Source organism: Dipodomys spectabilis, unplaced genomic scaffold (genome assembly GCF_019054845.1).
Source record: "Dipodomys spectabilis isolate Male_0828 unplaced genomic scaffold, ASM1905484v1 ptg000262l, whole genome shotgun sequence".
Classification (NCBI taxonomy): Eukaryota; Metazoa; Chordata; class Mammalia; order Rodentia; family Heteromyidae; genus Dipodomys; species Dipodomys spectabilis.
In genome coordinates this window covers 1,261,888-2,415,320 of record NW_024870939.1, presented here as the reverse complement: position 1 = coordinate 2,415,320, position 1,153,433 = coordinate 1,261,888, and the positions used below count along the sequence as shown (strand labels likewise).

General features: G+C 41.4%; 14 protein-coding genes, 1 non-coding gene and 1 pseudogene across 23 annotated transcripts; 9 read left to right on the top strand and 7 right to left on the bottom strand.

Annotated features, from left to right (window-relative positions):
- Positions 1–47,469: 47,469 nt before the first annotated feature.
- On the top strand, positions 47,470–49,630 carry Egr4 (early growth response 4). The gene is made up of 2 exons (XM_042699792.1): positions 47,470–47,913; positions 48,294–49,630. Exons 1-2 carry the CDS (start codon positions 47,778–47,780, stop codon positions 49,628–49,630), a joined length of 1,473 nt encoding a protein of 490 aa, XP_042555726.1. The 5' UTR covers positions 47,470–47,777.
- A 26,143-nt stretch (positions 49,631–75,773) lies between these two features.
- On the top strand, positions 75,774–87,763 carry Fbxo41 (F-box protein 41). Its single transcript, XM_042699776.1, has 12 exons — positions 75,774–76,813; positions 79,718–79,943; positions 80,448–80,521; positions 80,716–81,074; positions 81,939–82,183; positions 82,383–82,498; positions 82,618–82,770; positions 82,943–83,038; positions 85,490–85,608; positions 85,737–85,895; positions 87,466–87,581; positions 87,701–87,763. The coding sequence occupies exons 1-12, from the start codon at positions 75,909–75,911 to the stop codon at positions 87,761–87,763; spliced, it is 2,631 nt and encodes an 876-aa protein (XP_042555710.1). The 5' UTR covers positions 75,774–75,908.
- Positions 87,764–93,170: 5,407 nt separating this feature from the next.
- On the bottom strand, positions 93,171–112,786 carry Cct7 (chaperonin containing TCP1 subunit 7). The gene is made up of 12 exons (XM_042699739.1): positions 112,691–112,786; positions 107,147–107,300; positions 105,313–105,419; positions 103,384–103,509; positions 102,444–102,496; positions 101,681–101,852; positions 96,560–96,724; positions 95,923–96,111; positions 95,008–95,105; positions 94,510–94,642; positions 93,887–94,093; positions 93,171–93,529 (listed from the first exon to the last, which is right to left on the bottom strand). The coding sequence occupies exons 1-12, from the start codon at positions 112,694–112,696 to the stop codon at positions 93,314–93,316; spliced, it is 1,626 nt and encodes a 541-aa protein (XP_042555673.1). The 5' UTR covers positions 112,697–112,786; the 3' UTR covers positions 93,171–93,313.
- Positions 112,787–113,165: 379 nt separating this feature from the next.
- On the top strand, positions 113,166–119,681 carry Pradc1 (protease associated domain containing 1). Its single transcript, XM_042699728.1, has 5 exons — positions 113,166–113,903; positions 117,294–117,394; positions 117,902–118,011; positions 118,743–118,910; positions 119,126–119,681. Exons 1-5 carry the CDS (start codon positions 113,837–113,839, stop codon positions 119,244–119,246), a joined length of 567 nt encoding a protein of 188 aa, XP_042555662.1. The 5' UTR covers positions 113,166–113,836; the 3' UTR covers positions 119,247–119,681.
- Positions 119,682–119,765: 84 nt separating this feature from the next.
- Smyd5 (SMYD family member 5) lies at positions 119,766–132,903 on the bottom strand. 2 transcript variants are annotated; one of them, XR_006150730.1, is made up of 14 exons: positions 132,803–132,903; positions 127,686–127,794; positions 126,700–126,839; positions 126,111–126,232; positions 125,692–125,761; positions 125,117–125,221; positions 124,281–124,343; positions 124,033–124,103; positions 123,618–123,724; positions 123,172–123,228; positions 122,199–122,293; positions 121,517–121,587; positions 119,915–121,428; positions 119,851–119,867 (listed from the first exon to the last, which is right to left on the bottom strand). XR_006150730.1 is itself a non-coding variant. In XM_042699727.1 (13 exons), the coding sequence occupies exons 1-13, from the start codon at positions 132,896–132,898 to the stop codon at positions 121,281–121,283; spliced, it is 1,254 nt and encodes a 417-aa protein (XP_042555661.1). In that variant the 5' UTR covers positions 132,899–132,903; the 3' UTR covers positions 119,766–121,280. The 2 variants fall into 2 exon arrangements, 1 of the variants encoding a protein (XP_042555661.1); XM_042699727.1 differs by having other exon boundaries at positions 119,766–121,428.
- A 2,964-nt stretch (positions 132,904–135,867) lies between these two features.
- Noto (notochord homeobox) lies at positions 135,868–141,471 on the bottom strand. The gene is made up of 3 exons (XM_042699718.1): positions 141,057–141,471; positions 138,752–138,966; positions 135,868–136,026 (listed from the first exon to the last, which is right to left on the bottom strand). The coding sequence occupies exons 1-3, from the start codon at positions 141,469–141,471 to the stop codon at positions 135,868–135,870; spliced, it is 789 nt and encodes a 262-aa protein (XP_042555652.1).
- A 61,860-nt stretch (positions 141,472–203,331) lies between these two features.
- Positions 203,332–203,460, top strand: LOC122125237. The gene has a single exon (XR_006150739.1). It is a non-coding gene; the product is annotated as a small nucleolar RNA SNORA42/SNORA80 family (small nucleolar RNA).
- An 8,280-nt stretch (positions 203,461–211,740) lies between these two features.
- On the top strand, positions 211,741–252,677 carry Rab11fip5 (RAB11 family interacting protein 5). 4 transcript variants are annotated; one of them, XM_042699812.1, is made up of 7 exons: positions 211,741–212,310; positions 237,472–237,908; positions 238,046–238,736; positions 244,673–245,813; positions 245,850–246,664; positions 249,926–250,115; positions 250,371–252,677. In XM_042699812.1, exons 1-7 carry the CDS (start codon positions 211,877–211,879, stop codon positions 250,572–250,574), a joined length of 3,912 nt encoding a protein of 1,303 aa, XP_042555746.1. In that variant the 5' UTR covers positions 211,741–211,876; the 3' UTR covers positions 250,575–252,677. The 4 variants fall into 4 exon arrangements, with proteins under 4 accessions (XP_042555746.1, XP_042555747.1, XP_042555745.1 ...); XM_042699813.1 differs by having other exon boundaries at positions 244,985–246,664; XM_042699811.1 differs by having other exon boundaries at positions 244,673–246,664.
- Positions 252,678–254,717: 2,040 nt separating this feature from the next.
- Sfxn5 (sideroflexin 5) lies at positions 254,718–367,892 on the top strand. Of its 3 annotated transcripts, XM_042699815.1 has the most exons (14): positions 254,718–255,063; positions 269,304–269,372; positions 282,981–283,058; positions 298,910–298,936; positions 299,474–299,528; positions 301,609–301,634; positions 316,222–316,275; positions 317,551–317,607; positions 317,740–317,805; positions 327,168–327,258; positions 340,917–341,032; positions 343,609–343,694; positions 350,027–350,144; positions 364,934–367,892. In XM_042699815.1, exons 1-14 carry the CDS (start codon positions 254,962–254,964, stop codon positions 365,009–365,011), a joined length of 1,023 nt encoding a protein of 340 aa, XP_042555749.1. In that variant the 5' UTR covers positions 254,718–254,961; the 3' UTR covers positions 365,012–367,892. The 3 variants fall into 3 exon arrangements, with proteins under 3 accessions (XP_042555749.1, XP_042555750.1, XP_042555751.1); XM_042699816.1 differs by lacking the exon at positions 350,027–350,144; XM_042699817.1 differs by lacking the exons at positions 340,917–341,032; positions 350,027–350,144.
- Positions 367,893–375,832: 7,940 nt separating this feature from the next.
- On the bottom strand, positions 375,833–394,355 carry Emx1 (empty spiracles homeobox 1). The gene is made up of 3 exons (XM_042699750.1): positions 393,422–394,355; positions 387,632–387,816; positions 375,833–376,380 (listed from the first exon to the last, which is right to left on the bottom strand). The coding sequence occupies exons 1-3, from the start codon at positions 393,939–393,941 to the stop codon at positions 376,213–376,215; spliced, it is 873 nt and encodes a 290-aa protein (XP_042555684.1). The 5' UTR covers positions 393,942–394,355; the 3' UTR covers positions 375,833–376,212.
- A 28,710-nt stretch (positions 394,356–423,065) lies between these two features.
- Positions 423,066–425,618, bottom strand: Spr (sepiapterin reductase). The gene is made up of 3 exons (XM_042699685.1): positions 425,099–425,618; positions 424,301–424,591; positions 423,066–423,276 (listed from the first exon to the last, which is right to left on the bottom strand). Exons 1-3 carry the CDS (start codon positions 425,418–425,420, stop codon positions 423,086–423,088), a joined length of 804 nt encoding a protein of 267 aa, XP_042555619.1. The 5' UTR covers positions 425,421–425,618; the 3' UTR covers positions 423,066–423,085.
- Positions 424,555–989,328, top strand: Exoc6b (exocyst complex component 6B). Of its 3 annotated transcripts, none has more exons than XM_042699684.1 (23): positions 424,555–424,620; positions 514,503–514,509; positions 532,302–532,467; positions 537,628–537,675; positions 539,407–539,497; positions 539,600–539,645; positions 549,981–550,185; positions 645,346–645,522; positions 658,753–658,821; positions 698,850–698,933; positions 700,313–700,359; positions 701,686–701,806; positions 704,177–704,248; positions 704,906–705,003; positions 706,375–706,480; positions 707,192–707,301; positions 711,722–711,833; positions 719,646–719,780; positions 734,429–734,608; positions 795,262–795,403; positions 840,692–840,765; positions 973,284–973,396; positions 977,900–981,265. In XM_042699684.1, coding segments are annotated over exons 1-23 (2,331 nt in total). In that variant the 5' UTR covers positions 424,555–424,619; the 3' UTR covers positions 978,027–981,265. The 3 variants fall into 3 exon arrangements, 2 of the variants coding, with proteins under 2 accessions (XP_042555618.1, XP_042555617.1); XR_006150728.1 differs by lacking the exons at positions 424,555–424,620; positions 514,503–514,509 and adding exons at positions 459,638–459,850; positions 989,317–989,328 and having other exon boundaries at positions 977,900–979,677; XM_042699683.1 differs by lacking the exons at positions 424,555–424,620; positions 514,503–514,509 and adding an exon at positions 459,638–459,850.
- Positions 453,882–454,844, bottom strand: LOC122125147 (annotated as a pseudogene).
- On the top strand, positions 644,464–644,884 carry LOC122125128 (UPF0729 protein C18orf32 homolog). Its single transcript, XM_042699686.1, has one exon. It carries the CDS (start codon positions 644,535–644,537, stop codon positions 644,799–644,801), a length of 267 nt encoding a protein of 88 aa, XP_042555620.1. The 5' UTR covers positions 644,464–644,534; the 3' UTR covers positions 644,802–644,884.
- Positions 768,482–776,245, bottom strand: LOC122125129 (solute carrier family 35 member C2-like). Its single transcript, XM_042699688.1, is given in 7 exon segments — positions 768,482–768,557; positions 770,609–770,766; positions 774,132–774,145; positions 774,884–775,204; positions 775,390–775,446; positions 775,449–776,128; positions 776,130–776,245. Coding segments are annotated over 7 exon segments (1,407 nt in total). The 5' UTR covers positions 776,231–776,245.
- Positions 989,329–1,010,742: 21,414 nt separating the features above from the next.
- On the top strand, positions 1,010,743–1,027,957 carry LOC122125174 (cytochrome P450 26B1). Its single transcript, XM_042699743.1, has 6 exons — positions 1,010,743–1,011,022; positions 1,014,507–1,014,731; positions 1,022,937–1,023,212; positions 1,023,447–1,023,602; positions 1,025,049–1,025,333; positions 1,025,715–1,027,957. The coding sequence occupies exons 1-6, from the start codon at positions 1,010,819–1,010,821 to the stop codon at positions 1,026,105–1,026,107; spliced, it is 1,539 nt and encodes a 512-aa protein (XP_042555677.1). The 5' UTR covers positions 1,010,743–1,010,818; the 3' UTR covers positions 1,026,108–1,027,957.
- The last annotated feature ends 125,476 nt before the right edge of the window (positions 1,027,958–1,153,433 follow it).

The window sequence follows — 1,153,433 nt, the reverse complement described above, 5'->3', positions numbered from 1 at the left end:
CGCTTTGTACTGTGCCAATCATCCGCTAAAATTATGATTTAAATTTCCCGCATGGTGTATTGATTCGTTGCCAATACATACTGAGGCCTTACCCCTACCAAAGAACATATAAAAAGTGCTGTAACCTTGTGCTGGGGGGCCTCTCTTTGCACTCGGACATCAGTGCACAGAGGGGTCCGTGCTCGAGCTCGTCAATAAACGACTCATTGCCGCTTGCATTGATCTTTGGTCTCTGGTGGTCTTTTTAGGTGCTTCAAGTCTCTGGGCATTACAGTAACATTGTCCAAAATGAAATGTACTCCTTGCCTGACTTACCTAACTGTAACCCCTTGGTACATCACCTTTATAATAGCAAGAGGTTTAAAAATATCTGTTCAGGGGCTGGGAAGGTGGCTCAGTGGTAGAGTGCTTGCCTCGCATGCATGAGGGCCTGGGTTTGATTCCTCAGCACCTCATAAGCAGAAAAAGCCCAAAGTGGCGCTGTGGCCCAAGTGGCAGAGTGCTAGCCTTGAGATGAAGAGCTGAGGGACAGCGCTCAGGCCCAGAGTTCAGGCCCCACGACTGACCAAAAAATTAAAAAATCTGTTCAAAACTATGTCTCCTATCCATTAAATACTCTTATCAAAGTAACCTTTTGTTCTCCAATGGCATCTTAATTAGACAGATTGGCAAAATCAATCCACTGTGTAAAGCCTTAAGCAAAATTCAGCAATGGCTTCAATCCCTTGCTCTCCTGCTCTGTGGTCTTTTTTGTTACATCTGATTTCTCTACACCTAATATCCCATTCCTAGTGACTTTCTGGAGCTTGGATTTAAAATTACCCTGTTTTTCTTTGTTTTCCCAGATTTTTATTTTCTTTATTTTGCTTATAAAAAACATGCTCCAAAATCTCTTGACACAAACCAGGTAAATGGCTTACACTAAAAAAATAACAAATTGTAACAATATATTGTGTATATACACAAATACTTGCATTTATTAAAAATAATAACTAGACTTCTTGAAGTATTTACTGTTTGTTACACATGGGTTAAATGCTAGGTTCTGGGTGCTGATGGCTTACTCCTGTAATTCCAGCTACTCAGGAGGCTGAGATCTGAGGATTACAGTTTGAAGTTAGTCAGGGCATACAAATTCAAGAGACTCTTATGTCCAATTAACCATTTTTAAAAAAAGCCAGAAGTGGAATTTGTTAGGTTTTTAAAAAGAGGTAGCCGAGTTAAGAACAGCACCCTGCACGTGGTATTCAGGTAAGGGGTAGGTTTATTCATTGTTCTGGCTGGCACCAGGCCATGTTGGCCCTCCACACAGCTGGGAAAGGCCTCGGAAAGAGAGAGAGCTGGGAAAGAGAGAGAGAAAGAGAGAGAGCTGGGGAAAAGAGCTAAGAGAGAGCTAGAAAAGAGAGAAAATAGCTAGAAAATAGAAGAGCTAGAAAAGAGGAGAGAGAGAGCAGAGAGAGAGAGTCTGGGCCTGGGCTAGGCCTTATCTAGGGTATGGGCAGAGAAAGGTATGGCCCCATCAAATTCAGATGTGACCTCAGCGGATGCAGATGTGACCTTCCAGGTGTCCCAGTTGCCTAGGTAACGCAGGTACTGGGTGGAGATTTTGCTGCCAGGAGGGTGGAGTCTGCTCGCCATCCAGGAGAGGACCTTACAGAATTGTGGCTCAAGTAAGTAGTAGAGTACTTGCCTTGAACAAAAAAGATCAGGGAGGGCTGGGAAGATGGCTCAGTGGTAGAGCACTTGCCTTGCATGCCTGAGGCCCTGGGTTTGATTCCTCAGCACCACATAAGCAAAAAGAAAAAAGCCGGAGTGGCGCTGTGGCTCAAGTGATAGAGCTGAAGAGCTGAGGGACAGCGCCCAGGCCTAGAGTTCAGGCCCCACGACCGGACCCAAAAAAAAAAAGCTCAGGGACAGTGCCCAGGCCCTGATTTCAAGCCCTAGCCACCCACCCCCCTACACACACACACAAAGAAGAAAGGAAGAAAGAAAAGGAAGAAAGAGAAAGAAAGAAGAAAGAAAGAAAGAAAGAAGAGAGGGATGGAGAGAGGGAGGGAGGGAGGGAGGGAGGGAGGCAGTATGCCTGTATGGAAATGTCACAACAAAATCCTGCTTTTGTCATGAAAAAGGAAAAAAAAATACAGAGGGGAAAGGAGCTGGTAATGAATAAGTGCCAAGAAAGTAGGAAGGAGTCCTAGCTTAGATGGAGAAATTTCTTTCACTAAGTAGGAGGGAAGAAAAATGGCTGGGTTGAGAGAAAACTTAGTCTGTAAATGGTTGGGAGAGTTGTGGACTGATAACTTCAGTTCTCCTAGAGGCATAAGCAAGTCCTTAGCTAAAAAAGCAGAGGATTTGAGGAGAGAATGAAGAGATCAGATTACTGCTGGAGAGAGGGGAAATGGCCTAACTTCTGACTTCTAGAAAGATTAATGGGAAATTATAAGGGTCCAGATGACATTGAAAACTACAATGAGAAATTACTCTCACCCGATGCTGGTGGCTCACACCTGTAATCCTAGCCACTCAGGAGGCTGAAATCTGAGGATTGCTGTTCAAAGCCAGCCTGGGCAGGAAAGTCTGTGAGACTCTTATTTCCAATTAACCACCAGAAAACGGGAAGTGGCTCTGTGGCTCTGTGCTTACTTTGAGCTGAAGAGCTCAGAGACAGCACCCAAGTCCAGAGTTCAAGCGCCAGGACCAACAAAAGAAAAAAGAAAAAAAAAACACTCTCGTGTGAATTTCTCAGCTGAGTGAAAGAATGCTTGGATTAACTGAGATAGGACTCGATAGACAAGTAGTCTGATAGAATAAGCAGCAAGGAGGATAGAGAAATGAACAGGATAAAAGGATTCAGGATTCCAGATCTAGTAAGAAATAAATGATAAGCCAGGTGCCAGTGGCTCATACCTGTAATCCTAACTACTCAGGAGGCTGAGATCCAAAGATTGTGGTTTAAAGCCAGCCCAGGCAGAAAAATCCCCGTGAAGCTCTTATCTCCAATTAACCACTCAAACAACAAGTTCAAGTGGGAATGCTAGCCTTGAGCACAAAGAGGCACAGGGACAGTGCCTAGGTCCTGAGTTCAAGCCCTGTAACCTATGAGGAGGAGGAGGAGGTGGAGTGGGGAAGAGATACATGATGGTATAAGGATACTGATTTCATTTGGGAGAATGTGGAATGGGCCCAGGATCTGAGGGTGAGTGTGTAGTCAGGAGGAGAATATAATGGAAATGCATCACAAGAAATGCTAGATTCCAGAACCAGTCCTATGTTTTAAACCTCATTTACAATATTTACAATGACACCCCAATATAGTGGTGGGTATTTGTGGGAGGGTACTGGAGCTTGAACTTGTGGCCTGGGCATTGTCCCTTGAGTTATTTTGCTCGAAGCTGGTGCTCTACCGCTTGAAGCACACCTCTACTCCTAGCTTCTTGCTGATTAATGGGACATAAAAGTCAGTCACAGAATGTCCTCAAACTATGATCCTCAGATCTCAGCCTCTTGGGTATCTAGGATTACAGGGGCGATTCTGCAATGAACCTGCCATAGCATAGTCTTTTTCGGTTAAAACTACATGGCCAGCATTAGCCTAGAATACTGTTTTGTTTAGGCAGCACACGATGTAACTGGCGTGTGTTTAGAGACCAAATTGACAAACAAGAGAGAATGTGCTTTAGGTTCTAGAATCACAGTGAGGGCCTCGAGGTTCTTCCACAAGAAGTGCAAAGGAACTGAGGTCAACCCAGGAAACACAGATCCTTGGCTCCCACTGTGTTCTCACTCCCCGACTCATACTCTTCAACGGAAAGGCAGAGAGGCAACTGTGCTATTTAAACTGTTCCTTCTCTCCAGTTCTCATTTTCCCCCAGACTGTAGACCAAATTTAAATTAGTTAAAAACATGAATGATGTGATTCAACTATTTTAGGAATAAGAGAACGAGTGAGCTGAAATAATTGGAGGCTGTGGTCTGTGTGAATCATCAGAGACTAAGATTTCAAAGGTTCAGAAGGTTGACGGGGCCAAAGGACAAGTACCAAATAGCTGTCGTTACCAATTAATATGCTGCTTCCACAAAGCTCATCCTAGACAGGGAAGGAGAATAGAGAAGATGAGTGAGGGTGAATATGGTGGAAGTACTTTATATATTTGCATGTATGAACATCGGATAATGGAATCTATTGAAGTAGTTTTTAGAAGGAGGGTTGACAGAGGGGGTAAGGTTGATGGTGCACAGTGTTTACCTGCCTGGAAATTTTGTAATGAAATTCCTCTTGTATAACAAATACATACTAGGGGCTGGGAAGATGGCTCCGTGGTAGAGTGCTTGCCTTGCATGCCTGAACCCCTGGGTTCGATTCCCCAGCACCACATAAGCAAAAAGAAAAAAGCCAGAAGTTGCTCTGTGGCTCAAGTGGTAGAGTGCTAGCCTTGAGCTGAAGAGCTGAGGGACAGCACCCAGGCCCAGAGTTCAGGCCCCACAACCGGACCCCCCCCAAAAAATACATACTAATAAAAATCATTAAAAAAATATCTCCCTCCATAGCTGGGCATTGGTGGCTCACACCTGCAATCCTAGCTACTTGAGGGGCTGAGACCTGAGGCTCACAGCTAGCTGGGGAAAATCAGTAAGACTCTTTCCTCCAATTAACCATCAAAAGGAACTATAGCCTAAGTGGTAGAATGCCAGCCTTGAGAAAACAAAACCCTCAGAGACAGCACTGAGTTCAAGCCCTGAAACTGGTACACATACACATCCCCACACACAAATCTCCCCCCTATCCAGCTTGCCCTCACACTCTACACAATTTGTTACCTAGTTCTGGTCTTACTTGTATACCCAGTCACAGACCCATTTGCAAGTAACTTTAATTTTTTTCTCTCTTTTCTAAGACAGAGTCTCACTGTAGCACAAGTTGACCTTGACTTGTGGCCCTCCTGCACCAGATTCTCACATGCTCTGGTTGGTGTGTGTGTGTGTGTGTGTGTGTGTGTGTGTGTGTGTATACAATCTCAGTCTATCTTCTCCCTCTTCTTTCTTTGTCTCCCTCCCTTCCTCCCCTCCCTCCTTCCTTCCCTCCTCCCATCCCTCCTTCCCTCCCTCCCTTCCCTCTCTTCCTTCCTTCTTTCCCTCCCTCCCTCCCTTCCTTGCTTCCTTTCTTCCATCTTTCCTTCCTTTCTTCCTTCCTTTCTGCCCTCCCTCCCTTCCTCCCTCCCTCCCTCCCTTCCTTCCTTCCTTCCTTCCTTCCTTCCTTCCTTCCTTCCTTCCTTCCTTCCTTCCTTCCTTCCTTCCTTCCTGCTCTTTACCTTTTTCTGCCAGTTCTGGGGCTTGAACTCCAGTCCTTGTGCTCTCCTTTGGCTTTTTTGCACAAGTTTGGCTCACTTCTGCAATTTCATGACCCTTTCTTCTTCCAATATACCTGCCTAATCAGGCTCAACTATTTGACTATTAATGCACCTGAGCAATTGCAAATCATTGCTGAACCTGTTTCTTTCCAGCATTTCCTGCCTATTTGGACCAATTTCCCTTTAAATTCATGAGTGCAAATCTAAAGTGTGATTGTAAATCTGTTCCTGTCTGACAATCTCTATATCTCTTTAATTAGATGTAAAGACCTTTCTTAAAGAATTCTGTTTTAAAGTGTCTTCTGTCTCCTCAAGCCTCCAACATCCTTTCCACCCCCTTTTCTCAGCTGAAGACCTCAAGTCATATGTTACTAATCATTGTGACAGGAACATTCTCACCTTTCACCACAAGATCTGCCTCCTTCCATTCACATCCATACGCTGACTTCCTTCCTTTTACAGTGGATGAATCTTAACTCTAGGTTCAACTTTCATTTCCATCTCTTTTTACCTTAAGATCTTGTGGCTACAACTATTCTCTTGTTCTCTTCCATCATTAACTTTTCTCTCTCTACTAAGTTATTTTCATCACTTGAACACAGGTCTTTGGATCTACCGCCTTTGAAAATCCTACCTACATTCTTTCTCTAGCTATTGCTCCATTTATCCATTCTTCTTTAAAGCAAAACTTCCCAAACAACTTGCCTGTTCCCACCCTTATGAGCGCCTTACATGTCCTGGAGCTTGTACTCAATTCATGGGCACTGAAATTGAGCTTTGTGCTCAAAGCTAGTGCTCTGGATTTTGGCAGTTAATTGAAGATAAAAGTCTCAGACTTTCCTGCCTGTGGTGGCTTCAGACCATGATCCTTAGATCTCAGCTTTCTGAGTAGCTAGGCCTATAATTGTGAGTCACCAGTGACTGGTTCACATCTGCTCTTTATTTCATTCCTTCATTCCACTGAAATTGAATTTATCAGGGTCATCAGTTATCCCCCAAGTGGCCAAATCCACTGGCAATTTCTCTAACCTCATCTTATTCAGCCTCTTAGCAACTTTCAACTTAGGTAACTATTTTATCAGCCTTGCCTATCAAGGAACTACAATCTCTTAGTCTCCCTTCAACATCTTTGGCTAGTTCTCTCCTCTACTCCTTCTCTGACCAACTGTTAAATGTCAGTAGGCCCCTTGACTTAATCTAGACCCTCACCTTTTCTTCTCAATTTTTCTGGAGAAAACTTATCCAGTTTCATGACTTTAAATACCATCCTGTGATGATTCCCAAAATTATATTCTAGTTCTGTTTCTGCCTTAAGCTACAGGGTTACATATTTAATTGCCTGCTTGACATCTAAGATTTCTAACAGGAAGCTAAAATTTAACATGACTAAATCAGAATTTTTATTCCATACAATGTCTCCAAGTTAAAATTTAACATGACTAGATCAGAAATTTTATTCCGTACAATGTCTTTAGTGTGTTCTGTCTCCCCAAATTCTATGATCATCCAGGATGTATTGATTTTCTACATAACAAATAAACAAAGCCTTAGGAGTTTAAGCCAACACTCACTTATTAGTACCCAATTTCTAGAGCTTAGAAGTCAGACATGGCTTAATTGGGTTCTCTGCCTGAGGGCCTCACCAGGCTACAGTCCAAGCATCAGCTAAATCTGCAGTCTCCCTGGAGGCATGGCTGCAGAAGAATCCCCTGCCAGGCTCTCATTGGTTGTTTGAAGAATTCGTTTTTCTTGCAGCAGCAGAACTAAGAACTCTAGTTTCCTGTTGGAAGCTTTCCTTAGCTCCAAGAGGTTGCCCAGAGCTCTTTGCCTTCCAACCACTTATGTCATGGCAGCTTGCTTTTTCAGAGTCAGGGGAAATTCTATGTAACACAATGTACCCTGGATATCTATTTGTTAGAGACAAGTTAGAGGTCCCAACTATATACAAGAGAGGGTTACCAAAATTGTGGACACCAGAATGCAGAAATGATGGCATCCACCTTAGATTCTATTCATAGCATGAAGTGAGTTGTTGCTATTGTTTTTTGCCTTCCTGTTCAAAAAGTAACTATTGATCCAACATGTGGGTGAATGTACCGCCCCCCCCCACACACACACACTTTTGTTTTTTTGGTCGGTCATGGGTCTTGAACTCTGGGCCTGGACGTTGTTCCCCAGCTCTTCAGCCCAAGGCTGGTGCTCTACCACTTGAGCCATAGCTTTACTTTCGGTTTTCTGGTGGTTAATTGGAGATAAGAGCCTCTCGGACGTTCCTGCCCAGGCTGGCTTTGAACTGCAATCCTCAGATCTCGACCTCCTGAGTAGCTAGGATTACAGGCATGAGCCACTGACTCCCGGCCCACACACATTTTATTTTATTTTTTTGGGGTCCGGTTGTGAGGCCTGAACTCTGGGCCTGTGGGGCCTGAACTCTGGGCCTGGGCGCTGTCCCTCAGCTCTTCAGCTAAAGGCTAACGCTCGACCACTTGAGCCACAGCGCCACTTCTGGCTTTTTTCTTTTTGCTTATGTGGTGCTGAGGAATCGAACCCAGGGCCTCTGGCATGCAAGGCAAGTGCTCTTCCACTGAGCCACCTTCCCAGCTCCTAATACACACATATTTTTAATGATATGTTACTATTATCTTGGAGATAGTACAGTCTAAATTTGTATTGCCTAAGAAAAAAATTGTGAGTTGGAAACTGTGGCTCATGTCTGTAAACCTGGCTATTAGGAGGCTGAGATCTGAGGATGAAGGTTTGAAGCCAGGAAAGTCCATGAGACTCTGATCAATTAATTACCAAAAAGTTGGAAGTAGAGCTGTAGCTCTTAATTGGTAGAGCATTAGCTTTGAGCAAAAAACTGCAGGGACGGCACCCAGGCCCTGTTTTCAAGCCCCAGGACTGGCACACACACACAAAAAATGTGAATGTTTTGTTGAACACTTAGAGGTCGATTAGGAGTAGATTGGGTGGTACTAGGGTTTGAACTGTGACCTTGCACTTGTCGGTCAGGTGCTCTACCACTTGAATCACAACCTTAAGAAAAAAATTCTCCTTAACCCCACATAGGTTTTGTGTCACCTCTAGCCTCAAGGGAGAAAGGACAAAGTGAGTTCCTCCGGCCAATTTTACTCTCCCCCACCTACCATGTCTCTACTTGCCACTCAAGGCAGTAGTGTTCTAGCTTAAGGTCAGGGCCTGTTGCTAAACTACCTCTTTATAACCTCTGTTTAGCTACACAAATTGTTTCTGGAATTGCCCTTCCTCTTCACTCCTGGGGAATTAAACTAAAAACCAAAGCATACCTTCCCTCCAATGCCTGACAGTGAAAGAGGGTGAGAAAGGGCTGTTCCTCTTTGAATTATATAACCAATTCCCTCTTGATTGACATTTTAAGTAATCTTGATTTCCTTTTCTAAATCTGTGCTCTGCTCTGTCATGAGTGTTTTGCTATTTCAATCCATCTCAAACTGGTTTTGAAAGTAGGTGAACAGAAAGGAACCAACTAAAAATAAGTAAACATCTAGATTTGTTAATTTCCTGAGTTCTACTTAGATGCTCTGACTGGGTAAAAACTGAGGAGAGATCAAAAAGCAGCCAATCTACAGTATAAATGGTGTAAACCTTCAGTGTGCTGAAAGATTTACTAGAGTGTGTTACTAGAGCAAGTGTGATGGAAGGACTGGTATTCAAAGTAGGATGAACGGAGATACCAGAGGAATGTAGAAATCAATGGGGTCATACGTTTCGATACTATTTCTTTGGCCTGCTGCAAAGGAAATGGTCCAAAGCCTGTTCTGTTGTTATTTTAGTTCTTTTTTTTCTTTAAAATAATTTTTTTAATTTTAATTTTATTGTAAAGGGTTTTTTTGCAGAGGGGTTACAGTTATGTAAGTAAAGCAATGAGGACAGTTCTTGTCGAACATTGTTACCTCCTCTCTTGTTTTTCTCCCACTTTCCCTTCCCTCCCTCCTCCTCCCCTCTTTTAGTTTTTATTGATTATCTTCTTGTTGTTCTGGATACTTTGGTGCCCAAAGCAAACTTTCCCTGGCACATAGGTGCTTCAAAGGAAAATATTTAAAAGAAAATATTACAGGGTCTTCCCAGAAACACTTCTGAGAGGGCGGAAGTTGGATGCTAGCCTTATGGTCATACAGCCACTTTTCTCCTATAGCAGGTTTTAAATGGAGCTTTTCACAGCCCACATAGCCCCTCTATAGTATGCTGGTACTGAAAAGGGTTAGAACCATTATCATGGTGTTACAGGCACCTCTCATTGGGTCCTTTGAACAATTCAGGAGAAAGTGCCTAGAGGAAAATTAGACTTCTAATTATGGATTGGCCTGCTGAGATAATGTTTGCAGGCATATTTTTCCATGATTAAATCAGGAGCACACTATGCAAAGGAGATATTTCTGTTCTTGCCTCTTTGAAAGTGGCTTTTCTGTCACTAAATTATCTGTCCCAGCAGATCTTCTTTGAGTTCAGTAAAATTGCATCATGAGTTTTCTTTTTTATTTTAAGTTGAAAATTACTCAGCTTAGGAGAATATAAAAAAGAAGTTAGGTTACTAATTGCCATCATGCTAAAAGAGTTGTGTTTCTACAGCAAACATGAGCATAGTACCTAACTGCCACTGGAAACTAGATTTTTCCCTCAAAAATCCATTCTTGGGCTGGACACTTGGCTTAGCAGCAGAGTACCTGCCTAACAAGTGTACGGATCTGAGTTCAAAACCACAATAACCAGCCAGGAGCTGATGGCCCACCTGAGTTCAAAACCATAATAACCAGCCAGGAGCTGATGGCTCATGCCTATAATCCTAGCTACTCAGGAGGCTAAACTCTGAGGATTGAAGTTCAAAGCCAGCCTAAGCAGCAAAGTCTATGAGACTTTTCTCTCCAATTAACCACCAAAAAGCCAAAAGTAGACATGTTGTTCAAGTGTTCCAGCCTTAATCAAAAAATATAAGAGAAAGAGCCAGACTCTGAGTTCAAGCCCCAGTACTGGCACCAAAAAAAAAGATGACTTTGAAATAAAACTAATTTATGTTTCTTATATTAAAAGCAACATATCACCCCAAATTACACAACATTATTCTAGATATTTTTATACATATGTGCAAAATGTTAACAACAGCTTTATTGAGATATAATTCACAAGGCACACAATTCACCTGTTGAAATGTATGTGATTCACTTACTTACAATTTTTTTCACAGAACTATGCAACCATGTCATAATATTTTTAACACTCACGAAAGAAATCCTATTAGTAGTCATCCTTTCTTCTCTTTCCTAAGTTGAGAGATACCTTCTGTTATCATGAAATAGGGTTGCTATGAACATTTGGATACAGGCTTTTATGTAAACATGTTTATATTTATTTTTCTTGGGTGGATATCTACAAGTTATTTAATAATTTGATGCTTAATATTTTGTGTAAAATAGCATAAAATTAGCCATTTTTACCAATTTAAGTTTAAAAATCAACATCATTGAGTATAATCACACTGGTTTGCAGCCACCATCACCACCATCCAATCTCCAGAGTTTTTTCCTTATAAAACTGAAACTTGGGCCATTATGCCTGTAATCATAGCTACTCAGAAGGCTAATATCTGAGGATGAATGTCCAAAGCCATCCCCAGCAAGAAAGTCCATGAGACTCTTATCTCCAATTAACTACCAGGAAATAGGAAGTGTCACTGTGGTTCAAAGTGGTGAAATGCTAGCCTTGAGCAAAATAAAGCCCAGGAACAGTGCCCAGGCCCTGAGTTCAAGCCCCATAACTGACGAAAAACAAACAAAAAACCTTGAAACTTGGTACTCATTAAACAATCACACTGCATTCTATCCTCTGTCCAGCCCCTGTCAACCTCTATGGCACTATCTCCCATGAATTTAACTTTCTAAGAAACTTCTGAACTATTTCCTAAAGTATTTGCATCAATTTTTTTAACAATCCCAACAATATATGAAGATTGAAACAAGATCTTTCTATGTAGTCCTGGATGTCCTTGAACTCCTGATTGTACTGTAGCCTCCTGAGTACTGCAATTACAGGCATATATCACATGCCTGCAGGTTTATTCCTAGTTCTTCACAGGGCTGTGAAAATTGGGGCAATATTTTCTTTGCAGTATAAGATGAGAAGTCAAATCAATTAGGTGAATTGATTATATAATTCTAATTAGACATAAATCATGAGCAAGGAATGCTTTTACAATAAGTAGGCATATTTTTTAAACTATCAAGAGCTGGAAGCTCATGACTCACATCTATAATCCTAGTTACTTAGGAGACTGAGATCTGAGGATCATGGTTCAAAGCCTACATGGGCAGTAAAGTCTATGAGACTGTTGTCTCCAATTAACCACCAAAAAGCCAGAAGTAGAGCCATGATTCAATTGGTAGAGTGTTAGCCTTGAGCACAGGGACAGTGCCCAGCCCTGAATTTAAGCCTGAGGACTGGCACCAAAAAAAAAAAGTTAGGAGGTGAATTACATTATAATACTGTTACTGTTAAACTATATTTACAAGCCTATAGTTGCTAAATAACAGACAATGAAACATCAGTGTATCCAAGAGAAGTGACTTCATGCACCTGAACATAACTTTAAAACTGACCTGTCACATCCTGGACCTTAGATAAAGAGATAATCAATTCTTATCAGTTCATGGTTATTATCGCACTTGTTTTGGTCAAGGCTCTTGTCTAGTTTGTTTGATATTTTAATCACCATTCCCTATCATCTATTCATGTACCTTACTCCCACTCTGTATGTACACACTGAATTTAGAGTATAATCTTGGCTAGTGTAGAGCACTTTGCTTGCGCAAAACCCTGAGTTAGATCCCCAGCGAATAAATAACTTCATTAATAATATACTTTAATTTATAAGTCTCAGTATTGTTTAGATTTTATGTCTCTGCTTTTCATTTGCTGATCTATATTAGCTAAAGCTAACATCTAAACTATTAAAAACCTGTATCTCTCAGAGTTTGGTCAGTTGTTATTTTATATGTTTTTCTTTTTTGTTGTTGTTGTTGTTGGTAGTGGGGCTTGAACTCTGGGCCTGGGCACTGTCCCTTAGCTCTTCAGTTCAAGGCTAGTGCTCTACCACTTGAGCCACAGTGCCACTCTGGTTTTCTGGTAGTTTATTGGAGATCAGAGTCTCATGGACTTTCCTGCCCAGGCTGGCTTTGAGATCCTCAGATCTCAGCCTCCTGAGTAGCTAGGATTAGGGGTAAGCCACCAGTGCCCAGCTTCATTTTGTTAGGTCTTATGTGTCTGCATGTGTATGTCTATATGTGTGTGCTTCTGTCTTATTTGAGAGTTTCTTGATTTTAATCGATTGATTGTACCCATTTGTATTTATTGAGATTGTGAGGACTTATTTAACATTTGCTATGTAAGATAATTCACTTTTACTTTTCACTAGATAGATAAAAGTGAATGCTTTGCCAGGCATAGAGACACTCACCTGGAATTCCAGTTAATCTGGAGGCTAAAGGAGGAAGATCACAAGTTCAAGGCTGGTCTAGGTAAGTTAGTGAGACCTGTTTTAAAATAAAATATGATGTGACTGAGAATGTGGCTCAGTAGTAGAGGGATTGCCTCATATGTGTAAGCTGCTAGATTCAAACCCCAGTACTGAAAAATAATAATTGTAAAATAAACACTTTACCGCAAAATTGTAACTGATACAGAACTGTAAAGAACCATAAAATTGCCAGGCACTAGTAGCTTATAATCTTACTACTTATAATCCTGCTACTCCGGAGCCTGAGATCTGAGCATTGTGGTTCAAAGTCAGCCCTGGGGAAGGAAAGTCCATGAGAATCGTATCTTCAATTAACCACTAGAAAACTGGAAGTGTAACTGTACTCAAAGTGGTAGAGTGCTAGCCTTGAGCAGAAACATTCAGGGACAGTGCTTAGCCCTTGAGTTCAAGCCTCATGACTGACAAAAAAAAATCATAAAAGTTTCAGGTATCAGTGCTCATGCCTATAATCCTAGCTACTCTGGAGGCTGAAACCTGAACATCATGGTTAGAAGCCAGTTCAAGCCGAAAAGTCTGTGAGATTCCATCACCAATTAACTATGGAAAGCCAAAAGCAAGCAAGCCAAGAGAACAAGCAAAACTCTGCCATACTGGTGCAATAAATACATAAACAAACTCACAAAACCTTTCAAGAAAATTAGTATATTTTATTCTAAAGCAAGTTTCTTACAAGTGTATAGGCAACCTGTAAATGGCTTCACACATAAACACATTCTGAGAATTCTAATAAATCTGAATGGAGAAATCTATTGGAGGACGAACATAGGTCTGACAAGGGTTCAGTGGAAAAACTGCAACCAAAGAATGGCAGAGAGCACTGGAGGTCAAGACAAACACACGCAGTGGGTAAGATGGAAGTACCAAGTATAAATGACTTTGAAATATATAACTGACAAAATTTAAATAGGAAGGGAGAACAGGCAGGCTAAGTATAAACATGTTTTGATATGAATGTGTTGCTTCATCTTTAATAGTTTGAACTACATATCTGCCAAATCAAGTGAGAGACAGGAATATATTTAAAGACACAAAGTTTAGCACCAAGGCAATAAGACTATCTATTGAAATTAGGTGGAGGGAGGTAGGGGTAGAGGATAAGGAAAGAAAGTAGATATATTTAATCATAGGTTATAGTGGGGAATTTACACCCTATCTAAGGAAGCAGAAGCTTGAGCGACTCAAAATTTCCAGGTAAAATCTGGAATAAAAATACAACTCTTTCAAATTATTAGAAAAGCACACATTCAAAATCAATCACTGAGAAATCTGAAAAAGATTGGTATCTGTATTAATAACAATATTAATTGTGTTATAGTTTTGCAAAAACTTGCCATAGTGTGGAAAATGGGTAATGCAGTTCTTCTAAATGCATTTGAACCTATAATTATATCAATAAAAATTTAATGGAAATGAAAATAAATCAAATACAGAGCAAAAGAGTTTTAAAGCTAAAAAAAAGACTATCTATTTATAATATATTGCAAAAATAAAGCCAAACAAGTCATCCTAGCTGGTAATTCAGCAAAACCTAAGTATTCTGATACAAAGAGCTTTAGACTAATCAGAAAGCAGAGCCAACCTAGATGCTATCTTCTAGAGATACACCTAAAACAAATTAGCACGCCATTTCTTCCCATTGGCTGGCTTTTAGTATGTGTTATTTTTCATTGTTAAGATAACATTACATTTCATTCTATAACCTTGATTTCTTTAGTATTTATTTCCATCTGTAGTTTAAATTGGTTTTGCAAGCAACACTTCCAAAACATCATTATCAATTCTTGTTTTTATTCTACTTCTGTCATTACAATATATTTTTCAAGACAGGTTTAGGTGGGAACAGCAACAAGAAGAATGGTAACAGTACAAAACGTCTTAACTTTGGTTCAGCTCTTGCTATGTACTCACAGTCACTTTAAATTATCTCATTTAGCCCTCAAAACAACCTTATGTCTTGAAACTATTATTACTCCTATTTTATAGTTCCTTGTTCCTTAAACACAGTAATTTTACTTTCTTCTAACTTCGTATCTAAAATTGCATATTCCCTCTCTACACCAGCATTAAATTATATCCTCAAGAATGTACAGATTATTGTACTAAGGATTATGATTATTTAAACTTAGCAAACAAAAGACCCCACTACTCTTAGAGGGAAGAGGAGGCTTAAAAAAGTAATAGTAACATTTTGTTCTATTACATTTGGGAGTCCAACAGACTAAGCCCTGAACATTTGACTTCAAGAACCCTCCATTTACCCATGAAAGAAGAGATTGAGGAGGAAATGAAAAACTTAGGAGCAAGATATTTTCTTACATGGATAGGAAAGAAGTATAGCCAAAGGAACAGTTGTCCTATGATCTAAAAGTACTCAAGGCCATGTAATAAAATAAGAGGGACTGCTTTATCTTAAATTGCAATTAAAAAGGAAAAAAACAGAATAATTACTTTTCAAAATTATTGGTTGTTGGAATCATACAGAAATCCCAATTGTGGTAGTAATGGAGAAAACAATTACAAAATTCCTATGTGTGGACCCACGTAGCCAATCATTTATTTCTGTGTTGCTTCAAGAATTTTAATTACCTTCCTGTTTTTTTTCTCTCTTCTTTAAAATACTAGTTATGGTAAATTTCCTTTCCTCTCTGATTTCCACCTCTCACTATTGTAAGTGGGTATGTAGGTGGTAGTTAAATTTATCATTCATTCTATAGGTTGAATAATGCTGAAATTGTGATGGACTAGATAAAAAATGAGCATTATCTGGAAATTGCAAACTCCAAGATCAACTAATGGTTCTGAAAAATGAAAACAGCAAAACATGGACTTTGCTTCAAATGTTGGCTCTTCGAAGTTACCTGGGAGTCCTTATAGGGGATTAAATGAAGTCATGCACACACTGGACTGAAATTTTCTTGGAATATTTCACATGCTTTAGAAAAAATTATGTGGCTGGTGGCTCATTCCTGTAATCCTAGCTACTAATGAGGCTGAGGTCTGAAGATCAAGGTTCGAAGCCAGCCTGGACAGGAAAATCCTGGAGACTTTTTTTTTCAAATATATATTTTTTATTGTGAAGATACTGTGCAGAGGGGTTACAGTTACATGAGTAAGGTATTGCGTACATTTCCTATTGATCACTGTTACCCCCTCCTTTGTTATGGAGACTCCTATCTACAATTAACCATCAAGAACCTTAAAGTGGAACTGTGGCTTATGTGGTAGAGAGGGCACCAACCTTGCACTCTGGCCCTGAATCCCAGTACCATCACAGGAAAGGAAAAGAAAAGAAAGGAAAGGAAAGGAAGAAAAAGAGAGACAGGAAGGAAGGAAGGAAGGAAGGAAGGGAGGGAGGGAGGAAGGGAAGGAAGGAAGGAAGGAAGGAAGGAAGGAAGGAAGGAAGGAAGGAAGGAAGGAAGGAAGGAAGGAAAGAAGGAAGGTGAAAAACAATGGTCTTATTCTTCCATCCCAAACTGTTGAACATGTTGTGTTGGCTCCCAGAGAGCTGCTCATTATCTGATGAACAGAAAAAGGATTTAAAGCATACATGTGAATGTGTTGGAATTCAGTCTTCAATAGCCAAGGGTGTCCTTGCAGTAATGAAAGTAAAAAAAAAAAAAATGGGTCTTGAACTCAGCACCTTGTGCTCTCACTTGGCTTTTTCACTACCACTTGAGCCACACATCCACTTTTGACTTTTGTTCTGGGTAATTAGAGGTAAGGCTTTCATCGAATTTTCTGTCTAGGGTGGTTTGAACCAAGATCTCAGCCTCCTGAGTAACTAGGATTGAAGGTGTAAGCCCAGCTTGACTTTTTAATAATAAGATACAAACTGCAGAATCTTCCCTTGTGTTTGGGTGGGATATACAACAGATCCTCTATCCCAGATTCTCTCCTCACACTATTCACCCAAGAACTCAAGCTGAAGACTCCTGCACTTTCACAGAATTTTTCCCTTTCTTTGCACATTTTTTAAGATAGTTTTTCTATGTGGCCCAGGCTGATTTAAAATCTGCTATCCTCCTGCCCTACTATCCCAAGTGCTAGGATAACAGGCATGTACCACTAAACCCAGCTCTCATATAACACTTTAATGTCCTTATGACTTCATAAGTACAGAATCTTTGGGATGATTCCATCATTTTTCCAAAGAAGTATGCTGTACTTCAGGATGGAGATGGGATTAAGAGATGCTACAGAGTTCTAGAGCCTTGTGTATTTGCCGGGTGTCTACTCCCAATTCATTAGCCACCTGGCTCTCCTGCATCTGGTATAGTTTTTCTGTTTAAGAAATTGAGCAGGGGGGCTGAGAAGGTGGCTCAGTGGTAGAGCGCTTGCCTTGCATGCCTGAGGCCCTGGGTTCAATTCCTCAGCACCACATAAGCAAAAAGAAAAAAGCCAGAAGTGGCGCTCTGGCTCAAGTGGTAGAGTGCTAGCCTTTAGCTGAAGAGCTGAGGGACAGCGCCCAGGCCCAGAGTTCAGGCCCCACGACCGGACCAAAAAAAAAAAGAAAAGAAAAGAAATTGAGCAGGGTGGGATGAGGATAAAAGAGGGGAAAGGTCTGTAAGATATGGAGAGACAACATCAAATAGGATCTCCAGTGGTGACAAAGAATGACCAATACCTTGGATACCAGCCATAGCACAAACAGGGTCCATGCTGTACTTAAAAAAACTGGCATCCTTAGCAGATTGAATGTTTTCATTCTGTTTTTAAAAAGTGGCAGTGGTAAGGAACAACCAAACAGGCTAAAAAAGAAACTATTTTATTCCCTCTCTTGTGTAGCTTCTATAACCCACTCAAGTGGGCAAGACATCCTATTTCAAGGAAGAGCAATGCATTTCATTATTTGGCAATAAGAAGGATTGGATATATTTATTAACATCTTGTTCAACATCCCAGGCAACTCCTGAAATGACAGGAAAGGCTGTTCAACATTTGTAGAGAAACATTTAAGAACTTCCATAAATTTGTGTTTCCTGTGCTGAGCACTGGCAATCCGGAGATGTAATGACGATAATGAAATCTGGGTTTAGGAATTCCTTTGAAACGCGTCCAGGCTTGTCAGTGCCTTTGAGGAGCATATGGCTAAAAGAAGCAATGATGAAGGGGGAAAAAAGGAGGCACAGCTCAATCAATCAATTGTTTTCTTTTTCCTCTTGCTGCCTTTGCTATGTTTATTATATGCTCTCTGGGCTGTTGGCCCTAAGGCTGAAAAGGCCAATGAGAGGAATAATCTATCTGGTGTGTTATCATAGCAGGAAACATTATTGGTTATTCCCCCCTCTCTTTTTCACTCTCTCTCTCTTTAAAAAATATTTTGGCAAAATACCTGAGACTCTGAAATGGGCCGCCAAATCTCAGTCAGATTCCAGATGGTTGAGATTCCGGCTTCTCATGCCCTGATGTCTCCCCTCCCTCCTCTCAGATATTTTCATGTGTGTTCTCCTCAGAGATAAATATTTTTATGTGAAACAGCCTCATAGGGGTCATTATTGAAGGCTCTTGATTAATGCTGGGGTGAAGGAAGTCATTCATAGACCTGTGAATTTTCACATCATCCCTTCCCATACCCTACCTGCCCCTTTCAACATCCTTCTCTCTCCTGTTCCTGCTGAGGTGTCCTGTGCAGACCTGACCTACTAATGCTCCCTCTTTCTCTGCCATGTATCTGGCTGCTCCCTAAGAGGCATTCAAACAGTCAGAGAGACATGTGAGTGTCTCTATGATGTCCCCTACTGTGATCTGGGCACCTGACCTTCTCTCTGCTCTTAGTCCTCACATTGTCTTTGTGGACAGCGTGGAAGGCAATGTGGCAGTAACACACAGACCTTGTAGTTAGAATGCTTGGTTCAACTCCTGGTTCTGACTACTGCTATGTGACTTTCAACAAGCTACTTAACCTCTCTAAGCCTCAGTTTCCTCTTCTGAAAAGTGGTACTACTACTTGAGTGGCCTTAGTAGGATTATTGGATGAACTAAACAAGATAATTCATGTGATATGTTCAGTGTGATACATGTACATAATAAATGTTTCATGAACCTTGAGTTACTATTGATATTATTATAAGTTTATAATTCTGTTTCAACTGGTAAGTGGTGTGTGTCTCCTATTCTGGACTGGCAGCAACTTGAGAAGAAAGATGACATCTTTGCTACTTCATTCTCAACATCTAAAGTATCAACTAACTATATTTTGCCTAAAGTGGAACATGGATCTTTCAATGGGAGTTGTTGAAAGGTCTAAGCACTAAATAAAAGAGGTCACTTTAATACAGAATGTTCTGTTATATAGAAGATAGAGATATTTCTATTACTTTCCTCATAAGTTCATCTTTGCCTTTAAGGGGAAACAATGTCATGTTGTTCATCACCTCTGAGGGAGGAGGAGCTGCTCCAAGTTGAGTTCTTCCAGAGTTGTGTTTTGCTGGTAGACAGAGTGATCATGTTTCATAACTGACTCGAGTTGGGGCACTAGTCTCTTTCATTCCTGCCTACAAACATTGAACACAGAAGGCTTGGCCATCCTGATCAACCTCCCCTGATCCCATTACCATCCATAAGAGGGAGAGGCATAGGGACAGGTTCAAGCTCAGCTAGCCCCAGTTCATAACAGGTCACAGGGAGCTCTTCCCAGGCTTTTACATTAACCAGCCCTGCTGGTGGATTCAACTTCTGAACTATTAGAAGATACTGTGTTCCCCATTCCCATGCATATAGCTAAGGAACCCTGAGATGGAGAAAGGACACCAAGATCCCACTCAAATCCAAAAGCAGTCTGTGAGATAGGTATCACCACTCTCCTATGCTTTTCCAGAGCACTTCTTCTCTACCAGGAAGCAGGGGAATGATGGCAACATTCACCCAGATATTCAGGAGACACTTGGAGCCTGAGATGGCTAGAGAAGAGGAGACCTTCCTGTTACTCTCTCCCCTTCTGTTCTGATTAAATCATTCATGACGAGCGCAAATGTTTTCTACATTAAAAATAAAGTGATTAAAAGAGGGGAAAAGGCATTAATCTGGAGACATGCCCAGTGGCTGAAAAGCTGCCTAGCAAGTATGCAAGTGCAAGGTCCTGAGTTCAAACCCTTATAGCGACAAATTTTTTTAAATGAAGCAAAATCTCAAGGTATAAAAATAGAATGATGAAATCTGTTGGCATTGTTTTAACAACAGTTGATTGGATAATACAAAAGCCAATGCCAATCTGTGTCTGCTTTGCCTTCTGCAAAATAGAGGTTGGAAGCTTGTTACCTACTTTTCCAGCCTCCTTATAGACAAAGGTAATTAAATGGCCTATGAGCAAACAGACATGAGGAAATTGTGCAGGATGATTAGAGGTGAGAGGGCTGCTCTGCTTGCCATGTTAACAAGGTTAAGTGTGAAAGAAGGTTATCCTGGTTACTCCCTTTCCCCCTTCTTCCTGTTGTCTGAGGATACAGTGTCTGGAATGGTGGCAGCCACTTTTAAACAACAGGACATAAGGTAAAGAGTTGAGCCAACAGAATAATGCTGAGGAAACCCAGTTAAAAAAAAAAATTGTTCCTTTCCAGGTTTTGAGCCAATTAAGAAATAAAAAAGCTGAGTGCTGGAGGCTCGTGCCTGTAATCCTAGCTACTCAGGAGGTTGAGATCTGAGGATCTTGGTTCAAAGCCAGCCCGGGCAGGAAAGGCCATAAGACTATTATCGCCAATAAACTATTCAAATAAAGCCAGAAGTGGAGCTGTGGCTCAAGTGATAAGGCCTTGGCCTTGGTCAAGGAAGTTCAGGGACAGCATCTAAGCCCTGAGTTCAAGCTCCAGGACCAGCATAAAAAAAAGAATGAAAGAGAGAGGAAGGAAGGAAGGAAGGAAGGAACGAACGAACGAACGAACGAAGGAACAAAAGAAGGAAGGGAGGGAGGGAGGGAAAAGAAGTAAAACAACAGTCAGCAGTTAGAGTTTAACATGGCAGTCTATTGACCATCCTAAAAGAGAAGTCTGTCCCCTGCTCCCAACTTCATGCTCTTTTGAGAATCCTGCAGCACTGTAATGGGAGCAATAAAGATTCTGCTGCCAGAAGTCCCTGAAATGAATTAGACAGTGTGTTAATTAAATCCAAAACCAGACTACTGTCTCCAAGGCTGAGTGTTTTCTCTTTTATTTCCCAACCCAAATAATTGCTAGCTGTGTCTAACACAGCCTATCAAGATTTCTGCAACTAGACACCAGAAGAATATTGTGATTCTCCAGTAATGTTGAGTCAGTGGTTTCCCCAAACAAAATATAAATTGGCCCACCAGCAAATTTCCAAGGAAATCACATCCTATCCTTGTAGGTTAAAGTTCAAAGAAACTTGAAGTTCAAAGTCAAATTCTCTCATCCTCATATGTTAAAGTTCACACCACAGGGCCTTGGCTTCTTCTTCAGCCTCTCATTGCCCTTGGAATCAGCCCACAGCCTCGGCCATCTGGCTGGAGTTGTCCTTGGAGGCAGCAGCTTGGGATGCCTCCCTGGAGGAGATGTGGCCTCAGAAGTGTGCTATTTCCAAGTCAAGTCTCTGCTGCACCACACTTAGTTCAATACATTAATTTATCAATAAAATTATATGCATGTTATTTTGGAAAATGTGGACAAATGACAAAATTGAGCTAATTAGCACATGCTAACCCATATACTTTCAGTTTGGTCATGAGAAAAATTTGAACTGATATCTTAGCAGTTTTCAAGAGTACTCAGTTGGCCCTCTGCACAGCATCTTCACATTAAAATAAAACAAAATTTAAAAAAATACTCAGGTGGCATCCTATAGTTCAGTGGTGGAGCATATTTAAGGCCTAGGGGTTCCATTCCTATCACTGCAAAACAAATAAGCAAACAAATTTTTTAAATATTGATATCTGATATAGTCACCATGTTGTCTACTTGAAGTTTTGTGTCCTTTGACCAACATCTTTCAAACAAAATTCTATCCTTTAGTACTTGTAACCACTAATCTATTCTCTGCTTCACTGGGTTGGGCCATTTAAGATCTTTCATGTAAATAATGTATTTATTTTTCTGTACCCAGCTTATTTTGCTTAACATAAAGTCCTTCAAGTTTATTCATTATCACAAATAACAGGATTTCTTTCTTTTTTAAGGCTTGTGTATGTGTGTATGTGTGTGTGTGTCCATGGACACTGAGGTTGTTTCTGTATCTTGGCTCTTGTGACTATTGAAATGAACACGGGAAGACTGATACCTCTTGAAGATCTTATTTCATTTCCTTTGGATATATACCCACAAGTGAGATTACTGAATCATATGGTAGCTCTATTTTTACTTTTAGAGGAACATCCATACTGTTTCCATAATGGCTAAATTAATTTACATTCCTATCAACAGCATAGCACACTTTTTAAATAGTCCAAAGATTTAAAAAGCAGATATTTGAAGTAATTCACTGAGAGAGCTGGAGAGAATTTCCTTTATTCCAGTGTTATAGGGCACCAGACTATGAAGCTGTTCATAAACCACTCAAGTCTATAAGTCTTTTAACTTGGAATCAATCTCCTAGCACAAGATTTATTTCAGGACTAAGTGCGTAGGACTTGAACTCAGGGTCTCTGGCTGTCACTGAAACAGTACCCAGACCCAGGATTCAAGCCTAAGTACTGGTGCAAAATAATAACAAGAGGAGAAGTCCTTCAGGTAATTATATTCACACTTAAATTTGAAAAATACTGCATCACAGCTGGGCATCAGTGGCTCATGCTTTTAAGTCCAGCTATCAGGAGACTGAGGTCTGAGGATCATGGTTTGAAGTCAGCTGGGAAGGAAACTTCATGAGACTCTCCAACTAACCATCAAAAAGCCATAAGTGGAGGGGTAGCTCAAGTGGTAGAGTGCTAGCTTTGAGCAGAGAAGTTAAGGGACAGCACCCAGGCCCTGAGTTCAAGCCCTAGTACTCTTACAAAGAAAGAGAGAGAGGGGGGAAGGAGGGAGAGAAGGAGGGAGAAAAGAATAGAGAGGAGAGAGGAAGGAAGGAAGGAAGGAAGGAAGGAAAGAAGGAGAAGAGAGGGAGGGAGGGAGGCACTGTTTTATAGAAACAGCCATTTGCCTATGGAAAACATCTTTATAAGCCATGGTCTAATTAATTTTTTTTGCCAATCCTGGGGCTTGAACTCAGGGCCTGAGCACTATCCCTGAACTTCTTTTGCTCATGACTAGCACTCTACCACTTGAGCCACAGCACTACTTCTGGTTTTTTCTTTGTATGTGCTACTGAGGAATTGAACCCAGGGCTTCATGCATAATAGGCAATCACTCTACCACTGAGCCACCTTTCCAGCCCCATTAAATGTTAATTACCATGTAGGCAGCTGAAAGCTTGTCACCTGAGTCTTAAAATTATGATCCTACCGTCTCTGAGCACTAGCAGCTCCCTCCTATAATCCTAGCTACTTCTGTAATCCTAGCTACTCAGGAAGCTATATCTGAACAGACAAATCCATGAAACTCTTATCTCCAACTAATCAACAAAAAGCTGGAAGTGGAGATGTGGCTCAAGGGGTAGAGTGCCAAGCCATGAGCAAAAAGCCCAGTGAGCCAAGCTCTAGTGGCTTATGCTTATATTCCTAGCTACTCAGGAGGCTGAGATCTGAGGATCATGATTCAAAGCCAGCTAGGGCAGAAAAGTCCATGAGACTCTAATTTCTAGTTTAACTACCAGAAAACTGAAAGTGGAGCTGTGGCTCAAAGTGGTAGAGCACTAGTCTTGAGCAAAAGTGCTCAGCAACAGTGCCCAGGCCCTGAGTTCAAGCCCTGGCTGGGGGAAAAAAGAGATTCAACTGCAAAAATATTCCTTCTTAATAAATCACCACAACTGGTTACAAGGCTCCAAGGCACACATACTGACCCCACCCAAGGCTCTTCCATATGAATATTTTGTTTCTCCAGATCTCATTCTTAGGTTTTTATTTTTTGTTTGGGAATAAAATGTGCTAGATGTTTCTGAAATTGCACACTCCCAAACTGAAGACCTTTCTTGATATAAAGCTCATTAGTCATGAGAGACAGCATTGAAAATTATATGATAGAAGAGGAGGAGGAGGAAGAGGAGGAGGAGGAGGAGGAAGAGGAAGAAAGAAGAGGAGGAGGAAGAGGAGGAGGAGGAGGAGGAGAAGAAGAAGAAAGAAGAAGAAGAGGAGGAGGAAGAGGAGGAGGAAGAGGAGGAGGAGGAGGAGGGGGAGGAAAATTGCATGATCTTCACCCTAACCAGGGAGGGGAAACTTTTACCTGCCAGAGCCCATTTTGATATTTATAACATTACTCCAGAGCTATACAAAACTATCAATACAAGCTAATGAGTATAGGCAAACAATGAGAAACATCTATCTGTCCATCCCATCATGTACCAAATGATTTTATGGGCCTTATACGACCCCCAGGCCTAACATTCTCCACTAGGGCTTAAGGGAGTGAGTCTAGAACAGCACCACCATGATTGTTCTTGCACTCCTAATCTGTGGTCCTCTTGTTTTTTCCAAATCCTCTCAGAAAGTAGGATACTTGTCTTTGTCTGGGTCAATTACCTACCTACAAAACTTGAAGAGCTTTAGGATCACAGACCCGGCTACTGATGTACTTCTATGATTTGGAGGTGATTCTCAGACAAAGAGCCATTGTGAACTAAGCAACACCAGGCAGTTCCCAGCTATAGGTCTGTCATGAGCCAAATTTCTCAGCATCACCTCAGGAGACGTCTGGCCCAGAGGAGGCCAAACCAAACCTTATTCTCTCTTGTATATTACCCTATGCTTCTCTCGTATATTACCCTATGCTTCCTTCCTGAAACAGGTTGACTAGAAAGAAAACAACCTTTTCATTGGTTAGCCTTGATGATGCCCAGCTTTGAGGATGATATAAATCATGTTCTTATTTTTTGCCTCATAGAGTCCTTCAGGGCAGCCTTTTATGTGGGAATAGGCAAAACCCCTCTTCCTTGGCTGCTTCTCACTCCTCTGTTTTCCTCTTCTACCCTTACCCTACAGAATGTAGCTTCTGGGTTCCATTCTGACAAAGCCCCTTGTCAGTATCCTGACAACAATTCTCTCAAACACAGATGGTGTACAACACTTTCCAAGTGTGGTGGTGTGCACCTATAATCCCAGCTATTGAGGAAATGGAGGTGGTAGGATTGCAGTTTGAGGCCAGTCCAGGCAAACTAAGCAGGGGACCCTATTTGGAAAACAAACTAAAAGCAAAGGGACTGTTGGGTGGGGACTGTGGCTCAAGTGATAGAGTTTGACCAGAAAGTACAGGCTCTGAGTTCAATCCAAAGTCACACACACACACACACACACACACACACACACACACACACATGCACATACACACATACATGTACACAAACATCTACAAAATGTTACATCTTGCAGATTTTCCACAGTAAAATGTCTGTAGATCAAACTGACTTTTAGCTCACTAATTCAAATCACTTCCCATAATTCATCTTTGTTCTCAGACACCTGTACCCAACAAAGGTAAAGGTAAAGGAAGGGGCTCCTTGATACATGTATCATTTTTTCCATCTCCATTTTCAGTCTGGGTGTGGATCTTACAACTCCAAGTCATTGTCTATAAATGCTCAGACACAAACTCAGTGTTGGGAGGAGTGACAAATGGCAGCATGTGTCACCCACCCAGGAGCCACTCAGTCATGAAACTAGAAGGGAAAACTGTCATCCAGAAGCCATTGTGTTCCACAGCAGAAGCTGAGGGAAAAACATTAATCAATATTGGAGAGGAGGTAGGCAAGGGCTGTCAGGTACATAATCACTTAGCTGCCCTGTGCTATCCTGGAAGAGTTTCTAGAATATGGCAAAAGAAATTCTAGCCAACTTGGTGAGTGATAGCTTCAAGATGAATAATGTCTCACCTCTATTTGTGATCCTATTAAACATAAAAAACTATACTACAAGAAATATCATTTAATCTTAGTTTTATTCTCTGCCAAGTGAGGCTATGTAAGGATTGTTTAAAATGTTAAACCTGCTAATGTAGATTTTCCCTACTGGTCACAATCAGGGCAGAGGAGAAGGTGACATCACAGGGCAGGAGGCAACTACAACCTGATTTGAATATAGCATAGAAAGTCACCTTGGGAGAGGGAAGGCATGGACACTGGACAAGGGACCACAAAGTTACATTTGGGTTATTCCAAAATTCTAGTTTTGTTTTGATTGGTGAGTTTATGGATGTTGATTACATTATTAAAATTAAGAAAATAAAACCCAGGTGCTGGTGGCTCATGCCTGTAATCCTAACTACTTGGGAGGCTGAGATCTGATGATAGTGATTCAAAGCCAACTCCGGCAGGAAAATTCATAAGACTCTTATCTCCAATTAACCACCAAAAAGCCTGAAATGGAATTGTGACTCAAGTGGTAGAGTGGCCTTTGAACAAAAAGATCTTAGAGAAAGCACCTAGGTCCTGAGTTTAAGCCTCATAATTACTGCAAAAATAAAAAAGTTAAGAAATAACAAGTGATGGCAAGAATGTGAAGAAAGAGGGATACGTACACTGCTGAGGGGAATGCAAATGAACAAAGTCATTATGAAAAATTAAAAGCAGAGGCTCTCCCAAAAATTAAAAATAGAATTACTTCATAATCTAGCAGTTCCACAGCTGGATATGTATTTGAAAGAAATGAAATCAGTACCTCAAAGAGATGCCTGCACTGCTATGTTTGTTGCCGGATTCTACAATAACCAAAAACCAGAATCAACCTAAGTGTTGTAGACAAATGTATGAGGAACTGTGATTCACACACACACACACACACACACACACACACACACACACACACACACACACTTACTTTACTCAGCTCTGAAAAGGAAAAAAATACTACCATTTGAACAACAGGAATGTTTAGTGAAATAGATGAATGGATATACATGTTCAACATATATATTATTATTATTGGTTTTTTTTTTTGAGTCCGGTCGTGGGGCCTGAACTCTGGGCCTGGGCGCTGTCCCTCAGCTCTTCAGCTCAAGGCTAACGCTCTACCATTTGAGCCACAGCGCCACTTCCGGCTTTTTTCTTTTTGCTTATGTGGTGCTGAGGAATCGAACCCAGGGCCTCAGAGGCATGCAAGGCAAGCGCTTTACCATTAAGCCATCTTCCCAGCCCCAACATATATATTATTATGTGTAAATAGATAATATATAATAAATACATATATAAGCATATAATATATAACAATAAAAATAAGTATATGAAATATGCTTATAAATATATGATAAATATATACAAATAACCATATGTATGTGTGAATTATAACTATAATATATAAATATATATAATTTTTATAAAGAATTAAAGGAGAAAAGAGGGTTGTTTTAATTCAGTTCAAGCAAAACTAAGATAAAAGGCATTTAATGGGTGATGAATATATCATAGGCCAAGAATAATCTGTACCTCCCTGTCAAGACATCCCACAAAGCTAACACCCCAAAGATGAGTCTTGCCATGGCTGGTGCTCTGCTGCTCAGGCTCCGATGATCAAGGGACACAGGCTCTTGGCATCCAGTTACCAGACAGTCTAGAAGCAAAGGGAATGGCCATAGTCTATATATGCAGCTGCTGAGAAAGTAGCTGTTTCCAGGGTGAGCAGCAGAGTCCTGCAAGGAACAAATAGTCAATCACTCACATCAAGACAACAAAATATTTTCAAATACTACTGAGACAAGTCTAATAGGCAAACAAAATACCACTGTGTATGTGGTATATATATATGTATATATATATGTATGTATGTATATATGTACATATGGGTATGTGTATGTATATTTATATTTATATATACTTAGGACAGGGACCCACTAGTAACTCAGTCTACCTTTGAATTCATGGTCCTCTTGCCTCAGCCTTCCAAGTGTTATGATTGCAAGGGTAAGCTACTATGTTCACCAAATCAAATATATTTATATGTACATATGTGTGTGTATGTGTATTGTGTATGTGTGTGTTTATGTGTGCTGGTCCTGGGGCTTGAGCTCAGGGTCAGGGCCTGGGCAATGTCTCTGAGTTTTGTGCTCAAGGTCAGAGCTTTACCACTTAAGCAACAGCTCTGTTTCCAGTCCTTTTGTTTGTTTTTGGTGGTTAATTGTAGATAAGAGTCTCAAGTACTTTCCTGCATGGGCAGGCAAACCATGATCCTCAAATCTCAACTTCCTAAATAGTTAAGATTGTAGGTATGATCCACCAGAACCCAGCAATATTTTTGTTAATATATATATTTTTAAAGATGTGGAAAATGACCTATGTAACTTGTGGCCAGGGATAGGAGGAAGAAACTAGGGGAAAGCAAAGTAAGAGGTAACATTGTCCAAAAAAGAAAATGTACTCATTACCTGACTTAAGAAGTGATGACCTCTCTGTATAACACCTTATGAATAACAATACAATTATATTTTTAAAAAAGAAGAGTGTGATAGAATATTATGCAGCCATTAGAAAGGACAAAATAATGGCATATCCAGGGAAATGGATGGAACTAGAGCAAATTATTTTGAGTGAAGTAAGCCAAGAACAAAGAGACAAGCGGCACATGGTCTCCCTGATATATGGATGCTAAAGCCAAAATGTAAAAAGATATGACAAAGTAAACAGGACTCAAGAAACAAAGGACAACCACTCATTTTGTCATATCACTACTAAATGACTCCATGTTCTTGACCTTATATATGGTAGATATATGCACGCAATGGAGAGAAGACAGGAGGAAGACACAGAATAAGTGGGAAATGGAACAACATACAACAAAGGGACCTATAAGCTGCACTGGACATGGAAGAAAAAGAACTAAGCAACCCAAAGACAGCAATGGGAAGGGAGGAATGAGAGGAAAAGAGGGAACAGCCTACACTAAGCAAAAGGAAAGAAATGTAAACATTACCCGATGTGGAAGAAATAATTTGTATTATCAAAGCTCATAGCAGTCACTGTATAGATCATGATGATGACAATGTGCCTTGTGAAGGTTAAAATGTGTTTGTGACTTTAACTAAGTAGCACTGTTCCACAATACTGTGAAATTTATGTAATCACCTAATCTCAATTTTCAAAAAAAAGTGAGAGAAAGGATGGGTAAGGAGCGATGGGTGACAAGGTTGTCAGACACCTTGTATTCATATACCGTTTTGTAGAATGGGAACTTCTTTGTACAACTACTTAAAGATAATTTAAAAAATTAAAAAAAGAAGAGAGTGAGGCTGGGAAGATGGCTCAGTGGTAGAGTGCTTGCCTTGCATACATGAGACCCTGGTTTTAATTCCTCAGCACCACATAAGCAGTAAAAGCCAGAAGTGGCACTATGGCTCAAGTGGTAGAGCACTAGCCTTGAACTGAAGAGCTGAGCGACAGTGCCCAGAACCAGAGTTCAGGCCCCACAACTGAAAAAAAAGAAGAAGAAGAGAGTGACATCGTCAAAAAGAAATATACTCATTATCTGACATATAAGTGTATACCACCTTTATAATAACAATTCTTTAGAAAAAACGCTTTAAAATAAAAAGAGAGAAGGAAAATGGGGGACCAATTAGAAGGCAATTCTGGCTCTAGACAGGAGGAGTCCTCTTCAAAGGCCTTGTGCAGCCATAGTAGCCTTTAGGGCTGCTGCTGCTAACCCTGATATCACCCTGCTTTAGAGGTCCTGTCTTGACATGAGGTGTTAACCATTCCTTTCTGGGTTTCTTTTTGGTCCAAGACTCAGATTCAAAGCTGACACTTGTTTATTGACTAGCACTCTACCAGGTGAGTCATGCCTCCAAACCCAGCTGTTAACCATTCTTATTCAATCTTTGTGTGTGTGCATGCTTCTCTTTCTAATTTTCAGACTTCTAGTCCTACTTTCTTTCTTAGCTTTTTCCCTTTCCCTTCTATTCTATGTGTTACCTTTATCTTTTTATTTATATTGTAAAAGTAGTGTACAGAGGGGTTACAGCTATATAAGTCAGGTAGTGAGTACATTTCTTTTTGAACAGCCACCCCCTCATTTTTTCCCAGATTTTCCCTTCTCAATCCCTTCCCCCCAGTTTATATAGTTCATAGTTATATAGTGTCAAGTATCACTGCTGAATTGGTTCACCCTTTGTCCCACCTTTCCCTCCTCAAATCAGATAAACATATAAAGACAAAGAGTACGGAATCAAAGACAATGACACAATGGAAAAAAAAAACAATAAAAGAAAAGAAAGAAAAAAGAAACACAAACAATAGAACTTTTTTTTAAAAAAAACTCTTGTTTCCATTACTTGGAGTTCAATTCAAGAAGTATTTTATATGATCATATGTACATAATTATTGAGTCCTTGTGATTGTTTCCTAAAAACATCCTCCTTTGGTCTCAGTATGTGAATGTTTGGAGTCCTGTTTAATTAATCGTGTCCAAGTGTAATTTTTTTTCTTTTTCTTTTGTTGATTGTGGGGCTTGAACTCAGGGCCTAGGTGCTGTCCCTGAACCTCTTTGTGTTCCAGGCTAGCACTCTACCACTTGAGCCACAGCACCACTTCCAGTTTTTGAGTGGTTAATTGGAGATAAGCCCAGGCTGGCTTCGAACCACAATCATCAGATCTCAGCCTCCTGAGTAGCTAGGATTACAGGTGTGAGCTATCAGTGCCTGGCTCAGGTATAATTTTTTTTTGGTCTTTTACTATCCATTGGGTTTACTTGCAACCTTTATTCTTTTTAAAAAAGCTATTTGCTTCTATATATTGGATTTTTTTCAATAAAATAGCCTTTAAAACCTTTGACTTTGCCGGGCGCTGGTGGCTCACGCCTGTAATCCTAGCTACTCAGGAGGCTGAGATCTGAGGATCGCGGTTCAAAGCCAGCCCGGGCAGGAGAGACCTTGTGACTCCTATCTCCAATAAACCACCAGAAAAACCGGAAGTGGCGCTGTAGCTCAAGTGGTAGAGCGCTCGCCTTGAGCTGAAGAGCTGAGGGACAGCGCCCAGGCCCAGAGTTCAAGCCCCACGACCGACAAAAAAAAAAAAAACAAAACCTTTGACTTTGCCAGGTACCAGTGGCTCACGCCTGTAATCCTAGCTACTCAAGAGGCTGAGATCTGAAGAGCGCGGTTCGAAGCCAGCCCAGGTAGGAAAGTCCATGAGACTCTTATCTCCAATTAGCCACCAGAAAACCAGAAGTGGTGCTGTGGCTCAAGTGGTAGAGTGATTGCCTTGAGCTGAAGTGCTGAGGGATTGTGTGGGACTGTGCTGAGGGACTGTGCCCAGGCCTAGAGTTCAAGCCCCACAACTGACAAAAAAAAAAGTTTGACTTTGCTTTTATTTTCCAGTATACACCTTTAAAATATTGCTCGTTATTAATAGAGCACTAGCTTTGAACAAAAAATAGCTCTTAAACAACTCCTAGGCCCTGACTTCAAACCCCAGGACTGGCACTAAATAAACTATTACTTGTTTAGATATTTAAAGATTTTATACTTTCTATTTAGTTCTAACCTACTTTTCTTAAACTTAAGTTGTTTTTTAAAAATCTTTTTTATTTATTGTATTCATAATAGTTCAAGAAAGGAATGTGGCAGATTATGCTTCCTAAAATGGTTCCAGAATAAAAAAATTCTTCCAAAATTTTGCTACTCTTCTATCAACAAGTGGCATCCAAGCCTCCTCCTCCTCTTACAACTGGATGTAACTGCCTTGAAAATATGACAGAAGTGATGCTATAGAACTTCTGAAGCTAAATAACAATGGTGACCTTCTGAATCCTTTCTTTCCTCCCTCCATCTTTGGAATTCAGCCACTTTGCTGTGAAGAAGCCCATACTACAGGGACAAATCTGCTTAGATAGGAACTAAGTTGCTCCACTGACAGCCACCACCACTAGACCAGAGAGCCCTCTTGGGCTCTTTGGGCTTTTTCTACCTTCAGTAGGGCCTCTCTGTTTTCTATAGCATAGAGCAAAGATGAGCCTTGCCTGCCAAGCCCTTCAGAACTGCAAATTTATAAGCAAAATGGTATTTTAAGTTACACATTCTGAATATAATGTAACTGAAATAAAGAAATATAAATGTAGATGAGGAAGATGAGCTGGGCGCTGAGGGCTCATGCCTATATTCCTAGCTACTTGAGATCTAGGGATTTGGGTTCAAAGCCAGCCCAGGTGGGAAAATCTGTGAGACTCATCTCCAATTAATCACCAGAAAACTGTAAGTGGGGCTGTGGCTCAAAGTGGTAGAATGCTAGCCTTGAGGAAAAAAAAATAAAATAAAATAAAAAACTCAAGGACAGCGCCTAGGCCCTGACTTCAAGCCCCATAATCAACCTAAACAAGCAAGCAAGTAAATAAATAAATAAGACGTTTATTACAAGATATCAGGAACAAAATCTTTGGTGCAGTTGGGCTGAATCTCAGAGAATGAAGATTAAGTTCAGAAACATATTGTGGTAGATGCCCCTGCTGGCCAATGAAACTATATTTCAATCCCTAGGAAGCCAAGGAGTAGATGCTCAAAGATCACTGTGGGAAAATTTCATGTTCCTTGATGTGTCTGATGGCAGAAAAACAATAAAAAGTAGCAGAAAGATGACTTCTACTGTGTGTCACTTTCAAAATCACATGTAGCATTTTACTCACTATAACCTTATTTGCATTCAGAATTCTAGCTGCAAAGGATATTAAGGACCATAGCTTTCAGCTTTCCAGTCTCTGTAGGCAGACTTTGGAAGTAAGGTGAAAAGGAGAGTAAGAGGGCTGGGAAGGTGGCTCAGTGGTAGAGCGCTTGCCTTGCATGCTCGAGGCCCTGGGTTCGATTCCTCAGCACCACATAAGCAAAAAGAAAAAAGCCGGAAGTGGCGCTGTGGCTCAAGTGGTAGAGCACTAGCCTTGAGCTGAAGAGCTCAGGGACAGTGCCCAGGCCCAGAGTTCAGGCCCCACGACCGGACCCCCCCCCCAAAAAAAAAAAAAGGAGAGTAAGAAAGGCAAAATAATCATGTCTATCTTCTGTTCATTCCTTTATGAACTAAGTGATGAAAAAACAAGGACAGATGTATCATACTTCAGTATGATAAAGAGTATACATTATAAAACTTCCAGCCAAGGGCTGGGAAGGTGGCTCAGCGGTAGAGCACTTGCCTTGCATGCTCGAGGCCCTGGGTTCGATTCCTCAGCACCACATAAGAAAAAGCCGGAAGTGGCGCTGTGTGGCTCAAGTGGTAGAGTGCTAGCCTTGAGCTGAAGAGCTGAGGGACAGCGTCCAGGCTCAGAGTTCAGGCCCCACTACCAGACCAAAAAAAAAAAAAAAACTTCCAGCCAACACCCTACTAAATGGGGGAAAAGAAACCATTTCCCCTAAAGTCAGGAACATAATAAAGGTACCCATTCTTATCTAATATAGTGCATTAATTCTTAACTAGATCAGTAAAGTAAGAGAAGGAAATCAAAGGGATGCAAATTGGAAAAGAAGTCACATGATCCCCATTTGCAGATGATATGATTCTATAAACAAACTCTCAGCTCTGAAAAATACTTTCAGCAAACTGGCAAGATACAAAATCCACATACAAAATTCAGTAGCTTTTCTATATATCAATAATGAGATGACTGAGAATGTAATCAAGAAAACAATCCCATTCATCAAAGCTCTTTAAAAATACCTTGGAATAAACTGAGATGAAAATACCTTGACCAAAAAAAATACCTTGACAATGAGAGGGAAGAGAACTATTCTCTGAATGTGAAGAGGAGACTAGCAGGAGGGAGGTATGCTGGTACATAGGGTAAAGAAGGTTGAATAGTATAATTTGCATTTATTTTACTATTAATGAGGCTGAATATTTTTTAACTAAGTTACTGGGGTTTTTTTGTTTTTTTGTTTTTGGGTCGGTCGTGGGGCCTGATCTCTGGGCCTGGGCGCTGTCCCTCAGCTCTTCAGCTCAAGGCTAGCGCTCTACCACTTGAGCCACAGCGCCACTTCCGACTTTTTTGTTTTTGCTTATGTGGTGCTGAGGAATCGAACCCAGGGCCTCAGGCATACAAGGCAAGCACTCTACCACTGAGCCACCTTCCCAGCCCTAAGTTACTGTTTGTATTACTTCTTTAGATTGTTGTCTCTTATGGCTATTTTTCTATCAAGTTTACATTTCTAAACTTATTTATATGCACTCTTTTGATATTAAGCCATGTAAATTACAGATAGATATTTTTCTCGAAGACTGTTTTTGCCAAATATTAAAATTTTTTCACAGCCTTTCTTCTGGATTTTAAATAATGTTTACAAAGGTTTTTCTTACCCCAAGAAAATAAAAGTAATCTCATGTATTTCCTATATTATTATATTTTATTATTTAGACTATTTTTACACTTTTACACATCTGGAAATTTCTTTTGAGCATTATACAATGTAACATTCATTCTACTTTTCTCCACTGATATTCTCTCAATACTATTCAGTAACAAATATTTGCCACTGAGCTAGGTATGATGGCACAGTACTCATATCAAGATCATATCAAAAAAGAAAAGAGGGTTGGGAAGGTGGCTCAAAGGTAGAGTGCTTGCCTCACATGCATGAGGCCCTGGGTTTGATTCCTCAGCACCACATAAGCAGAAAAAGTTGGAAGTGGCACTGTGGCTCAAGTGGTAGAGCTCTAGCCTTGAGCTGAAGAGCTGAGGGACAGCGCCCAGGCCCAGGATTCAAGCCCCAAGACTGACAAAAAAAGAAAAAGAAAATTTACCCCTATATTAACTTTATCATTCCAAATTACATGTGTATGTGGGTTTGTTTGTCAACTCTGCTCCATTAGTGAATTTGATAGTCTAGCACCCTATTACCTTAATAAATTTTGATATTTCATGGGGCAAGTGTCAACATTTCCAAAATTCTCAGTTACTTATAAAGTTTTCCAAACATACTTTAGAATTAATTTGTCAAATTAGGCACCAGGTCCCTAAAACCCCATGTTATTGGCATTGTTCGTGATGCTACATGGAAGCTGCAGATGATTAGGGAAGAACTGACTGTGACATCTCTGGAGGTTGGTAGCTCAGCCTCTCTTCAAAAGCTCCCTGGACAGTTGCATGCAGTGTATTCACAGTCTCAGATGTCTAGTCAAGGCCAAGCTGTTTCCACAGAGGCCTCTACCACTGACTGGTTATGTCTTCCCAATGCAGGATTTTTCCAAAGGATAGGTTTGCTCTGAAATCACTACTGGCTGGGCCATTGCAGTCTGAAGCTTTCCTGCCCAATCTGGCTTTTATCTCTTGCATGCATTAGTCCCAAATAAACCCCTTGCATCTCTCACTCCATCTCAATGTCTGCATCTCAGAAAATCCACCAACATTTACATACTGACATAGTGGAAAGATGTTTTCTTAGATGGGAAGATTCAATACTCTGATTCTTTTTTTAAAGCTCTTTAGGAAAATGTTATACTTTTCTTCATAGTAATATTACAGATTCTGAAATTTATTTGTTGAAGAAAAAGACCTTTCTATTCACACTTTTTATTTATACGTTTTAAAGCTATATGTAAGTCATAAGTATAACTGTGATGTCGTCTTGTCATTCATTTCTTTTTTTTTTAATTTTATTTTATTTTATTTGAGAACATACTGTACAGAGGGGTTACAATTACATGGGCAGGATAATGCATACATTTCTTACCAAGCATTGCAGCCTCCTCCTTTGTTTACCCTTCACCTCCCTTCCCAGCCTCCCCCCTCCCCCCCGTCATTCATTTCTAAATCATCTTCCTTTGGCTTCCTCAAAACTAACAAATATGAATGCAAACAATAACCATAACACACACTTACTTTTATCAGAAGGAGAATAGACAAACTATTAGACAATAGAATATTAGTGACTTTAAAAAAAGAACATGGCTTAGTGGTAGAGTGCTTGCCTAGCATCCATGAAGCCCTGGGTTCGATTCCTCAGTACCACATAAACAGAAAAATCCAGAAGTGGCACTGTGGCTCAAGTGATAGAATGCTAGTCTTGAGCAAAAGAAGCTCAGGGACAGTGCCCAGGCCTGAGTTCAAGCCCCAGAAATGGCAAAAAAAAAAAAAAAAAGATAATCCGGGACTAGGGATTTGTCTCAAGTGCTGCCTAGACAGCACAAAGCTACCTGCCTAGCCAACTCATAGCCCTGATTCAAACTCAAGTTCCAAGTAAATAAATAAATAAGATAAACTACTGATACATGAAAATCATGGAGTGAGTAAATCTTACAGATTATGCTAGGCAAAAGCCAGGCACAAAAAGCAGTTATTTCATTTATAGATGGTTCAAGAATAGACAAAACTAGCCGGACGCTGGTGGTTCACACCTTTAATCCTAGCTACTCAGGAGGCTGGGACCTGAGGATCATGGTTCAAAGCCAGCCCAGGCAGGAAAGTCCATGAGACTCTTATTTCCAATAAACCTATAGAAAACCGGAAGTAGTGCTGTAGGTCAAATGGTAGAGCGCTAGCCTTGAACTTAAGAGCTGAGGGACAGCTCCCAGGCCCAGAGTTCAAACCCCACGACTGATGACAAAAAAAAAAAAAAAAAAAAGACAAAACTAACCTACCATAAAAGAACTAGAAAAATGGTTGCCTCATAAGGGTTATCTACTGACTAGAAAGGGGTGCAGGAAACTGGGGCTATTTATATCTCAATTTGGACAATGGTCCTCAAATCATGCATTTAAGATTTGCTCCTTTTACTCTATGTAAATTATAGTTCCATGAAAAAACTACAGTATGTGTGGGTAGAGCCTCTGCTTCTCCTGCCGATTATCCACCTAAATAAAGGCCTATCACACTGTCAAAATCAGAATCCAAGAGTTAGCCCTGATCCCTTCCTTTTCCCATCTATAGCAAATCACCCACATAAATCCGTTATAGAAAAGCTGGGGTGTAGCTCAGTGACAGAGAGCTTGCCTAGCATGTGTGAGGACCAGGGTTTGATTCCAGCACCAAAAAGCAGAAACAAAAGCAAAAGCAGAAGCAGGAGGCGAAGGAGAAGGTAAAGAAATAGTTCATACATGAAGGTGACACTAAAGCTTCTCCTAATATCACCATATGGTTCAGGGCTCGGGACCTTTCACCTGGACCTCTCACCTGAACTGCCACTTAGCCTCCTACCTGATCTCTCTTCAAAATACCTTTTTTTACTGTAAAGGTAAAACCTGTGTCACCTATAACTTAAACCTCTTCCATGGTATCTTATTATCCTAATGATGAAGTCCAAATGCCTAAACAAGCTGAAAAGGTCCTCCATGATCCTGAGCTTTGCCTAGCTCTCCAGCTTAACCCATTTCTCCTTTTGGGCCTTGTTCACTTATGATATTCAACTTCTCGTCTCCACTTATATGTCATTTCCTTGGGGAACCCTTCCATAAATATTCTGACTGTATAACCACCTCCTGCCTCATCTTAGGATCTCAAACCACTGTCCTAAGTATCACACTTTTCCTGTATTAAGTTGGTGGACTGGCTGAAATATTAAGTCCTCAATAAATATTTGAATGAATGAATGAATGAGAGCAAGGACTGGAAGCAGTGACCAATCCTACCCCTGTATGAGAATATTCCAGAAAGCACAGAACAAGTAGCAGAGTAGCAAGAGTTATTTCATTATTATGCATGCTTAATTAGGTAAATTGTTCTTCATATCACCTAGCTCTAGCAAGTACTTAAGCTTCAACTAGTTAATATGTTTGTGTTCACTTGTAATCCCCAAGAACAGATAACATACTCCCATTTCTTTTTTTGGGGGGGGGGGTCCGGTCGTGGGGCCTGAACTCTGGGCCTGGGTGCTGTCCCTCAGCTCTTCAGCTCAAGGCTAGCACTCTACCACTTGAGCCATAGCACCACTTCCGGCTTTTTTCTTATGTGGTGCTGAGGAATCGAACCCAGGGCCTCGAGCATGCAAGGCAAGTGCTCTACCACTGAGCCACCTTCCCAGCCCCACATACTCCCATTTCATAGGTGAGAAAATACAAGTACAGAAAAAGTGAGTCATTTGTTCAAGGTTACAGAACATGAAAATGGTGGCAGAACTGAAATAGAATCCATTTCCCTGACTCCTAGGCTTGAAGTCTTTATGCCATAGTTAGATTCCTTATATCTCCTATAGGTCATGTGTCCCTAACAAATGTAAAGGTCCCTGGGTTGGCTCTTGTGGGAACTAGTATTTAGAAGTCCTACTGAAGTTCTTTCCATTCTCTACCTATCCTGTTCCAGAAACCCGCTGCACATCATTGATAAACCCAGTTCTGTTCTGGGCCCCTGCTTGGTGCTGCCTAGGGAGGTGACCACCAAAGCCCTCCTTTTGTACCCTAACTGAATAAAGGTCTCTGCTGGAATCTACCAATGTCACACTGCATGAATGTGTGGGACCCACTGGTTGCCAAGCCAAATGTGGTTCCAGATTATTCTTGGAAACAAATAAATTGTTTTGCTCTGGATTGCAGGAATTTCTAATTAGGGATTTTTATTTCGGGCAGTGTTCCTTGGAGATGACAGACAGATGGAGTAGGCAACTTGCTCTAGGGGGCATTACTAAGTTTCAGGAATCATCATTTCTGCTCCTAGTTAAGAGTCTTTGCCAAAGCCCCTTGCTGCCCAGCTCTTGCCCTCAGGGACCAAGGTAAAGGCCTCTTGGGAGGCTTCCTGACTCACAGTGACTTTCTCTTCTCCCAACATGGTCCTCAAAATATAACCAAAGCCTCTGGTATTGTTAGCTGTGTATTACCCTGAACACTAGCCAGAAAATCTGCTTCTTAGGAAGAAGAGCAGAAGTTTTTCCTGGGATTTTCTGCCTGGAACCGAGAATAAGGCCTCCCATAGCACAACAGCAGATAGGTAGGGCACAGAGTCTACTAATAGCTACGTTTTCAGTTATCGGTGAGAGTGAAAAGGAAGAGTTAAGAACATTCTGAAAATACTCTGCCTCTGGTTCTACCAGCTTCTGACTCTCAGCTGAAGCCATGACCCCTTGAATGTTAGTTGAACTACCTTGGATCAATAAATTCCTTTGAGAGGAGAGTCTAAATAAATTCAGGGTTGCATTTCTGTCACTTGCAGCCAGAAGCAGTGGACCGGATTCAGAAATGTATAGAGGTACCCAGGTTCTGCCTCAATGGACCCAGCTGTGGATACAGCTTCTGGATATATTAGAGTTATGTTGTCAGATCCCAACATAAAGACCAATTTACTATAAACAGACCAATTTACTTTAAAGAAAAAAAAGCCTACCAAAAAAAAATAGAGAAAGTGAAAAGCCAGTGAGATGATCTCAGAAGAGAGGAGGCAGGAGGAGGCCAGGTAGGGGGAAACATCCCAGGAAGGCTAGCAGGCTTGGTTCCAATCCCAGTTATATGATACAGTTATAGACCTGTCTGCACTGTCAGCCTCCTTTTCATTTAGTCAGCACATGATTTGAAAGCCAATTTGAACACCATCATGTGATGATGATGATAATGATGATGATGATGGTGGTGGTGGTGGTGGTGGTCCTGGGGCTTGAACTCAGGGTCTAAGCATTGTCGCTAAACCTCTTTGTGCTCAAAGCTATTAGCTATCACTCTACTACTTGAGTCACAGGACCATGTCCAGCTTTTTTGAGTAGTTTATTGGAGATAAAAGTTTCATCAAGCAGGGTGCCGGTAGCTCACACCTATAATCCAAGCTACTCAGGAGGCTGAGATCTGAGGATTGCGGTTCAAAGCCAGCCAGGGCGGGAAAGTCCGTGAGACACTTATCTCCAATAAAAACCACTAGAAAACCGGAAGTGGTGCTGTGGCTCAAGTGGTAGAGTGATAGCTTTGAGCTGAAGAGCACAGGGACAGGGCCCAAGCCCAGAGTTCAAGGCCCACGATCGACCAAAAAAAAAAAGAGTCTCACCAAGACTTTTCTGCCTGGGCTAGCTTTGAACTGCAATCACGAATGCATGCACACATGCATGCAGAGAGAGAGAGAGAGAGTCTCAAAACTATTGTTGCACAAAAAGGAGGACCAAGTTTAAGTTTCAAGGGGTGGTAGGAAACTGGCTCCAAATATCAGAAGAGGAAGTAGTGGGGAAAAGTCATTGTGCCTGTTCCTCTAATCTTTCTCTGACCCATCTAGAATGCCTTCTAGTCATACCTCTTCCACAGTCATCCCCTCTCAATTCTATCTGACATTGACTTTGCCCAAGGAAGGATGCAGAATGGAAGATAGGAGAAAGAATAACCACCCTCTCTCCAATGGGAGAGAAGCTTAGGACCTCCTAATAAAAATTTGAGAAGGAGCTGGGAATGTGGCTTAGTGGCAGAGTGCTTGCCTAGTATCCATGAAACTCTGGGTTCAATTCCTCAGTACCACATAAACAGAAAAAGCCGGAAGTGACACTGTGGCTCAGGTGGTAGAGTGCTAGTCTTGAGAAAAAGAAGCTCAGGGACATTGCCCAGGCTGAGTCCAAGCCCCATGACTGACAAAAAATAATCTGAGAGGGATTTCCTAAATGGTTATAACTACTTTGTTCTCTCCACTTCAGTTACCATCCAAAATAGAAAGAACAAAAGTAAGGAGAGAGCCAGGAATGGTAGCAAAGGCTAACAATCCTCAGCAGTCAGTTGAAGCAAGAGGATGACAAGTTCTAGGCTAGCCTTGTCTACATAGTAAGATCCTGTCTATAACTTAATTAAATAATTTAAAAGGAGGGATGGGATGAGGTAAGTTGTGGTGGGAAATTTTTAAAAAAGGAAGGAAGCCTCTACAAACCTTATTATTACCCAATTCTTCTCTATCTTGTACCAGAAAACTTCACCCACAGAGTCAATTGTGGGAACATGAGGAAGATCCCCATTCAAATATCTGCTCAAGATAGTTGCCCCTGGTTGGTGAGAAAAAAAATAACAAGGCCCTGTGAAAATATTTCCATCTTTACTGATAATGTTCACAGTGCAAATTAAAACACTATTGGAATATCTCTTTCTGCTTAACATTTGACTGTTACATAACTCTGACCTCAAAATTGAAACCATCTTTTTAGAGGATGGTTTGCCAACACATAAAATGTTAAATATTTATATTTTTGACCTAAAACTTCTACTTCTTGGAATCTAGCCAATGGATGTACTATAGGTTTAAATGTTAGCACTTACTAATCTGGTATATTTGGGAAAAATCATTAACAATTCCATGCTTCAATATCCCCCAACTTTATCAAGATACTGTAAATAATAAATGATCGATGTATGTAAATCTACCAACACCTGACAAAGTGTCCAGGGTACATAGTATACCAATGTTAGCTAGCATACTGAAACTCAGACCATCAGTGCACAAAGTACACAGAAAATATCTACAGCTTGAGTCTATATGATAGTACAAACAAGGAAGTATAGTGTTAAAAACATGTAAGTTGAAAGCCAGGCACAGGTGGCTCATGCCTGTAATCCTACCTACTCAGGAGGCTGAGATCTGAGGATCACAGTTCAAAGCCAGCCCATGCAGGAAACTCTGTGAGACTCTTATCTCCAATAAACCACTAGAAAACCGGAAGTGGTTCTGTGGCTCAAGCAGTAGAGCATTTGCCTTGAGCTGAAGAGCGCAGGGACAGGGCCCAAGCCCAGAGTTCAAGCCCCACAACCAACAACAACAACAACAACAACAAAATGTAAGTTGATAAGCTGGAATACTCTAGAGAGATTGTTAACAAGAGATTGGTTTATACCAGGATGGGAAAAATAAACATAAAATGTACATTGTTAAATTATTTAACAAAGGATGAATGGTATGATATCCTTGGTATAAATAATGATGAAGAGGATGAGGATGAAATTATTGCATAAGCAAATGTTTAATTTTTATTTTTATAGTCTTATAAAGGTGATATACAGAAGAGTTACAATTACATAAGTCAGGTAATGAGTATATGGTTTTTTTAGACAATATCACCCTATCCCTTGTTCTCTCCCAAGAAGAAGTGAATTTTGAATGAATTAAAAAGCTCTAGGAAGCTGGGCGCTGGTGGCTCACGCCTGTAATCCTAGCTACTCAGGAGGCTGAGATCTGAGGATCGCGGTTCAAAGCCAGCCCGGGCAGGAAAGACCGTGAGACTCCTATCTCCAATAAACCACCAGAAAACCGGAAGTGGCGCTGTAGCTCAAGTGGTAGAGCGCTCGCCTTGAGCTGAAGAGCTGAGGGACAGCGCCCAGGCCCAGAGTTCAAGCCCCACGACCGACAAAAAAAAAAAAAAAAGCTCTAGGATTAATCTGAAACTATTTATGTGTCTAAGTATATGTGTATGTGCATGTGTGAGTGAGTCAGGATTTTAAAGTATTCTCATTTAAGAAAGGATTATTCTAATATACAATATATGCATGTAAATATGCATGTATGCAAAATAGCACAGTGAAACCCCTTGGAACAATTTAATATACAATAAAAAATGAATGACAGGATAGTAAAACAGGCTCTGTTGTGAAGTATGTGTTAGCATGAGTGAGGAGAGTGAATGGAGAAGGTAAATATGGTCAAAGTACCTTATATGCATTATAAAAATGAACAATGAAATCTGGTGAAATAATTTCAAGGGGGGAATAAGGAATATAATGAAAGGGGTAAGGCTGTATGTTGTATGTATATATGGAAATGTCACAATGACATCTCCCTTGTACAACTAATGTACGCTAATTATTTTGTCAGTCGTGGGGCTTGAATTCTGGGCCTGGGCGCTGTCCCTCAGCTCTTCAGCTCAAGGCAAGAGCTCTACCACTTGAGCCACAGTGCCACTTCCAGTTTTCTGGGGGTCAATTGTAGGTAAGAGTCTCATGGATTTTCCTGTTTGGGTTGGCTTTGAACTGTGATCCTCAGATCTCAGCCTTCTGAGTAGCTACGATTACAGGTATAAACCACAGGTTATGAGCCACTGACATGCAATTAGATCTAATTTTTAAAATATTTAACAAACAAACAAAACCAGGTATTGGTGACTCAACCCTATGATTCTCACAACTCAGGAGGTTGAAATATGAGGACAGAGTTCCAAAGCACACAGACAAATCCAAGAAACTCATCTCCAATTAATCAGTTAAAAAAAAGCCAGAAGTGGAAGCATGGTTCAAGTGGTAGAGCACCAGCCATGAATGAAAACAAGCTAAGTAAAAGTACAAAGCCCTGAGTTCCCCCCCCCCCCAAAAAAGGAGAGTGTTCTCATTTTCTGCATTGTACTTTTAAACATATTGGCCATCTTCAAGTAAGCCTGTTACTTTAATGAACATTAAAAATCATAATCAGGGCTGGGGATGTAATTTGGTTGTAGAATACTTGCCCAGCACATGTGGCATCCCTAACACAGAAAGAAGAGAAGGAAGGACGGAAGGAAGGAAGGAAGAGAGAGAGAGAGAGAGAGAGAGAGAGAGAGAGAGAGAGAAAGAAAGAAAAAGAAGGAACAAGCAAGGAAGGAGGTGAGGGGGGTAAGGAGAGAAAGAGAGAGAATCATAATGACCTAAATGGTAACCAATGACTGAGCATGCTCAGGGAAGAGGGAGGGAACAAAGAAGGACCCTGGTAGTGGGGTCCCTTGCCTCAGGGTCAGATAATCAGATTCCTTTCGCCCCAGTGGTCCCTGAAGCCTTGGGGCACTTGGGAGGCAAGCTGGGCAGTGCAGAGGCGAGCTGGAGGTGAGCTTCATCTCTGTGGCAGCTTTGTGAACCTCCTTCCTTGTGCTTCTGAAGGCCCCACCCTGCCCCTATCCCTGCTTTTAAATAAATCCTTCAGGAAGAAGAAAGGGAATGGAGGAGTGGGGAGGGGAAGAGAGAAGAAAAGAGAGGAAGAGGGGAGAGATAAAGAGAGAGAAAAAAAGAGGAGTGAGGAATGAATTGTCCCTACATCTCAGTGGCCCCAGGAAGTGGGATGCAGAACTGCTCTTCAGTTCTTGTCAGGAGTCGCCATGGTGACTGAACACTGGTCTCTTTTGATTAATACTCTCAGGCAGCTGTCTTCTTGGAGTCGTTTAAAATATATACACTATTATTTGAACACAATGATATTTAGAGCAGAAAGATCAAGGTGGAGTATGGAGGAGGAAACAGTAGCATTTGCCAGAGCTGAGGCAGTGGCTGGGTCCTTACCATCAGAGAAGGCAAGTGGCCATCCCTGCCCTCCCCTCCCAGACCATCCCCTGGATGCAGGGCTTCTAGTCTCAGACACCGCTGCATCCTTGCCCTCTGAAGAGCCTGCACAGGACTTAGCATAGTGCTGAGCTCAATGAATGCTTGGTGAATGAATGAATGAATGAATGAATGAAGCAAGTGTTCAGTACCTGTCTAGAAAATAAACTCTTCTTACCTTACCTGGCCTCATGGAAATAATGAGATTCCCTCCCACTCTCCTGAAGGCCATGCACAAACACACACACACACACACACACACACATCTAAAAATTACCAACAACAACAACTTCCACAACACCAAAAGACCCTGTATGGCTCCTTCTCAGCATGCATCTATGTGACCCACTGAGGTCCTGTCCATGATAGTCACTCCAAAGAGTCTTCCCAGATAGTTGTTGGCCAGATTTTGCTTGCATCTCACATCCTATTTGAAAAACTAGAGGATGCTCTTCCATCTAAAGACATCTGAGAATGAATCTTTTCATAAAATAATGATCTTTTCTTAAATTATCCACCACTCATCCCCACACTAGTAGAAACGGGCCTTGGCAGCTCATTTAACCTTTCTGAGTCTTTTTCCTCATTTGTAAAGTGAATTTGCAATTCCTTATTCCAAGGACTTTCATGATTTTTGAAATGATGTGATGTGTGAGTGTGTGTGTTAAGTGCTCAGCATATGTGATTCCTTTTTTTCCTTTTTGTAAATGTGTGCTTTTATATTTGAATTCTGATTTAAACTGGAGCTCAGAGATCTAAGCCCCTCTCTCTTCTATCCCATTCCAACCAAAGACCTTTATCCCATCTGGGCCCAGAATGTTTTTGAAGTTGTTAAATGCTGGGAGGAGGGGAGAGGTTAGAGGGGCTGAGCTGGAAAGGAAATGTTCAGGATCCTAACCCACCCCCATCCTCTTCCCTATATTCAGTTAAGAAACGAAATTCAAGTGGAGCACTTGTATTTCTAGCTACTCAGGAGACTGAGAGCTGAGGATCATGGTTTGAAGTCAGCCCAGGAAGGAAAAGATATGAGACCCTTAACTCCAACTAATCACCAAAAAGCCAGAAGTAGCTTTTTGTAGTTCAAGTGGTAGAGTGTCAGCCTTGAGCATAAAAGCTCGGGGACAGTACCCAGTCCCCCCTCAAAAGTGCATATGCAAATTACTCTCCAGAGGCTTCTGTTCTTGTGTGTGTATGTGTTTATCCACTGAAGTGTGGACATTGTGATGTGGGTATGTCAGCCACAGAGTGCAAATGATCTCCCCTACTTCTTTTCCTAAACATGCCTACTCCCTAGTCCTGCCTTCAGATCTGACCTCAACCAAGAGCAAATTAGGGTGACTTAGACCCTTGTGCTAGTTCAGACCTAGCCCAACAGTCCTTGGCAGAAAGCAGCAATGGCCTGGCACTTCACCACAGGACTAGAGGAATTATCCATGACTAAGGAGGAGGAGGAATGCTGTGGCAGAGGGAAGAACAGCAGAAGGATGAGCAACCTGGGGCTGCCCAATCTGGCCCGACGGGGTAACCTGGGGAGCCCTGGACACAGGCCCAGCCAAACTCCTCCCTCCCCCACCCTCCTAGGCAGCAAGATGCCAGAGTGGATTTGAGGCATGTGTGCCCCGCATGTCTGGTGTGGGCTCATCTGGCCTTGGCGATGCATTTGGATTAGAATCAAACCCCTAGGCTGAAATAAGAGTATTAAGAAAATAATGTTCTGTGTGTCTAATTCTTACAGACAAGTACTGGGTTTCTGGATTCCCACCAGCACATATATTGTTGCTAATACAGAACTATGTCTCTGGCCATTTACCAGGACATACTGCAGGTGGATTAGTAAAAAAAAAAAAAAAAAGAAAGAAAAAAAAACCCTTTGCATGCACAATTGCAGACTTGAGAAGATACATCTAAATGTGTCCACATGTATTTTTGAGGGTTTATGATTGTTGTGGTGGTGGTAGTGGGGATAATCTTGCTATAAAGCCCATACTGACTTCGAACTTAGAACACTTCTAGCTCAGCTTCCTGAGTGTTGGGATTATAGGCATGTGCTGAAGTGCCAGTTTACATTTTGCAGGTGACAGGACATGTGTGAACTCTTCCAGCATGGGGAAGTAAGAAGCTAAGGATAGAGGTGGACTTCTCCAGTATAGTAAAAATTAAAAGCTACTGGCAGGCCCAAGCCCTTATGAAATGAATACTGAATGAATACTGGGAAACTGAATGAATGGATAGGACTAAAAACTTGGTTGTGTTCAGGCATTCTTGAGCAGTCTCTTTTGAAAAGGAAAATGAGGTATGGTAGAAGAGGCTGGCAGATACATTTCCAATTACACCATAGCCCAACACCTGCACCTGGATTTGTTTCTATTCCAAAGACAGTAGAAAGTGATCCTTATACCTGCTCTCCTCACTTGCCATCACCCAGAGTCCCAAATGCAAAAAAGTGCAATTCCATGTACTACTCAATCCCCTCATTTGGTTGGCTCCAGAAAGGACTGCAATTAGCTAAGATAAAATAAAAATTTAATAAAAGAGAATATGAAATCGAGGTAAGTGTGGGGGGCAGGGGAACCATAGTAGAAGTAGGCAGGCAGATTGCTAGAATTGACTTTGATGCTTTTGCAGCCTTAGAAAAGAGCAACCGGGGGTTTCTATTCTGACACGATGAAGTCTCTCAGCTTTTTCAAAGGGGAAAATGTATTGCAGAAAAATGTGTATGCCGGCATATGCATCGTTTCTTTTTTCCTGGAAAAATGCCCAAGAAACTTACATGTGGCTACCTAGGAATAGAGACCTCCCCTCTTCCATTTAAAACGTACTCTTTTGTTGAGACTGAATCTTTCTCCTTCTCCTCCCATTATTATAAAGTGCTGGATTATGGTGCTTTTTAGTTAAGCATGTTATTTTGTAGAGGGCACACATGGATATGCTATAATAGAAAAAGTTATGAGCAAAAATCTTAAATTGATGCCAATACAGCTTATTGAGAGGGCCTAAAACTTTATGCTCTCGGTTTCTGTCCGCCAATAGATTGGTAGGTAAGGAAAAACTGGCATTAAGATGCATTAAATGTAGTAAGTGGCAAAGGGCGGGTTCGAACTTCACACTTTGTCATCTGGAGGTCCTCGCGATCCAACATCACTACCTCGCGGGCTAAGCCTCCAGGCGGGAAGCACGTGCACTGTGCTGCCCCACGCAGAACAACCCCAGTCGGGTGCTCCCCCCGGCCCCGACACTCCACTCCCGGGGCTCCTCGCTCGGGGAATGCGCGCGCACGCAGCGGCGCGGGCCCGGCGGCGGCGGCGGCGGCGGCGACGTCACCGCCCGAGTTTTCCTTTTCGGGAGTCCCCGGCACACATCCTGTGTCCATATTTGGGCATTTACGTCACGACGGCAGGGCCGGGGCCTCCCAAAATGGCAGTGGCCCGGGGAGTCGGAAGCCCGGAGCCAACGCCGCCGCAGCTATATAAGTGGGGGTCTGTGGGTTGGGGGAGCCCGGCTGTGCTTTGAAAAGGCGAAGAGCCGCCGCCCGAGGCCGGTGCGGGCGGGCAGGGAGCTGCGGCCCCCGAACCCATTTCCCTGAGGTGAACGCCGAGAGCCAGAAGCTCGGGCGCCGGGGGGGTCTGCGCGCCGCGGGGCGCCGCTACCGCCGGCCTCCCCACAACTGCGCGCCCCCAGCCCCGCGGGCGAGGCCTCGGGCGCCCCGCAGCCACCGCCGCGCCATGCTTCACCTGAGTGAGTTTTCCAGCCCCGACGCGCTCCTCGATAAGTCCACCGAAGGCTGTGGCGCCGAATCCGGCACCGAATCGTCCCGGCTGCCCGCCAGAGACGCACCCCCAGCCACCGGCTACACCGGAGGTAAGGAGTCCGGCCGCGCGTGCCGGGACGGGGACGCACGAAGCCCGAGAGCGAGCCGGGGCCGGGACGCTGGAACGGAGGGGCCGGGGGCGCTGGCAGGCGCGGGGGTCACGGGTGCGCACTCCCGTTCCCATCCCCCACTAGGCCGCCCGCGCCCCTGCCGGGGCCCGAGCGTGCGTTCGGGCGTCCCTGTGCCTGTGCACGTGTGTTTTGCGTGTGCATGTTGGTGCGCGCGCGGCTCCTCTGCCGGCCCCTGCTTTGGTTAGATTAAGCCATCGGCATCTGTCGGGGCGCGGCGGGGATTTCGTGGGTAGGGCTGCCGGTGTCGAGGCGCGCCCGGCGGGGTGCTCCGAGGCTGACTCCTGCTCCCTCCTCGGCAGGTGACTTCTTGAGCTGGGCTCTGAGCAGCTGCGGCGTCGCGGGGGACTCGGCCGACTCCTGCCTCCTGGAGGGTCCGGCGCCCACGCCCCCTCCGGGCCTCAGCTACAGCGGTAGCTTCTTCATCCAAGCAGTCCCGGAGCACCCCCACGACCCCGAGGCCCTCTTCAACCTCATGTCGGGCATTTTAGGCCTGGCACCCTTCCCCGGACCCGAGGCGGCAGCATCTCGGTCCCCCCTAGATACTTCTTTTCCCTCGGGCCCCGACGCCCTCCTTCCGGGTCCTTCGGACCTCTACTCCCCGGATCTGAGCGCGGCCGCCTTCTCGGAGGCGTTTTGGGAGGCCTCGCCTTCTGCGGGCGTCCCCTCGCAGTGCCTGTACGAGCCTCAGCTCTCCCCGCCCGACGTCAAGCCTGGCCTGCGGGCGCCTCCGGCCTCTCCGGCTCTGGACGCGGCGGCGGCGGCGGCGGCGGCCGCCTTCAAAAGTCCCTACGCTCCCTGGGAGCTGCTTTCTGTGGGGGCCCCAGGGCCCTGTGGGTCGCAGGGGAGCTACCCGGCCACCCCCGAGGCCCGTTTCCCTTCTCTAGGGACCAAGATTGAGGACTTGCTGTCCATCAGCTGCCCCGCAGAGCTGCCGACCGGCCCAGCCAACAGACTCTACCCTGCCGGGGCCTACGATGCTTTCGAGCTGGCCTCGGGTGAGCTGGGCGAGGGGGCCGAGGGCCTCCCAGCGCTCCTGACCCCTCCCGGCGGGGAGGGAGGGAGCGGCGGCGACGGCGGAGAGTTTCTGGCCCGTACGCAGCCTCAGCTTTCCCCGCTGAGCCTTCGCGGCACCGCCACGCCGGCGGACTTCCCCAAAGCCCTGGTGACCGACATCACCGCGAGCGGCGGCGTGGCGGCGCCCCCCGGGCCGCCGTCGGCCACCCCTTTCCCCCCGGCCAAGGCGCGGCGCAAAGGGCGCCGGGGCGGCAAGTGCAGCGCGCGGTGCTTCTGCCCGCGGCCGCACGCCAAAGCCTTTGCCTGTCCCGTGGAAAGCTGTGTGCGGAGCTTTGCGCGCTCCGACGAGCTCAACCGCCACCTGCGCATCCACACCGGCCACAAGCCCTTCCAGTGCCGCATCTGCCTCCGCAACTTCAGCCGCAGCGACCACCTCACCACGCACGTGCGCACCCACACGGGCGAGAAGCCCTTTGCCTGCGATGTGTGCGGCCGCCGCTTCGCCCGCAGCGACGAGAAGAAACGGCACAGCAAGGTGCACCTGAAGCAGAAGGCGCGCGCCGAGGAGCGGCTCAAGGGGCTCGGCTTTTACTCGCTGGGCCTCTCCTTTGCTGGACTGTGAGCGGGAGCTGGCTTGCGGATTGAGGCGCCGCCACTCGGCGCACACGAGATCTGGCCGGTTCCCGCTTCCCCGCTGTTCTTCCCGCCTCTCCCTCGCACGCCCTGGGACCGGCCTGCAGTCCTGCTTCCAGTTTTCCTTGAAGCGCCCGATGCGCAAGCCCTGTTCAGCACCAGCTTCGTGGATAGCTCCTGCTGACTAGGCGCTGGCTTCTCAGCCATGCTCCGGGGCAAGTCCTCTTGGGGCAGCCACAGTGTAGGCCCTTCCTTGGGACTGAAGACAGTCATTTGTAACTGGCGCACGCCCCACGCCCTCCTCTATATCCCCCAGAGACAGGCTGGGGCTGCGCTGAGCGGGTCTCGCGCAGAACTTTGTACAGCATTGTCTTTCCAGCAGCCATTGGATGTAACGGTTTGGTTTGGTTTTGGTTTTGATTTTTGCTTTGGGGTTATTTCCTTTTTGTTGTTGTTAATTTTTTGTAAAGCAGACGCTACTCTCAAGCAGTTGACAAAACTGTTTATTTTTGCAATTAAAATTATTGTGCTAAAAGCTTACTGAATCGGCCTTGTCAGCTCCTGACCATATCCTCCCTCCCCCCAACGCCTCCTCAGGATCATGTGTGCATGGAGGCAAAGGAGATGCATAGGTTCAAAGGGTACAGGACTAGAACACAGCACACGCCTACTGACAAACACAGCTTCCAGGTTCTATGACCCATAGTAGGCTTGCTGTAAATGTGTATTGAAGGAAATAATGGATTTGATTACGGTGGATCTAAAGACTGGAGATGTTTCTGGAACTGTAAAACATTTGAAAGGCATGGGTGCTAAACACCTTACATATGTTATTTTCCTTAATTCTCAGTCTCAAGAGAAGCAGGCATAAACCCCATCTTAAAGATGAGGACTGGCAAAATGGCTCAAATGGTAGGGCACTTACCTAACAAATGTCAAGTCCCTGAGTTCAAACCCTCACCACCTCCCAGACAACAACAAAAAATGATGAAGTAATGGCGATAACTTTCTGGGTGACTTGGCTGGAGACATGTTGTCCAAACAGATATAACTCTAAAGCCCAATGCTTAGTTTCCAACCCTGGAATGGAGGTGCCCAAGCTTGGAATAGTTCTAATCAGACAGTGAGAAACAAGTTGGGCACTAGATGGAGCCTTAAGCAATAGCAACAACAGTAAAAGGCTGCAGTAGTTCAAGTGCAGCTTTTGAATGCCAGTGTTTGCTGTCACAGAAGCCCCCTGGAGTTGCTTAATGGTCATATGCTTTCAGGACCAAAAGGGTTGTAGCATTCTTTTGGGCCAAACTTGTGAATGAGGAGCAGGCCTTGTGGTCACCTTAGTTCTTCCAAAGATCTACTTAACTATCTTTATACTTCCATAACCTGTTCCTTCTTGGGGGAACTGGTAAGGGGTTGTGGGGATAGCATGATCCTATAAGGGAGAAGATAGGTCTCCTACTTTACTTTCTGAATTCTACCCACCTTGGACATGCATTGTAATCTAGAACATGTCATGTACTCCATCTCCCTGTTAAAGCAAAGAGTGGCCCGTATAGGGGGACTTCCTTCTTTCCCTTCTGAGTTGAGCTGTTCTCAGCCTGGTAATGCCAAATCAACCCTGCTTCTGTTCCTCTGGCTTCTTCACCCCCTCTTCTCCCACAGTAGTCCATTGACTAGAAACAAAATATACTGTCAAAGAATTTTATCTTTTTCTCACCCCAGGTATTATTAAGTGCTTTCATAGAACCTGCAAATCTTTTATCTAATAAACTGATTTGTGGTAAATAACTTGATGTAGCCTCTTCTAGGGGAATTAACATTTTAGAAGACTAGCCTTCAGAGGGCAGTATTTAACCCTTTGGAGATGCTCAAGTGACGAATTACTAGGCACTGTGATAGGTACATTGTAGATTGCAGAGACCCTTACTACTTTAAGCTGGGTTCTATTAAGTCCTCTTAGCTCTATTGTTCCCCATCTTGTCTCCACACCCCAATACTAGGTCTAGTATTGCTAATGAGAAAAACTCCAAGGAAGTGACTTAGTAGTAGCCCTGGCAACACAGCCAAGACTAGTTCTAGAACTCCCTGCCAAGAAGTTCCTCCTATGACCTCAGTCACTGGTGCTTTCTCCTAGAGATTTTGAGGGAAGAGGATGTTAGGCTAGCAACAGAGAAAATTTAAATTTAAAAATCAAAAAATCAAAGCAAAGGAAGAGATGACATTGTCCAAAAAAAAATGTATTCATTGCCTGAGTTATGAAATGGTAACCCCTCTGTAAAATACCTAAATAGTAACAAATTATATTTAAAGAATGAAAAATCAGAAAATCAACCCAGGAGGGAATTAGCTCAGTAGTAGAATGTTTGGCTAACAAACTTGAAACCCTGGGTGTGTGTATTCAAGGACTGTCATACAGCTCATTTTCTTCCTTACTTGCTGTTCTTTTTCATCTGGCTCTCAAAATGTGAGCATCTCCCACAGACTCAATTTTTAGCCCTCCTTTCCTATTTCTACTCTCCTTGAAGAGCACATTTATTGCCAGTCTTTTCAAACATCCTCCTTATAAAAATACTTTCTAAACCAGCCAGCTCAGAGTTCTGACTTGTAACCATTTCCATATGGGTATCCTATTGCCATTTCAAGTATAATCCACCTAAAACCTAATCATCCTTCCAGATACCCAATCCCCATTAATAGTGACAAGCTGGGTTTCAGTGGCTCATGCCTGTAATCCTAGCTACTCAGGAGGCTAAGATCTGAGGATCTAGGAAAGTCCATGAAACTTTTATCTCCAATTAACTACCAAAACGCAAAAGCCTCCGGGGCTCAAAGTGGTAGAGCACAAAAGCACAGGGACAGTGTTTAGGCCTTGAGGCTCCAGGACTGGTGTGTGTGCACGCACATGAGTGTATGTACACACACTCACAGAGAAACACACAAAAATAGTGACAATCATTTCTTGGTTTCCTACAGTTCTGTGGAAGTCAGCTTTGCTCCCTTGTCTCCCCACACACCTGATGAAACTTGCATTCTTCAATGACTTATTTTTTCTTATTCATGGTACATTATTTTCTTTATGTATTATAATTTTTAGCTTGTGAGATAAAATTTGTGGTTTTATCTGCTACTGGCTCTTGAACTTAGAGCTTGAGTTCTGACCTTGTCCCTCAGCTTTTAACACTTAAGGCTAGTACTCTATCATTTGAGCCACACCTCTACTTGCAACTTTTAGGTGTTTAATTGGAGGTAAGAGTTCACAGACTCTTCTGCCTGAGCTGGCTTTGCACCATACCCTTAGATCACAGCCTCCTGAGTAGCTAGAATTACAGGTATAAGCTATGGCTTTGTGTTTTCATCTTTAGCAGCAATACTCTGTGGTTTAGGTTGAAAATATGTTTGTCCTTACAGGTTTGAGTTTGCAGGCTGGGAAGGTGGCTCAGTGGTAGAGCTCTTGCCTTGCATGCCTGAGGCCCTGGGTTGGATTCCTCAGCACCACATAAGCAAAAAGAAAAAAGCCAGAAGTGGCGCTGTGACTCAAGTGGTAGAGCGCTAGCCTTGAGCTGAAGAGCTGAGGGACAGCGCCCAGGCCCAGAGTTCAGGCCCCACAACTGGACCCCCCCCCAAAAAAACAAAAACAAACAAAACAAAAAAAAAAAAACAAGTTTGAGTTTGATTCTGTGAGACACTCCAAGAGTGTCATCTGATGGTAATTAATACTTTGCTCATTTCTTGGATTGGGAATACTGTATCATGCAAGTGTGTGAATTAAAACTGAAATCCAGGGGCTGGGAAGGTGGCTCAGTGGTAGAGCACTTGCCTTGCATGCATGAGGCCCTGGGTTCAATTCCTCAGCACCACATAAGCAAAAAAAAAAAAAAAAAAAAGCCAGAAGTGATACTGTGGCTCAAGTGGTAGAGCGCTAGCCGTGAGCTGAAGAGCTGAGGGACAGCGCCCAGGCAAGTTCAGGCCCCATGACCGGACCCCCCAAAAAAACTGAAATCCAGGTGGTTATGATTTTTCAAAGGCAGCTTTCCCTTTCCCTAGTCCAACCAGGTCCCTAGTCTGGACATAAAAGCAGTAGACTCCCCACCCATATCTTCTTTGGTTAGTTTTAACATATCTCATACTTAGGTTCTTGCTCTCAGTCTATTCTTTGTAGAGTTTGTAAAACAGTCCACATATTCTGTAGCAATAGAGTCTTTGGGTTATCTAGTTATCAATATTGTTGAAAACTGAATCCAAGTGATATGAATTCTTCTACTAAAGTATTTCCCACATCTAAAATCTCTGTGCCTATGGCCAGTATCTCACTCCATTTCACCCCTTCCACCTACATACGTACTTTGGCTATAACAGTCACACAGAATCACATCCTAATACAGTAGTTGGAAGGAGTTTATAAAGATATTCTACCCATGGGGCTGGGAATGTGACTTAGTGGTAGAGTGGTTGCCTTGCATGCATGAAGCCCTGGGTTTGGTTCCTCAGAACCACATACACAGAAAAAGCCCAAAGTGGCACTGTGGCTCAAGTGGTAGAGCACTAGCCTTGAGCAAAAAGAAGCTCAGTGCCCAGGCCCTGAGTTCAAGCCCCAGTACTGGCAAAAAAAAAAAAAAAGATATTCTGCCCCAAACCTTACTGTGTAGAAAGAACACTGAGGACCAAGAAGTTTGGGGATTTTCTCACATAGTAAGAGACTAAAGTAGGCCTGGACCTGAGCCTTCCAGTTTCAAGACCTGTGCATATCCATACAATGACTCAAATATTTATGGTAGGTTAATGGCTCTGACATGTTTACTTTCATTTTCGTGTGTGTGTGTGTGTGTGTGTGTGTGTGTGTGTCTGTGTGTGTGTGTGTGTGTGTGTGGATTCTAGGGCTTGAACTCAGGGTCTGGGAACTATCCCTGAGCTTTTTCACTCAAGGCAAGCATTGGACCACTTGAGCCACAGCTTCACTTCTAGCTTTTGGGATAGTTAATTGCAGATTAAGAGTCTCATAGCCTTTTCTGCACAGGCTGACTTCCAACCTTGATCCTCAGATCTCAGCTTCTTTTTTTTTTTTTTTGGGGGGGGGGGTCCAGTCGTGGGACCTGAACTCTGGGCCTGGGCACTGTCCCTCAGCTCTTCAGCTCAAGGCTAGCACTCTACCACTTGAGCCACAGTGCCACTTCCAGCTTTTTTTATCTGCTTATGTGGTGCTGAGGAATTGAACCCAGGGCCTCATGCATGCAAAGCAAGCGCTCTACCACTGAGCCACCTTCCCAGCCCCTGATGTCAGCTTCTTGAGTAGGTAGGATTACAGGTATGATGCAGCCCAACCTTTTTACTTTCTAAAGTACCTGAGGAACTCAGCACACAATTATCAGTCACAGAGACTTACTCAAGTCTGGATTCTCACGAGAGGGATGGGAAAGAAAAATAAGAACGTTAATGAGGGAAGATGTGGAGAAGTCTGAAAAAGCAACTCCGATGTCTCCCCTTTCCTTTCACTCTATCCCTGTGCACTGTATGAGACAAGCGATGTATATCCCAAATTGCTGCATCTTGTCCCTCTGTCTTATTGCCTTCTTTCCTACATTACACAACATTAATGATAAAGTTTTTGAAATACCATTCATGGCACAATAATTACTTATCCCAAACCAATCAAGGCTTGTAGTTTCCCACAAAAATATGTATACCATTGCAGTTAAAACATTCTATATCTGACCCTAATACATCTTCCAGCTGCCTCCATCATCTCTCCCTTAGTATTTGTCCTCTCCACCCAATTATCCTTCAAGGGCAGAAATGTTGTTTGTTCTATATTTACAAGCCCCATCTCACCAAATCTACTGCCCCGCACACTTAAGTACTTTATTTTTTGTTTTTTGTTGGTCATGGGACCTGAAGTCTGGGCCTGGATGCTGTCCCTCAGCTCTTCAGCTCAAGGATACTCTCTACCTCTTGAGCCACAGTGCCACTTCTGGCTTTTTTCTGCTCATGTGGTACTGAGGAATTGAACCCAGGTTCTCATGCATGCAAGGCAAGTATTCTACCACTGAGCCACCTTCCCAAACCTGAGTGCTTAATTTTTTTTAAAAAAGCCTCAAAGGAAAAGAATAAAAAGAAAAAGGGAAGCAGGAAATGAAGATGACTAAAGAACATGAAACGAAAAAAAAAAAAAGAAAGAAAAGGGAGAGAAAGGATCAGGAAATATAGGGGGATAAAGGCCCTAATCTATCTATGGGATCCCATGATTGGGACTATGCCTCTTGCTTAACCATGTTTTTCCTCAACTCTGGGACTCTAGATGTATCTGTCACTGAGCATTTCTCCCCCCCCCCTTCACCCCCCCTCTCCTGGTTTCTCAAGCCCACATGAAATGGAATTCAGTTTTAACATTTTTAGAACTGTGGTTCCCATAACAACCAAGCAGGAACTGTTTTCTGTGAAATATAGCATGGGCACATGCACACATGCACACATGCTTACACATATATCTATACAAATAAACACATATAAATACATGTGCTGGATTGGGAAAGTGGCTCAGTGGTAGAATGCTTGCCTTGCATGCGTGAGGCCCTGGGTTCAATTCCTCAGCAGAAAAAGCTGGAAGTGGCACTGTGGCTCAAGTGGTAGAGCGCTAGCCTTGAGCTGAAGAGCTGAGGGACAGTGCCCAGGCCCAGAATTCAGGCCCCACTACAGACAAAATAACAACAAAAACCATGTGCTTACACAACTATACACACCCTGAATACACACATGCACATACTCATGTATTCACATGTATATCCACTTGTGTTGCATGCATATTTACAGATGTCCATCTACATGCATAGGTGTTTGTGTATATATACACATGCACAGTGTGAACCAAATTGTTTCCATACATCCACTGGAAGCATAGAGTGAGGGCAAATGTCACAATAAAGATGGAACCAAAATGATATATTGATATTTTTGACATAAACAGGTACTTCAGGAGGCTTTACTATACCAAAGGGATGGCAGGAGAGTGCTTTAGTGGTTGAGTATATATTGAAATTGAGTAACTTGTATTCAAATCCTAGTCATGCTATTTGTGGAACTCTGAACTTTTAACTTCTCCATTTGCAAAGTGGGGACAATAATAGTGTCTACTCAACAGGCCTATTTGCAAGATAAAATGGTATGCATAAGCATAATGTTTGGCCCTTGATTAACTGGCACTGTTATTTAAATCTCAGAAGTAATTTCTCTTTTGCTCAACTTGAAACAGACTTCAGGAGGAGGAAAGACATTTAGTGGTTAGGGGAAGGAAAAGAAGAGAGGGAGCTTGACCTGATTGGCCACATGCAATCTCCAGTTCTTTTTTTTTTTTTAATATATTTTTTTTATTGTAAAGGTACTGTACAGAGGGGTTACAGTTACATGAGCAAGGTTTTGAGTCCATTTCCTATCGAGCATTGTTATACCCTCCTTTATTTTTCTCTTACCATCCCTTTTCTCCCCCAATCTCCAGTTCTTACATTTCCCTTTCCTCAAAAGCCACCGGACAAATCTGTAGATTAACCTTCACGACAGCGAATCCTTCAATACTTCTGCCTTCACTTTTGGAAATACGATGGAAGTCCACAACAGCCTTAGATTTACTGGTGTGTCCTGGAGCTAGGCTGGATTTCTCCTTAGGGACTATACCCCAAGGCCTTGTATGCAACCTGGCCCAGCACTACCCTCCAGAGAAATACTACCTTCCTTTTTCCTCATCCAAGGCTCTGTTCAGTATTGAGACCCCTCTCAAAATCGTCTTTTATCTCAGGCCCCACTACAGCCCTGCAGATTTCCTCCTAGCCCAAGGTGGCCAAATCGTGCCTGCCTTACCAGTTGAAAAGGCCTTAAGCAGAGGTGGAGTGCTCCAATCTCTGGAAACCTGGTCATTATTCCAGGTAAGTGGTGGTCTGGCATGAGAGAACCTGAGAGAGTTCCTAGGCCACACCCTAAGTGCTGGGTCGGGTTCAGAAATCAGACCGAACTGTCGCAGCCACGGTCCCCGGAGTCCTCCAGGAAAACTATCCTCTGACCCAAGGTTGTCGGGTGCATAGGCACACAGACCAAGAGGCTGTTTAAGGACCCTGGTGTGGAGCCCACGAGTAGCCCCCGCCTCCTTTCGGGTCCACCGAACCGCCCACCTGCCCCCGAGTGGTAGCAGGCCCGAGCCACAGGGGTAGGGTTCTAACGGACGAAAAGGCCCTGATTTCAGGTGGGTAGCCAGAGCCACAGCTGGAGGTGCCGGGAGAAAGGAGCGCACTGGGTGGCGCCGGGAGCCGGGAAGACCGCGCCTGGGAGCGGGTGCGGCGCGAGCCATCCAGCACCCCCAGGGCGGCGCCGCCGGCCCCTCCCCCACCCGGGCCACCGTCCGCGGAAAACGTGGGGTCCCGGCGCAGCCGCTTCGGGCCGCGTCTGCCGCTCCCCAGCTCGCGGGAGCGCCCGCCCCGGAGGAGGGGCTGGCTCTGCCCCACCCCCTCGCCGCCTCCCTCCCCCTTCCCTGGCTTTCCTCGGGCCGCGCGCCCCCTCCTCCCGCCCCTCTTCCCTCCCCTCCTCCTCCATCCTTTTCCCCCACCCAGTTTGGTGCGCCCCTCCCGCTGCGACTGGCTGGAAGGCTCGGCCGCCCCCGCCCCGAGAGGGAGGCGGGGGCGCTAGCCGCGGCGGCCACCGAGGCTGCCCGGGGGAACGGGATCCGAGGCCCCGCGGCGGCCCAGCGTCTGGACTCGGCACTCGGGGGGCTGCCTCTGCACCCCCAGCCCAGGGCCGCACTGCCTGGCCTCGCCGTGGGGTGGAGGAGGTAAGGGCGAGTCTCGGGCGCGCTGTGGGACTGTTCCTGGTGAGGCCCGGCTGGGAGGACCCCAGCCTCAGCCTCCTCCTCCCCTTCCGTCTCCCCCACTGCCCCCGGGAAGCCTGCGAGGCCGCCCTCCTGGGAGGGATCCAGAGCCCTCCAAGCTAAGGGCGGGGAAGGGGTTAATCTAAGGAATTAAAATCAGAACGAGTTGAGACCGGGCTTCCCCTCCCCCCACCTGCCTGTCTGTCTCCTAGCCTGGTTGGGGGCCAGGGGCGGGCTCCCAAACCCCACTGAGACTCAAAACCTTGCAGTACTGAGGCCAAAGGGAAGAGGAAGGGGAGCGCTTTCATACCCCAGCCCTCCCACCTGCTCCAGAGGACGTGGGGGAGGGGCTTGGTGCTAAGGCCTGGCTGGACACCTGTGCGGGTGTCCCTGCGTGCTGGTATGCACGTGTGGTAGTCTGGAGGTGTGCATGTGTGTACACACATGTTTCTGTCTCCTCACATCCCAGTGCTTGCGCGGGTGACTGTGTCCACAATGTCTCAAAATGTGTGGGCCCACTGCATTGCTTTGCATGAGTGTGTGTGACATGGTGTCTGTGTGCACTGGCCCACAGTCTGCCTTTGAGAAGGGGCCTGCTCTCTGCATTAGGTTGCGCCTGCATGGAGGGGCGCAGATGGTTTTCTGGGTGTGGGATCCAGGTGCTGGAGACTGTGTGTGACCTTGGGAGGTTGGATGCATGTTTGCAGGAAAAGGGATGCTTAGAACAGAAAGGCAGTGTCAGAGCTGCCAGGAAGCAGAGGACTGGCAGCATGATTCCTGTGGGTTTTCACCAGTCTGGAGTGACTGCTGCATGCAGGTACACATGTTGAGGCCACAGCTTGCAGGGCCAGTGCCCAGCCCTCCTGGAGAACAGAAGGAACTAGGCAGGGGGCATTCCTTTTCTATCCCATGGGTTTAATGCCAGCACCCTCAGCTGCCTCCCCATACTCAGAAGACATAGCTCTACTTGCTGGCAGATGCCTCCTGAAACCACCTAGTTTACATCTTCATTTCTTTAGCTTCTAAATGCGTCTAATAACATCCAAACCTTCTCTCTCATTTTTGTAATGATCTCATTCTCTATGTCTTTCTTGCATGTGGGCTTTATATGGAAAGAGGGCTGATGAGCTCTCAAAGCCAAGTGGGTAGCAGAGAAGATGTCATGTGCATGGCAGGGAGTTAGGAGCCTGGTACAGGGGGGAAAAGACCATAAACAAAAAGGTTCTGCTAACTTCTCTACTTTGCCTGATCCGAATTAAATAAGTGAAGGGAGAGTGGCAATGATGTCCACAGTATTGTTTCTAGATTGCAGAATGCCTAGCTTGTTTTTATTTGAGAATATTTTTGGAGAAGTGGTGATGGTTGTTGAAAGGTAATTGCTATTCTGCCTTTGAATTCCCTGGACCTTCCTACCATTTTGCTAGATTCATTCATTCAACAAATACTTATTGGGTGCTACTTTGAATCCTCTTATGAACATTTCAGAGTTGATATAGCATTCAGTTCCCAAGCATGATAATGATTTTAATCCCACATAAGGGATGGGATTTGGAGTTAAGTACCTAGTTAGTACCTAGTTTCAGTTCTTCACTGTTATGTAAGAAACTACCCCAGGGGGCTGGGAAGGTGGCTCAGTGGTAGAGTGCTTGCCTTGCATGCATGAAGCCCTGGGTTCAATTCCTCAGCACCACATAAACCAAAAAAGCCGGAAGTAGAGCTGTGGCTCAAGTGGTAGAGTACTAGCCTTGAGCTGAAGAGCTAAGGGACAGCACCCAGGCCCAGAGTTCAGGCCCCACAACTGACAAAAAGAAAGAAAGAAAGAAAAAGAAAGAAAGAAAGAAAGAAAGAAAGAAAGAAAGAAAGAAAGAAAGAAAGAAAGAAAGGAAGAAAGAACCTACCCCAGAATCTGTAGACTTTGAATAATTATCTATCTATCTATCTATCTATCTATCTATCTATCTATCTATCTATTTATCTATCTATCTATCTATCTATCTTACTAGAGATTGAACCTAGAGTCTCATGCATACTAGGCAGACATTAACTTTCCTAGCTAGTTCTTTTTTTGTTACTTTATTGTGAGTCATGTTCTCTCTAAGTTGCCCAAGTTGCCCTCAAACTTGTGATACTCCTGCACCAGCCTCTTGATTACTGGAATTACAGGCATACACCAGTACTCTTGGTTAATAGTGATTTATTCTTTCTTTCATTCTTTTTTTTTTGGTCGGTCATGGGGCCTGAACTCAGGGCCTGATCCCTCAGCTTTTTAACTCAAGGCTAGTGCTCTACTACTTGAGCCACAGTGCTACTTCCGGCTTTTTCTGCTATGTGGTGCTGAGGAATTGAACCCAGGGCTTTATGCATGAAAGCCAAGCACTCTACCACTGAGCCACCTTCCCAACCCCTGATTTATTATTTCGTATGGATCTGTTTGTCAGCCATGACTATGTCTATGGCTGTGCTGGTCTTACTTGGAATCTCTCACAGAGCCACATCAAGATGACCTCTTAGGAAGTGGCGCTGTAGCTCAAGTGGTAGAACGCTCGCCTTGAGTTGAAGAGCTGAGGGACAGCGCCCAGGCCCAGAGTTCAAGCCCCACGACCGACAAAAAAAAAAAAAAAAAATGACCTCTTATACTCTAAAGTGTCTTTGTGCATAGTCTCTAATCAGTAGTCTAGCCCAATTGTTCTTGACAGCTAGATTCCAAGAGATATTATTTCAGTAGTACAAATAGTAAGGTACAACTGCCTTAGTTGGCCTTGCTAATGTCCTCGGGGTCAAGGAAAGACATGACCAAGTTCAGAGTCAACATGGGGGTGGGAGGGAAACCACATAGAGCAAGAGTACTGAGAGGCATTGTACATTGGGGGTCAACATGCAATGATCTGTTATAATCCTTGCTGGCCTTGGCAAGTATTTGACCACTCAGCGCCTGTTTCCTTACCCTAGCATTATGACAGTCCCTCTACTTGGCAGAATTTTTGTGAGGACTAAATGAGTAGCATGGGTCTGACCAGAATAATTAATAAATGGTAGGTTTGTTGTTTTGACTACTGTAAGCACCCTAAGATTACAGCTGTCATTCTGTTTAGTATACCTAGTGCCTGGTATATTGTGTTGGACATCTTTTGCTTTGTGGGTAAGATAGAATGAAGCAGACAAACTCCAAACCTTGAAGTTTAGCTAAAGCCTGCAACAATATTAAGGAGATACGCTAAGTAAGTTTTGACCTCTCAGTAAATGACTAGCAGAGTCTGGTTCTTGCATTAATTTAATTGTACACATATTAATAAGTTTCATAAAGCAAAAATTGCTTTGACTACATGAAATCTATCAATTCACCTATTATTCAGTATTATTCCTAATATACTGATATCTACTTTGCATGAAGAAGGTGTGTGGATGATTCAATTGTATTGTATCTATCTCTGGTGTATGTGCAGATAGGTCCATGATCATGAGTCCAGTGTACATGTTACCCTTGAAGAGCTATGCTAAAGAGTGACTCATGGAGCTGGGTGCTGGTGGATCAAACCTGTAATCCTAGCTACTTAGGAGGCTGAGATCTAAGGATCACGGTTCAAAGCCAACCCAGGCAGGAAAATCCATGAGTTTCTTTTTATAGTTTTTTTTTGTTTTTTTTTTTTTTTTTGTCGGTCGTGGGGCTTGAACTCTGGGCCTTGGCGTTGTCCCTCAGCTCTTCAACTCAAGGCGAGCGCTCTACCACTTGAGCTACAGCGCCACTTTCCATGAGTTTCTTATCTCCAACAAACTACTCAGAAAAAGTGGGAAGTGGCACTGTGGCTCAAGTGGTAGAGTGCTAGCCTTGAGTAAAAGGAGCTCAAGGACAGGGCCCAGGCCCTCAGTTCAAGTCCCAGGACCAGCACACACACACACACACACACACACACACACACACACACACACACACACACACACAGAATGACTCATGCTTCATTTGGATTTGTGCTGGAAGAGGGGTCAGGGAAAGCTTCATGGAAAAGGGGGCATTTGAGCTGGGCCTGCAGAATTTACCAAATGGGAAAAGAGAAGAGGGACCAGCAGAAGCCTAAACTTGAGGGTGTGACAGCACCTAGTATTTTCCAGTGGAACAAAATCCCACAGAACTTACTGACAGTGTATGTGAGAGAGAAGAGAAAAGTTGAAGCTGGTAAAGCTGAGTGATAGATTAGAGCCAGCCTTGAAGGCAGGCATGGCAGATGTACTATACCTTTCAGGAGATAACCAACCTTCAAAGACTCTTTTAGAATAACAGTGACATGACTGAATTCATATTTGCAGAAAGCTTTGAAAGCCATGCGAATTACAGTCTCCAGTTTGAGACAGTATCAATGGTCCAGATAGGTGAGGATATAAGTCTCAGTTGGACAGTGGCTATAGGAAAAGAAAGACATAGAATCAAATATTTAGGAGTGTCATGGTGTGTGGCCTGTCCTCCCAGCTATGAGGAAGGCCAGGAGGCTATAGCTATGTAAAAATGTGGTCTGAGGCCTATCTTAGGCAAAAACATAAGACCTTTCCTAAAAAGAATTAAAGCAACAAAAGGTTAGGAATGTGGTTCAAGTGCTAGAAGCTGCCTAGCAAACACCAAAAAAAAAAAAAAAAGGGAGAATAAGAGTGTGGGAAGGGAGGACACTATATAAAAGGAAATGTACTCATAACCTGATTCATGTAACTGTAATTCACCTTTATAGTGGTATTTAAATAAATAGTTTTTTATCAGTCCATCGCCTTAGCCACTCAGCCACCTCGTCTACACCTAAATAAATAGTTTTTTAAAAAAGGAAACGAAAGAAGAAGACGGAGGAAGAGAAGGAGGAGGAAAGAAAGGGATCAAATATTTAGATGTGTAGTTAACAAACAGGGAGATGTGAGGACTTTTGAGAATTCAGAGATGATTTAGGAGGGTTGCTATCCAGGGTACTGAGTAGGTGATGAGGATGGGAAATGAGAAAGAAGCCAGTTAGATGGTGGTTTTCTGTGGTATTACAAGTTCAGAATTAACTATGTTAAGTTTTAGGCTGCCAATACAGAACTGGAAGTCTTCTTATCCCTCCCTCCCTACTAGATTCTTGTTGTTGTTGTTGGTTGTGGTGGTGGTCATGGGGCTTGAACGCTGGGCCTAGGCACTGTCCCTCAGCTCTTCAGCTCAAGGCTGGCACTCTACCACTTGAGCCACAGCACCACTTCCAGTTTTCTGGCGGTTTATTGGAGTTAAGAGTCTCATGGAGGGGCTGGGAAGGTGGCTCAGTGGTAGAGTGCTTGCCTTGCATGCATGAGGCCCTGGGTTCAATTCCTCAGCACCACATAAGCAGAAAAAGCCGGAAGTGGCACTGTGGCTCCAGTGGTAGACCGCTAGCCTTGACCTGAAGAGCTGAGGGACATCACCCAGACCCAGAGTTCAGGCCCCATGACTGGCAAAAACAACAACAACAAGAGTCTCATGGACTTTCCTGCCTGGTCTGGCTTTGAACCACAATCCTCAGATCCAGCCTCCTGAGCAGTTAGTATTACAAGCATGAGCCACTAGCACCCATCTCTACTGGATTCTTATAAAAACAATTTAAAAATTGCTAGGTGATGGTGGTTCTTGCCTGTAGTCCTAGCTATTAAGGAGGCTGAGATCTGCAGTTCAAAGCCAGAAGCCAGCCCAAGGAGGCAAGTCCCCGAGACTCTATCTCAAATTAGCCACCAAAAAGCCTGAAGTAGAGCTGTAGCTCAAGTGGTAGAATACTATCCTGAGCAAAGAACTCAGGGACAGCATCCAGGCCCTGAGTTCAAGCCCCAGGACCAGTACGCATGCACACAAAAATTCAGTTTCAGCTGGGTGCCAGTAGTTCACACCTGTAATCCTAACTATTTCAGAGGCTAAGATCTAAGGATCCTAATTCAAAGTCAGCCTGGACAGGAAAGTCCACGAGATGCTTATATTCAGTTAACCACTAGAAAACCAAAAGTGGTTCAAAGTAGTAGAGCTGAAGCCTTGAGTGAAAATGGTCAGGGACAGAGCCTAGGCACTGAGTTCAAGCCCCATGACTGACAAAAAACATGAGTTTAGAGACTGAAGTTGTAGCTCAAGTAGTAGACTGCTTACATACCAAGTGCAAGGTCCTAGGTCTAGCACCTCTGGCTACCTACAAAGAGAGAGAGGTGGGATGGTGGTGGTGGTGGTAAATAAACAAACAAATAAATAAAGAGCTTAGATGTTAAAACTTCTAGGGGCTTCCCAGTTCCCCAATTCCTCAAGTAAGGTCCAGTGTAGAGTCTTGTGCAAGCCTCATACATACTATTTGTCTTCTGACCATATCATCTGATGTTTCAGTCTCCCTCAGATGATCACAAGCTGGACCTTGTTTGTATATGGGTAAGAGCAGATGTTCAGTAAGTGTACATAGAATGAATTTATGTTTGAATAGAGCTCAGATGAAAAATCTACACTAGAAATATAGATGTGGAGAACCTTACTTAAGACTCCTTATTGTGACAGAAATCTTACCCAAACCATTTAAGCAAAAATGATCTTTTCCAATTTGTATAACTGCAAAGAAGGGAGATGAGTTTGTCTTGGGTTTATCTGAACCCAGGTTCTCAACAGCCCTGAGCACTGTCTCCAGCTCTAGGCTCAGCTCATTTTGTGAGTGTTTGTGTATTTTTCCTCCACCCTGCAGACTTTCTCTGTATGGTGGATGCAAGTTACTCAAGACCAGCAACAGCTTAATCATTCCAGCATGTGATCCCAGAAGAAAACGAGGTCCCCTGAATCTTTCATATAAGTTCTTTTTTTTTTTTTTTGTCGGTCGTCGGGCTTGAACTCTGGGCCTGGGTGCTGTCCCTCAGCTCTTCAGCTCAAGGAGAGCACTCTACCACTTGAGCTACAGCGCCACTTCCGGTTTTCTGGTGGTTTATTGGAGATAGGAGTCTCATGGTCTCTCCTGCCCGGGCTGGCTTTGAACCGCAATCCTCAGATCTCAGCTTCCTGAGTAGCTAGGATTGCAGGCGTGAGCTACCAGCGCCCGGCTTTCATATAAGTTCTTGTGAATGACTCTGATGAGTTTGCTTAAGGAAAGTGCCCATCCTTGGGTCAATTACTGGCCAAGAAGGTAGAATATGTTGATTGGCCAGGCATGGATTATGTGTCCACATAGGACTGAGAGGCCTACCAAAGCCACATGGAATAGACAGGCAACTCACCAAAGAAAGAATGAGTTGTTGCTATTATCAGAATGAAATGAAAATAATAATGTCCACTGTAGGAATTACCAGTGTCCATGCTTGTAGTGAAAGTCACAGACAGGCAAGATTATCTGTTTCTGGCAGTGTCAACATGTGATAAGGTGACAGAAGATTGGACACACATCCTGTGAGAATGGATTTGATTGAAGAAGTGAGAACATCCATCTGAAGCAGAGGGAGGGAGGGAAGAACAGATGGAAGGAGGAAGAAAAGAGAAAGAAAAAGGGGAAGGAGGGAAAGAAATTTTTGAAAGAGAGAAAAAGAAAGGAAGAGCCAGGAGCTGGTGGCTCATGCCTGCAATCCTAGCTATTCAGGAGGCTGAGATCCGAGGACCATGGTTTGAAATCAGCATAGACAGACAAACAGAGAGTTTTATCTTCAATTAACCACCAAAAATCCAGACGTGGAGCTGTGGCTTAAGTCGTAGAACACCAGTCTTGAACAAAAAACTAAGGAACAGCACCAAGACCCTGAGGTCAAACTCAAGTAGTGGCACACTACTTGAGGAAAGGAGGGTAGGCCTCTCTGGTTAGTTCAGCCTGTAGAATCATATCCAAAGAAAACCTTGAGCTGGACTTGAAATGAACTATGTAGAGTTGAGATAGGTGTTTCAAATGTGAGAAGGAACATAAAACAGCTGGGGATCACAAGGAGGCAAGCCAGTCTGTGAAAGGTGGCAAGTCTTAGTGCTGCAGAGGTTGCTGATTGGGGAAAGTAGAATGCAAAGGAAAACCACTGACTGTACTGCTATTACTGTGCTCAAAATAGAGAACCATGATGGAATTTGAGTAGACAATACTTCTGTTTTTCTTTTTCCCTATCTCTGTGCCACCCCCACCCTCTGTCTCTATCATCTTCTTACAACCAGGCAAAGCTTCATGCTTATACTTAAGGGGTGTGTAAGCTGATACAAAAATGAATAGAAAATGAGCGGGGCGCCAGTGACTCATGCCCGTAATCCTAGCTACTCAGAAGGCTGAGACCTGAGGATTGCAGTTTGAAGGAAGCCTAGGCAGCAAAGTCTGTGAGACTCTTAACTACAAAAAAGCTAGAAGTACACAAACTCAGAGGGAAACAGGAAAATAGAGCAGAAGGACCCATCAGCTGCACTGGACATTGATGAAAGTGAACTAAGCAACTGAAGGGCAGCAATGGGAAATGAGAGAAAAGGGGAACAGCTTACACTAAACAAAAGGAAAGAAATGTACATTCACCTAATGTGGAAAAAATAGTTGCAGTGTCATAGTTTGTAGAGTCCATAAGCCTTATAGACCATGATAATGACAATGCGCCTTGTGAAGGTTAAAAAGCGTTTGTGACTTTAAATATCACTGTGCCACAATATTATGAATTTTTGACATATGTATGTAATCACTTAATCTCAATAAAAAATAACTAGTTATATAATACAATAAAAGTAGAAAAAATCCAGAAGTAGCACTGTGGCTCAAGTGGTAGAGCGCTAGCCTACCACTTCCGTTCAAACATGTATGCCCTGACACCAGGTTAACCATACATTACAGAATAACCTTGTTCTTGAACTGTGTATGTGTGTGATAACTCTAATGTCTGTGGTCACATTCCCAACTTCTATTTAGGTTTCTATGTCTTCTTGGGCCAGTTTAATGATTTATATTTTTGAAGAAAAGCGTTCAGTCTATCCAGATTTTCAAGAAATTGGGCCAAGAGTTATATCTGGTAGCACTTTAGTAATTTTAAAAAATCTCTATGTCAGTGGCTGTATTCCTTTATTCATTTATAATATTATATATACCATTCTCCCTTCCTTCCTCCCTCCCTTTCCTCTTCTCTTGGTTTTCTAGAGGGCTGTTAATTTTGCTTCTTTTCTTTCAGAGAACCGTCTTTTAGATTTACTTCCACAGGTTACCTTTGGGATTTTAATTTACCTAAAGGAAGGCAACATTGAAGGAACAATTACCAAGGGTTTTTTTTGTTTGTTTTTGTTTTTTTCCTTCTGGTGCTGTGTGTTGAACCCAAGGCAAATACTAGGCAAATGCTCTACCATTGAGCTACATCCCCAGCCATTGCTTTTATTTTTTTTTCCACTTTTCATTTTGAAGTTACTTGTAGAGTTGCAAGATGTTGCAAAAATAGAATAAAATATTCAGCCATAAAGAATAATAAAAATTTGTGTCATTTACAGGAAAATGGAAATCATCATGTTAAGTGAAATAAACCAAACTCAGCAAAATATTGCATTGTCAAATATTGCTCATATGTACAGAGCCCTTGTTTTGTGTGTGTGTGTGTGTGTGTGTGTGTGCACGTGCATGTGTGCAATTGTGTGTTTTGTCAGTTGTGGGGCTTGAACTCTGGGCCTGGGTGCTGTCCCTGAGCTCTTCAGCTCAAGGTGAGTGCTCTACCACTTGAGCTACAACACCACTTCTGATTTTCTGGTGATTAATTGGAGAGAAGAGTCTCACAGACTTTCCTGCTCAGGCTGGCTTTGAACTTTGATCCTCAGATCTCAGCCTCCTGAGTAGCTAGGATTACAGGCATGAGCCACCAGCACCCAGTGCCTTGTTGTTGTTGTTGTTCGTTTGTTTTTAATAGGGTATCTCATGTGACTGGCCCAAAATTCAGCATCCTCCCTGCCATTCACTTCTAAGATTCATGCCTGGGATTACAGGCACGTGCTGCCAGCGCCACCTAAGTATATATTGTTTAAGACAAGCCAGTGGCTCACACCTGTAATCCTAGCTATTCAGAAAGCTGAGATCTGAGGATTGAGGTTCAAAGTCTGACTGAGCAGAAAAGTCTGTGAAACTCATCTCTAGTTAACTATCAAAAAGCTAGAAGTAAAGCTGTGGCTCACGTGGTAGAGTGTCAGCCTTAAAGGACAGCTCTCAGGCCCTGAGTTTAAGCCCAGTGAATACACTCTCTCCCTCTCCCCTACCTCTCCTTCTCTCTTTCTCTCTCTCTCTCTCTCTCTCACACACACATACACAAAGTTAAAAAAAAGTGCTTATAAATGAAATAATATAGGATTTGCTAAAATTTATCCAGTGTCAAGAATGGGGAAAGTGTGAAGCAGGGAGTAATGTTCAGATGAGTTTGACCACTTGTTGACAATTTTTTTAATATGGATACTGAATGAATAGGAGTTCACCATAACATTCTATTTTTAGAGCATGAATAGAAATGTCCATACTGAAAAGTTGTTCTTTTTAATGTATCTAAAAATGTAAACCAAAATTTCTAGATTTTGGAGGCATGGCTCAAAGTGGCAGAGCGCCAGTGGCTCACACTTGTAATCCTAGCTACTCAAGAGGCTGAGATCTGAGGATCATAGTTCAAAGCCAGTCTGAGCAGGAAAGTCTGAGAGACTCTTCTCTCCAGTAAACCACCAGAAAACTGGAAGTGGCTCTTTGACTCAAGTGGTAGAGCACTTGCCTTGAGCTGAAGAACTCAGAGACAGCATTCAGGCCCAGAGTTCAAGCCCCAAGACTAACAACAACAAAAAAAATGAACAAGAATGAGTCTCTTAATTTCAAGTCTTTGTACCAGCACACACATGCATGTGCACACGCGTGCACATGTGCACACACACACACACACACACACACATACTTCTAGATATTAAAAATCCTAATGTAAAAAAGGAACTCATACAGCCTGAAGTGTTTTCATACTTTTACAAGTCTGTGTCAGATTATTGTTATCATGGGTATTTGTTTAAAGTCTTAATTTTAAAAATATTCTGGGAAAAATATTCTGGAATTTAACAAAATCAAATCACAGATACTAAAAACATGTATGTAACTGTTTATAATGTTTGGGTGAGAAGAGACTTCCTAAGCATGACAACAAAAACAGGAGTAAAGATTTTATTGAAGTATACTTTAAAAATTTCAGTATATCAATAAAAATCATAAATACAAGTAAAAGCCAATCATCATAGTTGAGAAAACTATTTGCAGTTATTATAAATGACAAAGATCAATATTACTAAAAGCCTTTGCAAATCAATAAAGATACAAATATATAAAAATCAGCAAAATTGGGCTGGGAATGTGGCTTCGTGGCAGAGTGCTTGCCTAGCATTCATAAAACCCTAGATTTGATTCCTCAGTACCACATAAACAGAAAAGGCCAGAAGTGGCGCTGTGGCTCAAGTGGTAGTGTGAGCAAAGGAAACTCAGGGCCAATGCCTAGGCCCTAAGTTCAAGACCCAGGACTAGCAAAGAGAGAGAGAGAGAGAGAGAGCAAAGTTGTGTACAAGCAAGTCAACAAAGAGACAGAAAAGGCTGAAACAGGTCTAACCATGTTAATCAAATGACCAAGATTTCAGTGAGGCTGAGGCATTTAGCTGCAGTGAAGGAGCAATGAGCCTTGGAAGGAGTTGGCACAGAAGTCGTGGGCAGAAAGGATCTGGTGCCTTGTACAGAGTAGAAGAGAGGAAGCCTAGACACAGAACACAAAGCTTAAGCTGAAAGAAGCAGTTGTGGTTTTTTTTGTTTTTGTTTTTGGGTCCAGTTGTGGGGCCTGAACTCTGGGCCTGGGCGCTGTCCCTCAGCTCTTCACCTCAAGGCCAACGCTCTACCACTTGAGCCACAGCACCACTTCTGTTTTTTTTTTTCTTTTTGCTTATGTGGTGCTGAGGAATTGAACCCAGGGCCTCATGCATGCAAGGCAAGTGCTCTACCACTGAGCCACCTTCCCAGCCCAAGCAGTTGTGTTAATAAGACCATTGCAAAGAGAAACTCACCAAGTCCGGATGGTTAGCAGAGAGAAAAAACAATCAAGGTGGTCAGTGACTTAGCAAGGATGTGTTGAAGGAAACTGGGATCTTGGAAAATGGGTGAAGGAAAGTCCAGAATTTGTGAGGGTTACTGTGTTCATCTGGAGTCATTACTAGAAACTGGCTACCAACTCATTGGAATGATGTAATCTGCAAAAATATCTGCCATCTCTCATAAAGAACAAGTCCTGGATGAAGGCTTCAGGCACATCTGGAGGTAGCTGTTCAAGGGATATCCAGGAGTCTTTTTCTTCAAGGGTACCACAGAGAGATCAGAAATAGGCATCTGTGGGCTTATGTCTGTGCTGAGCACAGGTGCCAGGGTGCCTAGATTGGCTGGGATTGAGAAATGTGGGCATCACTGGGGCTCCTGCAGAACATACTGAGGTTACTTGGGCTTCCCTGGCCAGCTCTGTCCATTCAAAGTGGGGGAGACTGTGAGTCAGTCTACAAAGAGGGAGTCGAGCTGAGAAGCAAAATCAATACATGTTTGCTAATGAACACTATGTTCTACTACTTGGCTATTCAAGAGCTATACAGACTCCTCCCTTCCTAATTTTTAGAAACGTTTATCTTGTTTATCATAATGCACCTATCCCTCACAAATCCTAAAACAATGGTTGTCTAACCTTCATAAGGAGCCATGGTACATTCTCACCCTGTTCAAGATCTTGGCAGTGGTCTGTCTGGTTAGGACTGTCTGAAGCTAGCCCTCAGGGTCTTTCAATTTGCTGCCAGACTACAAAAATGGGGGGGGGGGGGCAGTGTTGAATGGTTGTGTGAACAATCCAATCCCTCCTCCTCTCCTGCCTGCCTAGTTGTAGAGAGGAGGGGCAGAGAAGCTCTGTGGGCCACACCCTTGATTGAGTGACACACAAGGAAGATTCCCTGACTCCAACCAGCTGCTGAGATTTTGCAATCTGTGTCCTTAGTGCTGTTAGGTCACATGTGACAGAAGTACTAGGGGAAAGAAAGGGGTGACAGCTTTGGGAGCTGAGTAGTCCTCACCTATATTTTCCAGATTTCCTATAGCTTTTTTTCTTTTCTTTTTTTTTGTTGGTCATGGGGCCGGAACTCTGGGCCTGGGTGCTGTCCCTCAGTTCTTCAGCTCAAAGTTAGCATTCTACCACTTGAGCCAGAGTGCTACTTCCAGCTTTTTCTGCTTATGTGGTGTTGAGGAATCAAACCTAGGGCCTCATGCATGAAAGGCAAGCACTCTTCCACTGAGCCACCTTCCCAGCCCTTTCTATAGCTTTTTAGCAACACAATTCCCTTAACTGATAGGAGGCCTTTTAGTTAGTTTGCATTTGTTCATCCCCAGCTAAAGCTAGAGACCTCATCCAAAGTTAGCATTGTTTTGGTTTGGTTTTGTCTTCATTTTTGTGGACCTATACTGGGGTTTGAATTCAGGGCTTTGTTCTCAATTGGCTTTCTTGGTCACTTGAGCTGGTGCGCTACCACTTGAGCTATATCTCCATTCTGGCATTTTACTGGTTAATTGGAGGTAGTGTCTCAAGGACTATTCTTCCAGGCTGTTTTTGGTTACATTTTTTTTTTGGGGGGGTCCGGTCGTGGGGTCTGAACTCTGGGCCTGGGCGTTGTCCCTCAGCTCTTCAGCTCAAGGCTAGCGCTCTACCACTTGAGCCATAGTGCCACTTCCGGCTTTTTTCTGTTTGCTTATGTGGTGCTGAGGAATCGAACCCAGGGCCTCAGGCATGCAAGGCAAGCGCTCTACCACTAAGCCACCTTCCCAGCCCTCTTCCAGGCTGTTTTTGAATCTCAGTCTTCTGTCAGCCTCCTGAGTGTCTGGGATTTTAAGTGTGAGCCACCAGTGCCCAGCCATGATTGTGTTTTTTGAGACAGGACCTCCCTGTGTAACCCAGCCTGGCTTGGAACTTGTGATCTTTTGTTTCAGCCTCCTGTGAACTGGAATTACAGGCCTGTGCCACACACCTGGCCTGAAAGTTATAATTCTTGAATAGAGTCTCTAGGGATGGGGTGGGGAGGAGAAAACAGTTGTCTCTTAGCAACAGGCCCCAGTCCTTTGCACATCCTAGGCTTCTGAGGCTTCTAGCTGGACCCCTGCCACAGGGCAGTGTAGACCCCTAGGCCTGGGGTGGGAGGCTGAGCTCCTTTACCCGCTTCCTACTCAAGCTGTATCTTAACAAAAGGCTGCTTATAATGGAAGAATCCTTAAAGCTGGGGGGACACAGCAGGGCCTGAGAAGTCAAGAGGCCTGTGAGGCCTCAGGCTGGTCTCCCATTGTTTCCAGCCTCTTCTCTGCTTGAGCTGACTTTAGCTTGAAGCAGAGAACTGGCTCTTAATTATTTGACTCTCAGGCATATTGGATTATCCACCCCAGGCAGAAAGGGTGCTCTAGGCAAGCCATTTTCTTCCCTTGCTGGCAGATGGGTCTTTTTAGCCAGAAAGTATCTCTTGTTAGATCTGACTGAAAGCACATGAAAAAACTTTTCAGGCTGGCAGTGGCTCACACCTGTAATCCTAGCTACTTAGGAGGCTGAGCTCTGAGGATCCAAGTTCAAAGCCAGCCCAGGCAGGAAAGTCCATGAGACTCTTATCTCCAGTAAACCACTAGAAAACCAGAAGTGGCGCTGTAGCTCAAGTGGTAGAGCACTTGTCTTGAGCTGAAGAGCTGAGGGACAGGGCCCAGGCCCAGAGTTCAAGCCCCATGACTGACAAAAAAAAAAAAAAAAAAAGACCTTTCATTAACATCCTGATGTTCTTCTACTGATGCCCTGAAGTTCTAGTTTTGGTAGGTACATGGCCTCAGTCTCTGGGGCACAAATGTTTGTGGCTGTGTGATAAGGTCTCCGGAGAATGGTACTCTCTTATGCCCTGCCCCCTACTTCAGATAAATTCCTTTTTAGGGTCTGTTACTTGAAGAAAAAAAAATCTACTTCTGGTTCTAATTTCTTTTTCTGGGGCAAAAAACACAGACTTAAGAAAAAAATTGATTGTTCATGAAATTGAGTAGGCCAGAACCATATAGCTCCTGTGAGGAATCTCCATCTCAGTTCCATTTTCTGGGTTAGCTTCATTCTCAGCCAGTTCTTCGCAAAAGGAGATAAAGGTGGCCCTAGCAGCTCTGGCAAGAATCCCAAAAAGCACTACTAGTAGTTTCAGAACAGTCTTGGGGTGTATTGACTTCCTTTGGCTCTCTGGGCCCATCTCAAGACTCAGATCAGCCAGGCCTATGTCTCATCCTCTAGGTGTTACTTATGGACTAAGAAAATGGTAGAGAAAGCCTGGTTCCCTCAGGTCAAAGCACAGTGCTGATACCAGAAGGACTGGGTTGCAAAGGGGGTATGTTTGTTATATAGAAATGACAAATGGAGCTCAGGAGTGGATTAGGAAGGAGAGGTAGAGCTGAGAGTCACAGCTGCAAGGTGGGAGTGAGTCAGCTTGCTTGGGTTATGATACCTTAGCTGAGGGAGGCAGCAAACACAATAAATCACAGAATGCCAACGTTGTGGCAGACTATGAAGTTAGACAGGTCAGGAGACCAGTTGGGTTAAGACCCTTAATGAGGGGCTGGGAAGGTGGCTCAGTGGTAGGGTGCTTGCCTTGCATGCATGAGGCCCTGGGTTCAATTCCTCAGCACCACATGCGCAGGGGGGAAAAAAGCCAGCAGTGGTGCTGTGGCTCAAGTGTAGAGCGCTAGCCTTGAGCTGAAGAGCTGAGAGACAGTGCCCAAGCCAAGAGTTCAGGCCCCACGACCAACAAAAAAACAAACCAAAACCAAAACAAAAAAGACCCTTAATGACAACTGGATTAGTGTGTGGTCTATGACCCTGAGGAGCAGTGGATGGCTGAGGGATGAGTACAGGCATTTAGGAAAAAGAGAAGGGGTAGAGGACTCCCAAAGCAGTGGATGAGTGACACATGGGGAGATGGACAGCAGGAGTTGAAGGTGAGGATGTCAAATGTGTGGAGCTTGTTCCACAAAAGATGTGAGGCAGACAAATAAGAGGGTCCTTGGAGAAAAGGGAAGTTGAAGGACACTTACTGAAGGAACAAACAGTGACACACACGGGTATCATTAGGTATCATTGTGGTCATCATGATGCCAGTGGTCCAGCCTGTATATTAGATACGATTTGCTTGAGATGAAACTTTGTTTTTTTGTATACCAGGTCTGGAGTTTGAACTCAGGGGCTTGTGCTCTTGCTTAGCTTTTTTACTTAAGGCTGGTGCTCTACTACTTAAGCCACATCTCCAGTCTGCAGCTTCTTTTTGAGGACTTTTTAGATGCAATGAATATACTAAGGTACATACAAAACACTGATTTTCAGTGTATATTGATGGTTGTTTACATAGTTGTATACCTGTATAAGCACCATACAGATCAAGGCACATAACATTTCAACCTTATATAAATAGGCTCCTTCCAATCCATAGAGCCCCCACGGACAGCCTCCATTTTGACTTCAGTCATCAGTTCCATCTGATCTTGAACTCCATCTCTGTAGAATCTTTCAGTATGCACTCTGGGCTGGCTTCTGTCCTGCAACATGGATTCATCTGTGTTGTACATCCTTTCCTGATTACTGAATAGTATGCCATTATAAATATAATAGACTTTCCCTTCTACTGTTGAGCACTTACGTTGTTTCCCGTTTGGAACTATTATGAATAAAACTAATTCCTTTAAAAAATTATTTTTTGGGGGGTCCGGTCGTGAGGCCTGAACTCTGGGCTTGGGCGCTGTCCCTCAGCTCTTCAGCTCAAGGCTAGCGCTCTACCACTTGAGCCACAGCGCCACTTCTGGCTTTTTTCTGCTTATGTGGTGCTGAGGAATCGAACCCAGGACCTCATGCATGCAAGGCAAGCGCTCCACCACTGAGCCACCTTCCCAGCCCTAAAAGGTTTAAAAATAGAGAATTCTCAAGTTGAGTGTGGTGGCGCACACCTCCAATCCCCAGCACTCAGAGGTAGGAGGATTTCTCACCAGTTCGGGCCCACCTGAGCTACATAGGGAAGCCCTGTTTCAAAGAGCCAAGAGGTGGGTGTATTATAGCTCCGTGGTCGATCCTTTGCCTCGGGCCCTAGGTTCCATCCTCCAGCCCTGCTCTGGAGATATTCTCACTGTCACACCTGTTTGGGCCCTGGGACGTGTACCATTGGCGTCCCCAGACACATTCTGGGAAAGCTGATTTCTTCTGTAATGTGGGCGTGTCGGGGCACAGGGCCTGGGAGGAGTGAGTGGGACCAGGAATACCGTCCTCCTGAGACTTATCCTCTCTCTTCTAGCTTCCTGGGCCCTGGCTGCGGGTGTTTAGAACCTTCCTCATCCCGCCAAAGGGGCTGCCCGCAGCCCCCCCCCATGAGCGCGCCCGGCTGACGGGCGAGGTGGCCGCGGTGGAGCCAGCGCGCTGCGGGGACAGCGGGGCCATGGCCTCGCTGGACCTGCCGTATCGCTGCCCGCGCTGCGGGGAGCACAAGCGTTTCCGGAGCCTGTCGTCGCTGCGCGCGCACCTAGAGTACAGCCACACGTACGAAACGCTGTACATCCTCTCCAAGACCAACAGCATCTGCGACGGTGCTGCCGCCGCCGCCGCCGCCGCGGCCGCCGCCTCCGGGTTCCCGCTGGCTCCTGAGCCCGCCGCCCTGTTGGCAGTGCCCGGCGCCCGGCGCGAGGTCTTTGAGAGCACGTCTTTTCAGGGCAAGGAGCAGGCGGCCGGACCATCGCCGGCCACGCCACACCTGCTGCACCACCACCACCACCACGCGCCCCTGGCCCATTTCCCCGGCGACCTGGTGCCAGCCAGCCTGTCCTGCGAGGAGCTGGGCGAGCCGGGCCTTGTGCCCGCCGCTGCCGCGCGCTACGCACTGCGCGAGATCGAGATCCCGCTGGGAGAACTGTTCGCCCGCAAGTCGGTGGCGTCCTCGGCGTGCTCCACGCCACCGCCGGGGTCCGGCCCTGGCCCTTGCTCAGGGCCCGCCTCCGCCTCGCCCGCCTCCCCTTCCCCGGCCGATGTGGCCTATGAGGAGGGGCTGGCACGCCTCAAGATCCGCGCGCTAGAGAAGCTGGAGGTGGACCGGAGGCTGGAGCGGCTGAGCGAGGAGGTGGAGCAGAAGATCGCCGGCCAGGTGGGCCGGCTGCAGGCAGAGCTGGAGCGCAAAGCTGCGGAGCTGGAGACGGCGCGCCAGGAGAGCGCGCGGCTGGGGCGGGAGAAGGAGGAGCTGGAGGAGCGCGCGTCCGAGCTCTCTCGCCAGGTGGACGTGAGCGTGGAGCTGCTGGCATCGCTCAAACAGGACCTGGTGCACAAGGAACAGGAGCTGAGCCGCAAGCAGCAGTGAGTGGGCCCTGGGGCCCTGGTGGGTAGGTGTCCACGGGTGTCTCGGTGTGCCACCTCCACCAGAGTGTACGTGGTCGTGATTTTCTACCATGAGATCTAAGGTGGTGAGCATTAATAGTGATTTATGTGGATCCAAGAATGTCATGACGGCTTGTGTTTGAGATCATGACTACAAGCCAACACATGCATTTGTCAGTAGATCCTCTTCCTTTTTGCCTACTCAAAGACATGCTCAATTCTCCCTTCTTCCTTTCCACCGTCAGATTTTCCCAGTTCATCATTCCTGACAGCATGCAGACATGATGCTGTTTCTCTGGTATGCCATACTGCACTACCCCTTTGCTACTACCTTCTCTTTTCTCTCTGCTTCTCACAGAAAAAAAAAATTACCTGAAAAATGTATTTATTTGCTTATATTTTGGACTGCTGTAACAATTCCATACTAATAATGTGATATTTCAACACATACATATAGCATGCACCAATCAAATCAAGGTGATTAGCATTCCCCTTTCCTTCACATTCATTTAGGATTGGAGGCCTCTAGTTCAGAAAAACCCTTAAAAGTGTTTCTTGTTTTGGTGCTGTCCTTTTCACTCAAGGCTGGTACTCTACTGCTTGAGCCACATTTCCACTTACAGGATTTTGCTAGTTAGTTGGAATAAGTCTCACTGACTTTCCTGGCTGGACTAGTTTTGAACTGGGACCCTCAGATCTCAGCCTCTTGAGTAGCTAAAATTAGAAGTGTGAACCACTAGTGAGTGCCCATACCACATTCTTTCTTGAACCCACTGTGATCAGTTTTCCATGACACCACAATCTTCCTGTCACTGGGAACATGTGGTCTTAACCTGTCAGAAGCAGCTAACACCACTGATGTTTGGAATACTTTCTCCACTTGGCTGCAGTCTTGGCTGCATTCATCTGGAATTTCCTTTATTTTTTTAGACAGGGGTTGTCTTGCTATGTTACTCAGTCTGGCCTCAGACTCCAGATACTCTTACCTTCGTTTCCTGCTAGTGCTAGGAGTACAGGTGTGTATCGCCACACTTGGCTTCCTTCTTTTTTTTTTTTTGGTCGGCCGTGGGGCCTGAACTCTGGGCCTGGGTGCTGTCCCTCAGCTCTTCAGCTCAAGGCTAGCACTCTTCCACTTGAGCCACAGCACCACTTTCAGCTTTTTCTGCTTATGTGGTGCTGAGGAATCGAACCCAGGGCCTCATGCATGCAAGGTAAGCACTCTACCACTGAGCCACCTTCCCAGCCCCTCCCTTTTTCCTTTTTTTTTTTTTTGGTCAGTCCTGGGGCCTGAACTCTGGGCCTGGGTACTGACCCTCAGCTCTTCAGCTCAAGGTTTACACTCTACCACTTGAGCCTCAGCGCCACTTCTGGTTTTCTGGGGGTTAATTGGAGATAAGAATCTCACGGGACTTTCCTGCCCGGGCTGGCTTTGAACTGGGATCCTCAGATCTCAGCCTCCTGAGTAGTAGGATTACAGGCGTGAGCCACTGGCGCCTGGCTTGCTTCCATCTTTTCATCTGTCCTTTCTCAGTCTTTGCTGGCTTCTCATTCCTGTGGTCTTTAAATATAGGATTATGATGCTATAGATGTTATGCATCTGTCCATACTGCCATATAAGATTCATGAAGGCAGGGTTTTTCTGTTTTCTGTTCACTATGTTTTCCTGATACCAAGAAAGCATCTGGCACTTAGAAAGTGCTCAGTAAATGTTAAATGGATAGTGAACAGTATTGTATGTTTGGAGCACATACTCAGTCAGCTCTGTAGGTATGCTGTGTGTTTGCTATATGTTTATGCACTCCTGGCATTTGTTGCAAACCGTAAACTTGCTTCTGCATCTGAATATATTTCTCTGTACATTGCTGTGACTTAATGTATTTGTATGTGTACGTGTGTGTGTGTGTGTGTGTGTGTGTGTGTGTGTCTGTGTGAGAGAGTGAGCTGGTATTGTGACATTAATTCAGGTCCTTGACACTGTTCCTTAGCTTTTTACTTTTTGCTCAAGGCTAGCTTTTGTATGCAAGGCTAGCACTCTACCACTTGAGACACAGCTCCACTTCTGGCTTTTTGGTGATTAATTGGAGATATGAGTCTCATGGACTTTCCTGCCTGGGCTGGTTTTGAATTGTGATCCTCAGATCTCAGCCTCCTGAGTAGCTGGTATTCAGATGTGAGCCTCTAGCACCCAGCTACCAATGTACTTTTTAAAATGTTTGTGCATGTTTCAGTGAGGGACTGTGCCTCCACAGAGTCTCAGACTCTACACTCATTCTTTTTTTTTGCCAGTCCTGGGCTTGAACTCAGGCCTGAGCACTGTCCCTGAGCTTCTTTTGCTCAAGACTAGCACTCTATCACTTGAACCACAGAGCCACTTCTGGCTTTTTCTGTGTATGTGATACTGAGGAATCGAACCCAGGGCCTCATGCATGCTAGGTGAACACTCTACCACTAAGCCACATTCCCACCCAGCCCTCTACACATGTTCTTAAGAATGAGTGTGAAAATAAATACAAGGGACTGTATATTAGGCTGAATGTGAGGTATATGTCCTTTGTAGAGAGGTAGTATATTAAGGCCACAGGTAGCTGGAAGAGTCTGTGTCTCTGTGTGAAGCTATGTCCAATTACAGGAATGGATGGCTGTGGCTGCAAATGGGTATATGCAGACCAGGTTTGTCTCTTCTGTAGCTTTTAGATGGAGTGTGTGAGACTTGGGTATATACCTTCATTTGTGTGTGTGTGTGTGTGTGTGTGTGTGTGCTTGCGTGCCATTAGTAAGACACTACAAGCAGCCATGCTTCATGCCACCTACTGGAAAGTTTACCCCCAGAGGGTGGTGGCAGCCAGGCTGAGGCCCTTGGGTAAGAGATTGCTCTGGGCCCAGGGAGGTGGTGCAGATCGACCAGTTCTTGAAGGAGACAGCAGCGCGGGAGGCCAGCGCCAAACTGCGGTTGCAGCAGTTCATTGAGGAGCTTCTGGAGCGGGCAGACCGTGCTGAGCGGCAGCTGCAGGTCATCAGCAGCAGCTGTGGCAGTACACCAAGCACCAGCCTGGGGCGTGGAGGTGGGGGCAGTGGTCCAGGGCCTGGGGCCCGGGGCCCAGGCAGAATGGTGAGTGTCCAGTTGCCCTACTTACTCCACTTGCTCATGTGGTCCCCACAGCCTTCCCTCACACATGGCCTTAGACCCTCTGGAACACTCTGGGCTTCCCTTCTTTGATTCTTAGACCATGAACTAACTCCAGGCCTGAAGGAGAGGTACAGAAATAGGGACGCTCTGACTGGGCAGGGATGACAGTCCCCAAGAATGTAGCTGTAGCATGTGTTTCAGTGGCCTATATCTGCCCATCTATACAAAAGAGAACCTTGGAACCATAAGCCTGGGTCCAGAATGCTGGAGGTGGGATGGGGAGGGGACTGGTGGGCCTGCCTGTCTGGACTGTCTGTCTGTCCATTCGTCCATCTTTCCCAACTTTTTTCCCTCTTTTTTTCTCCTTCCTCTTTTTTCTCCATCTTGTACCCACCCTCTCTCTCTTGCTTTTGCCTTCCCCTCCTCTTGCCTCCTCTTCCTTCCTCTTCCCACCCTTCCTTCCCTTCCTGCTCTGGGGGTCCACAGCGAGAACACCATGCGGGCCCGGCTGTGCCGAGTGCATATGCGGTGTCACGGCATGGCTCCTCTCCGAGCACAGGGTAAGCCTCGGAAGAGCCACTGGCTCATTGGGTGCTTGTCCCCTCCTGTGCCCTGCCTCCTGGGGTCATAATATTCAGAGGGCACTTTTGGGAAGTAGGGTGATGGTTTGCCCTGGCCTGAGGTGGGGACAGGGTGGGGAGTTTGCGTTATCTAGTGCCTCTTACCCCTCGTCATCTGATCCACCCTGCCCCAGGGCCTCCAGTCGCGTGCCAGCTGCATCCCAGAGCTCAGGCTGCTATGACAGTGACAGCCTGGAGCTGCCCCGGCCAGAGGATGGGGCCCCTGAGGACAGTGGCCCTGGGGGACTGGGCACACGGGCCCAAGCTGCCAACGGTGGCTCTGAGAGGTCCCAGCCCCCTCGCAGCTCAGGCCTGAGGCGCCAGGCTATCCAAAACTGGCAGCGCAGACCTCGCCGACACAGCACTGAGGGAGAAGAGGGGGATGTCTCAGATGTGGGCTCCCGAACCACTGAATCAGAGGCTGAAGGCCCCTCTGACACCCCTCGCTCTGGGCCAGCTATGGCTGGGCCACTCAACAGCTGCCGGCTCTCAGGTAAATCCTGGGGAGATGGGCAGAGGTGGGGACTCCCCTGGGTTCTTTTGTCTCCCTTCCTCTTGCCCCAGACTCTCTCATCCTCCTATACAGCACCCTTCAAGCCTAGATTAGGACTTAAATGGCAGAGCAGGGCTGCAGCGACAGAAGAGAATTCAGACGATTGTACAAGAATGCTAGATTTAAGGTGTGTGTGTGTGTGTGCGCGCGCGCACGTGTGTGCAGATGTGTATGCGTGCACAGGTGCATGCAGGTGGTGGGCTCAATCACAGGTATAGGAAAGTAGATGAATGCTGAGTCTGGACTCTGAAAGCTCTGGTACAGTGGGAGGAGCTTCTTGCATCTATCTGCCCGCTGGTCATGCACTTCTGTGGGAGGCTTAGGAGTGTTAGGCTCAGAGGTGACCCTTAAGAAAGTTTACGTGAGGGGGCTGGGAAGGTGGCTCAATGGTAGAGTGCTTGCCTTGCATGCATGAGGCCCTGGGTTCGATTCCTCAGCACCACATAAGCAAAAAGAAAAAAGCCAGAAGTGGCGCTGTGGCTCAAGTGGTAGAGCACTAGCCTTGAGCTGAAGAACTGAGGGACAGCGCCCAGGCCCAGAGTTCAGGCCCCACGACCGGACCCAAAAAAGAAAGAAAGAAAGAAAGTTTACGTGAGGAAGGGGGACTTTTTCTAATTTGTAAAGTTAGGGATGGAGATAGTTGTAGAGGAGGGGGAAGCAGGAGCCCCCTTGCCCTTCCTCCCAAGGCACTGTTCCCTAGCATCTCTCATCCTCATTCCTCCTGTCCATTCCCAGCTCCTCACCCACATTTTTCCACTGGTCTTTGACCCTCCACTGTCTCCTTTGACTCCTGCTATTCTACAGCCCGAACTGAAGGAGGAGGCAGTGGGCGAGTCCGGCGAGCTGAGAGAGGTAGCCCCTCACGCTCCAACGAGGTCATCAGCCCAGAGATCCTCAAGATGCGAGCTGCCCTGTTCTGCATCTTTACCTACCTGGACACACGCACCCTGCTGCATGCTGCTGAGGTCTGCCGGGACTGGCGCTTTGTGGCCCGCCACCCCGCTGTATGGACGAGGGTGCTCCTTGAGAATGCCCGGGTCTGTTCCAAGGTGCCTACTCATGCCTTGCTGGAAACCCACTTTCCCTCTGGCAGAATCTGGCCCCTCGTGGCTGGTCTTTGCAATCCTTATAATACCCCAGCTTTACTTTGGCTCCCCAAAGTGTTCTCATGGGATCTCTTGCTCTGGTCTTGGCCCACCTCAACCAAGTTGAGATCTGTCTTCTCCAAATCACCTACTTTTCCCATAGTTCCTGGCAATGCTGGCTCAGTGGTGCACGCAGGCCCACTCACTGACGCTGCAGAACCTGAAGCCTCGACAGCGGGGAAAGAAGGAGAGCAAGGAAGAATATGCCAGGAGTACCCGGTGAGGACTGCGGGGGTTGGAGGGGCTGCCCTTGGGTTATAGACATGGAATTAACTGGGGATGCTTCTCAGAGGAAGTGGTGACCACAAGCAGCTCCCTGACTTCTTGGTAATCCCCAGGGGCTGCCTTGAAGCAGGGCTGGAGTCCCTGCTGAAGGCGGCTGGGGGGAACCTGCTGATCCTGCGCATTTCCCACTGTCCCAACATCCTCACCGACCGCTCACTCTGGCTGGCCAGCTGCTACTGCCGTGCCCTGCAGGCTGTCACCTACAGGTGGGTTCCCCACCAGAAGCAAGGTCCTCTCAGCCTTAGGCCACAAGGATCCCTAGATATTGCCTTCCCTCAGGCTCTAGGGAGATGTCTCTCATGAGCTCTATTACCCAAAGGGAGCCTTGGTAGCAGAGGCTACCAGGGTGGACCACTCCAGCTTTTGTGTTTTCAACAGGAGTGCCACAGACCCCGTGGGCCATGAGGTCATTTGGGCCCTGGGTGCAGGCTGCAGAGAGATCGTCTCCCTCCAGGTGGCACCACTTCACCCCTGGTGAGTCTATGTAGGGGTGGGTGGAGAGGAGCCATTTTCGGCCTAATGTGGGGTCCAAGGACTGAGCAAATCTGAGTAATCCATAGCTACTGGGGAGACTACTCACATAGTAATTCATGTACTGAGGCATGAGGAGCAGGGCTTTAAAAATAGGGCCTGGAGTCTTGTCCTTCCTTGCTGGCAGTGCCATTTGGGGCAACCTTCCTCTCTTAGTTTCTCTACCTAACAAAGTGAAAGTGTTATTAGGAAAATCCATCAGCCTTATTAGGATTACTGTGGTGGCCAATGAGATCATATCCACAGGGCTTGCAAGGCCTGTAGTAAGGGTTCAGTAAACATTAGATTAAAATAACCAAACACTGGCATATGACAAGCAGATCAAAGATGTCAGTGTATATACTGTACAAAAGAAATGGGGTGTGTCCCCCCTTTCCTTTTCAACCATGCTTTTCCACCATGCATGGTGGGGGCAGCAGTTCAGTAAATAAATAAACTTCTTTTCCTGCCTGGAAAAAAAAAAAAAAGAAAGAAATGGGGTGTGGTGGCACATTCCCTGCTATCCTTGCACTAGGGAGTAAGAGAGCAGAAGGATTGCACGTCCAGAAGCCAGCCTGGAGCCGGGCGCCGGTGGCTCATGCCTGTAATCCTACCTACTCAGGAGGCTGAGATCTGAGGATCATAGTTCAAAGCCAGCCCATGCAGGAAACTCTGTGAGACTTTTTTTTTTTGGGGGGGGGGGCGGGGGTCCGGTCGTGGGGCCTGAACTCTGGGTCTGGGCGCTGTCCCTCAGCTCTTCAGCTCCAGGCTAGCGTTCTACCACTTGAGCCACAGCACCACTTCCGACTTTTTTCTTTTTGCTTTTGTGGTGCTGAGGAATCGAACCCAGGACCTCGAGCATGCAAGGCAAGCGCTCTACCACTGAGCCACCTTCCCAGCCCTCTGTGAGACTCTTATCTCCAATAAACCACTAGAAAACTGGAAATGGCGCTGTGGCTCAAGCGGTAGAGTGCTTGCCTTCAGCTGAAGAGCGCAGGGACAGTGCCCAAGCCCAGAGTTCAAGCCCCATGACCGACTAAAACAAAAACAAAAAACAAAAAATCTTTGCAAGACCCTGTCTCAACATAATAAGGCTGATTGGAGTATACAGGGTATGATGTCATCCCTCAGTCTAGTTGGAGTTCCTGAAACAACTAGAATGTTCCACTCCATGTCTTACTTCTCAGTCCCCTCCTTGTGCCAGCTCCGCCCAGGCTATCCAGTGTGCCTTCACCAACACCCTGGTGGGATCTGTCATTGTGTCCCTGCTCAACTGTCACTGCATCTCATCCTACTTCTGCTGTTGTCCATTCTGCAGTCATTTCTACCTCAGTCTCCTTCACTAGATTCTCAATTCTCAGAGCAAAGTCTGTGAATGTCCATTTCTGTATCCCTAGTAAGGGCATAGCAGATGGCAAAGAGATGACTGTTGTCTGGGCAAATGTGGAGGGATGAAGTGTTGAAAAATAGCAGTTTTGGTGTGAATGTGGCCAGATGAAGAAGGCGCCTGGACATACAGACAGACCAAAGAACACTCTTAGGGGAAGAACATAAAGGCTCAATGCCTTGTGCTTCTGATCATATAAAATAATATTTATTGAAATGAATTTCAGGAAGTAGAAATGAGCTTTTTTAAATAAAAAAAGAAGGGGCCTGGATAAGGGGCTTAGGTTTTTGCATCTTATCTAGAAAGTAATGGGCAGCTATTGGGATATTTTAGTTTTTAAGAAGGGGATTAAGATCAGGCACTGGGGGCTCATGCCTGTGATCCTAGATACTCAGGAGGCTGAGATTTGAGGATCGTGCCTTGAAGCCAGCCCAGGTAGGAAAGTCTGTGAGACTCATCTCCAATAAGTTACTCAGAAAAAGCTGGAAGTAGCACTGTGGCTCAAGTGGTAAACATTGCTAGCCTTGAGCAAAAAGAAGCTCAGAGATAGCACCCAAGCCTGGAGCTCAAGCCTCAGGACTAACATAAAAAAGTAGGGAGGGAGGGGGTATTAAAATCAGACTGCTAATGTTCTGTGCAGTACGAGAGCAAGGGACTTTGTATGTGCTATAACACTGCACCCTCAAGGCTTGGCACAGTTGTCTCAGCTGTAGCAGAGATAACTAACTTCTGAGTGACACCATGAGTAGCTGTAGGAATGGTGTCAGCAGTATGGAACAGGAGTTGGCAGGGGCTGGTAGTAATTTAGAATGCCAGCGGTGCTCTGACCTGTTAGTCATGAGCTACTCAGAAACTGCATGAGGTGAGGAGGAAAGAGCCAAGGGGTGATTCCAGTTTTGATCTCATCAGCTAAGTAGTTGGTAGGGTATTTCCCTGAAGTGGGTATGGATCCCCAAGGAGGCACATGCTTGTGGTGTCAGGCATCCAGGTTTCTCTGACAGCCTCCCTTCTTTTTTTTTTTAAACCAGCCAGCAGCCTACTCGCTTCAGTAACCGCTGCCTGCAGATGATTGGTCGATGTTGGCCTCACCTCCGGGCCCTGGGCGTTGGGGGTGCTGGCTGTGGGGTACAGGGCTTAGCATCACTTGGTAAGTGTTTCCTCGGGGCTGGGGTGGGAAGTAGTCTTGGATAATGCTATCCTGTGAATTTCCACAGGAGCAGGGGATCCAGGATGCTGAGTAGGGTTTGTCATCAGAGCCTTTCTTCTTTTTCCTAGCAAGAAATTGCATGCGGCTGCAAGTTCTGGAGCTGGACCACGTGTCAGAGATCACTCAGGAGGTGGCCGCTGAGGTCTGCCGAGAAGGCCTGAAGGGACTGGAGATGCTGGTGCTCACGGCCACCCCTGTCACCCCCAAGGCACTGCTGCATTTCAACAGTAAGCAGTGGGGTACTGCAGAATGGGATATGGCTGTTAACTGTCTGTATACCATCAGCATGTAGCAAAAATATTTCCTGTCTGTCCTAATTGGCAAGCACCAGTACTGGGGTAGACCAAGCAAGGTTCTAATTAATTCTAGCTTTGCCACCAGTGCTTCTGAGGTTAGTGTTGTATTCCAGGTCCACCAGCATCTGGTCCTAACAGCTCATTCCACAGACATGTGTTGCTCTGTAGAGCCAGGAGCTACATAGATCCATTGCAGAGGCACAGGCAGGCAGGTTCTGGAGCTGGACCTGGGGTGCAACTCTTGGATCTGTTAGGTGAATTTTTTTTCTGGTACCAGGACCTGAGCTCAGGACCTTATGCCTGCTAGGCTTTTTGCTGGTCTTTTGGGAGGTATCACATGGATTTTTCTACTCAGGCTAACTTTGAACTGCAATCCTTTGATTATCAGTCTGAGTAACTAGGATTACAGGGGTCACCATACCCACCTTTTTTGCCCTTTGTGACTTTGGACAAATTACCTGAATTCTGTACTACTATCTTCTGACTTTCTAACTTTTTTTGAGGGGGAGGAGGGGTCCAGTTGTGGGGCCTGAATTCTGGGCCTGGGCACTGTCCCTCAGCTCTTCAGCTCAAGGCTAGCGCTCTACCACTTGAGCCACAGCACCACTTCCGGCTTTTTTCTTTTTGCTTATGTGGTGCTGAGGACTCGAACCCAGGGCCTCATGCATGCAAGGCAAGCGCTCTACCACTGAGCCACCTTCCCAGCCCATCTTCTGACTTTCTAGAATGGGAGGGAGATTAAAGGAGATAACACATGTAGCCCTCAGAATATCTCTTGGAATAAGGCGTTTTCTCTCCTTAGACTCCAAATCATGGTTCCTCTGGCTCGCACCTCCCTCATGCCAGCTCTTAAGTCACTCCTCTGACTTCACTAAGAGATGCCTAGTCTGGGCTGTTCCTGCCCAAACAAGACCACCATCTGGGACCATGTGGCACCTAGGAGGAACTTTTACTTTAGGAACTTTACTTAAAGGTCTCGACCTTATCACTGCCAAGACCCTCTTCCCCCTCTTTTAGCCTCATGGCCATGCCCTGCATGCTACCCCCAGAATGTACTGCTCAGCCTCCAAAACCCATGCTCTCAGGGCCCCTCGCAGCCCAAGACCTTGCTCTGCTTCTCTTGGACTTCATGGCCCCAACTTAAACCCTCTGCTCCCACTTGGTTTGCTCCCTGTCTGTCCTGCTTTCATACTCCAGCCTCACCTCAACCACTTTGCTCCTTAAGTCACTTCCAGCTGCCAGGACATGATAAAAATCTGTTCCCTCTGTCAGGGAAATTGCTAGAGGCCCTGAGCAGTTGTCATCCACTCATCTCCCCAGAGTGCCTTTGTCCACTTTGTTCTATCCAGTTGAGTCTCCAGCCAGCCTGCATCTGCTCTCTTCACATTTTGAGGCTAATCTTGGAATATTCTCAAGGTAGAGGAGGTCTGACTTGATTAAGTAGTGAAGAAAAGAGGCAACCACTACCCAGGCCACTTTTTTTTTACCCACTTTTTACCAGGCATTTGTCGAAACCTCAAATCCATTGTGGTCCAGATTGGGATTGCAGATTACTTCAAGGAACCCAGCAGCCCTGAGGCCCAGAAGCTATTTGAAGATATGGTGACAAAACTACAGGTGAGAGGCTGGCTCTGAGGCCACCCAAGACCCCAAACAATATCACTAGGCTGGGGCTGCTGGCCCGGCGGCTGAGTATGGTAGGTGGAGTTCACCTGTCTGCCTGGCTCTGTCCACAGGCTCTACGGCGGCGGCCTGGCTTCTCCAAGATCCTGCACATCAAGGTGGAAGGCGGCTGCTAACCCGGGTAGGGGGGCGGCAGAGTCCCTGCCAGCCCCACACCAAGGCACTTTTTGGACCTCTGGGATCCTGGTTTGGTGAACTAGTCCTCTGGAGGCCAAGTGTTTATCCTCAGCTTCCAGGGAAGGGTTAAGTATCCTGCCCTCCTGGAACGGCGGGACAATGGGCCAGCCCAGGGCACTGTCTCCCCAAAGGCAGGGGTTTGGACAGAAGCTGCCCTCCAACCGTCATCCAACACCAAGCTGGAGCAGCCTTCTGGCACAGCCAGCAAGCAGTTGTCACTACCAGTACCTGGTACCATCACCTGGAGGATCTGCAATAACCACCCACCGGCCCCTCAGCTATTTCGGCAGGCTTCTCCTTCTCAAGGCCCTGCCTCCCAGTCAGGGGCCTGTCAGACCCCAGGCTAGAGCAGACTCCACATGGCAGCTCAGACTTAGCAGAGAGGGGCTCTTTGCCTCTCCTCTCCTGTCCCCGCTCTTTTTGGGGCAACCCCTTCAGATAGCTCACCTAGGTTCTAGGCCCACATAATCTGAGGCTACAGTCCCAGCAGGCCTAGGGACCTGGGCATGGTCAGCTGAAAGCTGTGGAGGTGGCTACAGTGAGTTGAAAAGAGAAGTCCCTTAGAATTTCTTCACAGGATGAGACCAGACCACCCTCCTAAGGTGGCAGCAGAGGGAGGATGCCAGGTGGAGGAAATTTTTTGCTGAGATTTCTCCTCCCAACCACCACACTCCCCACCACACTCCAAGAGCTAAATTGAGAGCTGTAAGGTGCATGTTTTTATATCTCCTTCAATCTCCAGGGAACCAAAGGAGGGTCAAGATCCTAGGCCTGGGAAGCCAGCTACAGTGAGAAGGAATTTCCTCTTAACCCAGGTGCTTGGGTACTCTGGCCTTTGGGACACCAAAATTGTTGGGGAGGAGTCACTGAGCTTCCCACTGTGCTGGAGCCTGGAGGAGGGTGGCTTACTTTGTTTCCTGATCTAATTAGCTTGTTGAAGCATGCAGCTTTAGGGAGCCAGCCCTGAGACCAAGGAAGAACATCTGAACAGACTCAACTCCCTCCTCTGTCACCAGGTTTCCATCAGTCATGAGCAGAGGCTACATTAGGGTCCTTCTCAGGACTCAGAAACCACAGAACGCTAGTAGAAGGTCTTCACCTTTTAGTTTCCAAAGGATGAGGTAGGTTCCAGCAAGCCTCTGAAGACTAAGATACCCCTAACTCTTCCTCTCAGAACTCCTGTGGGCTTGCAAAATCCACAGGCCTTGCAAAATCTTCATTTGGACAGCTCTTTCATGTACCTAACCTAGGTCCATCTTAGGGTTTCCTTTACTCCCAGTTTAGACATTTGGTTGCTGGCCTAGCTGGGCTTGGAATCCTCTTGTTTCCCAATCTTCTCTTGGGATCTGGCTGTGCCACAAGTTAGTCTGATATCAAAGATAGCCTTGGATAATCTTCCAACAGTTCCTCTCCTGAGTTTCACCCTGGGGCTCAGCAATGCACTCAGCTCCTGGAGCTCTTCTGGCTCTGTCATCGCTCTGATTTTTCCTCCTGTGGCTTGTAAAGACCTAAAATGCCAAGGGTATCTTGTTGGCTACTCCATGTCCAGCCTTGCATAAAGCCTTGGATGTGTGGCACACCTACCCTAACCCTCAGCAGCTGCCTCCATCTGCTTCCCACCTCCCCAGCCCTTTCCCCAGGAGTCACAAGAAACAGCAGCACACTTTTCTTGAGGGGTTAAGAAGAGGTGGAGGTCCACTTAGAGCCGGCTGCACTGTGTGAACTACCTTGCAAGCTGTACTCTTGTAGTCCTGCTCCCTGTGACCCTAGGACCAGAGGTGCTACCCTCCTTGACTCCTGGACAAAGCACAAAGGGATGCCTTGTTTGGCTTAAGCCTGCTAAACTGAGAAATGTTCTATATGCCCCAAGGAGCCCCCATCTCCAAACACAAGACTGAGCAGTTTCTCCCCAGTGATGTCCACTGGGACACTGGCTGTCAACCCAGGTGGGGCTCAAGGTGCATAGGCTGTGAACTGAGAGCTGAAAGGACTAACAGTTCATCAATCACTTTACAGCAGCCCTGTAGGGAATCAGACTCCTCCCTGGTGCATGACTGCCCTCAGACTGTTTCCAGGAAAGCCAGCAAGTTCTCACCTTGTATTTTCTAACTGTGAACAAAGGCTGTGTTCCCACTGCACAGGCCTGAGCTTTTGCCAACACAAGTAACAGGTCATAATGTGTCCCTTGTACACATACCCCTGGGCTGACAGCTCTGAATGCCCCGGCCTTTATGCATGCCCTGAGAACCAGCAGCTTTGCAGCCCCCACCCCCACCTTCATTCTGTTCATTTGCTTTTTCTCCCAAGGGGATGAGCCCTGATGTCTAATGGGGTGCTTTTGCTTGCTGGGGTACCCTATTTACTTTCTTGGCTGCCATACACATGGGTTGCAGACAGGGAACCAGGTCAGGGGGCCTGGCTTCCTTAGGAGCATTTCACTCCATCTCTACCCCCTCAAAGGAGAGTCCTTCCTCCTGTCTCATTCCCAATAAGATGTAAAACAAGAAGCAAACCAAGGCAGGCTGTGTTCCAAGGGACCTGAGATCTATGGAGAGGCTCCAGGCTGGTGTCTACTTGGCATTCCTATCACTCTTACTGCCATATAGCCTGGCTGAAATGCCTGAAGTTTCAGCACATTTGTCTTGATTACTTCATGCTTTATTTAGGCTTTCCCCATGGCACTGGCAGGAAAAAGGCTCACACACACATAGACACACGCGCACACAGACACACACGTGTGTGTGTGTGTGTGAGATGTATGTATTCACATATCTACTATCTCCAGCTTTCCACCAGCCAGGAGAGACCATCTTGAGACCAAGTCATTCATGTTTTCTTTGCCCTGAGACAGTAGAGGTTGAGCGGGTTCCTCAGGGATTGCTTAAAGGGGAAACGGGGGTGGGGGGGAGAAAAAGGCCTCTCTCCCAAGGCCTAGTGCACCAAGGTTTGGCTCTGCCCTTTGCTTTTGGGTCCTGTCTGTCTCCAAGGTCCCAATCCTTCTAAGGTGCAAAGTTGGGAAAAAACTTTCTGAGTGACAGTTGGTGCCAAAGACCTAGTTCCTGGCAAAATTGGAGTAGAAACAGTAGCAGTGAGTGGAGTATGGCTCAAGTGCCAGAGGAGTTAACCCACTGATGAGGTCAGCTTTAGGATACCAGTCACTGATGAATATAACTTCCCTCCCAGGGGCCTGGCACTTCTACTGATGGCTATGCTTTCTCCTCCAGCCTTGTTCCAGGCCACATCTTTGTATATATTACTGTGTATTGTGTGTATGTGTTTATCCCTGGACAAGTGATCTGTAGGCCTTGCCTGAGGACTGGGTGAAGAGTAGAATATCAGGGCCTCCCTCCCCAACTCCTCGGGACCTTTGTCAGTCCCAAGACTGCCCTGACAATCAGGCAGGCACCCCACCACAAGCCTACCCTCTGCCACTGCCAGCAGAGGCAGCTTTGCCCTGCAGGGGTCTTGTACCTAGAGGCAGAGGCCTGAAGTTTCCTAGACTTACTTCGTGGCTAGTGCCAGTGGGTTTAGCTCTAGAGGGTGCTCCTGGTGGGACCTCCACAAATGGCCCTTAGGCCGGCCTTCCTGCACAGTCAGGTTGCACTAGCCTGCACTGTGTGAGATGGTATTTTCCTCTACCCCAAGCATATCCGGCAGAGGGTAGAGAGCAACTTAGTTTTACTTTTGTTTCTAAAGTGGTGCCTGTACCTCCAGCCCCCAGGGGGCCTTCCTTGGCCCCACTTTTCTGCTCCACCCAGGCAATGCCACCCCAGCACTTTGCTCAACGTTACCCATAGATGCCCTTGCAGAATGTACCTTGAGTGTATGTATTTAAAAGGACCCATGGGCATCAGAGAATTTATGACTCTGTATCCAATAAAAGATGGTGAAACTGGTATATGTGCACCAGAGAAGTGGCATGTGGCCATATTTGTCAGTCTCTCATCACAGCCTTTCTGTACCTAATGTATACTGAAGCAGATTACCCAATCAGCATCAATGGGGTCAATGAAGAATTAGGAAGACTAGTTTTAGGACTACCAAAAATGCTGGAGGAAGGCCAACCATGTCTGTTCCTATCATAATCTAAATCCTGCTTCCAATGTCTGTATATAAACCCTGGGACAAGACGCTTCTTGACCCTTGGCTGGCAGAGGACATTTTCAAGGGCAAACTCAGCAAGTACAGTAAGAGCAGCAGACGTCCTACCCCTCAAGTCATCTCCTCAGGAGGCTCTGGCCAGCCAGTTGGGCTTGAACTGCAGATCAGTTGCCACCACAGATTTACTAATGTTACAAAATGGGCTTGTGGTACTAATTTGACTACTAGGGTCCTAAAATCACAAAAAAAAAAAAAAAAGAAGAACAGAAGCTTTGACTTAAACTTCACTTAGAATGAGCATTTAATCCCAGTAACTGTGAGCCAGGTATTCTTACCTTGCAGGTAAAACATTTGAGCTCAGAAAATAACCTAAAGACCACTATGTTACAGGAGGGGTGCTGGGTCTATGCACGGACTTGCGTACTACTTCATTCTACTTCCAGGTCTAAATAACCCCAAGCTGCAGATTTTTCCAAAATTGACTCAACAAATCAAGGCAACAATCATTTATCACCAGCTTCACAAATAACTACAGCTCTAGCTGCAGGCTAGTTAGCAAGGCTAGTTACCTAGACCAGTTTAATGAGGTAGCTGGTAGATCCTGCTGGATTTTTCAGCCATTCCAAACTTCCACTGGGTCATTTAAGAAAGCAGAAGAAATCCAGAAGACCACCCTCTGGCAGCTAAAAAGACAAACTAGGTAGGTATTCCTCTAGCTACCATCTCAATAGACTACAGAGGTCACCAGAGATCAAAGATTATATGAGCTTCCCAACACATCCCTCCTACTGTCAAATCCTGAGTAAGAAGGCTGAGCCAGAAATATATCTTCTCAAATCCATGAAGCCCTGGGCACAGAGCTCAGGCTACACAGAACCAAGTAAGATGTGACAGAACCACCATACATCTCCTAGCCACTTTCAGGACCAAAAAATATAATCACGGTGAAACTTCCAGACAGGCACCATTCCAGAGGAGCTCACCCAGACCAGAAGAGAATTTTCTCCTACCCACTTGGTGAGTACAAGCAAAGCCTAAATTCTAAGAGGCAGAAGGTTATTTATGAGTAAAACTACTGTCCCAATAGGGTGGTGGCTGGCTCAAGTGGTAGGTAGGGTGTCTGTCTACCAAGTGCAAAGGCCTGATTTCAAACCCCAATACCACCACCACCATCACCACCAATAATAATGACAGTAATAAAGCAACTAGGAAAACAAACTATTGGGCCAAAACAACTTACAAAAGTTAATTCTAAGCATTCAATTTTATTTAAATAACCTTCAATGAGTAGAATAGACACGTTACTATCACTTCCTTTTACACCAATACATCAAGCCAGGGAGGGTGAGTAGACCCACAGCAGCCTGCCAGCCAGGAAGCGGAGCCTCTTAATGGACTCGGCCCCTGCCCCGGCCAGCAGCTGGAGGAGTGTCCACAGTGGAGCGGGGATTCTTGATGGTCTCATCGACAGACACAATAAGGCATGCAGCTTCAGAGGCTGCTGTCAGGGCATTGATCCGCACCATAGCTGGCTCCCACACGAAGGCCTGGAAGTTGTCTGCAATGTCCTCATTGTTGACATCCACCCCATACCACATGCCCCCCTGAAAGAGGAGGAAAAGAAAGGAAGCAATATGGAAACAGTCTCAATTTTCTTCTGTGCTCTTCAAAAGAGTACAATTGCCAGGAATCTCCACTCTGAACATATAACATGGTGTCACAACAAAAACCTGTCTGCCAACTATTTCTCTCCAACCCTGACCAAACAAAAACTAGGCCTTCTCTCATAAGCTATTTCGAGGCATGGCATCACGGTGTTCCCTGTGACTGAAAAGGAGGCAGGTACTTTGCAGTATTTAGTTCTAGCCATCAGCCATGTTGAATGTACCTTAAGTAAGCACAGCACAACACTCAGAACCCAACCCCATACACCCAATCCCTGTACCCTGATAAGGACCTACCTGGGCATGCCGAGCCCGCAGCTTGTTGAGAATGTTTGTGGCATCAAAACCAGCATTGTCACACAACTGGCGTGGGATAATCTCCAAAGCCTTGGCATAGGCCCCAATCAACAGCTGCTGCTTTCCTGGAATAGTCCTTGAGTAATCTCGTAGGTACTTGGAGAGCTCCATCTCAATGGCCCCACCACCAGCCACCACTGAATCATTCTGTAGAAATCAGACCACTTTTTAATGCAAGCAGGCCTCTAGTCTAGTTCCAAGCTGGGTCATTCATTTCTTCCTCCACCCCTAGTCTCAGAAGCTCAGATATGGCTATCTAGCACATTCCAGCTTCTATCTGTAGAAGAACTTGAAGTTTACCATCAAGGGTCACTAGTTGGAGGACACTAGCATCATCACTAGGATAGTTGATACTAGGATAGTTGACTGCACGTTAATAACAGTAACAAACTAGCATTTAGGACAGTGTGGCCCACTTTTGGGATGGAGGCTCAGTTTCTCCATGATTTGCAGGGAAAATCATGGCCCACTATGCCACCAGAGAAGGGTACATCATATAGAAAAGAGATCAACACAAAAATCCAAGGTCTGGTCAGCCAAAAGGAGGCCAACTAGCCCAGTACCTTGATGGCTCTTCTGACGATCATGATGGCATCATGAAGGGATCGCTCTGTCTCCTCCATGAACTGTTCAGCACCCCCACGGAGGATGAAGGTGCAAGTTTTGGCCTTGGGGCAGCCAGTGAAGAAATTGTACCTACATTCAGGAAATCATACACACATGAACTCCTTCCTGTCATGTCTCTTCACTTGGCCAACCCCTCCCAACATTTTGCTCTTCTGTTCTTTACTCAGGGTACTCAATCCCAGTCCTAAAAGGCATTTCTTTGGGAAGTCCGAGACTGTACCCCTAAGGATCAAAGACCACAAAATCAGACATAAGGTCCAACTAGATCTTTTCCCTATCCTGTGTACTTGAGCTCTATATGGCCTCAAAAAGGTAGGACCCCCCCCCCCCCAAAAAAAAAGGAACAATGAAAGCTACATGCCACATCCAGAAGATAATGCAGAGTTCTTATCAGCTGAGCCTACAGGTAGTGCAGTGCAGATACACTTACTTACCTCTCCCCTCCAATCTGTGTCTCTTCAAACACCTGGCAATGACCCAACACATCTGGACTCAGAATATTCACACTGGTCTGGATTGAACCTCCACAGGCCTAAGCAAGGAAAGTATGATAACAGTGAAGACTCACAACAAGACTAGTTGGCTTCCTGCCACAGCAACATGGAGGCCTCTGATAAAGTACTTTTCCTTCTCTCTAGGCAACCCCTTCTCCCACCGCTACTCCCCCAGTAGAAAAAAGACATAACAAAACATGATAGAGAAGTACACCTGATTAAATAGGGACCAGGCACTGGTCACTCAGGCTAGCTACTCAGGAGACTGAGATCTAGAGAACGTGGACCCCTTTGCTTCAGTTTAAACTCCCCACCTGAAAGCAGGGTGCCTTAGGCCCAGCAAATGAACCCAGGGGTGATAATCTAGGCCTAAAAGCATCACATATAAGATACTTAAAGGGAAAACATCAGGCATCACTAGTTGAGTTTGTCTAGCTGTTAAGAACATTATTGCTTGGTTCCATCACAAACCAGATTTACTTCCTGACTTGATAAAGAGGTTTTTTTTTTGGCGGTTGTGGGGCTTGAACTCTGGGCCTGGGCGCTTGTCCCTCAGCTCTTCAGCTCAAGGCAAGCGCTCTACCACTTGAGCTACAGCACCACTTCCGGTTTTCTAGTGGTTTATTGGAGATAGGAGTCTCACGGTCTCTCCTGCCCGGGCTGGCTTTGAACCGCGATCCTCAGATCTCAGCCTCCTGAGTAGCTAGGATTACAGGCATGAGCCACCGGTGCCCGGCATTGATAAAGAGTTATTACTAGGCACACAAACAGCAGCAAGTGGGAAACTAACAAACTGAAACTACTCCATTATACCAGGGGTAAAACAACCCCTCATGTCTATGAAATTTTAGTTACCATCATTGTCCTCTTCAGATCCTCCTCAGGCACGCGGCCGGCACAGAACATGTCCCTATCAGCAAAGTACTGCGTGGCCACATCTCCAATGGGGAGTTTAGACAAAATAACTTTGGCTCCAGACTGGTAAATCTTCTCTAATTTGTCATAGAGAATGTTCCATTCGGCATCGACAATTGCTTGATAATCCTGAAGAGATTCAGAAAATGATGAGTACACTTTAGATGAAGGTTGGCATGTATGATAGGCTAAAATATATATTCCACCCCCTGGCAAAAAAGTGCTGGTTCATCTGATCTATTTAACGGGTAGATTGACAATGGCCCTTAAATTGACAGGAACCACTTAATACTTTCAAACAAAATAAAAAAGCAGGCAGGCTTTGAAGCTGGAGAGTGCCAGCCAACCCCATTCTCAGAGCCAAAGCATAGGAATTCAGTGGGTCTTCCATATCCAGATCATCTCAGGTTGAGTCACTCAGAGAGAAAGTAATGGACCCAGCTTCTAAACACAGAAAAGGAAAAAGACCCACAAGAAGCTCAGAAGTAGAGGTGATCTGAGCCAGCCAAAATACAAGGCCCTGGACCATAAATCTGCCTATTTCCACTAGCTCTGCAGGACTGGTGGAGATGCATACCTCTACTGTGTGGACTCTGATTTCAGCATTATCCTTCTCAGCTTTCAGCTCCAGCTCAACATTTAAAAGGGCAATCATGGGGTTTTTGTACTTCTTAGGTTGCATTTCAAACCCAGCATAAGAGAAAGTCTTCTTAAACGCAACACCAGCCACCAGCTGAGATTCCTGTTAAAGAAACAGCCCAACTGTTTGGTACCAACATTAAATCAAATCAAACTAGTATTTGTCCATTCCATGAACCTCAAAAGACCTAACCAATTTTTACTTCACTACTGTAACAAAGTCTTCCCATTACAATATTGGGGACAGATAATTTGTAAAAAAATTAATTAAATAAAATAAAAATCCCAAAATGTTTTATTGTCCCTTTAGTATGAGGGAAATTACTCAAATGTGCAAGCTTGTTTGCTGGCCTCTGAAGCACATGGCAATGGATCACACTATATTCAAATATGATGAAGAACCAGGCATTAAAAGGCAGAAGTGCAATGCTTTTGCCTTCTCCCTCCAACCACCCACTCTCAAAGTCTCCTCCTACACATGTGCAAGCATACACAAATGCACACACGTATGCACATATACATATACCCCAAGCCTTTGTTCTATGGTCTAGATGTTTCCTCTTTCCAGAAGGCAAAGGTCATACAAATCAAAACCTCTCTGCCATTGTCATTGTGGCTCTTCATGTACCAATTTCTCCAGCCAGGAGATTCTACTGCTGTTCCTTAACAGAACTTCTTCCTCAACAGAACTTCCTATAGATTGGCTGCAAGATGTAACAGAAAGCATGTTGGAAAGCATGTTGCACTTGGTTCTGACTTAGGTTCAAATCCCAGCCTCTCTTTCTTACAAAATGACTGACATCTCCCATTCCATGAAAAAGAAATTCAGCCGGGTGCCAGTGTCTCACACCTATAATCTTACTCAGGAGGCTGAGATCTGAAGACCACGAGTTCAAAGCCAGCCCAGGCAGGAAAGTCCATGAGACTCTTATCTCCAATAAACCACCAGGTAACTGGAAGTGGTACTGTGGCTCAAGTGGTAAAGCGCTAGCCTCGAGCTGAAGAGTTAAGGGACAGTACCCAGGCCCAGAGATCAAGCCCCACGACTGACCAAAAAAAACCAAACAAACAAAACAACTCAATGACCTTTAGGTTCTCTAACAGTGTAATTTTTAATACTAAAGCTTACTAGAGAATACTATCAACACCTAATTCCTGCATCTTTCAAATTCAGTCTCCTAAAGGAATGATGCCGATGCTGAATTATGATGGACAAGCAAAATTAGTCAAATAGGAAAAGGATACGCCTAAGAGATTGAGGCAGTGTTACAGAATCAGTAAAGTCTTTTGAAAGCCAGGCACAGGTGTCTCATGCCTGTAATCCTAGCCACTCAGGAGTCTGAGATCTAAGGATTGCAGTTCAAAGCCAGCCTGGGCAGGAATGTCCATGAAACTCTTATCTCTAATTAATCACAGAAAAAGCTGAAGTGGCACTGTGCCCAAGTGGTAGAGTGCTAGCCTTGAGCTAGGGAGTCCAGGGAAATCATTCAAGCCCAGAATGAGTTTAGGCACTAGGACTCCACACATACACCCTCCCTGCCCCAGCCAAAAAAAAGCCTTTTGAAGTTGAAATGTAAAATAGAGGGGGCAAGGACTGGGCAGTGAGAAGTATGGCAAGCAGAAGGGGCAAGGGACAGTGTAGACTAAAGAACTAACGCAAGATTAAAGAAATAATTTACTGGGCTGGGAATGTGGCTTAGTGGTAGAGTTGAAGCCCTGGGTTCAATTCTTCAGTATCACATAAACAGATAAAGTGGCGCTGTGACTTACATGGTAGAGTGCTAGCTCTGAGCAAAAAGAAGTTCAGAGACAGTGCCCAGGCCCTGAGTTCAAACCTAGGGCTGGCCAAGAAAAAATAATAAATTTACAAATTAGTAGGTAAACTAGCAACTGACAGGTTATGCCTAGTCTTCAAAGATGACCCTAATGTTCTAAGTGTCTAATATATCAACCATGAATGAACAAAGAATAGAGAAATGGTACTGGCTTGAAGGACCATGTGAGTTCATTAACAAGTAGAAACAGGAATTGAAGCTCAGGAAGGAGAGGGATGAGCTACAGATAGCAATTAGAAGGTCCTTAATTAACTCGGAGAATAATCACTTCCAGCATTTCCTGAATTCTTGGTCAGGTTTTAACTTTTTTACATAAAGTGAAGCATATTGTACACATCTATAACCTTAGCACTTCAGGTCAGCCTGTACTACAGAGTAAGACCCTATCTCAAAATAACTAAAGGTGGTCTTCACATGTATTTAATGAGTGGGAATTTTTGGGAAAATATGAGTGTGAGGCTGGGAAGGTGGCTCAGCGGTAGAGTGTTTGCCTTTCATGGCTGAGGCCCTGGGTTCGATTCCTCAGACCACATAAGCAGAAAAAGCTGGAAGTGGTGCTGTGGCTCCAGTGGTAGAGCGCTAGTCTTGAGCTGAAGAGCTAAGGGACAGCGCCCAGACCCAGAGTTCAGGCCCCATGACCGGCAAAAAAAAAGAAAAAGAAAGAAAGAAAAAGGAAAAAAAGAAAATATGAGTGTGGCTTAGTCTCTGGCTTCAAAGCTTATTCATTTTACAGATGGGCATGGTGGCAGTGGCACTTGGCGATAGTCCTAGCACTTGGGAGGCCAAGAAAGGATGATAGAGAACCTGTCCCAAAAAGTAAGAAAAAAAGATGAAATAGAAAAAGTCAAAAATAATATGGGGATTGGTATGTGGTTCACATCTGCAAGCCAAACAACTTGAAATAGGAGGAGTGAAATTTGAGGCCAGCTGGGGTTAAAAAATCAAGAACCGCGGGCTGGCTGGGCGCCGGTGGCTCACGCCTGTAATCCTAGCTACTCAGGAGGCTGAGATCTGAGGATCGTGGTTCAAAGCCAGCCTGGGCAGGATAGTCTGTGAGACTCTTATCGCCAATAAACCATAAGAAAACCAGAAGTGGCACTGTGGCAAGTGGTAGAACACTAGCCTTGAGCTGAAGAGCTTAGGGACAGCACCCAGGCCCAGAGTTCAAGCCCCACGACCGACCAAAAAAAAAATAGGAACCACAGGCTGGGAAGGTGGCTCCATGGTAGAGTGCTTGCCTTGCATGCATGAGGCCCTGGGTTCAATTCCTCAGCACTACATAAGTAGAAAAACCTGGAAGAGGTACTGTGGCTCAAAGTGGTAGAGCGCTAGCCTTGAGCTGAGAGCTGAGGGACAGCACACAGGCCCAGAGTTCAGGCCCCACAATTGACCGCCCCCCCCCCCCCAAAAAAAACGCAAGAACCCCTACTGGGTGTCAGTGGCTCAGTCTGTAATCCTAGCTACTCAGGAGGGTAAGATCTGAAGATCACGGTTCAAAGCCAGCCTGGGCAGGAAAGTCTGTTCCCACCAGAAGACCAGAAGTGGCACTGTGGCACAAGTGGTAGGGCACTAGCTTTGAGCTGAAGGGCTGAGGGACAGTGCCCAAGCCCAGAGTTCAAGCCCCACAACCAACAAAACAAAAAACAAACAAAAAACCCTGTCAAATCTGTAAGCTGGGCATAGTAGTGTGCCTCTCATCCTGGCTGTGCTGGAGGCTTGTAAGTAGGGTGGGCCCAAGGCAAAAAGCAAGATCTCACTGTAAAAAGCACTCTAAAGCAAAAAGGCCTGGATGTATGGCTCCAGTGGCACAGCCACTTAGCAAGAAAAAGGCCCTGCATTTTAGTATTAAACTTGTTTTTTTTAATTCTAGTATTGCTCAAACAAAGTAGCTCAGGCACTAGCATCAAAGAATGTTACATCAGGGGCTGGGACTGTGGCTTGGGGTAGAGTGCTTACCTAGCATGCATAAAGCCCTAGGTTTGATTCCTCAGCACCACATAAACGGAAAAAGCCAGAAGTGGTGCTGTGGCTCAAGTGGCAGTGATAGCCGTGAGCAAAAGAGGCTCAGGGACAATGCTTAGGCCCTGAGTTTAAGCCCCAGGACTGGCAACAAAAGAAAAAAAAAAAGACTGTTACATCATAGTAAGTTACTGTGTTTTAAAAGTAAGGATTAATGGAAGTGGTGCTGTGGCTCAAAGCGGTAGAGTGCTTGCCTTGAGCTGAGGAGTGCAGAGGCAGTGCCCAAGCCCAGGGTTCAAGCCCCACAACCGACCAAAATAAATAAATAAATAAAGGATTAAGGCTGTGCTATCCAAAAAGGTAGGATTCAGCCACATTGTTATTTAAAATGAACTAAAAATCCAGCTCCTTAGTTGCATTTACTAGGATTTCAGGTGCTCAGATGTCACTGATATAGTCACTATACTGGACAGCATAGTGCAGAGTTAAGAACTCCACAGGATGATATGGACCAACTGCTAACATATAGTGTTTAGTGGATAAAATTGGTATAGCATACTATCAGAAGCAACTATTGTTTAAAGAATATTTGCGGGACTGGGAAGGTGATATAGAGCTCAGTGATATAGAGCTCATGCCTGGCATGCAAGAGGCCCTGGGTTCAATTCCTCAGCACCACATAAGCAAAAAGAAAAAAGCCGGAAGTGGCGCTGTGGCTCAAATGGTAGAGCGCTAGCCTTGAGCTGAAGAGCTGAGGGACAGCGCCCAGGCCCAGAGTTCAGGCCCCACGACTGGACCCAAAACAAAAAACAAAGAATATTTGCTTATATACTGCAATTGCATATGGTACTTCTGAAGGGCTATTAACTGGAAATAGTGGCTGCATATAGGGCAGAGGTAGTATAAAGGACACTTTTTACTCTAGGCTCTTCTATAGACAGTTTCAAATATTTATTATCTACCCAAGATAAAGAAAAGGGAAAGCTTGATGGTATCACTTTGAAGAATGAAAAGTACCTTGAGTTGCTATCTCAGAGGGTCTCGGATAATGCACCTGCCCCTTACTGACATGTAGAAATAAAAATCTGCAAATCACCAGTTCCTGATGGTTTACAAATACTCAAAGTCACAGCCTGTACTGGCATCTGGAAAGCACAGCCCAAGTCTGACCTCCTGTCCAATATGCATTCTCCCTCCACCCATGTGAAGCTGTACAGAGGGTCAGTGTAAATAGAAGACAGTAAGGGAGACCACAGTCATCTTACCTCTAGCGCTCCACCCTGGACCTTCTTGATTCCAATCATTTTAAGCTGCAGCAATTCATCCAGCATCATTACAGCATCAACCACCATTTTGGCGAAGAAGGCTTTCTGCTGGGAAATGAGCTTGGAGCTCAGAGCTGTCATGGCACACTTCTCTAGCAGCTTCCTCTGTTCCCTAGAACCCAAGGTTGAACTTGCATCAGGTCTTGAAAACCAATCTCCCTTACCTGATTCTACTGTGATGTAGAAGTGATGATTTCTTTCCAGCCTCTCAGCTCTGCTCCCTTCAATTTCAACTTCTGTTGAATCAGTGCTAGACAGCAGCTGTAGTAAAAGCCCTCATGTGTGACAGTTTTTTATTTTAAATTTTATTTTATTTATTTATTTATTTTTGGGTCCCGTTGTGGGCCTGAACTCTGGGCCTGGGCCTGGGCGCTGTCCCTCAGCTCTTCAGCTCAAGGCTAGCACTCTACCACTTGAGCCACAGCGCCACTTCGAGCTTTTTTCTTTTTGCTTATGTGTTGCTGAAGAATCAAACCCAGGGCCTCAGGCATGCAAGGCAAATCTACCACTCAGCCACCTTCCCAGCCCGTGACAGCTTTTTTTAAACTACAGTCTAGAACCTCCTTTGCAGTGTGCAAGTGGAGCAAATCCCCAAGGGTCCATCAAGAGCCAAACAGCTGCAGGCCCATGTAGAAACTACAAATTGCTTCTCTATCCTTTGCCATGTAAGTCAAATCTCTAACAAGGCCCAGTGCCAACTTACACTTTATCTTCGTTCTTCACAGTCACAGCAATTTCTTTGATCTTGTTAACTGCCTGCCAAGAACAAAAGTTGAGTAAGCCTCTCATGCTAAAGACAAACTGGTAAAGTGGACCTAACCTTGCCAGTCCTAGCCTGTCTGCTCACAAACCTTAACTACTTCTACTCCACAGCTTAAACAAAATGTCTAGATCCTGGAGCTATCTAGGAAAATGAACACATCTACCACAACTTTTACCAATTTATATCTAAATTATATGCCAATATATATCAAGCTTTTTAAAAATATTCTCCAAAGCATTCCTAATACATGATTTCATTTTATGTTATCTCTCAAAAAGAGAGCAAAGAGAGAGTAAGTCCTTGGAGATTAAGTAGCTTACCTGAGGTCACAAAATAAAGATAAAAAGCTATGCAACAGCCAGTTCTCAAGGCATGCTTTGGGGCACTTGATAAAAATAAACCAGCTCCCTCTTAAGAGTCTATATCTAGCAAGGCGCTAGTGGCTCACACCTGTAATCCTAGTGACTCGGGAGGCTGAGATCTAAGGATCATGGTTCAATGCCAGCCTAGGCAGGAAAGTCCGTAAGCCTCTTATTTCCAATAAACCAGCAGAAAACCAGAAGTGGCATTATGACTCAAGTGGTAGATCACTCACCTTGAGCTGAAGAGCACAAGGACAGCACCCAATCCCAGAGTTCAAGCCCCACGACTGACAAAAAGAGTTTAGATCTAGCTCAGATTACCAGGCTGACTTGAACCAAGGCTTAATGTATCTCATCAAGTAGCTACTAAAATAGTAGACTTCAATTCCTAGGAAGAAGTTAAGAAATTCCCAAATAACTGTTCTGTAGTCTTTCCAAACCCCAGTGAAATTACTGTCCTCACTAAGAGAATCATAAGGTGTCTAGGCACAAGGCTAAATGTATCAGTACTGCCATACCAACTGTGTGGCTGTGCGGAAAGCTCGGATGATGATCTGAGGGTGCAGACCTTCCTCCACATATGGTTTCACCTGCTTCAGAAACTCTGCAGCCAGCAGGGTCACGGAGGTAGTGCCATCACCAACCTAAAGATGACAGCAAATACATATTTTCTGATGATCAGACATCTAAGCCCTGAAACTGCATCTGCAGCGTTCTATTCAATGTTCTCCTCATAAATACAAAATTTTTTCAAGATATAAAATATGAACTGAGACCTTATTTATTATGTACAAAGCATTGTGAAGACAGTTATGGTCTGCTTATATGATACCAATAATCATGTTACCCGGAAGCATGAGATAAATAAAGAGTAAGAAGTCACAAAAAGCTAATTCAACCAAATCTCACTCATAGAACCAAAGATCTTGGCACGTGTGCACGTGTGTATGCATGCACACACCAGTACCGCAGCTTGAACCCAGAACTTGGGGTCTTATGCTCTATCACTTAAACCACACTTATACTTCCAGCTCTCTGTTGATTAACTGGAGGTAACAGTCTCACAGACTTACTCGCTTGGCTAGTTCTGAACCAAAATCCTCAGATCTCAGCCTCCTGAGTAGCTAAAATTTTAGGTGTGGTAAGCCCCCAGGCTCAGCTCAGCCAAAAATTGTTATATTTCAAAACCTATTTGGAGGCCAGGTATGGTGGTTTACACCTGTAATCCTAGCACTTGGGGGACAGAAACAGGAGATTCATGAATTCAAGGCCAGCCTGGACTACATAGCAAATGTTATAACTAAGCTAAGAACCACTGGAGTTGTAAGAATAGACAGGAAAATAAAGAATTGTCTCAGCAAGGCAAATTTTACTTGTGCAGAAGAGTGCGCCATTAGCCAGAAATCTGGCAAGCAAGCACATAGAACAGGCAGGCTGCCCCTTATTTATCCCTAACACAGTAGGCCTTAACCCTCCTGCTCAGATTGGTTAAGCTTAGGTTCACAACCTGCTCTCAACTGGCTAGTTTCAACAGGGTAAAATGTATGCACACCTGTAATACTATAATTACTCAGGAAGCTGAGATCTGAGATTGTGGTTCAAAGCCACCAGGCCAGTAAAGTCCATGAGACTCTTCTCTCCAATTAACCACCAGAAAACCAGAAGTGGAACTGTGGCCCAAAGTAGTAGAGTACTAGCCTTGAGCAAAAGAGCCCAGGGACAGTGCTGAGGCCTTGAGTTCAAGCCCCACGACCAACAAAAAAAAATTCTGGGCTAGTTGGGTTATACCACAAGACTGTCTCAAAACAAACAAACAAAAAAACCAACCAACAAAAAAACAACACACACACAAAAATCTACCAAACAGATGACATTATTGGTCTGCTAATCTTTCTTACATGGTGCTTCTATGATAGGGATCCAAACCCTTTTTTCCCCCCCCAGGACTAGGGTTTGAACTCATTTATGTATGTATGTGTCTCTCTGTGTGGCAGTACTCCAAAATGCAAATCTGTCCCTCATCAAGACTCCAGTGTCAAAATTGAGTTTTTCTATTATCACACACTAAGACTGGAAACCTCAGAGTTTTAACCCTATTTTATAAAGAGAGTTAGTGATGAGATTAAATTATTTACTTAGCAATTCACACATACACAGGAGAAAAACAAATGAGGGGCTAACAATGCTTGACAACAAATGTACTTATTACCTTACTGTGCAGCATCTTTACAATAAACTTAAATTAAAAAAAAAAAGACCATTGCCACAATGTGTTAAGGGATAGGAAAAGCTATATACAATGGAATTATATAAATTTTTTAAAGATTCAGTTACATGTGCAATTATAATCACAGACATAAAATAAAAAATCTTAAGACAGAAGAGCAAGGTAGCAAACAGGCACACATTCCAACTACCAGGGAAATATCTATGACTAGTTCTCCTACCTCGGCATCTTGGGATTTGGCAATGTCCACTAAAGTTTTTGCTGCAGGATGGACAACATCAAGAAGTTTCAGAATTGTCGCACCGTCATTAGAAATTGTTGCTTTGCCTTAAGAGAAACAAACAAAAATTTAAAAGCCCCTTTCTTAAATTCTGTTGTATTTGGACCTACAATCAGAAGTACTTTTTTTGGTGGGTAAGAGAGGGAAGAGGACGGGGATTTGAATTCAGAGCCACACATTTGGTAGGCTATACCCTAGCCCTTTTTATGATAGTTTATTTTTTAGATAGGGTCTCACTTTTCTTCTTCTTTTTTTTTTTGGGGGGGGGGGGGGGTCCAGTTGTGGGGCCTGAACTCTGGGCCTGGGCGCTGTCCCTCAGCTCTTCAGCTCAAGGCTAGCACTCTACCATTTGAGCCACAGCGCCACTTCTGGCTTTTTTTCTTTTTGCTTATGTGGTGCTGAGGAATTGAACCCAGAGCCTCAGGCATGAAAGGCAAGCGCTCTACTACTGAGCCACCTTCCCAGCCCATTTTCTTTCCTCTTATATTCCTTTTGTCCACCACCTAGCTTTAGACCTCAATTCTCCTAACCCTGCCTCCTGTCTAGCTGGGATTAGCCTAGCTGAAATCACAAATGATGTAAACTTGGTAGTCTTGGTTTTGAGGTAAGGCCTGCCTAAATTTTTCCCAGCCTTCTTCTACCTCTGCTTCCCATAAAGCTGGGATAATAGGCATGTATCTCCATGCCTGACTGCATGTATATACTTTTTTTTTTTTTGGTCAGTTGTGGGGCTTGAACTCTGGGCCTGGGTGCTGTCCCTCAGCTCTTCAGCTCAAGGAGAGCGCTCTGGGGCTGGGAAGGTGGCTCAGTGGTAGAGTGCTTGCCTTGCATGCATGAGACCCTGGGTTCAATTCCTCAGTACCACATAAGCAGAAAAAGCCAGAAGTGGCACGATGGCTCAAGTGGTAGAGCACTAGTTTTGAGCTGAAGAGCTGAGGGACAGAGGCCAGATCCAACAACCAACCAAAAAAAAAAAAGAGAGAGCACTCTACCACTTGAGCCACAGCGCCACTTCCAGTTTTCTGGTAGTTTATTGGAGATAAAGAGTCTCACAGACTTTCCTGCCTGGACTGGCTTTGAACTGCGATCCTCAGATCTCAGCTTCCTGAGTAGCTAGGATTACAGGCGTAAGCCACCAGCCCCACTACATATATATACTTCTTATTGGTATGAGACAGAGGGGAACATGGTAGTAATGCAAAGGAAAGATGCCAATCGTATCCTTTCTGCATGGTGTTTGTACAAAGAGCTAAAGTCACAAACTCCAACTATTTAGAGAGAAAAAAATTAACTAGAACAAAAAAGGTTTAAATGAGCCAGGTATAGTACATGCCTGTAATGCCAGCACTAGGGGGGCAGATGAAATAGAATGTCAAGTCTGAGACAACCCTGGGCTACAGTGAAACCCTACCTCAATAAACAAATACATATATACATACATACATACACATACATACATAGACACTTACCTGGGCCATGTTTTCAACCCATTTTTAGTTTCTTTCCTTTTATGTGGGGGAACACTATAGGCCACATGACAGTTTTAACACAGCTAATACCCTAGTATTTCACATGTCAACTCATACATTTAAAGCACAAAGGGCAATTTTCTTCCATGTCTTGGCAGAGTGAGCACAGGAAACTCCCACTGTATCACATTTCACACTCACTAGAGATCTCACAAGCAGGGTGGCCTATGATGTCAACCTTTGCTAGTCCCAGCAGTCCTCAGATGCCTTCCCTTTACACAGAACCCAGGAACTCACATGCTTACCTCGGCCATCCACAATAAGCTTGTCCATGCCTCGGGGGCCCAAAGTGGTTCTTACAGCCTCAGCAATCACCTGGCAGGCACTGATGTTACTCACAAGCTGAGGGATGCCTTGGGAGCTATCGGTCCCCTCTTTTAGCAGGATAACTGGTGTGGGCTAGAGAAGAAAGAACAATGAATGTTTTTAATCATCAATTACATGGGACAGGATGAGGATAGGACAGAAAATACACTCCCCATTCCTTTGTAATGGAATCACCTAGGGGCTTTTAAAGTGCATTCCCATACTATCCATACCCATTCTGCAACTGCCTCTCTCCTGGGGGCGGTAGGGGGTGGGGAGGGTGAAGTCAGCTCTGAAGGTGAAGGTATACCAGATAGGGCAATGAGTTAAGAAGTCCTGATCCAGTTTAAGAAAACAAATCACATGTCATCCCTACTTAATGACCATGGCTTTTTCAACTTTTCACCTTATTCCCTATGCTGAAGAATCAAGTCATAGCATAGAAGGTAGAGCAGGTCCTGTTCAGGACTCAATCCTCAGCAAACACTCCCACTTGCCTGTGTTGCAGCTTAATCTTAGAGCAGCAGATGTGACTAACAGCTTGAGATGCTATCTTGAAGATATCCAAGCAGGCAGCTTTACAGGCTACCTCCAGCTGGAGTGTTGGAAAATAAGAATACAAAAAAGCATCTTGGTCCTGCCTCACTAAGTGACATGCCTACTTCATACAGTAACTTTTCCTTCTGTCATACTAGTTCCATAAAGCTTCCTTGTGACACCTCAGTGGAGATTCTCTTTCTCTACCACCAGAAGGGTCACTATCCAAGACAATGGCTTTCTTGTAGACTTGCTTTGGAAACTCTGGGAAGACAGGGATGTAGCTTATTTCAGAGGGTCTCAGGTAGAAGGACCACAAATTCTAGACCAGCGGAAGGCAAGTTTAAGGATAGCACAGGTTGCATGGTGAGACTCTGTCTAATTCACACACATACATGTAGGTATATACCTGATGAGATTTGGGTGTGTATAGCATAACTCAGCTTTAAGAGATGCTGGCTATTAAGAGGTACAAGTGGCTAGGCACAGGAACCAGTATACAAAGACACATGCACCTTCATATTGCAGCACTGTTCACAATAGCCAAGATTTGGAAACAACCCATAAGCCCCACTACTGATGAGTGGATAAAAAAATTGTGGTACCTATATACAATGGAATATTATAAAGCCATTAGAAAGGACAAAATAATGGTATTTGCAGGGAAATGGATGGAACTAGAGCAAATCATTTTGAGCAAGGTAAGCCAAGAACAAGGAGACAAACAGCACATGGTCTCCCTGATATGTGGATGCTAAAGCCAAAAAGCAAGATATGACAAAGTAAACAGGACTCAAGAAACAAAGGACAGCCACTCATTTTGTCATATCACTACTAAATGACTTCATGTGCTTGACCATATATATGGTAGATATATGCACGCAATGGAGAGAAGACAGGAAGAGGACACAGAATGAGTGGGAAATGGAACAACATACAACAAAGGGACCTATCAGCTGCACTGGACATGGAAGAAAAAGAACTAAGCAACCCAAAGACAGCGATGGGAAGGGAGGAATGAGAGGGAAAGAGGGAACAGCCTACACTAAGCAAAAGGAAATATAAACATCACCTGATGTGAAAAAAAAATTTGTATTGTCAAAGACCATATAATTCATAAACTATATAGACCATGATACTGACATGTGCCTTGTGAAGGTTAAAATGTGTTTGTGACTGTAAGTATCACTGTTCCACAATACTGTGAAATTTATGTAATCATCTAATCTCAATTTTTTAAAAAAAGTGAGAGAAGGGATGGGTTAGGAGTGATGGGTGACAAGGTTGTCAGACACCTTGTATTCATATACTGTTTTGTGGAATGGGATCTTCTTTCTACAACTACTTAAATATAATTATTTTTAAAAAAAATTTTTAAGAGAAAAGGTTAGCCAGGTGCCGGTGGCTCATACCTATAATTCAGGAGGCTAAAATCTGAAGGATAGCAGTTCAAAGCCAGCCTAGGCAGAAAAGTCTAAGGAACTAGTCTAGCTAAGCAGCAAAATGGCAGACTGGAGGTGTGGCTCAAGTCAGACCACCAGTCTTGAGCAACAAAGCAAAGAGCGAATGAGCAAGCAAGTGAGCACATAAGAGCAAGCATGTGTCCAGTGAATCAATTCTAGACTACAAAATAAGGCATCTTTTGTTTTGCTATGGGACAATAAAAGCATAAAGTCAAATTTTAAAAGAAAAAAAAAAAGCCACTTTTTCATTTTTTACCAAAACCACTTTCTTACCACCAGGTGGGCATTCCCTCAAGCCCAAATTCTTCTGAATAACTCTGTTCTACTTCCCGTTCAAAACTTTAACACACTACTTTAAAAGTATGAGCTTGTCAAAGGTTAAGACAACAGTAACCTTGTGTATCGAGTACCAAAGAGACACACAAAGACTATGCTGCAGCTTTTCGTGCTATAATTCAATTGTTACTTAAAAGTGCTGACATAAATCATGAAATAATGAGGCAGCACTGGCTTCTTGACTTAAAAAAAAAAAAAAAAAAACCGGGCGCTGGTGGCTCAGGCCTATAATCCTAGCTACTCAGGAGGCTGAGATCTGAGGATCGCAGTTCAAAGCTAGTCCAGGCAGGAAAGTCCATGAAACTCTTTTTTTTTTTTTTTTTAAAGGTGGGGGGAGTCTTTTTTTTTTTTTGGGGTCCGGTGGTGGGGCCTGAACTCTGGGCCTGGGTGCTGTCCCTCCGCTCTTCAGCTCAAAGCTAGCGCTCTACCACTTGAGCCACAGCGCCACTTCCGGCTTTTTTCTTTCTGCTTATGTGGTGCTGAGGAATCGAACCCAGGGCCTCGAGCATGCAAGGCAAGCGCTCTACTACTGAGCCACCTTCCCAGCCCCCATGAAACTCTTATCTCCAATAAACCACCAGAAAACCGGAAGTGGCACCATAGCTCAAGTGGTAGAACGCTCGCCTTGAGCTGAAGAGCTAAGGGATAGCACCCAGACCCAGAGTTCAAACCCCACAACCAACAAAACAGAAAAACCTACTGGCAATCAAGTAACAATGGTTTTGCTGAGAATTCTTTTTGTGTGTGTACATGCTGGTACTGGAGATTGAACTCAGGACCTTGTGCTCTTTCTCTCAGCTTTCTTGGAATCTTGAAGACTTTTCTTCCCCAGCCCTAGTGTGAACTGGGATCAGCCTCCTGAATAGCAAGGATTACAGGTGTGAGACACTGGTGCCCAGGTTACTGAAAATTTAGTACAATGCAAAGTATTTGGAAGCAACTAAGGATACATTCCCCAAGACCTGTGTTTTGCAGGCTCTAAAATGGCAGGCTGGCTGCCATCCAAAGCCCGGCCCTGCAAAGAAGTCTGTGAAACTCTTTTATCTCCAATTAACCACCAAAAAGCTGAAAATAGAGGTGTGGAAGAATGCTAGCCTTGATTGAAAAGGCAAGAGACAAAACCCAGGCCCAGGGTTCAAGCCCCAATACTGGAAAAAGGAGAGGGGAGAGAGGGGAGAGGGGGAAGAGGAAAAAAAGGAGAAAGGGAGAGACTAGGATAGAGGAAGAGAGAGGGGGAGGGGGAGGAGAGAGAGGGGGAGGGGGAGGAGAGAGAGGGAGAGGGAGAGCATGAAATGGCAGGCAGAACAGGAGATCCTATGTGGTGTGCAGAGTGCCAGCACTGGAATTACCTATACCAGCTCAAGCAGGGTGATTGTCTCCTCCCAGATTCCCAGGGAACAGGTACTGTAAGAGAAAGCTCAGTGTCTGTCCCTAAGTGACTTTCAATCTCACTTTTTTTTCTTCTTTATCTGCCAAGGAAATCACAAAAAGCTTAATTGGAGATTAACCAGCAGAAGTATGGCTCCATTGATCAGCCATGAGCAGAAAGGGGAAAAAGTTGAGCAAGACCATAATGCAGATAGGTGCTGGTGGCTCAAGACTGTAATCCTAGCTATTCTGGAGAATGAGATCTGAGGATTGAAGCCAGCCTAGACATGAAAATCCGTGAGACTCTTATCCCCAATTAACTACTGACAAGCCAGAAATGGAGGTGTGGCTCAAGTGCTAATCACTAGCTTTGGGCAGCAAAAGCTAAGAGACAGCTACCTAGGTCCTGAGTGATCCAGGGAATAGCACGAGGCCCCAGGTCAAGCCCCAGTACAAAACCCTCTGTTATTGCTTTTCCCTCTAAAACACTTAAGGATCAAAATTAAATAACACTAAAGTAATATTTGGCTCCACAGCCCTAAACCTTAACTGTTACATTATTCTGCTGCCTATGCACAAAGACAGTGGTGAATTCGAGAATAATTTGTCATTCTCACCCTAGAGATGACCCACTTTTAGTTTACTTAGTGTATTTCTTTCCTATAAAATTTACTATCACTACTTTTGCTTCTTGCCTAAATTCTCCTGCTGGACATCAGGATCAAGGCCGATTAGCTGGATTGACTTTCCGGTAACATTCTTGTTAAATGCAATGCTTGATTCATGAATTACTCTTTGTTAAAATAAACTGTTAAAGAAAAAAAAAAAAGGAAGGAGAGAAAAATAGGTACCTTTGGGAAGAAGAAAGGAGGGAAGTTTTGTTCTGAGATAAGGTCTTACTACGTAGCCCAGGAACTCATGATCCACCTGCCTCAGCTTTCCGAGTGCTGGGATTACAGGCACTCATTACCATGCCCAGCTAGGTACAGACAACGTTGAAGAACTGAAAAAGGGCCGTGCTACGGCTACGAAGAGGAGAGGGTGCACGTAAGTGAGGGGAGGGAAAGTAGTCGACTAGAGAACCCTTCCCGGGACTCCACCATCGGCGCGCACGTATATACATTAATGTCACCGCAATCTGAACCCATGTCTGAAACTGTGTCCCCATCAGCCTGACCCATTCTCCCGGCTGAGGCTGCATGTCCAGCACGAAGCTGGGCATGGTACATTCAGGAGATCCTAAAAGCGGATGGTGGCATTCAGATATAATTAAAGGAGCCTCTTTGGATGCACGCAGCAGCGACGGGGCAGGGGGAGACAAGTGACCATACTGGAAAACCTTGGGCTCGGCTTGGCTCTAAAATAAAGTCCCCACGCTGCCTCTGCGCGTTCTAGAAGCTCACGCCTTTACATCCGCACTTCCCGGAGCACCCAGTGTTCAGCTGCCTAGAGAGTACACGCGCCAGCCCACGGTTTCAGACAAATCTCCACAGTGCCGTGGCAGTGGGGACTCGAGAAAAGGGGTCCCCGACGTAGGTTCTCGGTCCGAAGCACCCTGGGACCTATAGTCTGAGGATCGACCTTCCTCCGGGCGCTCCAGAGGTCCGCGCCCCGGCCGAGCCAGGCCGAGGCGGGCTGGGCTGGCCCCGAGGCGGCGGGTGGCGACGAGTGCGGACACGGGAGGCCGGAGGGAAGTCTTTAGCGCGGTTCCCGGCCGAGCGGCGCCAGCCGCCCTCCAGATGGCAGCGGATGGCGACGGATGCGAGAGACTCCACTCACCATCATTTTGGAAGCTTATTCAGTGGCCCGCCACTCCTCCGCTGTCGGTGTCCGGGCCGCCCAGCAAGCCCACAATGCTCCTCGCCAAAGAGCTCCCCGGAAGCGTCTTCGGGCTGCTCTAGGAAGGGAACGGACCACTTCCGCAACTCTATGGTTAGCTGCCACCGAATCGGCGCGGCTAGAAGGGATAGAAGCTGGGCTGTGGGCCAGGGCGCTCTCGAAGTCGCTGGTTACGCAGAGGGCCCCGGGTTCTCCCTGTGCTTCTTGTTCTTGAAGCAAGTAAGGTCTTTATTCGATCCGTGTCACCTACTAACCTCGATCGTATCTCTCCCTGTGTCCCCGAAGGCTAGATTAAGGGATGCAGTAAATGCTTTCATTGAACGCCGACTGGAACGGCCTTGTGCTACGTAAGCACCTTACAAATGTGATCACCGGAAGGCTATTGTTTTACAGATAACGATGTTAGATCGGTTAAGAAAGATGTCCACGGTGACAAATGGACACAGCTAGTGGGAGGGAAGCGGGCGTGGCAAATCGCACCGGCCAGCGCCCCCTGGCGGGCGTGGTGCACCGAGCCACGGCCCCCGCACCCGCCGACTGTGAGCGCGCCGGCGGCGGTGGTGGAACGGAGCCGGGAACCCCCTGGGCGCTTGACAAATGCCTTTCCTTAAGAGGATTTGGAGAGGTGGGAAGCATCACCAGGAGAAGCCATGGCTGGTCTAGCCATTGCCAGAGCCAACGGCCAAACCTTTTGGCAGCTGAAGAGACCCCACCTAGCCGCCCACCGGCGTCCTAACCTCTCGGACCCGCCCACTACCAGTGAGGTCCCGGGGAGATAAATCTGTACTGGGAAACTCGGGGGCGGGGCTGCAATGGGGGCCAGCAGTTGCTGTTAGAGTTTGGACCAATCAGCCTTCGACTCCACTTCTCTTGGCCAGTAGGAAGTGGGTTAGGGCGCAGAGGCGGAAGGTGCGGCTACATGAGCAGGCGTCAAAGCCAATCAGCTGTGGATGTGGTTCCTGTCTGCCAACCAGCAGGGAGAGCGGGTCTGTGGGCGGGAGGCCGGAGCAGCTGTCAGGCTAAAGTCCGGCGAGCTAAGCGCGGCGGGACGGCGGAGGAGACGCGGCGCCCGGCCGGGCCCTGGAGATGGTCCCCGGCGCCGCGGGCTGGTGGTGTCTCGTGCTCTGGCTCCCCGCGTGCGTCGCAGTCCACGGTGAGCGGCAACGGGCGGGGCTTCGGGGCGGGGTTGGCGGTCCAGCTTGCGAGTGTCTCGGGCCAGGGGTCCACAGGTCACCTTGGGGACCCCGCGAGTTCGGAGTGAGGCGGAGGTCGGGACGGGCAACTGGAGAGAGTGGATGATGACTCCCAGGTCCATGAGCTGGGCGCAGTCTGCGGCTGGGTTCTGAGCCCTCAGCTCCCCATGTCGGAGCAGCTTCCCCCCAACCCCCTTCTTTCCTTTAAGGACGACACGGGTGACTTGAGGTGCGCACAGGAGGCACAAGGGATAGATGGAGGTACACACTTGAGAACTATGAGCATTCACATACATATTCAGGAACACACATTCTTACAGTGGACTCATGCACAAGCACTCATTATACAACCTGCTTGCACCTACACAAGCACATAAATGTATACATCTAGACGCCTATGTGAATATACACATACTCCCAATTTATATAGCTAGCTCATGCAAAGGCCAAGCAAGGGTGTGTGTATGAAGTTTTTTTGTTTTTTTTTAAGTGCATTTAGCAAGACTTGGTGGAGATGTAGCTGTATTTGATGGCCGGTCCCCACACTCAGTACAAAAGGCTCTGTGCCACCTCTGTGGGGTTCTATATGGTAGTTGTGATTTGGACAGTATACATGGACAACTAAAGGCATAACCAGCCCCAGCCTTGGCACACAAGGATAGTGGCTTGGTGGCTGGATGACAGACCTGTGGTAACAATTCATCCTTTAACATTCATCAATCCCCCTTGGGCTAAGGAGTGCACGGACTCAAGTCCCATAAAACACTAAACCTTTATGTTGAGAAGTTCCTATAACCCAGAAAAATCTGGTTGTTCCAGAAATTTTCTTGTTCAGAGCTTTGGAGGTGAACAGTTATTCATTCATTCATTTAATAACCTTTACTGAGTATTTACTATATCTTAGGCACCTGGGGTCCAGCACTGAATGAAGCTACAAACTTAGAATTCTCGCCCTAGTGCAAGAAGCAGACATTAGAAAATTATAAGTACCATATAATTGTAAATTATATTGAAAGTGTCCTTTTTAAAAAAAAAAAAAAAGGAAGTACATTCTGAGTAGGAAAGAAAAGGACAAATATGCAGGAGGCAGTTTTCTCAGAAAATGACAAGGAAGTTCTAATCTGAAAGATGACTAAGAGCAAGCCAAGTAAAGAAGTGGAAGTGGCTGCCAAGCACTCTTGGCTCTCGCCTGCAGTCCTACTCAGGATGCTGAGATCTGAGGATTGCAGTTTGAAGCCAGCTGGGGCAGGAAAGTCCATGAAACTTATATCTCATGTTAACTACCAAAAAGCTGGACGTGGAGCTATGTCTCAAGTGATAGAGCACTAGCTTTGACCACAAAAGCTCAGGGATTGTGCCCTGATTTCAAGCCCTAGGACTGGCATCAAAACAAAGCAAAGCAAAAACAAACAGAAGTGGAAGTGTATTAAGAGTAGGGAGCATTCTAGGGAGAGGGAACTAATTAATTACAGGAAGACTCAGAAAAATGAAGACATGGGGCTGGAAAGGTGGCTCAGTAGTAGAGCACTTGCCTTGCATGCATGAGGCCCTGGGTTCGATTCCTCAGCACCACATAAGCAAAAAAGAAAAAAACCGGAAGTGGCACTGTGGCTCAAGTGGTAGAGCGCTAGCCTTGAGGTGAAGAGGGACAGCGCCCAGGCCCAGAGTTCAGGCCCCACGACCGCCCCCCCCCCCAAAAAAAAGAAAAGAAAAATGAAGACATTAAAAGGAGGCCAGGAAACTTGAACATGGGAAGATACAGATCAAGAAGGCAGTGAAGAGAATTAGGAATAAAGGAGCTCACTGAAGCCTTGAAAGTGGCAAGATGATCATAATTACAAAGATCCCTGGTGATTGTTTGCCGTAATGACCCTTAAGGAGCAAGAAGGATGACAGAGGCCAGGCACCAGTGGCTCAAGCCTGTAATCCTAGCTACTCAGGAGGCTGAAATATGAGGATCGTGGTTCAAAGCCAGCCCAGGCAGGAAAGTCCATGAGACTCTTTATCTCTAATAAACCATCAGAAAAACGGAAATGGCACTGTGGGTCAAGTGGTAGAGTGCTAGCCTTGAGCTGAAGAGCTGAGGGACAGCGCCCAGGCCCAGAATTCAAGCCCCATGAATGACCAAAAAGAAATAAAGATGACAGACAGAAGGCTGAGGCAAAAGGACTGTATGAACCTGGGAGTTGAAAACCAGCTTGGGCCACATAGCAAGACCCTAGCTCTAAATAAATGCCTGCATACATGCATACATGCATACATACATACATACATACCTGGGTGGGTCTAAGTGGCACACACCTGGATACTCAGCAGGCTGAGATATGATCATGGCTTAAGGTTTGAAGCCAGCCCAGGCAGGCAAATTCCATGATACTCTGATTTCCAATTAACAACCAAAAGCCAGAAGTGGAACTGTGGCTTAAGTGGTAAAGTGCCAGTCTTGAGTGAAAAATCTCAAGGACAGTGCCCAGACCCAGAGTTCAAGTCTCAGTACGTGGGAGCCTGCATATGTGTGTGTGTGCATGCACACACAATAGAGGTAGATAGGGCTGGAAATGTAGCAGAGTGGTAGAGTGCTTGCCTAGCATCCATGCTAGGCCCAGAGTTCAGGCCGCACGACCGGACCCAAAAACAAACAAACAAACAAACCCAAAAACTCGAACACTAAGGACCAGAGATGATAGTACCAAACTCGATCTCACATTTCAGTAAGAAAATTTTTGTGTCAGGTCTACTTCATCTCAACTCTGAAACTCCCAGGTCCACTTTAGAACAAATGGGGACTAACCCAAGCATTCCAAGATTTTCTGGTCACCTGTGTAAGCAGTAGCAGACAAAAAAATCTCTATAGTGGGGCTGGGAAGGTGGCTTAGTGGTAGAGTGCTTGCCTTGCATGCATGCTAGGCCCAGAGTTCAGGCCCCACAACCAGACCCCCCTCCCCCCAAAAAAATCTCTATTCTGTCTGCATTAACTCTTTTTTTTTTGGTCTGGTTGTGGGGCCTGAACTCTGGGCCTAGGTGCTGTCCCTCAGCTCTTCAGCTCAAGGCTAGCACTCTACCACTTGAGCCACAGCGCCACTTCCGGCTTTTTTTTTCTGCTTATGTGCTGCTGAGGAATCAAACCCAGGGCCTCATGCATGCAAGGCAAGCACTCTACCACTGAGCCACCTTCCCAGCCCTGCATTAACTCTTCCCTCCTTAAGGTAAAAACCAACTTTCCCAACCTCCCTGGGAACCCAATTGGTTGAATTGGGCCTTTGGGCCCAGATTATAGCCAGCCTAGTTTAATGCATGGAGTCTGTGATGTAAACTTGGGTGATTTTTCATCTATACTCCCTTTTCCTTAGGCTTGCGAATCCATGATTATTTGTACTTCCAAGTGCTGAGTCCTGGGGACATTCGATACATCTTCACAGCCACACCTGCCAAGGATTTTGGTGGTATCTTTGTAAGTTCAAGTATGCATCTGATCTCTGACCTAAACTTGCCCCTTTCCTCATTGAACTGTGGTGACTTTTTCATCCTACCTGAGTGCTGAGCCAGAGAAGGGAACAATACAGAGCAATACAGGAGCCTCGATACAGAATTTTCTGCAGATGACTTCTCTGAGCATACCACAGACCTAGGCACCTGGGAGGCACAAGCTATCTTATTGTGGGCCATGAAATAATGATAAAATAAGGGTACAGCTTGGTCAGCTCTACCTTTGGGTACCTATGTCTCTCTTCCTGAATTTATAATTAGCTCCCCTACCAATCTCACAGAAAGGCAGAGTGAAGCTGAACAACCAAACAGGCCTTTGTGAGCATTGAAAATGCTCAACAGCAACTTCGAATGCCCTCTACATTTTCTTCACTGTTTATAATGAGGCACCAGTAGGTGGGATTGTCACTGAGTCCCAATACAGATGTGCTTTCCTAACACTCACCTGTCCTAATGTCTAAACATTTTTCAGCACACGAGGTATGAGCAGATTCATCTTGTTCCTGCTGAACCTCCAGAGGCCTGCGGGGAACTCAGCAACGGTTTCTTTATCCAGGACCAGATCGCCCTGGTGGAAAGGGGGTAAGGAGTGGGGTAGGCATGGCAGTAGTAGAGGGCAGTTCTAAGATCATGGCTGGTGGTAATGACATGAAATAGCTGGTTGTTTTTTAAATAATCCCCTTTTAGGGTCTTTTAAGAAATGTTTTAGGAAGCTGGGTGCTGAGAACTTGTGCCTGTAACCTTAACTACTCAGGCTGAGATAGGAAGATCCCTGTTCAAAGCCAGTCTAATCAGGAAAGTCTGTGAAACTCTTATCTCAACAACTAAGTAGCTAAAAGCTCAAAGTGGAGCAAAAAGTTCAAAGTGGAGAAAATTAAGCAGGAAAAGTTAGGGGTAGCACCCAGCCATGAGCTGAAGCCCCAGTTCTGACTGGCAAAAAAAAAAAAAGGAATGTCTTAAAGGCCAGGCATGACGGCAGACATCTGTAACCACAGCTACTTGGGAAGCAGAGAAAGATCAAGAATTGGAGGCCACCCCCTGGTGAAGTTAGGGAGCTCCTGTCTCAGAAACAAAATACAAAATGGCTGGGATGAGTTCAAGTGATATCAAGTACCTGTTTATTAGCATATGTGGGGGTCCTGGGTTCATTCTGCAGTACTAAAAAAAAATGTCTTAAGATTGTCCATGCTTTTAACTATTTACTTAAAGAGCCTTTATAAACAAGTTCTCCATGGTCCTTTCATCCTCAGATGGTATAGGAGAGGGGTAGCTAGCACCTGCTGTTCTCTTGATTTTATCACCACCTCTTCCAGGGGTTGTTCCTTCCTCTCCAAGACGCGAGTTGTACAAGAGCATGGTGGTAGAGCCGTGATCATCAGTGACAATGCAGTTGACAACGACAGTTTCTATGTGGAGATGATCCAGGACAGTACCCAGCGGACAGCTGACATCCCTGCCCTCTTCCTGCTTGGCCGAGATGGGTGAGAGTTCTTTGTCTCTGTGCTGCACCTAGCGGGGTGCCATAACTTTGGGAAATCAAGGGTAATCAACAATGTATTCCCACAGGTCTTATCTTGGGGTACCTCAATTGGAGAGCAGAGTTCTTGCACTCTGGAACTCCCAAAATGAAGGGGAAAGTTAAGGGAAGTTGCGGTGCTGAAAGTGACCATTTCTACTTCTTTTCATGCCCTCTCAGCTACATGATCCGCCGCTCCCTGGAACAGCATGGGCTGCCATGGGCCATCATCTCCATCCCAGTCAATGTCACCAGCATCCCCACCTTTGAGCTGCTGCAACCGCCCTGGACCTTCTGGTAGAAGAGTTACTCCTATATTCCAGCTTGAAGTGACCCTGTGCTGGCGAAAGGAAACCCAGGAATTTTGCTATTTGGAGTTTGGGGGTAGCATCTGAGGACAAGTGGAAGCCAGGCAGATGAAAGGAGACTTGATCACGCTGAGGAAGGAAGGAAGCCACACCACTCACTGGCTTTCCCTTCCCCAGGGCCTCCAAGGACATCTCATGCTAAAGAGACAGGCAAAAGCCAGGCCCCAAAGTCTTCTGGCTAGAATCAAGCAAAAGGAGCTAAAGGCAGCAGCCTGAATCAATCTGACACCTGTCATAACACCTGCTTCAGCCTCCCCAACCTAGGATCTCCTCACAGTGACCACAGCAACTGCTGGAGTTGTTTAAGGAACTGGTGTCTGGGGACTCAAACCCTCATTGACATTGTAGCAATAAAGTTTCTCAACAGGGTTGAGACTATGTCTAGAATAAGAACATATGGGAGGGTGAGGCCTCCAGACTGTCTTAAGGCAAGGCATGGAGGCTGAGAGACAATGACTTCCCAAGGTCCTTTGGTACTCAGACTTTTGTGGGGAGTCCCAACATAGTACCTTGTTCAAGAGCTCAGCAAGCCCCAGAGAGTGGTAGTCGAACCCCTGTGAAGATTTATCTTGTAACCTAGTGCTGGGGACTGAGGTGGGACCCCAAGAAACTAATCCTGGCTTTAGTAACATTTGCACAGCATAGTGTGACCAAGGCCAAACATGAGCCCAAGCTGGGAAGCCTGGAACACACATGTTGCTGCCAATGACCAATCTGTCCCTTTGCACTAACCTACATGACTACAGCATGCCGTGTGTGGCCTGACCAGCCATTCTCCACAAAGCATCGCTGCAGAGGCCTGACACCACTCATGTTTTATTGAGAACAGTGGGCAGGCAGGGTAGGAAGGGCTTGGCTGCTGTGCAGGAAGGAGTAAGAACCTGCTAGATGAGGGCACCAGGCAGGCAGGTCCCATCTGTCCTCCCTTGGGTTCCTCAGTAGGCAGGCCCCTCAGGGAAGGCAAGCAGGAAGAAACTGGAAGTGATGGTTTAATTCCCACAGCACCCAACCGGAATGGTTCACCTGTGGCTAATCTCTTAAGTAGCCCAGCTCCTTAGGCTTCTGGAAGACTTAAATATTCCCCAGTGGAGATTCTAAAGATGGACATTTGAAGCCAGACTCATTCTGGCCTCAGGGAAGAATAGAGCATCCTAAATTCAGGAGCAGACTCGTCCTCCAGATCTCAGCCATACTGCTGGAGTCCTCAGTGGGAAGATGGTTTGAGAAATGGTGATGAGCCTCTGCACACCCCTCTTCCATACCTCATGGGCCAGCCACTGTGCCAGGACCTGGGAAGCAAGGCACAGGTACAGGGATTCTGGAGTCTGGGGAGTTAAATATCCACTTCTCCCATGTACAAACAGTGGGAATGGTCCAGCATTCCCTGGTAGAGAGCCAGAAGTTCTGCTAGAGACCCAGACCCTCCTTCTGCTAGGCTAGCGGGCAGGTTACTGTCTTACAGCTACAGCTCCGAGGCAGAAGGTGAGATGGGAAGGAAGTAAGGAAGAAGGTGAAGTGCTACACCATTTTCCCTTTCTGCTTCAATGAAACCAATGTGTTCTTAGCTGTGCCACTTTGGTACCCCTGAAAATAAATCCACAGCTAGTTGATAGGGGACAAGCCTCAGGTAGATATGTGAGGGTGGGTCAAGGAACCAAGAAGAAACACTGATATGCCCACGCCTGGTTCCAGCCCCTAACATCTACATGGAGTAACCTCAGTGGGAGGAGGCCAGTTCTAGAAGGCTCAGTGATGGCGCAGGGCCTGAGGCAACTCAGCAGCAGTGCTCAGGGCATGAGGTCTGGTGGGGGATGGGGGAATCCAGCCTGTCCTGCCCTCTGGCAGAGAGTGCTTGAAGGAGGAAAGCAGGCAATGGGAGTAGGGTATTCCTTCCAAGCCTCTTCTCTAAGGGAAGGGCCCCTTTTCTGGCAGGGTCTGGAGCAGCGCCCCATCTGGGTGGGGCAACATCACACATCAGTCATCTCATCCCCTAGCTCTGCATCTTCTGGTTCTCCTTCCTCTTCTTCTTCTTCCTCTTCCTCCTCTGAGGTCACATTGGGTTCATCAGCCTCTGCTAGGCATTTGGGGCAGGAACAGACAAATAGATAGTTCTCCCTGCAGATATGGAAGAGTGAGAAGTCAGGCAGCCACTGGGCTGGTGATCCCTAGGACCCAGCTACCCCACCACAACCCCAGCTGGCACCTGAGGATCTTGTGGCGGCTGTGGCGGCTGCGTTCCCGCTGACAGCAATCTAAGTAGCTGATACAGACTTCCTGTGGAGCAGAGGAGAGTGGGTCTAATAGTCTGTGCCTCCGTTCAATAGGACTAAGACCTTCCCCAAGGACTGCCCTGTCTCCAACCAATGCCCCTGCCCCTTCCACAGGCTTTAGCAGGTGGGTATTACAAGGCTGCAACAATGTGTCTTAGATAGAGGAAACTTTTACCAGGCCATGGTAAAAGCCAGCCAGTGACCAACATCAGTAGGTGGGATCAAATGTTATCTTAATGTGATGCTTTTGCACTTGAAGAAAATTCAGCTATGTTCTAGGCATTGCACTAACCACCAGTACTCCCAAAGTATATTAGCCTACTCTGGCTCAAGCCACAAAGAGCTACCTACTGCTTTCTTAGAAGCTGCAGGTCTGTTGATCAAAAGCTGGCTGTAGACAAGAACCTGGGCACATAGTTGTCCCTCAAACATTGCTCTGAGGCAGTGTTAATTTTTGGACAATTGGGGTGGAGCTAGAACATACTCACAGGCCCTCAGGCATGGCAATCAGGTTTCAGGGCTTGTAAGGATCTGTCTAAAGGGATCTAAGCACTTGCGGCTCCCAATCTCTATGGAGAACCCACTGCCCACCCTCACAGCACTGGTCCCCCTCACCTCTCCTGGCTTAATATCCTCCAGGGCAGTGACATGCAAAAGGAAGTTGTTTTCTGGGAAGGAGGTCTCTGCATTGGGGACACAGCTGTGGTTGCCTGGGGCACAAGAGGTAGGTAATGAGAACTGTTGCCTTAATAAAAACAAAACAAAAAAACCCTGCAGAGCACTAGATCCCTTCCTTTATTGCTCTGGAACTTAGCAGGACTGAGGAGGTATGAGGCTCCCAAGTTTCTTGCCTCCTCGCTAAAACCCTTGAAGACCATACTGCACAGGCACAATGTACTCCCATTCTCTGCCTACTCCAGGCTCCTGAGACTGGCCAACTTCTCAGCTGTGTTCCATTGTCTCAATAAAAGAGGGACAGGACTCTGAAGGGATGTCCATACTAGACCGCTGAGCTCAGTTCTCTCTGCTATAGAAAACTCAGCCTGGAAAAGGGTTGTATAGTGAGGATATAGGGGTGGGAAGCTGAGATTTGGAAGTCATTTGTCAGAGCTGGCTCTGGTCCTCCCCAGCAAACCTGATGAGACTCCTAGCCTGGGCCTCCCAGGCTCTCCCATGGTCCCCTAACACATCTCCCAGGACAGTGATGGCACTCAGCTCATGCTTTCCTTTTCAGGCAGCATCACTCTGTGCTTTCCTTAGGTGGGGCCTATAAAGATCTTCGTAGATGTAAAATTTTACATATAAGCGGCTGTTAGCACAACAGGAATCTGGGGAGAATGGCTCAGTGGTATATTGCTCTGCCTATCATGTGAGGCACTGGTTTTGATGCCTAGCACTGAAAAACCAAAAACCACAAAGAGTTGGATGGAATGGGTGAAAAATGATGAAGTAAAAGGTCCAACTCTGCTTCTAGACTTGACCTTGCCAGCCTAGAAAGGGCCAACTAAGAAAGATGATCTATGGCTCTGAGGCTACCTAACAAGGACAGTAATGTGTGGGTCTAGCCCTCCCCAGTGCCGTGACTCACAGCAGCTCTGAAGCACGAAGAGGCCAGATCCTTCACAGTTAAGAAACTCACCAGTTGCTGTAAGATAGTAACATATAGACATTGTTATACCCATATTACAGGTGGATGAAGGAATCTAGGCTCTGCTGTCCCGCCACCCTACCACATTAATATACCCAAGTCCTACCATTTCACCTAAATTTGCTTCTCTAAGGCCAAGCCTTAATCTTCTGTCTGTAACATCACCCTATTTGTCTGGTATGCCCTTCTTCCCAGCATGGAGCCTCTGGATGGATTGCAGGGCCATTTCTCACCTGCATGTCTATAGACAGATCTGAAGGTCTCCACAGGCACAAAGGAATTACCTTTCCCCAACATTAATTTGGAGCTCCCACGGGGAATGATTGTGTCTGCCATATCACTGAGAATATCAAGGTTCTGTGAGGCCATAGACTCATCTCACCAACCTGCTTCGATGTCCTTGTACAGCTGGTCAATGAAGGCATCTAGCTGCTCGCGATCCTGAGGCTTCAGCTCCAGAGCATCACAAGCATGGACCCACTGACTCAGGGAGCTGGGGGTCCCAAGTAGTCCACAGTTGGAGAGAAGGCCAAAGTCATAGGCTCTCCACCTCCAGGCAAGTTAAGTCCAGGCAGAAGGGTCTCCTATTCCACCCTGATTCTTTCTCCAGACCCTATGCTACCCAACAGAGCAAAACTGCTAAGAACAGATCTCATTGCCTCTTTCTGACTCCCAACCACCCTAGACAGCTATTCCCAACCCCACCTGAGTCTTAAAGGAAGCTGTGGCTATCTTCCTCCATCCATCTCCCACCTGAATCTGAAGGGAAAACTTAACAGCTCTAGAGCATTCTCTCCTAACCTGGTCCCAATTCCTTGGCCATTGGTTCCAACAAGAGCAAAGAGAGACCGGAATCCATCTGGAGTGAACCACTATGGGGAAGAAACAGAGACGAGTGCTAAAGTTACAATCACCTGCTTCCCCTCCAACCCCTAACCTGACTCTGTTCATCAAGACTTATGACAGCAGGGTCCATTCCAATTCCAGAAAACCAAGTTGATGGATGCTGCTCCTGGAAATCTGGAGTGACCTGCCCTCTCCATACTCACCTGACTCAGTGCTTCCTCATAGAGGGCCTCGGTAAAGAGCCTCCGCAGAAGTTCCAGTTGGCCCTGGTGTAGGGGAAGCAGAAGAGACTGTCACCCCTGGGAATTTCTCCTAAGCACCTAGGCAGAGCCCAGATCAGGTAAGGAAAGAAAAGTAGTTAGCTCTGACTGAGGTTTTCCTGGAGGCAAAGAAAGGCCACAAAATCCTTTCCTCTAAACAGATTTGGCAGCCCACTGTGCTAGTCCCACACTGGGTGTAACTCCAAACTTTCTCCATATTCTAGAACTTGTACTGACCTGGCTTAGCCTTGTCCAGCACCTCCTTTATGGCTCTCCTGACCTGGTCCAGCTCAGCTCTCCCCTCCTTTACTCTGAATTCAATGCAGAAGGGACCATGTCTCTTGCTGTGTACATCCTATCCATACAGCTGCCTCCACCCTCAGGCAGCTTCAGTGCCTCCTCAGTGAGTACCTGTATTCTAGCTGGGAATGGGCACTTAGTATGCTGGCAGGTTCATACTACTCCCTGACTCTATGGACTCCTAGCTCTCCACTCTCCACCAAGCATGCTTTGCTCACTGCTTCCCTGAAAGTGTTCTTGCCTTCCCACACAATGTAAAGAGCACTGCAGGGCAGGCATCCAACCCTCTTTCCTGTCACCACCCCACTTTCCCACTTTGCAATTTTAGATCTGTATTATGCCATAAAGCAAGTCATCTGAACTGATTTTTGGACCCTTTCTGTAGCTGGGAAAAGACCAATATGGAGTTAGCTTCCCACAGGAAGCACAGACTACTTGGGAAGGTATGAGGCAAAGACAGATCATGGGAGAAGACTAACCTTGAATTTGTCTCCCAAGAGTTTGTGGACAATTTCCTCTTCCTCATTGGCTGTTTTGTTGCAGAACTGGGAAAACAGCCTGATCCACCGATCCTTATCTTTAGCCTGCAGTGAACAAATACACATCAGAGACATCCACTGCCTTACTGGCATTCTGGCCATGTGAGACAGAAAGCCCCCCACATTCCCATAAGCAAGTGTCTCTCCAGCCAGAGATGGGCTAGCCAACTCCAAACACTTGGAAAAGTGGAGGAAGGACAAAATAGACCAAAGGGGTTTGGAGTGTCTTCTCTTACTTTATGTGAGTGACAGGATCTTGAAAAAGTGGTGCTTATAAACCAAATTTATAAACTGCTGCTGTATAAGACATCTCAAATCACAGACTATAGGCAAAGTGAGTTCCCACTACCTGTGCCTGACTTCTGATTGGCTACATATCAGCTATCCTCCTCTGGGACACCAAAGACAAATGCATCTAAGCGAGGACTCTGATATGAGGAGGAGACTGGCACCAGGGCTGAACTAGGCCCATCAGCTCACCCTGGGAAGTCACCCTCGGACGTAGGTGGGCTCACCTGCTTCACTGTAGCCACCATCCGGGCCATCAGCATGATGCTTGCAGTCTCAGGGGGATAGTGAACACTCCTAGGGAAAGAGAAAAAAGTTTGGCCTAGAAATTCCTTTCCTAGTAGCTAAGTCCTGGGAAGCCCAGTTTGACCACTATAAAGAAACTTTTTTACCAATTTCATTAATTACCAAGGAGAGAGCAGGGCTGAGGCAAAGTCTGCATTCCTAAGGGCTTAGTGGGTTTTTTTCGGGGAATGAAAATGCTGACAACGGCAAGACAGGCTGCCCAGATTAAAGGCAGGCTTTTTCTCGCCTGAAAATGGAAGGAAAAAGTCTGGGGGGTAGTATGTTAAGGAAGCTGGCAACAGCTGATGAGCCCAAACAGGCAGAAAAGCAGAGAGAGAATAAAGAAGGGAAAGAGACCTACCTCCATGCCTCTTGCAACTTATTGAGAGGATGCAGGGGGTCATCCTGGGAGGGGCCTGGGCACAGGACACGGTGGTACTGCTCTGCAGCTGCCAGCCGACATTCTGCACTGCAGTACATCACCTGTTAGGTGGGGTGGAGGTCAGCACCCTAGGATCTGGCTATGGGGAAAAGGGGTAACAGGCACAGATATCCCATGGAGTGCTCACCTCCTCTAATTGCATTCTGTCAACCAAAAGGACCCCTGAGTAGAGCTCAGAAGTATTAGGAGATGAGAAAACATAGGGTGCTCTGGGGGCATGTGGGAAGCACCTAACCTAAGCCTGTAAAACCATATTAAAGGGAAAAGGGTGGAAGGGAGAGGCCCTATCAGGGTCCAGGGACTAAGGCACATTCACACTAAGCCTACTTTCTAAATCTAGGTGACATAACTGGAACATGGAAGATAAAACTGGAACAATTACCAAGTCCTTTTAATGTCTTAGCCTGCATTGACCCTTGAGAGCTAGGACCCGGATCTGATCTCTAGTCTCCCCGGTGAGGACTTTACCTAAGACTTCCCTTGCTCAGATCCTTTCAGGGATGCTCACCTGGCAGCTGGGACAGTTCTGGTGGAGGTCTTTGCGCACAGTGCACAGCTCTGGGTGAGGCAGTACATGGCCTGGCTTCCCAGTCAGCCTCTGGGCATTCTCCTCTGCCTTCTCCAGTGCCCGAAGGCAATGGTCACAGGCTGTAGATGAAGCCAGACATGATAAGTGTCTTAAGTGCAAAGACTGCATCTGTCCTTTTCACAGCACTGTTCCTGGGGCATGTGCCCTGGGCACAGGATAGCTGTTCCATGGAGGTTCAGGGAGTGAACGGGACCAGAATATTAATGGGATGAATGATTGGATTTCAGATGCATCCAAAGAGGGATAATCCCCTCTTACCTCTCAAAAACAGGCCCTCACCATTCCTGCTTCTGATTGGAGTCTGACTGATTCTGCAGCCAAATGACCCTCCTCTCATGATTTGCCTCTAGCATCCCACTTGTTCTGACCCCTAACTCAGGGTCTTGCATTATTTTTCAGTACAAGGGATCCATTTTGGCACAAAGCCCTTCAGCACGATGTCCAGATTCTGATATTACAGAAGACTGTGTAACAGTCCAGGGAGCACATTGAAAGAACCTCCTACTACAGATGTAGAGCCCAAACCTCAAGAGGGGACAGAGGTGTGGGTCTTCAACAGGGGGAGAACATTTCCTCCCAACATCCAGAATCCCAGAGTCATAAGCCAGAATACATGGCACTCTCTTCCAAGTACAAAACTGACCAGGCGAGGGTGGGGAAGTGGCTCAGTGGTAGAGTGCTTGCCTTGCATGCATGAGGCCCTGGGTTCCATTCCTCAGCACCACATAAGCAGAAAAAGCCAGAAGTGATGCTATGGCCCAAGGGGTAGAGTGCTGGCCTTGAGTTGAAAAGCTGAGGAACAGTACCCAGACCCAGAGTTCAGGCCCCATGACCGACAAAAGAAAAACAAAAAACAAAAAACTGACCAGGCCAGTAGCCATAAGAAGCAGGCAAGATGTACTCACCTCGGTAGCGATAAAGTGCATTCCAGAGAAACTGTGCAGCCACCAGAGGCCTTTCTACGAAGATAGTCTCTCCCTTCCGGATCAGCTGTGTGGCAAACAATCCCTTTCCCTAAGAGAGAGAAGAGACAGACCATAGCTCCAGAAGGTCATCCAGCTTCACTCTTAGCAGAGGCCTTTCCCCCTGAAGGCTAAAGAAGAGCCTCCAGAACTGCTTCCTTTGGAAAAGTATCTCTGACCTATTATCAGCTGCACCTCTTTCAGCCCATTTGGAGCAGAAAGCCTGGGCCAGAGGGAGTCAGTTACTCTGACTGTTCAGAGGAAAACCTTTAGTGTGCCCAGGGAAGGGTCAAACACTCCGGAGGATTGCAGGGAACCCTATACTCTGGGAGAGAGCAGCTTAGCTTGGGAAAGAACTGTCCTTTTTCTGGGTCAGCTGAGTACTCACAGAACCTAGCACAGAATCTAGCAAGTGCTCATTATATTTGGAAGTAATGAGCTTCAACCCTAATGTTAACGTCCTGTGAAGCTTTGGAGTCAATTGCTCTACTTCTTTGCATTTGTTTCCCATGTGAGAAGTGAGTATTATAATGCTTGCCAGGTAGTTTCCAGGATGCAATGATACAGCACAAATGAATGTACCTCATGAACTCTACACCCTTACTAGTACATGTGAGGTATATAGATGTCAAGAGGGGCATCACTTGGGACACTTTTAGAAATGCAGTATCTTGTGTGCTGAATGTTCAGTTGACTACAGAGCCTGGAGGTTGTTGCTGCTATTGATGGGTAACATATTGGTATTATTGGGGTGTGTGTGTATGAATTTTTGGAAACTTTAGCTAGATGGTCAACTTTATAACCCAATTTATTGTGTTGAGTTGGCATTGTACAGAAATAGTTTAGAAATGGTTTAGAAACATTAAACTTATTTTCCATTTGTACAGGAGGTAAATGCACCATATTAAATATGTAAGGTCTTGTCTGCATGGGTTTGACAACAGAAAGTAATAGAACAATCTCTAAATAATAATAATAAACAAAGAAATGCAGAATGCCAGACCCTCCCCCATAACTGCTGAATCAGAATCTGCAAGATTCTGCAAGATGCAAAGGTCATTCCTAGTTTATCAAAGTTTGAGAAGTGCCAGTCTAACTTACTACATGATGAATCATGATAAAGAGTCAGAACATGGAATTGGAGGCATGGCTCAAGTGGTAGAGAGCCAGCTGTGAGCAAAAAAAGCCAGTGAAGAGTGTGAGGCTCTGAATTCAAGTTCCAACACCAAGAAAAGAGTGAGAATACAATCTCTGAACTGCCAACTCTGCATTCCAACTCTGGAATACATAAAATGACTCAGGAGGTAGCTTCAGAGCCCAGGCAGTTGTGGACCTGCTGGCATTTACTGACCTCTCACTTAAGAGAAGGGTGGTACCCTTGCCAACACTGCACTGCCATAACAAAGGGAAAAAAATAAGGCTTGGCACTGCAGGAAAATGTTCTGTCACACTGTTTTCTGAGTAGCTTCCTGTTTCTTTTAGCACTGGCATTCTGGTCAGAGGCAGCTCCTGCCAAACTCAGAATAGCAAAAGATGTGTAGTCCAAGACAGGCTCTGGTCAATCTAAAAGCCACAAATCTCAACCTTGTGAACAAGTCTGAGAACTCTACCAGTAGGATAGGACAGGTGATACAAAAGCAGGGGCAGGGGCTGGGAAGGTGGCTCAGTGGTAGAGCTCTTGCCTTGCATGCATGAGGCCCTGGGTTCGATTCCTTAGCACCACATAAGCAAAAAGAAAAAAAAAAAAAGCAGGGGCAAAGCCATGTGTGCAACTCTGACTGTCTTCCTGGAAGCCTCATCCCCCTGCCTTGTACCCCTGGGACTCAGTTTAGCAAAATAAAAACTTAGCCTCATGTCGTCTATAGGACAAAATAACCCGAACAGGGACCCATTCTGATCATTTCAAATGCCAATATTGGATAAACAGAGATCTTCCTCTGCCTTTTTGGGAGGACCAAATACAGAAAATATATCAAAACTAAATTTGAGCCAAGTGTAGTTACTCAAACCTGTAACCTTAACAACTTGGGAGATGGAGATGGGGGAATCACACACTTAGAGGCTAGCCCAAGTGAAAAAATTGGAGATCTCATCTCAAACCAATGGCTGGGCTCAATGACATGCACTTGTTATCCCAGCTAGGGGGAAGCCCAGCAGTTGGATGCAGTGGCAAGTGCCTGTCATCCCCAGCAACATGAGAAAGGATCACAGCTCATGCTGTGAAAATAACCAAGGTAAAAAGGGGCTGGAGGTGTGGTTCAGATGGTAGAGCATTTGCCTAGCAAACGCAAGGCCCTGAATTTAATCTCTAGTACCACCACCCTCCCCCCAAATCCTAATTTGAATGAAATAGATCTCATTCCCATGACAGAATTATTTCAAGAAAAACAGCTCTAATCATAATATCATGTAGCACTGGATAGCCTGAAACCTGAAGAAAAGGGAGAGACCATATAACCATTTTGAAAAGGAAGTTTAGATTATACAGAATTCTAAGACCAGGACTGGGAAGGTGGCTCAGTGGTAGAGTGCTTGCCTTGCATGCATGAGGCCCTGGGTTCAATTCCTCCATACCATATAAGCAGAAAAAGCCAGAAGTGGTGCTGTAACTCAAGTGAGAGTTCGCCATGAGCTGAAGAGCTGAGTCCCAGTGCCCAGACCCAGAATTCAGGCCCCACGACCAAAGGGGAAAAAAAGCAAAAAACTGAAGCAGAATTCTAAGACCATGCAGCAAACTTTTGAAAGTCTTGATTAAATATTTTATTTTACCACACTACAATAAAGAAAAAAATTCAAAAAGAAGAAAGCTCAGTCAGTTTACTAAACCAACAGGCTAGTGTTCACCAGGATGGCATTCCAATTGGCATTGATTAGATCTTGTAAGGTTTCTATTCCAACCGGTTGTGTCACTGGTATAACAATTGGTAAATTTTTGAAAACCACTTCTGTCTCACGGTATTCAGTATACACTGTGGAAAATAAACTATGCAATTTGTAGGCAGGGACAGGAGGGGGACACTGGGGAAAGCAATGGTGACACTATCCAGAAAGAAATGTACTCGTTACCTGACCGACTTATGAAATGCCAACCCCTCTGCACAACACCTTAATAACAATACAATTAAATACAAAAGAACCAATCCTGCCAATATCCATAGAAGCAATAAAAAATAGTCAAAAACTACCCCCACATGAGTAGGCCCTTCATCTACTTTTTTTCATGAGACAGTTCTCTCAAGCTTTCAAATAAGTAATTCTCATTGTATCTTAAACCAGGCATAACCCTTATGTGGCAACCTGGGGAAAATGAAACAACAACAAAAAAAAAAAATCACAAAAATCCCAGGATGATAACCTGGTTATCTAACTGTCCAGCATCAGTGGATTAGTGACCACCTACGGCCTTGACAGAAGACTAAGACAGAACAACAGGGCAAGGAGAATGGCTGAAGTAGTAAAGGGAGGAAGAAGTGGAGAAAAGAGAAGAGTGGAGATGGTCATAAAAGTAAAGGTGATTCCCACTGCAAGCTACAAGTGATGAAACTGTGGGACATGGGGCTGGGAATGCGGCTCAGTGGTAGAGTGCTTACCTGGCATTCATGAAGCCCCACATTTGATTCTCCAGTACTACATAAACAGAAAAAGCCAGAAATGGCACTGTGGCTCAAGTGGTAGAGTGTTAGCCTTGAGCAAAAGAAGCTCAGGGCCAATGCCCAGGCCTTGAGTTGAAGTGGCAGGACTGACAAAAAATAACAAACAAATAAACAAAAACAACAAACTGTTGGCCATCTAGGATACTAGAGGCTCTGGGAAATGGAAGTGCGAGCAGCTAAAGACCAAGGATGTAGCCAAGGTACTTCCTATTGAGGGATAGGTGTACTCATAATGACTCTGGAGCAGAAAGAGGGAAAGGGAAACCTGGGCTGGGAAACTGAATCAATATGAAAATGCTGACAGCAAGACAGATGACTAGAGTGCTAACATTTGGGGCGAGGACCAACGATACACACAGCCACTACACATTATAAATTATTCAACCTATTACCCAAAGAAATGTAAATGAGAATAAAGCAATACAATTTTGGGCACGTCAACTGGCAAAGATATGAAGAAAGAAAACAGTGCTACTGAGAACAAAAGGCCGTTTGCACAAAAATTTAGCTCTAAAACCTCTGACCTCAGGGGTGATAAATAAAATAGAACATTAGGGGAAGGGTGTGGCTCACGTGGGAGAATGTATGTCTGATAAGCCCAAGGTCCTAAATCCAAACCCTAGAATTACCCAAAACACAAATGACAATACAAAGGGCCCATACATACTGGATTGTGTGAACTGTAACTCCCCTCTGAAACAACTATGGACTACTTTCAAAATCTACATGTGCAGTGATAGTCAAAGATGCTGCATCAAAAAAAATTAGTGCCTAAAAATGATATACATGCACAAGTATGAAATTATGGGTTTTATGTCTTTACTTTCCTCGCATGCATTTGTTGCTCTACAAGGAACTTCTAAAACACAACAGAAGCAAAATCATGTCACTCTCCAGCTTAAAACCTCTTAAATGGTCCCGAGGCATTTGGGTGGTCCAGATGCCCTCGTGAAGAACCCCGGCCTCTCTTCTCATCTTCCCAACAGTGTCACTCGGAAAGGCTCCTGAGGACCCATGCTGTTTCCGGCTTCAGCTCTCCCTGCCCCTGCCCAGCACGTCCCCATCCCCACCGGTCTCCGGGCCCAAAGCAGCAATGCTCAGAGTCTGGACCACGAGGCCCCGCGCCCCCCAGTTCCGCGCGTGGCCCGGGTTCTGCTGGGAGGGGACGCACACGCAGACCCCCGAGGCCGGGGTCCGCCGCGTAGCCACGAGAGGAGCGTGGGCCCGGGGACAAACACAGTCCAGGGACAAAAGGGGAGCCCAGGGCCGCGGGCTGGGGCCGGGCCGCAGCGGCCGGGCCGCAACGGAGCCTATAAGCATGGGGCCCCCAGGACTGTCTCCAAGGCGGGGAGGCGTCGGGACGCCCGGCGGCGTCCGAACGCCCGGCGGCGTCCGATCTGGCCTCACCTTGGCACTGCTTACGAAACGGACTTCCACGGCGGCCCGCGCTCGGCCCGCCACGCCCACGCAGAAGGAGAACACGTCGCACATGGAGGCCGCCATCTTGGGCGCGCCTCCGCCGTCTGACCCTTGACCCCAACCCGACCCGGGAGGCCCCGCCTCCTCAGAAGCCCCGCCTGCCCGAGGCCCCACCTCTCCATCTGACTGTGGACCAGCACGGCCCGCGGGCTGCTGCTATTTTACATCAGTGCAGGTTGTCTCTGTGACTTCTTGGCTACCGTCAGAGTCCCTGTCTGCGTACTGAAGTTTTAATGTTATCTGAGTCCGAGATCATGTTAATGTGTCTGTGGTTGCCTCTGTCCACACTTAACTCCCCGGCTGCCAGGCAGACTATCCTCTAAAAGAGCATTTGGACTCGGGCCCTTCTCTATTCTCCAGGGACCTTGGAGCAGCCTGGGGTGGTGGGAGCCGCCCACAGCAGGCAACCAGCCCGGACCCCTTACAGTGAATGCAGAAGTGGGTACAGATAGCTTGTTCTCAAAGTGGGAAAAGTGCCTCGTTTTGTTTCCTTGTCTCTCAGATGACTTGCTTTCCCTTGAAAAGGGTCCTGTGTATTTGGTATGGTCGCATGCTGACATTTGAAGATTGATACAGCCCAGTAATTACTTTGATAGGTAACTGGCATTAATTTTTATTTAAAAAGAGCCATTATTTCCTGAAAGATGCAGATGCAGCTGGATTTCTTTGATTACTAGAGTTGACTTTGGTACAGCCTTAGGAAGGATTTCTATGAAGATGGGAACAAGATTGGAACAAACAAGACTGAGTCTGGGCCCTGGTCACTTCTTGCCTACTGCTTTGTGCTTAAAAGTTCACGCTGTGGGGCTGGGAAGGTGGCTCAGTGGTAGACTGCTTTCCTCACATGCATGAGGCCCTGGGTTTGATTCCTCAGCACCACATAAGCAGAAAAAAAAAAGCCGGAAGTGGCGCTGTGGCTCAAGTGGTAGAGTGCTAGCTTTGAGCTGAAGAGCTGAGGGACAGTGCTCAAGCCCAGCGTTCAGGCCCCACGACCGACAAAAAATAATAATAATAAATCACCATGTGTTTTCCAAGACTGTCTTAGCTCCTGGCCTTTTTTCCCTCCTGTTAGAAGTGCACAACGACTCTCTGGTGTCAGGAATGAATAGACACAAGAGATACAGATTCTGTCAAGCAATTTACTTTTGCTCAAAAGGCTGCAATGCCTTAATCTACCCAGAACTAGGCAGACATACTGGGCAGAGCAGTGTGGTAGGCTTTTATCATAGTTCAAACTGTCCCTCCTCCTTGTCAAGGAGTTAGGCTCACATTCTAAGTATAATTGATTACTAAAGTTAGAAAAGAGGCGATTCTTTATTTTTGTCAAAGGCTTACAATTTTTTTCCATCACAGCTGGCTCAGTCGGACTGGAAACAGTGGCTGGCAGATACAGTTGGAGGAGGTTGATGAGGTAGGTCAGTGGAAAGCTCCCACTCAAATGAGGTCTGTGTGTCTTGTTACTTTTAATTCCATTGACAAGGATGTGTCTAACAAGCAGCATACTTAGTAGTTGAAGTTTCATTCTTTTAACTCCTTTGTTACCTCCCTAACTTGGCTAGCTGGTCACAAGTAGCACAGCTACTTGTGACTGGTAATTGCAGTTTTATTCTTTTAACTCCTTCCACACAAGATTCACATTCCTCACATGGCTGCTTGTCAGAAACAGCACAGATAATAATTACAATTGAGGGGCTGGGAATGTGGCTCACTGGTAGAGTGTTTGCCTTGTATGCATGAGGCCCTGGGTTCAATTCCTCAGCACCACATAAGCAGAAAAAGCCAGAAGTGTGGCGTTGTGGCTCTAGTGGTAGAGCTCTAGCCTTGAGCTGAAGAGCTGAAGGACAGCACTCAGGCCCAGAGTTCAAGCCCCATGACTGACAAAAAAAATAATTACAATTGAAATAAAAGTGAATAATTCCAGGAAAATACCAATACCAAAAAAATTAATATACAAGACAAGCATTTTAGTTTGACAGAAAAAGACTACTTTTCCCTTACACTCTCCACCCCCTCACCCTCAGAAAAGGATGAGAGCAGCTAAGGACCTTGTCTCTCACCACCAGGTGGCAGTGCTGATCTCCTTCTCATCTCAGCCTTTGAAGCCCCTAAATACCCTGACTTACAGAAACCAACTCTGAAAATGGGGGTGAGGGGCATTGCCTTCACAGGAGTAGGCAGTCAACAGGCTTCCTAGAGAGAAACCAAGCAGATTTTTGGGAGAAAAAAACCTGAATTAGGGTCATGCTGTTGGGGACTGAGGGTGGGACACCGATACATACCTGCCTTGTGAAAATATAGCAGAGTTTATGAAAAGTGAGGGTGAATGCTCTCTATTTAATAAAGAGGAGAAAAGGCAGATAGCTGGAAACAGATGCTGGTCAGGTACCTTTTTTGGTCCAAGAAGGCAACTAAGCCAGAGTTCTGAGAAAGGTAACAGAGCAAACAAAACTATGGGAAACGGTGAGAAGTGGGCTCTACCATTTACCTTTCCCTCCTCCTTGCTCTCAACTCTACATCTCTAGTACAGAAGAATATTCTACACCCAGACGCCAATTCAAGAAGATCCTTTTCCTCCACAGCCAGGCCAAGAAAGGACTAATTATTTCCTGAGAAGCCAGGGCAGGTCTAGATACCACTTTCCTGAGGTGAGAGGGGCTTATAAGCCTTAACATTTACAGACCCTTACTGCTGAGTCTGAACGTTGTAAGTGCTTTACAGTCATCTCACCTCTGGGAGGTGTACATTATTGAAATACCCATTGTACAGATGAAGCAACATTTCTCGGATGTTTATAGTGACTTAGCCAAGGATATAGCAGGAGTCTGGCCCTAAGGGGTTGATACAGAAAAGGGGGCCCTTGCTTGACAGTTCAGATTCATCTGGTGCTCTCTGATCCAGACAAGGCATTCATTGATACATAAGAGCAGCTAGGACAAGAGGGTGTCCCAGGCTCATGCTTGCAGACAGCATGGGTAGGGCTTCTATCTCCATCTTCAGCTGTCTGATCCTGACTCGGCATCTTCTCTCTGGATGCTGCTATCAGAGCTGCTGGTGGGTTCATCCAGGGAGGCAGCGATGGCAGATGTGGCTGGAAGTTTTAATTTTTGCTGCTTCTGATACTTGACCCTGCGGTTTTGGAACCAGATCCTCACCTATAATTGGGTGCAGTAGGCAGACATCAGACTTGACTAGTTGGGCCCGCTGTTCCCCCAATCCCAGAGCTGTCTAGTCAACATTTATTCTTCCTCCTAAGGGAAACACTTCCTTTAAAATACCCAGGCAAAGCCCCATGACTGACAAAAAGAAAGAAAGCTGGGAATGGAAGTATGGCTCAGGTGATAGATAGTATGCCAGCCCTGGATGAGAAAAAAAAGCTAGTGTGTGAAATCCTAAGTTCAAGGCCCCAAACCAGCAAAAATAAATGAATTAAAATACCCAGGCACTGTCCATCCATCTGAATCATCTCTAATGAACTCCTATAACTTTCTGGAACCATCCGAAGCTGTAGTGACATAGTGGTGAACAACAGAGATATGGTTTTTGCCCTCAGAGAGCTTGTGGTCTAGTAGAAAGAGAATCCAAACAAATGAGAAATGTGTAAACACAAATGGTAGTACAAATCAGATTTGGGACTAGAAGAATCTCTGAGAACCCCACACTAAAATTCAGAGGATAGGGGCTGGGAAGGTGGCTCAGTGGTAGAGCGCTTGCCTTGCATGCCTGAGGCCCTGGGTTCGATTCCTCAGCACCACATAAGCAAAAAGAAAAAAAGCCAGAAGTGGCGCTGTGGCTCAAGTGGTAGAGCGGTAGCCCTGGGCTGAAGAGCTGAGGGACAGTGCCCAGGCCCAGAGTTCAGGCCCCACGACCGGACCCAAAAAATAAATAAATAAATAAATAAAATTCAGAGGATAGGAGCTCAGCCTAGTGAGGACAGATAGGAGCAGGCTAGATAAAGACAGACTGTAAGAAGTCTCTGACTTAGAACCAAGCTAAGAATATATGAGGACCAGAAATGAGACAAGCTTAGCTACAAGTAAAAGGGGTGTGGGTAGGGGGACAGGGAGGGAACAAGGTAGAGGAAATAGAAGTTAATGGAGACCAGAACACTCAGCACCTTTGAGGCTTCTGGGTGGCACATGACACAGTCCTATTACATCGTAAGTGAACTGCACACCTGGAAATGAAGAATGGATGAAGAGGCAGAAGCAGGAAGAGAGCTGAGGGGCTGCTTCAGTGATCCAGTGAGAGCCGAGGGTATAAATAGGGGCAAGGGCAAGAAAAAACCAATTGCGTGTGCATCTTAGTGGAAAAGGTGTCATTGTGTGCTCTGGTTAGAAATGGGGATGGAGGAAGAAAAATCTAGAATGACATCCAGAGAGCTGCGAAGAAAACAAAAAGTGTCTGGAAGCCAAGGGAAGAATCTGTTTCAGTAAAGGAAGGTGTGTTCAACCATACAGACAGCTCTGCTGAGTGGTGGTGCTGAGTTGAGAAAAGTAAAGCATCTGTTGATTTGGGTGACATGGAAGTCAGATTTTCCTGGGAAGTTTTGATGGAATGGGAGGAAAAGTAGTGAAATCGGAATGAGTTAAAGATCTAGCATTCCATCTGGATGCTGGTGGCCCACTCCTGTAATCCTAGATATTCAGGAAGCTGAGATCTGAGGATTGTGATTCAAAGCCAGCCCGGGCAGGAAAGTCTCCAATAAACCACCAGAAAACTGAAGTGGCACTGTGGTTTAAGTGGTAGAGCGCTTGCCTTGAGTTGAAGAGCTGAAGGACAGCGCTCAGGCCCAGAGTTCAAGCCCCATTACTGACAAAAAAAAAAAAAAAAAAAAAACCCTAGCATTCCTCAGTATGACATCAACAGAAAAGGCTGTAAATGGCACTAGCCTAGAGCAAAAGAAGCTCAGGGACAGTGCCCAAGCTCTTAGTTCAAGCCCCAAGACTAGCCAAAAAAAAACAAGGGTGAATGGAGTGGGCACCAGTGTCTCAGGCATGAAATCCTAGCTACTCAGATCTGAGGACTGTGGTTCTGTGAGACTATTTTCAATAAGCTAAAAAAAACAAAAAACTGAAAGTGGAGCTGTAGCTCAAGTGAGCCCTAGCCTTGATTAAAAAGGAGCTCAGGGACAATGCAAGGCCCTGAGTTCAATTACCAGGTCTGCGCGTGGGCACATGCGCACGCATGCATACGCATGCATGCGCGCGTACACGCACACACAGGAGTGAATGGGATGTCAAGGCCTCCCAAGTTCTTGAGAAGTTTACCTGTGAACTGAGTAGAAAAATGGTACAATTGCTGAGGTGAAACTTGAAGTTCAAGGAGATATATATATATATATATATATATATATATATGTGTATAAAATATTTAATACCTTAACTGAGCATCAGTGGCTTTCACCTGTAATCCTAGCTACTCAGAGGCTGAGATCCAGAGGATCTAGCTTTGAGGCAGAAAAGTCCTTGATGCTCCACCTATGCTGGAGCTCCATCTCAGGTGGTAGAACACTAGCCTAGCAAGCAAGCTGAATTAGTGCAAGGCTGAGCACCACCATCACCATCAAAAATAAACAAATAAAAGTAGTCTCGATTATGATTAATTTTGCTGATAGCTCCTTAGTCAGTACAGAAATACTTTATCACAAAGCTCTAGATAAATATAGGTTGTTTCAATAATGTGACTCCAAACAGGACTACTTTCTCATTACATAGGTTATTACAAAAAGCTAGAGTGCCTATATCTCCCCAAGAGTCTCATACAGCGGAAGAAAGCCCATGTCCCTGCCCGCCCTCCCTCCTTATTGAGAGCCTTCCAGAGGTAGTATGAGTCCTGGTCCAGGCACAGCCCAGCCTCCACAGGTGTTCCTGCTCCCACCTGGTTCTCCGTGAGGTGGAGCTTAGCGGCCAGCTGGGCTCTCTTCTTCCCCACTAGATTGTGATGTTTGGAAAACACTCTCTCCAGCTCTTGCAGCTGCTCCAAGTTAAACATAGTTCGAGCCCTCTTTGGGTGTCTCTCAGTTTCTTGAGGATCCTTGGTAGGTACCAAGTCTAGGGGGCTCCAGAGACCAGGAGAGTGAGCCAGCTCCAAGCCTAAATAGAAGCCATCATTAGGGGAGGGAGGGAGAGTTAGCCAGCAGCCCTGGCTCACCTCTCCTTGGGTAGAAGAGATACTGTCTTCTCTAAGTGACACAGTAAGAAGGCAAAGTAAAAAGCAACTGTGCAGAAATAATGCATAACAAATAAATAAGAAGGGACAATGCCATGAGACTCCTATCTCCACTACTTTTCAGCTGAGTGGCTTGACTTCTGGCCCATAATAGGAGTTGTCAACCTTGACCCTCCTACTCCTGCTCTATTTCTTTGCTCCAGGAAACCCCATGAGATAGGCAGAGGAGAAACCTTCAGAGTTTTACACCCTTTTCATTCACTCAACAAATACTTTTTGAATGTCTGTCATGTATCAAGCATGGAGTCAAAAGAAAATAGAAAATCCTAGGCACGAGTGAGGTATAAAATTCTTCCCACCTTTTTCTTTTTTCTTGTGATGGCAGTGGGGCTTGAACTCTGGGCACCTATCCCTTAGTATTTATTTTTCTCAAAGCTGGCTCCCTACCACTTGAGTCATGCCTTTACTTCTAGCTTTTTGCTGGTTAATTAGAAATGAGAGTCTCACAGGCTTTCCTTCCTAGGCTGGCTTCAAACCATCATCTTTACACCTCAGCCTTGTGAGTAACTAGGATTCCAAGTATAAGCCACCAGCACCTGCCTTCTTCCCAGTTTTTTTTTTTTTTTGCCTGTTTTGGGACTTGAACTCAGGGTCAGAGCATTGTCCCTGAGCTTCTTTTTGCTCAAGGCTAGCACTCTACCATTTGAGCCACAGTGCCACTTCAGGCTTTTTCTATTTATGTGGTACTGAGGAATCAAACCCAGGGCTTCATGCATGCTAAGCAAGTACTCTACACTAAGCCACATTCCCAGCCCATTCTTCCCAGTTTCTGAAAGCCAAATCATGCCTCCTAACATGACTGGAAAGAAATACCCTCTCTCTTTTTTTGGCAGTACTAGGATTTGAACTTAGGGCTTTGTGCTAAGCAGGTGCTCTACCACTTAAGCTATGTCCCTAGCAAAATGCCCTTCTCTAAGGGACACAAATGCTCAACTCAGCTCACCATGCTGTGAGCCACTGGAGATCCATCAACTAGGGTATAGAGTAAGGGGATGAAGGGAATGGGATTAGAGAGTGAACTAGAATGTTCTAGACAAAGGAATGACAAGACAAGTATACAAAGGTACTCATCTTCAACTAGCCTTGGGGAGGCCCTAAGGGCTGGCAATTAGATTACCCAGTAAAGGGAGTGAGTGCCAGGATTCCAAACACTGAGCCACATATCTGGTGCCTGCCTAAGGGAGGATAAAAAGCCAAGAAAAAGCCCAGTAGGCACATAGTCTCAGCTACCTGGTCTCTCCTGCCTTATTTCAGATTTTGAAATAGTAGCTGGGTGCTCTGGTCACTCCCGCCTGTCATTTTAGCTACTCAGGAGGCTGAGATCTGTAAATTGCAGTTGGAAACCAACCCAGGCTAGAAGACTCTTATCTCCATCAGCAAAAAGCAAGAAGTAGGGGTGTGGCTCATCAGCTAAAGCAGGCTGATTGGAAAAATCTAATTGACAGCATGCAGGTCCTGAGTTCAAGCCCCAGTATAGGTCCAAAAAATAAAATAAAATAAAAATTTACATGCTGGGGAACAGTGGCTAATGCCTATAATCCTAGCTACTCAGGAAGTTGAGATCTGAGAATTATGGTTAGAAGCCAGCTGGGGTAGGAAAGTCCATGAGACTCTTACCTCCAATTAATCAAAAAGCCGCAAGTGGTGCTGTTACTCGAGTGGTAGAGGGCTAGCCTTGAGCAGAAGGAGCTCAGTGACAGCATCCAGACCCAAAGTTCAAGCCCCAGGACAGGAATTTAAGAAAAAGATATTCTATATGACAACAAAGTAATAATCCAAGTCAAAAGTCCGATGAATTGAGAAAAGTATTTGTGTCATTACAGACACAAAGGGCTAGTTTTCCCATTTAAAAAAAAAAAAAAAAAAGAGCTACAAATGGATCATTTCAAATGTCCAAAGAGAAAAAAGTCCCCGGCCCCCACTCTCTATCCCTCTGCCCAGTTACCCTTCGTACCTGGGTTGCCAAAGCCCTGGATACCGCAAAAGTGCGCCACGTGCAGCGGGGGCACCGAGAACTGGGGGTACAGCGGGTAGACACCCACGTTTAGGCAGGTGGGCAGCCAACTCGCTGGCGCGGGGCAGGTCCAACGCAGAGCCGGCGCTGCGCACCCGGGAAGAGCGCTCCAGGGGCTCCAAGCCATGCACCGGGTGACTGGCGGCGGGGAGATGGCGTGCGCAGAGGGATCGGGCCTCGCTAGGATGGCCTCGATGGAGAAGGAAGACTCCAGGCGACCAGGAGCGCGGGGCGTGCTTAAACCCGACGGGCAGCCAGGGAGCCCTGGCGACGGGGACTCTGCAGAGCGGCCTGAGCGCTGGGCTAGGACCTGAGCGTCCGCGGGATCGGACTGCTGGGGCGCTGGGCTGGGCATGATGTGACCCAAGGAGAGGAGCCCGGGGAGGGAGGGGGGTGTCCCCTACGCTGTGTAGGGAGGGTGCAAGGCGGGAGAGGAGACCCTAACCAGAGGACAAGCAAGACTTGTTCGCTGGGGCTATTTAAACCTGAAGGGGTGGGACAGGGTAAGGGCGAGGGCCCGCCCTTTCTTCCATGGACAGAGGTGGGTCTTCTGGGAACTTTGTTTGTTTGTTTGTTTGTTTGTACCGGTCCAGGAGTTTTCACTCAGGGCCTGGGCGCTGTCCCTGAGCTTTTTTTTTTTCCTCTCCAGGCCAGAACTCTACCACATGAGCCACAGCTCCACTTCAGCTTTTTGAATGATTAATTGGATATAAGTCTCAAGGACTTTCCTGCTATGGCTGTTTTTTTTTGGGGGGGGTGGGGAGGGGGGTCCGGTCGTGGGGCCTGAACTCTAGGCCTGGGCACTGTCCCTCAGCTCTTCAGCTCAAGGCTAGCACTCTACCACTTGAGCCACAGCGCCACTTCCGGCTTTTTTTCTTTTTGCTTATGTAGTGCTGAGGAATCGAACCCAGGGCCTCAGGCATGCAAAGCAAGCGCTCTACCACTGAGCCACCTTCCCAGCCCCTCTGGCTGGTTTTTTTGTTTTTTGTTTTTATTCCTTTTGGGTGGTCGTGGGGCTTGAACTCTGGGCCTGGGCGCTATCCCTGAGCTGCTCAGCTCTTCAGCTCAAGGCTAGGGCTCTATCACTTGAGACACAGCACCATTTTCAGTTTTCTGGTGGTTTATTGGAGATAAGAGTCTTGAAAGCCAGGCACCGGTGGCTCACGCCTGTAATCCTAGCTACTCAAGAGGCTGAGATCTGAGAATCACGGTGCAAAGCCAATCTGGGCAGAAAAGTCCATGAGACTCTGATCTCCAATAAAACCACTGGAAAACCAGAAGTGGCGTTGTGCCTCAAGTGATAGAGCCATATCCTTGAGCTGAAGAGTGCAGGGAAAGCGCCCAGGCCCAGAGTTCAAGCCCCACGACCGACAAAAAAAAAAGTCTCATGGACTTTACTTCCCCAGCTGGCTTTGAACCGAGATCCTCAGATCTCAGCCTCCTTAATAGCTAGGATTACAGGTATGAGCCACCGGCCTCTGGCCCTAGCTAGCTTTGAACAGTAATCCTAAAATAAAATCTCAACGTTATTATCTAGGATTACAGGCATGATGGCTTAATCATGATGTGTGTGTGTGTGTGTGTGTGTGTGTGTGTGTGTGTGTATTTATATTTTCTTTTTGCCCAGCAAGTGCTTTGCCACTGAGCTACTACCCAGCACTTAAATGTGCTTCTGGTTAAACATATTTGTGAATTTTGTTGAGTGTATACCTAGGAATAGAATTGTGGGATCATAGGATATTCCTGTGTTTGATTTAAGTAAAAAGTGCACTTCATTTGCTGTGAAATGGTTTGATCAGAATAATGCCGTGATAGCAAATGAGGTATTCTATAAGCTCACAGATGGTAATTTTGATGGGAGCTTTGTCAGTATGAAAGGCCAACTTAAATCACAGGGAACATATTTTCCAGTGAGATCAAAGCACTTTCCCCTTTCTATGTAACCATCAAGTGTTTGGTTGATTTCCATACTGTGTACTTAGTTTGTCTTTGCTTTTGGGGACTTACTGCCACTTTGTAGTCTGATTTTTTTTTTGGGGGGTTGTCTTCAAACTTGGAATCCTCCTGTCTCAGTCTCTTAAATGTTAAAATTATATATATATACATATATATATGTACTCAAATGTTAAGAATACACACTACTCAAATGTTAAGAATACACACACACACACACACACACACACACACACACACACACACACGCACGCATACACGCACACACACGAATATACCCAACCTAGCTTTTCATCAGTTCTTTTATCCATATGTTCTTGGAATGAGTAAATGCACCTACTTTGTTTTGGGTGATTAAGTTCTATCACTTGGTCATCCAATCCTGGCACCTCATCAGTCCTGAGGCTTGAACTCAGGGCCTGGGCCTTGTCCCTGAGCTTCTTTTTGCTCTAGGCTAGTACTCTACTTGAGCCACAGCTCCACTTCCAGATTTTTTTTGTTTATGTGATAATGAGAAATCAAACCCAGGACTTCAGGCATGCTAGACAAGCACTCTACTACTAAGCCACATTCCCAGCCCTTATAGAATTTTCTTAGTGGCTATGAAACACAGTCATCTGGGTCTCATCCTTTTGAGCAGGTAGGATTACAGGTCAGAGCCCTAGCTTCTGACTGGTCTTGAACTATCTAAGCAAATGTTTGATTAACCAAAGCTTTGACTCCTATAAATACTTGATTACTCTTGTTTATAGATGATGGTTTAAGGGTTTTTTCCCCCTCCATTACTTAGTATGAAATACCAGTTATCTCTTTACCTTTGGTAACCTCTGCTGAGCTCCTTTCATATATTTAATTCTAATTTGATCACCGAATCCTCAGATAACCAGACCAAATTCACAAACCCTTTACAGTTCCTCTTTTTATTATAAAAGACTCCTTATCAGTCATGATCTTGAAGAGCAGAAGAACTCTGAGTGACATAGATTAGGGATTTATTAGGAGAATGTGGCTTTACATAATCTTGAGAACTAGTTACATAGGTTTTTTGTTGTTGTTTGCCAGTCCCGGGGCTTGAACTGAGCCTCTTTGTGCTCAAGACTAGCATTCTACCACTTGAGCCAGAGCACACTTTTGGCTTTTTCTTAGTAGCTTATTGGAGTTAAGAGTCACAAGGGCTGGGAAAGTGGCTCAGTGGTAGAGTGCTTGCCTCGCATGCATGAGGCTCTGGGTTCAATTCCTTAGCACCATGTAAGCAGAAAAAAGCTGAAAGTGGCACTGTGGCTCAAATGGAAGAGTGTTAGCCTTGAGCTGAAGAGCTAAGGGACAGCACCCAGGCCCACAGTTCAGATCCCATGACAAACAAACAAAAACATACTCAGATTGAAAATATTTGAAAACAAAAGCCAGTCACAAATGAATATATGCAGACTTGGGGGGGGGGGAGTTGTGGAGGTGGGAGGGAAGGGATGGTAGGGGAAAAACAAAGGAGGCAACAATGCATGTACTCATTACCTTGCTCATGTAACTTTAACCCCTCTGTACAGTATTTTTTTTTTTTTTTTGGTCAGTCATGGGGCTTGAACTCTGGGCCTGGGCGCTGTCCCTCAGCTCTTCAGCTCAAGGCGAGTGCTCTACCACTTGAGCTACAGTGCCACTTCCGGTTTTCTGGCGGTTTATTGGAGATAGGAGTCTCACGGTGTCTCCTGCCCGGGCTGGCTTTGAACCGCGATCCTCAGATCTCAGCCTCCTGAGTAGCTAGGATTACAGGCGTGAGCCACCAGCGCCCGGTGGCATTACTTCTTTGGAGCTGGGACTGAAGGCTTCAGACAGGAGTTGGGATAGAAAGCTGGTTGTGAGGTAGGAAAGAGGAAGGATAAAGTGGAACCCAGAGGAAGAATAAGAATAAACTGGAGCCAAGTTCTGAAGGCTCGTGTCTGTTAAGTTTTTAAAAAGAGGTGACCGAGTAAGAACCATACCATGCACGTGGTATTCAGGTAAGGGGTAGGTTTATTCAGTAGACCTGCTAAGACCAGGCCAGGTTGGCACTCCACATGGCTGGGAAAGGCCTGGGAAAGACCTGGGAAAGAGAAAAGAAAGAGCTGAGAAAGAGCTAGAAAAGAGAAGAGAGAGCTGGGAGAGGGCATCAGGGCCTGGGCTAGCCTTATCTAGGGCATGGGTGGAGAAAGGTTTGGCCACATCAAATTCAGAAGTGACCTCAGTGGATGCAGATGTGACTGCCTAGGTAATGCAGGTACTGGGTGGAGACTTTGCTGCGAGGAGGGTGGAGTATGCTCGCCATCCAGGAGCAGACCTTACAATGTCTACTCAGGATACTGAGACAGGGAGGATCTTGATTTGAGGCCAGCCAGGATAGAAAAGTCGGCTGCAGGGCTGGGAAGGTGGCTCAGTGGTAGAGTGTTTGCCTTGCATGCATGAGGCCCTGGGTTCGATTCCTCAGCACCACATAAGCAAAAAGAAAAAAGCTGGAAGTGGTGCTGTGGCTCAAGTGGTAGAGTGCTAGCCTTGAGCTGAAGAGCTGAGGGACAGCGCCCAGGCCCAGAGTTCAGGCCCCACGACCAGACTCCCTCCCCCTCAAAAAAAGCCAGCTGCAGCCAGCTGGGTGCTGGTGGCTCACGCCTGTAATCATAGCTACTCAGGAGGCTGAGATCTGAGGATCACGGTTCAAAGCCAGCCTGGGCAGGAAAGTCCATGAGACTCTTCTCTCCAATTAGCCACCAGAAAACTGGAAGTGGCCTTGTGGCCACTAGCTTTGAGCTAAAGAGCTCAGGGACATTGCCCAAGGCCAGAGTCAAGCCCCATGACTGACAAAAAAAGTCAGCTGGACTCCATCTCAAAATAACCAGTAAAATGTAGGATTAGAGGCCTGGATCAAGTGGTAGAACACAAAACCATAAGTTCAAACCCCAGGTACCTCCTCCAAGTTCTCTATGTTGGTATAGGTGACCCCAGGACAATCAGAAGTCCTTCATGCTGGAACTAAGAACAAATACTTTTCTTAGGGAAATAAGAGAGGGTTGGGTGGAGCTGAAGAAGCTTTGAGCTCAGCAGTTTGCCAGGTTAAGCTACGAGAGCTTCCAATAGACTTCTTGGTGGCCACCCTTGCCCAGAGCCTTGCTGGGAATAAAATTTTGAGGAATGTAGCTAAGTTGACACAACATAGAACCAGCTCACCATAGATTAAAAGGTCAAATCAAGACAGAGATGAGTTCACTGGTGAGAGAGGTGATAGTTGTGTATTGTTTTATTTCTCTACAGAAAACAACTGCACTAAAATGTTTGATAAAGCGTTGGCGGTAGGATTATGGGTGCTATTTTTATTTTATTTTTTAATATTTATTTTGTACCAGTCCTGGGGCTTGATCTCAGGGCCTGGGTGCTATCCCTGGTCATTTTTTTTTGCTCAAGGCTAGTGCTCTACAAGGGCCGAAGCTCCCCTTAGGCTTTTTTAGTAGCTAATTGGAGATAAGAATCTCAGAGACTTTCCTGCCCTATCTGACAGATCTTGGTCTTCTGAGCAGCCAGGGTTATAGGCCTGACTCAGTGGCTCCTAGCTGAAAGTTTTATTTTTATTTATTTATTTTTTTGGTCCGGTCGTGGGGCCTGAACTCTGGGCCTGGGCACTGTCCCTCAGCTCTTCAGCTCAAGGCTAGCACTCTACCACTTGAGCCCTGGCACCACTTCCAGCTTTTTTTTTTCTGCTTATGTGGTGCTGAGGAATCGAACCCAGGGCCTCGAGCATTCAAGGCAAGCGCTCTACCACTAAGCCACCTTCCCAGCCCTAAAAGTTTTATTTTTTTAAAGGCAAAATACAACTTATCAAAGAAATACAATGTATATTAGTAATGTAACAGATGTTGAAGAAAAATAAGAACTGGTTCATAAACAAATTTCCCTAGTATAATGAAGTTTTTGCAAAGCCTGACATGGTGGCACATGCCTTTAATCTTAGCACTGGAGGAGCTAAAGTAAGTAGATCACATATTCAGTCTTCTTTTTTTCTTTTGGCAAGTCCTGGGGCTTGAATTCAGGGCCTGGGCACTGTCCTTGAGCTTTTTATTTTTTGGTCAAGGCTAGCACTCTACCACTTGAGCCACAGCATCACTTGTCCAGCCTTTTCTGTTTATGTGGTACTGAGGAATCGAGCCCAGGGCTTCATGCATGCTAGGCAACCGCTCTACCACCACTAAGCCACTTGCCCAGCTGCTCACCGTCTTACTTCTCAAGCAAGACCTTGCTTTAAAAAAAAAAAAAAAAAGAGTTCTTAGAAATCAATAAGGAAGGGGCTGGGAACGTGGCTCAGTGGTAGAGCGCTTGCCTTGCATGCATGAGGCCCTGGGTTCGATTCCTCAGCACCACATAAGCAAAAAGAAAAAAGCCGGAAGTGGTGCTGTGGCTCAAGTGGTAGAGTGCTAGCCTTGAGCTGAAGAGCTGAGGGACAGCGCCCAGGCCCAGAGTTCAGGCCCCACGACCAGACCCAAAAAAAATAAAAAAATAAAAAAGAAATCAATAAAGAGGAGCCATATTCACTGTAATCATACCTACTCAGGAGTCTGAAACTTGAGGATCACAGTTCAAAGCTATTGGGGATAGACAAATCTGAGAAACTCTTACTTCCAGTTATTCATCAAAAAGCCAGAAGTAGAGGTGTGACTCAAGTGGTAGAGCATCAGCCTTGAACAAAAAAGTTAAAGTGTGAGGCCCTGAGTTCAAGCCCCAAAACCCTCACAAAAAAGAAAGTGTCTATAAGGAAAAGGGAAATAACCCAAAGGAAAATGAGCAAAATGTCATAAAAGGAGAAATATAAATTGACTAATCATATTAAAAGATATTCAGTGAGGACTGGGAAGGTGGCTTAGTGATAGAGTGCTTGTCTAGCATGCACATGCAACAAAGCCCTGAGTTCGATTCCTCAGTACCACATAAACAGAAAAAGCCAGAAGTGGCAATGTGGCTCAAGGGGTAGAGTGCTACCCTGGAGCAAAAGAAGCTCAGGGACAGTGCCCAGGCCCTGAGTTCAAGCTCCAGAATTGGCCAAAAAAAAAAAAAAAGCTCAATGATAGTAGTAAATATAATTATGATAAATGGTATATTTTTCATTGTTAAAGGAATTTTTATTCAAGCAAGAATTTTATAATCCAAATTACATTTCCTTGTTTAGTTGTCAATTCTGTTACTTAGAACAGAAATGATGTTCTGAGCCATTTCAAAATTAAAGAAAAGAATGTACTTTGTTAAAACTTTTTTTCCTCAGGGACTACTCAACATTTATTTGCCAGAGGTATATAATTCAGTTGTAGAGCACTTGCCTAGCATGCACAAGGCCCTGAGTTCAATCCTTACCACTGCCAGAAAAAAATAATTTTTATATTTTACTTTGTGTTTTGTTTGGTTGAGGATGATGATGATTTTAAATCAAGTAATCTAAGACTAGCATTATGTTTGGTACGTAGGGTTCAAAAGTTTCTTTTTAATTTATTTAATATTTTGTGATTTTTTTCTATGATATTTGTGTTTTGCTGTTTAGGTGGTTTTCTCTGATGAAATATGTTTCTTTTTTTGTTGGTTGTGGGGCTTGAACTCTGGGCTTGGGTGCTGTCCCTCAGCTCTTCAGCTCAAGGCAAGTGCTCTACCACTTGAGCCACAGTGCCACTGCCAGTTTTCTGGTGGTTTATTGGAGTTCCATGGACTTTCCTGCCCGGGCTGACTTTGAACGGTGATCCTGAGATCTCAACTTCCTGAGTAGCTAGAATTACATGGGTGCCCAGCCTTCTTTTGTGGTCCTTGTTCTATTTTATTGTTTGTTTTAAAAATTAATTTATTCTTTAAAAAAAGCTATAAGATAGATAGATAGATAGATTTTTGGTACCTGGGATTGAACCCAGGATGTTGCACTTGCAACATTGAGCTACATCACAGCCCTAATTTATTCATTTTCATGAACATACATTAATTATACAGGGAGGAATGTTATTGTGAGATTTTTGTACATGTTTATAATGTATTCTACTTACTCTCTCTTCTATCCTTGATCCATTTGTTATTTCATTTTTATTTTTTGTGTGCCATTATTGGGGCCTGAAAGGGCCTTTTGCTCGTGCTTGGCTCTTTTTGCTTAAGGCTGGCACTCTACCACTTGAGCCACAGCTCCATTTCCATCTTTTTACTGGTTAATTGGAAATGAGAGTTTCATAGACTCTTCTGCTTTGGCTGGATTCAAATGAAGATTCTCAGATCTCAGCCTCCTGAGTAGCCAAGAATACAGACATGAGTTACCAGTGTCTAGCCCTGATTCATTTTTTAAACAGTTGGACAGCAGTGGCATTGTTAAAGCAGCCTGTCTAGCTTGGTAGGCTGTCAAGCTACAGCTACCACTTCATCCACCTTTCAGATTCAAGTGTATGAAGAACTTATGAATGATCAATGTGCAACAGCATCTAGCAAGTATACCAGCAAGAGGAGGTTGCAAAGCCTGACTAACATTTACTTTTGCTCTTAGGAGAGATGGATGCCAATAAGGAAGCCACCTTTACCTTGTACCTCAGACCTCAGGCCATTGCATGGTAACCTGCCATGAACTGGATACTGCTGAGGACTGTGAACTCCTCCAGCATGTTTATGCCATGGAATGGTGGGATCAGTAGACTTAGCTGCAACAGCAGCCTCTGCAGCACGTGAGCCATTGTCTGTGTTTGTGACTCAAGCAATTGGAATCTGGGCTCACAGCTAGACAGGGGTCTAGGAGTGGTTGGGCCCATAGCACAGGATATATTGGAATGCATGAGCTCTGGCATCCTGAGCAGTCTAGTAAGGACATGATAGTTTTTGAGCAGATTGGTGAAGGGGATAGTATGATGCCCAGTTCCAAGTCTGTGAACTGACCTGAAAGAGGGACTGGATGGTACGATGGATTATAGGGTTGGTCACAGCTGGTGCACTTGCCTTTCTCTGTATGGACTGGCTAGTAGAAGTGAGCCTCTTGGTGGTGAGCTAAAGCTTCATATGGTGGTCTGGTGGTCACAGTGCTGCCTACCATTCATTTCTCAAGACTAAAAGAATTGATAGACTGGGAATGTGGCTTAGTGGTACAGTGCTTGCCTAGCATGCATGAAGCCCTGGGTTTGATTCCTCAGTATACCACATAAACAGAAAAAGCCAGAAGTGGCGCTGTGGCTCAAGTGGTAGAGTGCTAACCTTAAGCACAGAGAGACTCAGGAACAGAGCCCAGGCCCTGTGTTCAAGCAAAAAAAAAAAAAAGAATTGATAGTATTCAGTTTTGGTGAAACATAGGGAAGCGGGCACTAATGAAATACAAGTGTGTGTGTGTGTGTGTGTGTGTGTGTGTGTGTGTGTGTTGTATGTATATCAATGTATACATGTGTACATAGGCATATACATTTATGTATATTTATCACACAGGTACATAGATACATTCATGTGTTTCTATTTATAATGAACTTATCCAGGAGCTCTCTTAGCTGTCCCTTAACCCAATTCCTCCCTTCTCCCCATTCTTCTCTCCCCTAAAGTCTCTTCCTCTGGTCTTAATCCATTAGCATGCAGATGAAGGGAGTAAAGAGGAAGAGGAAAGTATTGTAATAACAGTAAGAATGATAGCAGGCTCCATACTAGAGTATGTGACGGGAGTAAGGGACAAGTTTCTTCTTGGGATTGCAGAAAGGAACACAGATGCAGCCCGAGCTTTAGTCCTAGTGGAGCTCTCAGTGCATCCTTTGCTGCCTTTCTCCTCAATACCCTGAATCCGTGTCACCTCTATTTTTTATTTTTATTTTTGTATAAGGCTTGAACTCAGGGTCTGGGTGATATCTCTGAGCTCTTTTGCTCAAGGCTAGCACTCTACCACTGGATCCACAGCTCCATTTCTGGGTTTTGAGTGGCTAATTGGACAGAAGAGTCTTATGGACTTTTCTGCTCAGGCTGGTTTCAAACCATGATCCTCAGATCTCAGCCTCCTAAGTAGTTTGGATAACAGGCATGCGGCACCAGAGCCAGATAGTTTTTTTTTTTTCTTCTTTCCTTCCTTCCTTCCTTCCTTCCTTCTTTTCTTTCTCTCTCTCTCTTTCTTTCTTTCGTTCTTCTTCTTTTTATTTTCTTTCTGATCCTGGTGTTGAACTCAGGGCCTGGGTGCTGTCCCTGAGTTTTTTTGTGCTCAAGGCTAGCACTCTCCCACTTGAGCCACAGAGCCACTTCCAGCTTTTCTGAGTAGTTTGTTAGAGATAAGAGTCTCACTGGGTCTTTCCTGTCCAGGCTGGCTTCGAACTGCAATCCTCAGATCTCAGCCTCCTGAGTAACTAGGATTACAGGCATGAACCCAGATGCCCAGCTACCTTCTCCATATATATTTTTTTTACTGTCCCTTTTATAGCACCTCTTCTTCCCTCCTCTCTTCTTCCCTCTCCTCTCTCATCTTTCCAAGGGAAGCCTTTTCATCCCAAAGAGAGATGCTAGCTGTCTTAGGTGGTAGAGCTCCTGCCTGACTAGCAAAGGCAAAGCCCTGAGTTAAACACTCAGGACTACCAACACAACACAACACAACAAGACAGGCATTGGTGGCTTATATCTATGATCTTAGATACTGAGGAAGCTGAGATCTGAAGATCCAGGTTCAAAGCCAGTCAAAGCAGACAAATACAAACCAACATAAAGAAAAGCCAGAGGTAGAGATGTGGCCCAAGTGGTAGAGTCCCAGCCTTGAGAGCAAAACAGCCAAGTGGGAGAGCGTGGTGACTGGACTTCAAGCACTAGTATTGGCACAAGCAAAAACAAATAACAAAACCAAAACCAAAGAGATGCTAAATGGTGAAGTGCAGTTCTTTGGAGCTGAACTACAAGGTGACACTATCAGGTCTTAAGCAATGACTGCAAGGTAAGAGGGCCTAAGGCCCCATACTACTTATTGTGCTCAGCCTGTCTCAGTTTCAACCCCTACATGGCCTCCTTCTCTGCTTCTCCTGCGAACCCCTGCACCTGACAGGCCAAGAGCAAACAAGGTTGTTTGTTCCTTTCTCCTTGGAATGCACAGAGTCAGCTAGGGGTGATGTATGCTAACACACATGGCACTTTGCAGTTACTTAGTGTTTCCGACCTCTTTTTTTTTTTTTAATGTATGCTGCTTTGAAGACCCTCTCTGAAATCTATGCTCTCTAATTAGACTGAAGTTAACAAACACATATTTGTTTGAGAACTTTTCTGTGAGATGTGTTTTATGAGAGTTACAAAGAACAGTGGTGATTAGTTTCTACCCCAGGGTGCGTGGGTGGGGGTGGGGTGGGGAGGGAAGGGAGGGATTTCATCCACAACTAAAAGGCAAAAAATGAAGTCAAACCAAAGGGGCCCATTTCTCTGGGAATCTGGATGGAGAAGTTAATGAAAACTTTAGCAGTCCAGGCTCTCAGCAGGAGACTTTTCTCTGTAGAGATTTTCAAAGAGAGAAAAGCCTGCCAGTCAGGGTACAAGACCCAGTGAGATTCAGAAAGAAATAATGCTAGTCTGGTCCTTTAGTGGTTGCCTACCTTTGAGGATGAGCAAGCCAGGGAAAAAAAACTTGATCAGAGAGGAAGAGCGAGCAACAGGGTAGGCAACACTTGTGTAGTGAAGAACTTTGGGGCTGGTTGAGGTCTTAGCAGCCAACCTGTCAAAGCCCTGTATACTAAACCAGACATTCCCATGTCCCCTGTCACCTTTTTAGGGCCTACAAATGAGCTGCCATGATGGGAGCCTTTGCCATCTGCCCTAAGGTGGGAGGGTGAGTCCAGGAGGAGAGCAGGCTGCGAGAAGCCTTGCTGGTGGGGCCCTAGAAGTCCTGGGAGACCTCATTACCCAGGCCAGGTGCAGGGCCTGGCCACCTGCTGAGGGTCTCCAGGCTGGTGTTGAACCGAGCCCTCCCACTTGAAGTTCCTGTGAGGAAGTTTGTGTCCAGACTGAATTTGTTTGCTGTTCACACTTGCATGGAGAACTGCCCCTTAGAGTCCTCAAATGTGGGGGTGGTGTGGGAAGAGAGAGCATGGGCTGACCTCAGACCAATTCCCCCACCCCTGGCTTCCAGAGAATTTTCCAGGGAGGGTCACTGCTCCTGCAGAGAGCTTTGAACCCCACTGGAATAAGATATGGAGGGGCTCAGCCTGGCTCCCTCTTGTCCTGGGAGAAAAGCCAGTGAGGAGTGTAAGGGTTTGGAATTTAGCAGGGCTCCCCAGAGAGGAACAAATGATCAAAATGCTGGCATCCCATCTTTGAGATTTCAGCGTGTTTGGTTGAGTGTGTGGCCAGGGTGTTGGGAGTGGGAAAGGCTTCCTAGGTGATGCTACTGTGCAGCCAGCGCCAAGCATTGCACCTCTACAGCCCCAACCTCCACCTGTCTGTGAGCTGCCTGCACTCTGCTGTAGCTCCAGCAGCACCTCTGGCTTGGGGTCTGCATCTGACCTGCTCCCAGGGGAGGCTAGTGCTCTGTCTTGGAGTCCTTAGGTTAAGCAGCAAATAAACTCTGTCTCTGCTTTGGCCTCACCAGTTAAGTTGTCCTCACTGCTTACAGAGAATGTGACAAGGCCATGTCCCTAGGCTTCCTGTACCTGTTCACCTAGCCCACCTTTTCCCCATCACCCTACAATGATCCATAGACATCTCAGCCACTTTTGGCCAAGGCAAGTCCTTTAGGCTTCCTTGGAGTCCTGACCTGAAAAACAAACTAAATCAATGAAGGGTGGAGAGTGTGGTGGAGGGGCACAGGGCAGAGGGCGCTGTCACACTTCCTCTGATGAAGTCAGATCTGCTGGGCAGATAGGACATAGACATCACATGGTAGGGTGTGTTTCCTAAGATGACTTCCCACATGCTTTGTGGCACAGTGGCCCTGCCATTTCTCCAGCCCTTTTTTTTGGCTCTACCCCACAACTCATTGTGCTCAATGGGATGTGGACAAAGTAGTGCTCTGTAACTTCTGACCTTTGTGATCTGAGGTCCTGATCACTTCAGATCACTTTGTGATCTAGCTGATTGATCACTCTTGACTTTTGTGATCAGAGACCTGGCTTCACTGCATGGCATATTTGTTCTTGGGGTCCTGCTGCTCTGTCATGAAGCCCAATCTAGTCATGTGGAGAGAAATGATTGAGGTCCCAGCCAGACCCCTAGATTTGTGAATGAATTTTTTCTGGGTGTTCCAGCCCCAGTTATCATGTGATGGCAGCCAAGACCAGCTATATGATTTGTGAAGCCCTATGCTTGATATGAAGTTTGCTGTTCAAAAGCCATTCAGCAAAATGTGGAAACATGAGGATCACTGTTCAAAAGTCATTTAGAGCTGGGCACTGTAATCCTAGCTACTCAGGAGGCTGAGATATGAGGATCACGGTTCAAAGCCAGCCCAGGCAGGAAAGTCTGTGAGACTGTTATCTAGAAAACTGGAAATGGTGCTGTGGTCAAGTGGTAGAGCGCTCGCCTTGAGCTGAAGAGCTGAGGGATAGCGCCCAAGCCCAGAGTTAAAGCCCTACGACCGACCAAACAAAAACAAAAACAAAAAACAAAGCAAAAGTCATTTAGAATTTAAAGATGATGATATCAGTGCATCAAACTAACGTCAAGGCCTCTGTGTTTGGGACTTTGTGAGCCTGCACAGCTTCACACCCATGAAGCTAGGGCTTTCTTCAACCTTGTAAGATCTCCTGATTAGGGAATCTGAATCTAGGTCTGGAGTGCCCAGCCAGGTCACTGGGGTGAGGGGGTCTTGTCAGACAATGAGGGCAATGACTTTGGTGATGTAGAGGAGAATGAAGGGCTAGATGACTTAGAGAATGACAAAGAGAAAGTTCGGAAGAATGCCAAAGTCCTCCTCTTGCCCCTATTCCCCCCAGGAGTAACTACAGACCAACCAAAAACAAAGCACTACCCCTTATATGGCCAAACATGAATGATCTTGGGTGCTAGGCAGCCAGGCACTCCAGATCTCCACGGGTACCCTGGTGATGGTGGAGGAAACAGGTAAACACTCTACAGAAGCGCTTACTGGGTCTAGACACATATAGGGGGCCCTTGCTACCTCTCTCCTGTCCTATTTGTTGTAGGTAACTCACTCCAAGTTCCCTAGGGCACTGTTCCAACAGCTCTGTGGAGGCTGAGAAAATGGGATCCTGTCTTCCAGGAAACTCAACCCCCAAAGCAGACACAGACCTGATTGGAAATGCAGGGAGTCGAGTCTGTGTGCTCTTGTTTTTTGGGAGAGTAGCCTTGGTAGCCTTGGAAGCCTGGGCTCTAGTATTACTGAGATCTCACTTGAGAAGGGAGATGGCACTAAAGAAGCCTAGGAAAAGCCGGTGCTGGGGCTCACGCCTATAATCCTAGCTACTGAGGAGTCAGAGATCTGAGGATAAGGGTTCAAAGCCAGCCTGGGCAGGAAAGTCTTTGAGACTCTTATCTCCAATAAATCATCAGAAAACTGGAAGTGGTGCTGTAGCTCAAGTAGTAGAATGCTAGCCTTGAGCTGAAATGCTGAGGGACAGTGCTCAGGACCAGAGTTTAGGCCCTACAACTGAAAAAAAAAAAAAGGTGAGGAACAGTTACATAAGTCAGGTATTGTATACATTTCTTTTTTCTTTTTTTTTTTTTGTCTTCAGCTCAAGGCAAGCACTCTAACGCTTGAGCCACTTCCGGTTTTCTAGTGGTTTATTGGAGATAAGTGTCTCACAGACTTTCCTGCCCCGGCTGGCTTTGAACCCTGATGCTCAGATCTCAGCCTCCTGAGTAGTTAGGATTACAGGCATGAGCCACCAGTGCCCGGCATACATTTCTTTTTGAACAGTGTCACCCCCTCCCTAATTTTCTCTCAATTTTTCCTCTCTTGACCCTTGTGGTCCTCTCAGGACCACGGTCTTTAGGTCTCAACCTCCTGAGCAGCTAGGATTACAGGCATGAGCCACAGGTACTCAGCTTCACTGGGTTTTTGAGTATTCACTTTTCTCTCCATGGATGCTCCCATGCACATAATACATTGATGCATATTCTGTTAATCAGCCTACCTTCTGTTTATTTTATTTTTGGGTCCGGTTGTGGGGCCTGAACTCTGGGCCTGGGTGCTGTCCCTCAGCTCTTCAGCTCAAGGCTAGTGCTCTACCACTTGAGCCACAGCTCCACTTCCGGCTTTTTTCCTTTTGCTTATGTGGTGCTGAGGAATCGAGCCCAGGGCCTCAGGCATGCAAGGCAAGCGCTCTACCACTGAGCCACCTTCCCAGCCCCCTTCTGTTTATTTTATAGGCTCAGTAATTTTGAGGCCTTGGGAGAGGCAGAGGAAAAGTTTTCCTTTCCTTATGGTAGTAGCTTCAGGTGGTACTGAGCCCAATACTAGATACAGTGAGATTTATATTTATTTTTTATTTTTTTTAAGTGCTGTACCTCCTATGCTATCTATGCAGGGACTTGAGAGCAGGGGGAAATATTTTGCTGCTTAGAACAAGGGCAGGCACACGTACAGTGTCATTCCTCTTGGAGAGCAGTAGAGGGCGTGCGCAGACCGTATGATGCAGCGCCTGGCCGCCCCAGCAGAGATGGGCCCCTGGGTCTCAGCAAGTGAGGGAGAGCCAAGGGAGGGGGCTGTGCTGGGAGGGAAAGGCTCCTTTCACAGGAGCCTGGGGAGTGGGCTCCTCATGACCTACAGTTCACCTCCAAAGCTTTGGTAATTATGCTGACCTGGGAGACAAGGCGCAGGGTACTTTGTCTCAAGAGCGAGAGCAGGAGATGGACAGGGAAGGAGAAAATCTGCTGTGTGTGTGGGGGGGGGGGAGGGGGGAATAGAGGGGAGGAGGAGGAGGAACCACTGCTTTCCAAAGGCAGAGGAGAAACAAGTGCTCGCTGATCTCCTCCCAGGAGGAACATTATGCCTTTTCCAAGAGTTCTAGCAGCTCACTAAGGAATTTATAAAAGGATGGAGAGGACACAGAGGGAATTGTTTGGTCAGTTCAGAGGTGTCAATGGCTGAGGAAGGGACTTCTGAATCTCTCCAGGAAGAGTGATTACATGTGACTTTGTTTCTCAAGGGGAATGTCACAGGAGCCAAAGTGGAGAAGTCCCCATATAACTCCAGAGAGAGGAGTCACTGGGGCACAGGGGCCCTAGGCCCCACCCAACCTACCATCCAACACTGGGGGGTGAAGGGGGTGGCATTTGGAGAATACTATCCCCGGCCAACCCCCCAGCCCAAACAGAACATGCAGCCTGTCTGAAGAAAAGGGAAGTCTGCTAAGGACCCACACAGGGGCCCTGACTATGTGATCAGATGCTAAGCAAATTTGTTCACATCAGCTCTAGTAGAAGACATAGAGGGCTTCCTACAGGAAAAGGCTGGGAGCTAACTATTCCTTGAGAGATGGGCAGAATTTGGGAGCAGCTGGGGAAAAGCCCAGCCAAAGGCTGCATAGGAATGATGATGATGATGATGGTGGTGGTGGTGGTGGTGGTGGTGGTGTGTGTGTGTGTGCGCGCGTGTGCACACTCATGATTGAGGCTAGAGTATAGTAGTGCCCAGGCAGGGCAGGGGAAACTCTAGCCAGGAATGTGGCCCTGGAGAAGACATGAATGAGTCTAACAGAACTCAGGAGAGGAGGCTGGGACTGTCCTTTCCATCAATCTTAGGAGTTTTTTTCTAAGTCCAAGATGGGGACTCTAACCTGGCTGTTTTCACTCATTTGCTAGTGCTTTACCGACTGAGCCACACCCCCAATCCCATGATCTTGGGAGTTCGAGACAGACCTGTGCCTGGGGCTGCAGAAAACCTGCCAAAAGCTCAATGGTAAAAGAACCAAGGAATCAGACCTGCATCATGACCAGTGCAGTCCATCTAGGCTGCCCAGCACTGAGGTGGCTGTACTGGGACCCGGGTGCCACGTGGGTGCTGGGCAGCCCAATGCCAGTCCCCAAATGCACACACACCAGGAAGAAGGGGACCACAGTCCTTTGGGACCCTTGCCTTCCCCTGTCTGGCCAGATGCTCTCTCTGCCCTCACCTGGCAGATAGGGAACTAGGGGTGTGGGCAGGTGAAAGGCTAGAGTTAGAGCCAGGCCTGGGGACAGCGTGCCATGGAGTGTGGGAAGCTGGGATGAAAGGAAACCTCCTTCAAATGTCCTGTCGCCTGGCTTGTCCTTCTGACCTCTCTCCTTTCCTTTCTTCTCGCCCCTCTTCTGTGCTAACCCAGGTTTGAAGGATAGCAGGCCTTCCGATTGCACGATCTTTATAAGAAAGGTGTAACGCTGGGAAGAAAACCCATCGTGTCCCCTCCCCTCGGTGCCCCCCCTGTTTGGGGGCTCTCCCGGGGCGGGGTGCGCCCCTCCTCCCCGGCAGGTCGAGTCACGGCGGGGCGGGCGCCTCCGCGGGCGGAATCCAGGCCCGGGGATTGAGGCGGCCGGCGTGTTTGCCCCGCGGGTTCTAATCTGCGATACACTTGCGAGTTGGCTTGCTGCCCCCGGGCCCCGGCTCCGCGAGCAAACAGGCGGAGTGCGGCGCTGCATCTGAAATGAGGCATTTGGGGCCGCGCGGGCGGGCGCAGGAAAGCCGAGCGGCGACAGCCAGTAATTGCGGGTCCCGCTCCTAATCCCTGCACCGGGCCCCTCCCGCCGGCTGCGGCCCATTGATTAGCGCGGGGGCCCAGCTCCCCTCTCCCCTCGGGGAGCTGCACCCCTCCCCGCTGCGCCCTCGAGGCTGGAGACCCCCACCGCCTCTGATAGCCAAGGTCTTTCCGGACTCCAGGTCGCAGGTGTCCCCGGAAAGGCCATCGTGGCTGACAAGGAAAGATGGGGCTGGAGGAAGAGGGGAGCATCCACAACTCAGCCCACGCCCGGGGAGTGCTGGTGCTTAGTCCACGTTGCCCTTACCGTGATGAAGGACAGAGTGCAGAAGACCCTGGGGTGTGCCTGGGCTTGGCACCCTAGGACCTTAGCAAAGAACTGGGGAGGGGGTCCCCCAGAGATCCAAACCGAGTCCACCTCCAGACATGAGCTGATCCACAAGGGGTTCATGAGAGGTCACACAGACAAGGAGAGAGATGGGGTGCTATGGGTGCCATGGAGAGCAACCCACGATTACTGGTTCACATGGACCAGACCCCTTTCCATCCCGGCTGACTTTCGTTTCAGGCCTCTCACCTTTGGGCTCCCCATCCAGGCCCAGAACCACACGGGGCTGCACCTTCCAGATTTATTGCCTCAGGCCAGGTAAACAGAGTCACTTCTCTGCATCTAGAACCACAGGTTTATATATCTCTATCCATCTATCTATCTATCTATCTATCTATCTATCTATCTATCTATCTATCTATCTATCTATCTATCTATCTATCTATCTATCTATCTATCTATCTATCTATCTATCTATCTATCTATCTATCTATCTATCTACCAGTCTTGAGGCTTGACTCAGGGCCTGAGCACTGTCCCTGAGCTTCTTTTTGCTCAAAGCTAGTACTCTACCACTTGAGCCACAAGGCCACTTCCAGCTTTTTCTGTTTATGTGATACTGAGGAATCGAAACCAGGGCTTCATGCATGGGAGGCAAGCACTCTACCACTAGGCCATATTTTTTTTAAATTTTTAATACATTTTTTAATTGTAAAAACACTGTACAGAGGGGTGACAGTTACATGAGCAAGGTAATGAGTTCATTTCCTATAAAGCATTGTTACCTCCTCCTTTGTTTTTCTACTACCATCCTTTCCCTCCCACCTCCACAACTACATCCCCCACCCCTTAAATCGTAAAGTTCATTTTTCAGCATAGTATCATTGTTACAATGGGTCAACCTGTATCCCTATTTAAGCATTTGTTTTTTTCCCTTCCCCTCCCCAAGCTAGAGAAGTGTATATACAAGATGCAGGGCACCTACATCAAATCCAGTGAAAACGGGGGGGGAGGGGGAGTAGGAACATGCAAAGAAACAAAAAAATCACATGGTACATTATAAATACGTTAGGAACAATAGTAAGAAAAAAAACCACTTGTGTCCCTATCTTGGCATTCATTTCGCGTAACATCATCTTATCTGGTCATATGTACATAGTTTTTGACCTTTTCTGCTTATCCCAGACATATACTAGTTATTGCAAATAAGGGAAACTGGGGGAGAGTAAGAGACATGGAAGAGACATGGGAGAGAAACCAAGGTTTGGGCTAAGCAAATAGACTCTCATGCCTTCCCCATCATTCTGAACTGGCTAGGCTATGGACAGCAAAGTGCCATAGGCATTTTTAGGGGACATGCCATGTCACGATCGCTAAGTATGAGGTTAATACCAGAGAGCAGTGAACGTTTCCCTAAATCAGGTACCCTGGGCACCTCCTTTCCTCAACACAGTCCCAGGCCTGCCCCCAGACTCTCCAGAGAGGTAGCTCCCAACACTGCCTACTACCTGCAGATCTGATTCAGAGCCCCCACACCACCTTGCTCTCCACATGGGGCTGCAAAGCATCTCCCAGGTGGAACAACACAAGGCAGGGCCTCGCCTCACGCAGTCACTGTCCTCAGTCCTTGGTGGACAGTGAGAGCTGAATAAATTGCTGGTGAATGGATAACTCCCTTCCCACCTCCCTCTCCCCCAGACCTTCCTTCTAGAAGTGGCTGGCTGCATGGCCACCCCTGGGTTGCTTGCTTTGCATGATGACTGTGTGTTCTCCCATCCTCTCCTACCAATTCTTACTTTTCTCTCCAGCCAGACATGGAAAGGCAGGTCCCTAGAGGCAGAGACCTGAGAATCCTTATCTGTCCCCAGGGCACCCAGCAGAGGGTGGGCCCTGATACACGCTATGTGGTACATGCCTGGCATCCTTGCCCTTTCTGGGCTTTGGTTAGACAAGTGCCCCAAATGCATTGTTTCTGATTGAGGAGAGGATGACCGAGGTCACATGTCTGCGGTGACATATGAGACAGCATCTTATCTTCCAGAAGCCTCTCTTTGAATGGGCTGTAGGACCTCTGCTTCGTACTCAGTGATCATGTTAGGCAAACCAGGAAGATGTAACTTCTGGGCTGGTGGAGGTTTGTTCTCACAGCAATGAGTTCAGTGAATGTGAGCAGATAGGAGTATATACAATTGCTCCGTGTATGTGTGTGTGTGTGTGTGTGTGTGTGTGTGTGTGTGTGTGTGTTAGCGGAGGGTGTGCTATTGGATATGACTATAGACTTAGAGGGATTGACTGGGTATGGGTGGAGTATAGGCATATATGTAGTGTCTCCTGATATGTGCCTGTATCTGTGGTGCTTGCTAAGGGTGAGGGTAAAGTGGTACCTGCAGTGTCTGTTGTGTGCATGGTGCTGGCTGGGACGCATGCGTGTTGTTTGTTCTGTGTGAGTGAGCACAGGGGTGCCTGTGGGCTGCATTATGTTGCTGTAATGTGCCTGAGGAGATCTCCCTCACCACTGGCTCTTCTTCACCAGAGGCTGATGCCTCTTAAAGGGACTCAAGGAGTCTATTGTCTGAAAGGGACAGTAGTAACTACCATGACCAGGGTCTTGGGGACCTGGCCCATGACAGGTGCTAACTGCAATAGACAGAAAAAGACCAGTGTTGGGAGGCCTCAGATCTTGTTAAAACCAGATGATGCCAGGATCCATAGCACATGCCTATAATCCTAGCCCTGAGGAGCCTGAGGCAGGAGGATCAAATCTGAAGTCAGTCTGGGCGACATAAGAGACCCTGACCAAAACAAATAATGAAAAAACAATAAATAATAAAACAAACAAAAATACCATGTAAACAGGGCTGGGAAGGTGGCTTGTAAAGTGCTTGCTTTGCATGCATGAGGCCCAATTCCTCAACACCACCTAAGCAGAAAAAGCCAGAAGTGGCACTGTGGCTCACATGGTGGAGCGCTAGCCTTGAGCTGAAGAGCTGAGGGACAGTGCCCAGGCCCAGGGTTTAGGCCCCATGACTGAAGTCGGTACAAGTGGGAAAGAGAAGTAAGTGAGCTCTACAGTGCTAGGCTATTCCACATGACATCCTCTAGTTGGGGAAAATGCATCTTGAGGCCAGTAGGCAGTATTCAATGTAGAGAGCAAGAGCTCGAATCTCAGGTTATCCTCCCTGCCAGATGCTCCTGTGCAGTGTACATCCTGGCCAATCATACACAGTGACACTGGACCTTGGCCTAGGAATCTGTCCTCTTCTGCCTGAGCAGAACAAGGCATCTGCCTTACACTTTGGTTGAGCAGATGGCTGACTGGGAAGGTACTAGCTGTGGTAGGAAGATGGAGGTCTGTTGTCTGGGCATACTATCTCCTGAGTCCTTGGCTGACCAGTACACCAAAGACAGGGCAGGGATCTCAGCTAGCCAGGGCCTTTCTGTTTCACAGAGCATCAGCCACCCACTGACAACAGGAGAACTATGAGATGGAGAAAGCAAAACAGTGAGGGAGGTTGGACTAGAGAGGGCATTTGGAAGGAGTCTGAAAGGAAAGGACAAAATTCCCCAAATGACCAACTTTAACTGTGTAACTTCTAGCTACACACTGTCTTCCAGCTCTGGTTGAACAGTCTTGGAGAAAAGTGAATATATATAATATATATATATATATATATATATATATATATATATTCAGTCGTGGGGCTTGAACTCTGGGCCTGGGCACTGTCCCTCCCTCAGCTCTTCAGCGTAAGACTAGCACTCTACCACTTGAGCCACAGCACTATTTCCCTTTTTCTGAGTGGTTTGTTGGAAATAAGAGTCTCACGGACTTTCCTGCTCGGGATGGCTTTGAACCATGATCCTCAGATCTCAGCTTCCTTAGTAGCTAGGATTACAGGTGTGAGCCACCAGCTTAACCCCTACCCGCCCATTATCAATCAATCTCTCTCTCTCTCTCTCTCTCTCTCTCTCTCTCTCTCTATATATATATATATATATATATATATATATATATATATATTTGGTCAAGGGGCTTGAACACAGGATCTAGGCGCTGCTCCTGACCTTTTTCACTCAAGGCTAGTACTCTACCACAGTATCACTTCCGCAAAGTGAATTTAAGACTCTTTTCCCTTGGACTGTAGCCACAAGCAGAGCTAGACTGGACAAGGACTGTCCCAGGTTGCCCCCCCCCCCCAAGCCCTGTCCTCCTCACTCCCTAGGGAAGCTGGGCAGGAGTGGTGAGGAGCATGGATGGCTCGGTGTGGCCCATCCTCAGGCTGAACCCAACTTGCCATTCATAGCTTGTTGTCTGAAATACCATGCTCTTTTTGTTCCGCTATGGGGCTTTGACTCTGGGCTTGGGTGCTGTCCCTGAGCTTTTCTGCTCAAGCCTAGTACTCTACTAATTTGAGCCACAGCTCTATTTCCAGTTTTCTGGTGGTTAATTGGAGATAAGAGTCTCATGGGGCACTGGAAAGGTGGCTCAGTGGTAGAGTGTTTGCCTTGCATGCATGTAGCCCTGGGTTCCATTCCTCAGCACCACATAAGCAGAAAAAGCCGGAAGTGGGGCTTAGGCTCAAGTGATAGACCATTGGTCTACAGCTGAAGAACTGGGGGACAGCGCTCAGGCCCAGATTTCAGGCCCCACAATCAAAAAAAAAAAGTCTCATGGATTTTCCTTCCCCAGCTGGCTTTGAACTGTTATCCTCAGATTTCAGCCTCCTTAGCAGCTAGGATAACAAGTATGAGCCACCAGTGCCTGGCTATCATTGAGCTCTTTTGCTCAAAGCTGACACTCTACCACTTGAGTCATAGCTCTAATTCTGGCTTTTTTTTTTTTTTTGGTAGTTCATTGGAGATAAGGTCTTGCAGATTTTCCTGCCAGGGCTGGGGGTTTGCTTAAAACCTCTAACTGTGACTGACCCTCAGATCTCAGCCTCCTGAGTAGCTAGGCTTGTAGACTTGAGCCACCAGTGCCTGCTACTATGCTCTTCTGTGAACACAAATGCAGGGTCTTTGGTCACTTCCAGCTCCAAGGAGATCTGTGTCTTTCTCAATTCTCTAATCAAATTTGACCCAGCATGGTAAAACCATCTTATAATCTCAGCATTTGGGAGGCTAAAGAATGGAGAGTTCCAGGCCAGCCTGTGCTACATCATGAGAGTCTGTCCAAAAAAAAAAAAAAGGCAAATACAATCATACACATGTGTATACATACACATGCATATATACACATGCACACATACACATGCATATATACACATGCACACATACACATGCATATATACACATGCACACAACCCAGAGGAGAAGGAAGAAGAGGAAAAGGAAGACTTGAACTTGGATTCCACATCTGGTCTTCCAGGACTGAAACTGGGAAATCTCATCAGACTCCAGAACTGATTCAAAGTAGCCTGGGACAATTTTTTCGGTCACTGAAATCTGGAGGACAGAAAAGGGCAAGAGGCAAAGAATTCCAGGCTTTTGGAGGTCACAGAGAAAGTGGAAGAGGAGGGAGCTGGGGCCTCTGCACAGAGCAGGGAGGGGGATATGCAAGATTTTTCACCTTCAGTAAAACAACAAAAAATTATTTCTATTTCCTTTCTTGAGATTAATGATAAACTCTCTATCCCCTAAAAGAAAATGATAAAGACTAATTTTACTTGGAGGCTTAGAAATGCCATTTCTACACAAAACAGGGAGCCCATAATCAGACTTGAGCGGGGCATAGCTTTGATAGAAAATGTTTTCCTCTCTCCCTCTATTTCTTCCCCTCCTAAACCAAGATGCCCGACAGCTAAGAACAATGCTCAATAAAGTGAAATAATATTTTAGTCAAAATAGGCTGAGACTGCTCCCAGCCAACTGTAAATTAGCATTTTGAGGGCAAATATGCAGACAATTTGAGATAATGAAGCCTGATTATTCAATCCAATGAATGTTAACTAGGGAGCAGGGGCTCTACTGCCTTATCTCACTCCCTTCGATTTATTTTTTTAATCGTTTCACATTTGAACTCTCTATTTGTTTCTCTTGTTGGTCCTCCCTCTGACACACACACACACACACACACACACACACACAACCCTCTCCCCTCCTCCACTCCTGCCCAGGTTGCAGAAGATCAACCTGAGTCAGGCTCTCAGTGTGTCCACATTGCCTGGCTTCAGACTGGGGTCAGCAAGCTCTGTGGATCCTCACTGGGTGCACTGCATGAGGGAGGGGAGGGAGATAAATGCATACTAAGTAGATATATGACACAGACTCTGCATCTCAGGGCTTAGCATGGAGCTGGGCACAGGACCTGGAAACCTACCGCATGTTTATAAAGACATGTGCTGGGTGTCTGTAGGGCTCAGAGATCAATGGGTAGACGTGAATCTGAAGCAATGGGAGAGATGACTTGAAGTCCTTCAGTCTCCCCTTCTTCAAGGCCCACGAGGAGCGCCTCCTATCCCCAGAAGTCATAGACAATTTCCTTAAATTAATCTTAGGGTGGAGTTGGGAGAGATGGGGGAGAAGGATGAAAGGGGAGACATTGATCAAGATGCATTGTATTTGTAAGCTGGTTGGTTGAATGGTAACTCCTTTGCTTAACTACTTAAAGATAATAAAAAATAGGGTCTGGGAAGGTGGCCCAGTGGCAGAGTGTGTGCCTTGTATGCATGAGGCCCTGGGTTCCATTCCTCAATATCACATAAGCAGAAAAACCTGGAAGTGGGGCTATGACTCAAGTGGTAGAGTGCTCGCTTCGATTTGAAGAGCCGAGGGACAGCGCCCAGGCCCAGAGTTTAGGCCCCACAACTGACAATTAAAAAAAAGATAATAAAAATATAATAACAAAAGAATTATTCTTGGTTTTGGCCAGTGCCTGTAAATCCTAACTTCACAGAAGGATGAGATTTGAGGATCAAGGTTCAAAGCAGGAAAGTCTGTGAGACTCTTATTTCCAATTAACTACTAAAAAGGCAGAAGTGGAGCAATGGCTCAAGTGATAGAGCACAGGCAGCCTTAAACAAAAAAAGGGACAGGGCCTAGGCCCCGTGATCAAGCCATAGTGCTGGCACCAATAAATACATAAATAAACAAACCAAATAAATCTTGGTTCTAGGCAGGGCAGATTGCATACTTTGTGGGCTCTAGTACAAAATGAAAATATGGAGGAACTTATTTGAATTTCAAGAGAATCATGACAGAATATGATGACAACAGGCCGGAGGACCTGTGTGCTTGGAAATGAAGACCTCATTTCCCAGATTCCCTTGCAGCGGAAGTGAGTTGGATCCCACTGATGAGTTATATTCATGGAATTGAGAAGGCAGACTTGAGGCTGAGGGTCTCTAATGGCGAGCAAGACTAGAAATAAAGCTGGGTGCCAGTGGCTCATGTCTATAATCTTGGTTCCTCAGGAGGCTGAGATCTGAGGATCCTAGTCAGGAAAAGGCAGTGAGAGTCTTACCACCAAAAAAGCTGGAACTGGAGCTATAGCTCAAGTGGTAGAGTGTTAGCTTTGCACAGAAAAGCTGAAAGACATTGCTCAGACCCTGAGTTCAAGCCCCAATACCAGCACTCACAAAAAAGACTGTAGAAATACGGGGCTTGTGTGTTTTGTTTTGTTTTTATGCAGGAGATTCCTGTTGACTGTCCTCTGGTTTCTGGGTATCAAGAGGCAAAGGTGGGCTGACAGTGTTAGTAGTCACTTGATTCTGGATTCTTGATTTCTGTGTGATATCTGTATGACAGTGGTTTTGAATCCATGGCTCAAGGAATGCTCCCCTGCTGTTCAGGCTCAAATCCAAAATTGATCCTGTCCAACAATTTTGGAAGCATGTACTTCCCAGGGACAAAGGGTAAAAAAATGCAAAAGTGGTACTTACTAGACACTATGTTGTACATGAACTTTACAAGTTATGGGTAGGAATGGAAGGGAAAAACTGGGGGAGAGCAAGGGAAGGGGTGACATTGTCCAAAAAGAAATGTACTCATGACCAGACTTACATAACTGTAAACCCTCTCTGCGTATTACCTTTATAATAACAATAACATTTTTTGTGCCAGTCCTGAGGCTTGAACTCAGGGCCTGGGCACTGTCCCTGAGCTTCTTTTGCTCAAGGCTAGCACTCTACCACGTGAGCCACAGTGCCAGTTCCAGCTTTTTCTGTTTATGTGATACTGAGGGAATCAAACCCAGGGCTTCATGCATGCTAGGCAAGCACTCTACCACTAAGCCACATTCCCAGCCCCCAAAATAACAATTTTCTTAAAAAAATTTATTTCTCTATGAAATCTCTCCTTGCTTAAAATCTTCAGAGGTTTTCTTCCCCCTTCCCCCGACTATACCTAGATAAGTACAGGCGCAAACCAAGCCACATTTTCCTCCTGCACACATATGGCACAGCAGTGACTCTGGGTCTTCCTTTCTCAAAGCAAGCCACTTCATGACTGCAGACCAACTCCATGCCCAGAGATTGTCTGGACTTCCTTTTTTACCTGCACAGGACATCTGCCAGGCTGCCTTGACCACAGTTTCCTGTTGGTTTCAACCAATGGAAGGTGGGAGATGGGATGGAGGAGGAGAAGATGGATGCATTCTTGTTCTCTTCTCCGCTTCTAGAACCATCTATTCTTAGAGCCAGCTTTAGCACCCCAAATAGCTCCACTTTCCAGTTGCTAGCCCCTGTACATGTGGGCTCCTGAGCTCAGCTAAGCACAGTCTACCTCTCTAGGGGATGCGACTTCCTGAAGGTGTCCACCTTTGAGTGACCATGCCTAGCCCCATTTACAGAAACATCTGCAAGAATCCTTTGGGTCCTTTGCCCAACTGGGGGAGTGGGGGGTGGGGGAGGAGCCAGGGTGAGTGGCAGCTTTCGCCAACACCTCACTCTTCTTGACATGTTTACTCACAGGCTGTCTGGGAAGTGAGAATCCTCCCTAATGGATGTTTCACCCAATTAAATAATTAACTCAGAGTGTTGCTAAGCATCCTCAGCTAATGTCTTCCAGTCCTGGAGGCTCCCTCCTGCCAGGCTGTGGCTGCTGCCAGCCACGGCCTGGCCAATGCCAGGGGAGAGGCTGCTGGGAGGAGCCAGGAGGGTAGGAGGGTTCTTGTGCTCTTGGGAAGAATGAGGAGCTGGAAGGCATTAGGGAAAGAAGAGAAAGAGAAGAGTTTAGGGAATGGCTAGGGGGTGGAGAGTGGCTAAGAGTCAGGAAGGGCAGCAGAGCTTTTCCCTCCCATTTTTCCCAGATACCACTGCTGAGTTCTTATTCCTTCAGAGCAGGCAAAGGAAGAGAAGAAGGTATCTATCTAAAGCTTAGCCTATGGGAGAGAGCTGAGCTGCTCTGTTCACAAAGTCCATCAGCTGAGGAATTTGCTGGGGAGAGGCTACATGCATCTGGTTCATTTATATTGTAGAATATCACTTAGCCCTTAAAAAGAACGAGTTCCCCTTGCATGTATGGGCAGGAGAAGAACTCTAATAAGTGGTAAAATGGGAAGAAAAATGCACACATCAGTCCATATAGTTTAAGTGTAAATAGTGCACAAATGTAATTGTACACTTGTCCTTCTCTGGAAGGAAGCTGAGAAGTAGGCGCTTAGGCCTTTCTTGGAGTGGCTTCTGTGCTTGGGAATGGGGGGAGGGACAGAGCTCTGTTTATTCAGCATCCCTGAAATGCCTAGTGCTGACAAACATGTGTTCTCACATCACTGTTATAATTAAAACAAAAACACAAGGAAGAATAGTGTGTGTGTATGTGTGTATCTGTCAGAGAGAGGAGAGAAAGGGAGGGAGAGGGAGGGAGAGAGGAAAAAAGGAGGAAGAAAGGAAAGGAGAGAAGGAAAGATGGAAGGGAAAGGAAAAAAGGAAACGAGAAGAATGTAAGAAAATGACATGAAGAAAAAAATATAAATATTTGTGCCAGTCTTGGGGCTTGAACTTAGGTCCTGGGCACTGTCTCTGAGCTTCTTTGCCCAAAGCTAGACCTCTACCACTTGAATCACAGCTCTTCTTGGCTTTTTTGCTCAAGGCTGGAGCTCTACCACTTGAGCCACAGCTCTATTTAAAAAAAAATGGATTCTTAATCTGGGAGAGGTAAGGTTCTCGAATTAGTATTTTCATTCATTTTAGCTTCAATTCACAGTAAGTAGTTTGTTGTTAGATCCCACGGCACAAGTATGTGATATATTAATGTCATTCTAAGACACTCCACAAAAGGTTTGGATTTAGTACAGTATCACTACCCCAGGAGTTCCTTTTTCTTTCTTTCTTTCTCTTTCCCCTCTTTCCTTTTTTCTGTTTTCCTTTTCTTTCTTTCCTTTCTCTTTTTTCCTCCCTCAACTCCCTCCTCCCCCTCTCTCCTCCCTCCCTCCCCCTCTCCCCTCCCTTCCTCCCTCCCTCCCTCCCTCCCTCCCTCCCTTCCTTCCTTCCTTCCTTCCTTCCTTCTTTTTTCTAAGATAGGTCTCTCTATGTAGACCAGGCTGGCCTCCCACCTTAGCCTTCCAAGTGCTAGAATCATAGGTATAAACCACCACACCTAGCTCACCTTGTTATTTTTATTTTTTTGTCTGTTGTGGGGCTTGAATTCTGGGCCTGGGCACTGTCCCTCAGCTCTTCAGTTCAAGGCTAGCACTCTACCATTTGAGCCACAGTGCCACTTCTGGTTTTCTGGTGGTTTATTGAAGATAAGAGCCTCATAGACTTTCCTGCCTGGACTGCCTTTGAACTGTGATCCTCAGATCTCAGCCTCCTGAATAGCTAGGGTTACAGGCATAAACTACCAGCACCTGACTCACCTTGTTATTTAAAAAAAAAGTTAGGGCTGGGAAGGTAGCTTAGTGGTAGAGTGCTTGCTTCGCATGCATGAGGCCCTGGGTTTGATCCCTCAGCACCACATAAGCAGAAAAAGCCAGAAGTGGCATTGTGGCTCAAGTGGTAGAGCTCTAGCCTTGAGCTGAAGAGCTCAGGGACAGCGCCCAGGCCCAGAGTTCAAGCCCCACGACTGGGCAAAAAAAAAAAAGTAAGTTATTGTTATTAGTAAAGTATTGTACACAGGGGTTACTATTTGCTACTTCATAAATCAGGTAGTGGACATATTTCATATTTCTTTTTTTGACAGTCACTCTCACTCTGTTATTATTATTTTTTTGCCGGTTGTGGAGCTTGAACTCTGGGCCTGGGCGCTATCCCTCAGCTCTTTAGCTCAAGGCTATCCTTCTACCACTTTAGCCACAGTACCACTTCCCACTTTTTCTGCTTATGTGGTGCTGAGAAATCAAACCCAGGGCCTCATGTATGCAAGGTAAGCACTCTATTACTGAGCCAGCTTTCCAGCCCACTCTTATTTTTAACAGTTTCTAATTTTCCCTTTAAAAGTACTTGATAGGAATTTAAAAATGTATTTCCTGAGTGTTCACAGATTCCAGTTATCCCTTTAAAACTGCCTGAATGGATGGCTCTAGCTTCTTGGGAAAGCTTTGGCCATCAAGTCCTCTGGGACCACCCTGTCATCAGGAGAGAAACCCTGACTGGAGTGATACCATTTGAATCATACTTCAGCCCAGGTGAGAATCCATGTCCCTGAAGGATCAGGGAGTTGTCCTTCAGAACATGGCCGCTGGGTGGCAGCCATGGCTGCATTTGCTGCCAACACCGTAGTTTATCTTTTAAACCATCTAGGAACTAAAATTGAGCTTCTTGTGTATCTTCCAATCCCAGTTCAAGGAGCTCCTGAACTGAGAGGCAGAATCAGAAAAAGAACCCACAACATCCCAGAAGAGGGGCCCAGATTCTCCCTTCCCCCTCACCCCCAAACTGGTGCAGCTTGGTCGGGAATGGAATCAAATGCTACTCAGGCTCAATACTAAAATCTGCCCTAGCTGTGTGTCCTGAGACAAGTTCCTTAACTTTCCAGTGTTTGAGTCCCTCATCTATGAAATTGACACAAATATTATTATTATTATTATTATTATTCTAAGAGGCTTTTAAAGGGGAAAGTGAGTTTGTACAAACAGGCCAAGAACAGGGCAGGCAGGCAGTCTATTCATAAGCTGTTATAATGGCTTTCTTCTTCATTTCTTTCCTGGGGAGGTGCTGCGAAGTGTTTTATAGGCCAATTAACTGCAGAAATGAATGATAGCCTGGAGAGCCCATTTCCACCCTGTTCCCTAGGTCGGGCAGTGGGCTGGAGCAGCGGGTGGGGGAGGTGGAGTGTGAGCACTGATCAGAGTGATAAGCCATGACTCCAGTTCCCTGATGCCAGAGGCCTGCAGCCTGCCTCCATTTCCTGCACACCAGCTCCAACCGGGCCTATCTCCATCATCACAGGCCCCCAAGCCAGGCCCACCCTTCTCCTGACCCCATAGACTTCAGGAACATGCCCTGGGAAAGTGGGGTGGCTCACAAAGCTTCTCTTTTCTGTACCTTCTCCAAGGTCAGCCTCCTCTCCCAGGAGCACCCAGCCCCTCTCTTCCCTTCCTCTCCCTGCTATCCTTTCTCAATGAAAAGCATCCTTAATGTAATGTGCCTCTTCTCAATATCCTCTACCCTGTCCAGATCTCTTCTTATTACCCAGAGGCATCTTCCATCCTCCATTTGTGTCCCCAAGCAAGTGTCTTCCAATTCCTAGTCTCCTATTAGAACATGACATCATCTATCTAAACAAACCTCAATAAAACTTCCAAAATATTAACAGTAACCTTCAAAGTGACTAGTTTCAGGACATGGTAGAGTAGCTCAAATGGTAGAGCATCTGCTTAGCAAGCATGAAGCCCTGAATTCAAACTCCACTACTGCAGGGGTAAGAAAAAGCAGATTTCTACTTTTTTCTTGTGTGCTGGTCCTGAGGCTTGAACTCAGGGCTTGGGAACTATTCCTGAGCTTTTTGCTCAAGGCTAGCACTCTATCATGTGAGCCACATTCTGCTTTCAGCTTTCCAGTGGTTAATTGAAGATAAGAATCTCATGGACTTTCCTGCTCAGGCTGGCTTCACACCTCAATCCTCAGATCTCAGCCTCCTGAATACCTAGGATTATAGATGTGAGCGACTGACCCACCTCACAGTTTCTTCTGTTTGGAATTGACTCAAATGATACAATTACTTAACTGTGACTTCAGCATAAATTTACTTCTTTTTGTTTTTAAAATAAATATAGACAATGTTGTAATCGTCATTAAAACCAACATGTAGCCATGTACCAGTGGCTCAGGCTTGTAATCCTAGCTACATAGGAAGTTGAAACAGGAGGATCACAGTTCAAAGCCAGCTTGGGTAGGAAAGTGTGTGAGAATCTTTCTTCAATTAACTAGCAAAAACAAAACAAAACAAACCCCAAAAAACAAAACACAGAAATGGAGCTAGGCACTGGTGGTTCATGCTTGTAATCCTAGCTACTTAGGAGGCTGAGATCTGAGGATCGAAGTTCAAAGCTAGCCAGAGCAGGGAAGTCTGTGAGACTCTTTACCTCCAATTAACCACCAGAAAACCAGAAGTGCTGTGGCTCAAATGGTAGAGTGCTAGCCTTGAACTGAAGGGTTGAGGAGCAGTGCCTAGGCCCAGAGTTCAAGCTCCATGACTGACAAAAACAAACAAACAAAAAACAGAAATGGAGGTGTGGCTTAAATGGTAGAGTACTATCTTTGAATGAAAAAAGGTAAGGGACAGACCTCAGGCCCTGAATTCAATCCCCAGTAATTGCAAAAAAAAAAAAAAGTACTTTGAGTCTCAAACAAATCTTATCTAACACATATATATCACACTCGATACAGCGGTATTCCTCTCAGGCCCAGTGATGTCTGACCATCTTAGTTTATGTAAGTGTGTTCTGTGATGTTTACATGTTAAAATCACCCAGAGATGCATTTGTCAGACTATATCCCTGTGGTTCAGCAACTCAGGGCTGTAGTTTCTCTGTCAGGCAATATGAGCCTCTGTGTGCTTAGAACACCAGACAGCATGTTATCACTATACTTGGAGGCCATTCTCTACAGTGAAATCACCAACAAAAAGCACAAAAATGTGGGGAAAAAATACGTGGCACTAAAGAGACTGCAAAAAGTATGGAGTAAGAGCGCCCAGACAGGAAAGCAGAGTGCCACCTTGTTCCACCCCAGCTGCAAATGTGTGCAGTGAGCACCTAAAATTCTTACTATTCTGTGTGTTTGTGAAAGGTTGTGTGAGTGCTTGCTGTGAGCACCAGCTTGGGGTGTGTGTGTGATAAAATGTAGAGGGTAGGATGAGGAAGGAACTTGTAAATACAGACTATATTGTATAGTAAGGAGGAATTGTAAATATTTGCTGTGGTAGTCCACAAAAATTGGAATAATTTGCTATATCTTATGAGACAAATAATACACAGATACTAATATGCATACTGAGATTCCTCTCTTCCTTCTTATTTTTTGCAGAATAATGAATGGACATAGGGATTTGGAAGCCAGGAGCTGGTGGCTCACACTTGAAATCTTAGCTACTCAGGAAGCTGGGATCTGAGGACTGCAGTTTAAAACCAGCTGGGGCAGGAAAGTTCCTGAGACTCTTAACTCTAGTTACCCAGCAAAAGCTGGAAGTGGAGCTGTGGCTCAAGTGGTAGAGCACTAGCTTTGAGCAAAAAAGTTAAGAGACAGCACCCAGATCCTGAGTTCAAGTCCCAGTAACACTCCCCCATAACAAAAAAAAAATGTTAGAAGGCTATGAGTGGATGGAATTGTGATTTTGTTTGCTAATGTTTTCTGAATTTATAGAAATTCAGAAAATAGGCAAATGAAGTCAAAAAAATGAAAGAAAATATTTAGCCAGGCATGGTACTTGTAATTCTAGTTCTCAGAAGCCTGAGGTGATATCACAAGTTCAAGGACACCTGTGGAAAGAAAGAATAAGAGAAAAAAAGATTAGAAATTGTATTGTTAGAACTGCCATAATGGTGCATGCTTGTAATCCCAGTACTTGGGAGATTGAGACAGGAGGAATCTGAGTTCCAGGCCAGCCTGGGCTACATAGCAAGACTGTCTGAAAAAGCCAAATGGATACACAAATAATAATGATTTTAAAAAGCCAAGGGGGAGAAATTTTTATATAGTATGTATTTGTTTCCATTTTTGACAATTATTTTGCAGCATATTATTAGAGATTTATTTGACCAAACTTATCTCCCATTAGACCATCTCAAACCAAATTAATTTTGACCAAATTGTTTTGGGCCCCGGTGTTATACAATCTTCTCAACTGTCTCCCTTTTCATTCTCATCCTCCCTTCGAGGTTCTTCCCTATCTGCATCTTTCTAATATCAAAACAAACCACACCCACTCCAAGGATGCCCCTGCCTTACCCCTAAACATTCTATCCACCTTTCCTAAATGTTGTAGTCCACTGCTGGCTGCATCCATTGTGATCTCCTTGGAGCTCAGTTCAACAGACACTTCTCAAATCCCTTATCACTTCAGGACTTCAAGCTTTGTCCGTTTCTCTTTCTAGAAGCTCTGTGGGCTTTCACATCCACATACTTTTCCCCTGCCTGTCCCAGGGCTCCCCTGGGGATGCTTCACAGGCTTCTCTTCCCTGGTGTTCTTACAATAAGCCCAGGCCTGCACTCTCCTTGATCCCTCTCATCAGACCCTACTCCACATGGCCTCTAGGGGGCGCTCACTTACCCCTGTGGCTTCACTTACTTTCTGTATGTGTAACTCCTCAACAGGTCCTATCAGCTCCCCGCTGTTCCTCCTGAACACCAACCCTACACCAGCCATTTAATATGTTTCTTATTTGTCTCAAAGGCTCTGCACACACACACACACTCAGCTAACTCTAAGCAGGACTGGCAGCTCCCATTCCAGCCTCTCCAAGCTTCTTCCCATTCCAGCCCCTTACTCTCACGCCTCCCTGTTTCTCAGACTCCACACAGTGCCTGGAATTGAGGAGCATTCTGTACATATTTATCCGATGACTCTAGTCAACCATCCCATCCAGTTGATTCTCTCTTCTGAACGAAGTAAAACCTGTCAATCTCCCTCCACCATCCTCAGCCCTGCACAGTGGGACCCATCTCAGAGGTAGTAGGGCTTGGGTTCACAGCCAGGACATGCTAATCAGTTCTATGGGGGAATGGAATCCAGCCTGCTTCAGGGTGTTAAAATGGTGGGACCTAACTTTAGGTGGTCCCTACGTGTCCTTTCTCCAGTCCAGGAAGGGAGCCTCCTAATGGGCATGTCCTTGGGCTGCAAAGAGGGCCACAATAAACACTGAAAAGTTAGCCCTCACACTGGCCCTACAGGGGCCCCGCAGGAAGTCCCATCTGGTTGTGAATTGGGACAGGAAAGAGACACAAGGAAGGGAAGACTGGGGCTGGGAAGGTGGCTCAGTGGTAGAGCGCTTGCCTTGCATGCCTGAGGCCCTGGGTTCGATTCTTCAGCACCACATAAGCAAAAAAGAAAAAAGCCAGAAGTGGTGCTGTGGCTCAAGTGGTAGAGCGCTAGCCTTGAGCTGAAGAGCTGAAGGACAGCGCCCAGGTCCAGAGTTCAGGCCCCATGACCGGACCCCCCCCCCCCCAAAAAAAAAGGAAGGGAAGACTGGCCTTGTGCCTAGAGAGCAATAGAGACCATGCGGTTGGCTAGAAGCTGGGAAAGTAGAGATGGCCAGTTTTCTTACTTCTCATAGACCATCATAGGTGCACCTTCCTGGTGGAGACAAAGTGATTTTATTCTGTATAGAGCCTCAAGTCAAAACGCCATTCTTTGCTGGGCACAGTAGCTCATGCCTGTAAGCCTAGCTATTCAAGAGGCTGAGATCTGAGGATGATGGTTCAAAGCCAGCCTAGGCAGGAAAGTCCTGAGATTCATCTCTAATTAATCACCAAAAAGCTGGAAGGGGAGCTATAGCTCAAGTAGTAGACAAGTAGCCTTGATTGAAAAGGCTATGGGGCAATGTTCAAGCCTAAGTTCAAGCCCTAGTCCTAGCACCCTCCCGAAAGTCGCCCCACCCCCCACAAATCACAAGATAACAAAAACTATTCCTGCTGTCAAATTTAGAAGTATTCCCAAGAAAGAATTGGAGTGTTGCAAATTAGCAGCAGAGGGCGCCTTCAGTTCAGATAAGTCCAGAGCGTGCAAGACTCAAAACCAATCAAGAGGCTTTTGCCAAAGATCTGCAAAGAGGTAAGAAGTGCCACACAAAGGCCATGACCTTAGCAGTGGACCCAGGACTTAGGAGTCAAGATGTGATAGGCAGGTTCCCTAAAGTGACTGAGTGGGGAGCAGGCATGCGGGCTAGCTGAGTGACTTCCACAGGTTGTGCCCAGTGTCTTCCAAATCAGGCAGAAACATAGGTGTGGAACTCTGTGGTAGCAGTCAGGAAAGTGAGTGGGTTTTGAGCCTGTGGGATAAGATCCTAACAGACATCTATCTAGATGTATACTGTAGTCTCTATATGGTACTGGAGTCCATATACAACACCATAGTCTATATACTGTACTGTTTTGGAGCTCTGGAGAAAGGTCGAGATTAAACGTGCTGATTTGGGATCAGCCTTGTATACACATATATGTGAGACCTCAAGTAGCTGTGTTTGTCTAGGTGAGAAAGGCAGGCAAAGGCCTCTGGGTGTGAGACTGAGATGTTCATAGATAGCAGAGAGGTATGGAATAACCAAGAAAGGGTGTGGTGGATGCAGGATGAGAGAGTTTAAGATGGCCTGAGTATTTTTGTTAGTCCTCTAAAAACAAAACAAAACAAAGCACTTTGCTAGCCTAGTTGCAGGCTCTTTTGAAGTATTGTCCAGAGACTGGAGGGAATATACTTTGTCAGGTTGAGAAACAAAGTTTACCATTACAATCCAAGCAGGCAGTGGAAGTGAGGGCACAAGTCTGTGGTCCCAGCTACTCTGGAGGTGGAGGTATTAGGATCACTGTCAGCAGATACTAATGGCTAAGTTAACTTGAAATCCTATCTGAAAGATAAAAGGACTGGGACTGGGGATGTGGATGGATCAAGTGGTAAAGTGCATGGCACAGAGGTCCTGAGTTCGATCACAAGTACTGGGGAAAGGCATATTTGAGAAAGTAAATACATGGGTGCGGGAGTGACTGCATTGGGAACTAATCATGATTTGAAGGATAGGGTCTGCATTACAGTTCCTGGGAAAAAGAGAATTGAGGGGAAGGGAGAATGTGTCTTAGAAAAAAAATGTGTCTTTCTAGCAGAATATAAATCAAGACTTTAAAATTTCTATTAGAAAGCCAGATAATTTATCTAAGTGTATTTTTGTTAGCTTATATTAATTATACATCTCTACACTTTTGCACTGATTTCTAATAATCTTATTTCTTCATGGTTCTTCCTGATTCCGGGGGGGGGGGGCAAAAATACCCAAGAAATTTCATTGTTCCACCTGGGTACCAGTGGCTCATGGCTATAATCCTTGCTGCGCAGGAGGCTGAGATCTGCAGATTGAGGTTCAAAGCCAGCCAGGACAAGAAAGTTCAAGGCGAGCGCTCTACCACTTGAGCTACAGCACCACTTCCTGTTTTCTGGTGGTTTATTGGAGATAAGAGCCTCACGTTCTTTCCTGCCCGGGCTGGCTTTGAACCGCGATCCTCAGATCTCAGCCTCCTGAGTAGCTAGGAATACAGGCGTGAGCCACCAGCGCCCGGCTTCCAAGAGACTCTTATCTCCAATTAATCACCTGGAAGTGGTGCTGTGGCTCAAAGTGGTAGAGCACTAACCTTGAGCAGAAGAGCTCAGAGACAGCACTCAGGCCCTGAGTTCAAGCCCCATAACTGACAACAACAACAACAAAATTCATTGGGGATGGGAATGTGGCTCAGTGGTAGAGTGCTTGCCTTGCATGCATGAAGCCCTGGGTTCGATTCCTCAGCAACACATAAGCAGAAAAAGCCGGAAGTGGGGCTGAGGCTCAAGTGGTAGAGTGCTAGTCTATAGCTGAAGAGCTGAGGGACAGCGCCCAGGCCCAGAGTTCAGGCCCCACGACCGACAAAAAAAAAGAAAAGAAAAGAAAAGAAAATTCATTGTTCCATGTTCAAGTTGCAAACCATCTATGTCAATCTTCTCCATCTCCTTGTTGGCCCAACCCCTGCCCGCAGTCCTGACCCACCAACAGTCTGTTTCTGTTTCCCCACCTCCACCTTCCTTCTGATCAACTTTTATTGAGTTTCTCTATGCTGCCCTCCTGTATACTTGCACTGTGTTGCAATTATTCACCCTCTCCCCACCCCCCCTCCCTTTCTCCTAAGTAGTCTATTTGTTGGATTCATGTGTTCTGTTTAACCACAGATAACCTATCTTTGAATGAGACTGCAGTGGTATTGAGCTTTTGTTAGAATTCCTTAAACTTTATCAATCTAAAATTAGAAACTGCTTCCTCAGAACAATAAAAAGAAACTTCCGGAAGTCAGCAGCTTATTTAAAAATTAAAAGTATTACCATAAAATTTCAGACCAACATACACATCTACTGTCATTCTATCATTTCACCCTACCCTGAAGGTAAGATGACAAAAAAAAAGGAAAATAGACATTTTAGAGAGAAGAAATCAAAATTATTATTTGCAAACATTATTGTGTTCAATAACAAAAAAAGAGCTAATAAGCCGGGCGCTGGTGGCTCACGCCTGTAATCCTAGCTACTCAGGAGGCTGAGATCTGAGGATCTCGGTTCAAAGCCAGCCCGGGCAGGAGAGACTGTGAGACCCCTATCTCCAATAAACCACCAGAAAACTGGAAGTGGCGCTGTAGCTCAAGTGGTAGAGCGCTCGCCTTGAGCTGAAGAGCTGAGGGACAGCACCCAGGCCCAGAGTTCAAGCCCCACGACCGACCAAAAAACAAAACATAAAAAGAGCTAACTAGAAATCTCTTGCAGCTAACAAGAGAATGAAGTGCCCATGAGCAAAATCAACACATGAAAGTCAAAAGTTCTGTATACAAGTAATAAGTGACTAAAAAACGTGAAGGCCAAATGTTATAGGCTGTAGTACTGGAAACACTAGTTTGCCTATGTCTTTAGCAAAATTTTTTGCTTATCATTTCTTTTTGCCTCTTTTCTTTTCTTTCTTTTCCTTTTCTTTATTGTGAAAATACCGTACAGAGGATTTGCAATTACATGGGCAAGGTAATGAGTACATTTCTTTTTTTTTTTTAATTTAATTTTATTTTATTTGTGAACAGAGGGGTTACAATTACATGGGCAGGATAATGCGTACATTTCTTACCAAGCATTGCAGCCTCCTCCTTTGGTTTACCCTTCACATCCCTTCCCAGCCTCCCCACTTCCCCCCATGAGTACATTTCTTATCAAGCATTGTAGCCTCCTCCTTTGTTTCCCCTTCCCATCCCTTTCCATCTCCACCCCCCATCTCCCCTGCCCCCTCCTTTTCTTTTCCTTTCCTTTCCTTCCCTTCCCTTTTCTTCTCTTTTCTTTTCGGGTCCAGTCGTGGGGCCTGAACTCTGGGCCTGGGTGCTGTCCCTCAGCTCTTCAGCTCAAGGTTAGCCCTCTACCACTTGAGCCACAGCACCACTTCCAGCTTTTTCTGCTTATGTGGTGCTGAGGAATCGAACCCAGGGCCTCAGGCATGCAAGGCAAGCGCTCTACCACTGAGCCACCTTCCCAGCCCTCCTTTTCTTTTCTTTTCTCTTTGTGTGCCAGTCCTTGGGCTTGAAGTTAGGGCCTGGGTGCTGTCCCTGAGCTTTTTTTGCTCAAGGCTAGCACTCTACCACTTATGCCACAGCTTTACTTCCAGCTTTTTTGGTAGTTAATTAGAGTTATGAGTCTCACAGATTTTCCTGCCCAGTCTGGCTTTGAACCATGATCCTCATTATCTCAGCTGCTTGAATAGTTAGGATTAACAGGCATGAGTCATTGGTGTCTGGCTCTTTCTTTTTCTTTGTTCCGGTAATAGAGCCTTCGCCTTTTCATTCAAGGCTGATCTTCTACCACTTGAGCCATAGCTCCACTTCTAGATTTTTGCTGGTTAATTGGAGATCAGTGTCTCATGGACTGGACTTTCCTGCTCAGGCTGGCTTTAAACTTTGATCCTTAGATTTCAGCCTCCTAAGTAGCTAGGATTACAGATATGAGCCACTAGAGCCTGGCCTTTACCATTTCTTCTTGTACAATGAGTTGAAAAATCCCCAGGATATAGACCACCAACTCAAAATCAAATCTTGATTATAAGGAAATTTATTAGAAAAAGGAATTCATCAATAGCCAATTATAACCTTCAGTGACTATTCCTAAGTATTGGAAACCCAGAAGCAGACCCAAATAGCAACAAGCTGAGATGGGGGTGGGGAGTGGATGTCATGTAAATGGAATCCTTCCAACTCTCCTATGATTTGCAAGCCAGGCAAAATACAGAAGCAGAATACAGAAGTTAAATATCTGGTTGTCAGAAAAAAAAAGTAGGTGCCACGCCCACCACTCAGAATAGAATCAGCTGCCCACAAACTACCTCCTGTCCTAAGTTCTTTTTAGGGGCTTTTGTGAGTTTGTCTAGCAGTTTCTTGCCATGGTTTCCAAGCATCATCACAACAACTGACGTAGCTTTCCAGCACTATCATGGCTCCTCTTTTTTTCACACACATATATATATATATAGAGAGAGAGAGAGAGAGAGTATATATATAGTATATATACATATATATGTGTATATATTGTATATATTATATATATATAGTAAAAATACTGTACAGAGAGAAGGGTTACAGTTACATGAGTAAGGTAATGAGTACATTTCCTTTCGAGCATTGTTACCTCCTCCGTTGTTTTTCCCCTACTATCATGGCTCCTCTTATGCTGCTGAGTGCTTCATTTTATTTACCTTATTTCACTTGAATCTCTGATTTTACTCCCAGTATCATTTATTTATTTTCCCGAAGAACATTTCTTAGCAGGTTTTAGTACAAGTTTAGTGGATGCTAAGCTTAGTTTTTGTTTTCTGGATAAGTCCTTAATTCACCTGATTTTTCAAAGTTGTTTTGTTGTTGAATGTGTAATCCTAGCATGACAGTTGTTTTCTTTTTGTCCTTTGAGTGCATTATTCTTTAAATGCTGTTCATTCTTGCTATTGAGAAATCTATCAATTCAATCGTTATTTGAACAATTTGTTTTCCTTTCTAGTTGCTTTAAAAGACATCTTTTATTATGGAAAATGTCAAATATATTCCAAAGTAAAGGGAAACATAATGAACTTCTATATTCCCAAAACCCAGCTTCAATCTTTTCCAACTGTTCATTTGGGTCTTCTTACCACAGGCTATTTATTTATTATTTATTTTCTGGTCCTGGGGCTTGAACTCTGGGCTTGGTGCTGTCCCTGAGCTTCTTTGGCTCAAGGCTAGCTCTCTACCACTTGAGCCACAGCACCAATTATGGCTTTTTCAGTGATTAATTGGAGATTAGAGTCTCACAGACTTTCTTTCCTAGTCTGGCTTTGAATCTCGATCCTCAGATCTCAGCCTCCGGAGTAGCTAGGATTATATGGGTGAGCCACCAGTGTCCGGCTTCACAGGCATTTTTATTTTGCTGGAACATTTAAAGCAAATTCCAGATATATATGGGTCAGGTTGTACCTCATATATATAAGGACCTTTTGCTTTATTTATTTTTAATTTTTTATTCCTCTTCCTCCTCCTTCCCCCTCCTCCTTCCTCTCCTCTTCCCCCTCTTCCTTTCCCCCCTTCCCCCTCCTCCTTCTACTCCTCCTCCTCCTCCTTCTTTTCTTTTTCCTCTTCTTCTTCCCCAGTCCTGGGGCTTGAACTCAGGGCCTGGACACTGTCCTTAAACTTCTTTTACTCAAGGCTAGCGTTCTACCCTTCAGCCAAAGTGCCACTTCTGGCTTTTTCTGTTTATGTGGTACTGAGGAATTGGACCCAGACTTCATGCCTGTTAGGCAAGCACTCTACCACTAAGCCACATTCCCAGCCTTATTTTTATTTTTTGGAGTCCAGTCGTGGGGCCTGAACTCTGGGCCTGGGCGTTGTCCCTCAGCTCTTCAGCTCAAGGCGAGTGCTCTACTACTTGAGCCACAGCACCATTTCCAGCTTTTTTCTTTTTTGCTTATGTGGTGCTGAGGAGTTGAACCCAGGGCCTCAGGCATGCAAGGCAAGCGCTCTACCACTGAGCCACCTTCCTAGCCCCTCCCAGCCTTAGTTTTAATTTCTTAGTATCACTTAATTCCTTATACATACTCAATCTGATAGTTAAAAAAATTTCCTGTTTGTGTGTGTGTGTGTGTGTGTGTGTGTGTGTGTGTATACCTGTACTGGGGGCTTGAACTCAGGGACTCACACTTTTACTTGTTTTTTTTTCCTGCTTAAGGCTGGCACTCTAGCACTTGAATAATACCGGTATTTCTGGCGTTTATGTATGTGTGGGGGCAAGGGGAGGGGGTGTAAAAATACTAAGGGATAGTTTTCAGGACCTGAGTTCAAGCCCTAATACTGGCACACACATACAAAAAGAAAAGTTAGGTAAAATGTTTTACTATCCTTCATAAATAGGAAGTCAGCACAGGAGCTTTTCTTTTTTAAGATGGTGACAATATCTACTTTACAGTTATTGCAAGGATCTCAAAGGAATCACAGTTTGAGAATCTTACCATTTCCTATGGCACTAAATATAACAGTAAGAAATGAATAAGGGTGACAGCATAAAATTATTCAGATGAAATTTAGGCTTTCCCTAATGGTGACCTTGGGAGGTTTTGTAAATGCTAATAAGGTATAGTCTAGTAGAGATAATAGCTTTCTTTAGAAACTAAAACACATTTGATTATAGAAAAATTTCAAACATACCCAAAAAGTGAGAACAGCATGTTAGTCAGCTTTTCACTGCTGTGGCAAAACACCGGAGGAAATCAACATAAAGCAGATAAAGATTAATTTTGGCTAAAAGTGACCATGGACCATGGACCATGGTCACTGTCTCTGTTTCTGGCAGATGGTCATACTGGAGAGCAAGTCTGGAGCAAAGCTGCTCACTTAATGGTGGCCAGGAAGAAGAAAAAGAGGGAGGGGCTGGGGAGAACTTAAGTCCCCAAGGACACTTGCCATCTCACAAAGACTTCCTTCAACAAGGCTCCATCTCCTAAGTCTCCAGCACCTCCCAATAACCCAGTAAATTATGACCCCTCAATGGATTAAGCCATTGTTGAAGTTGGACACCTCATGATCCAATTACTTCACAATCAAACATTGCTGAACTGGAGCTGGAGCCTTCAATGCAGAGCCTATGGGGCATTTTAGTTCAAAGCCACAGCACTTTAATGAATTCCCATATATCCATTATCGAGACTCAACGGTTATCAAAATGTCACATTTCTCCATTTTTTTCCTTGTGTGTGTTTTCACATGTACACACACACACACACACACACACACACACACACACACACATTTTTGCCAGTCCTGGAGCTTGAACTCAGGGCCTGGGCACTGTCCCTGAGCTTCTTTTGCTCAAGGCTAGCACTCCACCACTTGAGTCATAACACCACTTCTGGCTTTTTCTTTTTCTTTTCTTTTCTTTTTTTGTTTTTGGTCAATAGTGGGTCTTGAACTCTAGGCCTGGGCTCTGTCCCTTAGCTCTTCAGCTCAAGGCCAGCACTCTACCACTTGAGCTACAGCGCCACTTCTGGTTTTTTTGGAGGTTAATTGGAGAGAATAGTCTCATGGACTTTCTCGCCCAGACTAGCTTTGAACTGTGATCCTCAGATCTTGGCCTCCTGAGTAGCTAGGATTATAGGCATGAGCCACCAGTGCCCGGCTGTCTTTTTCTTTTTATGTGGTACTGAGGAATTGAACCTAGGGTTTCATGCACACTAGGCAAGCACTCTACCACTAAGCCACCTTCCCAAACCCAATGTATATTGTTTGAGTTGTTGCTTTAAGTATTTTGAAACAAAGTTTAGACTTAGTGTATCTTTCAAATATGTGGACATTTTCTTACATGAATATAATGCTATTATTATATTTAACTAAATTAACAATAATTCCCTGGTATTCTCTAGTACTCAGCTATATTCACATTTTCCCAGTTGTTTCAAAAATGTGTGAATGTGAATGTGCATGCGCGCGCGCGCGCGCACACACACACACACACACACACACACACACACACACACTGGTGCTGGGGCTTTGGGGACTGGGCATTGTCATTGAATGTTTGCTTTCATTTTCTTGTTTTTGGTCAAGGTTAGTGCTTGAGCACACAGCTCCACTTCTGGCTTTTTTTTTTTTTTTTTTTTTTTTGCCAGTCCTGAGGTTTGAACTTAGGCCCTGGGGCACTGCCACTGAGCTTTTGTGCTCTAGTCTAGTGATCTACTACTTTCAGCCACAGCTCCATTTCTGGTTTTTTAGTAGTTAATTGAAGTTAAGAGTCTCAAGGGCTTTCGTGCCTAGGCTGGCTTTGAATCATGATTCCCTAGATCTCAGTAGCTAGGATTATAAACATGAGCCACCATTGCTTTTTTCTTTTCTTTTCTTTTTTTTTTGTGGATAATTGGAGACAAGCAGCTCAAGGACTTCCCTGCTGGAGCTGGCTTCCAATCATGATCCTCAGATCTCAGCCTCTGAGAAATAAGGATTATAGATGTGAGTCACCAGCCCCGTATCTCCATCCCCCCATCAAATATGTCCTTTTAATAGTTTGTATTAGGTTTTGCATATGTCACCTGGTTATTGTGTCTTTTAAGTCTCTCTTATTCTAAAGCAATATTCCATTTTTTCTAGTTTTCTTTTTCTTCTTTTCTCTTGTGACACTAACATGTTGAGAAACTGATTAACTGAGCACTGGAATGTCCCAGTTTCTGGTTTTGTTTCTTACCTTCCTCGTGGTACCATTTAACCTGCTTTCTCTTCCCTTACTGCTGTATCCTGGAACTCAGGTCTGAAGGCTTGATTAGATGTGCCACATAAGGCCGCTTTCCAGTTTATACTGTGTAATAGATAATAGTTATTTCCTGTCCACTGGTTTTTTTTTTTAACAATTCCATTTTTATAGAATATTTTACTAGGTAATTTTGTAATTCCCTGCCCTCTCCACCCCACTCTCTCTCTCCATTTCATACAAAGGGTTTTCTCCCTGTCTCTATCTGTCTCTCTCTGCCAGCACTGGGGCTTGAAATCAGGGCTTCAGGCTCTTGCACAGCTTTCTTGCTCCTGGTTGGCCCTCTACTACCTGAGTTAAGCCTCCACTTCCAATATTTGCTGGATAATTAGAAATAAGAGTCTCTCAGATTTGTCTGCCTGGGCTGGCTCTGAACTTGAATCCTCAGATCTCAGCCTCTGAATAGCTAGGATTAGAGTTAGGAGCTACAGACTGGTTCTTTTTGAGAGCATGTAAGATAGCATGTGTTGAGGTAAATAGGGGTACTGTCCAGAAAGAGTCTGCTTTTGCATCTGGAGGATACTGGACACAAAGGGTTCTTGCCTAAAGTAAGAGAAACAGGTCCAGGTCCAGGCAGGTTTGAGCCTCGGGGAGTGAAGGAAGTTTCTTGGTATTTGCTCCAGGATTACTCTGTCAATTTCTATCATAAACCATCCTGATTTCAGCTCAAGGTTTTTGTTTGTTTGTTTGTTTTTGTTTTTTATTGTTGTTGTTTTATTTTTGTTGCTTGTAAGGCTTGAACTCAGAGCCTGGGTGCTGTCCTTGAGCCTCTTTGTGCTCAAGGCTAGCACTCTACCTCTTGAGCCACAGTGCCACTTCCAATTTTTGAGTAGTTAATTGGAGATAAGAGGCTGCCCAGGCTGGCTTTGAACTGTGATCCTCAGCTCTCAGCCCTGAGTAGCTAGGATTACAGCTGTGAGCCACTGGTGCCCAGATCAGCTCAAGGTTTTTTCTTTTTTTAAAATCACTTTTTATGGAAGTGGTGTGTGGCTCAAGCGGTACAGTGCTCGCCTAGAGCTGAAGAGCACAGGGACAGCACCCAAGCCCAGAGTTCAAGCCCCACGACCGACCCAAAAAAAAAATCACTTTTTATTTTCTCTTTGAAGATTTTCTTGTTTCTAGCAAGTTCAGAAAAACATCATGTGTTGTTCAGGTTCTGATCCTTTTATAGTGGGATGTCTTTTATGAGTATCAAGTAGATCAGACTTCTGAAATAGGAGCCTATACTACAATATATAGGATGAAAATGTAGAAACAGCCTAAATGTCCATCAGTAGGTCAAAAATTAGTAAATAATAGTACATCAGCACCATAAACACTGTGACATAGTTTAAATCAAGAAAACATGGAGTGAGTAGTAGTCATGAACTCCTAGCTGTGTGAGGGGCTGATACAGGTAGATAACTTGCTTGAGCCTTGGAGTTTGGATCAATTTTGGCAGCATGCTAAGACTTCTCTCTTGAAATAAAAAAGAAAAAGAAAAAAGGATGAATAGATCTGTATTTTTGTGTGTACCAGCACTAGGGCTTGAAATTAAGACCTTGGACTCTCAATTGGCTTTTTTCTGCTCAAGGCTGGCACTGTATCACTTCAGCCACCAACACACATCCATATCTTTGCTGGTTTTAATTGGAGATAAGAATCTCATGGACTTGCCTTTCCTGCTCCAGCTGTTTTCTAACTGTGATCTGATCCTCATATCTCAGTCTCCTGAATAGCTAGCATAATAGTTATGAGCCACCAGTGTCCAGTGAGTTTGTTGTGGTTGTTGTTGTTTTTGCTAGTCCTGGAGCTTGAACTCAGGACCTGGGCACTGTCCTTGAGACTCTGTGCTCAAGGCTTACCACTCTACCACTTGATTCACAGTGCCACTTCAAGCTTTTTCTTTATGTGGTACTGAGGAATCAAACCTAGGACTTCATGCATGCCAGGCAAGCACTCTACTACTAAGCCCTATTCCCAGACCCTGTTTTTGTTTGTTTGTTTTGTTTTTGTTTGTTTGTTGTGCTGGGTGCTGTCCCTCGGCTCTTCAGCTCAAGGCTAACATCTACCACTTGAGCCACAGTGCCACTTCTGGCTTTTTTTTCTTATGTGGTGTTGAGGAATCAAACCCAGGGCCTCAGACATGCAAGGCAAGCACTCTATCACTGAGTCACCTTCCCAACCCCTGGGTTTTGTTTTTGATGACATGTGAAATCTGAAATGAAAAATCAAGCTAAGATCCTATGTGGCATGACAGATTTATATATCATTAAGAGCACAAATCAATACAGAGAGAGAGAGAGAGAGAGAGAGAGAGAGAGAGAGAGAGAGATGGAGGTAGTAAAGAAACTGAAAAAGGCTTTGAAGAGTCTATACAACAATCTGTAATAAATCTGTAATAGAAATAGTATTAGTAACTTCTGGAACAAGAGGATGCCAAAGTTGTTGAGGGTGGAGCTAGACTGTTATACTTTTTGCTTTCTATAGATTTATATGCCTTTCTTTCTTTTTTTTTTTGTTGTTGGTCGTGGGGCCTGAACTCTGGGCCTGGGCGCTGTCCCTCAGCTCTTCAGTTGTATACTAGCACTCTACCACTTGAGCCTCTTCTGACTTTTTCTGCTTATGTGGTGCTGAGGAATCGAACCGAGGGCCTCATTCATGCAAGGCAAGCACTCTACCACTGAGCCACCTTCCCAGCCCCCTTAATTTCTTTTTGTATCATGAAAATACACTAGCATTTATGTATGTATGTTTCTTTCTTTTCCACAAAGGAAATTATCTACAATGTCAATTGCCTCCCAGAAGCCAAAGGGACCACAAAAGCCCACTGGATGTGGGGCCGTGGAGGATGCTGATTGCTCCAGGAAGAGTTGCTAATGAGGTGGACGTCAAACTGCAAAGGTGAGGAAGACTCAGAGGAGATCTGGGGATAGGAAGTTGCTGGAGGATGGAGGAAGAAGGGCAGGATAGACCTCAGATAGGAGCATGAGGCAAGGTAAGCCAAGGTACTTATAGGATGGAGTTTCAGAGCACAAATGGCAGCTAGAGCCAGATTTGAAGGATAGGATGGGACTGTAAGAAGACTAGAAACCAGAAGTCAGAAGTCTAAAGAACAGGATCCCATTCATGGGAAGACGACCAGGATGATTTGTTCAGGAAGAAGGTGCTATTTCTCAAGGACACCTATGGATTGTTTCTTTGAGTATATGTGCTTGTGAGTTAGGTCAGGGGTGTTTTTGTTAGATGAAACTGAAGTCCAGAATCTTGCTTGAGGTAGAGGTTGAGAGGTTAGGTTGAGTGCTATGAGTGATAGTAAGGGGCACTCCTAGGAGTCCATTAGAATAAGGAAGGAAGTCAGGAAGGTGGCCAGTAGTGGAACTGACACATAGTAGATAATTAGTTGAATGTCTCAAGGCAAGTGTTGCAAGACCATGAGTGTAGAAGATGAAGATTTAGGGGTTGGTGCTAGAAAACAGAATGTTGAGAGGCTGAGACTTTTAGATATATGTTATGTGTGTTAGTACTGGGACTTGAACTCAAGGTCTTTTTTTAAATTAAGTTTTTTATTGTGAAAATACTGTTACAAAGGGGTTACAGTTACATGAGCAAGGTAATGAATACATTTCTTTTTTTGGGGGGGAGTCCGGTCATGGGGCCTGAACTCTGGGCCTGGGCGCTGTCCCTCAGCTCTTCAGCTCAAGGCTAGCGCTCTACCACTTGAGCCACAGCGCCACTTCTGGCTTTTTTCTTTTTGCTTATGTGGTGCTGAGGAATCGAACCCAGGGCCACAAGCATGCAAGGCAAGCAGTCTACCACTGAGCCACCTTCCCAGCCCATGAGTACATTTCTTATCCAGCATTGTTGCCTCCTCCTGAACTCAAGGTCTTATGCACTTGTTTGCCTTCTTCATCAAAGACTGACTCTCTAGCACTTGAGCTAAAATTCCACCTCAAGATTTTTTTTTTGCTGGCTAATTGGAGATAAGAGTCTCATAAACTTTTCTGCTCATGCTGGCTTTGAACTGAGATTCTGAGATCTCAACCTCCTGAGTAGCTAGGATTATAAGCATGAGCTACCAATGTCCAGCTTGAAGCTGAGATTTTAAACAGTGAGATGGTTTGATCACGACATATTCCTGGCTTTGGCTTAGTGAAGTAGGGTAGAAAATATCTTTCAGGGAAAATCATAGAACACTGAGAGTTTTACACAACTAGAGATCTTAACACTTAGGATGCCAAATTCTCAGTGGTTTTAACTTCTCCAGCCTTTGTTCGAGCCTTCCTATGCAGCTAAGAGTAGGTTTGGTTTTCAGAAAAATTATGTTTTTATTATTTTTAAGTAGTTGTACAAAGGGGTTACCATTCTACCAATTAGCTTATAAATATAATGAATCTTGCTCACTGTCACCCCTTTCATAGGTGATTTTGGAGACCCTTTGGCTAAGGTCTGAGCTTTTGATTTCTTGAATCAGATACTTGCATTTTGTGGGTTCCCCCAAGTGAGCAAGCACATCAGGACTGATTCATAGTGGCCAACTTGAGAAGAGATTAATGTATAAACTAGACCACCATTTTTTAATTTACAGTCTCCTCTCTGAGGTTGACTAAGAGGCAACCCTACACTGTTCTAGATCCTGGCAGGATGGGAAGTTGCCTGGGCTGCTGGCTCCTGCCCCATGTAGGAAACGACAGCAGAGAAAAAGTCAATGAAGAGCTGATAGTAGACTGAAACCAGAGTGTGTGTTTGGGAGTGGGGCTGGGGGCTGCAGCCCAAGGCACAGGTGTCTGGTAAGGATACAGGAAAAGTACCTGATTGCACTCTTGTCTATCTTGCATCTGCACATTGGCCAGCCATTCCTTGTCCTCACAGCAGAACTGCAAAGGCTGTGGCTCAGATGGACGTCATGGCAGTGCCTCAGGGTAGCACAAAAGCCAGGCTAGGGGAAGGAAGTGAACAGGGTAACAACTATTGTTTTTTGTGTTGGTGGTGGTGGTGGGGCTAGAACTCTGGGTGCAGTCCCTCAGCTCTTCAGCTCAAGGATAATGATCTACCACTTGAGCCATAGCACCACTTCTGTTTTTGTGTGTGTGTGTGTGTGTGTGTGTGGTTTATTGGAGATAAGAGTCTCACACTATGTCCAAAAATGAACTTGATAATTTAGGTGGGGGGGGGGAGTGTAGTGGAGCTGGGAGGCAAAGAATGGTAAGGGAAAAACAAAGGAGGAGGCAACAATGCTTGATAAGAAATGTACTCACTACCTTGCTCATGTAACTGTAACCCCTCTGTATAGTATTTTCACAATAAAAAACTTATTTTAAAAAAATGAATCTCAAAGACTTTCCTGCCCAGATTGGCTTTGAACTGTGACCCTCTCAGATCTCAGCCTCCTGAGTAGCTAAGATTATAGGTTTGCACCACCAGTGCCTGGCAACAACTGTTTTTGAGCAATCCCTCACTCTCCATTTTTTTGGGGGGGGTCCGGTCGTGGGGCCTGAACTCGAGGCCTGGGCATTGTCCCTCAGCTCTTTAGCTAAAGGCTAGCGCTCTACCACTTGAGCCACAGCGCCACTTCTGGCTTTTTTCTTTTTGCTTATGTGGTGCTGGGGAATCAAACCCAGGGCCTCATGCATGCAAGGCAAGCACTCTACCACTGAGCCACCTTCCCAGTCCCCTCACTCTTCATTTTTCCCCCCTCTAAATCCCTAGGCTGGCCCACAACATGAGTGGAGAGAGCTGGGCACCAGTGGCTCATGCCTGTAATCTTAGCTACTCAGGAGTCTGAGATCTCAGGATCGTGGTTCAGAGACAGACTAGCAAATAAATCTTTGAGACTCTTATTTCCAATTAACCAGCTAAAAAGCCAGAAGCAGAGGTGTGATTCAAGATGTAGAGAACTAGCTTTGTGAGAGCACAAAGCTCTGATTTTAATTCTCAGCACCAGCACACACACACACACACACACACACACACACACACACACACACACACACACACACACACAAATTGGTGGAGAGAGCTTTCCTCCAACTACATGTAGAATGAAGAGGAAGCCAAGGGTCCCTGAAGAGTTTCTGGGCCAGGTGAGGACAGGAGGGTACTGGCTATGACATTATGGAGACTGGAGTGCTCTGCTCCAGATGCAACTGCCCGGACTTTCTTTGAACTTAGCAGGTGGGCAGACACTAAGGGGTGTCCTTCTACTTTTTCCCAAAAGGTACTCACTACTCACTATGTAGCTCCGGCTACATAGCAAGTATCCCTAAACAATATGAACCAACAAACTAAAAAAATGATAAATTCAAAAGGCAAAATTAAACCTCAATAAGTAGATAAATATATAAAATAATACAATACAGGGTATATAACACCAGAAGCAGTGGGACAGAAATGGCTCCACATTACTACAGAAAAAGAGACACAAACAATAAGACATTATCAATGCAGAGCACATATAAGAAAATAGTTGAGGAAGTGGCGCTGTAGCTCAAGTGGTAGAGCGCTCGCCTTGAGCTGAAGAGCTGAGGGACAACGCCCAGGCCCAGAGTTCAAGCCCCACGACCGACCAGAAAAAAAAAAATCTATATAAAGAAAATAGTTGAAAGTACTCAATGAAATTATTAGGTATGAGGAGATAATAGTCAAAATAAATAAATAATGAGTGTAAAACGAAGAGAATGATGGAGGATGTGGACCTTTGGAAAGGGAGAAAAGGGAGAAGAGCCAATGATTTAATTAGTGGTTATACAATGGAACCTCCATCAAAGTCCTGAATGTTGAGGATTGAAGAGTTTCAGGGTTGATGCACCTATCAAGGTGTCAGGAAGGTGGTATGACTGGAAAGGACATGGAAGCCCTGCGTCCTTCATGCCATGGGCCACAGAAACTCTGTGTGCCTCTTTCCTTATACCTTTCCCTGTGATTTTTCTGTTTGGGTGTCCTGGAGTTGGAGCCTACCCTCTTTCTTTTTTTCTTCCCTGAACTTGCAATCCTCCCGCCTTAGCCCCCCAAGTGCTAGAATTAATAAGCTTATTTTAAAATTAACATGGAAATGTCCAGGGTCCAGAATGTCCAAAACAAACCTGGAGAAAAATGAAACCATAAGACTCAACTACGAAATAATATCAAGGAGGTCTGGGAACGTGTCTCAGTAGTAGAGTGCTTGCCCAGCATGCATGAAGCCCTGGGTTCGATTCCTCAGTACCACATAAGCAGAAAAAGCCAGAAGTGGTGTTGTGGCTCTAGTGGTAGAGTGTTAGCCTTGAGCAAAAGAAAGTCAGGGACAGTGCCCAGGCCCTGAGTTCAAGCCCCAGGACTGGCAAAAACAAAAAACAAAAAACCCAAAGTGACAGCAAGGAAAACAATGGTATAAAGGATGGCTATAGACGGCTATAGACCAAAGCAATAGAAATGAGAGTTCAGAAATAAACACTGATGTGTAAGGTTAATTTATTTTTGGCAAAGGTGCCAAAGCATTTCAGTGGGAAAAGATATTTAATACAATGTTGGCAAGAACATAGAGAAATCAGATCCTTGTACTTCCTGGGTGAAAAGTGAGATCCCCAACTGCAGCAACAAGCTGGGTATGGTGGTGTATCCCTGTTATCCCAGAAGTAGGGAGGAGGGCTGGGAAGGTGGCTCAGTGGTAGAGTGCTTGCCTTGCATGCATGAGGCCCTGGGTTCGATTCCTCAGCACCACATAAGCAAAAAGAAAAAAGCCGGAAGTGGTGGTATGGCCCAAGTGGTAGAGTGCTAGTCTTAAGCTGAAGAGCTGAGGGACAGCGCCCAGGCCCAGAGTTCAGGCCCCACGACCAGACCCCCCCCCCCCAAAAAAAAAAAGAAGTAGGGAGGAGAATCACCATCTAAGGTTTGCCTTGAGGCAAACACCCACCTCCCCAAAAGAATAACCCCACCAAAAAACAAAAACAACAAAAAATAGCTTGCCAAAAATTAATAAAAGCAAAAAAAGAGTTCTCCAATGGTACAGTACCTGTCTAGCAAGCTGGAGCTCAAACCATAGGACTGACACAAATAATAGCTCAGGCTTGGTGGTACATGCCTATAATCTACTATTCAGAAGGCAGAGGCAGGAGGAAGCTAGACCTTGAGTCTGGCTTGTGACAGGAGGACTTTGTCACAAAACAAAACACTAGGGTAGGGATAGATCCAAGAGCTAGAGTGCTTGCCTAATAAGCACCAAGTCCTGAATTCAGACTCCAGTTCCACCAAAAACAAAGAACAAAGAAAACCGAAACCCACCATTATGGAGGGGGTAACAACGCTTGATAGGAAATGTTCTCCTTACCTTACTCATGGAACTGTAACCCCTCTGTACAGTATCTTAACAGTAAAATATTTTTTTTTTTTTTATTAGAAGGGGGTGCCTATTTTTATTTTCAGGTTGAGCTTGTTGAAATATTACAAACATACGTTGAAGGTTTATCAGTATAAAGGATGTTTTTAAAGTTTCCTTTTAAAAAAACAACAACAACACATATATCTGGTCTGTGCCTATAATCCTAGATACTCAGGAAGCTGAGATCTGAGGATCACAGTTCAAAATCAGCCTGGGCAGGAAAAGTCCATGAGTCTCTTATCTCCTATTAATTACCAAAAAGCTAGGCATGGAGCTGTGGCTCAAAGCAGTGTTTGAGTGCCTTGAGTGGGAAAGCCCAGGGATGGCTCTCAGGCTCTGAGTTCACGCCCTAGGATCAGCACAAAACAAGAAGAAACAAAACCCCACACATCTCAACACACTAGTGACCATCAAATTACTGCAAGAGCTAATGGCTTCTCAAAACTTTTGTAGAATTCTAAAACTTAAGGGCTGGTGGAGAGGCTCAAGTGGTAGAGTGCTTTGCCTAGCGTGTATGTGTGAGACCATGGGTTCAATCCTCGGTCCCTCAAAAAAAATCACAAAAATACTCATGCACAGATTAATAAAAGGAATCATTGTTCTATGATATATGGAGCTAGATAGACCAAATCAAGGGAGAATGAAGATGTGCATGGCAACACTGCCTTGTTTGATGGCATTGTTGGGCTCATGGAATGTTAGTGACAGGCAACAGTAGAATATTTTTTAAAAAAACACCATTACAACACACATTGTTGTATGAGCCAATTTAGACAAAGTGGATAGGAATGTAAATCTTTACAGAGAGAAGGTACATCACTGATGTATGGGCTAGACCTGGGGTAGAAATTGCAAGGGAATCATTTGGGATGATGGAAATGTTCTAAATCTGGATTGCTGTACTGGTTGCACAAGTATATAAACTTAATAAAACACTCAAACTATAAACTTATAATGGATTCAATGGATGCCATCTATGTTAAATGTCAATAAAGCTTTTTAGTTTGAAAAGGACCACAGGCTCATGGCACAAAGTAGTAAGGATGCTTTGGGTTGATTTTGGTAGGAAAATTCCATGCTAGCTGGGCCCTTGTGGAGGCCTCTCAGGAGGCTGAGACTTGAGGATTACAGTTCAAAGCCAGCCCCCAGCTGTGAGGTAAGAGTCTCACAGACTCTTAAGTAAGCACCAGGAAACCGGAAGTGGAGCAGTGGCTCAAAGTGGTAGTGCCTTGAGCAAAAAAGTTCAGAGACAGCACCCAGGCCCCGAGCTCAAGCTTCATAACTGACCAAGAGAAAACAAAAGAGAAATATTTCATGCTGTTCGTAGTGTTCTGCTAGCAGAAACGTGTTGGTTGTTTTTGTTGTTGTTTTTGTTTTTCCTTTACTTGGGCTTTAACTTAGGGTCTGGACACTGTCCTTTGGCTTTTTCCCTCAAGGCTTGTGTTCTACCACTGTGCCACAGCTCCACTATCAGTTTTTAAATTGGAGATCAGAATCTTACTGACTTTCCTTCCTGGACTGGTTTTGAATCTTGATCCTCAGCCTCTTGAGTAGCTAGGATTATAGGTGTGAACTACCAGTGCCTGGCAGAGATGGTGGTTTCTTTCTTTGAAATATAGACCCTTCATTACCCGAGATATGAAATGGTAACTCCTCTGCATAACACCTTAATAATAGCAATAAAATTTAAAAAATAAAATGTAGACTCTTGCCATCACACCATTACCTTTAGCTATAGGCTCACATCTGAGGGCTGTGTTCATCTCTATACCTCTGGTGAGTTGGAGAATGGCCACCAGAGACACTCAGATTTCAAGATCTGAAACACTGAGTATAGTCTTATTTGGCAAAATAGATTCCACAGAATGTCTAAATGCAATGAGATTATTCTGTATTATCCCTAATGTAATCACAAGTGTCTTTGGAGAGGGTAGCTGATGGAAATTTGACTAGGAGAATAAGAAGTAGGAGGAGGAAATTGGGTGGAAGTGGGTGGGAGCATAAGAAGGAGTCATGAGCCAAGCAATGCAGGGGCTTCTGAAGCTAGGGAGGACAAGGAAACAGATTTTCCCCATCCTCCAAGAGGAACCAGCCCTGCTGCCACATTGACTTGAATGAAATTTAAGTGATTTCAGACTTCAGACCTCCAGAACAGGAAGAATAAACTTTGTGTTATTTTAAGCCACCAAGTGTGTGATGATTTATTATACTAATAATAGAAAATTAGTATAATATACAATGTTAAATATGTTTGATATACTTTATTTTTATGATGCAGGAGATCAAATCCAGGGCCTTGTGAACACTAGGCAAGTAGTCTACCACTGAGCTACATCCCCAGCCACATATATTTTATCATTTTCAAATTAGTTGAAAACATAAAAAATAAAAGTTTCACAGTTGAGTGTCAGTGTCTCACACCCATAATCTTAGCTACTCACAAGACTGAGGATGGAGATTCAAAGCCAGACTAGATAGGAAAGTTTGTTGAGATTATTATTATTTTTTTTTGGTGCCAATCCTGGGACTTGAACTCAGGGCCTGGGCACTGTCCTTGAGCTTCTTTTGCTCAAGGCTAATACCCTACCACTTGGACCACAGCTCCACTTCTGGCTTTTTCTCTTTATGAGGTACTGAGGAATTGAACCCAGGGCTTCATGCATGCCAGACAAGCACTCTACCACTAAGCCACATTCCCAGCACATGTTGAGATCTTTCTTTCTCTCTTTTTTCCTTTTCCTTCCTTCCTTCCTTCTTTCTTCCTTCCTTTCTTTCTTTCTCTTTCCTTCCTTCCTTCCTACCTTCCTTTCTTCTTTTCTTCCTTCCTTCCTTCCTTTCTTTCTTTCTCTCTTTCTTTCTTTCTTTCACCAGTCCTGGGGCTTGAACTCAGGGTCTGGGCATTGTCTCTGAGCTTCTTTTTGCCCAAGGCTAGCACTCTACCACTTGCGCCACAGTGCCACTTCTGGCTTTTTCTGTTTATGTGGTACTGAGGAATCAAATCTAGGGCTTCAGGCATGCTAGGCAAGCACTCTACTACTAAACCACATTCTCCACCCCCCACGTTGAGATTCTTTGGATCCGGTTGTGGGGCCTGAACTCTGGGCCTGGGCACTGTCCCTCAGCTCTTCAGCTCAAGGCTAGCACTCTACCACTTGAGCCACAGCACCACTTCTGGCTTTTTTTTATTTTTTATTTTTTCTGCTTATATGTGGTGCTGAGGAATCGAACCCAGGGCCTCATGCATGCAAGGCAAGCGCTCTACCACTGAGCCACCTTCCCAGCCCGATGTTGAGATTCTTATATCCAGTTAACCACCAAAAAGTTAGAAGTAGAAGTGTGGCTCAAGCCTTGAGTACAAAAGCTAAAGGACAGCACCCACGTCTTGAGTTCAAATCCCAGTACTGACAGACACACACACACACACACACACACACACACACACATTTGAGTAAAATCCAGATTTATAGTTTTGTTGTTTTTCTGACTGGAAAATGAGGCAGTACAAATAAAGCTCTCATACCAATGTAGCAGTGGCAATTGCCTGGGGCTGAACAATTATGACCATTCCATTTTGTTGAGTGTAGGGGCTGGCTTGCTCTTCTGATGGCTGTCTGGTCCTGGGTACGAGAGTTTTCTGCAGCCATGTTTGCATCTGCTTCTGAGGACATGACCTAGCCACTTTGTATGGATGTCCTCCTAGCCTGCACGGATTATATAATTGTCTGCTTTTCTAGAGATCCTAAAAGGGAGCAGGAGGATTGCTTCTGAGGCTGCCTAATTATTTCTTCCTGAGTCATTGATACATCTTCTGGCTAAGAAACCCCTGCCCCTGTTACCACAGGGACTCATTCCCCCTGTCCTGTTTCTGGTCTTTCTAGAATACTTGGAGGTTTGGAGTCCTTTGTGCACACTTTTCTGTGGTTTCCACTTTGCCAACATGCTGATGTATTACTTTCTGGAGCTCCAGCAAAGACAGGAGCATAAAAAGATGTGGTCTCATCTTGGTACTGGTGGCTCAAGCCTATAATCTTAGCTACACAGAAGGGTGAGCTGTAAGGATCAAAGCCAGCCATGACACACAAATCCAAAAGACTCCTGGAAGTGGTGCTGTGGCTCAAGTGGTAGAGCATTAGCCTTGATCTGAATACCTCAAGGACAGAGCCCACCCAGCCCAGAGTTCAAGGCCCACGACCTACAAAACAAACAAACAAAAAACCCCAAAAGACTCTTAACTCCAGTTAACCAGCAAAATGCCAGGTGTGGAAGGGTGGCTAAGTGGTAAAACAGCTAGCTTTGACTAAAAAGGAGAACACGACATCCTGAGTTCAAACCCCAGTAGCAGCACAAAGCGTTGTGTCTCGGGCATGAGCACACACCCATTAAAGTTCATTTTATCTCAGGTAGATCCATCTGGAGTGAATTACCATGCACAGAAAGGAAATCTTAAATGTCTACATGAGAATGTCCCAGCCTTCAAAGACCAAGTCCTACCCCTTGCATCCTTATTCTGTTCACTCCCACTCCTGTCTCTGGAAGAAATAATGCCTGTGCCTCAGCACCTCCCCCCACCCCTAGTCTTCTATCCCTTCCCAGAGGGGGCCTGGGTTTTTACAAAAACTACCAACTGACTGCATTTCTGTCCCCATCCAAGAATACAGGAAGCTCAGCAGTGCACCCCAGTGTGTGCACTCACCCTCCACATCAGCAGTTTGTGTTCTGCCCACAGAGCCCCTCTAGATCTCCCTTCCCAGAGGAGATTGGCCTGGAGTCCTGGGGCTTCTTCCTGTCTCTCTTCCTGTGGGTAACCGCTGGGGCAGGACATCCCACACTGCCTAAAGCACAGCCACAGAGACGACCAGGTCTGAATCAGAGGTTTAAAAGAAGCATTTTCCTAATCCTTAAATAATTTAGAGTCATTCTTAGAAAAATCCCAAATTCAGGATGGGAACTAGCTGGAGCAGGAAAGGCAAAAGGAGTGGGTAAGGAGGGGATGAATATGCTAGGCTTGGTAGCTCACACCTGTAGTCTTAAACTACTCAGGAGGCTGAGATATGAGGATTGGGCTTCAAAGCCAACCCAGACAAAAAAGTCCATGAGATTCTGATCTCCAATTAACCAACAAAAAACAAAAACAAAAACAAAAAAAATCCAACCAGGAGTGGAGCTGTGGCTCAAGCAGTAGAGTGCTAGCCTGGAGCATAAAAGCTCAGACCCTAAGTTCAAGCTCCAGCACTGGCACACATAACAGAAGGATGAATATGATTAAATTACTTTATACATGTGTATGAAAACAGCATAATAAGACCTGTTAAAAAAATTTTAGGGCTGGGAAGGTGGCTCAGTGGTAGAGTGCTTGCCTCCCATGCATGGGGCCCTGGGTTCGATTCCTCAGCACCACATAAGCAGAAAAAAATCCAGAAGTGGCGCTGTGGCTCAAGTGGTAGAGCGCTAGCCTTGAGCTGAAGAGCTGAGGGACAGTGCCCAGGCCCAGAGGTCAGGCCCCACAACCGACCAAAAAAAAAAAAAAAAGAATTTCAAAGGGAAGAGGAGGGAAATAAGAAAATAGAAAGGAAGAATTTAACCAAAGTACAGTATAGGTAGTAAATCACAATCAAAGCACTTTGTGCAGTTAATAGATGATAATGATGATGATTAAAAATCCCAACTCCTTAAAGTAGTCCCCAAGGACCTGGGGGTGGGTCTCCTGCCTCCATTGCTGTCCCCATCTCTGCTCAGGCCACAACAGCCTCTTTATCATGTGGTACACATTCCCAGCTTTACCCTGTCTCTGGCCTTTGAATAAGTCCTCCTTCTCCATGCAAACTCAGTCCAGAAAGATTCCTTTCAGTCTCTTATCATTCTCTGTATTTTTTAGGTGGGGGCAGGAGGTGGGATGAGGGATGGGGGACAGTTCTGGGCTTCAAGTTAGGCCCTGGGTTATTCTTTTAGCCTTTTTGTTCACTCTACTTCTTGGGTCACAGCTCTATTTCTGGATTTTTGGTGGTTAATTGAAGCTAAATGTTTCACTCACATGGGACTTTCCTGCCTGAGCTGGCTTCAAACCTTGATCCTCATATCTCAGCTTCTTGAGTAGCTAGGCCAGTAGAGAGGCCATTCTCTTTCTTACTTAATATTATTTTCTGGGGAAAACTTTTCCTACCTCCCAACTGAAAGCAAGTCCCTTATGTACCCCCTTCGCTGATCTTACTGACATTTGTAGTGTCTTTTTAAACACTAGTGTATTTCCATTTGTTTATTTATTTATAACAGTATTGGGATTGAACTCAAGACTTCAAACTAATAGTCTTCCACTAGAGTCATGCCCCAGTTTTATCTTGTTGTTGCTGTTTTGTTGGCCGTGGGGGCTTAAACTCTGGGCCTAGGCATTATGCCTGAGCTCTTCAGCTCAAGGTGAGCACTCTACCACTTGAGCCACAGTGTCACTTCTGGTTTTCTGGTTAATTGGAGATGAGAGTCTCATGGACTTTGCTACCCGAGCTGGCTTTAAGCCATGATTCTCAGTTCTAAGCCTCCTAAGTAGCTAGGATTACAGGTGTGAGCCACTGGTACTCAGCTCTGTTGGTTTTTCATTTAGGGTTCCATGCTAACTTTGTACTGATGTCTATGGATGTTGCTTCTTCTTCTACTTCTACTTTCTAACTAGCTGGGAACAGGGGTGTGTACAACCTAGATTGTGATATGTTGTTGAATTGATTCACAAAAAGATTGTGTTGTATTTATGCTCATATGGAGGGTGTCCTTCCCACCCCTCATTTTTGATGTAATAATTTGCAATTTTATACTAGTAGTGATGTGAAATATTTTTCTTTTTCTTTTTTGCCAGTCCTGGGGCTTGAACTCAGTGCTTGGGCACTGTCTCTGAACTTCTTTTGGTCAAGACTATATGCTTTACCACTTGACCCACAGTACCAGTTACGGCTTTTTCTGTTTATGTGCTACTGAGGAATTGAACCCAGGGCTTCATGCATGCTAGGCAAGCACTCTACCTCTAAGCCCCATTCCCAGCCCTGTGAAATATTTTTTATATGCTTGATTCTTCTTTGTATTTCATCTGTAACTCTTTATTCAAACTCAGTAAGCAGTTAAAAACAAATCCCAAATACAAAAAAATGAGACTTCAAAATTTGGTCCTATTACTTTAGTGGGGAATCTTTATTTTATCTGACATTTTTTTTGAGTTGGGACTTAATTTTTGCTATTTGTTATTGTCCTTTTTTGTAATCCTTTTTTTTTACAAGTTGAAAGTCATCTTTTTTCCTATGTATTTGAGGCATTATTATTATTATTGCTATTATTATTAATTTTGAGCTAGGTGGCTTCCTGCTTGAGCACTTGCTTGGATCTTGATTCAACTATTTTAGTCTTCCCTTCATAGCTAGGATGGCAGGCATGTCCTACCATAACAAGCTTCTTTCCACTGATATGGGGTCTTGTAAACTTTTCTGCCTGGGCTGGCCTGAAACTCTCCTCCTTTCCCTCATCTTAGCCTCCCACATAGCTAGAATGACAAGGGTGAGCCATTAGTACCCTTGATTAATGATCCTCTTTATTTCAGCCTCCAAAGTAGGTAGGCATTTGGCATGAAATGCTATCTTTATCTGATTAAATTTTATTTATGCAAATATAAGACTGTAGACTTTTTTTTTTTTGAGACAGGCTCTCATTATGTAGCACAGGTTAGCTTGGATCTCACTATGGAGCCTGGGCTGGACTCTAACTTTTGGTGTGTGTATGTGTGTGTAATGTATGTATGTGTGCATGTGTGTCCTGGGGCTTGAACTCAGGGCTTAGGCATTGTTCCTGAGTTATTTTGCTCAAGGATGGAACTTTACCACTTGAGTCACAGCTTCATGTCCATCTTTCTGGTGATTAATTGGAAATCTGAGTCTTCTGAGCTTTCCTGCCTGGGTTAACTTTGGACCACAATTCTCACATCTCAGCCTCCTGAGTAGCTAGGATTACAAATGTGAGTCACTGGTGCCTGGCTAGCTTCTAACTTTTTGGTCCTTCTTCCTTTACCCCTCCTGTGCTGTGTTGCTATGCCAGACTGTTATTTATAGATTTTTTAGTTTGTTTCTGCTGATTCTTCTTGTCTGTTTCTGGCTGTACTCCACACTGTTTTAATTTTTGCAGCTCTGTACCACAGCTGGTACCTATTAGGCATTTAACAAATATAAATGTACTCTCTGGAATATTTTTTTTTCGAGTTACTTTAAAACACATTGAGATTTTTAATTTCTTTAGTTTTCAAGTTTCTTGGGGAATTACATTTTAGATATATTTTTCTTGATAACATGGCAATTAGAAAAACAATATCTAAAAGTACTTTTTTTGGGGGGGGGGTCTCCGGTTGTGGGGCCTGAACTCTGGGCCTGGGTGCCGTCCCTCAGCTCTTCAGCTCAAGGCGAGTGCTCTACCACTTGAGCCACACCGCCACTTCCGGCTTTTTTTTCTTTTTGCTTATGTGGTGCTGGGGAATTGAACCCAGGGCCTCAGGCATGCAAGGCAAGCGCACTACCACTGAGCCACCTTCCCAGCCCCTAAAAGTACTTTTTTGGGTGAATTCCTCCTATTCAGTTATTATAGGGATAGATTTAGTCTTATCATTTTTGTTTGTGACTTCACATTGCTTTAGAATACTCCACGTATTCTTTCCTTATTTCCTAAATTTGCTTTCTGATCTGTTTCTTTTCTTTTCTTTTCTTTTGCTAGTCGTAGGGCCTGAACTCTGAGCCTGGGCACTGTCCCTCAGCTCTTCAGCTAAAGGCTGGCGCCTACCACTTGAGCCACAGCACCACTTCTGGCTTTTTCTGCTTATGTGGTGCTAAGGAACCAAACCCAGGGCCTCATGCATGCCAGGCAAGTACTGTACCACTGTACTATCTTCCCAGCCCATGATCTGTTTCTTTAGTGTTTCTTCCCTCTTCAAATAATTTGAAAACTATAAGCTTTAAAATAAATAAATCCTTTAAATTAATTCTGGGCATGGTGGCACATGGTTGTAATCCCAGGATTGAGAGTTGATAGCCACCTTGGGCTACATAATGAGACAAAAAAATAGCTTTTTTTTTTGGGGGGGGGGTCTGGTCATGGGGCCTGAACTCTGGGCCTGGGCGCTGTCCCTCAGCTCTTCAGATCAAGGCTTGTGCTCTACCACTTGAGCCACAGCGCCACTTCCGGCTTTTTTCTTTTTGCTTATGTGGTGCTGAGGAATGGAACCCAGGGCCTCATGCATGCAAGGCAAGCGCTCTACCACTGAGCCACCTTCCCAGCCCCAGAGAAATGTTTAAATTAGCCATAATAGGAGTTGCAATAAATTTCAAAGAATCAGTGTCATATAGATCACATCATCTGAGCAGAGTACACTAAAATCAGACATAGATAGATATATAAGTGAGGCTGAAAAGCACCTGCCTCGGGCAATTTTGCTGACTCCAAGTGCCCCCTGATTTGTCCTACCTGTTCCTCCCTTTCAATTGCTGGACAGCTCTGAGAAACTGGAAATTCTCACTCTACACAGCAATTCAGCTTCTCCAGCCACTTCTCCCAAACCCAACTGCAAACTCTCTCAGCTGGACCCTTCCAGGTACTGAGCAGAAACAAAATAGTTTTCTTTCTTCGTTGCCAGGATTGCCCTCCTAAGACAATTTTACACTTTCACATACATCTAGTATTTATTGGCTTTCTACCCACAACTCCATGAAAAATGAGTCAGTGGTATTTGTTCTTCTGCTTTCCCTTTCTCACTCTAGTTTTGGATACATTTCATGTGTCTGCTTCTTTCTTAATTCAGCGTATACTCATTGAGCACCTATGGCATCTCAGGCCTGTTGTGTCGCTGAATATCCAGAGGCCAATGGGTTGATATGGTTCCTGCTTCCATGGAGTTTAGGCTCTATCAGGACAAGAGACACAAAAATAATAGCCCAAGCCATGTATGGTGGCTCATGCCTGTAATTCCAGCACATGGGAAGCTGAGGAAGAAGGATCATGAGTTCCAGGAAGAACAAACAAACAAAAAAACAGCTGGGCCCTAGTAGCTCATGCCTGTAATTCTAGCTACTCAGGAGGATGAGGATCTGAGGAACAAGGTTTAAAGCCAACCAGGCAGCCAAATCTGTGAGACCAAGAAATAGCACCCATTTCATAGTGTCCCATGCCAGAGCAAACTGTGGTCCCAAACCATTGCCTGGCCTCGATCTGTGGGCTACAGGCACTGAAGGGGATTGTACAGAGGAAAAAAAAAAAGAAATAGCACCCATTGGGCTGGGAAGGTGGCTCAGTGGTAGAGCTGAGGGACAGCGCCCAGGCCCAGAGTTAAGGCCCCATGACTGGACCACCCCCCCAAAAATAAGAAATAGCACCCAGGCCCCGAGTTGAAGTACCAGTACTGGCAAAACACACACACACACACACACACACACACACACACACACCAAAAAACAAACAAAAAACCCCGGCAATAACCATGCACATGAGTGTTCACTCTGTACACCTGTGTACAGTCATGAGAGGTCGTGACAATAGATTCCACTGTGACAGAAAAAAATTATTTGATAATTTTTTATTTACCAGTCCTGGGGCTTGCACTCAGTGCCTGAACACTGCCCCTGAGCTTCTGATCTCTGGGCCTGAGTGCTGTCCCTCAGCTCTTCAACTCAAGGCTAGCACTCTACCACTTGAGCCACAGTGCCACTTCCAGCTTTTTCTGCTGATGTGGTGCTGAGGAATTGAACCCAGGGCCTCATGCATGCAAGGCAAGCACTCTACCACGGAGCCACCTTCCCAGCCCCACTGAGCTTCTTTTTGCTCAAAGCTAGCGCTCTACCACTTGAGCCACAGAGCTACTTCTGGCCTTTTCTGTTTATGTGGTACTGAGGATCGAACCCAGGGTTTCATGCATGCTTGGCAAGCACTGTACCAGTAAACCACGTTCCCAGCTTTCATTTGAAGATTTTTGCTAAAGCGTGGTAAGGAAAACTTATTCAGGACGATGCTAGGGGTGCAGGGACCAGTACAATGGGATTTTTGCAGTGGGGCAGAGACTGGGCTCAACTCCAAATACTGCACGGTTGAGTGGGAATTTAGAGCCGAGGAGAAGGATGGGTAGCAGTGATGGGAACATAGAGCAGAGGTCAGAGGTAGGGAGGATTCTGGCTAAACTAACCTTACGGGATTCCTGCTGAAGTCAGTGTAGGGTAATAAGACATTACTGGGGGGACTGTTGGAGAACGAGAAACCCAAACTAATATGAAAGGTGATCAGATATGTGTGGGAGGAAGAACTTGCTAAGCTGACTTGGCTACATTCTTGTTAAAACCAGATTTTACAAGGAAGTAAACAAATGGGCCTAGCAGAAAATACAGAAGCCTCACCAAAGTTTGGTCAGGCAAAGTATGGATGGACTGCTAGAAGGAGTCAGGAATAATATCAATAGAGATGTTATCTTAGCTAAATCAGGAAGGAAGAATGCATTAGGTGTAGGTACAAAGACCCAGTAGCAGGACCAATCAAGGGAAACATAAGAGACTGAAAGGAAACCAACTTGACTAGGCTCCTGTGAGGCAGGGAAAGGCTATAGGAATAGGCCAGCACCAGCTGGACAGGACCTTGCTGGCCAGGTTAAAAATGGCTGCCTTTTTTTCAAGAGCAGTGAGAAACCTTTTTGATCTTTCTGGTGTTTTTGTTTTTGAGATTGTTAAATATAACACAAATTGACTAAGCCATGTGAATCAAATACCTCATTTAATGAGTAACTATATAAGTATCACAGATATAAGGAAAGCAAGAACATGATAATTAAATTCAACATGGGATCCTGTTATATATGTATGTTTTTTGAGCATGGATTTATTTTAATATAACTGGATTAAGGTGTGGAGAAGCAGAGAAAAAGGAAGATTTCCTGCTTCTCATGCAGGAAATGGGAATTTAAAACTCTGAGATTCTGGTATTTGTTCTTGGAACAGAAAAATAGTAATGGAAAACATGATAATGGTATTAAACCACTGTTGCCTGCCTGCCTGTCTTCCTGCCTGCCTTCCTTCCTTCCTGCCTTCCTTCCTTCTTTCCTTCCTTCCTTCCTTCCTTTCTTCCTTCCTGCCTTCCTCCCCTCCTTTCTTCCCTCCATCCCTTTCTTCTTTTCTTCCTTTCTTTCTCTTCTTTTTTTTCTTTGGTGCCAGTATTAGGGCTTGAACTCTGGGCCTGGGTGTTGTCCCTTAGCTTTTTATGCTCAAGGCTGATGCTTTGCCTCTTGAGCCATTTCTGCACTTCTGGCTTTTTGGTGGTTAATTGGAGATAGGATTTTCTCAGATTTGTCTGCCTAGGGTTATTTTAAACCTTGTCCTCAGATCTCAGCATCCTGAGTAGCTAGAATTACAGGACTAGTCATCACTACCTGGTTTGTTGATTTCTTAATTTGGTTACAAAAAGAAAAAACAAAAACATAGAAAAAGACCATACCAGTCAAATGTTAACATGACAGAAGCTGTAGGATGTGGATAGGAACTCTTTGGATTATCCTTGCACCTTCTTGTAAATCTAAAATGTCTTGAATATTTTAAGCTGACAAATACCAAAAGCATCTTTAAATCCAGAAATAATATAATTTTATTTATTTTTTTGCCTGACTTGAGGTTTGAACTCAGGGCCTGGGTGCTGTCTCTGAGCCTCTTTGTACTCAAGGCTAGTACTCTACCACTCAAGCCATGGCACCATTTCTGGTTTTCTGGTGGTTGGTTGGAGATAAGAGTCTCACAGCCTTTCCTGTCCAGACTGGCTTCAAACCATAATCCTCAAATCTCAGCTTCCTTAGTAGCTAGGATTACAGGCATGAGCCACTGGCATCTGGCAAAATAATGTAATTGTAAAAATTAACTTCCTAATGCATTTCTGTAATACTTTATCCCTACCTTTTTGTTTCATTTGATCATGTCTTCATATATCAATGGTTTTGCAATCTTTTTTTTTTAGGGACTCAAACTCAGTGCCTAATGCCTTTGTTCATTGGCTGGCACTCTACCAACTGATCCAGGCCCCCAACCTCATTAAAGAAAAGGAACAGATATTGGGCACTGGTAGCTCACACTTGTAAACTCAGCTACTCAGGTGGCTGAGGTCTGAGGTTTGTGGTTCAAAGCCAGCCTGGGCAGGAAAGTCTCATGAAACTCTTCTTTTTTTTTTTTTTTGCCGGTCATGGGGCCTGAACTCTGGGTCTAGGCGCTGTCCCTCAGCTCTTCAGCTCAAGGCTAGCGCTCTACCACTGGAGCCACAGCGCCACTTCCGGCTTTTTCTGTTATGTGGTGCTGAAGAATTGAACCCAGGGCCTCATGCTTGCAAGACATGCACTCTACCGCTGAGCTACCTTCCCAGCCCCATGAAACTCTTCTTATATCCAATTAATTACAGAAAACAAAAGCGGGAAGTAAAGCTGTGGCTCAAGTGGTGGGGATCCAGCCTTGAGTGATAAAGCTAAGTGACAGCACCTAGGCCCTTAGTCTAAGTCTTAGTACTCAAGTGTGTGGAGTATGTGCACGCGCACGTGTGTGCATGTGCGCACACACACACACATGCCTACAGACAGAAAGAACAATGTATAGGAGCATGGTAGTGTACTCTTCTTGTAATCCCAGTACTTAGAACGTGGAGGCAGAAGGGTAGCAACTACGGGTCTAGCCAGGGCTACTTATTGAGACCCTGTCTAAAAAAAAAGGAAAGTAAAAAAAAAGAAAAGAAAAAAGTAGGAGAAATAAAGAAGGGGCCTCACCATAATAGCTCATGTCTCTAATCCCAGCTACTCAGGAAACTAAGACCAGGAAGAATGCAATTTGAAGCCAGACTGGGGAAAAAGTATTTGAGAGAACCCTATCTCAACTAATAAAAGCGGGTACAGTAGCACACCTGTCATCCCAACTATGAGGGAAGCATAAATAGAATCATGGTCCAGGCCAGCTCCTGCATAAATAACTAAGGCAAAAGGACCAGGGAATGACTCAGGCAGTACAACACCTGCCTAGCAAATGCAAGGCCCTGTATTCAAAGCTTAGTATGGGAGAGATAAGGGGGAGGTGGGGGGCGGGGGAAGGGGAGAGGAGGGCAGAGGAGGAGAGGAGAGGGGAGAGAAGAGGAGAGGAGAGAAGAGGAAAGGGAAGTGAGGGGGAGGGGTGGGGAGAGGAGGGGAAGAGAAGAGAGGGAGAAAAGAGAAAAGAAACGAATGAAGGAAGAAAGAAGGGAGGTAGGAAAGAGATTTTTTTAAAGAGAAAGAAAGAAAGAAGGAAGAAAAAGAAGAAAACTAAAAGGTAGCATTTAGGGGGTCACATTTGTTCGATGTGTTAGGAATCTAGTCATGTCTCCTTAGTGTCTTCCGGTCTGTGATGAGGATCTTAACCTTGACACTTTTGAAGAGTACAAATTGGGTGTCTTGAAGAATGGATTTGCTTCCAGTTTTCTCTTGATTAGGAAGCAGCTATAGGATTTGGGAAAGCACAGAGGGGAAGTACCCTTCTCACTATGGGCATGAGGTAGCGCAACTGATGTAACTCGGGATCAATTGACTAGGGTGCCCTCTACCACACTTTGCCATTGTCAAATTACTATTTCTCATTTTCTTTCTGTTCTTTGGAATTGAATCTGAGTCTATCCCACACATGAGGTGGGAGAATTAAACCATATGTCTGGGAGGGGACAGTTTCTACATATGCCACTAAAAATTCTGTAAGGAAAAATTTATTTTCTTCCTCATTTACTGTGTTCATTCATGCATTCATATTTTTTTTGGGGGGAGGGGTTAGTCAAGGTTTTTCTGTGTAGTCCAGACAAGCCCAAACTTACTATGTAGTCTAGGCTGGTCTTGAACTCTGTGTGTGTGTGTGTGTGTGTGTGTGCTAGTACTGAGGCTTGAATTTAGGGCCTTGTACTCTCACTAAGTTTGTTTGTTTTTTTTGCCAATGGCTGCTGCTCTATTACTTGAGCCACACCTCCAGTTCAGCACTTTGTTGTTCAATTGGAAATAGAATCTCACAAACTTTTCTGTCTAGGCTGGCTTCAAATCTTGATCCTCAGGTCTCATCCTTCTGGGTAGCTAGGATTATAGGTGTGAACTACTTATGCTTGGCTGGTTTTAAACTTAGCTTCCTGAATGCTTGAGGTTACAGGACACCATGCCAGGCTCCATTCAAACATTTATTGGTATCACTATAGACTCATGGAGTTTTATAGGTTATGACCCAATAATATTGTAGTTAATTCTGATTCAGTGAGACTCAGTTCTGGCCATTGGGAGCTCTTTCTGATTGGCTCCAGTCTCTTCTCCTCTCCTCTCCTCTCCTTCCCTTCCTCCCTCCCTCCTGCCTTTCCTCCCTCTCTTCTTCCCTCCTTCCCTCCTTCCCTCCTTCCCTCCCTCCCTTCTTCTCTCCTTCCCTCCCTCTCTTTCTTTCTTTCTTTCTTTCTTTCTTTCTTTCTTTCTTTCTTTCTTTCTTTCTTTCTTTCTTTCTTTCTTTCTTTCTTTCTTTCTGTTAAAGGGCTTGAACTCAGGGCCTGGGTACTGTCCTTGAGCCATAGTGCCACTTCTAGTTTTCTGGTGGTTAATTGGAGGTAATAGTCTCACAGATTTTTCCTGCCCAGGCTGGCTCTGAACTGCAATCCTCAGATCTCAGCCACCTGAGTAGCTAGGATTATAGGTGTGAGCCACCAGAGCACTGCTTCTTGTCTTCTTTTGCTGTACTGCAATCCCTAGCCTTTTGGTTCCCATAGGATTTTCCTTGCATTCAAGTACCATTAAAAAATTATCTAGGTTGGGCTGGGAAGGTGGCTCAGTGGTAGAGCGCTTGCCTTGCATGCATGAGGCCCTGGGTTCGATTCCTCAGCACCACATAAGCAAAAAGAAAAAAAGCCGGAAGTGGCGCTGTGGCTCAAGTGGTAGAGCGCTAGCCTTGAGCTGAAGAGCTGAGGGACAGTGCCCAGGCCCAGAGTTCAGGCCCCACGACCTAGGCTCATCTTACTTGTTCTGTGCTAGAATAGCTATTCTCTAGGGCTGCTATGGGTGGAGTGGGTGGTCTTGTCTTCCAGGGGAGGGACTGTGCCTCTGGGTGGCTGAGACCTTACTAACTAGAGTTTCTGCTCTTTCCTGAGCAGCTGGCAGACCCACCCTTTCCTTCTAAGGCCAAGTGGCCAAAAGGGGAGTTCTGCTTGGCTGCACTGCCCTACAGCCACAATCCTGAGCCAGCAGGAAGTTCAAACTTGCCAGACTGCGTGGGCCAGGGCAGGAGGAAGGAGGAGGAGGAGTAGCCCATTTGAGTTCTCTTTAGCCCTTTCCTGAAACCTTGCTACTGCATGGAGGAGGATGGCAGAGGGAGGTGGGAGGGGTCACAGAGGAGAGCAGGCAGACCCAAGGAAGTTTAAGAAGTGACACACTGATCTTAGTTGAAGTTTAGTAAAGATACTTTCATTTGCAATGGCACAGCAGGGAATCTACTCTTTTTCTCCTTCTCCCTCTCCCTCTCCCTCTCCCTCTCCCTCTCTCCCTCCCTCTCTCCCTCTCTCTCTCTCTCTCTCTCTCTCTGTACGTGTGCCTATACTGGGGCTTGAATTCAGGGATCAGTGCTGTCCCTAATCCTTTTTACTCAAGACTGGTGCTCTATTATGTGAGCCACATCTTCAATTCTGGCTTTCTGGTGGTGGTTAAATGAAGAGTCTCAGCCTAGGCTGGGATTGTGACTCTCAGATCTCAGCCTCCTGAATAGCTAGTGTTACAGGCGTAAGCTACCAGTGCTTGACACAGCTACTGTTTTTGCTCAGCAGCTGTGGTAGGAGTCATCATTCCCATTTTCTAGATGAAGAAATGAGAGGTTAGAGTTGGCTTCAATGCACATCTTGGGTGGCTGCAAACCTAGGTGCCACCTATAGGGATGTTAAATCATGCAGCATAGTACCCGAGACTCCCTATCCCAGAGTTCAGAGCATAAACTTGTGGTGGTTCTCCTCTGCCAGGTCTGTGGATTTCCCACATTCAAGTTCTTGGTAGAGAACTTGGCCTGGGAAGTGGAGAGTCAAGAAGTACTGTGGACACCTAGGAAGAATAAAGGCTTCTATTCAGGTTTCCAATAGAGGAACTAAAAGTAACATAATAGCTTAACTATACTAGATTGAGGGAAGTAGGTGTGAGCTAGCTGAAATCATATCTATCAGGGCAATAGATAATGGTCAGATAAATCCAGGTAACACTAGCAAAGCATTTTATGCAGCAATGTAAACTCACCCACTAGTCCTGGAAACACAAGTGGCTGAAGGGGTATCTCGTTTGAAGTTTTACTTTCCATCATAAAAGCTTCTGACCTCCTTGATATTCTTCTATTTGTGGATTACAATTTATTTAAAATTTATATTAAGGAAGTGGAGGTGTGGCTCAAGGGCCATCCTTGACCAAAAAAGCCAAGCAAGTACAGGAGTCTGTATGTTCAAGCCCTAGTACCAACACACACATACACACACAATTATATTAGTTGGGCAAAAAAAATCTTCTGAGCTGCAATGTCATCTTCTGGAAAACAGGAAATTAAAGACCATATTCACATACAGGGTGGCTCTGAGGATACAATGAGGTAATGTGTATAAAGCACACAGTGCTGGCTGAAGTACAGCACCGTGATGATGAACCATTATCTTTATCAATAATGAACGCTTATAGCCAAGGCTGGGCACACAGTAGGCACTTAATAGGTGTGTGTAATTATTTAAAACCCTCCAGTCGTGATGCATGACCCACAGCACTGAGTGAATGCTTAAATATTGATGTAGTTACCCATTTATTTATTCATCACCCTGCCCTCCGCTGCCGGGTCCTGTCCTGAGCCTGCTCTCTGGCATCCCAGGTCCCACCCCGCGTCGGGAGGACACGACAGCAGCTCTCTGGCCTCCAGGTCCCGGATGCGGGGCTGTCACAGGCGGAGCGGGAGTCACTCTGGCTTTTCCAAGGGCATTTCCCCGGGGCGGGGCGCGGCGGGTGGGAACGTGGGAAGGCGTGCCCCGAAATGCAGGCCGGACGCTCAAGCATCACCCCACGTGCACGACCCCGGGGAGGGTGGGACTTCCCAGGAGGGACGCGCCGGGACCATTTTAGGGCGAGGGCTTTCGGAGTCAGGGCATCTCGGAAGGGAGATTTGGGATTGGCTGGAAAGGGCCGAGCGGGTATTTCATACCAGGTGGAGGGCGACGTGCCCCGGACGGGCTCGGCGCGGCAGCTTCCGAGGCCCCCAGGCCGGGGCGGGGCCAGAGCGGAAGCCCCGCCCACCCCTCTGCAGAGGCCGCGCCCCGCCCGGCTCGCTCTAGGCGGGTTTGCTGCGGCCGGGGCCGGAGCTGGGAGGCCCCCCCCCCCCCACACCCCCAGCACTGCCGCACAGCCACGCGCGCCGGGGCGCGGGCCGCGAGGCGGGGCAGGGGGGCGGGGCGCTGACGTCGCAGCGCGGCCGGCTGCCCGGGAGGCGGGGAGGCGGCGGCCGGCTCGGCCCAGGCCAGCCCGCAGCTGCGGCGGCCGGGTGTGCGGGCCGAGGCTCTGGGAGCCGGCTCCTGACCGCCTGCCGCGCCTCCCGGTTTGTCACTAGGGCCGCGCGGCAGCGCCAGGCCCGGCCAGCCCTTGCCCTCCGCCGCTTCTCCCACCATGGCCCTGGTGCGGGAAGAGGAGCGGGCGGCGGGGCCCTCTCGCTGGCTACCCACGCACGTCCAGGTGACGGTGCTGAGGGCCCGCGGGCTGCGGGGCAAGAGCTCGGGCGCGGGCAGCACCAGCGACGCGTACACGGTGATCCAGGTGGGCCGCGAGAAGTACAGCACGTCGGTGGTGGAGAAGACTCAGGGCTGCCCTGAATGGCGCGAGGAATGCTCCTTCGAGCTGCCGCCCGGCGCCCTGGACAGCCTGCTGCGGGCTCAGGAAGCCGATGCGGGCCCCGCAGCCTGGGCCCCGGCCCCCGCCAGCGCCGCATGCGAGTTGGTGCTCACCACCATGCATCGCTCGCTCATCGGCGTCGACAAGTTCCTGGGCCAGGCCACCGTGGCGCTGGACGAGGTCTTCGGCGCAGGCCGCGCCCAGCACACGCAGTGAGTGGGGGTCGCGGGGTCGCAGAAACGGTTGGAGGCCTAACCGGGCGGGGCTGGCGGGGGATCCAGGACCCAGAACCTCGGCCCGTGAGCCCCTGGCCTCGCGCTCCAGGACGCAAACCGACAGACAAGTCGTGTGCATTTTGGGGTCTTTTTCTGGACTCCCATTCAGGAGCGCTGACGGGATTGGGTGTTAGTGAGCCCTGGGACATCTTGTGGAATTTGAGTAGTGGCCCAGGAAAGTTGGGAATGGGATCCTGAGGGTGTGGGAAATTAAGAAGGGCTTCTGGGGCTGTCTTCCTTTGCTCCAAGAAGATAATAAGGATGAAAACTGCAGACAAGGCTGGGTGCCCAGTCCATAGGGTAGTGCCTCACCCTTGTGTGTGTGTGTGTGAGTGAGTGTGAATTCCCCTAACTGGCTGAGATTGCAGGGAGGCACCCCAGCAAGCTTAGAGATCCCTCAGGGCATCTGTCTCTTGTGTATTGTGGAATGGCCATCATGGTCAGAGCATGCCCCCACTCTGTGTCCAGGGTCTCTGGGCTGTCGGCCAGACAACCTCCTAAGGAAGGAGAGCCTTGGACCAGTCAAGTTGCCTGCCTATCCTTCCTGCCCTGTCTTAGGTGGAGACAGCAGCAGTGGTTAATGTGCCCAAGTAGCTCTCCAAGACACTTCCCCCACAAGGACCAGTGGGTTTCATTCATTTATTTGGGTAGCATTTGGCCTCTCTTACATTAAGATTAAGGCTTCAGACTTTGAGCATCAGAGTCTGGGTGGGATCTAGATGCCAGTCCCAGAGTTGATCACCTGCTGTGGATCTTCAAATAGGTATTTTGTGAGTGACCTGTTTGAAGGGAGCCAGATGTGTGTCCTAGTTGGTGAGAGGCCTGGGGAAGATTTGCCTGAAGGAATGACAGTCTCAGGTTCCTTAGAGGAGTGGAATAAGTCTTGAGTTTGATGCAGACCCAGATGAAAGAAGGATTTGGATAGTGTAGCGCCTGACCATGAACATTTTTCAAAGTATAACTTGGGGAAGGGCTTTCCTGGCTGGCTGGCTGGCCGCTGTGGCCTGGGGCAGGTTCAAGGCTGGGCTGTGACCTGATTTCAGGTCTCCCTCACTAGGCCTTCTCCTTCCTCATGACTTGCTCTTTGGTTGCTGGGTGTGGAATCATGTGGTATAGTTTGGCCCTTGTTTTGTTTTTTTCCTCCTGCTTTCTGTCCTCCGGTTCCTTCCTGGCTCAGGGAGCTCCAGGGGGTGGGGGTGGGGTAGAATGCTCCTCTCCCCTATATCTCTTCTTAGCCTTTTCTTTTTCAGAAGAGGTGCTTGTCCTATCATCCTAGCCTTTCTGCCTTCACCCTTACCCTCACCTACTCTGACCTGGTATATGACAAATGTGGGGTGTGTGTGTGTGTGTGTGTGTGTGTGTGTGTGTGTGTGTTAGATGAGGATCTAGAAAAAAAATCTCTAACTTGCTTGAACGAGCTCCCCCCCCACCTCCTCAGTTCTTGCCTTTGCTTTCCTCTTGGTCACAGAATCTTTCTTAGTTGAGTTGGCCTAGCCTGCAGGTCCAGGTGTGTCTGTTTTCAGTCAAGAGCAGGGTGTCTGGGAGAATTTGACTTACCACCCCTTGTTCTGAATAGGAGCCTTAATTTACTTTTAGAAGTCATCTTTTCCACAAGCATCACTCCACACCCACCTGGCTGCCTTTCTTCTGATGCATTGACCTGGGTTATTTATAGAGCCTGGAGGGGGCAGGAGTGGGTGGGGCAATTAGAGGGCAGAGGAAAAGTCTATGAAATCTGCCTGCTCCTCTATCTCAGTGGGCCTTACAGCATGCCCACTGAGACTAGGGTGAAGCCTGCTGCCCTCCTCTAGTTCTTTCTCAGGCTGTAATGGTTGCTCCTGGTGGCATTTCCCGGAGCACCCTGGCATGGGTGGCTGAGGCAGTGAGTGAGCACATTGCTGGATAGGGAAAGGGCCTCCTCCTCAGCTTTGGATAGAAGCTTGGATAGCTTTTGGTGGAAAAATGGTATTCACATATAACTTCAGGAGCCGGCTGTGGTTGTTTCAGGGAGGGCAGCTGATGGCCCTCCTGTCATCTAGAGAATTTGACTCGGGGATGACAGGCTGTGGATAAGAGGAGGCTGTGGACTAGCATCAGACAGTCCTGATGTCTCTGTTTTCTCATCCTTAAAATGGGGATAACTGGGCTGTGGGGCCTAAAGCCCGAAATTCAAACCCCTACTAATACAGAAAAGTGGGGGGGATAACACTCCTTCCCAGAGATGATATGAGAGATAAAATGCAAATATAAATGGTTAGTAGAGTTTCTGGGAATGGTTGGGGGTAGTGAACTGCAGCCCTCACCTGGAAGATATCTGTTGACTTTGAGCTTCTCACATGATGGGAGAGGTAGATGAGAACCTTAGTGTCTGGGAAAGCCTTAGGGCCATGGGTGGTGACTGGAGTGTGAGAATTCCCAGGGAAATGAGTTGGCTCTTTGTGGCTTCTCTGCCATTTGCTCTGCTAGAAGCTGGAGAACCAGGGTTTCGCCTGACCTGCAGCCAGGTCATCCTATGGCTGTGCAGCGCTTCTCCTTGGTGGCCTGCTTAGAGCTACCCCTTCCCCGGGGCAAAGCAGGACAGCATATAGCTGGAAAACTTCCAGACTAGATGGGCTTTGGTTCCAGTACTAGCAATCAGGTTACTTAACCATTTTCCTGTTTCTGAAAGGGTCATGATGATAACCATCTGTTACACAGGTTGAATACTATACCATCTATACCATTGCTACAGGTTTAGACAGATAGAAGCTTTCACAGTGGTAATTATTGGGGTTGCTCTGGGACTGCCAGCTTCATGGGTTGGTGGTGACTAAGATTCTAGGTGTTCCAGGAGCATCTGAAAGTCCCTTGTCTGTGGGACACTTTTTTTTTTTTTGGTTGGTCGTGGGGCTTGAACCCTGGGCCTGGGCACTGTCCCTGAGCTCTTCAACTTAAGACTAGCACTCTGGATGTGAAGGCAATCTGGCTGCGACATCTGTCAACCCATTGATTGCCAGGGTAGATTCGGCTGATCTGGCTGGCTAGGCGGGTGTCCCCTTCCTCCCTCACCGCTCCATGTGCGTCCCTCCCGAAGCTGTGTGCTCGGTCGAAGAGGATGACCATCCCCGATAGAGGAGGACCGATCTTCGGTCAAGGATACGAGTAGCTGTGTTCCCCTGCTAGAACCTCCAAACAAGCTCTTAAGACTAGCACTCTGTGACTTGAGTCACAGTGCCACTTCCAGCTTTCTGGTGGTTTATTAGAGATAAGAGTCTTATCATCCCCCTGGCTGCTATTGGCTCAGGCCTGTAATCCTAGCTACTCAGGAGGCTGAGATTTGAGATCAAAGCCAGCCCTGGCAGGAAAGGCCATGAAACTCTTATCTCCAATAAATCACCAGAAAACTGGAAGCAGCGCTATGGCTCAAGTGGTAGAGGGCTAGCCTTGGGCTGAAGAGCTGAGGGACAGTGCCCAGGTCCAGAGCTCAAGCCCCATGCCTGACAAAAAAAAAAAAAAGTCTCCTGGTCTTTGGATCCTCAGATCTCAGCCTCCTGAGTAGCTAGGATTACAGGCATGGGCCACTGGCTCCCAGCTGTGGGACAGGCTTTGAGGTGAGGAATTGTACTGGAGGCTTCCAAATAGTTCTCAAAACAAAATTGAATGCAGCACACAATGGCACTTGATCAGAAACTTCCTCAGGATCAGAACCTTCTTCCCTCAGTGGAACCATGTCTGGTTCCTTATGGTTCCAGTGGGTCTGAAAATGCTCATTTGGTTTTCTGGAATTTATTTTCTGGTGTGTGTCTTAGTGTCCCCTCAGCAGTCCTCAGTGGGTGCTGGGTTTTCCTCTCTGGTTCCTAGGCAGAGCTGCTGCTGGTGATTTGTTAGTTCTCTTGTGCCCAGTGGGGTCAGGTGGGTCATTTGGACCCTTGGCCTTTTTACAGTTTATGTGGTTTCCACCCCTAGGAGAATGGCCCTGAGCACATGGGAATGTGGCAGGGGGAGGGGAGTGGTGAGAGCAGCAAGTTTGGGAGTGGGAAGTAGGAAATCTGCTATGAGACCATTTGGATTGGAGAGACCTGCTGTTGGTACTCTGGGAATGCATTTGGGGGAGGGTAGAGGAGAGAGGGTGCGGTCCTGCTGTGTGGAGCCCCTCATCTACCTTCTCCCTGAGGCCTAGAGTATGGAGGCCTATAGGATCAATGGTTGGAAGCTGGTCCATTGGAAATGCCAAGGCTGAGGGTCTGGTGAGTTGCCATTTTTATTTTTATTTTTTTTGGTGAGTTGTCTTTTTTTTTTTTAATCACAAAGAGGAAAACTGTTGTAACCACAGTCTTTCTACTAATTGTGAATCCTAAAGAGACTCAGCCCCTGCCCAGGCTCTGCCATTGGAGATTCTAGGGAGAAGGGAAGCTCAGGGGCCTGTGGCTGTGGAGGACACATAAGTCTAAGAGCTTCTGCTCAGCTGCTCAGGAGATTCAGAGTCCTCTTTAGCTAAGGTGGGGAGGGTCTCTGAGGGACCCTTTTCAACCCTGAGCCTTGGTGGGATGCATGACTCCAGCCTTTTCTCCTCTGCTTTCCAGGTGTGAGCTGCTCTTCAGGAAGCAGTCAAGACCTGTCAGGTCCCTAGCTCCGGCTCGAACTCCTAATCTAATCTGGGCCTGGGGTGTACGGAAGCCTGTGGGGCTGCTGGGTGTGGCTGGGCAGCAGTCATTTGGTGGAAAATTTCTCTTGGTTATGAGGCCATTTTTATTTGGGGTTGTGTGAGCAACAGCATCTAGGAGCCAGAGGAGTGGTAGGAAGTGTGACTCCTTCTTAATGGTATGGCAGCTTCCCCTCCCCTCTGCATCTGCACTGGCCGAGTGGGAACCAGGTCACTGGGGGCCTGTGGTCAGCTCCATCTCTGCCCTGCTTCCCTCTCCCTGTGGGCAGTTGGGGACAAGATGCAACTCAGCAGAGCCACCATCCTGTGCGACCTTGAGAGCTGTCCTTTTCTTCCAGTGGCAGCTGCCTGCTGCTCTTGTTACTGCTGCCATTACGATGCTAGTTCCCCCTCTTCTTACTGCTAAACTGCTGGTCTGGCTTTGTCCAGATGTTTCCCTGCCCTCCCCACCCTGTGCCTGGACAGATGATTAACACAGTGACAGGATCTGTCCTCGCCCTGTGGAAATCAGTTCCCTTTTCTTTTCCTCTGCAGAATGCTGAGCCCCTCCTCATGCTAAGAAGTAGAATGGCGTCCACAGCCTGAGTCCTCTGTGTACCTGTCAGTCCTGCCAGGAAAAGCAGTCCCTGGGTTCTTTCTGAGCTAGCTTCAGGCTGTTTCTTCCCTCAGGAAGGAGAGGGGCTGGGCAGATGACCAGAGGCCCTGTGTGGGGCCAGGTGCAGCCTCTCCTCCAGCTGGAGCAGGGCTCCCAGGGTGGAGGAGCTGCGGGGGAGGGGGCTGGCCAGGGCTGCCTAGACCTTGGACCTTTGCTTCAACTGGGACTCCAGAATAGGAAGCACAGCCCTTACTCAGGGAATTCCAGCCTCCAGCTAGAGGAGAGCTTGTTTGGACTCCTGGAAGCTGAGGCTGGGGGAGGAGAGGACTAGACAGGCAGTCAGTGAAGGGTATGGTTCTGTGTGCCTTCTGTAAATCTGGCAGTGAAGAAGAGATGGCATTTGGGGTCCTGTGTGTATTTCAGGATGTGTGTGAAATGCCTGCAGGGTTTTAGGGAGTCAGGAGGCTACTGCTGGGAAAGGAGAGGGGTCTGGCTTATCTGAGGCCTGGAGGGGTGGCCTCATCGGAGGCGTTTCTGGAGTATTGAGAAAGGCCAAGTGTGGGCCTCTAGTGTGGCAGGATGACATAGCACAGAGGTGTCCCCTGCTGTGGAGGGGACCTCAGCGAGGAGCTGAGTTTGGGGGTCTAGACAGGGAACGGATGGATGCACAGAGCAGACAGGTCCCCAGAGTTCTCTGGGTGAAGGTAGGCCTCTTTGAGGAGAGGAGAAGACCATTGGATCGCCACCAGTGAGCCCATCTGCTGCCCCAGCTTTTGGAATTCCCACTCCTAGAGCATGGTGCACTGTTCTGGTGAATGTTTGCTTTGTTGGTCTGGGTATCATTATCTAGCCTTTCTAGATTCTGGTATTGACCTGAGGTCAATACCTTGCTCCAAGCAAGGCCTTGAGGTGTAGATGCTAATGTTTTGGTGGTACTGGTGGTTGAACTTGGGGACTTGCTGTACCATTTGACTTAGATTCTCAGCCCTCCTTGCTTTTAGATTCTTATACTTTTTGGCCACGGACCCGCCTTAGAAGCTGATCTTCCTAATTAAACTTCCTATGTATCTGGGATTACAGGCTCCTACCACCACCACTCTCAGCTTTGTTGAGATTGGGGTCTTTATAACTTTTTGCTCAGATAGGCTTTGAACCATGATCTTTTCATCCCTGCCTCCTCAGTAGCTGGGATTAGAGGTATGTATCACTACGCCTGGCCTATAAAGTGTCATTTCTAAAAGGTATACAGCACATGGCTAAGTATGTAAACCCAGACAGTCTGGCCTCAGAGTTTGTGTTCTTGACTATGCCCCACCTCTGTCTTCCCCCAGTTATTCTTTTTTTTGGGTCCGGTTGTGGGGCCTGAACTCTGGGCCTGGGCACTGTCCCTCAGCTCTTCAGCTCAAGGCTAGCGCTCTACCACTTGAGCCACAACGCCACTTCCGGATTTTTTTTCTTTTTGCTTATGTGGTGCTGAGGAATTGAACCCAGGGCCTCATGCATGTAAGGCAAGCGCTCTACCACTGAGCCACCTTCCCAACCCTTCCCCCAGTTATTCTGCCGCAATTCTATGTTGCCAAGAGGCCTCCTTTCCTTCCCTGACACCAGTTTGGAGGTTAGCCTTGGGGCTGAATATGACCTGCTTGTTCAGGGTGAGCTCTGGGTTTATGGGGTAAGCACAGTTGCTCTGCATTCTGCCTGGCTGTGTCTGTCTGAGGGATGGGAATGTTGCCTGCCTACAGGTTCTTCCCATGGATGGTTGAGGCCTAGGAAACTGTCTGGTTCCTAATACTCCCCAGTTGGATCAGCCAATCAATACAAAGATGTCACGCACTTGCTTCACCTGACAATGCTGCTAGCCCTCATTTATTCCTCCATAGTAATGCGGCCGTTTACTCCTTGATTTTTGTTTTTGTTTTTTGCTTCACTTTCAAGAAGCCATTATGAAGAGGTTGGAGGTATGGCTCAGTTGATTGAGTACCAGCCAATGGGAGAAAGCATCAGGTACTAAGTTGGAGTCCTAGTCTCAGACAGAAAAAAAAAAAAAAAAAGCCATTATGGGCAACCACCATAATCACTGTGTCTAGCCCAGTACTGAGGAGATGAGGGAAAGAAAACGGAAAACCCCTTTCTTAGATGAAAATGTGTTTGAGGCAGGATTTACACAGGAAGGATAATGACTCCATAAAGCAGTGTATTAACAATCTGAAAAAAGGAGAGAGAGAGAGAAAGAGACAGACAGACAGACAGACAGACAGACAGACAGACAGACAGACGTGAGGGAAAGGGAAGCTCTCTAGGATTGGGATCAGGGTGGGCTTCCTGCAGGGAGTGGCCTTTAGTGGCAGGTGAGGCCTGATGGGACTGGTGACTTGGAGGCTGACAGACTTCCCTTCTAGAAGGGGAGGTGGTGTGGTAGGAGGTGGTAGGAATAAGAGTAGCAGTGAGGGAAGTACATGTTGACCCTCCTTGAGTCACCCAGCTCCTCTCTTGAGAGGATGCCCATGTTACCAGATCTGTGAAACCTCTCAGTCTCTGTGTCCACAAGCAAACACACAAGGTACTTGCTTCCCTCTCTCTCTGTTTGCTCACATGCAGCATCCTCAATACAGGCTTATGATGGACCACACTTTACTACAGAGACAGGTATCATTTGTCTCCGTTTGTCAAGGGTCTAAACTGGGGCCCTGGAAGAGGGACACTACCATTTAGGTCTGGTACCTGTTTAGGGTGAACACGAGGTTAGGAGCACATGGGAGTGGGGGCTACCGGGGAGGGAGAAGGGCAGTTATGAAGATCCCCTGGGAGAGGCCACCTTCTGGTTCTCTCTGTCCTCCTGGGCAGGATTGGCCATTGCTGTTTTGGTCCTGGCCATCTTGCTCCCACGGGCTGATGACAGCTTGTAAAAGGCACCAAGCCCAGATCTTGATGTGTGGCTGGCCTACTTTTCCTAGAATCACCTCATTTTATTCTTCCCTGAGGGCAGCAGGGTGACCCCCATTTTTACAGACATGGAAACTGAGGTCTCAGGAGGTGGCCTGAGCTGTCGATGGCCACGTGGCTTGTTACCAGCAGATTCCTGACCTCTAAGCCTAGTGCATTCTTCCCTGCATTGTGCTGTGGGCCCTACACCTTACTGTGCTGTCTGTGGTCGTCATATTTGCCTCCTGGCATTCTTCCAGTTTGTTCTATTGTAGATGAGCATGGGGTCCTTCCAAGGCAAGCTGACAAGGACAGACCTTTGGAGCCTATGACCAAGATAGACAGATGATGATGGGATGGAGATTAGAGGAATTACTTATGCCCAGGGAGTGGGGGTGGGGCTGGACCTGGCTGGAGTATGAGGTGAGCTGAGCCAGCTGAATCATGACAGCAGGAGTAATGAGTGAGTGAGTGACAGTCTGTAAGGTCTCCAAGGATGGTTAGTGCTAGGCCTTGTGGTCTTTGGACCTGGTAAGAGGCCGTGCCATGCCCTTGTGTCTGGCTTGCAGCTTAACTGTGGAGACTAAGTCAAAGGATGGTCAGGTTGTGGATGTTGGAAAACAGTGTAGGCCTGAGATCCATATACCTCCTGTCTGATGCTGTGTGAGACATACTTGGGATTGAGAAGAATGGAGGCCTAGAGTTGGAGGCCCAGGGAAAAGAGAAAAAAAGGCTTTCTAGTTGCCTCCCAAACTCTGAGGGTAATAGTTTTACTTGTGATTCTCTTTTTTATAACTTATTTTGCAGAGGCAGGATAACTGTGTGTGTGAGTGTGAGTATGTGTGTGTGTTACTGGAGTCTGAACTCCAGGCTTGCTTGTTAGGCAAGCAGTCTACCACTTTGCTTGTTAGGCAAGCAGTCTACCACTTGAACACCTCCCCCCCCCCACCCCCCATGGCTTTTAAAAATCCACTTGAGTCAGACATAGGACTAGAAGAAGGTAACCTGTTTTCCAGTCCATTGGAGTTTGCCCACAATGTGCTGAAAATCTCCCCCCCCCGCCCCCCCCCCCCCAAATCTGGGCATGTAATCTAGCTACTTAGGAGGCTGAGATCTAAGGATCACAGTTTGAAGACAGCTAGAGCAGAAAAGTTCATGGGACTCTTCAGTTTACCAGCAAAAAGCCAGGAATTGATCTGTGACTCAAGTGATAGAGTGCCAGCAATGAGTGCAAAAGCTGAGGGACAGTGTTCAAACCCAGAATTTAAGCCAGCATACATTAAAAAATCATTTTTTCCAACTTCTTTCTGAGATTGAAGCCAATGCTATCTCATTTATTCACTGGGTAGTAGAGGATGGTTTTGTTGTTGTTCATTTGCTTTGTTAAGTGGTGGTTTTATTGTGGTTTATTTGTTTTGGAAGAGTCTATGTTATCCAGTCTGGCCTGGAATTCATGGGCTAGTAGGATCCTTATGTCTCAGCCTCCTGAATAACTAGGATTATAGGCATGTCCTGCCATGCTCATGTATATATTCTCTATTTGGGATCCCATTGTAGTTAGCTTTTCCAGAAATCACAGTGACAAAATACTTGTGAGAAAATAACTTCATGGAGGAAGAGGTTTGAGAGACTTCAGTCCAAGGTTGGCTGGCTTCAGTACTTTGGGCCTGGGTGAGGTAGAATATCATGGTGGCAGGGGCTTGTGGCAGAGGAGCATGTTTGCCTCATGACAGCCAGGAAGCGGAGAGAGGGACAGGAAGGGGCCAGGGATGAAACACTTGATTGTCTGCAGAGACCTATTTTTTCCAACTAGGCCCCACCTCTTGCCACTTTCCTATAATGCTTTTGAATTTTAAATCAATCAGTGGATTAAGCATTTAATGAAGTCAGAGTCCTCATGATCCAGTCACGATCCAATCCCAGGGGGTCCATAAATCATTTTGAACCTTTCTGGGAACACTTAATGTCTATACTATGACATGTCCTGCCCTGGATTATGACAACTGAAAGGTGAGTATCTGTCCAAGCCTTGCTGTCAGTAGCAGGGAGAGAGGAATGGTCCAGGGTGGAGTGACTGTCACAGGGGCCCAAAAATGAGCCCCTGAGAGGACCCTTGGTGCTCCTACCTTCCCCACTGCTTCTGTCCTACTTCAGGTTATTATTGTTATTGTTATTATTATTATTATAAGCAGTAGTATTTAGATAGGATCTCACTGAACTAGAACTCTGAATCTCTAGAGTACTTGGATTTTTTTTGTCCCCGTCCCCCCTTCGTTAATACTAGGATTTGAACTCTGGCTCTACTGCTTGCTAGACAGGTGCTATCTTTATTTTACAGGTCCTGGGCTTGAACCCAGGGCCTGGGAACTGTCCTTGAGCTCCTTTTGCTGAAGGCCAGCATTCTACCACTTCAGCCACAGCACCATTTCTGGCTTTGGTATTGGAGAGATAAGAGTCTCACAGACTTTTCTGCCTGGGCTGACTTTGAACTGCGATCCACAGATCTTGGCCTCCTGAGTAGCTAGGATTATAGGCATGAGCCATCAGCACCCAACTTAGACGGGTATTCTTAAAAGCCCTGATTTTGCTTTTTATTTTTAAGTTTTTGGTTGTATGTCTGAACTTAGGGCCTCAGACTTGCTCGGCTGGCACAATACTACTTAGCCATGCTACTGGCCCTTGCTCATTATTTTTGAGATATGGTCTCATTACCTACCTTACATGCACCTGTGTTAGGCTTCCTGGTGGGGATAGCAGGCATATTGCAAAAGGGTCTTGTGGATATTTTTCTCTCAGACTACTCTTGAACCATGATCCCAACAATCTCAGCCTCCCAAATAGCTAGGATTACAGGCATAAGTCACTGGTACCTAGAAGGATTCTTTTTTTTTTTTTTTTGGTTGTGGGACTTGAACTCTGGGCCTGGGCGCTGTCCCTCAGTTCTTCAGCTCAAGGTGAATGCTCTACCACTTGAGCCACAGCACCACTTCCAGGATTTATTTTTTTTTTAAATAAATCCTCTGGACTATTTGTAACCACTAAACACCTGCTTTTCTAACAAATTAGATTATTTTCATTAGTTTATGACCAGAAATTGCTGCTAAGGTATATGGAGTTGTTCAGGCAGCTTTGCTTGGGACTGCCCTGGGTGTGCTGGCTCTGTGCTGTCCAGTCACTTCTCACTGCCCTGTCGATCTTCATTCTTCCTACAATGAAGTATCCATCAGACTCCATCCTTGTGCTGAACCCTGTATGCTTTTCATTGCAGGAGCCAGAACAACATCACAGCTCCTTAGCTTGATGTTGGATTTCTACCTGGAGTGTCTCCCTGATCCCTTGATCCCTTGCTTACCTCATTCCTACCCACTGTTAAGAGTGGGATGTCATGTGGGCTTCTGCCCAGGTCATTGCCACTCCCTGTCACCTTTCTGTGCACTTTATCTGTGTGCTTTTGTGGCACTGCTCTCCCTCTTTATTTGACTGTCTTATTTCCTCACCAAGGTGCAAGATCTACAAGGATATTCTTTTTTTTTTTTTTTTTTTTGGGTCTGGTTGTGGGGCCTGAACTCTGGGCCTGGGCGCTGTCCCTCAGCTCTTCAGCTCAAGGCTAGTGCTCTACCACTTGAGCCAGAGCACCACTCCCGGCTTTTTTCTTTTTGTTTATGTGGTGCTGAGGAATCGAACCCAGGGCCTCAGGCATGCAAGGCAAGCACTCTACCACTGAGCCACCTTCCCAGCCACTACAAGGATATTCTTGTTCCTGGCAAGTACTTGGGAAATATTTGAGGGGAGGCCTGGCTGAGAGGCCTCCTTCCCATGCCTAGGTGGGGTTTCACTGGAGAGAACCCCAAACCTTTATGAAGGGATGGTGCTGGTGTGGGTGTGGGGCTGGACTGTCAGGATTCCATAGTGCTGGCCTGTACAAGGTAGAAGAGTTCACAGGTGAGCTCACAATACTCGAGACTCGAGACTTGGGGGACTAGGGAGCAGGACCCAGAGCTGGAGAAGTGATATGACAAGGGAAGAAGGCCTGTGTCCTGGCCCAGGACTAACACCAACCTCTTGTAGTTCTGAGCCCAGCATTGGCCACTAATGGGATGACCAGCAGAGTGAGTGATTCAGGCTCTCCTAAATGCTCCGATTTTCAGAAGCTGTCTCCAGCAGATTGGTAGAAACATAGTTATAATGCCATTAGCATACAAAACCAGCAGTTTCATGGTAATCACCCCATATCAGTCCACATTCAGATTTCCTGAAATCAGAAATCTCTCTTTGTGGGTGGCTTGTTGAACCAGGTTCCAAGTAGGTACCAGACTGGTGTACCTCTCTCCCCATTTACCTGTTCCCTTCCTCTTTGTTTCCTACCATTATCCGTGAGAGAACTGGATTGTTTGACCTTGAGAATGTCACACACTGTCCCTCTGGAGATAGATTCCTCACTCTGGAGATAGATTCCTCACTCTGGAGATTGATTCCTCACTCTGGAGATAGATCCCTCACTCTGGAGATTGATTCCTCACTCTGGAGATAGATTCCTCACTCTGGAGATAGATTCCTCACTCTGGAGATAGATTCCTCACTCTGGAGATTGATTCCTCACCTGGAGATAGATTCCTCACTCTGGAGGTTGAATCCCACTCTGGAGGTTGAATCCTTGTGACTGCCTTCCCCGAAATTCTCAGTCCCGCATATTAGATCTCCTGACACAATCCCTTCTCAGGTGGACTGAGCTATATCACATTAGGGAGGCTGAGATTCAACACTGGGTTCTGGACTATTCCCATGACCCAGCTATGTGGAAATTCCCCATCAATCCTTCTCCTGTGGTTTTTGTACCTTTGAATGATTGTACTTGCATCTCCAGTTCTATCTTGTCTTTGAGCAGAAATCCTGGCAGAAGGAAGAGCTGTTACCTGAAGCTGCTGGGTCACTGTATCATAGGATTGGTAGGCTGAAGCAACTCACTCAGGGCTGGCAGGAAGGACAAGTCTGGGCTATGGTTTTTCAGTTTAGTGATGACTTTTTTTTTTTTTTTTGCCAGCCCTGGGGCATGAACTCAGGGCTTGGGTACTGTCCTTGAGCTTTATTTGCTCAAGGCTAGCATTCTACCATTTGAGCTACAGTGCCACTTCCAGCTTTTTCTGCTTACGTGGTGCTGAGGAATCGAACCCAGGGCCTCGTGCATGCAAGGCAAGCACTGTACCACTGAGCCACTTTCCCAGCCCCTAGTGATGACTTCTGAATGGAAATCTATCCTGCCTCAATATATTGCCCATGACAGTAGTCCTTGCAGACTGCAGGCTGTTGGAGAGCAAATGATTCCATGTCTACAGTATCACTTAAAATGGCTCCTTGCTGACTGGAAGCAGCTGTCTGGAGCAAGCCATGTCATGGGCAGGTGTTTTGTAGGGCACGTTCCCCGATATCTGCTCATTTAGGTGTGTGCCTTCTCTACTCTGTTTATACTCCTGTAGGGAAGCTGGGTGGGAGGGTGAGGCTAGCAAAGGGGAATGGTGTCAGTGTTTTTCCTCTGTGTGCTATAACTTTACTTCCCCTGGAGACCCTCACAGCCAGCTCCTGGGTAGCACGGTTATGTTTACTAAGGGCACCTTGGCTTCCTCTGCCAGGGAGTGGGGTTGGGTCCTCCAGCTGTCAGCTTGCAGGCTGTTCCCTAGCTGGGTTCAGGTCTTTTTTAGAAGAGGTGGAGCAGTGGCTGCAACAAGGAAAAAAAAAGTTGTGGACTTGAGGCTAGGGCTTGGCTGAGGCCCAGCCTGGGGAGGTAAGTTGGAGTCTGGTGTGGGGGATGTGATCAGAATAGCTCCTGCTCCTGGAGTCACCTTCACTGGTATGCAGGGTGTTTGAGGGTCAGTGGAGCACTGTGGCGTGACTCTGGGAAGTCTGAGGGCCAGCTTTCTGCTGTTCCCTAGGCCCTGTGTGTCACTGGGTGGGAAGTGGGAACAGATCTGTCTTCTGCTTGGAGACCAGGGCACCTGGCATTCTGCTGAGCTGGCTCCTCTCTGCTCTGTATAAACTGGGCGTTCTCAGTCCGTTGTGTGCCCTGGAGGATGTGGGCATCTGGTGAAGTCCATGGACTACTTAGATTTTGATCTCTAAATAGGCAGGGCTACAAAATACACCAGGGAGACTTGTTGAAGAAACATGTTTTTATCAAAATGCTTAAATAGGGATACAGGTTGACCCATTGTAACAATGAGATGCACAAGACACTATGTTGAAAAACGAACTTTACAATTTAGGCCAGGAGGCTGGGGGTGGGGGTGAGGGCGGAGTGTAGTTGTGGAGGTGGGAAGGAAGGGATGGTAGGGGGAAAACAAAGGAGGTGGTAACAATGCTTAATAGGAAATGTACTCATTACCTTGCTCATGTAACTGTAACGCCTCTGTACAGTATTTTTACAATAAAAAAGTATAAAAAAAGAGTAAACAAAAAAGATTTTTTTCTAGGAATGAAAAAGAAACATTTCATTACAGTATTAAATAATGTGATCTAGTGGTGATTCAGTAACTTAGCAGTTCAGAGGAATGATAACCATAAGCATTTTGTGACATCTGCAACTGCTATAATTCTGAATGGAAAGATCTGGTTTCTCAGTGACAAACTTACAGGTCTGGCTACTATACTGTGACCATTGCAAAAATGCATTATTGGAAGAAATTCTAAATTTCAGTTAGAGATTAGGGGAAATAGCTTTTTCAGTGGGCATAGTGGTACATGCCTGTAATTCCAGAACTCAAAAGACAGGAGGACCAAGTCATTGGCCAGCCTGTGCTACATACATACTGAGATACTGTCTTGAATGAATGAATCAGGAAATAAATAAATACATAAAAGGCAGGGATGGTGACACACACCTACATGGGAGGTAGAGATTGAGAGGATTGTGGTTGAGGGCAACCTGAGCACAATGTTAAGGGGACTTCATCTCAGTGAATATGCTGGGCATAATGGAGTATGCCTGTTACCATAGCTATGCAGAAGACCATAGTAGGAGGATCTAAGTCTGAGGCTGGCCTGCGTTAAAAGCTTGAGAGTCTACCTGAAGAATAATTAATGCAAAATAGAGCTGGGGATGTGGCTCAACAGTTAGAGCACCTACTTAGCAAGCATCAGGTTCTAGACACACACAGACACACACACACACACACACACACACACACACACACACACACACACACACACACACGCCCACCCCTTGTGTATATGTGTTGCTTTGAATTCCTCCATTAGGCAGAGAAATGGGAGTTTCTGGGCCTGAGACTGAATGTGTGTTGTCCTTGTAAAGGGAAGCAGTGTAGTGTAGTGACCAAGGTCCAGAGCTCTGAGGCCTGAGATAAAATCTTGACTCTCCTACTACTTCTCAAGTCATGACCTACCCTGGAGACTTCTCTGTAACTCAGATGTGGACACATCTGTTCAATATGCTTATTTCCTCAGTCATCTATAGTCAGTGGTGGGTGTGGCATAACTCCAGGCAGCCTCACTCCTCTCTCTCAATGTCTGCCTCCCATCCCCACCCCTAGGGTTGTTGAGGGAACAAAATAAGATGTAGCTTAGTCCACTGAGTGCTCAGTATCTGCACAGCACACATTGATTGCTGGTGGCTATAGTGGCCTCTCAGTGCCATGTGATGATTTGAAGAAGGATCAGCACCTGACTCTAGCTGAGTCTGGCATGTCACAGATCCAGTTCTGCGTCTTCTTTCAGAGGAGTTAATTGGCTTCTTAGCTTTGAGCTGGAGCTGCAGTGGAGTCCTGTTTAAAGAAGGTGCCATTTTGGAATTCTCTACCCCTCAAGTCTGGTACTCATGTCTCCTGTCCTCTTGAAGCTTCTGCGGGGAGGGTGCTTTGATCTTTGGAGCCTCTGGCTCTCATAGGTGGAACCAATGGGTCTTTCATGCTAGAAAGAACATGGTGATGTAGTCTTGTAATTCTAACACATAGAAGATTGAGACAGGAGACTTGACAGTTCAAGGCCAACCTGGACTACAAAGCAAGACCCCCATCTCAAATAGCTGTTTTTTTCCTGATAGTTTTTATAGACATAGCAAAAATTGATAACTAAAAGACAGGTTGCTAGATGCCAGTGGCTCATTCCTGTAATTCTGGGCTAAGAGCTGAGGCTGCAGTTTGAAGCCAGCCTGGGCAGGAAAGTCTGTTTAGCTCTTATCTTCAATTAACCACCAAAAAGTTGGAAGTGGAGCTGTGGCTCAAGTGGTAGAGTGCTAGCTTTGAGCACAAAAGCTCAGGGACAGAACCCAGGCCCAGTTCAAGCTCCAGGACTGGCAAAAGAAATATTTTTTAAAGCTACATTTCAGTTAGAGATTAGTGGAATAAAGATTTTTTCCCCCCATTGGGCATGGTGGTGCATGCCCGTAATCCCATCGCTCAAGAAGCAAAGGCAAGAAGATAAGGAAAAGGAGGAATGGATGGAGGGAAGGCCAGAGAGCACTTGTGAACTGGGGCAAGCAAGTTCCTGTTAGATTTTTAGATTAATTTGTTGGTTTGCACGATCACTGTTTAAATGTTGAGGATGCAGAGATGAACAAGGAGGAAGATGATAAACAAGCTATGTGCTCATCCATAGTTTTGCTGTGTAGATGTGGATACATGGGCATGTACAATGAAGGAATCGAATAAGGTGAATGGGTGGTTGCAGTTGAGGGACTCAGGAAAGGCTCTGCAGGTCGGATTGAAGAAAGACCTGACCAGAGTGAGTGAGTGAGTGAGTGCTATGAGCCCTGGCTGTATCTCAGGAGAACAGCAGTGCAGTGGCCTTGAGGACTCTTCTTGGGCTCAGGGTAGTCTGAGGGGCAGGAGAACAAGAAATATAGAGATGCAAATGAAGCTGAGGATGATCATGCATCTCTGATTACTAAGGAGGGTTAGTAAGTCAGATGTGTCCAGGCCTATAGCTGCAGCTTTCGTGGTCCCCACCACCCCAATTTCTGACAGGAGTTGTCCTGGTGCTTGCACAGGTGTGTCTGGCCACTCTCATGCCAGGCCTCCCCAGGGGCTGAGCTTGCCCAGTTCTATGTGATATCTATTAGTCTCACTGCATTTGCTGAGGAATGTCTCAGACCGCAAGGTGATGGGCGGGGGGAGGGGCACGAAACATGGTGACCAAGTCCCAAGTCCACATCAGGCCTCTGGACTTTGTTAGGCAGACAAGTTTGAGGAGGAGCTTCAGCCAAAAGAGGCCCTTGGAGAGCTTTCTCATTCCCTCTTCCAGGAATTCTGGACCTTGTTGCTTAATGGGGCAGGCTGGACTGTTCTTGACAAGGTTTTTTTTTTTTTTTTTTTTTGGGTCCGGTCATGGGGCCTGAACTCTGGGCCTGGGCGCTGTCCCTCAGCTCTTCAGCTCAAGGCTAGTGCTCTACCACTTGAACCACAGCGCCACTTCTGGCATTTTTCTTTTTGCTTATGTGGTGCTGAAGAATCGAACCTAGGGCCTCAGGCATGCAAGGCAAGCGCTCTACCACTGAGCCACCTTCCCAGCCCTTGACAAGGTTTTTGAGTGGCTATACAGGACAGAACCCTGGTTCCTTCCTGACCTCTGTCCTTAGATCAAGTCCATTTTTTGTTTTGTTTTGTTTTTGATGATAGTTTTGGAGCTTGAACTCCTGGGGGCTGTCCCTATGCTTTTATGTATTTATTTATTTTTTTTTGCTGTAGTTTAGCACTCTGTCACTCAAGCCACAACTCCACTTCTGGCTTTTTGGTGGTTAATTGGAGATAAGCATCTCAAAGACTTGCCTATCTAAGCTAGCTTGAACTAGAATTCTCAAATCTCAGACTCTTGAGTAGGATTACAGGTATGAGCCAACAGTGCCTGGCTTTTTAATTATCACCATTATCAGAACCTTGTGCATTGAGCACATGCTGCCTGGCCTTGGAGAGTTGAGAAGTCAAGGTGGGTCCACGCAGGCAGAGCAGTTTGGTTACCATGGGTTGGCAATAACATGCTGTGGGCCTGGTAGGTATTACGAGGATTGTTGGGTAGTTGGGTAGAATCGCTGTCCTTCCTGCTGTCTTGATGAGAGTGTCATTTCAGGAGTCTTAGTTCATTTTAGCACTCTTAATTTATAGGAAGTGCTTGAGACCCGCCCACCCTCACCTGTACATTCCTCAGGTTTCCTCTTGGGGAAGGATGGCATATCTAGAGTGAGTTAGCTTTCAAAAAAAGTATGTCCTGCCCGAGCCAGACACACAGTTAGACAGGATTCTTTTAGTTTCCACCTTTGCTCTTGAGGATGAAACCAGATGGAGGGGAATGGGACTCTAACTTGCACAGTGACATGAAGTCATCAAGAAACACTCATACAGTGATTCCCTTCTATCCTCTGTGAACGTCCCTCAAATATCTATTAACCTTAGTGTTAAGTAAGTTTTTGGTAGTGTTTTACTAGCCCTAGATAGATCGATAGAGTCTCTGAGAATCCTGAACTGATCATGGCAGATTGGGGCCCCACTGTAGAGTTCTGTCCTGTGAGCCACCATCAAGGTGTATATCTTGAAGTCTTACTTGTATCCTGACTGATTCTGGCTGGATGTCAGCACTGGTGGGGGTGATAGGGCAGGTCTTAGATTGGGCCTAAGGGTGCCTAAGGTTATGACGGTGCCTGATGGTAGTCTGGAAGCCTTGGAGACTACCCCACTTTGAGGGAGCAGAGATGCTATAGCCAAAGGCCAAGACAGGAGGCTGAAGCTTCTCCTTCAAGCCCCATCTCTCCTGTAGCCAGTCTCAGAGCTCAAGGAGTATTTGGACATTTGTTAAAAGAGAACACACATTCTCTTGAAGGCCAGATATAGTACACAGATATAGTACTACATAGCTGGGGGCTCATGCCTGTATTCCTAGCTACTCAGGAGGCTGAGATCTGAGGATCATGCTTGAAAGCCAGCAAGCAGGACAGTCTGTGAAACTCCATTAAACTATCAAAAAACAAACAAAAATCCTCCATTAACCTACCAAAAAAAAAAAAAAAAAGCCAGAGTGGACCTGTGGCTTAAGTGGTGGTATACTAGCTTTGAGAAAAAAAAAAAAAAGTTCAGTGACAGAGCCCAGGCCCTGAAGTCAAGCCCCCCAGGACAACACACACACACACACACACACACACACACACACACACACACACACACACACACACACACACACACACACACACACACACACACACACACACACACACACACACACACACAGAGACAGACAGACAAGTCTAGCTAGCTATGATAGAACATGCCTATAATCTTATACTCTGGAGGCTGAGGCAGGAAAAGCTCAGGTTTGAGATCAGACTCTGCCTTAAAATAGATAAATAAATAATTAAAAGGTCTAAGAATGTAGCTTAGTGATAGGGAGTTTGCTGTGTGCAAAGCCTTGGTTCAATCCCATTACCAGAAAGCAAAGCAAAACAAAACTTTGGAACTAGAGTCTGGGGAGCTCATGGTTGTAGGGGAGGACTAGGGGACTGTGGGAAGTGATGCTTGTGGCCACGTTTTCAGGGAGGGAGCATGAGGAGCCTCAGTCTAGGAGGGGAGCTTCCCAGCACCCATTTGCTCTTGGGTCTGCCAGGTGTCCCTACCTGTGTCCACCCCAGTGATGGTTGATGTTTGTGGCTCCATTGCCACAAACCAGGTGCCACAGTGGCTGACAGATCTGTTGGATGCTGTCTGGTTTCGGTAGGAAGAAGCAGGAGCTTTGCAGGGAGGGAACATGTCCTTGTCCTTGATTCAGGGCTGTTAGCTCGGTGACCATGCTCTCTCAGTCTGAGTGCATCCCCCTTCTTGGGTCAAGGCCTTGGGCTCCTGAAGTGCCTGAGAGGGTCCTGCTCAGTGCTTTGGGGCTGGCAGGCAAGTGGCTGATAGCCTCTGTAGGCAGCTCCTGGCCATTCCCAGCCTCATAGTGCTCTCAAGCACCAAATTGTCTTAGTAATACTGAGCAAAGGCATTTTTCCTCTGGCCTTCTGTGAGATGCAGTAGGTCTAGAGAGGCAGGGATTCATTCCCTAGGGAAGAGCAGGAGCGGGGAGGTGACCTTTCAGGGGAGAGAGGAAAGCTACCTATTTTATGGCCTGGAAAGCTAAGAGGAAGACAAGAGTTGAGGTTTCTTTTGTCTCTTTTTTCCTAATAGCAGTAATACATATTACAGGAGTAATAATGTGTGCACCTTATAAAAATTCAAACCAGACAAAAATAGCCAATGTAGGAAGCGATAGTTCCCTGCAGCAGCACAGCACAGAGATAACCACCATTACTTCTGCCTGTGGCATGCGGCCAGCTGGGGACATGCACCCCTGACACCCGCTCCACCCTGTATGTGTTGCTAATTCCAGTATCTCAGGTGGGGCTTAGGTGGATTAGGCAGGAAACAATAAAGTTCCCTTTGCTTCACCTCTCAGGGTCCTGTTCTAAACAGAGCAAAGTCCAGGTTTGGGCAGTGACAAGTGATCTGTAAAGACTTAGATAGGCTGAGTGGCACACATGCCTGTAATTCCAGTTACTTGGGAGGCAGAGACAGGGAAATTTGAAAACTCTATCTCAAAAATAAGCTGGGCTTGATGCCATGACTGGGTCTCAGTTACTCTGGAAGCAGACAGTACAAGACTCTGTCTGCAAACCTGAAGCAGAGCGCCCAGCCAGGGTGGGCATTGATTAAGGAGACACAGGATACAGACGCAGATGCCGACTGCTTGGTTCTCCCACTCCTGGCCGCACACACTCCCTTCCTTCATCTTGTTTCTCTTCTCTGCTCACTCTGCTGCCTTGCCTCTCCACCATCCCTCCTGCTGTCTTTCTCTTGGGAGAAAAATCCTGTACTCTAGGTCACCATCTCAGGCCAAGTTGAGCACCCATGGCAGAAGGCTGTTGGAATTGCAACTGAATTAGCCATTTGATGGGAAGTGGGGGAAAAACAAAAAGAAACGAAAGCTACTGGCAGGAGTGGTGTCCCATACTTACAATGCCAGCACTTGGGAGACAGAGGCTGGAGGATTGTGACTTTTAAGCCAGTCTGAGCTATTGTTTGATGCCCATCAAACCACCACAACAAAACCAAACAACCCACCAACTATCACCAAGCCCTTGCAGTGCTTTTATCTCCTCTGCCCAGTGAAAGATGGCTACCTTAGTGTTGCTAAGGTGTGTGTGTGTGTGTGTGTGCTAAGGTGTGTGTGCGCTAAGGTGTGTGTGTGTGTGTGCTAAGGTGTGTGTGTGTGTGTGCTAAGGTGTGTGTGTGTGTGTGCTAAGGTGTGTGTGTGTGTGTGTGTGCTAAGGTGTGTGTGTGTGTGTGTGTGTGTGTGTGTGTGTATATCAAAGGGCCTCTGAGCCTTTCAGCTACTGCCTTGACCTTCTTACCAGGTAGGCTTTCTTTTGCCTTCATGCTTGTGTGGCTGGGCCTACAACTCTTTGTGATGGAAGCTTTCCCCTAGGCACTTGGAGGCCTTACCCTGGTGTTGCTCATGGGCATGGATGCTGCTCTCATTCCTGTGAGGGCCTTCAGGGCTTCCTTAAAAATTTTTTTTTTAGTAGTAGCATTTGAATCCAGGGCCTTGGGTCTTCTAGCCAAAAACTTCCGCCAGGTGCCAGTGGTTCATGCCTGTAATTGTAACTACACAAGAGGCTGAGATCTGAGGATCATGATTTGAAGCCAGCCAGGGTATAAAAGTCCGTGAGACTGTTACCTTCAACAACTGGGGGATGGGGGAGGGGGGGAGCCACCAGTGGAGCTGTGGCTCAAGTGGTAGAGTGCTAGCCTTGAGCAAAAGAGCTCAGGGGTAGCACCCAGGCCCTGAGTTCAAACCCCAAGACTGGTAACAATAATAAATAAAGTACTCTACACTTGAACCATATTCTAAGCCTGTTTTGCTTTATATCTCTATCTATCTATCTATCTATCTATCTTATTTTTTGCTAGTCCTGGGGCTTGAACTCAGAACCTGAGCACTGTCCCTGAGCTGCTTGCTCAAGGCTTATACTCTTCTACCACTTGAGCCACAGTGCCACTTCCAGCTTTTTCTGTTTATGTGGTACTGAGGAATCAAACCCAGGGCTTCATACATGCTAGGCAAGCACTCTACCACTAAACCATGTTCCCAATCCCTGCTTTAGATACTTTTGAAAATGGATCTTGCATTGTTGCCCATGTTGGCCTGGACTGTGATCTTCCTGTTTATGCTTCCTACACACCTTGTATAAGAGGTGAGTACCACCACATCCAGCTTTATTGGTTGAGATGGGGTCTTACCAGTTTTTTGGTAGGCCTGGCCTTAAACTGTGATTCTCTCAGTTTCTACCTCCCAAGTGGCTGGGGTAACAGGAGTGAGTCACTGTGTCCATTCTACATTTTCATCCTTATGCCTGGTGTGTGGAAACTTCATAGTGACGTCTGTAACTCTGTTCATTGTGCTGCATACTTAGAAATCTTCTGTTGTTAGCACTCAGGTCCTGAAGGAAATTCTTGTATTACTTTCTTTCGTAGTTTTTTATATTTATGTTTTCTTCTTTTCTTTTTCTTTCTTTCTTTTTTTTTTTTTTGGTCGGTCGTGGGGCTTAAACTCTGGGCTTGGGCGCTGTCCCTCAGCTCTTCAGCTCAAAGTGAGCGCTCTACCGCTTGAGCCACAGCGCCACTTCTGGTTTTCTGGTGGTTTATTGGAGATAACAGTCTCACCGAGTTTCCTGCCCAGGCTGGCTTTGAACCTTAATCCTCAGATCTCGGCCTCCTGAGTAGCTAGGATTACAGGCGTGAGCCACCAGCGCCCGACTCTTTTCTTTATAATACTATTAGACTCTTTTTAGACCAGTTATAGGTTTACAGAAAAGTGAACGGAAAGTATGAGTCTCCTTATGCCTCTTGGCCCTGCTAGTTTCCTCTGTTATTAACATCCTGCATTAGTGTGCACATTTGTTATAGCTGATGGGTGAACACCAATACATTGTTGTTAACTAGCCTGGGGTTTACGTGGGCCTCAACTCTTTGTATTGTATATTCTTTGCAGTTTTGATAATGGAAAAGATAGACACTACCTTTGTACTATCATACTGCCCTAAACAATGCTCTTCCTCCTCTGTTCTTGGCCTGTTTACTCTTTTCTCTCTCACTTTATTATTTATTTATTTATTTAGTTTTTGTTTTGGTTGGTTGTGGGGCTTGACCTCTGGGCCTAGGTGCTGTCCTTGAGCTCTTCAGCTCAAAATAAGTGCTCTACCACTTGAGCCACAGCACCACTTCTTGTTTTCTGGTGGTTTGGAGCTAAGAGTCTCATGGACGTTTCTGCCTGGGCTGACTTTGAATTGCGATCCTCAGATCTCAGCCTCCTGAGTAGCTAGGATTACAGGCATGAGCCACCAGCACCTGGCTTTCTCTGTCACTTTAAATTGCTGGTAACCATAGACATACTACTTTCTTGACAATTTTGTCCTTTTCAGAATGTTATATATTTGAATCATAAAATATGTAACATTTTCAGATTGTTTTTTTACTTACATATTTAAAATATTTCCATGTCTTTTCATGGCTTGATAGTCACTTTTTATCATTGCATAATATTTCACCATCTGTACATTCACCTTTTGAAGGATGTCTTGGTAGCTTCCAAGTCTAGGCAGTTATAGAGCTGCTATGAACATTTTGCAGATATTACCCTTGAAGTTAAAGTTTCACCTATTTCCTACTGTAGTAAGATGAATACTAAGAAGCACAATTGTTTCTTGTATGGGAAGCTGTCAACCTAGGCAGTAGTATACCCACTTCTCGGTAGAGTGGACTCCGCTTGCCCTGTGCAGGAGCCTGTGTGTGAGGGATCTCGTTTCAGTGTGTCCTCATCCTTCTTGTTGGGGAGTCTGCGGTGGGAAGAATATGGGCTTTAATGTGATGGGAACCTGTTTCTAAGTCTCCTCTCTCCTCTGTGCTTGTTCTTGGGTGAGTTACTTCCCCTGAACCTAACCCTGTGATCTGTATAACAGGACAGCATCTGCTGTGCTTTGTGACATGGGAAACGTGGGGGAGAGGACATGGAGGAAACAGAGGAGGACCCTTCTGCTGGCTATACCTATGTGGTACTCAGCATGGAGGAGCTCCTCCTCCTTCAAGAGTCTGTCTGTCTGTCTGTCTGTCTCTGTCGGTCACGGGGCTTGAACCCTGAGCTCTTCAGCTCAAGGTGAGTGCTCTACCACTTGAGCCACAGCACCACTTGTGGTTTTCTGGTGGTTAATTGGAGATAAGAGTCTCATGGACTTTCCTGCCTGGGCTGGCTTTGAGCTGCAATCCTCAGATCTCAGCCTCCTGAGCAGCTAGGATTACAGGCATGAGCCACCAGTACCAGGCTTTTCCTGGGTCTCTTGCTTCAAGGCTTAGCCATGTCTCACAGCTGTGTTCCTGGCAGGACTTGGGGTGAGTCATTGTGTGAGTAAGGTTGTGTGTGTGTGTGTGTGTGTGTGTGTGTGTGCACATATACACTAGCATTCTTGAGTTTCTGGCCCTGGGCCTTTGTGTGAACTGTTCTTTTTTGGTGGCTCAGAAATAGAGCTTCAGCTGAGATTGGCCAGAGTTGATGTGAACAGGGGAAAATGTAGGTAGGTGTGTCTATACCAGGAGCCTGGATATAGGTCTAGTTCCTCCCTGGTTTCTTCTTATCCCTTTGGGCCTTAGGGTTTCCGATATGGAGGGGAGGGCCTGGGATGGGGTCTCTGAGCTCCAGGGGAAGGTACTGCTGCGCTGTTGCACAGCACCTGAATAACTTTTCCCATCATGGAAAAGTGTTGGTTTCTCACCTGTGCCTGTGGCTTAGAAGCCTGGGCTTATCTGTCAAAGTAGAAGCTCTTGGGCAGAGGCTGTCAGTGGCCCCCAAAGCAGGGAGGGGGTTTGGGGAGCTGGGTACCCTTGGCTACGGTCAGAGCTCTGCCCATCCCCTCTTCTCACAGGTGGTACAAGCTACACTCCAAGGCAGGCAAGAAGGAGAAGGAGCGAGGAGAGATCCAAGTCACAATCCAGTTCACTCGCAACAATTTGAGTGCTAGCATGTTTGACCTGTCCATGAAGGACAAGCCAAGATCCCCCTTCAGCAAGCTCAAGGACAAGATGAAGGGCAAGAAGAAGTTTGAGCTGGAGTCTGCCTCTGCCATCCTCCCAAGCAGTGCTCTAGAGGATCCTGACCTGGGCAGCCTGGGTAAGATGGGCAAAGCCAAAGGCTTCTTTCTTCGCCACAAGCTGCGCAGATCATCCTTGACCCAGTCCAACACCTCATTGGGCTCGGACAGCACCTTGTCCTCAACCAGCGGGAGTCTGGCCTACCAGGGCCCTGCCTCAGAGCTCCTTACCCGATCACCGAGCCGCAGCAGCTGGCTGTCCTCTGAAGGGGGTGAGTGAGCTAGAACTGCATGCCTTGGAGAGGGGAGTGGAGGGTGGGTGGGCGAGGAGGGGTGAGGAAGGCCTGGCTGGGCCCAAGAAACGGGTTCTTTATCCCCTGTGCTGACCCTACATGTGTCTCCTTTTCAGGCAAGGATTCTACACAGTCCCCCAAGTTGCTTACCCACAAGAGGACCTACAGTGATGAGGCCAGCCAGATGCGTGCAGGTCCTCCCCGGGGTCTTCATGACCTCCAGGGTCACGTGGATGCTGCCTCCCGCTCTTCCCTGTGTGTCAACGGAAGCCACATTTACAACGAGGAGCCCCAGGCCCCCTTGCGGCATCGCAGTTCCATCCTGGGCTCCTTCCCACCCTCTAGCTCCCTGCACAGTGTCTCTTCCCGGCCCTCTGAGGAGGGGCCTCCGACCTCCGATGACTCATGGGGCAGAGGCAGTCGTGGCACCAGCAGCTCAGACGTGGTACCCGGACAGGAGGAGCTGAGCACTCAGACCAAAGTGCTGGCTGTCGGGGCTGGCCGCTCTGGAGAGGAGGAGGGTTCCCGGCCTCCGGAGCCAAAGCCAGTGCAGGTTGCCACACCCATGGTGGCCTCCTCTGAGGCTGTGGTAGAGAAGGAGGGTGCACGGAAGGAAGAGCGGAAGCCTCGCATGGGCCTCTTCCACCATCACCACCAGGGGCTGAGCCGGAGCGAGATGGGGCGCCGAAGCTCTGTGGGGGAGAAGGGAGGTCCTGCCTCCCCCCACCACTCATCCGTTGGGGAGGAAAAGCCTAAAAGTAGCTGGTTTGGTCTGAGAGAATCCAAGGAGCCAACTTCGAAGCCCAGGTATGTACTTGGCTAGGCCAAGGAGGCCAGGTGTTTGCTGCCTGGAACCTGGGGCAGGGAGCAGGCTGCTGGGGCTCTGGCTTTGCATGGATCAGATGGGCACCTTGTGTTCCTATCCCAAGACTGCTTCTCTGCACATGGATACAGGTGAGTTGCCAGGGCACAGTGCTCTAAGAGTCCTGTGGGTAGAGGTTGTCTTGGGCCCTGCTAGGTGAGTTGGTCAGAGAAAGGCAGGGAGGGATCATTTGTGTGGGTCTTGGCTTTCTGATCTCTACCTCTTGCCCTTCTTTTGGCCTTAAGGTAAGAAGCATTGGCAGGTGGTAGGATGGAGACCAGAGACAGGATGGCATGCTCAGTAGCCCCACCTGTGTGAAACAATTCCTCTCAGCTGGTCTGCTGGCCCTGGGCTCTTTTCCCTCTGAAGGACTCAAGTCAAATAATAGATGCTTTGTCCCTCCTCCTCCTCATTCCTTTTACTACCTCGCCTGGCAAGAGGCTGGGCAGCACCCTCAGAATGTGTAACCCCCTCCTTGGGCCTCTGGCCTGCTCTCATGTCTCTTGGTGTTGGGGTACAGTAGTATTGGAAATGCTGATGACAGCGGTTCTGTTATGTTCTCACCCTGACTCTTTGCCACCTCCTCACTCGGAGCCAGAGAAAGCTGCTGCATTGCCTGGCAGGACCCTCCAGGGGTAGGTCACAGAAACCTGAATACGCCCTGCCCTAGTGCCTGGGTCCACCACAAGAGGGGCAGCATTGATGGCAACCCAACTGGTGTTGTTTATCTAGTCTCTTAGCAAGCCTTCCCCTTCCTCCCTCATTGTTCAGTGGATGCAGGGACAGGTGGAAGGCCCAGGGGGGTCCAGTAGACAAGAATCAAGAGATCAGTTAGGCTGGGTGTTTGATGGCTCACAGTTGTCATCCTAGCTACTCAAGAGGCTGAGATCTGAGAATCACAGTTTGAGGCCATCCCAGGCAGAAAAGTCTGTGAGACTCCCTCCATTTAACCAGCAAAAATCCAGTAGCGGACGTATGGCTCAAGTAGTGGAGCACCAGCCTTGAGTGAAAAAGCCAAGTGAAAGCAGCAGGCCGAGTTCAATCCCCAGAACTGGTGTGCATGCATGTGCGTGCATGTGCATGCACACACGCACATGCGCACACGAGCGCGTGCGTGCACACACACACACACACGTGCACGCCCACTCGTATGCACATACAGAACTCCATACCTATTCCCAGCAGAGGAATGTGCCATAGTTCTGTGTGTGTTTTTTTTTTTTCTTTTTCCCTGTGAAATGCTGAGAGCTGAGAGGTGGGAGATGTACCTGCTACCTTCTGGGGTGCCTACAGTCTCCATTTTCCTTCTGCTTCTCCACAGCTCCTAACAGCCTTTCAGTTTCCCCAGAATCTGGGATGAGTAGCCTAAAGGTGGGGTTTCTGTCTTGTTCTGATTTGCATTCTGAGCAGGCTGGAAGGTACCAGGGTACCAGTAGAAGCTGTAGGGAAGATCTAAAACTGGAGTAACTGAAGGTAGCTGCCAGGATCTCCAGCTGGGATGTGGGGATCCTGTCCATAGACCTACAGGCTTAGGGGGGACCTGGAGCTACTGACGCAGATCCCTGGATGGTTCCAGCTAGCAAGGGCATCAGCGCCCTCTAGTGTCCCCATGTGGCACTGATGCCCTACAGGAATACCTGAAGCAGCAGTGTTGGATAATGGCTGACGGAAGGGCTGATGGCTGGAAGGACAGAGAAGATGGCCCTGATGTGCACTGGTCTGCTGGTCCATGTTGTTAGCCTAGGCTTCTATTCATGTGGAGCAGAGGGGGAATAGGTAGAGACGCCAGCTCTGCCGTAGTGTGTTAGTGTGTGCTTGTGAATAGGAAAGCCCATACATGTGAGACCCACCAGTAACACAGAGGGCTGTTTTTGTGCCTATCCCTGGTTCTCCTAGTTTTCTGCCCCTCTCCCTTACACTAACCAAAAATGTACAAAAATACATTTAACTGGGGGTAAATCTGATACAACAGAGAGGCAAGTACATCATTATGGTGGCCCTTAGCATCTCTGCATCTCCCTAGCTCTCCCCCCGTAAGGTGGACAGCAGATCCCAGTGGGTCTGAGCTTGTGCTGTGGTTTCAGAGAGAACAGCTATGTTCTAGCTGCTGTAAATGTTACTTCAGTGTATTCCCAGGCACTTAGAGTTAGAGCAGCTTTATGTCCTGTTTGTGACTATTTTCCTAGTATAGTTATATAGTTACCATATTAACAGTGTTTTGGTTTGCAAAAGAGATAATACGGTCTTCCTACTTAGAGTTCATAAGGCCCTTCTCTGTCACCGCAAGTGCCCAGTTTCCTGACTTGTTTCCTGGGCATTGAAGTATATCTCAGGAGGTCACAAGAGGGTTGATGGCCAGAGGACACATTGGCTGGGGATTGGCTTCCTTGGGGGTCTGGCTTTGGCACTTTGGGAACTAACTAGTAGAGTGTCTGTGCAGATCCACTGCTGCCACCCTGGGGACTGATGTGTGGAGGAAGGACAGAGAGCTCACTCATCTCAGCCAAAGGAAACAGGCTAATGGTGGAACTTGCTACACTGGTGGCCTCAGGGAGTGGTGTAAGAAGGATGGAAGCACTGGAAATGAGGCTCAGCAGTAGAGCACTAGCCTAAGAAGGGTGGTAGGAATGAGCCGGTGATTCTTATTAAGTGCTGCAGAGTTCATAAAACTCTAAAATGGTTGTGTTTCTTTTGTGTATGTGTGTGTATGTGCATGTGCACGTGTGCACATCAGACTTGAACTCAGGGCTTGGGTGCTGTCCCTGAGCTTTTTTTTTTTTTTTTTTTTGCTTAAGGCTACCATTCTACCACTTGAGCCATAGCTCCACTTCTGGCTTTTTGGTGGTTAATTGGAGATAAAAGAATCCCATAGACTTTCCTGCCTAAGTTGGCTTCAAAGCACAATCCTCATATTTCAGCTTCCTGAGTAGCTAGGATTACACGTGTGAGCCACTGGTACCTGGCTGATGCTCTGAAGTTTTATTCCCCCAGGGTGAAATGATAGTCTGGATAGACAGTCTGGATAGGCAATTGGTCTTTCTCAATAATTGGCCCTAAAAGACAAGGCAACTCAGCATATGTGTACAGCCTGGTGGGAGGCTGTGCTAGGCTGGCATGATGAGTTCCAGGACACAGAGGTGTTTATAAAGTCTGCTGTCAGAGAACAGCCTTCAGAGGTGAGCACACAACGGGACATGCTTCTGACCTGTGCCCAGAGGACTGGTGGAGAGGAAATGTTTTGCAGAGCTTTCAAGATCTGCCTTTGGTGTAGAGCAGGGAGAAGACAAAGGGTGGGGGCAGGACATGGTGCTGAAGACCTGGATGGACAGGTTGCTCTCAGGCTGTGCCAGCTCTAGGAAGCCTGTTGGCTTTGCCACCCAGAGCTCCATCCTCCAGGGGAGGCTCTCTGCTGATTCCATACCAACGAGTTCTTGTGCATCTCTGGGGAGCCACCCTGGGGAAGGAGGCTGCCAAGCTAAGCCTGGGACTCCACGTCTACTTCCCTGGCACTCCTCTACCTGCAGGGCAGATTGCCCATACTGTACTGCCAGCTTGTAAGGGTGAGTGTGGGGCTAGGCTGGAGCTGAGATTTCTGCTGTTTAACACAAATGGGCTTTTCTCTCAGGCTACTCTGGAACTTATCGTGAAGGGGGCTTGGGGAAAGATGGAGTGCCCTAGCCCTGTTCCTGGGTTGGGGCTGAGGTTAGTATGGATCACTGATGAGGCTGAAAGTAGGGTTATAACCCATATGGTGGTGGTGGAGTATTCCTTCTCACTCTTCTCGGTTCTTGTAGGAGGCATGTTATCTGGCCTTTGGCCTGACTAGAATGAGAGAGCAGAGACATTTGCTGGAGTTAGGGATTCTGGGCTCATTGTTCTTCCTCTTTGAGTCTCCGCATGTCCTTAGAAACAGGAATTGGAGGTAGACAGAAATTTTTACCTCCCCATCCTCCCACCACTTGTCTAGATGGTGGGGACAGGACAGAATCCTGTCTTGGATGGGGAATTTTTCTAGGGGAATAAAAGGTCACAGGAGTCCCCAGGAGCTGGACTTCCTTCTACAAGAAACCATGTGTTTAGTGCCTTCAGTGTGGCTCTGTCCTTCCATGTGAGACTTTCCCACTTCCTCTGTCCTGTCTCTGGGAGCAAACTGGACTCTGGGTTCCTGGAAGAATCTCGCAAGTTCTAAACAGCTCAGTCTTGTTCTACGGGTGGCCTCCTGCCCTACCCACATTTCTAATGGGTGGCTGGCAAAGCCTGGCTTCTGCCACCTCAGGGCTCACCACTCGCATTTCCTGAGTAAGGAACTAACGGAATGGAATAGATGGATGTGGAGATTTCCTTGGGTGTTCCACCTGGGAAGGCAGGGTCAAGGACTGGGGGCATCTCAGCTTGGAGAGAGGGAGAGAAGACTGGCTGTGAGGAGGGAGGCTGTTGGATAGCTGTGGGTGAGGCCATCAAGGCCTGGGCTCAGCTGCAGGCTACCTACGGACCTTTGAAGCTAGAATGTTTGATCTGCTTTGCTTCAGCACTGTCTTCCATTCTTCTGTCTGTGTCTTAGGAAAGCAAAGGTTTTTGGTGCATTTCTGAAGTTTGTAGATGCTGCTCAGAGGTGCTCCTCCTGCAAGGTTCTGGGGGTGGGGTTACCTGGAGGCTGCAGGTTGTCTTTGTGTCTTTGGTATAGATAAAATTCACTAGGGGTTTCTTGGGAGGACCTGCCCTGCCCTTGCCCCTAGGGGGAGCTAGATATAAGAACACATTTTATTTCTTCCTTTCCCCTTCCCTCTTGTCTCCTCTCTTCTCTCATTCTCTCTCTCCCTCCCTCCCTCGATCCCTCCCTCCCTCACTCTCTCCCTCATTCCCTCTTTCTTTCCTCTGTCTTCTCTCTCCCCCTCTTCTCTCCCTCTTTCCCTCCCCCCTTCCCTCCCTCCTCTCCTTCCTTCCCTCCCTCTCCTCCCTCTCTTCCTCTCCTAGTACTCAGGCTTGAATTCCAAGGTCTGGGCATTGTCCCTGAACTATTTTGCTCAAGTCCAACAGATTTTTCTTCCTGGGCTGGCTTCAAGCCATGATCCACAGATCTCAGCCTCCTGAGTAGCTAAGATTACAAGCATGAGCCACTTGCACCTGCCTTTGAAAGACATCTAGAGTACTTTCCTTGGACTCTAGAAGGCTGCCACATTGCCAGCTTTTATTTCCTGAGACTGGCCCATGAGGTAGGTGAGGTGAGGAGGCACTGTTTCTGTGGTGCTTTGTATTAGGTATCATAGAAGTCTTGTCAACCTTGGCCAGTTAGATTAGCCCTTAAAGATAACAGGGCAGATTCTCTTTGATTGGTGATATCCCCATCTTTACCTCATTCTTTTGCCCGGGATCGTGAAGACTCATTGTGTTTGGGCATCTGAACGAATTGTAGGTGCCTAGCTTGGTTCTCTCATGTTGGCTTTGTCCATCCACATACCTATGTTGGCCTTCCTTGTTCTGCTTTCTCTCCCTTCTCCAAGATAGTTCTCCCTCAGGTCTAAAATGAATGTCAGGAATTAAGAGTGTGAATCCAGTGTTCAACAGACCCTTCAGAATAGGATAGTGGAACAATCAATCGCTGGGTTTAGATTTCGATCTTCCCTGTAAGCTAAGATTACTGTTGTCTGGGGCCTGGTGTGAGGATGATGTTCACTTTGCCCACCATCCTTTTCCTTGGATGGCACCTAGTAATATTATGTCTGTGGGGTCTTCTCTCTGTCACCTACCCATGTGTCTGCATATAGCCAATGTGGTATCACAGCGCCCAGTGTCCAGGTGGGGGGCAGGGGTGTGGTATTCAGTAGGGCTTTTCTAGTCTCAGCATTAACCAGGAGGCTCATGGTTTTGTCTCCCTCCACAGCCTGGACGTGTCTCCTCAGGTAGAATCTGACCCAGCTGCTCCTCCTCACCACCTCCCCTGCTCCCCCTGGGCTTCGGCCCACCCCACTCCTGCTCCCACCGCTGCTCCTATGCTAAGCACTAACCTTTTTGCAGCTGCCTCTCCCGCTGCTGCCACTGCTGCTGCTGCCACCACAGCCCCCGAAGCCACCCCATCTGGATTCTTGGGTGTCACCAACCCGTTCCTCACCTCCTTGCAGAGCAACCCCTTCTTCGAGGAGCTCGTAGCGGACATAGCACTAAACTCTCCTTCACCTGCTCCCTCTCTCCCCAGTGCCTCGAGGGCCAGCCCCACCCCCCTGGCCTCCCCTGGGAAAGCCCTGCCTGAGTGGGACGACACCTTCAACATCTTTGCTGCTGGCAGGCTGCATCCAGAGGCCAGGAGCGAGATCCTGGCCCTTGCAGGAATGGGGCTGGAGGCAGCTGGGCTGCAGGACTCAGGCCATGAGGCCATGACAGTGAAGGCAGCAGAGCTCCAGGAAGACCCTGGGGGAGAAAAAGGTGGGAGCAGCATGTGGCTGGAGCCCAGGGCTCCTGTGGACTCAGGACTGGACCAGCAGAGCACAAATGTGTCTGACCCTGGGCCCCTTGGGTCTGTGGGGACTGGGCTGTCCCCTTCAGCAGTCCAGTTGTACCTGAGCGCCTCGGTCTCAACACCAGACAGGGAGCCATCTGCCCCAGAAAGGGGTGCTGAGCCAAGTCCAGCAGACAGTGGGACATCTCTGTTCAGCTCCCCAGAAGTGCTCAGTATGTGGGAGAAGCTGCCTGGTCCAGATGATGCCCCTGAGGGCCAGAATGAGGAGACCCCCAGCAGTGAAAGCCAGCGTTTCCATGAGCTCAATATGGTGGATGATTCCTGGCCTTGGGATGTGGTCACCGTTTCTCCTACAGCAGAGACAGCTTCACCAGTCCCACAGGAAGAGTCTGATGAGTTGTCTGCTTCCCGAGCACAGCCCGAATCACCTAAGGAGAGTGAGGGGCTCCCCTCGCTGGAGCTGGAGCCAGAGCCTGAGCCTGCATGGGAGCCAGATGAGGGGCTGCAATCCATCACACCACCTCCCAAGCCACCACGCCTCTTCACACCCTCAAATTCCCAGGTAGAAGTGGAGGAGGAGGAGGAGGAGGCAGAGAAGGAGGAGGAGGAGGAGGAAGAGAAAGAGAAGACTTCAGGGGGGATGAGTAAGAGGGGGATAGGAACAGAAGACACTGCCCCAAGTGCATTGGTTGTTGGTCCCCAGGAAAACAAGGAAGAGAGTGAAAAGCTTGAGTCAGTAGAGTCTCCCAGAACCCTGTTGGGTGGGGCAGGCCTGGAAAAGCTGGTGGAAGATGCTGCCCCCCTTGAATCTGTGGCCTGTCCAACTGTGCCCACTATCTGCCCTGAGAGTCCTGTCCCCACAACCTGTTACTCAACAGGTTTGGCTCTTCCAAGTCAGCAGATCCTGGGACCTCCAGAGAGAGAAGGCCCTGTGGCCCAGAGCCAGGGGTCAGTAGAAGAAAGGCTTGGGCCTCAATCAGCCACTTCCCAGGAGGCTGATTTGTGGGCCTTGGAGGAAGATGCCTTGAACCCCTTCTTATCTCAGGGAAGCCGAGATCCCCCCAGCCTCCCGTCCACATCCCCACCAGGGTCCAGGGAATCTTCCATCCACTCTGGCCCTGAAGAGCCACCTACACCCCCAGAGCCTGCCTTTCCACCGCCCCCTCTCCCACCCTGGGCAAGCCACCGCCGCGGGGGGCCTGGTCCTCCATGTTCTCCTGCGCTTGGAGCCTGGCCCCTCACCTCTTCCTCCCCATCCCCGGGGGAGCCAGCCTCATCCCCTGGCCCCCTTGAGCCCTCCCCTCCTGGAGGCTCTCCTGCCCCAAGCGGGGAGGACCACGCTGCAGCCACCCCAGCCTCCCCGCTTGTGCTTCTGCCCTTGGAGACACGACCAGCTGAGGAGCCACAGCCCAGTGCCAGGTGAGCGTCCACTCTGAAAACTCTTTCCAGGAGGACAGGGAGGAGGGGGTACAGCAATACTGGGGCTCCACATTTTAGCCTCATTCTTGCCTCAGGGCAAGTGAAGATTTCCTCCACCCCAGGATTAATGGGGGCTTTGAAGCCATGAGTTTTCTGTAGCATGGGACTATAGACAGTCAGGGTGGCCCCACAAACTAGGAGTTTGGAGAGGAGCCCTGACAAGGAACAGAGGTGAGCCTGCATGTGCTTGCAAGGAAGGCGATGACAGTGGTGCACACTGTGCAGGGGAGCTGTGGGCAGGGGAGGAGCTCATTGGAGGGTTGGTTCTTCCTGCAGGTGGCAGTGGGATCCCAAGCAGTTTTCTGTCCAGGAAGGGTAAGGAAGCTGGCTGGGGAAGCAGAGAGCAAGAAAAGAAACCAGGACTTAGATTAGAGAAGAGGGTATAAACTCAGGGGAAAGAAAGGAATGCTCAAATGCACAGACCTTCAGAAAGAGGGCTCTCTAGCCTTTGCAGGCACTTCACTGGCTTGCTTTCTCCATGGTTTTGTGCCTTTTGAGGGTGAGTTCCCAGCAGTTAGGATGCCTGTGTGATTGCTCACTGTGTCACTGAGTTAAAGGAAGAACAATGAGATTGACACCTCACTAAGTAAAGCAGTGAGTGTTGATCTGTAATGTTGAAATTGGGGTATGCTGGGAGTGACTCAGCTGGGCAGCAGAATCGAGGGACAGCAGTGCTCTAGGAGGCCCAAGTGAAGGAGGGATGGGCAGAGAGGCTGCTGCTTCTAACAAGTAGGGCATGGGACTTAGGGGGCTGATCATACTCCACCACTGGCCTCCATGAAGCCCCCAGGCTGCTTGGGTACTTGCTGCTTCATATATTCAAGTCACCTAAGTTCACTGAGTATCTGCTTTATATCAAACCCAGTATTTCCCATCCCAGTGGGGAAAATAGGGGAGATCTAGTCGTCCTTGTCTTCCTCCTTAGTTGTTGATACTGCTGGACTCCCTGTGGGGAAGCTGGTAGCCCCATGGCTTCTTTTTTTGCTATCATGGGAGGATTTTGTTTTTGTTTTTTATTGTGTTTTTGTGTTTTTGCTTTTTGTTTTTATGGTCGTGGGGCTTGAACTCTGGGCTTGGGCATTGTCCTTGTGCTCTTCAGCTAAAGGCTAGTGCTCTACCACTTGAGCCACAGCACCACTTCCAGTTTTCTGGTGGTTATTTGGAGATAAGAGTCCCACGGACTTTCCTGTTAGGACTGGCTTTGAACCGTGATCCTCAAATCTCAGCCTCTTGAGTAGCTAGGATTACATGCGTGAGCCACCAGTGTGTGGCAGTTTTGCTCTTTTTTGAGTTGGCTTCATGTGCTTATATGGTGACATATAAGTCCACACAGATGTCTTTAGATGAAGGCTGCAGGCTTAGGGTCTTTCAGATATAGGCTGAGAGCCTAGGCCTACCAGCTACTCATTGGAGGTACATGGTCCTTAGAGCTGTTTTCCCCACTGCAGTGCAGACTCCTAGGTAGCAGTTAGGACTTAGATGCATCTTTTCTCTACTCTGCCCCTGGTAGGTGCTTGACCCTACTCTGAATTTGAGTCTGAGTCTCAGCTCTGTCCCAAGGATCAGAGCTGTTTCTAGGTGTCTGCATGAGCCTGCTGCAGTGGCATTCAGTGCTGGAGTTCAGGACTAAGCTGTTTTGCTTCCTACTCTTGAACAGTGTGAAGCTTCTGTAGAGTGAGAGTGAATTTGTAAGAGGTCCCTAGGGTGGGTTAGCTGATTTGTGGGCTGGATACTTACAGCTTATGTAACTATGGTTGGTGTAGGGTACTGGGTTATCCCAGGGGAAGGCTATCCTAGCCTGGGAGAATCAAGAAGCTTCATTGGAAGTGGAGCTGTGGCTCAAGTGATAAGAGCACCAGCCTTGAGTGAAAAGGCCAGGCATGAGCACAAGGCCTGGAGGTCAATTCCTAACACTGGAAAAAGAAGTCCTTTTGGGCGAGGTGGTCTTGCACAGTTTTGAAACAGGAGTAGAAATGAGGCACTGGGAAGAAGGGGCAGTACTCCATGCAGAGAAGTAGCTTTTTAAGGTGGCTAAGTGATAGCACTTTCCACTGTGCCTGGAGTATGGAGAACACTGGGCCCAGATTGTATTAAGTGTTTTCAGTCAGGAGCCATTATAGTCTCCTGAACCCTGCAGGGAGCAGTTGGAGGTAGGCAAGACTTCATGGGAAGGCTGGTTAGTAGCAGTGATGGCTGCAGAGAAGATATAGCTAGCACTGCTTGGAGAGGAGGGGCTGCCCTGACAGAGAGGGGGAAGGTGGCAGAGCATGATTGATTCAGGCTGAGCTGAAGGGCACAAGTCAGAGGGACTCTGAGGTTCTGACTGGCCCTGGAAGATTCCCTGTTGAGGGAGCACAGAAGAAATGACAGGTGTGAGAGGAGTGAGCCAGCCAGCTTGGAACTGTCCACACAGGTCCAGATCCTGGAAGTGAGGGCTGAGCGGGAGCGAGAGAAGTGGGGAGGGGGGGTGGGGAGATATCAAGGAAGAAGAGAGAAGCTGGAGGTGGCAACTAGTAGTTAAGACTGCGAAGAGGCTGGCAGAGGCTTAGTTGCCATCTGGAGGCCTTGAGGTAGAAGGGAAGGGAACAACCAAAGGAGAGAATGGTACAAGTGTGGGCTCCACAGAGAGGTTAGGAAGTTGAGAAAGTGGGCTGGTGACTTCAAGTTTACTTATAGTGGGTATAGGGCCCAGGTTCTATTCTAATGGGTTGAGTAAACCAAAGGTAAGAAGTTAGGTGTGGAATGTAGTGTGTGCTGAGGGTGAGGGTTGGGAAGGAAGGATGACTTGTGAGAGTTAGAGCAAACACAAGATCACAAGAGACGTTTCACAGGCCTGTCTAAATAAATGTACATGGGAAGCTACTAGTGGAGAGATGGGTGTCCAAGTATCTTAGTCTTTCCTGGTTTTAGCAGAATTGGGGAAACTGGGACAGTGGGAGGGCTGGGCACAATGCTGGAGAAAGTATAGAAGAGGAGGAAATGGTTGACGGGGATCATCCCTGGCCAAGACTGGGTCCAAGAGAAGATGTTTGTAGCTACCTGTGTAAGGGACAGGTCATCAGGTCAGAGGGAGTGCAGTAGGCATGAATAGGAAGTCCATGGCAGAATGGGGATGAGCCATGCAGGGCGCAGCTGTCAGCAGCCCGGGCGATGCTGCAGAGAAGGTGACCTGATAACCTACCACCATGTCTGTCTTTGCAGTCCTCACCCTGTGAAGCCTCTCAGTGCTGCCCCTGTGGAGAACAGCCCTGAGAAGAAACAGCCCCGCTCCAGTCTGAGCACAGCCCTGAGCAGTGGGCTGGAGAAACTCAAAACAGTCACCTCTGGCAGCATTCAGCCTGTGATCCCAGCACCCCAGCCTGGCCAGACTGTGGATACTAAGAGGCTGAAGGTGAGGCCCAGCAGGATGTCAGGGGGCATCTTGACAGAACAGGTGCTGTGGAGAGACCCATAGTGTCAGGGTAGGGTGTTGGAGAGGGTGGAGCAGGAGCAGGTTAGCCCCTTAATTGGAAGCCAGTTATTTAGGCCATCGCCAGCATTGGAGTCAGGCAGTTCCGGAGGCCTGTAATGGGGAAACAGGTGTTGGTGGGGAGGCTGGTGGTAGGCCTGGGGCTGTCCTGCTCACTTTCTTGCTGTCTGACCTCAGGATTCTGCTGTGTTGGACCAGTCAGCCAAGTACTACCACCTGACTCATGATGAGCTCATCGGCTTGCTCCTGCAGCGAGAGCGAGAGCTGAGCCAACGGGATGAACATGTGCAGGAGCTAGAGAGCTACATCGACCGGCTGCTAGTGCGAATCATGGAGACTTCACCCACACTGCTGCAGATTCCTCCTGATGCTCCCAAGTAGTCCCTCTCATCTCTGACACTGGAAGGCTGGCCAGGACCTTCTACCCAGATAGAGCCTATGTGCCCATATGCCTGCCTTTCCTCCCTCCTGCTGAACACAGTTTCGCCTGGGCAGGGTACAGCTTGTCCTCATGGTCACTTCCTGCCACCCTCTCCCTCCTACTTCTGCTGGAGATGCTGGAAGGGGACCCTTTGGATTCCTATTGGAGGCATAATGGTCCATGTAAAGCTTGGTGTCTCTGGGAACCCTGGGTCTTTCCCACTTGCCTATTTTCACTCCCATTAGCTTTGGGGGCTCTAGGGAATGGGGAGAATAAAGTTAGCTTTCTAGATGGCTCAGGGTGATCTGTGGTTGGATGTGGTAATTGGGATGAGACTTGCTGGCAGATTTAATCATCCCTGAGAATAGTCAGTCATTTTCTTCCCACAGCGGATCCATCATCTCTGTATTTACCTTCAGTGTGTGGAGAGTCTTCTAGTATTACAGGGACCAAGCTGCCTGTATGTCTGTTGCAGATGGCCAGGGTATCTATTGTAGCCTCATACCCATCTCAAAAGCAGAGAGCCTATATATTCTCATCAAGTCTCTGTCATGTCCTGAATGTTTCCACCTCAAGCTTTTTGCAGAACAAGTGTAGTATGGACAGAAGTAGTCAAGGTGTGTGGCTTTAGCTGCCTCCTGCCCCTCTTCTGACCTTCCTACTGAGTGTCATGCTGACTGTGTGGAGGTAGTGCTGGGTAGGGGAAAGTTCTTCCTTGTTCTTTGAGTTCTCTCCTACCTGTGTTATGTGGGCCCCTCCAGGTTGAGGCTTTGGCTGCTTATGTTTTGCATTCAAGCCTCCATATCAGTTCTTGCCTGTCCAGATGCCAGAACTCTGCTGTGGTAGAGTTTGAACTTTTGGAAACCAATTAATATGTGCCTTTTGTTGGTGGGGTCAAGAGCCTCTGATGTAGACCTCTCCTGCTGAGCACATGGAATGGCTCTGTTAGGGGCCTGGGAAGGGGGATACTAGCTGGGCTAGTCCTGATATGTGCTCTTTCTTTGAAAATATATCAACAAGGGGTCTGCCAAGATTTTTCTGTTCCCTTAACCTTCCTGCTGCCTTCTCTTCCCTCAAGCCTATTTTGGAGGATCATAGGATAAAAACCTATGGTGGGCAGTGGGCTTAGGTCATTAGGCCTCAGGTCTTATGATGCATCAATAACCTGGTCCGTAGATGGGATGTTATACATCTTAAACACATGTACTTAGGAAAACGCTTTTGTTGCTCTCTCAGCTGTTCACTAAGCTACTGACCCAGACTGTCCTTTCTGCTCCCTTACTTTGCTTGCCCTGGCCACAGTGCACTTTGAACCAAAGTATCCGTTCTTTAGCTCAGGCCTTGGTTTGCTAGTAGAGAAGAGAACATGGCAGGCTTCCCCATGGCAAGGATCTCTTGGTAACTTCATAACTTGAGCACCCTGCATTACAAAAGATACGGGATGAGGTGAGGAGATGCTGAAAGAATAGGTTTTGGTCCAGTGATAAGGCAAGAACCCTCTGGGGCTGCCTCTTCTTCATGACAGGCTGGTAGTTTCACTCAGAATGTCTAAGGAGATATATTGTGATGGTGATGTCTTTTGCCAGCATGGAGGAGCCCCACACACAGGTAGTGGGGTTGGAGATTTGAGGAAGCCTCTGTAGAATTGTCAACTTTAGGATTATCGGAGCTAAGAAGTGTCCACGGGTGCCCAGACCTTCAGTCACATGTTCTGGGGCAGCTGGGGGTTGGAGAGTGAGGGAGTCAACCTACTAAGTGTTCCTCTGGGCTCTAGCCTGGTCCCTGATCTTCCACCTATCCTTAATGATGGACCTCTCACAGGTCCAGGGCAGGGATGTCTTGAGGAGAGGTTTCAAATCAAAGCCCAGGGTTTTTCTTTGATGTTTCTGCTCCTGGCCACAAGTTGGAAGAGAGCTGGGGGGGGGGGGGGGGGTGGCGGTGGGGCAGGGAGCAGGTCCAGTTCTGCTTTGCTGTTTGTCTTCCTAGTTGTAACTTCGGTTTATAAAGAGCTTGTTCTTCATGTTTTGAGCACTTTATGAAGAATAAAAAGTTCACATACTGCAGGTGGTCTGTTGTGATTCTTGTGAAAGAGATTACTGGTGGAAGACATTAGCCTTACAGCAAGGTGATGGGATTATTGGACAACATTGTTCCTATCTTGACTTCATAGGACAGCAACATAGTGTTGCTCTGTGGTCTGGATTTGACTTTTTCCTACTCCTACAGTGTCTGCATTGGGTACCCATAATAGCCATATTTACTGGGTACTATGTGGGGAGGAAGGTACAAGGTTAATCTTGTTCTTAAGTACTTACTGAGTTGAGTAGAGGAAGGTAAGATACAAATCCAAAAATACAAATTATTCTACCTGGCTAGCTAGATTGTGTAGTTTCAGGAAAATTCTGTTTTTCATGGTTCAATCATTGGTGAGCAGATGAAAACTCAAGAATATAGCAGCTCACACAGTGTCCAAAAAGACATGGGTAAGCACAAGCCAGTCCTATGCCTCACCATAAGATTAATGAGTCCCGTATCTTGCCCATGTAATTGTAACTCCTCTGTACAGTATTTTTACACACACACACACAAAGTAATGAGACCCTGGGCTGGGAAGGTGGCTCAGTATAGTGCTTGCCTTGCATGCATGAGGCCCTGCGTTCTATTCCTTAGCACCACATAAGCAGAAAAAGCCAGAAGTGGCGCTGTGGCTCAAGTGGTAGAGTGCTATCCTTGAGCTGAAGAGCTGAGGAAGCACCCAGGCCCAGAGTTCAGGCCCATGATTGACCAAAAAAAAAAAATTAGAGACCCAAAGTGGGATCTTGGTTGAACAGGAAGGTTCCCCTCCTTCCTCTCTGGTTCATCATTCTTCAGGAATGTTCATTATCTGTGCCAGGGCTTGTGTCACAACCTGCAGAGCTCATTTAAAAGTTTTTTTGTGTGTGCTGAGCCTTGAACTCAGGACCTAGGTGCTGTCCCTGAGCCTCTTTTTGTTTTTTGTTGGTTGTGGGGCTTGAATTCTGGGCTTGGGCTCTGTCCCTGTGCTCTTCAGCTCAAGGCCAGAGCTCTACCGTGTGAACCACAGTGTAAGCCACAGTGCCACTTCTGGTTTTCTAGTGGTTTATTGGAGATGAGTCTCATAGCCTTTCCTGCGGGGACTGGCTTTGAACCTTGATCCTCAGATCTCAGCCTCCTGAGTAGCTAGGATTACAGGCGTGAGCCACTGGTGCCCAGCTTCCCTGAGCTTCTTTTGCTCAAGGTTAGTGCTCTACCATTTGAGCCATAGCTCCACTTCTAGTTTTTTCTGAGTAGTTTATTGGAGATCAGTCTCACAGACCTTCCTACCTGGGCTGGCTTCAAACCATGATCTTCAGATCTCAGCCTCCGGAGTAGCTAAGATTACAGGCATGAGCCATCAGTGCCAGGCTAAAGTTCTTATAGCTTGGTACCTGATAGATACTACTGAATCCTAATCCCTGATTACAGACAGCCTTCTTCCACCTAAGCTTTAGGCCTCCTTGGCTGGTGAGAAGAGACTAGGGCTATCAGGACGTTTAACTCCCAACACATTTATTTTAGTTTTGGGTGAGCCCTGCTATGCTGCACTGAAGACAGTAGTGAATTGAAGTCACAGCCTTTTCCTTGTGGAGCTTACAGTAGGAAAGACAAATAAGCACATCCATCAATACTTACAAATCCAATGGCTGTGAAAAATAAATGGCTATATTTGTGTGTGTGTGTGTGTGTGTGTGTGTGTGTGTGAGAGAGAGAGAGAGAGAGAGAGAGAGAATGTTCAAGTGTCATGGCAGCCCAAGCCCAGCTTGTTCCAGGAAGTGAGTAGTAGCAGGAGGGAGGGTGGCAACAGGAGAAATGGCAGGAAAATCCCGCAATATACAGTTTGCGGAAAGCCTTCCAAATTAATCCCGCTTCGCCTAGAGTTCTGGCCCATTGGGTTCCAGGTCGGCCCGCTTGTGTAGGGCCCTTGTCCTGGGCTGCTGCTCCAAGGCCTAACGCTTATGGCCGCGGTCCAAAGTTCTCAGGGTAGGCAAGACACGAGCGGCCGCCCCGTGCCCCATTTTTGGGACCAGGGCTGCACGAACACTTCCCCGACAGCCACCCCTGCCTTGCAGTCCTGGCGGGCGGTGGGAACCGAGAGGTGGTCTGCGTGGGTGCAACTCTCCGCAGTCTAGGGTTGTCAAGCACTGAGACGGAGGAAAAAAACCACATTCCCCACAAACCCTTGCGTGCCTGGCTTGCTGCGGTTGCTCGTAGCCAATCCGGAGAGGCAGCTGTGGCGGGGGCCGAGGAGGGACATTTTAAAAGGGCCGGGGATTGCGGGCGTCAGTGGCCATGGCGGATACAGCGACTACAACACCGGCGGCGGCGGCCAGTGCCGCTAACGCCTCGACAGATGCACCGCCTTTCCAGTTGGGCAAGCCCCGCTTCCAGCAGGTGAGGACGGGGCTGAGGTCTGAGGGTCTGTGAGTGGCTTAGGGAGGGCGAGCAAACTCCCCTCCCAAATCCCCTTCAATCCTAGGGTCTGCGACCCGCGGCCACCGGAGCTTGCAGCTGGTGCCTCGGGGACCTTGGCCACAGCCACTTTCTTCCCATTGGTCAGTAGGGCGAGCAAGGACTCCCACCTCGGCTTCCTATTGGCAGTTAGCACTGTCGCTTTCCGACTGCCCGCGCCCTCCAGCTATTCCCGCCTGAGGCGCTCTGTGATTGGCCACCGTGGGCCGCGGTCAGCTCTCCCTGGCACTAGGGTCCGAGAGGCTCTTGGCAGGGTCGCTCCAGTTTGTGCAAGAGGTTCGCCCCGGCGCAAAGTTCGAGTCTGACCCTGGAAGAGAAGTTGGAGTGTCAGGGTTGCCTTCTAACTTTTCCCCCTGAGTAGGACTGAGATTCTTTCCAAGATGTTGGCTAAGTAGCATCTCTACTCCGCAGTCACATCGCATTCCCTCACCCGGAGAGGGGTCCACCATGCTCAGTGGGGTGGGCGCAGATACGGCGTGGGGGGTGGGGAGGGAGGGGTGCAGTGTTCCGACGACCTCCATCCGAGGCTGGGAATTCGCTGACGCAGCCAATCGGCTGGCAGGTGCCCTGCAGGGAAGAGGTTAGAATGTGCCGAAGTGGGGGTGAGGGGGAAACGCTGTGTCATCCCCTGGGGCCGCTGCCCTCAGTGAGTCCATCGCCCCTGGAGCTCTCCCCTGCACTTCCCTTGTTGCGTCTTCCGTACCCGGGCCCTGGTGCAATGGAGCGCTTGCCTCTGTCCAGACCTATTTGGGCTCTCTGGGGCTTGGTGACTGTGGTCCTTTCCTCCCGGGCCCCTGCCAGGGCATCGCTAACTCGGCCCCAGCCATGGAGCCTGAGATCAAGCCTGCACCCAGGACATACTGACGAGGCCTTGGAACCACCAGCCTGTGAGAGGCAGTTCCCACGCCGCAGACCCTGGGGTCCCTGCTGCCTCCAGAGAGGAGAAAACACACTTTATTAGGAAAAGGGCAAAGCGACTTGGCTGAAATGAAATGAGGGCTTGCTAGAGCGGTGGGTGTCAGCCGAGGTACCAAAAAGAACTTTGAAGGAAGAAAGGAAATGATAAGAAGGTCAGATCGGTTTGGTGGTCTTTTTCTTTTTCTTTTTTTTGGTGGGGGTGGGCGGGAAGGTTGTTGAGATAGGATCAGGACTTAATCTAGTCCTGAGTTTCACTGATAATTAAAGAGCTGAATTCCTAAGTCCTGGGAGAAAATATCCCCAGGGACTTTAAATGAGACCTGATTCCTTTTTAAAATAGGCAGCATGTAGGTTCTGAGAAAAGACTGGCACCTTCCTGCTAGTGTTAAGATGACATCTATGTCCAGGCTGTTAGGGCTGCTCTTGCCTGGCTTTGGGTGATCCTTCCTCCTGCACCCTTCCACCCCCATTCTGCACATACTCTGCCAGGCTCAGATAGGCCCCTTTCATCAGGGAAACCCTTGTCTCCTTCTCTGGCACCATTATTCACTGGTCTTACCAAGATACTGACTCCTGCAGCCTCTTTGCCCATCCCCAGTGGATCCTTTCAGCTCAGCCTTTCCTTACAGTCTTTCCTGTGTTTCTCTAATCCTATGGCCACTTGTTCTTCTCAAACCCATGTAGAGTCTTGGAGAGAAGGGGCTGATCTTGCTCATCTCTGTCTCTTATTCACCCAGAATCAGGACTAAGGTTTTATATCATGTTGGGTAAAAACGTAGGGGTTGCTCTTTCCTCTGGTTCCTGTTATCTGGGTAGGGGTACTCAGGACATCCGGTTACCCAGCAGACTTTTATTCAGTAACTATTAGTGGATTTAGCACTGGGCCATTAGCTGTAATCATTGCTGAAGCTATGAATTAATATTTGAGGTGATTGGGTCCTCTTTTGGTACCTCTTTTGGCAGTGAATGTTTTCAGTAATGCTATTGATTCCCTCCAACAGCATAGTAGTCTGCATAAAGCATAGTGCATGGGCACATGTGATTCATCCATGTTAAGAACTTTTCTTTCTGCCACACCTGCTCCTCCTACACGGCTCCCTGGCTTGGCAAGCAGCTCAGCAAGCAGCTCAGCTTACCACCAAATGCTAGTCATAAACCTGGAGTTTGTCTGTGTATTTCCTTTTCCTCACCTTCTAAATTCAAGCAGAGACCATGATCTCAGCTCTCATCTGCTATCTCCACTGTCCATCTGTACAACTAGATTCCTAAACTAGCCTTGCTCATCCATTTGTTGGGCCATTGTGGAAGCTTCTAAATAGGTCTCCTTGCGTCCATTCTGGCCTTGTTCCAATCCTTCCCTCTTCTTTATGGCCAAGTCCCAACAATACAGGTCTGATCAAGTGACTCCTAAACACACACTTACCAACACCACTCTGTGATGACTTTGCTTGCTTCTAATGGAAAGCCCTCACCTCTGAAGAGGTTCAAAGTTTTGAACGGCCCACCCCTGCTAATTTCTACTTGAATCATACTACCTACTCACCCCTTATACCTCCTTCCCACCATTCTTGCTGATTTTCAACTTTGTACCTACCCTGTTTCCTTCCACCCAGGGCCATCTACAGGAATATCACCTTTCCCTTGTCTTAACCTCTTGTCCCTATCTCCTCCTCTATAATGTGTCCACTCCATCCCCAAGTGTGTTGTTGTAGTATTCTTGAGATGCTGGGGATTAGACCTAGATCCTTGTACATGCTGGAAAAGCTTTTTTTTTGGGGGGGGGTGCCCAGTCGTGGGGCTTGAACTCTGGATCTGGGCGCTGTCCCTGAACTCATCAGCTCAAGGCAAGCGCTCTACCGCTTGAACCACATCGCCACTTTCTGGAAAAGCTTTTTACCATTGAGTTTACATCCTAATACTTGGTTTTTAGAGACAGAGTCTTGCTATGTAACTCAGGCTGGCCTTGAATTCACTATGCAGACCAGACTGACTTTGGACTCAAGAAACTTCAGCCTCAACTTCCCAAGTGCTAGAGTGCAGGTATGCACCTCATGCCCAGCACAAATTTGAGTTTTTGACTATGTCCTTCCATACTGCAAAGTACCTGCATCATTGTTTAGGGGTAATTATTTTATTAGCATCAGTGTCTCCCTCTTCCAAAAGTAGGCTTCATGGATCAAGGATTGTGGAAACCTTGATTCTTTGTTGACTCAGCAGTGTCTTGATTTTAGGGGTGCTTTGTAAAGATTTGTGAATAAATGAACATGCTGAAGATACCACAGTGGTTTTTGTGGTCTTGAATTAAATTGCCATCAGACTGTAGGCTAGTGGCTTATACCTATAATCCTAGCTACTTAAGAGGCAGAGACCTGAGGGCTGAGGTTCAAAGTCAGCCCAGGCAGACAAATCCATGAAGTTCTTATCTTCAGTAACTAACAAAAAGCTGAAAGTAGAGGTATGGCTCAAGTCGTAGAGCACTAGATTTGAACAAAAAAGCCTAGGGAGGGCTGGGAATGTGCCTTAATGGTAAAATGCTTGCCTAGCATGCATGAAGCCCTGGGTTCAATTCCTTAGCACCACATAAACAGAAAAAGCCAGAAGTGGTGCTGTGGCTCAAGTGGTAGGGTGCTAGTCTTGAGCAAAAAGAAGCTCAAAGACAATGCCCAGGCCCTGAGTTCAAGCCCCAGGACTGGCAAAAAAAAAAAAAAAAAAAAGACAAGCAAGAGCTCTTGGTTCTGAGCAAGTATAGACTGTGATTGGGAGGAAGGGTCAACTTTTATCCACATTTTCCTTTAGGAATCCTGTAAGATTACAATGAAGTGGGGGACATATTTAATGATGTAAGAATCTGAAGCCCTGAGGAGGTGAGTCTAAAGATGCAGTGGTCTGCGTTGGATATCTTGAGCTGACAGGTTTCTTCAGGGCTCAACCATCTTTGTCTGAGTCCTGCCTGCATATTGGCATGTAGTAGGGGTCCAGTGAATGCGCATAGTACCCTGAGCTGAGACACCATTCTTATTCTCCAACTCGTCTTCTACTTTCTGTGGGGTTTGGAACAAGGGACTCCTTGTTCACAGGAGTCCCTTTAGAACTGCTGTTCCTTTCCTCCACCCAAAGGAGGTGAGTCTGTGGGGGTGGGGGAAGAATGAGTGCTGAGCAGTTTCAGGCAGTGGAGCAAGGGTGGGGTATGGGCTGTGGTCTGTGGCGATCTTTCCATAAAATGATGATGATGAATTGAGCATTGTTTCAATCCTTTCTTCATATTGACTTAAAAAAATGTTCACAACCTGATGGGACAAATACAGTGACCTCCATTTACAGGCGAGAAAATTGCAGTACACAAATTTTGAAATTGACTAAATAATTTCCTAGGGAGTTCTGGCTCCAGAGTCTATGTTTGTTTGTTTATTGTCTTTGTTGTTGTTGTTGTTGTTCTGGAGATTTTCAAACATACAAAAGTGGAAATAGTCATCATCAGACCATTGTGTACCCATCAGTCAGCTTCAATAACAAGTTAAGATCAGCCTTGTTTCAACCAGTGAATTGTTTTTGAAGCAAAACCCAAACACACTGTCTTTTCACTGACCTAATAGTAGGTTTGTCTAAAAATAAAGACTCTTTTGGATTTAAAAAAAAACTAAGTTGGAATACTTTTAGATTTACAGAAATTGAAAACAAAACAAGCCAAATGCCAGTGGCTCATGTCTATAATCCTAGCCACTCAGGAAGTTGAGATCTGAGGATCATGGTTGGAAGGCAGCTGGGGCAGGAAAGTCTGTAAAATTCTTATCTCCAATTAACTACCAAAAAGCTGAAAGTGCAGTGCAGCAGTGGCTCAAGTGGTAGAGCGCTAATCTTGAGCAAAAAACTCCCAGATACTATCCAGGCCCTGAGTTCAAGCTCCAGGACTGGCACAAAAACAAAACAAAATAATTCCTTCTTAGCCCTTACTTAGGATCTCTGCTGTCATCTTGTAGTATCATGGGTCATTTGTCAAGACTAAGAAATCAACTTGGTACATTGCCACTAGCTATACTACAATCTCAATTAAATTTTACTGTCTTTTATGCCAGGATTGCACATTATAATTACCTTGCCTTCTTAGTCTTCCTCTGGTCTGACTTTCTCAGACTTTCCCTTGGCAGTTTTGGGCAGTGCTGACAAGGCATTTTGTAAAATATCCCTCATTTTGGGTTTTCCTAATTACAGGTTGAGGTGAATGTCTTCCACAGAGGTGAATGTCTTGCATCTATCTCATCATTAGTTTTATCTTAGCCATAACAACCCTCATGCAACAGCCTCACACTTGAAATAATTAGTTCTTAATATACTAAACCATTCACTATTAAAAGTTTCCTGATTGTCACCTCCTTTTTAAAATTGTTTTCTTGCATCAAACTCTCCATTCTTCCTCTTCTTCCTCCTCCTCCTCCTCCCTCCTCCTCCTCCTCCTCCTCCTCCTCCTCCTCCTCCTTTTCCTTTTTGCCATTCTGGGGCTTGACTTCAGGGCCTGGGCACTGTCCCTGAGCTTCTTTTTGCTTAAGGGTAGCACTCTACCACTTGAGCCACAGTGCCAGTGTTTATGTGGTACTGAGGAATCGAATCGAGGGCTTCATACATGCTAAGCAAACACTCTACCAATAAGCCACATTCCAAGTCCTATCTCCCTCTTGATTTCGTTGTATTTGTCTAGAAACTGGCTTGTTTGATTTGCAGAATCTTCCTCATTCTGAGTGTGGTTGATGGCATCTCTGTGGTATTGTTTAACACTTTTCCTATGTCCCTCCTTTTCTCCTGCTGGATACAGTAATGTACTTCCTATCCCAACTACATGAAAAGTGTAAATAGAAGGACTACAGTTCAGGCTAGACTGGGCAAAAAGGGAGAACCTATCTCAAAATTTAAAAAAGACAAAGTAAAAAGGGCTAGAGGAGTGGCTCAAATAGTAGGGTGCCCAAGTGGTAGGAATGGGCTATGTATGTGCAGGTTCCAAGATGGCCCAGGTGGGCTGGGTCTGTGCAGACAAGTTGCACAGGCTCCTTCTGGGATGGGGAGAGTCTCTAGCCAGGAAAATATGCCCTTCACAAAGTTGAGAAGTGGGTGTGATCCTTGGGTAATTTTATTCCCTGAAATAAAATGATCTTGCCGATAGTTATATCTTTTAATCATTTACTTCTAGTAAGTGAACTGCTCTTGAGAGCTGCTTTTGGTTTGTGCTGTGGAGAGAGGTCAACATTTTATTTTATCTTGAACTCTGGCCTGGGTGCTGTCCTTGAGCTCTTCAGCTCAAGGCTACTGCTCTACCATTTGAGCCACAGTACTACTTCTGGTTTTCTGGTGGTTAATTGGAGGTAAGAGTCTCCAGACTTTTCCTGCCCAGGCTGGCTTTGAACAGTGATCCTCAGATCTCAGCCTCCTGAATAGCTAGGATTATAGCTACCAGTGCCCAGCTTCAACATTTTTTTTTGTGTAAAACCATTTTAATATGGTATTTTATATAAATCATATTTTTCTTAAAAATTTTTATTGTTATTACAAAAGTGATATACATACAGTTACATAAGTCAGGTAATGAATACATTTCTTTTTAGACAATGTCAACCCTTTCCTCACGCTTTCCCAAGTTTTCCATCCCCACCCACAAGTAGTATAGTTCATTTTCTCTTTTTTTTCCTGTTTTTGTTAGTTGTGGGGCTTGAACTCTGGGCATGGTCGCTGTCCCTGTGCTCTTCAGCTCAAGGCTACTTCTCTACCCCACTTGAGCCACAGCGCCACTTATGGTTTTCTAGTGGTTTATTGGAGATAAGAGTTTCATGGACTTTCCTGCCCAGCTGGCTTTGAACTGTGATCCTCATATCTCAGCTTCCTGAGTAGCTAGGATTACAAGTGTGAGCCATCAGCTCCCAGCATAGTGTCTAGTGAGTATTGGTGAGGATTTTATTCCTTATTTCAATGACAGTGATTTTGAGTTGGAACAGAAGTGCTTCTTGGGCCTTTGCTGTCAGCTACTTCTCTGATGGCTTGCTTCTCCTCAGCCAGCCTGTACCTTTGGGGAGTGCAGACTGGAGCTGCAGGCCTATCGTCCTGTGGAGAATCACCTGACTCACCTTTCTTATAAAGGGAAAGGGAAAGAATCATGTGGTTGACTCATTCTTCCAGTAAAGACAAAGGGAAGAAAGAACTTATACTGTGTGATTGGATAAAGATGGGTCCAGTGTGTGTTTGTGTGTGTGTTGGGGGCAAGGGGAAGTGACATATATTTTAAATTATTGAAAAATAAAAAGTTTGCCTGCAATTCATCAGTCAGGGAGAGAGATCAAGCTATTATCTCTGCAAAGAAACAATGTTTCTTGGGAAGACTTGCTCCAGCAGTAAAATATCCATGAGATCTTCTTGAGTAAGGTGTCTCACTGAGAATGGCATTCTCTAAAATCATGGATGGCCAGAAACTCCCTGTTTAAGTCATGTTAGTAGGAATGAAATATACATTCCACCTTCCCTGGCCCTTCTTTTGCCTTGCTTGGGATGAAACCCAGGGCCTTTTGCATGCTAGGAAAAGACTGAGCTACACTCTCAGCCATATCTACCTCTTGATTGCCTGATCTCCACTTTGCCTCACAATCCACCCATGTGGTTAGCTTCAAATAGTTTCTGGTACCATCCATGCCACACTATTATTCTAAACTTTGTGGTCTCCACAGAGACAAGACCCTATGTTTACTTCTCTGTCCAGACCTAGGTTGACCCCTATACATACAACTGTCCTTTGCTGGGAGGGCTGATGGGCTGCTTCATTTCCATCTTACCCTACTTTTATCCAGCATTCTATGTTGAAGCAAACTTTCCTTTAGTCTCATTCTTTATTAACTTGTTGCATGTCAGTAGACCTGAGTGTGTCAGGCTGACTGGATCTATGTGCTTAGTGTTCTAACTCAGAACCCTCTCATGAATCTTACGTCTATGTCTCCAAATGTTAAAGTTGCACCTAGAAAGTCCTTTAAGTATCTCAAATGTACATGACCAATACAGCAATTTTATCTTCCTCTCCATTAAAGGTAGGCTTCTTATTTTCCTTATTTGGTCAGTAAGCACCAGAGTATAACTAAGAAATCCACAAAACATCCATGTTCCTCTCGCTCTCCCATAGTCATCGAGCCTTGCTGTACTCCCCGGGCCTGGCACAGTGCTGCACACACAGTAGGTCCTCGGTAGCTAGTTGAATAGTGACTGTGTGAAGAGACTCCACACTTCCAAGCGGTTTTGGATTGCAGCTTCACACTGTTGTATATATTCTCTGTTTCAGCAACTCATCCACTTCTGGGTCCTAACTCCTCTGGGATGTCTCCTTAACTCACTCTGGGAAGAAATAGGAAGAGATTTGAGTGTTTCCATTGTACTTTGTGATGCCTCATTTGAGCACCAATAACAACATTTTGTAGTTGTTTACTTATTGCTTATCTTTCTCTCTCTACCTCCCCCTCTCCTTCTTTCTCCTCTCTCTCTCTGAGTTCTGGGGCTGGAACTCAGTGCTTTGCTTCCTTGCTTGGCTTGCTTGCTCATAGCTAATACTCTATTACTTGAGCATGGTTCCAGCCTGCTTTTTTTTTTTTTTTTTTTTTTTCCTGTGCTAGTACTGGGGCTTAAACTCAGGGCTGTGAGCTCACACTTGGCTTTTTCGCTCAAGGCTGGTGCTCTACCAGTTGAGCCACAACTCCTAATTCCAGATTTGTGCTGTTAAATAGAGATAAGAGTCTCTTAGATTTATCTTCCTGGGATGGCTTCAAACTGGGATCCTCAAGTGTCTTCCTGAGTAGCTAAGATTCCAGGTATGAGCTGCTGACTGAACTGCTGACAACTTTGGCTCCCCCCCCCTCCCGCCTTCCCTCCCTCCCTTCCCCCCCCCCCCCCCCCCAGTCATAGGCTTGAACTCTGGGCCTGGGCCCTGTCACCAAGCTCTTCAGCTCAAGGCCAGAGCTCTACTACTTGAGCCACAGCACCACTTTCAGCTTTTTGGTGGTTAATTGGAGATAAGAGTCTCACAGACTTTCCTACCTAGGCTGGCTTTGATCCTCAGATCTCAGCCTCCTCAGTAGCTAGGATTACAGGCGTGAGCCAATGGTGCCCAGCTAAATAATTGTCTTCTTTTTTTTTGGTCAGTTGTGAGGCTTGAACTCTGGGCCTGGGCGCTGTCAACTCAGCTCTTCAGCTCAAGGCTAGCTCTCTACCATTTGAGCCATAGTGCCACTTCTGAGTCTGGCTTTTTTAAAATTGTTAATTCCTTGGAACTTTTCTGCATAGTCTGAACCTTGATCCTCAGATCTCAGCCTCCTGATAGCTACAGGTACCCTGCTCAATTATTTGCTTCTTTTGATAACCTTGTTCACTGTGATATTCCTTGAGTCTTCCTTGCTCCATAGGATTCTGTAGAGGTCAATGAAGTAAAATGCTTTATCTAGAACCCTCCTCTTAGCCCAATGAGTTCCCTTCTCATAGCTTAGCATACTCCTTCCCCCTTCCACAGCTTGGCAAATTCCCTTCCTAGGCAACACTAGACCCATTTATTAAAGGCAGTAAATAATCAGCCTCCAAACCCCCTTTACCTTGAGATGGCACTCCTCTGGGACAGCTACCACCAAATAAGGCAGCAAGAACCCTTTAGAGTGACCTTCAGGTCTGGGCAGCTGCAGGACCCCTTACCTACTACTTGGGCAGCAGCCATAAATCCTAGCCTGCCATGATGAAGCCCCTGGCCCTCACGTCCATACTGGGGTCTCTGCCTCCTAGTCCCTTCTAGCCCCTCCTAGGTTATATAGGTCACCTCAGACAATAGCCAGCACTTCTTCTCACTTCTCACTTGTGAGAAAGGGTCTTGCTGGTCCCTTACTGTCAATAAACCTTTTCTTTGCTCTTTGTACCTGGATGTCTGTGTGGTTTTCTGGCAAAGTCTAATATACTCTAACACCTCCCCCAGTGGTATTGGTAGAAAATGGCCCAGTAGAACTGGCAGGATTGGGACAGGATCAAAAGGACAGGCAAGTCAGAGGCTGAAGTGTCTGCTGGGGCATTTTCTATAAGTTGTTACTCGCAGGTCATTCTCTGCAGGTGCTTACTTCCACCCCTTTACCCTCATCGCTCTCAGACTACTAGTAGCCCAATTGTTATCCTTTTCTAGTCTTACCCTCCAAAGCCTGGCTCTGGCTCCACCTCCTTCAGGAAGCCTAAAAGCCTTTGGAGGCTCTCAGCCCACTCATTCATTGCATGGTAGGTGTTTCTGTGGTCCCTGCGTGGATGCTTAAGGAGACTGGGAGCCAAAGAAGAAAGTTCAACAGCCCATTTCCTTCAGGAGTTTATTATTCAGTGTATTGGTTAGCATGCCACCTTGGACTTTAATTTACATACATGTTAAAATAGAATATTAGTTCTATATATTATACCTAATATTGGCTTTTCATTTTAAAAGCAATTTAAAAGATAGACAAATTAAATCATTAATAATCCTATTACCCAGAGGCAATCTTTGTAACATCATAATGTCCATTCTGAAAAATGCTGCTTGTAACTGACTTTGGAACACCATCAATCTTTTAGAAAAGTGGCCTTACAACTCTAGCCTTGCTAGGGCATGGGGAACTTCCCACTATACATTTTCCCTGGATCTACCAGCTTTTAACATGCTTTTGAGTTTCCTTTTTTATTCCCTTTGTCTAGAAAGCCTGGTAACAGAAAATATACCTGTCATAATTACAGGCATCTTTAATCTGTGAAAAAAATAGGTGCTGCTGGCTAACACCTGTAATCCTAGCTACTAAGGAGGCTGTGACCTGGAGAATCACAGTTCAGAGCCAGCCAGAAATGAGATTCCATCTCCAAAATAACCAGCAAAATCTAGATTGGTAGAAGTGGTAGAAGACCAGCTGAGCAAGCAAGCCAAGCAAGGGAGAGTTCAAACCCCAGTACCAGCATAAAAAATAAAATAGTACCTACACTTTAAAATTTTATGACTGCTTTACATATTTACTCATGTTCTTTTTGCCCAGTCAGTTGAAAGTAAATTATATCAATTCATCCCATTGTACCTCAGTGACTTATCTCTTAAGATCAAGGACATTCTCTTCATAACCACAATACCATTACTACACTTAAGAAATTTAACATGGGGTGGGGCTGGGAAGGTGGCTCAGTGGTAGAGTGCTTGCCTTGCATGCATGAGGCCCTGGGTTTGATTCCTCAGCACCACATAAGAAAAAAGAAAAAAGCTAGAAGTGGCGCTGTGGCTCAAGTGGTAGAGCACTAGCCTTGAGCTGAAGAACTGAGGGACAGTGTCCAGGCCCAGAGTTCAGGCCTCATGACTGGACCCCCCCCCCCAAAAAAAAAAAAAGAAATTTAACATGGGGTTGGAAATGTGGCTTAGTGGTAGAATTCCTGGCTAGCTTGTATGAAGCCCTGGGATTAATTCTTCATATCACATAAACAGAAAAAGCTGGAAGTGGCACTATGGGTCAAGGGGTAGAGTGCTAGCCTTGAGCAAAAGAAGCTCAGGGACAGTGCTCAGGCCCTGCGTTCAAAGCTCCAGGACTGGCAAAAAAGAAAAAAAGAAGTTTAACATGGATAAAATTCTTTTTTAAAAAATTAATCTAGAGTCTATATTCCAAATTTGCCACATTTTAATAATGGCCTTGAAAATATTTCCCCTCTAATTCAGATTCTATCCCAAGCCATACAAGCTAGTAAACTGATTCTTTTTAATGTAGATCCAGTTTTCAATCTTTGTCTTTATGACATGGACATTTTGATGAACAAGATCACTTGTTTTATGGAATGCTTCTCAATTTGGGTTCATCAGATGTTTTCTTGTGATTAGGTTAATTCCCTCCAGAATATCACAGTGGTGTTGCTCTGGACTTATTGAACTGTCACGTCTAAGGCACACAGTACCCATCATCCGCCCTTCAGTGGGTTTTGGGTTGTTTGCTTGTTTGATTGTTTTCTTTTTTCTTTTTTTTTTGTCGGCCGTGGGGCTTGAACTCTGGGCCTGGGCACTATCCCTCAGCTCTTCAGCTCAAGGCGAGCGCTCTACCACTTGAGCTACAGCGCCACTTCTGGTTTTCTGGTGGTTTATTGGAGATAGGAGTCTCACTGTTTCTCCTGCCTGGGCTGGCTTTGAACCGCGATCCTCAGATCTCAGCCTCCTGAGTAGCTAGGATTACAGGCGTGAGCCACTGGCGCCCGGCTTGATTGATTTCTGAGTTAAGGTCTTGCAAGGTAGCACAGGCAGGCTGGAACTTGCTATGTAACCAGGCTAGGATAGAACTTGCAATCCTCCTGCCTCAACCTTCTGAGTGCTGGAATTATAGGCTTGTGCCACTATGCCTGGCTGTCTAATAATCCTTTTGACATAGCCCTGTCACTTGTGTGTATGGTTGGGAGATGACACTTCATTACTTTCTAGTATAGCAAAGCCTAGAATCACAAATCCAACCCGGGAATCACTTCCCCAAGGAGCCTTAGTACCATTTAGTGGACTTGGATTTCAATATTATCTCCTCTTTTTGCTCTTCATTTAGCATTTATCTCTAGTTATTTTCTTACTTATTAAGTTGTTATAGGACTTGTATGTGTTTTACAAATTCATAAACATTTTTCATATCATAGCCGTTGCCTGAAAATGTGATTGAATAGTATTCAACCATATGAATGGGCTATCCCTTATCTAACCAGCCACTCTTATAGATAACATAGCAGTAGACATCTTGAACATATACTTTTTTGGGGGTGGGGCAGTACAGGCCTTGAACTCAGGCCTTGAGTACTGTCCCTTAGCTACTTTGCTCAAAGCACTCTACCCACTTGAACCACTTCTTGCTTTTTGGTGGTTAATTAAAGATAAGTGTCTATGGGCCTTCCTGTCCAGGCTGGCTTTAAACTGTAATCCTCAAATCTCAGCCTCCTGAGATAAGCATGCCAACGTGGACTTTAATTTAGGATTCTAGGCATGAACTACTGGTGCTGGCCTGAACATGGACTTCTGACCACATCTCTGAATATTATTTCCTTAGACAAAATTCTGAGAGCTGAAGTTTTGCCAGGACAACAGTGTGAGCACCATTTTGTCATGGAGTGGTTTAGGCCATTTAAGCTGTGAGAGGTTAGGAAAGCAATTGTTTGGGTTAGGAATGGGGCTAAGGCTTGATTTGTCTCATTTGTACCCAGAGCGGGATGGAAGTAGGGTATGCTGTACAGGGGCTGCTAAGATGAGGAGAGAAATGGAGGTGAGATGTGAAGACAAACTTTGAGGTAACCTGTAGCTGATGATAGGATCTATGCTGGAAGTAACAGGAAAGAGATTAATTACAGAAGCTGTTGCCCTTGTAAGCAAGAGGAGAGGATGCTGAGGTTTCCATTTCTTCCACTATGCAGAGAATGATGCTTGGGGAGCTATGGGGCTTTGGGGAGAAATTAGAGGCAGAATCTAGAGAGTAGTAAGTGAGGCCTGAAACCCTAGCATTTGGAACCTTCCCCCCATTCCCATGCTTGGCACCCTCTCTTTTTCCCTTGAGTTTGGCTTTGCCTAGCTGGCTTTATCCTTAGGCAGAAGGCCCCTCTGTAGCGTTGCTAGGTTTCTTTTCATTGTGCTCGAATGCCTGTGGCCTGCTTAGTACAAAGCCCTCCTTTTCCAGGACCCCTTCTCTGGGACAAGGCTGGGGGATGGGGGAGCTGCCCCTCATCCTGAGGCTCATCACATCACATCTCCAGGGCTATGCATTGAAAGGAGGCCTCTGGGCTGTGAGCTTAGTGCTGCCATGCTTCATCTCTGCCTGGGGAGTAGAGCTGAACCTTGGAGAGGGCCCTGTGAGGGGCAGGGAAGCTGAGAGGTGGCTGGGGGCCAGGTCTCACCTCCAGCCTGCAGTGATGATTGGGAGTGTCTGAGGATTCAGAATAGATGTTAGGACTATGGAAGAAAGGGAGGACAGTGAGAAGCACCTGGAAGGGAAGTTCAGCTACTCAGCCATCGAGTGTCTCAGTGGTCTCTCTGAGCTGACTTTAGGAAGCTCTCAGCCCAGAAAAGCTGCCCTCGAGTTCTCTGAATGACAAGGCTTCATGGGCCTTCATTACCCACAGTGTGGAGTCCTTCAGATTGGGGGACCCAACTCACAATGATGAGTTTGGAATGGGGTTCCTAGTGTTCTGAGGATGGTATACCACATCTGACCTCCCCTCCTCTCCTTTCCCACCTTCTTCTCCAGACGTCCTTCTATGGCCGCTTCAGGCACTTCTTGGACATCATTGACCCTCGCACACTCTTTGTCACTGAGGTGAGTCATGGCCACCATTCTCACTGGAGGACCTGGGGCTACTGTACCTTGTCATTTGGGAATGTGTGGGTCATCTGAAGGAAGGTGGGGGGGGGGAGAAGGGAGGGGAGGAAAAGAAAGATAACATATCTAAATCTTTATCAACCAGAAAGAGTTCCCTTGCCCTTTGTTTGCTGTGTGCCTTTCCAGGGCATTTCATTTGCATCTCACAATGTTCTTTCAAGACAGGTGGCATTGTTATTACTATTTACAAGTGTAATGAAGCCAGGTATTGGTGGGTCACATCTGTAATCTTAGCTACTCAGGAGGCTGAGATCTGAGGATCACTGTTCGAAGCCAGTCCAGGTAAGAAATGTGTGAGACTCTTATCTCCAATTAACCACCAGAAAATGGGAAGTGGTGCTGTGACTCAAAGTGGTAGAGTGCTAGCCTTGAGCGGAAAAAGCTCAGGGACAGTGCCAAGGCCCTGAGTTCAAGCCACATGACCAACTAAAAGTTAAAATAAAAAGAAAAAAAGTAATGAATTTACTAGAACTACATGAATTATATGCTCATTACAAAAGGTTATACAAGACTGAAACTCCATTGTAGAAAGCTTGTCTATTATGCAAGGGTTCCTGGGTTTGATTCCAAGCACTTCACTGCAAAGAAAAACACATACACAGAGAGACAAAGACAGAGAGAGAAGGGCAGGAGAGGGAGAGGGAGAGGAAGCGAAATGAGACAGACATGAGAGAGATTCAAATAGTACAGACAGATGTGGTGTTTTTTGTTTGTTTTGTTTTGGTTGTGGGGTACCACTTTAAGCCATAGCTCCATTTCTGGTTTTCTGGTGGTTAGTTGGAAATAAGAGTCTAGTAAACTTTCCTGCCTGGGCTGGCTTGAACCTCAGTCCTCAGATCTCAGCCTCTTGAGTAACTAGGATTAGGTGTGAGCCAACAGTGCCCATCTACAGAGTGTTTACGTAGAATAAGAAGTTATCTTTCATTATCCTCCTTACCCAGTTCCTTCCTCTTTCAGGTAACAATTGACAATTGTTGATGGCTTTTAATATTAGGTCTTTTAAGCCCTTTAAAAACTGTTCTATGATTTTTGACAAATATGTTCAGTCCTATCTCTACAACTACTGTCAAGATGTAATACATTTTCATCATCCTGTTTCTTTATAATCCATTTGCCCTTCCCCCAGCCCCCGTGGCTCCTCTTCTGCTTTCTGTTTTTATTGTTTTTTTATTCCCAGCCCATTGCATTAGTAGTCTCCTACAGCATGCCATCTTTTAACATAATGACTTGAGATCTGTCCATGTTGTTGCATGTATCAATACTCATATCTTCTTATTGGTGAGTAGAGTTCCATAGAAAGGATGTTCCAGAATTTGTTTATCTATTCACTTGTTGATGAACACTTCCACTTTTTCCAGTTTTGTGCTATTATGAATAAAACTGCTATGAATATTCTTTTTATGGATGTATGCTTTATGTCTCTTGAATAAATAACTAAGAATGGGATTGATGGTTCATATGATAAGCATAATGAATACAATAGCTGACCTTACCAGAAACTGCTACACTGTTGTTCAAAGTGGTTGTTCATCTTACATTCCTATCAATGATCTTTAAAAGTTCTAGTAGTTCCACTTCCTCACCAACACTTGCTATTATCAAATTTTACATTTTGGGGGAATACCTTCCTAAGATGTGTGTGTTTTTAAAAGCTTTTCATTTGTATTTTCAACTGTGCAAGAATACAGGTACATATAAAATAGCAAGCATTTTATTTTGTTTTATTTTTTGTTGGCCGTGGGGCTTGAACTCAGGGCCTAGGTGCTGTCCCTCAGCTCTTGAGCTCAAGGCTAGTGCTCTACCACTCGAGCCACAGAGCTACTTCCAGTTTTTTGGTGGTTTGTTGGCGATAAGAGTCACACAGACTTTCCTACCCAGGCTGGCTTTGAACTGCTCTTCTCAAATCTCAGCCTCCTGAGTAGCTAGGATTACAGGCGTGAGACACTGGTGCCCAGTGTTTTTATTTTTTATTTTATTTTACTTATTGTTATTTAAAGGTGATGTACAGAAGGGTTAAAGTTACATAAGTCAGGTAATGAGTACATTTCTTTTTGAGCAGTGTCACATCTTTCCTCATTTTCTCCTTCCCAACCCCCTTCCCCCACGTGCTGCAGCAAGCATTTATGAAATGCACTCTGAGCAAGGCAATTTGTAGGCAGTTTTCTCAAATTGACACGAAATAATTATACATATTTGCAGGGTAGTGTTTCCATGCACATATATATTGTGTAATGTTCAAGTTAGAATAAGCCTATCAGTTCCCTGAAACATTGATAACTTCTTTGTGTTGAATTTGCAAGTATTTTACATGTTTGAGCTCATCAGATTAGTTCAAAGCCACCTTAGAAGGGGGATCTATTATACATTCCATTTTACAGCTGAAGAAATAGAGACAGAAGTGTCATGTATATGGTGCTGGCTGGTGGTGGAGCCAGAGTATGAACCCAGGTAGGCTTGTTCTCAGAAAGTTTGCATTTCCTGTTCAGGTAATCTAAATTACCTGTTCAGGTTGTCCTGTTCAGGGAATTTATCTGGGATGACTTGGCCTGCAGAAGGCCTAACCACCTCATACCCTGAGGCAAGTCATTGAACCTTTAAGGTGACCAGCATTTCACTCACCTCTCTATGCTGAATACTGGCTTTGTGCAACCCTGGAGTTGACCAGTTCTGGGAGAGAAAGGCCATGGTGGAAGGAAGCACAAACTTGCTGCACCTGGGCTTAGAAGCATTCCCAGTGTAACTAGGTGGCAGCCCAGGAAGTATGGGAATTACCCAATATGTGGTTTCCTGCTACAGCTTAGCAAGGACGAGGAGTTGAGGTATGTTAGTACTCAGCCTTTTTTTTGCTCCTTAGAGCTTCCTACCCCCTTGTGAGGGTTCACTTCTGGATTTTGTCTGGAGTCATAATGAATATTATTATATAAAAATTGGAGGAAACCTTAAGAAACTACTGAGCCACTGGTGCCAGTGGCTCACGCTTGTAATCCTAGCTGCTCAGGAGGCTTAGGTCTTAGGATCACAGTTTGAAGCCAGCCCAGACAGAAAAAAATCGTGAAACTCTTATCTCCAATATACTACTCAGAGAAAGCTGGAAGTGGTGCTGTGGCTCAGGTGGTAGAGCACTTGCCTTGAACACAAAGAGGCTCAGGTACAGTGCCTAGGTCCCTGAATTCAAGCCCCGGGATTGGCAAAAAACAAAGGAAGGAAGGAAAGAAAGAAAGACAAAAGAAAAAAAGAAGGAAGGAAGGAAACAAGAAGGAAGGAAACTGTTGACCAAGCTTAGGTAATATGTCATCCTAGAAAGTTCTAGAACTATGCAAAACAAAATGCAATTGCAGTGAAATTCTAACATAAAGGCTATTTGCTTGGTGTCCTCAGTAGAGGCTTGTGCTAATGGTGGACTTCAAGGCATGGTGAGAAAAAGTAGAGAGGAACTTGGCAGGTGAGAAGGTATTTCAGATTGCCAGGACAGGCTGGAGTTTTGAGGATGGATGAGCCTCTTCAGGGCAGCTTGCTACAAGTACCATGAGACTCACACCCTTCTTCCAGTCCTCCTTCTTCTCACCCTCAGATCATTTCATTGTATTCTTCTCTTCCTTGATCTACAGCTATGTTCTGCAAACTCTTACTTTTTTGTGTGTGTGTGTGTCATGGGGCTTGAACTCTGGGCCTGGGCACTGTCCCTCAGCTCTTCAGCTCAAGGCTAGCACCCTACCACTTGAGCCACAGCGCCACTTCCCGTTTTCTGGTGGTTTATTGGAGATAGGAGTCTGACAGACTTTCCTGCCTGGGCTGGCTTTGAACTCTGATCCTCAGATCTCAGCCTCCTGAGTAGCTGGGATTATAGGTGTGAGCCACTGACACCCGGCTAAACTCTTACTTTTTGAAAGACCTTAACATTTATTTTTTTATTTTATTTTTGTCTGTCTTGGGGCCTGATCTCTGGGCCTGGGCTCTGTCCCTCAGCTCTTCAGCTCAAGGCTAGTGCTCTACCACTTGAGCCACAGAGCCACTTCTGGCTTTTTCTGTTTATGTGGTGCTGAGGAATCAAACCCAGGGCCTCATGCATGCAAGGCAAGCGCTCTACCACTGAGCCACCTTCCCAGTCCCAGACCTTAACATTTTTTTTTTCTGCTTATGTGGTGCTGAGGAATCGAATCCAGGGCCTCATGCATGCAAGGCAAGCGCTCTACCACTGAGCCACCTTCCCAGCCCCAGACCTTAACATTTTTATGTACGACAAAAACGTGTTGACCTATTTCTCTTTATCAGTCAATAAAAAAAATCATAGGCTTTTTCGCCCTCTCACTACTAGTTTAAATACAAAAGTAACATTTGCCACCTAGAAAATAACAAGGCAATAGCAGTTTTAGAATAATTTTCAAATCTTTCCCTTTATCAGAGCTCTGATAGGTTTCCTAGAGAGAACTACCTCCCTTCCCTATCACACCTGAGTTAGGGATGGTTACCAGGGGCAACTGCCAGCCTGTGGGAAAGTTTCTGCTCCCAGAAGATCTTATAGCCTCTACAAAGTCTGGAAAGGCCTTGAGTGGGACCTGTAGGCCAGAAAGGTAGTGGCCTTCATCTTCACCATCTCCAGTTCAGGAATGCTGTTTGGCAAGATCATCTCTATTGATAGATACCATGAGAAATTACAGCCAGCAAGATGCATGTTTCTAATCTCAGCCCCATCCTCACCCCTGAGTCATGAGACACAGGCAGGCCAGGCTGTCCCCAACTGCTGGTTAGTCCACAGACTGTGGCTCATATTTTGTAAAACACTGTCCAGGGCTCATAGCTGGACATCACAGGAAGTGGCCTTGGAAGCTGGACATCCTCAGGTGTAGAGATCCTGGCAGCCTGAATCATCTAATGACCTGGTTTTTAGGAGCAGTAGCTAAATCAATGGAGAGACTCATCTTCAGAGAGTTCTGCAGCTGCTTGTTTGCAATTTATAACTGACCAAGCTTTAAAAAGATTCCAACCCTTGTATGTGTAATGAGGCAGAGGAAATTTTATTCACAGTAATTTCTCTTAGGAAGAAGGCTGTCTTTGTTCTCAGAATGCCTTGAACAAGGCTTCAAAGGAGGAGGAGGAGGTTGTTCTGCTTGACAGAGAGGGAGAATTGTGCTTTTTTGATCCTAAAAGGAGAGAGGATAGGGAAGGAAGAAGAGGAGGAAGCAGTGGGAAGGCGCATCGGGTGCCAGGATGAGCTGGAAGGCCCGCATAAAGCAGTGTCCCAGTGAGGGCATGCATAGGTCTCTTCTGACGTTGTGTCGTGCTTATGAAAAGTTGAAAACTGTGGTAGGGTCCTGTCTGTGGTCATTTGCAGGAAACAGAGGGCAAACTCAGTCTGGTTCATGAACTTTATAAGATCAAATTATTTGGGGGACATGAAGGTTGGCGAGTTCCTGTCCTGGGTGCAGTATGTGCAGCATCAGGTCAGGGAAGTAAACCACCAGGAGCTTGCAAAGCCCTTATCATGAAGTAAGGACAGCCTCGAAGTAGCTGGGATTATAGGTCCGAGCCATCTTTTATTTTTGTGATACTGAAAACGGAACCCACAGCCTTACACATGCTAGGCAATGTTTAAAAGTCACATTTTATGCATAAATAACCATCTCTGGTTAGGCTTTTAGATCTAATAGCTAGGTTGCTTCCCATCTTTTGCTTCTTTGCAACAAACACTCTTGGACATATTGCTTTTTTTTTTTTTTTGGGGTCCGGTCATGGGGCCTGAATTCTAGGCCTGGGCACTGTCCCTCAGCTCTTCAGCTCAAGGCTAGCGCTCTACCACTTGAGCCACAGCGCCACTTCTGGCTTTTTTCTTTTTGCTTATGTGGTGCTGAGGAATTGAACCCAGGGCCTCAAGCATGCAAGGCAAGCGCTCTACCACTGAGCTACCTTCCTAGCCCCTGGACATATTGCTTTTAATTTTTGCTAACATTTTTTTTTTTGGTCATTGTACTTGAACTCAGGGCCTGGGTGCTGTCCCTCAGCTCTTCAGCTCAAGGCAAGTGCTCTACCACTTGAGCAACAGTATCACTTCCAGTTTTCTGGTGGTTTATTGGGGATAAAAGTTTCACGGACTTCCCTGCCCAGGCTGGCCTTGAACCGTGATCCTCAGATCTCAGCCTCCTGAGTAGCTAGGATTACAGGCATGAGCCACCTGCACCTGGCCTAACTTTGTTTTTTTAGAATAAACTCCGAAGAGTATAAACAAGCTGGTGATCATTACTGTTTGTGTGTGTGAGTAAGAGAGAGAGAGAGAGAGAGAGAGCACGCGAGAGAGCGTGTGTGTGTATGTGTGTGTGTGTGTGTGTGTGTGTGCACGTGTGTGTGCGCTCTACTAGTAGGCCTTGAACTCAGAGCCTGGGTGCTGACCCTGAGTTTTTTCTCTCAAGGCAAGCACTCTACCATTTGAGCCACAGCTCCACTTCTGGCTTTTTGGTGGTTAAGTGGAGATAAGAGCTTCACAAAGCCGGCGTCAATGGATCACGTCTGTAATCCTAGCTACTTGGGAGGCTGATATCTGAGGATCCCAGTTCAAAGCCAGCAAGACAGGAGTGCCTATGAGACTCTAATCTCCAATAAACCACTCAGAAAACCAGAAGTAGTGCTGTGGCTCAAGTGGTAGTGCACTAGCCTTGAGCTGAAAAGCTGAGGGACAGCGTCCAGACCCAAAATTCAAGTCCCATGACTGACAAAAAAAAAAAAAAGAATCTCACACACTGTCATGCCCCAGTTGGCATTAAACTGCAATCCTCAGATCTCAGTCTCCTGAGTAGTTAGAATTATAAGCATGTGCCATTAGTGCCCAACTTGGTCATAATTTTTTTTAAAGCTCTTGGGATAGAGCTGATAGACTGATGTCCTGCCTTTACCTGGTGAGCTGGCAGAATGGCAGACTCCTAATGTGATTGAAGGTCAGCCGCAGGGAAAATTGTCCTTGTTTTTCATTCCCTTGAGCCTTTAAGAGGGTAGCTTATGGTCTGTAGAAGCCAAGGATCTATCCCAGCAAATACAGGTATAACTTAGGGTATGGGGGAAATCTGGGACTGCCAGGAAGGACAAAGAGCTTAGGATAGTGGTGGAGAACAAGAGAAGAGCCCATGTCCTACAGCTTTGAGTCCATACATAATTGTATGGTCAAGTCAGGGGAAAAAGATTGCCCTGACCCCAAGCAGATGCAAGACTAGCCCAGGTGCTAGGGTCATAGCTCAACTGGTAGAGTGCCTGTCTAGCAAGCTTAAGTCCTTGAGTTCAAATCTCACCATCACCAAAATAACAAAAACCCAAACAGCCCCTTGAGAATGATAGGCTATTAAACAGTCAAGCCATGAAATGTACATAGCCTTCTGTCCTCCCTATTTCCTTGTCTACCCCACTCCCCAGCCCAATTCTCCCCTGTCTCTCAACTCTCTTGTTCTTAGTTCTGTAAATTTTGGGACTCCCAAACTCTCCACTGTACCTCAAACTCTTGTTTCCATCTTACCTACTTCCTCTAAACATTTTGGAAAAATTCCTCTTTTTTTTTTTTTTTTCCAGTATCAGCCTGGGCTCAGCTTGGAGTGACAGTAAAGAGGGCCTCTTTCTCTCTGTCCCACTTTGGTCAGCTGTGGGACTTGAACTCAGGGCCTGGGCTCTGTCCCTGAGCTCTTTCACGCAAGGCTAATGCTTTACCACTTTGAGCCACAGCACCACTTCTGTTTTTCTGGTGGTTAATTGGAGATGAATTTCATGGACTTTACTGCCTGGGCTGGCACCAAACTTCTATCTTTAACTCTCAGGATTATAGGCATGAGCCACTGGCACCCTTTCCTTTTCTTACCTGGATACCTGCCCTGCGGCCATGAGCTTGGGAAGGCTCAGGCCTTGCTGTGGTTTCTTTGGGAGTCAGTTGCTGTTGTGAGTACTGCTCCTAGGCTGATGTCTAGTAGAACTGAAGAGTTGAGGGTTCCTGGGGTTTGTGGGTAACCTTCATCATTCTGTGAGACCTTAGACAAGGAAGTACCCTTTCCTCTTGGCTCTGAACTTCTCAGCAACATGATGGTCAGGATGGTTCTGTCATGCATGCACAGAGGGCTGATCTTTGCTATGTCCAAGTAAACAGGGAGCAATCTCTTGGAGTCCCAGAGTTCTGTGAGACCAACATCACTGCTGAGTGACTTTGGTTTTCTACACTAGAATCTGAACTTGTAACTCTGACCATGCCGTTCACTTTCCCTTAGCAACTCCAATCACTACTTCTGTTACATGTTCATGGCCCTGAGTTAGTGTTAGGTTAGAGAGGTTAGTTTAGGTACTGTGGTCCTGAAAGATTCCTGGAACTAGCTGCTCTGTGCATGTTATCATCTCTCATAGGTAAGTTAGGCACATGGAAGATAAGTGGTCAGGGACCTCAAAGAGTTGTAAATGGAATCCTCTCTGTTTAGAGAAGAAAGCAACATCATTTCTGGAAGATTCCTAAAGAAGGTAGCATGAACCTTAAGGATAGATGGGACTGCTGATGGGTGGCTAAGAGGATAGGCATTCTGGGGAAGGAAACAGAAGACAGGAGTATCTAAGTGCCACCCACAAGGTGAGTTTCTATATTGGAAGAGGGGTGAAATATTTCTGGGTGTTACTTACCTCTTGGCCAAGTGCTATCACTAGTTGTATTAAATAGACAAAATAGTATAATACGTTAAATATTTGGATTATATAGGCATCTTCCATTAGATGTAACTTGGGACTGTGTGTCCAGGAAAGATTAGCTTTGCGGGGCTGGGAAGGTGGCTCAGTGGTAGAGTGCTTGCCTTGCATGCATGAGGCCCTGGGTTTGACTCCTCAGCACCACATAAACAGAAAAAGTTGGAAGTGGTGCTGTGGCTCAAGTGGTAGAGTGCTAGCCTTGAGCTGAAGAGCTGAGGGACAGTGCCCAGGCCCAGAGTTCAATCCTCATGACCACCACCACCACCAACAACAAAGTCACTGCTTCTGAATTGCCTTTCCAGACATATGGGACTGCAGAGGACCTTCTAGAAATCACACTCCTGTCAAGGAGACTGTCATGGTGACATTTTACAGTGGGCTGGCCCAATAGAGGTATTTGGAAGGCTGCAGGATGGGCTGTCCTACTCTAGGCCTCAGGCAGAGTCATAGCTTTGCATCCTTGTCTTTGTACCAGCTGGACCCCCTCACAGCTTTTGCATTCAGGGACTGACTACTTTGTTCTTGGTAGAAAAGACTTCCTACAAAGTTCACCAGGCTCCAACCTCCCAGCATCTCTCCTCCTCAAAGACCTGGGCCTTTCTGCCGAGGTTCACAACCCAGCAGTGGGAGAGGATGGTGAAAACAGGGAGACCCTCCTCTTAGACCCCAAGTCTTTCCAAACTTGCCCCTTCCCAACCTCTGAAATAGCCAGGTCTCTCTGGACAGGTGGTCTGGGCCCTACCCATCCCACAGGGCCTGGAACCCTGGTCTCTTAAACTTGACAGAGGCTTAGGAAGACTGAGGCTAGCCTATAGCACCCAGAGTGAAGAGCCCCATCCAGCTTTCTTCAAGCCTAGGTCCACAGGCTTGTCTTTAGGAACTTTGGATTTAGTTCTCTTTCACTCACACCCTTTGCCAAGCTCAGAACTTATTGGAACTTATGCTTTTGGCAAGAGGGCTCCTTTTGATGACCGTGTCAAATGAGATGGAATCTGGCCAGGTTGTTATAGGAACTCAGGAGAATCCCTGGAGTGGGAAAAATAATGAGAGCACAGAGCCATTCACTATTCATCATTGGAAAGTAGAGCAAGCATTGTCCAGGTTTTGCAGAGGCCAAGGCAACAGGAGGGAGCTGGCTGGGATAAGGGATCCTGGTGCAGCTCTAGGTTTTAAGAGTGTTGTGGGTAGGGGAAGTATACGCAGAGCAAAGATCTGACTAAATTCTGGGTTCAAATGCTAAATTTCTCACTTACTATTTGTGTGACCTCAAACAAGTTGAAACAATCACTATTGCCAGGTACCAATAACTAATCCTAGTTTAGGAGGCTGAGACTTGAAATCACGGTTCAAAGCCAGCCTGGGCAAGAAAGTCTGTGAGACTCTTATTTCTAATTAACCACAAAAAAACAGAAGTGGAGGAGTGCTCAAGTGGTAAACCACCAGCGTTGAGCCAAAAAAACACTAAACAGCAGCACTCAGACCCTGAGCCTAAGCTCCAATATTGGCAGGGTTGTGGATGTGTGTGCACACATGCACCCGTGCATGCGCGTGTTCGCATACACACACACACACACACACTCAAATTAAAATCTAGAAGGAACATCAGTCCCCCTCTTTTGTTTTTGGTGATGCTGGGTTTACATTCAGAGTATTTTGCCACTTGAGCCATGCTACTACCTCTATTTGCTTTTGTTGTTGTTTTTTGTTCATTGTAGGGCTTGAACTCTGGGCCTGGGTAATTTCCCTGAGCTCTTCAGTTCAAGGTGAGCGCTCTATCACTTGAGCCACAGCACCACTTCCGGTTTTCTGGTGGTTAATTGGAGATAAGAGTTCCACAGACTTTCCTGCCTGGTCTGGCTTTGAACTGTGATCCTCAGGTCTCAGCTTCCTGAGTAGCTAGGATTACAGGTGTGAGCCACTGGCACCTGGCTGCTTTTGTTGTTTTTAAGATAAAGTCTTAGTTTTTGCCAGGACCAGCCTTGGAATGTACTCCTTTTATCTCCACCTCTTTGTAGCCAGAATTATAGATGCATACTACTATACCTGACCCTCAACTTCATTTTTCCCATGGTTATATCAAGTAGTATTTGCAAAGGAGATTTAAAATGACTTTTTTGTGCTTTATTATTTTTTTCTGACATTTTCTTTAAACAGAATGAATTGCTTATACAACTGGAGAAAAGGAAAAGGAGGAAGGAAGGAAGAGAAGGAAGGAAGAAAGAGAGAGGAAAAGAAAGAAAGAGAGAAAGAGAAAGAAAGAAAATCCCACAAAGCTATTTACTTTGGAAGTAAGAAGATTCCAGGAAAGGACTCTTTGGAATCTGGAAACTGACATCCATATATTTAAAAGAGGACAGACAGCTCTTGTCAGCCTTGAGGCTATTTCAAGAAAAGCTTTCCTGGCCCCCTGATTGCCAGATGTTCGGCTGTGGTCCAGGCTGGGGTTGACCAGCACTGGCCACATTTTGCTGTCCAGACAAGCTGATGGATGATGGACCTGGCTGTTAGTCTGGGTTGGCAGTGTTTCTTGCTGCAGTAGCATAGCAGGTGGCTGAACAGCCACCTTGCTGTCAGCTAGCTCAGCACACCCTGTCTGCTGCTGAGTGTCCCTCTGGGTACTGCCCCTTTTCCTAGATCAAGGGACTAGTGTTGAGGTCTCTGTACTGCTGTTCCTAGCTAGTCTTGTCTTATAGACAAAGGGAAACAGCTGGTGTCACTGGGTTTCTTCCCCCATACTTGCCATCCTTTTGTGTAGAATCTTTAATACCTGGACATAAGCTACCTTTATCACTGTTGTCTGTTTATTGTTCATTCTTTTAGGTATGCCACATATACATTAAAATGCATGATTTCTAAGCGTATGGTTTAATTAATTCTTACATCTGTTTATACCCATATAACCACCACAATCAAGACATGGAATAATTATGCCACAGGATTCTTTGTGTGCTTTTCCCAGTCAGTACTGCCTCCAAGTTTAACATTGTAATAATTTCTACCGCCCTAGGCTAGTTTTGCCTGTTTTTGAACTGCATGTGTACTCTATTGTGCCTGTTTTGTTGTTTGCTTTTTTTTTTTTTTTTTGAGACTGGCTATGTAGCCCAGGCTGGCCTCAAATTCAATGTCCACCTGCCTCAGCCTTCCAAGCATTAGGCTTACAGGTGTATGCCCTGTCTTTTCTCACTTACCATTATTTGCATTGGTTATGTGGCTATGTAACAAACTCTGCCACCACCCCTAAATTAGTGGCTTGAAATACCCAATAACATAATTACTTTGCTTATTGAGCTTCAATTTAGGTAGGGATTGGAGAGGGTGATTTGTCTTTGCCATATGGCAATGGCTAGGACAGCTGGGTGGACTAAGGAGCTGGAAGGGCCACTTAAAAATGGTTTGCTTGGGCTATGTGCTGGTGGCTCATGCCTGAAATCCTAGCTACTCAGGAAGCTGAGATGTGAGGATCACAGTTTGAAGCCAGCCCAGGCAGGAAAGACTCTTATCTCCAACTAATAGAAAACCAGAAGTGGATCTATTGCCCAAAGTGGTAGTGCTCTAGTCGAGCACGAAAACTAAGGGACTGTGCCCAGACCCTGAGTTCAAGCCCCACAACTGACTAAAATAAAACAAAAAATCACAATGGTTTGTTCACATGGTAGAGCAATAGGTGCTTGCTGTTGACTGGTGCTTCAGTTGGAGCTGTGTGCCATTGCTTAGTTCTTATGCATGCAGATCTTTCCTGAGCTGTTTGGGCTCCCTTGCAGCATGGTGGCTAGATTCTAAGAGAGTATCCATCTAGATAAAAAGGTGAAAGAACAGGGCATTTTGTGATCTAACCTGAGGTCATATCATTTTCCTTCTGCCATTCTCTATATGTTGAGGCAGTGACAAAGCCCTATCTAGGCTCAAAGGGATAAAAACAGTTCTAGAAGATCACAGGAGATGAGGATATTGAGGTTGCCATCTTTGGAAAAATGCATTCTTCCCTATAATGTCTGTGAGAGTTATCTACATTGTAGCATATATTTATAGTTTACTTTTTGAATTGTTGTGTAATATCTCTTTGTGTATATATTGTGTTTTACTTTTCCACTCTCTTATTAACTACTTGCAGCATGGGGCTATATGAATCATACTTCTATGAACTTTTTTTTTTTTAACATTCTTATACACGTTTGTAAAGACTACCTCCTATCTGTTGCTCTCTCTTTATCTTTTAAGATTTTAAAAGTCATATGATTCAACTTTCTATTTGTTCTGTCTGTGTGTGTCAGTTATTGTACAAAATCTCTGCTAGTGCTTTTAAAATGTCGAAAGCATAGTATATTGCCTTATAAAAGCTTCTGACGTTACAAATGAGTTTAAAGTTCCTCCTGACATCCCATGTCAAGTGTAGGCCCTTTCTCCTACCTATAAGTTCCTAACCCTGTCACCAGTGGGTCTCATCCCAGATCTTTTTGTTACACTTATACCACAGATGTTCTCATAGAAAATATTGCTTTATCTCTGTGTGTGAATTGTCTGGTATAATGAACACATCATACTACTTGGCAATATGCTTTCTCACTCAACAAAATATGGAGATATGGCTTTGGAATACGTTCCTTACTTTTTGTTTAGGTGCTTGAACAGCCCTTATTTAGGTGCTTGAACAGCCTATACAATCAAAGTCCAGCCATTTCCCTGTGGAAAGGTTTTTAGGTGGTATCCTTCTGATGTTTTGTGTGTTCTATGAACTGACGGCTGAGGTCCGATACCCGGTGGACACTGGCACTTTGGTTGATGCTGGTACAGTTCCATATGACTTTCAGGAGCCTTGAACTCACACTCACATCTCTTTTCTTTTCTTCACAGAGACGTCTGAGAGAAGCCGTGCAACTACTAGAGGACTATAAGCATGGGACCCTGCGCCCAGGGGTCACCAATGAGCAGGTGACTGGGGGAGGGGAAGGAAGGACCACTTTAATGAGTACAGAATCTAATGGTTAGTGTGCCAAAGTTTTTCTTTTTGTTTGTAAACTTCATTTCAGAATGATTAATTTCACACTTTCAAAGCAACATCCATGAGTAGTTCAAAAGAATTAGAACACTTGTAATGAAAAACCAGCCTCTCTATTCCTGCTCTCCAGAAGCAACTACTTTCAACTGTTTGAAATAGAAATATAGAAATCTATGTTTCCAATGAATGTGCTTACCTATACTGATATTTTTCAAGTAGTTCTACTTTGCAGATGAGATTCAGCTCTCTTACTATCTACCCTGAAAATATACTTCTTCCTTCTGTTCCATCCCCCTTCCAAAAGAGTGATCATTGTCTGGATGGGTCTATAATTACTTAGTATTTGTGCTGTTACAAATTTTGTTGCAAATAACATTTGCTGGATAGGGAAGCTGATTGTATCATGATTATGTTTCTTCTCTTTTTCAACTTTATGTCTTATCTAGAGTTGATAATTGCTTCATTTTCCCCTACTGGTTTAGTTTCCTTTATATCATTTCTAACTCTTATTGCAAAGTCTAGCAAAATTTCAATATTTTTAGTGTCTTCTTTCAGTTTGGAGCTCCTGTCTTTCAGTTACACTTTTTTTTTTCCTTGAAAATTTCCTTTCTGGGGCCTACTACCAGTTCCATGTCTTTCTTTTTTTGTGGTTTCTACTGTAGTCTTGGTGAAATAAAAACCTCTTCCAGCAGCTCCTGGATACATGAAAGAAAAAAAAAAAAACATTTGGAGTCTTTTTATGTCTGAACAAATTGTAATTCTGCACTCAGCCTTAATTGATAGTTTGACTGAGGAGAAAATCCTAGGTTGACAAAAGTATTGCTCTATTTTTTTCTGGTTTCCAATATTGTTATTGAAAAATGGATGCCATTTCATTCCTGTTTTCTTACCTTGAAGATATTCATGATCTTCTCTTTAACCTTAAATTTTGTTTCTGCAATCTCACAATGCCATCTCTTTTAAAATTCATAATTTTGGAATCTTTATGATCTCTTCAAATCTGAAGACTTCTGTCTTTTAGTTCTGGCAAAAATTATTACACTGTTTCTTTGATTATCACACTATTTCTTTGATAATTATTATACTGTTTCTTCTCATTCTAGAATCCCTGTGAATCAACTGTTGGACATCTTAAGCTGGCACTCAAGCTTTGTTATCATTTTTCTCTTTTATATCAACACTACAGGGCAGATATGATACTAGGGCATGGGGATAGAACAGTTGAGAAGCTACATGAGGTTCCTTCCTCACAGAACCCCAGAAAAAGACAGTGATGTGAAGATACAATGACACTGTGGGGGAACCATTGAAATAGTAACCTACCCAGCCTTGGGAGGTCTAGAAGGATGTTCTTGCCTGAAATTTGAAGGATGAGAAGATGGCTGGTGAGGAGGGGCTGGGGTAGGAGTGGTTTAGGCAGGCGAGGAGTGGTTCAGTTGAGTCAGAGGTCAAGAGATCTAGCCCTGCCTAGGAAGAACAAGGCAGATGTTAGATAGTAGCACTGCAAAGTAAATGGAGGACAAATGTGTGAATGGACATGGCACATTGGCTAGATTCCTTTGTGAAGAGCCCTGGGGAGTAATGAGACAATGCAGGGTGAGGTCATGAGGGGTCTGTGTGTCCTAAGGCAGTTGCACTGTGGGCTGAGTGGTGGGCACCCCTGAGCAGGGAGAGCAGGATGTGGTCTCTGCCTTCGGCAGTGACACTTTGTTCTGGCACTGAGCCCTGAAGAACCTGGATGGCAGTGCTTGGTCCCAGAGTCCTCACACCTTGGTTATTCTTCTACTTGTCAGGGATGGGGCCTCTCCAAACCTTTCCTAGTGCTGCATCTCCTATCTCTTAGCCCAAGCTCTGCCCCCATTTTATGTCTTGAATTCAGAGCCTTGAACTTCATAGGCAGCCACTTTACCACTTGAGCCATTCCTCCAGCCCTTTCTACTTCTATTATTTTTCAAGTAGGGTCTGACACTTTTTCCAAGGCTTGCCTTAGGCAACAGACCCTTTATCTCTACTTCCTATGTAGCTAGGATTACAAGTACTCGACTTGGCCCTCTCTGTCCTGTCCTTGTTGAGATTGGCTTTTGGGGAGCACTTTTACATCCTGGAGTTAGGGAAACACAAAATCACATCTTCCCTCTTTGCTCAGCAGCTTCAAACTGCCTATCTTGTGTCCCAAGCCTGCTTTGTTTTCTCTTCTGAAAGCCTCTGTGTGCCTCATGGAAGCAGAGTAGGAGGGAAATTGGGGGCTGGCTTGGCATGGGTTGCCCTTCTCCATTCTGGTGCATGGTGGGGATACCTACAGGGTCCATCTGGTGGCTGGGTAGCACAGTGCTCTAGGTGTGAGCCTGCTGCTCTGGCTTTCTGGAAGCCACTCTTCCCTGTCTTTAGATCTTGAGGGTTGGACTGTGCAAGGTTGCCACAGTGCCTCCCTCCCTGGACCACAGTCAGCAAGGAAAGCTACTCCTCTGGCTTCCACAGACAGCAGAACATGGGTTTGGGGAAGCCTCATACACCTGGAATTAAGGACAGCCCCTAATCCTATTCCTAGCTCTGGCTGTCCATGCCTAAGGGTCACATCTGAAGAGGCTCAGGGCAGTTCCTGATATCAGATAGATAAGTGGCCTCCTCTGCACCTGTCCTGTTCTTTGGCAGGTGTGAGAGTCAGAATCCCTTGCCCTGAAGCCCTGAACAGTGCTGGGTGCTGTGGGTGCACTCTTTGCTGTACTCAGCTGGCCATCTTAGCTGACAGTAACAGCACTTCAGCAGAAGGTGTGCACAGGGAACCATCAGTTGCTCACCCCTGATGGTCCTGCTTCACTCTTCCATTAGTGGGCAGCTGATATCTTCTCCAGAGACTGCTGTCTTCTGAAATGTTTGCTGTACCGGTGAATAGTAAATCCTGAAAAATAAGCACAACTAATCCTTTGGGCTTAGCAGATAGACACTGGATGTGCTAGTCTTCAGTTAAACAACAAAACCACAATTGAGCAACAGCATAGTCATAGGCATGACCAATAAGATTTGTGGATGTTGTATGCTGGGGTCTTGCTGGATGGTCTGCATGGATCAAGGTAGGTAGGGTTAAATGTGGAAGACCCCTGCCAGGTAAACCAGCACTCATTGCATTCTTACCAAGTGCCAGTACCACACTAAGTGTTAGCACTTTATTAATTTTTTGGGGGGAGGGGTCCAGTCGTGGGGCCTAAATCTGGGACTGAGTGCTGTCCCTCAGCTCTTCAGCTCAAGGCTAGTACTCTACCACTTGAGCCACAGCACCACTTCCGGCTTTTTTCTATTTTGCTTATGTGGTGCTGAGGAATCGAACCCAGGGCCTCATGCATGCAAGGCAAGCGCTCTACCACTGAGCCGACTTCCCAGCCCCCAAGTGTTAGCACTTTATACCAATTATCTCAGTTAAGCTAATAGAAATCTATTTGGTGGGTACTTCTACCAACCCCATTTTATAGGCAAGAAAACTGCGACTCAGGGATCACATAGCCAGTATGTGGTAGGACAAGGATCTGATACAGCCTATTGGATCCAGGGCAAGGGACATACCCTGTAAGACACAGACAAAAGCTGAGATATAGAATGCAGTGGGGGACATGTGGAAAGGGAGGGATAGAGACAGAGAAACAGAGATAAAGAGGTGGAATGATGAGGCGAGAGGAAGTAGACAAGTTGGAAGGTTACTGGGTAGATTGTGAATGAGACACTGTTGCTGTGTCCTGCGGGGCAAGAGGGAACTATTGAGCGCTCTTGAGCAAAGGAGTAGTGTGGAGGTGGAGCCTGGTGGCAGTGCTGGGATGGGCTAGAAGAGGAAGCACAATTATAGAAACCAGCCTGGAAGCTACTGGAATAGCTTCCAGGAGTGGCAAGCATGTTTATGGGCACAATGTAGACTCGTGAGTGGGGTTCTTCCATCATTCCACATTCTGTAGAAGTGATGATGGATAAACAGCCAGCCTTTGCCAGCTACCCATTTCTGTACCAGAGTAACACAGTAGCAGCTCAGAGCCCCCGTGTAGGATGGATTTTTGTCCACAGCCACCAAGAAGAAGGGGTGACTGCGATGGAAGAGATTTGACAAGTCTTCTCCCACTGGCAGAAAAAAAAAACAAAACTGGGGTCAGCTGAGTTTGGAAGTGGCAGAGCAAGTACAAGAGGCTTAAAAAGTACTTGTACCCCAAATCTTCTGTGGGAGTCAGATTATTAGAAATGCCAGAGGGAAGGCTGGCCACTGGTCTCACCCAGCCTCCTGGCTTCAGGCTTTGGGATCCTTTGGGCCAGCCCCAGCTTGGTATTTCCAATTAACACAGAGAGGTGTTAGCCTACTAGCCGAGGCATGCATATGCAGTTTCAGGCATTGTGCTGGGTGCTCTAGACACATCTCTGGGCTGGGTCATGGTGGTGGCTTCCATTCTACCTGGATTTCTTTGTCCATTCCCAGTACAGTAGTCACAGTGACCTGTGAACACATATCATGCTGTTTGCCCTCTGCTCTAGGGTGCCCCACCCTTGGCACCATTGGCATTTGGAGCTGAGTACTTCTTTGCTGTGGGGCTGTCCTGTGCACTGCAGCTTGCATCTTTGTCTTCTACCCACTAGATGCCAATAACAAGCCCTCCCCAGACATGACAACTGGAAGTGTCTCTCATCCTTGCCCATTAAACCACACTGAGATTCTGTGTAGCAGAAACATTAGTGTCTGCTTTTCCACTCTGAGTAAAACCACAGTCCTCCACAGGCCTGTAAGTCCTCATTCTTCTCTGACCTGGTCTCCTACTCCTTTTTCCTTATTCAGTCTGCTCTGGCCATACCGCCTCCCGGCTGTCTCTCAAACGTGTCAGGCAGGCTTACTTTTGCCTCATGGCTTTTGCCATGAACAATCTCTCACCAGATATTTTCAGGCCTCGCTACTTCCTTCAGTTCACCTGAGACTCACCCGAACCATCCAGGTGCTATAATTTCTGTCCATGCTGCCTCCACATACTCCTTGTTCTCCTACCCTGGCCTACTTTTCCATGTTTGCTGAAGTGTTTATCCTTCTAACATGTCAGAGAATTTACTTTTTATTATTTTCATTGCTTACTTAGCCCATATGCTCCACAAAAGCTTTTTGTCTCTTTTTTTTTTTCTTTTTCCCACTGATGTTTCTTTATTGCCTAAAACAGTGCTTAACACATAGTGAATACTTAAGCAGTATTTGTTCACTAAATAATGAACTATTTTCACAATATTTATATCCTCATATTACAAATGAGGAGGTGAAGGCTCAGAAAGATTAAGTAAGTTGCCCCAAGTCATAAGGCCACCAAGTGGGAGATTTGGAACTCAAACCTGGGTGCAGCTCTCACTAGAGAGGAGCTTCATGGATAATATCACAACTGCTACTGTATGCCATGCAGAGGCTGGTGACAATCCCCCACCTTTCTGATGACTATAGAATTGGAGGGTGCCTTCACCCCATACAAACTGGTATAGGTACATATTACCTTGGCATCACCATGACAATAAAATTAATGTTAAGATATAATGCGATAAGCCCAACTGATAAATTAGGAAGTTTTTTGTTTGTTTGATGGAGGCATCCTTTTCCTTACAGAAGGATCCCCTTCAGGCTCTGTTTAATTACCTTCTGGAGGTTGTTTTAAATAGGCTCTGTCTTTGCTGCCTTAGGAGATTTGGAGAAGCAGCTTGGAAGGAGGAAGAGGGGAAGTGGAGGGAGCCAAACTGGGGGGAGGGGTGCAGGGCCTGGGCAGTTGCTCTCCCTCTGGGTCCTGGGGTGGGTCCTGTCCCCTAGAAACCTGTGGGATCCAATCCTCCCCCCGTCTCCATACTGAGGTTCAGGCAGGTTCAGAGGGCAGCTCAATGGAGACACTGGCTGCTTTTGAAATCAGTGAACTCATGCATTATTCCAGTCATCTAACTGCCCTTTGTCCCCGTTCTCCAAGCTGGGAAATTGGGTAGAGTACACAGCCTTATAGCCCTACTGCTTTGTAGCTGGAGCCAGTTATTCCCGAGGGTCAGGCAGTACATTTTCACATTCAGCCAGGCAGGGAGAAAGCTGGTTGAGCCTAGACAAGTTAAGGCATAAGTAGGGTCTGTGGTTTGAAGTTGAGATGTTTCCCTGAGCTTTTGAGATGATGTGGAGGCTCCCTGGCCTGTGACAGGCCTTGCTACTAGGTCCCAATTTTTCTCGCATGTGAAGTTTTGCAGTTCCGGGATGGGTTTGCCTTTTCACCTGTTTGCAGGACTGACTCTGAAATTTCAAACTAGCTGTTTTACTTGGACTTGGTGGAAGTCCCTGCTGACACTTCTACATCCAGCATTTAGCTTGTGGGTCTAGGAAGTATCCCACCCCCAGGGAATCAGACCTAACTCCTTAACCTGGTCTTCCTATAAGCAGGGTCTGGCATGGTGGACTGTTAGACAGAAGGGGCCCTGGAGAGTCTTGCTTCCCACTTCCTTCCCTTTCTCTTTCTTCATTAATTTAAAAGCTATGCAAATCTAAGATGTGAGGGGACTTTCACAAGAAGACCAGGCTGTTTAGTAACTGAGTCAGGCACAAAGTTGTGACCCTGGCTGTTGTCACTGCAGTCTGGAGTCCAAACAAAATCAGGATGACAAAGAATTTTCATTGAAAATGGAGATGTTTTTAATCCTCCTCCACCCCTCACCATTCTACACACTCAGCTCTCTAAGGGCTAGCACACTGCCAGACACCAGAAGAAAAGACTCAGAAACCATCTTGGCTGTTATTTCTTTCTTCCCCAGAAAGCCTTTCTGATATTATGGCTGACAGATTCCTGATCCTAGAGTAATATTATTAGAGTTATCCTAGCTGCTATAGCTAAAAGATCTCCAAATACAACAGAAGTTCCTTTCCCTCTTGTGTAACAGTACAAGCTCTAGGTGATTGAATGGCTTTATTCCACAGGATCATTTGGGGACCCAGGCTCTTTCCATCATGCTTCCATTCCCTAGCCACATCCTTGCTCTTGTTTTCAGAAGTGGACAGAAAGCACAGAGGAAAAGGCACTGGAATGGAAAAGACACATCTCACCTAGCCTCTGATGCTATTTGGGGCTCAGCCACATGGAAAAACCTAACTGCAATGAAGGCTGGGAAATGCTGGTAGGAGGTTAGCCATGTGCCAGTTACCATTCCCTGGCTGTGGAAGAAGATGGCATAGATTTTGTTGCACAGTTAATGGTCTATGCCAGAAGAGTCATAGAAGGCTTAGATGTCGTGCACCCAACTTCTGTTTTTTTAATGGTAGCATTTATTTAGTTAGTTAGTTAGTTCCCTAGTTTAGTTTTTTTACTAGTTAGTTACTTAGTTAATTTGGAGTGCTGGGTCTCATGCATGCTAGGCAAGTGTTCTACCACTGAGCTACCCACCTAGCCATACCTATAATTTTTACTTTTTGAGAAGGCAATATATGAACAAAATGTAGACTTCTAGAGGTATAGAAAGAACAGTGGATAGCAAACAAATCTTCCTTATACCACCCACAGTTGCTCACTTCCCCCCCCCCAAAGATAACATTGTTTCTTTGTATTGTGTCAGATACATTTTCATTATTGGCTATTTTTCTTTAAATGCTTGTGACATAATAATGATAATGCCAGTGAAACTCACTGGCATTATTGAAGACATGTCAGCTTCTCTCTCTCTCTCTCTCTCACATACACACACACCACACAAACTCTGCTCATATGAGACACCTGGTAAAGTCAAATTCATAGATGTAGAAGGTATGACAGTGGTTGTCAGGCTCTAGGGACAGTGCGAATGGGGAGTATGTTCATGGTATGGAGTTTCTTTAGGGGAAGATGAAAGGTCTCAAGATGGATGATGGGGATGGTTGTATGGCAGTGTTCTCATTGACACCAAGCTATACGTCTAACCATGGTTGGTAAACTTCATAGCTATAGATATAAGTAGATAGTAGATATCTATCTATCCATCCAATCTATCTTACCACAGTCAAAAAAGATGGGAAATAGTCAAAAGTCTACCCATAGAGGCTGTTTATGTTCGTTATATACTTATTTATTTTTCAGTGCTAGAGATGGAACCCAGTGCTTCATGCATGCTGGGCAAGTACTCCACTGCTGAGTAACATCCTCAGCCCAAGACAAGTTTCTTTTTTTATTTTATTTTTATTTTTTGTGAACATACTGTACAGAGGGGTTACAATTACATGGGCAAGATAATGAGTACATTTCTTATCAAGCATTGCAGCCTCCTCCTTTGTTTACCCTTCACATCCCTTCCCAGCCTCTCCCTGCCCCAAGCCCTCCCCCCCCCCCCCCCCCCGCACAAAGTTGTAAAGTTCGTTTTCGACATGACAACTTGTACTTCTCATTGTGTAACGGGTCCACCTGTATCCTTAAACGATTTGGTTTTCCCCATCTCCTCCACAAATTATACTGACATCAAATATAGTGAAAGCAGGGGTTATACTGTGGGGGAGGGACATGCAAAGCAACAAAGAAGTAATCTTAAAAATGCTTTAGAAACAAATGCATGAAAGAAAAAAACATTTAAATACATATCTAAGGGTTCATTTTCCTAACATCACATTATCTGACCTTTTCTGCTTGACTCATACATATACTAGATATTGCAAATAAGGGAAACCATGGGACCTATGTTTCTTTGGGCTTGGCTTATTTCACTTAATATAATTTTTTCCAAGCCTTTCCATTTCCTAACAAATGGGGCAATGATAAAGAACTCTAACAACAACAGATGCTGGAGGGGATGTGGACAGAAGGGAACCTTACTTCATTGTTGGTGGGAGTGTAAACTTGTTCAACCACTTTGGAAAGCAGTATGGAGGTTCCTCAAAAGACTTCACATAGAGCTCCCCTATGACCCAGCAATCCCACTTTTGGGTATTTACCCAAATGTTTACAAACAAGACCACACTAAAGCTACCAGCACAACTATGTTTATTGCACCATTATTTACCATAGCTAAGATATGGAACCAACCCAGATGCCCCTCAGTAGATGAATGGATCAAGAAAATGTGGTATATATACACAATGGAATTCTATGCCTCCATCAGAAAGACAACTTTCATTAAGGACAGACTTCTCCATATACACTGATATGGAGAGATATTAAACATACCTGAGGACAGAGCCTGAGGACAGAGAGAGCATTGTGCAGGGGCGGGTAATAGCATTTAGAAATAGGTGCATACGGTGGGTAACAGTGGGCACATGCAGCCACGCTTCTTGGGTTCAAATCTCTGCACTACTGTGGGACATTAAGAAAGTCATTGAGCATTCCTGTGCCTCACTTTCCACAACTGTAAAATGGGAGAGTAGTTCTCTTAGGGTTGTCCAGAAGATTAAATAGGAGGTGTAGGCCAGGTGTGGGTGGCTTATGCCTGTAATCCTAACTACTCAGGAGGTTGAGATCTGAGGATTGCAGTTTGAAGCCAACTCTTATCTCTAATTAACCACCAAAAAAAATCCAGAATTAGAACTACATCTCAAGTGGTAGAGTACCAGCTTTGATCAAAAAATGCTTAGGCCCTGAGTGCTAGCCCCTGGATAGCATATCGCACACAAATTATAGTTGTTGTTGTTGTTGTTTGTAAAGAGGTATAGAACCCTTAGAAGAACATCTGGCTCAGAAAACTAAATGGGAATGAATAAGTGAGGATGAATAGGTAAATGGATGAGTCAGAGGTCACAGCTGATATTCTGTCCCTATATCTAGGAGTTCAGGCACTGCTCTAAGTGTTGCTTTTCTCATCTGTCTATGGAAACAGGTTTCCAAGCATAACCGTCAGCAGTCAGTTCATGGGAAAGAAAATACTTGGCACAAATAAGAAAGCATGGAACTGATATGAAAGGCTTACCTGTCTGGGATCTTGGTAGTGTCCTATGGGGGCTGGGGACCTGTCTCTCAGTGCCCTTCCTGTGGCCTTCCCTTCTGTACATCTGCTTTAATGCTAAGCTAGCAGTTACCCCCAGATGCAGGTAGAGGAGGTTGTTTTTGCCTCTGAGGTTCACAGTGCAGCACTGGCTTCTCAGTGAGGTGCAATTTAGCTGGTCATGGGTGAGAGGGGAGAAGACACTGGCTAGGAGCATCTACTGCCAGGCTGCATGAGGTTCTAGGCTACTAAAACCTCAGAACAAGGCTAGGTACTCACTCTTTTTGAGCCTCAGGCCTGGTAGCCACCCTAGCTGATCTTAGACATTGATTCACCCCAGAGGATCCCCTGAAAACAAGAAGGAACAATCTAGAGGCCATTATGCCTAGGGCCATGCTTTTAGCTTGCTACTAACCCCTTTGGCTCTGGCTGAGCTGCTAGTCTCTGAGATGAGTTATTCACTCACAGACATGCTGGGAGAATAAGACAAGTGAAGAAGTCATTTTGGAAGATGAGCATATCTTTTTAAAAATATGCTTAGTTGAATTGGTTCCCCTCTATATTAGGCAACCATACGAGTGAGCGCTGTGAGCTCAAACATTTTATATAGGCATACCTCATTTAACCCTCTGTAGCAGTCAGATTAAGTCAGGATCTGTAACAAACAAGCCCAGATTTCAGGGACATACATAATAAGACCTGTTCCTCAGTCATGTCTAGGGTCTGGTCATGTGCTGTCATTCAAGAACCAGCTTCCTTTCACTTCAAGGCTCTACCATATTCTAGGGGCTTCCTGCCATCTACTGGCTTCTCAATGGAAGGCTTTGAGACCAGGCAAAGTGGTGATCTGTCATTAACCCCACCCATAGTCTGCCTGCCAGCACCCCAAGTCCAAGAAGGTCACAGGCTGCAGAAGTCTGGGAAGTATGTATATAGTTATGCGCTGTTAGGGAAAGCAAACTACTGAGACACTAAGCTACAAACACCCAAGGGGAATGTATGTCTTATTCTCTTAAGGTACCATAGTGTTTCTAACAGTTTCTTCAGTTCCTGTTTCTATTTTTGTTTTTATTTTTTTTGAGATAGGGTCTTATAGGATATCTCAGGCTGGCCCCGAGCTTGTAATCTCCTGCCTTGGACTCCCAAATACTAAGACTACAGGTATGTACCACCATTCCTAGCTATCCAGGATTCTTTTGTATTTAGGTTCCCCAAATATCAACTTATTTATAGGCCGAGATATTACATCATTTTCAGGGTCCAAAGGCAAAGGGAAAAATGCAGGACCCTTCTCTGAAGAGTAGAAAAGCTTTTTCCTGTCTGTGGGAACTCTCCTCTTTTCCTCCCCACCTCCATACCATCCTCCTCCTTCTACTCTCTCTTATCCATGTATATGTGCCTGGCAAGGTGATTCTTGTTTTTTGGGACAAGGGGTTGAGCTCAGGACTCATGCTTGCTAAACAAGTGCTCTCCCAAGGAGTCATGCTCTTGATTCTTTTGCGTTTCATTTAGTTTTGTTTTCCAGACAGGGTCTCTCATACTTCTTTCCCAGGCTGCCTTTGAACCGCCATCCTCCTATTTTTACCTCCTGAGTAGCTGGGATTACAGGCATAAAATAAATGCTTGGCACCAGGTGTTTTTTTTTTTTAAATTGCTATCTACTATCATAATACACTTGACCATGGAGACATTTATAGGTTAAGTGCAGACCCTTACAGGTACCCAGAGTTCTGCCTGCCCCTCAGTGTATGGAACTTCCTTGTCCTGCCCCATTTTTGCTGCACTGAGCCCTCTGCTGAGAATAAAAGGTAGTACTGGTCATTAGGTAGGTACTGAGAAGTGGGTGGCCAGTGAAGTGGCAGGAGGTAGTGGGACGCAGGACTATGTATGACCTGAGGCTGCAGACCTCCAACATATACTCTGCTGTCCACCAGTCTTCACTCACACAAGTTCAAAGTCAAGAGAACAATCACATGGGATATAGCTCAGTGACAGAGCACTTGTCTAGCTTGTGTGAGGCCCAGGGTTTCAGTCCCAGCACCACAAAACAAACAGTGGCAGCAATCAGAATACCAGATCTTCAGAACAGGGTGAGAGCCCAGCCTTGTTGCTGTCTGGGAACCTTTCTGTTTCCCCAGAGAAGAGGTCTGCATCCTCCTCTCTGCTACATCTTGGGGAGTCCCATGAGAACTATGTGTAGGACTCATCCCCTGTGCCTGTGAGCCTCAGTGGGCTGCTTTTATTCCTCCTCTGTAGAAGCTCCATCTCCTGAGCAGGGTTGTTAAGTCTCCCTGCTCTCTGGTCCCACCGCCCAGCCACTTCTTAGTGGCTGGGTGGTTCCCTAGTCCTTCCCATTGAGTCCCATCTGCAGGTACAGGAGTACATTACTACCCTGTGTGGCACTGCCAACTGTCCGTTCATCAGCTGTCTACCCTCTAAAACTTTCACAGTCGATGCTGGTGACTCATGCCTGTAATCCTGCCTACTTAGGAGGCTGAGATTGAGGAGTAAAGTTCAATACCAGCCTGGGAAGGAAAGTCTATGAGACTCTTCTCTTCAGTTAACCACCATAAAGCCAGAAGTAGAGCTGTAGCTCAAGTGGTAGAGCACTAGCCTTGAGCACAAAAGCTCAGAGATGGTGGCCAGACCCTGAGTTCAGGCCTGAGCACACACAAAAAATTGTGCCATCTTTCACCTGCTTCCATGTCCTTTCCTCCTCGACGCAAGTTTCAGCTGGTGTGCTTCTTTGCCGTGCTTTGACTGAGGGTTTGGAGGAAAGGGAGAGAAACCCTTGCTCCAGCATGGTTGACAAAGTCAGCTGAGTCTTAGGTATACATTTACGTTAGAAAATGCTATTCCTGCTGGGAAGGTGGCTCAGTGGTAGAGTGCTTGCCTTGCATGCATGAGGCCCTGAGTTTGAGTCTTCAGCACCACATAAGCAGAAAAAGCCAGAAGTGGCGCTATGGCTCAAGTGGTAGAGTGCTAGCCTTGAGCTGAAGGGCTGAGGGACAGTGCTTAGGCCCAGAGTTCAGGCCCCATGACTGACAAAAAAAAAAAAAAAAAAGACACAGAAGATGCTATTCTTTCACCAAACACTTATCACATACCTACTGTGTGCCAAGTATTACGGGAGAGGCTACTGAAGTTCCTGCCTTCCTGGGGTGGGACTGAATCCCTAAGCGAGAGGATCCAGGTATGGAAGGCCGTGATGGAACAGAGGGTGGGGGTCTGGAGGCTATGCTGGGACTGGGGTGACATGGGATAGAGCCTGGCTGGGCTTCAGGGAGACCTTTCCTGTGCAGAGGAAAGGACTGGTCTTTCCTCACTCTCCCTCTTTGCTGTAATGGTGCTCACCTTTGTGCTCATAATGCTTCTGCGCTTCATTTTTCTATTCTTGTCCCTCTTGCCCTATTATTATTCCTCTTGTTCTTCTTCTTGGTGGTTACTAGAGTTTGAACTCAGGGCTTCACATTATCTAGGTAGACACTACCATTTTAGCCATTAGCCTCTTTTTGTATAAGTTAGTTTCAAGATAAGATTTTGATACCAAGGCTAGCCTGGACTGCAGTCTTCCTATTTGTGTTTCTCTTTATCACTGGATGACAACTGTGTGTCACTACCCAGCCATTGTGTTTGGGATGCCAGGTGTGCACCACTGATCCCAGCCATGGGTTGAGATGGTGTCTCTTAAACTTTATACTAGTTCTGGCCTTGAACTATGACCCTCTCATCTCCACCTGCCAAGTAGCAAGGGTTATATTTGAACCCTTGTACCTGGCTTCGTTCTCTATTATTATTGTTGTTGTTGTTTTTGCATCTGCTGCTTCTATTATTGTCATTAATTTAATACTGCTTCTTATCTTCCTGGTTCTGGAGTAGCAGAAAATCAAGTTTGTTTGAAATATAGCTTAAAAAAGCATTAATTGGACTGTGAGTTAAGGTTTGAGAAATTCAGCTGTGAGCAAAATGTATCAACTGTATCAATTTTATAACTTCTATTTTTACTACCCAGTCATCTTCTTAACTGCTACAGCTTAATTTATATTCCAGATGACCAAGGTTGCCATATAAATGAAGCATAACAACGATACTTCTATAAAACTTGCAACATCAGCTGCTGGCAGCCTCTTCCTTCCAGCCCTATACTGGTCTTGCCCCATTAAAAATGCAGTGGTCTTTTTTTGATTTGCTCACAAGGTTGATTTTTATTTATCATATTTTCCTTTATTCAAAAAAGCCTATGTTGCCAGGTGCTGGTGCTGCATAACTGCAATCCTAGCTACTCAGAAGGCTGAGATCTGAGGATCAGAGTTTGAAGCCAGCCTAGGCAGAAAAGTCAAGATTCCATCTCCAAAATAACCAGAAAAAAAGCTAGGCTGGAGGTGTGGCTCAAATGGCAGAGCACCTACATCACAAGAGCACAGCTTTGAATTCAAATTCCAGTACCACAAAAAAACCCACACAAAACAAAACAAGATCTATCTCATTTAAGGAATATTAAAATGTGAGAACACAGGCCTCCATCACTTGAGGCATGTCTCTAGCCTGGTCTGCTTGGTCTGGTTTTGAACCCTGATCCTCTAGGTCTTAGCCTCTTGAGTAGCTAAGATGACAGGAATGAGTTGCTGGTACCAGACTACTTTGGTTATTTTATTCAATTCTTTATTTATTTGGTGCTGTACTGGGGCTTGAACTTAAGCCCTGCATACTTGCTTGGCTTTTTCTACTTATAGCAGGCACTCTACCATTTGAACATCACCTCTTCTTATTGCTTAGTTGGAGATAAGATTCTTAGGGATTTGTCTATCTAGACTGGTTTCAAACTGTAGTTCTCAGACCTCAGTCTCCTGAGTTGCTAGGATTATAAGCATGACTCTCCAGTGCTCAGATACAATGCTTATTTTGAGATAGAGTTTTACTTTTTCCCTGGCTGGCTTGGATTTCAATTTTCAATTGGATTTCAATTTTCCTGATGAGCATGGGTGACAGGCAACCACCACCACACTCAGCACCACCACTCTTAGCTTTTTCTGTTGAGATGAGGGTCTGGCAAACTTTTTGCTGGGCTAGAACTTGATCCTCTCAGCCCCCATATTCTGAGTAGCTAGGATTACCGGCATGATATCCAGTGGGATAGATCTTGTAATTGATGGGAGGTTTGGCATTAGGTCAAAGTTTTCTTTCTTATATGGCTCACAGTAATATGTCTTAAGATCATGATGTCTTAAATTCAGTGAAATGTAGTTTTTTGAAATTGTTATATAGCCTCCCTCCTGCTTTTCCCCCCAACCCAGCTCTGCTGGAGTGATAACCTCATCACCTGTTTGAAAGCAACCTTTTCTCCCCACAACTCCTAGAATAGTAGCAATGAGAATAATAATATCAATAAAAGTAAGCCCTTACAAAGCACATGCTGTCACTGCTCTGAGCTCTGTACAGAGGTAGCATGGATGCTACTTCTAGTTCTCAGATAAGGAGACTGTGGTACAGAGGTAGCAGTGGCAAAAATCAGGAATCCAGACGGTCAGTCTGTGAGAAGACTTGCGCCAGAGACAACTAAAGGGTCTTCATTTTAATTAGGAGATCTTACCTGGCTCTACCTTAGACTCAAGTGGGAGCTTTAAGAAAACATGGAAAGAAATCTCCAAGCCACTCTAGCATGCAGACCAAGTACAGAGCCCCAAGTCATGTGCTGTTTGGGGTCTAGTACCACTCACCCCCTGATGTCATATCTTCTGTGTGGCTACCAGGTTTGGGGAGGGGGTTCAAGGACAGCATGAGCCTCTTAAGTTTTTATGTTGGTTTCCTAGGTTAGAAACCATGGCTCTGAGAACTTCAACTAATTGATGCTCTCCATTTTTATTTCTTGCTTTATCTCTCGTAGCTCTGGAGTGCACAGAAAATCAAGCAGGTAATTCCATTCTGGATTCCTTTTCTTTCTTTTTCCATAGTTCTCTCCTGGGTCACTTGGATCTAGTAGAAGCCTGTCCCGCAGCTTTAGGTGCCCAGCTTCTCCTTTCCCAGTTGCCCCTGGCTGCCTCACTCCTGCCTTCCACTCCAGCACCAGAGGGCCTGAGCTTAGCCTGGAGCTTAGACCAGGCTGGCTGTTGCCCTCAATCTTTGTCTAGGAAAGTATTGGGCTGTACTGAGTCCTGATGAGATGTCCAGAGAGTGGTTGTAGTCCTGACCCTAGGGGCCTTTGACCCCCTGCATGCAACTTTGAGGATAAGACACTATATACAACCTGTATTTGAGTTTTCTCTTGTCCTGAATTATTTATAGAAAGGTCTGACCAGCCCAAAGGCACCATACCAACACTGGGGAAGCTGTCCTTTCCCTGTTTCCTGTCCTAACACCTCTCCTTGTCCCCTCCTCTTCCCTTTTCTCCTTTTCTCCTCCTCCCTCCCCACCCCCCCACCACTTGTGCTCTGTTCTGGCCTCTTGCCAGGCTATTCTACATCCGGACACCAATGAGAAGATCTTCATGCCTTTTAGAATGTCAGGTAAGATCCCTGGGACACCCCCTCCCCTGCCCACATACTTTTCTTTTTTTGGTACTAGTACTGGGGCTTGAACTCAAGTCCTCCTGCTCTTGCTTGGCTTTCTTTTTTTTAATATTTATTTGATGCTCTGCCACCTGAGCCATGCCTCCAGTCTGGATCTTTGCTAGTTAATTGGAGATGGGTCCTTAGACTTTTCTGCCAGGGCTGGCTTTGAACTATGCTCCTTCATGTCTCAGCCTCCTGTGTAGCTAGCATCATAGGGGTGAGACACTGGCACTCTGCTCCTCAGACTCTTCTGTCCAGTCTGTGGTGTTGACTCACAGCTCCAGGAATGTACACACACACACACACACACACACACACAGCATTCCAAGGAGGAACAGTTTGTCACACATAGGCCATGCTCACACACATGCTCACACCTGCATGTTCACCTTAGTTCAACTATACAAGACACTGGCTAGGCTCAAGATCCCTAAAGCATTCATTCATTTGCCTTTTCTGTGGTTGGGGTAGAGTCCATGGGGTAGCCTCCATGGCCAATCTGGTCCTTGGCATCTACATGCCCCTTTCTTCTGAGACATATACAATGTGTACTGTCCTTTCAAGGCCTGCTCCTTGCTCCCTTTTCTAGACTGTCAGTCTACAGATTAGCAATCCATCTTCTAATCCTGCTGTTAACTCTTGTTTGGGATGGATGGGCTCAGTTTACATTCCTACAACTTAAGGAAAAGGTGAGATTCCTGTCCTGTAGAGACCATGTCCAGAGGTGGCTACAAGATCCCTGTCCCCCCCCAGAACTAGAGGAACAGTTCTGTAAATCTAGGCCTTGGACTTAAGCTGTCTAGGGTGACATGGTTGTTCTGCTCTTGGTTCTGAGAATTCCAGGCCCTGACCAGAGTCACACTGTAGAGGATCACTCTCACTCCGTGCAAGTGTAATGGGACATCTCATCCTGAGTTTATGACGTTGGCCTCCTGGAGGGCTGCTGCCTTCTGCCTTGGGAAGGCTTACACAGCTAAAGAAAGGAGGCTCCATCAGATGAGCTAGTCAGGGTCCCCGCCCCCTAGAAAGCCTGACTTCTTGGAGTAGTTAGGTTAAACAGTCAGGGGATGGAAAGTCACATACTACCCTGCAAACTGGGGTTATTTGTGCTGGGTAGCCTCTGATTCCAAGGTGGCCAAGCCTCTGAGCATCCTGGGGCTGTGGCTGTCATTGATCTAAGTTCCCATTCTGGTCCTAGCAGACTCTCAGGTCAGCCTAGCTTCCTTTGTAATTCTGAACCTTCCTGAGTCATACATTCTCTGAGGCCATAACCAAACTTGGAATCACTCCCCAGAGGGAGACAATAGGAGAGTGCTGGCTCCTGCATGCACAATTGTGCATGCTTAGGACATGAACTGTGGCTTTAGATGCAACTCAGATGAGCATGCTCTCAGCTGCTGGAGTCAGTGATTGCCACAAGTCAGCTGCTGGAGACAGCAGTGGGGAAGCCTTGCCTGAGGGCCACAGCAGTGAGGAAAGAGGGCCTGGGCCCAGCTGTGCTTCACCTTGGCTGTCTGTTGCTCTACTGAGGCTATCCAGTCAGGACTTGAAAGACTGGCACTTAGGTGTGCATCTCAGGTAGGTAAGGAATTCTGCCCTAAAGAGGTGGTCATGATGTCAGAGAAGCAAAGAAAGACAGGTTGAAGACAGAAGGATGACACTCCAGATGGCCAGGAAGATGACTGTGGTGAACGGGCCAAGGAGCATTATGCCCCTCAGTGGTCACAGGACCACTGGTAGTCATAGGTAGCAGGCAGCCCTGTCTGCAGAGACCCATCTGGGAGGGGAGGGAAAGCTGCCTGGCTGAAGAGGGACAGAGTAGGAGGCTGAGGATGCTGGGAAACCCTCTGTGGTGGGGGTGTGGGGAAGGCCGAGCTAGGAAAAGGTCTGAGGGGCTGGAGGTCGGTACCTCCTGTTAAACTATCCTGGGCCCTTACCAGGGCCAAGGACCAGACCAAGCCCAGAGACTCCTGGATATCTCAGCTGAGAGTCAGATGGATCATAAGACCTGATTCTTTTCTCTCCCCATTCACAGGTTACATTCCTTTTGGGACACCAATTGTAAGTATTACCTCCAAAAAAAAAATGTGGGGCTTTTATTCTCAGACTTCTTTGGGGGGATGGGGTGGGAGGTATTGGGGACTTGAACTCAGCTTGCTAGGCTGGTGTGATATTTCTGAGCCAGGCCTCTAGCCCTCTAAAACAAAACTTTGAATGCGTAACTTGACATCATTGTCTATAGATATTTGACTAAGATAATGACTCAGTCTCACTTCCTGGAAGGAATGGTTGAGGAAAATGCATGAATTTCTCTTTCCTTTCCTTGTGGCACCTAGCGTCAGGCTCCTTTAGATAAAGGTCTACTGATTTTCAGCAAGCCAAGTTGCTGAGTTAGGAAGTGCCTTTTGTCCCTACATGATTGTCAGGAAAAACAGGGAAGGTTTCCAAAGGAACTGCAGAAAGGAATACAAGGGCGTCTTCTGAAAATTGAAGTTTAAAATGAATTCAGAACGGATTTTGGGTGTTCTTTTTTGTTCAGTTTTGGAATCAGGTTTAGCCCTTGTTCGTTATTTTCTTTCCTGTGTTGAGTGCTCCACTTTATGAATATGGATAAATCTCAAAAACAGTGTTCAATGAAAAAAATAGTCACAGAGTAGTAATACTCTCTGATGTCATTTATATCATGTTTAAAAATGTGCAAAGTGATAGTATATATAGTATATGGGTATGTTTTCAATGTATCTGTAAAAGCATTTATGGGAGCAAAAAGCAACAGATTCATGGTACTGTTCATCCTGGGAAGACAGAAGGTGATGGAATCTAGCATTGTGTTTGTACCACTTCGTCTTTTAGAAAAGACAAAGTTTTCACAAAAATTTGAGGAAGTGGTAAGCCTTAACAACACATGAATGTTCATTATTTTATTCTCTAGACTTCTTTGTAGGCCAGAAATATTTTATTGTCCATATGTTTATGTTTAATTTTTAAAAATAGTTGTTACTATTAAGCACTTAAGCTACACCTCTCCACAGCACTCCCCTTGATTACATTTTTGACTCTGTGGGTGTGCACACATTCACACGTGGACACACAGGCACATGCACACATGCTAAAATGAAACCCAAGGCCTTAAGTCTGGTAGGCAAGCACTCTTCCACTAAGCTCTACTTCTAGTCCTTGGTGTTTTGAAACAGAGTCTTGCTATGTAGCTCAAGCTGGCCACAAACTCATGGTCCTCCAGCCTCCACCTCCCAAGTACTGAGATTACAGTATATACTACCAGCATTTAGTTTAAATTTTTAAAAATTGTACATATTTAGGAGGTATAATGTGATACATGTAGACACTGTGTAATGATCAATTCAGGGTATTTAGCATCTCTATCTCCTTAAATGATGATCATTTCTTTTTTTTTTTTTTTTTTTTTTTTTTTTTAATTTAATTTTATTTTATTTGTGAACATACTGTACAGAGGAGTTACAGTTACATGGGCAGGATAATGTGTACATTTCTTACCAAGCATTGCAGCCTCCTCCTTTGTTTATCCTTCACATGATCATTTCTTTTTGTTAGGAACATTTAGGTTCCTCTTCTGTTTATTTATAAACTATATGATGAATTGTTTTCTACTGTAATCACCCTACTATGCTGTGGAACAACAGAACTAAGTCTTCCTAACTTTATACATACATTTTAATTATATAAAAATATATATGGAGAGAAGTATTATTTACATCCCCATACTTACACCATTTCCCTAAAACTATCACATAGTTCTGAAATATTCCAAGGAGGATTACAGATTTCACTGCAATTGTGTTTAATATCTTTGTATTTCTTATAGTTGTATATTCTTTGTGATGGTTTTATTGGCTTGATGTTTTCCTCTTTAACTTCTCTCTCATTCTCTTATACACTAAAAATATCTGTCTGAGTTGTGTTTACCTCATCACTGTTCCTATTCCTGCTTTGCTTTATCTATTTACCTCATATATCACCACCTATATTTCATGTCAATCATTTAATTCCATGTCATTTTGTGAGATAAATCTCTCTCCCTCCTTCCCCCCCATGCTTCTCTCTCTCTTTCTTGTGCCAGCCCTGGGACTTGAATTCAGGGCCTGGGTGCTATCCTTGAGCTTTTTTTGCTCAAGGCTAGAACTCTACCACTTAAGCCACAGCATTACTTCCGGCTTTTTCTGTGATTTAATTGGAGATAAGAGTCTCCCAAACTTTCCTACCTGGGCTGGCTTCCAACTGTGATCCTCAGATCTCACCCTCCTGAATAGCTAGGATTATAGGCATGAGCATCTGGTGCTTAGCTAGGTAAGTCTCTTTTGGGGACAACATTTAGTTGAGTTTTACTTTTTTACTCAGTTTGAATGATAAATGGAACCCAGATATATTTATCTGCCACTGGCTGCTGAGATCACTTATCTCAGCTATCAAGGGTTTTTTTTTTTCCTGGCTTGTTTATTGAGCTTTGTTATTATCGCTATTGTCTTTTATTTATTTTTAATTCTTTTAGCTTCTAAAGTAGTTTGAAAGAGGAGTATTGTAACTAATTCTCTGTAAATACCATCCCTCCGTATTATTGTACAGTAGAGAGAGGTTGCATTTTCTATACATACTGTACAAATATCAATACACTATCCTCAGCCCTATCCACACAAGAGACTATTAGTATGTCATCTTTACATTATTATTTTTATTTGTGAACAAGGTCTCACTATTTAGCCCTGACTGGCCCCAAATTCTCTACCCTCCAGCTGTTACCTCCTGAGTGTTGGGTTAGTAGGCACGGGTCACCATGTGCAGAGGTCGCTCTAGTCTTTATTTACCATTGTACCTCAAGACACCTGCCTTGTTTGTGAGAATAATCTGGAATCTCATCAGATTTATGAAGCTTGTATTAATAACTGCATTAGATGTCAGCGTTATTGATTTAGGCTATGTACATTCAGTGTTTGGCTAGGGGATTTGCTTAAATCACACTCAGTTTGTGACAATACACTTTCTGTGTCCTTATAAGTCTGGGAGTCTTCTTTTTCTCTTTCATACATGAACAATAGTTGGTCTGATCCTCTTTTCCTTTGTATATTAGCTTCCCCCTTCCCCTGAAATCATTTGGGTTTTTTTTCCTCTTATCTTTGGAGTTCAAAAATATCTCTAGGATTAAAAAAATCTTCTCCGTATATTTTATAAAATTATACAAGAAATATATGAATATGTTCTTGGAGATTCAAAAATACCACCAGGAATTTTTTATAAAGAATATATTAAAAGTTATAGAAGTAATACATGCATATCTCTTAGCCCAGAATTCAAACATTACAAACAAAAGCGAAAGACCTTCTACTGACCCTCCACCCCTAGGCTTTGCCCAGAAGTAAGTTCTCTTAGAAGTTTGTGAGGGATTCTAGCTTTCTATTAGAAATATCACCTTCAGGCGATGGCTTACACCTGTAATCTTAGCTACCAAGGAAGCTAAGATCGGAGGATCGTGGTTCAAGACCAGCCTGGGCAGGAAAGTCCATGAGACTCTTATTGCCAATTAACCACAAGAAAACTGGAAGTTGGTACTGTGGCTCAAGTGGTAGAGCACTGGCTTTAAGCTGAAGAGCTGAGGGACAGCACCCAGGCTCTGAGCTCAAGCCCAACAATAAAAAAAAAAATCTATCTATCTATCTATCTATCTATCTATCTATCTATCTATCTATCTATCTATCTATCTATCTATCTATCTCACCTTCAATGGTTCTTCTAGACCCAGGCACCTGTTTCTATAGTCCCAGCTCCTCTGGAGGCTGAGGCAGAACTATGAGTCTAGCCTGGGGAACACAACAAGATCTATCTCAGAAACAAAGCTAAACTAAAAAAGTGTGGCCAGTGCTGTCACTCACTAATAGAACATGTGTTTAGCATGCATACAGCCCCAGCATCCAGACTCTAGAGCCTTTCCCAGGACTAGCCTGGACTATGATCTTCCTACCATAACCTTCCACACTGGTGAGATCACAGGAATGATAGACTACACTTGGTTTATTGATTGAGATAGGCTCTTGCTACTGTTTTGCTCCATTTGGCTTTGAATTGCTACCCTCTTAATCTGTACTTCCCAAGTAATCCAAGTAGCTGGGATTACAGGCACGTACCACCATGGCAGGTGCCTGTGTGCACACATGCACTCACACACACACACACACACACACACACACACACACACACACACACACACACACACACACTTTTTTTTTCCAGGCTTGAACTTAAGGCCTGAATGCTGTCTTTGAGCTTCTTTAGCTCAAGTCTAGAGCTCTACACACAGTCACAGCTCCATTTCTGGTGTTTTGGTAGTTTATTGAAGATAAGCACTTGGCTGCACATTTTTATTTTTAATAGTGCTGACTTTTTCCTTAAAAAAACGATGTTTCAGGTAGGCATTGGTGGCTCATGCCTGTAATCCTAGCTGCTCAGGAGCCTGAGATCTGAGGATCGTGGTTCAAAGCCAGCCCAGGCAGGAAAGTCCACAAGACTCTTATCTCTGTATACCACCCAAAACCCAGAAGTGGCGCTGTGGACCCAGTGGTGGAACTCTAGCCTTGAACTGAAGAGCTCAGAGTTCAAGCTCCACAACCACCACCACCACCACCAACAACAACAAAAAAGCAATGTTTCCCCACACCTTTGTGACACTGGTGTTTTTTTGTTTTTTTAACAATACAATAGGGGCAGGGATAGCTTCTCATGGTTTCAATTTTTATTTCTTTGAACACCAAAAAGTTTGTGCTTTTTAAAATGTATTTGTTGCCATTTCTTCTATGACTTGCCATTCATACCATTTCTCTAAGTATTTATTCACGAGGTTTATTTTTCTAATTTATTGTGGGAGATATTTATATATTTTGGATATTAGTCCTAAGAAGTATGTATATTATAAATCTCCTGCTTGGCTGTTTTTCTTTTGTTCTCTGACATTTATGTTATAGAAAAGTTTAAAGGGTTGATGTTTTAAAACATACTGCTTGTGTGTGTGTGTGTGTGTGTGTGTGTGTGTGTGTGTATGTGTGGGCGCGCGTGTGTGTATGTGTGAGCGCGCGTGTGTGCATGTGCACTGGTTCTGGGGCTTGAACTCATGGCCTTGTGCTCTTGCTTTTTACTTTAGGCTGATGTTCTAACATTTGAACCACACCTCTGCTTTTTGCTGGTTAATTGGAGATAAGAGCCTCTTGGATTTGTCTTCCTGGGCTGGCTTTGTTGAACCCTCATCCCCAGATCTTAGCCTCCTGAATAGCTAGGATTACAGGAGTGAGCCATCGGTGGTTGGCTAGAAGAACACATTTCAGTGTTTGGGTTTTTAAAAATATATTCTCTTGTTATTATCTAATAGATTTTCTTTGCTCTTTGGAATTTAGTGTTTTCTTGGTAACATAGGATGTGCTTATATCAATATGAATGGGATCATTGGCCTTTAACAGAAACAAAATGACAGTGGCTTAAACAGAATAGTTTATTTCTCCCTTGTGTCAGAGAAATTTGGAGGTAAGGGGAACTCCACAATGGCTTTAGGAACCCAATTTTCTATGTTTTTACCACCCATTCTCAGTGCCATTTTCTCTTATAAAAGTCATTTCATAGCCCATGACAGCTGCTGGAATCCCAGCCATCATATTCACATTCCAGAGAGTATAAAGGCGAGTAGAAGGATGCATTTCTCAGCTGAGTCAGCTCTCTTTAAGGTGTCTTCTTAGAAGTCTCACACAACAGTTCTGCTTGTAATTCATGTAGAAACTAGCTGGTATATAATTGGCCCTAATTATATAGAGATTTTATTAATAAGAAAGAGCAATAGTTCATAGGTGGACAAACAAGAATCTGGCATAATATTATCTATTTATAAGATGTATTATTTAGCAGAATCATCTCTTTGCTAACCAGAGACCTAGGCATTTGATCTAGCAAGAGTAAATATAGAGTTCACTTCCCTTAACGGGGCAAGTGGGTTCTTGCAAAGGTAGTGGCTGCTACAAGGATGAAGCTGCTAGGCTAACAGATGTTAGCTTAGATGTTGTCATGCAGGTTCGCCCTGTATATCAAGACAGTGCAAGATAGTGCATCATAACAGATCGCGGGCCCTGTGGTGTCTGGGGGTCTTGGTGCTGATACACCTTTGCCCATCAAGGATGCAGTGCTGAAGCAGGTGCTGTGCTGACTTGTGTGAACTTGTCTGCACTGTCTGGAACACATGGGCCTCTGTGAGTCAATGAGTGTGGGATGGGCTCAGAGAGCCTGTATGACTTTGTGTTTGAGTTTGTGTGTGTCTGTGTGTATGCGCATGCTGGGATTTGAACTCAGGTCCTCATGTTGTCACTTGTCTAGTGCTCTACTACTGAGCCACACCTCCACTGGCTCTTTCCTGGCTAGTTGGAGATAGAATTTAGAAGGTTTGTCTGCCCATGCTGGCTTTGAACCAAGAATCTCAGATCTCACCCTCCTGAATAACTAGGATTATAGGCATGAGCCACTGGGGCCTGGCCTCTGTGACTTTTTTGTAAATTTTATTTTTTATACGTTTTTTATTGTAAAAATACTGTACAGAGGGGTTATAGTTACATGAGCAAGGTAATGAGTACATTTTCTATCAAGCATTGTTACCTCCTCCTTTGTTTTCCCCTACCATCCCTTCCCTCCCACCTCCACAACTCCTCCCCCCCCCCCATCTAAATTGTAAAGTTCGTTTTTCAACATAGTATCTTGTGCATCTCATTACAATGGGTCAACCTGTATCCCTATTTAAGCATTTTGTTTTTTATTTGCAATAACTAGTATATGTCTGGGACAAGCAGAAAAGGTCAAAAGGTATATACATATGACCAGATAAGATGATGTTAAGTGAAATGAACCCCAAGATAGGGACACAAGTGTTTTTTTTCTTTCTTGCTATTGTTTCTAACATATTTATAATGTACCATGTGATTTTTTTTTTTGTTTCTTTGTATGTTTCTCCCCCCAGTATAACCCTTGTTTTCACTGTATTTGATGTCGGTGCCCTGCATCTTGTATATACAGTTCTCTAATTTGGGGAGGAGAAGGGAAAAGACTTGTTGTTGTTTTTTTCTAATCCTAGGGCTTTAACTCTAGGACTGGGCTTCTTGTGTTCAAGGCTAGGGCTCTACTATTTGAGCCACAGCGCCATCTCCAGCTTTTTCTGAGTAGTTTATTGGAGATAAGAGTCTCATGAACTTTTCTGCCTGGGGTGGCTTTGAATCTCCGTCCTCAGATCTCATCCTCTTGAGTAGCTAGGATTACAGGTCCTGAGCTGCTCTGTGACTCTTGACTGAAACAAAGCAGACAACATGGCCTGGGACACACGGCCCAGCAGACCTATGGAGCCGCTGGAGCCAAAATGATGATGCACACCTAGTTTCCTAGCCCCAAATATCTACATCTGAACGGCTAGGCCAGGGACTAGTCCCCAAAGGAGCCATTGAACATGGAGAGCCTGTGACCTTCCATCTTGACACATGAACATGGACAAGCAACATGGCTGCTCACTGGTCCCTGGTCCTGCTCTGACAGCACTAGGCCACCCTCTGACCTGGTGTGGAGGGAACATTGTGGCTGTACCTGTACTTCCAACTGAAGCCGGGCACCCCAGGGCCCCTTTAAGGACTTGCTGTCGCTGGAGCTCCGAACCTTCAGCAATCACCTGGTCAGAAGTGGGAGCTGAGGTTCCCGTCCACACCTTAGGGAAGCCCTGGTCAGGCAGAGTGGATAAGAAATACATGCATGCGGAAGCCACTAAAAATGCTCACTGAAATAGAAATGAGGGTGCCAGTGAATGTGCTAGGAACTGGGCCCCTGAGTGATGAAGGGAAGGGGTGAGGAAGGCTGGCAGGTACCTCAGTGGAGAAGCTTCTGGAAGCAACATCCAAGCTGCTTTCAACCCCAGGTGAACATCTGGGCTGGAGATTACCAGTGCCCTGTGTGGCTGAGAGTGGCCCTGCCCCATGCTCTCCCCAGGCCAGGGAGGAATGGGCTGGTTTTCTCCTTCCCAGGCGCCAGTGCCAGTTTAGTCAGCAGATTTCACAGATCCACTGGCACCCGTGTAGTGTCTTATTTTAAGCTTAACATTTAAAGATGGGAACTTTTTCCCCTTTGGTGTGTGGCAAAAAGATCCCAATTTATACATAAGTATGGTTGCTAGGCCCATATACCCAGGCCTCTCGGGGCTGCTGCAGTCCACCTCTGTCTTTCTTGGGGTCCAACCAGAAAAGCACCAGCAGCAGGGCCGCTTTTAATAAACCAGAACTCTGTTCCCCATTTTCCACCAATGGTATGCAGTGCTGTTCTGTCTATCCACATGAGGCTAGGGCAGGGCTACTTGCCCCTCCCCCCCGCCACACACACATATACCCCAGAGGTCCATTCCTCCTACTACCTGTGCCCTGGGCCTTCCTTGGTCACTGAATGACTCAGAGAACTGGATCTCTCTCAGGCCTGAGGCTCTCCCTGGCAGTACTTGTGCCTACTTCTTCACCCCAAACTCCCCACCACACTGCTGCCCTTCCCATTAGGGACCAGATGCCATGCACCTAGCTAGAGGTGATGTGAGGAAAGCAGTGAGTTTGGTGACCTTAGTTAACCAAAGCAGATTCTGCCTTTCTTGGGACATTAAAAGTGTGATTGTACTCTAAATTCTCACAGTGTAACACTATAGTTAGTCCATGGGTGTAGAAACCCCAAGCATTGAGCTAGGATGTGGCTTAAGCTCAAGGTCTTGGGTTCATCCACTGCAAGAGGAAAGAAAGAAAGAAAGAGGGGCCAGGAAGGTGGCTCAGTGGTAGAGGGCTTGCCTAGCATGCATAAGGCCCTGGGTTCGATTCCTCAGCACCACATAAGCAAAAAGAAAAAAGCTGTGGCTCAAGTGGTAGAGCGCTAGCCTTGAGCTGAAGAGCTGAGGGACAGCGCCCAGGCCCAGAGTTCAGGCCCCATGACTGGACCCAAGAAAGAGAGAGAGAGGGAGAGGGAGTGGAGGGAAGGGAAGGAAGGAAGAAAGAAAAAAAGAAAGAAAGGGAGGAAGGGAGGGAAGGAAGGAAGGAAGAGAGAGAGAGGAAGAAAGGGAGAAAGAAAGAAAGGAAAAAAGAAAGAGAAAGACAAGAAAAAGGCACAAAGGAAGAAAATGAAAGGAAGAAAGAGAGAAAGGAAAAAAGAAAGAAAACACATCAGCTCAAGTATCAGAAGGTACTAGTGAGAGTCAGTGGGGGACATGTAGGAAGGAACCACAAAGTGTTCATTTTATGTCAGGACTTGGCTCTGTCCCAAAGCCTTTCTGACATCCCCAACCGTCACCATCCTAGACTCTTTTTCCCCGTATTCCAGTGCCAGTGCCAGTGCCAGTTTCCTCTCTGATTCACCTCAAGTGTGACCTGATACCAGTCCTTCTGACTTAGGTCTCATCTTGCAAGAGGTGTTGGTTCAGTTAAGCTAGAACAGACTAGTCAGAGGTAGACGTTCATTTGACAAAAGATATTTTCTTGAGCGGGCTGGCATCCTTTAAATAGCAACACCCCTAATACATGGAAGTGTTGCTTTTCAGATCATTAACCACTTAAATCAGAAGATGGAGACAAAGTAGAAGGAAAATCCTGGCAAATCGCTGGGTACTAGGGCCCTGGGGAGGGCTTTCAGAGAACTGGGAAGTGGATGCGTGAGGTGAGGAGGAGGAGGAGGACAGTTCTGAAGAAATGATGCTTTTCCAGTGAGGACCCAGGTCTGTGAGCAGCTTTGAACTCTCCCCACTCTAAAACTGAAGGCATCTCTCCAGGAAGATAGACCACAAACAGGTACCTCTAAGGTGGATACTGCAGAGAAGATACAGGTGCTGGAGAGTGGGGGCTTCCTGGAGGAGGCAACAATTAGATTGAAGCCAGAAGGAAAGATTGGCAAAGTGGAAATGCTATTTTCTTGGCAACTATGATAATTTCGTACCCTGGTCTTCTCCTGGCGTAAGTCTCACCACCCAATTGTTTTCACATATACCCTATTTCCTTTCTAGGTTTCCCACACTTTAACAATCTTTCCATCACTGGATTCAGGCTTGTATGGGAGGTTGGCTCAGGAGTGGGGGCTGTTCAGTTCTCTCTGAGGCCAGATATCATAGCACACAAAGTTATGGCCTGGGGCCTTGCTTCTCTGCCCTTTTCTTCAACAGCCCCTGACCAGGAAGCCAGGAGTGATAGGGAGTGGGCATGTCACTCTTATAGACTGACACTCATCTAATGTGCAGTGGTTAAGACTTGAAAGGAGAAGGCTGGCGTGAAGATGTGGCTTTTCTTCTTTTTCTTTTTGCTTTTTGTCAGACCTGGGGCTTACACTTGGCCTGGGTGCCATCCCTAAGCTTTTCTGCTCAAAGCTAGTGCTCTACCACTTTGAGCCACATCTCCACATCTGGCTGTTTGGTGGTTAATTGGAGATGAGAGTCTCACAGACTTTCTAGCCTGGGATGACTTTGAACCACAATTCTCAGATCTCAGCCTCCTGAGTAGCTAGGATTACAAGCATGAGCCACAGTGCTCTGACTGTCCCTTTGCCTGGTATGCTAAGTAGCCCCAGGGCTGGGCTAGGGGCCCTGCATAGGGAGGTGATGAGCAGCAGCACTAACGAAGATATAATGCAAGGAGCATTAGTCACCATACAAAATTTTACACCAAGGACAGCAGAGTCAATCTCCATACATGATACCCCTAGCTCACTTAGCAAAGGCTGCTAGGGTGCTGTGTAAAAGAACATCCTCAGAATTTCAAGGGTGCTGTAAACATTCATTCTTAGGGACCCACAGTTGACCATGGTCAACCTGATGTAAATAAGTTTTGGCAGAGATGGTTTTGCTTGTCACTGCTCATCTGGGGGTCAGCTGGAGTTGGCAGACCTGCCTGGCCTCTGCTCCTCCTGTTGCTTAGTCTCCTTGGACCTTAGTCTCCAAAGCAGGTCAAATGGTCTGACAGAGCCACCAACAAAGAACACCCCCATCCTGAGAGGCAGTGGCAAAGGTTTTGGGGTGTCACTGGAGTCAGCACCACATATTCAATATGCCCTTCCCAAAGGCCCATGGTGACTGGAATGAGGACGCTATGGATGATGTATCATTGTCTCAGCCCACCAGCGGTTTTTATCCTGGTCATGAAGTGTTCACTGTAGTTCACACTGAGGTAGCCATGTTCTTCCAGCCAAGCAGGGATCCATCCCTGTGCCTATGCTTTAGGTGATAGGAGCCTTGATTCTGTCTATAGGGGTCAGCGTCCTTTCAAGTCCAAGACTTGTGTTCAAAGTTGCTGCTTGGGTGTGTAAAGCAGGTTGAGGTCTCAGACAGGGCAGCAAAAGCTGGAAAGGAAGAAGGCAAGGGTTGAGGAATGTTGCTCAAACTGCCTTACTTCCTTTCCTGATCATCTCCAGAGGCACCAGGACTATCTTCCATTGAACAGATAAAGAAACAGAGGCACAAAGAGAGCTCAAGTAACTAGCCTTGGGTTGATACTGACACCAGCATTTGGTGACCAGAGCCCGAATGTTAGTCTGTAGGGTCCACAGACACTGTTGTGGATGGGGACCACAAAGGTGCATAGGGGACATGTGCGTAGAGGACAGCCATGAAGGGGCTGGAGCTGCAGAGGGGACTTCAGCCATGGTACGAACTATAAATGGGAGCAAAGACAGGATGTGCGATTTGGCCAAGGTCCTGCAGCAAGATAGGGTGGAGGCTGGGTAGAAATCCTAGCTATTGGCTCCTGCTTCCTTCTTCCACTTTCCCTGGTAGCAGCGCATTCTGGGCGCTCTCCACCGTCTGCGCGGCCACGCCTGCTGCGCTTCCCTCTTGGAAGAGGTGCGATCCACTGGCATTGGAGCCGGGTGGACTGGCTCCCTCTCTCTATCCATCTCTTTCTTCCCCCTGCCATGTTCTGGAAAGGGCAGCGGGAGGGAATGTGGGCAGGTTGCACCAGAGATATACATCTGAGAGCTGAAGGGAACATTTATTTTTAATGTAGACTTAAAAAGAAAAAGGAAGTTATAAAATATCTGCTCTTGCTCCTGGGATTGTGCAGATGGTACTGCATTTTGCCTAATAGGGAATGGGGCTGCCATCGCCTGCTGCTGGTGCCCGCCTGGCTGTATAGACCTGGAGGGCAGGATCCCTGCTGTCCAGCATCAGCCCCAAATGGCTCCCCAGGGCCCCATTTGGACAACACGGTGGGATGCTTGCTGCCCCCTAACTCACTCACTCTGCCTTCTGCTAGCTTCCCAGAATTCCTCCTGTCAGACCAGGATGTCTCCCACTGTCCCAGCACGCTCTCTGTCTGTCTGTCTGTCTGTCTGTCTGTCTCTCTCTCTCTCTCTCTCTCTCTCTCTCTCTCACACACACACACACACACACACACACACACATACACACACACACCTCTCACCTCCTCTGAATTTTCTTTTTTTTTTTTCAGAAGACTGTCTGTCTGTCTGTCTGTCTCTCTCTCTCTCACACACACACACACACACACCTCTCACCTCCTCTGAATTCTTTCTTTTTTTTTCAGAAGACTGTCTGTCTGTCTGTCTGTCTCTCTCTTTCTCTCTCTCTCTCACACACACATACACACACACACACACCTCTCACCTCCTCAGAATTCTTTCTTTTTTTTTCAGAAGACAGTCAGAGTCCAGTAAGCTGTCCCTCCTGGACTATTTGGATGTTAGAATCAATCAACTTTGCACACACCTCATGCCTCCTTAAGCCATCTTGTCATTTTCCTAGCTATTATGAAAGACATTCTCAAACACCTCCTTGTGTGGTCTTTGTGTTTACTGTGATAGGAACCATCTAGTCATCTCCCCACTGTTCCCCACCAGAAGCACAGTGTTCCTTCCCCTCCCCCCTTTCTCTTTTTGGTGCAGATACTGGGGCTTGAACTCAGAGCCTGGGTTCTGTCCCTAGTGTTATTGCTCAGCTACTACTTGAGCCACAGCTTTACTTCTGGCTTTTTGGTAGTTAATTGGAGATAAGAGTCTCACAGATTTTCCTGTCTGGGCTGGCTTTGAACCTTGATCCTCTAGTCTCAACCTCATGAGCATCTAGGATTATAGACATGAGCCACCAGCAGCCAGCTTGTTCTGACTAGGAGGTATACATGGTTCTCTTGTGGAGAGACCCATGTGGAACCTGTCACAGACAAGGGATTCTGAAACCCAAGATCCCATGGCTTTCAGTCCAAGTCCCTCAGCTGCCACCATAGAGAAGAACAAATAGAGATCTTATTCTGGGAGAGAAATCTCATAAGATAATTCCTCATTGGAGCTATGGAGTGGCTTTACATTATATAATTTTATTCAAACTGGTATGGGCCAATAAATAGAAATGTGCGTATGCATTTGCTGTTTTAAAACATTTTAATGTTTAAAACATGATTTACTAATGCTGCTGAGGATGTCTAGAATTTGATTTACTGCATAGTATTGAATGTTTATACTCGTTCTTTACAGAAATTCTTGCCAAAGAGCCATTTTATCTACAGGAATAATAAATACGTCAATATGTGGATGGTTGTGCACATTTTCCCCATATGCAGTGGTACTTGGTAGATGTTATTTTGCACACAAATACTCACTCACAAGATAAACTGGAGAGGCACACGTATGTCTCTGAAGGCCAATATGTGCCAGTGTCAAGATCACACAATTAGTTTCAGCATAAAGCAAAAAGCAGTCAGTAAGTCTGTTTGGCCTTTGAGAATAACAAATCCACACCTTTATAATCATACTTAACCTATGTGTGCTTTATTTATTTATTTATTCATTCATTCTTTCTTTCACTCAACACCTACTTTTTAGACATTTTCATTCAATAGATTAAACATGGTGTAAATTCTTGCTTCATGGAGTCAGCGATAACAGAAATTCTCCCAAATTCTATTTAGGAACCTCTTAAAAACCTTTGATATATTGGGGCTGGGAAGGTGGCTCAGTGGTAAGAGTGCGTGCCTCACATGCATGAGGCCAGGGGTTCAATTCCCCAGCACCACATAAGCAGAAAAAGCTGGAAGTGGCGCTGTGGCTCAAGTGGTAGAGTGCTAACCTTGAGCTGAGTTGTTCAGGGAAAGTGCCTAGGCCCAGAGTTCAAGCCCCAAGACCATAAAAAAAAAAAAAAAAAAAAAAAAAACCTTTGATATAACTTGTATTTCATCCTCACAAAAATTTTATGGGACAGGCAGGGCATGAAGAAGTTCAGATTTCCTGAGTGGAAGTTCCTTTGGTTTGTTTGCTGCACGTATACACACACACACACACACACACACACAAGTTGGGGGCTGGTAGCTCATGCTTGTAATTCTAGCTACTCAGGCAGTTGAGATCTGAGGATCATGGTTCAAGGACATCTTGGGTAGAAAAGTTTGTGAGACTCTTATCTCCAGTGAACTACACAGAAAGGCTGGAAGTGGCACTGGGGCTCAAATGGTAGAGCCCCAGCCTTGAGTAAAAGAAGTTCAAGGATAGTACCAGGGCCTGAGTTCAAGCTCCAGGACCAGCAAAGAAACAAAAACAAAAGTGTGGGTGTCTCTCTTGTCTTCTAAGCTCAGCCTTTGCCTTTCTTTCCCGGTCTCAGGTCGTGGGTCTTCTCTTGCCCAACCAGACGCTGGCATCCACTGTCTTCTGGCAGGTAAGAGTCTCCACAAGCAGAGGGCTCTTCAAGGAAGGGCTGAGCAGGTGCTGGTTAGAAACTCCCCATATGTCTCTGGCTCCATCCAGGCCCCTGGGTACAGTCAGCCCATAGCTGTGCTCCATCCTAGAAACAACAGGTGTAAAAACAGACTCCCAGCAAAGGCTCCCAGCATCCCACGCTGACTGTGACTATAACCTTCAGAGGTGAATGGGGGCGAGGTACTTTACCCTTGTTGGTGGCTACCATTCTGCCCTTGGCTGCTCATCTGGTGGCCAGTTGACACAAGGCCCACAACCTCCTTTTGACATTAGCCTCACACTCAACTTAATCTACCCCAACCCTGCATCAACGGACATCACATACCCTGGCTCTACTTGTGGAGACAGTGGAGTTGGGCCCCCTAAAACCAGAGGATGTTTTTGTATATGTCTGCACAGAGGAAGAGGGGCAGGAAGGAACACCTGCCTGTCTTCTGGGGGGAAATACCTAAGAGTTTTCCCTGAGCAGAATTGCCAAGTGGTAGTGGCAACTAGGGGGCTGGGGGATTTTTGTTGTTGGTGGTGGTGGTGGTTGTAGATCTGGACACTGTCCCTGAACTTTTGTGCTCAATACTAGCACTCTATCACTTTAAGCCACAGCTCCATTTCTGGTTTTCTAGTGGTTAATTGGAGATAAGAGTCTCATGGATTGTCCTGCCCCAGCTGACTTCAAACAGCGATCTTCAGATCTCAGCCTCCTGAGTAGCTAGGATTACAAGCATGAGCCACCAGTGCCTGGCTGGGCTGGGAATTAAAAAAAAATTGTTATTATAAAGTTGATATATAGAGGGCGTTACAGTTACATAAGTCAGGTAGAGTACATTCTTTTGGACAATGTTACTACCCCTTTCCTCACACTCTCCCAGTTTCCTCCTCCCATTGGGCTTGGGAATTTGTGAAAGAGGTGCAGGGCTGTCAATCATTCCATCTTCTGTCCAGCAAATACTATAAAATAAAGGTGATGTGGCAAAGGCTTGTTGGCCAGCATATGTCCTGATTTCAGCCAAGGGGACTGCTGGGATGAGCAGTAACTGCATGCTGTTATGATCAGAATAGAAGGATTTTCTGAGACTCACGACGTTGGGTATTAAAACCAGACCAGACATGAGCAAAGTGAGACAATTAGTTGGTCATAGGGAACCATCTATGCACTAGAGACAGTTATCTTTCTAGAGCTGTGCCTTCCAGAAAGGTGACCAGGCCTTTCCTGACTTCTCTCCTCATTGCCTTTCAGTGGTTGAACCAGAGCCACAATGCTTGTGTTAACTATGCAAACCGCAATGCTACCAAGGTGAGTGTTGCTGCCCTTCACTTGTATGGATTCAGTGAGGGTGACCCAGTCTTCCTCCCCAGGTGTAACATACCACCATGATTGGCACCAAGCAGTGCCCTACTTATGTACCTTATTTACACTGTCTTCCAGCCTTCACCTGCATCCAAGTTTATCCAGGGCTACCTAGGGGCTGTCATCAGTGCTGTCTCCATTGCTGTGAGTAACTCCTCTTCCCTCCCCTCCCCCAGATCAACACTGCAGGTGGACCCTTGTTTGAGAGCCAGCATGGGCAAGGGCATGGGGGATGGGGTCTATGGACAGACTGCCTGGGAAGGCTTTCTAGGCAGAGAAGAGGCTCTGGTAGTGAGAGCACACACTAGTAATTCAGGTTTTGGAGAATAGGTGGGAGGAGAGAAGAGGCTCTAGGAGCACCTAGGTCAGGGTATCTACTCTTAAGGGGGGCCTGCATGGACCTACCATGTTCCTCAGAGCAGCTGGTCTTCACAGCCAGTAATGTAGCCCATGCAATGGGGGGTCCACAGACTCTCCACAAGCTTTATGAGAATGGAGAAGTTACTTATTAGGGGAGTGTTGGAGATTGACTGAATGAGCATAGGATGGATGGATGCTAGGTTTCCAGCATAAAGACAGAGGGCAGACTATCCAGCAATGGGCCTGGGCCCGAGCCAGTGGAGAATCAAGCCTTGGGGATCTTGTCCCACCCTTGATCTCCATTCAGGTAGCCTTCAGTAACCAACTCTACAGAACAAAGCATCTCTTCACAACTTTATCATTTCGTACACGAATAACACTATGAAGACATAACATGGATTATTAGAAAATGCAAATCAAAACACATTCACAGCTAGACACTGGTGCCTCATGCCTGTAATCCTAGCTACTTAGAAAGCTGAGATGTGGAAGATTGTGATTTGAAGCCAGCCTGAGCAGAAAAGTCTGTGATATTGATAAGAAATCTCATCCTAATAAGGTATCTCCTCCATTGATTCCTGTTTCTGTTTATAATTTTTTAGTAGGTAAATTTGTATTTATCAAACAAATTACTATTTTTCATAATGTTTCTTCTAGGTATTTATTGTCAAGGTGTATTTATAATATTTTATAATTAAAGATACTGCAAGTAAAAAAAAAAGTCTGTGAGACTCCATCTCCAGTTAACCAGCAAAAGCCTGGTTGGAAGCATGGCTCAAATGACAGAGCACCAATCAAGCAAGCAAGCAGAGCAAGCACAAGGCCCTGAGTTCAAACCCCAGGACAAAAAATATTTTAAACATATTCACATGTAATGAGAGACGCTGCATGTACTAAGCCTTTGGTAAAAGTCCTTTCCTCATCTTTTCCATGCCATGAAATAAACACGAGTTCACTACTATGTAATAACCTATTATATCCTACACCATAATTAATGTGCTATTCTTCTAAAGTAGAGTTTTACAATTGTCCTGAAATGGCCTCATTTAGTTTATTCCCATATGGACTAAGTTATTTCCAAGTGGCTGTTATGGGTAGGGGGTGGGGGGGTGCCCCATCTCATGTGCCCAACTTCTCTTTCCTTCCCTAAATCCTTGTTTTACCACCAGTAAGAAGCCACATGTTTGCCAAACTTATTTAGATGGCTTTCTAACTTCTGCCACCTGGCCTGGGACTTTGAGGGTTCCTGAATCTGGGCTGAGGCCGGGGCCCTTCTTTGCTTCTTAGGGTGAAGGTGCTGAGGGTCTATCTAGCTCACAGCTTCACCAACCTCCTTTCCTTCCTGAGCTGTTGGGATGAGGCTATGTAAGAGCAAGGCTGAGCGGGGCAAGGCTCTAGTGAAGGGGATTGCTGCCTTGGTGGGGCCTTCCCTGGCCTGGGTTTCCAGAAACAGGAGTTCAGCTTCTTTTAGTAGCTCTGGTCTCTCTGTGTCCCAGTACTCATTGTTCCACCCTAGGTGTTTTAGCATTTCATCCCTGCACTTCCCAGGGCCCAGCTTCGTCCACAGTGGTGACTGGGGGTTCCCAAGACCAGGACCAGCAGTGTTACTCAGAATTGGAGGCCTCTAAGGGCTCCCAAAGCTGGAGTCTCTACCTGGCAGGGACTCGGCCTCACATTGAGCTGTGCCCACACTAGGGACACCCTCTCTCTCCTCTCTGCCTAGACCCAGAGCCCCAGAGATGAGGATCTTGCTGGCCCATGCTCCTCTCCTCTGACCCAAATCCTAGAAACTTCTGTTCTTCCCGTACTCAGTCATGCCCTGCCCGTGTTCCTGTCTTCTCATTGTTCCTCAACCCGAGTCTTGTTCCCCAGCTGGATTACAAGTTAACCAGGGACAGGCACCTGTCTCCTCCCCCACAGAGGGGAGCACAGAGCACTGCTCCATAAATACCTATTAATTAGGCTGCTGATTGATTGCCGGCCTCAGGAGGCCCCCTCCTCTCCCATCTACAAGCCTTAGAGGTGGCAGCGCCCCTCCGCCTGAAGTCTTCACGTCTTCACGCAGTGAGGGGCTCGCTTTGGCAGATGGAGCGGAGTTTCTGACTTGGAAAATCTGCAGCTTGCTTGCTTTTCTTTTGTGTGTGTAAATCACAAAACCTCTAAAGAAAGAGGCTTTATTTTATTTTCCTTTCTCTTGTTCTCTGGAACCCCAGGCCCCTCGGCCTCATTAACTGATCTCTGCTTCAATTAGTGACAAATCCCCTCCCAGAGTGAGCCTGTTAGGAGGAGATGACCTGCAAACAAGTGTCACGGCCCCAGTGGTTGGCCCAGCTCTGGCATTAATTAAAACGAGTCCCTACAAGCACACGGCCTGGATGGAGGCTGACAGGCTGAGAGCAGGTCCCTGAGACTGAGGGGAGCTAGGGTAGAGGCCAGCCTCCTCTCTGGGCCCTGGAGAGACCTCCCCTACTCCCAGAATTGCTCTTGGCCTTGTTAGCAGTCCCCCCAACCCCACCCCACCTGAATCAGGAAACCCCAAGTTTGCATGTCCCCTAATGAAGCTGAATCCAGGGCCACCGGGGTTCAGAGCCTCTTAGTGAACCTCCTAAATAGATTTGGCAATGTCTGCCTTCTTGCTTGGGAATAAAAAAGAAATTCCGTCTTAAGTTATTTTTGAAATCTAACAGTTTGCTGTCTTTTAACAAAGGAAGCCTCTCTCAGTCTTCATTGTGTTTTCATTCTGGAGTTTGGGGAGCACTTTTGTAGGCTGCTTCTCTGTGTTCAGGAGTTGAAGGCGCAGGCAAGACCCTGCTGACTTCCTGCAGAGTCTGTTTCTTGTCAGACACTTATCAGAGCCTGGGGACATCTACTGATGTGACCTTGGGGATGCCACAAAGGAAAGTGACCAACACTGGCAGTCACAATCATGGTGACACTGACTTTCAGGCACCTATTTTACTGTCACTGGGCTGATTGATAGGACCAATGGAGAAGGCCAGAGGCCAGCAGGAATGGGTGTCCCAGAGAGAGGGTACTCCTTCCCCCCACAAACACACACACACACACAGAGGCATGCAGGAGTTCAAAAACAGATTTAGACCCTGTTGGAAAATGCATGTGGCTGCCATGCAGGAGTGGCAGGAGGTGATGGTGATAGTGACAAAACAGAATAGTAGCAGAAGCTGTCATGACATGCTGGGGGACCTTGCTCAGTAGGTAAAGACCATATCAGGAACCCCAGCCCAGGCTTCGGGCCCTGGACATGGCAGGGGCTCAGGCATCAGTGGACTGGGAAAATGGTCATGGATTGGCAGACCTCCCATACAGGGATACAGGCATCCAGGTTCCTAGGGTGAGGATGGGCATGGAGCAGAGAAGACAGAGCTAAAGTCCTCCTTGACTCATAAGGAGCTGCCTGATAATGATACATTGGCTTTATGCCAATTCCCCAACTCCTCACCTTCATTTAGGCCTTTGCTGGCTAAAGTTCTCTGCTGGGGCAATGTGAACCTCCATTGCTAAGGATCTGGGTCTTTCTTTCATCCTTCCTAGGATGAATTTACTACCAGCAGGGGACCAGAGGAACCCTGAGTAAACCCCAACACCTTGCAGTTCTCATTGTCCCCTTGATTGTCAGTCTAGCCAATAATCATGATAGTAACAATGGCTCATGGAGTGGCTACCCTATGCCAGCACCATTTAGGTGTACGTCCATTTTACAGATGAAGGAAAAAGGCCTAGGGTAAAGTCAGTGACAGAGTCTACTCAGGCTTCCTCAAACATTTTTCTGCTTCCCCTCCTACCCCCCCCTCTTATTTATTTGTTTGTTTCCTGCTCCCCCAGTGGAATTAGGAAGTTAAAAAGCCACATAATGTGTTAGCTCCAGGCAAAAGAACTGTACCTTGCCTCTCTAGCCTGACTCCTCCCCAGGTGCCCTGAGAGCAGCAGAAATGGGAAGAAAACTTTGGAGAGGCTTCTTAGACCCTCCATCCACTTTTGTTCTTGGTTTCTGAGCCTCTGTCTTCTTGTTAGAGTCAAGTCAGCTGGATATATTTGTTCTTGGCTCCTGGAAGATAGGCCTGGCTGGCTCTGCAGTGATGGGGGAGGGAGGGTACTCAAGCTTTTCTGTTCTTCTCAGAGGATGAGGAGGTTTGGGGAAGAGCAGCACCTGTGAAATAGGGACCAGACTATTGTCCCACTGCTTTTGCTATGAAGGGCCATTGCATGGACCCCCACAACAGAATCTGAAGTGTTTAAGAAGCCTGCAGATGGTAATGCTGGCAATGGCAAGTCACACATGAAAAGTTGCTCCACATCTATTCTGGGGAGACAAGGTGCTGGCCCCTCCTACATAGAGGGGTCTGATGTAATTGGTTTTCTGCTTAGTGGCAACTGGGCCCTGTGGGCACAGTCCAGAGGTCATGCTTACCACTAGCACCCCAACAGTCCACTCAGCCACTGCTGGTGCTGACTGGAACTTTAGCCTATTTATAACCAGGTCCTGGCCACCTTTGCCCCTTTGCTCCTGATCCCATTGCCCAGCAACAGCCTGGCTGGGGCTGAAGGACAATTGACCTCCACAGAGGTCATCAGTCCACTTGGTATTCAAGTTTTTTTCTACAAAGAGTGCCCTCTGGTGGGTATTTGTGGTATTATATAAACAATTTGACCCATCCCAGCCTGTAGGACCCACCTAATCCCCTGACCATATAGTGTATAAAAAAATTACCATCCAAGACTGCATCTAAATTCTGACCTCATGCTACCCCTGTCTCCTCTTCATCCTTCAGGACCACTCAGACCCCCATAGCACATGCAGTAAGGTTTGCAGATCCAGCTGCAGACTGTCTTCTGAACACTCTACAGAGGCAACTTGGTATTTCCTGGCTCTGAACGTCTCCTGAGCCCCCCTCCCCACTTCCCTTCCCACCTAACCACCTCATACTCACTACTCACTCTTCAGAACTGTTAGGCAACCTTTATCTCTGAGGCCTGTCCTCCTGGGTCCTCCTCCTGGCTGAGAGGTGAAAAGATCCTCTCAGCAAGTCATTGATCTGGGCTGGGAGGTGTGGTTCTCGATGATTGCTAAGATGGATAGCAGTGCTTCACAAAGCAAATCTCTTGTTTGTTTTTCTTCCTATCTTTTGATATCCGACCATTCATTTTATTCTAGAAGCTTAGGTTACAACCTCCCTCACCCCCACCCCACCATATTAATTTCAGCAGTCACTTGGATGTCATCGAGGAATAAGAGAGATAAAAGCCCTGTGTCCCCATGCTTAGGGTTTGTTGGGAGCAAAAGATCATTAGTGAAGAGTCTGCAGGTAAAAAAAATTTCCTATACTATTCAATTCTTAATCAGATCCTTGTTTTTATCTTTATTTTTTATGGTATCGGTGTTTAAACTCAGGGCCTAGAACTTGCTTGGCTTGCTTGCTCACAAGCTGGAGCTCAGGGCCTAGAACTTGCTTGGCTTGCTTGCTCACAAGCTGGGCTCTGCCACTTGAGCCATTCCTCCAGCTCACTTTATACTGGTTATTTTAGAGAGGAGTTTCACAGACTTTTCTTACTGGATTGGCTTTGAACCATGATCCTCTAGATCTCAGCTTGCTAAGTAGCTAGGATTATAGGCGTGAAGCACTGGTGTAATCCTAGCTACTCAAGAGGTTGATCTGAGGATCTGAGGAAAGTAGTTTGAAGCCATCCCAGACAAGAAAGTCTGTGAGACTCTTTCTCTAATTAACCACCAAAAAAAAAAAAAAAGCAAAACAACAACAACACACACACACACACACACACACACACACACACACACACACACACACACACACACACACACACACGGAAAAAGCCAGAAGTAGAGCAGAGGTGTGGTTCAAGTGGTTAAGGGCTATCCTTGAGTGAAGTAGCTCAGAGACACAGACACTGCCCAGGCCCTACTTCCAGCCCCAGGACCACACACACACACACACACACACACACACACACACACACACACACAAAAGTAAATAAATATGTACTTACTGTGATAGGTTCCAGGCTTTTCCAGAGACTAGAGTATCCAATGGGCACCCTGAGGCAGGCGGAGGCCTGGTGTTTAGGCTAAAAGTAAGGAGGTGAGGGAGAGCCAGGCTGGGGAAAATTTTGTTTGTGGGAGGAGCCAAGAGGGGTGGAAATGGGGTGGCCATGGCCAGGTGACTGGAGCCTGCAAGCCATCATGGCCAAGTGATCACACAAGTGTCTTGGTGCCCTTCCATGCGGTGATCAACCCTTAAGCAAGTCCAAATCCATTCTCAAAGACAACGTGGACTGGTGTGGGGAGGGGATGGGGCAGACGACAGAAGCAGGCAGGTGAAGGGAGAGTGGGAAGGCATCAAGTGTGGTATTCCCCCAGGTCGGCCACATGTGTGGCTAATGGAGAATGCAGCTGGGTGAGACTTTACTCCAGTCCCACTGAATGTCTCCTCTACAGCCTTTCTGAAATCAGGCTGCTGTTGGCCTGAGGGATGTTGGTACTCAAGGATACAGTGACTGGCCCCATGACACTAGTTATGTTGTGAAGCCCCTACCCCACCTGTGTTTCTTGGTGCTAGCCAGCCTCTTTGCATTTTGTCAACACTACTGTTGTGATGCAGACCACCAGGGTGCAATGGCACTCAGACACTGAAGCACCACTCCTTACACAGTGCATAGTACATGGTTAAGAACCAAGCTTTTCTTTTCTTTTTTTTGTCCACCATGGGGCTTGAACTCAGGTCCTGGGCACTGGCCTTGTGCCTCTTTGTGCTCAAGGCTAGCACTCTACCACTTGAGCCACAGTGCCACTTCTGGTTTTTGAGTGGTTAATTGGAGATAAAAGTCTCACAGAGATTTTTCTGCTGGGGCTAGCTTTGAACTGCTAAGAGTGAAGTTTTAAGCCAAGCACCAGTAGCTCACCTCTGTAATCCTACCTACTCAGGAGGCTGAGATCTGAGGATCGCGATTTGATGCCAACCTGGACAGGGAAGTCTGTAAGACTATTATCGCCAATCAACCACCAAAAAACCAGAAGTGGTGCTCAAAAGCTGTAGAGGCTAACCCTGAGGTAAAAAGCTCAGGGACAGTGCCCAGGCTCTGAGTTCAAGCCCCATGAGCAACAACAACAAAAAGCACAAAGCTTTACAAATGGTGGGCCTTATGTGGATAGGGTGAGATTTAATGAAGTACTTGGATGTATCTGAGAGCAGGCCAACATACCCAAGCCTGAATTGAGACCACAAAGTGTGGAGAGGGCCTGCGCATAGTCGCGGGTTCACGAGGAGGCAGGGTGGTCATGATATCCACCCACCAGTGATGGGCCCATAAGCAATGGGAACAAGTGGCCTCTTACCCTAACTCTTCCTTACTGTCCCATACCTTGGACAGCCACAGCCTGGGAAGAAACCCAGTGTGGACTGCAGACTGGGGACTGGGAGCCCGTCTGTTCTGGTTTCTCAGGTCCCTTTGGCCTGGAACATTTGGTTGAGCCCATTAAAATTAAAAAGCCAAGTGGCTGGGAGCTTAGAATGCCAGCTCGTTTTCCCTGGCATGGTGGGTCCTGTTTAAGGGAACCAGCTGGCATTAATGGCACACAACTCATCATGAACAGCAGCTAGCGATCAGAAAAATCAGAGCTAATAATCAGGTTCAGGAAAGATAATGAGATACGGAACAATCACTGCTGAGGGTCCCCAGGGTCTGTTTTTAACAGCCTCCAAATAAGCTACAAAATAGAAATTAACCAAACAGGGGCTCCATTTGGGCAGAGGGGGAAAACAAACAAGGTACAGATTTTCCTAAGAATTCTTCATATGGCCAAATGTCAGTCCAGGGCCCATAGAGTTCAACAGGGCCTAAAAGAGGCAAGGGATCTTCTCTGACCACTTCTATCTAAGCTCAAACTACCAGCCAGTATGGGTGACAGGAAGCCAGAGGAAAAGGAAGAATGTCAAGACAAGGCTCTGACCTCAGTGTCAGGAGCAGAGGCTTCCATGCACTGCTACTGGTCTGGCCACATGCATCTTATTTGTACTCTCTCCACATTTGCTCGTGTGCTTTTCCCAAAAAAAAGTTCTGGTGGCCTCACCTGCCTGCCTCTCCTCCAACAAGCCCTTTCTAGTCTGTAGTGAGCTCTATCCCGTCATCATTTGTTGGCCAATGCACTTATTCTTCAACAATCAGCTAGTTGAGCATATACTACATGCCACTAGAGATGCAGGCCTGGTTGCTGGGCATACAACAATGAAAAAGGCCTGTGATCCTGGTTTCATGAAGGCATCAGAGCCATGAGCAGCAGACTGAGTGCAGGGAAGGTGGTTCTGAGGATATGGGAGGGTAATGTCATTTTCATTTTTATTACATGATAGCTACATTTATTGAGTCTTCTTCCTCTCCTCCTCCTCCTCCTCCTCCTCCTCTTCCACTTCTTCCTCTTCCTCCTCCTCTTCCTGTTCCTCCTCCTCCTCTTCCTCTTCGAGTGTGGGGCTTGAACTCAGGGCCTGGGTGCTGTCCCTGAGCTCTTTTCCTCAAAGTACTCTACCACATTGAGCCACAGCTCCACTCCCAGTTTTCAGGTGGTTAATTGCAGATAAGAGTCTCATGGACTTTCCTGCCCTGGCTAGCTTTGAACTGTGATCCTCAGATCTCAGTCTCCTTTGTAGTTTGTATTACAGGCATGAGCCACCAGCGCCTGGCTTATTGAGGCTTCTTACGTGCCAAGTTCATGCTTAACACTTTACATACACGGTTGTCACAGGTTGATGCCTCAGGTCAAATTGCTGGTAAGTGATTGTGGAGGTAGAACTCTGGGGTGAGCAGGAGACAATGGGTGTGGCCTGAATTGGGTGGAGCATCAGAGGCCCAGAGACTAGCATTGACAAAGACCCTACCTAGACCAGAAGACTCACCAGCTACTGATAGCTTCTAATGCAACTGGCTTTGCAGGGCTGTGCCTGGGGAGTGGGGAGTGAGGCTGAGAGGGGATTGTACCTTCTCAGGAAGGTTCACCTGACGCCCTTGAAGAGGGGCAATGATCTCTTCTCCCTGCTTTTTCTCCAGTTCTAGTCCCTCCCTCCCATGATCCTCTGGGGCACCACCATGCACTTTTTGTTTTTGTTTTTGTTTTGAAGGTGGGCCTTAATGTCCTGGTTCAGAAAGCCAACAAGTTCACCCCAGCCACCCGCCTTCTTGTCCAGAGATTCGTGCCATTCCCTGCTGTAGGTAAGATGTGCACGAAGCACAGACGCCATGGGAGTGCGGGGAGGGTGTTTGAGGTTCCTGTCAGCTGGAGAGATGGCTCATCCACACCTCTCCTGATGCCTTTTGGCTCTGGGCTGGAGTATCTGGAGCAAGATGTGTGCAGGTAGAAAAAGTATGGCTAGCTCTGTGTTTGAGGTTCAGCTTTTAGTGCAGGGATTAGCGTATATGTGTGAATATGCATGCATACACCAGCATTGTGGCTTGAACTCAGGGCCTATAAGCAGGACCTGTGGCTTTGTCACCAGTAGAAATCACTACTACTTTAATGTCACATGGTTATTACTTCGTGACCTTAAAATGTCATGGATGCTCAACACTAATCCCAAGTGACTACTAAATCTCATTTATTAACTCATTAGCTAAAAGGTATATCTCAGCCGGGCACTGGTGGCTCATGCCTATAGTCCTAGCTACTCAGGAGGCTGAGATCTAAGGATCGTGATTTGAAGTCCTGGTAGAAAAGTCCTCTTGAGACTCTTTTTTTTTTTTTTTTGGGGGGGGGGGGGTCCAGTTGTGGGGCTTGAACTCTGGGCCTGGGCGCTGTCCCTCAGCTCTTCAGTTCAAGGCTAGTGCTCTACCACTTGAGCCACAGCGCCACTTCTGGCTTTTTTCTTTTTGCTTATGTGGTGCTGAGGAATTGAACCCAGGGCCTCAGGCATGCAAGGCAAGCGCTCTACCACTGAGCCACTTTCCCAGCCCCCCGCCCCTCCCTTGAGACTCTTATCTCTTACTAACCACCAGAAAATCGGAAGTGGTTCTGTGGCTCAAAGTGGTAGAGTGCTAGCTAGCCTTGAGCAAAAATAGCTAGGGATAGCACCAGAGTTCAAACCTCACAAGTGACAACAGAAAAAGGTACATCTCTTACTAAATCACAATTTAAATTTTTTTGATAACTTGTTCCAATGAAATCTCTTAGTAATTCTTCGAATTAGTTTTATGCATTGTTCTGAGGGGGGTCTGTCAGCTTCATGCGTCAAGGGATTCTGTCTCAAAAAAGGGTCAAGGCTTCCTCTGGCCCTTAGGATACCACAAAGAAACATACCTTGTTTGGACATAGACATATGATAGATTTTTTTTTCCAAAAGAAATGAACAACTAGTAGCCTAGCTACTCAGAAAATGGTTATCTAAAGTATCTTGGTTCAAAGCCAGGCCAGATCAAAATGTCTGTCAGATTCTGTCTCCAAAATAACCCACAAAAGTCAAGCTAGATGCATGGTTCAAGTGGTAAGGGACAACTGAGTGAGTAAGCCAGTGAGTGTAAGGCCCAGAGTAAAACCCAGTACTGGAGAAAAAAGAAAGGAAGAAGGAAAGAGAGAGAGAGAAAGGAAGAGAAAGAAAGAAAAGAAGAAAGAGAGAGAAAGGAAGATAAAAAGAAAGCAAGGGAAAGAGAGAAAAGAGGAAGGAAAGGAGGGAGGGAGGAAGGAAGGAAAGAAGAAAGGAAGGAAGGAAGGAAAGAAAGAAGGAAGGAAATGAGGCCACAGACCATACTCTATCGACAGAAAAGTGCTTTAGAGCACCAGCGAAGTCCCCCTGAGAAGGTGGGGGATGTGTATAGGGCAATCTCACCTCTTCAATGGCCCAGAGGCTAATGAACCCCCCAAACCAACCACTCAGCCAACCCAGATAATTGCTATAGCAACTCCACACTTTTAATGAACTCTCAGCTATTTCTGTTATGGGCCATTAATGGAATAACTCTTTAGATCTAACTTCGTTAAGGGCCTAATTGAGCCAACGTGGCTGCCCAACTGGTGTTCATGGTTATTGGGCTAGAGGGTCAAAAACAGCCTGAGAAGGGGCAGCTGTTAGCTGCCCTGAACTGGATCTGGGACTCCACCAGATGTAATCTGTTCTTGAGCCAAGCTTCAGATAAGAACTTTGCCAGGGGCCTGTTCCAGCCCCGCTCTGCAGCCATCTTGCTGTGTGACCTTGAGGTGGTCTTAACTTCTCTGGGTCTCCTTCAGAGGACAGGCCCTTCTTTCCTTCTGAGCCTTTCTGCCTGCCACTCTTTGCTCCAGCCTGATTTCCCTCCCATTGTTCCCTTCATACACAGCCTTCAGCCCCCTTACTCAAGTCCAGTATCTGCTGGGCTACTTGAGATTCTATATATCCCAAGCCAGTTGCACAAGTTACATGTAGTGTGATTTGTTACCCTGACAGTTGTGGCTTGGCCAGGATCTTGAAAGAAGCTGCCCCTTTCTGCAGCTCAGACCCATCTGCAAATAGACACTTTGCAACTGCCCTGCTCTGTGCTGCCACAGTGCTGTGAGGCAAAAAGGGATGCCCCTCACTTACCAGGAGGTCAAAAGTCAGCGTCTTCTCACCACTTGACCTCCCTGTACCTTGTTCTCAGTTGCCATGGCCAGGATAGAGCATTGCTGTGCCCCACTGCAGGCTAGCTGGGCTTCCATCCTCATCCTGCTTGGAGTATTCACCCCTGCTTGCCAGGCTAGACCAGCCTACCCTAGACTATTGGTAGATGCTTCTGAGAAGCATATTCAGGATATGCTTCACCTTGTAAAAGGATTATTTGTCCCTTCGTGATACTGACGTGATAAGGAGACAGGATTACATGGAGGAAGTAGAGGAGCAAATAGAAGTGCTCATATTAAGTCTTGTTGAGGGGTGTGTGTGTGTGTGTGTGTGTGTGTGTATGTGTGTAAAAAGAGGTTTCCAGAAAAAGTGCTTCTCCCCACTACTCTGCCCAGATCTTCTCAGGGTTCCTGCCCAGCTCTAAGCCAGGTTGATGAGAGAAGACATCTCCTCTCTGGGCTCTATGATGTTAAGAAAGACTTGTGATCCCCAGAGACAAGATGTCTGGTCCTTGGGTCTAACTTTGCTGCTCCCACCCTTCTCAGACCTCACTTGAGCCCCTTTCAGCTGGGGCCACCTCAGCAGATTTCTGCTGGCCTGATCTGGACCTCCTAGAGACCACATAACTCTCCTCTCTCTCCCTTCCCCACTACCCCCCCCCTTTCTCAATGATCCTCATTTTGTGCTAGGAGGACCCCAGGACAAAGTGTGCCATGCTGGGCTGGGAAGGTGGCTCAGTGGTAGAGCGCTTGCCTTGCATACCTGAGGCCCTGGGTTCGATTCCTCAGCACCACATAAGCAAAAAGAAAAAAGCCAGAAGTGGCACTGTGGCTCAAGTGGTAGAGTGAGTGCTAGCCTTGAGCTGAAGAGCTGAGGGACAGCGCCCAGGCCCAGAGTTCAAGCCCCACGACCGGACCCAAAAAACAAACAAACAAACAAAGTGTGCCATGCTCATTTCCCAGAAGAATTAGCAAATTCAGACTGGCTGAAAGTTATACTTTGCTAGTCAAAGCCAGGCCTCCGAGGCCTCCTGCCATCAGTAACTGAGAAACAGGGATGTGTCCAGAGGTGGCAGGATCACACTCCCCCCAAGCTGGCCCTTAGCTTTTCAGCTGGAAGTGTGTGGTGTGTGTGTGTGTGTGTGTGTGTGTGTGTGTGTGTGTGTGTGTGTGTGTGTGTGTGTGAGTGCATGTGCACACGCACACGTGCACATGCACTGAGTTCATGGGAAGCCCTTGATGCCCCTGCAGCCCCCTCTCTCCCTCAAGGTGGTTTCAGAGCTCTTCATGCCCCTGGTCTAAAACAGCAATCACGTGAGAAATCTCAGTTTCTATTTATACATGGAGATGTTAGGAAAGACGGTGAGCCCAGGAGCATGTGTGCTGGCATCGGAATCGATTGGGGACTGGTAATTAATTTGTTTAGACCTTAATTAATTCTCCAGTTCTTTCTTATTTGTGGACTGTCACGCTTAATTGTGTTCAGGAGCTTGAGCTCAGAGCAGGCCCTCCATTAATTGACGGGAAGTTGCTGTGAGGTGGAAGTTAATGGTTTGGGAAGCTGGGCAAACAGTGTAATTAAAGGTCAATAGAGGAAGCATCGGAAAAATACACACCCCTAGGTCCAGCCACCAGTCTCCAGGAGCAGATGCCATTCTTGGGGAGGCAGTTCCCACAAACAGCCATTTTGTGAGGCTTTAAGGAAAGGCAGAGAGGGGGAAAGGAAAGGGACATCAGCAGGAGGGAAGGACACTGGCCAAGGGACTAGACACGTTGCTGTCAGGACTGGGCAAGGGTTTGGGGGAAGTAGAGACCACAGAGGTCATCTCAGCCCTTCTCTAGACTTGCTGCTCCAAGCTGTGTACATGGATGTAGGCAGGGAGCGCTGGAGGTCACCCTCAGCCTGCATGGCTGTATCTGTGGAGAAGGTAACGGCAATGGATGCAGTCAGCTAATAAATACCTCCATTTGGGCCTAAGCTCCCCCGGTGGGGAAGGCCTGAGCCTCAGCCTCAGGCCTCAGCCAACTCCTTCCACAGAAAAACCTTCCCACGTGGACCGGAAATACCAACCTCAGCATCCTCTGCTGGCAAATCATTTCTCCCAGTGTCATTCCCCAACAGTCCCGCTTGTGAAATGTCAAAATGTAGTTCATGGCCACAAAAAGATCTCTGTGCTCACTGGTGAGCCATTGAACAAGATATCCAGGCAGTCTTTGCAAGATCTGTTTGTATCATACCCAGTGTCATCCCCCCACCCCCCACCACCATGAGTACCCCTCCAGCCCCTTTCTGCCTCAGACTGAATGGGTATTTGCCATCTCAATTGCCCTTTTCTCCAGGGATCTTTCTTTGTGTTCAGGCCACCCTGCCTTCCTTATCCAGGAGGTAACTGCAGTGCTACCTGAGCCCCATCCACCCCCAATCAAACCACAGATCCCCAGGCTTGCTGCTCCTCCACCCCTCCTCCCCTGTGAGTAGCAGGCAGCAGTTATGCTGCGCCCTGGGACAGGTGCTTCCACCATGGCAGTTAGTGGCACGTTATGAGGCATTCATTGCCTTTGGGCTCCCCTCTTGGCTACTCATGCAGTGTTCTGGTTTTCATATAGGTTTTCACCATCACCCTTGTGCAGTCTTTTGGTCAGCGGTTGTAGTAGATGATCGGTGGCCCACCACTCATCACCTGATCCTAGCCATGTTACCCAACTTTTCAGGCCGTGGTTGCCCCAACTATAAAAAGGGGGTGCTCGTATCTCTAAAGCAGAGTGTTCACAGGGATCAAACATTGCCCTTTTCCCAACACATCACAAGTAAATTTTAGTCCCCCTCTACCTGCCTTAACCAAGGAGCATCTGTAAACTTGATATTTGGGGACCAAGGAGTGAGCAAATGCTCAAAATGGCACAAAAATCAAATATTCCAGTGACAAGTACTATAAAGCTTCATTGAGGTTTGAAATCCCTTAGACATAATTTCTAAGTCGTCTTCCAGTACTTCCTACATTTTAGGAATCTAACATAAGCTGAATTATTTAGAGAGAATATTTGGAGAGAGAAAGAAGTACCCCATGGATTCTGAGGAGACACTAAAGAGCCCTCATGACAGAGCTATCTGGAAAAGTGAGTAGATCTAGAATTGAAAAAGTCTCAGAACCAGCATGAATCTGCAGCTTGTGTCAGGCTTCTGAAGGACAAGACCAATGGGTCCAAATCGGCTGGATAAAATCTCTAGTGGTAACTAGCCATTATTTCATGGCTGCCTTTGATGAAGGAGGACTATGGCTCATGTTTAAGGAATGGAGCCACCAACCTGGCAGGGCTGTAAGTTCACTAGCAAGCGTAAAAAGATCTGTAGAGGTGCGCTGATAGAAGATGTGCTGGTCTCCAAAATGTAACAGCACAATTGTTAATAGGGCACCAATACCTAACCTAGCTGAAGGACCTGGGATGAAGATCCTGGGCAGAGGAGGGTTTCATGGGCTGGATGCTTAGAATGAGTTCACTGGATAGTGTGTATGCTCAGATGTCAGCCTTTTTGAGGATCGTGGTTTGAAGCCAGCCAGGGTATGAAAGTCTGTGGGACTCATCTCCAATAAACTAAAAAAAAAAAGCTGGAAATGAAGCCGTGGTTCAAGCAAAAAAGTACTAGAACCTTGAACAAAAGAAGTTCAGAGACAGTGTCTAGGCCCTGAGTTGAAGCCCCTAAGGACTAACACAAAATAGAAAGAGGAGGAGGAGGAGGAGGAGGAGGAGAGATGACCATAATGAAGGAAGGAGTCTATAATCAGACTAGTCAGAGTATTTCTGATAAATGGGAGCCCAGCAAGGGTGGCAAGATCTCCTGATGAAATTAATTAATTAATTAAGAGCACAGTCTGTTATTAGAATGAGCTACATGGCCTCCTGGGTTTTAGAGAAGGGTTCAATGACCAGACTGGCCCAAAAATTATACAGGGATCTCATAAGTGTTTCAGAGAAGCTTGCCCAGGACCTGACATACAGTATTTCCTGAATAGAATGGCCTTCCAATTGAGATATTTTACCATTCCTGAAATTCAGAAAGCAAAGAAAGTCGGAAGGTATGAGGCAGAGGGAGGGTGATGCACAAAGGAGGAAGAAGGGGCTTTGAGTATGTGATTTGGGCTTGAGCATTTATCTACAACCATAGGAAACCAATGCAGAGTGCGAAGCCAAGGGCACAGCAATTCGGCAAGAGGAAGCTTTTCAGAAGAGGGATGTATTGTTAGTAGCAATCTTCCCTGAAGTCAGCCCACAGCTAGATTTACAGGCTGATTTTCCAGTCTAGAAATTCCTGGTCCTCGCTTGGTACTACAATATGGGTGTGACACTGTCCCCAGATTCCCAAGCTATTGAAAAGAAAACCTGTGCCATTCAGCACTGCCTCTCAGATGAAGTAACAGGGACTGCGAGTATTTAGATAGTCATCATCATTTACTAAATGTCACTCCACTCTGCTGGGATTTGCATGTGAAGATGGTACATGCACGCTTGTAAATACACAGATCATCTGGGCAGGACATGAGTACCTAGCTACTGTCGCTGCCTCTGGGAAGGGGATCAAACTAAGGGTCAGGGCTGTGGGGAAACTCCCACCTTTTACCCAGTTGTAACTCTTTGCCCTGTGCAATGAAAGGAGGAGATATCTATTTTATATCATACACTAAAATAAATTCCATAGAGATTATAGGCCTTGGGGCTGGGAAGGTGGCTCAGTGGTAGAGCGCTTGCCTTGCATGCATGAGGCCCTGGGTTCAATTCCTCAGCACCACATAAAGCAAAAAGAAAAAAAAAGCCAGAAGTGGTGCTGTGGCTTAAGTGGTAGAGCGCTAGCCTTGAGCTGAAGAACTGAGGGACAGCGCCCAGGCCCAGAGTTCAGACTCCATGACCAGACCAAAAAAAAAAAAAAAAAAAGAGATTATAGGTCTAAATGTGAAAAGTAATAGTTTAATACTTTAAAAAATAAGCAGAGATGAACATTGAAGTATCAGTGGAATTTCTTTCTTTCTTTTAAACTGGTACTAGAGTTTAAACTGAGGTCCTCACACTTGTTAGACAGGTGCTCTACAACTTCAACTATATCCCTCAGCCCTGAAATTTCTTAATGATACCAAAAATACACAACAGAAAGGAAAAAGGTTTATTTGATATACTGAAATATATATATTTGATATATTAAAATATATAACTATATAACAGAAGACACCACTAACAGAGTAAGGAAAACCACTCACAGGCTGGAAGTAGCCTTTTGTAAACCATTTAACCAATGAGGATTAGGTTCTGATACGTATTTTTAAAAACTTTTGGAAATTGACTTTTTTCTTAGCTTCAGAAAGTTATCTTTGACTATTCATAAGAACGAGTTCATGGTTTTTTATCTTTATCTTTTTATCTTTATCTTTTTTTTTTTTTTTTTGTGGCTGGCCTCTGTGTAGACTAGGCTAGTCTCAAGCTTGTGATCCTCCTACTTCAGCCTCTATAGTGCTAGGATATCAGAGATGTGTCAATACACCTTCACCAAATCTTTTTCTTAATAATGTTGAAGCTATTTGATTGTGAGTATTTTTGCTGAAATAAGGAAAAACCCTTTACTCCTTAAATAATAATTTTTTTAAATGCGTTTTTTTACAGACAGCTAGTTTCAGATGAGATCAGCAAGTCTTCCCTTCCTTTTTACTCTGCTTTGCTGTGGCCTAGTGGGCTTCTTCTTCAAGCTAGCTTCTTTTATGGTCATAAGACAACAAAAGCAATTCCAAGCTTCCCAATTGTGTTGGGAGGACAAGAAGCTCTGTCTTTTATCTGCCCCTCACACAGGATGGGACCTTTCCTAGGATTCCCAGAAGACAGCCCTCATTCGCTAGGGTTGAGTTACCTGTCCCTTTCTACACCAATCGCTGGCAAAGGGAGAATTGTCGCTATTCATTTCAAATAATTTTTGGGGAATACCATAGTTATTGGGAATCAGTCACCACTGACCTCCATAGCTTAACATTATCATAGCTAATAAATATATTTTCCCAGTCTCCTATTTCTTATAGAATGAAAGCAAGACTGGTGTTATGACTCAGGTGGTAGAGCACTTGCCTATCAAAGTGAAGCCCTGAGTTCAGTCCAGCACCACCAAACAACAATAACAACAAATCTCTAAGATGTGTGTGTGTGTGTGTGTGTGTGTGTGTGTGTGTGTGTATGTGTGTGTGCCAGTGCTTGAACTCACTGAGCTTTTGTGCTCAAGGCTAGTATTCTATCCCTTGAGCCACAGCTCCATTTACAGCTTTTTGGTAGGTTTTTGGAGATAAGAGTCTCACAGACTTTCCTGCCTAGGCTGGGTTTGAGCTCTTAACCTCCCAAATAGCTAGGATTATAGGTGTAAGCCATCAGCACCTGTCTAAGTTGGCTTTAAAAGTTTGTATAGCATGATTACATTCACATTATAAACATTCAAATAATATACAATCATTTAGTGAAAAATGCAGAAGCCTCTAAATAACAGGCCCTAAGTCTCAAATTGAGTTCTTTACTCCCAGGGCAGTGCTCTGTGAGGCATGAGGTTCCAAAACATTACCTGTGGATTTATGCACACATATGCACGGGGATAGCAATTACAGGGTTTTTACATACAGTAAATCATCATGCATATACTCAGTAGCTTTTTTCACATAACAGTTTGTTTTGGAGATCTTCCCATGTGAGTTCCCTAATGGTGGACATTTAGGTTGTTTCTAATTATTTGCTCTTACAAACAGTGCTATAATTAACATCCTTGTAAATGTCTCTTTGTGCATATGGGCAAGCATTTCTTTAGGGTAGCTATCTATGGTTTGGCAATTTCTACTGCCTTTAATTGCATTGCCTGGTATCTGGCAGACAATCTTCTGCATGTACAATAACTTTTCATGTCCGTGCACCATTATAGTGTAAGTTTGAAAAAGATGTTTTAGGCAACAATTAGGAATCTAAGTTTAAGTTCAAATTCTGTGTGGATTGCTGTGGTCGGCTGAGGTGACAATTGAATGAAGAGATTCCTCTACATGTGACAAAGATCACACAGATAAAGGCAGTTATGGTGGCCTTAGCAGGTACGATGTCCCCTCCCCCATGCCTTAGCACACAACATTGTTTTGTTCTTGTTGATTTTTGTGCCAAGACTAGGGCTTGAATTCTGAGCCTCACATTCTCCCTTAGCTTTTTTGCTCAAGGCTAGTGTCTATCATTTTTTGGTGATTAACTGGACAAAAGAGTCTCTTGGATTTGAACTTTGATTCTCAGATCTCAGCCTCCTCACCAGCTAGGATTTATAGACTTGAGCCATTAGCACCTGGCTCACATCATGATTTTCCAAACATAAAAATATGATAAAATGCAACTGGGCTCAGTGCCTCATACCCATAAGCCTAGCTACTGAGAGTAGGAGGATTGAGGTTCAAGATCAACCTGGACAAAAAGTTCAAGAGACCCCATTTTGATCAATAAATAGACCAGGCAGAGTGGTGTGCACCTGTCCACTACTCAGGAAGCATAAAAAGGAGAATCATAGTCCAGGCTGTCCTTGGCAAAAAGAGAGACCTTATTAGAAAAATAATGAAAGCAAAAAAGATCTAAGGGTGTGGTTCAGTAGTAGATTGCCTGCCTAGCAACTGCTAGGCCCTGGAGTTCAAATCTCCAGTACTGGTAGATAAACATAGATAGGCTGATGGTGATAGATAGATAGATAGATAGATAGATAGATAGATAGATAGATAGATAGATAGATAGATAGATAGATAGATGTGGGGAACTAGATCTTAGAACTGAAGAGCTATGAAATCCTAATTTCTCAAAATCAATTGCCTATGGCTCTAGTGTTTGAATGATCCTTTCCCCAGTGAGTTGATAGAACTACTTTCCTACCAATCCATTTCCCACACAGGTATGTATGATGCTGGACTGCACTGTGTTGAGCTACTTTATTCTGTGCTGGCTACTGGGACAGACTTCCCTGAAGCCTTCATTCTGAGAATGTCCTTGCACATTTGTCTACTTCTCTTTCTTTTTTCCCCCATACTATGGCGTTTATACTGGGTGCTTCATTAGCTGTTCACAATCTTCATGACGTTACCTCACAATGGGTCAGATGTGAGAACATCTGCAGCAGTCAAGTGCGTTTTCCTCAGGACTTCACACTGAGCTTGCCATCAGTGTGAAGCAAGCTCTCTCCTTTCTCTCTCTCTCTCTTTTCATGACATTTCCAAGCATTGCTGCTCCAACATCAGTTATGTTGAGTCTTGAATGGTGTCAATCTGAGTTGAAAATGTGCCAGCTTTCTTAACATTATCTCTAACAGACTGCTTAATTAACCTGATGATACTGTCAATAGTATATTTTGCCTGTGTTAGAAAAGAGACCTATGATTGCGCTACTCCTCTCCCCTCCTCTCCCTTCCCTTCCCCTCCCTTCCCTTTCCCTTCCCTTCATTTCCCTTCCCTTCCTTTACCCTTTCCCTTCCCTTCCCTTCCCTTCAATTTCCCTTTCCTCCTCTCTTTTCCTCTCCTCCTCTCCTCTTCTCTCTTCTCTTCCACCCTATTCCTCCTCTCCCCTCCTTTCCCTCCTCTCTGGCATGTACCAGCCCTGTGTTCTTACTACTCACGACTAGTGATGTTGGAAGCATGCACATATACGAGTTCTGTGTAAATGGACAGAAGAGATTATAGGGCATGGCCATCCACATAGGCAGTAGTTACTTGGAGTTACATAGGCCACTATCCCACTAGGGAGCTTTGGAGCAGCCATCATTCAGAAGTGGGCTTTAAGCTTTTTTTTTTCCTGTCTTTTTTTTTCATCCATCTAGCTTAGATAGGGCCCCCAGTAGGTCGTAGAGAGGCTGCCTGAGGGAAAAAAAAAAAAAGGAGGCTGGCTTTTGCCTTTGGTGTCATGTGGTTTTGTGTTTGAACCAAGCCCTTCTGTGCCCTGCTACCTCTATAGTCCACATCTGGGAATTGTAGATGCCACCATGAACCTGGGGCTGGTCTACATCTCCAAGTTGACACACTCTCTTCTTTGTCTGCCAGGCTTTCTCACACATATACATACAAAATAGGGACTGGAGACATTTTGACTGTCTTCAGCTTCCTCTGACCTGGTGTGGGTGTGGGTGTGGGTGCAGCCTGTGCTCAGAGATCACATAACTGTAATCTGGCTCTGCCTGAAGTGGTGGTGGCGGCAGTGGTGGTGTTGATGGTGGTGCTGGTGGCGGCAGTGGTGGAAGGTATTCTCAGGCGGCAGGGATCCATGTCTCTCAGGGCAGAAAGCCCTTCTCCCCTCCAGTGATTTTCTTGGTTATTATGGGAACCGAACCTAGCAGCCTCAACTTGGGGATGCAGAGCATAGCTCCAACCACTAGAGGGCGGGTCAGTAACATGCGGCCAGGTACCAAGACCTTTCAGGGGCCCTTTTAGGGCCCTGGGTGTCCTGGGATACCTGGAAAAACATAAGAGTTAAGACTGACCCAAACCCAGATGCCCCCCTTCCTCCAGGTCATTCCCTGCTGCTCTTTCTTAATTCTCCTGCTGTGGCTGAGATAAGAATTTCTCAATATCTGCACGGTTGACATTTGAGGACCAATAATCTCTTGTGGAGCTGTCCTTGGAGCCAAGAGACCTTTAGCAGCTCTGGCCATCCCATCTCCTATGCGCTAGTAGCACCTTCACATGCACTTCCAGATCTTGGGAACCAAAAATGCCTCCAGACGTGACCAAATGTCTCCCCAAATTGCCCCTGCTTGAAAGCCACTGTTGAGACAGGTGAGCGTGTCTGCCGTGGGCCCAGAGGACGGGAGGCTTGAGGGGGCCCGCTGTGGTTAGCATTACACAGTGTGGAGACAGCAGAGATGACATATGTGCTCTAAATACATTTTAGAACTGTGTTTTGCTCTCCTGCTTTTCCTCTCCAAAGACTGCAAAGCCTCTCGGTCTTTGCCTTGGTTTATTCCACCTCCTCCCTTTATGGCAATAGAGACTGAGGTTCAGAGGGCCCAAGCTTTTAAGCCACCCCTCATCTCCAGAGGCCTTGTCCCCCAGCTGTGAGCACTCTGGACTGTGGGGCTCCCTAGCCATTGGCTTTGACCTCAGGAGCATCTGTGGGCTCCCTCCTACTCCTCTGGCACACTGGGCCTTGCCACCCCTCCAACTCCCCAAACCCGGTGCCCCCCCCACCAGAGGGGGGGAAGCAGCAGGTGTTGATGCTAATCAGCGTTCACAGCCCAGAACTGCAGTCGCTCCCAGGCTCACACACTCCCCAAAATTAAACACTCATTATACAAAATTAATTGACATTAATTAGCAAAAATTAAAACTTTAAACACAGCAAGGCGCTTTGGGGGGAGGAATGGAGCAGGCGGGCTCTGCATTTGTCACCCCCCTACTTCCCACCCGCCTACTACCCCCAAGTCTCCCCACTTCCATCCTGAAGCAGGGCTGGAGGAGTTCAGTCCAGATCTGTACCAGCACCTCACAATCAGCCCAGTGAATCCCGGTTGAGGATGGCAAGAAGAGGTACCCTGTGCTAGTCACTAACTGATTCATGCCCCCCAGACTCCGCATCTAGTGCTTTACTAACAAGCCAGGAGCCTCCTCTCAGTCCAAGTCCCCATGAGCTCAGGGAGAGGCGGGGCCAATTGAAGTGTCTGAACCACTCTGCCTGGCCCCACGTACCTGCTCCTGGGTACCTAGAGGTTTAGACACTGTCGATTGTCTGCTCTGTCCCACTTCTCTGTGTGACCTCAGAGAAGTTCCCCCTCCCCTCTGCATCTCCATCTCCATCCATATGATGAGGGGGTGGTGCTGGGTGAGCACTGAGGTTCCTGCCTGCTCTGGCACCTGCTGTCAGGGATGCAAATCTCTGGGAATTTGATTCACTCTGAGCAGAGGCAGGAGGGGCTGAATATGGAACATGGGAACTAGCACTTCAAGAGAGCCCCGGGTGGCCCAGGGAGCTGAGCTGCTGGTGATGGAACACCAGACCTCAAAAAAGAGGGTCTTGAGATCCTTCTAGATTAGAAGCTACTTCATCTGATTATAGGGCTTGCCATATAGGGCAGCGACCTTGAACTCCCTGAGCTTTGAATACTTTCCCCCTAACACCTGTTATTTTTACTTGCCAGGTGCCTGAGGGACTCCAGATCCCTCCCCAGGCTAATAGGATGACAGAACCACATCCTGAGCACCCTTGTGGCCTGAACAGGGAAGGAGCCAAGTTAAAAGCCATCCTTCACCTCACCCCTGCTTTTGCACCTCTCTCTCTCTTTCTTCAGCCAGTGCCAATATCTGCAACGTGGTCCTCATGCGGTACGGGGAGCTGGAGGAAGGGATTGATGTCCTGGATGCTGATGGCAACCTTGTGGGCTCCTCCAAGATTGCAGCCAGACATGTAAGTTGGCCGGGAAGGGGGGGGGGGGGGGGGGCAGAGGCCCTGGGAAGGGATTGGTTTTCCCATAATATGTGCATCACCATAGTACGCTGTTTTTGTGCTCTGGATGTCTCCTCCTCACTGCGGCCTACCCCAGCCCCACTGTGTATGAGCCCTAGGCCTCACAGTCTGTTCCCAGTCAAATTTGTCCCCTCTGATGGTTCCTCACTTCGACCTCCCTCTCATCGACACTATGAAAGGTCTCCATTTCTCCTCTCAGCCCCTCAGGACCCAACTCCTCAGTTGAGGTGTTAATTGGTGAGGGCAGAGGAGAATCCCCAGGGCTTTTTCCCCAGTCCAAGGCACAGGACCCTGCCACCACCCTCCCTAGGACTCCACATCCTCCTGGGTATGAACGGAAAGCCTGAGCAATGGCAGGTAGTGTGATTAGTGGGGACTTTAGCAGTGGGAGCCAGCACAGTGAGTGTAAGGATTTCAGGCTTGTAGAGGCCAGTACATGGTTTGAAGAGTGTTCTCACAAGACCCTCATTTACCTATGGCTTCCCTGGTCCCATCCACTCTAGCACATGGGACTTAAAACCCATATCCTGTGCTTTCCCAGCCTTTATCCTGATGGTTGATGGCTCATCCTGCTACCCCAGGCTCTGGCCTGCAAGTGCTGGGGATGGAATAAGTAGTCAGCCATGCATGGACTGAGCGTTCACCTCTGCTCCAGCCCCTGTCTCTCAGCAGCTCCCACTTGAGGCCAGAGCCTTTCTCCTGTCCATGAGGCCTCTTCATAGCCATAGATCCTCCCTCACCACCAGTCTCAGGAAGTTCAGGACCCATCCAGGGCTTTGAAGGGAGAGAGGTGCCATGCCAATAGTGCATCCTCTAGTCGGTTCCCTAGCTCTAAGGCCTTCCATCCTTTTCTCTACCTGGGACTAATCATGAAAAGTCCAAGTTCCTGAGAGAAACTTTCAGCCTTCCAACCATCATCAGAGTGGATTTAGCCTCAATTTTCTTTTTTCTTTTTGTTGGCTCTGGGGCTTGAACTCTGGGCTTGGGCACTATCCCTTAGCTCTTCAGCTCAAGGCAAGCGCTCTACTGCTTGAGCTGTAGCACCACTTCCAGTTTTCTAGTGCTTTATTGGAGATAAGAGTCTCATGGACTTTCCTGCCTGGGCTGGCTTTGAACCAAGATCCTCAGATCTCAGCCTCCTAAGTAGCTAGGATTACAGGCATGAGCCACTGGCCCCTGGCTTAGCCTCAATTTTCTATGTGTTCCTAGCCTCCTTCTGCAACCAGCCCTTGTGAGAGAGGTCAGCCATAATTCTCCGCACAACCCAACCACAAGGCAAGCCAAGCTCCTGCAGCCCTGGGCTTCCTTCAGTCGGACTTGACCTATTACTTGCTGCCTGGGGAAAAAGTAGGGATTGGTGAGCTCTGAGCCATTTCTGGGGCCTCCACTGAGGATGGGAGCCATAGGGCTAAAGGGACTCCCCACAGTGACTGTCCAAACACAGAACTGCCGCTGAGTTGTGACCATGCTATGACCCTCAGGAATCCCATGGGTTCTCCAAGAGCAAAGGCCTAGTCAGAGCCTACATAGAGACACTTCAGTTGCTTAGCAGAAGCTTTTCTCCAGAGCCAGGAGATGCCAGGACTTCTGAATCTCTAATAAGTACACCCACAACCTCTTCCCTCTCCTCAGTACCCAGCCTTCAGTGGCTCAGCTGGCTCTAGCTGTTTGTTCTGGCTCTTACAATGCCTGCTTTATTTTTTGGTATTATTGTTTTGTTGGTTGGCTGGTTGGTGATACTGGGGTGGAGTGCTTGCAAGCACCCTACCACTTGGGCTATGTCCCCATCCATGCTTTTATTATATTTCAAAATTAGGTCTCCAGCTTTTGCCCAGGCTGATAGGACCAAGAGCCTCCTACCTCTGCTTCCTGAGAAGCTGAGATTATAGGTGTTAACCACACCTGTGTGTGTGTGTGTGTGTGTGTGTGTGTGTGTGTGTGTGTGTGTGTGTGTGTGTGTGTGTACTGGAGCTTGAACTCAAGGTCTGGTACTCTTGCGAGGCTTTTTCACTCATGGCTAGTATTCTATCATTTGAGCCATGCTTCCAGTTCTAGCTTTTTGCTCTTCATCTTTTAGAGATAAAGAGTCAGATTTGTGTGCTTAGTTTGCCTTCAAATGGCAATCCTCAGCTTCCTAAGTGGCTAGGGCTATAGGCATGAGCCCCCACATTGAGCCCTGCTTCTGCTTTGTTTTGAGAGTATCTCAGGTCCTCCATGGACCTCCTGAACACCAGTGCCTTCCTGGGATGCTTCTGTTACCACCTCTCCCTGCACATGGCAGGTGACAGGAATCTGCTCTTTTCAAATGTGTGTGGTAAGAAGATGAAGATGTGGGGTTTTTTTCCTGGTGTCTAGAATATAGTTAGTGAACTGTGCCATGAATAATTCCATGCTGCCAGATGTGCACACACACCTAAGGCTCCAGGGCAGCAGTTCACTGCCAGGTGGCTGGCCCTCACCCCCACCCCAACCCCTCTCACCACAGCCTGTCTCCTCTCCCCCCTCCCCCCCCGCAGGCCCTGCTGGAGACGGCACTGACGCGAGTGGTCCTGCCCATGCCCATCCTGGTGCTTCCCCCGATCGTCATGTCCATGCTGGAGAAGTGAGTTGGGCAGCAGGATGGAGGAGCTGTTGGGGAGGAGAGTGAGGAAGAGGAACCAGTGGGCCCAGAGCAAAGGAAGGGAGCTGCTGGCAGCTTGCTCGTTTTTGTTTCAAGGATGGAAAATATCCTGCTCCATTTTCAGACTTCCAGACAGTGAGGCTGCAATGGTTCCTTGAGAATTCATGGACTTATGCTATGCAGATCCCATGTGACTATCCACAGACTATCCCAGAGACAGTCTGTGAACAAGGCTGGCCCAGTTCTGAGGGGTTGGCAGTTTGAGGGAGTATCTGTGTGCCTGAGAGAGAGAAAGAGAAAGAGAGGGAGGGAGAGAGAGAGAGAGAAAGACAATGAGAGAGAGAAAGAGCGAGAGAATGTCCATACTCTACAAACAATGCGGGACCACTAAGCGACAGAGGCTGGGGATTATAAGAAGACTAGATTTGGGGTTAGCACTACCCCTTGAAAGCATCTACCATGAAGTAACTTAGCACCTTGATGAGACTTAGTTTCTTCTTACAAAACAGGAGAGATGTTCTCAGAGAGATGTTCTAAGGATGCATATTTGTCATGACCATAAAGAATAAGTGAACATAGCTGGGTGTCTGTGGCTCACACCTGTAATCCTAGTTACTTAGGAGGCTGAGATCAGAAGATTGTGGTTTGAAGCCAGCCCAGGTAGGAAAGTCTGTAAGACTTTTATCTCTAATTAAACACCCCAAAACCAGAAGTGGAGCTGTGGCTCTAGTGGTAGAGCACTAGACTTGAACACAAAATCTCAAAGACAGCACCCAAGCCCAGGGTTCAAGCCTAAGGAACAGTGTGTGTGTGTGTGTGTGTGTGTGTGTGTGTGTGTGTGTGTGTTCAGTAATAGTTGAACAAATGAATGAACAAATGAATGAACAAATGAATGAATGAGTGCTCTCATTTAATCCTCCTAACAGTGTGAAAAGGTATGATGACATCCCCATTTTACAGATTTGGGAAAGAAAGCAAAGAGATGTGTGTCTTCTAATTATAGTCACACACTAGAGAATGGTAGAACTAGGATGGTCAAGGATGGTAGGCTAGCCTGGGCTCTTTCTATCACATTGGCTGCTCTCAGGTCTTAAGACCGTGTTACATCATCAGCATGAATTTAGGTCCTGCCCTCCATTGGGTCTGACATCAGAAAGACAAGTATACCTTGTCAGCCACAGGTGAGACCAGGTAGAGTGTGATGAGGGCCAGTGGGGGCTTTGCGAGGAGGCAGCACTATGGGCCCAGCAGCAAGGTTCTAGTCTCTGGAGAAGAGCCACACTGAGCCTGAGTGTAGGATAGGACTTTGAAGAAGAGTGGTCTTTCTGGGCAGGGTTTCTAGCTTGGAAGGGTCCAATCTGGCAGAAGCAAAGCATACTGGTACTAAATGAGGGGCCCTGTGTGCCCAGCTGAGAGGAACCCTCTCTTTTGTAGAAGAGGATGGAGCCTCTAGGTATTCCTGAGCAGGGGCATGTTAAGCACTGGAATTTAGGAAAATCTGGGACTGGATATGTAGCTCAGTGGCAAAGCACTTGCCTAACATGTTAAAGGCCCTGGGTTAGATCTTCAGAACTTCAAAATCATGATCATCATCATCTCATCATGTGGTATGGAAGTTTGCAAGTTTGCTGTGGCCCTTGTGTATATAGCCCCCTCATAAACTGAGATTGTCCCCAAATATCAATAACTGAAAGTACTGGCAGAGACAAGGAGTAAATGAGGAAGACAAGACTTCTGTCTTCAGTTCTGCTGAATCCTGGACTTTGAAAATGTGAAATAGGTCTGTCATGCACTGGTAACCTAGCACTTGTACCAGTGTGGTAAGACAGAGCATTCACAGGACAGGTGAAACATCCTTATTCTCAAATAGGCACTGAAGGGCATTAGAAGCCTAGGATTTGTAGCAAGCTGATCTCCTGGGGCTCAGGAAAGCTGCTTAGGGAGATAGAGTCCCACCTGCCCATGGCTGGTATCACACTGCTGTGAAGGACGGAACATGGAAGCACTTGGCTGGCTGGGCTATAGCGTTGTAGGACATCCTTTGTTCATCTGGGCTATAGCCCTGTCCTATCTCACAGTATTGCATTCCCAGCCCAGTATACAGGTCTTAGGGTACCCTGAGACCTAGAACTAGAACCAGGAGGAGGTAGGAAGTTGGTTCAGCTATCATCCACAGACCTGTCCATCAGCAAGAATTTGCAGAGTGGGAGGAGGGAGAGAGGACATGGTTTGTATTATTGCCTTCTCAGTCTGTATCTGAGCTGAATTTTCAGAAAGTGGAATGATGGTTAGTGTCTCTTGTTTCTTTGAGGACTTAAACTTTGATTTGGAAGCCTTAGGAGATGGTACTATGATTATTCTAGTTCTGAACCTTTCCAGCCTGTGTCTGGGGTGACACATTGTCTGGATCTGTTTGGGCTCCAAAGAAGGCCTCTGAAGGGTAGTGAAAGGTTAGCTATTTGAGGCTCCTGGCAGTTTTGAAAGTGCTTGGTCCTTTCCTGGAGCTCCTGAGAGGTTCTCTGGGGAAAAAGAAAGAGTCTAGGCCCAGAGTTCCCCAAAGAATATCAAAAGGAGATCTAGTTCATGTCTCAAAGACTTCCAGGGCTCACATATAGTGGGAACCACAAGAGTGAGTGGAAGGAAAGGTGGGGTGAGCTGAGATTTCTAGTAGCAAATGAAATCTAGACTCTTGTTCAACCACTTTCTGTCAGTGTGCTGTAGTCATGGAACTTTCCCCAGCCTCAGTTTCCCTGAAAACTATGGATACTTGTCCTCATCATCTTGCTTTTTGAGGCTTGTCCTTTTGCATTCTTTGTAGGGCCTTCCCAAGTACCACATTTTCTTCTAGTGGGAGGGGACGTCCCCCTTTACCCCCACCCCCACCCTGTGCCCGGGTTGGGTGAGGGGGTCTGGACAGGCTGGGAGAAAAGACAAAAGAACACTTACAAAGCAGCCTACTTGCAAATTAATGGAGTGCAAAGGAAAACTGCGCTCCAAGTGCTGAAGGAATGCACTGCACTGCGAGACCAGCTGTTGTGTGGTGGCTGGGGGAGGGGGAGTGCTGGGATTCAACTTGCTTGCCTCTGGCCTCAGTTTATCCTCTCCGGGAGCACTCAGAGCCAAGGAGCCTAGGCCTTCTGCTCGGATAAGATGGAAGTGAAACTTAGCAAAGGTTTTCACTCCAGAGACATCCTCTGCCCCCACCACCCCTGCAGGTATAGGGTTCACACCCCAGGCCCTCCCCACAGCATCTACTAGCTGGGTTCAGACCCAGGGTTGGATGCTTCCTGTATGTAACCACCACCCAATACAGAGGCAGGTGCATATGCCAGATCCAGAGGGCCACCGTTTACTCCCCTACACCTGTAGCCCTGAGACAGGAAAAACACAACAGACTGGATCTAAGCAATGTGAGGGTCCAGGCAGCACCCACAGTGGGTCCCTGAATCCGCTCCCCCAGCTTCCTTCACTCCCTGGGATCCGGGTCTTTCCTTTCTCCAGGCATTCGCACATCTCTCCATCTGCATATTTTAACTCCCCCAGCTGCCTTTCCAATCCCTTCCTGCCATTTCTCTCTCCTCCTCCCCTCCCCCATCCTGCTGTGTTAGCTCCGTGCTCTGGGCTAAGGACTCAATTTTGCCTGCAGCCTGGGACCTCCATCCTGAGTTGGGAGCTTAGGCTGGGAGGGGTGGGTGGATGGGAGGGGGGAGAAGGGGAGCTTCCTGAACCCTCACTTGCCCAGAAGGAGACTTCAGACAGACATCCTCTTGAGAGGAGTCAAGGTCACAACCCACTTGAAAGGAGTTCTGTCTGGTGTCCCCTTGGCCCTCAGTAAGAACCAAGGACTGAGCCCAGGTCCTGTCCCCACCTGCCTGGAAGAGTTTCATTCATTTTTCCCTTACCCTGTCCTGTCTTCAGTGACCCTCCAAGTTGTGCCTCCAGGAGCTTCCTGTTTCCTGCCACTGCCACTGGAACAGGAAGGTAGCCTTACTTTAGCTAGGGAGTCAACTGTGTGCCCCACCTTCCAGGTTTGGCTTAGAAGTTGATCTCAGCTGGAAGCCCATTTAGGGCCAGTATCAGCCTCTCCCAGTCTCTCCATACCTCCTGTGGAAGTCCAGGAGGTATGGGCTAGCATGGATCAGAAGGAGAGATTGAGTCTGAGCTTGCTGTAGGTTTCTTTGCCCTGTGCTTCATCTTTGGAAACTGCCTCTTCTCTAGTAGCTCCACTTTGGCTTCAGCTCTGGCTGTTGGACAGCTGGCCACAGGGATCTTACCTCCTCATTCATAAAGTAGGCAATAACCACAACTATAATGGTAACATAATTACTGAACACTTACTTGGGGCCTAGTGGGACTGACCCTTTTGTTTTCACAGGAGTGATGTGTAATTCTTTATTAATACCTGAGCGGGAGCATCCTGGCATGGGGTTCCTCAGAAGTAATCAAGGAATCATCAATTTAAGACTCATGATAAGGGTCTAAAACCTAGGATCTTATGGCTCAAGGGCCTCTAAGGAGTTTGTATTTTTAACCAGCCACGAGATCATTCTGGTGCACATGGAAGTGAGAACTACTGCTCCCATGTTGGGGCTCTTGGGATAAGTGTTCTAAAAGATAAGGGTGATACAGGAGTTTTGCCTGACCACACACCCACACACTGAGGCCTTGTTCCTTAAGGTAGTAGTTACTATAACAAATGCTTGAGATCATCAATTTATAAAGAGAAAAGATTTATTTGGTTCATAGGTTCAGAACATTCTACCCATGATCTAATGGCCCTGTTGCTTTAGGCCTGTGGAAGGCAACTCAAACCCAACCTCCTGATGGACAGAAAGTGAAGAGAAAGGGGTGGTGTCTCATTCTTTCAGTGACCTGAAGATTTCCTATTAGGCCCTCCTTTTTCCTTCCTTCCTTCCTTCCTTCCTTCCTTCCTTCCTTCCTTCCTTCCTTCCTTCCTTCCTTCTTTTCTTCCTTCCTTCTTTTTCTGTTGGTTGTGGGGCTTGAACTCATGGCCTAGGCTGTCCCTGAGCCTTTTCATGCTCAAGGTTAGCGCTTTATCACTTGAGCCACAGTTCCACTTCTGGATTTTTTAGTGGTTAATTGGAGATAAGAGTTTCACAGGGATTTTTCTGCCTAGGCTGGCTTCAAACCGCAATCCTCAGATCTCAGCCTCTTGAGTAGCTAGGATTACAGGAGTGAGCCACTGCTGCCTAGCCAGGCATCAGCTTCAATAGCACCATGCTGAAAACTAAACCTTTAACACACAGGGCCTTTGATGGATATTTAAGATCCAGAGATCTCTCAACTATGGTCAGGGCCAGGCCTACTTAAGTGGGGAAGGGACAGAGCCCCAACATGTCCCTTTTATACCAGGAGCTGGTCACATGTATGTTGATGTAACTGTTAAGGTCAGACCTAGTGTCCATCTAATATCCTCTGGCACATAGTCCATATTCCTGGTACCCCTGGGCCTCCCAAGTGGCATGCCAAATAGCTCCTAGAGGTATTGTACAGGTATGCTGGCTAGCCAGTGTGGCCTCTATTCTGTCTGAGGAATCTATTCCGTCCTGGAGATTAAGGACTTAAGGATCCTTGAAAGGGAGGAATCCCAACTCCAAAGACTGCTGTTATAAAGAGTGGGTACCAGCTGTGATATACTAAGGATGAAGCTGGCAAAGGGTCTTGAAGGTGAAAGCCAAGAGCTTTCTGTCTCTGGCAGAGTTGGCCTTGGCCTTGGCCAGATCACTGTCCTTCGCCAGGGCTCTTGAGTGGAAGCTGATAAGATGTTCAGTGGAAGGCCTTCTGCTCCCACTCGTAAGACAGGATCATCTCTTTTGGGGTTATGTGTGTGTGTGCCTGTGTGTGTAGGTATATGTGTGCTTTGTTCCCAACTCTACTCCCATGGACCCCCACCAACTCTGATTCGTTTGCTATTTAATTATGAAGTACCATTGAAGGTGATCAATGTGTGTGTGTGTCTAGAAGCAGGGCTGACAGACTTTCTCTTGTCTTCTTGGTGTGTAACCCTGATAGAGCCTGAATGAACACTGTGTGGGTCTCCTACAAGTGTCCATTTATGACTTGAGTAGTTGAAGGTACAGCAGTGTCTTTCATGTCCAGGCCTAGGGAAAGCAGTGATGATTGCAGAAGGACCCAAAGATGGAATTCCACTACATCTATTTAGCTGCATGCAGGCACTGGCTACGCAGCCATGCTTCCCTGGTCCTGAGGTGGAGTGGGACCCAGCATGGTGGCTAGCACCAGCTCACTCCTTCTTTGGGCCTCATAGGGCTCCTTCTTCTTCTCCTCAACAGGACAGCTCTCCTACAGGCGCGTCCAAGGCTGCTCCTGCCTGTGCAAAGCCTCGTGTGCCTGGCAGCCTTTGGCCTGGCCCTGCCGCTGGCCATCAGCCTCTTTCCACAGATGTCAGAGGTCAGTGGGAACTTCTTGGTAGTAAGGAGGGCGGGCAGATACCACAGTTGGGTCATTTGTTAACAAAGATTTATTCAGTGCTGAACCTTATCACTGTGCGAAGCACTATAGTTAGAAATGAGACTGGCCCAGGCTCTGACCCCTGAGTTGAAGGTTTAGGAATAAACACAATGATGAAACAGGGGATAGAACATGAAGTTCAAGGTTGGCACCTGTGACTCACACCTGTAATTCTAGCTACTCAGGAGGTTGAGATCTGAGGATCACAGTTTGAAGCCGGCTGTGGCAGGAAAGTTCATGAGTTGCTTATCTCCAGTTTACCACCAGAAAGCTAGAAGTAGAGGTATGGCTCAAGTGGTAGAGTCCTAGTCTGAAGCAAAAAAGCTAAAGGAAGCCAGGCAGTGGTTGCTCACGCCTGTAATCCTAGCAACTCAGCAGGCTGAGATCTGAGGATCATGGTTTGAAGCCAGCCTAAGCAGGAAAGTGTGTGAGATCCTCATCTCCAATTAACCACCCCAGAAAACCAAAAGTGATGCTGTGGCTCAAAGTGGTAGAGTACTAGCCTTGAGTGAAAAAGCTTGGGGACAGTGTCCAGGCCCTGAGTTCAAGACCCCTGACTGACATTACACACACACACACACACACACACACACACACACACACACACACACACACACACAAAGATTTTTTTTGTTGTTGTTAAAAAGCTAAGGGACAGTGCCCAAGCCCTGAGTTCAAGCCCTAGACTGGCAAAAGGAAGGAAGCAAAAAAGGAAGGAGGGAAAGAGAGAGAGAAAGGGCGGGAGAAAGAGAGAGAAAGGAAGAAAACAAAGGAAGGAAGGAAGAGAAAATGAAGTTCAAGGGGTTAGGATGTGGTTCCAGATGGATACAGGAGAAAATAGCACACCAGAACCTGGAAGAAAAGGGAATGTGCCTGAGCCTGGAAGCTGGGCACATGGGCTAGGGACCAGTTGGTGTGAAGGTCCTGAGGTAAGGCAACATATGGCATGTCTCAAGAGCTGATTGAAGTCTTCATTGAGCATGGCGTGGAACAAGATGAACTAGACCGGGTAAGGTGTACTAGGCTCAGGAGTGCAACTTGGAAGCTAAAGCAGAAAAAGGTAAATCTCATCCTAAAGACTATCCCAAGCAGAAGCACAGATTCCTGATTTTGAACAGGCCCTGTGGCTGCATCGTGAGGTTGGGTTGCAATTCTGGAGGAGAAGGGAACCATCAGGAGGCGGTGGCGGGTGTCCAAGCGAGCGATGATGGCGGCTTGGACCAGGCTGTTGGCAGTGGTCATGGAGAAGTGGGGCTTTTCAGGGAGAGTTGGGCGGCCGTTTCATGAGGATTTCATGAAGGACTGCATGTGGTGGGAGGAAAAGACAGCCAGCAGCATGTATGCTTCGCTTTCTGGTTTTGAAAGCAGAAGACAGATGTAGGTACTGCCTAACAAGATGGAGCCACATGGAGGTGGCAGGTTGAGGGAGGACAGCTCATGGGTACAAAGAGTCTCTGGAATTGCAAATGGAGATGTCCTGTGGGAAGCTGGTTCTGGGTTTGGAATCTGGAAAAGGGGCCTGGACTGTGGGGACAGGAGTAGAGAGTACCAGGCTTAAAAAAAAAAAAAACAAAATCCTGATAAGGGAAGCACTATGCAGAATGGTATTAGGGTGGGTGGGCTGTCCAGACTCAGTGAGGTTGGAGAGTGTCCACTGTCCTTCAGGCAAGGAAGGCCTACTGTCTCTGGGGAACCCAGGTGAAAGGAAAAAGCTTTCCATGGAGAGGAAAAGTGAGGAAGAGGCCCATATTGGTTCCAGCTGCAGGAATCTAGAGAGCTTTGTATCAATTCCTTTTTCCTTTTTGACATGTCCAGGACTGGGGGGAGCTTGTATAAATGCAAAAGGGAAGTACCAGGTGGAAAACTGAGGACATGAGAGGGCAGGGAAAGCAAGGTCTGTGAAGAGAGGAAGGGCCCAGGGTATAGAAAGGACCAGCCTTAGCAAGGAAGAGCCCCCTGCCCACAGAGGCAGGCAGGAGAGGGGTTGGTAGCAGGTATAGTTGGGGGAGGAGCGGTGCAAATGAATGTAAAGACGAAGGAGAAGGGCAGGTCCAAGGAGGCAAAGAACCAGCATGGTGTTTGGGGTGTTCATGGGAATCTAGGGCTGTAGACAGAGAGGGGCACTTCTGAATGTGTGATTTCAGGACTGGTTCTGCCTCAGGAAGGCACCAAAAGAGATGATGGCATCAATCTCAATCAAAGTTGAGAAGGTCTCAATAAGAAGCTGGACTAGAGAATGAGGATTAGAGGCCGAGGGCTGGAGAGCAAGAGATGGAGTCCCAGATCTGAAGGTTCTTGGTGAGAGTCACTTCCCTCCACCAAACCCAGGAGTTCTGGGAGAAAACTTTGGGGGAGGAGGTGAGGTTCCTGTCTTAGAGTTGCTGTCCTGGCACATGGTGGCTCTTGAGGGAGGTACAGGGAGATGGAGCTTCCCTGGTGTGTGACATGAGCCCAGCACGTTTAGGTTCTTAGTGATCAGCTTTGTCATGGGGACAAGGGACCTTTTCCCACCTCCAGGAAAGCTGAGAACTTCAAAACCCAGTCTGCAGGTTGCCTAGAAATTCTGAAGACAAGACAGAGGGTATTCATGAAGATAGTCCTCTGTGGTGCCTGGCATCCAAATCTCCAAAGTTCTGAGCCTGGCATTCCTGGAAGTCACATAGCTCTGCCTGCCTGCATGGGGTGGGACCCAGGGCAAAGAAATCATCCCACACCACCAAACCAGGGACTGTCACAGCTGGAAAGACTACAGGGTCATCCAGTTCACCACTGTCCTGACTCTACTGGGAAATGAAGGCCCACAACAGGCATGGGACCAGTCCAAGATCAGAGAAACCAAGTTGCTGACATGATACAAACCCCTGGAGACCACACTCCCAGTGAAGAGAGGCGGTCCAAAGTCAACCTCACTAAGGCTTCACATTCAAGCTGAGGTTCCTGTTCCCTATGCCTATTCAAATAAGTGGTGCATTAATTCTTCTGAGTGTCTAACCAAAGTCCTCTTATGACAAGCCAATCTTCTTCCTTCAGATTGGGAAGAATATGGTCATTGCGTAATAGGTCTTCATCCTGTGGGAAGGGAAGTTAGGAATATAATTTTTAGAGCTCCCCATTCAGTTGCATTGACCCCTGCAGGATGCAGGCTGACTTGGGTATTATGGGGTGTTTTGAGGCGTGTCTGTGACCCATGGCACCTAGGCTATCAGCCAATTGATTAAGAAAACCTCATTCCCCTATTCATCCTCCCAATTAATTCTAATGAGGTGCTTCTGCTGTATAGGGATCACATCTCACATCCCAGAAGCCAGTGGGATTTGCCACAATAAGTCTGGACTTGCTTGGGCTGACCCAACTTTGCCAAAAGCCACCAAGGCTGTCAACAGAAGTAATCACTGAAACACTAATTAATTAATTAGGAGACTTGGAGATCAAGTTTAGGAACTGGTTCCTAGATTAGCTGGCCTGTAGTGATTGGTTTGATATTCAATTCACTAACCCCAGAAGTCAAGGGAAGAACTTTAATCCCCCTTTCAATTCCCGGAAGAGAGTTTTGTCTGCTCTTTTCAAATTAGTATTTCTGCCTACTAAAATAGCCCCAAGGGTCAAATTGCAAACAGTAATACTGACCATCAACTAGCCAATAATAATTTGCTGATCATCTATTAGACCATTCAGCATGCTGGGAACTCAGCCTGCCTTGTATATTAAATCCTATTGCCATTCAACTCCACTGTATTATTGAATATCAAGGGATGTGACCTAGATGGTTAGAACTACGTATGCATGGCTCTGGAGAGATTTAGCTGGAAACATGCAACCTCCAGAGCATGGGAGGAATTGAAACCAAGAGGAAATGACATCACTGTGGAAGAAATGCCATCAAGAAAGGACAGGAGCAGCCTGAAGCAGAGGGAAGATGCAGATGGAGTTGATGGAAGCAAGCTGATAGGACATTTCAGAGGGGATGGACCTTCAGCAGAAGGAACCGATGAGATTTGGTAACTAGAGGACATAGATATGCTGTCTAGGAAGTAAAATGGAGGTCAGCTTTCTTTCTTTGTTCCGAAAAGTGAGCTCAGGGACAGTGAGGGAATAGCAAAATTCATCCCTGGGTGTTTGGTGGGAGGGGATCAGGAGCTTGAGAGAAGGTATTAATAGGAATAAAGTGACCATTGCCCAAGGTGGGAGAGCAGGGCTTTCGTGGCGAGAATAGAGCTATGCTGAGAAGCTAAGGGGTTCAGAATATGGTATCTTAGGCACAAATATTTCTTGTTTACAAATATGGAAACTGAGGCACTTTAAGGGTAAGCATCTTGTCTAAGATACACAGTGGTAATGATGGTGATGGCTCTGGACGAGGCAGGTATTTACAACTCTTTCCAACCAGCTACATCACTGTAATCAGAAGAGGCCCAAGTTGTATACTATAAACAGCTCATAGATAATTTATCAGTAGGAACACTTACCCTTTATGGGGAATTTGTGTACATTTTCAAAGAGACTTATGAAAGATAAGTCTTTGTTTTCTAACTCAGACTTGATCAATTTGTGGGAGGCAGGAGGGCTACTATGTGGAACAGGGAGCCTTCTAGAACTTGGGTGTGAGAACTAAGGGACATGGCCTGATTTCCTGCTGGGCCTCAGTCCCATGGCCTGTGTAGAGCAGGGTTTCTCACTGTGACCTGGAGATTAAGGACAATTGCCAAGGCCCTCTTGGCCAGGCCTGTCCCTTAGGCATGCATGGGCCCATCAGCACCAAGAATCTGTTCCCAGTCCAAGTCCCCATACCCATGGAGTTGCTTTCCCTTCTTGCAACTGGAATAGTCATACAGTGGGTCCTGGTTACAGGGAGGCTCCATCCTTGTAGCGTAAACATGAAGTCAATAAGTATCAGGTGAGGGTGAGGCTATGATGAGAGTTCAGCCGAGGACTGTGCTGGTGCTTGTCTCAAGGCCACTTTAGGTCAGGTAGGTTGTAGAACCTCCCTATATCCTGATGAGGCCCGGTTTATGGTGGTTTTTCTGGCCCTGCCCTCTCTGGAGATTGGGGTATGAGTTCCAGGCAAGTATGATCACCTCTGTCCCTCTTCCATTTACACTGGGGCCTTGGATCCCTCTTGGGAGATGTCCACTCTCCAGGCTCCTCAACTTGGTTGCCACCAGAGGCTGGACTGGGTGGTGATTGTCCCTCTAACTCGTACAGCCAGTGTTCCCTACCTGGGAGTGCTTCCAACCTCCGTTGATGAACCTCATGTCTCCAGGGAGCAAGAAGCAGTACCTTGGCCAAGGCCCATTCCTCTCACCCCTGCCTCTGTTTCTTCCTCTGTCTTTCTTTGTGCCTCTTTTCTTTCCTCCTTGATTCCTCTGGGGCTTTCCCTCCACCCCAGTCCCCTTCGTTTCCCCATGGCTGCTCCCCTGGGAGCTCAGGGGCTGGGGAATAGGGCTGCACATACAAGCCGGAGCCATTGTTCGACAATCTGTTTTTGTCCTCATCTTGTTGGCAGGCGGCAGGAGAGGAGCAAAAGGTTAATGAGGCACTGTGAACGGGCGGCGGCGGGCGGGCGAGCCAGCGTGGTGACAGGGAACTAATTAGGAGCAGTTTAACAGGAGGAAAAAGTGAAATCTCCTCTTCACCAACTGTCAATAATTAGCTGATTTGGTGAGGTTGAAATGTGTCCACAGAAGAAGGTGGGGCTTGTCTGGGGATGAGTGATGCCTAGGAAGTAGGGGGCAACCAGGGGCTTGCCTTGTCCCTAGGTGGTGGAGGAGATCAAGGGTCAGTCAGCCCATGGCCCCCAGACTTGGCCTCCACCCTTCTGGCTGGCATTCCACAGCCTCAGTCCTCAGTCCATGGATTGAGTCATGACCTCAAAGGCCTCAATCTCCCCAGTTATAAGATGGGGCATTGGAGCTAAGGTTCTTCCTGGCTCTGCTCAGTGGGATTCTAGAAGTGAAAACACAAGACCACCCTGGTACTAAATCCTCTGGTGTCTGCCTCTCCTGTGGCATGGGTGTGCCATTGGAGCACTACGAGCAGTGCTCCAAAAAGGGTGAATGTCTTTCCATCTGTTCACAGAGACCATAACAGGCTTGGGCCATGTGAACTGCTCAGCAGAGCTAGAATCCCTGAGTAGGTTCTCCTCCCTGCCCTAGCCAGCTGTTGCTGGGGCCTCCAGGAGGCAAGGAGTCAGGTTCACAAGCCAGGAGAGTTTCCTGTTTGGCCTGTTTGCTCTGCTCTGTTGTCTTGCCCTTTGTTGGCCCCTGGCCTTTGACCTTCTCAACACCTCAGCAGAGGCACCCCTCCCCTTCTCTGCCCTTCTAGTTTCTGCTGAACACTTTAACTGGAAGAAAAGGCCCAAGAGCCCCTGAGCTTCCTGCTCTGAGCCCCCTCAGCCTTGCCATCCCCAGGCCGCTCCTGATCAGCCTAGCCCTTCCCCAGCTCAGCTTCCATGCCAGGAGGCAAGCTGGGAGGAAGACTAAGGCCCTGTCAGGTTCTCAGCACCAACCATGTGCCATGCTTTGCCCTGGGCCTTCAAGGTAGCTCCTAGTGGCTGTGCAGGCCAATGCTGTAGAACAGCCGCCCCTTCTCATTTTCCTATCCCTTATTTTTTCCTGCCGCACCTCCCCCCCTTCAGTATTCAGAGTTAAGAAACAAAGAGAATGCCCTCTCTGCTTAAGGAAAGAATTCAAGTACCCCCATGGGTATCAAAACCTCCACTCTCCACCTTTCCACCAGCCCTGAGAAAGATGTTGGTTTTGATGAACCAGCTTGGCTAGGCAGCTGTGACCCACAGAGTCCTACCTAGTTATCTCTCTCTGAGAATGCATTTGAATCCCCAACTAAGAACAGGAAGAGCTGGAAATCAACTCTGGTTCAAGCTGTTCTACAAATGTCCCTCCCATGGGGAAGTTCTTCCTGATGTGCCAGAATTTGTCCCATATCTCTGGTCCTGTCTCTTGTCTTGCTCAGGACAACAGCCCTCCCTTCTTCTCTCCACAAGCACATACAGGGCATCCGTAAGTCTGAGAATTGCTGCTTTCCATCAATGCCTTGTATAGAATGGGTTTCTTAAAGAACGGGGCTCATCTAGGTCTTGCTTCTCCTTCTCTCCCGGGGTTGATACAAGGCCAGAAACAAGATGGGGGATCAAGGGAGAGGTTGAATCTCTTCTGAGTCTGCAGTGGCTTTCACCATCCCCAGAGCAGGGGCCCCCTCCCCTCCACACTCAAATCCATCTCCTACTTTGCTTGGAGATGTTTGTTTGGGGTTTTTCTCATTTACTGGCTTAATCAGTCCCTACTGAACTCTGAAGCAGGCTATTTTTGCCGTCAGAAATCTGCTGCATTCCCCGCCCGCTGCTTTCTTGGAGTTTGCTCACAGGACCCCCCAGGAGAGACGAATAGGGATGGCAGAGCTGCAGCTTGGAGCCCAGGAACGCCCACGCCACCTGTCATGTTGCCTGTTCCCCACACCCCCATCCCAAACCCGAGCGTGCACACAGGCCCACACATGTGTACACGTGCCAGTGTGCACACAATGGGCATGACACAATGGCAGGCCTTAGGAAGGCCATCTTTCAGCCTGCCCTTACCAGCTCTCCCTTCTAGGATCTTCTAGAATACCTCATTGAATTCAGGACAGGGAGGAGGCTTGGTGTACAAAGCTTCCCCTGCAGTGAACAGTTAAGTGTTTTGAGCATACCTGGTCCACAGCAAGAACTCTATTCCCATTTGGCTATTCCCATTTGCTGAGTGAGCAGGCCATGGTGAGCAGGCTGCAGCCTCAGCACTGTGATGATCACAAGCCTTGCCTTCTCTATGGAGTATTGCATGGGTTTCTGGGCCTCGAAAGGGCTCTCCAAATCATTTCTAAGTATTATCTTCATCCTAGCCCTAACAGGTGGAAATTTTTCCCATTGTACACATGGGGAAACTGAGGCTGAAAGACTGATTCTAAGGTTGGACCACTAGAGGGCACCCAGGGGCAGTTTAAACTCTAAAATGGGGAGGGGTCTCTGAGCATGTGCTAGGTCCACAAAACACAAGGCAGATAGAAAAGTATAAGGCAGGAGTCCTGAGCTTGGGACTCTTCAGTCCAACTTGATTCTGCACTTATTGGGACTCATGTGTACAGATACAAGGATGCTGAGTGGTTTTGAGTAGCTCCCGGCGGGGTTGGGTGGGGGTGTTGTATTCATCCCTTGCTTCCACTAGGGATTGGATGAAGATGAAAACACTGATGGGTGTATGTGGGGGGAGCAGTTGATACAGTCTGGGAAAATCAGGTGAGACTTCCAGAAGACAGCCTTAGAGAAATAGCATATAGCCTAGATTGCAGGAAATACAAAGCACCTATCAGATAAGGAACCTGGAGAAAGACTCAGAAGGTCTTGAGTGTACAGCCAAGAAGTCTGATTTGTTGTTGTTGTTGCTTGTTTTTTGCTTTTTGAGACAGGGGTTCACTATGTAGCCAGCTGCTGGCCTTGAAGTCACAATCTTGACTCTGCCTCTGGCATTTAAGCATATGATACCACTCCTAGCTGCAAGTCTGATCTTCATTGAGAAAGCAGTGGGAGACTACAACTCCTGACCCAAGAGTCCAAGGGTTCCGTGGTCCAGCCTCAGCCTTAGCTATTCTTAAGCCCCAGCCAAATATCCTAACTCTTCAAGGATGCTCAGAACAGAGTATCCCCAAAGATGGGCCTGGATGGGGCATGATCTGAGAGGCCTGCTGAGACCTGATGAGAAAGGGATGATGTGGCTGCCCTTTAGACAAGCCAGGCCCATGCCACAGTCAGCCAGGTGCTCATATGGGCTTTGGGCCCCTGTGTAGTACTCTACCACCTGCCAAACTCCAGAGGCTCAGCCCCTTTGCCAGGCTCAGGAAGTGGCCTCAAGCTATGTTACAGGGTCAGGCTGAATGCCCCACCCCACCCCCAGCCTTTCTCTTTGAAAATGAGGCAGAAAAGCCATAAGTAGAAAGGCAGGAGGATGAGGGCTTTGTAGTAGGTAAAAGCCCCTGAGAATGGGGCACGGCTGGGGGATCCAGTTTCCTGTTTATGTCTCTCTGTACCTTAGCTCCAGGTTCAAATATGTAAACTATCCACTGGCCCTGGCTGCAGGTGTGTATGCTCCCAGGCTGGAAGGCAGAGGTGGCCCCAAATGCATTCCTCACTCTGGCCCCCACTCCTAATGAGCCTGGTGACAGAGGTAAATAACTCAAGTTTAACCCTTCCCCAGCCACAAAAGAAGGTATGGTTCTGTTCTTAGGGTCCTGGAATTAGCTGGATCTTGAGGTGTTTGGAGGAGATACAGGACCTGGATCCTGTGCTCTGCATCTAGAGGTGTCTCCTGGGAGGGCTCACAGGGTCTGAGCTGGGTTGTGGGATGGAGAAGGGACTCAACAGGGTGGCTGGAAGAGCATTTGTAGGCCAACTATGCAGAGCTGTCTGGGGTCAGAGTGCAAGTTCTGCCTGAGTCGGGCAGTGTGCACTGCTTATTTCAGTTCTGGGTCTGGGGAAACCATCAGCCAGTACTGAGCAATACCTTCAACTTCTTCTGTGGTTTCTGCGGCCCAGCTCTCTAAGGCAGGGTCCTCATCCCGAACATCTCCTCCATCAGATCCACTGAGCCAGTGCACCATAGTATTTCTAGCATAGAAGTTGACTCTTGCTTCTTCTTCCGTAATCCCTCCCAGTAGCAGAGGACATTAGAGAAACACCAGCACTTAGCACCTGCCCTTAGTTCTTGTGTCTGGGGACCTGAAGCTGGATAAGGCAGCTGGATGGAAGAGCCCCAGTACCCAACCATACTCACCACACTCACCACTACATGTACAAAGGCCACTGTCACGCACAGCCCAGATATAATTCCCATGGAGGACACTGCCCCCCCCCGCCACACCCCTACAGAGATGATTTCCAAAAGAACACGATTATTACTGAAAACGGGGAAATAGCCGGTCTGATCAGAAGCAGCACAGGAGTCCCTGTCCCAGCTATCCTTAGCTGAGCCCACTGCGGAGGACAGAACACTCAGAAGTCCCTTATACTACCTGAGGATGGCAGCCCACTGGCCATGGTCAGAGTATTAGAGGGATGCTCACAGATGATTGACCCAGGATGGAAGCAGGAGGCAATACCTAGTGTCAGCACTAAGTGCGGGACAGAGAGATCTGGACTCTAGGGGTCATCATAGCCCAGCTGCCAAGAGCAAAGTCCTCATCAGGTCTCTGAAAATTATTTGTCTGGCATCTGTGGCTGCTTGGTATCTGGATATCCCTGTTCCTGCTTCCGCTTCTCATGCTGGTCCCCTAAGGCCTCTGTCATGGGCTTGTTCCCTGCACCACCCCTCAAATGTGCCTGTTCCCCAGGCCCTGGCACCCGCCCCTCCATATGCTCTCCTGGGCAAGCTCCCCTGCTCTGGAGGCTGGCTATGCTCACACATCCGGCCTCCCTCCTGCCCAGAGCTGAGAACCATGGGCCCATCTGCCTCCCAGGCCTCTCCACCTGGAGAACCCAGAGGCACCCCAGACTCAGCGTGGCTGCTACTGAACCCACCCCTCAACCTGTCCCCCTCCTATATTCCTGCCTCTGAGAATGGCACTGCCAGCCACCCCAGCTCTGGAGCTAGAATTAGGAGTCATCCAACACACAGTCATTCTCAACACCTCCCTCTCTCACCCCCACATGGAATTGGTCATCAACTCCCATGGATGTCATGTTCAGAAAGGATCCTCAGCACACTCTACTATTCGCCTCCATGGGTAGCATCAGAAGGCAAGACCTAGCCCTTCTCAGATTCCTACAGCTGCTCCCCTGAGGCTCCCTACCCCCTCACGGACTCCCCAGTCCATCCTCCATACCACTTTCTAAAATTAGTCTGGGTATTGTCCTCTCCTGCCCAGTCCTTCCAATGCTCCCTCCTACCCTCAGATGAAAGGCTCATACCTACATGTAATCCACAAGGTTTTGCCTGTCCCAGATTCACCTCCATTTCCTGCCACATTTTTGATACTTCCCAACATTACCCCATCACCAGACAACCCATATTAGCTAGCTAATGCTTCTTCCTTCACCAGCAAGTTTTGCCTATCCTTTCTCATTCCAATCCTCCATATTGTTTCTGGCCCACCTCCCTTGTTCCTTCATCAGTAAGTTGTAACCCCAGCCCCTCCCCAGTTTCCATGGCACTTTGCTTGTCTCTCTGGAATCCATCTGCTTCCATTGTCTGACTCCTCCCCTAGATGTGGAGCTTCTCAAGGGCAGTGAACTGATCTTGTACCTCTAACTATGTCCAGCCCAGGTACATGGGGTTGGCAGCCATGAGCTGCTCCAGACTTGATGGTAGACTAAAATTAAAATGAAAGGGAGTCTGGAATGGCAATTCCATCCCCTAGCCCCTGCTCAAGAGCACCTCACCATACTGACTGCCTCTCTTCTTCTACCTGCTGCCCTCAGTTCAGTAGGGGCCCAGGGAGCCTGGCATGCCAGGAGGGGGAACTCTAGGTCTCCCTCAACACCCCCCCCTTGCCCCTCCAGTGCCTGCACTTTCTGGGGAGTGGGCACTGTGGGCCTCGGCCCTGGGCCATGGTCCTCCGCCACGCGGTGAGCAGCCTCTCTGATTTTAATGTGGGCCTCAGTGCTTCAGTGAAAGCCGGCATGGGAAGTTGCTAATAATGGCACTAAAATAAAATATGCTACATCTGTTATGGGTAGCAGAACAAAATTAGCTGCTCACACCTCTGACATCCAAGATGTCTTAACTTAAAATACTCCTTGGCTTACTTTACATCATTTACTGATTATATTTAAAAGAAATACAATTTTGCAATTACTGTTCTTTCCAGTGTGATATCTATGCATCATTTTCCTTTTATGTTTATATATTTCTCCTTCATTAGTGCAGTCTGAAGGGTGATTAGGATTCTTCAAACATTTTACAGAGGTTAAACGTTGATTAAGATTTAATTATTACTGTAAATAGCTTGGAATGACATATGGTGCAAAAGCCTGACATATGTGCATTTGAATAAATGAAGTGCTATTTCCCAGGATGCCTCGGTAGCTGTTTAACAGCTTTCCCGAAGGGTTATGTTACACCTCATGGTAAGATTGCTGGGATGTTATATTTTGTTGGTTTTTGCAGCTGAAAGCTAAGAACAGTTTTCCAGTTTTTTAAAAACATTGAATATTTTAAATACCTAAATTGTTTTGCACAAATTTTTGCTAATTTGTCTAACTAGGTTAAACATTTTCAAAAGCATTTAGATTTTTAAGCGTGGGCGCTGTGCATTGTGTCAGTGGCAGCATGGGGACGAGGGGAGCTGGCGGGCTGGAGGGGACTCAGGGTAGAGAGGACTTGGGGTAGAAGGGCACCAGGGGTGGGGAGGAGACAGTGATTTCAGGAGAGGGGTGGGGATAGGGACTGGGGCCTAGGCCTAGCTCTTGTCTTCTGGGCCATCTCAAATAGATAGTGCCTGAGGTTGGAATATTAGAGAATACATGGGGAAGGATCCTCCAGAATCCAGAATCCCTACTAGTCTTCACTATCATCCCTCTTGTCTGGACCCTGACCTGCACAGTTTGGGCTTGACTGAGTTCCCTGATGTCCAGCTTAGTCTGTACCACCTTTTGCCTACTTCCTAGGGATGCTATGTCTTGATATACAGCAAGTCTCTGGACCAAGTCCAACTGAGCTAAATTACAAAGGCCTGATGCTCTCATGACTCTGCCCAGGGTACCTGTCTGGTTGGTACCTCCTCACTGAGAGACCACTTCCCTTCCTAGCCCCCTTTGGTCTGGGAGCTTGTGTATCCCCTCTAGCTCAATCCCTGGAGCTGAAGATCAACATCTAGGCTGCTTTGGTGTCCATAAGGACATTATCCTCATAGTCACTGGTATCTTCTATGTTCTCACATTAAGTCAGCACTTACAAACACTAGCACTGTGCTAGGGCTAAAGGACTCAAGAGTGAATGAAATTCCTACATCTACTGCCTCAGGGATGTGGAGAAGTGGAGGATGAATGAATGGTCAGCCCCAAGGCATCATGATGTTACTTGAATATAAAAAGTATAGTGGTAAATCAGGGCCAGAGAGATGACCAGCCTGGAGGGTAGATGAGGGAAGATGTCTATGGTGAAGCTGTGCAAGCCAAAGAGGGTGGAATGGAATGAGGGCAAGAGTGGGGGTGGGAAGATGCCTCTGGCAGAGGGGACAGCTCAAAAACTTAGGGTGAAAGGGTTAGTGGGCCCAAGGAGCCCAAATACAGTACATGTGTCCTTTGTCTTTGGTATAAGTGAAAGAGTGGCAAAGTGTGGGCAGCAGGTGGGTGGTACCAGAGTTTGGATTTGGTTTCTGAGATCAGTGAGGACCCAGAAACACTTTAGAAGGGTAGAGTGTATGTATTTGAAAGATACCTTTAGAAAATGTAGCCATCAGGCAGTAGGTTGTGGGCCTAAGTCTCAGAGAAGAACTCTGGCTGGAGGCACTTCAGACATTGAAGTCACCCAGGAGCCCCAGCCAGACCAAACCCCAAGGACCCCAAGAAGTACCTGGTGACTGTGAAATGAGGGGTGGCAGTGACCTAGGAAAGAAAGTGGGTTTTTTTTGTTTTGTTTTAGGGTGTTTTTTTTTTTTTTTTGGTAGAGTGGTAGGAAAAGAGGCCAAATTTGCTATGAGTTGAAAGTCAGTGGGAGGTGAGGAGGTGGACAAAACCAGGGTAAACAATTAAAAGAAATGACGCTTCCAGGGAGGAGAGAGTCCAAGCAGTAGTAGAGCCTGTCATGGAGGGGAGGGAGGGAAATTTCCTCCGACTGAGGTTCTTATCTTATGTGGAAACCGAGGGAGGAGGAATTGGAGCCAGGTAGGGCTCTAGCTCCCAAGAAACAAGACAGCAGCTGAGGGGCGCAGGTAGGAGGCATGGAGCCAGGGGTGGACCCAGATGGGCTGTGAGTTTGATGGTGGAAGTAGGGAGGTTCTCCCATGATGCCATCTGAGTTTCCCTAGAAGTAAGAAGGCTAGTGAAGCTCAGGTGGAGAGAGCTAAGTGTAGAGTGGAGCAGATAAGATTAAAGTGGCCTCTAAGGAGAGTGGAAGAAGTTAACCAGGCGGGAGTAGGGAGTGAGGCTGCTATTGCCAACTGTTATGAGGTTCCAGCCAAGGTCAGGGGCATTCTAATAGGTGTCCAGATTCAAGTGGAGGCCTTCAAAGCAGTACTTCCCCCAGTCAGGGTTGGAAGGACCCTCTGGGCTAGGGAGTAATAGGACTAAACTAAGGTCCTTGAAGTCCATGTTGCAGAGAATGATAAGGAGACAGAGGCAGGGAACCTGGTGCCTGGGGTCAGAACAGCAGACTGCGGGCCAACAGGACAAAAAGATGGGGTTTGGATTTAAGGAGTCTGGATGGAGCAGCCCCGAGGGGTGAGTAGGTCCAGAGGTATCCTGAATAGATGGGGAAATGTGGGGACAAAAGTCAGAGGCCAGAGTAGGATATTCACCCCCATAGGTACACTGAGAAGGAAGAGGCTAGACTTGAGCTGGTAGGGATATGTGAGCCTCGGGTGGCCAGCAGTAGAGAAGGAACACATTGCCACTAAGTACATGTGGACCCTGGCTAAGGTACAGGGCATGCAGAGGGCAGAACTATGGACACTTGGTAGTCCTAGCTGTTATCCCAGCCTTTCCTTTTACCCCTTACCACCATTTCTTTGTTTCTATTCTTTCTCCTCAGATCGAAACCTCCCAATTAGAGCCTGAGATTGCCCAGGCCACCAGCAGTCGAACAGTGGTGTACAACAAGGGACTGTGAGTGGTATCCGGCCAGCCTGGGGCCACAGCATCATCCAGGCCAGAGAGTTGGGGGCAGGGAAGAAATTTCATGGGCTGGACTTACAGGGAGGGGCAGGCTGAGCCCACCAGCCCTGGGCCATCCAGGGAGCAATAGTGAGACTAATCACATTTTAACATAGGGGAGAAGAATTCTGACATATTTCCTATACAAAAGAATCAAGTGCATTTCTGGGCCTTATGTGGAGTTGTCAAAACTCCACTCAGCACAATTCTATGTAAGCTGAAAAACTATAGAATGCCCATAGGGTAGCATTAGGATCCTTTTATACTTTGCTTTCTTGTGTGTTTTTTTTTTAATTTGTATTTTTTTTAAAAACAGAATCAAGTCTGAGCCTTGGTTGCAGCTGACCAGAGTGGCAGGTAGACAGGTAGTAGAAAGCAGAGCAGGCCTGGGAACTGGGTTGGTTTGATGGCCAGGATAATAAATTTAGGAAATGAGAGAGGCCAGGCCAGATGACTCCTTGGGCTGCAGTGAAGAAGAGAGAGGAAGTGATCGACACATGGCTGGATGAATGGCCATGACTGTTGTCCTCAGGAATTGGCCCAGGAAGTAGAGAAACACTAGGAGGCCTCTGGAAGATTCCATGAGTAGGCTCTGAATGTGGCCAGCGTCACCTATACTACAGCTACAAAATCAGTCTCTCTGAGTGAAGCCCAGTAACACTAAGGTTGAGGCTACCCCTTGTGGAGCTCACTGATTCCAGGTCCCTAATAGTACCCCAGGCAGGGAGCTGCAAGATGATATTTGGCAAGAACTTATGGGTATGCACTGGCCACTGCAGGAAGTGAAGGCTAGGCATTGGGGCTGGCGGTGGGCTGGAGCTGGATCAACTGCTGCCCAGGGAGACTTCAGCCACCAAAGCTGCCTATGTAGAAAAGGCTCATGCCTTTGAGTGCCACAGCCAGATCCCTAACACCTACCTGAGAGGCATCATCCACCCAGGAACAGCAGACCACAGACTCTGACTAAGCACTCGAGTCCCATCTCTGAGCCTCTGGAAGCAGAAGACTGGATCAAGGAGTTGATCTAGAAGATCGGATCAAGAGTTGCAGCACTTTTCAGCTCACCTTTGCCTGCTCAGCTCAGATGCTACTCATTCCATGCATATCCTCAAAGTAGATGCTGGACTGGAAGAAGGCTGGTGCCAGCCGTTGGCCTCAGAAACTGCAACTTGTCCTTCTGTATGTGACCCTATCATCTGGGAGCACTTGATCTTTGCCAGTCACTTCTTAGTCTTGGAGAAGGAAGATGTGTGGAGGCCTGGGCCTGAGTGTGGCGCCATACCCGCATGCTGCCTTTTGCCTCTGAAAGCTCAGGGGCCCCTTTCTACTGACTCTGTCTCCATCTCTATCTCCTTTGCTTGTCAGTGAGGAAGAGAGAGTTCCCTGGGGAGAGGCCAGGCCTGGTGGGAGTGAGCAGAGTGACTCCTCATCTGAAAAGTCCACCAAGAGGAGAAGCAGTGGCTTTGACATGCCCCTTACCTGACCCTACAAGGATGGAAGCCCGTAGCATGCAGCCCTAGGCCTCCTTCCCCATGTGCCTCCACCTGCAGAGGGATCAGGGCTGGAAGTGAATATGGGAATTCAGGACAAGAGCATGGACACAGGCGACCTGTCAGCGTCGTAGGGCAGATGTAGCTGAGGTGTGGTGGGTCTGACACCTTATGCCCACTCAGAAGCCATGATACCTTTTGTCTCTCAGCCATTCCTTGGTGCCCAGCAGTGCCTCTGCAGGACATTCTCCTGAGGTGCAGTTTTCCTGCTGCTCATCAGCAAGGGGAGAAGATGTAGACCAGCATGGAAGATAGGACAACAGCAGAAAGACTGTAGGGTTGGAGGAACAGGTATTTCTGAGCCAATCCCACCATAATGTGAATGTGCCAATGACTGCTGGGCTGGAGGCCTGGCCTGGAGGCGGGGCATGTCTGGGTCCTCTTTTCAAAAGCTTACCTTGCCCCTACTTGTCATAGGGCCTTGTTCTTTGTGCACTTTATCTTGGGACCAAAACTGTTCCCCCAGCTCCACCCCTACTATTAGCATAGCAGAGACAGGGCCCTTTTAGGTCCCCTTACACATACTTGCACTGGCTGCCCTGGCCCAGCCTTACCCTGTGGCCTGAGCATCTCATCACCCATCTGCTCTGTCTCTGGATGATTTCTATCATGCTTTCAAATTCAGTCCCTGGCTTCTGTGAGGGAACAGTAGTAAAGAATCCATCAGGGTGATGGTAAAAGAGGACCAGTGGACCATGCTGCTAAGCCCTGAACTGGCTTCAGAAAACCCCATAACGGGGAACTTCCTGCCAAGCCCCTTCCCAACTCTTCTGAGGCTATACTAGGAGAGGATTGATTTGTGTTTGGAGAGGAGGCCAAGGCTGGACCTAGAGTCAGGGTGAGGCTGGCCAGGTTGCCAGAATACAGGACACATCTGCAATTGATTGTCCAGCCCTGATATCCTTGTCCAACTCTCTTCTGGTCACTTTAAACATTCCCCCAGGCTCTGGGATGCTCTTCTGTCATTTCTAGAAAGCAATTTGAAAGTGCAAAAGCCAAAAGCCCAAGATATCAAGATTGCCAATAATTCCCTTTTCATTTCCTAATTGTGAGCTCACTTGTTTTCTGTTCAGAGCCTCTGGCCTGGGAGAAGGGTGGGGTCCTTAGGAGGAGAGAGCCAATGGAAGATCCCAGATGATCTTTCAGCCTTGGGTGGGTATGAGTGAGGCTTCAACACATGTGTCTCAGCATACCCCGGACTTTACAGTGTCTTTTTAACCTCAGAAAATTTCTCTGTGATTTATGTAATACTAATGAACTGTGGGCAATAAACATGGATTTAAAGCATCAGAGCATGGCTTTGTGAATTTTGGTGGGGTGGCTAGAGTATGGAAAGAGCAAGCAGAGGGTTGCAGAGAATTCTGTGGGAAGGCTCCTAAGGAAGGTGTGGTTCCAGAATAGCTCAGGACAGAGTGGAGGCCCATAAATAAGGGAAGAGGAAAGGCCAAAGACCATGTGAGGGCAGAAAGCTGGGCAAAGAGGGTGAGTCGAAACTGTAGAAGGAACCCTTTGCAGAGCGGGGAACTCAGTATTCGCTAGACTACACAAGATTTCAGTGGATCCTGGCTGTTTACATCCTAGAGCTGAAGGAGTTAGCGTGGCCTTCCAAGACTGTCTGTGCCTCTGAGAAGTTACCAAGAGAGAAGGACTGAGTCAAGGGCAAAGAACTTGCTGATGTCTGCCATGTATGGCTTCTGCTCTGGAACTCTGTTCTTCCTAACACCTCCATAGACCAACCAGTACCTGGCCAATATGTGACTATCTTCTAATAACCCTGGCTCTTCTCTTCCAGGAAGATCCCCAGAGGTGATCAGGGAAAGAGACATGGCCTCTTTTCTAGGACTCCCCCCCTCCCCACCCTCACACCAAGTATCTTCCAGTCCTACAGGAAGAAGCTGATGGGGTGGGGGGGTGCAGACAAAAACATCATAGTTGGGGTCAGGCAAATCCTGGTTCAGCCCCAGTCTTGCCAATGTAGACACTTCTGTAAATGAGCCTTACTTACAAAATGCTGAGAACAGGGTCACTTGCTGGCCTGTTGGAAGGATGGAGAGAACAGGTAAAGAATTTACCCAGGTTACCTCTGGGAGGTACAGCCTATCCTGGGGCTCAGCTTCCCTTGGAGGGAGGGAAGGAAGGAGGATGGGAGGGAGGGAGGGGCTGGTGTCTGTTCTCTAAGAAATTCCTTGAGGTCAGGGGGCTTTTGGTCTCTAGGGAATTTCTTTACTAAAAGCCGCACAAGCCACAGCCCCTATCCGGTTGGAAATCCTTGACTCTCTAGACAGACACAAATTCCTCCTGGGAGCTGTTTGTTGTTTTTAGCTGGTTTGGGGGCTCAGCTCCTTCCAGCCCAGAGATCATTAACACTCCAGGAATGTAGCATCTCTTGCCTACCATCCCCACTGGCCTGACCTGGAAGAGAGGCCTCCCTCCTCCTCACGCAAAGGCTAGGAGAGTGACCCTTTCCTGAGGCCCTTTGGTCCCAGCCTCATTTTCACAATGGAGTCTCCCTCAGTCACCCAGGGCTGCCAGGGCTCTACCCATCTCACTCACCCCTGGGCCACTGGTAGACCCCAATAAAGGAGTATTTCATCCACTTCCCACAAGCCCTAACCCCACCTGCCTGCCTTTGCCAGCAGCACCAGATGACTCTTAGGACAGTGACTTAGGAGTGGTCCTTCTCTGTCCCTACATGGAAGCAATTGCTGGCAGATTCATCTAAGGCCAAGCCTGCCTCCTTCCTAACAAGAACACCTCCTCAGTAAGAGCAAGAATTTGGGGTCCCACTGCACCTCCCTGGGGCCTATGGAGGGGTAGAAAGAGAGAGGGAACAGAAAGGAGACAGTTAAAAGGAAGGAGCAGACCCCCAAAAATCTAGTGGTAGGGGGCATTGCCATCGGTCCTGGGCCACTTGATGTTCACTCTCCTCTTTCTTTGCAAGCCTGGCAGAGAAAGGGACAGTATGGAGGGCTCTGACTACTCCAGGGGTGAGCAACAAGCTCCAAGACCTAGGAGGAGCAAGGGGCCAGTTGCTGCAGGCCAAGGACAGTGGGAGCCATCAATGCCTTAAGGAGGGAGGGGCTTCATTGATAGCAACTTGGGAGAGTAGACACAGGTGAGGTAGGGACCAGTCATAGTGGGGAAGATGGGCCCTGGACCATCATGATGGGAGAGGATGGAATAAAGCAAAAGCACTCATTGTGGCAGAGAAGAGCCAGATGACCCAGCATCCTGCTTGAGTGGTTGAAGGAAGTATCCTGTTCTAGAACCTGGGAAGAAGAGAGAACAAATCTGCATGGGAACAATGACTATTTTGCAAGTTCTTAGAAGGTTCCCATAAGCTAACCAAGTGGAGATTTTAGAAGAAAGCAGGGCTGGCTATACAAATTTGCATGTAGTCCTTGGAGAGAGTGGCCCTAAGGGCTACAAAGACAAGAAGAGAAGTCTGTAGAACCTCACTGCTGCCACCTGTGCAGAGAGAGGAAGCTGCCAAGAAGCTCAGCCAGGGAAAGCTTAATCTTGTCCTCAAACTTCATCTATTGAGGTTCCAAGCCCCAGTACTCCAAATGTGGGAGAAAAGGTAATTAGGTTAAAACAAGGGCTTTAGGGTGGGTCAGGACACAGACAGCTGAAGCGAGAAGGCAAGTGGAATGTGAAGTCTACAAGTCTGGTCCAGAGGCCTCCAAAGAAATCCATCCTGCTTAGCTAGGCTGCAGCTCAGATGTGTAAGACCCTAGATTTGATTTCCAGCACCTCAACAATCAGAACAAAAATCCCTGCCAAGGGCTGGGAAAGTGGCTCAGTGGTAGAGCGCTTGCCTTGCATGCATGAGGCCCTGGGTTCGATTCCTCAGCACCACATAAGCAAAAAGAAAAAAAGCCAGAAGTGGTGCTGTGGCTCAAGTGGTAGAGTGCTAGCCTTGAGCTGAAGAGCTGAGGGACAGCGCCCAGGCTCAGAGTTCAGGCCCCACGACCGGACCCCCAAAAAAAAAAAACAACCAAAAAACCCTGCCAATAGCAGCCCTAGTTCATGAATATGCAGGGCAAGAGGATGATGAGGAGATCCTACCATCTCAGAGAGACAAGAGATGAGAGTGCCATAAAAGGACTTATCCCTGGTCTGAATTGGCACTGGGAGTCCAAGGAAGATAAAGAGCAAGGCAGGGCCCTCGGGAGGACCTGGTAAGTGCAGTTGGGGTACAAGCCAACTCACCATGGACTGGGAATCACACTGCCAACAGAGAGAATTTTTTTTGTGTGTTTTGGTTGGTCATGGGGCTTGAACTCTGGGCTTAGGCGCTGTCCCTCAGCTCTTCAGCTCAAGGTTAGCATTCTACCACTTGAGCCACAGTGCCACTTCCAGTTTGCTGGTGGTTTATTGGAGATAAGAGTCTCATGGACTTTCCTGCCCAGGCTGGCTTTGAACTGCCATCCTCCGATCTCAGCTTCCTGAATAGCAGAGAAAAAAATGTAAAGGTAAGCTATGAGTTGTGAGATATGGCAGCGGCCACAGCATGACACTAACTCAGAGAAGGCTTAGGCCTTTTTTCCTAGGTTCTCCAGAAGGAATATAAAGGTTATAGGTGGTAACAAGAGGCAGGTGGAGAAGATGGACTGAAGTGTTGGGTAAAGATGAGGAGTCAAGGGTGGGACCCCTGTACTCTTCTCCCCCAGATCTCTGCTGATAGGTGGTTAGTCAGGCTTGTCAGACTTGATGTCCAACTTCTGCCATCAGGAGCCCCAAGCAGGAGACTGGAGGATTGGAGGAGCAGAACGTGGGAAGAGGGGGAAGAATAGGACTTACCACCCCCCCACCTCCCCCACCCTGCTTCCTCTTGCTCTCTGTGGACTTCTGTGTAATACAGGCTACAGCTCCTATCTGGAGCACTACTGCTTGCTGTCTTCTTTGAATCTGGCCACTGCTCCCACCCCTGCAGGCCTAAAGGCCTCATTGTTGCTAGCCCTGGGACATTGCAACATCCCTTGTGGATTTCCTGAATTTATTCACTGTTCCTTTACTAATGTCCCCCGTCCCCCCTCCCCACTTGATGGCCTTGTTTGAAACTACCTTTTCTGACTCTTGCCAAGGTGTTCTGTCCAAGGCTATCTTCTTTATCTCTGAAGACAGAAAGCTTGTCCTCTTCTGAGAACAAGGGGGAAGACGTTTGAGGAGAAGGGCGGCGACGTGAGACTTCTCCTGTAGAGGGTGGGAGTGAACTTTTCAAATGAGGGTGAGGCTTCACCAAGACTGAAACCCGTATGCAGAGGGTTGTCACCTCACACACTTGCCTGGTGTCTCCAAGGACAGACCAAGAAATGGGTCCAAGCAGGCTACAAACTTTTCCAGACAGGTGCCAATGAAGGCTACTGGGTCAAGGGCATGTTGGGAGAGAGAACAGAGGAGAGACCACAGCCAGGAGGAAATTAATGCCCAATGGTTTGGAGGGAAAGTGGGAAGCCAGTGTGAACAATTTGGTAGGAAATGACATCTTTTAGAGAAGGTGGTGAGGACAGTGGGGAAGGAGAGGTCAGGGAGCACAGTAGGTTATCCTTGCAGATCCCCAAGGTCTTGAAGGGTGGTAGGAAGACTATCAATTGCTAGCCACAGCCTTGGACAAATGAGTGCCGTGACCAGGACGAGCAGCCACACACTGTGCACGTGTACAGCACACACAGGCACAGCCGCACGCCCACACCCACCCACACAGTCACACTCTCACGCACGCCCACAGCCCTCACAGACACTCCAAACACCCTCACATGCACTCACCCTCACACGAACCCCAGACAGCAGATGGGAAGCTCGGGTAATTGGTTAAACCTGTTCTCGATGTCTGGCTCCGCCTTGGCAGTGCCGTCTGACAGGAAAGCTGGCTGGGCCTGCACTGCTCAGCCTGCTGGCCCCCTCCCCTCCCCCACCCCCCATGGCTGCCCTGGAACAGGGGTCTGGGAGAGGCCTGCGGGCCACCTGGCTCCTTCTGGACAGACCTTGGCTCACTCAGCTGAGGACTGTTCAAGGTCTCATGGGGAAGCAATCACAGCACCTTTGAGGAAAGGGATGGCCATAGAGCACACACCATGCTTCTGCGAAGGCCATGGGGACCAATCCCAGAAAGTTCCATAGACAAGAGGATGCGTAGAGATAGTTTCACCTGAGGTACGCGTGTGGATTTGACCAAAAGAGTTAAGCATAACCTGTGCTTGCCCCATTCAACAACTTGGTATTCTTACAGGTGCTCAGGATTGACCTGTCCTTCTGCAGGCCCCTGGGAGGCCAGCCTACCTGAGGGGAGATGGCCTAGCAGGCTCACTCAGGGGAGGCCTGATCCAGCAGCTCCCACACGCACACTGAGGGGGTCAGAAGGCCAATTTCCCCTCAGCCTGACCATCTGCAGGCTCTGCTCTTCAGGCCGGAGGAGCCGTCCGGGGGAGGGAAGGGAGCAGGCCTATCTTCTCCCTTCTAGGCTGCATCTGCGTCTTTTCGAGAGAGACTTTGGTTTGTTCCCTGGAGAGGACCCAAAAACTCCCAAATTAGCAAACCTGGCAAGCCCACAGCTCAGAAAATAGTTCATCCTGATTCCATGTTTTTCAGGCTCACAGAAGCCTTTATTAATGAAGTCACAACACCAATATTTACCGTCTGCGGGAGAGGCACAACATGGGGGATGGATGGGACTCCCCGCCCGCCCCACAGGCCTGGCTGGGAAGATTGGCAGGTTTCCTTAGTCCTTTCCAGCCCTTTATCTTCAAGACTGGGTGCTCTGCTGCGATCTTCTCAAACCCCTCCCCCACGGGGTGAGGCAGGATCTGGAGAAGAAGGGCTCTTCCCTTGCCCTACCACCCACTGGGGCCACATGGAGGCTTTTTCTGGCTCACGCTACCTGTGTGTGCATGCACTCCTGAGGTTATTCTACCTGCTTAGCAGACGCAGCCACCATAGGTTTAACCGCGACCTGTTCTTTGTTGGTGATGGTAGTGGTTGTGGGGCCTGAGTGCTGTCCTTGAGCTTTTATGCTCAAGGCTAGCAATCTACTACTTTGGGCCACAGCTCCATTTCTGGTTTTCCATTGGAGGTAAGAGTCTCATAGACTTTCCTGCCCGAGCTGGCTTTGAACCACAATCCTCAAATCTCAGCCTCCTGAGTAGCCAGGTTTACAGGCGTGAGCCACCAGCATCCTGCTCTGGACCTGTCCTTTTTAAGATTCCAGGGACATATTCCTGGTTGTTGGAAGAAGGAAAAAAAGGTCTAGGGACAGGACAGAGTCCTTTGGTTTCTAGCACTGACTGGGCAAAAGTAAGATGGGCAGAGGGAGTTAATGATAGACCCAGTGGAACCTAGTTCTGTTTTCTCAGCAGAAGAACCTTCAGTCCCTGGATCTCTGTGTGTGGCCAAGGCAACAAGGCTAGGCCTTGAACATCTTCCCAATGTAGTCAACATTGATCCAGCACCCACCAGGGTGCTGCCCAACAGTCCAGGAGGGAAGAACAGCATAAACAAAGGCACGGCACAGCAAACCATGGCTCATTCTGAGACAGGAATGAGTAAGACAGAAATGGAGGACACAAAGGACTAGTAGGAGAGGCTGAGGGTGGGAAAGAAGCGGGGGCAGAGTAGGGAGCTGAGGAAAGTTGCTATACCATCCTACTTAGGCAGGAGGAATAGATTCCTAGCCAGAGCATGGGTGGCTCCTTGGAAGTGGGTTTTACCCTTGACGTTCACAGAAGTCACGTGATATCCACCCTACCATTAGAGGAGCAGACCTGGGCCTAGGTGGTGGCAGGGACAGCTGAAAGGGGATTCGCTGAGATGTGGCTGAGGAGTCAGTCTGGACTCTATCATCTAGGAGGGAATGAATAAGGCAGGGAAGAGGGAGGAAGCCTGAGGGAAATTTCCAGGTGTCCTCTGCGTTGTGGAATGCTCCACAGGACTCTTCTATTTGCCATGGAAGACAATGCTAAAGCATAGCTTGTGTAGGGGGCATCCAGCTGTGACTAGGCTGAGTGCTGGCCATGGAATCCAGCAGGTGGCTGCCTGAGTCCATACTCAGTAGACTTTAAGCTCAGTTGGCTTAAAGAAACAGACCAGAGAACCAAAGAGAAGTCCTGGAAAAGCGACTTCTTCCAACAACCAGAAATATTCCCTGGAATCTAAAAAGGACAGTTCCAGAGCAGGGTCCTGGTGGCTTATGCCTGTAAACCTAGCTACTCAGGAGGCTGAGATCTGAGGATTGTGACTCAAATCCAGCCCAGGCAGGAAAGTCTGTGAGACTCATCTCCAATTAACACCAGAACCCCCCAGGAAGAGTGTGATGAGGAAGAGAGGGTCCTTGGCAGACAAAACCCATAAAGGGGAGAAGAGGTACGAGGAGAGGAGATGTGATACAGAAATGATTGTAGAGGGGTTGGGGGAGTCAAGGCAGACAAGGACAGTTCGGGGATCAGTTCGGGAGGCAATTGAATTTGGCCACAAGCGGGTGGCTGCTGACCATTGTTGGTGACTATCATTAACATGGGTAGAAAGTTAGAGCAGGTGATGGGAGCACATGGATGGTGAAGAACTGGGGGTGTGGATGATGCAGAAGTGGGGGTTTGGATGTTGGACAGGAAAGACTTTAGGAACCCAGGTTATACTTTTTCAAGATCAAGGAGACCTTAATACTGGACAAATAGGAAGGACAAATGAACAAACAAGGGTATGTGGACAAAAAAGAGTTCAGCAGGTCTTGCCTTGACACTTTATTGGGGGACTGGGACACCCATCCTTGGGGGACTGGTGTCTCTGAAGCTGTAACCTGTCCAGTGGTTCTCCATGGATATGAACATCCATGTGGGAATAGGACTTAGAGCTGGGAGTATCAGCCCCTTGTCTGGTGTCCCCATAACCCAGCCCAGTACTCTGCCCCTCCCCCCCAATAGCCTTCTCCATTGGGGAAATCACCATTATGTAAGCATGGGGCTCCTCTTTTCTCCCTCTCCCACTGATGAGTTTGCAAAGACCCAGGCCTAGCCTCCCTCCAAACACAGGGTGGTCCTTCCCTATGTCTCACCATACTTTCTCCAGCTGTGGAGCTGGCGTAGAGAAACCAGAGTTAACCAGCAACAAAGGAGAGAATGATCTTGCCCCATCCAATGCCTCAGGATCCTGAACACATTTGCTCTACCAGCACCCACTGGGCCCAGAGCTGAAACTCACCACCCCAGGCTCTAGGGTTGGAGCTGGATGCCTTGTCATTAAGAGAGAAACTTTTATTATTCCCATAGGGAAGGGAGACACAAGGGGATCACTAAGAACTACAGCAGGTGCCTGGAAAATAAATTAAAACAGAAATGCATCGAAACAAAAAGGAGCTAAGAGAATTGGAGAGCAGCAGGAGGCTGCAGTAACAGGTGGCCCACCCTAGGCAGGCAGGCTCTCCACAGAGAAGGCCAAGCAGTGCCAGGCCTTAGCCAGCCATTTCTTGTCCCTCTGCCCATGATGGCCCCAGGCTCCAAGCCCTGTGGAGCTGTGACTGGAGGCCTGGCCAGGGAGTGACCAGAGTCCAGCGTGGGCCCCTCAGGCCCTGGCCAGCAGCAAGCAGCACTCTGTCCTCAGGTTCCTGGATGTTCCCTTAGTCATTAGAGGTGACATCGATGTCCTCCCCGTTGGCCTGCTTCGTGGCAATGCGCCACCGGTTGATGTGGTGGGACCCCTTCTTCTTCTGCTCAGATTCGGGGCCTTCCTCCTCCAGCTTCTGCCGTTTGTACTTTGTCCTCCGGTTCTGGAACCACACCTTCACCTGCACCAGGGATGAGGGGCACAGATAAGAAACACCCAGGAGGTCTCCAGAGCAGCCACAGGGCCTCCAATTCTCCAGCTGAGCTGGGAGCCAGATGAGGAAACTGAGGCTACATGGGGTCAGGGCTCCCCTCAGCTAGTTGCCCCCTGCTGGATCTGGAAGACTGTTCTTCAGATGCAAGTGAAGTGGGACAGGAGGACAACACTGGACCAGGGGGAGGGAGCAAGAAAGGGGGATGGGGAACATCTGGTTTCAATAGCCCTTCCTCTAGCAAGCAGAGGTGAGGGAGCATAGCAGGCTTGGCTTCTACCAACTTCTAAATATGAGGCAATTATCCCTCCTGCACAGGGCCTAATGAATAGTAAAGGCAAGGACATATAAAGAGCCACCATTGGGAACCCAATGAGTTCCTGCTGGATTGGCTTTTGCTGCACAGAGGCAGAGCAGATGTGCCTTCATAATCAGAAGATGGTGTCCCTCATCAAGAGTAGGACCCTGGAGCAGCTAGAACACTGTTAGAGCCACGGAACCACCACTGAGGCTTACCCCTACATGCTACATGTAGGTCCCTTTATCAGGGGACACTTTCATAGCACTATGTGGAATTCTCCTCCCCCATGTAAGAGTTGGAGCTGGGTGGCATCTTTAGCCCTGGTCCCTCAGGAGCCAGCTCCTGGGGGTAATCTGAAAGCCACCAGGGTGCCTTCGTCCTCCTTGGACAGACAAAGACAGGAGTTTGAGACCCCACGTCAGAGTACTGCTCTGCCCTCCAGAAGCCGTTCTGTACTTCTTCCTGCCCCCACATCACTGGCCCCAGTGTCCAGATGTGGGAACAGGTAACATGGGAGCAAGCAGGAGCAATCCTGAAGGACAGAAGCTTTTGCTTTTGACAGTTCTGGAGTTTGAACTCAAGGACTTGCATTTGCTAGGCAGGTGCTCTACCACTTGTATTACATCACCAGCCCTTTTTTGCTTCAGGTTTTTCTAGATAGCGTCTCTTACTTTTTGCCTGTGTCCAGACCTCTGACTGAGACCCTTCTACCTATGCTTCCCACAGACAAATACCACCATGCTTAGGTTGTTTGTTGAGAAGGTCTCATAAACTTTTGCCTAGGATACCTCTAGACTAGCTGAGATTACAGGTAGGACCACCTTGCCCAATCATAAACTCCTATTTGAACACAGTAACCCCTCCTCTGTGTCAGGCAGTGAGCGCCCAATAAGGGGAGAAGTGAAGTATAAACAAACAGGATAAGCAGCCTCTGTGGTGGGGAAGGGCAGGCCTACGATTCTAGGCATCTCCTCCCGAAAGCCTCCCAACTTAGTCCTATTTCCAATCATCCTTCGCTTCTCCTTCTCCAGTGTTTCCAATGTCCAGGACATAGCCTGAACATCTTTTCCTACATCACCCAGGAGCCACTGTGGCTCCTTACACACTATGGAGAAAGCCATCCAGTCCTTAGCCGGACTCCATGGCACTGCACCAGCCAGACCTAAGCCCTCCTCAGAGTTGGCAGGAGAGGAATCTTGGCAACTACCTCATTAAGTCCCTTCCCCTCCCTGGGCATAAATTCCTCATCCACAGGACAAAGGTGTTTTGGAACCCTGTATCTCCAGGGCACTTCCCAGATCTTTGTTCCACGGGGCTGCTGGGGAGGGGACCCAGGGCGGGCTAGTTGCAAGGTCCAAGGCTTACTGGAAATGGCAGCATGTTTAAAGCAAGTGGGTGCTACCCACTGCACGCTGGTGAGTGAGTGCCTCGTGTCAGCAGCAGCAGCAGGGGCTGCTGTGGGTAGGACTGGAACCTTGGATAGGGCTGTGTCAGCCCCCAAAAGACTCTCCAATTTAGCTTGAGGATAAGCATAGACCTAAGCCACAAAACAGGCCTGGCATCTTGGCCTGAAGGTGGTTTCAGTCCAGGATATACCTTCCTCATACACCCTAGCTTTATCCCCTTCCCCTTCCAGATTCCCACTAACAATCCCCAAAATGGTTCCACTGTGCCATCTGCCCTACCACTAGGTGAAGGCATGGCAGCCAGAGCTCAGTGCTCATGGAGAAATCTACCTAGGACAAAAAAAGACTGGCCCAGAAATTGTTGGACCTGGGGCTGGGAAGGTGGCTCAGTGGTAGAGCGCTTGCCTTGCATGCCTGAGGCTCTGAGTTCAATTCCTCAGCACCACATAAGCAAAAAGAAAAGAGCCAGAAGTGGCGCTGTGGCTCAAGTGGTAGAGCGCTAGCCTTGAGCTGAAGAGCTGAGGGACAGCGCCCAGGTCCAGTGTTCAGGCCCCATGACTAGACCCAAAAAAAAAAAGGAAAAAAAAGAAAAAAAGAAATTGTTGGATCTGACTTTGGTGAATGGAGTGAGGGCAGAAAGCTCCTTCCTTAATTTTTCAGTCTCTGTGTCTCTTCCTGGATAGACAGGAGAAGATGGCAGATGTTCTGGGTACAGGGCTCCTGGATTCCATGCCCACCTATCCTTGGGCACAAGGCTGCCTGAGCCCTGGATGGTTCTCAGTACAACCATTGGCTGCTAGCCCAGCCCCTGCCCTCCACCCCAGAACTCTCTGTGACTGTGCCAGCCAGTGGGTGGGTGAGCTCACCCTGCCTCCTGTGAGTGACTCAGGGCTGCATGCAGTGTGTCATTTCTGAGAAATGACAAGTAGACCAGTTGCTTGAGATCACCAGGTGATGGTGGACAACACCAGGGACAGAGAGTTGTTTCTGTGCCTTTCTCTCTCTCCCTGTCCCAGGTACACACTCCAAGCCTCCTTCTAGGAAGGAGATACTGTCTCACACTGGCCTCTAGTGGGACAGGCCCATCATACTTCCCCACAGAGGGAAGCAGCACAGTACCCGCTTTCAGGCTATAGTAGGTCCTGACAGCAAGTAAAGGAAACCCTGTTTTCTCCATAAAAACAGGGAGGGCAAGGAGGCAGCTCTCTTGAAACAGGGATACAACCGTCTCCCTAAGCAGCCTAGCTGTCTTCTGCAGAGCAGCCTAGGGCTGAGTGTCCAGATGCTGTTTACAGAACATATAATAACAGGGCATTTATGACTTCATAATGTTAGAGCAAAAACCAGGATGCATAGCACTGGCACAATGTGGTCACAACCATGGAAAACAATATCTATGCACAGACAAGAAGATGGGAATGGACTCAACTATGGGTGACTCTTCTTCCTTCTACTTTTCTGAATTTTCTCTAATATATTACTGATAACAAAAGTTCTATATTAGCCAGCCACTAGTGGCTCACACCTATGATCCCAGTTAGTAAGGAGGCTGAGATCTGAGGATCCTGGTTCAAAGCCAGCCAGGGCAGGAAAAATCCATGAGACTCTTATTTCAGTTAACCAACAAAAGAGCTGTGGCTCAAGTGGTACAGCAAAAAAGCTCAGGAACAATACCCAGGCCCTGAGTTCAAGACCCTAGATTAGCACATGTGCACACACATGTTACCAATTAATTGAGAAAAAAAGGAACTGAACTACCAATGTAGTAGGAGATGATTGTGATCTTCTTAACCCAGTCATGCAACCAGGGTCAACCAGAGCTCCTTCCCTAGAGGTTAGAAAACCTACAAGGAAAGCAGATTTTGTGGTGACTCCTGGCACTAGGGAGTAGGCCTCATGAGGTTGTACCTTTTCTGCATGAGCCTCCTTCATCCAACACCAATATGCTACTCACCACTCAACCTCAAGGGTGCAGGTAAACATTGACTGGAAGATACCCTTGCTCAACTTAACCCCTTTGGGTCTGGGGAAATGTCTGTTGTGCTATCAAAGTTCTACTTCACCCAAGTGTTCCTCAGATTCTTCATGTAGCCAGACCCTTTCAAGACACTCTATTCTGGCCTGAATTACCTATCCTGAAACTCCCTTAGCTGTTAAGATATCCATCAAGTTTTCCTACACAGAATCTGCCCTATCATCAGCCTGTACTTCCTTAGTACTTTTTCCTCATCTCAGTAACAGTGAACTCCAGCTGTTGGCTTTTTTTCTCCAATCTCATCTCCCCACACATGAGAATCCAGAGAACCAAAGCAAGATGTTGCTAGATCCCAGAAAACCTGTTCCATGTGTGATCATTTAGCTGGACCAGTGAGATGACTAGCCCTGTGCTCTAGGCAAGAAGTATCAAGGCCAACCTGGAAAATAGAAAAATCAGTAGAAGAGGGACTGAAGACTAATCAGGAAAGTGGTTAGGGAGAAAGCAAGGGAAGGGATGACATTGTCCAAAAGAAAAAGTACTCTTTGCCTGCCTTTTTGTTTAGCATTTTTCAAATAAAAATAATTTAAGAAAAAAAGAAAAGTGGTTGGGAAAGTACAAAGTGTTGAAGAGATGGGATCCTTTTCTTTTTGGCTTAGTTTAATGGACACTTTTGCAAGAAGGTTAGTTCTTAATTCTCCACCTAATATACCACTTTTGACTCTCCAAATCCCCATAGTCTGGAGATTTATAATAGATTAGTACATAGCTAGGAAGATCACTGTTACTGAGGGAAGGAAAAAGCACTAAGGAAGAGTCAGACATAGGTGGCTCATGACTATAATCCTATTTACTCAGGAGGCTGAGATCTGAGGATCATGGATCAAAGCAAGCCCAGACAGGAAGAGTTCATGAGACTCTTATCTCCAATGAACAATCAAAAGCAAGAAGTAGAGCTATGGCTTAAATGGTAGAGTACTAGTCTTTTTTTTGGCCATGGGGCTTGAACTCTGGGCCTGGGCGCTGTTTCTCAGCTCTTCAGCTCAAGGCTAGTGCTCTACCACTTGAGCCACAGAGCCACTTCCAGTTTTCTGAGTAGTTTATTGGAGATAAGAATCTCACAGATGTGGGCTGGGAAGGTGGCTCAGTGGTAGAGCGCTTGCCTTGCATGCCTGAGGCCCTAGGCCACAGAAGCAAAAAGAAAAAAGCCGGAAGTGGCGCTGTGGCTCAAGTGGTAGAGCGCTAGCCTTGAGCTGAAGAGCTGAGGGATAGCACCCAGGCCCAGAGTTCAGGCCCCATGACCGGACCCCCCCCCCAAAAAAAAAAGAATCTCACAGGCGTGCAGGCACTGGTGGCTCAAGCCTGTAATCCTAGCTACTCAGGAGGCTGAGATCTGAGGATCCCAGTTTAAAGCCAGCTCGGACACGAAAGAACGTGAGACTCTCATCTCCAATAAATCACTCAGAAAACCAGAAGTGGTACTGTGGCTCAAGTGGTAGAATGCTAGGCTTGAGATGAAGAGTTAAGGGACAGTGCCCAGGGCCAGAGTTGAAGTCCCTGGACTGGTATGCGCGTGCGTGCACACACAAACATACTAAGGAAAAACAGAAGAGGGAATTTACCACCTTTGGGGGAAGGTGATTGAGAGGAGCAAGGCTCAACCAGTAAGAAAAGAAGGAGATATGAAATCACTCTGGATGAATGAAGATATCAGTTCATTAAAGGACTGTTAAAGTATGCATTATGAATGAAGGTATGCCACATAAATACATGAATAAATAGACAAACTGTCAAATGAGCAAACTACAAACCCAGCCATTATTTCAGAGAAACTAATAATGTTCTTTGTATAATCTGTTATTTTGAATGTTGGAGGTCTGATCCCTTCTTTTCATTACTTCCCCCAACCTTTCCTATTGCCAATGGATGAATCTGGCTCCAGGTGCCTGCACATGTTCTGGGGAACACTAGTCCTGTCCTCAAGGACCTCAAGTATCCTTATCAAGATCTTAGGAATTAGGAAGTTCCTCCTTTTGCCCACTGTTATCTCTTCTGCTTTAAACTTATTGTCTTATTCTGTCATCCTAAGACACAGAAAATCCGCATAATAGATAGCAACTTGGAGATATCCCTTCCTTGCCCTCTTCCCTGAGGCTTCATTTCCTGTCATTTGCTCACGCTGTTTCCCTTCTTAGAACTAAGGCCACCTCCAACTTCACACTAACCATAGCCCTAATTCTTCCTAAGTCTTCTTGTGTCCTCCTCTTTCAGCCCATTGTTGACCCTCACCCTCATGTGAGATACCACAACATCCACCTAGGGCTATGTCCCTTGTCCCAGCACCTCAAAGAACCACTCCAATCTCCCGTATTTCCTCCACAAAGGACACCTGGAATGTTAGAGGAGTGGGAATTCTTAGAAAAGAGCCAGAAGTTACAAGTCCACAGAGAGATCCACAAAGGGCTAGGGATAAAGATCTCTTGACTTTTCCCTAAAATTCATCTCACTAGGATATCTTTCTTATCCGTCCCCTAAAAGGGCAGAGCACTCTACAACAGACCGGGACCCATGAAAGTCCCTTTCCATGTTTTTGTGAAGAAAACCCCATAGGGAGGTGACTGCATATTCTGATCTGCCAAAACCTCCCTCCCTATTTTTAGGCTCCAAGATGACAGCTAAAGTTTAATAGCTTGCTCTCTATCTTAACCTGCCCATATCTAACCACTCCCTCCTTCCTTCCTTCCAATCTATAATTTTTCACTTCTGTCTCAGGCCTTCCAGGTCAGAGGCCTTCTAGGAGTCTTCTGCCCATTCAGGTTTTCCCTGAACCTGCTTAGCTCCTAGCTGTGACTCAGCCCCTAACTGCTCATCCTGTAGCATGCTCTATAAGTGTCCTCACTTTGAATTTAGGCTTCACCACTAAATGAGACTCTCCAAGGCCAAGGACCACATTTCTGTAGTTGTTTTTTTCCCCTCCCAGCTCAGCTAATGTCAAAGCCAGACAAGGTCAAATTATACCTCCTGATTTGTTCAGAGCAGGAGGGTAGCTGGCACATGGACCATCTGGTCATCTAGGAGCAAACAGGTACTTTCATTCCTCTTAAAATTAATGGACCTGGAACTGGAGGTGTGGCTCAAGTGATAGAATAATAGCCATGAGCAAAAAAGTCAAACAAGAATGCTTGGTCCTGAGTTCAAAAACCAGTACTGGCACACACACATAACACACACACACACACACACACACACACACACACACATAATAAACATTTATACACAGAGCATGCAAATGGTCTTCATGTCATGTGACTACCAACTAGCAGTTGATGAACACCTGTGATATCACCTGAACTTTGGTCATTAATCACAGTATGCCATGTGTTCTACATTGTGGGCATGCATGTGTGTATGAAGCTCTGAACAGACCCGGGCCTAAGTCTGCCCAACCAGCCACTAAGACTAAAGCGTACATGTTCCCTTCCTGATCAAATTCCAGACCACAGTGGGAGAAGCAAATAATGAGAACCAGAAGAAAGAACTGACCGGCTGTTGTCCATGGCTCCTCCTTCCACCTGCTGGGTTGATGCATGAGCATCAGTACAAATACCCACCTAAACTATACAACCCTATGTCAACAAAGTGACAGAAGTTGCCACCTACCTCCTCTGGCTGAAGTTTTGTGAGTACTGAGCTCCCTCACACACCAATCTATTTAATTAAAAAGGTTTATGCATTTAAATAATGCACTTAATAATCATATATGAAAGTGCATGGGAAAGATAGAAGGAAGACAAGGAGGAACCCTAACAGCAGGCAACAAGAGAAATTACCAATAAAGTGTGTATGGAATTTGTCCATTCACTTAATACATGTTTATTGGGCATCTACTCCATGCAGGGCATTGAGTTTGGTCCTGTGTTAAATAGGTTTAGGTTTAGTCTCTGTTTCCCACAGTTCAGATCTATTATCAGAATCACCCAGAAAGCTTTTTTTATTTACTTTATGCCTGGCCCCCACCCTGGACCTCCCAAGACAATATCCTAAGCAAGACCTATGAATCTGTATTATTTATTTATTTATTTCTCTGTGTGTGTGTGTGTGTGTGTGTGTGTGTGTGTGTGTGTGTGTGTGTGTGTTGGTGTCTGTGTGTGTGCATGTGCCAGTACTAGGGCTTGAACTCAGGGCATGGGTGTTGTCCCTTAGGGTTTTGTTGTAGTTGCTCAAGGTTGGCACTATACCACTTGAGCCACAGCTCCATTTCTGCCTTTTGGATGATTAATTGGAGATGAGTCTCATGGACTTTCCAAGTCCAGGCTGGCATCTAATTGTAATCCTCAGATCTTAGCCTCCTGGGAAGCAAGGATTATAGGTGTGAGCCACCAGCACCAGCTGGATCTGTATTGTAAGACTATATGAGAGGTAGGATGCAGCTAATCTACAGACTGATGTCTGTGTATGACAATGACATAATAAAATGAGTAACAGTAAAGTTTGATGCATATTATGATAGGAAGGATATTTATTGTGAGCTCTGGGCATGTGTAAGGGATTTATACAAAAACACAGAAAAGGAAAACATATATGAGCCTCAGAAATTCAGGGCTAAAGAGAACCTTGGAGTTTCATAGATGCAGCTGAAAGAGAAGACAAAGCCAGAACAGATAGGTAACAGACAGCCATTAGCTTCTGAATACATGGTCAGTTACTAATAGCTCTATATGACAGAAGTCTGAGATAGATGATAGACATACAAAGATAAAACTAAATAGATGATAAGGAGATAAGCAACAGATAGGTAATTAGGAGTTATTGATAAGAAGAACATGTACTAGAAAGTATAAATTAATCCGTTTTGAGGGCAGTTAATGAGAACAGACTGTAGGTAGCTAGATTAAAAAAAAAAAACAGCTATACACAGCTGGGCACAATGGCTCATACCAGTAATCCTAGCTACTCAGGAGGAAGAGATATCTGAGGATCGTGGTTCAAAGCCAGTCCAGGCAGGAAAGTCTATGAGACTCTTATCTACAATTAGCCACCAGAAAACTGAAAGTGTCCCTGTAGCTCAAACTGCTAGAGCACTAGCCTTGAGCCAAAGAGCTCAGGGACAGTAGTGCCTAGGCCCTGAGTTCAGGGCACTCCCCCCCCCCCAAAAAAAAAAAAAACGCAGCTATACATGAGGGACAGATTATAGAGAGTCCTGGGTAGCAAATGTAAATAGTGACAGTAGAAATACGTATCAGGAAGCTCATGGTGATAACCAACGCTTGCCAAATAGTGGGTAGGTAAAAATGACAGGCAGGTTTGTCTGATAATGACTGAGAGGGGAATAATTAAGTAGCTTAGCTCCAAATGGTCATTTAGAAGGCTAACAAAAACATAGCTCAGATGGTGGAGATTGTGGCAGGAAGATTGCTGGTCTAAGGGAATCCAAGTTCAGACATTATTGTGACACTAATTTGACATAAACCCAGGGAAAGGAAGGGACTGGAATATTATTTGAGTTTATATTATATGCTTGAACAATCTGTTTTCTTGATGAAGAAACCAAAGCTGAGAGAGGTTGAGCAACTTGGCCCAAGTCGCATATTTGAAGTCATATTTACCTAACTGGGAGGCTCTGCCCAGCCCATCTCTCCACCTCGTCTCCAGGTAGATAAATACAAAGAGGGCCTGTAGGCCTGAATTTCTCATAGTTCTATTGGGTTTTTCTTTATTCCATATGCAAAATGCTCATTTACAGAAAGTCCAAGATTAGCCACGAGTGATGCTGGAAAAATTCCATCATTCTATCTGTTTTTGTTCTAAATACATATCTGTGATAGTCTCATAATAAAACAAAGAAACAATCAGTCCGTTTACTAACTGGCATTGTTAGGAGCAAATATTGACAGGCAACTAGATTCAGCTTGAAAGTTAATTAAAAATGCTCTCACTGAGCTAAAAAAAATTGTAAGTTTTAAAACAATGACATTGTTTCAACAAGCACTAATCTGTGGGTGGTGGGATTATAAACTGTTTCTGCTTTCTTAACGTTTCCGCAATTAAGTTTTAATAAATATTACTTTTAAATGAAGTTAATTATACACAACGCTTAAGTTGACACTTTGTTTTAAACAATAATTTCAAAACACTGTTTGCCAAGAGGGTAAGGAGATGTTATTTTATTAACTTATTTTTTTAAAACATAGCTTTCTTTAGAACATTTAAAAATTAAGTCCGTTGCATTACAAGCTTTTTCTTTGCACTTTAGAACCGCCACTAGCAAATCTGAAAACCCCGCAGGTCCTGCGGTGGAGCCGGGAATGATGCTGATGCGTTCATTGTTAATGAAGCACCAGCAGATACCGAGACAGCGATACCAGTCCAGAGCCCAAGGTGAAAGGAACTGACTGGGCAGTTTCTGGTTCCCTCACTAGTCCCCCTTTCCACCCTGGCTGCTAATAGAAGGCTTCAAGCCGCCCCCCTTCCCCAACCTAAGCGGGGGGAGTGCATTTCCTGGTCCTGGGCTGGGGAGCAGGTGTTTGTATAGGAGGAGACCAAGTATGTTGGAAAGAGCAGTGGAAGGTGAAATGTAGGCCTTCAAGGCTGTAAAGCGGAGTAGGCAGTGGGAACTCACCTCTCATTTGCAAATCTGTTAAGTAGAAGACCTGGAAAGCCTAGGAAAACACTAAAATTCCTCTCCAGGGCAGCAGTGAGCGCCCCGCAGATCCGACCCAAGTACTATTTATTTATGTCAAAGTACTAGAGTAAGCCAAATGTGTCTCCCCACAACTCCTATCTACTTCCTTAAATGGTTTTTCCTTAAACTATCAATCACCCAAACATTACACAGCCATTGTAACTTCACCCAGTTCAAGCTGCCCCCTCCCCCACTCGGTGAGACAGAAGCCGCTCCCCATCGACTGTCCCACTGCCAAAGGCCTCGCAGAAACGCCCCGCGCACACTCCGTGCTTTCTGTAGCCCCAGCCGCCGGCCTGCGCGAGGATCGGGGACACCCTCAGACCCCAGGCGGGAGCTGGCACCTTTCTGGGCTCTCCTGATAGCCTGAAGACACCCAGACTTTCTTCCCAGACTACACATGCTGGCGGGCAGCATTGATCTCACCAGCTTTGCCCGCGACCCGCAGCGCAGCGGGTGCGGGGAAGGCCCAGTCAAGGTCATCTCTTAACACTGCAGCGCCCTACCGCCGCGATGGGAGAGACAGGCTGGAGCAAGCCTCGGGCTCAGGTCGGTGCCCGCGGTCACAGCTCCCCTGCCCGCCATCTCCTGGGGAATCTGGGTCCTTCGCAGAGGCTGTGGGAATCGGCCTCCAAATACCCCGCGCATGGCTTGCATCTACGGTGCCCCCCCAACCCAGCCCCCGCTGGGCCCGCACAAGGCCATCCAAGTCCGATGGCCTCAGCAGGCTAAGCACAGTCGAGGGAAGGAGCTCTAGGACATGAGCTGCTAACGCACCCGCGCGCCTCCCTCCCCGGGTTCTGGGACAGGCACCGCGCGCCGAGCGCAGGGCGGGCCGTGGTTCCAGTGATTCTTACCTGTGTCTCTGAGAGACTGAGGCTGCCAGCCAGCTGTTTCCGCTCGGCTCCTACCACGTAGTGGTTCTTCTCGAAGGCGCGCTCCAGCCGCAGCAGCTGCGAGGGCGAGAAGGCCGTGCGGATCCGCTTGGGCTTGCGCGCGAAGGGCCCGTGCAGAAGCAGCCCGTCCTGGGGTACGTCGCTCGCTGCGGGCCCACGGCAAAGGCAGCACACGCAGGTACAGACAGAAAGAAGGGACGCGGTGAGCCGCAGCCCAGCTGCGGCAGGGAGACTACCGAACCTGGCCTCCTGGACAACCCGCCTCTGTTTCTTCCTTCCCTTTGATTGCCCAAGTCCACCCTGCTCCCCAGTTCCTCTGCACACTAGAGAGCTATCCCGTGGGGACACGGAAATCCCAGGCTGTCAGACCACTCTTTTGGGCCAAGAAGCGAGTCAGATGCGAGCCCAGGCCTGATGAGACTGGCCCAAGGATTGGCTAAAGAATCTGGGCTTCACCCTTTCCCTTCCCAGGCCACAATAATTTGCTTTCAAGTAAATGGTCCTTCAGAAAGAAAGCTGAGGTGTTGGAAGGTTAAGCAGCTAGCCTGTTAGGCATGCTCATACTAAACACTGATTCAAGAATTAGAGGGTATCCAAGGATTCTCTCCTCACACCAACTTAAACTACTCTTGGAGTTAACCCATTGAAAACTTTTGCTAGGCTCTATCCTGTCTTTTGTAAAAGCAGACCAGGGGTAGCTAGCATGCAGGCAATCCCAGGAAATCTAAATTCAGATTTCTTTTCACCCTTCCCCACCTTTGACTCCCCAGGCTTTAGACTCTGTAGAAACATAGCATCCAGGAATAAAGCCTGTTCTCACAGGAGGTTCTTACTGCTTCTTGGTGGGAAAAGGTCCTCTCTCTGAATAGTTCCATGCTGAAGAAGCATGGGGATAAGTATCTGGATGTTATCTTTCTAACATACAGATATAGATGGTATAGATTTATTGGTTTCTATATGAGTGTGGTATAAACATAGGCTCTAGCCATCAGTAATACAGAAAAGAATCAGAAAATTCTTCCATTTGCTGTACAAGGTTTTCAGAGTGACTCTCCCTTGGGAAACTGGACATAGTGCCTGTAATCAAGAAGACGGGACACAGCTAGAGTGGTAGTCAAGAAGTACAAAAGCATAACTGGCTTCTACCCTCCAACCCTCAGTTTACTCAATAGGCCTTCATGCAATCTTTGTCTTAGTTGCACACCCTAACAGAGCTGAAACAAGCCCTGACAGTATCACCCATAGATCCTCACACTGGCACTCAACAGTCATCTGACCCACCACCAACACAGAGCCTAGATGGAGTGTTTTGACAAGAGTTAGCTGCTTAGATTAACTGATCCAATTAATTTCCTCAGAGATGGCTATGGGTTTGACCTGTTCTTTGGCTCTTAAGACAATGATCTGGACAATTCAGTTGAGTTATGTTCCCATTTCTGGAAACATCTCTAAGTGAAACAGGCCATCACTGAGGTGCCCTTGTTAAAATTCTCCAGGTAAAAAAGTGTTGGTATCCTTTGCTAGTGGGAAATGCCTGGGCTTTGGAGACTTACACAGGCCAAGTTTAGTCCTGGGGCTTTCTTCACAGTTGCCTCAGACTGAGGTGTTACTGCCTCAATCCCAGAGATAAACTCACAAACCTCTAGAATCCTTATCCATTTCAAGTGTCTGGGTCTGAGCTACTACCAAACAGGATGGAAAGACATCACTGGGACCGAAGCCTGACCATTGTGCCTTTGTTGGTGAAAGCAGACTTGGAAGTCCTCAGACCTGGCTGAAGAAAGTTTAAATTAGGATAGTAGAGGGTCAGATGGTCAGAAGTAGTCAAAGGAGAAAAATGAGGAGTCTGCTCTAGGAAAAATAGAAAAGAACCAATATGTTTCTACCAACATGGTAGACGAAAGAAGGATGGGAGAGGTGGTTGGGAAGATTTGTTTAAAATTAAAATGAAATGCTTAAAAAAAAATCCAACATCATTCTGATCCCAGGGGAAATCTCATCAGGGATTACCTCTCTGGACAAATAAACCAGAGAAGGAGAGAAAAATCCTAGCTCACCCCAGTATTCAGAGTTTGGTCTCAACTGCTGGCTGGCCAGAACTGGTCAGAGTGAGGATGCAGCATGGAAAGACGTGAGAGAGTGGGATGCAGAAGCACACGGAAAGTGTGGAGCTGAGAAAGCCACACCGTGCTCTTCTGCAGCGTGTTTGCTTTAATGGTTGTTTGGTAATTTTCTTGTATGTCAGTCACCTGTGTGGCTAAATGTCACACTCTGTTTTGGGTTTTTTTTGTTGTTGTTGTTGTTTCGTTTTGTTTTAATAAAGCAAGCGTGCAAGATGGCAGCAACTCACTTGGTCCTTCTGACCTGCGTTCTCATTTGCTAGTTTCAGGGAAGGCTAGGTTGCTCCTAGTCTGTTTCCTAAAAGAAAGGCCCCAGTGCATTGTAATGTTCTGGCATGTGGATTCGTATGTGCCCAATCTGTGTCCACATGCTTGTGCAGATACACAGAGCTCCTTCAAATCCAACCACTGGCTGGAAAAAATATCCAAAATGCTGATAAGTGATGGTTATCTGATTCCAAAAGAAGCAGAACTTTTCCCAGTAAGAAAGAGGCTGGTTAATACAAAACTAAATCTCAAGACATTGATCAACTGCCACATATTTCTATAAGGACAAGGGAACTGTGTGCCTGGCCCCTTTCACACAGTCTGACCTGTGGAGTGGGGTTCATCCTTAAGCCCTCCAGCCATTCCTACACGGCTTTGGTTCCCTTTGACTGTAATAAGAGGAACGAACAAGCGGGAGGCTGGAGTGCGGCCTGTTTGGAGGCAATAATTCCAATCGGTGATAAATGGGCTGTCAGACTAGGACAGGTGGGAAAGTAGAAAGGGCTGGCTCAGCCTCCCCTAGAGTTAGGAACTGAACCCACTTCGGTTTTCCTAAAGCCTCGAATCGGCGGGCCGCTTCAAGGAAGGCTGGAAACTAGCAATAGACACTCCCAGGAATGAGGCTGCCGGAAGCGGGAGCTAGGGATCCCGAAGCTCGGCAGGCTGGAGCTGCACCCAGACTGGAGGGGCCCAAGCCCGCTGCGGGTGGAGGAAGGAGTGGCTGGGCGGAGTTGCCGCGGGGCAAGGACCTGGAGCGCCAAGCCAGCCTTGGTAGATAACCTCTGTCCTCCCGGCCAGCCAACGCAGCCTCCGTTCTCCCCTCGCTGCTGCCGGAACAAAGGCTCTCGTGAAAGCTTCAGCCCACAACTGCGGAGGGTCCCGCAGGGCTGGGTCGCCTAGAGTTCCCTCCCCGTGCACTGTCCGCTGTCCTTAAATTTCCTGATCTCCGAAAAATAAGCACCGGCCAAGAAAAGCAGTGGCCTCGGTCTCCGCGGTTTCTTCTCCCCGCAGCGGCCGGGTGCTTCTTGGAGGTCCTGACCAGCCTCGCTTTTCCTCTTCCTCCATCTCACTTAGCGGAAAAGCCACTTCCCGGCGAGCAGGGACCCCGCTGCCGAAGAGCGCTAGGCACGGGACGCAGACACTGCCTTTTCGTTCCTGTAGGGTTTCGTTTCTTGCATTCAAACCGGACTAAAATGAGCATCACAGAGACCCGGTTCTCTAGAAAACGCGGCGCCGGAGGGCCGGGGACCGCGCGGCTGCCAGCCCCGAGGCTCGGCGGGGACCGAAGGGCACTTGGCCGCTGGGGCGCGCACAGGTTCGCCACAGCAACGAGGGGCGCCGAGGCCACCGCCTCTCGAGGTTAGAAAAGTCCTTTAGAGCCCTTTAGATTTCCGGGTACGAACTGGCTCCGTCTCCGCGCGTCCAGACACGGTTCTTAAAAGAAAAATCCGACCATTCGCGCAACTGCACCACATACCCGCTAGGACCGCGGCTCGGGAAGTAGCGGCATTTTTGCTGAGAAATCATCTGGCCTCGCCTGGGTGGGGAGGTTCGGGTCTCCGGCAAGCATCTCTGGCAATGCTTCTCTAGCTCTCGGTGCCCTGGGTCTGTGCGGGCGAGGCCGAGGTGCGAAAGGAGGGTGCGAGGAGGGCGTGGGAGTCTGGATCCGAAACGGAAGAAGCTTCCGGGAGGCCACCTCTGGAGCAGCCACGCCGGGCCGCTGGGCAGGGCTCAGGACCCGCTAGTTCTAATGCCTTCACCACCCCTTTACCCTTCCGCCGCGGGCTCACGGGCAGCGGAGAATCAAACTCAGTGCTGGGCTCTTAAGTTTTGAGATCTAGAGCCAGCCCCCCTCCTCCCCGCCTCCCGGTAGTTTGCTAAATATATATAAACAACAACTACCCCAAACTCTCATTTTATAGGTAAGCATTTTTAAGTGGTCCGAGCTCTTACCCCAAGCATCTAACACTCAAGACTTCTTCCCCCACCCACACCAGACTTGGATTTAGGCAAATCTTTGAAATCCTCGGAGGAGACAAGTCTGCCCACAAGAATTCTTGATGAAGTAATTGCATTCTCTGGATCCGTGGGGTCTGCGGAGTAGGAATCTTATTGGTCAGGTGGGACAGATAATGGACTGACAAATCGAGACCCTGAAAAGCAGTTTTGTTTTGTTTTGTTTTCTGAGATAGTCACGCCGCTTTTCCCAAAACGTCAGGAGATCACCTTTCTTTTATTACCTAAACAATGATCCCAAACATCTATTTGACTTTGAGTTGGCTTACTGGCGGAAGCCAAAGCTCCAGCCTCGTGTTTTTCGTTGTTCCACTAAAAGCTGAATTACCTAGCTCCCTCTGGGCGATGGAACCTCACAAACCTGAAATCCAGACTGCACTAACAAATTAAGTGGGACCTAAAGCAATTACTGGACAAATCAAGGCCAGTATATTTTTAATGAAGGAAAGAAAAAGTCCAACACATTCAAGAAAACGATCTTCAACAGATGAAACTGTTCTTTGAGTAACTCAGATGATTGAACTCTGTGTGTAAATGTGTGTGTGTGTAAATGTGTGTGTAAGGCCTGTGAGGATCTTAATTAGCAAGCTGATTTGGTTTAGACTGGGGGCTAGGACTAGACTGCACCTTAAAAGCCCTCTGCTTCTACTCCTAACTTCCTGCTAGGGAGGATTGTTGTGGGGCCCCTGCAACCAGGTGGGTTCGGGAGGCAGCCAGCGACCAAGGAAACCACTTTGTTCATTGCAAATCTTCCCATCTTAGGTCCTAGAGGCACTGGAAAAGCAGGGGCAAGGTTATGAGGAAGAACCCCAGACAGTGGAGCACCCCACACTGAACATTAACTCTGCGGTTGAACCTCCCCCATGCCCCTTGCTTCCCACAGAGCCAGGGTAGCTGGATGGACTTTCGCCTGCCCAGATGCGCCAGCGAAGGATCCCTGGGAGCTGGTGGTGAACTTGAGCGCCAAGAATCATGCGGACTCAAAGCTGGGACCGAGAGAGGGGGCAGAGAACCCCGCGCTCTCGGGGCTGGGACTGGCTCAGTCAGTCCAGAGGAAAGAGACGAGCCAAGATAGGGCCAAAATAGGTTCCCGTTGATGCTCCTGGACTTGGCATTCGAACCAGCCTTATCCCTGGGAAAGCATGGAGGTACCCACCTCACTCTCCGGGTGGGATACCACAACAGAACACAGGTGGATCCGCAGGGCTGGGAGAATCCATCTCTGTGGACCCGCAACCTTCTCCGCAATAACTTCCTAACAGCCCCGCGACACCCCCCCCTTCCGCACCCTCCCCAGCGTTCGTCGCGGTGCGGACGCCGGCCAGCCCCGCACAGCGTGGGCACTCACCCTGGAAGCGGTGGCCGAAGAAGCGGTTCCTTAGCACCCAGGGGTAGAAGTGGAGAGGGTCCCGGTGCTGGGCGCCGAAGAAAGAGTGCGGAGGCTGCAGCGGGGAGGCTCCCAGCTGGTGCGCCGGGTGCACCGTCAGCGCCGGGTGGTTCATGGCTTCGGGGAACACGAGCTCGGGCCCTCCGTAGAGCGAGCGGCCGGCACCCGCGGCGGCGGCGGTGGGGAAGCCGCTTACGAAGGCTGCCTCGGCCGCGCTGGGGTGAGGGTAGTTGAGTGCTGTGGGCCGGAGCGGTTCCTCTGAAGCGGCTGCCGCCAGGGGATGGGAGCCCGCGCCCCCGCTGCCAGTGCCGCCGCCGGTGCCACCATCCTTGGCCACCAAGGACTCTATGGTAAAGCCCCGCTTGGCCGCGGGCTGGAACATGGTCGTGGCTGCCGGAGTCGGGCGAGGCAGCGGGGCTCCAGGGAGCGCTGGGCGTCCTGGCTCTGCCGCCTTGCGGGGTGTGCACCCAGTCATGCACATGCACACACACACACACACACACACACACACACACACACACACACACACACCCGCACCCCTCACCTCCCCCGCCCGCCCGCCTTCGCTCGGCCCTCGCTAGCGAGCCAGGCGCGGAGCGGTGAGGGGTGTGCGAGCCGAGCTAGCTCCGAGTCCAGCCACCGCGCACAGTCGGGAGCATGGGCTCCAGCGAGCGGCCAAGAGGGGACAAACGGGGCTCCAGGAGCCCCGTGCGGGCGCAGCCAGCCTGCGAGGCTAAGAGCTTGCTCTACCGCCCGAGGGCTGAGGCCAGCTCGTTCCCTTCCAAGTCACGCCAAGACCGACCCCCGCCCGGGATCCTCTCAGCAGAGCCCCACCAGGCCTCGGCTGCTGCGCTCCGCCGCGCGAGTTAGCGGGCACCTGCCCCGCGCTCGCCCATTGGCCGCCACTCACCTGCCCCAAGGTGGGGGGCGGGGCGGGGCGGGGCGAGGGGCGGCGGGTGGGGAAAAGGAGTCGGCAGTCGGAGGCAAAAACCGGACTGGAGCCTGTGCGCGACGATCTAGTCGCTTGCCCCGCCCTGCCCATAGCCTCTGTTCGAGACTCCGCCCTTAGTTGAGTCTAGTGGCCACCACCGCCGTCCGAAGCCCAGCGGAGGCCAAAGTGAGTACACGCAGAGCCTGGCGCTTGTGAAGAAAGTCCACGCCCGCTCCGTCAGTGGACCCTTCTCACCATACCTACCTAGCATGTCATTTTACTTCTTAGAAAACTTGGATCAGAGCGTCGGGGTGGGTGTTTAGCTAGGGGGTCCAACAAATAGGTTCTCAGGAGAACCAGCTCCCTGATCTCCTGACCTCCGGGACCGCCCGCTGGCCTGCCCTGGGTCTCCGGACCCGCCACCTGAAACCGCGGCCTGGGTTCTCAAGGGGACCTGGGTGATGCTGCGCGGGGAGCAGCCGCGGGATCCGTCATCCCGCAGCTCTCAAGCCGTGGCTCGAGGCGCTGGAGAGCAGCGGGCTGAACCCCGCCTTGGCGCGGCGTCTGGCTCCACACCTACCGCCAGCCTCGAGCGCAGGGCCACCTGCTCTGATCGCGAGCTGAAGTGTTTCCCTGGCCAGGACCGTGTCCTCGAGGACACTGTGTCTTAAATTGTAGCTAGCCGTGCAGCAGCCCGCGCGTCCGGGGAAGGCAAGGGAAGCCCCCTGCGGCGAAGTTCACCCGCGACCTTGGAGCAGCGGACAGGTCTGCTCGGCCAGTTTTCACTCCTTGCACTAATCACTGAGGGTAAGAGGACGATTGACAAAGACAATCAATCTCAGGAAACTTTTTCATCGCAGCCTTCCAAGGCCGCCAGGAAACAGCACGCCCAGGCCTAAGAGGGCTCTAGGCTGCGGTGACGGGGCGAGGGGGGGGGGGGGGGGAGCTGGACGCGGCCCTTGCCCGTTCACCCCGCAGAAGGAATGGAAGCGAATGCCGCTTTCCCGGAGCTGCTGGGGTCAGCTGAAGCCCAAGCGCGCAGATCTGGGCATGGGCTTCTGGCTGCCCCGGGGTCCAAAGGGTCTGGGAGTCGCACAACTCAGCGGGGACTCCAGGCCAGGTCTTGGCAGTGGCCCGTCTGAGCGCCCGGAGCCTGGGTGCAGGAGAGCGCTCCGGGCGTCCTCGCAGCTACAAAGCGGGTTAAAGTCTATTTTCCACTCCACTGCTCCGTAAAGCCCGTGCGCGCCGACGCCGTTCCGGCCCCCTTGGGCAGGGAGGAGAGGGGGCGTCGAGAGGCGGAGGCGACCCGGAGGCCGCACCCTGCAGCCCTTTTCGTCCTGAGCTACCTAGCGCTCAAGCCAACACTGGGCTTCTCGACTAGGTCCCCCGAAATGTGATGGGAGGGAATCGTTTAGCAAATCAGCACCTAGCGTCGTTAGCTCTTGTGGACCTCACGCGATCTTCTGACTGTTGGTGTCAGCACTCTGTCCGGTTCTATTCCCTCTGTCACACACGCACACCCCGCTTCTGCTTCATGGTCCCCCCACAGCACCCTGTTTCTTCTCCTCCTCCTCCTCCTCCTCCTCCTCCTCCTCCTCCTCCTCCTCGGATCCACCCTCGGTAGAGGAAATGGGGAAGAGCGTGGGGGAAAGAACCGGGCCCAGGGGATGGAGAGCTGGGCAGATGCACAAATGGAATGTTATGGCTAGGGGATTTTGTTAAAGCAAGTTCCCCGCCGACATGCGGGATTCATTTGGATAAATGGGCTCCAGTTCTGCGGGTGATAGAACAAGGACTGGGAAAATCGGGGCTGTAGCTATTTGGAGCCTGGTCCCTGGGCCTCGCTTCCCTACCCATTGGTGAAATCCTCTGGTCTAGCCGTAGATTTCTGCCTCTTATCCGCTCTGGGAGGCTGCCATAAGGACCAAGAACTACTTAATCGGGCAGGTAAGAGGTTTTGTAATCTACCCATCCATTCCTAAACTTGAATTGACAATGACCACAGTTACTTTCATCCACACCTCTTTGTATCTCAATAAATAGACCTTTAAAAAAAACCAAAATACCAAAAAAATGTCATCTTCCCTTGTTATGCTTTTGAAAGGATGACATCCAGATGTCTGTTCTTACACAGATGATCCAGAGCAAGTCTGCTCACAGACTGGCTCAGCTGGGGCAGCCCAGTGTTCAGGCGTGCCTCCTTTCCCCTCTGTTGGGGCTGCTGCAGCCCACTTTCTCCAGATCCTGGTCTGTGGTGTGCTGGTGCTGGCTTTCGTTGGTGCTGGGCTTCACTGAGCAACCTTCTCTCACTTTTCTTCCCATGCCTCTTTCTCTTATTGCCTTCATCATTAATTCCCCTTCCTTCCTTCCTTCCTTCCTTCCTTCCTTCCTTCCTTCCTTCCTTCCTTCCTTCCTTCCTTCCTTCCTTCCTTCTTTCCCTCCTTCCTTCCTTCCTTCCTTCTTCCTTCCTTCCTTCCTTCCCTCCAGGTGGAGCTCCTTAACCCTTGCCAAGTTTGCTCTACTTCTGATCCCTTTAGATTCTCTTCTCTTTGGCTGTTTCCCTGTAGCAGATTAAGAAAAGAATTTGTCTCCTTCAGGGTTCTCTAAGATGGCCATAGTGTAAGCTGGATTCATCACCACCATTGCCCTCCCCCCACTCCTCAGTTGCCCTCACTATCACCATCCTCCACAGCTGATACTACACCCAAATACACTAGTCTTTACTTTCAGTGTTGTCTTCCTCAGTTCTCCAACCTTTCTCCATTTTTGCCTCCTGACTTGCTGAGTTCTGCCTGAGATGGAGGCTGACCAGGCACACTGGTGTTTCTCCCATCTCATACATCTTCTGGCTGCTTATCTTTCACTCTATATATGTCCTGACCCTCCTCTTCCCTGCTAGGGTTCCTCCCTCTCCCTGTCTTAGTGACACTTTTCTGCAGAGGAGCCTGATGCCTACTGTCCTGATGCAATCTGGACCATCTCTACCAATTCTGGTTCCACATCAATATTTCTCCTCCCTGCTCCATCTCTGGGATAAACTGGGCTCAAATCCTGACCCTCCCATTTACTACTGATGAGATCCACAGCCAAGTTTGAATGTCTGTGAAATGACTGTGTTAACTCAACAAGGATTAAACATAATCATACAAGATGCCCAGGAGCAATGCCTGACTCCAAAGAAACGCTAGATTAAATTGACTGTTAACTATTTTTGCTTATAGAGGAAACTAGGGAATCTTTCTCAAATATACCCCTTCTGCTGGAAAGCTGTGATGTATATCCTGGCCCTTCATACAGGCCAGGCAATATCTCCACTAAGGCCCCTGGCCTTGTTAATTAATTAATTAATTAGTTAATTAAATTTTTTTAAAGTTTTTTTTTTGGGGGGGGGGTCCAGTCATGGGGCCTGAACTTTGGGCCTGGGCGCTGTCCCTCAGCTCTTCAGCTCAAGGCTAGCGCTCTACCACTTGAGCCACAGCCCCACCTCCGGCTTTTTTTCTTTTTGCTTATGTGGTGCTGGGGAATTGAACCCAGGGCCTCATGCATGCAAGGCAAGCGCTCTACCACTTCCCAGCCCCTAATTAACTATTTTTTGTGCCAGTCCTGAGGCTTGAACTCAGGGCCTCATGTTTCCTTGGCTTTTTCACTCAAGGCCGACACTTTACCACTTGAAAAATACCTCCACTTCTGACTTTTTCCTGTTTAATTGGAGTTAAGAGTCTCCTAGACTTTGATGCCAAGGCTGGCTTCTAATCATGAGCCTAAGATCTCAGCCTTCCGAAGAGCTAGGATTATAGGTGTGAGCCAGCAGTGATCTCTGCAGTTGTAGAAAGCTTGGTTCAGGAATATCCTCAAACCTGTCCTTCTGGGCTTTTATCTCCCTCCCTCTTCTTAAGATCACATGCATCAGGTCTCCCTACTGAACAAAAGATTTTTTATCCTCATGTTTTCCTCAATTTGTTGACTTTCACTACCACTATTTTGAGTAGTTTTAAGACCCTGCCCAACTTTTTCTCACTTCTCCTTCACTCAAGCCTTTACACCCCTCTTTGCATTAAGAAGTAGTTTGCAGCTGGCCCCAGTGGCTCATGCCTGTAATCTTAGCTACTCAGGAGGCTGAGATCTGAGGATCATGGTTCAAAGCCAGCCCAGGCAGGAAAGTCCATGAGACTCTTATCTCTAATAAACCACTAGAAAACCGGAAGTGGCTTTGTGGCTCAAGTAGTAAGTAGAGTGCTCACCTTGAGCTAAAGAGTGAAAGGGCAGCTCCCAAACCCAGAGCTCAAGCCCCATGACCAAAAAAAAAAAAAAAAAAAAAAAAAAAGTAGTAGTTTGCAAAACAGTTATCATGATGTTACTGGAAAAGTAACATGTGCTTAAAATGTGCTTAATGGAGATGACAATAATTACAACCTCATAGAGTTTTTGTGAGAGTGAATGAATTACAATCCAGACTAGATGGATTTGAAGCAATGATCAGCATGGATCAATGGTAGCTGCTATTTTTTTTAATACTTTTTGTAAAAATTACTGGAATTTGAACTCAGTGCCTCAGTACCTTGGCTTGCTTGCTTGGTTCTCTACCATTTGAGCTACACTTCAACCCCGGCTTTCTGCTGGTTATTTTGGAAATTAAGACCCTTGGGTTTTTCTGCCTAGGCCAGCTTCCCAACTTTTTGAATAACTAGGATTACAGGTGTCCCATCAGAGTCTGGCTTGATACTATTTTATAGAGCTATCCAAAATCCACATGTACTTATTAGGTACAGGAAATATTGGTGGCCCAGACTGAGATGCGCTGAAAATGTAAATATGCATTACATTTGAAAATAAGGGAAAGGAGTTTAAATGCATACTACAGTTGGCATTAGACAGGCATACTGTTTTAAAAGTCCATTTTTTATACTGATTGCAGGTCATAATGAATATAGCATAATAAGTATTTTCTGGTTTCCTTTTAACTTCTTAATGTAGTTACTAGAACATTTAAAATGTCACATTGTATTTCAGTTGGACAGATTTATTGTAGAAAATATAGTTTAAATGGGAAACAGCAAAAAGGTATAGGAAAAAGAAAATCAAATCTAATTATTGGATCTAAGTACCAAGAAACAACTGTAAAGAAAGCCCGTATATCCTTCTTAGTTTGTTTCTGTGTGTCTATGTTAGTACTGGGGCTTGAACTCAGTGTGGATTTCCCACTCCAGATCTGATATTGGAAGAAGATTTCTCCTTGCAGAGCTTCTGCCTGCTTGGAAGGGAAACTTGGGCATTTTGGAGTCTTCCTAGTACTAGGCTAAACTCTCGAGTGGGAATACTATAAATTAAAAGTTTCCGGTATGTCTGTATAAGATGTGTGATCTTCGGGCTGGAGATGTGGTTCAAGTGGTACCAGTGCTTGCTTAGAAAACATTAGGCCCTGAGTTTGAACCTTAGTAGAGGTTCAAACAAAAATAAATTCCAAAAACAAAACCAATTTGAGAAAATATCCCTTTCTTCTTGGAAGATCTTTCTAATGGATACCTGATAAATTCAAAGATAAACAAGACTTAATTTTCAAATAGATCGAAGATATCAAGTATTTTGTATAACAGCATATTTGCTTCTTAACAGAATATCATTGAATATTAATTTAAGTAAATGTTTCTATTTTCATATAATTTTATTGCTGTTATTAAGGTGTTGTACGGAGGGGCTACTCTTTTGTAAGTCAAGTGAAATGTTTCTGTTTTAAGCTGCTCTGTCCCTGAAAATTAAGACTCTTAGGAGTGTGTATGCATTTGAGTTTCAATCTAGAAGGAATTTCCAGACTTTGGGAAATGTACTCTGGCCAGAACATTATGTCATAGTGAATTGGTAAGCCTCCAAGAAAGGCCAGCACTTAGAAGTTCTAGAATGGACATACTGTGGTGGACAGAAGGGGCTAGAAAGGGAAGACTTAATGTGATATTTGGGCTTAGAGCTGAAAGATAGTTTTTCTTCCTTAAATCTGGAGAGACTGAGTAACTTATGACAGACAGAAGTGAAATCTTGGCATTACCTGAATGAAATTACCAACTAGCAGACAACTAGATCTCAATGTCAAAGCATTTAAACAGGCCCACTCCTACCTGAATATTGTTATTCTTTTGACATGCTCATGTTTGGGTAGTTCCTCACTGCCTATTCACAACTTTGCTTGTTCATGTCTGGATCTGAACAGCTTTACATCACTCAGTACACACTTTTCTTACTCTTCTTCCATTGTTGAACAATTTGGTCTAAGTCATTTAGATTCTTTCTTTTATAATCACAATCATATGAATATGATGTCAATTTTTTTCTAGTAATATGGTAGAATAGATAGCCAGAGATCCTTTTCAGAATAAAAAAAACCCCTAAGAATCTATTTGATTTGATTTGACTTTTTGATAGGAACATTTTAAACATGCTTAAAATACAATGACTATTCATATACTTTGCCACCTAGATGTTATAATTTTTCCTTTTGCTTCATCCCTTTCTCTTGGAAAGTTTTTTGTTCGTTTGTTTTTGTTTTGTACTGGTCTTAGAGCTTGAACATAGGGCCTGGATGCTGTCCCTGAGCTTTTTTGCTCATGGCTAGTACTCGTGGTTAGTGGAGCCACAGCTTCACTTCTGTCTTTTTTGGTAGTTAATTGGACAGAAGCCTCAATTCAAAGCCTCAGTCCTCAGGAGAACCCTCGGTCTGCAGATCTCAGCCTCCTGAGTTGCTAGGTTTTTAGGCATGAGCCACCAGCACCTAGCTCTTTGAAATATTTTAAGGTATATCCATCATGATGGCTCATCCTTAAGTATCTCATTATGAGGAATTTTTAAAAATTTATTTATTTATTTATTTATTTTGTCAGTCGTAGGGCCTGAACTCTGGGCCTGGGCCCTGTCCCTCAGCTTGTCAGCTGAAGGCTAGCGCTCTACCACTTGAGCCTCGGCCCCACTTCTGGCTTTTTCTACTTATGTGGTGCTGAGGAATCGAACCCAGGGTCTCATGCATGCAAGGCAAGCATTCTACCACTGAGCCATCTTCCCAGCCCCATGAGGAATTTTTTTAAAGCAAACATTTTTTGTATAAAATTTCAAACACAATTTGTAGAGAGGACACTATAAAGAAGCCTCACATATTTACTTCTCAATTTAAGCCAGTGCTGGGGTTTGAACTCAAGGACTGGGCACTGTTCCTGAGCTTTTGTGCTCAAGGCTACTGCTCTACCACCTCTGGCCTTTTGCTACTTAATTGGAGATAAAAGTCTCATGGACTTTTCTGCCCAGGTTATCTTTGATTATGATCTTCAGATCTCAGCCTCCTGAATAGCTAGTATTACCAGGTGTGAGCTACTGGCTCCTGGTTCATTTCCCAATTTTAATTAACAATTTTTGCCAGTCTTAAAAAAAAAGCATCTTTTGAATGATGACTGAACTGGCACAAAACTAAGGAAAGATCCTTAAACTGTTCAGAAAGCTTGGATTGAAATAAGAAGGTGTGTTCTGAAAATAAGAAATGTGTTGGGACAAATTAATTCCTGATGGACCAGAACTTTAACAGGCCTCAAAGGAGAGAGAAAGGGGATAAAGCTTAAATCAGAGATTCCTGAAAGGTGATACCTTTACTGAGTAAACAAAAGAAAATCTACCCTCACAAAGGGAGATGATAGGCATATGGAATGGCTAATCTTTGACTTTGGATAGAAGGGAAAATAAAAAGAAAACCTGATTTCCTAAGAACTCTTAACCACTCTATTTAAAATTGGGACCAATATTTTAGAAGGCCTTAAAAGACTCCAAGTTGAACTTGGAAAACATGTTTTCCACATAAAACAAACTATGAACAATATATTTAAAAGCTAAATTTCAAATAGCTCCCACAGAGAAGCTTCTAAGAAAGATAAACTCACAACCAAAAATCACAAAATATACACAGATAGGATTTCAGGCATGAACCACCAGCACCTGGCTCTTTGAAATATTTTAAGGTATATCCATCATGATGGCTCATCCTTAAGTATCTCATCATGCTATCATGAGAATCAGCAAAAACTGTAAACTGTAGAATCTGACTTCCAAAAAGACCACCTATGTTAGAATTGAAAGGGCTAGATGTCTAGCTCAGTGATAGAATGCTTGCCTAGTATGGAGAGACCCTGAGTTTATCTCCAACACTACACACACACACACACACACACACACACACACACTGATCATAAAATAATCGTATTGAATGTTTGTGTGTGTGTGTGTGTGTGTGCAAGTTGTGGGGCTTGAACTCAGCCTGGGCACTGACCCTCAGCTCTTCAGCTCAAAGCTAGCACTCTACCACTTGAGCCACAGTACCACTTCTGGCTTTTTGTGTTTATGTGGTGTTTAGGAATTGAACCTGGGACCTCATGCATGCAAGACAAGCTCTCTAACACTGAGCCACCTTCCCAGCCCCTCATATTGAATGTTAAGAAAATGAAAGTATTAAGAAAATGACTAAAAAATACCTAGTAGAGGAGTATAAAATAGTATAGTTCTGGAAAATTATCTGATAAGGTTTTTGTGTGTGTGCCAGTCCTGGGGTTTGAACTCAGGGCTTGGGTGCTGTCCCTGAGCTTTTTGCTCAAGTCTAGCTCTACCACTTGAGCCACAGCTCTTCTGCCTTTTGCTGGCAGTTAATTGGAGATAGGAGTCTCAGGGAAGACAGGCACTAGTGGCTCACACCTGTAATCCTAGCTATTCAAGAGACTGAGATCTGAGGATCATATTTCAAAGTCAGCCCTGGCAAGAAAGCACATAAGACCCTTATCTCCAATCAACTATCAAAAAAGTGGAAAGTGGAGCTGTGGTTCAGATGGTATAGTGCCAAACTTGAGCACAAAACTCAGGAACAGTGCCCAAGCCTTGAATTCAAGCCCAGGACTGGTACACCCAAATAAGAGTCTCATAGATTATCTTGCTTGGGCTGGCTTCTGAACTATAATCCTTAGATCTAAGCCTCCTGAGTAGCTAGGATTGGAGGTGTGAGCCATGAGCACCTGACTAGTTTTAAATAAAGTTAAATGTAAATCTATTCAGATTTTTTTACTCCTAGGTATCAACCCAAGAAAAAAATAATGTACATTTCCACAGACTTATCTATCTATCTATCTATCTGTCTGTCTGTCTGTCTGTCTATCTATCTATTTTTGTTGGTTATGGGGCTTGAACTCTGGGCCTGGGCACTGTCCCTGAGCTCTTCAGCTCAAGGCAGGTTCTCTACTACTTGAGCCACAGCACCACTTCCAGTTTTCTGTTGGTTAATTGGAGATAAGAGTCTCATGGCCATTCCTGCCCAGGCTGGCTTTGAGCCCCAATCCTCAGATCTCAGCCTCCTGAGTAGCTAGGATTACAAGCGTGAGCCACCAGTACCTGGCCAAGACTTTATAATTGCCAAAATCTTGAAATTATCTATATACCCATTAACAGTGGATGAAAAAGTTGTTAGGGTTATACAATCGAATTCAGTAGAAAAAAACGCTGAACTATTGATATGTACAACATTAATAAACCACACTCTATTAGGTAAAAGAAATCAGGAAAGGGGCTGGGAAGGTGGCTCAGTGGTAGAGCACTTGCTTTGCATGCATGAGGCCCTGGGTTCAATTCCTCAGCCCCACATAAGCAAAAAGAAAAAAAGCCAGAAGTGGGGCTGTGGCTCAAGTGGTAGAGTGTTAGCCTTGAGCTGAAGAGCTGAGGGACAGTGGTGCCCAGGCCCAGAGTTCAGGCCCCATGACCAGACCCCAAAAAAAAGAAATCAGGAAAATAGTATGCACTGTAAAGATTTCCATTTATAATGTACTGTAAAACAGGCAAAGTTAATCGACACGAAGAGAAGTCAAAATAGTGTTTACTTTTGTGGGTTTGTTACTTATAAATTTGCACAATGGGACTTTCCAAGGTCTTGGTAATGTTCTATATTTTAATTCAGGTGATGTTAGATGGATGTTAGGTGGAAAATTCATCAAGGAATACACTTAAGACAGTGTCTTTTACAGTATTGAAATTTACTTCAGGGCAAACAAAAGGGCCCTGCTGATTTGGGAAAGTAGTAGTAAGAAATGTTATATTCACCGAAGTTACACATTCATCTATAAAAAAAAAATTAGTAGATTAGGAATGGAGAGAATAAAGGAGGATGAATATAATCAGTATACTTTTTGTACAGATGTGAAAATGGAACAATGAAATTTGTTGAGATTGAGTTGGTAAGGAGGGAGAGCAGGATGTATATGCACATTGTATGTTATATGGACATGTCAAAATAAAATCCCCTTGTACAACGAATTGATGCTAATAAAAATGTGACAGGGAGAAAATGAACAGAAGAGAGATTTCATGAACTACAATTCAAGAGATGCAGCACTGAGGGAGTCATAGCTGTAAAATGCATTGATAAAGTTAAGAGACGTAAGAGTTGTCAGATAGCTAATCTGGGTTCTAGAAGCAGGAAACCCTAGAGTAGGCTTCATTTGAAGCCAATAGCTAAGCTTCAAAAAATTGATGAATGACATTAATCCTTGGACTAGGAAGGCACATTGGGTTATGACCAAATAAATACATCTGTACATAAACAATATAATTACAGAATACCCAGAGAAAGATCTTAAAAGTAGCAGAGAGAAAGATGGATGCTTAGAAAGTGGCGACAATTGGACTGAGAACTGACTCGCAACTGTGGATGCCAGGAGAGAGTGAGATGTATCATGAAGGCATTGAGTGAAAATAACTTATAAACTAGGATTGTATTTTTAGCAAAAAATGTCTTTGAAAAGTAAGAGTATTGACATTTCAGACAAATAAAAAGGAAAAATTCTACCAACCAAATCTCACTAGAGCAATTTTAGAAAGAAGGAAAATTAGTATAGAAGAAAAGTGTGACATGAAAGGATGAAGGATGAGTAAAACTAATATAAATAAATTGGGCCACACAACACCATAATGTTCTTATAGGTTTGTAGGACTAAAAGTATGTAGAACTGAACATTCAACAATAAGTTGGGTGGTGATGAAAAGTAAAGCATATTTGTGCTGAGTGCCAATGGCTCATGCTTATAATCCTAGCTACTCTGAGGATCACAGTTCAAAGCCAGCCCAGGCAGGAAAGTCTGTGAGACTCTTATCTCCAATTAACCACTGAAAAGCTGAAAGTAGAGGTGTGGCTTAAAAGGTTGAGCACCAGCCTTGAGTGAAAAGCTAAGGAACAGTATACAGCTTCCAGGTTCAAGTCCCAGTACTGACGCACGCACGCACGTGAATGTGCACAACACAACACAACACAACACACACACACACACACACACACACTCACACACACAGTAAAGCACATTTTTCATTGCAGTTTTTTGAAGGAAGGTAATAATGGTGATTAACGTTAAATTTGGGAATGTTAAATATGCCTCTATCTGAGTAACATCCAATGGAATAGTAATACGGTATACTTCCAAATTAGTAAAAGAGGAAAAAATGAAATTAAAAAGTTAGTATGAGAGATAATGAAATAGCAAGTTCTAATATAATAACAAGTCAGTAGAAAAACTTTCACTCCATGGTTTCTAGGCCATAGCAGCATAGTATGTCATCAGCCTGAAAGAGCCCCACTTTGGGACATTAATCTGGTTAGAAAATAACTGAGAAAACATGGAAAGCATCTTAACAAGAAGTGTTAGAGAATCTGTCATTGGCATTCTCTTCTTGTAGATGGAACACAATCGCTGAGCAATTCTAAATAAATACTTAAGTCACAGGAATCTAAAAATTTATGTCAAAACAAAAGTTTGAGTTTCTATTTTTCACAAAAATTTCTAAGAGTTTACCATCAAGTTATGATGCCAGTCTAGTAGTAGCAAGGAATAATCAAGTGCTTCATCATGGGGAGTAAATCAGGGTAGATGTGAGGGTGGGTACAGAGAGTAACACATTTTCAAACAAGGCTCAGCACATGGCTTGAAATAGGAAAGAGCTGGGTGCTGGTGGCTCACACCTGTAATCCTAGCTACTCAGGACATTGAGATCTAGGATTGCATTTCAAAGCCAGACAGGAGAGTCTGTGAGACTCCTGTCTCTAGCTGCCAAAAAGCCAGAAATGGATATATAATTTAAGTGGCAGAGCACAAGCCTTGAGCAAAAAACCTATGCGAGAGCTGAAGACCTCAGTTCAAGCCCCAGTACTAGCAAACCAAAACAAAGCAAAAACAATGAAAAACAGTACTGAACTTTATCAACCACAAGCTACCTTTAGTGTACAAAAGGTTAAAAGCAAATAAAAAATAAAATTTAAATCTTAATAACTTGATTCTTTTCATGAATGGAGTAAAGCATTATAAAGGATGTGCAGTTCTCTTACCCTTTCTGAGGAGTTCTGCTAAAGCAATTCAGGAATGAAAGAGCAATCATAACTTTGGAAACATTCCTGGAATTTTTCAGAACAACAGAAAAAAAAATAAGATGCATTTATAATTGGCATGATTTGGTAATCATATGCTGGTTTTATGTTTGGGTTTTTTTTTTGGTACCATTGTCTTCTGTAAGTTATTACTTGATTAATTCAAACCTAATGAAGAAAGTAGGAGGCATCTGAGTTAAAAATATTTTATTACTGGGAAAAGTGTGTCTGTCGTGAACATAGCTAATCTAATTTGTGACAAAAGGCAAATGTTTTGAGTTGGAAGTCAAAGAGACACAAAGAGGATTTCCAACTAATTTAAGTTGGGTTTGGCAAATTGTTCCAACTTGCTGTAATGCTTGGACAAGTAACATATCAGTGCCAGTTTCTTTAACTAAAAAATGGGGTTAAAACACAGAGTCTGTCCTGTAGATGATTGGGGGATTGAATGAGTAGATACCTATAAAGTACTTACAAATACTTCCTGGCATAATTGCAAGCATTTAGAATTAATAAAATAATACAGATGGGCATTGTTTCCACAGATTACTCATGAGATACAATGAGACAACTGCTTATCCAATGATGCCTACCTCCACCTGTGCAAAATCCCTGCACAAAATGTCTGAGGCTGCCTTAATTAGACCAGTATTCATGGGTTCTGGGTATGGATAAGATCACTGGGAGGTTTATTCCACCAGATTATAATGGAAGCTGAATTTTAATAAAACTCATGGCTCTGTCTACACTGGAGCTGCTTACACAAGTGGAAGATTTAATGGTGTTGCTACAACGTTTATGGAGGATGAGCCAAGAGCTTTATACACACATTGTCATGCACGTCTTGGGGATTTAATGGTGTTGAGGTTTGTCGGGATATGAAAGAACTCCAAAGTGATCTCAGTACTGTCAATTCTTTGTATGACACTATTCATGCATCTCTGAAAAGCTGGCAAATTTTCAAAACATTTGTAAGTGGAGTGAAGGCATAGCACACAGGAAGCTCCAGGATTGTTGAAAACATGTTGGATTATTGGTTGTGATTGAGGGGCTTCTTGTAGATTGTTCAAACATGGGAAGTTGTATCAAGCTATTCTTGAAATGCACAGGTGGCTGGTGCAGCAAGGGCTTGGCTGACTTTGGTTTCCAAACGTGATTTCACCTTTTGTTTACAAATGTTAGCAAATTTTAAACATTGGGCTAAGCATTGCAGGCATTATTTTTTCCTAAAGAACTTCTAATGGAAGCTATTAACATCTCCCCCCACTGCTTTGCCATCCAAGATTGGAACAAAATTTCATGGTTTGTCATCTGAGAGAAGTGACAAATATTTCAAAACCATTTGGGACAGAACAGTGAAATCATATCATAAGCAATCCCCAAAGGTTTTAAAGTGGGAAAAAATTTTTCAAGAAAGAAAATGTTCATGATTATTCAGGTAATACAGTTCCCTTCATATATTATAAAGAATAATTTAGAATGAGTGTTTATTTCCAATAAAGAGTGGCCATAATTGTTAAATTTGTGTTTTTCAAAACCTAGTGACAAAATTAAAGACATTTTAGGAACACTACACACTATATTAAGTGGGGAAAATTGATTGGTATCCCTGTCTACTATGTCCCCATCTCTACATACTGCTTAACTGGTCCTGAGTGAATCCCACAGCTTTCCATCTGGCCATAACCAATTGCATAGAGGCGATCCCTATAAGACTTACAAGTAAGCTTAATTTACAACTAAGTTCTCTCTTCCTAGGTAGTAGGCAGTAGGCAGAGGGTCAGCAATGAGTACCACAAACCAGAGAGGCAGGCCAGGGACTGGAGTTGCTAAAGACCAGACCTTGGGGAACCCCAGGTTCCTGTAAAGAGGCCATCCTGACTTCAACCCTGTATCACCCTCTGGAAGGTGTTTGGTTCAAGGTCAGAAGCTATACTTTGCCAAAATGTGGCTTTCTGTTTCTTGTGATTGAATTCCCATATAACACTATGGAGCTCCTCTTGAGGACAGCAGACCTTCTCAGGAAGCCTTTTTGGCTTCGTATACAATGCTCCAAAAGTTAATGCCCTCCAAGCCTATTGGTATAAAAGAACAGTTAGGAAGGCTGGCAGGATGACTCTTGACTTTTTTTTTTTGTCAGTCATGGGGCTTGAACTCAGGGCCTGGGTCCTGTCCCTGAGCTCTTTTTGTTCAAGTCTAGTGCTCTACCACTTTGAGCCACAACTCCACTTGTGGTTTTCTGGTAGGTTACTGGAGATAAGAATTTCACCACTGTCCTGCCTGGGCTATTTTGAACCACAATCCTCAGACTTCAGTCTCCTGAGTAGTTGGGATTACAGGCATGATCCACATTGCCCAGTGACTCTTGGGATTACAGGCATGATCTACCATTGCCCAGTGACTCACTCTTAACTGGATCCCTGACCAATGCCACCAGTGAGTAATTGGGAAGAGGCCTGTGGGGAAGACTATGAGAAGACTCAGGAGCCTGGTGTTGAGAATAGCCTGCTCTTGTAGATATTCACCCCCAGAAGAGTAGCTCCACTTAAGCCCAGTTTCCTCCATCATTGCAATTCAAAGACATCTGTCACCCTCCGTCACTGAATCTTCTCTAACAGGCCATAGGCCAGCCAGTGATCTCCCTATCCCCATACCATGTCATACCCTACTCAGTGCTTTTGCTCTTGAGGTTTCTGCCAGGTAATGTGCCTTCCTCCTCCCTACAATGTCAAACCTGCTCAACCAGTGCTTCCTCTAGGTGGCCCTCTCATCCTCTTTTCTCAGAGCCTTGCCCTTTGAATTCTTGAGACCACCACCTGCATCTGTGTAACTCAGGAATGACATGGACAGGGACCTAGGACTCCTGGGACCAAGACATGAAAAGTAAAAGGCCACTACTGACCTTGGTTTTTATATCAGCAAGTCCTCACATCCCTCCCCCTTTTAAATCAATTCCAAGAGAAAGGAAGGAGAATCAGAAGAGGTTCCATTTTGCTACATTTATGTCTAGGTTTCAGTACAAGCTTCAGAACCTCCCTCCAGGGACTCAGTGGGTTCAGCCATTCTCTCACCTTCTGCTGCCATGAAGCACAGGGATGTTCCTCCAGTGGCAGCCAGTCACTCACCTCTATCCAGCCCTGGGATACCCCTATCTCTCCCTTCTGATGTACTGTCAGCCCAGGCTTCCAGCCCCAGCACCTTACCACCAACCATCCTTTAATTAGCATGTTAGCATTCAAGCCAGGTGAGCCCAGGAAGTCAAAGTGGCTTCTTGTTACTTTGATGGGCTGGCTGGCAGCCCTCCTCTTCTCCAGGGATGATAGCTCACAGATTTGTGTTCTCTCATCTGTACCAACAGTTCTGCCCTACCTCTCTTGTCTTACTGCTAGACACCAGTCTTTTAAAAATAAAATAAATAAAATGGTTTTATTAGCATATCCTAATCATTAAAGGAAGTCCCATTGTGGTATTTCCATCCCTGAATATAATGTACATTGATCATGTTCACACCTTCTATTGCTCTTTTTATACCCCCTTCACTTTTCTTCAAACAATGTTTAGCAGATTTCATCGGTTTTTCTTTTTTGAGGCTAATAGGAATAGTTTTCCTACTTTCTTTTTTAACCTGTTCATTATTGGTACATAGAAAATCTATGTTGATTTTTTTCTGTTCCTTTGCAGAAGATTTTTTTCTTTTCCCCCCATTTCTATACTTCTTTCTTTTTTAAAATTAGTGTTAGTTTTATAAGCAAGTTTCCTCTTAATATGTTCATTTATGGATACAATGCATCTTGATCAGAATCACCCTATGCATTATTCTCTTTCCTTCCTTCTCATATGTAGATGGAAGACCTAAAATATAAGCAATTACATAAACATATATAAGATCACACACATATACATATGTACAGTGGTCTGTGCATGCATAAGATTTCATGGTGAAACCCCTTTGAAAAATTAACATTTACTTAACAAAAATGAATATTAGGAAGTTGAAACCTATCTTGTCTGGGTATAGGTATGAGTGGGAGGGGGATAAGGGAGGATATAATCAGAATACTTTATGTACATGCATGAAAATGGAATAAGGAAACTTGTGCATGGACATCAGTCGTGCCAAGTCCCTCCTTGTGTAATCTGTGAACTGACTGCAGGCCTTGGCCTGATACCATATCCTCAGTCTAGACACTGGAGTTGCTCAGACAAGAACCACAAAACAGGCCAGAAAGTGCTGAGCCAAGCTTTCTCTCTTTGCCATGGAAGCATCAGTTCTCTTCCTTTAGTTCCAGTTGCTTTTCCTTCAGGAAGCCTATCTTGACTACACCAAAAATCTTCCAGTCTTTGCTAGAGAAGCCTATAAAATGAGTCTATTACCTGTGTTTGCTCCAAGCATATTGAGTCATTGATAAATAGAGTGGGAATATTACATGATGCATACATGACAATACCCAATCAGGCACCTACTCTCTGCCACAGCCATAAGTAGAATGTGATTCCTCTTCCTGGAACTTAGCATGGAACATGTTGGCTGGAATAGAACAGGTGGCTGGATATTGACAATACGCTGTTAATGATATGGAGGTATTTGGGAGTACTTAGTAGAAGCATCATAGAGAAGCCATTTCTTGTTCAATCCAGATGCTTATCAGAGAAATCTCTAGCCCAAATAGATATATTCTGCACTGTGCAAATAGGACATCCTTCACCCCACCCCATCATAGTTGATCAGAACAATAATGGCACATGATCCTTGGAAGCTAATCCACAGTCTGAGTTTGCATTTATAGGTGGGGCTAAGGCCTCATGAACAGGGCTACATGTACACTAAAGTTACAGCAATAGAGGCAAAGTGTGAGTAGATGAAGTGCTCTGAGCTAGGAGAGAGCAGGACTGAGTCCCTGCGAACAAAGCTGGTACTCAAGTTCGTGCTGGCCAGGCTTTCAGTAGTGAACCCCATAGTCCCAGGAGGAAAGAAGGCCCCAAAGAAGAGGCCTATATGTAAGTTAGTTGTGAGCAGGGAGCAGAGTTCTCCCAAGGAAGGGCTGAAGGTGAGAAGGATGAAGAAGACTGAGCTTAGAGTTTCCTACAGGGGTGAATGTTTGTCAAGGTATATTAAGACTCCAAGAAACATGGGCCATCCACTTGTCAACTATGACTATCACCCCTGAGAGTTCAATGGTGGGAACTGATATCTAACACAGTAAAACTACATTTGCTTTGGGCAGAATTCCCTCCCTTCTTACTTTCCTTCCTTCCTTCCTTCTTTCTTTCCTTCCTTCCTTCCTTCCTTCCTTCCTTCCTTCCTTCCTTCCTTCCTTCCTTCCTTCCTTCCTTCCTTCCTTCTCACTCTTCTTCCTAATTACATTATCTTTAAGCAAAGGCATATTCACTACAGAACAAAAATGTCAAGAAAAAAATGCACAAAGAGATAAATAAAAATTCTTTAAAATCCTAATATCTAGAGACCATTAAAACCTTACTAATATTAATAAGTAACATATGTTGAGTTCTTTTTTTCCTCTGGTCTGAGACTGTGATTCAAGTGGTAGAGTGCCTGTCTAACAAGTACAAGGCTCTGAGGTTTTTTTGTTTGTGTGTTTTTTTTTAAACTGTTCCAAGACTTCCTATGACTTGTTTTATTGAATCCTCAGGCCCCCTTGAGGTGAATATCAAACTAACATGGAAAGTAGCAAAATGGTAACTTGAGTCTTTGTATGTTGACTCAGGTATTAACTCAGGAGGCTGAGATCTGAGGACTGAGGTTCAAAGCTAGCCCAGGCTGAGACTCTTATTTCCAAGTAAGCATCAATAAACCTGGAGGTGGAGGTGTGGTAGAGCAGTATCCCTGAGCAAAATATGAAAGGGACGGTGAGTTTTAGCTTTCAGTTCTAGCCCTAGAATTGGGGGGGTAAGGATAGAAGGGAAATCTCATAAGCTAAGCTTACAGGACTTTTTTTTTTTTTTTTTTTTACAAAATATGTTTTGAAAAAATTTCAAAAGCTATGTAGTCATGTTTCATATACCTTGTGTTGTTCAATAATATGTTTGTGCTAGAGAAAGTAAACAATAACAACAAAATACTTGATTTTACAGAGGATAACAAAAATCCTTTGTAATCCTCCCACCCCAAAGACAACTGTTGACTTGGAAGCATCTCTCCGGCATTGCTGGCGTGGATGTAGGTTTAGGAAAACAGATGCAATTCCTGAACTGGGAGCCTCACCCAGGGAGGCCCTCCCTGAGCTAGAAATCACGTGGCCACTCCGCAGTTAGGTGTTCACCGAAGGATGTGAATTGAGTTTGAAACCAGATTGTTTATGTTAAATGTTGCACAAAGTCTTTACAAATTGTGTTGGGTACAGCAGAAAGAGATTTGGGCCCAGGGATCAACAAAGCTGCACACACTTCCCAAGCTGAGGGAAGTCACTTCCTGTCTAGGCCTCAGTTTCCTCATCTGTACAATGAGCTGTGCCAATTCTAGAAAGCAATGAATGAATGTCCAGGGAACTTCATTTCTGGATTATCTGTAGTATCTTGGACGATTCCTGACTCAATTCCCACCCTGCTCTGGCACTTGAAAAAGGAGTTCGGTAATATGAAAGCGCTGAGGTCAGGGCACACCAAAGGCTTAAAGACCCCCAAATGAGGGTGTGAGCGCTATTTTCTTGGAGGGCTGGGCCAGCCAAGCCGATTAGGGGCCCCTGAGCAGCTGTGGGCCGAGGGAGGCCTCTGAGAGTGAGGAGATTCAAACAGGCTCTTTCCCACCCTCTCCCCCAGCAGTCTGCTCTGTGTAAAAATTCCAAACTCCCAATCAAACCCCCTTCTCTTTTCTCCTTTCATTCACCTGCCCATCTTCCTCTCCTCTTCTCTCCTTTTCTATCCAAACTCATAATTAATCGCTCAAGGCAAAAGTAATGAATGTTAATTGGCCATCTGTAGGAAGACTAATTAAAATCTACCACGCTGGGGTTTCAAACATACCTATAGCAACGGAGTGAATCGGGAATGAGGCGAGGAGGGACTGAGGTAACAGCTGAAAGACTGCAAAACACCATTGGGCTTAGGTGTGAGGGAAGGACGCCAGAGAGGGGCCGAGATGCTGGAGAGAGGGAGACATGGAGACAGAAAAAAAGCGTCCTTGCTTGCTGCTGCCACTGCAGGGCCTGGCATTTTGTCATTGTTCTGTTCCGTGTTTAACCAACACACTTCCACATTGCCTTCTTGCTGGACCTGGCTTAAGGGGTGGCTGGAGTTTGTCAACACACAATGGTTGTCTGCCCCTCCCTCTGGTCATAGGCCTGAACACACTCATTTCTCCAGAGACTTCTGCTCCATGTCAAACGCGCGTGTGCACGCGCACGCACCCCCCCCCACACACACACAAACACACACACAACTTAAATTTTATGGATAGTTTTGCATGGACTCCTGCAAAAGTGGGTGTCGCCCTGTCATGTGTATACACACACAGCTCAGGTATGAACTGAGAGCAACCCAGGAACATGTGGTTACATGCAATCCTTCGTAGTCACATGGGTGTGCACAGTGGCTTGACACATGTGGTTTAAACATAGTTAATCAAATACAAATATTGTAAACACATAGACATGATCAAAATTTCACTCATATTCACACAATAGGCTCATAGGTATGTGCACTCAGTGATATACCCAAACATACACAGGCATGCACACCTCACCATCTGGCAAGTTTTATATCAGAACACTTATACAAAGGGACACATACATAATGACCCCCCTCCATGCTTAAAGAAAGCTAAATGTTCAAGCCCCCACACAACTAATACTAAGGTGGAAAAGAGTTATATACATACAAGTACACTCACATACACACATGTGGCTGGGGTACAGGTCAGGCTTATGTGTATGTATATATATATATGTGTATGTGTATACTAATGATTGTACACACACATATATATATGCATGCGCATGTGTGTATACACCTATGCATGTATATACATACATAGATAGGCTAGGCCAGGCCTTTGTGAGACTCACACATTTCGGTAAGCATCCATAGTGTGCACGCACCTGGGATGGTGGCCTCTGGCCTCCCTGAAAGGATAGGCCTTGACACATAGACTCAAGATCCTTGGCCTCATCTCCTCCCTGAGAAGCCCCTGCTCTGACGACCTTAGACAGCCAAAGCCTGCTTCGAACTATCTAACCTTTGAGCAGGAAGGATGGTGGCTCTGAGGAGAGCCTTAGAGACGGCCTTAGGGGGACTTGGGCTCAGCCAAGACCTGTGAGCAAGACGGCAGGGACTTTGCACTCACATCTTGAAAGGGTCATTTCCATGGGTGGTGGGAGGCTTAAACGGGTGGGAAGAGCACTGTTATAGATAATGGGACATTTTGGCTGGGACTCCTCTTTCTCTTACTTAGAGGGAAAAGGGTGCTCTTCCTCCTGGCTGCTTTCTAGGGCCTCCTGTACCTTGTTGTAAATTTCTCAATGAGGAGCTTAGGTTAAAGCAGGAGGGAGGGCAAAGACACAGCAGAATGCCCTGACATTTGGGAGTATGTAGGGGGCTGGTGGCGGTGGTAGACGTTAAAGCCTGGAAAGGGTCACCAGGGAGAACGCCATGTTCTGCCCAAGGATTCTTACAAGATGAAGCATTCCCACCCTCCAGGGGCTGCAACGGTCCTTTGTGTTCCTGGATGCTCCAAGGTCTCGGGAGCCACAGGCATTCTTTCAGAAGCCTCTGCTCACTATATCTATCTATCTATCTATCTATCTATCTATCTATCTATCTATCTATCTATCTATCTATCTATCTATCTATCTCCAGCAAAGAAAGCAGGAGTGACATGCAGGCCAGGTGCTCATCACCTCGTCTCTGAGGCCCATGTGGCTGTGCTCTGGGGCACCCTTCTATCACAGGTGAGATCTGGTTGCTCCGAAGAGAAGTGACTTCAAGGGCCACCTAGCTAAGAGGTTTGGTCAGGTTGCTGCAGAAGCCAACAGGCGTGGGCTACATCCTAACCCAGGGAGCCACTGGGCATCTGCCAGGGCAGGAGGGGCAGGAGCAGACCTGATTCCCCAAGTGTGAACTTCCTGGACAGCCTTTGTGCCATCAGGGATCTTCCTTGCTCAACTAAGGCCTCCAAATTCTCTGGGAGGAACAGGCCCACCCGTAACCGTGTGCACACATGCAAGTGCACACACATATAAGCTCTCACACTCGCACACACACACAACTCTATGACAGCTTCCACAGTTGGAGCTGACAGATGTGCAAGGTAACAGCTCCGTACCGCTGTGCAGCTGAGGCCCTGGTGTTGGGAACGGGATTATTTCCAGCAAGGCTCAAGGCGGCTGCGTGAGCACACGCTTGGGTGAGTTGTGGGGGGGGGGGGAGGGAAAGAGAGAGGCTTCTCCCACCATCATTACTGTCCCACTGTTTAAATCTGCCTCATTACATCTCAGGATCTTTTGGGGTTTTCCTCTTTGGTTTCCTGTTTCTGACCCATTCTGCATTTGCTCCTGCTCATCCTCTCTCCATCCTGCATTCGCCCCCGTGTCTGCATCTGTTTGCTTCAGAGAGAAGAGGGTACACTCCTGCTCTCCAACTTCTCCCTTTCTTTCCCGGGTCCCTGTCTGTCTCACCCAGACAGGACACAAAGACAGGCTATTTTTTTTTAAGTCAATTTTATTTCCAAAAATATTGCTGCTGCTCTTGCCATTTGCACAAGGTTCCTGCTTAGAGTGTATGAGGAAATTTATGTGGTGTGTCTGGGATGTCCTAGAGCAGAGAAAACAGCCCCCCCCCCCCAGCTTTCTTTTTACCAGGCTATTTAATTCTGACTTCCACCATTTATGGACAGATTAGCATTTTAAAAGCAGGCCTCCTGGGTCTCCCAAACTTTTCTTTTCTGTATTCTTCCCCTGAACCTAACCATGATCTTTGCTCTGGCCTCACTATAATTTTGATCCTGGATATATTTTGATCCCTGCTCCCTCTTCACCCCCCTCCCCAACCTATGGGCCTGTGTTTTGTCCTCAGGGACCTGGTGCTGTCCCTGAGCTTTTTTTTCTCAAGGCTAGAGCTCTACCATTTGAACTACAGTTCTACATCTGGCATTTTGGTGGTTAATTGGTGATAGAGTCTCATGGATTTTCCTGCCCAGGCTGGCTTTAAACCTTGATCTTCACATCTCAACCTCCTGCATAGCTAGGATTATAGGCATAAGCCATTGTGCCCAGCCTATATATTGATTCTTAATCCTAATCTTAAACAGACCCCAATCCTAACCCTGGCTATGTCCCATGAACTTTCCCTCTTAGGAGCCTTGAGGCTCTGGTTTCTACCAGGTACCATTGGGTACCTAAGATCATAGTTCTCTCTTCGATGCTCTGGAAAAAGTGGTTACACTTAATTAGAACCTAGCATAAAGGCTGAGCAATGGGTAATTTTTTTATTCTCTCCAAGTGATTCTGACATATCTTGGCCCCACTCACTCCCAGGGAAAACACAGGGCTTTCTTCTAAGGATGCTCCATGTAGGGGCTGGGTGAGGCCAGTTCAGCTGGGGCTTGTCTGAGCCACCAGTGGTGGCACCCAGTTCTTGTGCATCTCTCCCACATACCTGGCAGACCAGGGAAGCATCATTTGTTACATTGCTTCCTTGGTCATTCACTGTCACATTCGTTCAGGCCTCAATGTCCTGGATCTGGTTAAAGGCTGTGGATTACACATGGGCTCTTGTGACTGAGGCCTTGGGTTCCTGGAAAAGGTTGAACCCCAGCCTCCATTTTAGCAAGAGTAGGAGGGCACTGGCAGCAGCTGAACTAAGACTTGAATGGGAGTGTGGGCCATATAGATTCCTGTGGCTATGAGGACTTTCCAGGTCCTCTTAGAGCAGGTGGTGAGAGCCAGCCCTTTCTCTTCCCTTGTCCCGAGTCAGGATGGGGGAAGAAAGCCCTGGGATTACATTACTGATAGACAACTTTCAGTTTTCTTGGCTGAGGCACCACTGAACCTCTGGGCCAGTTGTGGGGAGGGCCCAACTGGTATTGGTGGTGGTGGGTCCAAAGGAAGAAAAAGATTTTCTTCCTCTTTCCCTCACAACCTCAGTAAAAATAAAAGCCCAGGCTGTGCACTGTTGGCTTACTCCTGTAATCATAGGTATTCACATGGCTGAGATCTGAGGATCACAGTTTGAAGGTAGCCTGGGCAGGAAAGTCTGAGGCTCTTATCTCCAATTAACCACCAAAAAGCAAGCAGTGGAGCTATAGCTCAAGTGGCTTAACAGAAAAAGCTAAGGGGAAGCGCCCAGGCCTTGAGTTCAAGCTCCAGTGCTATCACAAAATAAATTTTTAAAAAACCCTAAACAAATCAGAAACGTGGGTACTCCTAGCATATATTAAGGCCAGCTAGGCCTGAGGATGCCATTTTCTACCAGGGAAATGAAGAAAGAGGTAGGGGAGGAGAGTCTTGCTGAGAAATAACATTAAATCCTGGGGATGAGAGGAAAGGTAGAAGACTCAGGACTGGGGAATTGGAGGCCAGGATAATTTGCTCCGTTTTTAGTACCCCCAGTGGTTAAGCCTTACTCAGCTGACCCCAGAAGCTCAGACCGACTTTTCAGATAAGTTCTCAGCACATTGTCTAATGCTAGTCTACTCCTCCTCCTCCCCTGCAACCCAGGTAACTGAGAGATGGAAGGGGACTGGACAGACATCACGCTGTCGGGTCTCCACTTTAGGCAACTGGAAATGCTCTTCATCCAATTCCCTAACCACATGGGATCCCCTGGGGAAGGAAGTATAGCTGAGCTATGAGTGTTCACACAGGTGTGCACATTTGCTGCATGCATCAGAACTGCTGTACACACACACACACACACACACACACACACACACACACACGTGATCACATATGAGGCCATGAACTGTGGGGAAGTATGTGGGTAAGGGTGGTCAGAAGTGTAGTATGCAGGGCCCATCTCCCTAGGAGGAGACATGGAAGACAGTAAAATGGAGCATGTCTTGGAGAAAATCATCCCAGTGGATAAATAGATGCTGACACCTCCAGGCTTGGCTAACAATGGGTGTGGAGCATGTGTGCCTATTCATGGGACAGGAATTGGGAGGTGGGGGAAGCCCCTGACTAGCCAGATCCCAGCTGCTGATGCTCATGGACAGAAATGCCGGAGGCCCCTGGGGTGAGCCTGGAATATTCTCTTCACTCCCCAGCTCCCCATAGGCCAGCTGCTGGCCCCAGCTTAGGGGTATTAAAAAACAAAAACAAAAAACTACCCAGCTCCTTTACATCAAAGACAAAGAGAAACCTTGTTTGCCTTTTGGCTAATCTGTGGCCCTACTTGCTCGGGCAGCTGGGCTCTGGGCATGTACAGGCATGTATTTATGTGTCCTTGCATGTGCTCATGTGTGGGGTGGTCAAGGCTAGGATATGAACTCCAGGGATACAGATGGTTAGCCCCTAGAGGCTGGCACAAAAGCCCTTCTGCCCCATGATGGGGGTTTCAGGGAGACTAAGTCTGGAGCTGTGATCAAGGCCTGGGAAATCTCTGTAGGCAGAGACCATGGGACAAGGAAGAGGTTTTAGGAGCTGCCAGAGATGGAGACTCTGGACCTTTCTGATCTCCCCCAGTTTTTTGAGAGCCCCCTGGAGTCTCAAATCCTGGAATGCAAGGACAGGCAGGCTTAGGGGGATTTCCAAGGCTCTTGAATCTCAGTGCTGGGAAGACAAACAGTAGACATGAGGACCTCGCCACCTTGTGGGAGCATGTGGTACTCCTCACTAAGTCCCTGGTCTTCTGGAGCTTATGTGGCTGCTGATTACTCCACACTCATGGGAATGATGGGCCTGGGGAGGAAACCCACCCACCATTTACTAGGACAGAAGGAGCATCCCTGGCTGACCCATCATCTCCACCTGTACAGACTAAAATCGATGCCATACAACGCAGCCTAAATATGCTTGAAACATTTTAGATGGCTATAGGAAGGAACCCTAGAGTTCATTTGCCCTAAAGAAACAAGTTCTGGAAGGGAGCTGGGCCCTGTCCAAGATCTGCACTGAAAGTTCCCAACACTTAAGCTCATTTGTTCTCCTGTGAGTAAAGACAAGCTGTCAAGTCAGAACTTCAGTCCTCTGAAGAGGCCTGCAATAGGGGCAGAGCAACAAGAATTCTTGCCATAGGTCAGTAAGGATAGGATGTCTGGGCCTTTGGAGAAGAGGCTGCTCAAAGGGCTCTAGGACTTGAAGCTTAAAAAAACAAATAGTTGGGCTGGGAAGGTGGCTCAGTGGTAGAGCGCTTGCCTTGCATGCATGAGGCCCTGGGTTCGATTCCTCAGCACCACATAAGCAAAAAGAAAAAAGCCGGAAGTGGCGTTATGGCTCAAGTGGTAGAGCGCTAGCCTTGAGCTGAAGAGCTGAGGGACAGCGCCCAGGCCCAGAGTTCAGGCCCCACGACTGGACCCCCCCCAAAAAACAAAAACAAACAAACAAAAAAAACAAATAGTTGGTGTTCAACTATAATCCTAGCTACTGAGGGGCAGAGATTGGGAAGACCATGGTTTGAGGCTATCCAGGCAAAATTTGTGAGGCCCTATAGGTCAGTCAGTTAGTGGTACACGGTAGTTCACAACTATGATCCAAGCTACATGGGAGGGATAAGTAGGCAGATCACAATCTAAGGCTGGTACCAAGCAAAAACTCAAGACCCCATCCCCAAACAAAACAGGTGGCTCAAGTAGTAGGCTAGTTCAAACTCTAGTACAAAGGAAGAAAGAGAAAGAGAAAGAATGAAAAAAAGAAAGGGAGGGAAGGAGGGAGGGAGGAAAGGGAAGAAAACCAGGCACTTTAGTACGAGAGGGAGAGGGGGAGGAGGGGAGAAAGCACACCATGTACCCATGGCTCAATCCTGTAATCCTAACTAGGATCAAGAAAATTGAAGTTCAAGGACAGCTGGGTCAGAAAAGTTCATTAGATTCCATCTCCAAAATAACCAGCAAAAAGGAGGATTGGTGAAGTTCATGGTCAAGTGACAGAGCACTAGCCTGGCTCCAAGTTCAAACTCCAGTGCTGCCATAAAGAAATTATAACAACAAAACTAAACTTGTTGTGTCATTTATGGGAGATTTATCATCTATGGCTGCAATCAGTTACAGACATCAGTCACTTAATACTAAGGAGCCTTGCATGCATTATAATCCTTATTTTACTTTTCCTTAAAAAAAAATTCTGGGCTGGGAAGGTGGCTCAGTGGTAGCTTGCATGCATGAGGCCCTGGGTTCAATTCCTCAGCACTACATAAGCAAAAAGAAAAAAAGCCAGAAGTGGCACTGTGGCTCAAGTGGTAGAGCACTAGCCTTGAGCTGAAGAGCTGAGGGTCAGCGCCCAGGCCCAGAGTTCAGGCCCCACGACCGGACCCCCCCCCAAAAAAAAGTGAACTCCCGGCCTGCATTTGCCAGTGGGTGCTCTATCACTGAAGTTACACCCTCACTCAGGCCTACAATCCATTTTTCAGGGACAAAAACTAAGTTCAGAGCAGGGATCTGAGTCCAGCCATTTTAATTCTAATGAGGATGAGGGCAGGTTAAGTCAAAAATTGCTTGTTTCCACTTTGGGAATCTTGTGCTTGCTGAATTCCTGCCTAGGATCTGCCCTCTAGCAAGGGTGTCTGCCACTTCTCCAGGAGGTGCTACCGCTTCTCCAGGAGGTACAGCCTTAGTGCGCCCTCTGCTGGGAACAAGGAGAAACAGACTGCATCCTACACATTGAAGTGCAAGAATCCTGACCTTAGCTGGCAGGGAACTATGTTCCCTCCTCCCAAATATGGGACATGAGCCATGGGCCAATAGCATGCCACCACCACTGCAGAACGCCCAGTCCAGCCGAGGTCTATCAACCAGCAGGATTGGATTCTCAGGGCTTCCATCTTGGAATCTTATCCATCTTCTCAGACTGCATGCTAGTTCCAAGCCTACCACACTGAGGACCAGGACCCTGGGCTTCATGAACAATGCCAACATGGGTTGGGAAGGTGGCTCAGTGGTAGAGGGCTTGCCTTGCATGCATGAGGCCCTGGGTTTGATTCCTCAGCACTACATAAGCAAAAAGATAAAAGCCGGAAGTGGTGCTGTGGCTCAAGAGGTAGAGCGCTAGCCTTGAGCTGAAGAGCTGAGGGACAGCGCCCAGGCCCAGAGTTCAGGCCCCATGACCGGACCTAAAAACAAACAAACAAACAAACAATGCCAACAGGGCTCATCACAGGACATGGGATTTGTTTAGAGCACTGCCACGTGTGCAGTAGAATGAGGAATCCAAAGGAGCAGCAGGTAAAGGGCAAAGGGCACCTTGGAAGGGTTGTGGAGAGCCAGGCAGTATGCTGGGCTCAAAGAATAGATATTCTCTGAATAGTCTGAGAGAGAAAACGGTAGTAAAGTTGGGTCAGTCAGTGTGGACAAAAGCACAAAGAACAGATGCCTTGGCATATCCACCCTGGACTACTTGGTTTGGATTTGTGCTTGCTACTAAGTAGGCCTCAGTGAGAGCAGCTATCCAGGAAATAAGGGCAGTATTAAAGTTTGGGTTAATTGCTTCAGTAACCTCAAGTTAATTAACATTGGGTTAATTGCTTAGTAAAGCTCAAGTTAGTCCTGGGATCTCAGGAAGTAGAGGAAGCAGGCGTTAATGAAGGACAGCCAATGTTCTGTTTTTATCTGCTTTTGCCATTTTCTTTCAGGAGCAGAAGGAAGGAAAGTGGGTTCTGGAAGATGAAGGCGTCAGAAGAATAAAAAGTTCAACAGAAGGCCCTTCTACCCTAAACACAGGCATCCAAGAGGGAAGCAACTTGCAGTCCTTCTTTCCCCCCATACACAGCCCTCCAGTTGCACACTAGGTCACCCCACCTCTCTCTACAGACTAGTCAAAGGCAAGAGACCCAAACACCTCTCTTCTGTGCTCACTTCTTTTCCTGCTGTTCCAATCCCTAAAATTCTGTTCCTGGGGAAAGAGAGCTCCAATGCTTATAACCTTCCTTTCAACTCTGTTCAGAAGCTTCATTACCAGGCTGCACAACGGACTTCTATCTGGTAATGCCAGCCACTTCCAGCTGGCAGTGTCTGAGATAGGTCAGTATGCAGGAATGCTTATCTATGCAAGGCAGGATGGGGATGGCCACTGTGGCAGGACACGGGCAGTCACAGGCCACTTGTTCCGGTGTGTGTGTGTGTGGGGGGGGGAATGCCTGAAAGCAGGAGAGAAAGGCCAGGAGACAAGATATGAGTTTATTTGTCATAGAAGTCCAAATGAGCTCCAGACTGGAATGTGTCTGATTGGAGCAAGCTCAGCAGTTTCTGGGCTGATGTCTTGCAATCCACCAGCTCCCCCTTTGACTTCAGCTCCTGCAGACTTTTTCGCAAGTGTGGGTCCACAGAGGTCTCCCGGGCCAACTGCTGCATGTCTGTGTCTAGGGGACCTAGATAATGAAAAGCAGCATCATAAAAATGGCAGGTCATGGGTTCCTCACTGCTTGTGGAGGGCAGGGCTGAGTCAGGTCTGGCCAAAGGCAACTGAAGTCTGGTCTGTCTAAGCTTTCCCACCTTTACCTGTATCTCCTTCCCACTTGCTAATATCTAGTGACATTGAAAGGTCAATGTTCAGCTCAGCTACCTCTAATACCCTAGTCTTCTCTTGAATTTGTTCGATTTTTTTCTTTTTCTACCATCTTGTCTTAAACTCAGGGGCTGAGCTTTTTTTTTTTTTTGGCCAGGGCTAGTGCTCTACCACTTGGGCTACAGCCCCACTTCTGGCTTTTTTGGTGATTAATTGGAGATAAAAAGTCTCATGAACTTTCCTGCCTGGGCTGGCTTTGAACTAAGATTCACAGATCTAGGATTACAGGTGTGAGCCATGGGTACCTGGCTTGTTTTCTTTTTCTTCTCTCTTTTTTTAAGATACTGGGGCCTAAACTTAGGGCTTCATGCTCTCACTTGTTTTTTGTTTTGCCCATGGCTGGCATTCTACTATTTGATCCACATCTCCAGTCCACAAAACCCCATCTTTTACAGTTTTCCTGTCACAAGAGGGTAGCAGACAATTATATACAGTGTGATAAGTTCCATATAGTAATTATTAGTGTTGCCATTAGAAGGTTCTTCAGTGCCATTTTCATATGTATGATCTCATTCAGTCCCCAACTACCCTGTGAGACAGGTACCATCTTACTCATTCACAACGAGGATTCAAATCTTGCTCTTCTCTTAAATTCCTAATATGTCAGACTTCCTACCCCACTTTCTAGTCCAATCAACTCCTTACTCTTTCTCTACATCTCCTGTCAGCTCTAACTTCCATGGAGTCTTTATCTCTCTAAGGAGTGAAGAATATTTAGAGAAAATATGTTCTGTGGGTCCTTTCCTCCTTAGGAAAGGCCCTTTGGCTAACCAACACAGAGGACCAATCAGGTCTAGAGGACAAGGATGGCAGTACCTCCCACCTACCTGGGGCATAGCTCAGCACCCTCACACTAGGTTCCTCAGAGGCCAGGACCTGGCACATCATGTTACGAGCAGCCTTTCCAGCACAATACAACGCCCAGCCCTTGAAGGGCTTCAGGGCACAGATGGATGATATGTTAACCACAGTCCTTTTGAAGCCAGGGCTGTCAGGGAAGGCCTTCAGGATGCCAGCAGTCAGGCAGAGCATGGAGGTCAAGTTCAGAGCCCAGTAGCTGTTCACTTCAGTTGGGTCGTTTGCGTTCAGGAAGCCTTTGGAGACATCTCCTAGAGTAGCTGAAAAAGCAGACCACAGAAATAATGAAGTTCAGGAGGATCTTTCTGCTCCCTCAGCACTCCCCAAATTCTGATCCAAATGGAGAGGGGGCATCTGCGAGCACTTTGCAAGGCTCTTCCCCCTTTCACCAACTGTGCAGATAGACCAGGGGACCACCAACCATCCTAGCTGCAGACTGAGAAGGCTCCTTGCCTTGCTGGCCAACTAGGAATCGGGGAGCTCCAGAGGCCTTTCGGGAAACTGCTGGGGGCCGCTATGTCCCGACTCCCGGCGCCGCTAGAGGGTGCTGCGGAGGCGGCTGGGAAAGTTCTACAGGTGATTTGGGGAACCAGGCCCCGACATCTGGGAACCTTCCTCTGCGACGCCCCTCCTCCGTCTGCCGCTCCCGCTGGGACCCCTAGGCGCTGGCGATCGCCTCGCTGCGAGTGCGCGATCCGCGGAGAGTCCGCCTCCTCCCCACCCCCGGGACGGGGGACAGGGATCGGGGACGGAGGGGGGGGGCTTACCTGCGTTGTTGATGAGCAGCAGCCGCTGCAGCCCCTCGGGCCTGGGGAGCTCGCGCACGGCGTCCAGCAGCCGCTGCAGGTCGGCCTCGGAGCCCAGGTCCGCCGGCACACTCAGCACGCGCAGGCCGGGCCGCTCGGCGCCCAGCTCGGCCTCCAGCTGCCGCAGCGCCTCGTCATTACGGGCGCTGAGGAGCAGCACCGACCCGGGCGACAGCAGCCGGGCCAGGAGCGGGGCCAGCGCGCGGCCGAAGCCGCGGGACGCCCCGGTCAGCACGCACAGGGCGCGGCCCAGGGCGCCCTCCTGGCGGCTGCCACCCTCCATGCCACCGACCGGACCGATCGCTGGCTGGGCTCCGGGAGCTGAGACCGGATCCGGGCGGCCGGAGGGGCAGGGGCGGGGCCCGAGCGTCCCGAGCGCCTGGCCGGGTGACCGACGTCTTCCAATCCGCAGTGGGGGGACGGAAGTGCGGGAGCGGATCGACCCGAATCGGCGCGAAAACGCAGGAAGTACCGCCCTGCCCTTCCCGCGTCATCGCCGCACGCTCACCCCGTGCTGGGGCACGTGCTCGCCTTTCCTCCCAGGTCTCCACGCGACTTCCTTCCCGGCGGACCTCCTCCAGGGCGGGAGGCCTCGCCTGGGCCCGGCTTCCCAGCCCCTGGCCCGGGACAGCCCTGGAGGGACCGTGCCCAAGTTAGGGCGTGTTCCGCCTTGGCCCTCTGGGTAGCTTTCTCCTGGGCGAAGCTGTCTCCTCCCCCAGGAGGCTTCTGCGGGAGAGCCACAGTAAGCCGTTTCCCCTCCTCCTCTGCCAGTGGGGTCGGCTCACACCCTCATCCTGGCCGCTCAGGAGACCGAGATCTGGAGGCTGGTGGTTCGAGGCCCAGTCTGTGCAGAAAAGATTCCAAGACTGCCCATCTCCAAAATAACCAGCAAAGAACAGGGGTGAAGCAGAGCCTCAAGTGGTAGAGCCCTAGCGAACGAAGGCCTAAGTTCTAACCTCAGTACCACCGACAACCAAGACTTCACACCGTTCCCCACTGATTTGGCTATGTTGTACCCAATCTCTCTACCTCTCTAGGGTTGCTGAGTCTTCTTTCACTAACGCATATTCTCTAGGATTTTGCACTAAGGGATTTTTAATTACCTACCCCCCTCAACTCTCCAGTTCTTAGAAGACAGGTTGGTGAAGGTTCGATATCAGTCAGTGATTCCTTGGACAGTATTGAACTTCCTTGTGCCACGTGCCAGGCTTTGAAGTAAAAGGATAGCTAAAAAGCAGATGTGTCTCTTCTGAACCTAGCTGCACCCATGGGGAGCCATTGGGGAACAGCCCAAATCACAGAGAGCCTGGGAAGTTCTTCCCTTCGGAGGAAGATGTTTATCCTCCTCTAAGATGCCATACTGCCAGTCTCCAACATAGCCTGCACACGTCTTTTTACAACAGCAGAGTGGTTCACGTATTGTCTATATACTGGAGTCACTGAAGGAGTTCACAAATACTGTGTCTCATGGACCGAGGTCTGACAAAGGAGGTAAGTAGAGAAATTGGCTACATTTGATTCAGGATCTGTAAGGCTAAGCCAGTATGGTGGAACACACCTATAATCTCAACATTCAGGAGACAGAGGCAGGAGAATTTTGTGTTCAAGGACAGACTGGGCTATCTAGTGAGATGTTCTCAGAAAACTAAGGGCGTGTAGTTTGGTGGTAGAGCACTTGCCTAGGGCTCTGGGTTCTCTCCCCAGCAGCTGAAAGAAAAAAAAAAAATAGTCGGCAGGTTATTAATATTGTACTTTCCCCAGATTTTGACCAGTGAACTTGCTGTGTGAGGTTAATGATTAATATTGTAGCTTTCCCAGTTTTAACCAGTGACCATGTTTTATAGAAGAGACATAGGGCATATTATGTCAATGTTATGAGATAGTTACCGAAGTATTTAGAAGCAAAAGAGCATCACATCTACCACATACTCTCAAATCCTTCAGAAAAGTGAATGAGTAAAATCAAGTATGGAAAAATTGTGAACATGTAGACCAACTGAATTATTACTGTGCAGTTCCTTATTCTTTCAATCTTTTCAAAGTCTGAAATTATTTTTAAATAACCAAGTTTTTAAAGTGAATCCTACTTACACGTCAATAATAAAAGGACCAATACCCCACTAAAAAAACAGGCATAGGATCTTCATAGACATTTCTCCAAAAAGCGTATACAAATGATTGATAAGAGCATGAAGGCAGGTTCAAAATCTTTATTAACAGTCTCTGGAGGAATAGAATCTATTGGAGGGCATTCATTGGATTGGCTTGCACAGTTGATGGCTGGATAGACCCGCAATGGCAGTGTGCACATAGACAGTTAGAGAACCTGAGTAGATGCTTAGTCCAAGAAGCTGAAAGCCTCACAACAAGCCGCACCAATGATGCAGGTGTCCACTCCAAGACTGAAAGTCTTGAGAGCGGGGCTATCGTGTAATCCTAGCTACTAGCAAGTTTGAAATCTGAACATTTTGGTTTGAAGCCAAATCTAAAAGAACCTTATCTCCAATTAACTATCAAAGAACTGAAAGTGAATGTGTGACTCACATGCCAGCCTTGATTGGGGGGAGGGGAGGAAGCTGAGCAATGCTGGGCACTTGTGGCTCATACCTTTAATCCTAGCTACTCAGGAGGGTAAGATCTGAGGATCGTGGTACAAAGCCAGCATAAGTAGGAAAGTCTATGAGACTCTTATCTCCAATTAACTACCAAAAAGTCAGAAGTAGAGCTGTGGCTCAAGTGATAGAGTGCTGGCATTGAGCAAAAAATGCATACACACAAAACAAAACACCTCAGGGATAGTGCCAAGGCCATGAGTTCAAGCCCTAGGACCAGCACACTCATACACAAAAAGGCCAGCAAGAGTGTAAGGCCTGACTTCAAGCCTCAGCATCCATGCACACGTACACACACACACACACACACACACACACACACACACACACACACAGACTGAAAGCCTGGAAGCTTTCTGGAGAGTCACCAATATGAGTCCTTAAAAGGCTGAAGAAGCTGGAGCCTCCTTTTCACAGGCAATGGTGGCAACAGCAGATGAACTTGCTCAGAAAGAGTAGAGCTCTAGCCTCTAGCCAGCTTTCTCCTTTTTCCACTTGTATTCTGTTTGGCTCCCTCGCCTACTGGATGGTATTGCCCACATTCAGGGCAGGTCTTCTCCTCTTAGTTGCTGTCTCACCGGGCAGACTCTGGAAACACTCACAGACAGACCCAGAAGTGCACTTTACTACCCTGTCAGGCATCTCTCATTCCAATCAAACTGGCAATAAAGATTAACCATCACAGCATCATTAGCCATCAGAGAAATGCAAATCAAGCCCAAAATATCATTTCACATTCATTAGGACAGCTGTAAGATTAGAAAATAAAAGACAGTAACAAATGTTGGCAAGGGTGCAGAGGAATTAGAACCTCATAAAATAATCAAGTTGCTTTAGTTGATGAGGAGTAAGTTTATTTTTAAAAATTCAGCTAACGAATGTAGAAGAAATGATAGAGTTTTAAATATCACCATTTTTGCAATCTGTAATGAAACAACTGAATGAGTCAAAGACTGATGATTCATTATGATTAGATGAAAAATTAATGGAGAAATTTACAACAAAGGGACAGGAATATGGAAAACTGAGTTTGTTAGTTTGGATATCTCAGAGTGAGCAAACCACACCTAACTAGTTTATTTTTCTCCCCTCTGTTACTGGGGCTTAAACTCAGGGCCTAAGCACTGTCTCTTAGCTTTATGTTCAAGGCTGGTTGGTGATCCACCATATGAGCCACAGACCACTTCTGGCTTTTGAAGACAAGAGTCTTACAGACTTTCCTTCTCAGGCTGGCTTTGAACCTTGATCCTCAGAACTCAGCTCCTGAGTAGCTAGAATTACAGGTGTGAGCCACCACCTCCCAGCTCATGTAGTTTTAAGGCCCTCTATTACATGCCTTTGGATGTGATACAATGCAACACCTATGATACTACCTGTAAAGTATTTGGATGGGGAGAAAAAATTAAGAAAACAGAAAAAAAAAAATCAGAACATGAGATTTTGTGTCAAAAGCATGCAAAAAAGGTGGGAAGGACTGTTTTGTATTAGGGACATAAGAGCTTTAAAGGGTCTTATTGGATTCTAATTCAACCAAACTGGTGTAAAAATACTTTCCTTCTCCCAGTGCTATGATAAAACCCAGGGCTTTGTGCATGCTAGTGAAGCACTGAGCTACATGCCAGCCTAATAATACTTTATATAATGGGCTTTGTATGGCAACATGACACTGGAGCATAGATCGAGTGCTGCAGCCACTAGCCAAGGAGCTTCTGGAGCCACCAGAAGTGGAAGAGCCTAGAAATCAACCTCCTCTGGAATCTTTGGAATGAGGTCAGCCCTGCTGATAGCAGGACTTTGGACTTTTATCCTTCAGAAACTGCCAGAAAATAAAATTATGTTTAGTTGACTAGTTTGGGAAAGGGATACTAGGAAGGGAAAATGATGGAGGGGAGACTCACATCAAGATGCATTGTAGCACTGGTGGCTCACACCTGAAATCGTAGCTACTCAGAAGTCTGAGATCTCGGGCTGGGAAGGTGGCTCAGTGGTAGAGCGCTTGCCTTGCATGCCTGAGGCCCTGGGTTTGATTCCTCAGCACCACATAAGCAAAAAGAAAAAAGCCGGAAGTGGCGCTGTGGCTCAAGTGGCAGAGCACTAGCCTTGAGCTGAAGAGCTGAGGGACAGTGCCCAGGCCCAGAGTTCAGGCCCCACGACCGGACCAAAAAAAAAAAGAAGTCTGAGATCTCAGAATCTCAATCAAAGCCGGCCTGGATAGCAAAGTCCATGAGACTTTTATCTTTAATAAACTAACAACAAAAAAAAAAAAACAGAAATGGAGCTGTGGTTCAAGTGGTAGAGTGCTAGCCTTGAGTAAAGGAAGCTCAGATACACAGGCCCTGAGTTCCAGCCCCAGGACACACACACACACACACACACACACACACACTACATTGTATGGACATATTAGATGAAATCCCATTGTATAACTAGTTGGTACTAATTAAGCTAAATAAAAATTGGTTAAGTTACCCATTTTGTGGTAATTTATTACAGCATCTCCATAAAACAAATAGGGATATTAGTGTATATACACACATACACACAAATAGTAGTCAAACTATATGTAATTTGTTTATGTATTTTCACAAATTTTCTACAGTAGATATGTTGCTTTAAAATTTGGGCATGTAGAAGGTGAGCAAATTTCCTATCAGACAAGATAAAATTTGAGTGCAAAGCTCAAAGTTCTCATGGTAATTCCCTCTGTGTAAGCTGGCCACTGTGGTGTGGGGCCTCTGCTGGTTCTCCCCTGCCTCCAGCTCCTGGCTTCACTTTACTTGGTGTCTGTGCTTTCTGGTTACACTGACCAGGAATCAGGTTTGCTCTTTTCTCTTACCATCTTGCTTCCTGCCCAGCCTGACCCCAGTTTGCCTCATCCTGGATCCCCACACCAGAGTAGCCCTACATTGTCCCAGAGCACAGAGGGAAGGATAATCAGAAACATGGGATGGAAACATGCTCACACCACTCTGAACGCAATGAGCGTTTTCCAGCCTTCAAGGGCTGGAGATTACGGTGTCATTATTTGGATCTTCAACCACCTCGAAAGGCCCTTATACTAAAGGTGTGGTCTCCAGCCTGAGGCACTCTCTGAGCTGGTGGAACCTCTAGAAGGTGGAATGTTGAGTATAAGGAAGTTAGGTCGTGGAGAGCGGAGTCCTCCAAGGGGACATTGATCCTCTGGTCTCTTTTTCTCTTTCAATTTCCTGGCTGCTGTGAAATACCACCACACACCCCACCGTTCTGTTTTCTTACCACAAGCCAGAAACAACAGAGCCAATTGATTCTAGACCCATGGACTGGCCCCTCTGGCACTGAACTGAACCAATCATTTCCTCTTTTTTTTTTTTTTTTTGGTTGGTTGTGAGGCTTGAGCCTAGGCCTGGGCGCTGTCCCTGGGCTCTTTTGCACAAGCCTAGCTCTATACCACTTTGAGCCACGACATCACTTCTGGTTTTCTGGTGGTTATTTGGAGATAAGAGTCACAGACTTTCCTGTCTGGGCAGGCTTCGAACCCCAATCCTCAGATCTCAGCCTCCTGAGTACTAGAATGACAGGCGTGAGCCCCTAGTGCCCGGGCTTCATTTTCTCCTTTTAGTATGCCGAGCTGTAACCATCTCTTCATATTGGAAAAGCAGGCATGGAATCTGGAAGTGGAAAGTGGGCCCAGCAAGGGAGGCACGGGAGAATGGTGTCAGGGTTTTGGACAGACAGAGGACTCCTCCCCACAGCACTCTCCGCATCCCCAGCACGGTTTGCGCCGACGTCCTCAACCCGCCGCCAGGTGGCACCAAAGCGCAACGGAGACCTGGTGGATTGTTCACCAGTGGGTAGAGAGAGGCTGGGCCGGTGTCCTACTGTGTACCCTGGCTCTTCCCTGGGGATTGAAATTGCCCTGAAGACGTGAGAAAACTGCTTGTTAGGAATGCCAGAGCCAAAGTGGACATTTTACAGGGAGACTAAGCGTTGCCCAAATCAGGCCTGGGCAACCTGGTAAGGGAATAAGGTTGTCCAAGGATTAGAAGAGTTGAGATAAACCCACATTTCCTGGGATCCTAGGTTAATCAAGGAGCATGCAAAGGTTTATCTTTGCCCAGGAGGAGCACGGGTGGCTGGAAGAGTCAAAGTGACCTTGAGTCTGGTCTCCCATGCATGTGTCAAAACCTGGAAAGTATAGGAAAACCCACTAAACTCTTTCTTTCTTTTCTTTTTGGTCAGTTGTGGGGCCTGAACTCTGAGCCTGGGCTCTGCCCCTCAACTCTTCAGCTCAAGGCTAGCGCTCTACCACTTGAGCCACAGCGCCACTTCCTACACTCTACCTGTAAAGCCTGCAGCAGCAAACGATAAAAGGCCGGGATGCCACTTGCCTGGGCGATGAGGGTCAAAGACTCCCTTAAAGCTACAAATGCGCCTACATCTTAGACACACCCCTGGTGAGAAGTAAGACGGAAGAAACACTACTTGAGAAAAAAATTGAAAGTAAAAACAAAACACATTTAGACATGACCAAACTTACCTGGTGGTGGTGGTGTGTTTTGGTTTGGTTTGAGTGGACATTTGGAATAATAGATACTTAAAGTAGAGGAAGAGTGTGTCATAGAGTAGAATGGAAAGTTACATGTTTTTTTTTTTTAACCAAACTTAAATTTGTGCTTGTGAAATGGATATTGGCTATAAAGTTTCATAAATAGTAATCACATAAGAACAAATTCTAAGAAGCAGAAATTATATAGATTGGATTCTCTAGCCACACCACAAACACTACGCTTTATGATTGTCAAAACAAAGCAAAATCGTTTGAAAATTGGGAAGATTAATCCATTTGCATTAAGGAGAAATCAGGATTATCACATCAGATTCTGTAGAGAAAGAAAGAATAAGAAATATAGCATATAAGTCTAAGATACATGGACAGATCTATATTTAAAGATATATATTCTTAGACTTAAAATGAGTGACAGTGGCTTACTCCTTTAGTCATAAGTATTCAGGGGGTTGTGACCTGGAGGATAAGATTTGGTTGAAGGAGGGAAGAGTGAAAGACTTGCCCACTGGCACTCAGCCCAATGCCTCCTGCTCAGCTACATGTATAAAAGAGATGTGTATGGTTCCAATGGTGCTGGCTTTATAATTATCATATATTCTCCATATTTTCTCCTTCCTGCTGCATGCAGGGGGAAAAAGTACAGTAATATATATGCTCTTTTTGGGGGAGGGGGGTTCGTTGGCAGTGAGGGGACCAAAGCAGGAGCTCCACCACTGCATTGTAGTGAAAGTGCCACAAGGTGGCAGCAAAGTCCCAAGCTTTTCTGCTGATCCAAGTTACAGTAAGTAACCTTCATCCTGAATCTAAAGTGTTGTGAAGCTACTCTTAGCTCTCTCCATATCCTTTGGTCCTCAGACTAGCTTTCTGTCATTCCACGCCTCTGTCTCCCACCAAACAAGCAACATGGCCCTGTTTTTCCTTAAACCACTACATTGCTAAGTTCACATTGTGAACTCTACTCAGGTTCGATTCTAGATATAAACCACATCAAGCCACCACTTCATACTAGATGGTGAGGCAATTTTGTTTCATAAAAGATGTATTTCGATTTGTGAGTAAAATAAAGTTTCCTAAGTTGTCACTTCATTTCTTCCTCAGATTTTGGCATCTAGTCTTAAAAGAAATCTATGAGAGATGTCCCAAAGGTGAGGAGATTAAGTCAGCATCAGATAGTGAGGCAGGAGCTGAACAGGTAAAGTAGGGAATGAAAGGATGAGAAACTTTACTTATGAATGCAGTAGAGGATCACTGAACGGTTTGAAGCAGATTAGTAAGCTCATTGGATTTTTTAAAAACTTAAATTTGTTGTTAATATTAAGGTGTTATACAGATAGGTTATGATTTCATAAGTAATGAGTACATTTTTTTTGGGGGGGGGGACAATGTCATTCCTTCCTTCACTTCCCTCCAGTTCAGACTTGTTTGAAAAATGCTTATAATCCTAGCTACTCAGGAGGTTAGGATCTGAGGATAATGACTCAGAGCCAGCCTGAGCAGAAAAGTCTGTAACACTCTTATCTCCAATTAACCACCAAAAAGCCAGAAGTGGATATATGCCTCAAATAGTAGAGTGCTAGCTTTGAGCAGAAAAGCTAAGGGATAGCACCCAGGTCCTCCCTAAATTCAAGCTCTAGTGCTGGGGCAGTGGAGGGGGGAGGGGCAGGGGAAATCTGTAGTCAGATGTTTGTGATTCATGCCTGTAATCCTAATACTCAGAAGCTTGAGATCTGAAGATGACTCAAAGCTAGCCAGGAAAGAGAAGTCCAGGAGAATCTTATCTCCAATTAATCACCAAAAAGCCAGAAGTGGAGCTCTGGCTCAAATGGTAGAGCATGCCTGAAGTAAAAAAAAAAAAGCTCAGCTCAGAGACAGTGCTCAGACCCTGAGTTTAAGTCCCAGTACTCGTGCATGCACGAGTGCACGCACATGCGCACACACACACACAATCTGTAAAATGAACTGGAGGAGGCTTAGCATGCTAGGAAAATAAAGTTATAGTCTCAGGTCAGGACCTCCTGGTGGTAGGGCTGGTGTCCAGGCAGCCATAGAGCCCAGTTTGGAATGTGGGGAGAAGGTAGGCAGGGATGGAAGCCGTGCTTGTGCTCACCATTCAAGGATAAGACAATTTTCCCATGTGCATGCGCAACTGCTCACCTCACATCTTCAGCTCCACCTTTCTGCCTCCTTCCTGTGCTATTGCACACCTGCAGGGAAACCAGTGGATGCAGGTCCACATCCTTGCTGAGAAATTTGCTTTGTCACAGGGAATTCAGGGCTGGCTGGGCCTGGGTAGGAGATAACCCTGCAAAGGTTGAGATGCATAGAGTGACAGCCACTGGAGCTCAGAGTCTGTGACTTCAGCTAGCCAGGCCCTCCCTAGGAAAGCCTGGAGAAAAGCTACTGGCCGCTCCTCTGTAGACCCAGCTCCCTGGAGAAGCTGCACCAGAGTGCCATGGTGACAGCAGCCCCCCTCCATGCCCCAAGGACCCAGCGCACTGCACCGTGGGGAAGGAGGCTGGGGAGCAGGACCCCTGGGCTTTCTGCATGGCTACTTAGTTGTCTTGGTGACAGACACAGCTGGGCTGTGGTGTTTTCTCACTTCAGCCCTCCACAAAAGACTGGGCTTAGCCAGCCTAAAGGGAAGGGAGGAGGAATAGTAGTCCAAAGGGGAGGAAATACCTGAGGCCTCAGTACAAGGAGCCAGGTACAGAGAGAGAAGGGAGTTGGGGATCTTCAAGCAACAGAATCAACAAGAAGTGTAAACAAACAAACAACAACAACAAAAAACAGAAAAAACAACTCAAACCCCCAAACAGAAAGGGCACAGAAACCAACCTGAAGGAGCTCCCAATGGTCAATGCTAGGATAATGTGAGAAGTCAAATGAAAAGGTAATATCAGATTATTATCTCAAATATATATGTATGTCCACAGTGATAAAAAAAAAGACATGCTCGACCTGGGTGCTGGTGGCTCATGCCTGTCATCCTAGCTACTCAGGAGGCTAAGATCTGAGGAATGAGGTTCGAAGCCACCTAGGGCTGGAAAGTCTGTAAACGTCTTATCTTCAATTAACCACCAAAAAGCCAGAAATGGAGCTGTGGCTCAAGTGGTTGAGCACTAGTCTTGAGTGAAAAAGCTAAGGGAAAGCACTCAGTCCCTGAGTTCAAGCCCCAGGACTAGCACCAAAAAAAGGTGGGGAAAATGGTTACAGTACAGTGAAAAAAGAAATTTGAGGGCTTAGGATGTGGTTCAGTGGTAGAGTGCTTGCCTAGCATGCATGAAGCCCTGGGTTTGATTCCTCAGTACCACATACACAGAAAAAGCCAGAATTGGTGCTGTGGCTCAAGTGGTCAAGGGCTAGCCTTGAGCAAAAGATGCTCAGGGATAGTACCCAAGCCCCAAGTTTAAGCCCTAGGACTGGCAAAAGTAAAAATAAAAATTGGCCAATCTTTCTCTAAGTGCATGATGTATAATCATCATTTGTGATGTCTATCATATATATTTTTTCTGTTTGTTCCCTGGCTTTTCCCCCTCAGGGCTGGTACTCTATCATTTGAGCCATATTGCCACTTCTAGCTTTTTGCTGCTTAATTGAGATAAGAGTATCACAGACTTTCTCGCTCAGGCTGGCTTTAAACTGGGATCTTTATATCTCAGCTTCCTGAGTAGCTAGGATTACAGGTGTGAACTATTGGTGCCCTGCTATCATGTGTGTTTGTCTGCTCATCATGCAACAGAAAGGCACCTTACCTCTTTGGATTTCTTTCCCCAAATTCACAGTCCCAGTCAAGTTGTGATTAAAAACATCAACTAGTATGGTCATGAGAAAAACATCAGCCAAATCCAGATAGAAGGATATAACATATATATACATGTATGTATATATACACACATATATATACATATATGTGTGTATATATGTATATATAATCCCTGACGAGTACTACCCTGACTATCAAGGTTGTAAAAGATGGTCACAGTTTAGAGGAGGCTAAGAGACATAAGAGACATGACAATGTAGACTCCTGGAACAGAAGTGAACACTGATGGGAAAACCCAGTAAAGTCTGCACTTTACTAAAGAAATTCCAATATTGGTTTCTCAGTTTTGACAAGCTACTATTTAGTATAAAATGCTAATATCTTAAAAAACAAAACACCTGACACTGGACCCAGGGTGCTCAGGAACTCTGTATTCCATTTCCACAAATGATCTCTGAATCTAAAATGATTCCACAGTCTAAAAAAAATTTACAGAAATATAATCAGGCACTGTACACAACTAATTCCAGCATTTGGTAGGCAGAGACAGGATGATAGCATATCCTACAATATGTAGCAACACCCAGTCTCAAAACAAGCAACAGCGAAAAGAAAAGCCCATAAAAACCAAAAACAAAGGTAGGTGCCAGTGGCTCATGCCTGTAATCCTAGCTACTCAGAGGTTGAAATCTGAGGATTGAAGTTCAAAGCCAGCCAGGGCAGGAAAGTTCAAGTCTCCAATTAACCATTAGAAAACTAGAAATGGTGTTGTGGCTCAAAGTGGTGGAGTGTTAGTCTTGAGTGAAAAAGCTCAGGGACAGCACCTAGGCCCTGAGTTCAAGCCCCACAACACTCTCTCTCTCTCTCTCTCTCTCGCTCTCTCGCTCTCTTTCTCTCTCTTTCACACACACACACACACACACACACACACACACACACACACACACACACACACACACACACACACACCACACCACATCACCTCTAGAGCTCACAAAACCTGGTTACCCTAGAAGTAGATTTATCAAAGTTCAGAGATACGATATATCTTAGTTAGATTGCTAATATTTCAAAGTGTGGACAAGGTTTTAGGGCCTAGGCTGAATAATTTTATTTGTGTGTATGCACCAGTACTGATGTTTGAACCCAGGGCTTTGTACTGATGCTTGTTTGTTTGTTTTTTTCTCACCAATGGCACTCTAACTCTTGAGTCACATCTCCAGTTCCACTTTCACTGGTTAACTGGAGATAAGAGTCCTTTGGATTAGTCTGCCTAGGCTGGCTTCCAACCTTGATCTTCAGATCTCATTCTTTTTAAGTAGCTAGGTTACAGGTATGAGCCACCAGAGTCTAGCCTGGTTGAGTTCTCATAGGTTGGAGAACTGACTAGGATTTGACAGTTTAAAACAGCTTTGGATGGGCTAGAAGTGTAATTGTAAACAGTCATTTTAACTGATTAATGGTCTTATCTTACAGGAGCAGGAATTTCCTGGCGCATCCAGTTCTAAGTTATTGTCACTTGGTTTCAGTGTTTAACATGAGGACAGGAATTGTTCTAGTATTGTTTAATACAGGAAGAGAAATATACTGTTATCACCTCTCACCCCCAAACCAAACCCTAGTTGTTATCTGGATTCTATCTTTTTACTTAAACCCTTTAGTCAAAAAGCCTTGCCTCTCTCCTGTGTATGATTCATTCTCTCTTTTATCTGGATCATTCTCACCTTGCAAAAAGTAAAGTAAAATAAAAATCCTTCTACTGATCACTTTAACATCTGTCCATTTGAACCAAAAAAAGTTCTCTTTTTTGGTCTTATTTATTTACAGCATTGATTTATTTTGTGATGGAGTCTAACTATGAAGCTCAAAGCTAGCTTCAAACTCCCTTTTTTATTTGGTCAGTAAAAACTTAATTTTATTTATTTATCTACTTATTTATTTTGTGTGTGACAGTGTCAGGGCTTGAACTGAGGGCTTCACATCATCACGTGCCTTTTTCAGTCAAGGCTAGTGCTCTACCACATGAGCCATACCTGCACTTCCAACTTTTCGCCCGTTAACTGGAGATAAAAGTTGCATAAGTCTCAGGGACTTTTCTGTCCAAGCTGTCTTTAAATCTCAATCCTCTTGAGGAGCTAGTATTCCCAGTGTGAGCCATGAGGCCCAACTCCAGCTTCATACTCTTCATCCTCCTGCCTACATCTCCCAAGGTAACCTTACAGCATCATTATTCATGATTTAAAAAAGATCAAGTAGCCTATTCCTAATTGAAATTACTAGACATATTCTAAAAGTTTTTTTTTTTTTGGGTCCGGTCTGGGCCTGGGCGCTGTCCCTCAGCTCTTCAGCTCAAGGCTAGCACTCTACCACATGAACCACATCGCCACTTCCAGCTTTTTTCTTTTTGCTTATGTGGTGCTGAGGAATCGAACCCAGGGCCTCATGCATGCAAGACAAGTGCTCTACCACTGAGCCACCTTCCCAGCCCTTATTCTAAAAGTTTTTATCTTTCTTTTTGGCCAACACATATTGTGTATATTGATGGGGTTAAATATAAATTATATATATATGTGTGTAGTGTCCACTAATTAAATCCAACCCTGCTTTATCTACCCTCTGTTTCCAACCTCTATTAATCACTATTTTATATGCAGGCCAACTCTTTCTAGTTTAGACCTATGAGAGAACATGCAGTACTTGTCTTGAAAGAGCTGTTCATGGCTATCAAGTTCATGACTTCATCTTCCTTTCCAGCTGGCTCTCCTTTTGCCCTCTACAATCCCTCCACTCTGTGATTTTAGGCCCTGGAGTACTCTGAGCACGTTTCTGCCTGAGGGCCTTGCATTCTCTCCACACTTTCCTTCGATCATTCCCCCCCACCCACTTTCTTCACAAGGTTGGATACTTCTTGTCAAGAAGCTGATCTCTGAATGATCATTTGTTGTGGAGTAAGCCACCAGGAGAGACCACACAAACACAGAGCACAGCCAATAGAAAGTCCTTATTAGTGGCCGGGACTACACTGGGTGGTCAGGTGCCCAAAGTGCAGTCCTGTGTCCCCTTTCAGGGCTGCTTTCAAGCAAAAATTTACATACTTGTTTGCTCAAGGGTGGAAAAGTCCCTGATGGTTCTTTCCTGCAGGTGCAACTCAAGTGGGAAGTTAAAGAAGCTAAACAATGCTGTAAGCAAGCATTGAGTGAGGGCAGCATGACTAGTTTCTATGATTAGTCCCTCAGACCTGTTACTTAGTAACATAAATGGAACAGTGGATACATATATCTTTAAACGTCAAACCATAATGAACTAGTCTCATGGGTGAGGGTGCAGTCTCTTCTTTAAGATGGAGTCACAAAAGCAAAATAGAATTCAGAAACTAAGAGTAAACTCTAAGACAGTGAATGTGACAAGCCCTATCACATGTTTTGGTTGTGGGGCTTGAACTCTGGGCCTGGGCGCTGTCCCTCAGCTCTTCAGCTCAAGGCTAGTGCTCTACCACTTGAGCCACAGAACCACTTCTAGTTTTCTGGTGGTTAATTAGAGATGAGAGTCTCATGAATTTTCCTGCCTGGGTGTCGGGAGCCCTACAGGTAGTCTATCTGCATGATAGGCTTGACTATCTCACTGGAACATCTGGAGGCTGTTCACAGAATCCGGTCTTTTCATCCTGCCCCATACAAACACCCGGTAGCTGTTAACGACCACCTTTTCACTGCCCTAAGCAACATCCTACAGCTGCTACGGCCAATGAAAAAGCTTCCTTATTCCAAGCATATAAATACCCTTGTGTGAAAAATAAAAATTGGCAGCTTGATCAGAATCCTGTCTTGCTGTCATTCTTCATGTCTCTTGTCCCTTCATTCCTTCTTGCTTAGGTTCACTGCCCTCGTTGAAGTCCTGCGGGTCGGGACACCTGGGCTGGCTTTGAACTGTTATCCTCAGATCTCAGCCTCCTGAGTAGCTAGGATTACAGGCATGAGCCACCGGTGCCTTGCTATAATTAGTAATCTTAATGATTTGATATCATTCCATCAAATACCTTGTCTGACTATCAACCTAGAAACTACTTGTGTAGGCTCTATGATATTACTCCATTTACAGAACATTTACTTTAATTATTATATATAACATACAGGTTTGCCATTTTTACTCACTTTTAAGTGTGTTCAATGGCATTCAGTATATTCACATCGTTGTGCAACCATCCCTCAATCCTCCCACATTGAAATTGTCTACCCATTAAACAACGATGCCCAGAGGAACACAGAGGTGCAATGCCTGTTACATTGATCATACAAAATAATATTTATGGAAATGAACTTTAGGAAATGGAAACAAGAGATTTTTTTCTTTGTTGATATTTTTGTTTTCCTTTCTTTTGATCTGGTTTATTCATTTATATGTTTTGGGGAGGGTAAGGGGAGGCATAGTAATGGAGGGACATAGGGTGAACAAATGCAGCAGTGGTACTCACGAGACAGTATGTTGAACATGAGCTGTACAACTTGTGGGTGGAAATGGGAGGGAAAAACTAGGAGAGAGCAAAGGAAGGGGTGACCTTGTTCAAAAAGAAATGCATTCTTGGTGGCTCAGTGGTAGAGCGCTTGCCTTGCATGCATGAGGCCCTGGGTTCGATTCCCTAGCACCACATAAGCAAAAAGAAAAGAAAAAAAGCCAGAAGTGGCGCTGTGGCTCAAGTGGTAGAGCGCTAGCCTTGAGCTGAAGATCTGAGGGACAGCGCCCAGGCCCAGAGTTCAGGCTCCAGGACCGGACCCTCTCTACCGCCCTTCCCCCCCCCCCCAAAATTGTATTCTTGGTTGGGCATCAGTGGCTCACGCCTGTAATCCTAGCTACTCAGGAGGCTGAGATCTGAGGATCATGGGGTTCAAAGCCAGCCCGAGCAGGAAAGTCCATGAGACTCTTATCTCCAATAAACCACCAGAAAACTGGAAGTGGCTCTGTGGCTCAAGTGGTAGAGTGTTCACCTTGAGCTGAAGAGATGAGGGACAACATCCAGGCCCAGAGTTGAAGCCCCACTACCAACAAAAACAAAACAAAACAAAAACGAAATGTGCTCTTTACCTGAGTTCTGTAACTGTAACCCCTCTGTGTATCACCTTTACAATCACAATAAAAGTTTTCCTCATCCCCAGGCTCCTGGTAACCACTCTTCTACTTTCTGTGTCTATGAATTTTACTATTCTGAGTACCTTGTCTTCATTTGGCATGTCTTCAAATTTTACCCATGCTGTAGCCTTGATCAGAATCTCATTTCTTTTTTGTATGAAGAATAGGTATCTGTCACATTTTGTTTACCCATTTATCTGTCAATGGGCATTTGGGAGGGGCCTCCACCTTTTGGCCATTGTGGACTATAAACTAATGTAAACTTTGGGATACAACTACCTATTTGACTTGCTTCCTCCAATTCTTTAAGTATAGATCCAGCATTGGAAATTGCTGGGTCATATAGAAGTTCTTAATGTGTTTTTATGATGATGCTGGCATTGAAACTCAGGGCCTCACACTTGCTAAACAGGCACTCTACCTCAGGCCATTCTTTATCATTACTTCTTAACTTTTTTTTTTTTTGGGTCCAGTCGTGAGGCCTGAACTCTGGGCCTGGGCACTGTCCCTCAGCTCTTCAGCTCAAGGCTAGAGCTCTACCACTTGAGCCACAGCGCCACTTCCGGCTTTTTTCTTTTTTCTTATTTTGTGCTGAGGAATCGAACCCAGGGCCTCATGAGTGCAAGGCCAGCACTCTAGCACTGAGCCACCTTCCTAGCCCTACTTCTTAACTTTTTAAAAATCTATTTATTTATTTATTTTTGTCAGTCATGGGGCTTGAACTCTGGGCCTGGGTGCTTTCCCTGTACTCTTCAGCTCAAGGTGAGTGCTCTACTGCTTGAGCCACAGCACCACTTCCAGTTTTCTAGTGGTTTATTGGAGATAAGAGTCTCATAGAGTTTCCTGCCTGGGCTGGCTTTGACCGTGATCCTCAGATCTCAGCTTCCTGAGTAGTTAGGATTACAGGCATGAGCCACCAGCGCCCGGATAATCCACTAATTTTTTTTAAAACAGCTCCTACTGACTCTGAACTTTTACATATAGATACACACACACACACACACACACACACACGGATATTTTTTTCTCCTCTAGCCATATTGTTAAGTCTCATAAGAACAGAGATCTTGTTACTTTGCCACTGTATTTCTAGCTTCTAAGAGTTCCCAACAAGTAGTATCATCATCAACAATGATAACAATAGCTTTAACAAATAAAATCATGGCACTGAAATTTAATTTAAGGATTTTGCATTTGTTAGGTAAGAATTCTTTCACTTAAGCCAAACCCCTAGTCCTTTTGCTTTTGTATTCAGATTTCCACAAAAACTTCAGGCTTTCTGCTTAAGTTGGCATCAGACTACTATGCTTCCACCTTTACCCCACCCCCACCCCCAAGTTGCTGGGACTACAGCCCCTGTGCCTGGCTTTTGAGTTTTAATATTGTCTTTTTCTCCTGACTTATATCTTCCATTCCTAGGAAGGAGTCAGGCTTTAGATGTATTCTTTTGGTAGAGCCATTTGCATAATAGGTAGATAAGAAAGTAATCAGAAAGGATATGTTCCCTAGTGGACTGATGCTACAGGATGGGAGGGGAGAGAGAGCCTGATAGTATATGAAGGGATAAGATTGAAATGAGAAGAGTACAGGGGAGGGATCAGTTTTCTCAGGTGGTGAAGGGCAGGGGTTCCCAGACAGATGAGAACTGTAGCCTGCCTTCCACCCCAGAGGCTCCCTGGAGTGGTAAGATACTAGAAACTACCCAGTTTACTCTGTCTTAAGCCCACCATGCTTCCTTAGGAGAAGAGTCATCTGGAAGCTGAGAAAATTGTCATAGGACCATCAGAATTGGGAAGGAAAGAATCTTGTGTAGGGTATTCTTGAATGTTTTCCAGGAAAGCCTCTAGGGTCTTTTCCCAATGCTGGACTGAGATTCTTGTTAAACCAGCAGATGAGAGTTTAGAGGTGGATTTGGTGAGAATTAACGCAAAGTGCTATTTCTCTCACATTCAATTTATAAGGCAAAAGTAACAGTTGCTTTCTCTGTGTGTTATACTTATCATTCATTTGGCCAAGAAATATTTATTGGGTGCTTACAATGAAGCACTGATTTAGATAGTAGATATACACTTAGCAATCATACATTGTCTCTGCTCCTCCAACTTGCACTTACAGCCTATGAGGGAGAAAAAAAATAAAGAAGCAAACAAATATATAATTTCACATTAGGAAGAGTGATATGAAGGGAAAGCTATCTAAGGATTGTGGTTTGAAGCTAGCCTTGGCAGGAAAGTCTGCGAGACACTTACCTCCAATTAACTACCAAAAGTCAGAAGTGTCTCAAGTAGTAGAACACTAGCCTTGAATGAAAAAGCCAAGTAAGAGCTCAAGGCCCTGAGTTCAAGCCCCCCGTATTGGTGCACATGTGTGTGCTCACATGTGTGCACACACACAATTTATCTCAGAGTGCCAAGTATTGGTGTAAATGAAACTATTTGGTTATTTAATGCTTACTTGTTGAAAGCAAGAATGAAGGGAAAGAATGTATGGAAAAGCCTAAGACCAACAAGATAAAAATCCCAAGGTTTGGGGTTGAAACCTCAGAAAGAAAACTCAAACTTAGTTTCTAACACTATATTTTCACAACAGGATCTCTGACCCCAAGTGTGGGCTGTCATTCCACCCACCAAGCAAGTAGCCACCATCAGGCCTCCTCCTATTCAACTCAGTTCTGACACAGTCTACCTGGGCGTAGTGCCACATCCCATGTGCCACACAGTGAGGTCTTAGTCCTCAGGACTACCACCACACCCCCTTGAAAGGCCCATCATGGTCCCAGGTTTTTGGTTTTTTGTTGTTGTTGTTGTTCTATGTTTTGGTTTTTTTAAACTTATGCTTCTGATCCTCTAGCTATAAACTAACTCCTACAAGCCCTTCTCCTCAGCTTTCATTCACTTGCTTGAAGGCTCCCAGAATTCAGGGAAACACACCTACTAGTTGATGATAAAAGCTACAGATGAAGAGATATATACGGCTAGGTATTGGGAAGGGGCACTGAGCTCCCAGGTCATCTCTAGACATGCCATCCTCCAGGGATCTCCATGTGTTCCATCTATGGGTGTGTGTGCCCGTATGTCTGTGTGTCTGTGTCTGGAAATGAGACATGAGTTCATAGCCTCACACTCTTGCTTAGGTATTTTTTGCTCAAGGCTGCTGCTCTATCACTTGAGCCACAGATATACTTCTAGCTTTGTGTTGATTAATTAGAGACAAAAGTCTCCTGGACTTTTTTTTTGCCCTGGTTGGCTTCAAATCTTGTTCCTCAGACTTTAGTCTCCTGAGGAGTTAAGGATTACAGGCATGAGTTACTATGTGCTCAACTTACTTTTAGATTTTTTTATGAAGGCTTCATTACATAATCATTGGCCACTGAAGACAAACTTAACCTTTGGCCTCCTTTCCTCTCCCCTTGGCATTGAGTTGAAAATGTCAACTCTCTAACACTACTTTGACCAGCTTGCATCCTGAATCTATACAGGGGCTGCCAACCATCTCAACTGATTAGCGTATCAAAAGCTACGTCACTAGATCTAAAATATCTTAGGAATTGTAAAGCCCATTCAGGTTTCCAACTACTCTAAAGTAGAGCAGTGCTAAGAAGGTCAAGCCTGGAGAAGTGGACAAGTTGTCCTAATTTCGTCTTGCTCAGCTTTTCCCTTTTATGGGTGTGACAAAAATCACTGGGGATCGTTATTTTATTTTATTTTTTGTAATCCCTTGTGGATCCCAATTTAGGTTGTTGTGTCAGAGATTCCAGACAGTTTATGAGTGGAACAAAGTACTCAGGGAAGCTTACAATTTCAGAGGGCAGTTAATTTAGGGTGAGATGTGGGAAGAAGTGTCTGAGCAAAAGAGGCAGACCCCCAAATCACAGACATTGTTTCAGGCAAGATCTGTGGATGAAACCCATGGAAACACAGTGATGTCAGATTGTGGGCTCAGGGGCCTGGCAGAATGGGAGGCTGACCTCACCGCCCAGGGGACCAGTGAGCTCAGACTCCAGGGAGGGCTCTTCACAGCCCCCAACGATACTGGAGCAGCAAACACAGCCAAAAGGGCTCTGGAGACTGAGCTGCTTTCATCACTGTTCAATTAGTGTTCCACCCTTCTGCCAGCATGGATCCCTCTTGGGCACAGTAGAGAGAGCCAGAAGGAAGAGGTATGGACTTGCACCCAGGAAACTTTAGGCCTTATTGGGAAACATACTTCTCCTTAAAAGAGCCATCTGCTGGGATAGACTCCTACTCTCAACAGCTCATAGGTAGAAAGGCAGCTTTGTAAACTTGAAGCTAGGCTATAACCACAATCTGTCACTTAATTACCAGCCATCTGACATTGTGCAAGTTACATGATCACACTGGAGATGCCTTTTCTTTGATCAGTATAATAGAGACAATACTTTTTGTGAAGAGTAAATGAGGGAAATCTTACGTACCTAAAACCCAGCAGGTGTTAAATAAACATCGGCTGCTATTACTGTCACTGCTTAATCACACAGTGCATCTGGGTACCTGTGCCTTATGCCTGTAATCCTAGCTACTGAGAAGGTTGAGATCTGAGGATCACTGTTTGAAGCTGGCCTGAGCAAGGAAGTTTGTGAGACTCTTCTCTTTAATAAACTACCAAAAAGTCTGGATATGGAGCTGTGGCTCAAGTGGTAGAGTGCTAGCTTGAGCAAAAAAAAATGGTCAGGAACAGTGCCCAGGTCCTGAGTTCAAGCCCCAGGACACCCATACACACACAGGGACAGGGACAATATAGTGTGACTGGCTGCCTGTAGTAAGAAGGGAAGATGTCTTTTCACAGACAGAGTTTACACAAGCTGGATCTGAAAAATGTATTTACCAAGTTGGCAAGGGAAGGAAAGGAAAAGTATTCCATAAAAAGGTGTATTTGAAGACCAAAAGAAAGCACAGAAGGAAGGAAGCAAGAGAGGGAAGAAGAGAAAAAGACAAGGAAGGAAAGAAAGAAGGAAGGGAAGGGTGAAGGGAGGCAGGAAGAGAGTGAAGAAGAAGGGAAGGAATAAAGAAAGGGAGGGAGGCAGGAACGGAAGGAGGAAGATAGCTCAATTCATTTCAGTTCAAGCTACATGAACTAAATAATTTGTCTTTTAGGTCAACTGCTAGTGGCTCATGCCTGTTATCCTAGCTACTCAGGGATCTAAGATCTGAGGATCACAGTTCAAAGCCAGTTCAAGTAAGAAAATCCATGAGATGTCTATCTCCAATTAACCATAAAAAGAACAGAAGTAGAATTTTGGTTCAAGTGGTAGAGCAGTATCTTTAAGTGAACAAGCTAAGGGACAGTGTATGCCAGGCCCTGAGTTTAAGCCCCAGTACTGGTACACACACACACAGGTGCACATATGTGCACATACACACACACATACACACACACACACTCACACACACACACCAATAACACCCCCCTCCAAAAAAACCACACCGAAAACTTGTCTTCTAGGCTCTTTGTTAAAGTGCTGGAGCCACAAAAATGAATAACGGTATTAATTTTAACAGCTTGAGTTCTTTGCATTTACTAATTCAATTTAAAACTACAAGGTAGGCATTGTTATCATCTCTAATATAATGGGTAAGGAACCTGAGCATAGAGACTAATAATTTGTCCATTTATACAACTAAAACTTACTAGAATCAATTTTAATCTATACTATCTGCCACCAGAGTCAGAGTTCTTAACTACTGTGCCCTAAGAGACAAGAGTCACCCTGGGGTAAGGCAGTGATGAAATCGTGTGGTAGCTCCAGGGATAGAGATACACACAGGAAACTGGGCCTAGAGAGGAGAATGAGATCATACAGCAAAGACTCCTTAGAGGAGAGCATGGCTTTGCAGGTAAGTCTGACATAATGAGAGAGTTGTTCCAGGTGGACTGAACATTAACAAAACAACGTGAAGAACAAGAGGCAAGGAGCCTGGTTCTACTAGAGTTGATGTGAGATGCAAGGAAATGGACTTGATAGGGTAGGGATAGATGGGATAAAGAAGAATAATCTGATGAGAAAATTAAGTGGGGCTCCCTCATTATTAAATGTAGGAGATGAGAGAAAGATCTAGATTCGCTCCAAGGTTTCTGGTAAAAACACTTGGGAATCATTTATTAGATGAGGGTGAGAAGACAAAGAAATCAATTTCAAAAATACTGAATTTTATGTACCTGGGAGATATTTAAGAGTGGCTAACCACTCAACCAACCAGAGACTCTGTTATTCCACTTTTGCTCATGGACAGAGCTAGAAATAAGAAACAAGATAAATAGCAGAAAACATTTTTCTCAAGGCCAATGGGATACATTCTATAAAAGACTGTATTCATACATTAAAAAAGACTGAAATAATACCAAGTATGTTCTCTGTACCACAATGAAGTTGAATTAGAAACTAGTTTTGTTTTGATTGTTTCTATCAGTAGTAGGGCTAGAACTCAGAGCCTTGTACTCTCCCTTGGCTTTTTCTCTCACAGCTGGCACCTTGCCACTTGAGCCCTCCTACCTCTCTGGTCCAGTTTTTTTTTTTTTTTTTGCTGTTTAATTGGAGAGTCTTGACTTTTTCTGCCTGGGTTCACATCAAACTTTAATGTTTATATCTCAGGTATTAGGATTACAGGTATGAGCCATTACCAGGAGATAATACTGGGATTTGGGTGGCCATGGGCTCTTGTCCTTGAGTTCAGGTCCCCCACCAAGGGAGTTCTGAGTCTGGCTCCACCATTGAGATAAATCAGAGATCCATCTCTTCTTTGGACATGTTTATAAAATGGTTGAGACTTGCGTTTATTTTTCTCATATTTCTCCACACTCTTGTTTGCTGAGTTGAACCTAATGTTTTTATTGAACTGATGGATTTGCTATTTTTCCCACTTGAAAATATATAGACAGTGGCACTATGGCTGAAGTGGTAGAGTGCTCACCTTGAGCTGAAGAGCTGAGGGACAGTGCCCAGGCTCAGAGTTCAAGCCTCATAACTGACAAAAAGCAAAAACAAAAACAAAAATATGGAGGCAAATTTATACCATTATCTTTGGTTTATTTCAGTTTTGCTCAGGTCACATTTTTATTCATTATTAAAAAAATAAATCAAAAAATAATTTTAAAAGAATATTAGCAATCAGAATAGAAATAAATGGGACATAAATATATGAATTCAAAACATATTCCTAATAACCAGTATGTTGAAAACTAAATCATAAGGGAAATTTGAAAATATTTTGAGATGACGGAACTGAAAATATAGCACTATGAGAGGCAGATAACGCAAGACCTAGAGGGGAATTTAAAGTATGAAATGGTACATTAAAAAAGAAGCAAGTTCTCAAGTCAATAATATCTTCCCCATTGAGGAATTAGAAAAAGAAAAGAAAAGTAAGGAATCATAAGGAAGGAAATAGGTTAGAAAATATCAAAATAGAAAATGAAAAAAAAAAGAAAAGAGCTGCTAAACAGAAAATAAAAACAAAATGGAAAAACATTTAGCTAGATTGACCAAGAAAAAAAAGTGATCAGACCCAAATATAAAAGAAGAAAATATTTAAAAATTTAATAAAAAGTGCAAAACTGAAATCTATAAAACATTGTTGAAAATCACTTCAAAGAAACCTAAAAAAGAACACAATCCCATATTCATTGATTAGACATTTTTTTTGTTACAATGGCAATGTTTTACAACTAGAACTAACTGTAGGTTTACAAAACCTCTATCAAAAATATCCTAGCTCACAAAAATTGACAAGCTTATCTTAAAACGATTTGGGAATGTAGAAGCCTAGAATAGTCAAACAGCCTTAGGAAAGAAAAACAAAGTTGGATGGTTCAACCTTCAACCATGGACAGAGCCCAGGCCTTGAGTTTAAGCCTTAAGACTGGCATGCACATGTGCATGTGCACATACACACACACACACACACACACACACACACACCCCACATACAAAATAAGTGGACCCCCATCTCTAGTCAATGCATTAAAATTCATAGCTGAAAACATAGGGTGAATATTCTATTGTATTGAGTTAGGCCATGATTATTTAGGTATGATTAAAAAAAGTCAAAAATAACAAGAGAAGGACAGAAAAATTGGCATTACAAAGTTTTATATATTGCTACTGGGAAGGTAATGTTGCAGACATTTTGGACAATAGCTTACCTGTTCCTTAAAATATTAAACAAAAAGTTACCATATTACGCAATAATTCTATTACTTTACTAAAAATTGAAGACATATAAAAACCGCACATGGAGAGTCATAGTGGTATTATTCATATATTTCAAAGGAATATATGCTATAATGTACATAAACTGGATGCTAAATAAAAAAATTAGAGATTAGCCGAGTGCCAGTGGTGCATTCCTGTAATCCTAAGGAGGCTGAGATCTGAAGGTTGCCGTTCAAAGCCAGTTTGGGCAGCAAAGTCCGTGAGACTCTTATCTTCAATTAACTACCAGAAAACCAGACTGGTTCTGTGGCTGAAGTGGTAGCGTGCTTGCCTTGAGCTGAAGAGCTGAGGGACAGTGCCCTGGCCCAAAGTTCAAGTTTTATGGCCAACCAAAAACAAAATTAGATATATTATTCCATTTATATAAAATGTTGAGTGTAAGTAAATCCATGGAGCTTGACAGTAGGTTACTAGTTGCTACAGCTGAGCAGGTTGGACATGTTCTAAAATTAGTTATGGTAAATCACTTTTGGGGAAAACATAGTAGTGTTGTAGTTATAGTAATTCCAGACTTCAAACTTTACTACAGAGCTGTGGTTAAAAAAAATAGCTTAGTACTGATGCTGAAATTGACCCAAGGACCAATAGAACAGAAGACCTAGAAAGGAACTCATAGAACTACAGCCATCTAATATTTGATAAGGACACAACAACAACAACAACAAAAACATCGGATGGAAAAAAAGACAGCCTCTTTAACAAATGGCACTGAAAGCATTGGATATCCACATGTAGAAAACTGAAACTGAATGCCTGTTGCTCTGTATTAACATCAATTCAAAACAAATCAAAGACCTCAATACTGTATAAGACCTGAAACTTTGAAACTACTAAAGGAAGGGGTAGGAGAAACATTACAACTTCTTGGCACAGGCAGAAACTTTCTGAGTAAAGTTTCAGGGGTTCAGCAAATCAAAGAGAGCATTAAAAAATGGGATTTCATGGCAAAGTATATGGTTAAAAGCTAACAAGACAGCCAACAGAATGGGAGTTTATCTTTGCCAGCTACACATCAGATCATAATCGAATATCCAGAATGTACAAAAAGCTCAAGAAACTAAACTCTCAAAAAACCACCAATCCAATAAATGGGTAAATGAGCTTCATAGAGACATTGTAGAAGACATGAAAATAGCCAAGACACATCTCTTGTCACAAAGGAAATGTAAATAAAAACAACGCTGAGATTCCATCTCATCTCAGAATGTCCATCATCAAGAATACAAACAACAGATGCTGGTGTGGATGTTGGAGAAAAGAAACTCTAATATACTGTTGATGAGAGTATAAACTTGCTCAACCACTGTAAAAAGCAGTTTGGAGATTCCTCAAAAAACTAAATATGATCTAGCAATGCGACTCTTGGGAAATTATCCAAAAAATTACACATCAGGAAACAGTAAACTATGCACAACTATGTTCACTGCTTCAGTATTCACCATAACCAGGGTGTGAGAACAGCCCAGATTTTCCTCAGTAGACAAATGAATCAAGAAAATGTGGTATATAGACACTATGGAGTTTTACTCATTCATTGGGAAGAATCCTGTAAAAATCATTTGCAAAGAAATGGATGTACTGGGAAAAAATTATGTTAAGTGAAGTAAGTTAGATCCAGAGAGACAAAGGACACATGTTGTCTCCCATATGTGGAAGCTAGATTCAATAAGAAGATGGTAAAGGGGGAAAAAGTTGAGAATTTCATAAATGGATGGTGGTCTTGTCAATGAGGTGCATTAGCAAACATGTTAAGAATGAAAAGCAGCAGACCTAGGGTCTTATGTAGAGAAGAAAGAGTTATAAATGGATGCTGTAAGCAGGAATGCAAGTCCAAGAGTGACTGGTTGTTTCTTATGGAAAAAATGATATTGAGCAGCACATGCTGTGGTGATAGTTGTCACAGTTATAGTTCTCCCCACTCCCACCACAATAGAAGGGAAAGAGGTTGGTAATGTTGCTATTGTGAAAGATTGTGTTAAAGGAGAATTAAACTTAGGGGTTCATGGGAATACATGTAGGTAGCAGTTAAAATCTTGTAGAAACCCCTTTTCCTTCCTTCCTTCCTTCCTTCCTTCCTTCCTTCCTTCCTTCCTTCCTTCCTTCCTTCCTTCCTTCCTTCCTTCTTTCCTGCCTTCCTGCCTTCTTCCTTCCCTTCCTTGCTCCCTCTTTCTCTCCCTCCCTCTCTCCTTTCCTCTCTCCCTCCATCTCTCCCTTCCTCCCTCCCTCCCTCCCTTCCTTCCTCCCTTCCTTCCTTTCTTTCTTTCTTTCTTTCTTTCTTTTCTTTCTCCTTCCTTCCTTCATCTCTCTTTCTTTCCTTCTTTCTTTCTTTCCCTCCTTCATTCCTTCCTTCCTTTCCTTCTGTCTCCTTCCTTTCTTCTTTCTTTTCTTTCCTTTTTTTCTTCTTTTTGTGTTAAAAATTGAATGAACAAAGCTTTTAATATGCTACGTGTGCACTGTACACTGAAATTCAACCCCATCTAGTTATTGCTGATTTTTACAGTTCATAGATTTGGATCTCATTTTCCCAGGCATTGATGGCTTATGCCTATAATCCTAGCTACTCAGGATCCAGAGATCTGAGGATCAATATTCAAAGCCAGTCCAGGCAGTCAAATATGAGAGAATCTGATCTCAAATTAACCTGCAAAAAGCTGGAAGTAGAACTGTGGCTCAAATGGTAGAGCACCAGCCTTGAGTGGAAAAAGCTAAGGAAGAGCATTAGACCCTTAGTTCAAACCCCAGTACACATTCTCTCTCTTACAGAGAGAGAGAGAGAGAGAGAGAGAGAGAGAGAGAGAGAGAGAGAGAGAGAGAGCAATTTTACTTATAAGAAAACCAGATAAGCTGGACTGGGAATCTCTTATTTTCCTTGCTAGGCTCATACCTCATGTCACAACATCAACAGAGTTGTCTATATCTTTGGCCCACTGGTCAAAGAACCTCCTACAGATGTCACTCCCACCTTCTTGACAACTAGGGTGCTCAGTACTTTGCACCAAGCTGATTTTGAGGCTCATAACATCCTCAGGGAGTCTGGGTATGTTGGGAAAACCAGCCAGATGCCAGTGATTTTGACACCATTGCATTTTGATCAGGACCCACTCCAGAAGCAGCCTTCCTGTTAAAGATCTGTGGTTATTCGGACTTTCATTACAAGTGACTTCATGACTGGCAATGAGATCACCGTGAAGGTGGTGTTAAAGATGGTCACTGAGATTAAGAAGATTCCTGGTATTTCCCAAATTATGTATGACTTAACATCAAAGCCCCCAGGAACCACTGAATGGAGGTAATAAACTTAGTATTCTGTTAAAAATAAACAAAAAAAACCCCTATAGTTTGGGGAAGCCATGTAATTTACCCCAAATCACATGATAATTGATGGAGAACCCAGAAATCAAACTTAGATCTCTTTGAATTGGAATTCTAGATAGAAGAAAGCCAAAGTTAGAAGAGGAAAATGCTAATAGTTACATGAGACTGGGCACAAACATCAGGATTTAAGTCAAGGTTCCATAGAAATTAGGTAGAGTTAAAGGTAGAGGGGACAAGATTGAGAGAGAGGGTTTTCATAGTTTGTAGCCTTTGGGGCAGAACAATGTTTATAGACTACATTTTTTGCAGTGCTGAGGTATTTATGGAGTACTAAAGTAAAGGTGAGGTATGAACAAGTTGGTGGGGCTATAGTCTGTCGAACGGATTATCCTTACTGACGGTGAAGAATCACCCACAGATGATGGCAGATAATTGAGTGAGGACCAAAACAGCTATGTGGCAACATTTATTTTTCACTTTTTTTTTAGGGGAAAAGAAGCATATCTTTAACATTTATTTGTCCTAACATTCACATTTGGCTTCATCATGGAGTTGTTTTATTATGGAACAGATTCATTAAGGAATCAACTACTTCTATATGAAATAATTTCTATATTAAAAAGATTTGAACTTGTTTGGATTGGATTTTCCTTCTGACAGTGCATTTTTGGAAATAAAATTAGAAATACCTTATCTCCAATACTTAAATTGCAAAGGAGTAGTGGAAAAGCCACTATTTCTAGAGTACCTGTCTACTTAAACTACTTTTTTTTCTAGGCCAAAGACAATGTCTATGTAACTGGCACGAGAAAAGGAAACATAAGAGGAAGAAAGAATACCGCCCCCACCCCAGCCCCTTAGAACAATTCAGTCCCCTCCACTGGTTTTGTCAGAAACTAGGGAACTCTGCTGAGACTTGAGCTGACAGCATGAAGTAGCTGAGGTAGCCATCTAAGGGACTTCAGAGGTACCTCCTTCTCCTTCTCCAAATTAAGCATACAGCCACAAAGGCCTGCTGTTCCACATCCAGGTCAAACTTTGTAATTTTTAGGAAACTCTAAACAAACCTTAAGTAAGCATTCTCTCAGAACCAGTAACTAAAAGCCATATATTGCAATGGGTTCTTTTATTTCCAATGGGCCAATAGACCTGACTTAAGGTTTTCTCTTTCTTCCCTTTCTATACAGTGATTGTCCTTCTCCAGAGAAGGCAACGAATCTGCCTCCAGCTTCAGCTTCTTCAACCTTTTTCACCAGTGGATATGACTTTCTGATTAAAGTATCCCTACCAAGTTTAAATTCATAATTGGGAATTCCTCTTTTAATGTTTCTGAGCTTGATTGGGGAGGGAATGGGCTCCACTCCTTTCTTTTTTCCATCCAGTCTATTCCCTGAGCCAGAGAACGCCGGAAGCCCAGCTCTCCAGCATAGCCACCGTGGTCAGCTTCATATTCTTACTGACTCCTGCTGAGGAATTTGTCTTTCGGGTTCTTTGTAGGCCAGGGGAGCATCAACGTTTACATTCATGCAGGTTTGGTTTCCATCACACGCAGTTCCTAGATCTTCTCATTGTAGTTTATGACAATCACATCCCCGGTACTGAGACAGGCAAAGTTTCTCAATGCATTTTCTAATACTGCTTTGGGGTTGGTGATGTCCAAAAAGTCTTGTTTCTAAGGCTGGAATGTGTAATAGGTGGCCACTTGAAGGTTCATACTTCCCACCTGAACCAGGCTACCTTCTTCCAACAACGAATTTTGCATGATCCAGTGGGGGAGTTAAACTCCAGCACACCACAGTGCGTCATGCCGTCCGAATTCTTATCCAACAGCTTGAACAGCATGGGATAGGTAATGTTAAGTCGGCCGAGTTGATGGAGGGCTGAGGGATCCGTAATAATCTTCCCTCCTTTCTCCACATCTGACCATCTGACCTGTCATTGGGCCCGGCTAGCACGGATATGGAGAAGCAGCGCTACTGGGTGGAGAAGGGATTCTGGAAGACCCTGGAAATGGGGTGGCCAAACATGTAGAAAGAGAGCATGATGGACACCGCTTTGCGGATGCCGCTTCTCTAGAGAACGTTAGGGGAGCAACCCCCAAATTCCTTCCGCAGCCGCGCTGCGCACTGATTTCCAGACCTCGCTCCTATTTTTCACTTTTATGTTTTTTTGTTTTTTGTTTTGCCAGTCCTGGGGTTTGAACTCAGGGCCTGGGCGCTGTCCCCTGAGCCTCTTTGTGCTCAAGGCTAGCACTCTACCACTTGAGCCTTACCACCATTTCTGGCTTTTTCTGAGTAGTTTATTGGAGATAAGAGACTGCCACATGGTTCAGGCAGAAAAGAGTTTATTGGAGGGAGAGCACACTGCCAGCCTGCACAAGATGGAGGAGTGCAGGGGTGCAAAGGATGTAGAGGAAGGGAAATGGAAGGAAGGGGGGGAAGCGGGGCAAGGGACAAGGGATAGGCTGCAAGAAAACAAAAGCAGGGGAACTGTGATAAGGACTGATATAGGAAGAGGCCAGAGGAGGTGTGGCCGCAGGGAAGACCTCAGAACCTGGGGACCTCCCACTACCCCCAGGTTCGCCAGTTACCTGGGTTACCAATGCTGGGCCTATGCTTCTAGGGAAGGAGCCACATGTGCACCCAAGAAGAGCAATGGGAAAGGGACCTTTTTCCTGGGCACACCTAACGCGGACTTTCCTGCTGGCTTTGAACAGCAAACCTCAGATGTCAGCCTCTTGAGCAGCTAGGATTACAGAAGTGAGCCACCGGCAGCTGGCCTCTTGTACTTTTTGAGCCAGAGTCATGCTCAGACTGGATTTAAACTTACCATCCCACTGCCTCAGCCTCCTACATGAAATTATATAGGCATGTGCCACTATTACTCATTATTCATGAATAATGAGGCTTCCAAGTGATAGAATTTTTGAGGAACATGAGTATTATGATAATTACAGTGTACTCTATGCCCCAGACCTCAAATGAGGAGAGTGTCAAAACCAGGCTCTTGGACCAACAGTTTATTGACAGAGGAGTGTGGGAGTTCCTGATTTAGTCATCTCCAGTGAAAGAGAAAATCAGTTGTTCTAAGTGAGTGAATGGAAGGGTGGGGTTCTGTGAAGAGATCGCCAAGGTGATGTGGAAGGGGGAAATAATACAAGCCATTTTACTCATGTGGAAACAGATGCAGAGAGGCAGAATGATTTGTTTAAGCTGGTGCAATAAACTCCAGACTGTGGAGGATGTGGCTGGGACAGACCAGACAAATGATTAAGAAATGAGCCTTGGAATCAGGTGGATCTATCTGAATATCAGTTTCATTATTTACTGGATATCAGATGTGGGATACTACCTAAAATCTCAGCTTTCTCCTGTCTAAAGTGAGATACAAAGTATCAATTGTCAAGGAGCTTTGTTGTAAGGATTAAATGCAGTTGGCAGATATGAACTGCATCCTTCCTTTATTGTGCCTGGAAAGCTACCTTGGAGACCGTTTGTGAAGAGTCATAAATACAGGGCAATGAACATGTGCTTTATGCTAATGATTCCACTGATCCAAAGTCAACTGTAGCAGAAGCATCTGGAAACTATGCAGTTTATTTTAATTTTAAAAAGTACTTAATTATTTTTGCATTGTTGGGTATCAAACCCAAAGCCTATACATGTTAGGTAAGCACTGGACCACTGGAGACACATATTTAAATGTTTGGGTTAGAAATTCAATATAGACAAAAGGTCCTGCATCTGATATAATTGCTAGCTCCTAATGCTGGGAGTGAATCAAAGGGGCTCTGAGTGTGTGTGTGTGTGTGTGTGTGTGTGTGTGTGTGTGTATGCTGGTACTGGGGCTTGAAATCAGGGCTTGAGCACTGTGCCGTAGCTTTTTCACTCAAGGCTAGAATTCTACCACTTGAGCCACACCTCCACTTCTGGCTTTTTGGTGGTTAGAGGCAAGAGTCTCATAGACTCCTGCCTAGCCTGGCTTCAAACTGAAATCCTCAGACCTCAGCCTCCCAAGTAACTAGGATTACAGGCCTGAGCCACCTGGGACTGGCTGGGACTCTGATTCTTAGTCCAGTGTTTTTCAAGTTGCTCCATACTTACCTGCTATTTGTTCTATTTGAAGGGCATTAATTTTGGCAGTCCAAGTTCATTGGACCTTTCCTATGCCAGTCCTTCTGGACTCTTACATATTTGTTGGTAAGAGTTGGGTCTCGTGTCCTTGGTGGTTAACAAACAAACAAAAACAACAGCCAAAAAACCCCACAAACAAACAAAAAAAGCAAAACAAAAACCCCCAAAACTAAAAAAAAACAAACTGCCGATGTATGTCTGGTCTCTACACCAATCAAGTTCCTGTGATGGGTTGGAAGATTTTTGCTGAGTGAGATAATAAAATGGGTGCCTGAAGGATCCTTTGTCATATATTTCAAGAGACCTTTAGAACTGTGAGAGGGAGGCTCTATATTCTCCTGACCCTTCCTACATCCATTTGAAATTGCTTTAGCATGAGTAATGGAATAAAATGAGGACACCTAGGGATTACTTAGAAACAGACAGGTTTAGCAACTTGCTCTGTTTCTGCAAACCAGGACTTGTCCTTTCTCTTCTTAGTTTATTTCTTTTAAAATGTTTTTTAAAAAATATTCTTAGTTGATTACTACTTTTATTAAGCAAGCAAGATATGTCCAAGGCTAACAAAATTACCTCCCTCCCATTTCAGCCTTTCCCTTTCAGACCTTCTCCTAACTGCCACTGTGATTAACAGCCTTTCAGAAATATTCTGTATCTGTAATATTTTATGTGCATATATTAAAATATAGTATTATTCTTAAAAGTTTTTTTGGAGACATGATCCAGCCACGTAGTGTAGGCTGGTCTTAAGCCACTCATTTCTCTTTCCTAAGTATTCTGATTGCTGTGATTATGGTTATATACCACTAAACCTAGTTAAATATTTATTCTTTTATTTGATTTCATTTTATTTGTCAGTACTGAGGCTCGAACTCAAGGCTTGAGTGCTGTTCCTTAGCTTTTTTGCTCAATGCTGGCCTCTACCACTTTTGGCATTTTGGTGGTTACCTGGAGATAAGAGTCGTATTGACTTTCTTGCCCAAACTGGTTCAATCCTCAAGTGGCATGAGCCACGTGTTCTTGAATACCCTTTAAAATATTATTTAAATATTATTATGTTAAAATTATCTTTAAGTAGTTGTATCAAGGACTTGCCATCCAACAAACAGCTTATGAATACAATGCATCTTGATCAGTTTTACCCCCTTTGTCATTCTCCCCCATCCTTCCTGACCTCATCCCTTCTCTCAATTTTTGTAATTTTGTAGGATGTGCATTGAAATTTATGACTGCATTCTCCCTCCTTCTATTCTTTAAATATTTATTCTTAAAAATGGAAACACAATCTATATAGTGTTTCATGCTTTGTGTTTTTCCTACTCACCAGTGTAATTTAAAGACAGTTTTTTTAATATGTTCTTTTCTTTGTTTAAAGATTGCATAATCATTCATACTATGGCTGCACCATTAGTTATTTAGTCTTGTTCTCACAGATCTTTTTCAGTTGATGACCACACTATTCTTTCAGTCACTTTGGTTCTAAACCTTAAGTACTTAACAATTTCCTCCTGGTATCCAGTGAAATCCTGACAATTCCCCTTTTACACTGTTATTCTTATCTGTCTGTTCTCTTTCATTCTCAAGGCTACTCCACTGGTTCAGGCTTTACCATTTCCTACAACATCTATCTCCATCTGTACATCTTGTGTACTTAAAATTGATCAAATTTCCTAAGGCTGTGAGATTCTGGTCAAATCACTCTCCACTTCTTTAAACAACAACAACAACAACAAAAAACAAACAAAAAAAACCCGGGTAGGTCTGGGAAGTTGGCTTCAGTGGTAGAGTGCTTGCCTCACAAGCATGAGACCCTTGGTTTGATTCCTCAGCACCACATAAGCATAAGAAAGACGGAAGTGGTGCTGTGGCTCAAGTGGTAGAGCACTAGCCTTGAGCTGAGGAGCTAAGGGACAGGGTCCAGGCCCAGAGTTCAGCCCCTACGACTGACCAAAAAACAAAACAAAACAAAATAAAAACTATAATGATTTTCCATTCATTATGTTAGTAAAAATGTAAGCCACTTATCAATAACTTTTATTTTTAATTTGTATTCTGGGGGAGTTTATGACATGCAGATGACTAGACCCGAATCTCCAGATTGGACTTTTGTACTGAAAAAAAAAATGTAAGTACTTCTGCTCTAGTTGGTTGCTGGATCGGTAGACCCACTAGAATAAAGTGCAAATTTATTTGCCTAGAATTTAAGGCTCTTCACATGTTTTCTCCAGTCTCATTTATTATGACTACTTCTTTACACATTAGTGCAAATTAAATTCTTGCTGGCTGTCTGGGCGTAACTCGTAGTCACACCCTTTAACTTTCCAAGGAAGATCTGTATCAATGAAACATTCCGCACTGCTCAGTGGACTCGATCCTGTAAGTTATATTTCAGCCACGTTCTGCCTTAGACCATACTTCGGAATTCTGGAGCATTCCCGCCTGTAAGATACACTGTGAGATCTCTGTCATCTAGTTAATCCTTAAAAAAAAATGCGTGAAGGGAGTCTTTTGCACTTCTCAAAAACGGCGGTAAGCAAGGATTTGCAGGTCTAGTGCCATTCACTGACTTGATTATCCCCATATACAACGATGTCATTAAGCACTCCTGATTTATTGTGCGCTTTCAACAGGTATTTATGGATTCAATGAAGAAATGAACGGAACCCAGCTCGCGGGGAACTACAAATCCCAGCGAACATTGCGCGGGACGTCGCGAGCGTGATGACACCGGGGGCGTGCCGAACCTGAGGGAGGGTTCATCCTGTGGGTTGCTGGCGGCTGGGGCGGCTGTGCAGCCTTGGGTGAGAGAGGTAGTGTGAGGGTGCGAAAGGTGATCCTGACTGAGGGAGGGGACGCTGTGCCGGGCGCCCCCATCCTATGGAGCGGAGTAAGATGGCGGAGGCGGAGAGCCTGGAGACGGCGGCAGAGCACGAGCGGATCCTGCGAGAGATCGAGAGCACCGACACGGCCTGCATCGGGCCCACGCTCAGGTACCCGGGTTACCGGGCCCTGGACGGGCGGGCACGGACAGGACCCGGGCGGGCTCCTTTGGACCGCAGTGTGAGTCGGCCCCCACAGGGCCGGCGCCGGCCACTCCCTGAGGAGAGAGACCCGCTGGCGACCTGCATCCTGCTCCGGGGCGGGTCTCTGCGCAGCCCGACGTGGGGTCCTCCCCTCACCGCCCGCGCTTCACCCCCTGGTTACTTAGGAGACTCCCTCTGCCTCCGTCGGCGGGGCAGCCTTGTTCTCCCTCCGAGGCTGGCCCCGAGCCGGGGAGCCTGGGAGATCGTCCGACAGATGGTGGCAGATCTTGCCCCTGGGGACATCCGCCTTCTCTATCCGATTCAAACCCCATTCTGCCGTAGCCCTGAGTCCCACTGTTGTGACCGAACAGCATTTCACTCCCCGGTCTGTTGCTCGAAATTTAACTCTTGCCTTCAAATCTTAACTACTTCTCGAGAAAGAGTCCTTGAAAATCTTAGGGCCTGAAAGGAAGTTTCCTTCCGCTAGTGCCTCGTTCCTGTAAACTGGTGCTCCCTAAACCCTGTCACATAGACGGCTCCTCAAGGTGCAACCCATTGTATTCTTATCGCGGAGTACAGTTTTCCCTCCTCACATCCCCTAGTTACTTTGCTTTGCATGTACACCTCCAATTTTATTTGGGGATGTACACATAAACCCTGACCTTCCTCAGCTTGCTTAAATAGCACATCTCTATCTCTGTCTATCTATAGAGAGAAAGGCATTGTGCTAAGTGATTTACAAATTAACACATCTATTAGGCTGGAACTATTATTTCAGCACTTTTATTTTACAGATGAGTTATAGAGAGGTTAAATGACTTGCCCATGGTCAGAGAGAGTAAAGTGGACTCCAAGATTCCTACTCAGGCAATCTGGATCCAACCATCCCTGTCCCCACCCCCTTTTCTTTCTTTCCTTTTCTTTTTTCCAGTGGTGGAGATGCAACCTAATGTTTTGCAGTAGTCAGCACCCTACCACTGAGCTGTATCTCCATCCCACACACGGACAGCTGACATCTATTGTACTTCCTGTTGATACTTACTCACCAGGCCTAATTTTGAGCCACTTTTTCCTGTCTCTTCAGTTTCCTGGTGCCTTGGAACTATTTCACCCTCATCTTTTCTTTAATGCATTGTGGGCTCCATGTAATTAATACATAGACAATTATCTTACTTTCCTTGTAAAGTTTGAGGCCACTGCTCCTGGTTTCACAAAGTACTTATTGTGGACTTTTTCATGGGGAGAGTTAGCCCAGGAAAGAGTGACCGAAGGAAGAACAGACTGAGGACCACTCCACATCTTCTGCACAGCTTCCTTCTCTTGGGGCACAATGTTAGTAGTTTTCTTAGTGCTATCCTGAGTAGTTTGGCTTTTCCTGTGCCTCCCATCTGCTGGAAGGGACTCTGGGCATGCAAGCAAGGGCTGTACCATTGAGCTATATCCCCAACCCCTATTTAAAGTGACTTTCAGCTTTCTTTTTTTTGAACAGTCCTTCTATACACTTGCTTTTTTCCTTCATTTCGTTATGATCATAACCATTATATTACTCTCATTTCCCCTTATTGGGGTTTGAACTCAGGGCCTGGGCACTGTCCCTTGGCTTTTTCACTCTACCACTTGAGCCATACCTCCACTTCCTCATTTTCCTTGTGCCTAATCTCTTAAAGGTCAATGATTCTTATTCATAGACTAGTTTTATAATAAAGGTTTCTCACTAATATTCTCCCAAGTACATTATTAGTGGCTACTAATGCTTGGTTTTCATAAAAGCTAATGTTAGTAGTGTAACTGAGAAAGCTGTGCTCTGTTAAGAAATTTGACTGCTGAGCTTCATTGGCATTCTACCTAAGCTCCTACTGGAACAGTTGGTTTTACCAGAGTTTTTAGGGAACTTTCTCATATTCTTGTTTAATATGATGAATGACTTCAATGTAGTGTTATCTACTTACTTTATTGTAATTTATTTATTTATTTTTAACTGTCAACCAAATAGTAATGTGTATTTGTTCCAGCTGAATTTTGACCTTTGATTTTGTGGTATCTTGCTGTTGTTTGTGTGTGTGTGTGTGTGTGTGTGTGTGTGTGTGTATGTTTTACTAAGGTTTGGATTCAGGGCTTTGTATTTGCTACAGTTCTACCACTTAAGCCACACATCCAGCCCATAGTTTTTCTAGTATTTTGACTAAAATTGTCTAGTAAATTTCCCTCAAATTTTTGTCACTATCATCACTGAGTTCTTTTCCACTGGAACATTGGATTTTGTGAATCACTTAAGGTAGTTTATTTTTTAAATAGTCTGTCCTAGGGTTTAGACTCAAAAGACTTGTTTGCTCTCTCACTTTAGTCACACCACCAAGCTTGTTTTTTTTTTTTTGGTCTTTTGTGGGGCTTGAACCCCGGGCCTGGGCATTGTTGCTGAGCTCTTTTGTTCAATGCTAGCTAGCGCTCCACCACTTTGAGCCTTAGCATCACTTCTGGTTTTTTTGAGTAGTTAATTGGAGATGAGTCTCGCAAGCACTTTTCTGCCTGGGTTGGCTTTCTGCCTGGGTTGCCTGGCCAAACTTGCTTTTTTTTTTTTGCAAGTTTTTGTTGGAGATAGAGTCTCAGGGATTCTTCTGCCCTTGCTGGGTTTGAACTTCAGTCTTCCAGATCTCAGCCTTCTCAGTAGCTAGGATTACAGGCATGGGCCCAGTTTAAGAGCTCTTTTGTCCTAAGGAGACTATTTCTTTCTTTCTCTCTCTCTCTTTGTCTCTGTTTCTATCTGTTGGAAGAATCACTGCCAGCTTTAGTTGGCTTTCCTCACTCTTTGTATCTTTATTAGAGGATTTTGATTTATGGTTTCTTCTTTTCTTGAGAGATAACTGAATCTTAGCTCAGACGGAAAAAGTGCAATGACATAAATATCTGATGATACAAGTAGTACTGGTCTTTGTCTTTAGCTTGTCCCTGCCCATGGTCATCGGGAATGATCTCACCTTTTTCCTTATCTCTTCCAGAGGCAACAGCATGCAAAGACTTGATGTTTAGAGCCCAGACTTACTCTGCATGAGCCTCCATTGCCATTATCTCCTGTTTTTCCATGACCATCACGTTACTGCCTTTCTTCCATAATCTCCCACAACTCTACCTTTTAATCTCTACTTCTCTTTAGAGTATGTCTTTTCTATTTGTTTTATCTTTCCAGGTAGTATTTTTGTAGTAGATTCTTATATAGATTCTTTTATGGCATCAGATTCTATCCTGAATAGGTTTTTAAAAGAGAAACTATTGAGAAGTAGATATTAGATATTCCTCAAACTCTTAAGTCTTTAAAAAAAAAATCCATTTGGCTGTTACCTAACCCAACTCTTTATATTGCCAACTATATTATTTGTGTATCATTGTTTGCTTTCTTTTCTTTTGTTTTTGTTTTTGGGTCCGGTTGTGGGGCCTGAACTCTGGGCCTGGGCTCTGTCCCTTAGCTATTCAGCTTAAGGCTAGCGCTCTACCATTTGAGCCACAGCGCCGCTTCCGGCTTTTTTCTTTTTGCTTATATGGTGCTGAGGAATCGAACCTAGGGCCTCATGCATGCAAGGCAAGCGCTCTACCACTGAGCCACCTTCCCAGCCCTGTTTGCTTTCTTTTCTTGCTATAATACCAAGTTATTCTTCCAGTCTTTTTTTTTTTGTCAGTTGTGGGGCCTAAACTCTGGGTCTGGGCACTGTCCTTCAGCTCAGCTCTTCAGCTCAAGGTTAGCACTCTACCACTTGAGTCACAGCACCATTTCCAGCTTTTTCTACTTATGTGGTGCTGAGGAATCGAACTCAGGGCCTCATGAATACAAGGCAAGCACTCTACCGCTGAGCCACCTTCCCAACCCTTATTCTTCCAGTCTTATTCTTTTATTTTGTTTGAGGAGTCATGGTAGCTTGACTTAAAAAAAATATTGTTATTACAAAGGTGGTATACAGAGGGATTGCAATTACATGAGTCAGGTAATGAGTATGTTTCCTTTCATACAGTGCCTTCTGTTCTCTCACTCTCTCCCAGCTTTACTTTTTATGTAATAATTATTCTTTTTTTCTTTGGTACTGGAACTTTGAACTCAGGCCTCAAGCTTACTTACACTACTTACTCCACTATCCTACTACTTGAGCCATGCCTACTTGGTGCTCTACTACTTGCACCATGCTTCTAGCCTGGCTTAATTTTTTTTTCCGGTCGTGGGGCCTGAACTCTGGGCCTGGGCGCTGCCCCTCAGCTCTTCAGCTCAAGGCTAGCACTCTACCACTTGAACCACAGTGCCACGTCTTGGCTTTTTCTGCTTATGTGGTACTGTGAAATCAAACCCAGGGCCTCATGTATGCAAGGCAAGCACTCTACCACTGAGCCACCTTCCCAGCCCAGGCTTAATTTTTAAGTACAATTTCTTGGACTTTTTTGCTCAGGCTGGCTTTAAACCTTGATCCTTTGATCTTGGCCTTCTGAGAAGCCAGGATTATAGGCATGAGCTATCATGCTTCAATAATTTTTAATATTGTAATATTGAAACATACATACTGCAAATGGTAGTAGATTCCCATATATCATAAGGGAATCCTCTTTTTCCATGGTAGATCTGAAAGACTTATTTCCATACTTATAGATGCTGTTGCTAAGCAAATTCTTTTGAGAAAGCAGCCATCTTTTCCTTCTGTCTTCATTTAAAAAATTATTTTGTTAGCTGCAAGTCCATCTTTTTTCTTTCCTTTCCTTTCTCTTTCTCTTTGATTTCCTTTTCCCTTTCCTTCTGTGTTTGAACCCAGGGCTTGGCCCATGGTATGCAGGTGTTCTACTTCCTGAGCTTCCTGCTTGTCTCCCAGCTTAGCAAGTTCTACTTTTGTAGAAGTTCATGAGATGTTATTGTTTGTCCTATTTGTAAAGTAGCATTGATTCCTGCTTTGTAGTAAAAATAAATTTTGATTGTAAATCAGTCATGAACAATACCCCATTTTTTCAATTTCCCCTTTCTCTCTCTCTCTCTTCTTCTCTCCCTCCCTCCCTTTCTCCCTCCCTCCATCCCTTCCTCTTTCCCTCCCCTTTTCTCTTTCTTTCTCTCCTTCCTTCCTTCCTTCCTTCCTTCCTTCCTTCCTTCCTTCCTTCCTTCCTTCCTTCCTTCCTTCCTTCCTTCCTTCTCTCCCTTCTTTCCCTTCTCTCCCTTCTCTCTCTCATCTCCCTTCTTCCCTCTCTCCTTCTTTTCCTTCCTTTCTTTTATGCTGGTATGGTATGGAGCTTGAACTTAGCCTCATGCTATGCTTGGTCCTTTCTGCTCAAGGCTAGCAGTATGTATATACTACTTGAACCATACCTCCACTTCAGACTTCTGACTTATTAATTGTAGATAGGAGTCTCTCAGATTTGTTTACCTGGGCTGGCTTCAAATCAGGATTGTCACATCAGCCTCTTGAGTAGCTGGGATTATAGGCATGAGCTACCTGCTCCCAGCTTTTTTTTTTTTTTTTTCTTTGAGACAAACTTTTACTTCCTATGTGGCCTCAGGCTGGCCTGGAACTTCTGAGTGCTGGGCTTCTGAGACTTATTCCACCACACCTGGCTCCTGTTTTAATTTTTCAAATCCCATCTCTATTTTTATTTTGTAATATTTACCCAGTAGAAGTTATTTCCTCACTTTTCTTTCTGGATAATAGTGATTAACATTCAGTCTAATTACTAATTAAGATTTTATTTTTAAAACTTTAAAAGTGAAATATATTGCCATTTAAACAATAGCTTTATTGAGATGTAATTCATATATTATGGAATCCACCCATTTAACATGTATAATTAAATGGCTTTTAGTATATTCAGAGAATTGTGCAACAATTACCACAATCTAATTTTAGGACATTTTCATCATTCCTAAAAGAAACCTAAACCCTTTAAAAGTCACTATTCTATTTTCTCTTCCTTTATGGATTTGCCTATTCTAGACCTGTGAACATTTGCTATAAATGGAATCATACAATACACTTTTGTAAGTTAGTATGTTTTCAAGGTTCATTCAATAGTAACATACCAGTTACATACTTAAAAATTATTCTTGTTATTATTTTCCTTGCTGAATAATATTCCATTGTGTTGATATACCTAAGGCATAATTTCTTTCCCTTTTAGCTCATGCATAAATACAGTGTTCTATTTTAGGGCTGTTAAGAACAATGCTGAAACAAACTGAAATACTGAAACTAAAAAATACTGAAACTAAAAGAACAAACTAAAATGCTAAAATAAACACCACGAAAAATGTTAAAAACAAACCTTTTTTGACCTTTTTTTTGGTGTAGAATACAGTTTCATTTTTCTTAGGTATATACCTAGGAGTGAAACTTCTAGACTCATGTTTAATACTCTGAGGAACTGTCAGACTTTTACCTAGAGTCTGTACCACTTTACCTTCCCATAGCAATATATGATAGTTTCAGTTTCTCCATATCTTTGGCTATAATTCTTAATCTAACCCAGGACATCATGCTAGGTAAGCATTCTACTGCTAAGTTACATCTCTAGCCTTTACCTCATACTCCAAATTTTAAATTTTGAGACAACTGCTCTCACACTCAAGATCAGCTTAGCCTCCCCTGTGCTGAGATTACAGGTGTGTGCCACCACATCTCATCTTTTTGTCGGTCGTGGGGCTTGAACTCTGGGCCTGGGCACTGTTCCTCAGCTCAAGGCGAGTGCTCTACCACTTGAGCCACAGCACCACTTAGGGTTTTTTTGGTGGTTAATTGGAGATAAATGTCTTATGGGACTTTCCTGCCCAGGCTGGCTTTGAACCTCCATCCTCAGATCTCAGACTCCTGAGTAGCTAGGATTACAGGTGTGAGCCGTGGGCGCCGGCTAATCTCATCTTTTTAATCGCTGAATATTGTATTTACTACTTAGAAAGCATTAACAACACTAATGTCAGACTAATGTGTGTGTGTATGTGTGTGTGTGTGTGTATGTATGTACCTCTGTGTGTGTGTGTGTGTGTGTGTGTATCTAGGCATGAATCACTAGCACACAGCTTTTTTTGTTTGTTTTTGTGGTGGGGTCTGGCTCTGTAGCCTCATCTGGCCTTAAATTCATGATCTGCCAGCTCCAGGAGTGCTGAGATTACAAGCATGTGTCATTGGCCAAGATCACTGTAGTTTTGATTTGTATTTTCCTAATTGTCATTCTTCTCTTGTAAAGTTATTGGTTGTTTATCTTCCTGGAAAACATTCAGTCCCTTTTCCTATTTTTTTTTTTTTTTTGTCAGTTGCCCTTTTGTTTTTGAGTTGAAAGAGTTCTTTTCCTATTCTGAGTGTCTTCTAAGTGTCTTCTCAGATATTATTTTGCATATACTCTATCCTATTCTTACTCTTTTTTTGTGATGCTTACTTGAATGTTACTTTAGGGTCTGATTTAGCCCATACTCCTTGAGCCATGCGCCATTTGGAAGGACTGATTGATGGATTCTTCTCTGTCTTAAGGAAATATTTTGTGTCGTACTGCCCAGTCTTAAGATTAACATAAGATATATTAGAATCTTAGCTGTTAAATCTTTGTTGAAACATGATGTCAACATACCAAGAAATTTGGAAATTAGAGTAAAAAAAAATACTTCCAATCCTCAAACGAAGTCCTTTGCTTTGGTGTATTTCCTTGTGGATTTTTGCCTTACGTATTTTGTTATTACAAAGCTGTATTCTCTTTGTTTTTGCTTAAATTGTAAAAAAAAAAAAAAAAGGAAGCAAATTAGAGGATCCCTCCTCCCTCCCATAACCTATTATATTTAAAGTCACTTGATAATTAAATACAAGGACCTGGCTCTGCTATTTTTTACATCTGTGCCTTTGGCCGCATCAATCCATACTTTGGGCTCTGCTCTGCTGCAAAGAGCAGTTAACAAACTATTAACTCAGTTTTGTAAAATCAGTTAGTCATAGTCCTTGGTGCATAACACTCTCTCATTATTGGCTTATGGCCCTCTTTAATCAATTATTTTTACAAATAAGCAATCATTCAAGTAAGTGGCAAGCTTTTCCTCATCTGTAATATGTGATACTGCTTAAACTGTGGGAAGAATAGTAAAAAGAAAAAGAGAGATAAAACATCCATCTAGGAATTAGTCATTCACATAATGAGAGTCATCTACACTTTACTCTTGAATTTGCCATTTGGACATATGCAGTTTGGTTTTGGAGTTAGATTAGTTGGTTCTTATTGTATTTTGTATTTTTGCCCATATCTAAAGGCTATATACTCATCAGTAGCCCTGGAATATATGGTGAATGATAATGGAGGAGGAGATAGGAAACAGATTTATGAGTCTTTCAGGTCATGCTGTATATCCTTGGCAATCACTGAGAGGAAAGCCATTATCTCAGCCTTCTGAGTTTTAAATAATAGATCAGGTTAATTAGCATATGATAGTGCTTATTTGTATGTAGTTCCTTATGTGTAAGTCTTGCTTTTTTAATTAATATGTCACATACAGTTTTGCACAGCTTTCCATATTATGTGGCTGTATCACTTTAGTGGCTTTGTTTAAATTTATTCATTAAGGTGTTCAGATATACATTGTGTGTCCAATACCTTTCAGGCCCTCAGGATCCTGTAGGGAAATATATATGGGTTTACTTTCTAGTGGGACACTCAGATTAAGTAAACAGATACCTGAGGTAATGCTGTTTCATGATTCAGATCATAGTGATAGGAATGTTGCTTTCAATTAGGCAGTTGCCATTCTGGCAAAAGTTTGAATAAAGAGACGAAACAAACCAAACTGTAGGCTCTTTTTTTTTATTTTTTTTATTTTTTATTTTTTAATACCTTTTATAAAAACCATAGCAAGTAGCCATGTGCTGAAGGGCTCACACCTGTAATCCTAGCTACTTAGGAGGCTCAGTCTGAGGATCGCGATTTGAAGCCAGCCTGGGCAGGAAAGTCCATGAGACTCTTATCTCCAATAAACTACTCAGAAAAAGCCAGAAGTGGCACTGTGGCTCAAGTGGTAGAATGCTAGCCTTGAATACAAAGAGGCTTAGGAGCAGTGCCCAGGCCCTGAGTTCAAGCCCTAGGACCAGCAAAAGAAGAGAACATAGCAAGTGCCAAAACCCCCCAGAAGAATAAGGGTTAGTTAGGATCTAGGTCATATATATTAAGGGAGAAACTTTGACATACTGGTACTTTGGTTAAACAAGGAACATTCTGGCTGCTGTGTGGAGACAGAATGAGAGAGGAAACAGGGTAGCAGTACTAAGGAGCAAGAGATGTATATGGCATATAATAAGTTGTTAGGTACTAAGGTATGTAATTGGGTTTAGACTTTTTTTTTGGTGCCAGTCTTTGGGCTTGAACTCTGGGTCTAGGAGCTGTCCTTTAGCCTTTTTGCTTAAGGCTGGTGCTCTATCACTTGAGCTACAGCATTACTTAATGGCTTTTTGGTGGATAATTGGAGATAAGAGTCTCATGGGCTGGCTTCCAACTTCAGTCTTCAAATCTCAGCTTCCTAAATAGTTAGGATTATAGGTGTAAGCCATGAGTGCCTGGCTAAAATGTGACCTAATTTTTAAGAAAAATCAAAATTCTTTAAAATCTGGAAAGCATCACATGCTATACTAACTTAAAATCAGGAGATTTTCTTGGATAATGCAGTGATGCCATTTAACAATGCTGCTTTGTATGGTAAAAAATTCTTAGTAAACTAGGGACACTAACATTTTATTAAATTTCTTACTTTAAAATGTAATGGTATTGATTGGCAGCAGAGGCTCATGCCTTCAAATTTTGAGATTTGAACCCTGACAGGGTGGACAAATTGGAGCAATTCTTATCTTCCTGCAAAAAACTGGAAGTGGAGGTGTAGCTTAAATGGTAGAACCACCAGCCTTGAGTGAAAGAGCTAAGTGAATGTAAATGGGTTCCAGACCCAGTACTGGCTTAAAAAAAAAAGAGCAGTTAGAGGATTTGTATCTGGGAACTTGTAAATTTGACTCTAGATTGTCAAGCAGAGAGTATACAAAAAGAGGCATGCTTAATTAGTTTTTATTTGAGTTATGGTATTGGGAAATAAAAAAGCAGTTTCTTAAGTTATTGTTGATTGTGAGTTTTTAAGGCCAAAACATTGTTTTTCCCATCTGTCTTGACAAAGAAGGCCATGGGGTGTCATTTCATTTCCATCTACCAAATACAGCAGTATGTGATGAGCTGTTTCTTATCTTCTGCTTTAGTGAAAGCATGTGGCATCACCAATATTTAATTAGTAAAAGCAATTCTTTAGACAGCCTAAGTAAAGTGGTTCAGAAATACAGTTCCCTGCTGTTCTTGGTCTAATGAATATAAAGATTTTATAATACTTAGAATGGAAGTCAGAAATGTATTACTCTTCTATCTCTCTCTTAGGATCACTGAAAACTCTTGAGTCTCTTAGAGAAAGGCATATTGTGTTAATTTCTAATCCGAAAGAATATATGCATCGTGTATACATAATTAATTTTTCCTGGGCTGGGAAGGTGACTTAGTGGTAGAGTGCTTGCCTAGCATGCATGAAGCCATGGGTTTGATTCCTCAGTACAACATAAACAGGGGGAAAAAAGCCGGAAATGCGTCTTGGCTCAAGTGGTAGAGCATTTGCCTTGAGCACACAGGCTCAAGGACAGTGTCCAGGCCCAGAGTTCAAGCCCCAGGACCAACCAAAAAAAAAAAAATTATTTCTTCCTAAGTACAACTTTTAGTAGTTAAGCTTTTTGCTAAAAGTATTGATGATCAGTGAGTGTAAGGTTGTATTTTTTGCCTGTTCCCCAACTGATACAATCAACTGATACAAACTGATACTGCCTTTATTTGTTAAGTATAGAACAATACATGCTTTAGAAGTAAACCAACTTTGGGCAGGATTAGTATCTTATGAAGGTTGAAGAATCTGAATAAGCTACTTTATGTCTCCTTAAAAAGTAAGGGAGAGTACTGATGATCTGGCCAAAATTTCAGGTGTGTTCCAGCTTTGAAATAAATGGTATTCAAACTATAATGATTTTGTTTGCAATAGGTTTAAAGTTGATGTTATCCCAATCCATCTATACCATTTAAAACATTGGCAATTAATACATAAATCATAGACATTAAGCTATGTAACATAAAGATATATTAGCTGGAAAAATGAATACCTTATTAAGCATGTAATTTACATAAAGCATCTAAACATACCCTATCCTGGAGTTGCAATTAAAAAAATTGTGATATGTTAACGCCCAAGAAAAAATGATCAACAAATTAAACATGTAATATATATTTTCATAACTCTAATTTAGAGCTTTAAAATATACATCACCCTGTGAAATATCTAAGTGAGAAAGAAGCATCCCAGACCTGGCACCCATGACTCACACTTGCAATCCAACCTACTCAAAAGGCTGAGACCTGAGGATTGTGGTTTAAAGTCAGCTTGGGAAGAAAAAGTCTATGAGAATTTGCTGGTGTGGCTAAAGTGGTAGAGTGCCCAGCCTTGAATGAAAAAGCCAAGGGATAGTGCCCAGTCGGTTTAAGCCTCAGTATTGGACATTTCCACCCCCCCAACAAAAGAAAAGAAAGAGATTCATCCCAGTGCAATCAAGTAGACTACCTTAGTGCTACTATGATGTATGCAAGGATGTTGTTAAAATAACTGTCACAACAGTCTTGAAGATTAACCCATTAACATGTATCTTGCCTCTCTATTGAGTGTATCTTTCTTCATTTACTATTGTGAGTTATTAACCATATTAATCATTTGATAACCATCGAAGCAAAAACAGTAGTACATTTCTTTTTCAACAGTTTTAGCATTTGAGTATTTAGATGCCTCTAGTATGCAGAAATTCTAGTTCTAATGTTTGTTACATAAATAATGAAGGTGATTGCCCAAGCTGATGATTTGAATAAAAATATAAACTCTCTTGCTTTACATGGCTTTTGATTAAAAAGCTGCAGAGGTTTGACAATAGTTATTTCTTCCACATTGGGTGATATGTACATTTCTTTCCTTTTGCTTAGTGTCAGCTGTTCCTTCTGTAACGGTATTGTCAAAGCTTGTAGAATTCACAAACTTTGTAGACCACGATAAAGACAGTTTGCCCCATGGAAAAAAAAGCTGCAGAGGAACACAGGCTTTCAGTTTTTTATCAGCTTGGAACATGACAAACACTGTGACTCAGTATTTCTTTGTCACTGTGATATTAAGTAGTAGTCCAGCAACTTCTTTTTTCATATCCCAGCCAAGTGTCTTTCTTATTGTTCTCCATGTCTCTATTTTTAAAGCTTGGGCCTTTATGTTTTTCTCCCTTACAGATTGTGTCTTTGCTTGTTTCCGTACATGTTTGCATGCCTTTGTATCTCCCTTCTACTTCCTTTAATTTGTAACTTATAAACACACATTGTTCAGTGAAACATCCAAACATGCAAGAATCATCACAATGCAACCAATTTTCATTTTCTGGGGAAGCTGTGGTGCTAGTACCTAATAAAATTCTGAAGGTATTGGTATGAAATATAATTTTATTAAGCCATATGAATGAATAAAAATAATAGACATTGGGCTTCACTGAATGTATGCTATCAAACCTTTTTAGTATACAGTTTGATTTAGGGAAAGGTGTATTTATGGAGCACATTAAAATGAAGGAAAGTAGTAATGGAACTAGCCAACTATTTTGTTGCTGATGAAGTAAAAAAGTCCTAGCTGTTTGTGGGGAAGAACTATATAATGAAAATCTTTTGCATCAGAGTAGAAAAAAAAAAAAGATGAAGTGACATAAAAACACTTGAAATCCAAAGGAAAAAATAGGTTATTAAAAGCATTTAAGCCAGGTGCTGTTGGCTCATGCCTGTAACCCTAGTTACTCAGGAATCTGGAATCCGGAAGAGTGTAATTCAAAGCTAGCTCAGTCAAGCAAGCTGAGTAAGTATGAGTCCTGATTTTAAACCACAGTACCAACAACAACAACAAAAAAATTAAGGATAAATATGGACCTGACATAATATATTTGTTTTTGAAAATTAACCTGTTTTAAGGTAATTATAAATAATATTTATAATATAAGTAATATAGAGATACTCCGCACTATCTAGCCAGTTTCTCCCTACAGTAACATTTTGCAAAACTGTAGTAACAATGTCAGGACCAAGATACTGACATTGGACTTTGACAGGCAAGATACTGTACTACTTTTCCTCATTCCCTTTCCCTTTCTCTTCAAGATTTTATTAACGTACATTATTTGTACATACATTAAGGATATTAACATATCATTGTAATGACTTATTTAATAAGACACCACTATTTATTTTATTTTATTGTTATTTATTTTGGGATAGTGTTGGCTATGTAGCCTAGGCTGGCCTTGAGATTTTTTTTTTTTTAACTTTTCTATTTTTCTTTTTTTGGTACTGGTGATCGGACTCAGGATGTTGTATTTGCTAGATAAGCACATTGCGACTGAGCTATTTTTTGTGTGGAAGTGGAGTTTGAATTCAAGTACTCATACTTGCTGTTTCTTTGCTGGCTGGTACTCTGTCACTTGACTACTATTTTAGCCCTCATTTTTGCTGCCATGCTGCCAGGCCTTTGTTTTGCATTGGTTATTTTTGAGATAGGGTCTTGCTTTATGTCAGGCAAGCAGGTTTGGATGGATTGTGATCCTCCTGTCTGTGTAATCTCTGGGATGACAAATGCACCACTGCATCCAGCTATTGGTCAAGATTCAGCCTCAAGATTCTTTTTTTTTTTTTTTTGGGTCTGGTCGTGGGGCCTGAACTCTGGGCCTGGGTGCTGTCCCTCAGCTCTTCAGCTCAAGGCTAGCGCTCTACCACTTGAGCCACAGGCGCTACTTCTGGCTTTTTTCTTTTTGCTTATGTGGTACTGAGGAATCGAACCCAGGGCCTCAGGCATGCAAGGCAAGCGCTCTACCACCGAGCCACCTTCCCAGCCCCTGCCTAAGATTCTTTTGTCCAGGAATTATGATCCCCACCAGTTTGGCTTTTTTTTTTTTTTTTTTTTTTTGGTGCCAGTCCTAGGGCTTGAACTCAGGGCCTGGGTGCTGTCTCTGAGCATTTGTGCTTAAGGCTAGCAATCTACCACTTGAGCCACAGCTCTACTTTGGATTTGGGTGATTAATTGGAGATAAGAGTCTCATGGACTTTCCTGCTCTGGCTAGCTTTGTGCTACCATCCTCAGATCTCAGCCTCCTCAGCAGCTAGGATTGTAAGCCAGTGCCTGGCACAAGTGTGAACTTTCAAATTAGTTTTACAGAATGAGGAGGAATGTGTGATTATTACTTAGTGAGAAAGTGAGCATTTTTTAACAAGTACATGAAAAAATGCTTGGCATAACTAAGCATCAGAGAAATAAAACTGAAATGAGATATCTCCTTACACATATTAGAAGAGCCATTTTATTTAAGAAAAAAAGCAAGTATTTGTGAGCATATTGAGAAAGTAAACCCTTATACACCACTGGGTTGTAAATTGGTTCAGCCATTGTGGAAAACAGTATGGGATGGAAATCACTTAAAAATTTAATTCAAAAATTAAAGAGAGAGCTAATGTGATCCCACTTTTGGATATATCTGCAAAAGAAATGAGCTATATACATGTCTATGTTCATTGTAGCATTATTCACAATGGTCAAGATTTGAAGTCAACCTGAGTATCCATTGACATGTGAATGCATAGGAAAATGTGGCGTACATAGGTACACATATATGTGTACAGACATACTTCTAGTGGAAAACCTTGTTATTTGTGATAACATAGATATACTTGAAGGACATTATGCTAAATGAAATCAGCTTGGCGCAAATGTTGCATGATCTGCTTTATAAGTGCAATCTAAAAAAATTGAACTCAAAGAAACCCATACAGGATAAGAATAGTGATTTCCAAAGCTGAGAAAGAAGTCGAGGAGTTGGTAGAGAGGACAGTTTCATTTAAGATGAATATGTTCAGCAATCTGTCGTATAGCATAATTACTATAGTTAATAATAATGCATACTTGAAGACAGCTAAGAGAATGGATCTGAAATGATTTTAACAACAAAAAATTGATGTGTGGTCTGGGAATGTGGATTAGTGGTAGAGTGCTTGCCTAGTATTCATGAAGCCCTGGGTTCAATTCCTTTGTACCACATAAACAGCTAGAAGTGGCACTGTGGCTCAAATGGTAGTGCTAGCCTTGAGTAAAAGAAGCTCAGAGACAGTGACTAGGCCTTAGTTCAAGCCCCAGGACTGGCAAAAAAAAAAAAAAAAAAAAGGTGTGAGGTGGCAGATACATTGTTAATCATTTCAAATGTGTACTTACACCCAAACATATGCAATATCAAGTTATGAAACTATTTGTCAATTAGATCTTAATAAATCGGGAGATTATAAAAACAATATTATGTATTACCATTAAAAAAGGAAACTGGTCTCTTTGTCAGTATAGAAAGTTTTGGAAAATTAGAAGCTGGGAAAATTAAGCTTCTAAATGTCTCCTAGATTTAGCCTGTCTTGATTATGGAATTTATGCTTTGGACAGCATGACCCAGAATTTACTCCTGTTATCGTCAGACTTATTAAATGAGTCAGAAGTTTATTTTAGTCAATCCTAAAAAAAGAAAAAAAAACCCCTAAGATGTCGTCTTTGCTTTTTTTTTTTTTTTTTGCTGGGCCTTGAAGCCTGAACCTCTTTGTGCTCAAGGCTAGTGCTCTACCACTTGTTCCACAGCACTACTTCCACCTGTAGTTTATTGGAGATAAGAGTCTCACAGGGACGGGTTAAAAAAAAAAAAGAGTTTCACAGACTTTTCTGCCCAGGCTGGCATTGAACTGCGATCCTCATATCTTAGCCTTCTGAGTAGATAGTACTATAGGCGTGAGCCACTGGTGCTTGGCTCTTTGCATTTTTTAAAGCCTTGGTCAGTATATAAACTTGGTCAGCAGTTTTATTTTTGCTGCCTAGTAACTTTTGAAAAACTAGGTTCAGAGAGATAAATTCTCATGCTGTTTCAAGTCAGTTGTAAGTCCTAAGACTTTGTTGATAGGAAGATGAGAGAAATTTCTCAAGTTATTCAAGCTGGAGTCCTAGAAGGCTTTTATTTCTTTGTTACAGATTCCTGGAAAGGCTTTGAAATTCTTCTGTTTCTCCTTGTTTTTCTTAGCTTGGTTGTCTAAGGCAACTTATACATAGAGATGGTGTAAAGTGTAGCTCTTAGAAGTGTATATGAAAGGCAGGCTCAGCTACTCAGGAGGCTGAGATGTGAGGATTGGGGTTCGAAGCCAGTCTGGACAAGAAAGTCTATGAGACTCTTATCTCCATTAATCATCAAAAAAGCCAGAAGTGGAGCTGTGGCTCAAGTAGTAGACCACAAGTCTTGAGCAAAAAAGTGCCCAGGTCCTGAGTTCAAGCCCAGGACCAGCTTTGAGAGAAGGGGGGAGGGAGGAGGGGAGAGAGAGATAAAAGAGAGAGAGTGTGAGAGAGAGACAGAGAGAGACAGAGAGATGGGTGGGGGGGGGGCTGGGGGCGGACAGAGGAGACAGAGACTGAATTGCTGAATACCTGAGTCCAAATATGAGTATTTTTTGATAAATGTATTTCTGGTGCTATGATTTTATGCCATTAGAGTTTGCTTATCAAATCAAATTTTCAGAGATAATTTCATTCAAGACAGTATGTGTCAGTAAAGTGATTTAGTCATAAAAAACCACTTACTTCTCCCTCCATTTGCTTTAGTCCCTTTTTTATTGTAGTATTCTTGCTCTCAGAGACATAGCATAAAAGTAGGCAGCCAGACCTACTCATTGATGGTCAAGAAAATGAAAATTAAGTTCCCTTAGAAACATTTGAAGAGCTGGGCATCAGTGGCTCACGTCTGTAATCCTAGGTACTCAGGAGGCTGAGATCTGAGGATCGAGGTTCAAAGCCAGCCCGGGCAGGAAAGTCTGTGAGACTCTTTATCTCTAATAAACCACTCAGAAAACTGGAAGTGGCACTGTGGCTCAAGTGGTAGAGTGCTTGCCTTGAGCTGAAGAGCTGAGAGATAGTGCCAAGGCCCCAGAGTTCAAGCCCCATGACCAAAAAACAAAACAAAACAGCCCCCCCCAAACAACAACAACAATAACAAAAACGTTTGAAGAGAGTGAATCTGTAGGAAAATACCTGAACTACTAGTTTTGCTTTCCTGTTTTCTTAAATCTGTGGTCAATCTGGGCACTGGTGGTTCACAACTGTAATCCTAGCTACTCAGGAGGCTAAGATCTGAGGATCTTGGTTCAAAGCAAGCCTGGATAGAAAAGTCTATGAGACTCAAAAAGCCAAAAGTAGGGGTGTGACACAGCGGTAGAGTGCCAGCCTTGATCAAAAGAATGAGGCCAAGTTTAAGTCCCAGTACTGGTATATACACACAAAAGTCCATGGTCAGATCATCAACATCTTGTTGGACTGAAAGCCCAGTGTCAGAGAATAAATAGCCTGCTGTTTGTTCTTTATCAACGTGAAGCTGGAACAACAGTTCTACCTCTTTATCAGTAGTTTCTTGTAAAGATGAGGTTGTGGGCTGTGTGCATAATTGGGAGGCTCCTGTCAGTCTAACCTCTATGATTCATGTAGTCAGATGTCCTAAAAGATTTCTAATCCAATGTGGTGGTTCAGATCTGGGCAAAATTAGGTTAATTCTTTTCTGTTTCTTGGGCTTAAGCATGCTAGGGTAAGTACTCTTCCAGTCTCAGGTTAATAATTCTTAAGTGTGGCTGATTTGTACTGTTGTCAGGTTGCGCATCTGTACTGTATCTCAAACGATGCCGTTCATAGCTTAGTCAATATAGATTTCTACATTCATTAGGACAATTATCAAACATTTCAGTTCAAGTTTCTTCAACAGGGGACAAATGCATTGTATATTTTCCCTCTCTTTTGTGCTTTTTGTTTCTGCTTCATTTTCTTCATTTTAATGCTGATGGCATTTTTTTTTCCTCCCCTGGAGAAATGAGCTTTTAAGTGAATTTGCTGGAAAATGTTTTGGGCTTTTATGTTTGATGTTTAGTTTGTTCACTGTTAAGAAACTCTGAAGCTTTATTAAGGATGGTTTTGCTATGTTGAACTGACAATGCTAGGCTCCAGTTAATAGCTCCATTGTGTGCTGAATAAACCTCACATTTTTGCCAAAGATTTGCGTATTAGTCAGTTGTGTTTCTGTCATTGTGTAGTCAGCTGGAATTCCAAGTGTGTTTGTTATTGCTCAGAGTTTCCAGAAAGTTGCCCTGGCTAGGCTTTTGATATCGTTCATTATCTGGAGATGTTGTTTCTATAAATGGGTTTGGAAATTGTATTGGTTCTTTTCTGTGTCACAGTATGGGTGGGGTTATTGTTTTATTTCTGATATTTTGAATATTCTCCAGGTCTTTCTCACTTGAAGGTTATCAGCCAACAGCATCTTTTGGTGGGGACATTACCTACATTTGTTTAGCTTTTTAATATGGTGCCAACATAACAGCGGAGTTTAAATTGGCCTTTAAATCACCAGGTTATTTTTATTTGTTGTATTTTTTCCAGCACAGGCTGAGAAGCTGGATTGTATGCTAGGCAATGTTCTAGCACTAAGACACAGCCCAAGACCAGGATTTAAATTTATTTTGAGAAGTGGTTTTCAGAGTTCTGCATGGTGGCTCATGCCTGTAATCTCAACTATTTGGGAAGCATGGCTGATTTGAGGGTGTGGCTCAAGTGCTGTAGTGGGTACTTAACAATGGTGAGGCCCTAAGTTCAAACCTCAATACTGCTCAAGGAGAAAGATGTTTTTTCAATGGACTGTTTTAGCATCAAGTGGAGGGAGGGCTTATTAATGCAAACTGCTGGCTACACTCCTAGAGTATCTGATTCAGTAGGTCTGGGAGGGAGCCTAAGAAATGTACATTTTTATGTAGGTTTAGGTGATACCTCTGCATTGGCTTGGGCACTACACTTTGAGAACCAGGGCTCCAGGATAAAATTAGTGTATTCTTTTCTCTATCTATACTGTGTATGTAGTATCTAGCATGAAGGGAAGGTAGGTTTAGGTCTTGAGAAACCTATCAAAATCTTAGAATTTTTTTCTTTTGATGAATCAATGTTAACTAAAAAAATTCAGCCATATAGAAAAGCTTGACGAGTGAAAATTATTTAAACCTCATTATCATTACAGTAAATATTTTGGTAAATGTGATTCTAGTCAGCAGACTGTGGAATTCGATTATCTGGATATAATTTCTGTTCTGATGCTTATTTGCTGTGTGACTTTGGATAAGTTATTTGCCTATCTGGTGTTCAGATTCTCCATCTGTGAAATGGTGCTAAAAGCATCATTATGAGAAAAGGTTTCTATTCTGTAGCATTTTCATTAGAATATATTTCAAACAATATTGAGCTTAGATCAAATGGCCACCTATAATAAATAAAATAAATAAATCCATTATTGTAAAACTATATTTCTGTCAACTTTTTCTTGCTAGTTTATTCATGAATTTTCTAACTGTGTTACAAAATGTATGTTTAAAAATTTTTTTTTCTTTTGTTTGTGTGACTCATAGGGCTTGAACTCATTCAGGTCTTAGGCTCTGTCTTTGAGCTTCTTCTTTTTTTTTTTTTTAAATCAAGGCTAGCACTCTACCACTTGAGTCACCTCTCTGCTTCTGGTGTTTTTGGTGACTAATTGGAGCTATGAGTTTCATGGACTTTGTTTTGAACCATTACCTTCAGATCTCAGCCTCCTGAGTAGCTAGGATTACAGACACGAGTCACCAGCATTGCCTGGCACAAAATAAATGTTACAAAAATGTTACAGTTTCATCTATATGTGTTCATGAATAGTGGTTACTGTATTGCTTTGCCTTTGTTCTTTATCTTTTATGGCTCAGTTTTAAAGATTGGAAGTAAAATTTTATATGATATAAGATACTTTAATTATTATTTGCCAAAATTATGGCTTTTTGGAGTCATTGGGACTCAAGGCACCAAATATTTGAAAATGTCAAAGTAAAAGAATGCAAACACTTTGTATATGCTTTTTTTCTCGGAGAGTCTTACAACCTGGCTGATTATCAATGACTAAAATGCCTTCTGCTTTACTAACATGCTGCAGGTAAGAACTTAACTTTTGAAGACTTTATTTAAGTTTTGTGTACTATGACGTGATGAGTTTGAATTTGGGTAAGGTGATTATGAGTTAGCAAGAAATGAAGAATTGTATATAAATGAATTGTAGAAATTAAATATATTTCTTTGTTCTATAATTAAAGTGAATTTGCCTCATTTATGTCTGTTCTATTTATATTGGTAAGTTTGGGGTTGTAAAATGGTTACATTTACTATCCTCAGATGTCCTTTTCTATTACCTTTTTAGTTGATAAACATTTTTAAAATATCTACTGTGGCAATTACTGGGTTAGTCCCAACAAATGTAAAGGCAAAAGTAATAGAACATAGTTTCTTGGGAGTCTTTGGCAGTATACTCAAGTTCTTAAATTGAGAAGTCATCTTTAAGTAATTTTTTCCTACTGTCAGATGTTTTCCTAAGGAAAATATTAGATATACAAAATACTAGATATAGAGGAACTGAAATTTGTTGTAGCATCCTTTTTCATGAGTTGTTAGTTTTTTTCTGTTGGGAGTGGGGGTAGGGCTGAAACAAAATTCCCCATCTGTGGAGAATTATGGAAGCTGGATGACTGGTGCATAGTAAAAGATCTAATTAAGTTACACTTTAATTCAATGAAAGGTATTTTGGCAAGTACCTTTTAATCCTTATTTTATTATAACAAGAGGGTTATTTTGCTCACGTTTCTGCCCCATGTCTGGCGATAGCTCTCTTGGTGACAGTCCTACAGGGCATCACTTTGAGAGACAGGGAGGGCAACACTAGTCTCTGCCTTTATAAAACCACCAGTATCCAGGCATGAAGGTGCCACTGTAATGACCTCATCTCATTGTAATCAGCTCCCAAAGGTACCACCTGTAAACCCTACAGTTTGCATTAATTTTTTAAAGTAGTTGTACTAAAGGATTTCAATCCAACATTTCAGATTATGAGTACAATATATCTTGATGTCACCCTTACATAATTCTTTCTACACCATCTTTCCCAATCCTATTCATACTCTTTGAGTCATGTGGTTCCACTTTCAAATACTCACTTTTTCATTTTCACATATGGCATAATTACTATATTTGCTCACCATTTCTCTCCATTTGTCTTCCCCCCCAAACAACAACAACAAACAAACATGTTTCAGCTTCTTGCTATTATTTTTCTTGGTTGTTTAGAGGAGTTAACATGTTTTGGCAAATATCTTGCTATTTCTAGAAAATCAATTTGTGGTAAATTTATTTATTTATTGCCAGAACTGGAGCTTGGACTCAGAGCCTGTGTACTGCCCCTAAGCTTCTTTTTGCTCAAGGCTAGCACTCTACCACTTGAGCCTCAGCACTACTTCTGGTTCTTCTGTTTATGTGGTATTGAGGGCTTCAAGCATGCTAGGCAAACACTCTACCACGAAGCCTCATTCCCAGCATGTAAATTAATTCTTTATGATTTAATCTTGTGGTTCAGTAAAGGTACTTTTAATTGTAGACTGGATGACTATTGAAATAGCATAATATTAAAAGCCAATATAGAAATAACATTTCTTATGCTTAAGCATGCTTTCTTTTCTTTTTTAATACACAGAATATATCAAAATTCATTCTGTGGCTTTTAGGTAATAAAATCTGAAGGCAGAACACTGGTATTATGACTCCCCCATCATATAGTTATCATTTATGAACAATAGATGAAGGGTGAATTGTAAAAATGTTTAGTGAAGGAATGCAGGCTCTTTACTTGATGGCCTTATTTGTAGATCATAAAAGTAAGTGGAGCCATGTGCTGGTATCATGCTTGTAATCCTACCAACTCAGGAGGCTGAAATCTGAGGATATTGATTCAAAGCCAGCATGAGCAGACTAATCGGAAACTCTTACAGCAAAAAGCTGGAAGTGAAAGTGTGGCCAGAATGATGGGTGCCAGCACCCAGGCCCTGAGTTCTAGCACAGAGAGAGAGAGAGAAAGAGAGAGAGAGAGAGAGATGGAGAGAGGGAGAGAGGGAGTGAGGGCCAGTGAACAGTTTTAAGAGCACTGACTAGGCTAGGGGTATGGTTCAAATTGTAAAGTGGAGTGTCTACCTAGCAAGCACAAGGTTCTGAGCTCAAACTCTCGTACTATATACACGATAACAACAATTCAGTCTAGAGAGCAGTTAATAAAGGCAGAGGAAGATGGTAGTATCCTTGAAATTTATTTCAAACTCCGCATTTCCTGTAAGAATAAATAGGCCTGAGAAGCATACGTGAAATGAAAATTCTAGTTTGTTGGGGAGTTTGGATTTAAGCTAGATTATGACCTAAATCTGCTGTCTTTTCTCAGCACTGGCTGTTGTCAAACCATATTGTTTTGGGCATGTTATCTTTGGCTTCAGGTTTGCAAGACTTTTTCTTTTTTTATTCATTTAATTTTTTAAAATAAAAAATATTAAGTAGTTGTACAGAGAGGTTACAATTCCCTGTCAGACTATGAGTTACAGTGCCTCTTGATCAATGTCACCTTTTCCATCATTTTTTCCCATTTTTCTCCCTTCCATTTCTACCCTCAAGTTATGTAGTTCAGTTTTTATATAATGTACATTGAATGTAACCACTGTATTTGCTTACCCTTCCTGTATTCATGTGTCTTCCTTCATTGCCCTCCTCCCAAAACATAGACAAAACTTTTTCCTAATGATGCTGTATGTCAGAATGATTTCTTGAGGGAATCCTTAATTGTGTGTGTGTGTGTGTGTGTGTACACATGCGCGTGTGTGTGCACACGTGTGTATGTTTCACTCTTACAGGGGTTTGAACTTGGGACCTCATGCTCTCACTTAGCAATCCATTCCCTAATAGCTGGTCTTCTACCACTTGAGCCATGCCTCCACTAGCTTTTTGCTAGTTAATTGGACATAATATCTTGGATTTACTTGTCTGTCAAGAGCTGACTCAGAATCTTGGTTTTCAAATCTCAAGCCTCCTAGTAGCTAAGATAATGGGTGTGAGCTCACTGTATTGGATTTAATTTTTTTCTTTTTCATTTTTACTTCTTCTTTTTTTACAAGGTCCAAATTGTAGAACACTTCATCTTTACTCTACTTTTATATTCTTCTGTATAGAGATCTTTTTTCATTATCTTTTTTTCATACTGAACTGAAAAGAGTTCTTTTAATTGTCTGGAGTACCTTTTTTTCTGAGAGGATCCTCTAGTGAAGAGCAAGCAGAGGGCATGCTTTGTAAAACTCTTGTTTTGCCTCTTCAGATAACTTCCTGTTGAGAATCTAGGAGAAATCTCCTTTAACTTGGATTTTACTACTCCCGTTCTTTTTATATGCAATCTACTTTGAAGCTGAGTGCCACGACTGTGACTCATTCAGGCCTGTAATTTCAGCTACTTGGGAGCATTAAGATCTCAGTTAATCCTAGGTAAGAAGCATGAGTCTCTATCGGAAAAACAAATGCAGTAAAAAAGGCTGGGAACATGGCTTAAGTGTTAGAGCCATTGACCCTAAGTTCAAAACCCTAGTACTGCAAAAAAATGGACGTCTTCTTCTTTACTTAGAAGTCCTCTCAGAAGTCCAGTTTACATTAGGCCTCTCCACCAGAGAAGTACTATAGCCTGAGATATTTTTGTGTGGCATTAATGCTGGCCCTTCGGGAAATGTACTTTGTAGTATATAACCTTGTTCCCTCTGGGTAAATTGTCTCCTGTGGCTTAAGAGCAATTGGTCTGTTTGCAGATTGAGTTGGTTGTTTCCTCTGGTGACAGGGCTGAGTAGGGAGGCCCAAATCATGACTTCTTGTACATAGAGAATAGTCAATGGCTTGTGCCTTGCAAGTGTAAGGCTTGAGTTCATTATTGCCCCTTACAAAAACAACTGTCTTTAGGTAAGGAAGTGTACTCATTTTCTAAGGCTGCTGTAACAAAGTACCACAAACTTAGTAAAGTAAAACAAAACAGATAAAAAAATAGTTTTGTAATCCAGAAGTTTGGTTCTTGTATCATTGGGCTAAAATCAAGGTGTCAGCAAGTGTGTAATCCTTTCTGGAGAGTCTAGTAGATAATCCATTCCCTTGTTATTTCCACCTTTTTGGGACCCTATATATTCCTTGGCTCCTGGCCACCTCTCTCTGCATTCTAAGTGACCACACAGCATCTCTGATCCTGTTTCTGTCCAGCTTTCTCTCTCTTCTTTTGTCTTTACACTCTTCCATTTTTAAAAATGCTTGTGACTATATTTGGTCTCACCTGGATAATCAAGATAATTGCCCCAACTCACAGCTGGTTAACAATTTTAATTCCTGCATCATTAATTTCTCTTTGTCATGTGACCTAATGTGTCCATAGGTTCTACTGATTAATGTGAACATTTTAGGGGAGCCATCCTATAGCAGGAAATGATGGTTTTATTTATTTATATATTTATTATATATTTATTTATTTTTTATTTTTGGTTGGTTATAGGGCTTGAACTCTGGGCCTGGGCATTGTCCCTGAGCTCTTCACCTCAAGGCTAGCACTCTGCCACTTGAGTCACAGCACCACTTCAGGTTTTTGGTGGTTAATTGGAGATAAGAGTCTCACAGACTTTCCTGCCCAGGCTGACTTTGAACCATGATCCTCAGATCTCAGCCTCCTTAGTAGCTAGCATTATAGGCATGAGCCACTGGCACCTGGCAAGATGGTTTTTATACTATTACCCTTTTGAAAAACTTTTTTTTTTTTTTTTTGTGACTGTACTGGGGCTTTAACTAAGTGTCAGCTCAGTTATCCTTGAGCTTTTTTTGCTCAAGGCTAGTACTGTACCACTAAAACCAGCTCTATTTCTTGTTTTTTTGGTGGCTAATTGGAGATTAGAGTCTCTTGGACTTTCCTTTCCTGTGCTGGCTTTGAGTCATGATACTCAGATCTCAGCCTCTTAAGTCACTAAGATTCTAGGCATGATCCATGGTGCTCTTTTTTTGCCAGTCCTGGGGCTTGAACTCTGGGCCTGAATACTATCCCTAAGCTTCTTTTGCTCAAGGCTAGTGCTCTACTACTTGACCTACAGCACTACTTCCACTTTTTTGAGTAGTTTTTTGGAGATAACAGTAACGTGGACTTTCCTGCCTGGACTGGCTTTGAACCATGATCTTTAGATCTTTGCCTCCTGAGTAACTAGAATTATAGGCATGAGCTTTGCCTGGCCAAAGCTTTAAAATAATTTTTATTTTGTGTTTTTGTTGTTTGAAATGAGTTGTACTCTGTAGCCCAGGGTGGCCTGGAACTTCTGATCCTGCTGTCTTTACCTGAATATTCAGATCACAAGTATATACCAGCACACTTGGCAATATGGTTGGTTTATTGCTTACAAAAGAGACTGTTAATCTTTTTAGAAGCCAGAATTCAAAGTGTATGAGTCCATTTAGCAAAATGTTTACACAGAAATCTCAACTGTAGTTTTAGAATTACCCACTATAGGATGAATCTGGCTGATAAAGGCCTTTTAGAATGACAATTTTCCAAATCTCTGGCTCTCTTCTTCCTTCTCCTAATCCCATCTCCCAGTCTTAGTATTGATCTATCGTGTATCTTATTTATTTATTTTTTTGGTGCCGGTTCTGGTATTCTCCAGTATGAAAGATTAGTGTTTCATAGTGGAAATGTCCCTCCTGGGATGATACTTGCAGCAACTCATGCTGGCACATCATGGCTTCAGTGGAAGATTGGGCTGCATTCAGAAGCATTCTTTTCCCTTCTGTTTTATTCCAATCTTTGCATATTACTGCTATGTCATACTTGGTACTCTGGGCATAGCTTATTCTGTCATTATTTTTTCTGTGCACTGTCTTCTTTCTAGTTCATGTTTGTGACTTCCCAAAGGCAAAAGGAGTTTATTCTTCAAATTAAATTATCTTTCTTTAGTAGTTTTTCATGAAGCTCCACTCAACAATTTTTTTGTTTAGGCAGGTCATGGGGCTTGATCTTGGGGTCTGGGTGCTGTTCCTGAGCTCTTTTGCTTTACTACTTGGAGTCACAGCACCACTTCTGGTATTCTGATGGTTAATTGGAGATAAGAGTCTCACAGACTTTTCTGCCCAGGCTGGCTTTGAGCCATGATTCTCAGATCTTGGCCTCCTGAGTACAGCATGAGCCACCAGCACCCAGCTTCAACAACTTCTTATATCCATCTCATTAACCTGTTGTCAGGATATCCTTTCTACCATTTACCACCTAATATTGTGTTAGTCTTCAAGGCTCACTTCAAATGTCATCTCTTTTTTTTCCCCTAACACCTCCAGAGTCACATCAGCTACATCTTTTGGTGTTACCACTATTATATATCAGACTGGCTAGGTAATTTGTCCAGGTTTCTTTAGCTAGGAAGTGATAGAGTTAGGATTTGGTCCAAGGATTTTTATCTCTGTGTTGTTATTAATGTTATTTATCTATGTTCAGTCAGTACTCAAATACTCTCTGAAGTAGCTCACTGAGATAATTTCTGAGAAATTTCTTTTTTTTTAAATTTTAATTTTTTTGTGTGAACATACTGTACAGAGAGGTTTGAGAAATTTCTATCAGAAAATATTAGGTTATATCTATTTCCAGAGAAAGGTCCAGTCTTGTATGGCTATACCACACATCTATTTTAACTAATCCTGTTTATTCCAGGCCTTTGGGATTAATTCTAATTCAACAGAATCTGGACTGAAGTGCTGAGAGTTGGCATTTTGGGAAATTATTTGGAATTTAAATTCTAGTGAAATCAAGATTATAGGCAGAGAAATTACATAGCTGGCTGCTGAGTTACATTTCACATTAGTTTTTGGATGTTCATTGCCTTTGCTGTTTTTTTTTGTGGGGTGGCGAGACTAGATTTGATTCTTTGCATTTAGATTTGTGGTATACCCAAGGGAGTAAGACAATGACTTCATCAAAAATTGCTTGTTCACTATGTATTTAAGATCTAGATCCTTTGGGCATTGGCTTTTTCCTAGCTGTATTCTTGTACACAGCATCACTTGTTAGTAAGCATTTATATCGCCCCTGATTTTGAATGTATTTTTGCTGTTGTTGGTCATAGGGCTTGAACTTAGAGCCCCCTCACTGTCCCTGAGCTCTTTTGCTCAAGGCTAGCACTCTACCACTTTGAGCCACGGTGTCACTTACATCAAATGCATTTTTAATTTTTTCCCCAGTCCTGGGGCTTGAACTCAGGGCTTGGGCACTGTCTCTGAGCTTCTTGTGCTCAAGGCTAGCAATCTACCACTTGAGCCATAGCACTGCTTCTGGCTTTTTCTTTTTTTTTTTTTTTTTTAATTTAATTTTATTTTATTTGAGAACATACTGTACAGAGGGGTTACAATTACATGGGCAGGATAATGCATACATTTCTTACCAAGCATTGCAGCCTCCTCCTTTGTTTACCCTTCACCTCCCTTCCCAGCCTCCCCCCTCCCCCCCACCCAATCATACCCCCCCCCCCCCCCCACCGACATTGTAAAGCTGGTTTTGACATGACATTTTGTACTTCTCATTGTTGCAACAGGTCCACCTGAATCCTTAAACGACTTGTTTGTCCCCGTCTCCTCCACATGTTATACTGACATCAAATATAGTGAAAGCGGGGGTTACACTGTGGGGGAGGCAACAAAGAAATAATCTTATAAATGCGTTAGAAACACATGCATGAAAGAAACAAAAACATTAAAATACATATTTGAGGGTTCGTTTTCCTAACATCACATTCTCTGACTTTTTCCGCTTGACTCATACCTATACTAGATATTGCAAATAAGGGAAACCATGGGACCTATGTTTCTTTGGGCCTGGCTTACTTCACTTAATATAATTTTTTCCAAGCCTTTCCATTTCCTAACAAATGGGGAAATGTCATTCTTTCTGATGGAGGCATAGAATTCCATTGTGTATATATACCACATCTTCTTGATCCATTCATCTACTGAGGGACATCTGGGTTGGTTCCATATCTTAGCTATGGTAAATAATGCTGCAATAAACATAGTTGTGCTGGTAGCTTTAGTGTGGCCTTGTTTGTGATCATTTGGGTAAATGCCCAAAAGTGGGATTGCTGGGTCATAGGGGAGCTCTATGTGGAGTCTTTTGAGGAACCTCCATACTGCTTTCCAAAGTGGTTGAACAAGTTTACATTCCCACCAACAATGAAGTAAGTAAGGTTCCTTTCTGTCCACATCCCCTCCAGCATCTGTTGTTGTTAGAGTTCTTGATTTTTGCTGTTCTAACTGGATGCTTCTGGCTTTTTCTGTTTAAGTTGTACTGAGAAATTGAACCCAGAGCGTCATGCATGCTAGGCAAGCACTCTACCACTACGGTATGTTCCCAGCTCCAAATTCCAAATTATTTTTGATAGATGTACTTTTTTTTTGTTTTTTGGGTCGGTCGTGGGGCTTGAACTCTGGGCCTGGGTGCTGTCCTTTGGCTCTTCAGCTCAAGGCTAGTGCTCTACCCCTTGAGCCACAGCGCCACTTCTGGCCTTTTCTGCTTTTGTGGTGCTGAGGAATCGAACCCAGGGCCTCATGCATGCAAGGCAAGCACTATATCACTGAACCACTTTCCTAGCCCGAATAGATATATTTTTAATTCAGAGCAGTTTGTTGGTGGTGTTCTCAATTTTAGCATATATGTAGAGCTAAGTGTCTTATTAAAAATCACTCAGAATAGCTTGGGAAGGTCATGTATACCTATAATTCTTGCCTTCTTGGAGCCTGAGCTAGAAGGATTACAAATTTGAGGCCATCTGGACTATAAAGTGAGACCCTGTCTCCCAACACACACACACACACACACACACACACACACACACACACACACACACACACACACACACACACACACACACACACACACACACACACACACACACACACACACACACACACACACACACACACAATTCAGCTATTCAATCTTGCTAATAGGAATAATCTAGCCTAATTTTTGAAGTTTTTATTTTGTTTTCTATGAGCTTTTTTGGGTTAAAATGGGCCACTTGTGTTTTCCCTTCTCTTTTACTTAAAAAAAAAGAGATATCACCAGTTTGCTTACTCAATTTTGCTGTAAAATATTAAGAGTCCAGAGGAAGCTGAAACCATAGCTTTTTATGGGACTGTTATATGTTCCAGAAACTATTGAGAGATCAATTATTAAACTTTTTTTTTTTTTTCCTGGTCGTGGGGCCTGAACTCTGGGCCTGGGCGCTGTCCCTCATCTCTTCAGCTCAAGGCTAGCGCTCTACCACTTGAGCCTCAGTCCCACTTCCGGCTTTTTCTGCTTATGTGGTGCTGAGGAATCGAACCCAGGGCCTCATGCATGCAAGGCAAGCACTCTACCACTGAGCCACCTTCCCAGACCCCCCCAATTATTAAACTTTTAACAAAGATCTTATCTTTGTCTTTTTAAAATTGTCTCCTGTAGAAAACATATTGTGTACTAGATATCCTTGCAGTTGAAATATTGATGGGCTGCTAAATACACAATTTTTTTTTCTCATTCTGATTAACTCCTCTTTGCCACTTAAAGTATAGTAAATCTGCATTCATAGCTTCTGCCTTAATTTTATTTTCTTGGTGTGTGTGTGTGTGTGTGTGTTGTGTATTTAGTATTTTAAAGTTAAATTAAGTTAAATTATTGTAATAAGAATTTGTACTGCTTCTTTAGGGTAGGTGTTTTTTGTGCTTTAGGCACAAAAAGGAATTCCCTTATCAGAGCAATCTATTTGATGTTGGCTTTATTGCAGCCAGATGGAAATTCCTTTTCCTAATCAACCAATACTTCCTTCCTCAGCTTTTTCATGGTCCTCTGCATTTGGTAATGACACAGAAAGAGGAAAGATTGAAAAGAAATGTAGCATTTATTGCTTGGAGCTATATATATCATGCATATTAGGTCATTTAATCATAATGATTTTATTATAATAATAACAATGAGCAGATACGAAGATGAATGGGTGTCCCTCTACATTTGTTTATTTGGTACTGATGTTTGAACTCATGCTTTGCACTTTCTAGGCAGGTGCTCTACTACTTGAGTAATGTCTATAACCTGAATATCTATTGGAATTTTAATTTCTTATATTCTTTTTATGTCACTGTGAGGACAATACATTTGAATTAGAAGTCTTAGGTAAAGTATAATGTTTTCACTGTTTTGTAATTGGGTAAGCTATTTAGGTGATAGTTGGGGTTTATCAACACTGCTTCTTAGAAGATGGTGGACAAAGGTTTAATTCCTAAGGGTTTGAAAATACAGAACATGTAAGTATAGAACATATACTTCTGTTTCACCTTTTTGATTATTTTAATAAAGAAATGGTGGAAAATGACAAGGTAAACAGCCAGAACACAGCTGAATTCTCCTACATCAGCATTCTCCTGGGAGATGGTGCCAAACATGGCACCACACCTGGAATCAGCCAGGCATAAGCCATGAAAGAACATCAATTAAGAATGCAGCAAGGAAGTTCTGACTCATCCCCAGATCTGGTGTAAAAAGCCTACATGAGGCTCTAAAGAGAAAATGAAGCAATCAATAGGATCATAGCATGTTCAAGGTTTGTTAGTGGTAGCATTAGAAATGTAGAAATTCTTTTCCTTATATTCCTTGTGAGCATTACTAATTGAAATTGATTTTAGGTAATTTACTAGTTTCATGTTCAGGCTAAATGAGTAGACTTCTCATTTATTTTTACCTGTATTTGTAGTAGGTCCTTTTCTTTTCTGTCCCTGTCGCTTTCTCTTTTCTTTTTTTCCTTCAACAGAATCTTTGCTATGTAGGTCACACTGGCCTCAAACTTGTGATCCTCCTGTATCAGCCTCCCAACTGCTAGGATTTTAGGTGTGTGCCACCTTGATTGGCTGTACTAGTATTTTTTTAATAACAACCATTAACTTTTATTGAGTACTTACTTTGTGGTAGGCCCTAGTCTGTACATTTTTACATATTAACATATTTAATGCAACAACCCTGGGAGGTATAAGAAGAAACAGGAGAGATTAAATAAGGCACAGATCACATGTAGGCAAAGGAGCTGAGGTTTGAACATAACGAACCTTTATTTTTTGCTTTGTCAAAATTGTTGTGTTATGTCAGATAATAACACTATGAGGCAAGTATTATTTCATCTTTTTAATGAATAATTTCTTTGAAATTGTGCTCATAGTAAAAATGTGAATAATTGCTATTTAAACAACATTTTATTCCTGTTTCTTACGTACCTTAGAGTGGTTTTCCTTTAGTTCCTTTTCCTTTAGTATGTGTAATGTTACTATGTCTCAGAAATTAGCCCAGTAATCTCTTTCTGGGTCTTAAGTAGACTCTTCTAGAAACGTGTTGTATTTAGAAGCAAATTCTTATAATCAACTCTCTTAAAACAGTCACTATGAAAATAAAAGAGAAAGCAAAGGAAAACTGGAAATTGAGGTGCCTTTTTATTTTTCTCTTTAGCCCTTTGAGATTGAGTCTTATGTAGCTCAGGCTGACCTTGAACTCTTGATTCTCCTGTCTTAGCCGTCCATGTGATATACCACAGCTGAGTGGAGGTGGCTTTTAAAAGACTTTCTGACTTGAATTCATAGTACTAGTTGAAAGACTTACTTTCTAACAATATATTACTGTTACTTATGTAGTAAGGTTTTCTTGTGACCAGATTGCATCATAGTCTGTCTGGCCATTTTTCCTAAATTCCTAAGATGTATAAGTATGGTTTACTGTTTATTTACCTTGGTGGCATGATGTCATCTCCAGTTCCCTCATTCAGGGGCTAATTTAGGTTCTTATTTCCCACTTGGTCTTATTGGTGTTTGCATCATTCATTTCAGTTTTCAGTAAATATGTGCTTAGTGAAGTTTACTACATGTGAGATGTTGTGTTCAGCTCTGTGTGTTCCAGCAAACTAGCTGACATGTACTGTCTTAGCAGAATCCATTTTCCACACCATTGCGGGTACTGCTTACAAAATTTCCATTAGATTTTCCTTGTTCTTTTTTCCTCTATTGTGCAGGCCTTTCATAGTCAGAAGGTGGTGGGGCTGACAATTTACCTCACTTTTTCAGTGAAACATCTTTTTTTTTTTTTAAATTTGAGACAGGGACTTGAGCTTGATATCTGATGCTTTTAGTCATTGGCTGGAGCTTTACTACCAGGGCCATGCCTCTATCCCCAACAGCCTGTTTTCTCATTCCTGGCTTCTAGAGCTCTTCATAAAATCCTTACCTAAGTGCTAATCACACTGTATAATAGTTGTTCCCATCAGTCACCATTAGTAGTTTTTTTGGAGCAGGGATAATATTTTATTTATTACTGTTTTATTCTGGATAGAAAATTTATTATTTGGAATCATAGTGCTAAGATATTTGTATGATGGTATATTCTTACTACTTGCTACATACATCATCTCATGTGTTATTATTGTTGTTGTTATTGTTTGTATACATACACATGTAAATCCCAGCTACTCAGGAAGTTGATTGTGGAAGGCAAGTTGAGGGGAGTATTTGCATGATGGTGTATTTTTGCTACTTACTACTCACTTAATCTCATGTGTTATTATTATTATACTTGTTATTTCAATATCTGCATACTGGCTTTGTTGATGAGTAAAGCATTTCTTGTTTTGATAGATGTCTTACTTCATTTAAAAAAAAGTCCAAGGCTGGGAAGGTTGCTCAGTGGTAGAGTACTTGCCTTGCATGTATGAGGCCCTAGGTTCGATTCCTAAGCACCGCATGAACTGAAAAAGCCAGAAGTGGTGCTGTGGCTCGAGAGGTAGAGTACTAATCTTGAGCTAAAGTGCTGAGGGACAGTGTGCAGGCCCAGAGTTCAGGCCCTCTGACCGACCAAAAAAAAAAAAACAAGTCCAACATGTGACATAAAGGGGCCATATTTAATTTCATGCCTAACCTAGATGACTGTGGATCTTATTGGTTCTATGACTAATAAAATGGATCTTGCTCCCTTTTTCTGTTTAGCAGCTAGAATGCCTCAAAGCTATAATGTGGTACACTTTTGAAAATAATATAATTTCTTGTTATGCATTTTGTAGATCATCTTCAAAGGCTGACTAAATTTATCTTAGGATGGGGCTCTTTGTAGTGATTGTTCTCCTGTTTCAAATTTTATTTAATATAGTAGTACTTGTATCTTCTAAGCTACTTCAAAGTTTTAAACAGATGATATCAATGGGTATTGTCATTGATTGAACTATGTGCTTACTTTTATATTGGCTTTTTGAAACAGTTACCACTCTAGGCAGTCTCAGTTGGCCTGGAACTCAAAATCCTCCTTTGTCAGCCTCCCAAGTATTAGAATTACAGCAATGACCAGCACACTTAACCCCAGTGACTGTTTGTTGAGTCTTTACTTGAGGTCCTTCTGTGGAATATATTAAGACAAATAATATTGTATTTGTTTCTGGGATATTGAACTTGTTACTGCAGGGAAGAAACACTGATATATGATGATGAGAGGCAAAGCCTGGGAGATTGTGACATTTGACCTGAGTCTTGAGGACTAAGCTAGCATTTGGACTTGTAGAACAAGCAGAAATGGACATTGTAGAGGAGATAGTAAGTGGTCAAGAAAATACATTTTGTGCTGTTACCATGATCCACTCACTATTTTCTCCTTCTAGGTATACATGATTGCATGCTTTTTCGCTTTGGATGTTGGGTGTGGTCATCTGAGTTGCTTTGGCCAGTGCTTTATGAGCTAAAGTGACATGTCACTTCCAAATAGAAGCCTAAAGTTTGTGCACTCATTGTGCGTTTTTTTCTGCCAGTGACCTACATTTCTTTGATAAACTGTGGCATGTGGGTGAAATGTGTGTTACCTGTTTTTGTAAATAAAGTTTTATTGCAACTTGGCTAGCTGTATTTGCGTCTACTTTGTCTGTAAACACCTTTGTACCTTATAGTAGTTGTGACCAAGACCCTGTGTTCCACAAAGCTGAGAATATTTCTTTTCTTTTCTTTTCTTTTTTTTTGCTGGTGGTGGAGCTTGAACTCTGGGCCTGGGCACTGTTCTGAGCTCTTCAGCTCAAGGCTAGCACTCTACCACTTGAGCCATAGCACCCACTTCCAGCTTTTTCTGTGTATGTGGTGCTGAGGAATTGAACCCAGGGCCTCATGCATGCAAGGCAAGCACTCTACCACTGAGCCACCTTCCCAGCCCCCAAAGCTGAGAATATTTCTTATCTGGCTGTTTATTTACAGAAATAGATGCTGATTTATGCTCTAGATAATTGGTTGCTTCTTAGAGTGAGGGCATTATGGATTGGAGTCTTTTAATGACTCAAAATGAACATGTAATAACAGCTTTGTATGACTGTAATGTAGTACCTGAAGATATTAACTTATACAAAGAAAAAAATTTTTTGGCCTACTATTTGGGAGGTTTCAGTTGAAGATGGGCTTTGTTCTTTGGGCCTCTATAAGGGCAGCCTCATGGCAGGAATACATGGAGGAATGAAGTGCTTACATTATGAACCTGGAAGCAGACAGACAGGAAGAAGCTGTGGTTCTGTAATTCCTTCAGGGGCATGCCCAATGATCTCAGGATCTCTCACTAAGCTCCATGTTCTAAAGGTGTTAATTTTTAGATAAGGTCTTAGGCTATTTGCTCACATCAGCTTTGGACTGAAATCCTACTTATGCTTTCCAAGTAGTGGAGATCACAGGTGTGGTCACCATGACTAACATTTTTGTCCAGGCTGTCTTTGAACTATGATCCTCCATACTTCAGGTTTCTGAGTAGCTAGGATTACATGTGTGTGCCAGTATACTTGGGCTACTATCTAATATTTTTGAGATAGGGGCCTTGGCCTCAAACTGATGATCCACCTGCCTTATCTTCTTGAATTCTGGGATTATAGGTGTTCACCATTTTGCTCAGTTAAGAATCTAATTCTGTGTTCTCTGGTATACCCAACTTGGATCCTAGGCTTATTTCTTTCATTGTATGTCTGTGGCCTTGTGCCAGAAAGAGCTGGTATGGACAGTAGTGTGTGACCCAAATAGTAACTGCTATAGTGACTTAATGATGGAAAGTAGGAATATTTATAAAAACTTAACATGCACTGTAACTTTTTTTTTGTTGGTCATGGGGCTTGAACTCTGGGCCTGAGCACTGTCCCTCAGCTCTTCAGCTCTCTACAAGCACTCTACCACTTGAGCTACAGTGCCACTTCTGGTTTTCTGGTGGTTTTTATTGGAGATAAGAGTTTCATGGACTTTCCTGCCCGGGCTGGCTTTGAACCATGATTCTCAGATCTCAGCCTCCTGAGTAGCTAGGATTGCAAGCGTGAGCCACCGGTGCCCGGCTACACTGTAACTTCTAATAGTCACTTACACATTTTGTGTATTTGCTTGGCATATAAAAAATTATCTACAGTTGCAATAGGGTCACACCGTATAGTCCAGGCTGACATCTGATTCTCAATCCTCCTGCCTCTGTCTCTTGAATGCTTACAGATATGTGCTACAATGCTAGCTCAAAAATATTTTATTTGTATTTTCTTATCTTATATTTCATTATTTATTTTTTGTGCTTAGTATTGGGGCTTGTCCTTTTTTTACTCTCAGCTGGCACTCCAGTTTCATCAAAAATATTTTAATATTTAAAATACATATATTTTCTTTATAGTTAAAAACCACATGCATACATATTCAAATATATACAAATTAAATCTTGTATGTATATGAATCTTATGTACTTATAATGTTTTATATAAATTTTTTATGGAGGTAGCAAGCTTTGTGCGATTGTATAATTAATGTATGCATAGTATATATATTTATATAATGGCAAATAGAGAAATGGTTGAATATACTGCTCTTAGTTTGTATACTTTACATCCTAATCATGTCTGTTATTTGGGCAAATAATTCTGTTGACTGATATCATGGACATAGTTTTAAGGTTAGGTAAAATAACATAAAGAAGTTTCAAAGCAGTACTTTAGAAGCAGTAAACGTGGACTAAATAGCAGTTATGATAAATAATAAAATGCTTGTGTATATATTCACTGCATGTATTGATCTTGTGTTATTTGGACAGGTTGACAATACACATATTTTGTATTCTGCTTTTTTTTATTTCCTGTGTTTCCCTTTCCTGAATTGATAGGATTACTATGTAGCATCATCAGTCTGAAGATGTACCATGGCCTCCTTGACAGTAATATGAAATGCCACCCAGTTTAAGGCATGTTAATTCCCACCTATTGTGGTACTAGTGAGCTGATTGTTTCTCTGTATCTAGTACATTATTCTAGAAGGAAGAAAGTGTAGAATAGTATTGAGGGACTGAATTCTGTATATTTAAAATGGAAATGATAATGATATTTTGTTGTATTTCATTTTGACCATACCTTCTTCATTTAATATTATAATACTGAATTGCATTCTGTTAATCTTTGTTTTTTTTTTTTTTTTTTGAGTCTGGTCATGGGGCTTGAACTCTGGGCCTGGGAGCTGTCCCTCAGCTCTTCAGCTCAAGGCTAGCGCTCTACCACTTGAGCCACAGCGCCACTTCCGGCTTTTTTCTTTTTGCTTATGTGGTGCTGAGGAATCGAACCCAGGGCCTCAGGCATGCAAGGCAAGCACTCTACCACTGAGCCACCTTCCCAGCCCTAATCTTTGTTTTTTAATTGGAGACCTTAGTTCATTTTCATTTGTTGTAATTACTAATAAAGAATGTCTTAGTTTTGTCCTTTTGGTATTTATTTTACGTATCACATTTTGTTTGTTGTTGTTTCTTCTGTTTTTCTACCACTGTTTTATTTTTCTGTTCCCCCATTTCCCCTCTCCGGTTGGGATTAGATTTTTTTTTTTCCACTAAGCTACTTTTTTGGAGTTCATATAAGTAGTAGCAGGAGTTTTATTCCTTTTTAATCGCTGAATGCTATTGCTTCATTCTATGATTACTATCATCTTATTTTGTTGTTTTTTAAAAAAGTATATATATATATATATATTTGCTATTAACTAACATCTAGATTGTTTCCAGTTTTTGGGCTGTGGACTAGAAGCAGTTGTATTTGCTTTCTGTTTCTGAAATTTCCTAAGGATAGGAGCATCTTTTATTATTCTGAAGAAGTCTGTTTTAGCCCTAATACTAAGGAGATGATTCCTGGTGGTTTTCCTAGATTGCTTCCAGGTCAGGGAGTTTCTGGTTGTTTAGCTGGATTGCTTCCCCATTAGGGCTGGTGAATGGACAGAGTAAGCCTTGATAAGAAGGTTCTGCTTTCAGAGCTGGGGACTCAAATGGTGGAAGGCCTGCCTAGCAAGTACAGAGGCCAAGTTTAAACCCCAGTAGTAACAACGGGAGGGGGAGAGGGGCGGGAGAAAAGAGGGGCGGGAGAAGGTTCTACTTTCAATTGTACTTCCGAGAAGTTCTACTTTCAGTTGTACTTCCCAGCCTCTGGACAGAGGCAAGGGACTAGAGACTGAGTTCAGTTGCCACTTGCCACTGACTGAATCATTCATGCCTGTGTAATAGAATCTGAAAAAAATCTCTAAAAGATAGCATGTAGAAAGCTCAGGTTGGCGAACATATGAGCTTTGGGAAAGGTTTCAGTCTGGAAGGCCATGGAAACTTGGTGCTGACTTATCTTCCTGTCACATTTGCTCTGTGCATCTCTTCATTTATTGATTTCTGAGATGTATACTTAATAAGTACTTAATAAATAAAACAATAATAAAGTGTTTTCCTGAATTCTGTGAATTATTGAATGTAGTGGATGGAAGGAACACTTCAATTTGTAGTAGGCTGGCCAGGCATTGGATACATCCCCGTTTATGACTGGTGTCCAAGGTGGGGGACAGTCTGTGAGATGGAACACTTCACTTTTGGAGTCTGACATTGATCTCAGGAGATAATGTTAGAATTGAATTTTTTTTAATTTAATTTAATTTTATTTGTGAACATACAGAGGGGTTACAATTACATGGGCAGGATAATGCGTACATTTCTTACCAAGCATTGCAGCCTCCTCCTTTGGTTTACCCTTCACATCCCTTCCCAGCCTCCCCCCCTCCCCGCCAATTCCAATCCTTCTCCTCCCCCTCCCCCCCCCCCCCCCCCCTGCACCGACGTTGTAAAGCTCGTTTTGGACATGTCAACTTGTACTTCTCATTGTTGCAACAGGTCCACCTGTATCCTTAAACAACTGGTTTTTCCCCATCTCCTCCACAAGTTATACTGACATCAAATTTAGTGAAAGCAGGGGTTATACTGTGGGGGAGGGACATACAAAGCAACAAAGAGATAATCTTATAAATGCGTTAGAAACACATGCATGACAGAAGAAAACATTAAAATACATATCTAAGGGTTCATTTTCCTGACATCACATTTATTTTATTTATTTTTTTAAATTTGGTGCTGGTCCTGGGCCTGAACTCAGGGCTAGGAGGGTGTCTTTGAACTGCTTTCTTTTATTTTTATCTTTTGGTCCATCATGGGGCTTGAACTCTGGGCCTGGGTGCTGTCCCTGAGTTCTTCAGCTCAAGGCTAGCGCTCTACCACTTGAGCCACAGGCCACTTTTGGTTTTCTGGTGGTTAATTGGAGATCAGAGTCTCACAGACTTTCCTGCCCTGGCTGGCTTTGAACCTCGAACCTCAGATCTCCGCCTCCTGAGTAGCTAGGATTACAGGTGTGAGCCACCAGCACTGGCTCCTTGAACTGTTTTGTTCAAGCCTTGTACTTACTTGAGCACTTACTTGAGCCACAGCTTCATTTCTGTCTGGCTTTTTGGTGATAAATTGGAACTAAGAGTCTCATGGACTTTCCTATTTGGGGGGGCTTTGAATCTGATTCTCAGATCTCAGCCTCCTGAATACTTAGGATTACAGGCGTGATCAATTGATGTTTTACTGTACTTGTGAATGACTGAAATACTTGGAGCAGTTGATACACTGGCCATAGAAGTACGGTTTAACCACTTTCAGAGGACATTTCTTGTGCTTTGCTGCCCCCCAGTGACTTTTGTGTTTATGAGCAATTTGTCATGCAAATACTGTAATAGGAACTTAGAGCACTAAATCTTCATTTGAATCTAATTCAGCATCGAAAGAAATGATTTTTGTCATTGGTGGTTGTTGGGAGGAGATACTACCATTAAGCTGCACTTCCTGGTCCCCTTTATTTTCCTTTAAGTTTCTCTTTCCCTACTCCTCTCCTTTGTTGTTAAAGGTTAAGCCTAAGGCACAATTTCTGCCACTGAACTATAGCTACAACCTATCTGGTTTTGGATGTATTTAATATTTATTTATTTATTTTTTAATATTTATTTATTTATTTAGTGCTGATACTGGGGCTTGAACTCAGGACTTGGGTGCTGTCCGTTAGGTTTCTTGCTCAAGTCTGGCACTCTACCACTAGAGCCATAGCTTCACTTCTGGCTTTTTAGCAATTAATTGGAAAGAAGAGTTTCACAGGTTTTCCTGCTCTGACTGGCCTTGCACTGTGATCCTGCGATCAGTCACTTGGGTAGCTAGTATTAAAGATGTGAGCCACTGGTGCCTAGGTGAAATGAAAAAAATTGACTTATGATTTATTTTCCTTAGTATCTTTTCTTCTTTTGCTGTTCATTGTTAAGATAATGAAGTCTGATGTCTGCTCAATACTCCTGTTTTTCTTAAGGGCCTATTCCTTTTTTGACTATTGATTCTTCTTTTCCTTAACTCGGAGGAATTATCTAAGGATTTCAGCATATATCTCTAACTCACTGAAGCCTAAGGTAAATTAATGTGTTTTTCACTTTTATACTGCCTGGACCATATACTGAAATTCTTTTTCCGTTTACCCTCGCCTTCCTCTTAAGCTTTTGCTATCATGAATTTAAATTTTACGTGTAATTTACTGCCTACAAAACATCTTTATTATTTTTTGAAGTCAGCATTCACTTATGTTTCCCCTTTCATTTGGTTTTCATTTCCTCCTTCATGTTTGTGCATACTTCTGAGACTGCTTTGTTTTTGCTTGAGGAACTCCCTTTATTATTTATTTTTGTGTAGTCCTGCTGGCAAAGTCTCTATTTTTCTAATATGAAAAATGCTTTTATTTCACTTAGTTTTTTTTTTTTTGAATTATGGTAAAATAAGCATAACATTGATTTACCATTTTAACCATTTTTTTTGTGCCAGTCCTGGGGTTTGCACTCAGGACTCAGCACTCAGGGTGCTGTCCTTGAGCTTTTTTGTTCAAGTCTAGTGTTCTGCCACTTGAGCCAGTTCTATTTCCAACTTTTTGGTGATTAATTGGAGATAAGAGTCTCACAGATTCTCTTGCTTGAACTGGCTTTGAACCATGATCCTCAGATCTTAGTTAGGATTACAGATGTGATGCTATCATGCCTGGCCATTTCAATTACTTTTAACTGTATAGGTTAGTGATAGTAAATATAAATATATTTATAAATATAAATATATTTTATATTTTTATATAAGAATCACCACCATTTATCATCAAAATGTTCTGTACCCCCCCCCCCCAAAAAAAAAAAAAAAAAAAAAGATTAGCTCCTTCTTCCTCTTTTCAGCCCTTGGCAAATGCTACTCTACTTTCTATCTGGATAAATTTGAATGCTTAGGTAACTCATTTGAGTGAAATTAAAGGGCATAGTGGCAGAGTTGCTTGCCTTACGTGCCAAGGACCTGGGTTAGATCCCTAGTACTGCAACAAAGAAAAAAAAAAGAAAAAAGACTAAACTGAATGGAAATGTGAAATATTTGTCCTTTTTTTTTTTTAGTTTTTATTTTGTGAGTACCAGGGTTTTCAACTCAGGACCTTTAATTTGCTCATCTAATTTGGTTGGCTTTTGCTCTACTATTTAAGCCACACCTTCAGCTAGGCACTTTGCTTATTAATTGGAGATAATCTTGTGGATTTGTCCCACTGGCTTTGAATTATGATCCTCCAAATATCTGCCTTCTGAGTAGCTATGTTTATAGACATGGACCATTGTTGTTAGGTTGAGAAATTCCTTTCTTTTTAAAGCTTAATAGTACTCATTATATGTACATATGTAATTTCATCCATCTTTCTATCACCACATGGTTACTTCCCTCTTTTAGCTAAAAAGGAAGGAATATGGCTGTGCATAATACAGCTATGAAGATGAATGTATAACTATCTCTATGAATCCTTGCTTTTATTTATTTATTTATTTATTTTTTGTTAGAGATTCAGAATGATATCATATGGTAATTTTGTTTTCAGCAGTAGTTAAACCTCTTATATTCTTTGCTCTATATTATTATTATTTATTAATTTTTATTTCTTATTATTTTTTTCTGTTAAACAGGTCTTGCTATTTAGCACAGGCTAGCCATGAGCTCATGGATCTTACTTCAGTCTATAGGCTGCTTTAATTTTTTAAAATATACTATATTAATGTTAAAATTCTACACTGGATCTCTCCTGCCTTCTCATTTTAAGGTATTATTTAGTTGTTCTTTTATATGTCTTATCTTATTTTTACCATTGTTTCTTTGAATAACAGTAGTTTTCTTCTGAGTGCTTAGTTTGTTTCTTTGTTTTCAGCAGTTTGGTGTATGTGGGTATCATTTTCTTTACATTTGTCTGCTTGGGGTTTATAGGATTGCAACTATGTAGAATGATACAGTTTTGGGAAATTGTTGGCTATAATGTAATGTCCTTAAATATTGCTTCTTGTCTCAGCTTACAAATATTTCCCCTTTGAGAGGACTCACAAATTCAAAACATTTATTTTTAAAAATAATAAGGTATTATTTGCTCTTTTTATTTTCACGTTCACAAAATACAGAAGAGTTTTCCTACACTGGGAGATATTATTTTAATGGTGAATGTCACTTACGTTTTATATTCTTCATGTGTATGTGTGTGTGTGTGTGTGTGTCTGTCTGTCTGTCAGTCTGTCTGTCTGTTACTGGGGTTTTAACTCAGGGCCTTACACTTTCCCTTTGGCTTGACTTGATTTGGCTGGCACGCTACCACTTGAACTTTACCTCCAGCCTATTTTTTTTTTTTTTAACTAGTTATTTTTGTAGATGGAGAGTCTTAGACTTTTCTTAGTGGGCTATCTTTGAACTGTGATCCTTTGGATCTCAAACTCCTGAGTAGGTAGGAGCCACAGACATGAACTTTGTATATTCTCTAATTCTTTTATTGTCTGATTTCTAATATGTCATTATCAACAAATATAGCCACATGTATCAGTTTTTCATTACTTGAAGAAAATATCCTGGAAAACAACTTAAAAAGAGGATTTCTTTTTGGTTCATGGTTTCAAATGTTTCAATTTGTCATGACAGGGATGGTATGATGGTATGGAAAAGAGAAGCTGACATCATGGTGGTCAGGAAAGATTTGGTGAGGGGTCAGGAGAGAGAGGAGATGAGGAGAGGAGAATGTTTGTTCTAAGAACTTTCTCCTTTTTCTTTCATTCCATCTGGGTGCAGCCTATGGAAAGCTGCCTGTATTCAGAGAAGGTATTCTTCCTTCCTCAGGTTATCCTGTCTGGAAATGCCCACAGTGATTCATTCAGATGTGTGTTTTACTAATGTTGGTGCTTCATAGTGCAACCGTGTTGGAAAGATTATCATGACTTTGGAAATGTATTTTTTAGGAGTTTAAAAGTATTTTGGGGTAGAGATGTAGCTCAGTGGAAGAATGCTTGCCTAGACCAAAAAGTATATATCCATATTTATCTATCCATCCATCTATGTATGTATATTTATATAAAAAAGTTTTGATAATTGCCTGGTTAGGTCTCTTGACTGTCTCATATGTTTAATATCTTTCTGTTTCTCTGTACTTTACAGTCTTTCATCTTCTTTATGCTTTAATTTGTGTATTTTATGTTGACTTGTTTTAATTCTCTCTCCCAACAATTTTTTTTTTTGGTTGTGAGGCTTGAATTCTGGGCTTGGGTGCTGTCCCTGCGCTCTTCAGCTCCAGGTGAGCGCTCTACTGCTTGAGCCACAGCACCACTTCCGGTTTTCTAGTGGTTTATTGGAGATAAGAGTCTCACAGACTTTCCTGCCCGGGCTGGCTTTGAACCGCGATCCTCAGATCTCAGCCTCCTCAGTAGCTAGGATTATAGGCCACCGGCGCCTGGCTTCTCCCAACAATTTTAAGGAGTTCTTAAAACTATTTTTCTAAATTTATAATTTTTTAGTTGTAGTTTTTCTTCTAATTTTTTACACAGCATAAATTTCAAGCTTCTCATGGAATTCTCCATTGTTGCATTCTATTGTGCTCATCTCTTATTTTTCTTCTTCTTTTTTTTTTTTTTTGCCAGTCATGGGGCCTGAACTCTAGGTCTGGGTGTCGTCCCTCAGCTCTTCAGCTCAAGGCTAGCGCTCTACCACTTGAGCCACAGCTCCACTTCCGGCCTTTTCTGCCTACGTGGTGCTGAGGAATTGAACCCAGGGCCTCATTCATACAAGGCAAGCACTCTACCACTGAGCCACCTTCCCAGCCCTTATTTTTCTTATCCTGTCAACAATAGCCATTTAAAAATCATTTTCTGGGTAGCTCAAGTGTATCTTGGTTTTTAGTTATATATTTCTTTGTCTTAGTATGCCAAGTAGTTTTCTACAGGGACATACAAACAATATTGGAGATGCAAGATAGCATTTCACCTTTTATTATTGGTGCTACTGAGATTTGAACTTAGTGTCTCTTTTTTGGTAGGCTCAGTGCTCTGCCACTGAGCCACACCTTTTGCACTGATGTTTTACGTCTCTCCAACTGATTTTTTTCTGTGTGTTTGTTTTTAAGATAGGGTCTCATTTCCTGTACAAGTGTGTGTGCCTGGACTGTAATCTGCCTATTTTAGGCAGCCTAGAATGTCAGGCTCCTGACACCAATTATCCCTAACTCCTTTCTGCGGAAATGTTAAAGCTGAACTAGACCTGTGATCCTCCCAGTCTTAGCCTCTCACATAGTTCAAGATGACAGGTTTGTACCAGCTATGTGTTAAGAAAGGGTCTTAAGAACTGTTCTGCCTGGGTTCGCAGATCAAACCTTCATCCTTGTATTCTCAGGTCCCAAGTAGCTAGGATTACAGGTGCAAACTACTGGTATGTAATGGCATTTTCTTTCTTAAGTGATGGTTTACTTGTTTGTTTGTTGTGATCTCTTTCATCCAATCTGCAACTGAGCTGGCTAAATTTAGGATTTGGCTTTCGCAAAGCTATGACAGCCTTAAGTTCTTTGCTGCTTTGTTGTGTGGTTTTCCAGGCATTTTAAAGAGCATGGAGGAATGTTTAGGACACCTTCCCTCTATTTAATTCTGAATTTCATTGTTTACTTTGTCTTAAGACTCCCTAAAATGGTTCTGCTTCTTTGGGACTATTTGTTTATCTTCTTATTTTGTAGTTTAAGAATTAAGCAAATGTATTGAGGGAAAATTACAAGTATTTTCTTCTCCTTTTTCTTCTGCAGCATTTTAATCTCTTATGTCTCTAATTTAAATGACTTAAGTTCCATTAAACTGTCAAAAGCTGATTTCCCTCCCTTTTACTCTTGGCCTTCTGGGTCCTTTTACTGAGGACTTAAGCCTATTTTCTACACAGATTTGGCAAATGTCTTGAGATGGAAAAAGTGACAGAAGAAGCTTGGCTCACCCATTTTTATTGTTTCCTTTTTCTCTAGTATTTTGTTCCCTTCATTTCTGGTTGCCTGAGTAGCTCTGTAAATTAACCAAGAAAGAACATCAGTAACAGATATCCAATCAGTTTAGATTGGAGTACAAGAAAGGAGGAGAGAGATTTCCAAAGATTCCAACAGGAAAAGAATGGCAACCTTAATAGACAGTTTGGCCTATAAATGAAGAATATATATGTAAGCTAAAATAATGTGAATGTTGTTTTTAGTTCTCATAGTCAAAGTATGAACAATCCATGAAAAAGAATTAGGATTATAGAACAGTATAGTTCCTCTATAACCCTGTCAATATACAATTCATTTATGCAGTTAAGGGAGGGCAGGAAAAGAAATAAAAAGCTAATGCCTAATTTTACATATTTGGGAGTCAAGATATCCTGTTAATGTATAAGAAATAAAGGAATGAGTATATTACTAAAATTCTAAAAGTGTTCTTTAGAAAATAAAAAATGATATAAATATATTAGAAGGAGAATAGGCAAAAGGATAAGAATGATTTGGTATGATGAGGTGTAATTAATTAAGCTTGATTTTATAGTAGGAAGTAGGCAATACCTAAAATTGACATAAAAGAAACTACAATATAACTATATTAATTAAGGATATGTTCTTACCTCCAGAAAATTAAAAAACAGAAATAATTAAAGTGATTTTCTCTGGAAAACTTGAAAAGCTCTCTAGCATTAACAGTTGTTAATGAGTACCTTTGAGGCTTAGGAGCTGGACTGGCAGACCCAGAGACTTACCTTTATAAGTTTTGTGAGCCAAGGACCTCCATTCCATCCTTTAGAAGCCAGAGCATTATTGCCACTTAGATTGAAGACTTATTACCCTGGGCTTTGATTACCAGAAGCTTGGCACTTGACTCCAAGCAGCAGTGGGTAGGGGCGACTGATAGCAGCCTGTAGCAGCAGATGGAACCTTCTAGTGTTACAACTGGCATACAGGCCTCAGGTGCTGGAGCTCAGTAATACAGAAACAAGTGTTAGAGCTGTCAACCAAGAGAAACTCTGCACCTCAAGTCTTGGGAGTGTTTTGGAACTCTACTAGCTACCAGAGCCCACAGTTTATCTTCTTTAGCTTATTTTAGCTTTCATTTTCCACCCTTTCTTTCCATATAATAGTTTAAATCTATAATCTTGCTACTTGTCTTTTACTTGTTCTCGTCTTTATTCATTACTTTCTCTTTTGATATTCTTCTTAACTGAGTTAGGATAACTGATTATTCTACTTTTGGCTCATTAGGTATATGTACTTCTATCTGGATTCATTGTTTATTTTGTAGTGGTTGTTTAAGTTTTAGAATATTTATTTTTAACTTACCAAATGGCACCATGCCTTTTTCACATGTGGTGTAAGATCCTTATAACAATATATTTTTGTTTTCCCTATTGATCTTTGATTCATTATCAACATGCATTTTGCTTCTAAATGTAATGGATTGCATAGTTCATTGTTATTGTTTTTGTTAGTTATCTTTTAAAGAAATTAAGAATGGATAAAAAATATATTCATTTTTATGTGCTTGTTAATTTCAACGCATATCATATTCTTTTTTAAATAAGTTTTTTTATTGTGAAAATACTGTATAGAGGGGTTACAGTTACATGAGCAAGGTAATAAGTACATATCTTATCAAGCATTGTTGCCTCCTCCTTTGTTTTTCCCCTACCATCCCTTCCCTCCCACCTCCACAGATATCATATTCTTGTGACAATAGAATTTTCTTAGACATTTTTTATTCCAGGTTTGTTGGAATCAATTCTCTTAAAAATTCTGTTTGCCCTTTAGTTTTGAAGGATATGTTTTCTGGATATAGAATTCTAGGCTTATCGTTTTGCCTCCAGCAATTTAAAGTTATATTTCCATTGGCTTCTTACTTTCATAGCTTGAACAAGAACTCTGTACTCATTCTTGTTTCTTATGTTTACTTTTGCTTTTAAGATTTAATTTTTTTCTTTTACTGATTTTTGGCAATTCCAACCAGATCTTTCTAGCAAATCTTATCCTCATTAAACATGTTACATTTTGTATCACCTATATCCAGATTTAAGCCTTAAATTAATTTCCATAAGACTAAAATACATGTACTATTAATTGTGATTTATTGCATATTTCCTTACTAATTACAACATGAGCTCCATTAAAAGGTTTTCTTGTCTTTTTCTTTTTTTGTAAGTTTGCAGTATGTACTTGTCAAATTAATCTATGACAGGAAATATCCCACACCACTTAGCATTTTATTTAATTAGATTAGGCTACTGACTTTATTTCATTATTTAATAGTTAAATTATGCTTGCCTTTAAAAATGTTTATATTTTCTACTTTGGTATAACATTAAAAAGTATTTCCCTTATTTTCTGTAATTAAATAAATGATAAATGTTTCTTCATACAGTGGGGAACTAAAGGTAGTAGTAATATATCATAGCTTTAGGAAATTGTCTTAAATATGACTGCTTGGGAAAGTGGTTTACTTCATTCTTGGTTTCTTCATTGAGGACTGGGGCTATATTATATTAGATCATCAGGATTTTGAGGTTAGAGTTGATCTGTGTAGGTTATCATATTCTCTGAAGAAAGTTGTATGGCCCAAACAAGATTGATCTGGTTGTAATAGATGAGTAATGAAAATATGCACTAGGCCAAAGGTAGATAGCTAACAACTTCTTTTTTGAAAGTTTTAGCAAAGATTTAATATAACAAAATTAAAAGTAGGGATAAATAGAAAAAGAGAGAAACATTTCTTACCTCACATGCAAGAAACAGGAGTTAAATATTCCATACATTTTAATTATTTAATCAAAAGGAGTGCAATTTGCTTTCTAGTAGTTACCTGGTATGTTTTCTTATATCAAACCAAGTAATATGTCTTAAAATGTAAGCTTTATCCTAAGTTTATGTTTATATTATATTGTTGAATTACTTATAGAACTAGGTAATATTTATATTATTGAGTTATAGTTCCTTAATCTTTAAAAATTATTTTCTTCTCAGTTATAGTATTTTATAAACTGAGCATTTTCTTTTTTTATGATTAACTCACTCCCCCATTAAAAACTGATAAAGTGGACACCCTAACAGTAAGAAACTAACAAAGTGCTCTTTGATCAAAATTTAATTTCTAAGTAATTCTTTTCTCAGCCTTTATTTTGTTGCTTGAGTTTTGTATATATCCATCCTATTAAACTTTGTTTCCAAATTTGTTAGAAATGGAGATGGTTAATGACAAAAATAATTTTCCTAAAATGTCCCAAAAGACTGGAGAAATGGACTATAATTGTAATAGCTTGTAAGTTGAAAATTGATAGAACTAACTGAATGCATATAGTAACATATAAAAATAAAATTATTTTAAGACTTTTTTCTTCCCAAATAGATTAATATAGATATGCTCTTTGTACCAGGTTTTATTAGGTCTGTCAGAATTTTCAAAATTAAATCAATTGGTGTCACTTGAGAAGACACTTAAGATGATTTCTTGTAGACACAAAATGTGAAAGTTAGGCCTTAAACTAAGACTGTGGCCTCGAAACAATCCTATGAGGGAATGTAAAGGGCTGAATAGCAAAGCAGACGATATGCTAGGGCAGATCGTTGGGTGTATCATGGAAATCATTGGATGTTAACATTTGAAAGTGATTTTTGATGGTGATTTTTGGTGACCTTTGAGTTATGAATTATCTTAAAATTTCTTTTCAAGGAAAAGAACATATGAGAGGGAGGGTAAACAAAATATTTTGTTTATAATTTGCTGTAAAGATGATTTATTACAGTTTAATATTAACCAGCCCTGTAGGCATAAAATTTATCTCACTTGGTTCTAACTGGTGTTTCTCTCTGACAGATGGTGTGAATCAACTGTCCTTCCAACATGAAAGAGCAGAGAGTTCACTGACGCAATTCCTTTGTTCTGGGGAATTGTTTCCATTGTGTCTTCAAAAGGGAGGGACATTAAAAGCTTTGGCTCATGGCAAACTCTTTCCAAGTTGAGCTCAGTTGGGGGGCTGAAAATTGGCTTAAAGAAGTGAGATTGGTGACTTCTTCTATTTCCTGGACTTTTAAAAAAAAGGCTGAACATTAACATTTCAAGTCTCATCTTGAATTTATGTGACTGACATCTATCTTTGTCCCTTAAAAAAATGGAACCCAGAACCAGTTTTTGTATGTTCATACTTTCCAGGAGTCTCTTTTCGTAGACTGTAGAGTTGTTTCTTTAGTTTTCTTTTTTTTTTTTTGGATCCAGTCATGGGGCCTGAACTCTGGGTCTGGGCGCTGTCCCTCAGCTCTTCAGCTCAAGGCTAGTGCTGTACCACTTGAGCCACAGCGCCACTTCTGGCTCTTTTCTTTTTGCTTATGTGGTGCTGAGGAATCAAACCCAGGGCCTCAGGCATGCAAGGCAAGCACTCTACCACTGAGCCACATTCCCAGCCCTGTTTCTTTAGTTTTCTGCCCTTGCCCATAATGAATTTTCTTCTGTGAAAATCTTCCTGTACCCATCTAATGAAGAGAAGTATGGAAATGAAAGGTTGAATGACCAAGTCATTGTTCTGAAAGGTCTCAAAAGACTGGAAAAATGAGCTATAATTAAAATAGTAAATGGTAGGTTCACAGTATCAACTGAATGCATATAGCAATATATAAAAAGAAAACATTTTATGTGCCTTTAAGCTCAATTATATGGCTATTGAAAATAACTAACAAGGTTGTATGTGTTGGCTAACACCTACTTGGGAGGCAGAGATCATGGTTCCAGGCTATCTGGGCAAAAAGTTAGTGAAACCTTATAGGTTTAGGCCAATAATCCTAGCTGTGAGGGAGGGGTAGGTAAGAGGAGTGCCTTCAGAGATTGGTGTGGGCAAAAATTTGAGATTCTGTCTGAAAGGTAGCATAAAAGCAAAAATGGCTGGAGGCATAGCTTAGTGGTAGATGCTTGCCTGGGGGTGGGGGTTAGGAGAATTAGTGTTAGGATGCTTTTAATAGAGGGCAAGCCAACAAGGTTAAAGGCCTTATAGTTTGCTTGATTTAAAAATTGCTAGTGTTTTTAGAATGTATTCCATGTGCCAGCTGTTGTGAACGCTTTTACTTCTATTATCTCCTTTAATTTTCACATGGTAGCTACATGAAGTAGTTGCTGTTATTATCTCCATTTTATAGATGTGGAATTTGAAGTATAAAGAATTTTAATAACTTGCCCAAAGCCATAAAAATAATAAATTGGAGGAACAAGACTTGAATCCAGGAAATAGAAGAATCCAGAGGCTTTGCAGCATTGGTCATGACCACTGTGCTACACTGCCTGTTTTGTTAAAATTAAGAATGGGTTACTGGAGCATATCCAAAGGGTAAAAACTTGAATTGAAAAGCACTTGAAATTGTTTAGTCTGGAGAATGGAAAGAAGAATGGATCAAGGACTCATTCCTTGTGGTCCTTTGAGAGAAATAGTAAGATAAATGATGAAAATTATAAGAAAGCAAACGTTGGTTTTAAGAACTTTGCAACAGCTGTTGTAATGGATTGGTTGCCTTGTAGTGAACTTTTTACTACAGATGTTCAGAAGCTGGACTAACATTTGATAGAAATAGATGGGAAAAATGATCATGTTTGTGAAATTGGACTGGTTTATGCAGGAGGTTCCTTGTTTTTTTTAATCTACATTTTTATGTTAAAAAGAGGTCCCTAAAATGGGTTGTTCTATATGCCCTCAAACAATGCATTTGTGAAAGGATGAGACAGTATTGATTTGTAACAAAAATGGTTGTATGTGGGGGCTTTTTTTTTCCCATCTAAAACATGAAGGGCTGTAAATAGTTCTATAATGTTGGTATGGAGTTATTTGCATATCAAGAAAGTGGTCTTCTTTTCCAATTTACAAATCAAGCTTCTTAGAATCCAGACCAGAGGCCCATCACAGTAATCATCTGGACTCTTCTTTTTCCTTTTATCTTTCTAAGTGATAATCAACAATTAAATTCATTTGAGATCATGAGATCCCAAGAGGATTTTAGAATAGTGAAAAGACACTGAATTTATTTATTTATTTATTTATTTGTTGGTTGTGGAGCCTGGGCCTGGGCTCTGTCCCTCAGCTCTTCAGCTCAAGGCTGGAACTCTACCACTTGAGCCACAACACCACTTAAGCTTTTTTTGCTTTTGTGGTGCTGAGGAATCCAACCCAGGGCCTCAGGAATGCGAGACAAGTGCTCTACCACTGAGCCAACTTCCTAGCCCCCAAGACACTGAATTTTTAAAAAGATTTTCTTGTAGCAGATACAGAATAAAAAGAAATTCTTCCACATATTTTACATTTATTTGGATTATTGTTAAAATTAGACTCTTAAGTTAACACTTACTAAGCATATATTATGAACCAATACTGTTTCAGATGATTTTTTTTTTTTTTTTGGGTCCGGTTGTGGGGCCTGAACTCTAGGCCTGGGCGCTGTCCTTCAGCTCTTCAGCTCAAGGCTAGCGCTCTACCACTTGAGCCACAGCGCCACTTTCGGCTTTTTTCTTTTTGCTTATATGGTGCTGAGGAATCGAACCCAGGGCCTCATGCATGCAAGGCAAGCGCTCTACCACTGAGCCACCTTCCCAGCCCTCAGATGTTTTTTAATGTAAGAGGAGATTACATTTTCATATTTATGTTGAACTTTCTACTCAACTTCAATTTTCTATTATAGTATTCATTATGCTTTAAAAGAATTGAGTAAAGCCTTTTGTATATAAACTTAAGAACAAATGCATTTCTTTGTTTATTCATATAAGTAATATTTATTTACATGATATATGAAATAATATAGATGTGGAAAGGAAAAAGTCAGCAATCTCATGCAAACATTGCCATTTGTATTATTTTGGGGTTCTCCTTGCTTTCCTTTTTTGTCCACATGGGCTGTGAATCAAAATATTTGGACATACCTCCATATTGAATGTGTATTTGGTTTTGTATCTTGTTTTCTTTACCATTGTTAGCGAAATGAGCTCCCTTCCCATAGCTTAGCATACTCCTTCCCTTCTCCACAGCTTAGCATGCTCCCTTCCTAGGCAACTCTAGGCCCATTTAGTAAAGACAGTAAATAATAGCCTCCAACCCCCCTTACTTTGGGATGGTACTTCTCTGGGGCAGCTACCACCATATAAGGCAACAGGAGCCCCTTAGTGACCTTCAGGTCTGGGCAGTTGCCGGACCCCTTACCTACTATTTGGACAGCAGCTATCAATCCTAGACTGCCATGATGAAGCCCCTAGCCCACACGCCCACCCGGGGTCTTTGATTCCTTGCCCCTTCTAGCTCCTCTTAAACCTCCTAGGTTGTAGAGGTCACCTCAGACAATAGCCATGCTTCCTCTCACTCCTCCCTTTTGAGAAGGGATCTTGTTGGTCTCTTTCTCAGCAATAAACCTTTCTTTGTTCTCTGTACCTGGATGTCTGCATGGTTCTCTGGCAAAGTCTAATTTTACCTTATCAACCTTGCTTTCCTTTCTACTCTCCTCTTCCTCTTTTTCCATCTTCCTTTTCCTCCCTGTCATCTTTCTGCTTTCTTTGTGGCAACCTAGGAAAGGAAATGTACATGTGTACAGGCAACACTGGGAAGGTTGCTCCATGTGAAAAGTGCTGATAAAATAGTATCTCCAGTGGGATTACGTTTGAGGAATAATGGGTTATTGTCAGTCAACCATCAGCTGAGGGCTTGACATGGATTTTAAAAGTGCTTCCTTTTAGAGTCATTTAAAATTTTTGAGTTAGTTTATCTAGTTTTGGTCTCAGTGGTAGAGGTTTAGTAAGCAGATTTCTGGATGGACAGCTGATTAGTTTTTGTGTGTTTTGGGGATGGATAATAATGTAAGTTAACTTTGTGCACTCATGTTCTTGAGCTCTTATTACAAATTCAGACACTTGAGGCTGGGAAGGTGGCTCAGTGGTAGAGTGCTTGCCTTGTATGCATGAGGCCCTGGGTTCGATTCCTCAGTACCACATAAGCAAAAGAAAAAAGCCAGAAGTGGCACTGTTGCTCAAGTGGTAGAGTGCTAGCCTTGAGCTGAAGAGCTGAGGTACAGCGCCCAGGCCCAGAGTTCAGGCCCCATGACCGGACCCCCCCCCAAAAAAAAACAAAACAAAACAAAAAAAAACCAAATTCAGACACTTTAGAACATTTTTCAGAATCATGATCAGGTATAAATTGATCTAGCTTTCCCACATGGTATGTGGTAGGCCTCCCTACAAACTCTGTGATAACTCTTTCATGGAGTATTTTATCCTGGTCAAAATAAATTAATGATAATTTGCTAAATAACAGAACATTGAGGTTTGTTCTTTGTTCACCTTTTTATGACTGTACAGTCTAGTGTTCAGGGTTGTAGGAGACTGATGTTTATCATTATGATACAGAGTTCTTGGCTACTTTTACCTTCTACCAAATGTAAGCCTGTAACAAACTCCACCCTTCTTTCTCCCTTACAAACAAACAAAATAAAACTTTGCCAATAATTTTTGCTTTCCTTTAGAGTTAACTTGGTAATTTGGAGTATATAACCATGATGTCTGGAGATACCTGTTTCCATTGTTATAGCCTGATTGTCTATGGTTTAATCATCAATAGTTATGAAGGAAAGCAAAAAATGGCTCCCAGGTTCACCAGACCATAAAAAATTTCCACCTGGAAGCAATTTTTTGCAAAAGCCCTGAGGGACTGGTGCCTCCTTTCTCCTTCAGTTGGCAGTGAGGGCCAGAACATCAGTTTTGTGTAGAGCCAGCTTCTAGCTCCTAGATTCTCCAGAAGGATAGATGGGAGCTAGGGAAAGTACAGATCCTTCTCAGGCACTATTTTTATCTTAACAATGTTTTCTATTTAGAATGTCAGCTGAAGTAGAAATTGGAAGTTGAATTTACTTTTCATTGAGAGTGTTTATTAACTCTAATGCCTGTCTGGGGAAAGTTGACATGTTGAGGTATTTTGGGGGCTCTGCTTCAGGCCCTTTGTTGCTTTATAATGTTGCTTCTATGAAAAGGTATTATTCCATACATAAGCTCAAGGAACTCATGGTCCTATGTGGGAGAATGTTACAGTATGTATTCATGCTATTCAATGTTGTGCCCTTTCAATGATATGAGCAAATAAACATGTCAAGGCAAAAAGATTTCAACCTGCCTGTAGTTAATGTCCTCAGTGGTAATAGGTCTTTCATAAGAACTTTAAGGCAAAACAGGATGGCAGTATATTGACAGTATATTTGCCTCCAATTGCACACCATTTTAGAGGCTGAAGGCCAGTTCAAGTTTGTATAGAATTGAAATGAGGGTCATGTGGTAAATGATGATACCATGGCTGTTAAGGAGTAACTTGTCCTATATCCTTATCCTATTATCACACTTTAGTTAGAAGAAGGTTGGATGTTTCAACAAATTTAGTTTATTTATTTTTTTCTGGTACTGGGGCTGGAACTAAGGGTTTTAAGATTTTGCTTGACATTTTTACTTAGAGCTGGTACTCTATCACGTGAGCTACTTTTGCCACTCCACTTTTGCCTCCTTTTTTTATTTTTCTGGTTAATTGGAGATAAGAGTCTCTGGGATAGCCGGGCGCTGGTGGCTCACGCCTGTAATCCTAGCTACTCAGGAGGCTGAGATCTGAGGATCGCGGTTCAAAGCCAACCCGGGCAGGAGAGACCCTGAGACTCCTATCTCCAATAAACCACCAGAAAACCAGAAGTGGCGCTGTAGCTCAAGTGGTAGAGCACTCGCCTTGAGCTGAAGAGCTGAGGGACAGCGCCCAGGCCCAGAGTTCAAGTCCCACGACCGACAAAAAAAAAAGTCTCTGGGATTTATCACATGTCTACTTTCAAACTGCAGTGTTCATGTCTTCACCTCATGAGTAACTAGGATTGAGCCATCCAGCTCTTGTTTAATTCCTTCATGAATATAGACTTTAAAATATATTCCTTAAGAAACTGAACTATAGGGGCTGGGAAGGTGGCTCAGTGGTAGAGTGCTTGCCTTGCATGCAAGAGGCCTTGGGTTCGATTCCTTAGCACCACATAAGCAGAAAGCCAGAAGTGTCGCTATGGCTCGAGTGGTAGAGTGCTAGCCTTGAGCTGAAGAGCTGAAGGACAATGCCCAGGCCCAGAGTTCAGGCCCGTAACCAATCAAAAAAAAAAAAAAAAAAAAAACGGAAAGAAATTGCACTATTGCATACTGCATCAGATTTTTTTTTTTTTTGGGTCCAGTCGTGGGGCCTGAACTCTGGGCCTGGGCACTGTCCCTCAGCTCTTCAGCTCAAGGCTAGTGTTCTACCACTTGAGCCACAGCGCCACTTCCGGCTTTTTTTTTCTTTTTGCTTATGTGGTGCTGGGGAATCGAACCCAGGGCCTCATGCATGCAAGGCAAGCACTCTACCACTGAGCCATCCTCCCAGCCCTGCATCAGATTTTTATTGTACATAGTATGAGCCTTTTTTGGGAAATGAGAGCTAATATTGGCACACCAACAAGTAGGAGCAAAATAGTCTTCAATTTGAATCTTCAAGGAATGAGTTTACTGTTTGGTTTAGTAAAAATGCTCTTTTGGCTTTTATGAATAGTTTCTCAGGTTCTGCCTTACTTGTAAGAATAGGGACACTTCATAGTAGCTGTGTTTAGTAGGGAGATTTCACAGAAGAGTTGAGTTCTGAGCTGAATCTTAAAGGATAAATAAGAATTTGCCAGATAAAGAGGTAGTAGAGAAATTCCAGGCAAGGGAACTTTATGGTACAGTTGAAGAACTTCAAGTAGATTGATAGACTGAATGTGGGGAACATTCAGAGATAAAGCTGGGTATAGAGGAGTCCACTTGAGACTTTGGACTTAATCCTGAGGCAGGACTTAATCTACAGTTTTGTGTATATGTATTTTTTGTAATCAAGGTCTTGTTTTAAAAATATTATTGTCCAAGAAGAATTGTTAGGGAAATAGGAGATGGAGGATAGTTTAGATGAGAGATAGGGACACTCATGTCTTATCTGTCTGGAGACAATAGTAGCGGTGGGGGGCAGGGAGAGGAGGAGACAAGCATAATAGAGACATGACAGTGATTGAATAGTTGGGAGTAGGGTAGGCATGAGGTGGAGTCAGAAGTCAATGTTTACTTACACATTTTTCGTGGGTACTGGGGAGAAAGTGACATATTTAATTCAGATAGTGAGAATATAGGAGGGAAGTGTGAATTTTGAAGTTTGAGTTTAGAAAGCCAATTAATTCAGTTGACACACATAGTTCTTCATCTGTGATGCCATATCCTCCTCTTCTTCCTTTTCCTTCTATTTTCCATTCCCCAATCTCTCCCTCTCTTCCTCCCTCTGTAAAAAATTTTTTTTTTGGTGCTAGTACTAACATTTGAACTCATGTTCAGGGTACTTTCCCTTAGCTTTTTCACTCAAAACTGGCATTGTGCTACTTGAGGCACAGCTTCACTTCCAGCTTTTTGGTGGTTAACTGGAAATAAGAGACTCATGAACTTTCCTCCTGAGGCTGGCTTTGAACTGCATCCTCATCCAGATCTCAGCCTCTTGCGTAGCTAGGATTACAGGCATGAGCCATTGGTGCCTGGCCTTCTCTTTTCTCTCTTCTTTTCTCCTCTTTTCTCTCCCCTTCTCTCCTCCTTCCCCTTTCTCCCTTCCTTCCCTCTCCTAGGAAGAGTGCTTCCCAAGCAAATCCATGGTTTTGGGTTCAATACCCAAGACTGCTTTTTTTTTTCCTTTTAAAAGAACTGGGGATGTAGCTCATTGACATAGCAGCACATACTTAACACATTTGACCTTGGGTTCAAATCATAGGACCAAACAGAAAAACAAAAAGTATATTCGCCATATTCATTGCTGCTGAAACAGTCACATGACTGAGTTTTCACCAATACAATGTAAATAGGTGCAATGTATTACCTCCAAAAAGTGGTTTTATAAGTCACTGACATTTCCTCCTTTCCCTCTTCCTTCTTTCTATTGATGTAATGGTTGGAGCTCCAATAGCTATGTTTTTAAACTTTGTATTTATTTATTTTTCTGGTATCAGAGGTTGAACACAGGGCCTTGTGCTTGTTTAGCTGGCACTCTACCACTTGAGTCACATCCTTAACCCTGCTTTTTGCTGATTATTTTGAGTCTAACAGATGTTAGCCAATCTATCCAGATTGGCTTTGAGTCTCAATGTTTCAGGTTTTAGCTGCTTGAGTGACTAGGATTACAGACATGAGCTACCAATGTCTTAACTCATTATCCATCTTGAACTATGAGGTAACTTTGAACATGAGAACTACATATAGATTTCTGATGCCTTTGTCTCTTCCCACTTATTAAGTCTCAAATCTCAGTTGTATGGTTTTTATTCTAAAACTTTGCTTAGTTTTAGACAGAATTTTTTTTATTGTGATTAAGTGATTACATAATTTCCCAAATTTCACAGTATTGTGGAATAATGATGCTCATTTAAAGTCACAAGCTCATTCTAACTTTCCTGGAGCAAATTGTGTATCATGGTCTATAACATATAACGGTGTACACATATATACCATACATGTGATCAGCAGCATGGGGTTATTTAGTAGTGGTTCGACCAGATGAGTGGAAGTTCTTTGTTTCTTAAGTCCTGTTAATTTTAGACAGAATTTTTTTGTTAATATGTAGTTGTACAAAAGAATGGATTTCATTATGACTTTTTCATATGTGCGTATAACGTACTTTGATCATGTTAGCTTTTATAGTTATATTGTATTTTCCCTAATTTTGGGGGAATATTAACTATTGAGTATTTTAAAAAACATATTTATTTTTAATTTTTTTCACATTCTAATTTTTTAAGCCCTAGAAAGCCTTATTTTGCTATTTATGTTTTTTTTAGTTGTTATGTTTTGTGTCCTGGTATGTTTTATTATAATTTTTAATATTTTTGGTAAGTGCCAATGTAAAGAAATGTTAGTTCTGAGATGTATGGGTACATGCCTTCCTTCAGCTAGTTATGTTATCACTGGGATTGGGACCACTGTAAAAATAAATGCTGGGGCTGGGAAGGTGGCTCAGTTGTAGAGCGCTTGCCTTGCATGCATGAGGCCCTGGGTTCGATTCCTTAGCACCACATAAGCAAAAAGAAAAAAAGCTGGAATTGGCACTGTGGCTCAAGTGGTAGAGCGCTAGCCTTGAGCTGAAGAGCTGAGAGACAGCGCCCAGGCCCAGAGTTCAGGCCCCACAACCGGACCCCCTCCCCCCAAAAAATGCTTATTTTGAATTTTTTTCAGACCATATAGATAATATTAGTAGCATGAATACAGGCTAATATTCCTGTGGTTTAAGTAATTGTGAAGGTTTCCATCTTCCCTTAATCAGAATCTATACCAGAAGACGCAGGTTTCTTTGCAGACTTTAAGGGAGCTTTTTTTTTTTTTTTTAAAAAAAACAACTTGATCTTTCATTAAGCCTGTTGTCTCTAGATATTTGGGTTTATTCATGTAGAGGACTCTAATTTCGCTTTGGGCTGTAGTTTGTCTTTCTGTCTCTGTATGACTATAAAATGGAAACAATGATGTTTTAGGTAATTGGCACAATCTCTTTATTCCTGTCTGAAGATTTAAATAATTTTTTTTTCTACTTTACCATGTGCTTAAAGTTCTACAAACTGCTCTTGCATTTTCAGGAATTTGATAGTAGAAATGTTTTCATAGTATCTGGTCATCTGTATTCATGGAACTTTATGCTACTTTGTTCTCTCTCTCTTTTTGCTTGTCCCAGTCCTGGAGCTTGAACTCAGGGCCTGGATACTTTTGACTCTAGATTAGTGCTCTAGCATTTGACCTACAGCTCTGCTTCTGATGTTTTGTTGGTTAAGCCTCATGGACTTTCCTGCCCAAGCTGCCTTTGAACTGCATTCCTTAGATCTCAGCCCTCTTGAGTAGCCAGGATTACAGGCATGAGCCATTGGTGCCTGGCTCCTTCATCACTTTTTAGGGCAGAAATGATCTAGATACATCTCATTTATATTTCAAGGTTTTCTTACAGTCTTACAGAGGTGGTTTTTAAATTTTATTTTATTTTAATTAATTAATTTTTTTGTCATTGGGTTTAAACTCAGGGCCTAAGCTTTGTCCCTGAGCACTTCTTGCTCAAAGCTACTGCTCTATCTCTTGGAACCACAGTACCACTTCTGGTTTTCTGATGGTTAATTGGAGATAAGAGTCTCAAGGACTTTCCTGCCCAGGCTGGCTTCTAACTACAATATTCAACTCAGCTTCCTGAGTAGCTAGGATTACAGCCACCAATGCCCAGCTTTAAAGAATTTTATTGCAGTTTCTTTTAGCTTGGAGATGTCAGTAAACAAATATATAGGGTGAAGTTACTCTTGGTAGGACTGATACTTTTTCAGAAAATTTGAAAACTGTTTGTATGTACATATATATATATATATATATATATACGTGTTATATGTAGTTTATATATTATATAATAAAATAGATACCTCTATGTATGCATATATGTTTACATAAATATAGTATACACAGCATACATATCTTTCACATTTATTAGCATTTTATTTAGTGTTTCTGGGAAACTGGGATGGACTGTTTTGTTGAGTCCACATTAAATCTACATATATAAATAGATCAAGATAATTTGATATTTCGACCATGTCAGTGTTACAGTTGATTTTCTCCATTAATAGCTTTATGATTTCTGTCATTTGAACCATATCAGTAATTTTAAATGTGGAGGTTTTGAAGTGTTTCAGCCATTAATATCCAATCTCTTAATATTCATTTTTTTCAGAGTGATTGCTTAAATTAATGCTTAGTATATTTTCTAAAAAACCTTGAGTAGTTTTGCCAACATACCATAGAATCAAACTCATTATGGTGATGATAGACATTAAGTATTTTCAGTTAGCTCCAATATTGCATGCTTACTCAACTAAACACATTGAATTCTATGCAATGAAGCTATAGTAACTATATAGGTGCATTATAACTCTATCCCAGCTTCATTACTACTTTGCCTTTACCAGTGTGCCAGGTTAAGTTCCCTAGGTATCATTAGCTTGTAGAAGCTCCCTTATTTCTTATAATTGACAGCAACATTCATGATCCAATTTTTAGCTGCCAGATATCACAATAATTCATAAAGGGTGTAATGGAATAAATATTTTTTACTTAATTTGGTAAAAGGACAAACTGAAGCCACTACCCTGTTGTGCCTTTGTATTTTCCCTTATTGATAATGATTAGTTGTTCTTACAGGGTGACATTATCATGGCACAGTATAGCAGTTTGTATATTCTTAATATGAAGTTTCTGTGCTTTCATTAGTCTATTTCTTGTTTTATTTATGTTGTTGATTTGATGTTTTGTGACAAATTCTCCTTCTCTGAAACCTTTCAGTTGCATTTAAACAAAACCAGCTTTTGGTCCTTTGGCTAGGTGCCTGTTGAAGCCTATCCACCTTTAAAAATTAATTTCTTTTCATTGTTTTATTGTTTGAGTCAGGGTCTTGCTGTATAACCCAGGCTAGCCTCACACTCTTTGATCTTTCTGCCTCAACCTCGGAAATGCTGTGGCTTCAACTCAGTTTCTGTCTTTTTGAGAAAGGCCATCCTTGGGTTCTGTTCCTCTGGTTTGGTAAAGATCTCCCTTCATTTGATTGCAAATGTTTTTTCCTTTGTTGGTCATGGGGCTTGAACTCTGGGCCTGGACGTTGTCCCTCTGCTCTTCAGCTCAAGATGAGAGTGCTCTACCACTTGAGGCATATCTCCACTTCCAGTTTTCTAGTGGTTTATTGGAGATAAGAGTCTCACAGACTTTCCTGTCTGGGCTTTGAACCTCGATCCTCAGATCTTAGCCTCTTGAGTAGCTAGGATTACAGGCTTGAGCCACTGGTGCCTGGTTTGCATATACTATTTATTTATTTTTTTCGGTCGGTCGTGGAGCTTGAATTCTGTGCTTGGGTGCTGTCCATGTGCTCTTCGGCTCAATGCAGCGCTCCACCGTTTGAGCCACAGGGCCACTTCCAGTTTTCTAGTGATTAATTGAAGATAAGAGTCTCACGGACTTTTCTGCCTTGGCTAGCTTTGAACTGTGATCCTCAGATCTCAGCCTCCTCAGTAGCAAGGCTTACAGATGTGCGCCACCGGTACCCGGATGCATATACTATCTTAATGAAGCCATTTGGACATGTTGAGATCTGCCTGGGCGCTGTCCCTGAGCTCTTCTTGAGCTCAAGGCTAGCGCTCTACCACTTGAGCCACAGTACCACTTCCAGCTTTTTCTGCTTATGTGGTGCTGAAGAATCGAACCCAGGGCATGCAAGGCAAGCACTCTACCACTGAGCCACCTTCCCAGCCCCTTGCTTAGCTTTTTTATCTTTTACTTTTGTCACGCCTTCCTTCACTCTTTTTTTTTTTTTTTGGGTCCGGTCGTGGGGCCTGAACACTGGGCCTGAGCGTTAGCGCTCTACCACTTGAGCCACAGTGCCACTTCTGGCTTTTTTCTTTTTGCTTATATGGTGCTAAGGAATCGAACCCAGGGCCTCATGCATGCAAGGCAAGCGCTCTACCACTGAGCCACCTTCCCAGCCCCTTCCTTCACTCTTGAACAGTTTTCGCCTCCTGTCCTCACTCACAAGCTTGCTTATTTTTTGCTCAAGTCTATCACTTGATACACACTTTGATTTTCATCATTTTGCTGTTTATTAGAGATAAAACTCTCCAATTTGGTTCTCCCAGTCTGGCTTTGAATTGAGATCCTCAGATAAGAGCCTCTGAACAGATGTAGCTAGTATTACAGATATGGGACACTAGTATCTGGCTTTTTAAGTTACTATTTTTTCTATTTTTTATGCTAGTTTTGGGGCTTGAACTCAGTACTTGGGCATTGTCCCTGAAGCTTCTTTTGCCCAAGGCTACCACTTAAGCCACAGTTCCACTAATGGCTTTTTGCGGGGAGGTTTATTGGAGATAAGAGTGGAGTCTGATAGATGGGGCTGGGAAGGTGGCTCAGTGGTAGAGCGCTTGCCTTGCGTGCCTGAGGCCCTGAGTTTGATTCCTCAGCACCACATAAGCCAAAAGGAAAAAGCTGGAAGTGGCGCTGTGGCTCAAGTGGTAGAGCGCTAGTCTTGAGCTGAAGAGCTGAGGGACAGCGCCCAGGCCCAGAGTTCAGGCCCCACAACCCCCCCCCCCCAAAAAAAAAAAAAAAAAAAAGAGTCTGATAGACTTTTCTGCCCAGGCTGGCTTCAAATCTTGATCCTCAGATCTCAGCTTCATTAGTACCTAGGATTACAGGCATGAGCCACTGGCGTCCAACATCTACTTCATCTTTATGTGTTCTAAGCATCCACATTATAATACTAAGGTCTGAATGAAAATGATAGTCTTACTGAAGTAAACTCTTTTTGACCTCTTGTAGTTTCTCTTTCAACATCATTTGCAAATCTGTTTTTCCACTTTATTTTTAACTTTTGGAAAAACAAATACGAATGATGCTTTTATGAAGCTTAATGAGAAGAAAATGTTTGAGGACTAAAACCATGACAAGTTAATATATATATACATGTAAAAGAAAAGACCAGAATAAACTCTGGACATTTTTTTTCTTAGAATAACCAAAAATCAAAACCAAAATGTTCTTTGTGTCTTGAAGTTCTCCCTGGTTCTAAGAACAAATATGTTTTATATCATGCATTACTCCTTTGAAACATTGGGCAATTCACATCAGTTTGTTACCCTGTTCATGCTCTCTCTTTCTCTTTCTCTCTCTCACTCTTTTTTTTTCTCTCTCTCTCTCCCTCCCCCTCTATGTCTCTATCATATACATGGACTCCTTTACACCGAGGTTCTGTGATAGCTGCTGTAAATTAAATAATCAATGCATAGTATTTGCCCAAAAGAAGATTAATGTTCAACTATAGAGAGATTGACAAATAAATGGGCAACCAGAACATAGCTTACTTCTATGAAGGAGATAATCACAAAGGACGAATATGTACAGCAGTCTTGTGATCACAGAGGGTTCCCAGAAGAAGTAGGCTTAGATTTAAGAGATGAATGGGAGTTATCATTAACTGAGTTAGAAGGAAAAGGGAAAGAACAATCTAGGCCCCAAGGGTCTGGATTCCTTACCAATGTGTTGCATTTAACTTACTGTTTCTTTTTGATTTGCCTGCTACCTCTGAAAGCTGAACAGAGTTCTGTCATGAGAAATATTTACCTTTGTAAATAGCAGACTATTGAAAGAAAGTTGCCTAATCAATAGGAAAATTACTGTTATGTAGTATGTCACCTGGAGATAGGATTGCTCAGGATTGCTTTACCAAGGGGTTCTACATCTTTTATTTTATTTTTGTGGTTTGCAGATTATTGGCAATATCTCCTCTTGTCTGTGGGTGGTTGCTAGGTCCATTCTTTGGCATCATACTTTCATAGAAAAAAATTGGAAAGTGGTCTCCCCAACCCCCCAACATTTTCATTAACATTCACTAACAGTTTTTCCTTTCCAAATCATTTGTGAGAGTTGTGTGATACACTCTTGCATTAATTGGTCACTGATAAGGGAAATGGAATTGCACAATTGGTTTGCACACTGATTAGTGTTAACTTAAGCAATAGTTAGTGCAGAATCAGAGTGAATTTGGTGTCTTCCAATGGGAAGAAGGTATTGGCTGTTGTATAGGCACTAGCTGTTGGTGTCCAATTCATCTTGAAGTACAAGTTTGTGTCTTGCTCTCTTTTAAACTACTTAGTTTTGTGTCTGGCTTCACATTGCATTACCTTTTTCTAATTATGTTTTCTTTGGGAGTGAATCCTAGTTGTATCAGTAACAAGCAATGTAATTTTGATTAAGGCATTTAACTTTTCTTGGCCTCAGTTTACTTGAGTGTACAAAGAGAGCTTTGTATTCCAACTCCAAGACCTCTTTCAACTCTTAACATGTTGGGGGTCTATGTGATTTGCTTCTCCTGCTTTAATAGGAGAAAGATTGATATTCTCTAGAGGATACTTTCTAGCTGTGTGAACTTGGCAAGTTATTTCATCTTCTTGAATTTCAGGTTCCTATTTGTAAAATATGAGTGATATCTAATTTATAAGATGCATACATTTTTAAATGATGTTATATATAACATTATTCTCCCTACATCCCACCCCTGGCTATCTTTTTTTTTTTTTTTTTTTGGTAGTCCAGGCTGGCATGGAACTCTCAGTCCGCCTATTTCAGCCTCCGAGTGCTAGGATTACAGATATATGTCCCTAGGATTGGCTCCTTTCTCTTCTGAGAAGATTTGAGTTGATATAGTTAAATTATATCTATTGAAATGTAAAGGTTCAATATAGAATGGTATTTATTGAATCCATTCCTCAAATGACTTTTTTCTATTTTTGTACATTTACGGGGTTCTTTATCCATATTTGTTCCCCCATTCACTCTTGTTTTTGCCCTGTCAACTTCTGCTTGTCCTTACATCATATGTTTAAATTTCTTCACTCATTTCTAAACACTAGATGTCAAGCACCAGAGAAAGAACAAATGGTATTAGACTTTCTCATTCTGGCTTATTTTTCCTAACTTGATCTCTAGTTCCATTTATTTTCCACAAATGAAATAATTTAATTTCTTTTTTTTTGCAGCTGAATAATTCTCCTCCTGAATAATACGTTTTCCCTCTATTCCCCCCCTCCCAGTTTTGGGGCTTGAACTGAGAGCCAGGGCTCTGCCACTTAGCTTTTTTTTACTCAAGCCTTGTACTCTGCCACTTGAGCCACAGCTCTACTTCTGGCATTTTGGTGGTTAATTGGAGATAAGAGTTTCATAGAGGGGCTGGGAAGGTGGCTCAGTGGTAGAGCACTTGCCTTGCATGCATGAGGCCCTGGGTTCGATTCCCCAGCACCACATAAGCAAAAAGGAAAAAAACTGGAAGTGGTGATGTGGCTCAAGTGGTAGAGCGCTAGCCTTGAGCTGAAGAGCTGAGGGACAGCGCCTAGGCCCAGAGTTCAGGCCCACTACCGGACCCCCCCCCAAAAAAAAAAGAGTTTCATAGACTTTTCTGCCCAGGCTAGCTGCAACCCTGATCCTCAGATCTCAGCTTTCTGAGTAGCTAGGATTACAGGTGTGAGCCACCGGCACCTAGCTACAGTACATTTTCTTTATCCATTCATAAGTTGGTTGGTGCAGAGGTTGATTCTCTGTATTCGCTATTGTGAATACTTCTGCTAGAAACATGAGTGTGTAGTAGGTATTTCTAATGTATGCTGAGTTACTTTCTTTCTGCTATATGCCCAGGAGTGATAGTTCTACTTAAATTTTTTTTTGGGGGGACGGGACGGTCATGGGGCCTGGACTCTGGGCCTGGGCACTGTCCCTCAGCTCTTCAGTTCAAGGCTAGCGCTCTACCACTTGAGCCACAGCGCTACTTCCATCTTTTTTTTTTTTTTTTTCTGCTTATGTGGTGCCGAGGAATCGAACCCAGGGCCTCAAGCATGCAAGGCAAGCAGTCTACCACTGAGCCACCTTCCCAGCCCCTCTACTTAATTTTTAAAGGTACCTATTTACTACTCTTCTAGTTAGGTACTAATTCACCTACATCTTCACCAGAATTTGCTGTTTTCTTGATGTTTGCCCTTCTAACTGGACTAAGATGGAATCTCAGTGGTGGTATTTTTTGGGGGGAAGGTGGGCTAGTCCGGGACTTGAACTCAGAGCCTGGGCAATGTCTCAGCTATTTTACTCAAGGCTAGCACTTTACCACTTGAACTACACCTCCATTTCCAGCTTTTTGATGGTTAATTGGAGATAAGAACCTCATGGACTTTCTTGTCTTGGCTGGCTTTTAATTGCAGTCCTCAGATCTCACTCAGCCTCCTGAGTAGTTCTGATTACAGCTATGAGCCCACCAGTACCCAGCCTTAGTGTGTTTGATTTGCATTTTTTTCATAGCTAAGGATGATGAACATTTCTTCATGAATTTCTTGGCTACTTTTACTTGTTTTGGCAACTGTTCAATTTGCACACTTATTGGATTATTCTTTGAGTGCTTAATTTTTGGGGCACTTTATATACTTTCCTTCTGATATATGCCCAGGAGTGATAGTTCTACTTAATTTTTTTTTTGGGGGGGGCGGTCGTGGGGCCTGGATATTCCTTAGGCAGTGAAGATTTTCTCCCATTGATTCTGGAAATGATTTCCTTTGCTCTGCAGCAGATTTTTAATTTGATGCAGCCTAATTGTGCAATTTTGGTTTCTATTTTCTGAGCAATTGGAGTTCTACTCAGAAAAATGATACCTATGCTTATATCTTCAAGAGTTTTCTGTATGTTTTCTGACAGTGGTTTCAAACTTTTAGCTGTATATTAAGATCTTTGATTCATTTGGAATTGAATTTTGAATTGTATGAGATACAGGGGTTGAGTTTCAGTTTTCTACATGTACATACCCAGTATTTCTAGCACCATTTGATGAAAACACAATTTCTTCCTTCACTGTAGATGTTTTGTGCTCCATTGACATTCTATGTAAATTGAAATCTTCCTCCCCCCTCCCTGTCTTTTGAGACAGGGTCTCACTATAGTTCTGGCTGGCCTTGAACTTGAGATCCTTCTGCTTCAGCGTCCTGAGTGTTGAGATTGTTACAGGTATGAGTCAGTATGCCCACCTAAAATCTCTCTTTGAATACACACATGAAATATAGAAGTGGAAGAGAGATAGAACACCATTATAATGTATTGAAGAATGATCTATGGGCTCTAGGATAAGTATTTTGTTCTTTGAAGAAATCTCTTTGTTTATCTGGGGTATTTTTGGATATAAGACCCCCTATACCAACACCTAATTTTAAGCCAAAGTTTACATATTGAAAATGATTAATTTCCAAGCATTTCTTGTTTGCTTCTTCCTTCTTGTGGTGATCATAAATGCAGTTTGCTCCATAAGTAGTCTTGTTTAGCTGTTATGTATCTGGACGTGCCAGAAGTGCATGAACTTATTTTAAAGATCCTGGCTTTAGAAGGAGTGGAAATTTAAAAATTAGGGTATTTTATGTATCATTTAGTGAATTAGCTATAGGTCCTTGAACCTATAGCGGATATAACATTTTTGGATTTTTTTATGTTTTAATAAGGATTTATTTTAGAGCAACAGGGGTTAAAGTAGAATAGCAAGAGAGAAAAATTTCCTGTTCCCTCATGCAGGAAATGGGAGATAAAAACTTCTAATACTTAGTTTTTTTTCAGCAGTATCTGGCTATATCATGCTAACTTTTTTGCAATGTTAGAAATTGGCCATCAGTAGATGGCAGTCTTTCTCTACTTTAAATCATGTGCTCTAAAAGAAATCCCAGTAAGCTTCTTCACGTAAGTTGACTGCCAGTATTAGGTTAACTTGAGTTAGATTTTTGACTTTCCCAGAGTTTAAGACTTGTTTATTTTCAACTTTTTTTTTTTTTTAAATCTTTTCCTTTTTGGTACTAGGGGATCGAATCCAGGACATTGTACTTGCTGTGCAAGGGCTTTACCACTAAACTATATCCCAGCCCACTTGTTTATTTTTTTAAATCTCTTTTTTTCTTTCTAAAATGGACAGAGCTGTGCTTGAGTTATGTTGAGCTGTGCTTGAAATGCTGATTCAGAGTGAACTATTAGGTAGTGGTCAGTCTACATTTGCCTGTTTCTGTGGTAGGTAATGTGAAATAAATGTTAAAGTAGTGCTTTTTAATGTTTGATAACTCTCTGGACATCATGTGCACTTCTTTATACACAAAATAATTCACAAAATCTAGGAATCATGGATTTCTTGAATCAGACCTACACAAGTCTACTGACTGTGGTCCTTATTTCTTGTTTTAAATGGCTATTTTAGGTCTTATTCCAACTTTTTATTCTTAGAATACTCTCAAGGCCTACTGAAACATTTCATGTTACTGAACATTCTAATTAGAGACAATATTAGATTCATAAGCATTCTAAACAGAAACAGGTGAGGGTACTGTTATGGAGATTAGAATTTCATTAATTTATTTGAACTACCTCCTAGTCATACTGTTCTGAAAAAATGTATGATCTTTACATTATTGACTGAACTTGAAAGTGGAGGTGAATTGTAGGAACTTAAAGCTAAGCTAATACTAAAGAGACTTTGTAATTGATTGCTTCCTATTTTGTAAATGAGAAAGCTCTGAGGGTCAGAAAGATTAACTGAATTGGCCAAAGACTCATAGCTAATTACAGTGCTAAAACCAAGGCCACACAATCAGGCAGCTAAAGTTTATGTTTCCTTTCTTTGATTTTTTGGATTTCTGTTTTGTTTAAAATAGGAAGCTCAGGTTGTTTAGGGAGGCATTATTAAAATAAATTTTGAATTTCTTTGAGAGTTTTTTTCTCTCAACTTGTTATTTGTAATCTTAACATTGGTCTTTGGAGGGAAATAAAATGAAGAAACTGGACTTGTTACTATTCTTAGAAGTATTTCTTTTTCTTTCTTTCTTTTTTTTTTTCTTTGCCAGTCCTGGGGCTTGAACTCAGGGCCTGGGCACTGTCCCTCAGGTTTTGCTCAAAGCTAGCATTCTACCATTTGAGGACAGTGCCACTTCTGGCTTTTTCTGTTTATGTGGTACTGAGGAATTGAACCAGGGCTTCATGCATGCCAGGCAATTACTCTACCACTAAGCCACATTCTCAGCCTTCTTAAAAGTATTTCTGCACCATGTGCTGGTGGCTCACGCCTGTAAACCTATCTGCTCATGAGGCTGAGATCTGAGGATCGCGGTTCAAAGCCAGCCAGGGCAGGAAAGTTCAACAGACTCTTATCTCCAATTAACCACCAGAAAAACCAAAGTGATGCTGTGGTTCAAGTGGCAGAATGTTCACCTTGGGCTGAAGAGCTCAGGGATAGCGCCCAGGCCCAGAGTTCAGGCCCCATGATCGACAGAAAAAAAAGGTATTTCTGAGTACAGCTGGACACAGTGGATATCTGGAGGATAGAGGTTTGAGGCTCGCCCAGGCAAAAAGTTTGAAAGACCTCTTTTTTTTTTTTTTTGGTTGGCCGTGGGGCTTGAACTCTGGGCCTGGGCGCTGTCCCTCAGCTCTTCAGCTCAAGGCGAGCGCTCTACCACTTGAGCTACAGCGCCACTTCCTGAAAGACCTCTTTTCAACCAATAAATTCTCTGTTACTTAGAAGTGTAAAGAGGTATATTGCTGTCCAGGCTTTTCTTGAGCATATATGCAATACCTTGTTAAAAAAAAAATAACAAAGGCTGGGAAGGTGGCTCAGTGGTAGAGTGCTTGCCTTGCATGCATGAGGCCCTGGGTTCGATTCCTCAGCACCACATAAGCAAAAAGAAAAAAGCCGGAAGTGGCGTTGTGGCTCAAGTGGTAGAGCGCTAGCCTTGAGCTGAAGAGCTGAGGGACAGCGCCCAGGCCCAGAGTTCAGACCCCATGACCGGACCCAAAAAATAGCAAAAGAAGAACTGAGGTACGTGACCCAAGTGGTAGAGTGCCTGCCTAGTAAGCACAAGGCCCTGAGTTCAAACCCAGTGGCTCCACCCCGACAAAAAAACAAAACCATTCAACCAAACAAAAAAGTATTGTTGGGTCAGAACATACTGAAATTCATAATAAGAGGTGGTTTAGCATTTCAGAACAGCAATTTCTATTATATTTTTTAGCTTTCCCCTGCTCTTCCAGGGGCAAGGAGTATGAATGGTTTTGCATAGAAAACTTTTGTTTTCCTTTCCATTTAAATGGGGCAAGTTAAGTTTGTTTCAGATTTGTTGAAATGTCAACTGTAGATTCTACTTTGTTATTCCAAATAATTTCTTCAGGCCAGAACAGTCATTTGAGGGACTGTTACTGAGTTTCCAGAAAAAGGGAAACTAATTTAGATTGTCTTTTCTGAAGTAGGCATTTAGAATCCTTACTGGAAGCCAATCTTGTATGTGGTTTGAGTTAAATTTGGGACAGTGACACTAACTTGGTGAAGACAGTATGCTTTCTGATTACGGGATGCAGAGGAATGATTTGTGTAAGGTATATTAAGTAGGTAGGTTTCATTAGGTAGCCCATGAAGAGAACACCATGCTGTATTCAGGCAGGAAAAGTTTATTTACTGAACTGGCCCCCCCCCCCCCCCCCCACTGTGCCTGGTAGAACCAGGTGATCCACCCCTGGGCCAGGACTTATCTAGGCCTGGGACCTGTGTCCTGGTGGGGGAAAGGTGTGACCACACTGGATCTGGATGGGACCTCAGGGCCTGGGACCTTCTTATGGTCTGATGGAAGGCGTGACCTGGGGCCAGGACTTGACCTAGTAGGAAGGGGAGGTGACTGCTTCCAGGTGTGCCAGTTACCTGGGTAACAGATACTGGGCAGAAACTTAGCTAAGAGGTAGGAGGGTGTCTTTACAGGGCTTGCATGGCCTGGGGCAGAGCTTACAATCTGGTACCCATAAATGATGATAGAAATGAAAAACAATGGTAATGGAAATACACACCCACACCCACACCCCCCCCCCCCCCCACACACATATCCATATATATATTTGTTGAATACATAGAGACTGAAGTTGTCTTTTTCTTTGTCAGTCATGGGGGCTGAACTCTGGGCCTGGGCGCTGTCCCTCAGCTCTTCTGCTCAAGACTAGTGCCTGACCTCTTGAGCCACAGGGACACTTCTGGCTAGACTGAAGTTTTCAAGATAATGTGTAGTCCTTAGTTGGTGGATGTTTACTTAACTGCCCACTACCTGACCTGCACTGTTCTAGACATGTATAGTGGTGAGTGGCAGAGTTCTTACTCTTGACCTTATATTCTACTTGGGGTAGGTTATAGGGAGAGATACATAATAAACCATGGAGGGTCATGATAATAGCTGATTCAGAAATATAGGAGATAAATATTACTAGCATAAGAACAGAAAAACAAATCCTTGAGGCAGGAAATGACTTTTAAAAAGCCAGTGGAGTTGTTGCTTAAAGAATGGAGGAGGGGGCTGGAAAGGTGGCTCAGTGCCTTGCATGCCTGAGGCCCTGGGTTCGATTCCTCAGCACCACATAAGCAAAAAGAAAAAAGCCAGAAGTGGAGCTGTGGCTCAGGTGGTAGAGCGCTAGCCTTGAGCTGAAGAGCTGAGGGACAGCGCCCAGGCCCAGAGTTCAGGCCCTACGACCGGACCCAAAAAAAAAAAAAAGAATGGAGGAGGGTTAAAGATAAGAACTGGATAGGAAGACTAGATTATCTAGGTCAATACAAGCTTTGATAAATGTTTAAGATTTTATTTTTATTTTTGCAAAGGGAAGCCATTAAATGGAGGAGAGAGTATGGAAAATGTGCTTTCAAAAGATCAATTAACTGCTGTGCAGATGTCATTTGGGGTAGGGGATGAGAGAAAGGGGGAAGTGCAGAATGGAGGCTAGTAGGAGACCATTGCATTGGTCTTGTGTGGTGATGTTATGGATTTGGATTAGGATTTTAATAGTTATGGTGAGATATTGTCAATTTTAAGGCATGTTTTAGAGGTTAAATGATTGAAACTTATGAGTGGATTAGATAGACATTAGATGATCAGTTACTAAAACTGAGAAGAAAACATTTGAAGACAGGAGAAAGTAAAGTTCTCACACTTACATTTTTTTAAGTTTCAAAATAACATGTTTCCTTTTTTTTGAGTTAAAAATTTTTTATTGTAAAGATGCTGTACAAAGGGGTTACAGTTACATGAATAAGGTAATGAGTACATTTCTTGTTGAGCATTGTTACCCACTTCTTTGTTGTACATTTAGATGTTTTGAAGAATATAAACTAACTTTTTTAAGTTTAAGGGAGGAGAAGAGTTGTACATGTTTGAGTACATTTAATCTGAAAATTTAGAACTTTTGAGTGTTCTTATGGCAGATATCACAGTAGAAAACCTCACATTGAACTTAATGTGATGGGTTGCAGCTAAAACACAAATGCACTGAAAATGTTGTATCAGATTACCATCAGTATGTGTATAAGTTGTATATGAAACATAAATGGATTTTGTGTTTCAATACAAATTTTATCTTCGGTAAAGGTCACTATGTATACCTTTTAAAGTCTGAAAAAAAATTGAATTCAGCAATACTGATAGTCCCAAGTATTTTGGATAAGGAATACTTAAGCTGCAATAGGTTTGTCTAGTGATATTGAATGCCTAATTTTGATTTGTAGCTCTATTGCTATTGTGTATCTAGCCAGCTTGGCTATATAGTTTTCCTTCAACTGTGTTTAACTTCTTGGCTATAGTAATGGAGCGATTAGATAGTTAGGTTTAGCAAAATTGATCAAGAAAGGAACAAGGAAAGTATAAATTTAGGCCTTTAATCTTATGATGAGAATTTTGTAATAAATATTGGCTGTTTTTTTTAAGTGAATGAGAGCAAAAATCTGGATTAAAAAAGTACCCTTTGAGGCTGAGGCTATAGCTCAGTGGTAGAAAACCTGCCTAGGTTCAAGGCCCTAGGTCATTCCACTGACTGCAAGAAAAACAAGTGGAAAACTTCTTCCCTGAAATATTTATTTAGCATTGAGAAAAATGTTAATATTTTGTGGTTCATATCTCATTTCCTTAGAAATTTGCTTCTTGGTTTGTAATTCTCTTTCTTTCTTGAAATACATGTGGTATAATTTATGCCATTTCTTTAAAGGTCTGTCTATGATGGTGAAGAACATGGACGATTCATGGAGAAGCTTGAAACTCGAATACGCAATCATGATCGCGAAATTGAGAAAATGTGCAACTTTCACTACCAGGGCTTTGTGGATTCTATTACTGAGCTGTTGAAAGTGAGAGGAGAGGCTCAGAAACTCAAAGTAAGGAGACTTACCAGCTACTTAATTCTCTTTACTGTTCTGGGGTTCTAAGTAGCATGAAAAAAGTAGGGATGACATTGGTAATAAAGATTTTTTTGTGTAATAGGAAGAATTTATATGGAAACTTAGATTATTGAGATTACAGCATTTAGCTAAAAAGAGTACCCTTTTGCCCCATGCCAGTAGCTCATGCTTGTAATCCTAGGTATTCAAGAAGCTGAGATATGAGGATCACAATTTGAAACCAGTCCAGCTGTGAGTCTCTTCAGTTAAGTATCAAAAAAAGCCCAAAGTAGAGCTGTGGCTTAAGTAGTAGAGCACTAGCCTTGAGCAACTGGGCTCAAGGATAGTATTGGCCCAGGTCCTGAGTTCAAGCCCCAGGACTGGCACACACACAAAGAGAAAAAGAAAAAAGGAAAAAAAGTACCCTTTCAAGTTAGAGTTTTATTGAGATACCTACATATGGATGTGGACAGTGACTTTTCCTGTCATCTGTTAACTTGCTGGGTAAAAGCTGTCTCTATAGGATGACAAAATTTCAGGATATCGCTGTAGACTTATTTATAGCATGTTACCTAGTTTAAGGTAGAAAAAAGGACTCTGGTAGCTGTGGAGTGTCTTCTATTGTGAAGATTCTTTCTTGATGTGACAGATTCTATTTTAGGAAGTGGGCTAGTTACATTGGTCTGGTCCCCTGCTGTAGCAAATATACTTACCTTGGATAACTGACTTTATTTAGTGATCTTAACACTTAGCTCACTAAATTCTTCTGTTGTGAAAAGTAATTTCTTTTTAGATTTTTTTTGAGTTTTCTGTGTAAATAGTTCTCATATGAGTGATCTATCTATACTTTGAGTTTTTTGTGTAAATACTTCTTATATGATCTATAAGTAATAAGAGTTACCATTTTTTCTAGTCCCTATACTTAAATTTTTTGTTGGAATTTGAATTTAAATGCAAAAATTATGATTTGGGGTGTGATTTGAACGTAAATACAGAAATCATCTAAAATAATGCTAAGAAAAAAATAAAAGAAACAATTTTATTTTGGACAAAAATAGGCTGAATTATATTTTAGTGCTCTAAAATTATATTTTAAAATAGTTCAAAATTCATTTGATAGTGAGGCGCTGTTGGCTCATGCCTTTAATCTTAGCTACTTAAGAGACTGAGATCTCAGCATCGTGATTCAAAGCCTGCCCTGGCAGGAAGGTTATGAGACTCTTAGCTTCAATTAAACAACAAAAGGTAGAAATGGAGCTGTGGTTCAAGTGGTAGAGTGCTAGCCTAGAGCAAAAATGGGATAGCATCCAGGCCAGTACCAGCACACAAACATATACACACTTATCTTTGATGTGAATTTTTATATTTTGTCATGGGAATATTAATATGTTTGAGTTCATGATGTTGAGTTCATGTTACTGGGAGATGTAGTGTTAATATACAATATGCTTTTATTATCTTTATAAAGTCTCCAGAATGCTAAAGTATAACCCTAAAACATCTTAGCTATAGACTTTTTCAACAGTTTCCAAACATCTCAAGAATAGAATATTGCCAACATGATTATGTCTGTCTTTTAGATCTCTTAGTTATTACTTCCTCTTCCTAGAGGTAACAAGTCTTTTGAATTTTTGCTTATGTGTTATTTGTCCTCATCTATACATCTCAGCTGCCCTTACCGTGGCTGTCCTTTTTTTTTTTTTTTTTTGGTTGTTGGTTATGGGGCTTGAACTCATGGCCTAGGCTGTCCCTAAGCCTCTTTGTGCTCAAGGCTAGCGCTCTACCACTTGAGCCATAGTGCCACTTCTGATTTTCTGGTGGGTAATTGGAGTTGAGTCTCATGGACTTTCCTACCCAGGCTGTCTTTGAATTGTGATCCTCAGATCTCAGCCTCCTGAGTAGCTAGGATTACAGATGTGAGCCCCCAGAGCCTGGCCGGCTATTCTTTTTGATGTGCCTTGGACACCTTCTCCCACTTCTTTACACTTCTCCCACAGTTCCTGTAGCCCTGGTCCATGATGGGCCTCATGATATTGAGATGTTCCTGCAGAGGAATATTTCCTTAGCCAGGTAATTTTGAAAATTGACTGTAGAAGTTACTGACTGATGGTGTGGCTTGCTGATACCAATAATGCAATTATTGTGTACTTTCTTTTCTTTCTTTTTTTCTCTTCTTCTTTTCTACCTTAAACTTCAGATTGCTCAGGTTGCAAAATATTTCAAATTGGTTAAGATGCCTCTGAAGGAACCCCTGGCCTACCTACTACTATTTTAGGATGTTAGTTTCTTTAAGCACTAGGGGCTTAATGTCTTAAGTGCACACCTCCTAAGGCTGTGCTCTGGGGGAACCCATTTAAAAGAATATATGAAATACATTTTTTGGAATTCTAGAAAAGAGTTTCAAATATGGAAAGGTTAAGTAGTAACCACTTTCAATACTATTTTAACACAATAATGAAAAGAAACTGTGCTAAGTACTAATTATTTCTGTTTATTCACAGCATACATATATGTTTATATATGTGTGTATATGTATGCATATGCATATATACATACTTTTATGCTTTCTAAATCAAAAGAAGTACCTTCTTTGAGGTCGATGTAGTGTAATTTTGATTATAATATGGAGAAATAACTACTGACTAGAATTGAATATTGGTTAGGCTTTGAGGGAATTTTTTTTTTTCCTGGTCCTGGGGCTTGAACTCTGGGCTTGAGAGCTGTCCCTAAGCTTTTGTGCTCATTGCTAGCACTCTACTATGTGAGCCAGAGTTTCACTTGTGAGTTTCTGTGGGTAATTGAAGATAAGAGTTTCATGTCCAACCAGCTTCTAACTGTGATCCACAGATGTTAGCCTTCTGAGTAGCTAGGATTATGGGTGTGAACCACTGGCACCTGGCCAGGGGCATATTTTAGACCATAATTTGCATGCATTTAGTTTAGTGGGATTTGGTATTATTAACCAAAACAGAAATTAAATAGAATAGAAAATAAAAGTGTATCACATATAGTATGGATAAAACAATGTATTAAAAATGTGTGTGTGTGTGTGTGTGTGTGTGTGTGTGTGTGTGTGTGTAAAATCCCTATACTTACATACTGGCTTCCAATGCAAAATGTATTGTATAATGGAATTGAGATAAAAATAGTGAGAAATGATGTATCCATAAGGAAAACAAGGCGACCTTAGTAGAAACAGTGATGCTGAGTTTAGTTTAGTGATGCTGAATTTATGGAGGATTTAATTTTAGATTCTGGTATGAGAGAGAAAAGTCTTACTTTGATATCAAAAAACTATTTTGAGGGAATAGTACTCTGACTCAAAAGTCAACATTTTTTAATTATTATTTTGAGCTGTTTTCTTGTAGTAGCCATTTATTTATTTGAGTATTAAGCTTTGTTTTTAGAGACTCATCTTTCTTCTGCTGGCTCTTCAAGATATTTGAGGGCAGCCATTGTTCAGATAAGTTATTTATAGTGTATAGTGTTATAGACATTGGACAAAAAAATCTTCCTCCCTTTCCTTTTCATATGGTTCACCTTTGGCCTTTTCCTCAAATCTGTTCATATTTACTCATGCTTCAGCTTGTCAATAGCCTTTGTAAAACATGGTGTCTGAATATAATTGTCATAGTTGGGTCTTAAACCCAAACTATGCAGGTCAAATCCATATTGCTTTCTGTTTTTGTAAATAAAGTTTTATTGGAACACAGTTATACCTACTCTTTTACATATTGTTATCGCTATAGTGGCAGTGTTGAGTTACATGAGAGACTGTGTGGCCTGTAAAATCTAAAATGTGTACTATCTAACCTTTTATGGGAACAGATTGCTGACCTCTTTTTAAAAAATGCTTCTATTAATGCCTTAGATCTGCATTTTGGGCAGCTACATCACACTCTTAATTCTATTGAGCCTGCAGTCCAATAAAACAACAAAGTGTTTCACATATGGTGTTATTAAGTAAATAATAAAGAGGTAATATGAGTGTTTCTTGCTTTTCTTTTTGATACTTTATAAAGGCTTTTTGGAGGAGATCAGATTTCATTTTTTCTTTGAAAGTAGTGGTGCTTGTGGTAGTTTTTGAAAATGTAGTCTAGGTAGTTAGAGCAACATTTTAAGAAAGTATGTTTTCTGAAAAACTACTTTCTTGAGATGATTTTGAGTGAAAAGGTGTTAAGTTAAATAACTTTGGAAAAGACCCCATATGATAGCCCTTTCTTTGATATTTATAGTGCATGTTGTACTGTGTGTGAGTGTGTGTGCACACATGTGTTAATAACATCAGTGAAATTTCTTGATACTCTAAAGGACATAATAGGAAATACTGGGCTGAGCTGGGGAATGCAGTAAAAATATAAAGAGTAGCTATTTTCATTAGTTGAAGACTAGACTGTATTACAAAAGTTTGGGAGGTTAATATTGCTTATATTTTGATAGTGTCTCAGATGATGGATGAAGAAACTACTGTTCTATGTACTTTTTTCTATGTATTTTTTTGCATCAGTGGACACATCAAAAATAGATGCTATTAAATTTGCATGCTGTGCCTTCGAATTAGGAACTATAGATCATTTAAAGGCTTATTCATAGATTTTTAACTTTGATGTCAAAATTAATGGAAATATGGACATGTTGGGAGCTGTTAAACATTAATGATCAGCAAGAATTAAGATCAAATGGTTTCTAAAATTAGGGTAATAAGCAAAGAGTGAATACTGGACTTGAATTAAAAAGTTGAATTCCTATCTAGCCATTTCAGGAATACATTGATGAAGTGAGGAAATGTCTGTGACAAAAAGCTCTGTATAGGTTATTTTTTCTATTCTCTCTCTTTCTCTTTCTTTCTCTCTCTCTCCTTCCTTTCACTCTTTCCAAAGTTAAAGTGTGATCCTTAGTCATTTATATCTTAGGTTGAAATGTTCCAAACTAAACATAATGTTTCCATGATTTTTTTCTTCTTAGCACTACTCAGAAGGTCAAATATTCAGTAGAAGGTAGAGTTAACATTCAAGAGAATGCCATAGGACCAATGTGTGGTAGAATCCTGAAAATATCAGCTACCTAACCCCAATCTTTTCACATTGATCCTGATATTTACCCAAATATTCTCTAAATGTTTGTTTTTTATGAGTTTCAATTGTCTTCTCTCCACAGAACCAAGTGACGGATACTAATAGAAAACTACAGCATGAGGGAAAGGAAGTAAGACCAGTTTACCTTTTGAAAAAAAAAAATTTCTGTTTTGTGCCATTCTCTTCTGATGACTGTTCTTCATATAGATGACTGTTCTTCATTCATATGTTGGAAGCAGTAGGATGTTATTGTTGCTTCTTGTAATGTTTATTTGAATTAAATGAACATAGCCACTTCAAAGTGTAAAGAAAGAAGATGTAGCTTGCCTTAGCTGTGTTTTAAAATCATTTGTTATCTAATAGTTATAATATAGACCTTCTCCCTGCATTGAATGCTTGTTTTCCCAAAAGTTAACCTACTTGAAATCTTTCCTCCAATATTACCTTCTTAATCACCTTATTTAAAATGGTAATCTCAACCTCATTTCCTATATTTGTTTTACTTCTTCCCACTGTTTTTCTCCATTGTACCTATCATAGTCTTGAAACATGTTTTACTTACATAGGTTTTTTTTTTCTTCCCTCCTTGTCTGCCTCCTTCCATTACATATTAAGCCCCATAGAGTCAGGAAGTGTCTTTGTTTTTTTCATTTGGGTATCCTTTTTTATCTTCCTGAACAGTGACTGACACATAATGATGCTCAACCAATATTTGTTTGAAGAATGAATCATTGATGTTATGTGGTTTTATGATGTGCTTATTATTTAAACCTTTAGCAGTTTGCAGTGTTGTTTTATATCCATTTGCTTACTTAATCCTTAGGAGTAATTAATGACAAACTGAGGATAAAGTACTATCATTACTTTATTGATAAGGAAACTGGAACAGAGAAGATGTGTTACTAAAGCTAACATAATACTTGACAAAGCTGGGACTAAACTCCAAATTTTCTGGCCGATAGTCTGTTACTTTTTTCTGTATCATACATCTCCATATTCTTTTTTGTATGATATCTAACTAAATAACATTTTTAGATACAGTTTTGAGATAAATGCTGTAAAAGAGGGGCTGGGAAGGTGGCTCAGTGGTAGAGCGCTTGCCTTGCATGGTCAAGGCCCTGGGTTCGATTCCTCAGCACCACCTAAGCAAAAAGAAAAAGCCGGAAGTGGCGCTGTGGCTCAAGTGGTAGAGTGCTAGCCTTGAGCTGAAGAGCTGAGGGACAGCGCCCAGGCCCAGAGTTCAGGCCCCACGACCGGACCCAAAAAAAAAAAAAAAAAAAAATGCTGTAAAAGAATATGTAACTTTTGCTTTTTGGTATCACATATTCTAAATTCAGAGCATATAGAGTGATATGACTTCAGATAGAATTCTTTAAAATTGGAACTATGAGAAGAAAAACGACTTACTCTTCACTACACTGGATCTCTTAGAAAAACTACATTTTCTAGGTGTGTTATTTTTTACAACAGCCTAGTAGAAGATCATTTTCATGTGCTTTTGAAGCTCACTGGTGAAAGAAATATGAGATCTTCACATAAGACTGGGGAAACTATAAATCATAAGGAGTTAGACTAGGATTTGGAGAAAACATGCAAAATGTTTTCTCCTGGATAGCTTCTGTATTTTAGGATATCATTTTACCTTCTTCTTTCTAGCAGAGTCTATATCTTGGGGAGAAGTGGGATACCATGCAGGAATATTTTACTGGTTGGGAAAGGCAGTTCCTTAGTCTACTTGGCAGGTCTTACTATGAAACTGTCTGGGATTTTCTGATGAATTGAATACAATGTGGAAAAATGAGACTGAAAGCTTTTTATTTACAGCTGTTGGCATAATTCAGTTTTTTTCCCTCTTGCCAAGCTGGTAATAGCGATGGAAGAGCTGAAGCAGTGTCGACTACAACAGAGAAATATTTCTGCCACTGTTGATAAATTAATGCTGTGTCTTCCAGGTGAGGAACTGGAAATGGAATAGGGCTCTTGTCACAATACCTTTAGCTTTAATTAGCCTTTCACTTTCTCTAAATAATACCCGTATGTTCTTTTCTTTCAAGTTCTAGAGATGTACAGCAAACTGAGGGAACAGATGAAAATGAAAAGGTAAGTTTTTTTTTTTGTAGTTTTTATTTAAAATTTCTGTTAACTAGAATATTTTTAAGAGTATCTTGTAGTCTATAGTTGTCGAGACTTACTTACATGCATTAGTAGTCTTCTGTTATGTCAATAAAAATAATATTCGTAGTTTGATTTTTAGAAGGCCCAATCTTCTAGGGGAGAAAGCATATCATTCTTAGTGATAATTGATTTGGGAGACACATGTGGTTTAGTATTCTTACAGAAAAAATAATTCTGGCTCTATGCAGGAATGTATTCATCAGGATTCTCTAAAAACCAGTCAGTACTTCATATTACATATATGGGAAGAGAACAATGAAACCTATTGATGTAAGTTTAAGAAGTAGAGGAAGCTGATATTAGCCAAAGAAAAGAAAGAGGTGGGAGAGTAATAGGGTCAGTTGATTAGAGTACATTGTGTGATTGCGTGGAAATACCACAAGGAAGACGACTACCTTGTACAACTAATATCTGCCAATGAAAATGTTTTTATAAAAACCAACCAAGAGGATACTGTATGTATGTGTGAGTATTTATCTGTTTGTCTGTGGAAGAATTTATTTTAAGGAGTCGGTTTGTACAATTAGGGAGGTCCACAAGTCTAAAATCTGCAAGTAGATAGACAAACTAGAGTTAACATCACATGTTCAATCTACAAGCTGTTAATTTCATGGGATAGGAATGAGAATGGGGTTTAAAACTGTCTTCAGGTGTGATTGGTGATAGCCATCTACATTATGTATTAAGCAATCTTTACTTACAGTCCATTGATTTAAGTGTTAATCTTTTTTGTTTTATTCTTCTGCTGGTACTTGGGTTTGAGCTTAGGGCCTCAAGTTCTTGGATGGCTTTTTTTGTTCGAGGCTGGTGCTCTACAACTTAAGCCATACTTCTACTTCCAGCTTTTTGGTGGCTAATTGGAGATAAGAGTTTCACAGAGTTTTCTGCCCAGGTGGCTTTGAATTACAATGCTCAGATCGCAACCTCCTATCAATAGCTAGGATTATAGACATGAGCTACTACCATGCCTCGCTTTTAAGTGTTAATCTTGTCTAAAATATACTTTCACAGAAATATCTAGAAAAATGTTTGACTAAAAGTCTGAGCACTGTAATCCTACCCAAGCTGACAAATAAGATTAACTCTATCACATAGGACAAGGCCAGGGTTCAGTTCTGAAGAGTCTTCTCCTATGTAGTATTTTCTTCCAGATGAATCTCTTGTGTCTTTTTCAGTGTTATTTCAAAAGAGAGTCAATGTTCCCACCTTCTGCTAGGAGCACTGTGCAGCATGAGGTGGTGCTTTATTTTGGTAAATAGTTGTTTGCAGTTCATTTGATAATTTTAGACCCCCTATTTTAAATTCTGCTAAGCCCACCTTCTTTCCAAGGGCAGTACGCTTTACTGAGTAAGACTTAATCCCTCTATAATCTGCTATAAATAACTCAGCAGTTCTCAAAAACTCTTTATTTTGGCTAACAGAGTCCTGGTGTTTCTCTCTGCCTTGTCTGAGCTCCTCTAAGTATTCATCTCATATCTCTCTGTCACTGTTTTCCTTTTCCCTTTCCTTTCTTCCTTTTTGTCTATCCATTAGACAGTTTACTTTCCCTGCAATATAGTTCTCTGCAAAGACTCAAGGAAACTCCTTTGCAGATTTTTGCAGGTTTTCCTCCCATTGTTTCCTTCAAGTTGCCACAACCATCTTCTACTTTCATAGTTATCTATCAGTGAATCTACTTGGTTCTGTTTTAAATTGAGTTTCTGTCTTTGTCTCTCTCTCTGTCTATCCGTCTCTCACACACACATCACTCTTTCACTGTTTTCTGTTTTGTCTGATCAGTGAATGAAAACAATTGTTTTATATAGTTTAGTCAATATTCTACTTGCTTATAAAGTTGTTTTATATATTTTACTCAGTATATTGTTTGGGCATATTGTTTTATAGATTTTAGTCAGTATTCTACTTGTTTATTAAGTAGGAGGTCATGTCTGTCTCTTGTTGTGCCTTCATTGCTGTAAGCCTAGATTTTTTTTTTTGGAGCTGATTGTACTACAGGGTCTTAATAAGGAAAGATATCTGACCATCTTTCTCAAGCACATAGAAGGTCTTAACTATTTGTTTACGATGCTCTCTGATTAGGAAAGCACCTAATACTTTCCTGTGTCAAAGGCCTATATTTCAGAATTTTGTCATATTCTGAATTGAAAAAATATTTATAGGTAGTTGTGATTTGCTTTCAAGGACCTCTTACTAGATTTGAAGAAATCATTATAATGGAATGGGAAGAAAATAACATAATTTTATTTGTCTGGAATCAATATTCTTCTCAAGATAGATTCAACCATATCAAGGTTATTGGAATTTTAGTTATCCAGGTGTAATATTCAGACATTTTTGCCTTCTTTTTGTTTCATGCTTTATATTTCCTTAATTTCTGCTTATATTTTTATTTATTTTTTTAAATTTTTATTTATTTTTTATTGTGAAAATACTGTACAGAGGGGTTACAATTAGATGGGCAAGATAATGAGTACATTTCTTATCAAGCATTGTAGCCTCCTCCTTTGTTTCCCCTTCCCATCCCTTCCCAGCCTCCTCCCTGCTTATATTTTTATTAAGGAGCCTGCTGTCGAAGAGAGGAGAGAGTGAACACACATATACATGAAATTTAGGAATTTGACTTTTGACTCAGTCAGTAATGTTTGGAGTTATCAAACAGTATGTCAAAAATCTGGTTTGGAATTTCCATGGCCACAGGAAATAGAATTTTTTCTTTTAGTACCTGTTATTTAGATATTTAATTGACTGTTATTGTTTATCTGTCAGTGATCATGAAGTCCAGCAAAAATTTGAATAATCTATTTGATGTTGTAATTTGAACATGAGTATGCTAGGGGAGAAGAGATAATGGGAAAATAAGGTGATACTTTTTGTTGCCAGAAATCATTGAGTTTTATACTAATTAGCCTTGAAAAATGTGGATCTTTTTGACAGACCAGATGTTTTCTGCATGAGCCATGTGTTTCATCAGAGCCTGTGCCTGTGTCTGCAGGCAATATCCTTAGATTTTTCTCATTCTGTAAACAATGTTAGAAAATATAACTAAACCCCCAAATGTGTTTATCTTTTTGGCTTAATTTCTGGCTTTCTATCCATTCTAAAGTTTCTCTCTAGAGGAATTGCATTTTATTATACATAACTCTTTGTACCTAATTTGAGTATAAACACCACTGTGTTTACACTGAACCATGTGAATTGTACTGTTTTTGAGTCTGTAAAATTTTAATAAAACATTTATTTCAGTTTTAACTATATTTGTGCTTTCATTACTAAATTTAGGAGAAATAAACTTTTCTTCTCTCCATAAATTTGGAGTAAGAATTTTGACTCTTGGAACACATGAGAGTAGACATAAAAATGAACTAAAACCAGTCTCTAGTCTTTAGTGTTTGTAGCACTAAGAGTATTAGAGCATGAAAAACTTCAGTATCTGCTATGAAAATTATTCTTTGTAGGGCTGGGGATGTGGCTTACTGGTAGAGTGCTTGCCTAGCATGTATGAAGCCCCTGGGTTCGATTCCTCAGTACCACATAAACAGAAAAAGCTGAAAGTGGTGCTGTAGCTCAGTGGTAGAGTATGAACATTGAGCAAAAGAGGCTCAGGGACAGTGCTCAGGCTCAGTGTTCAAGTGCCCCCCTCCCCCCCCAAAAAAATCTTTGGGTACAAAATAGATCTATAAGTCAGTTTACTTTATAGGGATAGAACTGAGTATTTACTCATTATATCATGTGAAATGTGGAAATTAGGGAATTAACAGCAGGTTGTTCACACCTGTAATTTTAGCTACTTAGAAGTTTGAGATCTGGAGTATCTCAGTTTGAGCCAGGGAGAAAAGTCCTTTAGACTCAATCTCTAGAATACCCTAGCAAGAAACCAGTGTTGGAGATGTGGCTCAATTGGTGGACTGTCATCTGAGGAAGGAAGCTGAGCAAGTGCAATTCTTTGAATTCAAACTCTGGTACAGAAAAAAAAATTAAAAAAGCATAAAGAATAAAATTGTAACTCACAAGGTTTCTAAAGAAAAAAAGCTTAACATTTGTGTATTTTTCAGTTGCTCTATACTTTTGTGTATATTCAATGACATTCATACACATAATTTATGCATGTGTACCTATTTATAATTTCTAGAAATGTCAGATGTTATGAATATATTTGTAAAATCTTCTTTATTTCTTCAATTGGTGCACCATTATTGTAGTTTGCTGTCCACTAGGCTTATGTGTGGAGTTAATGGAGCAGTTCCTATTTCATTTCTCTGCTCTTAAAGCCTGTTTGATATATTGTTCTTAGATAAGATGTGAGGATGGGAAACTAGTAAGAGCAAATACTTAATCTTAGTCAAAATGCTGAAAGTGATAGATTTATTTTTTGAAAGTAGCATGTATTAGTTGTTCAGAGGGGCATTTCATTGTGACATTTCTACAAATGTATGCAATGTATTCTAATCGGTTTTACCTCCTTTGTCATTCTTTCTGGGCTCTTCCCTTGATCTATTTCTTAAATTTGCTATTAAGTAGTTGGACAAAGGGATTCAATTCCATAAGTGAGGTTTTGAGTACAGTGCTTCTTGATCAGTATTATCCGCTTCCATCAGTCTTTCCCATTTTCCCCTTTCTGTCCCTACCCTCAGGTTTCATAGTTTTTTTTTTTTTTTTTTGTCAGTTGGTCATGAGGCTTGAGTTCTGGGCCTGGACTCTGTCCCTGAGCACTTTAGCTCAAGGCTAGCTCTGTACCACTTGAATCACAGCGCCACTTCTGGCTTTTTCTATGTGGTGCTGAGGAATTGAATCCCAGGGCATGTGAGGCAACCAGTAAGCTACCTTCCCAGCCCCAGTTAACTTTAATTTTTATTTTTTTACATAATATACTTGGAATATAATGACTCCATTTGCTCACTGTTTTGATTTTGTTTTTGTTTTCCTTTTAATTTTGCCAGTCCTGGGGCTTGAACTCAGGGCCTGCTCACTATCCCTGAGCTACTTTTGCTCAAGGATGGCACTCCATCACTTGAGCCACAGTGCCACTACTCACTTTTTTTCTGTTTATGAGTTACTGAGGAATCCATCCCCAAAGCTTCATGTATGCTGGTCAAGCACTCTACCACTAAGCCACATTCCTAGCTCTTGCTTAACTGTCTTTAAGTTATTTTTGACAGGCACCTGTGGCTCATGCCTATTATACTAGCTAGATCTCAGGAGACTGAGATCTGAGGGATTGTGGTTTGAAGCCAGCCTGGCAGGAAAGTCTGTGAGACTGTTATCTCCAATTAATCACCAAAAAGCCAGAAATGGAGCTGTCACTTAAGTGGTAGAGGGCTAGCCTTGAGCAAAAAAGCTAAGGGACAGCATCCATGTTCTTGAGTTCAAGCCCTAGGACCAGCCCCAAATTTTTCTTTTTCATCTGACAATATTGCAAACATTATGCTGTTTTATTATTTTGATGTTTGAGATAGGGATCTCATTATATAACCCAGGCAGACCATGAATTCTTGATTCTTGTGCCTCTCCCTCAGTGCCTACAATCTAGCAGGTGTGTGCTCATTAGTAATGGTTATATCATAGTGTGTCTATCTAATTACTCATTATTAGGCATTTAGATTAGTTTTATTTGCTAACTGAAATAAATCAAGAAGCTCTATCTATCTATATCTTTTTGTATACCACTTGTTTTAATGACAATTATTTAGAATAATTTCTTTTGCTAAAGTTCTTTGTTGAAACTTACCAGCAAATTGTGAATTCCTAATTATTAGAACTGTCAACAACAATACAAATGACCATTTAAGACATTTTTCATTTTTGTTTGAATGATGCTTCCCCCCACCAGTATTATGGTTTAAACATCCTCTCTCAGTTTCTTTTTCATGCTCTAGTATTTGAGCCACACCTCAAGTTGGAACTTTTTGCTAGTTATTTGGAGTCTTATGACTCATGACTTGGCTTTGAACCAAAATTCTCAGATCTAAGCCTCCTGAGTGTCTAAGATTACAGGCATAAGCCACTAGTACCTTTGCAAAATTGTTTCATGTTTCAAAACTTATATTTGTGTACATAACAAGCCCATTTAATTTTCTTCATATGTTGCTCCCTTTTGTTTTTTTAAAATTTTTTTCCTGGTAGGTTCAATGTACATTAGAAAGGTTTGAATTTATTTCCTGTTTGTATGTTCTTTTTATGAGAACATGTTTTGTTATTGAGTCAGCTTTATCCAACTTTATCCTTTTATGCTTATGAAACTATGTATCAAATAAACAGTATCTTTTTTGTTGCTATAAAATGGCCCTCTGAGTTATTTGTTTCTCAGCAATATTCATTGTCTTAAAATACTTTATCTTATACTAGTATAGTCATTTCAGCTATTTTATGGCTACATTTCTGTGGCATATCATCTTTCATTTGTACTTTCAATCTATTTGTATCTTGGAGTCTAAAGTTTATTCATATAGACAAAATGTAGTTGGATTATGTCTTTTAAGTTCTGTTGGCGAATATTCACCTTTTAATTGGCATGTATATATAGTTCATTCACGCCTGATGTAATGACTGGTATGGTTGGATTTTGCTAGTTTTTCATTTCTTATTGTTTCTGTCCCACTTTTACTGCTTTCTTTTTTGTTACAGTATTTTATAGTATACTATTTTAGTTTTTCTGTTGATTTTTTTGTTATATCTTTAGGTTTATTTTTTTTGAGGTTGCTCTGTGTGTCATAAAATGCATCTTATCACATTTTTTAGGTTTTTTAAATAAAAAAATCGGTGTGTTTGGTAATAGTTTTGTTTCAACATAGTTTGCTTTTTCCTTTTTTGCCACTATTGTCATATATATGATAAACTCAATAATATAGGATTATCATTGCTTTCATTTTTTCATTTTTAAAAGATAAGTAGCAACACTTTTAAAATATTTTATGTTTAGCACATCTATATATCTATATCTATACATTTATCTATCTTATCTGCCTTCTGTCTATCTATCCATCTTTCTTATGCTTTTCACTTTTTTTCCTCCTGTGAATTTTCTGCCTGATATAATTTCCTTTCAGGTTTCCTTTGGTCTTTCTTTCTTTAAAAAAAAAAAATATTGTAAAGGTGATGTCCAGAGGGGTTACAGGTATTGAGTACATTTCTTTTTTTTTTTTTTAATTATTTTTTATTGTGAAAATACTGTACAGAGGGGTTACAATTACATGAGCAAGATAATGAGTACATTTCTTATCAAGCATTGTAGCCTCCTCCTTTGTTTCCCCTTCCCATCTCTTCCCATCCTCCCCCAGCCCCCCCCAACCCCCCCCCCCCACATCAAATACAGTGAAAGCAGGGGTTATACTGTGGGGGAGGGACATACAAAGCAACAAAGAAATAATCTTATAAATGTGTTAGAAACAAGTGCATGAAAGAAAAAAAAACATTTGAATACATATCTTAGGGTTCATTTCCCTAACATCTCCTTATCTGACCTTTTCTGCTTGACTCAGACATATACTAGTTATTGCAAATAAGGGAAACCATGGGACCTATATTTCTTTGGGCCTGGCTTACTTCATTTCTTTTTGAATAATGTCACTCTTTTGGTGTTTCCTAAAGGCAGATATGTGAGCAAGGAGTTTTCTGTTTTTGTTATCTCAGTATATTTTTTCTTTTATTTTTAAAGAATAATCATCAGGCTGGACTGCTGGTAGCTCATACTTGTAATCTTAGTTATTCAAAAGGTTGTGATCTAAGGATTGTGATTCAAAGCCAACCCAGGGAGGAAAGTTTGTGGGACTCTTTTATCTCCAATTAACTACCAGGAAACCAGAAGTGGCCCTGTGGCTCAAAGTGATAGAGCAGTAGCTTTGAGCAAAAAAGTTTAAGGACAATACCCAAGCCCTGAGTTTAAGCCCCAAAAGTGACCAAGGGTGGGGGAGGGGAGAATAATTATCAACTAACAGCCAGATTTTGGGCTAAAACATAAAAGTCAGTAAGCTTTCTTCTCTTTTGCCAGTGGATTTGTACATGGGTTTGTACAAGCTTGTTGATTTCTTTTCTCCTCTTTCTTTCCTTATTCTCTTTCCTCCCCTTTCTCTCTTTCTTCCTTGGCTCTTTTCTCTATCCTTCCTCTCCCTTCATCTTCCTCTCCCTCTCTTTTCTCCTTTGTCTCCTTCCTTTTCCTTTCTCCCTCTCCCTCCCATCCTCTTCCCTCTCTCTTTCTTTCTCCCTTCCCTTCTCTCTTCTCCCCTCTCTCCTTCCTTCCCTCCTCTTCCTCTCTGTCCCCCTCCCATCTTCATCTCCCTCCAGTCTCCCCGCGCCCCTCGATGCCCCTCTCCTCTGTCCCCTCCCCTCTCCCTTTTCCTCTCCTCTGTCTCCCTTCCTTCATTTCTTCTCTCCTTTCCCCCTTTCCTCTTTGTCACTATGTAGTCTAGGCTAACCTCAGACTTACTCTGTATCCTAGATTGACATTGAACTCAGGTTTGCCTGACTTGGCCTGAATGATGGGTTTATAGCCATTGTGCTGGTTGAACTTTTACTTTATGCCAGATTTTGTTAACCCTCCTCTGTATAGCTAAGGGCAATTGGAGGTGTCCTCACATGTGTGCATAATCTCTTAGGTACGGATGTACAGAGAGTTTAACAAATATTTCTGTATCTTTCTTGTTTTTATGAACTTCCTTGCTAAATTTCTGTTTGGTTCTTTACTCTTTCTTTGTCCCAATATTTTTTACATTTTTTCATGTTTACTTATTTTTTGGTTTGGTTATGGGTTTGAACTCTGGGCTTAGGCGCTATCCCTTTGCTCTTTAGCTCAAGGCGAGCGCTCTACTGGTTGAGCCACAGCGCCACTTCTGGTTTTCTAGTGGTTTATTGGAGATAAGAGTCTTATGGACTTTCCTGCCTGGACTGGCTTTGAACTGTGATTCTCAGATCTCAGCCTCCTGAGTAGCTAGGATTACAGGCATGAGCCACTGCACCTGGCTTTCATGTTTATTTTTTAAAATGAATTTTGCTATTTTTACTATCAGTGCTATTGATATGTGTCTCCCCCACCCCTCGTTTTCCAAATCATCATTCTGAGTTACTGAGACTGTTATTTTTCTTGATTAGCTATTAGGAACAAGAGAATTCTTAGAGAGAAGTGGTGGTGGGAGAATGGTGGCAGTACCCCTAGAGTTGAGTGGGTTTTCATGGACAAACGTTTCTTGACTTATTCTCCTTTGGTCAGTTTTCAGAATCTTGGAAATGGTTGTTTGGGATAGGGTTTTGCTTTAGGTTTTTTTTGTTCCCCTTGGGAGGGTGGTTTAAGGAAACTGGGTCATGAGATTATTAGGATAAAGAAAGGTCAGAAAGTGAACTCAACAAACCAACAGGCTTTATTTGGGAAATAAGCCTAGGAAGGGTAGACAAATGGCTTATCCTACACCCCCTTAAAACTTGGAGTCTTTAAATATTAGATGGAAAAAGTGAAGTTGGGGAGTGGGCCGATGAAAGTGGGATGAGATGGAGGTGAGATTGGTGACTAAGGAATTTCAAGGTCTCAGCAGCCTCTGTGTTGATCAGGAGTGTCAGCATCAGATGTGGCCTTGGTTTCAGGCTCTCTTCCAAGACTACTGGCACACTTGTTCAAGGGGAAGGGGAGGAGAGAGACAATTCAGCAGCAATTCTAAGTTATGTCTGTCCAGGGGGAAGTAGGTGCTTTAGGTTAAGTCATTTTCCATGTTTTCCAGGCTCTTCCTTCTGCCATATTTCATTTTATAGTAAGAAATTTTTTTAATGCATTTTTATTGTGAAAATACCATACAGAGGGGTTATGATTACATGAGCAAGGTAATAAGTACATTTCTTATCAAGCATTGTTGCCTCCTCCTTTGTTTTTCCCCTACCATCCCTGCCCTCCCATCTCCACGACTGCACTCCCCCCTCCCCCACCAAAGTTGTAAAGTTCATTTTCAACATAGCATCTTGTACGTCTCTAGTAAGAATTTTTTGACATTTAGATTATTTGTTTACATTCATTATATAACTAATTTTGTTGTTACATATTCTGGACTTTTTGCATTCTTGGGATAAAATCTTTTTAAATTTTGATTCATAAGTGGTAGTTTTTTAAAGTGCATGTTGATTTTTTAATAACTTGAGGCTCTTCCATTGATGTTTTTATGAAAACTCAGTACTAGATTTGTCTTTATGTATAGTGAAAAATCAGGCTGAAAGTTTTTCTGAGTCACATATCTGTGATACTGCAAATTAGTAAGTTCAGCTAATGGTGATCAATTCCTTCTGTAGACATTATCCTGCACTGAAAACTCTGGAACACCTAGAGCATACCTATCTGCCTCAAGTAAGCCACTATCGATTCTGCAAAGTGATGCTGGACAATATCCCCAAGCTACGAGAAGAAATAAAGGATGTTTCTATGTCTGATCTCAAAGATTTCCTGGAGAGCATCCGCAAGCATTCAGACAAAATTGGAGAGACTGCAATGAAGCAAGTAGGTCTTGGGTTTACGATAGGTTGGTCAGTGGGTTTGCAAATATTCAGTTAAATATAGACATCTCTTTGCTAAGTGTCTTAAATGTTTCTTATCATTTAAGGGAAGTTCTTCATGATTAAATTTTTTTTATCTTAATAGAGCAATGGACTACTATTGACTAGTATATTGTTTTGCTCTGTAAATGTTCCATAAATATTGACTGGTTGTGATGATTTATATTGGAGGTTGAAGGAAATTTAATGCAAAAAAAATATTTCACTTGACTTAGAAATATTTATCTATGATTTTGAAGCTTGTCTTTTAATGTTCTGATTCTAGTTACTGACTTAAATTATGTTGCATGTGCCTTTGCATGATTATTTACTATGTAAGTATGCTGTCTTATTTATACATGAATATTTCTGATAATAACTTTTTGTCAATGACAAAAAGTCACTTGAGACATGCTGTGATTATTATCACAGATAGGGACTTATTTATAATTTATACATTAACAAATGTGTTAAAAATATTTAGGTTTGTTTTCCTTTAAATATCATCATGTCTAAGTCACTAAAGCCACAAAGAATGTTTGGCTTTCTTTTTCATCATGAATAAAAGACCAGTAAAGATTTGGAATAGTACTTTCTCTTTTAAAATTTAAGTCATATTGGTTTTATTAAAACTTTTCAAGGTGACTGATGATGTAGCCTACAACAATAAATAGGTGATTTAGTTTATGAAGAGTCATTTTAGTTTTTATAAACACCAAAGTTTTTGAACAGGTGATTTGTAGTTCTTACCATTCTGTGAGGAATGAGGCAATAAACTGTATTTGGAGTCATGGTTTAGTTTTCAACTAGCCTAGATAATTATAGTTCACATATCTGATCCTACAAAAGAGATTTGCCAAATACCGGTTTCTAATGCAATGGAGATAATTTCCCTCTTTTAAAGTGTTAAGTTTAAAAGTAATTGATGAAAACATGACAGAAATAATCATAGCACATTTTTTTTTACAGTGAAAAAACGAAAGTGGTTGGAGGTATGGCTCAGTTGGTGGAACACTAGTCTTATGAGCTAATCAGGGAGGGAAAGTTATAGGTACTGAGTTCAAGTCCTGGTCTTGGGCCTAAAAATCAAGTAATGAGAGTATAGTGGAATACATAGTATTTTTTGAGCTGGTAATGTACTTCGCTGATAGATCACTTGCCTTACATACATATCCTGTGTTTGAACCCAACACTAATGTGTATATATGTAGTCTAGGAGACTCTTATCTCAAAAACAAAGAGCGGAGTGTAGCGCAAATGGAGAATGAATGTCTGCAAATGTGAGGTCCTAGTTTCAATCCCCAGTACTGCCACCCAGTACTTCCCAAATATATACACATGATACATACACACATATTAGACAGACATATACACATATACCTTTGCATTGCTGTATATAGGGAGAAAGATACATTGCAAGACAAACCTTTACTATTGTGAGTAATTTCTGCTTTTTTATTTTAGGTATCAATTTTGGGAACACAGGGCCTGTCCCTGAGCTTTTTTTGCTTGAGGCTAGCACTCACCCACTTGAGCTCCACTTTAGGCTTTTTGGTAGTTAATTGGAGATAAGAGTCTCATTGACTTTCCTGCTCAGGCTGAGTTTATGTCCCAGTATTAGCATGTACGACGGACACACATATACATGTATGTTACATATATTTAATCTTCTGTAGTATCTGGAAAGAAAGGGTAATATGAGACTACTCCATATTTTGTGCATAGCAGATGTTTGTGTGCTTTTTAAAATTCATAGATGTTAAAGGAGTGGTGATGCTTTATTTTTCATTTGTATAGAACCTCAAATGATGTTTCTGATTTGTGGGCTTTTCCTCCCCACAATGGTAATTTAGGGATTTAAGACTCTTTCCTTTGTGTTGCTGTGCTAAAGATACACTAAAGATATTTAGTGTATCTTCCAAGGAAATACCATTGAAGATGGGTGCCAGCTTCAGTTACTGGCTCATGCCAGTAATCCTGGCTACTCAGGAGGCTGAGATCTGAGGATTGTGGTTCAAAGCCAGACTGGGCAGGAAAGTCCATGGAACGCTTATCTCCAATTAACTATCAGAAAACTGGAAGTGGCGCCTTGGCTCAAAGTGGTAGAGCACTAGCCTTGAGTGAATAAGCTCAGGATCAGTGCTTGGCCCTGTGAAGCCCCACAACCAACCAAAACCAAAACCAAAACAAAACAAAACAAAAAAAAGAGAAAATACACTTGAAGGGGAAAGTCCAAAGAGTATTGCATATGAGGTTTTTTTTTTTTAGGGGCAGGTATGGAGACTACACATATTACTTGCATTCACATTTTATTGGTCAAAACTCAGTTACATAACCTCATCTACCTACAAGTACAGCTAGCAAATGTAGGGTTACACTGTCCCAAAAATGAGGATGTAAGTTTGGTGAATAGTAGCTAGTAGTCATTAACTTTATCTTCCCAATCCATTCAAGTATAGAACACACTTCCCTCCTTTTCTAAGGGAGGAAACCCAGAGGCTCATCTTGTTAGGGCATCCATTATAAAGAGTAGTATCTTCAGGGATGCTCACCTCTGTGCATCAGATTCAGTGTGGCTATCCATGGGCTGCTGACCACTCAACTAAAATTATAAGTTACCTACACTGGTGTCAGCATGGCTGAAGGGGAAATGACACCCCTTACAACTAGTACTCTTTAAATATTAGATGGAAAAAGTGAAGTTGGGGAGTGGGCACATTGAAGTGAGATGAGATGGAGGTGAGGTTGTTGGTTGTCAGGGGTGTCAGCATCAGATGTAGCCTTGGTTTCAGGCTCCATACTTGTACCAAACCAAGTAGAGTGTGTTCACATGTAGATGGATCAAGAGGAAATTACAACAATGAGGACAACTAGTGCTGATAGTCTGCCTTCACATAATTAGTGGAGCTAAAAGCCTTGTGATTATTTCATTGGGAGATTTAGCTTTCTCTTAATTTAAAAATAAACATGACCCACATTATGAAGTTTTTCCTGAGTTGTTTGTACGCTAACTCAACTTCACTATAATATTCCTGGGGTTTTCTCTTCCCTCAAGTATCTGGAATAAATATATCACACTGATAGTAGAAATGAGATTCCATTCACTAAATTTACTTTTGACTTTGACTTTGAAACTAATGCTGTATGGTATGAAATTGAAGTAAATTTGTCTTTGCATGAATTAAATGCTCCTATATATGTTTTTTATTATATAGTCTAACCTTTAAAATATTTAAGAATATGAAAGTGGTTATTCAAAATGTTGCCTTAAACATAATATATAAACAGTCTAAATGCTTATATAGTACATACCGGGGGCCAAGAACGACCACAGGTCATTATCAAATATAGTAGATTTGGTCATGCACAATGGATCTGCCTTTTTAAAAGATGTATGGGAAAAATGTATTTTTTATATTATCATTGGAATAAACTTATGTTTCTTTAGTAGTTTCCTCTTATTACATGTCTAAAAAAGTTAGTTTTCTTATGTTTGTCTATATAGTTACTATCTTCCTTTGCTTGGGTATGAGTGGTATTTTCTTAAGTCAAACATTATAGCTGCATGATAGAAATACTAAATAGATTTTACTTCACTTTTACTTCTCATTTCTTTGCATGGTTAGTTTTTTTTAATTTCCTTTTTCTCTTTCTGTTGCTTCTTTTGGTTTTTCTTTCTGCATTTTTTTCTGTTCTCTTTCCTTTTCCTTTTTCCTCTTCTAGAAATCCTATTTTTATAAGATGTGAGTTTTCAGTTTCTTTCTGAGTGTGCTTTCATGTTGCCTACTCCAATTGGGAATATTTATTTTTTAAGTCCACCATAATATACGTTTTAAAGGTACAATAAAATTTGTATCTATTTATACATATGTATGTGCATAGATACATAGGAACATACATATACATATTCAAAAGTATGGAGGGCATTGGGTGACGATCATATATACATGACATACAAATGTGAAAATGACTGACATGAATAAATCTATTATTTACTGCTAATTAAATGAAAAAATATAATTTTTGGAGTCAGGAAAGCAACAGCAAGATTTGGAACTCCAACAAATGGACTGGGCAAACTAATACAGACTTTATTTTCCTGCTTTGTTATTAATGGTAATAATATATAGTAATAAATATGACATTTTAAACTTTTTGTTTTGAGACGTGTTATTTTCAGTGTTTATTTTGGGGTCTTGATAGTTTGGTATCAACTATGTGCCTTTTTATTATCTCATTAGGGAATATATTAAGCAAACTGATTTAGGAAAGTATTTTGGAAGGGAAGTTTTTTTGTTTTTTGTTTTAAAATTATTTTTGTTGTATTTAAATTCCAAAAGATCTTTATTATTATTTTAAGGTTTTAGTGTTAAGATTGTAATTTAAAGCAAGACAAAAACAACAATAAAAACAAATTATATTTTCAGTGAAGTCTTTAAATGACAATGAGAAATCAGTGCTAGGTCTCTTTGAATAGGTAATTGAGACCATAGAAAGTAAGACTTACGTTGATTGCTTTTGTTTCTGGGGATTTGATTTTGGGCTTTCAGCTGTTGTACAGTATCCTGATGTAGAGATGATACCTGATGTTTCATTTCACTTCTGATGTCTGTTTCATGTTTACTAGGTTGAGGTATGTACCAAGTTTCTCATCTTATGGTATGCTATAGATCTTGGTATAAAGAATTCATTTTATTGGTAGGCTGTAGTTAGATCTCTGCCACGTGTTTAGAATATTATGAAACTCAGCTTGAGGCTTGGAGCTACAGTGTTCCTCAGAGCCCCATGGTGTGCTTCTGACCTGGGTGATAACTCTTAATGGCCCTGAAGAAACCCAATTGAGAATTCCAAGGACTGTTCTGCTCTCAGCACGTGCTATAATCTTGTCCTCTGCCAGATGTTTTCTTTGCTGAGCTTGAAAGCACCATCAAAATAATGCTAAGGGAACTGATATGTGAGGAAATAAAAATAAAGGGAAGAAAAGAAATATTCAGCATGTTCAGAAGAGCTAGAGCAAGGGACCTCTGGATCATATACAAGAAAGGAATCTCGCTAAGTTGTATTTTCTCTTTTAAATCTCTGTAAATTTTAGCAATTATCCCTAATAAAGACTAATTATATCCATTTTTTGTATATACATAATTTTAAAAAGATTCATGAACTTACTAACAACTGCTATAAACAGAGTATTCTGTCATTTTCCAAGATTTCTTTGTGTTACCCTTTGAGGACAAACCTTCCCTCCATGCGTAAACTCCCCTCTCCCTACAAGTATTAATTTTGTTTTCCACTCTTACTTTTTGTTTTCCCAGTTATTGTGTAAGTTGGATAATATGAGGTAATAGAGCTGTTTAGTATCATCATTATGGTGAGGACTATACAATTCTATGTCCTTGTTGAAACTCATGGAACTGTACACTTACATTAAGGTCTATGACGTGTAAATTAATGTTTTCACCAGCTTACATTTCTGTTACTAAAGGGCCATGCTTGAATATGAAAATTAATGAATATTTTATCTTTCTTGCTTGAAGTCTTCTCAAGGATTGATCTAGAAGTGGTACATTCATATGGGGAAGAAACAGTTTACCTTTAAAAACAAAACAAAAAAATCCCAAAAAACAAAAAACACAAAAGAAACATGTCCAGTTAGGTGCCAGTGGCTACTCCTGTAACCTCAGCTGAGATCTGAGGAAAACTGTTCAAAGCCAGCCCAGGAAGGAAAGTCCCATGAATTTTATCTCCAATTAACCAGCAAAAAGATGGAAGTAGAGGTTTGGTTTAAATTGTAGAGTGTTAACCTTCATTGAAAAAGCTAAAGGACAGTGCGTAGGCCCTGAATTCAAGCCCTAATACAGGATACAGGTAGGTACATGTGTATACACATAGGCATGCACATGTACATACACACACACACTCAAATTCATGTTCAGACAATAACTATATAGCATTTTCAAGATAACTTACTTGGATTTTATTCTTCTATTCTAATGGAGTTTGGTTTATTCTTTCCTGTGACATTAACCAGGTAATGAGGATTACAAGAACTTTAATTCTCATTGTGGTATTCATTTGTTAAGAACATGTTTTTTTTAAAACCCCTTTGTTTATATCACCAGAGAAATGAATCTCTAATTTAAACAGAAAACTTTAAATTTTTGCAATTGAAAAGTGACAGATGGCCACCTAAATTGTTCTTTTTTTCTAGGTCTATGTGGTCTTTAGGGTTGGAGACTTTGAGTAAGACTGGATAGATTCTTTGTTTTTGTTTTTTGTTCTTCATTAGAAGGCGAATGTATAAAGCACTGTACTTAGATGGTTAAGAACTGGCAAGAATGGCAAATGCTCAGGTAATTGGATTTGAATTTTTCACCCATAGATTATTATTTCTTTTGTGAGATGGCAACCAAACAAGGCATTCTCAAGTTTGTACTTTGGCCTGCAAGTTTTTAAATGACTATATTTTATTTGTTTTGAATGCTTGCAAAAAAGTTTTGTTGATAAGTTGAGGCTCTTATACTTTCCTGACATACTTTTCTAATTGCATACTTATACTAAATTTAGAACAGCTTTCAGTTATTACAATTGTGTGCCTGTGTATATACATGCAGAGGTGAAAATTCCCTTCAGATTAGGGGTTTCAAAGCCTTTGTCAGATTTTAGTGTGTGTGTGTGTGTGTGTATGTGTGTGTGTGTGTGTGTGTGTGTGTGTATGTCTGTGTGTGTGAGAGACAGAGAGACAGAGAGACAGAGAGAGACAGAAAGAAAGAGAAAGAGAGAGAATGAAATTTGTGTATTTGCTTGAATTCAGTATTCAGCTAAACCGTTAAGTCTTTGATTTATTATTTTTATGTATTTGAAGATTTTTGAAAATAGGAAAAAGATTTCAGAAATCCAAGTGGCTAGTTATAGGAGATGATCACTTTCAGTCATAGTGAGAAGTTAAAGAGATTGGGAGGAAAGTAGGGAATTTGAGAGCCCTTCTCTTTTTTAACTGTCTTGGAATGCTGATGGTTAAGATATCTTCTGTGCTGAGGCCATAAAGAAAGTGAACTTGAACTTACAAGTGGCTTCAGAATACTAGATGTCAAAGGAAATCAGAGGTTGGGGTTTGGAAGAGGGGAGCTTGTAGCTAGAATAGACTCTAGGAAATATGCAACTAAAGATGAAAATCATTTACTGACAGTTTCTAGAAGACATGTATCTGAATTGGTCTCATGTTTTGTTCCTACAGAATGTAGCACGTTGTCTTGTACAAAATAAGAGTTTGGGATTTTTTTAAAGTAACATTTTCAGTATGTATGTATTTATATATGTATTTTGTGCTGGTACTGAGGCTTGGGCATGGTCCCTTAGCTTTTTCCAAGACTAGCACTCTTAATACTAGGCATATTATTATTGGTTAACAAATCATCCTCAAATTTAATGGCTTAGTAAATTATTAGTATTTCTTTGATTGTATAGATCAGCCCTACAAGGCTTGGTGCAGCTAGAGAGTTTATCTGTTTGTTTCAGCTGGAATCATTCCACTTGGTGGCTGGCACTAGGTTGCCAGATGTTTAATAGGTTGTCCTGGTTCCTTACATGGTTTCTTTCCTCCCAATAGGCTAGCCTGTGCTTCATCAGATTATAGTAGTCTTATTGAGAGAATTTAAACTGCCAGGCTCCTTTTGGCCTTTGCCAAAAGTTGGTAATTTTATCCAGTTTTTTTTTTTAAGCCAAAATAAATTACAAAATCAACTGAGACCGAAGAAGATGGAGAAATCAGTGTCTTCTTCCTTTTGTTAGAAGTAGAAATGTTCTCAATGCAAATGGTCCTGGCACAGGATTGTGATATTCATTGGTGACCATTGTTACAATACTGATTGCATACATGCAAGAGGATAAATTTTACCTCTATTTTTTGGTTATTTACGTATGGTAGTATTGTTAATATTCTATGCCAACCCAAGGAATATTTGAGGAATATTTAAAGCCATTTATTCATTTTATACAAGTCGACTATAATTGGACAGTCTTACTATTTTTTTTTTTAAATACTGGTATTGTGACTTGAACTCAGGGCTTTGTGCTGTTTTTTGGCTTGCTTGCTCACAGCCAGTGCTTTACTATTGTGCCTGGCTTTATGCTGGTTAATTGGAGATTGAGTCTTGTAGACTTTTCTGACTGGGCTGCCTTTGAACTGAGATCCTCTTATCTCAGCCTCTTGAATAGCTAGAATTATAGACATGAGACACAAGTGCCCAGAAATTTTACCTAATTTTATTCAACTAAACACATATAACTTAAAATATATTAGAGTAAGCTGAAAGAAAATTACCAAACATTCTGCATTAGTAGACTTAGCGTAGTGTATCATGTGGTACATAAATATATATGGAGAATAATGGTATTGGTGTAATTCCTTAAATCAAACCTTAGTAAAGCTTAGTTAAGATGAAAAATAAATATAAATACTGGTGGATTTTTTTTTGGTAACCTTAGATGTACCACTCCTCGGAGATATCCATCTAACTAGTATGGAGTATGTTGGTATTGATGTGTCTGTGTCCACAATGACAGATATAATTCAGGGTTTTATACTCTAATATACTGGACTGAATCTTAGAGTCCTTCTCAAAGCCAAGTTCTAGACTAGCCTTCACAAACAGATCATAAGCATCATATTAGATAAAATCCATTTGTTTTGCTGGTAATGAGAGACTAATTTTACTTATGGAAGAGGTAGGATGTTCATGTATTATAGATATTTTAGGAAAGTGTGTGTGTGTGTGTGTGTGTGTGTGTGTGTGTGTGTGTGTGTGTTTAGGTGCATGTGTATGGACAATGTATATGGAGGAGTTGGGAAGATTCTAGGTTACTATCTACATTTTAGAAAGTTTTCTCCTCAAAAGTTATTAATGGCAAAGTTCCTTTGGTTTCTATAGCTAAGGAATAAGCTTATAGTGGCACATGCATATAAATTGTAGATACTCAGGAGGCTGAGATCTGAGAATTGCAGTTCAAAGCCAGCAGGAAAGTCTTGTGACATTCTTTTTATTTTTTTAATTTTAATTTTATTATTATTATTATTATATTTTGGGTCCAGTCATGGGGCCTGAACTCTGGGCCTGAGCGCTGTCCCTCAGCTCTTCAGCTCAAGGCTAGCGCTCTACCACTTGAGCCACAGCACCACTTCCGGCTTTTTTCTTTTTGCTTATGTGGTGCTGAGGAATCAAACCCAGGGCCTTAGGCATGCAAGGCAAGCGCTCTACCACTGAGCCAACTTCCCAGCCCAAATCTGTGACATTCTTATCTCTACCTAACCACCTAAAAGTCAGAAGTAGAGCTGTAGCTCAAGTAGTTGTAGCTCAAGGTCTGGCCTTTACTTAAAAAGTTAAGAGATAGTGCCCAAGCCCTGACTTTAATCCCCAGTACTGGTGTGCTCGTGTGTTTATGTACATGCTCACTCACACACAAATACACACAAATGTATATTCAACCTGTGCATATGATGGGAAAGAAAAACAAGTATTCCCCATATTTGCTTTAATCTTCTCCACAAAAAGTATAGTTTTTGTTATTTATAAATTTGCTAATCTACATGGAGGGCCTATTGTATGACACATTTTTGCTTTCATTAAGTTTACTACTTGAAAAACCTTACTAAATTTTAGTGTACTCACAGGTACTTCTTTTATGGATATGTCTTTTCTTCATTCATTGACCAAAGAGAATGTTTCTTCCATGCAGCCAGTAGGATTAACAGATGGTCCAGCTGAACCCCAGAGCATCCTGCCTCCTTTCCTGTTTGACCCCATAACCTCTCCCCTGGTTGGCAATGTGCTGGTGTTGACAGTTCTTCTAGTTCAGCCAGAGGTGAAAGATAATTGCTTGTGGAGTAGCGGCTGGGATGGTATGTGTTTTTGCAGCAAGCATCCCCACCCCCGTCCCCAGGCAAAACTTTGGATCTGGTGCATATTTCAAAGCATGTGTTAAACTTTATGTGATACTGATTAAAATGGAGGGCTCCAGGGTGAATTGGCAGAGCCCCACAATTGCATCTGCCAAATGACATACAGAGAAATGTCTTGCTACAAGTGGAAGGGTTGAAATCTGTCTGTCTTAGCAATATGTAAGCCTGCAGAAAGAAAGGTAACTGGTTATTAGAGGCCTGTGGTGCATCCTGGATTTAGTAGCTCCTTTGTTACCATGCTGTTTTCCTTTTTCACTTTCTTTTGTCCTTAAAAAAAACCAGTGACAGTTTATATTACTGTTTCTTTCAGCTCCCCTTTCCCACTGGACATTTGTTTAAAGCTTAACTTAAACTAAAGGCACCGAGTCTATTTTTATAGGTCAGTGAGATGAGATCTATGAGGTTCATTCTTGAAGGATGCACTCTTATTTTTCAAACTGATATGTTTGTAATCAGGTCTTTAGACTCAAGGTCTCCTCAGAATGTCCTGTAAGAACGAAGTTTGTATTTATATCATAAGCATAGTTCAATATTCCCTTGAAGGCAACATAAGCAATATTATTGTCTCACATCACATTTCCTTAGGCCTTTTGCTCTGTTTTTATCACAGAGTTGACACAAAAAAACATCATTTCTTTAAAGCAGAAAAGGTAAAGGAATTTGGAGGAGTTAGGAAAGCAGAAATGGTAAGCTATTTAAAATAATAAGAAAGGTGAATAGGTTGAGGTGGATTGTTGCAGCACTTCCTTAATCCTGGTTCTTGGGAGTCTGGGGCAGAAGGTGGAGGGTTGAAGGCCAGCCTGGGCTATATAGTGAAACTGTCAAAAACATCAGCTGGGTGCCAGTGGCTCAAGCCTAGCTACTCAGGAGGCAGAGGCCTAAGGATTGTGGTTCAAAGCCAGCCCGGTCGGGAAAGCCTGTGAGACTCTATTTTCAATTAAATACCAAAAAACCAAAAATGGAACTGTACCTCAAATGGTAGAGTGCCAACCTTGAGCAAAAAAATCTTGGGGACAGTGCCCAGGCCCTGAGTTCAAACAAACAACAACAACAAAACAACAACAAATACAACAAAAAAATACTCTCTTGAGGCTGAGGTTGTGGCTCATGGGTCCTGGTATTCACCCTTGCAAAAAGAAAAGAAAAAAAGAAAGGTAGAAGAAATTGGTAGAGAAGATGGTGAATAAATAGGTAGGCCAGTCTTCTAAGATGAGCCATGGGAACAGATAAAAAATTAGGAATTTTGAAATAGACTAGTAGAAACTAAATATCAGTATGAAGTAGCCATAGTTAGAGTGATTTCTTTTTCTCTAGTCCTAGGGCTTGCCCTCAAGGCTTGGAGCTCTGGCTCTGCTTTTTTTTTTTTCAGCTCAAGGCTGGTGCTCCATCACTTGAGCCATGCCTCAGTTCCATCGTAACTATAGCAGTTTATGGATTTAAATAATGCCACCAAATGTTGTATTCCATCCACTTCTCTGCTCCAGGATATCCATTTGCAGACTAAAAAATGATTGGATCATGTGTGGTGTCCTTTGTTTTTCAGAATGGCTCCAAATGGCTTTGGTGACTCACTTTCGGACTTTGCTCATGGAGATTATAACTGATATAGGGAGCTTTAACATGAACAACTTCAGAGGCAAGGAGAGCCATAGTAAATATTGCTGGGAGAACAAATGCATTTTATTGTTCAGAACTTGCTTTTATAATTTCTCTTTAAAAAATTGCAAGACTTAAACATATGGAAATGTTCCAGACCATCAGTGTCTATTTTGCTTTTAAGTGTGTTCTGTGACTTTTATTTCTTTTTAAACTAAAATGGCTTCTTTTCTACCACCTTCTTTTCCTTCTCTTTTTTCTATTCTTTATTTTTAGTTCTCTTAAAATAGGGACGAAAAACATGCAAGGAACTGAAAAAGAAATGCTAGCTCTTTGCATTCCATTTTGGAGCTTTTATTTAATTTTGTACAATTTCTCCTTCATTTTTCTCTGGCATTAAAGCTCAATGTTTCAATCACAACTGTACTTATTCCTAAAGCATATTTTGACTTAACTTTTTAAAGTGTGGTTTGGGGTTGAGAGTGGATAATCTGTTTTTCTCTCTCCTGGTATATGGGTTGGGTCAAATAGGACTTGTCCTGAGGATATTAGTATTGACTTCATGTAAAAGAAGTTTGAAACCTAAGATTCTACTTAGTCTCCTTTTCAGTGCTTTTGTAGAATATTTTGTACAGAGAAATGCACATCTGGAATGTAGTTAGCCATTAATCCTAGTGAATGCTACTTCTTTCTAAAGATCATTTTAGGATTTCAAGAGGGTCACTTACTAACTTGGAACTTCATTAATTGAAGCTTAATTAATTAATGAATTGATGATACAGAGGAAGATCCTATATACTTCTTGGTGGCAGTGAATAAAAGAAATAAAAATAGAATTTGGAATTTGTCCTCAATTACATAGTATTCATTCTAACACTTTTACCTCAGTAATCTTTTATATGTTAAGGATTGTTCTTCTTTAGTAATAACTCTTAATTTGAATGCTATTTTAAAGAAATATCAGGATGAATTATCTTGATGATTTCTACTTCATTTATACTTCTAACTTACAAAATATCTCTTAAATATATATTTCAAAAAGTATATCTGTGTCAGATGATGATATTTACTATAGAAAAATAAAGGAAGGATTAGTGTTTAGTTTGGCTTAGGTAAGATATTCAATATTTTAGTATTCTTTAGCTAGATAATTAAAAATCAAATAGATGACATTTTTGAGATGGCCCCTTAACAGGCCCTGAAACTCATCATCCTATTAAGAGTTTAGGTCATCTTTGTGGACAGCAGTTGATGCTTCTGTCTTGCTCTTGGACAGATCATTCTGGCTATAAGTAAGCTTGTAGGAATTAAACTTTATCTTTGGTGTTTTTCATACTATCTTCAACTAATGCAATGGGAAATAAAGCAGTAGGTTACCAAATAGTGCTGTTTTTTTTTTTTCCCTTGGGTCTGGTTGTGGGGCCTGAACTCTGGGCCTGGAGCTGCCCCTCAGCTCTTCAGCTCAAGGCTAGCGCTCTATCACTTGAGCCACAGTGCCACTTCTGGCTTTTTTCTGTTTGCTTTTGTGGTGCTGAGGAATTGAACCCAGGGCTTCATGTATACAAGGCAAGCGCTCTACCACTGAGCCAGCTTCCCAGCCTCTAGTGCTGTATTTTTTTAAAAAATGAAAGTATTTGAAATTTTAAGATCTAAATGGATTGCATGCATTGTAACTGTATTATGTGAAAACAATTGATTTTCCTATTTTTGTTTCAGTTGAGGTTTTTGATAGGGTAACTCACTTTTTAGATAGGTTGAAATAACAGATACATTTGTGTATAGTTTTATATCAGGTATGGAACGTCTTAGATCATATAGTCTTTTGGTCAATACTTGAGTTTTGTTTTTTTATTTATTCTGAAATAATTCTTTTTATAAAAAAAAGTTTTTAACTCCATTAAACATTCCCCCCCCCCCCCCCTCCCCGTACTAGATTTTGAACTTAGAAGCTCATGCTGCTTGGATTGCATATTCACAGCTAGTACATTATCACTTGTGCTTCAAGCTTTTTTTTTGTTTTTGTTTTTTGGTTGGTCACAGGGCTTGAAATCTGGTCCTGGGTCCTGTTCCTGAGTGCTTCAGCTCAAGGCTAGTGCTCTACCACTTTGAGCCACAGTGCCACTTCTTGTTTTCTGGTGATTAATTGGAGAAAGGAATCTCATGGCCTTTCTTGCCCCAGCTGGCTTTGAACAGTGATCCTCAGATCTCAGCCTCCTGAGTAGCTAGGATTACAGGTGTGAGCCACCAGCATGGGCCTCAAGCATTTTTTAGAGGGGGGGGGGTCCATTGTGGGACTTGAACTCTGGGCCTGGGCACTGTCCCTGCACTCTTCACTTCATGGTGAGTGCTCTACCACTTGAGTCACAGTGCCTCTTCTAGTGGTTTTCTAGTTTATAGGAAATAAGAGTCTCACAGACTTTCCTGCCAGGCTGGCTTTGAACCGCAATCTTCAGATCACCCTCCTTAGTAGCTAGAATTATAGGTGTGAGCCACCAGTGCCCGGCTGAAGCATGTTTTTTTTTTGATGGTTAAAGATAGAATCCCATGAACTTTTCTTCCCAGGCTAGATTTGAACCACAGTTCTCTGATCTCAAACTCCTGAGTAGCTAGGATTACAGGTATGAGCCATTATGCTTGGCTTCACTCCATTTTTTATTAGAATCAGTTAATATGTGGGGATTTCATTTAGATATATTCATATAGGCATGCAGTGTATCTTGATTAGACTCACTCTCTGTTATTCTCCCTTATCCCTCTCCTTGAAGAAGGGTTTTTGAGATGGATTTGGTGGACCTTGTGGAAGTGTTTTTCACATGCTGTCCTTATTTTGTGTATTTAATGTATTTGTATTTCTCATAGACTGCCATAGTTCTCTCACTCAAGGTTTAGTGAGAAGAATAGAGCTCATAGAGTGTTTAGTTCCTATAGTTGCAAAATGTTAAATCCTTAATCAGGACTATTGCTTTTGTTTTTCATGAGTTTGAAGTTCACAGGAGAGTGGCTGGAATGTAAAATGAATAGCAAAGAGGGAGAACCATGCATAGATAAGTTAGAACTCACATTTGTGAATTGCAACCTAGGAGGATGGATTGAAATCATTTTAATTCTTGCTGCTTCTGACCTTGATGATAGAACTTTCTGTAGGAAATTGAGGTTTAATCACTTTGATAAATAGAGTTTTTGAATCAGTGACTTTAGCACATAATATGGTTAGAATAACCTGATAGGATATTCTAATTAGTGGGCCTAGTGGACATTTAGGTTACATTTAACTTTCAGAAATTTACTGATGCTAGCCAGATACTGGTGGCTCATACATGTAATTTTATCTACTCAGGAGGTTGAGATCTGAAGGATTTCAGTTTAAACTAAGTGTAACCTAAATAGACGGAAAAATCTATGAGACAGTATCTCCAAAATTATCAGCACAAAGCTATGCTGGAGATGTGGCTTAAATGGTTGAGTGGCAGCTAAGCAAGCTAAGCTGAGCAAATAGGAAGGAGTTCCTGAGTTCAAATCTTGGAATCAACAACAACAACAAAATTTTAACTGTTGCATTCAGCCACAGAACTTTTAGTTTGGGTTACCATGTCAGCAGCAGAAAAAAATTAATAAACTTTCTTATTTGAAAATTTAAAGTAGGAATCAGGAGTTTACCTTTTCACTTATTCATTTCACTATTGGATGTAATGTATTCATTGGTTTGGCTCATTTTCTTATTGGTAAGTTGGCATAATCAATGTTTATCTGCAATGGAGTGGTAAGATTCTATTAATTACCTAAAATGATGTACAGCTAAGGCTAGATAATTTTGTGAAAATGATTGATAATGTTGGGACTCCATATCATTTACTACTAGGTTTTAGCTTTCTCAAAGACAGGAAAGAAAAGGATTCCAGAATGAATCAGTAAGAGGTAAATGTAAAGCTTTATGCTTAGCTCTTAAGGACACAAATTAGCTTAGTTTTCATGGTGGTCTTCACAGATTTGTATGCTATCAATTGTCCTGTTCATGTTTCTGTGGATCTTACTTTTAATTCTTCAGTTTTTCAGCAACTCTTTGTCTCAGGGCTTCCTGTGGAAGCCAGAAATGGGGAATTACTGCTGCTACTTCTTTCTATCTACTCCTTGCCCTAGTGAACCTCAATCAATAACTCACTTAAGTTGGCATTAAATACTAAAGCTCCCTTGCCTATCAAGTAGATTGCCTGTCAATGAGGTATGGCAAGAAATCTATATTATTTCTGTTTCCTGTGGAATTAATTCACTTTTAGTCTACTTGCTTGATAATATATCCTATTATTAACTTTTATTAACTATTATTAACTATTATTAACTATTATTAACTATAAGTTAACTATTAGTAACTTCATTTACTCATGTCTTTACTGGAGACCTTTCCCAAATGATTTCCTTGGACTCAACTCTGTGTTTCAAATCTACTTCTGCTTGAAGATAGTAGTCAATAACTCTGTATCTGTACATAGTACTAAACATGAGTTTTTAAGAGAACATACTTGTATTCTACGTAGTTCTGATTCCCAGGAAAGTTATTCCCAGGGCTGCCCCCCTCCACCCCCCTCACCTCTAGGTTAATTTGGACAGTTTCATTTCAGAGAACTTTCTTTGTCATAGTCTTTTGGTGGATTTGGAGGGCTGGTTAAATTATTTCAAGAAAGGACTTGTAGATGTTTTCTTGCCTGGCATCATTTTATTTTTTTATTTTTATTTTTTGTCAGTCATGGGGCTTGAACTCTGGGCCTGGGTGCTGTCTTTCAGCTCTTCAGCTCAAGGCTAGTGCTCTACCACTAGAGCCACAGTACCACTTCTGGCCTTGCCATCATTTTAAGAAGGCTAAGTAAGGAAAAAGAATGAAGATCTCAGGATTCAGTATGTAATTTTTTAAATGATTCCTTTTTTTTCCCCCAGTTGTCCTTACAGTCTAGGGACATGCTTTTTTGTTTTTGTTTTTGTCTTCCTTAAAAAATTAACCCTAACCTTTTGCTCTAGCAAAATTTAAGCTAGCTTGGCTAGCTTGGCTAGATTAAATTAGGGAGGTAATTAAAGGTTCTGACTGATTTTTGAGCCAACTATCAGCTAAGCTCCTTTCAATATTTCTTTTTTCTTTTCCTTTCAGAGATTCTTTTTTTTTTTTTTGATTGGTTGTGGGGCCTGAACTCTGGGCTTGGGTGCTGTCCCTGAGCTCTTCAGCTCAAGGCTAGGGCTCTACCACTTGAGCCATAGTGCCACTTCTGGCTTTTTCTGTTTATGTGGTGCTGAGGAATCAAACCCAAGACCTCATGCATGCAAGGCAAGCACTCTATCACTGCTACCTTCCCAGCCCCCTTTCAGAGATTCTTTTTTTTTTTTTTTGCTGTTGGTCATGGGGCTTGAACTCTGGGCCTGGACACTGTCCCTCAGCTCTTCAGCTCAAGGCTAGCACTCTACCACTTGAGCCACAGCACCACTTCGGGTTTTCTGAGTGGTTTATTGGAGCTAAGAGTCTCATGGACTTTGGTGCCTGGGCTGGCTTTGAACTGTGATCCTCAGATCTCAGCCTCCTCAGTAGCTAGGATTACTGGTGTGAGCTACTGCACCCGGCTTTTCAGAGATTCTTAATGTTCCCAGTGTAATGCTGGGAACAAGACTGCCTCTTGACTTTTCTACTTGTTGCCTTTTCTTGTTACCAGCTAGGTCAAGCTTCCAAAATTTTGTTGCTGTTGGTTCTGCTATCATACTCTGATATTGTAGAGTTTTTCCTTTAAAATAAAGTATCATAGCTACTCAGGAGGCTGAGATCTGAGGATCACAGTTAAAAGCCAACTTACTAAGGAAAGTCTGTGAGATTCTTATCTCTAATTAATAACCAAAAAGCTTGAAGTGGAGCTGTGGCTCACGTGGTAGAAGGATAGCATTGAGCATAAAAGCTCAGGGACATAGCCTAGACCCTGAGTTCAAGCCTCAAGACTGGCATCTAAAAATAAAAAATTAAATAAGAAAAGGAAAAAGAAAATAGGAAAACTATTCTTGTTTTAATGGAGTTCGGTGTACATGTTCAATCTGTTAATTTTAACTTGAAGTCATAGAAGTTAGTACTTATCAAAGGAAACATAATAAAATAAAGCTATATAGGCAGGAGTATGAATAAATGATAGGTTGCATAATGGTTGACAATTTGCATATTTCTGAGCAGCTAGGAAAAATACTTAATGTTAATCTGCTGTCCCTACAAGAAATACCTGAGATAATCAGCTTATCAAAAGGAAAATTTTAGGCTAAATATTTGGGTCTCATGCCTGTAATCTTAGCTACTTGGGAAGGAGAGATTGAGATTGCATTTCTAGGTCACCTATACATAAAAGTGTGATGCGTGTAGATATGTATAGATATTTGCTGTCTGTATATGTGGGATATTTTGTATTGAGTGGCATTGTTTGGTGTGTAAGTGCTGTTTATATGTATTTTACAGATTAGTCTCTTTTTTTTTTTTTCATTAGAATTCTTACTATTATGTGAGAAGATCAAGTTTTTATTGTTTTTTTTTTTTTTTTCTGTCAGTCATGGGGCTTGAACTCTGGGCCTGGGCACTGTCCTTCAGCTCTTCAGCTCAAGGCGAGCGCACTACCACTTGAGCTACAGCGCCACTTCCAGATCAAGTTTTTAAATATAAATAATGTAGGAATTTTGGCTTATTTTATTTGTGGCATAAATAAAGGATTCAGAATCTAGCTTATGGTCATATTGAAGTCTCAAAATAAGAACACCGATCCTTTAACTCTGAAACTGAGACTGTTCCAGATACTACTTGACCCTTGCTAAAAACATCGGTAGGTCCTTTCTTAACTGTTTTGCTATAGTAGGATTATTAGATTATAATTGTACATTCTAAGAATCTATGAAAATAGTTATCTATCTATCTATCTATCTATCTATCTATCTATCTATCTATCTATCTATCTATCTATCTATCTATCTATCTATTGTGCTGGTACCAAGGGTTGAACTGGGCCTGGATGCTGTCCCTTAGTATGTTTGTTCAATACTAGTGCTGACTTGAGCCATAGTTCCACTTCTGTCTTTTTGCTGGTTATTAGAGATTAGAGTCTCATGGACTTTCCTATCTGGGCTGGCTTTGAACTATGATTCTCAGATCTCAGCTGCCTGAGTAGCTAGACATGAGCCACAGGTGCCTAGCTTAAAATAGTAATTCTTTTTAAGAGTGTTATGTCCTTCTCCCTACCCCTTAGGTCTACCTTAACAATGTAATAAATTTTGTATATGGCATGTTTGTTAAGGTATAAAATTCTGTGAGTTGTTTTCCTGTCATGATTCTTCTATTCTTCAGACTAAGGCTACCTAAGGACATTCTCTTCCACAAACTGCAGACAACTGCAGACTTCATGTATGATGGAACTTGGAAAACTCTTGGCTGAGCCTGAATGTCAAGAACCAGCTAAGTGGCTTTCTCTGTCTGGAGAAAATTGGAAAAAGGGAGTTATTAAGTCCTACAAATGTAGTTGTTGATAGAAATGCTGACAGACTGGTCCTGCTTAGTGCCACTGTCATGAGAAAAGTCAGTCATTATTAGATGTATAATAAGAGCTGCTGCTTATATACAAGTTATATGTTGTAGGCCTTGTCACATATAAATAAATCTCTTCAAAAAATGTTAAGTGATTTCCATAAAAAACATTTATTCTGTTCTTCTTAAGCCAAATTCTTGTTGTTTATGGCTTCCTGTACCCAATAGTTCCTGATTGTCTCAAAAAACAAAACATGTCCTGCGTGGCTTAAGCTGCTGAAATGCCTTTCAGGCATTGTTTATGAGTCTGCACTCTTTATTTTCAGAGAGAAAGCGAATGCTTTAATGTCTTCCATATTCCACAAATCTGTCCCATGCCACAATTCAAAGCTGTGTGTGTGTTTTCATTAGAGGTACTTCTGGTTGTACTTAGAGTAGAAAAACTGCCTAAGAATGTTAGTGAGTATTTGGGTGGCAGTGGCAAACTGCTTTAAAGAGGGTTTAGTATTGAGTGGAAGTGCTGTTGTTTTTTTTGATTCAAGAAAGGTGTTACCAAAGGTGCTCTTACACCTTGTAGTGGGGTAGCTGTTCTTTCACTGCTTTCCACTAGTGAGTTTCTTGTTTGGCTCATCCTTTGGGACCAGTATTCCCTCTGGGCAAAACTGCTAATTTACCACTTCTGACTGTTCTGCTAAGTAGTACGTGGAGTGTGTCAGTGTAGTGGTCAGAGTAGAGGGAAACTGACTTTTCTTGCCATAAAATAGGACTATTTCTGGAGACTGAGAAAAAGGAATTGGAGTTGCAGGTCAAAGTTCATTATTAAAAAAAACATTTTATTTTAAAAAACATCAAGTGTCTGGAAAAATAGGAAGAATTATACAATTGATATCCATATTGACTCACCACTGAGATTCAATAATTAAAATCTTAGAATACTTATTTTATATCTACTCACCTATCAACCCATTACAACTTTTTTAATGCATTTCAAAGTAAATTTGAGACATCTGTATAATTTACCTCTAAACACTCCAGCATGCATAAGATTAGAGCTTAGTATTTGTTTGACTGTTTTTTTCTTTTAAGGTTAAATTTAAATAGTGAAATATGTATAAATCTGAAGAGTGTTTTTGACAGATATATAATACATATATATTATACACACACACACACACATATACACATACACACACACCTGTTTAAGTTAAACCTAACACACAGAATATTACCATAGCCCTAGAAAATTGTTCATTTTCTTCTCCCTTCTCTCCCCAGTGACAATCAATGTTCTGATTTTTCCCCCACCATAGATTAATTTTTCCTATTATGGAATTTCAAATAAATGGAATCAAGTAACATATATATCCTTTTTATATAAGACCTCTTTCATTCAGCAAAATGATTTTGACCTGTATGTTGTACCTCAAAATGTTTCAATGATCTATTTTTCATCAGTGAATAATACTTCCTTTTATGAAGTTTTTAAAAATTATTTCTCTATCAACAGATACTCAGAATGTTTCACATTTTGGTTATTAGAGATGTATGCAAATCTTTTTGTGGACATATGTTTCTTTTCCCTCCCTTCCTCTCTTCCTCCCTCCCTTCCTTCGTTCCTTCCATCCTTCCTTCCATCCTTCTCTCTTCTTTCCCTTCCCTACGCTCTCCCTTCTTCCTCCCCCTCATTTTCCCTTCCCTTCATTTTGATTTATAAATAAAAATCTTTTTCTTCTTCCTTTTTTTGGTGAGTGTACCTATCAGTGGAATTCTGGATCAGAATTTCATAAGATATATTTGTACGAAGTAGGTCTACCATATTATACTTCTTCAACATTACATGAAAGTTGCTCTGCCTCCTTGAAAATACCTTTTGCTAATAGTCTTGTCGTTATTCTGGTGACTGTTTGGTGTTACTTTGATTAATATTTATTTCTGTTTTGGTGTGGAAACGTGAATAAGAGATGGAGGGACATAAAAAGAAATTGCAGTAGCCAACATAGTATCCTCCTGTGAGACATGGGTGAAACAAAGTATAAAGGTAGCAAAAGAAAATCAAGATCAGAAGATGGAATGATAAAACAAGTGACAAAGGAGCAAGTGAGTATCTGAGAGATAGCAGGGCTGAAGTCACTTCAGGGATTTGGGAAGCGTTGTGGTTTTCCTAGAAAGTAAAATTGAGTTGACTTTCCCTTCTCAATCTGAAAGCATCATTATTGTTTTGATGTCGAGAAAGATTAATATTTTGTATTTAAAATTTTCATATACTCTAGAAAGGTAGTATAGGAATGGTAGACTGAGAACTTCACTGATAAACATTGTTAGATTTTGGAAAAAAGATTTCAGATTTTTATTTATGAATCAATGAAAATCATTAATTCATGCATGCCTGTCAGTATCTGTGTATTTTCAAAAATAGACTTGAGCCATACAAATTATAACCTCTTCATTTACAGCATAGGTATATTAATGTCAGCCACTTTTGAACATCTGTAACATGCCAACCTCTGTAGCAATGTAGGGACAGTAGAGAATCCAAAATGACAAAAACATTCTGGTTCCTCCTAGGTACAGTAAGAACTTCTAGAAACAGAGTTAGATGATAAAAGCTTTCAAAATAAATATTCTTAGTAGGGCATATAGGAACTATGTAGTGGCTAATTCTGTTTCTTAAGTCAGACATAGTATGACTATTGTTGGCTTGCGTTTTGTCAGTATACCTGGCCAGCAAGATTACCCGATTTTAGTGGAGTTAGGTAATTTAAGAAGAAAAGTAAATTAGTTACAGTTGGGAATAGAAAACTGTTTTTCTGGCTTTCAAATGATGTTCCATGGAACTCTTAGAATTGCACAAGAGCTTACAAGGTTTGTTGGAAAAAAAGAGAAATAATGTGTCTTTTCTAGTGCTTACATGAATCTCATAATAGGATATAAGGCCTAGTATTTAAAAGAATATCTTAGAAAAATAGCTTCATAACTCTGTAAATGCATTTCATCCTTATGGCTTTCTTTTTAGTTAGATTTAAAAGACCACAATCAAGCTACCCAGCTACTCAGTAGGGTGAGATCTGAGGATCCTGGTTTGAAGCCAGCCTAGTCAGACACGTCAAAGAGATTCTTATCTTCAGTTAACCAGTGAAAAGCAGGGACAAAAGATGTGGTTCAAGTGCCAGATTTGAGTTAAAAATGCTAAGGAAGAGCATGAGACCTTAAATTCGAGCTCTGCCACACAAAAAAATGAAATAAGTAAATAGAACTGAAAAAGGCCATAATCAAATAAATTAAAAAAGAACTACTTAGTAACTATCATCAGACAACTTCATTGTTTTCCAATTATTTATGAAATAAATTGCTCTGCTTTTCACCTGTATTTTTCCTTCATCTCTTTAATTATTTACGCCTATCATATTTCTTTAAAAATTCATTAAAAGATCATTTTAAAAATTCATTTTCTTTAAGAAGCTTCTTGGAGAGTTTCCTTACAGAAGTGATAGCAACTATAAAAGATGAAAAGAGAAAGTAGAAAATATGTAAAATGAAAAAATTACCTAGTACTCAACACAATTTTAGTGTATCTGCCTTAAATTGTGATTCTTAACTTCATGGATTTTGTTTTTTGAATGGAATAATATTCTTATATACATTTGTATACATTAAGGGGCTGGGAAGGTGGCTCAGTGGTAGAGTGCTTGCCTTGAATGCATGAGGCTCTGGGTTCGATTCCTAAGCATCACGTAAGTAGAAAAAGCTAGAAGTGGTACTGTAGCTCAAGTGGTAGAGCGCTAGTCTTGAGCTTAAGAGCTGAAGGACAGCGCCCAGGCCGAGTTCAGGCCCCAGGACTGACCAAAAAAAAAAAAGGAATCTTAAGAAGAAAGAGCAGATCGTTAGAGCCATTGTGTTTCTTACCCAGCTGGAAAGAATACTATTTTAAAATTATTTCCATTGTGTTTAATATGGCTCTAGGTCCTTTTTCTAGCACCTTTTTATTTGGCCATGTGCTTTACCAAGCTTGTGGTTGGAAAGGGAACTCTGGTCAAGACTTTGATTCTAGGAATTCACCAGCTATTGTGATTGGCAAGATTAAAAGCTTTCTCAGACAGATTATATTAGTTGTGTGTGTGTATGTGTATGTGTGTGAGTGCGAGTGTGCACATGTGCACACACACATGTGTGAGTGTTTTATGCCGTGGGTAGAAATAACTTTATGAACTGAAATTAGACCCTCTTTATATTTCATGGCTAGTAGAGAGAAAGGACTTAGTAGAGTTGTTTTAGATGATGTATTCTGGCACCAATTGTGTGTGTGTGTGTGTGTGTGTGTGTGTGTGTGTGTGTATTTTGTGTGGGTCCTAAGGCTTGAACTTAGGTCTAGGTGCTGTCCCTGAGCTTCTTTTTGCTCAAGGGTAGTGTTCACTTGATCTGCTGCTCCACTTTTGGCTTTTTTTTTTTTTTAATGCTTAATTGGAGATAAAGGTCTCACAGATTTTCCTGTCTGAGCTAGCTTTGAATCATGATCCTCAGATATCACCCTCCTGAATAGCTTGGATTATAGGCATGGGCCACCAACATCTGGCTATATTGTTTTTGTTTTTAAACAAACCAACACTATCATATCATTGTTACTGGTGTCTTTTAGGAAATTCATGAATATGTGTTTATGAGACTCCTTTCTTACATCTATCCTCATTTAATTTTTCTGAATACTTGAGGTGTAAGGCTATTTTTTGTAGTTTAATGTTTAAAATTGCTTGGATAGCGTTTTATATACTTGCTCAAAAGTAAAGAGTTGGCTGAAGTGCTAACACTTTGCTTCCATTACTCAAGTTCTATGTGTATTCACATTAGAATTTTAGGAGTAGATTATGATATGGATAAGAACTGGTACTTGATATTGCTTTCTTGTCAAGAGATTAATTTACTCACTATTAATTGAAAGCTTGTATTGTACCAGGTTCTGTGTTTGGGATTCTGTAACTGGAATTTTAAGCCACAAGTCCAAACTCTCTGGGGTTGCACATGCTAGAACAGTGCATACTTCTCTAGTAGTTCATTTGAGGTACAGAGGAAGGATATATTTGTGGAAGTATGTTGAGAGATGAAAGTAAAAAGTCATACTGCAACTGATTATGATATACCTTGCAATCTAAATTAAAGGAATTGGAATTTAATTTGTAAATGTAACATGGATGGTTATGAGAAAGGCATGACTTATTAGAATTTTGTGTATAGAGTGCTATGTGCATGAAGATGGAAGATGGGAGGACAGGTTTAAGGAGGCATAACCTGGAGGCTTGGCGCCCACACTGAGAATCATTGACCCCTAGGTAAAGATGCAGGACAAGTTTTGCCATTATTTGCTTGCTTTGGTTCCTTCTCCCTACATGATTGCATTTTTTCTTGATGGAGGACAGAGAGTGATGGGATAAAATGGGGAGGGGATGAGTTATGTTTGGAAGGGATTATCAGCAACAATATTGACAAAGATTGGGGTATTCCTTGCTTGTCATCTACTTCTAAACATGTTTCTGAATTATTATTTTATTTTTTTACGACAATTTGGACTCCATTTTATTTTATTTTATTTTTTTTACCTCCATTTTATAAATGAGACCACTGACAAAGAGTGGTTAAAGAGTACTTGTCCCTTGTTATGTAGCTAATAAATGGCAGCACCAGGATTTGAACCTAGATTTCCACGCTCAGAGCATAACAGCAGCAACAACTACAATATTTCTTGACATAATATCATACTTACAGAAAAGTCCCAGAAACAGTATGAAATCTATATACATCCAGATTCCTGAAATGTTAATATTTTATCACATTTGTCTAATCCTTTTAAAATTGTTATTATAAAAGTGATGTACAAAAGGGTATAGCTACGTAAGTCCCTTTGTACATCACTTTTATAATAATAATTTTAAAAGAATTGGACAAATGTATATTTCTTTTTGGACAATGTCACCTCTTCCCTTGCTCTCTCCTAGTTTCCAATCATTTTTTTCATTTGTAATTATATATATATATATATATATATATATATATATATATATGAACACACACACACACACACACACACACACACACACAAACATATCTCCTAACATTCTTAGAGCTAGTTGTAGACACACATCCCTTCTTTAAAAAATACATTATTTTATATAATCACATCGTTAGTATCAGGAAATTATTCACTCTTTTCCACTGTATAAACTTTATTAACATTTTTGTAAGAGGGGAAAAAAAAAACTTTTTTAGTTCAAGACTCCATCCAGGATAGCTTGTTCAGAGTCATTGCTCTTAGTTTTTATTCTGTATAGCATCCTATGGGCCATAAGGGCTGCTAATACTATGGTGATTGTCTTTAGCCAGACAATGACTATATCCTATATCCTATATCCTATTTCTCTTTGCACTCTTCTGTTGCTATCTCTATCAGCTTCAAAAATTTTATAATTTTATATTTTTTGCTCTTCTGAGTTATTGACTTATAAATGCATACTTTACTTTCTTCCTGTTACTTCTTCTTCATTAATTTACAGCTTTATTGAGAAAAGGAGTAATTTACTAGGTTAATACCATCAATTAAATGCCATGAAATTGCCAATTGAAAAATTGTTATCTCTGCCAAATTTCCTTTCTCCTCTCACTTCTGAAAATACTCTTGAGGGGGCTGCTCAGTGTTAGAGTGCTTGCCTTGCATGCACGAGGTCCTGGGATCGGTTCCTCAGCACCACATAAGCAGAAAAACCCAGAGGTGGCATTGTGTCTCAAGTGGTAGAGCAGTAGCCATGAGCTGAAGAGCTGAGGGACAGTGCCCAGGCCGAGTTCAGGCCTCATGACAGACAAATACAATAACAAAAACAACAACAAAAAACACTCTTGAAAGATTATATCAGAGAGACCCACATTTCCTTTGTTTAATACAGATACACGCACATATACACACATACATACAGACACTAATGCACACACAGTTTTCTTAATGTAGGACCCAGTAAGTACAGGTCTGTTCAACCTTAAGAGAGTCCATATGTTTCAGTAGGGTTTCAAAGTGGTCGATAACCCACAATTTCAATGGTTACCCTGTTAATTTTTTTTTTTTTTTTTTTTTTTTTTTTTGTGGTGAGAGGTTGCAGCTACAGGTATTTCCTGTGACTCATGAAATTAGTAGCCAACAAAATAACAGATCCTTGCAAATTTTAAGAGTATACCTGTTGAGAACTCATTGTACCTTAATTAACATGTTTGCGCACTAGCTAGTATATTTATGCTGTTAATTTAAACAGACTGTGGTTGTATGTATTTTAACTATCAGTCTGTTCTAATTTTTTTTTTTTTTTTTTTTTTTTAATTTAATTTTATTTTATTTGAGAACATACTGTACAGAGGGGTTACAATTACATGGGCAGGATAATGCATACATTTCTTACCAAGCATTGCAGCCTCCTCCTTTGTTTACCCTTCACCTCCCTTCCCAGCCTCCCCCCTCCCTCCCACCCAATCATACCCCCCCACCCCCCCCCCACCGACATTGTAAAGCTGGTTTTGACATGACATTTTGTACTTCTCATTGTTGCAACAGGTCCACCTGAATCCTTAAACGACTTGTTTGTCCCCATCTCCTCCACATGTTATACTGACATCAAATATAGTGAAAGCGGGGGTTACACTGTGGGGGAGGGACATACAAAGCAACAAAGAAATAATCTTATAAATGCGTTAGAAACACATGCATGAAAGAAACAAAAACATTAAAATACATATTTGAGGTTTCGTTTTCCTAACATCACATTATCTGACTTTTTCCGCTTGACTCATACCTATACTAGATATTGCAAATAAGGGAAACCATGGGACCTATGTTTCTTTGGGCCTGGCTTACTTCACTTAATATAATTTTTTCCAAGCCTTTCCATTTCCTAACAAATGGGGAAATGTCATTCTTTCTGATGGAGGCATAGAATTCCATTGTGTATATATACCACATCTTCTTGATCCATTCATCTACTGAGGGGCATCTGGGTTGGTTCCATGTCTTAGCTATGGTAAATAATGCTGCAATAAACATAGTTGTGCTGGTAGCTTTAGTGTGGCCTTGTTTGTGATCATTTGGGTAAATGCCCAAAAGTGGGATTGCTGGGTCATTGGGGAGCTCTATGTGGAGTCTTTTGAGGATGTTCTAATTTTTGTTTTTTGTTTTGGGTCTGATCGTGGGGCCTGGACTCTGGGCCTGGGCGCTGTCCCTCAGCTATTCAGCTCAAGGCTAGCACTCTACCACTTGAGCCACATTGCCACTTCCGGCTTTTTTCTTTTTGCTTATGTGGTGCTGAGGAATCGAACCCAGGGCCTCATGCATGCAAGGCAAGCGCTCTACCACTGAGCCAACTTCTCAGCCCTGTTCTAATGTTTTAATCAATAGCTTTATCTCCTTTTGTGACCTCTTCCAGGGAACGAGTGCCAGTCCAGCCACATTGTTTCACTATAGGAAAGTGAAATCAGATTGTACACAAGCAGCAGCAGTATCTGTAGTCATTGAAACAGAAATTGGTAATTGTTACAAATGTTCAGCAAGCCACATTTCATGACTAGCTTTGCAAGAAAAAATTGAAAGTGTGAACAGCTGTTGGTGCATTACATTTGCATTTCTGAAGTTTCAAGTGAAGATAAAACATTAGCAGCTGGGCTAGATTCCTGCATTTGACCTAATGCCTCAGGGTGTGCAATACATTGATGTCATCATGCTGTCAGGGTCCTGGTGAGAACTGTGGAGAGAGGGAGAATCTGAGATAACAGATTTGTTATTCTTTTAAGTTTTTGTTCTTTCTTTTCTTTTTCAATTAAAAAAATATAGATAGTCCTTTTGGAACCTAGTGATTACCATAGTCACTAACAGAGCCTTTGACTTAGGATTGCAATGGTTGATTGTCCTTTGACAAGGTATAATCTAAAAATATTAAAGCAGTTAAGTCTCTCATGTTTTGATTTTATTAATTTTTTTAGTTGTATACTGTTAACATATTTCAGTTCCACCTCATTGGGTTTCAATTTCCTACACTAATGCCACTGTTGAGTACTTTTTCAAGAGATCCAAATGCTTTATGATAGAGCTAAACTTTAAGTTCTTCTCTGGTAATATTTATTAATGAATTACATCCTGCCCCTCCCCCATTCTCTAGGAAAATGAAATAAACGGCCAAATAGTACATGGACTTTCAGGCATACTGAAGCTCAATGTAGAGTATTTCAGAGAATGTCTAGTTGAAAGTACTAAATAGGACCAAAATTGTAAAGAGTAGACTTGATGATGGTGTGTGTGTGATGCTGTAGAGAAAAGAGAACATGAAAGGAACAGTCTTCAAGGTTTTGAGCAGTTCTTTTGTATAAACTTGAGGATTCTCATTTCTTTATTGTCCTGCTCTCATTTTTCCCTTCTCTTCTGACTGCAGAAAAGGGAAGGTGATAATCAGATCTGAGACTAAGTGTGGATTCTGAAACACTGAGGTATATTCCATGAAGTAGCAAATTTTAGTTCACTAATATTAAAAAGAAAGGCAAATTAGGCCAGGGATATAACTCAGTGCTAGACTGCTTGCCTACTTTTATGCTGCTCTGGATTCTCTTCTCAGCAAATTAATGTTTTATCTGGAATAGCTTTTGGAAGCCCCTTGAAGACCTTCTAATCTAAGAGTGTATAAAAAACATTCTGCTATTAAGTTTCAATGGACTTTTTGATAAGAATGATATAGTCACCTGAGTTTTTCTTGGTTCTCGCTTGCTTGGGTCCAGAACATCACTGTTATGCTGTCATGTGAGTTTACTATCACTTTTTTGTTTTTTCATTTTCTAGGGATCCTTTCCTACTTGAGACCAAACCAATTATGTGTCTGTAGTGTGGTGCTGTCTTCTAGGAAGTAGGAAGATCTTGTGATGTCAGTCACTTCATAAGAATAGGTTTGACATTGATTAGGTAGGGATGATTTTTCTTGCCTTCTTTAGTTAAAGTTATTGTCTCTGTGTAAGAAATGGTATTTGGGGGTTCCCTCTCCACTTTCAACCACTGGGCCCATTAATCTTACTGAAGAGTTCAGATTTTATATGCAGTCTGTGCAGGTAGCCAGATGCCATATGCTGTTAATTTCTGATCCTATGAAGGCCAGATCATACAGCTGGAAATGATTGAAAAGAAAAGCATATTCTTTTGTTTAACAAGACAAAGCCTATTGTGTATTCTGCTTCTGATGTTTAAAAGATGTATTTTTTTCTTACAGCATAGTATGTAGTGCTAAAAGTTTTGAACTCTTCACTTCAGAAATTACTTTTCCAGACAAAAGAGCAAAACAATGTTTGTTTAAATTGTTCTTTGGAACATGACTGATAGTGTTTACAACATTTCAATGACATTTTGATCCAGTGGGGAATACTTGGAGAGGCATTTAAAGTGCTTTTCACTAAATCAGATGCTTTGTAGTGCTTGAACCTTTTTAAACATCATTTGAAAGGTTGAAATTCAGAGTTGAGAAGCAGAAAATGGCCAGGCCATTCTTGAAAGACTAAGAATGAGTTACTATAAGCAAAACTTAATGTTTTTCCCTCCAAATTTGAAAAGATACTTCTTTTATGAGCTAGAACAAGATATACAGATACTGATTCAGAGTTTTACCTATTCCTATTTATGCCATGTTCCTTCCTAAGGGCTGCTTCCCAGGATCAACTGAAAAAATTTTATTTTTAGTATTGGACCTGGGGCTTGAACTCAGGGCTTGGGTGCTATGTCTGAGCTTCTTTTGCTCAAGGCTAGCACTATGTCACTTGAGCCACATCCCTACTTCTAGCATTTTTTGGGTAGTTAGTTGGAGATGAGTCTCATGAACTTTCCTGACCTGGCTGGTTTCAAACCCTGATCTTCAGATCTCAGCCTCGTGAGTAGTAGCTAGTATTATAAGCATGAGCTGCCAGTGCCTGGTTTTAAGAGTTAATGAAAAAAAGTTCTGCAGCGAAATCTATAGCTTAATTCAGATGCTAGGAAGTATTAGTAGAACCAAGAGGAAAACAACACATAAGTACATTAAGCCACAATATGATTTAAATAGAAAAATTTGTGTTTTGTGCATTCTTTTTTCCTTTGGAGGCATTTAACTGCTTGAAGCCTACTCAGGGATTCTGAGAACCATAAAGGTTCCACAAGAAAAGAATTCAAGTAACTGACCCACTTTGCAGTCAATTACTTATAGAGGGTGCAAGTTTTTTTTTTTTAATTAGACTTTTCAAGAGATTTTTAAAAAAATGATATCACACTAAGAGAATGTTTACATGTTATCTTTTAACTGGGAGAGATCTTGTTCAGCTTTTTATGTGTGATATATATCAGCTTATGTCAATTTGTATTACTGAGTTCCAAACAAAGAAGTCAACACAAAGTTCAAAGAACCACTTATGTGATATGACCTGATCTCACAGCATTTATCAATATCTTTCCTTTGGATTGTTCTGTATTGAACATACATTTTTACAAATCTTAGTGGTACTTGTTTTGAATAAAATGGCATGCAACCTGGTACATCTGTTAGTGTTAGTTTACAGATACAAAAGGAATATATTTAGAAATCCAGTAAGCATTATTATTATACTCATTTATTATTGGGTTACTTAGTTAAACTGATACTGACTGTTCTCTAGTTATATGTAAGTCAGAAGAGATGAACAGTATCTCTTTAATATTATTTTCTAGTTAGTTGCACGCACTGCCTTAAAAAGGACATATGGATTTATACAAGTAATTGAAGTAAATGGACACATATAAAATGTCCCTTGTGTTCATGTGTGTAAGTGGACAAAAGTGTGAAAAGAAAGTATGAAAAGAGAAGAGCATGAGTGGTCAGAATGTGCTAGTTCCAAGACCATTAACCAAAAATTGTTTTGTATAACAGATGGGACTAGATTGAAAATATTACTGATCTGTAGAACACAGTCATTTCTGGATGAGACTTTTGCATCATATGGCCAGACTCTAGAAAACTCTGAGGGATGGGTCATTAAAGGAAGATTGGAATTATACTTAGTTGGATAGTGTTAGAGATCAGATGTTATATGTTCTCTAAAGGTCCATATGTGAAAAACTGAATCCCAGGGGCAAATTGATGAGAGGTGCTGTGGCTCTATATGACTGAAGGCCTTATGGGTATTTCTTAGGTTAATAGAAGCATACCTGTAAAGGGGATTGCACAGTGATCCTGGCCCTTTTTCTTCCTCTTCTTGTTTTATTTCCTGACTGATGAGATGAGTACATTTGTTCTGCCAGGTGCTATTGCTGTTGCCATCTAGTACTTCCACCAGAGGTCAAGAGTAACAGACATATAAAACTCCCTCCTTCTACTTCCCCTCCTCTACAATCACCTAGCTTTTTTTTTCTTTTTTTCTGGTACTGGGGCTTGAACTCAGTGCATGGGCTCTGTCCCTTAGCTTTTTTGCTCATGGCTAGCATTCTACCATTTGAGCTACAGCTCTACTTAACAGCTTTTTGGTAGTTAAGAGTCTCAAGAACTTTTCTGCCTGGGCTGTCTTCTGACTGTGATCAATGAGATCCCAGCCTCCTTAGTAACTGGGATTATAGGCATAAGCCAGTTCTGGGCTTTGTGGTTACTACATAAGTGCTCCAACAATTTGAACTATATCCTTATCCTTAGACATTATACTCTTAATGCTGTTGGTATAATTGTGAAGAAAATAAATATATTCTTTTTTTTCTCAGAGGTCTTAAACCGAGGGTTGATAGTGATGACACTAATTTTTAATATGACATTTCTGAATTCAGAGCCTCAAACTTTCTAGGCAGGCACTCTAAACCACTAGTTTCTCACTAAAAAACTCGTTTTAATGGATTTTGAAACTAACTATAGTTGTCCTTTGGTATCCATGGGAATTTGATTTTAAAGGACCCCTGTGGGCAACAAAATCTGTTATATTCTAAGTCTTATGTGTAGTATTTACACATAATCCACATACAGCTTGTATATATGAAACTATGTCTATGCTACCAATAATACCTAATGTTAAGTGCCATGGAAATAATTGCTTGTTAGGAAATAATTGTTGTTTAGGAAATGACAAGCAGAAAATCTCAGTACAGATACAATTTCCCTTTCATTTTGAGGATTTGGGTTTTTACTGTCAACTCTATCAAATGTTAATAAACAATAGGAGGGGTATGCTCAGGTTGTGCTTTAGCAAGTCTTAGTGGAAAGCATTATGTGATTAAAAAGAAGGGACCAAATTACTACCAGACTTTAGGACCTATATCATCTTTATCTGGCTCAACCCTATCTAACCTAATACTGCCTTTTATAAGGAATTGTTGGTAAGGATGTATTTTTAATCCCAAAGTAAAATTTATAGTTAATATAATCTGTACAACTCTAGAAATTATATGCTATCTTAATTTCAGTTTTAAGGAGAATCAAAGGAAAGTAATTGATAATAACATATATAAAATAATATATACTAATATACATATATTTTATATATGTATTATATATTATATATAACATACACATATGAGTCTATCTGATATTTAAATGTTGAAGCTAACAGTGAGACTCATACCAGCCTGCTGCATGAATTGTACTTTAAATACCATAAGCAGCATTACCATTGATACTTAATTTTCCTTTTTTGATAGAGTTCCAAACCAACCACAAAATACAGTTTTTCCTTAATTCATATGGTTATTGCATTTCTGAAAGTTCACTTACCAAGGCTTCAGTTACACATGATCTACTTTGTCAGGGCTCCATGATCCTCCTTTGGATATATTTGTTGTGAAAAGGTTAGCCATACCCAACTTTTGTGCCATTCACCTCACTTCCTCCCCTCACACAGCAATGTATCATAGTGCATCATCACAAAGAGATGATGATGATGATAATGATGATGATGATGATGATGATGATGATTAGCTGGACCTGGAGCTCTAACTATGGGCTTGGGCACTGTCACTTAGCTCCATTTTGCTCAAGGATAGCACTCTACCGCTTGAGCAGCAGCACCACTTCCAGCTTTTTCTGTGATTAATTGGAGATAAGAGTCTCATGGACTTTCCTGCCCAGGCTGGTTTCAAACCTTGATTCTCAGATCTCAGCCTCCTGAGTAGCTAGGATTACAGGCATGAGCCACTGACTTCTGGCTGAGAATATAATATTTTATGAGAAAGAGAACAAATTCTCATAACTTCTATTAGAGCACATTACTATAAGCATTCTATTTTGTTATTACCTTTTATTGTTAAGTAATTATTGTTATGAGTTTATCAGCTAAACTTTATCATTGATATGTATGTGCCAGCAAAAAGATTATATACAGTCAAGTGGTACATGTGTAGGTAGGTTTTTGAGACTGAGTTTCATTTAGTGAAATGCCTTTGCTATTCATCCAAATTACTGTATGTATAAATAGTACACATTTCCCTGACAGTTAGGAAGATCTTATACTTGCTAGTCTGGCACTCTGCCGCTGCACCATGCCTTGAGCCTAATAGTTTACTAACTTTTATTATCAAGTGTTATTCCATGTATGGATATACCACAAGTTGTTTACTCAATAAGCTATTGAAGTACACTTGGAATTTGGATAGTTCTAACTTATAGAGTTGTTGGAAGCAATTATAGTTTAAGTTTTTGCATGAAAATAATTTAAGTTTATCATAGGTAAATATCATGTACTGGAGATTTCTGAATCATAAGGTACAAATATGTTTCACTTTTTAAGAAATGGTTAAACTCTTAAGTTGATACCTAATAAAGGAGGGATTTAATTTCACTGTCTGGAGTCAGATTGAGCTTGCTTTATCTATTGCATTCTGTTTAACTATAGAGCCTGTACCATTCCATTTTAAACAATAAAATACCATTTGTAATGTTCAACAACAACAAAAAGAAATGGCCAAACTATTTTCCAGAATAGCTTGTGGCATTTTGCATTCTCACTGTGGATATCTGAGAGTACCTCCAGCACTAGGAATTGTCAACATTCTTTCCCAAGTCTTGGGTGTGTTATCATGTTACTATGGTTTTCATGTGCATTTCTATAATGGCTAATGATCTGGAGCAACCCTCCACGTGTTTATTTTCCATCCAGTGTTCTCTTTGATGGAATGTCTGTTCAAATTTTTTGCCTATTTTTAATTTGCTTGTTTATTTTCTTGTTTTGGAAGTTGCCTGTGTATTCTAGATCCAAGTTCTTTGTCAAATATGACTTGCAGATATCTTCTCCACAGTCTTCGGCTTGGTTTTTTTTTTCTTTTCTTTAAAAGAAAAATTGTCCTAAGGCTGGGAAGTTGGCTCAGTGGTAGAGTGCTTCCCTCACATGCATGAGGCCCTGGGTTCAATTCCTCAGTACCACATAAGCAGAAAAAGCTGGAAGTTGCGCTGTGGCTCAAGTGGTGGAATGCTAGCCTTGAGCTGAAGAGCTGAGGGACAGCGTCTAGGCCCAGAGTTCAGCCTCCACGACCGGAAAAAAATTATCCTAACAGCATCTTTTATAGAGTAAAATAATGCTGATACAGTTCAATTTATTTTATTTATAGAAGTGATACAGCTCAATTTATTTTATTTATAAAAGTTTTCACAAAGCTGGGCACTGGTGGCTCATGCCTGTAATCCTAGCCATTTAGGAGGTTTGAGATCTGAGGATCGCAGTTCAAAGCCAGCCGGGGCAGGAAAATCCGTGAGACTCTCATCTCCAGTTAACCACGAGAAAACCAGAAGTGGCACTGTGACTCAAGTGGAAAAGTGCTCACCTTGAGCTGAAGAGCTCAGGAACAAGTGCCCAGGCCCAGAGTTCAAGGCCCATAACCCATACACACAAAAAAAGTATTCATAATTTTGTTGTCTAAGAACACTGTCTTATACTAGGCCATGAAATTTTTTTTCTAAATATAATTATGCATTTAGATTTTTTGGTCCACTTTCAGTTGATTTTTTCTATGAGGTATAAGATTTAGTTCAGGGAGGCTGCTCCTTTTCTTCCTTCTCTTTTCTTCTCTTTTCTTCTTCCTACTGCTTTCTTTTCCTCTTCTTCTCTCCCCCTTTTTCTTTCTACCTAGTGTTTCCTAGTTATCTAGCACTACTTGCAAAAAAGCTTATCCTTTCACTGTTGACTTATTTATGCGCCTTTGTCACAAAATAGCCATATTCGTGTGAGTCTTTGAATGTCAGTTTTATTCCAGTGAGGTCAGTGTCACTGATGTCTCTATTTGAAGTATAGTTATTTTACTTTACTTGGAAGTATAGTTATTTACTTTACTTGGAATTAGACTTTTTAAATGAAATATTAGAAAGATTGAGCGAATCTATTCTTTCTTTTATGTAAGTTAAGTAACCAGTAAGTGAATGGAATGAATATGATGTTGCCGTAGTTACAACTGAGGACTTTCTATGATAGAGTAATTACTAAGCAAATAGATTGGTAGAGACAAAGTTTTTAGCAGGCATGGAATCAGGATAGCATTTGTCCACTGTTCCTTATGGAATTTCTCAGGACATAATAGTTCGTTATCTGTGTCATTAGAAAGAGTTCTATTTGTGAGTGCTTTTAAAATTAATTGCTGTGGGGCTGGGAAGGTGGCTCAGTGATAGGATGCCTGCCTTGCATGCATGAGGCCCTGGGTTCGATTCCTCAGCACCAAATAAGCAGAAAAAAAGCCTAAAGTGGTACTGTGGCTCAAATGGTAGAGCGCTATCCTTGAGCTGAAGAGCTGAGGGACAGCTCCCAGGCCTAGAGTTCAGGCCACATGACTGGCAAAAAAAAAAAAAAAAAAAAATTAATTGCTGAAATAAAAAAGGCAAATTATCTTAGAAATGAGAAAGGAGATGATTTCCTTCCTCTTTCTTTCTTTCTTTCTTTCTTTCTTTCTTTCTTTCTTTCTTTCTTTCTTTCTTTCTTTCTTTCTTTTCTTTCTTTCTTTCTTTCTTTTTCTCTCTTTCTCTCTTTCTCTCTTCCTTCCTTCCTTCCTTCCTTCCTTCCTTCCTTCCTTCCTTCCTTCCTTCCTTTCTTTCTTTCTTTCTTTCTTTCTTTCTTTCCTTCCTTCCTTTCTTCTTCCTTCCTTCCTTTTTTTCTTTCTTTCTTTCTCTCTCTCTCTTCCTTTCTTTCTTTCTTTCTTCCTTCCTTTCTTTCTTATTGTGAAAATACCATACAGAGGGGTTACAATTACATGGGCAAGATAATGAGTACATTTCTTATCAAGCATTGTCCTTCTTTCCTTCCTCCCCTCCCTCTTCCCTCCCACTTTCCTTCCTTTCCTCCTTTCCTCTTCTTCCCTACTTCCCTCCTTCCTTTTTTGGGCTATGCTGTGGTTTGAATTCAGGATATTGTGTTATTGCTCTGCCATTTGAGCTAGGGTTATTTCTTAACACTAATCTATGAATGCTGCTAGAAAAAAATATGTAGTAATTTTCACTCTATTAAAGATAATTAAATTACCACAGGTTTAATTTTACATTTTTGATTAGAGTACCAGCATTAAGCAAAGTTTGAATATGAGGCCCTGAGTTCAAGCTCCAGTACTGGCAGACACAAAATTCACACACAAATGAGGATAGTACTGTTTATTGAATACTCAATCCTTCATTCTTACTATTAAAAAGAACTAATTTAATAAAGGAAGAGAATGGGATGGTGAGAGATACTCCTGTGAATTTATGCTGATTTTCTTATTTTGAGTTTTTTTTCAGAACTGGTCTATGGAATAGATTTTTTTTTGTTTGTTTTTAGATTGCCTGACCCTTTGCTAAGCTAAGGCTTTTTAACAGTTTAATATTAAAAAAAAAATCATATACCTTAAGACCAGGCACTGGTGGCTCATGTCTATGATCTTAGCTACCTAGGAAGGTGATATCTGAAGACTGAGGTTCAGACCTAGTCTGGGCAGACAAATTCAAGAGACTTATTTCTAGTTAAACAGTAAAATGTCAAAACTAGAGGTGTGGCTTAAGAGGTAGAGCACTGGCAGTAACAAAGTCAGTTGAAAGTAAAAGGCCCTGAGTTCAAGCCCCAGTGCCAGCACAAAACAAAGCAAAAAAAAAAAAAAAATCCTTTAGATTTATTGGCATGTGCAGAACAAATGTGATTCAAACACAAAAGTGATTCTTTTAAGAATTTTATTTATTGATGTGGTCATGAAATACTACACCGTTTACAATAGAGAGCTAAGTGGGATTTTTAGTATGTGGAGAAGCTGACGGCTTTCGAGTCCTGAACAAAATTCTGACTTTTGTAGGATAAAAGAAGATGTGTTCTTGAAATGATTATTTATAAATTATTTGAAATCTTGTTTCACTTCCAGTTCAGTAGCTGTTTGCCAGCATTGTGGTAAGTGCAATAGTGAATTTTTGAAGGAGGGAAGAAAAAAAAAAAAGAAAAAAAGCCCTGTTTGTAGTTTTTGCATTTGAATAACAAGAAAAAGAGCTCTTACTTACTATCTGGGCTTGGGGAAAATACAGCTGCAACTGCAGTTTTTCAGCTTCCTTATGGTGAAATATTATAAATTGGAATAAAAAAGTAGGGATTCAGTGTGAAGTGAGCTATGGATAAGCAGAAAGGAATTTACCTGTTTATAATATACAGTGAATAAGAGATCAGTAGTCACTTGATTGAAGTACGGCGATCCTATGAAGAGAGACTTACTTCTTGCATGACTTTATTGCTTAGGACATAATAAAAACATTGCATTATTTTCACATTGTGTGTATTTGTTTACTATTTTTAAAAGAAATTTCTATCTGCTTCTAAAAACAAATTGAAGTACCTTCCAGGGAAAAGATAAACTTACAAAAATTAAGAGTTAAGGTAACAATGATATAATAACTGAAAATGAGATTATGAGGTATACATAAAGAGAAAAAGAAATGATAGTAGGAAACTGATCATCAGCCAATGTTAAGAAGGAAGATGAGTTGCAGGAGTTTCATCATTATTTGTCCATTGCCAATTTCTAAGAAAATGAAATGGGTCTTGAATTGTTTATTTGTACTGTTAACTATGACTTCAAATTATGGAAAAGAGGTACACAATAATTATAGTAAAAATAATAAAATCAATTTCCTTGGAAAATAATGAAGATGGACAGGTATGGTGATACACACCTGTAATCCAAAGCTCTCAGGAGGCATAGACAGGAGAATCCTGAATTTGAGGTCCTATCTCCAAAAAAAAAAAAAAACATACAAAGTAAAATAACATAAAAATATGTCCACTTATGATTAAGTTTTTGATTTTCTTAGTTTTTCTGTTTCTTGTCAGCTGGCAGTGTAACATTCAAAGGACCAATTTTGTTATAAAAGCAAACAGAAGCCCTATGTTGACTCTGTGCACAGTATCAGGGAAGTAATAGCAGAGGAAATAGGGAATGGTGAAGGCAATTAGATGCATGGTAAAGGCATTTAGAACACTGCATCTGTAACTAAGCCTTTGCTTCCCTCCCCCCCTCCCCCCAGGTCCATTAAATATTTGCCAGAGTGAGAGCTTAGCCATGGAACTAATACAAATACCAATTATCTTAACAACCAGAAATACTTCGTGTACTTACTATCAAGAAATTTCCTTTGAATTTTGAGCTTTTATGATTTTACCCTGTTATTTTTCACTGTACCTTTTATTAATTAGTTATTCATTTGCTGATTTTGCTTTTACTATAATATCATTACCTTTAATATCTTCCCTTCTCTACTCTTTCCTTTTATTCCAATTAACTTAGAATAGTTTGATCCTTTAAAGGCCAAAGGCATCTGGGCACTGGTGGCTTATGCCTGTAATCCTAGCTACTCAGGAGGCTGTGATCTGAGGATCATGTTTTGAAGCCATTTGGGGCAGGAAAGACCATGAGACTCTTATCTCCAATTAACCACCAGAAAACTAGAAATGGCACTGTAGTTCAAGTGGTAGAGTGCTAGTCTTGAGCAAAAGCATTTAGGGATAGCACCCAGGCCCCAAGTTAAAGCCCCACCACTGACCAAAAATAAAAAGGTCAAAGGCATGGCTATATTGTTCTTTTGAAGATGTTTTTCTATTACCTTTACACTAGTTTTATGGTGAAAGAGCTGGATGGATAGTAATATATTTTTTTGGATTTATTTTCTGAGAACTTTTAGTTATATAGATATATTTCATTTGGAATAATTATTAATGTACAGCATCTGAGGAACATAATATATAAATTTTAGAGGTGTCATTACTTTCATTGTAAGTAAATAATTCTGCATTGTAATGTTTGTGTGTATATATACACATATAGTGTGTGTATATATATGTATATACATGTATATATGTATGTATACATATGTATATACACATGTATATATATATATGTATATATATGTATATACACACTATACATTATTATATACACATACTATATAAACTTAGGGGCCTCAAATTTGTGGGTAGGTACATTATCACTTTTGATCCACTCTGTCAACCTGATAGTTAATATTTACTGAGTGATTTATTTTTCTTGAACATGAAATTCTTGTGGCAGACCCTCCAAGCCTTGTCAATGTCTTGACAACAAAGTCATTAGAAACCTAGTCTTTTACCTGACTTGCTGCTTTGTTGTCTGTCAATCTACCTCCAGGTCTAAGAAAACTATATAAAGTTCCATTAGTGCTAGCTATACTGTTAGTTAACAGGAGAAAAGTTTCCTCCATAGAGAAGGGTCTCATGTTGAGTGATTGTGTTAATATGGTTAGTAATTGATAAATATTGATATGGTTAGTAATTGATAAAATAATATTACTGATTTATTAATTAAAAACAAAAATGACAAAATATTTATATAGTTGTGTGTGTGTTTACACACACAAACTGATAATAGTTTTTTTTTCTGGGTAGCACTTACTCATTTTTAGACAGCTCTATTGTGAATGAGAATTTTTACCTTTTACTAGCAGTAACTTTATTGTCTATGCTGCTGGCCGATTGTTCTTTTTTGTTTTTATAAATAACCTCCTTCTTACTGCTTGGTTTATATTTTGTGACTAGTTTATTTTTTTGTGAACTGTCCTTTATTGTCCACTGCATTGGTGTATGGTAGTTTTATATAGTCACATCTTTATGAACATTTCCTCTGATTTATTGTTTTGCACTTGTTTTCTAGTCCAAGATTAAATAGTTATTCTCATTTGTTTCCTCAGGTATGGTTATTTTCGAATGAGACACAAGTCCCTTCCCCCCCACCCCCCCATACTTACAAATAACAACTGTCTTGAATATGGAGTATTTATGCGATACATCTTGTTCTTTGCAGAATCTATTTGCTCATTATTTCATTGTGTTTTTGATACAATTCTAGTGTCTACTTTTTTTTAACATTATCCTTTAAAAATAAATTTATAAATTTTTAAAAAGTTTATAATTGGAATTAAGCAGCACATTCATAATGTGTGCTTATAATTACAAAAATTAACTTCTATATTCTCAAGCTGTTGAGGTAAATGATCGTAGTTATGCATACTTCTGCATTACCTCTACCATTTCTAGAACTGTGTAGATAGTTACTAAAATATATTAATTTATTTGTAAATCATTCATTTATCCAGTAATCTGGACACTGAGTTTGAATGTGGGTAATATAAATATGGTTACTTTGTGAAACATGTATTTAGGTAATCTTTAGATTTGATTCTACATGGGCTACAAGTCTTAAAAAGATAAATATAAGTAAAAAGAATGAGTTAATTCTTTATTACTGCCTACATATGCTGTTACCTGTTTTCAGTTGGTACTGCTGTCTCTTTTCTGAAAACAGTCTAAGATAGAGCTCAAGAAAATAGCCCAAAGAACTCAAGAAAACTTTTCTATTTAATAGTAAGATGAAAGTTAATAAATACTCAGGATGATAGGAGGAAGAGTCTAGTCCTTGCACATTGTAGGTAGGAATGTTAAGTTAGTATAGCCATTACAGAAAATAGAATGAGGGCTCATCCAAAAGTTACAAAATGATTCCAGCAGTCCCACTTCTAATATCTATTTAAAAGGAATGAGAAAATATTTGAGTGAAAAAACTCTGGGACAGCACCCAGGCCCAGAGTTCAAACCCCATGACTGGCAAATTAAAAAAAATAAAATAGGGACTGTAAAGCTGGGAGTGCCAGTGGCGCATGCCTGTAATCCTAGCTGCTCACAGGCTTTAAATCTGTAGATCACAGTTCAAAGCTAGCCTTAGCAGCAAAATCTCCAGTTAACCACCCAAAAGCTCAAGGTAGAATTGTAACTCAGGCAGTAGAGCACTAGTCTTGAGCAAAAAACTAAGCAACAGTGCCCAGGCTTTGAGTTCCAGCCCAATATTGGCACAAAAGAAGATTGGGTAGGGACTGTAGATTGTTTTGTAGCAATAACTGAAACATTTTTATCATTAACTTATTACTGATAATTGTAATATTTCACCTGTTGTAAGATTAGATAGAAAATAACATGTGTAGACTAAAATAATATGTGTATGTCATTGGTGGATATGAATTCAGTGACGTCTGAAAATATTTTTAAATATTGGAATATAAATCTTTAATATTTTAAAGTAAGATAGTGTGCTCCATATCAGTATCATCATTTAACTATTAATATAAATTAATTCAGTGTAAGAATATGAAGTGAATTATTCAAAAATTAAAGAACAAGAATTATTTTTAACTTGTAGTATTATTTATGATATACATCAAAGAAATTCAATTGGAAAAATTTTACATTTAGTCATAGAGATTAGTGACTATCTACAAAAATCAAAATTCACAGGTGGGAAATAGAAAGCTAAAGTGAAAAAGAGATTTTGTATAATACTTCAATAAGTGAAGAGACCATGTCGATGAATAGAAAATTATAAGGTTAACAAAACTCTAATGAAAAGTTCAATAAAATGAACATTTTGGAAGGTAAAAATTAAAAACAACATTCAAGAATTTATTTGGAAGTGAAAGTTCAATTGTATTACTTAGTTTTTGTGGTATCTGTGATTTGGTGCTTACATATTAAAATGTACAGAGTAGTTAGCTGCAGTAGTGACAGAACAATAAGGTAGAATATTGAGGTTGTAAATCCTAGTATGTATTGACAAAAGCACTATTTTCAGTAAGTAGTGAAAAGAATAAAGACTTTGCATATACAAACACTGTACATTAAAGGGGAAAATTCAAATTTCTCAGGACACTGGACAATATGATTAGTTAGCTTAGTAATCTTGGGGTTAGTAGGAAGCTTTAAATAGAGGAAATATAGTAATTATTGGAAAAAATGGTTAATTCCACTAAAAATAAACAACATCTTGTATTTTAGTTACCATAATTAGAAGTGACATTCAATCAGAAGTGACATTGCCCAGGCTGATACTTTTTTTTTTTTAATTCTGGTCGTGGGACCTGAACTCTGGGCCTGGGCACTGTCCCTCAGCTCTTCCGCTCAAGGCTAGTTCTCTGCCACTTGTACCACAGCATCACTTCTGGCTTTTTCTGCTAATGTAGTGCTGAGGAATTAAACCAAAGCAATCTACCACTGAGCCACCTCACAGCCCAATATTTCACTTTTTAAAAAAATTGTAACCAATATTTCACTTTTGATAAGGTACTTGTATGCAAAATATACAAAGAACTCAAAAGCTCAATAAAACAGATTATCTGATTGAAAAATGAGCCAAAGTTCTGAATCTTTGGCATGTCATCAAAAGAAGATATGCAGATGGAAAAGCTGTATGAATAGATGATAAATAGAATTGTAAACAAAGTCAAGGAGATACTGTTACACATCTTAGAATGGCTAGCACCCAAAAATTGACAGTACCAAATATTGAAGAGAATATGAGCAACAGGAATTTTGATTCATTGTAGTAGTGCAGGCACTTTAGATGATAGTTTGACAGTTTCCTACACTGTCTTACCATATGATTGAACAGCTCTGCTTTTTGATAATTACCTAAGTTATGCCACATGCAAAAATCTGAGCTGGAATGTTTACAGAAACATTATGTATAACTGTCAAATGCTGGAAGCAGTCATGATGCCATTCAACAGGAATAGGGATAAATACTGATATAGCCATAAAGTAAAACATTAGAAAAAAGTAAAACTAGAAAGGGAACATCAAGCCATGAAAAAACATGGTGGAAGCATACATCTATATTATTATGAGAGCCAACTGGAAAAGGCAGTATATGTATAATTTTAACTATCTGATAGTCTGGAAAAGGCAAAACTGTAGAGAAAGGAAAAAAAATGCCAGGGAATAGTGGGTAGAGAAAGGTGAATAGGGTATTTTTAGGGCAATAAGATTATTCTTGTAATATTGTTAATGGGATACATTTGTAAAAGCCCACAAAAGTACAATACAAATAATGTTATTGTAGGCTATGAGTTTTAGTTATTTTTAATCTGTCAATATTGTTTTATCACTTTATATTTATGAAGATATATACCACACCAATGCAAAATATAGGCTTAAAATCATATTTAAAAAGTAAACAGAAAATATTTGTATTATACAAATAAATAAATAACTCAAGTCTTTAGAAAGCACTAGCATAAGTTTTATAAAATAGTAAAAGAACACCGATTGTGTATAAAACATTAGTAAAATAAGAGGAATATATTTGAAAGCTCCAATATGCTGTCATTTAGCATCTATGATGTTGGCAGAGTTTTTATAAAAGTGATAACATATGATGACTAAGACTGGAAAGAAACATCTGTTCTAGTACAATGGATTAGAGAATTAGGCCATAAAAGAAAATTTAAGAGTGTGCATTTAAGCTTTTAAGCTTTAACATAGAATTTCAAGTTTGAGAGTTTATTTCTGTTAAAATCATTAAGGATAATGATTATTTAGTTCTGGGGATATAACCTGGAGTATCTCACCAAAACCCAGAAGCCACCTAAATGGTTAGGTTGTTAAGCCTTTAGAATGATTAAATAAATAATTATGCCTTAATTAATAAGTAGATGCATGTGTTGCTATTAATGATGTTCTTCAGCAATGTTTTTCAATCTTAAGTGCATATTGGATCACTTGAGTCTTTGCCTTCAGAAATTCTACAGTTGGAGGCTAAAAACTCGTATATCTCATCAATTATGACCTGAGATCATGTTCTGAAAACTGCACATTTTTAGAGAAATATATGGGGGAAGAAATGCTGATCATAAAGTAATTTAGTATGTGGTTCTACTCTTATAAATGAAATAAATATGCATTTGTAAAAAATATACAGTAAAATGTTTATATGATTATCCTGTGTAACAGCAATAGGGTGATTTAAATTTTCTGCTTTGTGTTCTTCTGTATTTTAAACATTTTCTGCAGTAAAGAGGCACTTTTTGTTTTTGTTGTTGGTCCTGGGGCTTGAGTTCAGGACCTGGATGCTGTCCCTGAGCTTTTGTACTCAAGGATAATATTCTGCTACTTGAGCCTTAGCTTTACTTTGGGTTCTTTTGTTTTATTATTATTATTTTTAATTGGAGATGAGTCTCATGGACTTTCCTTCCTGGGCTGTCCTTGAACTGCTATTCTCAGATATGAGCCTCTTGAGTAGCTAGGGTTACGGGCGTGAGCCACTAGTGATTTGCTAAGATATACATGCTTAAATGAGGAGAAAAATGAAAACAATTTAAAAACCAAAAGATAAGATAGAAGACAATTACCCTTAGGTCTAGTATGAGAATTTAAAAATCTCAAGCTAATCATGGCCATTTTTCTCCTTTACTAGTATCTACAATTTCTTTTTGTGATGCTGGAAATTAAATGAGGAATCTTTAAAAAATCATATTCATCAAGTATTAGGAAGTTCATTGTGAATATTCCATACAGTGTGCTTTGAACAAGTTCATCTCTTTTTAAAAATGAATTTTATAATTATTATGCTTTTCTCTTCCAGTCTTACTACTTGTTGATTAATTCTTTATACAACAGCTTGATTAATCTTTGCAAAATTCGACTTGGAAACAGCAAAAGAAATGTTTCAAGTCACTTAATATGTCCTTCTTTCTCAGGATAAAATCCAGATTTGTGCCTTTCTTGCTTATCTTTCATAATTTTGAAGTTACCTTCTCCTTTCCACTTTTGCTCTTTTTACTTTAGGTTGTGTTAGATGCATTTTTGTTCCACAGCCATTCCTGAATAGTCTTTTTATTCTATATGGGGTTTATCCTTCTTCATGCCTCACCTGGCTAACTCTTGATGACTTCAGCATAAATATAATTTCTTTGGATAGTTTTTATTTTCCCCATATCACTTCCTAATTCTAGGTTAAGCACCTTTCCTGTGTACCTATGGGGCACTTTTAACCTTATGTTATCCCATATCTGTTTTAGTTGCCTGTATTGTCCATTGGACTGTGATCTCTCAGAATGTAAGGATGAGTGCATAGCTTTCATTGGGAGCTTCAGAAGTAATTGCTGATGAGTGAATGAATAAATAAATAAAGAATGAAAAGGATGAAACATGAATGTGAAATGGTAGAGGCTGTTTGATATATGCCTTTAACTATGATTCAAGTAATCCACTCTGATTAGACTAGAATTCCCATTACTCTTTATATCTGGGATCTACCCTATAGTGCTTGGAAGGGATCTGGAAGAAACACATACTGGTTATTAAAGAGGTAGAAAGTAGTGAGGTAATAATAATAGAATTAAAAGGATATGAGCAGCCTAAAGTTAGCAGGATAGTTTAATAACTAAGTATATGATGCACATTTAATTTTCAAAGAATACTGATCAGCTGTTTTTCACCATTTCATGAAGCAATGGTATTTCAAATTCTATAGCAGATTTAAAATAATATAGAAAAATTTCCTAACAGTTCATCATCCTGGAGTAAATGCTAAATCAGGCAATGGGAAATGCTAAGTTTTGTTTTGTGGAAGATGGTCTTCAGCATTCTTGGGAAAATGTATTTACTTTGTTAGTAAAAAATATAAAGAAAATAAGTGTGATGTTGATGTTTATTTTGTCAGATGCAAAAATACATGTATTGATAGTGTCTCAGTACCCTGGAGATTTAAGACAAAAATTGCTTTTCTAAAAGAGCTATTCAGAATTGAATATTGTTGGTAGTGAATTATTTTCTAACTAATCTCTAGGTATTCTCAGCAATTTCCTCTCAAGATTTAAGAAATGTTATTCTTAATCTAAGAAGAAAATACTAATGTCAAACCCTGAGATGTTAATAATCAATATATGAGAGCTATTTTTGGTGCAACATGAGCCTAACAATTTTGACTTGAATGAGCAATGTATATCCCATATAATCAACAGAATGTAAGGTTTTGCTTTCTGTGCAGCTGCAGGAGACATATTTAATTAATACTGAAGCAATTATCTTGACAAGAAAATCAAACTGAATTAGATCTCAATTAGAACACTAACATTTCCTCAAGTATTGTATGGTTGCCAGATGGTTATATTTTTCTTTATAGCCCTCTGCCTTTCTTTAAAGGGTTACTTTCCTGCTACTGTGTTTATTATTTGTAATCACTCATTTTTTTTTCTAGTTTTGGAGAAAAACGTTTTATACATTGTATTTTGTAATTCTTTTATTTAGTAGTATGTTTTTTATGGAATTTGGAAAATTAAAACATTGACTCATTTATAAAATTAATGTTTCAAACTAGAAATCATGGATCATTTAGGAAGAGATGTTTAGAAGGCATTTAATATCTTCCACACCAAAGGTAGGAAAAATTTTGAATAGATCTATGTATCATTGCATTTTACTTATATGCCTGCATAGATACTTTTAGGCTTATTAATGTAGGTCTTCTAATCAAAAACTTATTTAATGTTAATTCATTAAATAGGAAATGATTGTAGCATCTATTAAAGCAATTGTGTTTTCATAGGTTTTCTGACCACCTCATCTCAGTCTTAATTTCTTCATTTTGTTTTTTCACAAATAAAGATGGAAACAGTATTAAATTACAGATTAAGAAGACCTAAGGCTTTGTGGTTGGATTGCTTGAATTTGAGTCTTGGGTCTATTACTTCCTATCAGTAATGCTCGGATTGTGGGATTTAGCTTCCATAATCCACTGTTTTAAGGTAATAAACTTATCTCAAATAGTAGTTGATGGATTAAAACAGATAAAAAGTAGATGGAACTTGGTATAATTTTTTACACAAAAATGCTTAGGATTGGCCATTTTTCTTAGTTAACTAGCTGATTCATCCATATTTTCAATCAACACTTGAGTACAATTAGTCTTTGGGTAACCTTTATTGTAAAATTTCAGGATTGTGAAATTTGGATTTTATTGCTGACCAGCCTTCTGATATTTTTCAGAAGAGATGAAATAGTCTCCTAAGTTATTTCCTTGCTTCTCTTTTGTTTACCTTTTTGTCTATTCTCCAAATACTCAGTATCAGCTATTGGCATTGTGTGTGCATGTGTGTGTGTGTGTGTGTGTGTGTGTGTGTGTGTGTGTGTGTGCAAAAAGTCATAGGATTAATTAAATTGTTAAATAATTTATGTTTTGTTGGCTACATACAGTGTCACCTTTTTTCTGATTTTTTTATTTGGGAGTAATTATAAGTTCACAGAAAATTGCAAAGGTAGTACAGAGAAATACTGTATGCCCTTCACATAGTTTCCTCAATGTCTGTATATTCCATACAGGACAATATCAAAGCCAAGAAATTGATATGGGTACATTGTGTGTGCTTAGTTTTGATTAGGTATATGTATTACTACGAATCTGCTATAAAGATACAAAACTACTGCATAACCATGGAGTACTTTTCCACACCACTCCTTTATAGTCACACTTCTATCTCCTATCATTTCAAATCCTGGGTACCACTAATCTATTTCTATCTCTATAGTTTTATCATTTAATGAATGATACGTGTACAGTATGGACATTTGGAGATTGTTTTTTTATGAATCAATAATCCATTTTTCTTTATTGCTGATTAGTATTTCAAAACTTAACAGTAAAAAAGCAAGCAATCCAGTTAGAATATAAGCAGTAGACATGGTCAGACAGTTACCAAAGAGGGTAGATAGACAACAAATAAGCACCGTAATACCTATTAGAATGGCTACCATGAAAACCAGTGACAAAATCAAATACTGTAGGGGATAAGCAGAAACAAGATTTTCCATAGATTGTTGATGGGAGTGAAAAATATTACATCTACTCTGGAAAACAGTTTTGCAATTTCTTAAGATAATAGATATATATTCAACATACAACCCAACTTTGCACTTTTGGACACTGATCCAAAAAAATTTAAAACATGTCCACATAAAACCCTGCATATCCTTATTTCTAATAGTCAAAAAATACAAATAGGGGCTGGGAAGGTGGCTCAGTGGTAGAGTGCTTGCCTTGCATGCCTGAGGCCCTGGGTTGGATTCCTCAGCACTACATAAATAAAAAGAAAAAGATCGGAAGTGGTGCTGTGGCTCAAGTGGTAGAGCGCTAGCCTTGAGCTGAGGGACAGCACTCAGGCCCAGAGTTCAGGCCCCACGACCGGACCCCCCACCCCCCCAAAAATACAAATAAAGTATTCCTTAATAGATGAACAGATAAATGAATATGTGATAAATTTCTAACAGAAAACACTAAGAAGTAGAAAGAAAGCTCAAAAGAATGTAATAAGACCACTGTTACTAAATTTTGTGCTTACTTTACTGTAGAGTTTTTGTCTCCTACAGCTGTATATTTTAAAATGCATTCTTAACCATGTTGTATATATAGTTATCTTATTTTACACGTTTGCATTTAAATATTTTTCAAATTATATAGCCTATTTAAGCATCACATTTGATGAAAAAATTTATTCATATGGAGAGTCATATGTTACTTTTTATTTTTAAATGTTTATTTATTAATTTTTATTTTATTTGTTGTGTTGCTCGGATTGAAGCCAGGGCACTGAGCATGCTGGACAAGACTCTACCACTAAGTAAAATATTATTTATTTATTTTTATTATCTGTAGGTAGTTGTACAAAGGAGATGCTATTTAACAAAGCAGTTACAACAAATGAGGAAAATCATGCAACCTATGTTTCTTTAGTTCTGGCTTACTTCACTTAATATAATTTTTTCCAAGTCTTTCCATTTCCTTATAAATGGGGCAATATCAGTCTTTCTGATGGAAGCATAGAATTCCATTGGGTATATATACCATATTTTCTTTATCCATTTGTTCACTGAGGGGCTTCTGTGTTGATTCCATATCGTGGCTATGGTAAACAATGGTACAATATACATGGTTGTGCTGGTAGGTTTCATATCTCTTTGTTTGTGGTCTATTGTATAAATGCTCAGGAATGGAATTACTGAGTTATAGTGAAGCTCTAGAATGTGCCTATAAATCTACAAATAAGCACATTGGTTGGTAAAAGACAACAAATTACATTTAGACATGATAAATTATACAGGTCTGTAAACATTCACATAAAACAAAGGAGGATATTTTCAGGAGTGGATCACAAAAGCTTAATAGCTATGTGCATATGATCATATAAAAAGATGCTTATTGAAATGAACTTCGAGAAATGGAAATGAGGTTTTTTGTTGTTTTGCTTCCCCCCCCCTTCCTTTGTTGCTGTTTTTAATTTCTGTACCTTTTGTCTTATATGTAAGTTTATCAGTTTTAGTGAGAGTATGGGGGGAGCACAGAAATGGTGGGACAAAGGGTAAACAAATGCAGCAGTGACACTTGTTGAAAATGAACTATACAACTTGTGGGGGAAGGAGTCAGGAGGGAAAATCTGAGAGACAATGAGGGAAGAATGACACTGTTCAAAAAGAAATGTACTCATTACCTGACTTATATACCCACTCTGTACATCACCTTTACAATAACAAAAAAAATTAAATAAATAACAAAGCAGTTTATGAATGTATCTTTATCAGTGTCATCCCTTTCACTCATTCTTAACCATCCCTCCCCTCCTTACCCCTTCCCTTACTCTTCTTAATTTTGTAGGATACTTTTACTAAATTAGTTTAATTTTTGTGTTTTAAAAATATTAAAAGGCTGGGAAGGTGGCTCAGTGGTAGAGCGCTTGCCTTGCATGCCTGAGGCCCTGGGTTCGATTTCTCAGCACCACATAAGCAAAAAAGAAAAAAAAATATTAAAAGATCAATTATGTAGCCAGGTGTTGGTAGCTCACTCGGAGTTTGAGATGTGAGGATCGCAGCCCAAAGCCAGCCCAAGCAGAAAAGTCCCTATGAACCTCTTATCTCTAATTAACCTCTCCACAAGAAGTGGAGTTGGGGCTCAAAGTGGTAAAATGCTAACCTTGAGCAAAAGAGCTCAGGGACAGTACCCCACAACCAAAAACAACAACAGAAAAAAAAACCCAAACCACCAACTATGTGATTTAACTTCTTATGTATTTAAGATTATGTCTTTAAAATAGATTCTGAGACATTTCTTTAAATTATATTGTTGGATTAAGGAATATAAACATTCTTAAAGTTCTTATTGCCTGTTAAAAATTGTTTTCCACATTTATTTTTCATTTACGTTCTTGCTGATATTTTCAGAGTCTGTTTGTTGTACTCTTTTTTTTGTTTGTTTGTTTGTTTTTGGGTCAGGTCATGGGGCCTGAACTCTGGGCCTGAGTGCTGTCCCTTAGCTCTTCAGCTCAAGGCTAGCCCTCTACCACTTGAGCCACAGCACCACTTCTGGCTTTTTTCTTATGTGGTGCTGAGGAATCGAACCAAGGGCCTCATGGATGCAAGGCAAGCGCTCTACTACTGAGCCACCTTCCCAGCCCCCTGTTCGTTGTACTCTTGACAGCCTGTATTAGTATTTTCTTCAGATACTTAAAATTCCATGTGCTGTTTTTACTGCATTTATCTAATCATTAGTTGACTAAACATTTTTACACATGTTTATCCACTAGATATATTTCTCTTTTGTGAATTGTGCATTAATCTCCTTTGTTCATTCTTCTGTTCCATTGGGAGGTTTTCCTTATTAGTTTTTAAAAAATTGTCATTTGTACTCACTGTCACAAATCTTATAGTGAGTCTCAAATGTTTTTATTTTTTCATGTTCAAATATTTATACTATTTTTAGCATACTATCATATTGTAATGCTAATATATGCTAGTATTGATTCTATTTGGGAAATGATTTGAATGCTTTTTCCCTTTAAGTATAATGCATCTGGAATTCATGTATAGTGTGACATGAAAGTCCAAGTTGCTTTCTATATTGGCTTTACTATGTAGTGTATAACTCTTATATTTGGTTGTGAAATGTTGAGTCCCAGAGTACACATGTGTTTGTGTATTTTCTCTGACAGGTTGGTGCCAGAATTATACATTATAATTGGATAGGGAGTAGAGGGGCTCCTGTATAACAACAAATATAAGATTATAGATCATTTTTAATTCATTGATTTAATTTTTACTTGGTTATATATAGATATATATAGGTATACATGCACACTTCTATAGTACTGTTAAAGAGCATTGACTGTGCCATGATACATGTTTCTACACTCATAAAATCCTTTATAAATTGACTTGTAGGATGTTCTGATTAGTGGAGGTAATGCAAAGTCATGATGAATGCTATTAAGTAGTTTGCTATTTTAGTATATCACGTTGGGATTATTTAGTTTAGTTTGGAGGTTTGATATGATGCCAGTGTTTTTCCTTTAGGGTTGACTACTCTGGAGTTAGATTATTATTCACATTGCTATTTCCTCTAGAGATAATACAGTTGAGCATTAGAAATTTTTTTCCAGGGCAAAAATGTAGTTAGTGTGCTTTAGGTTGGCCATTTCTCCAACTGTAACTGTTTAATTAACTACCTCAGGAGTTCCTAATTCTCTCTCTCTCTCTCTTTTTTTTGGAAAAGATGATCCTATATTTCCTAACCTCATGGCATTATTATTTCAAAAATGTAAACTGCTTTATTTACTTACTTAGAAAAAAAATGTTGACTGTACTGTTGTAGTATATATAGGATGGGTAAGAAAAGAAGTCTTGGACATAGATAGGAGTAAATTACATTTAATGTTGTACATTCAATTTATTCTGGGGATTAAACAACTATGTAAAAGAGTATACTGAGGATTATGCAGTCTAAGGGGGTTTGCTGTTCTTCAGCTGTAGCTGAAATTTTCCTCTGGTGCAGTGTATACTTAGTGTTACCAGATCCTTCCTTGACCCCCAATAAATACTACAAAACCAAGATTTTTGTGTGAATTCTCTTTTAAATCTTGACTGATACATATTTGTGATCAAACAGTTTGGAGACCTAGTGGGCATGTGGGATAGCAGCCCTGGGGGGTGATGGATTTGAGTAAAGATGGAGTCAGTTCTCTCTATCCTAAGAAATGATGGGTAACTAGATCTTTTGTTGTTGTCCTGAACGTTTCCTTAAAGGCTTGGCCAGATGTAATGTTGCTTACTATATTGATGGCCCCCAAGGCTTGTAATCTGGTGAATGTTAATGTAAAAAAACAGGATAAATACAGAATAATTCTGAATTCCACAAGAAGTATATCTAATTGAGATTTGGGTGATCAAAGAATTGTTTCATAAAAAACGATATATTAGCTGAGACAAAGAAGTTTGATATAGGTAAAATACTGGTGGGGGTAGGGATTTCTGGGTAGATAACAAAGCTACAAAGCCTGAAAGCAAGAGAGAATATGATATAAAATATTTTTGACATAATTCTATTTATCATTGCTATCTTAGTTTTTATAGGAAGCCAGCATTTATACAATGTGAAGAAATATGAATTGAATAAAAAACCAATAATAAGACAACTGGTTGAATAATGCAGTACAATGATAGTTGAATGTGTAAGAATAGAAGATTGCTACACTTGTGTAATAGACTCCTTTCTGTTCAATATTGACTTTCCCATTATTATGAAGATGTTAAGATGTTGCCATGTTTTTTATTTGCAGCAAATGAATTGATGAATAACAGGATCAAAAAATTGAAGGATCAATGGTAAATAATGCTGCAATAAACATAGTTGTGCTGGTAGCTTTAGTATGGTCTTGTTTGTGATCATTCGGGTAAATGCCCAAAAGTGGAATTGCTGGGTTATAGGGGAGCTCTATGTGGAGTCTTTTGAGGAAACTCCATACTGCTTTCCAAAGTGGTTGAACAAGTTTACACTCCCACCAACAATGGAGTAAGGTTCCCTTCTGTCCACATCCCCTCCAGCATCTGTTGTTATTAGATTTCTTGATTATAGCCATTCTAACTGGGGTGAGGTGGTATGTCAATGTTGTTTTCATTTGCATTTCTTTTATGGCTAGAGAGGTTGAGCATTTCTTCATGTGTCTATTGTCCATTCTTCTTTCCTCTTCAGAGAAGTTTCTCTTTAAGTCTTTAGCCCACTTATTTATTGGGCAGTTGTTTCTTTGAGGATTTGTTGTTGGGGGATTTAATTTTTTGAGTTCCAGGTATATTTTAGATATGAGACCCTTGTCCATTGTATGGCTAGTGAAGATCTTCTTCCAATCCATGGGCTTTTCTTTGTTGCTTTGTATGTCCCTCCCCCATGATGTAACCCCTGTTTTCACAGTATTTGATGTTGGTATAATTTGTGGAGGGGAAGGGAAAAAACAAATTGTTTAAATAGGGATACAGGTAGACCCATTGCAACAATGAGATGTACAAGACGTTATGTTGAAAAATGAACTTTACAACTTTGGCGGGGCAGGGGTGAGGTGGGGAGATGGGAAGAGATGGGAAGGGGAAACAAAGGAGGAGGCTACAATGCTTGATAAGAAATGTACTCATTACCTTGCTCATGTAATTGTAACCCCTCTGTACATTATTTTCACAATAAAAAAATGGAAGGATCTTTACAACTTTAAATCTGTCTTCATCTAATCTAATTAAATCAACTTTATCTTGAGTTAATATGGAATTTTGCTCTTAAATTTCAAATAGTTCTGAGTACAGAGTGAAAATAGTTTATTAGCAATGCACGTGGAAGGGAAAAGGCAGAGGCAATGTGGTCATTTCAGATGTCAAGACTGCAGTGAAATTTAGCTGTTAGTATTTGCATGAGGTTTTATAGTCGCATTTTGATCTGTTTGAAATCCACCTAGAATGCTAGTTAACATGTAACACTTTCATAGTATTATAAGTGAAGTAGAATATCTTCATGGGAAAGAAAATAGCTAACAAATCACCATTGCACATGAAAGACTAATGTTTGTAAGCTGGAAAAGAGAACTTTAAGACATAAGATGGATTCATATTTTAAAAGGGTCCAACACAGAAAATGGTTTAGAATTGTAATATTTTGGCCCTAAGAGAATAAACATATTAGGTGATAGAGGCTTTCAGAATGAGTTAATATTAGGATACAGGGAAAAAAGTAAAGTGATGATTTTGAGTACATACTATATGTGAATTCATTCTTTCTTTTCTTTGTTTTTGTTTTTGTTTTGTCAGTTGTGGAGCTTGAACTTTGGGTCTGCGTGCTGACTCTGAGCTCTTTAGCACAAGACCAGTGCTTTACCACTTTGAGCCACAGTGCCACATCTGGTTTTCTGGTGGTTAATTAGAGATAAGAGTCTCAGGGACTTTCCTGCTGGGGCTGGCTTTAAACTGAGATCCTCAGATCTCAGCCTCCTGAGTAGCTAGGATTACAGGTTGGAGCCACTAGTTCCAGGCTTTGGTTTGTTTGTTTGTTTATTTATTTTTGTCAGGGTCTTGCTATATAATTCAGACTGTCCTTAAATTTGCAAACACTCTGCCTGTATCTCTTAAGTGCTGGGATGATGGGCATGCTGCTCTGCTCTGCTGACATATGCATGCTTTATTATATATTTTTCTACTCTAACCATTTGAGCTGCTATGCTTTGTCAAAGTATCATCAATGTATAACAACAGAAATGTATTTCACACAGTTTTGGGGGTTGGAAGTCTGAGATCAGGGAACGGACATAGTGAGGACTCTTTTCAGTTATGGATTAACATATTCTCACTGTACCCTCACATGGCCAAAAGAGAGGAAAGATCAATCTGTGGTTCCTATAAGAGCACTGATTCTGTTCATGAGTCCAGTCACCTCCAGAGGCCTCTCTTGCTAATTCCATCATATTACTGGTGAGGATTTATAATTTCAGATGAACTCAAATAGTCCATAATAATCTTTAGCACACCGTCTTATATGATCCCTATAACGCTCGATTCATTAAATAATCTTTAAAATTACTAGGGTCTTACACTTGGTAGGCAAGTACTCTGCCATTTGAGCCACCTCAGCCTTTTTTTCCAGATTCAGTCTCACACTTTTGCCCAGGCCAATTTAAGATGGAGATCTTTTTTATCTATGCCTCCCTAGTACCTCAGATTATGGGCATAAGCCACCATGCCCATCTTCTTTGTTGGGATGGGGTCTTGGTAACTTCTTATCTGGGCTGGCCTCAAGTTAGGATGCTCCTGGTATCTGCCTCCTGTAGCTGGAATTGCAGATGTGAGTCATTGTACATACATCCTAAAGATTTATTTTTAATTATGTTGTCTATAAAATATTGACCTTTTATAATTATTAAAGTTTGCTAATTCTTTAGTTTGCTTAAAACTACATTTAAAAAGCCAGTCTTATACTTCAGATAGCTTCTGTATTTTGCTCTTACAAAACTAGTTAATAACAACAAATATACTATGAAAACTTATAGACCAGAAAAATAGTAGAGCCCAAATGAGAAATTAAAGAACCTTAACCATTTGTATCCTAAATTTTAGTGTTTCTTGACAGTGTTTTCATCTTTGGTATTTTCAGAATAAGGACCTAATAATGTACTAGGGGCACAGTAAATTATCTTCTCTTCAAAGACAGTTTGGGTGGAAAAGATAGACTTCTTCTAAGCTAAATTATGTGTGGCAGTTGATTAAGTTTAGAAGAAATAGCCAATACTTTTGTCAGCAACTCATATAAAAGCTGCCATTTTCAACTTTATTGATTATTTCCTTAAGTATAGAAATATAATATTTTTTTATTCAAAGTTAACTCCATGTAAAAAGCTTTGCCATCCCAGGAGTTCTTTCTGAGGATAGAACATTGGTTGCCTAAGATTCTGTGCAAAGTAGTTTACCAAATTACAAAGGCTCTGCTATACTGGCAAGTAATTCTCCAGCTGGGTAATGGTCGCTGATATGGCAGCAGGAGAGGACAACTGCTGAAATGCAGAATATTTTTAATTTGTACATTTAAAGTGTCTTAGACTCAATCAGAGAAGGAATTTGGCTTGTATTTTGCTCTGATTCTCAGTAACCTGAGAAGCAGAGATGAAGAGAGGAACAATTTTGCACAACAAATCGAGTAGCAGTCAAAACAGCGAAAGAAAGACAAGATACTAGTTCTCTATTTTGCATACCAGAGGTCTGAGCATAAATTCTGACCCCATTGTTTATCTTCCTAATAACTCTGAAAGTTGTCCTTCCTTCCTCATCTACAGACCATATCACATTTATCTATTGCTGCTCTCTTCTCCAAATCTTCATCTAGTCTACCTTTTGCAGTATAATATTCAACCAGCCTCATTAAATAGGAGAGTTGCATCTGAGTACCAACATCAATCTAATGAGTCATAGACCACAGTCATCTTAAATTAAATTTTCTTTTACTTAAGTAGTTCTTGGGTTACTAAAGAGGGGGAAAGCTCTTCCTTCTTACACTTGCCAATATTTAATAGTACTTATAAAATATGAAGTCAGATGTCCCAACTATTAAAAGGTCATGATTTTTGTCCTTTTTTATGGAGTCTGTCTGAGAAGATAAACTAATATACATAGAATAAAACTAACACAGTAATATCTACATAGGAAATACGCATCACAGGCAGTATTTAGCCAAGGTGATCACAAGGAAATTGGAGATCACTGTTGGTAAAGGGGTCAGGAAAAAATAGATAAGAGAATTCACAGCATCTCACAGCTTGAAGGGGGTTCCAGAATCAGAATCATTTGAATTGATAACCCATTTAAGGATTTATCAATCTACAGAAGATAATTGTGAGTTACAATCTTCCATCTTTGCCTGAAATTATGAATTCTAAATTCTTCAGGGTTATTGTTATTCCTGTTGGCCAGGTAGTATTCATTCTCGTCTAGACAGTTAAATGTTGAAAGAGCCATTCATTTCTGTTGTTGAATGTGAGTTCATCTAAAGAGATGGCCTTAGAGTGGTCTTATATTTCATTTCTTTATATTCTTTATGTAAAAATGTGGTTTGGAATTCTCAAGTTCTTTTTTTTTTCATTAGGTTTGGTAAACTTTTCTGGGAGGTAGAGGAAACCATTGCTTTAAGTTATTTGATTTATGCATTAGTCCTGATTTGGGATAAGAAGGGCTACTGTTTAGTTCTGAATGAGGGTGAATTCAGAAGGGAGGGACCATTAGTAGAAAGAAACTTTGAAGGATAGCCAAAACATATAAGCCTAGTGTCTTTAAACCTTGGAAAAGTTGCAGTTTTGTAAAAACAAAAACAAAACAAAACAAAAAACCTAAAACCCACAGTAAATTCAGTTGAAAACCATTGCTAGTGTAAATGATGACCAAATGTGAACTGGAGGTAAGAGTATTACTGAAGATAGGTTTGTAATGGGTCTGCTATGGTGGTCTTGTAACAATGGAAGGAGAACAGAAATATTCCTCTGATATTTATGCAATTCAGTAAAAGACTAACATTCTCAAGGGAATGCATGACATTTGGGATCTTGAACAAGAGTGTAGGAATTTGGAGGTAATTGGTATAGCCTGGAGCCTTTCTTGGCATATGCTAGCAAATTTTGGAAGCAAAGTTCTTTTTCCAGATGTGTTACATGGGAGAGTTTCTTGTGAGCTGCTGGAATAAAGACAATAGGGAAAAACAAGAAACTGATGTTTCCTTGCCATCTTCATGGACAGGAGAAGGGCCAGAGAGCTAGAGCCTGGTGGTAAATTTTGTTTTAAGGACAACTGAATGGTTGTCTTTAAGGATTTTGGACATGTATCTGACTATATAATTGTAGTCAAATATAAAAAGACTGTTTCAGTCTCATTTGAAGTTTCATGAGTGCACAAATATTAAATAGCTCTTTCAAAGAAAATCTTTTTATATTTCTTTTTATTAGGAGAAAAAAATTCTTTATGCTCTTAAGTATGGGAAAAGGTATGGAAAGACAGACCACCAGGCTCCTAACCACCCATTAGGATGAGGAGAGTCTGGCGGTTAACATTGAATGGACACTGTAGCTAATGATTTGTTTCAAATCTCAACTTGGTCACATAATTTGTGTAACCTTTTAACAAGATACATAACCTACTGGTGTCTGTTCTTTTTCCTCTTTCATAGAGGTGATAGAAAATCAAATAAGGCAATACATGTAAAGTACTTAGAACTTGTGGTACCTGGCAAAGGGTAGGTCCTGATTAAAGATTTTAAAAATAAAATACTGTAAAATGGGATTTAAAATTTTTCACCTGTAGGAAAATTAAAGTGGCTTTTTATATCTTGACTTTTTATTTCAGTTTCATTTTTGAGGACTAAGAACAATATTAAATTCTCATATAGTGTGTAGTGTTTGGTTATCTGCTATAGAAGAAGCCAAGACAGATATGGTAAGCATTAGCACATACTGTTGGGACAGTGTTGAGGTTGACTCATTGGTATCTGGCTGGAGTTGGCTAGGAAATCATTCATTTGTCCACATGGAGATCACAGGAAAACTGTATATATAATTTTGTGGTGTCACTATTTGACTTGGAGTTGAAATTCCATGATGGGTTGTCTCCATTCTCTCTATTCCACCTTGATGAGAAGGAATTCTATTTAGTAACTTTAGGGAGAGGATTTTGCCCAGTGGTTTTCCATTTTTCTTCTTTTCTTCTATAGTTTGAACTTAGTACTTCACACTTGTTCCTGGTCTATAGCTGAGTCACTCCTCCTGCCCCATTTTTTTTGCTGGTTATTTTTAAGACAATCTCTTTTCCTCCTTGAACCTTCACCACAATATGCCTATTTTGGGCTTCCTGTAATTGTTCTGATCATAGACCCTTACCATTGAATCCATCTTCCTTCCCTTGAGAGGGGATTACTTGGACTTTTTTTCCTGGAACCTCCATTTTCCCAGTGTTTCCCTTCCAGATTGACAGGCTCATGCCACTGTTCCCAATTATGGATTGAGAAAAGGGGTATTGTGAATTTTTCTACTGGCCTTAAATTTGAGTCTTCCCATTCTTAGCCTTCCAACTAGGTAGGGTTACAGAAGTAAAACAGATTTCAAAATTTTTTTTAACATAGTTTAGTTCTTCTTCTTCTTATTAAGGTATTATACAGAGGGTTACTGTCATGAGTCAGGTAATGAGTACACTTCTTTTTTGGACAGTGTCACCCCTTCTTTGCTTTCCCCCATTTCTCCCTTCTATTCCTGCTCACAAGTACACAGCTTATTTTCTACATAGTGTATATTGAATAAAATGATTGTGTTTGTTCATCCTTTCTCCTTTTTTTTTTTTTTTGCACCCTACTCCTATGGCTCCCTCTAAAAAACCACAAAGCAAAAACACATATACTACCACCACCACCACTACCACCAAAAAAACCCTCCATGTTTCCATTTCCTACAATTCTTTTTTTTAATAAGTTTTTTATTGTGAAAATACCGTACAGAGGGGTTACGATTATATGAGCAACGTAATGAGTATATTTCTTATCAAGCATTGTTGCCTCCTCCTTTGTTTTTCCCCTACCATCCCTGCCCTCCCATCTCCACGACTACACTCCCCCCCCAGAATTCTTTTTGATAAACAGTATTATTTGACAGTTAAAAAAGTAAAGGTTATGATCATGAAATGAATATTTAAATTAATTAATTAATTAGTTTAAGCTGGTCCTGGGGCTTGAATTCAGGCCTTGGGCACACTGTTCCTGAGCTCTTTGCTTAAGACTAATGCTTTACCACTTGAGCCACAGCTCCTCTAGCTCTTTAGTGGTTAATTGGAGATAAGAGTCTCATGGACTTTCCTGCTCAGCTGGCTTTGAACTTTGATCCTCAGATCTCAGCTTCCTGAGTAGCTAGGATTACAGATGTGAACCATTGGCACTTGCCTAATTTTATTTATTTATTTTTTAAAGCTTATATTAGTGATTCAAAGGGGGATTTCATTGTTACATCTCAACATATGTTTATAATGTGTTTCAATCAATCTTACCTCCTCTATCTAAAATAATTTTAATTTATTAAATTGACAAAAGTTCTTTTAGCTTTCATTATATGACATTTTTTATTAGTATTTTTAAGGAAAAGATATGGAGAGCAATCTTGTGTTTGGTTTGATATTTTTCAGTGTAACAAAGGTCTGCTAGCAAGTTTTCATTTTACTTATTTATTTATGAGTGTCATATCTGGGTAAAATGGGTTGTTTATAAAATAATAAATAAATAATAAATAGTAAAATAATACCACTCCTTTTTTTCCCATCATTGTGCAGAGATCTTTTGTCTGTTGTTTTGAGTCTTATATCCTTCTACAACCAGTGTATATGCCCTGGCAACTAACTAGTAAATATCGAGTAAAATATTTGTTAAATGAATGATTGAAGCCCCTGTTCATTATTTTCACATTATACATTTCTCAGCCATTTTCCTTCCATTTATTTACTTATTTACTTATTTATTTATTTATGGTGCTGATCCTGGGGCTTGAACTCAGTGCCTGGGCATTGTCTCTGAGCTTTTGTACTCAAGGTTAGCACTCTTCCACTTGGTCTGCAACTCCAGTTTTGGCTTTTTGGTGCTTAATTGTAGATCAGAATCTCACAGACTTTCTTGCCTGGGCTTGCTTTTAACTGAGATCCTCAGTAGCAAGGATGACAGGTGTGAGCCACCTATACGCAGCCCTTCTTCCATTTTATAAAGAGCATTATAGGGATACATTTCACAGTCAGTTGTGCTCTTGAATATTAATATAGGTTGTTAACTATTTATGTATGTATGTATGTATGTATGTATGTATGTATGTATGTATGTATGTATTTTGTCAGTCATGGGGCTTGAACTCTGGGCCTGGGCACTGTCTTTGAGTTCTTCAGCTCAAGGCGAATGCTCTACTTTTTGAGAGACAGCTCCACTTCTGGTTTTTTGGTGGTTTATTGGAGATAAGAGTCCCACGGACTTTCCTGCCTGGGCTGGCTTTGAACCACAATCCTCAAATCTTAGCCTCCTGAGTAGCCACCAGTGCCTGGCTAACATTTTTATTATAAAGTGAATACATTATTATTATGGAAAATTTAGACAGTGTTATATAATTTTATTACCCAAAGATATCTTCTCACATTATTTTGTATCTCACATTAAACAATACTTTTAAAATAATGGATTACACAGTGTCTATATTGTTTGTTTAAAATAAGTTTTTTATTGTGAAAATACTGTACAGAGGGGTTACAATTACATGAGGAAGGTAATGAGTACATCTCTTTTCAAGCATTGTTGCCTCCTCCTTTGTTTTTCCCCTACCATCCCTTCCCTCCCATCTCCACAGCTACATTTTCCCCCCTCCCACCTCCACCCCTCCTTAAATTGTAAAGTTCGTTTTTCGACATAGCTTCTTGTACATCTCATTGTTGCAGTGGGTTAACCTGTATCCCTATTTATACAGTTTGTTTTTTCCCTTCCCCTCCCCAAATTATACCAACATCAAATACAGTGAAAACGGGTTATACCATAGGGGAGGGACATACAAAGCATCAAAAAAATCACATGGTACCTTATAAATACGTTAGATACAACAGCAAGAAAGAAAAAAACACACTTGTGTCCTTATGTTGGGGTTCATTTCGCTTAACATCATCTTACCTAATTTGTTTAAAGGGGTTTTCCTTTATTCTGTATTTTTTTATATTTATATGCTCTTTATATTTTCTTTATTCTGTATTTTTTATATTACTAAATATTTATTTGAGACCATTTTGAGTGATTATTTTATCATACGGATATGTCAGAGTTTATTTACTACTGGATACTTACATGATTTTCAATCTTAATATCAACCCAAATGGCAACTCTTTAAAGATCTAGTCTCTATTATGAAGGACCAAATGTCTTAATCAAATATCCATGCTAGGTTATTTTTAACTAAAAAATTTTTAATTCAAAAATTTTTTCTGTTCATTTAACATAGCTTCTATTAATTAAAAATTTGGAGTTCAAGCATAACATACTGCCTATGTGGTTTTGACAAACCTGTCAGCCCCCTGAGAACTGGACTCACAGGCATGTCCTACTAAGCTTGGCTGATAATAAGATTTATAATTTTTTTCCAACTGTTTATTTATTGAGATTACGTGACTACATAAATGTCACAATACTGTGGCATTGTTATACTTAGCTAAAGTCACAAACACCTTTTAAACTTCACAATGATAGTCATCATTATCTTAATCTACATTGTTTATGAGCTCTAAAACAATAAAACTATTTTTACAAATCAGGTGATATGTACATTTCTTTCCTTTCGCATAGTCTCAGCTGTGCCCTCTCTCTCATTCCCTCTCTCTCATCACCGCCCTTGAGTTGCTTACTTCACTTTCATCAATGTCCAGTGCAGATGATGGGCCCCTCTGCTGTATTTTTTCAATGATTTTTTTTGTGTATGTGTGCCTGTCCTGGGCTTGAACTCAAGGCCTGGGCACTATCCCTGACCTTCTTTTGCTCAAGGCTAGCACTCTACCACTTGAAACACAGTGCCACTTCTGGCTTTTTCAGTTTATATGATACTGAGGAATCAAACCCAGGGCTTCATGCGTACTAGGCAAGCACTCTACCACTAAGTCACATTCCCAGTCCTTTAAATTAATGTTTAATTTCCTATACCACATTTGATCTTTGATTTGGTTAGCTGCATAATCCAACTAATATTTTTTACTAGCCTCAATTAGTAGGAGAAAGAGAAAAGAGGAAGGAAGAAGAGGGGAAATTGGTATAGTCTATATCTTAAGTGCATGGCATGACATTTCAGCATATTACTCAGAATGGCATGTGATTTAAATCATGTCACTTGTTCATTTCTAGAATTTTCTGTTAAATTTGTATTGTAATTGACCTTGAGTAAATGAAACTAGGAAAAATGAACGTGCAGATCAGGGGACTGATCTGTATTAGGTTCTAGTTTGATCCTCTGATATGTCTTAGGATTTCATTGGAGTAATTTTAACCTTTCAGATTGTGTGTGTGTGTTTGTGTGTGTGTGTGTGTGTGTGTGTGTGTGTGTGTGTGTGTGTGTGTGTGTGTGTGTGTGTGTGTGTGTGTGTGTGTGTGTATGATTTGAGTAGTTGTACCAGAGTTGCATTTAACAAAACATTTTTTATTTTTTCAACCACCACTTGTGGATTTTACCTGGAAGGAAACGAGAGCTGCCAACAGAACCAACTGTGCTGAAAATACTTATTAAATATTCTGAAAGTATGAGGAATTAGCTGATTTTTTAGGTCCTTTAGCAGTAGTATAAACTTAGCTACTCTTCGAAGACCCACAATTAAATTTGCATTGCATTTGCATTTTTTCCTTCTTAGTCTTTATGCTTGACTTACTTTTTTTTCCAGCTACACCCTACTTCTTTAAGAAGTATTTAAAATACTTCAAGAAGAATTTTAAAGTATTTTAAATACTTTTATTTTAAATTTCTTCTGTGATTTCATATTCTCTCATAATTGTGAGACTATAAAATATTTCAGGGATAAAGAGAAGGATGACAGGATACCAATCTGTTTTTCACCTTTTGTCTTTTGAGCATGCTTTAATTGTCCAAGTTACTTACCTGTTTGCTTACTTCTTTTTTGTCCTGCATTAAAATGACCTGTTTAGGTAACATCTGTACACAGTTAATTATCAGTTCACACAGTATGCTTTTGGGCCATATGTTTTTGCTTTAATCATCAACAGAAGTAAAAGTTGAGAACATATTTTTCTACATGCAATTTTCACTTATGCATATTTGGAATAGTTTGCTACCCACATCTTTTAGTTTTTGATGTAACTCTTGGCTTGAGAGCTCTGTGACTATTACAGTATTCTGCCATTTTTTTTACGTGGCCCCAGAGGCTACATTATTGGGACTATACTTATGTAAAACATTAAAGTGTTGTTGTTTTTATTTTTTAAATTACAACCATATTTTTTAGAATGAAAATCAGTTGTGACAATAAGCCCAGAAATTTTCTTAACATTTGCCTGGAGCTATTATTTCTATTTTTAATCTAATTGAGACTAGCTTCCCTCCCTGATGATTTAAGTTAATATATGTATATATAATATATATATATATATATATATATATATATATATCCATTTAAAAGAGTTTCAAAAACGCTAAAAGGTACAATGGAGAAAATATACATCATGAATCCTATGTCACTCAGAAAGAGACATTAATTGGTTTCATCAATAAGTATTCACTTTTTTTTAATAAAGTAGTCAATGTATTCAGATATATAATATACAGGAAACTAAAACAAGTATCTTTGTATGACTGCCTGCTTAAGTAGATGTTAATTGCTTTGAGGCCCTCCAAGTTGCTCCAACTTCCTCATCTCCCTACTTTTCTCCCTCACCAGAAACATCTTTTTTTGTTGTTGTTGTATTTATGTGCATGTTCATACACAATATATTATTTAATCTTTTCTTGTTTTGATCTTGATAAAAAGGGTCACATATTTAGGGATGACATTTTACAGCCCGTATCATGTTTCTATAATGATTGTCTTTGTATTGCACTAATTTTCATTGTACTAGGAAAATATTGTGTACTTATTTATTCAAGTGAAGATGGCTCTTTGGGGATGGCACTGACCTAGATTAAATGAGAGAAGGTAATGCACATTTAATGGCCTGAAACTCTAGTATGCTTTGGTATATAATATTATATCTATAATAGTTATGCTTATATACATTATATTATGGTCCTTACTATTGCTTTTATTTTTTTATTGGAGCTTTGTTATTAGGTTTTATGTCTTGTAAGATAATTTCTATCTCTAAATGACCTAATGATTTTTCTTGATATAATATATATTATTTAAATAGTTATATTAGCATTTTTTGGTTAGGATTTTATGCTCTATTTTTGCTCATTTTTTTAGATGTGTTTCTAGTAAAGAGTGTAAGACTGGACTTATAAACCAAAGCAGTGAGACTCTATTCACAAAGTATTCAGTCCATTTGCACTAATGGTGCCTCTAAAGTATTTGAATTAATATTACTCATCTTTGAGCTTTGCATTTTTGGTTCTTCTGACTCTTCATCTCCCTTTTATTTCTTATTTTTGGATTGATTTAAAAAATGATTTCATCCCCTATCCACTTACCCCCTTAATCATTTTGAAAGTTATATATACTTTCTGTTGTTTTAATGGTTACCCTAGAACTTAAAATACCCTTTAACTGGTGAAATTCTAGTTTTAAACAAAACTATTAACCCTCTTTGTGAATAAGGCCCTTACAACACCTAAATCCAGTTATGCTTATCTGATTTATTAAGGGCAAAAAGCAAATGGGGAATGTAAGCTGAGCTGAGTCCTATTTTAAGGACATTTTGGAAAGCTCACTTAAGAATTTTTGCATACATCTCCAAATGTAGGGTTTTTTTTTTGTTTGTTTGTTTTAAACCAAGGCACACTCCTACCTCTAACAAGTTTAGAATTCTGTTAGTGAATGGGCAAGCATTGACATCTACTTTGGTTAGATTGTATTTATATAGAAAACATAAAAGAGAGGACACATAGAAATATTTTTCTCCCCTTTCATTTAAAATATTGTGATGATCATTTGGTGAATTTTAAAACCAGTATGTGAAAAATTTATATTTAAACTTTTTGTTCTTTTTAAAGTATAGTTGTATGTACATTTTATACAGATTAAAATCATACTATTTGTACTGTTTCTATTTTTACCTTTAAAATGTTCTGTAGTAATTTTTTAACCTAGCATTAAAATTGTTTTAAGCCTCTTCATTGGGTCCCTGTGCCTAGTATATAGGAGGTGCTCAATAAATGCATAGAGGCTTGGGCCCATTTTGTCCTTGTTGAAGAGGCAAATTCAGTGTAAAAGAAAAAGCATGGAGTGGACATAAAAATTTTTTTGAAGGATTTACACAGTATCACATAGTTTATTTATCGACTCTTCTGCTGTTAAATGTTCAGTTAGGTTATTTATTTATGTAATGATAATTTAGAAGGAGTAATTTTAGATTTACCAAAAGTTTCAAAAACAATAAAGACAGTTCTTCTATATTCCTTATGCAGCCCTCTGGTGTTTACATCTTACAGTTACATTTGCTGAAACTCCAAAACCACTATTGGCACAGTACTATTAACTTTAATCATTCTTTGTGGTTCACCCGTTTTTCCACTAATGTCCTTTTTCTGTTCCAGGATCCAATCCAGGGTACACGTTGCTTAGCTGTCATGTCTCTTCATTCTCCTCTGGTCTGGGTCAGTTTCTAATAACTCCTTGTTTTTCATGATTTTGACAATCTTAAGATTGTATTGGTGCATGCCCCCTATCCAACTTTTTCTAATGCTTTTCTTATGACTAGACTGGCATCAAGATTTTTGGTAATGATACCAAAAAATGAGATGCCCCTTACTTTTTTTTTTTTTAAAGTCACATTATGTCTGGCAGATTGTGACAGGCAGATTGTGATAGTTGCATAACATCCCAGGTGGAATCATCATTGGTGCCACTTGAGAATCGTAGTGTCTGCTAGGGTTCTTCACTGAACAATTTTCCTATTTTTCTTCTCTTCTTTGAAATCAGGTGACTAAATACAGCTTGTACTTATGGTAGTATCATGGGACAAAATGAGAGAAGGAGCTAAATTTACCTTTTGGGAATAGTATTTTATATAAATTATTTGACATAATAATTTTTTTTTTTTTTGTCAGTCGTGGGGCTTGAACTCTTGGCCTAGGCATTGTCCCTCAGCTCTTCAGCTGAAGGCTAGCACTCTACCTCTTGAACCACAGTGCCACTTCCAGTTTTCTGAGTGGTTTATTGGAGATAAGAGTCTCATGGACTTTCCTGCCCGGGCTGGCTTTGAACTTCAATCCTCAGATCTCAGCCTCCTGAGTAGCTAGAATTACAAGTGTGAGCCACCACCGCCTGGCTATAATAATCTTCCATAAGGAAGCCTTGTCTCTTCTAACTTCACCCTACTTTCCACTAATTTATTTATTTTTTTGTTTATATTAATATGGACTTAGGTATATACTATACTTGGATTTTAATGAAATACTTTGGTATTTGTTTTGCTGCTCAAATTGTTCCAGTTTAAGCCAGTCTAAGTTCCTTTAGTGTACGCCTGTTTTTTTATTTTTAGAGCCATTTCTTAATTTCTGCTACCACTGGAAGATGAGAATAACTACTTTTGTGTTGCGGACTTTTCTACATTCCTGTCCTCAAATCAGCATAACAGCATTCAAGATTTCACTAGCTTCACTTTTTTCCCCCCAGTGATGTTTCTGTTTTTCTTTTTCTTTTCTGTGCTGGTCTTGGGGCTTGAACTCAGGGCCTGGATGCTGTACTGGAGCTTTTTTGCCCACAGCTAGTCTTTGCCACTTGAGACACCGCTCTACTTCCTGCTTTTTGGTGATTAATTGTAGAGAAAAGTCTCACAGACTTTCTTGCTTGGGCTGCCTTTGAATCATGATCTTCAGATCTCAATTTCCTGAAAGCTAGGATTGTAGGCATGAGCCACTTCTGTTTAGCCCAACAAGCTTCTTCATTTGTGAGAATTTACTCCTCTACCTCCCAGTAACTCAGATGTAATATTTTTCAACAGTCATTTTTAGTGGATATGAGTTTTTAGTGACCAAGGTTTGACTCATCTCACTCTACCCATTTACATTTCTTCTGCATACCCTTATCTTCTTTTTCTTTCTTTCTTTCTTTTTCTTTCTTCTTTCTTTCCTTTCTTCTTTCCTTCCTTCCTTCCTTCCTTCCTTCCTTCCTTTCTTTCTTTCTTCTTCCTTCCTTTCTCTCTTTCTCTTTCTTCCTTCCTTCCTTCCTTCTTTCCTTTCCCTCCTCCTTCTCCTCCTCCTTCCTTCCTTCCTTTTTTCTTTCTTTCTCTCTCTCTTTCTTTTTTCCCTCCCTCCCTCCATTCTTTCTTCCTTCCTTCCTCCCTCTCTCCCTCTTCTTCCTTCCTTCCTTCCTTTCCTTCCTTCCTCCCTCCTTCCCTTTCTTTCTCTCTCTCTCTCTCTCTCTCTCTCTCTCTCTCTCCTTCCTTCCTTCCTTATTTCCTTCCTTCCTTCCTTCCCTCCCCTCCCCTCCCTCCCTCCCTCCCTCTCTCTCTCTCTTCTCTCTTTCTTTCTCTCTTTCTCTCTTTTCTCTCTTTCTCTCTCTCTTTCTTTCTCTCTTTCTTTCTTTCTCTCTCTCTTTCTCTCTCTCTCTTTCTTTCTTTCTTCTTTTGTGGGGCTTGAACTCTGGCCTGGGCACTGTCCCTCAGCTCTTCAGCTCAAGGCAAGTGGCAAGCGCCACTTCCAGTTTTCTGGTGGTTAATTTGAGATGAATCTTGAAGACTTTCCTGCCTGGCTCAGAATTCAGCCTCCTGAGTAGCTAGGATTACAGGCATGTGCCACCAGCATCCTGCTACCCTTATCTTCTTTGAAGTAAGTTTTTAAAATTTTGTTTTAACATTGTCATGAACATGAAGGGAAATTAGCTCCAGATCTTAAGATTGCTATGTTTGTATAAACAATAAAAGCTAGTTATTAAGAACTTTACTTCAATAATGCTTATAGCTATATGGTAATTATCAGGAGGGCAGATAAGTTTGAGTTTATTGGGAAGAATTTGGGTATAGAAGACTATTTGAACTGAGGAATACTTTTCTTTTTAATTACTGTTAAAATTTTAGTGATTTTTTTCATTCTTGGCTTGAACATACTTGTATCCTAAAATCTTACTAAAATTTATTGTTTTCTCCCATTTTCTGCTTTTTAAATTTGCTTCCTTTGAGATCTCCTGTGTGAGATGTGATAATATAGAGCATCGTCTTCTTTTTTTTATTGTGAAAATACTGTACAGAGGAGTTACAATTACATGGGCAAGATAATGAGTACATTTCTTATCAAGGATTGTAGCCTCCTCCTTTGTTTCCCCTTCCCATCCCTTTCCATCCTCCCCAGTCACCCCAACATACCCCCCCCCCCCCTGCCCCGCACCAAAGTTGTAAAGTTCGTTTTCAACGTAATGACTTGTACATCTCATTGTTGCAATGGGTCCACCTGTATCCCTATTTAGACGGTTTGTTTTTCCCCTTCCCCTCCACAAATTATACCAACATCCAGGGGTTATACCATGGGGGAGGGACATACAAAGCAACAAAGAAATAATCTTATAAATGTGTTATAAACAATCTCATGAAAGAAAAAAAATTTCAATACATATCTTAGGGTTCATTTCCCTAACATCAACTTATCTGACCTTTTCTGCTTGACTCATACTAGATATTGCAAATAAGTGAAACCATGGGACCTATGTTTCTTTGGGCCTGGCTTACTTCACTTAATACAATTTTTTCCAAGCCTTTCCATTTCCTAACAAATGGGGCAATGTCATTCTTTCTGATGGAGGCATAGAATTCCATTGTGTATATATACCACATTTTCTTGATCCATTCATCTACGGAGGGGCATCTGGGTTGGTTCCATATCTTAGCTATAGTAAATAATGCTGCAATAAACATAGTCATGCTGGTAGCTTTAGTGTGGTCTTGTTTGTGAACATTTGGGTAAATGCCCAAAAGTGGGATTGCTGGGTCATAGGGGAGCTCTATGTGGAGTCTTTTGAGGAACCTCCATACTGCTTTCCAAAGTGGTTGAACAAGTTTACACTCCCACCAACAAGAGCATCGTCTTCTTACTGACCTTTCCAAGTTCCTTGAAACTTTATATTTTGCCACCTATATATTAATTCTTAATTTTGAGATCCATGAAGCTCAAAGGAGAGAGAATTCTTAGAATCTCAGATGTTTTATTCTGTTTTCATTTATTAATTTTGTAGATTCAGGTTTAAACAGTGTTGTGTAGCCAATTATATTTATGTTCAGGGCTTGCCTTCTTTCATGCTTGCTGACTATGTCAGACCATATGCCTGTCAATAATGTGCAATTTGTTCTGTCCTGTTTCTTATAATTTTCTTAATGTCTTTTTGTTCTTTGTCATTTGGAATTTGTTCACTGTCATTTTGTTTCCATTTAGTATCATTATCATACTTAATCTTTCCATTATGCAAATTAATATGAAAATTTAGATTGGCCTTTCACAACTCACTAGAAAAATCTTATTAGGGTGTTTATGAAACTTGGATAAGTAGAAAATAAAGTATTTTGGGTTAGAGTGTGTTTGTTCCCCTTTTAAATTTATATATCTCGGCTGGGAAGGTGGCTCAGTGGTAGAGCGCTTGCCTTACATGCATGAGGACCTGGGTTTGATTCCTCAGTACCACATAAGCAAAAAGAAAAAGACCCGGAAGTGGCGCTGTGGCTCAAGTGGTAGAGCGCTAGCTTTGAGCTGAAGAGCTGAGGGACAGCACCCAGGCCCAGAGTTTAGGCCCCACGACCGGACCCCCTCGCCCCACAAAAAAATTTAAATTTATACATCTCTTTCTTTACACTGGGTATTTAATTGATGTAGTATGTTTTATAGAACACAAAATTTATTTATTTATTTTTAATCTTAAAATTATATTGTTAATTACTATATTAACCCCATTAATACAGAGGTCTATTTTTTATGTGAATGACTTGCTGTATCCTGCATTACCTTGAAGTACATTTTTAAAAAACATTCACCCAGTGATTTGATTTAAGCATTATATAGTGTTTGTATATCAATTATCAGTATGAGATTCAGAAATTTTTGATTGTGAAAAAGTTGGGTAGATAGGGCTATATATTAAGTGACATTTCTATGTGTCAGACTATCCTAATAACCAAGGGAAATGACTTGAGTTACTGAACTAGATTTAGTTCAAATCTAACCTTATTTGGGACATTAAAAAATATTGTAATTTGCCACCCCCTCCCCTTTTTGTGCTTGCCCCCTGAGCTTTTTATGCTCAAGGCTAGAGTTCTACTTCCTGATCCTCAGCTCAACTTCTTGATTTTGTTAGTTCATTGGAGGTAAAAGTCTCACAGGCTTTCCTGCTACAAATGACTTTGAACTGAATCCTCAGATTTCAGCCTTCTGAATTGTTAGGATTACAGGCTTGAGCCACCAGAGCCCAACATCTTTGATCTTTTCCTCCTCCCCTCCTTCTTTCTCCTTTTTCCTTCTTTCTCCTTCCTTCTTTCTTCTTTTTAAAAACTGCATCTTCTATCCATCCTGTTCCTGACTCTTCATTTTTTGCTGTTAGGAGAATGGAAATGTGTTTAAAATACTGTGAGTTTTAACAGGAATACCTTTTTATTGAAATTCATTTTTTGTTCTGCTCTTGCATTACATTAGCCACAAGGTAAGTTTGATATTTGGAATATTTTATACATTAAATTTTGATAACATTAGGTTGAGAGAATGTGAATGTACTATATTTGTATTTGTGGAAAGTTATTATTTTTTAAATTTTATGTTAGATTCATCACGTCTGGAATATTTTGTTACTGGTTTTTTCTTTCTTTCTTTTTTTTTCTTTTTGGTCTGTCACAGGGACCTGGGTGCTGTCCCTCAGCTCTTCAGCTCAAGGTGAGCACGCCCTACCACTTGAGCCACAGCACCACTTATCTAGAATATTTTGAACTAGAGATAGGTGAAAGTTGTTACTAATATGCAGGGAGCCTTTTATGTTGTAGACAGACAGACAGACAGAGAGATAGTATGTGCATATATAGTATGGTTATATACATAAATCTTAAGAAAAAAAATGAGAAGCCGGGCGCTGGTGGCTTACGCCTGTGATCCTAGCTACTGAGGAGGCTGAGATCTGAGGATCGCTGTTCAAAGCCAGCCCGGGCAGGAGAGACCGTGAGACTCCTATCTCTCATAAACCACCAGAAAACCGGAAGTGGCGCTGTAGCTCAAGTGATAGAGCGCTCGCCTTGAGCTGAAGAGCTGAGGGACAGCGCCCAGGCCCAGAGTTCAAGCCCCACGACCGACCAAAAAAAAAAAAATTAGTATATTGAAGACTTGATAAATGACCTTAGTGGACGCTTTGAAAGGCTTCATTTAAAGACATAGGAGAATGTAAAATATTTGAAATTCGTTTACGCTGAAAATGATAGTAATTATGATTGATATCTGAAAAAGAAACTGTATTAATGCAAGTATGTTTGAGAAATCTTTAGCTTTCTGATTCATCTCACTGGTGGCCTGTAGAGGGCATTACATGTATGGTAAATACAGCTTTTTCATTTCATATTTTAGGTAGTCTTTCAGTTATTTTATTCAAAGTCATATAAGGCAAAATAGGTTCTGAGTTTTACTCAAATGTTTAGTGATATGGTTTAAAATATCAAAATTGTTATTTTTGTGGATATTAGGTTGAGGTAAGACACTTATAAAACTAAAATTAATTGTAATGAATTTTTTTTTTAAAATCACATTTTCTTTAACTGTCTTTTTCTTCTACAGGAAGAGAATAGGTTGAGAGGTGTTTCCAGAAGATATAAATAATCTTTCCTGGGAGTTGTTTTCCTGGAGTGGATTAGTTAATGAAGTTAATTTATTGGTGGTAGTCTTATCTTTCCTGGGATTCTGCCACTTGACTGTATAAAAGATAAGAAATTCTTAATTATAACCATTAGAAGTTGTATTTTGTTTTCAGATTTTACAGAATTACAGATAAAAGAGAAGCTTATAGTTTCATATGCATTCAGCTGACTAATTAAGTAAAGGAGCAATAATTTTTATTTTCTTTTGTTGGTCCTGGGGCTTGAACTCAAGGCCTGAGTGCTGTCCCTGAGCCTTTAGCTCAGTGCTAGCACTCTAACACTTGAGCCACAGCATCACTTCTGGCTTTTTCTGAGTAGTTTATTGGAGATAAGAGGTTCAGACTTTACTGCCTGGACTTGCTTGGAACCATGATCCTCAGATCTCAACCTCCTGAGTAGCTAGGATTACAGGTGGGAGCCACCTGATCTTGGCTCATAATTGTTTTTAATGGTGTTTGTCAGTAAGGGAGGAGGTGGGCTGAATAAATAGATAATTCATTCTGAAGAAATGAACAAGTTAGCCTTTATAGGAAGTGATTTCTTCCTCAAGAATAATTTCTTTTTTCTGTGACGAGACAACATGATAAATTCCAAGTCAGATGTAGGGGAACACACTTGTTCTAGCACTTGTGAGGCTGAGGTAGGAGGATTGCTTGAGCCTAGAAGTTTGAGACTTGCCTGGACAGCATAGTAAGATTCTAGGGGGGAAGGTGTGTGTGTGTGTGTGTGTGTGTGTGTGTGTGTGTGTGTGTGTGTGTGTGTGTGTGTGTGTGTGTGTGTGTGTGTGTGTGTGTGTGTGTGTGTGTCTGTGTCTGTCTGTCTGTCTGTCTGTCTGTCTGTCTGTCTGTCTGTGTCTTGTGTACATGTATGTATCAGACTCAGAATTAAATGATTTTGATATAAGATAATGTGGATATGATCCATGAGAGAAATTGTTATGCATTGGAGGATGCAAATGTATATTTTAAGAATGCAGTTACTTTCATTAGTAGTCTTCAAATCTTGTTCTTCCACTCTCTGGGATTTGTAACTTATGGTGATGTAAAACACCTCTCTGATCTCCAACTTCTTCTTCTCTAAAGTGGGAATAACAAAAGTATCTACTTTCTCAAAATATTTAGGTAAAATAATCCACATTATAGTGACTGGTGCATAAAGAAATTCACAAGTATGATTGCTAGTGTTAATGGGATTCCATTTTGTAAATGGAATCAAAAGAGTTTGTAATTTTCTCATTTTAAGAGTAAAAGTGAAAATTCCAAAATATTTTTGAGGAACTTGAAACCAGGGTTTATCCACAGGTTTCCCTTTTTCTTCCTTCCTTTGTTTTCTCCTTTCTTTTCTTTTCTCCTCTCCTCTCCTCTCCTCGCATTCTCCTCTCCTCTTCTCTCTTTCCTTCCCGTTTTTCCTCTTTTCTTCTCTTTCCTGATGGTTTAAGATTATGAATAACAGTACTCTCAGGGGGAAACCTCTAGGCATCTCTGAGATTTATTTCAATAACACTGACTTTGGATTTTATATTATACTTCTTGTGGTGGTTAGAGCCTCTAAATTATTTGGAGGAATCTAGATCTGTGTGACAGAAACTTCCATCAGCCTCAAGTAACTAGAGAATAATAAATGTAAGGGTTTTTTTTTTTTTTTTCTGACACAGTTAATAATCATCCAGAAACAATTTTGATGCAGTATATAAATAGGGGGGAAAAAAAAACCCTATTCTAACCAACTTGAGATTCCAGTCTTGATACTAAAGGTGATGGCGTAAAGGAAAAATGTGGTGAATGAGGGATGTCCCTGAAAAGTTGTTAAACTTGGATAAGGGAAATACCAATATCTCTGTGGTCTTTCAGAAACAAAAAAAAACATCTTTTGCAGAAGGCTTAGAGCTTGAGCTAAGCTATAAAGCGACCTTGGCTGGCTGGCTCAACCTCCAGGTTCCTAGGGAGAGTCCATTAGCATTTCTTCAGTGCTTGTCAGTGGGCAGCAGAACACTTAACAGTGGGAAGTAAGGAAATGATGGTTGAAGGGAGGAATGACTGTTATTTTTCACCAGCAGATAGGTACACAGCTCTTACTGAAATGATTCAGCAGTTTAAAGTTGAGAGCTGTGAGACCTAGTGGGTTGCACGTGGGGAGCAGAGGACCCAGGAGGGTCACCTCGGTTGGAATACTTCTGAGATTGTTCTATTCCCTCTTGCTCTCAATCTCAAGTAAATGTATGTTTTTCCTTCCTCTTCCTCCTCCTCCTTCTTTTGCATACCTAATCTATGCCCAAAGTTTCTGAACTATCTTTAAGATTATTCTAAACTGTATCAGGTAAAAATTTCAGCTTTTGGGGGGCCAGGTGAAAGGAGGGAAGAAGATGCAAAGGTGTTCCATCTGCCCCATCAATGCCTAAGGTGATTTCATCCTTTAAACCTGAAGCTGTTCTATTCCACTCTCTCCCTGGAGGGGGGCGGGGCAGACAGGTCTCTTGTCTGGATCTTTTCCTTTTAATGATTTCCATGAAAAGGCTTTTACCCAGGCTCTGACATGACTGTCAGAACACACATTTAAATTCGAGACTGCTTAAAAGGCTATTGATATTCCCAGGTGGAAATGAAAGTGCTTTAGAAAACCCATCTGTCCATATACAAGTGGACTTTCTTTTTTCCCCTCCTCTTCTCGGGCCCTCTTTTCTTCTTTCCCTTCTCTCCTTCTCCCCTATCTTTTTCTTAGAGAAAGTCTGACCCCAACATGATTTACATGGCCCCCTCCTCTAAAGCAGTTATTTTTCTGCATTGATAGATCTCATTAATTTAGGTATATTGAAGAGAGAAGAAATATTAATTTTGGTGGTGGGTGGGCAGATGGGGGGGGGATGATTATTGTGATTTGAACTCAGGACTTTGTGCTTGCCAGGCAGGTACTCTACATCTGTCCCATGCCTGCAGTCCTCTTTTGCAGTGGTTATTTACTTTTGAGATAAGTTCACATTTTGCCTAACTGCCTATCCTGGACTGCAATCCACCTATTTTATGCTTCCTGTTGTAGATGGGAGGACATTTGAATGCCACCAAGCCCAGATTCTTACATTGAGATGGAGTGTTGAAAACTTTGGCCTGGGCTGGCTTGCAACTGCAATCTTCCTGATCTCAACTTCCCATGTATCACTGTGCTATAGCTACTGGTTAGGAAGGGGTCTGTAGTATTTTTCCTGGCTGACCTTGAACCTTGATCCTCCTGATCATGGCCTTCCAAACAGCCAGAATTATAGATGTGAGCCATTGGTAACTAGCTAAAAGATTAATTTTGATCTAAGGCTGCTGTTCCTTGTTACTATGCAGCTTCTTTTGAATCTGGTACTGTTTTTTTTTTTGTATGTATCTTCATATGTTAACAGAAACAAGTAATTGGTGTGATAAAATAATGATGATGATGATATATATATATATATATATACACACACACACACACACACACACAAATAGGAATTACACATAGTATTTATGATTAAATTAAGAAGTACATTTTGGCATAAATTAATGAAGTATTAGTAGGAATTAAACTTCATGTCAGAGTGCTGTACTTTTATAAACAATTGGTTATAAAAATGGTTCAGAAATAAAACAAGTACTTGATAAATTTTTAATTAATTGATAGGCATATGAAATAGAATTGTGAACATGGCTGATCTGTTCTTGTGGTAAGAGAATAGTATATCTACTAACCATTAACTACTATGTTCACTATTGCTGTCTCTTTCTTACATGATGTATGATTGTTTTATTGAACAAGCAAGAGATATAAGCAGTAGAACTCATAATAAGAAAATAGTTATTGCTGCTGAGAATTAAACCCATTCCTGGCAAGAGTAATATAATCATCCTGATTTTATACACTATAGTCATTCTACCTCAACTCACCAAGACAATCATGACTATTCACAAATACTTGTCATCACACAAATCCTAATTACTTTCTCTGGAGCAACGATTACAGTCTTTCCTCATGTTATTCAGCCTCTCAGATTTACCTTTTGTGTGCATTTCAGCAGAGGTCCTTTTACCTCACTAGGCAGAAGCAATCTAGGCCTTTTAGAATAATATTTTCAAATTCCTTTTTTAAAAAGTCCCACTCCCTAGGTCCATCACCCTTCCTTTCAGAGACATAAGTATATGGCTTCTTTCATAGCTACAAACATTTTTGATCATGATTTTCTAAAACTTTGATTCACTAGTAATTCCCTCTCTTATATGTTCAATCTTCCCCTAAATTTGGTCTTACACTTTAAAATAACAATAAAACAATAGAAAAGAAAGTTCTCCTTGCTATACTTTCCTCTCAAGTGAAACTAGCTTTATAGTTCTTTTAGGTTGCTTTACAGTTTTTTATAGTTCTTTACCAGTCATTCCTTTGATGCTTTCTAAAAGTTCAGTTCATTATTTACTGTGGACTGTATTTTCTGAACACAAAGGCAAATCAAGTATAGTGTCTGTATTCTAACAGTTCTTATATATTTTAGTTTGGTAAAAATTAGATCCACTCAATTTCAAATGTTGAAGTTCTAATTCCCAAGTTGATGTATTGGGGGAGGGGGTAGGGGGGAGGGAGACTTTTGGAAGGTGATTAGTTCTTTGGAGTAGAATTCCTACCAACAGGATTAATAATGTTAGAAGAAGCCTAAGAGAGAACCCTGTTCTCTTCTACCACATGAAGAGAGAAGCTGTCTTCTGAAGCAGAAAGTATTCCCTCATTAGTAAATCTTCTAGCACTTTGATCTTGGACTTCTCATCTCCAGAATTCTGAGATATAGACTGTTAATAGGCTGCCTGCTTTATGGTATTTTGATATAGTAATCTAAACAGCCTAACACATATGCTTTAGTAGAGATTTGATCTTGGTGCTATGTGAATCTGTACTGCCATTCACAGTGTGCCTTCCATGTGCCTTCCTTGTTTTTTCACCTATCTCTTACTGATGTCTCACCTTCCCAATGAAGGATAATTGTATTATTTCTGTTTTTTCATATTCTTGCCAGTATTTACTGTAGTCAGTCATTTGAGTTGTAGCCATAACACATTTGTAATGTGTCTCCTAGTTTTTATTAGCAATGCTTTTAATAGCAGATGATGTTATTATATTGTCTGCTTTGTGGGGTTGTATATTGAGGTCTGTTGCCCATTTTTAAATGGTGGTGTTCTTCCTTATTTTGTTCTGCAATGCAGACTGTGGGTTGTCTTTTAGTGCTCTTAATAATGTTCTTTTCAAAAAAGATTAATTTGTTTTTTTGTGAATTCCCACTTACCATTTTTTTTTTCTTTAAAGGAAAGTGCTTTTGTTGTTGTCTATAAAAATAATTATAGCTGGGCCCCAGTTGGCTCATGCCTGTAATCCTAGTCACTCGGGAGGCTGTTCAAAGCCAGGCTGGGCAGAAAAAGTCTGAGACTCTAATCTCCAATTAACCACAAAAAGTGGGAAGTAGAGCTATTACTCAAGTGGTAAAGTGCTACCCTTGAGCAAAAGAGTCAGGGACAGTACCCAGGCCCTGAGTTCAAACCCTAGTACCTGTACACACATAAAAAGTAATTACGGAACCCAAAGTCATCCAGATTTTCTCTAATGGTCTAGAAATTGTGTTTTACATATAGGTTTAGGTTCCATTTGGAGATTTTTGTTTGTTTGTTTTGTTTTTGTTTTTGTCAGTTGTGGGGCTTGAACTCTGGGCCTGGGCACTGTCCTTCAGCTCTTTAGTTCAAGGCTAGTGCTCTACCACTTGAGCCATAGCACCACTTCTGGTTTTCTGGTAGTTAATTGGAGATAAGAGTCGCATGGACATTCCTGCCTGGGTTGGCTTTGAACCTCAGATCTCAGCCTCCTGAGTAGCTAGCATTATAGGTGTGAGCCACCAGCTGCAGTTATTTTGTGAATTGTATTAAAGTTAGTGTCACAATTTATTTTATTTCATGTGATTACTTGTTGAAGTTCCTATCCTTTATTCTTTGTTTTTGTTTTCTCGTCAAAAGATGAGTTGACATTGTGTACCTGGATCTGATGCTAGATTCTCTTTATTTGTTCAACTTGTCTCTATGAATCTTCATATCTATATTGCCAATACCAGATAGCTTTAAAGTAAGTTGGACATTTGTCAGTCCTCTGAAGTTTCTTTCTTTTCAGTATTTACTTAACTATTCTATATTTCGTGACCCCCTTTTTAGGTCTGATAATTTATTATAATGGCTTACAGAACTCAGGGATACACTTTAGTACCAACAGCTTATTTGAAAGGATTCAACTTGAGAGTAGGCAAATGGAAGATAGGCATAGATCAAGATTGGAAGTTGGAGTTGAATGAAGGTGTTTTCAGACCACACTCTCAGCACCTTCATATATTCATCAACCTGGAAACTTTCAAATCAATCTCTTTTGTTTAGTTGAGTTTTTATGGAGGTTTCATTTCATAGGCATCTCTGCCCTTTCTCTGCCCTTTCTGTCTTCCTTCGATGTCAGGGAATGGTGCTGAAGAGAGAAATCTTGTAACCATGTGGTTGAGTTGATAGCCATCCTCTGTCCTCTAAGAGTCACTTCACTAACACAAACTCCCTGTATAGTTGAAAGGAACTTAATACAAATAACAAAGGATACTCTGTGCTGGGAACTGGGAACAAAACCGCAATACCTCTATTTTCAGGAAATTAGGATTTTAAAGCCCTACACTAGGTATTGGAGATGAAGATCAAATACCATTTCTTGTTATATCATAACACAATGCACTGTTGTTCCTAAACTGGATTAAAGTCTAGGATGAAGACTTTTTTCTCCTTTTGGTGATGAGCCATGTTTGTTTTTAATCAACCAACCAGTAGTATTATTCTCGGATACTGGGGGATACTGGTACCTTACCATCACTCCAATCTTATTTGGTGTTTACTGAGTCCCTTCAGGAGCCCATCTAATCCTGGTGTACTCTTGTCATAGGTTCCAATCCATGATACAGGTCTATAAAGGACATGTATTCCTGATGGAATTTACTTTTATGCCTGTTTTTTATTCCTTTATCATGTCAAAAGTATTCATTAGCTGCTATACAAGAAAGAGTACCTATAAATGTTCTCCTTTGTCTCTGCATGCTACTTACATTTCATGGATGTTGACTGGATGAGGATGAGCTTTCACTGTCTTGTTAGTTGTCTGGTTAGTTGTCATTGTCAAAATGAATATCCATGTAGAATTGCTTATATTCATATTTGTTTAATAAAATTTTATTGTATATATGTTATATGTTGATTTTAAAATTTATTAATACTTTTCCATGTTACTAAATACTATTTCAAGATATACTTTTTAAAGTTAATTAATATTTCTTTATATTTATGTCATACATTTGCTCATTCTTTTTCCTAATTTGTGAAATTGAGAGTTCCCTTTATATTTCTAGAGTCAAAATTGTTTACAGACTGTATTTTACACATTTATGTAAGCTTGGTTATTCTTACTGGACTAGATACCTGCTGTGATAACAAAATTAAATTTTACTAGGATGATGAATAGGAATCTTTAATATCACGTGAAGCACCTGGCTTTTAAGTTCAAACTGGAAACAGAAGCTTGTGTGAGTGTATAGTTTTACACCTAGCAATAGGAGAACACATGTCCATCTGATCTTAGGAAGATTTTATAAGTTTCAAATGGGTCTTTGGCCCTGAGCCATTCTTACTGTCATTTTTTTATTAACTCTGTTCTCTTTTTTCTTTTTATAGAAAGCTTGCATTTTGTAATATTATTTTTTAAAGAATATGATAGTATTCAAAACCATATTGTAAGCAGTGTCTTTAAATTATGTGTTCATTAAAAGACTCATAAAACATCCTAACAAGACACAGTAGGCAGACCACAGAGTACCATTCAGACCACAGAGTGCAGCCGTCTTCTACCTCTGTTTCATAATTAGCTTCCAGTGACCTCCCCGGTGCAGCAAATTAATTGTTTTTCTTCACAGAGCAAATTTTGCTAACTTATTTGGTGGATAAGGGCATGCCAGTTTAAAATCACATCCATAGGCAGTCTGAATTGGAGGTGGTTTGTTTTTTTTAAATTGTGCCACTTCTGGGGCTTGAATCTTGATCCTGGACACTATGCCTGAGCTTTTTTGCTCAATGCTGTAGCACTAGAGCCTTAGCTCAAGATGCCACTTCTGGCATTTTGGTGGTTAATTGGAGATTAGAGTCTCTGACTTTCCTGCCTAGTCTGCCTTTGAACCACAACCCTCAGATCTCTCAGCCTCCAGAGTAGCTAGGTTTACAGGCCATTGCCCAACTCAAATTGGAAATCTTAAGAACTTCATTTTGATGTAACCTCAGCTTATTCCTTTTATGAGATATTTATCAGCCTTTTTACATATTTTCATGGACAAGATCTTATTTGTATTGTTTCATCTTTTATAGATTGGCTATATTGCAAGTTTTGCCATAAGGTATTTTTTAAGGAGTGGATAGTTATTTTCTGATGTTTTTCCTATTTATCTACCATGGTTCTTAAATTCATTTTTTATAGATAATTTAGCCAATAAGTTGACTAAATTTGATTCATTTTAAGTTTTGCAGGTGTGCCATTTCATTCTTTTTTTTTTTTTTTTATAAGTTATAGAATGTTTTTCTGTTAGGCTTTTCATTGATTGGGCTAACGTTCAATTATACTTTATCATTTCAGGTTTCAGTGTTATTTCCATCAAACTCTTCCTTCTTTTATCTCTTCCATTCCAACACAGTTTAATCAGATTTCATTGTTCTATTTTTATGCATGTATATAGAATACTTGCATCATATTTAATGCTTCACTCTGTCACTGTTTAAATGAATGAGTAATAGAAAGATGATCTCCCTCTTCTGATACTCTCTTACCTGTCTTTCTGGTGTCATATGGGAAAAATACACCTTGCTTGTTAACAGAAACTACTAATAAAATCAGGAAACATTATATTATGGGAAGAAAATGTCTACTTTTGTGCCAGTTAAGAGAATTAGGCACTCACAAATGAAATGATGTGAAAGATTATTTTTGGATCTCCCTTTCCTCCTCCCCTTGCCTTCCTTCCTCTCCTTTTTCCTTCCCTCTCTTTCCTTGCTCCCTTTGTCCTCCTCTCCCCTTATCCTTTTCCTTACCTCTTCTCCTTTCACCCTTTCTTTTCTATCCTGTTTTTCTTTCTTTTCAGGTAGTCTTGGAATGAACTGCAGCCTGTCTAGAACTTTCTTTGTAGTCCAGGCTGGCGTCAGACTCACCATCTTCCTGCCAGCCTTTTGCATAGTACTGGAATTATAGGTGTGTACCACACCATGCCTGTCTTTTAACATTTGATAAAAACTTTCATTTGAACATCTGATAAAAAACTGTCAGTGTGGATAACCTAAGTTTTGAAATCCATTTTTTGCAGTGGTTTCTTTGTTATTTATGAATTGAGATGGGAACTGAATACAGTGTTACAAGTTACATTATTATTGATATTTCTAGTCTCTATAGATTGAGTATCCATATAGTTTTTCTTTAGACATACTTTGTGTTAGAATGTAGACGTAAGGTTTGAATTTCAGTAACTTTTTTACGTATATTTATAAAACTATATGGTATCTGAGTTATTTTTTTGGATTGGCCTTGTTACCAGTAGCTTATACAATGGATGAATGGGCCATAATCAAATTCTTCTTTGTATGGAATCTTGTTTCTCTATCAGAAGTTGTCTTATACACATTTGAATTTCCCCATCTTTGGTATCATTTGTAACCTACATGACCAATGGACATATACAGCAACTTTGCTGGAATCTGAAGATTATGCCCCATAATCAAGGTAATTTACAGGGAGAAGTGCTTTTCTAGTAAACTGAACACTAAAGGTATCTGTTTCCTCTGCCAAAAATTGGTTTCCATCATCATTCTCCCTCTTCAGAGGGCAGTTTGGAGTATTGCCCTTCACTTTGATGTGGTTTTTGAATTTCTTCTCTCTATTGGACTTCTTACAGAAGCCTTTATTTGAAACAGAATGTTTAAATCCAAATATGGCATTCTAGCACATCATTTTTTTTCATTCAGTGTCATGTGAAGAAAGTTATGTCAGATCTGCTGTCATTTTCTTTTGGTGTATACACATTAAAAAATGAAAAAAAGTGGATTCAGTGTCCATGCCTGTAACATCATCTTTTTTTCCAAGTCTCCTTAATTTTGTTAGGGAAAAACTAATTTTCAGGTACATATAAGATCATAGTAGATCATTTGGAGCCATAGAAATTAACATATAAAAATGAATATATTGCTCCTTGAGAAAATGCAAAGATTTTAAAAAATAGAATATATACCTGTTTTGAGTTTTTTAATATGCTACTAGATATTTTGCCTTCTGAAAATAGTTAAGAAATTCAGAATACTTTGTAACCACCGTTGAAGATGGTAGAAGGAAGAAAAAATTGCTTTTCATTTTGAACTACATTGTTACTTATACTGAAATAGTGTGGAGATTAATTATTATAGGAGCTGTCAAGTTTGCATTTCCATTCTTATCAGAATGAGTTATGGCACTCAAAAATTCAAGTCCTGGGACTTGAATTCAGGGCCTGGGCACTGTCTCTGAGCTTCTTTTGCTCAAAGCTAGCACTCTACCACTTAAGCCACAGCACCACTTCTGGCTTTTTCTGTGTATGTGCTATTGAACCCAAGGTATCATGCATGCTAGGCAAGTACTCTACACTAAACCACATTACCAGCTCTAAAGATTCTTTAAAACAGTTTTGAAGTGTGAGAATCAAGTTTGGACTTTTTAAAAATGGAGTTCATATTATTTCAGCAATCTAAATGGGTAATATAATTTTCCCTTGGTGTTCATGCAGAATTGGTTCCAGGATCTCATAGATACCAAAAAGTACTGCTTAAATCCTTTATATAAAAATACCATAATATTTGCATGCAGTTGTCACATATTTTCCTTCACACTTTAAATCTTGTCTAGGTTACTTTCAATATAGTACTATTGTAAATGATATGTATAACGTTGTTATATTGTTTTGTTTAGGGGATTATAAGAAATTATAAGATCTAAGAAAACATGTTTAGTAGGGCTGCAGTAGTTTAAAGCTTAACTTCTTAATACATGCCAACAACAATGTCAACATTTTCCACCTAGAGTTGAATCTTCAGAAGCCAAAAGCTTGGGTACAGAAGGCAAAGGTATATAGAATTTAAGACTAGAATATTTTAAGAGGCTTGAGTACATTTTTTTTCAACACATAAACTAAAAGTACAGGTAATACACATGTACAACTACATAGATGTTGTTAGAACTACAAATTAGACATCATGTCTCCCTTTCCACTGCTCTTTCTTTCTGGCATAACCCTTATTATTTTATCATAGCAATTTCATTTTTAACTTCTCTATGAAGATATATCCTAACAGAAAATTCTAAACTTGAGGCTAATTTCTAATCCTTATGATTATTTCAGAGAAAAACTAACTGCTTTCAAAAGGATGTATAATGTAAGATTGTAATCTTCAATATGATACTGTTAGGATTAAAAACATTTTTGGGGGGCTATTAGTAGTGATCTTCGGAGGTTTATTTTCCTTTAGGATTTACCTGACATAGTAATTTTCTTCTCAGTTCTTCATCTTTCTCAGTTCTTCAACTCCTTTCTGTAAGATTTTGCCAAAAGGAACTATCACGTTGTGCAGGCAGAAAAGAGTTTATTATCTGAACTGCCAGTCCACATGGTGGAGGGTTCGTGGAAAGGGGTTGACATCTGTCTGGCTGGATTGGAGTTAACGAGGGAGGGAAGGATGTGTGGCCACAGTGGATGTGGATGTGACCTAAACATCTGGGAACCTGCCATGGTTGGTAGGAGGCCTGGTGAGGCAGGTCCAGGATATGACCTCAAAGAAAAAGGAGGTAACTGCCCCCAGGTTTGCCAGTTACCTTGCTTATGGAGTGCTGGTCGAGGGCTTCTAGGGAAGGGGCCAGTGTGCACCCAGGAAGAACAATGGGGAAAGGGCCATTTTTCCCAGGCACACCTAACACTTTCATTTCCACTCACACAAATAGAATGGTGAGTTTGGAAGGGATGAGGAAATTTTGTAACAGCCCTTGACTTGGATAAATGACTGTTCTAGTGATACTTGAGATTCTGGCCTTTGGTATGATTGCATTCTAGAAAATTACATACTTTCAATATACAGTGGCAGAGAGTTAAAAATTGCTATTCCCAAAGGGAGGAATAAAAGAAGAGCAATGAGGGACCTTGCATTCTGCATGCCTGTGAAACCAGTATCATGTGGATAATGCCAATATCCACTCAGCTGCCAAGCTGAGTAGTAGCCAGGCACCCTTAGACTCCAGTGGGCTCTCAGTGCTTGGACAGCTAAATTCAGGAAACATCTCCCTAGGCAAACCTGTGTAAGTAGGATGATCTCATAGTTCTTTCTATGGAAAGTCTTTCAAATAAGTTCACAGTTTTATACCTGAGAGCCTGATATAGTTGGGGGTCAGGCCAATTTCTGAGATACTCTTAAGGCACAGTGCTTGGCTTCTTTTGATGTCCCTATTCAGTTTAATAGATACATCTTTTGCCACAACTTTCAACTCACTCCTTTTCTAGCCACATTTCATATTTTCCTATTCATTCTTTCTGTTTTGCCTTTTGCTCCCGATTCTCGCTGTAAATCTGGCTAAAAACAGCCAGTAATAGCCATGTCACATCCAGAATGCCATGATGTCTTGGGATTTCCTCTGCCCGATTAACTAGTTAGTCTATTACTTTAAATTCAGCCTTACTCAGTGTTATCAGTACATGGACACAATGTAGACACATTCTTTTTCTAGAATACAACACAAATGGCCTCTACTCCAATGTCCAGTAGGGTCCTTGTTCCCATCTGACATCTCATGAACCTGTCCTTGACTGTTTAAATTCTTTTTCATTTTCTCTTGCTCACACCAGAATTTTCCCATTATGGTCCATTTAAAGCAGTTAAAGCTTTTTCAAGACTTGCTTTTCCAAACTTTTCAGAACTCTTCCAAATCTTTCTCACAAACAAGTTCCAAAGGCTTAATTATCACCTGGTCAGCAAGAAGTCCACTGTAAACACTAATTCTCTGTATTAGTTACTTTTCCCATTGCTGTGTCAGAATGCCTCACACAAACAGTATAAAGGAGGAATTACTGATTTGGCTCATGGTTTAATGGGTGTCAGACATTATGAAGGGCCATGAATAAAGTTGTTCACTCTGGATAAGAAGCAATAAAAGGGTATACAGGAAGGGGGTAGGTTATAAGCACCCAAGGGCTTGTACCCTGTGACCATTTTTCAACTAGGTTCTACTTCCTACTTTTTTTTTTGTTGGTCATGGGGCTTGAACTCTGGGCCTGGGCACTGACTGAGCTCTTCAGCTCAAGGTGAGCGCTCTATTGCTTGAGCCACAGCACCACTTCCGCCTTTTTCTGCTTATGTGGTGCTAAGGAATTGAACCCAGGACCTCATGCATGCAAGGCAAGCACTCTACAACTCTTTCTGGCCCCCTAATTCCTACTTTTTACCACTTCCTAAGAATGTCATGGTACTGAGAATCCATTAAAGAATTAATCCATTCATTAGATTAGAGTTCTTATAATCTATACATCTCTGGGAATTATAGGTACTTCAAGGAGTGTGAAGTACTAATCTCTTAGTTTCTCTTAATCCAATCAAGTTACCTGTCAAGATTAACCATCACAGCAAATGATATTGGACATCTTTTTATATGCTTGTTGGCCACTAGTGTATATTTTTTGCAGAAGTTCTGTTCAAATCTTTTGCTATTTTTATCCACATATATTATTTATACAAAGTGAGGTGTTTCATTGTGATATTTCCATACAGCATATAATGTACTTTGATCACATTTATTCCCTTCTCTAACTCTATCTTAACCCCTTTTCTGCCCTTTAAACTCTTGCTCTCTTTCATTTCTTATTTATTGGATAGGATCTAGGATCTCACTTTTTGTCCAGGCTGGTCTGGACCGTCATCCTCTTACTTGCACTTCCTACAAAGCTGAGATGACAGACACAAGCCATCACATCCAACTTTTTATTGGCTGAAATGAGGTCTCCAAAACTTTTTCCATAATGACTTTAAACTACAGTCTCCTGATCTCCTGAATAACAGAAATTACAAGTGTGAACTTGTAATCTGGTTTACAGATTTCTTTCCCCTTCCCCTTCCCTTTCCCCTTCCCCTTCCCCTTCCCCTTCCCTTTCTCCTTCCCCTTCCCTTTCCCCTTCCCCTTCCCCTTCCCCTTCCCTTTCTCCTTCCCCTTCCCTTTCCCCTTCCCCTTCACTTTCCCTCCCTCCCTCCCTCCCTCCTTACCCCCCCCCCCCTCTATTGGTAATGGGGCTTGAACTCAGGGCCTGGGTGCTCTTTTGCTCAAGGCTAGCACTCTACCTCTTTGAGCCACAATGGTTTTCTGGTGGTTAATTGGAGGTAAGAGTCTCACAGACTTTCCTGTCAGGGCTGGCTTTAAACTTCAGATCTGAGCCCCCTGAGTAAGCTAGGATTACAGGTGTGAGCCACCGGTGCCCAACTGCTTATAGATTTTTAAATATGGGTTTTATTATAACCTTTTCTGATGTTCGTATAATGTGCTTGGATCAAATTCTCTCCTAACCTCCTTTTTCTTTTCACCTTCCTCTGGTTCCTGCTGATTGTCACCCATTTATATGCCTTTCTTCTTCCTTCTCCTTTTCAAAGATCTAAATTCTGAATATAAAATTAAACGTATTTATCTTCTTGACTCTCTCTTATTTTGCTTTCCCTGATAATGTCTAGCTTTATCTACGCTCCTAGACATGGTCTGCAGGTTTCTCTGTTGTATATGGTGATACTTTCCTTCAAGTTTAGGCCTAAGAGTAATATAGTAGGATAATATGGGAAATCTGCTTTTAGTTTTTTTTTTGAGAAACCTAGATACTGAGCAGATTAATTTACATTTCTATCAACAATGTAAGGGCTCCCACATTCTTGCCCGCATTTGTTGTTGTTTGTTTTCTTGATGATACACATTCTGACTGGGATGATATGGATTCTCAATATTGCTTTGAGTGACATTTCTTTTATGGCTAAAGGTGTTGAACATTTCTTCATTTATTTATTAGCTATTTGTACTAGTTCATTTGAAAACTGTTTAAGATATCTGTCCATTAATTGGGTTATTTATTTTTTTTTGGTATTTAATTTTTCTGAGAGCATTATATATTCTGGATATTGGTCTTTTGTCAGATGAATAACTGACAAATATTTTCTCCCACTCTATAGTCTCTTTACTCTGAAAATTGTTTTCTTTGATGTGTAAAAGTTTTAAAATCTGCCATTACTTACTGTCAATTCTTGCCATTATTCCTAATCTCTCCTTTGCTTATTTTTTATTGCTATTTTGATGTTGGGTTGCAAGAATTCATAAGGAATTATGTATATTAGTTCTTTATCATATATATGATTTGCAGGTATTTCTCTCACTCTCTAGTTGCCCTTTTATCTATTGAATGTTTTCTTTGGTGCTCATTTACTAATTTTGAAGGTGATGTAGTCATCACTTCTATTGATGGAAATCCTTTGAGACTTGATGAAGTTATGAAGACAGTATGTCTCTTTATTCATGCTTTAAAATAACAGCAAAATGCACACACACATATACAAGGAAACATACTTCTGTTGACAATAATATACAACTTTTTGAGATCATTTTGATATGTTCTTTTATCTTCATTTTCAATTACTATATTTTGAATTACTATCAGATTTGTTTGACTATAATGTTGGAGTTAGTTGCCAGAACAAGTTATAGAAGAAGCTCTTGGTACTGAAAACATCTCTAAATATCTTTCAGTTTGAAGTCTTCATATCTGTTTTTTTTTTTTTCCATTTAATTTTGTAGTTATCCATTAGGATTCAAAAACAATAGGTCACAATTCTTTCACTGTATTATGTAGGGTATTATTTTAGCTTTGGTTTCTCTGAGGAGACTGTATAAGTGATGTGAATTAGTTTATTCAGTAGTGAAACAGGGATAAAGGTTCGAAGAGGTAAAAGAAAAGGTATATAAGTCAATGCAATGACAGAAGCTGGTAGTCTGGAGCCTTAATCCATGGAAGTTCTGCAAAGCTTTTTGGAATGACAATGGGAGGACAAAGAGGGTACTTATTCATCTCTCAGATCCATTTTAAGGGTTGTTTCACTTCTGGGTTATGGATCTTGAGTTATTTCTTGTGAGAGTCTATGTTGTGGTATTAGAAAACATCTTGGCCAGGAAGCTTGAGGGTACAGGTCTGAGCTGGTGTTAGGTTACATGATGAGTTGTTCAACAGTGATTGTCAATTGTAGCCAAAATAGGTGAGGATGAGAGGATCTATAGTAATGTTCCATAGATCCATACTATGTGAAGTATACACATGTGTGAAATTAATGGCAATGTATAGTAATATTGGATGACTTTAATAATTTTATATCTAAATATTGCTAGGTCTCCAATTCTTTCATTTCCCAATTATATTAACAAGATTTCTATCTAATTTTCAGATAGAATGTTATTTTTTAATGTTGTTTTTGATATTTTTGTTTAAATTGAAAATACTTCATATTCACTACCTTATTTAATCCTTATGACACTTCTGGATTAGATTTAATTCATGTTTTGTAATGGATGGGATATCGCACAGAGATCCATGTTATGTTATCACTGACTGAAGAATTTAGATTTAAAGGCCTATCTTATTCCACAGAACTCCCCCTCATAACAGCATTCTAGGTATAATATTTATATTAGGTCTACAACCTAAAAATCTAAAGCTCTAATTTATTTCAGATTCTAAAGGTCATTTGTATATAATTCCTCTAATCCACTAGAGGTCAGTATTGGGTTTATAAACACCAGAGTCTTGGCTTTGATTCTCATTTGAACTGAGTTGAATCCTTGGGAATTGCATTCCACAATAAACATTTATTCAATAACAGGTGTAGAATGCAGAATAGACTATTCTTTGGCAGTTTTAAAAGTGCAAATAGTGACTTTTAGGCTAGTAGTTCAGATTAAGCAGTGCTTATGGCCATTCTCACTTTTTTTTTTGCTGGTCCTGGGGCTTGAACTAAGAGCCTGGGTGTTGTCCCTGAGCCTCTTTGTGCTTAAGACTAGTGCTCTACCACTTGAGCCACAGCACCATTTCTGGCCTTTTCTGAGTAATTTATTGAAGTTTAGAGTTCATGGACTTTTCTGCCTGGGCTGGCTTCCTCAGATCTCAGCCTTCTGAGTAGTTAGGGTAAGGTCTGAGCTACTTGTGCCCCACCTACCAAATCTTTTAATAGGTAACACCAAAGTCAACTTGCCACTTCTTTTAATAGGTAACACCAAAGTCATTTGTTTTGTAGATACCCCTTTCTTTGCTAGGGGTCACGTATAATTTTTACATGGGTTACTTTTGTCATCATTTACCTTTATGTAATAAATATGTATCTAAATTAACTATATGTGAGTCACTGTGTCTGGATTTGAGGGATTCCCAGAATGGTAAAATATTTCCTCTTCTCAAAGAGAGTCTCAGTGTCATTTTAACCAGAATATCCAACAGATTTACTCAATTGTCTATCTATCTATCTCTATTAGAAAAAAATTAGGGGCTGGGAAGGTGGCTCAGTGGTAGAGTGCTTGCTTTGCATGCATGAGGCCCTGGGTTTGATTCCTCAGCACCACATAAGCAGAAAAAGCCAGAAATAGCACTGTGGCTTAAGTGGTAGAGCACTAGCCTTGAGCTGAAGATCTGAGGGACAATGCCCAGGCCCAGAGTTCACAACCGACTAAAAAGAAAAGAAAGAGAAAAAGAAGAAATCGTATTCATTTTGTAAGAGCACCTTTTAGAATCTACTCTTTATGAATCTTCCAAGCAGATCTGATCTGTTTCTCCTTTGTGCAATCAGAGACATTATCCTTTTTTCTTAATATACCCAGTGTGTGGCAGTGTCTTGTACCAAGAAAACATTTAATGCATGTTTGACTAAAAGTAGTAACATAATGTACCATGTGAGGTAGGCAGTAAGATAAGGTTTTCTAAAGGAATAAGACTTTTAGTTGGGTTTTGGAGGAAAGAGTTTTAGGGAGGAAGAGATTGATGGATATGGAAAGGAGGTAAGTAAAGATATAGTAGTGGAAATATACTTAATATTTTAGGAGGTAGAGTCTGGTTCAATGTACTAATTAGTACATTGCAAAATTAGGTTCGGCTTCCATTATGGTAGAATCTAAGAGTTAAATTATAGAATTTGAACTTGTATTTGTTTAATTCTTTCCCTTTCTTTAAATTCACTCATGCTTAATTTGCATATTGAAGATTATTTTGTTGTTTGTTTTGTTTTTCCCTTGCAGTACTGGGGTTTGAACAACTAGTTTATTTGTCTGGTTCTTTACTATTTGACCCATCTTTCCAGCCCTACTTTTTGCTTGCTATTTTGGAGATGGAGTCTTACAGACTTTTCTACTTGGATAGGTTTTGAGCACTGATCCTCAGCCTCCTAAGTAGTTAGGATTATAGGTCTGAGCCACCAGTGCTTCACTAAGATTGTGTTTTAAGAAGAATTTGGCCATCTGCAGGCTCATTGTAGTAGGACGATAATATGTTGGAAGTGAGATGATGGTAGAAAACAGGAATACTAATGTGTTTCTGGAACTTGGAGAGTGAAAAGACTAGTGAAAGAGGACTTGAGCGCCAGTCCCTGCTCAATTTCAGTGTGTTAAAGGATCAGAAAAGAATATACATGAATGTGACAAAATGTGTATGAACTTTTTACAAAGAGGCTAAACAACAAGGAAAATAAATCTTTCAATACCTTCACAGTCTAGGTGCTATACTTACATATGCCTTTGTGCTCTTCTGTCTCTATTCCAACCCATTCAGCAGAAATCAGCTGCATCTGTGGCACATTAATAAGAGTTATCTTTTAGGCATAGAATAAGTGGTCTTGGTCAAACAGCTTAACATGGTAGGGAAAGAAGGAAGGGTTTTATTGGATTTTTTTTTCATGAACTTTAATATCACATTTTTTCCTTATAATCTATATTTTATGTATTTACATCTATATTTTATCTTTATTACTTCTTGCCAATCTCCTAAAAAATATTTTTAATACATGGTAATTGGCTCCAAAAATAGTAATAGCTGAGTATTTGTTTTCTTGTTTTATCTGAAATTTGGTGTTTCCACCTGGCCAATTTCTGCTTGGTAGATCTTCTCTGAATAATCTGTAGTTTGGAGAAGTATTCATAGTTCTGTGGGACCCCAGGTTCTGACTGAGCTTTGGTTGCAATTAGAAACAATAGATTTCTTTTTTTTTTTATTGTGAAAATACTGTACAGAGGGGTTACAATTACATGGGCAAGATAATGAGCACATTTCTTATCAAGCATTGTAGCCTCCTCCTTTGTTTACCCCTTCCCATCCCCTCCTTCCCCCCAGCCTCCTTATCCAACACCCCCCCCCCCCCCAAAGTTGTAAAGTTCGTTTTCGATATAACGGCTTGTACATCTCATTGTTGCAATGGGTCCACCTGTATCCCTATTTAAAAGATTTGTTTTTTCCCTTCCCCTCCACAAATTATAACAACATCAAATACAGTGAAAGCAGGGCTTATACCGTGGGGGAGGGACATACAAAGCAACAAAGAAATAATCTTATAAATGAGAAACACTAGATTTCTAGCGAAGGATTCACTGCATCAAATTGCTGACATTGTTCAATTACTTTTCACTCCTCTGAATTGATGAGGAAATCAGAGGCTAAGTAAAAATTAAGAAAATGTAGATCTGGAATTACTTTCATGATATACTTTTCAGATTTGTATCATTTGAAACTTAAATGATAATATCAGTGTGGCTCCTTTTTTTAAACTTTTGATACATTGCTAGTATTTTAGTGATTGTGAAAGAGAAATATTTAACATTGGATTTTAATAAGACAGGACCCTACTTACGAAAGGTTTTGGTGTTGGTGTACCAAGAGAAAGTAGATAGGAGAGAATAAGTAATTGTGGTCTAGTTGAGGGCTTACTTTTTGAAGTAAGAAAGCTTTAGAAGTTCATCCGTCCTTTTTGCTTCTCCAGAGACCTTGCTCCTTGCTTCTGTGGTTTGCATGAATGTAAGTGTGGAAAAACATCTTAGTTTTGAGAGGAATAAAAGAATCTTCTATTGAATTTGGGATCATAAAAGCTTGGAGGTTATATGCATTTTCTGTACAAACTTAAAGTAAACTGGTTTTGGGTGCCTGTTCTATCTCAGTTTGTTACCGAAGCTGTGTATTTAATGTAAGACAAACCAAAATATCAATAGATAATATGCAGAGAAACGAGTTTGTCCATTGATTCAAATCTCTGGAATGTAGATTCTTTTCATTTTCTTGGCAGAAACTGGCTCACATAGTTCAAGTTTTTCTCTGTCTTGTTATAATTTGTTCATTTGACCAGGCCCTGAACTAACTCCTTACACTGAAGATTAATCTTGAATTCTTTAATATCATTCAGAAGATTTGAAAACAGATTTTTTTTTCTCCTGTACTAATTTTGACTTGTCACCAAGGAGGCAATATATTGATTAAGGAATGTATGTTCTGAGAGGCTATATGGTCAAGTTTTGTGTTTTGACATGATACTAAGTGTTGCATTAAATGGAGGAGAGTGCCCATTGGGGTATGTTTTTGGAACATGCTAAGTTTAACCAAATTCATCAAGTTAAAATAGTACGACTCCCGGCTTTGAATCTGTTAATGTACATTGCATTTCTACAGTAAGGCTACATGATATGCAGTGTTTCCCATTGATTTTTGACACAGAATCTTTATTTGGGGAAACATTTTTGTCATGCTTTGAGGGACTGTTGGTGTAGTGGAAAGATCAGTGATCTGGAATTCAGATCACACTCTGAGCTTCTGATTTACCATTCACTGGCCTTGTGACCTCAAAGAAATCTTTTGTCTTTCAGCCTCAGTTTCCTGAGTGGTGACTAAGGTCACTCCGGCTGTGACACTGTGTAGTTTAATGCTTCCATTGTTGTCTGTGTATGGCCATGTTTTCTTCCTTTTTATATTTGTTAAAACTATGCTGTAATTTCAGTTAGTTTTGTAAAGCAAAAAGGATTACACTTTAAAATTTCATTAGATCTTGGTAAATTGTAAGACCCTGCTAGGTTAGCTAGTTGAAAACACTGAAAAAAATAATTCATCCTCATGATTACATTTTATTGGACTTATAATCATACAACCATTTTTTAAGGATCCTCTATACTTAAATGTTTTAAAAATTAATTTCAAGCTTTGTTCCTATACCCTTCATCTTTCAACTATATGGTTTCAGAATGGCTTTTTCTTGTAAGAGATATCTATTATATATTTGTACTAATCTTTTGGGTACTCGGGGTAAAATGAGTAGATGTCTTATTGTGGTGATATATATTAGAAAAATTTTGTGCTCCCGAAGTGAAGTGCGGACTTGGCCTGAGGGTTTCGGGATCGCAAAGTGGGTTTGCGTTTCGGAGCTCAAGCCTTGGACAATGGTGTGCATTCCTTGTGTCCTCATTCCAGTTCTGCTCTGGATCTTCAAAAAATTCCTGGAACCATACTTATACCCTCTGGTCTCCCCTTTTGTTGGCCGTATATGGCCTAGAAAAGCTGTACAAGAAGTCAACAATAAAAATAAAGGCATAGTAGTAGGCTGCAAGACTGCAGACACAAATGGATTATCAACAAAAGGACCAACAGAAATCTCTGATAAAAAGAAAGACAAATGTGATTTTCTTCAAAGGATCTCAGTTGTTTGAAAAATGGACCCGATGATATGAAGCACCTTCTTTGTAGTTGTATCTGACCTTTTTCTCTAAGGCCAGAATTCTGGATAGACAATTTAGATATTACCTGGTACTAATCAGGAAATACCTGGTATTTATATTTTTTTTTAAAAAAGGAAAATTTTGTGATAACACAAATGATTATGTTTTTTCTTTTTTTTTAATTTTTGGTTGGTCGTGGGGCTTGAACTCTGGGCTTGGGCTCTGTCCCTCAGCTCTAGGCGAGCACTCTACTGCTTGAGCCACAGTGCCACTTCCTGATTATGTTTTTTCTGTGTTAACTTTGAAAATGAGTTATAATAAGATAACTTCAGGATTAAAATGTATACATTAATATATTTTATTTCATTTCTGGGTCTAAAATTTTATATATTAAAGAGTTTTGTTGTATTTTCTTTAATATAATGAATTTTTTCAAAAGTAGTTTATTTAAAACTATTTCTCTCCTCTCCCTCCTCCCACCTTTTATCTTTCCCCTTCCCTCCCTATATTCCTCCCTTCTTTTTCCAAATCCTAGGCTCAACAGCAAAGAAATTTGGATAACATTGTCTTGCAGCAACCCAGGATAGGTAGTAAGAGAAAATCTAAGAAAGATGCATACACAATCTTTGATGCAGAAATGGAAAGCACTAGCCCCAAGTCTGAACAGGATTCAGGAATTCTCGATGTGGAAGATGAGGAAGATGATGAAGAGGTAACTAGCATTTGATCTGGGGAAGTGTAGCTTTTAAAGTTTGTAGTATGTTTGAGATATAAGTTTATATAATAATTACCTTCTGGATATTAAATACAATTCAAATTCAGATTCAATTTCAAGAATTGTTTCTTTTAAATTGAAAGTAACTAAAGGTACATGAAGATAAGCTGTTCTAATTCTTTTCAGAATTTTAAACTTACAGTAAGCCCAACCTTATTTGTAGTTTTACTACTTACTTACAGTTTTGACCAAATACAGTCAGTCAATCTTGACTGTATTTAAATTTAAGTTGTGTTTAAATCCTTGTGTGATCTACTGTATGTTTCCTTGCCCTTCTATTTGTGAAAATGTCTTTCCAAAAGCAAATGGACATGATATTCATAAAACAAGGTAAGAGTGATTATGTTTAATTTCAGTGATAAAGTGAAAATTTTAGATCCGTTGAAAGGTGGCATGTCTTTAGTGGAAGTTGGATTATAACAAAAATGAATCAAGCATCTTCAGTTCAGTACTAAATTCTGTGCATCTTGAGAATTCAGTTTTTCCACTAGAGAAGTCTCCATGGAACCGTATACCCATGATACCAAAGGTTTTACTATATTCCTTAATTTTTGAAACAATTCAGGTTTTTGTTTCTGTGCTAACTGGGTACTATATCAGGATCAGAGTAAAATATATTAGACTTCGAGACCAAGAGTCTAAGGAACCTTCCCTGACAGTGGAATAGTTTCTTTCTTTCTTTTCTTTTTGTTATTGTTGTTTTGTTTTGTTTTGTTTTTGTTTTTGGTTGGTCATAGGCCCTGAACTCTGGGCCTGGGCACTGTCCCTCAGCTCTTCAGCTTATGGCTAGCGCCCTACCACTTGAGCCACAGCGCCACTTCTGGCCTTTTCTGTTTATGTGGTGCTGAGGAATTGAACCCAGAACCTCATGCATGCCCTCAGTGGTAGAGATCTACCACTGAGCCACCTTCCCAGCCCCTGGAATAGTTTCTTGAGACTAATAAAAGATATTACTTTTAAAAGTGAGGAATAGATTTTTTTGTCTTGAAAAATAGTTCAGATTTAAAATAATATATTTCCCAAGGCTGAGAAACCATTTCTGGAGGAAATAAACATATGAGTGATCATGGAGTATTTGAGAATTTTGGAATGTATCTATAACTTTTTAGTTAGTTCTGTGTCACTCTCAGGCTAAGAATGAGATTAACTAATACATATTTATATATTATTTGTTATTGGAAATATAGTATGTTTTATTTAAAAAAATTTAAAGACTGTATTTTTGTTATATTTAAATAGTTGTACAAATGGGTTTACCATTCAACATGTCCATTTATGAGCATAATAGATCTTGAACAATATCACCCATTTCATTTTTCTCCCTTAGTATAATATGTTTTGAAAAATAAATTTATTGTGACATTTGAGGTTTATTGTTAAAATATTCAAGTTATTTTTGAAATATTTTTCTTTGTGAGTACAAGTGTTTGGGAGCATGAGCCAAATTTTATTTTCTTTAAAAAAATAGTCAAAAACTTTTCATTTTCTTTAAAAGTGACTGTTGAAATATATGAGAAAACTTGCTTCTATACCCTGCTCTGACTTCAATTGCTTGTCTTCTTTTCATTGTTTTATATCTCTGGATAAAATTAGACTCACTGTTTTTTTTTTTTTTTTCCTCTCTTCCATCTTTGTCCCTTTTTTTGTGTGTGCCAGTCCCTGGGTTTGAACTCAGGGCCTGGTCATTGTCCCTGAGCTTTTCTGCTCAAGGCTGGAGCTTTACCACTTAAACTCTACTTCTAGCCTTTTGGTGGTTAATTGATAGCAAGAGTCTCATGGAGGGCTGGGAAGGTGGCTCAGTGGTAGAGTGCTTGCCTTGCATGCATGAGGCCCTGGGTTCGATTCCTCAGCACCACATAAGCAGAAAAAGCCAGAAGTGGTGCTATGGTTCAAGTGGTAGAGTGCTCGCCTTGAGCTGAATAGCTTAGGGATAACGCCCAGCCCAGAGTTCAAGCCCCACGACCGGCAAAAAAAAAAAAAAAGTCTCATGGAGTTTCTTGCTTGTGCTGTCTTTGAACCATGATCCTTATATCTCAGCTTCCTGAGTAGCTAAAATTACAGGCATAAACCTCTGGTACCTGGCTCCTTGTCCCTATATTATCCTTTTTTTTACCCTTTATACCGAAACCTTTACCCAAGAGCAGGAAGCTCTTGATTTTCCTAAATATTTTGTAATATTCACTCTCTTTGTCATTAATGATTGATGTGTTTTGGATATAGATCTACCTTGGAGACCTGACCGTTTAATATTAGATTCATCACCAATGACCAGTCACAATAGTGGCATCACACAGCATCAGTCTCAAGAAAGACAATTACACATTATGTGTATATCTCAGGGACATTAAATTTGTGCCCCTGAATAATACATATCCTGAAGAGATGATTAGGTGATAATGTTAATAGGCCAGGTGCTGGTGGCTTATGCCTGTAATCCTAGTTATTGAAGAAGCTAAAATCAGAGGATTGTGCTTAGAAGCCAGCTTAGGAGCCAATCTCCAAATACACTGAAGTAGAGCTGTATCTCAAGTTGTAGAGTACTAGCATTGTGCAAAAAAGTTCAGGGGCAGTGCCCAGACTCTGAATTCAAACCCTAGGATCAGAACCAAAATAAAGTAAAAAGATGACACAGACACAGACACAGACACAGACAGACAGACAGACAGACAGACAGACAGACACACACACACAGAGTTTGTATAGAACATATATGATACTCTGCTTTATTCCATGAGGTCCAGAGAAGATGAAGAAGATAAGCCTGGTAAAATATGTCAGGGTTCTTCATAATGAAGTATGTTAAGAATGTGGTTGGAAGTTAATATTTTAAAATGGTCTTGTATCCCAAATCAGAGAATTCCTATTGGAGATTTGCTGATTGAGCTCTTAACAACAACAAGAATTCAGCACTTTACTGTCATCTAATGGCATCCCATCTAAAAAAAAATCCTACCTTATATTTATTTACTTCACAGTTTGAATCTTCTTCAAGTGCACATTCTTAATCTCAAACCTCATGTAGAGAATTATTTATTTAGATGTCTCCAAACTGGTTTCTTGGCATAATTCTTGCATGGTGTGAATAAATTCTTCAGATAAGGTCTTTCGTGACCCACTGTGACGTTCTGACCTTCATTCTTGTCATTCTTGCACAGACCTTGTTGAGAGCAGCACAGTTTTGGGAGTATCAGGAGTTTTAACTTTTCAACAGGGCAAATGTAGCCTAAAAGCCTACAAAGCAGTGGTTCTTTATCTATATCAGTTTATATATGGTTTTTGAGAATTTCATAAAAATATATAAAATCCTTTTCCAGTATAATATGTGAATATAAAATTCACTTGTGGAACATTCTACATGAATGTTCAAGGATTCATGCAATTTGTTTTATTCTTTAGGGCCAGCTTAAGAATCTATGTTACAGAACAAATGTGCATAGGAATCATCTGGAAATCACATTAATATTCAGATTCTGCTTCTGCAGATTAGGGATGAGTCTGAGAGTCTACATTTTTTAACAAGGTTCTAGGTAAGGGTGACATGTTTGATCTCAGAAGCACATTTTGAGTAGGACCTTTAGGAAGCTTTCGTAGTACACAAATAAAACCAACTTATGATATGTTGTATTTACTTGTTTGTTTTTTGTCAGTTGTGGGGATTGAACTCAGGACCTGGGTACTGTCCCTATGCTCTTTTGCTCAAGGCTAGTGCTCTATCACTTTGAGCCACAGCGCTACTTCCTTATGATATGTTTTATATAAAATGATCTTGATTGCTGAGCAATATTGCAAGGTAAAGTATTTCTAGTAAAATTTTTATTTTGATTAAGCGAATTAAAGGCTCACAATTAAGATGTATATTTGTTCAAGTAAGTATATTTAATATTTACCTATTTCTGAAGAACAATGCATCCAAATTTTTACTGGAAATATGTATGTTTTAGGGCTTTGTTTTGAACTTCTTTAATATATTATGCTATATGTAGATATTAAAATTTTCTTATAAAGGTCTTGATTGTACTAAATTGGTTTTTGAGTTAGGAAGATATTTATACCTCCAAATTCAATAGTAATACCAATTTTGAGATAGAATCATTTGAGTCCTCAAGCTGACATTATTTGTGAAAAGGTGGATCCTCATATTTCTACTGAGGGTAGGGTTGTTGTGAGGATTGTGGGAAATAATATATACAATATTTTTATTACTGCTGGTACTTACAGTGCTGTGAGTATATCATAATTAATATTAAAACAATTATTTTTAAAATGAGAAATAATTTGACCCAGTTTTGGTAAAATACATATTTATAATATCTGATAAATACTATCTAATATAAACAACAAAAAGTCTACTGAAATAAAGTAATATTACATAACAAATAGTTTGAAAAAAGAAGGATTAGGATTTTTTTTTAATGTTTAGGTTACTTTAGAACTTCTGTGGTCTTACAGAACTTTTCTAGTATAACACTTAGTGATTTATCTCCTATTCTAGTTCATATCCCTCTTAATTTACTCATAAATTATTGAGGATCAATGGCTGCTATGCCATCTACACCAATTAGGGTAGAATGTGTGTTAAGTGAATGTTGGATGAAAGGTTTAGCCATTCAGATTTTCATACCTCTTTTGGAATGTACAATTAACAGAAAAGAATTGCTAACTTACATTAAAGTGACATGTAATAGAGAATTTTTCATAATGTTTTGATTGTGATAATGTTTTTTTTTTTTTTTTTTGGTCAGCTGTAGGACCTGAACTCTAGGCCTAGGCACTGTCCCTCAGCTCTTCAGCTCAAGGCTAGCGCTCTACCACTTGAGCCACAGTGGCACTTCTGGCTTTTTTTTTTTTTTTTTTTTTCTGCTTATGTGGTACTGAGGAGTCAAACCCAGAGCCTCATGCATGCGAGGCAAGTACTCTACCAAAGAGCCAACTTCCCAGTCCAAGGGTTTGAGTTTTTTTTACTTCTGTTCTTACCATCAGCATTTCCCACCCCCCTCCTCAGTAAATATGGATAATTACAAATGTTTTTCACTTCTTCATACCAGAGAATCATACTGTGATTTTATTTCTGCACTTAATGTATTAAAAAACATACATATTCAAAAGAAAAGTAGGTGCCTGTATACATTGAATCAGGTGCCAAAAGAACAATTTAGAAAACTGAATGAAAACATTATGATATGTATTCTGTTTTGGTTGTTTATTTACATTCTCTGAGGTTTGTCAGTGCAGATATATTGTGGCTTACATTGATTTATGGTCTTTTAAATTAATTTTATTGTTGTAGTATAGTGTTGAAATTATTTGCCTCAGTTGTAAGCTTCTATCCAGTTTTTCAGTTCTCGTTTAATTTTTTCCTATGGTCTCATTGTTTACCTCTTTCACTTTGTGCTAAATGATTAATAAGTCCATTCTTAGAATGTACTCCTTTTTCTTCTTCTTCTTTTCTAAATATCCTATACTACTTTTCTCAGAAAAACCAGCTTCATTTTACCTTAAAAAAAATTATTGGCTAGAGATGTAGCTCAGTGTAAGAGCACTGGCCTAGCACACAGAAATATCTTGGTTTGATCCCTGGCACTGCAGAAAATTATATTTCTTTCTTTTGAAGAATTTGAACTCTTTAGAAAAGTTACACGTATGGTATCCAAATATATTATTTAAATACTTTTCCTCTCTTAATTTATTTAGAAAAAAATCAGGAATACACACAGATTCTGATTATGAATGATTACAGATATTTCCCCTCCTCAAACTCAGCCATTTAAAAAGAAATTTCATCACATTTTAACTTTACTGTACTCGGTGTTTCTTGACAATTGTAATTTTTTTATGTCACCATAATACAGTGGGTACTGAGGGAATTTGACATTGACAAAACTATCAGTATAGAAGGAATGTATAAATTTCCCAGTTGTCTCTGTATTTATAGATTTTTTTCCATTGATTTCTTTTCCATGCAATTACTACAGGCAATATCATAAATTGCATTTAAATTTTATGTATGTTTAATCTGTTTAGAATTATTTTAGCATTTTCCTATCCTTAATAATTTAATTTTTTGAAAATATAAAATGTGAACATGGCCACACAGCAACACAACGTAAGAAAATGTAGGGTGAAATCCCATTCACATACTTATCTTCCCCCACAGTCAGCTTTGGAAAGTAGTTTGGAAGTTTATTATAAAGTTAACATATAATTGCTTACCATATGGCCTGCCAATTCTACTTATATATTCCAGTTTTAATCATATATTGTCAAAACTCGAATCATCCTGAATACCCTTCAGTGGATGAAGGGATAAATGAGCTTCAGTCTATCCCTAATTGATGTGTCACTCTGAAATAAAAAGGAATGAATGCAGGTATGTGAAACAAGCAGCATAGACAAACCTGAAATGCATTATGTGTAATGAAAGAAGCCAGAATTAAAAGGCTACATACTGCATGAGTCTATATAATTCTCCTAAAAAGACAAAACTCCAGGGACAGAAAATGGATCAGTGTTTGCCAAAGGCTAGGCATCAGGGAACAATTTAACTACAGAGGGGCATGAGCGAATTTGGGGGTGGTGGTGGTGGAACTATTTCTTTTCATCTTAAGATGATGAGTATAGGACTATATGCATTTGTAAGACCTTAAGATATTGTTCACAAGAAAAGGTTGTATTTTACCATATGTAAACCTTTATTAAATTTTAAAAAATTGAGCCAAACTGGAGGATTGTTTTTCTATATAGTTGGAGATGTATCCTCAGGGTAGGTTTCCAGAACTGGGATTGTTAAGGGATACATGCACACATAGTTTTATTATGATAGTGTCAAATTTCTCTCCCTAAATGTTGTATCATTATGTGTAGCCCATCACTACCCCAACAATGTATGGGGTGCATAATTCCTTTTTATTTAAGATAGCATTTTTAAGCTTTTAATTCCCCCTGCCACACTAGCTCAGGCTCATATAGTTTATATTTGGATTTCTATTACTATGAGTAAACTTGGGTTGTAAGTTGAAGTCATTTTGTGTGTGTGTGTGTGTGTGTGTGTGTGTGTGTGTGTGTGTGTGTGTGTGTGTGTGTGAATATACTTTGGCTCACCTAAAATTTTCATTTTTCTTTGACTTTTTATATTTACTGTCATAAAATTCAGTACATTTTTTTTTTGGCCTAAAAGTCTAGAGTATCTAGACTGGAGCCATGTTAAAGACCAATTAGACATTGATTTTACAAGTGTTAAGTCTTAGGTGGATAACTTTGGAGGGACTATCCTTTTATTTGAGGCATAGATTTTTGTTGTTGTTGTTAGTGCAATGCCCTCATAAGAAGTAATGTTGTCCAACATACCTTTTTTTGCTTAGTGATAATACTGAAGTAAAATTAATAGCAATCTCCCAAGAGATTCTAATAATTTGTGGAAAATTCTCTGTTTTTTAGTATTCTTATGTTCTTACAGGCTTTTAATATCATTAAGAGTTTTGCTAATTCTAGTTATGTAGAATCAGAGACCTTCAGTTTGTCGGTATGTCTGTGGTATTTAGTCTACCTCTATGAAAGCTTATGTCCAAATGAATTTTATCCTTCTTTTCTCTGAATTTTTGGAAGCAAAGTATTCAGAAAAGCACCCTGGTGAAAAATGTTTGCCAGGTATTTCCTGGCTTCCAGACATAATTTGAACAGTCTCAATTGCTCCTTTGAATGCAAAGGCTATTCCTCTTCAGGTAATCATTTCTTGTTTTCTCCCAACAGAAAAATGCCTGGTACATTTTAATGACTGCAGATCCAACTAATGCTCAGAAATGAGCACCAAGTCCCTACATCTATTTAGCAATACCAAGAAACTGTTTTGTGTAAAGTGGTAATCAGAAGTATTTCCATAGTGGAGAATGGCTGAAATAATTAGTGAGAAACATATCTAAATTCCTTTCAAACCTCTCATATTCTTTTTGGATGATCCATCTACTTTGAAAGATTTCTTAAGAGAAAAATTAATGGAGTATATGAATGAGAGAGAAAGGGCTAAAACACATTTGTACATGTATATATGTCTTCAGGATAGACGTGTGAACAGCTAGGCTAGAGTGGTACTAATAGTGTATTTGTGTTTTCATGCAGTATGTTTATCAGCCACATATGGCAATCTCTCATAGTACATTTTCTGTTCTTCTTGAGTGGAGGAAGTCAAGCAAGTTTTCCTTGTATCTTCTTCCCCTTTTGTAACATTATGCTTACCCATCAGTAAAAGCAGGTACAAACATCAGGTCACTACCTAAAATTTTTCCCCCAGTCTTCCTTCTTTAGTGAATCTTTATTTATTTATTTATTTTTTTGTCGGTCATAGGGCTTGAACTCTGGGCCTGGGCGCTGTCCCTCAGCTCTTCAGCTCAAGACTAGTGCTCTACCACTTGAGCCACTGCACCACTTCCAGTTTTCTGAGTGCTTTATTGGAGATAAGAGTCTCATGGACTTTCTTGTCCGGGCTTTCAATCGTGGTTCTCAGATCTCACCTCCTGAGTAGCTAGGGTTACAGGCATCAGCTACCAGGCACCCGGCTAGTGACTCTTTTAAGATAAGCAGTAGAAATAGCTACTAACTTCTGACTCCTTTAGAAAAAAGGAGATAATGATAAAAATATAAAAAAAACATATCTGTTAAAATGTGAATACTATCGTTTTAAAACTGAAATATCCTTTTTATTGTAATTTATAATATTTTTAATGGTTAAAACAAAGGAGCTTTTTGTCTTTTATTTTCAAACTTTCTCACCACGCTGTATTAGAAAAAGTAAAAGATATTGTAAAAATTAGATTCTGAAGTCTTATAGAAATTTTCACAATCAGAGATGTTTGTGTTTCTGACCACCTAAGATTCTTAGGTCTACTTAGAATGCTCAAATCTATAGTCAATATTGTGTTCAGAGGTGCATAAGACCATTTCTCAGGTGTCTCTTGTTAAACCGATTTGTTTTTACTTACTTTATAGTCTCCTCTGTCTCCAGACTCATTTTGGTCATGTATATAGAAGCTTCATGTGGTCGCAAATAACTTGTGTTTAACAATACTCCAGAAGCAAAATTAGGGAATACAATACTCCAAAAGCAAAATTAGGAAGTATTGCTTTGAGGAGTTGTTAATATTTGTCATACAATTATAGTCATGATATTGAAAAGATAGATATTATTGTTATCTTGTGGATACAGTCCTTAATATTTTCGTTAATGTAAAACGGTGGAAGAATGTAATTCTTAGGCCCTTATTTACTCCCGATCTTGGTTACTTAGCAGCTCTTCTCCCTCCTCTAATCCTTCCTCCCTCCCCCGACCCCCTCACAATGTTCTGGGCCCTGTCCCTTACCCTTTTTTTGTCCAAAACTGGCACTTTATCACTTGAACTACAGCTCTACTTGTTGGCTTTTTGAAGTTATTTGGGTTAGTTGGAGATAAATGTCTCACGACTTTTCTGTACTGGCTGGCTTTGAACTGTGATCCTTAGCTCACAGTCTCCTAAGTAAGTAGGATTACAGACAAGAGTCACTTGCTCTTAAACTCAGTTCTTTTAATAGGCTGTCATTTATCTGTTACTTTAATACATATATTTATATTATATGATATATATGTATAATGTAACACACACAAACTCTCTTGACTTATATAAAATAACATCTGTGGCACAGATCTTAGTTGTAGAACCTAAACTCTTATATCCTACCAAAAATGGTAAGCTTTGGGCTGGCAAAAGGCACTAATGCTCTCCATTCAGAAACTGTAAGGAATTAGCTGCTGTCCTTGGTGATGAAGTTATTTCATGTGTATTCTTAAGAATACAACACATTCCTTAAGGAAAATAACTAGTTAAAAAAAGCAAAATAATCTTGCATGTATTGTTTATGGCCACAGTTGGTGTCTTCACAGATCTATTTGAACTTCTGAAAATACAGACTCTAGTATCTTAAAGTCTTGAGTTCCTGACTGCCAGGCAGAGGAAATGTTTAACTATTTTAATCATGTTGCTGTATCTGGGAAAGAAAGCCCTTATGAGAGGAAATGACAAGGTCCTACCACAAAGTTATCTCTTATCAGTTATAACCTCAGTCGATAATGATTTGTCAAATTTGGACATGGGTAAAATGCAGAGGGCTGTGTTATTTACTTTGGAAAGGAAAAATTAGATGAAGCTGATAAAGGAGTCATGGCCTTTGTTAGGAGACAGAAACCATTAGAGACAGTCATTGTTAGCTTAGGAAAGTGTCCTTGGACCCCTCCCTTGAAACCTAAGCCTGTTTGAATCATTCTTTGCCACTGGTGGGGAGGGAGTGACAAAGGGGGTGGAAATTGGAAGACAGCCTTGACAGACAGCATTTAAAATGGAGGGCAAAATAAGGACTTTTAACAGACCTATTTCTGTGAGTCAGGAAAAAACTGCCTTTTGTTCTGGACTCTTCCCCACCCCCATGTATTTAGATTTTGGGAACTTGGTCTTCTTTCCTTGTGAAAATGTGTAGCATTCCTTCACGTACAGTGTGTGCTGCTCTTCTCTCTTTGCCTTCCTGTAGATGTAAGTGATTCTTTTTCATTAGTGGAAGCAGAGAAAACACATCTAGCTGGAAGCAACATGAGTCAGTGCATACTTTGCATACCTTTATCCTCACAGCACTTTTCTGGGTCCCTGGCGGGGTGTTCATTCCTAGTGCTTCTCACAGAGGGGAGCTGAGAGGAAAAATGATTTCTAAATATTAGGCTGTTTGGGGACTAGAAGTTAAGATTGTGAGCTGAAGTCCCATCTTGCTTATTTGTTTTTTGCCTAAATTTCTCTGTAGTACTTTCAAAGCAGGCAGACATGTACTTGGGAGAACTTAAATAGATGATAGTTCTAGAAGCTAAGAAATAGTAGAGCCAATATTTACCAATCAGTGCTTTACCCAGTTTGTAGCTGATAGAATGATGTCAAAGAGTCTCATAGAGAGAAGTTTGGTGTAAATGTTTGTCGGTGATGATAGAAAAGATCTTTGTAACCTTTCAAGATGTATCTTTTTTTTTTAAGTTTACATAAACTAATGATAACGCAATAGTGACTAGATATTTTTCTTTGGTAAGGGCCTGTTAGTTTATTTATTACAAATTTCTAGGCAAATGTCCTTTAATGTGCTAGTTTGTTCCCAGGATGGGTGTGATGTGAAAGCGCCCAGACTTAGTCTAAAGAATGGCAAACAGCAGTTTCCCTTGAGAGAAAGTCTGGCTCTGACACAAAGTAAAACAAAATAAACTGCTTGAAGAAGAACATATAAAACAAAATTATGATTGCATTTCCGACTCAAAATTGGGAAGATTTCTTCAGCCTTTTTGTAAATATAAATTAGTGACTTAACCCTAGAGAACAGAATTTTCACATATTTTCTTATCTATTTTATATGTATACTTAGTTTCAAGTAGCTTAAATATATTTTTACGTGGCTTTTAAAATGCAACTTAAATACTGTAGTTTTATGGAGCTGAAATATTTAAAATGATATATTTTATATAACAAATATTATATATTTTTAGGGAGCTTAAATACTACATTTAAAATACTATGTTTAAAATTGTCAATATAATTTTTTAAGTTTCTCTTTTGAGATTATGGTTTGCTTAGCTGTAGGCTCAAGTTTTCTGACTAAGAAAAAAAATCCCATTTTTAACAATATAAAGTAGGCTCTAGTTTTCTGGCAAGATAAGTTTCTTTCAAATGTCCACTTTGCTATAACAAAGGGGTAACTCTGAAGATGTTTTAATGTGGTCATTTCAAATAAGACTGCCTAAAATGATTATAAGTTAATTCTTTTAAGTATAATTATTCTTCAGCTGTAACATCTTGAGTTCTTTGCCATGTCTTTACATTCACATAAAAGTTTGTATTGCTTTGCTTGCTTACAAAGTATCTAACTATGAGGTGTTTAAATATAGAGATTTAATCTTTGTCCTCATGAGTATGAAGCATGTGAGTAGAGCAGTCAATAGATCAGAACTTATAAACAGAAATATAATAATATTGAAGGGAAAAGAGAGTAAATACAGTGAATAGTGTATATTGTAAATATAGTGAATATTGTTGAATTGTACAGTGGGTAGATTACATTAAGGAAAGCATCTTGATTAGAGAAGCTATGGCCTAAAATAAATAATGATGACCTTGGAATTAGGAATAAGTCTAACTCCATTTAGATGTGCCTCCTGCTTACATTCTGATGAATATACTAGTGTTACAGTAAAATCTTCAGCTAAGTCTTTCTTTTGATTATTTCTTTATTTCTTTCTATTTCTTTAGTTTTTTTTTTTTCCCCCTGGTTTGCTGTGGACCTGGGCCTGGGCACTGTCCCTGAGCTTTTCAGCTCAGGGTGAGCACTCCACCACTTGAGCCACATCCCACTTCCAGTTTTCTTGTGGTTTATTGGAGATCAGAGTCTCACAGACTTTCTAGCCTGGGCTGGCTTTGAACTGGAATCCTCAGATCTCAGCCTCCTGAGGAGCTAGGATTACAGGTGTGAGCCACTGGCGCCTCCTGTTTTTTTGTTTTGTTCAATGTGTCCTTTCAATATCTCCTTTTATTCTTGTTGAATCTCTATATGTTAGCAGGTAATTTATTTTCTCCTTTTTTTTTTTTTTTTTTAGTGCCAGTCATTTCATTTTTTAGTTGAGGAAATCCAGGCTAATCTAGATTGTGACATATTTATTACTAGGTTGCATAACAGACTAATTTAGGCGTCAAGACATCACTCCAGCTCTTACCTAACTTTTTTTTTTCCTATTTAGTTTAATCAACATATGTTACTTACTTTATAATATTCTGGAATTATTTCTGGTTTGACTTTTTTACTTTTTTAAAAAATGTGATCTCCCCTCTTCTAGTATATACTGTATTTTGATTGTATGATGATTTAATTGTTCACTAATTTTTGTATCTTTCAGAACTTGTCTGTTAGGCCATCTAATTCATCTTGTATGGCAAGTTTTGGTGTTTAGGATCAAACACTGATCATTGAAACTTATTTTTATACGTATACACAAAAATTTCCCACTTTTATATTTCCAGTTAGAACTGTCACTCATTGTTTTTAAATTACTTAACTAGTAAGAATAAATGCATTTGTTCTTAATTGTTTTAATTGAACTTTTTTGTGATAATCTTGTGTTTGCAGGTACCTGGGGCCCAAGATTTGGTGGACTTCTCTCCTGTTTATCGATGTCTACATATATATTCTGTCTTGGTAAGTCTTTACTTGGCTTTCCTATAAAAGACGTATATTGAATTCAAACCTTTCATTTTTTGGATTTGGTAGTTGTTCTGTTTGTTACTAAGTACAAGGAATGAAAACTGGTACTGTTTAAGGAATACTAACTTAAGAAAATAACATATTCTGCTCTTGCTTCTTGAATCTTAATTAAAAAATTTATTTATTGTTATTATAAAGGTAACAAATAGAGCAGTTACAGTTATGTAAGTCAGATAATGAATACATTTCTTTTTGGACAATATCATCCCTTCTTTCACTCTCTCCTAGTGAATTTCTTTTTTTATAATTGTTATGTAATATGTGATAGCTAGTGACATTTCTATCAGTCATCAACTGATTAGTAAGTTATCTCTAAGCATAGTAACATATTCAGATTTCTGTTTTAAATCTAATAATGTAATTACTTACATTGCAATAGCCTGCTATTATACATTAAAATAGTATTTGTGAACACTGTTTACCTTTTCATTCCTGATGCAATTATTCCTTTGTCCTATAAAGCACATGGAAAAAATGCAAAGTATTTTCCCTCTTATTCTCAGAGGAGAAAATACTACTTTAGGAAATGATCCCTTTTTCCATCTTGTTAGCACATCTACATCCAGACACATAAGTATAAACAAAGTTAATAAAAAAAATTAAACTATTGTATTAACAAACAGATGAGAGAAGTCCTTTGAATTTTAATAAAGCTTATATGTTTTTAATGTGTTCAAGTATGTCTTAATGAGCATATATATTTTATTTCTGCATATGTTTAACACCATGTCACTTAGTCATTGTGGAACACTGGTCTGGGGACTTTAATGGCCTGAAGTATTTTGTGATAGAACTTGATTAGTTCTTCCACTTTCTAATGTTTCCCTATCCCGCCTCAGTTTTCTTACCACTTCATTCTATTCTCACCTCTTTTCTTTCCCCTCTCCTCTGTACCTCTGCTCTCCTCTTTTTTCCCTCATTTTTATTATATAATAAGATGAAGTCAGGTGTCTATGGAATTGAATCAAGGCTTTTAAAATAATATGTCATGCATAGAGAATTAGATCATATTTATCTTAGATTGTGACACATTTGTTATCATTTTAATATAAGATTTCCTTTTATATTTTATTTTGTTATTATTTGATCATTAATTACCTATGTACAGCCTACATATCTCTGCTTCAGAAGTATAGTGTTTAAATGGTTACTATATGGTTATGGATATGTCTGTGTTCTTGAGAAAAGTATAGTGAGTTTTGTATATGTTTGTGTTTTTAATTTACTCAAGTAATATGATGTGCCTGTGTATAGTTCTATTGTTTGTATTATTTTTTGTTCAGCATTTTTATAGTCTGTATATCTAGTTCATTTTCTTTTACTAATGCATGAAATTAATATCTTATATTTGCTATGTTTTAATTATGTATTGACACTTAAATTGCCTCTGGGATCCTGCTAACAAATAGTACTTTTGTGTGGACTTGTGTGAGTTTTTGTGGTTTCTATTCCTTTGAGTAGAATTGTTAGATTATAAGTTTTTAATACTTCATTGATTTCTAATGATTTCTAACCTGATGGATATTGAATGGAATCTCTGTTTTAAGTTGTATTTCTTGGGCTACTGGTAAAATTTTGAATCTTTATAGATTTAATGATCATTTACTGTCTACTTTTTATTTTTCTTCATTTTGAAAATATTTTATATGATCATACTATTGTCTATTTTTTAATCTTAGTGTTCATATTGGGTATCTTTTTTGTTTTTTTCTTATTCTTTTGGCTGGAAAGAGAAATTTTAGAAATCTATATCTTGTAGATATTAACAATTTAGAGTATTGCAAATGTATCTTTTTCTACCTTGTCACTAGGTTCTAAATTATATTTAGATTTATTTGGTTCTTAATGTAATTCGAATACAATCAAGCCCATCAAGTTTGTATTTCATGCATTTTGAATTGTATTAAAAAATCCTATTTCAAGGCCACAGAATATTGTCCTTACCGTTTTTCACATTTTATTGGGATAAATCTTATTATCCATTTACATTTTCAATATGTAGTTTTTTTGTATGAAATAGATTTGGAGAGGCAAGAATCAATCAATAATATATATTTTAAAATGATTACAGTACACCGGGAGAAACATTATGTTTTCTGAGTATTTATAATATCAAAGCACTATATCTTATCTTCATGTATATGCTAGTTTTTATAAGCTTTGTATAGGTCTTATTGTGTAAAAATACATTTGTTTCAAGTGAGAATTCTATAATAGTGATTCATAAGCATATTACATTTAATAATCTAAATAATTTAAATGATGTTTAGTGGTTTTATGATGTTAGAGTAACATTTCTCATACATGAAATAGGATAAAACTAGACTTAATTGTGTAGTTTTTCAGGTAGCACCTAATTTAGTCTTTGGAAAGCAAGTGGTATTCAGTAAGTGATAGTTTTATTAAAGGTGAGAGTTATATTATCTCTTGTGAATATTTTGACATAGTAATAGTATGAGTTTTAATAAAGGTGAGAGTTATATTATCTCCTATGAATGTTTTGACATAGTAATAATTGTATGATATCTAATTTCCTTTCCACATTCTTAATTGTGTAATGGATTTATAGTGCTAAGCTATTTGTAATTCTTTAGCAAAGTAATGCTCCAGAAAAGAAAGACATTAAGTTGTCATTTGAAAACTTTTACACGTTAGCATCGTGTAATATTGAAATATTTGATATTCATAAATTTCTATAGTAAGTTGTAATATAATGATTTGTAATTTCTATAGGAATTTGCCATATCATTTATGTGGCAAAAACTAGTCTTTCTGTTTTCTAGCTTTGAAAATGTACACTAAATGGCAGAAATTTGGCTCTGTTACTTTTGGAATATAGGTTTGTGTTTTAGACATTACTGTTGCAGACTTACAGGGACTTTGCCAACTTTGCTAAAGGATAGTCCAGAATTTGTATAACATCTAGTGTCAACTTCATAATGAGGGGGGTTGTAATTTTTTTGGGGGGGGTCTGTCATGGGGCATGAACTCTGGGTCTGTGCTCTTCAAGGCCAGTGCACTACCACTTGAGCCAGAGCACCACTTCCAGTTTTCTGGTTTATTGGACATAAGAGTCTCATAGACTTTCCTGCCTAGGCTGTCTTTGAACCGTGATCCTCAGATTGCAGTCTCCTGAGTAGCTAGGATTACAAGCATGAGCCACTGGCGTCTGGCCGGGTTGTAATTTTTTACTTATTTGTTTGCCCATTCTCAAATCACTAACTTATATTACTGTATGATAAAGGATTTCTTCTTATGATAGTAACAATAGTATTTTTAAATGGCTTACTCAATATATTTATATAGTTAATATCAATGTTCAACTTTAAGCAAAGAGGTTTTGGGAATAGAACAATCGAGACAGAAAAAAATCAACAATGTTTTTCTCATTTATTTCCATCCCAATTCTTAGTTCTGCTTCTTTATTTATCATTTTTTCATCAATCCAGTGATATATTTATATCACTACTTTGAATCTGTATCTCACTGAGCCTTCTGACTTCGTCTTTGTTGTTCATTTTCTCTTTTTAATTCTTACTCTATTGTATTCCTTTACAATATGTTGCCTGTTTTGGTCTCTGTGGGCTCTGCTTCTTGGTATCTTTCACTATTCTCAGGGTTTTACCGAGGTTCCTCTTCTCTTTGTTTCTTGTCTTACTTAAAAAATGGAAGTGATAAGAACTTTTAGTCCTGTATTTTCATTCCTCAGTTTTTCATTTAGTTTCATCCTTGCATATACAATCTACTGGGGCTGGGCTACAGCTCAGTGGTAGAGCATGTGTTTAGCATTCATGTGACTCCTAAGATCAATCTCCAGCATCCCTTCCCTAACCCAGAAAAAGAAAAAAAGTTATGGAACCTAGCATTCGTAGATTTCACTGGCAGTAGAAAAATCTCACTTTATTTTTCTAAAGTAACTCATTGTCTCTTGCTTCCCCACTCCGGCTTAATCTGCTTCTGAATTTTCAGTGGTCCCAGATTGTAGTAGCATCATCTGTCTAGTTACTAGCCAGAAACCTAAACTGTTGTTTTTTTCTTACTATCATGAATTAGTTGAGTTTCAGCTTATCCTCCCTTATCCTAAAACTAACTTCAAATTCTTATCAGAATTATAAAAACTGTCTTCTTAACTGTTTTCTCTAATTTTTATTTGAAACCCTTAACTTAGTTTTCACTATAGTTCTAATAATGTATCTAATATACAAATCAGATATAGGTATTATCTGCTTAAAATTCTCTAATAGGTTGTTTGTAAAGTAAAATATACAAGTCTAAAAGGCCTTCCATATTTACTGCTGTTTCCACTTTGCTTTTATATACAGAAATACTTCTGATTTTTTAATGCACAGTGCTCTTTTGTGCCTCTTATTCTTTCTCCATGCTAACTATTCTGTTTGAATTTCTGTCCCCACTTTTTTTATTTAGTGGTATTTATTTATTTATACGGTGTCCTCAAGCAAATTTTCCTGACATTCCAGCGTGAGCTCAGTGATTCCCTTCTCCTTCATGCTTGCTTAGAACACAGTGCATATTTGTGGTAGTGCATACTGTATTATATCACCATATTCTTAACTATGTTCTTTTCCTTAATAGATTGTAAGCTCATTTAGGGCAAGTATAATGTTTATTTTCTTTTATTTTTTTAGCCTTGACACTTAGCACTTAGTATTAGTAGTATGTAATACTGAATAAATATTTGTTTTTGATTTTGAGAGATAACTACCCTCCTTTGACCTGCAGTGAATTGTACTCTCAGACACTGTTACACAATATCAGGGCAGGGACTTATACAAGGGAAAACAGTTCTATTGGTGTCCAACGGAAGGATCATAACATAAGTAACAAAAAGTTCTAATATTTTGTCATTTACAATAGTGTTTATCTGAACTTTTGGCCTGGAGCATAACAAGGCACACTTTGAATAAACATGGCAATATTTATTATTTTTAGTGAAACCGACCTTCCATTCACCCCCCTTTTATGGCTGTGCTGCTTATAAATTCCCAAAGGATTATTTGAAAAATCCTACTTATATCTGCCAGCCTTATCAGTAGGGCAGGAGTTCACGTATTGTAACAGGAGGTCAGATTTCGGTCATGGTCTTATAGATGGGGCCAAGCACCTGTAAATTCTTCCTTTGGTGACTAAAGTGAAGTACAATATCAAACAGTCAGTGAGACTTTTCTAGGAAGTGCTGAACTTTGACAGGAAGGGCAAACTTTGGAGGGTGGGGTGGGGGGGAAGAAAGTGAACAGGGTCAGATAGTGGTTAATTGACTTGGTCCTTGATATAATAATGCAATGGAAGCATGCAGGGCAAAGGTAGGTGCATTTTATGGAATTGTTTTAAACAATTTTGTGGTTTAAGTCATCATATACAGTAATAGTTAGGAAGGTAAGGAGAAGCAGACTGTAAAACATCATCCTTAAAGAAAAAACATCATCTTTAAAGGGAAAACAGCATGAAGTAAATGTTTTACTGTTAGCGTTAGCACTGAATAACAGTAACTGAAGTTCTTTTACAATGTGTAGTTATTAAGTGTACAGACAACTTTCTAGTAAATATAGAAATGAATCTGTCTTGCCTAATTTTAAAACTTAGTGATGTATGCCATTCTTATAGGTTCCAATACTAGACCCTAGCTCAATTTGGTAATGATTTGCATGTACTATAATTTCTTTATACAACGAAACATCTTTCTGAATGTGCATCAAGTTCATAGCTCCCTTATTCTTGAGTACATATCCCATAATAAGCAATCACTAAGAGAGAAGAGAAAACCATACCCGAAGTTTGTGAGTTTTGTGATCCTGTCTTGTATTATCTTGGTTATGAACTATCTGATCATCTAAACACATCTCATTAACGATTTAAATTCCTAATTACAAATGTTGTCAAAATGTGTTTGTATATTTTTTTACATGTATCTTGTATTATAAGACATATTTTAAAAAGTTTTCTGATATTTTGTGTCTAGGGTTAGCAACTATGCTATGGTGTATGTATGTATAATTTAAGTAAGCCACAAACCTCCAGGATTAGATGAATCACAAAGACCTAGTTTTGTCTACTATTTCTCTAATTACTAAAAGTGACTATAAAATAGTCTACAATATAAGCATTGTTGTACAGGGACTTACTCTAACAATCAAAATATTTCTTTAAAAATTGTCTTAGGCAGCCAGGCACCAATGGTTCACGCCTGTAATCCTAGCTCCTCAGGAAGCTGAGATCTGAGGATCATGGTTCAAAGCCAGCCTGGGCAGGAAAGTCTGTGAGACTCTTACCTCCAATAAACAACTAGAAAACCAGAAGTTGTGCTGTGGCTCAAGGGGTAGAGTGCTCGCCTTGAACTGAAGAGTCCAAGCCCAGAGTTCCAAGCCCCACGACTGACCAAAAAAAAAAAAAAAGTATTAGGCAAGCAGCTTCCAAGAATTGTCTGAAAATTATGGACCTCTTACCCATAGAAAATATGCATATGTGTAAGTAATTTTGGTACAAGTAGTATTTGTTTTATTTTGCTTGCTTTCAGGGTGTCATTATGTAGCCCAGCGTGGCCTAGAACTTGTGATCTTCCTACGTCAGCCCCTAAGTGCTGGATTATAGGTTCATACCACTATATGACAGCTGTACATGCAGTATGGGACTAGAATTTCAGAGGATTTCTCATGTCCCTGAATCTTATCTATAGATGGAGAATGAATGTCCTCTAAAGGGAAGTACAGGCTAACTTACGTTTCAGGTATCTATTGAATATAGGCCTGTGCCCCAGAGTAACTTACCTCAAAGCTCTTTGACTACTCCCTGTAATAAGTCTCCTAACAATTTTCTACTATTTTGCCTATTTCTTAGAGTTGGAAAACCTGTTAAAAATCTAAATGTAAAAGCATCTTTCAAAGTGACTTTGTTTCTCTGTCATAAATCTTTATTCCCTAGGTAGCCGATATAACAGGCTGATGACCTGTTTTTCTTATTAGAAATAAGTTAGCCTTTGAGCCAAGCTAAGTTTTGTCCCTTGAATTCTTTAGTTAGAAAGGTTCAGAACAGAGATTTAGAAATAATTATAGGAACTGTTAGTAATTGATCTCTGTAGTCCATCAAATTTAGAATACTGTACTTATTTGCTTTTTAGGAACTCTACTGTAATTAGAAGTGAATAGGCTACAGAGCTAATATTTAACCAGTGTCTATTCACAATACTTAATGGCCACTGGCAGCAGCCAAAGATGGAGTAGGCTGGGCAGGAATCTTTCTGGAACATGTTTCTCCCACTCTTAATCTGAGGATTTCTACTAGTAGGGTCTGTAGTGGCATCTGGGAGAAACTACAAAAACCATGGTCATGTAACTATAGATAATGGCAAGGAAAGGATTTGCAGAGTGGAAAAAGAAACAAAAATAAATCATTCTAAGCATATTTTTTAAGGTGTTAGGTCTTAGATCATTTACTATATACCTCTGATAAAAAATCAGGCCAGTGAGAAATACATGGAAAATTCTAGGTATTTAGAAATTATGAATAATCATTTTCTTATTTTATCTTTCCAAAGATGAGGGTGGGGGAGATGCAGAGAGAAAGAGAGAGAGAGAGAGAGAGAGAGAGACAGACAGACAGACAGACAGACAGACAGACAGCAACAGAGACAACATTTTGTTAGTGGTTAAGAAATTGGAAATTGTGAATTGTGGGTCTAAAGCTCTAGCATTGCCAGAGACATCTAACTCAGTGATCCAGATGTTCTGAAAGTTGTTTCTGGAGATGTATTTTTCAGGAATGCTAGTTTCATCATTGATCTATTAAAATATAAATAAGAGTTCTTGCTGAAACACTGTCTTAATCATTTAGCTTTTTACATCAGTGATTAATATATTCTAAGATTTTTTTTCCTAGAGGTTAAACTTTACTACAGCAACCAGCATAACATGTCTGACTGATACATTGAGAGATGCAAAGATGATCAGATAACCTATTCTCAAAAAGCTTATAACTTAGTGAAACTAAAGAAAAGCTGCTTTATAAGAGACCTGGAGAAATAGTAGTATAAAAATCTGCCATATTTATTTGAAATACATGGATCTTATTTGGGAAATAAGTCAAGAACATCAAACTTTTAATGGAAAAGCTTTCCTGAGAACAGTAATTTGAATTCAGTAGGCACCATTTTCAAACCTTCTGGGATAGCATTGGTTTTCAGATATTTATATGCTTGCAATTTATTTTTAAGAACTTTAGAAGCTGATATTTAGATACAATCCCTTTTGGTTCTTTTTATTTTTAACTTTTTATATTTTAAATAAGTAGGATGTGATTATATATTTTTGGAGACTTTTTTAACAAACTGTATCTTAGAGGAAAGTTACCATTACTAAATTAGGCATGCATGCCTACTTAAGTCTATATAGTTACCTTTTGGTTCTTTTTGTGATTACTGTCTTATTTTAATTTTAAATGACTTATTTCCCTTTTTAGGATATTAAGACAAATACAAATTTTACCTTTAAGGAACCAACATGTCCTGTTAGAAACAAAGCTTTCTGGTTTGGTTCCTTGGTGATCTTGATTACTGAGCAATAAGAATGTATTCTAACTATTTTCTTTAGAGATACACTTTTTAATGTGGAAAGTTTTTGTCCTGAAGTATTTGGTGACTCGTAGTCTATTTCTGACACTTACCAGGTTGTCTCATCACTCTCCTGCCATATCTCACTGTCTCCTAGCGTCATTGACCCACTAGTGCCTGGTGGGGTTAGATAGGCATAAACACTGCATAGATCATAGAGAAAAAGCTGAGGGTGAGGTACTTTGTGCACTGCATTGATAAGGACACAGGAAAAGCCATTTATAGTGATAACTTTCCTGCAGTGTAGGCTAATGGGCCCTGGTTTGTAGTAGCTGTAATCTAACTTCTTATAATTGTCATATTGCTCTTTTAACCTGGTGACCTTCTTATCGGTGGGCATATGTATCATTTGGCTTTGAATTAAACAAGAAGCAAAAAGCAAGCAAGCAAGCAGTGAGTTATTTAAAAAAAATCTTTGTAGACATGTTTGCATTTGTTTTTCAAAATGCTTCCTTTAAAACTATTGAACTTCTCAATAATTTTAAACACAAATCTCACCTAAACAGCTTTAGCACCAGAGTAGCATAATTACTTCTTTTCAAGCTATGACAAAGTAAACAAGCAATTTGTTTTCCATATAGTACTAGTAATTCTGAAATTATAGAGACTGTGCTTAAAATCTGAAGTGTATCACTATTTTAGGAAAAATGAGTTACTTAATGTAGTCTGAATATGCCTTCCTCTCTCTTTATGCTGATCCTGTGCTTGAATTCAGGGCCTGGGCACTAGGCACTATCCTTGAATGTTTTGGCTTAAGATTTGTGCTCTAACACTTGAGCCACAGCTTTACTGTTTTTGTTTTTGTTTTGTTGGTGGTAATTGGAGATAACAATCTCATAGACTTTTCCTCCAAAACTGGCTTCACCCATGATCCTCAGATCTTAGCCTCCTGAGTAGCTAGGACTACATGTGTGAGCCTCCTGGGCCCAGCTGTATTATTCTGCTCTTGTTTATCTCTCTCACCTAACTTGTATTTGTGCTTTTTCTCCTACTTGTTTGCACCCTATGCTAGCTTTTCTGAATGGATTCTGCCTTTGCTTAATTTCTTTTGATGACTGGTCAAAGTTATGCCAAATTTCTTCTAATTCTGAGACATTTTATAATTCTCTCCCTCATCTCAGATATCCAGTGAGATCTCTTACTAATTTCTTTCTTACATTATGCATTTTTCTTCCTATCACCTATTGTGGTTATCAAGTCAAAATCCTACTCAAAGAAAATTTTTAGTTTTGTGTTGCAAAGATGCCTAGGGTAATATATTGTCCTAATAATTTTTAGTATATAGAGGGGACATAGTGACTGAGGCTGATCTTATAGGGAGCAAAGTATCCTTTTGTTTTATGGGATACTTTATTCATTTAGATAGTTACATGAGTGGCATATACCAAAGTGATCTTTGTACAGAAGCATATATTTATTTATGATTGCTTGTAGCAGGTATAATGAAGGAGGTGTTTTTTCCCTCTTCTTCTAAACTTAAGAATTCAAGTTTGAGTGGTGGGTTTTGAGTGTAAGGCTTTGAGTTCAAACCCTAGTACCACAAAAACAAAACAAATTAAAACAATCTCTAAACCTTATGAATAGAATGGTTTTATTTTAAAGACTAGTAATTTGAAAAATATGACATTGAGACTGTGGAAGATTTGCTACTTTTTCAGATATAATCAATATATGTGTGTGTGTGTGTGTGTGTGTGTGTGTGTGTGTGTATGTATGTTGGTGCATTATTGGTTGAATGCACAGAGGAAAACCTGTAATGTGGAGGATCAACTATTATCGCTTGGAACTATTTGGAAATATATTAAATTTATCAGATTGTCTTATAAGTACTTTAGGAATTTCCTGAGAATAAACATATCTTAGCTATCCATAGAATAGGTTCCAATTTCAGAAAACTTAATATTTTCTTACAAAATTATTCACAGTCAAATTTTGTCAGTGCACTAAAGATACCCTCTATACCCTATTTTTTCTCCCATGTAGAGGATTTTAATCTATAGTAGACATTAGCACACTATGGTCCAGGTAGAATAAATGAGTAAATGAATATGAAAAATTCTTCATCATAGTACATTATTAATATCAAGGACTAATCAAATAAACTTGAATCTAATCTTGAGCTGTGTACATTACTTAAAGCTTCCTTACCCTCAACTGAACTGTGTACATTACTTAAAAGTTTCTGACCCTCAACTTACTAATTTTAGAAATGCAAGTAATAGTTTAATCTCCAATATTTCTATAAGAATCAGATGAAAAAATGTATTCAAGAACACATGGTACTTGGAATATATTAAATCTAGTACGTGTACTATACTGATTCTTAAACATTTCTTTCAACTTACACATACTCTACTCATCTCTCAGTCACTAAATTATATTTCAGTTACAGAAAAGATTTTAAGGAGTGCTACAAAGAAGGAATAGGGAATAGGAATTGGACTAGTGTTTGTATAGAAATAAATGCATAAATATTAGAAATAATTCAAGGAAAATGGTGCACTTCTTCCTCAAACATGTTCCCATTTCATGTTACTGTTATGAAAATCCTAACCTAGGGATTAAAAATTATGAAATCAGAATTATATTAAGTTAGCCAGGCCCAAAGAAACATAGGTCCTATTGTTTCCCTTATTTGCAATAACCAGAATATGTCTGGGACAAACAGAAAAGCTCAAAAGCTATGTACATATGACCAGATAAGATGACATTAAGCAAAATAAACTCCAAGATAGGGACACAAGTGATTTTTTTCTTTATTGCTATTGTTCCTAACAATATAATACAATATAATACATAGTATATTATAATATAACATTTATATTGCATATTTATAATGTACCTTGTGATTTTTTTGTTTCTTTGTATGTTCCTCTCCCAGGGTATAACCCCTGTTTTCGTTGTGTTTGATGTTGGTGCCCTTCATCTTATATATACACTTCTCTAGCTTGGGGTGAGGGGAAGAGAAAAAACAAAATGCTTAAATAGGGATACAGGTTGACCCATTGTAACAATGAGATGTACAAGACACTATGTTGAAAAACGAACTTTATAATTTAGGATGGATGGGGGGGAGGGTAAGGGGAGAAGGGAAGGTAGGGGAAAAACAAAGGAGGAGGTAACAATGCTTGATAGGAAATGTTTTCATTACATTGCTCACGTAACTGTAACCCCTCTGTACAATATTTTTACAATCAAAATGTAGTTTAAAAATTATGAAATCAGGAGAAGAAGGGCTTTTGTTTGTCCTGTCTTTTAGTCATCTCTTTTTAGAGAAGAGGCTTAAGGCAATAAAATTACTGACCTAAAGCCATACAGATGGTGAATAATGTGAGTAGAACTTACAGCTGGGTATAAGCTCTCTGTTTTGGGTACTTCATCAATTATTATGATCAAAACAGCAAAACCTCATGCGCTTCATGTGAAGATCTATTCTGTGTATTTTGCAAGTGTTAATTTATCTAGAAAATGAATGAAGTATGCACTAAATAAACTTAGTTAGCCATGTCTTTTCTTCTACCACAAGTCAGGGACTTGGTTTCCTGTGAACAATGCCTGGGAATAGGGATGAGTGTCAGAATGCTTTTTTATACTTTGTAAGGTTACCTTTTCAAAAAGTCTTTTCTCTTTAAGAGTTGACCATACTTTAAAAAATATGATTTTATTATTAGTAAAGTGTTGTATAGAGGGATTACCATTTTGTAAGTAAGGTTACAAATATATATCTTTATTGGATAATGTCACCTGCCCATACTTTTAACAATTCTGTTCACTCGTATTTTAGTGACAGTGTTTGAACACTTGCTTAGGGAGGGAAAGTGGGAGAAAGTGGAGGGAGGGGCTAACACTTTCAGAAGAAATGTACTCATTACCTGACTTATGTAACTGTAACCCCTCTCTGTATATCATCATTTACAATTAAATTAAAATTTTAAAAAAGTTTGCTTAGGTTGTCCGCACCATTTTGTAGGGATGTCTAATGACTGTAGTCACTATGGGAAAATGGCCTGATAGTCCTTTCAAGATTATAACATCAAATTCTATTCTTGTATGAAAATTAGTCTGTGTGTTTAGTCTGCACCCCTAAAGCCAGTATCGAATATGAGAATGTTTTACAATGTTTTATAGTAGGAGTTATACCTTTGTCATTATTCAAGTTTTTAGAAGAGGATTGAGGATACTTTTTTTGTTTACTTGTATTTAGACAATTGCTTTCCTAGATTTTCCTTCATTGTTCTTATTGGAAAATGCAAAACTTAGCAAAGTTCATGAATATGAGGGTTGGAGAAAACCCAGAAGAACATGGGGACCCCATGTTATGGGGACCCCATAACAGCTTGGTTCAAGGCTTGGCCTGCTGACGGGGTATCGAGAGGCTGACATCACCGCCCATGGGGTGTGCAGCCAGATGGGGTTGTCATATGGTTGAAAGGGGCAGAGCATGCTATTGGAGGAGGGTGGGGCATCGAGCCCCACATGGGGAGCTGTCAAGAAGTGATTGGACATTGGGCAGCTTGGGAAGGGGCATGAATGGCAGTTGGAAACCATTGGAGTGGGGGAGGGGCACAGCCTGTATATAGGCTGCGTGTTCTGAGGCTCGGGAGTAGGGTAGAGATCAAAGAAGAGAGTAGAGAGAGGGCGAGTGGAGAGAGAGACAGCAGGAGGGGAAAGCAGGCAATAGGCACCTACCAGAGCAGAGCAGGGCAGGTCTGTGGAGGGCAGGGCAAGTCTCCTCAAGGGGCCATTTGGGACCTTCCTCTAGAGAGGCCTGTGGAGTGGCGCCTCCCGGAGCAGAGCAGGGCAGGCCCGTGGAGAGTGGAGAGGCCTGCAGAGAAGGAGGAAAGAAAGAAAAGGAAAAGCCTTCCCCTTTGGAGGTTTGGAGCTTTGGAAGACTGAGGTTTGGAGGTTTTTAGACCGACTAATTGGTGGTTTGCAGAACAACTAATAAAGGTCGGGCTGCCTGTTGGAGGCTTGGAGGTTTGTTGGTCGAGGCTGCTCTTGGTTCTGGGTATCTAGCCCAGGACAAGGTAGTCACAGGAAGTCTTTCTGTTGTAAATAGTGTAAATAAATTTGTTATCTTAACCGTGCCTCGATGGATTGTCTTGCTCTTTAGAGGTCATAATTGTACAGATTACTTTTTTTTTTTGGTCCGGTGGTGGAGCCTGAACTCTGGGCCTGGGCGCTGTCCCTCAGCTCTTCAGCTCAAGGCTAGTGCTCTGCCACTTGAACCACAGCGCCACCTCCGGCTTTTTTCTTTTTGCTTATGTGGTGCTGAGGAATCGAACCCAGGGCCTCAGGCATGCAAGGCAAGTGATCTACTACTGAGCCACCTTCCCAGCCCAATTGTACATATTACTAATAAGCAGAATATGACCAAATGGGGAAGGACATGATTTACTCATGGTAGAGGGGTGAATATTAACTATCAGGAGACCATTCTCTATGGACTTATTACATGTATGTACATCTTGTAGGGAGAGACACTGTATTTTTTCCTTGTCATTTTTGTGTTTGTATAGCCAATGACTTGAAAGTAGAAATATTTCCCATTTCAGAAAAAAAAAGCAATTTAGCTACTAGCCTTGGATAGTAGCAAGCTGACCAATAGTTTTAGGAACTGACCAATAGTTTTAGTATAGCAGGATTATATGATCTTATTTTATATTTTTAAAGGAATCTTCATATTGATTTCCATAGTGGAAATTTCCAACCAGCCATGAATTCTCCCCTGTCCCTAATAACATATTACTTGTTTTCTTGATGGTGCCATGGTGACTAGGGTAAGGTAGAATCTCAATGTAATTTTAGTTTGCATTTTCCTGATGGCTAAAGATATATAACAACTTTTTCATGTGTTTATTGGCCATTTTCACCTTTTCATTTCAAAAGACTCTATTCAGTTCATATTCATACTTTTGGTTATTCATACTTTTGGTGCTTAATTTTTAAATTTCTTAATATATTCTAGATATTAATCCCCTGTCAGGTAAGTATATAACAAAGATCATTCATATGGTTCATCTTTTTTTTATTTTCCTTTCAAATTTGCATGAACCTAATAAAATTTTAAGCTGGAATAGTAGCATGCATCGATAATCAGAGCTCCCTGGAGACTGAGGCAGGAATGTATAAGTAATGTCTTTCTGGGCTATAGAGGGAGACTCCTATCTATAAGAAAATCAGGAAAAGAATGAGAAAGAGGGACAGAAAGAAAGAGAAAGATGTCATAGCACTCTTACTTGAATATCACAATTGAGAATCAGATGAGCATCCTATCTATGCTTCAGAGAGAGATGCTCAGAAAACGTTTTTTGTAAGTTCCAATGTAGAATACATCACTTGAATCTAATTTATGAGAAAGCGTTACAGAAATCACAAATGGTATTATATTATAAAAGAAACATATTTTTTGGTAATGTTAATCAGAAGAGGTAAAGAAAATTAAGGAGCTATTTCAGAGTAAAGGAAGCCAAAGAGCCTTGAGAACTTAATGCAGTACATTTTCTTAAAATAGCAGTTAACAATTATTTTTCTGTGAAGGCCCTGGTAGTATTATTTTAGGCTTTTCATGTCATTGGCTCTCTTTTAAAAAATTTTTAAATTTAAATTTTAAAAATTTTTATTTATTGTAAAGATGATAAACAGGGGCATTATAATTACATGAATAAGGTAATGTGTGTGTATGTATATTTTTTTAAATAATTATTTTGTTGATCATTGGGCTTGAACTCTGGGCCTAGGCACTGCCCCTGAACTCTTTAGCTCAAGGCTAGCATTCTACTACGTGAGCCACAGCACCATTTCCGGTTTTCTGGTAGTTAACTGGAGATAAGAGTCTCACAGACTTTCCTGCCTGGGTAGGCTTTGAACAGGATCCTCACATCTCAGCCTCCTGAATAGCTAGGATTACAGGCCTGAGCCACTGGCACCCTGCAGTGTATTTCTTGTAGAACACTTGTTACCCCCTCCCTCATTTTTCCCACTTTTCCCTCTACAATTCCCTCCCTCATGAGTTGTAACATTCATTTCCAACATAGTATCTAGTGAGTAGCATTGTTTCATTGGTTCTACATTTGGCCTACTGTGGTTCCTTTCCCTTATACAGATCAGAAAAACCTATATACAAGACAAAGAGTACAAAAACTAAAACAGAAAGAATTGAAAACAGTACATAATAAAAACCTCTTGTTTCCAATTCTTGGAGTTCATTTTAGCACACTTCATTATATGTGGTCCTATGCACTTAGCGACTGGGCTATTGTGATCCTCTACTAAGAATATCATAGACATAGTCTGGTTATAACAAATGAGGGAAATCATACAACCTGTGTTTCTTTGGGCCTGGTTTCACTTACTATAATTTTTTCCAGGTCTTTCCATTTCCTTATGAATGGGGCAATGTCAATTTTCTGATGAAAGTATAGAACTCCATTGGGTATTTATACCAAATTTTCTTAATCCATTCATCTACTGAGGGGCATCTGAGTTGGCTCCATATCTTAGCTATGGCAATGAATGTGGTTGTATGGTAACTTTAGTATGGTTTGTTTGTGGTCATTTGGGTAAATGCCCAGGAGTGACACTGCTGGGTCACGGGTGAGCTCTATGTTTAGTCTATTGAGGAACCTCCATACTGCTTTCCAGAGTGGTTAAACAAGTTTACATGCCCAACAGCAGTGTAGTAGTGTTTCCTTTTGGCCACATCCCTGCCGGCATCTTATTATTAGATTTCTTGATAATAGCCATTGTAACTGGGGTGAGGTGTAATCTCAATGTAGTTTTGATTTCCATTTCTTTTATGGTCAGAAATGTTGAACATTTCTTCCTGTGTCATTGGCTATTCTTATTTGCTTTCCAGAGAAGTTTCTAAGTCTCTAAGTCTTTAGCCCATTTGTTAATGGTGTCGTCGTTTCTTTGAGGGGATTTAATTTTTTGAGCTCTATATTTTAGAAATGAGCCCCTTGCCTATTGTATGGCTAGTGAAGATCTTCTCCCAATCTGTGGGTTTTCTGTTTATCTTGCTAGTTATGTCCTTTGCCATGCAGAAGCTCTGCAGTCTCATGCAATCCCATTTATCCAACCTTTCTTTGATTTGTTGTGTTTCTGCATAGTTATTAAGAAAGTTTTGACCTGTGCCAAAGAGCCCTAGTGTTTCCCCTATTCCTCCTGTAGTATTTTCAGGGTATCAGATTGTACAGTGAGGTCTTTGATCCATTTGAAGTTGATTCTGGTGCAGGATGGTATATACAGATCCAGCTTCAATTTTCTTCATGTGTATAGCCAATTCTGTTGAAGAGGCTGGCTTTCTTCCTTCCATCCTGTTGTTTTGGCTATGAGTTTGTTTCTGGGCCTTTGATTCCATTCCATTGGTCCTTAGGCCTTTCATGTGCCAATACCAAGCTGTTTTTGAAGTTTGGTATTGATATTCCTCTAGCACTGTTCTTCCTGCTAAGGATTGCTTTTTCTATTTAGGGTCTTCTATTATGCCATATGAATTTTTGGTTGCTTCTTCTATTTCATTAAAGAATGATGGTAAGTCCCTATCTTAGGGTTCACAGTGCCTTTTTCTTTCTTGCTATTGTTGCTAATGTATTTATAATGTACCATGTGATTTTTTGTTGCTTTGTATGTCCCTCCCCCATGGTATAACTCCTGTTTTCACTGTATTTGATGTTGGTATAATTTGGGGAGGGGAAGGGAAAACACAAAATGTTTAAATAGGGATACAGGTTGACCCATTGTAACAATGAGATGTACAAGACAATATGTTGAAAAATGAACTTCACAATTTAGGTGAAAAAGGGTGTGGTGGGGAGGGGGGAGTGTAGTTGTGGAGGTGAGAGGGAAGGGATGATAGGGGAAAAACAAAGAAGGAGGCAACAACTTGATAAGAAATGCACTCATTACCTTGCTCATGTAACTGTAACCCTCTGTACAGTATTTTCACAATAAAAAACTTATTAAAAAATAAAAAAAAGGGCTCACGAACTTTTGCCCAGAAAAAAAAAAGAATGGTGGTGGGATATTGATGGATATTGCATTGAATTTGTAGATAACTTTTGGTGTATTGCCATTTCACCATGTTAATCCTCCCTATTCAGGAGCATGGGGAAATTTTCGACTTCCTTAGATCTGCCTTAATTTTCCTTTTTCAGGTTTTTAAAGTTTTCATCATAGAGGTCCTTCATTTCTTTAGTTAATTCCTAGTTTTTGTTTTTGTTTTTTAAGCACTTACAAAAGGAGCTGCTTTCCTGATTCAGCGTCCATGTTGTTTTTATTGTTGTTACTCAGATATTGGTTCTCTTTACAGCCACTCAGTTTATTGTTACAATTCAAGGGCACTTAGACATGATATGTAAATGAGTCAATGACTATATTTCAGTTAAACAATTTACAGAATAGGCAATGGAAAAGATATGAACCCGTGGGTCTTGGTGTGCTGAATTGTGGAAAAATTGGCTATAAAGGACACTTTTGAGTGCATGGGCAAAACTGGAATATGATGATCCAGTACTATAAGAAAATGTTAAACTTCCTGAAATTGGTAACTATTCTGGGGATACCTTTATTCTCAGTGAAAGTTGTATGAAATATTTAGGAATAGGAATATGTGATGTAACATCTTAGTTTTTTTTAGAAATCCATAACTTAGCAATGATATTCAGTAGGTGCTATGTTGAAAATGAACTATACATCTTGGGGGAAAGAAGACTGGGAAGGAAAAAAGCTGGGAGAAGACAAGGTAAGAAGTGACATTGTTGAAAAAGAAATGTGCTCATTACCTGACCTATGTAACTATAACCCTTCTGTATGTCACCTTTACAATAAAAATTTTAAAAATCCATATTTTGGGTTCTATATTAGTGAATTTTGTGGGTTCTACATTAGTGAATTTAACCAAACAGAGATCAGAAATATGCTATAAAGATGGGCTCAGTAGCTTATGCATATTATTCTAGCTACTCAGGGGACCAGGCCAGGCAAATGTTTGCTAGACTTCTATCTTGACAGAATTGGATAGAGTGGTATATGCCTTTCATTCCAGCCATGGTAGAGAGTATAAACAGGAGGATAGTAGGCCTGGCTTTTCTGCTTAAAAAAAAGAGAGAATGTCAACAATAAACAAAAGAAAAAAGTGAATACTGACCCCCAAATTGTGAATTATGTAGATGCTTTTCCCTTGCCATCCTCTAAACAATATAGGCTATCAACTATATTATATTATATTATGTATTACAAGTAATATGGTGATCAGTTAAAGTATGTGGGAGTATGTGTGCAGGTCACTTGCAAATATTGTGTCAGTAACTATAAGGAAGGTGAGTGTCATGAAGTTTGATGTACATAAAGAGTCCTGGAACCAATCTTGTGTTAATACTGAGACACATCTCTGCTGGAGATGATTTATGCATGGTAAATCAACATATCAATAGTAGCTGAATATAGGTAATGGATACATGGGTCTTTTGGTATTATTAATTGTAGGTTTCTGTAAATTGAAATTTTCAAATGAAAGGTTAATCTGGGCTCTAGTGACCCATGCCTATAGTCTTAGCTACTTAGGATGCTGAGATGTGAGGATCACAGTTTGAAGCCAGCCCAGGCAGGAAACTCTGTGAGCCTTATCTCCAAAACCACCAGAAAACAGGAAGTAGAGCTGTAGAGCACTAGTGCTGTGAAGCACTCGTCTTGAATGAGAAAGCTCAGGAATAGTGCCTGAGTCTTGAGTTCAAGTCCCAGGACCTGTGCATGTGCAAACACATATAGTTATAAATTAAATATATACCTAATAATAGAGAGGAAAAATCTTTAAAAATTTGTAGTTCCCTTAGACACTCTTGATAGATACCTATAAATAAGAAAAAATAAGCAAAATATAAGTTGAGAGTGAAAAATCTGTGATTGATATGATAAGGGAAGGCAAGCAGACATCATCATCCTTGGACTAATCTGAGTGCATTTAGTTACCAAGAGGCTGTAGTCTTGGGGCCAGAAGTTTTAGTGAAGTCTAAAAATGATGTGGAGAGCCACATTTTCCAGACTGTGAAACACAGGGTACCTTGTTTAGTCAGCACAAGTTTAGGTCAAATGTGGTTATGAAAAACAGATGAATTCTGGTGATCAAGTTGTACTTTGACAAATATCCCATTGTTTGAACATGCAGTAATTTCTGAAAAATGTGAAGCAGCTTGGACTGCAGAGATTGAGTTCTCTCTTCTTAACTCCCTTGCCTACTCACAAAGGTCTTGTCATCATGGGGAGTAGAAATAACAGGGCAAACAAAGTATGTTAGATGTTCCCTTCCCCCTTCCTTTTTGTTCCTTTTCTTATTGGCAAATCAAATTCTGGGCAGGCTGCTTTGTCAGCTGGAGGTCTTGTACTACTCCTGGCTTTGGAGATGGCTTTTATGCTTCAGTCTTTGGATAGTAGTATGTTCTAGTGAATTACTTTGAGTTTATCCCATTGATTGAAAATGGCACTTACGGTTAGCGAGGCATTGTTAAATTTTACTGACTCCTCTGGCCTTAACTCTTTTAGCCAATGCCTATTCTTACCACTAGAGGCTCATTCATAGACTTTCTGTTCTGGTAACTTAAGTAATGTGGTAATAAAACATTTGATACAGAGGATTGTATCACATAGACTCAACATCTATTTGTTTGATGGATGACTTCTTTCATTATATGCTTGTATTGTATTAATTTTGTTGCTACAGAATTTTGTGCCCCTTTATTCATTCCTCTGTTTATTACATATTCATTGTATGTGTAGATTATGTAGAGCATATGGACCATTCTTGATTAATTGCGCAGAATTTCTGTTAAGATAAGAGACAGTCTGAATTGATATATGCTGTAAGATACTAGATTTTTGAATACACATACTAAAAAGAAGGAATGTAAAATACTTCATTAATAATTTTTATATCGATTGCATATTTATATGATAATATTTTTCTGTATTAGGTCAAATAAAATACTACTGAATTTAATATCACCATTTGTAAACTTTTTGTTGTAATTATGAGAAACCTTAAAATTATATTTATAATGTGTTTTATGCTTCTGTTGAACATTTCTGCTTATCAGATAGGAATTAGTATATATGAATCTTGGTGTTTACTTCCCCTTCTCATAGAGAAGGATTTCCCAGTCATTTCTAGTGTTAAAATGTTTAACATACTTTGTTTTTTTGTTTTTGTTTTTTGTTTGTGGGGCTTGAACTCAAGGCCTGAGAGCTGTCCCTGAGCCTCTTTGTGCTCAAGGCTAGTGCTCTACCACTTGAGCCACAGCACCACTTCCAGTTTTTGAGTGGTTAATTGGAGATAAGAGTCTCAGAGGGATTTTCTGCCCAGGCTGGTTTTGAACCATGATCCTCAGATCTCAGCTTCCAGAGTAACTATTATTACAGGCATGAGCCACCTGACTCCAGCACAAAGACTGCCTTTTCTGAGCAGAATATATGGAGGATAAAACTATTTTCACCTGGAAATGGTGGTTCTTTAATGCCATGGGAAAGTAGTCATGATGTGTTTCAGTTCCTTGCCAATTATTTTATTTTCTGTATACCTGAAGCTAAGTCTTCATTGTATAGGTTACATTATTTGCACACAAATCTTATCCTTTAGAAATAGTGGTGATAATCTTAATATGTTTTATAATCATAGTCCCATAATTTAGATTAGTTTATTTTTCTTTAAATGGCTAATACATGATACTACTAGCATATATAAATTTGGGAATGTTTATTCATTGCTCTAAGTTTCTACTGTAGAGGGACTTTTAGGGCCATAAGATTTCAGTGACTTGAGTACCTAAGAGGAAGCTTTTTTTCTTTCTTTTTTGGGTCCGGTCATGGGGCCTGAACTCTGGGCCTGGGCGCTGTCCCTCAGCTCTTCAGCTCAAGGCTAGCACTCTACCACTTGAGCCACAGCGCCACTTCTGGCTTTTTTCTTTTTGCTTATGTGGTGCTGAGGAATCGAACCCAGGGCCTCGAGCATGCAAGGCAAGCGCTCTACCACTGAGCCACCTTCCCAGCCCCAAGAGGAAGCTTTTTTTAATGAGATTATTGGCAACTTTAAAAGGATAGAGAAGAGAAGCTGACTTGCAATAGAGATGATTATGCAAAGGATAGAAACATGATTTTTAGCTAAGAACATATATTCCTGGACAAGGCTGGCTCTTTTTTGTTGTTGTGAGACTGGGACTCAAACTCAGTACCTGATGCTTTGCTCATTGGCTTGAGCATTACCAACTGAGCCATGCCTCCAGCCCCTAGGCAAGCACTATAAAAGGAAGCTAAAGTGGTAAATATTTTCTTCTTCTTTCTCCCTCTCCTCTTCCCTCCCCCCCCCCCTTTTTTTTTAGTTTTTTTTTTTTTTTTTTTTTTTTTTTTTGTTTTTAGCTTTTAGTTTTTAGAGACAAGATCTCACACTATGGAAGCAGGTTGGCCTTTTACTTTAGATCCTCCTGTCTTAGTGCCAGTGTCCCATGTGTGTGCTGGGACCACAAGTGTGCACCACCATGCCTCAGGTGTTTTTTTTTTTTTTTACAATGGTGCAAATGTGTATAATATACACAGTATAATTTCTGCAAATCAATTTATATTAATCAAGGGAGTATGATTGGAAATAAGCTTTTTAATGGGTCGCAAATCACTTAACCTAACAATGTATGATGAAGAATTTAAAATTCTGTTAAAGGACACCAAGAATGAGAGAATTCTTTTTAAAAGCATGTTGTCTTGTAAGAGAGTACTAGAGGTGGTAAGACCAATGGAATGGACCATATACATGTGAGACATCACATGTGTACATTTTCCTTCTTCTATGCTACTAAAAACAATTTTTAAAAAATATTAAGAAAAAATGGGTTTTCTGAACTCTATGAGATTGTCAGTTTCTTATGAATTGACCTTATAACATCAGAAATTCAAATAGAAATTCCAATTAGAAGATTATGGTAAATTTGTTATTTATTCTGATTCATCTAATGTTGCTTGCTGTCAAACAGGAGGTTGCACAGTGCCCCAAAGAAGTTTTCTAATATTCTACAGGGAAACATTTGTTTGGCATTGTTTTTAGCTTGGGCTAGCCTTTGATTGTGATCCTCCTCCCTGTGCCTCCTATGTATCTGATAAAACAAGTATGAACCACCACACCTAGTTTATACTTTCAGATAGCATCTTACTTTTTGCCTGGCTGGCTTTGTACTGTAATCCTCCTGATGTCTGATTCTCAAGTAGCTGGGCGTATGGGCAGGCGCTGCTATACCTGGCCACTATCTGCTTTTTAAACCTACAGCATAAAATATTTTAAATTTTTTATCTTGCTATTTCAAATAATAAAAGCTAATTATTTAAAATATTAAAAATAATTAAAAACATTTCCTGCGACCTCTGTGAAATATTCTTAGGAACATGTAAAACACAGAAAATCTAGTATAATTTTTACTTTGATGTCTAACTCTTTCTCAAAAAAACCTTTGACAGAGGGCTGGGAAGGTGGCTCAGTGGTAGAGCGCTTGCCTTGCATGCCTGCGGCCCTGGGTTCGATTCCTCAGCACCACATAAGCAAAAAGAAAAAAAACAGCCAGAAGTGGTGCTGTGGCTCAAGTGGTAGAGTGCTAGCCTTGAGCTGAAGAGCTGAGGGACAGCGCCCAGGCCCAGAGTTCAGGCCCCACGACTGGACTCCCCCCCCAAAAAAACAAAAAACCTTTGACAGGAACAAAGTGGAAAAAATGTTACAGTGCTCTTGAAGAAGGATAGTTTTATATTCTTTCTTGCCCATTTGACAGTCGTAGCCCTAAGGTATTTTACATTCAAACATTGTAAAATCTGAAGTGATTTGTACTTTTCTATGGCACTTTTACACATGCTTTATCTCATTTAAACCTCATGATCCTTTCTTGCAATAGACAGGTTTTATAGGGATTTACATTGCCTTAATGGTTGAGAGGATGAACACTTATTGAGATGAATTGATCTGTTCAATGAATCACACAGATCTAGTGGTTGGCAAAAGTTGGATCCAAGCCTGAACATCAGAATCATATTTGAAACCTACTTTTACTTTACTCTGTTACTGATACTGCTTTTAAAATGCAAATTGCTTTACAGTAAGTAAATGGACTTTTTCCATAATGGTACATGCTAATGGTATTTCTAAAAAATACATAATATTGTTTTGCATTGATTCTGGTCTGCAACGTTTGAGAAGAAAGTTACTTATTAAAATTTTAATACGAGTAAAACTCTTGCAGTTTCTGGAAAAACTATGTTAAAAATAGCAATAGTGTCCTACCTTCTCATATTGGCAAAGACTTAGAAATCAGATGTAAGAACCTGGAGAAAGACATTCCAATAAACCACATTGGTTTTGGCTTAGAAAAATGACTGGGTAGAGAGAGATGCTGACCAAAATCTGTTTAATGGTTTGCTCCAAAAATTGGGAGTTTTGCCTCATGAGAAACTCTAATAATGTGTTAGTGTCGTCATATAAAGCCTCTCTGGGTTTGTCAGGGTTTTTTTTTTTTTTTAATGAGAAATTACTCTTTGCTCTGTGTTCTTCAACTCTAGACCTGGCTTGGGAAAATCAAGAGGGGAGGGGCAGGTGCTAATACTGCTGTTTTAAAAGGATCACTGCCAGCCCCAAGTTAGGCAGAGCCAAACTCATTTTGGACTGGTCTTCGATCATCCTTCCTTGAATTGCCTAATAGCCCTTTATAATGCCAGGTTAATAGTGCAGTTTGTTCCAGGGTAAGGCTTCATTTGGGCCCTCCCATTGAGAAAAGAGCAAAAATTTCCCTTCCTTTTAGGCATAACTTTATTACTTTTTAAGGGAGACCTTCAGATATTTGGCTAATACAAAAGACCTTTTGTGGGAAGTTTCCATGAATATGTCTTCTGATGCCTGAAGTCATCCCATATAATATATCCACATTGCATATTTGGTATTTTCTGAGTCTGCCTTCTGATGCCTGAAGTCATCCCATATATTATACCAGCATTGCATATTTGGTATTTTCTGAGTGAGGGATGCCAGCAGATAGCCAGTGCCATGTCTGTAGTGACAGATAGTGGATGATCTCAGGGTCAAAAAAGTGTTGGTTTATAGTCATCTGTTGGTACCAGGACAGTGAGTTCGTTACCACTATATGAGTGTTAGCATTGTTAACTCTACCCATGCCAATTCTAAGGCATAGCACAAGAAACGCTTTTATTCCTCCCACTTACCATCTTCAGGAAGGAATTTTATTTCCTCTTCTTATTTTATTTTTATCTTGGCAACTGGCTATTTCTATACAAATCATTCTGCTCTAGGCTCCTTCCATTGTTCTAGTCTCTTTGTATCCTGGACTAGTGAGATTGGTCAGTGGACATGGTAGATGCTTCTGTTACTTTTTGTTTCTTTAAGAAAAGGTAACTAAGGAAATAATTTAATGTGTTTTCTAAATGTCATTGCTCCCTATTTTATGCTAGTTTTTGAAACATGATGATGATGATGGTGATGATAGTACTTTTACCATTTCTTGAATATGAAACTACATCCTAGATACCACGTGTGATTTGCATAAATTATCTTATTTAATCCTCAGAACTACCTGACAAGCATACATGAATATACCTATTTGCATGGGCAGCAATTGTGGTGACTTAGATTAAGTTGCTTAAGATCATATAGTTAGGGCTGAGAAGGTGGCTCAGTGGTAGAGTGCTTGCCTTGCATGCATGAGGCCCTGGGTTCGATTCCTCAACACCACATAAGCAGAAAAAGGCAGAAGTGGTACTGTGGCTCAAATGGTAGAGCGCTAGCCTTGAGCTGAAGAGCTGAGGGACAATGCCCAGAGTTCAAGCCCCATGACTGACGGGGGGGAAGCAAAAAACTTATTCTGTACTTGTTTAAGTGTGACATGTTGATTTGCAAGTACTTTTTGATTTGGGTTTAACAGTATATGGAAAATATATTGAAGATAATTAGATTATACATAGAGAGTGGTAAACACTTAAAAGGAAGTAAGGTCACTATATTTCCCTTAAATATAGTATTGGTACATGATAACATCCTGTGTTGATATAGATGACATATATGTACATATGCACACATATATCCTAGAATAATCACTAACATTTTTAATCAAAGAGAAATGCTAAAAGTGTTACAAATAAATGGGGATTTTAAATAATATTCAGATGGTTCATAGAAGTTAAGAAAAAGCAAACAAAAACTATGATAAAGAGAATAACCATACAATAAAACATAAAATGGCCAACATAAACTCTGAATATAAATTATCACATAGCAATAATAAGATATTGACAGAGCCGACCAAGAAATTTTGCCAGTTGTATGCAGTGGTGTACCTGTGGTTGCAGTGACTCAGGAGGCCAAGGCAGGAGGATTATGAGTGAATGACAACAACTGGATGTTATATTTAAGAAAATTAATTCAGATGTAATTATAAGCAGGTTGAAAATAAAAAGAATGCTGAGAATTATATCATATAAGTATCGATGAAAAAGAATTTATATTTATATCAAGCAAATAAAAAATTTTCAGAGACAAAGGTACATTATATAATGATTATAGGATCAGTTAATGATGATGACATAAATCCAAAATATAGAACGATAGCCCCAAAACAGAGCTGCAAAATCTTAAAACTGATAGAACTAAAAGGAGAAATGGAAAAAAATCACAATTATAGTTGGAGATATCAAAACTAGTATTAAAGCCGGACACTGGTGGCTCACGCCTGTAATCCTAGCTACTCAGGAGGCTGAGATCTGAGGATCTCGGTTCAAAGCCAGCCTGGGCAGGAGAGACCGTGAGACTCCTATCTCCAATAAACCACCAGAAAACCGGAAGTGGTGCTGTAGCTCAAGTGGTAGAGCGCTCGCCTTGAGCTGAAGAGCTGAGGGACAGCGCCCAGGCCCAGAGTTCAAGCCCCACGACCGACCAAAAAAAAAAAAGAAAGCTCAAAACTAGTGTTTATAGAGCATTCTATACAACAATAGTATAAATATATACTCATTCCTTTCAAGCATCCAAGAAACACCAAGTTAAAGCCTATTCTGAGTGATGACATTTCAACAGTTTGAAATCACACATATTCTTCAGACTAGAAACCAGTAAGAGAAACAGAACAAGAAAATCTTCAGCTACTGTGTGTGTGTGTGTGTGTGTGTGTGTGCGTGTGTGCGTGTGTGCGTGTGTGCGTGTGTGCGTGTGTGCGTGTGTGCGTGTGTGCGTGTGTGTGTGTGTGTGTGTGTGTGTGTGTGTGTGTGTGTACGCGCGCATGCGTGCTGCTCCTGGGGCTTGAACTCCGTATTTGGTGCTGTCCTAGAGCTTTTTTGCCCAAGGCTAGCGCTCTACTGTGAGACACAGCTCCACTTCTAGCTTTTTGATGGCTAATTGGAGATAAGTCTCATGGACTTTCCTGCCAGGGCTGGCTCCAAACTGCCATCATCAGATCTCAACCTTTTGAGTAGCTAGGATTACAAGTATGAGCCATTGTTGCCCAGCTCAAGGTACTTTTGAACTAAATGATATACTTCTATATAATGCCTGGATGTAAGAGGAAGTCTCAAAATTAATATAATTATATGCTAAGTGGAGTGAAAATAAGTTTTGGGGACACAGGCAATATTAAGAATGAAATTTATAGCATTAATTATTTAGATAAAAAGAAAGAAAAACCTATTAATACTGTAAGCTCTTAATGTAGGAACCTATACTCCCAAGGTAAAGTAATTCCAAAGCAAGCAGAATAAAAGGAATAATGGTAAATGCAGAAATCAATTAAAAGCAGAAAGCTCTGTAGAAAATCAGTGAAAGAAATGTTTTTCTGTTGGAAGATTTATAAAATGGACAAACATTTCAAATGACTGGCAAAGAAAAGAAAAAAATAATAGGAATAAACTAGCTATTACTACAGAATGTATAGCTATCAAAAAAGTATGATAAGAATTTTTGAATAATTCTGCATAGATAAATCTGAAGGTCTATAAAACATTGATGAAGTTTTTTGAAAAACTATCACAATTCATCTAAATATGACATTGATAATTTAAATAGCCCCATGATCACAAGAGAAATGAAAATAATAATTTTCTATGATAATTTTCTATAATAATTTTCTATGATAGTTTCTAATAATCCAGGCTCAGATAGTTTCACTGAAAATTCTAGGAAATATCAATTTTATATAATCTCTTACATAAAATAGAAGTAATGAGAATACTACCTAATTTCTCTTATGAAGCTAGTAGGAACCTGATCACAAAATGACAGTGTGAAGAGAAAAGCACAGACTAACATCCTTCATAAATGATGTAAAATTTCTTAGCAAAATATTAGGTAGTGCTCAATATTTAAGGAGAATATATGACAAAACAAAGTTATTCCATGATATCATTTGTGAAAACTGAAGTGATCATATTCATTTACAGAGTATTTGACAAAATCTAAAGCATGTTTTAAAACAGTAATACCTATGGTTCTGGCCCTTTCCTATAATCCCAGGACTTCCTATATTCCTAGTACTTGGAGGCTGAGGCAAGAGGATCATGAATTTGAGGCCAGCAACTACACAGGGAGTTCATTGCTATTCTTAGCTACTTAGCAAAACTCTGTCTAAAAATACCTTAGGCTGAGGATGATGGTTCTGTAGTAGACCACTTGACTTGCATGCACAAGGCCCCAGGTTTGAATCCCATTCCTGTAAATAACACAAAACCAAGGAGAACAAAACTTCCTCAACTGGGTTAAGAGCATATGCAGAAACTTATATCTGACTTTATACATAGACATGAAAAATTTCCTCTAAGGTCAGGAACAAAGCAAACATCTGCTGTTACCACTCTTTTTAATCTTTTAAACAATAGGGATTTATTTCTCATTGTTCTAGAGGCTTGAAGTCAATAGAAGAAAGCTTCCAGCAATCTTCTCCATAGTGGAAAGAAAACTCTGTTCTTTTCAACATTGTGTGACAGTAATTGCTTTCATGTAGGCGCTACTGTCATGACCTAATCGCATTCCCACTGCCCTTTCTCCTAATACCAACACATTGGAGAATGTTTTGTTGTGAAATTTGTAGGGAATGGAAATATTTAGGCCATAGAAATCATATGCCATTTAGTCCTGTAGTTGAATAAGTTTAGGAATAGCTGATTGAGATCTTATTTCTATTTATTTTGTGTGTGTGTGTGTGTGTGTGTATGTGTGTGTTTAGTTGTGCAAAGGAGTTACCTTTGAACACAGCAGTTACCACTCTCAATCAGTGTACTGCAAGGAATTCTATCCAGAGCAACAAGACAAAGGACAAATAAATTGACAAAGAAGAGAAGACTGTAGCTGTTCTAACTTGAAAAACCCAAAGAACCAAAGAAAAAATAGCTAATATTCATGACTATAACAAGGTGGAAGAGTGAACTTATAGATACCAAAATTAGAAGAAGTTCATTAAGATTTTTGTGGTAAAGTCAAGATTCTTCTAAAATTTGTAAGGGAAAGCAAAAAATAAAGTAAAATATTTCCTTGATTTCTCTCCTTGAAGTGAGAGAAATGAATCTAGGTAATAGCAAGTCTTATAAACTAACACTAATGAATGGTAATCTAATAAAATTTTTAGTACAAAATATTGTAGAAGAACAGTGTATTTAAATATAGAACATAGTAATAAGTTTTAAAAATCAAAATGTCTTATAAACCTACAGTTATCAAGACTAATTGGTATTAATAGAGGGATAGGCATGTTAATCAATGAATGAGAATAGAGTGCAGAAATAGACCTGCAAAAAATTTGACAAAATAACAAAAACGATTGAGAAGTTGACTTTGTGTTAAGTAAATATCCGTAGACCACCCTCCACAAAAAGAAAAAGGAGATTTTGAGTTGTCACCCTGTTATGAAAATTGTCGTTGTATTTTATATGAAGTACAGTATGTAGTTAGATGTAGATCTATAAAACTTAGAAAAAAATAGGGAAAAGTTTTTACAGTCTATGGGTAGGCAGAGAGTACTTAGATGGTAACCATAGAAGGAAAAGGTTATTAACTGGATTGCATCAGAATTTCACACTTGCACTGTGATAAAGATCTTTATGAAAACACATAAAGATAGAGTGAGAGAAACATTTCAAACCACACATCTAACAAAGGAGTATAATGAGAATACATACCTTTTAAAACTGAGTGGTTAAAACGTCCCCAAGCAGTACAATGAAGAATTTAGCAAAACAAGTCTGGAGAAACAATTAGGCATATATACACTTGGCAAATAAGTAGATGAAATGATGTTCAGTATAATTCTGTATTCATTGTAGAAATCACATTAAAGCTACACTGAGCTAAATGTATGTACATTTAACAATAGTGACGTTGCAAAAGGCTAGCCCATATTCTAGTGGCTTGTGAAATGTAGAATGCTATTAACCACGCATTTGATAGTTTCCTAAAGACTAAGCATGTGTCTTCCATGTAACTTAGCAAAGTATTATTCCTGGCCAATTTATTTCAGAGAAATGAAAACTGAGGTGAGTAAATAAACAGTGAGATATTGGCAAAAATAGAATCCTGAATGAATCTTCAGTGGTTTATATTGAGTAAAATAAAGGAACCTGAGAAGGTAACCTACTAAATAATTTCATTTTGTAATGTTCTTAAGCTGACAAAATTGTAGAAGTAGAGAGAAGATTAGTGGTTATCAGTGCATCTTGATTCTTATAATATCTGTATCCTGTATCCTCTTATCCAATACCATTTCCTAAATATACCATTGGTAAACTAGGTGAATGGCATGTGAGATTTTTCTGTATTTTAGTTGATAATAGTATGTGGATGTTTAATTCTTTCTTTTCTTTTCTTTTTTCTTTTTTTTTTTTTTTTTGTTGGTCGTGGGGCTTGAACTCTGGGCCTGAGCGCTGTCCCTCAGCTCTTCAGATCAAGGCTAGCTCTCTATCACTTGAGCTACAGTGCCACTTACGGTTGTCTGGTGGTTTTATTGGAGATTAGCATTTCATGAACTTTCCTGCCCGAGCTGGCTTTGAACCGCAATCCTCAGATCTCAGTTTCCTGAGTATCTAGGATTACAGGCGTGAGCCACCTGCTCATTCTTTCATAATAAATAATAGTAGATGATGCAGCAACGATTTTATCCCATTTTTGTTGTTTGTTTTTGTCTTACGTTATTATTTGTCAGGTGTAGACCTAATATTGCTAGTTGTTTTAAAATATTCTGCCTGTTTTTCTGAATATCTAAATTGCAGTAAGTCAGAATAATTTATTCTTAGATTCTATTTTTTTTTTTGTTTCTGTACAGCATCTGTTATGGGGGCTGGAAATAGATTTGTTTATATAAAATTTCCCCAATCCTTACTTAAATATACAAAGATGGCTGTGTTTGTGTGTGTGTGTGTGCGCGTGTGTGTGTGTGTGTGCACACATGTGCTCACGCGAATTGAGTTCATTGGTATGTGTGAGTTCATTTGTGTATGTGTGCATTTCTATTAGCTTATATGTGTGCATATGCATTTGTGTACCATACACATGTGTATGGTAAATGTGACTTTGAACTGTAGAGAGGAACCATGTGTCTTTAATAAAATATTCACTACATACATTTATGTACTATAAAAAATAACTTGTATAAGTCAGTTTATAAAGTATTTCAGCTGAACCTCTGATTTTTGTGTTTTTATAGCATTAACTTCCTTGTATACATGGGAAGTCACTTAGAATCTGTATGCCTAGAATGTTTTCTACAAAATGCTTACACTATTCCTTCCTCTAGGTCCCTATCTTTCATTCTGAGGACAACAACCTTTCATTGTCTGCATCAATTTGTAAGATGATGCATTATTTTTATTTATGTTTTTCAAAGCCACATTTCCCTATTAGCTCTTTAATCATTGTTCAGAGACCTATCCATTTTGGCAGCATGAAACAGATTGGAGAATTATCTGGGAAACTGAACTTTCAAATAGTGAAATGCCTTAGCTATTTAGAAGATTGTCAGTTCTAAGTTAGGTTCTAGGAAACGTTCCTCAAAAATTGTCAGTATGAAATAGGGCATTTGAATAGTAACTTTGGAAAGCTAGCAACTTGGGGAATAGTTCTTTGTAGAAAATGCAGAAAGTCCCAATTTTCTTAACTCTACTTAAAGGAATGACTGTCGTTGTTTATCATGTGTAGGGAATTCTCTCAATAATTTTTGGTGTCTCTCATAGCTGGACAAGTAATTTGACTTACTTCCTTGTCACAATCCCTTAGTAGTCCCTGGTACGTTAGATATCACTGAATGGAGCAATGGAATTTGGGAGGTGTATATTTTAAATTATAGTTTTTTAGTACCATAATTTGTCTTTTAATTATGTTAAGAGTTAGGTTATGTTAAAATTTTCTTGTTAATGACTACAAATTTATTGAATTGCATTCTTTAAATAATCAGTGTAAAAGGTACACAGATTATTTGGGGGTAATGTTTCTCTAACAAAAGGACACTTATCTTAAAAAGTGAAATTCAAATCTTTCCCTGATCAATTGCCCTAATCATAGAGGAAGTCTGCGTTTTTGTCCTAGCCAAGTAAGTAAGTTGTAATTTTAAACAGTTTGGTTTACTAAGCATGATTAAGACACCATTCCCTTTGAGGTTTACCCTTTCACTTTAAGGTACAACTGTTTATCATCTTGGGTCAAAGGTTATAAAAAGTAGTCATCAATTAAAGCTTTATTGCTTGTAATTGCTAATGCTATGAAAGGAGCCAGCTGAACTGGATCTGATAATAAAAGACTCTTTGTTAAAATATTTAATAAATTAACACTCTGTCTTGGAAGCGGGAAGCTAATTACAAAGGCCAAGATTGTTAATCATAATGTTTACTTTCTTCAAAAGCACAGACTCAACTGCTCCATAATCATTAGACATCAGATTTCTTTCTTGCTCTGATTTTCAATCCTACACACTGTGTCAGTCCCCGGAGGGGATGCTCTTCTGTAGTTCGTGCTTGGGTATGGCAGGCGGAGGAAATGCCAAGACAAACACAGGTTATAGGGCCATCTTCAAAATAAACAGGACTCTGTTAGAACGTCAGACTGCCTCTGCTCTTTTCAAAAAAGGTCAGAAGTTTATGTAGATTCATTGTGGTAGGCTAATTGAGTGAAACCAAGAATTGGGGGCATTGGGAAGTAGTGAAATTTTTTGATAATAAATTACTAGTTCAATTATTCTTCCCACAGATAGTTTATTCTTCAAAGTATTTTAACAATATTGTGGTCCTTGAAATGCAGACACTTTGCACAGCTCTAAGATGTAGGTAGTGGGCCTGTATACATTCCTCCATGACTCCCAAATGACCTTACAATGGGAACTCTGAATGGGTGTTTGCATCTAGGAATTGAATGTTTCTAGATTTAAGCAATAGGGGGCATCCTGGGATTGTTCTTTACACATGTTTCTACATTCTGATCTTTAGGGCAGCTCTAATGAAAGAAAGTTCTGCTTTGGGCCTGCTGTGCAAATTAGCCATATGGTGAAGTGTAATATCCCGCTGAACATCATTATGGGGCCCTGTGAAACGTACTACCCTTTACACATGGAAGCAAATTAAAATGGCCCTTTCAGTTTTTTCTTTTAAACTCTGAATAAACCTGTCTTCACTTGGGTACTGTGATAGTTAAAAGGTAGTTCCAGCTGCAGTCAGGGTGGTGAAATTACAGACTTCATCCAAGACCAAATGGAAATATTGCTTCCTGTAGGCAAATCCGGAAGAACAATAGTGTGTGCTTCCCTTTTTCCATTGCCCTCCCTAGTTCTTTGTCTACATGTTCTCTACTTCACAATCTAAGGTTATTTTCTGCCTTGTGGTCAGTGAGAAGGACTCAGCACATTCTCCTATAGACCACATACCAATCAATATCTGCCAGGAAAGAAGTACTATGAAGATCTGTTGAGCCAGATAATGGCATTATAAATACTTCATGGAGAGGATGTGAAGTTTGTCCTTTGTCTGCTGTGTAGATGTATGGCCCTTATGCGGAAGCATCCTGATGTAAATTTTGTTTTTCTCTGCATAACAAGGCATGAAGATGCCACTAATGTTTAGAGATACAAGACTTAGTAATCATATGGTGGCTTCAGAGTGAGTGTGTGTGCTGTCCCTTCGGATCTTCGGGGATTACTTTCAGGGCTGGTTGAAACCAGTCTGAATGCTTAGGTTCCGTACATAACAGGGCATAGAATTTGCATGTAATCTGCACACATCCTCCGTAATTTTAAATCATTTCTAGATTAGTTTTCAAGGAGTGAAATAAGGGAGCACACTAAAAATTAAGTTACTCTCTTCAAGTGATGTGATTATGAATTGCTTTTATATTCTCTTTGCTCAATTACAGCTTACATATTTGACTTTTGTAATTAATACCTTAAAAGGAGAAAAAAATCATGGGAGACATCCACTAGCAAAAGATTAAATTTTTTTTTTTCTCTAAAGCCCAGAGCTGGTGGCTCACATTTGTAATACTCAAAAGGTAGAGATCTGAAGACTATGGTTTGAAGCCAGCCAGGAAAGTCTGCATGAGACTCTATCTCTAATTAACTAGCAAAAAAAACTGGAAGTAGAACTATGACTCAATTGCTAGAGCACTAGCCTTGAGTAAAAACGCTCATAGGCAACACCCAAGCCCCGAGTTCAAGACCCAGGACTGTCACCACATTATTTCAAGCATATTGTATAGTACATTTTAGGGTTGAGAGTAATGATTAGACTTAGGATATGATCACTGACATTCTTTCTTAAGTTTATCATTGAAATGATATAACCATGCATATTCAAATAAAATACAAATTTGGAAAATAAAGTACCCAATGAATTGAAGAAGAATATTTTTCTCTTGTTTAGGAGGTAAATAATAATATAATACATGATGTGGTCATTTAGTTCTTATACAAATTTCTCTATACATGATAAGAATTTTTTTTGAGATATGTTTATTATAATACAGACAAGTTAAATAAAATACTTATTTTGGGTGGGATGTACACATTTAAGTCATCCTTAACTTTTACCAAAATGCATTAGCTGCATAAAAATATGAATGCTTGTAATATTGATAAATAAGACTGATAATTAACTTTTTGTGTCTGTTGGATGAGTTGAATAGATTAAAAAATCTGTTTTTTGAATGATATATCTTTTGCTGTGTTCTATGAACAAACTGTATAAGACAGAATGTACTGTATCCCTTTCCTTTTGTATGGAAAGACAGTTTCACATGGAAAAATAAAATTCTGGCTTGAACATGTAAGTCTGAATTGATGAATATGTGACTGAGTATCATAGTCCATTTGTATTGTTATAACAACAGAAATCACAGACTGCATAATTTATTTCTCATGGGTCTGGAACCTGGGTAGTGCAAGGTCCAGGCCATGGCAGGTTCAGTTGATGATGACCAAGGTTTTTTGTTTTTGTTTTGGCTACATCTTCCAAAGAAGAGTGCTGTGTTCTGTGGAGGTAACAGAGCTGTAAGGAGGCAAAAACACTCCTTCAAGCCCTTTTAGGATTTCATCCAATCTTTGAGGGCTCTTCTCTCATTACCTAATCATTTTTATGGTTACACTTCAATATTTGCATTTTGAGGGACTCATTCTGATTACAGATTTGGGGATCTCTGTGGCTCATTGATTTTCCTTTCCAAATCTGCTAGAGTATGGGGCTAGAGGAAAAGGGTGCAGCATATGCTCTAGGAAGTCACTGTGAACCTTGAGTTTGTGAATACTGAATCATTGCTAGAGGAAATGTATGGTCTGTTTCCTTTGAGTTTCTGGACACATTTTCCATTAAGCAATTATGTGTTTATGTTTACAATATTTTATTTAATATATTGTTGACTTATTAACACGGAAGTTAGCCACCAGGACTCTACTAAAGTTTGCAGCTCATGTAACACAGAATTTTTCTGTAAGTCACATCACAAACCTTTTTGAACTTAGGAGCACTGGGTAGCATTTTAGTGCTATAGTTGGGGTCTATTTTAAGTAGCAAAATCAACAAAAGCACAAAAATGTAAAAAACGTGGTATTGGGTAGACTGAAAATGATACTTGTTTGCAGTGTGAAAACAAGCAAGGCAGAGGGTTGCCTTGCTTGACCTTAATTGGGAATGAGTATATTGGACAACTTAAAATTTTTGAAATTCTGCACATCTGTGAATGACTGAAAGAATGTTCAGTATTGATTTTAGAGTTACAAATAGCTGTTAGAAAGTAGACAAATTTGTAAATACAGTTTGTGAATAATGCAGATCAACTGTATATCTTTCCCTTGTGTTTCCTTTCTTATTAAATGATACCATAAAATCATTTACTCACATTAGCAACAGTACATATGCTTCTTTCCTTTCTATATCTTATATCTATATTCCATCAGTTACCAGGAGGTAACTGTCTCAGTCTCATTGATACTTTTGAACCTAATTTTTTTCTTTCTGTATTCTATTTGCTGTTTTATAATGTCTAAAATGTCCAAAACTCTTGTCCTTAGAACAGATGACTAAATAATTTACAAAGTCTTTCAGTCTTATTATGATTATTCTTGTTATCCCTGTATTTCACATCCTGAAATTTCATCAATGGGAATGTCTTTTAATTCTAGAGCGTGTAATATCTTTTTCCTTGGAATCTGTTGGTCTCTCTAGGAGTGTTCTTTCCCTTTCTCTCTGCTCAGTTGATTCTTCTGACTTATTTTATATTTAAGGGTTTAAATGCTATCTCTTTTTCCTGAAAAGCTTTTCTGATGTCTGTTCAGTCAGTGAACACCTCCTCACCCACGGATCCTATACCAATCCATAGGATTTTGTAGCTCATTGTATTATAGTTATTTATTATAGTATATATTGCTGGTTTACTTATTAGTCTTTAACTCTTAAGTAAAATTGAATCTTAAATGATATTAAATTTGTTGAATTTGGTCTTAAGTGGTGAGTGAAACAAACTTTCATTTGCCTATTGTTTTATATTTATATCTTCAGCACTTTTTATTCTAATATTAATGATTGTGGGTGATTGAAGTCTAGCCTGTCTGTTTCATCTGTTTTTGTTTATTATTTATTTTTTGAGCTGGTCCTCGCATTTGAACTCAGGGCCTAGGCACTGTTCCTGAGCTTTGTTACTCAAAGCTAGTACTCTACCATTTGAGCCACAGCTCCACCTCTATGTTTTTGGTAATTAAATGCAGATAAGAGTCTCATGGACTTTCTTGCCTAGACTGGCTTTGAACTGTGATCCTCAGATCTCAGCCTCCTGAGTAGCTAGGCCCAACAGTGCCTGGCAATTACCTTGATCAAAATGTCTGCTTCTCAAATTCTGTCTTTATGCCTCTATTCTACAAAATTGGCAGAGGGACTAGAATAATCAAAGGTTAACTTATTTAGCAGACCCAAGGGAAAATCCAACTTGGTTTTGTAAATGTGGAAGCCAGACTTATTATATAATTTTGTCCTTGCTTTTGTTTTTATTCTATTGAAGGAATACTTGAACAGCAAAACTATTTCCAGGTTAGAATTAAGGTTCATGACTTGGTTTTTATACAGAATTTTGTCATATATTTTCTATCATTTACAACAACAACAACAAAAATAGTATCTTAAGGTCTAATTAGAAAGAAGACCTTCCCTAAACTCTCAGGTAAGTGTATCTTGGCTACAAACCATGTTGAACATGTAATATCACACTATAATAATAAAGGTCCTTTAGGACTGTTAACCTTAAAATGAAAAGCCCTTCAGTGTGTACAGAATGTACTTGACATTTAATAATACCAGTATGTTTTTAAAATAGTGACAAGTGTGGAATATCTTTAACAAACCAAATAAAGGTTTCCATGTATTGCTTAAATAGAATCATTTACTTCCTCATTAATGTATGGGTGAAGAAAGACCTGAAAGACCTGTCCTACTATTTTGATTTCCTCTTATATGCAGAAAAATGTGTATACAATTATAATCTTTTTTTCTTTGCATTTTAAGACTTCTGTTTTTAAACTGCTCTAGGGCCTAACAATCCATGAACTATGGATAAAAGTCCAACATGCTGCTTGTGTTGTCAGGCTGACCTCTAAACTAAAACTGGTTTTACCTTTTTAAAACTTAAAAAGAATAATATTTTATGACAGGTGAAAATTATATGAAATTTGAAATTCAGTTTCTACAAATAGGGTTTATTGGAACACAGCCATACTCACTCATTTTATATATTGTTGGCTTTTGCATCACAGCAACAGAGTAGACTAGCTGCCCACCAACCTAAAGTTTACTACACTTTACCAGTTCTTGAGATGTATTAGTGTGTTTGCATGATTTAGTACCTTAAGTCAATTTTCTCATTTGAAAGCCAATTTAGTAATGTAACAAAGACTTCACTTGAAGTGAAGTGGAAGAAATTGAACTAGATTACATGAGCTAGATTCTGCTAGTGGTGGACAGCGCTTTCATTTTTATCATTGATTTCATTTTATAAGATAAATACTTGCAAAATGCTTATCATTTACCAGATAGATATTTCTCTGGCAGCTTAATAAATCTTGTAAATCCTTAGAACAACCATATGAAGTTGCATTTCTACAAATGAGAAAACCACAGCACCAGTATAAGTGAAAGTTAAACAAATAGTGGGACTTAAATTAGTAGAAGGGAATTTATATACAGCTATTTTTAGCAGTTATAAGGGACAAAGTCACAATTTGAATGTATTTATTTGATTCCCAAACCCCAGTGCTTTTACCTCTGTGTTTCCTTTTTGCTTATGAAGATCATTTAATCATAACCAAGGTATGCTATTTTACATTTTAGAGCTAGTATTAGTGTTGTACAGCTACTATACCAAAGCACTACAAACAACATGTCTTTAAAAAACAAATTAACGTGTCCCAGTTCTGGAGTTTTAGGGCTTTAACTCAGGGCCTAGAATTGGTCCCTTAGGTTTTTTTGCTCAAGGCTAGCATTCTACCATTTGAGCTACAACTTCACTTTCAGTATTTGATGGTTAATTGGAGGTTAGAATCTCACCAACTTGCCTACCCAGGCTCACTTTGAACCAGGATTACAAGATCTCAGCTTCCTGAGCAGCTATGATTATAAGTATGAACCACTGGTACTCAGCTCTAGTTCTAAAGTCTTGAAATTCAAATTCAGGGTGCCAGAAAAACAATGCTCCCCTCAAAACTGAATAGATTCCTTCTTTATCTCTTTGTGATTTATCTTAGTGACTAGTAATCCTTGGTTTTCTTTGGCTTGCAGTCTCTGCCTCCATCATGTGGTCTTCTCCTTGTGTGTGTCTGTCTTTGAGTCTTTTTTTCTCCTCTTTTACTAAAGGATACAAGTGACACTATTAATGTACACCTGGCACTAGGTAATTAGCCTGCAGTGGTGCTATTTTCATTTTAGGTTACTTAACTCATCTGGGAAGAACATGAATTTTGGGGAGATATTTTGACTATAATGCTCTTGAGTTTTGAATTTATCAGCCTGATACTGTTCTCTGAGCGTCTTTCATACTGGTCTCATAAACCTTATTCTGTAGGCAGAACATGAAGGAATCTGTTTCTTGTTTTTGGAGTTTAGTTCTGTCTCAGACATCTAGAAAGATGGATCCCCCTTTGTTCCTGCTTCCCTCCCCCCGCCGCTCCCCCTCCCCTCCCCGCCATTTTCTATTGACCCTTTCCTTATGATTCATTTGAAGCTTGGTTTTCATCCTGACAATTTTCTTCTAGAGTATTCTACAATATTTTAAGGAAAATTTTCTGATACAATAACCTATAGGATGGTTGTATGCCTTCATCTTTCTGAATTTGTGATAACTGATTCAGGATATAGCTTTGTGGAGCTAGTGATTAAGGTCTGATAATTTCATCACAAAGAATTTATATATCCTTCCTTATGATGTTTGTAATGTCCAGTAAGTGGTAGCAGTTATTTTTATTTTCTATTATTATTGTTGTTATTATTAAAACAGTGAAATTTTGTTTTTGCCAGTCATTGCCTGGGTACTGTTGCTGAACAACATTTACTCAAGGTTAGCTATCTTGGGCCACAATGTCACTTCCAATTTATTCAGTGATTTGTTGGAGATAAGAGTCTTACCATCTTTCCTGCTGATCTGTCTTAAAACTCAAATCTCAGCTTCCTTAGTAACTAGGATTATAGGCATGGGCTAACAGTGCTTGGCTATACCAGTGGATTTTAAGAAATCTGATGGTCCCTTGAATTCCAGACTAAGAACCATCTTTTTTCCCTTTAATTACAAAAAGAATTGGTCCAATTGTGTCAACTTATATCCTTTTGCTTATAGGGTGCCCGAGAAACATTTGAGAACTATTACCGAAAACAGAGGCGAAAACAGGCTCGTTTGGTACTCCAGCCTCCATCTAACATGGTAGGATTGTAATCTACCCTTGCTTCACATTTTATTTTTCCCTCCTTCTCTTCTTTTTGTTTTTGGGAGTAATAGTGATTAAATTAAAGGCCTTTGCCTAAGAAACACATGAGGAAATGTTCATCATCCCTGGTGGTGAAGGAAATGCAAATAAAGACAACCCTGAGATACCACCTTACCCCAGTCAGAATGTCCCACATCCACAAATCAGCCAACGACAAATGCTGGAGGGGATGTGGAGAAAGAGGAACCCTATTACACTGCTGGTGGGAATGTACACTTATACAACCACTTTGGAAAGCAGTCTGGAGGGTCCTTAGAAAGCTAAAAATTGACCTCCCTTACGACCCAGTCATACCACTTCTAGGCATCTACCCTGAACAGCAGGAACCAATATACAAGGACACGTGCACCTCCATGTTTATTGCAGCACTGTTCGCAATAGCTAGGATATGGAAACAACCTAGGTGCCCCACCACAGATGAATGGATCCAAAAATTGTGGTATCTATACACAATGGAATATTATGCAGCCATTAGAAATGACAAAATAATGGCATTTGCAGGGAAATGGATGGAACTAGAAGGAATCATGTTGAGCGAGGTAAGCCAAGAACGAAGAGACAAACGGTACATGGTCTCCCTGATAAGTGGATGCTAAATCCAAAAGGTTAGGTGATACGACAAAACTAACAGGACTTAAGAAACAAAGAACTCCCGCTCATCTGGTTGAACCACTACTAAATATCCTCATGCTGCTGATCACAAATATGGTATATAACATGTGAACACTGTTATATATTACAGACTGTGGTAGACAATTTGCTCCAGGGAAGTTAGAATGAACTTGTGACTTTGAAATTATGTAATCATTTAATCACAATCAAAAAAAAAAAAAAAGAACCTCGGGGAAGGGAGGGAGGGAGGGGATGGTAGGGGGAAAACAATGGAGGGGGTAACAATGTTCAAGAGGAAGTGTACTCATAACCTCACTCATGTAACTGTAACCCTCTGTATAGTAGCTTTACAATTAAAAAAAAAAAAAATAAAGGCCTTTGCCTATAATTAGAGGGGTTTGCTTCATAGCTGGTGCTCTGTCACTTGAGCTATGCCTGTAACCCAGCCTGGAATCATTAGTTTTCAGTACGTGTGTTTACTGACCTTCTTGGGGAAATTTTGGTGGATGTGCATTGCAGTAAGAATAGCAACTAGTATTTATTAATTGCTAAATGTCAGCCATTGTTGTAAGAACTAATTAACTGTTTAAATCTCTTATAAGATAGGTACTATTATTCTTACATTATAATGTAGGGAATTAAGTTTAGGTTAAATAAGCAACTTGCTTTAAGGTAAAAAATAATTTTCTGTGTTTCATTGTAGCATGAAACTTTAGATGGCTACAGGAAGTATTTTAATCAAATTGTAGGGTAAGTATATATAAATACACATATATTTACATTTATATGCTTTTAATACATGGACTTGTGAAACTTGGAAAAATCAGATTTTGCTTAAATTCTTTTTGTTCTTAAGATTTATTTTTATTATTTTATGATTTAAAGTAAATAACCTATTGGTTTCAACATTATATACATGGAGAATTTGTGTGTGTGTGTGTGTGTGTGTGTGTGTGTGTGTGTGTGTGTGTGTTAAGAAAAAAGAACACTGATTTGTAATTTTACACTTGATGTTTTGTTTCTCTATTCTAGGTTATACTATGGAGCCAAATATCAAACATTGGCAAACATTTTCTAAGAGTGTCAGGGTAGTAAAATATTTTTGACTTAGGAGGCCACACAGACTCTCAATTTTTCAGCTGTTGTAGTCTGAAAGCAGCTATATATAATAAAAAAGTGACTACATATGGCTGTGTGCCAAGCAAACAATCAGGCAATGGGCCAGATTTGTCCCATTGGCTCTTCTTTGCCATCTTCTCATAGAAGCTATATCTATCTATCTATATATACATACATATATACATAAACACATATATACATACAGTATGTATAGAATTAGAATTCCCACGTAAACATCCAAAATGCAGGCAGCTTAATTAAAAATGATAGCTGCAGTTATAAAAAGGAAATAAGTAGGATTTTTTTAAAATCAGCTTAAAATTCTTTTAGTATAATTAATCATTTTGATTTAAATGTACCATATATAGACTTAATTAGAATGAACATTTAGGCACCAATGGTTCTTTTTAAATGCATAACAAAAGGTTCTTTTTAAATGCATAATTACAAAAAACCATAATAAGGATGTTGAAAAATAAGTGTATTTGTTTCTTTAAAAAACTTCCATAAGGTAAATTTTTCTTACTTTGTTGTGGAAATCTGCATGAGAGAAATTGTTTTATTATGTTGTATGTCAAGTTGCTAAAAACATGTTTCAGTCTTGATTATCTGTTTAAAACCAATTACTTTTGGAAAGTATTGACCATCTGTTTTTAACAATATTTTGAAATTAGCCTTCATTAACTGTAAACATTTATTTCCCTTTCAATTTTCTTGATAACATAGTTAACATTTCATAGAAATGTAACTCCATTATTTTTAGAAGTGTGTAAGAAAATATGATCATGCATATAATTATTTGTCTAAATAATCATTTTGTTTATGATACAGAATAGCTTTTTTAAAGAAATATGAATATTAACTTCAAATTTAATGGCAACTCTTAAGTAAAAACTCAGTGATAGTAATCAAACTTTAATTTCTGAAAGTTGTACTTTCTTTTTTCCTCAATCTTAGCTTTTTTGTGGTTGAAGATCACATCTTGCATACAACACAGGGCTTAGTAAATAGAGCCTACATTGATGAACTATGGGAAATGGCACTTTCAAAAACCATCGCAGCACTCCGTACGCACTCGGTATGTAAGAAGCCTAGAGAAGTTGTTAGTGCTGATTATATATACTGTCCGGTGTTTTACTGCTTTAAAATCAACCAAATTTTGCCTTTGGTTGACCCATTTGGAAATACTGTATGTCCTTCAGAGACATGTGGAAGAAGCTTGCTTAAATTACTCTGTCCTCCAACACTGAACTCACTTCTGTGGCTGTTTTTAGTAAAAATAGTTCTATTAATGATCTCTGTGTATCAGACACTGTATTGTGTATCTCATGTTTTCTGCTTTATTTTTTCTTCACTGCCTCAATATTAAGACAAGCATTATTATTGTCTTTAGGTTATCTATAATATAGAATACTTAGTGCAGAGAAATTATCATTATGTCAGTTATTAAGAGATAGAACCCAGATTCAAACCAAGATAAAGCCCATGTTCTTAGCTATTACTTCATATTATTTTCTAATGCCTATTAATATTATGAACACTGATTTGGCATTCACAATTTTATTGTTATTTTTTGAAAAAGAGTTTATTATCACGTGGCCTAATTAGCAGTTCCCATATTGTTACTGGTGTACTTTATTATAGCATGAATTTTAGTTCACTTGTCCTAGAGAATGCTGCCTCTAAATTATTTATTCAATTAAAATTATTTAATAAATCATTTATAATGCTAAATTTTCTCATTATTGACTTCTCACTATTATTTACTGATAACTTTATATGTAGTAGACCATGCATTGCTGTTCCTTAAGCTTAAATGATCTTTCATTATCTTTGCATAAATGGTAAATTCCTTAATCTATCAGTTTAATTTATTGCCAATCAAATCCTTAATAGTCTATTATTGTGTGGGTGGGCACCTTTCTATCAGATTTATACTTTTTTTTTTTTTTGACAGTCATGGGGCCTGAACTCTGGGCCTGGGCACTGTCCCTGAGCTCTTCAGCTCAAGGAAGTGCTCTACCACTTGAGCCACGGCACCACTTCCAGTTTTCTGGTAGTTAATTGGAGATAAGAGTCTCAAGGACTTTCCTGCCTGGCTGGCAGGATCCTCAGATCGATCCTCAGATCGATCCTCAGATCTCAGCCTCCTGAGTAGCTAGGATTACAGGCATGAGCCACTGGTGACCAGACATGTTTATACTATTTTTAGCCCAGAATAAAAGCCAGAGCACTTATGTATTTAAAAATTGCTCTCAAAATTAAGCTTCTTAATTAAAAAATATAAACAATTACAAACTATAACAAACTGGATTCTGGTGGCTCATACCGATAGTCTTTTCTACTCAGGAATCTGAGACTTGGAATATAGTTGTCTGAAGGCAGCCCAAATTGAAAAGTCTGTAAGACTGCACTTCCAGTTAACCAACACAAAGTCAGACTGGAGATGTGCCTCAAGTTGGAGAGTGAGAAAGGGAAGGAAGGGAGGGAGGGAGGGAGGGAGGGAGGGAGGGAGGGAGGGAGGAAGGAAGGAAGGAAGGAAGGAAGGAAGGAAGGAAGGAAGGAAGGAAGGAAGGGCACAGAGTTGATTATTATCAAAGCCAGAATGTTTTTTCCTGATTAAAGAAGGATGGCGCTGTAATTGGAGCTTCTGAGGCATGCAGTTTTATTGAACAATGAAATTGTAGACGTAGGTTTTATTAATTTCTGTTGATATATATACTACATTTATAACTTTAAGAAGCCTAGCAAGGAAATGATATTAGCCCACCCAAAGAAAGTTGATTGCAGTATAAAAAGTGGTCTTCTTGAAAATTTGTGACTATTAGATAGAAAATTTTAATGCAGAGAGGATACAAATAGGATTTCATATCATTTTTGTTATCGAGAAGTTCAAGTTAATTGTATAACTAATACAGAGCAAAGCCACAAAAGAGAAAATATTCAAGAAAAGGTAGGAAGTATGAGTATTGGTGTATTCTTTTGGATATATTGAATGGAAAAGGAAAGGGCTGTGTCAAGTTAGAGAATTATAATTTCCCTGCAGTGAAAACAAGATCAAACAATTTTTAAAGTTGAAAGGATATATTCATTGAGTGTCAAGCAGGATAAATGACAGGCAACAAAGTTTTTATAACTGAACTTTTGTATTTTACTTTGAGGTCAAAAGAAAAGTATTTGCAAGTGTTTGAGGATTCAAAGTTTATTCTTTTTAAATTTTTATTGTATTTAAAAAGTTATATAGAGGGGCTTACCATTCAACAAATCATTCACCCCTTCCATCATTCTCCAAGGTGTATTCTTTACCCATTTTATCATTTAAAGATTCTTATTGATCTTCTCGAAAAAATGAGAAAGAAATGTAAGATAGAATTAGGTTAAATAAAATGCCTGCAAAAAATGTGGACTATTCACAGATAAGAAAATTTTCCTTTTGTTTTTTCTTTAGTCTTACTGCTCTGATCCAAACCTTGTGTTAGACTTGAAGAACCTCATTGTGCTTTTTGCTGATACGCTTCAGGTATGTGTGTCCCGTTTATATTTGCTCATCTGAAGTAGTATTTCATTGGCTCTAAATCTTTATGTTGTCTACATAAGCTTGTATATCTACCTTGTAGTTTTTATTGTTTGTCTTGAGATAGATCTTTTCTATCCATATATAATATTTCCAGGAATTCACTCTGATCAGGACTTATTAGTTTCCTCCCTCTTTTTTTTCTCTTATATCGAATCAATTAATTGAAGGTTTTGCTACAGTAGGTATGACATTTAAGTAATCTGGCTGCTTAAGCATGATTTGGCTGTTTAAACGAAGATTGGCTCTTTAAACTATGCATTATGTTCAATTTAGTAGCATTGATATGGGTGAGACTGGCAACTGCTTTATTTGTCTCCCTACTTAGAAGGTTGCTGTAGCAGTAAGTTACTGGAGAAGCCGGAGGGAGAACTTAGCTGACACAGTATTTGTTGATTTTTTTCATGTTTTTTTTTTTTTTTTCTCTGACAGATCTGGCATTCTGGTCTGTATCTTTTAAATTTTGAATACTAATATTAGGTGGGAATCAGTGATTCTCATCATGTTTTCATGTATTGTCCAAAGAAACAAAATGTTTTGCCTAATCTATTTGGTTATAAAAAGTCACTTTAGAAAATTAAATTACTTTCTTATTTCTTATAGGTATATGGTTTTCCTGTAAACCAACTTTTTGACATGCTTTTAGAAATCAGAGATCAGTATAGTGAAACTCTGCTGAAGAAGTGGGCAGGTATTTTCAGGTAAGAACTTGTACTTTTGTATATATATGTCTGTGTGTACAAATGCTTTCTTTTTCAGTTGTAACAAGCAGCAAGAAAATATGGCTTATATATTTGTATTTCTTTCTAGCTACACTAAGTTATGATCTAGAATCTAACTGAATTATAATGACCTTCAAAAGGATGTTCCCATAATACCCAAACTCACTTTATTAGTGTCTGTACTTGGAAAGTCCCCATACTCTATTTTGCATTTTTATTTCCTTGAATAGTGTCAGATTCATGAGTTCATACTATCCAGATCATCTTGTGACTTCTTTATTTTTTTTCCTCTGAGTATCATAGCTAGTTCATGACCGACTTATTTGGCAGTGTCCCTTGAGTCAGTATGAATAATTTAGGCTTTGGCAAATCTTTTTTGAGGACTCACTCATCTTTCTTCCTCATGCTCAGAAAATATAGTTCAGTAGTTGAAGTACACTATTTAAATAGTCATAGCAACATGAATACAAGAAATAATGAAAGAGATATTCTATTACAGTTCCCTCTTTGGACTCTATATTTTGCACATAACCCATGACAGTCCTCTCTCCCTCCCTCCTCCCTCCCTCTCTCCCATCCCCCCCTCCTTCTCTCTCTCTTTCCACCACTTGAGCCATACTTTTTGCTTGTTGTTTTTGAGATAGAATCTCATGAACTTTTCTGCCTGGGTTGGCCTTTTACTCTCAGCCTTCTGAGTAGCTAGGATTATAGGCTTGATCCACTGGTGCCCGACTGAGTTACTTCCTTTTACACTTTTACTCTTGTACCTTAAGTGATCTTCCTACCTGCTACATGATGTCTTCCTTCATCAATTTATAGGACCTGTGCATGAAAAATAATTCATGGTTAGTTTCGAACAGTGGATGAAGTAAATGAATATAGTTTGGAGTTATTATAGCTGTTGTTTTTATCTGCTTTTTTCCAAAACTAGAACAATTATCTTGTACAGGATTATATATAGGATTATAAAACATAATTACAATAAAATATATTAAAACAAACAGAAACAACCTCTTTGTCTTCTCTAGAGGACATGTTCCTTCTTTGTCTATTTCTCACTTGCCTAAAAATTTTCTGTCCCATTTATAAATCTCAAATATTAGGTGATCATGTTTTGATCATGCCTTCTTTGTTTCAGAGCATACTTTTCTGTAAAAGATGGCCTTTAAACCCTGATGATTCTGTTGTAGAGGAATGTAGTAGGAACAGGGAAATGGTCTTTTGAACTTGAGCTACATATGTAACTATTAGAGTTAATCAGAAAATCTGGGGGTTTAACACATTATCCCTCTCTCCTTCCCTTCTTTTTCCATCCTTCCCTGCTTCCCATTATTATTATTTTTTCAATAGGAACATACTTGATTCAGACAACTATAGTCCCATACCAGTAACATCTGAAGAGATGTATAAAAAGGTGGTAGGACAGTTCCCATTCCAAGATACAGAGCTGGAAAAGGTAAGGAATACTTTAAAATAAACTTCTGGTTGTTTTAACATCCTTTAGAATCACTTTCATTAGGACTCTTTTTGGGACTCAGAAGAATGTAATATCCCAATTTGGGAATCAGCAGATAGATTTGGGGCACAATACTATGAAAGAATTAGAAGATTTATGGGAGTATTCCACATTAGTTTACATTTTGATATACTTGTTTTTATTTAACTCTTAAGACAATTTCTCCCCAAAAACACAGTGAACATTACTTCTTGGGACATGTCTTTTTATAAGTTTGACAGTGCATTGAGCCATGTGTCTATAGAGATAGAGAACAATTCCACCATCCCCCGAATTTTTTTCTTTTTTTTTCTTTTTTTTTGCTGCTCCTCCAATCAATTCTTTCCCTTATCCTCAGCCCCTAGAAACCAATCTAGTTTGTATCATCTACTTTAACTTTAATATCAAATTTTTGGAGATACTTTCTTAAATTTGAGTTCATCGTGCACATGAAAAGAGAGTTTCTTTTGCAATATTTTCTTTTGATATATATATTTACATAATACACATGAGTTTTAAGTGGTGGCACAAAGGAGTTGCCATTCAACAAAGCAGTTTATGAATATAATACATCTGATTCATGTCACCTCTTTCAACATTTCTTTTGCATTTTTGTGCAAAGTTAATTTATGTATGTTTGTAACTTGCTTTTATTAATTCTTTTATTTGCAGCAACCATTCCCAAAAAAGTTTCCTTTCTCTGAATTTGTGCCAAAAGTTTACAACCAGATTAAAGAATTTATCTATGCATGTCTGAAGTTTTCAGAAGATCTTCATCTAAGGTATAATATAAAATAGCATCAGTGAAACAAATGCTAAGACTTGATTCAATAAATAAATATTAGAAAACTTTTTTCTTTCCTAGTTCTAAGGTGTGAATCCAATGCCTCATGACTGCTTAGGTGAATACCTTACTTCTTGTGCCATAACCCTAGCATTTATGTTTGTACTTTGTTTCTGAGATAAGATATTGTTAACTTTGCTCAGGTTAGCCTTGAACTCACGGTCTTCCTTTCTCCAATTCCTGAGTAGCTGGCAATACTATTGTACCTGTTATGTGTGTTCTGGGGTCTGGGCTCTATCCCTTAGCTTTTCACTGAAGGCTGGAGCTTACCACTTGAGTCACTGCTCCACTTCTGGCTTTTTGCTATTAATTGGAGATAGAGTCGCACAGACTTTTCTGCCCAGACTACCTTCAAATCATGATCTTTAGATCTCGACCCGCTAAGAGGCCAGGATTATAGGTGTAAGCCACTGGCACACCCAGTTCTGGCAAACTTTTAATATTCCCAGAGCATTGATTTAAAATTATCTCTATTAGCCCTTACTGCATGATACTTGTTTATTGTTATAATTACAATGAGAGGGAAAATATTCACTTTTTTAAAAATGTAATATTTGTATCTAATGTTGTTGTTTTGTTCATAGATTTATATTTTTACAGTGTCTATTAATAAGAACTTACTGGAAAATAGTAACTTAATATATTAATCTTTAACACTTTGCTTGGTGGTATTTTAAGGCCACTGGGGGTTATCTGACAAACTCCTTGGGAAATATTGTTCTACTTGTATATATATTTCTGTACGTGCTATTTATTGCTTTACTTAGCATACGTTAAGGATAATTTATTATTTGTTAGATCTTGCTTCGTAATCAAGACATTATATGCAAAAAATGCTGTTACCTTCAAGGAGTATCTAATTTGAGGGACTTAGTATTTAATGGTAAATGTGGAAATATACAGGACCTATATGGTAACCAGTCTTGAAAAGATTTTTCATGGATAAATGACACATTTATCCATCAGTTCAGTATCTTCTGCATCCAACTCAATATATTTATAAAACATGAATTAATGAACAAATGAATGGAAAGTGTTATATTCTAGGCTACCCTGAAGATAAACATAATAAAGAACTAGTTGGAGTCACCACTTTGATTACTCTTACTGTGAAAAAAAATCAAACATATTTTTGTATAATAAATTTTATTGTTTTTCTTTGAAAATGAGACTGATTTCATAGAAAACTTCTCTTGAAGAGGAGATTGTCTTTGAAAGGTACCCAGCAAATTATTTTTTCCCAGGGTTTCTATCAACACCTGTTTCCCCTACCCTTTAATTCTATTGGCAAAGTGACCTCAGCACTGAATGGTCTAGAGGATATTGTTAGATAACTTACTGGAGATAAATTGCCTTTTGTAATTGATTTCTTGGGGATAATGTGGTAAGGAGATAGGATACTCTTTTCTAGTTTGAATATATTAAGTTTTTGCTAAAAAATATCCCTTTGATGTGTTTCAAATAGACAAATTTAATTAAACTTTCAGCTTAGGAAAATGTTACAGCTGCTTTTTACTCTTTGGTTGACATCCTTATCCTAGAGTGCATTTATCTTGTAATTTGGGATGAACAGAGATTAGTTTGTCAATCATAGTTGTTTAAGGATGAGGTTAACATGGCATATAAGACAACTAGCTTTCCTAATCTAGGAACTCTCAAAATAATGTAAATACTGGCTTGAGATTTCTGTGTAGACTTATGGGTAATGCTCTTAGATGAAATGTAAAAGTTCCTTTTTGTATAATGTTCTTTTTCTTTGGATAAAAGATCCTATAATAATTGTAAACAATTATGTACCTGTGTGAAATTTTTTTGTTGTTGTTGGTTATGGGGCTTGAACTCTGGGCCTGGGCGCTGTCCCTGAGCTCTTCAGCTCAAGGCTAGTGCTTTACGACTTTGAGCCACAGTGCCATTTCCTAATTGTATGAAGTCTAAGGATATTAAGTCCAGTAAATAAGTGATATGCTGATGATAACATAATGTTCTAACATTTGCACTTGACTTTAAAAAATAGAGTACACATGTAGATTTTTTAAAATAACATTATGAAACAATGTCCTTTTAAATGATTTTGGGGATATAAACCAACACAAGAAAGTATAGTGTAAAAGTCTCCAAAATGTATTACAAAGCAGTTGTACTCTATATATGGTAGTCTTTCTCTCTCTTTCTCTCTGTCTTTTGTGTACAGTCATGACATGGAGAACACTTAAAAAGTAGATTTCTGTGAGAGATACATTTCTGCTTAAGGTACAAAGAATATTGGTTACTCTCTAGCTATGAGAAAAAAGTAAACTGAAAAATTTAAACTTTTCTAGGACCTATCAGTGCACTGAAACAACAAGGCTTTGAAGTACTCTAAGCAGACAATGGGACTGGCCCCCTCAAGGAGAGGCAGAATGCAGTCTCCTTGACCTGTGGCAGGTCAAAGTAAGAAGGGGATAAATGCCATGTCAGTGAGAAAGGGCAAATCTACTGAATTCTTAATGGGTTGTTAACATTCTATAGTTCTATAGTATAGAACTCCTAGTTAGAAGTCCCAGATCCAGGAGTCATTTATACTTACTCACGTTCTTTTACATGAACCTCCACTGGATGCTCATGAGAATGATTGTGAACTGTGTGATAGCTCAGCAAAAACCACTGATGATGTTGCATGCATGGGGTAGGGGTTGTATTACTACCAAGAAAAAGTCAGGAAGCTCCACTTCCTCCCTGGTTGAATCTTTCATTCGTGTAGACCAAACCTTTGGTGACGATGGCAAGTATACCTGTCTCCATAGGTAACAGGTAAAAGACACCATTACTGCTTGCTGGGAGAAGCAAAAAGAGATTTTGTATTCCTTAAAGAAGAGGAACAGAAAATATCCCTGTACTCAAGAGATCTTCTACAAATAGAAAGGCAGATACATCCCTGAACATCTGGCATAGAGGATATAGCAAGACTGAGGCTGTCCTCATTCTTATGAAGCTGTAAGCTTAATAAGACTGAAGTAACAAGTGGCAGCAGTATATATATTACTGGTAATGGTCAAGAACACACACACAGACACACACAGACACACACAGTTCTCTTTCATATTGGATGCATAAGGGTATAGCTGCAAGCTGTGGATGGTAGAGAGCATTGTGGGTTAACAAGTCTGTGGGACTAGAGCACCACATTAGGCCTATTCCACCCCCTTAAAGGAATTGAAATTTTGGAGGCTCTGAAGGCAAACAATAAAACTCAAGCTCAAGTTCTCAATTTCTGTCTATACTGATTTAGTCCCCAGGCTAATACAAAAGGAGGAGAGAGAGAATCCTTTCCAAGTAGAGATAATTTCAGCTTGTTCTGGTTTTCATATGATCTCTAACCTTCATTAAAAAATATGAGCTGTATTATAAAAACAACTAAAATACTTCATTGTCAAGATAATGTAAAATTAATAGAACCAGACTGATTGATAATCAGATGACTAGACTTTTAGCAGAAATTACAGAAAAGAATCAAATAATAACAATTTTAGGGATAAAGAATTCCTTTGAGGGGCTTCATCAATCACTTTAACAAGGCTCAGGAAACAATCAGTGAACTTTAAGACAGTCAATAGTAGTTACCTAAACTTTAATTCAAAGTGTTCTTACAAGTTCTTAACTTTTATTAAAGCTAGGGTGTAGCTCAGTGGTAAAGCACTTACTTTTGTGGAAGTAGTTGAGTATAATATATGTATAGAATATATGTAGAAATATATATATTTACAGATAGTGGCTGTTTCTTTAAGATCACTCTATAGTAGAGATCTATTAGACTTCATTAACAAGACAGTTTTCCTGTTTAAATGACATTAGTGTCCACTATAATCCTAGAATATACTAAAAACTAATGAAAGACATCAAATCAGAGACTGAAGCTTTTGAAAACCCCACTCTATATTAGCAATAGTAACAAAACCAAAAGCACTTAAAGACATCATAGTTAAAATGGTAAAAAAATATAAGGTGAAGAGAATATTTAGAAAGTATTCAGAAAAATAAATATTATAAACTCTGAAACTATACAAGATAGAGAAAGTGAAATAAAATCTTTGAAGTATATAGTGACAAAAATAATATGTTGAATTGTAACCCTTTTGGACAAATACTTATTTATAATAAAATTTTAATAAGTGGAAAAATAAGTAAATAAAATCTAGGCAGAAGTCTCTTACCAGCAAAATAACTTTCAAAAATGAAACAAAATCTGAATGAATTTGTACTCAGGATGCCTTCTGACTTATAGTAAAAATCTACTAGCTTTCACTACTGAGTTCTGTTATTTAGAACCACTGGTATCCTGTTTTCTACAATAGGACTGACTCTCGACACTTCCTTTTCAGCTCCACTGAAGTTGATGACATGATTCGTAAATCTACAAACCTGCTGCTGACTAGGACTCTGAGCAACTGTCTGCAAAATGTCATTAAAAGGAAGAATATTGGGCTTACTGAGGTAAAGCTCTTAATGAAGGCAGACAAGCCTATGTGAGAACAGATATCCAAAGCTCAGGGCTTTACATGTGAATTAATTATAGCTTTTTTTGGGGGGGGGGGAGTGGTCATGGGGCTTGAAATCTGGGCCTAGGTGTTGTCCCTGAGCTCTTTGCTCTAGTACTTGAGCTACAGTGCCACTTCTGGTTTTCTGGTGGTTAATTGGAGATAAGAATCTCACTGACTCTACTGCCCTGGCTGGCTTTGAACTGGGATCCTTAGATCTTAGCCTCCTATGTAGCTAGGATTACAGGTGTGAGCCATTGGTGCCCAGCCAATTATAGCTTTTTACATGGTCTTCCCTGGTCTTTCTCATAGTAAAAGTGCAAAATGCAATTGCTTCTTTTTTGATGACTTTTAAGAAATCCATTATTTTTTTTCTTGCCTTATTACTCTGGCTAGGAATTCCAGTATTGTATTGAAAAGGAATGGGGTAAAGGGGCATTCCTGTTTCTTTCCTGATTTTAAAAGGAAATAACTTTATATTTTTCCCACTTAGTATGATATTCATTATAAGTTTTATAATATTTAGCTTTTTAAAAATCTTGATGCACATTACTTCTATTCATACTTTCTTTAGAGCTTTTGTTATAAAGGATGTTACATTTTGTCAAAGGCCTTTTCTACATTCATTGAGATGATTATATGATACTTGTCTTTGATTCTGTTTATATGGTATAAATTTTGATTTATGTATATTCTACTAACCTTTTATACATGGCATGAAACCAACTTTATCATGAACTCAGGGTTTTGTGTTTCCGGGGACTATAATACTACCAATTGAGCCACACCTTCTGATCTTTTTCATCTATTACTTTTGAGATTAGGGCTTATTTTCTGCACGAGTGCACTCTACTACATCAAACTGTGGATTGAGAAGGGTTCTTGAGAATTTTTGCTTGAATTATAGTCCTCCCCTCTCAGCCTCCCAAGCAGCTATGATTACAGGCGTAAGCTATTTAAACCTGGCTGTGGTGTAAAATATTTTTTCTCTTTCATTGTTTTCAGTAGATTAATTGGTTGTCCTTTCTGATGTTCTTGAGATGAATTTGAGTTATTACTTGCCATTGGTCATATAAAAAGAGGTTTGTTTGGTTGTGGAATGTAGTTGACATCAAATACCTATCCAAATGAGTTGAGAGTGTTTATAACCTAAAACACAAAATCACATTTTGCCTGAATCAGTTATTGAAGTTCTGGGTATTGGTACACACTTCTTGGTTAGTTTTTTTTTTTTTTGGTCCGGTCGTGGGGCCTGAACTCTGGGCCTGGGCGCTGTCCTCAGCTCTTCAGCTCAAGGCTAGTGCTCTACCACTTGAGCCACAGCGCCACTTCTGGCTTTTTTCTTTTTGCTTATGTGGTGCTGAGGAATCGAACCCAGGGCCTTGAGCATGCAAGGCAAGCGCTCTACCACTGAGCCACCTTCCCAGCCCGGTTAGTTTTATTTCTACTACATCTCATATGTATAAATTACTATTGTATCATATATTCCATTTTGTAAAAGAACTGGGGATTTGTGATTGAGAAAATTTGAGAGAAATGCAATAGTTTATATAATCTCATAAAGGGAGAAAGGATCTTGCATTTACTTTGAAAATAATAAAAACTGAAAATTGACCCATTCATGTAAAGTCCTAATGTTTAGGAAAATAGTTTTTCTCTTAGAAACCCAGGATTAGGCTGTTGGCCATCTGGTTTACCTACAGAAGTGATGTAGTTTCAATGTCAATTGCTCTAGGAAAATTTGAAATTTAAAAATAGATACTGTCAACGATTATGTGGAAGTTTAGCAACTGGTTAATAAGGCTGACCCATTGGTAAAGACAGCTGGAAAGCAGATGAACAACTATTTCTGATTTTAATGTGACTTTTCCTTGTTTTATATTAAGATTTTAAAATATTATTTAGTCAGACATTAAAAATATTATGAAGTGAGTTCTAGTTATAAAAAACTTTAAAAAATTGAATATAGATATGATTGGGTATAATGTTGATTCCCTCAATAATTTTTAGTGTCTTTTCTATTGCTTAGAATAGAAATATCATGTGTCAGTTTTATATTGTTTTCCTTTTCTGAATTCCCAATTCTTCCCCATAATGGTATTGGGGAACCTACACAAGCTGTTTCTCTTGTTAAGAAAGCTTTCTGCCCCTTAGCCCACATAACTCTTGATATAAAAACAACTGTTTGTTTTTGCCCTTCCCCTCCACAAATTATACCAACATCAAATACAATGAAAGCAGGGGTTATACCGTGGAGGAGGGACATACAAAGCAACAAAGAAATCATCTTATGAATATGTTAGAAACAATCGCATGAAAAAAAAAACATTTGAATACTTATCTTGGGGTTCATTTCACCTAACATCAACTTATCTGAACTTTTCTGCTTGTCTCAGACATATACTAGTTATTTCAAATAAGGGAAACCATGGGGCCTATATTTCTTTGGGCCTGGCTTACTTCACTTAATATAATTTTTTTCCAAGTCTTTCCATTTCCTAACAAATGGGGCAATGTCATTCTTTCTGATGGAGGCATAGAATTCCACTGTGTATATATACCACATAGGAATACAGATGGACCCATTGTAACAATGAGAAGTACAAGTCGTAATATTGAAAAACGAACTGTACAAATTTGGCTGAGCTGGGGGGTTGGGGGGGTGTGAGATAGGAAGGGATGGGAAGGGGAAACAAAGGAGGAGGCAACAATGCCCATGTAACTGTAACCCCTCTGTACGGTATTTTCACAATAAAAAAATTAAAACAAAAAAACAAAAAACAACAACTGTTTATATGTAATTCAATTTTACAATCTCTTAAAAACTGTTGAAACAAGCAAGGTAACAAGGATATAGTATGATACAAATAGCTTTGACCCCAGAAAACTTCAGTTAGTTGTGGCTATGCTTTTAGTTTACTGTGACCTCTTAGGAGAAAGACCTGATTTTTTTTTTTTTTTCTTTCTGAATCTGTTGTTCTTTCTGAGGGCCCTGTTAAAATCGATAAGAACTACCTGGAAATCACCAAAGCAAAACCTCACCATAATATAATAATTCTTAGCATTCTTTTATGGAATGTTAACTGTCACTCTGAAGTCACTGAGTGTTTGGGGACAAAGGGACATTAGTGTCTTTCTATAGAAATGAAGATTCATATGTATTTATTTCTTTTGGCTATTACGATAGTATGTCCATGTATAGACACAGGAAAGTATTTTCCTCACCAATCAGAAAATCTGCTTATCTCTGGGAGGAGTAGACATTGTGTTTTTTGTAAGTAACTAAAGTGAGTTCATATCTGGAATCATCTTCATAATAGGTAACACTTGTTAGGCAGTATATATTCTTCAAAGCCCACTCACAAATACAGTTTCATTTAGTATAGTGACATTTGAAGCAGGCTTTGCGTATGTTATTTTTACCATTTTATAGAAGGCATAAAGTTCAGGGAGCTTTCCCAAGTCAGCTAACATAATAGTATACATGAATCATAAATCTGTTTTTTTTTTAAACTTATTTACATTACTATATTATATTATTTTTCATGTTTATTTAATTACTTCATCTGACAAAGTTAGTGATTTTATGGGAAGTCCACAGTAAAACATAAATTGTTTTTGTTACAATGTATGGAAGAAAAAAATCTACTCCAATAGATAAATTATTAATACTATGCAAAACTCAAAGAGTTGTATTTCAGGATGACATAATTCTTGTAGGACTTAAAAGTTCCTATATGCTAATGTTTGCTTATCTCCTAACTTGCCTGAGGTTAGATGATATTGTTCCTTTTTCTGTTTGTATGTTCTTTGTATTGACTTTCTTCTTGTTGTTGTTCAGTAGTCATAGCTTTTTTTCTAGGGCTGTTTCTTCCCTGTCTGTAGAAAGAGCAGTTGAGTTAATGTTTGAGAGTGCATGTCCCATGCCAGACTGTTTAGCTTTCATTTCTGGCTCCTGAATAGCTTTGTCCTTGGGTGAATTACTTTGCTCTTTTCTTCTTCTTCTTCTTTTTTTTTTGTAAAATGGAGATAATAGCATGCATTTGATAGGATTGTTTTGAAGATTAAACAAGCATCTAAGTTCTTAGGGTAGTATGTGGGGAATAGTGAATAATCAATAATTATTGGTTATTATTAAGAGGTCTGGGCAGGTACAGTGTAGTTGTCAGGTCTAGTACAAAACAAATGGAGTTCTTCAATTAAAAGAAGTCGAAAGAACAGAATGTCTTATTAAGATGTAACAAATTAGTCCATGTCAGGTCAGAATTTGATATCTCATACCCTATGCTTTATTGTTGATACTATTATGTTTAATTATATAGAATGCATTTACTGTTGATTTAGCCTAGCATTGATTTCTCAGTTTTAAGATGATAAAAAATCAAATTGGATAACTTTAAGGCTAACTAGTAAGTAGTTTGAAATAAACTTTGACATGTTCACAAGAAGATTTAAATATTTTTTCTTTTCCCTCTTCATTAATGTAAAAATATCAATATCATAGAGGGGCAGACAAATGAGGACAAAGTGGGGGAGAATGCAGTTAAGAATTAAGTGTATATCCTACAGAGTTGAAAAAAGTGAGTATGGGAAGGATGGATGAGAATGTTAAAAGAGGTGATATAAATATCAATATCATGAAGAGAAAGGAAACAAAATAGATTTGATCTCAAAATATAATATTAAAACAATAGTTATAGTTGAAGGTTTTAACAAGAATCAAAGGAAATCCTACTTTGTGAACAGTGTATTAATAGAAATGATTAAGATGTAAATTAGATAAAAATAGTGTATGTAAAGCATATCATGAATGATATATTTTAGTCTCTAATGAAATATCAGATTCTTTCAATATCCACTTGACTAGCCTATTTCAAAATATCTTAGAAATATCATTACCATGTAGATCTTATCCTTCTATAGTTTGTTATAGTATTAATGTTACATTACATGTTCAGATGTATATATATATTACTATAATCTTCATAAAACTTGGTAATTTCTTTACCAAGGAGGTTTCCTTGGCACATAGGAGGTGGTACTTCATTAATAAACTGATTTAAAAAAAAGAGAGAAGATGGAAAAGAAAAATAAAATAAAAGTAGCTGAGTTCTTAAAGAAGTTCATTTTTCTATTAATACCATATTGAGTGTTTATATTTTTATTTTTATAAAATAAAAATTAGTCACCTGATAAGGTGACTAATATTTTGTGTTTATCTTTTGTTTCATTATGTTTGGACTGATGACAGGATAACCCTATCCTCTTATTTATGTCTCATAACGATTTACCTCCAGCCTTCAAATGCTAAGAGCCGTTATATTTCTCACATAGTGTTAAAAACAGTTTATACTCAAATCTGGTTAAATTAAAACTTGCATTAAGCCCTGGAGGCAGTGGTTACTGATATCTTAGTAAGTTGGGTGGTTTAATCTCAGAGATCATATGAATAGTTGACATAGTTTTTTGTTTTGTGGCTGGGATGAGAAGAAGACAATACTTCTTGAAGTCTTAACCCAAGTAGGATGATAACAGTGCAGGCTGATTTGGAATAAAGCTAAAACTTGAGTGCTTCAGAACGTTTTCTTTTTCTGGACAATTCTCATAGGACTTTATATGAGAAATAAGCAATATCTAATCTGTTGATAATTCTGTGTCCTTGAAACAATGTCATGCATCATTTAGATTGGGAATTGGGAGGTAATAATTATTAAAGCTTAAACTGTGATGAGAGTTGATACAGTGTGGTTGCGTTATTTAACCTGTAAGTTCAAAATTATCCCCCAAAGCATCTGGCTTTGTAAGTGCCCTTGCAAGGATTTTGGTAGCTGTCATTCAGGAGTAGAGATCCATTAGACCTTGTTAACAGACAATAGTCCCTCTGAAAATGACATGGTATCTACTGTCATCCTAAAGTGTTTTATTAGTCTGTTCTGTGCTCAGCCCTGAAACATTTCAAAAGTGACTGACAGCCAATTGATGCAATTCATGATGATCTTTTGTGTTGACAGATCTTTAAAAGCCTGGGAAATTACTACTGAATGGAGTGAAGCTACCTCCTTTTTTTTTTTTTTTTAAACTGCCAGTATCCTGTAAAACAGGACAATTTTCTTTTTAACTGCCACTATTTTTTAAAATTTCTATAACATAACATGATTTCTCCTTATTATTAGAATTTCTTTGATAGATGAAATGAGTTCCCTATAGGTTATACTGCTTGTAAAATAGAAATTCTCCAGATCTCTAAATTAGCTGTCTTGTGTGAATTCCAGATGAAGCAGCATTGCTGGTAGCCACCTTTCTACATAGAAAGAAGACTGATTTTATGCAGATGGTTTAAATATTTAAAAATGATTTTAGCACTCCGTAAAGGAGGAACATTATGAAAGAAAGAGGTGATAGAATTGTTTATTTTGATGGGTACTTTTTCCTAGAGCACTATGAAATTAAACGACTGATATTTTGGGTAATTTTAACAAGAAACAGGAGTCTTATATCCACAACCCAAAGTCTCTAAATGTGTACTTCTGATGAATGTAAACTTGTCTGATGAGTTCTAGGATACACTATAGAGATATAATCCCAGTGTTGTCCTAAATTTTCATCTAAAAAATTGTTAGAACTCCATCTCTGGTTCTTTGCCTTTGCATGTTTTCCTTCAAGTCAATTGTTAGTGGAACAGGAGGTACATTTTTTTCTCTTTCTTAACCAATTACCAAAGTAATTTCTATGGCTTAACTTGTATAGTTGAGTATACATGAAGAATGAGCTGCATGTTTTTGTTTTTGTTTTTATTTGTCGGTCATGGGGCTTGAACTCTGGGCCTGGGCACTGTCCCTCAGCTCTTCAGCTCAAGGCGAGCGCTCTACCACTTGAGCTACAGCGCCACTTCCGGTTTTCTGGTGGTTTATTGGAGATAGGAGTCTCATGGTCTTCTTGCCGGGCTGGCTTTGAACCGTGATCCTCAGATCTCAGCCTCCTGAGTAGTTAGGATTACAGGCGTGAGCCACTGGCGCCTGGTTTGAACTTCATGTTTTAATCCTGTGCTAGGTACGATAGAGAAGATAAGAATATTCTTAATTATAGACCTCCTCATTTTATTTAATATTCCACAATATGATACAGTGATTCTTAATTAAGTATAATTTAATTTTTTTGAGCACTGTTTCAAAATAACTTTCTGTCTAGGCTGGCTCTCAACGCTTGATCTTCTCAATCTCCACCAATAAAATGCTGACATGGTAATTTATACTTGTCATCTCAGCTATGTAGGAACATAAACAGTAGGATGGTAGTCAAGGCTGGCCCATATATAACTTGATACCTGCCTCAAAAATTATCAAAGCAGTGGGCATCAGTGGCTCACGCCTGTAATCCTAGCTACTCTGGAGGCTGAGATCTGAGGATTGCGTTTCAAAGCCAGCCCAAGCAGAAATGTCTGTGAGACTCTTATCTCCAATTAGCCACCAGAAAACCAGAAGTGGTGCTGTGGCTCAAGTGGTAGAGCCTCACCTTGAGCTGAAGAGCTGAGGGACAGTGCCCAGGCCCAGAGTTCAAGTCCCCTGACCTACAAAAAAAATTACCAAAGCAAAAAGAGTTGTGAGTGTGACTCAAGTGGTAGAGAGCCTGTCTAACAAGAATAAGGCCCTTTGCAGAATATGGATGGCCTCAAAGATAATGCTGTTTATGTGTGTGGGATCTGCAGATTGATATTGAGAAATTCATCCTGGGTAAACAATGACAGTTACTTGTCCTTGTTGTTTTCTAGCTTGTTCAGATTATTATCAACACAACACACCTGGAGAAATCCTGTAAATACTTGGAAGAATTCATCACAAATATCACTAATGTGCTTCCAGAAACAGTCCATACCACCAAGCTTTATGGCACAACTACTTTTAAGGTAAGAAGCCCCATAGGTATAGAGATGCTTTTTGTTGGTGTGTGTTTATGGTTTGTTTCTACAAGATGACTTCTAACATGATCTTAGGAATAAGTAGTTAGAATTTTCTGTCTTCTTGGGAAACAAATACAGGTACTAGTTTTGTGTGTTTAAGCTCACAAAAATAAATCTAAAAGTTCATTTTCTATATACTTTATTTTTTACATGTGAAAGTGACCACCATTTTCTAAATTGAAGTTCAGCACAGTCAAAAGTTCTAAAGTGGTCAGATACAGTGGCTTTTGCATGACCTGGGATTTCTTTTACTTATGAGGCAGAAATTGGAAAGATCCAGTTTTGTGGCCAACTTGGACAAAAAGTTAATGTGAACCCATCTCAACCAACAAACTGGATGTGGTGGTGCACACACTTGTTAACACTGTTAGGCTGGATATATAGGGTGGAAGATTGTGATCCTGAGCTAGATCCTAGACACCTGATCCTGAAAAAGTAAAAGTGACTGGAGCATCTCTCAACTCCTAGAGCATCTGGTTAGCAAATATGAGGCCCTGAGTTCAAATCCCAGTAGTAAAATAGTTTTAAAATATGAGTGTGATTGTTTTGCTGAAGACTGATACCAGCATCACTATAATATAAACATCATGTCGGAATGTATTTGACCTTCTCTAAGAAAGTATACATATCCTCCCTCCCCCAGGAAATGTCTACTGCTAGGTATATGCTCTGTTGCTTAGCTCTACCCCCTTGTCCATATTTTTCTAAAATAGAAAACTAGACAAAATGTACTGCACCTAAAAATCATTTATTGGGTGTATTCTAGTGCTATCCAATAGCAATGCAACTTGTAGTAACATTGAAAAGGAAAATACAATAAATGGAAGCAAAAAAGGCTGACACTAATATTAACAGAAATTACTTTTAATAATACCTTCCTCTCTATGTTCAACATTTTAAATCTTAACTTTAGTGAGGAATCTTTTACTATTATAGCTAGTGATTTTTATAATCATCTTATCATAGGACTAGTTTTGACTTAGTGTTAGAGCAAATTGTAACCTGACTTTTCTAGAGCAAAAAAAAAAAAAAAGTAGTTGACATTCTGGAGAAGAAATCCCTTAATAAGGAGTCTTAATAAATTTCTTTACATTGCTCTGTCAACTTTAGACATTAAACAGAAGAAGTAGTTACATCTTAAACATTAAATGGAAAATTATAACATAAAGACTAACCTACATTTTTGTTATTGTTGTTATTTGATTGTTTTACCTGAAACTTGTTCTGTGTTACTCTAGTGAAATCCAACAACTGATGTTAATAGATACAGAGAAAGAGAGTAGAACCTCTGCTTATGTTCTCTAATGTCTGCTTTTTCTATCCTTTCTCCTCCGAATTTGTTGGTGTTATCTCTTGAGAGCAACATAGAAAAAGAAATCATTTTGCTGTTAGAATCTAAGATTCATATTGATGTTAGAATCTATCAGACAAAAATATTGGAAATACTACTTCCTGTGGAAAAAAATGCAATGTTGGTTAAACTACAAAATATTGTTTATGTAGTTCTGTGATTAGTTTAAGTGCTAAACTGAGTTACATGCTTATTAGATGACCAGTGATTTCAAATTAGCAATAAACTTACTTAAAACAAATTCATTATATATTATTTTAGGTTAATGTTTTTCCTTTCAAATTTAGTGGTATCTTAATTATAGCTAATCCCTGGTATCCAGAGAAATTGGGTCCAGGAACCCTAATGGATGTTAAATTTTGCAGATATAGAAATTTCGTATATAAAATAGTACTAGTGTTTGTATTTAACTTTCGTTAAAGGATGTCCATAGTACTTTTAACAGTTTATTTAATACAAGTACTATTGTAATGGAACTATGATTTAGAGAATAAGACAAGGAAAAAATTGTGTACACATTCAATAGAAAGATTTTTTAACTGAATAGGTAAAAAAAATGTGGTTGAGTCCTAGGATGCCAAGCCTGCGGATATAGAGGTCCAACAATAATATTAATATTAATGGTAATGCTCTTTTAATGAGGAAAATTAGGGCCTTTAAAAATAAGCCCAAATTTGCCAGGTGCAAGTTGCTCACATCTGTAATCCTAGCTACTCAGGAGGCTGAGATCTGAGGATTGCAGTTCAAAGCCAGCCCAAGCAGGAAAGTCTGTGAGACTGTTATCTCCAATAAACCACCAGAAAACCAGAAGTGGCACTGTGGCTCAAGTGGTAGAGTGCTTGCCTGGAGCTGAAGAGCTGAGGGACAGCACCCAGGCCCAGAGTTCAAGCCCCATGACCGACCAAAAAAAAAAAAAAAAAAAAAGGCCCAAATTTAATTATTATAAATCAGTATGCCTATGTGATGAGATGTTTAAGACTTAAAGTAAATGTAGGCGTTTTAGTAAGAATAATTACTAATATTAATTAATACTCAATTATTAGTATTACTACAGAATGTGTATATCAGCTTTACTAAAAATATTTTTATTTTCTCTACTCTGGAAACAAAAACTTCTCCACAAAGAATATGTGTAAGGAACTATTATTTCAGTGTTAAGCAGAGAATAGAGATTTCTGAAATTAGAGTATGAGTTTCATTTATACTTATTTATCATATAGGTATAGGGTCATACCTACTGATGGTATTTCCCTAACCTGTCTCAATTGTGTTTTTAATTTTAATGACTTTTAATATAATAGTGAGAAATTCTTCCAACATATACTTGTTTATTTCAAATGCGGGAGAAAATCAGACGCAGACAGGAAACCATAGGAGTTGTGCAGCCAGTTAAATACTTAGTATTTAACTCCAGAAATTCTGGAGACCCCTAAAGGTCATATTGAGGGTGCTTATTGGAAACACAGATTGCTTAAAACATACTGAAATATTTATTTTTACCAGGGTTCTTTCAGATGAGCTAACCATGAACTCAAGATAAATATAGCAATTATAACTGTGTATTTTCTTAAGCTACTGTTTCCAGAAAACCTGCCCTTGCAGATGGAAACCTTTATGATGGAGAGGAGAACAAATTCAAGATATTTTCTTTCAGGTTTCCCTCTTGTTTCAGCCATATCTGACACAATGATGCAGGTATTATTAGCTTTCCTTTTTCAAGGAAATGCTTTACTTAAACAAAAGAATGAACATTGTATTAACTTAATTATAAATATCACAAAATTTATTGCATATCTACAATGTGGCAATTGGTAGATTTTTGGAAAAGAGAGAAAATTCCTTACTTCTTGGCCTTTAGAGTTTATGATCTACAGAGAAGATACACACTGTGACTTCCATAAGGAATTATGCAAGCTAGGTGCTAGTGATTCAGGCTTAAGGAGGCTGAGATCTGAAAATCTCAATTCTAAACCAGTCCTGGCAGACATTTATTTTCAGTTAATCACCCAAAAGCCAAAAGTGGAACTGTAGCTTAAGTTGTAGATAGAGTACCAGCCTTGAGCAACAAAGTTAAGAGACAGTATCTTGGCCTTGAGCTCAAGCTCCAGTATTGGCACAAAGAAAAAGAACTGTGTGAACGTGCTGTAATAATACATTAAATGCCTGCAAGTTCTTAATCAATTCAACAATGTTTTATTAAATATCTGCTACACACCAAGCAATATTATAAAATGAAGAAAATAAATCCGTTTATTGACTTTACCATGCTCCTGTTGAACTGAATTGATAGATGATAAAGAGATATATCAGGTTATGGTAAAAACTGGAGAGAGAATAAACCAAATTATATGACTTATTGAACCATTTGGAATTCTGGTAGATGTTCATTCCAGTCAAAGGGAAAGGTACAGCAGGAGGTTTATCAATGATGTGTCATTCACCTGTGGAAGTGTAATGAGATGAAGTAATAAGTCAGATGATTTGTCATCTTCTAGCATATAGAGAATACTTTAAATATTATTCTTGAAATAGATTTTAAGTCATTAGAAGATTGGAAGGTTGTAATCTAATTCATTTTTCATGGGCAATTGTCATGGTTGTCATGTAGAAAATAAATAAACTTTAAATGAGTAAAATAGAAGAAGAGAATTCAATTCGGACACTGTTAAAGTACATCAGGTAGGAGCTAGTAGTCATTTGGATTAGAGTAGTAGAATTACAAGTGGTATGAAATATTTTTGGAGTTAGCATTCTGGGGTACATGGATATTTTAAGAGAAAGAAGTCAAGGATTATTTTTTTTAACTGAGAAAATTGGGTGAATGGTTGTCCTATTTGCTGAGATGAGGAATAGCTGTTCTTCAAGAGAATGGTTGATTTGGGTAATGAAGGTAGAATCAAGACTCATTTTCACTTACTACGCTTGAATTTGAAATAAAAAAAATTACCATTTATATTAACACCCAAAAGTAAAAGTAAAATGCCCTAAATATGACTCTTAACAAAATTCCTGCAGGAATTTTCTGAGTAAAATCACAAAACTCTGGTGAACAAAATCAGAAGAAAATAAATGGAATTATTTTTTATGTTTATAAATAGGAGGAGTTAATGTTTACAAGTCTCAGTTTCTCCCAACTTGATGTCTGAATTTACTCATTCTCATTGAAAATCTCTTCAAATTATTTTGTATATGTAATAGCAAAACACTCAAAAGTAGCCAGATACCAAGAACTTGTTGGGGGGCTCACACTATTTGAGGTATAAATATAGTATAAATGAAGCTACAGAAATGAGGTATTGTGATAGATGAGTGATACGGATTGTTGAGATTAGACATAATCCTTAAGAAGTGTATTCAGCAAATATTTATAAGAATCAAAGGCTGTATGGAGAGTATAGTTCTTTTTTCAACAAATTATGCTGAAACACCTGCACAGACCCTAAGTCGTTCACCAACTTTTACTGAAAATATGAACTCTGAATGTAAAATGCAAAACACACACCCAAATAAACAGAATCAGAGATGACAATGGAAGAATCACCACAGAAACAAGCAAGATTCAGAATATAATAGGGGAATGCTTTGTAAACTTCTTTTCTTTGTTGGTCGTGGGACTTGAACTCTGGGCTTGGGCACTGTCCCTCTAGCTCTTCAGGCCAAGGCTATCACTCTGCCACTTGAGCCACAGCACCACTTCCGGTTTTCTGGTGGTTAATTGGAGATGAGTCTCACAGACTTTCTTGCCCAGGCTGGCTTTGAACTGTGATCCTCAGATCTCAGCCTCCTGAGTAGCTAGGATTACAGGTGTGACCTACTGGTGCCTGGCTTTACTTTGCAAATTTTTAAGCTAACAAATTTGAGAACCTAGAAGAAATGGATTAATTTCTAGCAAATATTGATATGCTTAAACTAAACCAAGAAGAATTAAACCAACTAAATAGTCCCATATCAACTAATGAGATAGAATTGGCAATAAGACACCTCCCATTCAAGAAAAGCCCAAGACCAGATGGATTCATAGAGGAATTCTATAAGGCCTTAAAAGGAAAACTCACCCCAATACTACTTAAACTCTCCAATGAAATTGAAAGTGAAAGTTCACTACCAAACTCATAACCCTCATCTCAAAATCAGAAGGGACTCATCAAGAAAAAGAACTATAGGCTCATTATTTTGATGAACATTGATGTAAAACTTCTCAATAAAATTCTGGCCAACTGACTTCAACAACCATCAAAAACATCATACACTATGATCAAACAGGATTCATTCCAGAGATGAAAAGCTGGTTCAATATATGCAAGCCAATTAGTGTAATTCAAAACATTGTTAGAAGCAAGGACAAGAACTATGTGTTCATCTCAATAGATGCAGTAAAAGCATTTGACAAGGTCCAGCACCCCTTTATGATGAACAGAGACTAGGAATCCATGGAACATTCTTCAATATAATAAAGTCTGTATATGACAAACCTACAGCTAGCATTATACTTAATGGTGAAACATTAAGGTTATTTCCTCTAAAAACAGGAATGAGACAAGGATGTCCATTCTTTCCACTCCTCTTCAATATAGTATTAGAATTCCTAGCTAAAGCAATAAGGCAAGAGGCAAACATAAAGGGGATACAAATAGAGAAAATGAAGTAAAACTCTTCCTCTTTGCAGATGACATGATCCTGTATTTAAAGAACCCCATAGACTCCACTCCCAAGTTATTCCAGCTGATCTAAAACTTTTGCAAAGTAGCAGAGTATAAAATTGATCCAAAAAATCAATTATTTTTTCTGTATGCCAAAGTGAGAAAAGTGAGGCTGAAATCAGGAAAGCAACTCCTTTTATAAGAGCTTCTAAAAACAAAAACAAAACAAAAGCAAAAACACCTAAGAATTAACCAAAGAAGTGAAGGACCTCTATAATGAAAACGTTAAAAACCTGAAAAAAGGAAATTAAAGCAGATCTAAGGAAGTGGGAGAACCTCCCATGTTCCTGGATTGGGAGGATTAACATTGTGAAAATGGCAATACTGCCAAAGGCTATCTACAAACTCAGTGCAATGCCCATCAATATCCCAATGTCATTCGAAATAGAAGAAGCAATCCAAAAATTCATACGGAATAAAGAAGACTCTGAATAGCAAAACAGTCCTTAGCAGGAAGAACATCACTGGAATACCAACACCAAATTTCAGACTCTATTACAAAGCCATAGTAATAAAATCAGCTTGGCACTGGCCCTAAGGACCAATGGAATAGAATTAAAGACCTAGAAATAAACCACAAACCTATGTCCACCTAATCTTTGATAAGTGAGCCACCCCTCTCCCCCCCCCAAAAAAAAAACCCAGGATGAAAGAAAGACAGCCTCTTCCAAATGGTGCTGGCAGAATTGGCTATACGCATGTAGAAAACTGAAGTTAGTTTCGTATATATCACCTTGCACCAGAATCAATTCCAAATAGACCAGAGACCTTGAGGTAAAAGCAGATACCCTAAAAATATTACAGGAAGGAATAGGGGAAACATTAGAGATCCTTGGCCCAGGTCAAAACTTTCTTAATAAAGATGTAAAAACACAACAAATCAAAGAAAGGTTGGATAAATGGGATTGCATGAAACTGCAGAGTTTCTGCATGGCAAGGGACATAGCTAGCAAGATCAATAGAAAACCCACAGATTGGGAGAAGATCTTCACCAGCCATACAATAGGCAAGGGGCTCATTTCTAAAATATAGAGCTCAAAAAATTGAATCCCCCAAAAACAAATCCTCAAAGAAACAATGACACCATTAACAAGTGGGCTAAAGACTTAATGAGAAACTTCTCTGGAGAGGAAATAAGAATGGCTAATGACACAGGAAGAAATGTTCCAACATTTCTGGCCATAAAAGAAATGTAAATCAAAACTACATTGAGATTCTACCTCACCCCAGTTAGAATGGCTATTATCAAGAAATCTAACAATAAGAGATGTTGGCAGGGGTGTGGCCAAAAGGAAACACTACTACACTGCTGTTGGGCGTGTAAACTTGTTCAACCACTCTGGAAAGCAGTATGGAGGTTCCTCAATAGACTAAACATAGAGCTCACCCGTGACCCAGCAGTATCACTCCTGGGCATTAACCCAAACGACCACAAACAAAACCATACTAAAGTTACCACACAATCATGTTCATTGCAATATTATTTACCATAGCTAAGATATGGAGCCAACCCAGATGCCCCTTAGTAGATGAATGGATTAAGAAAATTTGGTATAAATACCCAAAAGAGTTCTATACTTTCATCAGAAAGAATGACATTGCCCCATTCATAAGGAAATGGAAAGACCTGGAAAAAATTATATTAAGTGAAGTAAGCCAAGCCCAAAGAAACATAGGTTGCATGATTTCCCTCATTTGCTATAACTAGAATATGTCTATGATAGTCTTAGTAGGGGATCACAATAGCCCAGGACCATATATAATGAAGTGTGTCAAAATGAATTGGCACACTCCAAGAATTGGAAGCAAGAGGTTTTTACTATTCAGTCCTTCCTTCCTTCCTTCCTTCCTTCCTTCCTTCCTTCCTTCCTTCCTTCCTTCCTTCCTTCCTTCCTTCCTTCCTTCCTTCCTTCCTTCCTTCCTTCCTTCCTTCCTTCCTTCCTTCCTTTCTTTCTTTCATTTTCTGTACTTTTTGTCTTGTATATAAGCTTATCTGATCCATGGAAGGGAAAGGGAACCACAGAAACAGCAGGACAAAGGATGAACCAATGCAACAAAGATATTTGCTAGACACTATTTTGGAAATGAATGTTACAACTTGTAGGGAAGGGGAGTGGGGAGTGGTAAGTGGGAGAAAATGAAGAAGGGGGTAACAGTGTTTAAAAAATGTATTATCTGTAATCCCTCTGTTCATCATCTTTACAATAAATTATAAAACAAAACAAAACTAGCTCTTCTAGAAGACGTTACAAGAGAAGATCTATGTGGCTTTAGGTTTGATAGTGACTAAGATACAAAGCAGAAGCAAGCGGAAGTGTGGTGTGTGAAAAAAAACTTTGATAAGTTGGACTTTGTTAAAAATAAAAACTTGTCCGTGAAAGATGCTTTTAGAGAAAGAAAGATAATATACACTTTCACAAAATATTTGAAAAATGTATTTCTGATAAAAATACTTCTATCCAAAGTATACAAGAAACTAAACAAACAACAATTAAATAATAAAGCAATTAAAGCTGAACAGAAGTTCTAAATAATAACTTACCATAGAGATATACAGAAGGCATATATGAATATGAATAGATATTCCATGTCATATTTCAATAGGAAACTGCAAATTAAAAAACATGAAATAGAACTAGGTGCCAGCGTCTCACGCCTGTAATCCTAGCCACTCTGGAGGCTGAGATTTGAGGATCATGGTTCGAAACCAGCCTAGCCATGAAAGTTTTTGTGACTCTTATCATAATTAGCTAGCAAAAAGCCAGAAGTAGAGCTGTGGCTCAATTGGTAGAGTGCTATCCTTAAGAATGAGGAAAAAATGCTCAGGGTCAGCACCTTGGCCATGAGTTAAAACCCCAGGACTTGCACATACACATATAAAAATCCAAATAAACAAAAAACAAAACAAAACAAAACAATGAATTACCATCACATACTCTTTAGGATGGCTGAAATCCACAACACTGACAGTACCAAATACTGAAGGAACAATTGTTCAGGCTAGTATAAAATGTTACAATCACTCAAGGCTTGTGTTCATTCAACATACTTATCCATCTGGTGCCCTGTCATTGAGCCACACCTCTAGCCAGGCTTTCTGTGATTAGTCTAGATATGGAGACTTATGGACTTTTCTACTTTGGCTGGCTAGCTTTGAACTTTGATCCTCCATATCTCAACCTCCTGACTAGCAAGAATTACAGATATAAGCAGTCAACACCTGTAGTTTTCATTGTTTTATGACATAGGTAAACATAGTCTTAGTGTGTTGTGCTTCTTATAACTATGTGAGTGGGTTGAATATTCATGTCCATATAAAAATCTATGTATAAATGCTTATAGCCGTTTTCTGTTTGACTACCAAAACATGGAAGGAATCAGAATATGCCTTAATATGTGAATAAACTTCAGTAGAGTTAGTTGATAAAATATTACTCAACAATAAAAACAGATGAACTCTCCAGGCTTGAAATGATAATCTGATAAGGTTACACATTATATTTCTAACTCTGATATCCTGAAATGGCAAAATAAAAAAGACAATTAAAGTATTAGTAGCTGGGAAGATTTGAGGGATGGATGGATGATTTGTGGTACAGAGACTATACCATACAAACTTGTGTATGATATTGTATTGGTAAATATTTAACGTGTGTTTTTCAATACCTAGAGAACAGAAAGGATAAACCCTAATGTAAATTACAGACTTTCATTAGTAGTAAAATTCTAATACTGAGTCATTACTTGTAAAAGTTTACACACTAATGCAAGGGGTAATAGCATGTGTTGAAGGGAAAGGCTGTACTTCTTGCTAACTTTTTCTCAAACTCAAAATGTTCAAAAATTGTCTTCTAATGAAAAAAAGCCTAGTAAAATAGTAATTCATGGTTAATTTAAGATTAGCATAAAAGCAGTGTAACAATATAAGCATAAAGTCTTCGTAGGTGAAAGACCTGTTAAATATTATAAAACATTGATGAAAAAAATTGTGTAAGACACAAATAAATAAGGACATTATTTTCCTGGATTAGAAGAATTAATATTAAAATAATGGCTAGGCATAGTTGTTTGCTTCTGTAATCCCAGCTACTAGACTGAAGCAGGGATCACTTGAGCATAGGAATTTGAGGGTAACATACTGAAACTTTATTATATTTTTTTAAAAACTCCATGCTACCCACATTGATTTACATATTTAATAAAGTCTTTAGCAGAATTTCAATTGTACAGTGATAGATCAAGCAGTCCTATGACATATTAAAAGACAAATGATTTTCACAGTCAAATTTATCATGACCAAGAAGATAAAAGCTAGAGATATCCCAGTACTACTTGGTTTCAAAATCATGTCTGGGAGCTAGTGGTAGAGTGCTTGCCTAGCATGCATGAAGCCCCAGATTAGATTCTTCAGGATCACATAAACAGTAAAAGCCGGAAGTGGTGCTGTGGCTGGAGTAGTAGAGTGCTGGCCTTGTGTAAAAGCAGCTCAGGTGCATCCCATGCCCTGAGGTGAAGCCCCAGGACTGACAAAAATTAATTAATTCATTAATAAAATAAAATAATTAAATTAATTAATCACACAGAAGGCTGAGATCTGGAGGATTATGGTTCAAAACATCCCAGGCAGAATAACCTCCAATTAACCATGGCTCAAGTGGTAGAGCACCAGCCTAGCTAGTGCAAGGTCCTGAATTCAATCCCCACTACCTCCAAAAATAGCACCAATAAAACCCCAAATGGTATTGTCCTAAAAACAAACACACAGCTTAATGGAACTACAAAAAGGAGAGCCTAGAAATCCAAATAAAAGGGCATACTGTGTAAGAAGTATGACTGGGAATTCTGATTAGCTGCATGTCCAAGAATTAAACTTGAGAGACGTGTGGAAGAACACCTAGCTACTCTGGAGGCAGAAAAAGGATGATGATGGGCTGAGACTAGTTCCTGCTCCCACCCCTCAAAAGAAAAACAATTTAGATGCAATCTCAATAAGTAAGCTGGAAGTGGTGGTACAAATCTTTAATCCCTGATGCTCAGGAGGCAGAGGTAGGAGGATTACAGTTTGAGGTGGATCTAGGGCAAAAAAGTACAAGACTATGTCATTGAGTGGTAAAGGACTCAAGAGTAGAGGACTTTTCTAGCATACATAAAGGCCTTGGGATTAATCCTCATTCTTGAAGGTGGAGGGAGGAGAAAAACTTACCCATCACTTCACACAATATTAAAAAATCAATTCCAGGTGAATTAAAGATAGAAATCTTAGGCCTCAGATGCTAGAAGAAGACAATTAAAAAAAAGCTCAATGTCATTGGCCCTGGCAATGGCAATGATTTTTCTTTTTTATATGACTATTCAAATACAGGTGACAAAAGTAACAGTGAACAGATTACCTCCAACTAAAAAGGGTCTGTACAACAACAGACAGTCAGTGAGGACACATGTCAGACTTCAGAATGGGAGAACACATCTGAAAGCCATGTAGATCTGATAAAGGATCAATTTCCAAAATTTCTTATAAATGCTTACAGCTCTATAGTAATAAAACAAATAGTACTATTAATCAAGAGCAAATGACCTTAGAAGACATTTCTTAACTACTGCATACCAGTGGCCAAAGCTATGTGAATAATGCTCAACTTTCCTAATTGTGAGACAAATGTAAATTAACATCAAAGTGAAAGGTCACCTTATACCTGGTAGAATGGCTACCAGCAGTAAGGCAGATGCTGAGAAGTGATGGGAAGGATGTGAAGAAAAGTGCACCTGTTTGGGAAGATGTAAATTAGTACAGTAAATTATGGGAAATACTCCTTGTATATAATAGAAAGCAAATGAAATCAGTATGTTGGGATGACACATTCACTAACATACTCATTGTGGCCGATCCCCAGTAGCCAACAAGTCAACTTATGTGTTCGTCACCATATTGAAGTGTGAAATGGAGTGTGGAGAATACTCACAATAGAATTTATTGAGCCTTAGGAATTGCCAGGTGTTGGTTGCTCACTCCTGTAATCCTAGCTACTCAGGAAATTGAAATCTGAGGCTTGCAGTTCCAAGCTAGCCCAAGCAGGAAAGGTCTTGAGACTCTTACACCGAACAAACTACGCAGAAATAGCTGGAAGTGCTGCTGTGGCTCAAGTGGTGGCGTGCCAGCCTTGAGCACAAAGAGACTCAGGGGTAGTGCCCAAGCCCTGAGTTCAAGCCCTAGCACTTGTGGGGTGGGAATGGGAGTGGGCGTGTGGGAGGGGAAAGAATGAAGGAATTCCTGTTCTTCTGTGACAACTTGGCTGAACCTGGAGGCCATTATGTTACTTGACATTAGGCAGACACCACAAGACAGATGTCACATGATCTCTATTAAGATCACTTGTGGAATCTAAAAACATTGAACTCAGATGTGGAGAGCAGAAGCACAGTCACATGGGCTGGGTGTGGAGCTGGGGACAGGGCTTGTGTAATTTTGGTCAACGATACCTAATTTGAATTGGGCATTATTTTCAGAGGACTTCTTCAACATGGTGACTGTAATTAATATGTTGTGCTCTTGAAAATTTCTTTGCAAGTAGGTTTCAAGGGTTTTCATCACAGAAGTTATACATATTCAATGCGATTTATGATGTAATTAGCGTGTTATTTATATTTGTTAGTTCAATATGTTCTACAATATATACACATATATGGTCTATATATGTAATTTGTAAAAATAATGATTTTTGCTAGGCTCACACCTGTAATCCTATGTACTCAAGAGGCTGAGATCTGAGGATCTTGGTTCAAAGCCAACCTGGGCAGAAAAGTCCATGAGACTCTGATCTCCAATTAACTGCCAGAAAACCGGAAGTGGCGCTGTAGCTCAAGCAGTAGCGTGCTTGCTTTGAGCTGAAGAGCTCAGGGACAGCACATAGGCCCAGAGTTGAAGACCCACGACTGATCAAAAAAAAAAAATTTTTTTTTTATAAATTGCAATTACTTTAAAAACATTTATATAGTCATGAACTACATTTAAGTGTGCAAATATAAAGTTATGCTGAATTTAAACATGTGGAAGCTTCTCTATATCCTTTAGCTCTTTTGCATTGCTTGTAAATATTCTTAGGTTTTACCATGTCTGTTCTCACTAGTTAATGTTAACTAGTCAGTTATTTTTACCGGTTAAAGAAATTTAGGAATTTATAGAATTTACTGTCAAGTGAATGAAAGAATGGAATCTAATCTGTTCCTTAGTCTTCTTCCTAGGTCTGAATGAGCATGTGAACAATATAGAATATAATGAGCTGAGACCTCCACCTTTCCATTCTAAATTTTCTAGAGGCAAAAGGTATCCATAAGCAGCCAAGTACCTGGTGCTTGAAGGAGAATATATTTTTCATAGACCCATTAAATGCTACATTATTTGCATAACAAATCATTCAGCATAAATGAGAAGTCTTGAGTCTAGAGAAGTAGATGAAAAGTCAGGAGTACACTGTATCATTAAGGCCATGGGAAGACACCATTTTAAGTAGAGGATGTTTAATAGACATTAAGAACACACTGAAAAATGAATGTGGGATATTGTAGCAAGTTATTGATGATGGGTGAGCATGAACTCATCTATGTTGTTTGTCCTAAAAATATTTTTCCTAGGAATATAAATCCAGTAATACTTCTTAGAGCCTTTAATATGCTGGTGTTTATCATGTGTCTGTTATTAACTCCTTTGATCTTGGGACTCTGCTATTGTCTTAGCAACTTGCAGGATGGATGTTGTGTAGTCACAATTTTAGGAAACCTCAGTATATATCAGTCCTTCAGAAAAGTTGATGATAAAGAAACCAGAAAGCTATGACAGTACCTAGCAAGAAGAGATAAGATTAAGTGGATACATGAGGATACTTCTAAACTGTATGATGGAAGCAGAGGGTATAGAGAACTTGTTTTTGGCAGGAATGTAGTTCCTAGAGTAGAAAAGGAATAGGATTCCAAGAGTAACTTAGTTTTGAACAGAGATAAAGTTAAAATGATAAAGATTACTAAGTGTTGTGAAGCTAGTTGTCCCATTAGGTGCAACAAAATAATAGGATTTCTTGCAGAGAAAACAAACAAGCAAAAAACCCCAAACAAAGCTAGAAATGACTGCAGCATGCTTTTAGTCAAAAGGAAGGAAACATGATTCAGTATTCCTACTGTGTTACTAAATGGATATAAATGTGAGCTCATGCCAAGTTGCTAAGACTTCTGTCTTGGTTTTTTTTTGTGTGTGTGTTGTTGGTGGTGGTGGTCATGGGGATTGAACGCTGGGCCTGAGCTCTGTCCCTCAGCTCTTCAGCTCAAGGCTAGCACTCTACCACTTGAGCTACAGCGCCACTTCTGGTTTTCTGGTTTATTAGAGATAAGAGTTTCACGGACTTTCTTCCCCAGGCTGGCTTTGAACCACGATCCTCAGATCTCAGTCTCCTGAGTAGCTAGGATTCCAGGCATGAGCCACTGGCACCCGGCTGACTTCTGTCTTTTTATACTGGAAGTATATGTGATTTTTCAAATTTCATATTATTTCACAGGATGCTAGGCATGCAGCTGAAGAAGAGATTTATACCAATTTAAATCAGAAGATTGATCAGTTTCTACAGCTAGCAGACTACGACTGGATGACAGGAGATTTACACAACAAAGCAAGTGATTACCTAGTAGACCTCATTGCCTTCTTGCGCAGCACCTTTGCTGTATTCACACACCTTCCTGTAAGTGACAGTTGCTCTTATTTTGCCCTTTAATAAGAGAGGAAAAAAAAATGTGTTGAACTATAACCTGGTGAAAATGTTACCTTCTGGCAAACATAACCAGACAACTCTTTGGGTTTTGTTTTTGTTTTGTTTCTTGTTTTTGTAGGTCATGGGGCTTGAACTCTGGGCTTGGGCGCTGTCTTGCTCCCTTCAGCTCAAGGTGAGCATCCTATCACTTGAGCCACAGTGCCAGTTCCAGTTTTCTAGTGGTTTATTGGAGATAAGAGTCTCACAGACTTTTCCTGCCTGGGCTGGCTTTGAATCGTTATCCTCAGATCTCAGTCTTCTGAGTAGCTAGGGTTACAGGTGCGAGCCACCGGTGCCTGCCTGAAGTCTTTAGTTTATAAAATCTCATTCTCCATTTATCAGTACTGACATCTAGAATAATTTTTTTTATCATTTTTATTAACTTTTGCATTTTGTTTCTTTTTATTGTGGTCCCTACCATTGTGTCTTCTATTAGCTTCAAGGAAATTAGTATAAAGACATTATGAGGGGCTGGGAAGGTGGCTCTGTGGTGGAGTGCTTGCCTTGCATGCCTGAGGCCCTGGGTTCGATTCCTCAGCACCACATAAGCAAAAAGAAAAAAGCCTGAAGTGGCGCTGTGGCTCAAGTGGTGGAGCGCTAGCCTTGAGCTGAAGAGCTGAGGGACAGTGCCCAGGCCCAGAGTTCAGGCCCCACGACTGGACCCCCCCCCCCAAAAAAAAAAGACATAATGAATGCCTTGGTAGGAAAATGAAAGAGATCTATTAGTTAGAACTTCAGGTTGGAGATATTTAGTTCTTAGGTCTCGGTCTCGGTCTCTTTCTCTCTCTCAATTAGGGCCTTGTACTTGCTAGGAGGGGCTCTACCATTTGAGCCACACCCTGAGTTGTTTTATGCCTTAATTATTTTTTGGTAGGTTCTCATTTTTTTTGTCTGAGCCTGCCTGATCCTCAACTTTCCTATTTGTGCCTCTTATGTAGTCAGGGTGATCCATTTGTGGCACCATTCCCATCTTCCTGAATATCTGGGATTGCAAGTTGAAATTCTTGGCTGGAACTCTTCATTTTTAATTTGTCTCTATTTTATTTGAGCATATTAGTAACAGTCATTTAAAGTCACCATTTATTGGAAGTCATCATTTATTGACATTTATTGTTTACCTACCTATTGGTGGTTTTGTTTCATGACTTTTTTCCAGTCATATAATTTTGTCTCTTCTTATTGATTTTTTTGTTGATAGACATTGTCTTTAAAATGCGTAGAAATTCCTCGGGATATTTATCTTCTACCAGTAATGGGGTATCTTTTACTGAGCAAGAAGAATAAGTAGCTGACTGTGGTTTGAGTTTCTAAGTACCTTAGTCCCATCATGGCCTGATCTGGGTCAGGCTTGGGTTGCAGTCATAGTGTATTGGGGGTATCCCTATGGCCAGATGTTTTTTTCAGGGTGTTTGTAGGAGTCTAAGGTGTCATCAACTCTTCCATACCAACAAGGACTGTAGAATTTTGTTTTCTAAGAAATATCAGCTATTTAGCATCTTTTAGAATTGTACAATTTTTTTCTTTGGGTTTTTGTTGTTGTTCTTGTTGTTGGTTTTACTGGATCTAGGGCTTGGACACTGAGCCTGGGCATTGTCCCTGAGCTTCTTTTGCTTAAGACTAACATTCTGCCACTTGAGCCACAGTGCTACTTCCAGCTTTTTTGTTTATGTGGTACTGATGAATCAACCCAGGGCTTCCTGCATGCTAGGCAAGCACTTTACCACTAAGCCACATTCCTATCCTCTGTGCAAATGTTTTGAGAAGAAATCAGCACTACTCAGATCAGAAATTACCAATAGTTTTTTTTTTTAAAAAGACGTGGAAAAAAATAAATTGCTAGTGTCTTTTTACCACTTTCTCTAGAACTTTCAGCTCTGTCTATAGTCTGAATATTTGTCTAGAATTTGTATGTTGAATCTAATTTGAAGTAAAGTGATGTACTAGGGGGAGGAAAGTACGTGGCAGGAAACTGGAACTTAAAGAACTAAACCTATGCAAAGGAAATGTAACACTGAGAAGGAGCTAGTCAATGGAATAGTATGTAGTCATATCTGGGATAAAATTTGCTTTCTGCTTTAAGGGTATATAGGGCAAATCTGCTTTGTTTTTGAGGCTGAGTGGATTGGACAAGAATCTGCTGAATCTGTGCCTAAACAGGTAAATGTTGCTTCTTGAAAAGCCATGGTGTCCAACTCCCTGTCTGAGTATCCCTTGACAGTGATAGCTTTCAATATGCACAAAAAATTTCTGGTGATAGATATTCTGATACACGATGGTAGATGGCCTTTGTTTTTGCACTGTCTCAGAATCTTCTTAAAATATGCTTACCTTTTCCATAGCATTTCCATGGTTAAAATATTAACAATGAAATCACCATAGCTCTGTTATAAAATTCATATAGAATTATGATTAGTAAAATGTTACATTTTTTATAGTGAAGAATTAATATAAATTAAGAGTAGAATAGCAGTTATGTCAGTCAACTATTTTAAATAGTCATAAAATTTGATTTCATTATTTCTTATAGTAAAGATACTGTACAAAGGTGTTACAGTTACATGAGTAAGGTAATGAGTACATTTCCTATTGAGCATTGTTACCCATCCTTTGTTTTTCTCCTACCATCCCTTCCCTTCCAACCTCCCCAACTTCTCCCTTGCCCCTTCCCCCTGCCCCCACCCCAAAGCTGTAAAGTTTGTTTTCAACATAGTGTCTTATACATCTCATTGTTACAGTGGGTCAACCTGTATCCTTCTTTCAGCATTTTGTTATTTCCCTTCCCCTCCCTAAATTAGAAAAATGTATATACAAGTTGCAGGGCACCAGAATCAAATACAGTGAAAATAGGGATTATACCATGAGAGAAGAACATACAAAAGAAACAAAAAAAAAATCACACACTACATTATAACATTAAAAACAACAGCAACAAAGTTATCACCTTTTGTTTCCCTATCTTGGGGTTGATTTCACTTAGCATCATCTTATATGGTCAAATGTACATAGGTTTTGACCTTTTCTGCTTGTCCTAGACATATACTAGTTATTGCACATAAGGGAAAGCATGGGACCTATGTTTCTTTGGGCCTGGCTTACTTCACTTAATATAATTTTTTCCAAGTCTTTCTATTTCCTAACAAATGGGGCGATGTCATTCTTTCTGATGAAGGCATAGAATTCCATTGTATATATATGTACCACATTTTCTTGATCCATTAATCTACTGAGGGGCATCTGGGTTGGTTCCATATCTTAGCTATGGTAAATAATGTTGCAATGAACATAGTTGTGCTGGTAGCTTTTATATGGCCTTGTTTGTGATCGTTTGGGTAAATGCCCTAAAGTGGGATTGCTGGGTCATAGGGGAGTTCTATGTGTAGTCTTTTGAGGAACCTCTATACCTGCCTTCAAAAGTGGTTGATCAAGTATACACTCCCACCAACCATGTAATAGGGTTTTCCTTTTGGCACATCCCCTCCTGTTGTTATTAGATTTCTTGATTATAGCCATTCTAACTGGGGTGAGGTAGAATCTCATTGTTGTTTTGTTTTGCATTTCTTTTAGGGCTAGAGAAGTTGACCATTTCTTCATGTGTCTATTGGCCATTCTTATTTCCTTCAGAGAAGTATCTCTTTAAGTCGTTTAGCCCACTTTTTAATCTGGCGGTTGTTTCTTTGAAGATTGGTTGTTGGGGGATTTAATTTTTTGAGTTCTAAGTATACTTTAGATATGAGGTCCTTGTCTGTTGCATGGCTAGTGAAGATCTTCTCTCAATTTGTTGGTTTTCTATTGATTGTGCTAGCTATGTCCTTTGCCATGCAGAAGTGCTGCAATTTCATGCAATCCCATTTGTCCAACCTTTCTTTGATTTGTTGTGTTTCTGTGTCTTTATTAAGAAAATTTTAGCCTGTGCCAGGGAGCCCTAGAGTTTCCCCTGTTCCTTCCTGTAATTTTTTTTCAGGGTGTCTGCTTTGATTTGGAGGTCTTTTTTTCATTTGCAGTTGATTCTGGTAAAGGGTGATATATAAGGATCTACAAGTTTTCTACAGATGTTTAACCAATTGTGCCAGCACCATTTACTGAAGAGGCTGTCTTTCTTCCATTCTATTTTTTTAGCTCCCTTATCGAGGATTAGATGGCTGTTGGTTTGTGGGTTCATTTCTGGATCTTCAGTTCTATTCCATTGGTCCTGAGGTCTGTTCTTGTGCCAGTACCAAGTTGTTTTGATTACTATAGCTTTGTAGTAGAGTTTGAAATTTGGTATTTGATATTCCTTATATTTCTGCTAAGGATTTTTTTTTGTTATTTGAGGTCCTTTATTGTTTCATATGAATTTTGGGATTGCTTCTATTTTGTCAATGAATGAGGTTGGAATATTGATAGGTATCGCATTGACTTTGTAGATAGCCTTGGGAAGTATTGCCATTTTCATGATGTTGATCCTCCCAATCCAGGAGCATGGGAGGTTTTTCCACTTCCTTAGTTCTGCTTTAATTTCCATTTTCAGATGTTTAAAATTTTTATCATAGAGGTCCTTCACTTCTTTAGTTAATTCTTAGGTATTTTATTTTTTGTGGGGTTATTGCAAAAGGAGTTGCTGTTCTGATTTCAGCCACACTCTTCTCATTGTTGGTAAACAAAATAGCCATTGAATTTTGAGGGTTAATTTTATACCCTGCTATTTTGCCAAAGTTTTGAATCAGTGTGAGTAATTTGGGAGTGGAGTCTGTGTGATTCTTTAAATACAAGATCATGTCATCTGCAAAGAGGGAGAGTTTTCCTTCATCTTTCCCTATTTGGATCCCCTTTACATTTGCATCTTGTCTTATTGTTGTAGCTAGGTGTTCTAATACTAAAGTGAAGAGAAGTGGCGTGAACATCCTTATCTCATTCCTGAGTTAAGAGGAAACAGCTTTAGTTTTTCTCCATTAAGTATAATGGTGGCTGTAGGTTTGTCATATACAGCCTTTATTGTATTGAGGAATGTTCCATGGATTCCTAGTTTTTCTAGAGCCTTCATCATAAAGGGGTGTTGGATCTTGTGAAATGTTTTTTCTGCATCTATTGAGATAACCATGTGGTTCTTATACTTGTTCTTATTGATGTGATGAATTATATTAATTGATTTACGTATATTGAACCCACTTTGCATCCCTGAAATGAATCCTGTTTGTTCGTGGTTTATGATTTTTTGGATGAATTGTTGAAGTCGATTGGCCCCATTTTTCTTATTCTTGATCAAGAATAAAATTCTCTTTTAATAGTCAGCTGGTAGTTGGTCTTGACATAGGTTTTATAGTCTGAGAGAGGAAAAGACTTCATAGTTTAGAATAAAAATTAGTAATCAAAGGAGAAATATTAAAGAAATGCATTGATGGCTTTGCTAATCCATGGTCACTATTTGTATGACAAGGCCCAGCAATTACTATTTTAATACCCACAGGACTTAGGGGTACAATATAAACTGAAGGGGATTAAAGTCATGGGACAGCATTCTCATTAGTAATCATTTCCCATTTCTCAGCTGTTTCTCTTATTCCACCTGGACAACAACTAAGCTACTTCCATTTTCTACTTATTTGTCTATTTTAGACATTTTGTAAAAATAGGTGGCCTTCTGTGACTGCCTTCTCTTGTGGGATGGGTACAAGAAAGAACCCAGGACTCTGGACTTAAATTACCACAAAGTTTGAGTAGGCACAAAAATAGCTAACTGTATAATTGACAAGTAATAGGAAGTGGAGGGATGGCTCAAGTAGTAGAACAGTAGCCTTGGGCAGCAAAAGGTAAATGAGAGTACAGGACCCTGCGCTCAAGCCTAAGCATGGTATAAAAAACACAAAAAGAACAAAACAAACAAACAAAAAACAAGTTATAGGGGAGAAGGATGAAAGGAGTAATATTCAATTTCAAGATATTAATCAAAATCAACTGACATGTTGAATAATAACCCCTGTTTGGATGAATTGTCGAAGTCGATTGGCCAAAATTTTGTTGAGAAGTTTTGCATCCATGTTCATCAAAGAAATGGGTCTATAGTTCTCTTTCTTTGATGAGTTCCTGCCTGGTTTTGGGATGAGGGTCACGATGGCTTCACAGAAAGAGTTCAGTAGTGAACTTTCTCTTTCAATTTCATTGAAGAGTTGGAGGAGTATTGGTGTGAGTTCTGCTTTGAAGGCCTTGTAGAATTCTACTGTAAATCTATTGGGTCCTGGCCTTTTCTACATGGGAAGTCTCTTATTTTTGTTTCTAAATAGACCTTTCTTTGTTGTGTTGTGTTTTGTTTTGTTTTGGTCGGTTGTGAGCCTTGAACTCTGGGCCTGGGCGCTGTCCCTCAGCTCATCAGCTCAAGGCTAGCGCTCTACTGCTTGAGCCACAGTGCCACTTCTGGCTTTTTTCTTTTGCTTATGTGGTGCTGAGGAATCGAACCCAGGGCCTCGAGCATGCAAGGCAAGTGCTCTACCACTGAGCCACCTTCCCAGCCCCGCCACTTCCTCTTATTGCTGTTTCTGTTTCGATGCTTGATATGGGTCTGTTAAGTTGATTTAACTCATCTTGGTTTAGTTTTGGCATGTCAGTATTTGCTAGGAAATCGTCCATTTCTTCCAGATTCTCAAACTTATTAGCATAAATATTTGAGAAGTATTGCCTTATAATGTTCTAAATGTTGGTAGTTTCTGTGGTGATGTTTCCATTCTCATCTATGAGTTTCTTTATTTGGGTGTGTTCTTTTTCTGATAAGATTTGTTAAGGGTCTATCAATTTTGTTAAGTTTTTTTGAAGAACCAACTCTTTGTTTTGTTGATTTGTTTTTCTTTTTTTTTTTTTGGATTCTAATTCATTTAATTCTGATTTAATTTTAATTATTTCCTTCCGTCTACTGGATTGGGGTTTAGCTTGCTGCTCTGTTTCAAGGAGGTTTAGATGTCTCATTAAATTGTTGGTTCCAGATCTCTCCAATTTGTTGAGGTAGGAACTCAGAGCTATAAACTTGCCTCTGAATACTGCCTTTTCTGTGTCCCAGAGGAGCTGGTAATTTATGTGTTCATTTTTGTTGAATAGCATGAACATTTGAATTTCCTTTCTAATTTGTTCCATGACCCACTTGATGATTTAACAGTGTGTTGTTCAGCCTCCTTCTTGTATTATAGGACTTTCTTTTTTTTTTTTTTTTTTTTTTTTGGGTCCGGTTGTGGGGGCCTAAACTCTGGGCCTGGGCACTATCCCTCAGCTCTTCAGCTCAAGGCTAGCGCTCTACCACTTGAGCCACAGCGCCACTTCTGGCTTTTTTTTTTTTTTTTTTTGCTTATGTGGTGCTGTGGAATCGAACCCAGGGCCTCGAGCATGCAAGGCAAGCGCTCTACCACTGAGCCACCTTCCCAGCCCCTGTTATAGGACTTTCTTTGGTGGCTTTTGGTGTTTAGTTCTAATTTTATTCCCTTGTGGTCAGAGAGAATGCAGGGCATAACTTCAATGTTTCTGAATTTGACAAGTTTGCTTTGTGACCTAAAATATGGTCTATTTTGGAGAATGTTCCTTGTGCTGCTGAGAAGAACATGTATTCTGATGCTGCTGAGTGAAATATTCAGTAGATGTCTGTTAAATCTAGTTGATCTATGCAGTTGTTTAGATCTGCAGTTTTTATGTTGAGTTTTTGTCGAGTTGATCTATGTAGTGGGGATAGTGGTGTGTTCAAGTTCCCAACAATTAATGTCTTTGGAGGTATGTGAAATCTGAGAGAAAGCAGTGTTTCTTGGTGAAAGTAGTGTTTCTTCTCCATTGTTTAGTGAATAGATATTTAGAAATGTAATATCCTCCTGAAGGAGAGATCTCTTAATTAGTATGTAGCAGCCTTCTTTATCTCTTCTCACTAATTTTAATTTGAAATCTATTTTATCTGATATTAGAATTGCAACTCCCACCTGTTTATGGGGGCTGTTTGCTTGGTAGATTTTATTCTACCCTTTCACTTCCAGAATATGTTTGTTTTTGTGGGGAAGGTGTATCTCTTGAAGGCAGCAGATAGAAGGATTTTGCTTTTTGATCCAACTAGACAATCTGTGTTGCTTAATTGGAGAGTTAAGTCCATTAATGTTGAGAGTTAGAAATGAGAGGTGTTTGGTGGTTTCTGCCATGTTATCAAACTTCTTGGGGGCTATGCCAACTGGGTTCTTCCTGGTTCTTGGATTCTCTGTTTGGAAGCTATTTCCTGGCCTTTATCGTGCTCTTCTTGGTTTATTATGTTTAAAACATCTTTAAATATCTTTTGTAGGGCTGGTTTGGTGGAGATATATTGTTTCAATTTTTCTTTGCGGTGGAAGGTTTTTATTTGGCTTTCCATTATGGATGAGAGTTTAGCTGGGTACAGTATTCTTGGTTGATTGTTGTTTGTCTTTAGGATGTGGCATATATCATTCCAGGCTCTTCTTGCTTTTATTGTCTCTGCTGAGAAATCTGAAGTTATTCTGATTTGTTTTCCTTTATAGGTGATTGATCTTTTCTCCCTAACAGCTTTATGGATCCTTTCCTTGTTCTCAATGGATCCTGTGATGGTGTGATGTCCTGTTTTGGTTTGGTCTATTTGGGGTTCTAAAGGCTTCTTGGATCTGAATAGGCCTATGTTTTTTGCATGTTTGGGAAGTTCTTTGCTAGGATCCTTTTAAATACTTTTCCCAGACCTTTAATTCCGTCTCTAAGCTCTCCTCTACACCCATTAGCCTTAAATTAGGCCTTCTGATTGTGTCTTTTAAATGTTGAATTGATCTATCATATTTCTTGGATTTGTCTTGAAAACTTGTCTATTCTTTCTTTTTAGTGTCTAAGGTGTCTTCAATCATAGTCTAACCTACTGTCAAGACTTTCTACTTTGATTATTTCCTTTCCTTCTAAATGGTCAGATTTAATGCCTTTAAATTCTTTGTTGAATCTTTGTTTTAGATCTTGTATGGACTTCTTTACCTCCTTTATTTGTTTTTCAGTGTTCATTCTCAGATACTTTAGTTGATTGGTTATAGTTTCATTGGACTCCATTAGCTTCTGTTGTTCTTCATTCAGCATTGCCTTTATAGCCTCCATGGATTCCTGCAGCTTTCTGTTTGTAGACTCCATGAATGCCTCTATTAATCTGTGTTTATTCTCTTGCAATTCCTCTATTAATCTTTGATTAGCCTCCTCATGCTCCTGAAAGTCCTGTATTAAATCTTTGCTTAAGCTCCATCACACAGATTTCCCTAAAAACTCACACAGAGTCCTTTGTAGGCTTTTAGTTTTTCCATTCAGCATGCTTACGAGTAGTGTTCTTAGAGCATTTTGGGAATTCTCCTCTGGATTATACATTATCTGCTCTGTTGCCTGATTATCATGAGTGGGAGTTGATACCTGGACTTGCCATTTTTCTTATGTTTCTCTGGCTTGTTCTGCCCATTTGGATATGAAAGTAAAACAAATTCTGTGCTAGAACACTACTTTCAGACAAGCATCAACCAGAGTTCTGTAGTTGCAAAGATTGTTTGATGCAGTTAAGATGAATACATGTACGATCTCGTTCAATGGATACAATCTAGTTCAACAACAAACAACTAGGGATCATTGGACTAAGAAAATCAAAGAAAGAGTCTGCAGACCAGAAATTAATAGATTTAGGGAGAATTGTGAGGTGAAAATAAGATTAGAGGAATGTGGGGAGAGAAAGGGAGAAAGGGAATATAACCAAGACCTAAATTCAGAGAGCAGAAATGGGTAGAAGGAAAGAAGAATGATAAAAAGGAAAAAGAAAAAATAAAAAATTGAAAAATGAAACTTAAAAAATGATGTAAGTATAAAGAAGTAATACAACGGTTAAGGGAGTTATGGCAGAGAGTTTGTGAATTAAGTAATCAATATCTGAATTAAGTATGCATGCAATTAAGAATAAGATCTAATAATATAAGACGGTATATGTCTGGGGATGAACAGAACAGCAATTAAGTAAAGCAAAAAACCCCAAAAAGGACCAAAAGGAGAAAGAGTAAAAAGAGAATTAAAAAATAAAAAAGAAGTTAAAAATGATGAAAAAAGTAGAAAACAATTAAAATTTTTTTTTAATTAGGTAGAAAAAGAGTTCTTCGATTTTTTTGGGGGGGTAGAGAGATCTTGTGTTTCCCCTGTGTCCATAACCAGTCCGTTGGTGGAGTCTCTGGTTTGTTTGGAGTGTCTGGTTTTTCTGTGGCTCAACTGGTTTCTTTAATCAGTTTGAGCAGGTAGAGTGAAGCTGTGCCTTACAGGGACTCCTCCCAGGATAGTTCAGAGGGAGGGTGATCTGCTTTGAGTAGCACAAAAGAGGGAAATGGCTATTTTCTCTAGTTTGAGTTGCTGTGAGGGGGCTAGGTTTTGGGTAGGGTTGAGGCCTATCAGCAATCAGTAGCTTTTCCCAGAGGGGCTAGCTCCTGAGATACTCACACAGCCCAGCCTGGAGCCATTCTCAGGATTTATGTTTACTAATTTCCAATTGTTTTTCTTTTACCCTCCAGCAACTGGATCTGCTGCCTGTGCTACAGTTGGGTGGGGCAGTCTCTGGCTCTGTTTACCCAGTAAAGATAGTCACTCTTCCAAGGGCAGAGCTTCCTCTGGGAAGGGTAACTTTCTCCTAGGGTGGAGCTGAGCCCCACAGGTCTGGGTCCTTTGACCTGTTGAATGGCTCCTATTCTTCTGAGGCCTTAGTGAAGGGCTAGCTTGTTTGGCCATGTCTTCGTCAGTATCAAAGATGGACTTCTTCTTTGGTGGTAGAGAAAGGGCTACCTTCCCACCACTGCTTTGTGAAAAGGAATGAGGATGTTGTGTGTGGTACTTATGCCTTTCCCTTGGTTTTTGGACCATCTATTGTCTGCCACTGTTTGTGGTCAGCAGGATGAAGACTTCTGCTCCTTGTCAGTTTCTGCTGGTGGTGAATAGAATCTGCTTGCACACCCTCTCTGGCACCTTTGTCCTGGGCTCTGTTGAAATGGTGGCTGCAGAAGCAGCTGCCACTGCCCCCACCACAGACACCAGTGGGTGCTAGAATCTTCCTTAACCAAGCTGCCTGAGTTTTTCCTCTCTGGGCAAACTCCCTGTACTATACTTGGTGTGCCTCTCTAGCCTTGGGCTTTTCAGTGGAACACTAAAACTAGTTTCTACGCAAGAGCTTGTTTAGCCCCCAGCTTCTCCTCTGCTTTCTTCCTCCACTCTCCATTTTATTATTTCATTAATGCAAATGTATATTCATTTAAAACATATTCATTATTTCAAATTGGAAAACAATTTGCAAAATTATCTGTACAATTCTAATATACATGTACACACATTATCGCTTATGTATAATGAGAGTCAAAAACTATATAATTCCTGGTTTAATGTGTTTATTTATTTGTAAGTTTAGCTTTTCCTTTTTATTTGTGTTTCAGAAGTTTTTTCTGTCATGAAAAACTTGCTGCTTTTTTAATCCTGGTGCCTGATACTTAAAAATTACATCCTTAAGAATTTTTCTCTTTGAAAACTAATTTCTTCCATTTAAATTTATATATAGAAGAAACATTTTACAAATATATGTAATATTTTTGGCAATAAAATTATGAGTAACAGTCTAACTATATCCCTTAGCCTTGTGCAGTGATTTGAATTAGAGAATCATAAGAAAAAACACACAATAGTTGAATGTTTAGACTATGCTAGATGGGTGTTCTCTATGTTGTCATCGTTATTTCTCCTGTTCCTCTTCTTTCTCTTCTTCTTCCCCTTCACCACCTCTGCCTGCTTTTTCTGTTTAAAAATTAAAACTCTATATGAAATTGTAAAGTGTTACTGTTTGTATCTTCTTGGTAATTCAGTGGTTCTTTATTTTTTTTTTTTAATTTTTATTTATTTTTTTGTTGGTCATAGGGCTTGAACTCTGGGCCTGAGTGCTGTCCCTCAGCTATTCAGCTCAAGGCTAGTACTCTGCCACTTGAGCTACAGTGCCACTTCCAGTGGTTGTTTATACAATAGCAAGTCAACACTGTATTCTCCTTCCTTTAACCTCCAGGTCATTTAGAACCATTAATGTGAATCTGGCTTGTTTAATTCAGAGTGCATGCTTTCTGCACCTGTGCAGTGCCACCTTCCCCGAGGTTGTTTATTCTATGCTATCACTAACACCTAAATATTTTGTAATCTCATAATGTATATTGAATTGCTCTTGCTATTCAGACTACAGAAATTCTTTACCATGGTTCATACAGAATCAAGGTAAGGGATAATTGAAATGCCTAACTCTTTGTAAAGTTTCCATAAATGCCATGCCTCTCTTGTTTAAAAGAGAGATCTTTCATTCTTTATGCCACACTTCCCAAACTGTTACTGCTAAAGCATTGTACATCATAGAATGAGATGTGTAACTTCCAAAACTGCATCTTCTGGATTTCCACAGATAATTATTACTTTATCCATCACTGTGCCTATATTCTCCAAGGGTGCTAGAGAATATTGATGTGCTTTAGTGTCAAGATAGAGCTGTGGCTAACGTTTGCTTTGTGCTTACTAGAGAAAGTAGATTAGTAGGAATTTTTTTTTTCTGAGAATAACCCCAGATCATTTGTTTCTTATTTATTATGAATATCTTCTCTTCATATTTGAAATTCCCAAGCAGGAGTGGCTGTCACAAGGGTTTGAATGATAGGAAATACGTAATTGTAGAGAACTAAAAAGAAAAATGCAAAGACTTCTCTTACATTTTGAAAATCCTATTTCCTCCTTTTCCTCTTCCTCCTCCTCCCCCTCCTCCTCCTTCTCCTCCTCCTTCTTTTTCTCTACTAGTTCTGAGGCTTGAACTCAGAGCCTGGGTGCTGTCCCTGAGCTTCTTTTGCTCAAGGCTAATCACAGCACCACTTCTGGTCTTTCCTAAGTAATTTACTTGAGATAAGGGTCTTGTGGACTTTTCTTGGATAGGCTTTGAACTGTGATCCTCAGATCTCAGCCTCCTGAGTTGCAAAGATTGCAGGCATGAGCCACTAGGACTTAGTGAAATTCATGTTTCTTTTCTTTCTTTTTTGTCAGTTATGGTGCTTGTACTCAGGGCCTGGGTACTGTCCTTGGGTTCCTTTGCTTAAAGTTGGCGCTTTATCACTTTGAGACACAGTACCTCTTCTGATGTTTGGGTTGTTAATTGGAGATAAGAGTCTGGTTGGGACTTTTCTGACTGGGCTGGCTTCAAACCAAGATCCTCAAATCTCAGCCTCCTAAGCAGCTAGCTAGGATTACAGGCATGAGTTACCAGTGCCCAGGTCAAAATTCCTATTTCTTAGTGATATTTTGTTACCACATTACAGCTGTAGCATGGCCAAGGGGATAGGTCAGCATCATACAGTGGCGGGGGGAGGGAGGAGGGCAGAAACTGTCCTAGTTTATACTCATTATTAGACAGCGATAGTTCAGGGGGAAAATTATTGAAAATATTTCCCTTGAGTTTTTGATGACCAAGATGGATTACCTGTTTAGAGTCTCATTAATTACCCTGAGACTCTAAGAAATAAGTATAATAAGGTTTTCCACAGTTTTAAGAATTTTAAAATGTTATGATGTCCTCTGATTCAACAGATGAGGTAAGTCCACAAGCATTTATCTCAGGCTCCAATTGTATAATTTACAATTGCATGCATACTTACTCATTTTGCATGCTCAGCATAAGAGCATATTTTTGAGAAATTATCTTTGCTATCCTGATAATTATCTTTCAGAAATACTTGAGATAAGAAATAACTGTCTCAAGTAACAGACATAGAAGAGAGAATTGTGAGTTTGTTTTCTCTGTCTGATGTTAATATTAATTTGTATGACCCAGGGCAAGAGCTCTCATAACCCACGTTGGTTTGTGGATTAAATGTGGAAATTTTCTTAGTTTCTTTGTCTAAGAATACAGTGATCCCTATCTTTGCCTGTACTGACTGGGTTACAGGCCATCTCTAAAGGAAACTAATTTTTTTACGTACAAGTGTCTAAAGTTTTTCTCATCTAAATCTCTTCTAAATCTGACATTTTTCTCATGATTCCATTTACTTCTATGAACTGTTCCATCTCACACTTACAAATGATTTTGGTACTGTGAAATTGTCAGTATTTTCTATTAAGCATGAAGTCTCCTCTGCAAATATAATGACTTTCCAAAATTGGATCTCAAATTACCTTTTTGTCTGTATTATTGTCCTTCTTTTCTGTTTACCATAGTTCTCTCAGTTTAAGTAATAGTCTACCTATTCCTATTCTGTCTTTCTAGCATGCTTTAATTGTCCACTTGTATGCTTCTGCCCAGTAACTATATGTATTCAAAATTTCTATAGCCTTTGAGGCTCATTTCAAACAACCCATTTTCTATAAAGCCTTTTCTAGTTCTAACCAGATGAAACATCTTGCTTTTTTTTTGAACCTGAGAAGGATACTTTTTATGTGACATTTGCTTATTTTTATCTTGGGTAGTTATGTAATTCACTTGCATCTTTGATTCAGGGAAAAGAAGGGTATTAATCAAGAAGCATTTACCATATTGCAGATGCTTTGGGTATGATATGTCATCTCATTGAATGAATACTCAAAATATCCCAATTAGAAAGTGATATTGTTACATTTTACTAATGGGAACATGAATTCAAGAAGGATATGTGTTTTCTAAAGGATTCAGAAATGTAAAGATTTTAAATAATACCAGTATTTAGAAAGACTTATTTGATTTCCAAGTTTTTCCACTGTACTATCATAATTAATTGTTTACTGTGAACCTTATATTGTTCATTCCTATTTCTGTATGGTACAGAAGTTTTCCTTCAAGGGTGCATAGTACGGTTTTGTGAATTTTATTTGTTTTGAATAATAAAGAAAGTGAATTTTAGCCTGAGGATTGAAAACTCCTTTCTAGGAATCTAGTGTGTGTGCCACTACTATAGCTTGAACACTGGTCCCGGGTAATATCCTTAGCCTTTATGCTCAAGGCTAGAGTTCTCCCACTTGAACCCCAGCTCCACATCAGATTTTGGCTGGTTAATTGGAGATAAGAGTCTCATGGACTTTCCTGACTGACTTGGCTTTGAACTGTGATACTCAAATCTCAAATTGCTGGGTAGCTAGTATTATAGGTGTGACCCACCAGCACCCAGTGCTATCTAATTATTAAAAAAGAGAAACCACAACTACTGTTCTGAACTGTTTGGGCTAAAATTTGAATTGTTCTTTCCCCTTACATATTTGCTTATATTTCTCCAAATTTAAAGTATTATTTTTTCAAATAACAGAAATTTTGTTATAAAAATTCCTTCCATCTGTAACACTTTGTCATACTCAAAGTTTTAAATTTTCATCATTTTTGATTTTTATGAAAATAGCCTCTAAGACCTATGGGCTGTTAACATTTTTTCCATTTGATAAATGTGGAAACTGCAGTCTCAAGTGGTTTTTTCCAAGGCAAAAATAAAATTAATAGTCTTTTTACCTTGGGTATTTGCTACCACCTTTAGATTTTTTTTTTATCAGGTTCCAGGTTAATATGTGAAGTATCTTTTGCTCTATTTCTTTTTTCTCTTTTGTTCTGTCTATATATATATATATATATATATATATATATATATATATATAATATATACATATATTTATATATATATATATAAACAGATGAATGATAAAGTGGAAAATTTACTAATGGGTTAAAAGTTACTTACAGACTGGGTGCTGGTGACTCATGCCTGTAATTCTAGCTACTCAGGAGGCTGAGATCTGAGGATCACAGTTCAAAGCCAGCCTGGGCAAGAAACTCCATGAGACTCTTATCTCCAGTAAACTACTAAGAAAACCAGAAGTAGCACTGTGGCTTAAGAGGTAGAGCACTCACCTTGAGCTCACCATGACCGACCCCCCCCCCCCCCAAAAGTTACTATTTTACCTACATATATTGGATCTTTTTAATAAGATGACTTCAAAGCCCACATTCCGTACCACCAGTCTATACTACCTCAAAGCTGTGCATGAGGAACTTCAGGCTATATATTAGGAAGTCATCATTTAAATGCCTTTTCTTTCCTTAATTTTTTCTTAATATATATCTTTTATTGTAAAGATACTGTACAGAAGGGTTACAGTTACATGAGCAAAGTAATGAGTCCGTTTCCTATTGAGCATTGTTACACTCTCCTTTATTTTTCCCCTACCATCTCTTCCCTCCCCAAATCCTCCTCCCCCCTCCCCGCCTCCCACAAAGGTGTAATGTTCATTTTCAACATACTGTCTTGTACGTCTCATTGTTACAATGGGTCATCCTGTATCCTTATTTCAGCATTTTGTTATTTCCCTTCCCCTCCCCAAATTAATTGCAGGGCACCAGAATCAAATACAGTGAAAACAGGGCTTATACCAGGGGGGAAGAACACATAAAAGAAACAACAACAACAACAAAATCACATTATAAGAACATTCTCTTGTGGGATTTTTTTCCTTTTTTTTCCCCCCCAACAGCATATAAACTTTTAGTAGTGACCAGAACATCTCCCACTAGGGAAATAAACTATGATGATGTCTTCATAAAGTAGCAAGTGTATCAGGTAATAGAAAGGACACTAGCAAGTAGCTTGCCTATTTGTAACTTAATCTTAATTCCCTTATTGAATATCTTTTGTCGACATTGTTTCTTCTGGCACTAATCACCTTCTAAGTCAGCCTATTCCCTATGTCTTTCTCTGGAACAAATTTAGGGAAGGCTCAGTTGTGACCAAGGGACCCCAAGTATAAGACTTTTCAGGATACAACCAAATTTAACAGATTTGCTGATAGCTATGTTTACCAAGAAATCATTTTCTGTTTCCTATTTCCTATTTTTAAGTGTTAAATGCTTTTAACATAGGTTTATTTGCATTACCTAGTGTAGATTTAACAACAAATTAGCTCTTTATTAGAATGGTATTGGGGTTTTCCTTAATCACTTAAATCCTTTAGCAGTTTTGAATTCATTTGCAGATCTTTGTTCATTGAGCTATGAGCACTTTCCTTCCATTGAAACTTACTATTATCAGTAGCCACAACTTTTTCATTTTCCTAGATCTTCCTAGTAAGCAATCATTTGCCTTTTTTTAATGGTACTGACTTTTGAATTATCTACTGTTCTTCCAATTAGTAAATAAAGATTATTTGACTACAAATATTAAGACCCATTCATCTTTAATTATGGTTTTCGTGGTGAGAGAAGGTAGTAAATAAGCAGAATTTATAATTTAAAGGACTATATAATCCCCTCACTATAAATCTTATAGGACAAAATAGTTATTGTCACATTTCTTATATGAGAAAATAACGTATAGCCTTACTTTGTAGCAGTGTGTAAATAGTTATATATTGTTCAATTGAAATATTACTTATTTGTTAAAATTCATATCAAATTTATTAAGTTGTACAAAGAAGTTACAATTCCATAAATGAGATTATGAGTACAATGCACCGTAATCTGTGTCACTCTGAAGATGAACTTATTTTCTTGCAAAATACCTATGCAATTGCAATGAAAGAAGCAAAATGATTGGGTGCTGTTGGTTCATGCCTGTAATCCTAGCTACTCAAGAGGCTGAGATCTGAGGATTGTGCTTCAAAGCCAGCCCAGGCAGGAAAGTGTGAGACTCATCTCCAATAAACCACCAGAAAACCAGAAGTGGCATTGTGGCTCAAGTGGTAGAGCGCTTGCCTTGAGCTGAAGAGCTGAGGGACAGTGCACTGGCCCAGAGTTCAAGCCCCCTCAACTGACAAAGAAAGAAAGAAGCAAAATGAAAATATCATAAACAAAGTGATTCCAAGGGTATAATAACTGTAAACACATGTTTATGGTTAGTTTTAAAAAGTTCATGAAGAGTGATAAGAGAATAGTGTTGGTGTTATGATTTCTTGTTTTTCTTAAATTGTATAAATTTTTGGTTGGTCTTGGCTCTCATTTAAAGTTTACTTATCCTCAAAAAGTATATTAGAGAAGACATGTACCAGTGGCTCACACCTGTAATCCTAGCTACTAAGGAGGCTGAGATTTGAGGATGGCAGTTAAATGCTAGCCCAGAGATATAAGTGTGTGAGACTCTTCAGTTAAACACAAAAAGCCAGAAGCAGAGCTATGACTCAAATGGTAGATGTCTATCTTTAAGCTAAAATGCTAAGTGACAGCACAAACCTTGACTTCAAGCCCCGGTGCTGGCACATACAAAAAGTATTATGCTAGTGAAAATATATCCATTTTCATACATTCTCATGCCAGTCTCCTTTATTTCCACCTGTAAAATAATCCTTCTTGTTTTGGTACTTGTTGAAAAAAATGTTGCTTAAAATCACATCAACAATATATTGTGCAAGCATGATTCAAATCAAGGCCTCTGGTTCCAAAGGCCATACTCTTTTTTCTGTTGCAAATGAATTGCTTTTCTCTAAAATTTAAAGTTTCATAGGAAGCTTCCTGCAGGATGTACGGATGTCTTGGAGTAGGGCTTTTCTAGGGAAGTTCAAACCAAAGGGACTGAGAAGCCTGCTCAAAATTAGATTAGGGAAAATAAATCACCTCTGAGGAAAAGTCAGGGAGTGTGGTCAGCATAAAAAGTTCTAAGGAAGAAGACAATTTCTCCTTAGATCACTTTATTTCCGTATGTGCATTCTTAGAACACTGATTTTTATGTTGTTCTCTCTGTTCTCAAAGTTTGAATGATTCCCACTACTTCAAGTGTAACTTCTATCCACATTAAATACATTTCTTGTCATTCCCTCACATAAAGTTGTGACTTCAGCCAAGTATATCTCTTCATTGTTTCTGAAAATACTGTGCTTATTTTTGGCTGCAGAAACTTGTTAATAATTTTCCTTATTAGAATAACTTGTCACATCATTTTCAAATCTTTCTTTTTTAAAAAAATCATTTAAGATGCATTTTATGAAGTCTTTTAATATTGGCTGCTCTCTTCTCTGCAATTTATACATCCAAAGCCTTGACTTTATCTCTTTTATTTTCTACTTGAAACTTGAGATGCAGTATCTTAATTTTTTTTTTCTGTGTATTCCTTTTGTCATTAAGTAAGGTCACAAGTTCTAACACCAAAAAGGAATCCAGTGAATGTTAGGTCTAACAGGAAACAGCCAGTTTACATCCCATGACACTTTCTATTCTTATCACAATTCTTTATGGTTAGATTGGCTTTCCAATTTTATTTTGGTGAGAATGAAATTGAAGAGCAGCAAAATGGAAGAAAATATTTGCTTTGATCAATATTGGGGTAAGATCATTCCACGTGAAAATTTTACTTCTTCCAGGATAGCAAATTTGAGCATGCAAGTTGGTGTTAGCATGTTCCATCGTATATGTATGACATGCTGCAGGTTGCAGAGTATACCAATTAAAGAGGTCCACACCACTGTTCAGCAATATTTTCATGGTGGTTTATAGCTGCAGTTTCAATATAGTATAGTAAGTGCTTAAATTTCTCCAAACAAATAACACACATTATTGGAAATCTGACACAGTGCCTACTTGCCCCTGGGGACTCCTTTCTTTGAATTAGCAGTTGTTTGCTTATTTGTTCTTTAACTCCTTGGCGGTAGATGAAATACATACTTTTCCTTGGAAAAACTACCTTGTTAAAAATTGATTGAGAGCAGAGATGAGTGGGGTGAGAGAATTTTTTACCTTTCCATGCTTTCTAAATACATTGCATTTTACTAAAAGGTTTCTAGTAAGATATTTAGATGTTATTTTAATACAGGAAAGATAAAAATTTGACTGCTATCACAAGATTTCAGCAAATGAATGAGTGCTGTCTTTAGCTTCCAAACTGATAACAAAATATGCAAGTTTTATATTGTGTTTTCCTCTGTGGTTTCATATTGTGTGGCTTACTCTTTTTTAAGTTTTCTTATACCTTTGGAAGGTAGTCTTAGGAAAAAAAGAGGTGACAAGGAAAATGCAAAGGTGTCTTTCACCAAATAGGCCCTAGTTCCATTTTCTCATCAAATTTAAATGATATTTAAATATCATTTCTTTTGTACTTGTTTTTCCTAAATATAATATGGATTCCAGCTGGAACTGTGTGAAACCTCAATGTTCATTTTTGGAATTATATCACTTTTTCTATATGCTATATTGACAATGTATATTTTTCTGCTGTTGTCCAGCATGTTGGAATACTCATCCCATAAATTGTTTCAATTATTATTACTTTTATAACATAATAAATTAGTTAATAATTTTTGTTGTACTGGAGTTTGTACTAAGGGCTTTGAACTTGCTCAGGTGTTATTCTGCCACTTGATCATGCTTCTAGCCTCTTTTTGGTCATTATTTTGTAGGTAAAGCCTAGCAGAGTTTTCTTCCTGGGCTGGCCTCATTCTGGGCTGGCCTGTGATTCTCTAGATCTTAACCTTCTGAGAAATTAGGATTATAGGCACGAGCCCATGGCACTCAGCTTTGAAAAAAAGATATTTAAGCAATCTGTCCTTTAAAAAAAGATTTACTAATATGCCTGAAGTATAGCAAACATATAAAAAGGAAAAACTTAGATATATATTCTTAATAAATTTTTACAATGTGAGCATACCTGTGTTGCCAGCACTAAGGCAAAGGAACAGAACACTGATACTTTTTTAGAAGACACTTTTCTCTCTTCCCCTTTCCTGCCTCAAAACTTTACCTTTGTCCTCAGGGAATCATTTTCTGCACTAATACTATAGCTTGGTTTTTGCTTTTGTGGAATGATAATTCATAGTGTTATTAGGTCCAACATTATATGCTAATGAGATTCATCAATTACATGAAGAAGTTGTTTCTTGATTCTAATTATTCCATTATATGAACATGGTATATGAACACACCATAGGATATTATCAGTTCTAGAGTTGTTTCCAATTATGGTTATTAAGAATACTGTTGCTTTGAAACTTAGGGTATTTAGTGAACATTTGTTTTGAGTGTATACTTTGGAGTGGAATTGCTATGTTGTAGGGTATGAACAATCCTGTCATATTCTATGTTTATATCTTTTCAAGTAGATATGAGAGTTTCAGTTTGTCTATATTTTTAGTACTTTCTATTTATCTGTTCTTTTTCTTTTTTTGATTTAATTTTATTTTGTATCTTTTTTTTCTTTTTAATGCTAGTATTGGACATACAAATGGTATTACATTGGCATTCTAATTACCATTTTTTCCTGAGGCTGATGAAGCAACATTTCACATGCTTATTGGTTATTTGTCTGTACTCTTTTGTGAACTATCTTTTCAAATTTGTTTATTCTTAATTTACAAATGACCAATATTTAATGAGTCCGATAGTTGCCATAGAATAATGTCCTAGTTGTCATACAGCAATGGTTTCTCAAATATATTGACGTTCTAAATTACACATACTATAAATATACTACAGAACAAGAGACTTTGAGGACATAATCAAGTTAAGGGTCTGGAGACAGGGAGATTATCCTGTATTACCTTTTAAGAGGAAAATAGGAGAAATGGAGGTCTCAATGATTTAGCCAGGATCCAAGGAATGTAAGCAGCCTTGAGAAACTGAAAAATAGTAAAGAATAGATTTCTCTCAAACTGGATACTGGTGGCTCACTCCTGTAATCCTAGATCCTCAGGAGACTGAGATCTGAGGACCGCTGTTGGAAGCCAACCTGGGTAAGAACCTTTCTTTGTTGCTGTTGATCATGGGGCCCAGGCACTGTCCCTCAGTTCTTCAGCTCAAGGCTGGCACTCTACCACTTGAACCACAGTGCCACTTCTGCGTTTTCTATTTAAGTGGTACTGAGGAATCGAACCCAGGGCCTCATGCATGCAAGGCAAGCACTCTACCACTGAGCCACCTTCCCAGCCCCCTTCTAGAACCTTTTTAAGAAACACTGCCTTTGATATTAGCTATATGAACCTCATTTTAGACTTCTGACTCAGAACTGTATGAGTCAATCTATGTATTTTTCCTTTTTTTCCACTTGATTTTTTCTCTGTTCTTTGAAACTTCTAATTTTATAGTATTGTATCACAGCAGAAATATGGAGCCAATACAGCTGTATTCAAACTTTTCTTTATTTCTTATTTTTGATTGTTTAAAGGACACATACATGCAGTTGAGGAGCCTAGACAACTTTTGTTTACTTTGGTTATATTTTTCAATATTTACTATATTAGTCATTAACAATGTAATAGTCTTAAAATGTTTAAATAAATAAATTTAAATAACATGAGTTGCACACATTATTAATGAACAAGAGAATTAAAGAAAATTATGGTTGGGAGCTGGGAAGGTAGCTCAGTGGTAGAGTGCTTGCCTTGCATGCTTGAGGCCCTGGGTTATATTATCATTACCCCATTCTACTTTTCGGTGACACATACTGAGTTCCCAGTCTATTTGTTTCCTAGCCTATAGAGATGTACTTTTTTTTGTGTGTGTGTGTGGGGGGGGTCCAGTCATGGTGCCTGAACTCTGGGCCTGGGCGCTGTCCCTCAGCTCTTCAGCTTAAGGCTAGCGCTCTACCACTTGAGCCACAGCGCCACTTCTGGCTTTTTTCTTTTTGCTTATGTGGTGCTGAGGAATTGAAGCCAGGGCCTCTGGCATGCAAGGCATGCGCTCTACCACTGAGCCACCTTCTCAGCCCTAGAGATGTACTTTCTACATGTTTGTGCATGTGGGTTCTTTTTTCAGTATGATTGTCTTTAAATATACATATGCGGCATCATCTCCTTTGTTTCCAAACATTACTGTTAAATGTAAGCATATGAGTGGAGAGGTAAAGACAAATATTAAAAAAGTAAATCTTAAATACTTTTATGAGGTTAAAGGTTTTTCTACATGCAGGTACAGTCTCATTAATGGTAGTTTACTTATATTTTCAAGAAATAAGTGTTTAAGAGAATTTAAAACTAATAAAACTTTATATTGCTAAATGATAATGTTGGCTAACGTAGCAAGCATTTAATATAGGCTGTAATATTTAAAATATATAATACTACAACTTATTTAAAGATACAATGTATTTTAAAAGTTAAGTCTCAGAGTAGAATGAAGCTCAGTGGTAGAGTGTTTGCATAGTAAACGTGAACCCTAGGTTTGATACCCAACATTACCATACCCCCCCTCAAAAAAAAAACTTAAAGATTCTTTTTGAGTATATGTAAGACATCAATCATTTTGACTTGGTTAAAGGAACTGTGTGAAATGCTACAGTGCCAGTGGTAAAGGAAATAGAAGGTATGCATTCCTGAGGGGACATTTAATTGCAATATTTGGTTAGGGTTTCCCTTTCCTTTAGCAGCAGTCCATGGGGATCCTTCCAGTGTTTTTTGTTTATCTCTTCATCTTCTTGATGGAACCTGGCTCCCAAGTGTAGAGCAGGGAGTGATCTAATGAGCATAAGCTTTATAGCTTCAGAAGTGATATGTAAAAAGCAGTTTTTGTCCAACTCTTATGTTTGCGTGTAACTCTAGTATACTACAAATGATGTGGTGGCAGGTAACCTTAATGCCTAGTCTTTTCTCTTGAGAGAAGATTATTGGACCTGGTACAGTTGTATTATGCAAGTTAATTGTAGAAATTCAAGAGGAATTTCTAGAGATCTTATGTTTGATTCAATGCATTCCTCTAATTGTCGTATATAGACCTACTTTTAATTATAAATCACTATTACCTCCCAAAAGTTCTAAATTACAATGTCTTTATAAGTAATTTTGAATATTTATTTGTCTTAGGACTTGCTCTGATCCTTTAGTTAAGAAGTGACCTCTCTTACTATTTAATTCCTTTACTTAAAATGTGAAAAGTCATTTGTTAACATTTTGTGAGGTAACATTTTTAAAAATTTGTTTGTTTGTTTGTTTTTGTGCCAGTCTTGGGGTTTGAATTTGGGACCTGGGCACTGTCCTTGAAGTTGGTTTTGCTCAAGGCTAGCACTGTACCACTTAAACCACAACCCCACTTCTGGCTATTCTGGTGCTTGATTGACGATGAGTCTCCTAGACTTTCCTATCTAGGCTGGCTTTGAATAGCAATCATCAGATCTCAGCTTCCTGATTAGCTAGGACTGCAGGCGTGAGCCATTGGCACCAGGGTAAAAAGCTATTTATTTTTGATTTTGAGATACTGTTTCACACTTATGATTCAAGCAGATGTCTGCTTTGATTACACCTTCAGTGAAAGTGTTATTTAACTGACAGAAAAAACTTAAGAGTTGTATTACTTTTGTCTCTTGAGGACTTGATATGGTTTCATGTCTACTTTGTAGAATGTTTAAATTAGTTGAAATATCTATCTCCTCAAAAATTTATTATTTTCTTATGATTAAATAATTCAGAATCCTTTTATTTTAGCTTTTAGAATTGATACATTTTATATCTACAGATACTCTACAATGCACTAGCATACTACAACTTCTCCTAATCATATCTTAGCACCTACTGATCAACATTTCCCATTTCCATCCTCCCATACTCCACAGTAATATGTCTTTATCTTGTACAGTATGGGATCTCTGTCTTTTATGCTACTCTAAAAAACTTGCCAGTCAGTCTCTGATTTCATGGAATCTCAGCAGATTATTTGGCTTCAGTGCTTTAAATCCAAAAGCCCAAGAGATAGTCTGAGAAAGTGATCTTGTCCAAATGCAAGAGTTTAGCATTGCGCCCCTCCCCCCCTCACATCTCCTTGCAGGTCATTTTTCTATCATCATTACATTTATAGAATATGGAAATCATGAGAACCTGCCATACTTTTCTAGAGTACTGATTTTTATCTGTTTATTAGTTTTTGCTACCATATTATTATGATAGCATAATAGAATTTAAAGCCAGTTGCTATAAGTATTGCTCCTGACAGTTACCACTGATTTACTATCTTTTTTTTAAAAGAAAGGTTTGAATATGCAATGCTTGTTGGATTTTTCTTCTGGAAATGAGGCTAATACTGAAAGGGTGGTTGCTTGAAAGATGGATTAGACCTGGTATGAATGGATGAAAGAAGCTAGAGAGAATTCTTTTAAAAATATATAATTTTATTGTTATTATTAAGGTGTTGTATGGAGATGTTACCATTTCATAAGTCAGGTAATGAATACATTTTCTTTTTTGGATAATGTCACTTTTTGCTTTCTCCCATTTCCCCCTCCCATTGCTGCCCACAAGTTACATATGTCATTTCCTACACAGTATATACTGAATAGAATGATGCCATTTGTTCATTTTTTCCTCCCTCCCTTTCTGTGCTCCCCAACTTTGCCCTCCCTAAAAGAAAAAAAAAAAGAAACACAAACAAATATCTCCACCACTACCAACAGCAACAATAGCAACAACTACAAAAGCATGTTTCCATTTTCTGGAATTTGTTTTGGTAAATAGTATTTTAAATGTTCTGAGAAATTACACCTTTGAGTTCCTCCGCTAAGGGTATCCCCCTTTAGCTGTCTATTCATGTTTGAATATCTAGACATCTGTATAGGTTATTATGTCCAGTAATATTTTAGGTCTCAAGAGCTCTATTTTTTCAAAGCAATGCAGCAAAGATAATCACTTCATTTATAGGACAGCGTAGATAAGAGTGCTTAAGGCCTCTGACCTGAGATTCCTGTGCATCAGCCTGTATGTACTAGAACTACAAGTAAAGAGTATTTGATGAATAGTTGGTAAGTAATGAGAAATCATTGGTATAATATGTATATATTGGTTAGAGGTCACTAACACGGTAAATGTTAAAGCATATTAGGATGGATGAATTTTAAGGAATCTTAACCTTACATTTCTTGGATTATTAATCATTAAAAGGCTAAGTGTGGTTATGAAACTTTACTGGGATTACTTCTAAAATTTCATTATAATTTTATACTTCAGTAACCTTAGTGGGAAAATAATAATGTTAAAAGACAAATTGGAAAATAAAATTAGGCACATAAACTTCAAAGGTAAATTGCTTAAAATAAATGTATAGTTTACTGCTCTGGTTACAATTTCTAAAAGCTTTAAATATAAGTGGATACGTGTTTTCGTTTTACATTTAAGTGAACCAGTAGGCTTGCAATTATGTGCTTTTCTCTTATTTCCCAATCTTATACTATAGAATCTCCTGACTCTTTCTAACTTCTGAGGATATGAAAGAATGCTGATGACACTGTAACTTCCTGAAGGACTCAGACAGCTTTCTAGATAAAATCTTGACAATAGTTTTCTGTCTAGTTGTTGTGACAGGTGTGCTATACTCAATATTTATAGAGAGCTTAGACCATTTAGATTGGAACATTTTGATTCAGCCAGATCCTCTAAACTTATTTTTCAGTCTCATACAATTTTTCTATTTTTTATCTTCTACTTTCATTTTATATAGAATCTGTTATATTGATTGTCAAGTGGTGTATTTATTAGTGAATTAATTTATTCCAGGCATCTAAAGTAGTAAGTTTTGTTATTTGGCAGTCAATAGTAGTAGGTATGGGAAATTCTCTAACAGAATTTATTGTTATAAGTACAGAAGTCTCCCCTTGTGTGTAGTTTTGCTATCTATAGTTTGAGTTATGTAAGGGTCCTCTGTGATTTGAAACATTAAATGAAAACTTCTAGAAATAGACAGTTTATAAATTTTAAATTGTGGATCATTTTGAGTTGTGTCATAGAATCTCATACTGTTTCCCTCTGTCTAGGCCAGAATATGAGTCAATCCTTTTTCCAGTGTATCTGGGGTATACATCCACAGCCCACCCAGTAGTCAATTGGTAGTCATCTAGGTTATCAGAGCCATTATTGCCCATCAAGTGTATGTGTTCAAGTATTCTTTGTAAGGTCAATGTTTAGGTCATTCATCTAACCTCTTGTTCATAAAGTTTGGGTCATATAGAGTTATAAAATGGATGAATATAGAAAATAAGTTCTTTTGATAGAGAAAGGGAAAGAGACTTCATATTCACAAAATTTTATAACAGTATATAGTTACAGTTTTTTGACTTATTACTAATTATTGTTAAACTCATAGTAATTGATAAACGTTATCACATGGATATATTATAGAGAAAAGTGTATATATAGAGAGAGTCAGTCCTATCCAGTTTCAGGCATCTACTTAGATCTTAGAATATACTTCTTTTTGATAAAAGGAGACTATTATATACTGTGTGCTTCTGAGTTGAATTTTACCTATATCTTAATAGGTTGATTTTGCAAATAGTTCCTTAATCATGTACCTTGAGTACCATTTATTTGAATGGACAGAGAATGAGATGTGCTTCTCTAGGTAGAGATATACAAACAATCATTTTTCAGAAAGATGAAGAAGTAAGTTATATAATAGTTTGATAGATCCTATATAATAGAAGAAAAAAAGAAAAGATAGGCAAAAGTATAGTGAAGGTAACAAAATAGATAATATTAATCTTGGAACTTCTAGAAATTGTAAAAGAGTGTGTGTTGAGATTTTGTAGAATAGGAGATTAGGAATTTAGGTCCCTGAACATGAAGAACTTTAAATATTTCATTTAGGAAATAGGGCTCTGTACTAAAGATGGTATAAAAACCTTAAATGAATAGGTAATTTTGAATTTGTATTTAAGGACAATAGCTTTGCACTTTGCTGAGTGAAGTATAGAAATAATGGTGGAAGAGAAATCATTTAGCAAATATTCTAATATTTCTGGTGAATGATAATAGCAGTCTATATTGTGTCATTGGTCATTTGATTTTAGAAAAGAGAACAGTCGACATTAAATACAAACTGTTGGTATGTCCATAATCTACAAGTCCACCTACAGGAGGATACATCTTAGCATTGTATTTTGTAATTGAAATTTGAGGAGGGTTAAAGAGTCAATACATGTCAGTAATGAAACACAGATTCCAAAGTGGTAATATTAATCTAGGTCACATTCATAGAAGTATGATTTCAGAAAGTATACCCATGGCAGTCCAGTTTCTGTTCTATGCTATTTAAGCCTCTCCTGACATATAGGACTGATTGCTGAGAACATCAACATACTAGAATTCACATGAAGAATTAATGATCAGGGTGATTGGAAATTTTGAACATAGAAGTACAAAGACTCTAGGAAGCATACTGTCTGCACATATGTCAAGTACAAGAGGGGCCATTTTTTTTTATTTCATTATAAGGTAATTAAAATTTTTTTCAGAAAATTTCTATTGAGCAAACAATTCTTAAGTAGAGACCTGGCACTATATTAAGTTTTATAGATACTAAAGTGAAATAGACATGGTCCTTTTAAGAGAAACAAATTTCTAAAAGTAGTCTTGTTTATATAGAAGTTGTAAAAAAATTTAATGAGTTTAATAATACATAGATTGATTGCTTAAACAGTTTCTTATGATCTTAAATTCTGTCTGTGGTCTTGACAGCAGTTTGTTTGTTTATTTTATTTCCCTATGAAACTTCTAAGGAAAAATGCCAGGGAAATATATTTTCTGAAGAGTTGTTTTTTCTTTCAAGATGTGGTCAAATATGGCTTTAGGACATTTTGTAAAATGTATATTAGCAAATATGTCAAATCTTTGTTCTTAAGCTTTAGGCTATAAGATACAAAGGAATCCAATGCAGAAAGTGAAGGCAGTATGCTAGGGAATTGAGCACACTTTAGGTTTTACCTAACAGGTAACATTTTAAAGTGTTTGTTTTTGTTTCAAAAGGTTTTAGACCCCTTCAGGAGCAGGCCTCCTACTCAACCATGAATATTTTTTTTTTTTGGTCTGGTCATGGGGCCTAAACTCTGGGCCTGGGCGCTGTCCCTCAGCTCTTCAGCTCAAGGCTAGCGCTCTACCACTTGAGCCACAGTGCCATTTCTGGCTTTTTTCTTTTTGCTTATGTGGTGCTGAGGAATCAAACCCAGGGCCTCAGGCATGCAAGACAAGCACTCTACAACTGAGCCACCTTCCCAGCCCTCAACCATGAATATTTTTATGGTCTTTTTTTTTTTTTTTTTTTTTTGCTTCTTCATGGCAATTACCAAGTAAGTAAAGAGAAACCATTGCATTGCAACTACTGGAAACAATAAAAAATTCTTTTTTATTTTTATTTCAAATTCTTTATCGGGATTAAATGATTACATAATTTCCCAAATTTCACCGTATTGAGGGATAGTGATGCTTAAAGTCACAAACACATCCTAACTTTCATGGAGCAAATTGTCTATCGTGGTGTATAACATTTATGAATTCTATGAGCTTTGACAATGCAGTTATTTCTTCCACATCAGGTGATATGTACATTTCTTTTCTTTTGCATAGTGTCAGCTGTTCCCTCTTTCGGACTTGTTCCCTCCCTCGGACTTGTTCCCTCCCTCCCATCACTGCCATTGAGTTGCCTAGTTTGTTTTGATCAATGTCCAGTGCAGCTGATGGGTCCTGCTGTTGTATGTTTTTCCCTGATTCCCTCTAGTTCTGTGTCCTCCTCCTGGTTTCCCTCTGGTGTGCACATATATACCACATATGTGATGAACAGCATGGGTTATTTAGTAGTGATTCGACCAGATGAGTGGAAGTCCTTTGTTTCTTAAGCCTTGTTAACTTTGCCATATCACCTTACCTTTTGGATTTAACATCTACTTATCAGGGAGAACATGTGCCGTTTGTCTCTTTGCTCTTGGTTTACCTCGCTCAACATGATTTCTTCTAGTTCCACCCATTCCCTGAAAATGCTATTATTTTGGCTGCATAATATTCCATTGTGTATAGATACCACAATTTTTGGGTTCATTCATCTTGGTGGGACATCTGGGTTGTTTCCATATCCTGGCTGTTGTGATCAGTGCTTCAATAAACATGAAGATACATGTGTCCTTGTATACTGCTTCCTGTTGTTCAGGATAGATGCCTAGAAGTGGTATGGCTGGGTCATAGGGGAGGTCGATATTTAGCTTTCTGAGGACCCTCCAGACTGCTTTCCAAAGTGGTTGTATAAGTGTACATTCCCAGCAGTGTAATAGGGTTCCTCTTTCTCTGCATCCCTTCCAGCGTTTGTGGTTGGCTGACTTTAGGATGTGGGCCATTCTGACGGGGGTAAGGTAGTATCTCAGGGTTGTCTTTATTTGCATTTTCTTTACAACCAGGGATGATGAACATTTCCTCATGTGTTTCTTTGTCATCTTTATATCTCTTCTTCTGAGAAGTCTCTCTTTAGTTCCCTTGCCCATTTAGTAATTGGTTTGTTAGGTTTGGGAGGGATTAGTTTCTTGAGTTCTCTGCATATATTGGATATTAACCCTTGTCTAATATATTGCTGGTTAATATTTTTTCCCAATTAGTTGGCTGTCTTCCTAGTTTGGTTGCTATTTCTTTAGCTATGCAGAAGCTTTTTTATTTTAAGATAGTCCTATTTACTGAGTCTTTCTCCAATTTGTTGTGACCCTGGGACTCTGTTCAGGAAGTTTGTACCTGTCCCTATAAGTTCAAGTGTCTCTCTTACTCTGTCTTGCAGTAGTTTCAGAGATTCAGGTTTGATGTTAAAGTCTTTAATGCCTTTTGAGTTGATATTGGTGCATGATGATAGACTGGGGTCCACTTTTAGTTTTCTGCATGTGGCCACCCAGTTTTCCCAGCACCAGTAGTTGAAGAGGCTTTGTTTCTTCCACTGTATGTCTTTGTCTCCTTTGTCAAATATCAGCTGACTGTAGGCGGGTAGTTTTATTTCTAGATCTATTCTATTCCATTGGTCTTCAGGTCTATTTTTGTGCCAGTACCAGGCTGTCTTTGTTATTACGGCTCTATAGTAGAGTTTGAAGTCCAGCATCGAGATCCCTCCCATATTGTCTTTTTTGCCTACAGCTGTTTTGGCTATTCTAGGTCTTTTGTTGTTCCATATGAATTTTTGGACTGTTTTCTGTACTTCAGAAATGTATGTCATTGGGATTTTAATTGCATTGAATTTGTATATTAATTTTGGCAGTATGGCCATTTTCACTATATTAAGTCTCCTATCCAAGAGCATGGAAGGACTTTCCATTACCTGGTATCCTCTGTAATTTCTTTCTTTAAGTTTTTATAGTTTTCATTTCTTTTACATCTTTGGTTAGGTTAATTCCTAAATATTTTTTTGGGGGGGGTATTGTGAATGGGGTTGGTTCCTTGATTTCCCTCTCTGCTTGTACATTGTCGGTGTACAGGAAGGCAACTGATTTTTGCGGGTTTATTTTGTATCCTGCTACATTACTGAAGTGGTTTATAAGTTCTAAGAGTTTGGGGATCATGAAGGTATATTATCATGTCATCTGCAAAAAGGGATAGTTTAACTTCTTCCTTCCCTGTGTGGATCCCTTTAATGCCTTTTTCTTGCCTTATTGCCCTGGCTAAGGGTTCCAGGACTATATTGAAGAGGAGTGAAGACAGTGGGCATTCTTGCCTTGTTCCTGATTTTAGGAGAATTGGTTGTAGGTTTTCCCCATTAAGTATAATATTGGCTATTGGTTTGTCATATATGGCTTTTATTGTTTTAAGGAATGTTCCTTCTATTCCTATATTCTCCAGAGCTTTTACCTTGAGTGAATGTTGTATTTTATCAAAAGCCTTTTCTGCGTCAATGAAGATAATCATGTGGCTCTTGACCTTGGCTCTGTTGATGTGTTAGATTACATTTATTGACTTAAGTGTGTTAAACCATCCCTGCATCTCTGGGATGAAGCCTACCTGGTTGTAGTGTATGATTTTTTTTTTTTATGTGTTTCTGGATTCTGTTAGCTAGAATTTTGTTAAGGATTTTTGCATCTGTGTTCATCAGGGAGATTGGTCTGTAATTCTCTTTTTTGGTTGGGTCTTTGCCTGGTTTGGGATGAGTGTGATACTGGCATTATAGAATGAGTTTGGGATAGTTCCCTCTTTTTCTACTTCTCTGAAGAGCTTGAGGAGTATGGGTATTAGTTCTTCTTTAAAGGTCTTATAGAATTCTGTTATGAATCCATCTGGTCATGGGCTTTTCCTTGTTGAAAGACTTCTGATTACTTCCTGTATCTCGTTGTAAAACAAACATTGGCTTATTTAATTGATTTATTTCTTCTTTGCTCAGTTTGGGCAACTTGTATTTCTCTAAAAATGCATCCATTTCTGCTAGGTTTTCTTTCTTTAGAGAGTATAGCTTTTGAGAATCTTTATAATTGTTTGGATGTCTTGGGTATTTGTTGTGATTTTTCCCATGGAATCCCTGATCTTGTTGATTTGGGTTTCCTCTCTTCTTAATTTTGCCACAGGACCATCAATTTTATTTATTTTTTTCAAAAACACCAGCTTTTTGTTTTATTAACTTTATTTATAATTTTCCTATTCTCTATCTTGTTAATTTCCACTCTTAATTTGATTATCTGGCTCCATCTAGTAACTTTAGGTTCCATTTTTTCATGTTTTTCTAGAAGTTTTAATTGCAACATGAGATTATTTACTTGGTCTGTCTCTATTTTCTGATGCGGGCACTGAGGGTGATAAATTTGCTTCTCAGGACTGCTTTTGCTGTGTCCTACAAGTTTCTTTGTGATGTGTATTCATTTTCATTGAATTGTAGGAACTTTTTAATTTCTTCTGTTACATAGGTGTTGCTTAGAAGTGTGCTGTTCAATTTCCATGTATTTGAGCAATTTCCATGTATTTGAGTAATTTCTGCAGTATGTTTTGTTATTGAGAACTAGCTTGATTCCACTGGCCAGATAGGATACAGGGGATTATGTCAATCCCCTAATATTTGCTTAAGTTCCTTGCATGAACTATGATATGGTTTGTTTTGGAGAAAGTTCCATTAGCTGCTGAGAAGAACGTGTACTGTGTCATTTTAGGGTGAAATACTTGGTAGATGTCAGTTAATTCTGCTTGAAGTATGGCCTCACTTAATTCGGTAGCTTCTTTGCCAATCCTCTGGTTGGTAGACCTGTCCTTTGGTGAGAGTAGGGTATTAAAGTCTCCTAGTATTATAGTTTTTGGATCTATTTTATTCTATAAGTTTGAGAATACTTGCTTAACATATTTGTGTGCTCCAATGTTTGGGGAGCATAAGTTGATAATGGTAATATCCTCTTCCTGGATTGTTCCCTGTATTAATATGTAGTGTCCTTCCTTATCTTTTCATATTGGTTTCAATGAAATGTTTATTTTGTCAGATATCAGGATAACTACTCCTTCTTTCTTATTGAGAACATTTCATTGGTAGATCCTTTTCCATCCCTTCACTCTGAGTTTGTTTGTATGTTTGGTTGAGAGGTGAGTCTCCTGAAGGCAACAGATGAATGGGTCATGTTTTCTGATCCAATCTGCAGTTCTTTTTTTTTTTTTTTGATTGGTGAATTAAGTCCGTTAATATTTATGGTTATTATAGAGAGATGCATTGTGGTTCCTGTCATTCCCTGTTTTCCTAAGTTTTTCTTCTTTCCTTTCCTCCTGTGTTTACTAAATTAGACTTCTACTAATACCTGTCTGATGAGGGTCCCCATTCCTGGTTGCTTTCTTCAGGCGGTGTTCCCCCTCTTATTATTCTTTGTAATGCTAACTAATTGTTTAAGAATTCATTTAGTTTTTCTTTACTATTAAAAATTTTAGCTTCTCCATCGAATGTGAATGCTAGCTTTGCTGGATTTATCAGTCTGGGCTGGCAGTTATTGGTTCTCAGGGCTCAGATTGTACTTTCCCAGGCTTCTTGCATTCAGTGTCTGTGTGGAGAGATCTGCAGTGATTCTAATTTTTTCCCCCACTGTAGTATAGCTCCTGCCTCATTTTTGCTGCATGCAAGATTATTTATTATTCAGATCTATCATTTTTAAGATGGGGGACATTTTCATTGGTAATCTTGTTGAATAGGTGTTGCATTCCCTTGCTTTGTTATTCCTTGCCTTCATCCACTCCAATTATACGAAGGTTAAATTTCTTGTCACTATCTGCTTGTTCTTGCATTTCCCTTTGGCATAATTTAAGTGATTTTTCCATATCTGTGACTTTTTGGTCCAGATGGTGCATTCTGTCTTCTGTATCTGACACTCTAAATTCCATTTCATTCACTCTGTTAACTATGGCTTCCATTGTGGTTTGCATGGAGGAAATGGACTCGATGTTGGTTCTCAAAGTACTGATCTCACCTTTTAGTGAGGTGTGTACTGCCTCTATTTTTGTGTACATCTCCTGTTTGAAATCCTGAATCTCTTTTGATAATTTGTTCCTGTGTTCTTTAAATTTCTGATCTATTTCTCACTTTAATTCTTGAGTCATTGCCTTCAGCATCTCTTGGATGTAGCTTTTGTCTTCCATTCCTGCTTTGCTTCCATTGGGGTTCTCCCCTGGGTGGCTGCTGGCTTTTGGGGGTAGCTTGCTATCCTGGGTTAATAAACCTTGTAATTTTTCTCTGTGGTTTTCGCATGGGGATTCAGGGATTATTGGAGACTAATCTGAAATTCTGTTTTGGTCAATAGGTGTCTGTCTTTGCTTGGTTGCTGTTTCTGGGTTGGCTGAGAGAGTCTACCTGGTCTTGGTTCTGTTGGGAGAGAGGCCGACCTCCAGCTGCTAGTCTGACCATGTAGGGCTTTCGGCTGTCTGTGTAGATCACCAGCAGTTCCTGCCTTTAGAAGGACTGAGCAACCTAGACTGCTCCTGTTTACTCCTGTAGGTGCTCTTGGCGAGATCAGGTGTGCTGGATGTACTCTCCCAGTTGCTGGAGTCTGGTATGGGCTCCTGATTTTTTTTTTTTTTTTTTTTTTAGTCATTCGTGGGCCTGAACTCTGAGCCTGGGCGCTGTCCCTAAGCTCTTCAACTCAAGGCTAGCACCCTACCATTTGAGCCACAGCATCACCTCTGGACCTTTCTGCTTATGTGGTGCTGAGGAATCAGACCCAGGGCCTCATTCACACAAGTCAAGCACTCTACCGCAGAGCCACCTTACCAACCTGAGCTCCTGACTATTATCAGATGCTGGCATTCTGAGTTGCCCAATTCCCAGCCTGGGATATACCAGTTGGGTTCTGGTGGGGTTTGAGCTTCTGGTTCTCTTGCCCTGGACACCCAGGTCTGTTGCTGTCATGAGCGTAATTCCCAGGGGGTGCAGTTCCCTGTTTTTCACCCTCTGCTCAGTCTATGCCCAGCATCTGACTTCAATTGGGGAGGAGTTGGTTGTGTTGCTGAGGAACCCGTTCACCAGGGCTGGTCCTGGCTCCAGGTCCCTGGCCTAGGGCATGCCAGTTGGACCTGTGCTAATGTATATCCTGCCAGGGTTACACAGCCTGAAGTACATAGTTCAAGTTTCTTCCCCTGTTGGCTGTTGTGATCCATGGGTGCTGTTCCTGGCTTGGGTGTTTAAGCTCCCTTCCAGGGGCGCTCTTGATCTAGCCTGGCTGGCTGGATGTACTTCACGGGCTGGTGGAACAATTGAACAGTTCCCAGTTTTAGTGGGTCCTGTAGACCAGGTGTTGGGATAGGGGGTCTGGGTCAAGATTTGGGGGTTACCCCCAGCTCTGGTCTCTCTTGAGGAGGGATACGCTGTTCCCTGCAGGGTACTTACCCTGGAGCTAGTTGTTTCTGTGTGATGTAGGTTGCTGGTTGCCGCTGCAGTCAGTGTTCAGTTGAGATGCTTGTGGGCTGGGCCAAGTGGCTCTTTGTCAGTGTTTCTCCTCTGTCTCTGCCTATGTTGATGATGTCCCAGTTGGTGCCACTGGCTGTGTGCTGTGGGCTGGCAGTGCGGGCAAGTGGCACAGCTCAACGCAGGCAATGTGGGCAGGCTGAGTGCTGCGGGCTGGGTTGGCTGGGTTGCGTGATGGGCTGGGCAGGGTGGTGGTGGCTCTGCATCAGTTTCTCCTCTGTCTCTGCCTCTGTTGATGCTATTCGGGTTGGTGCAGGGGGATTGGCAGTGCCCTGGGTGACGTGCAGGCTGGCCTTTGACCGAGGGGTGGGGAAGGGGTCTCTGTGCAGGTTCTGAGCACTGAGGTTTGTTTCAGTTTGTGCTTTCTGGATCAGCACCAGTACCTTGCAGGTCTTCTGTACTGGCATTCTGTGGGAGACCAGTGTACTTCTGGGGTTCCAGCCATGGGGCCGAGTGGCTTTGGCGGGATGGAGCCCCTCTGCTCAGAGAGTGAGGGCTGGATGAGAGGGTCTTCGTTCAGGCTTGCGGCTCTGAGGTTTCTCTGTGTGCCACGATCAGCAGGTCCGACACTGGTACCTCAGGGGTCTTCTGTGCAGGTGATCTGTGATCCGTTGGGCCGGGCTGGCTGCAGCTTGGTGCCTTGCTGCACAGTCAGTAAAGGTTGGGGGAGGGGGTCTTCATGCTTCTCTGTTCTGAAATTCTTCCTTTTCTTTCTTTCTTTCTTTTTTTTTTCTGCCTCCTGTTTTTCTCTGGGTATTCGTCTTTTTGTTGTTGTCTATCTCTTGGGGAAATTAAACATTGGAACTTGAACTCTCTTTTTGGTTGGAGAGAACTGTGGTGTTTCCCTACTGTCCCATTGCCATCTTGGTCCCCCTTAAAAACTGCTTCTTTTAAAATAAGTTTTTCTTATTTGCTGTGGGCTTAATTCATACAAAAAATAAGGATCTATTGGAGAACATATTTGCAGGTCAAGTAACTGATATAGAAATAATATCCAAAATATATAAAGAACTATTTCAACTCAATAGTAAGAATGGGCAAAAAGATCTGAAAAATTATTTCTCTAGAGAAGATATATAATAAAAGGTGTTGGGAAAATGCAAATCAAAACCATGAAATATTATTTTATACTGATGAAGATGGTTATACTCCAAATGATAATAGCTGAAATTGGTTTGTATGTGAAGACATTAAAACCCTTGGGAATATAAAATACTATAGCCACGTTTGAAAACAATCTGGCTGTTTCTTAAATTGTTATGACATTGACATATAACCTAGCAGTTGCTCTTCTGGGTAAAATATAAGAGAATTGAAAACACATTTGTGGTAGTCCAAAGTAGAAATAACACAAATTTCTGCCATGTGATGAATAGATATATAAACAATGCCAAATCTCCATAATTAGATATTATTTGGCTATAAAGAAGTTGAAGTATTAAAATGCTGAAATATGAATAAATGTTAAAAATATTTTAGTTAGTGAAAAAATCCAGACACATTTGAATCAATTTCCATATAATGTCTACAAATGAGAAATCTATATTGTAAAAAAACAACACCTCAATCAGTGTTTGCTGATGCTTGTGGAGGACTGGACATTGAAAGAATGACTTAATTTGCCACAGCTTCTTTGTTAGATGCTGAAAAGGTTCTGAAATTAACAGTGTTGATTTCTTCACCATCATATGAACACACTAAAATGGTTTGTGCACTTTCAAATGGTAAGTTTTAGCACATTAATTAATGTTTAATAAAATAATATAGTCTATTAAATTATTTAAGAAAGTGGATTTTAGGGAAATGCCAAATTCGGTTCATTTTGGGTTCTAAGTTAAGAGTCTTTTGTAACAGTATTATCATCCCTATAATCTACTATAATTTAACATTTTTGAAGTAATATGTTAGGGTTAAGAAAATCTGGATTACTTAGGTTTTTGGTGTAGTATGGCAGCTACTTTTTATATAGACATTCTCTTTTTCCAATGGAAAGAATATAACTCCCAACTTAAGAGAATTCCAAGCTTAAAAAAACAAGTACCATGAAAATGTACCACTCCTTTAAAATGCTGATGCCAGTTTAATCCTAGTATTTGTTGATAATTTCTGTGGAAATAATTTTTTATTTATTTCTAAAAATTTAGATAAAGAGCAAAAAAACAGCCCTACATTCTATACAGTTTCTAAAACTACGGTTTTACTCATGTTAACTCTTGCTAGTAGACTCTCAGTGTGATACTAGAATGGTAACTTCAGAATATTTCACTTCTTTTTTATTATTATTTAGTGCAAGTTATATAATTTTTATAGATTATTTTATTTTATTGTAAAGCTGCTCTACCGAGGGGTTACAGTTACATGAGTAAGGCAATGAGCACTTTACTTGTTGATCATTGTTACTCCTTCCCTTGTTGTTGTCCCCTATGCTTTCCCTCCCCCACCTCCCACATTCCTCCCCCTTCCCCACCCCCACCCGAAGTTTGTTTGTAAAGTTTGTTTCTAATATACTGTCCTGTGGGTATCCTTGTTGCAATGGGTCATCCTATGTCCTTGTTTCAGCATTTTGTTATTCCCCTGGATATTAGGTTCAGGAGTCATTCAGATAAATTCTAAAGCCCCTATTCTGAAAAGAACATCCCTCTAGTATTAATAATTCAGATATAGTCAGTGTTGACACAGAGATACAAATAAAGTATAATAGATAACCCCCAAAGAGAAGAGATTTCTCAATGTTTTTGATTTATTTTATTTTTATTTTATTTTTTTGCCAGTCCTGGGGCTTGAACACAGAGCCTGAGCACTGTCCCTGAGCTTCTTTTGGTCAAGGCTAGCACCCTACCATTTGAGCCAGAGAACCACTTCTGGCTTTTTCTCTTTATGTAGTACTGAGGAATCAAACCTAAGGCATCATGCATGCTAGCCAACCACTCTACCACTAAGCCACATTCCCAGCATGAGATTTGTAGGATATTTAGAGAGGGGTTTTTAAAGAAAATATTATCTACTGCTGTTTTGAAGAATATTTATGGATGTTTATTTTAAATAGTACCAGGATTTGAACTTAAGGCCTTGTAGTTGCTGAGTAGATGCTCTACTTCTTGAGGTTCTTTGCTAGCCCCCTTTTGTGCTGATTATTTCTGAGGTAGGGTCACATATTATGCCTGGACTAGCCTGGGCTGTGATCGCTCTAGTAGTGCTTCTCTTTGTCATTAGGATTACAGATATGTGCCACTGAACCTTTCTGTTGTGCTTCTCTTGTAGCTTGAGAGGACAAACTGCAAACTCAGAAAGACAAAAGTAATTACACTTAATTTGGAAATAGCTCTAAAGGTATAAGTAACAAATTTAAATCGCCATCAAATCTTCAATATTTAGGATACAGAATGATAGGGAGATGATCTAATATAGGGTCATGCTATACCTTCTTTATTTTTTTTAAATTCTGATTTAATACTCTGGAAAAATCCTTGTATTTGTGCTGCTGTTTCTGTAATGGTAATGGCTAAAATCTAAGGAAACTGTACTCCAGAGACTTCATGGTCTCAAGACAAAAGAATCATTGTACTAGATAGAAAAATATTTGAAGACCATAAGTTTGTTACTCTGTTTCCCCTTTCCAGAGCACCTGAAGCTATGAGTTGGTCTTATATCTAATTATTTGTCTTCCACCTGCTTGAAGGAAGGACTTGATAAGCACAAAAATCCAAACTATACTAATCATAGCGAATAACAGATATAATCAAATTGATCTTTAGATCAGCATATAATTACTGCATCCAAATAAGTAAGATACATGAGGTCAAAAATGCTAAAAAAAAATTCACACATAATGCAATGAGAAAAAGAAGTAAGACAAAAAATTATTGGTGGAAATACTGTTCATATCAGAGGTAAAATAGGCCTAACCTGAAGACCTCCATCTAAAGATTGAAAAAAAATACTAAATACAAGAAAAACAGTAAAAATTCAGACTTCAAGGTAAAAAGAAGCCTGGCACCAGTGGCTCACTCATGTAATCCTAGCTTCTCAGAAGGCTGAGATCTGAGGATCAGGATTCAAAGCCAGCCCTGGCAGCAATGTCTGTGAGACTGTTATCTGCAATTAACCACCAGAAGACTGGAAATGGTGCTGTGGCTCAAGTGGTAGAACTCTTGCCTTGAGCTGAAAAGTTCGGGGCCAGCACCGAGGCCCAGAGTTCAAACCCTACGACTGGAAAAAAGAAAGAAAGAGAGAAAGAGAGAGAGAGAGAGAGAGAAAGAGAGAAAGAAAAGAAAAAAAGGTAAAAAGAATCCTTTTTTTTTTTTTTAAATCTCCAGCAAGTGCTCATTTATTTCCTGCTTGCAAGAGTGAAGGGGCCCAAGGATGCCTAGGCTCAGCACAGAAGCTGGTGAGCAGCAGGAGGCCGGCTCTCCCTGCCCTGCTCGGGAAGGGGGGGGGGGGGCAGGGCGAGAGGGGGGGCAGGGCGAGAGACACAACAGTGGACTTTGACATTCATCTCCAAACTATAATAGATCTGCTCTCGATGAACACAGTCCAGGTGATGAGGTCTACTTCCCAACTGCTAGGAAGCCCAGTCAGGCCCCACCCCCAGCCCCAGGAGGCCCCAGGAGGCCATGCTGGCTCTCAGCTAGGCCAGCAGAGCTCACCCCCGCCCTTACTGCATGGTCCAACATGGCTCCCGGCACCGCATGGGCAGGCTCTAGCTTCAGAGGGTAAGGGCAAGGCCAGGAACCCCGGCCCACTGCAGGGTCCTGCCCTGCGACTCCCAGGCCTGGGCTCCGGGCAGGGCGACCTCTCTGCCAGCTCTGAGCTGCTGGGTGTCGGGGTCTCGAAGGCTGCGGCAGCAGGGGCTCGGGTCCTCGCTTGGGCCACAAAGTATTCTCCCTCCTCGGTGTCCTCGTCCTGCTGGCTGCTCTGCAGCAGCAGCTCCAGGTCCGGGCTGGACACCAGGCACTTCGGGGGCTCAGGGCCACCGTCCCCTTGGGACAGACAGACCAGTGATCCGTGCAGCCAGGGTGCATGTCCTCTCCAGGGGACCCGTGTCCCCCCAGAGCTGGTGGCAGGCCGGCAGCCAGGGGAAGGGGGCCGGGCTGCGCAGCAGGGTGGAAGGGCGACCGGAGGCGAAGAGTGTCAGGGAAGGGGGCTGACATGGGAAAGCTGAGGCTTCTGGATGGCAGGGCTTTCAAGGCCACATGCAGGGATATTCCGGAGAGGCAGAAGTTAAGCGGCTGATTTGATCGCCCAGTAGGTGAGCCGCCAGCAACAGGGTGCAGACTTCCTTAAAGATGCCAGCGATGGACAGAGTGAGGCTGGAGGTTCTGGAGACTAGGAGGAACTCAGAGAAGCCCAAACCAAAGGCAAGAATCACGCCAAGGAAGAGGCTCCCAAGCACGCTCAGGAGCAGCCCTGTGTCCTGAAAACGGAAGATTTTCTCAGATGTGGACAAATGGAGACCTTCAAATATGGCAAAGAGAGGGAAGAGCCCCAGAAACATGAGAGGCTGCAGGTGGAACATGGTGTCGATGGGGTTCTGGAGGCCCAGCTCAGCCTTCTGCAGAAGTATCTGGGTGAGGGTCCAGCGGATGCCCCAGATGAATGAAGCCCCCAGCACCAGAGTGAAGCCCTCCACATTGACCTGAGTGGACTTGTAGGTGAACATGAAGAGCCCCCCGGCGATGAGGAGGACCACCAGGACCAGGGCTGCACGCAGCTCCTCCAGCTTGAAGATCAAAGAGAAGATCAAGATGAACAGCACGGCAGAGGATTTGGTCATTGTGTACAGTGACACGGTGATGTAGAGGAAGTTCCAGTTGGACAAGCCCACATCAAGTGCTGTTGCCAGTGCTGTGGGGGCCACTCTCCTGAGGTAGTTAGTCCAGCTCAGCACCACGCAGGCCTTGCGGCAGCCATTTGTTGTAGAAGGTGATGCCGATGGAGAAGCAGTAGTAGAGCAGGACCAGCCCCAGGGTCAACACGAAGGACAGGTCCAGGGCCCACCTCCCCATCGTGGGGGCTGCGGCACCTCAGCTCCAGGGCCGGCGGGGACAGGCACAGCTCTTGGAGGCAGACCACAGCCCGAGCTGGTGCAGCTGGACGGCGACTTTCAAACGCGCTGCAGCCTGGGCCAGCAGAGCCCTCTTCACTGCTATCACTGGGAATGGTGGGTGGAGCCCCAGGCTGGGGCTTCAGCCTACTTGCTCCATGGTTGGCAGGACACAGGGCTCACAGATCCCTAGCTCTGCTGCTGCTCCCCAGAGCTCTGGGCAAGTATCCTCCTGCTGGAAGTAAAAACAGACTTTACAGCTTTGGCCGAGGGATGGGGAGGATGTGCAGGGAGGGGGGGGGAGGGGGAGAGATGGGAAAGGATGGTAGGGGAAACAAAGGAGGAGGCAACAATGCTTGATAAGAAATGTACTCATTACCTTGCTCATGTTATTGTAACCCCTCCGAACGGTATTTTCACAATAATTAAAAAAAGAAAAGAAAAGAAAAAGAAAAAAAGGTAAAAAGAAAATAAGCATAAGCAGTCTAAGAAAAAGTTTACCTTTGAAGTTTTTTTTTTCTCCTCTGAATGTATTACTTTATAAGTTTAAAAAAATTTAAACCCCACAGTAATTTTTTAACATTCCTAGTGACACTGAAATGCTTACTAGATATTGAAAAATTAAAAATTAAGAATTTGGAACATTTATGAACTTTTTCTAAAATCTTACAAAAAAGATGAATCACAAGAAGGAATTCATATGTGTCAAAATAAAGTCTAGTGACAGCCAGGTGACTGAAGCTCATGCTTATAATCCTAGCTGCTTAGAAAACTAAGATCTAGAGGATTGCATGTAGAAGCCAGTCTAAGCAGAAAAGTCTGTAAAACTCTGTCTCCAATTATCCAGCAAAATGCTAGACCAGAGGTATGTCTCAAGTTGTAAGGCCTCAAATATGAACATGAAAGCCAAATGAGAGTTTCAGGCTCTGAGTTCAAGCCCAAGTACTCTCATGAAACAAAAATAGAAATAGAAGTAAAAAAAAAAATTAATTAATAGGTCTAGTATATATGTTAAACATGAACTAGTAAATTAGGAAAAGGAATGTAATATTAAGGTTCTTAAATGGAAGATACCTAATTTGGAAATATGAATTTGATGGTAGTTAAGTGGGATAAAATATTCAGAAAGAGCCATCACTATTGTTCTACAGAACATTGTTATATCTTAAGCAATACAGTATAAGAGCTATTTACATAGCATTTATTTGTATCGTACATTATAAGCAAGAGTTGATTGAAAGTGTGTGGCAGAAGAGGAATATACTATATGTAAATATTAAGTAATTTTGTAAAAGAGATTTGTGTATCTATTACTTTAGTTATTTATAACAGATCCTGAAACTAATCCCACATAGATACAAAGGTAGAATTTTATAGGACTTGATATTGTTTGCAGTGTCAACATCCATTGGGAGTCTTAGAAGAAATCTCTTGTGAATTAATGTAGAAGCTGGGTCATTTATTCTCTAGCTAACTACAACTTAAGTGTTGGAGACTTTGACTTGTGCCACCAAAACTAGAACATGGAAGAAAAATAATATGCATGACTTATGTGTACATAGGAATAAATTTCTATTTGGAATATTAGTTTCTGAGAACTACATCATAGGTACCATGAAGTTACATGTCCATCTTAATTTGCTGTTTCTATTCCTTTATACCACTGCAGAAATATTATCACAGATTTTTTTTTCCTGTGCCATTACATAAGTAGTCTCAATTCTTAAAGGGACTTAAAATCCTAAAGGAAAATATGGAGAAATTTAAGGAAATAATATCTAAAAAAATAAGGAACTACCAATAGAGAGGAAAGAAAGGAAACAGAAAATAAATTCTAAAGCTGAAGAATACAATAGATGAAGTGAAAATTTTATTAGAAGGATTCAGTGACAGATTTGAATAGGAAAAAGAATCAATAAGTTTGAAGAGAGGAAAATGGAAACCATTGAATTTCAAGAATTAAAGTCATTCACTTGGAGAAAACTGAACAGGGGTAAAGGACCTATGAGGCATGCTAAGTAGTACATTGTAGAAATCTCAGAAGGATGAGAAAGGCGAAAAGAATATTAGAAGAATTAATGTTTAATTTTGCTTACATTGATTAAAAACATGAGTATAAATATCCAAGACATAAAACGAACCCCAAATTAAATGTAACAATAGAAAATTGTCACATGCATGGAATCTTCAATAATATTAGTAGATTTCTCAGAAAATTTTGTGGCCAGAATGTCAACAACAAGGTGATAGCTCAGTGATATCTTCTCATATCTTTCATATGGACACAATTAACCGCGTAGTTATTCTCATATCAAACCTCATAGAGAAGAATTAAGGAAGTTAATTTTGGTGGCAGAGTAGATTTGATGGCACCGACATTCCTGAACATGAACATGCCAGCAGTTGCTGTACTCAGTCTGTTTTGATAAATTGTCTTAGTAGATTTTACTCTTCTCAGTTATCTAGTCTTGTGTGTGTGTGTGTGTGTGTGTGTGTGTGTGTGTGTGTGTGTCAGTGTGTGTCAGACTTGGCTATATAACTTGCTTATTTTAGTGAAATGGAAATAAGAGGGGCTTTTTTTTTTGTTACTTTTCAGGAGATGCTTTAAGGCATTCAGTGGTTTTTCCATTACTGTGTCTCTCTTCTACCTTATAGAATGTCCCAAAAAGGAGTTTTTTTACTTTTCTAATTAAGTTCAATAATTAAAATGTCATGAAACAGAATACCTGATTCCTAGCAAACAACAATTTAAGTAAGGATTATACCTGTTTTATAAGCCACTGAAGTTTAGAAGTTGTTTATTATTTATGATAAAGCTGACTCGTACAGAAATCAATAGGAAATTAATGATATTTTAATAAACATGCATACAAAAGATACCTAAGATACATGATATAGACTTTAGAGCTTGCCAGAAGTATTTTTCATAATTCAACTTTTGATGGTATTATACTTGAAGTAACTAGAAAGCAGATAATGTAACAAATGAGTATGTAGCCTCCAGCAGAAATTTGATAAATATTGCCAACATTATTTATTTTATTACTATTGATCTCACTTGATTTGACATTACAATCTGATTGGGTGTTTCAGTCACAATAAATAATCTGAGAAAAGAATTTGCAGGATATAAAGGAACTGATCTAGGCATATTCAGACTTGATGGATAAAATATGCAACCTTTTCTAATTTCAACTGGCAAATATATAATTAAAATTTTATTTGAATGTACAGAAACCCATTGTATTTTAGCCATCTATCACAAACAACATCAGGGTTAAAATTTTGTTAGTACCCAATATATCCTATCATTTGAATGAAATGGCTCAGAAAGGAAAAGAAGAAAGTAAACTTTTTGTACCTCCTAGAACTTGAAGCTAAATCTGAAGTAAGTCACATGTCTCAAAAAAATATTTGTTGATATAAGCATTGGATTCATAACATGACTGCAATCAAATAAGTAAAGTCACCTAGACCCAGCTATTTTGAATTTGGAGAGGAGAATCATGGTCCAAGGCTGGCCACAGGGCACAGTGTGAAACCCTGTCTGAAAACTAGTGTAGAAAAAAGGGGGTGGGGAGAATTTTTAAAAAAAATTTTAAAGATGGGGATATGGCTGAAGTCACATCTGGTACAGCTTCCTCCTACCAAAAAAAAGTCAACTAACCTTTTTAGATAGCTATATATTACCTAAAGAACCAGTCAGTTTGAATATAAAGAAATATGAATGTGTGTCTATGACCTTTTTGAATAGGAAATAGCCTAAGAAAACTGCTCAGTAGCCAAGGTGGCAGAAATGTATGTACATGTGTTTGTGTGTCTGTGTTTGTGTGTCTGTGTACACATGTGCATGTGCCTTAATTTATTCTCATATTCTATAATGTCTTATTTGTAGATACAAGGAAGATCAAGACAAAGGCAAAGCCATACTTTCAGGAAACTAAACAACTGAAAGTTTCTGTCAGACCTAGTTAAAAAATGTTCCCTGCTCCTTGGACAAGCAGCAGCTCATGCAACTTCTGCACAGCAGAATTTCAGAATTCCCAGAAGTCATTGCAGTGTTTCCCATTCTTTCCATTTTTTTACAATAATAGGGTAGGTATTTGAGAGAGACATCTAACTTGTCCTCTTAGCTTAAAAGTTGCTAAAAATGTCACATCTGGATTTTAAATTTATGGTATCACAAGACCTATGCATTATGCATTTATTGTCATAATTGGATTGGAGTTTAGAATTATTTCCTCTGAGGGGCAGTATATTGGCTCTTCTGTGCATGTGTGTGTGTGTGTGTGTGAGTGTGTGTGTGTGTGTGTGTGTGTGTGTGTGTACTATTAAAAATTTTAGGAATGAACTACTTTAGGCATGAACTACTTTAATCTCTGAGAAATTCTAGTTCAGTTTTTGTATTCATTTGTTAAATACTAAAAATGATGAATCTCTCTAGTCTTTACAAATTACTTTGCACCTATAGTTTACTAAGGAACCATGTTTAATAAAACCATTATTACTTGGAACTCTTCCAGATGGGCCCAGTATTCAGGGTATACTGAAATCTTAATTGCTTTGTTACCAGCTCCAGTGAACTAGTCAGAAATTTTATATTTTGCTTCCCATTCCTTCTGTCCAAAGTCTTAGGTCTTACTTTTTTTTACTTGGTTACTCATAGAGACAGTGAATTATAGCATATATTTATAATTGATTATATTGCCAAAAAGTCATTTAATGTTTTACTTACTCTAGTATTAACATAGTTTTAAGAGTTTTCAGGATGCTTTTCAAATGTAGATTTCTGGGTTTTGTTTGTTTAAACTAAAAAGACTGTGCTTTCCTGCACTACTTTTTGTTATAGCTACATGATTCAGCCTTTATTTGGTATAAGACTCACACCAAGTTCACTATTTTTCCTGTGTGAAAAATTCGATGGAACTCTATAGCTACATAAACCTAGTTAAAAAATGTTCTCTACTCCTTGGGTAAGCAGCAGCTCATGCAGCTTCTGCACAGCTTCTTTAATTTAGCGGAACATAAAACCTTAAGGCTTACTATCTTTCTTGACTTGAAAATTCCAATGAGTATTTAGGTCTTACAGATTCTGTTTTAGTGAGTATAGTTCTTAAAGATAAATAAAGGTGCGTTATGTTCATAGCATTTAGCGTAAATATTTTTACCCAATTTGTGGCAGATGATTTCTTATTGACATACGTAAGGCAAAAAAAAAAAAGAGAAGAAATAGCATATGAGTTGTTATAATCTAGCAATTATCTGGTCCTTTAGCCTCTGCTATCCAAAGCATCTTGAATTGGGTAAGTCTGAGCAGAGTTAGGTCCACTGAATAAGCTGGTAAATTTATGTAGAGTTGAGCATTGTATTCTTGGAATGTATCTTAACTCTGTCAAACTGTCTTGAACTTTGATGCCCAAGAAAGTTGGCAGTAAAGAAATGACTAAGCAAAGCTAGTGAAGGTCATTAATTTCTAAAGTCTAGCTGATTGACATTGAGTGCATCTGTTCTTTCAAAAGCTGTTCTCTTAGCATATTAATATCCCTGCACAGAGGGCCTCTGTCCATGTTTTGTGAAAATGGAAGAGCTCTTTGTCCTCTTGTCACATTAGCTAACTGAAGTCAACCACTGAAACTTGAAACTTTTATTTTCAGTTCTGGATAAGTGTTTATAAAACTGGGTTTTTGGACATCAAGTAATTGGACAATTAGATAAGCCATTGATATAAGTGAGAAAGAATTAATGGTTATTTTCAAGGGCTTTTTAAAAGCGTCAAGAGGCTGATTAAATATTTTGTTGTTGTTTTTTCTGTCATCCTTTGCAATTGTGCTGTTGTTATGGCATCTTAGAAAATAATTTGTAGAATACTCAGTGTGAAGCCTCAGAGATTTCTTAATGGCAAGGAAAGGACACCGAGAGATCTAAAAAACTGGCTCACTTGTAAATTAAATGATGACAGATATCTGGAACTCCTTTCATCGCTGAATTAAATCTAACACATAAAGAATAATATTCTTGTTCCTATATGAATATATGAATGATGTAATACACATAACAATTTTTTGTTGATTTTTAAATGTGTTAGAAAATGATAAATGAGACTGCTAAGTAGATTATTAAATTAATTGTGCTTGTATAAAAGCCTTGGGAATATGAATTGACTGTTCATTCAGTTTCAGTCAGTAGGGTCAGAAATATGTCAAAAAGCTGAATAGATCATTTATTGTTTCATGAAAGAATGTTACCTAATATATTTGTAGTCTTTGGAATAATAGTGTTAGTATCACCAGAGAACTTGCTGAAAACGCAAAAACTCAGGCCTAATACACCTTCTAAATAAAATGTTTGGGACTTTGGCTCAGGTGTCTGTGTTTTAATGAGTTCCTCTTGTGATCCTGATGCGTGCCTCAGTTTAAGATCGACTGAACTAGAATAAAATCCTCTTTTATTTTATTCTTGTTAGAGCACATTTAGACTAGTTATTTTGCTCTTAACCTAGAATCTAAAAATTAGGATGACAAACTAGAGTGCTTCCAAAAGAAATTTCTGGATTATAAACTGACCTAAAAATAAATTCAATGGGAGATATTTGAAAGAAATTGACTAGAAACTATATGAAGAGTTGGAAGGAATTTGCTTTATATAGTCTAGGTTAAAAGATAAAGGAGGGGGGCGCCGGTGGCTCACACCTGTAATCTTAGCTACTCAGGAAGTTGAGATCTGAGGATCTCGGTTCAAAGCCAGCCTGGGCAGGAAAGTCCATGAAATTCTTATCTCCAATAAACCACCAGAAAACTGGAAGTGGTGCTGTGGTTTAAGTGGTAGAGCACTCGCTTTGAGCTGAAGAACTGAGGGATAGCACTGAGGCCCAGAGTTCAAGCCCCACGACTAGGGGGGAGGGGGGAAAAAGATAAAGGACTAAGGCCTGTAATGATTGCCTTTGCTTACCTAAAGTGCTGCCATAACTCCAAAATATAGAGCTAAGGACTTTCTTTCTTGTATTAGTATGTATTAATTGTACAGAGGGATTTCACTATGATATGTCCATATATGAATATACTTTGCTTCTATTAGTTGTTTTCATTCTTCTTTCCTATCCTGTTTCTTACAGTTTTGAATAGGTTTTAGATTTTTATTTTAATACACATAGTGTACTTCAATCATATTCACCCCATGATACCCTGCTTTCACCTTACCACTCCTACTGTATCTCTCCACCCAAAATAGTCTCCATTTTTGTTCTGTAAATGGCACTTCGTTAATGTTTATGTCTAATACTCCATTGCGCTATACCATATTTTGAAAAATGTACTCCCTGGTTGAAAGATACCAAAACATTTTCCAAAACATGGGTATTGTAAATACAAGTATAGTTATTATGGATGTGCATTTATCTTTATTGTATATTGACTTACATTTCTTCAAATATCTGCTTGGGAATACCATAACAGAACAGATACCAAAACATTTTCCATAGCTTAGGTATTAAAATACAGGTATAATATTCTGGGTGTGTACTTATCTGTATTGTATATTGCATATCATATTTCTTCAAATATTTTCTTGGGAATACTATAACAGGGACATACAGTAGTTCTGTTTTTAGTGTTTTGAAAAACTTTTATACTGATAACCTTAGTGAAACTATACTAATTTTCATTCTCACCAACTCTTGTAAGAGTTCTTTTTCTACAACATTTTTACCAGCATTTGTTGTTTTCTTGATGATAGCCATTCTGACTGAGGTGAGATGGAATCTCAGTGTTGTGATTTTCATTTCCTTTTTGAATAAGAGTGGAGTGGTTTTTAATCCTGTCTCAGTTTTTACATCAGTGGAAATACTGTCAAATTTCTCTCCATGCAATATGATGTTAGCTATAGATTTGTCCTGTAATATTTTTGTTGTGCTCAATATATTCCCTCTAGTCATAGTTTCCTTCTGGCTTCTATCATGAAGGGGGTTGAATTTTCAGTGGCTTTTTCATCATGTATTGAGATGATGATGTGATTTTTCATCCTTTTTTCTATTAATGTGATATATTACATTTATGGATTCACACCATCTTTCCTTGCACCCCTGGAATGAAACTAGCTTCCTTATTGTATATGATCTTTTAAAAATATGTTGGCTTAAAAATATGATGGTTCCTGTTTCATTATAATATTCTGTTTTCAAGTATTTTATCAAGAATTTGTTTGTCGATATTCTTCAAGAAAATTTGTAATTTTTTGTGTGTGTATGTGCATGTGTGTGCATGTGTGGTATATGTATGTATGTGTGTGTGTGTTTGACTCTATCCAGTTTTTAGTATCAAGCTTCACAGAATAAATACATTTGGTAGCATTCTTTACAGTTCTATTTTATAGAATAATTTAAGGATCTTTGATGTTAGGTCTTCTGTAAAGATCTGGTAGAGTTCAGAACCTGTCTAGTAATGGGCATTTCTGTTTTGAATGACTTCTTAATTATTTTTTCAGTCTCATTGTTCATTATATGTTTAAGTTGTTAATGTTCACTTGGCATTTTGTATACATCTAATATTTGTCAATTTCTTGTAGGCTTTGCAATTTATTTGGAATATATGTTTCAAGCTATTCCCAAATGATCCTCTAAATTTCAAGGAAATTTCTTTGATATTTGTTATATGCTTTTCTTCATCTTTAACTTTATGAGTTTGGTTGCTTGTCAAAACTTCAGAAAGTAAAAGTTTAGCAGCCAAATGAATATTCATTTATGATAAAGGTAGTTTGGAAATGGTGTGGAATTACTTGGCCTTGCCCCAGACTATACTCCTTATTTAATCCTTAATCCATTCTGAAACACCCTAAAAGACACACCAGAGTTATGCTTTATTAATACAGCTGCTTTTCCATCAATTGTCAGTCTTGATTAATCATCATATCTCTTTACTGAACCTTTCAGACAGTATCTTTACTGACTACATACTTGTCAGCATACAAGTTAAGCAGCCAACTCTTGACATTACTCTTTTTGTATTTAAAAGATTTTATTCCTGATTTCATGTAGATATCCATTATCACTAGTAACAGAACCAACTCCAAATGGTATGAACACAGAAGATTGTATGTTCTCATACGTTAAGAACTTCAAAGGGCTGCAGGCTTAGCTTAAGTGATAAAGTACTTACCTAGCACACTCCTGGGTTGATTTCAAACTCTTGAAATAGTATCAACTCAGAGAACAAAGCCTGTTAGTGATTGGAGGCTTGTTATTCTTTAAACCTCTTTCTCAAAGTTTTTATAAACCTGCCTGGGGCTGGGAAGATGGCTCGGTGGCAAAGTGCTTGCTTTGCATGCATGAGGCCCTGGGTTTGATTCCTTGGCACCACATAAGCAGAAAAAGCTGGAAGTGGCGTTGTGGCTCAAGTGGTAGAGCACTAGCCTTGAGCTGAAGAGCTGAGAGACAGTGCCCAGGCCCAGAGTTCAGGCCCCACGACCAACACACACACACACACACACACACACACACACACACACACACACACGCACGCACGCATGCATACACACACACGCACGCACACACACACTCACACACACACACACACACACACAACCTACCAGATTTCCTGACCTCATGTCTATATTCAAAGCAGAAGGAAAAAGGAAATAGGGAGAGGCAGAAGTGAAAAGATTTCTTCAGATGTTGCCTTTAGTAGCTGATGACTGCCTGAGAATGAGAATTTTTGTAACTTCATATTGCTATGGATTATTTTTGTTGAGGAAAAGAGAGCATGGATGATGAGTAAGCATCTAATATATTCTGAACAGACATTCTTCTCTCAGTTGAGATCTCTTCTTCCTCACCAGTGACTTGGACTCTGAAAATGTTTTAAAACTATTGAGTATGATGCAAATAAAACTTTTCTAGCACTTCCTGGTATAAAGAACCTTACGTTTCTGTTCTTAGAGCACTGGGCTCTTCAGTGAATCTCAAATGATGCTCACCTTTTGGGTCTGCATATTTAAGTAAGAAAAGTTGATGGCAGGGAACAGATTAGACATTCAAATAGGAATAACTGTATTCTAACTTAATGACTAGGAGCAGTAAATTACACAACCTATTCTCTATGATACTTTGCCCAAGATCTTTACAAATAGTGGACAGTCCTTAGAGGGCTTTGGAAACATGTTTGCTGTCTCATATTCTCAATTCCAGGTAGCTTTTCCTCAAATTGGCTCTTGCTTTCTACTTAGGAACACTTCATTTCTGGTTTTGTTAATCTTTGTTTTTAGCATTGAATGGCTTTTCCTCCTTTTCTTGGTCTTTATTATTGTCATTATTGGGAAGAAGCTATATTAGGTGACTGTTAGCCAGACAAATTTTTTTCCTGTGGGTATTTATTTTAATAGCCATTTGGTTTCATTACCTTGTAATGAGTTCTTTGATAGCCAGTTCCTTAATTAACAAGGCAGTCTTTCAGGTTTCCTCTTCTCTAATTGTTAACATATTTTGGCGCTTTTGCCTAAATACACTGTGATGAAGTTTCCTCTTTTACAGATCCTTTTAAGGACATTCAGAAGGGATGAAGAAAGGAATGGAGGAAAATATACTGACATAAATGATTTAAGAATACACCACCTTTATAATACCAACAAAGTAAATTTAAAGAAAAAAGAGTATTTCTCTTCCTGAACTGTGAAAACTTCACATTTCTAGTTTTGTTTCCTACCTACAACAAAATTAAGTCAATGGATTAGTAATTATAAGAAAGTTGAATATCAATGAACCTGGCTCATGTTAATGTTATGTTGAATTTTCCTATAACAATTTTTCAAGAGATGTGGAATATTTGATTCTGCCTGGGAAACTCATAAAACTTCATTTTAAATTTTCCTAAAGGTATGGACAGAAACTGTGCAAAAGAAAGGAGCATTTTATAATAAAGTAGCTACTATTCATAAAGTACCTACAGGACTTTATATAACATTAATTATGTATTGCAAATAGTCTCCTAAGACTGGTGTTTATGTCTACCTTTTATTTTTGAGGATGCTCATATTAACCAAGATCAGATTAGATGAAGTCTTCAAAGTCATGTAAGTGAAAGGGCCAACATTTGGTGAAACAAAGTCTTTGCTCTTTTTTCTTTTTTCTCTGGTCAATTCTGTCTTATTTTTACCACCATTTTCTATAAAGTGGACATGATAGTTCATGAACTGTTCTCCCACAGTGAGATTAATTAGAGATCTAATTAAATTCTTATAAATAAGATCTTAAATAATTTTCCTTAGAGAAACCTAAGGTTTTAAATATTGTGAAATGAAGCATTTGTTATTGGCAGAGAATAATGAACCAAAGCACCTACAGGATACATTAGCTCCAAAAAGCAAAAAAGAAACCCAAGCTAATGAGGTGTTTGGGAGGAGACATGCTCTTATTTAGGATATTGACCAGTTAGGAGCTGAGTAATAAGTTGTACATGGAAGTTAAGAGGGACTGGCTGGCAGACAGTCAGGCGTCTGTACCATTGTGTTTTGTAAACTTTCTCCTATGGCTGTGGTGTGTTTTTTTCCAAGCCCACTTAATTTTTTATGAGGTTTGTAAAGGTCTTGAATAAACAATTGAGATTATACAGGTTTTCCTGGAAGCTTTGGTTAATATTTTAATATGCTCTGCTTTGTCACATTATTAAATTGCTTATTGGAAAGTTTGAAAGAGAGGGGTTTCCTCTCCCTTTTTTCCTTTTTCTGATCTAGTAGTTAAATACCAAAATTGTATCCATTTTTTATTTCCTTTTCCCCTCTTAATTTTAACTTAATATCTCTACAGATCACACTTTGGATTGGGGATTTGGCATCTTGGTGTCCTCCACTTAAAATGCACTTCAAGTGAAATTACAGTTTAGAAGGTGTGTCTTGAAATTTAGCCAGTGATTGCAAATGTATGTAGTAAGAAAGGGCAGGGGGAATTGGATAGGGTCAGAAAACAGGAACTAATAGACCCTTGGAGATTACCTCATCATGACCTTTTGCTCATTAATATTTGAATCTGATTTGTTGGCATCTTGGTTGCAGTCTGGTGAAATGTCAGGCATGGCAAAGACTGAATACCTTCAAAGACATTTCTCTGTTAATGGGATGACTTGATGAAATTGACCTGTAACCTAAACAGGAGTTGAGGAAGGAGAAAGGAAGTTTTAATTTTTCCTTGAGAAGACTTCTTTTGTAGAGGTGTGCTTGTACAGCAGTAAATGTTACTATTTGTAGAGCATTTTATATTATGCCTATTTCAATTGTAAGCCAGTTGAAGAAATTTCCACGTTGCTGTCATGGTTAGGATGTAATGAGGATCACCCAGCAAGACTCACTGCTTTTTTGAAGCCTTGTATAATGGTTTTGGCCTCATAACCTTTTCTTCTAAGATCACATTGGACTACAAGTTTATTCTGTTTAATTAGTACTTACTGGCTTATTTCCTTCAGATAGGAAGTGCACTTCTACTTTCTTACCCAGACAGAATTATTTGATTAAAATGAAAAAATCAAATGACTATAAAAGACATAAATAGTAAAATACATTGTACTCATAAAATACATCTTAAACCCATATACCCAATATATTTTTCAACAGTTTTCCTATATTTAGGATCATAGGAACAGAAATTATAAATGTATATTTATAGGCTAAGCCAGGTACTGTACTACATAGCATTTATCTTTAACTACTAAAACAGTCATATTTTTGCAGTTGATAAAACTGAGTTGATAAAACTGAGGCAGCAATTAAAGTCAGTGTTCAGGCTATCACATGTAAAGCACATGTTGGTTTTCATTAATTCATTAATTCATTCATGTATCTATAATTTGTTTGCCTATATGTGTATATTTATATATATATTTTTTTCTTTTACTCTAACACTCTTATTGACACATGGCAAATGATCTTTCACATTTTTGCTAGTAGTGTTTTTGCTGTTCGATATGAGCCTACACTAATGATGCCTCTTTGTCCATTTAAAATATGTGTGAGCTGAGCGCCAGTGGCTTACGCCTATAATCCTAGCTACTCAGGAGGCTGAGATCTGAGGATTTCGGTTCAGAGCTAGCCTGGGCAGAAAAGCCCGTGAGACTCTTATCTCGTTAACCACCAGAAAACCAGAAGTGGCTCTGTGGCTCAGGTGGTAGAGCACTGGCTTTAAGCCGAGCTTAGGGACAGCACCTAGGCCCAGAGTTCAAGCTCCATGAACAAACAAAAAAAATATGTGTGTACTTCTTAAGATTTGACTGATTATTATCCCCTTGTCCTATATATTTCTTTTTGGGGGTCCGGTTGTGGGGCCTGAACTCTGGGCCTGGCCTGGGCGCTGTCCCTCAGCTCTTCAGCTCAAGGCTAGCACTCTACCACTTGAGCCACAGCCCCACTTCCGGCTTTTTTTTTTTTCTGCTTATGTGGTGCTGAGGAATTGAACCCAGGGCCTCAGGCATGCAAGGCAAGCGCTCTACCACTGAGCCACCTTCCCAGCCCTGTCCTATATATTTCTTAACTCAAGTCCCAGAGCAATCAAAAACAATAGCAGTTATCTGTCACAAGGCCCTTTTCTGTCCAAGGAAGGATAAAAAAAATCAGGAATCTTTTCAGTCTGACAGGATTGGATTCAAATCCCAACTTCACTATTTAAAGCCCATAAAAAAAATACCTTTCTCTGCCTTTATCTATAAGTTAAAGATTAAATATTTCACAGGGTTCTTGTTGGGATTAGATGAGATAACATTCTCTAAACGTGATCCATGGCCAAGGTTAGTAAATAGAAGTAGCTTCTATGGGTTGGGTGGTAGTGGTGCTGATGAAGGCAGTGTTATTGCTGAATAGTGATGCTGCTACTCACTTGCTCTTAGTACTGTGACATAGTACTTAATACTGTGTAATAGAAGTATGGAGTAATAGAAAATAATGAGCTTAGTCTTTTATATGCCTTTAAAAGAATTATTGAAGATCTCTACACATTCATTTTAATCTAATTTACTTATGTCTTTGGCTGAGAAATACTGGATGCTGTCTTTATTCAGAAGAAAATCGTATCCCTAAAATACAAAGATAACAGCTTTTGGTTTCTTTTGCTCAGGCTTGAACTATATCATTCATTTAGGCTACTAAGAGAAAAAAAGCCAATTTCTTAGCTCACAAACCATAGGCTTTTTTTCAATACTGGTGTTTGAACTCAAAGCCTCCTTGTGCTTAGGAGACAAGTGTACTGTCACTTATACCATACTACTGGCCTATGGAAACTTTTTAATGAAATATCACATTTGCATGAAAAGTAAGCAAATCCAAAATGTAAAGCTGGTTGTAGTTTCAAAAATGCACCATTCAAGTAAGCAGAATGCAGAGAGTATTAGACAGAAGTCATAGGGCCTCTTTGAGTAGCCTTTCTTTCTCATGGAATGGAAGAGATTTTAAGCAGGAGCATAATGTGTCTTGAACATAGTTCTTTGCCTTTGTAAAGTGTGGTACAAATGGAGTGATGCAACACATTTGATTTTGTATCTGGCTTCTTGACTCAAAATAGTTGTAAGAATCATTTCCTGGTACCAGTGACTCATCCCTGTAATCCTAGCTTCTCAGGAGGTTGAGATATGAGGTTTTCAGTTCAATACCAATCTGGGTAGAAAAGTTCCTAAGATTCTTTCAACTAATTAATCAATTATAAGATTTTCAGTTAATCAATTAAGTGGAGGTATGGCTCAAGTGGAAGAGCTCCAGCCTTCAGTAAAAATACTAAGAGATAGAACCCAGTATCTGAGTTCAAGCCTCAGTACCAACCCCAACTGAAAAGAACTCTCCATACTATTCCTTGTCGTACTAGTTTGTTCATTACTCTTTTTTTTTTTTAGTTGACAGGTAAACATTGTACATATTTGTTGTGTGCAAAATGATATCTTAACATGTATACATGGCTAAATCGATCTATTACTTCCATTACCTTACATCTTAAGCATTTTATTGGTGAGAACACTTAAAGTTTCAGCACACTTCAAATATATAGTATAAGGCTGAATTATATTCTGTTGTACATACATATCACATTTTCTTTATACATTTATCCATTGATGACCATGTAAGTTGATTTGACACTTTGGCTATTCTGAATAAAACTTGGATAAACATGAGAGTGCAGATACTTCAATGACATACTGATTATATTTTCTCTGGATATAGTCAGCACTCAGATTACTGAATGTATGGTAGATCTATTTTCAATTTCTATATACTTCAGTGTATTTTCCATAGTAGCTATACTAATTTTCATTTTGCACCCACAGTGTACAAGTATTCCACATTCTTGCCAGTATTTGGTATCTTTCATCTTTTTGACAGTAGCTATTCTAATAGTCATTATAAGTATGTGGTGGTATCTAATTGTGGTTTTAATTTGCATTTCCCTTATGATTAGTGGTTTTGAACATTTTTTCCCAAATAACCTGTCTTTTTTGAAATATCTGTTTAGGCCCTTTGCTCACTTTTTAATTGGTTTATCAGATGTAGAATTTAAAAGAAAGTACATTATTCTACTCATTTTGTTGATGTTTTCTTCTCTGTAGAGGAGCCCCTTCATTTGAAATAAATTTTATTTGTCTGACTTTACTTTTGTTACCTATGCTTTTATGGTCATTTACAAAATATCACAGTTCAGATGAGAGACATGAATTTTTACTTGCTGGTATTTTGCTAAATACTTTTGCATTTATATTTATTAGAGATATGCCCTGCTTTATAATTTTTTACATTGTAAGTGTCCTTCCTTGTTTGACTTTGATTCCATAGTAATTCTGAGTTCAGAAAATGAGTTTGGAAGTATTAATCTCTCTTCAGTTTTTTGGAAAAGTTTCAGGATTAGTATTCACTCTTTGAATGTAGGATAGGAATCATCAGTAAAGCCATTAATTAGGTCCTTGGCTTTTCTTTAGCAGAAGGTTTTTAAATTATTGATTCAATCTGTTGATGCATTGTTAGTCAATCCATATTTTCTCTTTATTTATAATTTAATCTTGGTAGATGGTATGTGTAGGAATTTATCCATTTCTTTTAGGTTATCAAATATGTTGGTGATTAATTGTTCATAGCAGTCTCTTATGAGCCTTTGTATTTCTGTTCTATTAGTTATAATGTTTCCATTTTCATTTCTGATTTTATTTATTTGTCTATTTTAGTCTAGGTAAAGGTTCATTAATTTTGTCTTTTCAAAAAATACAAATCTCTTGGGCTGGGAAGGTGGCTCAGTGGTAGAATGCTTGCCTTGCATGCTCGAGACCCTGGGTTCGATTCCTCAGCACCATATAAGCAAAAAGAAAAAAGCCGGAAGTGGTGCTGTGGCTCAAGTGGTAGAGTGCTAGCCTTGAGCTGAAGAGCTGAGGGACAGCGCCCAGGCCCAGAGTTCAGGCCCCACGACCGACAAAAAAAAATACAAATCTCAGTTATAAATATTGAAAATCTTTCTCTATTCTCTAATTGTGCTCTCATCTTTGTTTCCTTCCTTCTATTCATTTTGAACTTACTGTGTTCTCATTCCTTAATATATTTTGTTAAGTTGTTGCTTTGTAATTTCCTTTGCTATAAGTTTGCCTCTTGGAAAAGCTTTTTTTTTTTGAGCTCTCCAAATTTTGGTATATTTCCATTTTCATTAGTGTCTAAGTAAGTAAATTCAGGTAATACACATGCATGAATGACAGTGTACTGTATCTTCTAGTGCAATGTGTTATGTGATATAAGTAGCATACTAAATGAGGAATGCCTAGGAAGTAAAGGAAAACAGAATTAGGGAACATGAATATGTATATATTTTTGATGGAAATGACCTACATGGTGAAAAGTAAAACAAGAATTTTCACTTCTCTCCCTATGAAAATAATGCCAGACTTTGAATGAATGTAATAAGCTTTCACCATTTACTCCCAAAACTTATAAAAATGTATCTAGACTGAGAAATAGTATGAATCATTCAGTTGCTTGGTAGTTGATTTCCAGTTTAGGTAGTTGATGTATATTATGTGTCTTGTAGTATATAAATATTGCAAATGCATGTAGAGGCAGCATGCAAGCTGTAAGAAATGTACTCATTACCCTACTCATGTAACTGTAACCACTCTACAGTATTTTTACAAGTATATATATATATATATATATATACATATATATATATGTATATATATATAAGCAAGTTGTAGAAGGAGGTAATATAGAAAATTTAAAAGCATATGACATAATACAGTATATTGCTCTGAGAGCACACTTGTCATAATAGTACTTGTTTTTCTGGTGTTAATGAATTGAATCTTGGGCCTTTCACATGCTAGGCAAGCACTCTATCACCCTCAGCAGTACTTTTATTATACAAAAAGATTATGTAATGGCAAAATGATCACTTCTGAGGAGAAGTAGAAAAATGACTAATGAAATCATCAAGGAGCTTAACTGCATATAATGTTTAGGGAATACATCTTGGTTATGTGTATATGTTTCTGTTTGTTGAAACATTTCATAAGTTCCAAACAGAATTCACTGACTAATTTGGGAACCAAGACTTTAAAACATATATGTACTTTTTTTCAGAGTAATTGATAAATTAAATATATATATGTATTTCCATGTATATATTATATTTCCATATATACGTATATATATGGAAAAAGTGCCTTATTTTTCTATAATGTATAACATAGGTCTGGGACTAAGATTTAATACATAAACTAACTGTAAAGTACTTTGAATTCTTCAATGAAGACATTTAATTTTAAAGTTCATATTTTAAAAATGAAGAATTTAGCTGGGAACCAGTGGCTTACACCTAATATTTGTTACTTAAGAGGTTGAGATCTCAGGATCATGGCTTGGAGCCTGCCTGGGCAGAGAAATGTATGAGACTGTTATCTCCAATAAACCAGCAAAGAGTTGGAAGTAAAAGGGTGGTTTAAGTAGTGTGCCAGCCTTGAGTAATAAAACTAAGGGACAGCACCCAGTACTGACACAATAAACAAACAAATAAATAAAAGATTTTGCAGTAATAGTTTTGAATATTTTCTTTCTTTCCTCATCTTTTTTTTTTTTTTTTGCTGATCATGGGACTTGAACTCTGGGCCTGGGTTCTGTCCCTGAGCTCTTTAGCTCAAGGCGAGTACTCTACCAATTGAGCCATAGCGCCACTTCAGTTTTTCTGGTGGTTAATTAGAGATAAGAGTCTCATGGGCTTTCCTGCCTGGGCTGGCTTTGAACCTCAGTCTTCAGATCTCAGCCCTCTGAGTAGCTAGGATTACAGACATGCCACTGGCCCCTAGCTTGAATATTTTCTAATACAGTTAATTCTTTTAATTACTTTGTACTATTTTGCTTTTAATTATTTTTACATGTGATAAAGCATAAAATAGTAAATACTGATTTGTAGATAAGATACTGTTATTTTTTTATTTTTATTTTTTATTTTTGGGTCCGGTTGTGGGGCCTGAACTCTGGGCCTGGGCACTGACCCTCAGCTCTTCAGCTCAAGGCTAGCGCTCTACCACTAGAGCCACAGTACCACTTCCGGCTTTTTTTCATTTTGCTTATGTGGTGCTGAGGAATCCAACCCAGGGCCTCAGGCATGCAAGGCAAGTGCTCTACCACTGAGCCATCTTCCCAGCCCAAGATACTGTTATTTATGTTTATATTTTAAGAATTCTTCCTGGAAGAGACTTTTTGAAGTTTATTCTCTGGAATATTTTTTTTTTTGCATTTTACTTAAGATTTTAAATTATCATTTGTCTCTTGTCCAGTGTTTTAAAAGTGTGTCTTGACTACATATCTCCTGTCACCAAAGGTGATGGAATAGGTAGTTAATAAGATTAATCTTAGATGTTTTCATTCCAGTATTGTTTGGATACATAATGATATATCCCAGTGGTACCAGTATTATGTTCTAGTACTGGCACAAAAAATGCTTTAAAATTTGTTTGCATTTTATTTTAATCCAGTGACCTGATGGCTTACATTCTTGTATTTTAGGGAAAAGTGGCACAGACTGCATGTATGTCAGCTTGCAAACATTTAGCCACATCCTTGATGCAACTTTTGCTGGAAGCTGAAGTAAGGCAGCTCACGTTGGGAGCATTACAGCAGTTCAACCTGGATGTCAGTGAATGTGAACGTAAGACACTGAACTATCTCTTTACTTTTCTTACTTGGATTCTTTCCAGTGTGAAAAAGACATTTAGGTCTATGGTGTCTTTGCTTCTAATGATGGCAAGAAATTTCTGGATGAGAGATAATTTATAGGGCCTATTAGTGAGCTAATTTGTGTGCCCCAAATGGCCTAGACCATATTTAGAACTAAGAAGATCCCTGACCATAGGAAAGGTGACAATTTCTAGAGGGATATAAGGCAGGTATTCATTTAATAGACACCATTAAATACTTGTTTGGTTTAGAGAAATCAAAAAATGCAGTCCCCAACTACTTTCTTGTATTTTAAAACTAGCTATATCTTATCTGCAAATTCTTACTCTAAAGCACAAAATAGTGTCCGGATTTATTAGTCTTCAAAAATATTTTTCTGTTATGGAGAACATAACTTTATACAAAATGGCTTAAAATGTAAGCTTTGATTTCCTCAAAAGGTAATCAGTTGCTGTTAGTTGTAATGTGACATCATTTTGGAACTGGGCTCCTTTGTTTTTTCTCTGTTATATTTAGAGTATTGATTTTTTATTCTTATATTTATTATATTCAAAAATACTACATTCAAAACACTAAAAACTGAGTAGCTTTACCTCTTCCTTCTATTACATAAATAAAAATCTACTATGGCACAAACAATATAAATGAGAACGCTTCTCAATGCATATACCAGATGTGGTGGGGCACATCTGTAATGCTAGCTACATGAAAAGCGTAGTTAGGAAGATTGCAGTCTTAAACCTCAGTCCTAAACACTAGACACTATCTGACAAATAACTAAAGGCAAAAAGAGTTGGGAGCATAGCTAAAATAGTAAAGCACCTCCTTGGCAAGTTTGAAGTCCTGACATCAAACCCTACTATTGACAAACATTCTTTAATATCACCACTATAATCCACACAGTTTTGATATGTTATTTTTAATTTTTATTTAGTATTTTGAAATTAGTCTTACATTTTCTTCTTTGATCTTTTTTGCTAGTTAGAATGTTTACTTCCCAAACACTTAGAACTTTTTTATAGATACTGTCTTATTCTACATTTCTGACTTACTTTTTTTGTGGTTAGAGAACATATTTTATATAATTTTAATTATGATTAATTTGTTTTATGACCTAGACTGGTTTTTATGGCCCATAAATTTTTTTATTTATTTTTGTTGTTATTATAAAGGTGATAAATGGAGGGGTTACAGTTACATAAGTCAGATAAAGAGTACACTTCTTTTTGAACAATGTTACTCCTTACTTTGCTCTCTCCCAGTTTTTCCCTCTTGTTCCTGCTTACAAATTGTATAGTTCATTTTCAACATACTGTCTAGTGAGTACCACTGCTGCATTTGATTAACCTTTGTTCAGTCATTTCTGTGTCCCCCTTACTTATTTACATGACCCATAAATTTCTTGGGACTTTTTAAATTTAATGTATATTTTTTATTGTAAAGATACTACACAGAGGGGTTACAGTTGCATGAGTAAGGTAATGAGTACATTTCCTACTGAGCATTCTTACCCCCTCCTTTGTGTTTCCTCTATAATCCCTTCCCTCCCCAACTCCTCCTTCCCTGAAGTTGTAAAGTTGGTTTTCAGTATCTTGTAAGTCTCATTGTTACAATAGGTCAACTTGTATCCTTATTTCAGCATTTTGTTATTTCTCTTCCCCTCCCCAAATTAGAAAAATGTATATACAAGATGCAAGGTACCGGAATCAAATACAGTGAAAACAGGGCTGATACCATGGGGGAAGAACATACAAGAGAAACAAAAAAAAAATCACATAGTACATTATAAGTACATTAAAAAGAACAGCAACAAAGATAAAAACCTCTTGTGTCCCTGTCTTGGGGTTCATTTCACTTAGCATCATCTTTTTTTTGGAGGAGGGTCGTGGGGCTTGAACTCTGGGCTGGGCCGCTGTCCCTTAGCTCTTCAGCTCATGGCAAGCACTCTACCACTTAAGCCACAGCACCACTTCCAGTTTTCTAGTGGTTTATTGGAAGTAAGAGTCTCACGGACTTTCCTGCCTGGGCTTTGAACTGCGATCCTCAGATCTCAGTTTCCTGAATAGCTAGAATTACAGGCATGAGCCACCGGCATCCAGCCTTTAGCATCATCTTATATGGTCATATGTTCATAGCTTTTGACCTTTTCTGCTTGTCCTAGACATATACTAGTTTTTGGAAATAAGGGAAACCATGGGACCTATGTTTCTTTGGGCCTGGCTTACTTCACTTAATATAAATTTTTCCAAGTCTTTCCATTTCCTAACATATTGGGTGATGTCATTCTTTCTGATGGAGGCATAGAATTCCATTGTGTGTGTGTGTGTGTGTGTGTGTGTGTGTGTGTGTCTGTGTCTGTGTCTGTGTGTCTGTGTCTGTGTGTATGTGTATGTATATATATTGCATATATATATTGTATATATAGATATATATAGATACAGATATCGATCACAATTTCTTGGTCTATTCATCTACTGAGGGGCATCTTGGCTGGTTCCATATCTTAGCTATGGTAAATAATGCTGTAATAAACATAGTTGTGCTGGTAGCTTTAGTATGGGTTTGTTTGTGATCATTTGGGTAAGTGCCCAAAAGTGGGATTACTGGATCATAGGGGAGCTCTATGTGGAGTCTTTTGAGGAACCTCCATACTGCTTTCCAAAGTGGTTGAACAAGTTTACACTCCTACCAACAATGCAGTTCCCTTCTGTCCACATCCCCTCCAGGATCTGTTGTTATTAGATTTCTTGATTTCTAAGTGGGGCGAGGTGGAATCTCAATGTTGTTTTGAGTTGCATTTCTTTTATGGCTAGAGAAGTTGAGTATTTCTTCATCTGTCTATTGGCCATTCTTACTTCATTTCAAAGAAGTCTCTCTTTAAGTCTTTAGCCCACTTATTAATCGGACCATTGTTTCTTTGAGGATTTGTTATTAGGGGATTTAATTTTTTGTTTTAAGTATAATTTAGATATGAGACCCTTGTTCATTGTATGGCTAGTGAAGATCTTCTCCCCATTCGTGGGCTTTCTATTGATCTTGCTAGCTATGTCCTTTGCTATGCAGAAGCTCTGCAGTTTCATGCAATCCCATTTGACCAATCTTTCTTTGATTTGTTGTGTTTCTGGTCTTTATTTAGAAAAGTTCAGCCGGTGCCAAGGAGCCCTAGAGTTTCTCCTATTCCTTCCTATAATTCTTGGGACTTTTTTTTAAAGCAGTTTAATAAATGCTTCATTTGCATTTGGGAAAAATACATCTTTTGTTGTCACTATGTGGTCACGTGTCAGTCAACTAATAACCCTGTTCAGGCTTTCTATATTGTTATTGGTTCCCTCTGCATATTCTGCCACTTGTTGAGAATACTTGAAATCTTTGTTTATGTTCATAGATTTCAATTGCTTAGATTCATTTCTATTAGGTTCATTTATGATGAGGTCCTGTAAATATATACAGGTACACATAGGACTTTCAATCTTCATGATACCTTGACAACATTATTATTATGTAATAATCCTCTTTATCCCTAAATCCCTAAATAGTCTTTGTTTTTAAAAAGTAACTTACTTTCTGTTATTTCAATATAGTCCTGCCTAAATTTCTCATGTTTTGTTTTTACATAAGAATATTATTTTCTATCCTAACAAAAATTTTAAAAGCATAATTATGGGTATAATTTAAGATCTTGAGAGATTCAAGAGTATTACAAGTTTGAGGCCATCTTGGACTACATAGTAAGGCTGTCTCAAAAACAACAACTATTTACATAATTCTCCAGCATTTCTTTTCAATTCAATATGACAATCTGATTTCAGCTAGGTTTATTTGACCCTTTGTATTGGAGTTTCAGTCTATCACTTGTTTTCTAGCTTGTCCCATGGTTCTTCTTTCATTGTTTTCCTTTAAATTAATCATATATTTTTCATTTTATGTGATTTATGTAACTCTAACACTGAAATTTGTTTACTATTAGATCTGTACTGCACATCTTATTTAACAAGGAATATCTTAAATAATATTATACTATTTTGCAATAATGTAATAATCTTACAGAAGTATACTTATAGAAGTATAGCTTTCTTTCCCTCTCCCTTGTTCTTTGGGCTGTTATCATACATATTACACTAGACACCTATCTCATAAATATGTCCAGAAGTGACTAAAAGCCTATTTTATAATTATTATTTACTATATCCCCATTCTTCAGACATTCGTGTAGATGTAGATTTGCCTCTGATATCATCTTTGTTTTGTAGGAACCTCCTTCAATGTATATCATAATGCAATTCTCTTGTTAAATTTCAAAATTATTTTTCTTACTGTATTTTTATTTTTTCTTTCTATTGGAAAGGTACTTTCTTTGGACAAAGAATTCTAACAGTTTTTTTTTTCTTTTGAATACTTTGAAGGTTTCTTTTTTAAAATTGTGTTTTATTTTCTTTTAGTTGTTATACAAAGGAGATACAATTTCACACATGAGTTTATAAACACAATGCATCTTGATGGATTTCTTTACTTTTTACTGTAGCATTGTTCATCACTGTTTTGCAGCAATTTCTTTTTAGTGTGCTTTTTGTGGTATTATTTTCAGGTTAAATATAGAATTTATTGAGCTAGGATACTTTTCATTAAATTTTATTCAGTATTTTTACCATTACCATATCTTCAAGTAAAATTGTTTTTCTCTCTCTCCTTTTTTTTTTTGCTAGTCGTGGGGCTTGAAATCTAGGCGCGGGTAGTGTCCCTGAGCTCTTCAGCTCAAGGCTAGCACTCTGCCACTTGAGCCACAGTACTACTTCCAGTTTTCTTGTGACTAATTGGAGATAAGAGTCTCACAGACTTTCCTGCCTGGACTAGCTTTGAATCACGATCCTCAGATCTCAGCCTCCTGAGCAGCTAGGATTGCAGGTGTGAGCCACTGGCACCCAGCTTTTTTCTCTCTTCTGAAAGTCCCTTTGCAGTTATATTTTTAGACCAGGTCACATCATCTTCTAGTTACTATTAGTCTATTCACTGTACTTTGTTTTGAGTGGTAGAAAACATATCTTCAAGTTCTTTGAACTATCATGAAGAAAAACTTAGAGAGGAATATGTTTTCTTCTTTAAAGAAAGAAAACCAATCTCTTCTGCATATATTTCCAAGTCTGTGGTTCTAATGCTTTCTCTCTGTATGTACCATGAAGTCAATGGGTTCTTGTTAACTTAAAAACCGAGTCATAGATGGGCACTGGTCTGTAATCCTAGCTAGTCAGGAGACTAAGATCTCAGGATCTCAGTTCAAAGCCAGCCCAGACAGGAAAGTCTGTGAGACTCTTATCCACCAGAAAACCTGAAGTGGCACTGTGGCTCAAGTGGTAGAGTACTAGCCGTGAGCTGAAGAGCTGAAGAGAGTCATAAATCTAATCTATTCCTAATTTATTTTAATTAATTTTTTTAGTATCATTCAATTGTCTTCTCATGGTGCTCATTTCCTCTACCTTTTGACATACGGAATGTTACTATAGCAGCTATTTTAAGAGTTCTCTTCTACCATTGCTGGGACCAATGCATTTTTAGGTCTATTTCCATGATTTATTTTTTCTCTGATTATGGGTCGTATTTTCCTATTTATTTGCATTTCTTGACTTTGTCTTTCAATTCCTGACACTTAAAATGTTGATATTCAGTGTTGTATTTTACTGTGTCCTTTTTATATTTTTATATTTTTGCTTTTATATGCATTTAATTTACTTGGAATTAGTTTGATACATTTGAAGGTCTTGTTAAGCTTATAATAGCAGCCTTTTATCTAGGTCTCATTTAACCTCAGTGTTAAAGGAAAGCCTTTTGGAATATTTTTTCAACTCTCACTAGTGGGAACACCATGTGCCCAGACCTATAAGAGGTTCAGAGTATTTGTTTCAGTAATTATAGCCTTAGTCTTAGGAAATTTCTTCCCAAACAAGTGCATATATGTTATTATGCCATCAAATGTCCCATGGGATCCTTCTGTACTTTTCCTTTGTGTTCAGTTTTGCAGCATCTTCTTCTTTAGTACTTAGTCCTGCAAATTGTCTTGGTCTCCTGGACTCTATGTAGCCTTTACCTTTTCAAATCAGTAGGACAGCCATATTCTGGGGTTTCTCTCTTTTCATGCTTTATATTATAGAATAGAAAAATCCCTGCAAAGTATTACTGAATTTGTTGTCTGTCTCTCAGGACTAGAGTTGTGGGATTGCCTCTGTCCAAGGTCTAAAAATATTCTTTTCAATGCCTGGTTTAGTTCCAAGATTTTTACCATTGAGAAGAGTCTAGGATAGCTAGTAGCAAAATCAAGTATCTTGTTTTTAAGGCTTTTTTTTAGATTTCCATTTCTCATTACAGAGATAATAAGGGAAAAAGAAAAGTATAAAAATAAACACACTGTAATGTCACCACTTAGAAATAGGCAAAATGTCAGAGGTTTTCCTTAGGCAGGATAAAACACCTTAATAACAGAACAGCTTCTACAAGCAGTCTACTAGATTCCTTGCATCTGATTACTGTAGTTTCACAATCCTCTGTCTTAACCAGTCATTTACTGGGAGAAAGAAAACAGCAATTGGCTTGGTCACTTTTAATAGTACTGAGTATAATGAGTATAAAGGTATCCTTTCCAGAGGTGAAGAAAAAGTAGAACCTGGTTCTGTTATAAAGAAATGGAACAAGGATATTTACAGGGATAGACATCTATTAAATAGCAGTAGTGAATCAGTAAGATCTTACGAATGATTGAAAATGACTGTGACTACGTGACTTCATTTTTTTTTATATAAAGCTGAGATGAAGTAGGATGAAATTATGCTCCTTGAACAGGAATGATTATCTGAGAACAGTGAAAAGAGAGAAAAATGTCCATCTTATGGCCTAATACTGAAGTGTATTTTATTTAAAAGAATAAACTCCCTGCCAAGTGCAGTGGTACCGTAATCCTAGCTACACAGGAGCCTAAAATCTGAGGATCACGGTTTGAGATCAACCTGGGCAAGAAAGTCCCTGAGACTCCTATCTCCAAGGGACCACAAAACAAACAAACAAAACCAGTGGAATAGAGCTGTGGCTCTAGTGGTAGAATACTACCCTTGAGAAAAAGGTTCAGGAACAGTGCCTGGGCCCTGAGCTCAAGCTCCAGGACTGGTATGTTCCCCCAACTCAAAAAAAAAAATGAACAGAACCACGGCATTTATGGGGAAGAACTAGCTTTTAGTTAAGGCTAAGAGATAGAGAGATCATATAATGAATAAATAGAAGCATAAACATGCTGGACACATGTAACTATTTTGAGGGGGTTTCAGAGAGACATTTTATTTATTTATTTATTTTTATTATTTATTTTTATCTAAAAGGCCACTTGGTCTTTGTAATAGCATTCAGACTTAACTTGAAGATAACAGTCTAACAGTTGAAGTGCCTGACAGTACCACCAATAACAATTATATCAGCAGTAAAAATTATCTTTTCCATATATTGTAAAGCCCTCAGGTTCATTGATTTAGAATTTAATGTTTCATTTCTGATTGGCAGTAATTTGTCTGTCAAGAAACTTTCTATGGACATTCATTTCACTTCAAAAGAAAGAACTCTATTCTGTGTCTTTCTCTATACCACCCCCCTCTTTATTTTCTTTAAATGCTCAGTGGTCTATAAAAGAAAGTTAAAGAAATGATACATAAAATTCAAGTAGCTATACAGAGGCGTACAAAAGCAACCTTAAGTGACAAGATAATTAACACTTACATCTTTCCACCCAGTGGTGTGTATGAGATATTTTTTTCTCTTTTTGCCTGTAAGTCCTTGGAAGAACTGCATAGGTCCTGAAATAAATCAAATTCTGGACAAGATAAAATGTGAATGTACCTTGAATATGTGACTCTGAGGCTGGGCTGCCACTTGTGCAGAGGATTTTATATAATCTACCCTTAGTTTGCGACATTTGCCTGGAATAGTCATTGAGAACACTGTTTTTTTTAGACTCAGCTTCACAGAATAGATTCCAGCCATCACTTACTTTTTTTTCTTTTTTTTTTTTTATGTCAATCATGGGGCTTGAACTCTGGGCTTGGATGCTATCCCTCAGCTCTTCAGCTCAAGGCGAGTGCTCGAGTGCTCTAGGGCATGAGCCACAGCGCCACTTCTGGTTTTCTAGTGGTTTATTGGAGATAATAATCTCACGGACTTTCCTGCCTGGGCTGACTTTGAGCCCTGATCCTCAGATCTCAGTCTCCTGAGTAGCTAGGATTACAGGTGTGAGCCACTGGCACCCAGCTCATCACTTACTTTTAAAGTGATCATTGGCAAATTATTTAGCCCTTTATACCCCTACTGATAAAATAGGATGATATCAATTCCTAATATTGTAGATAACATTAGAATTAAAATAACTCATGAAACCATGTATTTCATTGACTGATAAATATGCATTAATGCTTTCATTCCATTATCAGAGCAGTAGTAGTAGGTAATATATATCTAGCAACTCAGCAAGTCTGTTGCAGACTACTAGAACTTTTATCTATAGTTTGGGAATGTTAAGTTTGACAATACTCTTTAATTTGTAAACTTGCTTTGTAGTAGTTTTTTTGTAAACTTTGTGTGGTTTCTCTAAAAGGTATAATCCCAAACTGATATTTTTCTCTCAGCTTGTTGCTTTTGTAAGAAATTAATCAGTTAGCTTAACTGTTCTGTAAAGATGGAACTACCATAAAAGATATCATTATCTAACAGGAATGTTGTTGTTAGATAATTCTCACTGACAGGCTACAAATCTAAGAAGTAGAAGTTACTTAAGAGGTATAAAGAAATTATCCTTTTAAAAATTGACAGTGAGCTCTAGGTTCTTTTACTTTATCAGAATTTCATTTTATATCTCCATTTGTTTATATTTTATATTTGATTTTGATTATTGAAACACTGCATCTCTATAAGAAAACTGGGTTTTAATCACCAGAAGATCTTGATTGCTGAATATTTATCTCCTTGATTAAATCTTTAAGGTAGTATGATATTCAGTTTATGTTCAAAATTTTCTGAGTTTTCTTTTAATTATACTTAAGGAAATCTAGATTGATATTCCTACTCAATTTCTTATTATTGTCAATTAGTAATCTTTTCATTTACTCAACAAATAAATGTAGTGCTCTTACTCTGCAGAATACCTTCCTGGACAGTGGAAATTAAGTGGGTTATAATGAGGTGGGCACTGGAGGCTCAAGCCTGTAACCCTACTTACTTGGGCGGATGAGAACCAAAAGATTGCAATTTAAGGCCAGCCTTAGGAGAACTGTTTATAAGACTTTTCAAAAAAAAAAAAAAAAAAGTAAAATAAGGCTGGAGCAATGGCTGAAGAACCAGCCTAGTAGGCACAGGGCTCTGAGTTCAAACCGTAGTATCACAAAAAGGGGGAATGTATATCATGAATTTTAACTAAGAAAGTAACTTTATTTGTTTTTTCAAAGGAACTCTGCATTTATTTGGGAGCCTTAGAGAATAATATTTAGAATAGATGACACATGCTCTTATCCATAATAGACATGATTTGGGAATTTCAGAATATATCTACATGAATCCATAGGAGTAAAAGAATTAACAATTAATTTAACTCCCTCTAAGTGATATACTAGAAGTGCTAATCCTTTTCATTTTTTGTAGTGTTGTTATAAAATCTAATGATGTGATACATGTAAATGAATTGGAATTAATTTTATTATGTTCATTTCTTTATCTATCTGCCTTCATTTGTTTTCTTAATTTCTTTTCTGCATTCACTTTACTGATTGGCTATCAAATCAAGTATGGTTTATAGTAATTTCAGTTTCAGTTATCTCATTAGCTCCCTAAATTATTCAGAAGCTTAGTACATTAGAAATATAACAAGGCAAAAGCAGAGCATATGTGCTTGTAAGGAAAAAGATAACTTTCAATATCATTGTTCAGGCCTATGGATCTTTTGCATAGAAGAAGCTGGGTTCCTGCACAGAATGTAATTACCCAGTTTTCTTTGTTCTTTGTTGGTTGGTTAAACTGGGCTTTGATTTACTATTGCTAAAGGGACAAGGATCTCTAAATTTCCATATTTCAATTCTTTTTTTGTGTGTGTCAGTCGTGGGACTTGAACTCTGGGCCTTGAACTTGAACTCTGGGCCCGGGCACTGTCCCTCAGCTCTTCAACTCAAGGTGAGTGCTCTACCACTTGATTCACAGTGCCACTTCCGGTTTTCTCAGTGGTTTGTGGGAGATAAGAGTCTCATGGATTTTTCCTGCCCAGGCTGGCTTTGAACTGTGATCCTCAGATCTCAGCCTCCTGAGTAGCTAGGATTATAGGCTTGAGCTCCCAAAGCCTGGCTTATATCACAATTCTTATCATCTTAGTCTACAAATCAGTGAACAAATATGGAGAATCTTCCTAGAACTTTGGAAAACACATTGAAAGTACATTCATGGTCTGTCTCAGCGTGCATGATATAAAATAATGACAATTTGTCATTTAACTTTCTAATCCTGATTGAAAGACTAGGTTTTTCTTTTTTCTGCCTTCCTGAAAAATTTTATATGTATGTCAGCACCTAAGATCTACTGAGAAATTTGAACATTTCTAGCTCTTTGTATATTCTCTAAAATTATTGGCTAGCTGCAAGTCTCTTTGTGGTATAGTTGGCTCTTAATGTATATTAATCAAGAAACCTTAATAGACTTGCTTGTAGTCTTTCCATTGGGACTTGTAAACTAGGATTCTTTATTGAGAGATCCCGTTGAATCCCTGGTAGCAGGTCCAAATAATTACTGCTTACACTATGCACTTTCTCAAAACCTGAGCCCTCCTATCTTTGCCTTTGTAATTCTATGTAGCAATTGGCTGTGTTCAGTCACTCTCCACAAGTCTCTCTTTAGGCTTTGGGCTCTAGACATTCCCAGTGTTAAAGAGAAAGAAGAAAGAATTCTCAGGATTCTGAAAAGAAATAGGAAAGCATATGTACATTTGATCTACATTTCCATTTTTGTTTTAAATACAACCAAGCCACAGCTAAAACTATGTCAGCCTTGGTCAACCAAGCAAACTGTGAAAGTGACTGCTAGCTAGTGCATTCAATCAAGTGAGATGCCCCATAGTAATTAAATTGTCAGTCAAAATTATGTTTAGCCGTCCTTGAGCAAGTAGTGCAAAATGCTATCCACCCAGATTTCTCTGATTTTGCTGAGGTTCTCTAGAAACTGACTGCATTTGTTCCATACATAATTCCTTCTTCATTACTCTTACTTTGCTTTCACCTTCACACCTGTTTTATGTTTATATACCTGTCACAGGGCAATTCAGTAAGAGAGGGAGCAGGGCAGGACACATTTCTTTTCTCTGACCAGAAGCCACAAAGGTAGGCCTTCTGGGGAAGACCAAAAGGATAAAAATTCCATAATTTCTCTCAGTACCTTTGTATTTATCAAGGATATATGGTGAGATTAAGAAGACAAAGGAACTTTGAAAGATCAGTTTATGCACTTGATATTGAACCCACTTAGCCAGCTGCACACAGAAAGGGAATCACTGCCACAGAACTTCATTATATATAGTGGATTCTCAAGCTGAACATTATAGGAAGAACCAGAATTTGTTTTCATGTATAAGTTTTCCTATGTTGTTAAAAAAGGATCAAATTACTCATATTTCTCAATCTCTTTAAATCATAAAATGATGACCTCCTGGTCCTCTAAAGCTTCATCCTTCTTAGGAACATATTCCCAAGAGACTTACAATGCTCCCTTAATTATGAGCTTGGCTGCCATGTTCAGCATGCTGTTAAGCTTTCCATCATGGAGTGAGGAGAAGTCTCAATGCTCTTTTCTCTATCATCATCTACTAATTAGTTCAAAACATTCATTTTATTTTTAGCATCTCATTCTTTAATAATAATTGTTATGGGGAAGAGTCCACCACTCAGAGACAGCCTCATGTAAAAAGGGGAAGTGGATAGCTGACTGGCCAGGGACGCAGCACTGTCTCGGGAGCCAAAACTGCAACCTCAAATGGCCCACAAGCTAGGGTTTTTAAAGGCAAAATCCATGCAGTCAAGCCTGGTTACACACAGGTGACCATAGTTATGTTAGGCCACACGCAGGTGGCCAATGGAGTTACGTCTGTCTTATAGTAGTTTAAACTATCCTATCATTTTGATTTGAATTGGTGCATGAATTTGGCTGGCAAAAGATGGGATTTACAATAAGCAGGTGGTATTGGTAGTTGAGCAAGATTACAACTTATCTACTTTATTAGTCAGTCTTTAACTGAACAATCAAGGGTGAGTTAGGTTGTTAAAGGGAGGGGGACCAGATGTATTTTTTTTTTTTTCATTCCTGGAACTAGGCCTGTTGAAACTAAGATGTGGCCTTGTGATTAAAGTTGTTTTTCTAGTTGAACATTGTTTAAAGGTTTTTAGTAACCAAAATGGAGTCTAAAATCCCTAAAACAAAGGCAAAGCTCAAAATGGAATCATACCAGCTTGGGCCCCATCTCAGGGTCCACTTCAATAATCTATATAATAATAACATAACAATAACATACTTCATGTATATTTATTTATGTTTATTTACAATTATCTTAGGCTATTTGTGCTACTGAATTAAAAGATCTGAATTGTTTACAAAGAATACAAATGTTCCACTACAATTCTAGAAGCTAGAGATCCAAGATAAAGGCACCAGAAAAATTGGTGTTTAGTGACAGACTCTGGATATGTTAAACATGTCTTCATATAAGTAGTCTCGTTGTATACCAGAAGGCCAAAAAGAGCAGACCTAGTATACTCTAACCCTTTTCAAAAGTTTCTGCCTTTATACCTAAAGGTATAGCCCTCATAGACCTCTAAAGGCTATGTACACTTTGTGTGTGTGTGTGTGTGTGTGTGTGTGTGTGTGTGTGTGTATTTGTGTCTTTGTGTATCTTGTCTGTGTCTGTGTGTCTGTCTGTCTGTCCATCCATCCTAGAGCTTGAACTCAAGGCCTGGATGCTATCCTTGAGCTTTTTTGGTCAAGGCTAATGTTCTACTATAGCTCCAGTTCTGGCTCTTTGGTGATTAATTGGAGATAATAGTCTCACAGATTGTATTATCAAGGCTGGCTTCAAACTACAATCCTCAGATCTTAGTCTCCTGAATAGCCAGGAGTACAGGTGTAAGCCACTGGGACCTGGCAAAAGGTATATATTCTTTCAGTGAGGATTCAATTTTAACATAAATTTGAAGGGACACAAATGTTTAAACCATAAGTTCAAGAAACAAAAATGCATTAAAACTGGTTCAAGAATAAAAGGATGCTTATTTTAATTACAAGTATTTCATATTCTAATGAAAAAATAATCTGTTCATTATTTAGGGCAAAAATCATGTCTGCTGTGCGTAGTCCATGCCCTTTAGTACCTAGCATAGTGTCTCCCATGTGGTACTTGCTTGGTAAATACATACATACATACATACATACATACATTCATACATACATACATATGTATGTATTTTTAAAATTTATTTTTTTGCTGCTTCTGGAGCTTGAACTCAGGGCCAGAGCTTGGTCCCTGAGCCTCTCTGTACTCAAGGCTAGTGCTCTGCCACTTGAGCCACAGTACCACTGTTATACTGGAATGTGGGGACCCCCAGAAGACCACCAGAGACCACGATCAATGTAAGCAACAAAGAGCCGGTTTATTGCAAGCTCGAGCTTGGTCCTCCGCGCACACGGTAACCGGTGACGCTAAGAGGCTATGAGCATAGAATCAGCACAGTTTTTATAGTATTGAACAAACAACTTTAAGGAACTTTTACATAAGAAATTACATGATTGGTTAACATTTAAAGCAAACTAAGCTGAGCAAATATGATTGGTTGACCTTTACAGAAAAATGTCCTTGGTCCATAGCTTGACCGAAAAAAACGGTTATGAGTCATACCCGGACCAACAGAATGCATGGCATGTCTCGCCCTGGGCTCTGAAGAACTGGTTGGTTAGAAACTCTTAGTCCTAGGTGGTGGGGGGGGGGGGGGGCGGCAACACCATTTGGGGGCTAACACTTGCCTTAAGCAAACGCCATCTATGGCTCCAAGAATTGTGCATGGCTTTCTGTCATAAATTCCTAGCATTGGGGCTAAAGTGGATCACGAGTCAAGTCGCAGAACTGAGATGGACTATTAAACAAAAATGGAGTTGCTTAGGTTTCTTTTTTTTTTTTTTTTAATTTTATTTTATTTGAGAACATACTGTACAGAGGGGTTACAATTACATGGGCAGGATAATGCATACATTTCTTACCAAGCATTGCAGCCTCCTCCTTTGTTTACCCTTCACCTCCCTTCCCATCCTCCCCCCTCCCCCCCACCCAATCATACCCCCCCCCCCACTGACATTGTAAAGCTGGTTTTGACATGACATTCTGTACTTCTCATTGTTGCAACAGGTCCACCTGAATCCTTAAACGACTTGTTTGTCCCCATCTCCTCCACATGTTATACTGACATCAAATATAGTGAAAGCGGGGGTTACACTGTGGGGGAGGGACATACAAAGCAACAAAGAAATAATCTTATAAATGCGTTAGAAACACATGCATGAAAGAAACAAAAACATTAAAATACATATTTGAGGGTTCGTTTTCCTAACATCACATTCTCTGACTTTTTCCGCTTGACTCATACCTATACTAGATATTGCAAATAAGGGAAACCATGGGACCTATGTTTCTTTGGGCCTGGCTTACTTCACTTAATATAATTTTTTCCAAGCCTTTCCATTTCCTAACAAATGGGGAAATGTCATTCTTTCTGATGGAGGCATAGAATTCCATTGTGTATATATACCACATCTTCTTGATCCATTCATCTACTGAGGGGCATTTGGGTTGGTTCCATATCTTAGCTATGGTAAATAATGCTGCAATAAACATAGTTGTGCTGGTAGCTTTAGTGTGGCCTTGTTTGTGATAAAATCTTGAAAAAGGAAATCAACACAGAACTTTAAAAATGGCAAAACCTCCCATGCTCCTGGATTGGAAAGATTAACATCGTGAAAATGGCAATACTTCCCAAGGCTATCTACAAATTCAACGCAATACCTATCAAAATTCCACCCTCATTCTTCAAGGAAATAGAAGAGGCAATCCAAAAATTCATATGGAACAATAAAAGACCCCGAATAGCAAAAACACTCCTCAACGGAAAGAACACTGCTGGAGGAATATCAATACCAAACTTCAAACTCTACTATAAAGCCATAGTAATCAAAACAGCTTGGTATTGGCATAAGAACAGACCTCAGGACCAATGGAATAGAATTGAAAACCCAGAAATGAACCTACAGACCTATAGCCATCTAATCTTCGATAAGGGAGCTAAAACAATAGAATGGAAGACAGACAGCCTCTTCAGTAAATGGTGCTGGCAAAACTGGTTAACTACATGTAGAAAACTAAAGCTAGATCCTTATATATCACCCTGCACCAGAATCAACTCCAAATGGATCAAAGACCTTGAACTCAAAGCAGACACTCTGAAAACATTACAGGATGGAATAGGAGAAACCCTGGGTCTCCTTGGCTCAGGCCGAAATTTTCTGAATAGAGACCCGGAAACACAACAAATCAAAGAAAGGTTGGACAAATGGGATTGTATAAGGTTGCAGAGCTTCTGCAGGGCAAATGACATAGCTAGCAAGATCAATAGAAAGCCCACGGACTGGGAGAAGATCTTTACTAGCCATACAACGGACAAGGGTCTCATATCTAAAATATACTTGGAACTCAAAAAATTAAACCACCCAACAACAAATCCTCAAAGAAACAACTGCCCAATAAGTAAGTGGGCGAAAGACTTAAAGAGAAGCTTCTCTGAAGAAGAAAGAAGGATGGCCAATAGACACATGAAGAAATGTTCAACATCCCTAGCCATAAAAGAAATGCAAATCAAAACAACATTGAGATATCACCTCACTCCAGTTAGAATGGCAAAAATCAAGAACTCTAACAACAACAGATGCTGGAGGGGATGTGGACAGAAAGGAACCTTACTTCATTGTTGGTGGGAATGTAAACTTGTTCAACCACTTTGGAAAGCAGTATGGAGGTTCCTCAAAAGACTCCACATAGAGCTCCCCAATGACCCAGCTTAGGTTTCTTAAAACATTATATTTCTTCCCTAGGGCCTTACTGCCCTGGCTTCCGGGAAGGGCGTTGCAGCTGTGGGGATAATTCTGAGGACTTTGTGCCCTTGGTCAAGGCTGTAAACCCTTTGAAGTCTTTTACTAAGCAACTCTAGGCTCCCAGGCTGACATTCCACTTCTGGGTTACTAAAACCAGTCACAATTAGTATCATACAAAAACAATAAAATCATCTAGCACAAAGCAATTCGTACAGAAGCAAAAATGAGTGGTTAGTAATCATAACTTCTAATTTCTATTACATTAAGCATTAATCTTACTCCATGCCTTTTAATAGAGGGTGCTTGCCTACTTTGATGAAGGCAGTCCAGTTTTCTGCCTCTTTCACTCCACTCCTCAAGGTTTTAGCAGAGTTTTTAGCAAGCGAAGGAACAGAAGCTATTCCTTTGTTAGGTGCTGTCTATATATTTTTACATTCTTCACCACTTCCTACTGAAATATTTTAAATGACACAATTAGCAACTATTTCAGCTTTTGGATCTCTTCATTTAGCTCTGAGATTAGGAGTTAGTAGAGACAGGATAGCTCAAATGGGAGCTATGCTACATGAATAGGACAAATGGGTGAGGTTGGAATCCAGGTAATACTCTTAACAACGGATGAGACAGGAAACAATGGCAATTTTAGTGCACATATTCTGTCACTTTCTTTGGGTTGCAAAGGGCTTTTTTTTTTTTTTGCCACTATCAGTGAATTCTCACTGTTTTATACATAATCCATAAAGAAAATTCTAGATGATGAATCCTCAGTTTACTCCTTTGTAAGAATGGATTTATAATTGTTCCTATCTCATAGACTTGTGATAACTAAATAATTACTATTGTGAAGAAGAATAACTATCGCAGCCATCACAATTTTACTATTATTAATACAAAGAGAACTTGTCTAGAAATTGCATTGTAAGTTCAATTTTGCCAAATATGTATATGGTCATGGGTATTCACCAAAGTATTGGGGCTTGGAGCATTTTTTTTTTTAATGAGAAAAATCCAGCCAGATTATTTCTAAATTTCTATTTAGTTCCAAAATATCAATATTTATTAAAAGAAGGTAAATTGTGTAGTCACTTTTCCCATATAGACATTCATTATAAGGATCAAATGGCATAATACGTGGGAAATACTTTATACATTCAAGTAAATCAGTGTTTGAAAGTACTAAATAAATATTAAATGTACTTACTGAAGTTCTCAGTATAGTTATATATGAAGTCATGTTCTCCAAGTAATTTATATTCAGAGTGTGATAGATTTAGAATGCAAGTTTTGAGGGACTTCAGGGGCTCTTAATTTCAGTGGACATTGGCAAACACTCAAAAATTTTCAAGAAATCTTACATATTATTTGTCAAAGCAAGATTGCTTCAAAGACTACATTATACTATTTGCTTTGGACAATGTTGGCTAAAAAAAAGTCAGTCAGTCTATCTAGTCAAGAAAGAAAGCACTATACAGTAGTGACCTGGTAGAGATGTTGATATGGTTGTGGGTGAAATCACAATTGCCGTAAAGAAATATGTTAGATAAGCAGTTCCTAACCTAAGAAGATTAAAGAGCATGAATATATTTCTTTTGGAAACTTGAGTGTCTGGACATGAATACAAGTACAAATGGATTTCAAAATAAGAAGTTAGCTCTCTTTGAAATTAGTAAATTGGGGAAAATGTCCAGTCATTGTAGTAAACAGCACTATTTCATACTAAGAGACTCTTACGATGTTTTAAATTTACTTCTTTTCTGATCTAAATAAAATTTAAATACTTTATCCAAGGCTTGCTTTTCAAGTTCTATAATAGGTGATTGTTACCACTTCAAAATCTGAAAAGAGCAATCTTAAGAATGTAAGGTTTGAAGATAGACAATTGGAAGAAGCTTGAGGGCACTAAGAGTCATATCTAGACCTGATTAGTTAAACAGCAATCTAAGCATTCACAGTGAGAGCAAATGAGGATATTCAAAGGAAAGCCTTGTAAAACCTCAACAGCTATGTGCATATGATCACATAAAATGATGCTTATCAAAATACACTCCAAGAAATGGAAACAAGAGATTTTTGTGTTTTTTCTTTTTTGTACTGTTTTTAGTTCTATTTTTTCTTTTTCTTTCCTTTTTTTCTTTGGTTTATTCCCTTCTGTCACTGTTTTTGATTTCTATATGCTTTGTCTTGCATGTAAATTTATCTGAATTGGGGAGTGGGGAGAAGCACAGTAATGGTGAACAAAAGGTAAACCAATTCAGCAGTGAAACCCACTAGACACTATGTTGGAAATGAACTATACAACTTGGTGAGTGTAAGGTATATTAAATAGGCAGGTGTTAGGTTTTTAAAAAGAAGTTGCCGAGTAAGAATCACACTACACACGTGGTATTCAGGTAAGGGGTAGGTTTATTCATCGTTCCAGTTGGCACTCCACGCAGCTGGGAAAGACCTGGGAAAGAGCTGAGAAAGAGAGCATCGGGGCCTAGGCTAGGCCTTATCTAGGGTATGAGCGGAGAAAGGTGTGGCCACATCAAATTCAGATGTGACCTCAGCAGATGCAGATGTGACTTCTTCCAGGTGTGCCAGTTGCCTAGGTAATGCAGGTACTGGGTAGAGAGACTTTGCTGCAAGGAGGGTGGAGTCTACTCTCCATCCAGGAGGAGGTTTCATTAGGTAGCTGATGAAGAGAACACCACGTGCTATTCAGGCAGGAGAAGTTTATTTACTCAACTGCTGTCACTGCCATGCATGGTAGAGAAGCGAGGCTGAAAAGAAAAGGGGGAAGGGCAACCCACTCCTGGGCCAGGACTTATCTAGGCAAGGGACAGGAAAGGTGTGGCCAGGTGGGGAAAGGTGTGGCCACAATGGATCTGGATGTGACCAGAGGTGGCCCAGGATGTGACCTAGCAGGAGGGGAAGGAGACTGCTTCCAGGTCTGCCATTTACCTAGGTAACAGATATAGGGCGGAGACTTATGGAAGATGTAGGGAGACGTCCCTGTGCAGACGTTACAATGAGTAGGGAAGTTGGAGAAAAACTGGGAGAGAGTAAGGGAGGGGTTAACACTGTTCAGAAGGAAATGTACTTGTTACCTGGTCTATGTAACTGTAACCCCTATGTTCATCACCTTTACAATAAAAACTTAAAAATCTAAAAAAAAATTAAACTTCATCTAAACAGAATAAAATAAGGTATTAGGCTTGGTGTTAGTGGCTCATGCCTGTAACTGTAAACCTAGCTACTCAGGAGGCTGACATTTAAAGATTATGGTTCAAAGCCAGCCTGCACAGGAAAGGCTGTGAGAGCCTTATCTCCAATTAACTGCTAGAAATTCAGAAGTGGAGCTGTGGCTCAATTGGTAGAATGATAGCTTTGAGCAAAAAATCTCAAGGACAGCTGGGCACCTGTGGCTCAGGGCTGTAATCCTAGCTACTCATGAGGCTGAGATCAGAGGATCATGATTCAAAGCCAGCCCAGGCAGGAAAGGCCATGAGACTCTTATCTCCAATAAACCACCAGATAACCATCAGTGGTGCTATAGAGTGTTAGCATTAAGCTGAAGAGCTGAGGGACATCGCTCAGGCCTGGAATTCAAGCCCCACAACCACCACCACTACCAACAACAACAAAAAAAACCCCAAAACCTCAAGAACAGTAGTGATGTTGTAAGGTAAATCATCCTAGTAGCCACACTTTAAAATAGAGAATATTGGAGTCCTTACTATACAGTTAACAGGCTGCAGGCCGCCAGTCGTTCCAAAGGCCTGTAACACGCAAATACACACAACACAGCTAGGAAACATGCTAAAGAGGAAAGAAATAACAAGAACAATACCAACAAGCCAATTCAGCTCCAATGGAGAGCTGAATTTGGACTCCATGATGACTGGAGACGAGCCCGGAGGCAGGACACAGGACATGATCACAGAGACACTACGTGGCATGGAGTTCATAGGCTAGGCTGGTCTGGGCCTAAATAGGTCGGCACAGGGAGCAGATCCTCAAGAAATTCCCAGTCCCAGACACTAGACTGATAGATTCAGTAACCTATCAGCCAAGTGCCTGCCCCTGCCTCCAGGGGTCCGGGCACGCCCATTACCTGGGAGGCAAGTGATGGGGGAGGGGGGGCAGGGGCGGGGTCCCTTCCCCCAGCCTGAAAACAAGATGCCAGACCCTACCATCCACCATGTAGTCAATATGGTGCAGGCCAGACCTGGCTTCCTTACTTCAGTGCCCAGGCCCTAGGTAAAGAATATACACTACTTGAAGAATAGACACTGCTTGAAGATGAAGATGCAAATTTCTTAGAGATAGTATAGAGAAGAATATTGTGTGTTTCAGTATCATTAAATTCATATCCCTTAACTGTTATCCTTAGCTTTATCCTTCTCAATTATAATTTTAAAACAAGCTTTCCCTTTCTGCTCTCTTCTATCTGAAAAACATTAAGGTTAGATGATTGATGATATACTTAAGTTTGTAAGCAGAAAAATAAAGTTGTTTTATATAATTTGCGGTGTTCTGCACATGTGGAAAATCTCAGGATAATTAGTTGTTATTGCTTTAATGTGATGAAGACAATAACTTGCTGCATGTGAAAATCTCCATGGCTAATAAATTTTGTCTTTAGGTTGATTGACTGGTTAATGGAATCAGAAAAGTGTTTTATGTCATTTTTTACAATAATGTTTTCATGCTCTAGTGAAAATAAATGTAAGGATTTGAGTAGCTAGTCTTTGTTAGTTTTCTTTATTTTAATGTTTTGCTCTTTTTTCTCCTTTTTTTCTGTATTCTTAATTTTTATTTTATTTAAGATTTGCAGTGAAACAGGTTTTTAGGAGAATCATTAAGTTGGCAAATATATGTGTATCTAGTATTTAGCAGTAAAGCAACTTTATTGAGAAGGTTCCTACACTGACCAGCCAGGGCTGCAGCACAGGCTCGGGAGCTGATACTGTGACCACAAGCAGCCCCTTCTTTGGTTTTTAAAGGCAAAATTCATGAGGTCGAGCCTGGTCACGCGCAGGTGACCAGTGGGATCGTAACACACACAAAGGATTGTACAGTCATACCGACCACACACAGGTGGCCAATGAGGTTACAGTTTGTAATGGCTGTTTAAACCAGCCTATCAACTTGGTTTAAAATGGCACACAAATTTAGTGGATAAGAGGAGGTCTACCATTTGGTGGGCAAAAGGTGGAGTTTACGGTAAGCATGTGCAAAAGGCAGGGTTTACTGTAAGCAAGTGGTGTTGCCAGTGGGTGGGTTGAGGGGAGGGGGACCAGATGCATTTTTTTCATTCGGGGAACTAGGCCCATGGAGTCTAAAATCCCTAAAACAAAGGCAAAGCTCAAAATGGAATCTTACCAGCTTGGGCCCCATTTCAGGGTCCACTTCACTAGCATATTGGATATTTTGTACAAGATATCAGCCTTCAAACTCAATTGCAGTAGATATTTGTAGGGTAAAAATAGGCACATGATAGTCCAATATCATTTTCTTAGACATACAATTTTCACTCAATGTATGCAAAAGCTTCTTGGGAAACTTATAAATTGTTTGACCTGTTTGTCCTCTACCTTTCAGACCTTTACTAGTTCTTTTTTATTTTCTTTGTGCCAGTCCTGGTGCTTTATTTAATGCAGGGCTTGGGCACTGTCCCTGGGCTTTTTTGCTAAAGGCTTTCCTGCCCTGCCTGGCTTCAAACTGTAATTCTTAGATCTCAGCCACCTGAATAGCTAGGATTATAGATGTGAGCCACTTGAACCCGGACTCTACCAGTTCTTTTTTTCTTTTTTCATTTTGTCTTTTTTAAGTGTAACTTTTTTTATTGTTATTTTAAAGGTGATATGCAGAGGGGTTATAGTTACACAAGTCAGGTAAAGAGTACATTTCTTTTGGACAATGCCACTATTTCTCTTGTTCTCTCCTAGTTTTTCCCTCCTATCCCCAACCACAAGTTGTATAGTTTGTTTTCAACATAGTATCCTGTGAGTACCACTGTTACATTTATTCTCCTTTGTCTCCCCATTTTCTACCAGTTCTTTTTGAAAGCAAGATTGAGCTTGGATTCTCAGATATAAAATAATGTGGGAATAAATATCTTACACTCAACAAAAGTCTAACTTTTGTCTTTCCACATGTAAAAGGCTTGTCAGACTAGGGGCAGTACTTTTATGATGTGCCTTTCTTAGAAATGGAGAGCCCAGATAGAAACTCTTGCTATTTTAAAATGGCACTGTCACTTCTCTTTGATTATGGGTGATGGACTCTATGTTCTTTGACAGGACAAGTCTTAGACATGGGTCAGTAGATATTTTGGTTTATAGTCTAAAGTTCCTTGTGCTATCAAAGATAAGTCAGCCATTGTTTCTCTGATCTCTTTGCCAGTCATTTGCCAGTAAATGCTAGTAGACACTGCCAACCTATGCAGTGAGAGCATGCAACCTACACCTCACCACGGCTTGAGATGCCACCCTTGTCAAGCAAATGGAGATAGATCATGCTGCTCTAACCTTGCTATATATCACTGTCAAACCCTGCTACTGATTTCCAACACTGACAAAGTACTTTTTCTGGGAGCAGATATTACCTTGAATTGTTTGTGGGCATATTAGTGAGGAGGAAGCACATGAAGGATAATTCCCAGTGAAGTTTTTTCTGTAACAAATTCTCCCAATTCTGTCTGGCTGTTTGGTTGAGGTGGGCTTTGTCTCATCTCTAAGGACAATGGCTTATTCTTTGAAATTGTTTAAACCTTTTTATATTCCTGTTTTATTTAAATAATTATCAAAGAAGATGAGTTAGGGCAATAGAGACTGAACTATTCCCCTACAGTTTCTTTTTTTTTTTCTATATGCTTTTGAATGAGCAAACTGGATGTTTAAAATAATGGTTATACCTAGCTTGATTCTCCTTCCTTCTTTCTCTGTACTTCCCATTAAAGATGTTTTAGGATCCGCTCATATTTTCCCAGCTCTGAGACTTTATGTACATTAGAAGTTCCAGGGAGTAGAACGATTAATGTCTTTTCAGAAAAGAAAAGAAAAAGCATATTGTTTTTTTCTACTTCAGTATCACTTGACCCTCAGTCTGAACATATTTTTTATATTTAAAGAAAGTATAAAACAATAATAATTCTGGGGCTGGGAAGGTAGCTCAGTGGTAGAGTGCTTGCCTTGCATGCCTGAGGCCCTGGGTTCGATTCCTCAGCACCACATAAGCAAAAAAGAAAAAAGCCGGAAGTGGCGCTGTGGCTCAAGTGGTAGAGTGCTAGCCTTGAGCTGAAGAGCTGAGGGACAGCGCCCAGACCCAGAGTTCAGGCCCCACCCCCAAATAATAATAATAATAATAATAATAATAATAATTCTGGGTTTTTTGCTGTTTTATTAGATTATTTTAAAATAATTATTGAAAAACTTTATGAATCCTCATAATTTACTAAGAAATACTCAAGCATTTTCAGTAAGTCAATAAAGTGATAGTTCATCCTAATCATTTCAAACCAGAGACTACACCATTGTTCCAAGAGCAGTGAATAGCTATCTCCTTCTGTAGATACATCATCTCAAGTGAAATGTTATGTCTTTAGCACTTCTGGTACTTCCACCAAGCTGATGATCCCTTCCTTTTGCTCACATAGTCAAAAATCTTTTTTTTTTCTCTGTATGTTGTGGGGCTTGAACTCAGGGCCTGGGCACTATCCCTGAGATAACTCAAAGCTATCACTCTACCACTTTGAGCCACAGCTATACTTACAGTTTTCTGGTGGTTAATTGGAGATAAGAGTCTCACAGACTCTCCTGCCCAGACTATCTTTGAACTCTGAGCCTCAGCTCTCAGCCTCTTGAGTAGCTAGGGTTATAGGCATGAGCCACCAGTGCCCAGCACTCAAAACCTTAATGTTTGTGAAAAGCCAGTCTCTCTCAAGAATTTCTGATGTAATTATTGTTCTTGCTACTCTCCAGAAACAAAATATAGTGGAATATTCATACCTTTTGTATTTTCTTTTTCTTTCTTTCTTTTTTTTTTTTTTTTTTTTGGTCAGTCATGGAGCTTGATCTCTGGGCCTGGGTGCTGCCCCTCAACTCTTCAGCTAAAGGTGATCGCTCTACACCATTTGAGCCACGGCACCATTTCTGGTTTTCTGGTGGTTTATTGGAGATAGGAGTCTTACGGACTTTCCTGCCTGGACTGGCTTTGAGCTGCAATCCTCAGATCTCAGCCTCCTGAGTAGCTAGGATTACAGGTGTGGGGCTCTGGTGCCCAGCTCAGTAAACCATTTTAATTGGACCATTTCATAGGAAATTAGCTGGGACCATACAAAATACCATGTCTTTGAAAATATTATTTTAAGAGATTTTGAAAGAGGAAATATTCTATGCTTTGCCATAACTATCTGTTTTCCAGGTGCTAGTGGCTAATGCCTATCATCCTAGCTACTCAGGAAGTTGAAATGTGAGGATCGCAGTTCAAAGCTAGCTTAGGCAGATAAATCCCAGCTTGGGCAGACAAAACTTTGTGACTCATCCTCAGTTAACCAGCAAGAAAGCTGGAAGTAGAAGTGTGGCTCAAATGTTAGAGTGTCATCCTTGAGTGACAAGTTTAAGCAAGAGCACCCTAGTGCTAGCATCTAAAACTACACACACACACACACACACACACACACACACACACACACACAGGTGCACACACATGCACTCACAGGCGCACACACACTCGCGCACACGCATGCACACACACACAACTAATCTCGTGTCTAAGGTTAGTATTTAGAAAGTGTAAAAAAAAATCATTGCCAACACTTCCATTTAGAAAACTGAAATTTTTAGATACTAGTAGGCCAATGTCTAGAATTTTAGAAGTCATGCCCATAGTTCCTTGTAATGGTTAGTGATCTCTTCTCTACCTCTATGTTCTACTTTCCCAAGAAAAAGGTGACTCTATGGTGGAGACACTGCTTGAATGTGTGAACTGAGGCCCGGATTTTGTCTTTTTTTAATCAATAAATTGGAAAATGTGAATTTGTATAACTCATCTTTCCCTTTACTCTTTTATCCTTTTGATATAAGTCAGTGGATTGAAATAAAATATAGAATTGTTGTTGATGAATAAGGGTTAGCTGTTTATGTGAAATGGGATAGGTAGTATGTCTAGACAAAGGCAGAAGTATGTACAAATTCTGAGAGGACATAAAGAGCATGGCATACTTGATAAAGTTCATTGTAACTGAAGAATGGGATGGAATTAAGTGGTACAGTTAAAGGAAGTGATGTAAATATAAGTCATCATTAGGTTCTGGAGAACTTATTAAGAAGTGCATATTTTATTCTAAGAACACTGATAGCTGTTTATACAGTTTAATGTGAGAGTAACATGATAATCCTCTGCCTTAAAAAAATCATTAGGTGTGGTGGTTATATGCTTGTAATCACAGCTTCTTGAGAGACAGAGAAAGGTTACATCCTTGCTTCAAGGCCAGTGTGGGCAAAAAAAAATCCCAAGACCCTATCTGAAAAATAACTAAGGCATAAAGTGCTGGCTCAAGTGGTGCTTGAGAAAAATGCATAGAAGAGTGGTAAGACTACATGTGGATCAAGTAAGACTACATTCAGAATTAGAGTTACCAGATAAGAAGCAGGATGCCCAGAATTCAGGCTTGGGAGGCAGAGATAAGAAGATGAAGAGTTTGAGGCCAGACCAGGAAAACTTAGCAACATATTACTTCACGTAAGTAAGAATGTGGCTCCAGTATTTCCCTAGCACATGCAATACTTTGGATTTCATCCCCACTACTACAAAGAAAACAAGATGCTCAGTTAAATTTCCCTTGTCTGAAATAAAGTGTAAGGTTTTAGGTGAGGAAGAACATGCAGGAGGAGGTAAAGGTGAAGAAAGAAAAGTTTATTGGGGTGCGCTCCCAGGCAAAGTCCCTGGTTGGGATCAGAGAGGCCACTCAGAATCTGGTTGTAGCAGGGTTTATATGGCGGGGTCAGCAGGAACTTTTAGCAGTAACTTGTCTTGTGAGTTTGAATAGTCTTGGGCTAGTGCCCCGGAAGGACAGGACGATTGGGACAGGTGGTGTATAAATGGGACAGGTGGTATTATAAGGAAGTGGCTTTTCTCAGCTCACTCTGCCCTCCTTCGGCCTGTCAACAACCAAAACAGTATCAGATTTTGAGTTTGCTTTGGCTTTAGAAATGTCTACATAAACTTAATAAGATGTCTTAGAGATGAGACCTAAGTCTAAATTCATTTGTATTTCATATGTACCTCTGAGCCATTGCCTACAGGATATCTTATACGATATTTTTATTGTACCTGAATTTTTTTACTGCAACTTGTCATGTGAAGCCACATATGGACTTTTCCACATTATCATGATGACACTCAAAAACTTTATTTTCTTAGCATTTGTGATTTCAGATCTTCTAATTAAAGATAGTCAATCTATATAATATGTCCCTAGTATTGTAGAGTGCATGCAAAGAGACATAAAAATTTTACTTTAGTAAGATGGAGAGCAAGAAGGTTTGAGAAAGAAATTTTATTGGGAATGGTAGAACAGATTCTAGAGAGTTAAATTAATGTAAAATAAAGACCTTGCACCAATATTTGTAAGCACCTAATTAAGAAATTGATTTTGAAAGAAAGGGAAGAATAGGTGTATTTCACAGCCTCTGAAAATCTAAGTGTTTTGTTTTAATTTTGTCGTTAAACCTAATGACTTTGAACAACTACTTTGTAAAAACACCAAATACCTTATATAACATGACTAAACGTAAAAAAGAAATCACTTTTTTTTTTTTGTAACAGCAGTAAAAGTTGCCTTTCTCTTCTCTCTGTTTTTTTTTTGTTTTGTTTTGTTTTGTTTTCCTGTTTTTTGTTTTTCTGAATAAAGTGCCTTTCTGGAACAAGTCTGGGCTTCCTGAGTCAGACTGTTATGGCTTGCTCTTTGCTTTGACTCACTGGAATCTCTTTGTCAAATGTCTTCCTGTTAATGGTTGAAAATAAGGTGTAGCATAATCCTCTGGTTAGGCAATTAACCTGAGAAAAGGGCAAGGTTCTCTGCTCTTCTCTACAAAAGCATTTTTGAGGGCCTTTGCAACAGGATCATTTTCAAGACAAGAGAGTCTTTATTATTTGAAATACCCAGTACCTCCTAGTAGTAAAGACATTTCTTAAAATGCAGCAGTTTAAGCCAGGTGCAGGTGGCTCATACCTGTAATCCTAGCTACTCAGGAGGCTGAGGTTTGAGGATTGCCATTCAAAGTCAGCTCAGGCAGGAAAGTCCCTGACACTCATCTCCAATTAACCACCAGAATATTGGAAGTGGTGCTGTGGCTCAAGTGGTAGAGTGCTCACCTTGAGCTGAATTGCCCAGGGACAGTGCCCAGGCCCAGAGTTCAAGCCCTAGACCAACAACAACAATAAAACAAATGCAGCGGTCTAGCTGGGGACCAGGGACTCACACCTGTAATCCTAGCCATTCAGAAGGCTGAGATCTGAGGATCACAGTTCAAAGGCAGCCCAGGCAGAAAAGGCCTTGAGTCTCATCTCTCATCCACCAAACAGTTAGAAATGGAGCTGTGGATCAAATAGTAGAGAACTGAGCATAATAGCTCAGAGACAGCATCCAGCTCTTGAGTTGAAGGCCCAGGATGGGGGAAGAGTCTATCATGTAAAGAAATTGCTTATATACATTTTTCTTCAAATGAAATGCCTTTTAAATACCAATCTCCTTCATTTTTAGTAGTCCTCTGGAGTCCTAATTTACCTAATGTTTCCTTAAAGTGTATGCCAGACCCAGGTCTTGGGGACCATTAGCAGAGATTCTCTTTTTCTGCTTTTGTTTGTTTGATTTAGGAAGAAAATGGAAAACATAACCCCAAACTCAGCTCTTAGTGAAGTAAGGAGGCCAGGTCTGGTTGGCACCATATTGGCCACATGATGGATGGTAGGGTCTAGCATCTTGTCTTCACACTGGGGGAAGGAAACCCCTCCCCCCTGCCCTCCTCCTCAGACTCCCAGGTAATGAGCTTGCTGGGACCCCTGGAGGCAGGGGCAGGCACTTGGCTGATAGGTTACTGAATCTGTCAGTCCAGTGCCTGGGACTGGGAATTTCCTGAGGATCTGCCCCCTGCACTGACCTATTTAGGCCCCCACCAGCCTAGCCTATGAACTCCATGCCACGTGTGTCTCTGTGATCATGTCCTGTGTCCTGTCTCCTGGCTCATCTCCAGTCATCATGGAGTCCCAGTTCAGCTCTCCATTGGAGCTGAATTGGCTTGTTGGTATTGTTTTTGTTATCTCTTTCCTCTTTAGCATGATTCCTAGCTGTGTATTTGTGTGCTGCAGGCCTTTCTAACAACTGGCGGCTTGCAGCCTGTTAAAGGTATAATAAAGACTCCAATATTCTTTATTTTAAAATGTGACTTCTGGGACGATTTGCTTTACAACATTAGTGTAAAGCTTACATGATCTAGTAAGAATCATCCTAGTCAGGTAGCTCCTGACTTCTGAAAATAAAGTCATTACCCTTTGTAAATAGCATGACATACTAATATTTATGTTGATACTGATATATTGCAGCCATTTAATTTGTGTATCGAATCAAATTCCATTTGTGAGGCTATGAGGAATAAGAGTGCATTAATACATAACAAATCCATGATCAAAGAAGGAAAACCAGAAGTATATTAGACCTGAAGTTAGCATTCTTGATACCTTTTTTTTTTTTTTTTTTGTCATGGAGCTTGCACTCAGGGCCTGGGCACTGTCCCTGAGCTCTTTAATCTCAAGGCTAGTGCTCTATGACTTTGAGCCACAACTCCACTTCTAGGTTTTTGAGTGGTTAATTGCAGACTTTCCTGCTAGGGCTGACTTTGAACCATGATCCTCAGATCTCAGCCACCTCATGAGCTAGGATTGCAGGCATGAGACAATGATGCCTGGCTTGATCTTTCTTTTTAATCTTCATTATTTATTTTATTTTTTTATACTTGTGGAACATTTTGCAGTGGCACATTAATAGTGTCATTCTTAGCTAGGAAATAACTCCTTTAAAAATTTTTTTCCCACAAAATGATTTAAGACTTTTCAATAGAATAAATTGAAAAAAATCAGATATTAGTAAGCAAAATGGGCTGAAGAGACTTTTGGAAGGATTATTAGAGAGGTAACAGAAATTTACTGACAAGTGCGTTGAAGAATGTATGAATCCCATACCTCTGTCATACAGTAATTAATTTTCAGGTGTTAAGATGAACTTCTCAGAACTAGAACTGGACTACCATAGTCTTGAATGTTTGTATCGCTCCCAAGTTCCGAAATATAATAGTATTAGGAAATAGGGCCTTTGGGACATGATTAGATGATGAGGAATGATGATGAGGAGGATTTGTATTCTTCTAAAAGTGACCCCAGTGAGATTCCTTACCTCTTTTACCCTTTGAACACAGAGTAAGAAAGTGCTGCCTATGAACCAGAAAACAAGCCCTTGCTAGCTATTGAACCTATTGACACAGATCTATGTATTTTTTTTTATGATTTCATTGTTTTCTTACTAAGTGGAAAAGAATATGCAACATGCCTATAAAAGAAAAAGTGAAGTAAATATTTGTTTTTGGATATTCTAGGGTAGAAGTTAGTGCTTATTGCCGGACTGCATTAGTGAGGAGCCTTTCTTGTCATTTTAAAATATTATCATTCTGCGCACACCTCCATTTTGTTTGCATTCATTATAAGCAGCAGCATCTAGAGCTATGTTATGCACCCTTTTATCATCCAGCCATAAATAGCTATTGAGCACTTAAAATGTGGCTAGTCAGAAATGACACGTACTATAAGGTAAAATATATACAAAATATTAGAAAATATATAAATGTTTCAAAAGTTTTGAAAATACTAATTTCATGCTTGGATATATTGAGTTAGACAAGATATTTCATTGATTTTAAAGTAAATTTTCACTTGTTTCTGCTTTTAATATGTCTATTTGAAGTTGCAAAAATCACTAGAGGCTTACATTTCTATATAGACAGTACTTTCCTATAGAATTACCTTCACTATAGCATTATATATGCAACAGAATTCTTCTTAGGGTAAAACTTTAGAGATCTGTTGGTTTGAAAATATATTTGTACAGCAGAATAGTCAGTACTGAACAAACACATGGATAAAATTAAGTCCCTAAAAGCATAGTAAAAATATCAAGGAGATACAGTTACTACTTTAGAACTCAGCTTTTCTCATCTCTCTGGAACCTCACTCCTTTCATGGCAGATCTTCAACTTTCCTAAGATTATACACAGAAGCACTGCTGATTACTGACTTAGGCTTCTTTCTCTGTGATTTTAAAAGGACTATTGTAAAATTGGTCTACATTTTTTTCCCCTAAATTATAAGCATTCAGAAACTTTAGAGGAAAGTTATGTTTTGACACAGATCTATGTATTTTTTTTATGATTTCATTGTTTTCTTACTAAGTGGAAAAGAATATGCAACATGCCTATAAAAGAAAAAGTGAAGTAAATATTTGTTTTTGGATATTCTAGGGTAGAAGATACATATTGAAATAATAGACAGACTTAGAGGGATTAGAGTTTAACTGCATCACAGATTTAACCTTTTTGGCCTTATTTTTCTTTCTGTTGAAGTTCTCAGTAATTACAAGTGCTCTTTTCAACTTTGGGATTCTAGGGTTTTAGTTTGAGTCCTAGAAATCTTTGGTAACCCTGGCTATTATTTGTCTGTGGAATACTAAAGGTATTAAGGGGAAATCCAATGCCTTGTGGCAGCATACTTCTGCCACTTGTTATAGTCTTTAACTTCCCTTAATCTTTATTCCACTACATGGAATAATGCAAGGCAGTACTCATCCTGATAATTAGTTAATGTAAATGAAAATGTTCTTATCCACAAATTAGAATAATACCTGCCCAGACAAAGAACCACCTGTTGATTTTAGTAAAGGATCTAGTATTTCTGGACTTCATAAACTTGGAGGAGCTTATTTTTCATTTCTTCTTTAAGTCTTAGGGAAAATTATTTTTTCCTAGTTAATACTAGGTAAAATATTAAAAACACCATCTTGTCTTTTTCTAGATATTCCTTTTAAGACAGTTTCTCCTTGCAGGTGCATATGTACTGTCAGTGACATCAATCACTATAGTGTCTTACCTTTCATTTTCTCTCACTGTACTGTACATGTCACAGTCTAATGGAGATTCATTGTCTTATTTACTTAGAAGCAGCATGAGTAACCCTTCATGCATGTAATATCTGCCTAGATCATAGAGCAGTACATCTTTATTAATTAAAAACCTGCTTATTTCTGTACTAGAATTTTTTTTTAGCAAAAGAAACTTGGAGAGTTGAACTTTAGGTTTCATAAATCTCTTTAGCATTTATGAATCATATTTCCTGAAACAAACCTTAAAATAAATTATAGTTTGCCTTCACTTTTTCTTTTTAAAATAAAAATTTAGGAGACATTTTTCTGAGTAGTTTTAGTTTACAGCAAAACTGAGAGGACAGTACAGAAAGTCCAGTCTACTCTTTGTCCTCCATACACATAGTTCATTCCAGTTTTAACATTCTACACTAGGGTAGTCCATTTGTTACAATCAGTGTACCTACAAAACACACCCTTATTCCACAGAGTTCATGCTTTAGAGTTAATTCTTAGTGTTATACATTCTGTGAGTCTGGACTAATTTATAACATATACTCACCTTTATAATTTCATATAGTTTTACTTCCCTAAAAATTCCTGAACTAGGGCTGGGAATGTGGCATAGTGGTAGAGTGCTCGCCTAGCATGCATGAAGCTCTGGATTTGATTCCTCAGTACCACCTAAGAAGAAAAACTGGAAGCGATGTTATGGCTCAAATGGCAGAGTGCTAGCCTTGAGCAAAAGAAACTCAGGAACAGTGCCCAGGCCCTGAATTCAAGCCCCGGGACTGGAAAAGAAAACATTCCTCAGCTAGGCCAGGTGCCGTAATCCTACTATTCATAAAGCTGAGATCTGAAGATCATGGTTCAAAGCTATCCCAGGCAAGAAAGTCTAAGAGTCTCTTATCTCCAATAAACTACTCAAAAAAAAAAAAGTCAGAAATGAAGCTGTCACCCAGGTGTTAGAGTACACCCTTAGCTTTTTGCCCAAAAGCTCAGGGACAATGTCTGGCAAGTTCAAGTCCAAGGACTGGCTCATGCACACACACACACTTCTTCCTTTGCATTCTGCACGGCTCTCTACGCTCTCTCAAACATTGATCTGTTATTTTCTTTATACCTGTCCTTTATCCAGAATGTTACATAATTTGAATCACATAGTATATAACCTTTTAACATCGTCTTCTTTCATTTAGCAATAAGCACTTAAAATTTCTTCATATCTTTTTATAGTTTGGTGACCCATTTCTTTTTAATACCATATGACATTCTATTGTCTGGTGTAGTACAGTTTATCTAGTTTATTAGATTCATCTAGTTTCAAAAAAGTTATAAGAACAAAAAAAATATTGTCTGCCTAAAGCACAGAAATTGCTGTCACAGAAAAAGACTTAATAATAAATATTCTAAAATAACTTTTAAAGATACTCAGGCAAGCAAAAGAGGATATACAAGAAAGTAAATATATATATATATATATATATGTGTGTATGTGTATGTGTCTGTTTATGTTTATGTATATATATACATATATATATATACACACACACACACACACACACACAAATGAGCAAAATGGAATTACTACAGAGATAGAAAAGTAAAGGAAAAAAACAAAAGATTTTCAAGAGCTGCAAAGTACAATAAATAAAATAATAATTCACTAAAGGAGATTCACAGATTTGCCCTGAAAGAATCAATGAATGTGCTGACAGAATAATAGAGGTTAATGAGTATGAAAACAACAGAAAGAAAAATAACTGAAGAAGAGTGAGCGAAGCCAGAGTCATATGCTCCTAGAAATTTCTTAAAATACTTATTTCTCTGATGTCATTTGTAATGTCTCCTCTAATAATTTATCTGAATACTGTCTCTGTTTTTAGCTTTTCTAAGGATTGTCTTTAAATCTTCAAAATACAAACAACAGCTGTTAATATTATTGATCTATTCTAACATCATTTTTGGGGTACCAAGGGTACTGTAGCCTCCCTCCAGCTTCTGATTCCAAGGTTCCACTCACCAAGGTTTTTATTGGTTTTATATAAGGAAGTATGTGCAGAGGGGTACAAACATCAACATGTGACTATATTTTTATACAAGTGGAGGATGACTTCCTTATCCTGAGAATGAGAGCTAAACAGTGAACAGCTTACAATTTGTATAAACCTTAGTCTACCCCCAGGCTCCCTGGCAGTTTTGGGTAGAATTAGCCCATACCCTGGATAGAAATCTGGATTCCCTTTAAGCTAGGATTGATTGACCTTTTCAGGAAACTCTCAGCGTTCTCAGAGAATGTTGAGAGAAGGCCTTCCAAACTCCCAATCCTTTTGGGTCTCACAGCTAGGCTTTCCGGGCTCTCACAGAGAAAAATCATTGGGATTCACAAAAGAAGTAGTAGACAGATGGAAAGCATGGAGAAACAGGTAACTGATAAAAGCTGCAAAGAGTTTCAAGGCTAAAGATGGAGTCACATGGGAAACCCAGCAGGCCTCATGAAGGACTAGAAATTTTAGTCACAGGATAATCTCAAACCTTTCTGCAAGCTTTAAACTCAGTGCAGAAATTTGATGAAACAAAGAAGAAGGCAAGCCTTAATGAAGAAAGATTTTCTGTTGCTCTCATCTTTGACTTAGAAAGTATCTTGAAGATATGCCTAAGTTTGAATTACTCTGGAAGTTTGAAAAGAAGGAACAATCAAATGTGGAGTCTTGGGCTACCTTGACATGGTGATTGTATGAGCAGTGGTTGTGGAAAAGACAGTGTCCTACAGTCTTGAGATCTCCAGGAGGAAAGGATGTGGTGGTTACAGACCAGGTACTCCCTGTTGTGGAAGAAATACCATTACCTAAGGCCAAGGAACTAAAGCAGGAAGTCTAAGGCTTGATGTATTCTGTCTCCAGGGTCTTCTACCTGGATGTGGGGTGTGTGTGTGTGTGTGTGTGTGTGTGTGTGTGTGTGTGTGTGTGTGTGTGTGTGTGTGTGTGTGTGTGTGTGTGTGTGTGTGTGTGTGTGTGTGTGTGTGTGTGTGTGTGTGTGTGTGTGTGTGTGTGTGTGTTGGCTTCTAGGTGGGTTTGAGTGCTTAGGCCAGATCCTCCAAATCACATGATATCTCAGTGTGAACTGCTATATACGGACCCTCTTAATCCTGATTTTTCACAGCCTTTTCTCACTTGGCTTTGTATGTGCAAATCGCAGCACAGAAACAAGGAATGTGAAAAAATAAGGCAGGATGACTTCTCAAAAACTACACAACTTCACAGTAACAAGCACTAATGATAAGGATGTGTGTGGATGAAATCTCAAAGACTTCAACAAAAATGATCATAAGAATTTCAATGAGGGCTGGGAAGGTGGCTCAGTGGTAGAGCGCTTGCCTTGCATGCCTGAGGCCCTGGGTTCGATTCCTCAGCACCACATAAGCAAAAAGAAAAAAAGCCGGAAGTGGCGCTGTGGCTCAAGTGGTGGAGCACTAGCCTTGAGCTGAAGAGCTGAGGGACAGTGCCCAGGCCAGAGGTCAGGCCCCAGGACTGGACCCAAAAAAAAAAAAAAAGAATTTCAATGAAATTAAAGAGGACATGAATGAATTACATACAAGAAAACTCAAATAAAGAACCAAACAAAATAAGGAAGACAATGTGTGTAGGACATGAGAGAAGCAAAAAATAAAGCTGTAGAAATTCAGAAAAAGAAAGATCAAATTGAAATTCAACTTGAGACAGAATAGTAGGGCTGGAATACATAGTAGATATAACATGGAAATGAAGATAGAGGAAATAAAACCAAAGAACTTGTTGAGTGGGAGAGTTGGGGTGGGAGGGCAGAAAGTGGGAGAAAAACAAGGGAGGGGGTAACAATGTTTGATAAGAAATGTACTCATTATTTATGTAACTATAATCTCTCTGTACATCTCCTTTATAATAAAATATAATAATTAAAAACAAAAACAACTGGAACATTCAGTATCTGTTGAAAAGACAAAGCCATGAATGATAGGCAAAGTGAAGGAGAAATGTTACCAGCTAAGGTCATATAAAATTCAGCAAAGTGGGGTTGGGAATGTGGCTTAGTGGTAAAGTGCTTGCCTACCATGCATGAAGAATTCCTCAGTACCACATGAAAAGAAAAAGCCACAAGTGGTGCTTCAGCTCAAGTGGTAGAGTGCTAGCCTTGAGCAAAAGAAGCTCAGAACACTGCCCAGGCCCTGAGTTCAAGCCCCAAGTCTGGCCAAAAAATAAAAATAAAAAATCCCAATAAAGTTATAGCAGAAAGCTTCCCAAATCTTGAAAATGAAGCAGCCATTCAGGATCAAGAGGGTTTTTTGTTGTTGTTTTTAAATTTTATTGTAACGGTGATGTACAAAGGGGTTACTGTGAGTCAGGTAATGAACACTGTTCCTTTTGAACAGTGTCACCCCCCTCCCTCATTCTCTCGCAGTTTTTTCCCTCCCAACTCCCCCTTGCCAAGTTGTAAAATACATTTCCAGCATACTGTCTAATGGGTTTCACTACTGAATTGGTTCACCCTTTGTCCCACCGTTTCTGTTTCTCTTACCCTCCCCAAGTCATACAAACTTATATACAAGACAAAAGGTACAGAAACCAAAAACAGTGACAGAAGGGAATAAACCCAAGACAGAAAGAAAAGAAAGAATAAAGGACCAGAAACAATAAGATAAAAACCTCTCTTGCTTCTATTTCTTGGAGTTCAATAAGCATCATTTTGTATGATCATGTGCACCTAACTATTCAGACCTTGTATAGGTTCAGGAGGTTTTAAGGATTCTTAACCAGCAGGGCCAAAATAATCCCCACGTTATATGATTATTAAAACATTAAATACACACAACATGGAAAGAATATTGAAAGCAGCAATGCAAAACCAAGTCACCGATCAGGCTAAACCCTCAGCAAGTTTCTCCATAGCAAGTTTTTTCACAGATGTTTGAAGATCAAGGAGTGCATGTGAATGATGTATTTTCAACCCCAAAAGAAAATAACTAGTAACCTAGATTACTGTACTCATTAGAGCTATCCTTCATAATTGAAGGGAAATTAAAATCTTCTATTAATAAACAAAAAAAATGACTAATTCATGACCACCAAAATAATACTGAGATGCTTAAAGGAATCCTGCACCTAAAAGAAGACAATTACAACAATGGAAATATTGGGAAGAAGATTTCGCACTAGATGAATATATGAAGTATATGGAAGAATCAAACAGCACAAAATCATTACAATAGCAGAAATTACTGCATACCTTTCTGAATATCCATTTTGTAACACATAAACTGGCAGACTAAATTTTAAAAACAAGATCCAACCATTTACTGCCTACAAGAAATGCACATCACTGGCCAAACAAAACAAAACAAAACAAAAACAAACAAACAAAAAACCAACTTAGCTCATCCAGACTAAAAACTTGAGGAAATTAAATGTCACTAGATAAATACCAAAAGGACTTAATAGACAGCTGCAGAATATTCTAGCCAACAACTGAAGAGCACACTTCTTAGCATCCCTTGGCACTTTCTCAAAAATAGATCATATCTGAGGACATAAAGCAAATTGTAACAAAGTTGCTTCTTGTATTTATCAGTGTATAGTGGATAAAGCTAGAAATCAATAATAAGAGAAACTACAGAAAATGCCAAAATATGTGGCAACTGAACAATTTACTTATGTGTGATCCAGAGGGTCATCAAAGAAGTAATGTGAGGAAATAAAACTGTTCCTAGAATCAAATGAAAATGAAAATATGCTTACTTCAACATTTCTCACATGCAAACATAGTAATTAAGAGGGAAATTTATAATGCTGAGTGACTTAAAAAAGGAAAGAAAGAAATCAGACATTCCATAAATATCTATTTAAGCTCTTAGAAAGACAAGAACCAAACCCAATAGCAGTAGATGGACACAAATAATAAAGATCATGGCAGAAATTAATGAAATGGAAATTAAAAGAAAACAAGGAATCAATGAAACAAAAAGTTCAATCTTTTAAAAATTACAAAAAAGATTTGCAAGCATTTTAACAAAACTAAAAAATGAGTATGAAGACCCAAATTTATAACATTAGATATGAGAAAGGGATTAATACAGTCAACACTATGAAATTCAGAGGATCATTAGAGAATATTTCAAAAATTTATAATCTAATAAACTAGAAATTCTGGAATAATGGATTGGTTTCTAGATGTACATTACCTTCTGAAAATAAACCAAAAGAATATAAATAACCTAAGTATGTATCTATAACAAGAATGAATTTGAAACTATAATAACATCTTATTTAGAAATGCCCAGGACTGGATGGATTTATTCCTGCCACCAAACCTTTAAATAAGTAACACCAATGCTTATCAAACTTTTCCATAAAATAGGAAGAGAGGGAATGCTTCTAAACTAATTCTATGAAGCCAGTATCTGCTTCCATGATGGCACCTTCAGGCTATATCTTTTGGAGGGGAACCATTTTAGTCTCATTTTGAGAAGATAGAAGGGCAAACTTTCCTTCTCATAAGGGCACTCAATCCTTTATATTTATGAACAGAACCTTATGATGCAGCCATCACTTTAAATTAATTTATTAATTTATTTATCTACTAATTCATTCATGCTAGGGATTAATTTAGTGCATCATGCATATTTAGCATGCGCATTACCACTATCACCTTTTAAGGCTACACCTGTCAATACTGTTGTATTAGGAATTGAGTCTTAACATGAATTTGGGGGTAATGGGAGCAAAAACCACAGCAGACACCTTGCTGATAGAATTGCCTCCAGGTAAGAATTGAGTGGAGCTGGAGCTGATTACATGGCTACTTTTGAGTGTACCGCAGGAAGCACATACCAGTCCTGGATACTGTCTAGTCCCATGGTGTCATTGACTGCCTTAAGTATACTATGTCCATAAGATGCAGTTTTGTGGGGATATGTTTTGAAGTCCAGAGATGTCAGACCTTTTCCTGTGTATGCTGATTGGTGTGAATTTCTCTAATTCACTGAGTAGACTCCTAGGACTTACTGACTGTCTGGTGTTCTGGCTCCCAGCAGTAACTGAGAAGGCTTAGAACTCTGTCACAGTACTGCTCCAGAGTCTGCATTATTCTAAGACCAAGGTCTGCAGGCATGCACCTATGGTCAGAGCTGGGTATATCTCCCTTTTTGTGTTTTCATTTAGTCTTGCTCTAAGACATATCTGGATTCAATGTCTGGCTCTTTTTAGGATATGCTGTGGTACTGTAATCAACAGGTCTGCCCTCATGCCTCAGACTAGCATGTATGTCCCTTGTGTGTCTCTGAGGATATAACTGTTTCAGACGGTAGCTGATATATATATATATCTCCACAACTACGGCCAACAGTCACGTCACTTCACTCAAGTGCACAAATAGGCATAATTCTCCAAGGTTCCTTTGGTAGATGGTTGGTTTTAACAGCAGGATCAACCAGTGTCAGATGGGATAATATCTGAAGCACCAGAAATTTGGGGTCATTTCTGGGTCTGGAGCCAGAAATGTGATTGGCAAGTCTGCCACCTGGGCACAAGTCTGCCCTTTCAAAGGGTACTGTTCTTTCTTGGGCTCTCACAGGGTTTCATAGCCTCTTACTGCATCTCAGTGCTCCTGAAAAATTCCTTTTATTCATGAATTAAGAAAAATTGTTATTCTGTCCAGATAAAAATGAGTAATTCTCTATTCCCCATTAGCTGATATATTTTCAGTGTCTACTGTATCTGTTTTCATTGGTATTGTTATCACATAATTGAGTTACTGAATCACTCTATATTCTAGATACACAAGTTCTATATCAGACATAATTTTTGGACATTTTATATCTGTGACTTAGTATTATTTTCTATGTACTTACCTTTCTTTTCTTTTTGACAGTTTAAACTCAATGGCTTTTACTTGTATTCTGATACTTATGACATGTACTGCATCCTTTTTTGTTTGTTTTAGTTATTTTTTTTGGATAGGGTCTTGGTGATTTTGCTCAAGTCAGCCTTGGACTATAATTCCTCCTACCTATTTCCTCTGTGTAACTAGGATTATAGGTATGTGCCATCATGTTTATTCTATTCATTTATTACTATTGTAGGAATACAAACATGAGATCTACTCTTCTAATCAATTTATGTGTATAATATAGTATTGTCAACTGTAGGGCCAATGTTCTATAATCCTCTCCCTTCTAAGTGAATTATAACCCTGAGGAGTCCCCTACATACCTCTTTTTTTTTTTTTTTAAACTGTCTCGACATTATTCTCCTTGGTTCTCACTTCTTATGATCTGGCTGACCTTCTTCTGGCCAGCAGAGTCTAGATTCCCTGTGGAGTCCATCAACTCCTCTCTGTAATTAGCTTAGTGGAGCCACTCTGAAGTGATGCAAGAAGGCTTTAGCTTCCCCAGAGCCACACTTCATAATCTAGCACACCCCTTATCTGTTGCTCCAGGGAGCCAGAAACCAGGAAACCATTATGTTAATACAGCAACAACAGCTCTTATTTTTTCAATCCCACAAAAAACACAAGTGACCTGACATGATCTTAAGATGCAAACAAGCACTCAGAATTCTTTAGGCTCTGGGACACTGAGTATCTAGCCTTTGGGGCAAAACCATGTCCTTAACACATCCATCAAGAGCTATCTTGTCCATTGTTTAAACTAACTGAAAGTTTACGGGGAACAGCAGTATGTAATCCAGTGACTTCTTGTTACCATTTTGTAAATTTGTCTTTTCACATTCCTTTTATTTAACAAATTGTTTTCCTGACATAATTTTACCTGATTGCCAGATATTCTACTAATTTTGCTTTTCTGAAATATATTTTACCTTGTTGATCTTTTTTTTTTTTAAAGACTGCTTTTGTTCTATAGAAAGTGCATCAGGATACAGAAGGATTAGTTTTATAGTGATTTTTCACTTGTTTTTGATCAGCTTCCAAATGTCCTATGTAGATGTACACGTTACAGACTAATGCAGTCTTTGTGACTTCTCAAAGCCTCTTGAACTTTAATTCTAATATTTTGTTTTTGTTTAGTATTATGTGCCTTTTAAATGTATTTTCTTCAGTCAATTGTGAATTAGCAGACATAGTTTAAAACAATTTTTCTTTTCCCTCTAAGTTAAAATGATTAATTTTAAGATTTGCTAGTAAGATATCTAGACTACATAATGAAATCAGTGAAATTCCATTCTTTCATCATTTAGTAACTTTATCATATCTTGAAGACAACTTGAATTATAAATTCAGGTTATTAAGAAATAACACTGCTTTTTAAAGCCATTCCCATGTCTCATAGTTTTGTGGGTATATGAGAAAGATTAGATACTTGATAAGCAAAAACTCATTTTCTTTCTCCTCTGTGCTTTTATTTAAAGCAAATCTTCTTTCTTAAAACATTGTGCTAAATTATTTTAATTAAATTTTTTTTCTACAAACTTCAGAGGGTGGATTGGATAGTTGTCTCTTTGAAAGATTTTTCATATTTGCAAATTGGATCCCGGAGTGAGCCCCTGATACCATGTTAAACTATTGAGTCCCTCCTTTGATTGGGCAGGGAAGACTAGAGCTAATTTCTCTGTAGAATTAGTTGGTGTTGATCAAAGTCAACCTTAATTTTCCTTCCAAGATGAAGCGATCTTCCAATCACACTGGAATTTTGACCCATTCCCCCTGTGTTAAGTGGCTCACGGTTATCAATTTCCCTAGAGTGCTGAGGCTGAACTGCAGAAATCCAAACTTTCAAAACTTTCATGGGGGCATAAGTTAGAGACTGAAAACCCACTGTCTGTAGGTACTGACTGATTTTTTGTACCCGTGCATCCACTTGGTTGTAATTATATGTATGTACCCCTTTTTATGATACCAAAGAAGGAAGGTTTCCATTGTTAACTCTAAAGGACCTCTCATGTCATCAATTTGTACATGCATCAGCATGTGTTACAGTGGGCTCTGGGCTTCTAATGCCACCCTCATCCTTCCTCTTTCTGTCAAGCAGCCTTTTGAATTTGGATGTGCAGCCCAATCCCAGGTGCCTTAAATTCTAATTCTTGTATAAATACTAAATTAGTACTGCTACTAAGTGTGTGCATGTGTGTATACACATGTGTTTGCCTTTTCCTCATCTTTGGATATGAAAGTAGTCATTGAAAAAAAAAAGAAAGTAGTCATTGATTTTTAAGTGTTTATAAACTATAAAGAAGAACTCAGGATTGGAGTCATGGCTTAGTTGGTTGAGCACTAGCCAGTGAGCAAAAGTATCAAGTACCAAGTTTGAGTCCCCATCTTAGACCAAAAACAAAAAGAACTCCATTGCAGCTTTGGTAGATATTATAGAATGTTAACTGTCATGACTGTGTGTGTGTGTGTGTGTGTGTGTGTGTGTGTGTGTGTGTGTGTGTGTCTCTCTCTCTCTCTCTGTGTGTGTGTGTATGTGTGTGTGTCTCTGTGTGTGTGTGTGTGTGTGTGTGTGTGTGTGTGCATATATGTATATATATAAATATAAATTGGGATCCAGTTATATGTGAATTTCAATTTCTCTTTTTAAAAATATTCATACTTGTTATAAATATTTTTCGTATATTAAAAATGACTTGGAGAAGATAGTCATGTTTCTGAGAGTAGATAGAGTAAAAAAATTACAGATTTGTTTTATACATTTATCAAATTTCATAGTTCTAATAGTAATTAATCATATGAAACAATGATATATTTGCCTATAAATACATTTGCAATGCCAACTCAGTAATTTCATCACTGAATGGTAGCTGAATTGCTTCTGATATATTTTATTCTTGATATTGAACACCATTTCTTAAATGAATCCTCTTAGAATTCAGTGGAAGCTATGAAGCTTCTTTGCAGATAAATGCATAGTCACACAGAGAACTAACTATAATGATACTCAATTATGATATTCCTGGCATTCTGCCAGCGGCTTTACCTGTGTCATTTCCCTTACTCCTCATCACTGCTCCATAAGGAAGGCTCTGTTATTGTCTTACATTTTACAGTAAAGATTTTGAAATGTAAGGGGCTAAGTAATCTCTATAAAAAATCAAGGATCAAATTCTGATTTTTATCTCCTCAAAGTCCTTGTGATTTTAAAGAACTCATTAATTCCTATGGTCTATTTACTGATACTGAAGTTAAAGATAATTTGCTTATGATAAGAAATGTTTATTTGACAGTGATGAATATGTATGGTTAATTAAACTTACTATTTATACAACTTTTAAAATTGTGTCATGATATTTGTTGAACATCTACTATTTTGGATACTTGGTTAGGGATTGGGATATGGCCTTTTTCCCTAAAGAGTTTACTGGGTCTGGAGGTAGTGTGCTTGTCTAGCATACACAAAGTCCTGGGTTCAGTCTCTAGCACAGCAAGAAGAAACGGTATATTTTAAAAAAGTTTGTGCATGAACCTATGAGAAAAAAGAAGAAACTGTATATACAATAATTAGACATAAGCTATATGTAAAAATTGAACTCTTCACTTTGTCCTGCTTGGGACAATTATCATTCTCTGGTTGCCTGATTTATTAAAGGGTAAATCAAAGGCCACCATATCCTTTGGGACTCTGAAGATTCAGTGTGTCATAAAAATTATGTCCATAAAGTGACTCTGAGAACTAAATATGCATCACCTCCAGATTCCTGAGAGGTTTCATCAGCTTCATAGATAGGTTAGCCCTAGGGAACATGCTCAATAAGGAGATTCAGGAATGTGAAGCCAGTTCTCAGACATTCAAGCTATGTGTCACAGGGTAATTCTGTGAATTGTATGTATATAGGACAGCAGAACATCTTGACAGTTGCTGTACTTTGGATTAGGTAGGATTCCTACTGACAGGGAGGAGTTTATGTTTCAAATAGTGCAACATAAACTTTCATGATGCAAAAGAAGTAGTAATTAACTGCCAATCTTGGAATAAACCCTCTAGCTTGGGAAGCTTATTTAAGTGACCACTTAAAATCAAGTGCTTGCCTTGTATGCATGAGGCCCTGGGTTCGATTCCTTAGCACCACATAAGCAGAAAAAGCCAGAAGTGTGACTGAGGCTCAAGTGGTAGAGAATTAGCCTTCAGCTGAAAAGCTGAGGGACAGCACCCAGGCCCAGAGTTCAGGCACCACGACCAGCAAAAAAAAAAAAGACTCTCAAAAGAGTAACAGTAGCTATCGTGTAATCCCTGCTGCTTTTAACAGGAACAGAATATAAGACAGTTGTACATTTGAGTCGAATAGTTACAGTATAGTTGTCACAGATCATGGTCACTGTTGATATAAAGAATGGATGATATCAAGCTTTCTGATAGCATGGTTTTCAAGTATTTGTGTAGCTTTAGAGTTTTATTTTATTAAAACTACTATAACTTAAGCTACATACATAATGGAATTATTTCTGAATGATGTGAATTTTCTCAAAGCAAATAGGAACTTGACTGCTGCTAATAGTTTATGCCCTTCCATTCATTCATTCTGTTTATTTGAAATGTCAATATTTTGTGTAATACAAACATTGTGTATTACATTTGTGATATATTTTAATTAGATTAATACCTTGATTTATATTTCAGTTCACAGTGTTCCCATATCCCTACACTATGTCATTGAAATTATTTTTAAAAATAGAGCAAGTATAAAAACCTATTAGGTTTAAGAAACTGAAGAACAGAAATTCCAGTAATTGTTTAGTAATTTTCCCAATGTCTATGCAAATGTCTTAATAAATTTTATTTATTTTCAAAAGAAAAGTATAGGAGCAAATATATTTCTTAAAGTCAGTCTTGGGAAGTACATTTGAAAAGAAAAAATTTGCAACTTGAGTTGTTTTGATGTACATAGTTGATTAATATTAGATGTCCATCACACTGTCTTCACCTAAGAATTGAAGACATAGTAACTGTCCAGTTTTGAATTTACTGTGTGTAGGGGGAACTTAAGACCTTTTGATTTACTAATAGGCAAGCCTCAGGGACAATAAAACTTGACATTCTTAACTGTTACTAGTATTTCTCCCTATAGCCAGTGCAGTTCTCTTTTTAATGACTTGGAAGCCAGAGTCATAAACTGAGTATGCACCCAAGGCGCTACTGGAAATTGCAAATAACATTCCTGTGCTCTCTGCCACCTAAGCAGAAATTTTGGTGGAAGGAAGATACAGAAGAGTTTTGACAATAGAATGAACAGAGAAGAATAAAGGATGCATGGAAAGACAGACATGTGCAAATGTTTCTTATGTTTTGTAATGAGGTTTATTCAGATGGACACTTTCATATCTACAAATACTCTTTCTCAAAAGCCCAACACTGGATTGGGGCAGCTTCTGTTGTGTGTGTGGAGGGGAGAGAGGAGGGGTATTGGCACTCATGAGATAATACAAATAATCAGTGAGGGAATAATTAATGATGTGGCAGAGAATATTTTTTGATAAATGCTTAGGGTATGAGGTGACAAGCATGAAATTAGAAAATTCCTTCAGCAATCTAAAATATAAATAGCTTTTGGAACTGAAAAGAGTTTCACAGCTGAAGATTTTATTGTGTTGAGAGGAAAAACTTTTTTCTCTCCCCCACTCCCTCCTCCTTTGCAAGTTGTTTGTCCATTCACAAAACAAATACTCTGAAGCCCAGCGCAGCTCATGGGAATAAATTTCAGGTCGAATTAGTACAGTTTCCTTGCTGTCAGGATGCTGGAATTAATGGTGTTTTGATGACACGAATTTTGAAGGGCAAACAAAGAAGCTGAAGGGAGAGAGACATGACTCCTTAGAAGCTTGGTCCTCCTCTCCCCCAGCCTCTCTTGTCTTTCCTGTCATCCGTCTGCCAATCTCCCTGTCCATGGTTAGTTAAAGGCGCTTTTTATCCTCTTTTCTTTCCCACAGAGTTTGCCAGATCCGGCCCGGTGCCTGGGTTCCAGGAGGACACGCTGCAGTTGGCCTTCATCGACTTGAGACAAGTAAGTCTTTGTGTTTTTGTTTTTTGTTTTTCTTTTAAGATGTGTGACTGAAGACCATCAGGTCTTAAGGAAAAGGGGAGGAGTGGGGGATTGGCATTGGCGATTCACACTGGAGACCTAAGGGGTTTTCCCTGTATTTGAGGCCACCTCTTTTATTTAGCTATCTGGGATCCTTAGCTCTGGTGGAGTTAAAGGTTTTGTGGGTAGAAGGGAAGGCAGGGGGTGGGAGGAGGGATCCAGCGAGTAGAGAGACTCAAGTGACCCTCAAGTGATGCGACCCATTGTGTTGTAGTTGACTTCTGCAGACACAGCGAAAAGATAACTCAACAGACCAATGCTAAGCAGGTGCACTGATGCAGAGACTGTCTGCCTGGACAACTTTTGTCTAGAGATAATGTGGCCAGCCACATTTAAGGAAAATGAAATATTTGTTATTCTGGATTGTAGGTTTGGTTTGTTGGCTTTAGACTTCCCATTGCCTCCTTGGTAGAATGTGGTGTCCCGTAAGTAACTAGTCATTTTTGGAGTTGATTAGCAAAGACTCTTAACTGGTCATGTTAACCGGACAAGTAGCCCTATGAAAGTAATGTGATGAAAGTTAGTGCTTAGACATACCTGAGCTTTGGCAAGCTCATTAGATAGAAAGAGTTGCTCTAAGGCTATTTCTTGCAAATCAAAGTGGATGGGTTGGTAGACCTTGGCGGTTTGGATGTAGTGGAACAGGATGGGTGGGGGCCCCACAAGGGAGAGAGTTAACTGTGCTCTGTCATCTCTTCACTCTGAAGATGGATGGGGTTGGATTGAAAGTGTGAATGAAGTAAGAATCAATGACTGATGCTTCTTTCCTATTAAAACAATCTTTTTTTTTTGTTGTCTGTTTTTAAAAGGGGACTGGCTTTGTTTCTCCTGCCATAATGATGCAGTGCCTCTTGTTTTCAGAGCTGACATAGTTTGCATTCTGAAAACTTTTAGATGCCCAGGGTATTTCTTAAAGCTGTAGGACCCCTTGTATTGGTAGTCTCCTTACCACTGTGACTTGATTCATGCTGGAACAGCTTTTAACCCATAATGGATAGCCTGAACTACTCCTGAATCCTGTGGATGGGCAGTGTAATCTGTCATCTGATGACAATTCTGGAAAGCTCTGTTGAGCAGAAAACAAAATTGTGTGTCTGTAGACCCGCCAAAGTTTGAGGATTCAGGCTGTGTCCCAGAAACGTGTATCAACTTAATATCTGGGGGCTGGGTAGCTGGGTGGAGGTTTTCTTATAACCAGCATGGTTATAAATGGAACTATCTCTTCCCACACTTAAGACCTGAATCTACCTGTGCATGCTGTAACTCAAACAAGACACTCAAGTCTCTCTCTCTCTCTCTCTCTCTCTCTCTGTCTCTCTCTCTTTTGTTGGTCGTGGGGCCTGAACTCTGGGCCTGGGCGCTGTCCCTCAGCTCTTCAGCTCAAGGCTAGCACTCTACCGCTTGAGCCAAGTACCACTTCCAGCCATTTCTGTTTATGAGGTGTCGAGTAATCGAACCCAGGGCCTCATGCATGCAAGGCAAGCACTCTACCACTGAGCCACCTTCCCAGACTGACAATCAACTCTTAATCCTTTGATACATGTTGGAATGACTGAAATTTTGCAGGGTGGAATCTGGGCACTAACCCCACCCCTGTTTATTTCAGAAACTTCTAAGCCAATTGGCTTTTCTTGGAAAGCAAAAATTGAATTTTGTTAGAGGAACATATCTAAGAAAACTTTTTCCTTTCTGACTATTCATGAGAAGGAAATGTGGTTGTTTTCTCTAGTTTGTGGTTTTGGTCCCTATGGGAAACAACTAGTGTTCACAGAAAATATTAACTAAGCAGATAAATTACAAAATACATCCAAAATAGGGTGGATCCGAGTCAGGGATGAATGCTCAAGTATGTGAGCTCTCAGTGAGCTGTGATGTTGTTTCTGCTTAAGTTCCTGTTTGCTATTACATTTCTTTTACCAGAGTTTCTTCTATAAAATTTTGAGGGTAGAAACAAAATTATGAAATTTTACTGATAATAAAAGATTCCTTCTCCTGTTGAGTCTATTATCTAAATTTTACTTATGCCTGTATCTATTAAAGCATATTGAAAGGGATATATTTCCATCCTAGATGATCTGAACAACTTCTTTAGCTCTGGGGCTGTATTATATTAGCAGGCTCAGGTAAATTGACTGCTTGTGAGGGGAGAAAAATGGTCCTTTTGTATTCTTTGTAAGAACATTTTTATCTCTTTGTGATTCATCTTAGTCATTTTCAAGACTTACTTAAAGTGAGCATCTTTTTTAAAAGGCTTCTGAATGATAGAAGTATTTAAATCACAAATAGAAATACTGGCATATATTCCCAAAGAAGATGCCTTGACATGAAGTGAGACATAATGACTATCCTGTTGAAGTACTTTCCAAAATCCTTCTATGGAATTTTTAAGTTTCACAATGGAGGCGTCTCTTAAAAATCAGATAAGATAGCCTTTGTTTTGAAGTTCAAATCCCCCCTCCCCCTACACAGCACCCCAGACTGTGTCAGTTTCCTCCTTGAGAACTCTGTCCCAAAAAGCGTGTTCTCCTTTAGAGCAGGTGATTATTAGAAAGCCGTTTCATCAGGTGGCTAAAATCTATCTTACATTAGTCCTTCACTCTTCTTTTTTTTTTTTTTTTTAATTAATGTATCCTTAGTTGGCAGAGGCAAGCTTTCTATGCCTGATTTATTGAACTTCATATTTGTAATTGGGTGTATTTTCCGTGTAGCATTGTTAATTTGTTCCTCGGCTAGTCTTTGTATGGTTGGTTTTAATGGACCAAAATTGGAGGCTTTCTTCTCACTGACCCACAATTTTTCTTGTAGGCATATTATTAGTGACACAGATTATATTACTATTGAATGTCCTATCTGAAATTCCATTCTCTAGTCAACATTACGTAGGAACAGCAGAAAGTAAAGGAAGAAGTTGAAGTTGAGAGAGGACATAGAGTACGTACCAACATAAGACCTTCCCCAGTGCAGTTCAGCAAGGGAATTCTGGCACTGTCACTGACAGCATTTGCCTCACTGCTTTCTGAGTGTGTTCATTTTGCTCATGTTCTTGTATTTTCTTGCATTAGAATTTCCTACACTATCAAGTGAATAACAATTTTTAAAATATTGAAAACAGGGCTGAGAAGTTGGCTCAGTGGTAGAGTGCTTGCCTCTCGTGTGTCAGGCCCTGGGTTCGATTCCTCAGCAACCACATAAGCAGGAAAAGCTGGAAGTGATGCTGTGGCTCAAGTAGTAGAGTGCTCGCCTTGAGCTAAAGAGCTGAGGGACAGCGCCCAGGCCCAGAGTTCAAGCCCCACGACCGACCAAAAAAAAAAAAATTGAAAACATGGAATATTTGACAAGATCATCTCTGTATTCACTGTCAAAGAGTGTCATTTCTAGGAAAGCAAAATGGATGTAAGCTAGAAATACTGTTCATCCCTTTTCACTTGTTCTAATGCCACTCATCTACTTTTTATAGAAAAAACTGAAATGGCATTTTGGATTTACAAGCTTTCATAATATTTTACATTTGTATAGCCCTTCATAATTAAAGTACATTAACATACATTTGTCATTTGTCAGATTTCTAGCTTTAGACAACCCACTATTGATAATAATGTGAATTAGACAGCACAAATTAAAAGTTGCCTTTTTTTTTTTCTGCCAGTCCTGGGGCTTCCTGGGCACTGTCCCCGAGCTGTTTTTTGCAAGGCTAGCATTCTACCACTTGAGCCACAGTGCCAGTTCTGGTTTCTTCTGATTATGTGGTACTGAGTAATCGAACCCAGGACTTCATGTATGCTAGGCAAGTACTCAACCACCAAGCCCAAAATTTGTCCTCTTTAACATTTTATGTTTTCTCTGTTTGTAAGTTCATAAAAGTAGGATTACAGTACAACTTTAAATATAAAATATATGTATTTTAAATCAAAATTCAGATTTGTATGCATGTTAAAAGTTGAGGACAAATTAAGACCTCATTTAATTAGCTGTTTTAAAAGGGGCATGTAAAGTGGTATATGCACACTACAATAATGTTGGCCTGCTATGATTTATAATAAGACATTATACAAGGCCAATAGTGGATTATTAATAGATACTTAACTCTTTTTTTTCTTTTTTTATTGTAAAGGTACTGTACAGAGGGGTTACAGTTACATGAATAAGGTAATGAGTACATTTCCTACCGAACATTGTTAGATATTTAACTCTTTAAGCCTAGTTTAAACCAGGTGCCAGTGGCTGACATATATAATCCTAGCTACTCAGCAGGCTGAGCTCTGAGGATTGTGGTTCAAAGCCAGTTTAGGCAGGAAAGTCTGCGAGATTCTTATCCCCAGTTGGCTACCAAAAAAACAAAAGTTGAGCTGTAGCTCAAGTGGTAGAACACCAGTCTTGAGTGAAAATAAGGGACAGTACCCAGGCCCTTAGTTTGAGCCACAGTGCTAGTACCCCCTCCCATTAAAAAAAAAAAAGAGTACTTTACCTAAACATTAAATAGACAGTGCTGATGTACACCAGAGTTTGAATTTTATTTTCGTTTATTTCATCAAATTCTGAATGCCTGCAATGTGTGAAACCCAAGCTAATGGTATGGAAATGCACAATTCATATAATGTAATTTTTGCCCTCCAGGAGCAAATGGAAAATCAGCAAATATTTGATTCATTTTTTTTTAGTATCTTTTGTTGCATAATAAGCTACACCCACACAAATTGGCTTAAAGTAACAGCCTTTTATTATTATTTAGCAATTTAGCTTAGGTGCAATAGGGATCACTCATACTTAGAAATCAGCTGCTAGATTGCAAAGGACTGACTACTACATTTAATCTCACATCCAGGAGCAGCCTAATCCAGACTTACAGGTAGCTGATAGTTCCAAGAAAGTAAGAGGAAGTATGCAAACTCCTGCAAGCTGATTTGAAAGTAGGAGAGCATTCACTCCCACTGTCTCCTAGCCTAGAGCTAGTTAAGAGTCAGCCCAAATTCAAGAAATGGAAAATAAACTCCAATGTGTATTCTGCCTGAGACTTAAGACCTAGCTAATCAATGCAAATCAAGGATAAGAATGACAAGAGAGGGGCTGGGAAGGTGGCTCAGTGGTAGAGCACTTGCCTTGCATGCCTGAGGCCCTGGGTTCGATTCCTCATCACCACATAAGCAAAAAGAAAAAAGCTGGAAGTGGTGCTGTGGCTCAAGTGGTAGAGTGCTAGCCTGAGCTGAAGAGCTGAGGGACAGCGCCCAGGCCGAGTTCAGGCCCCACGACCGGACCCCCCCCCCCCAAAAAAAAAAAAAAAGAATGATGAGAAAAACAAGGTAGGGGTAACCATGTTCAAAAGAAATGTGCTCATTACCTTAGATATGTAATTGTAATCCTTCTTTACATCACCTTTACAATAAAATAAAATTTAAAAAAGAAAGACAGTTTTGGTTTTTTTTGTACTGTTTGAAGTTCTTTCTTTTTTCTTTGGTTTATTATCTTTTGTTGCTGCATTTGATTTCTATACCCTTTGCCTTGTATATAAACCTGATCTGGGGAGGGCAAAGGGAAGCACAGAAATGGGGACAAAGGGTGAACCAATACAGCAATGATATTCACTAGATACTATGTTGGGAAGGAACTATCGAACTTGAGAGGAAGGTAAGACTGGGGAAAAACTGGAAGAGAATGAGGGAGTTGGTGACACTGTTCAAAAGGAAATACACTCAAGACCTGACTTATGTAACTATAACCCTTTTATACATCACCTTTACAATAACATTTTAAAAATTAATGAGGCTATAAATGCAAAAAGAAGTTGTGAAGAGATTTTTTTTTTCTTTGATTCTGGATCTGGGCACTATCCGTGAGCCCTTCAGCTCATGGCGAGTGCTCTACCACGTGAACCACAGTGCCACTTCTGGTTTTCTGGTGGTTATTGGAGATAAGAATCTCATGGACTTTCCTGTTTGGGCTGGCTTTGAACGGTGATCCTCAGAGATCTCAGCCTCCTGAGTAGCTAGGATTACAGGCCTGAGTCACCTGCACCTGGATGTGAAGAGATTTTTTGTGAGCATCAGGGGCAAAATAGAGAATTAAACTGAAAAAGAATTAAACATTAAGAAAAGAAGGAAAAAATTCTACTATCGAAGATGAAAGATATAATTTGTGTTTGTAACTAGGATCTAGACTTCTCCTTTAGTTATTGTAATCTCTCTGGTTTCTTGTTTTCTGCTATTAAGTTTCCTTGTGTAATTCTTTTCTTTAATATGCTGCTTATCCTCCTCTTCCCCAAATACTTCTGAATGTGGACTAAGTGAAACATTTTATATATGTTATTCGTGTTCATTGTTAGGATATTTTTCACTATTTATTTAAATTATAGCAGTTCATCTTACATTTTGACCAGCAAGAAAAGACTTTAGTGTGTTCTGTTCCTTAATAACATCATATTCTCTATCATTCCTTGGGCCCAACAGTTATTTACTTCTGATGTATATAAGTTTTAATAAAGCTGAATGAACTAGATTGTGACATTGCATCAGACCTTCTGAATGGAGCTTGTTGGCAACAACTCCTTTACAGTAAACCATCCCAAGATATCTAGGGCTTTTTTTAGATCGTGCTGTTGATATTCCCTCTAGGCCAGTTATTCCCTAATTTCTAACCTACTGTCTAAAGTAAACACAGTGCATTTCCATTGCAGACACTTAACCTGTCTTAAAAACAACTGGAAGGCCTAAGAGAAATAATTGCATATTGCTTTGGGAATGTTGAACAAATTCTCATCCTATTGCTGCCAGAGGTACAGAGGTAAAACAGTAAGTTCAGTTAGTCCACACCAGTTAGGGGAAATCATAGAGCAACTCAACAACCTATGTCAAACTTTAACTCCTTTTGCCATTTTTATCTTAATTCTGTTCAATAAATTGTCTATTTTTAATGAACATTGTACTGTTCTTAGGAGAAAAAATCTGCCTTTGTTTGCCTGCTGTTGTTACCACCATGACTCAGATGGAAACATCTTAACTTTGTTTAATAGTTATATGGTAACCTCTGTAGAAACATGTTTCTATCAAAAGATGGTTATGTATGATGTAGCACATATCAAAATGCTATATGATCCATAGGCTCTTTTCTTAATATTTCACTTTAACCATTCTAAATTATCCCCTACCTTGGGCTTTTCAGAGCTTTTTGAAGTCTTCTTAAATATTTACTGGGAAGCATCAAGTAATCTTGATGGATAAGAAAAATGTGGAGGTAGCAGTAGACAGTAGTAGAAAGTTTTTATGAAAGCGATATTCTTGGTGTAGAAAATTTTGAAGAAAATTGAGATCCTTTTATTAGTGAATTGTATGGACCAGTAGATACACTCTCCCACCAGTGCACAACCAAAATACTCTGTTAACCTTCAGATTTTGTATTAACCTGAATTTATGGCCTATAAAATTTAGGAATCCTCTACCAGAGTCAAAAATCAAATAACTTGATATGTTATGGAAATGAATGATGCCTTTACCAATGATAAGTCAGTAGTGGGATTGGGAGAAATTATTTCGACCATCAAGCTTTTATCTTAGTAAAAATTATCTTGTATTATTATATATACACACACACACGTATATGTAGAGGGATGGTAGATCAGAAATCAAATCCAGATTCACTATATCCTAAAAGAATTTGCTAATTAGAAGATTTTGTGTGTGTATATATATATATATATATATATATATATATATATATATATATATATATGTGTGCATATACACATATACATATATGCATATATTGAGCACAGAACTCTCCTCTGCTGTGTAACTACTAAAAGTTTCTGTAAGTAATATTGCATGTTTTGTAATATGTACAGCAGGAAGTATTTGTATATCGGTGTAAACTTCCCCACCCATAAAGTATTATTCATCAGTATGCCAAGTAAATAAGCATGGTTCCTACCTTACATTCTTACATTCTTCTATAATTACTCATACTTGTGAATCAAGCCTTATTAGCCCGCTGTGTTTCCTATACTTGCTCTTCAGGTAATCCTGTCCTTCAAAGGGATGCAACTTTATCTAGAATTTGGGTGTTTGTTTGATTTTTTTTTTTTATTGCCACTACATTTTTTAGTTTTAAGGACAGCTGCAGAGTCTTCTGGCAAGATACCCAGAGCAAGGCAAAGACTGCTTCTTTGATACCCAGGCTTTCATAAAAAGACTTTAGTTATGATTTGACAGCCTGGCATCAATAGGATCTTTAACTTCAAAACATAAACTTTTGGTTTTTGGAAGCAGTGTTTTCTGGTTGTTTTGATAAGATTATTTTGCCAATGCTGTTTTGACAGGTACCTGTAATCCTCAGGATTATACCTCTAACATCAAAGGAAGCTCTGACAGGAAATAACTCCTGTTCCTAACTAGGGGAGAGCTAATATCATCTGTGCCTAGTTCTGTGAAAGGTCTAGATAAAAACATTCTGGGAATACTCCTCAGCAGGCTTGACCTTTGGCTTTATATAAGCCAATACTAGATCATTACATGCAAAGACAGGGTGCAGGTGAGTGTAGTTGACAGTTCCTGGAATGCTGCAGCAGCCCCTTACTAACCAGAGGTATCCCTTTACCTTACTTGGGCCTTTAGTAACTGGAACCCTCAGGGAAAATGACTTGGAAGTAACATGTAACTAACTGAGACTTTTCAATATCTTAGATGATGAGAGGAGAGCTTCCTTTAGAACTTCTGAGACTATGGTTTTTCTTTTTTTTTCTTTTTTCCTTTTTTTAAATTGTTGGTTTTGGGGCTTGAACTCTGGGCCTGGGCACTATCCCTGAGCTCTTCAGCTCATGGCAAGTGCTCTACTATTTGAGTCACGGAGCCACTTCCAATTTTCTGAGTGGTTTATTGGAGATAAAAGTTTCATGAACTTTCCTGCCTGGGCTGGCTTTGAACTGCGATCCTCAGATCTCAGCCTCCTCAGTAGCTAGAATTATAGGTTTGTGCCACCAGTGCCCAGCTAGAGACTATGGTTTCTTAACTGAGGAGAAGGTGAAGTCAGAAATTCTACCTTCTCAGGACCTTTTTGTTGTTCTTTTGTTTAATACAGATTCCTTTTTTTTTTTTTTTTTTTTTTGTCGGTCATTAGCTTGAACTCTGGTGTGAGCCACTGGCGCCTGGCTACAGATTCCATTTTTGATGCATAGGTTCTTATGAAACAATACAAACAAGCACAGTAGTTTGGTATATAAAATTATACAAGATGCCACTTGAGTATCAGGAAAAGACCAGACATTTAGGGGTCCACATGCAAGTCTAGCATATTTGGAAGGACGTTTTTTAGTCATTATACTCTTGTTATAGAAGAAGTCATTTTAGTATCTCACAGGTCAGATATTCTAAAGTCTGATGTTATTAGTTGTTTCAAAAGCTTGGAAAGCAGAGAAAGAGAATATTAACAGTAGATGATAATCACATGGAGACCATGGTAGTCTTATAAACAGGAAACACATTTATTAAGTTATTTTTGCATTTAGGTTATCTGGACTTTATTGTATTTATGTATGTCCTAATAAAAATGAAACACAAATAATGCATGTACAGAATTCTATGTCATGTCCTTTACAGCTCTTTTAAATTGTGATTTTATTTGTTTTGTAGATTCTAAACAGGGAGGTCAAAGGCCTGATGAACTCTAATGTATATTTTCCAGGGTCTTTGGTTTTCCTCTTTGGAGACACACACCACTTAGCAGCAATGCAGGCCTGAAACACTTTCTTTTTACATAATTGAGTTTGGTAGAGGAGGAACTTCTGGGCCTCTTCCAAGTCCCATCCCTCTAGACAGTTTGTGTATCTGGAAACTCTGGTTCATGAGAACCAGGCACTGTGGGTTCTGCTATGGTCTTTAAGGTGAAAAGCAATGAGTAAAGATTTTTCATTCAGGTAGCTGAATGAAAGACTGGGCTGCTGGAGTCAAAATAGTAGGATTTTGATATATTTCCTCATTTAAAAAAAAAAATTTGGTTTGGCTGACAACCAATGGCTCATGCTTATAATCCTAGCTACTTGGGAGGCTGAGACCTGAAGATCACTCTTTGAAGCCAGCTCAGGCAAGAAAGTTCATGAGACTCTTATCTCCAGTTATAACCAAAAGACTAAGAGGTTTTTGATCCATTTGGAGTTGATTCTGGTGCAGGGTGATATATGAGGATCTAGTTTTAGCTTTCTACAGGTGTTTAACCAATTTTGCCAGCACCATTTACTGAAAAGGCTGTCTTCCTTCCATTCTATTTTTTTGGCTCCCTTATCGATGCATTGTTGGTGGGAGTGTAAACTTGTTCAACCACTTTGGAAAGCAGGATGGAGGTTCTTCAAAAGACTACAGATAGAGCTCCCCTAATGAGTCAGAAATCCCACTTTTGGGCATTTACCCAAATGATCACAAACAAGGCTGTACTAAAGCTACCAGCACAACTATGTTTATCGCAACATTATTTACCATAGCTAGGATATGGAACCAACCCAGATGCCCCTCAGTAGATGAATGGATCAAGAAAATGTAAGATATGTGTGTGTGTGTGTGTGTGTGTGTGTGTGTGTGTGTGTGTGTGTGTGTGTGTGTATAATGGAATTCTATGCCTCCATCAGAAAGAATGACATCGCCCCATTTGTTAGGAAATGGAAAGACTTGGAAAAAAAATATATTAACTGAAGTAAGCCAGGTTCAAACAATCATAGGTCCCATGGTTTCCCTTATTTGCAATAACTAGTATATGTCTAGGACAAGCAGAATAGGTCAAAAGCTATGTACATATGACCATATCAGATGATGCTAAGTGAAATGGACCACCCCAAGATAGGGACCCAAGAGATTTTATCTTTGTTGCTGTTCTTCTTAATGCACTTATAATGTACTATGTGATTTTTCTGTTTCTTTTGTATGTTCTTCCCCCATGCTATCACCCTGTTTTCACTGTATTTGATTCTGGTGTCCTGCATCTTGTATATTCATTTTTCCAACTTGGGGAGGGGAAGGGAAATAACAAAATGTTGAAATAAGGATACAGGTTGACCCATTGTAACAATGAGATGTATAAGACAGTATGTTGAAAATGAACTTTCCAACTTGGGGTGGGGGAGGTGAGGATGGAAGGGATGGTAGGGGAAAAACAAAGGAGGTAACAATGCTCAATAGGAAATGTACTCATAACCTTACTCATGTAACTGTAATCCCTCTGTACAGTATTTTTACAGTAAAAATATATATACAAAAAAATAAGAACCAAAAAAGCTGCAAGTGGTGCTGTGGCTCAGGTTGTGGAGTGCTACCCTGAGCAAAACCATTCAGGGACAGCACCCAGGCCCTGAGTTCAAGCCCCTTGGGCTAGCACAAATATATGTATATGTGTTTGTATATATATATATGTGTGTGTATGTGTGTGTGTGTGTGTGTGTGTATATATGTATGTATATGGTTTAATCTTCTGACTAATGGGCCATCTGGGTTACCATTGTCCAGTGTTATTATCAGCCCATCTTGTCACAGCCTTGGATGGAGAGCCTAACCAAAAGCTTGATTGCTCAATCTACTTCAGCCTGGAGGTCAAGTCCTACCACTTTGAGGTTCACCAGAGTGTATGTAGGATATACTTTCCATGGTGTGGGTCTGATCTGCAATGCCCCTCTACTCACTTTGCTCCAGCAGGAGAGTTATAGCTTTTTTTTTTGTTGTTGTTTCTTGTTTTGTTGGTCATGGGGCTTGAACTCTGGGGCTGGGCACTGTCCCTGAGCTCTTCAGCTCAAGGTGATCACTCTCTCTACCACTTGAGCCACAATGCCACTTCCAGTTTTCTGATGGTGAATTGGAGATAAGAGTCTCATGGATTTTCAAGCCTGTGCTGCCTTTGAACTGTGATCCTCAGTTCTCAGCCTTCTGAGGAGCTAGGATTACATGCATGAGCCACTGGCGCCTGCCTGGATTGTAGCTTTTAATGTGGCCATCCCAGCTATCTTGGTAATGAAGAACAAATGAAAGTAGTATACTAAGCCTCTAGTAGTTTCTTCATCTACAGACTGCATCGTTAATACCATTCTGCTTTATCATAAAAGACCTGGGAAGCCTATGAGAAAACCTACTTCCTGCCCTGCCCTGGTGGTCTTTCTCTTATTTGGCTCAAAACGAATGTATACCAACAAAGCTAACTAGTGGCTTCTGACACAGTTTTATATATATATATGTATATATATATATAAAATTTTATATATATATAGCAATATATTATATATGTATATAATATATAGCAATATATTATATATATAATATATAGCAGTAAGGACAGGGGGAATCATCATACAGTACTCCATTGAATTTCCTTGGAATAGCCATTGTATCAGAGGTTGTGTGTTAGTATGGGTTGAACGAAAGCTGCTATGTTCTGAACAATGACTTTAGCTCTATTAACTCTACTATTCAATGTCCTACTTAAGTATACTCCATGTAAGGAAAGGGCGGCAGAGCCAAGTCTTGGAATTGGTATCACACTACTACATCCTACTAATAGCCGCTGGAGGGCAGCAGAGAGTGACAGCACAGGTCCAGATTTAGGATTGGGGCATATTTCACTTTGCCCCTTAGCTGTGAGAGGATTAGCTACCTGGTAACTACAATTACAAGCATTGGCCCTTGGGAAATAAGGGCAAAAAGAGAATTCCAAACCCTAATCTCCAGTTTAAAACACTTCCTTATAGGCAAGTTCGAAAACCAGTAGTAGGAAAAGGGATGAAGTAGGACCAGATGGGAAAGGACAAGAAAACGCCTGAGTGAAGGGACAGTCTAAAATGTCAAATCCTATGGGCACAGGCAGAGATGAAACAGGAACCCAAATGAAAAACAAACAAACAAAAAGTAAAACAATACAACACACTTTGGAATGAATAAGCAGAGAAGGGAAAGAAAGGAACATGGAAGAAAGGTTGGTTCACTAAGACATTTTTACCCTGGCAGAAGCATTTTATGGGATGAATGTCAACAAGTGGAGGATTTGCAGAGAGAGCAGTTTCAGACATAACAAACACCCTATCTGTGGAGTGGGTGTCTCATCTCTTAAAGTAGCTCCTTATTGATTAACTAAGATCATTTTGTTCTTTGTCTGCTGATTTCAAGAGTAAAATAATGCATTGAAGATGTAGATAGGAAGAGATGATAGAACATGCTAAGATTCAATTAAACAATTCTTATTAATGAAATGAACATGGACTTGGGCATTGACACATTTGTGAATAACATTTACTTGAAAGGACAATTCTTTCTTCAGCCAGCTTCTGTTGTTTGTTTCCTTTGTATTTTAGACTGGAACAATTGCAAAGAATATCCTGTAGAAGATGAAAACTTGGCTCTTGGTGTCTGACTCATTATCTAGTAAAATAAGATCTCAGTGAGTTCAGTGACCTGGGATCTGTTCTCTAGAGTTCAGCAGAAAACTGGAATCATTTTAAGATGCTCAATATTCAGTAGTTTGTCAACCCTTCTCCCCCAAGTATAGAGAAAGAAAACTCTTGCTTATTCTATTACACTATAGTGGCTCCCTCTTCTCCTTAACTTCTCACACATTAAAACAACTGCTATAACTATAAATCAAGCCCTACAGTGGCTGGAAGGCAGTACAGTGGTTAAGATGTTTGGCACCCAGCAGACTAGTGTTACTGGCTGTGATATTTAGAAAAGTATTTGCTGTTAGATTTAGTTTCCAGTAATAAAATGAAGATTGAGAATAACTTGTTAGTTTAGAGCAAACACTAAATAAGCAATATAATCATCTTGTTTAATACTTAAGCTTATAATCAATGATAGTACTACTATTGTTATTTAAACTACTGCTAAGTCAGGAGACCAGGAGTGATCTCTTAACCCTAACCTAACTTCGAGGCCTTTGGCTGATGGTTTATAATGGGAATTCTGCTGTTTTCCAGAGAGTAAGGAATTAAGAATAGCAACAAATGTTCTCATCAATTCTGAGCACAGAAATGATGGAAAAGAAAAGAAATTTGCTTTTTCATGTTAAACTTAATTAGAAGTAGTTTGCTATATTTTCCTACATTGAAAGGTATTTTGTAGTCAAATGCCAATGGCTCATGCCTGTAATCCTAACTACTCAGGAAGCTGAGATCTGAGGACTGCAGTTCAAAGCCAGCTTGGGAAGGAAAGTATGTGAGACTTTTGTCTCCAGTTAACCACCAAAAGGCTGGAAGTGGGGTTGTGCTAAGTAGTAGAGCACTAGAAGTAAGCAAAAAAGATGATGTGCAAAGGCCCTAACTTTTTGTATGTGTGTGTGTGAAAATACCATACAGAGGGGTTACAATTACATGGGCATGATAATGAGTACATTTCTTATCAAGCATTGTTGCCTCCTCCCTTGTTTCCCCCTCCCATCCCTTCCCATCTCCACGCCCCCCCCCAAAGTTGTAAAGTTCAGTTTTCGACATAACGACTTGTACATCTCGTTACAATGGGTCTACCTGTATCCCTATCTTCAGGATTCAAGATGTGCCTTGGGACAGTAAGAGTCCTTACTTCCCAACTTCTTTTTTACTTCTTGGCTGTGGTCTAAACTGTTTTGCTCCACCATGTACTCCTGCCATGATATGTTGCTTCACCCAAAGCAATCAGGCTAGATTATTATGGACCTGTAAAACTATAAGCCAACATAAGTTGATTATCTCAGGTAGTTGTAGTAATGGAAAGCTGACTAACACAGTAAGAAAAATTCATCAGTACCCACTGTGGGTATATGTTTTTGCATGTCTCCCTGGGTTCTAAATACAAGTGTAGTAAGACTTCCAAATGATGGTGTTAATTTTTCCTTCCCTTATAATATCTGAGAGAACTGAGTAAAAAGTCGTAGTTTTCTCCTACCTTCCTCTGTCTCTGTAAATATCTCTTCTTGCGCTGTCTGCTTGGATAACATAATAGTAAAAAGAAACAGTTAAATTGATGGGAGGTAATGATAAGAAGCATGGAGGTAGTTAAATTAATGTTGTTTTTATGAAGTATGAAGGTCTTTTCTTCTCTTCATCTGTAGTTTTTGACAAAAGTTGAGACTTGAATTCTGCTGTACTACCCCGCTGCAACTGGGCTTTGAACTCACAGCCTGGTCCTAACATGGCTTATTTGCTCTGCTGGTTTGCTCTGCCTCTTGAGCACATACCTCCAGTCTATTTTGTTGGTTATTTTGGGGATGGAGTCTCTTGGATTTTTCTGCCTCAGTTGGCTTCAAACAGTGATCTCTTGTTTCAGCCTCCTTAGTAGGATTACAAGTATGAGCTACTGACACCCATCTCTGCCACATATTATTTATTTATTTTTGGGTCCAGTCATGGGGCCTGAACTCTGGGCTTGGGCCCTGTCCCTCAGCTCTTCAGCTCAAGGCTAGCGCTCTACCACTTGAGCCACAGCGCCACTTCTGGCTTTTTTCTTTTTGCTTATGTGGTGCTGAGGAGTCGAACCCAGGGCCTCATGCATGCAAGGCAAGCGCTCTACCACTGAGCCACCTTCCCAGCCCCCTGCCACATATTATTTTTAAACACAATGATAATTGTGGCACTTACATACTTAGAAATAATCTTGAGCTCTCTATTTCCCAAACATTAAAGGACAAATCCCTAGCAAAGCAGTTCTAGTCCCGGTTTGTCTCTCTAGTCTCTTCCCCCTATCATTCTTCACCCATGTAACCTCTGCCCAGACATATTTCTAACACTTCTCTTAATTCTCAAACTGGGTGCAATTTAGTATCTGTCTGCCTTCACAGCTTGGCTCAAATGTCATCTCCTTTATAAATCCTTCCCAACATCTTCAGTCAGATTTAATTGTTCCCCCTTTGGGTCTCTGACATTTTGTATGTCCCTTCATTATAAATGTTTTTATAATTGCTTGTTTAATCCTCTTTCTTCACCATTAGATTGTGAGTTCACCAGGTTTTGTTTCTCCCTGAATTCTCCCTCCCTCAGTGAGAAACATAGTTTCTATTATATATTTTTCATAATCTCTTGCTAGAATGCATTGACTTAATATTATTTTGTGTCACTTCAGAAGTAAATGGGACTCGATTAAATTTCTGAATAATATTTGTACTCAAAAGTTCTAAATGAATAGATTGACCATTTTCCTCTGACTCTGTGCTCTTCATTCTCATTAACTTTAATCTGGTTAAATGAAGTGCACAGGTCACAGCCATGGGCAGAGCAGGACTGAATATGAGGAAAGGGAATTCATGAAGACTTACTCTCATGACTGCCATGAGGGAGGGCTACCAAGGAAGATGATTCATCTGTAAAGGCAAATTGCTCCTAATGCTCCACACAAAAATGTCTTTTCTGATGAAACCCGTAGTCCCTGCCTTATTGAGCACTGTAGTTGAGGATCAGGTATTGCCTTTTTATTCATCTTCAACAGTGAGAAACTATTTTTTCCCAGTGCCAATATACCTTTAGAGTTCATCCGAAATTTCATTCTTGTTATACCTCTCCTAAGATATATGTGGCCAGATTAATTGAACTCCAGAATTAAGCCAAATTGCCAATCCAGACTCCTCAACCAGTTCAAGATGTGGAAATCTTCCTAGGAATGACTTCTAAAGTATACTTCAAAAATAATTCCTGCTGAGCAGTGAGAGGTTTTGAATGAAAGTGATTAATGTATCAGAAATGTAACATAGCTTTATTCTTTCTGCCAGAAATACACTTATCATCATGTACAATAATAAAATACTGGTAGTGTGTTACATTCTTTTGTAGCATAAATATTCTAAAATTAGCTTCTTGCTTTTCCCTTATTGCTTTCATAATAGTTTGTTTCTTCTCCATACTTTGCTTCTAGGAATAGAAACCTCAAAATCATCCTTGGCTCCTGTTTTCCTCCCATTCCTACATCTAGTTTGACAGAATACTGTGCTTTATCTCTTAAATATATATCCAGGACCAGTAATTCTTAACTGTCATCACCCTTCTGGTTTGAGTAATCATTTCTCTGTGTTTTCTTGCAATATAAATTTTTTTTATGAATGAGTTTTTTATTGTGAAAATACCATACCGAGGGGTTACAATTACATGAACAAGGTATTAAGTACATTTCTTATCAAGCATTGTGGCTTCCTCCTTTGTTTCCCCTTACCATCCCTACTCCCCCGCCAGCCCCCTACTCCCTCATCAGCCCCCCCTCCCCCCCCCGCTGCCAAAGTTGTAAAGTTCCTTTTTCGACATAATGACTTGTACATCTCATTGTTGCAATGGCTCTACCTGTATCCCTATTTAAACAATTTGTTTTTTCCTTCCCCTCCCCGAATTATACCAAGATCAAATACAGTGAAAACAGGGGTTATACCATGGGGGAGGGACATACAAAGAAACAAAGAAATAATCTTATTAATATGTTAGAAACAATCGAAGGAAGAAAAAACATTTGAGTCCTTCTCTTAAGGTCCATTTCACCTAACATCAACTTATCTGACCGTTTCTGCTTGTTTCAGACATATACTAGTTATTGCAATTAAGGGAAACCATGGGACCTGGCTTACTTCACTTAATATAATTTTTTCCAAGTCTTTCCATTTCTGATGGAGGCATAGAATTCCATTGTGTATATATACCACATTTTCTTGATCCATTCATCTACTGCGGGGCTTCTGGGTTGGTTCCATATCTTAGCTACGGTAAATAATGCTGCAGTAAACGTAGTAGTGCTGGTAGCTTTAGTGTGGTCTTGTTTGTGATCATTTGGGTAAATGCCCAAAAGTGGGATTGCTGGGTCATAGGGGAGCTCTATGTGGAGTCTTTTGAGGAACCTCCTCACCTACTTCCAAAGTAGGTGAACAAGTTTACACTCCCACCAACAATGCAGTAGGATTCGCTTCTGTCCACATCCCCTCCAGCATCTGTTGTTATTAGAGTTCTTGATTATAGCCATTCTAACTGGGGTGAGGTGGTATCTCAATGTTGTTTTGATTTACATTTCTTTTATGGCTAGAGAGGTTGAGTGTTTCTTCATGTGTCTATTGGCCATCTTTCTTTCCTCTTCAGAGAAGTTTCTCTGTAAGTCTTTAGCCCAGTTATTAATGGGGCAGTTGTTTCTTTGAGGATTTGTTGTTGGAGGATTTAATTTTTTGAGTTCCAGTTATATTTTAGATATGAGACCCTTGTCCGTTGTATGGCTAATGAAAATCTTCTCCCAATCCGTGGGCTTTCTATTGATCTTGCTAGCTATGTCCTTTGTCATGCAGAAGTTCTGCAGCTTCATGCAATCCCATTTGTCCAACCTTTCTTTGATTTGTTGTATTTCTGGGTCTCTATTAAGATTTCAGCCTGTGCCAAGGAGACCTAGGGTTTCTCCTATTTGGTCCTGTAATGTTTTCAGGGTGTCTGCTTTCACTCTGAGGTCTTTGATCCATTTGTTGTTGATTCTGGTGCAGGGTGATATATAAGGATCTAGCTTTAGTTTTCTACAAGTGATTAACTAATTTTGCTAGCACCACTTACTGAAGAGGCTGTCTTTTTTCCATTGAATTTTTTTAGCTCCCTTATTGAAGATCAGATGGCTATATATCTGTGGGTTCATTTCTGAGTTTTCAATTCTATTCATTGGTCCTGAGGTCTGTTCTTGTGCCAGTATCAAGCTATTTTGATTACTATGGCTTTGTACTAGAGTTTGAAATTTGGTATTGATATTCCTCCTGTTAAGGATCATTTTTGCTATTCGGGGTCTTTTATTGTTCCATATAAATTTTTGGACTGCCTCTTCTATTTCTATTGAAGAATGAGGTTGGAATATTGATAAGTCTCACATTGAATTTGTAGATAGCCTTGGGAAGTATTGTCATTTTCACAATGTTGATCCTTCCAATCCAGGAGCATGACAGGTTTTGTCACTTTCTAAGTTCTGTTTTGATTTCCTTTTTCAGGTTTTTTAAAGTTTTCATCATAGAGGTCCTTCACTTCTTTGGTTAAGTTAATTCCTAGGTATTTTATTTTTTCATGGGGCTATTACAAATGGAGTTGCTTTCCTGATTTCAGCGGTGCTCTTCTGATTGTTGGCATACAGAAAGCCATTGAATTTTGAGGGTTAATTTTATACCCTGCTATTTTGCCAAAGTTTTGAATCAGTGTGAGTAATTTGGGAGTGGAGTCCATGCGATTCTTTAAATAGAAAAACATGTCATCTGCAAAGAGGGAGAGTTTTACTTCATCTTTTCCTATTTGGATCCCTTTTATGTTTGCATCTTGTCTTATTGCTGTAGCTACGCATTCTCATACTAGATTGAAGAGAAGTGGAAAGAGTGGACATCCTGTCTCATTCCTGAGTTAAGACGAAATGCCTTTAGTTTTCACCATAAAGTAAAATGCTGGCTGTAGGTTTGTCATATACAGCCTTTATTGTATTGAGGAATGTTCCATGGATTCCTAGTTTTTCTAGAGCCTTCATCATAAAGGGGTGTTGGATCTTGTCAAATGTTTTTTCTGCATCTATTGAGATAACCATGTGGTTCTTATCCTTGTTCTTGTTGATGTGATTAATTATATTAATTGATTTACGTATATTGAGCCAGCTTTGCATCCCTGAAATGAATCCTGTTTGTTCGTGGTTTATGATTTTTTTGGATGAATTGTTGAAGTCGATTGGCCAAAATTTTGTTGAGAAGTTTTGCATCAATGTTCATCAAAGAAATGGGTTTGTAGTTCTCTTTCTTTGATGAGTCCCTGCCTGGTTTTGGGATGAGCATTATGATGGCTTCATAGAATGAGTTTGGTAGTGAACTTTCTCTTTCAATTTCTTTGAAGAGTTGGAGGAGTATTAGTGTGAGCCCTGCTTTTGAAGGCCTTGTAGAATTCCGCTGTAAATCCATCGGGTCCTGGGTTTTTCTTAGATGGGAGGTCTCTTATTACTGTTTCTATTTCAGTGCTTGTAATGGGCCTGTTAAATTGGTTTAACTCAGCTTGGTTTAGTTTTGCAATGTTGATATTTGCTAGGAAAAGGTCCATTTCTTCCAGGTTCTCAAACTTATTAGCATAAAGGTTTGAGAGGTATTCCCTTATAATGTTCTGAATCTTGGTTGTTTCTGTGGTGATGTTTCCATTCTCATCTCTGAGTTTGTTTATTTGGGTGAATTCTCTTCTTTTGCTGGTAAGATTTGGTAAGAGTCTGTCAATTTTGTTAATTTTTTCAAAGAGCCAACTCTTTGTTTGGTTGATTCTTTCTATGTTTTTTTTGTTTGTTTCTAATTCATTTAATTCTGATTTAATTTTAATGATTTCTTTCCATCCACTGGATTGGGATGCAATAGAAATTTTTAAGTAGTATTCATGAATCTACCTTTACTGTTCTACAAGCTACTCTGTGGCAACCATCATGAAAAAGTTAAAACATCACATCACTCCCTACCTAAAGTTCAACAGGGGCTTTCTGCTTTACCTAAAGCAAAAACCAGAGTCCTTTTGATGTTCTGTAAGGTCCTGTAAAGTACACACAAAACACACACACACAGGTATGTGCACATGCACAGTATGACTTAGACCTCAGTTCTGTTGATTTTTCCTTCTGCAATGCTCTGATGCTGATAGTTTTCTTTTTTTCACAGCCATGCTAGGTATACTCCCATCTCAGAGCCTTTGCATCTGAGAGGACTGCACCTTGATACCTCAGTTGATATTCCTCATCTTTGTCAGGTCTTTATTTAAATCACATTAAGTTCATTTCATTGAGTCTTTTTCTGTGTAACATTGTAACTTCCTTCTTCTACCACCACCTTCTCAAACTAAAATCAAAACAAAACTTTCTGTCCTTTTTCCTGCTTCATTGTTCTCTGAAGAGTTTTCCATCTTCTAAGATAATTTTACATTCTATATATCTTCTTTAAGTTGTTCTTCCAACATTAAAAAGTTTTCATTAGAGCAGAAATTTTGCCCATTTTGTGAACAACTTGATTCTTAGTGCCAAGAACAAGCCCCTAGCTCACGGCAGGTTTTCAGTAAGTATTTGTTGAAGGGGGAAAAAGAAAGGAATTTCTACATTTTTTACTTTTAATAATCTAGTAGTTAGAGAAATTTTTTCTACAGAGACAAATGATACATCATTTGAAAATATGGATTTCAGACACTTAGTGGCCTACAAAAAGTATGTAGTATGTATTTTAAATAAACTATATACTTTTCAATGCAGTAACAAGAGTATATTTCCAAAACTTTTTTCTGATTGTGAATTTCTTTGCTTTACAATATAGATGAGCACATACCTGGTAGTAAATGTCCCTCCCTAATCACATTTCATCCAGGATGATGATGATGATGATGATGATGATGATGATGGTGATGATCTGGTGATATTTAGTATGGAGAGAATAACTACAAACCAGATGCCAAAGGCTCTTACTCTAAGTTGGCAGGGACATTTAAGAAAACTATCTTAACCAAGAATTGCAGAAGTTACTTGAAAATACTCAAAAGTAGCTTGACAGAACATGTTTGAAAGCAATGTTTTCAGAAATGAAAATCAACTCCTGATTGGAAAAAGTGTGCTGTGAGTTTTAATATTACATAGGGACAGAATGACTTCTTTTCTCATCTGTGTGTAATACAATGTAAGAAGATCTGGAAAATGGGGAAAATCAAAAGATGCCAAATAATTATGACAGACTGGAATAATGAATGTCAGAAGGGAGAGGCAGAAGGCTTCTCTGTATTTATGATTGTTTATGATATTTTAAAGAATAATGATAACAATAAATATTTAAACTGTACACTCTAAAAATTTCATAGCCGATTCTGAGATGTGGCAGAGAAAGCTGGATAAAGCTGTTTAGGCACTGTCTATAGTTTTCCCCTTGTCCTTTCTCTTCATCCCTTTCTCAATATGAACTCATAATTGTCATTATCAGTGTCCTGGAGGGCTTCTTTCAGGTCCACAAAGCCCCAGAGAATGAAGAATGATCAGTAGAGGGTCTAGCCTGCTGAAATTTCCCACTACTTTTATAGAGGGCATCTGGCAACTGCTCACTATTCTCCAGCAGCATATCGCCTTGATAGGTTTCATAGCTGCTAACTACAACTGGATAACTGTATCAATGCTAGAGTTGGGAGACTCAGAAAGGCCCATTGATTCCTTGAAACATTGATTTCTTTTTAATTTAAATTTTAGTCTGGAACTGAATAAAATATCTGTGGTTTATGTTAGTTATGTCTCATCATATTCTGGGAAGCATAGGTTTCATAGAATTCTTTGGCTTCTGCTTTTTTATGAGGTAATACAGCTTTAAAACTCTTGGCAAAAAATCAGATGTGGTGGGAGTGAAACCATTAACCCTTTTTCCTATTTTTTTTTTAGAATCCAGTGGTAATTTTAAACATACACGTGCATGCTACACACTTACACACACACACACACACACACACACACACACACACACACACACACACACACACTTTTCTACCCTCCTAACGCCTCTTATGCAGAGCTAGCCAATCTTGAGTTGTGTACTGTTTGTGGTCTTCTACATACATTGAGTCCTCAGAAAGAATCAGAGGTCTTTTTAGAGTCATCTCCCATTACTTTTGGAAAGGTGATGTTCATTGACTTTCTAGTTGAGCTGAGGCTGGCACCACATGTAGTGGCAATAGTTGGCATGATTTTATCACATTTTTGCCCTTTATTGAGGTTCCAGAATAAAATAGCCAAGAGATTAGAATCCACTTAACAGTAGAATATCTTCCTCTTATGGATCACTCAAGGACCTAGGTCATTGAAGAGAAAGTCATGATGCCTATGATGTTGCCAAGAATAGATACTTTCTAGTTGCCACTTTGTTATATTTTGATCTTCCATGTAAAATGAAAAAAGTAAACTGAATAGGTTATATAATCTTCTTGGCCTTTTACATTGACCACATGAGCTTTAGGCTCAATTTCTTTAAAGAAGGACTCTCTCTTAATTTTGTATTTGTGCTTGCTAAGAATTCCCATGTTCTATGTTTTAAAACCTGATATTTAGTAGGTTTTTTTTATAGCTTTTATGTTACCTAGAATTCACTTAAATATTTTAGCTAGATCAGTACTTTTCAATCCATTAGTGTATATCTCAGACAACTTCCTTGACTCAGCTGGGAAAAACAACACTGACAACAAGAGATGGTCTACTTGGTCTCTCCTTTTGAAAACCTGAGGTAAGAGTGCTGTTTTCCTGCAGTGGAACCTGCTGCTAGGTATTAGAAGCTCTCCCCAACTACTTTGCTTTAGGGAATTCTTGTGATGATTTTATTCTGTTGCCTAAAGCAAGATGTTCCTGGAAGAGAAACCCCTGAATGTCAGCCAAATTAGCAACTCATTGGCTGTATGTTCTGAGACATTTCAGGATATTATGTGCAAAACTGAAAATTATGTGGTCACTGTCCAGGAACTAATATCATTAAAGATGATTGGACCATGAGTTCAAAGACTAGGAAAAAGAGCTGTGAGAAAGTTATTTCTAAGTTAAAAAAAGGCAGTCATAGCTGGGCGCTGGTGGCTCACGCCTGTAATCCTAGCTACTCAGGAGGCTGAGATCTGAGGATCGTGGTTCAAAGCCAGCCCGGGCAGGAGAGACCGTGAGACTCCTATCTCCAATAAACCACCAGAAAACCGGAAGTGGCGCTGTAGCTCAAGTGGTAGAGCGCTCGCCTTGAGCTGAAGAGCTGAGGGACAGCGCCCAAGCCCAGAGTTCAAGCCCCACAACCGACAAAAAAAAAAAAAAAGGCAGTCATTAAGTCCCAAATAGACAAAACACAAGAATCTTCAAAATTAGTATACTTTTAAATCTAGTCCAGGCCTGCCTCTCTGGCTTTTTCTAGTATCTTTTTGTGGTGCTCCTTTTCTCTATTCTTCCCATAAAAATATATTTCAGAGTTCTATTTTTAGTCCTCTTTCTTCACTCACTTTCTGTCTTCTACCTGGCTGAAAATATATGCATGTATTTATGTATATTATAGCCAAATAATGTCCTACTGCCCCCCCATAATGTGTCTGCATCTTATTCCTAAGGTTTATAACATCATACATAACAAAAGACATTTTGAAGATGTGCTTTTAAAGACACTGAACTAGGAAGAATATTGTGGATTATCTAAAGTATCTGGGTATCTAGGCCAAATCTAATCCTACAAGTCCTTAAACAGAAGAAAGAGGTAGAAAAGAATATAGGTGGTTGCTAGAGTCTAAAAATGATACTCAGCTGACAAAATGTAAGGAATTGTAGATATGAGTCATACAACAACAAGGAAACAAATTCTGCCAACAACTCAAATGGGCAAAACTCTTCCCTAGAGCCTCCAGAAAAGAATGCTATGCTGCCAACACTTGATTTTAGCCTCCTGACAACCATGTTGGCCTTCTAATCCATAGAATTATAAGGACATAGATTTGTGTAGTTTAAATGGCCAAAATTGTACTAATCTATATGAAAATAATAGAAAGTTTATATATCAAAAATTCCATTTTTCCAACTTAATATTACCAACTTTATATTATACTGTTCAATAGTGAGAGCAGTGTGGTAAAGAAAAAAGAGTGTAGTCTAGTGCAGTTGGAGAGCTGGGTTTGACCTGACTATATTACATCCTAACTCAGTGATGAGAAAATAATCCTTTTGAGCTTGTTTTATTTTTTCCTCTAGATAATGGCTATCATACTAAAATACTCTCTCTGAGTATGTGTGTGCGCACATGCTCATTTGTGTCTATTAAATAACATTTTCAAACGTCTAGCATAGTGTTTCAGTTGTGGTAGTGAATTTTTCTAATAAAAATTAGAGCCAAAGGAACATATCTTTTATGTATCCAAGGAAACATCATAGTTAAGTATGATATCAGAAAAGCACGTGAGAAAAGAATAAATAAATTTAAACTTCATAAAAACTAAAAAAAATTTTGTTTGAAAAAGTGCTACCAATCACACTTTCCTAAACATTAGGAAAGAATACTTAAAGTCATATCACTTATAAGGGATATTTTGCAAATGTATAAAGAACTCTCACAATCCAACAATAAGAAATACAAAATTAAAAGCAGTCAAATTTCTTCAAATAAGTTGAACTAATAAGATACTATCAGTAGTCATTAGGGAGATGCAAATCACAATCACAATGAGATACCAATTCATACTTGGTAGGATGGTTATCATCATAAAATGGAAATAAAAAGTGTTAGCAAGGAAGTAGAAAAAGTATAACCTTTTTACATTGCTCATAGGGTGTTAAATGTATTCTCTCTGTGGAAATTAGTTAGCAGTTCAAGAAGTTAAACACATTTGCCATATGATCCAGCAATTTCATTCCTGAGCATATACCGCAAATAACTGAAACAAGGATTTAAGCAAAAACTTGTGTATGAATGGTCATAAAGTACTATGTACCATAGCCCAAAGGTAAAAACAACCTAAATATCCATTAACTCATGAATGGATGTACCAAATGTGGTACACCCCTATAAAGTAATAATATTCGTCAGAAGGAATAGAGCAGTAACACATGGCACATTGTAGATGAACCTTGAAAACATTGTGTTAAGTAAAAGAAAGCCAGATATTGTATAATTCTTTCAATCTGAAATATCCAGAATAATCAAATACATAGACATAGAATTAGTGGTTGTCAGGCAATGAGGATTGGCTGCTTAAAAGGTATAGGGTTTCCTTTTGGTATGAAAAAGTTCCACATAATACTATTGGTTACACCACACTGTGAATGTAAATAATGCCACTGAATTATGCAATTTAAAAGAATTAAAGGGATAAAATATATTCAGTGTGTGTGTGTGTGTGTGTGTGTGTGTGTGTGTGTGTGTGTGTGTGAACTAGAATCAATAAGTGGAAGTCTTTGAGTAGGCAAGATTGCTATGGAGATTGAAATAACAATGGGTAAAGACTTCTTGGCCCTAGGAAATAACATCATCATAAGATTTTTAAAAGACAGTAAAGTATCTAACTTATAGTATTTAACATATATCCCATAATGTCCTATTGTTTTTATCTAAAGGATCTCAGAGTAGTCAGGACCTGAAACTTCAGGGATTCCTATTCAGCCTAATTTTCAGTAATTTCACATTTTAATATAATTTTGAGGGCAGTGATTAGAAATATTTATCATTAACTTGGCACCAGATTTTGTCAGCCATATGGAGCCCCTCTAGTAGGCAAATACTTCTTCCAAGTTGTCCTCCTCATCTACATATTTCTCCTGTCTCTCTTTCCTCCTATAAAAATCACTATGTAGCTACTTAGGTTCAATCACTGACAAGAAAAATTGAAGCAGGAAATTTCAGGACAAGTTTGTATTGGTGCAGAAAGCAGTATTGCTCTTTGGATTCAGACTTGCTCTTTTATCTCTCAATACTACATGAGGTGATTTATTTTCTAAGATTTTAAATTACTCTTATTTCTTTATTAGATTTGTCATGTTGCAGTATACATTTTTATGACAATAAAGCAATTTGGTCTAAGTATTTCTTTCCCTGTTCATTTATATAGTTAACACAACACGTTTCCTACTATTAAAATATAAGAATATAATTTTTTTCTATTTTGTGATAACAAAGAAATTGCCTGCCTATTAAGATGAAGAAAGTAATAATGTTGCAATAACACATGTACACTGTGGAGACAGTCATCATTCTTGAATAAACTCAGAGGTTGCTTCTTTGCCAAGGTGACTATTGTTTTTATTTATATAACTCATAAGTTCCAGCTGTTAAATGAGCAGTGATTAAAATAATAATATGGAAGAAACTTTTCTTATTAGATAAATATGTATTAACTTACTTAAGCTTTGAAGCACCTCTGTGAGACAGATACTACTGTTATTCTCATTTTACAGATGTTCTATTAGTAGTGAAGTGAATCACCTGTTGTAACAGTTGTTTTGTTTTGGTGTGATGTGTTCCTTCTCACTTGTCTATTCTATAGTCATTTCATCCTTTGTTCATTTTATAGCTGTCCTTTCTCCACCTTTCTTGGTGTCTTGGGCTAGGCTTTCAGTGCATCTACTGTACACAGTGCCATCAGATGGCATTCAGGGATAAGGCATTTAAAGATGTGACCACTGTCATGGAGAAGAAGTAGTATTTGCAGCTGGTAGTTTGTCTGGTCGTATTCAATGGACACCTGGACTTCTGAGAGATTTTAGAATTATTTGCACCTAATGAGAAAAATGGGAAAGAACAGAGCATGCTGAGCATTGGGGGTGTTTTTATAGATTATTCTTTGGAAGTCCCTGAAAGGAGATTTTTTTTATTTCATTGAAGTGTTAGAAAGAGTTAACCTATTCAATTATATGAAGCTTTCAAATGAGTTAAATGTTTTAATCAGTTCTGAGTAAGTTTATCAGTGGACTTTGAAAGTCAATAGGGCTACTATGCTTTTTTGATTGAAGATTGTCTTATTTCACATGAAAACTTTTCCACATACAGACTTTATTAAGTTTACTTTTTGTATTACTCTGCTGGAGTAGTTGCTCCTATAATTTCATCAAATGTTTATGAATGCAAAGAACTGTATTAAACTTTGAGTGGGAGAGATGTGTAAGAACAGGTTATTTACCTTAAGTTATAGTCTAGTATAGAGACAAGTATGGATTTCTTAAACCCCTGATGCAAAGAATGATTGCTTACCTACACCCTGAAAGAAAAGGTCTTTGTAATAGAAACTTAATTTTTCAGAAAGGTTAGACATTGAATAAGAAAATTTGAATAAAGTCAGCTGGATCGTGAAAGCCAATAAATGATGCTAGTATTACTCAAGGATAGGTCAGTACAATTTAGCAGGAAGAGGAAGTGGAAGCCCTATGGTGAGTGTATTTGAAGACTCTAATGAGGCAGAATGTTGAGGGAATGCAAGTCCTGATGATCCAGAATCATATAAACCAAGATAGTGTTAAAAGCCATGGGAAGCCATGACATCATTGTATATTTTATGGAAGGGTTGTGGTTAAAACTTGAATATTTAAAATGTTATTCTGATTATAATGTGAAGAGAGATTGGAGGATGGTTTTCACAGACCTTAACAAACTTGGAAGTTCCTTAGTTTCTCATAGAAGCTATTTTAATTCTAGTTAAACTGAGTAGAAGATGTATGTCAGAACATCTCTGTAGATGTATGCTAAAGTGAGCTTCCAAAAAAGCAATAGGAAGTACTCTCACTTAAAATTACACATGCAAATGCCTTAAGTAAAATATAATTATTGAGAAATTCATAACTCATATGTGGGAGTTATTATCATGTTTTCCTAGAATTTTGGAAGTTAAGAGCATATGTGAAGAACAGACAAGGATTTGGGGAAATGTAGACCCAGACATAATTGAGTAAATTGACAGTCTTTTGGAAAAGAGCTTAGCTGTATATAGTTATAAAAATAAACCTTTATAAAATTACACAGAGAGGATAAAGAATAAATACTACAGAAGATGTCTATAATCATTCCATCATTATTTAAATAAAGAAATAGAAGAACTAGCATGGATATCTAACAATGGGCAAGAGTCAAACAATTTCATATTAGTTATAATTGAATCTTACTATTAAAATGACAAATTTGAAGACCCAGGAAAATACATTTAAGGGGTATAATATATATGTATGTGTGTCTGTGTGTGTAATTACAGCATTGTAATGTTTTGAAAAATTCAGAAAATAGTATATCAATAATACATGTTGTGTATCCATGATGACATTAATAATACCTATTATATGTATTTTAATATATGTGGTTGAGTCTAAATACGGTATCCATATGATGAAATTATATAAAAGTTTTTTAAATGTTAAGGACAAAAAGCACTTTGTTATTTGAGGAATCATTTAAGATGAGGTTATGGTTGTCTCTTGGACTCAGTTTTGTCAACTACAAATGAGAAACGTAATCTGATTTTATTTTTATTTTAATTCTGATCCATGAGTAATTTAGCCCACTTTTCACAAACACGTTTAATGAGACATGTGAACATGTGCTGAGACATGTCTTAATGTGAGTCAACTTACTGGGGAAGGAGCACCCCTCTTTTCCCTCCCTAACTGGGCAATGTGTTCAGGATTCACAAGGCTCTGGCACCAAGCTGCTTGCTCCCCTTTTTGGAGTAGGAGAACAAGACAGAAGGCCCAGTTATGTGCTAATGTAAGTAAAATCAGAACTTCTAGAATTATAACCTTTTTATTACACTGACTTCTTGGGATAACTAAGAATCTAATCAGTGTTCACAGTTTTAACCAAAATAATAGTCATCTGAGGTGCTAATAAAGATTAATTTTCTAATGAATAACCAGCTAGTATTCACAGTTTTAACAAACAAATGTAATCTGAGTAATGCTAGAGATTAGATTTCTAAAACTCTGAAGCATAATAATATACTGAACTTGTTGGTTTGGGGAACCTACAAGGAATTTGGTATAGCACATTCCAATGATATTTTATATAGCTATTTGCTGAATTGTCTTATATAGGTTTCATGTAGAATACAGGATATATTTTATAATTCTAGTCTACTTCGCAGGCTGAGCTGGATAATTGGATTATATAATTTTAATATTTAGATGTCCTAATAACTTACGTTATTTCCTCCTTCACATAGTGTAGGAGGAACAATTAAATAAGCATATAATTGGTCAAACATTGGGAAAATACACACACACATAAACTTAATTTGCTTAGCATTCCCATAAAATAGTTTTCCTACGAGCCACAGAACTAATCTAACTATTCACCTACATGAGGTCATGTGTAATGAGCCTGAAAAGGCTCACAACCTTTCTATACCTCAGTTTCTTCACTCACATACTATAGAAGACAATAACAATCTCATGAATTTCTTGTCATTATGGATAATCTATTGATGCAAAATACTTAGCATATTACACATCAACAAATGCTTATAAATGGTAGTCGATTTGATTAAATAACTGCGAAACTTTCTTCATCTTTTAATTGTACACTCACTTGAGATATAATGAACAAAATATGTGATGCATCTGCTCCCAACTCCTGAACTGGAGTCTTTGGGTTCTTGCATTTCTAGAAAAACTCTCAATTACAAATTGCCTGATACTAGACTAAATAACCTGGTCTTAATCCAGATTTTCTAGGAGGTTTTGCAGCTTTGAGGCTGTCAGGTTCCCAATAGCACTTTGTCAATTTGGGTAGAGGAATGATTAATAATGGAACTGGTATAAACATCATTGAGGGCTGTAATGAATGCAGTATGGCTACCCTTTTCATATAGAAAGTATTTGAGTTTTATACATTATTATATTAGAATACCATTACAGTTTCTCAATGTTGAGGGATGATTGGTGAATCAGTCCCCTAGTTTGGTGTTACTTAGTCTTATTCTCTGAGGAAACATCTCTGAGACCCATTTGTTATCTGCTTGATTATTATGTGTTTCTGTAAGGAAGCAATCTTTTGCCATAAAAAAAATACTAAGGGAAGAATAAAAGCCACTACTCCCTTGGCTCCTTGGCTTTTCTAGAATAGTATGTGTTGACAGCTTCTCCCACTGAGAGGTAGGTAAATCCCCAGCTTTTAGTTGTTTAAAAATATGGCTTTTATTTTATTCCTGGTATAAAAGAAAAAAGAATTTTTCTCTGCCCTTTATATTCAGTGTGTAGGGCCTATGCATTATATCAGTAAAAGACAGGTTAACAGGAGAAAATTCACACAGATTTTAATATTTTATGTGCATGGGGGCTTTACAGAATAGTAGTGAAAACCAAAGCAATATTTAGACCCATGGGTTTTTATACCATATTTTTTAAGGGTAGTAAATTGTGGAGAAGTGACAGGAAAGGGAGTTTAGACTCTCAGGAGTGGTAAATGGTGGGTGGTTAACTTGGAAATGTATGGTGGATAGGGGCTTTTCCTAAAGTTTCTTACATAGACTCATCTGGTGCTGTTGACAATCTTTCTGGTTTGATAGAGATGATACTTTTAATCTATGCTCTACTTTTTGGTGGAAAGGGGATGACAGAAAGCTCTTCCTGCACCTGTTGTTTTCCAGTTACCTTCAGGTCAAACCAATCCTTGTCCCGATATGACATCTTGTCTTGAATGCCTTTACTAGAAATCATGGTCCTAAGATGTTTTCATCTCTTTTTCGAATGCTAGGAATTCTTACAAGTTTTTTTTAATTACTTTCTGTATTTCATGAGATTTTTAATGGGAAGCTGAGGAAGGGCAAATTGGACATTGTTAATATTCCCATCATTACTGGAGATGTACTCAGTATAAAAATACAAGAGCCTGATGGCCATTTCAGAGAATACTATGTGAAAAAATCCTCACTGAATGGAAGATTGCATTAACAATCTTTGAGGTTTTTCCCACCTGAGCATATTATGATTTGGTAATCATTCTGTTGTATGTAGTTCCATTTATATTATTTCTCCCTAACATGGAATCCTGTGAACATTTATAAAGGTATAGATTCTGCTGACCATTTAGCTGTAAACGTTTTAGTTTGCAATTGTGGCTATCTTAGATTGGTCTTGGTCCTCTTTTAATCACATAAGTTGTTAAATCATTTCTGGTATTCATATTTGTCTTACTAATTTATACATGTTACCTTATTTTACATCTCCATGAGTTTTTAGTCTTGATTCTTGAAGTTGAACTAAAAGGTAACCAAATAGATTAGCAACTGAACTAAAAGGTAACCGAATAGATTAGCAACTTGTTTAATATAATTTAGCTGATGATTGAAGAGCCTCAATTATTTATTGGCTGGTGACCTTCTCAAGTGACTAACCTCTTTGTGTTTCAGTAGCCTTGTTTGTAAAGATCATTGTTACACCTTAACTCAAGTCCTTCTGACGATTGAATGTGACACTGTATGTCAAAGCTTCTAGTGTAGTGTCAAATGCTTATTAACTGTTCACTTCGTTCCTTTTCTCCATTTATGGTTTTCCAGGCACACCTTTTACCTTCCTTCTGGATCACATATCTTTACTCCCTCTGCTATCATCTCCACTAATCTCAATTTATTAGGAATATACTCATTTAATGTAGACTGAGGAAATAGTCTCACAAATGCAAACTGGACTATACAAAGAAGTTTTGTTTATAGTATTGTTTATAATGACAAAAATTTAGAGCAATTAGGTTAAAATTTTAATTTATCCAAATCAAAATTTTATTTCACCTGATTAATTATAGTAAAAGCTTCACAGACACATGATTAATATTTATAATTGCTTGACAGTGTCTAGTATGTAGCATATAGGTAATAATCACTGTACTTTCCAAAAATGATGTGTTTATACAACAGAATATAATGTACTTATTAAAATGATAATAAATCTACACTTACTAACATTCCAATTGGTTACAAAATATTTTTCAAAATATCACTACACTATCACTAGAGAAAGATCTGAAAGGATGTACTGAAATTTTTTTTTTTTTTGTCAATGTTGGGCCTTGAACTCTGGGTCTGGGCATTGTCCCTGAGCTCTTCAGCTCAAGGCTAGTGCTCTACCACTTGAGCCACAGTGCCACTTCCAGTTTTCTGGTGGTTAATTGGAGATAAGAGTCTCACAGACTTTCCTGTTGGGGCTGGCTTTAAACAGTGATCCTCAGATCTCAGCCTCCTGAGTAGCTAGGATTACAGGCCACCAGTGCCCAGAAAATCTTTTTTAAATTAAGTGTACATCTGCTATTTCTAACACCCGATTTCCATGGAAATAAGTCAGCATTGAGTTATATATAACCTTGAAAAATTTCTTTAGTGGTGACAGTTTTCAGGGATTCATTATCCATTCCTGGCTGTATGGCTACCAAAACTAGATTTTTTTTTTTTTGGTCGGTTGTGGGGCTTGAACTTTGGGCCTGAATGCTGTCCCTTTATCAGCTCTTCAGCTCAAGGCGAGCGCTCTACCGTTTGAGCCACAGCATCACTTCCAGTTTTCTAGTGGTTTTATTGGAGATAAGAGTCTCATGGACTTGCCTGCCCGAGCTGGCTTTGAGCTGTGATCCTCAGATCTCAGCCTCCTGAGTAGCTAGGATTGCAGGCGTGAGCCACCGGCGCCCGGCTAAATTTTTTTTTTTTTTAGTTTAGTTTTTACTTTTAAGTAGTTGTATGAAGCAATTATCATTCAACTACAGTGAATCTTGACCAATATCATCCATTTTGTCACTCTCCCTTACCCATCCCTCCCATTGAAATCAGAGGAGATTTTTATGGAGTTTTTTTTATTATTATTATTCTAAGTAACTAAAAGTGAGATTCTAGGACCCAAATTAAGTGTGCCTACTTACTTAGAAATTAAGGCACTTTGTAGGCAATAAAGCACATGCCAATTTACTCATTTTACCTTGAGTGGGGTGTTTTGTATAAAAGGTTACAAGCTTCCTTAAAAGGAAAACAATCAGAACCATTTAACTATAAAAATTCCAGTTATCCTTTATTGAATTTTGATATTTAAATAAATTAATAGCCCGAAAGCATTTGGAAGTGTACATTGCATGTGTTTCTTATTATTTTTGTTTTTGTTTGAGCCATATAGTATCTAAGTGGAGTGAAAGTTTTAAATGAAGTGACTACTGTCATTCAACCAAAAGATGGAGGAAGTGGCATTTTTTCTAGTAGAGTTTGTTTTTTAAGCAAAATACAAAAAAATTAGAAAAGACACAAAGATGGCATTATTAACAGATTATATAATTATCACCCTAAACATTTCCAGTGAATAAAAACATGCCAATCCAAGGAAGTCAAACATAAGAATGATATATATATATCTTTCCTGTATGCCATCAAATAACCAATAGAAGAAAAAGGATCTCATCTATAATAAGAACAAGATTTTAAAAAGACATGATAAGCCTAACTAGAAATGTACAGCATCTCTAGGAAGAAAATTATACAACTTCGCTGAAGGACATAAAAGGGTCTCATGCTTGCTATGTAGGTTCTCTACTACTGAGCCATGTCTCCAGCCCCTTAGATAAATCGTCTTAAAGGAGAAAGGGTATATTACTATTTCAGAGTTTTCAGTCCATAGTCATTTGGTTCTGTTGCTTTGGGCCTGTGGGAGGTAGCACAGTATAATCACAGCAGAAGTGCATGACAGAAGAATTCTATTCATCTCCTGATGGGGTAGAAATTCTGCTCATTTCATGTTGGCCAGGAAATAAATAAAGAGAGAGGGGGTACCTAGTATCTCTCCTAAGTCTATGTTCCTCAATGGCCTAACTTCCTTGCACTGGGCCCCAGCCTTTAGTAGTGCCACAAGCTAGAAACCAAGCTTTCAAAACATGGGCTTGTGAGGAAATTTAAGTTCTACATGGTAACTATGTGTATATAATAATGTAAATATAAAGTGTCCATTATAGTATGTATTGTGTGTAAAACATTCAAACAGATCTATTAGTAGAATAATGGCTAAACTATGGACCAATAATACCATGAATAGTCTCATACCATTGAAAGGATTAATCAGTTACAGGCACTGACCTGAAAAAACTTCCCAGGCATACTAGGTTTTAAAAATGTATGTGACAATATAATGTAAAATACTACCTAAACCCAAGAACCTGTCATATTGGGAATGTGTGTGTGTGTGTGTGTGTGTGTGTGTGTGTGTGTGTAACAGCTGGATGATCCTTCCAGCTTGAAGAAGAAATGGATTTTCAGAAAGGAAAAAAAAAGTTTCAATTTTTACTTTTATATTGGGTTAATGTTTAAGAATGTTCACATATTAATTGCTTGCAAGAGCGTTTAGTTCATAAGTAGAAATTGGGGGGGGGACCAGAAAAGTCTTCTGTTTATTCTATATTTTCCTCTGCTTAATTTCATCCCATTACACCTAGTTAGTTTTGGTCTCCAGAGATGTTTCCCTCTTCTCCTTGATAGTCACGTTCATTAACTACCTAGAGAGTACTCATGTCCATGTCCTTTTTGTTTCCATTCTAAAAGCATTATCGCATGCATATGTTTATAATGAAACATCTAGAACACTTTTACACTTTTTAAGAAGAAAATAATCCTAATAAATCATGACATCTGACTAGTCTACTCTGCCTACACTTGACCCTTAGTAAATACTGAATGGATTACTTTCTCTAAATATTTAGAGGGCTGTGTCTAGGATTATAGCTCAGTTAAAAAGTGCTTGCCTGGTGTGCATAAGGCTGGGTCCTAGGTTAGCACACACCACACACACACACACACACACACACACACACACACACACACACACACACACACACACACACCTTCCTTGTTCATGTTTTCTATGAAGAAAACAGTGGAATTGTCATTAGAAAGGCCAAGAAGAGCAGAAAACATTTCAGATAGTATTATTTATATTAGGAAGGATTGATCTCAATTAGGCTGGCCCCAACCCTTTGCCTACAAGAAGTCTCAGCAAACAGCAGTAAGCCTGCTGCTGTTTTATAAAGTTTTATGAGAGTACTTGCCTATTATCTATAACTGCCTTTGCCCTGTAATTCTTGAGTTAAGTACTTCAATAGAGAGTAAATTGTAGTCTTCAAAACCTAAAACATTTACTATCTGGCTCTTTTAAAAGAAAGAAAGAAATTTACCAACCCATGTTGTGCAGCATGAAAGTAAGAAAATGAAAGTACATTGTACTTACAACTGATATGTTGAATTGAAGCTTCTTTGTACACTTAGTGAAGGAAACTTTTTAAATTAAAAAATTAGGGCTGGAAAGGTGGCTCAGTGGTAGAGGGCTTGCCTCACATGCATGAGGCCCTCCGTTTGATTCCTCAGCACCACATAAGCAGAAAAAGCCGAAAGTAGCTCTGTAGCTCTTGTGGTAGAGTGCTAGCCTTGAGCTGAAGAGCTGAGAGACAGTGCCCAGGCCCAGAGTTCAAGCCCCACCGCAGACCAAAAAAAAAAAAAAATTAAGACAATAATTTTAAAACATATTGAAACTGAAGTGATTCTTGAAACATTTTAATTTTCAAAAATATTTAACACCTTTTATATGTGAATTTTTTAAATACTTGGAACAAGTAATTAGGTTTGAAATATCTAATTATATCAATCAAATGCAAGAAATGTAGTATAAATGGATCTTCATTTATTCTTCATGTGATAATGATATACTCATATTTTAAAATTTCAATCAAACCAGGAGCCAGTGGGTCACACCTGTAATCTTAACTACTTAGGAAAGTAAGATCTAAAAGACTGAGATTAAAGCCAGCCCATTCAGAAAAGTTATTGAGTTTCCAGTTAACAAACAAAAAAGTAGTGGCTCAACTGATAGAGTGCCAGTTGAGCCAAGTAGGAGGCCCTGAGTTCAAAACCTGGAACTGGAAAAAATAAATTGAATTAATACTATTTATATACAGAGTTAATTATTAACAAAAACAAAATCAAAGAAAACATACCTATGCATCTAAATGAGCAAAAACAACAAAGATGAACACAAAGCAAAAAGTATAAAAACAAATAACAGAATACAAACGTATATATATATATGACAATAAACACAAATAGACTTCATCCTACTGAAAGACACAGATTTACTTGAATCTAGGTTTTAAAAAGTAATTACACACTTGTAACCCCTAGTAATGGAGAGACAGAGACAGAATTACCAAGTTTAAGGGAAGCGACAAAGAGGACTCTGTTTCAGCACACACACGTGCACACACACATGCACACACACTCTTCACACACACAGTGATTCTGAAGCTAGGTATGCTTGTTCATACCTATATACCTATAATCTCAGTTCTTGGAAGGTTGTAGCAGGAGGATGGCATGTTTGAGGCCGCTGGATATATAGCAAACATTAATCTGAAAAACACAAAAAGTGTTTCTAAAATGTTGACAAACAGCCCAGTGCCAGTGGCTCATGCTGTAAACCTAGCTACTCAGGAGGCTGAGATCTGAATCATGGTTCAAAACCAGCCCAGGCAGGAACATCCACAACACTCTTATCTCCAATAAATGACCAGAAAACTGGAAGTGGTTGCTGTGTCTCAAGTGGTAGAGTACTCACATTGAGCTGAAGAGTTGAGGGACAGCACCCAGGCCCAGAGTTCAAGCCCCATAACTGACCAAAAAAAAAAAAATTGTTGACAAACAAAAGGCAAAACTTTAAAGCTAATGCAATTTAAAGGGATGTAAGGTCTGTAGTATTACAACTGATGATCATATTAAGAGTTAGTATATTGATTTCTACTTGAGATTGAACTGCACCTGCATTTAATTTCATCAGACATTATGTTTTCAAGTTATTGATCAAATATGATCATTCATGCTTGTCATTATGGAAACATACATATTCTCTGGAACATATATATATATTCTCTATAACATTACACACGTGAGTGAATGAAAGGAAAAGAAAAACTGCTTCAGAGCACAGAACATATTCATGTTTCTGAGGAAAGACACTCAAATGGAATGATGGTTGCCTGTCCTCATGTGTACTTTACTAATTCTGAGTATTTGAAATTAGAGCCACATTGGTTAAAATTTTACAGCTAATCAATTCTATCAGATTCTTGATGGTCTGGTTCTGATGCAAAGAAATCAAATTGAGAACAGAGAGTAGAATGGTATAATAAATGTTAATTTGGGATGTTTATTCAATTTGTAAGTCTTTTCTTCCCAAACAAACCATCTTTTCTATTTATCCTTTTTTTTTTTAATTTAAGAATGCTTCTGGAATTCATTCAGGATATACCTTGTACTTGCTAAATTGCTGAAGTTGTGATCATTACCAACTTTTAGTGTTTATTAAATTCCAGTACTGCTTGTTTTTTACATTGTTTCCACTATCTCCCTTATCATGACAACTTTCATTGTAGACTTTTCCCCTTGCATCATATTGAGATTTTTTTTAAATTTCCTTCTGGTTTCTATATTAAGTCTTTTCAGAAATAATTTTTTTAACTTTTAAGGATAATAGTATTTTTAAACCTAGATTATTTTTCTCAAATAATTTTTGCCCTGCTTGTTCATTTTAGAAAGGAACATTCAAATGCATTGTGAATTTCAACCAACAGGATATGGAGTTCACCATGGATTTTGTTTACATAGATTTGTTTGCAATGTCATTTCAGAAAAGGAAGTTCATTCTTTTTTATGAACCAAGTGAGGAGTTAGCATACTCATATGTTTTAAAAGTCTAGAAAATGAGCAGGAATGTTGGTCAATAAGTTCCATCAAAGCATGTATTTATTTCCAGCCCCCAAACTCCAATATCAGAATTTCCTGTTTAAAAGCCAGGTACATACCTGTGAAGCTTTTTTTGAGTGTTTATGATACAACTCCTATCCACAATTGGAGAACGCACAATTCCTATCCCGATGTCTAACCATTAATTCAACTTTAGTGGCTATTCCTTTCTCTGATATTGACCAGTGCAATAAATGCAATTTTTTTAGCCAACCATATTCTTTTCCTGGGATCTTCTAATCTCCGCCCACATTGTGTCTGTAATGCTTTGAATCACCTCCAGTCCTCTTGGCTTCTAGTTGGGGTAAGTACTCGGTAGAGATTGTAAAATACTAAAGTCTGCTTTGTGTTCCTCAAACAACAGCATCAGATAAGCCACTGCTGATGATGTGTGTTATCATCCTATACCACCACTACACAGACCTTTTTAAAATTAATTAATTAATCAATTTTTAATTTTTTTGGGGGGGGGTCCGGTCGTGGGGCCTGAACTCTGGGCCTGGGCGCTGTCCTTCAGCTCTTCAGCTCAAGGCGCCACTTTCGGCTTTTTTCTTTTTTCTTATGTGGTGCTGAGGAATCGAACCCAGGGCCTCATGCATGCAAGGCAAGTACTCTATCACTGAGCCACCTTCCCAGCCCCTACACAGACCTTTTGAATCAGGTCTCTAGAAACTTCACTAAGGAATATGGATTGTCAGAAATTGCCTAAAGCCTAAATTACCTAAAATACATTTGAGCACCTGATATCTTAGCCAGGGGTGGAAGTGAAGAAAACTAATTCATCTGCTCTGTATGGACCCTTAACTGTTATTTGCAATTCTGTTCCAGTCTTGTTAGTGTGATGACTCTTCTGAATTCCGGTAGTAAACCACATTGTAGATTTCAGCATTTATTATCTATTTTCCCTATATTTTTCTTTAGTTTTCATAGCTATTGTGGTGGGAAGTTTCTGGAGCTACTACTAGTCAGTTGCCAGTTTTAAAAAGAAGCAGGGCAACTGTGCTTCTCTAGATGGATCTGTCATTACCTCGTTCCCATGTGAGTGATAACTTGATTCCAGGTTTGCAGTATGGCTGCAGTTTTACGTCACTTGATCAGTTTTACACATTGATGAGGTGTCATCATAAATCACATTTCTCTCAAAACTGGCTAGTGAGTGGAAGACAGCCAAGACACACCACAGTGAAGGCATCAGTTAGGAAAATTACATGCTAGCCTAAAAGCATTGTCCCTGAAGTTTTTGTTTATGAAACTTGGAAACGCTCTCCCCTCTCCGCCACTGACATTTCTGATTGATTGTTTCTCTGCTGAAAATTATCCGAAGATGTTTTCAGACATTAGCTAGAGAAAGCCAACTCTATTAAGGGGTAGGGATGTAACGAGCCTTTGTATTTATGAATCACTCTGTCAGACACTGTATCCTTTTCATAGCTTCAGTTGACCAGGTTTCATGCACATGAAAAAATCAATGTGGAGCTAAGAATATGACCCCTAATGCTAGGCAGAAAAGATATTCTGTGGTGCAAAGAACATTGGACCAACAATCAGAAAATGTGAATGTTTACCCTGACTCTGCCAGTAACTTAAAAACGGGCCCTTTATCCAATTGCCCAACTGCCTTGGTCCTCAGTTCCCTTGTCTATAAAAGCTAGGGATATAGTTTTTTGACTGGTAAGCATTTTCGAACAGTTGTACAATTTACTGTAAACAAATTCTCATGATGACCTTCTCCAGAACTTAAAAATAATATTTTTACCTGACCTATGATAAAAAAGAAGTGTTGTGATTGTACTTAGTTTAGTCATTAGGAACTTAATTTCAATATAATTTTCAATGTATCCATTTAAAAACTTCACTTTTCCTTATATAAAAGATATACGCAAGTCAAGTGCCAATGGCTCACACCTGTAATCCTAGCTACTCTGGAGGCTGAGATCTGAGGATCACTTCAAAGGCAGCCTGGGCAGGAAAGTTGGTGAGACTCTTATCTCCAATAAACCACTCAGAAAACCGGAAGTGGCACTGTTGCTCAAGTAGTAGAGTACTAGCCTTGAGCTGAAGAGCTGAGGGACAGTACCCAGGCCCAGAGTTCAAGCCCCACGACCGACCAAAAAAAAATGTGCACAGCATTTAATCTGTCTTAAATGCTACATAAGAGAAAGCATAATTATTGACTATAATCCAACTGAAATGTGTTATCAAATTGTTTTGAGATCAAATGTATATTAAACTGTGGACACAAAGAATCAAATTAACTTTATGACCTAATGTTGAGGTTATTCTATTAAGAAATAACTTCATAATTTTGTAATTTTTAAGTTTTGTTTCTATGTAAAAGAAGAAATGAGCCAGGTGCCAGTGGCTCACATCTGTAACCCTAGCTATTCAGAAGGCTGAGATTTGAGGATCACAGTTCAAAGCCAACAAAGGCAGAAAAAGTCTTTGAGACCCTTATCTCCAATTAACTACAAAAAAAGAAAAAGAAAAACAGAAGTAGAGCTGTAGCTCAAGTTGTAGGGTTCTAGCTTTGAGAAAAAAAAAATTCAGAGACAGAGCCCAGGCCCTTAATTCAAGCCCTGGTACTGGTGCATGTGTGTACACATAGACATGTGCATGCACACACACACATACACACACATAAACACATACTCACACAAGAAAAATAAGAATAAAAAGCGGCAGTACATCAAGTGTGTGATGGAAGAAAACTGCTCATTTAATTGCAGCCAGAAGATGGAGAAGAAGTAAGGGCCAAGGCAGCAATATGAACCCTAACATTTCCTTCCTGTCCCAATAATGCTTTCAACTTAATAATCTATCAGTGAATTAATTAATTCATTAAGTCAGAGCTTTCATGATTCAATCACTTCCCCAAAGCCAGTCAGTTGGCAATCCAGCCCCCAATACATGAGTCTCTAGATGATATTGCTTGTTTAAACGGTAACAGTGTAATAACCCAAGAAACTGAACCATAAGAATGCTCTTCTGAATTCTATTGGTTAGCACTCATTTCTTACTCTCTATTTAGAGGATTCAAACAATACAGATTAGAAAGGATAACGTGTGTATTTCTAGTTATGGTATTTCATTTTTTAAATTTCCCTAAGACTGATCATTTAAATCGACAATTTTGATATCTTTTTTTGTAGTATGCCATTTGAAACCTTTTTCTAATTGTCAACTTTCAAATTGAAGCATTTTTCAATTTTCCTTTCTTATAATTGCCTTTCTAACTTTTGATATCTAATAAAAGTAAGTTGCAAAGGATTATCTAATTTTATTTCTAAGGAAGTTTATGTAAAATTTGTGTTACTTCTTCAGTGTTGAGAAGACTTCACAAGTGAAGTCATAGGGAACAGGAAGTTTCTTTGCAGAAAACCTTTTAATTATAGACTTAATCTTCTGTCACTGACTGGCCAGATGTTCTACTTTTCTGTCCATCTTGGTAAATTGTGTTCGTCTTGAAATTTGTCTAAATCATCTAAATTTTCTAACCTATATCATATATTTGTTGTATTTTCAATGTCAGTAAGATCTGCAGTCATGTGCCCATTTTCCATTTTTAGTATTGGTGATTTGCACTTTTGTTTCTACTATGAGAAAATATCAGTTTTTACTTGACCTTTCAGGTTACTTTTTCACTTTGTGGATTTCACTTGACATTTGCATTTTGTTTCTCTGATATAGCTATTAGTGGTAGCAACAATAGCAGCAACATAATGCTGTCTTTTATTTTTTTAAGATAAATACCTAGATCCACCATTCTTCTTCAGTATTTCTAGTATATAAATTTAGATATACATTTAGGACAATACATTTCCTGAAGCACAGTAGTAGCTTCATTCCACAGGTTGTATGTGTGTGTGTGTGCGCGCGCGTGCACACACGCATGTGTGTGCCCACGCGTGTGCACTGTAGGACTTAAACTTTCCCTGAGCTTTTTTTCTCAAGGCTAGTGCTCTACCACTTGAGCCATAGCTCTACTTCTAGCTTTTTGGTGGTTAATTGGAGATAAGAGCCTTACGGATGTTCCTGCTCAGGCTAGCCTCAACCTGAGATCTTCAGATCTCAGCCTCTAGATTACAGGCATCATCTGGGATTACAGGCATCTGCCACTGGTGCCTGTCCAACCCATAGATTTTAATGTGTCATACTTTTCTTGGTATTCAGCTTAAAATATTTTCTAATTTCCATCTTTCTTTCTATTCTTTTCCCTTTTTAGATTTTCTAGTTCTCTTTTAAAAAAAAGACATTTTTAGAGTAATTTTAGGTTCACGGCAAACTGAAAGGAAGATAGATAACGTATATTCCCTACTCCAACATGCATGTCAGAGTCCCATTTTCAAAATCACTCACCAGAATGATACCTTTGTTATAAGTGATAAACTTACTCACCATTATCACAAGGTTTAGAGTTCACTCTTGTTGCATATTCTATAGAATTTACAAACATATAATAAGAAATATTTACCATTACAGTGTCATGCATACTATTTTCAATGCCCTGAAAACCCACTATTCCTACCTCTTAAAAACCATGGATCTTTTTATTGCCTCCATAGTTTACCTTTCTCAGAATTTAACATTTTAGATTGGTTTTATTCTCTTAGTAACAAGCATATAAGCTTCCTCTACATTTTTGCATGGCTTAATGGCTCATTTCTTTTTAAACATCTGAATAGTATTTCATTTGGATACACCAAATTAATCTAACTATGGAAGGTTATCGTTGTAGCTTGCAAGTTTTAGTAACTGTAAATACAGCTGCTAAATAAATCCATGTGCAGGTTTTTGGGTAGATATAGATTTTTAACTTCTTTGGGTAAATAACAAGAGGCAGGAACATAATTATTAGATAACAAAGTAAAACATTTTTATTTTTTAAGAAACCACCAAACTATTTGTTGTCCAAAGTGACTATATCATTTCACATTCATGTCAAGAATAAATGAGAATTCCTATTGCTCCACATTCTTAGTAGCATTTGGTGTTCTGTGAGTATAGTGAATTTTGGCCATCCTAAGAGGTGTGTAGGAGTATTATATTAATTTTCTTGATAATATAATGTAGAGTATCATTTAATATGCTTGAGATCTGCATATCTTCTTGGTGATATTTCTATTAAAATATTTGATCTATTTTTTATCAGATTGTTTATATTGTTCAGTTTTAAGAGCACATTGTATGTTTTGGGTAAAAGTCCTTCATTAGTATTTTACAAATACATTTTTCTAGTCTATAGCTTATCTTTTCATTCTTTTGAGTATCGTTCACAGAGCAAATTTTTTTAAATTTTACCAAGCTTATAAACTCTTCCATGGGTCATGCTTTTGGTGTTAAACCTAAAAGGCCATTGCCAAATCCAAGTTCATCTATATTTCCACCTATGTTACCTTCTGCAAGTTTTACTGTTCTCCATTTTATGTTGAGATCTGTGATTATTTTTAATTTGCTCTCATGTCAAATATAAGTATATCCATATTTTTAATGTAGGTGTACAGTTACTATGGCACTGTTTTTTAAAAATAAATCTTTACACCATTATTATGCCTTTGCTTCAATGGTCTGTGGGCCTATTTCTGGGATTTCTACCATGTTCTAATGGTATATTTGCCTTTTCTTTTTCCAATACTATACTGACTTGATACTGTAACTTTGTACTTGAGGAAGTATTAGCTCTCTTCTCCTTTGCTATTATGCTTACTATTCTGGATGTTGTGCCTCTGAGTTTGTCAGCACTCATAAAACAACTTACTGGTATTTTGACTGGGATTTCACTGAATCTATAGATCAAGTTGGAAAAAACTGGTATCTTGACAATATGGAGTCTTATTATCAATGAATATGAATAGATCCTCATTTACTTAGTTTCTTTCATCAGAGTTTTATATTCCTTAGGTCAATCTTGTATATATATTTTGTTAAATTTATAGTAAACCTTTGATCTATTGGTATATGGTTCCAAAGAGGCCAATCTTGAGAAAAGCATGAATACCCAGAATGCAGAGTTCTAGTACTACAGCTGTTTGATTCATATTTTCCACAGCACTGCACAACTTATGATAAGAATATATACCTTTCAACAAATCTAAAACTTTCATTTGTCACTTAGATTAAGCACATTCACTTTTACTTTGTCTTTTGGGAACCATTTGCTTTTGGAGAAGACATATTAAGGACAAGGAAGTGTTCAGGAAATATAACGATTTAAACATCACCGACAATAATGCAGGACTAAGAGCTTTTCCATATAAACTATATGCTGGATATTAAAAGTTTTTGCTTTTGATAGTTCTTTTTTACTTTTTAAACTGTACTTCATCAAAACAGTGTATAATAAATCTATGAATTAGATGGGCTTACTGTATAATTATTTCATGTTAAGTCATAAACACAGACGATATTGTATCTTTGACTTCCTATCCCATCTGTTTGTTTCTTGTAATAGAAAAGAATAAATTTTATAGTGTAATGTATCCTGCAAAATTGATCTTATTAACTATTAGTTCGATAATTTTCAATCAATGTTTTTAGATTTTTCTACCGAAATAATTAATCTACAAAAAAAAAAACTTAGCACACCTTTTAGATCTGTGTCTTGTCTTATTTGGTTAGCTGGCATTGCTAGTAAAATGATGAAAAGTAGTAGAGGAGATATCCTTGCATTGTTTTTGATCTTAGTGGGAAAGCTTCTGGTTCTTCTTGTTAAGGATAGTAGCCTTTTGTAAATGATCTTTATCAAGTTGAGTAAATACACTTTATTTCCTTAGTTTTCTGAGAGAGTTTTTGTTTTTTTAACATAAGTTGATATTAGAGTGGGACATGGTGTCACATGCTTTTAATTGAGCACTTGAGAGGCTGAAGCAGGAGGATCATGGGTTTATACCAAGGATAGATAATAAAATCCTGTCTTAAAAAAAAAAAAAACTCAGTCAATGAATCAATGGGTGTTGGAGTTTGTCTAGTGACATGAAAATTTTTTAGCCTGTTGATATTATATTAATTAATTTGCAAAGATTATTATTAATTAATTGATTTCTGCTTCTAGAGTTAAAATAGCAAAAAGTATCACTACGCCATGACTGAGATCCCCTGGAACATTTTACTATTAATAGGTTTTCCAATGCCTAATTTTCATTCATATTTTTCTCCCCCTACTTAGGTTCTAGTGGAAGTTTCTGTTGTGATTTTATATGTCTGTTTCTCTCTCCAGTTTTGGTTGGGAAGAGCAGCTATTTTCCTTTGTGATCTCCCTTCTCTTATATAGCTAAGAACAATTAAGAAGTATTAGTGAGTATGCCAGGCGCTGGTGGCTCACGCCTATAATCCCAGCTACTCAGGGGGCTGAAATCTGAGGATCGTGGTTCAAAGCCAGCCCAGGCAAGAAAGACTGTGAGACTCCTATCTCCAATAAACCACCAGAAAACCAGAAGTGGCCCTGTAGCTCAAGTGGTAGAGCGCTCGCCTTGAGCTGAAGAGCTGAGGGACAGAGCCCAGGCCCAGAGTTCAAGCCCCATGACTGACAAAAAAAAAAAAAAGTATTTGTAGAAGTGGTGCTGTGACTCAAAGTGGTACAGTCTTGAGCAAAAGAACTCAGGGACAGTGCCCAGCCCCCAAGTTCAAGCCCTGTGGGGAAGGGGGAAGGAGAGGGAAAGCGGGAGGTTGACACTTGTTTTTCGGCTTAGCTTATGGTCAATTTTAATGAATATTCTGTGTGATCTTTGAAGGATGTTTCCTGCAGTTATTAGGTACAATGTTGTAGCAATATTGATTTGTTTATCACAATGGACAAATCTTCTATATCTCCACTGATTTTTAAAATTTTTTCCAATTTTTTGTTCTCTCAGTTACTTAGAAAAGTATAGAGTTCTTCAGTTATGATTTTGGAATCCCGAATTTCTTCTGTTAGGACTACTAATTTTTTCTTTATCTACTGAAGATATTATTTGTTACATATGAATCTAGTATTATTTCACCTTCCTATTAGACCAGTTCTTTTAACATTATGAAATGTCCTCCTTTCGTGCTTCTCATCTTAAAATCAACTACTTTAATATTAATAGAGCCACACTAGTATTTGCAGGGTATTTTTTTTCATTATTTTAATTTTTCAAGGTTTTTATATCTAAAGTATGCTATAATGAGCCAAATGTAAAGTGCTTGTTTCTATGTCCTAGTAAGGTCTGCTCTGTAATTGAATCATTTAATTAATTTTCATTTAAATTAATTACTAATGTTGAAATTTGCTTATATAATTTTGCTTTTATATTCTATTTTGACCAATTTTCTTTGATTTTTACTTTTTCCTCTTTACCTACTTTTTAGTAAAGTTATTGCATAATTTTACTTTTGCCATTTATTTGTTTATTGGGTCTTATAACTTTGCTTTTTAATTACACTTTATTATCTTTAGTTGTAGACATGGGTTATTATTCAACATGTCAGTTGATTTTGATTAATATCTTGATATTGAATATTACTCCTTTCATCCTTCTCCCCTATAACTTGTTTTTTGTTTGTTTGTTTTGTTCTTTTTGTGCTTTTTATATCATGCTTAGGCTTGAGCGCAGGGTCCTGTACTCTCATTTACCTTTTGCTGCCCAAGGCTACTGTTCTACTACTTGAGCCATGCCTCTACTTCTCATTACTTGTCAATTATACAGTTAGCTATTTTTGTGCCTACTCAAAACTTTGTGGTAAGTTAAGCCCAGAGTCCTGGGTTTTCTTGTACCCAGCCCACAAGAGAAGGCAGTCACAGAAGGCCACATATTTTTACAAAATGTCTAAAATAGACAAATAAGTAGAAAATGGAAGTAGCTTAGTTGTTGTCCAGATGGAATAAGAGAAACAGCTGAGAAATGGGAAATGATTACTAATGAGAATGCTGTCCCATGACTTTAATCCCCTTCAGTTTATATTGTACCCCTAAGTCCTGTGGGTATTAAAATAGTAATTGCTGGGCCTTGTCATACAAATTGTGACCATGGATTACAAAGCCATCAATGCATTTTTTTTAATATTTCTCCTTTGATTACTAATTTTTATTCTAAACTATGAAGTCTTTTCCTCTCTCAGACTATAAAACATATGTCAAGACCAACTACCAGCTGACTATTAAAAGAGAATTTTATTCTTTTTTTTTTTTTTTGTCAGTCACGGGGCTTGAACTCCGGGCCTGGGGGCTGTCCCTCAGCTCTTCAGCTCAAGGCGAGCGCTCTACCACTTGAGCTACAGCGCCACTTCTGGTTTTCTAGTGGTTTATTGGAGATAGGAGTCTCACGGTCTTTCCTGCCCGGGCTGGCTTTGAACCGCGATTCTCAGATCTCAGCCTCTTGAGTAGCTAGGATTACAGGCGTGAGCCACCAGCGCCCGGCGGAGAATTTTATTCTTGATCAAGAATAAGAAAAATGGGGCCAATCGACTTCAACAATTCATCCAAAAAATCATAAACCACGAACAAACAGGATTCATTTCAGGGATGCAAAGCTGGTTCAATATACGTAAATCAATTAATATAATTCATCACATCAACAAGAGCAAGTATAAGAACCACATGGTTATCTCAATAGATGCAGAAAAAACATTTGACAAGATCCAACACCCCTTTATGATGAAGGCTCTAGAAAAACTAGGAATCCATGGAACATTCCTCAATACAATAAAGGCTGTATATGACAAACCTACAGCCAGCATTATACTTAATGGTGAAAAACTAAAGCCATTTCCTCTTAACTCAGGAATGAGACACTGATGTCCATTCTCTCCACTTCTCTTCAATCTAGTATTAGAATGTCTAGCTACAGCAATAAGTTAAGATGCAAATATAAAAGGGATCCAAATAGGAAAAGATGAAGTAAAACTCTCCCTCTTTGCAGATGACATGTTTTTCTATTTAAAGAATCGCATGGACTCCACTCCCAAATTACTCACACTGATTCAAAACTTTGGCAAAATAGCAGGGTATAAAATTAACCCTCAAAATTCAATGGCTTTCTGTATGCCAACAATCAGAAGAGCACCGCTGAAATCAGGAAAGCAACTCCATTTGTAATAGCTCAATGAAAAAATAAAAGACCTAGGAATTAACTTAACCAAAGAAGTGAAGGACCTCTATGATGAAAACTTTAAAAAACCTGAAAAAGGAAATCAAAACAGAACTTAGAAAGTGACAAAACCTGCCATGCTCCTGTATTGGAAGGATCAACATTGAGAAAATGACAATACTTCCCAAGGCAATCTACAAATTCAGTGCGATACTTATCAATATTCCAACCTCATTCTTCAAGGAAATAGAAGAGGCAATCCAAAAATTCATATGGAACAATAAAAGACCCCAAATAGCAAAAATAATCCTTAACAGAAAGCACAGTGCTGGAGAAATACCAAATTTCAAACTCTACTACAAAGCCATAGTAATCAAAACAGCTTGGTACTGGCACAAGAAGAGACCTCAGGACCAATGGAATAGAATAGAAAACCCAGAAATGAACCCACAGACCTATAGCCATCTAATCTTCAATAAGGGAGCTAAAAAAATACAATGAAAAAAAGACAGCCTCTTCCGTAAATGGTGCTGGCAAAATTGGTTAATCACTTGAAAAAAAAACTAAAACTAGATCCTTATATATCACCCTGCACCAGAATCAACTCCAAATGGATCAAAGACCTCAGAGTAAAAGCAGACACCCTGAAAACATTACAGGACCGAATAGGAGAAACCCTAGGTCTCCTTGGCACAGGCTGAAATTTTCTTAATAGAGACCCAGAAACAACAAATCAAAGAAAGGTTGGACAAATGGGATTGCATGAAGCTGCAGAGCTTCTGCATGGCAAAGGACATAGATAGCAAGATCAACTGAAAGACTATGGATTGGGAGAAGATCTTCACTAGCCATACAATGGACAAGGGTCTCATATCTAAAATATACCTGGAACTCAAAAAATTAAATCCCCCAACAACAAATCCTCAAAGAAACAACTGCCCAATAAAGAAGTGGGCTAAAAACTTACAGAGAAACTAATCTGAAGAGGAAAGAAGGATGGCCAATAGACACATGAAGAAATGCTCACCTCTCTAGCCATAAAAAGAAATGCAAATCAAAACAACATTGAGATACCACCTCACCCAAGTTAGAATGGCTATAATCAAGAAATCTAATAACAACAGATGCTGGAGGGGATGTGGCCAGAAGGGAACCCTACTGCATTGTTGGTGGGAATGTAAACTTGTTCAACCACTTTGGAAAGTAGTATGGAGGTTCCTCAAAAGACTCCACATAGAGCTCCCCTATGACCCAGCAATCCCACTTTTGGGCATTTACCCAAATGATCACAAACAAGGGTATACTACAGCTACCAGCACAACTATGTTTATTGCAGCATTATTTTCCATAGCTAAGATGTGGAACCAACCCAGATGTCCCTTAGTAGATGAATGGATCAAGAAAATGTGATATATTTATATATATATATATATATATATATATATATATATATATATATATATATATATATATATCCAATGGAATTCTATGCCTCCACTAGAAAGAATAACATTGCCCCATTTGTTAGGAAATGGAAAGACTTGGAAAAAATTATATTAAGTGAAGTAAGCCAGGCCCAGAGAAACATAGGTCCCATGATTTCCCTTAATTGCAATAACTAGTATATGTCTGAGACAAGCAGAAAAGGTCAGATTAGTTGTTAGTTGAAATGAACCCCAAGATAAGTATTCAAATGCTTTTTTCTTTCTTATGATTGTTTCCAACATATTTATAAGATGATTTCTTTGTTGCTTTGTATGTCCCTCCCCCACGGTATAACCCCTGCTTTCACTGTATTGATGTCGGTATAATTTGTGGAGGGGAAGGGCAAAAAACAAATCGTTTAAATAGGGATAGAGATGGACCCATTGCAACAGTGAAATGTATAAGTCGTTATGTCGAAAAAGGAACTTTACAACTTTGGCTAGGGGTGAGGGAGGGTGGTTGGGAGATGGCAAGAGATGGTAAGGGGCAACAAAGGAGGAGGCAACAATGCTTGATAAGAAAAGTACTCATTACCTTGTTCATGTAATTGTAACCGCTCTGTATGGTATTTTCACAATAATAAAAAAAAGAATAAGAAAAATGGGAGATAAATTTAAAAATCAACCTATAGACACACTGGGGATAAAGAAGTGTATTAGTGAGCTGGGAAGGTGGCTCAGTTGTAGAGCGCTTGCCTTGCATGCATGAGGCCCTGGGTTCGATTCCTCAGCACTACATAAGCAAAAAGAAAAAAGCCAGAAGTGGCGCTGTGGCTCAAGTGGTAGAGTGCTAGCCTTGAGCTGAAGAGCTGAGGGACAGCGCCCAGGCCCACGACTGGACCCCCCCCCCCCCAAAAAAAAAAGTGTAATAGTTTCCTTTGAGGGGACAAAATACCTGATGAAAAGAATTTTCAGAAGTTTCAGTTCATGGTCTATTAGTTCTCTTGCTTTGGGCCTAAGATAAGGCAGAACATCATGACAATAGAAGCATGTAGCAAAGCATCACCTGTTGATGTCAAAAAGAGAAGAAAGGATCAGAGGCAAAGTTTATCCTTCAAAGGCATGTTCCTAGTAAGGCACTTCCTTTCACTGGGCCCTAACTGCTAGTAGTCCATTCATCTATGAATTTATCATTGGATTAATCCATTTATATAGTTAGGCACCCTCATGATCCAATCACCTCTGAACATTACTATAGGTTCATGACTTCAGCATAAGCCTTTGGGCCCAAATTAGAATAAGAAGTTACAGATACAAAGATAAAAGAAGTGAAGGGTATACATAGGTTAATTAAGGGGAAAAATACTCTATTTTTCTGGGAAGTGATAGAGATTTTATGGGAATTCAGACATCACTTCTTTTAGCATTCCCTGTAGTTTCGGTCATGGCAATTGTCAAATGCCATGGCACTGGTGGTGTATGTCATTTATCATATAGATAGGATCATAATGAAATTAGAGGTTTTCTGATGGTCATTCTGGCACCCGTGTTAGATCTAACTAGATTCAGCTTACCCAAAGAGGCATTTCTAGCCTTCCAACATTCTATCCTCAAATATGAACAAGATTTGGGTAGGGTAGATTTTTAGCTAGGTCAAGTAGAAAGCACAGAATTTCAGCCAGGAATATTTGTCCCTTAAAATACCGGGTTCTCTGAATTAAATATGCATCAGGATTAATATTAGACATTTTATAAATCTTATCTTTTTAAACTCAAAGATAGTCTTGTGAGGTGACAATTAGTATTCTACTTACAGAGATGAGAAAACAGGTACTCAAGATCTCTAAGCTGTAGCCTACAGCCATGAGTCCTAAATTTAGGCACAAGTATTCTGATTTCAAGTGAGAACTTTAGATTCATTATTTGGATTCCAAATCATACTGATGAATACTTAGTTGGCTGTTGCCTGAGAAGGAACACATCTTCTAAAATGAATCTCAAACTTTAAATGATTTTCTTGTCTTGGTTTGACACTCAAACCTCCTTTTGAGTGTCACAAAAAGGAAACGATCAGTTTAATTGTTGCCACTTGTAAATGGGAAAGTAGAGGTCAAAAGTTTTATTGAAGCATATTTCAATTATCATTCTTAATTTCTCACTAAGGAAAGTTGAGATGCATGGAGGGTGTCACCTTGTTGAGTGAGATGGAGTGTTTCTGTGATGAAGTGTCTGATGTGGTGACTAGGGGTTTCTGGGTGACTAAGGAGTGAGGAAGAGGAGAGTTCATTCCTTCTCCCCTTAAAAGGACAAATTCAGCATTGAAAGTAATCTCCATTCTGAATCTGAGGCAGATAATGTATTTCTTGAGTTTAAAGTAACAAAATACTTGGTATGAGTAGTTATTCTGGAAAGCTCCTGACTTTAAAAGAGATGACTTTGTATTGTCTGGTTTTGATTTCTCCCTTGCCCCCATGGCATTCCACATGCTAGGCAAGTCATGATAATTTAGTGAAAAAATTAACACGCATGAGAAATCATATAGTTCAGAGTCTGGTGAATTAATTTGCTTCTCAAAGGAAATTTTGATTAATATCAACATGTATTTTTCACTGTGTTTATGGCTGTGCTGCACGAAAGTTAGTGGTTCCTTTGAGTTTCTTTGGCTGTGATTCAATGCAGTAAGGTATATATTGGAGGAAGGTAAGGTAGAAGGACTACTGATTGGTAGATCTCTGAATATCTTTTCCTAAATTTGCCTTTGATATTATGTGCTTTATATATTGAGCTTCTTTATAAAATTCACTTGGAGGAGGAAAATGGGCTCTTCAACTAAAAACTTCCTATCACTGGATTATGTAACACTAACAAAACATCCAGACTTTATGTGTGGGGCACTCAAATGCTTTGTGGTCTTGCAGCAACCAGAAATTACCTCCCTGATTTGCAAAGTACTATTGAGATAATGTGTGGTTAACTTTTGAAAGAGTTGTTATAACACCCACATGTTCGCCAAGAAAAGGATCCTCTGAAGAAGGAATGAGTGAGCATTATAGAAATTGTTATTTTTGTCAAAAAGGATTGACAGGTGAAATTCAGTAATTTTTAAAAAAAAAGCAATCTCAGCCCAACAAAAATTAATCTAAAAGCCAGCAAACACTTCTCCTCAGCTAGTTGTTTCAAGGTGAATTGATGGACCGTTCACCCCACAATGTGATCTATATTTGTTTTCTGGCTCTTTATGTTAACTTTGTAAAATGAACAATTTAATACTTTGAGCTGATGAGTTACGTACATTATGTAGGAAAAAATTAAAACAAAATTTAAGTATGTTCTATGCAATAGAGAATGAGACTTTCATATAGAGAGTAGTGAATTATGGCAGAAAGCATAATTGTTTGGAGCCACTTGTTTGGGGTTTGGGGTTTAAGTGAGAAAATAGGTCAGTTGGGCCTAGAAAACATTCCCACAGCACTCTGTCATGTGACATAATACAGGCAGCAGTAAAATCCTATCTGAAATGACTCTTCACATTGATGTTACCTGAGGTCTATTAGAATGATAGATCAGAGAAAGAGCCCTTGGACTGAAAATATGCCAGCCCCTTTGAGAACTTCCTTTTCTGTTCCTACTTGCTGAAAAAGTGGAAGAAAATGAGCTTTTTTCCCACGTACCTATCATGGAGAATCAAGTCACTTCAGATGATAGCAGGAGGCTACTTTGAGTCAGGTTTGTTTCAGGAAAGGATTAGTCTCAGGTATCTAGACTGTCCATAAAACTCTATCTACCCCATAACTCAGCATGTTAAGAGTCAGCTCAGTAAGGTGGCCCATTGGTAATGAACCCCTTCAAAACTTCAAAAGCCAGGAGTTGTGTCTCTCTTTCCTTTTGCCACCTTCTATTTCCAATCCTTTTTCTTCTCTGTCCCCTACTCTCTACCTCTTTCATAGCATTCTTCTCTGGAATGTTTGAAGGTGTGGATTTAGGTCTGGGTAACCTGTTAAAAATATGAATTGTTACCATGAACTCTGAGTGGCCTTTCAGCCTTGCTGACAGAAATTTACTCCATGAAGACCCCAAAAAAATTAAGCAGGTAAGGTCATTTGGAGTTGAAACAAGCATGCAGTCGGTGTGTTTGAAAATGAAATTATAATTAACCTGCTGATGGCTGTGAGGTGTTACCTTGAACTCTGTGTGGCCTCTTGGCACAGCGGCTGAACTTGCTTTATTGAATACCCAGAGACCTGAACAGGTGAAATCAGGATATGTCCGGGGCCAATTGTACTTTTAGAAAGAAGATTATATCCCCTTTAGTGTCAATTGTAAGAGAGTTGAGGATTCATTGAGCAGCACTAATCAGAAAATAAAAATGAATTTTGACCACCCGTGTCCATGTGAGGCATAACATTTGTTAAAATGACTATGGAAAATGACTTTACATTTTGTGAATTGATTCCTGAAGTGAAAAGAGGTTTCCAGGTCTGATAGTGGCCTAAGATCATTACAATTTGGAAATCAAATAACCTTGACATGTTTAGGAAAATATTGTAATTACCAACTGACAGCTTGAAATTTTGCTTGAACTCATAAGTGGTCCATTAACACATGGGTTAGACAACTTTATGGAACTAATCAAAATGAGATAGGTAAAACCATGCATCAGTTAAAGTAGCAAAGTTGCTAGACAATGAGAGGTGGGAAGGCCATTTATGTGTAAAATGAATGTATTTCAGCCAAATTTTAACTCTCTTGTTCATAAAATATTACTTTAAAGTAAATGTATAGCATACTGCCCCATGCAATCAACAAATGTGAATAATGGTGCTTGAGTTCTCCAGTGAATAACAGACAATGTATTACCAGAGTCACTCTGACACCTTGTCAGTGTTAAAGACTGGCTTTGTCACACTGAATCTATCTCATGCTTCATCACATTGAATTCTTTTAAGGAACTCTTTATTATTCTGTTACTTCTATCAAGGCATCTCTCTAATTATGTAATATCATTCCATGGCAAATCATATTTTATAAAAGCAAAAATTTTGGGTCCCTCCTTGTTTTGGCTGAGAACATCCATTGTTAGACTAAACAAACTGTTTCATTTCACTGTGTGCTTTTGACAGTCTGGCTAGGGTGAATACTCCTGTTGGTCTAGTAAACAAAGACTAATAGGGCAAAATGAGGTTTATTGCCAGGTAAAATTACTCTATTCATTGGATTGGAATGATCTAATTGTTCACATCTCTGCCTAGTTTAAGCTTTATGTGTATAGGTCACATTGAGATTTTCCTGTTTCAAAAGAAGTTTCGGTTAGGACATACATACACCAACTCTTTGCCTTCTCTGCTCCTTCTTTACTAGTGCAGCAGTCTGGGTTGTATGCTCTTCTTTCTTTTGTATTTGTATTTTGACACGCACAATAGATGGTTATTCCTTCCTCCCATTGCAATTCTTATTTCTTGTAAAGCATTTAAATGAAGAGGAAACTGCACGAAGCTAGAACCTCCGCAAGCAACCCAGGCTTTTGCTTAAGTCATTGTCATTTCACTTTGTTGGGGATTAAGATCCAACATTATTAATAGATCAGAAGAATATATGGCTTTTTGGAAGAACTTTTCCCCAGTCTATTTCATCTCAATCAAATACACAGGTTTAGGAATGGACTAGACACAACGGCAGTCAATGTACTGCCATGATCAGATCAATTCACAGGAACTGTCACTTCTACTTAAGGGTACTGTGTAGATTTTGGTAGACTCCTGTAAAGCTTGGAAAAGCTATGCAACTGTAATTTTATTTCCCTTTCTTATTCCATCAGTCTGATATTCTCTAGTAACAGACACTCCATGCAATTAGAAACGTCCCTTAATTTGTACTGTCTCTAAACCCTGGGAAGCTTTATCTGTTCTAGCCCAAATTGTTTCTCAGTTCCTGCTTACCTTCTCTATAAAGCCTTCTCTTAACTTTTCATTCCAAATTCTCAACTCCTACATTAAATTGTCTATAGCCGCACATGAAAGTGCATATATGACAGTGTTTATACCAGTATCCACATTAGTATCAGTATTTGTCATAAACTTCATTGTTGCTATTTTTGTGTATTTCATCAGAACTAGTACCTTGAATGTACCTTGACCCTGGGGACCTTGACATGAAAAGCACTTCTAGTCTGGCTGGAAGTGATTATTGCAGCTCAGGTTGGCTACACGTAGATTTTAAAGGATGTTAGATAGATGTGAGGACAACTGATTGCGGCCACAAGAACAGTCTTTAATCTCATCTTATACTTTCTCTGAAATCCAGTGTGACTTTCAGAAATGGAACACTTTTCCTTTCCTCAGTGTTCTGTACATTTGTCTAGAGTCTTAGTAAGGGATTATTCAATACTTTTAGTTTGTATTTTTAGTTATTATCCAGTAAGAGAAATGGCTAATCCTATGAAAAATAGCATAGAAGAACACTGCCATTAACATCCTATTAAGGGCCACCCATCAGGCTGGCTCCCCCTGACAGCCAACCTCATCTCCCAGATCCAGAAGCACAATTTCTGAAATTTAATCTTGTGTTTCTCTTCCTGTCACTGAGACTTAGTTGTCCTACTCTCTAGGGCTCTCTAAACAGGTAACAGAAGCAATTTAGAAATAAATAGTGAGGACTGCCATTTTATAGGCCTGCCAAGGTTAAGTGCTGTGTGAGATGATGTTAGGTAGGTTCAGGGACAGGTCAGTGCAGTGGTGAGGAAAGCACCAGGTATTCTTGCCAGACAGTTTCTCTGCTAAACACCCAGCCCTTTTATCCTGAGTATTTGTGCCAGTGATCCCAAGAATTTTCTCAATGAATTGCCATAATTGGATTTCACTCAGGAAAGGGATGTTTCCTATACACACCAAGCAAGCTTGAATACTTCTGGATACTGGATTCTTTTGCCTAATCAACAAGGAGGAAGAAACCCAACAGGAAATACATCTTAGCAAATTAGAAGAGTTGATGAGCTGAGTCCTGCCAACATTGGGCACTTATCCAATATGACCTCCTACTGACCTGCTGGCACCTTGGCTCACCTCAATGTACTTCACAGCCAGAAGCTTACCAGGTGAATTCACTTTTACCTCCCTGATAAGGCAGCTGGACCTTGCCACACCCAGACTCACATCCAGTCTCCTTTCCTGCTTCCCCTGCTCACATGTCTGATAAACTCCAGGGTGATAATGCTATTGAGGTAACACAGGCTGTAAACCATATCAGTGTGTACATAGGTAGAGGGAGGAGTAAGGGGGAGGAAAAAGCAAAAAGGCTAAATGGAGAGTTCAGCTTTACCTCGACATGACCTTGGCAGCGTATGAACCAGGAGAGAAATTGCCAGGAACTTTCAGCCATTTCTTTTTTTTTAAAGTATTGTTTGGACTTGGCTTTTCTGCAGAGCAACTTTTTGGGACTAGGGCAGGTGCACTTTCAGTGTTAGATATGTGCAAACTTAAAAGTACCCATCAAGATGAAAATGTGGTTTTTCTGTATAGGTACCCAAGCTACATTCCAATATCATCTCTCTTCCTTGTTTTTTTTTTTCTTTTCTTACCTCCTTCCCTTCATTAGTCCCTGTCTCTGTCTCTCCCTCTTTCACTTGCTCCTTTCTCTGCTTCTACCTTTTATAGACATGCTTCACCCACTTCTCCTGACAAACCACCTCTGACCCTCAAAGCACCCTCCTTGGGAGTCATGGCACAATGTGTCAGATTCACCTAAGTATTCAGTGACAGGCAAAGATGTTCAAGAGACAGAGATTTTAACTACTACTCCCTACTAGTTAGAACATTCTCTCTGATCTCCATCTACTTGATTTAAACTTTTGAGAGAACACAGACCAGTATACAGAAAGAACATATCCCAACAAATCAAAGGGGAAGCATTTTAAAACCTTTACTCCTGGCCTCAAGCATGTCACTTAATCCCTCCCACCATCTGTTTCCTCATTTTGTGAACGTAATAGGAAACATATCGAAGCACCTAGCTGCTAAACTGATAGGCGATGTCTCTGGACTGAGAGGCACATCTGGAGAGAGTATTGCTTAAGCAGTTTTATACTTGAGAACTGTTAACCAACATTGTTTGAGTCGCTCTTCTTCCCAAACAATTCTGCACATGTAAAGAAAATTCAGAGGGCAGAAGAAACATTTAGATTTCACTTAGAAATGCTTCATCAACTTACCATCAGTGGGTAAAACCATGTACTTCAACTTAATACAAAGGAATGTCAGATTTTTTCATTTGTTTGACCATCCTGAAGATGACGATTTATAAGTAGGGGAAATTGATACCTGCTACTGATAAGTTTTGATCAAATTTTAGTAGTTGGTAGCAAATATTGATGAGGAATAAAACAGCTTAGATAAGCAACACTATCACATTGTCAACAGAGACTTATTATAATGATCTCTGGTTAGCATGGGGAGGAAGATGAGGGAAGCAGACAGGTGGATGGATAGACCCCATTAAAGGGTTCTTCAGTCTGTGGTTTAATATGTCTGAATAGTTCACATTCTCATTTTTTAGTCTTTCATTCTGAACACTTATCAATATTTGGAAGAAAGGAATATACATAAGCATTGTTCTATGCAGAGCGGAGATGAGACTTGGAATGGGCAAATGGTGTAGGACAACCTGTTGGCCTTTGTGTAAGATCTTGCTCACTGCTTCAGAGTAGAGTCCCCTGAGACAACAATATTTCCAGGCTGCTTAGAATGAAGAGTTGTTGCAGTTACCTTCTGATACTTCAGAATTTTGTCTACTCAAGGCTTTTAACTACTACCGACAGGAAGCCCCAATTGCTCCAATCCCTGGGACTTAGGCTTCTGGAAGGAGCAGTGGTCCAGAACTTGCCTCTAGCAGCTCCAGTTCTGGAAGCCTAAAACACTCAGCCCTTGGTTCTTTTCCACTAGAACACTGATGAAGGGATGGCAAGGAAGGTGGAACACCCAGGAAGTTTCCTGTTCCTGGTACCACCTCACATCTTGTGCCTGTTCACCACTTTAAAACCCCTCACTGTTACGGGAACAGGACAGAACTAAGTAGCATATTTGTACATTATCACAGGTAATTCTCCAACGTCCATATGAGATAAAATTGTTTCTACTGAAACTCAAAGACTTTAAGCATCTTAGTCAAAGTCACACTAAGTGACTGGACAAGAAATTGAACTTAGATTGGAGAGGGGAAGGGAAAAACCAAAATGCTTAAATAGGGATATAGGTTGACCCATTGTAACAGTGAGATGTACAAGACACTATGTTGAAAATGAACTTTACAACTTTTGCCAGTGGGAAAGAGGGTAGTTGTGGAGGTGGGAGGGAAGGGATGGTAGGGAAAAATACAAAGGAGGAGGCAACAATGCTCGATAGGAAATGTACTCATTACCTTGCTCATGTAACAGTAACCCCTCTGTACAGTATTTTTACAATAAAAAAATACAAAAAAATTGAACTTAGACTTCTGATGTCTAAGGTACTGTTTATGCTGTTTCTCTCCTGTGACCTTGCTTAAAGCCAATGTAGCTAAATGGGTAGCTTATGTCTGGAATAGTACACATTCATTCAGATAGCAAGAACTTTCTGTTGGTAACAGTGCTGTCTTTGGTTATATTTAGAATTCCTTACACTCAATAGACACATTTCTTCATATTTTAAAACAAATGCAGTCAAATAAATTAGGCCTAATTTATTTGGTCAGTTCTAGGGCTTAAATGGACAGAATTCCTCCTGTTCTTGATTGGCTTTCTTGCTCATGGGTGGCACTTGAGCCATGCCTCTGGTCCTCCAGCTTTTTGCTAGTTAATTGGAGATAGACTTTCACAGACCTTTCTGCTGAGGCTGGTTTTCAATTGAGATCCTCTAGGTCTCACCCTTCTTAGTAACTAGGGTGGTGTGAACCACTGGTGCCAAGCTAAACCTATTTAAATAAGAAATACTACATTGTTGCCGGGCGCTGGTGGCTCACACTTGTAATCCTAGATCTCAGGAGGCTGAGATCTGAGTATTGTGGTTCAAAGCCAGCCCGGGCAGGAAAGTCTGTGAGACTCTTATCTCCAATAAACTACTAGAAAACTGGAAGTGGTGCTGTGGCTCAAGCGGTAGAGCACTAGCCTTGAGCTGAAGAGCTGAGGGACAGCGCCCAAACCCAGAGTTCAAGCCCCAAGACCGACCCCCCCTCCCAAAAAAAAGAAAAAAAATACTACATTGTCATTACCCATACTTGAAAATTAACGTTTTTATATGTTTCATCTCTAAAAGTCAGAAGCCAGAGGAAATATAAAAAGAAAAGAAATAATCCACATATTTAGCATATGTAACATCCTACTCCCCCCAAGGCTAGGCTAAGTCCATCCTTGCCATGAATTTGTTGTTATCTTTTCAGGCTTTTAAATACTTTCAGGCCATCCATGAATAATATTTATTGTTGTTTTATGTGGTTTCTCAATTTATGTATGTGTACCACACCATGTATTGTTCTGTGCATTTTTCCTTAAATATGATTGTGAGATTTATCCGTGTAAGTAATGTGAACTAATATGTTCCTTTTATTGTTGTAAACTTTTTCATTGCATCAATTTACCACACTTTGCTATTCTTTGTTCTACTGATGAAATGTTGAAATTGTTTCCATCTTCATTGTTGTTACAAATAGCACTTCATGGAACATTCTTAAGCTTGTCTTGTGCATAGAAGAATTTTTTTTAGAAGTTTTTAAGCTAAAAGTATACTTAGGAGTGGAGTTATTTGCTTATAAAATTGCTTTTTCTTGATATGTAAGATTTTTATTTGGTGGAATTAAAAAGTGGAACTGTAAGACTATGTGTACAGTAGAAGAAAAGAGTGAAGGCATAGTGTTAATTAAAGTATAGAAATAAGAGATGCTGGGTACTATGACTCTAACAGTGTTCCCATTCAACAAACAGAGCAGCAGTCTTTCATTCCATAGGCACAAGAAAGTGGAGTATAAATGGCACTTGTTCTTTATTTGGTACATTATCCTTTTCCTCATACATGCGGGGATAGGCCCATTCATTAATTCAGAAAAAAGAAATAAAATAGCTCATGCCTAGATTCAAACACCAGCCAACTCTGGTATTCTAAGCAAACTGCTTTCAGGATCTTCCTAGCATTCTGACTGTCAGAATGCTTTACTGTGATGCCTGTAGCAGAACCTGAAAGAGAGAATTTTCTTTTGCAGGAGTGGCTGAGAACAGCGAGACTGTGCATTGTCTGGGCATTCTGCTGTATGTATGAAGTGTTTATTTACTTTATTTAGTGGCGGTGGCTGTGACTTTATCTTCGTCTAGCTCATTTTCCAGTGTAACAGGATAAGACCACTCCTGCCATTATGATTTACCATGCAGTAAACAATGAAGGCTTTTGGATTGCATTTTATAGAATTGCTTTATTCAGCCTCTCCTTCCAACCCTTTTGGGAAAGAATTGACAATTGATATTTCTCTTTTGGACTTCTCGGTGAATTCAGCATTCCTAGATTTGGTTTCTGTTTGTTATTTGGCTTGTAAAATCCATTGCTTTGGGGATAAGACTGGCTGGTGTCCAGTGTAATAGTTTTCCATTTACTAGTCTACCCAGTGGCAGGAGGGGAAAGACAATGTGGCTTGATCCGGCCCTCAGTTGCTTTTTCCATATTCTATTCCAAACAAAGCATTGTCCCTGTCCCAAACTATTAAAGATTAAGTATCATTTTTGACCATGGAGCATACAGCCTTTACCCAACAATCCATCTTAAGTCATGGTAAATTTAGGTACATTGAAGCCAAGGTGCTAACCAGAGCTGGGTTGTTTAGGTTTGCCACTGGCTGCTATCCTGTTATTAACCTGACAGATGGTTATCCAGTTAATTCTCATTCTAGGAGTCAGTTAACTTCATAGGGAAAGTTTATTTCATCAGCAGATGAAGACAGAATTTCTGGAGACTGTCTTGTGAGGCTCTCATGGAGTTTTCAATCCACTATCAAATGTAACTTCATTCCAATTCTAAATTGCATCTTACTTAAATCTAGGTCTGTTTATATTCTGTGAATCCATTTTCTTTTTATATCAGTGTGCCTTATTTACTGTCTGCATGTTTGTCATATTAACTTTAGTTACTTAGTTCCTCTAAGGCAAGCCTTGTTCTCCTTTTACCCCCTTGGTGAATTTCAATGCTCAATGCCTTTGTCTTGCTGATTTTCAGTAAGCATATATTGAATTAATTCCATATGTCTTTGGAGAGATGAATTCAGAACCTTTAAAAAGCAGGAAAGATACACATTGAAAGCATCTAAACCAAATTTCAACCCGTATGCAACCAGTATGCTATTTTGCCAGTGCTCTCAAATTTAATTTCAACTTAAATAGCAGAAGTAATGCATGTCACTTCATTCTGCACTTTGCTACATACATTTTATATTTAAAATCTACCTGATTAAATAGGAAGATTATTTATAAGCCAGAGCTTCTAATACCTTATCCCTCTCCCAGACCAATGTTTAATCGTTTCGTATTTTTTTTTTTAAGTATGTGTACACCGAACTCAGAGGATTCTGTTGCCTGACTAAGTGTTAGGATTTCATGTAGGAGGTTCAGGGAACCTCACCTTCTAAACAAAGACTACCAGCTGCCTATAAGCTTTGATCTGCTTACTAGATTCTATACAATTTTAGCTCAAGAGGTTACCCAAGAATGCATTTTGCTTCCCTTTGTAAGCAAGAGTGAAGACCCAAGAAAGGGGGAAAAAATGCCAAAGTTCTTGATCCTAAAATTCATTGTTCATTCATTCTTTTTTTTCTCCCAAAACACTGTTATGTTGAAGAAACATACTCTGATTTTCCTAACCAACAAGTTATCTCCTGAATGGTATAGGGAAAGAATAAAGACCGGCAAACAACAAATCTATTTCTATATCTGTAGCTGCCTGCTTGTGTGAGGGTAAGCAACTAATCTAACCTTTCTGGCATCTCTTACATCCATAGTAATTGGAGGTAGTCATAATATTCAGTGCAAATCCTATGAAATTAAGAAACTTGCGAGCGAGGTCAGGTTAAGAAGGATAGGGAGATTAAGGGTGACATTAAGTCAGATGCATTGTATTCATAAACTGATTTGTTGAATGGTAACTCCTTTGTACAATGACTTAAAGATAATAAAATACAATTTTAAAAACCGAGCCAAAAACATTGCATTTCATGGAGGAGGGCATATTTTAAGAAGAATGCTGATGAAGAACATTTAGAAGAATAAGCTAACTGGGCTCACAAGGGGTCTGGAAATTTTATTTAAAGGACTGTGGGTATTTCTTGGTAAAGAAAACTGGAAGATTCATAATATCTAGCTTCAAATATATGAAAGTCAAATTTATAGAGAGAATTATATTTACTTCTGTGTTGTTAAGTAGGATCTGTGATTGGAAGTTTAGGGAAAGCAGATTGCCTCAATATAAAAGATGGTCCATAGCTAGAGGTCTCAAAACTTCAAGCAGCCTACCTTTCCTTTAACTAGAAGCATGTGAGCAGAAAACAGAGCCACATTTATTAAAGGTGTTTTAGATTGGATAGCAAATTATATTAAATGATTCCCAAGGTCTTTTTCAAAGCTAAAATTTTCTGATTTTGTGACTAGACTAACTCAGCTCCTTTCAGCTCTCACTTCTACAATCCTACAAGATCTATACATTTTAGCAAAATTGTCTTAAACTCCTAAGTACAAGAAGACTAGATACGGTGAATAGCTCTATTCTCATTGTGGCAGAACATCTTAGTCTCTGATATGAACCCACGTTCCCCGAGAGGGGGTGCTCCAAGCATTTTCTTATTTTGCTATTCTCCCTCCTTCAAACACATCTGCCACTTTTTTTTCCTACTTTTTCTTCTTCTTGGTGATTTTTTTTTATTTCTTTGAATCTTTACAGGTGGTAGCAATTTTGGTTCATCTGACTTGATGGTATGAAATTCTAAATAGTTGGGGGTCATTTGGAATGATTACTTTTTTTCTTTGTATTCTAGGAGCCTGAGGGAGTGTGTTTGGAGCTGCTTAGTTTATAGTCCTTGTCAACATAAACTCTTTATTCATCTTCTCATCTCCAAAGAACAGACAGCAGAGGGTTCATATCACAGATGCCATGTAGCAGACACACACAAAGTTACACAGAATTAGAGTAGTCTCTAAACTGGATAAAGTTAGTAGGTTTTTTTGTTTGTTTGTTTCTAACTCAGTGGTTTAGGGAAAAATAATTCTATAGATTGTCACCAGCTAGAAAAATAAGACCTCAGTTTTGTTGAACAGTCTGCAATAGGAAAGCTCTTGGAATATGCTCTTGCATGTGGGAATATCTTCACCTCACCATCCCCCCCAAGGATTAAGTTACAGAGAATTGCAGCTATTACAAGGAAATTGCCAAGATCTTCTCTGTTCTCTTATCAAATGATCTGGATGGCTCTTTTTTACTTCCCCCCATTCCCCTTGCTGAAATCTGCTGGAGCCTATGTTGTATATGAGATTCTTTTCCATTACACTTTCAGGGTGTTTGAAATCCTGTGTAGATTATTGGCTATGGGACAGAGAAAAGGAATCTTTGAACTTGATATGTGTGGTGACATTTTTAAAGCAATCTCCTCCAGCTTCACAGAGGTTGTGTTAGTGACCCTCTGTTCGTAATTGTTGTTTACACAATCAAAACTGGATGTAACTTGTTTTCTTATGAGCTAGTTCCAAAGTATGAATTTTTAAAAGTAGATTGCCATACAGGGGGGTTACAGTTACATGAATAAAGAAATGAGTACATTTCCTATCGAGCATTGTTACCCCCTCCTTTGTTTTTCCCCTATTGTCCCTTCCCTCCTCACCTCCCAAACTCCATCCCACCCCAAGTTGTAAAGTTTGTTTTCAACATACTGTCTTGTACATCTCATTGTTACAGTGAGTCAACCTGTATCCTTATTTCAGCATTTTGTTATTTCCCCTCCCCTCCCCAAATTAGAAAAATGTATATATAAGATGCAGGACACCGGAATCAAATACATTGAAAATAGGGGTTATACCATGTAGGAAGAACATACAAAAGAAACAAAAAAAATCTCATAGTACATTATAAGTACATTAAAAACAACAGCAAGAAAGATAAAACCTCTGTGTCTCTATCTTGGGGTTCATTTTGCTTAGAATCATCTTATATGGTCACATGTACACAGCTTTTGACCTTTTCTGCTTGTCCCAGACATATACTAGTTATTGCAAATAAGGGAAACTATGAGACCTATGTTTCTTTGGGCCTGGTTTACTTCACTTAATATAATTTTTTCCAAGTCTTTCCATTTCCTAACAAATGGGGCAATGTCTTTCTGATGGAGGCATAGAATTCAGATATCTATCTATCACATTTTTTGATCTCTTCATCTACTGAGGGGCATCTGGGTTGGTTCTATATCTTAGCTATGGTAAATAATGCTGCGATAAACATAGTTGTGCTGGTAGCTGTAGTATACCCTTGTTTGTGATAAGTTGAGTAAATGCCTAAAAGTGGGATTGCTGGGTCATAGGAGAGCTCTATGTGTAATCTTTTGAGGAACCTCCATAGTGCCTTCCAAAGTGGTTGAACAAGTTTACACTCCCACCAACAATGCAGTAGGGTTCCTTTTGGCCACATCCCCTCCAGCATCTGTTATTAGATTTCTTGATTATAGCCATTCTAACTGGGGTGAGGTGGAATCTCAATGTTGTTTTGTTTTGCATTTTTTTATGGCTAGAGAGGTTGAGCATTTCTTCATGTGTCTATTGGTCATTCTTATTTCCTCTTTAGAGAAGTCTCTCTTTTTTTTTTTTTAAATTTAATTTTATTTTATTTGTGAACATACTGTACAGAGGGGTTACAATTACATGGGCAGGATAATGCGTACATTTCTTACCAAGCATTGCAGCCTCCTCATTTGGTTTACCCTTCACATCCCTTCCCAGCCTCCCCCCTCCCCCCAATCCCAATCCTTCTCCTTCCCACCCTTCCCCCCCTCCCCCCAGCACCAGAGAAGTCTCTCTTTAAGTCGTTTAGCCCACTTATTAATTGGGCGGTTGTTTCTTTGAAGATTGGTTGTTGGGCGATTTAATTTTTCAAGTTCCAGGCATATTTGAGATATGTGACCCTTGTCTGTTGTATGGCTAGTGAAGATCTTCACTCATCTATGGGCTTTCTATTGATCTTGCTATTTCCTTTACCATGCAGAATCTCTGCAGTTGTCCCAACTCCCATTTGTCCAACCTTTCTTTGATTTGTTGTGTTTCTGGGTCTTTATTAAGAAAATTTTGGCCTGTGCCAAGGAGACCTAGAATTTCCCCTATTCCTTCCTGTAATCTTCTCAGGTATCTGCTTTGACTTCAAGGTCTTGATCCATTTGGAGTTGATTCTGGTGCAGGGTGATATATAAGGATTTAGCTTTAGTTTTCTACAGGTGTTTAATCAATTTTGCCAGCACCATTTACTGAAGAGGCTGTCTTTCTTCCATTCTATTTTTTTTTAGCTCCCTTATCAAAGATTAGGTGACTATAGGTCTGTGGGTTCATTTCTGGGTCTTCAGTTCTATTCCAGGTCTGTTCTTGTGCCAGTACCAAGCTGTTTTGATTACTATGGCTTTGTAGTAGAGCTTGAAATTTGGTATGACTTCCACTTTCAATCCATGAAGCTTGGTATTGTTATTCCGTCAGCACTGTTCTTTCTGCTAAGGATTGTTTTTGCTGTTCGGGGTCTTTTATTGTTCCATAGGAATTTTTGGGTTGCTTCTTCTATTTCATTGAAGAATGAGGTTGGGATATTAACAAGTATTGCATTGAATTTGTAGATAGCCTTTGGCATTATTGCCATTTTCACGATGTTAATCCTCCCAATCCAGGAACATGGGAGGTTTTTGCCATTCTTTCTTAATGCCCTAATCAACTGCACCTCATCCTGTGAAATCAAAGTACAATAGCTTCATAGCATTCCTCTTAGATTCATGTTTGTGCTTGCATATGTGCGTGCGCCCATGAGCCCACACGCACACACAATCCTTCATACATCCATATTTCTCTGTGTGATTGAAGTGATTGATTTACTCTTGAATCTCAACTTTATTATATATAAACCAAAGGACAATGCTTAATTTGTACTACTGCTTTTCAAGGCAAAGAATCCAGAATGGTATTCTGAGGTGAAACCAGCAACAGTTAATCTGTTCAGGGGGAAAAAAATCTGATGAGAGCAACCAGAGTACTCCTACACTATTAACAAGAGTGGAAAGTGATACAACTACTATGGAAAATTGTTTAGCAATTTCTTAAAAGTGAGCATACTCTTGTATAATAACTCAGCCATTTTGGTTGTTTATCTAATATAAAAATAAATACACAAAAAGACTTATAATGTTCATCACTACTGACTGTATTTATAACTCTAAGAAATGGAAATATTCTAAGAGTCCACCAATAAGAGACTGTAATAACAAATTATAGTATATGCACAAAATGGAGTACTATTCAAGACAAGCACTCTACCACTGAGCCACCTTCCCAGCCCATGGAGTACTATTCAATAGAAGAGAGATAATTATTGATGCATTCATGTAACACCAGTATAGCTGTATCTCTAAAACACAGAAGAACATATTGTGTGCTTATGTTTATGTTAAATTTTGCAACAAGTGACTGTCTCCAGTATTTGTGAATCAAGAAAAACTAATGTAGATAAAGAAAAATAAAAAAATAAAGCCTCTGAGGATTGGCACATTGGTGTTAGGAATGCCCTATTTTAATGGGAATTTTGGGTTATACCAGTTCATGAATTTGTCAGAACTTACCTAATTGTACACTTAAGATCTATGCATTTCATTATATTGAAATGCTGCCCCTAAATAAAAGTAGAAGTATAAGCACATAATATGCATAACAAAATTTTCTACAATTTACTTTGAAATAAATCTAAAAAGTAATAATGAATGAATGTATGTGTATAATAAGACAAACAGTAAAATGTGAATTGTAGAATTTAGGTGCTGACATATGGATATTTGCTGTTAAATTTCTTTAACTTTTCTGAATGTTTGAAAATTATATAAAATCTTAATGAGGAATGGTTAGGAAGTAGTAACATCTACAATGACAAGAAAAGCAAAACTTAAAATCCTCAGTGGATCAATTACTTTCTCTTCTTGTATGTGTTGAGGCCTTCTGATACCTTTTAATATTAGTATTATTTACTCATTCACTTGTTCATTAAGTATTCTTTTTTACTAACATATATTAGTTGTGCAAAAGGGTTTTCATTGTGACATTCCCATACATGTATGCAATGTAGTCAATCAAACCCAACCCCTATCACTCTACCTTACCACTTTGCTACTTTCTTAAAACAATTTCAACAAGTTTCATTATGAAAACAAACTACTTTGGCCATATTTATCTCCATTAACCCTCTCCTTTTCCATTGGCATCTACCCAATGAAGCCTATATTACTTTTCTTGTCACACTTTTTAAGTGTGTATTAATTATACCATGCTTCTGTGTCAGCCCTAGTCTCCATGCTGGGAACATCAAGTAAACATTAATCATGTCGCTAAGGGTCTCACAGTCTAATGGTGAAGGTATGTCCATGCTCTTGTTGCTTGAATTTCCATAAAGAATGATAGCACTGTTTTCTCACTGTCTTTGTTTTAATAATCTGGGAATTTTTTAAGTACCTGAGAGAATCAGGACCATGTAGGTTTAAGCAGCATGTAAGTATCCGATCATAACTAGCCAGTTTCGTTGAAGTTACTGAAAGACTCTGAGACTTTAAGAGACTGAACCAGCTTCCTCCTGAAAACTAAAGCATGGAAGTTTCTAGAGAATGTCCTATGGGAAATGACCCAAATGCTTGGTTAAAATATTTCCATGTCTATTTAACTGCAGCTCTTCAAAGGCCTTGTATTTTAGGAACTAGAAGACTGTGTAGGACCATGGGACTGCCCTCCCCACCCCCTACCTCCCCCTGCCTCCCCGCATGCCACCTCCCCATCAGCCTTGTACTACCTTGTGACTAGCCCTTCCCTGGGAATTTGGAGTGAACAGAAGAACTAACTACTGCTTTGATCTTTTTCAAGATAAGGAGGCATCAGTGTTTCATTGCTCTTTCTAAATCTTCCTAATTCTGCAGACTTCACAAATCCTGCCTCCATCAGGATCTTCTAGTAGATGACAGACATGTAACTCAAGCTTTATGTGTTAACAGGCCTTGTTAACACACTGCATTCAGCTAATGGTAAACATCAGAATAATATGTTGCCTTTAGTATTGATTTAATGACCAGAGATTGATAATAGCTTTTTGGTTTTGCAAAGATTGGTTTACTGAAGATCAACTAATTTTAATGATGAAATTTTGGCTCCAAAACAAATGTAATTTATCCAATTCTAACATTGTCAAAGATTAAATTTAGGGGAAAAAAGGTTTAATCAGAGAGCCAAGAACATAATTCAAGCCTGGGTTTAAAAATGAAAACAACTTGTTTAGTCAAACGTTGCCTTTCCTAAGAAAGAAGATGTGTTTTATTAATTTATTCTTTAAAGCTGTGTGACTTCTGAAAGATGGAAAAGATTTTGCGAATATTATTTTCAGATGTGGCAAATCCATGTTGGCAGGACTAGCTTATATGCAGACATTTTGAATAATACCTATTTCACCTGGCCTGCCTCCTGTCACATGTGTGTTTTCCTTTGTGGGGAGAAAACACTTTGCACTGTCATTTTTATTCTAGTACATGATGAGATGGGGCAGGAGGGAGTCAGCCCAGGGACAATGACTACTTACACAAAACAAAGGATGGTAAGGATTGTTTTAGGCCCAAATTCCATGCCCTGGAACCTGGAATAAATAGGTTCCAGATACTCACTTTTATCCGCAGCCTCTTTTATTCATAGATACATGCAAAGTACCATGCAGTACCATACTTACATGCTAAAAACTATGGAATAAGTCTGTAATCTCAAATAGAAAATTTGACACTAGAAGAGATGTAGTAATCATCCAACCCTGTGATTTATAGATTTAGTTCATCTTGAAGTACCTGGAAGCTTCTTAAAATTAGGTGGATTTCAGGCCATAATGATTCTACTCTACTATAGTTTAAGCAACCCACATGTTCAGATGATCAGCCAGTTGTGAATGACACAGTATCATACTCACCATCCTTATTCTTAGCTTTACAGATATAGTAGTTAGTGCCTGGAGAAGTGTTATGCCTAAAGTCACTCACTAAAGCCAGAGTTGAATCCCAGTCTTTTATTTCCCATTCCAGGGCCTTTTCATTACCTTGAAGGAACTGTTGCAGAGATCAACTATGTCATGCCTTTTCTACGAACTAAATCACTTAAATTCCCTAAACTTTAGTTACTTTATCTACAAAATGGTTTGATAATATCTCTGTTGTTATGTTCATGGCGCCATAACAAATTACCATCAATGTTGTGTCTTAAAACAACAAATTATTTTCTAACAGTTCTGGATCAAAATCAAGATATCAGAAGGGCTGTGCTTCCTCCAAAGCTGCTGAGGGAAAATCTGTCCTGTTCTCAGCCAGTATCTGGTGGCTCCAGAGGTTCCTTGGCTTATATATACCTTCTCTAACTCCAGTCTCTGCTTTGATCTTTATATGACCTTCTCTATTCCCTGTGTCATCTATCTCTTATAAGGACATATTTTGTTCAACTTAGAGCCAGCTTGGTTGAAAGTTTTTGAGATTCTTAACTAAATTACACCTGTAAAGATCCTATTTCAAAACTAGGGTTGGGAAGGAAGAACTCGCATTCACAGATACTGGAGGTACTTGGGATAGGCTTTTTAGAATCACCATTGGACCCACTGTAATCCACCCTCTGGCCTTCAAAAGTTCACATACATCTCATGTCCAAAACACAATTACCCCTTTCCAACATCTGCAACATCTTCAACCTATTGTGGTCATAAGTTTAAGGTCTCATCTGAATATCACCTGCCCAAATCTTATCAACTAGATAAATATGGGTAAGGCTCTGAGTATGGTCCATTCTGAGGCAAAAGTTTTCTCTGTGAACCAGTAAGCCCAGCAAACAAATTTATCTTCTTCCAAAATACAATCCTGAGACAGAAGTATGGTAGATATTTCCATTTCAAATGGGAGAAATTGAGAATACAAAGAGGTTACCTGTTCTAAGTGGGTTTGAATCCAGCAAGGAAAATGCCATTAAGTTTCAAGGCCTGGGACTAATCCTTTGTGGCTGCTTTCTTAACATTCTGGGCTCATAGCTCTGTCTTTCATCTCTATGATTACTCCGGTAGCAGAACTTCTGTATCCATGTCTTTGCCCCAGAACTCATTTTTTTTCCTTCTCTTGAATGCTAATATGTAAATATGCTAAGTGACTCCATTAGCCTATTTTCGGTGTGTAGAATACACACACACACACACACACACACACACACACACACACACACACACACACACACACACACACACACACATTGCACTGGTCCTGTGGATTGAACTCAGGGCTTTTTTCCCTTTTTTCTCAAAGATAGTACTCTACCATTGGAGCTACAGCTCCATTTTTAAGGCTTTTTGGTGCTTAATTGGAGATAAGATTCTCATCATCTTCCCTGCCTGAGGCTGATTTCAAAGAAAAATCCTCAGATCTTAGCCTCCTGAGTAGCTAGGATTTTAGGCATGAGCCAGTAACACTCAAGCTGATTGTTGAATTTTTTTAATCCAACATTTTCCCAAGGTAGCAGTGTTTCTTCTGATACACACTATTTAAAAGCTTGTAGGCATGATCTTGTATGTGTCACAGGGCTCTATAATATGAGACAAAAGGGTCCTCTATAGAGCTTTCCTAGAATGCCACATCTCTGATATTGATTCTTGACTTCTGCTGAGCTTGTTGAGAGAATTAGTAAGTCACATACCATTATCTAACCCAAAAGGTTATCTAGCCATGTCTTTGGCTCTATCTCCTAACCATACTTTTTGGTGTCTGGATAAACCAAAAATCTAAATCATTAAGTGCTATTTCCTTTCTTATTAATAGTTCCTTCTTCAATTTATCTCTCTTCTCTCAAATTTCACTATAAGTAATGAAGAGAAGTCAAGTGACAGTTACAACATTTTATGTGGAAATTTCCTCCACTAAATACACTAATGCATTTCTTGCAAGGTCTATTGTCCAATCAATTGTAGAACACAATTTAGCCAAGTTTTCTAACACTATATAATAGCATCACTTTCCTACAGTTTTCAATAACATGATCCTCATTTTCTTGTGAGACTTCATCTGAAGCATTTTTATATTTGTATATTTCTACCCACCATTCTGGTCAAGATTATATGTATATTTCCTATACTCTTTCCTATATTCCTTAGTTATATCTGAGCCCTCCTTAGAATTATGCTAATATTTCTACCAACAATACTTTTTCTGTCATTAACCTCCAAATTTTTCCATCCTCTTCCCATTACCTAATTTCATTGACACATCTACACTTGTAGGTATTTGTTATAATACTACTCATCTTCCAGGTACCAAAATCTGTATTAGCTTCCTGGGGCTATTGGAATAAAATTACCATAAGTTTAGTGGCTTAAAACAACAAAAATTATTTCTTTACAGTTCTGGGATTCAGAAATCTTAAAGGTTTGGGCAGACCCTCTGAAGGTTCTAGGGGAGGATCCTTTCCTTACATTTTTGGCTTCTAATGGCTGTAAGCATTCCTTGGCTTATGACTTATATAACTTGAGTCTTTATCTCTGTGTTCTCCTTTTTTAATCTTACAGGAAACTTGTCATTGATTTTTGGATCTACCCAGTAATCCTGAATGATTTTAAAAACCTTTTCCCAAATAAGATCCCAAGTCTGTCAGATACCAAAACTGAAGCTTGTATTCTTTACAGAATATTGTCTCCCAAGATGTTCTTTTTTTTAGAATAGAAGTTACATGGAACAGTATATCACACCTATCACAATAGCAGACGATAAGGAGGCATATTCCATCAGCCTCCTTCCAACACATACAGAGAGAGGGGGTGGTTATGATACCCAATGATCAACACATTAATGTCTTTTCTCTGTAGGAAGACATAATATGGGCAAATGTGCATGTGGCTCTGGGTGCCTGAAATACTATTGAAGTTATGGCTTCAGAATTCATGTCATTGCCTACGTAGAAATTTAAAATTAAATACTATTCTAAATCCATGTGCAAATCCCTCTAATCTCTTAGCACATCTATCTTGTAAATGTGTGCCTTCATTTTCAGGGGAAGTCATAATGAGGATGAATTTGATTTATTATCTTTGCTTACCTCTGGAACAATAACCCAGTCATCATGCATGTGACAGCAGTGTGTCATCTTCATACCTACTGCTTCCTGATAAGGCATTTACAATTATTCCTCCCTTGAAGTATTAGTGTCTGATGGGAAACAAGTTGTCTTACCTAAAACATAAACTCCTGTGTATACTTGGAACACGTAAGTGCCTCAAAAATCTATTTTATGAGATGATTTGTTATGAATGGTGTAGATTCTAAGTAGAAAGAGTTCATCAAAGAAAGATTTTAGACAAGCTTGTTAAATAATTAAAGTAGACCTTTAAAAAAAACTATGGAAACGTTACCAATATCAACTAGAAAATAACTAAATGAAATTATAAAGACCTTTGCTGCTTTGATTTTTAGAAAAATTGAAAAAAATTAAAAATTGTGTTTTCAGCAAGTGGTGAAAGGAAAAGGAACTATAAATTTTTCAAAAAAAGTTCATAATAGATTTGAAGCCAAGCAAATTTATTAGCTTACAGAAATCTAAATTTCGCCAAGTATGTGCATGTCTAGACATTGCTATCAGGATAAAAAAGATACTGACCAGTTTGATCCAATATAATGGGGGCTTTAACTGGACAACATATTATGACTTTAGGGCCATGTTATAAAAAAATGTTGTCTTCATCTCAGGAATTATGAAAGTAATTGAAACTTGATCATGTCTCCCTCTGTGGTTTTCAAGCCCTGTATTAGTTTCTGAAAGAAAGATATATTTAAAGTAACTCAGGGAATATGTATTTTTGTCAACCATGTGGCAGATACTATGGAGTCATCAAAAAACAGTATAAGCTAAGTCACTACTTCCAGGGAGATTACATTTGAATAGGTAGTTCTAGATAATGCAAGTCAAAATTGAGTTTATTTAACCTTAATAGCTGATAAGGTTATTACATTATGTTGAATCGTATGAAACTATCAATATTCAACAGGAATAACAATTTGATGCAATTAGATGGATGGCTCCTAAGATGATGACTTTTTTCTTGTATCATTGGCATCACTTTGTTATAATAAATCAGAAATCATCATAAGAAGCAAGTAAAGTCACTGGTTAGTAGGTTTTATTGCATACTTGACTTACTTGCCTATTAACAAGCATTCATTGACTATAATCTCTTTGCCAAGTGTTTGTCCCTAGTCACTTTACATGTGATGAGATCAGACAAGAAATAAATATCCATACAAGTAAAAAGTAAATTGCATATAGTGATAAACATTATGAAGAAAATAAGCTATATATGTTTCACTTTTGTAAATGCTATATTAAAACTACCCATTTAAAAGAAACTTTATTTCTGGGTTTTCTATTCTATTTCAATTCTATTCCATTGGTCCTCAGGTCTGTGCCAGTACCAAGCTGTTTTGATTACTATGGCTTTGTAGTAGAGTTTGAAATTTGATATTGATATTCCTCCACACTATTCTTTCTGTTAATGAACCCACAGACCTATAGCCACCTAATCTTTGATAAGTGAGCTAAAAAAAATAGAAAGGAAGAAAGACAGCCTCTTCAGTAAATGGTGCTGGCAAAATTAGTTAAATACCTGTAGAAAACTAAAGTTAGATCACCCTGCACCATAATCAACTCCAAATGGATCAAAGACCTCAAAGTCAAAGCAGACACCCTGAAAACATTACATAATAGAAGGAATAGGGGAAACTCTAGGGCTCCTTGGCACAGGCCGAAATGTTCTTAATAGAGATCTGAAACACAACAAATCAAAGAAAGGTTGGACATACGGGATTGCATGAAGCTGCAGAGCTTCTTCATGGCAAAGGACATAGCTAGCAAGATCAATAGAAAGCCCATGGATTGGGAGAAGATCTTCACTAGCCATACAACGGACAAGAGTCACATATCTAAAATATACCTGGAACTCAAAAAATTAAAACCTCCAACAACAAATCCTCAAAGAAACAACTGCCCAATAAAGAAGTGGGCTAAAGACTTACAGAGAAACTAATCTGAAGAGGAAAGAAGGATGGCCAATAGACACATGAAGAAATGCTCAACCTCCCTAGCCATAAAAGAAATGCAAATCAAAACAACATTGAGATACCACCTCACCCCAGTTAGAATGACTATAATCAAGAAATCTAACAACAACAGATGCTGGGCGGGAAGTGAACAGAAGGGAACCCTACTGCATTGTTGGTGGGAGTGTAAACTTGTTCAACCACTTTGGAAAGTAGTATGGAGGTTCCTCAAAAGACTCCACATAGAGCTCCCCTATGACCCAGCAATCCCACTTTTGGGCATTTACCCAAATGATCACAAACAAGACCATACTAAAGCTACCAGCACAACTACGTTTATTGCAGCATTATTTACTATAGCTAAGATATGGAACCAACCCAGATGCCCCTCAGAAGAAATGGATCAAGAAAATGTATTTATACACAATGGAATTCTATGCCTCCACTAGAAAGAATAACATTGCCCCATTTGTTAGGAAATGGAAAAACTTATATTTTGGAAAAAATTATATTAAGTGAAGTAAGCCAGGCCCAAAGATGTATAGGTCCTGTGGTTTCCCTTATTTGCAATAACTAGTATATGTCTGGGACAAGCAGAAAAGGTCAAAAGGTATGTACATATGACCAGATAAGATGATGTTTAGCGAAATGAACCCCAAGATAAGGACACAAGTGTTTTTTTTTTCTTTCTTGCTATTGTTCCTAACGTATTTATAATGTGCCATGTGATTTTTTTTTTTGTTTTGTTTCTCTGTATGTTCCTCCCCCACGGTATAATCCCTGTTTTCACTGTATTTGATGTCGGTGCTCTGCATCTTTTATATATACTTCTCTAACTTGGGGAGGGGAAAAAACAAAATGTTTGAATAGGGATCCAGGTTAACATTGTTACATTGTAACAATGAGATGTACAAGGCACTATGTTGAAAAAAACAAACTTTACAATTTAGGGGGGGAGGAGAGGAGGAGTGTAGTTGTGGAGGTGGGAGGGAAGGGATGGTAGGGGAAAAACAAAGGAGAAGGTAACAATGCTTGATAGGAAATGTACTCATTACCATACTCATGTAACTGTAACCCTTCTGTACAGTATTTTTTCAGTAAGAAACGTATTTTAAAAAAAAATAAAAGACACTTTATGTATCTTTTACAGAGTTAAAAGTAAAATCCCTGGCTAGATGTCCTGGTTCACTCCTATAATCCAGGCACTTAAGGACTCTAGGCAGGCAGAGATAAGTTCAAGGCTAGACTGGGTTTTAGAGCAAGACTTCATCTCCAAAAATATTTTTAAAAGGATACAAATCCTCTGTGTGTGTGTCTGTGTGTGTGTCTGTGTGTGTGTGTCTCTGTGTGTGTGTCTCTGTGTGTGTTGTTATCCACCATCCACAGACAGAAAACATTTTTTTTTAGGATTTAGTGCCAGGAAAATGTTTGCCTCTTTACATGAACTTCATTGAAATTAGAAATATAATGTATTTCTCTTTATGTTTAGATGCCAAAAAAAGCCAGTAAAACTACATTTAGTGCTCTAATACAGTAATAAATTCATCCAAAGTCTGATTTATCTTTCTTTTCTTTTTTTATGTTTTTCTATTTACCTTAAATTTTTTTGATAGTGGGCAAAGTATGAATAACAATTTTTGTTAATATACCACTAATTTATCTTACAAATATTTTTTGAGTATTGACTCCTGGGCACAGAGAGGTAAAGCAATCAACATGACAGGTGTGTAGAAGGTAATTTTATCTGAAAATGAACTTTTATTTTTCTCTGAGAAATAAACAACTGTTATTATTCAGCTCAATGTTTTGATGGAAAACTGGATATTCATATAGCTGACTCAACTTCTGGTAATAGTCTTTTGAATTAACCTACATTGCATATAACATGTGACAAAAATTGAGATAAATTCAAGCCAGAATTCCTGCTCTGCCTATAAAACCTTATAAAGTTCTACAAATTTATTAAATATTATTATTTTTAAGAGTCTTTACTAAGTGCTACATATAATACCCATATCCTATCTTTCAAGACCTTCAATCAACTGGTAAATAAGAACACAAATTGAAGACCCCAGGACTTCCAGTGCAATTACAGGTCTTATACATGAGACATAAAATTAAAATAATGAAAAAATTGAACACACTTAGTTGTTGTCATTATCAATTTTTTCTATTCTCTGTGTAGTTCATATTCTGTCAGCAGAAGACAGGTTATGTGGAGAACAATTTCTAGTGAACGGATAAGAATCCCAGGACCACTGACCAGTATAACTATCACCAGAACCATTCTGAGATTTGCTTGTATATTATTGTAGAATATTTGGTGAAAGGTTCCTTAGAGACAACTAGCCTATCTTCTCCCTACACCATAAAAGATTTATGACAACCTTTCTAATTCTCTGCAATTCTTAAAAACAAAGTCCAAGTTCACAGCATCATAATATGCCTCTTAAAGTTCTTCATAAGCTGAATCAAAGCAAATTGTTAAAGAACCGAAGTATTCACTTTGAAAAAAAAAAAAAAACATACCAACTTCCCTTACTCTTCTCCTTACCCCACCCCCCACCAAAAAATACTAGCTGTTGGTCAATCATCATATTATAATAAATTTGCAAATTTCCTATGCTTGCTTTCCAAGACAGCTGAAGAGTTTACATTAAGTAGTTGCACTTGGAGACTTTAGCCTGCCAAAAAGTGTCATAATTTCATAGTAAATCTAAAAGGGAGGACTTTTGACATCTGGATAGACCTGGAAAAGACCATCAGGTCATCACAGTGTGTTATCCTTGGGAAACCCTGGAAAAGCCAGAAGAAAATTCATCAGTTTTTCAAAGGCACTAAGCAAACAATTGCATCTATATGACAATGACAGCAAGTCTAGTATCTTTTTGGTCTCAACTAGTAGTCTCTGCTGAGTTGTTGCCTGACTACGTTAAGTGTTCTATTACCAGGAATTGCAGGTAAACAATGAAAATTGCAGGCCCTGCCTCTTGGAGTTTGTACTTTAGAAAATAAGCCAGGCAGCACACAACCTAAGAATGAGTGATTCTATGAAAGAGGAAGTACAAAGTATTGTTGAGCATAATTTATAGAGAGCCAACCTAATTTGTAGAAGCTAGGGACTTTTTGAGGGAAAGTAACATTTAAAGTAAGAGTTGAAGAATAAAGGAGACTGCCAGTGGCTCATATCTGTAATCCTAGCTACTGAGTAGGATGAGATTTGAGGATTGCAGTTTGAACAAAGCTAGCCTGGGCAGGAAATATCATGAAACTCTTACCTCCAGTTAACAAAAAAAAGCCAGAAGTAGAGCTGTGGCTGTCGGCACTAGCCTTGAACTAAAAAGCTCAGGGATAGCACTCAGATCCTGAATTCAAACCTGGTGATTGGCACAAAATTAAAAAAAAAAAAAAAGAGTAATGACAAGAACTGGTACAGATGAAAAAATTGAAAGAGTTAAGAATCTTTAGAGCTTTGAGAAATGAACAAATAGTCATTGTGATTTAAAAAAAAAAAACAGATCTTGGTTCCATAGCCATATTAGATTTTTTAGTTTTTTTTTTAATTCAAAAACAATTAGCCATCAATAGTATTTAAGCAAGACACTTACATAATCAGCCTTTTTTTTTTCAGTCACAGTGATTATAAATTGGAAGCAAAGATTCATTGTAAGAGACTTTTTACAGTCATTCTAGAAAAGATTTAAGGGACTGTGAGCATAGTTCCTTGATTATTCAGGCCTAATTATTAAAAAGATCCATGGTATATCTAATGTGGAAATGTCACATTTTTTAAAGTAATAGATTTTTTATAACAGTTTTAAATTCAGAGATGAGTTAATCAAAGAGTAGAGTTCTATATACCTGCTCATTTCCTATCCTTGCTATAGCTTCTTGTATTGTGTAAATGTAGTGTTAGTGTGGTACATTTGTTAAAATTGATGAATGAATAATGAATATTGATATTAACTAAATAACATAATTAACATTAGGCTCTGCTCTTTATAGTATACATTCTATGGGTTTTGGCAAATGTATAGTAGCATACATTTGCCTTGTGTATCATATATATGCCCTACCTCTTCTTCCCTTCCTAGTTCCTCATGCCCAGATCCCTGATAACTACTGATCTTTTTATTGCTTTCACAATTTTGTTTTGTTTTGTTTTGTTTTTTGTCGGCCATGGGGTTTGAACTCTGGGCTTGGGTGCTATCCCTCAGCTCTTCAGTTCAAGGTGAGCGCTCTACCACTTGAGCCACAGTGCCACTTCCATGCTTTCACAAATTTTATCTTTCTAGAATATCCTATGGTTGAAGTCATACAGCATACAGCTTTAGATTAGTATTTTTCCTAGTAATTTGCTTTTTAAATTGCTCCATATTTTTTCATGGCTTGATAACTTATTTCTTTTTTTAATCATTGAACAATATGTTTATCCATTCATCCATTGAAAAGCATCTTGGTTGCTTCCAACTTTAAGAAAAGCCACTTAACATATATGCAGGCTTCCAATTTATTCAAGTAAACACCAATTACTGAATTAATTATATGCTAACAATAAGTTTAGTTTTATAAGAACCAGACATAATACCTTCTAAGTGGTGATAATGTTTTGCATTCCCACCAGCAGTGAATGAGAGTTCCTGTTGCTTCACAGCCTCAATAGCATTTAATGCCAGTGTTTGGATTTTAGCCATTGTAGTAAGTATGTAGTGCTGTCTCACTTTTGTTTAATTTGCAATTCCCTGGTGGCATACAGTGATATTGTAGACTCCTATGAATAGTTCCTTTTTCTCCAATAATCAATATGGGAACTACCCCCTTTTAATGTTGCATTATATAATATATTTTAATAGATATTTAATTAGAATTAGTTTCTGTTTAGGGTTTAACATCCTGGATATTCAAGTGCATTTTTCCTGTGTGTGTGTGTGTGTGTGTGTGTGTGTGTGTGTGTGTGTGTGTGTGTGTGTGTGTATATGTATGTATGTATATATTGTGTTTTTATGTTTTCTCAAAGCATCAAACTTGGAAGAAAATAAAAAGCTTTCTATGATCAAGAACAATATAAGGATGTCTACTCTCATTATGTCTAGTAAACAGTATAATGGAGATGCTAGCTGGCCAATTAGACAAGAAAAGAAAATAAATGGCCTTCAAATTAGAAAGACAGAAGTAGCACTTTGGGTTGTTTGGTACTGGAATTTGAACTGGAGTTGTATTGCACGTGTGTATACAATGATAGAGCAGGTGCTCTATCATTGAGCCATGTCCCTAGTCCTTTTGCTTTTAGTTTGTTTTCAGACAAGCAGTGGTGTCTCACACTATTGCCCCAAACCTTAATCTTTCCCCTGCTGCCTCTTGAGTTGCTCAAATACAGGTATTACACATTTGTGCCATGATGCCTAACCCAGAAGTAACACAATCTTTAATTGAAGATGACATGATAATATATATATAGAAAATCCTAAATCCACTAAATTCAGCAGGGTTGCAGCATACAACCCTTGTACTTGTATATCATATTCACCATACACAAATACATTGTATTTCTATAATACCAATGTGCAAAAAATGAAATTAAGGAGGACAACTTATCATTTCAAAAAGTGAAATACTCAGTGATAAATTTAACAAATGAAGTAAAACTCATACCTATATAAACTACAAAACATGGTTGAAAGAAATTAAAGAACTGTTATTCTACACTAATCAAGACTGTGTTGGGTACTGTGTTCAGGGTAGACAAGTAAATCACCAGGACAGAATTTAAAGTTGGGGAGGAGAGGAACTCTTGCATTGATCGACAATTAAATTTTGACAACTGTGTAGACAATTAACTGAGGGAAGGACTATGTGTTCAACAAATACTATTTTGACAACTGGATCTCAAATTTAATATAAGACCTGAACTTACAGTTCTACAGAAGTAGCATGAGAGTAAACCATCTGATGCCCTTAAGTTAGGCAACAATACCATTTTAGATTTAAAATAAAATATGAGAAGTGAAAAAAAGATTTGCAATGCCATCAAGAAAGTGAAAAGGCAAGTAAGAATGAGAGAAAAGTTAACAAGTCATATGCCTGAGAGAAGACGCTTATGGTCAAAATATAAAGTATTTCTTAATAGTTAATAGAATTTAATAATAAAGATAAAAATCTCAAATTTAAAAATAAAAAATTTGAATAGAGATTTCTACAAAGAAAAACAAATAGCTAATAAGTACCTAAAAATGGTAACACCTTTAATCATTAGGGAACTTTAAAACTACAAGAGGTAAAATTATACCCACTAGAATAACTAGACAGACAGCTAAAACTGTAGATGATAGGAAGGAATCAAACTTTTCCTGTCTGGCTGGGATGAACGTAAGATAATGCAGCCACTTTGGAAAACAAGCTGATACTTCTCAAGTTAACTATGGTGTCACTGTACAACCCAGCAATTCCATTACTAAGTGTATGCTCAAAAGTACACTTAAAGTATGCTTAAAAGTAATATTTTTTTTTTCCTACAGAGCACTGAGTTAGAGAATGGGGAGGTGGGGAGAAAAACAATGAGAGACAGACAGAAGCAAAAAAAAAAAAAAAAAGAATAAAAGAGAGAGAAAGACAGAAGAGGGGAGGTACGAAGAGAGGGAAGGGGGAAAGAAAATGTTTTCCCAGCCCCAAAATGAGAGATGTTTCTTTTCCTCTTTCATCCCAGCCTTGGCTCTCTCCTGCCTCTTCTCCACCCACACTTCAAGTCAACAGTCTCCCAGGAGCACTCAGTTTACAGCCCCTGCTGCCGCAATGTCAAACTCCTTATACAGTGCAGAAATCCAAAAGTCATAGTATGTGGAGTCAGACACAAACTGGCAATTACACAGAGATTCAGAGGTCAGGAAGGGGGTGAGGGTAAGAAGGACAGAGTTGACTCTGGGATACATTTAAATTCTTTTTGCCATGGAGCTTGCTTCTGTTGTCAGCAAGAGGCTTTACTTTTGTTTATACTCCATTTTCTAGCATTTTGTTTAATGTCTATGTGTTGGTTTCTTTGCATATTTCCTTCTGTAAATGTGTTGGCACTTTGTTCCCAGAAGCACTTGCCTTCTTCCTTTATGAAAAAATGTTTAATTTGAAATCTGCACATTTTCTACTTCCTGATTCGATTCTCAGAAAAGTATATTAGGTCAATGATAAATAGCATTGATCAGAAGTAGAGATGGGTATTTGTCACACAGCACACATGCCTTCCTAGCTTGGATATAGTCCTATCTTAGTGATATATTAAGCTTTAGTAGTTTAATATTTTGTATTTCCCACTGCCTTATATAATACCTTTTAATTTATGCTCCATGAATATTGATAAGTGAGTGGATGAATGAATGGGCTACCTGGATCAGCTCTACCTGATTCTGGAGCTTTTGCTCTTTTCTATTATTTTTTAAATAATTTTTATTATCTTTAAGTAGTTGTACAAGGAGGTTTCAATTCACCGTATTACTTTTTTTGTTGTTGGTGGTCATGGGGCTTGAACTCTGGGCCTGAGTGCTGTCCCTGAGGTCTTCAATTCAATGCTAACACTCTACCACTTGAGCCACAGCGCCGCTTCTAGTTTTCTTGTGGTTTATTGTACATAAGTTTCACAGCTTTTCCTGCCCGGGCTGGCTTTGAACCATGACCCTCAGATCTCAGCCTCCTGAGTAGCTAGGATTACAGGCGTGAGCTACCAGCGCCCAGCTAATTCAACGTATTACTTTATGAATAAATTGGCCACTATGTTTTTCTTTTCCAACCTATCTTTCTTCCTGATGTTTCAGCAAGTATTAACCCTTGTAATATTTAGAACCAGGTCATCTTTTCCTTTGCAAGTAGAAAATCATTCCATAAGAGAGAAGAACATGACTGCTACTCTGCTGTGGTTCATAGGGGATCACTTGAGACTGTGGAGGAGAAACTAACACTGCTCAGAGTCTCCAGAATTTTGATATTCCTCGTTGAGTGTTTCAAGTAGATCTGTGAACTATAATTCAGAAATTTAATTAATTCAGAAATTAGTTAATTCAGAAATTTAGTTAATTCAGCAATTTCGAAGTTAAAAAGCCAAACCCATGTCTTTCAAGATTCTTCTGCTGACCTCAGAAATCCCAACCCCTTTGCCTATCGGATAGCATTGCCAATAGGTCAAATTATCTTGGTCCAAATATGTCAAAACAATTCAAAGACAGGAACAGTGTTGGCTGGTGTGAGGTTTCCAGGGGATTCTGAAAAAATCTAAAAATACTTAAATTTACTAATAGATAATTTGCAGAAGAGTGTAGAGTATTATACTGTATTTGAAACCCAAAATTTTAATAATTTGGAGCCTAAATTGAAAATAGTACTGAAAAACACCAATGCTAGTATGTAATTTTACTTCTCATTGCCCCAATAGAAATGTATCTAGGTGGTTATCTTCCAATTTAGAGAAAAATCAAGGTTCAATATATTTCAAACCATTTGTTCTCCTGTGGTATATTAGTGGCCTAAGGTTATAATCTTGTTCTCCAGCTACCATGCACCTGCAAGCTTGCATCAGCACCAACTATACTGGTAAGAATACAATGTTACTGAAGGGATTTTGTACTTGGATTTGCCAAGAATGTATCTGTTCTACCTTTGTGTTTGTCACTTCCATTGCAATTCACTTTGGTTGCACTCAAATATCTAATAGAACTAAGTTAACTCTTCTAGATGTCAGGTTTTGCTTTCATAAAATGTGAGTTAGGGACTAGAAATATGGATCAACTGATATAGAGAGGCTAGGTAGAAATCACAAAGCCTAAATTCAAACTCTAGTATCACCAGAAGAAAAAGTTATTAAGAATCTTTTCTTCTTGGAAGTGACCTAAATGATTAGTACAGCATTAATTTAAGCTCCATTGTCAATTGACATCTGTTAAGCAGTTTTGCATGACTGTGTAGCCTTGCAGAGTTCAAGGTTTACTTGAATGATGATGAGAGACGTACACCTATAATAAGCTAAGTCCCAATAGTAAGTGGTATATGTTAAATGCCAAATAGCGGTACAGTAGTGGGAAGAAGAGGTGGGGCAGAGGATGCAGAGGATGCAATAGTATGGAAGTCTGTTGGAGAGGCCAGTCATGCAGCAGAGGGGAAGATAGGCAGCACCACATGGAAGGAACATAGTAGCTCCTGTGGACCATACATGAGAAAGTGGTCTAGAGGAAGGAAGCCATAAAGGGAACCCCTGGGCACCTGTGAAATGAGATTCTTGGGTTTCAGTCAGTTTCTAGACAGTACCTCTTGTAATCTGTAGTTGTCAATTCTGTCTAAATTTCCTCATCCCTTGTGTTTAATTAGGCATGATCTCAGTTATGTGATCTTTTGAAATTCTTGGTTTCCTCAGTAACTTTTTGAAGGATGTCATATAGAGGAGGGTTTCTTTTCCTAATAATAAAAGTGAAACATTTATCTTATGAAAAATTTGAAACATATGGAAAATTATAAATTTGAAAGTTACTTGAGTTATTATTTATGTAAATTTGTATCTTGTTTTCCCAAAATATTATCTTATGAACATATTATTACAAACTATGGAAACATTTTTATAGTCTACCTTATGGAGTGTAATTAACTATTTTTCTGTGGTTGTACATGTAGATTATTTTTAGTTATTCCTTAGTATAAATCATTATGAAATCTTGTATGTTATCTAGATTAGTTCATTAGTTCCTTGGGATTAATTTATGTGATTAAGGCAAACCATGTCATATGAACATATCACTTAGGATTAGCAATTATTTTCTTGAAAAATCTTACCTATATATTTCCATATATAATCGATGAAAGAGCTCATATATTACTCTCACTATGACCAGTATTAAATGTTGCATTTTTAATTGTTTTTATTTGATAGGCAAAAGGTACTTCATTATTTTTAATTGCCATTTCTTTGGTTTTGAAGCTAAATATTCTTTAATGCTTATTATCCATTTATATTTCTCTATCTGTGAAGCATATAAATGTCCCTTGTTTTGGTCCATGTTTCATGGTGTATTAAATTCTTAGCAATAGTAGCTCTTCATATAGTAAAGGTATTATTATTTACCTTGTGTCTCTGGGTTTAATATGACCAAGTTTTTGTATGCTTGTTTTTTGTGCCAGTCCTTAGGCATGAAATCAGGGCCTGGGTGCTGTCACTGAGCTCTACCACAGTTCCACTTTCTGCTTTTTCGATGGTTAATTGCAGATAAGAGTCTTACAGACTTTTCTGCCCAGGCTGGTACCAAATTGTGATCCTCTATCTTAGCTTCCTGAGTAGCTAGAATTATAGCTGTGAGCCACTGGCAGCCAACTGTATAATTGTTTTAAATTTCTATTTAATCAAGTATGTAATTTTCCTTTATGATTTGTCATATTTCTTTTACTCTAAAATGTGTCCACATTCAAAAATAAAGCTAAAACCTCCACCTCCTCATCAATAGTTCCATTTAAAATTATTTAGGTTACAAATGCACCTAGAATTCATTTTGGACTAATTGAAAATGAAAACTTGTTTTCATAGTCTAGGTGCTGTTGCTATTAAGAAAGACAGGAAGAGATAGCATGTATAAAAAGAAATTGATAAAAATACTTTATCAGTCAGTTTTCAGTTGTTGTGACAAGTACCTGAGCAAAAACAATTTTGAAAAAGTTTCAGAACTTTTAATCCATCCATGCTCCACTGGGCTTGCTGAAAGAGAACATCATCACAGAGGGGCATCGTTGGGCAAAGTGGTGTCCAGAAAGGAAAATAGGAAGAGAATAGGGACAAGTTTTTCTTTCCAAGGTATGCTACCTGACCTATTTTCCCCAGTGAGGTCCCACTTGTTACTTCCTCCTTCCAATAATTCTGTCATGTTATTTATCCATCAGTGAGATAATTCATGTGTTAGGTCATATCGCTAACAATCCAGTCAGCTCTCCATGATTGCATTCACTAACTGGAGACCAAATCCTCCATCATATGCACCTACTTCATATACAAACCATAACTATCTTCCACTCTGTTTAACTGTACTTAGATTGTATTTTCAGAGGGACCTTTAAGTATAATATTCAATGGGTTTGGTTTTTTTCAAATCAGTGTTAATTGCCTTATTTAGTCCTTGTTTTTATTGATAGAAAAACCATTTTAACTGTGGGTTTTTTTTTTAATTGACTCCCCCTTTTGGGGAGGGAGCAGTACTAGGGTTTGAACTCAGGAATCCATACTTGCTAGGTCCATACTCTAAGACTGGGATCTTGTAGTCAATATTTTCCAACACACACCTGTATAGCCTATTTCTTCACCTTTAGTAATATATCATTTTCATTACTGCTTTTATTCTATTTCTTGCCTAAAATATCCTCTACCTGATAATCTCCTGCAGTCTTTTAATGCCAGACTAAATCATAATTCCTCCAGCTAGCTTTCATATTTTTGTTTTCTGAATTCTAACTCTGATAGTTTCTGTATAACAGTTGAACACTTAAATTTGTTTTGTCCTATGTGTAAATCTTATTTCACCAGAAACTGTTTCTCTGCAGAGAAAGTTATGGATAGGATCATTAGTCAAAATGTTAAAATAATGTGGGAATCCAATGTTATATATGTATAACCTTCATTACTAACATCTCATGCAACTAGTCTAAGGGACTATGAAACACATGAAATAAATCATTATCCAAATTAGACATAAGAATTGCACTGCTATAAGATAAAATGATATGTCTTCAATATTTAAATACATTATATGTAAGTCAGACCTCCCAAGTTTGGTTTTACCTTTACTACTAGTTTTCCCTTTCTAGAGATACTTTGTTTTAAATTAATTTTTTCAGCCAAAATCCAGTGGCTCATACCTATAATCTTAACTATTTGGCGGGCTGAGGATGAAGAAGATTGAGGTTTGAGGCCATTCTGAGAAGAAAAATTCTCAAGACCATTTTCATCCTATAGCTGGATACAGTGGCATGTGCCTGTCATCTTACCTAAGTGGGAGGTTGATATTACTCAGATTGAGATCCTAGGCCACTCAACACAAAAAGTTGAAGAGACTCAGCTCAATAAAGGAAACTGAGTGTGATGGTACAAACTTGCCATACCAGCTATGAAGGAAAGCCTACAAAAGTGGATCACGGTTCAGGCATGGAACTAATACATTATATATACTAGCACAAAATAGCCAGCACAAAAATGAGCTGGAGATGTAGCTTAGCAGTAGAGCACTTGCCTAGCGAGTATCATGCCCTGAGTTTAAACCTCAGCAAAAGAAATAACAATGCTTTTAAATTTAGTTCTAATTTCTCCAAATATGTTCCACAGAATCATAGCATGCTAATAAATAATCTGTAGTGCAAAAATTTCATCCTTAGTAAGTTTGGGACATACTGAGTTAAATGTTCTGTTAAACATAACTAACAAAACTTATTGCCTGAAGAGTTCAATTCTTTTGCAGAGTCTGTTTTAGGAAATAATGCAGTTCTATACCTTTACTATTGCTTCCATCCCTGTTTTTTTTCCCCCTTTTTGTTCTTTTTTGTTCTGCTAGGATACATTGTTCAGTAAAGTGATCCTGCCTTCTTAAATGCTTTGAAATGGGAATATCTGTCTGAAAGAATCCTCCATCTAGATATAATTACATCCAGTACTACCAAGGAAAAAAGGCCAAAGCATTTTCAATAGTGTAAATTGTAAAGAAACTTTTAAAGTAGCATGTGGTACCTATTTCTCACACATAGGCAAAGTTTCTGAGAGAATTATTTTGAGTCTATGTGTTATAATTTACCAATTTGAATCTGTGTTACCATTTAGATTACATCCATTTTTTTACCTTTGCATATTAACTCTGTAATGCACATGTTCATGCTAGGTGGACAATTAAGGAATGAAAGTGGAACATTTTTGAATATTCTCCTTTCTATTGTGGGATGTTCCAAAGTATTGCTTGTGTCTTTCTGATACTATCTGAGCTCTTTCAGATCTGAAAAGTGATGTCTTTCTTATTGTTGTAATAATAAGTTATTACAATATGATACAATATAATAATAATAAATTATTATTATTAGTCAAAGACTAAACTTGTTCTAAAATTCTTTTGAAGCAAGAATTCAAGTTGATTTCAGCCACTATGAATATTTCTGTCCTCTTATCTCCTCCTGCTTCCTCTAGCTTCCTAATGCTTCCTCTGAATGCTCCATCGCTGTGAGATCAGTTAGATCCTCTTATCCCACCAGGACCTGAAATGTAGCATGTCTTGAACCCTGCTTTATTTTTGCTCCTCTCCTATCACCTTTTCATTTTCTCTATTCCCTTTCCCTATTGTGAAAGCATCCCTATCCAGTAAGTCACTCAAACTAAGAAACATTGTATGTGTCCTTAATTCCTCTTTTTCTACCACTCAGTTCATTCCCCTGGACATATCATCAAGTCACATCAACTCCAGGCCCTTACTATTCTTCATCATTCCCACACTGAGATACTTTTGATACCTCTTTGCATAATGATATACACAAAACTTTTCCTGGATAAAATTCAGGCTTCCTGATTCCAATCTACCTTTCCACTCTCTTTTTCTACTTGTTTCTTCCTCACCTTATATTCAGTATGCCATCTTCTCCTACCCCGGTTGCCTTTGTCTTTCATAACCTTTAACCTCCTAGCCCAACGAATTATCATTAGTGAGCCACATCATTGTGTAAGAGTAAAACAAAACCATCCTCCTTAGTTTCTTTGCCCCTACAGAGTTGTGTTTTAAGTTGAACAAAATTATAAGCTTCTTCTGGAAAGACTTGTTAAAAAAAACAGATGCAGATTTATAATTTTATTTATAATTTCATTACAGTGACCTAAATTCATTGAAGGTTTGCTTTGTAGCACCTTTGTAGCTAATTTTTGTAAATGTACCACAGTGCTTGAAAGAATGTGTATTGTCTAGTAAATGAACACAAGGTTCAAATATATATATATCTATATAGATATATGTATATCAGTGGTTCAAATTTAATGATTGTACTACTCAAATCTCCACTTTGCTACTTTTAAGTCTTCTTTTTATAGGTTAAAATTTTCCTCTATGATTGTGGTATATCAATTTATTCTTACAAGCACTCTATCACTGAGCCACCTTCCCAGCCCTACCAATGCTTTTTTATGCTATAATTCATACTGTACTAGTTTTGTCTCTCTGTATCTGTCTCCCTTTCTCTTTCTCTCTCCTCTTTACCCTCTTTGCCTCCCTCCCCCCTCCCACCTCTCTCACTCTTTTTCCCAGAATATCTTTTTTTATTGCTTGACTTTAAACTTTCTGTGTCTTCTTGATTATATTTTAGATTCACCTATTACAAACAGCAGATAGTTGGATTTTGTTATTAATTCACACTGATAAATTTAGAGCAACCATTGTTATTATCTCTTTGTTTCTGACATCTTATTTGCTCAAATTACCCTGACACTTGTTTTTTCTTTGTTTTTATCTTTATTTTTTCCAACCTCTTATTTTTCATATTTAGTTTATTTTAAACTTTGACTTTAAAGTTACCATCCAAACATGAATGCAGAGAATGCAGATATATTTTTAGAGTATTTTATACCTTAAATTACTTTCAGTCTTTGGCATACATATAAAGGATTAATTCTTTTGATTCACTGGAGTGGTTGTCAGTTCCATTGCTTCCCATTTACTTGATAAATGTTCAATTTGCTTCTGGTTAAAAAGGCAGAAAATATATTGTCAGATTTTCAAAACATTTTTTATTTGCTTTTAAGTTAATTTGTCATTGAACTGATTAACGGAGATGTCAAACTTTAATACATAATCACCACTTCTTGGCTGTTCACATACCTTAGAAACCGATTAACTGACATGCCAAATCTAATGACTTACTGAGAGAAATGAAGTTAGTCTACCAGAATGACAGCACTTCAGCAATGGTATTAAGACCATGCCAATGCAAACATAAAACCTAATTTTACACTTTGTCTTTTAAATATCATAACCCAAGTAAATTTAGGTCAATAATTTTTTTAAAGAAATGGCAGGAATAAAAGGAATAATTAAACAACTCACACACTCAGAAACACAACTTTTTCTTCCTTGACACTAAACAGTGTTGATTTTTGAATGGATAATACTATCACACACACTCACACACACACACACACACACACACACTCACCTGTGAACACTTTTCCTATTCCCTTCTTTCTTTTTTAAGTATAATTTTAGATTTATTTTTTAACTTGCATAATACAGAGGCTGTATTATCACCTAGTTTCTTCTGAAGTAAATATGACTTTTAATACATAGTGACTTAGAAATTAATAATGGTCCATTACTGGTAACTGAATGTAGCCTTTATTTTAATCTCACCTGTCTTTTGACTGGTATCATTTTTCTGTACCAGAATCTCATCTAAGATACCTGACAGCATTTTGTCTTCCTGTTTTCTTAGTTTCTCTTCCTTCCATTTAATCATTTTGTATTGATTTTTAGTAGCCTTTTCTTCTTTTACCATTAGTATGGTGGCTGGTTTTTTGGTTGTTGTTGTTTTTTATTTTTCATTCTATTTCTGTTCTTTTACCTACATGCCATGTTTCCTAAGATAGGAAGAGATAGTCACATATAACACTTTCCTTGGTATTCTCAGTTGACACAGCTTCTAGGGAGAGAATATAATACACATATCTTTTAAAATATATTTTTAATAGTAAAGATACTGTACATAGGGGTTGCAATTACATGAGTAAGGTAATGAATACATTTCTTATTGAGCATTGTTACCCCCTCCTTTGTTTTTCCTCTACCATCCCTTTCCTCCCCCCACAACTTTTCCCTCACCCCCCCACAACTTTTCCCTCACCCCCCCCATGCCTGAAGTTGTAAAGTTCGTTTTCAACATAGTGCACATCTCATTGTTGCAGTGGGTCAACCTGTATCCCTATTTAAGCATTTTGTTTTTTCCTTTCCCCTCTCCAAATTAGAAAAATGTATATACAAGAAGCAGGTTATACCGTGGGGGGAGGAACGTACCAAAGAAAAAAAAGCAGAAAAATCACATAGTACATTATAAATACATTAAAAACAATAGCAAGAAAAAATACCCACTTTTGTCCCTATCTTGGGGTTCATTTCGTTTAACACCATCTTATATGGTCATATGTACATAGCTTTTGACCTTTTCTGCTTTTCCTAGACATACTAGTTATTGCAAATAAGGGAAACCATGGGACCTATACACATATCTTTTGATAGAACAGTTCCCTAATAGGGACTCAGTCCTACAGATTTATGTCCTAGCACACAAAACAACAGGCTATTCATGACATCCTTTATAGTTGACTGATAGGATACTAAAAAAGAAATATTTTACATATGCATATGAAATAATCTCCAGTATATTGTTAAATGGTAGGCAGATTAGGAGAGCAAAATAAAGAGCTATAATGAATAGATATTCTTATTGCCTCTCTGTGTCATGATTACATTTGCTTTCTGGTCTATCCTTTCACAAAAGTTCAGCTCTTGAAAGATCTTGTTTTTACCAGGAATTTCGATCCTAACCCTGCTCCATAGACAAGTCTAAGTCCTTGTGTCCTTAACCAGGGAGGCTTGAAACCTATGTCTTAGATGCTGCCCTCTAAAACGAAAATTTTAGTTACTTTCTGTTCTTATGATTTTTAATCAATGAAAAATATTCCAACACTTGTACCACCTAAGAATAATGAATTAAAAAAAGAATGTATACAAAGAACTTAGCCTGATATGTGACAGAGAGCTCAGTAAATTCCTAACTCTTGTCATTGTTGAGTTGTTTTGTGGTAATATTTAGATGTTTACTTCTTAAACTTTCATTACTCACACCTGTATTTATTTTACGAATGTATGTATGTATGTTTGTGTGAATGTACATGTGTTTGTGTGTACGTGTTGATTTTTTTTTTTTGAGATAGGTTCAGGTTCTTGTTGTGTAGGCCAGGCTAGTCTCAAGCTTGTGATCATCCTTCAGCTTCTTCAGTGCTGATTTACAGGTATGTACTGCCATGCCTGGTTTGTTCCTCTTTTTAGTGAACGCTGAACATATTTATCTTCTTAATAAGTATTATTTAAATTATTGAATAAAGCTTTATGGTTGTGGGAGGAGGACGGTTCTAAGGCTTGAACTTAGGGCCTAGGCACTGTCCCTGAGCTTTTGTGCTCTACCACTTTGAACCATTTTGCACCACAGCTCCATTTCTGGCCTTTTTGGTAGTTAATTGGAGATAAGAGTATCACAGAATTTCCTGCCTGGGCTAGCTTTGAACTATGATCTTCACACCTCAGCCTCCTGGGTAGCTAGGATTACAGGTATGAGCTACCAGCTTCTAGCCTGAATAAAACATGTTAATTTCATTTTTGTTTAAGAAAAAGGTACTTCTTCACTACTTGAGATGAATTGATTTAGCTTGTCATTTTAATTGTTTTATTTCTTCTATTTTTTTAAATTCTGAGAACTCAGTAGCATTCAATTTTGTGTACATACCATTTTAGTGTCACAAAATATTTTCCTCAGGTAAATTTCTGCAAGTAGAATCAGTATTCTAGGAGAGAAATATATTTTTGTGATCTCAGGCAGTATTACTTCATAAATGATTTGTCACCTTATAGTTCTGTTTTCAGTGCATGGATACAATGATTTTACCAAAGCCTTACAGACATACTCTTATTTTCTTTTTCTGGTACTAGAGCTTGAACTCAGGGGCTTACACTTCTTTCCCTTAGTTTTTTCTGCTCAAAACTAGCACTAGAGTACCAGTCTACCCTTTCAGCCATAGCTCTACTTCTGGCTTTTTGCTTGTTGATTGAAGACACATGTCTCTCAGATTTATCTCCCCCTACCTAGGCTGACTTTGAACTACAATCCTCAGATCTCAGCCTCCTGAGTAGCTGGGATTAAAGGTGTGAGCCCCTGGCATCTGGCTGTGACATAGTATATTTAATCTACTTGCTAATACTAAAGTGTAAAATAACCTCTCATTGCTCGAATCCATTTCATTGGTTACTAGTGAATGTAACCTAGATGTTTGTGCATCATACATTTCTGGTCTCTTTTATACTCAAATGCATATAGCCAAGCATTAATCTAAAAAAAAAAAAAAAAAAAGGAAAAGATCCTGGCTCTTACTCTCTGAAAATATTTGGAGCTTACACCAAACAAAGAGAAAAATTAAACTAGAAAGTGGTTGTGTTTATAAACAAGAAGTTTGAAACACAAGACCATTGTGATAATTGAAATGGTCTGTATTTGGGATTGTCCTACTTAATAGATGCCAAGTTCACCGTCTAGCTGAGGAAAGACAGAGTGGTATGTTTACCCCTAAGGTGGTAACACAAGGCAAATGTGAATTCCTAAGCTCTACATCTACTCTTTACCCCAGTAGAGATTATACCCATCCATCTGACTATTTGCATTAAGGATTTTATCCTTCTGAAGTTTGCTTAAAACAAACAAACAAACAAAAATAAAAACAGACTTCTGCTAGTTCTAAGAACTTTTTCTTTTTCTGTAAATGTATTTAATAATAAAACTGAAACACATGTCCTTTTTTCCCCAAATACCATGCTAATTAAAAAAAGACCTTTCATTATATACATACATACATACAGGCTATGGATTATAAAGGCAAAAAATTAAGTGGTAAACTGTACAAGGATGCCTAGGAGAAAATCTTAAGAGGGGTAGCAATCAAAGATGCTAACTCTCCTGGCTTTCTCTGTTTGTGATCTAACATTCCTAGGGAGTACTGTGGAGGGAGAGCCCAAACTGGTTTCATAATCTGGAACCACAAAGGGATAACTCAGACTTTTATCTTTTCTAAACTGCCCTCATAACTTAGTACTTTATTCACTTTCCCAAGTACAAGTGTTTTTGGACCAGTGATTTGAAACAAGCTGAAGAAGTTTTTGTGTTGTTTTATCCTACTGCATTTTCTGAATAGTGGACTCCCAATTTTTGTTAGTTATTCAAATCTGTTAACTCTCATAACTTCATCTCCCTTTGGATCATATTCTACCTTTGAGTAAATTAGAATACAGCCTAGTGACCAAAACAACTAACAGTGATTTCTGGGTAGAACTCAGGGAGCAGAACAGAAACAATGGAAAGACTTGGAAAAAATTAAGCGAAGTAAGCCAGGCCCAAAGAAACATAGGTTCTATGGTTTCTCTTATTTGCAATAGCTAGTACATGTGTAGGACAAGCAGAAAAGGCTAAAAGCTATGTACATATGACTATATAAGATGATGTTAAGGGAAATGAACTCCAAGATAGGGACGTAAATATCTTTTTTTCTTTCGTGCTATTGTTTCTAACATATTTATAATGCAACATGTGATTTTGTTGTTGCTTTGTATGTTCCTCCCCCACGCTGTAACTTCTGTTTTCATTGTATTTGATGTTGGTGCCCTGCATCTTGTATATACACTTCTCTAATTCGAGAGGGAAAAGGAAAAAACAAAATGCTTCAATAAGGATACAGGTTGATCCATTTTAACAATGAATGTACAAAACACTATGTTGAAAATGAACTTTACAACTTTGGCAAGGGTTGTGGATAGTTTTGGAGGTGGGAGGGAAGGGATGTTAGGGGGAAAACAAAGGAGGAGGTAACAATGCTCAACAGGAAGTGTACTCATTACCTTGCTCATGTAACTGTAACCCCTCTATACAGCATTTTTACAATAAAAAATGTACAAATAAAAAGATACACCAAACGGACGGTGCAGTTGCAGTGCTAGTGACTCACATATAAAGCCACTCACTCTGAAGACAGAGTGAGTGTATTGTGAGCCTTCCATGAAAGTACATGTCTCCGCTTCTGCTCTTAGTGTCTGAGCCATCAGCCTCACCTTATCGCTTCATTGCTAAATAATTACGAAGACATGAGGAGATCCCTGGTATGAGCACTTTCTCTTGCCCTGTTAGGGTTCAAAGTAGCTTGTGGTGAGTTATTTGAAGTGTGAGAGATATGTTAAGTGGTATATACCGCTTATTGTTCAATAATAGCATTTTCCAGGAAAATTACCTGTATAACCCAGCCAGCCACATGACCTGTCTTCAACACAAAGCAGTATCACATACTTCCTGAGAATGGTACCAGTGTCCCCATAAGGACCTAATTATGAAACACTTATTTGTATATCACAAGAAAAAAGGCTATGAGCTCTCTGCAGCTGATAATCAGCTTAGGTTCTAGCCCAAGGCCTTCTGTTCCTTTTTGACATTATCTATAACTAGGTACAAGTATGTAATACAAACAAAACAGCTTGTATACTGAAAAAATGATTAAAAAGTTTTCTATATGGATTATCCTTATGATCACTACCTATAGAAACATAATTATTACCTACTGTTCTGTGTCTATACAGTGTTTTTTCTGCCTCACTTTAAGGTCTACCTATAGTAATTCTCAGGGAAATTCTGAACACTAAGATAACCCTGTGAGCCTTTTTCCAAGTTGCACTCATCTACAGCAGTGAATAGCTGTTAGTCTACTTGGAATAGCATTTGCCTCTCTTATAGATATGGTTTTGTTTCTCCATTGCAGCCATAGTATTACTATGTCTTACTGGACTCACTATCCAAGTACCTAGTAATGAGATCCAGACAACAGGACAAACAAAAAGACTTTAGTAAAATGATTAAAAAGTCTCCATCTTCTCTGGCTGTTTTATTAGTGAGTCTCCCAGGTTCCATGAGGCTCTCACTGACTCATCTTAGTAAGCACTGTTTCTCAGCTACCCTGAATCTGTGGTCAGTCCATCTCCTGGCTTTTCTTTTGTATCCCTTGCCTTTACCCTGCTTACATTTCCCAACTTGACTAATCCACAAGGTCCTCAAGCAAAAGAAGACATATGAAAGCCACAGATTTTTTTTATACACATCAATCAAATTTAAAATATCTCCTGAAGGGGGTAACAATGTTCAAGAGGAAGTATACTCATTACCTCACTCATGTAACTGTAACCCTCTGTATAGTATCTTTACAATAAAAAAAAAAAAAAATCTGCTGAGTCTAAAGCCCAGACTTAATTATAGTAACCATTCTTGAGAATGTTTTGAGAATTATAGTAACCATTCTTGAGAGCTTCTGCCCTGAGGTTATTTAAAAGTTACTCATTCCCTAGAAGGTCATTCATTTAATTTGTTCATTCATTCATCAGCCTCTGCTATATTCCAGGCACATGGTGATATATCAACGAAAAACACAGGACAAAATTCCTGGCTTCATGTAGAATATGATTTAGATGAGAGAAATGAGGAAATAGAAAAATAAAAAGCATACTCAATAAAGATCTGTGATTGTAGCTAGAAGAAGCTGGGTGCGGTGGTTCACGTGTGTAATCCTAGCTACTCAGGAGGCTGAGATCTGAGGATCGTGGTTCAAAGCAGGAACATCCATGAGACCCTTATTTCCAATTAACCACCAGAAAACTGGAAGAGGTTCTGTCGCTCAAGTGGTAGAGTACTAGCCTTGAGCTGAAGAGTTCAGGGACAGTGCCTAGGCCGAGTTCAAGACCCACAACCAAAAAAAAAAAAAAAAAATGTTGAAGGAGTAAGAAAACAGAACAGAGAAAGGGTTTTAAGAGAGGGTATTGGGAAGAAAGACTTTGGTATTAAAGTTAGATCAAGTATGCCTCTTTGAGGTGAGATGTGATCAACACTTTGATGTAGATGATATAAGTAATCAAGCAAAGATGTTTAAGAGAAGAGCCCCATCCTAGGTGAGGAGAAAGCTATGGCTTATCATTTAAAGTTTATAGGCATTCTTAACTTTAGAAACTTGATGGGGATTGTTTGATTCTTACTTTTCTTTTTTTTTGTTTTGATTCTTACTTTTCAAATGAAGAAACTGATATACCAGCTGAGTATCAGTCCAAGCTTAAAATGACTTTCAATTGAAGCAGATTTTAGTCAGAAGCAGTTTGTTTACATTTTCCCTTAACAGAAAGGAAAGAAATCTCTTTAGGGTTATACAAGTGAAAATCCTTGCCTTCAAGAATTTCTTATAAAGGAATTTGATTTCAGATATCATCTTTGGCATAAAATTAAATTGTCACCAATTTCCCTATGTCATATAATGTCTTGAAACTTGGTTATGATAAAGCATGTTAGGTCAATTTCAGTAAAGGGGGGGAAATATAGCCCAGAGACTTTAGATGTAAGTCTATATCATGTATTAGTAGCCAGCAGTAAACTGTACATGTTTGAATGCCCTAAAAAATTTTAGCAATAATTTCTAGAGAGTGCCTATCTGGAGAATCTCGAAGAGACATGCTCGTGATCATCTTCACTGTTCCAGGGGACATAAACATGAACCAGTTCGCCTATTTTTTTATTAATATTGTTCTTTTTTTCCTTCCTTCTTTCCTTTTTTCCTTCCTTCCTTCTTTTCTCTCTCTCTCCTTCCTTCTTTCTCTCTTTCTTCTTTCCTTTCTTTTTTGATGGTACTAGGGTTTGCTAGTACCACTTTAGCTATGCCTTCAGTCCAGCTTTTTCCTGGTTATTTTAGAGATGGTATCTAGCAAATGATCACCTAGACCTCAGCTTCCTGAGTAGCTAGGACTAAAAGCATGTTAGTGATGCCTGGCTTCCTTTTTGTATTTTTCTAAGAATCGTGGGCAAGATAGGAAGAATTCTGTCTGCTTGGATTAAAATGGAGAACCAGCAGAGACAGAACTCAAGTAGCAGGGCCAACACCTAGGAGCACTTTAGAGAGATTCAGGCATATGCCTTAAACTAGCTTAATCTAGTTTGTATACTCTCCAGGCCCTGGAAAACATAAAACTGACAGATGAATTCACCCAATTTCCACCTATGGATACCTAATAGAGCCTTAATATTAAAAGCTTATTAAACCATTTAAGTTGCATTTGGTATTTCCAAATCCCTTTATAATTATTTATTGGCTCTTTAAATCTCTTTATCTTCACTGGGTAGCAAGTTGATACTTTTATCCCATTTAGACACAAATAGGTTAAGTGACTTACCTGAGGCTGTTCTGTGAGTCAGGTCCTCAAGAACTCCAGAGCCCATGACCCAGTATTCCACTGGGCCTGTACCAGCCCAGATCACTTAATCTGTGTAATCCTTCACTTTCTTCGTGTATACATGAGATTCTAATCATCTTAGAATGAGACAAACAAAAAGTGCTATAATGCTTATATAACTAGGTAACGGATTAAAACAGAAAAGCATCGCAGACTCATTATTTGATATTTAGGGAATGCTACTTGTTTGGGGCCAGAGACGATAGATACATAGATACATAGCTTACTCTCTAACAAAACTAACTCCTTCTTCTTCATTGACTCAGTGTAGGTTAGAATAGGAAAAAGAAGGAAAACAAAGAACATTTCCCCCTAGACAGGTAGGGATTGCAGTTTTCCCCTTAAACTGATATAGTTATTCTTGGTTACCAAAATATTCATGTAGCTTTTGGATTCTGAATTAGTGAATTCAAACATTTGGAAAAGGATGACACATACCATATAATCTCAGTTACCTAAAAGGGATTGGTATGTGCACATGGAGGATCTAGAGAGTCGTGTCTACTGAGCTGCTTGTGGCTGTGATGACTTCAGTCTTGGCTTTTTATGTATGTTTCTTGTAATACACCTGTTAAATAAAGGTGATTAAAACAACTAAAGTGTAAAAAAATGAGGAATGTTAGGAAGAGAAAAATAAAAAGTGGCTAAAAAAAAAATTGTTGGCCAAGAGCTTATGACTCATGTCTGTAATCCTAGCTACTTAGGAGACTAAGACCTGAGAATCATGGTTCGAAGCTAGCCCAGGCAGGAAAGACTATGAGACTTTTATCTCCAAGATACTGCCTGCTTTTTTGGCCAGAAATGGAGCTATGGGTCTAGTCATAGAATAATAGACTTAAGCAACTAAGCTAAGAGGCAGTGCCCAGGTCTTGAGGGTACTGCCCAGGCAGTACCCTCAGTACTGGCATACACACGTACACAAAAAGTGACTCTTCAGTACTAACACATTATTATAAATGATAACTTGGCATAAAGATCATATGAACTCAAAATGGTATTATAGCATAGAGAGACAGGCTTAAAAGTCAAGAGTAGAGCTTGTTCTAGATAATCTAGAGTGGTTAAGACTCTGCTGTCCCAACCACAGTCTGTGTTATTCAATATCATGTGGACCTGTACTCTTCCCCTCCCCCAGCCTCTTTTCCTGTCATTGTCTGAGCCAAGCTTTAGAAAATGATACCAGTAACTGGTTTGTCAGTGACTGGACACTGGCTGGCCACTTGATTTCATCTGGTGTTTCCTCAGCCTTCCCTGGCCTTCAGAATTCCAGACCACTTTATCTCTGCTGAATGCAGTATCTCTTGTTGCTCTTATTGCCTGGAAATTAAGGCCTCTAAGACAGAAAATCACAGGGGTAATCTGGTAGCCAAGACATTCACCCTATTCATTTTTTTTCTTAAAAAAAAAAAAAAACACCTGAAGATATAGGCATAGAATTGAAAGATCAAGGAAATAGGAAAACAAGTAGGCAGTAAGGGCCAGAGGCAAAAGAAGAGGTCCTAGGAACCAGTAAAGATAGCAAGGTAAGGAACACCATTAGAGGCCCATGGTTGATTACTGTGATTAATAACATATATGTGCACACATTTTGTATAAATATATACATACATAAATACTATTCTGAGACCCTTATGAGGTATCTTCCATATTTTAGGTCTAATCCTAAGAAACTAAAGCAGAAAAGAGAATTCATAAACATTAAACTGTAAAATTACCTTATATTTAGGATTAAAGTCTCAACATTGCATAATGGTTTTTTAATCCATAACTTCTCCTGACCTGAAAATATTAGTATCCAGGGCAGGTCTGCAGTGGGAAAAATAAGGTGTAAGATGAGATTCTATGGGAAGCATTCAATATAATCCATGTTTTTAACCACAAAACTAGGAGAAGAAAAAAATTATTTGATAGGCCAGCTTCTTCTCTTAACCTCTCTTACTACAGCTTTTCTTGGTGACATCCCTGCTGCCACTCTAAGTGTCTGCTGAATCATTCTCCAGATTATGGCACATAAAAGTCATCTTCTTCCTCTTAAAGATCCTACAACCATTACTGTTTTATGACATGTACTGCTTTCTATCATGCATATAGAACTGGTGCACATATCCCGTCTTTGCTATGTTAGAATGATACAAGATCATTTGCTGTCTTTTAGTCAGATAAGGGTATAAGACAGTTTGGGGAAATAATGTGAAGCATGAGGTATATCTGCTTTGGCCTTTCTGGTTACTGGGCAATGTTAGGATTGTAATTCAATGGGATATGTTGGAACTTATGCCCAGCCCAGGGCAATTCAGAGTAGAACATGATTTCTCCTCTCTAAGATCCAAGAGCCATGAAACAACAAGACTCTCAAAAGAAAATGTTAATGTTTTCTTCCTATGTTTAGCCAGCCTATGTTCTTAAACAGGCAAGTGAGAAAGATGACATTATTTGACTTTCTTTCACTATTTAGCAGGAGGAGAAATAGGCCTCATGAATAGTTCTTGCTCCCCATTTCCAGTGTATGCCAGACTCTTGATTAATGAAAAAGGGCATTCACTTGCACTTTTAAAAGATGGATCACTGTGAAAAGGCCCAACCCTGTTTGTTTCCTCCCTAAAAGCAATCTTGACAGAAGCTATGCAAGTCATCCTGTCCCATTAACAATGATCTCAACTGTTTGTTTTAAAGAGTTCACAACCCCAAAGCAACATTTTCACATACAAAAAGATAGTATTGACCAAACCTTTTGGGAAAGATTCTTCTGAGTTCACAGTTCGTACTTCTGTTCATAAAATCAAATTAATCTGTTTATGATAAGTGGAGATCTCCCAACCACTTGAAGGAGGAAGCCTATAAGTGGCAACCTCTTCACAGGCTTGATGCGTTCAAAATGAAAATGAACTGATGGAAAAAGGGAGGGAAATAGAAGAGATGATTCCACAGAAGCCTGGTGGCTTGGCTGGGGAACCCTAGCCATATGAGACAGTGAAAAGGGGATTGGATTACCTTAGCCATGGGAAAAGTACTCAAGAGCATGATCCAGGCCCCTATACCAGTAATAATTCCAATAAAATTAAATAGTAATATGAGCAGAAATGAAACCTTCTTGACTTGGTTTCCCATAGAACAAAGGAGCTTTAGTGGGCAAAAGCACTTTATTGAAGCCCTTACCTAAGCAAGAGTAGTTACTGTTCTAAGAGCTACACAATCTGTAGAGAAAAACCAATTTCTCCTGGCGTTGGTCCATCCAGGCTGCTATTTCAAAATAGCACAATCTGATAGTTTACAAATAACAGAAATTTATTCCTCACAGTGGTGGAAGCTGGGAACTTGAAGATCAAGACAGAATTAGTGTCTGATGGAGGGAGGTCCAATTCTGGTGGAAGTCCACCTCCGGCTTAGAACATTTTTTCTGTATTTTTACTGTCCTCACAAGAAAGAAGGGGAAGAGTCTTTCTCTGTTTTCTTCAAAAAGAACACTCATCCTATTTGTCTCCATAACCTGAACACCCTACCTCCATAACCTGAGCCTTTAATTCATCACTTTCAGGGCTAGGTTTCCAACATATGAATTTGGGGGAAATAGTCTATTCATACCAGCACAAGAATTCTAGTAAAAATTCTAGTAAGACTTACTATTGAGGTTCTAAGGCAATGTATTCTTCTACTTTATCCCAATGCAGTAGATTGTTAAAATCAGAATGATTAGAGACTTCAAGTTATTTCTGCTTAAGTTTCCTAAACAAATCTAACTAGATCCAATAATTTATATAGGAGTATTTCCAGCTGTTTTTTATTATTATTTGCTGTATTGGCAAAATAACCCTCAATGCTAAAATTTTTGATAAACACCAGGTTTTTTGGTCCACAATTCTGTAGTTCAATTTGGACAGAGGTCAACTATATAGTTTTACTTGTTATTAGGTTGAGTCTCCTATAAGGTTGCAATCAGATGCAGCAGGGACTAGAATACTAGGATGGATGGCTTCACTCTAGAACTTTGGTAGGGTTGGCCAGGAAGCTAAGATCTCTCTATACCTTTGCAGGTGACTAGCTTATTAGTCTTCCTTCCTTGGTAGCAGGAGTCCAAAAATTACTATTACAAGTGGAAAAGCAAAAGCTACAAGCTCTTAAGGCCCAGCTTCAAATATAATGTCTCTTTTACCATAGTCTCTTGATGAAAACAAATTCTGGAGCTAGCTCAGATTCAAAGGGAGGGGAAACAAATGCCACCTCTTGATGGAGATGTGGCAAGGTTCATTTGCAAAAGAACGATGGAAAATACTGTTACAACTATGTTTGGAATCATAATCTACGATATCATCTAAATGCTTTCTGTCAGTACTTCTGTGTGTATGTGTGTGTACGTGAGAGAGAGAGAGAGAGAGAGAGAGAGAGAGAGAGAATGTGTGTGTGTGTAAATGAGTGAGTGAAAGTCCTGGGGCCCTTGAACTCAAGGCCTGGGTGCTGTCCCTGAGCTTTTTTTGCTCAAGGCTAATGCTCTACCACTTGAGCCACAGTTCTACTTCCAGCTTTCTGATAGTTAATTGGAGGTAAGAGTCTCACAGACTTTCCTGCCCAGACCTGACTTAGAACTGCAGTCCTCAAATCTCAGCCTCCTGAGTAGTAGGATTATAGGCTTGAGCCATAAGTACCAGTCTCTACCAGTACATATTGAGTGGCTCTGGTGAAATCTAGTTTGTATTGAACTGGAGCATTATGTGCCATATTTACCATGTCTTTTTGTTCACATTATGGTGGATTGGCGAACAAGTGAAGTATCACCCTCAGTACATATGCTCCTGAAAGGTGGAGTATCCCATAGGCCTGCGCTCTACTTCTCTCAAGATAAGAAATTATAAGGAAAAACCTTGAGGGAGATAAGATGCAAATCCTTGATCTGGTTCCCCTATTATTATCATAGTCAAATGCATTTTTATTATTATTAAATAGAAGGTGTTTTATCATCCACACAGGAATTTTCAGTTCAGTTAATATGCTTGATACTGACATTTAATTTTTTTTATTGCTGCTCTTTTATCCCTTCTCAGGATTGGCAACTCCAAGACTTCTTTTATAGGGCTGTTATTTTCTAAGGTTATTCTGTTCCTGTGTGCGTTGGAAACTCAGTTTTATCTCTATGATATGTTAGTAATTAAAGCAAATCTCTGCAAGTCATAAAAGAAGCTGTCCTGCTCCTGTCACTGGAACTGTGAAGAAACTAAGAATTGAGTTAGGCAAAGATAAAATCTTCTTTGGTTGCTTCCCTGAAAACATGGTTATTACTCCCTGTTTCAGGTCCCGTGAGGACAAAAGTGTCACTTTCCTACAGAAAGAGGCACCAACCTGACCTCTGGGGCAGCCCCCTGTCAACCATCTTGAAACTCATTTTAATACATGATTCTCCAGCAGAGGAAGACATGCACTCAGCATATTCCACAGCTGTGGAGCCTTTCTCTTTTTTTCCACTTCAACATACCTGAGGGATTCCACACACTCCTATCAGTGTCAGAGCTCATGGCTCATTAGGGCATTGATAGTCTTGGGGAGCGCAATGTGGTTTGGAAAGAGTTCACAGTGAGAAGCCCTGGGATAAAACTTTAAAGACATAAGGTAACACTGGGTAACAGAAAAAGCCCTAGCAAAGCACTAGAAAAACCACACTGATATGTAGCCCCCTAAATCCTTCACACTGCCTCTAAGATTGATAAAACAAAACATACTCTTATCCAAAACTCTCATGGATTTCATAGTAATCCAAGATTACACTTGACCACATACCAGATTTATAGTGGGAAGTGGGGAGATGAATGATTAAAATCCACTCATAATTCTGCATATCATCAAACTCAGCTTATGGCAGGTATGGTATAATATTCCATCTTAAGCAGGGACAATGTCTTTGTTACTGTTATGGCTTCACACTGTTGGGGGTGCATTGTAGACATTCCTTCAGTGGTGAATGAGTAAATAAATGCATGTGCAGAAATAACAGGACCCAACCTCAGTCCTGAGCATTTGCCAGACTCCTCCAAAGGCATTTCTTTCCTGACAATGCAGATCTAGCAGAAGAGGGGGAGGGCTCCTTTTCCTGCCCCTGTCTCATTGGAGAATATGACACACTTAGAGATTAAGTTTCAGGGCTAGAAAAAGGCCCTTGGAAATCAATTAGCTCCCTAACTTCATTTTATTAGAGAAATTGATTCCAGAAATATTATGACTTTTTCCAAAATCACCTGTCTACATCTGTAACTGACTCCTGAAAGGGGACATATAAACTGATCCACTGAGGAATGAGTCTTAGAAGTTGCAGGTGCCCAGGCAGTTGGTGTGGAAAGGACACATTTCAGGTGGAGAGAGGGGGGAGTAAATCTTCTAATATTTTCCTGGGTCAACTGTGCCTAAAGGAGTCTGTGGCAGCCTGGAGAGAACAGGAGATGGTATTTTCATCTAATATGGATCCATTGGGCCCAGCCTAATCAGGTCTTCAAATAAGTACTAAGCGAAAGCATTTTGAGGGAATGCTTTTGAAAACAAGTGCTCTCTTACAACCCAGCCATAATGTCCAGGAGTCCCGGTTGGGTTCCCTTCTGGAATATATGCCTACTTTGCTAGAAAGAAAGGAAATTCCAAGTTTTCTGACTCAATACTGAAGACCTGTATTCCCACCTTCCTGCTTCCCACCACCCACAAAAAGAAAAAATATTGCAAGTGCAAATGCAGCTCCCATGGGCAGTATCCCCAGAGAAGCAGCACACAATGACTTGTTACTTGAGGCTTAGCCCCCTCTGGGATGGCTGCCAGAAAACTGTACAACCTTATGGAAATTGTAATGATTCAGGGGCCCTTTGGGGAAGGTAGGTATCCTGGAAAACACCTGGTGTCTAAGCTTTGAAATAGATGGCAGATGAGGAGAGGGGGGAATTCATTCTATAAATATTTATTGGGTGTCTATTGTGTCAGGCACTGTGCTAGGAACTAGGCAACCAGTATGAGAGAAATCTTACTGTTGTCTACTACTCTTCCTTCTAAACTTTCTGTAGTGATCCCTGTCTGACTTCACATTGACTTATTCATTTAATTTAACATGCATGGAACATTAATAATATCCTGTCCATAGAACTTGTGTTTTGGTTGACTTAGATATGTGTCTCTGGTTCCTCAGTTAAATTGTAAACCCCCTGAGGGCAGAGGTTAGGATATGTCCTTGCTTAGTAGGCCTCACAGCATTTAACAAGATGGTAAATGGAGAGAAAATATTTGATACAGGTTGACTATCACTCTGCCTAAAAATAACTGAAAATATACCAAGAGGATTAGGAAGGAAGATGGTTGGAAGCAAACCTTTGTTTTGTATATTACTCAAAAGGACAGTATACCTTACAGATGGCAGATACTGATACTTAGCAAAAGAAAGTCATACTACTTACCATAATATTTTAAAATCACTGCATGCATGATCCATGTATTAGCAGCATTATTACATTATATTTTAATATGAGGAGCTACAACATAAAAATGATATTGCTGAAGACTAAAATCAAATGTCATATATATTTAAATAAGTGAATCTATCTAGAGTATGGTCTTTAGTAAGTAAACTGCATTCAGATTGTATTCAAACTGTGTTCATCTGACAAAGGTTATACCAATAAGTATCTAATATAGATGTAAACCTTTACTTCAGTAAATGCTCAGGGATCAGAAATATGATTTCAGGCTAGTGTTTGTGCAGGTACTGGAATTTTGACTCAAGACTTTGTACTCTCACTTGGCTTTTTCCACTTAAGGCTGGTGCTCTACCAGTTTTACTTCTGGCTTTTTGCTTGTTAATTACCAATAAGAGTTTCACAGACTTTTTTTTTTTTTTTTTTTTTTTTGCCAAGGCTGCCTTCAAACTGTAATCCTCAGATCTCTGCCTCCTAAGTAACTAGATTACAGGTATGGGCCACTAGTATCCAGCTATATCCCCATTTTAAAATGAGACTAATATTTTTCTTCAGTGAGCACAGCTCTTCATGGAGTCATTTGCTGGCACACATCTAGTTCCTCTATGGAATAGAATCTTCACACTTCCTAATAGCAACGAAAGTTGCTGAGAAGAGAATTTGGGGAAGTCATATAGGCACCAGACTTTGATTCTTCAGAAACCTGAAAAGGTCTATTGCAGTAGAGAACAGTGTGATAGATACCGCTAAGGAATTTTACCTAAATCCTAGTAAATGCTCATAGTTCATAAAAAGAGCAACAATTAAGTAGATAAATTATTTCAACTACATTAGGGAACAAAACTATAATGCTTTGTCTATGTGTTTATTTGATACATGAGAGTTTCTAGAGTAGAGAAACAAAGGTGTGGTTGTATAGTTAAAAATCATATAAATGATGCTGTTAAGCATCATTTGTAACCTAATTATCCCCTTACTTGTTCCTTTTGGAAAGTGTGAATTTTCATAGTCAGTAACTTAGGTGACTTCGTACACCCCTCCATGAAAATACATAATAAATGCAAAAAAAACCCCTCTCTCCAATGTGCTTCAATCTGTTCTCGAGTGTCATTATATTTATATAATTTGCAAGGAAGCACATGATTTTATGGTAGAAAAGGATCATTGAGCTCATAAATCTAAAACTTTCTTTTTAGTAAGATAGTCCCTCTAGTATTTCTGACAGATGTTCATCTAGGTTCTGTTCAGGTATTTCTACTCAAAAACACACTTGATCCCTACTAATGGGAATGTAAATTAATACACCATTCTAGAGGGAAGCTTATCAATGGACACTGCAAGATCTGACATAGAATACTGCTTCGAGGAATTTATTATTGTCATGATTGGTAACATTTGCTTAGCATGCACTGAGTAGAAGGCACTGTCCCAAATGATTTGCTTGAATTAACTTGTACAATCCTGCATAGAAACCCTATAATGTATATACTATTATCCCTAGCATATAGAAGATGAGACTAGAAAAGTTAGATAACTTTCTTGGTGTGGTGTCACAGGCTTTTTAAGATTGAATCAGGTGGAGTGCAAATTCAAGGTCAGCCTAGGCTACCTAGTAAGTTCAAATCTGGGCTACATAGTCTCAATAAAAAGTAAAGAGAGAAAGTTAGAAAACTTACCCAAGGCCACAAGTTGATAAATGGAAAAGCTACAAATTTTAACTCCTGCTGTAGAGAAAACACTTAACCATTGTGCTATATTGAAAATATAGTGATTACAAGGAACACTTGAAGAAATGTAAAAGATATATTTCCAAATGTTTTCATTAAGGTATTTAGAAAAAAGGACAAGATTGGGAAAAACTACAAAGTATCTATTAAGAAGGAATTTATTCAACTAAGTCTGATATAGGCATTAAACATAAATATGAATGAGTACTGGTGGCTCATGCCTATAATCCTTGCTTCTTAGAAGACCGAGTCTGGAATCGTGGTTTGAGGTCAGCCTAGACAGAATAGTTTCCAAGACTACTTCCCAACCCAGAGTTGGGTACAGTGATTTACCCCTGTCACCCTAAACTAGATGGGTAGCTGAAATTAGGAGGATTATAGTTCCAGGTTAATTCAGGAAAAAACAACTTGTTAGACACCATCTCAATGGAGAGAAGCTAGACACAATGGCATGCACTTCTCATCCCACCAGTGACAGGAAGTCTCACATAGGCCTAAAACAGCCTATCCAGGCATATGTCTAGGCAGGATTTGAGACCCTGTCTCAAAATGGTGCAAAAGTAGATTGGGGATGTTGCTTAGTGGCAGAATGCCTACCTAGGAACCCCTGATTTCAAACCTTAGTACTGAGGAAGAACAAAAAAAAGAGACTGTGCATTATGTCGAAAACGAACTTTACAACTTTTGTTGGGGGGGGCGGGGAGGATTGGGTGGGAGGGCGGGGGGGGGGGGGGGAGAATGGGATGGGAAGGGGAAACAAAGGAGGAGGCTTCAATGCTTGATAAGAAATGTATTCATTATCTTGGCCATGTAATTGTAACTCCTCTGTACAGTATTTTCACAATAAAAAAATTAATTAATTAAAATTTAAAAAAAAGATTTTTCACGTAAACTCAAAAAAAAAAAAGCGACTGTGAAGTCCTGAAAAATTGTGTATGTAATTGTTGTCTGATGTGTACTAGTAGGCAGAATTAACATAGTGAAAATGGCTATACTGCCAAAATTGATATACACATTCAATGCAATTTCCATTAAAATTCCAATGATGTACTTTACTGAAATAGAGAAAACAGTCCAAAAAGTCATATGGAACAACAAAAGATCTAGAAAAGCCAAAGCAATTCTAGGCAAAAGAAACAATGCAGGAGGGATCATGATACCAAATTTCAAGTTCTACTATAGAGCCATAATAACAAAGACAGCTTGGTACTGGTACAAAAAGAGACCCAAAGACCAATGGGACAGACTAACGGACCCAGAAATAAAGCCACATATGTACAGTAAGTTGATATTTGACAAAGGAGCCAAAGACATACAGTGGAAGAATCATAACTTCTTCAACTACTGGTCCTGGGAAAACTGGGTGGCCACATGCAGAAAAATGAAAGTGTACCCTAGCCTACCACCATGCATTAACATCAACTCAAAATGGAGTAAAGACCTTAACATCAAACCTGATACTCTGAAACTACTGCAGGACAGAGTTGGAGAGACACTTGAACTTATAGGCACAGGCAGGAACTTCCTGAACAGAGTCCCAGGGTCATAACAAATTGGAGAGAGACTGGACAAATGGGACTACCTTAAAATAAAAAGTTTCTGCACAGACAAAGAAATAGCAACCAAACTAGAAAGACAGCCAACTAATTGGGAAAAAATATTTACCAGCAAAATATCAGACAAGGGTCTAATATCCATTATATACAGGGAACTCAAGAAATTAACCCCTCACAAATCTAACAAACCAATCATGAAATGGGCAAGGGAACTAAAGAGAGACTTCTCAGAAGAAAAGATAAAAATGGCAAAGAAATGAGGAAATGTTCATCATCCCTGGTTGTAAAGGAAATGCAAATAAAGACAACCCTGAGATACCACCTTACCCCAGTCAGAATGGCCCACATCCTAAAGTCAGCCAAGGACAAATGCTGGAGGGGATGCAGAGAAAGAGGAACTCTACTGCATTGCTGGTGGGAATGTACACTAATACAACCACTTTGGAAAGCAGTCTGGAGGTACCTCAGAAAGGTAAATATAGACCTCCCCTATGACCCAGCCATACCACTCCTAGGCATCTAACCTGAGCAACAGAAATCAGTATACAAAGACACATGCACCTCCATGTTTATTGCAGCACTGTTCACAATAGCCAAGATTTGGAAACAACCCAGATGCCCCACTACTGATGAATAGATCCAAAAATTGTGGTACCTATATACAATGGAATATTGTGCAGCCATTAGAAAGGACAAAATTATGGGATTTGCAGGGAAATGGATGGAACTAGAGCAGATTATTTTGAGCTAAGTAAGCCAAGAACAAAGAGACAAATGACCCATGGTCTCCCTGATATGTGGATGCTAAAGCTAAAATACAAGAAGATATGGCAGACAGGACTCAAGAAACAAAGGACAGCCACCCATTTTGTCATATCATTGCTAAATGACTCCATGTAGATGGTAGATATATACATGCAATAGAGGGAAGCCAGGAAGAGGAACAGAATAAGTGGGAACAGCCCATACTAAGCAAAAGGAAAGAAATGTAAACATCACCTGATGTGGAAAAAATAACTTGTAATGTCAAAGCTCATAGAATTCACAAACTGTATAGACCATGATAATGATAATTTGCCTTGTGAAAGTTAAAATGTGTTTGTGACTCTAACTAGTATCACTATCCCACAATACTGTAAAGTATGTGAAATTTATGTAATCACCTAATCTCAATTAAAGAAAAAAACAGAGAAGGGATGAGTTAAGAGAAATGGATGACAATGTTGTCAGACACTTTGTACTCATATACTGTTTTGTAGAATGGGAACTTCTTTGTACAACTACTTAAAGAGAATAAAAAAAAAAGAATCTATGTAGGGGAAAAACAAAGGGGGGGGCTAACAAAGCTCGAGAGGAAATGTACTCATTACCTTACTCATATAACTGTAACCCCTCTGCACAGTATCTTTACAATAAAAAATATATACCGAATAAAAAAAAGAAAGGGAAAAATCTAAGAAAAAGAAAGAGTCAGCTTTTGACGGTAAGGATAATTTGCTCTATTTTTGGCTAAAAAATACTTCAAGGCCAAATACCAAATTATTGACATTTATTGTCCCTGGATGAGATTGTGTATAATAGTTTCCCATAAAGCTTTTTTGAGGAGAAGATATTATTTTCTGAAGACTTATTTTTGCAATAAAAGCATATGTTGTTTTATAGCTATGCATGGCAAAGCTACATAATTTAGGTCCTTTTTTTGTTCATCAAGAGCTTTCTGTTAGTTTCTAGGAGGCTTAGTCGTAATATATTGAGGTCCCACTATGTGCTTCTCAGATCTCAAAGAGTTGATTTTCTATTATGAGAGATAGAAATGTAAAGCATTTGGGCTTCTCTCTTTGTCAACATCTGGTTTACTGATATAACTGACTATTCACTTGTGAAGGATAAACAGTGGGAAAATAGAAAAATATAGGATATAGTACTTCCTGTTGACCATAACCAGAAAGTACAGAGTTCAGAGAAAGGATAAATCTCAGAAGCTGATAGTCGTATTCAAGAAGGTTTCCTAGAAGAGATTGGGACTTAAGCAGTCGGAAATTTTAGTCAGACTGGTATGAAATTTTATATTTCCTTAATTCTTTTTCCAAAATTCTAGTCTCATATTTAAAGATGCATTGAATCAGAGAGACTTGAATTATAATTGTTGCTTAAATTGTTCTATACCTCATTTCATCTTATACATAAAATAAGCATGATAATTGTATGTTTCTCTTAGTATTATATTAAATGAGACTATACCAAAAAAGCATTTAATGTATTACTTGGCCCACAGTTAGCACCTATGTATTGCATGATTATCTGCCTAACTTTGGACAGACAACTTAAATGTAGAGCTCTGCTTACTGTCTCTGGCTCCTCTTGATTCGCCTGATACAGTCTCTACATGTTCATTCTTGGGTTGACCATCCAACAGAACTCACAATGAAGAGCAAGAACCCATTCTCCCTTTCCCCCTCAGGTCCAGACCAGAGATTTGTATGCAGGTAACTACTAGGACTAGAGTTGACCTCAGAACTTCTATGCCAAACTTAAAGACCCCATACTTCTTTGGTGCCATGGCATTTTCACTTCACATTGCAGATCTGTGCGTCACAGGTAGTACCTTGAGTGTTTCCAAGGCCTATTTCTGACTCTTGGCTGATTCTCACAAGCAGCAAGAGATCTCGCTGAGAGTCAGTGCTGAGCTAAGCCATCAGCTGCCTTCCTCATGTGGACAGACCCTGGTCTTTGCTGCTTTAATAGACAAGGCTTTGCCAACTGTAGAAACAATGAGTCTCTTTAGCACCATGTCACTGCCATAGAGTAACTAGAGACAGAAGAACTTCTTTCCAAAGGTGACTTTTCTGGCCAGCACCTATCACCTCCATCTGGGCTTCCTAACCACTTTTTACAATTCTTTTGGATCAAATAGAGCACTGCCTGGCCTTTTCTGGTTATAGAGGTCTCATTGTTTCATGGTCAGTCCAGGCCTTGTACAGGCAATTCTTGGCTTTGTAATCCTAGAGAGTTTAGCAAACTTTAGTGAATATCCATTTTTTCTATTGTGTATAAAACAGTGAATCATAGAAATAAATGTTCTTAGGTCATCTGGTCAGTCTCCTGGGTACAGCTTCAGGGTGTTTCCCTTAGAACATGATCGAATTTTCGTCCAGTCTGGGTTTAAATGTCCCAGATGTTGGGGCTTCCTCGTCTCTCAAAGCAGCTCAGAGAACAAAATGAACTGTGTTTTTTGTTTCCTTGTTCCCTGCTCTGTCACTTGTAAAACTTAAAGGCAGGTGTCACTCACTCTTAGGATCTCTTTAAGACAAACAGGAGCAAGAATAGACCAGGTTAGTGCTTCACCTGTGACTGTACCAATCGATTGTCTAGAAACAGAACCATGAGCTTCACAGTTCTTCTGCTGTGTAGGTTTTTTGCAGACTTCTAGAGTTCTGATTGCTCTCACAGGGCCCAATTTCTTTCCCCTTCTTTCTGAGAACCTATGCAACCTTTTCTCTTTTGCTTAGAACTGTGAAAAGGAACTGTTTGTTTGACTATGGGTTTCCCTTATTCTTTTTTTTTAACTTCCCTCCACCCCAAACCCATTGCTCTCTTCCTTTCCCAAAGAAGAAAGAGGAAAGCAAGCCACAATAATACTTCTGTAAATTTATGGCCACTCTGTAATGTTTAATCACGGGCTACGTGACTGGGGGCTTCAGAGCAGGCATACAAGTTCAGCGCAAGGTGAATCTTGTCTGAGATAATCTGAAAGTTCATTCAGAGGTGAGGGCAGCAGCCTCTTGCAGACGGAGGAGGTTAACAGGAGGTCACCTGCTTTTTTTTTCTTCTTCTGGTCTTCTCCCCTGTAACGTGTAAACAAAGGGAAAATGTAACTTCCAATGAACTTGGCATATGTTGTGCTCATGCTAATCTTGGCTTGGCCAACTGTAAACAGTCCAATATCCTGTGGCTGAGCCTTTCCCCCCATTCTTCGCCTTTTGGAAAGCATGAAGAAATACCAACAGAAAGCAGAGACTAGCATCGTGTGTAGCCAGACCCTAAAACTAATCTCAAATTCAGTGGTAGGACAAGGAGGGGAGAGATGTTTGCCCCAATATGCTCAGGGCCTTGCTAAGACATTGCCTTCAGTCATTAACAGGCCTTTATATTCCCCTTTTCTCCCTGCCACATACTACAAAACACTAAGAAGATAAAAATGGACAAGTTCAAAGTTGCTCACAGGCAGAAAGGCAAGAGCACCTGTGATCTAGCTTAGAGGTAGGCGGATTAAGAAGGACTTTGATGGCATTCAGAGAAAGCATAGGACTAACAGTTCTGTTGGAAATTCCCTCCATTGTAGGACTGGGCTCTAGTGTCCAGCCTATTTGCAGAACTACCTCTCTTGGCCAGAGAATTCCAGAAGCATACAGAAGTAGTATATATTAACGTGGAGGTCAGTAGGCCAAAACTCTCAATAATTTACAGAATAGCAATGGCTTCTTGATGATTTCTGATCAACTCTTATTTGCAATGAACACATTACTTGGCAATCCAGAATAAAGCATGTGGGAGTATGCCTGGACTTACCTGAGCCATCTTCTTGGAAGTATAATTGGTATCCCAATTCCTAAAACAGATGATCTCTTAAGGAGTGACATCTGAAAAGTATTAAACCAGGATACCTCTAGAACTCTTTACTCATTGAGGGGTATTCAGAAAACGTAGATTTTCACCATTGCGTTAGTAATCTGTTAACTAGGAAGACACGCCATTAGCTGTGAGATTTTTCTTTTTATTGTTCATTGTACCACTTTGTAACCAGCATATAAGAATCCTCTTGATTATCCTTCATTCCAAATATTTCATGATCTAGACCTATACCAAGTACAAGCAGAGAAAAAAAATTCTCCTCCCTGCAGAGGCAAGACAAAAGAAATAGTAACTTAAGATAGATTGTGATACTACCAAAATGAAATATTGTGCCAGGGTATGATTGAAAAAGACTTCCTAAGGGTCTCTTCATAATGAGAAGGATCTGGGTAGGATGGAGAAGGAAAAGGAGCTTTTTTTAAAAAAATTTTTTTTATTTTGAAAATACCGTACTGAGGGATTACAATTACATGGGCAAGATAACGAATACATTTCTTATCAAGCATTGTTGCCTCCTCCTTTGTTTCTCCTTCCTATTCCTTCCCGTGCTGACCCCCTGCCTGTTCCTCCCCCCCCACCACCAAAGTTGTAAAGTTCATTTTTCGACATAATGACTTGTACATCTCATTGTTGAAATGGCTCTACCTGTATCCCTATTTAAACGATTTGTTTTTTCCCTGCCCCTCCACAAATTATACCAACATCAAATACAGTAAAAGCAGGGGTTATACCGTGGGAGAGGGACATACAAAGCAACAAAGAAATCATCTTATTAATATGTTAGAAACAATTGCATGAAAGAAAAAAAACCATTTGAATCCTTATCTTGGGGTTCATTTTACCTAACATCAACTTATCTGACCTTTTCTGCTTGACTCAGACATACACTGGTTATTGCAAATAAGGGAAACCATGGGACCTATGTTTCTTTGGGCCTGGCTTTCTTCACTTAATATAATTTTTTCCAAGTCTTTCCATTTCCTAACAAATAGGGCAATGTCATTTTTTTTCTGATGAAGGCATAGAATTCCATTGTGTATATATACCACATTTTCTTGATCCATTCATCTTCTGAGGGGCATCTGGGTTGGTTCCATATCTTAGCTATGGTAAATAATGCTGCAATAAATACAGTAGTGCTGGTAGCTTTAGTGGTCTTGTTTGTGATAATTTGGGTAAATGCCCAAAAGTGGGATTGCTGGGTCATAGGGGAGCTCTATGTGGAGTCTTTTGAGGAACCTCCATACTGCTTTCCAAAGTGGTTGAACAAGTTTACACTCCCACCAACAATGTAGTAAGGTTCCCTTCTGTCCACATCCCCTCCAACATCTGTTGTTATTAGAGTTCTTGATTATAGCCATTCTAACTGGCGTGAGGTGGTATCTCAATGTTGTTTTGATTTGCATTTCTTTTATGGCTAGAGAGGTTGAGCATTTCTTCATGTGTTTATTGGCCATCCTTCTTTCTCCTTCAGTGAAGTTTCTCTTTAAGTCATTAGCGCACTTATTTATTGGGCAGTTGTTTCTTTGAGGATTTGTTGTTGGAGGATTTAATTTTTTGAGTTCCAGGTATATTTTAGATATGAGACTCTTGTCCGTTGTATGGCTAGTGAAGATCTTCTCCAATCCATGGGCTTTGTATTGATCTTGCTAGCTATGTCCTTTGTTATGAAGAAGCTCTGCAGCTTCATGCAATCCCATTTGTCCAACCTTTCTTTGATTTGTTGTGTTTCTGGGTCTCTATTAAGAAAATTTCGGCCTGTGCCAAGGAGACCTAGGGTTTCTCCTATTTGGTCCTGTAATGTTTTCAGGGTGTCTGCTTTCACTCTGAGGTCTTTGATCCATTTGGAGTTGATTCTGGTGCAGGGTGATATATAAGGACCTAGCTTTAGTTTTCTACAAGTAGTTAACCAATTTTGCCAACACCATTTACTGAAGAGGCTGTCTTTCTTCAATTCTATTTTTTTAGCTCCCTTATCGAAGATTAGATGGCTGTAGGTCTTTAGGTTCATTTCTGGGTTTTCAATTCCATTGGTCCTGAGGTCTGTTCTTGTGCCAGTACCAAGCTGTTTTGATTACTATGGCTTTGTAGTAGAGTTTGAAATTTGGTATTGCTATTCCTCCAGCACTGTTCTTTCTGTTAAGGATCATTTTTGCTATTCGGGGTCTTTTATTGTTCCATATGAATTTTTGGATTGCCTCTTCTATTTCCTTGAAGAATGAGGTTGGAATATTGATAGGCATCGCATTGAATTTGTAGATAGCCTTGGAAAGTATTGCCATTTTCACAATGTTGATCTTTCCAATCCAGGAGCATGGGAGTTTTTGCCACTTTCTAAGTTCTGTTTTGATTTGGAAAAGGAGCTTTCTAAACCAAAGCAACATAAATGAGGGATGAGATATGAAAGTAGGAATAAGCATTTCATCTTGACTGTCATCATCACTATCACTGAGTCAGTATTATTTTCTATGTGGAAGGAATCAAGTTAAGCATTGGTTCTACTTTAAAGACAGGTTAGTAACTTGTCCCAGAGCACGTAAGTAAAAAGTGAAAATTCCTAAACTGACTTCAGTAATAGACAGAATGACTTGGATTTGTCTCAACACCATTTCTCACTATAACTTCTAAGATTTCTTAGCCAGTCTCCCAATCCTCATCCTCAGTTCAGTGTTGTAAAATGATTGCTTTGAGATCCATAAAGTGAACAGGAGATCAAAAAATGTAAGAAATTTTAGCTGATAAGAACAACATCTTTAATTCAAGGATTTGTCACTATATAAGATGATACAAGAGGGCTGCTTTAAACAACAAGATGGCAGTTTTTCCAGTGTCATCTTGGTATGTACTTTTGGGTGATTTTCATATTGACATGGAAAAGAGCACAAGTCAAAAGATAGATTGTTCCTCATCCAGCTTGATGGTGGTAAAACTGTGGGTGGTCCCTTCCAAAAATAAGGAAAAATACCTCTGCTAATAATCTGATCCTTGTAAGGTCTTGAAGAAACCCTGTTTGCAGGGGATAAGCCACATGGACAAATGCTAATTTGGAGAATATCCATCTGGCCCTGTCTCACAGAAAATATGGACACGGTGGCTCTGGGGTTAGGATAAAGGAGTTGTAATTTGAATGAGAGCCAGGGACTCAGGTCTACATTACATTGAAGCAAAAGTCACAATTCCTGATACTATAAAATTTACAAAGGACAGTATTTAGTTGTATTTTTAAAAAATACCCGAATAATTGTAGATATATTTTTAACTATAACAACAATGTGAAGTTTTAAGGTACTTTCACTTATTATTCCTCATTTCATATCCTCATTTAATAAATGGGAACTGGTTTAACGGATTATCTCACTGGATAAGAAACTAACTCAGAAGCATAACAATATGCTTAAGATACCATCACAGGCCATACTAAAGCACAGAGGTAGTAAACTCAAGGGTATCATGTTAGATAAAGACTTCCATGCCAAGACAAAAGACCTTCCTGCTCTAGTCACACATGAAGTTTGAAGATGAAGCCTGTACATGCAGACTAAGGGAAGAGATTTCCCTAGTCTCCCACAAGACTTTTTTGTCTCCTGCCCACCCAACTCTACATTGGCTAATGGCATTTGGATGCCTCTTGGAGAATTTTAGAGATGCTCTAATCAATGATAATAGCAATGAATGCAGAATTTGTACCTATCTACCCCTCCAGATCAGCCTTAGATACTTTTGAAAATCCCATAGAGACTTAATAATCCATCCTAAGGACTCAGAAATGGGAACATAGCATCCAAATTTGACAATTGTCAGAGCAGAAATCTTTGATGTTTGTCTTGATTCTGGTCAAAGTGAGCTTTATTGTGCCTTTTTTCTTTATTTCTATCTGTATTCTCTTCAAAGAAAAGATGTCTTTCCTTGCATTTTTCACCTAAACATCTAGAATAGTCTTCTGAGTTTTCTCTTTGCTTTGGGATCAAATTCTAGGAGTACTTAGGTTGGTCCAGTAAAGAGCCTGTCCTTTGTAGTTATCTCATATATAATGGTAGAAATGGCTGCTAAGTCCTTTGCACCATACTCACCTAACATGGTCTGCTGTGCTCTGGGTATGGACAAACATCTCATACTCTCACCAGCTAGAAATGCAAATATACCACCTCTCATTATGAGTTGATAAATAAATTGTAGTATATTTAAACATTCGTTTACACTGAGGAATACTACTTGACAGTTTAAATGAATGAACTATAATGAATGAACTATCAGTTTATAGGGACTGATAATTAGAAAAATAACTTTGAATAAAATAATCAAGTTGTAGAATGTTACATATAACATTTCATATATATATATATACATATGTAGACACATATATACATAAATGTCATAAAACATGTAGTACATACAAAACCAAATTATCCTAAGTGTTCTCAGGAAGGAAAGAGATTACACCTTTTTTTTAAAAAATAATGTTTTATTCCTTTCAAACAAAGGGAGGATCTGAAGTAAATTAGACATTGATTTTATAGATTTAGTTATATAGATTTCTTCTTGAGACAGGGACTTGCCCCAGACTGGCTTGGAATTTGCGGTCCTCCCACCTCAGTCTCTCCAATATTGGGATTCTAAGTATATGCCACCATTACCAGCATACATTTTTATTTCTTAATTTACAAAAACAAAGTAAACTGATTTCACTCTCCATCACCTCTCTAGGCATCTGCTCAAAAATTTTGGTTCTCCATTAGCTCGTTAAATTGTGGTATGCTGTAGAAATAAAAGTGAGCTAGAAGTCAGAGACTCAGGTGCCAGCAGCATTGATAGCCTTGCCATGGTGAGTGTTCATGGACCTCAGCTTTCTGCTCTCTTTCTGTGGAAGGGGGGTACAGTAGAGATGTAGTTCTCTCTGCAGTTCCTTATAGTTTCATTCTTACTAGGTAACAAGAGCCTACTCCCTTTACTTCTTTTAAGGAAAATATTAGATTTAGGATATTAGAACTGGAAGGGACATTAAATAATCTGAGATTTCAGAGGAATCTTCTGTCTTTAAACTACTCATGGCAGATGCAAGGCTACAATGCTGGTTTTCTTTTTCCTATTTGAGGATCTAGATATGTTTCAAAAGCCAAAGGAACCATGTAAGGCTGGCAAAGGAACACAGTATGACTAAAAAGATGTTCACTAATAGACAGGTAATCCAGAACTGAGAAGATTTGGAGTCCAAGATGTTTAAAACTATGCCAGGCAGAATTTAAGCACAGAATGTTCCATGTAGGACTCATCATCTCTCAGAGGAGAATTCTGAGAAGTAATATTGTGACAGTTTCTGGCATGGGTACAATTTCAGAAGACGATTCTGATAGAAAAGGAAAGATACTCAGGGCAATGAGGGTGGAATGAGTGGAAAAGTGGCTATTTGTCCTTGGATTTAGATCATTTCTAAAACTTATTGTTTCCTTGTACCATGACTACCTTTGGTCCTTGAAACCTGCCACAGACCCCCCTGGCCAGCCTTACCCTCTCTGCCTGTGAAAAACCAAGGTTTTTCTTCACTGTCTCCAGCACATATTTCTGAATAGTCTACTCCAAAATTTGTCACATAGACTTGGCCAAGACTGTTTACAAACACCTACCTTCTGGGCCTACCTGTAGACATGCCTTGAAGGTCTTGGCATTGTGTGTGGTGTAGAGCAAAGGTATATGGTAATCTTACCTTTTAAATTAATTGTCTGATAAAATCAGCTAGAAATTTTAACTTGAAATTTCTGTCTCCCCTGGGGGGCATCTCAGTATTGCTCCCTAGTCATTGTCAAAAGTCACTGCGTCACTGAACCTTACTCGCCAGCTGAGGGTGGGACTTTTTTAGGTCTTCATTTGAATCCCCATACTTTTAGCACCATGCTTCTTTCATGTGGTTCTTGCAATGGACTTTATTGCTTCCTGAATGTCTCCAAGTTTCTGCTTTGCCCATCTTGGCAACTTAAAGTAAGGTTCTACCTCATAAGTGAAAGCTAGGCAAGCCAGGTGTCTATCCAGCCCTTACCACATTTCACTGTTGCCTCATATTAGGATATAAACATAGTCCCAAATGTGCACTTCCCTAGCTCAAATACCCTGGTTTTGTTAGAATATGATTTCATTGTTATTGTTGACATAGCTTAAGCAAAATACAGATACAAAATAACTTGGAGATGTATTGATTTATCTGCTTTTGTGTGCACGTGTGTGTGCCCTCCCCACAGAATCCAATAAAATTATCTATGTAAAGCCTGTACTGAGATGACACTTGTGATTCTTTTAAGACTGGTCTTTTAAGGCCAGTAGCCTTGTCTCCCTCTGTCTTAAGAGTTGATATCACCTCATCTGAGAAGTTCTTTACAAAATGAGCCCTGCTAGTAGAGAAAGTAAGAAAGAGGAAGGAGAAAAAGGAGAAAACAGCCCTGTTCTATGGAAAGCAGGCCCTGGTTAGGTTGTTTTTGGAGGTAGCAGTTCATTTAGGACTTGTCTGCTCTCATAAGGGCCATTGGTTTAGCTCCTGCCACAAAACCTGGTGTTCTGAGCAGCCTTGACAACATTGGCTGGAAATTGAAACACTTTCCCCAGCACACATTGGCTTTATTTCCTTTTTGTGCACCAGGCATGTTATCAACTAGTGGATAGAAGACAGGACTGATAATGACCTTCCTGGATTAACTTGGTATATCCTAATAAAAGGAAAGGATGTAAGCTACGGGAACATGAAAGGTACATTTGGTAATACCTAAGTCTCCTTTTTTGTCTGCTCCATGTTCTTCTATCCAGCTTCAAAACCTAAGATGTTTCAAGCTGATTGCCTACAAAGTGACTGGATTTGGATGATTTTAGGGAGATAGCATCCTCCACAGTTTTTCATGATCCTCGCCACTCACTATGATATTTCACCTGCCTGATTTATTCATTTGTATTACTAGTTGGTCTCTGCGGGCAGCTGATTTGGAAATATTTTCGATGTATATATTTTGGTGTATACATTTTTGATGAAATATATTTGATGTATAAATGAATTTTCAGTCTTCCCTATCCTTCCCTAACACTCAGTCAGTTTTCAAGTCCTCCTGTTAGACATTTATTCCACTCCATCCTATCCTCACTGCCTCAGATCCTGCCTGAAAAATTTCTGGCCAACTTCACCTGTCTTGTACTGCCAACTTTGTCTTACTTAATAAACTACTACTGAAATTGTATCATCCCCATGGAATGTTTTCTCTTTTAATCCTTAGACTTGGAGTCAGGACCTTCCATACTCCAACTCTACCTGACTCATCTGCAGTCTTTCCACTGTTTTTCCTTTATATGCCACATCTTAGACTTAACCAATTAGCTCTTGTCAGAGCCTGAAAGGGAACAGAAGAAAAAAAATGAGTTTGAGAGTCAGACTGATTATCCTGGGTTCAAGTCCTGACTGTGTCACTTATAGGATAATTTTGTTTCAGTCTGGATTTTGTTGGTGGTGGTAATGTTTGTTGTTGTTGTTGTTGTTGTTGTTGTTGTTGTTGTTTAATTGTTGTTGCTGTTTTTGTTTTGCTGATCCTGGGGCTTGAACTCAGGGCCTGAGTGCTGTCCCTGAGCGTTTTTGTTCAAGGGTCACACTCTACCACTTAGTCACAGGTACATTTCTGGCTTTGAAGTAGTTAATTGGAGATAATAGTCTTTTGGACTTTCCTTCCCCAAATGGCTTAAACTATGATCCTCAGATCTCAGCCTCCTGAAGAGCTAGGATTACAGGCATAAGCCAGATCTATTTGTTCTTTTATCCTTTGGGGGAATTCATTTTTTTTTTCATCAGTGAAATGGAGATACTTACTGTTAATTTTCCTGGGGATTAATTACAATAGATACATAAAATAGATACATAAGAGCATTTTTATAATAAAAATGTACAAAAAAGATTAGTGTCTGTCAAATAGTATATGGTCAAGAAATGTCCATTTTCTTTTTCACTTGAACATTCTTAGCTGCTTCTATTTCTGCTCCTTGGCTTCCCCTAATCTATTTGCTTGATATTCTCCATCTTTGTTAACCTAAAATGTGCCTGTATTTTTACAAGAGTGGAACAGTAAAATTTTGAGCCTCTGATTTTTTTCCTTGCTTTGAACTTATGAAAGACTCAAGGGCTGCTGTTGTGCCCATTAATACTTTCTATCAGATATCGTTGCTTCCACAATGAACATTAAGCATTTTTAGCATTAAAATGACACATAAAATATAACTAGCGAATAAAATTAAAAGAAAGGAAAGACATTTAAGGAAAATGAGATAGAATACATGCCAGCTACCTGAGCCTTCTTAGGAACTAGTACAGTCTTAGAGCTAGAAAGCCCTTTTGAAAGTTTGAGTGTGTGGAGGGAAGACATCAAACAAAAAGGATCTTTTGGTTCTGAACCACTTATTATCTAATGCTTCTATTAATCCATTGTTAGTTCCAAAATTGGAAAATGAAATACAGAGTTTCAATTTTACTTAAACTTCAGTCTCTGAAATAAGTAAACAAAATAGAATTCAAATCAACTTGAACTAAGGGTCTGAAGAAGTTAGTCATCTGGTGCTGTCTTTCTTAGACCACTGAGTTTCTAGCTCACTCTAAACTTATCCAGGATATAAGGACATTCCTTGCTTTATTATCTGTTTTCTTATGCCTATCATAAAATAATTGGGTTATAATTTGTAATCACAACCCACATAGGGCAAGAGGTAATTTTCTACAAGGTTATGTATTTATGTATTTATTTTTTTAAAGGACTCAAACAGTTTTTGTTATGGCTTTTGTGTTAGTTTTATTTTAGTTTGGTTCATTTGGTTTGTTTTTTGGCACTAGGTCTTGCTGTGGAGCCCAGACTGCCTCCAAACTCACAGTCTTCCTCTCTCAGCCTCAAAGTGGCTTAGACCACTATATATAGCTATGATAACTTTCCCTGCAAATTCCAGCCAATGTGCCCAAGGTTTTTGATTGAGCACCACTGTTGGTAAAAATAAATCATGAGAATTTACCCCTCATGTTTGTGTATAATAATTTATTAATAAATTTTAATTTGATATTGAATAATACAAAAAGTTATTTCTATTAACATCTTCCTCCCCACTTCAGTTTAAGAAAGAACAGTATCATTACTTTTGAAAGTCTGCCCTGTGTGCATACACATACATAGGTGCATAAAATAGTAATCCCATTAACATTTTAAGACTATGTATATATATATATATATATATATATATATATACACATGCTCAGAAATTATATTAGTCATAATAGTGGATATAAATCATATTCCAAATAGCTTTTCTCATTATTTCAAGTTTAGGGAACTGACTTTTCAAATGTAAGTAACTTGTTGCTAACTTTGCTGTCTGACATGAAGATTGCATAAGCTGTGCTATGATCAAGATTTTTGAGTCTGACATTTTGTACATTGTTAGTCTTTTCATTGGTCCATCATCTCTTTTCTGGAATGTCTCTAACCAGTTTTTGGCCAAGGAGTGGGTGACAGTTTAGTGAACAATTTAGTAAGATAGTACCAAACTCTGATAACCTAAGAGTCTTTCACAAATCACAACATACTGAAGGAAAACACTTAACCATGGCCCCTGATTCCTCTTCTTATGGCATCTATCCACTGATCTGGAAACAAACAAACAAAAAAAGCAGGGAGCAGCCTTAATACAAACAAGTAAAGAAGACTGCCAACTAAAAGTTAGTCTCCTTAACTTAGCATATGGGCCTACTTATCCCTTGCTTCATTAGTCCTACTTATGCCCAAGTACTCTGGGGAAACCCAGCCATGACAAATTCCTTGCCTGAGCATTCTCACCCTTGTCAATTCCCATCTATGTGTCTCAGACTTAAGGTAAAACTTTCTTTTGAGCTTGGTTTGTACTCTGTGAAAGTATCTCTTAGAGTGCTCATGTCCTCTGCATCTGTTTATTTGCCAGACTGAATTCCACAAAACTGGAATTGGTGTCTTAATCATCTTTTCCCATGCAGTGGATCAGAATACCTGATAACATTGTTGATAGCCAGTTTATAATTGCTAAAGTCCAGGTTCCTACTGTTTGCCCAGATTTCTGTTTCAAGAAACATTTTTGAGGACATGGGGGAGGTAAGCAAATGCTCTTTGAATCAGAGTAGACCAGTCCCAAGATTTTGGGGTCAGGAGAAATCTCAGGCAGAGAACACAGTGGATCACCAATTAGTTCTATGCTTTTTAGAGAACTTTTTATAGCCATTCTCTTCTTCCCTTAGCTACCAATAGAAGCTTTGGTGATTCCAATCTGAAAAATAGAACTGGTGGCATTATTGGGATCACATGGTCAATCAGGACACCCTTAGCCTGTGACTGCTGATTCTACTGCCTCTTTAAAAGGTACCTATGGCTCATAGATTAGATTATGAAAAATCACCTAGAATGCTGTGAGTAGGTTCACCAATATCAAGAATGGACAAAAACTTCTGGCTTAGTGTCCCATTACTATTCTCTTGAGTAAGCAGACTGTACTTTTATGTAGTGGTCATGTTCTGAAGAGGTAGTATAGTGTACTCTTGCTGGATTATATGTTAAGTATCCCAGAGAAATATGTTACTCTTACTTGAAGCCATTTTGTCCTCAATCCTGTTTATCATGACAATTTTTGAATGTCTATAAAGTACAAATTCAGTTTCCTTAAAGGACAAACCCAGTTTGGGAGCACAATTTGCTACAGGATTCAGTGTGTCCATTCAAGAAAAATCAGGTAAAGAAAATCACCTCTAGAGGAAGCAGGGTGCAGCTGGTGTCAGTGTGTCTTCTTTATCTGCTTCTGACTGAACCTATATTAGTTCTTGGCATCCTCTGTTCCCCATGGGATCTTTGTAGCCATTTTGGGAAGAAGGGGATTCCTAAATATGAGGTGGGCCCTGTGTTGAACAGTAGAGCCAGCCTAGACATGACTAAACATGTGCTAGGCTACTCTTCACTACTCATAGGTATCTTTCCTTGGAACCTTCAAGTTAAGTATCTACAATGTAGACTCTTCTTCACCTGCCATAGGTAGCATCTCTCCTGTTTGATGTTTTCTTATTCCTCCTAAAACTTCCCTCTGGTACTGCTCCAGAGGACTCTAGGTTTGACCCATTTGAGATACTTGTTGTGAGGAACAAATGATTTGTCTGGCAACCATCTAACAGATATTGTTGTTACAAAATATTAACTCCCATAGTTCCATTTAATATGTGTTTGCTAACTAACTACGTACTGAGAATCTAGCCCTCTACTCGGCCATGATATGGAGGAATCATACAAACAAAACATAATTCTCATCTTTGGAGAGATCCCAATCTTCCTAGGAGATGAGATATAACTCTCAAAGTTTAGCAATGGAAGGTCAGCATACTGGATATGTCTGTAATCCCAGCAAAAGAAAAGAGAATCTCGAGTTTGAGGCTAGTCCAGAAAAAGTAAGCCAGACCCTGTCCCAAAATCAAATATAACCAAAAGGGCTAGGGATATAGCTCAAATAGTTAAGTCCTTGCCTAGCATGCACAAGGTCCTTAATTCAATTCCCAATAACACACACTCACTCACTCACACACACACACACACACACACACACACACACACACACACACACACACACACACAAATAATTATTAATGAAGACAATATGTTTCCAACAATTCTCTATACTTGTGATTAGGCATGATATGAAGTGGTATAGTAGCCAACAGAAGTTAGTGAATATGCATCTTCCACCATGCTTTTCACCTTTACTATCTGAGTTCTTTGAGTAGTATTTCCTAACCTAGAGGTATTAGGACATCTTCACAAGAGATTACTTGAATATTAGCCTATATGTTTTACTTGAAGATTTCCTTCTTCTGCTTTAGCTATGAGCAACTCATATATCTAATTATTTGTATATTTTCTACTGGCAGTGTTGCATTTTAATATACACTACCAAAGAGCCACAGAGTGGCTACTTTATGTTAAATGATATCTCTTCCTGAAAGTCTTTCTTGGAATTTTGCATTTGTTATGCTATTATAAATGAAGGAAATAAAAAAGTATGGCTATTTACAGAAGGACATATTGGTAAATGTTAGGGCTAATTTGATCAAAAGCAAACGCAACCAGTCGTTAAAGCTTTCATCTCAAACACAGACTTGTGTAATGACTGGTTATGTTTGCTTTTGATCAAATTAGCTCTAACAACGTCCTTCTGTAAATAGCCACACTCTCTTATTCCCTTAGTTGAACAATGAAGTGCCTCCAAAATATAGTATCTCGTCTGTCTGTTGAAAATGACTTCTTATCTAGTTTTAAAAAAATAGATGGAGGTATGGCTCAACAGTAGAATGTGTACCTAGCAAATGCATGACTCTGAGTTTAAACCCCAGTACCACCACAAAAAATCCATAATTGTATGAATAAATTGAGAATATGATCACTAATGAATAGGCTTCTAGAGGAAGAGTTATGAGATATGCTATTATGTGGGAAAAATGCAAAAGAGTAGCTATAAGATGCTCTTCAAGTGAGAAAGAGGAAGCTATGAGGGGGGGAAAAGCCACATGTATCTACTCATTTGCGCAAAATGAATAAAAGGTAGGTAATTTAAACTAGATTGTTTACCTGCTAGAATAAAATGAGAAAGATGTAGAAAGAAGCCAGGGAAGGGAAATGAGTTAGTTAATATGAGGAGAAAGTGATGTTTCTTTCTGTATTCTTGTTATATATCTACCTCTAAATTAAAATTAACCAGAATGTGGGGAATCCAAGTAAAACAAAAACTGAAAAATGAACGTTTCTAAGTTGAAAAGGCTTTGAAAAAGAACCTTATTTTGCCTAGAATCTGTAAAGATAATGAGAAAAATGAATAGCATATTCTAGTTAACAAATTTATTTATTGAAGTGATTCAAGTTAGCAACTGAGAAACTACTTTCTACTAGGATTCACCAGTCAACTATATCTAGAGTTGTTTTTTTTTTACTGTCAGTGAAAGAAAGGATAAGTAAAGAAAAAAATCAAGAGGCCAGAATTAACCCTCTACCCTGCATTGCATTGAAGATACCAGTATGAATTCATGATTTTCATATGCATGTACAATAGATGCAAAAATAAATATAAATGTAAGCAAGACTTAGTATACATATGTATTTTCTTTAGTTCTATCCATTCATAGGACCTGACTGCATACTACATAGTAGAAACGAGCATGCTATGTGCTAAGATCTTGTTTTCTTGTATGTGAGCATGCATCAATACATGCTGGTACTGGCACTTAGGACCTCATATTCTTATTTAGCTTTTTCACTGAGTTGGCATTCAACCACTTGAGCTGATTAATTGGAAATAAAAATTTCTTGGATTTGTCTGCTTCAGGTCCTCAGATCTCAGCCTCCTGAGTAGCTAGGATTACAGGCATGAGCCACTGGCACCCTGTTTCAGATCTTGTTTTGCAAATATCTTTGTCTAATAGAAAGAACCAAGGTACCTTGGATAAATTATTCATTCCAAATCTTCGACAGAGAATGATGAAAGATGAATTTGGAGCATCTTCTTGTACCAGAAAGGAAGGACATATTAAAAAAACAACAACAACAAGGATAGAAGCAGGTCAAAAATACAAAGGAGATTCAATCTTAGGAATTCATAATGACCAACACTGGAATAGCTTGAAAACAAAATAAGTAATGATTGTATTGGACTATAACCAGAAAATAAAATAAATATCCAGAAGATGATACTGATATAAATAATTAGATAAATGGAGGAGAAGAAGGAACAGTGGTTTTCCTCACAGAAGAATTTGAATTAATGACTAGAGAAAGAATGAGGGAAATAGAAAATACTGTGGTCAGACACCACAGTAAATATTGTTGCAGACAAGGTCCACTCATAGATGCTAAAATTGGCATACAAAAGTTTGAGGAGAAACAGGATGTTTGCATAGTCTGAAACAATATCTCCACTAAGAAATGAATTAATTACAAAGAGGAAAATAATGACTTTACCGTGGGGAAACACCATCAACTACCACCTGAACCAAATGACCAAGGGTAATATGACTAGCAACTGGAGACATAGACATGATTTGATACATTTGAATGGCATAATAACGCTTCTGTGATATTTTTACAAAAATTGAATAACCTCAATCCAGGGTCTCTTAACCTTTGAACCTCACTCAGTACCTTTGAGCTAAAGTAATTCTTTGTTGTAGGAACTACCCTTTGCACTATAAGATGGTTTACAGAATCCCTGTCCCTAGCTGCTAGAAACTAATGCAATCACTACCACTGCCCCAACCTTGTGCTAATTAGAAATTCCCCCTGTGCCCTCTGGAAGACAAAATCTCCCCCTGCTTGATAACTTCTGTCTCAACCTAATCATGAGAAGATACCCAAATTGAGGGACATTTAACAAAATAAACATTTAAATATATCATAAATACTAAGGGTTGTTTCGTTGTTTGGGTTTAAGGTGTGTGTGTGTGTGTGTGTGTGTGTGTGTGTGTGTGTGTGTGTGTGTGTGTGTGTGTGTGTGTGTGTGTGTGTGTGTGTGTGTCTGCCAGTGTTAGGGCTTGAACTCTGGGCCAAGAAGCTTTTCCTTAGCTTTTTTTGCCCAAGGATGGTACTCTTATCATTTGAGCCACACCTCCACTTCTGGCTTTTTTCTGGTAAGAGTTTCATAAACTTTTCTGCCCAAGCCGGCTTCAGATCTCAGCCTATCCTCAATAGGATCCTGAATAGCTAGGATTATAAGTATGAGCTACCAATACCTGAGCTACCAATGCCTGGTCTGTATCAAAATTTTACAAGATAAAATTTAAATGACAAGTACAAGTGAGGGCAAAAGGGGACGGGGCGGGGCAGAGTGGGGGGTAAATGAGGGAAGGGTGACACTGTTCAAAAAGAAGTGTACTGAATACCTGACTTAGGTAACTGTAACCCCTCTGTGTATCAGATTTACAATCACATTTTAACTGTTGAATAAATGAATACCAGGAATTGGAAAAGGAGAGGGCAATAACAGAGGGTACATGAAGGGAAGGAGTAAAGATGAGTAAAATGCAGCCATTATATTCAATATTTACAATTACGTAAAAGTTGAACTACATAACTTCAGGGGAGGGATGGGGGATGGAAATTGGGGAAACAATGAATGAAAGGGATGGCATTGTTCATAAAGCATTGTGCTTATAACTTGACTTTTGAAATTGTAAGCTCTTCATGCAATTACTTAATAACAACAAAACAACAATAAAGATAAGTCTGAAGTGGTGTAACAACTTAGAAGACATTTAGAAAGCATTTTAACTAAATATAATGTATAAGATGTGATTGGATTCCAGAAATGAAACAAACTACATTAATTGGAAAATATGGTGAACTTAGAATAAAGTTGTAATTTGATAATATTATACCAATGTTAATTTCCTAATTCAGACAATTATACCATAGCAATGTAAGTCATGAACATAAAGAATACAGGTAATAGGTATAGAGAAATGCTGTACATTTTTGTAACTTTTATGTCAGTCTGCAGTTATTTCAAAGTAAAAAAATTTTTAAGTAAACAAAATCTGTTACCAATATTAACAAAATGGAGGACTGGTCCAAGTGGTTTCCAAATACTGTATTTGGCACATGTGTGATCTTCCCCTTCAGAGGGAGAATTATGAACAGATCTTAAACTGATTTTTTTTGTAGCATTGTGTTATTGGAGAGTCAGGGGTTTTATAGTGGTATGTGCAAATAATTCTGAAACCATGGTCAAGATAACTGGCTCATGCCAGCATACTCAGTTTCTTTCTTTGAGATGGAGACCAATGGACTTACATTTTTAGGCCCCAGCTGGCCTCAAACTGATGTCCTCCTGGTTTCAGCCTTTGAAAGTAGCTAGGATTAGAGGCATGAGCCACTGGCACATGGCTGGATCCATGACTTTTAAAATATATGTGCGTATATGTGTATTCATATGTACATTTTTCCTAGCTTATCTGCTAAAAGGACTATGTTCCCTGCAAACTATCACCCAATGGTGAATAAAGACATTCCAATAAAGCACTCCAATAGCATACTACTAGAAGAATCTACTAAGAAATAGCTGGCTATAGAGCTGGGGCAGAGTAAATGTGCGACGAGCCTATAGTTCTTAATTATCCCAGAAAGCTATCCTGTTTGAAAGGCCAAATATAGGATAATTTGAGTACCAGAACAGTAGTCATAATAATGAGTATAAGCCATAAAAAGATTGGGAATCCATGAGTCCAAACCAGTAATGCATGTTTAAATATATTTATAGGGGAGAGGAGTACTTCCTTGCAATAGAATGAATGATAACTGATAAATGTGGACAGAACATAGAATCTCATAAGTTTGTAACTATTATTGTAAAGCCAGGATCCAGCAAAAATGGTTATTGGATGCCTAATTTGAGAGATTTTAATCAGGAGTACTGTATTTGTATGTATCCAAAAAGATCACTTACATACACAATCAAACTGACTATGGTGTATGCAGGGATGGGTTTCCATGGTATAAACCTTTAAACAATTAAGACAGTTTAACAAAATAAATAACAGGAAGCTAGTTTGCAACTAGTAAGCTTCTCCAGGTGCTGATCAAAGATTAATTAATTTTGTCTGTGATGTATAGATGGACATTGTATGTGTCCATTTGTGACACTGAAGAGGTGACAGCGCCACTTAACGAGCTGCTTTGGACAGGAATGCATAGCATGAACCTTTGTAGAAAGCTTCAGACAAACCTAAACTAAAGGGAAAAGTGGAGGAGGTGATACTAAATGTTTTTTAAAATGTTTATCGAATGGACAAAGAAGCTGAACAGACATTTCTCAGAAGTACAGATGGCCAATAAATGTATGAAGAAATGCTCAACATCCTTGGCTATAAAGGAAATGCGAATCAAAACAGTACTGAGATTCCTTCTCACTTCACTCAGAATGGCTATCATCAAGAATATCAACAATAAATGCTGGGGAGAATGCAAGGAAAAAGAGGAGTCCTGACACATTTTTGGTGGGAATGTGAATTAGAACATCCACTGTGGAAGTCAGTGTAGAGATTCCTCAAAAAAAACAAAACAGAACAGAACTAACCTATGATGCAGGAAGACTCCTCTTGGGCACTTTATCCAGAAGATTGTAAGTCAGGATACAAAAAAGGCACCTGCATACCCATGTTCACTGTAGCATTATTCATAATAGTGAAGTTATGGAAACAGCCCAGGTGCCCTACAACCAACAAATAGATCAAGTAAATGTGTGTGTGTGTGTGAGTGGGGGGAGGGTTATATTTAATTAAATTGTGTTCATTAGGAACAATAATATGTCATTTGTGGGGAAATGGATGACCTAGAAAAAAATCATATTGTGTGAAATAAGTCGGGGTTAGAGACAATTAACAGACAGTTTAACAAAGTGAATACCAGGGAGTTGAAATATGTCTTATCCTTGGAGGACAGGGACTAAGGGGCGGTATGCAGGTGAATGGAGAGAGGAATGGTGAATACAGGTATAATATTCAAGAGTACATAGGGGGAAATGAAACTTGAGATAAATGGGGTTGGGATAGATGCAGGGAGAATGATAGAAGGGGTGACAATGACCAAGTAGTATACATAAATGGACATGTTTAATTGAAACCACTTTGTACAGCTATAATAAACATGATAATAAACATAATAAAATGAATAAATAATAATGAGCTGTAATTTTTTTGTCCTTCAAATTTTTTTAATTGTGAAAATACCGTACAGAGGAATTACTATTACATGGGCAAGATAATGGTGATATTTCTTATCAAGCATTGTTGCCTCCTCCTTTGTTTCCCCTTCCCATCCCTTCCCATCTCCCATGAGCTGTAATTTAGTATGTCAATATCATTTTTTTAAAAAGAAAAAGAGGGGTTGGGAAGGTGGCTCAGTGGTAGATTGCTTGCCTCGCATGCATGAGGCCCTGGGTTCAATTCATCAGCACCACATAAACAGAAAATGCTGGAAATGGTGCTGTGGCTCAAGTGGTAGAGCGCTAGCCTTGAGCTGAAGAGCTGAGGGGTAGTACCTAGGCCCAGAGTTCAGGCACCACAACGGACAGAAAAAGAAAGAAGGGAGGAAGGAAGGGAGGGAGGGAGGGAGGAAGGAAGGAAGGAAGGAAGGAAGGAAGGAAGGAAGGAAGAAAAAAGGCTGCAGAAATATTTCCTGTTGAAGGAAAGTGGAAACCTGACAACTAAATGTATTACCTGATCCTAAACTGCATCTTGTGATGGAGTAACAACAAAAAGACTATAAAGGATATTGGGTTGACCAACAATATGGGAACATGAACAATTGTTAGTATTAAATTAGCTGATGTTGAAAATTTTACTGCAGCACTGGACTATATAAACACCTTTATTTGCTCATTGTTGAAACCTGATCTCCTAGAGTGGGGCTTGGCATAGGGAAGGCATTTGACAAGCATTTGTGAAATTAATAATGAGTGATGAGTATGAGAGTTCTGCCCTTGGGATCAATCCAGTTTTGTTTTTTTACAGTTTTTCTCTGAGAGCTCATGTCTGACATGTAGTCCTAGCAATGGCACTGTGCTTATGACAGAGCTTATTGTTTACTACCAATTTGTTTTGTTAGTTGCACCATATTCGATAGCCATTCTTTTTATTTTTTTGCTAGTCCTAGGGCTTGAATTCAGAGCCTGGGCACTGTCCCTGAGCTTCTTTTGCTCAAGGCTAGCACTCTACCACTAAAGCCACAGCACCACTTCCAGCTTTTTATGTTTATGTGGTACTGAGGAATCGAACCTAGGGCTTCATGTATGCTAGGCAAGCACTCTACCACTAAGCCACATTCTAGTCCATTGATAGCCATTTTTCTCCTTATATCATCTTTACTTCTACTTTCCAGATAGATTATCTATTTGATAAAAAGGAATGTTGGGATCACTAGTATCCTGGTTTTACCTCGCTTTGACTAATCTCTGATATGGGGATTTGGCTATTTTACAGCTTTTGGATCTTTTCATTCAATGGGATTGGTCAACCTACCTTGCTGACTATGGGCAGCCCAACTGCAAGTACCTCCGTGTAAATCCAGTAACAGCTCTGACCCTGCTTGAGAAGTGAGTACCTAGTCCATTGGTTGGTGTTGGGAGCTGGGGAGTTGGGGGTGGAGCAGAGGGTATAAGAAGAAAAATTTTCTGTTTCTGATGCCTTGAGATGCATCCTTGTTCTTGAAGTTACCATAGATCCTATCAGCCATTCTAGTCATTGCACTTAACAGGCAACATTTCCTCTTCTTGTTTCTTGTGCTCCAACAAGCTAGGTCAAGTACAGGTCAGAACTGAACATTACCTGTTAGTCTAATGAAGTAGCTAAAGAAGACAAAAGAAAAGAAGATAGTCCAGTTGAGATCAAGCTAGCTTAGTAAGCTGAATAGGCTGGCTCCACTAGTTTATGATATGTTGGTAGATAAAGCTGTACCACAGAGAAGTAGTCTCACTGAATCCCAGCAGAGGATTCCTGAGAGTTATTGATACTTCCATCTGCCCAAACTCTGCCAGAATGAGCTTTGTTATACTGACTGTCCCAAAAATGCTATGTTAGGGTGTCTGATTTTTGCCTAAAAGCTGTCACTGGACAGCAAAGGTTGCTTTGCACAGCTTTTCTGGAATTAGGTTACCCACCTCTAGAGCATCTGAGTGCTAACCAATATATTGCCTAGAAGCTAGAATCTGCTATATATTGTAGCCTGGCTCTAGCATTTGCTAATCTAGCTGAGAGCTAGAAAGTCAGAGATCAATATATAAAAGGATAGCTTTCTCTTGCAATTGGAAAGACTAGTCTAAAAGTCAGTAGAAAAAAAAAAGTCTACATGTATGGCTAGTCAAGCATGTCTCAAATCCTAGGAAGCAAGACCCAGAGTGTATGGGATCCAAAGGAAGACTTTCTCTTTCTCGAAGGGTCAGGAGTCCTTCTTACTATGCACTATGATCAAGGGAGAGAAGATAGAGATGAAGGATAAGCTATGGAGGGTAAACAGGACACAGGAAAATGTAATTGAAGCTAAGATGTAGACATCATAGCAAAGACTGTTGCTTCTATTTTAACGTTCTTTCCCATGGTTCTCTCTCCCAATAACTTTCCTTTCTAGGATATCTAGAGAGTAAGTATATTATTTACTTGGGCCATTTCCACCACTTCGAGGCAAGTCCTTCTAGTTTCCTCACTGACACTAATGACTACACTAAAATCCCTATCCTGTACATCATCTTTACCCTGACAAACTAATCTACTAAACCAGCCTTGTGCCAACTGGCTGGATGCCTCTTCCTTAGAGTGACCCTTGACTCACCAATTCCTTTGGGGCTGGGAGTAGTGGTGGTAGGCATTTTTCCCTATCAGTACCAGGTAAAGGATTATTCCAACTCAGCTTCCTGGCATACTCAATGCTTTCTAGTGTGGGGCCTGAAATTCAACCCTGACAAGAAGAGAGCTCCTCATCAATGTGCTAATTTCTTGGTAGTGGTGAGGCCCATGGCTCTGGGATCTGCAGTCTACGACTCCAGGAAGATTCCTTGCTAAAGCCAAGCCCTAATCACAAAGTTCTCATGTTAACCTTTGAGTTGGTAACTAAATGGTCCAAATGGCCTCTGAGATTCTCTCAGCCCATAACTTCTCTCAGGAGTCCTTTACCTCTTCATTCCTGAGAATCTCTTGGTCCGGAAAGTTCTGGCTCACCAATGTCTTGTATATCAACACTAGGCTAAAATAATTGTCCCGACCAGCCTATAACAAAGCTATATGTTTAGCCCTAGCAGGGTTTAACAGTTTCATTCCCAACACAGTAGGGAAAAAGCCCATCCATAGCACTAAGATCCATATCTTCCAGCCTTGTAGGGATTTACCTGACCCATTCCTGCTTCCTCACATAAGTTGTATCACTTGAGCTTGACAATCTCTCCTTTTCAAGTTGGGCCATCTTAGCAAAGTAGACATAGGAAGACGCAAATACCTGTTGAAAACATTCAGCATGAAAAGGAGGCCCCTGTGTCATTGAGAGGTACCAGAGCTAGAGTAGAACAGAATCCTGGGCTTGCACAAGGGATAGGAGGTAGGAAGTTCACGTTTAGTTTGAGAACATTCCTGGGTATGACCAGCTTTCCACCATCAGCCCTCAGGGCATTTTAGTTTATTTTTACAGTGTCTAATTCCAATTCTTAATGGCCAATTCTTAATGGCCAAGAACTCCTAGCCTCTAGGACTCAGAGATTGCCCTCTTCTTTGCCTTCTCCTACATAGTACAGAGCCTCCCTGTGGGAGCTGAAAGCCAGCTCTGGCTGTCTGTCCCTGGACTGCTTCAAGGAGTCATAAAGTTAACCATAGCAGAGGGCATTAAACTACATGTCCTGTGAATGCAGAAAATGTTTCTCTTCATTTCCTCTTTCTGTTTGTTTTGTGTTTTGTTGTTTAGATTTATAGCATACCCAGCAGAGGAAAGGGAATCCTTGTCTGGGATGATCTAAAAATAAAGCCAGTTCTACAGACAGCTCTAAGAAACAAAATGCAGTGAGGACTCTTATGCGTCTTTTCAACCAAGCCCTGTCAATTCTCTTCCTTCTTCCCAGCCAAGTACAAGCCTCCACATGTGGGTGGTGGCTCTGAGTGTGCTTGATGAGTAATTCCAGCCTGAAAAAAATTATTTGGAGCTTAGACCAGGGAGAAAAATCTCAGTTAGTTTTGGCTGTTACAGTCAGCCATAGTTATACAGCTGTGGTTCTCATCAGCACCTCCTTGCCACATAGAATGTCTTTATGGAATATATATATATATATATATATATATATATATATTCCATATTTGTGTATATGTGTACATAAATATATGTTGATGGTGTGTGTGCACACACATGCGCTCACAGACAAATATACATGCCATACATACCAGATATAATTGCCCAGTGGGATCTCGGTTCTTGTGCTTAGCTGGACATCTGCCAGTATGCAAAAGGATTGCCCATAGTAAGGAGAGAGGGAGAGACCCACGGTTGGCCAGAGGCCTCTGGAAATATACCTTGGAGTACTTTATACTCCAGTACCAGGCTCCTTCCCTTCCCTCTTCTAGCCTGTCTGTATAGTCCAGAAAGTAGTGAAGTCAGAGAGGTAGGCCAGCTCCTAAGGAAGGATAGTAAAGATTGGTCTAGGGCTGGGAAGGTGGCTCAGTAGTAGAGCGCTTGCCTTGCATGCATGAGGCCCTGGGTTCGATTCCTCAACACCACATAAGCAGAAAAAAAAAGCCAGAAGTGGTGCTATGGCTCAAGTGGTAGAGCACTAGCCTTGAACTGAAATGCTGAGGGACAGTGCCCAGGCCCAGAGTTCAGGCCCCACAACTGGACCAAAAAAAAAAAAAAAGATTGGTCTATCCTAATCTGAAAGAAACTGGTCTGCATACTCTTCATAATTCTCCTAACACTGGAGATAGCCATTGGCAGAGTCTGGTTTGCAGTGAGCCATAGATGCAAAGGGGTTATGAGCTTTCTTTTTTAATGCTTTTATTATTACAGAGGGGTTACAGTTACATAACTCGGGCAAATAGTGCATTTCTTTTTAGACAGTGTCACCCCTATGGGCCATATAATAGGAATAACAGTTTACTGGATTCTGTCACAGTGGCTTAGTTAGATTTGGAAGTTCAGTGACCATCTCAGTCTAATCTTGACTTTCTTAATCCATACTCCCAGTTAGGGCTTTCCATCTTACAACACCATTGGCCAGAACTGCCCATTATTTTTGCTCTAGAAATATATCATCTGTGAAGCATTACCATGATTCAAAGGTCAAAGATTTGAGAATACAGCCAACTTTTGAGAATTCAAAGACTTCTCTTATTTAAAAGCCCTGGTTTATCAAGTAAGAGGATGGCCTTGCCAAAAGCAAGGCTGCTGTCTTTACTGCCTATTAGTCCTTACCCTGAGACAAAACACACACACACACACACACACACACACAATTTTTTTTTAGTCAAGTAACTGGCTAGACTGGTAAGAAATACACGGTGGCAACATAGTGATAGTGGGGGTGAAAGTGATTGGAACCTATTATAAACGTGGAAATGTAACTGTGACATCTTCCTTTGTATAATGTAAGCTAGTAAAATAAAAAGACTGGCTGTCAGTTATGGAACTGCTTCTTTTAAGAGCATTTTTTTCTGCTTCACCTTCCAATACCATTTTTAAGGACCCAACAGACTCCTGTAATTTTGATTGGACCATAGACTTTCTGTAAGAGTCCCTTGACTTAACAGAACTGCAGCATGTCTGAGTCCTGTTACAGGTGCGTACCTGGAACAAAAAGGGTTTAAGTAGCGAAGGTAAGTGTGAGAAATAAGTAGGTTAGGTCCTCTGTAAAGCTGGTCTTGATTGTTGGTACCTGAAGTTGGGAGGGCTGTGGGTGCCAGAGGGACAATTCCCTAATTAGTGGGTAAGTTCAGGTCTGACAGTGGAAATAGTCTGAACTGTTCCATTCTGGGTAGAGGTTAAGAGACATCATTCCATCTTACCTCTTGCAAGTTCTCCTTCCAATATTGCCTCAAATATCTTTCCTTCTTTTTTTTTCTTCTCTGTTTAGGATGAAGGATACTAGCCGCAAGAACAATGTGTTTGCCCAGTTTCGGAAAAATGAACGAGACAAGCAGAAATTGATTGACACTGTGGCCAGGCAGCTCCGAGGACTCATCAGCAGCCACCACTCGTGAAGGCTGGCCTCAGGCCCACAGAGGCCTGCACTTCCTCAGTCTAGGATCCAGCCCAGGCTGCTCCTGCATTTGTGCATTCTTCCTCAAAAGAGAGCATATTATTTTTTTATTAACCCCTGTACAGTATTCACATAGCCTTTCCCTACAGTAAAAGAGGCATAAGAATAAGCAAATACACAAGATGTTGCTAGGCAGGGACTCAGGGGAAGTGATTACAACACTATCTGTATTATCCTAGGAGGGTGGCATCATCAGTCTCAATGTGGTGAACCACTTTTCATCCATCTGTGGCTCTAGAGTTTAGATCTGGGGCCCAGGAGTTACACAAACTGAGAAGGTAATTGGGCTGGGAAAGTGAGGTGAGTAAGCAAAAAGATAATGAAATATATCCTGGCTCTTGGGTGTCCCATTCGCCATATAGATGAGGAAGCTGATCCTTCCTGGCACCAAAGGACCTGGGAAAGATTACTGTTTAATGACACTAAAGACCACACAATTCTACATGTCCATCTCCTCTGTCTTCTGACTTTCACTAGGTGGTAAACAAGCAGGGCGTATGGCAAGATGACAGATTCACTCCAGCCCCCTAAGGATGACAGTTTCTTTAACCCAGATCTAACACAAGACCTCTACTGCTTATTTTTCTGGGTCAACATAGCTGAATAGGAAGCAATCAAACTTGGACTCCATGGTGAACTGCAAGTTGTTTTCATGCTGGGAGTGTTGAGTTTCACTCTGCCTAGAGCATTTGTCTGGATCTCGAAAACCAGTTTGAATCAGAGCCCTGGCTCCTCCTCATTCATCTCATTCCCTTCTGTCATGGTGAGAGCACTTGATTCACAGGTCAACAGTTACTGCCATAAGTTCTCACAGAGAGTGTTAGACTTGCCTCCTCCAGCAACATCACTGAAATCAATTGAGTCTCTTATGCCTGAAAATAACCCTCTACACTTTGAGAAAATCTGAGACTTACTTAGGATTGTTCATTCACGTTTTCAAAACAGCATTTTTCCCACCATCTGTAACAGAAATATGACTAGCTCTACACCGTAGGGGCAGCCATGGCTAGACTAGATACCTGGAGTGGTGGATCCACCACCACCAAGAAGTGAGATGGCCAACTATGGCTCACAGCTCGTTGCTTCTGGCCAAACCAATGTTTACTGAGTTATATGCTGGATACGAAGCTCTTCCTGCTCAAGCTCAAGGCTTCCATCCTTTTCTGAGAGCCCCAAAGCCATCTTTTGTCCTCGTCTAAGAACAGTTGCCTATAATCCTATCCCCCAAACTCTCGAGCCTAGGCTTAGCTTGGAGGCCATAATAATTGTTGCAGATGGACTCCTGAGACTTCATGCAAGGACTCTCCCTTGAGGTCAGTCTGAGGAACCTATATACTAAGACACTGCAGGAAGATGTAACCAAGGCAACTGGGAAGAATATCAGTGAGCTTCATCAAGCAGAGACAAGCACACAATTATTTCCACTTTGGATTACTGGGAGGAGAGATTCATCCACAGAAGTCTTCACTACCTTTCTTGGCTACTGAGTTGCTTCTGGGGAAAGCAGAACTTCCTTTTTTGTTCCTACTCCTGTCCACATCATATCCTACCACAATTTGACAACCACTGGGGAAGAGAATGTGCACACAGTTGTATAACCTCCTCGATACAACAACAAATGTGTTCCTGTAGAATCTTGCCAAGATTCATTCTGGCCCAGAGTTTTAGGATGAGGGTCACAGAACAGCAGTGCCACTCAAAACTTGATACCATTTTGGTAACAAGACAAGATGGTATCTCCCAGCTGTGAATTTTTTTGAAAAGGATAAGATATAATTACACTAACTTGAAGTCCTATTGCTTGAGAAAGAACTAAGATCCCCTCCTTCACTAGTATTCAGTTTGCAGCAAATCTCCTCAGCTTTCAATGCTCTGGAGAGAATGGAAAGAATATCAACTTGTCTTTTTCAAAGTATTGTTGCTGCATTGCTCTTCAACCTCTACCTTCAAAGAACCATACTGTTTAGGAAAAGGGAATAGGGTGGAGGAATAGAGGCTACTCTACCTTCTGCACAAAAGTCCTGCTAAAGAGAATGCTTATTCAAGTGCAAGACTCATATGACTGTGCTTTTTTGGGTATCTGCTCTTCTCTCTCAGTATGCCTCTATTCTAACAAAACAAACAAAAAACACAACATGCTGCTTCTGAGTGGTATTAGAGTTATAACTGTTGGGGAGTCCTGGAAGATAAAAAGATAGGGTCCATGTATGTCAATGTTTTTTGACTCAATGAAGTGGGAAATTTTTAGTTTTATCTGTAGGGCCATAGCCGAGTTAACAGCTTAAGAGGACTTGTGCCTATGCCCCTCAGACTCCTCATATCTGGCCTCAAATGCCTACATACCTAGAAGTGCCCTAGAGGACCTTAGTAAAGGGGTGGGAATATGGATGTCTTCTGATCATCATGAATCTTTGGTCAAGTTGCTGGGAAAAGAAGGTCCATGTTCCTGAGGACTCTGAGACCCCGCTGGACTTCAGTGATAATAGAGGCAGCCTGCTTAGTTTTAGCATTCATAGGAAAATCTCCTTGAGAAGACTAGGTGAAGCTGTTGAAATGTAGACAAACACAACCTGAATATTAGAATGAGCAAAGTCCCTTTAGGCAAAGGGGATGTATACAGCTTCCATGGAGTGTGCCCCAGGAATTTCATTGCATAATAGGCCTTACAGTCTCCCAATCCTCAAAATTGTTCTAGATTCTCTACATACTTGCTCAGCAAGTCCCAGACCTGGGGGAGTATTGGCACATGTCTCTGAGTGCATGCCCTGGGTCAGGCTTCAGAAGCCCCCTCCCTGAGCCTCCCCTCTGGGATTCTCTCTCTGTTTCCACTGCTTCTTTCTTTCTTCTCTCCTCCTTCTCCCTCCCTCCCTCCTTGCCCAGCTTTCTTCTTTTTCTCCTTTGCTTTTCTTTGCCTGCATTTGTAATTACTTTCCATTGTTGTGTCAGAAATGGCCTTTTATTTTGCACAAAGTTACATTTATGGGGAGGATTTAGTAAAGTCCATTTTTAACTGTAAAGGGAGCTTTTTCTCTAAAAACTCAGTAGTAAAGCTACTGCAACAGATGGGCCGCATGGTGAGGGATAGCTCCTCTGTGGAAAGAGCATGTTTGTTCTTCTTGTATATTTTCCTCCTTTAACTGCTATTAAACAAGAGAGCCTACATACCTGTTTCAAAAGCCAGTGTTGTCTCATGGGTGTTTTGTTCTTTCATCCCTTTACACAGTGTAGCTGTGGTTGGTGACAGACAGTAGATGGCAGACATTTTGTCCCCACTCAGCAGGACTGAGGACTAGAGCAGGCTAGAGCCTAGTAATTCCTGCTGCCACACAGAACAAGGAGCCATGCTTGTGGCCTTAGAAATATCCCTAGCCACAGGATTAGGTTTTACTGTTTGTATCATTGACACTGGCACCATCATCATCACAGGACTAACTTGTGAAATGTCTGATCTGTATAGTATTGGGCTGGGAAATATGGGGTCCAAAGTGTTTTAAATGCCAGCCCTGTGTGGAAAGGTTCCCAGTGAAGATGGAATGATGTAGTATTATCTAGAGTAAAGCCAGCCTACAGCAGGCAGAGAGATTAGCCTGTTTAAGAGCTCAGTGCAAGAGCAGCAGACATCCCAGATTAGGGAAGGCAGCACAGAGAAAGCAGGGTGTTCATTAGCTAGGCCTTGAATAAATTTTATGAAGCTATGGGTATATTTGCCATGCAGGTAACTTTAGTAGGCAAGGTTGGCTCAAGCCTGGGATGTGCTGAGAGAATAGTGAGACTGCACATCTGAAACCATGGTTAGAAATGTCCTAGTAGCAATGGCCAGCCTGCTTGGCCCCTCAGGTTGAAAGGAATGTCTTCAGTAACAAGCCTGACTCCTGCAGTGGTGTCTGCTGCCAGAGTGACCTAGGGTTTCATCGCTGCAGTGCTGCCACAGTGCTAGATGACCTGGAACAATTAGCTAACTCCCTAAATCTTGGGATCCTCATCAGTGAAAGTAGAATGCCAGTCCCTACTTTACAGAAATGTAAAATGTCAGGAAAAGTTGAAATGCTTAGCCAGTCCTAAACCATAGCACATGCACTGTTAGAGGGCTCTTCCCTCCAGTTCTAAAACACACCTCATCACTGAATATTGGGCAGGTGTGTCCAGAACTGCCCTGCCTTCTGGCTTCCATACCCCAAAGCCAGTGCAGAATTGTCAGGACAGTGCTCCTCAAACCACTGAATAAGAAAACAGGGACAACCCTTCCCAGTCAGACTGCCAGCTTCCTCTCTCTGAGTAAAGCCAGTCCTCTGAGGAGAACTTGCCCCTCAGCACACCAAGGAGCCTACTTTGCTGTCACTTTAGTGCCTGCTTATACCTCCTAGAATTCAGAAATTCTTAACCAGCGCACAGAAACCCTTAAAATGTGGGTATGTATATTATGCATATGTACACACAGGCTTTCATTCACCCTTTTTTTTTCTGGAAAGGAGATTTTTGGCTTTCATCAATGCCTACAGAAGATCTGTGTCTAAAATACTGACTGAAATACTTCTTTGACATGTAACTCCCCCTATGAAGAAGAGACAAGTTCTGAAAAGATACCTCCTTTTCCAGCCTCCTATGGTTCAAGTAGATTTTCAAAATCCATTACTGTGTCACCCACCTTTTCTAGGAGACCCCACTGGAAACCCAGGTCATACCAAAAGACCAGTACAGCTACTGCTCCTTGCAGGAACTCTGCACTCCTGAAATACAGAGGAGTTTATCTTTATCTTAGCTCTTTGGGGAGATGACAAATGAGAGTCAGTACAGACCAGCTTCCAGCCTTTGAACACAGCCTGCCACAACTTCTACTCCAAGGTCTTATAACCAGACAGGGTGGTTTAGCAGTTCCTGTGGTGTGCTCAGAAGGGAAACACAACCCCAGGAAAGGATGAGAAGCAGTCATCAGCTGGTCTCTTTTCTCACAGCCGAGTTTCTTATCTGCTTACCTGGCAGGTGAGGGTGGGGAATAGTGCCTGGGAGATAAGAGGAGACAGGGAGAAAATGCCAGACCCTTTCCCCAGAGTCCTCATTTTGGGTTTAATGGGCAGCATTCTGTGGGGAATGAGAGAGCCTCTAAGCCCAAGGGACCAGAAGACAAAGGCTCTTGAGGAAGTGCTAGGAGGAGGAGGAGAGAAGTGAGGGCCAGGGCATTGTGTGGGAGAGTTCCCCCTCTATCTGTTTCAATCGCTGCTGGGGTTAGGGTTACCCAGCATTTGGGGCCCCAGCTGCTTTGTGGGGTCTGACATCAGCGTTGTGATGGTAATGGGGGCCTCTCCAGGGGCACTCCTTCCGTTGCCAGCCCACAGCAGCTTCCAGACAGGGGTGAAGCTCCTGTTCCCTCAGGGTGGGGGCAGGCTTGTGGGCCCAGAATTGGATCCAAGACACCGGCCCCCTCCCAGTCTGAACCCACTACTAAGTGTACCTTCCAGGCCCAAGCCATGACCTTCCTCTCTCCAGAGCTCCAGAAAAGGAATGGAATCTGAACATTGAGACGCTTTTCTGGCCCGAAACAATCCTCCCATTCTCTAGGCTCAATGATGGGTCTATTCCCTCCTATAAATGGGTCTCGCAATCTTCAACTTTTACCTTTGCTTCTAAGGGTAATTAATTGGCTCTCCTCTTGTTCTCCCCACACTCTCTCCTCTCTATTACAAGGCTCAGGTTAAGCTGGGTGGATGGCTCTTTTTTTCTTTCTATTCCATGAGGTGCATATTTTTAAAGCTGGTGGAGCAAGGCACTGCCCTCCCCAGTGAACTTCTTCCCCAGAGAGCCTGCTAAGGAAACCTCTTCCGGAAAGGGGCCCATAGCTACAGCTACACCAGCTAAAGGCTCCGCAGGCCTCTAGTCCCGACTGGCCAGTCCACATGTTTTTCCTAGATATGTTTCCAAGGTTTTAGGAAAGAAGAGGTAGGAGACTCAGGAGCAAAGTGAGTGTTAAATGTGAACTAGACATTGGAGGAAGATGCAAGGATGGACATGGGAAAGATTAACTCTCAAAAATCAGGAGCCTTCTTTTTTCTTCTCTTTTAGGGAGCCAAGGTGAGGAAAAGTAGTAAGGCTTCAGGTGCAGGACAACATGAGGGCAACAGAGAAAGAGAATGAAGCTAGGGAGGTGGATCAAACAAGCAGGAAGTTGAGCCTGAGATCCTGGGAATTTCTCGCTACCTGTGACCTTGTCTGATGCTTAGATAATGAGTTCTTCAAAGGTAGGAGCAACACACTCCTGTCTGAATCCTCTGTAGCACCTGGCCAAGCAAGTGTCCTGGCCACTCATGACCAAATGAATCTCCAGGTAGAGACAGTTTCATAGCAAGGTAAGGGATGCTGAGAGCAGCAATCCCTGTGAGATGGATATTCTATCACTGGTATTATTATTATTATTAATTTGTTGGTTATCAGGCCTGGTCAATGTCCCTGAGCTTTTTTACACAAAGATAACTATACCACTTTGAGCCACAGCTTCAATCCTGGTTATATTTTTTAAATTATGGATTAACTACTGGAGTCTCACAGTCTTTCCTGCCTGGGTTGGCTTCAAACCATGATTCTCAAATCTCAGCCTCCTGAGTAGCGAGGATTACAGGTGTGAGCCACCAGTGCCTGACTTCACTGGTGTTATTAAGATTACAACATATATGGGTCTGGGAAGGTGGCTCAGTGGTGGAGAGCTTGCCTTGCATGCATGAGACCCTGGGTTTGATTTCTCAGCACTGCATAAGCAGAAAAAGCTGGAAGTGGCACTGTGGCTCAAGTGGTAGAATGATAGCCTTGAGCTGAAGAACTGAGGGACAGTGCCCAGGTCCAGAGTTCAGGCCCCATGACCAAAAAAAAAGCTTATATCATATGGTATGTAATAGGTAAACCAACTTTTACTGACTTTGGCTATGGTTTTAGAATTCTCTACAAACATGTGCTACCCTAATCTAGTTATGGCACTAAGGAGCTAGCAGTCTTAGGTAAAAGGAAAAAAGAAAGATAACAGTTTAATTCCTGATGGACAGGGTGTGTGGTCTTAGTGGCAGTAGCTGTGTTTATACGTGTGTGTGTGTGTGTGTGTGTGTGTGTGTGTGTGTATGTGTGTGTGTGTACTGTGTCCAGAAGTAGCTGACAGAGTTGGGGCTTTCTCTACTGAGCTCTAATCCCATTTCCCACATAACCACTGTTAACAGTATACTGATATAAATCTTTCAGATTATTTTACTTTATAGACTAGCAAAAGATTATAATCAGTACCTTATACTACAGTTTTGTTTTTTCATTCCGTGCATCTTAAATATTCTTTCACTGGCAATATATATCATTTCTTTGTCCTTTATGAATCATATAAAGTATTTTCATTTCATGAACGGACCATGAATTTACTTAGCCAATTCTTAATTGACTATTTAGAATGTTTTGTTTTTTACTATTAGAAATGATATTATAAGATATTTGTCTGTATCTTTGCTTACTGGCTTAGATATTTCTGAGAACATATTGTAGAAGAATGTATTGGATAACTGGCTAACAACTGTAAATAGAAATGTTAATGGAGTTTTTAAAGTCGTCTTTCTTTATAATGAGCTCAAGCATCTATTTATAGTCTTAGTTAGTCATTTGTATTTCTTCTAGTATGAACTGGCTACCGAGATATCTACCTTTTTAGAAAACATTAGACTATTTCCAATATTGATTTGCAGCACTTCATATGAGGTATTTTAACTGTTTGTCGATTGCATTGAAAATATTTTTCCTGCTCTATCTGGGTTCATACATGGTCTGTGTTAGTTAGAACTTTATTTTGCAGGTAACAAAAAACCCAACTCATAAAAGGAGATTTATTGACTCAAGGTCCAGAGGTAATTCAGGATTAATTTGATTCAGTGACTGAAACATGTCAAAGTCCTGTTTTCTTTCTTTCTCTCAGCTCTGACTGTTGTAACAAGGCCATCCCAGTCTAGAAAGCTGCTGCTTGGCACACTGTGCAGAACCTCACTTCCAGTGGCCCTCTTAGGAGAGAAACATTGGATCCCATAAGCCCGCAGCATTGACATCTCTAAATTGGAGTATATGTGCTTTGATCAGGATCATGGTGTGGGTTTATTGCTTTGACCAAGGTTACCAAACCCACCATTGAGGCAAGGGCAGAAAGGATACTGATGAGTAAGGAGGTGTGCACCCTCCCTAAACTGCATGGGGGATGAAGGTAGAAAGAATAGAGGCAGCCACAAACATTCATGACATGGTGTTTGCTTCTTGTTTTGTCATGTTGGTTTTTGTTTACAAAATAGCAGTTTGTCACTTTTTTCTCCCCCCACCCTTGTTTTTGCCAGTCCTGGATCTTGAGCTCAGGGCCTGGGCACTGTCCCTGAGTTTCTTTGTACTCAAGGCTAGCACTCTACCATTTGAGCCATAGGACCACTTCCAGCTTTTTATGTTTATATGGTATTGAGGAATCGAATTCAGGGCTTTGTGCATGCTAAGCAAGCACTCCACCACTAAGCCACATTCCCAGCCCCACAGACTTCTTTATTTATGATAATTAGATTTCATGACATGTTTATGTACTTCCAACATTGTAGGAGCATTGGTTTGTACTTTTTCTGACACTTCCTTTTAAATATATTGTTTATCGATTTAGTAGTCATAACATTATTGAATCACAGGTTCTTAGGTCTATTTCTGGACTGTCATTCTGTTCCTGAGCCATTGCCACATCTTAATTGTGATATCCTTGTAACCTGTTTTGATATCTGGTTGTACTTTGGGTAGATTAAAAAAATTGTCATACATTTAGCATACATTATATGTGTTTCTTTCAGAATGTTCCTGGATATGTATTCTTCCAGAATAATCTCATCGTTTTTTACATTTTCAAAATTCTGTTGTGAAGTTGGGCACTGGTAGCTCACTTCTATAATCCTAGCTACTTGAGAGGCTGAGATCTGAGGTTCAAAGTCAGCCTGGGCAGTGTTGTCTGTGAGACTCTTATTGCCAATAAAGTACCAAAAGAGCCAGAAGTGGAGCTGTGGCTCAAATGGTAAAGCACTAGACTTGGAGCAAAAGAAGCTCAGGGATGGCACACAGGCCCAGCCCCAGCACCAGAAAAAAATTCTATTGGGATTTTGAATAAACATTGCATTGAATTTATAAAATAAATTACAGATAGATGGCATGTTGAAGCTGGTAAGGGATAGCGATAGAGGGAGTGAGCTTGATTTGAGTACATGTCTATAAGTGTGGAAATATCACAATGACTACCTCTTTCTATTACTAATGTATGCTAATAAATATTTTACAAAGATAAATAGCATCTTTGTAACAGAAAGCCCATCCATGTAATCATGAAGAAATTTAGATTTCTTAGCAGATTTAACATTTCCTGCCTTGGGATTTTCCCCATTTCCTATTTAGTACAATTGTAGATGTTTCTTTTCTTTTCTTTCCTTTTTGTTACTGTGATAAGTGAGGTCTCTCCTTCCATGTTGTGTATTTCCTCTTTGTTTTCATTGAACAAGTGAAATGTCCACATGAATAAGATTGACAAATATCTGCAAGTTTAATATTACTGGGTCTGAATAAGGATGTGGAGGAATACAATCCCAACGGAAAGGATAAATTAATTCAACCACTTTAAACAGCAATTTGGTAGTGAAGATCCATATGCTTGTCTGTAATTCAGAAATCCAAGAGGCTCTGAAAACTCAAAATTCTTTCTTAATTCCAAGGTACACATACATAAACATGCATATATATATGTATATATACGTGTTATGTACACATATAGATACATTTATATATAATATATACATTTATATACACACATAAATATGTTATATATACTGTATATGTATCTATATAGAGTTCATATTTTTATAGACAATGCTACTTTATAAAAGACTGTACTAGTTTATACTCAAACAACACAGGAGGGAGTGGCCATTTCTGCCTACTCCTGATAGTCTAGTAAGCTGGAATGGAGAGAACCAGCATCCTCATTTGCCAATTTGAGTTAGGTGGAATCACTATTCCTCACTAGCCATTATAATTGTTGCATCTAATTTCCTATTGACATTTTCAGCAGTTAGACATGTATTCAGCTACAAGTAGTTAAGCGAGGACTACTACTGCAGTTAGTAATAAAGAAGGATTTATCATTGTTGAGTTTCAGGGGTGATCTTTTGGTTTTTGACATGAGAAAAAATCGGAAAGCTTAAGCATAAGCAATACAAAATAAAAGCTACTGAGCAAGGGCAAGTCACAAGCATTTCTTTTCTTTTCTATTATATTTTTATTAGTTTTTTGTCCTCTTGGCCATGGTTGTTTTTTCCTAGGCAAAGGAAAGCTGCTTCCTCTCCAGATCCCAATTCCAGATGGAAGGAAGAAGGAAATGCAAAAGGACAGGGAAATGCAGGCGCTGAATACCTTACTTTTAGAAGTCATGATATCCGTCTTTCTTTAAGTTTGTATATTCATTTCTCTAAAATTATATTTTCAATATTATTTAAATTTAATCTAGAATTATCTCTTACCTCCTCTTACATCTTCTTGGCCAGAACTGGATCACAGGGCCACCTGCAACCCAATCACAGACAAAGAGAGTGAGGTCATCCTATCTGCTCCCTTTAAACCCCACAAGAGTGGGAAGTTTTGTTCTTAACTGTATCCTCAATCACACAAGAAGTTTTGATGCATAGTTCAGTATTGCTGAGTGAGCTACAAGAATGAGAGGCTACTTGGAGTGGGAATGGAGCAGAGAAAGGAACTTAGTGTGTGTGCTCTCTGCAGAGAAGCTCCGGTCATGATTGTTGTCAAGAGATAGGGTTTGTCACAATATTCTCAACCCACTGATTCTATTAATGCTAATTATCTGTTGTTCATATATGGCAAATATTTTTCCCAGTCTTTCACCTACCTATTTTGTTTTGTTTTGTTTTGTTTTTGAGGCAGGGTCTCAGTAGCTAGTCCAGTCTGACCTCAAACTGACAATCTTCCTGCCTCTACCTCCTGAATGCTGGGATTATGGGAAGCCTGGCTGTGATTAGTGTTTTGAAAGAATGTTTGGTGTTTTAAGAAAGGATGCAGTAGACCCTTGGGATGCACGGGTGTGAGGTTCCGAAGAGACCACTGTTAAAAGAAAAACCACAAGTGCTCAGAATGCATAGTTTGGTACTACAAACTACTTGATTTATTTTTCCCATAACATTAGCCAGTTTTCACTAAAGACATTCCACCTTTCAATGAATCTAACATTTTTTTTCCTTTATCACTTAAATTAAGTCCATTAACTTTTACCTTATTGGCGGGGGAGGTGGAGAGGAAGGAAGATGACCATAAAATTAATGGCAGAAAAATAGCAGATTACACAACAACTTAAACACAATTGCCTATACTACAGGACTCACTGAGAGTCTCTCTACCTCAACTGAGCTGCGTGATGCAGGTCCAGAGTTTAAAATTTTTTGTCTTTTGAAATTTCTCTTGTTTATTTATCATTGTGTTTTACTACCCTTGGCCAATACTGGGTGCAATGGATCTGCAGTTAAGGTGGCTTGCTGTACTGCAAGGGTGAAGTACATTCCTTGTGATGTATCAAGGGTGACTCAACGCCCTGTGGCACCACTGCTAACGTGGCAGTTACTATCACTTGTCAAGGCCATGTTGCCAGGTCTCCCCATCACAAAGCTACTACTTTTTCCTTTCTAATTTCTATTACCAACTCACTCTTGCAGTTTACGCTTAAGCAGCTAAAGGGAGGAAGGCTACGATTTCCCTCCTATCAAAACTATGGCCATAAATTATTCTTCTGTAAAGAAGACATGTTACTTTGACCTCATTATTTGTTCATTTACTTAACCATTCACTTAAATCATAGTACCCCATTTGTGAACCAAGCCTTCAGCATATAAGCCTTTAGGAGAGGATATTTCATATTCAATGCATAGTATCTCCATCCTCTTGTTTACAGAACATCTTCTTTCAGGATGCTTATTTTATGCTTTTCCTATCTCGGCTCTGGAATCAATCAGTTCTTCATGAATTCCTGGTTCCTTACATTACAGAATGATACTTTAAAACTAAGATCTGGATCCTGGCTGCATTCATTGCTACTGAGATATTATTGCCTTACTTATGTTCTCTAGTGTGCATGATGAGCCATGCACATACAGATAATCTATAAATGTCCCCTATCTCTCCCTCTCTCTGTGCATGTATGTACATCCATGTATGTTAAAAAAGGTATACCATAACATGACTTCAGACTGATGTCCTCAACTCTAAACACTATCAGGATCATTCTAGTCTCTCCCTATTACTTGTCTCTCTCCAAGAGGGAGATCTGGTCTTGAACCATCCATCAGCTATGTACTTAATCAATCTTGGTATACAATTTCAGAAGTGGGGGGGGGTGGGGGGGGTGCGTGCGTGTGCTAGTCCTGGTGCGTGAACTCAGGGCCGGGGCAATGTCCTGAACTTTTGTGCTCAAGTTGAGCCATAGCTCCACTTTCAGCTTTTTGGTGATTAATTGGAGATGAGTCTCATAGACTTTTCCTGCCTTTGTTGGCTATAAACTATTATCCTCAGATCTTAGTCTCCTGAGTAGCTAGGACTACAGGCAGGAGCCACACCAGTGCCTAAGTAGTTTCAGAATTCTTAATCTATACAATTAACTTCCACATATTTTAAATCTTCATTTATGGTAGCTCTTATTATATGAATTTTGGAATTTTATTCTGTTTAATTATCAGTCTTTTCCTTTGACCTCTTGAGTTTTATATCTTATCTAGAAAAGTTTTCCTCATCTTCTACCCCCAACTACCACTTCAGTTAGCTCTGTATTTACCTATTTGGTGTATCTGGATTTTATTCTGATCTTTATATGATATAACTATAACCTTTTTCGTGTGTGTGTGTGTGTGTGTGTGTGTGTGTGTGTGTGTGTGTGTGTGTATGTGTGTGTGTACCGGGGCATGGGGAGTCCTGGGGCTTGAACTTAGGGCCTGAGTGCTGTCACTGAGCTTTTGTTCAAGGATAGTACTCTACCACTTAAGCCAGAGTTCCATGTCTGGATTTTTGGGGGATGGGTAGTTTTTTGGAAATAAGAGTCTCATGGGCTCTCCTTCCCAGACTATCTTCAAACTGCAATCCTCAGATCTCAGGCTCCTGAGTAGCTAGTATAGCATACATGAGGCCATCCGATATAACCTTTTTATCAAATGGTTATTCTAGACACTCATTTTTATCAGCTGTCTCTTTCTTCTCTGAGTTTGTTTCTTCACCTGGGTTTGTTTCTTGAGTCTTCTAATTGTCAACATCTATACAATATAGACATTTAAATTTTTGTAACAAAATGATACTTAATTGGGATAGTTATTGAACTGTTTTCTTTTTTAAAATATGTGTTTTTATTGTAAAGATACTGTACAGAGGAGTTATAGTTACATGAGCAAGGTAATGAGTCCATTTCCTATCGAGCATTGTTGCCCCCTCCTTTGTTTTTCCTCTACCATTCTTCCTCTACCTTTCTTCCCCACTTCCCCAACTCATCCTCCCCCAAACCCCAAAAAGTTGTTAAGTTTGTTTTCAACATAGTGTCTTGTACATCTCATTGTTGCAATGAGTCATCTGTATCCTTATTTCAGCATTTTGTTATTTCCCTTCCCCTCCCCAAATTAGAAAACTGTATATACAAGATGCAGGACACCGGAATCAAATAGAGTGACAACAGGGGTTATACCAAGGGGGAAGACATACAAAGAAACAATAAAAAGCACATAGTACCTTATAAGTACATTAAAAAGAACAACAAGAAAGATAAAATCTCTTGTGTCCCTATCTTGGGATTCATTTCGCTTAGCATCAGATTATATGGTCATATGTACATAAATTTTGACCTCTTCTTCTTGTCCTAGACATATACTAGTTATTGCAGGAGTTTTAAGAAATGTTTAAGAAAACATGGGACCTATGTTTCTTTGAGCCTGGCTTACTTCACTTAATATAATTTTTTCCAAATCTTTCCATTTCCTAACAAATGGGGCGATGTCATTCTTTCTGATGGTATACATATACCACATTTTCTTGATCCATTCATCTTCTGAAGGGCATCTAGGTTGGTTCCATGTCTTAGCTATGGTAAATAATGTTGCGATAAACATAGTCGTGCTGGTAGCTTTAGTATAGCCTTGTTTGTGATCGGTTGGGTAAATGCCCAAAAGTGGGATTTCTGAGTCATAGGGGGAGCTCTATGTGTAGTCTTTTGAGGAACCTCCATCCTGCTTTCCAAAGTGGTTGAACAAGTTTACATTCCTACCAACAATGCAGTAGGGTTCCCTTTTGGCCACATCCCCTCCAGCATCTGTTGTTATTAGATTTCTTGATTATAGTCATTCTAACTGAGGTGAGGTGGTATTTCAATGTTGTTTTGCACTTCTTTTTTAATAAGTTTTTTATTGTAAAAATACTGTACAGAGGGGTTACAGTTACATGAACAAGGGTAATGAGTACATTTTTTATCAAGGATTGTTACCCCTCCTTTGTTTTTCCCCTACCATCCCTTCCCTCCCACTTCCACAACTACACTCTCCCTCCATCCCCCGGCCTAAATTGTAAAATTCATTGTTCAACAGTGTCTTGTGAATCTCATTGTTACAATGGGTCAACCTGTATCCCTATTTAAAGATTTTGTTTTTCCCTTCCCCTCCCCAAATTATACCAACATCAAATACAGTGAAAACAGGGGTTATACTGTAGGGAAGGAACATACAAAGCAACAAAAAAAATCACCTGATACCTTATAAATAGATTAGAAACAATAGCAAGAAAGAAAAAGCCACTTGTGTCCCTACCTTAGGGTTCATTTTGCTTAACATCATCTTTTCTGGTCGTATGTACATAGCTTTTGACCTTTGCTGCTTGTCCCAGACATATACTAGTTATTGCAAATAAGGGAAACCACAGGACCTATGTTTCTTTGGGCCTGGCTTACTTCACTTAATATAATTTTCTCCAAGTCTCTCCATTTCTTAATAAGTGGGCAATGTCATTCTTTCTGATGGAGGCATAGAATTCCATTGAATATATATATACCACATTTTCTTGATCCATTCATCTTCTGAGGGGCATCTGGATTGATTCCATATGTTAGCTATAGTAAATAATGCTGAGATTAACATAGCTGTGCTGGTAGCTTTAGTATGGTCTTGTTTGTGCTCATTTGGGTAAATGCCAAAAAGAGGGATTGCTGGGTCATAGGGGAGCTCTATGTGGAGTATTTTGAGGAACCTCCATACTACATTTCAAAGTAGGTGAACAAGTTTACACTCCCACCAACAATGCAGTAGGGTTCCCTTCTGGCCACATCCCCTACAGCATCTGTTGTCATTAGAGTTCTTGATTATAGCCATTCTAAGTAGGGTGAGGTGGAATCTCAATGTTGTTTTGATTTGCATTTCTTTTATGGCTAGGGAGGTTGAGCAGTTCTTCATGTGTCTATTGGCCATCCTTCTTTCCTCTTCAGAGAAGTTTCTCTGTAAGTCTTTAGCCCACTTATTTATCAGGCAGTTGTTTCTTTGAGGATTTGTTGTTGGGGATTTAATTTTTTGAGTTCCAGGTGTATTTTAGATATGTGACCCTTGTCTGTTGTATGGCTAGTGAAGATCTTCTCCCAATCCGTGGGCTTTCTGTTGATCTTGCTATTTCCTTTACCATGCAGAAGCTCTGTGGTTGTCCCAACTCCCATTTGTCCAACTTTTCTTTGATTTGTTGTGTTTCTGGGTCTCTATTAAGAAATTTTCAGTCTGTGCCAAGGAGCCCTAGAGTTTCCCCCATTCCTTCCTGTAATCTTTTCAGGTGTCTGCTTTGTCTTTGATCCATCTGGAGTTGATTCTGGTGCAGGGTGATATATAAGGATTTAGCTTTAGTTTTCTACAGGTGTTTAACCAATTTTGCCAGTACCATTTACTGAAGAGGCTGTCTTTCTTCCATTCTATTTTTTTAGCTCCCTTATCAAAGGTTAGGTGGCTATAGGTCTGTTCTATAGGGTTCTATAGGGGGCTATAGGGTTCATTTCTGGGTCTTCAGTTTTATTCCATTGGTCTTCATGACCTGTTTTCTTAAACATTTCTTAAATCTCCTTATATGCTGAGTTCGACAGGCAAGCTTTAGGATTAGTTTGTGAAGGTGGGTTTTTCAAATGCCTTAGGGATTTGAATGGGGATTACATTAAATTTATTCAATTTGGGAAAAATTGACATCACAACATGGTAAGTCGCTAGGTCTTCTTTTATGTCTTTCATAAAGTTTTATGTTTTTATCCCATAATAAGTCTTGCATTATTCATGAATTCACTTTACTCATCTGAATTCACATAAATATTCACATTATCTGTTGCATGTTTTAAATTGCATTTTCAAATTTTTATTGCTAACGTATAAGAAAGTTATTGATTATATTTGTCATGTTATCTGAACAAGTTGCCTCATGCATTTTATTAGAGCTGGGAGGCTTTCAGTTCATGCCCTAGAAAACTCCATTTTAGATAGCTCTGTTATCTGTGGAAAATGACAATCCTATATTCTTTTCTGAGTCAAAGAGTTGGTTATTAGTAGAGTGATTAAAAAAAAGGCCAGCCACCAAGCAAACCTAATCACGGAAAAGAAATAAGAAAAAATGCAAATACTTTTCAGATTTCTAAACAAAACTCGGAATAAGAAAATGATCATTTAAATATAAATAGTGTTGAGGATATTTTATACAACTTTGTGGAAATTAATCTGTAAGGTTAAATGCTTCTAAAAATTATACGCTCAATGAAAACTGAAGCAGAAATACAAATTAAGCCTCTAAAACCTTCATGAAAGATGTTGAGAAAGTGCCTATAGAATTTTTTCTCTTGCATTTCTGACATTTAGAAAATTATTTTCTTGACAGAAACAGATTGTGTTGTATAGTAGTGAGCCTGGTCAGAATTGTTCTTCCCTTGCTTTAATGTGTCTCCAATAATGTTCATTGTGAATTGTAAGTTTTTTTTATGTTTATCAAGTTTAGGGAGTCTTTCACTTCTGGTAAATTGTACATTTTTGTTAAAATTTAATATTGAATTTTATCAGATATGCTTTTCAGCATCATTTGAAAGTATCAAGTTGTTTCTTTTTGAAATAGAGTGTCATAACCCAGACTGGCCTGAAATTCTATAGTGCAGGCTGACTTGGAACTCACATCCCTTCAGCTTCCTCCCCTCATGTATTGCAATTAGAGGCATGCACCTCACACAAGTGGAATGATACATTTTTAAAACCTGGCAATGTAGTAAAGTTCTAACCTTGAAACATATTTTAGTTCATTTATGGGTTTAACCCAACTTGATCAAGGTGTGTTACTATTTTAGAGGTGAACTTTTGGATTTTACTTGGTACCATTTAATCTAGGATTTTTGTGTAAATATTTATAAGTAAGATTTTCTTGTATTTTGTGCCACCATTGGAAGATCTTGTTTTGACATGCAAGAAGAGATTTCAAACAATCTTGCCTTTTAGTATGTCAAAAGTCCTTGGTTCCTTGCCATAGCTTATAAAGCTTATTACCTAGGGAGCAGAAGAGGGGGACTTCTGATCATTGATGGTTTGGAATTCCTATAAACCATCAGATGAGTATAATTGTTGATGATGCAGTGAGGGTAGAATTTAATCTAAGAAAGCCCATTAGCAGCAGGCTTAATGAGTCTACATTGCCTCTAAACAAACTCCTATCTGATCTCAAGATTCCTTTAGTTGGAGGTCAGTGGCAATGAGGATAAAGATGAAGGTTGCATTCAAGAATCAGCACAAAAGGTGAATTAATAGAATTTTGGTTAACTAGAAGATAGGATGTACAAAAGTTACAGGGTTACTAGAAGAAGCAAAACATTCTAGAGATGTGTTGATTTGAAAGAAGGTGATGAATTCTACTTGTGAAATAAGAAGAATTCAATTTTGAATGTGTTTTTGATATTACTAAGAGTCTGGATGAAGGAAAGAGGTTAATATCCTCACAACTAGTCCTACTTCCATTGTGCAGACAGCAAACTCAGAAGCCTAGAAATACTGAGCCAGTTTCCCAAGGTGGCTCTGTTCTGCTTACTATGCTCTTTCCACGGTGTCTTTCCTTCATGAGATATCAATTCCAGATCTGTCATTAAAGAAGAGTCTTTTCAGGCTATGAGAGATCTTGGCATGGCTATAGGAAGAAGAGAAGGACTGAGAAATAACTAGGATGAAAATACTTGGGATAGTTTCTTGAATGAGGTCCTAAAGTATGCAAGAGAGAGCACAGGTACTAAAGAACACACAATTTCTGTACTTGAAGTCCTTTTCATGCATCAATAGAGAGGAACATATAATTAACTGCCTAACTTTAGCTCCCACCTATACAACCCACTCCATTCTGTTCCTCCCTCACCTTCTTCCCTTCTACTCCCCCACTGTTCCATGTGGGAGGAAACACATCTGCCCTAGATCCCAAGGTGGAGGGTAGTGTGTGAATAAGAAAGGATCAGAGTAACAGAAGTGCTCAGATGGTCTGTACAGAGGTTTGTACAGAGTACCAGGAAAGGGACAATGAACAGGAAAGTCACAAAGGCTGTGGTGTGGGTGTGGGTCTGAGTATGGGTGTGGGTATGGGTGTGTGCATGTGCACACACACACTAAGGCTTGAATTCAGGACTGTGCAACTCTTGCTTATCACTCAAATCTGGAGCTCTACCACTTGAGCCATACCTTTACTTCTGTTTTATTTTTTGCTGATGAGTTGGAGATAAGACTTTCCTCATTTTGGGGCTGGGAAGGTGGCTCAGTGGTAGAGCGCTTGCCTTGCATGCCTGCGGCCCTGGGTTCGATTCCTCAGCACCACATAAGCAAAAGAAAAAAGCCGGAAGTGGCGCTGTGGCTCAAGTGGTAGAGCGCTAGCCTTGAGCTGAAGAGCTGAGGGACAGCGCCCAGGCCCAGAGTTCAGGCCCCACGACCGGACCCAAAAAAAAAAAAATCTCCTCAATTTGTCTACTTTGGCTAGTTTTGAACCTTGATTCTCTGCTTTCAGCCCCTAGAGTAGCTAGGATTACAGATGTGAGCCACCAGTGTCCAGCTTGTGATATTGTTTTGAAACAAGGAAAGGAGGATATTTAAAGCTGAACAATATTAAAGGAAATATTAAAAGGAAAGCTTTCAAAGCAGTTGATGGTTGGTATATATAAAAGCTTAGGCCACAGTACACCCATTCAACTGGCAAAACGAAGTGAAATAATGCAAGTTGGGGATTCAGGGAGCCAGTACCAATGCACTATGTTGACCAGTGTGGGCTAGTGCTGCCCCTCTGCAGCATCACTCAGCAGAACTTAATTTGAGTATTCACATCCCCTAGGGCCCTGTAAACTCACTCTTGGTTAAATACTCAGAGAAAATGTCACTTGGGTGACAGAGTTGGAGACAATCTGAGCATCTATGACTAGAGTAAAAGTAGTGGGTACATACTTTGCAATAGTTTGCCTTAAAAGTAATGAACTACAAATACATAAAAGAACATGAAAAGGTCTCAAAAACTGTTAAAATAACTATAAAAATGAATTCTAGAGTGCCATATTATTTATGTAAGTTCAACATACATGCATACATAAGACATACTGTCAAAGGTAGGTATCCCTTGATGTTTTCCAACCCAGTGTAGTGTGTGTCAAGGGGCAAGGGAGAAGATCAAGCACAGGACTAGCAATTTGAACAAGACAAAAGAACTAAGAATGAACCCTGACTGATTGAAATATCCATGAACCGAGGAGTATGATGACCGATTTCCTGCCCAAGGTCCAATTAAAGAACCCAGAAGCATTGATCTTTCCCCACAGAAGAGGCTGGGTGGGCTACAAGATGCCCAGAGCTGAGGCTGGGAGAGGCTGGAGTTGACTGCCAGCCTGGAGTGGTGGCCCTCATCCTGAGATCAACGGAGAGCTGCTGACAGCTTTTAAGCAGAAAAGCACATTGTGTTTGAAAGATCTTCTCTGGTGACCCGGAGGAGAAGGAAAGACAGAGACAATGTAGTGTTTGGGAGTCTGCTTTTTAAATGACAGTGATCAGAACTAGTGCAGGGAGCTAGGGCAACATGGTGGGTGGTCTAGAGTGGGTGCCATCTAAGGCTAGGGCAGGAAGCCATAGAAAGCCACCTCCTTTTAGGCGATGGCCATTAGCTTTAGCCATGTGAATAGACTCTTGCATACTATGAAGGCATTCAGCAATATAGAGGGTAGAGTGACAGGCTCTCTCCTCCTAATGTTATTCTCTCCTCCATGACTAGGTAGCTTGGCACAGAAAGCTGGAGACTTGGGTTCTAATTCCAGCTCGTTCTTCTGGTTCCAAGGTGACCTTGGATAGGTCATTCTTTCTCTCTAGGCCTCAACTTCCTTTCTCTTCTCTTTCTAGTATGCATTCTTCTTGGCACTATATTATTGTATTTCCCTAATAATAGTCCTCCCCCAATGGGGAAATTTCCCCCCTCCCCAACTTCCCCCAGGTGACTCTAAAATCTTGACATCCTCCTTAATCTTCCAGCGCCACTGCCCCACCTTGGTGAGGAAGAGCAACAAATTGGTAACGTAATGGCCCTGCTGATTGCATTATGGGTGTCTAATGCAATATGCCCTCATGAGGACCATCCATCAGCGGAGAGCCCCTCCCCAAGACCCTGCCACCCCAGTCACATTAGTCAGGCAGCCCATTCATCACTACCACACACCTCCATGGAGACTGGCCTAGACAGATGAGAGGCCAAATCAGATTTATGAGGAGGAATCCTGGAAAAAAATCAGGCCCATCCATCTCCCAGACACTGAGGAGGGGAACCTGTGTCATCCTCCCTTCTGAGGCTCCTTAGGGAGACTAGTGCTAATGAGGAGGCCAGCCAAGTTGCTTTTGTTTTCCTGAGGCCCATTCCTGAGGCCCTGTGTTGCTAGCACAGCCTTAGAACTAGCTTCTTAAAAGTTGTGATTTGGGGAACAAATATATCCTGTTAGGACCAGGATTATAGTGTCCAGACTTAGTTCCAATGGCTAAGGATCCCAGGATGTGCATCTAAACAAGTTTCTGGGTTGGGTTGACTACTATAAGCAGAGGATAGGGAGAAAGAAGCAGCAAGCCCAGCTCAGGAATGCGACCAGTGCTGAGGCCAGCTTCACAGGAAGAGAGGTTTCACTCAGGCCTACCATTTGGACCAAGGCCTCCCTGGCAACTGTCCCTCTGTAGATAGGGGAGACAGAGGGGATTGAGAATGTGGTAGGATGCTAGGGCAAACAACTAACTATCTTTTAGGTGCGAGGACTTGTGGGTCCTAAAGCGTGCATGACTCCAGGGACCTTGTATAAGGAAAAAACCATAAAATCTGACTTGCTAGGATTTAAAAGGAGCCCATAGAAGCAAGGGGCCCTAGAGCTTTTGCTTTCTCCACTTCCCCATGAATCTGTTTCTGTGGTGTACCTGGTACTGTGCCAACTGTTTTAAACACATCATCTAAATAAAATAAAATAATAAAATCTCCTCACTGCCAGCTGCCTAGCAAGTCAAAACTTACATTCTCCATTTTAATAGGAAGATTGAACTTCAGAGAGATCAGGTGACCTGGCTAAGACGACTATGTAGTTGGTGACAGAATGATGACTGGGACCAAGTTCATCTGATCCCCAGCCGGTGCTCATTCCACTGCTCCTTTGCCTTAGCTGGGTTGCCTGGTTATGTGGAGGGCTAGGAGGGGGTCTCTGACCAAATGTTCTCTTTCCAAATCCTCCTCAATCTGTGTCCAAAGGAATCTCTTCTCTGTAATTGCTCTATATCAATGCCATGGCTTCCTTGGGGTCTGAGAGAGACCAGGTAGAGGCAGAAATGTGAATAGAAATGTGGATAGGGCCCTACGGTCATGAGGCTCATGATGGGTGTGTTAACCTTAGGGCCTCCCTTGCCTTATAATGCTTATTTGCACCCCCCCCAACTGACCATTGTTTCATCTGAACTGAGTCCTGAATGACCAGCCCAAGAACTGAGAAGAGCTGGAAACCCATAACTGGGGCTCAGGTTAAGGGCCACGCAGGTTCTTCTTTGCATCAGTGTAGATGCAAAGTGTAGAAGTCCCCCCGCCCCCCGGGGGCTTCTTCTCTACCCCATCAGGCTTTCCTCTGCCAGTCCCTGCTCTCAGGGAAGTTTTACAGCCAAGCCAGTTACTTCTTATCAAGAGGGTGGGGGACAGAGGTGCTGAGAGAGATGGGTGGCCCCCTCTTCTCGCCAGGCAAGAACCTCAGCACCATGATGCACCAGCTCATGGGCAGTGGGAAGGGGTCTTGCCATGCATAGTGCCACAGAAGATGTAGAAGCTCTATAATCAGGTGTCAGAACACCTGTGAGAACAAGAATGTGAACATTGGAGAAGCATCTCAAACTTTCCCCTCTTCATCAAAGGTCTCCCTTCAATGGTTCTACCACTATCTTCTCCATAGTTGCCACTTCCCCTGAGGACAATGTCTTGACTCTCCCTAGATGGCTTGCCAGCCTCAGGCTGGCACTTGAACAGCTAGCATCATCTGTAGAGGCCTTGCCAAAGCATCCCGGCCTCTTCCTTACTGGTTTCTTGGCCTCCTCTCCCTTTCTACTCCAGGCCTGTGTCTCCTTGTCTTTAAATGACAAGACTCTCCTCACTCCTGACTTCTCCAACACAGGGGTGCTCACACAGTGAGTGAAAGGAAGGATTTCCATTCCACCTCCCCTCATTGCCTGATTTTCTTCCCACACAAGATTTTGAACTCACTGGGTCCTCGTATTCCCTGTTCCCTTGGGTCCTTTTGCTGTCTCAGCCCTCAGCATAAAGCAGAAGGCCATACGTCAGGGTGTATTCCTCAGGTGAGCACAGCCTGTTGGAGGCCACAATGCAGTGCCGATGACAAAAATGACATGGCCTGGATGCAGTCTCAATCTCAGAGCAGACAGAACCCATGCCCATGAGGAAGTGCCCCTAAAGGGGTGTGTGCCGCTGCATGATATAGAGAACCCCAGGGGAGACACATAGTTTTATGTACAAATACAAGGTGCCAACATTAAACACTAAAGAAGAGGCATCTGGCTGGAGAACGCTACAAATGGAAGTCCATGGGCCAGGAAGGTTTGTGTATCCAGATGCGTCTTTCTATGTCTGTGTCTGTCTGTATGTCTCTTGTTCATGTGTGTGTGTGTGTGTGTGTGTGTGTGTGTGTTGGGGTCCCTAGGTCAGAAAGAGGCTGAGATTGCTAACCAATGAGTTCCTTGAGAACTTGAGTTTCTAAGTGCTGAGGGGAGACAAACAAAAGGAGTAATCAGTTTCAAGTGAAGTGAATTAGGACAAGTATTGGCAAAGACAGAGGTCCCTCTTTCCCAGCCTCTTTCCTCTCCTGTGCCTTCCATGTGAATGTTCCTTGGGGTTCTCCTAGCCCACTTCTTCATCTGTACAGGCTTCTCCATTCGCAGGTCTTCCCTAAGCAACCAAACACACAGATGATGATGATCTTTCTCCAGCCCAGATCTGTCTTTTAGACTGTAGACCTTCTGTGCTCCAGCAGTCACCAGAGGGCTCCACATGAATAGCCTGTACGCACCTAGAACATATCCAGGTTCAAACCATGTTCATCATTTTGCCAAGTTTCATCCTTCTGAGACCCCAGCTCAGTCTGTCTCATCACCATACACCCAGTTCCCCACCCTCACTTCCCATTACAGTTGCCAAGTATGCCCCCTTTTGGACTCAAAGTATAAATCCTTCTGGACTCTTCACTTTGCACTGTCTTCGCTGCTACTAGTTGGCCTTGGTCTTTAGTGAGCTGCGCTATAGGCTCAGCCTCTAGAGAAGACACTTGGGTCTGAGCTCAGAGGAGATGCTATTTCACTCCCAAAGTGTAGCTCCAGCCACTTGGATATGTTGTTGAACCATAAGACACCCCCGATCCTCCCTCTGTAAATTAAAGATAACAGAGCCTGTGCCCAGCACACAGGCCAGCGCTATGGGTACCACTATTACTATCAGCACTATCCAAGTTGTCATCACAGTTTCTCATCAGGGAAATTACCTCAACTCTCAACTTCATCTTTTCCACTCACCATACTGGAAAAGCAACTAATCCAGTTAGGAGATGTCTGCTGCTCAAACTAGTAAGTGGAGAAGTAGATTCTGAGCCTAGGCCTATTCTAAATGACTTCAGAGTCCTTGTTGTCATCTGCTAATCCTCTTGCCTGTTTGCAAGCATGAGGATGAATGGATCTGGAACAACAACAGGGTGAGGAAGGAATGAAAGCAATGGAGGGACAATTTTCAAGAGCATCCAAGGAACTCCAAATTTTACAGTGGCAATCTCATTGAGGGGCAGATGGAGAGGAAGCATAGAGTTTGCAGTGGAGTTGCTGGGGAGAATGAGTTAAAAGGACTAGAATCCAAAGAACCTCTTAAAGACTGCAGAATGGAGACCAGGTGAAATCACAGGTATCTGTGTGAGGCTGCTATGGGTCATCAGAACAGTCAGGATGGGGTAGAGGGGGTAGTTCTTATCTTTGGCCCCCATAGCAGTATCTAGAGAGGGAACTAGCTACAACTATAGCATCTGGAACTCAGGTGAACTTGGAGCTGTGGTGTGGTGTCAGTGTGGTAGGAAAATAGTGAGTACTGCTGGGCGCTGGTGGCTCATGCCTGTAATCCTAGCTACTCAGGAGGCTGAGATCTGAGGATCACGGTTCAAAGCCAGCCCGGGCAGGAGAGACTGTGAGACTCCTATCTCCAATAAACCACCAGAAAACTGGAAGTGGCGCTGTAGCTCAAGTGGTAGAGTGCTCGCCTTGAGCTGAAGAGCTGAGGGACAGTGCCCAGGCCCAGAGGTCAAGCCCCACGACCGACCCAAAAAAAAAAAAAAAAGAAAGAAAATAGTGAGTACTTGGATGGACGGCTGCATGGCCTCTGGGCTCTGCCCTCTCCAACGTCTGCAAAGGAGTCTTCAGGCAAGAGGAAGTGAGTTGGTAGCATTTTTTTTTGTTGGTCCCACGCTTGAACTCGGCCTGAGTACTGTCCCTGTCTAAGCTTTTTGCTCAAGGCTAGTACTCTACCACATTGAGCCACAGCTCCACTTCCACTTTTGAGGTGGTTAATTGGAGATACAAAGACTTTCCTGCTCAGGCTAATTTCAGTCTTTGATCCTCAGATCTCAGCCTCTACAGTGGCTAGAATTAGGGATATAAGCCACCAGCACCTGGTTCTGGCAGCACTATTGACTCAGGGTACAGAGTCCTGCCAACTTGATTCTCCAGTCAGCTCTGAGCAAGGCTGTTGTCAGCCAGCCGGCTTGCTTGCTGGGGCCTTCACAACAAAAGCCAGAATAGGAAGGCAAGATGGGCTTGTTTCTGGCATTGTCTGTAAGATCTGGATGAGGGGTTATTTTTCCTTTCAAGCTTATTCTTCTGCATCTGAAGTTGATCACTTAGGTGGCTACTTTGTCCTCTGTCCCCAAAGAATGGTAGCTTTTAAAACAAGCAGTCTAGTGCACCCTGAGTACTCTCCTTCTGCCCAGCCAGTCCATCCTTCTCCATCTAGCCATCCTCTGATTCAAGTGCAGGACAGAACTTTGATTGGCAGGGAGAAGTCAACCTCATTCCTGACCCAACTTTACCTGGCTGGACAGGCCAAAATAAGGGCCTGTAGCTTTGTGAACGACATCTGGAGCAGCCTTCCCTGGTGAGGAAGGCGGCTGGGAAAAGGGACCTCGGCTCCTGATAGCACTAGAGAAAGTAGGCTACACTCCAGTTTGTCTGATTTTGCTCAGGCAAAAATGAAAAGTGTTCCTTTTCAAAAACCAACAATCTTGCAATTTCATGGGAATTTTGCGCTTGAGTGGGAGGTGGGGGCAGCAAGTTTTTAACACCAAGCAACATGAAGGCAAATTTACTTAAAGCCACCCGGCCACATCCCCAGCTTTTCACAATGGTGGGGGTTTTACCTTCCACAAAAGCTCTGGGTTCTCTGTCATGCCTTTCTTTTTTTCTTCCTGGATCCCAATTGTCAAGCCTTCAAGAAAATGCACTTCAGTCCTTTGTTGTTGAGTGTAATCTGATAAACTGAGCAGAAACACACTGCTCTCCCCACCCTTTCAAAAACTGTTACTGCCAGAGAAAAAGGATGAAGAAAAAGAGATCTGAGGCCTTTGAATGGACATTTAAGCACGAGCGTACGCACGCACGCACGCACGCACACACACACACACACACACACATGCCTCACATACATACCAGGACATAGAATTGCCTGGGGTGGGAGGAGGTTGAATCCCAGACTCTTGCATGGGGGCCTGGCCCTGGGGTCCTGGGACGGATGCCCTCCCAGCTCCAAGCGACTCCCCTACTTGCAGGCCCTTACTGCAACCGCCCAGTGGGCGGTGCCAGGGCAGGTTTCGGGCTATAAAGGGCTCTTGGCTCCCTGGGCCTGAGAGAGCGCCATCTCTGCAGCAGTGTCACTGCCAGCCACAGCCAGCTTGGGGCACTGCTTGTGCCCCAGTGCCACCGAGCACACTACCCTTTCGCAGGCATTGCTGATTTGGACCAAGCTGTCAGCTTTCTTCCTCCTACCTTCCATTGGCAAGTCCTTTTTTTCGATTGCTTTGGGCTGAGTTGGGTATGGGGTGGGAGAAGAACTTTGACTGGGAGGATATGGAATACTGTCATGTCGTTTCAAAAATCCCTTCTGAGGCAAGTATCTGGAGCTGAGATTCCCAGATGCGGCATGTGATAAGACTTGCTCCATATCCAGGCAATGGAGAAAGCAACAAAAGTTGTTTCCCCACCCCCACCCCAAGAGCCATCCTCCCCCCCCCCCTTCCAGAAAACTGTAGAGGGTGGGCAAGGGGCTTTCTCTAAGCTGGTTTGGTCGGAGGGGCTGGGAGTAACTATTCAGATCATATCCCCTGGGAAAGGGTGGTTATCAAAAACAAAGCTGAAAAACAGAAAAAGAAAGAAAGAAAGAAAAAAATACCTGGGAGTGGGGTACAGGGATAGAGAAGCCTTGCTAAGGGGAGGAAAAACTGAAGGAGTGAAACATCAAATCAGAAATCCAGCTTTGGATCTGATAGCATTGCCAATAGCAGGATGGCACATCCAAAGAAATGGGAGGGCTGAGTGGGTTTCTGGCAGGCGGTGGTTTTGAGGGAGGTCAGTAACATCAGCCCCAGAATCCTTGATGATGCAGGGGTGAGGGTGGGAAGAAGAGTTGGAGAGTTTACCCCTGCAGGCAGAAAGCCACAATCTAGGGCATGTGGAGATTTCCACAATGAGCCTGGACAGCAGGGATCCAGCCCCTCAAAACAGCCAGGGCACAATCTGAATGTCCTCTAAACTGTCCTTGAAGACTGGGCACTGGAGGGTTATAGCCAGCACGATGGCCGGTCTTACAGCATCTATTCTGGAAGGAGGACAGGGAAAGGAGAATGGCAGGCAAACAGGCCTGGGACCACAAGCTGAAACCTAGGGCCAAACAGCCCTCCTTACCTACTAGAGGAGCAGTTTGTGCTTCAACTCTGGAAAAGGGTCTGGACAGGACCTGCTGTCTCAGGAGTTTTGCAGGAAAGAGGCTCCGCCAGGATACACACAGGGGAGAGAGGAGCCTGAGAATGGAAAGGGAACTGCCTGTGGCCCTAGGAAGGATAAGAAAGAGTTGTGAGCTGAGTTTTCCAAGGGCTCCATGGTGCCAGGGAGCCTGAACAGGGCTGAGAGCAGAAAGAATGCTCTGAGGTGAAATCTTCAGAGGTTTTCCCCCCCAGACTTCACTGTCCATCAGGGAGGCCCTGTGCAATTTCAAATGAAAAAATTCAGGGCCCAAACAATGCAAAATCAAATGTAAAATTAAACGTTTCTTCTGTTGTCGGCTTCAGTGGTCAGAAGCATAGACATTAAACAAAGGAGCTCTTGGTTCTTGGGGAGTGGCTGAAGTTGGTGGGAGAGAGAATAGAATAAAACAATGAAGTTGTTGAGGCTGGACTGGCCCCCAGTTTTCTCATCAGTACAAGAAGTGATAGATAAATGTGATTATCTAAGAACAGTGTTGTCTCAATGTTGTGTGGAGATGAAATCAGAGAATAGCTAGGGAAGAGATTTGTTGGCTGTACAGGAGTGCACCCATGGGAGGGGCAATGTATTTACTGCTTCGGGTGGAGAAAGCCTAGGATAGACAGCAATCCAAGCAGCTTTGTGCCTGGGTGCGGAGACTTTTAGCCAGACTAGCCCAGTACAGGGAAGCTTTCTGTGTGTGTGTGTGTGTGTGTGTGTGTGTGTGTGTGTGTGTGTGTGTGCTTTGCTTCCCATATTCTGTCTCTTCTGCCAAGCACTATGAATTTCCTCCAGGTAGAACTCCAATTGAGCCAGCAGTGCCCTTCCCCCATTGACTGGTATCCCATTCTACCCTCACTGATTTCAAAGTGGGTGTAGGAGCACAGGCAAGCCCTGAGATGTGCCCGTGGCCATGCAAAGTGCTTCATGAGAGATACCAGTGGTCAGGAATTCCTGTGATTGGCTACAGGGAGACTGGGTAGAAAGGGATTCTTATGGGGGACCAGCATATCATTCGAAGGCCAAAAATAAAAGAAATATTCTGACCTAGAGCCTATTTCTGCTCACAGAATCTTTTGAGTTGAATTAAACCCCAGCTTTGGTACAGTTCATGAGGGAGTAGCCATAATCCTTTAGGACAGGGTTATAAATCAGACTGAAGTCTGGGTCAGACTTCAGGCTGGAATCAGAGTACAAAGTCCTCTCTTATATTGACCAAGATGCACTGTATTCATAAACTGCATTGTTGAATCCTTTGTACAACTACTTAGAGGTAATTTTTTAAATCCTGGGATGATAAGAAACAAGTGAAATTTTACCTACAAGGAAAAGACAAAACAAGTCCCCTTTAGGCTGAAATAATGTTCTCTGGGGGGAACTGACTGGCAAAGATGGCCATCAGCTTTCCTTTGTGCCAGCTTTTTATTTTCCTTTCTGCTTTTATTTTTGGACACAGGATCTCACTATGTGGCCCAGACTGGCCTCATTCTCTACACTACCCTCCTGCCTTAGTCTCTCCAGTCATGGGATTACAAGCAGGCATCATCACGTGTGGCTCTAGTCACTCTCTTAACAAGCTTACTCTTACAGTTCTAGCATTCTCACTGCATACAACGTCCTCCAGGAAGTCTTACAGGATTAGAATAGCATGGCTTTCCTTACCCTTCCTCTCCCCTCCCAGTACTCTTTCGGAGTTGAACAGAGATAAGGCTCCAATTAGGAAACATAGCAACTATTGCTGTGGGACTATATCTCCATGGACATTGCCTGGGAACCCACTTGGTAGCTGGACAATGTCAAAGGACTTAGAATTTATCTCCATGTCCCCTCCCCATTCCTTCTTGGCACCTGAACAGGATTGGGAGGGGGAAATGGGTCACAGCCCCCAAGGAGCAGGGGATTAGGGAAAAGGCAATTGGAGACTTTTTATTCACAGAGTAGATACTTCTGTGGGCTCAGGTTGGTAGCTGGGAGTAGGGCTTTGCTATTCTGTAGACAGGGTCATTAGGTGCCTTTGTGGGAACTCAGTGCCCTGCTGGTGCATATATTTGAATCCTGCTCAGCTATGTTCAGGTCCTCTTGGATTCCCCAAGATCATCATAGGGATTTTACCTCCAGTAGAGGAACACTGAGATTCTTATGGTTCTTCAACAGCCAGACATCAACAACTGAGCCTTTTAACCCAGCCTCAATCCTCTTATCAGGGAATGGGCTAGTGGTGACCTAACTGCTCCTGGGCAACCTACCAAGTTCAGATTTAATAGTCCTGCAAAAAACAAAACAAAACAACAAAAAAAACCACAACCCTTCCTATAGTGGGCACTTCCCAGCTCAGGGACCACACTTCCCAGAGGTGGGAAGTTCTTTGGAACAGATCTCCCACTAGGAGAGGCAGTCAGGGAAGAAGTGAGAATTGTTTCCCGAGGATCTGTAGTTCTATAACTGTCCACCAGGTGGGGTTCCAGGGCAGAGAGAGAAAATGAGAGTGAATCTAGATGACCCGAAGCTCGCAGCAACGTCCAGCGTCTCCTAGCTGGCCGCATCAACCTCGGAAGCGCTCACCCAGCCAGAGACAACACTTACGCGTGCATCTTAGACGCGCATTCTTTTCTAGTGAGTTCTGAAGCAGAATCTGTGCTGGGCGCACCGGAGGTGTTAAAAGAGGAATCTGGTTTCATTTACGCGTACATCTCTCTCAAGTAAAGGCGGAATGTCTAGTTCATTGCTCCAGGAGTGCAGGTGAACCAGAGACTAGAGGGGCTGGGGAAAACGAGGGTGCAGGAGACAAGAGAGCTGCGCACTAGCCAGGCGGATGTTAGTGTACCCAGCTCCAACTCAGCCTCTTAGAGGAGACCATACGACACACATACGTGAGTGCGCGCGCGCACACACACACATACACACATACACACACACACACACAGAGCTCCAGAGAGAACACAAAAACCTGTAGACAGCCACCTCTATCCACAGACGTCGGGCTGCACACAGGCGCGCACACACAGGTGCGGCCTGGGGCCACATGCGCGCCACTGGCAGGCACGCGCCCAGGCCCTCTGCGGCCGCGCTGGGAAGGTGGCCGCGCTCACCCGGCATGTTTATTTACTCATTTGTATCAATGAACGTTTGTACCCGACTCCTCCCGCCTCCGAGCGCTGGGGCTGCAGCTTTTGTCCCCGGTGCGTTGTGCTGGGCCGGCATCGGGCCTCCTCCGACTCTGCTGGCGGGCGTCGGACATGGGATATGAAATACGTGTGTGTGTGGGGGGGGGGGTGTCTGGAAGGTGTCGCAGAGTGGGGGGAGGGGAGGTTGTGGTGTCTGCAGCCCGGGACTCCCGGAAACCTCCAGATCTGTAGGTCAGGAGCCAGATGAGGGGAGGGGGACCTTGGCACACCTGAGATTTGGGGATGTAGGGATCAAGGATGGAGACTCGGGCTAGAGGGGATTAGGAGGTAAGAGCCCACACCGACCCCATTCTATGGGGCTCCTGGACCCTAGACACAATCTTAGGGGCGCTGACGTCCACCCCCTTCCCAGTTGTCCCCCGCACAGGAGTGCGGAGACTACAGTACACACAGGATTGCCTGGAGCTAGAGAAGGGGGCCAGGGGACCCCGGAGGGAGGAAAAGTGGGAGGGAAGTAGCCTAGCAGCCAAGCGGGCACCAAGCGAGTGCGCACGGTGTGTGTGTGTGCGAGTGCGCGCGCGTGTCTTCTATCGTCCGTCTGTAGGTGCCGGGCTCCGAGAGACGCTGGCGAGGAGGAAGAGGAGGCGAGAGGTGATCTGAGTTTGATCCTGCGGCGGCTACAAGTGGGTCCGGGCGGACGGCGGGACGGCGGGACGGCGGGACGGCGGGACGGCGGGACGGCGGGGCGGGGCAGGAGGCCGGCGGGCGCTCACACGCTCCGGCCGCGGGCCGGGCCTCTCACCACGCCTCCCGCTTTGTGGGCGCGCGGAGGGGGGCGCTGGCTGGCGGGGCGCCCACGGCGCAGCCTCCCGCCTCTATATAAATACACGCACCGCCTCGCTTTGGACGCAAATCACATTGAGAGACGCTTTTCAAACCATCAGCCCTGAAATCCTTCCTCCTGCCTTACCCCTCTTTCATTCCTTTTACCTTGTTCTTTTTTTTTTTTTCTTCTCCCCTCTTCCTTCCCCAACAGCAACTCCAGAGCCAGCCGAGAGACCGCGTCCCGGGACGGACTGCCTTTTCTTAATTGATACAATAGCCCAGCTCCCCGTTTCCACCTCCTTCCCCAACCCCACCCCACCTCACCCCTCCCGCCCGCCAGCCCGCCCGCCCGCCCGCCCGCCCGCCGCCGCCGCCGCCGCCCCAGCGCCCGCCCGGGGCTCTGTCGCCGGCTTCGTCCTGTCCCGTCCCGGCCGCGGCCCGCCAGCTCCGCACCCGCGCTCGGGGCCCGCAGCATCCGCCTCGTCACCTCACCCTCCACGCCCGCCTCCGGGTGCCGCGGCGACTCGGGGGCCTCCGCCGGGGTCAGCCTCGAGACGGTGCGCTCGGGCCTCGCCACTCGCCTCAACTAGGGAGTCTTCTCTCACGCCCCCCAAATTTCTGGGTTCGTTGGAATTTTTGAATTCAGAATTTTTTTTTCTTTTCCAAGTAGGAATTTGGGGGAGATTCTTTGGACAAATTGATTGCACTTTCCGCTAGCTCTCGGTCCCCGGCCTTCTCCTCTCCCGAGCCAGGGGAAGGGGCTTTACGAGAGAGGGGGCTCCTGCTGGACAAAGTTTTCCAAAGTTTCCCCCGTGTGATGGTTGCGGGGACAGCAAATCCCCCAGCTTGATTCAAGGCTTCACCTCATCGCCCCCTGAGCAGCCCCCCACGCCCGCTGTAAAGGAACAAACAAACAAACAAACAAACAAAGTTACACCTCCAGTCTCCTTCTGTCTCCCCCTCCCACCCCACCCCCGCTCTCTCTCTTCCTTTAGGCAGTCTCCCCACTCACCCCTCCGATCCCTTTCCCCGCAGCCCCAGCCTCCTTCCCCGTGGCGGCTGGAGGTGCCTGGACCCCCGGCCACAGCCTCCCCTCCCTCGCCGCCCTAGGCCGGCCCTCCCCTCCCCCGCCGAGGCCGGCACAGCCAATCCCCCGAGCGGCCGCCAACATGCTCTTTGAGGGCTTGGAGCTGGTGTCGGCGCTGGCCACCCTCGCCGCGTGCCTGGTGTCCGTGACGCTGTTGCTGGCCGTCTCGCAGCAGCTGTGGCAGCTGCGCTGGGCTGCTACCCGCGACAAGAGCTGCAAGCTGCCCATCCCCAAGGGCTCCATGGGCTTCCCGCTCATCGGAGAGACCGGCCACTGGCTGCTCCAGGTAAGGGCGCGCTTGCTCCGCTGCTCTCCGGGGTCCGCTAACTGCGAGCGCCCGAGCGGACGGAGCGGCGGACCGGCCAGGGGGCGCCGGGAGCTTGAAAGCACCGGTCCCCGCCCCGCCCCTTCCCTTCTCGCAGCTTGGGTTGCCCGGGTTTCCCCTGCCCGCCTGCGGCGGGGCTCAGAAACCGCAGGCGCCTGGTGCGCGGGCTCACAGGGCTGCTAAGAGGGATTCCCGGACCGGAGGGGACTCCCAGGATTGAAGTGCCTCGGTGGAGGGCGACCCAGCGGGGCTGCGTGGAAGAAAGAGCCCCGGGGATTCCTTGCGCAGAGCGAGTCCGAAGGGGCGTCCTGTTCAGAGCCGGGTTTTTTTTTTTTTTTGCCCCCTCTTTGCCCTCCAGGCCCCCAAGTCACCTCCAGCGTCCTGGGTTGTAACGGGGGCGCTGGGAGTCAAAAACTGTCCACCGAGTTGGACCCGGGAGGGCGGCTAGTGGCAGCTTGAATCGCCCTCTTTAAGAGCAGAGCTGCATTCCGGCTGTGTAGCCGTCTGCGCCAGGTTCAGATGCCGTGGTCCGCGGTCCGCGCAAGTGTGTGTTTTGTGGCGGGAGAGGAAGAAGTTAACCCAAGGAAAATGAGAAGCAAGAGACCTGAGGGCTCTCAGGTTTCGGGGTGGGGGGGAGAGGCTCTATTTACTTATTGGGTGGGGATAGTTTAGCAGAAAAGAGAACTTGGGAGATGTGTGTGGGAGATGCAGTGCATGTGTGTGTGTGTGCACGCGTGTTATTAGACACCATACGACCCTACTGTGTTGGAGATACTGGGAGTCGGGCGCATTAAGGGCCAGGCCCAGGTAACAGCAGATTAACCTGGAGTTAACCTCATCAAAGGCTAGACAATCGCTTTTGCCATTTGATACACACCGGATTTTTCCGGGGGGGGGGGGATGGCACCTCTGGAGGTGATCACGGGAAGTGTGTTTGGGCATACGTGTGTGCGCACATTTGTCCAGTGGGTGGCAGTTAGCAAAAGCCTGGAAACAAGACAACCCGGACACGGGAAAGGTGATGTGAAAGGTGAGCGCTGGGACCTGTGGGTTTAGAGGTATGGAAGCTTGGCTTGAAATTAACAGACGCGTGCAATCCGTGCGCGCGCTCACACTCAACCCGCCCCGCCCCGTCCCGCCCCGCCCCGCAGGAGGCCAAGTGACAGCCCGGCGAGGGCGAGAAGGGGGACTCGACGTTCCTCTACCCTGTGGTCTTTCCAGGTCACAGAGTTGATCCATCTCTTTGGGGGGTTGTTTGTCCAATGGGGTGGGGTTCACTTCAACCAATCGGACTGTGCCCTCGCAAATGAATCTCTAGAATTTCTCCCTGGCCACCACATTTAAAGGGTTAACTGTGGGGTGGTCTAGGCTTTCGGCCGAGAATTTAGAAAATAAAATAATTCACACTGGCAAGGGCTCCCGCTTGGTGAGAGCTGAACTGCGGAATCTGCGGTCGGTTAATGCCCCCACCCCATACCGTTTCCTGACCTTTCTCCGATCCCCCTCCCCAAGTCTCCTTGACCTTCTTCCCCGTCCCCTCCCCCCCTACCAATCCCACTAGGACATCTGGAGTGTCTGCATCCAGCCCGCACCGAGGTGGTGGAAGCGCCCGGTGCCGCCCCGTCCGTGCGCCCCGGGGCACTCTGGATCCTGCGGCGGGAGTAGTGGGCCGTGGGGGGGGAGGGGTGCGGGTGGAGGGGGCGGAGGGGGTTAACGCTAGCCCTCTGAATCCCAGCGTTATTTTTTTCGGAGTCATTTATCAGATTTTACGGGGGGACCTCCAAGGGCTCTCCGTTTCCACTGAGCGCCATCTAAACAGAGCCCAGGGCTAAAAATACAACATTTTTGTATAAATTGGACTCTCGGCCCGAGCGGCCGCCCCTATGAAAGTCCTCTTTGTGAAGACTGTGGAAACGGCGGACAAATAACTCTTTATTAATGCCACAAAAAACGCACTTTAATTATAGTTAGGCAGATCAGAGGCGGGGGTGGGGGGGGCGAGGCGGTGGCGACCTCGGAAAATTCACAACCCAACTTTTGTGTCGAAAGAAAAGAAAAACAGAGGAAAAGGAGAGGAGAGACGGAGAGTCAGACGGAGCGAGGGAGACGGTGAAGCAGACGGAAGGGAACCCCGTTCCTCAATCCGCGCCCCCCCCCCCTCCGTCGCACCCCACCTCTGCCTTGCTTTTTCTTAAAGGAATAGGCGCCGTCTGCCAGGGCGTCGCGGCGGGGCCGGCCCAGCAGTGGGGAGAGTCCCCGCGGCCCGGCCCCCCTCTCGTCGGCGCGGGAGTTCCCGGCTCGCTCCCGGTCGCGCGCTGGGGCCGGAGGCGCATGTGGAAAAGCGATTATAGGAATCCGGGTTCTGTAGAGTCACTTTTCGCTGGGCTGGGTGAGGTGTGCACTTTATCTAGCTGCAGAATAGTTTTCCGTGGAAAGTGAGCAAGGGGACCGATCCAGGAAAGGGGGAGCCGAGTTGTTCACTGGGAGACCACCACCCCGGTCCGTAGGTCCGGTTCTTAAGGCTGCACAGGTGGCGCCCCTCCCCTTCTCACCGGTCCAGCCTGGGCAGGAGAAGGGTTAACCTGGGCTGGGGTGGCCAATGCCGACGTCAAAGGGGAGCGAGACGCCCCCGCCCCTCTGAGGTCCCCTCGGTTTCCGGTACCGACGCTCGGCGGGCTCCGCCAGCGCATTAGGGCTCAGGGCTCCGGCCTGGGCCCCGCGATCCTCGGCCCGCGCGGGCCGCCGCGGACGTCGGGGAATCCGGTTACCTGTGCGGGGCACCCCGCCAGGTCCCACCCGCCCCGCGGGAAGCGCCTTCCGCCTCGCTCCCGTTCCAAACGTGCAGGCGGTGACGAAAGTCCGTCTCAGTGATTTCCAGGGCAAAATACGTTAGGAAAGTTGAGGCTCTCCGTCCTCAGCCCCTCCCTGCAGAGCCCTCGCAGGGCCGCGGGGGGAACCCACGCGGGCCACACCGGAGAACAGAGGAAACTCCACTCCCCCGTCTCTAGTGACCGTCTCTGGGCACGGACCACTCACCGCTATAAATAATCCTTGGCCTGCGGCCACCCCGCGGGGTCTCGCCAGCCCAGGCATGGCCTGGAGCCTGGAAATATTTATTCCGAGAGGCTGCGGGGCGCGTGGGGGAGGGGAGAGGTGGGAGACGACGGCTTTAGCTCCAGGTCAAGCGGGCAAGACACCTTCTCCTTCCCTAAAGCCATGACTTAAGAACCGCGTTCCCCGGGTGTCCTGGGGCTCGCATTGTTTATTGTCCTCAAGGCCCCACTTCCCAGTTCTGTGCACACTAGGGAATAATAAAACCTACGTGAGTGAGTGTCTGTGTGCGTGTGTGTTGGGGGGAGGGGAGGTGACCGGCGTCGGTGTCCCGGCCTCGCCGGCCCTGCGTGAGCTCTGAGAGAGCAGGTTGTCTTGTGTGTGGCTCCCGCAGGGCTCCGGCTTCCAGTCGTCCAGGAGGGAGAAGTATGGCAACGTGTTCAAGACCCACTTGCTGGGGCGGCCGCTGATCCGAGTGACGGGCGCCGAGAACGTGCGAAAGATCCTCATGGGCGAGCATCACCTCGTGAGCACCGAGTGGCCGCGCAGCGCGCGCATGCTGCTGGGCCCCAACACGGTGTCCAACTCCATCGGCGACATCCACCGCAACAAGCGCAAGGTAAGGGCTCGGGACTCTTTTGGGCCATGCAGCTCCCGTCTGGGTAAGTTGTTCACCGAGACCAGGGAAGCCCCCCAGCCCCCTTTGCGCTCCAAGCCTAGAGACTCCTCTGTCTCCCCTCGCCTAGACGGCTTCAGCCGGAATCCCCGGCCTGCAGAGGCCTCTCCCGGGGCTGCCCTCTCGCTGGCCAACCGCACGGCGGACATCACCAGGCCCCTGGGCGTCCCGATTGGGGATGGCTGGCTGGGACAAAGTGTAAACGCGCGGGGTCTGCCCACGCTGGTCCTGGCAGTGTGTTAACCGAACTGGAAAAGGAACGGGCGGGGCGGGACAGTTGGCCCGCGCTCCCCTTTTCGCCACGTTACACCCCGGGAATTGGGAGGGCTGAGCTTTTTCTAAAATAAAACCTGGACCTCCTGCCACAGGTGGCTTTGGAGGCAACGCAGGCGTGTGCCGGGGGGAGCAGGGGACACTGCGTGGGCAGAAGTTGGGGGGGGGCCTTGCCTGGGAGAGGTGTGGTGAGCTTTGGGGTCCGGCGCCCACCGGCAGGGCCGTGAGGCAGGGTGCGCACGGAGATCACGGCGCACCTACCTCTCCCGAAAGAGGAAGCGAAAGTGGGTGTTTATCCCGTGGATTTCCCGAGCGACTGCAAGAACCACGGAGGAGGCGGCGAGCCGGCGCGCTCGGAGCGGTTCTCCCCGCCCCCTCCCTGCGCTGCGCGCCGGCCGCGGCGGCGCGGAGCGCGGGCGGCACGTGCTGTTTGAACTGCAGTAACCCGAAAGCTGAGCCGGCGGGCGGGGCGCCGGCCTGCGGGCTTGAAGCCGCCAGAAGGGAGGCTGCACAGCTTCTCCACTCAGTTTTTTCCACTGGGTCAGAGCACTCACTCTTCCTTTCCTAAGAAAGAGCTGGGGGCCTCTCACCTCCCAGAGGAGTGAGCGCAGGGCCGGGGGGAGGGGAGGGGCAACGGGGGCGGGGAACACCTTCCAGGAGGCGTCTGTACTAGAGGTGTGTTCACAAAAGCATCTCCTCCTACCCCCGAGCCACCCTTGAAGGGTAATAATTCTCTGTGGTAGACAAAAGAAGGAAAAATCGTACAGGAATCTGGTATGCATGTCACCCCTAGGAATCTCCTGATAAAGCAGGTATTTCAGAAACTGGAAGGCTGCTCCCAGAGGCCTCTCTTTCGTCAGTCTCACTCAGAGCTGGAAGCAGTTACCGCAGCATCCTCAAGTTGTATTAACTGGGTGGGGGGAAGGGGGCCGAGGGGGAAGAGTACAAGATTGGAGACTGTAGGGAGCTTGGACAGAGATTTTTTTTTTTTCCGCCTTATTCCCTGGGACTCCACCATTTGGAATGATCTAAAGAGTGAATGATCTAAAGATTCAGGAAGCCAGCTCCAAACCAAGTGATTACTTTCCATTTTGTTCTTACAGAAGCTTTCAAACTGAAGGGGACACTGAGGTTTAGGTTGAGTGAGACTTGAATAGGTCAGGCATCTAAGAAAAGATCCTGGGATGGGAGTGAGGTGCTTGGAGGGAAAAGAAGGCTTAGCCAGGACCACTTGAGACCACCCACCCCACCCCCCGTCCAGGGGGGCAGCAATGTGCAGTAGGCTTTAGAATGAGGCTATTGCTTTGGAGTCTCACCCTGCCTTCAGATCACCTATGTGATCGGAAGCCAGAGATTTGGCTTATACTATGCATTTGTAGGTGAGGGGGTAGAATAGATGAACAGTGCCAGAGAAATACACAGGGTGAGAAGAGATGGAGTCGGGGTGAGACCAAAAACTGAGAACAGGAGAGAGGGATCCATAGCTTCCCCTTCTGAGCTCCTGGCTCGAGCATCTTTGAGTTGAAAAATCACCAGGAGCCAGTTCATCCTGCCTGAGGGCAAGAAACAAGTGCAGAGCCCCTTCTGTGTTGTGCCATTGCTGGGTGTGTGGGTCATCTGAGTAAGTCAACTGGACAGAGGACCTTTCCCCCATCACACATCTCCCTAAGTGATGACCTATAATTCTGAGTTTACTGGTGTACATAGAGGACCTTGCATTACAGGCAAGCAGGAAAGTTGATCTTTGCCTTCAAGAAGTAGAACCTGGCAAGAAAATAGGTAAAGGATACACAGAGACCTTGTTTCTGAATATCCATACGGTCCTGGAGAAAATAGCCATTCTTTGGACCCAAGGCCAGCACTATGTAACCAGAGTTTGGGGCTGCTGGGTACCATGCACATTGTAGTTCACCCTGCAATCAGGAACCTAGCTGGAGAATGTGCTGCGGGGCCAGACCCCAGCCCAGTTTGGATGTATGTGCAGGAAACAGGCCCAGGTGTGCAGGGGCCTTGGCTGGCCAGGAACTAGAAACGTCAGTGTTTCCATTGGGGCTGGTGACCCACCCCTTCTCTGGGAGGTCTGACCAGATGTGTAGGGAGGGGGCTCCTCACTGCCATCACTGCACTCCAGGTGTTTGCCCTGGCTGCCCTGGTGGTCTACAGCCAGAAGGGGTGGGGTTGCCAGGCAAAAATCCAGAAAGTCGTGCCCAGTTTCATAGTATCACTTATGGAAAACCAGGCCTGTGTCCCTAAGCCAGGGCCTCCTGCTTCCTCTCTTCTCCCTCATTTGCAGTGGAGAGTCCTGTCTGTGAAGGAGCCTATAGCGACATTGGAATGTTGCCCTAGAAGAGTGGATGTACTCTGCTTTGGAAGAGGGTTGGCAGAGACTTTGGGAAGGGAGAGGGGTACTTCTGGAAGTCTCAGATGCCAGTTTAGGGCAGAATTGGGTGTTTCCTCTTTTTATGAAGATAGACCTTTGCATTAAAATGAACAGCTTCAATATACTCCAGACCCAAAGACTATCTCAGGAACATCTCAAGTGTTGTATTTAGCCTTGGAGTGGCTGGGCACTTGGAGTAGCTAGAAGGTGAAGTAGACAGGCTTTGGCAGTAGCAATCAAGAAGCCCACCTACTCACTTGCTGTCCTTTACTAACCTGGCCTTGGGTGTCCATCGTGGAGTGGGGATGAGGCTCAGGGCCACTTCACTTCTCTTAGAAACCCAGTGCATACTAGGCTTTATGTAAGGATATAGATGCCATGAGATACCCCAGCAGAAGGGCAAAGCCAGGAGTACCCATGATTAAATAGAAACCCATACCTGACTCTAAAGGTCCTTTGCATCCAATTCATATAAGCCTCTGTCTGCACAGTCATATCCAACAGGCTCAGTTCAGGGCAGAAGCTCCAAGCTGATAAGGTGGGAAGGTGTGTGGCATGGATGGCAGCCCAGTCACTAGGAGCTCAGCTCCAGGACAGTCTTTGTTCTATCAGCCCAAGTCCTTCAATCAAAAGTTACTGTAGCACCAGTAAGTGAATCTAGTGGATGCTGGGGTGGGGGTGTGCAGGAGCGGATCTCCCTGAAGGTCAGCTGGGGGAGGAAGCTCAGTCAATTGCCAGGGTATCTGGGAGTGAGCCTCTTGCTGGGCTTGCCTTTGCGCCAGCCAGCAGGCTGGTGGGAGGGTTAGGCGTGGGGGGGACCCTCCTCCTGTTTTCCTTCCTTTTTGTGTTCTTCTCCCAGAATGGGGTGGGGTCCAAGGCTCAAGTGATGATGTGTTTGCTAGCTTTCCCAGACTTGGAAGGCAAATATGGCCATGGCTGATATTGAGGAGCTTGCTGGGGTCTACTCTTGTCCTTAGCTGCCCCCCTACCCCCTACCCCCCCTCTCCTGTGCCAGTCATTGCATACATTCTGAGTTTCCTAGGCCTAAAACAAGGAACTCCAGGGACCTAAGAAATGCTAACAAACTGGAATAGCCAGAAGAGATGGCCTTACCCTTAAAAGCAACATAGAGGAGCATCCCCTCAAGTTATGGATAAATTCAGAGTCCATGAGGACTGGCTAGCAGTGCCACAGGGTTTGGAGTGGTGGGAGTTTCAAAGATGCTACCAAGTGTGGCCAGTCATGACTGGCCTCTGGAACCTCAGCAGGGCCCTTTCCCCTCTGGTTTTCGCTTTCTAAGGGGATTTTCTTGTGGCTGAAAAACAGCTAGGTAACCTTTTTCTAAATGGGGATGGGGGGGGCAAGCAAGTATTTGCAAATACTGCCTCACCTTTTCTACCATCTGCTTTGACAGCCCCATGTGGAGGACTGGAGCAGTGGGGGTGGCATTCAGCTCCAATAGACTTAGGGAAGGGACAAGCACAGGCTGGATAAAGGGACTGTCTGAGTCCTGCCCTCCCAAGGAGAAGTGAAGCCATGGCCCAGTGGAAATGCAGGCAGCTGGATGGATGACGTCCTCGCTTGTCTCCCTCCTTATTTGAGTATAAAGTACACACACCTTGGCGTCACCACTGTGTGGATGGATGGCTGCCTGCCTTCTGTTATTCTTTCCACTCCACAGGCCGAAGCTCCGGTGGCCTGCCCAGGCTCCCATCCCTCTTGGGCAGCTTCTTCCATTCCTCCCAGTCTGAGTCACTGGCCAAGCAGTGGGCTCCCTCTCAGCCTTTGCCCGCTCTTGCGGCTGCCCATCCATTTGTCCATCCTTCCACAGCTGCCAGCAGACAGTGGGAGGTTATCTGACCACACGGGGCTGTGGTGGCTTACAGAGAGGCTCCCAGCTCCCAGAAGCACGGGACAAGAAACAAGAAGGCAGAAAGGCCTGGTTGGGGGAGAAAACATTTTTAGGGAAAAAAATGATAGCTTAGGGGGTGCCCTTAGACCCTTGCTGTGGACTTAGCTTTCATTCTAGAGACTGTGAGAACGGGGCTGTGGGCTCTGGGAGAAAACTGTGGAGGCTGAAGAGTCCTTCAAGACAGATGTCCTTCAAGACAGGAGCCCATCCTCTCTTGTCCTTGCCCTTGTCCCTGCGACTCCCACAAAGTCCCCTGGAAGACCCTCCGCTCTCTCCCTCCCCCAGCACCAACCCTGGTACAAAGTCCATACCTTCACTTCCCTCTGCAGGGCTTTGCTTGGGTCTGGACTGGTTCCCAATGACCTTTGTCTGGTATTCTTGGCTCACTTTTGGGAATTCCAGGGAAGCCCCAGAGGGAAACAAAGCAATCCAGGCTCTTGTGATGTCTGTGGTCAGGGCAGCAGCTCTGGGGGCTGGAACTCTTCCTCTCTTCACACGGAGCCACTCCCAGGCACCTTCCCAGTGTGCCCTAGTCCTGACCCCAGCCAGGCAATGGCATCAGACCCAGCACACCCTGACACAGCCCTGGGCCTCCCTCTGCCCTGGCCGGCACCTCCGCCTCTGCCTGTCCTTTGTGGTGGGCGGTGGTTTCTGGGCTGCCCAGCTTGGGGAAGTGCCCTCGTTGTTAACCCTGGGCACAGACCCAAAGATGATGTCCTGGAGACTTCCCAGTGCCTGGGAGGCCCTGATGCCTGTAGAACAGCTGGGCTGGAGTCAGGAGCATGGAGTTGGTGGCCTTAGCAAGGTCGATACTCTGTCACCTGCCTTTCTTTGGCTTCTCATTTGGGGGGTAATTTTTCCACCATAGGAGGATTCTGTGGAGAAACAGGAGACAGGCAAATAGAAAGAGACCTCAGAACCCCCTCATGAGACCTGTTGGGAAATTCAGCCCTAGAGAGGCAATGACCTGTCTCTTGGCAAGTCCCTGGTCTGGCTAAGCACCCTAGTCTTGTCTTTGGTTTTCTTTTGAAGAGCCACAGCCCAAAGTCCTGCAGGTTCAGAGTGGCAATGTGTGCCTGGTCTTGCTTAGGACCCCTTCCTGCCAGAGGGCCAAGTATAGGCTTTCTGGCTTGGAGTGCTTTCTTAGTTCCAGGTCCTCCTGGATCCTTTGCCTTCCCAGGTTGTCCCTGTCTTCCTTGGCCCCTAAACCAGGATTGTGATTTAGCCAGCAATCGCTAGAGGGCGCAGGGAGTGCAACCTGTGGGGCAGGCAGGGCTTGTCAGTGTCCTGCATGGGCCACTCCTCAGAGTTCGAAGGCCCTGGTGTGCTCCCATTCACGACCCTGATATGGCCCTTTCTGGGACCCTGTAGCCAGGGTGAGTTGTCAGTATGGAGAACTGGCAGTCACTCTCCAGATTTCATGTGCTTTTCTGGGTACTGGCTATTTTGGAGGGGGTCAGTATCTTCTTGGAAAAAGTGTTCAGGTGCTCTGTGGGTTGAAAGGAATCCCAGAGGTTACTTGGTTCAAGCTCATCATTTTTTTATAGATTAAACTCAGGGATAAGGGGACTTGGCCATGGTCACACAGTTAATTACTGGAAGATCCCTGGTTAAAACTCAAGTCTCTAAGTGCCCAGTCTATCCTTTATTTGGCTTTGACTCCAGTTGGTCTTTGTGAGTATGGCCACTGCACTGTACCCCATCTATGTATACATCTTTGGGCTGAGGTCCCCTGTGCACTGGCAACCTTGTCTCTTCCAAGAGAGTACCTCTGGTACCCTGCACTGGGCTGGCCAGTTCTGGGCTAGGGTAGCCTGCTTATACTCTCCTGCTCCACCATCAGCCTCCCTGCTGAGGCCTGGTCCCACCTCCCGGCCTTGTTTCTTGCTATGCCTGCTGAGCCCCCAGGAGCACTTTGCACTGGCCTCCTGCTCTCTTTGCTGTTTTGTAAAGGCCCCTAGTTGGCTGGGTTCCACTCCTTCTCCTTAAGACCGCTTGATCAGGGGCTGATTCTGGAATCCTAAAGGCACCATAGTAAGGGGCTGAGGCACCCAGCACTGCCTTTATGATACCCTTCTGATGGGAAATGGCAGCTGAAGTCCACCTAGAAATACTCTGAGACCGGCACCCCCACCCCCAAAACAAAACAAAGCAAAACAAAAAACTGGGCAAAGTGTGATTGATTCTTCCAGGCCTGAGTTGATCTAGGGACCCTTCTGTCACCACCCTTCTACCTTTCAACTGTCCCTTTGTGGCAAAAGTGGCCCCAACAGAACAGTGTGGGAGTCTCTGCCCCTCACTGGCCTCCCTCCCCCTCTCTGCCCACCGGGAATTTCGGAATGAAAGTGCTATTGTGTGAGTCTGGCTGGGCCACTGAAGGGCCAGCACTGTTATTCCTTCTAACCAGCCCTCCCATTAGCCATGCAGGGCCCAGGCCAGGAAAATGTTACCTTTTCCTCCTCAAGCTGACTGCAGGGGAAATTCTCACATTTACAGTTTGTGTGCAGGTTGTTTTTGGGGGGCAGGCAGGGAGGGCGGGCGCGTGTATGTTGTTTGTACAGGGCCAGTGGGGGCTCTCTCCTCTGCACTGCCCCGCCTCTCTCTGCCTTCCCTCCGTGACCTTTTTCCTTGGCTACAGTGTGGGGGTTGGACACCTCTGATTGCTCTGGACCCTGTGGGGAATGGAGGCTGTTGGTTATTATAAGTGAGACCCAAACGCTGTCAGTAAATAAACTAACTTTCTCCCTCCCCTCTACATGGAAGGTAGCAGTGTGAAAACATGTGCAGGGAATAGGGGGAGGGGATGTGGAGCCAATCAGGAGGGCTTGAGGCTGGGAGGTGGAAACAGGGATTCCTTGGGTATTAAGATGGCCCTGGAAGATTAAAACAGCTTCTGTGTGTGTTTGCAATCTTTGGGTGTGGAAAGCCACCGCCTTCATCCCCCTGCCTCCAGACTTAACTGCACTGAAGACATTTTAATTGCACAGCTGTTCAACCCCCTAGAGTCTCCACCTCAGTGTTGTTTCACAAGGCCTGAGGACAGTTTTGGTTCCCAGAAAGTCCTGCTTGTGCACTAGCCTTCCCACCAATGGAACAGAAGGAAAGCCACTTACTTCCTACTTTCTCACCTCTTCCCTGTCCACTTAGTCTATACCTCACTATTGACATTTCTATCCTGGGTTCTGGAATGGATCCCTTTATCAGAGGGGATGCTAGTCCCAAGTCAAACTCCTGTAGGACGGGATAGCTATAACCCCCGTGACTCAGTGGCAGCTGGACCTTGCAGTTCGTTCCCAAGACTTTGCCATTGTGTGCAGACACACCCTTCTGGGGGCTGAGAACGAAGATGCCAGCTCAGGCCACCCTGCGAATTACAAGATGAGGTTTGACCTTGAGTAAAACTGCTTGAATCATGTTCTAACCGTCTTCTTCTCTGCGTTCCTTTCAGACCCAGGGAGTAGGACAGGGGTTTAAAATAGGGGGCCCTTCCTGGAAACCTCTGGTGGGAGGAGTTGAAGATGGAATGGTTCCCAGGCTGCAGTCATGGGATTCATACTTGACTGCCAATGTCTCTGCTTTCCAGGTCTTCTCCAAGATCTTCAGCCATGAGGCCCTGGAGAGCTACCTGCCCAAGATCCAGCTGGTGATCCAGGACACTCTACGTGCCTGGAGTAGCCAGCCGGAGGCCATCAATGTGTACCAGGAGGCACAGAAGCTTACCTTCCGCATGGCCATCCGGGTACTGCTGGGTTTCAGCATCCCTGAGGAGGAACTGGGACACCTCTTCGAGGTCTACCAGCAATTTGTGGAGAATGTCTTCTCCTTGCCTGTGGATTTGCCCTTCAGCGGCTACCGAAGGGTGAGCAGTCAGGACCTAGGAGGAGAAGGAATGGGCTTTCCACAAGTCCACCCTCCGGGAAGGGGTGCTGACTGCAGAGATGGGCAGACAGAACAGCAGCACATCAGCAGAGGGGAGACATGTCAGTCAGGGGGTGGTGGTGGTGGTGCAGACAAGAGCTTTCTCCAGGCAATCCCCGGGCTCAGATGGGAGCCCACCCATAGCTGGATGGCTGACAGTCCCATCTTTCCTCAGGGCATTCAGGCTCGGCAGATCCTACAGAAGAGCCTGGAAAAGGCCATCCGGGAGAAGCTGCAGTGCACCCAGGGCAAGGACTACTCAGATGCACTGGACATCCTCATTGAGAGCAGCAAGGAGCATGGAAAGGAGATGACCATGCAGGAGTTGAAGGTTGGCGGGCTCACTCCTGTTGTGCCCACATTTTATTCTGGAGCTTTCTTTGGGGTGGAGGAATGTCTGGCCATTTCCACCTGCTCTGGTCTACCTGTGAAGATGCATGGAACCACCCTCCTCTGCCCATAGCAGGAGACATCTCAGGACTGTACATACCATGTGGATTCCCACAGTGGCCAGGCTATAAATATGCACTTGGTCTTGCCCACAGCTGTGTCTATTGTTTTTAATAAGATGCTGGAAATTGGTCCTTGACTCTCTGAGCAGGCTGTGTCAGTGACTTGCTGACAACTTTGCCCTTGAAGCTTCTCCCCAAAGTTCACCTCTCAGTCTACTTCATAGCCCTAATAACCTTGGAAGATTACCTAAGGAAAGGCAGGCCCACAAGGAAGCCACTTGCTTGAGGTCAGCCCTAGCCCTGGGAAAATTTAGACCTAGCTCAAACCCCTCCTCTAACTCCCCAGCCTTTCCCAGTTGGTAATACTTCACGTGCCCAGCCTAGCTGGGCTTCAGTCACCTGGATCACTTTTACTGGGCTCAAGCAGGCTTCCCTTCCACCTTGTCTGGCTTCCCTTCCAGCTGGCTTTCCAGGTGTTCACAGATTCTCCCTATAAATGATGCCTTACCAGAGGCCTCACATCCCCATGGTCTTTGCTTTCCCATACCTTAGTTCTAGTGCTCCCCTCACCCCCTCTTTGGACTAGGCAGCCAGAAAGGCTGGGGCAACTTCCATTTTATAAGAAGTCTCAGTGTCATGACAAGTAAGGGACCCAGGCCCTTTTATCCTCTCTCTGGCCCGAGCACATAAATTTGAAAAATGCAGGGATTAAAATGAGGTAACCCATCAGGGCCTTTCCATGGAACCCTAGGGCCCAGTGTGCTGCTTTCTAGCTAAATCTGAAGGATCTTCTGAGTTCTCCAGGGCCACCTCCCCATAATCTACTCACTGTAGTCTTCTCCTAGGCATTCATAGCTATGATCCTGGGCTGCTCCATTCTCTGCCTATCCCTCTAATAGTGTATCTCCTGGGGATAGAAGAGGGAGTTGGGGCTAGGCTGGGATTTAGAGTCCATAAGCCACTGCTCATGCCCACATAGCTCTCCTGTAATTGGTCTCTTTTCTCCCATGAGCTCACTATACTCGGTGGGGCTGTCCGGGAATCAAGCAGTGAATGAGAAGGAGCTCTACATAAAAAACTAACAGCCTAGTGATTCTGCCCATAGCAGTGTGTTTCCTGCCTAGCCTGTGGGTCTGACGGTGCCCCTTGGGTCCACAGTAATGCCAGAGCTCCAGCATGTGAGACTCAGAGGAGCAGAACTGGCCACAGGAAGCAGAGAGGATCTCTTTCTCGCTTGGCCGTGGCCCTGGGGACACCGGCAGAATGGGCTGTCCTGATTGGCTGTCTCAGATGGCTAATAACATCTCACCTCTCTGCCGTGGCAGGATGGGACCTTGGAGCTGATCTTCGCAGCCTATGCCACCACGGCCAGCGCCAGTACCTCGCTTATCATGCAGCTGCTGAAGCACCCAGCGGTGTTGGAGAAGCTGCGTGAAGAGCTGCGGACCCAGGGCATCCTCCACAGTGGTGGCTGTGCTTGCGAAGGCACCTTGCGCTTGGACACACTCAGTGGGCTGCGCTACCTGGACTGTGTAATAAAGGAGGTCATGCGCCTTTTCACTCCTGTCTCTGGTGGCTACCGCACTGTGCTGCAGACCTTCGAGCTTGATGTGAGTCTGGGCCCCATGGGCTGGGGTTGAGAAGATCTGATCTATAAGAAAGATGCCCCTTGGGTACCATGCTGTGACAGAGAGAGAGAGACAGTGCTTCATTGCAGGGAGCTTAAAGCCCAATGGGAAAGAAGTAACTCCAATGAAGAGTGGGATGAAGCCAGCCTCCATTCATATGTGAAGTTACATGTGACATGCATACACAGGAGACTGGACTAGCGTGTGGAGAGGCAGACTATATCTAGGGGTCACTGTGGAGTACCTCTAGGGAGAGCAGTCTTGACAGTCTGGGGACTGGAACAGACAGGTGGGTCTGGACCCTCTCCTGGTCTCCTTTGGTTCTCACCTCTCCATTCCCTGGCCCTCCTCATCTTCTTCCAGGGTTTCCAGATCCCCAAAGGATGGAGTGTCATGTACAGCATCCGGGATACCCATGACACGGCACCGGTGTTCAAAGACGTGAATGTGTTTGACCCTGACCGCTTCAGCCAGGCACGGAGTGAAGATAAAGATGGCCGCTTCCATTATCTCCCATTTGGTGGCGGTGTCCGAACCTGCCTGGGCAAGCACCTGGCCAAGCTGTTCCTGAAGGTTCTGGCAGTGGAACTGGCCAGCACTAGCCGCTTTGAGCTGGCCACCCGGACCTTCCCTCGCATTACCTTGGTCCCTGTCCTCCACCCAGTGGATGGCCTCAGTGTCAAGTTCTTTGGCCTGGACTCCAACCAGAATAAGATTCTGCCAGAGACGGAGGCCATGCTGAGTGCCACAGTGTAGCTGGGCTCAGGGCCTCGCCCTGCTTCAGCCCAGCCTAGCAGAGGTGGGGTGACAGAGGTAGAAACCTGTGTGTGGGAGGGGCTGGAAGAGGAGGGCAAGTATGCCCATACTTGCCCTCCTCTGCCCCCTACCCTGACAAATCCTCCCCAAAGCCAAAAGGGCCCCATCTTTCCCAGAAGCGGGCCCTCCTCTTGACGTCTGCTCTCTCCAGAGTCTCCCCACTTCCTCCCCTTCTCCCCCAGCTTAGCTCCCGGAATAGGGCCTGGCTGGGGCTCTGCATGCCCGTGACAGTGTTAGTGCCAGTTGGCTTGCTGCAGTGTGTGCTTGTGATGTTCTGAACAGTCCCTTCTGTCCCTTGTGTTGTCCTTGGTGGCCAGGTGATTGTACTGGGGAGGGAGAGAGCACCCCCCCCAACTTTCTTTAGCACCCTTGCCACTCCCTTTTGCTATGGCTCAGTCAGTGCCCACCTGCTGTGGCTGCTGGAAGCACAGCATGCTGGGTAATCCAACAACACAGGCAAATCTGGACGGGGAAGGGGTTGCCACTCGTCTGGAGAGCACCCCTACCTAGAGCTGCCAGTTTGGACATTCAAAATTGTCTATTGCTGCTACTTGTTCTCTCCTTTGGGGTTCAGGAGCCCCAGATGTGTTCCCCAGCATCTTCCCCAGTGGCCTGGGAAAGCACGCTGCCATCCCCATCTCACCCCCAGGAGAGACCCTCTCCTAGAGGGCCACTTCCTATAGGGACCCAATGATATCCCTGGCTCATGCTCCCCCCCAGCCCATATTTATTCACTGATCTTGGCCAACCTGAGGTCTGAAGCAAACACGTTTTCCATCCCCTAGCTTCCATTCTAGCAGTCACCAGAAGGACTTCTGGGAATGAAAAGGAGGGGATCTCTGGTCAAACACATGAAGACCCCCTGGCCCAGACCTCGTGGGCTGTAGACAAATGATTTTGTTTAAACCTAAAAGCTGAAATGCAGCATCTCTGCCTGGTGTCCCCTGGTGGAGTTAGGGTAATTGTCCATTGCCTCCTCCCTGTCCTGTTAAAGCCCTGTTCATGTGGATTTGGAGACTGCCATAATTTCTGTCTGGGCCACTGTTCACCCAGTGCCCTTCATGCCACTCATGAAGATAGGGAAGGATACGGGTTCATTCTAATGGGGCTTGAAGACCTCCATCTTCCTCTCCTTAGTCTTACCCTTTGCCCCTAGACCTTGGAAAGATGTCCTTGAAGCCCCTCCACCTCTATGCCACTGTCTGCCAAAGCCCAGCTCAGGGGAATGGGGAGGAGATGAAAGCAGGGGGAGGTAAGGTAGAGACAGCCTCCATCAGAGCTGCCTCAGGCCCTGTGTGGTCTGTAGACACTGTGGGAGGGAGGCTGCAGGAGGAGCTTGGAGGAGTATGTGGGATTTGTCAGAAGTGATTTGGTTGCAGATGGGCCAGTCAGGATGACTGGGTGGAAGAGGAGTAGCTCCTGCACCTGGCATTTGAACGTTGGCAATTTGGAATGCCGCCAGGCAATTATTTGGGGGGGGGGGGTCCTTTGGTGAGTCTCTAAGCAATTTTGTCTGTTTTTAGATTTTTTTCTTTGCTTTCTGGGTTTCTCTATTCATCTTTTAATATGATTAATGCAATGAATTGTTTTTACAAGAAAAATGAATCACATATGGAGTAACTCAGCACATGGAGTATCGCATAAGGAGGAACTCAGTAACATGCCAATGTGGAGCAGCGCTCTGCTGGCTCAGTGTCATCTCCTCCACCAAGGGAGGACTCTATAGGAATGAGGGCTCATTGTCCACAGTGTCCTGTCACTCTAACTCCTAAAGGTTTTGCCTCCTTCTCCTTTTCTTCCCCCTCCTCTTGAACTCAAGGCCTGAGCATTGTCCCTTAGCTTTTTCATTAAAGGTGGGTGCTCTACCACTTGAACCACACCTCCACTCTTGACTCGGTTCATGGTTAATGGGAGATAAGACTCTTACAGACTTTCCTTCTCAAGCTGGCTTCAAATAGTGATCCCTAGATCTCAGCCTTTTGAGGAGGTAAGATGACTGGCATGAGCATTTACTTGCTTCCTTCTTTTTTTCACTACTAAAACAGTATGGAACAAATATTACTGGCAAAAAATGGCTTGGAATTTTAAAGAAATTAGTGAAACCCCTTAAGCCCCCTCCCCAATTCTGAAAAACAGACCAAATTATGTGAAGACTCAACAAAACACACAAAATAGCTTTAGGGTTCTCTAGAATTCGTTACCCCCGCAAAAGTCCCTTTTTCCTTAAGCTGATTCCACTTGCCCTGAACCAACTGTTGCAGACTGAGTGTGCAGTGAGGCTGGCCTTGCTGAGGGGCAGGGTGCTGTAGGGGTGGGAAGTCCCTGTGGTCTTTCCTTGGGAGCAGGCAGCTTGGGAGAGGGCAGAGAAGGAAGAGCTGAGGGAGATCCCTGTGAAGGAGGAAGAAAGGTTAGTTTGCCCAGCTGGGTCTCAAAGGCAACCAGAGGAAGGAGTAAAAGCTCTTGCCTGGCTGGCAGGATTTCATTGTTTTAATGTCTCCATTGATCTTCTGCCTTGGGTTCCAGTCTTGGTGTTCCTGTGTGTGTGTGTGTGTGTGTGTGTGTGTGTGTGTGTGTGTGTGTGTGTGTTTCTAGTGGTAGCATTAGTCGGATGATGTTTGCTCACTTGCGTTTCCTAACTATTGTAACTTGATATTAAAAAAGAAAAAAGATGAAATACCCACAAAACTCCTCCTGACGGGCTTGCAGAATGAAGCACTTTCGATGTTGGGCGCTGGCGTTTATGTTCTGGGCACCATCCTGACCCTGCCCAGATTGCTCTAATATTATTTTATACACAAAACTTTTTTTCCCATAAATGTTATAATTTTTGTGTCTGTCTTTATAAACTATTATAAGTACTATTTTTGTTATAATTTCAAAATAGATATTTAGTATAAAGTTTTTGCTGTTAAATATTTGTTATTTAGTAAAGTATGAATTTTTCTCTATTGTAAACATGGTTCAAAATATTAATATGTTTTTATCACAGTTGTTTTAATATTGAAAAAGCACTTGTGTGTTTTGTTTTGATATGAACTGGTGCCGTGTGAGTGTTTTGGCTGTCATGTGGTTTTAATCTGTATATAATATTCCATGTTGCATATTAAAAATAAGAATGTTGTGCATTTTGTGATTTTGGAAATACTCACTGTGGCTCTTTTATAGACATCCATAATAAACCGTGGGGACTCACTCTTGTTTCCTTTGCCTCTGTGGTCTCTGCCTTTTAGTATCGCTAAAAGGGCCTTTCCAGGCCACCCAAATTCGTGTCCCATACAACCATGAGGAAGTTCTTCCATAAATCCTGTGTTGTGAGAAGCAGCCCACTTGTTCTGGAATTGAAGGCACAGAAAAGGCTATGGCTGGGCCTTGGCGAGAGTTAGTTCCCTGGGGAGAGAAAGGTGTCAGAGACTGGCTTGTTGGGGAGATGGAGCAGCTGGAAGGATACTCCCCAGTTACCTCTGGTGGAGTATAGCCATGACTAGCTACCTAGGCCAGACATCTCTAGGCTAAACCCAGTGACCTGGAACTTTAAGGGCCTGTCCTCAGAGCTCATCTAAGTTGAACAAGGACACTCACGTGCCCTTGACAACTAGAGGATGTATGATAGATGACCACTAGAGGACCAAGATCTTGTAGTGACTTCCAGCCTCAACCACCATGTTGTCATCTCTCAAAGTCGGTTTCATGGCTGTTGTGGGATCAAGTAGATACCATGGTCATATAAATTTTAGAAAAAGGTTAAACTACTATTGGACATGCCTATAATTCTAGATACTCAGGAGACTGAGATCAGGGCATCCTGGTTCAAAGTTAGTTAGGTCTGGAAAATCCATGAGTCATCTCAAATTAACAATAAAAAAAAAGAAAAAACCCAAACAAAACAAAAGTGGAGCTGTGGATCAAGACGTAGGGTGCTAGACTTGGGAAAAATTAGGTCAGGGACAGTGCTCAGGTCCAGAGTTCATGCCCTAGGACCAGCAAAGAAGCTGAAACCCAAATCAAAAACAATATAGGCAATTCCTGTATTGCAGGAATTGGAGGTCTTGAACCCTAGGATGGTATAGCCTAGGGAGCAGTACTCTGCTATGGGTTGTGGTATTCTGTAAGTCCATTTGATGACCAAAACCTTGTCATGGTTTGAGAGATGAAGCCTCACTTCCCACCCTCCCTCCAAGCTGCACATTAGGAATCAGGAAGAGCCTCAGACACCCAGGATGCTCCTAGCTTCTGCCTCCCCTGGTCATTTTCCCACTGCCAGGGAGGAATAATAGTCCATGCCTGAGCTGCCTGTTTGTGGCTACAGACTCCACTCAGCTCACAGCACAGTGGCCCAAACACACCCTTGTCAGCCCAAGTCACGGAGCCTGACCATTCAGACATTTAACAATGTTTGTCTACTCTGAGCCCTTTCTGCTCCCTACTTCCCCATCTTAACCTTAACCATGTCTTCCACAGGGCATGGAGGAGCAGGAGGAATCCCCTATTTTCCATAAAAGCAGAGTTTTAGAGTGGCATCAATGAAGCCAGGGAGAGTCTTGTGTCCTGTCCACTGCCCCTGGCCCATGGTGGAGCTCCTTTGGCAGCGAAAAGCCCAGAATACAAGGGAACCTGGCCAGGGAAGGTAGTAGTTTCTCAGAGTGGAATGTCCTATGTGGTGTAGGAAGCGTGGCCCTGTGCTGCCCTTGGTCTGACCACCCTGCCATGGGGCTGGCGGGCTGATGGGTGGCAGGCCCCCTCATTACTCGTCTGCCCCTGTCTTTCCCCAAGGGGCTTGATGGGTCAGTGACGTCTGCCCGCCTGCCTGCTGTCTTCCAGCCAGACGCTTGCCCCGGGATCTCCTGGCCTGGCTAGGAGAACACGGCCCCAGTGGACAGGCAAACACTGACACTGTTTGTACAGGGATTGAGGCGCCAGCTTGGAGGGAACTAGAAGACCGCACATTCGCACATTGTGCCACCTCCCAGCATTTTTCCAAAACAGCCTGGCCTTAGCTGAGCCTGGCAGTCCAGGGTGGCAGGGGCTGGGAGCCAGGGACAGGGCAGGGAGAAGTGGGGCTTCCAGGTCATCAAGGGGAAGTGACAGGGGCTGGGATTGGGGTGTAGGTCAGAGACAGGACTCTGCCAGTTCTGTTTAGCTTGCCTGGGGGGGAACAGTTAGGGAGGGAAAAGAGAGATAGAGACAGAGAGATGGAGATACACAGTGCAAATAAAAAAGAGGAGGAAGAAGAAGGTGGGAAATAAGAGAGAAGCTCAGAGAGAGGGAGGAGAGACCCTGCAATTATATCTTGTGTTCGAGGTACAAAAAACACATTTTGTATTGCCTTAGGGTTTTAGGCAGACCTAGCCAAACTCCATTTCTGATAAGGACTCTGGGACCCTAGCATGGTATAGGGGACAGTGATGGACAACAGGCTGGGCTTTTGTTTCATTCCCTCATCTCTCACCCAACCCGTTTCCCTAGAAGAGGTGGATCTGGCTCAGGGTTTGACTTCCATTAGACTTGCCCATTCTCAGACTCTGGCTCCTTGGGACCCTTTCCCCAAGCTCTGTAGCTTTGACCTGCTGCTGCAAAGGGACTCTCTGTTCTGCTCAGCAATCCCTGGTGCTGTAAGTCTCTGGCCCCTTCTAATGGATTTTACATTCTGCACAGCCAGGAAGTGACAGGGAGACCAGGAAGGCTTCCATGAAATGAGATATGGTGACCCCCCCCCCCCATATGGAGCTGACTCTGCTCCAGGAGCTGTTTGGGGCAGAATGGAGGCCCCTTAGGGGAGAATGTGGTAGTCTGTGGAGCAAGGGTGCTCCTTGGGGTGCTGCTTGGCTGTGGCTCTTCCATCCTGGCTGGTCTGTGGCCACAGAAGCCCTTCTTGCATTGACTGGTGTAGACTTGACATGTTGCTCTTTCTCACAGCTTCTTCTTCTGGACTTCTGCTTTGATTTCCCCCTGCATGAAATGTTAGACCCCTGAGTGGTACCCCCAGGGGGTGTGTTTTGGAGGTCTCCCACTCTGAGCCCAGAAACACAGAGATCCCAGAATCACCCCCTACAAAGACTCAGATTATCCCTATTTGTGTCACATGGTAGTTTCTGGCCAGGAAGATGATTCCCTCTGTTCACTTGGTGTCGGGAGAAGGGTGTATAATTGATCAGCAACCCAATATAGAGAGTGTTGGAGAGAGAACAAAGGGAATTGAATTTTTTTTCAGTTAAAGTGGGAGGGGAAAGAAAGTAATCATGTGTAGGGAGTACAAAGGAGGCAGGTGGGCAGTGAGTTTCATTTGACAGTGGAGAAGCTCTAAATGAAGGCCCTGCTGTTTCATGTGTGGTGGTGTGTATCATTATGCTAACTCCTGCATCAAAATATAGCCTGCCATGCTCTCAAAAGTGTTCTCTCTGTCTCTCTCTGTCTGTCTCTGTCTGTCTCTCTCTCTCCTTTTTAATTTGAAAAATTATAGATCCACAAATTAAAAAGATAGTGCAATGGGCTGGGAAGTTGGCTCAGTGGCAGAGTGCTTGCCCTCGCATGCATGAGGCCCTGGGTTCAATTCCTCACGACCACCTAAGCAGAAAAAAGGTGGAAGTGGTGTTATGGCTCAAGTGGTAGGGCACTAGCTTTGAGCTGAAGAGCTGAGGGACAGCGCCCAGGCCCAGAGTTCAGCCCCCACGACCAAAAAAAAAAAAAAAAAAAAGAGTGCAAGACTGGTCTCACACTATATAGAGATCCAATGTACTCCTCATCCAGCTCCCTACAATGACCTGACTTCATACATCATTATAGTACAGTATCAAAACAAGGAAACGGATATTGGTACAAGGGGCATTTTGTCACACTTGTAGATTCATGGAACCCTGTTCCATCACCACAGCTTCCAGCATTCACTCACCCTCTATTCAGAAACTACTACTAATCTATTCTCCATATCTATAATCTTGTCATTTCAAGAAAGCCATGTAAATGCAATCATACAATAGTGTTGTGATTTGACATTGGTTTTTTCCCACACAGCATAATGTCATAATGCTTTTAAGAACCATCCAAATGGTTTATTTAGCAGTAGTTTGATGCTGAATGGATATATACCACAGTTCATTTAACCAGTCACTCACTGATGGACATTTGGATAGTTTACAGCACTGGGTATTGTATATAGATTTCTTGAACAAATCTTTCTGGGGACAATTTTTATTTCTTTGGGTTAAAGTCAAAGAGTGCAATGACTGTACTTATGCCATTACATGTTTTGTTTTGTAAGAAACTACTAGACTGTGTTTTGTGTTCTTGCCAGAAATGTTTGAGAGATCCAGTTTCTACATATCTTTAATCAATATTGTCACTAGTTTTAGTTTCAACAATTTTCCCAGTTTCATAGTAACATATAGTGGTTTAATCTTTTTTCTAATGGCTAGTAGAGTCAAGCATCTTTTCATGTGCTTATATGATATCTGTAAATCATTTTGGGCCATGTTAGACAGCTTTCCATTGCTCTATCTAAATGCCAGAAACAATCAACTTAGAAGATGGAAAGGTTAATTTGGGCTCAAGTTTCAGACCTGTGGTGGCTTAGTCTTATTGCTTTGCTTTTGTTCTATGGTGATACAGCATATCATGGTATGTGATGTCAGTATGTGATGGAAGCAAAGTCAGGAAAGAGGAGGAGCCAGAGTCTCAATCACAGTATCTGTGTTTCTAGGATGCTTTTGCATCCCTACTGGTACCTTCTTAGAAATGAGAGGTCAGAGCTTCCATAGCTTGAGAACTTAGGGTTGGAAACATGGCTCAGTTGATATAGTGCTAACCAGTGAGCACAAGTGGCAGTTGCTGAATTTGTCCCCATCTCAGACACAAAAAAAAGAAAGAAAAAGAAAAACGAAATAATCAACCCATAACTTGAGAACTTAATGATACCAACTCTGCCCATTAAATAATTGAAAGGCAGGTAATATTTAAGGTAAATAGAGAAAACTTATTTGTTTTTTTGAGGGGGGGGGCTTAAACTCTGGGCTTGGGCGCTGTCCTTGCGCTCTTCAGCTCAAGGCCAGCGCTCTACCACTAGAGCCGCAACTCCACTTCCCGTTTTTGAGTGGTTTATTGGAGATAAGAGTCTCATGGACTTTCCTGCCCAGGCTGGCATTGAACCATGATCCTTAGATCTCAGCCTCCTGAGTAGCTAGGATTACAGTCGTGAGCCATGGGCGTCCGGTGAGAAAACTTATTTGAAAGTGAAATAAAAGCAGTGAGATTCTTCATCCAGAGAGAGATCTAAAGAGGAGTCCAATGGAGTCCTGTCTGAGGGTGGTTTATATAGGACAAGGCTCCTCCCATATCTACTTTCTGGGCTTTGTATTGGTTGGCTGGTTGATGGCTTATGTATTCACTGCCCTAGCTCTTTTCATTCTTCCAGTGAGCTTCCAGGGCATTGTGAGAAGAAAAAAAAATTTGAGTGGAAACCCACAGTATTATGGGAAGAAGCATTTGAGCAGTAACCCGAGGCATTATGGGTACAAAGTGTTATGTCCACCAGTTTTTATTTCTATGTACTTAATACTCACCCTTTCATTAAAAAGCAATGCCCTACATTTAGGTCAGAAATGGTAAAATTGTAAGAGATAACTTTTTTTCACTATTCCTTTATGTTCTACACCCTATTGTCCTTTGGTACAGATGAAGAAACCAAGGCTCTGAGTGCTAATAACTTGCCCAGGGTCTTGCACGCAGCTAGAAAGTGAGCCCTCCCTCATCTCCAGGGTGACTCTTGACAGGAGTCAGAGAGGGCCAGATGTGCAAGCAAGCAGGAAAGCCTGGGCTCAGATAGTAGAGAGATGGAATGGAGGTGGCTAGTCCCTTAAGATGGGGTGCATTTCCTTCCAGGTTGGGTAGGAAGCTGTTATTATGGAAGCTCACCCTTACCTTTCTGAAAGGCAGGCAGAGGTTAAAGAAAGGAGCCAATCAGGCCACAACTCCCACGAACACTCCGAATTCAGTGAAGGAAGAACTGCTTTAAGCAATCCCCATGAGCTGTTCTCTGGGTTTAGATGGCCCTGGGGTGGAGATATTGGGACGCTCTTGGGCAGGGCCAGGCTGGGAGCTATGCCTTGGGGGCTGGGAGGTATGATGAGAGCAGAGAGAGGAGTTGGGCATGTGTGGGCTCACACTGGAGGTGTGTCCTGAGGGGCCAAACTGGCAGTATTAATATAGGGTGGGGGAAGCTGATGAGCCATCCAGGCTTAAGAAAATGACCTGGGGGTCAGAGCTGGCCTCCAGCCGCCAGGAACAGCACCAACAGAGAACTGGTTGCAGGGTGGGGCCATGACTGGGTGAGGAAGGCATGAGGGCCAGGAAGTGAGCTTTCCTCAGTCCTCTAAGTCCACCCCACCCTCACGGAGGCCCTGGTCTCTGTAGGGCTGGATGGTGTCTGTCCTGGAGAAAGGGGAGGCTGGCTGCTTCCAAGCTGATGACTGGGAAGTGCCCCTCTCTGCCCAAAAGCTCTCACAGCCCAGCTTCTAATCTTCTTACATAGAAAGCTTTTAAGTTATGTTATTTATATTTATTTATTTACTTATGTATAGGGTAATGTACAGAGGGGTTAGAGTTACATAAGTCAGGTAATAAGTACATACCAGTTTTTCCCTCCCAGCCTCCCTCCCCCACAAGCTGTATAGTCCCTTTTCATTGTGAGTTATGTGAGTATCACTGCTGCATTTGTTCACCCTTTGTCCCAACATTTATGTGCCCCCTTTCTTCCCCCCCCAAAAAAAAACAGATAAACTTACATACAAGACAAAAGGTACAAAACAAAACATCCATTTAGAGCTAGTGATGGTACCGAGAAGGGTATGAGGAAACAAAACCTCTGTAAACCATGGCACAAAAATTAACGTATTTTTTCAATATTCTTGTGGGATTCAAGAGTGAGGGGGCCTATGAAATGAAGTTCTGTGTGGCTTGGAGAAGTCTATAGGTTTTTGTTGTTTTTTGATGCTGGTTCTGGGGCTTAATAAACTCCAAACATGGGCTGGGTCCTTAAATTTCTCTGCTCAAGGCTAGCACTCTATCACTTGAACCACAGTTCCACTTTCAGCTTTTTGATGGTTAATTGGAGAAAAAAGTCTCATGGACTTTCCTGCCTGAACTGGCTTTGAACCATAATCCTCAGATCTCAGCCTCCTGAGTAGCTAGGATTACAGGCATGAGCCCATTGGCTTGGGATGTAATTCTGAGCAGGTGATGAGTGGACTTGATCTTTCAGTCATGCTGTGCCCAGCATGTCAACAAGCTTCCTGCTGGCCTGTGGACAGGAAGGAGGCAGAAGCAGGTGGTTGAGGCCCAAGTGCAGGAGACCAGCCTGCCCATGGGAGAGGCACAGTGGCTCTATGGAGGGGCCCTCTCCATGAGAGAGCTCCCCCAGCTCTCAGTTCCTATGCCTGTTGTGACAGGGAGGAGCTGGGGCTGGGGAAACCAGTCAGCCACTGTGAGTCAGTCTCTGGCAGGCTGCCCCCAGCCCCAGGGTACCTCTGACTCAGCTGCTGACTGACGGACAGGGGACACACAGACAGTGAAAGTGCTGGGAAAGGGTGGCACTGTGGGCAACCAAGATTTTTGCTTCCCAGGAGATCCAGTGTGAGGCTTCATCTCAGGCTGGCTGTTGGGAGGCCTCTGTATCTGGTACAGCTGTCCTCCTCCTCCTCTTCTTCCTCCCCCTCCTCTCCCCTCCCCCTTAATGCTCCTGTGAGCTTTCTGAACCTCCCTGACCCCTGAGGGGAGAGGTGGCAAGGAATTAGCTTTGTCACTGGGTCAGTACTTTCCTGTCACAGCTAAACAGAGCCAGAGCTATAACCAAAGCTGCAGGCCACATGTACTGGAAGAGCTGGCACAGCTTCCTGGCTTCCCTATTTTCTTCCTGGTCTTTGAGGAACTAGTAGTTCACTCCAAGTACTTATGGTGGTGGCTTCCTCTCCCATTACCCCACAGGGCAGGAAGTTGATTACGCTAGACAACCTGGAAGCCCAGGCCTTTTGTTCAGACAATCATTGTCTTCCTTGGAATTTCTAGAAGCTTTCTTATGGGGTGGGGGTGTGTAGGCTACATGCATGAGACAACACTCTGGGACCTGAGGGGACAGAGGTGGGAGGTGGGAAGAACAGTATCTGGAGAAGAAAGATTCAACAGAATTTAGATCAGGTAACATTTTCCAGGGGAATGTCTTTTCCTTGGTGTTGGACCAAAAAAAACCAAAACACATGATATGACCCAGTTGTAGACACACACACACACACACACACACACACACACACACACACACACACACACACACACACACACACACACACACACACCAGTATTGGGTGCAAACCCAGGGCTTCATGCTCCTGTTTAGCTTTTTCACTCAAGTCTAGTGCTCTACCACTTGAGCCATGCTTCCACTTTCAGATTTTTGCTAGTTAAATAGAGATAAGAGTCTCATAGCTTTCTCTGTCATGGCTGGCTTTGAAGCATCATCCTTAGGTCTTAGCTAGGATTTCTGACGTGAGCTACCAGTGCCAGACTAACTGGGTCTTTTGAGGTGTTTGGTTATAGGGACCTTCCAGAGACAGGGTAACAAGTCTGTGTGGGTCCTTACTATCAATGTCATTGGCAGAAGGGAGACACACAGGGACCCATTAGGACCAGGTATCAGAGTCTGGGGGAAGGTTCAAAGGCAGTGGTCTTCCTAATAAAGTCTTTAGGCGGCCTAATTAGGAATCACCCATTTGTGCCCACATGGCAAGGCCAGGCTACTAGTTCTTCATCATGGTAGGCCTACTCCATCCCTCTCTCTCTGCCAGAACTGGTTGTTCTGAGCATTGGTTTGTTTTCAGGGGAACTATGAAGAAGGAGGCAAGTTAGCTCATCTCCCATTTCCTTCTCTTGACTTAGCCATAAATCCTCCATCTTGTACCAACCATCATACAAACCAGTTGAAAGGATAAAGTTTGGGGGGGAGGTGATCTGAAATTGAGCAGCCAGTGATCCCTGCATTGGGCTCTGTTAATTCACTGTTTGGGGGAGGGGATAGAGGCTTGATGTTAGGACATTTTGGAGCTTTGTCCACTGCCTTTGGGGAAGAGTCTTATGGTAACCTTAACTCTTTACCTAGCACAATGCTTTATCAACTCCTCGACTGCAGAGCTCCACATGTGTCCCTATTCCCCACAGGCCTGATTTGGAACTCAGCCTGCTTGTGGGCTTCCATGTCAGGTTGCTCCCGTCTAGCTTATTCCACAACCCATCTATAGAACCAGCTAGGCCTTCCAGTCCTGAGCCAGAAATTGGCTCAGTGAAACGTCTGTGAATGCACAGCAAGCAATCCATGTGGGTCTTGGGGACATACCTGCTGCCACCATAATCCTTGAGTGTGCCCAGGTCCAGCTTCTGTGAATCACATCACAGTGCCTGTGTGAGGGAGTTTAATTCTCAAACTGACCTCCTCTTTCATTCACTTTCTGATTATTTGCTGTGTGTGGCTGTACCTTCCCGGGGCAGGGGTGGGAGGTGGGGGGAGGGAGGACAATGACACCGTCTTACTGTCCTCCACAGTCCCCCTCACACTGAAGGCAATATGATTAGGAACAGCAGAATTAAAATGGAAAAGAACTTCATCTGATTCAAACTTCCCATTTAACAGATTATGTGACTTTAGTTCTAGGAAGAAAAAGAGACCTTCCTATAACCAGCTGGCTTGTTGGGGCTAGCACTGGCTGTGGAACCTGGCTCTCTTGACCCTAGGTGAACGAACATGTGCCCATTTCCCCATGCTGCTCTGAGTTTTGAGTCAGTAAGTTCAGTCTCCTCCTCTGGAGCCAGCTACCTTCCAGGATGTAGGTAAGATTCTCAGACTTGCTTACACATGCTTGGATAGGCTTTGTGTCCTTGGAGAGATGCTTACTAAACAAACCCTCCTGTATCCTTCAGTAGTCTTCTAGTTGCACATGACAAAATCTCCACTCAAGGAAAAGAAGGAATTTTATACTTCATATCCAAGGTGCTCCAGGAAGACTTGGCTTCAGGCCTGACAGCTGTCAGTCTGGTGCTAGCCTGGCTGAACACAGGGGCTTTCTGAGACCAGATAGCATGGGGTCCCTGGGAAAGAGGTAGGGTTTTTGCCAACACAAGGAAGGACTACTGCCTTGAGACTCAAAAAGGAGGGGTAGTTGAAGTTTAGACTAGAGGATATATTACTGTAAAGACTGGAGTAAAAAGCTGTTTAAAATCTTTTCGGTCTGTTATACTGTGAATTACTTCTTATACTCAGAAAGTTATGTATAGAGTATGTGTACAAAGCTGGGTGCCAATGGCTTTTGCTTGTAACCCTAAAGATTCAAGAGGCTGAAATTTAGAGGACTGTGGCTCAGGACCAGTCTGGGCAGAAGAATCTGTGAGATCAGCAAATTACCAGCAAAATGTAGGGCTAGAGATGTGACTTAAGTATAGAGTGACAGGGCTGGGAAGGTGGCTCAGTGGTAGAGCGCTTGCCTTGCATGCATGAGGCCCTGGGTTCAATTCCTCAGCACCACATAAGCAGAAAAAGCCAGAAGTGGCACTGTGGCTCAAGTGGTAGAGCACTACCCAGGCCCAGCGTTCAGGCCCCATGGCTGACAAAAATAAAATAATATAAAAAATATAGAGTGACAGTCTAACAAGGAAGTTGAGCAAGTAGGAGGCCCTGAATTAAAATCCTGGTACTACAAAAAAGAAAAGCATGTACACAAGTTAAAGAGTGACAATAAAACAAATACCATGAAACTTCACTCAGGATGAGAAGATAACTCTGTCAGGCCTTGCCTCAACTCCAGAGAAAGTTACCTCAGTCACAGATTTATCATTCCATTTTCCATGTGGGAACACACTAAACAAAAATGCCTTACCACCCATTCTATAAATGGACCCATTCTTTCACTCTCCATATGCAATTCCTTCACGATGTGTGGAGTTGTAGTTCATTTTTCACTACTGTATAACAGTCTATTACACATAATAAACATACTTTGATTTATCTATCTATACAGCTGATGAAATTTGGTTACTTCCAGTTTTTCCTACTATAAACAGCATAGCCATGAACATTCTTATCTCCTGAGGAGCAAATTCCTAAGTTTCTTCAAAAGTAAATTGTTGGATCTGTTGTGTGTGAGTGCTTGATATCAGAGGAAATCAAACCATTTCCCAGAGTTTGTTATTCCTTTCTGGTAATTGTTTCTAGTACTTCCCAATCTCCAGTCAAGAATATATCTCAAAGCGGGGTGTGGGTGACTCATGCCTATAATCCTAACTGTGCAGGAGGCTGAGATCTGAGGATTGCCATTCAAATCAGGCCTGGGCAGGAAAGTCTGTGAGAGTCGTATCTTCATTTAAACAGCAGAAAGCTGGAAGTATAGCTGTGACTCAAGTGGTAGAGTGCTAGCTTTGAGCACAAAAGCTCAAAGACAGCTTCCAGGTCCTGAGTTCAAGACTCAGGACCAAGACCATACACAAATAAGAACATATCTCAAACTCTGTGGTCTGGAAAGTTCATTGGATAAAATGGATAGGCTTCAGTGAAAGAAACAGGACATTTAGCTCTTGTATGCTCTAGAATGGGAAATCACTGAAGCCTGGGAGAGTCAGTACAGGCTCCAAGAAGACTGATACAAGCAAGAAAGGTCAATATTGTGATCCAACAACTAGTAAAGGGCAGAGATGGAGTCATGGCGGCCACTGGATCTGATGAGCTTAACTTCTGGTCTGTAGCTGGCAGAGCCTGCTACTGCGGGTATTCAATCTTCCCTTCAGGAAAGCCTTCCCCTGGCACCAGGGCCTCCAGGAATCTCTGCTCACTGCATGCACACAGATCTCAGACAGGTAAGGCCATGGGACAGCTCAACCTTTCTCTTCTTGGAGGATGACACAGCCAGGTTTAATGCAAGGAATGGAACACACATTCCCCTGGAGAGAGGAGATAATGCTCAAGATAAAAAAAATCAAAAAGAATAAAATGGAGTAAGATACCATACTTCTCTACCTTGCTAAAAGACTCATTGTGCTTATGGAATGGAACAATGTCAATTAGAAAACTTACTTTTGCATAAAAAATCCACTATTAGAGGGGTTAGGAGGTGGCTCAGTGGTAGAGTGCTTGTTTTGCATGCATGAGGCCCTGGGTTCTATTCCTCAGCACCACATACGCAGAAAAAGCCAGAAATGGTGTTGTGGCTCAAGTGGTAGAGCGCTAGCCTTGAACTGAAGAGCTGAGGGACAGAGCCCAGGCCCAGAGTTCAGGCCCATGACTGAAAAAAAATCACTATTAGAAAATTTTAAAATGTAATCTGTGAATAGAGTTAAATCAAACACAATTAGAAACCTAGCTTGAAACCTTCCAGGGAAATATAAATACATGAAAAAACTTGAGAGGTAGGAATACCTAGAGAATACATCTCTCCTTTCTTCCTTCCTTCCTTCCTTCCTTCCTTCCTTCCTTCCTTCCTTCCTTCCTTCCTTCCTTCCTTCCTTCCTTCCTTCCTTCCTTCCTTCCTTCCTTCCTTCCTCCTTCTCCTTCTTTCTCTTTCTTTGTTTCTTTGTTTCTTCCTTCCTTCCTTCCTTCCTTCCTTCCTTCCTTCCTTCCTTCCTTCCTTCCTCTTCCTCCTTTTCTTTCTTTCTTCCTTCCTTCCTTCCTTCCTTCCTTTCTTTCTTTCTTTCTTTCTTTCTTTCTTTCTTTCTTTCTTTCTTTCTTTCTTTCTTTCTTTCTTTCTTTCTTTCTTTCTTTCTTTCTTTCTTTTCTTTCTTTTAAATTAGCTTACATTGGGGCTGGGAAGGTGGCTCAGTGGTAGAGCGCTTGCCTTGCATGCATGAGGCCCTCGGTTCGATTTCTCAGCACCACATAAGCAAAAAGAAAAAAAAAAGCCGGAAATGGTGCTGTGGCTCAAGCGGTAGAGCGCTAGCCTTGAGCTGAAGAGCTGAGGGACAGTGCCCAGGCCCAGAGTTCAGGCTCACGACTGGACCCCCCCCCCAAAAAAAATTAGCTTACATTATTTTATATGATCAGATGCACATTGTACTCTATTTTCATAATCAAAGAAATAATAGAAGAAAATTTCTTAGATATAAAAAGAAAAAAGTATAAGGAGAAAATTGATAGAAAAGAACTCATACCTTCTCAGAACTTTGTAAAATCTTATTCTTCCAGGATGAAGGAAAAATGTTTTTAATATCTAGGCAGGAAAGAAACATGTTACCCACAGAGAAAAAAGTGCCTCTTCCTGGACTTCACTTATGCAACTTCAAATGTCAGAAGACAATGAAGCATGGTCTGCTGAATTTTGAGGGTCACCAAAAATCTAAAGAATTCTGCACATAGTTATGATGTCAGTCATATGTAGGTCAAGAGAGAGAGACATTCCCAGACATGTAACGACTTACGTAAACTGCCTGAAAAACAATGCCCTAAAAGGGCTACCAGTGAACCAAGAAGTGAGTCAAATCAAGAACCTAAGAAAAGAAGATGTGGTAGAGAAGAAACAAGCATGAGTAATTAAGCCAGTAAAGAATGGTTAATGTCTAAATCATTGTTTGGGACATGGTTATGAAACCAAATGCAAACATCAAATATAATACTTGAAGAAAAAGTGAATTCTGAGCACACAATTATTCTGACAAATATTTAAGGTGAGGGAAAGATTTAAAAAAACAAGCAAAAGGTAAAACTATTCTGGTGGGAAGCAAGACCCTACTCTAAAAATGAGTGTAAAACAGGGCTGGAGGTATGGCTCAGCATTACAGCATCAACCTAGCAAGTATGAGGCCTGAAGTGTAAGCTCCAGTTTTGTACAGAAGGAAAAAAGAAAGAAAAAGGAAGAAAGAGAAAGGAAGCAGATGAGCAGTATTAGTAGTATATGAGAGAGAGAGTGTGTGTGTGTGTGTGTGTGTGTGTGTGTATTTCCTTTAATACAGAGATTTGAGTTCAGGTCTGCACACTTGTTAGGCAAATAATCTATCACTTAAGCCATTCCACCAGCATTTTTTTTTTAATTGTAAAGATACTATACAGAGGGTTACAGTTACATGAGTGAGGTAATGAGTACACTTCCTCTTGAACATTGTTACCCCCTCCATTGTTTTCCCCCTACCATCCCCTCCCTCCCTCCCTTCCCTGAGGTTCTTTTTTTTTATATTGTGATTAAGTGATTACATAATTTCCAGAATTTCACAGTATTGTAGAATAATGATGCTCATTTAAAGTCACAAGTTCATTCTAACTTTCCTGGAGCAAATTGTCTATCACAGTCTGTAACATATAACGGTGTTCACATGTTATATACCATATATGTGATCAGCAGCATGGGGATATTTAGTAGTGGTTCAACCAGATGAGTGGGAGTTCTTTGTTTCTTAAGTCCTGTTAGTTTTGTCGTATCACCTAACCTTTTGGATTTAGCATCCACTTATGAGGGAGACCATGTACCGTTTGTCTCTTCGTTCTTGGCTTACCTCGCTCAACATGATTCCTTCTAGCTCCATCCATTTCCCTGCAAATGCCATTATTTTGTCATTTCTAATGGCTGCATAATATTCCATTGTGTATAGATACCACAATTTTTGGATCCATTCATCTGTGGTGGGGCATCTGGGTTGTTTCCATATCCTAGCTATTGTGAACAGTGCTGCAATAAACATGGAGGTGCACGTGTCCTTGTATATTGGTTCCTGTTGTTCAGGGTAGATGCCTAGAAGTGGTATGACTGGGTCGTAAGGGAGGTCAATCTTTAGCTTTCTAAGGACCCTCCAGACTGCTTTCCAAAGTGGTTGTATAAGTGTACATTCCCATCAGCAGTGTAATAGGGTTCCTCTTTCTCCACATCCCCTCCAGCATTTGTCGTTGGCTGATTTGTGGATGTGGGACATTCTGACTGGGGTAAGGTGGTATCTTAGGGTTGTCTTTATTTGCATTTCCTTCACCACCAGGGATGATGAACATTTCCTCATGTGTTTCTTTGCCATTTTTATTTCTTCATTTGAGAAGTCCCTCTTTAGTTCCCTTGCCCATTTAGTAATTGGTTTGTTAGGTTTGGGAGGGCACCAGCATGTTTTTCAAGTAGTTTCGCTAACTTTATGCCTTGGCTAGCAAAAAAGACTTTTCTGTCTTCATTTCTGGGGTAGCTGGAAGACTGAATTACAGGCATGAGCTATCATTCCCAGCCTGAAAGCAGTGTTATTGTATTAATCAAAATGAAAATCCACAGAAAAATCCATGTATCATAAACTCTGAACTAAATACCACCTCACCAAAAATAGCAAAAACTATTATAAATAAAATAAGAAATCCACAAAGCCATTATTTTAGTGAATGTTTTAAACATATAGATACTTGAATTTGACAAAACTCCCACAAATCCCTATAAAAAGTCACTAGGGGTGGTGATGCATGCCTGGAATCTGAACTACTTGGGAGGCAGAGTTCTGGAGGATCATGGTTCAAGGTCAGCCCCAGCAAAAAGTTCAGACCCAGTTTTAATACATAAACCAGTACCATTCCAGCTACTCAGGAGGAACAAATAGGAGGATTGTGATCCAAGGCCATTTCTGGGTAAAATACTTGAGTTTCTGTTGAAAAAAACCTAAAGCGTGGTTGAAGGTGTGACTCAAGTGGTAGAGCACCTGTCAAGCAAGCCTGCAGCCTTGAGTTTAAGCCTAGTACCACAAAAAAGAAGCCTACTAAGAGAAATTGTCTGGCATGTCTGTAACAATAGAGGAAGAGTGGAGATGTCAAAGTTCCAAATGAACAGGGCAGAATCACCTTCTTAGTCTACACAGCTCTCTTCAGTCTGTTGGTGGAGAAAGGACCAACTGTTCATCACCCTCAGTCTACCCTACAGTTTGGCTATGGGATTAAAGCACACTTTCACACAGGGCCTTTGTACCAGCTCCTTCAGCCAGTAATCTGCCTTCACAATGTAGTCACCTGACTCACTTACATTTTATCTTCCAGCCCAAGAGGTTTTCCAAAGAGGCTTTTCCTGCTGGCTCACTCCCACTCAGGCCACCGCTATTCTACTGGTTTACTTTAGTTTTTGCACATCATAATGACTACTTGATGTTATATTATTATACAAACATTTGGCTTTCTCACCTTTGTATCTCCAGTGCTGGAACTCTGCTTAGCACACCATAGGGGTTTGAAAGCATTATTCATAAACAAACACTAGTTAAAATATGAACAATTTCAGATTTCCCAAAGTTCTTCATGTGGTTCTAATCAGCAAGGGTGATACCAGTAATTGGGGGATATTTGGCAATGCCTAGAAACATTTTTGGTTGACACAAACATTGCTAAAGGAACAGGGTGCTGGTAGCTCATGCCTGTAATTCTAGCCACTTGGGAGGCTGAGATCAGAGGATCATAGTTCAAAGCCAGCCTGGTCAGACAAATATGAAAAACTCTTATTTCTACTTAGCTGGCAAAAACTCAGAAGTGAAGCTGTGGCTCAAGTGGCTGAGTGCTAGCCTTGAGTGAAAAAGCCAAGTGAGAGTGTGAGGTTTTCTTCAAGCCCAAGTAAGGGCACAAAAGCAAAAATAAAAACATTGCTATAGAAGATGGCTAGGGGCTGTCGTTGGGCAAAGACTGGAGACCCAGCAGGTCACCCTACAACTTCCAGAGGAGTCCACAATAAAGAATTATGTGGTTCAAATGCTATCCGTGGAGGGGGACTTAACTGGTCTTCTCTTGGGATTTTAGAAGTTGTAAGTGACAAATATGATTCTAAGAAAAGTTTTCAGACTCCAGGAGTTCAATGGAGGGGCCAATCAGCAAAGAGCAAAGGGATTTAGGGCAGCCACTATCATGTCATTGCCTAAGTGACAGACTCATAGGATGTGGTACAACAAGAGTGAGCCTTAACAGAATTTATGGACTTGGGGTGATCATGAGGTGTCACTGCGCATTCACTAGCTACAACAAATACACTGTGGAAACAGGGGCTATACAGGAGCTTTCTGTAGTGTCTGCACAGTTTTGTTAGGAAGCTGAAACATCACTTAAAAAAGCATAAGCTAATTAATTTATATCATTACTTGAGGCTTGAACTCTGGGTGCTGTCTGCTCTTTTTTGCTCAAGGCTAGCACTCTACCACTTGAGCCACAGCTCTTCTTGCTTTTCGATGGCTCACTGGGAATAAGAATCTCATGAACTTTTCTCTCTGAGATGGCTTTGAATTGTGATCCTCAGATCTCAGCCTCCTGAGTAGTTAGGATTACAGAGGTGAGCCACTGTTGCCTGGCTATATTTTTCTTTATTTTTTATTGTTATTGTAAAAATCATATACAGAGGAGATACAGGCATTAAATAAGTCAGGTAATGAGTACATTTCTTTTTGGACACTGTTTCCCCTTCCCTCTCTCTCTCTCCCAGTTTTTCCCTCCTGTCTACACCCATAAGTTGTATAGTTAATTTTCAACATAGTGTCTAGTGACAACAAATACTATTGTATTTGTTCATTCTTTGTCCTTCCATTTCTGTGGCCCCCTTACCTGCTCAAATACAGATAAACAAACAAAACAAAAAAGAAAAGAAAACAGAAACAACCACCAAATTAAAAAACCGTCATTTCCATTTCCTGCAGTTCATGTCCCTAAATATTATTTTATATGGTCAGTTGTACCTTTGTGTTCTATTTTCCTTTTTAAAGTCAGAATTTTGCAAGGTATGTAGATATTCAAGTGGATGGTATTAAAAGTAACGCAGAGCTTAGAAATTCAGTCTTCTTATACTGGTTATTGATGAAGAGCCCCAAGTTTAATAGCAGTGTGGGAACTTCACACACGTACGTCAAGTCTGAGGACACAGTTCTCATTCTCAGCTGCTTTTCCTAACCATCTATTGTGGGATTTCAAATTCCAAGGCCCAGGCTGCACCTGGACCAATGAAAGGGGAAGGTGATGGCTGGGATTGGGACAATACTATGTTTAATGCACTGAAATTGGGAAGCATGGTTTAACACCATTTGTAGAGGTAACAGCAGAGTTAGTGAAGAGAGTAGATTGCTTGCTCTTGGGCCCCGTACCACAGTGAAGGTACAAGCTCTGGTTTGCGAAACAGATTGTTGGTGTTATTAGAGAGAATCTGAGAAGAATCTCTAGGCAGTGAGAGTGCGCCCAGTCTCCTGCTCACCTGAGGCCTATTGGAAGTCCCTGAAAGAGGGAGGGACACTGTGGGCTGCTGGGTGGCCCCTGCCCTAGGAAGAGGCTGTGCCAGGCAGAGGGAGCTTGGCTTCTGAGTGATAGCGATCTGCTTCTGCTGAGGATTGGCGTGGATATACCTGTTTCACATGGCCAGAGAAGGCCGTGTAGAATGAGAACTCGGGAACTAATCCAGAGCTGCTAAAAATCCTGCCCAGAGCACCTTCTGAGAGGGTTCAGGGACCTTGGGTCAGTGCAGAAACAGACAAGGGTCTGAACCTGTGAAGATTGCATGAATGAGCACCATGAGATGTCATGGTCTGTTTGACCTCAGCAGGCAGAGCCAAGCCAAATCAGACGCAATCTTCCAGGTGAGAATCTGTCTGTCCCCTTGTTTATTCTCTCCTTCCTCCTAATGCTCCAACCCTGGAGGGGTCAGATGCCAAGCAGAGGAAGGTAGAGAAATGCCAGGCAGGGAAAGAGGGAAACAGACTTACACCCATGCCACCTTGCCTGGTTGCCCCTATCCACCCCCTGAACCGCCCTCCCCTCCCCACTTTAAGTGGCCATTTGCTCGGACAGGGGAGAAAAGAAGAATCAAGTCTGAAAACTTTGTCATCAAATAGGCCTGGGTATTTTTAATTTTTATTATCCCAAAAATGAGAGCAAAAACAAAAATAATGTTCTTATTTTCCATCCAAGGGCTTGGAAATGGTATCTTCAAATAAAATTTTAAGAAGGAGTGATAGTGGGTGCTATCACTTGAGTGCTGGTGTTCCCCACAAGTCTCTTGTTGAAACCTGGTTCCCAGTGCAATAGCACTTGTGGAAGTGACCAGGTTCTATCTGAACAGGCCCTTGTGGAAAGGGCGGAGAGAGTCTGGTAGTCCCTTTTGTCATGTCATGTCATGTCAGGACAGAGCAACAAGGGCCATCTATGAAGTGAGATCAGGAGCTCTCACCAGACACTGTGTCTGCTGGCTTTGGATCTTTTACAGCCTCTGGAAGTATGAGCAATGAGTTTGCATTATTGATAAATCACCCAGTCAGTTAGGGACTGAGACAGTAGGAAAAGCGAAAGAACCTGATGGTGATAGCCTACCAGTTCTTAGTCAATGTCAGGCTACCCGGAAAAAGCCTAGGGCTTAGTCTGCAAAGTGGAAGATTTGGAAAAGATAGCCAAGTTCCTCTCCATGATCAAGTCCTTTCTGTCCTAGGAGGGGTCTAAGATGGGAGCTACAGAAGAGCAAGAATTGGGCCAAGGGACTGGGAGTGCAGTGAAGGGTCAGAAGGCTGGTTCCAGAGAGCAGAGATCTGGGGGCTTCTGTGGTGGTGCATGGCCATGGTTGGAAGAGGTTAGGATGTGAGAGAGACTCTCCTTCTTAGAGTTCACCAGGAACCATCCTGTCCTGTCTGCCCTGCCCTCTCATACAAAGCACCTTTTGTTTCTTGTATTGTTACTCCTCCACTGTGTCTTTTTCTGAAACCCAGGCTTTGATCCTACAGCAGTTAGTCTGTCTTTTCTCTGAGATGGTGTCAGGACTCAATCCCTTCTTCCCCACAGCCCAATTCTGACATCAACACCCTGAGGAAGAAGCCTGCTGCTTCATTGAAGGGCAGGTCTGTCCTCAGCAGGGATGAGGGAGTGTGGGATTGCGAGGGAAAGGTGGTTAGGATGACATTTCCCATTCAAATATGAAATAGGGACCTTAAGCACTCAGATGATGCTCCTGGAAGAAGCCTTCCTTACCCATTGCTTGCCACAGCATCCCACAGAAGAGCTCCAGATCGCCCTCAGATCCTGTCACCACATGGTAGGACAGCATGGGCCAGTGTCACCATTAAACTGTGTACCTTTGCTATCCATGGAGCCCCATCCATTAGTCCTATTTCCTCTTCTGTCCTTTCCTTCTTGGGTGTTGAGAGGGTTTATCCTGGCTGGTCTGTGGTTTAGTGACATGGGGTCATCTGTCCCTCCTTCTGGCTTACTCATGGGTCACATGAGAGCGCAATACATAGGAAAAGTGTATTCTTTACAGTCACTGTTGAGACCATTTTCAAAAGGTGTGATTATACCAGGTCATTAAGAGGTTATCGATAGCCTATATGATGTACAAAGTATGCAGACACCTCCCCTATCTAGAACTTAAAAAAAGCAGAAATGGAAACACAAAGGATAAGCATAGAACAAAAGCATGGAGCATGTGGGAGTTTGCATTTCCCCTCTAAGTGACGCCTGAGTCTTGTGAGGAGCGATTGTGGACATCAAAAACCTCATTATGCTAATGAGGGCAACACAGAAAACTAAATGAGCCAAACGCTTATTTCCAGATGTCAGAAAAAGAGAAAGGCCAGTCACCACCATGAACACAAACCAAGGAAACAAAGAGAAGCTAATCATGAAACCCCCTAGAAATTAATGGATTAGAAAATGGGAAACATAACTTGATAAATAAAACTAGGGTCTGGCTTTTGCAAAAGTCCAAGAAATGACGGAAAGCATTGGCAGACCTAATCAAGAGAAAGAGAAAACAAGAGTATGTAGAAATGAGAAATGATAGCAGTTAAATGAAAAAATACAAAGAAATAGGCTTCATAACTTTATGCTAATAAACTTAAAATCTCAATGAAGTGGAGAGTTTTCTACGAAAATAGAAATTACTAAATTTGACTGAAGTGGGAGGAAACATGAATAGACTAATAATATTCCAGACCAAGCTGAAAAAGTTGTCAAAAAAGTAATAAACCCAGTCTGTTTGGGAAAGCACTTTCTTTTTCTCTCTCAAAACTCTTCAGTGCTATTGAAATATGTTAGTGCTAAGCAAGATGGTGTTTTACAAAGCTAGTATTGCTGGATCCTGAAGCCAACCAGCCAGATGGGCAGAAGAAACTGTAGCTCATCCTCATAAACACAGATTCACAGCATTAGAAAATTGAGCACAGACATATGTTTTAAACAATGCACAATGGATGAGCAGGACCGATGCTAGCAAAGCAGATGTTCCGTATTATCAATTATGTGATATGATCACTAGATTAAAGTAGAAAGGTGCATTATCACTGTCATGGAGTGTTAAGAGCTCAGATTCTGAGCTGGGTGCTGGTGGTTTACATCTGTAATCCAAGTTACTCAGTGGGCTGAGATTTGAGGATCTGAGGAAAGTCTGTGAGATTCTTATCTCCAATTAACTAGCAGAATGCTGGAAGTGGAGCTGTGGCTCAACTGCTAGAGAGGCAGGCCTGACTGAACAGTGGAACTGTTTGCATTACGAAACAGTGCCCAGGCCCTGAGTTCAAGCTCTAGTACCGGCACCCTGCCTGCCCCATCCCCCCACTTCCCAAGAGCTTAGGTTCTGAAATCAGAAAATCTGAGTTTAAATCCTGTCTTAACTTCACTTTTCAGCTAATCTGTTTTCCTCTATTACAATTTGGAAGATGAGACTTAACAGTCTGGGTCATATGAAAAGTCAGTTCAATAATGAAGACAAAACTCTTGGCACAGAACTGGGCACAGAATCAGAGCTTAGTAAATCAGAGTCGTAGAAAAATTCCAAGATGTTACCATCCATCCAAGGCGATGCTTTTGTAAATAGAAGAATTGAAGAGCATTCCTTTAACATTGCAAAGATAATCTCTCTCAACCCAACACAACATCAGCATTAACTGTGAAAACAATAATGACATCCCAATGAAGTTCAGGAATAGGATAGGGTACCTCTATGTACACAACTGTTTATTAATGGTCTGAAAATTCCAGCTGTGAAATCAAACAGGATGAGGAAACAATTACCATAAGTATTCCTGAGGAGAACTTAGTATCATTATTTTCAGGGGAAATGATTTTGTATTTTGATCAAAAAGAATGTCATGCAATTGGCAAATGAGTTCTGTTAACTATACATACATAAAGTTATAAAAACCAATATCTTTCCTATGATAATGAAGAAGCTGGTAAGGCATAGTATGAAGATACATTGCATTTACTCCTTCAACAAAACTCATGGGTGTAAACCTAACAAGATATATAAAACATTTATGTAAAGAAAAGGGAAAGATTTTACAGAGGAACCCCAGAAGAGTAGAAAATTAAAAAAGCACCCAGTAATCTAAGATTCTAATTGTTTCAATTAATTTGTAGATGTTAAAATTCCAATTAGCAGCTCAAAAAGTCTTGGCAAAACTTTTTAAGCTTCTTGAAAAAATAGATGTATGGAGAAGAAAACATCGACTAACAGCAGGACCAACACAGGCTTGTCCTTCCATGTAATTAACATATTGCAGGCTCCACAGGTGAAAAGAGACTCAACAGGGAGAAAGCAAGACTAGGAAGACTAAGAAGGCAGGAATGGATCCAAGTATGTGGGAGAATTTATGGATTATAAGGTAGTCTGTATAGGTGGAAGATAACTAGTCAATAAACTAGGTCGAGGTTCAAGTCCTTTTTTAAAAGGACTTTTAAAATGAATCTTAATTTCTTTTCTTTTTTCTTTCCTTTGTGGTACTGGAATTTGAACTCATGGATTCCTATTTGTTGGGCAGAGGATCTATCCCTTGAGCCATGCCCCTAAGACCTTTCTTTTCCTCTCCCTTCCCCTCCTCCCCTTTCTTTCCCCTCCTGTCCCCTCCTTTCCCTTTCCCCTTTCTTTCCCCTTTTGTCCCCTCTCCTCCCCTCCCTTCCTTTCTTCTTTCCTTTTAGATAATGTCTTATCCTGTATTCCAGGCTGCCCTAGAGCTTGTGATAACTCTGCTTCAGGCCTCTTAATGCTAACATTAGAGCAGGAATTACCATACCTGGCTCAAACCTTAGCTTTAATTATGTATATTTTTAGTCTTAACTACTTGCTTTAAAAAATTTCAAATTTATAGGAAAGTGTAAGAATAGTACAATGAATCCTATCATTTCTTCAACAAAGATTCACTAATTATTAATGTTTCACAATTGCTTTCTTATACCAACATATTCATGCATGCATCTAAGTATATAATGTACTATGTAAGTATATGTAAGTACATTCTGTAAGTATAGAATGTATAATGTTCATATATGCATTACATATATACATGCATATACATGCATCTGCATGTATATATACATACATGTATGTATATATTTCTGTAACATTTGAAACTAAGTTGTAGAGAATGTAGATTCTTTATTCCGAAACATTTCAGTGAGATTTTCTAAAGAACCAGAGCCTTATCTTGTGTAACCACAATACAATGACCATTAAATATTTGCAATATTAGCATAATAGTATTATATGATGCTTAGTCCATATTTAAATACTATAAAGTTTCCTAATAATAATAATATCCTTTATAGGCACTTTCCTCATCCAATCTATGATCATTCACTGTGTAGTTGTCAAACTGATCATTTCTTTTAACCCACCATGTTCCCTCTGCCTTTTCTTTTTTGCATCAGTGATATATTTGAAATATGCAAGCCCATCATTTTGGAGACTGTCCACAGAGTTCAAGCCCCACAACTGACAAAAGAAGACTGTCCAGCAGTTTGTGTATATTTGGTATTTCTTTTAATTAGAACCATGATGTGCACTTTTATAGGAACTCAGGATAAGGAATATCATGTCCTTTGTAGTGTATCACCCTGGGAGGAACCTACAGAGGTTCCTTCCATTATTAGTGGTTAATTTTAATTTCTTTGTAAGTAGTATTTGATAGATTACTCTACTGTGAAGTTGTTCTGTTTTGTGATTAATACAAAATCTTGGGGGAGTGCCTTCAGGCTGTGTGATCATTCTGTTTGTTATTATTGCCTAGCCTAACTGTTAATAGGATTGGTGTTGGATGATAGTTTTTGAACTCTACAAGCCCTTCTATGCTTACTAGTTGGCATTTCATTATAATAAACAATTTTCTCTCCTTCCCTCTTTCTCTCCTTTCTTGTCACTATGGATTCATGGATCCTTGTGTTACTCAAAGTCTATCATCCAGTGCTGTATTCATGTTGAGGCTCACATTCTCCCAGATTTGTTGAGTGAGGCCTGTGCCCTTTTGATCTGCCATTTTTGGATCATTCCTTTGTTTTCTGGCACAACAAAATGTCCAGATTTATTTTGTACTCTCCTTGCCCCAGATTTGGAGTCAGCCAGTTCTCTAAGGAACTCTGGTTCCTTTGATTTGGAAATTAAGAAATGAAGATCTGAACATAATTAAATATAACAATTGCATCATAAAAGAACCATAGATGAATAGTTATATATCACTGGATGAGGACATATTTCTTAATAAACCATCAAAGATGGAAATCTATACATTTAATTATTTCCACTTCTTTAGGAAGTCACAGTAATCACAATGTTGAGAGGTTCCAGGGCTCATTCCCTCAATTTCTTCTTTTCTCTGTCCGTATCTTCTCTTTTGGTGATATCATCTGATAGTTTGGCTTTAAGGGCTGTCTCTGTTCTGGGGATTAACAAATCCACATTTCCAGCTGAGACCTTTCTTTAGGACTCTTGCCATGTATGTCAACAGCTCAGCATCTCCATTAGCTTGTCTCAAACTATCTCCACAATGCCCTTTTCCAAACTGAATCTCCCCCCAATAGCTTTCTCTATACAATTTATAGTAAATCCAACCAATAAACCAAGTTGAGAGTGGAACTCAGTGATGGAGCTCTTCAAGTCCTATGTTTACCACTTAGGGCCAAAATATAAATAGGAAAGGGGTACAAGATAGGAAGGAAAAAACAAAAGACAGAGAGAGAAAGAAGGAAGGAAAGCAAGCAAGAAAGAAATAGAGCAAGGCATGGGAATATTTTATTTTTTATGGGAATATTTTAATAATTAAAAATGTATCCAACTATGCCAGGTGCCAGTAGCTCATGCCTATAATCCAAGATACTCAGGAGGCTGAGATCTGAGGATCACAGTGGAAAACCAGCTTGGGCAGAGAAGTCTGTGAGACTTTTATCTACAATTAACCACCAGAAAAGCCAAAGTAGTGCTTGACTCAAAGTGGTAGAGTGGTAACCTTGAGCAAAAAGATCTCATGGATAGCACACAGGCCTGAGTTTAAGCCCCACAACTGATAAAATAACCCCCAAAACCAAAACAAAACAAATACACACATATTCTTTGGAAGATATGTGAACAGCCAATATGCATATGAAGAGATGCTTGGCCTCATTTTTCCTGCTGAAGTACATATTAAAACAACAATGAGATATCACTATAATCTGAATTATTTACACAATTGTACTATTACATATTGAGGAGAAGTAACAGGACAGTTGGCATGCTTACTTAGGAATGTAAGCTAGGACACCATCATGGAAAACAGTATGGTTTGCACTTAACATACAACCAAATAATCTCACTCCTAGTATTTGCCCACTCAGATACTTATAGATAAATATTTGTACCAGTTTCAAATGTTCTAAACCAGAAACAATCTATGTCTATGATCTGGTGCTGAGGCATAAACCCAGGGCCTCATGCATGCTAAGCATGCACTCTACCACTGAGCTATACTTTGTTGACTTAGTGATTTGCATATACTAATACTCCATAATAAAAATAGCAAAACATTGATACACACAACAATATGCACAAATTTCAAAATGAAAGAGGTAACACATAAAAGTCTCCATACTGTGTGATATCATAATATGAAATTCTAGAAAAAGCAAAGTTACACAACAGAAACTAGATTGACAGGTTGTCTGCGAATGGGGCAGCTAAAGGAGGAGACACAAGGAAATATTTTAAGAAAAGAATGTTTTATATTTTTATTGTTATGATGATTTCATGACGGTATACAAATACTAATTCACTCCACAAATAATACATTTTAAAAAGGAACTATTTAAATATGTATAATGTATACCTCAATGAAGCTTAGTATTTGGAAACAATGTAATAAGATCATAGAAATAATAGAATATTCAAAGACAAACAAACTTACAGAAACAATTTCCTGCTTGTCCTCATGGTTTAAAGTGGGAGTGAGTTGCCAAGGCCTGAGGGGATAGTGAGCCCATGACAGAGGACATAGGGATTTGGGTGAGAATGTGGTTATAGTATAATGCTGATGCTATTGGTGGCCTGACTCACTCCTTCACAGTCCCCATAAATCTTATAAAAAGTGCTTACCTAGACATAACTTTCCCTATTGCAAGTTAAATAATAAACAGAGGGAAACTACAAGAAAATTGTTTCAACAGAGAAAAAAGAAGACACCTGATGAAAAACTGATGAAAAGTGTATATCAATAAAAGAATCATGTTAGGAAACAGAGGGAAAATTTCAGAAAAAATATCCTGTTCCTCACCTCAAAGGAATATATGAAAACATGAATTCCTAAGAAGGAAAGGAAGAACTCAGAAGAAACTCAAGAGATTTAAGAAGTGGCAAGAAAAGAATGGGTAGAGGTGAAGGGACAGATAACAAACTGGAGAAATGTGAGATGATAATACCAAGACACTAACCTTATTGGCAATCATAAGAGTGGAAGAGAGTTTTGAAAGATGAGTGAGATGCATAGTAGATAAGCCTGAAAAAAATCTCATAAAATGAAATAGAGAAGAATAAAGGTAGAAAAACATAGGTAGATGTTCAATGCAGATAAAAGAAATCCAGCATAAGTTCAATTGTTTCACTAGTAGACAGAACAAGTGGAGCAGACAAAGTTTAAAAGGAAAAGAAAATTGTTTTATAAAGGAAAACTGAATGCATAATTTGAAGCAGCTCTTTATGCTACAAAAAGAGCATCGTTATAAAGTAAGTATTAAATAAATGTAAAGAATGTGTGGCCATACAGGTAGAGTCACTCAGACGGAGAGAATAATGTCAACTGGCCTCAGGCATATTCCCAGTGACACTCAATTGGAATAAGTAGTGGGGTATTGTCTGTAGAACTTCTAGAGAAGAATGACCCAACGACTTTCCACTCTGTCAAGTTGTCACTCAAGTCTAAAGCACTAGTCATTCACAAATACATAAAAATGCTGGGGCTGTTGCACCCATAAATATTTTTGAAAAAGTACTTACTGATGGTAAGAGCACGTGAAGAGCCTGGTTAGACAATCAGGGCAAAGGCTCCTCTATAAAGGTTCTGCATCTTTTATCATGACCTTAAGCAATCCTGTGCAGTCTATAGATTTCACATCAGCATGTCCTTGAGAAGTCACACCAGGAGGCTCCTGGCTATCATCATGGCCCATTGCCTCTAGAAGACTTGCACAAGAACAGTGGTGTTCACTAGAACTAACACTAAGTCAAAGGGGCTAAGCAATGCACAGAGATCCTGCTGGCTTTAGTTGCAAGTGACAAGGCTACAAATAAGATTTGCAGGCTTAGTGTATAGAAATGTCCAACAGTGTAGGGAGCTTAAGGCAACTTAATTTAGAAAAGCCTATTTTGTTTCCTTGGTATTAGCCTCTTCCTACAGCTGACTCCCCTTGTCTTTGCAAGATGTCTACTTCTAGTTCCCAGGATGATACACCCAGCAGGTGAGAAAGACTATTAAATAATAAAAAATAAACTTGGAATTTTATTCAAATTCAACCATTTTAGCACGCATGTCCCAAACTAGCTAGTATCAGTGGAAGGGAATGTTATTATAGAAATGACTTAGACCATTGGTACTTAACCAGAGGTAATTGAACATTCCAGTAGACATTTGGCAATATCTGAAACAATGTCATAAGGGATGTGTATGTGTGTGCCTGGCATCTCAAGAGGATAAAGGACATTGATACTGCTAAACATACTACAATGTACAGGACAGTCCTACCCCCACCTCCACCTGGCCTAAAATGTCAATAGTACTGAGGTTGGGAAACCCTGGATCAAGCCAATCAGGATGCTCCATCAGAGCTGAAGTAGGGACAGGACCCTACACTACTTTAGCTGCTATCTAACAAGCAAGGCAGAAATGGGTGCCAGAAAGGCAACATTGGGCACTTGCCAAGTGCTCAGCAGACCACTAGGTGGCAACTGGACTTGTTTGTGGACAGAAGTGACATTCTTTTGAGGTCTTCTCAAAACCTTTAGAGTAGAGATTCTAAAATGCCAAATTCTTGAATGACGTGTATGAAATAAAGGTAGGTGGTCATCAAGAGAGTGTCCTTATTTGTTTCCAGAGGCTGAGGAGGCATGGGCCAACCCAAGTTACACAATGATAGGATTTTAGAAGAAGACCTGGAGGCTTGGCATATCATCACTTGCTTGAGGAATTAAAACAGACTTGGAAGGATTGGCTAAGGGTGAGAACTGGTGCAGGACAGGCAGTGTGAAGGTGAGCAGCCTAGAATGTAAAGGCTACAGGCCTGGCCTGTGATGGGGCTTGCCTTTACAAAGGTCATAGGATATCACCTGGAGATATTTTTAAAAGTAGGAATAACACATCTGATAATAATATCATCATTTTATGAAAATTACTCCAGTACAGAGGATAAGTTGAAATAAGGCTAAAGAAGGGAGTGGGTAGGGAAGGGGAAGACCAATATTATCAGTGTCCTGGTGAGGTGAGAAGAACGTATTTAAGGAGGAGCTGGAGAGGTTGATAAGCTCTAGAGGAGGAGGCAGTTAAAGCATTGGAGATAGGTTGAATGAGGGAGGTAAAGGAAAGAGAGGGATCCAGTTTATCACCCAGTTTCTGGACTAAGAGGCTGGTTGGAGTGTGGAACCACTAGTAGAAATGAGCATCAGGGCTGGAGGGGCTGGGGCAATGGCATGTGGGGAAGATATAACGGGTTGGATTTTGAACCTTTTGGGCTTCAGGTGCTTGCTGGAGGTGGATCTGAAGTCAAGCTGGTTATGAGCTAATCAACGGAATTGAACCTGTGAGAGGGCAGCAAAAAAGAGAGAGAGTGCCAGTAGGTGACATAATACTTTTTAAAATTATTGTCTCACACCTATAATTTTAGCTACTAAGGAAGTGAGATTTGAGGACCATGGTTCCAAGCCAGTCCATCGGAGAAGTCTATGAGACTCTTATCTCCAACTAATCACCCAAAAGTCAAAAGTAGAGCTGTGGCTCAAGTGGTAAAACACTGGCCTTGAGCAAAGAAGCTCAGGGACAGCACCCAAGCCTCAGGACTAGCACACATGCACATATGCACACACACACACACACACACATATACACACACACACACTCATACAATGATATAAAAACTAAAACAAAATAAGAAAGGGTGCTTAGGAGACAGCAAAAGATTCTTGAGGAGGAGGCAGTTAAAGGATTGGAAATAGGTTGAATGAGGAAGGTAAAGGAAAGAGAGGGATCTAACATATCACCCAATTTTTGGACCCAGAAACTGGATGGAGTGTGGAAGTTTGGGAAGGAGAGAGACTGAAGGAGGCCTGTGAAGGACATCTAAGAAGTAACATGGGAATTGAAAGGAGAGAACCTTGGGAGAAGTAGCAGAAAGTTGCTGAGTATGAAACACTAAAGAAGTCACATACAGAAGGCCTGACACTAATATTAATCTGATCACTTAATCTACTGGTGACTTTGGCCAACAGTCTTCATGGGGTAATAGAAGCAGGGTTTTATTGCCAAGCACTGTGGAGAAATGGGAGGGAAGTAAGTGGAGGTGGTAAGCCAGCTAGACTTGTCTATGGAGAATGTTTGGGAATGGGAACAAAAAGAGATGGTAACAGGAAGAAGGGTGAGAGGAATTAACAAACAAGTAATAGAGATGAGTTTGATCAAAGAAATATCCCAGTGAAACTTTTTCTATAATTAATATATATGAACATGAAGAGAGAGAATGAGAAAATGAGAGAGAGAGGCAAGAGGAAGGGAGGGAGGAGGAGGAAGGGAAAAATAGACTGAGCTGAGATTGAGTTTGGAAAGCTACTTATTATGATTTTTTAAGTGATAAGGAAAGCTAATAGACATTTATCTAGACAATTTATAAAGGACTTCTGATGAAAACATAAGGAAGTATAAATATAAACTCAAAATTTGAATGCTTTTGATGCTAAATGTTTTGACTTTGTTTTAGTAAAATTGATATTTTCTTATTATAAAAGTGTGTACTACTTAAAACTTAAATAACAGGATACAAATACACCATGTTATAGTAAATATTTATTGATATAGTAAAAAATCTGAATCAAATCATCTTATCATTTACTTAACCCTTAACCCTTTCGTTGAAATTATTTTAATTTTAGTTACTGGAGCTTTCATGTTTGTAGAAGGAAAGCTGAAAGACCAGGGAGAATGAGATGCCTACTCTAAGTTCATGGTCTTTCTAGAACCTTCACATTTCCTGCTTCCAATCTGGACACTTGATTTCCAGCATGTGTGGAGGGAAGAGATGAAAGATTCCAGTTGACTCACCAGACTTCTCCAACACCCAAGTTCTCCTGAATTTCAATGAAATAAATATTTTTCCAGTATCTTATCACTACTGGCTTATGTGCATGTTTCAAAATACACAGTAGTGATACATTGAAGACTGCTGTTTACTGTAGAGTCATTTCCTCATATGAAGCTGAGAAGTTTGGATGGTCCTTGCAAAATGAGTGAGGAATTGGCTCATATGCTAATCACCCCCTAGAGCCTTCCTTTACTGCAAACCAGTGCTGCATCTGTTGCCCTAGGGCTGACTGTAATCTCCCCACAGGTGAACCATTCAAAACCCATGCAGATGTTCAGTTCCATGACTGCCCTTCTTATGACTCAGATAGTAACCAATCATGGCCCCAGGACATTCAGTCAGTCTTCCGATATCCTGCTGGTAGCTTGTAGGTCTGGGTTGGCAGGCCTGGAAAGAATTGTACAATTGTACAGTGTGAAGCCTTCATGGAACCTGGAATAGGGTCAGAAATGCCTGAGTGTAGGAGGCATTCTGAATTTATAAACTGGACAAGAAATGGATCATGATACAATATACCAAACTCAAGTGAGATCTTTGACTGGGTGCATTAAAAATGCAGATTGTGGATCTATATAAGGAACAATGGCCAGGGTGCCATTTTACAGGCTCATATCTATAATCCTAGCTACTCAGGAGGCTGAGCTCTGAGGGACATGGTTTAAAACCTAGACTGGCTATACAAATCTGAGATACCTTTTTCTCCAATTAACCAGGAGGAAGTATGGCTCAAGTGGTAGAGCACCAGCCTTGAGTGGAAAAAGACAAGCTAGTGCACAAGTCTCTGAGTTCAAGTCCACGTACATGCACAAAAACTAGAAAAGAAAAATGAACATCAATAAGAACCAAACTAGTTCAGTTTGACAGACCTATGACACCCTTTTATGTTCAATCCTAAGGACTCATAAATTAGGAGGTAGGAGTGGAGGTAAGGGCAGCAGTATGTGTTTCATCCAAAATATTTGGAGTCACCCATGGGGGACCTAACCAACATCCATGGCTGGGATGACCTCACCCTTCTCTGACCCTCCTTCCTCCTCTACAGCCAAGGTCAGGCTGCTGTCCAGATATCTAGTGAGTTGATTCAGGAATAAATCCCCATAAGAGCTGTGGAAGATGTAAGAAGATAGATCTGTAATTGGATAAGTCAGGGCTATATTCTGTGATCTTCAGCCTTGCTATGTCCTAATACCCCAGCTCCAGAGATGAGCACTTGTCCTCAATCTTCGCTGGGCCTAGATATCCTGCCTGGGTGCTTCCAGGAACTCTAGTCCATCCAGGTGTTGGTCTGTTTCTTGTATGTACCAGTTCAATGCATACTTGAAAGGGAGGGAACTCAGGCTGCTGCTGGGTTGCACCTGGCTGCTTGGCCTGCCAGGATGCCTGCAGACACCCATCGCTAAACTCTCCTTTACTCTCTGTTGCCAAGTCTCTCCTGGCTGGCTCTTCTTGGGCAGTATCCAATGCAGTCTTCTTTCTTCACACTTCCTGCTCATGATAACAGCTGGCTGTGCCTCCAGTAAACAGATGCTCCAGAGTCATGTCTATTACCATATCCTAGCTCCTCACATTGTCTACCAGTCCCAAGTCCCTGTGTTCACAGGGTAAGTGCCAACAATGCTGGTTTTTGTGACTTGATCACTTCCAGAACTCTATGGAGTTCTGCTCCTTTGATCACACTGACTGGTCAGGAAGCACAGTCCAGGGAAGTTGTCTATTGACTGGAGGTGAGCTGCGCATGAGCCACCCTAGTGATAGGATTTCTGTAGCATGGATATTCCATATTAAGTGGTTACTAGATGGCCCAAACTGATCTTCTGTGTAGGAATTTTGAAAGTGAGGTAACTCATAGAAGTCAAGTAGGAGAAAAGAGAAACAGGCAGAGGAAGGGGGCAGAGACATGTCTGCTTTTGCAATGAGTGAGGGACAGAGTTCTACACCATGTTGAGTCATCCTGGGGGGCTTATATTAGTTTTTTCCTCAGTTCATTCCCAATATGCTTTGGTGAACCACTACTGAGGCAATTTTCTCAAGTCGCATCTCCTGAAATGGCCTGTAGGAAGACTGTTCCTACTCAGCTCTCTAGGGATGAATATCTGCACTCAAAGGGAATTGGAAGAAATGACCTAGGTCAGATGGAGGGAATTTCTTTAGATATTTGGGCTTATCTAATGGTTCTAGTAGCTTTGGAAATGAAGACTTAGATGACATACCTATCAAACAAGAGCATGGCCTGGAACAGAGAAGGCTGACTGAGGATCAAGGTCAAAGGTCAAAGAGATCTTGTTAGGCTGGAAAGATGGGCCAAATTAAATGTGATGACACCCAAAATAGACAAATGGAAAATAACATTCTCTCCACCCTGATTGCAGCATCCTGCCACACTACAGTTCTTTTGAAAAAAAAAAAAAAAAACTTGGCTTGTATCATTAGCTACAGGAAAATAGTTCATATGGTGAGGGCGTTGTTCTAAAGGAAAGAAGCCAACATAACTTAAATCCTGTACTATTTGGAGTATGGTCTCTAGTTCAACTTTCACCAATGACTTGCGACTAAGTTATACCTATGATACCCCATAAGGTCACTCTAGTAGCCAATGGGACTTTCCATGGGAGGAGTAAAGCATTATTCTAGTCTTTCTATTTCCCTTCCTCTCTTTTCCTCCTTCCTTCATTAAACACTCATTGAACACCTCTCATCTAGCACCATGTTAGGTGTTTGTCCTAACAGAAATAAGGATGTAAAAAAATTTCACAGAGAAGTTTGGGTCTGAACAAGAGGAGTTTCATCTTATCAGGCAGTTTTGGGGTAAAGGGTGGGCATTCTGGTATTTCCTGGCTGGAGGTGGGGACAGGAAGAGAGGTTGTGATAACACAGTGGAAGGTATTGAGTGTCATTCCAAGCTTGATGGCCTGTTTTCTGAGGTTGATTGTTAAAATTTTTGAGCAGGGACCAACACATCAACTCTGAGATTAGATACAGCTCTGCCATCAGGATAGTGGATAGACTGGACAGGAAAAAGGCAAGGCCAGTCAATCCAGTTAGTCAAAAAACAACCTCCCTGCTCCTGTTGGCACAAACTACCTCTGAATAAGGGCTGAAAATGGTCAACTTTACAGCCTCCTTTGAAGCTAGGTTGTGACATGAGACCTGAATTAGCTGATTGAATCTGCAAGTATTGCACTGTGGTGGGGTTTAAAGGAAATAAAAGTAACTTCCAGTTAAAAAGAGAAAAATGGAAAAGAAAAGAGGAAAATATCTTCTATTCTTTTTGAAAGATATCTTTTTGAAAATATCTTCTTTCTTCAAGCAGTCTCCTATTTCTTTTACCCTTGGATTTCTTACAGTACAAAATAGACCATCCTTAGAAGCCAATGGAAGGCTTCTAATTTTACTCAGTTTGAGTCTTCTGGATGTCTCAAGGCAATTCCTTTATGCAGCAAGCAGTAGCTGATTATAAAGTGGCCAAAAAGAATCACTAATTTTGACACAGAGACCATATGAAGCATCAAGCATCCGACTTATAATAATCTCTAATATTTCCTGTGGTGCTATCAGCTAAGCAGTTCATTGTTGAAAATATTTATCATTTTAACAGAGAAAAATGTAGATACTCAAGAGTTTGTCCTTAACTTCTTTTCTATTAAGCATTTTAGTTTGCAGCTCATTTAAGATTCTTGATTCAGAAAATGTCACAATCTGATTTTTCAATCCACTGTGGAATTCATTAAAAGATTCCATTATTTGTTGCTGTTCATCTAACCACTGTTGCTCTAAGTCTTCCTTCAACTCTTCATTCTTTGACTGATGGTACTGTTTCAAGATCATGTCTTCTAGATGTTATCAGAATGTCTTCAGTGAGGCGAATTATAGCAGGCATTTCTTTTTTTTTTTTAAATTTTATTTGTGAACATACTGTACAGAGGGGTTACAATTACATGGGCAGGATAATGCGTACATTCCTTATCAAGCATTGCAGCCTCCTCCTTTGTTTACCCTTCACCTCCCTTCCCAGCCTCCCACCTCCCCCCCAATCCCAATCCTTCTCCCCCCCCCCCCCCACGACGTTGTAAAGCTCGTTTTGGACATGACAACTTGTACTTCTCATTGTTGCAACAGGTCCACCTGTATCCTTAAACAACTGGTTTTTCCCCATCTCCTCTACAAGTTATACTGACATCAAATATAGTGAAAGCAGGGGTTATAGTATGGGGGAGGGACATACAAAGCAACAAAGAGATAATCTTATGCGTTAGAAATACATGCATGAAAGAAAAAAACATTAAAATACATATCTAAGGGTTCATTTTCCTGACATCACATTATCTGACCTTTTCCGCTTGACTCATACATATACTAGATATTGCAAATAAGGGAAACCATGGGACTTATGTTTCTTTGGGCCTGGCTTACTTCACTTAATATAATTTTTTCCAAGTTTTTCCATTTCCTAACAAATGGGGCAATGTCATTCTTTCTGATGGAGGCATAGAATTCCATTGTGTATATATACCACATTTTCTTGATCCATTCATCTACTGAGGGGCATCTGGGTTGGTTCCATATCTTAGCTATGGTAAATAATGCTGCAATAAACATAGTTGTGCTGGTAGCTTTAGTGTGGTCTTGTTTGTAAACATTAGGGTAAATGCCCAAAAGTGGGATTGCTGGGTCATAGGGGAGTTCTATGTGAAGTCTTTTGAGGAACCTCCATACTAGCAGGCATTTCTTTATGCATTGAATTCAGTGCTGAAACATTGTGTGTGTGTGTGTGTGTGTGAGTGTGTGTGTGTGTGTGTGTGTGTGTGTGTGTTGTTTCTATGGCTTTGACTCAGGGTTCCATGCTCTTGTTTGATTTTCTTGAGTCCTGCTTCTAGCTCAGCTTTTCACTGGTTAGTTTGGAGATGGATTCTCATAGACTTTTCTGCCTGAGCTGAGCATTTGAATTAGTGTCTCAGTTCCAACAAGTGTCCATTTCTTCTGACATTCTTCTATATCTTTCCACATTTCTCCACTGTGTCTATTGCAACTTCTATAGCTATGACAATATCTGGATGTGTGGCTTGCTAAACCACTAAAATGCTCTTGTGATTTTCTAAGCCTTATAGGAAAAAAACACACAAAAGCTTTGGTATTTTAGACAAGTCACTTAAACTCTCTGTATCTCAGTTTCCTTACCATCAAACAGCGTTAGGCAGAACATTTCTAGATGCATCAGTCTTTAGGTTCCTATAGTGTTGTGTACTTCAAATATCTTCCTTTCTGTGTTTAGGCTTTGCTTATGGAGCATGTGATGTGAGCATGGCAGTTGTCTGAATGCTTAGGGAAAATCCAAGTGAATTAAAGTGAGACTGAAATGGGTGACCAAGCTACCAGACCCAGGGTACTGCCTTCTGCCTACCTACCCTGTAGTAGTGGCTAACACAGAGTGCTGTTCCAACCCTATGAGGTTGTTAAGAAGTGTAAAGACTCAACACATGTTTTTTTCTTTTTTTTTGCCAGTCGTGGGGCTTGAACTTAGGGCCTGGGCACTGTCCCTGAGCTTCTTTTGCTCAAGGCTAGTAGTCTACCACTTAAACCACAGTGCTACTTCTAGCCTCTCTGTTTACGCAGTACTGAGGAATCAAATCCAGGGCTTCATGTTTCCAAGGCAAGCACTCTACTACTAAGCCACATTCCCAATCCAACACATGTATTATCTATATATCTAATATGTATTTCACATTAACAATGCCTATTGTATATGATATATACTTTAAATAGATATAGACTAAGTTTTGTTTTGAATAGTATCGGAGGGAATGATGATCCACAACTAGTGTCTTGTCTTTTTATCTAGGCTGGCCTTGACCATAATCTTCCTGGGTAACTGGGCTGACTCATGGGAACCACCACCCTACCCAGCTACTGATTGAGATGGGGTATTTTTAATTAATTTGCCTCGAAACAAAATCTTTTAGGTATCTGCTTTCTGAATAGCTAGGGTTATACAGACTTGAGCCACTGCACCTGACTGTTTTGGTCTTTTGAAACAAATTCTCATACTGTAGTCCAAGCTAGCTTGTAATTTGTTTTATAGTCCAGGATGGCAGAAAACTCTCTACCCTTCTGTCTCAGACTTGTGAGCACTGGGATTATAAGCATAGACTATTACACTTGGCTTCTATTCAAGTTTATTTATTTATTTATTTATTTGGGTCCAGTCGTGGGGCCTGAACTCTGGGCCTGGGCACTGTCCCTCAGCTCTTCAGCTCAAGGCTAGCACTCTACCACTTGAGCCACCATGCCACTTCCGGCTTCTATCTTTTTACTTATGGAGTGCTGAGGAATCAAACCCAGGGCCTCATGCATGCAAGGCAAGCGCTGTACTACTGAGCCACCTTCCCAGCCACAAGTTTTCTTTTTAAATCTGTACTTCACAGATTTAAAAACAAAAGCATAGAGAAAGACTGTGACTTGGGTTCAAAGACTAACCAAGTTTTATAGGACTCATCATTGGAAGGAGTTATCAGTATTGGGTAACCTCCTCGATAAGCTTCTGTTGGCTGAGCACCCTTGTAACTGACAGCTGGAGGCTTTCTAAGAAATATTTTTTTATGGCTATTATAAAGGTGATATACAGAGGGGTTACAGTTATATAAGTCAAGTAAAAGTACATTTCTTTTTGGACAATATCACCTCTTCCCTTGTTCTTTCCCTCTCTCTAGCTGAAGGCCTCTTGACTAATGAAAGAGGCTGCTGCTGTGGTCTGGGAAGGAGATAATCAAGTCCTGAAGTAGGGCCTTGGCCCCACAAGGGGAAGTGGAGATAGCTAGACATTTTAGAGACAGGCCTGTTCAGCCTTGGTGTCCTGCTGACCACAAGAGGCATGCAAGAGGCAGGAGAAGAGAGTGACTTCAGAGTGTGGTGAGGTTATGGCGGTGGCAGGGACGGAGAAGGTCTTGAGAGGAAGATGAGTTTGGTTTAAATGTGTTATTTGGAATTGTTACATGGCTCTGGCAGGCTAGTGGCCCTTGGAAGGTTATTAAGTGGGAGAGAGACTGGAGTCCAAGTTTTGGAAACGTTTTGAATAGACAAGGATCCAGAGTAGGCAGTTAGATGAGGTGACATAGGCCGGGTGAGGAGGAAAATGATAGAGGCTGCACAAGGGGGCTTGGTGTGTCTAGACAGGGAACAGAGGGGAGGTCTACAAGGGAAGGAGCTCTCATGGAGGGGGAGAAATCAGGGCAACTTTGAGGATTTGGTGGCTCTAGAGCAGATCCAGGGAGGAGCAGGTCAGGGATCTGGAAGATAAGAGACCCCTGAGTAAGGATGCCAAGCAAGCACATAAAGTGGACCCTCCGTTTACACTGTTTGCAAGGCCATAGAGGGGTTAAGATAGGAGGTCCTGCATAAGAAGGTCCTGGGGAGGAGGGAACATTCTTTGGAAGATGGACTTCTGAGTATTTTTTTTCAGTCTGTTTTCAGTCTGCGGGAAGGAGCCAGAAGCAGACATTGGGAGGAAAGAGAGAGTCATTGGCTGGCCAAGTTGCGAGGAGTAGCCTGAAGTACAGGCAGACATAAAGGAGACAGGAAGCTGTGGTGTCTGGACCCACTGTCTCTTTGACTTAGGTGTTGGTCACCTGCTGAATAAGGAGCAGGATAGGACTGTGGTCACAGGGGAGGGAAGGGTGGTAGAACTGAGAGTTTGCCATGGCATAGTTGCTGGAGATGGTGAAAACCTTTCACCACCTCGCTAGCTAAGCGACTTCTTCTCTCTCCATTTGTTTTCTAGCTGGGACAGGACAGCTTGGGCTCCAGAGACTAAAAGAGCAGCCAGCTCGTGGTATTCTTAGGAGTTAGAAGCCTCTGGAAACAGAGCCCAGAGCTGTTGGAGACATCCAGCATCAATCAGAAGGTTGCTTCTGTGAGCTTCTTCCCAGGTGGGTGGAGAGCTGTGGGTTCCCACACACCTTGTAGCTTGAGGAGTGGCCACTTACAGGAACCTACTTCCATGTTTCCATACTTGGCCCTATCAGCCCTTGTTGTTTACTCATGGCTGCTTATTCTAGCCTTGGCATTTCTGGACCATGTGGGTGTCTGTCTGGATTCTTTACCCAACAAGATTAAGGTCCTCCATTTGTGGCTCACTACTGAGCCCTGAACTCCATACACTGGAGCAGAGGTAAGGCTGGAAATTGTAGAGTCTTATCAGCTTCCAGGAGTTTCCTGGAGTTCAACGGTAGAGTCCTGAGACTAAGAGCAAGTGATATATCCTTCCCAATCCTGGCTTCTACCTCTGCAAACTGAGGCTGGGCTGGGCCCTATGCCCTGGAAGCTATCCTGGATGCAGTGAGAAGATGGATTCCCAGAGTCCTGGGTACTCCATGGTATTGGGAGGCATAGCTCAGTTGGTAGAGTGCTAGCCAATGAATGAAAGCTGCAGGTACCGAGTTCGAGTCCCAGTCTCTCTCCAACCTTAAAAAAGAAAAGAAAGAAAAAGAAAAATAGAAAAGAAAAGAAATAGCCAGAGTCTTGGCTACTCCACTCTGTAAGGAGGAACCTGCCCTGGGGACCCTCATGAATGGGGCAGGACAAATTGCCCAGCTCTAGAGCTTCCTGCTTCTTATATCTTCTTTTAAGGGAAGATAAGTTCCTTGGAGCCCATCTTTCTTTGAGCAGAAACACCTCATGCAGAAAGACTATTTATTACCCAATGGCTGGGGTAAAGATTTTTGAGCCAGACTGTTTGGTTCTTGGGTTCAAATGCTAGCTGAATACTCAGGGGCATGTTCTAAATATCTAAATTTCCACTTCCATTTGTAAAATGGGGTTGCTAATTGGATGAATGACATGGGATTGTCTGGAGGATTTCAATGAATTGATCCAGGAGCTGGCACATGAATGTCTCCAGAATGGTCCCCAATAGGTTCTTGCTGCTCCTGGCAGACAGCCCCCAGCTCCTGTCTGCACGGGATACCCTCCATCCTGGGGCTGTCTAAGGAGCAGACAGACAGGAGACAGCACATCCCTGGACTCTCCCCAGGCTGAGGGAGGAATGTGCGTGTGTTCAAGTGGAGATGATCCGTGAAGCAGTCCCTGGAATGCATTGCGCTCATCTGCTGAATCCCAAATGGAAACAAATACAAATACTCTTTATAAACAAAGGCAGTGCCTTAAAAAAAAGAACAAACCAATGAGCCAGTCTGAACTAGAACCAAAGCTCTGGGTTTTCTGATGATTTTCTTTCAATCTAAACAGAGCTTTCCCGCCCCCGCCCCCCCCCCCCCCCTCATCCTCATCCCCAGAAACCTGACTCTCCTCCAGGCCTGGATGCCGGTGGTTGCCTGCACCTCCCTGTAGCACAGCCCTGCCACGTGCCAGGCCTTATCCAGCTGTGGGGATATCTTCCAGCTGCCAGCAGGCTTCTCTTGAGATGCCAATCTGTGATTGAGAGGAGTCTGCCCAGTCCTTGCCATTTGTAAGGTATGGAGTTTAGCAGACAGGCACATTTCCCCCAGATCCAGGACATGTGAGCCTGCCAAGACTGGATATTGGGGCACAACAGGGGTCCCCTGAAGATCCCAGTGAAGGGCGGACATTACACATACCTGCAGCTTCACAGGAAGGCTGGGGATTCCCACACCCTACCCTTCCTGTGATCCCAGGATCTGGGGTAGAGGTCATCTTGGTTGGAGAAGCAAAGTATCATTTTCTTCTGATCTAATTAGGCTCTATTTCTAGTTTGATGTTACCTTGCTCCCCTGGGTCAGTATATGGGTAACTACAGTCCTTGACTTCATTCCAAGACTCTCAAGGCCTGCACTTCTTCCTTTCCAAACTGCCACCATGTGTTCCTGTCCTCCCTACTTTGCCTTCCCCAGCCCATTCCTGATGTCCCCCCCCCCCCACCCCACCCAGGACCCTCACATCTCAACTGCAGGAGCCCTGCTAGGCAGAAACTCCTTTGAGATACAAATATTGGATATTCCTAAGATCTAGGTAGTCTCCTAAGAAAATCAGGTAACTCCTGGTCCTGTCCTGGGAAGCAGCTGGGCTGGTACATGTGTCCCTTGCTCCTTCCCTCTACCTGGCTCCTTTTCTTGCTCCTGCTCTCTGTAAGTCCCTGCCTAACAGCTATGTCACCATATTGTTCTCCTCTGCTGACAGGGAAATCCAGGTTCATTGGCAGTCTTCACAGTCTCCCTAATTTTAGTTCTTTTTTTTAATTGTGAAAAAAATATTGTACAGAGGGGTTACAATTACATGGGCAAGATAATGAGTACATTTCTTATCAAGCATTGTAGCCTCCTCCTTTGTTTCCCCTTCCCATCCCTTCCCATTCTCCCCCCCCCCCCCGCCCCCATTAACCACCCCCCCAGCACCAAAGTTGTAAAGTTTGTCTTCAGCATAACGACTTGTACATCTCGTTGTTGCAATGGGTCCACCTGTATCCCTATTTAAGCGATTTGTTCTTAACTCCTGCCTCCTTGTATCCTATCATCAACCTTCCAACCTCGGCACACATCCTCCTGCCACCATCCAGTTTCCCCAGCAGCCGTGGCCATGCAATCTCTGCTCCTGAATCTTACTGCTTATACACCTGCTTCAGCTTGCATTTCCAGGTTCGGTCTTTCCCTTCCCCCGCCTGCACAAGAAAGGCAGATTGGGGAGTACACGCAGGACTGTTGTCTCAGGGTCTCTGAAAATGAGAAGTCATTGAAAACCAGCTGTTTGAATGGTGGAGGTGGCGTTTGCTAACTTTTGGAGAGCCCTGGAATATACTGGGGGTAACTGTATGGAGTCTAAGGGTATCTGTCTGTCTGCCTGCCTGCCTTTCTCTTTCCTGCTTTCACTCCTCTTGCAAAGAAAGTGCTAACCATGCTCCACCTTAATGTTTCAGTGTAGGGTGGTCCTGGTTGCAGATGGGTGTGTTCAGCTCCATAGTGATTATGGATGGGTAGAAAGAAGGGATTTCAAAACTTTGGTTTCCTTCTTTGAAGGGGTGGTGAGAAGTGGATAAGAGGTGTGAGTAGGACAGGATTCATGCTGAGACGTTTGCCCTGATGGGAAAAAGAGATAGTCTTTTACCTAGAATGTGCAGAATGGAAAACATGCCTGCAAACTAGTTTTTTTGTTTTTTGTTTTTCTGAGAAGGTGGCCTGGGGATGCCTCAGGAGTATAATGATGCCTGGGGCCATCATGACCGTGGCTGATTTGTCCTCTGAGTCAAGTTTCATTTCCTGTGAGCAGGTAACATTGAACCTCCATGCTGCACACTATACACATGTGGGGAGACTCTTTGTTCCAGGTGGGGAGAAGCTGAAGCAGGAAGAGATGCCTGGTGTGGCCTTCTACCTCCATGCTCATCAAAGCCAATGGCAAGCAGGACTGGCTTCCTGTCCTTCCAGTTGTTTCTGAGGTCCAGGCGCCCAGGCTCCACAGTCTGCCACTCCAAAGCCCCTCTACCATGAGGCCCAGCTGACTCTCATCCTGTCGGCACTAGTCACAGCCAGAACCAGTATGGTTGTTGGCAGCATGGGAGCAGCAAAAAACCAAACCAAACCAACCAAACAAACTAAAAACCCCAACAACAATGTGTGATTCAGTTCTCCACGATTCTGTTATGGGTTCTAATTTTAGGTTCTAATTCAGTTGGCCAAGATGGAAAACCAAGACAGGGTGTGGTGGGGTTGGGGAGAGAAGGGCAGGACTCAGGTGCTTGCTCAGTAGGCTAGGTGGAATGGGCTAGCTTTCAAAATTTCAGAAAACTGACCCTTAAGATAAGGGTTTCTGCTATTCTCTAGAGTTGCCAGAGGGTGGGAAATGGGTGCTTTCATCCTTGTAACTCCTCTGGTTACTCGACTATGTCATTTGAGCTATAGGGAAGAAGATCTAGAAGACCTAGAAGCTCCACAACTGAGTCACTTGGGTACCCAGGAAGGGAACATGTTGCTAAGAGATAGGGGCCTGAGAGCTGGTACGTGAGGGCTAGTGTGTGCGTGTCCCCCTTCTTGTGGCTCAGTGATTGGAGTGAGAGGTGGAGAGCTTTCCCAGGACTCCAGAGTCATCCTGCATCATCCTTCAGGCAACCTGCAACTACTCACTTCATGTGTCGTCTAAACATGAGGGTAGACATTGTGACTAGAGTCATCAGGCCAGAAATCTTTCCAGGTACTTCTGCTCTTTGTCATCATGGTCTAAGAATGTTGGGCAGAGGGTTATTTATGAAGTTCTACTGCCTGGGTCTTGGTGGTCATATGTATCTGGAAGGTTCCTCAGAGCCCACATTCTCTCGGAGCAGAGCATGATGTGTGAGTCATATCTCTTTTCAAGCTGACACTTGTGCTTGTGTGTGTATGTGCGTGCGTGCATGTGTGCACACAATAATAGATGAATTAAGCTCCCTCCCTGCATTGTGAATAACAGTTCCCGGGCTATGGTCCTGCCTGAAACCAGTTTTGAGTTGGGATGGGAAGCCCCTGCCCTCCTTGCCTTTCCTCCATTTCCCTTTCTTTCCTCTCTCTTTCCTGGAGGTGGTTCCTCAGGTACAGCCTTACAGAAAAAAGAGAAGTGGGAATTGAAGAGCCCTAGTGCTCTGGTTCTAGCTGCAGACTGGTTGTATAGGCCTGGCCAGTTTCTGGTTTTCTCTGAGCCTTATTTTCCTAGGACGCTGGTTTGTCTTTTCTTACTCAGAGCCTTCACAGGGCAGAAGAGATCTGAAGGCCGCAGGGCCCCTGACGTGGTTCTTGGTTCTGAGAGGTTTCCCTGTAGATGAAGAAAGCAGCTCCTTGTCTGACTTAAGCAGAGGAACAGGGAAGGCTGGGGGCCTCAGAATCCCACAAGGACTCATGGGATGGTGCCCCCTTTGCCTCCTTCCTGGCTTCCTTCCCCAAGCCCTTTGTCCCTTCCTTCCCCCCTTTCAGAGCTACTCTGTTGGTTATCAGTGCCTTTCTCAGCCTCTTTTCCCAACCATATAGCTCTTTTTCTCCCAAATTTAGATCCTTATGGTCTGTCCCCTGTCTTCTTCCATATAAATCAGACACTTTACTCTCCGTCTCCTTTCATGAAAATTACCTGTAGCCTACTAATGTCAACACAAACCATATCTCCATTCCTTCTTGCCCATGACATCTTTTACTTTTATTTTGTCTTAGCTTATATTAGTTGTACAGGGGCTTCACTGTTATACATAGACCCATGTTCACACGGCATTCCAATCCATCTCACTCTCTCTATCACACTCCTTGACTCCTTCCACTCCCACAAAAGCCCATGAAGTTTTGCTTGTGTCCTGGCTCAGATGTTCTCTCCCAGATTTTTATTGTGTTGTAGCAAACTTCCCTAATACTTCAGGTGTCTTAAAATGCCCAGCATCTTATTGTATCTCAGAACTTCATGGGACAGGAACTTGACAGGGCTTAGCTAGACACTTCTGTGCCTCATAGTGCCCACTAAAGTTACTCAGTGTACTTCAGTTGGCAAAAAGACTGGTCTGGAAGGTTTAGAGAGGCTTAATTTCTATGTTGGATGTTCTTGGCTTACTTATCCCAGAGAAAGGATTGCAGAGGCCTGGATGGAAGCTGCCAGGCTAGTCTTAGTTTAGCTTTTCAACTAGAGTGTTTGTAGTGGTCTTTCTAGCATGATGGTTTCAGGGTAGACTTCTGATCCATAGCTTCAAGTGAGCCAGCCTACATTCAAGAGGAGAAAATTATCTCCCATAGGAAGATAGCCAAGATTTTCAGATGTTTTGTTCATCTACTACACCCTGTTCAAGGTCTTGAACGGAAGCCTGGCATTTTGCCCTAGAAAATGTGCTTTTATTTTATGACTCTTTCTAGGTCTCAATGGCTTTGGTTTTCCCAGGTATCTGTGTATTTTCTTATGGAGTGAAGAGATGGAGGTGTTAGCCAAGTGGTACAGACCAAAGGTCATATTCAGCAGATGTAGATGCTTGACAAAACCCACAAGAGCAGCTCCTGAGAACTGGAATGGAAATTTTGTAGGTCACACATCATGTTGATGATGTGTCATCCATGAACTGTTCTTTAATCCCAGGTATAATCCTGAGACTGTGAAATCTCAGCTCAGGGACCTTGCCAAGAAGTAGCCATGTGGATGAGGTAACAGCCACTTGGTCAAAGTGGGCAGGGTATAGATGTCTTGATGACTATGATTTTTCATTCATGGTTCTGGGCCACTGAGGGGTTGAAGACAGCAGACTGGTCAGATTGAATTTTCTAATCTCCCACCTGCTCAGTACCTGGGACAATGCACAAACTCTGGGGTCCAAGTGGCATTCCAACTCTGATTGAGTGCTTGCTATTATGCAGCCTTGATGAAGTTACAGAATTTTCTCGAATTTTATGTTCTTTTTCTTTAAGAAAGAACAGAAAGCACCATATATCTGTGCTATTGAAAGTATTAAACAAGATAATAAAGATTGACAACTGTCATTACTGTCAAGATTGTCCTCAATCATGAAGACCCAATCAAGAGGATTGGGAACAAGAAGGAGAAAGAAGAAATTCAGAAAGACTAATAATTGCAGAGAGATATACCCTCAATTTAAAATTCAGAGAAAAAGAATTCATGACAATTTATGTGGCTGCAGAACAAATCAGTTTAAAAGACGCCTTCACAAACTTCACCTTATTTTAACAAGTATATTATTTTGACAAAGTTTCATATGTGCATAGTTTCAGAAGTCTAATAATTCTACCCTTTATCTCCCCTGTGTCACACTTCCTAGAGGCAGCCTCTTTCAACTCTTTCTGTGACATTGGCTTCCATATTTTTAGCTATCATTGCTCGTACTACCTTTTTTGGTAGATAGAAATTTTTATTAGTTTCCATCTATGGCAAGTAAGTTTTTTTTCCTACCATACCCTCCCCAGCATACATATGTCCTTGCCATCTGTCTAGCCTTCTAATAGAATCATGTATTTTTGATTGGACTAGTGTTTAGTCATGACATTATGGCCATATAATGCATTCTCTATACCTAAGCCACCTAGTAAACTATGATGACCTTTCTTTTCTTGTAAAACTTCTATTTCCTCTGGGATTAATAATTATCCATTTTTTGGTTGCTCAATTTCTATACCTCTCATGAATTAATCCCTTAACTCTCCAGGGAAGTTAAAACTCCTCTGAACATGTTTGGACTTACTGTAGTTAATACCAGTGATCAATAAACTCCATTTTATTTCTGTCAACACTCTTCATCTTATGTTGGCAATCTTTGGCTGTCTGCTCATCTTTTAAGAGTGGAACAGTCAACATCTATTGGGAAACTCTATGAATAGATGAAGGATTTCAACTATGGGTGGCATTCTAGGGAAGTCTGATTGAGATGATCTTTTGGGGTACCACTGAATGTCAGTGTCTGTAGGTCTTTTCTCCTGCATCATTGGTTTAATCAGAGAGGGATCCACTGACTCCTGCCTAGGGTAGGGATGGTGCATAATTCCTGTTGTATAGGACCTGGGTGATGGGTGAGGCCTTCTTTTACTTAATGTTCCCTTTACAGTGTAGAATGCCCATCCTCTACCCTCATCCTCAGAGCTGCTCAATTTCAATTTCTTTAGTGAGGGGAACGCTAATCTTCTGCCAAGGTGGAAGAGAGCATTAAGGGTCTACCTCTCAGAAAGACACATTCAACCAAACCTTCTATTTTTAGTTCTATGTATATCTTCTCTTTCAGGGGTGCCTGGTTCTTCTAGTTATTAAACTTTTTGATTTAACAAGTAACCTATCTTTTGGTCTTCCCCAATAGTTTGGCTTTCAGCTTTCCTAGTATGTTGATACCCTATAAGATTCCATCTGGCTATTACTTACCACTTACTAATATTTTGTGAGTGTTTATTCATATTCTATTGGTCCCTTTGCATTAGTGCTAGTGGGACTTCCACTAAATATGGCTTCAGTCAGACATATTTAAATGGAAGTCACAGGGGAATTATTTAGGCACTTTCTAGTGAGGAAACTCAAACTTACAGGATGTGAATTGTACAGATACATAGGTAAAGAAACTCAAAAACAGATCAGGTTCTAAATCTCATGCCATTTTACATTTGCTTGACTCATACTGCAGTCATTTTCACAGTGCAGCACAATTTAATGAAGGTTCAGGGGATAATGGAATAAGAGTGACATCACGTTGAGTATCAGATTCTTTTTTTCTCATTTTTAAATGATCATGAAATAGTTGTAAAAGGAGTTTCAATTCCACATCAGTTTATGAGTATAATACATCTTGAACAATGTTGCCCTTTTCGGTATTCTCCATCTCTTTCAATACCGTATACCTCCTCAATTCTTTAACACTTACTTCTACCATTAGGAATTTATTAGTTGGATCTTCATTTCTCTTCGTATATTTCTCCCTACATTCTGAATGTCCTCATTCTCCATCTCCCAAGCTTCCTATGAAAATGAAAAGTTTCATAATTGTCTGCAGAACAATTGAGTTCTTTATTCTGTAGTTCTTCCATACCGTGGAAGTGGCAGGAGGATGAGGCTGAAGAGGAATTGATTTTTGGAAAAATGTCCAAATAATATTATTGAAAATAATGTATTTATGTCATAGAAGGGGAGTTAATGAAGGTTTCCATAACAGCCCAATCATTCATGGAACCAGGCTGATGGCAATTTGCCAGCTTGTGCATTGGCTTCCAAGGATGCTCCTGCACAGCCATCACAGTCAGCTGAAGGAAAATGGAGGGAGGGGGATGAGTCGGGTCAGAGGTCAGGTTGGCAGGAGTGTATATCACTGATGTTCACATTCTATCATGAGAACATTGGCCTTGCCTTGGGGGAAAATGACTGTTCAGTGTAGCTCTGTTTCCCAGAGAGAATTCTCAATATGGAGCAAAGAGAGATAGTATTTTGGTGGATAATGAATACTTTCTGCCACACTATATATTATTAGACCCAAATGGAAAATATCTTCCTAAATGGAATGTTGCCTACTGGAAGGCAAGGTGGCAAACTATATTCAACTATATTTGCACTCTGGAAATATTATTTTTCTTCATGAAAGTTTTATGTGTCCATTCTCTAATTATCCTTCTAGCTATCCATTATTTATACATCTTCACTAATTGTAAAAACATAGGAAGAGACATGACATGTCATTGCTTCAGGTAAGAACAGAAATGTTACTGCATGGATCTCTTGACCCTCCCCAACCATACTTCTACCCTTTCTAGGAGAAGAAAGCACAGAACATATTTTATTTAAGTCTACATAGTTTCAATAGGAGCCACCACATAAACAATTATTGATAGATTCTATTATAAATCTTTTTCCTGGATTAATAGATATGATATATATTATATATATATATATATATGTATATATATACATGGCAAACCAAAATTATCAGGTACACAAACTAATTTAGCAACTCCAAGGACTCCATTCAGAGAAATAAGAAAAAATGTGAACCTATGAAAGAAATATGCTTTGTTGATCTCAATTTAAAGAAAAGGCATACTCTACATGCATATTCTCAATGACATGAAGGAGTTATAATATAAAATCAGAAGATTTTTGAGAGTTTGAGTAAATAAGTTTTCTGTCAGAACCCAGGTAACTTTTTTCCTGTCACTTTTCAGTTCACCAAGTGACTCAGATTGTTAATGTGTTAATATATGAGTTATTTATATCTTAGATCTTCATTAAAATTATTTTATTCTTATTGTTTTGGTGGTACTTGGTTTAAACTCAGGTTCTAGTATTTGGTAGGCCAGTGGTCTGCCACTTGACTCATACCATCAGTCCCTTCTTGTGCTAGCTATTTTTAAGATAGAGTCTTTCATGGCTGGTTTGACTGTGACTGAGATTCTATTTGTGCTTCCCTGAGTTGCTGGGGATGACAGGTGCATCCTAGTGTACTCAGACATTGGTGGAGATGGAGTCTTGTGAATTTACTTATACCTGAGATAGCCTTGGACACCAATCCCCTCATCTCTGCTTTTCATATATAGAGGATTACAGGCTTGAGCCACCATGCCCAGTTTGATTAAAAGTTTTAAATTGTAAAAACTTAACATAGTGACAAAAGATAAAAGCATAAAGCCCGGAGTTTATGCATAAATTATAGTAATGTAGCTAGAATAAAGTAAAGTAAACAAGCAATAAAGTAAAAAAACAAGCTCTTTGGTTAACCAGTTGAGGCAAAAATAAATATGTGGTAATAAGCTAGACTAAACTTTTTTCTTATCCAGTGAAAATCCTCAGATTCAGTTATGTCAGGAAAGGAGAGAATAGAAACAAACTGAAGTTTGTGAGGACAACTGGGAACTCCAGTCTATTGCTCAGACTTGCAGTGAGTTGGCACAAGAGGCACAGGTAACAGGACCAGAAATTCTGAGAAGCAAGAGACACAATGGGAGCTACCATTGTGTGAGCAGCCTGGCTGCTGCCCACCACAAGGTCGGCCAAAGGTTCTGGACAGTTTCTGAACTGTAGTAGTACCTGTCCCTCCACTGACCTTTGGTTTAAACAAATGACTAGGCCTTCACTCTTGTCTTCCAAACCCCATGTCAATTTCCCTTGGGGTTAAGTCTAACTCACAACTATATAAGGAAGGAAATTCTATGTAATGTAGTTCTTTCAGCTTAGTTAAGTGGTTACAGTACAAAGCCATCACAATAATTAAATAAGAGAGAATAAAAGGAAACCATCTTCAACGGTTAAATAAAAAATGTAGAGCACAGCAAAATAAACTTAATGAAAGTAAAGGGAAAAATCGGTTAAATACAAAAGCAAAACTTAACAAATTAGGAAATGAAGATTTAATAGACTTATTAAATAAACCAAAGTATTTATTTGTATAAAGGCTAATAAAATGAGAAAGCTTTTAGCAGTGTTCATAGAACAGAAAAATTCTTACAACTTATTATAAGTAAGAAGCAACACAAAATCCTAGAAAGAGCAATTTCAGCAGTAAAAGAAAGCAGTAATTGGAAACTTCAATGTAAAAATACCAGTTTCAAGAGCATTATAACCTTAATAAACAAGGATAAATACAACTTATGTACAATACATGTACACTGAAAATTACAAAATATTGTTAAAAGAAATGAAATACAAAATAAATAAAGACATACTATGTTCATGAATTAGAAGAATCAATATTAAAATTTCAAATGTTCTTGAAATATCTATACATTCAAAGCGCTGCAAATCAAAATCCAAGCAGGGTTCTGACTTTTGGGGAAGGAACATGGGGTAGAAACTGACAAGTTGATTTCAAAATATATATGGAAATGCCAAAGATCTACTATAACCAAAAACCATTTTGTAAAACAGAATAAAGTTAAACTATTTAGTTTCAAGACTATAAGGTATAACAACTAGTACAGTGTGAGACTGATGTTAGGATAAACATTCTGATCAATGGAATGTATGTGGCCAGTGGACCTACTAGAAAGATTTCAAGGTGATTCAATAGGAATTCTCTTTCAACATATGGAACTGGAACAAACTGGATATCTATATGCCAAAAAAAGTGAACTTTCATCCTTAATTCACACTACAACAAATTACTATGATTATGATCATAGATGTAAATGTAAGAGCTAAAATTATAAACCTTCTAAAAGAGATAAAATCTTTGTGACATGGAATTCAGCAGATTTTTCCTTTCTTTAAAAACATTTTTAAACCCCTCTGTACAGTATTTTCACAATAAAAAACTTATTTAAAATATTTTAAAAATCACCATAGCTAATTTGTACAGTGGGGTTTTATTATGGCAATTCCATAGATCAGTGTAGTGTACTCTGAACAAGTTCACTCCCTCTTCTATATTGCCTTCTCTTCCCCTTTTCAGATAGTATTTAGTGGGTTTCATTAAGCCATCTCCACATACATGTATGTATCTTTGATCCTCTTTACTCCCTCCCACCCAATTCCTTCTCCTTTGCACACCTCCTATTGATCTCCACCAACAACCCCCTTTTAGATTCATGGCTCATCATTTTCATCATTATTACCATTACCACTATTGTCATGTTAGGTGTAGATTCTACATAAGATCAAAAACATGAAATATACAACTTTTTGAGCTTGGCTTAATGTGATAATCTCTAGTTCCACCTAGTTTCCTTAGGTTTCTTAGAGCACAGAAAACATAAAGTGTAAAAGGAAAAAATTAACAAATTGGAGTTTATCAAAATTAAATCTTGCTATTTGACATGACTAAGAAATTGAACATTTCATTGAAGATGTATGAATGACAAAAACACATGTTTAAAGAAGATGTTCAGTGGTGGATCACACCTGTAATCTTAACTACTCAGGAGGCTGAGATCTGAGGATCATGGTTCAAAGTCAGCCCAGGCAGGAAAGTTCCTAAGACTCTTATCTCCAATAAATCACAATAAAACTGGAAGTGGTGCTGTGGCTCAAGTGGTAGAGCACCAGCTTTGAGCTAAAGAGCTGAGGGGCAGCACCCAGGCCCAGAGTTCAAGCCCCACAACTGACAAAAAAAGATGTTCAATATCATTAGTAACCAGTGATATAAAAATTTAAATCACAATGAGCTATTACTATATACATACTAGAATGAATAAAATTTAAAGTATTGATACAAATACATAATACTACAACTCTCACACATTGATCAAAGGAATGCAAAATTTACAGCTATGTAGGAGAAATCGATGTCTTCTAAGTTTAAATAATTTCATTCCTACTAAGACAAATGAACACTAGGACCACACATAGTCTTATATAAAAGGTTTATGGCAACTTTATTAGCAATAACCTCTGGATTAATTTTCTGAGGCTGCTACAACAACCCCCCACATACCTGGTTGTTTAAGACAGCATAAATTTATTCTCTCAGAGTTCTGGAGGCTAGAAGACAAAAATTAGTTTATGTCTAAAATTAAAGTCTAAAATTAAGGTTCTGGTATGACCATGGTTCTTGTTAAAGTTTTAGTTCCTTACCTCTTCTATAGTATAGAAATGAGCCATCAGGGCTTGTCTGAGATTCATTTTTGAAGGATAAGACGACAATGGTGTTGCTGCCAGTTGTCTTCAAGTTAATTCATAGATCTCACATAATTCCAAACAAGATCACAATAGATTTTTTTTCTAGTTAAGGTCTTATTTTGTAGCCTAGACTCGCTACAAATCCTCTGCTCTCTGTAGGCCTGGCTAGTATAAAATTTGTGATCCTTCTGCCTTTACCATTCCAAGTACTGGGATTACAGGTGTGTGTTACCACACTTACCTTCTTTGCCTATTGGGAAATCATTAAAACGTTGTATGTCACAGTGAAGGGTTGAGAATACTGAGAATGGTTCTGTAAAAGAAGACTAGAGAGGAGGACATTTATGAAACATGTGTCATGTGTTTCGCAGCTAAAACAATTAGAGCAGTATGATCTTGGAGCCTAATGAACAGAATAGAGCTGGGAACTGGTGGCTCACTTCTGTAATCCTACCTACTCAAGAGGTTTAAATTTGGAAGTTCACAGTTTGAAGCCAGTTTGATTGATCAGCAAAATGCCAGACTAGAGGCATGGCTCAAGTTGTAGAGCACCAGCCAGGTAGGCATAAGGCCCTGAATTCAATTTTCAGCATTTGGAAAAGCTAAACTAAACTATTGGAAAAGAACAGAGAGCCCAATCCCAATCCTAGACATATGAAGAATTTGGTACCAGAGGGTCATGCCATCAGATTAGCAAAGGAGTCAGTACAACTAGAAAGCAATGCTTACCTATCTAGAAAATGTATAAGTTTACATGCAGGTTGCTATAAAGGTCCAGACTTTTGGTTTGGGTAATGGTTTCATGAATGGTTAATGAATTTCTTTTTGGCCAGTCGTGGGGCCTGTACTCTGGGCCTGGGCGCTATCCCTCAGCTCCTCAGCTCCTCAGCTCAAGGCTAGCACTCTACCACTTGAGCCACCGTGCCACGTCCAGCTTTTTCCGCCTATATGGTGCTGAGGAATCAAACCCAGGACCTCATGCATGCAAGGCAAGCACTCTACCACTGAGCCACCTTCTTAGCCCCTGGTTAAGGAACTATTGACATTGACTAAAACTGTCTGTTTTAATTATTTGTGACTGTAACAAGCTTAATGGCTTAAAATAACTTCTGTTATTTTACTTCATAGTTATCTGTTTATAGAGATACTCCTCTTTGTTCCGCAATGACTAGGGTTACAGCTAAATAAGTCTAACATCTGGAGGCTGTAACAATTGTCCTTCTGCTTTTACAGAGCTTTCTTAGATTCCTCACAACATGGCAGCCTTCAGGTAGATGAGCTTCTTACTTGGTGTTCAAGACTCTAAGGGTGATTGACTGATTGAGGCCCAGGTGAAGCTACAAGGCCTTACAAATGAATACAAGGGGAAACACAGATTGTATTTCCCGAAGGTTGAAAGATATGCAATAGAAATAAGGGAGGGTTAATGGTAAATGTCTCAGAGACAAGCTACCACATGATCTACCTAACTAAATAAATGAATACATAAATGCAGATCATGCATGGACCCATGAGAGTGAGTCATAGGCCAATGGTTATGATTAGTCAATTTCTCCCCACCCGAGTTACACTGAAAAATAGAAAAACAAACCTAAAAAACAATATCCTGAGTACTAATATAGTAAAACATGTGCGACTGTAGTTTCAGGTGGGTCAAAAAATGGTCAAATATAAGCGCTTTTTACAATTTGGTCCAGTAGTAATATTTGTAAAAATGAATATCACAATTTCTTTAAGGGAAGACTGTAACCTCCTTCAATAAATCCATTAACTGAATATAATTGCTGCCCAAATGCAATGATTTTTTTGGTCAGTCATGGGGCCTGAACTCTGGGCCTGAGCTCTTCAGCTCAAGGTTAGCACTCTACCAGTTGAGCCACAGCTCCACTTCCAGGGTTTTCTGCATATATGGTGCTGAGGAATTGAACCCAGGGCCTCATGCATGTGAGGCAAGCACTGCACCACTGAGCCACCTTCCCAGCCTTAAATGATATTTTAATCTGCAGAAGAAAGAAATTTATGCAAAGATTTAATATGAAAAACAGTTAACAAAACTTTGAAAAAGACAAGATTCTTGCTCTGCCAGATAATAACATTGATTTTAAAACAATAATTATTAATAGAATGTAGCACCAACATTAGGATATGCAAATGTAAAATCAGAAGCAAATAGAAGATTCAAACTATGACAGCTGTTTTTTTTTTTGGTTCCGGTCGTGGGGCCTGAACTCTGGGCCTGGGCGCTGTCCCTCAGCTCTTCAGCTGAAGGCTAGTGCTCTACCACTTGAGCCACAGAGCCACTTCCGGCTTTTTTCTTTTTTGCTTATGTGGTGCGGAGGAATTGAATCTAGGGCCTCAGGCATGCAAGGCAAGTGCTCTACCACTGAGCCACCTTCCCAGCCCCATGACAGCTGTTTTGTAAGGATTACAAAGGTAAAGGTAAGCTTTCTATGTAGTGGCACTTGCATAATTGGCTTCTTTAAAAAATATATAGCTGGGTTCTCTGTGGTTACTCCTTACAAAAATAACTTTCAACTCTGGAAAGTGGTATGGAGGTTCCTCAAAAGACTAAACATAGCTCACTTATGACCCAACAATCCTACTCCTGGGCATTTACTCAAATGATCACAAACAAGGTCACACTAATGCTACCAGCACAACTATGTTCACTGCAGCATTATTTACCATAGCTAAGATATGGAACCAATCCAGATGCCCCTCAGTAGATGAGGGATCAAGAAAATATGGTATATATAAACAATGGAACTCTATGTTTCCATTAGAAAGAATGACATCACCCCATTTGTGAGGAAATACAAAGACTTGGGAAAAATAATATTAAGTGAAGTAAGCGAGAACTGAAGAAGCAGGCTCCATGGATTCCATCATTTGTAATAATTAGTATGTCTAGGATAGTCCTAGCAGAAGATCACAATAGCTCAATAGCTATGTACTTATGACCATATAAAATGATGCTAATCAAAATGAACTCCAAGATATGGAAACAAGAAGGTTTTTGTTTTTGTTTTGTGTAAGTATTGTGTGAAGTTGTTTCTTTTTTTCTTTAGTTTTTTTTCTTTTTTAGTTTTTTTTTATCCCTTGTTATCACTGTTTTTTTTTTTTTTTTTTTTTTAAATTTTGGTACCCTGTGTCTTGTATATACATTTATCTGATTTGAGGAAGGAAAGGGGAATAACAAAATGATGAGGAAAAAGGCCAAAGGGTGAACTCATGCAGACAAGACACTGTATTGGAAATGAACTTTACAACTTGGGGCAGGGGGTGGGGGATAGGGGAGGAGGGAAAGCAGGAAAGACACTAGGGAAGGAGTAACACTGTTCAACATGAAATGCACTCATTGCCGCACTTATGTAACTGTAACCCCTCTGTGCATCACCTGGACAATGAAATCAAATAAAATTGCAAAAGTAAGTTTCAAATTGACTACGTATTTCAACAAAATTATGTCATTAATATGTTAAAAATGTTGGACATCCAGTACTGGATGGTGAATCCTTTTAACTCTTGACATCGGAGTCAAAACAATAAATTTGGCTACTGATAAATTTGACTCTATAAAAAGTACAAAAGTCATACTGAGAAAATTATTATGAGGAAAAAAATTAAGAGATAAAAATACCAAAGAGTGATTTTTTTTTGTATGTTACCTCTTTTTTTTTTTAATTGTGAAAATACTGTACAGAGGAGTTACAATTAATGGGCAAGATAATGAGTACATTTCTTATCAAGCATTGTTGCCTCCTCCTTTGTTTCTTGTTTCCCCTTCCTATCCCTTCCCATCTACTACCCCCCCTCCTCCTTTCCCCCCACCGCCAAAGTTGTAAAGTTCGTTTTTCAACATAAGGACTTGTACATTGTTGCAATGTGTCCACCTGTATCCCTATTTAAACGATTTGTTTTTCCCTTCCCCTCCTCAAATTATAACAACATCAAACACAGTGAAAGCAGGAGTTATACTGTGGGGGAGGGACATACAAAGCAACAAAGAAATCATCTTATAAATATGTTAGAAATAATCACATGAAAGAAAAACCATTTGAGTCCTTATCTTGGGGTTCATTTTGCCTAACATCAACTAACCTGACCTTTCTGCTTGTCTCAGACACATACTAGTTATTGCAAATAAGGGAAACCATGAGGCCTATGTTTCTTTGGGCCTGGTTTACTTCACTTAATATAATTTTTTCCAAGTCTTTCCATTTCCTAACAAATGGGGCAATGTCATTCTTTGTGATGGAGGCATAGAATTCCATTGAATATATATACCACATTTTCTTGATCCATTCATCTACTGAGGGGCATCTGGGTTGGTTCCATATCTTAACATGGTAAATAATGCTGCAATAAACATAGTTGTGCTGGTAGCTTTAGTATGATCTTGTTTGTGATCATTTGGGTAAATGCCCAAAGGTGGGATTGCTGGGTCATAGGGAAGCTCTATGTGGAGTCTTTTGAGGAACCTCCATACTGCTTTCCAAAATGGTTGAACAAGTTTACACTCCTACCAACAATGCAGTATGGTTCCCTTCTATCCACATCCCCTCCAGCATCTGTTGTTATTAGAGTTCTTGATTTTTGCCATTCTAACTGGGGTGAGGTGGTATCTCAATGTTGTTTTGATTTGCATTTCTTTTATGGCTAGGGAGGTTGAGTATTTCTTCATATGTCTATTGGCTATCCTTCTTTCCTCTTCAGAGAAGTTTCTCTTTAAGCCAAATAGTGACTTTTGAGCTCAGTGTTGGTGGCTCATACCTATAATCCTAGCTACTCCTGAGGCTGAGATCTAGAGAACCATATTTTGAAACCAGACTGGGAAGAAAAGTAGCAAAGTGCAGAACTGGAGATTTGTTTCAAGTGGTAGAGCACCAGCCTAGCAAATATGAAGTCCTTAGTTCAAACTCAAGTACTTGCCAAGGGGAAAAAAAAACAAACAGAAATTAGTTCCCTGTATATAAAGTGCTTTTGAGAAACAGCAAGGAAGTGAGTAACCTAACTGGCAAAAATTGGAAATTTCGGAAGTAATTTTTGACACAAAAATCCAGTAACTGCATCAAAAACAAAGATAACTGGGCAGTAAAATGAAATGTCTTTTCCCTCTTAGTAGACCAAGATTTAAATGAAGAATTCTGCACAACGCTTGTTGTGGATGTAGAGAACCTGACACTTGCACAACCCATTAATACAGTCTTCCTGAGGGCTACTTGACTGTCTCTATCAAAAGTCTTAAAATTGTGCAAGCTCTTTGATGCAGTAATTCCACTTCTGGGAAGGAAATACATCCTAAGGAAATAATTGGAAAGCTTTGAGTTAAACATGATAGATTGAATACATGTCTTTTTCTCTGTTCCCTTTAAAACCCACTAGACTGACATGGAGTTAAAAGAGAAGTATAAACTAACAAGGAGTTGACAACGGAATAGACTTGTCAACACAGCTTTGGAAGTTGAAAAGCAGATGCGTGAGCAGAGAATGGCAAATTGAACACATGCATCTAATTTTGCTTCCCCCACTCCCCAAATCCCACTAACACTACAGTAAAGAAATTGTTTAAAAAGGCCTGAAGCCACTGGGCACGTAGGACATGTCTGTAATCCCATTATTTGGGAGACAGAGGCAGGAAGATCTTGAGCTCAAGGGCAGCCTGTGCTATATAGCACAGTATGCTATATAGCATAGTAAGCCAAACAAAATAAAAAACATGAAACCTAAAAGATTGGGGAGAAGAGGGGAAGAGAAAGGAACAACGTAAGTGTGTAAACTGGAAAGTCATGGGATGAAACACAGTTTGCTTGGCAAAGCTGAGAAACAGGACTCATCTGGATCATTCTCAGAATCTTCCAAAGATTCAAAGAGTTGTGGATCTCTGGAAAGAGGTGAGGAGTGGAATGTGTGTGGTTAACACAGGAAGCATTGTTTGAAAGTTGTTGAAGGGTAGGCTCTTTCTCCAAATCTGTGCTTCCTCCTGACTGCCTCTCTTGTGGTCTCTGTCCTCTGCAGAGAGCTGTTGACACTCACTGATCTGTGGCCATCCCCAACATGTCCCTGCCTCTGCTGTGTCATCTCCCTGTGCCCTCTATTTGAAGGACTTCGTGATGGAAGTCAGGATCCTTCCAGGTTATCCAGGACAAACCACTTACCTCAGAATCCTTCATTTAATGTCATTTGTGAAAACCCTTTTCCAAACACACATAAATGCATAGGTTCCAGGAATTAGGACATAAGTGTCTTGAGTTGGAGAGTGATTCCTCAGTCTGCAACACACTCCAGATTACATTTACTGATTTCAGAATGTTAAGCCAACCTTACATTCCTGAGATAAATCCCATTTGATTCTGGTGTGTAGTTCTTTTTTTTTTTTTTTTTTTGGGTCCGGTCGTGGGGCCTGAACTCTGGGCCTGGGCGCTGTCCCTCAGCTCTTCAGCTCAAGGCTAGTGCTCTACCGCTTGAGCCACAGCACCACTTCCGGCTTTTTTCTTTTTCTTATGTGGTGCTGAGGAATCGAACCCAGGGCCTCATGCATGCAAGGCAAGCGCTCTTCCACTGAGCCACCTTCCCAGCCCCTGTGTAATTCTTTTAAGAGGTATATTGCTGGATTCAATTTGCTCAAAAATTTAAAGGATTTTGGTCTAACATAAATATCATGGAAGACATTTTCCATAGTTGTTAGGTTTGGATATCCTGGCTTTGGTAGTCAACTCAAGTATTCTGAAGAAGTAATTTTGGTGTCCTTGGTTTTTCTTTCTTTTTTTTTCTTTTCTTTCTTTTTTCCCCCTATTTTCCCTTTAAAATCTGTTTTCTGTTGTTATCATTTTTCTTCTCTTTTCTCATGTTGAAGTAACTTTCTTTTTATTTATTTTCTTCAGTTTCTTAAGGTAAAAATTTAAAGCTATCTGTGTGCAAACTTCGTTGGTCATTAAGTTTGTTTTTAGTTTTTATTATGATTTCCTTTTTGAGCTGTTAGTTAGAAATATATTTTTATAACAACCACATTTTGTTATTGAATTCTAATAAACAACATGACAGCCAGAGATTGTTGTTTGAAATTGTAGCAACTTTGAGTTGTAATAAGGCTGTTTAGGTGTGTAGCTAATTTTTGTAAATCTTTCATGTGTGGTTATGAAGTATACACATTTACTAGTTATGAGTGCTGAGTTTTCTAGAAATAGCCATTAAATTATGCTCAAGGTTTGTACATCTTTATTGTTTTTATTTTCCTTTAGCCATAAATGATTGAGAACTGTTCAAAGTGCTCTCGGTGGTGGGCATTTGTGTCCTTTTCCTGAGGCTTTCACCAATTCTAAGAGATCTAAACAAATTTGCAATTAGTTTACCTTCCCAGTACCTTAAACTTCTCATTATGAAGGGACTTTTCATTTTTAACCATGTTTCTCATCTTACGGTTTTTTAATGATATAGTTGTCTGGAAATATTTTCTTTGTACTTACAATATCCTTTGTCTTCCTTTTACTTCCTGTCTTGCTGTCTTCTTGCTTTATGTCTGCCATTGTACAAAGGTCTACTGTAATCTGAGCTTATTTATCACTTAACAAATGAGTTTAGCATATTTATCTCTAGCATGATTATTGATGTAATCTACCCTATGATTTATGGTTTTTATCTTCTTTTTACCTTCCCCCATTAAAAAAATCAAGTTTGATTGTTGATTTATTTACTTTTCTGTCCTCGTGATTATATTGGTGTTTGACTTCAGGACATTTTTTTAAAAAGTCATCTTTGTTTATCTTTCATCTCTTCTATTTTTCTCTTTTGTTTTTTTTTTCACCCCCAGATTGCTTCTGTTTGCTTTTGGATTTTTTTAAACCTAAAGGTAGATTTTGTTTTATTTTAAAATCCCTAAGAATTATGACTCAGTGTATCTTAGGGAAGCAATGAGCAGTTTGTGTTAATACAAAACAAAACAAAAGCTGTCAACTGACTCTGACACATAACCATAGTTAAAGCCACTGGATTAGAGAAAATATGTATTCCTTTTACTTTTAATTATTTTCCTTAGTCAATGATGAAGAGTTAAAAAAAAATCTGTAACTGGATTGAAAGATGTCAATGCAATCCATAGAGTCAATGCAATCTTCATCAAAATCCCAATGGCATTTACATAGAACCTTTTCATCACAAATTCTATATGGAATCTCAAGGAAGCAATTAAAATAATCTTGAAAAAGAAAGTACCAAGTCTATTCAACAATATTTCTAACTTTACTTGTAAGTAAAATTATAACTTTCTTAGCTACATGACATTCAGTTTGCCAGCACATTTTTTTGAATGATACTCTGAATAGAGTGAATAAAATAAAAAATAAATAAGCTGGATTTCATCAAAACAAGAACCTGTTATACATCAATGGACACTATCAATGGAGCAAAAAGGAAACTCTTGGAACAAGAGAAAATAATGTCTAAGCATATCTCTGGTAGGAGATTAGTATCCAGAATACATAAAAGAACTCAGGATTCAATAAAAATCAGACAATTTTATTTAGAAACAAGTACTAGATTGAAATGGACATTTCTGCAAAGAAGATATATAAATGATCAATAAGCACGTAAGAAGATGCTCAACATTATTAATTTTTTTGTTGCCAATACTGGCAAAAAATTATTCAGAGCCTGGAGCTTTTATTTGGCATTTCGCTCACAACTGCTGCTTTACCCCATTTGAACTACACCTTCAGTCCAGGTTTTTGTTGGTTATTTTTACAGTTTCACAGATTTTTCTGCCTCAGCTGGCTTTGAACCATGACCTTCCAGGTCTCAGCTCTTCTGAGTAGTTAGAATTATAAGTGAACTATTCAAGGGTCAATCCATGGGTGAAAGTAAATGGAGAAAGTACATGAGGTATATATAAACATAGAATGCAATATTGTTTTGCCTTAAAAAGAAAAGAAACTATGATATTTGCTACCATTATGTTAAATGAAATATTCTAGTTACAAAAGGACCAATGCCTCCTGATTCCACTTATTTTTTTTTCACCTCACCCACACATAGGGTTTCTTTTTTCCTTCAGTCCTGGGGCTTGAACTCAGGGCCTGGGCATGGTCCCTGAGCTTCTTTTGCTCAAGGCTAGCACTCTACCACTTGAGCCACAGCACCACTTCTGGCTTTTTCTGTTTATGTGGTACTGAGGAATTGAACCCAGGGGTTCATGCATGCTAGGCAAGCACTCTACCACTAAGTCACATTCCCAGCCCCCTGATTCCACTTATATGCCAAATCTCTACGGGAGTCACGTATAGATAGACAGAACAACGGTGGCTAAGGGCTGTGGATAAGAAATTGACAGGGTTTAATGAGGTAAGATGAACTCAGAGCTTCACTCTCTTAGCTTTTTCACTCAAGGCTGATGCTTTTCCACTTGAGCCCCACCTCCACTTTTGGCTTTGTGTTACATAATTAAGATAAGAGTTTCTCCAACTTGTCTGGTCAGGTTGGATTCAAATCATGATTTCCAGATCTCAGCCTCCTGAGTAACTGGAATTGTAGGTATAAGAGACCTGCAATTTTCAATTTTCAAAGATGAAATATTGCTAGTAGTGATGATTATACAACAGTGTGATGCGCTCAAAGCCTCTGAGCTAGAATGATTATGATGGCACATTTTATGTATATAACAATATGCATAATACATACATGTTATGTATATAACAATATTATTACATACACATTATATTACATGTAATATAATTATATGTTGTATGCATATGCATAACAATAAGTATTATTTTAAAAAGCGTATTCTATATGACCAGAAGTTTCTGTGGCACATACACATATAGACTCTATCCTTTCCTTCATTTCAACCCAATTAAATCATATTTGAAAGTAAAAACATTTTTACAGCACAGGTGATTCAAAGGGAAAGCCATGTTGGGAATACCTGAGAAGTTATAGAACTGAATGATCTATAGCTTTTTTAAAAAATTCCCTTTATGTTTTATGCATAGGCTATACAATAGAAATCATGTTTAAGGTAATTTTTCTATGATCGGATTATATTTTAGTGGTAGAATCTTAGAAGTTTAAGAATTTAGAATGATCCAACTTGAGGGTAGAATCAAAGTATCTTCAAACATCTAACCCCCTCCCCCATTATATCTTCTATTCTTTCTCAAGAAATGACAAGGAAGTTGTTTCCAAAAAAATGTGAGAATAAAATAAGAATCTGAAAACAAGAGAGCTAAGAAGCAATGCAAAATAGAAGGCAGGTGAATTCACAACATGCTTAAGGAAGGAAGGGCATGGTATAATGGGTATTGCCAAAGCACTAGACCAGATGGGAGCCATAGCTCTGCAGCTACTGCCATAGTGCCATAAGGAAATTCTCAAGAAAAAGGAAAACAAGAGGACTTGAGATGCTGGTCTTATTTACAGAAGTTCCGTGGTCTGTCAGAGCGTTTGTGAATTGAGAAAGCTAGGTAAATAAAACATGTCTGTTATTGACTCAGGAAGGAATTAAAATTGTGCAGAAAAGGAAATGTAATCCTAGAATACTACTCAGCTCAGATTTGGAAATGTAATTCAACTGTAGTAAAAGAGTAGGTAGAGGGAAAGGCTGGTTTGTGGAAGTGCAATAACTACTCCCTTTTCATCTTCCATAGTAGAAAGCTGAGAGATGATGTTTAAATGTCCAGAAAGCAGAGTATAAGCAAATTATTTATATGCATGCAGTTAAACATCAGAAAAACTGCTAAAGAAATGGCAACTGTGTCAGGAAAGTTTTTTTTCTGAAAATTTAAAAAGTATAGAATTGCATAAAGATATATTGTAAAGATGTTCATTTGCAGTGTTGTTTTTGACTGAAAAATTACTACTTGTTGTGGGGGGGATACTTCGAATATGTATCTTATAATCATTTAATGTTGGTTTACACCTGTAATTCTAGCTATTCAGGATAATGAGATCCAAGAATCATGGTTCAAAGCCATCCTCAGCAGATAAATTGGAGAGAGTTAGCTAACAAAAAGCCAGAAGTAGAGCTGTGGCTCAAGTGGAAGAACACCAGCTTTGAGTGAAAAAGCCAAGCAAGGAGAGCACAATGCCCTGGGTTTAAGCCCCAGTAGTGGCAGACAGGTACACAAAATTAACAGTGTGTGTGTGTGTGTGTGTGTGTGTGTTCCAGAGCTTGAACTCAGGGTCTGGGTGCTATCCCTGAGCTTTTTGCTCAAGGCTCGTACCTTACCACTTGAGCCACAGCTCTACTTCTGCCTTTTTTTGGTGGTTAATTGGAGATAAGGGTCTCATGGACTTTCCTACCTGGTCTGCCTTTGAATACCAATCCTTAGATCTCAGCCTCCTGAGTAAGATTACAGGTGTGACCCACTTGCACCCGGCTACAAAATAATAGTTTAAGAAGAGAATAGAATGAATGTTTATGATTAGTGGCTAAGTGGGGTGGGGTGGGGGGGTGGACAGAGAGGGAATATTAACTCGGGCTGCAAGAGGAATTCTGGGGAAGGTTAGGACATTCGAACTGAGATTAGGGAGAGACATTGAAGGTTGGGCTTGGCTTGTAAGATTTGGCTCAGGGCGATTTGAAGCTGGGATAGGGTGTCTTAGTTTTATGTGTGACAACTGATATCAGCCAAATGTATCTAGCAAAAAAAGTTACTGAGCTTAGAGATCTGGTGACTGGAAAGGGCAAGCGGCGTTGTGCTGCCATCTGGCTGTGTTATGTAAAGGGAAAAGTGAGTAAGCTGGTAATCTGGTGGTGGGATAGGCAACCCATCTGTGGAGGACAAATAGTAGGCTTTGAAAAAAAAAATCAAGGGCCTTAAATGGTCTTGCAACTATTCTAACGTGCCATCTCATCTGCTGTATGCTTTGTGCTGATGGTGGAGCTCTCTAGAATATCTGTGTGCTCTTTTCCTGTGTCATTTGGAATAGAGATAGTTTTTAGGTGGCCAGTGGCCTTGGTTAGGTTCAGGGTAGCTGGGATAATTGGGGTTAGGGATGAGACTGACACGTATAGCAATGAGTCTGTGGCTAGGGTTAAAGTTTAGTCTAGGTCCAGTCTTAGAGTTCAGTTTGTTATGAAAATTCAGATTAGTTAGCACATGCTGTTTTCTGACTGGATTCCATTTTATTTCTGTGTCAATAGGTGTTGGTTAAATGCACAAATGAATAGCAAAGGTTGGCTAGCTGGTCAACTCTCAGTCCTTATCTTTCTTAGGCCTTGTTTTTCTTGGTCCCTTCTTCCTCAACTTCCTGTCTCCCTGTCTCCTCACCACACAAATGGGATTCTTTCCTAGATGTCCCCTAAGTCCTAATTTGCCTCTACCATTTCCTTCCTTCCTTCCTTCCTTCCTCCCTTCCTTCTTCCTTCCTTCCTTCCTTCCTTCCTTCCTTCCTTCCTTCCTTCCTTCCTTCCTTCCTTCCTTCCTTCCTTCCTCCCTTCCTACCTTCCTCTCTTCCTTCCTCCCTCTTTCATTCCCATCCTTCCTTCCTTCCTTCCTTCCTTCCTTCCTTCCTTCCGTCCTTCCTTCCTTCCTTCCGTCCTACCTCCCTTCCTTCTTCCTTCCTTTCTTTCTTCCTTCCTTCCTCCCATCTTTCCTTCCTTCCTCCCATCCTTCTTTCCTTCCTCTCATCCTTCCTTCCTTCCTTTCTCTCTTTCTCTCTCTCCCTTTCTTCCTTCCTCCCTTCCTCCCTTCCTCTCTTCCTTCCTCCCTCTTTCATTCCCATCCTTCCTTCCTTCCTTCCTTCCTTCTTTCCTTCCTTCCTTCCTTCCTTCCTTCCTTCCTTCCTTCCTTCCTTCCTTCCTTCCTTCCGTCCTTCTTTCCTCCCTTCCCTCCTCCCTCCCTTCCTTCTTCCTTCCTTTCTTTCTTCCTTCCTTCCTCCCATCTTTCCTTCCTTCCTCCCATCCTTCTTTCCTTCCTTTCTCTCTCTCCCTTCCTTCCTTCCTCCCTCCCTCCTTCATTCCCCCCTCTCTCTCTTTCTTTCTTTCTTTCTTTTCTTTTCCCCCTCTTCTATTTGCTTTCTCTCCTTATCATCCTCTTCCTTCTTCTTTGAGGTAGGATCTCCCCATGTAACCCAGGCTAACCTTGAATGTACAATCATCCTTCCCCCACTTCCTAAGTGTTCTCATCCTGTTCTTACTAGCTAGGATCTGAGCCCTTAGGTGATGGGTGCTTGGCCTGGGCTGTGAGAAAGGGGCTATATGGTGAGAGGAGGGTGAACTCCTGCAAGGGGTGGCTGGGCACTCTGCCCCCCTTCCCACTCCACACTAACCAGTGGCCAGTGCTCTTCTCCCTCATCCATGCAGGGATAGCTGCCTTACTCAGCACCCAGGAATCCTGGCACATACAATGCCTGGGCACTTTCAAGGCAGGTTACTGAAACTTTAATCCCAGCTTTCCTTTGGTTCCTGATCCCCCTCAGCCACCATGGTCTCAGCTGGGCCACTCCCTTTCCTTGTCCCCAGCCGGCCCCTGAGTCAAGCCTTGGAGAAGGACTGGACATCCAGCCAGGTTCAGCCAACCAGGTATGGGAAGTTGTGCCTCAGCTCAGATGGGTGTGTGATGTTGGTGACCATAAAATAGGCAATGTGTCCTTGTCTCTGCCCCTTCCTGAGTGCACACCTCCCTGGCAACTGGTCCTCGGCTGCCTTCCAACTAGGCTGTCTTCCTTCCAGCCTTCATGCCCCAACACGAAAGAGTTTCAGGAGTTGCTCTGAGGATGCAGAGCCCAGCCTGACTGGGAGGCAGCTGGGGAGGGAGGGGTTCTCCCCCCAGAGTCCCTTTCTGTTGGTCTCTCTGTCTCTCTCTGTCACTGTTTCTGGCTCTGGCTCTTTCTCTCTGGGTCTCTGTCTCTCCCTCTCTTCTCTCTGGTTGCTCATCTCTTGGGTTTCTGACTGTCTTTGCTTGCCCCTGTTTTCTTCCTCTTTCTTTGGCTCTGTTTCTGTTTGTCCCTTTCTCTACCTTGTGATATTGCTACATCTCTTCCTTTATCCTTGCCTGCCTTGTATCATCCATCCCATGTCCTTTTTTGAGGTAAGTTTCATTATATAGCTCATTCTGCCCTGGAACTTTTTTGATCTACCTGCCATAGCATCCTGAGTGCTGAGATTACAGGGTATACACCACCATATGTGTCTCCATGTATCTAATTGCTTATCTATTACTGTTTGCTGTTTGCATCTCTTGCTTGCATCTTTCATTCCATTACCTCAGATTGGAGAAGCAAATCTTTCCTCCATTACTTTGCAGCAAATACATATAACAAATATCTATTGATATAATAATTGATGGTAATAATTTGAGAGAAGGACTCTTCCTTCAACTTCCCCCAATCCAATTTCCTCTGTATAGAACATTTTACCACTGAGTCACGTCTTGGAGCTAAGTCAATTCAAAAACCACACCAATGTTCTTTGAAGTCCAACCAGGCAGGTGCCAGCACCATACTAGGTGCTGGGAATGTGTGAGTAAGACAGGTCTCCATCCTCTAGTTTACAATAGGGTGGAGGTGAGCGGCAAGAACATAGTGCTGGAAAGGTGAGTAACAATACAGAGGAAAATTATCATCTAAGGTAAAAACTGGAGACTGATTGAGGGGTGTGTGCAGCTGTTTATGGAGCTTGTGAGAGGAGCAGCTATTCAGAGATGGGGGAACTTGAGATGAAGTGAGGGCCTCTGAGGTGTGGGGCTCCATTTCAGGCTGGAGACCTCGCATAGACAATGGTATCAACGTGGGAATGTCTATGTCAAGCATCCTGTGAAGTTAGCTTGCTGGGACTTTGGTGTTGGTGTTTGTGAGCAAAGGGGAAAAGGCCAAGGATCTACTAGAACCCAGATGATAGATGCAGGGAAGCTATGGCAGATTGTGGAGCATGGGAAGAGATGGGTTCAAGAAGAATCCAGCCTGTGCTGTGCTTCTTGTTTTATTCCCTGATGTCCAAGCACTAGAGGACTTAAATTAGGGATAGTGTTCATGAACACCATCAGCTGTGCAGATTCGGTCTCCACTGAAGACAAAAAACTCAAGGTACTATAATAGGAAGCCTGTGGGAATGAGGCTCGTTGGTCCTATGCTCAGCGGATTAGGGAGAGGAAGACTGGAGGTGGCTGTGTTTGAACCTTTTAATGGCTCCTCATGTGCCTGCATATAATCGGATAAAGCTTAGAATCTACTTTGAGGGGTGTGGCTGGGTGCTTGCCTTGGCCATCTCCCTGTACTCCTACTTAGCCTCTTCCTTCCCACCCTGGGGGGGCTGAGTGGGGACGTCCCTATCCATGCCCAGGGCTGATGAGGCATGGTCCTGCCCTTGTGTCACACATAGTAGCCCTGGCTGCGTGGCAGGCACCTGGGGTGGGGCGCTTGGCAGCTAATTGGTGCCTGTAAAGCACTTAGCAGCATAAAGGATGACAGCAATGAGGAATTCAACTGTTAATCCCATCTCTTGACTCAGAGGAGGAGCTGGAAAGGGGACAGCCTGGGGAAGCTCCTAGACCAGAGCTCCCTTCCTAATCTGGGGAGATCCACCCCTTCATAGTCTGTGCCTCCTTCTCCACCTCCCCTCCCCGCCTTGAGCTTCCAGGAAGCCCTCCCTAGAGAGTGACCTACCTGGTACTTCTGTTTCTCAAGATTGGATAAGCCAAGGACCCAGCAGAATCTGGAGAGACCTGGGCTCTGATTTCTGCAGTAACAATCATCTGGATAGACATCGTGGCAATGAGTCAGTGAGGGTCTGTCTCAGAGAAGCTTCAACAGGATGGATTAATCGTCTCATATGCTCACATTGTAGTGTTTCCTGACCCAGGTTGATCCTCAGGCTGAGAGACCTAGCAGGGACCTTCCATTCTTCCTCTAAGACAGTGTTTTCTTGAAACTGGAATAAGACTGAATGTCATCTATCTAGCAAGAGGAAGGTTCCCTCCCTTCTCAATTATGAAAAACTGTCCCTAAACTCCCCCTCTCCTCCTCCAGACCCACTGTCCAAGACTGAGTAGCATACAGGGGAGATTCTGTTCCCAGCTCACACCACTGGCTCACTGGGGAGTATTGTTGGCCTATTTCCGTGGCCACGATGAAGAGGGTGCCATGGTATTTGGAAGTGGCAAGGGGAAGGGTGTGTGAATGTCATGCAAAGTATGGGATGGTTTGTCCCCTCCATGACCTCTAAGATCTTACCTGTCAATCATGGAGGTGAAAAACCTGCTTTTTATTATCCAAGCCCAAGCTTTAACTCCCCTTTATAGGAATGTCCTTGCCTGAGATTTACTAGGTAAATTGAGGGAATATACTCCAGTGGTTTCTCTTTGGAACTTGATTGAGAACCACCCACCACTTCTGAAGGCTTGGAAGCCTCAGTGGAGCAGCTCCTGTGGGTGGGAGACCATAGTGTCTCAGCTTGGGCTGCATATGCCCCGGTCACAGCACGGCCTTGGGTGCCGCCCTGCCTGGCCATTACACCACACACACCTCAGTAGAAACCACTTCTCTTGTCTCCTCCTTCTTACCTTTGATGAGGTGGGTTTTTTTTCCTTTGAAAGTATAATATCCATGAATTTCACTTCAGATAGTAAAGAAGATGGCTCAGAATATTAACCAAGAGGGTATAGAGCAAGAGCTCAATCCTTAGTTGATAGAGTTAGGTCAGGGGCAGAGTATATGGGATGATGACCATCAGGACAAAATGAGCAAATGAGAAGAATTTGGGCCATGTTGTCTAGGAAGACAACAATGCATCTGCCACACTTATCCTGTGGGCACAACTTGCTCATTGGGGAAAAAGTGGCTGGTCTCAGTTCTGGCTACCTCAGTCCATGAGACTGATTATTGTGTGTAACAGAGAAAGTGCCTAGAATGGGAAAGTTTCTGATCTAAGGCAAGGTCCTTGTGTCCTGCAACTGTGTGTACTCCCCGGGGTTCCCATGTCTGACTGTCCTGGATGTTGGCTCAGCTGTTCTCACACCAAGCTGAAGTGCAGCAGCCAGAGCTTACCTTCTCTTCCCCAAAATGTGGTATTATTTCTCATCCTTACCTCCCAGGAAGCCAGCGCATCCAATCAGGTCAGCTGTGCACCCAATGGCCTGGTTCAACAGAAAAAAAGCAATGGAGATGGTGGAATTTTAGGGATTGAGAGAAATATAAATTATACTAATGCTGTCTGGAGGCCACCTAGCTCTAGCAACTGACTTGTGCCATCTGGAGTTTTACCCACAGACTGAGTCCTGGCTTAAACACCCTTTAGCAGTGGTGCAGGGAGACCCTTGATACTGACTTGACCTCCTTGAGTGGGCTGGGACTGGGGAGTTAGCTTTGGTCTTGCTCTTACATCACAAAGAGCAAAGCCAGGGGTTGGTGGTTAATGCCTGTAATCCTGGCAACTCAGGAGGCTGAGATCAAAGGATTGAGGTATCAAGCCAGACCAGGCAGGAAAGTCTATGAGACTCTTATCTATAATTAACTAGCAAAACCCCAGAAGTGGAAGTATGGCTCAAGTGGTAGAGTACCAGCCTTGAGTAAATAAGGTAAGGGGTAGCTAGCATCCAAGCCCCGAGTTCAAGTCTCAGTACTGGCAGGTGTGTGCACGTGCACACCCCCCACCCCCATCCACACCTACACTCACTCACCCACACAAAGGGGGCTGGCTACTTGGGCTTAAAACTATTGCCTAGATTTAAGTGCCAGAGCTCCATAATTAACTATGTTGTACCTCAGTGTCCTCATCGATCACACATTATTGGACTAAAAGAAACAGGGCTCCATATGTCTCAACCATTTATTTGAATCTTCATTGTTGATATACAAGGAGGTTCTGGGGCTGACAGCAGCATGCTGGGGTACCCCAATCCTCTACTGGGGCCAGTAGCCACACTCCCAGGGCTCATGACTCACAAGTACTCTGGGGGAGCCGCCTTGGAACCTCTGCCTCCCCTCCCAGGCCTGCGGTGGCTGGGCCCATGGAATGATCTCAGCTGGGAAGAATGAGGGGCGCGGAGGCTATAGAGCTGGGTGCAGGCCCCTGCCTATCCCTAGGGCCTTCCCAGCCCCACCTTGCACCTGATCCCTAGCAGGTGACCCATAGGCACCAGGGTGCCAGAGGTCACTCCAAGAGTCATTCCAGTGACTCAGTGGGCCTCTTCCAGACTTAGGGCATGACACCTCCAAGCTGCTCCCCTAGTACAGTCCACTGCTTCGTGGCTGACCCCATCTCAGGTACACCATTAATCCAGTCTTTAGCTGAGATCTCAGGCCACCCTCTGATCGATGCATGACCTTGACCTTCAGTTGACCTCTGATCTAGCCTCTGATCTGACTGGTGCTGGTCCTGGTCTCAGATGAACTCATTTAAAAGATGTGGAAGGTACTCAAAAGATTTCCAGATTAACATCTCTCTGCATATGTCCTTCTCTTTTCTGGTCCACTTGCCTGGCAGTCCAAGTCCTTGAAAGAAGAGGGTAACTATCTGTTCCCCCTTGCCAGGAGTGGTCTGCCTAGAGATAGGAGAGGACCTTAATCTTAGAAGACATGCTGGGGCACTATTGTATTTACCTCTTTGGCCCACTTCTTTTAAAAATATTTATTATTATTATTATTATTATCTTTAAGTAGTTGTACAAAGGAGTTGCCATTCAACAAAGCTGTTATGACTACATTTGATCAGTACCACCTCACTCTCTGGGTGCTGTCCCTTAGCATTTCTCTCAAGGTTGGTGCTCTACCACGTCATCCACACCTCAATGTTTGGCTTTTTTGCTGATTTATTGGAAATACTATCTCCCAGATTTGTGTGCCTGGGTTGGCTTTGAATTGGGATTCTCAGATCTCAGCCTTCTGAGTAGTTAGGATTCCAGGTGTGAGCCAGCAGTGCCCCTCTTTGGCCCACTTCTTGATGATTTCTGCCAATCAGCATCCTTTCATCTTCTCTTTCTGTTTGTAGCTTTCAAATGTTAGAGACCACTCAACCCTTGTCATTAATCAGGGCTCCATCAAAGCAGTGATTGGAGTCTTCAGTTGGACCAGGTTTCTTAAGGACAGACATATCTCTTTTGCTTTGGACATGCGGGATCCTAGGAGCAGGGGCTGTGTCTCAAGTCACTGGACTGTAGTCTCTGAGGAGTGGATAATGGCAATGTAGGTGCTGGAGTTGAGAAAATGTAGATTCAAATCTTGGCTCCATATTTTTTTTTACCAGTGATATGCCTTTGGGACAGTCTCTTAACCTCTTTGAGCTCAGTTTCCTCACCTGCAAAATGGGACCAGTACCATAACTCATGGAGCTGGGTGAATTAGATAGGATACACTATAGGAAGCACCAAGCAAAGTGGTCCTTGCCAGTACTCAGCAGACATCAGTGGTCAAGGGGACACAATGTCTTTCCTATCAGGGTTTCCTCAGGGCAGGCAACTCAGTGAGGCTGAGGTCTCTACCTTGGAAGAGCCAAGGATTACTCAATGGAAGAGGGACATCTTTGTGTCTGTGCTTTGCAGGGATTCTAGTCTGGGACCAAGATGTCCATAAGGTTCCTCTCTACCCTTCACTGTTAGAAAACCTCTCCTCCTGGCCTCAACTTCCTACGCCTGCACATTCTTCCTGGATTGCCTGACCTGGTTCACCCCTGTTGAGGAAGCTTCCCGGGTTGGCAACTGTCAGGGCCTGGTGTTCTGCGGCTAAATCACAAAGCCTGGGCTGATCCTCCACCGTGGATGGCCTTGCTGTGATCCCTGGCTGCCGGCTCTTTTGAGACAATGGAGTTTCTCCCTCAGAGACCTGGGCGTGGGTGGATGGGATGAGTCCCCTGAATCCGACTCACCGTGCTGGAGGCTGGTAACCCAAACAGGCACTCAAACTGCCTTCAGAAGAGCCTGGTTTCCTTTCTTTCCTTTTCAGTAAATTAAATCAATTAAGTCATTTTGAATCACTCTAGCTGGCCACTTGTGGCTTTTTCCTTAGTGAGGCCTGACTCATTAGGGAAGATACCAGCATTAGCCAAAATTGTGATCTGGGATACTTCTTGTGGGTGGGCTGGGGTTTTGCCCATGGACCATTACTTGTGGGGAGGGAGAGAAGCAAGTGCAAGCCAGTGTGGCCCAGGCTGGCCTCTGGGGACAGATGATGAAAATAAGGATGTGTCTCTTCATGGGGTCACTAGGCCAAAGCAAAGTGTTGACTCAGGCTGGTCAGGAGATGGGGCACTCTGGCTTCCAATCAGTCTTAAAGAGCTAGATGCCAGGTACCAGGGGAAAATGAGAAGCTGTTTTGGTGCCTTCTGGAGACTCCCTTTCTGCTTCAGCAATGGGAGCATTAAACCCTTTGGTTCAATGATCTGGGTCAGTCTCTGTGTTTGGCTTATTTGGGTCTTTCTCTTCTTGAGTTTGTACTTATTCTTTGGTTAGTAGCTGTACATTTATGCTTTTTGCTGTTAGGTGCTTTGTGTCATCTTTGTAAGTAGGTAGCATTGAAATCAAGTCCAACACTAGGGGCCGGAAGCTCTCAATGACCTCCAAGGGGAAAGCCAGCAGTTTTCTTCTTGGTTTGGGGACACACCAGGCCTCAAAGGGTGGAATAGCCAGCCTTCCAGGGCTGAAGATGGACAGACAAGCTGCAGCTGCAGGCTCTGGTTGGGAGAAAGGGTTCATGTCACCCTCGGCCCATACTATGGCTCTGTGTGGAGGGAAAGGTGTCTGAACTGGGGATGCAAGCCCTGACTTCAGGTCCCAGTTTCACCTCTCCCTGACAGTGGAGGATCTCGTTGCCTCTAGGGTGCAGTGAGAATGTGATATTGACCCTCTTGAGGCTCAGGCTCTTCTGAGCAAAGGGTTAATGTTAATAGTTTCTCTGATCAGTGCTTGTTCTTACCACTGGGAAGAACTGAGAGGGTTCACTCAGACTCCAGGTTGAAAAGGTTATCTACTCCTGGCTCCTAGAAGAGGAATTTATATATTGTATTTAATTTTTCATTTTATGTGCCATCACTGGGGGCTTGAACTCAGGGTGGAGTCTTTGCTCAAGGCTGGATCTCTACCACTTGAGCTTCATTTCTGACTTTTTTGCTGATTAATTAGAGATAAGAGTTTCTCATGGACTTTTCTGCCCAAGATGTCTTCAAATTGTCAAGCTCAAATCTCAGCCTCCTGAGTAGCTAGGATTTTGGGTGTAAACCACTAGCACTGGGCAAAATTTACTCAATGTTGTTTTTAAAGACAGTAGCAGGAATTAATCTCAGGGTCTTCATACTTACTACACACTTGATCCACACCTTTAACCTCTATGTATTTGATAAAGCACTGTGAATCTTACTTCTGATCTAAAGCTCTCCAGCTTCTCCATTATTCCTTCTCAGCAGCATCAGAGCTGGCTTAAACTCCTGGAAGCCAGAGCCTTTTCTGCAGTGTGATGGGAGGGGGATTGGGGATTTCCAAGGGTGTGATCTGACCTGGAAATGTGTTTGGTGGGTCTTGACCCACCTGCTTCCCAGTGACGCTTACAGATGGTGTCATGGTCACAACCAGCATTTATGGACTCCATCTCAACCCACACAACAACCTCATGAGTCAGTTCCCATTATTAGCTTAACTTCACAAATAAAGAGACTGAGGCAGGAAGATATGACATCACACAACTAGGAAATGGAAGACAACCAGAATTCCCTTAATTACTGTCATCTACAGACTCTCACTCATTTAGTCATTCATTTGTTCATTTCTCAAGTTTTTATTGGGTGCATACTACAGGCCTGGTGTCATGGATCTATATGGAGTAACCATAACAAAGAACTCTACCCACCAAAAACTGGTATTCCAGAGGGAGGAGAAAGGTGTTAACCAGTAAACAGAGTAGACAAGGAAAGGGTTGAGTGTGTTAGAAGATACTAAGTGGTATGGGTAAAAAAATAAGGGACAACAAAGTAGATTGGACGGTATTGCAACTTCAGTGGGTTAGTCCACATGGCTGCCTGGTAGATAGGCATGCACAGGGCCTGGGTTAGAGACCACGCATATCTAAAGACAAGAGGGGCACAAGTGAACAGAGAGGGTCTTGAAGGCATGACTACTGAGAGGTAAAGGAGATCAGCATATATAGTACCATGTAAGGACTTCCAGATATTGCTCCAAAGCAAAAGTAGTTTTAGCATAAGAACAGGAGAAATGCTGAGTCACCAGAGTTTTAGTTTTACCCCTAGGTAGCCTCTGCAGAGTGCTCAGCATAGAAGGATGTGATCTGACTTTGTGTGTATGAGGAACGCACTGGCTGCAGTAGAAATGCTGATAGGAGCTAGGGGTGTGGTTGAGACCCGTGAGTGGCTCCCATGGTGGTCCAGGAGACCACCTCCAGTGAAGGAGGAGAGGTGGGTAAGAAACAGGGGACTCTGGATCTATTGTGAAATTAGTGCCAGATGATTTGAGGTAAGATTGGATGTAAAGTGGGAAAGAAAGAGGACTCAACTTTTTTTGGCCTAAAAGGATGGAGTTGCCTTTTGCTGAAATCCAAGATGGAGAAGATTGTGGTGTCTGAAGGGTGGTCATAGGTAAAAGATCAATGTCAAGTTTGAACTTGGGGACCAGCTGGACTCTCTGTACTCTGGTGTACAGAGAGAAGTCTCTATGTAGGCCCTGACTGTGGGATCTGCTGAGCAGTAAAGCAGGGACTTTAGGGCACAGAGAGGTGGGGCCATACAATTGGTGAATAATGGTGTCGTGACTTCAAACCTGCTGTTTCTCAGGTGCTTTTATGTCCTGTGTCCACTGTCTCCACAGGCCAGTAGAGTCCCTTATTCCCTTCAGCAGAGAAGGAAACTGAGGCCCATAGATAGCATGGTACTCACTGAGGACAAGCTGCAGAGCTAGAACTCAAGCCTCCTTGACTGTGGCTTCAGAGACTTTGCATGACAAGATAGCACTGGGAAGGCGCCCCAACAGGTCTGGAATGTGGGAGTGAAGGTGAGGGTGATTAGTAGTGTGCCCCATTGGCTGGCCAGAATTGCCCTCTTCCCTAGTAAGCACTGGGGAAGGCTCATGCTTTTCCTGCTGGGAGAGGCGCAAGCCCCTGGGTGGGGGCCCCACACTCAGTCCTTGCCTCCCTGATTCATGTCAGCTCTCTTGGAAGTCTGAGTCACTTTCTTTCCAGGCTAGAGCTGCTTGTTTGGCAAATCCTTGGATTCTGGGGGTGGGGGAGAGGAATAGGAACTCCTGCCCAGTGTTGGTCTTGTGCATAGGTGAGGCAGGCAACCACCCACACCTGCCCCAAATCCCTGCCCTGGCCTGGAATTCATTGTCTTGTCTATCTATTCATCCAGCCAGCAATTCCTGACCACAAACCTCTGTTCAAATGTTCGGTGTTGTGTAGATTACAGGCTATTTCAAATAGTTTAATTTTGCAGACGAATGGACTGGGGCTTAGAGAAGGGGACATGCTGGTTCAAGAATGCCATCGAGGAAATAGGAAAGCCTTGTCTGTTACCAGGAGCTAGTCTGTTGACACTTGCTTTTGTACCCATGTTTGGCTGCCATTTTATAACCAATTGTTCCAATTCTCTGCTTTAGGTAGCTGAAGTCTTAAGCAAATTTGTTGACTCCCTTGAAAGTGGGAAGACACGGAAAGACAACCTGGGGGCAGGGATTAAACAGTGTGTCTAGTAATGCAAATAGCTGTGGAGAGGTCTTGGGTAGGCTGAGTGCTTAGCAGTAGCTCTGTGAAAACAATCAGATTCCCTAGAAGCATGTGGGTAACAAGATATTGTGGGTAGGAAATAGCCAGAGGAATAGAATGAGCTCATAGTCAGTGGCCAAGAACATAGGATAAGGAGGTAAGTTGGATTGCAGAAGTTTCTGAATGCATATGGAATGTTCTAGGCTGTTCTGGTGAGGGCCTCAGGGTTGCTATCTTTTCTTCAGGAAACCTTCCTGCACTAACTCCTCTGGTTCCTCAGCCCTGGCTGGCTCTTCTTCCCCAACAGAACCTGTACATCAGAAGGAAAGCTCTAGACTTCCTCGGTCTTGCCCATTCTCTCAGAGAATGGGGCATGGGATGACTCACAGGTTATCTATGCTACTGATAGACCACAGTTGCTCAGGAAGCCCAGAGCCTTTCTCAAGGAGAATCAGGGCTCTGAAGGAGGCTCAACCTCACAAATAGGGGACTATATACTACTCAACATGCATGTGGAAGTCTGCTCTTCAAAGAGGCCCTGGCTATATCTTGTGGAATCTGGAATTGAGCAGAGCTGATTCATTCTTTTGGGCCTGGATACATCCCCTTATTTCAGGCAAATTTCCTTAGCAAGATCATGGATGCATCCATAACTCTGAATGCCATGACCAAATGCTTTATTCTGGGGTGTGGCAGAGAAGAGAAGGGTGATCTGAATACCTCAAGGGTAGACTGGGGAGCAGAGCCTCCTTGGGCCACCTCATATCTATACTATAGAGCAACTGTGTGAACTTGGAGGTTGCTTAATAATCCCTCCATACACTTGGCCAGTGTTCCAACAGCTAAGTCAACTTTACTCTCTCAGTAAGAATCCACATGGGTATTCTCAATGAGGTGGAGGGGCAGGTTTAAGGAGACCCTGAGAGTGGAAAGACTATCATTTAGGGGAAATGACTCTGGCACCTACCACGTAGTCAGTCTTTCAAGGGTGCGAAAAACATAAATCTGGTGCCGCCTAACTCAGGTTTCTACCTGCATCTCATTCATAACTGACAAAATGCAAATGAACTCCAGTCCCTTTGAAGTAAACAGTGCCCTCAAGTAAAAATTTAAAAGCATTTTGCCAACCTATCTTGTGCATTTCTGCAAGAAGCATGTACTTGTTGTACAACATGACTGCATGGCATATCTCTCAGTTGAGGCCCAGAGTCAAAGTTGTAATCAACCAAAGTCCTGCCACCAAACCATGCATGGTACATCCAGCACCATTTACTAGGAAGGAGTTCATCTTATAACTAAGTTATGTAAACTAATGCCCTATAAACGATGAATGGATGAAGAAATTGCTGTGCTTGCGTGCGTGCATGCGTGTGCATGCACACACAAATTGCAATCATTCATCATTTGAATCTAGGATTGATTATCCCACAATGTAATCTCTATGAACAATGAATAGAAAACCTAACTAAATGAATACTATGAAGCTGAAGCACGTTGTATAGAGAAGGATGGAGCTTTGGAGCAGATGAGGAATGGGGGGGCAAATATAGTCATAATATTTAGTGGACATATGTGAAAATAGAATCAGGAAACTTGAGAGGCTGGGTGAGGATGTGTTTGATGGTAATGGTGGAGGAGAACAATGAAAGGGGTGATCAATATGCCTTGTACATGTAAACTGACATGTTGAACTGAAACCTCTACGTGCAACTATCTGAAGACAGTAAAATAAAAAAGTAATTTTTGACTCAACAGACAAAGAATTTAAAAAAGTGATTTGCCCGAGCACATAAAAAGTGACATGACTCTCAGTAATCAGCACAGTTTAGAAAGGCAAAACCCAAAAATGTGGACAGCAAGTGACCATGAGCCAAAGTAAATAAATAATCCTTAGTAATAATTTGTTTGTGATTAACACTGACTAGCTATAAAAGTGGAAAGATTATGAAATAAAGGTAATTTCAAGCGTATTTGAAGATATTATGTTCACTGCAAGTAGATGATTCATTTTTTTGAACAGAAAAAAAAAGCTGTTAATTGGTTGGGGACCTTTTTTCTCCATTTCTACTAAATAAAAGTTGAATAAAACCAACTTTAGTGCTTTATTGGGAACCACTAAATTATTAGCTGAACAGCTGCGCTCCTCTTCCCTGGTGAGTTGGTTGTTGGGATGGAGGCTGCCTGAAGGGAAGAGGAAAGCCACCAAGAAGGAATGATGTAGCTCCCGATTTCAGACATCACAATCTTTTCACTAGTTTATTAAATAAAACATTCCAGTAGCAGGACTAAAAATTCTTGTAGTTTCAGTGCATGGATAAGCATTTTTGATATTTCAAAGTATCTTTCTGAGCCAGGAATGGTAGCACCTATCTATCACAACAGCTGCTCAGGAGGAAGAAGCAGGAGGATCTAGACCAAGCCTTGGTTAAAGTAGTGAGATTCTATCTCAAAAACAAAACACAAAGATGACATTGACTAAGATGTACTGTATCCTTCAATTGATTTGTTGAATGATAACTCCTTTGTACAACTCCATAAAGATATATTTTTAAAAAATCACAAAGAACTAGGGGCATGGTTTAAATGAAAGAAAGCATTGTATGAGCAAATAAACCAGACAACCCACATACTCCAAACACACATATACACACACACATATAAAGTAAAATAAAACTAATGTTCCAAATATGATATGGATTTTTGTTGATGACCAAGTTGCAGGTATTTGGTGTACTTGTGTGGCTTGTTTCCTCTCTACAAAACTGAGGAGAAATAGTTATGGGTTGATAAAAAATAATAATGTGATTTTTCTCTATCCAGTGCCTAAACATTCTACATTCAACTCGTAGACTTTCAAGGTTCAGCTGTCAGGCTGATGCTGGGTAGGAGGCTCTAGAGCTGAAATCCCCATGGTTACAGATATCCCATGGATGCCTTCCATAGTGCTCATGGGCTCACCTGCCCGTGTGCAGCCGTTGGCTGCTCATCCTTCTTTTCACCTTTGCTGGCTCCCTCACCTCTCCTTCTCCTCTCTGTTGACCTCCTATTGGTTCTCTCCATGCTGACCCAAAGAACCTTGGGATACAAAGTTCATCTTGTCATACTCTGCTTTAAATCCCTCCATGGATCCTCAGTACCCTTAGGGTAGGAATAACAGGCTGATGTCGGCCCTCAAGGACCAGGCCTGTTACATCCTCACCTCCCACCAGACCCTTCTGTGGCTTACCACGATGTAGTTCCTAGCTTGTGCCTGTGCCTGGCTTTGCCATCACCATTTCCAGTGCCTGGAGCTGTCCTTGTTCGAGTGCACTTTCATGAATCCTCACTTTCTCCAGGTACCCTCATTGCTCTCTGTGGAGCCCCCTTTCCATGTTCACTAGTCTGCTCCATTGACATGACTGTGGATAGAGGGACATTGCTGATCCCTGGCATGATGAACCTCTGGCTTAAAGCCACTAATTCCCTGGCAGTTACCCAGGCAGTCTGGCATGTGCCTGGCCATAGCAAGAATGCGATTGTTGCTATCATGTGATATGCAAGTTGCCCTTTCCTCACTCACAGGGCCTGGTTGTCCCTTTTCCTCCTCTCCTCCCTCGGCCTCTTGCAGTCTGTACACCAATGGCTGGATTTAGGGGCTGTTTCCCCACTATCTGGCCAAGTCATCCTCACTGGTTTTGCAGGAGGGTTGATGGTGACTCGGACACCACGTGGCTGAGTCAGGCTCTCAGGGAGCTCTTGGTAACTGAGTAGGTGCTCAATAAACATGTATGGATTAAGCACAAGCCAAGTTTGGAGGCAGAGGGATGGACAGGATGGCCTGGTTGGGTCATCCTCACCAGGGTGGATCCCTGGAGGAGAGAACCGACAGGCCAGGTGACTGGGATCAGGGTTCAATTCCTGGTCAGATGGCTCTGGAAAGACACTGGGGCGTGTGGGGAGTTCCAGTCCTGTAATGTGGGCTGGGTGCTCCAGATAGGATGCTGGCACATCCTTGAGGCCTGCCCCCACCCTCTTCTTGGGGCGGGGGCCGCAGGTGGGGCCAACTTTATCGCCAACCAGGCCAGCAGGCGGAGCCAGATGAACTTTGGGAAGATTGGCAATTGCGCAGGCACTCCTTAGTGGAAAATCACCAAATGAGATAGCTTCATCATGGGATATGAACGGAAGGGCCTAGGAGACAAAGACCAGAAGGCTGCCACCAAGAGTGTGGTCCTGAGAAAGGCATTTGCTTCCCCTTCCAGCGGGGCAGGCAGGTGTGTTCTGCATATGAGCTGTGCTGGGGCTGCATATGGGTGAGCTGAAGGCCTCCCTGCATTTACCTGTCCTTCTGAAGTCCCAGGAAGCAAGTATAGCCTCCTTCTAGCTGCTTGGATTTGCAAGCATTTCTTTTTTTTAAAATGTGATTTATATTAACTGGTACGTAAAAAAAAAAATGTTGGCTGAGCACTGGTAGCTCATGCCTGTAAACGCAGCAATTCAGGAGGCAGAATTTGGAGGATTGCAGTTTAAAGCTAGCATGCTATAGCTAAGATATGGAACCAATCCAGATGCCCCTCAGTAGATGAATGGATCAAGAAAATGTGGTATATATACACAATGGAATTCTGTGCCTCCATCAGAATGACATTGCCCCATTTGTTAGGAAATGGAAAGGCTTGGAAAAAATTATATTAAGTGAAGTAAGCCAGGCCTAAAGAAACATAGGTCCCATGGTTTCCCTTATTTGCAATAACTAGTATATGTCTGAGACAAGCAGAAATGGTCAGATAGGTTAATGTTAGATAAATAAACCCTAAGATATGTATTCAAATGTTTTTTTTCTTTCATGTGATTGTTTCTAACACATTTATAAGATTATTTCTTTGTTGCTTTGTATGTCCCTCCCCCACGGTATAACCCCTGCTTTCATTGTATTTGATGTTGTTATAATTTGTGGAGGGGAAGGGAAAAAACAAATCGTTTAAATAGGGATACAGGTGGACCCATTGCAACAATGAGACATACAAGTCGTTATGTCAAAAATGAACTTTACAACTTTGGCGGGGGGTGGGGGGGGGTGGGGGGAGGGAGGAGGGTTGGATGGGGGGATGGGGGGAGGATGGGATGGGAAGAGGAAACAAAGGAGGAGGCTACAATGCTTGATAAGAAATGTGCTCATTATCTTGTCCATGTTATTGTAACCTCTCTGTATAGTATTTTCACAATAAAAAAATAATAATAAAAAAGCTAGCATGCTCAGGAGTCTGTGAGACTCTTATCTCCAATTGAACATCAAAAAGCCAGAAGTGGAGCCTCAAGTGGTAGCATGCTAACCTTGAACACAAAAGCTCAGGGACAATGCCCAGGCCCTGAGTTCAAGCTCCAATGTGTGTGTGCGTGCACACACACACACAGATCCAATGAGCCACCAGCAGTGGGCAACCGATGTTTTTTAAATGAAGGTCATGGCTATTGGCCCCTTCATGGACAAGGTGTACAGGCAAAAAACTGTACCACTTGGTAATTGCTTTACTTAAACACAAAGGTTTGTTCACAGGACTCAAGTGCTTATACTAGAGCATTTCTTGTATATGCTGTATATCCATGCCCACCAGAGACACTTTGCTTAATGGCCATATTTATCACAGGGTCCCAATGTACATTGATGAACAGGATCCCATGTGGAAAGAAAGAAACATCTCTCTCACACACAGCAGTCTTTGTAATAGGATGGGCTCCTTAATACTGTCCTGGCAGGTGGAAACTCATAAATACATCCTCTGGTCTCTTCAGTGTACTTAATAGCCATACTTGAAAGCAGGCTTTGCGGCACATACCTATAATCCCAATACTTGGAAGGTTATAATAGGAGGCTTGTGAGTTTGAGGCTAGTCTGAACTCCCTAGTGAGATGATGGCAGAAAAAAAATACTCCCAATTGAATTGCTTGTACACTTTTGTTTTTTAAGTCATGAAACATTCTTTGTAAATAGTATTCTAAGTCATAGCATAATCTATTGTTCTATGGATAGATTGCAATTTATTAAGCTATTATTGGACATATAAGTTACATTTATTTTTCATAACGCTGTATACAAAAATTGTCATCCACCTATCACATGATTTTCTTGAGCTGAATAATTCTAGATCTGAGGGTCACACTTTGTAAAAGACTTTAGTGATCAGAATAAACAAATGATATATGATCACCAGTGGTGCTTCTCTTATTCCGTGGGTAGGCCTGGATACTATTTTTAAATTATTTGTTAATTTCATGTGCTATCTTGTTTTTGTCACTCTTTTAATTTATATTTGTAATATTATCAATGATTATAAACATTTTTATTTGTCCTTTATATTTCCATCTTTTCTATTTTCATTCCTTTAGTATTTTTATTATCTTGAAGTAGTTGTACAAAGGGGTACCATTCATGTCAGTTTATGAATACAATGTGTCATGATTAACATCACCCCTTCCATCATTTCCCCCCATTTCTCTCAACCCCACGCACCCCCTCAGTGTTTGTAGTTTCATAGGATATGCATTAAATATTATGACTGCATTTTTTCCCCTGCCCATACTCTTTTTATTGATCTTTCCCTACCCACCCCTACCTCATCTGCTTTGGTCCTGGGATTTTTCTTCATATTGATTTATAAGAACTCTTGATGTATTAAGAACATTAACTCTCCATTAGCTGGCCATTTTTTCCCCAAATACTGTTATGTATCTTGATTGATTTGATATTTGGCTTTTTGTTGTTGTTGTTGTTCTTTAAACAATCAAATTGGATATTTTTTCCTTCACAACTGCTAGATTCTCTTTTAGTTTGAGAAAACTCTTCCCTGTTCTGGGTTTTGAATATCACCCCTGATTTGTTCCTTTCTTTTTGTGTCTGTGTCTCTGTGTCTCTGTGCTTTCTGTCCTTCTGTGTCTGTCTCTCTTTCTGTGTTCATTTTTTTTATTGTGAAAATACTGTATAGAGGGGTTACAATTACATGGGCAAGGTAATGAGTACATTTCTTATCCTTTGTTTCCCCTTCCCATCCCTTCCCATCTCCCTCCCCTATCCCCGCCCCGTGTTCATTTTGTATCCTCAGTTTTGCAGTTATCTTGGGACCAAGGAAGAGACGACATTAAGCCAGCCATCCAAGATGTATGGAGAACAGAGCCAGGAGAACTCACAGTGAGAGTGACCACTTCTCCATTTATGCATGGAGATCAGATGTGCAAATAGAGTGAAGGTGGAGGCTGTGTGGAGAAGGATCTTTAGCTGGAGTGCTCGAACTCACACCTGGCTGGGAAAGGGTCTGTGTAGTTATCAAACAGAGGCCTTTCATGTGGCAGTTGTTTGTTGTTTTCAGTACTTTATAAATATGAACTGGTCCAGCCTCATGGTAACTTACTGACATTATTGTCTTAGTTTTATCCCCACTTCCCACCAAGAAGCTGAGGTACAAGTAGTATAAATCACTTCCTCAGCCTGGTAGATGGATAGGACAGGTCTTAAGCCCATAAAGTCTGCGTGTGTTGTGGAGAATGCAAGAGTGCTTAAAGTTATGGGACTTGAATAATCAAAGGAGGAATGTTGAGAAATATTGGAAAACTTCCTGTAAATGTAAATATTTTAGATTTTAAGGGGCCAAAGGCAAAAACCTGATGATAAATAGGCAATCATAAGAGATTATAATATATATCTCCAAAAAGTTTAGTGATGAAATTGAAAATAATAATAATAAATTATAATTTTAAACAATAGTAATGTTGTACTAATGCTATTTTCTTGGTAGAAATGACACTTTGACTAATTTAGGTTTTAAAAATAGCGTTACTGTCATTATATTGATTGCAGATGTTCATCTGTATAAACCAGGCAGCTGGTAGGGCCTTAGGAAAACAGGTGTGCCCATGTTGGATGTGGTCTCTGGGATTCACTGAGTCTGCCCATTGTTACAGAAACTGCTTGAAGAATAATGCCCTTGAGGTACGGTGGCATGGAATGGAGAAGAGGCTGAAGGCGCATGCCCATTCCAGAAGAGAGGTGAAGATGGTTCACCTCAGGACCAGGGCGGAGAGGTAGGACAGATGTGTTAGACTCTTGTGAGGTGTAGGATGAGGGAGAGCAGAGGTGGTGGTCCCTGCCCACCAAATCTGCAACTCTCACACTTGCTTTCCTCTCAGACAGCTCAGCAGGAATCCATTGCAAGCCTTGGTGAGGGGCTGAGAACTTAAAGGAAAAGATAGCAACCCCTGCCTGAGTTTGGTGGGGCCTTCCTTCTGTGGGACACCAGAAAAGACCCTATGGCCAGAACTAGTCTCAGATTGGTTTCCACATTGCCAGAAATCTTACCAGTGGGTCATCCTCTATCTGGCCTAGGTATCTCTCCCTTTAAATTCTTTCCACAGAGTAGCAGGAAATTCACACCTTCCCTTTTTGTGGGGAATGAATGGCTCAGGCTAAAATGGGGTGAAGGGGGCACAGAAGGCATCTGAGAAAATGTTACCACTGAAGTCTCAGTTTCCACGGAAATTGATCACACACCCACCTGTGCTATTGGGAAACCCTGCTTGATTTCTCTGGTTGATAGTGTCGTGTAGAGCACCAACTGGCTCTCTCCTCTGTCCCATGTGGGAGTGGAAGGTGGCCACTTGCTATGGCTGGACTCTGTAATTAAATCTGACGCAATGGGAGGGAGATGGAACAGGTTCTCAGCCCAGCGTTGTTCTCGCTGCTAATGGGCTTAACCCTAGGAAGGCAGCTTGTGAAACGAGGTCTATCAGATGAGATTGTGGATGTGGTCATCACTCCTGTAAATAGGTCCAGAAGGGTCCAGGACAGTAGGGTTAGAAGTCTGAGAAAGCCAAGCCAGGTAGGAAGTTGACTCCAAGTAACCATCACTGGGCTGAGGGATTGTGACTCTCCTGCCCAGATGGGTCCCTTTATTGTGACCTCAGAATAGGTCTAGTCCAGCCTCAGAGTCAACCTGAGTGCTGACCACAGATGGAGCTTGAAGTCCTCTCCAGGCTGCTCTTTAAGCCTTGCTCACCATCCTGCAAAAGAAGCATTCCTCCATGCAAGGGAGTTTAGGCACGGCAGTATGGCAGCTCCACCCTAAGCTGGAGGCACCACGCTCACAACCTCAGGGGGAGAACATGGAAGGGTGATGTGATGCAGAGTAATTGATAGAGAGCCAGGCAGTTTTCTCACTTGCTCCTGATCAGCTCAATGACTTCAGGTAACTCTCTTCACCAAACCAGTGCGGTCTGGGTACTCAGGGAGATCTACTCACCTGCCCAGTGGGTATAATGAAACCCAAGTACCTGCCCTTCCCATCTCTTGAAGTAGGTGTTCGAGTTCAGCAGGGAGGAGTGGAAGGGATTTGGAAATGGTTTGGTATTGTTATCCAAACCTGTGGTATTAAAATGAGAAGGATTGCGCGTGGCCTGCCTGCTGTCAGCCAGTCGTCTGTGAATCTAGATGCATAGCACAGGACAGATTGTTAGGGTTTTCTCATCTCGATGCATCTGCAGTCTCCATGCCTTTGTTGTTGTTTTTGTTGTTGTTGTTTGTGGAGCTTAAACTCAGGGCCTCATGCTCTTTCTTCTCTTTCGCTTAAAATGGGTACTCTACCACTTAAATCACACCTCCACTTCCAGGTTTTAATTGCAGACACGAGTCTTGGAGATTTTTCTGCTCCAGCTGGCTTCAAACTGTAATCCTTAGATCTCAGTCTTCTGAGTAGCTAGGGTTACAGGCATGAGACGTGAGTGTTCAGTTTTCATTTATGGTTGTTAAATTTTGTCATTGAAGAAAACTTCAAACGTATTCCAAAGCAGAAAAAGTAGTTACACGAAGCAGTCTAGTATGCACCCTTTGCTTTAACTTGGGGATGCTCCCTTAACCCCTGCCTCACCCCATTTTTGTGTTCTGGTCCACAGTTCAAGTTGTCTACATCTTCCCTCTTCCTCTCTTTCCCCCACTTAGATTCCTGCTTCACAAACACTGATTCTGGCTCTCCCAGACTGGTATGTGTGTGTGTGTGTGTGTGTGTGTGTGTGTGTGTGTGTACAGGTGTACAGGTACTGGGACTTGAACTCAGGACTTAGGTACTGTCCCTTAGCTTTTCTGCTCAAGGCTAAAGTTTGCCATTAGATACACAGCTCTACTTCCAGCTTTATACTGGTTACTTGAAAATAAGACTCTCTCAGGTAAATCTGGGCTGGCTTCAAACTGTGATCCTCAGATCTCAGCCTTCTGAGTAGCTAAGAACATAGGCTTAAGTCACCAGCATCTGGCATTGGCTGTCCCAGTCTTGCTTTTCCTTCTCTATCTCCTTTCTCACAGCTGCTTTCCTGAAAAAGATACAAATCTTTAATGTCATTTTTGTGACTTCTTTATTGAAGATTTGGACAGGCACATTATCCATAGTCAACAGTTAGTGATGTATTCCAACATTTGCTTTATTGATCCTTTCCTCAGCTTTTAACATTTTTCTTTCTCTGTTGACATGATTTAAAGGAAACCCCACATACTATCACCTTCTTTTCTTAAATATGCTGATCCTTATTCAGATTCTTCATTTGAAAAAATACCTACTCTTAAATTTTATTTGGAATGTCAAAGTCAACATAGTGTTTTCTCAGTCATGTGTGGATGTACAAAAGGGTGAGAAAGGTGGTTTGACCTGGGCACGGGTTCCAGTCCTAGGTGACACTCTGAATTCTATGATAGTTCTCATTGCTAACCATGAACTTTTCATGGTTTTTAGTGTTGTGTTGTTTTTGCTCACTTTGTTGTTTAATTTGGCACTCAGTGTGTTACTGAAGTGCTGTATGGTTTTCCAAGCACAAGAACGCTATGCTGTGTCTTATGGAGGAAACCTGTGTGTTAGGTGAGCTTCATTCAGACCTGAGTTGTAGTGTTGTTGGTCAATGCCATTGTCATCATCAATGCCAATGTCATTCAGTGTGAATGAATCTTATTAACTAAGATGGCCTTCAACAGAAACACAGGTAAAACAAAGTTTTGTATTGATCAGTTGATGGTAATGCTTTGAGCAGAGACTCACAGAAATCTAACCTTCTATTTCCCCTGGGAATGGTGATTCAGCGTTCCATAATTCAATATTTTGATGATTTTATAAGCACAACTGTAGAAAATAACAAAAATTGACTCTGCTTCAGTGCTATGAACACTTCCTTATAATTCTATAGTGCCATTATCAAAATTAACAAATGCCTAACTATACCTAACAAAATTAATAAGAATTCTTTGATACCCTCTAGCCCCCAGCCCCATATCAAATTACTTCAAATATCTCTACAGTATCTTGCAGTTGCCTTATTTCCACTGGGCAAGAACATAGCTCACATCTTGGTTATTAAGGTTTTTAAGTTCATGAATTGGGAGCACTTGCTCCTTTAATTTTTTCATTTCATTGACTAGTTGCTGAAACCAGGACTGTTGTCATGTGGAACTTCCTCCATTCTGAGCATGTATATCTATTTGTCTCCTTTTGGTGTTGACTCTGTTCTTCTGGCTCCTATATTTTAAGGCAAAAGAATTTTTCTCAGCAGGACTCTATTAATGGTAGGTCAGGGTAGAAAGGTGATCTAAGAGGCTTGCTGAGAGTGTAAACTAGATTGGGTTTTACTGAGGAGGCCAACTTGAGGGTTGGATTGGTTGAGATTTGAGTTAAGTCCAGCCAGTGCTGGACTTGGTGCATTTGGTAGCAAGAATCAAGATCCAGAATTTCTAGGTTCAAATCACGGGCCTACCACTAATTAGCTGTTGATCTAGAGCAAATTATGTAACCTCCTTCTGTCTTAGTTTCCTCATTTGTAAATTGTGCTAGCAGAGGAATGTACAATATGTAAGGTTGTTGTACAGTTTCAATGAGTTAATGCAAGTAAAGAATTTGGCATGGTGTCTAGCACATGGTAATAATAACTTGTATCTGGCACAAGTAATTCATGCTTTTCTATTGTTATTGGGTTGAACTAGGGTTTGGGGCTTGGATAATTACAGGTATCTCTGGAATAGTAAATGATTCCATATATTACCTAAAGTTCTGCCTCATGATTATGGGAAACTGGGTTGAGAAGACTATTAGAATACACTTCTTTTGCTCACTCTCTGGGAACTAACTCATACTGAATGGGAGTGTGGGCTTTATCTTACTTTCTACTGGAAAGCTGTCCATTCTCCAATCTCTCTCTCTTTTTTTTTTTTTGGCATGGGCCTTGAAATCTTGGCCTGGGTGCTGTCCCTTAGCTCTTCAGCTCAAGGATAGCACTCTACCACTTGAGCCCAGTGCCACTTCTGGCTTTCTGAGTGGTTTATTGGAGATAAAAGTCTCAAGGACTTTCCTGCCTGGGCTGGCTTTGAACCGTGATCCTCAGATCTCACCTACTGAGTAGCTAGGCTTACAGGTCTGAGCCACAGGCACCTGTCTTCAACCTGTTTTGAATTTGATGCTTCCCTTTCTTTGTTTACGTGTCAAGAGGGCTGTAGAAGTTTTGGATATAACTACAATCCCGAGTGGGGTTTATAAAGGGTAAGGAGACATTGATCTTGGTCTCTAAATCACTTCTGGGAAGAAAAATTTGCAGGGTGAGGATGTATGTGGACATTTAAATCCATTGAGTGCAGCTAGCATGGAGAAGAGCTAATACAACTCCAACTCAAGAAGCAGATCAACTCTGTGATGGCCACAGATGCTGGTGGATCTGGGAGTAATATGCATCTGTTTATTCATCTGTTTTCCATACACACAACCATTCATCCATCCACCTTCCATCCATTATCCATCCATCAGTCTGTCTGTCCATCCATCCATCCAATCCATCTATCAACCACTCATCTAAACATCCATCAATTCATATAGGTTTCTGTTCACTCATACATCACCATAACAAACATTATACTGCACTCTGAGTCAGGCACACTATCCCTGCAGTGAAGCAGCTTATTATCTAGTGGAGGAAGTACATATTTAATTACTATGCAGTGTGGTTGTAGAAGAATGTACAATATGTGATAAGAGTTCTAGAGAGGGTGGAGCCATTTATTGATGGGCTGAGAGGTAGAACTAGGCCTCTCTTTTCTTTCCCTGTCACAGGGATGGGTCCAGTGCCAGGCCAATTTCTCAATTTCCTGTTTCTGTATCATCAAGTTCAACCTGGGAAGACAATTGTGCCTTCTGGGAAAGAATTCTAGAGTTGCCAAATAGCTCTAGTCTACCTGACCAGGTACCCTGAGATCACGAACCCAATTTCTGAAGGCAAGCCCTCTTCCGTTCAGAGATTCCCTTGGGAGACATGAACAGTATTTGAATTGACAAGACGAGTGGATACAGCAATGCTATCCTCAGTTTGGAGCTCTCCAAACATGGAGATGTGGATAGTGAGCAAGTTACCTTCTACTTTTCCATCCCCTCCCCCTCTTCACCACTTGGTCTTTGGCTTATTTCTTAGTAATGACTCTCAATCTCAGCTATCCAAATGAAGAGTATCATGCCTTTCTAACTAAACTGCAGGCTCCAGGTGTTACAGTGCAGAAAGTGTGATTCACGATAGCACCAAGGCTGTTGCTACCAGCACAAGGGTCAGGGCAGTGTGGCTTCTGGTTCCCACCAGCCTGGGGCAAGGAAGGGCTGAAGCCTCATGCTCTCTCCCTAGTTCTGGATCAAGAAAGGGCCTGTGGAGCCTCTCTGGCTGGCTTATTTGCCAGGAGAAGCTGGCCAGGGCCCGAGGTGGTTTCAGCACATTCTCTCTCCCTTTGTCTGTCTGACTAATGTTCCCATCTACAAGCCCCAGGTGAGAGACGGCGGGCAGCGTCGCCCTGTGCTGATGCCCAACGAGCCGCTGTGCTTGCGGTGTAACTGCTTGATGGTATCTGGTGGGTGGTGTGGGTGAGTTGTCTCTTGGGAGTGTCTGTCTACTGTTTGCCTCATTCCCCCCCTCCCGACAACTTGGCCCCCACCCCAACCCCTTGCCTGGACTCACTGCATCATTCATAGAAGCATAGGACTAGCACCTCAACCCTGTGGCAGATGCCTGAGATGCCTGTCTGCCTGACACAAGAAATGCATGCCTGTGTGTGTGCTTATGAGAGCCTTGTGTGTTTTAAGAGGAGTCCCTTAAACCTGGGAGTCCTCTGGCTTTCTTCACTGATGTTTCTAAGTAAAAGCTTTGAGGCCATCCTTGCTGTCAAAATACCTTTGGGGTTGGACACCATTCTGGCTCACCATTCTAGCAATGGTCATGAGGTCTGGACTTCAGTTTCTGACCACCAGCTGGGGACTGCTCCTTCTAACCTATTTCTTCCACTGTGACGATGTTCTCTAAGCAGTAAGGTGCAAATAGTAGTATGAACTGTCCTCATAGGATGAAAGGTTACACAGGCAGAAATCTGGGATCCAGGTGCTCAATGTCATCACTACCTTCCTTTGTCTTGACTTTAGCCCTCTCAATTCTGTGTTCCCCAAAGCACTGGGACTCTCAGAAGTGTCCTGGGTGGCAACCATGTGAAGAGTACACTAGAGGAGAAATGAAAACACAAGTCAAAGAAGTGCCCCACCCCTTGGGATCCTCTGAGCTGATGGGAGAGATATATTCTCTGCCTCAGGGAGCTCCCAGTGTGTTTGCGTCTCTGCTGGTGTGTCTGTATGTGTGATGGTGTGGGGTAGGTGTTGCCCAATCAGGGGAGGGCAGTCCAGATGTATTATTCAGGCTCGATGACTACTGTAATGTCTTTTGCGCAGGCAAGAGCAATCAACAAATTCATTAAGTTCCTGTTTACACATCTATTGTCAAAGCTAATAATTTGATTTAACCAAGCTGATTACCTTCATTAAAAACCATTAGTTCCCATATGCAAATGTTCCTGTGTTTGCATTTTCATAATTATGCTGACATTTCACAACTTACATTTCAAGGGAGGTTTGTGCTGTAGCTCTCTTTGTCTACCTCAGCCCACAGGGCTCCCTGCATTGACCTTGACACAGGCCTGGGTCTAGGTAATCACAGATGGATGGGAGAAGACAGGCAAGATGGACTTTTGCCTGCACCCTATACTTGTGGTATCATTGGGATCCTGTATGGCCCATGTGATTGTGGCTGGATGGTATTCCCAGGTGTCAGTGTTCAGAGCCAGGCTAGTCTGATGACAGGGCTAAGGCACTTCTGGGAGCCCCAGTGCTTCACTGAGCCTTCTGTACATGTGTAGCATTCAAGCCTACTTCTCAGGGGCCTTGATGACTAACACAGTCACTATTAAACTGTTCGAAGGGAGGTTCCTAGGCCTGCCTTCAGGGAAGGGGAAGGAGCCTGTGTTTGTTACCTGTCCACAAGTGTCAGTGCTGGCATGGTGCTTCTGTCTTTAATCCATCCAGGAACGTATCAGCATCTCTGTTTTATAGATGATGAAACCGAGACTCAGAAGTGAAGTGATTCACTCAAGTTCACATGGTCCTCCTCATCCAGTTCAACTCTGCTATGTGCAGCTATTGCGCATCACTGTGTACAAACACTTTGCCTACCTCTGGAAGGGTCAAGAACCACAGCCGGCCTTGCCTGTCCATCCTCTATAGCCCATGTCTACTGGGCAGGCTCCCTGGAGAGCCACTAAGAGTGCTTCTGGATACCTGGGACAGTTACTCAGTCCCCACTACAGGGTTCTGAGGTGTGGGTGGTCTTCTGGAAAGTTTGCCACCAAGACACAAAGAGCTTAGTGACAAGGCTCAGGGAGCAGGCTTGACCCTCTGGGCCTGAATTTTGGCCCCCTCCCACCTACTTTCTAGCTGCATAACTCTGAGCATGTGACTCTATGTTCTCTTTGACATGGGGGAGATCTCCATTCCCCACTTTGCTAGTCTTAGCATAGGCTTGAATGATTGAGTCTCAGAGGACTCCATATGCTTTTTAAACTCAGTAGCTGTCTTTAATCTCCCAGAATGGACACATGGGACTCTACTTTGTCTCTGCCCCTTGCCACCTGGGTGTCCTGGGCAAAGCATCCATCTTCCTGAGCCTTTAGGTCCCCTTCTGTAAGATGAACAGGCTTTGTGAAGGCCATAGATGTTCCCGAAGTTTCCTAAGATTCCATTGCCACATTTTTAAAAAATAATTTCCCCACTGACTTCACAGGGAGGATAATTGAGTGGTGGCTGGGCTAAGGGGTAGCCTTGAATTCAAAGAAAAGAGACCCAGGCAGCGGAAGTTGGTTCAAGACCCTTGAGGTGAACTTCTGGAAGGAAATAGAGTTCATGCATGATGCACAATGGTAGAGCCTTAAGCCCAAGTATTCGGAGGCTTCTGCAGCTGGAGTGCGGTAAAGGTGAGTCACTAGCAGGAAACAAAATTGGGAAAACGAGTGTTCCTCTTGTTCTCCTCCCTGCCTCCTCCTAGTGCTCATGAGCAGGGATGTCCAGCAGGATCAAAGCCACCTCTGCCTCCTGATGTTGGTATGAGAGGAGAGAGGGTTGCTATGGGATGGACTAACTGGAGCACTTTGCACACCTATGCATGCACGCACTCCCCCCACACCCGGCAATGGCTTTAATGAGCCTCTTGCAAAGCTTCAGCCTTTTAAACAGGATCCTATCCATCCACGTCAGAAAGAAAGCATTAATAAGTTGCCCTGGGCACTTGGTAATGATTGTGAGCAACTGTGAGCCAGGGTACAGCAGGGCACTGCAACTTGAAAGGGGACATTTCCCAAAGGGAGGTGATAGGTCTTGATAATTGTTATAATAACAGCTCAGTGGGGCCTGGGTTGGTTCCTTTCATCCCGTGAAGTCATAAATGGTTTTCTCCACCAGAGAAAGGACAGGGCCTCCACCCACCACAAACACCCTCTTGCCTGTACTTACCCAGCTGGGGATCTGCCCAGCTGTGATGTTGGAGCTAGGGAAATTTCAGGATTGTTAAAACAGGTGAGCTAATCATGCCTGTGCGTACCTTTCTCCCAGGATGGGAGTGGAAATTCCAGAGCTTTAGGAACCCTCTGCCAGGAAGTCAGTCCCAATGTTTTGGCCCAGTTTCCCTTCATTGTCCTACACACAAAAAGATTCAGTAGTATAGTTAATACTTTATTTGCTGTGTGACGAGCAAATGCATGGCTGACGTATTTCACTCTTGCAAATGCATTATCACCTGAGAAGTTGACAGTCCTGTGTTGGGCCTTAAAACTTCAGAAAAAAGCTGTTGTATTTAACAAAGCCAGCAGACAAAGAGCAGTCAAGAGGCCAACAATGGACTTTGCTGATCTATATAGACCTAATATTGGTTGACAACTCTTGTCCTTTACCTATTTGCTTCCTTCTTCGTCTTCTCTTCCTCTTCTCCCTCCCTCCTTCCCTCCCTCCCTCCCTCCTTTCCTTCCTTTCTTCCTTCCTCCCTCCTTCCCTCCCTCCCTCCCTCCCTCCCTTCCTTCCTTCCTCCCTCCCTCCCTCCCTCCCTCCCTCCCTCCCTTCCTTCCTCCCTCCCTCCCTCCCTCCCTCCCTCCCTTCCTTCCTCCCTCCCTCCCTCCCTCCCTCCCTCCCTTCCTTCCTTTCTTCCTTCCTTCCTTCCTCCCTCCCTCCCTCCCTCCCTCCCTCCCTTCCTTCGTTTCTCCTCCCCCGTCCCCTTCCCCATCCGCTGCCTCCCCACCCCCCCCTCCTCCTCCTTCTTCTTCTTCTCTGTTATCATCATTGTCTTGTGCCAGTACTAGGCCTTGAACACAGGGTGTGGGTGCTGTCCCTTAGCTTTTTCGCTCAAGGCTGGTGCTGTACTACTTTAGTCATATTTCCATTTCCTGCTTTTTGGTGGTTAAATTGGAGATCAGAGTTTCATGGACTATTTTTTGCCCAAGCTGGCTTTGAACCTTTATCCTCAGATCTAAGAACTACAGGTGAGAGCCACTAGTGCTCTACCTTGTTAAAATGCTTAGGGAATCTCATAGAAGCATCTTTAACTTTTAGAAGAGTTTCACATTTTTCCTCTAGGAAGTCCCTCCTCAGGTCAGGCTTTAGGCTTTTTGCTGTTTCCCCCTTATGCTTACTATGAGGAATGTATATTCTAGTGATCAAAGCCCACAAGGAGGGAATGCTAGCAGGGCAGTCTCATCCTTCTAGCTCAGCACTGTGGCCCTGTTTCCTCAGACCCAGCCTTAGAATAAAAGCAGCAACTCAAAACTTCATAAGCAGACAGGGTGCCTTCCCCATGTCTGCCCCACCACAACTGCAGGTCATGTAGATGTTCCTCTAGCACAACTTCACCCTGTTATGTCACTGTGGTCCCGGGAGTGTGCTCCCTGCCTTAGTTCCTTTTCTGTAACAGAATACTGGAGACTGTGTAACTTATAATGAACAGGAAGCCTAGCCAGCTTGTGGTTTTTGGAGTCTGTATCTGGGGAGGGCTTCCTTGCTGGCAGGGATTTTGCCAAGGGCTGAGATGGCACAGGGATCACATGGTGAGAGGGGCATATATAAAGGAAAGGGTCAAACTGGCATTTATAGCAGACCTCCTCTTGAAATAACTCATTAGTCTACTCACCCATGAGTGGCTTCATCCATTCATGAAGGCAGGACCCTCAGAACCCGCGTGACCATGACCTAATCACCCCCTTCAAGGTCTCACGCAGTTCCACCCCCAATACTTCATGGTGGGGATTATATTTCAACAGGTATTTGGGCTGAGACATTCAAATCATGGCACCCCACACCAGTTAATGGTCATGACCTATGAAGGAGCCAATGCAAAAGGCTATGTCAACTCTTGTCAATATTTAAAGGCTCAGATCACATGACACTTCCACCAGGAAGCCATCTAGGGTCACTTTGGTCCATATGACATCCTGAATTCCTCTGTCCCTAGGTGTGACTATGAAGTAGACCCAAGCTTGAATAGAGCTCACCCCATACTCATTCCATTCCCCAGAGATGACTGAAGTCTGACCAGCACAGAAAGCATTATGAAGAAGTCTCTTCAGTGGCCAAGACCCTGGTGGAGCTCAGAGTACTTCTCTATGGAAGCCTGAGGTGGTGCTTTGTCCATACTTGCTTCAAGAAGGATCCTCAGACTTTGCTTTGAACTTAATACAGGATGCTCAAGGACTTCTGGGCCAAGATCTGGGACAGGTGGGAGCAACTGAGTTCTCTCAGTGCTGGATTTGGAGGTCAAGTGCCAAAAGAAAGCTACTCGGGAAGTGCCAGTGTTTTAGTAAAGTCTGCTCTGTGGCTGACACATCTCCACCATGTTTCTTAATTCTCTTTGAGTCTCTTGTTTGTCTCTGTTTCTGTCTCTTGGTCTCAATCTTCTCCACTTTGGGCTTAAGGCAGGAATGCCAAAAGACCTGCACTAACAATCCTCTCATATCAACCAGGTAAGTGTGTAGACATAGCTCTGAACAAAGAGTTATCTGCCACCTGTACCAAGTACCCCAACCAAGACTCAGATCTGTCCATTGACTCCCAGCTCCTCATTATCCAGGTCCTGGCTGAACAATTCCTGTCAACATCAGCAAAAACATTATTATTGTTATTGTTATTGTTATTGATGCTACTATAGTTTGAACTGAAGGGCTCATGTTTGTTAGGCAGGCTCTCTATCATTTGAGCCATTTTTCTGGGCCTTTTGGTGCTTTGGTTATTATTTTAGAGAGGGTCTTGATTTTTTTTCCTGGGTTGGTTTTAGATCTCAATCATCCTATCTATACCTCTGGAGTAGCTAGGATTTCAGGCACAAAACACCACATTCAGTGTATTTGTTGAGAGAGGGTCTTGCTAACTTTTTCCCAAGCTTTCCTCAAACCAAGATACTCCTGACTTCTCCCACTGGAGTAGCTGGGATAACAGGTGTAAACCACCATGCTTGGCCATAATATGACCTTGCAACAATAACCTTCCCTATATTTTGGATTATGCTGTAGTGAAATACTCCACCCAGAGATTATCTTGCATCTGTGATTATCTATATGATGAAGCCAAAGAAGAAAATAGTTGCCTCCCAGAAGATGGACATCAGTGGGTCCAAGACAAGAAATAACTCTGTTCCTCTTGGCAGGGAAGAGAGTCTAGCTAGCAGTGTTCTCAGACCCCCCTGCCTCTCAAGCCAAAGCTTCTACCTCCCAAGCAGCCATGTGAGCAGGGTGGTCAGGTGGTAGGCCTCAGCTCCACTAACTTGAAGGTCAAAGATCAGGAGGGTGTGTCTAGGTCAGGAGGGTCACAGTCAGGGAGGACCCCAGTTCCCAGATGCAGGCATCTCATCTTTGCTTCCTGGATTGGGCACACCTTCCTCTCTCTCTCTCTGGGGATCATCCTTCTGCCTGAGGAGCTTTCGCACACAATGGTTGGCAGACTTTGGCTTTTATTTTCATCACTTTTAAAGGTGAATGGCATTTGTCACATTCCTTCCTGGCTGGCTTTGATGTGGGGGCGATTTCCCACTCCCTAATGACAGGTAAGAAGCTGGCCAGTTAACACCCAGCAGCTCTAGGCAGTTGTGCTATCCCCGCTGGATCTGGTTCCCACAGCTGCTGCTTGTTTTCAGTATCTATTTCGGGGACCTTAATTAAGATCCTCTTTAATGATGGAGAAGAAGCTCTCCAGCGATTACCTCCACACTTTTACAGCTCTCCCAGGGCTCTTTCCCTGTCCCTCCTCCTCCACTCCCACAGGGAGCTCTGCAGAGGATGTAGCATGTTGGGAGGGCTTTGAGCTCTGGGCAGGGAACTTGCCGGCAGATTTCCTGGTGATGCTTAGGTTACCGTAATGAATAGCGTGCAGGAACGTTGTAAAGCCTAAACAAATTGTAAAATTACAGTGTAGCACAGCGCCTGGCACACACAAGTAGCTCAGTGTTTGATGAGTAAAATGAAAACAAAGATGTAGTGTATGGGTGTTTGGTATTAAACACAAAATGCTGATGTTGAGACACTTGTAATGCATTCACTGGCAGCAACTGAGTCTCTCTGAGCTAATCGTGTACATATTCATCATTCCAGGGAGACATGGCTTGATCATAATGTTGCTGGGTCAAAGACCACACAGTGGACAAAGCTCTGGTCCAAGTCCTGCCATCCCTGCTTCTGCTGAAGTTCTGCCCTGGCTCCACTTTTCTAGACTCTTATTTTCTGCAAAATGGAAGTATGAATTCCAGTGGCATAGTTGAGTATAGAGCAGTAATGTGATCCTGACTGTAAACATGTAAACATTCAATCTGGGCATGGGTGGCTCACACCTGTAATCCTAGCTACTCAAGAGGCTAAGATCTGAGGAATACTGTTCAAAGCCAGCCCAGGCTGGAAAGTCCATGAAACTCTTATTTCCAGCTAATGACTACAAAGCCAGAAGTGGAACTATGGCTCAAGTGGTGGAGCACCAGTAAAAAAAAAACCAGAAACGTTAAGGTATAGTGTTCAGGCCCTGAGTTCAAGCCCTGGTACTGGCAATTAAAAAAAAAATCAAGGTTGACTCAAGTTCAAAGTGTACCTCTGCTTTTCCTTCTAAAGGAAGAAGGGGCTACACCTTGGGCTGGGTTGCAGCCCTATGAGACTTATAGTGAGTTTCAACCTGCCCTCAGTTTTCTCCCTGGACCAGGGCCTCCTGATATTCCTCCTACTTCTTCAAGTGAGCCTTCCTGCCTTTACCTCCAATTGCAATGCACATTCACCCTGTTTGTTCTGCCCCTCCAAGGTTTCCCACCTCACAAAGCCACAGCTTATCTCTCCAAGGACAGTCTTCCTGCTTCCTGAAGGAAGCACTGGAATTCTAGAACAAACACTGAGGCCAGAAAGCCCTAGTAGCTCTGCTAGTCAGCCTCTTTGTGGTAAAGGCTGAGATTAGGCTCTCCAGGGTTAAGAAAATGGCTTAAGGTTATCCATATGATAACTGAGACTCCAAGGAAGATTTGCCAATGTCCAATGTCCAATTCTATCCTCTTTCTAGAAAATCTCTCAGTGGGAAGTCACAGGATGGCTTAGACCTTCAGAAAGTAGAGGGTGTCTTATGTGTGTGGTTCAGTGAGACTCTAGCCCCTAGACTTCAGCTAGGGGTACTGATGACCAGCACATCATAGAGTGGACATGCTACAGAGGAGTCCTCTTTCTCCCTGAGTTTCAGTTTCTCTACTTATAAACTGGAGAGGTACAATGGTGAAAACATTAGAGCCTTTTGGCAGAATTGTTCCCTGACAACACAAAAGAGAAAATATGGTGATAGCAGAGTTCTAGAGGTCCCCTCCAGCCCCTGGCCTTGTACCTCAAAGACACACCTGGCTCCCACATGCTCTGTTTGATTTTTGGCAAGGCCAACTCTTCCTAGATCAAGCGGTTAGATTTATGAATAGAATAGAGTGTGATACAGGCTGGGAGCTTGAAATCTGGATGTTGATCCTGCCTGGACACTCACTGAGACCCAATGATGGGAAAACTCTAGGATGTTGAGTCTGTTTTCTTGTTTGTAAAATTAAGAGAATAGCTTCCAGCCATGCACGTCCTTGTGGTTGAGAGGCAGATAGATGTAAGGTGATCAGTATGCCCTGCCTCCATAAAGGGCTATTATGACTAACCCCAAAGAGCAAGTTAAAGGATGAGAACACAGAGGGGGAAGCCAGAACAAAGAGTGTATGGCTGAGGTATATGTCATGGAAAGAGTGGGATCGAGCTTTTTTTGGCGCCAAGGTTATAGAGTGGGGTTGGAAGATCTGAAAGGTGGTTCTACAGGGCAAGGGTGCTCAGGGTGGGGTTTGGGGAGCTGAGGAATTTAGGTGCTTTCTACTTCAGTGGTTGAATATGCTTGGTATCTGTAGATTGACAGAAGTCTTTTAATCTGTATTAAGAAGAAATTGACAGCCTGGCACCTGACACTCATGCTTGCTATCCTAGCTACTCAGGAGTCTGAGATCTGAGGATTATAGTTCTAAGCCAGCATGGGCAGACAAATCTGAGGAACTCATATCTTGACCTAACTAGCAAAAAGCTGGAAATGGGCAAAAGAATACTACAGGAACAGGCCTGAGGACCAATGGAATAGAATTGAAGACCCAAAAGGGATCCCACAGACCTATGGCCACCTAATCTTCGATAAGGGAGCCATAAATTATCAGATGGAAGAAAGACAGCCTCTTCAACAATGGTGCTGGCAGAATTGGCTATACATATGTAGAAAATTGAAGTTAGGTCCTTATATATCAATTTGCACCATAATCAACTCCAAAGGATCAAAGACCTTGAGGAAAGAGCAGAGACTCTGAAAATACTACAGGAAGGGATAGGGGATATACTAGGGTTCCTTGACACAGGTCGAAACTTCCTAAATAAAGATCCAGAAAGGGGCTGGGAAAGTGGATCAGTGGTAGAGTGCTTACCTTGTATGCATGAGGCCCTGGGTTTGATTCCTCAGCAGCACATAAACAGAAAAAGCTGGAAGTGGTGCTGTGGCTCAAGTGGTAGAGCGCTCACCTTGAGCTGAAGAGCTGAGGGACAGCACCCAGGCCCAGAGTTCAGGCCCCATGACTGGCAAAAAAAAAAAAAAAAAATCCAGAAACACAACAAATCAAAGAAAGGCTGGATAAATAAGATCACATTAAGCTGCAGAGCTTCTGTATGGCAAAGGATATAGCTATCAAGATAAATAGAAAGCTCACAGATTGTGAGATGATCCTTCACTAGCTATATAAAAGACAAGGGCCTCCTATCAAAAATATACCTAGAGCTCAAAAAAAAAACCCTCACAACAACAAATTCTCAAAGAAGAAACCACCCCACTAATAGGAGGGCTAAAGAATTAAAAGGAGACTTCTCTGGAAAGGAAATAACGGCCAATAGACACATGAAGAAATGTTAAAAAACCACATTGAGATTCTGCCTTACCCAAGTTAGAATGGCCATATCAAGAAAACAAATTATAACAGATGCTTGTGGGGATGTGACCAAAAGGGAACAGTACTACACTGTTGGTGGGAATGTAAACTGGTTCAACCACTCTGGAAAGCAGTATGGAGGTTCCTCAAAAGAATAAATATAGAACTCTCCTATGATCCAGCAAGTCCACTCCTGGGCATTTATCCAAATGAATCACAAGCAAGGCCACACTAAAGCTACCAGCACAACCATGTTCGTTGCAGCATTATTTATCATAGCTAAAATATGGAACCAATCCAGATGCCTCTCAATAATAAATGGATTAAGAAAATGTGGTTTATACACACAATGGAATTATATGCTTCTATCAGAATGATATTGCCCATTTTGTAAGGAAATGGAACGACTTGGAAAAAATTATATTAAGTGAAGTAAGCCAGACCCAAAGAAATATAGGCTTTGTAATAATTAGTATATGTCTATAGTCCTAGCAGAGGATCACAATAGCTCAATAGCTATGTACATATGACCATATAAAAAGATGCTATTGGAAATGAACTCCAAGACATGGAAACAACAGGTGTTTTTTTCATTGTTGACCTTGTCATCAATGTACTATATGTAGTTCTTTCTTTTTATTTCATTTCATTTTTCTTTTTCCCTTAGTTTATCCCCGGTAATCACTGTCTTTGATTCTGGTACCCTGCATCTTGTATATACATTTATCTGATTTGGGGAAAGGTAGGGGAATAACAAAATGGGAAACAAGGACAAAGGGTGACCCAATATGACAATGATACTCACAAAACAGTATGTTGGAAATGAACTTTACAACTTGGAGTAGGGCGGGGGGGCGGGGTGGGAATGGGACATGCAGGAGGAAAGGGAGAGTGGAAGAAAAAGGAAGGTGGTGGGTAACAATGTTTGACAAGAAATGTACTCATAACCTTACTTATGTAACTGTACCCCTTTGTAGAGCATTTTGCAATAAAATTTAAAAATGAGCTGACACTAAAGAAAATGTTTTCAAAAAATGCTTTGTATACATAAACTGCTTTGTTCAATGGCAAAAACAATCAATACACAACCTAAAAACTAAGAAAAGCGAGGTAAGGGGTGGGATGGAAGGGGTGAAAACATTGAAAGGAGTGACACTGATTCAATTGCTCTGTTGAATGACAACTCCTTTGTATAACTACTTAAAGAAAATAAAAATACATTAAAAACTTGAATGAAAAGAGTTAGAATGCTAGACTTGAGTGGAAAAAGCTAAGCAAATGTGCCAAGCCTTGAGTTCAAGTTCTACTACCTGTACAAAAAAAGAAAAAGAATTATATACTAAGAAGGTTGTCAGCCTATTTCCTTGACTTAGTCCTGGAGCGATGATCCTAATTTCAAAAAGGGTTGGCAGTGCCTCACAACTTAAATGTTCTTTGCCTCCATGCTATATATATGTATTTTGCCTGGCACCCTCCCAGTTCCTTTGAGGAGGGGTGCTTTGTTATCTTGGAGACTTTCAACACCCCTGCGAGGCACAGAGGCAGGCGAGGCAGCTGGGATCCTTATCAGGGGTGGGGAACGGGGTTAGGGAGGGGCCATGCCAGCTTGGCTCCACGTCCCACAGGCCCGTAGTCTAGATTCTCTGGGGCAGCTTGATTTCAATATTCAGTCTCAGTACATAGCTGGCTTCACCATCTAATTATTGCCAGAAAGATGGACTTCAGATCAAATACTCTATTGGCAAAGTCTTGAGTTATGGTAGCTGTCCTTTGGCTTTTAATCATGGTTAATCATGCCATACTGGCCTTCTCACAGTTAACTGGCATGCATTTCATAAATGGTTTATCTTGGAAGGTGCAACAGGAAGGAGACTTCATTTACACTTAAAAAAAATTGGGTAGGTGGTTGGATCTGCTTTAAAACGTTCCCAGGTTAAAGTCACTTGCATTGTATTTCAGTGGCCCGTAGGTATCTTCTGGTCCAGGGTGGTCATTTTCAGAGGGGAGTGTGTTCTTGTGAGGCCTCTGATTTTTACAAGAGAATGCCCAACACTGACATGCTTGACATCTGGTGGTGCATTGTTTCTCCTCCAGCACTCTGTCACCTAGACTAGCTTTAGTTAAAGTGCTAGCCATGATAACTTACAGTCCCGCAAGACTCCTGAAAACTTCGTCTAGAGTTTCTCATAGACAACATTGCTTGGAGATTCCATGGACTATGCATGCAGCTGGACTGAGTTCCCTGTCACTAGTCCCCCTATAACTACATTTTGCATTAATCAGACTCTGCTAAACCTGGCTGAGAAATGTAATAGACAAAGCTCATGGCTGCATGGCTGCCAAGACACAGTGAGCTCTCGCTCGCCATCTTCTCCATTGTCTTTTCTGGGTGGGAAAAGGGGAGGTAGAGGAGGAGGTGGGGGGAGGATATGGTGGGACATTAGGAATGTGCATGTTTCTCCTGGACTAGTGGTTTGCTTTAATCTTGGGGATCCTGGGAATTGTGCAGCTGATCAGGTTTCATCTTGGCACTGGCTGTTAGAAATTTTAGAGCCAAATTTGTGGCCCACCCCTAACAAATGGATCAAAGTTTATGGTATGTTTATTTTGTATTAGTCCCATCCTTGGCTCTACTTTATGGCTTTACTCTTGCTTGTACATTTTTTTTTCTTTGCTCTTTCTCACCTGCTTCTAATTTATGTCATCTCGCTGAATTTTATGCATCTTTGTAAGCTGCCTTAAATCCTTTTGTGAAACAAAGAGGTGTATACACAGACAAACAAACAAATACTCTGTCTCATTACTAGACAACATATCATCATAATTTTTGGCTTGGGAAATAAAGTCTACACAGCTTCTAATGTCCCCAGGCCCGCTGTTCTACAAGACTAGCCAAGTAGATAAACTGTGTACAAAGCCAACCAGGGCCTCTCCAAAAGATGGGAAGACAAAAAGCAAATAAATAACTAAAATGGACATCAGGCAGTGCTAAGCCAGGAGGAAAGGAGAGCAGGGTTAGGACAGAGAGAGCCTGGTCAGGGAATAGCACCGAGAGGACACATCTGAGCAGGGGCCAAGTAAGAGAGGGACTTGGAATGTCTATGGCAGGAAAGCATCAGGCAGCGGAGTGGGATGGCTTGGCAAAGCTTCTACAGAGATGGGGAGAGAAACTCAAAGAGGCCAGAGTGCCCAGAGCTTAGTGAGTGAACAGGAGAGTGGTAGGTGACATGGAGCAGGGACTAGACTCCGTAAGCCCTCATTAGCTGAAAGAAAGATGTGATGTTTCTTCTGGGTGCCAGTGGCTCATATCTGCAATCCTAGCTACTCAGGAAGCTTCTGAGAATCTGAGAATCATAGTTCAAAGCCAGCCCAGGCAGACAAATCTAAAAGATTTATCTCCAATTAACCAGCAAAGTATCAGAGATAGAGGTAAAAAGCATCAGCCTCAAGTGAAAAAACACTGAGCAAGAACATGAGGTTCTTACCTCAAGCCCCAGTACTGGCATACACCACACACACACACACACACACACACACACACACACACACACACACACACACACACACACACACACACACACACACACACACACACACACACACACACACACACACCCTGATGTTTCTTAGATGAAAGGCTTGGTAGGTTTGGGTAAATGTGTGATGTGATTGGACTCCTATCCAAGTACAATTACTTGGACCTTCAAGGGACAAGGATGAAATGAAATTGGGAGTCAGGAAGATACTACAGTAGTCCAAATGGCAACCAGTTAAGAGTTCAAACAATGGTGGCTGACAAAGATGTAAGGAGTGGTTTTCTCCATTATGTATCACCCAGGAGAAGTCTGTTCTGTTTACTCAAGTTGTCTGCATGCTCTCTGTGCCTTTCATAACTCAATTCAGACAGCCAGGCTGCTGCCCACACCTCCTCCCAAGTTATCAACTACTCAGCATGGCATGTGCCCATGGACTCCAGCCTCTCTCACTTCCATAACCCATTCTCCTGCACCTTCTCCCACCTGGCACAGGGCTCTACCTTAGCCTTGCAGACTTCTTTTGCACTGGGAACATTTTAGTTTGGTGCTTCAGGCTTGTCTTTGTCCTTCTCTGCCTCAGAAATGGCTCTATGATTTGCAGGGCCCAGTGCAAAAGAAAAATGTAGGCTCTTTGTAAAAAGATTGTTGGAGAACTAAAGATTGTGACAGTAGAGTATAAAACTCAGCAGGAGGTCCTTCTGAGCTTGGGACCTTATGTTCACATACCCACGAGTCCAGCCCTGTTTGCTCTGCGTAGTCCCAGGACATGCATGCAGGCATTAGGGACCACACACACCGATGACAATCACATGCATATTCTTTCTTACATCCCAGACCCAACTGTTAGCCCAACCTATTGACCTCAACACATTGTCATTTTTGCAGACAACTTAAAAGCAATAAGTTCAAGCCTGAGCTCATTCTCTTCTTCCAAACCTGCTTCTCCTCCCATATTCTCTATCTTGATGAATAGCAACATAATCCTCCGAGTTGCCCAAACCAGAAACCTGTGAGTCATCCCTGACTCTTCCCTCTGCCTTACCCCCTCTATCCAGTAGGTCCTCGGGTTCCAGTGAATATAACTTCTATATCTCTGGAATCCATCTCCTCCTCTCAGCTTCTGGCCACTGCCTAAGTTCAGGGGTTCAGCAGCTTCTGCTTCCTATAATGCAATGATCTTTCTGCTTCCAGCATTCTAGAACCCATATACCCCTGTCTACTTTGTGACCACAGCAATGTTTCCAGAAAACAAAACCCACTTACCTAATTTCTGTTTCTATGGCTCCCAAATGTGCAGCACAAAGTTGAACTCTGGCATTGCACACTGGTTCTTCACAATAAGGGCACTGCCTATCAATGTCTCCAGAGATTGGCCCAGATTACACTTCTTCCTGCCTGCAAATGATGCCCAGGATCCATTTAACTCTGTCTCCAACCTGACAGGCAATTCTGTTTTTGCACCATGTCCATCCACATATCCTGCTCTCCCTCTGACTGCTGCTGCTGCCCTTCTGAAGGAGGGAATGTACATGAACTGAAAACTCTGTCTCCTTTATTCTTGATGAGAGAGACAGCTTCATTTTGAATGGGTTCCTTACCAAGTCTGATTGTTGACTGAAGCATGGAGGAGGGGAGGGCCACATTCTGTGAATTCTGAAAACAATCTCTAGGGTCCAGTATCCACAGCAGCACCTCCTCCCCCCCTCCCCCTCCCCCTCCCCCTCCCCCTCTTCTTCCTCTTCTTCCTCTTCTTCCTCTTCTTCCTCTTCTTCTTCTTCTTCTTCTTCTTCTTCTTCTTCTTCTTCTTCTTCTTCTTCTTCTTCTTCTTCTTCTTCTTCTTCTTCTTCTTCTTCTTCTTCTTCTTCTTCTTCTTCCTCCTCCTCCTCTTCTTCTTCTTCTTCTTTCTTCTTCTTGACATCAATAACTTTGCTTGGTCTCCAGGACCCAGACTAACATTAGAAGGCTCATTAGCCATAAGCTTTTCACTAAGAACTCTGACCTGATCTGACCCCAGCAAGGTTACTCTGAAAGGAGGTCCCACATTAGTATGTGGCAACTCAGTCCCCACCCCAAGCCAACTGAGGCCTGGCAACCATTGCTCATCAAACTTTCCTAGAGAAAATGGTGATGGCCTAGAAAGATATTCATCTGTAAGACACAAAGAAAGACATTTCTAGCACGTAGATGTCAAATACCTGAAAGTAGAAAGCAGAGACACCAACTAGAAAATGAACCTGAGAAATTGATCTAGGTAAAGGAAAGAACCAGAATATAATAGTTTAGTCCAAAAAAATGTGTTAGCATTGGGATTTTGAAATCTAATGCAAATGTTATAGAAAAATATAACAAGAAACAAAGAAAAAATTCTGGGAGGTAAGGAAATACGGAGAAAGCATACTAAAATATTCCTCATAAGCTACTCAGGAGGCTGAGATCTGAGGATCACTGTTCAAAGCCAGCCCGGGCAGGAAAGGATGTGACACTCTTATTTCCAATTAACCACCAGAAAACTGGAAGTGGCTCTGTAGCTCAAGTGGTAGAATGTTAGCCTTGAGCTGAAGAGCTGAGAGACAGCGCCCAGGCCCAGAGTTCAAGCCCCATGACCACCACCAACACCACCAACAAACGGAATAATAAAACAGAAAATTAATATGAGAGAGAATCTTGGAAACATTTAAAAATTACTTTCTACTTAAAAATTGATAACAATGAATGTAGAATATAATCAAGGACTGTGTGGTAAAACAAAATTGTATTCAGAATAGTATACGTTTCTTTAATTAAATACTAAAATACAAAATGAAAAGAATTGGTTGGGACTTCTACTCCAGGAACTAGGAAAAAAACAACCAAACCCCCCCAAAAGTAGAAAGAAGAAATGAATATATTCCTTGTAGGAAGAAAACTAAAATCAAGAAAGAAAAATTAAAATGAGGCTTGGTGACTTATGATGTCAATAAGTATTTATTACATGTACATTATTTGCTTAGTTATTGCACAAAATCATGGAAAATACTGGGATGAAAAAAATATGTGATCCCTCTGGTTGTTGGGTTTATTTGAAAATGAATATTTTAAAAGAGACCAGCATCTTTCGAAACTGGCAAGAAAAAAGGAATAAAAAGACTGAATAAGGCAGGGCTTGGTAATCTTAGTAATCGTAGCTACTTGGGTGTCAGAGACCATGAGAATGTGATTCAAGGCTGCGAGGATGGGGGGCGGGAGCCTCAGGGAGTAGAGGAAAGAGGTTCTCAAGACTCCATCTTAACCCATGACTGGGCATAGTGGTCTGTAGCTGTCATCTCAGTACAGGGGAAACACAATGGCTAGGCACAGTGATGCTTGCCTATCATCCCAAGAGACATGGGGAAACACAAGTAGAAATGCACACTTAAAAATCCAGGAAGGCCTTGGCACAAAGTGAGATCCTACCTAAAAAATAACCAAAAAAGGGGTGAAAGCATGGTTTAAGGGGGAGAGAGCCTGCCTAACAAATGCAGGGCCCTGTATTAAATTCCCAGTACCACCAAGAATAAATAAGAAAATGGTTATAACTAATTTGGAGAATTTTTTAAAGTAACATTCTTTATACATTTGTGTTGGTATGCGAATAGCAAACAACCCAAAAGAAGGCAGAGGATTAGAATGTGCAAAAGTAATAAAATATTTCACACACACACATACACACACACACACACACACACACACACACACACACCCTTAGACTACATGATTTATAACTGACTTCTATCATATCTCCAAAGGGCAAATGTTTCTTATCTGCACTTTGAGATTAAGTCCTCAGTAATTTTATGCAAATCATTAGCCCTGATCATAAAATCTAAAAGATAGTGCCAAACTATAGACTAATTTACAGAAGTGTATAAATCCTGAAAAAGTGACTGATGTTTCTGTATAGCAATGTATTACAAGATAAAAACAAAAACACATGACTAATATTTTAAGGCTGAGATTGGCTCGGTATTAGAAGTTCATTTATTTAGGGGTGGTTGTGTAGCTCAGTGGTTGAATATTTGGCATGCACAAGGCCCTGGGTTCAATCCCCCTGACATACCTTCCCCAAATCCTTAATTTATGTAACTATAATAAAGAAAAAATGATAATCACAAAAGATGCTAAAATATCACTTGGCAAAATTCAAATTTTGTCCCTTGTAAAAAATGTCACTCACCAGGAAAATGGGACCTTAATAATGTAATATTATCTACTGTAAATTAACTGAGCCACAACTTTAGTGTAAAATACTAAGAACAGTACTCAGATGCTCACCATTGCTACTTTTGTTCATCATTGTCCAAACGTTTCCAGCCAACTAATGAGACTCAAGAAGCACAGATGACAAATGAAAAGGAGGTACCAGAACAGAAGAAAAAATAATAAAAATGACAAGAATCACATAAAGCACATGCTCGACTACAAAATAACTAGTAAAAAATCTGACAGGGAATGTTTAAGACATATAAAAATGAGTAAATTTTCTTAAAGCGTGTTGAAGAATATTTGGTTCAATAAATAAAGAGACACAAATTCTTGGGCAAGTAGATTTAATAGTGTAAAAATGTTACTTCTTCCCAAAGTGCTGTTCATTTAACTTAATTTCAATAAATAACCAATGCGATTTTAACATCCTAGCATGGAAAATCAGTTCCCCTTTATATAAAGAGAAGGATATACATAGAGAATCTAGTCTACAAGGTATTAAAAAGTACTCTGAAGCCACAACAATGAAAATTGTTTGATAGAGATGAAGGAACAGAGATCAATTAATGGAAGAGAATAAAAAATTAATCATATTAGTAGGGGGAGGATTTTAAATAAATGGGGATAGAAAGTTTACATCATCTTTTCATTTGAAAAACATTCTAAGAGTTACTTAAAATCTAAAAGTTATAAAATAAGAGATTGTGAAGTCTAATTTTGTTAATAAGTTCTGTAGCAAAATACCTAGATAGAACTAGAAAATAAATAAATACAAAATGTATAAGCGTATTTTTGTATATATGCCACTAATATCAACAATATCTAAATATCATTTACAAAATATTGATAACATAGAAATAGGAGAGATTGCAGAGTAGTAGTTTATACAAACAATACATGTTAAGAAATGATGCACTACTAATCAAAAAATCCAAATTCAAATATATACATATATTTGATAGGAAAAATGTCTACTATTGGTGTGGGTTGAGGAATAAATTGCTATAAATCATTAAGAAAGATTAAGTTTCCAATGCTTATTCCTTCAGTCAGCAATTCTATCCCTGGGAACTTAACTATAAATATATTTACATAAGTTCCGCAAACACATATTTAAAAGACACTTTATTGTAGTATGGTTTGTAATGAAAAGTTGGAAACAACCTGAAAGCTCATGAGTTGGATGAAAACCGATTAAATTAATTGTGGTAAATAAAAATGCAACTATACAAAATATGCATCAGGAAGTTTAGGTATAGAGAAGGAAAAAAAACCATACCCTCATTTTGTAGTCCATAGGCTCTACTTTACTGGGGTAGCATGAAAAAACGTGGTGATGATCCAGATTTTGTTCGTTCATGTATAGATGAGGAATCTGACTCATGCCTAATACTTAATACATTTTGCATTTGAAACCCTTTGAGTAGGACCCCTGGCTACAAATCTTTCATCCTGCTGGACAGAAAATCTGAACCTGTAACCTGCTTGTTATAAAGCAGCCAAAGAAAGGAAATAGAGTCAGAAGAGGCAGAGTTCAACGTAATTACAAAACATGTTAGGATTATCTGAAGATGGATGAGTTAGTTGCCCCTTCCCCAAGGTGTGAGGTCAGAACCACTGCTGGGAAGTGCTGTAGAAGGAATGCTTAGTTAAAGTGGTTCATTGACCACTAATACCGCTTCTAGTCTTTGGGTCTCATGCATCTGTGGGTCCACTCAGTGAACCCAGTTCTACCCTTTGGAGAAACACAGATTCGGTTTTACCCTCCATCCTTTCACATCTACCGGATATTTGGAGGGAACTCTAATTCACTTAATCTTTTTTTTTTTCCCAGCCTCTATATGTCCAGTGTCTCCCTCCACATCCCCGTCTCCCTCCACATCCCCCCATCCTGATTTTGAAAAGACTTTATATGACTTACTGACCCTTCCACCTTCAGTTCATCTTCTTTTGATCACTTTTGTTTTTAATCTCCAATTAAGGAATCAAGAAATCCAATTGACCAATTCTGTGTTGTCTTGGCCAATGAAGAATATGAGATTTGACTTTTTGTTCTTGGGCAACACAGTTCCTGTTTGTAAAGGGATTGTAAACTAAGCTGCTTCTTTTGCAGCCATTTTTGCAGTTGAATCATGTTAGACTCACAGAAGGAATGAATTATTGTCAAAATTATTGTCAGATTACATGCTGCACAACTCTAGGGGGCTCTATTTACAACATATTGTAGATGCATATATTTATTCTGATAATTTTCCAGTAGATGGCAGTAAAGTGTCTGAGGAAGGGGGTACTTTTTCTAAGTCATGCAAAGACCCATGGGCTAGCAGCACCCTGGCTCAGTTAATGCAAGCAATAGATATGTTTAATATGAATGTACTGCTTGTATGGTGGGCCCTCCATTATCCATCTTTAACCTATTCCTTCTTAACAAACTCCAAGTTTTCTGAGCTGTCTACCCCTCTTCCATATGACTTTGACAAAGGTAATTCATTATTCCTTTAAGAATGATCTGAATTACTCTTTTAGGTTTTCTCACTCTCAAAACTATTGACTTTAGGGGCTGGAACTTTTAAAAATTGTTCTTGGGGCAGCTATTCTTGACAAATGTATGGGGACAAAACTGCCCCATCTGAGAACCAACATCCTTTCATAATTTTCCTCTGTCTCTTTCTTATAGGGATGATCAATTGTCTAACCCATTTTGAATCTGGCATTATTTTACTTGCAGTCCAAAGCATCCCATCTAATATAAGAAATTACTTCTAATTCACACTTAGACTTCCTGTGTACTTATATTTTTGCTTTGTATATACCTGAAGAAGAAACATTACACTACTCCCACCTACTTCTGTTATTGTTGGTTATAGCCCAAGTTACAATCTGTCAAAAGACTTTAGAATTCCAATATTGTTAGTTAAATTATTAGTTATCCTTTAGAATTTGGCATAGTTTTACTCTGATAAGCATGTCATAAATACTTGTTAGAGTTGCTGAGTAAAAATATTGTATCAATAATCTTTAGGAATAGTTGTTTAGCCAGTTATAAATTCACCAAAAGTCAATATATATTTTTCTTTTCTTTTTTTTTGGTCGTGGGCACTGTTCTTCAGCTCTTCAGCTCTAGGCGAGCACATAACAGTCTCACAGACTTTCCTGCCTGGACTGGCTTTTAATGGTGATCCTCAGATCTCAGCCTCCTGAGTAGCCAGGATTACAGGCGTGAGCCACTGGCACTGGCTCATATTTCCCTGTCTTTTGAGAATCATCATCAAATAGCTCACGAAAGCCAAAAAAATAAAAGGCTACATTCCTATAGTGTTCCCTGATCTGTAAGTCAGATAACCCAGTGGAAATACATACGTTACCTGGTGAGGTTTATTCCTTGAGAACCACGGTGATTTAGTGTACAGAAGCTGCCTATCCATTAGTGCATTCTCGTCTTCCTAGTTAAGAGATGTCACACTAATCAGTTTGTAATTTGCCCAGGCTATCACCTTGCCTAAGTGAAGGATTTTAAACATTTGTCCGTCTTGTATTTTCTGACCCACATCTAGATCTTTCTGACACTCAAGTATTTTCAATAATGGTTTGAAATCATATAGAGCTGCTCCGTTTCTGACCTGGGCCGGTTCACCCCTCCTTAGGCAACCTGGTGTTCCCTGGCTCTTGGGAGATCACCATACTGATGCCGAACTTAGTGTGGACACCCGATTGGCATAGCGCACTGAAGCCCAGAATGCCTGGACTCAAGCGACCCTCCAGGCTCAGCTTTCCAAGTAGCTGGGATTACAGGGACCTGCCACCGTGCTCGGCTGAAAACCATATTGGCAATAATATTTGATGCTCTGAGAATTAAGTCATCCAAGGCTTGATTTAATTTAAAGCCATCTCTTAGGTCCCTTTAAATAAAAGGGACCTGTATACTTACTCAACCAAATGCCACAGATTCAAAGGAGTGTCTACTAAACACACCACTGATGGATTTGGATTAGGAAATAGTCATAAAGAATTGTCAGACTCCACCTCAGCATCCAAAACAAATAGCCTGAATGTTTGCCAAATTAAGGGGAAAGAGAACCTTTGGATATCCCCATGGGCACAAGAAGGAGTGCTACTGGGACAGAAATATAGAGAATGAGTTGGTCTGACAGCCAGCCTTCACTAATTTGGGATTTACTTCCTTTTCTTTTTTCCCTCACCAACCCCTTCCCTCACTTACTCCTCTGCCTCCACTCAGAGAGAATTGGCTGCTATAGGTGCTATGGTTTAAATGTTTTGTCCCCTCCAAACTAATGTTGAAAATTTAATCCCCATTAGGAGATATTAAGAGGTGGAACTAAGTGAGACCTGTAAGAGGTGATTAAAGCTGTGCCCTCATGGATAATTTGCTTGTGTGATTAATGGATTAATGAATTAATGGTCTAATGGGTTATCTGAAGAGTGGGTCTGCTACAAAAGCCAGTTTGACTAGGTCTCTTGAGTACTTCCTCTCTATTGCCAAGTGATGCCCAGCACTGCCTTGGGACTCTGCCAAGCATGAAGGCCATAACCTGAAGTGGCCTCTTGACCTTGGATGAGAACTGAGAGCAAAAATAGACTTCTGTTCTTTACAACTCAGTCTGTGGCATTCCAGCACTAATAATAGAGGAAAAAAAGACCAGGACAGTAGGTAAATGACCTACAGCAATAGCAAGGCCCACTAAGCTACCAGATGCGATCATCTGCAACAAATGCCAGCACCAGGAAATGAGCCAGCATCAACAAGAACAGCAAGATCAAGAAGAGGACCGAAGTAGGCTGTCACAGAGCCACATTCGCCCCCAGGTTTAGTGCAGAGGCTGGAATGGAGAGGACTGCTGGTTGAAGCTATCATCACGACATTTCAATCTCTTTGATTTCTGATATTGCGTTCTCAATTGGTGTGGTCTGCTGCCGAAAGGAGCAGTAGAAAGCAGTGCTCTGGCTCCTCACCTGGGTAGCAGTGTAAGTCACAGTTAAGGGTGCAGGAGGCAGACTACGTCCAATGGTTCTTACAGATATCTCTTCCTGGGAAAACCATTCACTTTCCTAAGTTTTACTCTTTTCTGGAAATCGAGGTAGATCTTGTGCAGAGTGTTTGCTGCCTTGTTCGCTACTGTCAATCTTCAATCATCTGCTCTGACACTTCCTCTTTGTAGAAGCAGTTGAAGAAGAGAGAAAGCCAAACCATTCTGAGCTTGATTCTTTAAACCAAAAATAGGTCCTGGTGTTTAGGTCATTTGATGAGGAAGTCTGAGGAAGAAAATTATGATTTCAAAGGTTCCAATGATTTCTTTTGTTGCTGGAAATTGGTTCCTGGATTCATCCTTTGGCAATTTGCCCTTCTGAAATCAAAGCCAAATGATTTCCAAAGAGTTAAGTTTCTCTGCATGACAATGTTAACAGGCTATCTTGAATAAGAGTGGTACAGTAGGGAGGTGTGGAGCGAGTTGCATCCCTGCAAATAGATTTACTTCCTCTAAAGAAATGTCTCTTTCACAACTACTGGATTAGGCTGTCTTACAGGCTAGAACAGTGCTTGCTTTGGGGAGGTGTTTCTATGTTAGCTTTACATACTGGGTCACAGATCTTGGAGGAGACCCTGAAGAAGCCACAAAGCCTATGCCAACCGGGCAACACGGTGCAAGAAAGATGAAAAAGAATGGTTTCAGCTTGGCTTAGGTCACACATGACATGTTGTTGTTTCTGTTAAGTTTATTTGAGTTTCTTGTAGGTAATATTCTAGATATTACACTTCTGTCTGGTGAATACTTTCCAAGTATTTCCTGTTGATTATTTCTTTGACTATGCAGAAGCTTCTTAGTTAGATGTAATCTCATTCTAATATATTGAAGTATTTCTCCTATGTTTTATTCTAGGTTTTTTTTTAAGTTTCAGGCCTTAAATGTAGGTCATTGATTTATTTTGAGTTGATCTTTATATTAGGTGATATGTAGGGAATGAAGTATGGGATAAAATTTGCATCTTTTTGCATATGACTATCCAGTTTTCTCAGCATGATTTATCCTTTGTTTTTGATGCCTTTGTTAGCTATCAATGTGAGGGCTTATTTCTGGGGTATTTATACAATTCCTCCCATTGATCTATTTGTCTGTTTTGATGTTAGTACCATGCTATGGTAGTTACTATAGCTCTTCTGTGTATCTTAGAATCAGTTATTGTGATGCCTTAATCTTCATTTATTTTGTTCAACATTGCTTTGACTATTTGTAGTCTTCTGTCCTTCTCTATGAATTATAGGATTTATTCTACTTCTGTGAAGAAGTTGTCAGTGAATATAACTTTTATGGTGTGTGTGTGTGTGTGTGTGTGTGTGTGTGTGTGTGTGTGTGTGTGTGTGTGTGTGTGTGGCCAGTCCTACATCCTGGGGCTTGATCTCAGGACCAGTCTCTGAGGTTTTGCTCAAGGTTAGCACTCTACCAATTGAGCCACAACTCCATTTCCAGCTTTTTGGTGGTTAATTGGATAAAAGAATCTTGTGTTGTGGGCTTTCCTGCCTGAGCTGGCTTTGAACCCTGTGATCCTTAAATCTTAGCTTCCTGAGTAGCTGTGGTTACAGGCATGAGCCACTAGCTCTAGGTTGCATGTAACTTTTAAGTAGAGTTTAATAAATGGATAACATCTGCACATGCTGCTCAGTGACTGCATCCCTAGAATCAAGAAATAGAGAATTACCAGTTCTCTAGAAAGTTCCTTCCTAACCCCTTCCAGTCATTACTCCCCAGCTCTCACCAACGAAATCCACTATTTCAATTCTCCCACCATAGCTTAGCTTTGCGTATTTTTGAAATTTATATAAGGTGGAATCACGTAGTCAATACCCTTTTATTTAAAATTAATTTGTGAGTTGCATTCTTTGACTCGCTCTGCTCAATAGATTTACATTATACAAACATGCCACCAGAAGAAAACCATGTACCCATTAAGCAGTCATTCTCCATTTTCATCTCCTTTCACCGCCTGCAACCACTAATGTGATTCTGTCTCCATGGATTTGGCTATTCTGGATATTTCAAATAAATAGAATTATGCAATATATAGCTTTTGGGTCTGGCTTTTTTCACTTAGCATAATGCTTTCAAGGTTTATTCATGCTGTAGTATGTATTTCTTTTTCCTTTTCTTGGTTAGGGAGTACTAGGGGTTGCACTCAGACTCTTGCCCTGTTAGGCATATGTGCTACCATTTGAGCCATGCCTCAGTCTTCTTGCTCTTTAGTTTTATTTTTCTGATTGTGTCTCATGCTTTTACTGGGCAGACTTCAGACCTTAATCCTCCTACCTTCACATTTCTTTCTCCAGCAGCTGAGATTACAGTAATATGCCACCCTGCCCAGCTATATTAACATTTTATTCCCTTTTATGCCTGAATATAACATTGTAAGTATGTACCATGTTTTGTTTATCCATTTATTTAATGATGCTTATGTGAGTTATTCTACGTTTTCACTATTATGGACAGTGCTGCTTTGAATATTTGTTCAACTTGGTTTCAGTTGTTTGGGTATATACCAAACAGTGGTTGCTGGTTAACATGGCAACTCTATACCTCATTGGAGAACCGTGAAACTCATTGGAGAAACAGAGAAATTGGGGCTGCACAACTTTACATTTGCATGATTAGTCAAAATCTTGTTTTTCCATTCATTTCCTCACTTTGTTTGTTACCTGACTTTTATGGTTATAGACATTTTAGTGGGTGTGAAATGATATCTCATTGTGGTTTTGTTTTCTCTCTCCGTAATGACTAATGATGCTGAGCATAATTACATATATTTATTAGTCATTTATGTATCTTCCATGGAGAAGATAGGATCTATTTCAATTCTTGGCTTGCTTTTGAAATGATTTGTCTTTTTCTAGATCATTGAATTATGGGTGTTTTTAATATGTTCTGGGTACTAGACTCTTACCAGATGAATGACTTGCTAATATTTGTATGTACTGTGCATTCTCTTTATTTTTTTCCCATTGCATCCTTTAACTCATAAAAGTCTGTAATTGAATTTACTTATTTTCTTTGTATTGCTAATGTACTCATTGTTGTATCTAAGAAATCATGGTCATAAAAATTTTTACTGGGAGAGGGTAACACTGTTCAAAAAGAAATGTACTCATGATCTTACTGATATAACTGTAAATATATCACTTTTAGAATAAATTTTTCTAAAAAGGTTTTTTTACCGACATCTTCTAAGACTTCATGGTTTTAGCTCTTATATTTACTTTTTTCATCTATTTTGAGTTAAATTTTATAAATGAGGGAAATTGCTCATTTGATTTTTTCTGACAAATGTCTAAAAGTAGTTCAATGAAGAAAGCAGAGACTTTTCAGTTACTAATATTGTTGGTGTTATAGTCATTAAATACTCATAGGAAAAATGAAAGAAAAACAACCTTCAACCTACATATCACATCTATCCTTTAATTGAGAGAAGAGCTTAAAGAGAAAGTTGTAAGGAGAAATGAAAATATTGTGGGGACAATATCACTATTCAGAGATGTTTTGAGTCCAAATGGCAGAGTTGAAGAAAGGATCATTCCCTTTCCTTCCATATCATGGAGTTCTCTTTCTAGGCCTGGAAACCTCAGCAGCTCATGGAAAATGAACCTTGGTGACAATGATAACTTTTTTTTGTGCCAGTCCTGTGGCTTGAAGTCAGGGCCTGGGTACTGTCTGAGAGCTTCTTATTGCTCCGGGCTAGTGCTCTACCACATGTACCATAGCTCCACTTCAACATTTTTGGTAGTTTATTGGAGATCAAAATTATCATGGACTTTCCTGCCTGGGCTGGCTTTGAACCACGATCCTCAGACCTCAATCTCCTGAGTAGCTAGGCTTACAGGTGTGATCCACTGGTGCCTGGCAATAAGTTCAATGCTGTTAAGTACACACAACACTGCTCAAAATGGCCATTAAAAACAAAAGAGTTCAAAGAAGTATTAATGTGGAGCTCTTATTAAACAATAATGACAATCTAATGATATCTGGGAACTTAACACATTTCCTAACCCAATTTACATTCATATTCATTCTACCTCAAGAAATATGCACAGCTCCCAAAGTTTCTATAGTTATTTTCTCCATTGTCTAGTCATCAATATGCAACTAAGGGTGCTGGGAAGGTGGCTCAGTGGTAGAGGGCTTGTCTCGCATGTATGAGGCCCTGGATTTGATTCCTTAGCACCACATAAGCAGAAAAGTCTGGAAGTGGTGCTGTGGCTCAAGTGGTTGAGTGCTAGCCTTGAGCTGAAAAGCTTAGGGACAGCACTCAGGCTCAGAGTTCAAACCCCATGACCAGAAAAAAATAAAAATAAAATGCAAATAAGAGAATTGAGAATCACCATGGAGAATGTTATTTGTTTTGATTCAAGAGAGGTACCAGGAAGGTATGTCTATGAGTCATAAATGTTTGATTTGGTGCATGATGCCATCTTGTCTGCCTAAGCCTCTCTGATAAGAGACTGGAGTTTTTCATTTCTTATTGTTTGTAAATCAGTGCTCATAGCTGAAGAAGAAATTCAGTTTCCAACAACAGCTGCTATGATGAATAGTATTATGGTTGCTCAGAATCACAGATTCTCTGGTTCTCAAGGAGATGCAGTGATCAAGCCTGAACGTAAATGTTTTCTTTGCCCAGTTGGGAGTGTCTTTTCTGTTCACTCATTTCAAGAGACCAGGGGTCATTAAGGGAAACTGGGCTTTGGAGTCAGATACATATGCCTGGCCTCATCTCAATCAGTCAAGCTTTCTGAACAATTATATGAGCTAACTGAGCTTCAGTCTCCTTCAGTTTTCTTCACATTCAATTGGCTGGATAGTAGGCTCATGTCCACACTAGCTACCAGAAAAGCTGGAGAATCAGGTCTTCATTCTAAGTGGCTATGTGTCCAAATGATTATTGAGGACAAGAAAATGGATAGCTAGGAATCAGCTTGACTCTCTTCTAGTATTCATGCATTTTCTTTTTACTCTTAGCTTGGAGATGAAATTTCCAAGCAGAAATGCAAGTTACTTGGGGGATAAATGAAATCAAAGTGGTCTTGGTATTGTTAGAAAAAATAGATGCCAAACAAATTTAAAAAAACCATAAAGCTAAAAAATCAGACATGACAGAAAAAGCATAAAGAGTCTGGTAGGAACTGATAAAAACTTTCCAGCAGGAAATTTGTCCTTTATACATCAAAAGCCTTGTAAAGACTTACATTCTGCCAATTAGTAACTCCATTCCTTGGAATTAATTATAAGGAAATAAAAAATGATGCAAATGTCTTTAAGGATAAGTCTCACACATTATTTATAATAGCAAAGTATAGTCAAAATAATTAAAATAGCTGATAATTACACTACAATATTTAAATGAGGAAAAATAAAGATATTAAGTTAGAGTTTTTGAAAAAACAAAAAAATAGGAAAGTATTAACTTATGGCAAGAAATAAAACTGTAGAAATAATACGCATCTTCAAGGAAACACGCATAGGAAAATACTAACTATTCATGTGACTAATGAAGTACAGTTAATCTTTGTATCTTTCTCTACTTTTCTGCACTTTCCAAATGTATGTACACTTTTTATGTTAGTACTGGGGCTTGCTGTCCCTTAGCTCTTTTGCTCAAAGCTGGTACTCTACCACTTAAACCACAGCTCCACTTCCAGCATTTTGCTGGTTCATTGGAAATAAGTCTCATAGACTTTCTTGCTCAGCAAGCTTCAACCCCTGATCCTCAGATCTCAGCCCCTGAGTAGGCAGGATTACAGGAGTTAGTGACCATTTCCTGGCATCCAAACATATGTACTTTTATAACCATACACATTGTTTTTAAAGAGAAGGAAAATTCTTAAAGGCTCAAGCTGCCTAAGAAGGAAGTCATTTTCAAAGAACTATATAGTGTTCCATGAGCTAGAGGAAATACAGCCTTCCCACCTGTTAGCCCTCCACACCCAGTGCCCATGCTGAAATGAAAAACTAAACATGTTTCTAAACTCCCACATGCCTCCCCCCACAACGCTTTTAACACCGGATATGCGTGGGTTTCTTGCCAAACACCAAGCAATTCTGTAGCGGACACCAGCAGGGTGTCCTATAATTTAATTTAATTCTGAGACTATCTATGTGGAGATAGAATCAGCTCCCACAGGTTAAGAGCCCAGTCTCATAACACTGCCCCCGCTCCAGATGCCAATCACAAGCCCCAGGTTGTGACTTGTGCCTCTGACTACCTATTACAAATAGTGGTGCTGACGACCTCTTTTGGGGATTTGATTAATTTGTTCACAGACCTCAAGAAGCCATTTATTATACATTTATTACACTTACCCATTTATTATAAAGAATAACGTAAAAGACACAGATAACAGCCAGATGAAAAAGATGCAAGAGAAAGGTAAAGATTTGTGTGACAGGGTGCAAGGCTCCCATGTCCTTTTGGAGTTCACCACCTTCCAAGATCTCTCCATGTTCAACAGTCCAGCAGCTCTCCTAACCCCGTGGGGCTCAGAGCAATAGGGGGTGGCAGAGGCATCGCAGCTTGGCACTAACAATGGTAGGGACCATTGGGAGCAGTGCATGGCAATTCACAGCATAACATTTTAGAGCCACTGAGTGACCTGCAGCAGGAACAGATTCATGGGAGCATATGCGACACCCCTAAATGGAGCCTAGCAGTGCCTAAGAGATGAGGCTTAGGCTGCAGAGGGCAAGACTTTGTACAGCAAACTTTCCCTACTTTCTAAACTACTTTTATTCTAGAATATTCTTTTGGGGGCACTAATGCCAGCTTAAATCATTTTCAATTAAAAAAAACATTTTGATGTCTGTTAATACAAGTTCATCTTGTGTTTTATTTTTTAAAAGATGCACTCAAAGCTTTAGTTAGATACAAATTTATAATTCTAAATGCTTTCATTGTTTAAGAAAAACTAAAAATAAAATTAAACACTACTAATCCAGAAAGGTAAAATTTTAGTAGGCAGTGATTTTTTTATGATTAAATAGCAGTCCTGAAGAAGAAGGGATGATACAGCCAGGTGAATGGTTCATGCTTGTAGTTCCAGCACTCAGTGAGCTCTGTCTCAAAAACAACCACACACACACACACACACACACACACACACGTGCGTGCACGCGCAAGTGTGATAGGGGTGTATAGATATAAATTAATGGAATTAATAGTTCTGCAAATGTAGAAATATTTGCCTAATTAATTTTACAATAAAGAAGATTAGCTAATTTAGTGGAGAAAATAACACTGTATCAACTAAATATTCCTGTGAAAAACACATTCAATACCTCAATCCTTATCTAATACCATACACAAAAAAGTACTCAAAATGGATAATGGACCCTAAGTGTAAAATCTTAACACTATAAAATTACTGAGTAGATAATTTTAGTGACTTTGTAGTAAGCCTGTATTTGTTTTTTGTGTAGACACAAAACCATGAACTATAAAAGGAAAAAAATCGAGCTGGGCAAGGTGGCTCATATCTGTAATCCTACCAATAGGCTAAGGCCAGAGAGCTGGGAGTTTGAGACTAATCTAGGTTAAATAGTGAATTTGAGGGTAGCTTGGGCAAATATAAACTAATGCAGCCACTATGAAAAGCAGTATGGAGGTTTCTTTAAAAATAGGAAAAAGAATAGACCTATCTTTTGATCCTGCCATACTATTCTTGGGCATATATGGTAAGGAGTATAAATTAATCTATAAAAGATATGATATGCTTGCATACTCTTGTTTATTGCATTTCTGTTCACCATAGCCAAATTATGAAATCATGAGTTGCCTAACAACTGATTAATGGATAAAGAAAACACATACACATACATTCTCTCTCACATACACATACTCTCTCTCTCTCTCACACACACACACACACACACACACACACATACACATACACACACACACATACACATACACACACACACACCATGGCATCTTACTCAGCCATAAAGAAAAATGAAAATTTGTCATTTGCAGGAAAATATATGAAACTGGAGATTATTGTTTTGAGTTAGATAAGCCAAGTTAAGAAAACCCAACACACTGCACATTCTTACTTAGTTGTCAAATCTAGATCTAAAACAACAATGAAGATAACAACAATGACGATGATAATGATAACAATGATGAGGAGACATGAGACATGAAGCTCATCTCTTTTTAAAGGCTTCATCTCTTAGTATGTCACATTGGTAACACCTGAATTTTGGTGCACCAGTCCTATCAAAACAAGATTCAAGTTTCTTAGTCTTAAGGGTTCCTGCTATTTCCTAGAGAAGTATCCCAGATGGTCTTGGCTTCTGACTCCTCTCTCAGCTTATTCAGGCTCTCTGACTACCCTCTCTGACTAGCTGGCCAAGTCTCCAAATTGCTCTACCATTGAGGGAATAACCAAACCTTTCTGGTTCTCTAGATACAGCTCCTGAAGTTTTGTTTGCTTGGTTTTTTAAAAACAGGTTTTATATGCTCTGTTTTTCTTTAAAATCCCTTTATTTTCTCTGCAATTGACAAGGTTGGATAATTCTTTATAGGAAGATTTGGTGGATACCATCTCTTTAGAGGTCAGGGGTCAGGTTCTTGGCACTCCTGATTTTATGTCAACTTATTCCAAGTAGCTGACTTGCTGATTTTTCTCTCTTCCTCCCTCCCAGTCTACTTCCCTAATCCTTTTTTATTCTTTTTTCTGCTTTTTCATCTTTTGCATATGGCTACTTTGCCAGATTCTCTTTTTAAAACTCATTTACTGTACTCCAGGCCTTCCCTCATTCATCTCTCCCGTTGCTTCCTTATCCCTCAAGGCTAAGGCTTCCAGGTCTGTGTTCAAAGCTTCTGCTGGGTACATGGGAAAGACTATTGTTTTTTTCTGCCAATCACCTTTTCACCATCCCTTTCTTCCAGTAAAAAGTAATTTTCAGGCCAAAGACATATGATATTTTCTGGATCACAGCAGTTTGGTCAGGTATGGGGATATAAGCTGGCTAAAGCCCCTTTCCCATTTGAGCCAGAAGAGTCTGTATGACTGTCCCCCATCATCTGTGAAAGCCAATTTGTGCAAATCATGAAAGAAATAGTCCAGATGATTTTTGTTTCCCTGGATCCAGCCTTTAGATCCTTTAATCTGTCTGGGTCTCGATTTTCTTATCTACATAAAAGGGGGGGGGCTTGGATTAGATAAGGTCCAAAATTCCTTCCAGCTCTAACATATTATGGTTTTGTAATTCTAAATTCTACATCCCCAAGCAGATCCATGAGAGTTCTGGATGTATACCTTACTTGCTATTTCCAGTTCATGTCCTTCTGTTATCTCAAATGTAATAGCTCTGAAGCCAGCTATTATTTTCCCTCACTGCCCTGTCATTTTGTTTCTACTAATGGGTTCTCTGTTTTCCAGGCACTAAGATTCAAATATTTGGGATGGTTTATAATTACTTATACAATTTTACACTTGATCTTAGCCAAAAGGCTGAAAGCGATGCTTATACAACTTTATAGCATACCATTAAGTATTCACCAATTGTCACTAGCTCTCTTTTGAACAATTCTTGCAGTCTTTTTGGTTTGAGGTGTTACTATTTGTTAACTTATATCTAGATTTATCATATATTGCTCCTATATATCAATTTTGATATCTGTATCTATACATGTATCTAGCTATATCTTCATCTATCTATACATGTTGGATATAATCTTAGTTCCTCCTTTGCTCCTTGTAATCTTAACTCTACCTTGGAAGTGGTTCTCAAAGCTTCCCTACCTCCATTTGAATTAGCTCATATTTCCTTAGTTCAGAAGTTTTAGTCCATTCTTGTTGCTTATAACAAAATACTAAGACCAGGAAACTTACCAAGACTAGAGGCATATTTAGCTCTTGGTTCTGGAAATTGTATGTATTAGTATGTGCTTGGCATCTGATTGGAACAATCCCGCTGCTGAATAACATAGTGGAAGGCATCATAGGGTGAGACAGAATAAGGATTACAGTGAGACCTTATTTTTCTTTTTTTTAAAGTAATTTTTATTGAGATTAAGTGATTACATAAATTTCACAGTATTGTGGGATAGTCACAAACACATTTTAATCTTCACAACACCCTCTTGTTAGCCCACTGATCTGTTAGTCCATAAATGTATCAATCTACTAATGAGGTCATGAACTAGTCACCCTCAAATAACATTAATATAAATTTGGGAGATTTTCCAACAGATGAAATTTAGTGGACATATTAAACTAACATACATTTGCTATCGCACACTCTAAACTATTATAATATCTTCTTAATAACTCTTCTTCCTATGAGTCTCAGCCAACCTTGTATATTCTTTATATTGATGCTAGTGTCTTCTTTTTAGAACACTAAGCCAACCAAAGCCTTGTACAGGCTGGTGGCTGTAAAGATTTACCCCTTTCCTAGGTGGATGAAGTCAAAGTTGTTTAAAACAGCCTGAGGTTATTAAAATTGATTGAAGGAAGGTATTCTAAGAGGGACAGGAAGTATGTAGAAGTTACTTCAAAGGATTCCACCTAATGCTTCCAAGAAAATTCTCTGATGGGCACAGATACAGTGAGACATAAGCAAAGATGGGAAATGATACTTCTAAAGAAAGCCAGATTTCAGAATGAAAAACTTAAATATTGTTTTCAGAGTGAGAGAATCAAGTTCCTCTTTCAACTTCACCTCTTTCCTCCCTTCCATCATTAAGATGCTCAGTTCTAAGCACGTAGAATTTCAAATAGATATTGAAATTTTCTACCAGTGTGCCTCAGGGAGTCCAAATCCAGAGATAGGTCCTCAATGGCAGATGTGTGGTCTGTTCTCTCTCTTTTATTCGGTCTCTGGGTGATGACTTACCTTCGCCAAGCTGGTGAGTTGCTCAGAGGTTTATGGTCATCCACTCTTTTCTTCCCTGGCCAGAATACTCAAGACTTTTAGCCTTCTCTCGACAAGAACTTCAAGTTCTGAGTCTGAGCTTACTTCGAGAGGAAGTCACCAGCCTAGGGAAGGGAAACCTGACTCAGTTCTACACTAGAATCTGGGGAAAAATTTCAGCTGAGAACAAAGGGGTCCTTTGCCTTATTTTATCTTCTGTGCTTATATTCCCTTTGGGAAATCTGGGGAAGCCTGTCATTGAAAGTAGGGTTTGGGGCCCACAGCTGGGCCATTTATGGCTCTATAAATGTCCATCAGCACTCTGCTCTGATACAACTCTTTGTCATATAAAACAAGAATTAAGAAGAAATGAGAACATGTTTTCTGGCAGATGGTATCTGAGAACAGATGACAGAAAGATGACAGGTCAGTCAACTCCTACTGAAGGGAAAAAATTGGCTTTCCCTGGCTAAGACAGAGATATTCATTCTTGGAGGAATAGAACAAATGTGGTAAGGGAGAAATGTGAGTGTAAAAATAGGACTGGGTGGTAAGAGGGCAATTTATTGCTTTTGGGAAAAAAGTTTAATGGTAATTTTTTAAACTTTGAAGAACAGTATGAAACTGAAATGTAGAAAGAAGAAAATCAGAGTTCTACTAGCTAGAGATAAACATACATGAATGAAACTGGGTATATCACCCAGGCCTAAATTCTGGAAGTCTCACCTTTTAGGTTCAGCCACTGGACCCTATTTACCAAATAAAGAGACCTGCTGAAGGGCAAGTAAAAATCCATTATATACAGCCTTGGGAAGACAGCATTTCAGTACATCTTCAGCTATCTTTAGCAGTCTTTGGATGTATGGGCATCATCCTAGATTAAACAGAGAGAACTGGGAGTAGAGGGAGAACTGGGTGAGAGGTGTGATATTTAAAAGAGTTCTAAGTCATGGGCAGTGGAAAGTGGCCCAGCAGTCCCAGTATTGGTCAGTATTGGGCCTTGTTACAGTAGAAGTCATTGAAGCCTGGCAGGTAGTCTAGGCCTTTTCTGGATTCAAAGATAACTATTCTCTTCTTTTGGAGTAGTTTTACCTTTTGCCACAGATGATAAGAGGCTCTGCCTGTCCGAGGGATGATTTGCCTCTTGTCACAAGAATATTATTGATCAATACTGTTGTGACTGCAGGGGAGAATGGCTCAGATCAAAGGGCAAAGATGCAAAGTGGTGGGGCTGGTGCCCAGCTTTATCCATGGGCACAGAGAAAGCAGCTTTTAAGTTGCCTCTTACACCTAGTTCTTTCTACCCTTCTCTCTCTCTTCTGTTGACTTTTATAAATTATGATTTTTACTACACACAGAAGTCTATAGTCTGCTTTTTGCATGAACATTATAAAAGTAATTGCATTTTGTACTTTATTGAGTAGCCCTTGTAAGTCTTTGCTAATTCTATGAATACCTGTCAAGTACCTACAATGCCCCAGGCACAGGTTCCTTCTTTATGGCCCTTACTATTAAGTGAGGCATATAAACCAGCTTGCAGGTACCCAGGAATAAGTAAGGGCCAAGACAAGAAAATTAAAGACCTGGGGGAAATATGTTGGAAACAATCTGT

Excerpts from the sequence above, each read along its gene's own strand:
- Pradc1 (XM_042699728.1), top strand. The coding sequence starts at position 113,837 with ATGGTCCCCGGCGCCGCGGGCTGGTGGTGTCTCGTGCTCTGGCTCCCC. Across the intron at positions 113,904-117,293 it reads CGCGTGCGTCGCAGTCCACG|GCTTGCGAATCCATGATTAT; the intron begins GTGAGCGGCAAC and ends CCTTTTCCTTAG. Across the intron at positions 118,911-119,125 it reads TTCCTGCTTGGCCGAGATGG|CTACATGATCCGCCGCTCCC; the intron begins GTGAGAGTTCTT and ends ATGCCCTCTCAG.
- Cct7 (XM_042699739.1), bottom strand. Across the intron at positions 95,106-95,922 it reads ATCTGAAGAGGACAATGATG|GCCTGTGGAGGTTCAATCCA; the intron begins GTAACTAAAATT and ends TTCCTTGCTTAG. Across the intron at positions 93,530-93,886 it reads TGCGGGCTCGGCATGCCCAG|GGGGGCATGTGGTATGGGGT; the intron begins GTAGGTCCTTAT and ends CTCCTCTTTCAG.
- Egr4 (XM_042699792.1), top strand. The coding sequence starts at position 47,778 with ATGCTTCACCTGAGTGAGTTTTCCAGCCCCGACGCGCTCCTCGATAAG. Across the intron at positions 47,914-48,293 it reads AGCCACCGGCTACACCGGAG|GTGACTTCTTGAGCTGGGCT; the intron begins GTAAGGAGTCCG and ends CCTCCTCGGCAG.
- Exoc6b (XM_042699683.1), top strand. The coding sequence starts at position 459,738 with ATGGAGCGGAGTAAGATGGCGGAGGCGGAGAGCCTGGAGACGGCGGCA. Across the intron at positions 532,468-537,627 it reads GAGAGGCTCAGAAACTCAAA|AACCAAGTGACGGATACTAA; the intron begins GTAAGGAGACTT and ends TTCTCTCCACAG. Across the intron at positions 840,766-973,283 it reads CCTTCATCGACTTGAGACAA|CTTTTGGATCTTTTCATTCA; the intron begins GTAAGTCTTTGT and ends GCTATTTTACAG.
- Rab11fip5 (XM_042699811.1), top strand. The coding sequence starts at position 211,877 with ATGGCCCTGGTGCGGGAAGAGGAGCGGGCGGCGGGGCCCTCTCGCTGG. Across the intron at positions 212,311-237,471 it reads GGCCGCGCCCAGCACACGCA|GTGGTACAAGCTACACTCCA; the intron begins GTGAGTGGGGGT and ends CTCTTCTCACAG. Across the intron at positions 238,737-244,672 it reads GAGCCAACTTCGAAGCCCAG|CCTGGACGTGTCTCCTCAGG; the intron begins GTATGTACTTGG and ends CTCCCTCCACAG.
- Spr (XM_042699685.1), bottom strand. The coding sequence starts at position 425,420 with ATGGAGGGTGGCAGCCGCCAGGAGGGCGCCCTGGGCCGCGCCCTGTGC. Across the intron at positions 424,592-425,098 it reads GCTGCTCATCAACAACGCAG|CTACTCTAGGAGATGTCTCC; the intron begins GTAAGCCCCCCC and ends CTGCTTTTTCAG. Across the intron at positions 423,277-424,300 it reads GGTGCTGAGCTATGCCCCAG|GTCCCCTAGACACAGACATG; the intron begins GTAGGTGGGAGG and ends TTCATTATCTAG.
- Sfxn5 (XM_042699815.1), top strand. The coding sequence starts at position 254,962 with ATGGCGGATACAGCGACTACAACACCGGCGGCGGCGGCCAGTGCCGCT. Across the intron at positions 255,064-269,303 it reads GCAAGCCCCGCTTCCAGCAG|ACGTCCTTCTATGGCCGCTT; the intron begins GTGAGGACGGGG and ends CTTCTTCTCCAG. Across the intron at positions 350,145-364,933 it reads TCTTTCCACAGATGTCAGAG|ATCGAAACCTCCCAATTAGA; the intron begins GTCAGTGGGAAC and ends CTTTCTCCTCAG.
- LOC122125128 (XM_042699686.1), top strand. The coding sequence starts at position 644,535 with ATGGTGTGCATTCCTTGTGTCCTCATTCCAGTTCTGCTCTGGATCTTC.
- Noto (XM_042699718.1), bottom strand. The coding sequence starts at position 141,471 with ATGCCCAGCCCAGCGCCCCAGCAGTCCGATCCCGCGGACGCTCAGGTC. Across the intron at positions 138,967-141,056 it reads CCAGGGCTTTGGCAACCCAG|GCTTGGAGCTGGCTCACTCT; the intron begins GTACGAAGGGTA and ends GCTTCTATTTAG. Across the intron at positions 136,027-138,751 it reads TCCACCTCACGGAGAACCAG|GTGAGGATCTGGTTCCAAAA; the intron begins GTGGGAGCAGGA and ends ACCCAATTATAG.
- LOC122125174 (XM_042699743.1), top strand. The coding sequence starts at position 1,010,819 with ATGCTCTTTGAGGGCTTGGAGCTGGTGTCGGCGCTGGCCACCCTCGCC. Across the intron at positions 1,011,023-1,014,506 it reads CCGGCCACTGGCTGCTCCAG|GGCTCCGGCTTCCAGTCGTC; the intron begins GTAAGGGCGCGC and ends TGGCTCCCGCAG. Across the intron at positions 1,023,213-1,023,446 it reads CCTTCAGCGGCTACCGAAGG|GGCATTCAGGCTCGGCAGAT; the intron begins GTGAGCAGTCAG and ends ATCTTTCCTCAG.
- Fbxo41 (XM_042699776.1), top strand. The coding sequence starts at position 75,909 with ATGGCCTCGCTGGACCTGCCGTATCGCTGCCCGCGCTGCGGGGAGCAC. Across the intron at positions 82,499-82,617 it reads GAATATGCCAGGAGTACCCG|GGGCTGCCTTGAAGCAGGGC; the intron begins GTGAGGACTGCG and ends GGTAATCCCCAG. Across the intron at positions 85,609-85,736 it reads ACAGGGCTTAGCATCACTTG|CAAGAAATTGCATGCGGCTG; the intron begins GTAAGTGTTTCC and ends TCTTTTTCCTAG.
- Smyd5 (XM_042699727.1), bottom strand. The coding sequence starts at position 132,898 with ATGGCGGCCTCCATGTGCGACGTGTTCTCCTTCTGCGTGGGCGTGGCG. Across the intron at positions 125,762-126,110 it reads AAGTTGCAAGAGGCATGGAG|GAGTGTTCACTATCCCCCTG; the intron begins GTAGGTCTCTTT and ends CTCTTTCCCTAG. Across the intron at positions 121,429-121,516 it reads AGCCGCCACAAGATCCTCAG|GGAGAACTATCTATTTGTCT; the intron begins GTGCCAGCTGGG and ends CCATATCTGCAG.
- Emx1 (XM_042699750.1), bottom strand. The coding sequence starts at position 393,941 with ATGTGCATGACTGGGTGCACACCCCGCAAGGCGGCAGAGCCAGGACGC. Across the intron at positions 387,817-393,421 it reads CTTCGGCCACCGCTTCCAGG|CGAGCGACGTACCCCAGGAC; the intron begins GTGAGTGCCCAC and ends GTGGGCCCGCAG. Across the intron at positions 376,381-387,631 it reads TCAGTCTCTCAGAGACACAG|GTGAAGGTGTGGTTCCAGAA; the intron begins GTAAGAATCACT and ends TCCCTGGTGCAG.